The sequence below is a fragment of the Notamacropus eugenii genome, chromosome 5, assembly GCF_028372415.1.
Source record: "Notamacropus eugenii isolate mMacEug1 chromosome 5, mMacEug1.pri_v2, whole genome shotgun sequence".
Taxonomy (NCBI): Eukaryota; Metazoa; Chordata; class Mammalia; order Diprotodontia; family Macropodidae; genus Notamacropus; species Notamacropus eugenii.
In genome coordinates, this window is record NC_092876.1 from 209460661 (window position 1) to 210610436 (window position 1149776).

General features: G+C 37.7%; 3 protein-coding genes, 1 long non-coding RNA gene and 3 pseudogenes across 27 annotated transcripts; 5 read left to right on the forward strand and 2 right to left on the reverse strand.

Moving 5' to 3' along the window:
* The first annotated feature begins 81466 nt into the window (after window positions 1-81466).
* On the forward strand, window positions 81467-84724 carry LOC140505716 (elongation factor 2 pseudogene; annotated as a pseudogene).
* A 53487-nt stretch (window positions 84725-138211) lies between these two features.
* FMNL2 (formin like 2) lies at window positions 138212-504901 on the forward strand. Of its 4 annotated transcripts, none has more exons than XM_072611975.1 (27): window positions 138212-138941; window positions 348149-348232; window positions 381834-381914; window positions 387432-387508; window positions 397126-397209; window positions 400541-400693; window positions 430117-430225; window positions 432417-432493; window positions 434730-434823; window positions 460608-460682; window positions 463982-464092; window positions 466170-466319; window positions 470917-471018; window positions 472716-473034; window positions 475348-475539; window positions 481109-481233; window positions 481984-482186; window positions 483635-483869; window positions 485133-485201; window positions 485351-485431; window positions 486279-486408; window positions 488719-488882; window positions 490419-490520; window positions 493856-493954; window positions 494822-494945; window positions 498152-498277; window positions 502669-504901. In XM_072611975.1, exons 1-26 carry the CDS (start codon window positions 138825-138827, stop codon window positions 498241-498243), a joined length of 3249 nt encoding a protein of 1082 aa, XP_072468076.1. In that variant the 5' UTR covers window positions 138212-138824; the 3' UTR covers window positions 498244-498277; window positions 502669-504901. The 4 variants fall into 4 exon arrangements, with proteins under 4 accessions (XP_072468076.1, XP_072468075.1, XP_072468077.1 ...); XM_072611974.1 differs by lacking the exon at window positions 498152-498277 and adding an exon at window positions 500299-500392; XM_072611976.1 differs by lacking the exon at window positions 498152-498277 and adding an exon at window positions 500299-500345 and having other exon boundaries at window positions 502669-502834.
* Window positions 504902-510556: 5655 nt separating this feature from the next.
* On the reverse strand, window positions 510557-564788 carry PRPF40A (pre-mRNA processing factor 40 homolog A). Of its 16 annotated transcripts, none has more exons than XM_072611990.1 (27): window positions 563769-564788; window positions 562468-562599; window positions 547753-547824; window positions 545581-545661; window positions 543809-543839; window positions 541807-541826; window positions 536809-536919; window positions 535701-535821; window positions 535437-535490; window positions 532935-532959; window positions 531710-532087; window positions 530313-530421; window positions 529646-529710; window positions 528803-528967; window positions 528377-528485; window positions 524885-525035; window positions 523202-523335; window positions 519917-520031; window positions 519661-519764; window positions 519420-519536; window positions 518979-519116; window positions 518320-518415; window positions 515803-515889; window positions 515618-515714; window positions 515473-515534; window positions 513165-513296; window positions 510557-511681 (listed from the first exon to the last, which is right to left on the reverse strand). In XM_072611990.1, the coding sequence occupies exons 3-27, from the start codon at window positions 547780-547782 to the stop codon at window positions 511589-511591; spliced, it is 2625 nt and encodes an 874-aa protein (XP_072468091.1). In that variant the 5' UTR covers window positions 547783-547824; window positions 562468-562599; window positions 563769-564788; the 3' UTR covers window positions 510557-511588. The 16 variants fall into 16 exon arrangements, with proteins under 16 accessions (XP_072468091.1, XP_072468086.1, XP_072468090.1 ...); XM_072611985.1 differs by lacking the exon at window positions 547753-547824 and having other exon boundaries at window positions 563769-564038; window positions 564242-564769; XM_072611989.1 differs by having other exon boundaries at window positions 563643-563874.
* On the forward strand, window positions 564761-634818 carry ARL6IP6 (ARF like GTPase 6 interacting protein 6). 6 transcript variants are annotated; one of them, XR_011967631.1, is made up of 5 exons: window positions 564948-565482; window positions 568135-568203; window positions 581053-581185; window positions 632321-632381; window positions 634368-634818. XR_011967631.1 is itself a non-coding variant. In XM_072611996.1 (4 exons), exons 1-4 carry the CDS (start codon window positions 565059-565061, stop codon window positions 634426-634428), a joined length of 687 nt encoding a protein of 228 aa, XP_072468097.1. In that variant the 5' UTR covers window positions 564948-565058; the 3' UTR covers window positions 634429-634523. The 6 variants fall into 6 exon arrangements, 4 of the variants coding, with proteins under 4 accessions (XP_072468098.1, XP_072468097.1, XP_072468095.1 ...); XR_011967632.1 differs by having other exon boundaries at window positions 568135-568188; XM_072611996.1 differs by lacking the exon at window positions 632321-632381 and having other exon boundaries at window positions 634368-634523.
* Window positions 634819-639050: 4232 nt separating this feature from the next.
* On the forward strand, window positions 639051-647181 carry LOC140505717 (uncharacterized; annotated as a pseudogene).
* Window positions 647182-647306: 125 nt separating this feature from the next.
* On the forward strand, window positions 647307-658126 carry LOC140505718 (uncharacterized). The gene is made up of 2 exons (XR_011967630.1): window positions 647307-650793; window positions 658066-658126. It is a non-coding gene; the product is annotated as an uncharacterized lncRNA (long non-coding RNA).
* A 742-nt stretch (window positions 658127-658868) lies between these two features.
* Window positions 658869-659729, reverse strand: LOC140507796 (mRNA turnover protein 4 homolog; annotated as a pseudogene).
* Window positions 659730-1149776: the final 490047 nt, after the last annotated feature.

Sequence of the window (1149776 nt, forward strand, 5' to 3'; positions counted from 1 at the left end):
AGAGCTCACAGATCAAGGAGAAAATATTGCAAGCAGCCATAAAGAAACAGTTTAAGTATTGTGGAAATACAATCAGGATGACACAGGATCTGGCAGCTTCTACATTAAGAGATCAAAGGGCTTGGAATGTGATATTCCAGAAATCAAAGGAACTGGGTTTGAAACCAAAATCACCTACCTAGCAAAACTGAGTATAATACTTCAGGGGAAAAAATAGTCATTCAGTGATATAGAGGACTTTCAAGCATTCATGATGAAAAGACCAGAACTGAATGAAAAATCTGACTTTCAAACATAAGAATCAAGAGAAGTATGAAAAGGTAAACAGGAAAGGGAAAACATAAAGGACTTTCTAAAGTTGAACTGTTTACATTCTTACATGGAAAGATAATATTTGTAACTCTTGAGACTTTTTTCAGTACTTGGGTGGTTGGAGGAATTATACATACACACACACACACACACACACACACACACACACATACACATATAAACAGAGAACACAGGGTGAGTTGAATAAGGATGATACCTAAAAAAATAAAATAAAATTGAAGGGTGAGAGAAGACTATATTGAGAAGAGAAAGGGAGAATGGAATGGGGTAAATTATCACACATCAAGGAGGCAAGAAAAAGCTTCTTCAGTGGAAAAGAAAAGGGAGGATGTGAGAAGGGAAAAGGGAAGCTTACTCTCTTCACATTTGGCTTGAGGGAATGACATGCTCACTCAGTTTGGTATGAAAGTATACCTTGTACTACAGAAGGGTAGGGGAGAAGAGGACAAGTTGGGGAGGGGAATGATAGAAGGGAGGGCAAATAGGAGAAGGGAGTAATCAGAAGTAAACACTTTTGGGGAGGGACAAGGTAGAGAGAATAGAAGAAATGGGAGGCAGGATGGGATGAAGGGAAATAAAGTTAGTCTTACACAACATGACTATTATGGAAGTCTTTTGCAAAACTACACTTATGCAGCCTATATTGAACTGCCTGCTTTCTCAGTGGGGATGGGTGGGGAGGGAGGAAGGGAGAGAAGTTGCAATTCAAAGTATTAGGAATGAATGTTGAGAATTGTTTTTGCATACAACTGGGAAATAAGAAATACAGGTAATGGAGTATAGAAACCTATCTTGCCCTACAAGAAAAGAGAGAAGGGGATAAGGGAAGGGAAGTGTATGATAGAAGGGAGGGCATATTGAGGGAATTGGGTAATCAGAATGCAAGGCATTATAGGGTGGAGGAAGGGGAGAGATGGGGAGAAAATTTGGAACTCAAAATTTTGTGGAAATTAATATTGAAAACTAAAAATAGATAAACATAAAATTTTTTTTTAAATTATCTTATCCTATAGGGAAGTAGGAGGGGAAGGAAGGAAGGAAAGAGAAGTGGGGCTGCTGATAGAAGTAAAGGTAGACTAGGGGAGGCAGAGGTCAGAAGCAAAACACTGGTGAGGATTGGCAGGATTAAAGGAGAGAGAAAAATATTAAAAGAGAGAAAAATAGGTTGGAGCAAAATACATAATAATCATAACTGTGCATGTGAAAGGGATAAAACAATAATATAATATGATATGATGATATAATATAAAATATAACATAGCATATAATAATAATATAACAATAAAATGAAAGCAAATAGCAGAATGGATTAAAAACCAGAAATACATTTGAAACCCAGAGACACACACAGAGTAGGTAAAAGGCTGAAGCAAAATCTATTTTGCTTTTCTGAAATTAAAAAAAAAAGCATGAGTAGCAATCCTGATCTCAGACAAAGCAAAAGCAAAAATAAAACTGATTAGAAGAGATGAGGAAGGAAACTACATCTTGCTAAAAGGAACCTTAGACAATGAAGTAATATCAATACTATCCATATACGCACCAAGTGGCTAAGCATCCAAATTCTTAGAGAAGATAAGTAAGTTACAGGAAGAAAGAGACAGCAAAACTATACCAGTGAGGGAGCTCAACCTTCCCCTCTCAGACCTAAATGAATCTAATCACAAAATAAAAAAGAAGGAAATTAAGGAGGTGAATAGAATTTTAGATAAACTTCTGGAGAGAATTGTATGGGGAGAGAAATTTGCCTTTTTCTCAGCAGTACATGGAACCCATACAAAAACTGACCATGTACTAGGGCATAAAAACCTCACAATTCAATGCATAGAGTCAGAAATATTAAATGTACCCTTTTCAGATCATGATGTAATAAAAAGTATATGTTGATAAAGGGCTATGGAAAGATATATTAAAAGTTAATTAGAAACTAAATAATCTAATCCTAAAGAATGAATGGGTCAAAGAACAAATCATAGGAACAATAATTTCATTAAAGAGAATGACAAAAATGAGACAACATACCAAAGCTTATGGAATACAGCCAAAGTAGTTCTTAAGGGAAATTTTATATCTCTAAATGTTTACCAGAATAAAATAGAGAGAGAAGAGATCAATGAATTGAGTATGCAACTAAGAAAAACTAAAAAAAGAAATGAAGAATCAAATTAAATACCAGATTAGAATTTCTGAAAATCAAAGGAACAATTAATAAAGTTGAAAGCAATAAAATTATTGATAATATTGATAATAAATAAAACTAAGAGCTGGTTTTATAAAAATAATAATAAAATAGATGAACCTTTGATTAATTTGATTTTTAAAAAAAAAAGAAAGAAGAAAAACAAATTACAAGTTTCAAAAATGAAAAGGGTGAAATGAAGAGGAAATTAAAGTAATATTTAGGAGCTATTGTGCCCAACTGTATGACAATAAATCTGACAATCTAAGTGAAATGGATGAATATTTGCAAAAATACAAACTGCCCAGATGAACAGAAGAGGAAATAAAATATGTAAATAACCCTATTTTAGGAAAAGAAATTGAACAAGCTATTGATGAATTCCCTAAGAAAAAATTTCCAGGGACAGATGGATTTACAAGTGAGTTCTATCAAACATTTAAAGAACAATTAATTCCAATACTATCTAAACTATTTGGAAAAATAGATGAAAAAAGAGTTCTACCAAATTTCTTTTATGACCCAAATATGGTACTGCTACCTAAACCATAAAGAGCCAAAACAGAAAAAGAAAATTATAGATCAATTTTCCTAATGAATATTGAAGCAAAAATTTTAAATAAAATATTAGCAAATCACACCTATAAGATTGGCAAACATGACAGAACAAGAAAATGATAAATGCTGGAGAGGATGTGGGAGAGTTGGAACACTAATTCATTGTTGGTGGAGCTGTGAGCGCATCCAACCATTCTGGAGAGCAATTTGGAACTATGCCCAAAGGGCTACAAAAATGTGCATACCCTTTGACCCAGCAATATCGCTACTAGGACTATATCCCCAAGAGATCATAAAAATGGGAAAGGGTCCCACATGTACAAAAATATTTATAGCAGCACTCTATGTAGTTGCCAAAAACTGGAAGTCAAGGGGATGTCCATCAATTGGGGAATGGCTGAATAAATTATGGTATATGAATGTAATGGAGTACTATTGTGCCATAAGAAATGATGAACAAGAAGACTTCAGAGAGGCCTGGAAGGACTTATATGACCTGATGCTGAGTGAAAGGAGCAGAACCAGGAGAACTTTATGCACAGCAACAACCACAGTGTGTGAGAGTTTTTTCTGGTAGACTTAGATTTTTGTAATAACACAAGAACTTCTGAAAAAAAAAAAAAATCCCAATGGTGGACCTCAAGGCAAAAAGCCTTCCACACTCAGAGAGAGAAATATGGAAGTCACTCACATAATGTAGCAGATCATGTTTGTGTATGTGTATCTGTTTGTGTATCATGTTCTGATTTGTTATACGGATTCTTTCATTTATCTTAGTCTGACTACACAGCATGACGATAGTGAAAATATACTCAATAGGAAAGTTTATGTAGAATCTATACAGAATTGTATGCAGTCGTGGGGAGGGAGGGAGGTAGTGGGGGGTGGGTGGGGAGGGATAAAATCGCAATTGTATGGCAGTGATTGTTAAACATTAAAAAAAATAAAAAAATTAATAAAAAAAAAAATATTAGCAAAGCAATTTATAGCAATTTATCATTAGGATAATACACTATAACCAGGTGGGATTTATGCCAGGAATTTAAGGCTGGTTCAATATTAGGAAAACTATTAGCATAATTGACCATATAATAATAAAACCAACAGAAATCATATGATTTTCTCAATGGATGCATCAAAAGCTTTCAACAAAATACAGCGCCCATTCCTATTAAAAATAGTAGAAAATATAGGAATAAATGGAACTTTCCTTAAAATGATAGGTAGTATCTGTCTAAAACCATCAGCAAAATTATTTGTAATGGGAATAGGCTAGAAGCCTTCCCAATAAGGTTAGGGGTGAAACAAGGATGTCCATTATCACCACTGTTATTCAATGTTGTACTAGAAATGTTAGCTTTAGCAATAAGAGAAGAAAAAGAAATTGAAGGAATTAGAGTAGGCAATGAGGAAATGAAACTATCACTTTTTGCAGATGATAGGACAGCATATTTAGAGAATCCTGGAGAATCAGCTAAAAAACTGCTTGAAATAATTAGCAACTTTGGCAAAGTTGCAGGATATAGGATAAACCTGTCATCAGCATTTCTATATATATTACCAACAAAGCTCGGCAAGAAAAGATAAATTCATGTTAAATAATTGTAGACAATATAAAATATTTGGGAGTCTGCTTGCCAAGACAAACCTAGGAACCATATGAACACAATTACAAAACATTTTTCACACAGATAAAGTCATATCTAAACAACTGGAAAAATCAATTGCTCATGGATAGACTGAACTAATATAATAAAAATGACAGCTCTACCTAAATTAATTTATTTATTCAATGCCGTACCAATCAAACTACCAAAAATTATTTTACAAAACTAGAAAACATGATAACAAAATTTATCTGGAAGTACACAAGGTCAAGAATATCAAAGGAACTAATGAAAAAATAATGCAAAGGAAGATAATCTACTCTTACAAGATCTAAATCTATATTATAAAGCAACAATCACTAAAACTATTTGGTACTGGCTAAGATATATAGTAGTAGATCAGTGGAATAGATTAGGTACATAAGACAGAGTAGAAAGTGATTTTAGTAATCTACTGTTTGAGAAACCCAAAGATTCCAACTTTTGGGATAAGAACTCACTATTTGATAAAAACCTGCTGGGAAAACTGGAAAATAGTATGGCAGAAACGACACATAGACAAACATCTCACATCACATACCAAGATAAAGTCAAAATCAGTGCATGATTTAGACATAAGGGATGATACCATAAGTAAATCAGGAGAATAAAGGATAGTTTAGCTGTCAGATATATGGAGAAGGGAAAAAATTATGACCAAATAAGAAATAGAGAACATTGCAAAATAGATCATTTTGATTACATTAAATTAAGAAGGTTTTGCATGAACAAAACTAATGCAACTAAGAAGGAAAGCAGAAAGCTGGAAAACAGTTTTCACAACAGATATTTCTGATAAAGGCCTAATTTCTCAAATATGTAGAGAACTGAGTTAGAAGAATGCAAGTTATTCTCCAATTGATAAATGGACAAAGGATATGAAAAGGCAGTTTTCAGATGAAAAAATCAAAGCTATCTATGGTCATATGATAAAAATGCTCTAAATCACTATTGATTAGAGAAGTGCAAATTAAAACAACTCTGAGGTACTACTTCACACTTGGCTTCAGATTGGCTACTATGACAGAAAACAAAAATGATAATGTTGGAGAAGACGTGAGAAAATTGGGACACTGACGCATTATTGGTCGAGCTGTGAACTGATTCAATCATTCTAGAGAGCAATTTGGAACTATGCCCAAAGGGCTATAAAACTGTGCATACTTTTTGATCCAGCAATACCACTAATAGGTCTGTACCCCAAAGAGATCATAAAAAGGGAAAAGGCCCTACATGTACAAAAATATTCACAGCAGTTCTTTTTGTGGTGTTAAAGAATTGGAAATTGAGGGCATACCCTTCAACTGGGGAATGGCTGAACAAGTTGTATATATAAATGTAATGGAATACTGTTGTGCTATAAGAAATGATAAGAAAGTAGATTTTAAAAAAACCTGGAAAGACTTACATGAACTGATGCTGAATAAAGGGAGCAGAACCAGGAGAACATTGTACAAAATAACAGCAATATTGTGCCTTGGTGAGCTATAATCGACAGCTCTTCTCAGCAATACAGTGATCCAAGACAATTACAAAAGATTCATGTGAAAAATGCTATCCACATTCAGAGAGAGAATTATGTAGTCTGAATGCAGATCAAAGCATATTATTTTCACTTTTGTTGTTGTTGTTGTTTGTTGTGACTTTTCCCTTTTTTCTGTTTCTTCTTTCACAACATGATTAACATGGAAATATGTTTACATGATTGCACATGTATGATCTATATCAGATTGCTTGCCATCTTGGGAAGGGGAAATGGAAATAAAGAGAGAGAAAAAATTTGAAACTCAAAATCTTATAAAAATGAATGTTGAAATTTTTCTTTACATGTCATTAGAGAAAATAAAGTACTATTTATCAAAAATTATGGCTAGCTAGATCTAACTAGCTAGCTGGATGATGTAGATAGATTATAGATAGATAGGTAGATAGATAGATAGATAGATAGATAGATAGATAGATAGATAGATAGATAGAGATAGATAGAGATATAGAGATAGATAGATAGATAGATAGATAGATAGATAGATAGATAGATAGATAGATAGATAGATAGATAGATAGATAGATAGATAGATAGGGGTAGCATGGCACTGGGGGCTTGAGGAAAGAAAAGAAAGCTTGAAACAGTCTCTGAGAATATCATTAAAGAGTGTTAATTAAAAAAGAAGAAAATGATTACAGAGCAGTAGGGAGGGTCCAGAACAGAATAGACCAGGAATAATATTGCTTGACTTTGACCATTGGGATTCATCACTTTGGGAGTAGGAGCAGAAAAAGTAGGAGGTAGGATTGACTCAGGTTTGAGGGTTGAGAGCATTCAAAATGATGGAAGAAAAAAAAGGAAAGCTGAGCCACTTACCTTTAGGATGAAGACTATGAAGGGAGGAATGGTATATTTTAGGCATTTATTTGAAGGGATTCAGAATTAAGAGACAATACTTCAGGTCAATGAAAAACTCTTTAAAGAGTAAAAATTGTACTCATGCTTTTACAGCAAGGTACACAATTTTCAAACTTTGTTAGGGGAGCACGGATACCTTGATCCAACTTTGGGAAGTAAGAAGAAGGACTGAAAGTCACTAAAGTAGAAATACATATTTATTCAACACCTACTTTGACACTATAATTCACAAGAAGCTTTGAACAACGATTGTGTCTTACAATTCTGCTTGCTGTGTTGTCTATACATGCATGATGGGTGTTTCCAAAAAAGTGCAAAGTGCCTACTGGAAGTTAATTTTTAAAAAAAGAAAATAAAAGACCTTAGATTTCTAAAATAAAGTCAAATCTACCCTAAAATCAGATGATAGACCCAAGATACTTTAGTCTCTTAGAAAGGGATATTCTGAGATGCCCTGCTGGGAATACAACTCTACCCTTCAGAGGGCCATTGTTCCTTTTGGCTCCTAGGCAGTTTACAGTCTGATCCCCCTCATTTGAGAGCACCATCCCAACAATATTGAAAGCAGATTGGCTCAGTTTTCCTAGTCCACTAAAGGAGCTTAGTCCTCATCCAGTTCTTAGTATAATAGTTCTTGGCTGATTCCCATTAACGTTGTTGTTTAAGTATACACATACACACACACACACACACACACACACACACACACACACACACACACACACACACACACCCAAACCCAAGAAAAGTCACATTAAAAATATATTTTTTTAAATGATGGCTTTGGAGTCTTTTTATAGTGTGGTCCCTGGAGTTCTTGTTGTGGAACTGCCTTAGGAGTAAAACTACCTTATGATGAGTTCCTTTTAATATTTTAGTCATTGAATCACTTGAATGAGGCCCAAAGAGTCCATTCTTCATCCTGAAATGAAGTCTAAAAACAAATTGTATTATAATACAGTGCCAGCATAAATCTAGAAGAGGTTCTATCACTTATCAGATTCCCTTTAAAGTCAGCCTTTTCCTATGGTTCTGTCACATTTAAAGGAATATTAATACTATTATATGAGTTGGTTGAATATACAGTTTTACTTCTATTTCTTTTCATTGGCTTAAAATCAGCTCCCCTCTCTTTTCTCTTCTTTCTATACTCCTAAAATTCACCCATTTCCCCCTATGAAGATGTTTTATAACCCCAACTTTCTCCTACCAATCTGTCATCACAGAATCACAGAATTTTGGAGTTGAAAGGCTATCCAGTGCCTGAAAAGAATCCCCCAACAAAGGGTCATTCAGCTTTTGCTTGAAGCTCTCTCATGAGAAGGAAACTGGTGACTTTCTAGGCAGTACATTCTACTTTTGGATAACTGTAATTTTTAGGAAGTTTCTCTTGACACCAAGAATAAGTTTCCTCCCTTGAAATGTCTTCCTATTGCTCCTCATTCCCCATTCTGGGATCAAATAAAACAAATCTAATCCTTCATTTATATGACACACTTTCAGGTATAACTTAAAGATAGTATAGGGTTCAGGTGGTGTCATGGAGAGGAAGCAGTGCTAGATTTGGCCCAGGATGCAATAGATAGTTTTAGCATCTTCAATATCTGACCAAGATCTAAATCCTCCAGGGTGCTTGCTTCAGCTACCTTCATGGTCATTAGAATAAATTGTTGTCATATGTCCATTCCACCACTGGAAGTTTTCACATGCTTGAGGTGGATACCCCCCTAACTCACCAATGGGTTTGTGACCCATTGGTTACAGTCTGATTTAGCCCATCTTCTCAGATGGTTGTGGCTGTTGTACATTGTATAGCTTCTTGGAGCCACAGGTGAGAGTTGGGTGACAAGTAGATACCAAAGGTTGATGAGCAACTTTGAAAATGGCTCAGTAAGCCCTCACACCAAAAGTACCAGTCTTCCATGAACATCCCATATACCCCAACTTGTCTATAAGGAATTAACTGAAGATCCTTTTTAGTGACGCATGCTACAAATTCAAATCTATTTACCATTATATATGCTGATATTAGTATATTGGACTTATTCAAACTTACACTTATCTACTCATTCAATCAGTTCAATCAAATCCAGATCATACAATTAACTACCTTTGTAGGAAAGAACTGCCAGTCTGATTCTCAAAGGGGATGGTGTGTCTTATACTAGGGATCCCAACAAGGTTTGCTCTCTGCCAAGTAGGAGAGGTGACATCTTGTTCAAGCATTAGTATTTCTTTCCAGTGAACACAGGATACCTGAATTTCCAAGTGTGGGGAACATGGAAATTTATCCTATTGTAGGATAGAAAGAGGCTAATGGCTCTAGTGGGATTTTGTGGTTCTGGCTAAGGCTTTTAAAAGTTCCATCTAAGTTCTAAGTGGTCATCAATTCCCTAAGCCTATGATGAAAGGAAACTATCAATAAAAGCTTGAGTTTCTTAAGGTTATACAAGTGTATATCAATTGTTTGGCAGATTTATGACACACATCAGCAGGTATTTTGGCGGGGGGGCCCACATCATTGGGAGTTGCTTACCACTCAAAGCATTATCATATTACAGAAGAACATTGTGCATAATTACTGAGTCACAAAATGAAGGCTTAAAGCATAATAGAATTGCTCATCCTAATTAACATTCTTATTCCCACTATAGCCTCCTCTAATAATAATTTTTTTAAAAACTTTCCTCCTAGGATTCCTATGGGAGAAATTAATTTCAATTCAATTTCTCTCAGTTAAATATAAATTTTTATTGAGCATCTGTTGGGTACAAGTCACAGTGCTATATGTTTTGGTTGGATTAACAAAGAATAAAATAAAATCGATTACTTATATTTAGCTTATATTTAGGAGCTTATATTTAGGAGGGGTAATAAGTTGTACACAAATAACTCTGGTATAAGATATAATTTGTTGTTGTTCAGTCGTTTTCAGTCATGTCTGACTCTTTATGACCCTATTTGGGGTTTTCTTGGCAAAGATATTGGAGTGGTTTGCCATTTCCTTTTCTAGTTCATTTTACAGATGAGGAAACTGAGACAAACAGGGTTAAGTGACTTGTTCAGGGTCACACAGTTAGTAAGTGTCTGAGGCCAGATTTGAACTGAGGAAGGAAGATGAGCCTTCGTGATTCCACATCTGGCACTCTATCCACTGAACTATCTAGCTCCTCTACAAGACATAATAGGAAACTGAAATGGAAGTAGAGGAGCATTTTTACAATTTGGAAGAAGGAAATTACATTCTAACCCCATTGGGGGTGGGGGGGTGGAGGAGGGAAAGGGGAAGATAAAGGAAAATGGTGTAGTGGATGGAGTGCCAGGCGTGGATTCAGGAAGACTTGTCTTCAATTTGACTTCAGACGCTAGCTGGGTGAACTTGTCACTAAGTCACTAAACCCTGTTTGTCTTAGTTTTCTCATCTACAAAATGAGCTGGAGAAGGAAATGGCAACCCACTCCAGTATCTTTGCCAAAAAAATCCCAAATGGGGTCATGAAGACTCGGATGTGACTGAAAAATGACTGAACTGAACTGAACTGAACTGAATTGAATTGGACCTTAAAGTTCTCAGTTACTTCATCTTCAAAGGAATGGGTTAGACTAGATCTTTTCTAAGGTCCTTTCCAACTCTAAAAGTCGATCTTTCTTCGTCTCTGTGCCTGGCTAGAAAAATTAATAATGAGGAGGATTGATGAGGGAGGAAGGGAGAATTGGTAGAAATGACACTTCAGGCATTGTTTCCTGAAAACTCCTTTTAAAATGCAAATATACTGCCTGGCAGATGTAACATGACCCAATTTCCATGAATTATCACATCATCTTGGATTAGTTTATCAGACTGGCAAAGAGGCAAGGAAGGGCAGGGCAAAAGCAAATGTTGAGACCGGGTAAGAAAGTAGGGGATCAGTGGATTGGCCAGGGTGATTGAAGCTAAGGATCATGGGATCACAGGATTCAAGTTAGAAGGGCCCCTAGACAATAATAGCTGATATTTATATAAGGCTTTAAGGTTTGTAATGGCCTTTACACATTTTATCTCACTTGATCCTCAGAACTCTGTGAGGTAGGTCTTACTATTATCTTCACTTTACAGTTGAGGTTAAGTTAGGTTAGGTATTGAATGCAAAATGACATAACCTCAAAGGTCTTTTCACTATACTGTACTGCCTCTTTATTATAATGATTGCATTATAATTTTGAAGTGCTTTTACCTACAGGTTCCATGGTTCCTGATGAGAATGAGGGGGAACCCAGGAAGGTAGGAGAACCAGAAGGAAAGATGGGTGATTCCAATAAATTTCTATCTACTCACAATCTTGTAGAGGAGAGCCACTGGATATTTGGAATTCTATATAGTCTAGATCTCCAGGGTAACTGCGGGATAGGGGACCAAATGCTTGGGACTTCCTAAGCTTCAGAGAAGCAAAGGCTGCCACTCTAAATGGAAGGACTGTCTATCTGGCAATAGCCACACTATTGATTTTCTCCATATCAAGCCTTGCCTCATACAACAGAATAAGGACAGTGAAATACACTAGGAGAATGTGAATTTTCAATAAGCACTACTAGTTTTAATCTTTTGATCTCTTTGCATCATTTCTTCCTAGTAACAAAGACAAGCCTTTAGAATTAAAATCATCATTAACTTTTCCAATGATTCATAATTATTTCACTCAAGAGCCTGGAGATAGAGACAAGTTTATTTTCAGCATTTTAGCTGATTATTCAAGAGAAAATGAAAATTCATGATATGACTCAAACTGACCAGCCTTTCCCTGCTTGTTGGATGATCCCACATCTCAGCTAGGTGAATGGGAATAATTCTGGGATTAGAGCTCCAAACAGGTGCAGAAGTTAAATACAAAGGAGAATTTCCTAAGAGTAAAGAATGTCAAATACTTCAATGAGTTTCTTTTTAAAAATATATTTTATTGATATCTTTTGTTTTTACATTGCCTAAATTTCCTCTTGCATGCCTTTCCTCTCCTTTCTAGAAAGCTATCCTATATAACAAGGAATTTTTTTAATGTAAAAGAGAAAGAAGGAAAAAAATAAACAAAAACAATAAATGTATCAAAAAAAAATCTGACAACATATGCAATTCCATACCCATGGACAACCATTCTCCTCTGTAAATGGATACAAGAAGGTGTCTTCTCATCTATTCTTTGGGACTTCATTGAATATCTGAAGGAAGCTGTGAAATCTTCATTTTGGCAGATTTTTTAAAACAATATCAATTCTAATTTACCTAGGATGGTTAGGTTGGCCCCACCCAGATCTGCAAAGAGGGAGTACCCCAGTGATGATATCCACTGCATAAGTCATAGCTTATGTTTTATGTGCTTACCTGAGTCAAGAGAAAGAGCATTGGATTTGGAAACAGAAAACTTCAAGTCAAATCTGACTGTGCTACTTGTTAGCAATATGACCTTGAACAAATTATTTAACTTTTCTATGTCTCAGTTTCTTTAACTTTAAAATCAGCAGCTAGATTCAGTGCTCACTAAGATTCCAGCCCTGACATTCTATATACTACAGCTATAGACTTTGCTTTTGAATAAACAATTTCACTTATAAGAGCTATAATATTATAAATATGTATATCTTCCACATAAAATAAATACTTAAAGCATAAAAGACTCATTCATAAATTAACAAAGACTTAAAACATGAAACATTAAGTCATAACTCCTATTATATTCTCCCTAGAGGTTGATTCTTAAAATACCAAAGCTTGAAACATTTTGCAGAACTGCTGAACAGCCATTTCAGCTTTACTTTGGCTCTTCTTGGTCTGAACAACTACCTGAGGACTATAACTTCCAGAAAGTCAGGCCATGACTTGACTTTTCATCTTGTCAGTGGGTATCTTTTTCAATATCGACATGGTTGTAGAAAACTACTCCTGCTATTGGGGAACACCGACTGAGGGACCCAGGAGTTCCCAATCTCATGAGATGGCCTCCAAGGCTGGAAATGTCCAGCTCAGAACTGCTGTTCAGTCCTCTATGCTCAGGAACAAAAAAATCCCCTGAAAACACAAACAAAAAGTAGAAGAAAATAGCCAGGATCTTGAAATCTCAACTCAGGTTCTGCTAGTTGAGGATATGCTGTAACAGATACATGACTAGAGGAGTGATGGGGAAGAGGTGCCCCTTTCCCACCACAGGAAGTTTAAGAAAGAGCCTCACATAGTTCTCACATATTCTATATGGAAAGAAAGAGAGCAAGAGAGGAAGTTATCTCTTCCTTAAAGGTTATTGAGTTGATGACTCTTATTGCCTCAGTAGTCAATACCCTTTGTTGCAACCCCCCATCAGCTGCTGCCATCATAGAGACCAAGAGATGACTATATCATCCCAAAGTGCCAAGGGGTTCATCTGGCTTGGCATAAATGAACAGGAGAGTTGTGCTAAGTTCCACATATCATTCGTGGGGCAAACTATAAGAGCATATGGAAAGGCAGAGTTCTCCATTATCCCCATTACTTACTACTTCTATGAATGTTCATCAGGTGTACAGATGTATATATATATATATATATATATATATATATATATACATAGATATGTAAAACAGCCTATAAAAAGCAAATTCATTATTTCAAAAATACATATAGTTTTCATCTACTACTTTATCTCAATATTTGTGTAGAACTTTTTAAAACCAGTTATAGTGTATGTGCTTATGTGGTATACATTTTATATACTAAAGACTATAAGTGAAGTTACAGAGAATTTAAAAAAAAAAACTTCCTTCTTTAAAGATGATGACTTCTTATTTTTAGCAACTAACAGTCTAAAAGGAGAGAAAGAACCTTTTCTGTTCTTTTTGATTAAAGGAGTATTATGCAAATTTCTCAGACTGTGATCAAGGCTGTTCATACCATTCTATAAAACCTTGATTCATTTGTGAAAATGAGGTTAAATCCAAGGTATTAGGGACAACATAATTCCTTTTATCTGTCAACCACCCTCCTTCTTAGCAGCATAAGAAATGTCTATAATCCATTCATCCTGATGGTGAACTATATTAATTACATCTATAAACAATCTCATGTTATTAGTTACTAATCTGTTTTTATTAAAACCCAACTTGAGTGATTGAATTTGAAAGATCCTTTTCAAATATCTTATTTACTATGTCTGCTTAAGTTTTATCACTTATGTTTCTTAAACAATTAGGAAAATGATTTCTGTGGATTAATTACTTTGCAATGATTGAGATTTCACAATTTAATTAATTTAATGAATTAATAGTTTGATGGAGATAAAATTTCTTTTATTTTGTTTTTGTTTAAAAATTATGTATAAACTCTATAGGCTTAATAATACATTTCTATTTACTTATATCCATATGTAGGTATGTCAGCTCAATGTGTACAAATGAACATGGACACACATTAATCTACACCAAGGAAGGAAAGTTTATGAATTAGAAATTTATATTTTATTTATATTTTTATTTATTTTATTTATTTATTTATTTATTTATTTTATTTATTTATTTTATTTATATTTATTTATATTTTATTTTATTTATTTATTTATTTATATTTATTTATATTTTACCATTTTTCATGTTAGTAAAGTCCTATTCACACGACAAATATCAAAACAAGAACGTGTTGCCTGAGCTTCACTCTCTGCCATGAAAAATTTTTTAAGATTTTTTTAGAATTTGAACATATTTGTGAAATTTAAGTCAATTCAAGTAAAAAAAAATAGTGCCTACTATGTAATCAATGCAGAAGTGTGAAATCTGTCTGTTGTTATCATTCACATTCATTATCATTTACAAAAGAGAGCTAAGCAAATCAGAACAGCTGATTTAAAACAATCCAATGATTGTTTAAACACTAGAAGTATAAATAGCACCTTAATGAATGAACTGTTCAAATTGATCTTTCCTACTGGGACTTTGGCCTAATTTAAAACTGGAGGCAGAAGTTTTATAAACTAGAATATTTGCTGCTGGATTAGTTTTTTAAAGTTACATTTTATTATTTTAATGTTTCAATTAAATTTTTTAAAGTAATCTATACCTCCACTCCATTGATCAAATTTTTAAAAAACAAATCTACACATTTCTACATTGAATTGGGGGGGGGGGGGGTTGTTTCCACGGTAAAGGGAAGATTTGACATCTATCTAGGATACTTGATTGTGCTTAAAATCATGTTCGATTATCTGTTGAAACAGGTGCACAAGTACCTATCTCAGCCTTCTCCTTCCCTCTCCCTACTCTATATTCTTCTTAAATAGCTTGTACTCATGATTCTAACTAGATAAGCACATCAGTAAATCCCTGTATCCTCCTTCCTCTCTCTTCTCCTTTTCTTTCTTTCCTCTCTCACTTTTTTCTCCCTCCCTCTTTTTTCCTCCATTTCATTTTCTTTCTGCTGTTTTATAGCAAAGGCATTTCTAATGAATTGTGTTGTCGAATTATGTCTGACTCTTCATGACCCAATTTGAGGCTTTCCTGGCATAGATGCTGGAATGGTTTGCCATTTCCTTCTACATTACAGATGAGGAACTGCGGCAAACAGAATTTAGTGACTTGACCAGGGTCACACAGCGAGTATGTGTCTGAGACCAGATTTGAACTCAGAAAAATGAGTGTTCCTGACCTCAAGCTCAGTGCTCTATCTGCTGAACTATCTAACAAACTATAACCTCTATCAATGTTTCCCAGTGTGTTCTGCACAGGTCACTGTAGCTGGCTCAAGGTAAGACTTCTTGAATCCTTTATTCCACTCTCTTTCTCTCTAGGGACCCTAGTACAAAGCAACCCTCTCCTTGGAGACAATGAAATTAGCTCAATAGGGCAAAGGTCCCAGTTCTTTTTTTCTCTACAAAGCTATGAAAAAATAAAATAACAACCTTAATATTTCAGGCAACAGTGATAGATCAGAGTCTTTGAATCTCCAGGCAATCTGTTGATTTGCCAAGCCAGGTTAGTGATCTCTCTACCTGTTGAATTTAGCACAATCAGATATTTACCTCTTTTCCTTCTTTTTTACATATTCTGTATGTCGACCAGAAAGTTTGGTTAAGAAAAAGGCAAACAGGCTAAATGCATACAGTTTATTCCCTTAAAGCTAGCAGTTACATGGTCATAGAGTCAGAAAAACTTCTGACTGACTACTACAAGAATGACCAGGCTTAAATCTGTTTAGGACAATCCAAGGTGGTCTGTGTCCTTCAGATTTATGGTCTCCATGAGTGATTAACTAGACCATGAGAAAGGAATTTCTTAATTGCATAGGTTGTAAATACAATAAGATAACAGAGTTGACAAAGTTTCAATTGAAATTACAACCCAGGATATCTGTGTTTTCTTTACCATTAACATGCCATAACATAGTATATGTACACAAAATATTAAGATACGGAAAAAGTCTCATTATTCAAGTGTCTTGGGGTAAGGGTGTTGTAAGGAATGCTAAGTCAGTCCCATCTGACTTTGTTGACATAGGAAGAGATATTCTCTGAGTTTACTTCAGAGAACAAAGAGACTGTTAGGTCCAGGCTCTTCTTAATTCAAGCTCTGGCCCTTATTAAAGTCCAAAATTTATATTAAATGATTACCATATATCAAGGCACAAACTCAGGATACTACTAAAATGATCTTATCTTTATTAACCATTGTTAAAAATAAATAACAATTGGGCAGCTAAGTGGTGCTACAGTAGATAGAGCACCAGCTCTGAAGTCAGGAGGACCTGAGTTCAAATGTGACCTCAGACACTAGCTGGGCTAGTGACCCTGGGCAAGATCACTTGATCCTGTTTGCCTTCCATCATCCCCCAAAAGTAAAAAAAAATAAATAAATAACAAAAAGCTATCAAAGCAACCCTTAGAGATTATCCACTGCTTAAAGTAGTAACACGAAGAGAAGAAAGACAGTTGGGTCAATTCATCAAGTTTCCAGAAATTTCTCCAAGAAGCCAAAATTCAGTCAATCTCTTCTGTATTCCTTTAAATCTAGCTGAAGCTGCTCATCTAGGGAAGGAAAAGAGTCCAGATGCTAAGAGGTTTTTAAGCCCCTCCAGAAGAATCCTTCATTGCCATTCAGTCTTTATCTGTTCTCTCTTCAAAGAGCTTTTTAATGCTCCCACTGTACCACAAAGCTCTGTCCCCCAGGTTTGATCCTGAAATACAAATCCTCTCTTCTCAGCTAGGAAGAAATACAACTCCCAGGGTATTTAGTCACTTATGCTTCCTTGGCAAGGAGTAGTACAGCCTTGCCAGAAGAACTGTTCTACTATACCTCCCTCCCTCCCCACATAAATACACACACCACCACCACCCCACCCCTATGGTCCAATATTTTGTGGTCCCTTGCAAAATCATTTTTGATAAACTTGACTCTGGGAAAATAACAAAGCAGACCTTAAAGAACAAGAAAAATACATTGATAATTTCAATATTTATAATAATTTCAATAGGCCAACCAAATAGCAAAATATTCAAAAGATCCACAGATACACAAAAACCCTAGCAAAAATTTGCATAGTTAATAGATTCATACAGATACAAATACATATATCACTGTACACAAGTAACTAAATGCAAATGATACATCACTTGAGTAAATATCATTATCATCTAACTGCATTTGAAACTGTTTCAACTGGGACATCATAAGTTAGCCTAGTTTCTGGTCAGATAATTCTACCTCTTCTATGACCTGCTTTTTTAAACTCTCACTGTACTAGAAACTCTGCCCTCCAGCCTTGACCCTATGATAAGTCCTCTTTTTTTGACTTGTAAGAAATACAACTCCCAGTGTTTTATGCCTCTTTGGAAAGAGTCCAGACTTGCCAGAAGACCTGTTACAACACTAATACAATAGCAATATTTTTATAATAACAGTTGTACTTTTTGTTGTTCAGTTGTTTGAGTCTCATCTGACTCTCCATGATCCCCTTTGGGGTTTTCTTGGAAAAATACTGGAGTAGTTTGCCATTTCCTTCTCCAGCTCATTTTACAGATGAAACTTGGGCAAACAGGTTAAGTAACTTGCCCAGGGTTACATAGTTAATAAGGGTCTGAGGCCAGATTTAAACTCAGGAAGTCTTCCTGATTCCATGCCTGGCACTTCTGCACCACCTAGCTATCCCTAGATGTCTTAAAGTGTCCTTAATGTTCTGCATTTTATTAATGAAAGGCAAGTATAATCTTCCCATTATGTCACCTTTTGTTCATATAGGTTTTCTCTGAATGTTCAGCCTTGCCAAACTCCAACCCAAAATTTCTTTCTTCTCCTATTCCAATACTACTGAAAAGCATTGCATAAAATCTTGCAACTGAGTTCAATTGGGTTCATCGCAAATTTGTGTTGTCTAATCTCAACCTGGCCAACATTGTATAGTAATCCTTTTACTCCATGCTGATGGAGTCACATTGATTAGTGATAAGGACATCATCCTAGAGAGATGGGCTGAGCATTTCCCTAGAGTTCTCAACAGACCATCATCAATCAATGCTGAGACCATTGACTGTTTACCTCAGGTTGAAGTCAATCCCTCCTTTGCTGAACTTCCAACTGAAGAAGAAGTTTTGAGGGCCATTAGGCTACTTTCATGTGGCAAAGCACCTGGTACTAATTCTATTCTAGCTGAGATTTACAAGATAGGGGGATCATTGCTCAAACAAAAACTAGCTGAAATTTTCCAGGTTATATGGTAAGAGGAGGTTATCCTCCAGGAGTTCAAGGATGCCTCCATTGCCTGTCTCTATAAAGGTAAAGGGAATAGATTATCCTGCAACAATCACAGGGGAGGTCTCTCTCTTATTCATGGCTGGCAAGATTCTTGTTAAAGTCCTCCTTAATAGATTGATCCTTCACCTGGAAGATCCTTCACCTGAGAGCCAGTGTGGCTTCAGAAAGGACTGAGAAACAGTTGATATGGTGTTTGCTGCCTGACAACTCCAGGAGAAATGCAAGGGGCAGAACAGAGTCTAAACACGTTTGTAGAACTGACCAAGGCCTTTGACACTGTTAGTCATGAGGGCTTATGGAAAATTGTATCAAAATTTGGTTGCCCAGGGAAGTTCATCAATATTGTATTTCATGATGGCATGTTTGTCTGGGTTCTTGATAGTGGACAATGCTCTCGTGCCTTCCCAGTCACCAATGGAGTAAAACAGCACTGTATGCTTGCTCCTATGCTTTTTAGCATGATGTTTTCAGCCCTGTTGTCAAATGCATTCAATAAGGATGAACATGGCATCAAGGTCAACACCATACTAGTAGTAAGTTCTTCAATCTGAAAAGGTTACAAGCCAAGACCAAAGTAGAGGGAGTGTTGATGCATGATTTTCGGTTTGCAGATGATTGTTCATTCAATGCAGTCTCTGAAGTTGAGATGCAACAAAGTATGGATCAATTCTCTGCTGCCTATGCTAATTTTGGCCAAATAATTAACACCAAGAAAATGCAGGTGCTCTATCAGCCACCATCACACCATCCATACATGGAACCATTGGTTACAACAAATAGAGAAGTTTTGAATGTTGTGGATAAGTTCATTTACCTTGGTAGTGGACCTTCCAGGGATGTACACGTTGACAAGGTTGAAATACACATTGCCAGAGCTAGCCCAGTGTTTGGGAGATTCCAAAGAAAAGTCTGGGAGAGAAGAGGTATTAGACTGACTACCAAACTGAAGATCTACAGAGCCATTGTGCTGACCTCATTGTTGTATGCCTATGAAACATGGACAGCACCATGCCAGGAAACTGAATCTCTTCCATTTGAACTATCTTAGGAAGATTCTGAAGATCACCTGGCAGAATAAGATACCAGACAGTGAGGTCCTTGTTCAAACTAAACTGACAAGCATTCAAACTATGCTTCAGAGACTGCAACTCCAATGAGCTGACCACGTTGTTTGAATGTAAAATGTATGCTTGCAAAAAAGACTATTACGTGGAGAACTCATATGGGGCAGGTGATCACATGGTAGTCACAAGTGATACAAGGACACTCTTAAGGTCTCTCTCAAGAACTTTGAAGTTGATTGTGCAACATGGAAGACACTGGCACAGGACCACTCAGCATGGTGTGCCCCATGAGCAAAGCAGAATTGAGACAGCACAAAGTAAATGTAGGATGCACGAATTTGGAGTATCCACTCCAAATGTTCACATGGATTATCTGTGCCCAACCTGTGGTAGAGCATTCCAAGCTCATATCGGTCTGGTCAGCCACAGTCAGACACATTGAAACTTGAATTTATCATGGCGATAAATTCTCTTCGAGAACGAAAGACAACACTTGATCATACCCGCCAGAATGGTAGTGGAAACCTGATTCTTCAAGTCCTCTACATTAATCATCTCTCTTCATTTTAAAAAAATGACTTTGCCTCTTATCTTCCTTTTTCCTTTCTTTTTTTTTTTCTAAGAAAACTAAGGGCATCAGTGTGACCTTCTTATGTCCTCTATTCTAAATGTTAAAATTCCTTTAGATCTTTCCCTACTTTCCCTCTTAGCTTTAGTTTCTGAGGAACAGATATCTCTCTCCTTGCCAAGGCTAATTGCCCTACTTGTGTCCTTGATGCCATCCCATCCTGTCTCCTCTGGCCTTTCTCTAATTTTCAATCTCTTCCTACCTACTGGATCATTTCTTGCTTTCTCATATTTCTTATTTCCAGATCTGGTGTCACGGCACTTTGCGCCAAAGAATCGATGCCTCTGATACTGCAGGCCCCTAATGTTCTTCTTTTTGTGGGGTCTTTGTCATACTATTTCTCTTTGGTGTAGCATTTCTGCTGGGTAGGTTAGTTAGTTGAACTTCCTCAGACTTCTCTCTAGATAGCTCAAGTCTCTACCAATGTACTCTGAGTTTGTGCCTACTTTCCTACTGATTGGAGAAATGTGTAGCTCTTGGTCTTGACTATACCAATACTATAAGCTTTTGCTTTGAGCTAATGTTGTATAATGATTCTAAAAGGTAAGTGTACCAGTTAATGTTCATGAGCTACAGTTTTAGAAGTAGAAAGGCACAGAACCTGGGATGGTAGTCACCCTGTGGGAGACTCAACTTGCAGACATGAATAAGTTGGGAAATCCATCCCAGAGGGAGTGCTATACCAGCATTCCATCTCTTCCTTTATGCTTTTACCTAGGTTTACCTCTATACCACTTTATGCTGTATATTGCCTGGGAATTTTTTTCCTCTAGCTCTTTCATTTATTTTTGTTCTCTCTTTCCTGCTTAACAAATGGACCAATCTAATATATGCAGAATCTAAAAATCGAGTGACTTCCAATGGTAGGAAATGTTTCATTGATTAGGATCAGATGGAAAATTCAATATGTTCTTTTCCATTAAGATTCTGAGCATTCCAACATGTATACTCTCCCTTGAGGGGAGAAGGGTAAGGAATAAGCATTTATATAGCATCTACTATATTCTAGGCACTGTGCTAAGTGTGCTAACTATGCTAATATTATCTCATTTGATCCTTGACCCAATATGGAGACTTGCCTGGATTCAGGACCTAGCAAGGACAGAGGCTATGCAGATTCCATGGTTCTGAGTAAACCTTTTGCTGTTGGTTGGGGGAACCAGGGAGAGGTTGCTGCCTGGATATCCTAGCAAAGGGAATAGATGAAATGAGGTAGAACCATGGTGTGAATAAGTAGATGTCATGATGTAAGTTATAGAGCTAAAAGGGCCAGAGGGGATAGCTGAGTTGCAATTCAAACACTATGCTTACATAAAGTCTTGCCTAATTCTCTCAACTACTAATACCCTCCCTCCCAAACTACCTGGTGTTGAACTATTTGTTATATATTTGAATTTCTTAACTTTACATTTATTCTGCATATATTTACGTATGTACTTGTTGTTCTCCACCCCCTCCAGTTAGAATTTTTGTTCCTTGCTTATAGGAATGGTTTCTTTTTTCTACATATGTATCCTCAGCCCTTAGCACAGTGTACTTAATAAATATTTGTTGACTGGTTGGTTGTTGTCCTTCATTCTCGAAGAGGACTAAAATGACTCTATGCTAGAGTCAAGTTACAGTATGTCTGTGTCTGATCAGACCAACATGAGCTCAGAATGTTCTGAGTCAGGCACAAATAGTCCATGTGAACATTTGGGGTAGATCTTCTAAATTGGCACATCTTACATTTCTTTTGAACTACTTAAATTCTGCTTTCTTCATAGAACACAGCACCTTGTCTGATGTGGGCACACCATGCTGGGTGGTCCTGTGCCAGTGTCTCCCTTATCACACAATCAATTCCAAAGTTCTTAAGAGAGACCTTGAGAGTATTGTTGTATCCCTTCTTCTGACCACCATGTGAACACTTACCCTGTGTAAATTCTCCATAAAGTAGTCTTTTTGACAAGCATATGTTTTGCATTGAACAATGTGGCCAAGTCATCAGTTTTACTCTCTGAAGTAGAGTTTGAAGGCTTGGAAGTTTAGCTTGAGCAAGCACCTCAATGTCCAGTACTTTTTTTGATCAGGTGATCTTCAGAATCTTCCTAAGACAATTCAAATGGAAGCAATTCAGTTTCCTGGCATGGCACTGGTAGACTTCCCAGATTTCACAGGCATGAGGTCACCACAATGGCTCTGTAGACCTTCAGTTTGGCATTCAGTCTAATACCTCGTCTCTCCCACACTTTCCTTCAGAGCCTGTCAAAGAGATAGCTCTGGCAATGCCTGTGTCAACCTTATTATCAATTTGTACATCCCTGGAAAGTACACTAACAAGGTAGGTGAATCTCTCTACAGCATTCAAAACTTTTCCATTTGCTGTAACAATGGTTTCATGTACAGATGGTGTAGTGGGGGCACCTGTTTTCTTGGTGTTAATTGTTAGCCCAAAATTAGCACAAACAGCAGAGAACTGATCCATACTTTGTTGCGTCTCAGCTTCAGAGGCATCATTGAGTGCACAATTATCTCCTAACAGAAAATCATGCACCAATACTCCCTCGGCTTTGGTCTTGGCTTGTAGCTTTTTCAAGCTGAAGAATTTATTATCAGTGCAGTAGCTGACCTTGATGCTGTGTTCGTCCTTATTGAAGGCATTGATTTGACAACATGGCTAAAAACATCATGCTAAAAAAAAAGCATGGGAGCAAGCACATATCCTTGTTTCACTTCACTGGTGACTGGGAAAGCACGAGCACATTATCTGTTATCCAGAATCTGGGCAAGCATGTCATCCTGAAATTGACTGATTGATTAAAGCTCAAATCCATGGCTGCTATAAGGTTACTGAGACTATGAAGCCTTAAAGAATGAGGGGTAGTGGTGGAATCTGAAGCAAGAACCAGGATCAAATCAAGACCATAAGCAACTTTAAGGAGGTCAGTAGCAGGTAAGGTTCTGGGTTTAGGAGTCCAGAGTAAGCAATATGACATAGTTGTTCATCAACAGGGCACATTTACATTCTTAAGACCAGCCCTAAGTGGGTGAATTCTGTTCTCCAGCTTTGTCTGAATTTTCCTCAACAGGAAAGGCCTTTTCACTACTGACTGACTTACTATCACTGAGTCTTTCCACCCCTATCCACTCCCATCCCCCAACCTCCTTTATATATTACCTTCTCTGATTAGAATATGAGGTCTTTGAGAACAAGCAAGGTTGATTTTTATTTCTGTCCTCAAGCACGTAGTAAATGTACAATAAAAGCTTTTCTATTCGCAGAAATGGTGGAGTCTACATGGTTAAGTGGTACACTTCCTGCTGCAGACACTTGCTAGCTGTGTGACCCTGAGCAAGTCACTTAACCTCTGTTTACCTCAGTTCCCCAACTGTAAAATGAGGACAATAACAGCACCTCCCTCGAAGGTTGTTGTGAGTATCAAATGAAACAATATTTGTAAAGTGTTTCATACAGTCCGTCACATAATAGGTGACTGATTAATAATGCTTGTTTCCTTTCTCCCTTCCTCCCTCTTTCTCTTTCCCTTTCTTCTTTCCTTCTTTCCTTCCTTCCTTCCTTCTTCCTTCCTTCCAGGAATGGACATTATTGTACTTATTTCGCTGACTGCTAATTTTTGCAAAATAAAATCATACAGTGCATTAACTAGGAATATTTATGCCCAGGGTAAGTACCACAAAATGCATCTGGGATAAATGCCATAAAACACACCTACAATTGATGGAGTGAAGGTGCAGGGTAGAGTTATGCAGGGAGAATACTTCCTAGTGGAGAGTAGGCAAAGATCCTGGGATTCTAGGGCAAGGCATGGTACATGATGGCGGGGGGAGGGGAGGGGGAGATGCAGGAAGGAGATTATCCCAAACAGCCATGTTGATAGCCTTCTATTTTAAGAAATTGTTCTTGGTAACTGGTGGCTAAGCTCTGTAGTTTTTAATTGTTGGAGGACTATAAATGTTAGCATCATTTAAATCAAGAGTTATTAACCTGGGCCGCAAACTAAGAGAATTTTAAAATATGTATATAGATAGATAGATGGATAGATAGATGGATAGATAGATAGATAGATAGATAGATAGATAGATAGATAGATAGATAGATAGATAGATAGATAGATAGATAGACAGACAGACAGACAGACAGGTAGATAGATAGATAGATAGATAGATAGATAGATAGATAGATAGATAGATAGATAGATAGATAGATAGATAATTGCATATCAGCATAATTGGTTTCCTTTGAAATTTTATGTATTTTATTTCATGCACTTAAGAACATCATTCTAGGAAGAGGACCACAGACTTCACCAAACTGCCAAAGGAATTCATGACCCAAAACAATTTAGGAGACCTTCATCCATATTCAAGGTGGTGCAGTGGGTAGAGTACTGAGTCTACAGTCAGGAAGACATATTCCTAAATTAAAATCTGGCCTCAGACATTTACTAGCTATGTGACCCTGAGCAAGTCACTTGACCCTGTTTGCTTTGTTTCCTCATTTGTAAAATGAGCTGGAGAAGGAAATGGCAAACCACTCCAATATTTTTGCCCACAAAAGCTCAAATGGGGTCATGAAAAGTCATACATGACAAATGACTGAACAACAAAAAATCTCTATATTCAGCCTCTGTATCCAAGTAAAAGTTCTGTCATGACTCTAGAATCATAAAACTTTAGAACTTGAAGAAACCTCACAGATAATCTAGCCAATCCCCACCCGCACACATATACATTCCAATTTTATAGTTAAAGTAAACTAAGTTCCAGGGAGGTGAGGGATGCTCTAACAACATTCTTTTGGATATGTAATCAATAATCCAAACACATCTGCATAAGTTCAGTGAAGAGGAACCAGGAGAAATTTAAGTTCACAACCTGAAGATAAGATCCAGATGTTTGAGTTAACCTAGCATTTTTCTATAGCTATAATTCAGTTTTCACCAGTGTGTGTGTGTGTGTGTGTGTGTGTGTGTGTGTGTGTGTGTGTGTGTGTGTGTAATGGAAAATGCAGGACATCTTGATTAAGGAGGCATCTTTCAAGTCCCAACCCTGTCACTGACTAGCTATGTGACCTTAGGTATTTCAAAATTAGGAATGGCAGAATGGTGCTATAGAAAGTATATTAGACCTAGATTCAGGAGACCTACATTCAAATTCTGTCTTGGTAGATTGCTGCCTATGTGACCCTGTAGCAAGTCACCTTTCCCTTTTATAGCATCAGTTTTTTCATCTGTAAATTGGAGATAATAATACTTTCACTGCCTGCTTCACAGGATTGTGTACTTTACATATCTCAAAATTCCAAGTAAATGCAGAGATGTTGATTAAGGAAGCATGTAAGTTAATATTATAATATTTTCACTACCTATTTTAGAGTCATGTGAATTACATGAGAGATGTACATTCATGAAGCATTTTATAACCATATGGCACAATCTAAATGTGAAGTAATGTTATCCTTTCTACTGTCTTGCAGTTAGTTTCAAAAACTGAGAATTGAAAGGGACATTCATCATTTATATTAATCCTTTCATTTTGGTTTTTTTTTTTAATTTAAATAGGGGAGCGGAGTCAAAATGGCTGAGTAGAAGCAGAGACTTACTAGAACTCTCCCTCCAAACCCAGACAAATACCTGTAAAAAATGACTCTAAACAAATTCTAGAACTGCAGAACCCACAGAATGACAGAGTGAAACAAATGTCCAGCCAAAGACAGCCTGGAAGGTAGATGGGAAGCTAGGCTGGGAGCACAGCACAGTCCAGTGTGGGCCATGCTGGCACAGATGGGACCTGAGCAGGCCTCAGGGGAGATTGAATCTCTGGCACCTGTGGCAGTTTCCAGACTTCATAACCCAGGGACAAACTGGAAAGTCAATGGAAAAAACCTGTGGAACCTGTGTGAGAGAGTAGAATGGTTAGGTCTCAGCCTTAGGGCAGATGAGGGTGTGGAGGAGCCACAGTGGGGCAGAGGCAACAGCTGTTTCTGGAGCTCTAAGCCCACAAATTGTGGGGGGAATCGAGCAGCTGACAGTACATCCCCCATTTCCACCAGAACCAGAGAACTTCCTTGACAAAGAGCTCAGAATTCAAGTAAATGGCTGGGGAAATGAGCAAACGCCAAAAAAAAAATCAGACTGTAAAATCTTACTTTGGTGACAAGGAAGACGAAAGCATGCAAACAGAAGAAAGCAAAGTCAAAGGTCCTCCATCCAAAGCCTCCAAGAAAAATATGAATTGGTCTCAGGCCATGGAAGAGCTCAAAAAGGATTTCGAAAATCAAGTAAGAGAAGTAGAGCAAATATTGGGAAGAGACATGAGAGTGATGCAAGGAAATCATGAAAAACAAGTCAGCTGCTTGCTAAAGGAGACCCAAAAAAATACTGAAGAAAATAACACCTTAAAAAATAGACTAACCCAAATAGCAAAAGAGATCCAGAAAGCCAATGAGGAGAAGAAGAATGGCTTAAAAAACAGAATTGGCCAGATGGAAAAGGAGAACCAAAAGCTCACTAAAGAAAATACTTCCTTAAAGATTAGAATAGAGCAGATGGAAAGTAATGATTTTATGAAAAATCAAGAAATTATAAAACAAAACCAAAGGAATGAAAAAATAGCAGACAATGTGAAATAGCTCACTGGAAAAATAACTGACCTGGAAAATAAATCCAGGAGAGATAATTTAAAAATTATTGGACTACCTAAAAGCCATGATCAAAAAAAAGGAGCTTGGACATCATCTTTCAAGAAATTATCAAGGAAAACTGCCCTGATATTCTAGAACGAGAGGGTAAAATAGATATTGAAAGAATCCACCAATCACCTCCTGAAAGAGATCCTAAAAGGAAAACTCCTAGGAATATTTTAGCCAAATTCCAGAGCTCCCAAGTCAAGGAGAAAATATTGCAAGCAGCCAGAAAAAACAATTCAAGCAATGTGGAAACACAATCAGGATAACACAAGATCTAACAGCTTCTACATTAAGGGGTTTAAGGGCTTGGAATATGATATTCCAGAGGTCAAAGGAGTGTAATGTTAATCTAAAGTTAATGGTGGGTGGGGAGAAGAATTAAAGATCTCTGCTCATTAAGAGGCCTCAATACCTTTTGTTAATTTCTTTTGAGGCACTGGGTCAGAGGGTCATGCCCTCTGGCTCTGAAAAGTGTATAAATACTCTGAGGTGAGGTTATACTTTGGGGGCTTACTCATTGAAAGTGTTTGTTTAGCCAGACAAGACTCTGAGTAGCTGTTAAGGAGCCTCCCAGCTTTGAAAACTCAGATGTTGGTGCTTCTCTCTCTGGTAACTATGTATATATGTAATGGTCAGACAGTTGGATATGTCTGTTGATCTGTGATGTATGTGTTGCTTATGGTCAGACAGTTGGAAGCCCTGTCTGTTGGTCTTTATTTCTCTGATTGTATTTTCTCAACTGGTATATGTACTTGATTAAAGTGATTATTGACCCCTCACAAATTGCTTTCCTTTTAGAAAAGCAGATCTAAGAACGTGTAGAACAGGCCATCTTGTGTATGCCGGGACCCTTGCTGATACATTATGAGTAAGATAGATCTGCTTTTCTAAATGGAAAGCAACTTTTGAGGGGTCAACAATCACTTTAATCAAACTTATATATCATTCACTTAGTTCACGGGGAAAAATCAGCACCCTGAACTTCAGAGAAAATACAAACAGAGGAAATAAAGACCATGACAGGGCTTCCAACTGTCTGACCATAAGTAATATATACATCACAGATCAACAGACGTATCCAACTGTCTGACCATTACATGTATACATAGTTACCAGAGAGAGAAGCATCAACATCTGGGTTTTCAAAGCTGGGGAACTCCTTAGTGCTACTCAGAGTCTCATCTGGCTAAACAATCACTTCCAATGAATAAGCCCCCAAAGTAAAACCTTACTTCAGAGTATTTATACATTTTCAGAGCCAGAGGGCATGACCCTCTGACCCAGTTCCTCAACAGAAATTAACAAAGGTATTGAGGTCTCTTAATGGGCAGGAAATATCTTTAACTCTTCCCCTCACCCACCATTAACCTTACATTAACATTACAAGGAACTAGGACTAAAACCAAGTATCACCTACCCAGCAAAACTGAGTATAATACTTCAGGGGAAAAAAATGGTCATTCAATGAAATATAGGATTGTCAAGCATTCTTGATGAAAAGACCAGAGCTGAATAGAAAATTTGACTTTCAAACACAAGAATCAAGAGAAGCATGAAAATTAAACAGGTAAACAGGAAAGAGAAATCATGAGACCTACTAAAGTTGGACTGTTTACATTTCTACATGGAAAGATCATATTTGTAACTCGAGACTTTTCTCAATATTTAGGGTAGTTGGAGGGGTTATATATATGTAGACAGAAGACACAGGTTGAATTGAATATGAAGGAATGATATCTAAAATAAGAAAATTAAGGGGTGAGAGAGGAATATATTGGGAGAAAGGGAGAAATAGAATGGGGTAAATTATCTCTCACATAAATGAGGCAAGAAAAAGCTTTTTCAGTGGAGGGGAAGAGCAGGGAGGTGAGAGGGAAAAAATGAACCTCATTCTCATAAGATTTGGTTTAAGGAGGGAATAACATGCCCACTCAATTTGGTATGAAAATCTATCTTACCATACAGGAAAGTAGGGGAGAAGAGGATAAGCAAGGAGTAGGGGATGATAGAAGGGAGTACAAATGAGAAGGAGTGATTAGAAGTAAATACTTTTGAGAAGGGACAGGGTCAAAAGAGAAAATAGAATAAATGGGGGACAAGATAGGATGGAGGGAAATATAGTTAGTCTTTCACATCATGACTTATGGAAGCGTTTTGCATGACAACATATGCATAACCTATATCGAATTGCCTGTCTTCTTAGTGGAGATGGGTGGGGAGGGAGGAAGAGAGAGAAGCTGAAACTCTAAGCTTTAAAAACAAATGTTAAAAATAGTTTTTACATGCAACTGGGAAATATACAGGCAATGGAATATAGAAATCTATCTTGCCCTACAAGAAAATAGAGGGGAAGGGGATGAGAGAAAGGAGAGGTGTGATAGAAGGGAGGGCAGATTGGGGGAAAAATGGATCTCCTGGGGTGGGTGGAGGGGAGAGATGGGGGGGAAATTTGGAATTCAAAATCTTGTGGAAGTGAATATTGAAGACTAAAAATTAGTTAATTAAAAAAACTTAAACATCTCAACATAAAAATTTCTTAATTGCATATGAAAGAATTTGCAACATACAGTTTATTTCAAACCCTCCCCCCATTTTACAGATGAGGATACTGAGTTGGAAGGAAGTCAAATGACTTGCCCAAGGCCATGCAGGTAGTGAATAACAGAGGCAGTTGAAACTAGGTTCTCGGATTTCAGATGTGATTGTCTTTCCACCAGGCCACTCTACTGAGTCAAGTTCTTTACTGAACAAAGAATGAAGTAGAGCATAATTAATGTTGGAGAACCAGAGCTGTAAAATTAAAAACTTAAATCAGTGGAGAGGGAATGCCTTGCCTGAACATCCAGTATCTATCATGTAAAGGTAAGCCCTCTGCTTTCCTGGCATTAATATTTATTTGTTTCTGATATGGCATTTGAAGCAGAAAGACATTTGGACCTTAGTAGGCAGCCTTTGAGTTCCTTATTCCGTGTAATTTCCACATTAAGCATTTATATCTGTCACTTCAAAGCCTTGTAATCAGCACACAGAATATATACACATTGAATATGCAAAGATCTCTCTTATTTTTAATGCTATTTTTTAAAAAACAAAACTCTAATCACACTTAGAAACAAATAAGCTGATCAGAACAGCCAATAAGTTAGTCATTGAAATCAAACAGCTCCAGGAAATCTAACACCAGCTGTATTTACAGAAGAAAGTAGGAGGTTCTCTTGGTCACCACCCAGAATTGGGTGCTGGGCTTCAGGGCCCAGGCTTCTTCCCCAGTTCCTCTTTCTACAGTGTGACAATAAATCAGAATGGATATTTCACTTTCCTGAGCCCTAGATAAAACCTCAGATGAGACCAATCGTACCTCCACAGGGGCAGTTGTGTGAATTTACTCCTGCAAAATCGTTGGAGATACTTTACATATATAGCAGAAGGTGCAAACAGCACTGCACTGAAAGTCAGAAGATCTTCCTGACTGTTAGAATCTGGGACTTGGAATTAAGAAATGTGGCTTTTGAATCTGTGATCCAGTAACACTGGGTGTTCCTAGGTCATGGTCTCCCACTGCATCCAGGGCCATCTCCAGTCATCCTGATCAATGTCTTGCCACTGGACCCAGATGGCTCAGGAAGAGAAAGTGGGGCTGGTGACTTTGCCCAGCCCTCCCTCACTTAAATCCAATTCACTTGTATGTCATGGCATCACCTTCGTGATATCATGGTCCTCTACAAAAATGAAGGACAAACAACAACATGTTTCTCACACACAAAAGGGTCTCTTGACTTGGAACAATTTCCTAGGCCAGGAATCCTCTCCCTCTTCATCTCCTCCTAGGCACTTCGTTCAAGTCTCAGCTCAAGTTGAACCTTCTACAAGAAGGGAAGCCATTTCCGGAAGCCCAGTCTTCTTAGTCTTCATCTGAGAAGACTATTTATCCTGTATATATCTTGTTTGTACATGCTGGTTGTTTTCCTGCTGTCTTTCCCATCAGACTGTGAGCTCCCTGAGGGTAGGAACTGGGTTTTGGTTTTTTGGGGGTTTGGGGTTTTTTTGCATTTGTGTATCCCTAGTGCTTAGCACATATTTGGCTCTTAATAAATGCTAGTTCACTGACAAATTCTGACATTCAAATCTCTGTATGACCAAGGGCAAGCCATTTAATTTCTCTGAGCCTCAGTCTTAAACTGTTAAATAAATCTGCTAAAAAAAATAAGAATAGTCATACTTGCACTACCTCCTTCACAGGGTTATTGTTACAAGGGATATGCTTGTAAAGGTTTAGACTTTTTTGTTGTTTTTCAGTCTTGTCTGACTCTTTGTGACCCCTTTTGAAGTTTTCTTGGCAGAGACACTGGAGTGGTTTACATTTTCTTTCCCAGTTCATTTTACAGATGAGGAAACTGAAGCAAACGAGGTTAAGTGACTTGCCCAGGGTCTCACAGCTAGTAAGTATCTGAGGTGAGATTTTAATTCAGGTCTTCCTGACTACAGGCCTAGCACTCTATCCACTGTACCACCTAGTTGTCCTCATCGGTTATTATTCTGTTTTCAGTTATGCTGCCAGCCAGATCATCTCTGATTTATTTTTGTGCTGAGTTACTGTTGTGGTACACTGGAAAGAGAACCAACTGACTCTGAACCCAGAGGAGCAGGGTTCAAATTTTGCCTTCAATGCTTACTCCCTGTAGGATCTCAAGCAAGTCATACTTAACCTCCCTAGACCTCAGTTTTCACATCTCTAAAATGATGGGTTTTGCTAAATGGCCTTCAGCTCCACATCTATGATCATCGTCATTTCTTCCTTTTCCCATCTTTCAAATGGATTTATTTATAGTCATCCTTCACTATATGCTAGGGACACAAAGAGGGTCAGTGAAAAATCCTATGAGTTTCCCAAAGTCATGTGCTAATCATGGTACTTCAAAGATGTACTAATTACTTCTGGTTATTATTCAGACTGGTTACTCACTGAATATTTTTTGAGAAAGGTTGTTGTTATTCAGTTGTGTCCAACTCTTTGTGACCCCATGGACCCTAGTATGCCAGGACCTTCTGTCCTCCACTATCTCCTGAAGTCTGTCCAAGTTCAAGTTCCTTGCTTCCATGATAAATGTCCATCTCACCCTCTGCCATCCCCTTCTTTTGCCTTCAATCTTTCCCAGCCTCACAGTTTTTTCCCATGAGTCTTGTTTTTTCATTGTGTGACCAAAGTATTTAAACTTCAGCTTCATCATTTGTCCTTCCAACATTGATTAATTTGATCTTGTTGTTAAGCAGCTCTCAAAAGTCTTTTCCAGCACCACAGTTCAAAAGCGTCAATTTTTCAGTGCTCAGCTTTTCTTATAGTCCAGCTCTTACAGCCATACTACTGGAAAAACCACGACTTTGACCATACAGACCTTTGTTGGCAAGGTGACATTTCTGCTTTTCAGTATGCTATCCAGATTTGCTATAGCTTTCCTTCCAAGGAGCAAGTGGTTTTTTTTTTTAATTTCATGGCTGCAGTCACCATCTGTAGTAATCTTTGAAAATATAAAATCTGACATTGCTTCCATTTCTTGTCCCTTTATTTGCTAGGAAGTGATGGGACCAGTTGCTGAGATCTTAGTTTTTGGGGTTTTTTATTTGATTTTTTTTGTTTTTTTATGTTAAGCTTCAAGCAGCTTCTTTTACACTCTCCTCTTTCACCCTCATCAAGAGGCTTCTTAACGGTTCTTCACTTTCTGCCATCAGTGTTATCATCTGCATATATGAGACTGTTGATATTGCTCTGGCAGTCTTAATTCTCACTTCTGATTCATCCAGCCTGTCATTTTTCATGATGTGCTCTACATATAAATTTAAATACATAAAGTGACAATAACTCCTTTCCCAATCTTGATGAATAAGTTCCATATTCAGTTCTAACTATTGCTTCTTGACTTGCCTACAGGTTCCTCTGGAGACAAGTACCTAATGTTTCATTACTATTCCTATTGTGCCCTTGTGATAAAGAATTTATTACTCAAGAAAAGAAGCCCTGGTGCACTCTGAAGAATTTTCTCTGACTCTTGACTCATAGTAAGCCCTCAGTGAAACCTTGGGAAGTGTACACATGGCGCTGGCCCTACCCCTCAGTGTCCTGAAACCCCCTCTCTACTTGCAAGCATACAATTCACATTCCAGAACAAAACTTTATTAAAAGATGAAAACAAAGCAGAAAGTCTCAAGTAAACTATCATTAATCCCAAAGACATATATAAATTTGTAAAACCATGTATAGTCTCAAATATGAGGATTTCTCTGGTCCACTACCACCAGAAGTCCTATCTTGGTTCAAAACTGGGGGTTGAGAATTCTCTTCCTCTCCCTCCATTTTCTTCCTTTGAAACAGGGCCATCTCTGGTCCATCAGTTTCTCAGGCTGACTGAGAGAGAATTTCTAAGGTTCTGTAATCTTTTGGTGCTGTGTTACCAGTCAGCACCTCTAATTAGTTTAAATGAAATCTGCTTTTCCCTGTAAGTTAAGGAAAGTGGTTGAAAATCCCTTATGTGATCAAATTCTGATAGGCAAAAGAAGAGGGTATTTTCCTTATCTTCCTTTGCAATGGAAATATAATACCTTGTTGTTCAGTCATGTCTGGCTATTCTTGACCCCAGCTAGAGTTTTCTTGGCAGAGATACAGGAATGGTTTGCCTTTTTCTTTCTGTGGCTCATTTTATAGATGAGGAAACTGAGGCAAACAGGGTTAAAATGGTTGCCTAGCATCACACAGCTAATTAATGTCTGAGGCCAGATTTAAACTTGGGAAGATGAACCTTCCTAACTGTAGACCTAGCACTCTATCCACTGTACCACCTAGTTGCCCATTGATAATACCTACCAGGGTCATAGCTAGCCATTTTTGCAGCTGGGATAAATGTAAAGAGAGAGGGAAAGGTTTACCTTGAGTGTAGCTGCCAGGGAGAGGAACCAGGCCCAGGACATGGTAAGGTTTCTACTCTTCTAGCTGCTGATGGAATATGACATCAAAGTGCCAGGGATTAAATTATTGTTAGAGGTATGCCAAGGGAAAGGAGATATGAGCAGGTCAGCACTCTCCCTGACAATCCTGTTAGCATCCTCCGAGTTTCCTGACCTGAATAAAGGTCTTAGTGGTCCTGTCCTAGTTGTGGCTGAAGTCTGCTGCAAAAATCTAATAACCACTGACTAGGGTGCTATGATCACATAGCAAGTAAGTCAAGATCAGGGCTGAACTAAAAGCGCAGAGGACTTGGCAACCTGAACAGTTACTTAGATAGGCCCAGAAAGCCTAATCTCAGGCCATGGAATACTGATTGAAAGGTATTTGACTCCCTAGTGTTCAGGCCAGTGCCTGGTACACAGTAGAGACTTAAGTGCTTATTGATCAATTGATCCTTCAAACAACTGTGAGAGGTGGTACTGTTATCATTCCATTCTTATAGAGTTAGTAGTAGTAGGAGCTGCCCCTCTAGCAACCCAACTGGAAGTGGAGAGTTGGGCAACACAGCTCTTTCCTTCCTTCCTTCCTTCCTTCCTTCCTTCCTTCCTTCCTTCCTTCCTTCCTTCCTTCCTTTATTTCTTCTTTTCTTTCTTCCTTTCTTTCATACTTTCTTCCTCCTCTTCTTTTCCCCTCCCAAAATTAACTTTTTTTTTTGACTAGGTAAAAGAGGTCATTCTCTGTCTCATTTCTTACCTAGCCTTAATCACTAAATGGGTGTTGCCTTAGTCAAACTGAGATATAGTAAAGATCTTATCTTAAAAAGGTCAAAGTTTCCCACTGCATCCAGGGCCATCTCCAATCAATCTGACCTTGATCTTGCCACTGGACTCAAATGGCTCCAGAGGAGAAAGTTAGGCTGCTGACTGCACAGTCTTCCCTCACTTAAATACAAGTCACCTGCATATCATGGCATCCCATGTCATGGTCCTCTTTGAAGAATGAAGGACCAATAAGTAATTGAAATCACCTGAGCTGATTCAAGACTTTTCATTTCAATTTAAGACTTCCTGATTCTCAATGGCTATCATTCAGAAAAAAATAGATTTCAACATATCCAAAACTGAACTCATTATTTATTTCCCCCAAACCCTCTGCTCTTCTTAACTTTCCTATTACTGTTAAGGGTACCACCGTGCTCCTAGTCACCCAAGTTCATAACCTGGGTATTAACCTTGACTCCTTACTCTCTCTCACCTCTCTCACCTCACATATAAAGTCCCCATCTCTCTAATAAAGCAACCACTCTAATATAAAACCTTATCACCTTGTACTTAGTCTTTTGCAATAACCTACTGGTTGGTTTAGTGCAGTTAGATGAGGTGATGGATAGAGTACCAGGCCTGGAGGCAGGAAAACAAGAATTCAAATCCACCCTGAGACAATTATTAGCTGTGTGACCCTGGGCAAGTCACTTAACCCTGTTTACCTCCATTTTCTCATCTATAAAATTATCTGGGGAAGGAAAGGGCAAACTAATCCAGTATTTTTGGCAAGAAAACTCCAAATGGGGTCAAGAAGAGTCAGGAACAAATGAAACAACAATTGGTTGGTCTCCCTACCTCAAGTCTCTCCCCACTCCATTCCATCTATCCTGCATTCAGCTGTCAGTTTGATCTTCTTAAACCACAGATCTGACCATATCACTGACTCCTCCTTCTCCTACTCCATTCAATAAACTCCAGTTTATCCTATTTCTTCCAGGATCAAATATAAAATTCTCTCCCTGTTGACTTTCAAAGGCCTTCATTACCTAGTCACCTCCTACCTTTCCAGTCTTCTTAAACCTTACTCCCCTTCAGGTACTCTGCAATCCAGTGACACTAACCTCTTTGGTGTTCCTCACACAAGATACTGCATTTTCCAAGTCTAAGCATTTTTAACTCACTGTCTCCTGTGCCTACAACTCTCTTCCTCATTTTTATCTCTTGTCCTTGCTAGTTTCCTTCAAATCTCCCCTGAAGTCTTCCCCTCTTCAAAAAGCCTCTCTCAATCTTCTTACTCTTAGTGGCTTTCATCAAACCAGTCTTGGTGTTTGCGAGTGTCCTGACCCAAATGAGTAAATGCAGTGTTGTACACCAAATCTCTGAAAGCTGCCCACTCCTTTTCTGCTCCACTGTTGGCTCAACTTTCCCTCCAAGTTAGCAACAAACTGTTCATGCTCAGAGAAGAGCTCTAATGTGTTGACATTAATTCTTCTGGTAGTCATTTTGCCTTGGAGGAGGCACTTTTGATCAATGTGAATTTTTAGCTTGGAAAGGATGTCTATGATCAGTCTAGCACTCTGTACCACACATTGTCTTTGTCATTCTCACATCTTGTCTGTCTCCTTATAATCACATAATCTATTAGATGCCAGTGTTTGCTGTGAGGGTGCATCCATGAAGTTTTATTGCATTTAGGTAAATGGAAAACAGTGTTGGTGATGAGAAGGTCGTGCGATGCACAAGTCTTCAGCAGTAAATGACCATTGCTGTTGCTGTTTCCAACTCCATTCCTCCCTAGGACTCCCTGCCAAGTCTGGTAGTCTGAGCCTATTCTAGTATTTTGAATGCTGTGGATAAGTTCACTTACATTGTTAGTGTACTTTTCAGGGATGTATGCATTGCCAGAGCTAGTTCAGTGTTTGGGAGGTTCCAGAGAAAAGTTTGGGAGAGAAGAGGTATTAGACTGACTACCATACTGAAGGTCTACAGAGCCATTGTGCTGACCTCATTGTTGTATGCCTGTGAAACATGGACAGTTTACCAGCATCATGCCAGGAAACTGAATCACTTCCATTTGAACTGCCTTAGGAAGATTCTGAAGATCACCTGTAAGGATAAGGTACCAGACACTGAAGTCCTTGCTCAAGCTGAACTGACAAGTATTCAAACTATGCTTCAGAGGGCACAACTCCAATGGGCTGGCCACATTGTTCGAATGCAAAATGTATGCTTGCCAAAAAGACTATTTTATGGAGAACTCACATGGGGCTGGTGATCACATAGTGGTCAGAAGAAGCAATACAAGGACACTCTCAAGATCTCAAGAACTTTGGATTTGACTGTGCAATATGGGAGACACTGGCATAGGACAATTCAGCATGGCGTGCCCACATCAGAAAGGGTGCTGTGCTCTTTGAGCAAAGCAGAATTGAGACAGCACAAAGTAAACATAAGATGTGCAAATTTAGGGTATCCAACCCAAATATTCACATGGACTATCTGTGCCCAACCTGTGGTGGAGCATTCCAAGTTCATATTGGTCTGATTAGCCACAGTCGGACACAGTGAAATTTCACTTTATCATGGTGATGTGATTTTGGTCCTCTTCTGAGACTAAGGACAACAACCAACAACCAACCAACTCTTAGTGCCTTACCACTGGCGATTATCTCTGTTTTATCCTGGAGACATATTTTGTTTATACATAGTTGTCTGCGTATTGTCTCCCCCATTAGACTGTGAACTTCTTGAAAGTAGGAACTGTGTTTTGACATTCTTTTTAATCCCCAGAACTTAGATAGAACAATGCCTGGCACATAGTAGGTACTTAATAAAGGCTGAATGATTGAGAAAACATTCTCTAGTCCTTTTGATTCAGGCAAGAGCACCTTTTAAGTTTTCAGAGGCTGAAGGGGAATCGAATCCCATTCCTGGCTAACAAAGTTTTCCAAAGAAAGTAGCCAACTGAATCAGGTGTTTAGGATCAGTAGTGCAATAGTGTTAAAACTCAAATAAAACTGGGAGCCACTAAACCCCACACAAGGATTCCTGCAGGTTGACTTAGAAAATCACATATTGCCATTATCTATAGTCCATTGTATTTTTAAAATTTTGTTAAATATTTTCCAATTGCATTTTAATCTTCTTCAGTTTAATGTGGTGGATAGAGCTGGATTTGAAGTCAGTAAAACCTGGCATCAATCCTGATTCAGATAATGATTAGCTGTGTGACCCTGAGTCAGACACTTAACCTCTCTAAGCTTCAGTTTCCCCATCCATAAAATAAGAAGGTTGATCTAGATGATCTCTAAGGTTCCTTATAGATCTATCTCTATGAGCCTACAATCATAAAGCAATTTAATGATAGAACTGGCTTCAAAACTCTGAACAGTCAGATTTACCTGAGTAACTGTTTAACTATAGGAATGGCTCCCTCTAGCCTCCTCATGATTTATCATTCTGTATCTGACATCAATTTAATTGCTGACTTTCTCATTTAGCTCTTTTTAAAATTTAGTCTCTTTGTCCAACTCTGAAAACTCTAGCCACAATTTAGGCTAATGTGGACTCAGCAGAGAGACTGAAGATCGAATGGTCACAGAGAACAAAACTAGCTCTTCTCCAAGGACTTGAGCCCCCAGGGGAATCATGTGAGTAGAAAGGGTGGGACCGGTCATTCTGCTGTCTGCACTGAACCTATTCAACCAACACCCCTTTTGGCCACACTGAATATGTTTCAAAGGAAATCACATTAAGAATAATTTTCTCTTGGAATACTTTATGAAGATACAGATCCCAGTGGTAAAACAAAACAAAAAAGGGGAAAAAAGAAAACCAAGAGTCCATACAATTAAGTAAAAATGAGATCATGTATATATGTAACTATACGTTCCAAGGTCACCAAAGACTTCCTAAATGACATTTCCAATGACTTCTTTTCAACCTTTTCATCTTTGATTTCCCAGTATCATTTGACTATCAACACCATTTTCCTGTATTCCATTACTTCCTAGGTTTCTATTACATTGTTCTCTCTTGGCTTTCCTTCTATCCCTCTAACTAATCATTCCCTGTCTTCTTGGTTGGATAATTATTAATTTCCTACTGTCTAAGGATAGTTGACCCATCTATTCCTAAGAGTCCAATTATCATCTTATGATGAATCCTAAAACGGCATGTTGAGCTCTAATATGTGTCATGAAGTTCAGTCCCATATCTCTAACCTGCCCACTGAGAATCTCTACCTGAATGTCCTACTGCTACCCAAACTTCAATATATCTAAGCAAATTCATCTTCTCTCTAAAACCTGACCCTCTTCTGAAATTCCTTATGTCTTGGTGAATCAGCAGCTCTATCCTCCCAGGCGTTCAGGCTTGTAACTTCAGAGTTATCCTTGATAATTCCCCCTCTCTTGTGCTCTGCCATACTTCATTCAGTCATTTGCCTATCTCTCAAACAACTCCCACTGACCCCACCTCTTTTCCATTCACACTGCCACTATTTTGTTTGGTCCAGCTATATCTTTTGCCTAGAATATTATAATAGCCTGCTAGTTGGTCTGTCTTTCTCCACTCTCTGTTCTTTCATCCATCCTTCATACTCTTGTAAAGCCATCTTCTTAACATTCAAAACTGATCACTACTCATATGCTCATCTTCAGCAGCTGTCCATTGCATACCAAATTACAGACTCCTCAGCCTGGTATTCAAGGCCCTTCACATTCTGTCCCCTACCAGAGTTCAGAGTACTCTCTTTCATGTACTCTATGTACCAGCCAAACCAGATGAATCAGTCTTACCCTTCCCTGTGGCTATAAAGACTATAATACAAAATTACAGCATTGGAGCTAACCTCAGATTAGATTTAGTACACCCCGTATTTCAGCAAAAATTCCTTCTACAACAAAACCAACAATTGGCCATCCAACATTTGCTTAAAGATCTCTAGGAAGGGATAACCCATTAACCCTCTGGCTAGCCTATACCACTTTTGCATAGTTCTCTTTTTTTTTAATTCTTTACCTACATTAAACTGTTACAATTTCAACCCATTGCTCCTAGTATTGCCTTTAGTGTCCTAACAGAATTAGCATAATTCCTCTTCCACCAAATAGCCTGTCTGCTGCTCCATAAGGACACTATCATGTGTTCCCTGCTTGTGATATGATCAAAGCCCTTCACCATTCCATTTGCTACACTATGGATAATCTCTTGCTTATAATTGTTTTTCATAAAATTGGCTCACAGAACTAAACACAGTACTCCCTTGCAATCAGACCAGGACAGAATACAGTGAAATTATCATCTTCCTAGTTCAATCAACAAGGATTTATTAAGCACCAACTCTGACTAGCACTATACTAGGTGCTGGTTCTGTACACGTTTGTCTCATGATATATCCTTAAATGACATTTATTTTGGCTGCTACATCATACTGTTGACTCAAGCAAGCTTTCAGTTTACAATATCAACGACAAAAACCTCAGAGTTTTTTTAGACGAATTGTTGTTTGATGTCATTACTATTTCCTCCAGGAATTTTTAAAAGATTTCATCCTTCTACACCAGAGATTCTCAAGCTTTTTGGGCTCAGCACCCCTTTATACTCTTAAAAGAATATAAGAAATTAAAAACTAATACCTTTTAAATATTCGTTTATTAATTCATTTAAAAATAATAGACCAATTATGCGTTAACACAAATAATATATTTTAATGAAAAAACTGTATTTTCTAAAATACCAAAATAATGAAAAGAGTGGCATTGTTTTACATATTTTTGTAATTCCTGGCTCAATAGAAGACAACTGCATTCTTATATCTGCTTCTACATTCAATCTATTGTAATATATTATTTTGACTGTAGTATGTGAAGATAATTAGTCCTCATACTGATATGTAATTGTATTTTAATAGCCAAATAATGTCTTATCATTATTCTGAAAACAGTTTTGACCTCATAGACCACCCTGAATGGTTCTTAGTGACCGCAGTAGTCCACAAATCACACTCTAAAAACAGCTGAACTACACCATTCTGTGCCTAACAAGGTCTCTAAGTACATAAAACAAAATACTTAGGCTTACCAATAGAATTAATTATATGGAAATGTAATTATCAAAACATTAAAAAAAAACAAAACAAATTCACACATCCCAGGTTAAGAACCTCTACTAGAGAAAAAAAAAGAGAATTTATATTCCCTCTTCCACTAGTCTATTTTATGTAATACTATTGCACACTTAATAGACTACAGTATAGTGTAAACATAACTTTTATATGCCCTGGGAAATCAAAAAATTAGTGTAACTCACTTTATTGCGATATTCTCTTTATTATGGTGGTCTGGAACTGAACCCATGATATTTCTGAGATATGCCTGGATTTGTGATGTGACCTCATAGGACAGAGTAGAATACTAATACCTCCCTAGCTTTTTACTGTACCCTAAGACCACTTTAGATTTTTTGCATACTATGTCATACGAGATTGTGCTAAATCCATTATATCTTTTTTGACATAAAATTCTTTGTCTAGTCGTACTTCCCCTACTCTGTATTTTCTAGGTTAATTTTTTTCAATCCAAGTTTAAGACTTAATGTTTGTTCTTATGAAATTTTATCTTCCTAGATTCAATGCCTAATTCTAGTCTGTTGGGATGTTTGTGGTCCCTGTCTCTCTTCACCAGAATGTTAGTTCCCTCTCTTTAACCTAAGCTTAACCCAATAGAATGATTTAACTAGATATTAAAGAAGCCAATTTGCCTAAAGCTATCCAGGAATGTTCATGGAAGAATGAGTCTCCAGTTCTTTAAAACTTTCAAGGAGCTGGCACATTTTGGTTTGTTCTGTCCTCAGGCATTTTCCGAGTCTGGCAGAATCCAAAGTTAAAAATTAATTCACTTCTTAATTAGGAAATGGCTCTATCTGCATAAGAGTTGGGACGTGGGCAATGAAAGGACAGGACAATCTAGGAGACGCTGGGACCAGAGTAGGTGGAGGTTGCTGCTGGAAATGAAGGCTCTACAAGGAAAAAAAGCACAACTCAGACCTGGGAGACAGTGGCATTTGGGAAGACGTACAAGGCAAAAGAAAGAATTCCAGATAAATAGGCTCGACATTTAATAAAAATTGTTTAGGCCAGGCCAGAGATAAAGAACAAGAATTCGCTTCCAGGTTTACATGTCAAATAGAAAACTAGGTGTTTTAAATAGAGACAGAGAAGTAGTGAAGGACACGTTGGGTTTGGGGTTCAGGGAAGAATCAATACCTGAAAAGAAGATCTGGGGATCAATATATTCCAGGAGTCCAGGCTGATCAGCAAGGCTCTGCAACCTAGATGGGCAGGTGGAAGTAAGCATCCTAAAGACTCTCACGTAGTAGATAGATACCAGCAGCTAACATGAAGAGTCAGAAAATGAAGAAATCAGCCAAATGGCATTCCAGAAGGAAAGGGACTTAGAGAATCATTGAACCTCAGAAATGGAAGGAATCTAAAAAATTATACAATCAAGTAAACTGAGTCATGAATGAACCAATCCTTTCTACAACATTCAAAAAAGAATCATGTCCAGCCTCTGATTGAACTCCTTTAGTGACAGAAAACTTAGCAGTTTGTGAGGTAGCCCTTTCCATTTTGAAAAAACGAATTGTTGAGGAGTTTTTAATTTTATAAAAGGAAGCCAAAATCTTCTTTCATGTAACTTCAACACATTCTCAGTTTTTTCTTTTTCTAGAACAAGGATTCTTTTCATTTTCTTTTTAATGTCAGGGACCGTTTTTCAGAATAATGTTTTAACATATATAAGACAAAATACATAGGACTACAAATGGAACTAATTACATGGAAAGAGAATTATAAAGACATTAAAAAAAAGTTTTTGGATCCCAGGTTAAGAACCTTTGCTATTGAAATATAGATAATTTATATTCCCTCTTCTACTAGTCCAGTATTTAAGTTTTTAAAAGTTAACATGTCATCTCTTTTTCCAGGCAAAACAGTTTCATTTGATTTACTCTTAGAAATAGCTTCGGAATCCAACTAATTCAACCTGACCAAAATATCTACTCATCAATATCGCCAACTTCTCATCCATTTGGCCTCAGACAGTTACTAGGAATGTGACCCTGGGTAAGTCATGTAACCTCTGTCTGCTGCAATTTCTTATCTGTTAAATGAAGATAATAATAGCACCTGCCTCCCAGGATTTCTGTGAAGATTAAATGAGGGGGAGGTGAGGAGTTCGTATTATTTTCATGCTAAGTGGAACATGGTCTGGGTTTTTTCCTCCTGAGCAGATCTCCAGATCTCATCTTACTGGAGTTCAAATACAGTGCTTGCTTCTCATCCAGGTGTGATGAACTAGACTCCTGCCATGCCCAAACAGGGGCACAAAATTGATCAGACTACATTTAGTGTACTGTGTTCATGTCTGGGCACCATATTTCAGGAAGGACATACACAGTAATAGCAAACACTTTATGTTCAATGATGTGTACAAGAATGCAGGGTTCAAAGCCATCCAGGCCAAGAAAGAATGAGGTGCAGTCACCCTTTCACTGTCTCCCAATATATACCAGTTCAGTTTTCCATTATTTCTGCATTATTTAAATAACTCAGTTGTAGAAAACAAGTCCAGGTTTGTTCTTCTTTTCTCCAGGATACTTCTCTAGGAACCATACCCTCTTTAACCTAGAAACAAAATGGCACCACCAGAATTTTGTGAGGAGAGGAGTGATGACATCCTCATTACCCTCATCAAATCTATCATTAATGTAGAATTTTAAGGTTTGCTAAGCACTTTGTGCATGTTAACTCATTTGATTCTCACAACAACCCTGAAAAGTAGGTGCTATTATTATCCCCATTTTACAGATAAGAAAGCCCAGTGGGAGAGAGGTTAAGTGACTTGCCCTGAGTCACACAATTAGTAAGTATCTTTGGCAGGATTCAGACTCAGGTCTTTGTGGCTCTAGATCATTTTGCCACCTAATTAACATTGTTAGCACTTTAGTAATATCTTTTGGGAGCTGTATGGAAGATAAATTGGAGAGGGAATTGAAGATACTGGAAGCAGGAAGGACCAATTTGAAGGCCATTCAATAGTTTGGGTGAGCAGTAACAGGAGAGGTTCAACTGGACTGGAGGGTAAATGAATGAATAAAAGGGGAAGGATATAAGAAATGAGGTGGAGAGAAGGCAAGATTTGGCAATTGATTGGATATAACAGGATGAGGAAGCAGAAAGAGTTGAGATCACGAACCTGGATGACAACAAAGATTTCTTCCCCTTAGAGGCAAATACAGAAGTCAGGAAGAAGGCAAGGTAGTTACCTTCTATGGTATCTAACTTAATAAATATAGATATATAATATCCTTACCTTTCAGTATCAGGCCTTCTTGATTAGATTTTCAAATCTCCAGATGAATATAGATTTTTACCACTTCTCATTGGATGAGTTCCCATCTCTTCCTAAGAGACTATGCTTTAAGTTATGGTCCCCAAATCTAAATCTCATCCTTAGACAACATCTTCTTAGCCAGTAGTTAACAAATCTTCTCTTGCTGTATTTAATTGCCAATATGCAAGAAAGAAAGGTAACAAGCACTTTTTAAGTACCTACTATATGTTAGGTATTGTGCTAAGCACTTTGCAAGCATTATCTCATTTGATCCTCACAACAATCCTGTGAGGATGGTGCTTTTATTGCCCTTGCTTTATAGTTGTGGAAACTGAAGCAGACAGAGGTTCAGTGACCTGCCCAGATTCACACAGCTAGTAAATGTCTGGAAATGGATCTGAACTTTCATAATAACCATGATGATGAGCACAATGATAGCTGCGAGCATTTATAGAGTGTTTTAAGATTTGCACCATGCTCTCTGGAATGTCTGATTTGTTGTTGACAAAATTGCTTTGATCTGAAGTCTTTTCCTTTCCCACACCTTCTGTCATTGGGCTTTCACATCATTTCGGATGACATAATCTCCCTGGCTGCGCTTTTCCAGCACTGGTTGTACTTTCATTCATTTCCTCTCAAAACATTGGTCAAAGAGTAGGAGTTGAAATACTCCTTGCTCCCTATTTCCACTTCCAAGCTCTCTGTCTAATACTATCCCTCAGTAACCTTTCCTGCTTTGCTGTCCACTCAGTCCTTATCTACCACCCAATCACAATTCTGTTTAGACTCATGCCCTCCCCCCATACTGAGTTCAGGGTCTAACTTTCAATCTTTCTTTATTCCTCAACTTCTTGGACCTTCAACATACATAATGATACTTCCTTAAACACACTAGCCTCCTATTACCCCAACTTATTCATTTTCCATGCCCTGTTCCTCCATCCCACTTCAGCAACTTGTAGAGATGGTCATACCTTTGACCTTATTATCACCCACAAGTACATCACTCCCATGTTAACAAATCCTGAAATTCCATTATTTGATCACAATCTCTTGTCATTCTACCTCTCCTTCTGCCTTGCAACCACAAACCCTGCTCTTCATCCACATTGTGATCTCCAGTCCATGGACTCCTTCCTTTGTTCTTTTCCAGGCCATGAAACTGTACTTATTCTACTCTTTTCATCCTGACCTTTTTGGTGAACCACTTCACCTCTATACTATTTTTTTCTGTTGAAACCTTGCCCCCTTATCCTATCCAAGATCTTCCCCTTGCAAACCTCAGCCTTGAATTACTCCAACCATCCTCTGCCTTTATTCATACTCAAATGCTGCTGAATTAAACTGGAAAAAATCACAAAACTGTTCTGACTGGATCCACAACAAATTTATGTCACATTATCTCAAACAGGCTCTCACTACATCAAGGTAATGCTTTTAGCTCTCTGTAATTGATTCACTATCTCGCTCACCACAGAGACTTCTTCAGACATTTTTATCCCTTCTCAAATCTTCCACGTCTTCTTTACCACCACCATCTCAGCCAAGAACCTTGCCTCATATTTCACTGAAAAAATTGAAACCATTCTTTGATAACTCCCTCTTCTCATCTCTTATCATTCGGGTATCTTCTACTACTATTTCCTCCTCCACCCTTATCTTACATGAAGAGGTTGCCTTTGCCAAAGCAAATCCCTCTACATGCACAAGTGATCCCCTTCCTTCCCTTCTTCTCCTGCAGGTCATCCTTACTGTCTCACTTACTTTCAATCTCTCCTTGTTTACTGACTCTTTCCCTACTACGTACAAACATGCCCATGTCTCCCCCATATTAAAAAAATCTTCATTTGGTCCTTTCAAATGATGAAGATGATTAAATCTAATTAATGCCTTCATTCCTCCTCTTTCTGAGGAAGCTCAGGTTTTCTTTGAACTTCTCTGACCATATTACTTATTTGACTTGGGCTTTAAAAAACAGTTTTAAGGAGAGAAAAGGTCATACAAAATAGGCCTAAGGATATATTACTTTTTGGTGTGAGGTTGAAGTAATAGGTTGGGGTAATGATGCTTCCCTTGAAGAAAGAATAGAATGAGGTTCACTAGTTTTAAACATACGTAGTTTGTAGTCTCTGAAAATAGGTTTGGACAGGATATATTTTTAAGTTCTTAAAAATTCCATTCATTGAGTTTTTTCTCCCTATGCCAATTAAAAGCAAATGATCAGTGATCTATATGTTCATTGGCTGAATTTTTATTTAGCTCATATCAGTCTGATCTTTAGAATGCTATCTAGTCAGGACTACTCCCCCAATTTCCAAACAGCATAACTAGATAACACTGGTTAAGTCATTAGTGGCAAAGAATCAGCTGAGCTGTCTTTGAGGTTTTTGCTAAGTGAGGAAATAGGAGTATAAGCAGAGCTTTCCAACATGTTTTTAACATGACTAAGTCACATTTCTTCCCAAAGCAGGGAATCTTTTTTGAATATTTTCTGGAGTTGTTGTTTTTTTTCCCATTGGGTTGGTAGTGGTTGGATAAGGGATTGTTTAAAATCTATCCTGTGTCAGTAATATGTGCTCAGGCCCTCAAACCACAACAGACTTTCATTTTGACTGGTCCAAGTCAAATGTAGTCACTGTTGAGGAAAAGATTATAGGATTATAGTTGCTAAATCTTTCCCACTGGGAATGGAATGGACACTTAGAAGGCTGTGTCATCCAGTCGTAGCCCTTTGCTTCAGCATCATACCAGGGTGGGGACTGACAGTGATTCAAGGCCATGAAAAGCCAATGAGGGAGAAAACTGATTTCTTTTTTTTTTTCTTTGCTAAAAAAAAAAGGAAAAAAAGATTTACAATGTGAACTCTTCAGCTGCATTATTTTGTAAAAAGCCATTTAATCAATTGCCAGCTGATTCCTGCTGACTCAGAGTCTCTTTGTTTTAGTTCTTTGGAACTCCAGGCGAGATGCAGCAGTACATGACTGAGTGGGTGACCTCAGCCCCAATGCCAAATGGATGACTAAAATGAATAAAGAAACACAAACCATTGTCTTCGGACTCAAAGGCCAGCGTTGTTAAGGATGGATCTTTGGGTTGCTTATTGGAAGCACTTTCAGTGCAATGCCCAGATGTAGCCATCAAAGTCTTTTTCTTCCCCATCCCAGTTCATGCCCCACCCTAACCCCACCCTATCATGATGCATGCCATATGTTCTGAGGGTCAAATAGCAGCTCACTTTATTGGCTACAGGTTACAGAAAGAACAGGAGGACAGTACATGCAGACAAGTAAAGAGGCAAGTTTAGCCGGCAAATTTGCAAAAGGCTTTTAATGAATAGAAAGTAGAAATCACCAGCCTCCTACCTACCCATCTCAGAACATGCTATCCTATATCTTTTCCTTATTGTGGTGGGAGGAAAGAGGAGACAGCTGTATGATGGGTTCAGTGCTACTATCCATATTTACAGATATAGAAACTGAGGCAGAATCTAGTTTGTTCATCATAGCTAGAGAGAGATTATAAAACAGTAGGACCAAGTTTTTTCACTTACAATGGCCCTTCCCCCATTAAGCAATGCTACCTAGGAGTCTCTTTAAGACCCACACCCATGTCCTTTTCTTTCTTTTACGTCTGCAGGCTAAGAATTGTGGAGCCTAATTCTCTCCTGATTGAGGGTGGAGTCTTCAAGGCATCTAAGAATGCCATGGTAGGCCTTGATTGCTTTTCTGGAGAAGAGGTAAGTGTTATATAAGATTGTGATTCATTTTTATTGCTTTTCCCCTCCCTCTTTATTGTTCTTTCTCCTGGGATTGGGTCTTTCCAAGTTCAAGTCTAAACTGAGAGGAACTGAGTGAACCATATTGACTCCATCTTGTGACTCAGTTTTGGAGTTAGCTCAGTTTCCTTTCTATTCAATTATGGGTCTAGTCCAAATTCTGTCTTGTAAGAAAACTTTATTCAATTGTGGGAATTGGGAAGAAATCTTATTATATTGTTTGAACCTAGCTCTGTGTGGCTGGGAAACTAGACCACCCCTACCTGATGTTTAGAGACCCTTAACTAAGGACTTAGGTTATGCTGACCAGAATTCTGATCAGATCCAAAAATTGATACAAGGAGTTTTCTTACCATTGTACATCTCAAGAATCCCATATGTTTTATCTGAAAACGGACCCCATGGTGATCAATCAATTATTGTTTTCATGTTCCTTTGATTGTTCACAGACATTTGCAGGGAGTGGGACACTTCTTTTTCTGAATTCAGGGAATCACACCTGTTCAGTCTCCCCCTCCCAACTTGGAAAGTGTCTAATCTTTCATCCAATTAGAAATCAGATTATCTAATGTTGCATTGTTTCTTTTTAATTTATTGGCTTTATTTAATTGTTTTTAAAGTACAAAAGTCTGTGTCCTCCTGCATTTGGGGTGCAGGCCTAAGCTGAGTAAGTCTAGTCGTGGATTGTTGGGCAATTCCCATGCATTGCTTAATAAATTGATATGGTCAGAAGATCAAACCGTTGTTTCCTCAGGTATCTCATCTTTCACCTGCCACAAGTCCCTGAATTAGCTTCTCCATCACTTTTATTTGTGCCTTCTTCCCTTAACCGCTTTGGAGACCTCAGAACTAGCAAACCAAACTTGTGTAATCAATAAAGCACCAAATAGGGATTTGTATTCTAAGGAGGTAAAGGTATAGGCACAAATGTGTAGAACACCCTCTCTGAGCTATTCAAACTTGTTATTTTCAGTACACTTGGTTGGATCCTCAGGGAGTAGGTGGTGTCTTTGATTCTAAGGGTAGACTATGCTTGGTTACTACTAAAACTTTAGCTGATAAGCTTCCACTGGTGTACTTCCCATTAGTCAGTAGACACAATTAGTTCTTAAACAGAGACATTATTATGAAGGCATAGTAAAAACTAGCTATAAAACATAACTCCCATAAGCCCAGAGTACACTATCACATGTATAAACTCAGAACCAACAGCAAGAGGGGGTTCAAACTTTAAGTAAAACAGTAGTAAGGTATACGTGTAGGCAAATGTATTGCAAAGGCAACTACAAGATTCTGGTACAACACAACCTGGAAGTCAATTTCCTCTTCATAGAGTCTTCTCACAGTTCCCCTCAGATGCAGTGTCTCTGCTACAGAGGCTGCTGTTCTGGTCGGGGCCTGATTCAGGCCAGTCCCCTGATAGTTTAAGTCTGATATTTGAACAAAATGAAACATTGGTCTCATTTGATAGTTAATAAAAGGAGATTTACTTAGCCAAAGCAGAAGGATATTCAACAAGGACAGACAGCGTGAGCCTCCTTGAATTGATTCTGTTGAGTGTGATCTACAACTAAACATTTGAAAACCGCTCCAGCAAATTGCAGTTGCTTTTTCCTAGGGTTCTGAGGAAGTGACATCAAAAGTCTGAGCCCTTACTCCCCTGAACCAACCAAGTGTCAAGGAATGTTTCAATATCTTTGAAGGAAAAATTAGCCCAAGCTGTACAGGGGTAGGGATTAGGATATTGTTCCTATTATTGTTGCTCAGTCAAGGTTTCCAGGGACTGCATCTTTCCATGGCCAGAGGTAGCTTACTCTTGAGTTCATAGCTGCCTCTCTTCTCTACTGCCATTGCTCCTGTTCCTCAAAGCTGCCTTCTTCCTTGACTAAGTGACTTTCTGTATCTTTGGATGTGTTTCTCTACTCACTCTACTTTGCTTTATCTCTACCTGATGAACTTCAGACAGCTGCATGGGTCATGGCAACAGAAGAAGAAAAGAAAAAAACGCCCTTTATCCCTCTACTTCCCTTGCCATGCTCTGATATAGTTGTAGCAGTCTCCTTCACAACTGCCTACAATTCTTGAGCTGCTGAAATTCATCCAAGTTTTAGCTATTTAAATCCTTCCAGGGATGTGTCTGTGTAGTCAGGTGGCACAGTGGATAAGGCCTTGTAGCACCAATGCAGTATTCACAGCGCCTACAGTGGCTATGAATATGCCTGCACAATCCTGAATCACAAAATATAACAGACTCTCCTCAAGGAAGACAGAACCAAAATATTTATTCAAACACCAGAAAGTCAAATCCATCATAGCATCAAAGAAATCTATACACAGTAACAATGAAGAGGACAGCACCAACCCCAAGCCTTCCCTCTGTTAGACTTCCCACAAACAAGCTGTCTCACTCATGCTAGTTGCTCCCTTTCCCAGCTCTGATTGCTCTCTAACTTCCTCTCAGCTCTGCTCCAGCTCCACCTGTTCCTGATCCACCCTTTCTTGTTCCACCTATTCAGCCAGTCCTCCCATCACAGGCTTCATGTGACTCAAACTCACATGACTTAGTCTTCCATGTGACTTAAGCAGGTCACATAAGCCTACTGATGGATGGGAAAGATCTTCCCATTCCATTAAAAATACATTAATTCCATTAAAAATACATTAATAATACAGGTCTAGAGTCAGGAACACCTGAGTTCAAATCTGACTTCAGACAATTTCTAGCTGTGTGACCCAGGGAAAGTCACTTTACCCTGTTTGCTTCAATTTCCTCATCTATAAAATGAGCTGGAGAAGAAAACAGCAAACTATTCCAGTATCTTTGCCAAGAAAACCCCAAATAGGGTCATGAAGGGTCGGACATGACTGAAATGAATGAACAACAAATTATGTCTCATTTGTTTGCTCAGTCAATCATGTTGTTCCCTTCTTGACTTAGAGATATATGATTATACATCATTTTTATGCAATATAGCACCTTGTGATTACACTATGGGTTTTCTGTATTGAGAAGTTGGTCAATGAAACCCCTACATGTGAATGAGGTTAAGGTTCTCTTTGGCACCCACTTCTTTCTCTGTACAAACATATCCACTTATAACTTCCCTCCATAACCACCCCAAGCCTCAACAATCTTTACCATCCCTGCTTCTGTGTACTCAGAATCTGCCATGCTCCTAGCCATCACATTCTCTACCTCTTCCCCTCTACTTTGATTTCACTGAAACTTACTTGTCCCATATCTCATTCCCACAGAGTCAGCCTTCATTTAGCTAGTTAATTAGATGATGTCACAGCATGGAAAATATAGTGGACTAGGGAGTTAGGAAACCTGGACTTTATTCCTAGCTCTGCCACTAAAAAGATGCGTGGCCCTGGACATGCCACTTTATTCTTTTAGGCCTCAGTATTCTCATCTTTAAAATAAGAACTAGATCTGAGATTCTTAACATGGGAAGATGATATTTATAACTCATAAGATCTTTCTCATTATTAGAGTAGTTGGAAGAAGTATCTATAGACAGCGGGAACAGGTATAAGTTGAATATAAAGGGATGATATCTAAAAAATAAAATTGAGGTGTGAAAGAGGAATGTACTGGAAGAAAGAGAAAGGGAGAGGTAGAATGGGGTAAATTATTTCACATAAAAGAGACAAGAAAAAGCTTTTACAATGGAGAGGAAGGGAGGGGGAATGAGTGAACCTTACTCTTATCAAAATTGGCTCAAACAGGGAATAAGATACACAGGGAATGGGGTATAAAAATCTATCTTACCCTACAGGAAAGTAGAAGGTGAAGGGGATGGGGGAGGTTGATAGGAGATCAGATTGGGGGAAGGGGTAGTCAGAAGCAAAACACTTTTGAGGAGGAACAAGGTGAAAAAAGAGAGAAAAGAGTAAATGAAGGTAAGGGGAATAGGATGGAGGGAAATACAGTTAGCAATAGTAACTGTGAAGAAAAACTTTGAAAGCAGCCTTTCTGATAAAGGTCTCATTTCTCTGGCATATAGAGAACCATGTCAAATTTATAAAAATAAGGATCATTCTCCAATTGATGAATGATCAAAAGATATAATCATTTTTCAGGTGAAGCAATGAAAGTTATGGCTACAATATACAGCTATACAAAAAATATTCTCACTATTGATTGGAGAAATGCAAATTGAGACAAGTCTGAGGTACTACCTCATACCTATTAGATTGGTTAACAGGACAGAAAAGATAAATGATAAATGTGGGAGGGGATGTGGGAAAGATGAGACATTAATGTACTGTTGACAGAGATGTGAACTAATTCACCCATTCTATAGAGCAATTTGGAACTATGTCCAAAGGACTATAAAACCATGCATACCCTTTGACCCAACAATACCACAACTAAGTCTGTATTCCATAAGAGAATTTTTTTAAAAAGGCAAAAGACTTATATGTACAAAAATATTTATAGCAGCTCTTTTCTGGGAGTAAAGAATTAGAAGTTGAGGTGATGCCCATCAATTAGGGAATGGCTGGTCAAGTTGTAGTATGTAACTATGATGGAATATTATTTAAGTATTAAGTAGTTTTAAGTATAATACTTTAAAATATAAATATATTTAGATAATATAAAATATTAATATATAAAAATATAAATATTATTTAAGTATTAAGTACTATTTAAGAAATGATGAGCAGAATGCTCTCAGAAAAACCTGGAAAGGCTTGCATGGGCTGATGCAAAGTGAAATGTACTGGATACAAAGTAACAGCAGTACTTTAAGATGATCAGCTGTGAATGACAGCTATTCTCAGCAATACAATGATCCATGACAATTCTGAAGGACTTAGGATGAAAAATGCTATCCATCCTCAGGGAATGAACTGATGGTGTCTGAATGCAGAGTGAAACATAATTTTTTTTTTTACTTTCTATATTTTTCATGCGTTTTTTTTGTCATTGTTTTCTTTTGCAATTTGACTATTATGGATATGTTTTGCCTGACTCCACATGTATAACCAATATGAAATTGCTTGCTTTCTCAATGAGGGGTGATGGGGAGGGAGAAAGGGAGAGAATTTGGAACTCAAAGTTTTAAAAGCAAATGTTAAAGATTGTTTTTACATTTAACTGTGGGGAAATTAAATACTAAATAAATACAGAAAAGAAAGAAGGGGAGGGCAATACCATAGAAGCTTCATGCAAGAAACATTTTTGGGTCTAATAGAGTCTTGCATAACTCTTGAAAAAATCACATCAACTATTTGGTGTTGCATGCTTGATCTATGCATAGGACATGTACTCACCATAAAGTGAAGGCACTTGGTCTTACCATTCTAAAAAGAAGAAACAGCTATCTTGCATCTAACTGCCTCAATAAGGAATATCTAATGTACATTTTTCATGATCTAACCATGGTCTGACCTGACTTATTTCAGTGTAAAAGTACCACAGAATTAACCACCATAATGACCACTGGACTGCTCCTTACTTCCACTGCAATCTGCACTGCATTTACTATTCCTTGGCTCACCACTTCAATACCATAGCAATGGGAAAACATCCAAGCTACAGGGTCTTATCTGCTCAGCTCACAAAAATATACTTCCCACTTCTCAAATCATATAAGCAGTCTATTTATCAGAATCCTGTCAGAGTACAATTGGAGAATAACTGCTTTGGGAAGATATACAATAATGAGATTATTCTGAGAAGCTACTTCTATTATGATAAGAGAAAGGGCTAAGTTTTCAGATTTTCACATGTTGCTTATACTTAAACAAGTATTGAAATTCAGAATCAATTTAACAACTGCTTATGATAGAAAATATGTTGCTGGGCAGGATGGTACACACCTGTATCCCTACAACTAGGGAAGATTGATGGATTGTTGGAGTTCAGAAGTTCTGAGTAGCAATAGGACTAAAGCTGACTGGGTATCTATGGTAAGTCCCATGCAAATATGGTGAATACCCTGGAGTAGGCCAGGGCAGGTGGGGTATGGGGAAGGTAGCAAACCAGGCTGCCTAAGGAGAGGCAAATAGGAGTAGGTCAAAGCTTCTACATGAATTAGCAATACAATTGGGCCCAGGAAAGTCTGTGGCATTTCTAGGCTGAGGGAGAAGAAAGAAAGAAAAGAAAGAAAGAAAGAAAGAAAGAAAGAAAGAAAGAAAGAAAGAAAGAAAGAAAGAAAGAAAGAAAGAAAGAAAGAAAGAAAGAAAGGAAGGAAGGAAGGAAGGAAGGAAGGAAGGAAGGAAGGAAGGAAGGAAGGAAGGAAGGAAGGAAGGAAGGAAGGAAGGAAGGAAGGAGAGACAGAGGAAGGAAGGAAGAAAAGAAGGAAGAAAATAGGAAGGAGGAAGGGGAAAAGGGAAGAAGAGGAGGAAAGAAGAAACTAAAAGCGAGGAAAGAAAGGAAAGGGAAGAAAAGGGAAATGAATACATTGAAGTAATGTTATTAACTGAAGAATATGATGTCAGTATTTCATCATGTGTTTGTCTACTAAATATCTATATCTACATAAAACCAACATACAAGTACACGTAGTAGATACTTAATAAATGTTTATTGTATCGTAAGTATTCTAACATGACTATGTGTCAACACCTTGTTGCTGAGGCTGCAGTTTACCCAGAGAGAAAAATACTCAAATGGCTAAAGCTAATTCTATACTCAAATGGGTCTGTGAGTATATAAGTGCGTACACACACACACACACACACACACACACACACACACAATTATAAATACATACATTCTATTCCACATATACATATCTTCACTCCCTCACGTCTCCCCACACCCACCCTGGCTTTAGGGAGATTACTTAAAGCTGAGGTTTTATTCACCTCTGGGGAGCTCCTCAAAATCAAAGAACAGAGAAGTATAAATAACGTAAATTAGATATAAGATAGCTATTTATTTCTTCCACACAAAAGAAATCTCCAAAATATAAAAGACTCACTTTCACACTTTGACAAGAAAACTTAAATTATCATTAGCAGTAACATAAACTATTATGAAACCACCTCGAGTGCTTCTTGATGTTTGTGGCCTCAGACATTCTCCCAGGCTGGGTATCAAGGTAGCCAAGGAGTCCCGAGACTCCCCTCTGCCCTTCTTTGACCTGCTCTGGTCATTTGTTCAGAAAACATTGAATTCGTCAAACACACCAAACCTATTCAGGTGGAACCAGGTGAACGTATCTGAGACTGTTCTTGCCTTAACAAGGTTTGATGTGGTTTTCTTCCTTCACAGTTAACATTAGATGAATGTGTGTTGGAGCATTATCTGGAGCACCACAGAAAACACTAGATTTGAAGATGGGGAGCAGCTATCAATATCCTCTTTCCAAATACTTTACAAAAAGCTTCATGTTTTCATGTTTGGTTGCTGACAACCAATGTAGGTTTAAAACTTTAAAACTTATGTAATTATAATTGAATATTTTGAACAATTTGTGTTGATATTTTTGTTTAATTTCTTGTTAAATAAAATTGAAACCAACGTTCAAAAATTTTAAACAGATTTAACATCACAAAGTAGTTTGCAGGACTGCCAAATGGATATTTTACATCTCACCTTGGCTCTGTCATGTCTAAACAATTGCCTCCATGTCCGTATCTTTTGGCAAGCCAAGTCAAGCATTGGGTTTGTTCTTCTGCAGGTGGCCATTTTCTCTAAGTAGGAGGTTGGTGCAGATTTCTCCTCCTTATTCTAGTCAACCCTAAGGGATCATGGACCTCTGAGCCTCTCAAATTTATGAGCTTGCCTTGATGATGCCCTGCTGCTGGGTTGGGGAAAGGTTGCCAGCTCCCAGACCCACCTTCTAAGAAGAGGCTCAAAGATTTTGCTAAGAAAATGGGAAGAAAGAGGAACCAAGGGCAGAGTCATGCTTTTTTAAAGGTCTACTGAATTATTGGCTCTTCCTACCCAGGAGTCTCTATACATCATCTCCCACACATGCTCCATGGGGTACAACCCCTGCTACAATAAGGATCAGAAATCTAGAGTTGGAAAGAATCTCAGAACATCTAATTCATTTTACACATAAGGAAATTAAGCTTAGAGAGTTTAAGTGATTTGATCAAGGCCACCCAGATGATAGACATCAGAGCTGAAATTTAAACATAAATCTAATGACTCCTGAGCCAGTGTTTTCCACTGTACCACACTGCTTCAATATTAGTAATAAAAAAAAAAGCTTTGGGGAGAAACTGAAGTTGATAGAAGGAGGTTTGAAATTTCCCAAACACAACTGAGTCTGCTCTCTTTCTCCTGTAAAATTCTAGACTTAACTAGAAATATTTCCAATGTCTATTCAAGATATACACAACCATATAAGCACATATACATGCGTGTACATGCGTGTGTGTGCATGTATGTGCACCTTTTTAATCTATTAAAGACTTTTGGGACACCTTGAAAAATATATTGGTGGATGATCTTTATAGGTAATCTATTTAACTGTATATCACAATTTGAACAGTAGATGTCATTCATTCATTTGGTTCTTATTTTGTGGATAGTTAGGCCAAATTGTTGAGTTTTCTTATATCTTATCAGGAGGTGTTGTGGTGTTCCCAGGCAACAAATTGTTTTGTTGATTTTTTTCATGTAGTCAACAAACTATAAGCAGAGAGTCTTCTTGTATTCTTTCAATTGTGTGGTGATAAAGATGTTTTCTGTTATGTAAACGGCTTGTGAAAACCTTCCAGTTCCCTTGTGATGTCTTCATTTCATGGTCCTTGATGTATTGGTGCTATTAGATAGGTTATTTCTCATAAAGCCTTTAAAGAGATGACAAAGTAGACATATAATCTGAGAACTGTTGACGCTCTCTTGGTCACCAAGCATTAGTTTTAATAACATCCAAGACTCTTTCCCCTATACTTTCATTATCTTCCTCTCTTTGAACAAAGGAATGATCGTTGACCATAGAGACCAATGATTCAAATCTGACCTCTAATACCTATTGTGTGACCTTAAGTAAGTCATTTAACCTCTCAGGGTCTCAGTTTCATTATGTGTAAGATGAGAAAGTTGAACTAGATGACTCTGAGGTCCCTTTTGTGTCTAGATCTGTGATCCACATGGTCTTTAAGGTTCTTTCTAACACTAACTTCATGATCCCGGTGTTAATGCATAATTTGAAATTATTTTCATGATTGTTTTTGTTTTGTTTTTGCATACAGCTCTTTCTAGCATTTCAAAAGTAATTTGTAATGGAAAAACCCCTCCAGGGTGGAGTTCTTGTAAACTGAAAAGGGAATTACCATTACATTCAGTGGAGCAAATTTTCATATGTTCTTAAACTCCCAAATTAATATTCATTTACCATTCTTTGATATATATTGTTCATGTAATTGATACTTAAGCATGTTGTAATGGTAATGTAAATGGAAAAATTGTTCCCGTTCATGAATGGGACCTGCTTAAATCGCAGGGAAGCCCAAGTCACATGTGGTGGGAGGAGCTTGCTGAACCAGCAGAATAGGAGGGGTGGAGCAGAACTGGGAGGAAGGTGATCAGTCGAGTCAGACCTGGGAAGGACACAGGCAGGCACGGCTCAGTGTTGTGAATGTTTGTTCGTGGAGGCTTGGGAATGGCTTTGCCCCCTCTGTTGATAACCTGTATTGACTTTTTGGTTGCTTTGATGGATTTTGTTTTCTGATTCTGGAATTTGGCTTTCTGGTGTCTGAATAAATGTTTTTCTTCTGCCTTCTATAAGGAGAGCCTGTTATTCTTTGATTAAGAACTATGCTGACATATTCATAGTCACCACCAGTGCACACACACACACAAACACACACACCCCTCAGACCAGTAAAGTTAAAAAGAAATCAGTGAAAATGATATCATATTGGACAGACAGGAAGACAAGGTGGGAAAGACTTATTTTGTTTTAGTAAGCCTGATGCATGAGACTATTACACCTATAAACCAGCAAACTAAAAGTACACAGGGAGGAGAACTGAATGCAGCACCTGCTAACTATACAACTGCAAAAATGACAAAATGATGCCTCTTGTGTTGTGATGCTCAGCTGCTGCTCCCTGTGAAATGCAAATCGATCCTCCTAAGTGTGAAGAAATGTCTGCTGAGCTGAAGTAGGGATGTTCAATGAAACTTCTCATAGAGTTGAATCCTCAAAACCTGAGTGAGTATATTTCATTGCATGACTGTAGTTTATCATGAGCACTACAATGTAATATAACCAAGTGTTCCACAGAATGTTTCTTTTGCTTTGGGACACTTAGCAAAATTGATTCTGCCAACCCCTTTATTTTCCCCTCCAAGGAGAGCCTGTGAGCTTGGCTCCCATTTAACTACAGCTTCCTTTTTCCTTTTGGTTTCATTTGTAGCAAAAATATTAAGATTAATGTGATTCAGTTCTTCTAGTTATGTCCACTTAGTAGTCATTAGAAAGGATGCAGTACTAATAGCTTAGGTATTCTCAAACCTATGATTTTGAGTATTCTCTGTCCTCCTTTCCACCATTCTCTCACCATCACTACAGAAGCATAAGGAAAGCATAAGGATCATTATTTTATATGCATGGTGGGTTGCTATGCTGTACTTAGCTGGGGTGGTCCTTGGAAAACAAACTTTATCTGTTATTGGGACTCAGAGTCTTTCTACCATGGCAGAATCTACCCTAGCTTGTCAGTTGTATTCCTTTAGAACTCAGGGGTTTGCCTCACTTCATTGTGGTATGGGATTAGATCTTCGTAAAGGAATTTTACATAACACATTAAGTTGATAATTTTCTGGCTGATTAAAGTAGTCAAATCTTTGACAGAATTAACAAGAAAATCAATAACCATTTTTGAATAAATGATTCGATATAGATTCAATCATTAAGATGACAGAAATGAGTATTTGTATACTTATTTTGGTCAAGAAAAATGAATCAGATTGGTCCTTGGAATGTTTGTATTTGATTGTCTTGAAAGAGCACTGTATTTGGAGTCTGAGTAAACAGACTCAAAGCCTGAGTTTGTCACTTATTATCTGTGAAATCTTATGAAAGTCGCTTAATCTCTCTAGCCCTCAGTTCTTTCATTTCTAAAATGAAAGATGTGGATTTAGACGATCTCTAAAGCACTTTCTAGCTCTAGATATTATATTCAGACCAACCAACTAATAAACTTTCTTTATTAAGTCTGCTGATTGACAGTTGCAAAGACATTGGTATATATCTTTTTTTTTTTTTAAGAGTCACTCTTTAAGAATTTAGGTGTAGCAAGAATAAAATCTTGTTGGCCCAATAGTCATTCTCTTGTAGATAAGTAGTCAAAGGACATCACCAAACAATTCTCAAAAGAAGAATTGAAAACCAGGAACAAAAGTATAAAAGAATGCTGCAAATCAATCAAAACAACTCTGAGGTTTCACCTCACATCCTGCAAATTGGCAAAGATAACAAAAGATGGGAAGAGGCAACACTGGAGAGGTTGCTGGAAGATAGGCACACTCATGTATTGTTGGTGGAATTATGAATCAGATTATGCAAGTGAAATTATTCAAATGCCCACATGCTTTGATCCATTGATTCTTCCATTAGGCTTATGTCCCAAGGAAGCTGTTGATAAGAAGAAAGTCGCCATACATATCAAAAGCATATATAGCAACACTTTTGTGATAACAAAGAAATAGAAAGTCAATGATCATTGCCTGAAGAATGGATAAACAAATTATGATCCATGAGTGTAATGGAATATTACTGTGCAGTAGGAATTGATTAATGTGATGAATACAGAGACACATGAAAATATCTACTTGAACTGATGCAGAATGAAGAAAGCAGAGTCAATAAAACAACATACACGACTACAACAATGTAAATGGAAAAAAGAACCACAAAAAAATTAAAAGTGAATTTGGCAAAACTCCAAAGAACAAGTATGCCTAGAATGAAGAGATATGAGATGATAACCCCACCCCTTTGCAGAATTGGAAGGCAATGAGTGAATATATTTTCAGACTTTTTCCATATATAATCAGTTATGCTGATTTTATTTCTCTCCTTTTTCTCAGTCTTTAAAAAATATTATTTGTTATATCAAATAGTTATGAAGGAAGGGGAGGAAAAACTGGAGAAAATTATTGTGGTGTAAAAAGTAAAGACATCAATAAAAACTTATTTTAGAAATCTTATTGGCTACAACACAGTGATAAAAAAAGTATATGCAGATGAATGAAGAAGAAGAAATTTGAAGCACTCTTTCTCACTGACCCCTCCCAGATACCCTTATGTTGCTGCTTACTTTTCCCCCTTCAATTAACTTCATCATGCAAATTAATACATGGCCTCAATTCCAGGGCCAAAAGTAAATTAGGTCACAGAAACAGACTAAATTTTGCCTTGCTTTTAAAATGATCTTTTTGCTAAATTGTTTTTGGTCTGTGTGTTGAGAGTGAACCAGAAGAATTCAGGCATATATTTATCTCAGTGATAGGGTTGCCAGAGGAGGAGAAAGCATAAAAATGATACTACTAATCACAGGAGGTGACAGTTAAAGTTGAGTGGACAAAAGAGATGCTTTAAAATGTATTGGTATTTTTCATGTGTTTATAGTCTAAAAGCATACATGGTACTGGCTAACATACAGGTTGTGTCTCCATGTCACTAAAAATACATCATCCTGGGACAATTAGATACCATAGTGGATAGAGCACGGGTCTTGGAATCAGGAAGATCTCAGTTCAAATTTGGCCTCAGATACTTACTAGCTGTATGACCCTAGGCAAGTCACTTAACCCCAATTGTCTCCAAAATAAAAACGTTATCCTAACCAGCTGCTACATACGTGGTTCCTGGGATCCTGAAAGGATCATAATGGGAATTAACAAAAGGGATGCCTTCATTCAGCAAGTCTGATCTATGTGAAAGGGCCTTGCCTGGTCACCTATGAGATACTTTTTAAACTTTTCTAGGAAAGGGAATATCAGGGATCCGGCAGCATGATAGAGTAGAAAGATTGCAATCCCTCAAATCAGGAGACCTGGATTCAATTATTGCCTCTGAGGAAGCCATGGAGAAGTCATTTAACTACTCTAGATCCTTCACTTGTGAAATGGGAGTAGTAATATTTGTCCTACCTACTTCAGAGCATTTTAATGATGAAAATGCTTTTGTAAACCTTCCACTATGGAATGTAACGTTATTGTGGTGGGGGGAACTCTGTATAGTGTTGCAGCACAGTAATGTGTCCTGTCTGATTTATACAAGTTGTCCCTGGTACGCTGTGATTAGCTAGGAAATCTCCAGCAGCTGTTAGGGAGCGCTGTTTCAATATCAAAACAGTGTTTTGATCTCTCTGCCTAGTCAGCCCTATGAAGACTGATGTAAGGGAATGGATCCGACTTCTTTTAAATTACTGCCTACCTCCAATTATGAGTGGAAAGGGAGTGACAGTGAGTTAATAGAAGAGCTGGACAGGGAAAATTCACTGTATCTAGTTAAAAAGCTCACACTTTAAACATGAATTAAACATCTTAACCCTGAGAGACTGTAGAGCCATAAAACAAAATCAACAGCTCCTGATTCTTTATTTGGCAGATAGTTGATAGCACTAACTAGACTGAAACTTTACTTTCCATGTCTGATGTGTCTAAAAACCAAAATGTTGTGATTTTCAGGAGCAGTAAAAGCTTACTCAGTTTTATCATTCTGACAAGGTAACCATATCTGCTACAATCAAATTTGCTCTGTAGAAATGCAAGTATGTCACCACAAAGTTGTGGAAATGGACCTTTCCTTTCTTTAAAATGTATTTGCTAAAGCAGAAATGACAACAGACTGCACAAGATTCCCAGTTGCTTCTATAAAATGGAAGCATATCCTTAAATAACATTCTGTACGAAAGAAAATTCCAGGTCAAGTGCTTGTCCTCCATGATTCTCTGAGGGAGTTTCTTTAGGTCATGACTATATACAAGACTTTCTCCAAAGCATCCAGGGATTCTTTAGAGTGCTGCAGATTGCAAGGTGCAAAAATTTGTATTGTTAAATACACAACAGGCAGGTTGGCACAATGGAGAGAGGGCACCATCTTGGAGTCAGAAAGATTTGGGTTCAAACTGTGTCCTACGAAGATCACTAAAACTATAAATTACAGATGGGTTTCTGGTCTTCATCTGTGGGAGGAGTTTCTTCACAGGGACTGCCCTACATAAGGCAGACAAAAACACAGATTTGGACAAAAACCAAGCATATACGCATATATACATGACATATGTAATAACATATGTTGTTCAGTCATTTTTCAGTCGTGTCCAACTCTTTGTGACTCCATTTGGGATTCTCTTGGCAGAGATACTGGAGCAGTGTGTCATTCTTCTCCAGCTCATTCTACAGATGAGAAAACTGAGTCAAGCAGGGCTAGGTAACTTGCCCAGCGTCACACAGCTAATAAGTGTCTGAGGCCAGAGTCTTCCTGACCCCAAGTCTGGCAGTCTTTCCACCGTCTCATCTAGCTGCCACCATAACAATAATAATGATGATAGCTAGCATTTATAGCACTTTAAGGTTTGCAAAGTGCTTTACCACTAAGATCTCATTTTGTATTCACCACAAACCTACAATATAGCTGATAGCATTTCCCCATTTTACAAATGAGGAAACTCAGGCAGACAGATATTAAGGGACTTGTCCAGGGTCACATAGCTAGTAAGTGTCTGAGGGAGGTTTTGAACTCAGGTCTTCCTGAATGCTAGTTCATTGCTCTATCCATTGTGCTGCTCCCCCCCTTTCTATATATAGTTTATATACATATACATATATATACTAATACATAAATATATTTTCTATGTATATACATATAGCATACATGTACATATAGCATAAACACAGACAAGTAAATACATATATGCACATTAGGTATATTATAACACATATAATACATATAATGTATGTGTATGCTCACATACATACACACATATATCATACATTATTCACATAGGCACTTGATACATTTTTTAAAAACTGAGTCAATCTCACACTTTAGAATGAAAAGCAATGGCCCAGAGGATTATGGCTCACCCAGATGTTTGACATATGATGTCCCTCTGTTTTATTGTCTTTGAAAATCCCTTCCTGTTCAGCTACTCTCCAGAGCTAGAGAGGGATTATGCTTGAAAAGTGAGAAGTCAGTAATAAAAATAAAAGGCACTGATCACTTCAGATTGAGAAGGAGAGCAATGAGGCTCTGGATCCCTCGTACCAAGCACCTCATCCTGTCTCCTCCATCTTCAACCACAAACTTAGTTGATTACCTATTTTGCATAGGGCATTGGCTTAGGTGCTAGTGATATACCATCTAAAAGTCATCTTGATTATGAGCATTGGACTGTGACTCAGGAAACCACAGTTTTGCTCACAGTTCTGCATGAGGTTGTGAGGTCAATTAACCTCTCTGGGTCTCAGTTTTCTCATTTGTAAAGTGAAAGTGGTAGGCTTAGGTGATCACTTCCTTTCAGCTCTAATATTATATGACTCTAAAGTGAAATTGCAGATCCCAAGAAGAAAAATAATGCTTCAAAAATGTTAGCTTTTCTGTCCTCGAATAATTTAGTCTAGTCAGAAAGACAAAAGTTTGCAGGACTTTGATAGACCTATGATCTCATCAGTGTGACTGCTTCCCTCATTCCTGTTAGCACACACTGCAATCTATCAACATCTTATCCTGTACAACACATTCTCCCATAAATCATCTACCTAGGTATCAAAGCAAAGATTAGGGGTTCTTAACCTTGGTTCTGTTAATTTATTACATATTTCAATATAGTTGATTTTCTTTGAAATCTTATATATTTTATTTTATGCATTTAAAAACATTATTGTGATAAAGGGTCCATAGATTTCCCCAGACTGCTGAAGGGGTCCATGACACAAGGAAGACTAAGAAGGCCTGAATATATTTATTGTCTATGTTCAACCGTCCTTCAATTATCCCTAGCTCTTGTCTGCTTCTTTTTGTGATCCCACATCTCTTGGGTGATTTATGACATTTTTGTGGACCTAATTCATCACTGGCAACATGGTGCAGCCTATTCAAGCCTACCTGGGTGTCTACATCACCCTTTGGGTGGTTTTCTGGTTTTATTACAAAGAGACTGTGGTATTTAATCTTAGTGCCTTCCTTCCAAGACTGCTCCCAACCTACCCTATCTGTATTGTTTGAACATAGTTGTTTGCATATTGTCTCTCCATAAGACTGGGAGCTATTTGAAGACAGGTATTGTTTTCCCCTTTCTTTTTATCTCTGATGCTTAGCGCACTGTCTGGCACAATGAAGGTACTTTATAACTGCTTCTCAACTGAACTGAACTTAGTCTATATATCACAAGCATATAGTATCATCCAAAGAATATTGGTGTTTAAAAAAAAAAAGATGGGTTTTTGTTTCAGAGAGGAATTTGGGATCATCTAAAGTAGTTCTTTCTCAAAGAACAGTCTGGAGATCCCCATCCTTTTCAGGGAGCCCAAGAGGTTAAAACTATTTTCATAATAATACTAGGATGTTTTAATTTGTAATAGGGGAAATATCAATCAAATGAACATAAACAGAATTCCTTTGGCTTCCTCACTCATTTAAAAGTCCCCATAAGTAAAGGAGTCTTGAGACCAAAAAGTTTGATAACTGTTTATCTAAATCACTCCATACTTTCTCAGATGTCATCTTCCTCATTTTCAATTCTAGACCAAGTTCATTGCCCGGCTGTACTGGACATATTTATACTGATGGACCAGGTCTATGGGATGTCCATCCAACTAGATAATAGATCTCTTTCATTCCCTTGATTTTTTCCTTTATGATTCTTTGGGCTGAACTCATGTAGGTGATTATGGGTCTGATTTAAGAAGCTATGCAGTATTTAGGATTTAATGTGACCAGCACCACATCCATCTCAAAAAGAAACTGCTGGAAGACAACCAATAGCTAAATGAGAACATTTAAATCTCTTTAGAGACTAAAACATCAATGCCCTTGGACTGCTTGAAAATGTCCTGTGTCAGAGAGAGGAGGGGTGTATACAGCAGTGACTTAATAGTGTAGGGGAAACTGTAGAACACTGAAAAGAGCAGAGATCTGACTGTCAATTACTATGAGACCTTTAGCAAGTCATATCTCTCTAGGCTTCAGTTGTCTCATCTGCAAAATAACAGGGTAGGACTGGGTGATCTCCAAGGTACCTTATAGACCTAACATTCTATGATTTTGTTTAATGTGTCTATATTGACCTGTCCTTTCATTAATGAGAATGAAACCATCAAATTTTGCCTTAACACCTCAGTGTCCAATGTCTATGTCAAGAAAATGATGACAGTTGAGAGCATAAGTTGGAAAGAGTGGCTAGATGAGAAGTGATTCATATAGAAAAAATCATGCTAGAGATGATAACAGTTTTGAAAACAGTGACATATTCATTTTTAAACTCTCAAATTGTAGGAGACTCTAAAGGAACAGAAAAATTACAAATAGTATTATTACCACCACCCCCAAAGTGGCCGAGAACATTGGCAACTTTTTCATCTCTCAAAAGTTTTTGAGAATGGCACACAAATATATTAATTGTACCCTAGGTGAAAATATGAGACAAGAGTATGCAGACTTTCCCACATGATTTTCTACCTATTTATCTATATAACATACATTTTCTGGCTATATCTTCAGATTCACACAGTTGGTTAAAAGATATAGGTAGCACAAAATCACACTATATTTTTTTTTATAAAAGTATTTAGTAGAACAAAATGAAGTTTTGAAGGTTAAAGGTTCCTTTCCAATAGTACATATCCTTTATATAGGTAAAGATCGCTCAAGTTTCCTTGACAAATACAACCACAGAAGGCAACTTTATTCAATAATTGTCTAATCACCATGATCAAATAAGGCATAAAATCGGGAAGCATATGTTTCCCAAAGGTATTAACACTGACACAAGAGAATGTCCTGTACAGAGTGCAAAGAGAAAAGTGTTTTTTTTGATAAGGTCCTCCAGACATGTATTTATAGATTTGTAGAAACTGAACCAATCAACAAACGTTAATAAAGTAGCTACTGTGTACCAGGCACTGGGCCTGGCACTGAGGATACAAAAATTAAAAAAATGAAAGTACCTGGACCCAAAGTGATTACATTCTATCATTTACACAAAAAAGGCAGCTAGATGGCTCAATGGGTAGAACGCTGGGCTTGGAGTCAGAAAGATATGAGTTTAAATCCAGCCTCAGATGCTTACTAGCTGTGTGACCCTGGGTGCGTCACTTAACCTCTGTTTGACTTAATCCACTAAAGTAAGAAATGGAAAACAATTCTAGTATCTTTGCCAAGAAAACCCCCATGGACAGTGTGGTCCATAGACTCATGCAACTAAACAAAAACAGCATTTAGCTGATTGTGCTAGATTTGAATATAAAGGGGACTCAGCTACCCATGTTTGATAATTATACCACAAACTATAAAAGTAAAGGTAATTATTGCTTGTCATGGCAGTATAAAATCTATATATATATGTGATATATCGTGATAGAGTATGACAGAATTATTACAGATAAGAAGATCACTGACAAGGGTGAAAGTGGAGAATGTACGGTGACTGAGTCTCTGAAAAAAGAAAGGCAGTCTATTCAGAGAATGATATGACTGAATTAATACAGAGTGTGAGTAAATCTGTGAAAGAATGTGGCATAGGAGTATGGGTTCAGGGGCTAAGGAGAGGCTGATGTGCTCTCCTGGTGATTTGAACCCTAAGGACATAGTTCTACATCCTAGTACTCTCCTATACAACACTATCAGTCTTTGGAGAAAGTGATGACAGAACACTGACAAATGAGATAGCTGGATGACATGACTGTGAATTGCTGTCCATCCTTCTCTCTCCACCTCCCACCACAAATGGTCTCTGTACAGAAAAAGAACAATTTGCTGCCTCATTGCAGAATATAAATGGCATAAGTACAAGATTTAGACCTAAGTGTGTGGGCTACACAAAGTTAGCAAGGCAGTGAGTCCATAACAGATAGCATCAACCCCAGACCTCCTCAGTGAAGTGACCAATCACTCAAAAGTAATAAGCCTAACAATTAGAAAAGAAAAAAACACACAGATAATTTAAAAATACTTATTGCATGGAATAAAGGTGTCAAATACACTTGCCTGCAGGCTGTAACATTCCCCAATGCAACCTAAGTCAGATTAAAATGTAATTGAGAATTATTTTACAAAATAAATAAAAACAGAATAGGTTATACATAATGTGAATATAATTTCCTAAGTCATATGAAGCCATCATGAATCCTTATATATTTCAGTGGCCCATGTTTTTGTTTGAGTTTGATACCACTGGCATAGACTATGACTTGTTGAATTGGTTGTTGTCCTTAGTTTTCAAAGAGGACCAAAATGACATCATCATGATAAAGTCAAGTTTCAGTGTGTCCAGCTGTGGCTGATCAGACCAATTGGAGCTCGGAATGCTCTACCACAGATTGGGCACAGATAGTCCATGTGAACATTTTGGGTGGATACTCTAAAGTTGCACATCCTACATTTCCTTTGAGCTGTTTCAATTCTGCTTTGCTCATAGAGCACAGCACCTTTCCTGATGTGGGCTCACCATGCTGAGCAGTCTTGTGTGTCCCATGTCACACAATCAATTCCAAAGATCTTGAGAGAGACCTTGAGAGTGTCCTTGTATAGCTTCTTCTAACCACCATGTGATTGCCTGCCCCATGCAAGTACTGCATAAAATAGTCTTTTTTGGCAAGTATACATTTTGCTTTCAAACAATGTGGCCAGACCATTGAAGTTGTGCCCTCTGATGCATAGTTTGAATGCTTGGCAGTTCAGCTCGAGCAAGGACTTCAGTGTCTGGTACCTTATCCTGCTAGGTGATCTTCGGAATATTCCTAAGGCAGTTCAAATGGAAGTGATTCAGTTTCCTGGCATGGCATTGATAGTGTCAGGGATGTACACACTGACAATAAGGTTGACGAACACATTGCCAGAGCTAGCTCAGTGTTTGGGAAACTCCAAAGAAAAGTATGGGAGAGAAGAGGTATTAGACTGACTACCAAACTGAAGGTCTATACAACCGTTGTGCTGACCTCATTGTTTTATTCCTGTGAAACATGGACTTGTTGAGTAGGCAGTCCATCAATATGGTTAGCTGTCATATAGTTGTATAACCTTGGACAAGTCTTTAACCTTTCTGAGCCTCATTTTCCCTGACTGTAAAGTGAGTGAGTTGGAATAAATGATTCCTTAGCTTCCTACCAGCTTTAGATCTATGACTTTAGGCATTATAGGTGGACGGTAATCTAGACTCAGAACTGAAGAGGAGGAATAGAGTGGCCTGAATTTAGAAAACTGTGGAGTACTTAGTTATCCTAAACTAGTTCCTGACTCAAAAACCCATTAATTTATCTCATCAAATGTTCTCCTGGTGATGCTACATAGCTGTGAATCAGAGAATATCACATTCTCCAAAGAATCAAAATTATGAGTAACCCACAGGACAATGGAGAGATGCATGGTGGTCAATAGTAGGCTGAAACAGTCTTTTATTTTTAATTAATTTTTAGTTTTCACTGTTCACTTTTAGAAGATTGTGAGTTCTGAATTTTCCCCCTCCCTCTCCTCCCTCCTCCCCAAGATAGCATGAAATCTGATATAGGCTATATTTTGAAACACATTCTTAATGATTTAGATGGAAAAAAGCAGCATAAAAGATAACATCAAGGACACATATGAGAATCTGCTGCCTCTTTTCTTTGTGAGAGATTTTCTAGATCTAAGGAAATGCTTCACAAAGGAAAGCAGAGGGAACGAATGCCAAGATTCTAGTACATGAAAGGGACTGCCCTTCTTCAATAGGTACATGATTCTTTGTGTAACAGGAGCAGAAGCTACATGAAAGAATAAAAAGGGACTTACCCCTTTTTGTTTTCTCTTATTCCCATTCAAACTGCCAGGAGTACAGCTCCAGGGCCAATCTGGGAAGGCAGGAAGGACAAATGCCACAACATGACTAATGTTGCCCAGAATTGCCCTTGCTAAATCCTGGATGCCAGCAGGCTGATAACCTGGGAGAAGCATTACCTTCTCCAATTTTCTTTAATCCATGGATGAGAAAAGCAGTAAATTAAAAACATCTTTCCCCCTATTCTTCTGTATGAGACATAGATGCTCAAATAAAGGAAATTTTCTCCCTTTCTTACCAGAGGTCTGGGAGGGAAAGTAGGTACAATGGAGAAAATTTATAATTTCTTTTGCACTTTAATTACATGTTATTAAAACAGTATGATCACAAACTTTGTCCTCTCACTGATTGCTGTGAGAGAAGACTTGAGAAAGTGAATAACCACAATGGGGGGGGGGGGGAGAAATGAGCCAAAACAAGCATGGTAAAGTTTGTATTTTAATATTTTAACAAGACTTCATCTCTTACACATTAGTCCATCAGTGCAGTAGCTGACTTTGATGCCATTTTGTTCATTGAACGCATCTCAAAACATTGCTGGAAATATCAAGCATGGGAGCAAGCACACAGCCTTGCTTCACTTCGTTAGTGACTAGGATAGCATGAGAGCTTCATCCATTACCCAGAACCAGTGCAAGCACAACTTTGTGGAACCGGTGTACAGTACCGATGAACTTCTCTGGGCAACCCAATTTGGCCATGATCTTCCACAAGCCCTCACGAATGACAGTATCACAGACCTTGTTCAGATCAACAAATGTTGAATGTTCCTGGCATTTCTCCTGGAGTTGTTGGGGAGCAAACACCATATTGATTGTTCCTCAACCCTTTCTGAAGCTACATTGGCTTTCTCTACTATTTAACTTAAAAAGGCTACAAGCCAAGACTGAAGTGAAGGGACAATTGATACATGACTTTTTGTTCACAGATGATTATGCATTCTGAGGCTAAGATACAACAAAATATGAATTAATTCACTGATATTTGCACTAATTTTGGCCTGATGATTAACACCAAGAAAACAGAGGTTCTCCACTGGCCAGCACTACACTGTCCATACATGGAAGTATTGTTTACAGAAAATGGAGAAATTTTGAATTCTGTAGATAACTTCACTTACCTCGGTAGTGTACTTTTCAGGAATTTATACTTTGATGAGGAGGTTAATGCATGCCTTGCCAGAGCTAGCTCAGTGTTTGAGAGGTTCCAAAGGAAAGTGTGGGAGAGAAGATGTATTAGGCTGCCTAGGGTGAGTGCAAACAAGGTGGGCTTTTTGTTATGAGTTTTTGGGGTTTTGGGGGGGGTTAGTTCAATTTCCCAGGCTCATGATAAATTGTAAACGTCTAAAGATCAGTTTGAACCCTAATTCACAGCTGTAACACATCAGATGCTGAGTCACATTGACTTTCAGGCCTTTTGGCTCTAAACCAATCAGGTGCTCAGCCACAATAGACTTTGGTGCCTTCTGGCTCTGAGGCTATTGGTCAAAAATGTATATATAGTCTGAGGTGAGATGTTGCCTTGGGGTTCACTTATGGGAAGAATGTTTCACCTGAGGTCTTTCTGATTTCCTGGAGGAGACTCTGAGTAGCCGTTGTTTAGAGGTCCCCCCCCAGCTTTGTGAACCCAGATGTCTGCACTCTCTTGGTCTGGTAATATATGTAAATTGTTCTATTACTCTGTTAAGATAGGTGGAGCCCTGTCTGTTGGATCACCAATAAGTTTTCTCCACTTTTGAGGTGATGACCTTTCCCCTGAATCACTGAATTAATGACAGCATCTTATTGGGCCCAGAGCCCAGGCTTTAGGGGCCCCTCCCATGTGAAGCTGGGAGAGGATGCGCCGCCCCGGAGTTGGGGTGCCCCTGAAGCCTTTTGTGCTTGGACCCAGGTAGGAGCAGGGAGAACTTGGAATGGAGTGGTCCCTTCCTCTGGGAGGGGAGGCATGGGGCAGGAGCAGAGAGTTGCCTGTGTGTGAATCCAGGCAGGAGCCTGGAGCAGTCAGCCCCTAGACACGCAGGAAGAAGAACCTCGGAGTTCAGGACTCAGTCTGGAATTGAGATGAAGGTTTTGCAGCAGGGCAGAAGAGGTGAGCATGCTTTCCAGCTGAATTCCCCTTGAATGGGCTGGGACCCAGGGGGTAGACTTTTCTATTGTAGGATATGGGGGGAAGTGCCATAGCCCCCAGGATCCACCCTGTTGGCTTTGTCACCCAGCTGCTCCTCAGGACCTGGAAGCAGGGGCTGGAGCAATGTTAGAATTTGAACTCTTTGGCTCATTCAGGTATGCACATACCTGAGAGTGCCAGGTGGGAGCCTGCAGCAGCAGCATGGGGAGGACACACCCCAAGAGGACTTTTCTTGGACACTGTTTGAATTGAGGGGTTTGTAACCTACTGTGACTTAGGGGTGGAGTGTGTTATATTCTCTATTGTCTCTGAGGATGTGTTGTGCTAGGGAAGACCCTGGACTGGGATCCCCTGATTGTATAAATAAGTATAAGGTGGGGAGGTATGCTATGTTATGTTATATACTTTTGTGTCTGTTTAAGGCCACGTGGCCCTCCTGGTAATAAATTATTATGTTGTTATGAATTGTGAATGCTTTAGTTTTTTGATTGGCATTACACCCACCAAACTGAAGGTCTACAGAGCTATTATACTGACTTCATTGTTGTATGCCTGTAAAACCCAGACAGTATACCAGCTCCATGCCAGGAAACTGAATCGCTTCCATTTCATTGTCTTAGGAACATTCTGAGGTCACCTGACAAAATAAGGTACTGGATACTGAAGTCTTTTCTTGAGCTGAACTGCTAAGCATTCAAACTCTACTGCAGGGAGTGCAACTCCAATGAGTTGGCCACATTATTCAAATGCCAAACACATGTTTGCCCAAAAGACTATTTTACAGATAACTCACACAAGGCAAGAGCTCACATGAAGGTCAGAAGAAGTGATACAAGGACACTCTCAAGGTTTCTCTTAAGAGCTTTGGAGTCAGTTATGAGATATGGGAGACACTGGCACAGAGCTGCCCAGCATGATATGCCCATATCAGAGAAGGTGCTGCACTCTATCTCTATGAGCAAAGTGAAAATGCAGAAGCTCAAAACAAATATGGGAATGTACAAGTTTAGAGATGTCTCCCTCCCACATGGTCATATAGGCTATTTGACTGGGATAGAGCCTTCCAAACTCACATCAGTCTGATCAGCTACAGTCAGACACACTGTATTTTTGACCCTGACATAGCGATGTCATGTTGGTCCTCTTTGAGTACTAAGGACAATAACCAACCATCTGTGTCTCCAAAAAGCTATAGCATCCTCAGTGGTCACACACCACTAAATCATCTCAACAGATGGGCTAAGCCAGGTTGAGAGTAACCAAAAAGTCTCAAACCCATCAGTGAGTTAGAGGGATGTCTACCCCAAGCACTGAAGATTTTCCCAGGTGAAACAGGTCAATTTGTACCAATAGCCACAAAAAGCAGCTAAAGCAGGCTCTGTGAAGCACTTAGAACTTGGTCAGACATCAAAGACACTAAGCTATCACCAGGCAGCCTGATTTTTTTCTTGCCACTGACTTCCATGACTCTGGAAGGGAGAGTAAAGCTGATGACTTTGTGCAGCTCTGCCTCACTTAAATCCAATTCACATGAGTCAAGATATTATCCCACGATGTCATCGGTCCTCTTTGAAGTAAAGGTTAAACAGCAACACATACAAGCCCAAACTCTAAGGGAATACTACACCACAGGCATTTTCTTACTCCCTTCATCCCCATAAATAGGGAGACTAGTAACAAGGTTAAATGTATGACAGGAAACTGAGGTATAATAAGGGTAAGAGATAATGGATGGATACCCTGAAGCTATCTCTGTGAAATGGTTAAGATATAGAAGAAGGTCTCCAGCAGAATGGATATATTTTCTTTGGAGAATTTATAGGACATAGACAAGAATCATATGGAATTAGAAAGCATTTTGATCTATATTGTTGAAAGGAATACCCATATCAATGAAATCATTGATCCATTGAAGTATCAGCAGGCCTGAGCTCACTGACTGAACATGGTGTCAGGACTTTTTGCTATTTCCAATTATTTGCGTCACTGCTCAAATCTATTATATTATAGAGTTGCCTGTAGTTGTTTGAAATCCTTATCCTTTTCTGATAATCTACACTGGTACCACTATACTAACAAAAAACCACTATATAAATCTGTTTAGCTGGACATTTGAGGTTAAGTGGTTAGAAACCTCATAGTATATATTGAATCTGTCGCAGTCAAGTGTAACCGCGCGAAACTGCTCCAGACTGCACGCTGTAAGGCAATCACACAAACCCACCATATGGAGCCAATAAAAGGAGATTTTTTTTAAATAAGAAGCGAAAGTTATTGGTGAAATGTGTGCTTACCACAAAAAGGTTTAAATCAGGAATGATTTTACCAATTCGAATATAACTTGAGTTTTGTTTCTATTCAACTACAAAAAAATAGTTTAAAATGTAAATCTACTTAGCAGTATCGCAAGACATAAGGAGGGCAGTAATTTGTGGTATAGGTATAGCAGGTAGGTATGTATCTCCTCAGGGGAGATATATAGATGATCTTTGAAAGGTAATCCTTGTGTCTGAAATTCATGACATGAAGAGTCCTTGACAGATTAGAATATTTCGTCTCTCTTGGGTACCATACATACATCTTTTGGGAAAGAAATTACCTTTTCCACATACCTACTATAATGAAGTTACTGTAATATATACTATAATGAGGTTGCATTCATTGTAGCATTGTAGTATTGCGGAATGAAGCTTTCATTAAATGAAAAATGCAAAACATAAATCCTTGAATGAACAGCCATTATTCCCAAATATGTGTGTAAATCCCCAGAGAGACTTCAGTTCTGAATATGAGTACTTCTCTGACAAAGGCTCCTCTCCCAGAAAGCTCAGCTTGTTTGTTAAAGATGGAAGTAGAGGAAGCCATTTTTTTCTCTTCATCTTCTACCCATTCTCAATGGCAATGCTAACTGTGGCCAACAGGTCAAATAAAGTGCTTAAGTAACATAAGGACAAGCCTCCTCTTTCTGTATTATCTGCCTGTGTAAAATATGTGAAACTCCACAGTCATCCATTTCCTCCTCTGGGCGCCATTGCTCTTAATTAATCCTTCCCAGTTATTAAGCCTTTCCTCTCCTTTGTCATCACTAGTCATCCTCCCATTACTATCCCTACCTATGACTGAGCATACCTGGATGGTGGGGATGAAACCACATTTTATTTCAGGAAATGGAAAAAAATGGGGAAAATATCTTAGCACTTACTACATGTTGGAATTTTGTACAAAGACCTTATTTCTGTCACAGTCCTTTGAACTGTTCAAGTGTAAAACAGGATCTGGCTCTACTTTATACATGGAATTTGTGTTTCACTCTTCCCCAACGTGAATTTTACCCATTACATAAATCCACTAGAGAAATGGGGTGAGTTTGCTCCATTCCCTTTCCACACACAGCCTTCTTAGGTTGATGTTCTCCTTCTGTGATTTCTCTTCCTCCACAAAGCTTGGATAAATTCATTTTAATCTTGTTTCCTATGGATTTAAGAAAATTGGGGGAGGCAACTTGTACCCACACATTTGTGTTGCCTGGGACCTCAACATCCCTAGAGAGCTCCCTGAATGATAAAATGATAGGAAGTAATATTTCAAGAAAGTTCACCATGTCATTTGGTGTCTTTGTAAATATTAGTACAGTAATTTTAAATGCTAGACTCTCTCACTCTTCTATGTCTAAATCACTTCTAAGTAGTAAATGAAAAAGTTAAAAAGCCCAAGAACTAATTCAAGCTGCTTGGGTTGGGTAATACCATCATTTCTCTGGACACCAATCCATTCCCTCTACTTTTTCTTGCAATTAAAAAACAAAAACAAATAACCCCAGATTTAGAAAAATAAGAAGCTAATAACACACTTAGCTCAAAGCATCTACTAAAATAACATAGCGAGAAGTTGCTGCAAAACATCATTCCCCACCCCCAAACCTAGGGCACATTCTCCCAAAAATACACATAATGTCAGTGGAAAGAGTGGACACAAACATAGCGTACTAGTAGAGAAGCACACAACACAGGACAGAACATGCCCATGGCCAAGGAAACGTACACTTCCAGCACTAACAGGTCCTGACATCTTTTCTTCTCCTGGTGTTGTCATCCTGCTCCTCCTTCTCCATACAGCATCTTTTTTGGGCATGTCTCTCCATTGGGCTCCTGAGTCTGCTCCTCCACCCAGCCCAATTCATCTTTCCAGCTGGTCTCCGAACTGGCTCTTTTCTAGGCTTCTCCTACTGATCCTCTTCCTCCATCTTTAAGAAATGGGAAGGAAAGTGAAATCCTTCCCTTTTCCCTACTCCAGAAGAGGCACAAGGGAAAAGGTGAAGAACAATTCTTTCTCAAGAGTTGAGTTTTTCTTCCATAGCTGATTCTTTGTTCAACTGCCAGAAATGGTGCCCTCAGCTTACTCAAGGGATGGCTTCCTTGAGTGTCAGAGATGATTGTCTTCATCACTGCTCATGATGTTTCAAGGCCTATCCTTCAGCTAGCCAATGGCTTGTGGCCCAAGAATTCCATCAATTTGATTAACACATTTCTTTACATCTCTTATTTTATACTTCCTTCATACCCTGCCTAAAGTTTGATAGGGAAACTTTACAAGGTGCAAATGAGCTGTTCCCAATTCTTCACTCTGAATAATCTAAGAATAGGTAACAAAAGATTCTGTGGTTTCATATATTTTACAACCTGTGCAGCAGCCACTCAAAGTCTTTAAGGGGCAAAAATCTTAATTAATAAATAGTAATTAATAAAAATTTCATTGTTACCTATGGGCTTATTTGCCCAGCGTTCCCCAAACTAGCACTCCTACCAACACAAACATCTATTCACATACAGGTATATGAAACAATTGGAAAACAATAGTAAATATTACTAGTAAATATTAATGTAAAAAAAAAGGGGGAAAACGCAAAAGAAAAGAAAACAATAGTAAATAGTCAAATAGAAAAAGCATTCCTTCTAACTGTGGATTTTTCCCAAAGCTCTGACTTGGGCTATCTATATCTCCTTTTCCTTCTGTATACTATTTTACTTGGTGATCTCATCAAGTTCCCATGCATTCGACTATCATATTCATGCAAATCACTCTCAAATCTATTTGTCCGGCCCTAACCTCTCCACTGACCTCTAGTCTCTCATCTCCAGCTGCCTATTGGGCATCTCAAACTGGATGCCTTATAGACAATTAAACTCAAGTTGTTCCTCCCAAACCCTCCACTGTACCCAACTTCCCTATCACTGTTGAGGGTATCACTATCCTCACATTTACCTACCCTTGCAAATTAGGTGTTATCCTAGACTTCTTTCTCTCTCTGTCTCTCTTTGTCTCTCTCTGTTTCTCTCCAGTTGAGGCTACCTTCCTGACATCTCTCTTATAGGCCCCCTTCTCTCCTCTGAAAACGCTGGAGCAAGATCTCCTCACTTCATACCTGCACCATTACAATAGTATTCTGATTGGTCTCCCTGTCTTCTGCTTGGTCTCCCTGCCTTGTTATCTTCCCCCTCCAGTACATCTTCCACTTGGCTGTCAAATTAATTTTCCTAAAGTGAAGGTCTGAACATGTTCCCCATTTCCCATTCAATAAACTCCAGGGGCTCACTATCACCCCAAGATCAAATATAAAATTCTCTCTTCAGGATTCAAAGTCTTCCATAACCTGATGCCTCCCTACTTTTCCAGTCTCCTTACACTTTACACCCCCTCCCCCATCCTCTTAAATCCAATAACACTGGCCTCCTTGCTGACCCTCTTACAAGAAACTCCTCCCAATTTTGGGTATTTTCAATAGCTCCCGTCCATAACTCTAACCTTTTCCCTCCTTATCTCCATTTCCTGATTCTCGGTCTTCCTTAAAGTCTCAGCCAAAGATCCACTTTCTGCAAGAAGTTTTATTCAAAAGACCTTTGCCAGTCCTCCTTAATTTCAGTGCCTCCACTCTGAGATCACCACTAATCTTCTATACTGTTTGTGTCTAGTTTATACAGAATGACTTGTATGTTGTCTCTCCTACTAGAGGTGAGCTCCTTGAGAGCTGGACTTGTTTTTTATTTTGCTCTTTTTTTCTTATATCTCCAGCGTTTAGGTCAGAGCCTGATACTTAGAAGAAATTTAGTAAATTCTGGTTGTTGTCAAATACCCAATTGTTAAGTATATCAACAAGAATCAGGGCAGAGGTCAGTATACGTAGGCCTAATTTCTTATTGAATTAATGTGCTTAGAAACAAGGACTTTGAGCCAGCCTCTCATTTTACTAAGGAGGAAACTGAGGCCCAGAGAAGTTAAATGACTTGCTCCAAGATTGAGTTGGGGAGGGCAAGTAGGCAGCTCTGGTTAGAGTACATCCCATGGAGTACTAAGCTTGTCCCTGCCCAATGCCTGGGAAACATGTGGCTTAAAGCTGAAAACAAGCACTTTGTTATAGGGTGACAAACCCTGGGTGGTCACATAAAAGCAAAGAGAAGGCAAGGTGCTGTGTTTTTTAAAAAGACAGACAGATTCTAGCTTGCTGTGGCTCTTTCTTACTAGACTATCCAAAAAAGGCTTAGGGGAAGGTTGGCTCCCCTCTCCTTTCTAACCAAAGTAGGGCCACCTCTGAAGGACCAACAGACCACCCAGTTTTCTGTGTCATACCAAAGCACCAAATCCTTTCAGCATCTATTTCCCCAGACATGGTCAGTGTGCAAGCTCAGCACTCCATAGGGTGTGCTCTTGTTAAAGTAGAGCAGCTGGACCTGGTTGTTCATTCTCCCTGTTAAATCAATAACAGAGAAAGAATTTGAACTCAGGTCCTCCAGCTGTGATGCCACTGTGATTTCTGCTATGCTCTGCTACCCTTCAATCTAAGCACTTTCTTGGTGCTTGCTCTGCCAGACAGAGGTGTGCTGGTAAGGATTTAAGAACTGGTTCTCTGAGGGAAAAAAATGTACAAAATCTTTTAAAGTTCAATCTGCATTATTAACATTTTCTCCATCATTTTATTAAGTTTAGACCATTAACAAAACAATCAATGAAGCCCTGATTTGTGGCATTTGTCATTGTAAAAGCTCATGCTGGAAATTTAACAACCATCCATCTCAAGCAGGTAAGAGCTGGCTCCAGCACATGCTTGCCTTGGCCAGAGCATATGTAAGTGATTTGTGGACTTGCTTCTGGGCCCATGTGTATACACAGACTGTGTGGGATAATGCCTTTTTAATGATCGTGTCTTTTAAGTTTCTAGTCTCAAGTCTATAAGACCAGAGGAATGCAAAATTTAATCTGAATGCTCCTTCTAGAGAGCTCATCTTCAGACACACATTTGCCCACAAGGTTTTTTCTTTAAAAATAACACCCGAACTAAACACCTCATCCAGTCACCCACACCCCCTCCTTCCACTCTCTTCTCCACAGCCCCCACACATATTCTATATATCTCATTACACTTCACAGAGAAGCTATGGTTTGGCAACTCTGTGCACATGTTCAGGGGATAATCACTAAATCTGACACTGTTTAAAAAAAGAAAAAGCAAACTAAAATGGATAGGATACTTCTGGATGAGACTGTAAGAATGAGATACAACCTGTCTGAGGTATCCTGAGGTATGCCAATGGAGTCAGAAGAGTTGGGCCAGATACATTAGATTTCAATTTCCCTTCTTCACCTCCTCTCCTTGTCCTCTCTGTTACTTCTTGAGGAGTGAAGGAGGGAGAGGGATTTTATAGGAAGGCTGGTATTTTGTTGTTGTTGATAAGGTTCTACTTACGTAAAATGTGACTTTATCAGTGGAGAATGGTTTTAAAAAACCTTATAGATGTAATAGGATATTACTATAGAGTAAAAAAAAATTATGAACATGAGGAATAAACGTGGAAAGACTTCTACGAACTGAGGCAGAATGAAATGAGCACAATCAAGTGAATAAAACTACACCAATGGTAATGAAAAGAAGCTGAAATCTGAGTAATGGAAAAACCAGTGAGGGTCCTGGAAAAGAGCTAACAAAACACACCCACTCCCTCACAGCAGACAGGTGTGGGATTATTTGGATAGCATGTTATATGCACTGTCAGACAAGGTTTCTGTGTCAAATGCTTTTTTTCCCCTCTTTTAAAATAATTTATTTTTAGTTTTCAACATTCACTTCCATAAGATTTTGAGTTCTGAATTTTCTCCCCATCTCTCCACTCCCTCACCCCAAGATCTTGTGCATTCTGATTATCCCTTCCCCCAATCTACCCTCCCTTCTATCACTCCCCCCCTTCTCTTATCTCCTTCCCCTTCTACAAAATGTTTTTGTGTAATTTTGTTTTAAAGAAGGGATTCAGTCATTCAGGAGGGAGGGTGGGAAAAGACTACTGTAAAGGCAAACTATATCAACAAAATGTATTTTTTAACAGAAAAAAGTAACATCTTGAAGTACAAAAAAAAGTGAGGGATTAACTGACTCCTCACTTTACTGAATACCTACACACTTAAATATTACATTATTTTGGGGGGAGGGAGTAAGGGTGGGGAGAAAGTAGTGGAATTTTATAATTTATCAGAATGATCAGGGAGAGGCTGGAATGAGACATGCTCTTTTAAGAACATACTCATTGAATTCATTTTTAAAATTTCAGATTTTGTCCACCTTAAAACCACCGTATTGTTAAAAAAAAAAATTAGTCTTTTCTTTTTAGGTTTGTAAGGATATAACAGCAACAGACTAGGTTACCTGAGAAGTTTGGTGAACACAGACCTTGGCTAAATGTTGTCTGCCCAAGTATAGACTTTCTAGGCTTTTAAATTGAAATTTGGCTGATACCTAAGGCCTGATTAATGTGACCGAAGAAACATCAGCTGTATGCAGTTTACATTGAATTGTGTTTGATAGTGGTTATTTCAACCTTTATTTAGAAGGTTATGGCCCATAATAAATAGCTCCTGTGTTGTGAACTGGAAGCATTAGTATCTAGAGCAGAGGTTCCCAGATTTATTTGGCCTACTGCCCCATTCTTAAAAAATTTAGTCAGAGCTCCCCTGGAAATCTGCTTTTTTTTAACCCTTTAACAGTTTATTTTCAAATTTGCATCATTTCAAAAAAATATAAAACATATTTTTAGATAACACATCTTAAATTTAATAATTTGTTGCAAATTTTTAGGTTTTTCCTGCATTGAAATTTTGATGACACAATATTGCATCATGTAACTGTGTAGTATCATATTATAAACAAGTCATTACACACACGTATTCCTGACAATGTATGCTAGACTTTCTGACAATGCGCAACACACTTGCCTGCCAACACTTGCTTGTTAAGACCTGTCAGTGGACTTGACTACTGATTAGTGATAACTTGCATTTTATGTGTTTATTTGGAAAATAATGTCATCACTATGACTTTAACTCTGTTACACAACAGATGAAACATATACAAATGGTTTTTCAAAATTTTCTTCTCTTCTTTCCTTGTGCTTCCACCACTCCCTTATTTTTATTCAACACCCCACAATTGCACCTGAGACTACTATAGTCCCCCCACTCACCCCTTCCAGCACCCACCCCCCAAAGGATTGGTATCTCCTACTTTGGGAACCTCTGTTTCAAAAACAATAGAAAGAAATCAGTTCACTTCTGAAAAAGGGCTTATTCCTTTGCCTGGAATAGCTCCTGGGAGGTAAGCAAGTTTAGGAACTGAATGTTTAGGGTTTTTGAAGGAGACTCAATGTGTATGTTGAAGTCCCCTAATACAAGGGCAGGACTGGGGGAAAAGGGAAAAATTATAGCCTAGTGTCAAAGTCACTGATACCTTTCCATCCCTGTCTAAGTTGTCCTTCATGATTTACCTTGAGTCCACCTCCATGAACCTTACTTGACCACCGAGTGACAACTAGATTTGAGCAAGGCAGGTAATTCATCATAGATTTAGGAGCTCTTATTACCAGTCTAACCCCCTCATTTTACAGGTAAGGAAATGGAGGCCCAGACAGGGAAATGGTTTTTGCATAGGGCCACACAAATAGTAAGCAGAAGAGATGGGATTCCAATTTGGGTCCTTTTACTCCAAACCCAAGGATTTTTCATTCTTTCCATGTTACTTGGGGCATAATTTATTAAGGGTAAAAGGGAGAAAGAAAAAAAGGCAAAAAGGGACATTTAAAATTATTTTTATATATGTTTACATTCAATTCCATCACATTCTCACCTTGGCATAATTATTTTGTAATTAATTGTCATGATAAAAGCTCAAATACTCTAGTAAAGAATGATATAGGAGCCATAGCTCTTAGAAATGGATTATATCCTCTTCCGTCGTCGCCGCCGCCATTCTCGGCGCGACTGCCCCCAGTTGGATCGCGAGCCGGAGAATCCACCGCCATCCGCCACCATGGTGAACTTCACGGTAGACCAGATCCGGGCCATCATGGACAAAAAGGCCAACATCAGAAACATGTCTGTCATAGCTCATGTGGATCATGGCAAGTCAACCTTGACGGATTCCCTGGTTTGCAAAGCTGGCATCATTGCTTCAGCCCGTGCTGGTGAGACCCACTTCACTGACACGAGAAAAGATGAACAGGAACGTTGTATCACTATTAAGTCAACTGCCATCTCCCTCTTCTATGAGCTGTCAGAAAATGATTTGAACTTCATCAAACAGAGCAAAGATGGTTCTGGCTTCCGTATCAACCTCATTGACTCACCTGGGCACGTGGACTTCTCATCAGAAGTAACAGCTGCACTCCGTGTTACTGATGGTGCCTTGGTTGTGGTTGACTGTGTATCTGGTGTGTGTGTTCAGACTGAGACTGTACTTCTCCAGGCCATTGCTGAAAGAATCAAGCCTGTCCTGATGATGAACAAGATGGACCGAGCCCTACTTGAACTGCAGCTGGAGCCAGAGGAACTTTATCAGACATTTCAGCGAATTGTAGAGAACGTGAACGTCATCATCTCCACCTATGGAGAGGGCGAGAGTGGCCCAATGGGAAACATTATGATTGATCCAGTTCTTGGTACTGTTGGGTTTGGCTCTGGGCTTCATGGTTGGGCCTTTACTCTGAAGCAGTTTGCAGAGATGTATGTGGCTAAATTTGCTGCCAAAGGTGAAGGTCAGCTGGGACCAGCCGAACGGGCCAAGAAAGTAGAGGACATGATGAAAAAATTATGGGGTGACCGGTATTTTGATCCTGCCAATGGGAAATTTAGCAAATCTGCTACTAGCCCTGATGGAAAGAAATTGCCTAGAACTTTCTGCCAACTCATCTTAGATCCAATCTTCAAGGTATTTGATGCAATTATGACCTTTAAGAAGGAGGAGACTGCAAAACTGATTGAAAAACTTGACATCAAATTGGACAGCGAGGATAAAGACAAAGAGGGGAAACCACTTCTGAAGGCTGTGATGAGACGTTGGCTGCCTGCTGGAGATGCACTTCTCCAAATGATAACCATCCACCTGCCTTCCCCTGTAACTGCTCAGAAATACCGCTGTGAACTGTTATATGAGGGTCCCCCTGATGATGAGGCTGCTATGGGTATTAAAAGCTGTGACCCCAAAGGTCCCCTGATGATGTACATCTCTAAAATGGTGCCAACTTCAGACAAAGGCAGATTCTATGCTTTTGGCCGTGTATTTTCTGGTCTTGTTTCCACCGGTCTAAAGGTCAGAATCATGGGACCCAATTATACCCCTGGGAAGAAGGAAGATCTCTACTTGAAGCCAATTCAGAGGACAATTCTGATGATGGGCCGATATGTTGAACCCATTGAAGATGTGCCTTGTGGTAACATTGTTGGTCTGGTTGGTGTGGATCAGTTCCTTGTGAAGACGGGTACCATTACTACCTTTGAGCATGCCCACAACATGAGAGTGATGAAGTTTAGTGTTAGCCCTGTGGTACGAGTAGCTGTTGAAGCCAAGAACCCAGCTGACCTGCCCAAACTAGTAGAAGGACTGAAGCGTCTGGCCAAATCTGACCCTATGGTCCAGTGTATCATTGAGGAATCTGGAGAACATATTATTGCTGGTGCAGGGGAGTTGCATTTGGAGATCTGCCTGAAAGCTCTTGAAGAAGATCATGCATGCATTCCCATCAAGAAATCGGACCCTGTTGTTTCCTACCGTGAGACAGTCAGTGAGGAGTCAAATGTTCTCTGCCTTTCCAAATCTCCCAATAAGCACAACAGGCTGTACATGAAGGCCCGGCCCTTCCCTGATGGCCTGGCTGAAGATATTGACAAAGGCGAAGTTTCTGCCCGTCAGGAGCTCAAGCAAAGGGCTCGGTACCTGGCTGAGAAGTATGAGTGGGATGTGACTGAGGCCCGTAAGATCTGGTGCTTTGGCCCTGATGGAACTGGGCCCAATGTTCTCACAGATATCACCAAGGGAGTACAGTACCTTAATGAGATCAAGGACAGCGTGGTGGCTGGATTCCAGTGGGCTACCAAGGAGGGAGCACTATGTGAAGAGAATATGCAGGCAGTCCGTTTTGATGTACATGATGTGACCCTGCATGCTGATGCCATTCACCGTGGTGGTGGCCAAATCATCCCCACAGCCCGGCGCTGCCTTTATGCCTGTGTGTTGACTGCTCAGCCCCGTCTTATGGAACCTATCTATCTTGTGGAGATTCAGTGTCCAGAACAAGTGGTTGGGGGCATTTATGGTGTCCTGAACAGGAAGCGAGGGCATGTGTTTGAGGAATCCCAGGTTGCTGGCACCCCCATGTTTGTTGTGAAAGCCTATCTGCCTGTCAATGAATCTTTTGGCTTCACAGCTGACTTGAGGTCTAATACAGGTGGCCAAGCCTTCCCTCAATGTGTATTTGACCATTGGCAGATCCTGCCTGGAGACCCCTTTGACAACACTAGCCGCCCTTGCCAAGTTGTGGCAGAGACCCGCAAACGCAAAGGGCTGAAGGAAGGTATCCCAGCCCTGGACAACTTCCTGGACAAATTGTAAAAGCTCTTTCCAACATCAGTTCAGACTCCTGTTGGACTCTAGCATAACACCAATGCAGCAAATTGTTAAAACTGCAATGACATCTCTTTGCATATACTTAATCAGTTCATAGCAACTTGAGACTTTCAAAACACATTGATATTCAGCCTTATAGGTTTCTGTGTTGCACATGACACATTTGGGGCCCACTCGGTGCCATAACTTGAAACATTTCCACTTGATGCAACTTGAGTTGCCTGTTTCCATATTTATTCAAGTCTTCAAAGAGGTAGAAAAAGTGTCCTCTTTGCAGGGTATATTTGGCCAAGGGGGGGTGGGTTGGGATAGGTAACGTTTTTTTCATTTTTCAAAGGGAAACATAGTGCCCCCCCAAATTTCAAGAGTGCATTAAGAGGTTTTGCTTGGGTAAATGGCCTGTAGTGGATCTTCAGGAATGGTGAGGGGAATGTTAAGGAGATATTTTCTAGTTGGCCAGAAACTAGAAGGCAAGAAAATTTTGTGCAGTGTGATTGTCATCATGAACATCTACAGATGTATTAGTGCCATTGGAATAATAAATTTGATATGGTGATGAATATCAAAAAAAAAAAAAAAAAAAGAAATGGATTATATGCCCCAATACCTCCACAATGCTCTGTTCAGGCCACGTGTTCTCTCCATCTGAAGCCCTGTTCTCATTAGGGTCAACCTCAAGGCTACACATGGCCTTCTAGGTCCTTGGGTCCTAGGCTCCCCACCCCTGTATACTATTAATTTGATACTGTGCAGTACAAAGAAGAGCAATCCTCCCTTCAACTTCAGGCTTACCATCTCCTGCTATGCCTATCCTTTGAGGGTAAAGGAGTAGTGCCCTCTACTCAAAGATGAACATTCTTATATCTGGTCATATCCTTCGTATCCCAGTGACTCTGACCTTCCATAGATCATCATCCAAACTCCGTTCCTTACCCCCTACCACCCAAATCTTCATTCCTATCTCCCTCAAACCTCCAACCCCTAGATTTCCTCCTACCTCCACCTGACCATTCCACTATGCCCTCTGGAATGCCCATTTCATAGTAATAAAACTTCTCTTCATCTTAAATCTATTCCTCACTCACTCCTTCTATCTACTAGCACTGGCTTGACACAGTCTCCCTGGCCTCCCTTTCTACTTCTGGCTGTACCTTAACTCATTCTCTGTAGCTGAGGTGGAGTTGGAATATTTTTTGCTACTTATTGCCAATTCCAGATTCCTCCCATCTTTCACTATTCAGTAACGTTCCTTTAAAGTTCATTGTAGCAGACAGCTCGCGTCACTACATGGCTCAGTGATGTGGTGAAGAAGAAAGACATGGGAAGTGGGAAAAGATAGATCAATTCCATTTATTGATTCTAGGGTTAGGGTATATATATATATATATACATATATATATATATAGACAGAAACTGCAAGTCTACGCGACATTCTGCTCGTCTCCTGTCCCAGTGATTTGGCCAATTTTATAGTCTTTAAAGACTGTTAGCCTAGAGGGCATCTATTTTACATATCCCTTGTTTTCTGTAATTCTCTTGTTTGTCTCACAGAGACAGCAACATCTGGGGGGCATGAAGAGCCATTCCGGATGATAATGAGCACAGTCTCAAAGAACAGTTTCCCTGAAGGTCTTTCCAGATCTTGTCAACCGCGCTCCACCCTGGCCCTCAACAATTCATGTTATTTATATCTACCATCCAATCAAAATTCTGTTAGTTGTTTTTTATAGATACTCAGTTCACTGCCCATCTTTTCCAATAACTTTGATACCCGACATAATTTCTCTCTCTTCCCCAAGTCCCTCTCTCATTATAGGGAACTTTAATATACATATTGATTCTCCCTCAAATACCCTAACCACTCAGTTCCTCAACCATACTTATTTCCCATGAGCTATCCTCTATCCCATCTCAGCCACACACAAAGACAGTCATACCCTTGATTTTGCCATCATCCACAAAAATTCTACCTCTGTCTTTAAGAATTCTGAAATCCCCTTATCTAATCATAATCTATTGACTTTCCATCTCTTCCTCTCCCTTCCCTTACACAATCCTATTCTTTCTTCTCACAATAACCTGTAATCCCTTAACCCCTCAATTCTCTTCCAGGCCATCTTCCTTGCATTAGCCACTCCCTCCTTATCATCTCATCTTGACTTCTTGGCAAAACAGTTTAACTGTACACACTCCTCTCTTACACTACTCTCCTTATCATGTTGCTTATTGTGGTCAGTCAAGCCTCAGCCTTGGGTCATTCCCACCATTCTTCACCTTTGTGCTTATATCTATGCAGCTAAACAAAGATGGAAAAAATCACACAACGATTCTACTGTGCCTAATACAAATTTATGTTATATAAGCTCAATTAGACCCTGACTGCTGCTAGAAAATCCTAGTATACCTCCCTTATCAACTCACTATACGACTCTCCACAACTCTTCTAAACCTTTTCATCCCTCTTCAAACTTTCAAACCCCCTGCCTTGACTCTCACCTTGTCACTACAAACTCCTTCTTCTCTCTTCCCCTGCTTCCTCATCTCTTATTACCCAGGTGCTTTCTGCTACTCTTTCCTCCTTCACCCCAGTTTCACATGATGAAGTGGCCTTACTCCTCACTAATGCTGACCCTTCAAGTGATCCCATTAAATCCCTTCTCCTCCAAAAGTTTGTGCTCCTCTGTCATCCCCACTCTTTCACTTATCTTCAATCTCTCTGTCTTTTGGCTCATTTCCTATTGCCTAGAAACATACCTCTGTCTCCCCTGTCTTGAAAAAACCCTCACTTGATCCTTCCATCTCTGCTAAGGATAATCCTATATCTTTTTTGTCCTTTGTAGTTAAACTCCTCAAAAAGTTTATTTACAATAGGTGCCTCCACTTTCTCTCCTCTCACTCTCTTCTTAACCCATTATAATTTGGTTCCAACCTTATCCTTCTACCAGAACTGCTCATTCCAAAGTTATTCATGATCTTGCAGTTGCCAAATTCAATGGCCTTTTCATTCTGTTCATTTTCCTGGCCTGTTCATTCTCCTTCACCTCTCAGCAGCATTTGACCCTGTTAATCACAATAGGTTTTCAGGACATCACTCTGTCCTGGTTTTCCTCCTACCTGTTTGAATACTCCTCTGTCTCCTTTGCTAGATCCTTTTCCATATCATGCCCTCTATTTGTAGGTATCCCTCAGGATTTCCTGGGCTCTCTTCTCTTTTCCCTCTAAACTATTTCACTTGGTAGCTCCCATGGATTGAATTACCATATCTATGCTGATGATTCTCAGATCTACCTCTTCCTGTCTAATCTATGCTGACCTCCAGTCTTTCATTTCCAATTACCTTTTAGGTGTCTTTTTTTTAGCACTTTTAAAAAAATTTATTTTTGTTTTTATTTTTGAACATTCATTTCCACAAGATTTGAGTTCCAAATTTTCTCCCCATCTCTCCCCTTCCCCTACCCTGAGATGGCATGCATTCTGAAAAAATCTTCCCCCAGTCTGCCCTCCCTTTTATCACCATCCCTTCTCTCCTTCCCTCTTACTTTCTTGGAGGGCAAGATAAGTTTCTATACTCCATTGCTTGTATATCTTATTTCCCAGTTGCATGTAAAATCAATTTTTAACATTTGTTTTTAAAACTTTGAGCTCCAAATTCTCCCTCATATTCCCTCCCCACCCACACTCACTGAGAAGGCATATATAGTTATGCAAAACACTTCTATAACAGTCATATTGTGAAAGACTGACTATATTTCCCTCCATCCTATTCCACCCCCCCATTCTATTTTCTCCTTTGACTTTGTCTCTTTTCACAAAGTGATTGATTCTGACTAGCCCCTCTCCCAATATTCCCTCCTCTCTGTCATTCCCCCCATCATTCCTTTTCCCCTTAATTTCCTGTAGGGTAAGATACCCAATTGGGTATGTATGTTATTCCCTCCTTAAACCAAATCTGATGAGAGTAAGGTTCACTCATTCCCTCTCACCTCCCACACCCTTCCCTTCCATTGTGAAACCTTTACTTGACTCTTTTATGTGAGATAATTTGCCCCATTCTCTCTCTCCTTCTCTCCTCCCAATATATTCTCTCACCCCTTAATTTTACTTTTTAGATATCATCCCTTTATATTCAACTCACCTTGTGCCATCTACCTATCTATATTTCCTCCAACTACCCTAATACTGAGAAATGTCTCATGAATTACAAATATCATTTTTCCATGTAGGAATGTAAACAGTTCAATTTTAGTAAGTCCCTTATGATTTCTCTTTCCTCTTTACCTTTTAATGTTTCTCTTGATTCTTGTATTTGAAAGTCAAATTTTCTATTCAGCTTTGATTTTTTTCATCAAGAATGCTTGAAAATACTCTATTTTATTGAATTTCCATATTTTTCCCTGAAGGATTATACTCAGTTTTGCTGGGTAAATGATTCTTGGTTTTATTCCTAGTTCCTCTGCCCTCCAGGATATCCTATTCCAAGCTCTTGGATTCCTTAATGTAGAAGCTGCTAGATCTTGTGTTATTGTATTTGTATTTACATAATACTTGAATTCTTTCTTTCTGGCTACTTCCAATATTTTCTCCTTGACCTGGGAAATCTGGAATTTGTCTACAATATTCCTAGGAGTTTTAATTTTGGGATCTCTTTCAAAAGGCAATCAGTGGATTCTTTCCATTTCTATTTTACCCTCTGGTTCTAGAATATCAGGGTAGTTTTCCTTGATAATTTCTTGAAAGATGATGTCTAGGTTCTTTTTTTGATCATGGCTTTCAGGTAATCCAATAATTTTTTAATTATCTCTCCTGGATCTATTTTTCATGTCAGTGGTTTTTCCAATGAGATATTTCATGTTGCTTTCTATTTTTTTTCATTCTTTTGGTTCTGTTTTATAATTTCCTGATTTATCATAAAGTCATTAGCTTCCATTTACTCCATTCTAATTTTTAAGTAATTATTTTCTTCAGTGGCCTTTTGGACCTCCTTTTCCATTTGGCCAATTCTGCTTTTTAAGGCATTCTCCTCGTTGGTCTTTTGGACCTCTTTTACCATTTGTGTTAGTTTTTTCTTTTAAGGTATTATTTTCTTCAGTAATTTTTTGGGGGGGTCTTCTTTAGCAAGCCGTTGATTTGTTACTCATGATTTTCTTGCACCACTTTCATTTCTCTTCCCAATTTTTCCTCTACTTCTATTACTTGACTTTCAAAATCCTGTTTGAGCTCTTTCATGGCCCGTGAGCAATTTATATTTTTTTTGGAGGTTTTTGATGTAAAAGTTTCGACTTTGTTGTCTTCTTTTGGTTGTATGTTTTGATATTCTTTGTCACCAAAATAAAATTCTACAGTCTGGGTTTTTTTATGCTGATTTCTCATGTTCCCAGACAAATACTTGACTTTCTAACTCTTTGTCAAGGTGGGACTCTGTTTTCAGTGGGGGCGGGGGTGGGTGTACTGTCCCAGGCTTCAGAGGTTTTGTATCAGCCCCTGGATTCCCCACCATCTGTGGGCCCAGAGCTCTGTAAGCAGATGCTGCTGCTTCTGTTACTGCTGATACCACTACCACCACTGCCACCACCACCTCCACTGCCACTACTACCTTCACTGACCCAAAGCTAGGGCCAGATCCCTGCTGGACACCACTCTTCTTTCAGCCAGGTCCCACAGAGTTTTTCCACTGAACTTTTGTGCTGTTTTTGGCATTTGTGGGTTGAGAAGTCTGAAAATTGCCACAGATGCCAGAGGTTCAGCCCCATGAGGCCTGCTCTGGCCCTGTCTATGCTGGTGTGGCCCAATCTGGACTGTGCTCCACTCTCAGTCTGGTGCGATATACCCTTCCTGTCGACCTTCCAGGTTGTCTTAGGCTGGAGATTTGTTTCACTCTGTCATTTTGTGGGTTCTGTAGCTCTAGAATTTGTTTAGAGTCATTTTTAACAAGTATTTTAGGGGTTTGGGTGAGAGTTCAAGCAAGTCCCTGCTTTTACTCTGCCACCTTGGCTCTGCCCTGGGCCTTAGTTTTCTTATCTGCCTTTCAGATATCTTGAACTGGATGTCCAGTACATATCTGAAACTCAATATGTCCAAAACAGAACTCATTATCTTTCCCCTAAACCCTCTCCCACTGCTGCTTTCTCTATTATTCTAGACTAGAAGGTAACACCATTCCCCCAGTCTCTCAGGCTCACAATCTAGGAGTCATCCTAGATTCCTAATTATCTCTCACTTCCAGTATTGAAACTGCTGCCAAAGCCTGACAATTTCACCTTTGCAACATGTCTTCTACACCCTCTTCTCTGTTCTAACATTACCACTCTAGCACAGGCCCTCATTGCCTCATGCCTGGATTATTATAATACCCTGATTTTGGATCCACCTGCCCAAAATCTTTTAATTTGTTCTCCATTGTGACTAAAGTGATATTCCTAAAATTCAGATCCATTCATGCCTCAACCTTCACCCAAGACACCTCCCCCCCCCAATTAACTCCAGTGGTATTCTAATATCTCTAGCATCAAATACAAAATGCTCTGTTTACTTCTCCAGTATGCCTTTTTCTACCCTAAACATTTAACACAACTCTATGCACATGTCAGGGTCTGGGAGTAGGATCAGACCTTTGATTCCACCACCTGAGGAATTCCCAATAAGAACTCTCTCTCCCCTGATGCAGATGAACAACTCCTCTGTAATTTAGGCTTATGTAGTTGCCTGGGTTGCTGATAGGTTAAGTAATTTCTCAGGTGTTACACAGGTAGTATCTTGATTACAAGACCAGTCTTTTATCTACTATACCATACTACTTTACACATATCAATATATATGTAATATATATTGCATATGTAATAATACATATTGTTACAATATAATATACATTTATAATACATTATAATATATTACAATATAATATACAAATACAAAATATGTTATGTATGTGTCATATATAATAATAATACATAAATGTGTATTGTTGACTATGAAGGGGCCAGTATAAGAACATTGCTGGGGATAGGGAGCTTCATTGATTTCCTAGTAAGTCTGTTCACTTATTTCTTGACTTATCAATCCCTACCTGGTCCAAAGACCAGTTGAGCAGGAAGGGAGAAGGAATTGCCAAAGATAATCAACCAAAGGAAAATCATTTTTCAAACAGCTTTGCCATAGCCCTTCAGGCAAATGCTTTTGATTCCAAAGAATTTCTATGCAAGAGACTAAGAGTTCAAAAAATATCTTTATTATGTACCTATCTATGTGCAAGGACTGTGTTAGGCACTAGAGACATGAAGATGAAAAATGGCAGTTTCTGTCCACAAGGAGTTTACAATTCATGGATCTAGATGGAATGTGTATACGGATAAGTCCTGATGAGGTGCTTGGGTGCATGGGCTTGGGCCCCAATTCTAAAATCATATTTCTCTTTAAAAATCACATTTTTCCCTAGCCTCAAAACACTATCCCAGACAGTTTCTCCCCAGCCCAAGGGCACAACCTGCCCCAGCAACAACCATTATCTCCCTTCCTGATACAGTAGCCAGCTGTACCTATAGAACTTATTAGTCTGAACCAGCTGTGTACTGACTGAACTGGTTGTGTGCTGGGTTATAATGACATTTACTACTCTCTGACCAACCATATGTGTCCTAGACTTAGACATACATATACTGCCTTGCATTTATCTTGTCTAACAAGACATTAATGAGAGCAACCTGTTATTCCTAAACCAGCTCTGACCTTTAGTTGATTTAGTGATGTTTCTGAAACCACATTTTCAGGTAGGATGGACCACCACCACCTCCATCCTTGAGCTAATTCCTGATGAACTCTGGGTAAAATACCTGTGCAGTAGATACCAAAAGTGTTCCTTTAAGAACTAATCACTCCTTAACCACTCCCTAATCCCACCCCAAAACACCTGGTTAGCATATTTGGCACATGTTTCACTATAGAATATCCTATATAAATTTTACATGCACCCCTCTAAGGTTGCAGGTTCCCTAAGAACTCTTGCCCACTGAAAAGCATAATAAATATTTACCTTGACCTCAGCAATACTTGAGTCTGTGAATTCCTTCCAGGCAGGGTGCTGCTGGTACCTTGGTCTTTGTGGGGGTCTCATACACCCCCTTCCAGCCCTCATCAGTCCCATGTGATGTAGAATATAATAGGGGCAAAGCAAGGGTCTAGATAACAAGTTACAAGAAATATGAGAAGGGAAAAATCATTCTCAACTGAGGGGATCAAGGAAAGCTTCATGGAATCATTGGCACCAGGGATGGTCCTTGAAAGAAAAAGGATTTCTTCAAATCATCTGAGGAAAGCACCAAAACCTCAGCTCTATTGAATGAAGCACCCAAACTCCAGGCTCTGTGAGGAGCCCAGGACCCTGCCTCAACCACTAGGCCTCTCATTGCTGAGCCTTGTCCAGAAGTGGAGCTTCTGGTCCCAGGTTCTTCCACGATCTAAGTGCACATTCCATCAAAAGTGTTTTTCTCTCACACATTTCCCATACACAAAACATCTGTGGCAAGCGCATCAACCTCTACCATCTTGAAATGAGACAAAGGAAACTGGCACCAACAATCAGATCTTCAGATATTTACTTAGCTAGCTTAAAGATGACTATGAGTTTCATTTTGGACATATTTTATCTGAGATGTTGGAGGGATATGCAGATACACATAGGTAGCTGTCAAATAGAAATGTGAGATCAGAACCCAGAAGAGAGATCAGGAATGGACATGTAGACTGATTAGTTTCTTTTGTTAAATATTTGGGAAAATATTCTTTGGGTTTTCTCTGCTTTAAATATGGTGTCAGATCCCAAATAAGATGCCAGGCAGCAATAGTTATCCTTAATCCCATTTGGTTTAGAGATTGTGCATAAACATCAAAAGTGCCTGGTCTCTGCAAGGATTAAAATCCCAAAGGTTGGTGCATTGCTATGTCAATAGAATCTTTAAATTCTAAACCAGGAATTGGGAAACTGCAGCCCCTGGAGGCCGAATGTCCTCTTGGTCCTCAACTATGGCCCTTTGACTGAATCCAAACTTCACAGAATAAATCCACTTAATAAAAGAATTTGTTCTGTAGAACTTGGACTCAGTCAAAATAGACTGTACCTAAGGACCTTGAAGTTTAAAAAAAAGTTTTAAACTGTTATCAAGAACAGCCTCTATACCTGGTGTGCCACCTACACACATAGGACCTGACTTTACCCTAGTAGTGCTAGAAAACTGTATTAGGCTTTTGTTTACATAACAGTCTGACATTGTTTCCCAAAAAAGTTCACTGGAAATACTGTGGGATTTCATTTTCTTTCGCCCTGTGAGCCAGACTTAGCTATTGTGAAGTATCACTCCCTTAATAAGTCTCTCCATTCTCCATCCCCTTCCCTCTTTCCACCTGTGTTGTGCCTTGATGACAAAAAGTGAATGCTTTGAGCAGAAATATTGGGGTGTATACAACTATTATTTCACTGATTTTTTTTTTGCTCAGGGAGTTTGTAAAGCATTATGGTCAGTTATGTGGAAAATTCATAAGGATGGAAAAAGTTGGCATACATGTGTTTTCTTTTTTATTCTAAAACTTTGTGTTCTGACCACAAAAGGAAATTAGAACTCTAAATTATATACACATATATATTAAAGCTGTGGGAAAAAGCTTCCATTTTAGAAAAGTGGTCACAAGCTTTCATCATCAACTCAATCCCTGGGTGTGTGGAAAGTCTTAGCCTCTAACCCAGAGAACTTTCATACAGAGCAGAGGCTTTTAACTTTTTTGTCTCATGGACCCTTTGGTAAGGAAGGAAAGGGAATAAGCCTTCATATAGTGTAGATTATGTGTGCCAGGCACCATTGTTGGTTTACAAATATTTTTCATTTGATTCTCATAGTAGTACTTTTATTATCCCCATTTTATAGGTGAGAAAACTGAGGTAAAATGATTTGCCTAAGGTCATATATAAGCTTGTAATTATCTGAGGTTGAATTTGAACTCAGGTCTTCCTGACTCCAGGTCCACCACTCTATCTACTGTGCCACTTAGCTGCCTTTGGCAGCCTACTGAAGTCTAGGAATACATTCTCAGAATGGTTTTAAATAATTGGAAGAAATGCTAAATTTTAGTTAGAGGCTAGTGATAATAAAGATATGATTTTTTTCATCCAAGTTTATGGACTCCTTGAAATTGACCTACAGATACCTTGGGAGTCCTAAGTGGAGCCCAGGATAAGAAGTTTTAATACAAAGAACACCAGAGACATCAATTAACTAGCATTTATTAGACACCTACTATGTGCTAGACAATGTGCTATTTATTCACTGGAAAAATAAAGGCAAAAATAAAAGTCCCTGCTCCTGATACCAAAATTTAATGGAGGAGATAACATGCAAATAACTATAGACAAACAGAGTGATTTGGGGTTTAAGGCATGGTCCATAAGAAAGAAATATCGCCTAAAACCTCCAAGATATCTTGCCAGGTTTCAGTGATCAAAATTTATATTTCTTGGTCAGAGTACCTGCAGGTAAGGGTATGATGCCTTATGTGGACAGAGAAGAAAGGGAAAGAAGAAAAAGAAAGAAAGAAAGAAAGAAAGAAAGAAAGAAAGAAAGAAAGAAAGAAAGAAAGAAAGAAAGAAAGAAAGGAAGGAAGGAAGGAAGGAAGGAAGGAAGGAAGGAAGGAAGGAAGGAAGGAAGGAAGGAAGGAAGGAAGAAAGGAAGGAAGAAAGAAAGGAAGAAAGAAAGGAAGGAAGGAAGGAAGAAAGAGAGAGAGAAAGAGAGAGAGAAAGAGAGAGAGAGAAAGAAAGAGAGAAAGAGAGAAAGAAAGAAAGAAAGAAAGAAAGAAAGAAAGAAAGAAAGAAAGAAAGAAAGAAAGAAAGAAAGGAAGGAAGGAAGGAAGGAAGGAAGGAAGGAAGGAAGGAAGGAAGGAAGGAAGGAAGGAAGAAAGAAAGGAAGGAAGGAAGAAGGAAGGAAGGAAGAAAGAAGGAAAGAAAGAAGGAAGGAAAGAAGGAAGAGAGAAAGAAGGAAGCAAGGAAGGATGGATGGAAAGAAGGAAGAAAGAAAGAAAGAAAGAAAGAAAGAAAGAAAGAAAGAAAGAAAGAAAGAAAGAAAGAAAGAAAGAAAGAAAGAAAGGAAGGAAGGAAGGAAGGAAGGAAGAAAGGAAGGAAGAAAGAAAGGAAGAAAGAAAGGAAGGAAGGAAGAAAGAGAGAGAGAAAGAGAGAGAGAAAGAGAGAGAGAAAGAAAGAGAGAAAGAGAGAAAGAAAGAAAGAAAGAAAGAAAGAAAGAAAGAAAGAAAGAAAGAAAGGAAGGAAGGAAGGAAGGAAGGAAGGAAGGAAGAAAGGAAGGAAGAAAGAAAGGAAGAAAGAAAGGAAGGAAGGAAGGAAGAAAGAGAGAGAGAAAGAGAGAGAGAAAGAGAGAGAGAAAGAAAGAGAGAAAGAGAGAAAGAAAGAAAGAAAGAAAGAAAGAAAGAAAGAAAGAAAGAAAGAAAGAAAGAAAGAAAGAAAGAAAGGAAGGAAGGAAGGAAGGAAGGAAGGAAGAAAGAAAGGAAGGAAGGAAGAAGGAAGGAAGGAAGAAAGAAGGAAAGAAAGAAGGAAGGAAAGAAGGAAGAGAGAAAGAAGGAAGCAAGGAAGGATGGATGGAAAGAAGGAAGGAAGAAAGAAAGAAAGAAAGAAAGAAAGAAAGAAAGAAAGAAAGAAAGAAAGAAAGAAAGAAAGAAAGAAAGAAAGAAAGAAAGAAAGAAAGAAAGAAAGAAAGAAAGGAAGAAAGGAAGGAAGAAAGAAAGAAAAAGAAAGAAAGAAATGAAGAAACACAAAATGCCCCCAAAACTCACTTTCAATTATAAGGCTTAAAATTATGTTCAATTTCTAGACCAGGAATTCCTTTTAGGAGTTGTCTTTAAAGACCATTTTAAAATGATGTACTATGTGGCATAATCCTCAATTTTAAGTTAAAGTGAATGTTGAGAATTGCTATATTCCAGGAAAAAAACTGAAGGCCTCTTAGAAGCTGAAATCACTTTTTTTGGAATACTCTGCATGAAGCCAAAGACTCCTGGGGTAGGGGAGAGAATGAGGTTATGAATCTGACTCTCATTCTGACACTTTAAGCAAAGATTATCTTCAATTCAAGTAGAAGCAAAGGTTACTGTATAAAGAGAGTCACTTATCAAGTATGCTCAATGAAAGGAGTCCCTTGATAAGAATCTACCTTTAATTAGCACCCCTTTTTTATCCAGGTGAATTTCTTTATCTGCCCTCATCTTTATGCTCTGGACTATACACAGCGTTTCATTGGTTCCCATGTTGGTAAAAAACACATATGATGCTTCTGGTAAAGCCTGAACTTTGTTAAGTATTATAGAATATTAGAGCTGTAAGAGGCCTTAGATATAATTTAATTGACCTTTTTTTTTTTTTTTTTTTTGCAGATGAAGAAACCTTTAATTGACCTGTTTTATAAATGAAGAAAGCCCAGAGAAAGTTGAGTATTTGTCAAAGGTCATACAAGCCGTAGTAGCATGGTTGGACTAGAACCCAGGTCTCCAGACTATGAGTCAAATGTTCTCTTTACTACTGTACCACACTTGTATGGTTTTCTTGGAGCTGATGACTCATAGTGACTTTTCTGCTTGTCTTTCCTTGTCAGTAAATCTGCCTCCCCTCTGAGTTCTGTTAGCCATGTGGCCCTTCTTACCAGCCAGGACTTTGGACAATTTGCCCATTCCAAGGCATTCTCTATTCCTCTGCCCTTAAACTTATCAAATGCAGGTTGGTTTCAGACTCCTGAGAAAGACCTTGACTTCTGGCGTCCACAAGGACTGATAGTAATCTGGTCTCTGCTGTGACTCTCCTAGCTCAGTCTCTTGCCCTTCCGCCACAATGCAGCACTGCTCATTGGACTAGCATGGCATTATCCTCCTGTCAGCTAGAAGATGAAATGACAATGACACCTTGGACTTTCCTCAGACCTTTCTTTCAAGCTCTAAGTGTCTTTTATTGATGAAATTACTAGATAAATCTCAGTATAAACAAGACTTAGCAAAAGGAATATCTAAAGGTGTACTGTGATCCAGCAACTGGCAAACAGTAAAATCCACATTTTCAGTGCTTAGAGATCTTCAGATAAAAGAAAAGAAAATACAAAAAAGCAACCATCACTAAATATTTGGTTTTTGTTTCATCTATCTTGCTAGGATGGTTCATAATGTCAGCAAGGGATGGAAATGACCTTAATGCACCTGCTTTGTTTTACAGATGAGGAAACTCATCTATAAATGAGTAAATGAGACCCAAAGAAGTTAACTAACTTACCTAGGGAGTGAATGGAAGGACCATGATTTCATTCCAGAAAAGTCCCAGATTTTTTTACTTCCAGTCTAGTGCTCTTTCTGATGAACAATGAGATCTACAACATCAGAATGTTCCTTCATGGTAACTGTGAGATTGTTTGATGAATCAGGATGGAGTTTATTGCTTCATTACTAGCTAAATAATCCAAGCATTTGTTTTATCCACCTTCAGAGGAAGCGGCAGAAACCTTAGTTGTAGTATGCTACTTAACACATATTTTTTTTTGTCAGCTTATCAATTCTTTCCTGAAAATTATTTTTAAAAAAATTTGAAATTGTGTTATAGCACCCTTGGTAGCACGTGTTGGTTCAGATCACAACTATGACAGAAAAGGGAGAAAATACATTCTCTGGAGCTGTGAAGTTGGAGCGTCTACAGAGGAATAACACTGGTTTCCCCCTTTATAATAAAAACTGTTGGGGGTTTTTTGCCAGATTTCAGCTTCAGAGCTAGTTGCCTGGAAAACTTATGGAAAGAATATAAAATATTGCAATAAACTGGGAAACTTAAAGTCACATCCATCCAAATACAGTTTCCAGTGGCACAGAGCATTGTCAATAGGGTTAGAAACTCCTTAGTGCAGCTGACAAGTTTGTTAAGGGCTACTTTGAATGCTTTTAAAAGGCCATGATATCACCATCAATGTCTCTCTCTTTAGATACCCAGAAACTGTTTGGGAAGGACTCAAGTTAGGTTTGGCTGCATGTGAAGCATTAAGGAAAATATTGCCAGGAAAGCCTGAGGATATGACTTCCCTGTTAAGAAGAGGGAGGATAGAGAGCTGCAAAATATGACTTTTGTATATGGTAGGTATTAAACTCTCATATCTATAAAATATCTCTTCCTCAATGTTGTTTTGTTCTCTTTTGCTTACAGACATAGCCACGTGTTCCCTATACTAAAAAACTCACATCAAGCAGTGAAAAAATCCTATCATAAACTTTTTTTGAGCCTGCTACCATCCTCATTCTTTTCCCCTCTCTTCCTAAAAACATTTTTGGAAAAAATCCTCAACTCAAACACCAAATAAAAAGAGCATTTCCATATATAAAGTAAAACAGAAAAAGAGGATTGCACATGAAATTTCAAATCTTTATCATGTACTTGCTTTTCTTTCTAATAAATTCAACATATAATTTTCAAAGCTGTCCTATCTGTGTTTTCTTCTCATCTTCCTTCTCTGGTCTTTTCCATGCATTTTTTTTTAAATTCTACAAAAAATTCTCTTTTCTTCTATTTTTCCTTTTTTCTTTCGGCAACCCTATCATTAGCCCCTTCTCCTTCTGTTTTTACTCTTGTGACAAATAAGCATAGCCCAGAAAAACAAATTCCTGCATTGCTTATGTCTGAAAACATTTGTCTCATTCTACACCTTGACCTATCACTTCACATTTCTTAGGAGAATAGTCTGTAGTCCATTCATTTTTCTCATTCCAACCTTCTCCTCAGTCTCTTGAAAAGTGGCTCTCCTCCTCCCTATTTTATTGCAAATGTTTTCCTGAATCTAATGACCTTTTTGCAGTCTTCATTTTCCTTCAGTTCTCTGTAGCATTTGGCACTGATGGCTCCCATCTTCCTTCCTGAAAAATCATTCCTCTACTAGATTCCATGACACTGCACTAACTTAGTGCTACTATTTCTCTGATTGCTGTTTTTTCCACTGGTTCTCCTTTTCTTCTGTACCCCCTAAATATTGAAACATCCCAAGTTTCTATCTTTGACTCCCTCTTCTCTCTTAATATATTCATCTTGGTTATCTCATCCACTCCCAAACTTCAGTTTTTATGGTTCTTTACTGATGATTCCAAAATCTCTATCTTCATACATTTCTCCCATGTTCCAGTCTTCCAATTCAATTTCCTGCTGATTATTTTTCTACCTCAGTGCTTTACTCTTTATTTTTTGTTTCTCAAATTCAACTAATCATCTCCCCACAAACCAGCTTCTCCTCACTCTTGTATGTCCTTAACAGTAGTCAATCCACCAAGTCTACCATTGTTAAGTCTGCAAATTTTCCTGAATCTGTCTCCTCTTCAAATCCTCATTACTTTGATTACTGAGAGTTCCCACATCCAGGCTCTCCTTGTGGAATCTGTCCTATTGCTATTTATAAGTCCTTGAAAAAAAACTTCCCTGACTCATCATTATTTATCAAATAAATTCCAAACTCCTTAGGAAGGCATTCAAAGCTCCAATCTACCATTTTTGTTATTGTTGTTAAGGTTAGCAAAAGCACTTTCTTTAAAAGTTTTAAGCTTTTCAGAGTTATTTTTTTTACATGAGATATTTCCAGATATTTCACAGTATGACATCAAGGCGGTGATGCCATGACATGCAAGTGAATTGGATTTAAGTGAGGGTGGACTGTGCAAAGACACCATCCTCACTTTCTCCTCCAGAGCCATCTGGGTCCAGTAATGCCTTTTTTTTTAACCACAGTGGGCAAAATAAGTAGCAACTGTGTTTATGTGTAGCATTCAGTACTCACAGTACCTCTTCTGTCTATGGAGATGAAGGAAGTGTTCTAATCTATCTTTCCAATATTCTCTTATTACTCCTCTTCACACTCCCTATAATCTGGTCATACTTGATTACTACTATTCCCCAAATATGTCTTGAACTTCCCAGACTACAGATCCTTAACCCACAAGTAGAATGTCCTTTTCACTTGTCTGTCTCTGAAAACACACATCCCATTCTGTTCCTTGAGTTTATTGCCTCTTTATCAGGAGATAAACCAAACTTATCAAAAAATACTAAATAGTCTCTCTTCACTCTTGTAAGGTTAATGGGATATAAGATCTTCCCCACCATTAGTGGACCTCATATGGAGCCCTGGTGCACAGCCAATTAGATTCTGGGCCACAGGGATTCCCCCACCTTTCTAATTAAGTGCTAATTTCCAAGCTTCTCTGCATGAAGCCAGTCAAGTGCCTCTGATTGATCTAATCAAGAGTCTTTGATTGGAAACTGTATATATTGTATTGCTTGGAGGGAAAAGAGTGAATAGAAAGAGGAGGCAGAGAGAGAAACCTGCTGAGGGAAGAACTTGCCTAGGGCAACTTGCTTGCAATCTGGGCACTCTCTGGATTGGTGATGAGTACCTTATTAAATCTTGCCTTCTGGTATCCTAATAGCAATATTGCAAATAAATATTTGGGTTTCCTCTTGGAGGTGGAGAGTTTGTTATATTTTGAGAATCAAGCATGGACATGCACCTTTATATTCATAGCAGCTGCTATGGATATTGTATTGATGTTACAACTTTTTATTTCTTCTACTCTTTTCTTCTTCCACATAAAATGTCTTCTCTATTTATTGAAACCCTCCTAGTCCTTGAGTCTTGCCTCAGTTAAACTGAGACCTGTTAAAGACCTTAGCTTGAAAAGGCCAAGGACCCCAAGTGCATCCTGGGCCATCTCTGGGTGTTCAGATCCATATCCGGCCACTGGGCCCAGATGACTCTCTGCCTCACTTAAATCCAGTTCATTTGCATGTCATGGCATCACCTCCTTGATGTCAGGGTCCTCTTCAAAAACAAAGAACAAACAGCAACAGCTAGTTCTTCAAGGCCCAGATCAAATGCTATCTCTTTCATGAAGTTTTCCCTAAAGGAATCTTTTTTAAAAAGGGCAAACACCTGTAAAATGTATAAAACTCTTTCAGAAATGAAGATTCCACATTGTGTGTACCTAGGTTTCACATTTAAATTCTTCTGGGTCCCCATAAGACTATTTTCTACAAAAAACAAACCAGTACAGAATACTTGGACAACAAGGTGGAATAGTGTATAGAGTACCAGGCCTTGAGTCAGGAAGGTGAGTCTTCCTGAGTTCAAATCTGGCCTCAGACATTGACTAGTTATGTGACTCTGTCCAAGTCATTTAACCCTATTTGCCTCAGTTTCCTTATCTGTAAAATGAGCTGGAGAAGGAAATGGTAACCCACTTCAGATCTTAGCCAAGAAAAATCCAAATGGAATCATAAAAAGTTGGACACAACTGAAACAACAACAAACAGACTATCAACACCATTTTTATTTTGATCATTCAAGGAGCCCACACACAGGCGAGGTTGGACTCAGGAAAGCATAGGGAAGTTATGAAACTTTTCTTAGAGAAATATTGCTGCTGTCTTCCCTTAAAATCTATTGAGTTTTCCTTTTCACATGTTCTTCATTTCTGAATATATCTCTCCCCATCCTCTACCCAGCAATCCCCCTGTAACAAAAGATTAAAAAAAAATGTAGTTCAACAAAGTCTGACGCTGTATATAATATTCCATTCTCCTGTCTTTGTAAAGAATATTACATACACAGAACTAGATTTTTATTAAAACATGTTCACTTGTCAGTATATTGTTCTGGGAGACCCCTTAGTGTACCCCCTCTAAGCCTCTGGTCTAAGGAGACAATGGACAAATAAGTCATGAAGTTACAAATAATAACTACGAAACCCTGTCTTGCTGTGGAGGGAACCCTGGATTCGAACAGGCTGTGACAATAGAGTATAAACTCTAAGAAATTCCTACCCAGCTGAGAATGTTTTGAGTAGGACTCAGTGATAGAAGTTATGTCTATGATCAACCAAGCTAAAATGTTAGACTGGTCACAGGATGATGAAATTTGGGCCACAAAAACTCTCAAATAACATCTAATCTTAGTCATGGAGGGATTGTTGGTGGAAGTAACATCCATATTGAAGAAAATTGAAGATCCTTTAAACATTAGTGATAATTATGACTGTGGTTTTGATTAGATGCAGTGATGGGGGCTAGCCTTGGTGAAAACTCAAAGTCTATTTTGCCGCCACTAAGAGTTGTTGTTGTAGAATTATTTCAGTTATGTCTGATTCTTTGTGACTCCATTTGGGATGTTCTTGGCAAAGAGACTAGAATGGTTTTCCATTTCCTTCTCCAGCTCATTTTATAGATGAGGAAATTGAGGCAAACAGGGTTAAGTGACTTGCCCAGGGTCACACACTAATAAGTGTCTGAGGCCAAATTTGAACTCAGGAATATGAGTTTTCTTGACTCTAAGCCTATCACTCTATCCACTGGGTGACCTAGCTGTCCTGCCAGTTAAGAATAGCCATCTCAAAATCTGAGCTAACGTGGAATTAAATACACATGGGACTTCTGATCACTGCAGCATCATGGGGCTCAATGTTCATTAGGACTGTGCTTTTTGAAATGTACTTTCTTCCAGGCGGTGATAGCCTGTATCAAGTTACAGCTCACTATTCATTTCTACAGTTGAAATATCAGTCAGTAATGCAAGCTTGTCAATGGAAGTAACAGCCCCACCTCACACTAGATGGCACATGTTGGAAGTCATGACTCAAAGCTCTTTAAAACTGTTTGAAAAACTGGGAAACATTGAAAAAGTCACTTTGTAAATAGAAACTCCTTCCCCTTTGCATCTAGAACCATTGTATCCTGGTAGAGATAAATATATAGTCAAATACCTTGGGAAAATATCATGCTCTATCTGCTGTTATTGATAAAGAAAGTTCTACTCTTCCCCAGCTTAGAGAAGGTGACTCATCACTATCTCTTTAGTTAGGGAGTACCGTGATTTTGCTGTAAGCAATGTTGGGGTTTCCAAAACTTTTTCCTTCTCAAAGCTCACTACTTATATACAAAACATAGAATGAGGCGGTGACTTTCCACATAAAGATATTTTATAGTGTATGATAATTATAATAGTACAGCATATTTTTATAGAGAGCTTTTACAGCTTGTGTTCACTACAACCATAGCAGAGATTAAACAACTTGCCAGATTTACCTTATGAGCAAGACCAGCGTCTTCCCACTCTCACTTCTGGGCTGTTACCTCAAGAGAAGAGTACTTTGCAAAGAAGAAATCTGGGTACTTGGGAGAGAGTCAGAGTGCTTAAGTTGGCTCCATTTACAAGGAGTTCGTTACTGGTGACTTTGGAGTATTTTAATGTGTAACAGAGGGGGAGAGAGTATGATGGAGTCAGCGGGCCTGCTTGAGAAATTTTCATTAGTGCACTGGAAATAGGTAAATGCTACAAATTGGGACTTGGTTTATTGTTGTGTCAATGATTTAGACCTAAAGGAATTGAAATTATTGATAAGGGTGGATTAAATTTAAAAGTGTATCACCTATCATGTGTACATACAGTGAAATATATCCAGTACACACCATCCCAACAAGGGGCTGGTTTCAACTCTGGACCCAAGCAAAGAGTTATTTGAACAGTGATCATGCAAAAAGATTCAATGGAGCCTTCAAGATTCAAAATTAAAATTAAAGTATTAAAATTAAAAAATAATATATAACCACGTATAACCCCTATCAAATTGGTGCCTTCTCAATGAGGGGTAAGGTGGAGAGGGAGGAAGGGAGAGAATCTGGAACTATAAGTTTTAAAAACAAATATTAAAAAATTATTTTTACATGTAACTGGGAAAATAAAATAATAAATTTTAAAATAATATATAAAAGGCCATGAAAATAAGAATGTGAACATGCACATATTCAGACACACGCATGATGTGAACACACAGGAACAAACATTCATAAGGATAAATAATATTTTTCATGTACAGGTGAAGAATATTCATGAACACGTGTATAGACATGTATAAAGGCAAGCACACAGATCCACACACGAATAATGTGCATGTCAGTGTGTGCATGTGCACATTTAATGAAATGGCTGTGATGGATTAATTGATTACACTGGCTCACACATGCAAGGACATTGGTATATGTCAATATTAGGTAAGAGTATATGTGTTTGTATGCAGCTGAGTGTGCATTGTATGTGTACATGCATGTATGTGTAATAGGCATTGTGTATTGTGTTCACATGTCTGTATATGTGTGTATAAATGTAAGTTTGTTGCATAAGTGTGTGTGCACATGTATGTGTGCTTGTGCATCCATGTAATAAAGTATGTATATGTGCTTCTGCCTCCACACATAAAAACATATGTGTGAAGGCACAACTACATATGCACATATACATATATATATACCCAGCAAATATGCACACCTACACACACCTATACAAATAAATATACAAGCATGCTCTCACATAAATATATACATACATATACACATGCACAATTATACAAGGGCACCAAGTACTGAAACCAGGCATGTACATGTGTGCATGTACTTTCACATTAACTCAGTATACATTTACAAATATGTAAATGTGCAAACACGTACCCCATATCACAGTGCAAATGTGCACAAGTATGGAGACACACGAATAAATATACATGAATACACAAACACATACACTCGCACACAAGCACACATACCTTATAAGGCATACACACAAACACTGCACATGCACACATAGATGTGCATATAGATGCATACACACCCACACAATACTGATGCACATAAGCAATATAAAGGCATGCACATGCATGCACATATGCACACATACACTCATATTCATATACACACATGCATACTGCAAGTTTATTTTCATACATTGGTGTACATTCACTCACACTCATATGTAATGCATGTATATACACAGTATGGAAGCATATTCACTCACTTGCATATAAGTATACTTACACATGTGTGCACATATACATGCTCGTCTAGTCTTGTATAATGCATTCCTGCAAGTACACAGTGCCACCCACAGAGCATGTACCCACCCACACATGTACAATGTCCACACACATTTATGTACACACTCAAGCATGCACACATGTTTACACACTTGCATGTGTGTGTGTATATATAATAAATGTGCATTGGTACATGTTGAATATAGATGCAGTGGGGCTTCCAGGCTTCATTACAGGGCCTCTTTTCTGCTCCTGGCAACTCCCACAAGGTGTGCAACGACCGCACTATGGAATTCAGCTCCATCACAAAGTGTCTGTCACACAGGTGCAAAGGCAAACCTGCTTATTCACATATACTGCTCAAGGAGGGAACAAAGGAAAATGGCAGATGAATGTGAGCTTTTGTGACAAAACACAAACTTCTTGACTCTGTCATTTGGATGAAAGTTGTGACCTGTTCTCTTCTCAGTTTTAGGCAGTAGTACAGGGAGCAGAGGTCATCTCTGGCAGCGTTGATTCCAAAGTTTGCACTGGGAATAATGTGGATTTTCCCCACCACTAACCCTGCAGAATATGACATGATCAACAGCAGTGTTCCCCAAGGGAGGGGACAGGTCTGAGTGGGATTGTCCAGAATGTTGTCGGTGGCCAAAGTAAGGTGTAGTGACCTGTGATCTGAAGTCTCAGCTGAAGCTTTCTTACCCTGTCTCCATCAAAGTGACCATAAGGGACCTCATCAAGCACTAGTTTTCTAGAGATATTTCTCTGATTCTTCAAATAGACATTCAACATTGCTATGCTTACAAACGTTAAGCCTGCCACCGTCAGACTGAATCATTTTCCAGAAATCTCTTGAGCATGCAGGAAAACCATGGTGGCTAATCTTCCACCAGGCAGCTTTTCCTTCCATACCTCACAACGTTTCTGAATAGGGTAATGCTGTTACAAAACAGGAATCCTTTAATGCTTCTTGGAAAGAGATAAGGCACAGGAATGAAACCAGGAAACTAGTAATGGCTCTGCCATAGGAGTAAATGAGAATTCCATAGGAGCAGGTGAGTACACATACCTGGATTGGGCAGAGCCTGTTCAGGGCTGGGTGAAGGTGAACAAGCCAACTACTGCCCCATGTGTGGATCTGGTTTGAGTGTGAATCCACTGAAGTAAGAATGGGCAAATTCAGCTGTACTCCAACACAAACCAAAAATTAAGCCAGATCATCCCACCTTTCAGCTCAATTTCAGTATAGTCCATCTAGTCAATATACTTCCTTGTACACTGAATAGGTAGGTGGCATGGCGGATAAAATGTAGGGTCTGGAGTCAAGAAAACCCAAGTTAAAATTTTGCTTTAGTCACTTATTAGCTATGTGACCTTGGGCTAGTCACTTAACACCATTTGCCTCAGTTTCCTCATCTGTACAATGAGTGGAAGTAGGAAATGATAAATGATAAACAATACCAGTATTGTTGCCAAGAAAACACCAAATGGGGTCATGGAGAGTCTGACATGACTGTACAGCAATAACAACAACATTGACTTAAGGGGGAACCATATTCTTTCATGTCTAGACAAAAAAGACGGAGCTTAAAAAGTAATTTTTAAACATTTAAATTGTAGTCAGCTAGGTATATACTACTAGGTGCTATATAAAGTGCTAGACCTGGAATCATGAAGACTTGAGTTCAAATTAGGCCTCAGGCTCTTGCTAGCTGTATGCTCCTGGGTAAGTCACAATTTCTGACTCAGTTTCCTCATCTGTAAAATGAAGATAATAATAGCAATTACTTCTAGGTGGTTGTGAAGATAAAATGAGATAATATTTGTAAAGCACTATGAACTCATTAAAGAGATAAATAAATGCCAGTTAGCTATTTTAAAAACTGAATGTAGATTAGAATGGGGCAGCTAGGTAGTAAATAAAGGTAGAACTACTAGGTAGCACATAAAGCACCTGGCCTGGAGTCAGGAAGATCTGAGTTCAAATGTGACCTCAGACACTTACTAACTACGTGAGCCTGGGTAAGTCACTTAGCCCCTATTTGCCTCAGTTTCTCATCTGTAAAATGAGAACACATTGACACATTGTAGAAGAAAATGTCAAACCACTCTGGTATCTTTGTCAAGAAAATCTCGTGGACAAATGAATCAGACATGATTGAGAGACTGAACACTAACAGCAAATATCATGGTCATTAGACTAAGGTGATATGCATATATATATATATACATACATACATACACATATATGGTCATATACCTGCTCACACAATGCACACGTAAGCAGCATATACATATGCACAGTACACAGACACATATACCTACTTCATGTGAATACATACATAATGCACACACAAACCTACACATGTACTTACTCATGGAACATATGTGTACATGTCTATACACAGTGCACATCCCCACACATGCATATATTTATGGGTATAAACATATGCTTGTACAATGTACATTTGTTCATTCTTGCCTGCCTAGAACTATGAATACATATATGAGGAAAGAAGCATAAATATATGTATTTATATATCTGTGTATAGACATGTATTCATCAATTTTACAAGTATTATTACAGCATATGGAACAGGAGATTATTAGAATATAAGACCATCATCTTAGAGATGAGCCAATGGAGACACACGGAGAAAAATGGTCACACAGGCAACAAATGGAAGAATTGGGATGAGAACTTGGGATCTCTGGACTCATAGCTTACCTTCTCTCCATTACCCTAAATGGATCACATCCCATAGGCTAGATCTCAAACTCATTTTATTTGGACAGGCTATTTTTTAGGTGTATTGCTGAAGTTAATGGGATAGACTATGTTAGGTGTCCCCAGAAAACTTTCTAGTCAATAGATCATCTGGTTCTATACATATTTTTACTCAAGTTTCAAAAGTTGCCAGTCTATGCCAATAAGGAAGACCATTGTGGCAATTATTTGATAATTCAAATATAAATACAATTTTGCTTCAAATGCACAGATAAGGCCTGAGCAGATTTAATAGTCCTGAATTATCTGTGTGGTTCTTCCAGAGATGCTATGACTAAGAAGGGTGATAGGGAGGGGTGGGAGTGGGCAGGGACAGAAGCTAAAGGAAGGGTTTGGTTGTCTAAAGGAAGGAGACTTCTGTATTTCACCAATAGATTGGGAGACTCAGCAGAGAAGCCAAGGAATGGATCTCAGCAATCCACACATACAACATAAAATATTATTTAACTTTGGGAATTACTTGCACACTTCAGGCTTGCATGAGGAAAGGATAAAAGGCAATGGGGAGCCTACATAAGTGGAAATAAGGGAAACAATCCCATGTGTGTGCCCTCTCTTTCTGTAAAATCAAATTTGGCCTCTGCGTCGTACAGAGGCTAGAGATTTGTTTTTTTTCCCTTCACAATTAGAAAAAAGCTAAAAGACAATCTTTCCTGACAACTCTTTTACAGAGTTGATGACATTCTTTCTCTTCAACCACATTTTCCTCCAACCACATTTGCAGGAATGAAACCTGCAGCAGGATTTTCCAGCTTAGCTGAATGACAAAAGTAGATGAAAGGGGGTGAAGGGCAGGCAGGGTTAGTGAACAGCCCACGCAGTGTGAACATGGTTGTGTCTACACATGAAGGGAAACATTTGGGCAACTGTCCATGAAATTAAGGTCCAAAACTCCCTCAAGCCTTTCACCTGAAATATCTAAATAATTTATAAAGGAAGGTATAAATAAGTTTTTCCGCATTAAAAAAAAAGTCTGTGTGTGTGCACGCACAATTAACTCAAGTGATTTCATTAGTGTTTCACTCTCTCGGAGAGGTTGGAGTAGCTCTCAGCCTAGAGATAGTAGGAACTGCATATCTTAGCTGCCTGCTGAATGCCGTCTCTCTCTCTCTCTCCCTCTCTCCTTCTCTCTCCCTCTTCTCTCTCTCTCTCTCTCTCTCTCTCTCTCTCTCTCTCTCTCTCTCTCTCTCTCTCTCTCTCTCTCTCTCTCCCTCCCTCCCTCTGTCTCCCTCTCTCTCTCCCTCTCCCTCTCTCCCTCTCTGTCTCTCTGTCTCTCTGTCTCTCTCTCTGTCTCTCTCTCTCTCTCTCTCTCTCCCCCTCCCTCTGTCTCCCTCTCTTTCTCTGAGACAGGATGGCATTAGAAGCCAATCTAAGTCGCTGCCTCAATCACCCATGATCTTGGCACTGAGAAGAGCCTCTTTGTCTCCCTTCTGACTGGCACATACCTTGGGCCAAACATAGTTTAGAGATGTCATTGAATGTATTGACTTCACAACAGAAATGTTGGTTCTGTCCATCATGAAAAGAACTTCATTGTATCCAATAAATAATAAAACACCTATTACACAGAATGATTCCTTTTATTCTTCAATGCTGCTTTCAAGTTTACAACTGTGGGCATGCTAATACACTCAAACTTGCAAGGTAAAGCCAAGAATGCTTCATCATTGCAGCAGGTAATTATCCCATTGGCAAAATCCCAGAGCAGGACCCAACCTTGACTTGGCAAGTCAGCCTCTCTTTTCCAAGAACTCATTAAAAGCATACTTTAAGAAATGATTTGCTCAGTACATTGACCACATAGGAATAAGTCATGGAATTAATGGCAAAGCAAAATAGGCAGCATGGCAGTGATAATAATAGCTCACATTTATAGAGGATGTCCCCAAAGTCTTAATGCAGTTTAAACTTTTTCAGCTTCATAAGTGTTTCCTTCATTAGTTGCTTCTGCTGGAGATAGTGCATCCTGCTCATTCTCCACCTCCACACTGCCCCAGCCTCTATTTCCTAGCTCCCCTTTAAATTTTTCTTTCCTCATTAGAATGTAAAGTCCTTGAGAGTAGGGACTATCTTATTTTCTTGGCTTTATATCACTGGTGCTTAGTATGGTGCATAGCACACAAGTGCTTTATAAAGGATTTATCTGTTTGTCTAGTTAAAAGTGTGATTATTTCCATATTACAAATAATGATACTGAGAGCTAATAACTTTGCTGAAAGTGGCAGGACTAAAACTCAAATCTCCTAACTCTGGGTCTGAGGTAGACAGTCCTAGGGGGTGGGAAGTATAATATATGATGCTCAGTGTTACTTAATATCAGAATTGCCTTAATAGCTATTCTGCTACAGCTTCTTTTGATAATTTTTATAAGTATCATTGATACTACATATAGGCCATAAATGGACCATCCTATTTGTCAGCTGAGAAAATTTAGAATTTTCTTCTCCTTTTCCCTTAGTCATTCAATTTTGCCACAGATTATCAACAATAGGTTTGAGATGAGAGAGGATTGAAGTTACACATTAAAAAGGAAAGGGTGTCGTGTAGGAATTCAAAAATATAAACCCATCTGTGTAATTGCACTTTCCCCTTTGACAAGCATGGAGACATGAAAACTTACTGTGTCCGTGTCTACACACACACACACACACACACACACACACACACACACACACACACACTAGTAATTTGAATTAGTGAATTATTGTCAGGGTCTTGCATCTTCTGATTCCTAGAGCTGCACGACCTGAGAGAGAGAGACACACCTGAGAGAAGAGGGAAGGCTCAGAATGTGTTTACAAGGATATATCTGTCATTGACAGAACACAATGCCATAACTACTGAAGTTTACTGCTAGGGACTGTATCTTTAGATGTTTAGTAGCTTGCTAAGTAGCCCACTACACTAGATTCTCCCCAAAGACACATATCATGAAGGGAAATACAAACACAGAGTTCCAGGAAAAAGCAACCCAAATAATTAGTTATTTAATCATTTTTTAGTCATGTTGGACTCCTCATGAATCCATTTGGGGTTTTCTTGTCAAAGATTTCTTGGAGTAGTTTGCCATTTTCTTCTCCAGCTCATTTTATAGATGAGGAAACTAAGTCAAACAGGGCTACGTGACTTGCTCAGAGCTACACAGCTAGTTAAGTATCTGAGGGCAGATTTGAACTCAGGAAGATAAGTCTTTCTAATTCTAGACTGTTGGGGTTGGAAGCTCAATTCCGTGTGGACAGTCTCAGGCGGGTAAAGGTGGGAACTTCTAAATCTTAGAGCTCTCACGAGACCCCCACAGGAAACGGCTGGGAATCGAGGTGAACAGAGCTATCTTGTGTATTTCCGCCTCTTCCCGTGAGAAACGTGATGGGAGAGAGATCTCCCCACCCTCGAGATTGTCCCGGATCTGGGCACACTATTGTTATCTAACAGCACGGTATTTAGATGCAAACTATGCGACTGGAGAGTTAAGTAGGATCAGGGAAGCCTGAAAGCTCTCTTAGCATGTGAGGAGCCAAAGAGGACACAAGGCTCCGCTTTTCCTCTTCTCCTTCTCTCCCCTCCCCCTCTCTCCCCACTTACACTTCTACTTCCAATCTCTTATTGTAAGATCTTTGCCTCCTTGGGAGATTCTTCGTTCCCTCCTAAGGAAGAAATCCCCTGCACTTGTAACTAGACCTGAAATAAAGCTCAACCCTTGTTCGACTCTGGAACGTCCTTTCTCTCATACGAGCATCCGGTTTGGCCAACCGAAGACCTCGGGAGGTGAGGTAAGAAGACTCGGGTAGCCCACAGGCCTCTAGGTCTGGGACACAAGGCTCCACTTTTCCTCTTCTCCTTCTCTCCCCTCCCCCTCTCTCCCCACTTGTACTTCTACTTCCAATCTCTTATTGTAAGATCTTTGCCTCCTTGGGAGATTCTTCTATCCCTCCTAAGGAAGAAATCCCCTGCACTTGTAACCGAGACCCTGAAATAAAGCTCAACCCTTGTTCGACTCTGGAACGTCCTTTCTCTCATACGAGTATCCGGTTTGGCCAACCGAAGACCTCGGGAGGTGAGGTAAGCAGACTCGGGTAGCCCACAGGCCTCTATGCCTGGCAGTTGGCGCCCCAACAGAGGACTGGGAGCACAGATAATCCTGGGTGCCTGGGAACACCCGGAAGGGGCTGTGAAAGACCCGAGTCCCAAATCCTAGATTCGGAAGGAGAGAAAGAGTGAGAGTAGCTTCCCACACCCATGGGAAAAGGGCAGGGATGGGGAATCAATTGCCAGTAATAAAGCCAGAGGAACAGGAGGTCTGGGCTGAGATACTTTACAGGGAATGCAGGGAGGCGGGGGTCACTATAGAGTTAAACGACCTCCGAGAATTTTGTAAAAGGATTTGGAAAGTTTCTCCTTGGCTCAAGCAGACAGGAATATCAAGGGAAAGATGGGGAGTGGTCGGAGAACAAATGACCGCTTATGAGCAACAATGCCCCAGGGAGCTGGAGGATTTAGATTTCCTGATATTCGGTGTAATTAAGAGCCTTTTGGAAGGGCCGGAGAGGCCAGGGCGGGATTGGAATGAGAGTGGAAGCGGAGAGAGGGGAGGGGAGAACCCTGGTAAGCAGAAAGTTAAGGAGTGTAGAGAAAAAATAGATTCGGAGCTCCATCTAGCTGATGGGAAAGGCGAAGCAGGGGAGCATATGCCGTGTCTTCCCTCTGCGCCTCCTTATAGCACGCTCCATACTGGAGCGGATAGGACCTGCCTTAGCGGTCGCTCAGTACCCCGGCACTGGAAGCTTAAAGAAAGCCAGAGACCAGTGTGGGGAATAGGAGGGTGCCAAAATACCTTAGAGACAATGCACCCAGTAAAGTGGGAGGCAGAGGATCGCCAAGGGACCGTATGGCCGTTGGTGATTCCAGGACTTAGTTTTAACATCTGGGGCAGAGACATCATGAGCCGCCTGGGGATGAAGTTATCAAATTTTTAGAAAGGGCCATTGCTGTTGCACTGGAGTCCCCACCCTTGAATTGGAAGTCAGACACCCCGATTTGGGTGGAGCAATGGCCCCTGACTCCAGAAAAACTCCAGGCATTACAACTACTGGTTAAGGAGCAATTAGCACCCTGGAATGCTCCTGTGTTTGTTATAAAGAAAAAATCCGGGAAATTCAGGTTCCTTACAGATGTTAATCAAGCATTTGTAAGCACCTGGTAGCAACTATACCTAAGTAAAGAGCCAGTATGCATTCTTATTAATCTTACCTTAAAGGCGATTCTCGCTAAACAAAGAAGGAGAAAAGGTCACCTAACACAATCAGAGCTTGATACAGCTGTGTATACACACAATTTTTTGCATATCTCAAAAAACTCACATACTACTCCAGCTATGAGACATTTTGTGACTTTTCCAAGACAACCCCGCAAGGAAAGTAATACCCAGGCTGGAAATAAGGACACATGGGCCATGGTAAAGGATATGGCCTCAGGGAAATGGAAAGGTCCGTATAAGATACTAATATGGGGTCCAGGGTATGTTTGTGTCTCCACAGGAAAAGGTGATGCATGGATTTCCATTAGAAGGATCCGTAGGTGGGAACCGATGTCGGAGACGGCGGAGACGCAGGAGGCGGAGACCCCGGAGACCCTGGAGAAGGATCATGCACCACCTGAGCCTGCTGCTGACAGCTTTAACCTTGCTGCCCAGAGAGGAGGCAGCACTCATCGCAACCGCAGACACTGCTGCTGACAGCTTCCCATCTAGGCATCTCTTTCCACCGGCTGAAGAAGGACTTTGATATCACAAACCCAGGACATTGGGGGGGGAAGGGGTGACCAACTTTTCGCCTGAATACCACAGGCTTGGCCATTCAGGCTTGGCCGTTGAGATCCATTTGCATGACTGAGGGGGTGGTGATGTGTAAGGCACCAGCACTAGCTGCTTCTCTTAGAATATGTTTTGGAATTAGTGATTGCCCTTTCTCTTGCTGTAACTCAGCCATTTAGTTTCATCTTTGTTTTATTTGATGCCTCCCTTTGTCAGTTGTGCTAGCTGCAGATTTCTGTGTAAATGAAGTCTTGTTGTAGGGTACTCATATGCTAAAGGCCTTCCTAATCCACTCAGCCTCCAGCCACTGTTTGCTCTAGAGCCATGTGCGCGGCGCGCAAAACAAAGAAGGGGAGAAGTGTGCTATAAGGAGGCGCAGAGGGAAGACACGGCATATGCTCCCCTGCTTCACCTTTCCCATCAGCTAGATGGAGCTCTGAATCTATTTTTTCTCTACACTCCTTAACTTTCTGCTTACCAGGGTTCTCCCCTCCCCTCTCTCCGCTTCCACTCTCATTCCAATCCCGCCCTGGCCTCTCCGGCCCTTCCAAAAGGCTCTTAATTACACCGAATATCAGGAAATCTAAATCCTCCAGCTCCCTGGGGCATTGTTGCTCATAAGCGGTCATTTGTTCTCCGACCGCTCCCCATCTTTCCCTTGATATTCCTGTCTGCTTGAGCCAAGGAGAAACTTTCCAAATCCTTTTACAAAATTCTCGGAGGTCGTTTAACTCTATAGTGACCCCCGCCTCCCTGCATTCCCTGTAAAGTATCTCAGCCCAGACCTCCTGTTCCTCTGGCTTTATTACTGGCAATTGATTCCCCATCCCTGCCCTTTTCCCATGGGTGTGGGAAGCTACTCTCACTCTTTCTCTCCTTCCGAATCTAGGATTCGGGACTCGCGTCTTTCACAGCCCCTTCCGGGTGTTCCCAGGCACCCAGGATTATCTGCGCTCCCAGTCCTCTGTTGGGGCACCAACTGCCAGGCCTAGAGGCCTGTGGGCTACCCGAGTCTGCTTACCTCACCCTAGACCCTACCAAATACCCTGCCAAATAATTAATACATTCCTTAACTGTATTCCTTTTCCACACAGAGGTCTCTCCTGTTTCCCTTTTTTTCTCATGACATCACAGTCAATCCTAATATATGAGCTAGTTTAGAAAGATAAGCCCAGAAGCTTAATCTAATTTGCTTTGTATGGTCTGCCTAAAGGCAGAGAAGGGAAAAGAAGCTGGTGCCATTGTCAAGGTTATTGGTACCAGTTGCTACCCTAGCCTTTCTGATTGTGTTAACAGTTACTGTGAGTACTAGTAGCTGCCCCACTGGGGACCCAACTGACCAATTCCAGTTGGTTATTGCTGCTTCCTTCCTTCCTTTCTTTGTCTTCCTTCCTTCCTTCCTTCCTTCCTTCCTTCCTTCCTTCTTTCCTCATTGTTTGGGTTTTGATGACTCAGAGTGAGTGTAAATAGCAATTGTTTCTGTTCTATCCAGAAACCCTGAAAGTCTTCCCCTCCCAGATGGATTTTTTTTAAGTAGGTAAAAGAGACTGGTTTTTGCCTCATTTCCTGCTGAGCCTTAATCACTGAATGGGTGCTGCCTGAAACTGAGGTCTGAGTTAGACCTTAGCTTAAAAAGGCCAAGGTCTCCCACTGTATCTGGAGCCATCTTCAGTCATGGCACTGGCACTGGCACTGGACCCAGATGGCTCTGAGGAGAAAGTGAGACTAATGACTTTGCCCAGCCCTGCTTCACTTAAATCCAATTCATTTGCAAGTCAAGACATCACCTTTCTAAAGTCATTGGTCTTCCAGAAAGAAGGACAAATAACAAACAAGCTAACAATTACTAAGGAATTGCTTGTTTTCAATAACTGCTTGTTTTAATCCAATGAATTAATTGTTGATACCTAAGCCCATGAAAATGGCTTTGTATGTAATAAACTTACGTACCATGGCAAACAACTCTTTTAGTAATAATATATATTTAATCCTCTCTCCCCCAAGCAACATACCTGATTACTAATGAGAAATAAAATGTAGTGACATTGATGTGATATATTTATCTAGCAATAACAACTTAATGGAAAATCACATGGATGTGGGGGCAGGGGCATGGTTGGACTTACATAAACAGTATCAGCTTTCTTTTGGATCCCTTTAGAAGCAAGAAGGAGTAGAAAGAAGTAAGGAGATTAGCTATTAAATGAAAGACATCTTACCCAATTCATTTCTCAGTCACCTGCTACATGCAAAGCATTTGAAAGGGGAATATTTGACCTGAAAGTTATTCAAGTTTCACCTGGAAGTCACAGGATCCAAACAGAGGGAAATAACATCTTTATCTTTCACAAAAATAGCTGCACAAGGAACATTAAGGATCTCTCTCCAAAATTCTGTGATAACCCACCATCATTCTGTATAGTGGTTTTAGTATCGTTTGATAGCATTTTATTTTTTTTTTAATTTATGGAATAAAACAAGCATTTCCAAAATATGATATAATAAAAAAAAGATGATTGCACATGAAACTGCAAGTCTACTATGAACAACTTGCTATTTCTTTAAAAATATACAACAAAATAATCATGTAACTAAGAGACCTTTAAGGTCTCTTCTTAATTGATACCAGAAAGTCAAATTAAGGCATATGTCATGCTGAAAACATGTTATCTCCTTATATAACAGGCAGCATATTATTGTTTTGCTATGCTTTAACCTGTGCTTAAAGCAGTTCCTAATGGCTCTTAACATCTTGGCTGAGCATGTGCTTAGACACTCAATGGCTCATTAGGAGTACTATTTGTGATAACTGCTCAAAGTGTAGGTGCTCAATCAATATTTGTTCAATGAATGAGTAATATTCTTAAACACTTTACTCTTTATGGTAGTGCCTATATCAGTATTTACCTAGATGATTAATATTATAATATTCAACTGTAACTGGCAAACAAAACGAGGAAGTTTCTCTACCTTAAAAGACAATCAATGGAGACTGAGGTATATGCTGAAAAACCTAGGCAGTTTTATATTTATTGCTCTCATTTGATGAAATTTTATTTCTCCTAGCAGGCTAAAAATTACTGAAACCATCATTGCTAGAAGTGAAATTCTCATGAAACTTTTTAGCAGTAAATTGGAGGGTGATTATAACTGGTCTAGTGGAAGGAGCACCTGATTTAGACTCAGAAGATGTGGTTTAAGTTCTGACTCTCCTACTTACTACCATGGGGACCTCATACAAACAATTTATACTATCAGCACCTCAATTTCCCTAATTTTAAAGGGATAGGGGATAATTAATACTTGTACTATGTACCTCACAAGGTTGTTGTGAGGATCAAAAATAAATAATATGCCAAGGTCCTTGTAACCTTGATATAATGAATGATGTAAAAATTATTATGGACTTGTTTAGTATAAATTACAATATTTCACCAGAAAAGTATGCATTTCTCTTTAATAAGTATAAAGTGAAATTTTTAATCCTTTAATTTTATAAGCAGTTATTGAGAGTTATCTGTGTATCTACGTGCTGGTTTATTCATTCATTCAACAAATATTCATTAAACACCTACTAAGTTCAAACTGGGGATGCAATAGGGATGCAAAGATTAAAATGGACGCAGTATCTGACCTAAACCATATTAATCACAAAGGAAAAAAACAAAACAAAACATGGGATGTGATTTCTACATTCTTAAAGTTACAGAAGCCCCATTGAAGATGGCAGAGAAAAATCAATATTTGTTATTTTTCAGGTCATATTTTAAATTAATTAACTCTAATGTCCTCTGCTAAGGTTCTACTTTGGCCAGGCATGGTGGCCCACTCTTGTGGTCCTTGCTAATAAGATGCAGTGCCTGTTAAATTTCTTAAGCTGCTAGGGAGTTTGAGAAGCAGTGAGCTAAGCTGAAAGGGTGTGCCCCACTAGGTCTACCACCAATATGGTGAGCCCCTGTAATCAGGGGCCTCCAGGTTACCTAAGGAAGGGTGATCTAGCTCAGGTTAGAAACAGAGCAATTCAAAGCTCTCATGTCAATCATCGTGTGTCTGGGCCTGCCGCGAGTAGCCTCTGTACTTTGAGGCTGGGTGAAATAGGAAGACTTAGTTTATTAAAAAAAAAAGGGGTTAAAGTCCTGTAGACTATACAGAAGCTTCACACCTCTACATCTGGAACATTTTATTTAAAAAGAGAATAAGAAGATATATTCTAATTTGACAAAGATTTAATAACATCATAAAAAGGAAATTGACTAAGTCTTAATAGGAAGGAAATGACTCATTACCTATATAAGAGCTATTTCTAAATCAGTTATCAATGTATAGATCATGAATGCATTAGAACAAATGTCAAAATCAATGTCAAATTAGGAGAAAGGCTAATGATTAGAACATATTAAATCTAATTATTACAGTTTCAACCTGACCTATTGACTCTGAAAAACAAGAAATTGATCAAAGGAAATATATCAGTATGGATTACCATAATTTCTTGCAGAAATTTAACCCATCAAATAAAATGCCCCAATGAGAATGCCAAAAGAGCCCAGAAGTCACTTCAACTGGCCAATACTTAATAACTTCATCAAGTTGATAAACATTAGAATATAAATTCATTTTATAATAAATATGTGTTCTCACTCATTTGCAAAACATTATACAAAAGGTTGCCGGAAGGTAATGAGCAATTACCACTTTATAAAACTGTAAAGAGGGGTCGAAGAGAAAGCAACTCTAAAGATTGGTGTGAAACCTAATTAATCCAGATAATTCCAGCAGCATTTATATATACAACTGAAAGAAAGGCCACAAACAGATGAAAAATATTTGTTAGATTTGTTAGAATTCCTATGGTGCATAATTTTTATCAGTGTTTCTGGAGCACTGAATTATGACTATAACTCCAGTCCCCATCATGCTATCAGAAGAAATTGCACTGATGCATACAATAATGAGATTAACCAGTTAAGACTAAGTGTATGTTTAGATGTAACCCAATTTTGAAATCACGGAGGGAATCAAGATGACTAAAGAAAAGGATAATAAAAAAGAACTGGAAGAAAAAATAATATAGTGATTCAGAAGGTAACAATTACTACTGATCCATGTTTCCTTTCTCATCTCTATAAAATCTTCATGAGAATGAACTATACATGCATTGAGAGGTTTCACTGATGAAAATATGAAAAAGGAAAAAGCAGACATTTTCTGATGATTTTCTTGAATTTTCAAAAAAAATTCTAGACTTAATTCACCCCAAATAATATGAGCATTTCCATATTAAAAAATGGTACAGGAAAGAGGATAATACACAAGACTATATGTGTATTTTGAACAACTTATTTTTATTTTTAAGTATATTAATTTTAATTGTTATTTTTCAAAGCTAAACTATCTTTCCTACTGACAAGTTCTGTTCTTTGTGTTTTAAAAATGTTTCAATTATCCCCTTTTTTACTTTACTTCTTTGAATTCTTAAATTCTCTCTTAAGTTATTTTTGCCTTACTTTTTTCTTCTTCATTTTGGTAACTTTGGTTCCTCCTCCCACCCAACTCCATCAAAATTCAAAGAAGGAAAAATAAAAGCCTTGTGTTAGATATGCATGGGAAATCAAAACTAATCCCCACAATGGACATATCTGGAAATGTCCCATTCTGTACATTCATTACCTTTCTATAGCATATTTTAACCCAATTCCTTTCAAAACATGGTTGGTCATTACAAGAGTTCTTAAGTCTTCCGAAAGTTTTGGGTTTTTTTTTACATTGTTGGTATTGCATATATTTTTCCCTGGGGTGCTCTGATCCAGCTCTAGATCCAGGCTACCTGTCTCTGATTTCTTTGCCCCAGAACCTCTGCTGTGAGTCCTGTGTCAACCTCAATCAAGATTACCCACCTTGTACTTCCCTTTGCACCAGGGCCATAATACTAAAACGATTTTGGGACCAGATCCACCAAGAACTGCCAGTTCCGGCCTCCTGTCCTGATTTCTCCAAGCTATACTTTTACCTGCTCCTACTTACTGTGAAAAAAGGCAATGTTACAAAGGGAGAGGCTTCAGGCTCTCTACATCTGAGGCCAACATATGTCCAATGAATAAGGGCCTTAGTTTTTTCCTTGTTAATTCTTTCCTGTTTTAGATGATGGAGATCAGAGATGGCTATGACCTTGTAAGTATCAAAAGATCTTGAGTGTGACCCACCAGGAGGCTTGTGAGTGGAGTCCATCCCAAGTTTTGTGGCCAGGTAGTCCAACACTGAGTCCAACATCCCCAAGATGCAAGGACCAATCTTATAAACCCAACCAACTAAGATGTAGACTTATCCAGCAACAATTCTACATTTGGACATAAACTTGGTGGAACCAATTAAGTGTTAAATCTGTGCTCACTCTTCTCAGGGACAGCAGTGGTATAGCAAAATTCAGCCTTATTAGTTCATCTAGGTTTGGTGACTTGACTTCATTTAGAACAGCTCAGTGTCTTCTTATAATTTCCTCACTTATCTAGTATTTCATTGCCCAGTTAACCAAAGCTTATTTTCCTTAGCTGAGAAAACAGAAGCAAAAACAGTTGAGTAGTTCAGCTTTCTTACCATGATCCTTTACCATTTTTTGATCCATCTTGACCAGTGGTTCTGCTTTGGTCTTTCTGCCTCCATCATAACTAACAAAAGTTGTCTTTAAAATTCATTGTAACCCTTAGTTCACTGTGGAATTTATTGCTCCAGATTATTATTATTGCTATTATTGGAGGCAATGGGGAGTCACTTACCCAGAGTCACCCAGCTAGTAAGTATCTGAAGCCAGATTTACACTCAGGTCCTCCATGACTACAAGGCCAGTGTTCTACCCACTGTACCACATAATTGCCCCTCCTGGTTATCTCTTTCAGGACAGTGTTTCTCTTTTATCTTCATCTTTATGTAGCCCATGTATGGCACAACCTTGAAATCTCCCCAGGCTGGCCCTCTCCCTGGATTGGGGCTGGATCTCTCATCACACCTGTACCTACTTCAGTGGGTTAGCATGGTTTCCCAGAGAGTCTCTGGGTTCAAGGAGTAATCCTTATGGGTGAATATTCTCAACAACACCATAGTTAGTAAACAAACACCATTGCACTTGTTACCAAGTCAGTTCAATATATTCAATCTTAACCAAAATATTTAGCCAAAATGAAAATCCAGCATGTAATAGTTACATAACATTGTACCCATAAACCGTAGTTATACTGTCCTATCAATGCATATAGCGACCATAGGGAGGAAGGTCAAACATCTAAATCCCCAGAGTAGTAAAACACAAGTGTAGGAAATTCTTATGGTCAGGGAAACTCACAACTCTTGGGAGTGTAGACTTTAATGTCTTTTTTATGTCTCAAGAACTTGATCCTAGCTTCTGTGTTTGAAAAGATGCTTTCATTGCTAAGTTAAGTTAATTCATGCTGCACTTGTTTGGCTCATTTCAAATACAGCCTAGATACTCACTAGCTGCATGACTCTGGGCAAATCACTTAACCGCTGTTTGCCTCAGTTTCCTCAGCTGTAAAATGGGGGCAATAACAGTGCCTACTTCACAGGGCTGTTGTGAGGATCAGAGAGGATAATATTTGTAAAAATGCTGAGCACAATGCCTAGCACACAGTAGGTTCTATATAAATGCTTATTTCTTTCCCTTACTGGGCATGATATCTCAGCCTGTCGAGTTCATCACTAGGGGTCTTCTCTGATTCTCTGCTTCTAAGCTGATCTGGACTGACTCCTTTACAATAACTGTAGACTCCACCACTTCTAGCTTTGGGCTGAGATGATACCTTCATCCAAAAGAGGATTCTTCAAGGGAAAAGAAATCCTCTTTATCCTATTTAGCAAAAGCCTCTTCAGCTCTGTTCCTGTGTAGGAGTCCTCATTCCACACCTCTCAGAAAGAACAGGATCCTTCTCATGATCAAATCATAATAGAGAGGAATATATTTATTCTGCTTCTTTTATAATTCTCCTCAACCAATGGTAATAAAGGATAATCTCTCCTCCTTCTGATTCTTCTTCTCAGCTGCAGGTGGCAGTAGAGAGCCCTCCAGCCTCTCATTGGCCAACAAGTGTCAGGGCAAAGAGAGCTGAAGATCTCCAACCCAGAGTCTGAAATTCATCCTTTCACTTATTTCACTCTTCTAACCTATCTTGGTTCAGTATCTGGGTCCTCTCCGAAGAATCACACCAAAGCTTATGGCTAGTAACCAAACTCTCCTCTTCAATTTGTAATCAAGTGAATTATATTTGTCCCGTAATCACAGCACAGTCTCATCTCCTTATTTTTCCAGTTATTAATCTCAAAGTTTTCCAATTCTCAAATGCAAATCACTGAAGCAGACGGTGTTTTCCCATTCATTCAAGGGTTTATACTTGTCATATGCAAATAAGCAACTACTATCTCAAAATTCTGAGTCAGAATTAACTCAGGAACTGCTTATTATAGGCCCCAAGGCATATCTATGCCTCAGACAAGGGAACTGTCAAGGCATAAAACTCTGCAACTGCTGCTTTCAGAAGCAAATTTATCCCCAGAATAGTGAACTGTTCTGGGTCACTTCCTTACGCTTCTATCTCTCATATACGTCTTATAAAAATCTGAATTGGTAAGTGTGTTTTCTGTGCAGCGACATCAGTATAAGGAGTTCCCTCTTTTTTCTGTCCAGTCACATTTCTATTTGTACCTTTAGAATTTAATTCTTGAGAGGATCTCGTTTCTCTTGAATTGACATGCCTTGCCATTTCCAGGAAGTTAATCTGACCATTCATACTAGCTATTATCCTATCATGTTTTCTTTGTGGAATGGAAAAATAGAGATGCATATGAATGAACATAAGATTAATAAACTATTTTTAAATCCATAAGTACTTATACAGTTGCAATATGGCACAGGGTTTTGAGGACTAGTCATGGAATCAGGAAAACTGGGCTCAGATCTTACTCTGAAACTTACTATGTGATACAAAATAAGTCACTCTGTCTCTGAGCCTCAAGCAACTCCCTAGGTTTTACCTATCAAGTTATAGCTTAGCTGCGCTATGTAGATTTATACTGGTGCAAGTTCACATTTTGAGATTTTCTCCACACAAAATTATAGATCCTTCTTGTATTCAAGCATGAACAGTATACCTATAAGCAGCTGGGCATTTGATTTTAAGGAAAAGCCAATTGAGCTTCCTCCACTCTAATTTCTCAGCAAAATGTGGGACATAAAGGTAGAGCAACTTCTTTTTCCTTTAAGCAAATATTTAAGAACTTATATGTCAAATTAATGTGGGTAAGCTAGAAAATTAGTCTGATAATACTAATTGTTCCAAACATTTCCAGAAGTTCTCTTTGGAGATCAGTTTCCTCATCAATAAAACAATGATCTTTGGACTAAATAAGAGTTATATTCTCTTTTAAATCTTAAATTCTATTGTACATCTCTCAAATGCACCCCCCACTCATCATTTAGAGTTTTCATTTTAAACCCAAAATGTTATCACTGAGAGCAATCATCCATCCTATTTAGCAGATTTGTTTCCGAATAACCTTCAGCTGCTTTTTACAAATTAAATTTACTCTCCTTTCCAATGCATTCAATTTTAACAAGTGTTTCTTAGGGGATTACTATGTGCAGAAGAATGTACTACATCATGAAGGTGATACAAAGGTTGGGTCAGACATGTTTCCTGTCTTGATGGAGTTTATATGCTAGTATATGACATACACAGACAGCTATGGTTTTAAAAATACACAATCTCTGCATGAGAGGAACAAAGTGTTATATGAGGGCCTATGGAGGAAATGTTCCAAATATTTCAAGGTGACAGGGATCAAGGATAATTTTTAATAGAAGAGATGGTATTTGAATTGGATTATAAAGAATAGGTAAAATTTCAACAAGCAATGTATGACAGAGGGAGGGATGAGAGCATAGTGAAGAACATGAAGAAAGGTTTGGAGCCAGGAAAAATAGAGTATATAAAATGGATGATGGATAATCGAGTTTGGCTAGAGCACGAAGCAGGTGGAGAAGAGTGGTGTATCATAAGATGGGTTGGCACCAGATACTACAAAAATATTATGTATTACTAAGGGACAGAGAAAAAAAGAAATTTGAGGAAAGAACATTGGGGAACACCAACCTTAAAGTGTTAGGAAGATGAGCTAGGAAAGGAATGAGAGGTTGAAGGAGAACCAGAAGAGTGATTTCACAAGAGCCAGGGAGGTGTAGGAGAGTATTTAGTAGGATGTGGTCCACAGTGTTAAATGCTGAAAAGGTCAAGGAGGAAGGTCAAAGGGTAAAAATTTGTCACAACAAAGGATTTTCAAAGAATCCCAAAAATCTTTGAGTTGAAAAGATCACTTAGCTTACCCTTCCTTCCCATACATTAATCCCTTCTACAACATACATCAATCAATAAACAATTATTAAATAAGGATACATATCAAGGGAACTAATGAAAAGAAATGCTAGGGAAAGTGGCCTGGCCCTACCAGATCTCAAACTGTATTATAAAGCAGCAATTATCAAAACCACTTGGTACTGGCTAAGAAACAGAGGATAGACCAGTGGAATATGTTAGGTAATCAAGACATAATAGTCAATGAATATAGCAATCTATTGTTTGATAAATCCAAGGACCCCAGTTTCTGGGATAAGAACTCACTGTTTGACAAAAGTTGCTGGGAAAATTGGATAACAGTGCAACAGAAACTGGGCATAGATTAATGCCTGACATCATACAAAGGAATAAAGTCCAAATGGGTACATGATCTAGGTAGAAAGACTGATACTATAAACAAATTAGTGAAGCAAGGAATAGTGTATTTGTCAGATTTATGGAGACAGGAGAAATTTTTGACTAAACAAGAGATAGAAAACATTATAAAGTGCAAAATGGATTATTTTGATTACATTAAGTTGAAAAGGTTTTGTACAAACAAACTCAATGCAATCAAGATTAGGAGGGAAGCAGAAATCTGGGAAAGAATTTTTGCAACTAGTATCTGTGATAAAGGCCTCACTTCTAAAATATATAAAGAACTGAGTCAAATGTACAAGAATACAAGTCATTCTCCAATTGATATGGAGGATATGAACAGGCAGTTTTCAGAGGAAGAAATTAAAGATATCTATAATCATATGAAAAAATGCTCTAAATCGCTATTGATTAGAGTGATGCAAATCAAAACAACTCTGAGGTACCACCTCACACCTGGCTAACACGACAAAACAGGAGGTTGATAAATGCTGGAGAAGATATGGGAGAGTTGGAACACTAATTAATTGTTGGTGGAGCTGTGAGCTGATCCAACCATTCTGGAGAGCAATTTGGAACCATGCGAAAGGGCTACAAAAATATGCATACCCTTTGACCCAGCAATATCGCTTCTAGGACTGTATCCCCAAGAGATCATAAAAATGGGAAAGGCTCCCACATGTACAAAAATATTTATAGCAGCTCTCTTTGTGGTGATCAAAAACTGGAAATCAAGGGGATGTCCATCAATTGGGGAATGGCTGAACAAGTTGTGGTATATGAATGTAAGGGAATACTATTATGCTATAAGAAACAATGAATAGGAAGACTTCAGAGAGGCCTGGAAAGACTTATATGAACTGATGTTGAGTGAAAGGAGCAGAACCAGGAGAACTTTGTACACAGCAGCAACCAGACTGTGAGAGGAATTTTTCTGGTAAACTTAGTCCTTCAAAGCAATGCAAGGCCCTAAAAAATCCTAAATGGACTTTTGAGGCAAAACACCTTCTACATCCAGAGAAGGAACTACGGAATTGGATCGCAGAATGAAGCAGACTATTTTATTTGTGTTATGTTTTGTTTTGTTTTATGGTTTCTCCCATTCATTTTAATTCTTCTATTCAACATGACTATGGTGAAATTGTATTTAATAGGAACATACGTGTAGAACCTACATAAGACTGCACACTGTCTCAGGGAGGGTGTGGGGAAGGGGGCAAAGAATGGGGAGGGAGGGGAAAAAATCTAAGATATATGGAAGTGATTGTAGAACACTGAAAACAAATAAAATAATTATTTTAAAAACAAATAAATAAGGATACAAATAAAAAGAACAAAACAACATTTACTCTAAGAAAGCTTATATTCTACCAGAAGATATGCAGAATAATAAATATAAACAATAAATATATGAGATATGCAGAATAAATACAGTGAGTATAAAAACAAAATAAGTTCAGGGTAATTAAATCCAAGGTAGTTAGGGAGGGAAGATGTTAGTAACTGGGGATGGGAAGGAGGAATCAGGAAAGATTTTATTTAGAAGGAGATACTAGAACTATGTCTTGAAGCAAAAGAAGGACTCTCTGAGGTGGGAGTGAAAATACATAGACATATCCAGACATACAAAATAGCCAGTGCGAAGACCTGAAGAGAGGTGGAAGAATGCCAGGTGGAGGGATCAGAGAGAAGGCCAGTTTGGTTGGACCACAGAATGTAGGGGGAATAAAATGTCCATTGGGGCTGGAAAGTTAGGTTGAGATTAGGCTGTGTAGCAATTCAGAAGTCCGAGAACTTGATATTTTATCCTAGAGGAAATAGTGAGCCACGGTAATTTAATGAGTAGGGAAATGGCATGGTCAAATCAGCACATAAGAAAATTCACTCTGGCAGCTGAGTGGAAAACGGACTAAATGGGGAGAGGCTTGTAGCAGAGAGACCTATTAGGAGGCTATTACAACATTCTAGATGAGAAGACATGAGAGTGTGAACTGAGGTGAGAGACTGTATGAATGGAGAAAAGAACCTTGAGGTAGAAGGTAGGAGGTAGAAATGATAAGGCTTGTCAATTAATTAGATGTGTGGTGTGAGGTAAAGAAAGAACTAGAGTATAATACTGAGGTAACAGACCTCAGAGAACGGGATAACGTTAGGTTATTCTGCCTCTTCTTGAACACTTATTCACACTGTAGTTACAGAAACTTGATGGAGGGATAAGGTGAAATACTGACCAATTATGCCAATTTACCAATCATAGTTACCAACGTTGCCCTGGCAAGTGAGGGTCTTTTATTATTATTATTAGCTGAAGAAGTAAGAAGTAGGCCACGTTGCTAACGGTTCATTTTCATTTAATTCAACAAATATTTATTAGATACCATAGTTTAAGTCTCTGGGGATATAAAGACAAGATGAAAAAAAAGTCCCTGTATTCAAGAAGCAGATATTATTTGGTGGGGCAAGAGGAATATAATAGGTACACGGATAAATAAATGCACAGTCGTTTGAGAAGGGAAAGGACTCTTTCTGTCTGTAAGGAAGATCAAGAAAGGTTTCACTGAGCAGGTGGAATTTAAAGTGACCCTTGAAGAAAAAATTAAAATTCCGGAAGGATATGAAGAGGGAGTGAATTCCAGACATTGGGGAAGCTTGTGCAAAGACACAGAATGGGGGGTTGGAATGCCGACTATGGAAAACAACTCGTTATCTGATAGCATTTTTTGAAGAAGAATAATGTTAAAATAATCCTGGAAAGGTATGTTGGAGCCAGATTGTGGAAGACTAGGCTCAGAAAATAGTGACCCGCAGAAGTTTTTGGAAGAGGAAAGTGAAATGCTCAGACTTAGACCTATTTTGGCAGCTATATAGAAGATGTATGTGACAGGAGAGAGACTAGAAGCAAGGAGAATAATTTGGAGGATATTTCAAGTGAGAGGTGATGAAGCCCGGGGACTGCAGAGTGAGGATTTTCTTTGATTAGCCCTTTGTACTTACAGCCAATAATCACACCTACAGTTATACCAGTCCGTTAAGAACAGCTGGTAAAATCAAATACATTCGTCTATGAAGCATTTAACAACTTATAGGAATCATAGATTTAGAATTGGGAGGGACCATAAGATTGATTATATAATTATATAATTAGATTATATAATATAAGGGAGGCCTTAGAGGTAATTCAGTCCAAGCCTCTCATTTTACATGTAAGAAAACTGAGACAAGAAAGTTAAGTGATTTACCCAAGGTCACATAGGTAGTAAATGACAGAGGTGGGGTTTGAATGCAAGTTCCTCAGGCTCCAAATTTAATGCACTTGCTATTGAATAACACTGTCTTTCTTCTTTGAGTATAATTTAATTAGAGTTATCTACCTAGATAATTGGGGGTGAGGGTGGGGGCAGGAATAAATTTACATAACAAAAAACAAACAAGAGAACAAAAACTGAAAATACTGTGACTTAAAAAATTATGTCTATTCACAGTGGCAATAAATTATAATTATCCAAATTATAATTATCCATGAACCATTTAAGTAACTATGATTTTCCCTTTTTCAAAATATAAGAAGGTTTAATAGATACGAATTTATCAGTTATGTGATCTAAAGCAAATCATCTCATCTAGCTGAGTGTAGGAGTCTCCATCTGTAAAATGAGGAAGTGGGATTCTTTTTTTAATCTCTTACATTCTAGGATTCTAAAAATCTGTAAAACATAAAATCTGTAATGTGAAAAATGAAGAAAATATTGTGTTTTTAAAACCCAAAAAAACAAATCCTTTGATTTTTGTTAATGAATGTATATATCTATGTCCCATATTTAGATCACAATATAATAATTTTCAACTGATATTTTGAAAAAATACTTGGAATGATTCTTCATTGTAAGTGTAGGTATTACTTACACAATGGTAATTGAGTCATTCTCCCAGGTATAAACTATTTTTTCTGTTAAGCCAAGCACCTTTGAAAATTGCCTTAAACTTTCCCAGAACACTAAGGTACCTTCAACTAATGCTCCTTCAGGCACTAGAAAATAGCTTAGTCAATAGGAGAATCTGGTCATTGGACATCAATGAGATTTTAAAAGAGAAGTCTTTAAGATCTGTCTAGCATCTTAAAAACATCACAGGATAGCATGTTTTTCTTTAGCCATTAAGGCAAAGCAACATGCTGTCCTGTTTAAATGATAAGCCTTGGATTTTTTCTTCACCCTCTCTACCCCCAAGGCAGAAAAAAAAAAGACCTGGAAAAAAGCCTTGAAGGTCAAAAGATCTAAGTTCATAATATGGAAGAATGAGCAAGAGTTATTTACAATTTGAACAGGTTATTGAAATTTCTTTTGCTGAAAGTATCAAAATGAGGATAATTTCTCATCTGTCAGGAATTGATTGTGTTACAGAAGCGGAGGAATGGATTAGAAGACTTCTCATTTTTTCCTGTAATTCAATCAACTAAAAATTCCCTTTCCTTTTGTTCAAAAATAAATCTCTGTAACCACAGTTTTCTTCTATGTACAACACACCAAAGGCCGTATTAAAATTTTCATTTCCCAAATAAAGAAATGTATATACATCCTAAATTTATGTTTGGCAGAGCTTTTGTTCAAATAACCTCGTTTGCTTGTTACTATTGTGCTGTTTATTCTGGTGGAAGTGTGTGAACATGGGGGAGGGGGAGGCAATTTTCTCGGGTTTTCTTGTTTTTTAAACCCTTTTAAAAAAAGCTTTGTTTTCTCAGGCTTGGGAACTGGTGGAAGGTGCCAGATGGATAGCTTGTTAGTTCTGTTTTTATCTACAGAGAAGGCAAGTATGTACAGGGGCAAACTGGGCATCCCACAAAACCCAACTTAGAAGCCCTTAAGCCATTGGAAGGGAGCTAATGTTAAGTTGTGGATTTAAAGGTGCTCACTGAAATAAAAGAGGGCACTGGCTTCAGACCAGCAGCAAAGTCCTTTATTGTTATTTTTCTACAAACTTAAGATACTGTTATCCTGCAATTTTTAAAGTAGGCTGTTTAGGTAGACTCTTCTGAGGGGTGGAATATAGTGTAAAATAGCTAGCTGGGGGAAGGAAGAGAAACCACAATGAATGGCTAAATGGAAGAGTCCCATTTAAGGGTTTAATTTACCAGATGATGACTTTTCTTTTGGCACTACCTATATTTTATGCGAAAAAAACCCTTGGAAATTGCACCCAAGTCACATCAGGCAGACTGGATCTTTTCTAATTTGGCCAAATTTAAATTGATATATTTGTGGTTCAAGCCATTGTTTCTATTGATCAGATCCATGGTACGTCCAAGATACTTCCCCCCCCCCCCTTCATTTCCTAGTATCACTAATTTTTATGTAAAATATTGATTCAGAGACAAGACTATGTCATATCAACTATTTAGAAAGAAGGCTTCATTATTTACATCACAAATATTACATGCAGATAATTGTAGGATCATAGATTAAGAGCTGGAAGGGATCTCAGAGATCAGTCATTAAGTCCAACACTTTCATTTTGTAAGAAACTGAGGCTGAGAGATGTCAAGTGATTTGCCCAAGGTCATATAGCTAGTAAGGGTATGAGGCAGGATTTGAACTCAGGTTTCTATACATACACATATACATACATACATATACACATATCACACACACAGCGTCCAGGAAAACCTAGGTTGAACACACTGACTGACTGTGTGACACTATCCAAGTCACTTAACCTCTCAGTATTCTAAGCAACTTCTTGAGACTGTATATTGCAAGAAAGATGCTAACCTATATTGATAGTTTCCTCATCTGAGAGTTCCCTATCTCAATGAAGTCACACTTCCAGTCCCTGTCCATACACATATACATGCATACAACAGTATGCATGCACGTGCATGCAAATACACACATCTATGTATACAAATGTATATATGCAGATACACATATGCATACAGGTTATACATATGCATGCATGTGGGCAATGTGCAATGAAAGTGTGCTCCTTGTATTCAAACAGACAACATAAAAGCCAAAAGATAAAGGAAACTTTTCTTCTGAATCTAGCAAAAGAGAAAATACTGAAGAAGAATTACAATAACTTACATTTATACGGTGCCTGGAGATTTTCAAAGCACTCTCCTCACAATCATTCTGTGAAGTCTTTGATCTAGAGGAGAAAATCTCTCCTTTTCTTCATTTTAAAAAAATGTTGCAATTTTGAGACAGCCAATAGTAAGGAGACAATTGTACTGGTGGGGATGGGGATGGGGGATGTGAACCAAAAAATGAATATAGAAAAAGAAAATTCCTGGCATCATAAAAATAAGCAGGATCAGGAATCTTTTGAATCTTCATAAATGAGTGTGTTAAACTAATTGGAATGATACTATAAATGTCATGAGATCTGATTTAATATAGAACTATCAATAATAATATGCTGTTAATATAGCAGCTAACCCTCAACAATGGGCTTTCCTCAAAACAGTCTTGTGATATAAGTTGCTCATGAACAATATTATCTCTACTTTTACAGAGGAGCAAATTATTCCAGAGGTTAAGGTACTGGTCCCTAATAACACACAACTAGTTATAGGAGAGCTAGGACCCATACCCGACTTTTATATTATATTATATTATATTTATTATATTTATTATATTGTTATAATATATATAATATATTATTTTATATTATAGCTTACTAATTCAGTCTAATTGTGTATGTCATTTACCCTTTAAAAGACTTAGAGAAGGAGTGAGACAAGGGTCACACTTTATTTTAAGTGAAGAAATATAGTTTCCGCACTGGACCAGTACTGTATATGTTTTTCTATCCACTTCTTAGAAATGGGGAAACAGCCTACTTATTGGTCATTAATTAAGGTAAAAACCCATCTAACAACGCTGGTCATTGCCTTCACGCTTACAAGACTGCTCTAGACAGCTTGGTGGCCTTGTGGAGTCAGGAAGATGAATTCAAATCCAGCCACAGATCCTCCCCTAGCTGCGTGACCACAGCTAAGTCATTCAACCACTGTCTGTTTCCTCATTTGTAAAATGGGGATAATAATAGTACCTACCTCCCATAGTTATTGTGAAGATTAAATGAGATAATAACTGTAAAATGCTTTGTAAACTTTAAATGGCTATATATAAATGCCAGCTGTTGTAATTATTTTTACTCTTTGAGCTGGAATCTGACTGGAGTACAGGTTGTGTTAGGCTCCTTGAGAAGTGCTATTAATTATCAAACCAGGAGAATTTTTTTCACTTCTTTGTTATTATTCAGGTCTGTGATTTCATTAGTATTGGGAACTCTCTCCCAGGATAGAAAAATCCCTTCACTAATGCAGATTAGCAGCTCAGCTGCAATGGATCTTAGAGAGTTCCTTGGGACAATTAATGAGAGGTTAAATGACTACCCAGGGTAACAAAGACAGTATGTGTCAGAGGCAAGACTCAGCCCATGTCTTCTTGACTCTAAGGCCTAAACTTCCCTCCACTATGGCTGGGTGCCTTCCACCATTATGATATCATATAAAGACATGAAGTTTAAATTTATTTCAAAAATAAGTTTATTTATGCCATTTGGTTTTTATATCACATTCACTTTCTGACAGATTCTCCCCCACTGAATCTTCTCTTAGAACAAATAGCTTGGCAAATCCACATCATTTGACAGTATTCATAGTTTCTCTCCTTCTCTACTGGGAGGATGGAAATGTGTTTCATCATCTGTTCTTTTGGACCAAGATTGCCTGTTTTGATTAATCTGAGTTTGGCTGCCTTCTAGTGTTGTTTTCATTTACATTTCTACAGCCATGGTGGACACTATTCTCTTGGTTATGCTTATTTCATTTTATCTCAGTTTATTTCACTATTCCTGTAAGTCCCTGAATTCTTTATATTAATCATTTTTTTTGTAATGTAATAATATTCCGTTATATTCATATGCCACCATTTATTCTCTAATAGATTGGCATCGACTTTGTTTGGAACGTCATTTAGTCCATCCAAGTGGTACCTACTTAATAGTTCATAGGACCACAACGCAAGGTAATTACCTCTTACATTTTAGTGGATCCTAGTACACAAAGACATGCCTAGAAATTTTGACTCCTGATACAAAATGTGTGATAGGGAACTTCCTTCCCCTGCTTTTTAATTGGCGTGTACAATAAACGATAGCTCAGATTTAGATAAAGTTTCCAGGTTAACAAAGAGTTTTCATGATCACAGTCTTATGAAATGCGTAGTACCGGCATTATCTCCCTTATACAAATGAGGACATAGGTTCAGTGGGGTTGCGGCTTGCCAAGATCATACAGCTATTTGGTGTGAAAACCAGGTTTCCTAGTCCCAAGTTTATTCCCTTTTCAAAGTACAGTAGCCATCATCCTATACTAAGGAGTCAGAAGATATGAGTTCAAATTCCGCTTCTGACACTTAGGGCCTGTGTGACCTTGGATAGATACTTTCCTTGGGCCTAGACATCCTATGCAAAGTCTCTTATAGATTAATGATTCCACACATTACCTATCAATAGAAATGTTATGCATTATGTTTTCCTCTTTATGGTTTCCATAGAAACCCTGATGAAGTCCTTGCTCTATAAATGCTATACGATTCTTTTATATTCTGGGGTGCCAAAAAAATACCACTTAGGTGGCAGTAAGTTTCTTGAAGGTAGATATAGTATTCTGCAGTGTGTACTCTATGTATCGAGTATGGTACACTTTGTCAACATTTCATTAACTATTGATGACGATGGATGTAGTATTTCTTCTCCTGGGCACCTCTTTTCTAGTATAAACACAAGTTCTGATTTTGCACACACAAAAAGTGGATGAATGAAGTCATTATTGTTGGTTAATTTAATTTTTTAAATTACCACTAATTGTATATGTTAGTTTATTTACAATTTATTGTTGGAAGGGTCCTTGGAGATTATCTAGTACAACATCTGTCCTTAATTCCCACCTTATCTACCCCTTTCCCTCCCATTTGATTTTTTTTCTTCAAGATGAACATTCTGAAAATCAGAGGTTTTGGACTGAAGTTCAATCTATCCAAATCCTCACCACACTGTCTGGGCAACTGTACCTACCATATGTCTGACTCTGCCATAGAATTTTACAGCAGGTAGGAGAATCTCTACCTATTTTTTGTGACATACATTTACTTAGTCCTTTTATTTCCAAAATACTTTCATAGCTTCCCTCATCATCTAAGACAGAAAGAGCTAACATAATTACATTTTTAATTTATAAACATGAAAATTGAGGCATAAAGTGACTCATACAATAGCCTAAAAAAATTGTATCCATTTAATTTTTGTATAGTGACTAAAAATATTCTCTGTATACATTGGCAATCAATGAATTTAATTTTCTTGTATCAAAGATGTATTATGCCAGATAAATCCTTGAGACTGTATGAGTCAAAAATGGTACAATTTAGAATTCTTACTGATTCATAAATGTTCCTGATAGTTATTCCATCCTCACAACTAAACTCATGCTTTTTATATAATATATGAATCAGGCTTGTGAATAGGAAGAGTGGATTTTTTGTTACTTGGGAACAAACTTCATATGGATTTACATCTGTACTCTGAATGGTTAGTAAGCACTCCTTCCACCATAGGGATGCATGAAGAAGATGCAGACTAACTCCACCACACCTTTTCATCCTTTGTAACAGGTGTCCATTGCTTTACCATAAAACCTCCAGAGAGGGTCTAGTCAGAATCCTGGAAGTTTTCCTCGTGACCTTTTTGTAACTTGACACCAGTGTACCACTCAGTCTGACTGTCTGTCATCTCTCATCCTATATGACTATCAGAGGAAATGGATCTGAATCTGAGCTCTGTAACTTACGACCTGTAGGACCTTAGGCTAGTCAGTTAAGCTCTTTGGGTTTCAGTTCCTCCTCTATAAAATGAGGGGATTTGACTAGATGATCTCTAAGATCCTTTGTACTTCAAAATCAATGACCCTAGGATCCTATCATAAATAGCCTTATCTGTGTCATAAATGAAAGTGATGGGCTGTATGACCCTAACCAAGTCACTTTACATTTTAGTGTTTTTCTAAGCACTGTCACTATTAGCAAAATGCCCTATACCCTGCTTTTGGAGATGAAAGAAGTGGGTCGACTGGGAAAGCTGAAATTTAAAAAGTGTTTCCATATTTTAAGCATTTGAAAACAAGTGATTTTAGTACCTAGTTAGCAAGAATAATGAGTTAATCAACTATTTATAGACTTTGATATCCCAACTAAGCATATATCTCTAAAGAGATCAAAGAAGGATGGAAAGGACCCACATGTATAAAATGTTTATTATAGCAGCTCTTTTCATAATAGCAAAATGCTAGAGGCTAAGAGATACCCACCTATTGGGGAATGACTAAAAAATGAAGACTTATGAATGCAATAGAATATTATTGCACTATAAGAAATGATGAAATGGACAACTTCAGAGGAAATGGGAAGATCTGCATGAACTGATGCAGAGTGAAGGAAAACAGTGACATCATAAAGAAAAATAACTTTGAAAGACTTTAGAATTCTGATCAATACCATCATAATCCATGATTCCAGATTGCTAATGATGAATCATGCACCCCACTTCCTGCCAGAGAGCTGACAAATAGAAGACATACATTTTTGGACAGGGTCAATGTAGGAATTTATTTTGTTTTACTATGCATATTTATTAGAGGTTGTTTTTTTTTAAGTTACTTAAGGGAAGGGAGTGGGAGAGAAAAATAAATGCTTGTTAATCAGAACAAAATAATAAATTTAAATTTTGGGAAAAAACAACTTGTTGAAATGGGAAGCTACTAGATGGTGGGCTTCTTCCTCTGGCCCCAGTGGTCATACCCCAGGGTGTCTTCTCCCTCCTGGCCCCTCTGTTCTTCCCTACCCTGAAATTAAATTTATCTTAAAAAGTTGAGTTAAGGAAATGTTTCCTGTTACTTGCCCACAGTGTAAAAATTACTAGCTACAACCCTTATGTCCACCATCCCTCTTTCCATTGTCTTTTTACAATTTTAATTCCTCTGTGATCATTAGGTCCCATAATTTGCTGTCATACAGCTTTACCTTGTGGACAATGCCGGGGGTAAAGAGATGGATTTTTGTGTCAGGGAGAAGTCTGGGATGACTGAAAGCACTTTACACTTACCCAAATACAGATCACATACAATATTCTGGGTCTAGCTTATGATGTGTTACGACCTCTTATCTGTTTGGTGTACAAACACACAAAATAATAATCTCAGAAGGTTGTTCCTTTGCCTCCCTAGAAAGCTGCTCAGTCTAAAAGCTAAAGAGAGTTTAAATACCTTAAGAGAGTAATCTTGTGGAAACATTTGTTATGCATGAAAGAAGAATTTCTTTGAAGGCAACTATACTGTTTTGTGGGGTCTCCAAACTCACTTCCTCTAGCATGTTTGCTAGAGGTCAAAGCGATGGTACGCAAATGATTCAGCGTTTCAGTTTCATTGGCAGGCACAAGCAACAGAAACAACTTATTGAGAAAGCTGGTCCCCTGGGAAATGTTCTTGTTTTTCCGCATTTTGTAACAACATCTACAACATAGAAGACATAGTTATAATGTAGTGCTCAAAAAAAGAGTACTTAGCAAAATCTTTGTTGCCTGGTTTTAATTGAGGGAAAGCTACTATGTATCTATGTCATTAAAATAACCTACTTTGCTCCCTGTAATATGTCTGTCTGTGAGTATATATATGTATATTTATGTAAGTGTGTATGAATATTCCCTTCCTCCCTCTCCTAGCTTGTTTGTACTACAATCTCAGGAATTCTCACCAGTTTTAGAATTCATGTAAGCTTTAATATGCTCTCTCTCAGAGATAGAAGTCTGTGTTCTTCTGTGCTCTATATGTTCTAGCACTTAATTATATGTGGTAAATTTAAAAACTATTAAAGATCACAAACCTGTCAATGACTTTGAACTTCCACTGGTAAAAAAATGTATTTGCACACTTTGTCCTTGGCGGTGAGCTTGCGTGAGAGAATAAATGTGATAAGACTTAGGGGAGAAAAAAAGGCCCTGGTCCTTGGCAGAAATATGGCCAGAGGAAGTCATAAATGTAACAAACTAGAATTTCTTAACTGCAGAAAATCATTCCTACCATTCCACTGATGGACGGACCCCTAGGCAAATGCAGTCTTGTCCTCCAAGTCAGACACTGTGTTACATATTTAAAACCTACAGATATAGCAATATGTGTCATAGGACACATGGGTTTAGAGATGGGAAGGATCCAAATCCGGGGCCCTTGTTTTTGAATAAAAAAATGTTTTATTCAGTAAATTCACTTTCCTTGTTCTATCTTCTCTCAATTCTCTAAATAAGGAATTCTATTCTTCCTTTCATTAGCCATCCTAATATTGTGGTTTTCTTGAACTTGGAAACAATGTGAATCATATTTTAAAAAATCTTTAAATATGAATTAGTGGGGGCAGCTAGATAGTGAAGTAGATAGAGCCTTGACCCTGGAGTTAGATTGCCTCCAAAAAAAAAAAAAATTAGGCTTTTCATGTACACAGGTTCAACAGGAAGATCCTAAGCCAAATCTTGAAATAGACAATATTTTTCTTTGGTGCTAGCAGCTTCTCCTTTGCACTCCTCCCCACCCCCCCTTTTTGGGTGAAATCAGTTTTCTTTCCTGCCCCTTGATCAAATCTGCTTTCAAGAAGGGGTTTGATAAAGTTTTTCAGACTGCAGTCTAAATGAATGGTAAGGTTTAAAGTGTTATTTTTACCCAGGACATTTTCATTTCAACCCAGGGGGTCAATGCCTTAAATCCAAAAGGATCCAAAAAAGTATTCAACTACCTACTCTCTGTAAGGTATTCTTCTGGACACTGAGGATACAACTACAAAGCTACAACTAGAGACATAAAATTACAAAGGGAAGTCATACTACTGACTTGATAAGGTCGACCTCTGATCTTCCACATATTTCACTGGCTCCGTACTGCCTAGCAGTTTTTAGATTGTTAAAGCAATGTTCAGGGTGCCGGGAATGAGCCTGTTGGCCTTGAAGTTCAAGTTCAACACCCATTGTCACTCACTTGTGGTCTCTGAACCTTGGTTTCACCATCTATAACACTGCTAGCATTATCCACTTCATAGAGCTGTTGTGAGGAAAGTGCTTCCTAAGACTTAATGCCCCATCTCATTAATTATATTGTCATGCTGTGTCCTTGACAGGTTTGTGACTTTTTATGGTCAGTTCTAAATGGACGCATATCAGAAGACAGAAGAGCACAGGTAGCTGGCTGTCTCCGACAAGGAACAGTGTCACGCCCTGGGCATGGTTATTACAGGAGAAGCAGGACTGCGTCTCTCACACCTGGGTAAGCTCCTAGAACAAACGCGGCATTCAGGCAGCCACCCTACAAAGGTAGAGCCGGAGGCTACGCTGCAAGGTCATCCGCTCCAGCCCCCGACTCGTGTACTTAATTCCTTTTGTTAGGGAGGCTCTCCAGACGCTTCAGCCTCGGAGGAGACGTCCTTAACTGTACAACGATCCTTTTCCTCGGTGACGAGAAGAGATCGCGAGGGAAACTCCGGAGTGAGCACAAACTGACTTTCCTAGTGGTGGGCTCAAGCTAGCTTTGCGGAGGAGGTCAGCTTCCCGACAGGGGGCGTGGTTACCGCGTGGGGCCGCAGCTGCCGGAACTACGAGTCCCAGTGTGCCCTGGGGCGAGGGGCGGAGTCTAGGGCCCCGGGGGGCGGAGCCTTGGAGAAAAGGGGCATTGTGCTGGGAGCGAGGTGCCGCTGCTGCATTTGTCTGGTTTCCCAGTAGCTCGCGGATCTTTGTGGTATCCTCGGACCCGCGGCTTGGATGTGAATGTCTCAGCGGCGGCGGCGGCGGCGGTAACCCCAGTCGGAGATTGAGTAGCTGGGGTCGGCGTAGGCGGGGAGGGTGTGTAAAGAACGGGAGCACCCCGCGCGCCCTGGGCCATGCGTGAGAAGGCTCCCGCGGTCTGCTAGCTGAGCTTGGGCGTGGAGGATGGTGCACCATGCCGAGAGGAGCCAGGCGCCTTAACGATACCTCCCGAAGAAAAGAGGTCCGGGTTGTGCACGGGAGGAGAAAGCATGAAGGTGGCAGAAGGCAGCCTCCGCTGTGAGCGCTGCTAGAGGGAGATCGCGCTCTTCCACCGGCACGTTCGCCTCTCTGCTCTCTGGGGCGGGTGCAAGGGGGGCTCGAGGCGGGAGGGGGGCTACGGAGGAGGTGGGATAGGGAGGTGCGGAGGAGGGGGGATAACGGGGAGAGAGAGAGAGAGAAGGCGAGAGCGCGAGGGGAGGGCTCGTGCGGTGCCGTGCTGATCTCCTCCGCGGACGTGAAGGGGGGCTGGAGGAGCAATCCCCCCCGGCTCCGAAAAGCGACTCACCATGGGGAATGCAGGGAGCATGGATTCTCAGCAGACTGATTTCAGGGCGCACAACATGCCTCTGAAGCTGCCAATGCCGGAGCCAGGTGAACTGGAGGAGAGATTTGCGGTGGTTTTGGTAAGTCAAACCGGCCGAATGTGTTGTACACTTAACAATGCTCATTTCATTTACGTTATGGTGAGGCAGAGCCCTTTCCTCTTTGCCTTCGGCACTGCTTCTTTCTTTCCTTGAAAAAAAAATTTTTTTTGGAGGGGGGAAATGGAGGGGAGCCAGGGGGAGGTCCCTTGCCTTCCACCTTCCCCGATCTCTTACCACCTCTCTCCCCTAGTCCTCCTTCCCCGCCCCTGGACCCATCTCCCCGCAGACCGAGGCTCCCAAGGGATGGGTCGGAGTGGCACTGCCTGGGCTTTTTAATCCTGGGTACTTTACACTGAAGGAGGCGAGCCTCTCTTCCCCCCATTGTCTGGAGAAATGGAGGCAGCTTGCGGATCGTGTGCCTGGGGGATGTGTGTGTGTAAGGAAGGCGGAGAGGGGCCCCCTGGCTTAAGGAGGAGGGGAGCTGTTGTCCTCTGGAGCTCTTTTTTAAACACCCGCAAAGCCCAGACAGCACCCGCAAACGCCATGGTCTGTACCTCCAACCACTTTGCACTGACCGACGGGGTCCCCACCCAGACCCTTTGGGCTTTGGCTGGCTTTGTAGTGGGGGAGATGGGGCCCATGTGGTTGTGGAAGCGCGGATGGGGGCCACCCGAGAGAAGCAAAGTTATTCTGTCTCGGCCTTTCCGCAGCTGTGGCCAAGCCCCCTGCCGCTAGTTCCTCCACGTCTCGGAGGAAGAGAGGTCTGTGTCTCCTTTGCCAAGTGGAAAAAGAAAAGGACAACCCCCAAGCATAGCCCCTCTGAAAGTTACGAGTGGCTGACCCGAAATCAGAAACAAATGATCAGGGAGACGCTCTGCTTTGAACGGGCTTTGTTTGGTCTTAAATTTTGAGGGTACAAAAAATGTGTAGGTTTTCGGGAGCTGCTTCAGGTTGCTCTGTCTTAACTCTTTAAACAGCCTGTCCCCTCCACCTACCATAGCCCCCGTTTCAACTCCTCTCTGTCCCACCTCTTTTCCTCAGCTGTCTAGGCGTCTTGGAATCTTTCCTCTCTTTGACAAAAACCTTTCCTACACTTTCGGTTATTGGCAACAAAGTTTCTCACCATCTCCAGCTGTGGGGCCTACGAGAGAACAGGTTATGGCAACACTTTCCCCATTCCATTTAGCGATCTGGAGAGGAACTAGCCCCAAGTACGTGGACCCTGATATCTTCAAGCAAACAGGTGCCCTAAAGACATCTAGGCTCTTTGGGGAGGGGCTGTGGAGGAAAGAAGGTACAAGCAGGGTTTGATAGCTTCTTTTTCTTTTCATCTTGAGGTGCTCTATTTCAGCTTCTGCCCCCTTACTTATTTGGAAGTCAATAATTGGCAGAGAGTCTAGGTTTTGAGAAAAACTTGGCTAAAGGCAAAATGATAGATTGCCTTGCTCTCTTTCTTCCTGGTTGTTTAAGGTGTCTGCTTTGAAGAAAGACCTCTGGGGAAGTCATTGGAGATAAAACTGCATTTTCTGGGGTGTGGGATTGCTGTACCTTGAACTTTGTTGTCTGGACAATTTATTCCCATTCCATAGGCCTTTAAAAAGGGGCCATTTGCTATGGAGATCAACATTCTGAACTATGGCTTTCCTCTGTCCTGCATACACAGCCACACAGGAGAATGCTGTTTTACACCTCCTAGAAACTAGTGAGGCAGTGAGAAAGACAGTCTGCATTGACTCTGTCTTGTCTTGTACCTTCTATGATCTCCTGCAGTAGCTCCCACAGTTGTAGTGTAAGATGGGTTACTAGGAAATGAAATAGCATAGTCCTAATTACCTCTCTGGGCAGTCTGGATACATTCTTGACCTGCCTTATTGTAGAGAAAGCATCTTCTCTGTACAAAACCTTCTTGCTAACAAACATGTGGTCCCTATCTCACCTCCTGGGCTTATGTAGTTTGCCTATCCCCACTGTGGGTTTGTGTGAGTGTGTGTGTGTGGATACTTGTGGTAGAAGGGGCAGTGACATAGGCAAACCAGTGATGTAGCAGCCATAATAATGACAATTTAATTAAGTTTGGCTCATCTGGACAGTTTTTTTTTTTAAATGAGCCTTCAACATTTCCCTCGATTAATAACATATGGCATGAATTAATCTTTAAGAAATGGAAGACCAGTGATTAGGGTGGTGGGTTTTTGTTAATGTTCTCTCAAGCAGTTACAGATTCCTCATGTGACCATTCATGTTTTTATGTTCAGAGTGCCTTGGGGTAGTGGTTGTTGCTGTGGCTACTTCTGCTGTACAATGCGTCATGCACAGTTGCTGGATACATTTTCTTTCTTAGTTGTTTACAAAATTCTTAGTCTCTAAGAGTAGAATACATCAAATCTGACCCTCCTGTTAGAAGAGACAAAACTTAGGGAAATCTTGCTTTGTGGGGCCTCTTGTGGGGGTATACATGGGCCACTGGAGTCCTGCTTAGTGGTCTTAGAAAACCTGGCAGGCTGCTCTCTGAGAAAATAGAATGAGAGGACGAAACACTTGGAGCGATAAAGGCACTGAGGGAGGTCTGAAGTAGAACAGCTTTCCTCCCAGTGAGTGTTTTTTTGAAATTTCTGCTTATGACCCTGTATACTTTGCAAAGGCAAATGTTTGAGAACTGCTTAGTCAGACTCTTTTAATTTTTGGCATCAAATTGGGAGGACAAAGGCTAACGTGGAAGATTTGTAGAGAGACTGCCAAGGGATTATATGGGCATATCAACATAACTTTATTAGCTTCCATGTCTAATGTCTAATAAAGCTCACAAAAACCTGTGGTGCAGAAAACAAGCTAGTAATACTGTTCAAAAATGTGTACCTTTGTAACACGAAGTCAGTCAACATTTGAGACAGTCCTGCCATAGGAAAAAGAGTTCTCTTTTTCCTCTGGGCTTTGGATTATTTGCACCCCTAGGGAAGGGAGGATAAAAAATAGGATGACAAATGTATAGGTCATTTCCAGTTAGATACGGTCAGTGTTATCAAATCATAAAAGAGAATGAAATCTCCTCAGCGAATGAGCCTCCCACCAGTTTTCCAGATAGAATGATATTATGGTTATTTGTGTTAATTGAATCAGTCTGTTTTGTATTGGTTGGTATGGGAGGAAGTGGAGTGAAGACTATAGTATAGTCTCAAATTGGGATCAGTTCGGTTTATGGGAAGGCCAGGTTTATGGGAACTTAGTATAAATGAACTAGTAGTGGTAGTTCTTATAAGTAAAGGGTCATCCAAATGAGGGTCAAATAAAAAAAAAAACTAATGGGCTAGAAAAGGAAATCACCATCCTTAGTCAGCTCTTCTCAGCTTTATTTTAAGTGTGATTTAGACCTAAATACAGTAGTGTTCATAATCTCCAGCTTCCCTAGTTTAAAAAAAAAAGATCATATATGACTTTACATGATAGCCTGACTTTATAGGCATCTGTAAAATGTAAATAATACTATCGCTTGTATCATAAGGTTATTGTGAGGATTAAATGAGTTAATCTGTGTAAAGTGCCTTGCAAATCTGTATATAATGCAAAGCAATATATATACATATATTAGCTATTATTATTGTTAGGCATCAAATACAGCTTTATTGCAACACTGTGAAGTGATAGCCCCTAGTCTGTACTTTCAAGAAAGTTGTTATGGATGGTAACACCTATCTAACTATGGTAATGTGACTAAAAAGACAGACGCAAGTATTATGTGCTTTTCTTTTCTGTAATGGGCATTTTTTCCTGAGTCTAGGTACTGTTTGTCACTTTACTTAGTGCATCTAGACTATACTCAATACAATTTTCAAGGCCTTTGCCCAGAAAGAGCCGTCCCCTAATATTTTGTCCTTTCTGAGTTTCAGAAGGAAGTATCATTTTTATTTATTTCTCCATTTTTATAGCACAGAAGAAAATAGAGCAGCTAAAGAGAGAAAGAAAAAAAGCCACTCATGCAAGCAGATCTAAAAATGTAGGGTAAGAGCTACTGGATAGCTTAGGGAATTGGCTTTTTAATATTGGATAATGAGAACTGCTTTTGTTTTCAATTAAATTTATCAGTCTCCCTTTTTACTTTTTAGACTTAACCCACTAATAATAAATTGAGGTTGTCAAGCTCAGGTTGGTAAAGAAAAGACATCTTGGAGGGTGCCCAAGAATTCTGTGATTTGCTGTTAGGGAGACTTTTAGGGTTCAGGACTTTGAGACTAGGACACAAAGTCTTTAATCAGTTGGGCTAAGTTAGACCTGTGTCCAGGGTTGTTTAAAAGTTGATTTTGCTGGTGACCTAAGTGAAATACCTTTGGACTTTTTACTTTAGGTCTTAGTGGACTGACATCATAAGCCATTGTTGTGGGCTCTAATTTCATTTGCAACTTTTGCTGTGGAATGAATTTAGTATCCTTGTCTAGAGGTTATTTTGCAGTGACAGAATTGAAGTACCTCATATAGGAAACTTCCCTATCCTTTCTGGGCTGACTCGTAAATGAATGGGCATGAAGTCTCCAGTCACTGGGCTTGTCATTCAGATACCTAGACTCCAAATACTGATTACTTGTGAAAGGAACAAGGAAGGTCAAGTTCTAACATTTGTTAAGTTTTCCTCTCTGAAATTACTCCCTTTCAACACCTTCCAAGGAAAGCAACTGCCATGAAGTCTGTTTAGCAGATGGATTGGCAGGGACTCATTGAACCATCATCTTCTACTTGCTGGTTTGTTGGAAGGCATACCCTGAAAAGAGAGACATCTCATTTCACCCAGTTTTGGGCTTTCTAGATAGTGTCAAACAGAGCCATCTTATCCTTGGAGATACAAATATAAGTTAGGGATTATCAAGTGTTATCTGAAAGCCTTCCAAATGAGATCCAATTATTAATTTTCCTGCCTGTCTTTTAAGACCCAGATCAAATGCTACCTCTTCTAGGAAGGGTTCCCTCATCCATGCCAACTGAAGGAGCATTGTCTTCTCTGAATAATAGATTTTATTTGTTCCCTCTCCCATAACACCATATCCTTCTTTGTGTTATAGTTATTTGTGTCTTTTTTCCCTTTCTGTTTCCTATCTCAAATGAGATTATGTATAAAATATATAAAATACTTTGTAAACCTTAAAGTGCTATATAAATGTTAGTCATCATCATATCACCGTCATAATCATCAACTTCTTGAGTGCAGGAATTGTGTCCTATTTACTTTTGTATTTCCCTTAACATCTAATATGGTGCTTTTCACAGAGCAGGCTCTTCATAAACATCTATTATATTGAATTATTAAACTTCTGATAATATTCCTGAAAGCAGTGATCTGTTTGTGAATATGGGATAGTTATAGAGATGATTCAATAACTCTTCCAGTAGAAGGAAGTAATTGAAAGTTTTTACACAATTTTAGGAAAGGGAAAAGAGGTCAGTATCTCTGCAAGAGTCAAGAAACATGGATTCTCATTCCATATCTGCTATTAAATTAATGTAACCTTTGGCAAATCACAATTTCTGGGCCTCAGTCTCATTAACAGTAAGTAGGGATGTGTGAGAGGCATCTTGGCATAATGCACAGAGAAGGCCGCTTTTGGAATCAGGAAACCTTGGGTTCAGATCCTCCCTTTGACAAATACTAGATGTGTGACCTTAGGCAAATTACTCCCCTTGACAATTCTAATGCTGTAAGTTACAGACAGATTGTCATGCTGTAGGCTGCGACATCCCCCACACTGATATTATAGATATGAACCAAAAAAGTAGTACTCCTTGTCTTCTTATTCCTAGAATTACTGTGCGTTTCAAATGATTATGAGACCATTTTGAAGCATATAAATATTTGAAAAGATTATGTTGTGGAGTAAATAATAGTCTTATTCTATATTTGTTCATTAGGATGGAACTAGGACCAGTATAAGAAGTTGCTTTTGACTAAATATGATGAAGAACTTTGTAACAAGTTCTAAAACATAATTTCCCCCCAAAGTAGTGAGCTCACCATCAATTTTATGGATGTCTATCTTTCCATCCACTTTCAGCTAGAACATGATGTATTTACTTAAAATAAGTTGATGAAAGAATGCAGAGAAAGAAGGACTTTAAAAATTCCCATAAAAGTTTGGAACCAAAGAGAAATGGTGAATAATTATAGGGGAAGGAATTGAGCATTTAGTTGAATGAGGAATACTAAAGAACTGATTCTCAAGTGAGGTGGCAGACAGAACTGCATGTCCTATAAGTCTTTTATGGTCTAATTCTTTTATTCAAGTAAGAGTTACTGCCCCTCCATGAGGAAGGGGGAGTCTGCCACCTTGAAGATCTGGTGTTATGAAATCTGAGAGTTGGAAGGTATCTCAGATGTCATCTAATGCCTGAAGAGCTGCGGGTTAAAGGGGAGGGAAAAAAAAAGTCACAGGTTCAACTTAAAATAGACAAATAACAAATAGCTTGCAAAGGCTGACACAAAACCTCTCTCTCCCGTAGTCCCTTGATTTTGATGAATACATGAGCCTCCCAGAAAAAAAGATGAAGCTATCTATAGATGGGATTCGTCTTGACTTTCAGATTGAATGAGTAATACAGAGATAGTAAACATGGCAGCAAAAATGGGAATCTTAGTTGATCATCTCTGAATTTCCAAGTGGAAAATGGCTCATCATGAAGAGAAAGAAGACTTCAAGAACAAGGGTGTGAGTGAACAGCTATGTAGTTATTTGAGAAAAGCCTCTTAGGTCATTACTTAAACAAATATAGGAACCTTTTACTCAAATAGGTCCTCCTGCCAAGGCTTTTCTTCTAATAGATATTGGGAAATTTCTGGCTTTTGCATCATAAGTGAGTGTGTCCACAAACATTAGGTTATCTTCTATAAAAAGTCTCTAATAAAACTGTTCCAGCAGTCTATAAGTCAAATGTGTGCCGCTATCCATTCAAACTCTAGGAACTCAAGGTATTGAGATATCTTTCTTTGTTATTTCCCCCTTCCCTGCTGTTTGAAATGTGTCTGCTCCTTATGCAGGGTGGTCCTCTCTCTCCTTTTGTCAAAATACTTAACCAAGCATTCTGCCCTTCCCACTGATACTACAGTTCGGAAATGTTATCTGGGAGGAGCTGGTTGGCTGGAATGTTGTCTTATGAACTGCCATTGACTTATGACCCCCTATGACCACTGGTCCATAAATGCATGCTGAAGTGACCCTGAATCCTTGGCGTGTGAGATTCCATGTTTGTTCCTGTTTGGAATATAACTTGGTAAAGCCAAATATTGTTCTGATCTTTTTTTAAAGGAGTATGAAAAGAAATTTGAACCATGGGGTTTGGACTTGTGGGTGGCCACCATTGTGGCAAACTTTCTATGCTTTTGTGGAAATTCTGAATGTTTCCCCTGATCAGATCTACAGTGTTCTTCTGTCATGTGTACCTTATTTGAATGACTTTTGTTTCACAAGTATCTAAAGCCTATCTGCTCCTGTTTGAATTATAAAAGCTTTGTGTTCAGCTGGGTTAAGGGAGGCCACAGCAGTCTCTGTTTAAAATCTTTATCCCTGGAATAAATTAAGTCCTTGAAGGGAGCATTGCAAGGGGATGAAACAGTATTAGTTCCTGTCTCTCCTCCTTAACACTGTACATATAGATCCCTGTGGCTTTTGGCTTTTGGAAGCAATGGTGTTTAGATCCATTTATCTTTAGGGGTAATCTTACTCAATTTGCTTTTGTGCAGTAGGTGGTGCCAATGGCTTGGTTTATCTTAACTTTTTGGATTTGGGGAAGCTATCAGATTATTCAGATTTTTGGCCCCATGCCCTGTGCTGAGGTGCTCAGGTATGACAATTGCTGCTTGAACTGACTAAGATTCTGAACTTCTCCATGGTACTAAGTGTATAATTCTGGAGCCTGACTCCTTTTTTTCTTTCTGGTTTTTTTTTTGTTGTTGTTTGTTTTTTGGTCATATAAGTCAAACACCAGCTAGAATATGGGATATTTATTATATAAAATAAGATAATGAAAGGGATCCACTTGAGGAATGGCTTTCAAAAGAGCCCCACAAACTCTTTGAACCAGCATGAAAAGGTAAATGATTGTAGGGGAAGGAATTGAACACTCAGTTCAGAAATTAGAGCAAATTAGAAAAATGAAAGAAAAATTAAAGATAGGATCCTTTCCTCTTAAAAAAATTTATGTAATGTTAGAACTGAAAGAGACCTTAGAGACCATCTAGTGCAATGCTTCCATTTTTACTGATAAGGATACTGAAGCCCAGAGAGATGAAATGATTTCCTTGTTAGGTCACCCAGCTAGTTAGAGGCAGAACCAGGATCAGAACCCAAGAACTTTAGTTCTCTGTTCAGTGTTTTTTTTTTTCCTGCTGCAAAATGCCCAAGGCCTCATCCATCTGTGTGACCTTCATTGTCTGAGTGACTTTCAGTTAAGTTACTTACCTTCCCTGGAGCCCAGTTTTCCTTTTGAAAAATATGGAGTTTGATCTAGAAGATTTCTAAAATGCCATCATCTCAAATATTCCATGATCTTAAGAATTATAGAAGGGATTCTCTTTTGACAGTGGGTTGAACAATGGGCATTCATCTGGCTACTTAAGGAATAACAAGGAAGCAGAACAAAGAGACTACTACATATGGTACCATGTTAGCTGCCATGCAAAGCTGATTGGACTTGGTCTTTCCTCCACTTTCAGTCTAAAGTGGACAGAAGTAACACAAACATCTAATAAAAGTTCTTTGTATTATGGCTAAAGACTGAGTGCTGACCTCCTGACCACAGCAGGGGAAAAAAAGTTACAAATGAATTAATTATGCTTTGGCATTTATTCCTATTTCCAAGGCTAATTATTTGTTGGTTTTTATTCAAACCTTTTGCGTGATCTGAGACTTGATAATATTTGAGCCTGCTTTCTTGGTTTGAAAATACAAGGCCAGTGAAATTGAAGTATATTTGTGAAATGCAAACAGTTTTGTATTTCTTAGGGGCATGTAATATACTTAGAGAAGTAATTATCTTTAGGGAAAGAAATATTAATAGAACAAGGAAAAAATGGAATGGTTATTCTTTGTTACCATAGACTTTACTGAATTATAAAAGTTAAAGCTGGAAAAAACCCTTTGAAATGATCTGATCCTATCCTTCATTTTATAGATAAGCCCAGAGAGAAGAGATGATTTGCTCAAGGTTATCTAGCTAGTTAGTAGTACAGCTGGATGTAGAATGCAGGTCTCTTGATTTCCAGCCTAGTGCCTTTCCACTACACCACATCGCTTCATTAGTGAGCTCTCATTAGCAGGGACTATATGTTGGCAAATATCTGCTTCTGTAATTCATCATCTTTAGTGGTTTGGGCATTGGAGAGAGAGAGAGAGGAGAGGGAGAGAGTGTGTGTGTGTATGCGTGTGCGCACATGTGTGTGTGTGTGTGTGAGTTTGGCAGAAACATAGAAGGAAAGAAAATTGCACCCTCATTTCCACTTAGGGATTTCAGTAAATCCTTGAAGAATTGTGCTTGGCTGAATAATAAAGAAGACCCTTCTGTAATTGGCCATAGAATGATAAAAGGTGTAAAATAAGGAGAGGAATATTTTTTTATACTGGATTATAGATTATGGATTCCTTTTTGTAGGGAATGGGGAAACAGAGGTGGGTGGCAGAGGAGGATGAGTAAGAGAATGTATATGACTGCCTTTATAAGCAGAGAGAATTATGGGAGGTCTCCCCTGCCATCCATGGATAGTGATCTCATTCAGCTTTGGGGCATCAGAAGATGAAGCATTGTGGGAACAATATCAGCTGGAAAAATTAAATGTGGGCAACAGGATTAGACTTGTACTCAAGCAGCACTTTTACAAGTTATATACAGTTTGCTCAATTAAAATTTGCCTTGAATTAGTTTATTTCCAGGTAGCAGGAAGACTGTCATTAATTTAGAGCTAAATGTAGCAAAGGGACTTTGGAATGATCTGCTCTGACACTTTATTTTACACATGGGGAAAGCTGAACTTCAGAGAGAAGTGAGGAGTTTCAGTCAACCAAGTGCAAATCTGAATTCGCCTGGGATATGTTCAGGAGAACCTCTGCAATGGTAACTGGCTTGGGATCATCCTTATTCCTGAGGATTTTTGAGTAGTGGAATTGTGAGATCCATTTTCATGTCGAAGGCCAGCACATCTGAATTCTGTCAAGAGGGCCTTTGTCTAAAAACTACATTAATCTGAGGATCTTTAGGAGTTTTTGAACCTGAGGAAGGCATAACTTCCAAACTACTAGAGCTATCCTAAAGAGAAATGGCTGCCTTAGAAGGCAGTGGATTTACCCTTACTGGAGCTCTTTAAGCAGAGACTGGATGACCATTTCTCAGTCATCTCTTCAGATATGGGTTCCACTATATGGTTAATGAGATCCCCTCCCATTCTGAAATTCTTTGATTCTAATCAAAAGATTTTTTCTGAGACCAGCTTCAACTGAAACTAACTCAGTTTTGGACATAGTGGGAGTCATTCACTTGTCTCTGATTACCTCAGAAATTCTATATTCTATACTATTTTTGTTCAATCATTTTTCAGTTTTGTCCAACTCTTTGTGACCCTATTTAGGTTTTTTCTCTTTTTGGTTTGTTTTTTTTTGGGGGGGTGGGGTTTGGCAGAGGTACTAGAGTGGTTTGCTATTTCCTTCTCCATCTTATTTTCCAGCTGAAGAAACTCAGGCAAACAGGATTAAGTGACTTATCAAGGATCACATAACTGCTAAGTCTGAGGTTGGAACTGAACTCAGGAAGATGAATCTTTCCAACTTGAGGCCTGTTGCTCTATCCACCCAGCTGCCCTCATACAGTTTTCTTAGTTTTATAATTCTTTTTGGACAGACTTTATTTTGGTTGGAAAAGCACTAAAAAAAAAAAAAATAGTAATCATCACTTAGCTATCTTCTCCACCTTTAAAAGTAGGAAAAAAAAATCTGGATTTTTTTTTTCCATTGGGTTTGTATTTAGGTAGCATCTAGATAGATAGTCTGGAAGATCTGAATTTGAAAGCTACCTCAGATACTTGCTGGCAGCTGTGTGATTCTTAGCAAAGCATCCAAACTTTCATGCCTACTACACATTATTTCTTTAAGGATCAAATGAGATAATGTGTGTGTATGTATACATATACGTATATATACATATGTATATATGAGAAGTGAGTTGAAAGCCTTAAAGTATTTCATAAGTGTTAACCATTATTCTTATCTTGCCCTAATTCACATTTAAAATGAGTGAATTATTATTTAATAACCTATACTTTTTTATCATCCTCCAGATGATACCACAATTTCTTACACTGCTTTTTCCTATCTTTTTTCCATTGGTAATTGTAGAAGTTGGAGAATTTTTAAAAATTACTCTAGAAAAGAAATCCTATTTATGTTTTCTTGTAGTTTTTATTGAGTTAGACTTAGCCCCTTTTCTTTGACCCTTTTCATAAATTACTTGAATTCACTTTTTTGAGTGAACAAACATATCATAAAAGAAAAAAACTGCCACAGGATTGTTCCTAATGCTCCTCTTCTAAATGATCCAAGCAGTGAGGTTTCTACCACTTCTATTGGGAGACTTCCAAACCCAGCTAACCCTTATTATTGGGAAATACTAACATCCAATCTCATTTTCCATTGCTCATTGTCTTCCTATTGCATCCACTTACATCGCTGTTGAAAGTCAACCTACTGGACATGTTTAACTCATCCTTTAGGTTTTTGCTAGGCTCTCTGGTAGTTAGGTCATCAGAAAGCAACTAATATGTACCGTATTATAGATTTTCAGTACACTTTCAGGAACCCAGCTAAGAGGACTATATACACTAAGAGAATAAATAAGGTTTATGTGTCTTTTCAGTGGTTGGCTGGAATTCAATATGATTTCAGGAACAATTTGAGAGTGCCAATACTTAACATGCTCCTTTCCTTTATGCATATCGCTGCCTCTTCTTTCTTTGAAGACCATTTGCTGGTTGTCACCACCACAGCTGGAAATAATTGCTATTGCTTCCCTTCAGACTAATTTCTAGTACATAATTTAGTACTCTACAAACAATAGATGCCTCCCCTAGTCCTCACACTTGGATACAGAATCTGTAGGTTCTGGCCTGCAAGATACAGTTGAACCAATATGGGATTAGAAGAGTCATGAGATCTGAAGGAGTTAGCTACTAAGTTGATTCCTTTACTTCTCTGGTCCTTTTTCTTATCTGTCATATGATGATAATGAATTATACTTTGAAAATCATATTTTAGCTCTAATACTCTGTATTTTTTAGAAATCTTTGATTGGGTCACTATCATTTTCAGTGATTCTCCATGGCTACCATTTTACCTCTTCAGCCTTATCTTCTAATTCCTCACATGAATCTCTACTCCAGCCAAGTTGGTCGTTTTATTGTCTCATATATGTCTAATCAGTCAGCCAACCAGCATTTAATACTCAGACCATAAAGGAAAAAGGAAAAAAGTCCCTGCCTTGAAGGAACTTGCATTCTAATGAGGAAAATAACATGTGCTTATATCAGCAAAATGAATAGAAGGTATCCCTTTTCCAGCCTTTTTGCTAGCATCAGATCTTTTTTTTTGCAGTGCCAGAGCTCTTGCTTTTAGATGATTCAACTTATAGCCATCCTTCATGGTCAAGTTTAAATCCCTGCTTGCAGACAGCAGAGACATTCCCTGATCATCACAGCCCAAAGTGATCTTTCCCTCTATATCTACGGTAAGTAGATATAGATTGTTTGTATCACAATCACCATACATGATATCACAGTGATGGTCCTTCTAATTGACAGCCCAAGTGTGACCTGATGGTAAAGATGGGACTGGTTTTGTGTACTTCTCAATTAGTCCCATTATTGTTTATATGTTTTATCTCTTCACACATATGCCTGTGTCTTAATATGACCATTTAGAGATTATAAACCTTTTGTGGGCAAGGATTCAGTCTTACGTTTCTTTCTGTTCATCTAATTTACCTACTATATAACAAGTAAGTATCCCAAGTCCTTATGTGTCTAATATCAAATTGGATTTAAAGTATTAAATTATTGGATAAAAATATTACCTAGAAGAGTAGCAAAAATAGCCTTAAAATGCATGTAAAAAATTCACCACATTGGGCTGCCTCTTGCTAGACGTGCATAATATGTCCTTGCTTGGAAATGAAACTTTGTGTTAGATTGATAGTTCAGTGACAGTGAAATAAAGGTCATTTTCATTGTCACTTACAGGAAGACACGTGGATTTGTAAAAGGGGAGGAAGAGAGAAACTGGAAGGGCCAAAAAACATCAGTGGTTTTGTAGCCTTGCCAGATTGGTAGGCTGTGTTGTAATGCGGTGAAGCAAGTGGGTAATGGACTAGGGAAGACTTTCATGAAAGAAAAAAAATCTTCCCTCCAAGCATTTTTCTGGTTTGTTTGGCAGGAGATGTTGATAAAATCTTAGCCCTGTGCCTGTCTTCTGAGTTACTGTCATTGAAATTTTGTGCTCAGTGTATTTAGTAGGAATTTGTTTGTTCTTTCAACAGATGCTTATTGAGTGTACATTACAGAATATGATATATATGTATACACACACATGCATATATATGTGTCTGTCTATATCTGTCTACACACCTGTGCCTATGCTTATCCCTTCCAGTATCTAGCAAAGAAGTATGAGCTTGGCCTTGAGGGATTTTAAATTAACTCTAAAACAGTAGAAGAGTGAAAATCATAAATGCCAAATGGGTAAGACATTTCACGAAGTATTTGGGAGGAAGGAGTTAAATCACTTTTTGCTAGGGAAGACTTGATTAAGGTAGTAGGTCTTAAACCTGAGTCCTGAGTTAGGCTTTAGAATTCTGAGATGCCAAATGGTTCCAAATACAAGTGGTCCACCTTTCACTGTGTTGTATTTTTCTGTTCTGCTCAAATGATGCTGCCTAAAAAGACCTATACTCTGCTTCTGTATTTTAGCTAAAGTGAACTAGTTACTTTTCCTCCTACACAATGTTCCATCTCTAGGCCTTTGCCCTCCCTGTTTCCCATGCTTAGGCTACACTCCCCCATCACCTCTACCTCTTAGAATTCTTATCGTCTTTCAAGGTTGAGTGGAAGGACCACCTCCTTCTCTAAGACTTTCTCAGTCTCATCAGTTTCTCCCTTCTAAAAGTTTCTTGTATTAACTTATAATGATAATCACTAACTGATACTTATTTAGTGCTTAAAAATTTTAGCAGTGTTTTACATGTACTATCTCATTTGAGTATTATAAAAACACAATGGGATAAGTTATAGGTAACACTATTTTAATTCTATAGATAAGAAAACTCAGTTTGAAAGACATGACTCTCAGAGCTAATAAATATCAGAGGCAAGATTTGAACCTAATTATTTCCGACTTCATATCCAGGATGCTGTCATCGATAAAGGACTGTTACATCCCCGACTTGAACATAGACCCCTTAAAGACAGGGACTGGTTTTCATTTTAATACTATGTTTTCTACCCTTAGCACCTGCCTTGAACGTAGTAGGTACTCAATAGATGTTTATTTTGTTTTCTTTACGTATTCTTGATTTTATTTTATTCTCTATATAGTCTTTATTTTATATTCCTTGGCTCATATGATGGTTTTTGCTGTAATTTCTATCAAGATACCGGCATGTACCAGACCTGCCTTTTTTTTTTTCCTTAATGCAATTCACTTTCATAATGTGACTCCAGGAGCACATTATAAAGTCATTCCTAGAATGTGGCTTTATGCAGTAGCACTTCTTCCACTGGGTTAGAATTCAAATAAATTTTTCAAAAGAATTATTTATTTCAAGATTTTCATGGTTTCAGGTCCAGAAACTTTTCTGACTCCTAGAATTAGAAAACTGAATATATAGATTTCCTCCGGGGGTTACTTTACCAGGGTCTTTTGTGCAGTGCTTTGGCATGCCAGTTTTTGATCTGTTTGAAACCCACAGGCAGTGCTTAAGGCTGACATTCGATAATATGAATGTTCTTACTCCTGTGACTTGCTGCTGTGAATCTTAACTTTTTTTTTTTTAAGGAAGCTTTTTTTTTCCTTCAGTTTTCTTGGAAAGGACATAATGATGATAGAGTTTCAGGAAAGGAACAATGATAAACCCCACGAGAGGAAGGCTCATGTCTTCTGTGTATATCTGTTGTTGCTAATGAAACTTAGTACAACCCAGAACAGATAATAACTCTGTTCTGCAAAAGGAGAGGTTCCGTTCCTTCTCAGTCGTATCCGACTGTTTATGAGCCCATTTGTTTTTGGGTTTTTTTTTGGCAGGGATACTGGAGTTTGCTATTTCCTTCTCCAGCTTATTTTACAGATGAGGAAAGGGAGGCATACAGGGTTGAGTGACTTGTACAAGGTTACATAGCTAGTAAATTGTCTGAGGTCTGTTTGAATTCAGGTCTTTCTGACTCCAGGCCCTCGGCTCTATCCACTGTGTCACCTTAGCTACCCAAATTAGATTTCTACTAAACTCTAAAACTATTTTTTGTCCATTTGAGGCTATGGTTTTCATGTGTGTATAGTAATTTTGAGGTCACACCACATTCCTGTCAAACAGACCTATACACTGTTCTTGAACGTGACATTTCATGTCTTATCCCTGGGCCTTTGGATAGATTGTTTGTTCTCTATACGTGGAAGGCTCTCCGTTCTCATCTTACTATTGGAACACCTGGCTCCATGCTAGGCTTACCACAAATACTATCTTCCAAGGGACTTTTCTTGATTCTCCCCAGGTGTCAGTAAATGACTTGTTATTTGTTTTATGTATGCAATTGCATTTACTTTTCTATGTACCTTTTATTTTTGTCCTTCCCCCTTCTCCTGCCCAGCTCCTGGAGAATGTAGACTTCTGTTTTTGGCTTTGTGTTCTTAGCATCTATCACTGTGCCTGGACCCTATTTGGCACCTAATAAAAGCTTGTTAATTTGAATTGAATCTGGTTTATGTTGTAAGTATGTCAGGGTAAGGGTAATCATGATATAAAATAATATACCTATAGTGATTACTGTTCTTGCCATATTTGCCTGTTGTTGGATATTTTTTAATATGCCAGTGTTAAATGACTGATGTGAAAATGTGTTTAATAGGAATGTATCTGTAGAGCCCATATCCAATTGCATGCCATCTTGGGAATGGAGGGGGAGAAAATGTAAAACTTATGGAAGTGAATATTGAAAATAAATAAAGTATTTAAAAAAATATTTCAGAAGGTAAGAGCCATATAGATAGAATCTTGTTGCAGGTTTTGCTCCATACATTTTAAGTATATTTTATTATCTGTATCTAAAATGAACATAACTGTTTCAAGGAATTAGTCCTTTCCCTATCAGCCTTATTCCGTTTACCAGTAGAAGGGTGACTGTTTTCTTAATGGGACACGTGGTGGAGCATGTAACATTGTAACTACTAAGTGGCCAGCTTAGAGAAGGAAATATTTTTAAGGTCATGGTCACTTGATTATTAATATACCTGTTTTCTTATTGCCCTTTCAGCATCTGTCACTTTCCCTTTTTTGTCAGTTTTGACAGTCTGATGGACATAAGGTGGAACCTCAAGAGTTGCTTTAATTTATATTTCTCCAATTATTAGTGATTTGGAGCATTTTTGCATATGCCTGTTGATAGCTTGGATTTCTTCCTCCGAAAACTGTCTATTCATATTCATTGACCATTTGTCAATTGGGGAATGGCTCTTATTCCTACAAATTTGAATCATATCCTTGTATACTTTCTACGGATCCTGATGCATATGTTAGTAGAAACAAAGATCTGTGTATATTGTACACTGTTTGACTTCGCTTAGAAAACGTAGTTTCTGTTCTATAATGTCATTATTTGAAATTAGTAATAGCATATCTTCTTACATGATCTAGGTCTAGAAGCTAACTGGTTTATCCGTGGCCACAATAGACAGCATTTTTTTAGTAACTCATTGTGTGGTTCTCTTTCACGATGTTGTTTATTAGGACTTGGCTAACATCATGCAAAGTCTGTCTTATGAAGTGGGACAGAGATCATTTAATTCTTCTTTTTGCTTTACTCTACACTGAATGAAATTGATCATTATTCCTCCTCCCATTAAGAAAAAAACTGGTTAATGTCACATTTACCCTGAATTTTAAAACAGCGATAAAATGTTTGGAGTTTTTGAGATACAAGACTATTTGATAGGGGAAATAGCACACTTTTGAACGGTAGACTTCAAAGTCTCAGATGAAGCTGTGGCTTTCAGAGAACTTTAAAGGGTTTTTAAATTGTGAAGATTGATGCTTGCATACATGCTTTTTTTGGTGGCACATTTTCATATTTTAAAAAATTGCCTTAATTTGTTGGGTTTTAGTGATGAAGATATGAACCCATTCTGTCAAACTGCATATTTCATTGGCTATAGTCTTTTTCTCAGCTTAGCATTGCATGAAAGGAAGTAATAAGCTTGCTTTAAAAAGACCCAGATGAAAAGGATTATAATACAGTGAAGAAGTATTAGCATGACCCAGTCCATGCATGTGAGTCATTTCTTTTGAAGTATCCATTCTGACAGCCTTTTAGAATGAAACTCCAAGCTCAGTGCTAATATTCTTGGCTGGGTGCTAGACTTTATCCTAATGCTCAAGGCACTAGTTGCCAACAGTGAATAAAGAGGCTAATTATAAAAATGATACACAATAGCATCACAAACATTTTATTTTCATTTGAACAAAAGCAAATTTGGAACTAGGTGATGTCATTTCACAATGTCCCAGGAAGTTATCACCGTTATCTGACTTTTGACACTTAGAGAAAATTAGTATGCAGCAGCTGAATTTTGCCCATGTCTTTGACTAAAATGAATCAAACTCCCCAAGTTTGCTTTCTCTTATTCTCCTTTTCCTATTCCTTCTTCTCATTCCTCTCTTCTATACTCTGGAGAACTCAAAACGAATTGGATTTAGGTTTTTACATTTGGTTGTTTTTCATACCCTTCTAGGCTCTGAACCCTTTCTTTGCTCTGTTCCTTTATGTATGGTTATTCTCTGTGTGGAATTCCCATTAACTTCAAAGGAAAAGATACACCAGGTTCAACTGGAAATAAAAATTTGACCCTTTGTCTCTTCTTTTTCATCTCCCTCTGTTCAGGCTTTGTCCCCTTCTGTGTAAAGAAGGGGTTGTAATATATTATATCCCAGCATGCTATTTAAATGATCTGAAGCTCCATTCCAAATTTAGGTTGGCTGTAGCTTTGTGTTTTGCTCTTTCTCCATTCACTTACCTCCTATGAGGCACTGGAATGTAAAGGAGCTCTGGATTAGGAATTAGATAGAATACTTAGATTTGAATTTCATCTTTACTATCTTTGTGACCTTAGATCACTTCTCCTCTCTGGGCGAATTTCCTCATCTGTAAAATTCAGTTCAAAGATTCAATTTAACTCAAATTAAGAGGCAAGAATGTAAGGCAGTTTGCTCTGTGCTGTGAACACAAAGAATAAAATGACACAGCGTCTACCCTCAAGGAGCTTACATTCCACTGGGGTGGGTGGGAGGAGGGGCACAGAGAAGAGAATCCTAATAGAGGATTGGGACTGGATTATCCCCAAAATCTTTTCCAGCTGTAAATCTATGTTCTTATCATTACTTGGATCATTACTTGGAGTTACTATGTATCTTTGATGTATCTTGATAGGGAGATCTGAGAAAAGATTCCAAAGGTTGTATTATTTTCAGCTTGGTTCCTATCTAGACTTCTTATCAGTAAACAAGGTATTTGCATCTCTTATGTTCCCATTCTTTTGCTAGATGCTGTTTTTGTGGTCAGTCTTTTCAGACTTGTGCCATTCTTTGAGATCCTTTTCAGGTTTTTCTTGGCAAAGATACTGGAATGGTTTGCCATTTCCTTCTCCAACTCATTTTACGAATGAGAAACTGAGGCAAACAGGGTCATGTGAGAAGATAAGCCCAGGATCACACAGCTAATAAGTATCTCAGGCTGAATTTGAACTCAGGAAAATGAGTCTTCCTGATTCCAGGTCAGGATTCCAGCTGTCCTTCTAGGGGCTATGGAGAATGGCAAATTCAAATTGAGAATTTGGCGCCTGACCTTCAAGGAACATACAATCTAGTAGGGGAGACAAACAAGACATATACAGATGAAACAGGAAAATGAGCACTGAACTGTGTGGTGCTGAATGAGTGCCAGAGAAGTTTGGAGAAAGAAAAGCTGGATGTGGGCTGGAGCAGTGAGAAAGGCTTTATATGTAAAGTGGAAAATCGAGGTGATTATCTGCATAATTCAAGTCAAAAAGATCCTTTTACCTCAGTCTGTATTTTAGATGGAAGTCTTTATTTGACTTGATACCAGCTTGGTGTTGCTCCACTTCACATGTGTTGCACAGGTTAAAATTTCATCTTTATTTATGTGTACTGCATAATAAAAATTCACAAGTTATAGATCCATACAGTGGGAAATAAGAAAATTATGAAACTTTTTTTTTTTAATGGAGGACAAGTTAATAAGGTAGTCCATGAGAAAGAGGCCACTGTTGTTTAGGCACTTTAATCCAATCCTTTCGATCTTTTGGGGAAAAGAACAAGCCATCTCTTTTTCATCAGATTATAACATTCATCTATTGAAAAAAGTCTAGAAAAAATATTTTCTATTCTCTCTATTAGCCTTGAAGAAAGAGTTTCTTTCCTTTCACTGTGGAAATGTGATGAGACTAGTGACTATGTGAAGGCAGGATTGGGTAGTTGGGGGGAGGGGAAGACTAGCTTTTGATTTGTAGACTCTAATTTAGAATTGTCTCTTCACATGATAGTTTATAAAGCATGTGTTTTTACTTACCTCATAGGATTATTTTGAAAATAGTGCAAATAGTGGAAGTGAAAATAGAAAGTGAAAGTTAATAATCAGAACGGTACAAGATGAGGAATTGCGACAGTTTCAGAGATGAAGTTACCAAAGATATTTCTTTTAGAAAGTCTGGATTTTTAATGGTATAGGACAATATATAAAGCATGGTTATGCAGTAATGAAACTGCTTCCACACATAGTCTCTAGTCATACATTTCCTTTATTATTTAAGTTCACATAATTAGTTTACAGGGTAGCAAGGTAGTGCCAATGGATGAAGAAAGACCAGAGTTCAAATGTGGCCTCGGATATCTGCTGTGTGACCCTGGGCAAGTCACTTAACCCATTCTGCTTCAGTTTCCTCATTTGTATAATGAGCTGGAGAAGGAAATGGTAAACCACTCCAGTATCTTTGCCAAGAAAACCCCAGATGAGATTATGAAGAGTCAGACAGGACTGAACAACAACAAATTAAATTACGTATTCACCTGCTCAGTGATGGTCAGTAGATGTTTTCTCACAATTTCAGGGGCATTTCCCTCCTCTGTTAATGATCAGTATATATGTTAACCCTTGAAGTAAGTAAATATTGGTTACTGATAAGAGAATCTGAAGTACTGATGTGTTAAGTGGAAAGGATATAAATTATAATCAAGCTCTTGAACTTGGCTGCAGTTCAGTATAGTTCAGTGGGGTTGTCATTTTTAGTTTTGGTGAGTCGGGCAAGGCTACTGAAGGATGTGTTTACCTCTTGTGATTTATAGGTAAGACTCCTTTAGTGATCTTTGGGATTACAAATGTACTTTGCTTTGTGGCTGTGCTAAGATTCAAAACATTTGCTTAAATATTCCTTTGTGGATCAAAGGAAATATGAGACAAAGTAAAAAAAATTTGGAAGCAAGTGACTGAATTGAAATGGAAAACTATATTGAAACAATAATAATGCTTATACATTTGAGATAGGGATACAGGATCTTCCTAGAAAAAGTTTTCCTTACAAACATTTTATTAACTAAGAAAAACTCTTAAAAGAAAAAATTAGAAATACAAATCTCATTTTTTTTAGAAGCTCAAGTTGACTTGCAGTACTGTTCAGGGAAATTTAGAATGTGGAATTTGTCTACATTAGTCAAGTTCAGTGAACATTTTATTATGACTTTCTAGTTAAAATCAATTTCATTGATTTTTTTTATTTTAGCAATAACAAGAGTAATAATTGCTAGTGTTTAAGTAGTACTTTAAGGTTTGCAGAAAGCTTTATAAATATTATTCACATTTCTATATAATATTTTCATATTAGGCTTATCACAGAAAAAATTTTAAAAAGTGAGAAAATTATACTTTGAGTTGCATGCAGAGTTCCTCAGTTCTCTCTCTGGAGGTAGATAGCATTTTTTCTTCATGATCCTTTTGGAATTGTCTTGAATCATTGATCACAGTAGCCATTTCTTTCACAGTTGATCACCATTACAACATTGCTGTGACTGCACAATGATCTGGTTTTTCTTGCTTCACTTTGTATCAATTCATATAGATCTTGCCATGTTTTTTCTGAAACCACCCCTCAATATTTCTTATAGCACAATAGCACTCTTCCATCACAATCTTATACCACAAGAACTAAGAATTACAGACAATAAAAGGTAGAGGAAAAAGAGCTCGGAACTGGAATTTAGGAAACCTGGTCATAGTTCCACCTCTGACTGTGTCACCTTAAACAAGTCTCGTGTCTAAGCACAGATTTCTTCATTTATAAAGTGAGTAATTTTAATTAATCTCTGGGTTCCCTTTTACCTCAACAATTCTAAGACTATATCTCTGATCTTTTAGGCTCTGTTAGATGGCATCATTGCATGATCCTCCAGTGTTCCAGTACTTTGGGATCATATTTATGAGTATTAACAATAGATTCACACTGATAGGGCATTTTACAAAACGCTTTCCTCAGACTGAGTTCTGTTTTACAGAACTTGATGAAGCCAAGAGATTTAATGGCTTGTCCAGAGCTATGTACTTTGTTGGTGTCAGAACCTGGACTAGAACCCAGGACATATCCTCCACCTAGGGGGAAAAGAAAGGAAGAAAATCAGATAACCCTAGGATTTATCTTGTTTACTTGTTGTTTCTTTCCTTTTAAAGTCCAGTGCAGAAAAAAAAAATCCCTCTGTTATTTCAGCTTCCTGATTGTTTGAATTCTATCTAAATTGGCATTTTATCATGATAACCTCCTCATGAATGGAAAATATTTTTTGTTTTTCAGAATTTGTTGTGACTTGCCTTATTTCCTCAGACTTACCTTAATTATAATATCAACAAGATCAAGAAAAAAAAAAACTCTCATGCTATTTTATTCCTAATCTCCCAGCTTTGAATTTCTCTTTCTGATGTTCACCAAGAGATCCCTGCCTCCATTATTCAATAATACTCCTGAAATTCTTTCCCTGCCCCAAGAGAGGGGTAGTTATATCATTCCAAAGCCAGCCAGTATTTTGATCACCCTATTATTTGTTTTTCATTCTTTTATTTTTGTATATAATATCAAAGTGTAATTTTTTTGTATGTAACATAATGTGAAAGTGCATTCTAACAATAGGTTAGGTGCATTCTGACAATAAGAACTGATGTTCACCTATGTCAGTAAACATTTATTAAGTGCCCACTGTGTGCAAGTACTGTGCTAAGCACTAGGGAGACAAAGACTGGCAAAAGATAGGTCCTGCTCTTGAGGAACTTGCTGTCTGGTTAGGGAGATAGCATGCAAACAACTATGTACAGACAAGCTGCATCCAGGATAAATCAGCAGAGGGAAGGCACTGGGATTAAGAGGAATTGGGAAAGGACTACACTGTATATTTTCATTGTATTTTCATGTTCAATACAACTTGCTGTCAGTCAGTATTTGCAATCACTTATGCAGTGTTAGGTTGTCAATAGTGTGTAGTGGCTCTCCAAGCCTTAATTGCCTGGGATAGATTATGGTAGTCAAGTGGAACTGAATCATTCCCCTCATAAGACAGTTGACTGTGGTGTTCTAGATAGTAAGGAGATAAATGCTGCCTCTTGCATTTGACCTTTCTCTGTTAGGACATTTCTTCTATTTGGGTATTTCAATTACTATAAAAGAAGTTTAGGAAAAAAAATTATTTGGAAAAAGGATAAATTTATGACCCTTGGGGGATGGCTCTGTGACATGGGTAGGTGGATAGAGTGTCGGCCTTGGAGTCAGAAGGACCTGAGTTCAAATCCAGCCTCAGACATGCACTGGCAGTGTGACCCTGGGCAAGTCACTTAAACCTATTTGCCTCAATTTCTTCATCTGTAAAATTGAGCTGGAGAGGGAAATGGTAAACCACTCCAGTATATCTGCCAAGAAAACCTCAAATGGTTTTCATGAAGAATCAAACACAACTGAAATGACCAGACAATGGCAAGGACACTTGAGAAATTGGAGAATTTAAAAAAAAGAACCATTTTATTAACATTCATCCATAAAAAACCCCACAACTGGTACTTTGTTTTTGCCAAATCAAACCTCTTGCAAAGTACATTCCCTGAAAGCATCATTAGCCCATTTGAAGGCAACTTCTCTTATTCTTTATAAATTTTTATAGGATATATGAGAATAAAAGCTTAGATTAACCAGAACCTCCTCATTACATGCTTTTTCCTCCCCTTTAATTACAGAAATTTACAGAGTACGCTCTCAGTAATCAAAATGTAGAGCTTCATCAACAGACAGTGAGGTAACGGGTAAAATACCGTCAGTTTATTTTGATTTCTTTCTTGTGGTTTTTAAAAAATGTTGGCATGTTCATGGCCAGGTGTGAAGTTCATAAAGAAAGTAAGAAATAAAAAGTGTGAAAGGAAGCATCTTTTTGTATTGGAAATAGCACTAGATAGAAAATCAGAAGCCCTGATTTCTTCTTAACATTTTTCAAGTCCTTTAACCTCTCTGGGTCGCAATTTCTCATCTGTAAAATCAGGGAATTGGACTAGACCAGTGGGGTCAAACTCAAATAGAAATGGGGGCCTTAATCTGTACGGAAGGATCCTTGTGAACTACATAATGATTTAGTTTTAAAATGTAATGTTATCTATTTTATTGTGTTATTATTTATTTTATCCAGTATTTCCCAATTATGCTTTGATCTCATTTGTGTGAACATGTTTGATACCTCTGTTTTAGACAAATGATCTCTCAGGTTGTCTGGTTCAAACATTTGATTATTTCAAATGGAGTGACAAAAATCTTTTCAGAAATGCCAAAAACTGCTAAGTCAGTCTTTCAAAGAAATTATTTTTGGTATGGACCTGTGAGGTCAGTGGTATAGGGAACTAACCCCTAGTAAAAGATCTTCCTTTAACCATGTCGATGGACAGTAACATTCTGTAGCTTCAAGTTGAGAGAAGTGACTAGTGTGGGGGCAATGAGCAGTCATTTTCAGTGATTAGCCCAGGATCATTCAGAGAGTGTTCAGCAGAGTTAAGGCTTCAGTGCAGGTCTTCCTGACTCTGAAACTGATTTTCTATCCGCTACATCATGCTTCTCAAATAGCTTTAAAAAAGTTGAACATGTAGTTGTCATGAGTCAAAACCACATCTTGGTATCTTTGACAGTGAACATTAGTAGCCTCAAAAAGTACAGTATTACTCTACAAGTCTTTGTCATGTGTTATTTCTTCCTTTCAGGTGACTCATTTTGATATTACAGACGTACATACACACACACCTAGGGCAGCTAGGTGGCACAGAGGCCAGGCCTGGAGTCAGGAAGACTCTGCCTGAGTTCAGATCCGGCCTCAGACACTTCGTGTGACCCTGGGCAAGTCACTTAACCCTGTTTGCCTCAGCTCCTCATCTGTAAAATGAACTGGGGAAGTAAATGGCAAATCATTCTAGTCAGTTTGCCAAGAAACCCCCAAATGGGGTCATGAAGAGTGTGAAGGACTGAAAAATGACTGAACAACAACAAATAAATATGTGTATGTCTATACACAATGTACATACATGTATATTTTGTTCTCCCTGACACTTGTTGTCATAACATTTTATGCACATTTCATACAGTAGTGTAATTGTAGAGTTTGTCATCTAAATTCAGCTCCTAACCTTTAACATGAATTTCACCCATAACCTATCAATAAACATTAATTAAGCACCTACCGAGTACTAGGTACTATGGGATATAAAGGAATATAAAGAAAGACAAAACACACACTCACACACAGTCCTTGCTCTCAAGAAGTTCACCATCTGATTGAGGGGTAAAATGGTCATCTAGTCTCTGCTTGAAAACTAATAGTAATAGAAAACTCACCATCCCCAAAGGCAGCTATTCCATTTAGGTAAAATATTGATGAACTAAAAATAAGCCCCTCTGAAACTTACAGACATTGGTTCTACTTCTGTCTGCTAGGGCCAAACAGAGTGAGATTCACTCCCCTTTCCATATCACAGTGCTTCACAGATGTGAGGACAGTCATCAAAGGATCATGGAATCAGAGATATAAAGCTAAACGATACCCAGCCCCTCAACAGAAAACATTACTGAGGCTTGTAGGCTCAAGTCAAGTCAACAAACATTTTATTTAAGCACTTACCAACTGCTGACTGTGCTAACTGATGGGTTTACAAGACAGGAAAAAAGAAAAACTAGTCCTGGCACCCAGGGAATTCACATTCTAATGGGGGTAGACACCATGCAAACAACTATGTAAAAGACTAGGCCAAGGTCACTCAGTTTGTCATTGGCAGAGCTGAGATTAGAACCCAGGTCTTCTGACCCTGGATCCAGAGCCCTTTTCTTCTTCACCATACCATAACCCAGGGGCAGCTAGATGGTGCAGTGGATACAGCACCAGTGCAGGAGTCAGGAGGACCTGAGTTCAAATGTCACCTCAGACACTTGACACTCACTAGCTGTGTGACCTTGGGAAAGTCACTTAACCCCAATTGCCTTATCCTGGGTCATCTCCAGTCATCCTGAGGAATATCAGGTCACTGAATTCAGATGGCTCTGGAGGAGAAGTGAGGCTGGTGACCTGCACAGCCCTCCCTCACTCAAAAAACAAAAGTCAAGGGCAAGTCATGTCATTGTTTCTCTGATGGCATGGTCTTCTTTGGCAGCGAAGGATGAACACACACACTGTAACCCACCACCCTTTTCCTATTCCCTCAAACCTCTCTTCAGGCTTAACCTATGCAGTTCCTTCTACTAATCCTTATGTAATTTAGCTTTGGTAGTCTCCTCTTTATGGGGCACTTTCCTCTGAGATTCCCTCTTGTTAATGCCCTTAATTTGCATCCATTAATTGTTTTGTAAAACTTTTCAGGATAATCCTTTGTTTAGTGTAGAGGTTTTAAATTCTCAGTTTGAGGACTACCACTCCCAGGGCCTGCAGAACTCTAGAATGTGGCCTGCACCAGATTAAAATGTTAAACAAATTAAAAATACACTGTAACATAGGTAATGTTAATTTGTGGTTTTCTGTGTCCTGAGTGTGGCTGTGAGAGATCCGTTTCCATTTGAATTTGACACTACAGGTTTATTCACCTTATGATTCTTAGATTCAGTTACTAATCATTTAATTTCAAGTCTTTTAATATTTTTATTATAGTGTCATTAGCTATAACTGGTGATAAATTTTTTCCACATTCTTCTAAGTATCCAGTTTCTGTCTAGTACTTAACTTGTTTTGAAAACTTTTAGTTCTCAGACACATCCAAAATATCAGGATGCAGCTTTTGATTTATTGGTATTGGCCAGATTTAAGAACATGGGAATCTCTTTTTTGAAAGTACTGCAGCTGTTTTCCTGCATGCTGTTATGCTCCACCCTTCCTTATGAATCCATTCACCATCTTGGTGACTTCTGAGACCATAATACCCCTCGCTGGCCACTCTCACTTCTCTTTATATATTGTTGTTTCCTTCTTAGAATATAAGCTCAAGAAGCTATTTTTTCCTTTTTAATTTGTATTCCTTGTGGTTAGCACAGTTCCTGGCACAGAGTAAGTGCTTAATAAATTGTTTTTCATTCATTCATGCCAGTTAGACCACAGTGAAAATTCATTAATTGACATCTGTCATGTTTTAAAATATAAGAACTTATATCTTTAAAAAGCCTAATAAAACAATGCTTCCTGCACCACTTGTCAGTTTAAAAATGTTTGTATGAGACACTGGATCTTAGAACTGTTATTAGGCTATAAAAGTATTGTATATGTATTTCAGGCCAAATTAAAAGATTTAAGAAATGTATAAATTGGCAAGTTGTCTAGTAATATCTGAAACCAGCAATTAAAACGGAGAAAAATATTCTAAGCTAGTCAGTAATTTTATGTTCTTTTAGTGTTCTGGCAATGTCTGTAGCCTGTGTTCTCATTTCTCTTCTTGGTATGATTGTGTAGGTAAAGCAATCCTTATCATAGTCTAGCTGGAGGCACTAGGGTTTTTAACTAAAACATTATTGAACAGTGACATAGTTCTTGAGACCCTCTAACTAAAACAATAAAAAGTTAAGTTTGGCAGAATTTCTGAAGCCATTCTCTGACCAACCTTTCCAATAAATTATTGTAATTGGGAATGCTTCAAAGAGTTTTCCTGCCAAAATCATGAACTTTGCAAATAGGGGAGATCAAATATCTAATCCAAATACTTGAGTTAAAGTATGTAACTTTGATTAAACATAGATGAGCTTCCTCAGTACCACTTCACTTTAGTTTCTGAAATAAATTCAGCAGAGTTCAAGAAAATCAGGTTCTCATTTTACTAGGACCATAGATGGCTGAAAACTGCCTTAGAGGTAATCTACTCCAAACACCTCCCCACTCCCCCCACTGTTTTATAGGGGAGGAAACTGAAGCCAGGATTTAAATGACTGGACTGCATCAGACAGGTAATAAGTGTCAGAGCCATTAGCTCATGTCCAGTGATTCCCAAGTTCTGTGCCCTCTCTGCTGCACCCAGCTGCGCCTACTACTTAAATTATTATTAAAACAAAAAACACATACTTCTCCAAAAGCAGTATTAATTATTTTTGGTAACCTGATTTTCTTCCCTATACTTGGTTGTCCTTTCCTCAGAAATCTGTAGCATGGGACCAGATCAAAGCACTCAAAGACTTCAGCCAATCATTCCATCTTCCACATAGCTGCAAAATTTCTGTTGCTAAAGCTGAAGAATGACCATGCCCTTGCTCAAAAAGCTTTAGAGGTTACGCTTTTTTGCGGCAACTGCAAACTCCTTTGTTTGACCTCTAAAGCCCTGATCAGTCTGTTTCCTATGTAGTCTGGTCTAACATTTCTCCCGTTCATGTACTATACATTTCTGCCGAATTGGACTACTTTCTGTTATACGCAGCATTCCATCTCCTGTGTTTGTCTCTTTACTCATACGCTCCCCAGATTCTGAATGCTTTCTCTTCTCGTCTCAGCCTTTTAGAATCACTGATTTCCTTCATGGGTCTGCTCAAGTGCCCCCTAGAAGCCTTTCCTGATTCCCACAGTGGATAGTGCTGCATCTGCCCTCCCCCCCTTACTTTATATTTACTGTGTGTGAATAAATATAAATCTTATGAACATGCTTGTCTGTGTTATTATCCTCTCATAGAATGAATTGTCCCTAGGTATAGGGACTGTTTTGTTCATTTATCTCCACAGTGCCTGGTACCCAGTAGCTGCTTAATACTTGTTGAATGGAATTGAATCACGTATTTATAGAATGCCTACTATGTTCCCAGCGTTGTGCTAGGTGCCAGAGATAAGACATTGTCTTTCATTCTCAAGGGTCTTATGTTAAAAAATTACAAGAATAAACACATCAAAGAATTAGAATTGGGTGTTCAACTATTATACTTTCCGTAAATATAATCATAGTTCATAGAATGAGAGTAGATTGAAGTAACTGAGAAAGGGTTGTGGAAGAGGTGAGTCTTGAAAAAGGTAGAACCTTTACAGTGTATGAGTGGGGAGAAGGATGAGTGGACCCATCTACTAAAGTGTGAATTGAGGTGGTGAGAATACTGGGATATTAGCTTCGTTAGGGAGAATTAGAATAGATAATGGATATAGAAAGATTGTAGAGGATCCTGAAAGCCAAGTAGAGGAATTTGGATTTAATAGCATGATAGTAACTCTTCCATTATAGGATTGTTTTTTTTAATGATAGTTGATCTTGAAAGACTATGCAGAATGGTTTGGAGTGAAGAGGAAATCCTAGAGAAGCTAGATACTATTGTATTAATCTGGATGTTAGATAATGAGGGGATGGACTAGGGTGATAGAAGTGGAATGGAAAAGAAAAAGAACATGAAGCAACGGAACTTGGTGACTGATTTACTATCGGGGATGAAGGAGAGGGAAGAATCAAAATCATCCCCATGATTTCTGGCCTTGGATACTAGAAGAAGAATGGTTCAATGAACAGAAATAGGGTATTTAAAATGGGATAATCTTTCTTGGTATAGGAGAAAGGCATGTTTGATTTGGGACATGTTGAGTTCTACCAAGCAGGAAAGCCTTCAAGTACAGATATTTTTATAGGCTGTTATCACCTTATCTTATCACTTTGGCAGCAAGGGATGAATTTTTAGGATACAACAGTACTCAAAGACCGTCTGCTATGTTACAGAAAGGCTATGATCTGCATAAATGGAGGAAGTAGAAACACTGATGAAATTACCAATTCTTACAATATTGAAGTAAACATAAGTTTGACCTACAGGCAGAGAGTATGTCATAAATGCCTTCATTGTGTTCATGTAAAATTTGCTGGGTGACTTAGGGTCTCTATACACATGACAGAAATCAACTGAGTGACCCTGTTTGAGCTGCAGAAGGCACAGTACAACATACTGGGAACCTATCCCAGTGGCTCTGTTTTCCTCATTCAGTACAGAAGGCCCCACTCGATGGGGAATATTTTCCAGTCTGGACTTCAAAAATTCATGCTCTTATTCTCTCACTGTATTTACAAAGCAGTTGTACAAGGGCTCGGTGTAGAACCAGTGCTGGGGTGTGTTTTTCAGTGTGATACAAAAATGCTGATGGGATATAATTGAAACAGGTTCTCTTGCAGTACTATTTATACCTTTATATTCAGTTGTTCCATGTTTGAGTGGACATAAATAAAACTATTATGTAAAGACTATCTGAAAGGACAGTGGCAAATTACTGGGCCATTGAGAATAGGAAGAGTTTTACTCTTCTCTTTAACCCCCCCCCAAAAAAAAATTAGAATGAGATTGTTGCATCTCTTAGTCACCTAGTTCATCTTCCTACCCCACGATGGACCCCAAATGGTGATTCTGACCTGTTCATAAAGAACTGATTCTGAAAAGGCTTTGAAAGCTCTCAGGGCTACATCTTGGTAGGGACAGGTGTCCTGGAGCTGTTGATTTGGCCCAGTCCCAGCCAAAGCACTTATGTGATGATGCCCATGAACTGGAAGGCCTTGAACCTAGATGACATGAGAATCAGCTGAGCCAGCCAATAAGTCATGTTTAATCCAGAGAAGAGGAGATTCAGGGGAGGATGCAATAACTATTTTTAGTATTTGGAGAGATCTCATTAGACTTGTTTGGTTTGGCCTCAGAGAGCAAAGCAAGAAACAAATGACTGGAAGTCACAAAGAAGCAATTGCATGTTGAGGTCAGGAAAACGGCTTTTTGATAATCAGAGCTGTCCAACAATGGAAGGTCTTAGCTTCCCATCCTTGGATGCCTTCAGGCTGTCTGGATGACCATTTGGTTATGTTATAATGGGGTTCCTTTTTTGCAGGGGTTGGGACTCCTTGCTCTTGAGGTCCCTTCCAACTCACAAATTCCATAATGCTGAGATTTTAGAGATGTGATAATAACCAGTAACTGGAACAAGTTAGTGGGTGGAGCATACTGAGGTCTGGTGCTTGCACCTGTCCTGGATGAATGCAGCCTGAAGTATTTATTCTGAGATTTAAATCCATTTCCCTTTTAACCTTTCCTCAGTAGAAATAGGAAATAGATGGTTGGCATCTTCTTTTTAATAAATGCCTTTGTAGACTTGAAGATGATGTTTGTCACTCCTTTTCCAGGCTATTGCTCAAGTTCACATTATTTTTTCTCCCAAGGAAGTCTATTATTTAACCGTTCAACCTTCAACCATTCTGGTAACTAATCTCTGGACACTACAGTGTGTTTACATGTTCTGGAATGTTCAAAATATTATTAATAAGGGTCTGGTAGTTGTTCAGTAAATAGAGTGGCTTTTGGGTCCTCTCTCATGCTTTTGCTGATGTACTCTAGGGTTATCTGGTAATGTTTTTAGTTTCATTTTGTACAGTGATTTTTTTTTTAATAACAATAGAAATCACCAATCATTTCTTGGTGTTATTTGGTAATCCTATGTAATTCAATTTTACTTTATACATTTAAAAACTTTTTTTTTCCTGAGAAGGGGTCCTTAGGTTTCAACAGCTTGCCAAAGAGTTCCATGATACAAAAAAATAAAAATAGGTTAGGAACCCCCAAAATAGAGTTTCATTGCAGTGGAAGCCATCTTTCTCTCTCTCTCTTTTTTTTTTTTTGAAAGGGACAAAAAATTGTGATCAGCGGTGTTTGGAACTTTGGTGAACCGGCATTTTAGCCTGATTATAGACAGTAACACATTAACAATAACTAAAATTTACAGAGCTCTTTGATGTTTGCAGGACACTTCATGTACATGATCTCATTTGAGCCTTTTAAGGATCTTGTGAGGCGATCACTAGAGCTGTTATTACCTCTCTTTTACAGATGAGGAAATGAGGAGCAGAAAAGTTGTGACCTTTCTGCAGTCTTGCATCTAGTAAGTGTGTGTCAGAAGGCAGAATCTGGGGCCAACCCTGTATGGGTTGTGCCATGCTGTGCTGCATCTCTAAGTAGCTTCATGATCCAAACTGAAAGGTCATAAGACAGTCAATTGGATGGACAGTGAGAAATATGGCAGTTATTTTTTTTTTTGTACTATATTCCCTTGAGTTTTCAGAATACAAAATAGGGCTTTAGAAAAATCTAAATTTCTTTTTTAACTATAAATGTCAAAGCTTTAACCAAGAATTAGAACTTCAAAATAAGCATAGTTCTGTTAAAGTGTGGGGAAAAAAAGGTACAAGTTTCCACTAGAATGACAATTATTTTCCTAAAGTAGCAGCCAGGCCTTATTCTTCTCCTTGTGTGTCCTTTCCCCCCCTATTTAGAGGAATACCTTTTGAATTCAGTTGAAGCTGTAGATTTAAATGAGATACTTTTAGTACTCTGTCGAGTCTGGGAACATAGAAATTGGGTGTCTGCTTTCCAGTTTTAGCAAGAAGAATAGCCAAAAACTGCCTAGGGTCTTTTAAAAGGGATTTTTTTTTTTAGACATGTCCTCTTTCCTTGGAAAGTGATTAGTACTTCTGTAAAGTACAGTGTCAGAAAAGGCTTAAGCACATAGCAAGTCTGCTTTATACTTAGACTGCTTTGTTTTTTTCAACGTCAGACCCAGAGGGAATGCCTGTATTTTTCTTCATTAATTTGCTCCATGTTACAGATTGGTTCTTTATTAAAACATTGATAAAAGGGGAGTGACAAGATGACCTTTCTGTTTTGCAATTTAGTGCACCTGATCTTATTGAAGTCCAAATGAATATTTTACCTCACCAGGATCTGGGCTTGCTAGGAGATGTACCTATTATGCTTTCTGGTTGTAGCTTACTTACCCTGAAATGTGGCATCCACTGAACAGTAAAGGCTATTTGTTAGATGTCCTTCCTTTGATATTTCATTTTATTGGGCATTTATTGGGTGTATTTGGGGGGGTGGTATATCTGTGTGGGTCTGTATGTGTATCTATATATCTACACAATACATTATATATATATAAAATATGTGTAAAATCTATATCTTATCTAATATATATAGCTACATATCTACATAAATTTATATAATTTGGGTTTATATAATGTTATTGGGTATATTTCATTTTATTGAGTATTTATTAGATATATTCATATATGCACTACCCAAAATTTGGCAGTTGACTGCATGGTAAAGCTACTGTGAATTTGCTGGAAGTTCTCTTATGCAGATAGTGCATGCCAATCTCACGGGCTAATAGGAAATGTAATTTAGATCCTTGATGGGACATGTCTTGTAACAGAGCTTAATGCATATATCTCTTTCCTTTGGGAGACACAGAATCTGAGTAAGGATGAAGAAAATCAGGGGAGTAGGAAAGAAAATCCGAAGGGGACATACTGTTTTAGTTTTCTCTGGAAATTGCTTTGTCTGTGCTTTTACTTTCCATAATTTCCCATAAAATGGGGGAAAGGAGCTTGTTTTCTAGGGATATGGAAGGCGATAAGGAGTAGCACTTCATTCTGGTAAAGTGCATTCTTGATGAGAAAGACTGATAATACTTGGTCGTTTTTCCATGATAGAGTGCAGAGAGTAATGGGCTCAGGCTTAGGGCCGTGATTTCCAATGCTGACTCTTAGGCAGGTAGTTGTTTCACCTCTCTGGGCCTTATCTGCAAAACACGTAAGGTGAATGAGAGATTTTCCAGTTCTAGCATTCTGAAATGGGTGTGATTTTTCATTTTCATTGTATTCCTTTGCTAGTTCATATTTTTTTCTTTCTAATACCCTTGGCGCCTATCTTTCCAGTGGTGGGAAAAGGATTGAGTGTGCTGAAGTTTAAGAATGGCAAAGCATTGCTTGTTTTGAAAGAAAGAGTACAGTCATGTCTGTCTCACACTTCAGAATATCCTTGAAGTCTTTTGTACTTTGAAGGAGTCATTTGAAAACAAAAAACCCCCCAAAAACCTAAATTGGTTTCTGTGAAATGAGATGAAGGTCAGCAGGCTGTTTCAGGAAGGGCAGACTTGCCTCAGCTTGGCCACATAGAGAGAGCTAAAGCTTCTGGGCCCATCTGTACTAGAAGGAGGCCTATCGTTGGCTTGCTACATTTACAGCCTCAGTGAGATAAGGAGACCCAGTGTCAAAATGCGCAAAACAAAACAAAAAGAAATAAGAATGCTTCTAGGGTCTTTTGATTTGTGAGGACGATGATCCTCAAGTGATGAGGTTAGTTATAATTTTCTGTGGAAGATTTCAGTTCAAACAGATGCTTATTAAGCTCCAACTATGTACAAGGCAACAACGTACAAGACTGAGTAAACATTTATTAAGTGCTGACTATGTACCAGGCACTATGTTATGCTCTGGGGATACAGAGGAAGGTAAACAGTAATGGTGCCTACCCCAAATCGTCTTAACAACTATGCACATAGTTATTTGTTAGTATATTAAATCTATTTTATCAATAGTAGACAATCTGAGAGGGAAGCCACTAACAGTGCTGGAACAGGGATAGACCTTTTGCAGAAGATGGGATTTGATCTGAGTCTTAAGGAACATGAGGAGGTGGAGCAGGGGAAGGCGAATACTCCAGGGCATGGAGGAAAGCTAATGTGAAAATTTTGGAGCTTGAGGTGGGGTGTCATTGTAGGTTGGCAGAAGGAGTCAACTTGGTTTTGCTTTCTGTTGGAAAGACCTGAAAATTCCAAGGCCTCCTAAAACAGGAGGAACACTATATTTTGTATGCTAAGGAACTTAAAGGGAGAAAAAAAATGAGAATTTTCTCCTATGTGTCTTGTGTAGAGTGATAGACAGAAATTGGGAAACAACAGTTTAGAGCTTTCTTGACCCAAAATAGAGGTTTATGCATATAACAGGAGAAAAGGAGCCTCAATTTATGTAGAAAATATCGTGCCTTGGGGAAACATTCCCCAGGTGCCAGTGACATTATTTCAACTAATACAAATGATTGTACTAATTGGATCATCTATTGTTATATTAGTCGGGTGTTCTGGGTGCAGACTAGATATATTTAAGGTTTCTTTGAACATGATCATACTAGCATTTAAGGCTTGTTTATGGTGTCTTAATATTTAGCAACTTCACATGGTGAACACTGACTATTTGAAATATTCCTGTGACCAAGTGCACCCTTCAAGGTAAACATGATAAGCATGTCGTGCATATTCTGTACCAACTTGCTGGCTTTGTATGCATAACCTAAATTTTTTCTCTTTTCTGTTGGGCTCATTGATCTCTATGGACTGGATCATGATCTAGTTCAGCCATTTCATTTTTATAGAAGAGGAAACAGGCCCATACAGGGGAAATAACTCATATGAAGTCACACGTGTCTGAGTAAGGTCAGATCTCTCCATGCTCCTGAGAAATAGGAAAATTGTGACCAGGCATGCTGTAGGACTTGCCTTTCTAGAAGTTTTTTTGTCTTTCCTGGTCCATTGAACATAAAATAACTTTACTACTGAATCATATTCACTTGCCTTGATAAAGACCTTGAATTTCTCTGTTCTTTCATTTTGGCAAAATGTGCTTGACAGGCCTTGGGCTTCTGAGATCTCTGTTGTTTCCTCTGTGCAACCTGAACAATAGTTGCGTACTCTCAATTGAGGACAAGTGTTTAAATTTTTTCCTCAATGGATTGTTTTTAATTTATAACCTACATTCTAATCATTGGGAACAGTTGCTTCCTCAGTTTTCATTGAGGATTATTTTAGCTTCCTCTCCTCTCTCACTGCTTAAGGAACTAATTGATGGGGTCTAAGAAAGAAGCAGGCATCCCTCTTGAGAGCAGGACCATGTTGAAAGATAGAGTAATTCAAAGTATGTCACATTCTGATGCCCATCACTAGGCAAATGTTCCCGAGGGATGGGAATTGAAAAGAAGTTCAGCCAGTACAATTCAGACAGACACTTTTCATCTTGATGTGAAACATCTTCATCACGTCTACAGCTAATTCTCATTTATGTTGTATGTGGACGATGGAGTAGCATGAGCCTTGACCAGAGGCAACATAGATAGACATCTGTGAGCACCCTTGTTAACCATGATAAAGACAAAAAGGGAAAAGAATCAGGTTCCAACTTAACAGGTGATGGCATTAACTCTGCATTCTTTTATACCTCACATTCTTGGGCTATGACTTTCCCCTTCTTCTGGTGTTTCAGTTTGTCATTGAGGGAGATGAGTATGTCCATTGGACCCACCAAGTAATTTGAACATGGGGGTACCCTGTCAATTATTTGGGGGGCTCATTTAAAAAAGTTTTATTGATGCTTTTTTTTTCTACCTTCCTACCAACAAACCCTTATATTATAAAGAAAAAGAGTTAATCCCAACCAGTAGACAGTGAACACATGACAGTGTGTGCATCATTATTCACTTGTAGGCTGGTATTAAGCCCTCACTGTGTGCCAGATACTGAGTTAAGCCCTGGGGATATGCAATTCCCTGGACCCAAGGAACTTAGAGTCTAATGGAGGAAGATAATACACTAACCAGGAGCTGGAAAGGAGAAAGGGGGAAAGTGAAGGTACTCAGTGCCAATGACATGGCCTTGAAGTCTGGAAAGTTGAAGGGAGAGTGCCCAGCCTGGGCCCCTCCCGAAAATGGAGGCCCCTAGGAGGGCATAGGACAGGGATGTTTCAGGGTGAGACTGCAGATGAGGCCTGGGGTTGAAGTCTGGAAAGTTAGGAGCACAGCTGAGATATAATTGAAGTATTGGGGTTCCTCATTTAACCTCTTTTTAAAATGTCTGTTACTCCCACCTATTCTCAGACTATCATCTACACTTATGACATTCATTCACATATTATATTCTCCTTATAGCTACATGTAGATCGATACACACATATACATACATATACATACACATACACACATGCATATACATATACATATGCAGCTTTAGGACTTTGAGCTCTAGCAGTAACTTCAGAGAACCACCTTGTAAAGGGTATTTTCAATAACTACAAGTTGTGGGAGAATCTGATTCAAGGATCAAGGTCTTAGGACACTTATGATGTCAGTCAACCAGCATTTATTCATCACTCATTATGTGCCAGATACTGTGCTAATGTTCCTTGTCTGTCCTCAGATTACTTCTTCCCAACCTAGAGAAGAAAAAATTGACTGTTGTGCATGTCCCAGGCACTCATTAAGATTTGTTGAATGAACCAAGGAAAGAATGAAAAAGCTTGATGATAAGTTAAAGCCTCTGAGTTGAGTTGTCTTAAGAGGGAGAGGCCGTCAGGTCAGGAGCATGGACAAGCCCATGAGTTTGGAAGCCTCATTTATTTTCTCAAGTGGATTCTGACCAAAGGTGTAATTGAGCATTGCCAGTATAATACTTACCATGGTGCTTGCTTGTCTATTATTTTTGTTATTACTGTTATTATTGTTTTTGGTAGGGGAGTGATTAAGAGATCTTTTAGCAGAGGATTACCAAGGTGTAGAAGGTAAATACCATTTGAAATGTTCTACATGTATATACCCAGAGATTTTCTTCATGAATTTCCTTTCTTAGAAAATAAAGAAACATTAATAATAGTCTCACTTCGGGTGAAGAGACATGTTAGAGTATGTCTGATGTGAGTCTGAAAGTCACTATTGCTTCTGCCTTATTTCTCAATGATTATAGCTCATGGGTTTGAAAATGAGGTAGGTGTATTTTATAATCTTGATAGACTCTCCTACTGTCTTTAATAGCTTTCTTGGCTTATTGAATATCCTGAATTAGACCTGAGTAATTAGAAACATAGGCCAGGCAATGTCAGAGAGTTCCACCTAGACACTTTACTAAGTGAATCAATCTGCAGCCATTTTTTATTAAGTACCTAGTAGGTGCTAGACGCTATGCTAGACATCAGGGATACAGAGATAAAAATGAATCTCTGCCTTTGAGGAGCTCACATTCTACTGAAGGATATATTTTAAACATGTAGGAATATGTACAATATACAGCCATTCAGTGGAGAAGGAAATGGCAAACCATTCCAGTATCTTTGCCAAGAACACCCCAAAGAGTCAGCCACGACTAGAACAACTGAACTATAACAGCATGGTCATTCAGTCCAACTAGCATCTTTTAAAGTGCCTACTATGTGCCAGGCACTGTGCTAAGCTCTGGGGATACAAAGGGGAAAAAAAGTCCCTGCTCTCAAGGGACTAATCTGAGAGACAGCATGCAGACAACTAAGTACAAACGAGATATATACAGAATAAATGGGGGCTGGTTTCGGAGTGAAGGCACTAAGATTAAGGAGGACAGGAAAAGATTTCTTGCAGGAGGTAGGATGTCAGTTGAGGCTTGAAGGAAATCAGGGAAGCCAGGATGTGGAGAGTGGAAGAGAGATCATTCAAGGGATGGGGGATGGGCTGTGAAAATGCTTAGAGTAAGGAGATGGATTGTTGTGTGCTGAACAATTTAGAAGGCCGTGTCACTGGATTGCAGAATATGTGGAAGGGGGGAATAATCTGTGAGAAAACTGGAAAGGTCGAAAGGGGTCAGGTTATGAAGGCTTTAAAATCCAAACCGATTATTTTATTTTTGCTCCTAGAGGTAATAGGAGCCACTAGAACTCACTGAACAAGGGAATGATTTGGTCAAACCTGTATTTTATTAAGTTAATTCTAGGGAAGGAACGGGCAGCTGGAGTAGTAGTGATGAGAAAGATAGGAAAAGCCTCGTGTAGAATGAGATGCTTGAGGAGGAACTTTGAAGGAAACTTGAATTTAGTTGGTGTTCTAGATTAAGACTAGGCCTCCTCCATGACTGCAAACACTGTTTAGTCAGGATACTCGTTACACACTGTCTTTGACCATCTCATTCACCTTCAGAGCTTCAGCTATCGCTTATTCCGAGCCGACCTCTAATTCTATCTTTTCATTTCTGGCCTTTCTCTCCAATTCCACTACCTCATCTCTAGCTGCCTACATGACACCTTCATTTGGATGATCGCATAAGCCTCTAAAATCAAAACCAAATTTTTAAGTTTTCTTCTAAACCCTTTTCTATTTTACCCTTATTTTTGTCTGTCAGTAATTCAGTCTCCAGTATTCAAAGTCTTGGTGCTGTCTTTAATTCTTTCTTCCACTGTACTTTGCATAGCCAGCTAGTGTACCAAGTCCTGTCAACTCTACATATGCAGTATCTCTTGGATTCCTGTTCTTGTCTGCAGTCCTGCCGTTACCACCCTACTGTACCACTGAGTCGGACGATTATAATAGTCTCCTAAAAGGTCTAAGTGCTTAATGCTGTCGTTCTCCCACTCTTGCTTCATATTGCTTCCATATTACTTTTCATTATTCATTCATTATTAAACCCTTATTGTGTACAGAACTCTGAGCTAAGGAAATCTAAAATTTAGATAAGACATCAACGTTTACAGTCTTATCAGGAGTCAAGACAAACACAGATAATTATAAGGAATATCATTTGATAAGGGCATTACAGAGTAGTAGGAGACATTCTTATGCATTGATCTTATCCTGTACTAAAAAGCTTTTGGTTGTTCTCTGTCATCTATTGTGTAAAAGATTAAATTCCTTAGCCTTCAAAGCCCTCTGCATTTCTGGTTAATCTGGAAATTTGAATCTTGCTTTACTTCATGGCCCTTTGTTTTCCTGATTCTGCCTTGGTTACCTAGAATACACTTCACTTCTCCCGTTCTCAGCTGTTAAATTCCAGTTTTTCCATGAAAGCTAAATTGATGTGCTAACTATTTAGAAAGCTTTCAAAGCTCCCCTCGCCCCCCCCCCCCCCATTAATTGATAGTGACGTTGTCCTTTCAACCCTTGTTTTTTCAAAACTTGTTTTTTCCTATGGATTTAGTATTATAGTGATTTGTATTGTATTTTCCAACTAGACTATAATAGCCTCCATGATTTTGTACCATTTTCTGTTCCCAATAGATACTTAATAAATGTTAATTGAACTGAATTCTGTCTGAGACTCTCCTTTTTTAATCATTGTAATTGTGTATAGCTCTTTTAATGTCTAATGTACTTAGACCTTGCCTGGTTTCCTCATCTTTAGAAAAGGGACAATATGGGCATTCCTTTCTCAATTTCCGTTCTAGGAGGTTCCCAAGTGTTAATGAAAGGACATTCATAAAGTGTTTTGGAGCTGGGTGGAAGAAAGGCTTATGTAAATACCAAGGAGTTATCTCATTTTAATAAACAGTTGAGATTCAGCAAAGCATTGAACTGAGTTGTATCCCTGCTGGGCTCATGTCATCGCTTTGTTATGATTATGTGGTTATCTTGGGAGTTGTTTTCACTTTGTTCCCAGCTGAGGCTTTAAACCCTCTGATCTTTCCTGCTCTGGTGTGCACCCAGAAAACACCAGTGGGAATGTCAGAGGAGAAAAAGTTCACTCTGAAGTTTGAGGCAAGAGAGAACCACCCCTCTCCGTCTGCTTGGGAAGTAGACAGCTGTGGGGGGAGAGAGGGAGTAAGCTGCTGAGAGCCAAGAATGTCTGAGGGCTGAGCTCATTTTAGCTACAAGTCTACAGTGTGGCCTTGGGCACTTAACCTATCCCCCTGCCTTATCTAGTATAGAGTAGGATTGGATACTGACCCACATTATACTCCCCCCACCCCATTTAAATAGTATATGTTGTTAGTTAAGTGTTTCCACACACCTATAGCTAGCTCCCTTCCAAGTTCCCCACCCCCCCCAAAACAAAACAGATAAACAACCACACACATGAGTGGTTTCATGGCAGCAGCTAAGGCAGTATAATAACTTTCTATTAAATGAAGTTTAAGAAATGTCTTTTGAATGCCTACGTAGAACGTAGAGCAGTGTGCTTACCTTCAGTAGGGAATGTCACACAGAAGTGCAAGTGATTATTGCTGTTTGGGGACTGTGGTTTCTCTTATTCTGTGTCAGGAAGGATATTATCTAATTCATTCATTCAATCAAGTATTTCTTAATGGTTATGCCTTGTGTCAGGCATACGTATAACTCCCAGAAGTTTTCTTGTGAATTACTGTCTGTGCTCCTAATGCTAGAACCTTTCTGATTTGCAGTGACAGTGGATAGAGTGCTAGATTTGGAGTACAGAAGACCTGTATAAAAATATTGTTTCAGACACTTACTAGCTCTGTGACCCTAGGCAAGCTACTTAACTTCCTTGAGCCTCAGTTTCTTCAACGATAAAATGAGGGGATGGGACTTGATGACCTATAAGATGCTTTCTGACTCTAAGTCTATGGTCTCATATTCTCATAGTCTTATAGTCCTATGACATAACATATTTTGAGAGTGTGAGAGGATCACTGTAGGGACTATAAGGGGCTTGTATGGTTCATTGTCTAGCTGTGCCTGGTAAACTTTCACCTAAGCTGTCTTGGAGTCAACATGAGGTATGTAGGAAGAGGCAAATGAATCAGAAGTATGAATGCTTGAGTTCTGTTTCTGACCTTGTATGACTTGGGGAAAATCATTTAATCTCTTTGGTATTCAGTTTTCTCATCTGTAAAATGGGGGTAATAGTTGTACTGCTTTCCTCTGTAACCTTCCCTTTGGGTTCATTTCCTCTAGCAATGTGATTTAGGTACCCAGAACACAATTAATTAATTATTCCTTCTACTGGATAGCCCTTGGTGTTGATTTTCTAATACTGTTACTCTTAAGTCCCCGTTATTGTATATCCTGTTAAAATTATGAATTAGCCAATGAGAATTAATTAGCTTTTAATTAGGGATATTAAGTAGGTATAATAAGAACAGTTGGTACAAAAATTCACCTAAAAAAGAGTTTGGGATGCACTTTTCCACCAATAAATGCAGAGTTCAGGAAAAAAGGGGGCAGAAGCTTAAAGAGAAGATGTGGCAAAGGTGTAACCTCCTGACTGAATGGAGTCCTGAGCTCCCTTTGCCTGCAGAGGCCTAAGGATTGGGGTTCTTGCAGAGTTCTATTATCTTACAGATTTGTTTGTTTTCAGACATTTGCCCTTCACATCCCTCTAAAGTTTCATACAAGTAGAAACAGGCTTACATCAAGCTTTATTTTGTTGTATGGTGACTTTAAGTGGACGTATCTCATCAGCTAAGGAGAGTTTCTTCTTTGACTTTACTTAAGTTAAAGGAGGAATTAATATGTAAACAAGAGGTTCATCTCACAAGGTAGTGGTGAGATATAAAGATGAAGTATTGTTTTTTGGTGATTTTTGGGGGGGGGGTGGAGAGGGAGGGTAGTGGATTTTAGATCTGTGGTTTCATCAGTGACAGGTAATTAAAATTAATGAAGGTTATTGTTAAGTCTTTGAACATCCTCCATTTATTCAGTCATCTCCACATTAGCAACTCTGGGAAGATGCCTGGCCTCAGATTCCAGGTAATCCAAAGTTGGCTGTCTCAGCTGAACAAACAAGCCACACAAGCATTGGCTACTGAGGGCTATTCAAGAGAGACAGTTAGCTTGGACCAGGGGTGACGAACCTGTGCCCTCGAGGCCATATGTGGCCCTCTAGTTCCTCAAGCGTGGCCCTTTGACTGAATCCAAACTTTACAGAACAAATCCTTTTATTAAGGGGATTTGTCCAAGCCTTGGACCTTTTGAGCCTCCCTTGTTACTGTTGTAGTATTACTACATGAGCAGGATCCTTATCATAACACCCCAGCCTATCCTTGTGCTGATAACTGTCCAACAATGAGGAGGCAATATTTTTATACATTTACATATCATGTAGAGAGTATGTAAAGAGTCTCTAGTAAATGCTCTTTATATTGAAAGATGAGTTTTCTTATTACTTTAGAAAAAAAATTTGAGAGGTAATTAGGGGTTGAATGACTTGCCCAGGGTCACACAGCTAGTAAGTGTCTGAGGACACATTTGAACTCAGGTCCTCTTGACTCCAGAGCTGCTGCTCTGTTCACTGAATCGCTTAGCTGCCCCTTCTTATTACTTTTAAATACCATAAATAAAATTTAATGATATAAACAAGACTTCTGGTACGTCACAAGCACACTGGATCTCAGTGTCTTCTGTAAGATGGAGAAAATAATACCCCCTTGTCCTGTCTGCCTCATAGAGTTGTTCTGAAGGAGCAAACAGTATAATGCACGAGAAAAGCAGCCATAAATTGTAATCAAATATATTGTGGTATGCTCAGCATCATGGGTGGAATGGGACTCAGCCAAAAATCTCTAAGGAGAGAGTTGTCCAGAAGGTACTTCAGAGAGAGAGAGAGAGAGAGAGAGAGAGAGGGAGAGAGAGAGAGAGAGAGAGAGAGAGAGAGAGAGAGAGAGAGAGAGAGAGAGAGAGAGAGAGAGAGGGAGAGAGAGGGAGTGTGTGTGTGTGCGCATATATGTTTCATACCAGTGAAATGAGAAAAACAATTCCAGGTGTACAGGCAAAAGTGTAAGTTAGGAGGAGGAATCAGTAAAGACAGCAGATGTGAAACAGGTTGAGGCAGAGTATAGGTCGTCAGTTTTATGTCTGCTAGTCTTATGCATTTCCAAAGCCTGGGTGTTGGTGAAGGGGAAACAGTGGTGTGGGAAGAAGAATGGTGCTGCTGAGCCCTGAAGGTGGTGTGAGGAGGCTTGTTCAGACCAATGATTTGAAATGCTGTTTTTTAAAAGGATACGTTCCCTGTCTAGAGGTTAGACAGGTGCCCCTTCATTCAGAAACGTCTTTCCTGCTTTAGGGCACAATCTTGAATTGGAAGCAGAGCCTTCCATTTTGTTTACTTTATCGTAAAGTTCCCTATAAAGAACAATTTCTTTGTCTGGGAACTCTGATATTGATTAATACAAAGTTGAACGATCATTTTGCAGTAAATTATTCAAAGTATTGCTGGTTTGGATTGAATTAAACAGATTTGGGCCATTTAAAGGGTCTCCCGGTTAAAGAGCTGAGCCATCATAGTGAGTGAGCTAGGCCAGTCTTTCACTGGATACAGTCACTGTTGTCATAGCCAGACAACTCTATTGTTTAATAGGAATTAACTGTACTTTGGTTTATCCCCTGGCATATTTTGCTTTCAAGTTAATTGGCTGCCTATACCTAACGTATTTAATTATTTTAACATCTCATCTATTTACTTTGTATACAGAGAGAGCTACTGAAACCAAAATATTTAACCACTTTTTCTACTACAAAGAACGTTTAAGTCAGGGTAAATGGAAAGATTAGATGATTCCTTGTTTAGCATGTTGTAAAAAGAATTCATTTTTTGGGTGCAGATTTCATACTCAGTTCCTTTCCAGCTGGCTACTAAAGTCCTTTCCAACTGAAATTCTGAGTAATTTTGTATCACTTTGAGAAATAATTATTCATTCTCTGGTTGGAGGTGAGTTATGTTTTACCCTTTGTAAAATGGAAGTGCTAATAGTTGCCCTTTGCTTTACCAAGTTGTGGGAAAGACAAAGTTATTTAGATGGAATATTATGAAAACTTGGAGAAAACAAAATTTCCAAATATTAGATGTCATGGTTAACTGTTAAATATGAGATCTTTAGGGCTGTAGAACCTTTAGGCACTAATTCTTACATGTAGCTAATAAGACAGGTGCTATGATGTCCTCAACAGAATTCAATTAGGAAGAAATTATTTCCCTAATTTAATACTTCAGCTTTTGTCTCCATTCTCTTATTTGATCCTGGTCAGCATTAATCTTAGTAATCATTGAGATTTTGTGATAATACCTATTAAAAAATGCATAGGTAGATATGAACAGGTAGCTTTTTGGAAATCAAAGAAATGAGTATTCTGGAAAGAATTACAATATAGAATTATTTGGGGAGAAAAATTTTTGGAGCTGTAGTCTAAAAGGGATTTCATGTGGACATCATTTAAAACACCCATTTTTTTAGAGGGGAGTTAAGTAGTCTAAAGCTAATGAAGCTAACTAGTAAGCTTCCTATACATGCAAAAAACCATCATAGAATTTAGAGCCAAAAAGTACCTCAGAGATATCTCATCCAGTCACATCATTTTTACAGTTGATGAAACTTGCTCAGAGAGGAAGCAGATTTCCTGAGATCACACAAGAAAGAGTGAAGATTTGAGACCTGGGTCTTGTGACTTCAGATCTTTACATCATACCATACTGCTTGCCTTCATGTTTTACTTAAGCTGGTTGTGACCTTAATTCACAAATTATAAAGTTATTAATTTGAGGCAGCTGGTGGTGTGGATAAATCTTTGAGCGAGAGGTGAGGTCCGGGCTTACTACTAGTGTGACGTTGGGCAAGTCACTTAACTTCCTTGAACTCCAGCCTTCTCCTTCTGTAAAATGGCCTCTGAGAGTGTCATCCAGCTCTCTATCTATGATGCTGTGGGGTCTGGTTGGAAGATATTTTATCAAAAGGGGGAATGTTTTAAATTCTTGGTTACTAAAGCCCATTGGTATGCTTCATTGTAGTTAATGCTCAATCCTGTATTCTTACATGAGCTTAACCTAAGTTTCCTTAGAAACTGTAACCATAAAATGTTTCCAGACACTGTTAATGAAAGTCAAAGAATATGGTAAAACATCAGAACAATGGCATTAAAATAGCCTCAGTGAAAAAGTAAAATTATTTTGGTGTAGTGGTAGAAAGGAAGTGTGAGGAATAATGAGATTGGTAGAAGACAAAAACTGTTATCTCAGTTGAGATTTGAACTTAAATGAAATTAGTGTAGTCTCTTTTCTAACCCTAATTCCAGAGGGAAAGATAGGAAGTGTCAGGTGTCAAGCAAGTCAAGCCACTTCGGCCATCACCTGCCCTCACAGTCTGGTACAGACAGCTTAGTACCCTGAGCACAAGAGCCTTAGGAATAGCCAGAACTCCCTTGGCGCACCAGCCCTGCTTCTAGCCTGGCCCTCGCAGGCATAGTTCAAGAAAGTATCTTTGTGGAGATGGATAGGAAAATTCCTCTTCAGTTGATGGAGCTGTTACAGAAGACCTAGAAAACAAAATTCTCACCACTGAAGTCCTTGACCCCACCAAATGGTTCCATTCCATTTTATTAATGTATCACAATGTCTCTAGTCATTCCTCAGTAGATAGGCACCTACGTTGTTTCTGGTTATTTACTGCACAAGAAATGCTACTATGAATTTGTTGGTGTTTAAGGGACCTTTCTATCTTACACCAACTTGGGCTTCATTCCTAATAGTGGGATCTGTGGGTCATCTTTTTTTTCACTTTTATAAAGCGTAAATCCAAATTACTTTCCAGGACGATCAGACCAGTCCAGTCTCTATCAGTAATCCATCCGTATACTTAGCTATCTTCACCTTCTTCATCATTGATTATTTATATCATTTGTCACCTTTGCCAGCTTGCTGGTATGAAGTGAAGTCTCAGAGTTCTTTTGGTTTGCATTTCTTTGATTGGTTTGCTTGATTTTATTAGTCTCAATTCATGAAAAGTGGAGAGAAACTGAAAGCAAAAATTGGGATGAAAATTGGAATTATCACCCATTAGACAGATATAATCAGGCCTTCCCTTAGGAAGATGGTGTATGAGCACATGCAAAACCCATCTTTTTTACTCATGACTTCATCTGGGAAGGGAAGCCAGATATCCAGGGATTCTGTACTGCTGAAATGCTAGTCAAACAGTGGGAAGGATGGTGCTCGACCCTGCTTGCTCACAGCAGAAATCTCGTTTGAAGTTCTTCTCTTTAACAAAAGGGGAGAATGGGAAATAGTTTACTGTTGTTGCCTTTGAGGTGCCTGCTCTGCATGATGTCACCAGAGACAGGAATCATCCTGGATATAGAGATAGCAAGTGCCTTATTTTTAAGGAACATATTTCACACTTTCATCACGGTGAGAAATACTTCTTTAAACTCCCCGACTGCTTTGACCAGCCCAGTGGCTATCACACTCTTATGAGATTAAATTAAAGCACAGTTACATGTTAAAGAAGTCTGTGAATCTATAGGACTCCCTGGGTAAGTTAGCATAATAAAGACTGAACTCTATATTAATTGTAATCACTTTATTCCAATTGATTGAAAAGTCTCTTCAGAGCAGAAATAATGTGTATTGAGCTAGCTGGTGCAAGGATGTAACTCTTACCATTTTACTGCACCTGAAGAGAGAAGAACATGTTTGATTAAAGCTCTTTTTTGAATGGAGGTTCTCATAGTCTTTACTTCTTACAGAGGCATCAGCTAATCAGTTTTTGCAGAGATAAAAGACGAGAATGGCATTAATGGAAGCGTATCGTTTTTGTCCCAGCATCCTTTGGTCATCCTGACAGACAGCCATAAATTAGCCTGGATGGTGTCACAAGCTGTACCATATTCTCCAGGGTGAGCTTTGGGCAGAATGTAAGAAGGGAGTTAATGCAGTGTGGGAGGTCTTTTTCGAATCTGCTTTAGTGCAGGCCCCAGTACAAGGCAGATCACACAACAAAGCCCAGAGGTTCCATTTCCTGCACTGAGTGCCAGGCTGCCAGCAGAGTCTGAGTGATGAAAGGAGGGTTGATAGCTTCAACCTTGACTGCTCTTTCATCATCTCACAGAACGAGGATGAGAGAACGGAGGAAGAACAAAAAATGTAGATAGACAATTAGCAGTTGTCATTTATGGAAAGAAAGGATCTGGTATAAAACCTCTTCTTTAGAAATACTGTATTGGGGATAGAAGAGAAGCAAGTGGAGTTTGGGAAATGAAAGGAGAATGGAAGGGTGAAGACAGTGTATGAGTGAAATGATACTAATGGTACTGTGTATTTCAGGCTGTACTGTTTTAGCGAGTTATGCTATCATCCTTGTTGGTGCTCTCTCTAGTGATGCCTACTATAAATTCTCTACATTGTTTTACAATCAAAAATCCAAAGCCTAAAGGGGCTCCAGGGTCATAGTGCAATCATTTGATTTCTACAATTGAGGAAACCATGGAACAGAGAAGTTTCATGACTTGTTGGAAAGTCTTACAGGTCAGTATTTGTACCCAAATTCTCAATTATTCTTATGTATGTTATGGTGATTTTTAAAAAATCTTCTGTTTTTACATAATCACTTCTATGTATCAAATCTGGCCTACCCCTACTTTTGTACAGCCTAAGAGCTAAGAATTTTTTTTTTTACATTCTCAAGTAATGTGGCAGCAGTATTTGGCCCACAGGCCCCAGTATCCCAACTTCTGTTTTAAATGATTTAAAGAGTTACAGTAGGGAAAAAAAATTCATCACCAAGTGGCCAGGTCTCTTGTGTTGAGGCTGTATGAAATGATCTGGTCTGGTCCTCAGCTGACAGACACATAGTTAATCACCAGATCATACTTACATCTATTCGAGCTTGGTGAGATCCGGCCAGGCTTAGGCTCTGGTAGCATTGCCTTTAAGTGTGTGATTAGGCATCAGAATTGAACTTGGATGAAGGGTACATAATGGAATGCCATTTTGACTATGTGTGTTATAAAACATGGATGCTTATGCTGTAGTTTGGGGCAGTGAAGATAATGTGACAGACTAACAATTTGTTCATGGTGGTGATTTAAATTTTATAAATTCATTTCACAAAATGAATTTTATTTTTCCCTTTGTGTTTTATTGCAGTAATAATAGTAACTTACATTTATGTAGCACTCTTAAGGTTTGAAAAAATTCTTTCTTCTTGACAAGCTTTTGAAGAAAAGTTGTTTCTAATGAATCTTTACATCCCCAAGGTGGGTAATTGGGATGCTTGAGTCTTCTGTGACTTTCCAGAAGGCAAATTGATAAGAATTTGACTTTATTCTTGTTTTATAAGCCTAAGGAATTCAGTATAATGGGACTGAAAGGTGGTATCTTGATCATAAGCAAACTGGCAGTGAACTTCTCAACAATCTTCATTTAGTAGGATGCTGAGATCTGTTGTACAGATTGAATTGAGGTAAGTTTGATAACTTGAGACAGCTAGGGGGTGCATTGGATCTGGAGTCAGGAAGACTTGGGCTCAAATCTGGCCTCAGACACTTACTGGCTCTGTGAGTCTGGACAAGTCACTTAAGGATTCTCAGCCCTAGTTTCCTCACATGCCAAACAGACATAGTAATAGCACTCTTTGGGTTGTTGTGAGAGTAGAATGAGATAATATTTCTAAAGTTCTTTTTTTCAAACCTTGCAAAACTATATAAATACTAGCTTTTATTAACAGCTTGATTTGCAGTTGTTGCTTAGGTTGCACTTGGTGAATTGCCCTAACTGTACCTGGGGCAAATTTAGTTGAGGGAGAGGTGCCAAGGATAGCCCCACCACTGGTTTACTTACTCTGGGAGGTTATCCTTTCTTCCAGTGAGCAGTTCTGTCACAGAGTTTGAGTGCAACACCATAGCAGTAGAACCTTGAAGACAGGGTGGATTAAGTGGTTGGCCCTGAGCAGATCATGAGGTGAGTTTTGGAGATGCCTGCATCATTCTTCATCCCATTCCCCAACTGCTTGCCTCTCTCCTAACCTGAATGCTGCAAGTTCTCAACCTGTTTTGGGGTCTGGTTAATACCTGTGGGATTGCCTGATTTGATATTAAAAAGACTGTCACCATCAGTCACAGTCAGCCACCTGGAAAAGTTCTGCTGGTTCATAATGATGAACTGTAGTCTCCCCTTTGATCTAGGATTCTTGTCCTGGTTATTCCTCTGTAGACTTCAGAATGGGATGGAAGCTGAAACAGACTCCATAGGCACAAGTGCCCTCTTCATTCTACCCTGGGTCTGTGACTGGAAACTGGGTAATTTAATTAATTAAATACAGAACTACTCATTGTCATCTCTTCCTGCACCCTACACAGTTAGAGGTCTTGCTGTGCTGGATCTGAGACTTCTTGCCCTGGTACATGGCCTCTTTTTGGACTGGGATGCTGCGTGAGACACTCTTCAAGCCAGACCCCATCCCCAGGGCCTGAAGACCTCTGTTTCTGTCTTCCTATGCTGACTTAGACTTCACTGTAATTTTCTTCCTTAGATCTATTGATCATGATTCAGTCTGTTAAGTTTTCTAGATGTATTTGGAGAGGTTTGGTGTGGGGAGGGAAGCTCACTGCCCTTTGTCTTGCCATTCTACCATCTTGACCCTCAGTATAGATGTTGATTCTAGCTGAGACCTTGTGGAAACTATGACCTCATTTCCCCATCTCCCGCATTTTGTGATTCAACCATTAATGACTCTTTTGAAATTTTTAAGGATGGGTTCATTAGGTGTAGAGCTAGTCCTTCACTCATTGCCTTTTGGATGACTGTGTATAGAGTGCCTCCTTGAATATGGAGCCAAGTGGCGCTGGTGCCCAGTCTATGAAAATTGTCTAATACATAATTTTTAAATTGGAAATAAAGTGATTTGATCTTGGCTGTGCCTTGGGGTACAAGGTATTCTGCAGAATAAAGGTAGGCAAGATAAAATTCCTAGAGCTGAAGAAGGCAGGAATTGATTGGGAAGATGGAGAAGAGGAAATGTGCCCAGTGGTTTCTGGAGGCTCTTGTGGCTTTGTAACTTAGGCTAAGACTTTTTACTTCTCTTGGTGCTCTCAAAAATATGCTTCCAATAAAAATGGCTTAAAAGGCAAAGGAGAAAAATTCTTCCACTAAGGAGCACCTTGCTGAGATCTATTGTGGCTATTTAAAGTGTGTACTGTGATTAGAACCATATTCTGTGAATCTGTAATATATGTTGTCAGACCAGATAGTAATATAATATTCACTATCCTGGTGAGTTTAAATTAAGAAAAAAGACATCATTCTTCCTTCACTCCCCCTCTCCCCCCCAAAAAAATCCTTGACCTTTCCTTGTTTACACAATAGTGTAGAGTAATACTGGCATATCTCTTCTGTCTGTTCTGTAGTGGTTTACACAATCTGTTCGGAAATGATTAAATGGTATTCAACTGATTTGATCAGTGAGTAGATTTACTCTAGTGGTCTGTCAGTATTCATTGCATTTCTCTGTTAGTTGGGGTTTTATTCATAGGATTTGTGGTCTTGTTCATGAGGTTTTTATTTAATTGACTCTTACAGGAGCTATCACAATGGATGCACTTTACATTTTAAAAAAAAGTTTCTTCTCATGCCACAAAGCTTTCTCAAGTGATCAGCTCCACCATTTGTGACTGAAAATGCTTTAATGCATCTGCTACCAAAGACTGAAGGAGGCAGACATCAGCTCTTCCTTGATTTTCCTTTTGGCTGGGTTTGGACTTTGAAGCCTGGCTGTAATACGCTTGTGTCTTCTGCTGATTTTTGTCCCCTAGGTATCTTTGATTCCTTGATTATTGAATATGGATATTCTTGATATCCAGGAAGCCAGAATGTCTCCCTGTTGCCATATATGAGGGAAGATCTTTCCTAGAACATTAGCAATGTCATAGTAAGTAAAGAACAAATTTTGTCAAATAAGCCTATATTTAGCACCTTCTGGATCTATGTATGAGGCATCATGCTAGGCACTGGGGATATAAATATGCATAATTACACTATCTCTTCCATCAAAGAGCTTTTAATGAAAGGAGTGGGGTGTAGAGATAGGTCAGATGCACAAATAAAAATGATCTAAAATGTAATGTTGCAAACACAAAGGAGAGGTCTTTGCAAAGATCTGTAATATTTTCAAGAGGTGGAAATTATTTTCAGCTGGTAGGGGAGGAAGGGGAAATGAAAAAGGAGATTCATACAGGAGGTAGCGCCCGATCTGGGCCTGGAAAAAAGAGAATCTCAAAAGTCAGGGACAGGGAGAAGAGTGCATTCAAGTGAACCTGCAGAGATGGGAGAGGAAAGGAGCAGTCTAGGAAACAATATTTAATTTTGTAGAACTGAGAAGTCTCTTCGATGCTGGAATATCTTGTTTCCAGAGAATAAGACTGGGGGGGAAAAGGTTGATAAGAGACTGTAAGGGACCTTGAATGTTAGGCTAAGTCATTTGTACTTTATCTTCTAGTGAGTAGGGAGCCACTTACAGGTATTTGGGGGAAGGATGACAGTCAGATTTTGTGTATTGGGTGTGCTGAAGCCAACTTGAATCCACAAACCTATTGTTAAATTTTCCCTGGGAACCTTTACACTGTAGAAATAAGGGCGGGGCTGTGCTTTACTATTTGTTTTGGTGGTGATCATTCTAGACCTTAGAAAGTGATGGGGAAAAGGTTAGTAAAGCAGATTATATTTAAAAGTGCACCTGACATACATTTTTTTTTTCCTGGAGAGTGGGTGACTAAGTCTTTACCAGCACACCACTATCAATAGTTGTGTGAAGGATAGGTTAGAAAGGGGAGAGAGTGGTCTAAGGTTGGCATAGTGACTTGGAAAGATTTGAAATAGGAAAACTAGGTTCAAATCCTAACTCTGCTACTTACTACCCTTGTAACAAGTCATTTCACCTTGTATAGGGTATCAGTCTTCACCTGTAAAGTAACGGGGCCAGACCAGAAGGTTTTTGGTCCTCAAGCCCTTCTTGTCCCAAATCCTAGGATCAAGTTAAGGAAGCTAATGATATAGGTGGTATCAGGATGAGTATAGAGAAGGGGAAGTGTGAAAAAGATCGTAGTAGATTTGACAGGACTTGATAATTGTTTGGCTATAGGTCTTGAGTTACACTGTTCTTATCCTCACCATGGTCCCTCAACTGGACGTGCTCATCGTAGAAAATCAGCCTAATGGAAGGCAAATAACGGAACAAAATATCGTAGTAGGTAAGAGTAGAGGCTAGAAATGATAATTTTAGGGAACAGAATGAAACAAGCCTGGCATTTCCTAGCAGTTCTTTTGTAGGATTTATATCATCTTGGGTGGTTTTCTTGGAATTCATTTCCTTGTAATTAGGTTGATGTAATATAAGGGAATGTATTGTAACCCCAGAGCAGCTACTTCCTGCCCCTCTTTATCTCTGGTGGCAGCATGGGAGGACACCTTGTGCTTTGCCAGTCAGTTAGGGGAGGCTCCATGACCTCCCAGAACTGTGCTCTGAGCTTTCCGCCTTCCTTTCTTTCTCCTCTGTCTTATCCTTTTCCCTTCCTTAATTCTTCGTGCTTGGCAAGGCTGCTTCTGTCCCCTCTCCTTTCTTGCGAATAAGGCTTCTGTGGGCTTAGAAAGGACTAACTGTGGTTCACATGATTCTTGGAGTGCTTTGAAATTAGAAGTAGCCTGTTAAGAGGTAAATAGTTTCATATTTATTTGTGCTCCTTCCATGTTGTAGGGTCCTTGAGGGCAGGCACTATCATCGTTTTTAGTATTTTATTGCTACTATCTGGTAGTACTGTTTGGAGTGAATAGAGGTAGTAAGAGACTGAGTGTTTGAATTTAATTTAATTTGAGCACCAACATAGCCAGTTATTTGAAACTATTTTCAGCTTTTTGTTAAGATCTGACTAGCTTAAAAGGGCTGTCCTTAGAGAATTTTTCCTTTCCTGATTTAACTTTGTGTTTTCCAACATTTGTCAACCCCCTTTTTGGGCTTAGGTATTTTTATTATTGGGCAGCTAGGTGGTGCAGTGGATAGAGTGATGGGCCCAAAGTTAGGAGGACCTGAGTTCAAATATGTCTTAGACTCTCACTAGCTATGTGACCTTGGGCAAGTCACTGTTTGCTTCAGTGTCCTCATCTGTAAAATGAGCTGGAGAAGGAAATGGCAAACCACTCCAGTATCTTTGTCAAGAAAACCCCAAATGGGGTCACGAAGGGTAAGATAAGACTGAACAACAACCATTTTTATTATTGATATTTCATTGATATTTTATTATTGATATTATTGATATTTAGGAATAGGAGATTTCCTTATCTTCACAGAGTTGTTTTTCACTTCTTGAATGAATTCAAACCACTTTCTACTCATTGCCTGTATTTGTTATTTTTTCATTCATGAATTAATCAGATAGGTTCTGTGGGGACACATTACTGAGTTTCTACTCTAGTTTTACTTTGATTTTGTGGTTCAGATCTGAAATTTCAGCTCTGAGTGGAACTCTCTTGTTGAGAAGCTTCTTTCACCCAGTGTAAATCAATAACTTCCTTCAGTTTAGAGTCTGAGAGACGTGCCTGAGGCACTCAGAGGTTAAGTGACTTGCCCATGGTCAAAATGTTTCCAGGAGGGTACTTGAATCCAGATCTTTCCCATTGGAAGGCCTGTGTTTGATTATTATCACATAGTAGGGGAAGACAAACTGTTGGCTTGTGGGCACTGCATTGGGTGAAGTTTGTCGTTATCTGGCCTTTCCCCCTTTTAAGAGTCTTGAGGAAGAGAAGCTTATTTAAATGAAGCAGGACTCTGCCACACAGATGTTTACATTGAATGGTGCTGCTTGTCCTCATGTCTCTGTTGGGGATGAGCCCAGACTATGGAATAGAAATGGTCTCTTTTCTGCCCTGGAGGTTAGTTCCATTGCTGGGTCAATGCCATGGAAGATGTGTATGGGAAACCAGACAGCTGACTCTAAAGAGCCTATGTTATGATAGCGCATTTCCACTTTACCAGGCTGAGTTGAAAATGAGTATTTAACAGGCCAACCTAATTGAACATTTATCTCTTATCTCTTCTCTGGAATAGCACTTACTAAATAGGATTTTTGGGGTTTTTTTGGGTGGAGAGATTGGGAAGAGACAGAGACACCACTGCTAGCATTTTACCCTAAATATTGCGTATTTTTCCCCAACCTAAGTTTGATTAGAACACAAAAAATAAAAAGTTCAGAAAGATTCTGGTTATGTTGATCAGTTCATTGTTTTAACTATTTTTGAGTTCTGGTGGGATTTTTCTTAGGAGAAAGCATGTTAGGTTTTTTAAAAAAACTTTTTTTTTAAAAAAATCACAGATCTAGTATCAGAACTTTTATGCATAGCATTAAGCCACATATTACAACTATCTGATCTTCCAAATTTGGTTTAACTCTGTTTCAAAAAAAAAAAAAAAGAGTTTGATCTACTTCACCTTAACTGAACATTTATAGCCTTAGCACAGTACCGGACACACGGTGGATATTTAAAAAATGTTTGTTGAATTAAATCCCTTAACCAGTTAAGTGCTGACCACAGTACCTTGCTAATAGTTAAGTGCTCAGTTTGTTGAATTTAATATTTTTGAGTATTTAGTCAAGGTTTAAAAAGATTAAGCCTCTTAAGTTGGACCTGAAAAGTTCTGTGCCTTTCAAGAGGCTTTGCATTTTTAACAAGAGGCACAAACAAATGGATAAAATTTCTTGAGGAAATAGTTATATGCCAGGTAGAAACCTTCATGTCCTTCATTTATGAACCATTCAGACACATTAGCTTTCAATTCATTTTAAAATTTACAGAGTTTAAACCAAATGCATATTTAGCAATAAGGTGTCTGGGAATAGTTCAAGGTGGGATCACTGCCCAAAGCTCATTGTGCTCAAGATCAGTGTTTCACTTGATATATTATGATTTCTAGTGATGCTTTGGGAACAGAAATCCTTATTTAATTGTCTAGCTAAGTGAGGAATGAATACACATAGTAGGTTTGTAAGTAGGTTTGATGTGTGTATGCAGAGAAGATGCCAATTTACCGTGGTAGGGGATCACAGTTTCCATTAAAAAAACAAACAAAATACACCGTGACTATTTTTACACATACGTGTTTTTTCCCCAAGAGCTTCTTGAGGGCAAGGACTGATGATTTTTTGGCTTTGTGACCTGAAAGCTCAGCACAGTGCCTGGCATATGGGCATTGACATACTTTTCAGTTGCTTATAAATGAAAATAGTGCCAACAATCTAAACAGTAGAAAAATTCAGCAGGAAGTGGGAGAAAAATTTTGTTGAATTTCTATTTTGTTTGTTTTCTAGAACACTTGGTACTTTTGTTTTTGAAGTGTACTAGAACTAGACCTGTGCTGATAATTAGTCCTGCCTATAATACTAAGTAAATAGTTATGAGACCTTAAGTTAAGCAAGTCATTTTGCTTCCACATCTTAGTTTCCTCATTTATAAAAAGTAGGGGTTGAATTAGATGATCTCTGAGGTCTCTTTCATATATATGATTTTTATTTTCATGTCTATTAATCAGTTAATAATCAATTAAGCATAATTGATTTTAAGAAAATGTCTTTTTCTTAGCCAATGCTTTGCACACAGTAGGTACTTAATAAATGTTGACTGAATTGGCTTGATTTTAAAAATCTGAACATATAAAAACCAGAGGGTCATCTCTTTGCAAAATGATTTGCCCAAAATTTCCTTTGACTTGCCAACTCTGCTAGTTCTTAATGCTCTTTAGTGTGCAAAAGTTTTATTTGTATATAACCTTTTTATTCAGGTCTAGTGTCTAAAGTATCACACCCGTGCCAACCTGTATATAATTAATAGAATTTAATGAAGCAGAGAGATGAAACAACTCCTAGCCTCATAATTTATATGAACTACGTAATGTTATCTGTGACAGCATTTGTGTAAATAATTTATTATTCATGTCTAAATAGTAAACCTCATTAATTAGTTAATCATCAAGTGTTTATTAAATACAGCTATATTCCAGGCTAGGCTCTGTATAAACAAATATAAAAAATGAAACAATCCTTAAACTTAAGGAACAGAGAACACATCTCTCTTAACTTTTCCTGAAATCCTAATACAGTGCTCTGTACATAGTATTTAATAAATGTTTATTGAATGAACAAATAAATATTTTTTTGCTTCCCTGATTACCAGTGCTCTTAAAATTATTGATACAACAGTAAATGATAATTCTAAAATAGTCCATGATAATTCTAAAATAGTGCAAAGCCTTTAGCATTCCTTCAGTATCATTTTTAGCAGAAATATTTAAAAATTCATATGTCTTTAAGTATTGAAATAATGAGGGATAAATATTAGGTATTCATTTGGTTGGGTTATTTGTGACAGTCTGCCTTCAAAGTACTTGTGGCACAGTTCTCTGAGCTAACAGTGGCAAAAAATTGTTTCGCTGAATATGGCTGCTAAGGTCTAAGGTGGTTTAATTGGAAGCCAATTGGAACAATGAGTTGAGGGAAAATGAGGCACAATCAATGGAAAATTATTGGGTTGAATAATGTCTCAAGCTTCTTTGATGACTCTTAAATGCAGTTCTCCCTTAAAAATGAGTTATTGGGTAATAAGGAAAAGCATTTTCAGAAAAGGTTATTACAGAGTCTTTCTTGGACTAAGACACACTTGTGTCTGACCTAATTATCTAGCATCCTTTAGGGAAGTTAGGAATTTCATTTGGTCCCGCATTACTATTGCTCAGTCATCTTGGTCAAAATCATTTTTGCTTGACTAATATTTGAATTGAGATGACAATTCCAAACTACTGTAGGGCAGATCTAACCTTCTTATGAACTTATCCTGCTGTAGCGCCAATGCCGTACCCACAGCAGGAGCTATGGATATGCATGTGTATTTCCAGGGGAAATTCACAAAATATAAATTCTCTTCTTCAAAGACGAAACCAAAATATTTATTCAGATACTAGAAAGCCAATTCCACCATGGTAACAATAAAGTTTGTACACATTACCAATGAAGGGAGCACAGCCATCCCCAAGCCTTCCCTCCAGTAGTCCTCCCCACGAACAAGCTGCTTTAGGCAAAATCACTCCCTCTCTCACTTGCTAGCTGCTCTGCTTTGTCTCAGCTCTGCCACAACTCTGCCTCTAATGTGTCTCAGCTCCACCTCTCTGTCTTTCTGCTCTACCCCCTTCCTCCTTCACCCATTCAGCAAACTCCTCCCACCGTGGACTTCATGTGACTCAGCCCAAAACACAGAGCTGGTCACATGGGCCTATTAAGGGACAGGAAAGATCTTCAAATCCCCTTACTATTACACCTGTTCTGAAGGGTTGGTACTTTCTTGGCTAGGTCCCTAGCATGAATACTGGGAAAATATTAACCATACCCAGCTTTTTTTGCTTGTGTGGCCCATCTGTTCTTCCACCAGGCTATGGCTGAAGCACTAAGCCTCTCACCTCTTTGCTTGACTCAGTGCGCTTTGATACAGGGAGCATATCTTCAGATCAGATACTGGATGTTGAAACTCTCTAATAAAGCGTTATATAAACGTAAACTGTTATTATAAACAGTTCTACAAAGTAAGTGAGTGAACAATAATCAGAGAAGGCGGCCATGGCGAGGGAAGCGTTGAGCCATGCTTTAAAGGAAGAAGGAGCATAGAGGAGAATGTAGAGCATGTGTAAAGCCATAGTGGCGGTAGAAATGAGCTTTACCTAGCCAGAAGATTTGCATGGCTGGGGACAAGGTTATTATAGGGAGGAAACTGGGAATGAATGGAAAAGCATTTATTACGCAAAGCACTATGCTAAGCATTGGGGATAAAACTGAAAAACATGGCAGTCTCAAGGGTCTCATGTACTAATTGGAGGAATATAACCTATATGAGATTTCAGCTGTAAATAAAATGGAAAGGTCCCATGCTCCTTAGTGTACAGTGGCAAAGATGATGGTAGAGCAGCTTGTTTAATGTCATTTCCACTGATAAAACCATATGTGTTTCTGATATTGAACCATTTGATAATGCCAAGGACTTGGTTGCTAAGTTTTCCAGGTCTTCAGCAGCTATATCTGCCGGGTTGGCAGGGGCTACGGTGCCTACAGAAGCAGTTGTTGGATCACATCATCAAATGAAGTTCATATGTTCAGGAAACATTTATTTAGTACATACCCCCTTCATGCAAGTTACAGTAAGCCAGCCTTGCAGATGGATTTTCCTTCTGGTCCATCATCACCTTCCATTCTTGGGTTTCTTAATGGTACAGCATGTGGTGGGAGTAAGCATTGGTAGTTTGGAGAAATCCAGAGCTACTATCACTGTGGCTCATGTTACTAATTAACTGAGAGTGTTGCTGCTTGCTATTTTACCTTGGCTTAATTTTATCTTTGTTTAGCTGAAGTGGAAATGCTTTAGGTAGAATCAAACTGGAAAAATAGGTCCCAAAAAGTCATGGAAGACAGTATCAATCTATAATCAGTAAACATTATTAAGCATTAGTAAAGTATTATTAAGTACCAGATACTGTGCTAAGAACTTGGGATACAAAAAGTAGTTACAAAATAGTGCCTACCCTCAAGGAACTTAAAATTGAATCAGGGTGACAACATGCAAGCTAATATATACAAAGCAAACTTACGTACTAGATAAATAGGACATTATTAACAGAGGGAAGGCACTGGAATTAAGAGGAATTGGGGAAGGCTTCCTGTAGAAGATGGGATTCTAGTTGGCACTTAAAGAAAGCCAAGGAAGTCAGTAGGACCTGATGATAGGGTTTGTGTGTGTGTCATTTCTTTTTAAATGTTTTTCCCCAAGTACTCATGCCTTTCTCAAACTCTCCTTCCTCCACTTACACAAAGCTTATATAAGATTCGCCTTTGAATCAGACCTACAGCTGAGAAATTGTTTGGAAAACTTGCTGGTTTTACCTAAATGTTATGGGAAATCCTTTTGTTTCCCTTGCTTAAGAAAGCAAAGTTAGTCATGTCTTATTTTCCAAATCCCTGTTTACATGATTTTCTTACAGCTGTGTGCTGTTTGGAGAGGCCCTTGGCCTCTGACTTATTGTGGAGCTTATGGTAAAGTCATCTAACTCTTCAGGGCCTTGTTCTTCTATCAGTTGTAATATATGGAAACCCTCATTCCTCTAAGGTCTTTTCTAGCTCTAAATCTATAAGTCTGTGTGATTCTCCATAATCTTGTATTCATCCCCTTTTATCTACTCATACCACAACCCTCGTGGTTTATTCCCTTATCACTTATAACCTAGTCTAGTCTGTTGGTCTCATGGTGTTCAGTCTCTGCCCTCTCTAATTCATCCTTCACATAGCTGCCAAAGGTCTGACCATATCAGTCTCCGCACAAGAGGCTTCAGAGAGACCCCCACATGGTTCTAGGATAAAATATAAACTCCTCTATGTTTGGCATTGAGTCCTTCCCCATCTGTTTCCAGCCTCTTTTTCCAGCATCATGATAGTTTACTCCTCTGCTTTGTACTCTCTACCTTCCATCTAAATTCTTCTTGCTATTCCCTGGACACAGCTTCCCATCTCCCACTTCCATGTCTTTGCATAGGTTGTTCCTATTCTGTCACCTTATCCCTCTTACTTCATTCAGGACTCTACTCAAGTTTCCTGTATTTATTTAAGATGTGTGAATGTGTTGTGTCCCATCAGTGGAATGTAAGATCCTAGATATCAGTGACTGTCTCACATTTGTCTTTGTATATCTAGCTCAATACCTGACATGTCAGAATAGGCAGAGAGACTAGACCTGTGATTTTTTTTTAAAATAATAGAATAATAAGAATAACAATAATAGCTAGCATTTATATAGCACTTTAACGTTTGTAGATATTTCATTTTATTCCCCCAACCCTGGGAGGTTAGGTGTTTTATAGCTATCTGTATTTTACAGATGAAGAAACTGAGGTGAACAGAGGTTAAGTCATTGGTTCAGGGTCACACAATTAGTAAATGTTCAAGGTCACATTCGAACTCAAGCCTCCCTGACTCCAAGTCCTGCATTCTATTTCCTTGCCACCTAACTGCCTTGGTGAACAAATTCCATCTACTGATGCAGGTTGACACCTTCTCTGCAAGAGTCTAAGCTACCTTGAACACCAAGAGTCATGGTGTATCAGCATTGAGACTCGAACTCAGATCTTTCTGACTGACATGAAATAGTACGAGCCTAAAAATTGCTTTTTGATCAGACCAATCTTACCCACATGGATTATTGGGAAGAATAATGACTTCAGTATAAACTGCTATACAAACTATGCTACAGTGTGAAATTTAAGTGCCTGTTCTCGAAGTTGAGTTACACAAGCTAGTGGCCAAAACCCATGACTATCTGCATTGAAAACAATGTTGATATGGGAAAAGATTTATTTAGATAAATTTTTCTGTCTTTGTTTTAGGGGTTTTTTTTTGTTTTTCAAATTGTTAAGGGGTTTGAATACATAGCCAGTTTTGCCTTTTTCAAGTATCGCTATGTCTTTCTGGTTCCCTTCACTGGGATTTAATAACGGTGAATTAATAAAATTGTGTTGGTGGCTTTGGTCTCCAGCAGGTCTCCAATCACATGCTTTTCATCAGTGAAGGAGGAGGACTAGAAAACAATACAATGTTTTGTGATATAGTGGAAAGAACACCAGATTTGGAGTCAGAGGAACTAGGATTTACATTTTGGTCTGTTCTTTGTTTTATTTTTTTAAATTTAAATTTATTTACTTATTTTACGTTTTCAACATTCATTTCTACAAAATTTTGAGTTCCAAATTTTCTCCCCATCTCTCCCTTCCCCCCACCCCAAAATGCCAAGCAGTCTAATTACCCCATTCTGCCCTCCCTTCTAACATCCTTCCCTCCCCTTATCCCCATCTTCTCTTTTGTCCTGTAGGATAAGATAAATTTCTATACCCCATTACCTGTATTTCTTATTTCCCAGTTGTATGCAAGAACAATACTCAACAGTTGTTCCTAAAACTTTGAGTTCCAGTTTCTCTTCCTTCTTCCCTCCCCACCCATCCCCACTGAGAAGGCAAGCAATTCAATAGAGGCTATATATGTGGAGTTTTGCAAATGACTTCCATAATAGTCATATTGTGTAAGACTAACTATATTTCCCTCCATCCTGTCCTGCCCCCCATTTTTCTATTCTCTCTTTTGACCTTGTCCCTCCCCAAGAGTATTGACTTCTAATTGCTCCCTCCTTCCATTGCCTTCCCTTCCATCACCCCCCCCCCCCCGCTTCTCCCCTTCTTCCCCACTTTCCTGTATTGTGAGATAGGTTTTCACAACAAAATGAGTGTGCATTTTATTTCTTCCTTGAGTCAAATGTGATGAGAGTAAGCTTCACGTTTTCTCTCTCACCTCCCTCCTTTTCCCCTCCGTTGAAAAAGTCTTTTTCTTGCCTCTTTTATGAGCAATAATTTGCCTCCTTGCATTTCTCCCTTTCTCCTCACAATATATTCCTCTCACCCCTTAATTTTATTTCTTTAGATTTGATTCCTTCCTATTCAACTTACCCTCTGCTCTCTGTCTTTCTCTCAGTGTGTGTGTGTGTGTGTGTGTGTGTGTGTGTGTGTGTGTGTGTGTGTGTGTAAAATCCCACCAACTACCCAGATACTGAAAAAAATTTCAAGAGTTACAAATACTGTCTTTCCCTGTAGCAATGTAAACAGTTCAGCTTTAGTAAGTTCCTTATGATTTTTCTTTCCTGTTTACCTTTTCATGCTTCTCTTGCTTCTTGTGTTTGAAAGTCAAATTTTCTTTCCAGCTCTGGTCTTTTCATCAAGAACACTTGAAAGTTCTGTATTTCATTGAAAGACCATTTTTTCCCCCTGAAGTATTGTACTCAGTTTTGCTGGATAGGTGATTCTTGGTTTTAGTCCTAGTTACTTTGACTTCTGGAATATCATATTCCAAGCCCTTTGATCCTTAATGTAGAAGCTGCTAGATCTTGTGTTATCCTGATTGTATTTCCACAATACTCAAATTGTTTCTTTCTAGCTGCTTGCAATATTTTCTCCTTGACCAGGGAACTCTGGAATTTGGCTACAATGTTCCTAGGACTTTCTCTTTTTGGATCTTTTTTCAGGAGGTGATGGCTGAATTCTTTCAGTATTTATTTTGCCCTCTGGTTCTAGAATCTCAGGGCAGTTTTCTTTGATAATTTCATGAAAGATGATGTCTAAGCTCTTTTTTTGGTCATGGCTTTCAGGAAGTCCCATAATTTTAAAATTATCTCCCCTGGATCTATTTTCCAGGTTAGTTGTTTTTCCAATGAGATATTTCACATTATCTTCCATTTTTTCATTCTTTTGGTTTTGTTTGTGATTTCTTGGTTTCTCATAAAGTCATTAGCCTCCATCTGTTCCATTCTAATTTTTAAAGAACTATTTTCTTCAGTGAGCTTTTGAACCTCCTTTTTCATTTGACTAATTCTGCTTTTTAAAGCATTTTTCTCCTCATTGGCTTTTTGAACCTCTTTTGCCAATTGAGTTAGCCTATTTTTCAAGGTGTTATTTTCTTCAGCATTTTTTTGGGTCTCCTTTAGCAAGTTGTTGACCTGCTTTTCAAGCTTTTCTTGCATCTGTTTCATTTCTCTTCCAAGTTTTTCCTCCACCTCTCTAACTTGATTTTCAAAATCCTTTTTGAGCTCTTCCATGGCCTGAGACCATTGAATATTTATTTTGGATGTTTGGGATACAGAAGCCTTGATTTTTCTGTCTTTGCCTGATGGTAAGCATTATTCTTCCTCATCTGAATGGATGGGAGAAGATATCTGTTCACCAAGAAAGTAACCTTCTATAGTCTTATTTTTTTCCCCTTTTTTTGGGCATTTTCCCAACCAGTTACTTGACCTTTGGGTCCTTTGTCAAGAGTAGGGTACACTCTGGGGATCTGTAAGATCTTAGTTCCTCCAAGGTGGCATAATCAAGAGTGTACACTGGTCTGGGAGCAACAAGAAACTTTTGCGTCCAGAATCTGTGAGTAGTAGAGTTTCCTCTCCACAACCACCTGGCCTCCAGTTCCACCAAGCCATCACTGGGGGCTGAGATTCAGATAAACTGCTCAATTCCTCCAGGGGCTTTCGGTGGGGGCAGGGCCACCATTCAGCGTGAAGATAAAGATCAACTGCTCAATTCCCCCAGGAGCATTAGGTGGGGACAGGGCTGCCACATAGGACTGAGGTACGAATCAGTTGCTCAGTTCCCCCATGGACTTTACCATCCAACAATGGATGCGAGCTCCTGTGGGAGCTGCTGCAGCCAGATGCAGCCTCTGTCACTGCTGCCTGAGGCCAGAGATATGGGGATACCCTGCTCCCTTCTTGGCCAGCTGAGAGAACCTTCTCACTGACCTTTGGGTTGAGGGATCTGCAAACCGCCGCTACTGCTGCTGGAGATTCCGCCCCAAGGCCTGCTTGGGTCCTCATCTGGGAGCCCTGCTGTGGGGCCAAGGCTGGGCTGGGCTCCATTCTGCCTCTGTTGAGACAGACCTTTCCTGTGGGCCTTTCAGGTCTCCCTGGGATGGAAATCTCCTCCACTCTGTTTTTCTATGGCTACTGCTGCTCTAGAATTTGTTGAGAGTCTTTCTTTACAAGTATTTTATGGGCTGTGGGGGAAGAGCTAATGTGTACATCTTTCTACTCTGCCATCTTGGTCTGTTCTTACTATCCATGTGATATTGGGCTATCAGTTGTTTAAACTTTCTGAGCCAGAGTTTTCTATAACTTGAGTGGTGGTGGGGTTAACTGAGTAGCTCCCAATCTTGTCAGGCATGGGGTCTGCCCTTCCCCCTTATAACATAAAGTGATTAAATAGATATCATCCCTGATAGTTGTATCGTTAATTCCTGTTCATTGAGAACACACATGATGACAGAAAACTACTATGAATTTTTACCTTATTAATCACAATTTAAAAAGTAGTAAAGCACATATGTGTGAAATAGATTATAGAAATTATGTTTATTCTACTTGAGTCACTCTGCATGTTTTGTTAGTGCTAGAAAAGATTAAAATGACAATACTTGGCACACTTATTGATTCAGGGACCTTTTGGATTAACCAGGAGGATTGAATCATGGGATTAAATGGTGTCTGAGGTGAACTCCAAATGTATGGTCCTTTTATACCTTTCCCCTTAACCTAACTTTTAAACCTTACGTCCTGCTTCTCAGTTTTAGTGAGGTTTGTCTGTCCGCAGTCCCCTTAAGATTCCACATTAATTCTTGCTGTCACACTGGAAAGCAGGAAAGAGAGTACTGGGAATGAGAGAGTAAGGATCTGTGAAGTTACTAAAGGCCATTGCACCAAACTGGTTAAGAATCTAGGGTGGAGAGACAGGAAGACCAGCATAAGAAATCCTAAATGAGACATCCTTAACAGGATTAATACTGAAGCAACCCTTTGGCCCATCCAGAAACTTCTTAAATATTTTTGATTTGGATAGACACTAATTATAATGATTTACAATTTAAAGTTTATAAAGTACTTTCCTAAAAATAATCCTATGAGGTGGGTAAAGCAGGTCTTCTTATCCTCATTTTACTGCTAAGGAAACTGCATTCTCACAGAGGTGAAATGAATTGACTGTGACTATAGATCTAAACAGATAGTAAACGTCAGAGGTAGGATTTACGTTTGGGCCTTCCTGACTCCAAATAAAGGATATTATATCCACTGTACCATGAATTTAGAGTGTAGTCCTAGACTGAACTGGGATTATCATATAGTAAATTTTTTGTTGATGAGGAATGGAAGGATGAATGGAAGGTGGACTTGCTATTTATGCTTAATAAATCTGACCAGCTCGTATTTAAAAACATTTTTTAAAAAAATTGATGTCTTTTTTTTCTATTACATTATCCCTTCCCCTTTACTTATTCAGCTGTCCATATCTTATAAGAAAGACTTAGAAAAGAGGAAAAATGGCAGTTCAATAAAACCAACCAACATATTGACTATATCTAATAAATATGTTCCATGTAACCTAACATCTTTCCTCATTCCTTTACTTCTGCAGTGAAGAGAAGAAACTAATGGTTTCTCAAAACCCTTCTCTGAATGTAATTTTGGTCATCATAGTTATGTAGCATTTAGTCCTTTTGTGGTTCTTTCTGTTTATGTTGTAGTCATATGTGTATTGTCCTGGTTTTGCTTACTTCACCCTATTATCAGATCCTATAAGTTTTCCTATGTTTATCTAAATTCTTGATAGTTGTCATTTTTATGGCATGGTAATATTTGATTACAGTTATGTGCCACAATTTGTTTAGCCCTTACCTCATCAATGAGTTGTGGGACCTTTGTAGTGGTCCTGTAAAAAGCAGTTCCAATAACTAGAATCATCATAACATAGCTGACATTTATGTAACCCCTAAAATTTTACACAGCTCTTGATGTACATTATCATGTTTGAGCCCAGTGATAACATAATTCAAATATTATTTATCCCCATTTTACAGATGAGAAAAGTGGGGTTCAGGAAAGTTGACTTGCTCAGTGTTACATAGCTAGTCAGTAGCAGAACCACTCACACTCTTCTGTTTTCTGATACCGTATCCAGTATTCCTGCGTGTTGATCACAACAAAGAATTTTAGATATCGTCTAGTGTTAAATCCCCACTTGCTCCCCTCATTTATAGATAAGGAAACTGAGGCCCATAGGTTTAAATATATCCTCGACAGAGATCTTTTAACTCCCTCTCCAGTCTTTCCACCACATCAGTCTCTTCTCTCTGTTGTACCTGTTAGTAATGTGGTATCTGAGGGAAGGAAAGCCATTGTTTTTTGTTAGAAATGAGCCCTACCTAAACTAGTTTATGTTTGAGACCATATTTTGGTGAGTATCTGGGGCACTTGTGAAGGAAGGGAGGCAGTATTACATAATGGAAAGAATGTTGGACTTAGAGCCCAAAGAAGAGACATGGTTCAAATCCTACCTCCAATACAGACTACCTGTGCAACTAGTGGGCATCTCACATAACCTTTCTGATGCTCTTTTCTTCTGTATGAAATTGGGTTAATGATACCTAATCTCATTGAGTTGTCATGAAGAGAAAATGAGTTAATGTTAGTAGTGCAGTTTATTTACCTTAAAGCATTATTTGAATGCCAGCTATTTTAATTGTGGGAGATTGTCTTTAGCCTGGAAAAGAAAAGGTTGCAAGGTGACTTAATCATATTCTTTATTAATATTTAGGGCAGTGGATTCAATATTGGCTCTAACATCAGAGAATCTAGGTTCAAACCCCTCTTCTGGTGTTTGTTCCCTTTGTGATCATGGATGACTTGCTTAACTTCTGGGCCTCCGTTTCCTCATGTGTAAAATGAAGGTGTTGGACTAGGTGGCCTCTACTGTTCCTCTCAGCTCTCCATCTTTGATCTGATGACCTATACAATCCTTTGACTTTGGGTGATCCCCCTACTGACTCAAGTCACAAGTCTTTTCATCCTATATAATTTCTTGTTTAAAGCCTTCCATAGCCCTTTCGTAGAGAATCTACTCAGTGTCCTGAAAACTTTTCCATTTGTAGGCTCAGATGTCCATCTGTTGTCTCTCATTCTTACCATGTGACCCACCCACATCCTTTTCTGGTCAGACTGGTCTTCGATAATGGTTTTTATACCTCCTACATAACTTATTATTGGTGACATTGTAGACCACTTATTCCCTTCATGCAATTTTCCCACTGTCCTGTGAGCTAATTTTGTGTGTGTGTGTGTGTGTGTGTGTGTGTGTGTGATGGATTCTTCTGAGACCATGGTATTCCATAACTACAGCACTGGTGTTACAGATGGGCCGTTGTGTACAACAGCAGTTAGAGATCAGTGTTGCCCAAATGTGAACCATTCAGATATATAAGGATTCTACTCAGCTTTCTGGCTCAATTCTTTGTCCATCTGCAAGGACTGCCCAGGATATACATATTGATATATTAATTTGATGAGCTGTCTATCCAGCTGTTTATAATAGCCTGGTAATGTTTGCTTTTCTATCTACTTTGTTTTCTAACATGGATTGTTAGGCTAATTTCTTTCACATGCTGTGGATTTCACTGAGGAGGGTTTGTAGTATTCTGGAGCTTGATGCAATTAGTACAATGCCATCTGTGATTAGGAAATCCTTTTGCTTGGCGCTTTTGCGAACATCCTTCAGGATACTGGTGAATATGAATACTTTAGGTTAGAAATAGTCTTTACTAACTCACTTGATATCATGACTCAGTAGACTGTTGAACAACATTTTCATGTTATAGAACCTTGTTTGATTTTTACTCACCCTCAATTTTCTTACCTATAAAATGAGAATAAATAATAGTTTCACTAAAGTACATTCCATGGTTTTCTTGGCTCCTATGTGATAATGTACAAATAGCTTTGTGGATCTAAGTGTTCTATAAATGTCAGCTATATTATGATGATTCTAGCTATTGTTAACTAATTTCTGTGGGAGATAAAATGCTTGGCATAGGGGATACCTTATTTAAGGAAGGACCAAGTGAAGTACTTCCTTGAAATCAGTAACTAGCCAGCACAATTGTGTCTTGCACAATTCATACGTTTGTTTGTCATACGGCCAATTTCATTAATATACAGGATGATTTTATAAAGGGTGGTTGACCCATGTTGTTTCATCTTTACTGAGAGAGAAACTTTGTGCTCCATTCTAGGTCTGAATCTATAAGTTTATGAATGTGAGTTTAAATTATAACATAAGCAATTTAGATTAAATATAAGAAAAGATTGATTTAGCATAAGAGTTGATAAACACTGGAGTGGGTTCCTAAGGATGGTTATGAAATCACTTTCTCTAAATGTCTTTAAAAGCAAGCTAGAATTCTCATCTGCCTAGCGTAATTTGGGTGTAGTCATTCTTGAAAGCAAAAAGTTGGACTAAACAACTCTTCAAGGTCCCTTTCTGGCCTGTGAGTCATTCAAGAACACTGAGTAAAGCAAATTATGTTACATGTGAACGCTTTTTCATCTTACTGATGAATATTTTCAGATGTAATGACAGATGAGGAATGAAGTTTCCAGGTCTTTATTTATATCATGTGCTTAATAAATGTTTGTTGATTATATGCTGAGGTTGGAGCATCCTTTGTGCTATACAGGAGCTGTGTCCAAAGTCAGACTAAAGGGAGAAGCTGTAGAGTTTACTGTTTTCATTTGCAAATGCCGTTCTTAAGTACTTAAATCCATTGTCTTTGTTAGCATGCTGACCCAAATGGATGTCTTGAAAGGTAGAATGGACCATTATACTTGCTGGTTTAGTGCCATGACCTATGGTCTTTAAGTCATAGTGAAGCTATCCGTTTAGAATCCTTGAATTCCCAATTGAAAGCAAAACTGAATTTTGCTACTGTTTGGCATTCTCGCCCACTCCCACCTGGCTTGCTTTCCCCCCACAGCAGCAGTTTTCCACCATGAAGTGGCTCAGGAAGTGAATGTAGGTATTGATCAACTTGTCCCTGGTATATTGACTCTTAGAATGCAGTCATGCATTGAAATTGAAATGGTGGTTCCCAAGAGCTGGTCTTCAAGGGATTCAAATGGGAAACAGCTACAACCTAGTCCCTACTTTGGAAACTATATCTTTAAGGGGAGGCACTTAACCAGTCCATTAGGAATATTTAAACAGCCACATTTGGTTATGGCGAAGGAGAGAAGGATGAAAGGTACTGGAACACTGGATACATTCCATGGTGTGGTGCCCAGCCAGTTAAGTTCCCCTACAGCTTGGGCCAGTTTTTGGAACCCTTGAAGCCTCAGGACCACCCCAGTAGTCTGGAAATATCCTTAGAAGTTTGTCCTGGGCCTAGATCCAACGGACCTCTAAGTGGGAGGTTTGGTTCCAGAGATTCTGATCCATGTAGTAGGAAACACTGGTTTCCTCTTGTGTGCTAGATCAGCATGTTCTGAGATGTGCCAGCGTTCCATTGATTAGATCCCTGGGTGGAGTCATGGACTGCTGGTAGTTTACACGTGTGTTCTAGTCAAGTTTCCCTTGTAGTGTTAATATTTGCAACATAATGAAGCCAATACTTTTGTTTCTGCAGCGAATTAATTTATTTTTAATATCCGCCAGAGTGTCAGAATGTGACTCACTGTTTTCTCATTGAAAGCAACACTGACCCTCTTGTAAATTCTGGCATGAAGCTGGGTATTTTTTTGGCAATTGGTAGCCTGGGATTGAGTGAAGGAGTCAACCTTAGAGTAGGATAGAGGTCAGGGGTTGTGGCAGAAGCACTGTTCTTAAGAAGGCCATAATGTAACAGACTACTCTTGGAGCACTGTGAAAACTGGCAACTTTCAGATGTTTGCGGGAATAGTTTTGGCCTGCCTCTACTGCCCAGTCTTGCCTTATGATGATTTCTTCACTAGTCATTTAGGTATTAGAAATATGGCAACAGCATTCAGGAGGTAGGGATGGCCCATTTCTCCCTTTTTTGGCTTCTTTGTTCTCATGTAGACTGGCACGTACAGAATAGTCACTTGGGAAGCTTGGTAAATCTTGTTGAACTTTTCAGGGTTGTGGTTGAGGGCAATTAGGAGTGATATAACAAGGTAAGCCTAAGCTAAGGTCCTTCCTAGCTCTAAGATTCTGTGATTGAAACAATCAGAAAGCATTTATTAAGTGCTTATTCTGTGCTCAACGTGGTTCTAATAAATACTATAAGAATGGTTAATCAGGAAAAACTGATTTATTTCCTGTTTGTATACAGTTTTTAATGAGAAGTGACATTTCCCTTCTTCATGTTTAATAGGGTGGGTAAATTAATATCTCCTAATAGGAAACATTCCTTCGTTGATTCTTTGTTGGCACACGGTGAAATACTGTGCTCTGAATTTTAAATAAAGTTCTCTTTGCAGGTGACTTGAAAATGAAATGGGAAGGGTATTAAGATTCATTTGACAGGAATTCTCTGCTTTGGCAAACTCTTTGCTAGGTTGTACTTAGAGCTAAATTGCCTCAGTGCAGTTTGGGTGAGGGGAGCAGTTGTATTGAAAATTACAGAAATCATCTTGCCAAGAATATCTGTTTTCTCCCTTTCAAATCTCACCTTGAGCATGTCTGCTTTTCCCAAATCACTTGCCCATGAAGTATAATACACTTCTGTATTCAGATGGCACAAAAACACATCTTTCTCAGTTAACGGAATAGCTGTTAGTAAAGAGTTTCCACCTCTCATAAAACTATTATGTCAGCACCGGACTTGCCTAAACACATTTTTGTACCTCAGAGCTGTGATTTTTTATTTTCATCTGTTGAGATTCCTGCTGCAGAAAACTGCTTCTAGTCAGCCCATATTTGTAATTATTGTGCTTGTTCAAACTCAAGCATGCTTGTATGTCCAAGCTGTGTTGCCATGGTACCTCATGACATGAGTTGGCGAAACCAGTAGAAGAGTTAAAGGGGCAGCTAGTGCTTGGGGTATGGATCGTGAGACCTAAATTTGCCAACAGCTTCTGGGCAAGAGTACGAAGTAAATGTCTCAATTCAAAATGGAATATGCCTGGGTAACTTCAGTTTGGTAAGATCTGTTGCTGTATAGCTTATCAAATGGGCCATGAGTTCACTTGGAAAATAAGCCCCAACTTTCAAGCCTTCCACATTCTTCACTAACAACCATCTGCACTGATCTCAGAGCATAAAAATGAAATTTGATATGATCAATTGAATTGAGCTATTAAATGTGTGCTTATAGTAAGGCGAAGTTATGGTCATATGATACCTCTAGTTGGTATTTCGTTTTCCCTGCCCAACGTGTATTAAAAGGAGGATAGCAATAATACTAAGGATCATTGGCCTTACATGAAACTAAAGACAATGTGGAAATCTCTTTGAATTCCCCTTGGCCAGCCAGATTTATTATTGTTTCTTAGACTTGTTTTGGGAGAGAGACAGCATGTTCTTCTTTGGGTAGCTGGCTCCAACATTCTATTCCCTCCTCACATATGCTTCAACAGAAGACCTTACTGTGAAATGAATACTTTAAAGCACGATTGAAGTTAGGAGGGCCAACAAAAGAAAAGTCAAGAAAACTTGAAAGAAAAACAATCATGTGGACCCTTTTGTCTTTGCTAATTCGGAAATGCTGCTGGCTTTTGACAGAACCTGAAAGCCTCTGCTGAAGCATGTTTGTCACTCTGGAGCACTAATGGGCTGGATGGAGGAGAATTCTGAAGTTCTTTAATGTGGTTATGTAAATGTAAGGCTGCCTGTTTAATTGTGGTATTTCTATAAAAATGGACTTGGGCTTCCATCTTGCTCTCCTCAGAGGCTTAGGTTTAGATTAAGCGTTTGTATAGTCCTTCTTAAGTATTTCCACATTGGCCAGCAAGAAGTACTAAATATGTTTCAGATTTTTGCGGAGGGATTCTTCTCTCCTTCTCCTCCTCCTCTTCCTCTTCCTATTTGTCTCTCTCTTCTCCTCAGACCCCTTTGGAAGGCACATTGCATACTGGTTGTTTTGGCTCCACTGAGTAGGAAAGGCAGACCAAAATGGTTCTAGATGCCAGAATCAGATAGCTGATTCATAATTATCCAATAAAACTGGGCACGGTTTTCTTTGACCGTTTGATTGTTTTTATTGCTTAACAAACTCCAAAAGTTAATGGAAGGACTTTCTTATATTTCAAGCCTATGTCTTTCTTGACAGGAACGATAACTCAGTCTTTACTCTTGAAGATCTGTTTTAGGATATTTGCCATATTGAACCTTACTAAGCAGTTGTATCAGGGCAAGTTTTCATTACTATTCATTCTTCAAATGACATTTTTCAAAAATAGACTTTCTTATTATTTGAATGACTAGAATCATCAATACTTTTCTTCCTTCTGCCCCATTGATGTTTTCTGGGCATATCTTCATCCAAGCCGAAGGTAGACCAAAAATAGCTGGCAAATTGCTTTTTGTATAAATGTTCTTTTGTTTTAGCCCATCCTCTTATGAAAAACCTGTTTGCTATAAACATGTTAGCTTGGTTGGGCTGCCCCTATCATTATCTGCAGCTCCCCATATGTTTAGTGTCCTTTAAACCTCACTGGATCATGGAAGTAGAATGAATTGGGCATATTGTACAACAAGCCAAGCATTTGAGTAAATCTGTTTATTATTCTTTATTTGCCTCTTACATGGGCTGGATAATTTCATTATCCTTGAAATTACTATTTGTACTGTTGTAAAATTGGCTGATTGCATTGTGATATTTGCAAATTGCTCATGCATTCCACTTGAGGATGCTTATTTAAGAAATGTTAAGTTAGAGTTAACCTAATCCTGCCTTACCTGGGCTCTTCAGAAAGATAAATTGAGAAGAAATCTTTTCAGAAGAGTAAAAGTGCTAGGGGGGAGACTTACTTGCTGAATGTTTGAATCCAGAAGATTAGTGTTTGAAACAAGCTCATGTAAGACATTCATGGTTCATTAGGTTAACTTCTAGCTCTGAAAGTTTGGGGATTTTATCTATTAAGTAATCTTATGAAGGGGAGGATGTTGAATGTTATCTAAATAATTCAAACTCTGCCTAGTTATTTGGAATAAAGTAAGGTTGGTTTATTTGTTTTGTTTTTTGAAGATTGAAATTACCTGGTGTAACTGGCTGCAAATTATTCCTACTTTCCAAAATCAGCATCAGAGGAAGGGAGAGGTCTAACTTTTTAATATGATTCAAGGGGTAAAAGTAGTTACCCCAGGGAAAAATGAAGAAAAAGAAACCTTTTAAACAATTTCCTGGGTGTGAAATAATTTTGAGAGAAATGATAAAAAATCCAGTATTATTGAACCAGTGTTTTCTACTAATATGTTCCTCAAAGACTACATACAGATTTGAGATAATTAAGATATACATTTGATACTTTTAAAGAATATACTGTAGTAACCTCTCAAAAACACTCCCTTCTTCAGAATAAAGAAAAACAATTAAAACCATCCTACATGGTAGTTATAACTGGTAGACTCTGCATGATTCTGGATCTGTATTTCCCCACATGTCTACTGAGAGGAGAAAAATTTGTTTCTTAAGTGGTTCTGTGGAATAAGATTGGTCATTGCACTTAATTTAAATTCTAATATCTTTTAGTGTTATTTTCATTTATGTAATTGGGAAAAAAATAAAATATTTTCAAAAACCTATCATCAAGGATTTTATGTTCTAATGGGGAAGACAACACATAAAAAGGAGAGAGGGGAAGACTGAGAGTGAGGAGTAGGGGGTGGGGCAAGGCATTGCCTACTGCCCATTGGCAATTTCAGACTGGGTGTTCTGGAGAACTCAGTAATATCAGACTCAATATGTCCAAACAGAACTCCTCCTTTCCCCCTCAAGCCCACCTTTCTTTCATTTTTCCCTATTTCCGTTGAAGGCAACACCATTCTCCCAGTCTCCCAGGTTTGTAATCTTGGTGTTATCTTCAACTCTTTGCCTTCCTTCACTCCATATTTCCCATCAGTTGCCAAATACTGCCATTTCTACCCTCACAACATCCCACCACTTCTTTCTATTCACCTTGGCTTAGGCCCTCATCACCTCTAGCCTTGATAATTGCAAGGGCCTCTTAACTGATCACCTTACCTCCTGTCTTTCTCTACTTCAGTCCATCTTTCTCACTGCTACCAAAGTGATTTTCCTTAAGTGCAGATTTGACCTTATCACTCCCTTACCCAATTAAAACTTCATTGGTTTCTTCTTGCCTCCAAAATAAATAAACTCCTCTTTTTCATTTTTAAAACCTTTAATAACTCTGTCCCATATTATCTCCCTGGCTTCATTGTATATTAACTGACCTCAAAATTCTTGTGATCTAGCCAGATGGGCTTTCTTTCTCTCTTTTCTTCACACATAACATTCTATCTTCTATTTTGGTGCTTTTGCATTGGCTATCACAAATGCATGAAATGCATTCTCTCTTTACGGTCTCTTCAGAGAATTCTTCTCTTTCTTCAAGACACAGCTCAAGCAGCATCCCCTACATATCACGTTTCCTAATCCCCTTGACTGCCAGTGCCTTCTCTCTCTTGTATTTACTTTGCATTTAATTTCCTTAAGTTTATTTTGTATAAACGTTTAGATGCCCTTGTTCAGAATTAGAATGTAGCTCATTGTGTGAGTAGAGAATGTCAGATTTTTTATATTTGTACTCCCAGGACCTATAACAATTCCTGACACATAGTAGGTGATTAAATGTTTATTGATGAACCAATTGGCCAAGTATTGGAAAAGGCCTCTGTGAGACTTAGAATGTTAGAGCTAGAAAAGACGTCCTAAACTGGAGAAAGGCTGAATTCAACATGCCCTCGTAGGTCATTTCAGTCACTTGAGTAATTAATAGGGTTCTTCTTGGCATTCCTGATCCTAGAGCAAAAGTAGAATTATGGGCAGTTATGGGTAGGAGAATAAAAGGGAAACTTCAGCTCTGAAAGTTTGGGGATTTTATCTATTTATGTGATTCTGGATATTATTTTGGAGAAGTATGCTTGCTTTTCAGACAGCCCTTGTCTATTTCTTGCTGGGGACCTTTTGGGGTAAACTATTCTAGTAGGTTTCATCTAAAAGATCACTGAACTGTCCCTTCCCTCCCCTCACCCCCATCCCCTGAAAGCTTGCAGTAACCATCATAGTGCACCAGAATGAGTTGAGAGAAGCCCACCTAGGATACTCTGGTGCTTCTTTTGCTGCCAGCTGTGAAGGAATAATTCCTTTTTCATCTTAAAAGGGAAAGGAGAAGATGGGCTGGAGGCAAAAAGCTTGAGCTTAAATCTGGGCAGCATTTCAAAGGAAAGGATGGGTTAGTCACTGCATTAGTGGTGCTCCCGATTTTAGTCGAAATATACCTTTTAAAAACACGAATTTTGAGAGGAGCTTGTGAAATCAGAGGGGAAGGAAGTTGGTACAGGTTGGGACTTTTCCCCTATTTCCAGAGCCCCAGGTGCTTGTCTGCCCTTGAACCTGAAGGTAAAATTATTATTATTATTTTTTTACAGGATCTTGATTAGAATAAGAAGAATTGGTTTCACACTGCAGACTATTAATTGGGTCTTAACAAAGTAGGCAAAAACGAAAAAGAAATTGAAAATTTTTTTTAAAGCAATGTTTTCTTTGAGCGTTTTTCTTCATCTTTGAAGTCTTTTCTGTTAATGTTTTTCTTTCAGTGACTGTACAGATAAGTGAAATAGCTTTTTCAAGGTCATTGGGAGGTAGAGGCGGAGGCAGAGATGAACTGCCCTCTATGCAAAGGAGGTTGGATGGATACCAGTGTGCCAGGTGGAGTTTGTAAGGACTGCTGCTTTCTGTCCTGAATAAGAAGCAAAAAGCGCTAATTATGCCATAAACCACACAACAAAGCCCTCATTTGACCTCAGAAGTATTCAGCCCTGCTTAGAACTAGCATTTTTTTTCCTTAACAGTGACCTGAAGGCTGAAACTATTCATACTGATGAACATTTTGCATCCAAGCTTAGTGAAAAACATCTCTAAGATTGTCAAGGTAGGAGAATGAGGAGGTAGAGAAAGGGCTATGCAAAGAGACAAAGCAAGAGCTTTTAAGTGGATTCTGGCAATCCTAATCTTTGTGCTGTGCCTTATACACAGTGCAGACACATGGGCGTTTTAATTGGCTGGTGGGCAGTCACCTTTTTAAAAGTCTGTCTCGCAGCATATTCCTCCAGGAAGCCTTCCATGAGGCACCATACTTCGCTCCTGTCATCTTTACTCTGCGGCAGTACTAGATTTGTAAGTTGCTTTCTAAGTAATCCCAAGAATTTAGTCGTGGGTAGAATCTCAACTTCTTTGGCCTTTTTTATGTCCTTTTTTCATCCCTCAGCACCTATTATAGAGGTCTGTGCATAGAGGACCCCTAAGAGATGTAGTTACTGAGATATAACAACACATTTGTGTAGTGTTTAAGGAATACAGAGGACTTACTCTTACAATAAATAACTTGGTGGCTGGGTAGCCCATTTTATGGAGCACTGGGCCTGAAGTCAGAGTTCATATTTGGTGGTCTCCAACCGTTACTAGTAGCTATGTGACCCTAGGCAAGTCACTTAATCTCAGTTTACCTGCCCTGCCCTGGTAGGGGGTGCAAAGACGTTATTAATACCCACATTTTATGAAGAAACTGGGGCTCCAAGAATACACCTAAGATTATAGCCCAGATTTGAATCTCAGTCCAAATCTAGAGCTCTTTCCATCAAAACTCACACTGCCTAGAAGAGAAGCATGAACCCCTAGGAATATAGTCAAGAGATAGAATGAAAACTAACCTTAATTAAGAGCAGGAAAGGGGGAAAAAACTTGAGCAGTAAGAGGAAGATTGGGAATAAAATCACTCCTTTTCCTTCCTACCTCAACCTTGAAAATTCCTTTTCTGTATTAGTAATTGAGTGTTCACACAAAATAAATGTTTGAAAGAATGAATGCATGCATGATGAGTGTTTGGAATGAAAGGTATTCTGGGCAGTGGAAGTCCAAAGAATGACCTGTGGAGCTCAACTCAACAGGAACCATTCCCCTAATACTTCTAGGTGGTGCATGAATCAAAACTGTGTTATAGTAGGGATTGCATGAAAGAGAATGTATTTTGTACACAAGCCTTATTAGCATAACTGATTCCATTTGGGGGTGGGGATGAGTGCTCTCCGCTACCAACAGAAGCAAACTTTTTAAAAAGGGGAATGTTCAAACCTAGTATTTTTTGTCATCTTCCAAAAATAACACATGGCCCTAAGAATATCACATATTCATGCTTTTGTAAGAGTTTCCATTGAGCGGTGGTCATTGCGGGACAGGAGCATTGCTACCTACTTCTTCTCTTTCATTCCACTTCTCCATTTCACTTGTCCACTGTTTAAACATATGAATATGTAAAACATTAATTTAAGTGCTTACTGCATACCACATCCAGTGCCAGGCGTTGGTGATACAGATATTTGCAAGAAAGACAGCCCCTGACTTCAGGTTTACATTCTAGTGTGGAAAGACAACACACAGTAGGGAGAGTATAACCTGGTTTTGGTTCTGGGTGGTCGGCAAAGTTATGTTCACATAACTTCATTTCCAGATCCTTGAGCTACAGTGATATGTGGGGGAAGATATTATGGATGGCCATCAGTAATGAAGTTGTCAACTCCTCAGTTGTTGGGAGAGTCTTCTGATTCTCTGGGCTATCTGCTAATTAAGGCTGTAGAACTGTTGAGGAAAAATTTCATGTTCCCTTATTCAAAATAAGAGTGAAGCATTAGTTCCTGGGGTGAAAGAGGAAAGAAATATGATCGAGGGAGGGAATATCCTTAATGTAGACAAGCGTTTTATAAAGCACAAAATGCTGAGACTTTCTGAAGTCAATAGAGAACTGGCCTTGGATTCAGGAAGACCTGGGTTCCAGTCTTGCCTCTGGCACATAGTGGCTGTGTGATCCTGGGTAAATTCACTTAATCCCTCAGTGTAGGCACCCTCCAAGACTTTTATGTCACTAACCAGCTGCCCATTTACTTTGTTGGAGTAGTTTCTTCCTTAGGAGTTGCTTAAGCTAATAAAAGCACTGTTGTAGTTTAAAAGAAAAGCTTTATAAAAGTGATTTAATATTTAGGTATTATCTTCTACTGCATATACCTATAATAGAGGAATCCAATTTAGGGAAACATGTAAGCAAGTAAAAAAAATAAGAAATGAGAAGTTCTCTCCTCTAGGAAGCTGGTCTGGCCCCTCCCTGCCCTCTCAGTGACACAAGACCAGTGCCCAGAATGTCAGTACAATGAGTCATGCTCCCAACATCCGGTCCTTATCTCAGGGAAGGAGAATTGTTTTTTTTAAACCCCCCCCTCCCTACTTCTATCCCTCCAGGAGGGTTCTGTGTTTTTCAAAGGGAAAGTGAGCCTTTTTTCAAAGTCCAATAATTCTTACTTATTGTCATATGAGTTTTCAGTGGAAGCATCTCAATATGTTCCAGTTGGCTCTCTACTTGCAGAGAGTTTGAAATTTGGTTTTATTCAGTTTCTAAAGGAATTACTTGTTTCTTTGACTGCTTGATCAAGTAGGTGAATGAGTTTTAGACCTATGAATAAAGATTGGAATTGATATTAGTGATTATTTAAAACTGCACAGACTAGCAAAAAGCAAATGAAGCCAATTTGTTATATAGGATATATTGTTATTTTCTTAAATATTACAAATTAATTACATGAAACAGTAATTATCATTTAAATAAATTTAATTAAAAATTAAACATGAAATTGTACATATCACACACATATATGACAGATAGATACTGGCTGGAAGGTTCCTTTGAGATTGTCTAGTCCAGACCTCTCATTTTCTAGATTGAAGAAAATTGAGGCTCAGAGAGGTTAAATAATTTAACAGTCACCAGCTAGTGTAGTGTCTGAATAACAAATCTCATAGCGAATTATTTCCACTTTTTCCCTTACTTATGACTATAGAGAATACATTCATCTCACAGTGATTCCTTAAAGGTAAAATACGGCTACTAGTCTTGTTTTCCCAGTGTACTCTTTAAATATAAAGTTTTAGCTGTATTTATAGGGAACTTATCTTGTTGTAATTCTATGAAATTGAGCCTCTTGTCAAAAAGAAAACGGCCTTTATGAACCAAAGTTCCTGTATTCAGCGATGCTCAGAGTGAAAGGGCTGTCTCGTATAAGGTCACATCCTAATTGTTACTGAGGTAACAACAGGGCCCCCAGTGATCCAAACATGTACCTAGAGCCTGGAAGGAGGTACAGTGGCAAGGAAAGGACAATAAGGGAAAGGGGAGGAACCAAGCCTCAAACCACTTTCTTCTCTGTGTCTCATTTTAAAGTTGGGAGTGCTCCACAGGAAGAGAAGAAGTAGGACAGGTTCCTTGGAGGTGATTCTTTAGTGATCCTTGCTCTTCAGTAGAGCATCAATTTTAGGTGAAGGTTGGAGAAGAGGAACTGGGATAGTTGACATTACTGGATCTCTCCCCTTCCGTCTCCACTGGATACCTATTATCAATAATATACCATGACCTGATTTTGCCTGTTGAATGAAATACTGCATGAATGTGTTAGGGCTGCCAGGGCAGTCTTAGACATCTTCTAGTCAAATCCCCTCATTTTACAGATGAAGAAACTGAGGCCCAGGTAGGCTAAGTAATTTGACTAAAGTCATACAGTTAGTAATCAGAAAAACTGAGATTCAGAATCCAGGTCCCCTGATTTGAGTGAAGCCTTCTCTCCACTGTATTTTTCTGATTGGTTTATCTGCAAGAACTTTGGTATAGGTGTGGGACACATTTTTAAACCTCTCTCTATTCCCTATTTTCCTTCTGTGAAATGTGGGAAAATCTTGCTCTTGCAAGAAACTGACATCCTTTGTTTTAAGAGGGATGACTAAGAGTGGAGATTGCCTCATCTTATTTGTCTCCTTTATTTTCTTTTTAGATTATAAACTTCTTGTCTCCTTTTTCTTGCAGTGCAATAGTAGGAATTCTTTAAATGATTCTTAAATGAGTATTGAAAGAATGAAAAAAACATTTTAAACTTTTGCATGTAGCTTTTTTTAAAAACTTTTTTTATAGGATAGAGTGTGTCCTAAAACTTCTACCTACATGATGAGTTTTTTGTCAATAAGGAATGCTTTTTAATATTTTCACTTTTCATCTTCTTAGTCCTTTCTTCCTTGTTCAGGAGAGCCCCTACCTGGAGAAAGAGACTATAAGCTGATATATAGGCTTAGTGGGTATTTGCCATAAAGGAGCGAGATGGAGATTGCATGTTAATTGATATCTTTTCCTTCTTTCTCTTTCCCCTCTGCTCTTCTCTGTTCACTGGAAAAGGTCCCCAAAATCTTATCTTCCACAGAATTCTGCTTTGTTTTTTGGTTCCATATTCTTTCACTATTTTTCTGCTTTTTGGCATTTACATTTTTCTTGACCATGAAAACAGATGTTTCGATTCCCAGAGTATCTTTGGTGCCGTCCTGCTGGCTCCTTTTGCTAATATCATGTCTCCAAGGTACTCAGATAGTTTTATTTGTTTTCATAGGACATAGTTGAGTGTATCAGAGAGCGATTCTTTACCCATTTCCTGGCAATGTACCATCTTTTCTATAGTTTTTGAAGTGTTCCTGAGGAAAGACCACTCTGGAAGGAAGAACGAAGGAAACATTTATTAAACACCTACAGTGTGCCAATTACTGTGCTAAATACTTTACACATGTTATCTCCAATTATCAAAGCAACCCTGGGAGATAATGGCTAATATTATTGTCATTTTTCAGTTGAGGAAACTGAGAGAGACAGAGGTTAAGTGATATGCCCAGGTCATGTAGCCAGTAAGTGCCATATTTGAATGCAGGTCCTCCTGAATCTATTTATTGCACCCACCTACCTGCCTCTGGCCTCCTACGGTGATAGTAAAGATTATTGCCACAATTCCTGGAACATAGCACTTAATAAATTACTGATGATTAAAAGGTTGGTTGATACTTAAAAGGGAGCTTCAGTCTAAGAAGTCTCAACAAAATCTTCAGTGCTTGAGAGACAGATTGAAAAATTCTTTTGTGAGAATGAGGACCAAATATAGGAGCTTTATTATGAAAGACCAACTCTTTTCTGTTCTTTGATAAAAGTCCATGAGTTGGAGATGAGAGCTATGGAAATACAGGGCAAGTTGACTTAAATGGATAGATCAGTGTAACTCTGCAATACGTTGGCAAAGTAGAGTTATTGATGTCACCTGATTCATGATAACGATTTATCTTTATGACATACTACAAAGAAGTTAGTGATGACTTGGAGAAAATAAGAGAAAAAACTGATAGGGAAAACTATTGGTAATAGTACGATTAATTACTGTTGGTCAACACCTAGAAATTATGAAAACCTTTTCATTTTCAAAAACGTTTAAGTTACCTTTATTAAAAGAAAATATTATTAAATGAAGTGACAAACCTACTCTTCATTGTCACTATAAATTGTTGTGTGCCTTGTCTCTGATCTTTTGTGTTTGCTGGAATGACTCTATAGCCAACATTTGCCAGTTTGTTTATAAAACTTTTATGGGGTTTGACATGAGACATCTATGAAAATATCTGGGTCTGTACAGTCCTTCTAATGGCTAGTAAATTAGTGGATCAGAATCTTCTTTGAGCATTGGAACTTAAGCAAACAAGAGTCAAGTGAAAATGCAGGAATGATTTACTTTTCTCCCTGCCAGGAGCAAAGCCTGATGGAAAAGAGGCTGGTCAGATGAATGCTGCACACAGTCAGAATGGCGTTCTTACTGACAAGACCTACTTAGACACTTAAAAGACAGCTTGGGCAATGCATCAGTTGAGGGTCTGCACTGAGAGTTGGCCTCAGAATCAAAAAGACTTGGTTTCATGTCTCACCTATGACACATTCAGTAGTAATTGTGTGATCCTGGGCTGATCCCTTTACTTAGATTTTAAATTGCAGGATAAATGTTGATCTTTAATGGTAGAGGAGTAAAAACTCTTAGACCAATGAAATTACTTCTGATCCACAAGAGAAAAAGTTCACTTTTCTAACAAGCAAGAAGTGTTTGCAGTTTGGTTGATTTGTTTTTTCACAGATTTTAAAATATAACTGAATGACATCCAAATATCATTTGCTGAAATATCAAGCTGAATCTACTGTAATCACCCCCTGAGGGTGTTTATAGCATTAGGGGAGGGAGGAAAGAAAATAGAATCATTCCAACCAATTGCTGGTGTTTGCTGTCCAGCTGCTGTGTGGAACTTTGGATGAAAACTGAAGTGTATTGGAGCAGTATGGCAATGATGAATGGTGCAGTTGCCTCCTTAAGCTGTTCATATCACTTTTTCAATTTAACCTACATGTATATAGAACTATACTGGGCACTGAATGGGAATACAGGAGATGAAGAAGTAAATATAATGGTTCCTGTCTTTAAATTGTACATAAATTTAGCATATGTTATACTTAAATTTTTTATTCTGAACTTAAGCACCAGATGAAATGAGCATTTCTGTTGCAAAGAATAATAGAAAAATAGAATTAAACATGAAACTGAATATCTTTTATGTAAGCTAGCTTTTCCCTTTAAATATAATTCATTATGTACATAACATTGCAGAGAGAGAAAGAGCTGTCTGCATTCGCACAGTGTTTTTTTTGCTTTTGAGAGTGTAGTGGGTTTGGGGTATGAGGGTATGGGTTCAAGTTACAGTTGCCATGCCACTAACTGTGTGATATTAGCAGCTAGATGATCCAGCTGGCCAAGAGTCAGTAAGATCCTGAGTTCAAGTCCAGCCTCAGACACTTACTGGCTATGTGACCTTGGACAAGTCAATTAACCTCTCTTTGCCTCAGTTTCCTCATCTTTCTGTCACCCACTCTCAGGATTGTTGTGACATCATGATTGTAAAGAATTTAGCACAATGTCCGGTGCATTTAATAAGCACCATATTAATATTGGCTATTATTTTTATTATCATCTTGGGTATGTCACTTAATCTCTTTGAGCTTCTTCTATTTTATCTTTAAAATGACACTCTAAGACACTCTAAGGTCCTTTCCAGCTCAACTCCTTATAATCCAGAGTGATCATGGGAGCTCATGGAAATAATGGACCCAGAAGGAGGGTTGAATTTGAATTGAATTTGAAATGAAAGAAATGAGAAGTGGCACAGATTAGTGAGAACGACATCGCAAGAAAGGAAATGTTGCCCGGGTTGATTTTTACTCTGCTGAAGGCAGAGCAGGAGCAGGAAGCAGCTAGGTTGCCTGGCTGGAGAGGAGGTTTTATATAGGGAACTGATGTCAGGCAGTGGGGAGGGCCATTGATGGAATACTTTGAAGTCCATTGTATAAAGTTTCTCTTTTGTTAAGTACCTTTTTGTGGAGTTGAGGGGGTGCTTTTGTCTTTACCGTCATTTCTGGAAAAAAAAAAAAGATTCCCTTCCCTTCTCCTTTATAATGAAGAAAAACAAGTAAGCAAAAACATCCTATGCTGGGACCACTTCTGACATTGTATGACATTGTTTCCTAGTATGTTTCATTATCTTTTCTCTGGGCCTGTCTTGATTTTCTCATTTACTCTGATTTTAGCTCTCTTTGAATGATCTTTGCATTTGTAAGGTTATGGTCGTTGTATATATCTTTATTCCAGTTCTGATTATTTTGCCCTCATCATTTCATTGTGTTCTTCCCCTGTTTCTTTGAATTCCTCATATTTACCTTCTTTTGCTGTACAATGACATTCAATTACTGTCTTATGCCACTTATTTTTTCCATTGTTTCCCATTCAGGGAGGCAGCTAGGCGGTGCCGTGGGTAGAGCACTGGGCCTAGAAGGAGGAAGACTTGTTTTCAAGTACCTTTTCAGACATTTACTAGCAGTGTAACTCTGGGCAAGTCCCTTAACCCTTTTTGCCTCAGTTTCCTCATCTGTAAAATGAGGTGGAAAAGGAAATGGCAAACCACTGCAGTGTCTTTGCCAGGAAAGCCCCACATGGGGTCACAAAGAGTCCACATGACTGAGCAACATGGCCACATACGTTATAGGGTTGTGAGAATCAAATGAGATAGTTTTTGGAAGATACTTAGCACCGTGCCTGGCATATAGTGGGCACCACATAAATGCTTATTCCTTTACCACTTTCTTTTCCCCACTTTTTTTTTTTAAGTTCTTTACTACCATTGCTTTGAATATTTTGGTAGGTGTTAAACCTTTGTTTTCTGTCTTTTATTTCCTTGAGGTACATTCCCTTTCGTGGAAATAGGGTTAGATAGGTAATAGTAGCTGGATTAAAGGGCTAAGTAGTTCAGTCAATTTTCTTGCCTCATCCCAAATTGATATGCAGAGTTAAATTCTCTGCACCAGTGTTCCAACCTTCCGGAGTGATGTGTCTAGCCATTCTTTGCTACTTGCCAATTTTTAGGGTGTAAAGTGAAACCCCTAGATTGTGTTGATTTGCTATTTTCTTTGTATTAGGGATTTGGAATATGTTTTCAAATGGTGATTTATAGTTTGCAGTTCTTTTTTTTTTAAAAAAAAAGTGTTCCTGTCTTTTGACTACTTATCCATTGGGGAAATCATGGTTAGTGCCATTTATTTGTTTGTATCAATTCCCTATATATTGGATGTCAGACTTTTATCAGCAATACAGTATTTTTTCACCCCATAATTTCACTTTTCTCTTTATTGAATTTTATTTGTAAAAAAAAAACTTTACAATTTTACATAATCTAAATAGTCTGTTTTATCTTTTGTGTTATCCACTATGCATTGTTGAATTTTCCTCCTGGCTGTACCTGTGAAAGGTACCTCTTCTTTTCTTTTTTCTTCTTGATGTAGGCTTCCACATTTAGGTGTCATGTCCATTTTGAGCCCTTTATGATTGATGGTGCAAATTGTTTATCAAAGCATTTCTGCTCAGCTGCCTTTTCCTAGCAGCTCTTGTCAGAAGGGAATATTTTCCCTAGTAATTTATGTTCCTGAATTTACCAAACTCTGGGCTGCTGATTTTAGTTATTTCTGGTTCTTGTTATCTAGTCCGTTCCATTGATTGGTTTTTCTGTTTTTTTAACCAAATGCCAAATAGTTTTTATGATCACTGGTTAATATAATTTAAAGTCTTATGTGTCATTCACGTACAGTTTCTGTTTGATGTTGGAAATAATTGGAAACTGCTCAAGTTTTCTGAACTGAGCTGTGTAGTTGAGGAAGGTTATCCTTTCTTTAGAATGCAGGATGGATTAGAAAGGAGAGGGGTTGTAGGCTAGCCAGGAGTCAGTTGCCCAAGGCCAGGAATGTGATAATTGGGACTCAGAGAAAGACTTAATTATTGGATTGGAGAGGAGGTGGAGGACTGGAGAAACACTGAGGAAGTAACAACAGTTCTGAAGCCTTCCTCAGAATACAGAGGTCATCTAGTGGAGGCTGGATGGATGGCCACGTGTTCAGTATTTCTTGGAGGAGATCCTTGTTTTAAGGGCACTTTGGGCTGAATGACCTCAGTGGTCCCTGCTAATTCTGAAATTCCACGATCCTATGAAAACTGGGATCATTGATATAGAGCTGGAGCTGGGATGGTTGACTGAGGCCATTTAGACCCACTCTTTCATTTTATAGATGAGGCAACTGAGGACCAGGGTGGTTGTGATTTGCCCAGAGTTAACAGGTAGTAAATATCAGAGAGAGAAATAAACCCAGGTCCTCTGACCCTAGAGCCACTAACCTTTCCGTGGCAGCTTGCAAAATGATGGATTTGATGTGAGAAACTGAGAAAGTTAGTAGTGGAAGTGACTTTGCAGTCATAGTCCTCTAGAAGAGACAGGAAGGATAATGGTGCTGATGGGAGATCTGTTAGAAGGGATCTGAGATATCATCATCATCCATTCCAAGCTCCTCATTTTTCGGATGAGAAAGTTGTGGCTTGAGAAAATAATATAACTTGACTGAGGTTCCTTAGGAAACAAGTAGCAGAATGATGATTTTAGAGCCAGGTCAACTCGTTTTAAATTCAGAGCTCTTTCCATGTAATGAGATGGTAAATTTTGCCTTGGTCATACTTATGATGTTGGAAATTTAATTTAGGAGCAAATGACTTTCTGTAGATATGAATTTCTTCTTTCGGTCTGTTAAAATAAGGTCTTCAGGAATGACGAATACTTTCTGTAGACACGAATTTCAGCAGATTGTATTGAAGCATCCACTTTGAGCCACATATAGGGAGGTCTACTTCGGTGGCAGAATAATAACTCAGTTTCAAAACAAGTCAGCTGTTCCAGAGCTAGCTATCATGAACCTAATGAAGCAGCATCAATAAATATTCACTCTCTAGGCCTTTCAGATTGTTCCTTAATTCATCCAATGACACGGTTGCTGTTCTGTACCAACACAACACAGTGAATTTGTCATTCATTTGACAAGCTGCACAGATACAAATTCATTCTCACTATGCTAAATCATTCTACTGTGGTCATATGAAGATCCAGCTTTTTAAGGGTGTCTAATGGCACTAATGAGCCTTGTTATTGGGTCCACTTAGCTTTTTAAAAAGGTTGCTGAGAGCTCTAATCACATGTTTGGGAACAACGTCAGTTCCTCCTCTGTGGAGCTGGAGAAGAACATTTTGCCAAGAAAACCCCAAAGGGGGTCATGGAGAGTCAGACACAATTGAAATGACTGAGCCCAATCCAACTTCTTAAAACTGAAGGGGAACTAGTTAAATTGTGAGTCTTGTGGTGTTCCTTCAACCCTAAGCCAACCTGGGTGAACTCAGGGTTATCTTCTTCTGTGTAGGAAGGCAACATAATGTAACGGAAAGATACCTAAATTTGGCATCAGAGTACCTATGCGATTTTGGGCAATTTACTTCCCTTTTGATGCTCAGTTTTTTTCATCTGTAAAATAAAGAAGTTGGACCACATGACCAGTAAGATGCCTGGTAACTCTGAATCTTTTGAGTTCATGTATGTAAATTTATGCTTGTACAGCTAGATCCCATTAGTAAAGTGGTTGAATGCATTCAAATTCACAGTTTTTGAAATTTTAATTATGTAAAATATGTATGTATTCAAATAATGTGACCACTTCATGGTATCCATTATTTACACTAAACAGGACTTACAGCCAGAAAGATCTGGGTTCAGGTCTAGCTTATGAGACTATAACTGACCCTGGAAGAGTAACTGAACCATTATTACCTCGGGTAAATTATTAATTCATTAATTAAATTGTGGATTATAAATCTGGTAGAACCTCCTGCCACCAGCCCACCACCAGTTTTATAGTGTCACAGATCCTTTTCTATTTCTCTTATCTAGACCTTGATTTATATGTGTATATATATATATATATATACATATATATATATATATATATATATGAGACTTTCAAATTGTTATGAAACATGCCAACAGATTCTTTCAAGCAAACATTTGAGATTAAAGGCGAAAAAATTTCAGTTTTTTCAGGCTAATTATGTTTGCTTTGGCAAGTTCTAAAGAAGAGAAGGTGAGTCCTCATTGAAACTCTATTTTGTCAAAGTGACTAGAGTGTAAACCTGTGTTGTGAACATAGAAACTTTGCTCAAGGCAAGTATAACGGGAGGTACAGTAAGACAAAAAAGTTTCTGTCAAAAAAAAAAAAGTCTCCTGCACCTGCTAGTCATGGTGTCCAAAACTGTAGTATTGTAGTATCTCAATTGATCCTCACAACTACCCTTTGAAGTAGATCCCCATTTTACATTTGAGGAAACCAAGGCAAACAGCTGTTAAGTGATTTGACCAGAGTCACACAGCTCGTATATGAAACTGGTTTTGAACTCAGATCTTCCTGAGTCTAGGCCCATTGCTCTATCCACTGAACCATCAACTTGTCTCAGTATGACAGATTTATTCATTTATGTTACTTTATACTTAACTGACTCTTTTCTTGGTGAGATGCTGTGTAAAGGAAGCCATTAGCACCTTAGTGTAAATTAATTTGGAAAGGATTTCTTGAAGGATAGCTTGCTAAATGCTAAGGTCCTGAGAGTATTAGCTGCAGTTCAGGTGTGCAGTTTTAAAGAGGAAGGAAAGAAAAATTGGGCATTTGTGAAAGCAAGTTTGAGTGTAACAAATTGTAGAACTGTGGGCTTCCCCAAAACAGTCTGAGGGTCCCACTGGGTGGGGTGTGGAAAAAGGGGGCCTTGCAAAGAGAAAGAGAAGTGGGTCCTGGCACATAGTAGAGACTTTACAAATGCTTGTTGATGGATTGATCGAAAGGTCATTGTATATAAACCTTTCCTTTCCCAGTTCTGTCCAGCTATGCAGCTTTGGTAGCAGGGTGCATGTGTATGGGAGGCGGGGAATGGAGGGATGAGGGGGATGCCATCCCTGTCATTCCCAGGAGGAGCCCCTCAGTAGTAAACAGTGACATCTGTGACTATATAGCACATAGCCTCAGGGGAGAAAAAGACTATGAAGCTATTTATTCTAATATCCTAAGTGGGATTAAAACCACATCCGTATTGGTAACAAGCTTGTTCATTAAGTCATTATTCCAGCTTAACCCCAGTACAGTCCCTCCCTCCTTCTTCTCATCCATCTCATCTCTGTAAAGCTCGGCAGTTCTCCAATCTCTCTGAGAAATGCAGCTCACTCACTTGAATGACCCTCATGTGTTTAAAGTGAGCACATGGTAGCTCTTTTATTTAGCTGTGTCAGATGACCCGGACACCCTTTGTGAACTTTGGGCTTTCAACAGAAATTATATCTAATTCCCTAATGATTCGTGTTGGTGAGTAGGTAACATCTGTCAGCTCTGTAGGCCAGGCACTCTAGGTCTGGTGTCAATGACCCCATTACCCTCATATCCACAGCTGAGATCACGGGGCAACTTGGAATGTTGTTTTGAAGTCACATATTGGGTCATTTTAGAGGGGGGAGGTTATTCCTCCCCTTCCTCCTTTGAGTTTCTGTGCCTAAGTGTTTTAAACCCAGTACACTAAGATGATGGACAGTTGTGAAATTTGAGTTTTTCATGCTGGGAGAAGTACTTACTTGGTAGAGTGGAACTGTCTGCAGGATACGTATCAGGAGACTTGGGTTCTAACATCTTGGCTTTTCCATAAGCTTCCTGTGTAACCATCGGTGGTTTACATGATACTTTCAAGTCTCACATTCTGTGATTTTGTGAATCCCCTCTCAACTAACCTAGTTCTTTCCTTTGCTTGATTTGAATACAAGAAGTTTATCTTTAATTTTTAGAATCATTTGAGTTTGTACAACAGTATGGCAGGTATCCCTACTTCTCTGTGGATTGTTTACAACCAGAAAAAATAGCCTAGATAACAAGAAAACTAACTTTTCTACCAAGAAGCAACTAATGAAAACTTGCAACTCAAAATGGACTCTCATTAAAGCTTCTCTGGATAGGATGTACATTATTCCACTGCTGTCATTTTGTTTGTACATAAGTTTGTCCTTATACCCTTTCTCTTTTCCTTCTTCTCTCTTTTTAAGTATGTTAAGAAAAGGGAATCATATTCAGAGGCCCCAAATAAAGTCAGAGTTCAAAAGGTACCTTAGAGATCATCTAGTTCAGTTTATTAATCTTGTATGTAGATGAAGAAACTGGTCCAAAGAGGAGAAAGGACATTCAGAAATCAATTATATTTAGAATTTCTTTTTCTTTGGAGTAGGTAATTACAGTTACAATTTGTTAGCAGAGTACTACTGAATTTATTATAATTAAATTATTTCAAAGTGAGTGTTTTAGAAAGATGCAGACTTTCTGATGGTAGTATTGCAAAAGTTCCTATGAGGAAAAGAATTTTCACTTATTTAATTGCTAATACCATGTTTACCAGAATGTGATATTGACTAATTCTGTGGATAAAAGTACAGGTGTGCAGGTAATACAAGTAATGTTATCTAATCCTCAGGTATCAGTTTCAAAAATAGGGATTTGTGACAAATTCAATATGCAAAAAACTCAGAAGAGCCTAGGGATATTTTACAGAAAGCTGTCTGCCTTTTCTTTTCATTCTTTTCCCTCCCTCATTTCTTTCAAAGTATTTCCAATTTATCCCAAGTCTTCCTTTCTCTTCATGCCTGTGTGCAGAAATCAAGATAGGCTATAACTTGACTGGACAATAATGATGTCAAAGTGGTTACCCACTTTCTTGGGTATTTCTTCATATGAAAGGACATAAGCCTCACCTCATAAAGCAGTGAAAAGTCAGTGGGCCTTTTTAGCACTATAAATGTAAAGTCTTTGGCCAAGCAAGATAAACTTCCTAACTTCACTATGTGTCGTTACTAAGTTTGGGTTTTTTTTCTGTAAAGAAGTGAAGAAATCTTTCAGGAGATTATTAATGAACTATTTATTTCCATATGTGTTATTCAAATAATTCTGTTTCTCTATTTATGAAGTTCAGAATTTCAGCACCGGAAAGAGATCTTAGTGACCATCTAGTGATCACAGAATTACAGTGTTAGTAACTTGACCCTTGAAACCTTTCTGACTTGAAATATATTGACAGAATACAGGCCTAAAGACCTGGGAATATTAAATATTACCAGCCCTAAAGGGGAAGATCAGGAAAATTTTGGAGCAAAATAGAGGAAATGAAGCCTGTTTTCATGTTGAAAAATTACCACATAAATTTTTTTGCTATCCCCATGATCTTATTTTTAGTTGGGGAAATATTGCTAACATCATTATTTTCTCATGTAACCTCTATCCTCATAGTCACAGGTCCTGGAAAAGAGTTGGGGAAATCTTAATCTAAGTCCCCCTCAGCAAAAGGAAACTGAAACCTGGAGAGGTTAATGGGATTTTTACTTAAGCAGAAAAATCCTCCCCTTAACCCTAATTCTTCAAGTAAAACAGACAGACAATGAAGATCAAGATGTTTTACATTCATCTCTATCTCTTCCTTTGTTGCCTTCCATGAAGATTTGACCATTTTAAAGGACTCTTTACTTACCAAATCCAGGTGACTGTTCAAAGTGGCCCAAATAGAGGCTCAGTGACTGTAGTTCCCCTTTGCCTTGGAAGATTCCTAGAACAGATTAATTACAGTCATATTTTTAGACCAAAGGTGAAATAGAAACAGCCTCCACTAAAATAATTGCATTTATTTTCTGAGGATTTTGGTTGGCTTTCTGAACTGCTTCCAGCTGGCCTTGAGGACCACAGATTATGACATTTTTCATTGCATTCCTGACATGTTTAAAAAAAAAGCTGCTGCTACAATCTACTTGACTGATGCTGGAAAAGTTTGCCATGTCTGACAATAGTGCTTCTCCATGAAACACTCCATTGATGGAATCCTCAGAGCTAGCCAAACAGTGCTTGTTTTATTGCTGTATTAATGGAGCCTGGTACTTGGGCGGAGGGCACGGGCAATGGTGGGAGGGCGGGGGTGCGGAGAACATAGGAAGAAAAGCTTGATCAAGCTCTATAACCAGTCGTTAAGGTGGGCTGCTCTTTCTTCCCTTCAAGTTTGTCAGTGTCCAATAAAACAATAGTCATCCCAAATGAGAAGAGGGGCTAATGTGCTTATGCAGTGATGCACTAAACGAATTATTCTTAGCCGTGAGGAACCAAGTGCTTTTTCCAGAAGAATCAGCAAGTGTGCTGGGTTTTCTATGGCTCTTTCCCATCAAGTTATTTGCTTTCTTAATGTGCATGGAGGGGGAACAAATCAGTTGTAAAAGATATGGATGTGGGCTGACTGGGGGGATGTGATACAGTTGGCAGGCTCCTCATCACTTCCAGCAAGAAAATGAAAGCCAGAGGGCTTTTTTTCTGACACACACACCCCCTTTTCTGTAACATAATTAGCCTTTTTTCTCTTGTAGTTTATTACTTTCATTTGGGGGTTGGGGGGACTCTGTCCTTAATGGTCTTCACAGCTGATGGAATGTATTTTATCTTTATCATTTTCTACTTGAAGTCTCCCATATGAGCCACTAGCATTTTCTTGGGTTGCTTATGGATTTTAAGATTGAAACTTTGAGACTGCTGCCTGTCTTTCCTAAAGCATAAGAGCAGACTAAGCTTACCCCTTGGAGTAGAGCCACAGCTCGGGCTTTAGGCTGAGGTGTTGTTGAGAGCTGCTCAAATGATTGGTTCCATTAAGTGACACTGAACAGCAAAGGAAGTATCTTGGATGTGGTGGAAAGACTTGCCCTTTACTGCGACAAACTACTTCATTCACCTTTTGGACCTTCTGTTAAATCATTTACAAAGTGAAGGTGGTGCACAGTCCAGTGGAAAAAACACTAGCTCTGGAGTCCAAGTACCCTCTGACCTGTACTACTTGTGTGACCTTAGGAAAGTCATTTCCCCTCCCTTGATTTCATTTACTTCATCTGTAAAATGAGCTGAAATGGCAAACCCCTCCAGGATCTTTGTCAAGAACCCTCCAAATGGGAAGAGGCAGACATGACTGACAACGACTGAACTGAATTTTATTTACTTCAATTCACCCTCAGACACCAGTGTGTGACCCTAGACGAGTCACTTAATCTCTGTCTGCCTCATTTGAGAACAATAATAGAAAGCACCTCTCTCCCAGGGTTGACGTTGGAACGACCAAGTAAAACAATATATGTTAAGCGCTGAGCACAGTGTCTGGTGCAAAGCACATACTATGTAAATGTTAGTTATCCCCTTTATAACCTGGAAAACCTAGATCTTTAAAGGCCTGTTATCCTTGTCCATTTAAACCAGCATTGTAAGGCAGTTACACAAATGGCTTTAAGAATGTTGCATTTACTAATACTGTATATTTCCACATTTAACTGTAAGTCCAACAAACTGTATGTTTGGGGTTGAGAAATAAAGAGGAAAAAAAAACTTCTCTCTGACCTTGAGTTTACGTTCTCCTGGGGAGGATGACTTGTGGATCCTCAGAGCTTTGTTTTCCAGTGTTACTCACGAGCTGTTTGTTTAGCACTTGGGAGCATAGATCCTTGTAGTGAGTAGTCAGTCAGCATAGTGTCTTGATAGTGGCTTTCTTAAGTGTTTTGATGGGGCAAGAGGAGCTAGAAGCTACTGATCAGTTGAGAGTTGGTTGTTAATGAGCTGGCTAGCGTAGAGGGAAGGAGGGAGGAGAGACAGCATCACTTTGCTAGCTCTGTAAAGCTCAAGGCTAGGTGAGCAGGAAATTATTTCTTTATATAAAGTTACCCACCTGGATGACTACTGCAACCAAAAACTCCACTGGTGACTTGATGTGAATTAGATGGAGAAAGAAGGGCTCCTGTGCTATTTCTTCTGCCATGTGAAAGCAGTCACTAGTGGCACCAGACTTTCCCTAGGGAAAACCTTGAATTAGAGTCCTCTGAGAACCGTCAGTAGTCTTGAGAGGATTTTGTCCAAGCATGGATGATTGGAAGTGTCATTGGTTCTACCATCTGGAACATAGGATTTTTCTTTTGAGGTATGACTAAATAAAGTGGCAGTTTTAAAATGACATTATGCTGGGTATACAGAGACAGCTGGATTTTAATTTTTTTCCTCCATCTGGCATAAAGAAAGAGTACTTACTATCTCTGAGAGTCAAAGATGGGTTCATATTCTATCTCTGATTAGATGTGAGACTTGGTGCAAGTCACTTGGCTTCCTTTAGCCTTAGTTTTCTCATCTGTAAAATGATTGGATTAGATGGCCTTTGTGGTTCCCTTTCCTATTTTCTATGTCAGGATTTTATACTTCTTTCGGCTTCTTATTGCCCTAGATTTTTTATTTTCTCTGACATGCTGTCTGTATTGGATAGATGCATAGATAAGCATAGAGAGATCTGGCAAGTGATTCATCGGGCTGGCCTGCCAATACTTGAAGGATAATGCAGGATGGAGAAGTAGTGTCCTCCTGTGTCAGAGGGAAAGAATTTGGTATGATCCCCAAATACCTGTAATTGCTTTCAAGAAAATGTGTTCATTTCTCTGTCAAAGCAAAAGGAACAAATGGTATTGGTACCATGTGGTATAGAGATAGCTTGATGGCACAGTGGATAAAGTGCTGGATGTGGAGGATGGAAAAACCTTAGTTCAAATCTTGCCTAGCTGTGTGACCCTGGACAAGACACCTAACCTCTGTCTCAGTTTCTTGATGGGAATACTATAGCACCTACCTTCCTAGGTTGTGAGTGTAAAATAATGTATTTTTGTAAAATATATATTGCTTCACAAACTTTAAAGTGTCATGTAGACGTCATCATCATCATCATCATCCTCTTACTAACCTTTTTGGGAAATGAATTGTTTGATTTTATGTATATATATTTTTAAACATAAGACCTTGAGTTTTACTGTTGTTTTTTTTTTTTTTTTTTTTTTTAGCTCCACAGGGTTGCCTTCAAATCCTATGACTTCTATAAAATAAGGAAACTAATAACTTGGTTAGAGCCAGATAGATTTAATATAAACTCCATTCATTCCCATCTATTCTCTGTTTTAGAAATGCAGCTCAACTATAATCTTCTAAAACTTGGCTTCTGGCTCCCTATTAGGACTTCTAGTCATGCCAAATTGAGTGATGCTTTTGTGATTTGGATGAGGATTTAAACACATTCATTTTTAGCTGCTATATTTAACTTTTAATCATACCCTATTTGGGATAAGTTTCAATTTCTCAAATGTTGCAGCCAAGACATGCAAAATGTTGGCCAAATAGGCTAGTGCTATATAAAAACTCCTTGATGCTTCAGAGTTTACACTTCTTTGAAGTAGCCTTTAATCAGTAAGGCTAGCTGTCTTCCAGTCTTTACTTTTGAATGATCACCAGCTGTGCCTTCTGTACCAACTATATAATTCCTAGGATCCTTGATTTACCATTTGTGATATATAAAATGTTCAAGAGACATAGTTTCTGGTTAGTTAATAATTTTATTAATCATGCTGATATATAATTAATAAAAGGGTCAGTGGCATTCTCAAATGACAGAGATGCTTCATGGAATCCACCCAACGGCCTTGAAAGAGTAGGTGTTCCCCAGGGCGAAAATCAACTCTGATTGGTTAACAAATAATGAGAGAATGAATATTATAATGAGATGTGGGTTTATTCTAGTGGAAGGGTCTGGGGGATGCGACTGATCACTCAGTCTTAGTCAAAGAGACTTTATCTATACCCATATTACCCCATCTAGGGTAATTTAGACAAAGGGAGAATTCAGTTTTTCCCAGACCTGTCTGAGCAAAACACAAAGGGCTGGGATCCATCAATACACCTAAACTAAAATTTATTTACCTTTTGAACAGATCTGAGTTTTCCCTCTCAAAGGCTGCCTGAATAACCTACAGGGGCTGATTTCTGAATGAGGAAGCAGAAAGGGGGAAAAACATTAGTCCTAATTCAATAATTGACTTAAAATAGGAGAGAAAAAATTATTCTCTTGAATTATTGTTTGTATTGCTAAAAGATGTGTGGTCAACTCTCAGTTATTGAAGGGCATATTCTCCATGCATATGGGAGCCATCTAGGCCCTCTCTGCCCATGTGATTTTTGTTTGTTCCTTTGTCTAAGTTCTCCATGGAGGGTCAATCCACCCACGGCACCAGAAGCCTTCTTCAGTATGTCATGGCTTTGGGGATGACATTTCTATCCTACCTTCCTCTTCTGTCTCACCTTGTACATCCTTTTCTGGTCAGAAATGTTCTCAGTGGTGACTTTAATGTCACTCTTCATGTAGGTTACCTTTGATAATATGATGCAGCCTACTTACACTCACCCTATGATTATTGTTTGCTTTTTGGGTCTATTAGGCAACTATGTGGCACAGTGGATAGAGTGCTGGACCTGAGTTCAAATCTATCCCCAGACATTTACTGTGACCCTGGGCAAATCATTTAACTTCTGTCTGCCCCTGTTTCCTCAACTATAAATATGAAGATGATAATAATAGCACCTACCTCCCAGGGTTGATCAAGTGAAATAATATCTGTAAAGTGCTTAGCAAATTGCCTGTAACATAGTAGGTGCTTAATAAATTCTTATTCCTTTCCATCTTCTATTGTACACGCATCCACCCACCCACACACCTGCAGTTTCTATTTTTATGAGATCTTGATATTCCAGTATTGACATCCAGAGAATATTGATGGTAAAAAAGATCTGCTTTTTTTTTTTTTTAAAGCAAGGAATAGATTAGGATCATTGAAAACATTACCCAGTATCCCAGATGTGACACTGCCAGTCTCTTCCTTCTATTGAATCCAATAACAACAACATAAGTTATATAGTACTTTTGGGCATATTGGCATAGGGTACAAACTACTCATTTTATTCATGTAGGCAATTTCCACTGTGGAAACTCCATCCACTGATATCACAGATAAGCTTCTAGGTGATATAGTAGATAAGAGTGCTGGGCCTTAAGTCAGAAAGACCTGAGTTCAGATCTAGTCTCAGAGATTAACTAAGTGGGTAATCCTGGGTAAATCAGTTAATCTCAGTTTGCCTGAATTCTCTCATCTGTAAAATGGGAATAATAAGAGCACTTAACCCGTTGTGAGGATCTAATGAGATGAACAATGAATTGTAAAGTACCTGGCACACACTAAAAATCACCTAAGTATTACCTATTTTTATTATGGGAGAGTTGCCTAGGATTCTGAGATGTTAAGTGATTTTCCAGAGTCATGCAGCTAATGAGCGTAAGAGGGGGAACTCCAGGCAGCTCTCTATTCAGTACGTCTGGCTCTTTCTCTTTGCAGTATATAGACTTCCCCTGCCTCTTTAAAGCTAAATGGAAGAAGAGATACGGAATCCATGGAAATCTCCGGTTACTCTTCTGCCCCACCAGAATGGATGATTACATACTGACTGTTCTGTGCTTGGGCACACATTGAACCTCTGCCTTTAGACATGAAAGGTTCCTTTCTGCAGCTCTGTTTCATCTTTTTAGTTCTTGTAGTGGACAAGCATAGAGAACTAAATATTTCTGAGTAACTTTGACATACATAGAAAATGATTTTTCTTTGTGTAAGCTCGATCAGCTGACAGGTATTAGATGGATGCCACATAAGCAAAAATATCCTTATGCTCTGGTTAGCATATACTATGGTTAGCATATGCTCTGGTGCTATGAATGTTAGGCAGTGATATGATCATGTAATGCCAATGAGGAGCTGCTAGAAGAGCTATGTAAGTTTGATAATCACCTGGAATCACAGATCTGTCTTGGCAGGCAGTGTAGTGCCCCTGAGCATTCTTGGACTTTCTAGTAGACTTTGAAAACTATAGAAATATATAGGAAGTAATTTGGATAGGGAAGTGGTTTCCACAGCATGGATAGAAGAACTTGTCTTTAATTCAGAGGTCTCTCTCTCTCTCTCCCTCTCTCTCCCCCTCTCTTTCTCTCTCTCTCTCTCTCTCTCTCTTTCTCTTTCTCTTTCTTTATCTCCTCCCCCCTCCCCCCCCAACTTATGAACAACTTAAATACTGAAGGCTCTGCTATGAACTGAGAAAATGACTTGAATTGTTTGCTTGGTTTTTTCAGGTAAGCTTTCAGAATTAGAGCCTGTTTGGAAAAGTTTCTTCATCCTCTTGCAACAAAGCAAAAGAAAGTATGGCACATTCGAGAAGGTTTTGTGTTTTCAGGGAAAAGATCTCCCCCTCTTTATCCCCCACCCTGCCCATGCTTCTAGAAGTGCTTTTTAGATTCTGATTTTGTTGTTGAGGCATAGCTTCAGATGCTTCTTAGCTCAATCAGACCATAAATTTGTTTCAGTAATCATTTAAATTCAACAATATCTGTTAATCACTAGCTGTGTTTCAAGGTCTGTGCTAAATGCTAAAGCTATAAAGAGAAAAATGGAAATAGCATTATGGATTTAAGGTATTTTGAAGTAGTAGTTCTTCAGGTGGAGTGAAGTGGGTGACAAGTTTACACAGAGGCTGATGTTCTGCTCAGGGAAGTAGTTTACAAGAAGGCCACATCTACGACCCCAAGAAACACTGGAGACTGCTGCTTACGCAGTCATAGTATATGGCAGTTTGCTCTTTATGTAGCTGCAAATACAAAGGATTTGACTATGCCATTGGCTGCCTTTGCTATGGGTAGACATAAGGATAATGATACTAGTATTTTTCATTCCTTAAGTAATGTGTGATCAGGTTGTACATAGTAATGTTCACAAGCAGTTTTTAAAAGCTATTTTGAAACATCTTGGAAGACACTTGGATTAGCTCATTCTGTGCAACTTTAGAATAACGGACTTAGCAGAAAGGGTGCTTGATTAGAAGATACTGGTTACAGTTCTGGCCTTTCCTCTTATCAAACTATAAGGGTCACTTAATCAATTTTAATTCAATATCTTCCTATAATGTAATTGTAATACCAGTCCTGTAGGGTTGTTGTGAAGACTGAGACAGTGTTTTTGTGAAAATGCTTTATAAATGGTACAGTCCTATCCAAATAAAAGGTATTGTAAGGGGTAAAATGTTGGTAAGAGCTTAAGTTATATGACTTCTTCACCTCCTTGTCATTCCTAAACACCAAATTGATTTAGCATCATTTTTTAGTATTGCTTAATAAGTGTTTGTTGAGTGATTATTGGCAGTAGATTTGAGAAGGGTCTGGTGGATGAAAGGTCTCTTGTTCAAGCTAATATAGAACACCTAAATTAATTTAAAATGCAGATGCCTAAGCTAAGTACTTAAGAGTTACTGGCAGTGTGGTCAAATGAGAGAGAATGTTAGGGGCAGCTAATTGGTGCAGTGGATACAGCACTGGTCATGGAGTCCAGCGGACCAGAGTTCAAATTCAGTCTCAGACACTTAACTAGCTGTGTGGCCCTGGGCAAGTCACTTAACCCTGATCACCTCCAAAATGAAATTTTTAAAAAGAGAGAGACAATATTATTTGGAGTTTGAAGGAAGACCTGGTTCCACCATTTATTTGCCATTTGAACAATTCTTTTCTTGTGAATTATGGTGCAACATTAACAGCATTGCATTGAGTCATAGTTTCCTAGCAATTAACAAGTTGAGACAACCAATCCCTGATAATGAGTGTGGGGAAGTTGACCTAAAATTCAGAAACATATATCACCACCCACACTTGCAGGAATCAGTGGCATCTTAACTGAAATCTGCAGGCTCTCTTGGTAGGAAATAGCTAGTTAAGGGAAACCTTTGTAGGCTAATTGAAGATGTCCTGGATAAGGAACAGAATATTCCTCTGAAATTATTGCCTTCAGTTTTCTCTTAGAAGGTTACCGAATTCCTCTGGAAGCCTTTAGAAATGTGAAGTGATACATAAATGTAAATTGAAATTCAGGTTTTTGAAGCTGCTGGGAAGCTTTTTTTTTTTTTTTTGAAGCTCATTTCCCTTTGTAATTGGAGCCATGTACAGGGTTTATTAAATGGACAGCTTATGCTATATAGATAGTGTAAAGTATAGATAAAAGGAATAATGCTAGAGATGCAAGAGAGGCTGGAATATAGTAGTCAGGCCTGAGGTTGGGGGGGTGAAGAAAGGGCAGAATTTGAATGTGCCTTCCATAGCTTCATGAAGGAGGTTTGTTTAAGGGAAAACATTTTCCTGTTAAAATGTATTGACAACCTTTCCCCCAAGATGGCACGGAAGGCAAAGAAGAAGCTGTTGTCCCCCCGCCAAGACAGAAGCCAAGTCCAAGGCCTTGAAGGCCAAGAAAGCGGTGTTGAAGGGTGTCCATAGCCACAAAAAGAAGATCTGGACATCCCCTACCCTCTGGCAACCCAAGACATTAAGACTAAGAAGGCAGCCCAAATACCCTCGGAAAAGTGCCCCTTGGAGAAACAAGCTTGATCATTATGCCATCATTAAATTTCCCTTGACCACCGCTATGAAGAATATTGAGGACAGCACCCTGGTCTTCATTGTGGGCATCAAGGCCAACAAGCATCAGATCAAGCAGGTGGTAAAGAGGCTGTATGACATCGATATGGTCAAAGTCAACACACTGATCGGCCTGATGGAGAGAAGAAAGCCTTCACCCAGCTTGCTCTGGACTGTGATGCTTTGGATGTTGCCAACAAAATAGGAATCATCTAAACTGTGTCCAGCTGTCCCGCTGCACCTACAATAAAAAGTTTTCCCAGAACAAAATATAAAATGTATTGACAGTCACCTAGATAGTGAGTGAAATTAACTCATTCTTTAGGAAATTGAGAATATAATAGGTATGTGATTTTTTGGACCATTTATTTTAACCAGACTAGATCACAGATTACAGATTCTCCTGGTTTAAAGTGGCCATAGCAGTTCACAGTTGAGTGTTAATTTCATTCCCATCTGCCAGGCCTAGAGGCCTGTGTGGGCTACCCGAGTCTTCTTACCTCACCTCCGAGGTCTTCGGTTGGCCAAAACCGGATGCTCATATGAGAGAAAGGACGTTCCAGAGTCGAACAAGGGTTGAGCTTTATTTCAGGGTCTAGTTACAAGTGCAGGGGGAGGTCTTCCTTAGGAGGAAGAGGGGGAGATTTCCTAAGGAGGCTAAGATCTTAAGGGATTGGAAGTAGAAGTACAAGCGGGGAGAGAGGGGGAGGGGAGAGAGGAAAGAGAGAAGCGGAGCCTACTGTCCTCTTGGCTCCTCACATGCTAAGAGAGCTTTCAGGCTTCCTCAATCCTACTTAACCTTCAGCCACACAGTTTGCATCTCAATACCGTGCTGTTAGATAACAATAGTGTGCCCAGATCCGGGACAACCTCGAGGGCAGGGAGACTCCACCCATCACGTATCTCCCGGGGAGAGGCGGAAATACCCGAGCTAGCCGAGCTAGCTCAGTCTGACCTTCTCGAATCCCTGCTGTTCATGGAGGGCCTCGTAAGACTCTAAGATTTAGAAGTCCCACTTTTACCCGCCCGAGACTGTCCACACGGAATTGAACTTCCAATCCCAACACCCATCATTAGCTGTGCTGATTTGGTGAAAAGATGAGGGTGCAGTGTACAAGGGATTTTTCCGTTCATAATTCATCTCAGTTAAGATTGTTGTTCTTGCTAGTAATTCTTGTTTGATCTTGACCAGGTTGATATATATTTGATAATATTTTTAGAGCATTTAGCACAGTGCTTGGCGCATAATGTTGTCTGGGCCTTTTGCTGGTGTAAAAAGCAGTAGAATTGGAGTCAAGAAACCTGGCTTCTAGACCCAGTTTTAGGATTAATTCAATGTTGTTGTAAAGGCACAGATATGAAATATGGAGTCTTGTGAGTGAGGAACCAAGAGAAGAATTGAATTTTGCTGGATTGCAGGGAGGAGGGAGGGGTGTGGGAGTGGGGGTGGTGGACACCTAACACAGTGCCTGGCCTATGGACCAAATGAAATAATACCTATAAAATACCTGGTAATTCAGTTCAATAAACATTATTATGTGCCAAATTGCTATGCTATGTACTGAGAATACAAAAAGGCAAAAGACAGCCCCTGCCTCTGGGTGCTTACAATCTAATGACGCATGGCAAACACTGCTATTTTTTTTTAAACTTGGTGTTCAATATATCTGATTTTCATCATCATAAAATATTGTCGTTTTCCTCAAAATCTCTTATTCTAGCTGAATAGCCCTTTATTCCTCTAAATAATGATAATCACATTTAAACAGTGCTTTGTGGTTACAGAGAGTTTTATAGACATAACCTTATTTGATCCCCACAAACAACCCTATTAGGTAGATAGCACATCTGTTAATTTATCTCCATTTTTCAGAAGAAGATATTGAGGCCTAAAGAGCTTGTGATTTTCTTCTCTTACTTTTGATTAATTTTGGTTCAACTAAAGACCCTCTTCCATCACTGTCAGAGATTACTAAGTGGCCAACAGGCACAGAAGACAGTGGACTGCAGGAGTTTTCCAGGATGCAAAATAATCCAACAGGATATTTTTATAGTTTGAAAATTGCTAGCAGCAAAAGTATGTTCCTTAATCAAAAACATATTCTTCTTCTCATTGGTTTGTTACTATAGGGTTGTTTAAAGTTGCTATTTCTTAATTTTATTTTTTAAAGGTAATTATATAATACATTTAAACTTTTAACTCTCACATTGTTACTGAGGCTTTTTGTAGGGAATGAAGAAATGCGACCACTCTACCCTTATTAGCACAGAGAGGTAAAGCAATTTACGGTACTTACTCCTTGTAAATCAGTGAAATAACTGGGCATAAAACCTACTCTTTTCTTCCAGATGGGTGTTCCTTCCAATATGTTGCCCTAACTCAAATGAGAACCCATGTCTTTGTTCTGATTGAATCCTTTGGCCTGTTCCCAGACTCATTAGCCAAACATCTTCCTTGACTCTTGATAATGAACTTCTTTCTCTTTGACTCCTATATTGTATCCAATGTTTTGTTGGATTTCGTTTGGGATGCTTAAAATATGAGTGATGAAATTATTATGAATGAACGGCATCTTTATGTTTCTTCAATTTATGCATGATTTTTTTGTGGAAGAATGAAAACCCCTCCATCAGCATTAATGCATTAATACTTAGTGCAGTGCTGTGAACTTAGGAGTTACTTCATAAATATCTGTTAAATAAATGGCCAGATGATTAGAGCTGTAGATTGGCTGTATTGTGTCTTTCTGGCATGAAGGAATCTTGGTTTATTTTTTAACCTACTAAAATGTCAGTTTGTCTAGTTTAAAGTGGGTCTAGAAAACACAGAATGCCAGACCTAAGTGGGATCTTAGAGATGATCGAATCTAACTCATTCATTTTTACAAATAAAGAAATGGAGATCCATGTAGGTTAACAGGGTCACACAAGTAGTAAGTAGCAGAGGTTAAGATTAAACCCAAGTTTGGGGCTTTTTTCTATTACATCATACTCTTTGAACGTCATGTTTTTCTTCTGCAAAAAGGAAATAAAAATCCTTGCACTACCAACCTTATTAGGGCCATTGTGAGGATCAAATGGGTAATGAAGGTAAAACAAAGTACTTGATAACTGTAAATTCTCCATAAGTGAGTTATTATAACAAAATTCTTCTCTACCACTGATAGCCACTGTCTCATATATGTCTAATTTTCCCAAGACATGGTGTAAGCTTGTCTGTATATTCTTTATAAAGACTGTGTATAAATAATGGTATAAATAATGGTCAAAGTTATAGAAGTTTTAAAAACTTCATTTCAATGTTTTCTGATAAATTTGCTTATTCTTTTTCTGATTTGCCAGTAATCAGTGCTTTAAGCTCCTAAACTGAAGCCATAATTAAAAGTGAATAACAAGAAACACTAATTATATTTGTGTCAGCCACAGTACTTTTTATGGTCAAAATAAAATGGTAAAATTCCAGTTCTGTCCAAACACGCTAACAGCTCTAATTAAAATTCAGCAGTCTGTACTGCACTTAGCATTTTGTTGTGAAATATATATCCACAATCAACTTCTGAGTAACTTTTCAGTTTTGTGTTTTCTGTGGCACTGGAGTCAGACATGAAATCAGCCTCCAGCTTCAAGTGAGTCAAGGTGATGGTTTGCCATATGTTTCTGATTGATATATCTTGATGTTCTTCAGGTGATCTTGTCTGATTTCATTGCTGCTCCAGGAAACCAATAGTTAGTTTTGGGTACAAGATGCAGGTAGACTTTCCAGGCCATTAACATCCTAGTGGAATCTCCTTGGGGGCTTTTCTGACCTCTGTGGGTCTGAGTATATATGGTCTCTGTCAGCGTTCAGCAGTGCACTTTGACAGAGTTAGGGTAGGGAGAGATACATTTTGAGATGTTAAAAAGCTTTTTCATCCATTTTGTTGCAGTCATATAAAAATATTTAAGCATATTGGCATCTCACTAGATGTGGAAGCCATGAAAAGAGGAGAAAGGAGGAGGAACTCACAATTCCTTTATATTTTTTAGCAATGGACTTTCAGCCAAGGCTCATTGTGGTTTATTTTGTGGTGACATAAGACTGTGACATACCTCCAAAAGAGCCCTGAAATATAGAGACAACAAGATGAAGTTCTTCAAGTTGTACGCAGTAGACAAGAAAATGACTTGTCAGCAGTTTTATTTATTAAGCACTTACTATGTATCAGGCATTGTACTATGGGTTGGAAATACAAATAAAAACATCAAAAAAGACCATCCTTACCCTCAAGGAGCTTACATTGTAGTGGAAGACCACACACACACGCGCACACACACATACACCCGCACACACACAAATGAAAAGGGGCACATGGAGATGACTAGACAATGCAGTCTGGGAAGAAATAAAGACCTAGTTGATCTGGGCATCCCTAAAATAGAAGTTCTAGGAGGAATCAGAAGGCACAAGGGTGGAAGTATTTGCAGTATGAATAGTTCAGAGATGGAGTGAACTTCTAGGTGAGCAGTCTTCTGTGGCTTGGTAGAGAAAGTCCTGTGAAGATGGGTGAGCAAATGCAGAATGGAGAGGAATGAAAACCATTGAGGAGAAGGCAGTTGCAACTATCAGGAATAACCAGGAGAATGGGTAATAACTAAATAATTCTATTTTCTGGGCTACCTATAGAGTTAGCTTTCATTTTCCCACATAACTGAAAGAATCTATGTTTTCTTCTGGATTGATAGTCAGAAGTTCAAGTCCTTCTGGAACCCTCTGGAACATTGTCTTTCTCTGCTACTAGCCTGCACTATGCCCTTGACAAGTCAGTTGACCGGCCTATGTCTCAGCAGCTTCATCTGTAAAAGAAAGGGCTTGATGAAATAAAGTTAAATTCCATCTAGTTGGAACATTTTGTAATCCATGAAATCCTTGTTTGAAAAGAGTATATTGGGAATAGATAGACTAAATGTGAATTAAGTGTTTCAACATCTTAGCTTAAGCACACATATCATGGGAAACAAAGCAACAGATGACTTGATAATAAGTATAGTTCATATATAGCACATTATGATTTACAAAAACCCTCTTAGATAGATAGTTAAAGTATTATTGTGCCTGTTTTAGAGATGAGCAAATTGAGCTGTAGAGAGGTTAAGTTATATGCCCAAGGTCACACAGCTTGTAAGTTATCAACCAGGATTTAAACCCTAAATCTTCTGACTCCAGTCCAGTACCCTTTCCACTGTACCACATTACCTTTTAATACATTTTTTGTACACCTGCTTTTAGGATTTTCCGGGGTTACCAAGAGCATAATCCTAAATATCCAACATATGTTTACCCAGAGTCTTACTTTGAGGTTTTATTGTATCATTCCTGAATCTTGAAGGCAATGCCTATGTTGCAGAAAATCTAGCAGGTCTTATCATGTTGGAAAGGCTAAGTATATTTGCCGTCCAAGGATTACCCTCACTAAGTATGGAAGAGTTCATCGCCACTGTGTGATTAATTTTTTGTGTCTGGTAATTCAGAAATCCACAATCTAATCTTACTGATTGAAGGAACTGGGATGTTTATCCTGGAGAGAGGTGTAGGGGATTCAGAGGAACATGATAGCTATTTTTAAGTATCTGAAGGTCCTTTATTTGGAGGAAGGGATTAGACTTCTTGGAGTACAAAGGAAGAATTAGGAACAATGGTGTAGAAGTTGCCAAGAGACAAACTCAGTTTTTTCTTTTTATGGCAAGAAATTCTGCTTAGCCATTAGAGCTGCGCCAAAGTATCCTGAAGTGCCTTGAGAGGTGGGTTTTCCTTCACTGGAGGTCTTCCAGCTTTCTGGATGATCACTCGTTGGGTATGTTTTAGTAGAAATTCCTTTAGGTAGAGAGGTCCCTTCCAGCTCCCAAATTCTGTGATTGTGGATTGTTCACCATTATAAGTATGCTCCTATTCATGATAGTTGTAGGTTGCACTGATACCATTATAAAACTTTAAAAATTTGCATTTAGTTCACCAGATTGTTTCTGGGGGACAAATAAAATGTAAGTCCTTTCACTCAGATGAGAGATGTCAAATGTTTTGTGCTCTCTCCGGGTAGTTGTTGCATTGGTTGTTTTTGCTTACCTGTTTTTCTTTGTAACAAGGGAGCATTTCATGGGGGAGGAAAAATATAGGGAAAAATATATGGCACTAAAAAACCAAAAAGCCATCTATTAGTTTTTTTGGAAAAAAAAAATGTATAAGAGGCCAAGAAGATAACTGTAGGAAGGGTAATTTTAAAGGACAACTGTACAAATAGATTGGGAAATATCAACCTTAAAGGCATAAATTATTATAAAATTGTGTATACAGTGCATATTCTACTTCCACTTCACTGTTACATTGCGTATGTGACCATAGTACAGACTTAATTTCTCCAGTGAACATATTCTTACTATGGATATGGGAATAAATTACATTGAACTAGATTGTTTTTCCCTTGTTGTAGAAATGGTCTTGCCCAAGTTTTTCTTTAGGAGGGGGTAGAATAGAGTGAAGGGGGGAAGTAAGGGGTGTGTGTATTGGAGGAGCAAGTTAATTTTTTTTTTTTATGAGGAAGAGAATGACTTTTGAAAATATATTTCTATTGAAGTATGCATTCTTATTTTTAATTATGGTAAATATTGTAGTCTTCTTGATATTGCCACATGAGAAGGAGCCCAAGTTTGAAGCCAAAGATTCACCATTCTGAAATCAGGAAGCGATCAGAGCCAGTACTTAGACAAGGCAGAATGGCCAATATTAATTGGCTTTCAAGTCCCACTGTTAGTAGAACTGGGTCAAAAAGAGGGGGAAAAAATAGGAGGAAGTAATAAGGGGGTGAAGGTTCACCACAAGGGAGAAAGTGAGCCTGGGAAGAAGGGACATGCTGTGAATAGGGTGGAAGCCCAGACCCAGAGGCACCAGTCAGCTCTGAAAGAAGAACTCAAGGTCAGGGGTAGGCCCTCATTGGAAAAGGCAATTTGAGCAGCAAGAGCCAAATTAGCTAAGTGATTAGATTAGTAGAAATTGCTTCTGGTGGACCAGTTAGAACTGAAAGAGCAGTTTCTAGAACTCAGAGCCTCCTGTCTTCAGATAGGAGATGAGGGAAAGGCCAAGACTTGAAACTCCCAGGTTGAAGCTTTGCAGGCCAGGGATGGAAGCATCTTTCTTTCCGGGACTTTGTGAAGCAGGGGAATTTCTCAAATCATGGTCACTTAGGGCTAGGGTGAAATGACCCAGGGCATTCTTAGGGTGGTGGCTATGGAAAGCATCTTTCAGGGATCTAGAATCTTTTACCCATAATTGCTAGAGAAACAGATTCTGAAAGGAAGTGATATAGCCTTGAGCAGTCAAATTCACAGTAAGAGAATGAGAGCTGAGCTAATGTCAAAGCCAAGGCCTTGCAGGAGCTTTAATCAGTCAGTTAATAAATAAGTGCCCACTCTGTACCAGGGTCTGTGCTAAGTGCCAGGGATACACAAAAGGTAAAAGACAGCCCCTACCCAATCAGAAGGTTAGACAAAACTAGACCCAATGCCCTCAAGTGATATTTGTGGATCTGAGTTTTACCCATTATCTTACCCTAGCTTGTATCTCCTGGATGCATGTTTTCTGTTTGGTGTTTTATTAGTAAATATCCCTTTTAAACTGCAAAAAATAGTGCACACATGCTTTGAGGGAGTGGGCTGGGGGTAAGGGAAGAAGAAAGGGAAGGAGAAAACACGTGGTCTTCCCCTGGAGTGGTTCTGAGGGTTAGCAAATCCCAGGAAGCTCAGGGAAGTGTTGGTATCAAGAATGCTGTAGAAGGTGCCAGTTGATCCCGTACCTGCCTTGATGTGGGGGGAATGGGACTCAGTATACATAGTATTGTTTGGGTTTTTTTTAGACCCTGGCTCTATGGAGCCACAGTTCTACTTTGAAAATGTTAAGTTTAATTCAGGAAAGGTGAAACTATTCTGATTGAGTCTAAAAGAAGAGGGAAGGGGAAACTGACATTTTAGTCACAGATTCCTATAAGATGTGAAAGGGGGAAACCTTTTGAGGGAGGGACCTGGAAAAAATTTTTTTAAAGTTATTTTCTTTTGTATTTATTTCACCCTCTGGAATTCCTTCATTCCTATGGATGTACTTTCTGAGTTTGATTTTCTTGGCTTGTTGTTAAGCATTTTCTCTTGAAAGGATCAAATCTGACACTTAATAATTACTACTATCTGGCTTGAAGTGCTCATTAGCTCCTCCACTGTTGCTGTTCATTCATTTATTCATTCATTCTACCAAGCCAACATTTATGATGCACTTACCATCTAAAAGTACTGTGCTGCAGAAGCTGTGAAGATAATTAAGGTATGTTCCAAGTATTTATTGTATTTTAAAAGTTTAAAATTAAGCAGAAATGTTCTATTGCTTATCTTGTTGTGAAATTCAGAAGAAAAATATTTAATTCACTGCTATTTTTGTTTTTTTCTCTCCTTTACCTCCTTTACCAGCCACCTGTGATCTCTTTTGATTCAAAGGCTTTGTTTCTCTGATGTTCTGGATATCTTGAATATACGTAACATTTTTTGACTCTATAAAGATACTCCTTTCTCTTTTCCCTTATCTCTGGATCTTTTACAACATGGGGGGTGGGGAGGTGGGAAGGAGAAGATTAATAAATTCCTCAGGGTAAAGAGTGTGTAGGAAAAATACTGTTTTTAATTAAATGATGTTGTACTTTCTTTCTGTGACTTTTGCCTATTAGTCATCAGGTCATTCACTCAGATGGAAATAGATGGAGTCTGGGCAGTAAATGTTCCTCATAGTCACAATTAGCTCCTTCCTCCTTAGACAGTTAGCTCACATGTTTGGTGCTGTTACCCAAATCTGTCTGGAAGTTCACTCAACACAGCTATGTGAAAATGACTAAAGCAGAAAATGCACGGTGAATGGATTTAACATAAGCACAAGTTGGTTATTGTTACTCTCCCTGGCCTTAAGATTCTTGCCTTGTTCCAAAACACTGGTATATGTAGCAGTTCCGAGGACTAAATTGTTATCTTCCAATAGACTGGATTGGTCATGGATATATGAATCAAAGTATGTACTAACTGGTAATAGCATCCTGCTGATGGTAAATTCATTTTTCTTTTCTCTGCTTATAGGTGCTGGCTTATGTTTTTTGGAGATGTAAAGAGAGAAAGTTGTAGTTAACTCAATTTGGGATACATTGGTAGCTTTTATTAGAGAATAGTTTATCCTATTATGTGAGTAGAATACAGTAGTAATAGCTGGCATTCCTATTTTTGTTCATTCGTTTTAGTGGTGTATGACTCTTCGTGACCCCTTGTGGGATTTTCTTGGCAAAGGTACTGGAATAGTTTGCTGTTTCCTTTTCTGGCTCATTTTATAGATAAAGAAACTGAGGTAAACCAGGTTAAGTGACTTGTCCACACAGCTAGTGTCTGAGGTCAGATTTGCACTTAGAATGTGGGTCTTCCTGACTCCAGGCCCAGTGCTCTATCCACTGCACCTGCACCACTGAGCTCAGCCTTCATATAAAGTGATTTAATATTTCTAAATATTACTAATGTCATATCATTTGACTCTCACAACAACTTTTGGAAGTAGATGTTATTATTGCCGTTTTACAGATGAGCAAACTTAGGTTGAGAAATCATATGTCTGAGGCAGACATCAAACTTAGGCCTTGATGAATTCAAGTTCAGCATTTGTCCCCTGTGCTACCTAGATGGTTCTGGCCTACACTTCTGGGTCTGGGGGTGTTGACTGTGAACTTTTTGGAGCATCGCATATCTTTGAGATCTCCCAGATCCTTATAGTCTAGACAAATTTAATCTTTATGTTTCCTCTGTTCCAGCAATTTAATTAGGTCTTGAACTGGCGTCAGTAGGACTCTGTGAGCCAAGTTGGTTCCAGAGCCATGAGACTGGCTTGGATGTTATAGGAGAATGTGAGAACAGAATCATCCTCCCAGCCTCTACAAACCTCTGGATGATCTTGGAACCAAATAGGGCTCTCTGTGTAGATTTAGCCAGGTTTGAATTGCTAGGGAGTATCTCTGAAGCCCTAGAAAAGTTTTAGATATTGGGAATCTGTCTGGGAATGTCCCTGGTTCCAGAAGATGACCATGGATCAGATCATATGCTGAGGAAACTCCAGTAATGGTGATTTTTATTCTTACACTTGCTGAGAACCATTGAAATGACATGGCTTTTTTCCCTTCTTCCCATTAGAAGAATTTTAGCTCTTAATCTTTAATCCTATTGTCAGTCATAGAATCAAATTTTGAGGTAGAGGTGATCTTTGAGATCATCTACCCCTGCCTTTCCTTTTATATTTCCTAGGTCAAGAATCCAATGCCTAGAGTGGGGCAGGGATTGGCCAGACTTAGAGAAGTGAACCAGGTCCAGTGACTCCAAATCCAATGTTTTTTGGACTGTTCTGTGCTGCTTTTTAACAAACATCTTGATATCTTTTTTTGCATGTAAAAATTACAAGTTTTTCAAATGCAGTCTCTGCAGCTAATATTTAATGGCTAAAGTATGGGTAACATCAGGGGTTGCAGTGGCAGGGTGTTGAAGAATGATGGCCTATGCTTCTAGCCTAACTAGTTGGGGTTGAGGACAAGGGGAAGTCACAATTACCTGTCTAGGTTCCAGTTTTCTCCTCTGTAAAATGATATAGTTGATCTTTATAATAATACCAGCAACAGTTGGCACTTTTGCAGCGTTCTGAAGTTTGCAAAATATTTTATATATATTCTTTTTCAAATCTCACAACAACCCCCTGAGATTGATTTTTCCCATCTTACATGGAAGGAAAGGAAGGCTAAAAGCAGTGAAGTGACTTGGCTGATGGTTGTACAATTAAATGTGTCAACTCTACTATTCAGTAGTTCTATATGTGTTTTTTATCCATGTTGCTGCAGTTTGAAAAAAATGTGGCAGAAAAATGAATATTCCAGGAGCAATTATCGCATTTTCTCCCAAAGTTCAGATTCATCAAACAGTGGTGAATAATCTTTCTCTTGCCATCGATTAAGTGACCTTATGTGGTGACCTACAGTTTTTCTGAGGGAATTAAGAAATTGTGACCTACCCACCAGAGGTCAGAGGATGAATCTTCAGGTCAGTTCGAACTCCTCCTAAATGGGATTATCAGGCTTTTATTTGGCAAGGTCCAGGGCCTTCTCCCTTCTAGTATTTTCCCTTGTGGAACATTTTGCTCAGTTCAGTCAGTTTGGGCCATTGCCTACACCAGTATAGAGGGGCAGAGTTAGGATCTAGTGTCATAGGATGTTGTCAAGAATGACCCTGCATTGCAAGTGACTTCATATCCCAACTCTCCCTCCCATCTTCCATCCTTTCCTTAGGCTTTTGAATCAGCCATTGTTTTAAAAAACACTAGAATACCAGAACATATGATTTTTGTTGAGTTGATGGAATAAAATTACTCCACAGATAAAAATTCCCCCAGTACGTTGCCATTTATTTTGGATGGTTTTGCTTCCCAAGTCATACAAGTGACCCTTGGGATTGAGTAGTTGGTTCCCCTGATCCTTTAGTGCTAGTGGGATGAGTTGATGCACCAGGGTTCCATAGAATAATGGTTCTTCTTAAGTTCACTTTCTGCTTTCCTTACCATGGGTGGACATGGACGAAAACAAAAATCAGGATCGCTGCTTCTAGTCCTGTAGGAAATGTTTTGAGGATGAAATGAGGTGGTAAAATATAAGATATGAGTATGGGAATGGGTACAGATCCCATGCCCTCCATGACTACTCATGCTATATAATTCTTGTACAGGCTTCCCCTCCCCCCAAAGTATTTATTTATTCAAAGCACAGGACTTCCTCTTGTTTTTTTAGTATTTTGGGGATACCCCTTGTACTCCTTATCTCTAGTTTCTTATTCTAACTAGATAACGTGTTCAACTGTCTGTCTATGATCAGCTTTCGAATACAAATTGTCATTAGTAATGTGTCAATTTATGCATCTTTCCCTTCCTATTTGGGATTAATTATAATTTTTTTCTTTTGAGATTCTGATATTCCTTTATTTCCATCCATATAGAGTTATTAGGAGAAGATTGTTTAAAGACAAAGGCTTTTGGTGTGGCCAATGGTCTGGAATATTTTAAAACACTGTATGATTTCCAAAATATAGTCTATCCCTATTTGAAAAATTGCAGATAATTCTAAAGTAAGATTTGTTGATTTCCAATACAAATGGCAGAACATCTTGATCTCGATCTTCGGGAAACAGCATGGTGTCTTAGAGAGACTCTTAGACCCATCTGTAGTTCCTAATATGTTGCTTATTTTCGGTATGAACTTCTACAGTCTATTCATCTTGGTTAATTATTTTTCTTCTATGAAATAAGAGTGATACTACTTTCTCTAAGAGAACTCTTACAACTATCTATAATGAATTCTTGAACTTTCACCTGAAAGCACTTTGAAAAGTACTGATATGTTAAGTAGAAGGTAAATCGGTATTCTCAAAACAGAAGGTTATTTAAGATGTATTATGTCTACAGATTCTTAAAAGTACTAGTTCTGGTGAGCAGGTAACATAGAAGAGCTGGCTTCCACCTGAATGAGGGGAAATTGTTCTCTAGTTGCCTTAATGTCAACATTTTACCAGTGTAACTTAAATTGAACTCTATTTAAAATAGGAATGGTGATATTTTTATGTTCCAGTGTGAGTTTCCTTCTTCTGTTTTGTACTCATGCAAAGCTTTAAACACCCAGTACTGCTGTACTTCTTTAAATGAACAGAAACTCATATGCTAAATTTCTAAGTTTCTTAAAACTTCCTGAAAGAAGAGATCTGAGGGTCTTTGATGCAAAACACTATATATTATATGTGTCACAATGTGATAAAAAGCTTTCTGGCTGCTATCGGTTTTAATTTTTTTTAACAAAAGTAATAATGTTGGCTAGCATTTTAAGGTTTGCAAAATGCTGTATCTCATTTTATTCTCAAAACAACTCTGTGAAGGTAAATACTATTATTATTCCCATTTGCACATGAGGAAACAGATACAGTGGTTAAATGACTTGTCTAGTCACATAGCTAGTAAGTGTCTAAGCCTAGTTTTGAACTTGGATCTTGTGCTCTATCCTCTGAGTTACTCTGCCTCTATTAGTTAATAAACATTCCTTACTAGATAGGCTAATATATCTACAGAAAGGGGAGCATCCTTAATTTATTCAAAACACTCAGAGATTGGGTATGAAGGTTTTTTGTCCTCGTATAAAGTGGTCACTCTTTCGTCAGCCAGTTACATTTTTTTGGTACATTTCACAAGAGGCAACCTTCTGTTCCCGCTGACTCTGATGCTTTTAGATTGTCTGTGTTTCCTGAGCTTGTTACAGCTTGACAAGATGATTCAATCACTGTCTGATTTTGCAATAATTCAAATTGTAGTAGAAGCATCATGAGAGAATTCTGCCAAATTTCTTAAGGCCCCAAACACACCCATCCCAATTTATAGTATTGTTTTAAGGATGCAACAGGAAACACACTCATATACTGCACAATACAGCATTTGGAAAGGGTTGGCTTCCTCTTGGCCTTTTTCCTTCTCCTCCCTTTGTTTTTTGGACCCATTAACCGATTGACTGTAGAAGTGCTAAATCTGTATATTGGGTGACCTTTAACATGGAGGATAGTAAAACATCCTTTGGCAGAGGACTTCTGACCATGTCAAGTGGACCTTTTGTATTTGAGATAAATAAACCAAATCATAGCTGAGTATTTGGATGTTTCTTTGAAAGTTTTAATTAGCAGTTTAATGCCCAATATTTCAGCTTCCTTGGAAGAATAGAAGTCTTCAGATGGTTATAATTTCGTTAAATAGAAACAGCAGAGAAATTGAGCAACAGATTCATAGCATTGCAGTTGTTGATAGAAAGGGTACACAATCAAACAGTTGTAATGGAGGTCTGGGTTGCAGATTTTATGTCTTCACGGTTACCCTTAAGTGTTGTTTTTTTATTCGTCTATTTTCAAAGGTTTCAAGGCTAGGACTCATCAAAGGAGGACAGAGAAGTGCAGAGAGCAGCAAAAGAAATGGAATGATTTTTAGCTGTTAGGCTACCTTAGTATATCCCTTGAGCACATTTTACTAATACTGTTAAGTCATGGGGAGCTACTTTTAAAGAGAAAGTGAGTCAGTTGCTTTAAATCATCCTGTAGAAGAAGTCAAAATGTTTGGCATGTTGTGCCCAGGTCCCAGAAAAGATTTCATTAAAGTGAATAAATTTACTAGTTAAAATTTAAGCATGATAAAGTTTGCAAAATATTTCATGTATTATTTCTTTTGATCCTTATAGCAACCCTGTAAGATAGGTGCTATTATTATCCCCATTTTACAGAAGAGGAAACTGAGATCGGCAGAGGTGAAATGATTTGCTCAGGATCAAGCAGCAAATCTTTCTCGAGTCTAAGTCTAGCACACTATCTAGCTGCATAATATTTAAATACCAATTCTAAAAAAGTATAAATAAATAAAACCCTGTTCTATTTTTTCTCAGATATCCTTTTAAGCTTTGCAGAGTAATTTTTTAAAAAAGAAACTCTTAAGATTTCTGCAGTCCTTTTGTTCTCCCGCAGAAATAATACAAAATAACAAGATTGACCCTAACCTGACCAACATGCTTGGTTGTGTGAGACCAGGGAAGAAAAAATGACAGTAGAAATATGGTAAGGAAAACTGTGGCCTGGGTGTTTCCATGGGAACCTTATAGCCCCATCAGACCTGGAGATCCCTTGATGGAGAGATCTGTGATAAGAGGGTATTGGAGAGTTCAAGTATAACATATTCGTTTTATGTATTTGTTCCTCCCTATCTTATCACCTGCCACATGGAAGTGTGAGGCCCCCACTCTCCCAAAGGCCAATAGGAGAAAATGGGTCTCATGCCAACAAAGGAAAAATTGCATTGTCTTTCCTTACACTTATTTCCAGGTTTATATGAACCGTGCCTCATGTGTTTTGGATAGAACTTTCTTCTTTGGAAGATGTCAGATTTGCAGAGTCTGACAATTGAAAGGGGCCTCTGAACCACCTACTTTAACTGCTACCTGAACAGGAGTTTGTAAAACCAATCCCTGACAAGTTTTCCATTTAAACAATGTGACAGACTCGTGCAGGATGAAATGACATGGAAAGATTGTGGTCAGCATCAACTGAAGGAACACAGCCTGAAATGTGCTATGCAGGAAAACTGGTACTGTTATTATTGTGTAAGAAAAAAAGTCCATTTGATGTAAACAAAAGGGTATTTTATGAGGAAGAAAAAGGTTGGCAAACTTGAAGAGTAGGAAATTTAGCTATAATTATTCAATTGATTAAGAAAAAAAATCTTCAAGCTACTGGAAGGCAGTCAGTAATTAGCATAGTAACCATTAATAAAAGTATACTTGGACCTAGGAAAGAGGCAGAACAGCTTATTTTATTTTAAACTCTTCTGCGTGCCAAGAAAGTGAAGCAGTGTGTTTCTCTGTGAGAACAACCATGCAAAAAATTTGCAAGTGTGTAGTGAGGGGGTTGGATGCAGACATCAGATGATGCTGGGTCATCTTGTAGCCTTTGAAAGCTGAATGACTTTGAATTTTAGGTTTTCTGCTTGTACATGTAGCAAGATCTGAATGCGAAAGGTTTTCATTTCTGTAGACACCATTAAGTCCCTAAGAATTAGATATTTGATTTTATATATTTATGTATGCATACATACACAGTTGTATATACACATTGTACACACACAGACACATATAATGTATAAATACACACATACTCTTTAGAGTATTCAGAAAAAACTGTAATTAACCCTTAGCTAAGATAAAATGATAGAAAAAATAAGAGACTGATTTTAATTTGTGCCGCATATGTTGTAGTAGCAGAGGTCTGCCGACATCTGAAGTGGCTGTGCTAATCAGTTTGGGCTTGAAGAAGGTTTTTTGTTGAACAAAACAACTATAATTTAACCAGGTGTGGTCCCTTTGATTATTAATATCATTTGTGAGAATATTTAGTCTTGCTCAGAATTCCGGAGACCTCATGCATGGTTCCCCTTGGCCAGGCCAGCTGTAGGCTGAGTGAATGTGATACTAATCCCTGAGATGGTCCCTCAGAGCAATGCACTGGCATGTTTGTTTTTCACGTTCAGAGTCCACAAACATATGCCCATTGCAGAACAGGCTTCAACTTACCACTCAGAGACTGGACATCTTAAGATTGAGAGGGTTTTGAACTTTGTCCAAAATCATAAATGATAACTGAACACAGAGATCTTTAGACTAGAAGCTGATATGTCTTTGGATGATGCATTGATGTTGTGTCTCCTGAGTTGCTTTCACAGAGAAGGAAGGGGTCTTTTGATAAAAAGATGTAATGGCTCATGCTCTAAGGCCTTCTAAGAATGCCTGTCTCTCAATACCTCCTTATAGGGAATGATGCAGAAAATGAGATGATCTATGGGAAAGTCCTTAGGAAAGTAGGCACTATATGAATCTAAAGTCCCTCAATTATCAACTGTCTTAGATTCGTCACTCAGGGGATGCAGGAATACTAGCTAGTTAAAGAACCTTGGTATATTTTCATATTTCATCATTGGTAGTCAGAGTTTGGCACAATGCATGGGAAATGTGGGGTGTGGTGTTATAGGATAGATGGTTTTTCATACTAGTTTCTTAAACCTCAGGTGATGCAATCCAGATCCTCTGGGAGATCAAACGTAAAAGGTTAAAAATGCAGACAAGTAGAGATAAGGGTGCATATGCATAGAAATGATGAAAAGGTGATGATGCATCTGGGACTTTGGATGGCAGTGGAAGTAACAAATGAAAGAGTGAGGGTCTTCAGTGTTGTCAGGTTTATGCCAAGAGATCCTTATCTCTGGTTGATGCATTTTAGAATCAGGAAGAAAAGAAAATAATTCCACATTTCTTTAGATGATGATCAGGTTCAACTGAATTTTGGTTTGAGGCAAGTTAAGAGTGATTAAGGTGATTCCTTCAGGTGACACAGTGGATAAAGCACTGGACCTTCAGTCAGGAAATCGTCAGTTCAAATCTAGCCTCAGACACCCATAAGCTGTATGACCCTGGACAAGTCACTTAACCTTTGTCTGCTTCAGTTTAGTCCTCTGTAAAATGGAGATAATAATAGCACCTACCTGCCAGGGTTGTTGTCAAGATCCAATGAGGTAATATTTGTTAAGGGCTTTCCAAATCTTAAGGTGCTATATGAATGCTAATTATAAGGTATTGTGATGATGATGAGCATTAGGTGAGAGTTAGCTCTACTGGGCACGGATCTTACTGGTTTCAAGTTTTGAAATGTATAGGTATGACAGGTGTTTATTGTTGTGGTTAGTCTACAAGCAGTCACAAAATGCTTGCTTTGCACCAGGCACCATGCTAGACCCTAGGAATATGAAGACAAGCAAAGAATGGTTCCTGCCCCAAAGGAGACCACACATAAAGAGAGATGACATAGAAATGATGGGGAACATATACATACATTATATACAGGGTGGGTGGAGTGTCATCTGAGGGGAAGTTACTAGCCACTGGGGGAAGGGGGCTGGGAAAAAGCTACAGAAGGTGGGATCTGAGTTCAGTGTTCAAGGAAGCCAGGGGAGGGGAGCAGATTTGAGTGTTTCAAGCATGGGGGACTGTCAGTGAAATGGTACAGAGACTGGAGATATGGAGGAGTTTTGTGCAAGTAACTGTAAATAAGCCAGTGGAGGGGAAGAGAGTGTGAGAGGCCTGGAAAGGTAGGAAGGAGCCAGTTATGAAGAATTTTTACAGAATAAATAGAAGAATTCCAGCAGACATGTCTCTCTGTGTGAGGGGTGCATGTGTGTTTTGTCTTAGGTTCCTTGATGACAGGAATCTGTCATAAAGCATATGGTAGCTGAATTTTGTGGTACTAAATTAACTCAATTTTTGCTTCTCTACTGAGAAGAGGGTAGGGTTGTCTCAGGAGTCTCAAGGAAGGGTCTTGATTGGAAAGGTGATTGATGTAACCTTTCAAAAAGGTTTGTAACGCTTACTTATTTTGGTTTCCTGAAAGGAAAGCAGTGGTACGTTTCCTCTCTGGTTGGTGTGCTCTGCCCTGTTCTGAACAGGAAACATGAGATGGGCCAGCACCATGGTCTAGTGGGAAGATGAGGGAGCTCAGATCTGTTCTTAGGTAGCTGTATGATTTGGGGCAAATTTTGGGCTGCTTGCTCATCTATAAAGTGGAGATTAATAGAGATCAAGTCAAGTGAGATGCAAAAGCTCTTTCACAGGTGTAAATATAAAACAAAGGCAAATATTCAGCATTGACTTTGCCAGTTTCTGATTGTCTCAAGTCTCGCATCCAGGAATAGAAAACATATGCTTATTGAAGGGGCATCCCACTGAAGGAAGCCTCCTGCTACTTTCTGTGAAAGAATAGACCAGCAAGTATTAAAATAATGCTAAGAATTATTTTATTGGTGATCTGTTTAGTTGGTTGGTTGGTTGTTGTCCTTTGGTCTCCAAGGGGACCAAAATAGCATCACCATGATAAAGTGAAATTTCAGTGTGTCCGACTGTGTCTGATCAGACCAATACGAGCTCGGAATGCTCTACCACAGATTGGGCATAGATAGCGCGTGTGAACATTTGGGGTGGATACTTCAAATTTGCTCATCCTACGTTTACTTTGTGCTGTCTCAATTCTGCTTTGCTCATAGAGCACAGCACCCTTTCTGATGTGGGCCTGAATAGCCTGAAACACTAAATAAAAAGACAGCATGTATTAGATTTTCCATTTTGCTTAGCAGACATCTGAATTGTGTATAACTATTTCTTAGAAAATAGACCCTTGAAATAGAGATCAGTTAGTTGTACTTAATAAACTTATAGCAACAAATTAATACCCTCACCCAACTCTGCTTTTTTAACCAAAAAAAAAATCTAGATTTTTGAAACAGTTTTTCCCCCTCCAGGCTTGAAGTCTTATGACTAGTCACTGACTTAGGATTTTTTGTGGGGTACCTGTTAGTAGCAACATTCTATTGCTGTAACCCCTATCATACCTATCACCAGGATACCAAGTCATTTGGACAAGAATGCTAGATATACACAATGCCTCAAACAGAGGGAACACTGTGTGGCCTCTCATCTGTACTCCAGGCCACAGCTAGATTTAAAACTGAAAACATTAAGCTTGCAGAGATCTGCAGCATTGGCCCTCGAATATCATTGCTTTTTTCCTGTTTCTCTGATTATTTACCTAATCTACATGAGCATTTTAAAACAGTTTACTCAGCTCTACACACCACTCACTTCAGTCTGAAAGGATATACTAAAACACCCAGGGAAGACAAAACAGAGCAATAGGCAAATGTGTGCTCTGAACAAGGAAGATGTTTGATTTAGCCTCAGCATGGCAAACAAAATAAGACTTCTATGGCAGCTTTGGTTGGTAGCTGTTTGGGGTGAATTTTGCCCTGGAAGCCAGTTATTTTTCTCTTCTGAATGTCAAAGTGAGTGGGCAAAATGCCTGAATGCATTTGAAAAGTTGGGAAAAGGGAAGTTTGGGTAAAAAGAGAGGGGCTGGGAGGATTTAGTAATATGTCTTCAACCCATTCTGTAGCGAGAATACAGACATTTTAGTAGTACAAAAATGGAATATTTGTTGAGATTTGTTTCACAAATAGAAATGCCTTCCTCTTATATAATACAAATTGTTAAGTATCATATGTTGATATCCCATTTCTCAATGATACAGGAATGAAAAAGTATTTGTCCACATTCTGCCTCCTCCTCCCTTTGCACTTAGAAAGCACAACTTAAGAGTTTTTCTAGTGGCAGATATTTTGGCTTCAACAACAAATAAGGACAGTGAGTGATGTTCCCTTCTGGTCCCTCCCTGACTTCGTGTTGAAAGCATTTTCTTTGAATTCAGCAGACTTGCTTTCAGTACTGGTTCAGCCTCATTTCCTTGTATCTCACTTTCCTCATCTATAAAACAAAGGGCAGGGCAGGACTAGAGAGAGTTGGGCTGACTGTTTTAGTGGTGTCCTCAGAAGGCAGTGTTCAGCTGATTCGGGACATCTGTAGGTAGAATGAGTGATCTGGAAGGGGATTCAGTAAAGGAGACAGAGGAGTGGTAAAGTAGGTAGAAAGAGAACCAGGGGCATGTGGTGTCCTGAAAACCTAGAGAAAAGAGAATATGATCAACAATGTCAAAGGCTACAGAGGTGTCAAAGAGAATGAGGAATTTCTGGAAGCTAACTGCTATTTGATAAAGATTTAAATAGTCTGCACTATATGGCTATTGTCAAAGACGAAGTAAAGGTGAAACAGCAGTGAAAAGGCAGACAGATCACTTTAGGTTTTGGACTGTTAGCTTTATTTTTAAAAGAAACAAAAATGGTAATAAAATGAACACCACCTCCAGAATAGAATAATGTGAAATTTAGATAAGATTAATTTCTATTAAGCTGTAACAAAAATTTACCAAAACCAAGCATCAGCATTTGAAAATTTCTTCAATTAATTGTATGTAAAATCCATCATCTAAATAATGGCATTTGATATAGAAGAAAGTGTATTTCTCAGTTTTCATGGATTTCTATTCTTCATCTCTTTGTTTGGGCTTGAAGATGATGCGGTGTTAAGGCTTCAAGAGGAGGGCGTTTCTGCCTTGTTCCATAACCTAAGATTTCCATGCTAGTCAGTCATTTATTCCAAATATACTAGTATAGAATAAGGAGCTGAGGACATGTCTGTAATCAAGCCTCCCTTTTGGGCCTGACAGCAGCAGTGTTTGTTATAGTGGCAGTCATTTTGCTGCCCTTACCAATTCACTTGGACATTTGTAATTCTTGTAATAGGGCAGGTGTCAAATAGAGCTTTTCCATTCTCAAACTCTTACAAAGCCTTCCTGGAGAGGAGGGAGGCCTCCATGTTTTGACTTCCAGTAGCAGGCAGGTGAGGACTTAACATCTCCCGCTGAATTGATGACCTTTCTGAAGCTAAGGAGAGCCCAGGGGTAAGCCACAGGGTGAAACATGAACCCAGAATTCTAGCTCTGAGCCAGCCTGACTCTGCCAGATGGAAGTGCATTCAAGTTTTCTTGGATGTTTCTTTGGCATCAAAACAGCTACTATCTCAGCTCCTGTGGAAATGAATAGGGAAAAGATAAGGTTGATAAATGTGTGTGTGTGGGGGGTATGATTTCATGTAAGCAAAATGCAAAATCTTTTAGTTACTAGCATCAGGAGTTTTTTTGTGTCCTACCCTACATTCATACACATTATTGATGAGGGAAAAAAACCATGAAGTGAGACCTGCTAGTGACCAGATTTGAGCCTGAGGTCAGCATTCTTTCATTTAACTCCAGAACAGAAGCAGCTTTTGCTTGGGATGTTCTATTGTGCTTGTTGTATGACCTTTACTTGGGCTTGTCTCCCCCCCTTCCCTCCCCCCCCCCCCCCCCATGTTTTGCTGTGACTTTTCTCAATGGCTATCTTTCCTACTATAGGTTAGACCAACTGAATGTGGAGAATGCATTCTCTAGATCATACTCTGGTACCCTCTAGTACCTCTCAGAAATTGAGCATGGCGTCTAACTGACTGGTTATTAGCACAGTAGGCACTGCTGCTAAAAGGTGTTGCTGGTTCCATATTAGCATCAAGCCACCCTCTCCTTTCCTGCTTGCTAGGTGGTCAAAGGAGCTTAATCGCCTCTTTACTCTCCCCAGAGAAGGGGCAAAGTTAGCATCTTGGCAAGCCACTTTTCAGAGGTTGCTGACTCCTGCTCCTCTGAGTGTCTACCACGTAAAACTAATGGATTCACAGATGTTTGAAGGAAAAACAACGTGCAGATTTTGGCTCATGTTCTTGTTTTATCTTTTCCCCCCATCATCTGAAGAATTTCCCCAAGGTTCCTCCTCCAAAATATAAGAACTCAATAGGAGAAGTATAGGTTATTGTTGACCAGCAGTTAAAGTCTGATATGTGAGTAAACCATACCAAACATATGGCACATTTGGCTGTGACTATTATGGTGGGGATATGAGAAATCTTTCCTATGAAATCTAGGACAAAAGATTTTCTGATACCCCATCAAAGGGAGCTAATTTGCATCCTTTCTTGTCTTTGATAGAGAAGCAGAATCCGTATTATGTTCTTCTTTTTTTGTTTTGGGAAACTGTAGCCAATGAGTCAGTAAACATTTGTCACCTACGGTGTGTCCGGCTCTGTATTAATCATTGGGGACACGAAGAAAGGGAAAAGACAAGGAGCTCATGGATTGATGGGGGAGAGAACATGCAGACAACTCTGTGTGACTAAGATTAAGACAGGATAAACTGGAGATGGGCAGCCGAAAGAAGGAAGACACTAACGTTAAGAGGGCTTGGGAAAGGCTTCTTCTAGAAGGTGGGATTTTAGCTGGAATTGGAAGGAATCCAGGAGGAAGAAAAGAGAAGGGAAGGCATAGAAATCATATTATGTGTAAAACATTATATAAAACATAAAGCATTGGACCTGAAAAAGACCTTAAAGAATGCACAGTCCCAATAGTTCATGTTATACAGCTGGGGAAACTGAAAGAAAAGAAATAGATCCGTTCTTGACCTTGAGGGGGTTAAGAATATTTGAAAGGGTAGGACACATAACCAGTATGACTTACAAAGGCACATATTAATGATTGCAAATATATATTCTTCAAACAGATGCTGAGAGCATGAGAAATAATGGATAAGTGTGCTGATGGTGGATTAAGTGGGGGGCAGTGTTTTTGAGGGGATTAAGTTTTGAAAGAGATCAGAGACTTGAAATAATGGCTAGAAGTTGTGGAGTAATAAGAAATGAGGTGGGGGTGAGCAGTTGGTAGAGGCCTTCAAAGGACAATTTGAGAAATCTGGAAAAAATTTTAATGCCCTTTGATGGAACAATCAGTTGCTTGGTTGTATAAACTGTGATTTTAGTGCTTTAAAATGGAAAATATTTGTTTTATGGTGCATAAAGATTTCAGAATTTCAGATTGAACTGTGTTTTTTTGTTCTGGGTAAAGTTGAAAATGAAGGAAGACTGGGATGTCAGAAATGATACAGATGTAATTCTGTCTCATGGAGGGAGATGGGAAGGGAGGCACAAACAGAATTGGAGATAATTTCATTATGAACATTTTTATTGTTGTTGTTCTGTCATGTCCAACTCTTTATGGAACCCCATTTTGGGTTTTCTTGGCAAAGATACTGGAATAGTTTGCCCTTTCCTTCTCCAGCTCATTTTACAGATGAGGAAACCCGAGGTAAATAGGGTTAAGTTTACTTGCTCAGGGTCACACAGCTAGTAAGTGTCTGAGGTCAGATTTGAACTCAGATGAGTCTTCTTGACTCCAAGCTGGCCACTCTATCCACTGCACAGTCTAGCTATAGACATCATGAACACTGGAAGATGGTAATTCCATTAGAAGCTTGGTACAGTGAAAGGAATTCTAGATTTCGAGTCAGAAGATCCATCTCTACTTTGCCTCTTGAACTTGTGTGATTTTGGACAAGCCACTTAAATTCTTTGGGCTTTTATTTCCTTATCAGAAACGCAAAGCAGCTGAAATAGAAGATTTGTAAATTTTTATATTTCTAATATATACAAAATATTGTAATATATAAAATAAAATATACAAAAATATTTGTAAATCTGTGATCCTTTGTTACTGGAATGTGAACTCAACAAACCTTCACTGACCACCTACTATGTGCAAGTTACTGTTCGTGCTGAATGAATGTACTAGATGGGTTTTCAGTATAGTTTTTAAAACAACAGGAAATAAATTCCTCTATTTCCTGAAGTTATCAAGGCATCTATTGAAAGCATCCTCAACTTCCTTCCTCTCTTCTATCTTAATATATTCTCGTCTCTTTATTCCCCACAGTTCTTGTTTCACTTGCAGATAGATCTTTCTTCTGCCCAGACTAAGTCTTCCACATACATCCTTGACTTTCCTCCATCAATCATTATCATTATTTTGTTCTTGTATCTACAGTCCCTGTCTCTTGTCAGTAGTCAGATATGCTCAGGTCTCCTTTATCAAAACACAACAACGAGTCTTGGATTTTTCACCTCCTGGAGCCCACCTCTTCTCTTCTTTATACTACCAGACTTCTCTCAAGATGTTTGTGTGTACCACTCTCCTTCCTTTCCACCCTCTGATTTCTTAAACTCCTTGGAACTTCCTTCCTCACCTCTCTAATGAAATGGCTCTCCAAGGTAATCAGTGACATCCTGTCAAATCCATTCATTTTTCCTAAGCCCCCAGACTCCCAGACCTCTTTGCAGTATTTGGAATTGTCACTTTTCTTGAACTGTTGTAAAATATTCTTGAAATATTCACGACACTGCATCCTCCTGCTTTTATATTTCTACCTTTTTTGTGTGTTGTGGACCCCTTTCTCAATTTGGTGAAGCCTATGAACCCCTTCTCAGAATGATGTCTTTAAATGCACAGAGTAAAGAAGATTATAAATGAAAACAATTATATTGAAATACAGCTATCAGAATATTTTTTTTAAAGTTTAAGAACCCCAGGTTGAGAACACCTTGCTCTAAGCATTCACAATCCTTCAATTGGGTTACTTTCCAAATTTGTATATTTGGTCATTATTTCTTTTAAGAGTTGTAGTATTTCTTACCACCTACTGAGCATCCTCACTGGAATGTCCTTTTGCAATCTGAACTCAAAAACCTCCCCAAAGTCTTCCCCCTCAAGACTGGCTGCTTCTGACTTTTCCTAGTTTTGTCAGTGGGTCAACATAACTAATCAGTTACCCAGTCCAGTTTCCTCTCATTTCTAAATGTCTCTTGCATTTCTGTCTTCTCTGTTCCATTCCTGCTATTAACACCCATGTTCAGGTCTTCATTACTTTTTACCTGGGTGCTGTGTCTATTTTTTCACCTATTTCAATTTGCCCTACATACCATTGGCAGAAAAATCTTCCTAACGTGCAGCTCTGATCAAGTCATACCCATGCTCAAAAACTATCAGAGGCTTCTCACTGCCTACAAAGTCATTTTCAAACTCCGCAACCTATAGTTCAGGTCCGTCAGGTATACGTTTCAGCCTTCATATCTTTCTTGACATTTTTTTCCTTTGCCCCACATCTTCCTCCCCCCATCTCTGATGGCTAAAATATTCCCTTTCCTTCAAGGCCCAGCACCAGTGCCATTTCCTATGAGACCGTGCCCCATTTTCTAGATACCTCTTCTTTCTCTTAACTTTGTTTATATCTTTCTTATGGCACTCAATCATATTCTATATTGTATATAGTTAATTTGTGACATATTTATGGTCCATACTCTGAAGACAGAAAGAATTGCTTAGTAATCTTTATAGTTGCTGCCCCAATCCTAACCTTCAGATCTCCACACTTTATAAGCAACCAACACTGTTTTTTGGATAATTGAGCAGTCGAATTACTCGGAGGTTTTTAATTTCAAGAAGGAAACCAAGCTCTTTGCTTTGAAATAATTGTTCTAATAATAAATCCTCTTCATCAAAGGATTTCCATCAGTTCTGGGTAAACAGGAATCATTTCACTTTCCTAGGACATCTGTGCAGTATGAGACTATGATAAAAGAACTAAGCCCTTACCGAGTGACCCAATTTCTCAGAGTTGAGCGGGTTCATGTTCCAAATGATAACCAGATTTATAGACCCCTCGAAGCAGGTTCCCTGAAGATTTTTTTAGTTGGTGGGCTATTCTACTTACATGGAGTTTGTGACACAAAAGTGGGTTTTGTAAGGTCCACCAGGAAGAGTACTCAGGACCAGGAGTTGCATCTGTCAGAGGATACTATATGATGTGTATTTCTGCATCTTTCCTTCTGTTGACAGGCATGTGCATTAGGAGTCCGCTAAAGTACTGTTATCTTCAAATGAATGAATGAGCCCTTCATGTGTCATCTCAGCCCCTTCATTGTCGAGCAGCAGGGAGTTGTTCTTTAGGATCCTTCAGGCTGTCCAAAGGCCATGAGGACATCTGGCTTTGCTGAGTAACACCCAAATTATGAGCCTGTGAGCTTTGAAAAGAAGGAGGACAGATGGAAAAGAAAGAAACTACTTCATTTTCTGCTTTTTTTCTCATAAGTGGGTTGGAACTTGCTAGGTGTGACTTTGTATAGCTCTAATTTAAATATTATTGTCCTTGAGCCCCATGCTTAGGGAAATTATTACTGGATCTTCTTTGAAGTACTTTACCACTTATCGGGCTTTCTCTCCTCCAAGTTCAGAGCCAGTTTCACTCATAGGAAGAGTAGCTAGTATCTAACATTTGAAGGCTGCTTTGCCTAATGATATCTGTGTGTCATTGTCAGAATTTCCATACATACAGCTCTATTCTTTTGGGTGCTTTCCCCCAAGGATCTTCTTTGAAAATTGAAATATTTCTGGGAAAGTAAACATAAATTCACAGCATTATAGATTTAGAACTGGAAAATATCTTAAATATAAATAATATATTATATAAATAATATTAATATATTACTAATATAATATATTAACAATAATTTGTTAATATAAATTATATTAATGTACTTAATATGTTATAATATTATATATGACATATATAATATATTAATTAAATATAAATACCTTAAAGCTCATCCAGCCTGCAGCCTTGAGGTCACATGTAGCCTTCACAAAGTTTGGACTCAGAGGGCCACACTTGAGGACCTAGAGGGCCACATCTGGTGGTTCCCCACCCCTGATCTAGACCATCTCCCTCCTTTTATAGATAAGAGAAGTGATACCCAAGATGGTCAAGTGACTGAGCCTCAGAGGTAGGATTTGAACCCAGTTCCTCTGACTCCAAAGCTTTTTCCACTCAGCCACACTGCTTCTCTATATTAAATTGTGTTAGCAGCTTGTAATTATTGAACCAAGTGAAGTTTTCCTCTCTGATGAGGAAGAGAACATTCAGAAAAAGGAAATGAGAGGAAATGAAGAAAAAATTTTGCCTCTTTCATGGTTCTCTCTAGGGTCAGCCCTGTACAATTAAACTCAGAGGTTAGTGGGAGATAACCTGGTCTTTCATAAGACTATCGTCTTTGGTGTCTTGTCCTTTAACCTGAGTCAGCTACAAAGATATGGTTAAAGTATACAATGCACCACACATTTGCCTAGCCTTTCTATTTCTCCATTTTCCAACGTTGTAAAAATTTTGCCATTAATGACTCTGAGATTCAGTAGCCTGAATAAATATACACCAAGTGCTCTATGAGAGATTCTGTTTAAATTTAAACATTCATTTTTTTTTTTTTATCTTGCAAGCCAGTTATTGAAGCCATGAGTCATCAGCCTATCCATGGGTTTGCTTCAAGCTGAAGAACATAATCCCATTAGGCCCTTAACTGTTATTCTTTGGAAAAAACTTGAGTTTTATTTCAGATCTTTTCTTCCCAAACCCCACATTTGCCTTTAAAACTGAGCAAGGCAGCTTGTGGTACAGGCACAGCATTGGTTTTGTAATCCATCTTTGGTATCATTTGGGATGGGTCCAGCTTTGAGCAGATTATGTTGAATCTTTTCTCTTTGGGCTCAGTTTCAGGATGTAGTCTGACTCATGCATCAGCCTTAAATATATCAGGTTATATATCTTTGTGTATGCACGTTTCTAGTTCCCTTGGGTGAAGGCTATCGCTTTGCCTTCAACCCAAATCTTCCTACTCTAGAGCCAGTCCTCTGTCTGCTACTCTCGATGAGCAGAATAGATGCAGAAAGTGTTTAAGGCTTGCATCTTAGAGAGGCTGGCCAAAGGATTGTGGACAAGTCACTTAAAACATCTTAGTACCCAAAGCCACAGGCCAGTTGCCATTAGAAATAATCTGCATTGGTGGAGGGAATTTCTACAGTGACAGTTACTCATGCTATGAAATCACAAAGCACACCAGTACTTAAATAGATGCCCACTAGTTTTTGCCTCTTGTTTTAAAAACCAGAATAACATTATTTTAGCTGGTATTAACTAGTAAGACAACAATAAAAATAACTTATTTCACAATCACAAATGCTTCTCTGATGAAAAACACAGAGCTACAAGTTTGGCTAGAACTTTGCTGGGAAGATTTGTTTTTAAAGCACCAGGTGAATATTGGTGAAATTCTCAGTAACTGACATTCAAATGGGAAATTGTTTTTGCTTCTCTGGCAACTTAAATTGGAAAAAGGTGCCAGTCATTTAAATACAGAGCCATAGAATCATGAGGTGGAAAAGGCTGGGATCTCCTAGTCAAACCCCTTTGCTTTGAAGATGAGGCAATTGAGATAGAAGGCAAAGCATATCACCTAGGGTCCTATGACTTATTCTTAGTTGAGCCATTAGAAAACATTGGTCACATTAATGTTAATAACCAGACAGGTTAGAACTAAATTATCCAGTTCAAACCACTTCATTACAAGTGAAAAAAAGTAAGGCCCAGAGATTAAGTGAACTGATTTACCCAAGGGAATACAATGAATTAATGGCATAGTTGGAAATAAAACCCAAATTATCATTGATTGATTGATTAAAAACTCAAGTCCTTTCCTTTCCTAACCCATGTACTTTCCACTTGTACCAACCTATAACTCTCATCTCTATGGGGTTTTTCAAACATTAAAAAAAAAGTCATAGTGGAATTTTAATAGGAAAAAATTGCCAGCAGTGTTTTTTTTTCTTTAAGCCTTTCCTTCCTATCGATCTCAAATGACAATGCTCAGCTTGAAATTTACCTACTAGACATTTTCCTTCTTTAGGTAAAAGCTCTCAAACAAGAAAAACAACCCAAAACACCATATTATTCCTTTTGTGATCACCCAGTGGAGCAGATTGAGTGATTTTGCAGGCTGGTTCAAGTTTGAAAAAAAGCAGATTTCATTTTCCCAGTCCGGTTGAGATACTAAAGAGCAGAGTAAAGAAAGCTTTTCAGGGATCTTCTGAGGGTCACATGAATTTCAGCACATGAGAAGGAATCTCTTGAAAGGGATTCATGTTATTCGTTGATGACAAAGGAAGATAGAGAAATGCATTCAGTAGGAACAGTGAACCGCAGAGTAATTTAGACACCATGGTCATCCCTCTCCCTGGAAATTCTCCATCTGTTATCCAGTCGTACTCTTTCCTCCTTTGAAGTATTTCTTTCCTCTCCTTTTCCTAATGCTGCCACCTTAATCTGAGACCTTATCACCTAACCTCTTAATTGCTGCAGTGGTTTCCTTCATGATCTCCTGGCCTCTCAGTCTCCTAGCTGATCTCTCACCCTGCAGCCATATTGATCTTCCTAAAATGCTATTTTTATCATGTCATTTCCTTGCTTAAGAACTTACAGTGGCTCCTTGTTACCAAACTCCATAAAGTCCATCTTCCTCCGTCAGGCTTTCCAAATTCTTCACATTGATCATCTTTGCCATCCAGCTTATATTTTCTGTTTCTCCCCAATACTTAACTATTTATGAAACTCCAGTCAGGTAGGACTACCTATTGTTATACCCCCTTAGATTATGCCTCTTCCTGCCTCTGAGATTTGCGTGTACTATTATTCGTTCCTGCCTGTTTGGATTGCGCTTTCTTTTTCTTCTCTTGATTTAAATCCTACCTATCCTTAAGATCTGGTTCAAATCCCAGCCCTCTCATGAAATGTTCTGTCTTTTCCAATCCATAATTCTTTCTATTGCACTTAGACTGCATAATTTTATCACCTAGCAATTTAATATTAGTTTGGTCTCCTCACCTTTGGGGACAAAGACTATTTAATTAAATTCAGCACACATTGATTAAGCACCTATTATGGGTGAAGGATTCTATTATATGAGAACAGAAAGATAAAATGAAATGGTTTCTCCCCTTAAGGAGCTTACATCCTACTGGAATGTAGTAATATCTCATTTTACACTTGTTTTCTGTCTGTCACAGCACCTAGCACAGTTCTGGGCACGTGAAACAACAAATAGTTAATGGATGATTTGTACCAGATGGGACAAGGCTTACCCATTCCACTTAATTTCATTGACATAATGAAGAAATTCATATAACATTAGCCATCCTTGTCTCTATAATGAATTGCCTTAACCTGGAATGCTTATGCTGATATAGGTGGGTTTTCAAACTTTTCCCATTGGAGACACTGAAGTCATTGAAATGTATACGACCTCCAACTACATATCTGAGGGAAATTTTACTTTGCTATAAATCTTAATAAATAAATAGAAATACAACATTTGCTGCTTTTGCATTTCCATTCCTACTTTTTTGAGAAGGGACTTTTAAGGATGGTATGTTAAAATTATTTGCAAGTTAAACTGAATATCTTCTCACCCATTAGAACTGGACTTGGGAGTTTTCTTGCCAGGGGACATAGGTGGTATCTTCGTTTCTTAAATAAAATTTTGAGCTATATGCAAAAAAAGAAAATCACATAAAATAATCCTCAGGAAGATATTTTCCCTGGAAGAAAAATTCTTCTCAAGGCAATACCTCCTGAAATATTTTCTTGGCCATAGGATCTGGTCTGCCCCGCTCAATTCATAATGACAACGCACATGAACTTTCTGATAAACTTTGACCTTGGAGTATGAACACGTAGATTAAGCATAGAGTGAAACCTCTTGGGTTTCATCTTGTAAGGCTTTGAGGAGCGATTTAATTGGCTTCTTCATACAACTGCAAACTGTTTATTCATTCAGCAAACATTTATTAAGGACTGAAGAATGCTTATAAAATAGTAATGAGCACATAGTAGGGCCCTGAGTGATTTGATGCTTTTTTTTTTCAGTAACAACAATGGAATGAAGGTAGTGCCCATTATACATTTTAGCTAGCTTGGAGGAAGTTAGAAGGGAGTATGAATAATGAAATGCCCACTGTTGAACTGCTTTCCTAAGCTAAATAAGCCTTTCCCAAGGTTGTTAGTTGTGTGCATCTCCAATGAGGACCTCTAACCTGTTGTTTTTGAAGATCTCTGAAAAATTGGAATTTGGTTAGTGTTTTTGAAAGGGAGAATTTTTAGCTGTGTACTTTAGCTTTTAAGAGGAAAAAAAAGGATTGCTCACTGAAGTATTAATAAAAGACCAGATCTATAAAAGAAAACCCATAATGTTCCCTGGTTAACTTGGCATTCACTTGTCATGTCTAACAGCATCAGCTTCACCTAGCAAGGGCACAGGGGCTATGTCAGCGTTTCCCATGCTGGAAAAACGAATGTGTGCCTCTGAGTAGCTATTGAGGATTGGTGCACTGGAGAGTTTACATTTCACACACATGCAGAGATTTCTTCTCCATTTCTTTTTACCTCTTGTCCTCTATTTCTCTCTGGTCTTTATTTTTGCTAACTCCTTACTTATGTGACCTTCAAGCTTTAATTAGTAGCTCCATAAAAGGGGGGGAACAATATATGCAAGGATGCCATTTTCTTTACTCTTGGGCTATGGGAAAGAATCTACTTTCACTTTTTTCCTACCTACTGATGGGTTTCTGCAAAATTAATTAACAGTATAGAGTTTCTCTCTTTTTTCCCCATGACTTTCCCCCCTGAAATAGTCTGTTGTTTTATGGTTGGAGCAGCATGGCTCCTGCCCTTGCAGGGAAGGGACTAGTCAAAGTTTCCACACCAAACCCTTCTGTTTCAAGGGTTTAAAATTTCCTTCTCACAATTTGCTTCTGGCTAAAAATGCATGGGCCAGGTCTGTATTGTCTGGGAGCAGACTAAACATTCCCCCTTAGAGGGTGACTTCCTTAGCTCAGGTTCTGCTGATTCAATAGGTGCATGTGACATTTGGGGGACCTATGGCTTCTGACTTTTTTTTTTGAGAAGTTTTCTTTGGTACATTGATGGATCTGTGATCTTTATGATGTGGATATTCTCCCCAGGAATGCAGACTGCAATCCATCCATATTTCTAGGTCTTTATCTTTATTTTTGTGTACTACTCCTTGGATAAGAAGATCATAGATATGGTGCAAGAAGGAACTTTAGAGGTCATCTAGTTATACCTCCCTAATTTTACTGATGAGAATTGTGTTTGTCCCTCGTTGCCGAAGAAGACCGTGTCATCAGAGAAATGATGATGTGACTTGTACATGACTTTGTTTGGAGTGAGGGAGGGCTGATGAGGAAACTGAGGCTCAGAGAGGTTAAATGATTTGCCCAAAGTTATACAAAGAATTGGTGATAGAGACAGTGTTTGAATTCTGATCCTTTGACTCCAGATTTTTTTTCCCTCCATTTTCTTACAAAACCTCCATAGGATATCTACCCAACATTCTGGGGGACTTCCTGTATGTCTGTAGACTCTTCCTATCCATTCTGTTTTGTTCCCTTCTCAATGACTCATAACTTTTTTTTTTTTTTGGTAGTATAGTGGTTTATGCTTTTTGGTCATATAGCATTAATAAAAGTATTAGTGATAGAAACATTGTTTTTGGTTTTGGGAAAAAAGCTTGAGGTCATTGACAGTCCTACATAATTTTGTAAAATGCAGTCCAGCACATTTTTCTTCCTCTTATTTAATTCTGGTCTCAGGTCATTGTCTACATTCAGTACCTATCTAAGTTTCATATAAAGTTCATTCACCAAAGGACTCAACCAAAACCATAAACCCATCTTCAAAATGTCAAAAAAAAATTGTTTTTTTTTGGGGGGAAAGACCCCATTCAGCTCTCTATTTTCCCTCAAGCACAGTTGCCAAATCTCCTAATATATATATATATATATTTGACAAGTAAATGATATAAAATATCATCTGAAGTACAGTACAGTATTCATCTGTATCCATTTCTTTATATCTCTATAATGAACTGTTCTCATGGTTTTATATGTTACTACCAGATAAGGATTTTTAACTATTTCACCCAATTTAAAGGGTCACAGTCTTATTAGCAAGACCTATTCTATTTCCTCTTGCTATTTTTTTTCTCCTTCTCCTCTACCTATTTAGAAAACACACTGAAGTACTATGTTAAATACTCCTGCTACTTAGAAAATATAGCCACTTTTAATCATCAGAATGTAGATTATCCACTTTTTAAGTAACTGCAACATTTTAAATCCCAGACTGTCTTCCCTCTTGCTTATCATCCTCCCAGTTGGATCTCAGTGGTTATATACAGTGTTCAGCAGTATATGTTTTATATCATCCACACTACTGCTTTTCTCCATTAGCAGAGAGAATCAAAATTCACTATTAGCTGTTCATTTTACTTTTTGTGTGTCTTAGAATTTTCATTGATTGTTTAAGTAGTGGACTTCTGATTATTTGACATCATAGATTCTAATACCAAATGACACCACGGGTTTAGAACTGGTAGATTAGGACTGGTAGGTCATTTCGTCCAACTCTTCATTTCGTAGATGGGGAGGCTCGGTCCTAGAGAGGTTAAATGACTTCACCAGGTCACACAAGCTAATAAGTAAATAGTAGAGCCTGGATTCCATCCTAGATCCTCTGATATTAAAATCAATAGTTTTTTCAGTGTACCATGCTGCTATTTTATTCTATGCTAATGAAGACATGCTATTGAACTATGACAAACTAGAGAAAATGCTTTGAATTTTTGGGTTGGTTGTTGTTTTTCTTTTATTTTTTTTGCAACGTTAGTGACCTAGTGAGACTAGCTTATACATGGGTTCTCCCAAAATTCCTCTTGACCAAATACCCCATGTCAAGTGATTGGTTAGAGTTAGAGGTATAGCCTGTGAATATGAAATATACCAAAGCTAGTGGTTGGATATAAGCATTGAACTATTTACTTATCTTAGCCTCATTAACATCTGGTCTTAAGCAGTTTAACTCTGTAATCATTGTTCAGTCCAACAAACATTTATTAAGCGTGTACTGTATTCAGGGCACTGATCTAGTTGATTAAGCCAGAGTCACAGAATCTGAACAGGAAGGGTTTATCTGAACAAGTCTTTATCAGAACATAAACCCTCTAAAACAACAACAATAAATAGTTATCCTCATCATTTGAAGTCTTCTAGTTATGATGAAGAGCTTACTACTTTATTAGCCTCTTTCACTTTTAGATAGCCTATTTCAAAGTTTTTCCATACCATGAACTGAAATCTGCCTCTTTGTAAGGTCCGTCCGTTGCCCTTAGTTCTGTCTTTTTAAGTCAGTGTAGAAGAAATCTAATCCCTCTTCCACTTCAGCAACTTGAAAACAGCAGTCATTGGTCCCCTAGTACTAATTCTCTTCTCCAGGTAGAACCTGTCCATTTCCTTCAGATGGTCTCCATGGTCTCTCTTGAGCCATTTTGGATCTGCGATCACTGCTTCCTTTTCAACACAGTTATAAACCAGTAAGTCTGTCAAAAGACAGACACACAATTCCTGCTCTCTAGAAGCTAACATTCCAGTGTGGGAGACAACATGCAAATCACTGTACAGGCAAGATAGTCAGTGTTGTAAATGGAAGGTAATTTTAGTGGGGAGGCCTACTTTAGATCATAGGTTGAGATGAGTTTTGAAGGAAGCCAGGTTAACAGGGAGGCAGAGGTGAAAAGGGTGAAAGCATTTCAGGCATGGGGAAAAGCCAGCAAGAATTTTATAGCCTTCTCAAAGTCTAGCTCACTGGTCTATAGTTTGTGGAGTCTGTTCTCTAGGAAAAAATAATGAGGATGCTATTGTTAGTCTCCAAGGAGAATTTAAGGTCATGCTATCCTAGCCAACCTTTCTCTGAACTCTTTGAAATTTGTTTTCCTAAAATGTGGGATGCGTGACATCTTGTATCTGGCTTTTCTCCACCCCAAGATTCCTATTCCTGTTGTTTCTATTTGAGCAACCATACTCTCCTTGTTTTTAGAATCAGGTCCAAAGGGGTTAGTTATTCCCTTCTGGGGAGAGTGTATATACATAAATAAATGAGAGAAAAGGGAGAATAAGTAAAGTACAAAAGAGAGATCCAGGCAAATTGCTGTGAAAACATTTAAGAAGAGAAAGATCACTTTCAATCGGGGACTTCAGAGGAATCTTCATTCAATGTACTCTTAAGCCCTGAGTTGGGATTTAAAAGAAGAGGACTTCTGCAGGTAGAGATGAGTTCAGGGGAGAAGAACAGGTCCAATACTGGGAAATAGTATGGCAGGGATGGCTGAGAACAGGGTGAGAAAGTGGGGTTAGGTGAATAGTCTAGTTTGGCCAGAACACAGAAACCATGATGAGAGCTAAGGATAGAGACTAGCTATTTATTTTATTGATAGAGAGCTCCATGATGAAATGACTCCCTCTATCAGTATGTCAGTACCTTTTCTGCAAAACTGTGGTCTTAGAACATCAAGAGCTTAAATGACTTACTCAGAGTAACACAGCCAGTATGCATCAGAGTCAGAACTTGAACAAATATCTTACTGGTTCTGAGGCTGGCTCTCTGTCCATTCTGCCATGCTGGATTTGTAAAAGTTTTTTTTTTTTTTTTTAAGTAGAAAAGTGGTATTAAGACTTTGGGCCAGTTCCTGTAGGGGCTGGTTGAAGGGCCTTACCAAACCATCTGATCACTAGGAATGATGAATGTTGTGGCCAGGAAAGGTACAGGTGTATTGGATAGGCATGGTTGGAGCCCAGGAATATTTGAATCCAAAACTTCTCTGCTTTGGATTCCTATTAGCAAAACTACTCTCTCTTTCTCTGACTTTATGAGCACAGTGGAGTTTCATTTGGTGTTTTGGGGGGCAATTCATTCTGTTTGAGATTGTTGCATAGAATATAAATTTGATGTAAAGTATACAGCTGGAGAAAAATGAATACTACTGTTATTTGAACATCTAATCTGCTACTTGATAAAGAGGTCTTCTCTTTCTAGAGTGGTTAGAAATGGGCATCTGAATTGATGTGAGATGTGTGTAGGCAACATATATAATAAAGAGATCTGTCAGCACACCCTCAGAAGTCCTAATGGGCTTGCAACTGTAGCAGTTTAAATAAATATGCTGATGTACTACCACACATGTACTCCAAGATAGAAATAGCTAACTTGGAATTTTTTTTCTGCATTTCTTTATTGTTTCAGATTTTTAACATTGGTATGGCATATTTTGTGTGTATGTTTGTGTTCAGACCCCTCACAGTTGTTTTATGATTCAAAGAGCTGAAAGGTTTTTTGTAGCCTCTACACAACTGCCGTTCAGCCCACTTTAGAAAAAAAATACTTGTCAAAGTACAATCCAAGGCTGCTGGTGCCACCCCCATCTCCATGCCTCTCTGTTTACTCCAAACAGAATCAGTTACTTCAGTGACCAATGGTGGAAAACTTCTAGGACCAAAGACTTTCTTTGTGGAAACTTTCCAATCCCTCCTCACCAGTTCCCCCAATGAAAAGACAGAGCTTTTTTGGGGGGGGGGGGGGATTAAGAAGGAAAATATTCACTGGATCAAACAGATAATAGTTTCAACCATAAGCCATGTTCAGCCCACAGAGGTTCCCTTAAACCCCTGGACAAAAAGGCGACTGGCCTTGTATTCATTTGTTGTTGGTAGCTTTTCAGAGCAACAAAAGCATGCCTGTGTTTCACTCACATGGAAGTTTGGCCCTCTGATTCACCATTGGAGGGGGGTAAAGTCCTGTCACATTCTGGTGGGTTGAGACCACTGAGCGTGGGGGAGTGGGGAGCCATGGCCTCTGTGCAAAGACAAATGTGGGTTGCAAGAATTTGCAAGGAAAATAAATAAATAATTCATTATAAGGGCATTTTTGTAATGGAAGAACTATGACTATATTGGCCATTCCTCACCTTCCCTGGGATGCTTACTGAGGGGTATTTTGGCAGCATATAGTCAAATCATTTGGGAAACGAGTAGGCAGTTGAGATTTTTTTCCTGGGAAAGCAAGGAAGCAACTCCTTTAACTACAGGCTAGATTATAGTTGGAAATTATGTTTATTTTTATAGAAAGTGAATGGCTCCTCTTTTTTTTTTCCCTCTCTTGGGAGGCTCTGGACATTCCTTTAAGTGCAGTTGGTAGCTAATTGACCACCCCCATACTCTAGCCTTCCAACCCTACTGTCAGTATTTGCCAACAACTGAGAAACTGTATACTACTTGGAAAGAAGATTGATGAAATTATAAAGCTAATTTAATTAAACAACTATATCACCAACTGTATACTGGTGATGTTGAGTCAGAGTTTATAGTAGGAAATAAATATTGTTGTTGTTCAGTTTCAGTCATGTCTGACTCTTCATGACCCCATTTGGGGTAAAGATATTGGAGTAGTTTGCCATTTTCTACTCTGGCTTATTTTACAGATGAGGAAACTGAGGTCAGCAGGGTTAAATGACTTGCCCAGAGTCACACAGCTGGTGAGTATCTGAGGCTGAATTTGAACTTGGGTGTTCCCTACTCCGGCCCAGTGCTCTATCCACTATGTCACTTAGCTGCCCTAAGAAATAAACATCTGTCACAGTTTTTAGTTAAACTTGAGATTTAGATACTTCTAAATTAATTTTGAGATGGGGAGAGGTTGATAGAGGGTTAAAAAGCCTCAGTTAATGCTTGATTACAGAGGGATCAAGTTCAGAGATGACCATTGCTCTTGTTTCAACTCCTCCCTCTCTCTTCTCCTGCCTAGATTTCTGGATTTTTCTTTACTCTTTGTTTTTGTCAGAATGTGAGGAGAGATAAACTAAGTTAAAAATCGACTATCCTCAGTTTTACCCCTTTATTAGCAGCATTCCTTTGTAGGTTGGGGGGGGTGTGACTGTCTGCTGAAAAGGGGAAAGGGAGGATTCTGGATTTAAATTATCCATACTTTTTTGTCTTTTATTATGAAGATTAATTGAGAGTTGTTAATGACTTTAAAAAAAAAGAGGGTCAGGCAAGTGACTGAATATTTTAGCATCCATCATCATAGGTAGCTTATGCTACCTCTTGAAGAAGCACTATAGTAGGCTCAATGAGGGTGATATTTGCTTAAAAACAAAGGAAAGACATGGTGCCCCTTTTCTCTGGCACACCATGGTCTAGTTGGAGAGAGGAAGTGCCCTACAACAATAAGACCATTTAGTTAAACAGGAGTTTCTTGACCAAGGACACACTGCTGGTAACTGTCTGAGACCACCTTTGAACTGGAGCCTTTCTGACTTGCAGCCCCTTTACTCCATCCACTAAACCCGACTGTATCATTTATGCTTCTGTAATTCAACTTAATTCAGCCAAGCCATGATCCCCTTGGGGAAAGCCCTTCTAAATACAAAGGCAGAATTAATTGTGTGTTGAACTTCATAGTTTTCTAAGGCAACTCAGGACCGTGGTTAGCTCCAGTTTGGGGACCAAGGGCCAGAAAATATGATATGGTGGTGGATCAGTCTTAATGAGGAATGATGACTGCTTTTGTGTTATTGCTACTACTTGTTGGATGGAGAGAAAAATACTACAAAGTTTCTAACCTTTATGATGTCTGAAATAGTTTGGATTTGTGTTGTAGGGGATTTTAAAATTTATGTTTTAAGGCAGTTTTGAAGTCGAAATGAGAATGTGTTGGTTAAACAGTGAAATGCTATATAGGTCGCTGGGTCTCTATTATATTTTTTCTCTTGGCATCATGTGTTTAGATACATCAAGTATTTAAATTTAGATGCATCAAGTCTCATCTGCTCAGAGATATCAAGGTGCAAATCTTCACACATGAAATTAAAAGCATCTGTCTGGGGAAAATGTGTGAGCATATCATTTGAAAATTATCTGCTGTTAAAATCTTGCTACCTCTTAGGCAAAAAGTGAGGAATTGTAAGGGGAAAGCTTCCATTCAAAGAGAAGGGAAATTTTGAGCATATGTATGGCTATGAATTTGACTTTGCATGGAATACCCCCAAATATTTGATCCACTGAAATGTCTTTAAAAAGTTTATTGACAGTGGAGATCCCCACAGTAGATCATTCAACTCCAACTTTTGTCTCTTGGGATGCTTTACTCTTCAGGGAGGCCTCAAAAACCGATCTCAGGTTTCTTCCTTTGATCTAGTGATATGATTGAGAAGAGTCTCAGACCTTTCTGTGGCATTTCTGCTTCTGTTTGGAGAATCTCTGGGTAGAGACTGCTCAGTCAAACTGACCTGGTGACAATCAAAGAGCTACCTCACTCATCTGTATGGGTTAGCAACTGTGGCTGAAATGGAGTATGGATGTCAAGAAAGAAAATAGAAGGGAAATAGGGCTCTAAAAAGACAAGCAGAAAGCTGCCTCTCCCCCTGCCCCCACCAGAAAGAAAAGCAGAAGGGAAGTAATCTTTTATAAAAAAACAAAAAAAACTCAAGTCATACATACAAGACTGGAAAGAAAGAACAAACAAGGAAATAAAAGGAGAGCACAAAATACTAGATGGAACATCTTAACCCAGCAGACAAACTGAGGGGGAGTCTCAGAGGGACAGTGTGTCCCCCTACCTTTTATGAAGGAGGGAAAGCGCATCACTGAAAGGGTTAAAAGAAAGTTAGATCAAATATACATTCAAACGTCGCTGATGTTGCAAAATAGAGGATGGGCTTACTGGAGATGTGGAAGCAGAGATTGATTGGCCACATGTCAGAGACCCTGTAGAGGGGATTCATGCTTCATTTATGAGGGGGCACCATGCTAGTTGACTTCTCGCATCCATTCTAATTTTAAAGTTCCATGCTGATGCAGCGTCCACAGAAAAGAAGATCTGACTCCAGAAAGTTGTTATTTTAATTGAAGGACATTATTTATATTTATATTAAAAAGATGCTAATTCCTACAATTTGTGGACTGAGGAGAAAGAGGCCAGAATTTTGGAAACATATGGAAATCTCAGAAAGATGTTAGAGAGAAAACACTGGAAATGAAGAGGACTAATTTCTATTGTTTTTGGAGATGAAGTGAAAAGCAGTGGACTGAGTGTTGGAGGAGATTTTTTTAATATACAGATATAGTTTTGTACATTAGAGTCATTGCCTTTGATGCTAACTTAGGTTAGATACTCCTTGGGATCACCCTCAGCTTCCAAAGTAAACAACACTTACTGCTCTAACGTGCCTACTTTTTTTCTTTTTAATTGAGTCAGCGATGCTTCCTTTTTCACTTAAAAACCCCATTGAAAATTCCATTTTGGGTGGTGGAGGTCAGAAGGAGAGGAAAGAATGCTAGTATGTAGTAGTTTTTGTCATACAAACTCTTGATCCCTTAACCTTTGGTCTGGGTTGGAAACGTACCATACCACAAGCTAGTGACACTTAAATCTTGAGGATGTGCAGTCTATGTAGCTACTTACAAAAATAGATGGAACAACTTCTTAACTAACGTCCTTGCCACCAGCATCTTCCCACTCTGTGTAGCATCCTAAACACCAGCCACAGATTAATCTTCTTAAGCAGATTTTTTTCATGCTCCTCCCTATTTAAACTCCTTTAGTGGATAAAGTTCCAATTCCTTTGCCTTTTCCACCTTTATCTTTCACTTGTTCAGAAGACCTCTTCATTCTAGCTAGATGAGGCTAGAAGACAGCTAGGTAACTAGACAGTGGATGAAACACTGGGCCTGGTGACAAGAAATGCTGAGTTCAAATCCAGTCTCAAACATTTAGTAGTTGTGTGACCTTGGACAAGTCACTTAACCTTTGTTCGTTTCAGTTCCTCATCTGTAAATGATACCACCTAATTTTTGGAGATGTTGTGAGGGTCAAATGAGATAGTAATTGCAAAGCTCTTAAAATAGTGACTGGCACATAGTAAGCACTATATAATTTGTAGCTATTATACTGAACTGAGTACAGTATTCATTGTCACTGTAATATGTTATGTACATGTGTCAATACCTTTACTCATCAGCTCTTTCTGGAATGTCTTCCTCCTCCTCTCCACCTATTAAACTCATACTCATTCTTCAAGATGCAGTTAAGGTCCCTGATCTTCTTTGAAACTTTCCCTGACAAATCTCTATTTTGCATTTAGGGCTTTTTTTTCTCTCCCTATATTGAACTGTTATAGGTCTTCCTTACATTATAAATACCTTGTAAGCCACATCTCTACATATCTAGTGTCTACCAAATGAAACAGTTTGTACAGATTAGTCACTTAAAGAAAAATCTATGTTATATGTCCTTCATTTGTCCATATGTCATCCTTATTGACTTAATTTTTCATGTTTGTCTATCTTACGGACTATAAGCTCTATTAGGATAGAAATCACATGGAATATTTCCATTGTATTCCTTCACATACCTAATACAATATATGTACGGTAGTATTTTTTTGATGAATGAATGAGCTATAAAGCTCGTTTAAGATATTTTTTTCCTCCTCCTGAAGCTAGGTAGAAATGTAAAGAGATGAAACAAAGTAAACTTCTGAAAATTTATAACAAAAAGAGTTAAAGGAGATAACCTGTAGTTTCTTTATCCTGTTTGGATTCTTACAACATCCATCACAGTTGGAACCATGGAAAATGTGGAGGGGGACCAGTCCGGGACTCAAGGGCTGGGGTTCTGAGTAAAACAAACTGTACAATTTAGACTATGGAATCCACCTGTCTGGAAGGTGAAATCTCTGAGGCACTGGGTTTGTTAATCTTTTGTCTTTCTTTTCATTTTTTCCTGCAACTTAAAGGATCTGAATTGTAGGAATCCTGTTGTGAGGATTTGAAGACTTTAGAAAATGAAGCTCACTGTTTCTTAGGAGCCTTCAGAAGGAACTTTGTACTTTCAGATTTCCTTATGATTGTTTTACTAGTTCTTTGTGATGACTGGAATGCAACGAATACCAAAAAGTCTGAATTCCCATTGAACCAAAGCAATTTTTGGAAAGCAACCTTTCATAAATACTCCATGATTTTTTATTTCTTCTCTTGTTAAGCTTGGAATCAAGTCACTATTATTTTTCATTATTTTCTAGACCCCTTGGGGGTTTGGACCCAACTGCCTAACTTTTTGAAAACTTATTTTTGTTTTTTCATGTTTGTGAGGGCCTTATAACATCATTATGAACCTCTAGTAAGAAAAAGAACTTTCTGAAAAAAGTACTTTTGGTTTTTTCTGTTCATATTTTTAAGTTTATGTTCCTTTACCAATCCACTTTACAGGAGGAGATAGGCAGATCACGGCATGTGTTTTCATTAGGAGAGAAGTTTTGTTTTTTGTTATGACAGAATTTCTACATCTTTTAAATAAAGGTAGAAAGTTTGGGCCAGAAGAAAAGTCTAGCTTAAGGATAACAGGTACTTCTACTAAGTAGTAAGCTATCACCATGGTCACACAAATGCATTGGAAAGCACCAAAGTTTCCTTCTAACACCCTAACCACCAAACAAAACAAAGTCATGTTTTATAGAAGCAATTATTCTGGTTGTCCAAAGGGAAAGATCTAGCATGAGATTAAGGTGTTTGGCAATTTAAAAATAGCTTTCACTTTCATTCAGCTTGTTGGTACTCTCCACGAGCAATATGCCACCTATGAAGTAACCAGTGAAATGCATGTTTTTCACTAGGCCCAATTCTTTAGCCAGGGTTCAGGCTGTATTACGTAGGAATTAGTATAACCCAGTGTAGAACCAACAGGGTCTGAGTGTTATTCAATGCCTGAATTAGCTGCGATTAATCTATACTTTTAAAGATCTAACTTAATGATTTTAATAACTAAAGTAATTCTTTAGTTTCATATGCTTGTTCTTTTTAAAAACCATCATGTGATGAAGTATCCTGCCAAATTAAATAAAATGGAATTCTGGAAAGAAAGGGACCATTGACAATATTACTACAGTTTAGCTTTTATTTCCTCTGGATGGAAATCTGCAATTTGTTCTAGAACTCCAAATCAGCAATTTAGTTTTGTTTGCTCAAACTCAGGAGCCATTAAGGTAGTAATTAAATTCAAGAGTGCGTGTTGAGCATGCTTTATGTACTCAATAATGTGTTAAATGCTTTAAAAAAATACAAGATAAATATTTCATGCCCCTTGCCCTCAAGGAAATGATAATGTATTTGTAGATGAGGCAAGCATGAATCAACCACCTGGAGCACAATCGAAGGGCCGCACATTACTAAATTGTGTGGTGGAGTCTAAAAGTGCTTTAGGAATTTGGAGAAGGTGGAGACAAAGGTAGATTGTCGTGGCTCCCAAGGTTTTCATGGAGGAAGTAGAACTTACATAACATTGAAAGAATTGATAGGAATTAGGCAGAGAAGATGAGGAAGGTCATCTCAACTGAGGGGAATGCCATCAACAAAAACCAATTCCAAGCTTTATTACCTAGGATCTGTTTTTTATATGATCCATTACAGTCTTAGCGGTGTCCTAACAGCAGTAGCATGACCAGCCTTCACCAGCTGTGGCATGCTTTCCACCCCCTTTTCACAATAGAGCCCCTGTCCTGATCACCAAAGAATGCTTCTTTTGTTATTGTTGTGGTTTTAGATATATAGAAAATAGCCTGATAACAATTTGGTTTTTGTGGTAAAAACGATCAATGGTCCCCTAAGAGAACATTGTTAGGAATTTTTAAAACTTTGGTCATCCCTATTAATAAGCTATTAAATCTTAAAGCTGCACTAAGACTTTTGGGATATTCTATAGATGTGTATGTATAAAAATACATATGTACAGAACAAATACAGGGTAGTTAAATGCAAGGTTAGGGAGGAGGACATTAGCATTTGGAGGAACAGGATTGAATAGAAAATGGTCTTTGAATTGTATGCTGAAGGAATTGAGGGGTTCTGTGCTGTAGAGGTGAGGAGAGAATCTGTTTTCAGTGTGAAGATGACTGTTGCAAAGTCAGCACAATAGACTGTGTTGGGTTAGGTTGGAAGAACAAAGAGGGCTAGTTTAACCAGACCAGGGAGCGTAAGAGGAGGAGTAACTATGATGAACCTGTAAAGATAGGTTGGGGTCAGATTTTGTGAAGGGCTTTAAAAGCCAGTTGAATTTGTATTTGATCAGAGGTAATAGGGAGCCATGGGAATTGATTCAGTAGGGGAATGATTATTTAGCTCTGTGCTTAAGGAAAATCTTCAAGATCAGATTTAGTACTTATTCTACTTAATGACATTAGAGGTACTGGCTCCCCACCTGGCTGGTACTAAGCCCCTTAGAGGCCAACCTCCAAGGATAGCCTCAAGCTTTTGTTGAAAGGATAGGACTTCATCATCATGGTGGTGAGAATTAGGAAGCCATAGGTGAATCTGTTATACAAGCTGCTTCAGAAAGCCATTGTGTGAGTCACCACTTTTCTTAACATCTCACCTTATTGTAACCCTTAGGATCTTTCTGTTGTTCCCCAGAATTCTGTATTGTTGAACTGAATCTTATACATGCTAATGACATTGCTCTGAAGAAGAAAAGAGATTACAAGTTGAAGTGTCTTTTCTCCTCTCATTTATATGTTTTTTATCAGTTCTCATGGTTTTTCCTTCTACTGTCCCTGCTACACTTGAGAATCACCTTGGATTTTAGTCTAGACTTGATTGAATATAAAATGATAATAACAGAAAGGAAGAAGAAACAGATTAGTATGTAAGTAGAGTTCACAGACGAAGATGCTTAGAGACACAGTGGATAGAGTGCTGGATCTGTAGTCAGGAAGTCCTGAGTTCACATACAGTCTCAGATATTACAAAGCTGTGACTTTGGACAAATTACATAACTTCTGTCTACTTCAGTTTCGTCATCTGTAAAAGGAGGTTAATAATAACATCTGTCTCCCAGGGTGATTGTGAGGATCAAATGATGTATTTGTAAAGTGCTTTGTAAACTTTAAAGAACTATATGAATACTGTTATTATTGTATATCATCGAGTTTTGTGATATTGAAAAAATTCTTTCAAACCTCTCAGAATCACAGAAACTTGGGACAACTTGAGTTGGGCAGAAGCTGGCAGATCATTTAGTCTAACTTCCTCTTTTTAAAATGAAAAAAAAAACTTAAAGGAATACAAAGGGAAAGCCTTGCCCAGTGTCACAAAACTATTTAGTGACAGCTTATGCTAGAACTACATTGCCTCCAAAATTCTTTAACAGTAAACTTTACCATCACCTGTGAATTGTCGCTCTAGTTGGGGGACAAGTGGGTTGCATACACTATTGTAATGAGTATTTTAATCACAAAGTTGTAAGCTATGGAGAAGAAATATATGGTGTGATCCTTGAGTCCAGTAGGTTTACAATCTAGCTGGAGAAATGCTAAAACACTTGAAACAGAATAATATGATAGTATATAAGTCTAATATAAATTTAACTTTCCACAGAAATTAGCATATACATGATGACTGGAATGTAACCTTAATGTACCTGTACACTGTAATGTATATTGTATGTTGTAATGTACCTGGAGTGAAAGCGGAGACAGTTGCTCATGTTTTGGTGTTTCCTCAGGAACTTTCGGGAAGACTTCATGGAGAAGGTCAGATTTCAGTGAGGTCACAGACAGAATAGGTAGAATTTGGCAAGAATTCTAGCTTAAAGTATAGTAATAATAATAATAGCTACTATTTCTATGGTGCTTTAAGATGGAGGTGTGCTTTTATACATTAACTCATTTGATCCTCATTACAAAGTATCCTTTGAAGTGGTTGTTATTTTTGTGGTTTAGTCATTTCAGTCATGCCCTACTCTTCATGACCCCATTTAGAGTTTTCTTGACAAAGTAGTTTGCCATTTCCTTTTCTAGCTCATTTTACAACTGAGGAAACTGAGGCCACCAACAGGCGATTTGCCCAGGGTCACACAGTTAGTAAGTGTCTGAGGCTGGATTTGAATTCAGGTTTTCCTGGCTTCACGTCCAGCTCTCATCTGGGTTACCTAGCTGTCCTGGTGTTGTTATTATCCCTATTTTTAAAATGAGGGGACTTAGAAGTTAAATACTGTTCACTTTCTCTTGCACCAAAAAAAAAGAGAGAAAGAAAGAAAGAAAAGAGCAAAAAGTATCGTGCTTAATGTAGGGAATGACCTGTCTTTAGATCTTCCCTCTGACAATTGGTAATTCAGTGACCATGAGCAAGTCACTTGTTTTTTCTGAACCTGGTTCTCCATCTGTAAAATCAGGCTTATATTATCAGTAGTCCTAAACTCAGAGTGCTGTGGTAAGGGTCAGCTGTGATATTATATGAAAAAACTATTTTACAAGCCTTAAAGTGATGTGCAAGAGCAACTATTACTTTAATAAAACAAAATCAGATAGGAGTAAAAGACATAGTTTGACAGATCAAAATGAAGATTTTTCTTTTTTCTTTTTTGGCAGGTACAGTATTATGGTTTTTCCCTGAACCAGTGCCTAGCAGGATGTGTTACTATTACGTGTCCCACCTTGGACCCCAGTACCACTCTCAGACGTTGGCAGCAGTCTGCCCCAGGCTAAACAGTTGGTGTGGGTTGGGAACAGATGGTTCAGTATCCCAGTGTTGTTGACAGAATTGCTTCCCTCCTGGGGTGTTTCTTTAGAAGAGTCAGGCTACTTCCATGGAAGACTGATGTCAGCAGACTCTTTTCAGGTACAAGCCCTGATGCTTTGCTCTTATATAGCAGAGGAGGAAAACACATTTATATTCCAGGACCTCTTCAAGACCATTTAGGAGAGATGCCAGTTGTGTTGATTAGGGTATCAACTTGTGCTAGACTTGGGAGTTATCTGTCATTTAGGATTGTCATATGGGGAAAAAAATTACACTTGTTTTCCTTGGGTGGAGCAGGGTAGGGTTGTGGAAGGAGAAGCACTGGGGTAGAAATTATAGGGAAGCATTTTTTTCCCACTCAATATGAGGAAAAACTTCCTAATGATTAGAGTTGTCTTCTCTCCCCCCTTTCTAGAAAAAAAGACAAAAAAGTATGGGCCACCTCAGTGAGTAATGAGTTCCTTGTCACTGGAGACCTTTAAGCAAAAGTTGGATGACTATTCTTCTAGTATATTCCAGAGAGGGATTCATGGATAGAGGTGGGGGTTCGATGGCCTCTAATGGCCCTTCTAACTTTGCAATTCTGTGATTCAAAGTTTACGTTTCACATAATTTGTGGTGCCTTGGTTTTTAGCAGTTAACTCATGAATCTTTAGCCTCCCTTACTAGCCATAATAGGAATCTGAGAACCCCAGAGCGCGATGGCAAGGGTCCCAGTGTGTAGATCTGAATCCTGGTTCTGCTGTGTACTACCTGAACGACTTTAATCTCTCCTTATCTGAGTTTCCTCCTCTGCACAAGGAATGTGTTGGACGGCATGACTGCTAAGGTTTCTTCCAGTTGTGATACTGAAGCCCAAATGGCTTTTTCTTTCCTCTTACCCCCAGAGGCAGAGTCCTTCTTGGAAGGAGAGCAGCCAAACAGAGCTGCTGTTCCCACTGAGGCTCTCTCTGCTCCTGGGAGAGAAGTGCAATAACAAAGCTCTACATGGTTTTTGGTTGGTGCCACAGAGGCTGCTGCTGCCGGGCCAACAAGGCACCCAAGTTGCCCAGAGTGTTCTGCCCTGAAGCTTTTAGTGGAGATAATTATTCTTCCTCCCTCCTCCAGAAATGTGGAAGGCTTGCCATGGCCTGAGGGACAGTGTGAGTTAGGAGGATGCAGTCAGGAAGCCAGCCCTGTGTATTAAGTGTATTAGGTAGGGGCCCTGCCCCATGTTTTTGTGAGCGGGGCTGAGACCCACTCCACTCAGTGGCTCCTAGGCAGAAGCATACTGTTTGGTTTCTCCTTTCCCGGAGAGGTTAGGCTCTGGATACCTGTGTATTTCTGTCTTTTTACCAACAGGGCCAACAAATTTCTCTACATGAATAACTAACACATTTGTACTTTCTAATAGATGGTCACTCCTTTTGGAAAACAAAACACAAACCTCTCAGAATAGATGGAAACAGAGCCTTCACTCTTAATAAATACCACATGTGCTTGTACTGAGAACTTAGTTTATCCTATTTTGTACTGCTACCCCTCTCTCCCTTTGCCCCTATGTTCTATAAATAAACCGTTGTAATAGCATTGCTATTAGGAGCATTATTAGTTTTTCTAGTTGCTTGGGCATGGGTGATAATGCTATATCTTTGTAAACCTATGCCATTCTTTTAGACAGTGTGAACTGTTTATTGAGCCGTCTTGTGCAAATGTTTTATTTAGCTGGGCTTGGGGGCTGAGGTGGTGGCAACAGTAATATTGGTGTAGGATTCATTCTGCTTGTCATCTTGGTAATGGACTGACTGAGAGCCTTTGCGTGTGCGTGCGCGTACGCGTGTGTGTGTGTGTGTGTGTGTATGTGTGTCTGTGTCTGTGTCTGTGTCTCTGAGTTGGGGAAGGGGGGAGAGGAAGTAGGTAACAGGGAAGGGAAGAGAGGGAGGGAGAGCCAGCCTGCACACATCCCTACAGGCACTCATTCTTATTCCATGCCACACTTTGCTTCTGAGCAGGCCCGATGAAACTGTTTAACCTAATTACCATCTCAGGGATTTATTTAACTCTCAACTGAGGAAGCCCAGAGAAGCAATAACTTTGATTTAACCAGAGATATCTTCATTTTAGCCATTCTGAAAAATTCTGACTTCGTTATGTCCCTTGAGGCCTATTCATTAAAAACCAAATTTTTCTGGTATATCTAATGAGATTCCTGTATCTAGTGTTGGTCACTTAGGAGTTCACATTTATTTTGCTCCCTGAGTGTAGACAAACAGGGTTCTAACTGATCTGTGCTCTCATTGCCTTGGAGATGAACTCTATTATGTAGGACTGACTAGAAGACAAACCCTATGGAAAGAGCTATTGGAACCTAGTTACTTTTTGAGGAAGGTGATGTCAGACTTTAGTGTGTTAATCATGGTAATAAACCATATTTGTAGAATATATGTTCATGTAATTTTTATCTTATTCGTTTCTCATAATAATTTTATGAGGTAGGTATAGCTCCCCCCACCTCTAGCTCATGCCTTAGTTGTTTTACATTCATTATCTCATTTGATCCGTGGAACAATCCTGTGAAGGAGGTTGTATGACAAACGTGCTCAGTTTACAAATATGAAAAATGGGGTTGGTTCATAAAGGGAAAGGGAGATGCCCGAGGTTTTTTGAATCTTAGTGAAGTATCCCTTCTGGAACAGTGTGCAATACTCCCTAACACTGTACCCCTCTGGATCCCAGAGCCTTACCTTCCATCCTGTTGCTGACCACTCATATATGTGTTGTCTCCCATTATTAGAATATAAATTCTTCAAGGGCAGGTCCCTTTCTTTTGTATTTTTAGCATTTAGCAGTCTTAACATAGTCTTTGATAAGTGGTTTTTCATTCATTCTTCATGCTCAGTATTCACATTATATAGCATCACAAAATATAACACTTGGTTTTGTTTAAGTCTTCCAAGGATTTCAGAGTGCTTTAAAAATATCATCTTGAGCCAACAGTATGCTCTGGTTGGGGGTTAGGAGACCTGAATTCTATTTCTGGTTTTTTCCCTCGCTAGTAGTAATGTGACCTTTTGCAAATCCCTTCACCTGGCCCCAGTTCACTCATCTATTAAAAAAAAATCAAGAAATTGGAACTACAGGTTCTCCAAGATCCATCCAGATTTAAAAATCTCACCTCTATATTAGGTGATAAAATGAAGAAGATCAAAGACTTAAGGGAATATGACCTATTAAGTTAATTGATCATTAGCTTGGGTTGTTTGTTTTTAGTGGGAAAGAGGCTCTTTCTGCCAGTGGTGAGATGATAGTGTAGTACTACTGAATTCATCTTAGCATGTGACAATTTAGCATTCTGTCAGCACATTGGATACCCAGAGCAACCATAAAGAGTCTTTGAAGTGGAATGGAACAGCATGGAAGACAGTTCTTCTAGGGACCCCAGATTCCATTTTGGAGAATATTGGTTGGATTCTGACTGAAACACTTCATTCAAATATGAGCTAAACTATTTATAGTAACACAGACAAAAGTGAAATAAAGTACAGAATCTGTGATATCCTACAAGGTCTGGCAACCTTATCTAGTACTAACTCTTTTTACATTGCCTTTGCCAGAAGTAACTCACATTGTCTCCTAAGGTAGCTAAATAGGAATCATTAGCTTCTTTTGTTACAGGAGCAAGCAGATCACTTTGATGGTTACAATGATTGCCAAGCTCTCCAGAATAAAGATGTAGCTTCCGCAGGTGGTCACTTGAGCCTTTCCTTGTCCAGTGAGCTTGTCATTCTTTGAAATATTGTCTTTGTGAATATGACTTCAGCACATGGACCAGAAGTTGGACCAGTCCCTCAGGCACAGCCAGTGAATGAAAAGGTGTCTGTCAGTTCTGGAATTGTATTGGATTCTTTCTGCTTTCTGAAATTAGCAAGATTGTTCATAATCTCTTAACATTGTCACCTTACTGCATGTAGTGCCATGCATAAAGAGAAGTATGTGGAAAGGATATACTTGAAATATATTAGGCATACTTCTAATACAGCAGTTACTTTAATTGGGCTCAAGTTTGAATGCTTCTGGCTACCTTGGAAGAAACAAAGGATTTTAGTGTAATCTCTTGTTTTGGATCTTTTTTACTGGTGGAACATTAGCAAAAAACTTTAGTTCATTAGTTCTGAATTGCCCAATAGGCAACCTAGGTTCGTGTCTACATTTCTTCAGAATTACCAAGTGGTAACCAAATTGGTTCTTGATCATTCTATAAAGTCCTGCTTTATGGTACAGGTTTCAAACCCTTTGTTTGAAATACTATGTCTCTGGTACCTAGTAGGTGCTTAATAAAGGTTTATTGATGGATTGGTTCTTTCACTCCCTCCTTCCACCACAGCATTGGAGTACTAGCCTCTGGGACCTGACATATGCCATTTCTAGATATAGAGCATGTTAAATGCTCTTGATAGCCATAGCCTCTGAATTCCCTGTTTGCAGGACTTTCGTAAGTTCTATCTTCTGATGGCACACTGCATCTTACAGGAAGGGGCCTCATTCAAGAAACCTTATAGGCCTAACTCCCTCATTTTATAGATGAGAAAAAGTGAGGTTCAGAGAGGTTAGATGACATGCTCCAAGTCAGGCACGTATCTCATGGCAGAGCCAGAATTCAAAGCGAGATCCTTGGGCTCCAAATCAGTTTTCTTTCCTACAGTGGCACAATTCTTCTCAATATCTATGGCCATTATAGTTTGTGTTATTGTGGGGGAAAGTTATTGTGTTAAATTTTATGTTTGTCAGCACTTCATAAATTTCTGGTTTTTTTTTAACAGTTTAATTCAATTTACAATCCGTATAATTTTTATATTTTCTGATTTAGTTTTTTACAGTTTTACAAGTCTATGTGTGTTCTAAAGATAAAAATAGCATAGTGTTAAGTTATTAAAAACAACCTGTACGTAGACTACTTGGAAAAGAAGCCTATGGGTTGTTGTTTTTTTGGTGATGTTTGTAATATTTATTTTCAGCATATTTTTGTGACATTTTCAGTATAATTTCATGGCAGTAGTGGTTTAAAAAGAAAGCACCCCCTTGGTTTCTTAATAATCTTAATCTATCATTCCACCCCAAGAATCATGTTTATGGGAAGGATCCCTTAAAAAAAAAAGACATCCAGTCTCTGCTTTAAAATCTATCTCCTTTACTGGTAAATATATGACTTCTGCTCTGCCTCCATCTTCACAAATCTTTGTGATTTCTGTACCCTCTAAAAGAAGTGATTAATTCAACTACTTAGCAACTGGTGGCCAGATTTCTTGGGATATGTATGTCTTCATATTTCTCTGTTCCTTCAGCAAGTCTTTGAGTTCCTAAAACATGCTACCTAGAGCTTTAAAAAAATTTAAGCTTTTAACATAGTTAAATCATTTAAAAAATCAATCAAACCACTTTTGAAACCTTTTTTAATAAATAAGAAAGGCAGACCTTTATGCATTATTGGAAAATATTGTTTACATTTAGGATTTCCTATCCTTTGGTTTTAAATTTTAGGTTTGGGATAGGAAAAGAAGAAGGCTGCTTTTCCAGTCCCAGATCACCGCTTACGAAACTGGGGAAAGGGTTACCATGCCATCAGAGAATTCATGACATGACTTGCACTTGACTTTGTTTTGAGTGAGGGAGGGCTATGCAGGTCACCAGCCTCGCTTCTCCTCCAGAGCCATCTGAATCCAGTGACCAGATATTCATCAGGATGACTGGAGATGACCCAGGATGAGGCAGTTGGGTTAAGTGACTCGCCCAAGGTCACACAGCTAGTGAGTATCAAGTGTCTGAGGTGAGATTTGAACTCAGGTCCTCCTGACTCCTGCACTGGTGCTGTATTCACTGCACCACCTAGCTACCCCTGTGAGGAAAGAGTGTGAGCACAAAGGTAGAGAGGATTATGTGGGGGAACATTTTTTCCTGATTTTTTTTTTCTCAGAGGGAGGAAAAGAAAGAGAGGAGAAAGATAATGCAAAGTGGAGAAATACACGAATAAATGTGGTAATCCATAAAATGATTAAGATGAGTAAATGGAAAGAAATGATTGTGTACAGAGCACAGTGTGGTGTTTGGAAAGAACTTTGGAGTCACAGCACTGGGTTCAGAGGCCAGCTTTGCTACTTACTAGCTGTATGATCTTGGGCACATCACTTAACTTTTTTGAGCCTCAGTTTCTTCTCCTCCTCCTTCTACTACTACTACTACCACTTCTTCTTCTACTTCTCCTTTTTCCTCTTACTCCTCTTCCTCTCCTTTTCCTCCTCTTCCTCTACCACCACCACTATCATCATCACCAACTTCACCATCGTAGCAGCCGTTTACATAATACTTTGAACTTAGCAAAGCCAATAATCTCATTTTATCTTTATCATAACTCTAGGAAGTTGTTGTTCATTTATTTCAGTTGTTGTCCGACTCTTCATGACCCCATTTGGAATTTTCTTGGCAGACATACTAGAGTGGTTTTCCATTTCCTTCTCATTTCACAGATGAGGAAATTGAGGCAAACAGGGTCACACAGCAGTTAAGTGTCTGAGGCCAGATTTGAACTCAGGAAGATAACCCCAGGCCTGGTACTGTATCCACTGAGCCACATAGTGAGGTCAGTATTATTATTACCCTCATTTTGCGGATGAGGAAGCCGAGGCAGACAAAGGTTAAATGACTTAGCCAGGGTAGCAGGGTTAATATGTGGCTGAGGTGGAATTTGAACTCAGGTCTTCCTGACTCCAGACCTAGCATTACTTCCTAGATGGCTTTTAATGTCCCAATTCAACTCTAAATCCATGATCCAATAATTCAATGGCATAATGTCCCTTCCTGTCATCAGCTGATCAAACTAGTGCTATTTGGTGCCATAACATTTACAATTCTGTTTCCCTATGTGACCTGATCCCTTACATGTAATAAATAAAGACCCTTTGATTATATAAGAAACCAACCTTGGGGATTAGTATTTAGGGAATATTCATATCTAATCCTGTCTTTGACAATGACTTATTTGTGATGGCCTTTGGAAGAATTCTTTAATATTTTGGTGCTTTAGTTTTTCCATATATAAAGTGAAAACAGTTCTTTTATTTTTTCTTTTAACTTTAACAACAGTTGAGGAAACTGAGACCCAGAGTGAATTACCCAAGATCTCACAACTAGGTAGTCACAGAGTCTCATATTCAAGCGACTAGAAACCTTTAAATTTATGGAGTACTAACAACATCGTAGGCTCCAAACAGAACCTCAGATTAGTTGCCATTTCTACCACTGAGCTCATAATCTAAATTTCACAGATGTGCTAGATTTGCAAACATGAATTGAGGAAGAGACCACACTCAGGGGATTTAAGTCTTAGTAAAGTTCTTTGAAAATGAATCACTTATCTGAGAGCCAAGTAGGATTGTAAAATCAGCATTTGACCCAGATTTCCTTTTTATAATGAGTACAGTGTGGGTCCTACCTCCCTGGAACTCTTCATCTCTTGGTGGCTGCATTTTCTTTCCTTTCTTCCTTTTCCTCTTTTCTAGAGCCTTTCGGACTCTCTTCTAGACTTTGTGAAGAAGATATAACATTGAATGTTTACCTGTCCAGGCAAGAAGCTACATAGCCCCTTCCTTTTTCCTTTGTTAATCTCCAGAACCATGGCATATCTCAAATTACCATCAGTAGAATGTTTTGGGGGCATGGTTCTGATAACCAGTTTACTTTGTGGAGTCCATATAGCATTGTCATCATCCATGTTGACATCAAAGAAATCACAGAACTTTTGAAATAGAGTAGCTCATAAATATTGTTAAGTTCTCATGAGTCATTAGTATTTAACTAGATATACACATACATTTTACATATATGTACACATAATACACACACACACATCTATATGTCTAGGAGATACACATATATACAGTTACACGTGTTTATATTTGTCTAGCAGATATACATGTATATATGGGTCTAATATGTACATGCATATATGCTATATGTGTGTGTATGCACACGCATATAAACTCAAACAGTGCATATATATGTATGCACATATACACAGACATGTAACTTTTCCCCCCTAGAAGTTTTTGAGCTCAGAGAAGAGGATTAATTTAGTAATTTTAGAAGTGAATAATTGTGACTTCCATAATTTTCATTTATAAGAGTCTTGGGGATCATCCTGTTTCTTCCACTAGCTAGCAACATGGCCTTTGACAAGGCATTTAACCTTCAGGGCTCAGTTTCACCAACTGTAAACTGAAGAATCTGGATTAGATTATTTATAAGTTCTCTTGGAATTCTGTCACTTTAAAGCATTCAGAGAACACAAGATCACTAACTCTGAAGCAGGTGTCTCCAACAAGAGATAAGAGCCACCTGGCTTTCAGATGCAACTGGGAGCATAATGGGAAAAGCCTAAGATATGAAATCAGAATTTGGACTTTACCACCACCCAACTCTACCGCTTACTCTCCATGTGACAGTTGAAGATCTTTAGTGGTCCCCCACAATGCTAAGACTCAATGATTCTAAATAATTTTGTGCTAATTTTTTTGGGAAGGTAGGGGGTTTGATTTGGCATTTTACTGTAGTAAGGAATTCTTGGATCAGCAATGGTTTTACAATTTATCATCTTAAAGAGTGTTTGGGGCATTGAGAAGTCAAGTGATCTGCCTCACAGGCAGTCCCACAGCCAACATGTGACAAATGAGTCTGCGAACTCTGGCGGAGGGGAGGGTTTGGCCACACTTAGTGTCTTTCCTTGTTCATAAAGGGTGTAATTTGTTACTCCTTTTAGGTAGTAGTGAAAAAGCATTTGGATTTGGAATCGGAGAGTCTTCATTTGATTCTAGCTCTTACGCTTGCTAATTTTGTGATTTAGGGAATTAAAGAGTGGGGGATAATAATACTTATACTACCCATCTCACAGGGTGTATAAACTCTAAAATGCTTTGCACATTGGTATGTTATTTCTCATATCAGTTTTCCATGTTTCCAATGCTTCTTTATCTTAGTAGAGAATATTTATAAGTTTTCTGAGACTTAAAAAATTGGTCACCTTAGAGTCAATCTTCTGGTGATAATCTCAAAAGCTTTTCCTTAAATGGCAGATCTACAGTCCATCACCAGTTCTATACTTGGAGGCTTTTGAGCCTGGTAAGGTCTTGCAGAATTTGTATAATGTCAGTATAATACTTAAGAACCTAAGGTCACTTTGATGCCAGGGTAAATCATTAGATTGAGACTTTAGAAGAGGATTAAAATGATCATTGTTATTATTGCTAATTGGGAAATAAGAAAGAGTGGAGAAGTTAGACAGATTGTTTCTAACGACATGCATAAATCCTTTACTTTTGGTCATTGGTTCTTTGCCTTTTTTGTGTCATGGGACTCCTTTTGGTTTGAAACCTATGGACCCCCATCTCAGAATAACATTTTGTTGCCTACACTCAAAATTGAAATAAGTGCTAAATTTTAGTTAGAAAAAAATGTAATTTTTTTTCTTATCCAAGCTCATGGAACTTGTATAATTCAGTCCCAGACCTCTCTGGGTCTTTAAAAACTAATTTCAAATGATATGCCTATCTAAGCCATCTCTTTCTTTTTTCCTTACTCTAATGGGAAAAGGGGAAGCTAAAACAAGTGTTGCCGTTGCTTTGATTAAGACAAGATAAAAAGAAAACTTAGCAGCCTTCATAGGTCACCAGAAAACCAGCAGTATCCCTTGCGATTGTCTGTCTGCCACTCTCCTTGGCTGAAGACTTCAAAGTGGCCAAGCTCCAGTCTTTGGTTCCCTTTGCATTGCTGATGCCAGGCAGGGTTTAGAGTTTGGCTGATGGAAAAATCAAGCCATGCTAATCATTACAGTCACTTCCAGGAACAAGAGATCATCCGTTCTGGTTGTTTTATGTGAACAAGATAAACAGCCCACTGAGCTTACCTGTTAGTCTAATCATGTAAACTGAAACTGACTATCCATTTAAAAGTGGGAATCAAATGGGATTTTCAAAAATTGTGTGCGTGGTTTCAAAACAAAACAAAACACCATCTTAAAAGTTTTGAGAATGTCTCCCATACTCTGTTGAATATTCTTATTCTTGTTTGCTAAAGGGATAGATAAAATGCAACTGATTGTGTCTTAGTATTAGTGTTTTAAAGTTTTAGTTTTCAAATATATGCTATGAAAATAAAAGCAGAAAGATTTTCTCTGAACTACTTGTACTAGAAGTAGGCTAGAGATCCAGTCTATATTTGGTTTCTTAGCATTGTATGAGCTTGCCATTAATTCTACCAATTTGCCCCTTTTGGAAGAATAGGGAAATAATGATTTAAAGTGAGGAAGCACTTTGAGACATGGTCCTTTTTGAAAATAGACATGTTACTTAAAAAAAAAAACCCAACATAACAAAGTAGGCTTGTTCAAATTCTTTGGGAGGTACTTAGAAGTAAAAGATGATTTGGGTGTATCAGATAAAATATATTTAGTCATCATAAAGAAAGCCAAATTATTTCCCAATTCAGTCAGAGAGTTTTTCAGTTTCCTGTGCTCAACACTTGTCTGCAGGGTGCCTAATATAAGCAAGGGACCAAAAATAAGCCAGAGAATAAGCTCTCAGTGTAATCTTTCAGCTGAATTTGAGGAGGTGGGAATTTCTATCCCACTGGTAGGATAGAAATGGAAAAGGAAGGAGACCAGCAGCTCCCAGCAACCTCGTACTCTGGAGGGCTGGAATTAATTCTTGTTTTGTTGTGGTTGGATTTAGAAACTCTTAACCCTGTCTCCTCCCACTTCAGTCCTTAAATAGTACTCTCTTATTATATGAGCTCAATCGGAATCCCGCTTATTTGGTTAATTTAGGACTGACTTCTACCTGTTGTGATTTTGGGGAAATCGTGCTATTTCATTTACTGGGCATTTAGTTAGAATGTCTCTTTTAGGGGAAGAGAGGCAAGGCAGCAAGTGCCTTTGTTAACATTTTGTAGTTGAAGTGGATTAAGCAGAATTGCCCCAACTGCAGTAAAGAAAAGAAAGGAAGATGATTAACCTTTTAATTCAAATGAGCAGCACTGCATCAGGAATATTTTTTATGTTATTAGTATGAGAAGTGACGATTTTATTGGCCAAAGTGTAGTATAATGTGTGACATTATTAACCAGATACATTGTAATTATCCATTGGTATAGAAATTTCCTTTGATGTGACAAACTTCTTAGAATGGTACATTCTGAATTACTAGCAATAATAATAACTGATTCCCACGTCCTAATGATGTCTGAGCAGGGTTACTCTGGTCACTATACTTTCAGAAGTTTCCTTAATCTACCTGTTTTTGGCATGGTCACTGAATTTCAGTCCCTGTGTGGATTTTTCTCTCTTCCTCTCACTGATTTTTCTCTTTCTTTTCCTCACTCTTCTCTTTTCCCTTTTCTCCCAGCTGTGATGTGTATGCCTTTTTCTTTACTAAGCCTAATGTGAGAGAGGAGTAATTTGAGTAGTTTTCAGAAGCTAGGAGAAATTGTTTTTGTGTTGTAAAGGAGCACTGCTGTCCTTTGAATGCAGGGGCCTCTTGGGGCCACCCATAATATGCTATGGAGAAGAGATGCTGGGGGACGTTCCTTCAAATGGGAAATTCCTCCTAAATATTTATTTCACTGATTACAATCTTCCAGTTGTTGTTAATAGGCTATATACACGCATATTGATTGCATTCATAAAAGGAAGTGGAAAATGGGTAGTTATCTAATTTGTGCAAAACCTGCATTTTGGCTATAACATCCAGGCAACTGAGATCGGCAGTTTAATTTTGGCTGTAATTATCTGAGTGGTTGACTCAACTCTCTACTTCATATTTCATATATAGGCACAGTCTAAAACTGTCCATAGAAAATACTGACAATGTCCTTCTGTTGGAAAACTCTAGCTAAAATAAAAGCTCATATTGAATTTCATGGAACATGGAACATTTGTATAACTCTTTGCAGTTGGAATATTCCCCTTCCCCCCAGTTGCCCTTCTCCCTCTTTCCTCTCCTTCAGTTTAATCCTGGGCTGAAATTTGCTTAAACCCCATTGAAGTAGTGACTTGTAAATTGCTCTCAGTGGTCTCCACCCTTTGCCTTGAAGGCAGGGCAGTTATCAAATAATCTGGATTCGTTGCCACTTTACTTTGACAACAGGAAAAGTCCATTAGCTCCTTTGGTGAGGACTGCTTCTAGTCTGTATTCTGGCTGAAGATGAGCTGTGTCTTAAACGTAAAATATTTTAATTAAATGGAGGAGATAAGTAACTTTCACTATTTAACTGGGATAGAGTCCGTTGTCACTCTGCGTTATCTCCTGTGTTTTCTTCCATATATACTTATGTATGTACTTGTTCCATTTGCATGTAAGCTCTTTGTGAGTAGCTCTTTAATGTAGAGCACTCTGAAAGCCTTAGAGCAGTATATAAATGCTCATCATCATGATGATCACTTCATTGGTTGAACTTGTATCCCCAGGGTTTAGCACAGTGCCTGGCACATAGTAGACATTGAATAAATTCTTGTTGATTGCTTGACTTGGTATATAGCAGTAGATTAAGCACTTTGTGTAATTAGTTTTCTCTGGACACTAACACCTGAGGGTACTTGCTAATGAATAACTAAATTGTTACAGTCTTCTGAACAGAAAGGCAATAATACCTTATATATTCTAAGTACTCCATAAGTGTTCTTTAATTATATATTTGTAGTAGGTGTAATTGTTGACCAGTTAATCCCAAGGGCCATTGCTGATGAGAATTAAAGACAAATGAGACCCACACAGGAAGAGCATCTGCCATTTGCTTCCAAGCCCCCTAAACATTCGGGCAAATTTATCTGTGAAATTAGTGTAATCAGGAACACTCTTTTTACCTGCTTATCCTCTAGAGATTCCATGTAAGAATACCAAAGTCAGGTTTCCAGAAGTGTGAAAGCACTTGACCTTGAACTTCAGCTATGGCTAGAAATTTGTGACCTTGGGTAAATCTCTTCATCTTTTTAGGGGTTTATTATGTCATCTCTAAAGTAAGGGGATTTGACTAAGATTCCTTCCATCTCTAAACTAAAGTTAAGATTCCAGCACTGTGCTGTTTGCATTACAACCCTCATCTTTCCCCTCAAATCATTGACTTTGTACAAGGGATAGTAACTAGTCTAGTATCACTAGAGCATCTGACATGTTGTTAGAAAACATAGGCCATCAGAGAGAATCCAGAAGTAGGAGTCAAGAAACTTGGGTCCATGTGGAATGTGGAAGAATCAGCCCTGGGATTGGAGGGTTGGGTTTGGGAGTTTGAAGGCAATGAGATGGTCGAATGGATAGAGCACTGGAGCCAGAGTCAGGAACACCTGAGTTCAAATTTTGTCTCAGATACTTATTAGCTGTCTGACCCTGAGCAAATCACTTAATCTCTGCCTCAGTTTCCAAAATTGTAAAATTGGGATACTACTTCCTAGGGTTGTTGTGAGAATAATATTTTGCTTTGTCAACCTGAAAGTGCTATATTACCCTGATTCTGCCACTTATTACCTGAATGACCTTGTGCAAATCTCTCTGGGCCTCCGTTTCTTTGTAAAAATAAGGACACTGTATTAGATTACTTCTAGGGTTCCTTGGTTCTTTAATATCCTATCTTAAACTAATTTAAATGTTAGATTATTTTAATTATTTTGTTCAGAATAATAATAGCTGACCTTTATATAATGTTAAAAGTTTATGAAGTACTCTACGTGCCTTATCTCATTTCATCTTCTCAACTGCCCCCATGAGGTCACAACCATAATTATTATCATCCTTATTTAATAGACTTGAAAACTGAAACTGAAAGGTTAAGAAATTTACTACTCATGATCATATGACAGGTAAGTGTACAGAGGCAGAATAGAATTTTAACCCAAGTCTTTCCTGCTTCCAAAACAAAGACTCCTGTTCACTATTCCTTGTTGCCATAGGTAGCCAGAAAGTGGAAAACCTATAGAGGCAGTATTTTGCAGATGCTGTTTGAAGAGATCCTTCATTTATGTTTCATTCTTAGTGTTCTAGACAAATCTATTTATTAAAGTAGATTTTTCTTTCAAAGTGACACTTTCATTGCAGACCACTTGGATATTTGCTTAAGTAAGGAACCCATAAGAAAGTGAAAAAAGTTTTGTTCATAATCTTTAGCTAGATTAGGCAATGCTAGATTAAAGAAGGCTGTAGGAAGCAATCAGTCAGTATTTATTATCTGCCTACTATGTGCCAATCACAGGGCGAAGAATACAAAAAGAGGCAGAACAGCCCCTGCCTTCAAGGAGTTCACAATCTAATGGAGTAACTGATAAATACATATATACAAATAAGCCATGCACAGGATAAATAGGAAATAACTAACAGAAGGCCCTACAATTAAGAAAGGTCAGAAAAAGTTTCTGTAAATGAGATTTTATTGGGACTTGAAGGAATTCAAGGAAGCCAGTAGGTGGAACTGGGGAGGGAGAAGATTCCAGGCATGGAGGAAAACCAGAGAAGATGGAGAGCCAAGAGATGGAGTGTCTTGTTCAGGAAACAGCAAAGAGGCTGGTGTGACTGGATCAAAGAGTATATTGCAGCAACTAATGTGCAAGAAAACTGGAAAGGTAGAAGGGGGTCTAGGTTATAGTTTGAATGCTAACCAGAGAATTTAAATTTGATCCTGGAAGCCATAGGGAGCCACTGCAGTTTATTGAGTAGGGGAATGTGACGTGGTTGGACCTACACTTTAGCAAAGTTACTTTGGTGGCCTAATGGAGGATGGATTGGAATGGGGACAGGCAGGTAGAACCACCAGCAGGCAAAACAGGGAATGACATACACCCCACAGGTAAGCCTGTTAAGCTGAAAAAGTATAGAATTGCCTTCAAAGCAAGAAATTAATGAATGCTCTCTTAAAGAGACAAAAAAAATGTTGAACCGGAATGTAAAGATGGGGGATTATTTCTCAGTACTCTTATTTTTGGGAAACTAGCTGTTGCTGCATCTTTAGAGAAAAATGTTACCAAAAACTATTAATTATTTTGGGGCTGAGCTTAAGCTATTGAGAGCCAATCATAGCCAAGCTGTGTCTATACTCAAGCCTAGACTTTAAACACAGGAATAAAAAAGAAGCCAATATTTTTTGGCAGTTTAAATAACCAAGTTACCCAACCTTATAGTCAATCTGATTAATTGCCAGGAAAGCATTTAAGATAGGTGAAGGGGGGGATTAATATAAACTGAATCTAGATGGTTTTGGAGAACCAGTCCATTTCTGAGGTTCTATGATTCAATCCATTTTTAATGTTCACTGACAAAGCCCAAATTTTTATTTTTTTTAGCAAGCTCTCCAGATGATCTGGGCAGAAGAAATTATATGAGCTGATTGGACTCATTAGAGGAAGGGCAGGTTTATGCAATGGTGTCCCATGAATATATTTTCTTAACCAGCGTGTGCCAGATACTGTACTGGATATGGGGGATATAATGACAAAATCGAATTAGTTTCTGTTCCCAAGGAGGATTCTAAGAATTAGTATATCCACAAATCTATGGAAAGGTCCAGGCGTTCAGATTTGTTGGCCCAGCAGATAGCATCTGACGGCTGCAATTCCTATACCGCAGTTGCCTGTGTATCATTTTATTTCTCATTTGTCAGAATCAGCAGAAACAGTAGCTACACCAGGACACATCACATAGGGCTGCTTATAAGAAGGAACTTTGGTTACAGTACGAAGTACCCAAGGCTAAATGGCCCCAGCAGTAACTAGCATTCTGTGCAGTAGGCATTCTCATGAGCTCGACTTCCACAGAAACCAGATGTGGGCAGTAAAAAACTTATCACCAGCCTAGCACGAACTGTTCCATTTTCCAGGGAGACCACCATAGAGACTGAGAATAGAAGGCCTGTGTTTTCTTACTGGATGACTCATTCTTGAACTGTAGTAGAAACAAAATTTGGACCTCTCTAGTAGGGATATTTTAAAAGTACATATACACATACCAGTTACACTTTTATGATGGATCCATAGATACATGCATAAGCCTCATCCTACATTTGCATGTAAATATTAACTATATGTGTCTAATCAATCTCTTTAAGTAGATATGCTATATCCGTACGTGCACTTCATTCCTGGAATGCCCTGCCTCTTGGTTTTCCTAGCTTCCTGGAAGTTGCAACTAAAAATCCCACCTCCTGTGAGAAGCCTTTTCCTATAGTATTCATTATAGCTCATTTTTACATAGTTCTTTGCATCCCTAATTTGATCATTTTGATCTCCATTAGGGCTGGGACTGTTTATGCCTTTGTCGCTCTATGCGTTAGTACAGTACATAGCATATAGGAGGTGATTAAAAATGCTTTTGACTTACATGTGATGTATTTTTGTTGATCTGTGTGTGTGTATATATATATAAAATACATAAGCATATATTACGTATAAGTCAACAACATTTTATCTATTGTGTATGTCAGTACACATATATACATATATATATATATACACACACATACATGTTTTATATGCTTTCTTGTGATGACTGGGAAATGTAAATACTGAAAGTACAATAAGATCTCATGTTTTAGTGTATTTTAACCTCTCTTTTCCATAGTAGATGGGATCAAAATTGAATAGCACTGTTTGGTTCTAAAAAACACATCACATTTAAAATTTGTATCACAGATCTAGAGTTGGAAAGACGACCCTGGAGGCCGTCTCTTCTAGCCCTCTTGTTTTACAGATAAAGAAGCTAAAACCCAGGGAAGTGAAGGGATTTGCCCAAGATAACCCAGGTGGAGTTTGAATCTGGGTCCTGTGAGACTCCAGAGCTAATGAACTTTCCACTGTACTTTAAGGTTTAGAAAATACTTTTCTCACAACAGGCATTGAGACCAGTAAGGATTATTAGTCCCATTTTTCATTTGAGGAAATTTAGGCTCAGATTGATAAGGTGACTTGCTAGTGCTCACACAATAAATATTGGAACCAGGATTTAAACCCAAGCTGTGCTCTTTTCATTATGCCATAGTTCTTCTTTGAAGACACATAAAATAAATCGCAGCTGACAGAAACAAGAACTTGGTGTTGATTTTTTTTTTCTCCAATCATATGGACACAGATGAATTTTCTGAACTAGATAATTAAGGCTTCAAATAAAAATTTACATTTGATCTAGGAAGATCCACTTGGGTTACATACATTGATAAATGGATCACATAGTGCAAAGTCTGCACTGCATTTTTCACCTTATGGAACAGTCAATATTGCCTATTTTCAGGGAATTGTGTTAGCATCTTTCTCTTTGGACTAATGAAAAAAAATAGATTAATTCCATAAATAAAACCTTAATGCTAGCCTTGAGATGACCTTCTTCATAATGACTATAGCCATTTGGAGAATGCTCTTAAATCACACTGTCTCAGTCAACTTTATAAAAACTTTTAAGTTAAATTGCTGTGAACTTTCCACCACTATGAGGACGGTCCCAGTGGATTTGTACCAGTGACCTCAGTAACACCAAATACAGTAGAGTCTTGTTAAGGAGTCCAGAAGTAACTTTCTCTTACCTTTCTTTGCCAGATGTCTGTGTAAATAGTTAATGACAGGTAACTATTTCAAATAAATGAATATTAAATTTTAATGTGGAAAAGACACAAAGCCTGAACATATGTATCATTTCACATAATTATTCAGATACAGCATAAACTTTTTATCTTTTTCATCCATTATGCTGCTTTCTTTTGCAAGAGAGCCTAAAGTTTAGTTTCTTCCCTTTTGGGCTTATCTAAGAACAAGGCATATTTGTAGCATATTTGTTGATCAGACTCAGGACTGACCTTGGCTTTCTCAGTTAATCCATATAATCATCCTCATGCATTTATGTAGTGCTGTAAGGGTTGCAGATATTGTATCATTTCTTCCTTACAGAAACTCTGTAATGTAAATGCTATTATTATCCCCATGTACAGATGAAAAAAACTGAGGCTGAGAGGTTAAGTAACTTACCAGAGCCACATAGTTGGTAAGTGTCTAGGGCAAGATTTGCATCAGGTCTTTCTGACTCTAAGGCCAGTGTTCTTTCCAGTAGCTTGAACAAGGTACTACTGTACTAGAGCAGTATAAGAGCAGAGCTATTAAATTGAGTGTTAAGAATACTTGCTCGGTTGTTGTTGATAAGTCATTTCAGTCATGTCTGACTTTTTTACCTCTTTTTCTTCTCCCTCCCTCCCTTCCTTCCTTCCTTCCTTCCTCCCTCCCTCCCTCCCTCCCTCCCTCCTTCCTCCCTCCCTTCCTTCCTTCCGAAAGATACTGCAGTGGTTGCTTACCATTTCCATTTCTAGCTCATTTTACAGATGAGGAAACTGAGGCCAATAGGGTTAAGTGACTTGCTGAGGGCCACTCAGCTAGTAAGTGTCTGGGGCTGGGTTCGATTTCAGGCCTGGCGCTCTATCCATTGTACCGTCTAGCTGTCTAAACTCTTTTGGTTAGGAGACACACACACACAAAACTGAGTGGAACAACTGATTCATCCCCAGGATGCAGATATTTGGAAATAGATATCTAGCTAGTGGGGAGAGAAAGAATGGAGAGGTGTTTTCTTCTCTTACATAATAGCTGCTGATTAAAATGTTTGTGGAGTTGAGTTAAATCCCCCCCTCCCACATGTCTGCCATCTCCTTCTCAAACACATACCAATAGCCCTTGGGTGTGATACTTTGGAGCTAAAAAGGGCTAGGCCACCATCTTCTGCTGAAATCAACTTCATCTGGATTGGGCTGCTCATTAGTTCCGGCTTGTAGGGAGATAGAGAGTTCTCTGAGACCCTCCCTGTCTAGGACAGAGTCTGCCAGAGCTCCTCTGAAGCTCTGGATGTAACTCTACACGCATGTTTATAAAATGATGTATTTCTCTTTCCAAGCCATTGGGTTATGACTAATCAGTAGCATTCTCCTCCTCAAAAAATGGAAACACACCCACAAATGGCCACTGTTAAAAATGAAAAGTGTAAGCCTCAGGTTCCTGCTTTTGGGGACAAAAGGCTTGTTTGTATCAGGTACCACTCTGTTGTGTAATTTATCATGATAATTTTTTACTTAGCTCTTTGAGGTTACTAAATACATAAACTCAATTTTTTTTTTTTTTTACAGAATTGCAGCATTTGAGAATTAGCAGAGACCTCATCAGTTATCTAGTCTTACTACCACTACCACTGTGGCTGCTACTCCTACTAGCTAGTATTATATAGCTCATAAAAGTTTGCAAGGTGCTTTGCAAATATTATCTCATTTGTTCTTCACAACAACCTTAAGGGCTAGGTGCTCCATTGTATGGATAAGGAAATTGAGGCAGAGGTTAAATGACTTGTCTAAGGTCACTGTAAACATACCCAAGCAAGTGATTGACCGGTCTCTGCTTGAAGATCTCAGATGAGGGGGAGCCCACCACCTTTCCATTCCACCTTTAGACAGTTTGAAGTTTTAGGAAGTTTTTCTTGCTATCAAACCTAAATTTGCCTCTCTGAAAATTCTGACCTTTGGTCCTGGTTCTGACATGGGAACAAACAGGTTTTAATATCTCTTCTACATGACAGTCCTTGCCCTCCCTCCCTCAAAACAAAATCAAGTGCAAGTCATGTCTTTATTTCTCTGATGGCATGAGTCTTCTCTTCTCCAAATTAAACATGCCCGTTTCCTTCAGCTGTCCCTCATATGCCTCTCTCAGTCCTTTATTGTCCTAGTTGCCCTCTATTGAACACTCTTTAACCTGTCAGTGGTGCCCAGAACCAAACACAGTTCTCAAGATGGTGTCTGCTGAGGGCCGAGTATGGTGGGACTGTCACACCCTTATTTCTGGGAATTGTGCCCCTCTTAATGCAGTCCAAACACACACTTTTTTGGCTGTCACATCACATGGCTGACACATTCAGTTTATAATCCTAATTCCTTTTAGAAATTGCTGTCTGACTGTGCCTCTCTCATCACATATCCAAAAAGTTGTGGGGGGGGGGGGTTTAATCAATATCTTGGACCTAAACTTAACAGTTGTAAAGTAGGTGGTACAAATACTGTTATTCCTGTTTTATAAATGAGGAGACTGAGGCATACTGAGTAAGTTTGTGACGGGCCTAAGTTACAAAACTAGTAAGTTCAGATCTTTTGACTCCAAGTCTAACAATGTTTGTACAAACGGACAGGGTCTAAAAGAAGGAGTTTTTAGGTTTAGTTTCAGTCCAAATGAATTAAATCCTGCTGTCAGAAACTCCTACTGATGGAGAATTTTCAGCATGATGACCAGTGTCCTGCACATGTGGTTTCCTTAAGCCTTTCCTCTTTCAAGTCTTGATGTATAACAGGGACCTTCAGTGTGCGGCTAAGGGTCTTCTTCGTATTTCCCTTAGAAACCTCAGATTTGCAATTTAGTTCTAAATGTTCACTTAAGCCCAGAGTATGACAACAAATCTATTCCATCCTCTCTTTTGTATTTTAAAAATATCTCTTGTCATATGTTGTAATGTCTAAACATGAGGGGAAAAGTTTCAGTGGTTTGAGGAGAAATAAATAGGTACTTATGGGCTATTTGGTCTGTCAGATGAATAACGACAATGGTGATAATCAACAATAGCTAACATTTATGTGGCACCCACTGTATTCTGGGCACTTTGTATGTATTACCATTTGGTCCTCACAACTGTGGGAGGTAGTGGCTATTATTATTTCCACTTTACAGGTAAGGGAACTGAGCCAGACAGAGGTTGGATGACTTGCCCAGGGTCACAGAGCTGGTAAGTGTCTGAGGTCATGTTTGAACTTGTGTCTTCCTGATTTCAGGCCCATCTATAACTATTTCAGTTAGGAAAAAGAAGTTTGCTTGTTCTAGGCATTAAGGGAATTGAAAAATATTGTGTGATATTGTGTGACAGCCTCTGAAACCTTTGAAATACGGACATTTGTCAAGAATGTTTACTAACTACTCAGCAGACTAGTGATATGAATTGAAAAGGATTTTTGCTTTTCTGAGCAATGCTACTCTAGAATTACCAAGGATTGTGCTATAGGGCAGTTTCAGTCTAAAAATTAGTTGTTACAAAAGTTCATTTGTAAGTCACTTGTTTGGACCTTTTTCCATAGGGGAAAGAGAGTTACGTTATGCTTACTGCCCAGGCTGGTCACCAAAACACAGATTGCTCAGCCTATGATGTAACTGAAAGACAGTGCCTTAGTTTTCTCAGTAAAATATAATATTCTTCCTTCGCAGCCCCTCAGCCTTGTTAAATGGTTATTGTTTGCCAGGAAATAAGGTACCTTTCCCCCTTCTGCTAAAATATGCTACCTCCCTTCAGGCCCACCCCGCAGAAGGAAAGTCTGAGGATGCTTTTTGTTGTTCAAGTTCAGGGAATCCATTCCCTCTCCAACTGCTTGTGTGTTTTGGACACCCAGCGTTAACAGTCTCACCGGGGCAAAAGGACCATTGGCCTTTTGATCCAGAATGTGGTTCAGAGGCCTCAGTCTCCCTACGCTGGACATCAGAATCATATTTCCTCACCTGTCCCCACCCAGAGGACCCTAGTGCCATGAGGGTCCTCTCCTGGTAGCCTAGGCTGACCTCTCTAGATGATAGACCCTCTCCTGTGTTTCTGCTGCCACATCCTCTGGCCACCAGCAATTCTCTGTGTCACCCCTTCTGCCCAAACCCTAAATAAAAGAATTTCTAATTAGAATTCTATACAACATCATAGGCTTTAGACCTATAAGTGATCTTAGAGATCTAGTCCAAAGCACTCATTTTACAGGGTGAGAAAACTGAGACTCAGAGATTCCATGACTTGCCTAAGGTCACAAAGGTGTAACAGACGCAGGAAGCCAGAATGAATTTAAACCCAAATCCTCTGACTCCAAATTTGATGCTCTTTCTCCAGGCTGCCTGCTATGTAAATCAGAGAGCCAAGAACTGAATTTGTAAAAGTCCCCATCCCTAATATGCATTGCATTTTGATACACAAGTCACTCAGTTTGATTTACTTACATTTTTGGAGTAATATGTGCCCATTTTTTCACTCTTCCCTCAAATCCAGCCTTTGCTAAAGAAGAGGAGAGCTAGCTGTCTCTGTGCACCAGATTTTTAGTGGTCATTGAGAGAAAATTTTTCTAATCCTCTTCTCAATCTTTTGTACATGTTTAAAACAGCAAGTATAGTGTCACAGAGTGGGAAGTCAGAAATTGGTTAACACATACCATCTCGAGGCCTGCTTCTTTCTGATTGCATTCATAGGGTCTGTAGAGCATGCTGTGGGTTAGTGCAATGTTATGGCACAGAAGCATGGGCATAGGAAAGAGACCTTCCTTGCTTTGTCCACTCAGGACAAGCAAGAACTCTCCCTGCAGGGTGCCAATCTTGGTTCAGTATTAATTTACAGGGGACAAAGCAGAAATGCTCAGAAGCTTGTATTCTTTTATTCCTGAATTGAATTAAACTTCTACTTGAAATCTCATCTTAGGTTCTTTGAGATACATTCGGGGTCAGGTATAGACTCCTTGACTCACTAATCCACACATTTAACATTGTGTTTTATAATTGTCCGTGTTTTGTTTCTTATTCCCTCTACTGGATTTGTTGTGAGGATTAAGTGGGATGATATTTGTTAAGTGCTAAGCAGAGTGCCTGGCACATAGTAAGCACTATATAAAGGCTAGCTGTTATTATTAGATCATAGATTCTCTCTGTCTAAACTAAACTTTATATCTCCTGTAATAGCATTAAGTTATTTTGTGCACGTAGTAGATGCTTAATAAATGTTCATTGAATTGAATTATACTAGATGTCCTGAAAACTTTTAGAATACTTTGTAATTTGACCATAGCTAACATTTCTATAATACTTTTAAGTTTAGCGAAGCAATTTATACATATTTTCTCATTTGAGATAATATATGCAACTTGTAATATATATGTAATATAATGTTTATGTATCCACATACATAAATATATATATGTAATATATACAACTTGGTGAGGTAACCTGGTACTACAATAGAATTATCTTCATTTTACATATGAAAACATTGAGGCTTTAAGTGACTAAATGAAAATCTGAACTGTATCTCTTCTTATTTCCAAGACCAGCATGCTCACCTCTACACCAAGTGAATCACAACTAGCTACTTCTCTATTTTTCTAGTAGAAACTGTGGTTAATTTTGGGTGTAGCCTTTACATTTGGAATAACTGGCTCTGATGGCTGATGTCACACCTATCTAGAAAAGCCCTAAGCATTTTAGAGAAATTCATTTACTCTCTCCAACCTGAATTAGGATAGTAGCATTCAGACTAAAAGAAACAGATGGTTGCTATCAATTCACAGAATCCATGGTGCTCATTGTGAGACGAGTTCTCAAGTCTAGTTCAGTTGTACCTTACATAATGTAATAGGTGTTTCTGGAAAGGGGAACTTGTTAACTAAAGGGATTGTGAAGTAGTTAATTTTGAGAGGTGGGGAGGGTAGAAGCAAAGATTCCCAATATATGAATACTTGCTCACTATTTTGTAACTTTGGATTTGCAAACGTTGTTTTCTTTCAGAAGGTCACACCTCTTTTTGGCCTTGTGTGCATGTGTGTTGACAACAGAGTTTCAGTATGACATCTGTTATGAGGTCTTAAGTTGCATTGTTATAACTTTAGAAGAATAAATGGTATCTGTCAAACCCTAGCATGCCGTGTTTGTGAAGGAGACACATTCCAGGAAAAAAAAAAACACATGAGATTGCAGGCAGGTTTCTATTGCATAATTGGCAAATTCTTTATCTCTGTTAGTAATTGTACAGTTTTGAAGCATGACAGCTGTACGTGGATCACTGGGAGCCCTCCGGATAAATACATTTCAAAGGATTGTGCAGGTCCCCATGGTTACCACTGTCATACTCCTAATGTCAAATTGAAGTGGTTTGTCATTATCCTGAGACCCATGTAAGGGTCCTCCTGTGTTCTATTTCATTTTGTTCCAATCTCTTGATTTGATAAAAGAAGCAGTTGTGAAATTAAAATAACCTGTAAGATATTCTTCAGCTGCACCATGCTTACAACAATGTCGCTGGCATAGTTGTAAAGCATTTATGATCTGTCTCCAGCCCATTTTTCCAAGCTTGTTGCACGTACAGCCTTACTGGCCTACTCCCTTGTCCCTTTGTGTAATATTTCACCTCTGATTCCCCCAAAGTTAATGAAAATGACTTGTATTTTCTTTGCATATATTTTCTGTTTATTTACTTATATTCACCTTTGCTTTCTATCTAAAGAATGTCAGTAAACGTTTATTAGTAAACACTGGAATACAAGTACCAAAAAGGAAGACTGCCCTCAAGGAGCTGACAGTGTCCTAGGGTAGCACAGTACACAAGAGGAAACTGAAGAGGGCAAAGGGGAAAGGAGGGTCTTGATGGAGAAATCCAGAGGAATCCATCTGGGTGGAAAATGAAGAGGTAGCTTGATTGGGCCCCCTTCTTATGTGGAGGTTCTGGGAGGAACTCTCCACCTTCCTAGTCACAGGGAGGGACTTTAGGGGAAGTGTGAGTTGGAGGATTGAAATGATCTTGCAGGATGAAAAGGCTTCAGAGGCATGATGGAGTAGTCTAGAGTAGGGATAAAAAGGGGAAGGGAATAAGCATCACCAACTACATGCCAGGCACTGTGCTTGGCACTTTACATATATCTCATTTCATCCTTATAGCAACCCTACAAAGCTAGGTTTAATTAATAAAATATTATTCCTATTTTAGGTTGAGGAAACTGAAACAGAAATTAAGTGAATTGCTCAGGGTCACACAGCTAGTAAGTGTCTGAGGCTGAATCTGAACTTAGGCTTCCTGATTCCAGGCCTGCCACTACATTCTCCGTGCCTCTGAATAGTACAGTGGAGTAGAGAAAATGTAAGTTCTTTGATTCAGGGGATTGTTTCCTTTTTGTCTGTGTCCCCAGAGCCTTGCACATACATCCCCAATAAATGCTTGTTGACTCAGTGACACTTGACTGTTCACCACTACTACTCCCCCACATTCTTCTCTGTCATTGCAAGTAGAAGAAAACTTTTCATGATTCAAAGCAACATTTTTTTCTTCCCAATTTTTCCCATTTTTATTTCTAGGTTTGAGTTTCAGATTCTCTCCCTCCCTCTGTACTTCCCCTCTTCCCTCCCTTAGATGGTAAGCTATCAGGTATAGATTATACATGTGCAATTATGTATATCATTTCTGTATTAGTCATATTGTACAAGAAGACTTGAACAAAAGAAAAAAATGAAAGAAAGAAAGTGAAAAATAGCATGTTTCCATCTGTATTTCAAATAATATCAGTTCTTTTCTCTGGAGGCGGATAGTATGCTTCATCATTAGTTCTTTGGAATTGTCTTCGATCACTGTGTTGCTGAGAAAAGCTAAGCCATTCACAGTTCCTTATGAACAACGTTGCTGTTACAATGTTCTCCTGGTTCTGTTCACTTCACTATGTATCAGTTCATAAAGTCTTTCCAGGTTTTTCTGAAATCATCCTACTCGTCATTTCTTATAGCACAACAGTATGCCATTATAATCACATACCACATTCCCCAACTGATGGGCATTCCCTCAATTTGCATTTCTTAGCCCTCCAGAAAAGAGCTCCTATAAATAATTTTGTACAAATAGGCCCTTTTCTCTTTTTTTGTATTTCTTTGGAATATAGACCTAACAGTGGTATTGTTGGATGAAAGGATGTGTACAGTTTTATAGCCCTTTGGGCATAGTTCCCAATTGCTCTCCAGAATAGTTGGATCAGTTCACAACTCAACCAACAGTGCATTAGTGTCCCAGTTTTCCCACATCCCTTCCAACATCCAATATTTTCCTTTTTTTGTCATACTAGATAATCTGATAGGTATGAGGCAGTACCTCAGAGTTGTTTTAATTTGCATTTCCCTAATCAGTAGTGTTTCAGAGCATTTTTTTATATGACTATAGATAGCTTTGGTTTCTTTGACTGAAAACTGCCTGTTCATATCATACTTTGACCACTTATCAATTGAGGAATGAAAGTCTGACCTTTCTGAAGCATTTGGACAGTTTAAACTTGAAGCTACTTTACAACAGATCCCTGAAGGACTGGGCTATATAGATTTACCAAACTGGACTAGAAAGTCATGGTTTTCTAAATAGTTGTGGGCTTCTCATCAGAATAAAACCTCTTTTAATCAGAATGCTGAAGAAAATGAGGTATTCGGGTTAATTGAATTTTCTGGTGAATTGGTGGTTAACCACTGCAACCTTCCCCATTCCTCCAGATTTCAACAGTGTTAGAAATTGTTTTGACATGTCTTCTTATTTTCAAACCTTACTCAAGTCCCATGCAGAGGGCACATGATTCAATGTTCATTTGATGAACAAGGATCTTCTAGTGTGTCAAGGACGTCTGTTGGTATCTCATCTCTCATTGTACAGAGCTGCAGATGTAAATAGAATGTGTAGGAGGTTTGGGTGATAGTGTAGAATCTACAGGTTTTATTGTTGAGAAATCCCTATTGCCAGTTTGTCTAATTGCTATTTGTATATTTCTCATACAGCTAGATGCATGATGTTATTCCCTCCCTTCTATCCTTACCCAGAGTCCTCATCACTTAAAAGTTCACTGTGTTTGAAGCTGATGAATTATCACAACACAAATAGAGATGATTCATTTAGTTAACTGCTTAGGTTAGGAGAAATTTACATTTTTCATGGTAGCCATGGAGCATTCCTTTAGTGGGCCATCCTATGTAATACATCTGTATTATAATTTGGTAACATTAGTTTGTAAAGTTGGGCTTGTCTTCCACAAATTGCATTACTCTTTACATGATAGTTTTATTATCATAGCCAAACTATATCACTCTCCAATAATATTTGCATACATAGCTGACTTTTCTGAAAGAGAAGTTTGTCTTTGATGGACTCTGAAGTGATAGCCATAGCAATGCTGAATCACTGACTTTTGAAATATCTTTGATCTATTTGTAGGCTTAAATTTTTTTTTTTTAATTTATGCACTTAGGAATGTTAATCCTTAGGTTAAAGTTTCTTTCTTTGAATTTCTCTGATAAGTAGTGTTTTAAATAGTTAATAGTTTCTTCTTAGTTTTCTTCACAAAATACAATTGCTTAGGAATTTGGATATTTTCTCCAAACATAAGGTGGGGACATGAGTGAGAAGATTGGGGTTGTTTTCCTTTAAAGTTAGTTAATATCCAGCCCCAATTTCCAGAAATGTCTGTGAGAACTTTGCTTCATACTCTAAGGAGAGAATTTGCAAGTTGTCTGCTATTGATGATGAGCACCAAGGGCTGAGATTGTTAAGAAACAATTTAATAAATGAATGATATGTTTTTTTGGTTTCTATTTTAAATATGCATAGAATTGATGTCTAACTTTTCTTTCCCTTGTTTCTTGGTTTAGTGGCAACTAGGCGGTAGAGAAGATAGAGCACTGGACTTGAGGTCAGGAAGACTTGAATTGTGTGACTCTGGGCTATCTGCCTCAGTTTCCTCATCTGTAAAATTTGTATAATAATGTTTTGCAGGTAAAATGTGATATTTGCAAAGTGCTTGGTAAACTTTCAAGTACTGTATATATCCTAGCTCTTACTATTATTTCTATTGCCATCACTGCTACTATTTATTATTATTGTTACATTATTATAGAAGTTTTGTGGTGTGGTGGAAAGTTTATCAGATCTGGAGTCCAAGGGACTGTCTTGAATCCAGCACTTGTTACTTTCCGTGTGACCTTAAGCAAGTTACTTAATGTCTGTGGGCTTCACTTTCCTAAGATATAAAATGAAACAGGGTTGAATTAGATGGCCTTTAAGCTCCCTTCTAGCTTATCGATATTATAGGCCTTTGTACCCATATACAGACATCACAAAGTACAAAAGTAGCTACTGCTCGGTGAATATCAAGGACAGTAATGCAAATGTCTGTGAAAATAGAGAAGGTATGAACTGAGATGAGAGAACAGACCACCAGCTCAAGTGCTTTACTGATGACAGTAGAAATTGAAAGCTTTGAAAGCAGCATAGTCATGGTAGTGGCTGCTTTGAAAGAGGTCATGCTGGTGTGAAATAATCAGAGACTCACAGGGTGGACCAGGGAACAGAGTGTGAGTGGCTCCACAAAGCCAGTCCCCCATTGGATAAAGTATTCCAGGTGTCAGTGGTTCCTCAAGTGCCATCTTCACTTAAAGAAGACATTACATCTATTAAAATAGAAGGAAAGGCCATTGCTCTTACTATGGTATGATTAGGTAGAGCCACAAAGGCAAGGCTTTGAAGCATTGGTTTGCTCTGATTCCTCTAAGAATACAGTTTTCTTGAGATCATGAATTTAGAACTGGAAGGAACCCCAAAGGCTATCTAATATAACACTTATGTTGTACAAATGAAGAAACTGGGGTCCTGAGATATACAGTGATTTACCCAAGATCACTCAGGTAGAAAGAGTCAAAGGTTAGATGTCGATGTAAGTCCTCTTAGCTTTAGAGCTTTTCTTTGTCCTTTCTGCTGTCTTCTAGAACACATTTTGAGAATTTTTCTCAGTAACATTAACAAAAATAGAAATAATGTAACCAGGAATATAAAATAAAGTTACCTGTGTTTTTATGATAAACAACAAAACTTGGAGAATCTGTGCTCTGGTTTCTTTGTACTTATTATTTGGAGAATGGAAAATGAATTGCATTCCATGTATATTTTCACTGTCTCACATGACTGAAAAAATGGAGAGTTAGATCTTGATTTTTTGCTTTTCACTGAGGGAAATTTAGAAATAGTTGACAAATGTCTTGGAGAGGGTTCTTCCTGTTAACATCAATTAAAGATTGAGGGACATGAAGGGAAAAAAATGTGTGGAGTTGTAGATAATGTGACTTATGTGACCTGATGGGGTCAGAGGAGAATTTCTTGTGGACAAATTGTACTTATTTGCATTTCAGTGAATCCTTATTTTTGTTGATGGAGGGTATGGAGCTCAAACATATATTTGATGGCATTTGTGTCATCTGACTACTAAAATTTCATTTTGAAATGCTTCAGCTAAACTATACGCTGTAGACAAACTCTGTGCATACTTTGGTTTACTGCCCTAGCAGTTGAAGCTGTATACACTGAACTTAAGTTTCCTGGAAGATCTTGGCCTCTGTTCTGACTATGTTCCCTTGTGTATGAGCCAAGATTTTAACAACCCTCCTGCATGCAGAGACTGCAGATGCTTCTCTTTACTCTTTGCTGTCCCCTATTTTTCTTTTTCTTTTTTTAAAGAAAATCTTACTGATACAGAAAACTGGCTTAAAATATACAACTAGGTAGTGACTTCTAACCAAGTAAGTGATGTGTAAATCTTAGTCCAAACTTGGGAACCAGGCTAAAAACCTGACCTTGTCCATGAAGTGGAAATAAAAGCTGCGTTTAGGAAATACCTCATATCAATTGATAAATCAAACAACTCCCTCTTAACTTTCCTGCTTGGCATTGCATGGTATCAGTCTCAGAGCGAGTCTGTTACAAACTAGTATGTGTATGAGCGAACTATCCGACAGAAAAAGATTTACAGATGGGCCAGAATGTCTAGGCAAATGCTGGGATAAACAGTCTGCCAAACAATGCCTGGCTGTGTAGAGGGAAAAAAAATTGAGGAAAAATAATCCTCTCAAAGGCAGCTACGTGCCTTCTCGCCCCTACCCGTGCTACTCCTTTTCTAGAACAGCGTCTTCTTCTGGAGCACCATATCTTTCCTTGTGACCTGTTCTAGCGGGGGCTTTGTTTTCAGTCCTCCTAACATTGAGAATGGGAGACATTTTAGGACATCTTCATTGGTAAGGGAGGAGAATGAAGGGGTCTTGTTGAAATCTCGATTTGACTTTGATTTCAGTCTCCACTTCACTAAACAAATTCCTTGAATGAGTTACTGGGCTATTATGGACATGTTCTCATCTCTTGTTCCATTGTTATATGAAAAAAACCCAACCCTTTCTAAATGAACATCTGGTCAAGAAACTATCCTGATTTAAGGGGAAATTCACCAAATTTATGATCTCCTTTTTGCTCAAATATAAATTGGAGACTGACTAGAGAGATGTACAGCTTAGTTGTTTCAGGGTCAGGGTGCATGGGGTGGGAAGAGGCCCACCCTGGGCTTGCTGCCTAAGCCAAAAAAACAGCTCCAATCAGCAATGGCAACCATCAGGGATGCAGTTGTTTTCTGTTCTAATGCAATTTTCTGAAAGAACAGTGGGTGTGAATTGTTGGCTAGAAAGTGTTGTGCTTATAAGGGTTAATCTAAACTCTTTGCTGATTTGGCCAAAAATCACTTTACTATTTTTTTGGGTTGCTTCCCCTGCCTATCCTTCAAAAAAAAATTTTTTTTAATTTGATTTCCACTTTGTAAAGCTTCCGTGGTTCAAAAGTATATTATACATCCATGTAGAGAAAAACTCATTTGGAATTTTTGAAAAGGTTGTCTAAGTAGGGATTATAAACTACTGAGTCAAAAAAAGAAGTCAAAGTTTGAATCTTTTCAGACACTTAGATATTTTAAAAATCTGCATTAGGACAGAGTCTGAAATATTTGAAATAAGTTTGGGGTTTTTTTCCATTAAAAACAAATCTGTGATTGGGTCTGTAAAGATAAATTATTTCCTGAAAAGTGATCTCCACAAGGTTGTCTATGATATAGAAATCAAAGAGCTGTCTCATTTATTTAGCATTATATATGCTATTGATGGCAGTTCAGAGTATCACTGTAGCAGCTAGGTGGTCCAGGGGACAGAATGTTAGACATGGAGTCAGGACCTGAGTTCAAATTCAGCCTCAGACACTAACTAACTGTATGATCCTGGGCGAGTCATTTAACCTTATTTATCTCAGTTTCCTCATTTGTAAAATGATCTGGAGAAGGAAATGGTGAAGTAGCCAAGAAAACTGCAAATGGGGTCATGAAGAGTCAACCATAACTGAAAAGACTGAATAACGACAAAATGGAGCTAATAATAGATTCTACCTGCTAACATTGTTTTGACTATAAAACAAGATATTTGTAAAGTACTTTGCAAATCTTAAAAATATTTGTATTTGCTATTATTGTTTATTATTATTAATTAGTGATTTATGATGAGAGGATATCCTTTTCCTATTGAGGAGGGGAAGACAGGGGATTCAGTGAAGCTGAAGTAATTGATATTTTGGTTAGTTATTAGGAAGAATTTAGAGCTGTGAGACACTGATACATATCTCCCTAAGAAATGGTGCGGCATTTCCTTTTCTGCCTGTCTTAAATAGGACAGGGTAGTAAACGGATTTTTTTATTCTGGATCTCTTCCTGATTATAAAACTTGGAGGTTTTCTCCTAACTCTGTGATTCTATGATGAGATGGTGTATATTAAAAATCGGACTTCCTCACCTCACATATAATTTCTGTTTTCATATTTTGTATCCTCGAATGGATTATATCCAGGCCAACTGTCTGTCTATAAAAATAATTCCCTCTTGAAAAAGGTTGGGTAGGGATTATTTTTTCCCAAAGAAATAATAGCATTAATGCATATCTTTTTGGTAAATTTCGTTGCACAAGAGATATTAGTTCAATATTTTTGGCTTTGTCATCTTTGAACATCCAGTACTAGATAATGTTGTATGGTCATTACAGCTTCAGCTTTTATCAACTAGGGAGGGGAGTCTTAGGTCAAATGTTTTCTCACATTCTCCCCCCCCCCCCCCCCCTTTTTATCTCATGCTTAGTAAATGAGAATCCTTAGAGTGGTATGAAACCGGTGACAGTCGCTTTTAATTATCTTTTCCTATTTTTCATCATTTTCTTCTGTGTTGGTGCTCATTGGTGGGTATTTGAGATCTGGCACCTAAATATCTTCCTATGTTAATCTTCTATTTGGCTCCTTTTGAAACTACTCTCTCCCCTACCCTCATCTCTCAAATAATAAATAAAATAGAGAAAGTGTCTGTGACTGAGGTGACCTTTCTAGCTGATTTTATGCTCATAAGCAGTGCTGATAATTGTTTATACACTGACATCTCCTTCTCCTTTTCAAAACACCAGTCTCTGTGATCTTTGATAAAGGTGCCTTCTTCTCAGTGTCACTGGAAGAGAATTAGTGTTAAAAAGATGGGTTCTTATGTCAGATAGCAGCTTGGATTGTCAGAAGTGCCTTCTGATTTCCCAGATATGGACCCAGCCCTCTTCTCTTCTCCCTTATTTAGTTCTGGAACCAGTTTATAGTTCATCTGCAGTTTCTGTCCAAGATCTAGGGTATTGCATGTAAGCTATGGATCTTGTACAGTTAGCACATAAGTTATTATTTTCCTTTAAGAGGCAACATGTTATACTGGATAAAGGAGTCAGGCAACATGGATATAAATCCTCCCTCAGACTCTTATTAACTGTGTGACCCTGGGCAAGTCAATTAATCTCTCAGTTTCCTAGGTGCCTCTTTATGACTCAGGTTACAGACAGATGGAGGACATCTAGTGGGGGGAGGGGAGGGCGGAAGGAAATTTCTATACTAGCAGTTTCTGTACAACAATGAACTTCTAAGTTGGAACAACAACAACAACAACAAATTCCATTAGTTATCTCTATTTATTTAAGTCTTTTTTTCTTTTTGGCTTATCTTGTAAATTTCATAGTCAACGCCAGAACATATTTGTCAGTCATCTGTTATGCTCTGGTGAGCTCTGTGCTAGAGGCTGTGTGGATACAGATAGAAGATAGCCAAGAGGACATACACATATGAAGCTAAAGGACAAGTAAAGAATGTTTTCAAGAACTAAAGTATGCAGTGTAGTTGGTTAATCACTTAAACACTTAGAGGCAGGCACTGAGAGCAGTAACAGAAGACTTCATGAATGCAGGGGTGCTTAGGACTTAGTCTGGAAAATAAAAATATTTTCCTTACTAGAACCCATTTTTATTTTAGGAATTAATCAATAATTTATGATGTCTTAGATCAATCTCTGTAAGTATATTTGGAGTAACTGCGGTCAGGTTGAATAAATTTCAGGACCAGACTAGCCAATTTCTAAGGTAACTTCCAGTTTGCAAAGTATACTATCCTTTGACTCTGTAAAGGGGACTGCTCTGTATCAGGATGAGCCTGGATGTTTGAGGTTTTTAAAAAGATAAGTTTTGGAAAAGTTATTTATCATTAGCCTTACTTTTCTAAAATATTAGCACTGGGAAGAAAAAAAAAGTTTTAAAAATGGTGGTGACATGGGCCTTCTCAGTGACTTCCTAGTTTCTTTTGAATTGGATCCATTGTTCATTTGGTATTCTCTCTTTAATGCATGTGGCCTAATGTAGTGAATGGAGCATTGGATTTGAAGATTCAAATCTCAATTCTGCTACTAATTATTTGTATGACTTTGGTCAAATCCCTTTACCTCTCTTGGCCTCTGTTTCCTTCTCTGTGAAATGAGGTTAGTGATGATCTGTAAAGTACCTTCTAGCTTTAAATTAGAATCTTACGGGTTTCTCTGTATAAATACTGAACTATAGAAATGGGTGGTAAGTAAAGGAAATAAACTGCCCATTGTCTAAAGTGTATCGATTGTATTGATGGGACTGATGCTTTGTTACTTCTTTTCAGTATTTCACAGAAATTGTCATCTCTGAGAAAGCATCATTTTCTATCCAATTCTCCTACCCTCTGTCCAACATTGTTGGGTCACATTGTTGGAACTACAGTTGGATACAGATGGTGAATTTGGACCGAGGTGTTTATCCTCATGCAATATATGACTGGAATAGTGAATGCAGGGAGTTGATTATTTTTTCTAAGCAGTGAGCTACTCCTTTTACATAGTGAGTTTTTTGTTGAACTCAAACTGTAAAAGGCCTTTGACCTTTATGTTAGTGTACTTCATATTTCAGCTTTGGGGTCTGACCTAAAGTATAAAGTAGCTTTTGAGTAACTAAGGACACAGCTGACAAGAAGCTATTAAGTGAAAAAGGAGTCTAATTACGTAGTTTGTAATCCTTTGCCTCCCAGAAAATGAGATGGGAGTATAGTTAGAAGAAAATACTGTCTTAGTATCAGGATCCTACAATGTTATTAATATAACGATGAGATTGTATTTTTCTGATGTGTTTATATTTCACTTTTGTCTAATAAGCAGAGAGAATGGAGCCAAGGGTTTTGGTGGTTTGTTTTTTTTTTTAAATTTTATTAGTACTAGGCTTTCTAAATAAACATTCTAGGGCGTAAGGATCTTAATTTGCCCAGAGGTTTGCTCTAGAGTTTAATTACGATCGCATATAAGATCTATGGGCCAACTTAACTTGCTCTTCCATAGTTGGCTCTGATTACCATATAGAGATTTACATGTATTTTGGGATAAGGAACTTCTTAACATCAACAAGATGCTGAATCAGCTATCTGGGACTGTGTCTGCATATCTACATGCTTTTTTTTTTCCTTGCTGAAAAAATTTCACTCACTTTATTGCTTGTCTATCTGTTAGATAGACAAGAGCCCGTGGCCTCTCAGCCATGAGTTTACGTAGATACTACCCCAAAGATATGAAAGTTCATTGAAGAAGGAAAGGGATATCTACTAGGATTGGAACCTAGCAGCAACGTGACTTTTTTTTGTCCTTGAGCCACAGAGATTTGTTAGAGCCTGCCAAATCTCAGACATCCCCTGATTTCCTTACCTTCCCCTTACTTTTTCTCGCCCACTTTACCGCTCCCCAGATTCTGGGCCAAATTGGAGAGAACATCTGGTTGCCACGCCAGGGATATTAAAAAGTCTAAAACACACTATCGCTGCCTTCAAGGAGTTTACAATGTAACATAGGAAATACTGTAGGAGAGCATATCAGTTAAAAGCATTTGTTAAATACTATGTTCCAGACATTTTGATAGGCTCTGGGGATATAGATACAGTAAATGAATCAAAGACAAATAATGTTGCCTCACATTTGCATAGGGTGTTAAGGTTTTCTGAAGCATCTTTCCTCAAAATAGTAGATAAAATAGTGTAACTATTGTGATACCCCATTTTACAAATGAAAGTGCTGAGTCTTAGGGTTAGATAATTTACTGCTTGTTACACAGCTAGGTGTTACAGCTGGGATCTGAACCTAGAATCCTCTAAATGAGTGGCATAGGCAATAAGTCCTACACAAGGTTTGTATTAAATGGGCTGATGACTTGATGCCAGCTATGGATAGACAGATGTAGTCTAGCTCTCTTAATCCTGTGGTAGCAGTATGGTCCTTAGTCCCTCTCCCCAATTGTGGCCCCATCTCCTTGTAAATTAGCTTCTAGCTTGCCTATAACACACACACCTTTCCTTCTCCTCACTTCTAGACCAAGTCTGTGGGTAAGTTCAAAATCAAGGTGGAGTATATGACATGCTATATGCATTAGATTCTAGCTCTAGGTTTTGAGGTTCATTGTCTCCTAGAAGATCATTGATATGCTGATGTTTTGAAAGGTGAGACACAGTCAGATGCCAGGAATCTTATAAAATATTGGGTAACCTGAATTTTAGCACTTATAGATTTTCTTACCCCCTGAGCACCTTTTCACGTGTGAGGACTGTTGGGAAATAGCAAAGATTCCTGCATCTGATTAATTAAGGATTTTGAAGTTCTTTTTAAAAGGGGTTATATATGTATTTGTTAGAGATACATGTTACAATCAATAGGTGCCATATATATATATATATATATATATATATATATATATATATATATATATATATATATATATATATATATGGAAAAGGTACATAGAGGTTCCTTATTATATAACTGGACAGGTTTCATGTTATTTGTTATTAAGCAGCTAATTCAGAAAATTAGCACTGATTTTAAAGCTATTCCCCTCTTTGCGGTTTGTTGAGTTGTGACCCCAGGTGAAAAAGAGCATGAGATTGGAGAATGGATTTTGTGTCTTGGTCTATGGCAATAAAAGAATTGGCACCAAGATTTCAGATACTAGAAGACCCACTCCTAAGAATTCTCTTCTAGCTAGTTGATAGCTGTAGGTGGCTTTGAGGGACAGAGAGAGGGAGGAACTCTAGCTGTCACTCAGCAGCAATATATTGAGCATTTTGTCATGTGTTCTTCCTCTAGTACAGTACTAAGACACACTGTCCAGAAACATGCATTCTGTTCAGAAACATTCTTATTCTTTGGTTTTCATACTTTCTGCTCTTGGAATTAGTTGGATACTTTGATTGCTGAAGTGACTGACTTTTAGGCCTTTTTATAAAGAAGTTGTGGAATTTTTCACAAATACTGTAGACCCACCATCATACAAACTACAGTCCAAAGGATCAATAAATTCCTGAGACAAATACAAAAGAAAGATATGAGAAAAGGACCTCAGCTGGTTCTAGGCTAGACATATGGAAGACTTTCCTGAGAGAATTGCTGATTACTGGAGTGGAGGTTATAAGCTTTTTTTTAAAAGACTGGAGGCCTTTAAAAGTAGACTCAAGTTTTGTTAATGTGTTAGATGTGTTTCGGTTCTTGTCTGGAGGTTTGTAGGTAGAATAAATGATTGCTCTTCTTATCCTTTGGTTTTAAAGAGACTAGGGGATATTCATTTCTTCTTTCTGTCCTTCCCTCCCTCATGCTATAAACAATGAACTCTGCTAGATTCTGAGGGTGACATAAAGACAAATAAGGCGTGGTTCCTCCCTTCAAGGAACTTAGAATCTATTAGAAGATATTAGATATGTACAAATAGCTATAATGAAAGTGTAATTAAAAGATAAATGTGTAAGAAGATATAAGTACTACGAGAGTTCAGAGAATCCACTTCCAGTGAGGGTTCCAGACAGTCGGAGTCTATGTCCTGAGCCCTCTTCTCTTCTCCCTCTATACTACTTTACTTAGTGATCTCATCAGCCCTCATGAATTACTGTCTCTGCATTGAGGATTCTCAGATCTGCCTATCCTGCCCTAACCTCTCTGTTGACTTCTAGTTTTGCATCTCCAACTCCCTTTCATACATCTCAAACTGGATGTCCAGTAGGCATCTTAAACTCAATATATCCGAAACTGAACTCATTACTTTTCTCCCCAAACTGTCTTCAACTAGGACCTTCACAATTACTGTAAAAGGCAACACCATTCTCCCAGTCCTTAGGATTCATCTTTGACTTCTCATTATCTCTCCTTTCTTCCCCCTCCCCCCCATCCAACCTGATAAGAAAAGCCTGTTGATTTTACCTTTGGAAAATTTTTCAGATACATGCTGTACTCTTCTCTGACACCGCTACCACTTTGGTACAGGTCCTCATCACTTCATGCCGAGACTATGTCAGTAATGTTTTGGTGGGTCTGACTGCCCAAAATCTTTCCATGCACGCACGCACACACACACACACACACACACACACACACACACACACACACACACACACACACACACTCATTCAGTAAATTTCAATGGCTCCCTACTGCTGGGATCAAATGAAAAATCCTCAGCCCTAGCCCCCTCCTAATTTTCCAGTCTTCTCAGATCTTACTCCCCAACATGGATTTTTTGATGCAGTGATAATGGCCTCCTGGATAGTCCATGAACAAGATCCTTCATCTTTCAGCTCTGGGTATTTTCTCTGACTGTCTACCATGCTCAGAATGTTCTCCCTCTTTATCTCTGCCTACTGGCTTCCTTTAAGTCCCAACTAATAATCCAATCTTTTACGGGTAGCCTTTCCCAACTTCTCTTAATTTTAATGTCTCCCCTTTTCTCATCTGTTTATCATGTATATAGCTTATTCTTACCTATTTGTCTACTTGTTATCTGCCCCATTAGATTTTAAGCTCCTTGAAGGCAGGCAGGGACTATCTTTAGCCTTTTTTGGGGGTTGGGGCCTGCTTAATAAAGCCTACACAGTAGGCACTTAATAAATGTTTATTGATTGACTGATAGTGAGGGAAGGTATTAAGGGGAGATTGAGAAAGGCTTCATGGATGAGATTAAGCTGGGCCTTGAAAGATAAGTGGAATGTCCATACGTAGATAAGGGACGGGGGAACAGAGGTAGGAGCACATTCCAAATATAAGGAAAAATATGAGAGAAAACAAATAAGTGGGAGAACCCAGTACATATATAAGGAATATAGAACAGGAGTATGAATGAAGATAGTGTAGAATCAGCTTGGTAAGTGAAGTTGGGGCTGGGTCATGGAGGATTTTGCCTGATTAAGGAGTTCAAACTTAATTCTTCAGGAAGTTCAAAATATGTATATCTGTGGAACTAAAGAGAGATAAATAGCTATTAATACATTCAGTTTCAAGTTCCTGTTTTTGTTATTTTGGGAGTTTGATGTTTGACTTTCCCAATACTGGTTTTTGGAAAGATTGAGGTACATTATGTTGCCAAAAAAGAAACCTGGATCCACTAAAGAGTTTGTCTGAATTTCTGTTTCAGGCTCTGTCCCGCCAGGAGAAGAGCTCTTGTCTGCTTTCACTTTCATGGGGCTGGGAGTTGAAAAGTTGACTTAAAAAGCGATGTTAGATTTAATTTTTAAGAGTTCACCCAATATTATAAAGCATTGGAATATGAAGCAAGCAGTGCTGAATGCATTGTGGAACAAATTGGGTGAGAGAGAATAAACCTGAAGATAGATAGCATGTTATTATAGTCAATACCCAGGGATAAAATGAAAAGTGAGATAATAAGTATTAGATTGCTAAGCACCATTAAGAGAACAAGTTGTTAAATTGGTCCCGGACCCCAGAAAGACCAAGAGATTTATCAGTTTGACTGTTCTTACACCTCAAGGCACAGGCGTTAGCTGGTTATATACATGTTAGAGAATCTGAGCTGTCCCTTGGAGGAATTTTGAACTGAGGTGACTGGCTGGTTCCTCCAGCCTTCTTTTCTAGCCCCTCTTCCCCTTCACCTCATTCCCACTGACATTTTTACTTCCTAGGCCAAGTGTTCCTAGATGGTGATACTAGAAGTGAGCTCCATGGTATAGGGTGCCCTCTGACTGATGTACTTGAGAAGGCAAACTGATCTCTTCTTTCAGCATTTTCTAAATGTTGGGCAACAGTGTGGGTTTTCCAGGCCACTCCTTCCTTCTCCATCTTCTACTCTCCTAATTTACGGGAACATAAGGCTCTCTAGGTAAAAAGCTTTGAGGTTGGCAAATTTTGAACCTAATTTCGAATTTTAGTATTTATTTTATTCTCATCAAAAGATACTCTTTTTCAATACTGGCTGGTAGAATAAATCTATAAAAAAGTCAGATTCTGGAATGTGTGTCAGTCTTCACAAAATAAGTTAATTATTTCTGCTGTGAGGTTGCATTTTGCTCCATCCCTTCCCATCCCACCCAATGTGAAATGGCTGGTATGCCTATTTGTGATAGGACAAACAATACTCCACTTTGTTTCCTAACCTGTGTTTTAATTTGATATGTTATTTTCTAACTTACAGATCTTAATTACACAAAAGAAGCAGTGTAGAATAGTGATTGGAAAGTTGGGTTTGGTAAAGAATCAGGAATATCTGGCCTCAAGCCCCACCTCTGATACAACCTGACAGTGTGACCTTGGGCAAGTCATTTTAATCTTAGCACTCCCCAGACGCTGGCATATAGTAGGCATTTTAATAAATGCTAGTGGACTGACTGAAATGAAATAATATGTGAAAATAGTTTGTGATGAAAGAATGAATTAAAGCATTTATTAAATGCTTACTCTGCTCCAAATACTGTGCTAAGTGCAGGGCATATAAAGAGAAAAAGAGTCCCAGTTTTCAAGGAATTCATACTTTAATTGGGGAAAATAATACAGAAAAGGAAGTTAAACTATAGAGTGAATTGAAAGGCCCAAAAGCCCTCAGGGCTCAGTAGAAAGGATGGTGGCATGACAGAGGGTTCCCTAGAATATATCATTCAGTTAGATGCCATTGCCCAGGGGTCCAGTGGGTAAAGAGTCAGTGAAAGCAGTAAGTCTTAGAGGAGACTTTAGGACTCACTGGCAGAGCAGATGCTAAGTTTTGTTAGAATTTGTGACCTTAAACTCATCAAGGGGATGTTATAGCAGCAGTCGTGTGGCCCTTCCTAACCTAAAGCCTCGTTGGATCTGACCCAGCTGCCTCAGAAGGGGGAATTGGTGAGGAAGGAGGAAGGTCAGGGAGGAAGGAGGAAGGTCAGGGAGGAAGGCCTCCCTGGTGGTAGGTCTTCTTGGTGCTCACTTCCCTGAAGGGGTCTGGGTGACCCAGCTGTTGTTATTATCTCACCTAGAAGAGGCCCTGGGTAATAGTGAGATTGACTGTGTACTCAGTTCTTCATGTTGTTTCTAATACATGTTACTCAGCAAAGGCTCTCAGGATGCTCCACAGGGAGCTGTTCTAATTGCAGTCTTTTGGACTTTTTTCCCCCTTTACATTTCCATATGCTTTATATCATAAAAATGTATTCCTGACTCACAGAAAGAGTGTAGTAGAAGAGACCAGCCTGTATCCTACTAACTTTTCCTCTCTGTATCCAGATCCAAGTCCAGGTGGCAGGATATGGTCTTCTTTCCAGCTACGTGACAGCTTTGTTCAAGGGAACCACTTCATAGACAATTGTTACACGACAGCAGGATGTTTCTGCTGTTCTTAGCAGTCCAGAGCCCAACTGGTCATCATTAATGTGCATTCTTCAGTTTAATGCATTGGGAGAAATAAGTCTCTAGCAAGCTTCATATTTTATCAGGAACTGGACTTAAGGTTTTTTGAGGATTTTTTTTTGTTCTGTAGATGGAGCCTAATATATATTCTAAAGATTGCTTCATTAACAGTAATTTATTTAATGAATCTACCTCGAATTGATTTTGTTTTTTAAGTCAGTGAATCTAATTTGTGAAGCTATATGATAGCTTTTACCTTTATCTATATCAGTTTGCAAGATGTCTGCTCAAAACAACTCCAAAAATGTGCCTCAGTTTTGCATGAGACATTTCTTCTCTCTTGAAAAACATAGTTTTCTATGCAGATCCAATTCTGTTGAGCTAACATCAGAAAGAGCTTAAGAGGGCTTCATGGAGTGTAAGGTTTTCCAAAGCTAACTATTCATTTTCTGTTATCTCCAATGAAAAGTTGGTATAGGAATTCATTTAGGTTGTATCTCATTGCTGGCTGAAGGAAATTTCTATAACCATCAAAAGAGTGAGAGTTCTTTTTTGGACTAGTAGAATTTTGTATGAAATAATGGGACATGATGCAAAAAAGATTCCAGTTGTGCCCTACTCAGATTTTGTGTTTGGTCAGGTATGTTTATTAAGATTTCTTAAAAACAGTTCTGGACCCTATGGTGGCCCATGCCTGTAGACTCTGCTACTAGAGAGGCTGAGGCTGGTTATTGGTTGAGCTCTGGAGTTCTGAGATGTAGTGGGCGAAACTGATTGGGTGTCTTCTCTAAGCCCAACACTGTCATAGTTGTCTTTACAGGCTGCCTAAGAAAGGTGGAATCAAACCAAGTTAAAAACAGACCACGTCAAGGCTCTTGTACCCATGATTAATGGGATTGGGGCTCACGGGTGTCCTCATAGGAAGATAGGAAGAAAAGAATTTACAAAAAAAAAAAAAAAGGTCTTTTGAATGAGAATGTTAAACTCCCTCTGAAGTACAGTTTTATGCCCCTTCCTGTGACATACACATTGGTAACATAACCTTGTTGCCAGGTAGTTTACCTGGGACGTGATCAAAATGTTCCAGGTCGTGTGAGTTGCTTTAATCATGGGATCTCTGGAAAAGACATTGATAATGGACAGTATACTGTTAAAGAAAAAAGATAAAAAGAGCACATTTTCATACTCTTATGCTTTTCCCTGGATAAAGTGATCATAGAACAATTTTCTATATGAGTGAGGTTTGTAAAAGCACAAATACCTCAACAGCTTCTAGTTTGACTCACTCTGAGTTATGAGGTAGTTTTAAAAAATGCAGACATAAAGTTTGTTGTCACATTCCAGATCCATGGTATGTGAACTTAGTCTAAAGATATGAATGCACTGCAAATGTATGTGACTGTATAAACTATCCATGAAGTGATGGGATACTTTTGCAAATCATCACAGACAGGATCATAGTTATTGAAAACTATAATTTGTACCTATCTGTATTCGTGCCAGAGGGCTGCATGATTAAGACTGGCAGACTGAGGAAGGCAAGGGCATGAACAGGTTAGTGTTTCTTTGCCAGTGGCATAAAAGTAACTTCCCCCCTGGCTTCTGTCCTCTTTGCTTTGATTGATGATTGAATGACTTGTTTTAAGGTTCACTCTGTGAACTGATCAAACAAACCAGTGAGCCTGAGGAAATCATTGGACCCCTGGCTGCTGCTAACCCACCTTTGCACTGCACAAATCCTTTCTCCGTGTGTGTGTGTGCGTGTGCGCGCGTGTGTGCGTACGTGCATCTGTGTGTGTCTGTGTCTGTGTGTGCTACCATGCGCATCCAATCCATGGCTAGATCTACCTCGGCTTTTTTGCCTTCTCATCTAAATCCATAGAGTAGCTTTGCATCAGACTTGTGAGAAGTTGCTTCTCTAAGGACTTCATTCTTTGCAGAGAACTACATATAGATGGACAGCATAGTCGTCAGAGACTCAGGTTCAGAGGTAAAAGAACCACTTTAGAGAATATCTTTAACCACGTTTTTTGTTGTTTTGGCTTGGTTTTGTTTTTTTGCATATAGCTTTAATTCCCAAGATTGTGATAGATAATAGCTAGGACAGTCACAGTCATGCCACTGTCATGCAGGTTTCCTTCTCCTCCTCCTCTCCCCCCCCCTTCTCTTCCATCTCTACTTCCCCTGAACTTTATCTTTTTGTCTCTATCTCATCAGCTCTTTTCTTCAAGACACCAAGCTCTCATAAGGCAAAACCAGTCTATTTATTCTTTCTTGTGACGTTGTTGTGGAAACAGTGACCCAGAGGTTGTATGTCAGAGGTCCACTCTGCCCATGTCTGTATCATATGTGCTGATAACCACTTTTTTAAAACCACAATTATTTCTATGTTGTGACTGGTCATGTAAGGTTAGGCAAAAACATCTTTATTCTTTTTTCTTAAGAGATTTTGCTGAGGCAGTGGAACACATTCTTCTCCTCCCCACCCCTTTCATTGTCACATGACTGGTTCTTTGGGGACTTTGTGAGAAGGAAATCTTTGTATAATTTTTTTTTCTTCTGAGGGGAGATTGATGTTAGATTTGAGAAAACTGGCCAGCAACCGAGTTACTTAGGAAGAAAGTACAGTATTGTTTAATATTAAATGCATGTTGAATGAAGAAAGGAATGACACCTTTACCATTTGGGAAATAAATAGTAGCAGAGGGGCAGGGGTAAAATCCTAGCGGAATTAATGAAAAGTCAGAATGGTAAAATATTTTCAAGGAATTGCAGAATGCTGTTAGTGTCTCCCCCCTTTAAAAAACAAACTTTTAAAATAAGTAAGCTACTTTCAGTAGCTGCTTTTCTTGCTTATTTTACTCATGTAAGTAAATAATCATACAGTCACATATTAATTGTAATTCAGTATGCAAATTGCTACTGAAAGACTCTTAGAAGTTCTTGAAAAAAGTTTATTCCACTTCACTGTAAAGTAGACAACACTGCTTACCTCCAGGACTGTTTACACAGTAGCTGAAAATTCTCTAGTGGTACTGAGGTAAATATCATCCTAGCATTATGTGCTAATTATGGGTCGTTTCTATCTACTCAACATATATATAAGAATCTCAGAAATGTAGAGTCAACTTATGTTTTTCTCCATTCTTGACCCTTGTTGCTTGCTTCCTCAGCTGGTCTGCTATACTACCTCTGACTCTGGCTTATCTGACAATGCCCTAATTGAATTTCAGATTTTGACTAAGTGGTTTCCAAATTAATGAGGTTTTATAAAACTGTAAGTATTGAAATGAAATCTTTATTTTCACAGAACTGATCATGATAGGGACTTCTTGGTTTATATAGCCCTGTAGTTTTCTTATAAGAGGCTAAAAAATCAAAACGATGACCAAGAACTTAAGAAGTCTTCCAATAAATTCACTCCTCTGGGTTTGAATGGGAGCCATTTGATTTCCTGTCTAATAGTTATGAATTAAAATGAAAATATACAAAGAGTAATTGCATTGGAAGGGTTTATTAAGAAAATAAATGTCAATTTAGAAGGGAAGTCTACTTTCAGAGACATGAAAACTCAAACCTAGTTATCTGTTAGGTTTCAAGAAAGAGCTAATTTACTTGTAAAGAGAATATAAGCCTAATACTCTCCTGATTTGTAGAGATTAAATTTCCTTTAAGTCTAAGCTTCTGAATCATATGACTTGGTTGCATCCAAGTATTGTTTGTGCTTGAAACATGAGTGTGCCTTTTAAGTGTTTAGGCTTAAAGATTTTGATTTGGAGTCCTACTTTAACAAATTACAGAAAATTACCCTGCATTTACAGACTTTGTAAAAAAAAAAAAATCTATCTACTATTTCACACTTAGTTGATGACGCTACTGCATTTGCTGGTGATATTTTTGTTTTTGGCAAATGCTTTTGAAGATTCATTGAAGAAGATTCATTGGTTTTTTTATGATAGTTATATAAGTCACACATACTGAGTTGGAGCAAATCATATATCCTGTTGGCCTCAATTTTTTCATATCTGCAATAAAGGGGTTAAGGCAAGATAACCTGTAAGGTCCTCTTTGGTTCTCATTTTATCAGTGATTCTTTACATATGAAGAATCTAAATTAGCTTTATTAACAAACTCTTAAATATATTTTTCACATATTGACTTAAGTTTTAAGTGTCAAGTATCAGAGGTATTTGGTGTAAAAATCTTCCTGAAAACAGTAAGGTCAGTCAGAAGAGACAGGGTCATAGGATCAATGACCTAGAATCTGGCAGGTTGATATAAATGACAAATTTCTTTTTTTTTTCTTTTAAGGTAGAACTGTTTTCCTCCCTCCTCCCCAGCCCCATTTTTTTTTTTTAAACAATATCATTATTTTTATTTTTATTCTAAGGGCACTTACTTCTTCCCTGTGTGCTGTGCTAAGGCTGTACTGTTAAGGTGGGCTCAGAACTGCTGTCTCAGACAAGGCTGGGGTCAGTTACCCCTCTAATATCCCATTTCATTCTGACCAGTTGAGTCTTGTTCTTTTTTGCCTATCTACAGAAAGAAGTTCTGGGTCATACTGTAAGAACAATTTAGTCACTTGCCTTTGCATGATTCCAAATCCTGACTGGTTGGACCACCTCATCACTATACCAACAATATATTAATGTTTCTGTATTTATACTTCTCTTACTGGGCCAAATTATACTTTTGTATTCAATCTTTATTACCTGTCTTTGCTTTCATTTTTTTGTATGTCTTTCAAAATCTAAATTGGTTGATGTTTTTTAATATCACTCTTTAGGCAGCTTCTCCATTTCTTGTTGAAATTGTTTTTGTCTTTATAATTTTATTCTTGAGAATTTCCCATCATTCTTGGCCTGAATTTTATAAAACTTAGTCCATGGAATCCTATCCTTCCTCTGAACCCTTTGAAATATTCTATTTCAAATCTAGTCTACATACCAGACTACGTCTGCCTTACTTCTTCTCTGTCACGAATTCTAAGATAGTGTCCATTTCCCGCCAAGGTTCCCATTGTTCCTACTTCAGCTATCATTTCCCCCTTGTTTATCAATCAAGTCAAGAACAGCAGTTTTCCTTGCTGCTTCCTTTGCCTTTTGAAGGTTGAAATTATAATCCAAGTAAGCCAGTAATTTATTAGCTGCTCTGCTTTGGGTGGAGACAGGACTTCGCAGATATTCAGATAATTGAAAGCCCTGATTACTATTATTCCTGGCCTGCAATGTTTTTAAACTTCTCACCTGTATCCTCCACCTGTATAGGTATCCAGACTTCTCCTGTGACAGTATTGCTTCTGTTTTTCCCATATTGATCTTCATCCAAATGTTTTTTGCTGTGCTCCCATCCTCAGATTTATTTTCCTTATTTGATTATTTCTTTTTAATATACAATGCTTCTCTTTTGAATAGTGTATACCCTTCCAGAACCATATTTCACTCATGAGTCTCATCTCATCAAGTCTCAGTTTTAAGTATGAGGTCAAATTGACTTCCTTGCACTAAGATTCTCTAACTTAGCGGTATCAAACTCAAACAGAAATTTAGGAAAGCACAAATTAACATTATCTATGTTGTGTTGTCTTTTAATTTATTTTGCTAAACATTTCTCAATTACTTCATAATCTGGTTTCCCAGGCATTTAAGAGTTTTGCTGACTAGAGGGCCACCTATGAGTTTGAAATCTCTGCAATTCTAATTCACCTTGTGTATACTTACATTTTACACATTTGTGTATTACCATTTGAGGCCTTGGGTTTTAATGGCTGATAATTTTCTAATGAAATACTGCCCATTTCTACTGTTGATATTTTTCTAATTACCATTGGGTGTAGCATCTCTACAAGAATACAGATTGATAAGATATAAGATCCCCCCTTCTCTTCTTAATGGAGGATTCAAAGATTAACATTATGCCCTCTCTTAGAGTTTAAAGAATGATCAGATAGATATGGCATGGATAAACATGTGATATGCACAAATAGCAATAATAGATTCTATAAAGGGATGAGCAAAGCAACCCTTGTGGAGATGCAGCCTGGGACCTTCTCCTGCAGGTGTTACCTCTTTTGAAGACTGAGAAAAGAAAGTCCTTGCCACAGATGTCTTTGGCACTTTCAGATGGTTCAGCCTCAGAATTTAGAGGATTTTATCAGTGGAAGTGATGTTAAGGAAGGAGCGTCGTCATCTGCTTTGTCAGTGTACTATAAGGACCATGGAACCTGTCTATCTGACTTGCTGTTGAAAGTGTTGAACCACCCATCAGAATGGGAGCTCCTTGAGATCCAGGACTGTCTTGTCTAATTGTATCTCCCTGCCCTTAGCACATAGTAAAGAATACATGCTTTATTTCATTCAGGAATAGTAGGAATATCAAAAGAAGGCAGGGTAACTTAGTGGAAAAAAGCAATGGATTCAAGTCCCAGCTTAGCCACTTACAGCAGCAAGCACCCTGACACATCCAGGATGGACTGCTAGCAGAGGTTCTTAGATTGGCTATGCTGAAAGGAAAGCAACTTTTGAGAGGTCAACGATCTCTTTAATCACATATCTCAATAGAGAAAATAGAAGCAGAGAAATAAAGACTAACAGGGCTTCTGTCTAACCATAAGCAATACATACATAACAGATCCAACTCTGATCATTACATACATACATAGTTACCAGAGAGAGAAGCATCAATATCTGTGTTCTGCTACCTGATATCTCATCTGGAACACAAATCTTCTTACAAACAGTAACCCCTAAAGCAAAACCTCACCTCAGAGTTTATATACACTTTTCATAGCCAGAGGGCACAACCAGTACCTCATTAGAAATTACAAAAGGTGTGGGCCTTCCTACAAAACAAGCCTCCCCTAATCAAGCTTCCTTTAATGGGCTCCACCTGAGACCTATTAATGGACAGGAAAGAGCTTTGCCTTCCTACAAAACAAGCCTCTCCTAATCAAGCAACTTATTAACATTACAGACACTTTAAAAAATTATATGGCCATGGGCAAAAGCCATTTGACCACATGATATGTTCATAATATTTGAGGGGGTCTAGGTTGGCCAACATGCTTTGATAAGTATCTAACTCAGTAACTAAAATAAGCCAAGGAATCTGTGAGGTGGAACAGGGGAGGGGAAAGAAAAGAGCTTAACTTGGGCCAGGTTTTAAAGTTGCTGTTAAGAGTGAGAGTATTATAGCTTTACTATTTTTTCCAAGTAAATTGTAATGTCTTTGTCATCCCTTTCACTGTGACCTTTAGCTATTTCTTAATTTTGTTTTGTTTGCAGCTTGTGGTTGAATTCCTAGCAGAAGGAAAAAGACTGATGCAAGTTAGGGAATCAGAGTTCAGATGATAGAAAGCCTTGAAAAAACAGAACAAGCACTAGGTAGATGGGACATGGTTGAGCTGTCCAGTGTTACCTTAGACTACAATAGGACTTGATGCTTCCCTTTACTGGCAATACTTTCTCTTAGTTTGGGTGTATTGCCTTCCTCCTTGAGGCAGGGATCAGGGAATGAACAAGTAGAGGGATATTGAATGCAGAAATTAAAGTGCCACTGGAGTATTTTTGGCATCTCTCCGGATGCACAGAACTCTCTTAGAGAGGGATGGACAACTCATACTATTTTGTTGAAAACAGAACAAGTGTTTCCATCCTGCGTGCATCTAGTGGGTGGACCAACTTCAGCAGCCCAGGGTCATGTCCCCACAGTCTGCTATCCAGGTTTGGCTAACGGAGAAGCAAAGTGATTGGATATGTTCAGAGCTGACTCTCACCCCACATTGCACCCTGCCAAATCTAACTCTTGGAACTGCAGGATTCACAGCTCAGGGTTTGCTTCTGAGGAACTGGCTGCCTGCAAATGGAGGTGTGCACTCACCCTGGAAAAGAGTTTGTTTTCTTGTTCTTTGCTGTAGTTATTTCCTGTTGCCCTTCCATGGCCCCTGCAGTACAGAGGAGACCATCCTGCCTTGTCTCTGGGCCAGCAACAGAACATGCACTTTTGTAGGGTTTTGGTGAGTGGAAAGAACAGTGGAAAGGAGGGAAAACATAAAACATGGGGGTGACTTAAGTGACATTCACTTGATTTCCTGTGGCTCCTAGCACAGGGTGGATGCAAACAACAAAGGCTGAACCGTTTTGGGCATCAAACAAGAAGACAAAGGCCTTCTTTTTATCACTAAGTGGCTAAGGGATTTAAGTCCCAATGCAAAACAATTAGTGGGTTGAGAAAATTATATTTCACATTATACTCACAAAATCTGGCAACTATCTGGACCCAAGTATTGAAGAAAGGTTTTTGCTTTGCTAGTGTTTTGCAATTTATTTTTAAGCAATTTAATTCAATAAGTTTTTATTAAGTATTCATTGTGCTACCTGCTACAATGGGGAGGTGGGGTGGGGGAAGGAAGATACAGTGCTTTGGAGGTGTCATGACTCCAGAAAACATGTTCAGAGGACCCCTCCATAGAAGCAATGTAGTGGAGTTCAAAGAACACTGGGCCTGCAGTTGAGGACACCTAGTTTTTCCACTTAATACCATGTGACTTTGGCCAAGCCTCTCTGAGTATCATTTTCCTTATCTGTAAAAAGATGGGGTTAGATCAGATTAGGTGAGATTAAAAGAGATTAAAGCAACTGCCATCTAGGAACTTGAAAAAAAAATTTTTTTATAACACTATTTCAACCTAATTGGTTTATTTCATGATGTCATGCATTTTATTTTAGAATTTATTCTTTTAAAAACATAAGTTCCATAGGTTTCATCAGACTACCAAGGAGGGAGGTGGCATGACATACACAAAAGGTTAAGAATCTCCGCTCTGAGTCCTCTTGGGCTCTAAATCTGTGATTTTGAGCACTTTTAAATGATTTATAATCCCACTGGGGAAATACTATACATAAATGCAACAGTTGCAGAGCAACATATTATCTTTGCACATTATAGGATTTAATAATTAGTTTGTTGAACGAACAGAATCAAATCTACTGAAGGTTGGAGAAAATAAAATAGCCATAGGGCAGAGTAGCCTGCTCTGAGAGAAAGGAGAAACAAACTCAGCCTTCAATGATGAGTTTTGGTTGGGGTTGGATAGATGGTGTAGGTATTTTAGAAAATGCTTTTTATGACCACTAATGTCAAGAAGAAAAATCAAAGGAAAGCTTTTTACTGTAACGCTGAAGTGTGGGCTGATACAGCCATCCACCACTAACAAATTAGTAGATGATACTTATGTTAACACTTCTGTTCGTAACTTAATGGTTTGTCTATTTAAAGCACAGCCAATACTATTAAAAGGTAATAATAATAAACACTTACCTAGTACTTTAAGGTTCACAAAATGCTTTACCTATATAATCTCATTTAATTATATGATAATAGTGTTATTAGTCTGGCACTGCCAATGATAAACCATTTGTGGTCCCTACAGTAAATTATAAGTGAAGTTGTATGGGAGTTTTACTGTGATTGTTATTTTTAATCGAGGAAAGAGTCTTAATAGCTTTCCCAAGAGGCCAGTGAAAGACAGCCTTCAATTGGGATCAGAAGTATGAACTTCTACTCATTTGCTGATTTCTGACAGTAGGGTGCTGGAAACAGCAGTGCTCCCAACAAAACAGGTGGTGAATTTTAGCTTTTTAATCCCTCTCACCAATGGGAAGTAAACATCAAAATGCTTAGCTCTAGGTTAGAGCTGGGAAAAGTAGGAAACAGAAAAAAAAAAACACTATGAGGCACTATGGAAGTGGGGCACCAAGAGCTGGACTTTTGTCCTTTCTGTCTCCAGCATGCTGTCACTTCTGTCAGACCCCTTAACTGCTTTGGACGGTTAGATGAGATCTCAGGAGACTCTTTCATCTCTGGCATTCTGTCTACTTTGAGTGTTAAGATGGTACAGTGAACAAGCAGAGACCTAAGAGAAGAATTCAAAAGACAAGATGCCTACACTTTGTTTTTCGTTCTGCCTTGTCTTTCTTGCTTCTCTTCTTGTTGCATTTGTTTATGAACACAGATTTTATAGTTCTCTCACACTACAGTGTTCCCCAGCCAGGAGTGTGCAGGTAAATATTTAACAACTGGATTGGGCTGGGGGGAGTGTATTCATGATAAGCTTTTTATGTTTAATCTGCATCATTGATATTTTCCCACCATTTTCTTAAGTCTAGATAATCAACAGAACTTAAAAGAAAAGAACTCAAGCCCTGATTTGTAATGTGTGCTGATTTTTGAGGTTACTGTAAATACTCACAATGAGTATTGGCATGTCTGAGCTTTTTACTATAGATGTCCAGACATAGCTGTTTGACAGAGCTGGTCCAGTACATCTCTGCTCCCAAGTCAACTAATTGTGGGTATGAAATGAAGCTTTAAAATGGATCAGGTCAATTTAACAAGTATTTATTGGGTACCTACTATGTGGTAGGCACTGTGCTAATCCTTGTGTCTACAAAGAAAGGGAAAAGCCATTCCTACACACGCACACACACACACACACACACACACACACACACACACATATATATAATTGGAGATAGTTTCAGAGATAAGATTCAAGAAGATGGGAAAGATTTCTTGTAGAAGATAGGACTTTAGCTGGTCTGGGAGGAAGATAAGAGAAGTCAGGAGCTGGACGTGAGGAGGGAGAGAATTTCAGGCATGAGGAACACACATTGAAAATGAAAGATGGAATGTCTTGTTCAGGGAACAGCAAGGAGGCCAGTGTTACTGGATTAGAGGAGAGTAAGAAGACTGGAAAGGCTAGATTGTGCCAGATTGTGAAGGGTTTTAAAAGGCAACAAGAAGATTTTACATTTGATCCTGGAGGAGTAGGGAGACGCTGGAATTGATTATATAAAGGGTAGTGTTTGTGACATAGTCAGACCTGCACTTTAGGAAGATCCTGTTGATAGCTGAGTGGAGGATGGACTGGAATGGGTAGAAACCTGAGGCAGAGAAGACAGCCAGAAGGTTATTTCAGTAGTCCAGGTGTGATACAAGGATGATGACTGGTGGCAGTGGCAGTGTAAAGAATTGTACTAATATTAGTGTGTTGCTTTGGATAAAATAGAATTTTATTTAATTATAACATATCTTCTTGACAGGCTCTTCAATTTCCAGTAATTTTTGTTAAAGTAACATAGTAATTAAGTTCTAGGTTTGATAATTATGAATCTAGAAAATGTGAAGTGGAAACCATGTCTGTTTGGTTTTTTTTTCCTTTTTCTTGGCAGCAAGAGGTAGAGATGAATAATTTTGGAATAGGGATTAGGGCAGAAGAGGTACATGACCTGTGGTATGAGCCAGAAGGTGGTGAGCAAATTGTAGTGTGCACTTGAATAACATTCAAACAGCTCTAGAAACTGGATTGGAGCTACGTTTGGACATCTGTAGTAAAAAGCTCAGACATGTCAAGGTTAAAGAAGTCTTATTTTTTCTTAAACTTTGTTTATTTCTTTGGTGAAAGGACTGTCAAAGGACTGAATGAATAGGAAATAATGTCAGGATTTTGATGGCACTAGAAATTTAGTCAGATGGATATCAGTAGAAATGAGCCTTAGAAACTAAGGAGATTCTTGAGGGCTTGTTTTTTTAAGAAGATGCGCTATGGTGGAGTGGACTGGATCCTGGACTTGGAGTACTTGGTTGTAATCCTGGCACTGCCAGTCATCAACTCTGTGGCCTTGGGCACTTTTCCTGGACCTCAGTTCCATTATCTGAAAGATGAAGGGTTTGAACTACATGAACTCTGTTAAGTCTCTTTCAGCTCCACCACTCAGTGTTAAGGAAACCAAATCTTGTTCTTGTTCGTGGCAAAACAGGCGATCCAAATAGCTGTAGAGTGGAAAGTGAAAGGACCTGGGCTGCAACCCCACCCCTGACATTTCCTATCTGTATGACCTCGGGTCTCGGTTTCCTCTTTTGTAAAAGGCAGGGTACATAACTTTACCTTGCCTTTGATTACCTCTACGTTGTCTGAATCTATGCTTCTCAGTGTGCATTACTTCTTTGGTAACTTTTACCTTCAAAAAGCCATATTCATCATCGTGGTGATAATTTTCTCATAATTCACATTTCTATACTTCAAGGTCACAAGGCAGTTTGCCCACACTATTTCATTTGATCCTCACAACAACTCTTTAAACGAAGTAGTTCCTACTTGCTCAAGGTCACCAAGTTGTAACTGGGGGAATTGGATCTTGAATCCAGGTTTTCTGACTGGTGATTCAGTGTTCTATCCACTTCAGCACATTCTTCCTCTCATGGAGCTGCTTGAAATCTACCATGCATACAAACTGCATGCCTAAATCCTTTTGTCTGAATTCCTACATGTGTACTGTTCAGCCACACAAGCATGTTATAGTGTTAAAAGGATGGGATTTGGAGTAAGAGGGCTTGGGTTCAAATCTCAGCTCTTCTTAATAGATGTGTAACTTTAGGTAGAACGCTCCATCTTCTTGTTCTCATCTGTAAAGTGAGGGGTTTGTACAGTTGGCGTTTAATAAATACTTAACTGCTTATTATCTTGAGGCACAATGAAAATCAGAGACTGAGGTTTGAAAGAAACTGAGTGTGAGATGTCTCATTTCTGCTATCTTCTTGCTTGTGGCTAATTGCAATCTTTATCTTGGGAAGGGTGTGAGGTGGGGTGATAGTGGAATGCCGTTGGTGTGGGTGGTAACAAGCTAAAAGCAAACGAAGATGGAGATGTGTAGGAGAGAGAAGCGTTGGCACTGGTCAGTATGAGGATGAATCATGAAAATTGTGTGATTCTGTAAAGGAGGAAATTGAAATACTGAGTGCTTTGGTCACTGGTTTCAAAGATCTTAACTTCTATTTACTTGAAGGAGAGAGATTTGATCTCTTTGACTTGAAATGAAAGAGACAGTGTTTCACAAAGTAGCCTTTCACTTCCTCATTGCTGATTGGAGAGATAAAGGTGGGGGGTGATAGCTAAAAATACTTATGGTTTTCAAGAGGTACTGGGGTGACTTGCTGAATAATGAAATAGAATGAAATAGAACTGACAGCTTCCCCACAGAAGAAAGCTAATTTCAATGTGAAGGTGTAAGTAGGCAGATTTTGTTTCTACTAATAGTTGTAGTAATAGTGGTAAAGATATGAGTACTAGAACACATTTACTTAGTTGTCTAAAGTCAAATGAAGAAGTCATTCTACCAAGTCACCCAGTCTGATGACCCTCCTAACAATGCAGCGAATGACTATGGGATCATTAGGTCAAGATAGAACTTCCCATTTGCATAGATGGTTTGGATAGCTCTCTTTCCACAGGGTGATTTGAAGGGTTCTTACAGACTTACACATCACATGATAGATACCTCCTTGATTTCCTACTGTTGTTGTTACGCCTTTGGTTTAAAGCTGTTATTAATATGCCAGTATAGTCTGTGTAATCTGGACAGTCTGTGCAGTGGTCCCAAGAGGAACTGGGCAACAAAAGTTTGGATTGACCAGTATAAAATACCGCATCACTAATGGAAAAATAACTCAGAAAACATTCATTTCCAATAATAGCACATCACCTTCCTGTATGAAAAAAAGCAAATACATACAGGAGATCCCTAATTTTCAAAGAGACAAAATTCCATTTACTTAGTTATTTAGAACTCAGAACATCCTGAAGACAGCATTACTAATGGTGGTTAGGCTTCCAGGCCAACCCACAAGAGTCTATTGTAATGCCACTGAAGCTTTTGAAGCCATGGTTACCTGGAATCACACCGTCCAGTGGCTTCAAGTATGCAAAGTGACTTCATGCTCTGAAATAAACAAAATTCTTTGATAAAGAAGCTGTCCCAACCACACAATAAGACCAAAAGACCTGAAGATTCTACCCAGAATTGTGACTGCTTAATCCCCTTACCAGGAGGAAAAGTGTCCCCAGAGCTGGGTAACAGTCAGTCCTTTTACAGAAACTGAGAAGTAATTTAGCACAGGAAAAGCAAGAAAAAAGAAGAGCAGTTCTGTAGCATAAATGGGGAGTAGCATAGGCAGACAGCATGTTGTTTTCTGGGCTTAAGTAGTAGTCTTCAGGGTCCCCATTATAACGTACTGAGTCTCCAGAACCTGGAGCTAATCGATGTTGGCATACTTACTGTAGCACCAGATTTAGAGAAAAGCTTTACATGTGGAGATTATCCTTTAGCTTTAAACTGCTAGGGAGTGCTAAATTTAGTGCCCCAAGTATAGTAAGCAATTAGCTCATCCCATACGAGGACATATGTTTTGTTTTTACCATAACTGTCTAGTTCTACCCAATACTTACGCATTTAAGTCACCTGAAATCCTTTTAAAAGTAGGAATATAAAGTACAAACAAATAATAATAATAGACCTTCAGTTAGCCAAATTTCTGGATAATTCAAAGAGATATATAAATATAGTAAAAGAAAAAGGATGGGGGGAGGGAATAACCCAAGAGGAACTTATTTCTGGAACTAAGCTCATGGAGAAATTTACCACCTGGTTCCTCTTATAGGGGTTTTTGGTAATGTAGTGGACATCTTTAAGTATGGTTTTGAAAAAATTATAAAGTGTTATTTGAATGTATGCTTCTTATATAAATACTCCCTTAAGGCTGAAGGCATAACATTCAATCAGTGCTCAGTTGAGGAATTTCTGTAGGGGGCTGGGTAATTTTTTTTCCTTTCTGGTGCTCTAACCTAATTAAGGTTATGGCTTAGAGAATTTGAGCAGTGGTTCTCAGACCTCTTGTTGGTCTCAGGACCTCTTTACCCTCTTAAAATTTTGGGGGAACCTCAAAGAATTTTTGTTCATGCAAGTTATAGCTATCAGTATTTTCTGTGTTAGAAATTAAAACTCAAAATTTTAAAAAATACTTATGAATTCATTTAAAATAGCAATAGGGCTATTATATATAAATTACATAATTTTATTAAAAATAACCATTTTCCAAAACAAAATTTATTGGGAAGAGTGGTATTGTTTTACATATTTTTGTGAATCTCTTTAATGTTTGGCTTAATAGAAGACAGCTGAATTCTCATATCTACTTCTGCATGCAATCTGTTGCAGTCTGTTATTTTGGTGGAAGTATAAAAGTGTAAAAGGCAAATAACATCCTATTATGATGATGAAAATAGTTTTGACTTTGTGGAGCCCTTAAAAGGGGTCTCAGAGACCCCCACAGGTCCTCAGACCAAATTTTGAAAACTTCTGCTCTAGAAGAACAACTGTGCCCATTAGATTAACTTTTTCGGTTATCAGATGGACAAAGCAAGCTTTTGGCAGGTGATAGATCTCACTCTTTTAATGACTTAGTTTTCTAGCAGTTCCCTCCCTTTTAGTGTAGATATTCTTAGTTGCTGGTTAAAATGAGAACCAAATGCTTTAGATGCTAGGCATGAGTAAACAGAGTTGTCATTTGGTTGTGAAATTTTAAAAGTATAGTATCCTTGCCCACAGGAAGAGGCAACCGGTTTCAGCACGGATACAGGCAGAATAAGAGGAGTGAGGAGGCCTTTTAGGTTTAATTTATATTTTCTTAACAAAAAAAATCTTTGAATCCTTTTAAATCCTTACGTTACACTTGGTTGAGTACTCCAAACCCACAACATAAAAGAGAAACCAGAAAAATTAAGGACATGCATCACCGACAGATCACCTGATCCACAAAGAAAACTTAGCACCATCTACGCGGAACATCTGATTCTAAGTACATCCTGGTTGGCTAATACAGACAATCTTGAGTTAGTTCACTATTGTGACCCAGGGTGGAGTTACTGTGTACAGTTCTGTCTGTTTGTTTAAATATTTTAAACATCTTCCAAGTACAACAATTTTCCTTTGGGTATAAATGCTACTGAACTGCTGGAACTATCTAACCAACGAGTTCAACTGCATCTTTAGACAACTTCTAATAATAACTGACGTTTTAACAGTACTAGCAAGTAACAAGCAAAGCATGTTACTGACATCTCCTTTGAACCACACAAAAAGCTCTACAAGGGAGGTACCACACACAAGCCTATAGAAGAAGCTGAGGTTGACTTGCCTAAAATTAAACAACTAGTGAGACCCAAAGGCAGAATTCGCATCTAGATCTTCCTGATTCGGAGTCCAACACTCTACATCCACTGGGCCATGCTGCTTCTCCTAGTCAGAAATAATAGACTTGTCTATATCTTCAAGGAGAATCTTTGTCTTCCTCTGCTGCAGAAGAGAAAAAATCATGCCTCCAATCATAAGAAAAGCTGAACTAAATTGTTAAGATGAAAATGAAAAGAGGGCATAGCCTTTTTTTTACCCCACCGTTTACACGTGGAGATTCCATCAGTCAGAAGATCTATCTGGTCAAGTTTGATTTAGTATTATTAGATTTCAAAGAAGCATTAATAAGTAGCCTGTGACTTATATTGAGATTCTGCACTTTGGTGCAGAGGTCATCCAGACTCCTGTCATTTTATAGAGTAGGAAACTGAGCCCCAGAGAAAGCCCAGGCTCACACAGGTAGTAAGTGACAGAGTGGGAATTTAAATTTAGGTTTTCTTACTTCAGATCCAGCATTTTCAGCACCCTATCTCCTTTCCTTCTTTCTTATGTATAGAACAAGCCCTGTATTGTGCAAATAATTCTTAACTGTTTTCTCAATGAAAACAGAAACTGATTATATAAATGATCAGTCATGGAATGGCTATGCCTCAAACCCAAATATTCTTCAGTCAAGATAATAATTTGCAGTTCTGCAATTTGAGGAAGGGGAAGGGAAAGTTGGCATATTATATTAAAAGGATGTCCAGCAAATTACCCAGTCTTTAATTAGGGGAAGAGTTACTTTTTAAAGATAACGTAGGTGGCATTTCTGTCTATCCTAGGGGAAAGTACATTTTAAAATTCTTTAAGGTAAATTGTCAAGAATTGCAGTACACCACACTAGATAGATTCAGTATTGTTCTATAAATCTGCTGGCAAGATATCTCTAATGGGATATTTAAAAAAGTTATCTGTTATTGGTCAGGTATTTTAGATTCCTTAGAGTTTACTGGCTTCCGTTTGGAAGGGCTCTGGGATCTGAACCATCCCAGGACTGTAGAATTGAGAGAAACAACTTCTCAGTAGTGGCAATTGCTTTAATATTCTTGCATCTTTGGAGACAGCTGGATACTAAGACTTATGCCTCCTACCTCACAGGGTCAGTGTGAGGAAAAGTGTTGTTATCATTAATAACGTATCCAGATCTATATTAATTACTGTCTATGATAGTTAATCCAAAGTAGGATTTATTTCCTTCCCATTTTCTTAAGAAATGAATTACTAAGGGCAGATTTTTTTGTCTTTGAACGATGTTAGGTAAATTTCACTTCTCGTGTTGTCTTGATAACTTTTCTAGGTGTTTTGTTTCTTGGCAGTCTTTATTAAGACTGAAGTCTTCGGGTCCATCTGCCCCAGTAAAGGGCCAGTCAAACCTACTGATTTTTAATATTCTTATATAGTTTTAAGGCAAACTCAAAAAAGTGACTTGAACAGAGTTACATAGTATCATTATCAGTTATTTAGATCTGACAAGATTAATGACATTATAAAGACTGCCATAATCCTCTCTCTCTAATCTTTCCAATGATGGATGTGATTGAACTCATAATAATTAATAAATTAAGGAGAAATGATCACTTTCATTATGGGTGTTTCAGTTGAACATTTCAGAGGAGGTAAGTCGTAAGGGGCAGTTAAATTGTTTATGCTGGTTTCTTGGACTTGTGACAATAAATGAATTTTACCAGCTATTTTCTTCTTTTTTAAAGTTGTTTTTAATAGAGAGGTTATATGTGGAAAAGTAGTCTTTCTGATCTAAATATTCTACAGATTAAAGCTTAGTGAAAATATTGTCTGACCTCATGTTCAAGTTTTTCCCTCACATTTTTGTGTCACTTGAATATTTAAATAATATGTTATATATAACAGTGTTATAAAGCTATCATGTCACATTGGTCTCAGATAAGTCAGGTATTGATCATATGAGGGAGTTGAGTTCCAATGAGGTGAATTATGTTCTCGTTTGATGGAAGGGATGAGTCTGAGAGGATAGTTCACCTTTACCTATATCAAGTGTACTTCATTGGGCAGATAAGCAAATGAAAGGCCTAAATAACTTTTGACTCTGGGGAGCTCATTTTTGAAAGCTAGGTCTTTTTAATTATTATTATATATTATATTATATATTACATTATTATATATTATATATAATGTTATATATTATATTATTATATATTATATATTAAAGCCATTTAGGAGGATTGAGAAATCAGGATCTATGTGTATTTGTTTCTCTGTCCTACCATACTTCAGTAAAATATTTAATCACTGTAATATTTTTAGAAGTTTTAGTGATGTTTTGTTTTTCTATTATAAATATTTACAAATGGAAGTTCATTTGTTGAGAGGTCTTGTAACAAAATAAAACAGTTAAATAAAGCCAGTACTACTGTGACCTTTTCTGAAAGTTGATGCAACATTTCACATCTGTAGTACCTCTTCTACCTCTATTAAAAAAATAATAAAAACTCATTTCCTTGCCTTCCTCCCATCCCATTGAAAAAATAGGAAAAACAAATTTCTTGCAACAGTTATGCAGGATTAAGCAAAACAGATGCCCTTAGTGGCAGTACACTATGCACATATACATGTATATACATGTGTGTATGCATATATATCTGTACGCAGGTATCTGCGTAGTCATGAAAAATTGGACATAACTGAAACAAACAACGTGTGTGTGCGTGCGTGTGTGTGAACTCTAAATCTATTACCTCTTTCTAATGAGTAGCATGTTTCATCATAAGCCATGTGGTTTTTTGAAATCATCTATTCCCTCATTTCTTACAGCCAAATAGAATTTCATCGTATTCTTATGGCACAACTTGTTCCTCCATTCCCCAATTGATGGATATCCCCTTAGTTTCCTGTTCAACATCACAAAAAAGAGCTGCTGTAAATATTTTTCTACATAAATGACCCATTCTTTTTTTCTTTGATCTCTTTTGGGTTGCCCATGCCAAATATTTTCTATACAGTTCCAAATTGCTTTCCAGAATGTTTGTACCCATTTACAGGCCTACCAGGCAGTTCTCAAAAGAAGAAATCCAAGCTCTTTGTAGCTATATGAAAAGATGCTCCAAATCATTAATTGGAAAAATGCAAATTAAAGCAATTATAATATTCCACCTCACACCTAGAGTGCCAAAGATGACAAAAAAGAAAAAGATAAATGTTGGAGGGGCTGTGGTTAAACAGGCACATTGATGTGTACTATTCGTGGACCTGTGAATAGGCACTCTAAGGTGTTATGAAGACCAGTGGTATCAAACTCAAGTAGAAATGGGACCCGTTAAACCTTATATAAAGATCCCCATGTGCTACATTATTTACTTAGAAAACTACACATTAACATTATCTGTGTTTTATTATATTTTGTTAAATATTTCCCAATTACATTTTAATTTGATTCCCCTGCACTCAGCAGTGTTGTGGGCTTCCTAATTTTGACAGTTCTGATCAAGACCATATTCAGACTGGAAGTCAAACTGGTGCAGTGGAAAGAGCTCGGATCTTATCATGTATTAAGTTACTTTTATGGATCTAATTGTAGGGTGACAGTATTGTGTAATAAAATGACCACTTAACTGGAAATCCAGGCTCCTAAGTTCTAGCCTTGACTGCCATTAGCCAGCAGAAATTCTGGCTTTCATTACTTCATATCTGTGGGCCTCAACTTCCTCATTTTGAAACAAGAGAGTTGTGCTAGGTGATTACTTGTACCTCTAAAATCCTAGATTACTATGGTGTCAAAGAAGATGCATCCATTTGTTTTTGACACCAGGGGATTATGTGTTTCTGTGATTACTGTGTGACTAACACTTCTGGAATCAGTCCAGCCTCGCTCATCTGGACTAGGAAGCAACATAACAGTCCAGCATCTTATGGTGGGGAAATTTATGAGCTTCTTTGTCTGTTCTATCTGAGGAAGAAGAGGGATTGAAAAAAGGGAGCCAGACTGATTTTGATCTCTACTGGTTAGAGCAAGATGATAGACAACCTGGAAGGCAGGGCCATTCACTGGGAAGAAAATTAGACCCTGAGGTGGGATAATTGGCATTATTGGATTACAGCAGTGTCACTAGATCAGATTCCAGAGAGATGGGGCAGGATTACCAATTGACTGTGTCCTCCGGGGAAAACTATAGAGGAGGAGAGATTTAGAATTTCTGGTGGTAAGATCATAAGTCTGAAAAACTTGTTTTCATAGAGAACAAGAGTGTAAAAGATTACCCTTGGACCTTTGTCAGTTTGTCTTGAAGTATTTGAACTTTTGTGGGGTTTTTTTGTTAACATTAACACTTTGTGAGAATTTGGTGAGTGAGGAAAAGAAAATTATGAAGTTGAGTCATGTATATTGGTATTATCTTCACACTGGTAAATTATTTATCACTACCCTTAGTTTCTGGTAAGAAAGTTGCCATATTCTGGTTGAGGTGATGGTTCTAGATAATTTTTAGGGTTAGCCATAAAGTGGTCACAATCCTGATGGACAATGGAGACAAATTTTCAAATTCTATATAAATTGTAGCATTCTCTCTCATTTACTGCCTCTGGGCTATCTCATTCTTGCACCTGCAAAAAAGAGAAAAAAAAAAAGGACATTGTTCAACACTTAGAATGAGCAAAATACAGTGCTAGATGCCATTGAGAATTCAAAGATGGCCAAGATTTGTCCATGCTCTCAAGCAGCCTATGATCTAGAAGGGGATCTAAGGCATTTTCTGGTTATGAGTAATACATGGCAGAAATATACAATTACTTTTACAAACATTCATTAAGCAGTTACTGTTAACAAAGTCTTAATCAAATTTAGAAGAGGAAGGAAGGATAAATTCTGGATTAAGAGCTAAGGGGAGTGGTTTAGCTTTGCTCTGAGGGATGAGTGGGTAGAGATGGGTAGAAACTGAATTCCAGTTAAAAAAATGCAACACCAACCAATATTGGAGGCAGAAAGTCAGGTGTGTTCAAGGAATGGCAGGTCGTCTAGCTTGGCCATATCTTAGAGTAGATTTGAATAGTATCTTAGAGTAGATTTCAATAATGAAGTAGTAGGTAAACTGAAGCCTGCTTGGAGAAAACCTTGAATGCTTGACTAAGCATTCAATTAGACAATAGGAATTATTGAAGGCTTTTGATCAGGGGAAAAACATCATGAGGGACTCTGCTTTAGGAAGATTAAACACATAGTATTAGAGGGTGTGGGTGGAGATTAAGGAATGTGAAAGCCCAGAGAAGGAAAAATGGGGAGAAGTATGTGTGTAGTTAAGAGTTAAATGATCACAAAAAGAGGAGTACAATGAAGACATCCAGTGGATGGTCATTTAGCTTGGTCAGAGCATAAAGTCTTATAAAGTTGTAGATTCTATGCTTTCAAGGACCATATATTATGTTCATAGTGTCTAGAGCAGGAGTTTTTATCATGGACCTTTCAGATTGTTTGGAATAATGTTTATAAATCTATAAATAAAGTACAGAAGATCACAGAAGAAAACAATTCTATTGAAATATAGTTAGCAAAATTTTAGCAGTTCAGGGACTGGACTCTAGGCTAAGAACCCCTGATCTGGAACTAGAAAGGAGTCTTATGGACTTATCAAGTCCACCCTCATTTTACAGATGAGAAAACTAAGGCCCAGAAAGACCAAGCAAGAGAGCTTTTTCTGTATTTGGTCAGAGTCCATAGTTCTGGTATTATCTGATTATTTTGAAAATATGTGAGAGTTTATGAATGAATCTTTGGAAATCTATCATTGCCATTAGAAAAAATCAGTCTAAATGATTGAGGGTGAAGAGGTGGGAGGTGACTTCGGGGTTATTGTATAAAAGCAGCTTTTATGTATATTTCTCTAAGTATGTAAACTGATTCCCAATGTCAGCCGACCTCATCAATGAAGCAGAGAATAGTAGCTGTTTCTCTTGGCATTCATTCTAAGGGAAATATTTTCATTTGTATTCTAGTTCGCCAATAATTTTATGATCTCTCAGGGATGTGGATACTTTCACCAAATGACGTTCTGCTTGTACAGCTCTTAGCGATGTTCTCCCATAGATCCACCACAGGGGTCCACCCAACATACTGAGAACTTTCCTTTCATTCTCATGAAATTGTGTGAATTTCAGTAGAGCTTGTCCATCAATTGGATGTTGCCCTTCAGTTATCCATTGCTCTTCCTTTATGACCAGTCTGTATATTTTATTTAATACCAAAATTTCATTTGTGTGGGAGATAAAATACTTTAATTTTCTTAGTGTCACTTTTTAAAATATTCCTTCTTAAATGTCACTTAATTTTTTATTGCTATTGCTTACTGAAGGGAGCTGGGCCACCGAATTTTTCGGGGGGATTGCCTTTCTGTAAGGCTGTGTTATGTTCACACAAAACGGGAATGATACCATTACCATGACAAGGGGTGACATTCTAATGACCAGTGGCAAAAACTGACCATTTAAAAGAAGGAACTTTTCATTTCCATTGTATGAAACATCTGGCTCTTTCTTCAAGCCAATACTCCTTAAATGTCCTAATGTGGAATTTTTGGATTTGTCTCTAGTTGAGGCCACTTGATGGTTAAATGGCTCCTCGTGGGGGAGAGTGTGCTTTGGGCAAACTCAGTTGCCAGGAATTCAAAGAAAAAAAATTAAACAACCACAATCATGTTATTTTGGTCTGCACTTCTGACCTTTTAGTCTGTTGTGGTATCTGAAGCATGTTTTCCCTTTCTTTACAGAATGCAATGAACCTACCTCCTGACAAAGCCAGATTGCTTCGCCAATATGACAACGAGAAGAAATGGGAGCTAATTTGTGATCAGGTAAGGAACCGCTCACTTGTTTTGTCGGAAAGGAAAAGGGAAAAGGCAGATATCTTCATTGTACATGAGTGATACATCAGAGAAAGTATGGATTCTTGGTGTGTTGGGATGTTTTGTTCTTTCCTTGGGCTTGACTTGTGAAAATAACATTTCTTTGTGGCTTTGGTTTTTCCTTTATTATGGAAAATTTTCTAGATGTTTTTACTTGTTATAACTTACTTCCTGGGTAACCTGAGCTAGTGGTTATGTCAGCTTTTGTGCAACTACTCTGCTATTCAGTCTCCCCATCTGTGAAATGAGAAGCAGTGGACAGGTTACTCTTCTGAGGGCTCTTACTGTTCCAACAGTGAGTCTGTGGTTCTATATACCAACAGAGCAGTTGATGCTGTATCAAGACTAAGTCTTTACCACCATTATTTCTTCATTGAAAAGGGTTTTCTCATTGAAAAACACAAAGTCAATTTTTGGTACTTGTTTGTATCACTGGTCAGTTGTTGAATTGTTAAAAGCTTTCTGAAGGAAATTGCCTTACCCCATCAACCTGCAGAGGAAAGAAACACTCTACCTCTGTTTAGTTGTGTTACTTGAAGGATATACACAAGTCATGCACACTGCCAGACAAATTCTCTGGGGAACAAAATGATAGCCTGTGAAAGCTCCTTAGATCAATTTCCTGTGTTTTTCTTTGGAGGTTTGAATGCCAAAGGGTTGTAAAAAAAATGAAAAAGATTTGATGTTTCATGAATGGGAATCATGCATTCTCTGGTGCAGAGAGACTTAAAACTCTTAAATATTTTGAATTCATATAGGACTCTTCCTCTGTGGAGGCCATGCATGCGTGTGTGCGTGTGCGTGTACATACATCCCCATCTTTCAATCAGCTTCAGTTTGCTTAGCATGCCGAGGTAAAATATAAATATTTTGAGGATATGCTTGTTTGTTTGTTTCTGTATCACCAGTAGTTAGCACAATAAATGTTTGCTCAATTGACTTTCCATAGTATGTAATCCTGTAGTGATAGTGTGTTATAGTGGATAGAGAGCTGGCCTTAGAATCAGGAAAAATTAGGTTCAAGTACCATCTCTGATACAAATAGGCTGTGTGACCCTGGACAAGTCATTCAACCTCATAGTGTGCCTGACAGCTCTTCACACTGTTGGAATCACAGATTCTGGCCAAAATAAAAACATGCTTCTTTAGTAAGAAACAGACTTATTATACACCCACTTTGTTGGAAAGGATGAAGAAGTAGGAAAAAAATGAGTATGCATTCAGTCCTTGCCTTTGAGAGACTTTATAATTATTCATCCAATCAGCAGGCACTAATTAAGTGCCTACTATGTGCTAGGCACTGTGCTTAATTTTGAGGATGCAAAAGGAAAGATGACACACTCCTTCCCGTCAATGATCTTATATCCTATTGGGGGAGACGTAACACATGTGTCATAGGCTACATAAATGTTATTTATGTCTTAAGAATGAGCATTTTTTCAGCAGAAAAAAGCAAAGTCGTAAAAATGGTAGGGGGAGTAAGGGAAATATAACAGTGATTAAAAGAGGAAAGGTGAGGGCATCGAGGGATAGAGTTAAGTGAAAATGGTTTAATTTGGTTCATTATTTAAATCCTGGCATCTAGCTCTTCATCTATTCTGTTCTCCGAATTTATGTGCTACTTCATGGCATTTATCTTAGTTAGGTGGTTATAGTGTTGAGTGAGGTGATGCGGTGGATGGAGTACCAGACTGGAGTCAAGAAGGCCTGAGTTCAAATAATTTGTTAGACTCTAGCTTTGTGACTTTGACCGTGTCACTTAGTCAGGGTTTGCATCAGTTTTCTCACCTGTAAAATGAGAAAATAATCGTGTCTACCACTGAGGGTTACTGTAAGGCTAAAATGAGATCGTGTTTGTAAAGCACTTTATAAACTTTTAGGTGCTATATAAATGCTAGCCATCATCCTGATGCTCTGAATTATTTTTGTTTCTCATTCAAAATTATAAGTCTTTTTAGGTAAGAGACCATCTTTCTCACCTTTATGGCCACCAGGACCTAGCAGGCAATACATTCTTAGTAACTGAATGAAAGATGTTAGTGAATGATGGCCAGTGCCGCAAGAGCCTGTACCGTGATGCTACACTGGAGAAGATGCTGAACCAGCAGTTTCAGTTTTTATTTCTGTATTGTCATTTTGTCTCCCACAAAGAATCAGGAGAAAGAACTTTTCATACATGACTGAATTCCTCAGATTGACCCTGGGACGAGGTTAGCCTAATACATATGGAAATTATCGTACCTTGAATGAGTAGGTATTTAAATGGTTATTGTTGTTTATTCATTTTCCATTGTATCTAGGTCTTCATGATTGCTTTGGGGTTTCCTTGGCAAAGATACTAGAGTGGTTTGCCATTTCCTTCTCCAGCTCATTACAGATGAGGAACTGAAGCAAACAGGGTCAAGCTACTTGCCCAGGGTCACACAGCTAGTAAGTGTCTGAGGTCATATTTGAACTCAGGTCTTCCTGACTTCAGGCCCCTCTCTCCATCCTCTGTACCACCTAGCTGCCTATTTAAATGGTTACTGAACTATTAATGAGGAGCAAACAAAGCTAAAAAGTATAAACATAAGCATTCAGGACCTATAAAACTTTACAGCAAATAGCACATTTTGTTACCTTTTCTCTTGGGAGAAAAACTAGACCCATGCTTTTTTGACTTTAATATATGTCATTTTGGTGAGGAATCCTGTATTGATTCTCTTGAGCATTTGGTTTATTTACTTGGCAGATAATGAAATTAAATTCAAATATAATTTGTAGAGTGCACATTATATGCAAGGTACACGTAAACAAAATACGACATTTTGTTAAAGGAGAAGTTATTTTCAATCAAAACTGTAATCTGAGAGCAGAAGTGAATCCAGTGTACCCACATTATTTGAATGCTTTAGAAATGGGGTAAATGAATTGCAGTGAACAGAGAGAGAGACAGACAGACAGACAGACAGAGAGAAAGAGAGAAAGAGAGAGAGACACTCAATAGATAAGGAATAGCAAAATCAAAAGTTTTAATGTAGATATGATACATTATGAAACTAACAGTCCCTAATTTCAGTTTAATCTCTCTGATAATGAACTTTCAGTAGAAATACTTTTTTCTCCTGTCCATTTGATGCATAAAATAACTGCCTTGCTGCTAATTGACATCCTTTGAGCTTTCCCAGTCATTTAAGGATCATAGACTTAGAATTGGAAAGGAACATAAAAAACAGCTAGTCGGACCCCATCTCCTCATTTTGCAGATTATAAGAGACTGTACTGAATTGTGAAACCAGGATCTTTAATGCCAAATTCTAACCATTCTCCTATTATACACCATGCTGCCTCCTCTCTGAGACCTTATAATTGAGTTGGAGAAAGTAAGACATAAACTTTACAAAAGCATTCTTCTTTTTTTTTTTTTTTAAGGGAGACAGAGAAGTGGATTTGAGATGTCAATAACTTCTAATTATGAACTACCTATGCAGATCAGTGAATGCTCTGCAATTTATGGTATTTATAGTACAGCGGCCTTGGGGGCACTGAGAAACTGAGTGACTTGTCTAGGGTCCACATAGCCATTTTATGTTAGATCTCAAACCTGAACCTCTGACCTCTAAGGTGTTTCTGATTTAGCACCACTATCTTCCACACTCTGCTGCCTTTCTACCATGTAGGCAATTTATGTAACAATGAATGGTGTTAAATGTCAACATGAGTGGTACATGTAATATAAGGCATATTAGATAAGGTTGGACTTGAGCTGTTGGATTTGGATAGAGTTCAAGTTTGTGTGGGGGAGAGGAAAAAAAAACAGAAAGTATCTGTTCCTAAATATCTGAAAAAATTAATTAAATACATGCTCTTCTGTAAGTGAAAAGACACCCAGATTTCACTTCAGGAGAATGGCATTTAATCTACTTTGTGTCATTTTTGAATTTTTCACTTTTCAAAAAATTACAGACATGTAAATCATGTTGGCAGATGCCTAACACTATTCGTTAATGCTTCTAGTAGATTCTGAATCAGTGTTTTAAGAGTAAACTATCTAATATTTCAGTGGGCTTGGTGACTCAGATTTCTTAGCTCTTCAGTGAGTGGTTTGGTCAGCATACAATCACTTGACTTTTCATTCTTTTCCCATACTGCTGTGTCATCTCCAGACTTGAGCAGAACACATTAAAAAAGAATGCCTTTTCTTTCACTCTCTCATCAGCAGCCTTGTTGACACGAAGCATCGCTTGAGCAATTTTTCCTAGTTCGGGGACTGCTGTTCCAGTCTCCTATCATCTGACAGTGATTACTGGTGCTCAGTCACAATGAAAACATATGCTGTGGGCTTCTGCTTTTGTGCTTTCATTCTCTATAATCTCTTTGTTGTGGTGGCCTGGGCAGGTACTTGATGTGTTGTTTTCTGCTTTCTATACCTTACTTTAGTTTATATCTGTAATAATACCATCCTGTAACTAACATCATTTAGCACATTCTGTTCTGTTAATTCAGTCTAGTTCAGTTCAGTCCAACGACATTTACTAAGCACCTCCTATGTGTATGGTGCTCTTCTAGAAAGTGAAGATAGAAAGAGAAAAATGGCACAATCCTTGCCAGCAAGGAGTCTCTGGTCTGAATGTCTGTTTCTCTTTTTATTTAAGTGGAAAGGGGTACACCTAATAAGTCTGATGCAAGGTAGAGTGTGGTAGTGGGTACAGATCCAGGCACAATACTCTAAGAATATTTGAGAGCAGGGGCAGCCATAGAGGTGGTGCCACAGCTAGAGCACTGGCCTTGAAGTCAGGAGCATCTGAGTTCAAATATGGTCTCAGAAACTTATTGTTAGTGTGTGTGTGTCTATGTATGTATATTTACACACATATATGTATGTGTATGTATGTATGTATGCCTGTGTGTATATATATATAAACTGTTAAATAACCCTGGGCAAGTCACTTAACCCCAATTGCCTCAAAAAAAAAAAGAAAAGAAAATTTGAGAGCAGAGAGATCACTTTTATCTGAGAAGGGAAAGGAAGGTTCATTAAAGAGAAAACACATCATTCAGACCTTGCAGGAAGAGAATTTCAACAGAATTAGATGTGGAAGGGGAAGTACATTCCAGACATGTGAGGGGGAGAAAGAGAGGGAGACAGAGACAGAGAGACAGAGGAAGAAGGAAGCAGAATAAGGAAGAAGGAGGAGGAGGCAGAGGCCAGCACAAATGCATGGAGGTGGCGTCTTCAGAAAAAAAAATCAGGCAACAGCTAGTAGTCCAGTTTGCCTGGAATGTAAAGTATGTGAGAAGATCTAGAGAAATAAAGCTGGAAAGACAGATTGGAGCCAGATTACAGAAAGCTGGAGGAGTCTATATTTTTTGTCTTAGAGGCAATAGGGAACCACTGAAGGTTTTTGAGTAGGAAATGGGCATTTTCAGGCCTGTGCTTTTGGGAGCTTAACTTGTCCATTTAAAGTAGAGTCAGTCAAAATTGAAATTAGAATGAGGATTTAGTCAGTTTCTCCTATCCATTTATTTTCTTTATTTGGTTTTGAATGGGATTTGAACTCCCAGTTGCTACGGGAGAAGCAGCATAGTGTACTGAATAGAGTGCTGGATTTAGAACCATGAATAATTGGGTTCAAATCCTGCCTCAGATACTTATTAGCTGTGTCAGCTTGGGAAATAACAACTCATCTGGGCCTTATTTTCCTGATCTGTGAAATGAGGGGGTTGAACTGGATGACTTCTAAATTCCCTTTTAGTTCTAAATCTATGGTCCTTTGATATACATATGAATATCAGGGGGGAGTGCCAGGGGTATGGCTTTTGGCATATTTTTTTAAGTGAGAATTAAAGGTGTTTTATCAATGTTGTCCTTGTAATTCTGCGTAGAAATGCTAATTCAGATTCTGTGAGATGTGTGGATAACCTCCTAAGACACAAAGGTCCTAATAGGTGGAAAAAACCTCTTAATTAATGTAGCTATTTATTAAATGTGTGTTTACCTGTATGCATTTCTACGGCAAGTGGTATTGATTCATTTACATTCCCTAGAGTGAAGATGGTACTTGGAGTTAAGCAAATACATCCTCATACATATAATAAGAAGTGACCATAGAAACCACAAACCCTAGATATACTATGAAATGAATCTTGAAAGTCATAGTTTAACAGACCCTACAACACAGTTGTATGAAGAATTGATAAATGCTAGTATCTTTGTGACTTAAGACAATATAAACATCTACCTTTGGGACCTGATCCTCATCAAATCTTCTGACAGCACGTGTGTCTATAAGAATGTAAAGATTTATATGTTTTCAGTGAGGAAGTCTGAGGCATAGTTGTGAATATTAGACGATGGGACAAGGCTACGTTCTTCATCTTCATCAACAGGAGCAAATTGATTTCATATATACTATGTGTAGGATTCTTTATTAGGCGCAAGGATTTCCAAGAATTCCATCATGGTAGTCCATTTGACAAGACACTCTAGGCACCCCTTGGCCTAAAGATGCAATACATTCAATCTAATAAAGCATTCATCAAATCTTATGTGCAAAGCATTGTTCTAGGCACTATGAATACAAAGTTTTAAAATGTGATAGGCCCTGCCTGTTAGGGACTCGTCATTCTACTGGATTCCTAGCAAGAAGGAATATTTCCATCTCTGCCTTTTCTCTAGATCTCCTTTTCCCAATCCTTGATTTTTAGACCTTAGAATTATACAAGTTATCTCCTCTTTAAGGGTCACATGAATCCCAGAAAAGCTCCATTTATCTTAATAGCTTAGCCTTCTTGTTATATCCACATAGCCTTTTATGTGACATCTACGCATAATGGAATTCATCAGGTCAGAACTTGTAAAACAATCAATCACCTTTTCTTTCTCATGCATTTGTATACATTATCTCCTTTGTACTGATCTATATCTTTACATCAAATTGTAAACTCCTAGTGGTTTGGCCATGTCTTCTTGGGTTAATTTTGAGTAATACTCTGAATCCTGGTGCTGTTTATTTGGTTATAGTTCTCCCTGAAATGAGGTAGGAAAGGGGAGAGAGGGAGAGAGAGGGAGAGAGAGAGAGAGACAGAGAGAGAGAGAGAGAGACAGAGAGAGAGAGAGAGAGAGAGAGAGAGAGACAGACAGAGACAGAGACAGAGACAGAGAGACAGAGAGAGACACAGACAGACAGACAGACAGACAGACAGTGGCAGAGGTTGGATGGAAGAGTTGTGAAGTTTGTTCTAATAGACTTGATGAGTTTGCTGCTCTTGATCAATTTCCTGATTCTAATCCACTACTTTTTCTAAAATACTGGGTTGCATATGGAGAAATTCCTTGTGAGTCTTGTAGTGCAGGCTCACCAATCAGAACAGTTCAGCCTGCCAGTCACTCAGGCCCTCAACCTTGATATCATCCTTAACTCTCCATTCTCACTCACCCAGCATGTCCAATCTGTTTTGCAAATCTTGTCATTTCCAGTTTCACACCATCCCTTGTATATATCCTTTTCCTCTCACTGAGCTGCCATCTTGGTTTAAGCCCTCATTACCTCTTGCCTAGATCACTGCAAAAGCCTTCTAACCAGTAGTCTCTCTCTACTCTAATTCATTCTTCACTTAGCTGCCAAAGGTGATTTTTCTAAATTAGGCCAACTGTGTCACAGTCTCCTCCTTCTCCATGAGTTCCAGTGTCTCTCTGTTATTTTGAGGATCAAATGTAAACACCTGTTTGGCATTTAAAGCTTTTCATAACCTGACTCCTTCCTACCTTTATGCTCTCCTTCCACTTTACTTTCTTCTATGCGTTCTGAGATTCAACTATACTGACCTTCTTGCAGTTCTTTAAACACAGTCCAGCTCTCATTGCTGTGTCTTTATACTGGCTTTCCCTGGGTCTGGAAGGCTCTGAGTTCTTACCTGTGCTCCTTATTTTCTCTTTCCTTTGAGAATTAGCTCAAATCCTCCCTTCTGCCAGAGGCCTTTCCTGGCCATCACAGCTGCAAGTCACTTCCCCAGTCAAAGCAACTGTCATCACCTACTCTGTACATATCTTTTATGTAATCTGGTTTATGCGTGTCATCTCCCCTACTAGAATATAAATTCTTGAGGACAGAGAATTTTTTTTTTTTGGCCTTTCTTTGTATCCCCAGTGTTTAGCACATAGTAAGCACTTAATAAATGATTGTTTGACTGACTGACAGGGGAGTTCCAAAACTGAGTAGATTTAAGTTCTACATGGAATTCCATGTTTTCCTCTTTTTTTCTTTTTCAATTAACAAAACACTTGTTTTCATTGAGGCTACTTTCTCATCTCCCCTTACTTCATTGAATAAAGCAGAGTAAAACCCTTGTAATAAATATGCATAATGAAGCAGAATTAAATTCTCATATTAGAAATAACCAAAAATATATCTCATTATGCATCTTGAAGATATTACCTCATCGTTGGGCTCCTGGAATTGTGGTTGATCATTTCAATGATCAGGGTTCTTAAGTCTTTCCAAATTGTTTCTTTTTACAATGTTTGTCATTGCATAATTTGTTCTGGTTCTGTTCACTTCACTTTACATCAGTTCATACAAATCTTCCCAGGTTTTCCTGAAACCACTCCTTTCATTATTTCTTACAGATAACAGTATTCCATTACAATCATGTGCCATAATTTATGTAGCTTTTCCTCTGTTGATGGACATCTCTTTAGTTTTCAATTGTTTGTACTACAGAGAGTATCTATAACTTTTTTTTTTTACATAAAGACCTTTTTTTCCTTTCTTTTTGGAATGAGGTCCATATAGTTTCACAATGAAAAAATATTTACTGTAAAAGGTGATGCTAGGCTATAGATAGGTCTTCATTTTTGTTCAATAGACATTTATTAGAGTTCTGCTTTGTGCAATGCATTGTACTAGGTGCTGGGAATAATGAAGTGTAGTCCCTTCCTCAAGTACTCTGTGAAGCACTAGATAGATCTTGGAGCCCACGTTCCTGATTCCTAGTCCACTGCTGTTTCCAGTATATCACGTTGCTTATGGAGAGAGCCCTTGTTAATAGGAAGAACCTGTGAGTAAATAAGGAGTCATCTTCACAGATCCTTGACCAAGATTTCTGAGTGAGTCAGCCTCTGTTCCATAGAATTTCCCAGAGCCTTTTAATTAGTAGTAGCCTGCCTGTGTTGAGAGGTAAAGCTGAAACAGCCATTTGGGGAAGGGACGTAGCACTAAAAAAGTTAAGTAGAGGGAAAGGACAAATCCACTAATGACTTGTGTTGTTTGAAGTGGACTCTGGTAACTGAGATCTGGAACGATAGAAAACCTGTTTTTTTTAGATTTTCATTATCTTGAGTCATGTCCTATTTATCTTGCAGTTAGAAGTGAATAAATGTTGAATGAATGAAAAAATTCTAATCTCCGAAATCAGGTCTTTCAGGTGTGGGAGGGGTACCCTTCTGTATGGGGGTGCCCCTCATGTGACTGTCCCCTGCCCTCTAATGGCCGACCGTTTCACAGCACTGCAGCCAGGGTTGGGGGACATAGAGGGGTGTGATGGCTGTCGGAGAGGGGAGGAGTATATTTTATTTCACTTCTACAGAATGATTTAGAGGAAAAAGAATAAAAAAGGCCCAGAGTGAAGAGATGGCTAGAAGCCATGTCCATTCAGATTTTGTTTCCTGTATCAAACCCTTCAGAGATATTGGATTCCTGCCCTTCCAGCCTTGGCATTCTGCCTGGGAGGGGGAAAGGTGAGAACCCCTTCTGCCATTTGAGTGCAGCCAGAAGTAAGTCAGGGGGTTACAGTGTGTAAGTGTCAAGATCCTCTCTAACAAAGAGAGTTGCTCTCTCCTTCCTTTGGGAATAAGACAGACCCATGTCCTTTTAATGACTTAATCATTAACTATAATTAATTATTAAACTCTCCATCTTGTCTGGCAATGGCAGATAGCCAATCTGTATTTCACTCAGAATCCATTCCATTTTTATATTATAATAACAGCATCATCTTGGTTTTTCCATCTTCCGTTGTTTAGATTGATGGACTTACAGTCAAGAAGACCTGAATTTGAATCCTCTCTTAGACCCTGAACAAGTCACTTAATATCTCTCAGCCTCAGTTTCCTCATGTCTAAAATGAGGATAAGAATAGCACTTATCTCCAGGATTTTTTTTTTGAGAATCAAATGAGTTAACGTGTGCAAAGCGTTTTGTAGATCTTAAAGCTACAAATGCTAGTTATTGTTGTTGGTTGATTTTTTGACATTTGTAAAATTGGGTCAGAAAACTTCAGGAAACTGTGAGAGAGTTTGAGAACCAGAAGTTAGAGTTGTCCTTGAATAAAATCTTTGGAGACTGAAGACAGAATCTTGGGAGTGCTTATCTGACTTCTGTCATTAACATTTATTAAACTTCTCCTGTATTTAGGGCACTGTGTTTGGTGCCTTTGCCGAGACTGGAGGCTATAGTTGTGGAAGGATATCCATAGCAGATGACTGTAAAGAGAACTCTGTATTTGATTTCACTGGTTGATTCAGGTGAAGTCCAAGGCTGGTAAAGAAATGCTGACCAAGTCTTTACATTGCTGAGGCTGAAAGATGGAGCAGACGGTTCCTTGACAGGGGTAGTTTACTGATGATTTGAAATAGTAGCTGAGGTTAAAGAAGGCCATTGGACCTAAGAAAAGGGAAAAAAGACAAGAGGGTAACTTTGAGATCAGAAAGAAGGTCACCATCTGGGACCTTTAGTGCCACTGCAGCCATGCTCACAATTTTCTGATAGTAGTAGCAGTAATAATAGCTAGCTCTTTACATATGTTAACTCATTTGATCAATAATCATCAAGCATTCTCTACTCCCATTTCCTATAATCACTAGAAAGAGCTATTAACAGTTAATCTAGATTTTGCAGTTGAAACACTCATCCAAAAGATTCAGTTGTAAATAAATTTTATAGCTATAAAAAAAAAGTGAGTATTTTCATGGTCCATCTGCTCTCACTGAACTATAATAATAGTCGGCATTTTGTGTTTAGGTAATTTTATTTTTAGTTGTCTGCCCTGTTGTAGTCTGGTCCAAGCTATAAAGGTTACTGAGAGAGCCTTAGTGAAGACAAACCATGTTGTAATGGAAAGAGCATGAAATTGGCATTCAGAAATCTTTGGGTTTGTATTCTGCCTCTTGTTACCACTGTCTGACTTTGGGTTTATCACTTCTGTAGGTTAAACTGGTTTTCTCATGTGCAAAATGAGGTGCTTGGAGAACATGCTCACTCATAAGGTCTGAAATTTGTGACTTGGACTCTAGCTTCCATTTGACCTTCGCATGATTGCTCTATCCTGTTTTCATCTCTTCTCTCGTCTTTGGCTGTGTTTGCAGCCCGAGAGTTTAGCTCTTAAACACAACTACCTCCAGACTCTCAGATTCTGACTTCATATAAATCTGTTCCCTTTGTTTCCAGCTGTTGAGTTACATATCATTTTCTTCCCCCTTTATATCCTTTAGTAACTCTTGTTTTTAATGTTTGATTTTGTTTTCAATTATGTTAAGATTGTAAAAAATCAATTCTATATCATTTAGATATGTTTTCCTTTTTTGATAATTCCTTGCTTTTTGGGATCAGTTTGAATTTGTCCCTTCCTGTCCTCTCTCACCTTTGCTGTTATCCTGTTAACAAACACTAGTTTGAATCAATAACCATATTCCCATATCTGAATCATGACCCTCTGGACCCACCCTGATGGCTCCAGATATTAAGTAGAGTAATAAAATAGAATAAGAGAGTAGGCAAGCATAGGCTAAGTATTTGTACTTGGCTGCGAAGGAATTAGGTCTCTCAGTGAAGTTTTGTATCATGTCATTAGTCTCTTTGAAAATAAAGGACAAAGAATAACCATATATCCATAAACATTTTGATATCTATATATCTCTGTCTTCTACTTTCAGAATATGTGTCTGCAGTATAGGAACTGGGTTTTTTGGTGAGGTTTTTCTTTGTAGCAGCAGTGCTGAGCGAAGTCCTTGGTACATATCAAGCACATTATTAATGTCTGTTCATTAATTTGGGGGTGAACTTAGGAAGTGACTGGAAGAGAGGAGACCTCTGGGTTTTTTCCGTTAATGGATCTGTTTGTAAGTTTTCACTGTAAGAATATCCATTTGAAACTTGCCAGCAATGTCCCTGGATATAAGAGCATATGGATTTAGAGCTGAAAGGGACTTTAGAGATTGATCTTGCCTAACTGCCTCATTGTACAGTTGAGGAAATTGAAAAGTTATGTGACTTGACCAGGGTCACATAGGCAGTATGTGGTGGAATTGGTATTTGAACCCAGGTTCTCAAAAATGATGTGCTATTTTTCACTGTACTGTATGCTGGGATGAGAAAGAATGTCATTTTTGCCAAAGTTTAAAAATGACAGACACTTTGGGTCAAATAGTATATACTCTGTATCTAGCATTTTGAAGGGCATTGTTTTCTTTTCCTTATTAAGTAAGGGTGGGTAAGGTATGGGGAACTGAACGTTATCAGTTCCAGGAAGGTTTAAGAGAAGAGAAGTCTCTGATCCCGACCATATAAAAGGAAGGGAGACTGATCTCCACTGGACTCCAGTCCCAGGCTAAAATTCTGGTCAACAGTCAGATCAATGACTAACCTGCTGGACTGTTTGTGTCATGTTTGTGGTCTGTAGAGTGCTGGAAAATTGATGCTGAACCTCCAAAAGTAGCTTTACTTTACATATTCTCATTTTTATTGGTTTCTCATTGGTCACGCAGCCTTTATGGTGGAAAAAGGTCTTAGTCTGTCAGTACTACAGAGAGGAAAAGAAAAAACGAAGACAAAAGGCAAAGGAGGGAGAAATAAAGTGTTCCCTTTTTAACTCATTTTTGGCAGCCAGAAGTAAGTGGTCTGTCAAACGTGCTTCTCAGCGACAGCCAGACTGAGCAGAAGCCCAGAACTCCGTCAATTTCTGTGTCTTTCAGGCCATGTGGTGTGTTTGCCAAAGTGCCTGCCCATCTGGCCCTGGAAGGGGAGTGAGTTTTTTTTTCTTTAAAGAAATACGCACGCACATGCACAGCACGGCCAAATGGGCTGTCAAAAGAAACTGAATGTTTTAGCAGAACATAAATAAGTAAGAGCTTTTCCTGGAAGGTTGGGAAAATGAAGAGAACTGTGTCTAATTAAAGTAGCTTCTGCTAATTTCGAATTTGTGGGCATTTAGAATGGCTAGTTTATTTTGTGCTCCCTTTGGAAGAACTTGTTTGCTAAGCAGATAGTATAAACAATATTTTGGTTGGAAGAGTGTTAAACTATTTAGAGAACAAACTTTTTCAAGCACCCTTAAGCCTTTAGAAGTATGTTTGCATACAAACAATTGATATGCTAATTACAACTCCTTCTTAGCTGCTTTGGAGAAGTTAATGAAGTTTTCAGAAGTGCCTGTATTACTATCAGAAAATGGGTGGGCACTGACTAAAAGATAGTTTTTTTAATCATATCAGTCATTGCTTATTGAGAGTGGCTGGCCCTCTCTCAATAATGATTTAATAATGTTTAATAATGTAATAATGTTTTAGAAACATAATTGGAGACTGAGGAGGTTTGCTGCAAGATATACATAAATACCTCATCTGGGAACTGTGATGTTACTGTTGTGTGAAATTCTTTATATCTGGAAGATACCTTAGAGGATGCCCATCAATTGAGGAATGACTGAACGAGTTGTGATATATGATTGGGATGTAATATTATTGTGCTATAGCAAATGCTGAAGGCGATGCCTTCAGAAAAACCCAGGAAGAATTATGTGAGCTGATGCAAAGTTGTGAGCAGAGCTAGAGTATTACGCATGGAAACAGCAATTTTTTACCAGTAGTCAACTGTGAAAAGATTTTGCTACTCTGGTTAATAGGATGACGCACAACAATTCCAAAGGACTCAAAATGAAAAATGCCATCCACTTCTAGAAAGAGCTGATGAACTCTCGAGTGCAGATTGAAGCTTTTTTTTTTCACTTTTTTCTTGCCTTTTTTTTTTTTTTGACAACATGACTAATGTGGAGAGAAAAAATGTCTTGCCACTTCTCTCCTCCATCTGATGGTGACACCCTTCCCCTCTCCCCACACTGTATACTATGGTGGTGGAACAGATGGCACTTCCTCACCCTTTCATCTTTTTTCCCTGTCCCCTCTGCAGTCAATTCACAGCATCCTTATAACCTGTCATCTCCATTATGGGTTTGGCAAATTCCTGAGCTGTGGGACCTACTGTGAACTTCCTACCTCTCTTTCTAAACAACCCTAATCTCACTGCACTCCTCCCTAGTTTGGGATGGTATCTAGCTTCTTTGTGAATTTTTAACATTTTTAAAAAAATCCTGAACTTGAATATAAAATGAAAGCATTTCCATGTACATTGTAGAATGGAAAGGGATTGATTGTACATGAACCTCTAAATGTCTGTTATATAAAGCTTGCTTTTCTACTCTGTGTCTGAAGACAATGCTTTTCCCATACCTGGACCAATGAAAAGCTTCCTGCTTCTCTATCAGTTTTGGAGATGGAAAGTACTTGTGCAGAATTCCTATCGGTTTTTCAGGAGTGAGCAGAAAGAAGGCTAAGGCCAGCACAGATGGATCACTGTTATTAGCCCTCGATGTCCTCCCTTCCTTGGCTCCATTCCTGGGGCAGCCACTCACTTATTTGCAAAGCCTGGAAACCTTTTTACTCCATTGGATTCACCATACCTCTTCCCTACCCCCAACGCCTTTTTACTTTTCCATAGCGACCTCCAAGGAACTGCCTCTGCAGCTGTGAGCATCTGTGTGCTAAGAGGCCAATTGTAGTAGGCACTCAGGTTTCATACAAGCCAGATTTAAGGGGGAGGTGTGGCCGTTAGGGACTGGAAACATGGTCTGTGTCACAACCATTTCAATAATACTTGTTTCCCGAAAGAAGGAAAAAGAGGAGTTGAGGGAGTAGAAGATGAAGGTATCTTGATTTATGTTTCTGCTGAAGTTGTAAAGCAGTATTTTCTTTATTTCAACAGAGGAAACCAGTGGTATAGCATTAAGGTCGTTGTTTTACTCAAAAAATGTTTGTTTTATTTCTACCAAAACATTGAGGTGGCTGTGTAAGTAGTAGAAAAAACACCATACAAGAGTCAGGAGACCTGGGTTCTAATCATGGCCTTACCATTAACTCACTGTGACCTTGGGCAAATGCTTTATCTACATCCAAGTATCCTTACTTGTAAAACAAAGGGGTTATCCACCTAGATGAATCCTTAGGTCTCTTTCAGCCTGAACCTTCTTGATTCTGTGATTCTAAATCAATCATGACTGTATGTATGACTTGGGCTTTGTTTCAGCTTAATGCTGCAAAACATCCAAATCAGCATATCTTCTGTGTAGTCGACAGTCATAACTGTAGGTGTAAAGTATGCATTCATGCATGATAGAATATCTAAATTCAGGTGACCCAAAGAACAATGGAAAGATCCATGATTTGGTTCTAAGTAACCTGGAGAGTATGTTGTAAGAAGGAGTGGGAAAAAATCATCTGTAACACATATGGACTGGGAAAAAAATAAGTACAGACCATGGAATAACAGATGGGCAGTCCTAGTGTTACCCTGTTACCTATAAAGATGTTAAGAGCCAGAAGAAGGTCTCCAGGACATTAGGGAGATTCTCTGTGGAAGACTTGAAGTACTGGCCAAAAGTCACAGTGGATGAGAAGACAGAGGTGGGTCTTGATTTGTATAAGTCTAGGGAATGCTTTTATTGACGGGTCATGTTGTGGCAAGTAAGGAAAGGTCTGGAAGTCACATAGCATAGAAGTAATAATACTGCAAATACATAGTACAGATTCCAATAGAAATGCTGGTGTTAGTAAGTAGGACGTACGCTTTCCTTATAGACACACCAGGTTTGTTCTTTAGTCGTTTCAGTCGTGTCTGACTCTTTGTGACTTCATTTGAGGTTTTCTTGCCAAAGGTGGTTTGCTATTTCCTTCTCCTGCTCATTTTACAGATGAGCAAACTGAGGCAAACAGAGTCAGGCAACTTGCCTAAGGTTACACAACTAGTAAGTGTCTGAGATTGGATTTGAATTCATGGAATCTTTCTAACTCCACGCCCAGCCTCTATCCCCTGAACCACCTGGCTGCTTGCTCACCAAGTTATTATAAGATACAGATATTTATCCCCCTTTTTGGGGACACAGTTTTACACGTGGCATATCCAGATGAATCAGTCAGTAAGCATTTATTAAGCTTCTGCTCTGTGCCAAGTGCTAGGACAAAAATGAAACAATCTTTATCCTCAGAGAGCTTACCTTCCAACAGGGGAGACAATGTGCAAATGCCACTAAATTAAAAAAAAAATACAAGATCAATATAAGATAATTGATGGAGGGGCATCACTAGTTGATCTGCACAGACCTCTTTCTGGTATAGATGGTGTTTAAACTGCATTTTAGAGGAAACTAGGAATTCTAAAAGGTGAGTGGTGAAGAGACAAGGAGGGACACAACTGATTTAAATACCTGGAGGTGGGAAATGAAATGTCATTTAGGAGGAACATTGAGAAGTTCAGTTAAACTCAACCATAGTATGTGTGGAGGGGAGTAATATAAAATGACAGGAAATGTAGCTAGGTGCCAGGTTGTGTGTGAAGAGTTTAAATGCTTTTAATTCTAGTTTGATCTAATTTGAGTTTAATCTAATCTGATCTCATTTGATTCTAAAAGTTTATATTTGATCCTAAAAGTAAGAGGGCGTGGTTTACTGAGCAAAGGAGTGATATGGTTAGACCTGTGCTTTAGGGATATCACTTTGGCAGTTTTGTGGATGTACTGGTAAGGGGAGAGATCTGAGGCAGGGGAAACAATTAGGAGGATATTTTAGGAGTCCTGGCCAGTAATGCTGGATTGGGATGAGGGAGAGGAGAGAAAGGATTGGATAAAAGAGATGCTGTATAAATAAGCGACGTATTACAGAGGATATATATAGCATATTGTGGCTAATTGTATATACAAGTCACATTTGAAAATCCTTATGAATATTTAGAAAATTATTGTCATTTCAGTTTGTATACCAGAGAGTATACTGGGGAGTTCCTTTGGCCAGTAAAAAAGGGTGTTTGCAAATCAAACATTTAATCTTGGGAACAAAAAAAAAGTACTTTTCAAAAAAAAGCAGTTGATTTACATTCTGTAAGCTAATGAGCATTTATTAAGCACTTACTATGTGCCTGGCACTGTGAGGGTGGAGTTGAGATTAGATCACTGAAATTTGTAGTGGCCCCAGTTGTATCAGCTTCCTAATTTTCTTCTGTTTCATTCAGCTGCTTATAAGTAGGATGAAAGCAGGTAGCTGATGGGAATAATGAAGGCTCTGAGTACCTGGTATTGTGCTCTGCACTTAAAAGATACTCAGTGATTGTTAAATTTGTTGACTCTCTGCTGGGGCAGGGAGGGGGCTATTTCTATTTACTTAATAGATAGGAGAGGTTTAATGGTGTTACTTCTGGACTGAAGAGAGGTATTATAGGGTAGTGAAAAAGAATTTTTGGTTTCAAAATGAGAAGACCTGAGTTTCTGTCCTTGTAATAAAACTCTCTGTTTGACTTGACGTGTGGGGGCAAGTCACTTAATCTGTCTGAGGCTTGCTTCTCTTTTCTGTAAAATGACAATAAAAATAATTTCAATACCTACTTACTGTAAAGGGTTGCTGTGAGGAAAGTTCTTTGGAAACCTTAAAGAACTATATAAAATGTGAATTATTGTTGTTATTGGAAGAGGTTGATTAAAAATTTTGGTCTCATGAAAAGTCTGATGATCCTTTTTTCATATGCCTGAAACAAAATATAATGAATAAATGATTCACTGTGAAAAAGTTTTTAGAAGGATGTGAAATCAAAAGCAATTTATGGTACCATTTGGTGGGGGATGTTTATTATTAATCCAACTTTGAATGGCAGTTTGGCTTGTATTTGGCCATTTTGTTTTTAATTGTGCCATGTTAAGCCAAGAATAAGATCAAGATACTTTTGTAAAAGTTAACCACACTCAGTTACAATGCATTTAATATAATTTGGCCAAAACAATTATTTTATGGAGTGTTGATTGTATCTGAATGATCTCATTCTTTATTACTCTTTGCGTAGTGGAGGATGGGCTGGCTGTATAAAGATCCTATTCTGCTACCAGATGCCTTTATGTAGACTCCATTGTTGTATCAGAGCCACTGGTAAGATTCTAATCCTGTATCCCTATAATAAATCAAAGCCAATGACAATGACATGGTTAGAAGGTGACATTTCTTTGGACATATTTAATGTTTTCTTAACCTCCCCCAAAAAGATGTCTTTATTCCATATTTTAGATTACTTGCTAACATTAGTGAAGTTTGTTATCCTACAGCAATGATGTGGATTTTAAAATCAGCTCCTTCACTCTAATCCTTCTCTGCCAATTTTCAAGACATAGTTGCTTAAAATGATGTTCCTAAATGAGATTTTTCTGAGTTTTCTCATTTCATATTGAATATTTATCAATAAATATCACTGAATTTGTGCTAGGGTCAATTTTTATGTTTTGGAAGGGAGAAGGTGAGGCAATTGGGGATTAAGTGACTTGCCCGAGATCACACTGTAAGTGTCAAGTGTGGGAGGCTGGATTTGAACTCAGGTCCTCCTGACTCTAGGACCCACGCTCTATTCACTGTGCCACTTAGGGTGAGTTAAAAAAAAGAATCTTTTATTTGTACTTATCTGGATTTCCCCAAAGATCCCTCCCCAGCGATCCATGCTTTGATAAAGAGTAAAAAATAGAAAGAAAAAGTACTTCCCTAAAGCTAATTATCGTATCAGTGCAGCCTAACGGAATATATATCCTTCTGACCCATAGGCCACTTCTACTACAAGAGGAGTAAGGTTTATTTTCTCATCTTGTCTTTGGGAATAAGATTGATCATAATTACAGTGTTCAGTTCATTTTTTTCTCTTGATACTGTCATAGTCATTACCATATATATTATTTTCCTGCTCCTGCTTACTTTGCTTCATCAGGCCATATATATTTTTCCCATTCTTCTCTGAATTTTTCATATGCATTACTTCTTATAGTATAATCATATTCTGTTACATTTGTGCACCACAGTTTGTTTATCTAATTCCAAGCTGATGGGCATCAACTGTGTTTTCAATTCTTTGCTACTACAAAAACTTCTGTTCTGAGTGTTTTGGTATACATGAACCTTGGATGAATGAAGCTTTGAAAAGAAACCATCTGAAGTGTGTGTACACAGAAGTTACTCTTAACATAGCGGTGCCTCATCTCCCACTGCTTTGCTTTTGTAGTCTTTGGTCCTATACCTGGAATGTATCCTCCCCTGCCTCTGCTTTTTAATGTTGCTAGCTTCCTTCAAGTTTTGGGGTCTGTGCCATGGCCTATAGGAAAGCTTTTCTATAGTTGTTAGTTTTCTTTCACTTCTCAAATGATCATGCCTAGGCTTATTTGTTTACATGTATGTCCTCTTAGGAGGATGTAAGATCTTGAAGTAATAATGGCTAGTACCGGTTAGCATTGAAGGTTTGCAAAGTGCTTTGCATAGGTTATCATCCTATCTAGCATGATGTCTTGTGCACAGTAGATGCTCACTAAGTGAGAATTGGATTGAAATAGTTTGTAGAAATCTGGGCTACTCTGTCAATAAATCTTGCAATGTAAGATTTGACTTTTTTCTTTTTATCCTGAGAGCAACTGGCTAAATAGGGTGAAGTAAGTGGTAGCAGTGACAGGTGGGAAATTGTTGAATTGTCCATTGAGTTACTTAAGCCAGGACTTGGAGCTATAATTTTTCTAAAAAAAAAATTTATGGCTATTGTTCACTTGTTTTCAGTCACATCCAACTCATCATGACCCCATTTGGGGTTTTCTTGGCAGAGGTACTGGAGTAGCTTGTCACTTCTTTCTCTAGCTCATTTTATAGATGAGGAAAGTGAGGCAAACAGGGTTAAGTGACTTACTCTGGGTTACACAGACACTAGTAAGTGTCGGAGGCTGGATTTGAACTCATGATAATGTTTCTGAGGGGAGGGAGAGAGGGAGAGAGGAAGAAAGAGAGAGTGACAGACAGAGAGAGTTTGTGTGGGTGTGTTAGTATAGGGGGATGAGGATTAAAGAGGAACTTGATAACCAGTCATTCTGCTGCTAATGGAACCGGGATTAAAAGACTTTCTCAAGTCATCTGTGCACTTGTGACTGAGAAGTCTGCTGCTCAATGAGCAGTCTATTGATTAGTGTCGCTTATTTAAAAAAAAAAAAAAAACTTCCGTTGGGAGTCATACTTATACTCACACTATTTCTACAGATTTGTGTAGCATTCCCATTCAATCTAAAGCAATTACTAAGTACCTTATATGTATCAGACACTGTTAAATGCTAGGGATATAAAGACAAAAATGAAGACATTTCCTGCCCTCAAGACACTTACATTCTGTCAGAGGTGAGGGTGTGTGTGTGTGTGTGTGTGTGTGTGTGTGTGTGTGTGTGTGTGTGTGCGCGCGCGCGCGCCACAGTTGCTAGCTCTGTGACCTTGGCCAAGTCACTTCACCCTGTTTGCCTTGCTTTCCTCATCTGTAAAATGAGCTAGAGAAAGAAATGACAAACGACTCTAGTTAGTATCTTTGCCAAGAAAACCCCAAGTGGAGTCATGAAGAGTAGGAAATGATTAAAAAACAAGAAATTAAATACAAAATAAACAAAAGGTACTTTGGGGAGTGGGAAGTAGCAGCAGCAAAGAGGATCAGTAAAAGTGCTCATGTTGGAGGTTGCATTGGATCTGATCTTTGAAGGAAACCAGGGTTTGCACAAGATGGGGGTGAGGAGGGATTACATAGAGGATAGCCATTGCAAAGGTATTGAGTTGGCAAATGTGAGGTAGGCACGAATGGACCATAGAACCTGTGGAAAAAAAAGCAGTACTGAAACGATAGGTTGGAATTAGATTGTGAAGATCTTTCAGTGCCAAACAGATGAGTTTGTCATTGATCCAAGAGTCAGTGGGGACCCACTGGGATTTAATGATTAAAGGAGTGACGTGGTCAGACTTGTGCTTTAGGAAAATCCTACACAGCTGCATGATGGTGTGAATGTGACCCCTGTAGCTTCACACATTTTCTTTCTTATCTTCTAAGTAACACTGAAAAAAATTCCCATATCGTTCACTTACCAAGTAATAATAGTAACTAATTTCATTCATGTAGTATTTTAAGGTTCAGAGAATTCTTTCCTTACAACAGTCCTTTGAAAAAAAAGCAATGCCAATATTGCTAGCTCCATTTTACAGATATGGAAACTGAGTGGGGAAGGGAATGATCACTTATATAATGCCTACTGAGTGCCAGGCTCTTTGTTAAGCATTTTACAAATATTTTCTCATTTGATCCTCCCAACAAAACTGAGAGGTACTATCTCTATCCAGTGTGCTACTCACTGCCTCAAGTATGTCATTTGCCCATAGTCTCTCAACTAATAAATATCAGAAATAGAATTTGAACGTAGATCTCCTCACTTTAAGTTGAGCGCTGTTTGCTTTGCCTCTTTCCATTCTTTCAGAGATTGATTAGAGAAAGTGATTCCTGTATAAATAATGGAAAAGTTTAACTTAAAAGGATTAAAATCTTTACTGGATGGCAAAAGGTTAAAAGCTGAGGCTTAAAAACTTTTCATGAAATACTATATTGTTGGCACAACATTTACTTCAAAATTAAATACTTTTCTGTTTTGGAAATTTTAAAAAGCTATGCCTGGGATTAGAGAATTCAAGTTAATATATACTACTTCACTAGAAATAAGTTGGAGGATGTTTTGATCAGAAAAGACCTGCTTAACCAGAAGATATTCTTCCTAGTCTAAATATAAGGAAATAATTTGGAAAAGTCTCACCAAAAGCTATTTTCAGACTGAGAATTGTAATGGAACACTTGGAAGTTTTCATCCTTTCCCCGAATAGGAAAAGTGTTTTATTTTCAGAGCTAAAGAATGCTACACAATGTTCCAAAAATCTGTGCCCATGGAACGGATCTGATGTGCTAAATTTTTTTGAGAGGAAACACAGTTTAGTGCAGGAATGGCCAACTGGCCAACTTTTAAAGATAGCAGTGAGGGAAAGGAAGTGCACATACACTATAGCATATACCTAGTTGGAGCCTAGATTTAAAATGACAGTGACCTTCATCAGGCAACAGGGCAATGAAAAATTCAGTCAAAGTGATATGATTTAAGGTGTCTAGAGACACGGGGGACCATATCCAACCAGTAATGACTCTGTAAGCCACACTAGGTAGCAAACACCTATCAGATATGAAAGGTTCTGCTGACTTTTTCTAATTATTGTGATGCTGTGGAGACAGAATATCTTATTCTGATTTTTTGGTTCTTGCTTTCTCACTTATTTTTTATTTCCTTGCATCATACACATAGGATTGTAGGACTGAGAGCTAGAAGCAATTTTTGATATCACATAGTCTAGCTCTTCATTTTACCAGAGCAAGCAGAGCCAGAATTTTAACCCAAGTCATCTGTCTCCAAATCCGTTGCGCTTTGTATGACATCAAGTAGGTAACTTCCCAGGAGTCATAGAAGGAATCTCCTCTGTTTAGCTTTATGATATATGTACTTGTTCCCTCCTTCATTAGAATATATGTGCTTTTAGAGTAGGATTATTTCATTCTTTGTACTTATATTATGACTGCCTTGTACTAGGTGCTTAATAAATACTTAATAAATATTTATTGATTGATCTCAAATGTTACTGAGGATTAAAAATTCCCCTTGACCCACTTTTGAGATTTGGTTCTTTGTCTTTTCACAGCATAGGGCATTATTAATTATTCACTTCCAACTATTTTACCCTCCCTTGGCTTCAGGGACACTGCTTTCATTAAATTCAACAAAACAGTTAAACACCTACTGTGTGCAAGACATTCTACTAAGTCCATGGATACAAAGAGAGATAAAGCAATCTTTGCCCTCAGTTAACTCATATCTTACTATTATATTAATTGACTTGACTCTTTTATCTCTTCATACAAATTGTTTTCCAAGGTTTGTTGTCTGTAAGTCTTATTGATCTAAGTTCTTGTCCAGGGGTGGGGAACCTGTGGCTACAAGGCCAGCTGTGGCCTTCTAGGCCCTTGGGTGTGGCTTTTTGACTGAGTTCAAGTTTTACATAACAAATCCATTTATTAAGGGGATTTGTTCTGTGAAGTTTAGATTCCATCAAAGTGCCACACTTGAGGATCTAGAGGGCCACATGTGGCCTTGAGACCCAAGATTCCCTACCCCTATATAATGTCTATAGGTCTTCTCTAGGTCTGTCTGTGCCAGTATTGTCTTCCAGATTGTCAGCTTCTTGAGGGTAGGGTTTCTTTCACATGTATTCTGAAGAGCACGTAATGCCATGAAAAGCAAATGCTTATTAATGGTATTTTGTTCCCCTTGATGAGCATGATGATTGATCATTTAGACTGTTGGTTTGTCTATTCAGTTGTTGGAAAGCAAACTCAGGTGGTTCATTTTAGAGGAAAATAGAAAAAAAGACAACCTGTGAAAGCTGAAAACATCCAAAATAACTATTTAAAAAACAACAGTTTTATGGTTGTTTTTAAACATTCATAATGGTAGCGTAAGGATGACATCTATTTTATCCCTGAGAATGTCAAATCAGCTTCCCCAACTCAGTTAATATATGACTGAAATACAGCCAGGAACAATTTAAATAGAGTGAAAGGGGGGAAAATCTCCGATGTTTACTTCTCTTGGATTGTCTTCTCTCAAGTTTGCCTGATTTGAAGACCAGAATTGTATAGCTCATTTAAATGAGTATTCATTTCCCTTGAGAGCTTAGGGGGCTGCCTGTCTGGAAGTTTTGTTAGGGCCATGAAGAATTAGTCTGAGCCCCTTACTTTCATTTGCAGCTAGCTATATACTTGTTTTAATGTGTTAGCAGCAGTTCCAATTAACATCAAATTAACCTCAATTAAGCAATTTCCCATATAAGTGTACACGTACATATAGCTGATTCAGACGTTGAGCAAGTTTTTATTTTTTTGTATTGGGTGAATGTACAATGTAAGAAATAACTGATGAAAGCCCTTAACTAATATACTGTAATCTAATTCTTCATTAAAAAGAGGCCAAAGTTATGTTTCTCTGCCACAGATAAACTGCATTATGATATAGTAGGTAGTTTTAGTTTCCTGGGGCCCTTTTATTTAAGTCAGTCACATTTTGCAAATTTTAGAGCACTACATATATACATATCTTAATTTTTATTTTTTAATATTCATTTCTAATAAAATTTTGAGTTCCAAATCTCCCCTCTCTCTCTCTTCCCTCCTCCCTAAGGTAGTAAGCAATTTGATTTAGATTATTTTTGTGCAATCATGTAAAATATATTTCTGTATTAGTCATATTAAGAGCACTATATTTTTGAAAAATGGTCAAAATAGGGGGCAGAGCCAAGATGGCGGAGTAGAAAGACACACAAAGGCAGGCTCTCCCCACACAGCCCATAAAATACCTGTAGAGAGGGACTCTCAACAAATTTTGGAGCAGCAGAAGTAGAGAACAACAGAGTGGAGGAGATTTCCAGCCCAGGGTGACCTGAAAGGCCCACGGGAAACGTCTTTTGCACTGGATGTGGAATGGAGCCCAGCCTGTCCTTGGCTGCATGGTACGTCTTATGAACAGCCCTCGGGGGTGGAATCTCCAGTCGTGGAATACCCAGTCCCAGCAGCAGCAGGTTCGCAGATCCCTCACCCCACAGGCGCTGAAGATCAGTGATGGGGTTTTTTCAGCTGGCCCGGAAGGGAGAAGGGCCTTCCCATAGCTCTTGCCTCAGCAGCAGCCACAGAGGCCACATCAGGCAGGCGGCAGCAGTTCCCACTGCAGCCCCTACAGCAGCCGCATCCATTGTTGGATCGAAAAACCCCTGGGGGCACTAAGGAGCTGACTTTTACCTCAGCTCTGGGGGAGCTGCTCCCAGACCAGTGTACATGCTTGATTGTGCCACCTTGGAAGAACTGAGATCTTACAGATTCCCACAGTATACCCTACTGTTGATAAAGGACCCAAAAGTCAAATAACTGGTTGGGAAAAATGCCCAAGAAAGGGAAAAAAAAATAAGACCATAGAAGGTTACTTTCTTGGTGAACAGATATTTCCTCCCAGCCTTTCGGGTGAGGAAGGACAATGCTTACCCTCAGGGAAAGACATAAAAGTCAAAGCTTCTGTATCCCAAACATCCAAAATAAATATTCAATGGGCTCAGGCCATGGAAGAGCTCAAAAAGGATTTTGAAAATCAAGTAAGAGAGGGGGAGGAAAAACTGGGAAGAGAAATGAGAGAGATGCAAGAAAAGCATGAAAAGCAGGTCAACACCTTGTTAAGGAGACCCCAAAAAAATGCTGAAGAAAATAACACCTTGAAAAATAGGCTAACTCAATTGGCAAAAGAGGTTCAAAAAGCCAGTGAGGAGAAGGATGCTTTAAAAAGCAGAATTAGCCCAATGGAAAAGGAGGTTCAAAAGCTCCCTGAAGAAAATAGTTCTTTCAAAATTAGAATGGAACAGATGGAAGCTAACGACTTTATGAGAAACCAAGAAATCACAAAACAAAACCAAAAGAATGAAAAAATGGAAGATAATGTGAAATGTCATTGGAAAAATGACTGACATGGAAAATAGATCCAGGAGAGACAACTTAAAAATTATGGGACTACCTGAAAGCCATGATCAAAAAAGGAGCCTTCATCTTTCATGAAATTATCAAAGAAAACTGCCCTGATATTCTAGAACCAGGGGGCAAAATAAATATTGAAAGAATCCACAGATCACCTCCTCAAAGAGATCCAAAAAGAGAAACTCCTAGGGACATTGTGGCCAACTTCCAGAGTTCCCAGGTCAAGGAGAAAATATTTCAAGCAGCTAGAAAGAAACAATTCAAGTATTGTGGAAATACAATCAGGATAACACAGGTTCTAGTAGCTTCTACATTAAGGGATTGAAGGGTGTGGAATATGATATTCCAGAAATCAAAGGAACTAGGACTAAAACCAAGAATCACCTACCCAGCAAAACTGAGTACAATACTTCAGGGGAAAAATTGGTCATTCAATGAAACAGAGGACTTTCAAGCATTCTTGATGAAAAGACCAGAGCTGAAAAGAAAATTTGTCTTTCAAACACAAGAATGAAGAGAAACATGAAAAGGTAAACAGCAAAGAGAAATCATAAAGGACTTACTAAAGTTGAACTATTTACATTCCTACATGGAAAGACAATATTTGTAACTCTTGAAACTTTTTTCAGTATCTGGGTAGTTGGTGGGGTTACACACACACGGAGCACAGGGTGAATTGAATAGGATGGGATCATATCTTTAAAAAATGAAATTAAAGGGTGAGAGAGAAATATATTGGGAGGAGAAAGGGAGAAATGGAATGGGGCAAATTATCTCCCATAAAAGAGACAAGTAAAAGACTTTTCAGTGGAGGGAAAAAGGGGGAAAGTGAGAGAAAAAACATGAAGCTTACTCTCATCACATTCAACTAAAGGAAGGAATAAAATGCACACTCATTTTGGTATGAAAACCTATCTTACAATACAAGAAAGTGAGGGAGAAGGGGATAAGCAGAGTGGGGGGGATGATGGAAGGGAGGGCAGTGGAGGGAGGAAGCAATTTGAAGTCAACACTCTTGGGAAGGGATAGGATCATAAGAGAGAATAGATGAAATGGGGGGCAGGATAGGATGGAGGGAAATATAGTTAGTCTTACACAACATGACTATTATGGAAGTCATTTTCAAAACTACATAGATATGGCCTGTATTGAATTGCTTGCCTTCCAAAAGGGAATGTGTGGGGAGGGAGGGATGAAGAGAAGTTGGAACTCAAAAGTTTTAGGAACAACTGTTGAGTACTGTTCTTGCAACTAGGAAATAAGAAATACAGGTACTGGGATATAGAAATTTATCTTGCCCTATAGGACAAAAGAGTAGATGGGGATAAGAGAAGGGAGGGATGTTAGAAGGGAGGACAGATTGGCAATAGGGGTAATTAGAATGCTTGGCATTTTGGGGTGGGGGAAGAGGAGAAATGGGGAGAAAATTTGGAACCCAAAATTTTATGGAAATGAATGTTGAAAACAAATAAATAAATTTAAATACAAAAAAAAAAAAAGAAAAATGGTCAAGATAGATTTTAAAACTGTAGCCATAAGGTCCAGCTTCCTAAATGTTCTGTTCCCTCATTCTCTCTTTACGAGCCATGTCTATGTAGGTAGCCTTTCCTGCTCATGACAGGATGAGTAGAGTGGAGCTTTAGGAGTCCCTTCTCTTTCATGAGAATTTTGTACCTTTCAAGGGCACTAAATTGGCCATCTGAGAGCTGTCTCCCCCCTACACGCACACACAAAAAAAAAAACCCAAAAGAAAAGAAAAATACCACCACAGGAAAGACCACCACAGGCATTGGGCTTCCTGAACTATAAAGCTATGTATATAGCTCAGGTCCCTCAGAACTTAATACCAAGGTTCATTCATTTTAAAATCTAAAAGCTTCAGAATCTATCTCTTCATGGCTAAGTTGAATTCTACTTTAAGTCAGTGTGAATAAGTGCTAACTTAATTTATTTAGTGAATGGGGAACATATGCCTGAGTGGAAGGAATCTCATACTCTCCCTTTTTTATTTCTCTCAGCAGAAATTATATTGTCAAAGACGGAAGTACCTTTAACCAGTTTTTTTGAATGTAAATTAATTTTTTTCCAGTTAGCAAAAATTTGCCTTTTCTCCTTCCTATCCTTCTCCCAAATGAAAAAGAGAAGAACCAAGCTCCTGTTAGAAACATCTATAGTCAAGGAAAGTTCATTTCTGCATTGGCCATGTCCACAAATTAAAATACAACAAAACAAAACTCATTTTCTGTTCCGAGTCTTTCATCTCTCTATAAGGAGGTGGGGTAGCAGGTTTCCAGCTTTTTCAGTAGTTCTCTGGAATTACAGTCATTATGCATTATCCTAAGCTCTTCCAAAGTTTTTTGTGTGTATAATGTTGTCATTGTATACATTGTTCTCCTAGTTTTGCTCTTTTCACTAGTGTATCAGTTCATATAAATCTTCCCAGACTATTCTGAAGCAATTCTCTCCATCATTTTCTTTTCATGTTCTTCTTGAAGTGAAACACAGTTTATTTAGTGTAGACTAGTAGCAAAAAAAGGCCTTAAATGATTTCCTCACATAATTACTTAAATTATAAATTTTATTAAAAATTCATTGAATTGAGTATTTGTAGTTCTTTATAAAGGGGTGGGGTCTGAACCATACAGATGCCATGTTACTGTTGCATACTGAAGTGTAGGTTGTTACTTGATAGGTGGAATTTTGACAACATTATTCGAGTTATACTCTTCAGCAACGAAGGACGAACACACACTACAGGAAGTTGAAACATTTTTGAAATCAAAAGATTTATGCTGAAAAATAGGTAGTAGAGCTTTTATTTTTATTGAATACATTTCAATATAAGTGAATCAGCTTTGGTTATCATTTTGATTATCAGTTTGTAAGAAAAACCACACATAAAAAACGTGAAAATTAGTGGAATAATTATCAAATGTACTGTGGAAAGAGCACAGACTCCCTAGTCAGAAGAGTATGTTCAGGTGCCCTCTCTGGTGCTTACTCCCATACATGAGTTAGGGCAATTTTTTTCATCTTTGTGGTCCCTCAAGTCCGTTCCAACTCTTAAATCTTATGTTGTTATGATATGGGAGTCTTCAAACTTATCCCATTTGAATATGGGAAGCATCCAAACCATTATTTGTGACTCTTTTGGAACATTCTAATCTTCATCAATTTTGTTCTATCAGAAACAGAAGGCATTTGTAGCTTGTGAATCACCAAAACAGCAACATTCTTGACTTTGGAGAAGAAAAGCTTGTGCAGCTACCTTCAGATTTAGGATTCTAAGCAGTATTTATTTCAATAAAAAACTAATTTAACTCTTCATGAAAGGCAGTGAAAATACTATTGTCTTTTTCACTTATGTGAATGAAGATTTTCAGCTTCTCCTTGCTTTATCAATTTCATTTGTGCCTTCCTAGAACTCCTGATGGAAGAGCCAGGTGATGTTTTGAGGCCTTTTCTTCTGGTTCTTTTATTATTTAAGGGGTACAGCATTTGGGTCATTGACCTGCTCTTTTCTCATTTATTACGCAAACAGTTCTCTTTAATGAAGCTCTTCTATCATTTCTCACATGTGAAGATCCTAGATTATTGATTTATTACTATTTTTGTACCTGTCAGCAATAATGATAGGAATAGTAATAATATTTCAAGCCTGGACAAGGATGTAGCTTCAGTGAATGAAGACAAATTGTAATTCCCTCATCTCCTAGTAAGTGGCCTTTATGAACTGCTGTTGCCAAAAGTTCTGTCACCTGATATCCAGTCTCCTGGTGGTGAGGCTCTTCAAACTTTAGCTAGGTTATTTTTTGTAACATAAGAGCATTGTTGATCAGTGTTGAGTCAGTGTGGAGCAGTGGACTCAGAGTCAGAAAGACCTGAGTTCCATTCCTGCCTCAGCTGCTGTGTGATCCTGGGCAAATCAGTTAACTTCCTCTGCAGCCCAATTCCTACAACTCTAAAATGAAAGGGCTGGATTCTATAGACTCAGCATCCCTTTTGATACATAAATCTGTGATCTGTTTTAAGCAGGCTGTACTCAAAGCCTTTCAACCCTGGTGATGTTTGCTAGGACTTGAACTTCATTACCATAGCCTCAAAGAATTCAGAGTAACCAAGCTTGTCATCAGAGTAGGATATAGTCAGGAAAACAATTATAATAACATATTTAGTAGTGACAAAGCTCTTTCCCCGTGATGACCCTCAAAGGTAATAGTGCAATAGTCCTTCTTCCCGTTTTCCAAATGAGAAGACATAGATTCAGAATATACATGCTCCTGTTAACACAGCTATTAAGTGTTAGGTCAGGATTGAAATCTAGGATTTCTGATTAAATCCAATGTTCATTCTGGTCCTTGAAGATAGGAATTGTTTTGTTATTGGTATCTGTATCCCTAGTATCTAGCACTGAGACTGGCACAAAATACACTGATTTCATCTGATTGTGCAGAACATCTGAGTGGTTGAGCTGCTCGGAATTTCTACAGTAATTTGCATTTTAAAAGTCCTTTGCAATAGTATACTTAGTCATGTTAGAAAATCAGCATAATAAAAAAGTATGGCTAACTCTGCAACCACCTATGGTAGAGTATGGGGGTAGGGATTTGCTTTGGGGTCTAGTCCTGGGGTGGTAATGATCTTGTTTAATAGACAGATAACAAGGAGAATGGTTTCTTAGTGTACCAAAGTGCAGTGGAGCAAGATGATAAGGGAATAGTTGTTGTGAGGCTGTTTTTTAAGAAAGGATGATCAAAAAGTTATCCTAGAAAATGGCAGTTTTGAATTTCAGCAGAGAAGCTTGAACCTCTGGAACTGAGATAAAACCTTTGTGAATGTGAATAAGAACAAAGCTTAAAATCCACCCTAGAATTGCTTCAGGTTGAGTGCATTTGGGAGTAGTGCTGAAATTCTCCAAATATTAACCATTTAACTGAAGTAGATTGGGTATTCATTGTCTCTGTGCACGCTGGTCAGAAGAAAAAAAAAATTAGTTATAAGGTTTGCCATGTCAAGTGCTGTGCTTATAACCCAAAATAATAGCTTCATGTGAGATTAGCTAGACAATCCCAAGCAATATGAAAATTCTTGGAGCTTTGCATTCCCCTCCAACAGCTTTATTTGATTCTCAGGAGAGAAGCATGTTGTAATCATCAGAAGACTTGGTGGTAAACATATGCTTTTAAATGCTTAAAAACATTCATTTCCTAGTTCATGGAAATAAATTTAAAAAAATTCAAAATCAGTTTAGTAATTCTCACAATTCTCACAATTTTGTAAGATATAATTTTTAATTTTTAAAAATTATCTGTTTTTATGCCCTCCTACCTTTGCTTCCCACTATCAAAAAAAAAAACATAGCAAAGACAAAAACAAAAGAAAACAAAACTCTTGTAACTATATATATATATATATATATATATATATATATATATATATATATATATATATATATATATATATATATATACTCCAGCAAAACAAATACCTGTGTTGTCTACATGCAGAATAAATAAATTTTCCCGATTTGGTCTGAGTCTATCCCTCGCCTCTCTGCCAGGAGGTCATGTTTCATCGTGGCTCCATAATCCCTCTAGCATTTGCCCTTTTCCTTTCTGGTAAAGTTTACCTATCTGACAAAGGTAAAATGCTTTTGGTTTTCATTTCTCTCATTATTGGTGACTTGGAGCAGTTTCTTCAATCGGTTATTTATAGCAATCTTCCTCTAGAAGCTGCCTCTTTATATCTTTTGACCATTTAATCATTTGAGGAATGGCTTCTACAGTACAATTATTAAAAGTTTATTAAATTTAAAGGCATACTTCAAAGGCTTTCAGCACTTAAGAAAATATAACTGAAAACATTGTTGACAAGGAAGTCAAATGTAACCCATATTCCCAACCTTTAGTGTTACTCCTGACTCTTCCTCTCCTGATCACTCAGTGCCCAAGTCCTAGTGATTTTAATTTTTCACTATGTCTTGTATATATTGCCTTCTCTGTTTTCCCAACTTAGCAGTAGGATCATCATGACCATGAAACTTGACTGTTTTAATAGCATGTTTAATAGAATTTTCTAATAGGGCTCTACCTTCACTCCCTACCTGAGTCCATCTGCCCTTTGTAGCATTGCCAGATTCAGATATATCTTCTTTATGATTACATGTCAACTTGTCTTTCTGGAGCCAACAGTTGTCACTGGCTCCCTCTTGTGTACCTGGTGAAGTTCATATTCCTTTACCTGAAGCTCAAGGTATCTCCTACAACCTCCACCATCTCACATTTTTATCAGTGTCTCATTTGGCTTTGTTACTACTCTCTGCCACTCAGGGAAACCATGGTATTTTCTCATGTCCATACCTTTTGTTGTTTCCTATTTATACCTGGAATGTCCTCACTCGTTGTCTTTCCTAGTGAATTCTATCCCATCTGTTAAAGCTCCTCCTCCCCTCCCCCCAAGAGATCTATTCCACAAAGCCTTCCTTTGGACTCTGAGTTGGCAGTCAAAGTTCTTCCAGCATTTGCTTTGCAGCTATTGTGAAATATTGTGTATGTTTGGTTGTTTGTGTTTTTGTCCCTACAAAACTATAAACTAAAGACCATGTCTTACCCAAACTTTACCTGTCCCCAGTGCCTCATACAGTAATATACTCGTAGGTACCTGATAAGTGGTGCATTTATTATTGAGAGTATCTCTGAGTTCCCTCAGATGAAGTACTGAAAACATTTATCAGCACATTTATTGTAAGAATGCTGTCATTATAAAAACTTCTTTTGGGGGAAAGGGACATTTCTTTTGGAAATGCCTTTAGAGCCTGTGATGTGTTTTTCTGAACATCCTTAGGGGTGGCACGTATTTAACCTGTGAGTAATTTTGACTTTTAAAAACATTCCCAAGGCATTGAAAAAATTCAAATCAGTCTCATTGCTTTCAAGGTCACACTTTGTATACTAGCCATGTATGTAGTTAGTTGAGGAGGGGAAATAATTTAGTTTGAGGTATACTGAAGTATGTACGATAGATGACTCCTCCATTAGCCTGTGAGGGCCTTGAGAACAGGGACTGGTTTTTGCTTTTCAGTCAGTCAACATTCATTAAGTAACTACTGGGGATACAGAAGACACTCAAGACAATCTTTAATCTCAAGGAGCTTACCATCTAATGGGGGACACAGTTTGCAAACAAATATCCAAAGCAAGCAATATACAGAATAAATAGGAAATAATTAAGAAAAGGAAGGTACAAGGAACTTCATACACTGCCTGGCACATAGTAGGTCTTTAATAAATGCTTGCTGATTGACTTATAATAAATTTATACAAATACACACACACACACACATATATACATGCTCCTTATATATGTGTGTATACATATATACACACATATATACATATCATATAGTATGAGATATATGTGCAAGCTGCTATACTAAATTTGATAAGCCTCTGTGTATCTATTAAGTATACGTGTTGTAAAATGGGTCCTAGAGCATGGTCCCTGGAGTCAGGAGCTTTAGGCTCTAGTTGGAAGTCTGTGACTGATTAGCTTGGGCAGAGTTGCTTACCCCCTTAGATCCTCATTTCTTTATCAACACAATGAAAGGATTGGAACAAGAAGATCCTAAGGGCTTTTCCAGCATTCTGATGCTTAAATACAGTTTTCGTTCACACCAAACAAAAATTGCTTCTCACTTTTGCCAGTTGGCTCTTTGTAGGGTTGCTTTCATAGACTTATTTCTGGTGCTGAACTGTGATGTTTATCCTTATGAATGTGAGAGGATGCGTCATTCTTCACAGCTTAAATATTTTTCTGATTTCTTTTGTCCCCTGCAGGAAAGATTTCAAGTCAAGAATCCTCCTCACACATACATCCAGAAGCTGAAAGGCTATCTGGATCCAGCTGTAACCAGGAAGGTAAGATGAATGTGATGGCTGTTACGGTAATGTCCTCATCAACAGGCAGAATCCTCTTGTATTTGAAGAGGGCTTCCTTCCTCAAACACAAGTCCTCTGCCAGATCCTCCAGGGAACACAATCTTTTGAAATTGAAAAAAGGAGAAGCAAGCAAAGAGAAAAGAATCCACCTCCCCTGACAATCGCCATCACTTTGAAAGTCTGGCTTTTTGGGGGAGTGGGGGGTGTTGATTTAGTGGAGAAGGAAGGAAGCCAGGCAGAGGAAGGTTATTCAGTTATTGCTGTTCACTCTCAGTACAGTTTGCAAAGGTGTAGCCCAACATGAGAAAAGTGTGCCTAGCAGAAAGGAAAGATGTTTGTCATGCACTGGTGCACTGCCAGAGACCTTGAACATTACGAGGGCTTTGTCAGTCCAGCTGTGTGTTTATATCCTGTGCAGCTACTTTTAACAGCCTCTTCCTCCCTCCAGAAGGTGAGGAGAGAATGTCCGATTCCATTTTCGGCTCATTCTCTTTCTTTTCAAACAAGCCCTGCTTTGTTGCAGCCACACAATTGATTTGGGCAGATGCCTCGTGGTAAAGTATGTAGCCTGGCACAGCCCTTCGGGCCTTGAATCAATCTCTGGCTGTCTCAGGCCAAAACTGACCTCCATCAAGATGGGCAAAAGGGCTTTACACCAGATAACGTTTGTTTTCCTGTTGACCTGCTGCCCCTCCTTTTTTGTCAAGGCTGCAGTGAAAATATCTTAGGCTACAGTCCCTCTGTTGTTGCCCCATGTGACCCAGGAGAAACAAAGAGAAAGACTTCGCTTGTTAGTTTGTTGGCTTAAAGGCTGTTGTCTCTCTGGGTTACTGTTATGCTTTTTCATAATAATTTTTTAAAGGACTAACATGAGAATAGATTTTGTTACCTTCTAAAGTTTTTTCTGAACTTTAATTTTGGGAGTAGCTTGTGATTAGTCAGGGGAGAAAAAAAAACTAGGTGCATTTAAAAATTCATTGAGTGTCTATAATATACTAAGTCTGTTCTTAAGAGAATGCTGGCACAGTGCCTCCCCTCTAAGAGAATGCATGCTCAATGGCATGGCGAGTGACAAGCCCCAAGTTCAAATATGGCGTATGTGCTACTAGCTCTGTGTCCTTGGGCAAGTCACTGTCTCAGTTTTCTCAGCTGTAAAAAAAAGACTCATAGTAGCATCTACCTCCCAGGGTTGTTGTGGGAAACAAATGAAGATAATATTTGTAAAACATTTATCCCAATGCCTGGCATATAGCAGGCATTATGGCATATAGGTATCACCCATTCAGTAGTGTAGATCAGGTATGGATGTGGAGCTGAATTGGTTCCTTAAATGACTAGAAGGAGCTATATGAGGGCTGCTCAGTTCTTAAATTGACAGGTGGCTTTTTGGTTTATTTCCTTCCCTAATTTACTTTGCCAGCTTCCCACGGAACTGCATGGATTCAGACTATTGAGGAGTTTAAGGTTAAAAGTATTTTAAATCAAGGGTGGAATCTGTGGCCTCGAGGCCCTCATTTGCTGTCCTTTGACTAAATTAGGTCACGTGTGACCTCTAGACCACAGGTGCCCCACCCCCATTTTAAATGATAACTAATTGGAATGACTCAAGACCTCTGATCTATGCCATGGCCAACCATGAATACTGACGAGGAGGCATGCTGCCCATCTCTTGGTGAAGAGGAGATTGACCATAGGTGTAGTAGGAGATAGAGATGTTTGGACACAATTAATACAATTCAAATTAGTTTTGCTTGACCTTGCTTATTTGATACTAAGAAGACTTATTGGGAAGAGCAGAGTCTGGAGGAGTGAAGAGGGTAGTGATATGAATAGAAAAAAGGAAGAAATAAGAGAAGCGTTTAAACATACAGAAGAGGTCAGAAGGAAGTCTCAGGAGACATAGACAGGCAGGGCAATGATGAATCTTCCTTTTTAAATTTATTTTTTAAAATAAACTGTATGTTGATAAAAATTGAATAAGGCCACAAATAACACACGTATTGGCATAGTACAGTTTTTCTGCTGACAGCTGTCAATAGCATTTTCTTAGGGCTGAACATTTAAAAATGGATTGCAAACAGCACCTAAATTGCAGTACACCAACGTGGGCTATTCTGGAGCTGAAGTTTGGGAACTTGGAGCGAGATGTTATACAGCTTTATGTAAAATTGAGCCTCCTCCTCCCGGAAGCCTCAACTGTTATCTTCCCAAGGTTATGACTGGGCTCTCAGAACCCTGAGATCAGAGTAAATCAGATCTCAAAACTAATATAATTCAATGGTTTACAAATTTCACCAAGTGAAAACATTTTTATACTCTTGCAACATTTGAATTGAAAACCCATTAAGGAGCACTTGGCTCCCTACCCAGAACCATAGTAGGGAGGAAGAAGCCCTGAGGGGTGGGGCTATCCCCATCTGGTTCCCAGCCTCATCATGGGACACTCCTTGGGATTGTTGCTTCCTGCCTGTACTGTAAAACAAAACATAGCAAACAAAACAAAAAACAAACTTTTCCTCTCTAACAAATAAAATCCAGAAGTCAACAACAAAGAGGGTTTGTTTGAGCTGACCTTTACTCTTGAATTTACCTCCTTGGATGGTGTCTGTTCACCCTGAAATGCTTTGTGGCTGTTGGTCTGTGTTCCATTTTCCCTGTTCATTAATTCAGTGAAAAAAAAAATTAAATAGACACTGAATCAAACCTCCCTGGTTTTAGAAAGATTTCTGTCAGGATCTGGCAGCAAGGGACACTCAGTTCCACACAACCTAATTGTAATGCTTAAAGCCAGGAAAGAAGGAGATTTTGTTTGGAATAAGGCATGGTTTGCAGTTAAAATGAGTTTAAGATTCTCAGCTGTGTTATAGAGAGAGGAAAAAAATAGAAAGAAAAAGATTTCAAACCAGGGCTTTAAATTCCAGCCAGACAGTCTAGGCTGAGTTGCCTCCATTTAACTGTCCTTGGAGTCACAGAGTATTTCATTCATTAATCTTTGGTTCAAATCAAATAGAAGATATTTAATTCTCTTTAGGAAAAAAAAATGTGTCTAAGCAAGTTTTGTTTAGATATTCTTTTGTAATTTATTTTGATGGCTTAAAAGGAAACCCACTGGAGCAGTGAAGGAAGAAGCCAAATTAAATATCTCAGTGACCAGAATTTGCCAAGCCAGCTTCCCCATGCACCAAACAGTTGTCTGTGCATTGAGGTTTGTGCTGATGTCTGGCATCAGAAAAAGACCACAAACCGCAAACCAGCGGAGTCTGGTTCTCTTAAGGGCAGCTGCAGTTTTGGGGGTTGTAAATAAAAACCTGTTATCTCTGCCCTCCAATACCTTATTTTTTGCCACAAAAGTATCCCAGTGGACCTTCCTTCCTTTTCCAAGGGCAGTTCTGGAGTGTGGTGTCAGGGGTTTATGCCTCACAACCTCAATACCTTGTGCCATTCGCTATTTCTCATTGAAGAACTTTGAGTTTTACTAGAAAGAATGATCTATCGAAATGGAATGTATTATTATTTGGTACTTGTTTAATTGATAAGAAACTCTTGAGATTGACTATAATATAAAGTCCAGATGAAGACTTGGTTTGAGAATATAGAGAAATCAATCAGTCATTAAGCACTTATTGGGCACCTATTAAATGCTATGTACTGCTCAGTGATAGGGATAATAATACCCAAAATAATAGTCCCTGCCCTCAAGGGGCTTATATTCTAATAGTGGTGGGGGAGGACCACAGATAAGTAAATGTTATGGATGCGTAAAAGTTTCTTACCAAGAAATACAAAGTGATTTTTTGGGGGAAGAGACTACTAATGAGGGAAGGATATAGGAAAGGAAGAGACACAACAGATTTACAAATGAATAAATACGAAATAATACAAAGTTTTTTCAGGAGTTTGGGGGTAACAAGTAGAGGATGAGGAAAGACATGTTTCTTGAGATCTCTGCAACAGGGGTTCTTAACCTGAGATCTGTGAATTTGTCTTTAAAAATATTTTGGTAACTGTATTGCAGTATAATTGATTTTATTTGTAATCTTTTGTATTTTTGTGCATTTCCAAACATTATTCTGAGATGGGGTTTATATGTTTCACCAGTCCCCTAGAGGGGTCCATGACATAAAAAAGTTTAAGAACCTCTGATCAGTTGATTCACCGAGTCAGTAGTGTAAAGGCAGTGTGCATTATAGATGTGGAAGAGCATGAGATGAGCATGGAGGCAGGAGATACGATATTGTGGACAAGGGAACAAGTGAGCTAGTTTGTTTGAATCATAAAGTATGTGACAAAAAGTATAATGTGTGATGTGCCCAGAAAAGTTAAGTTGGAGCCGGACTATATGAAGGGCTTTACATATCAGAAAGGGGGGGTTTGTCTTTTTCTAGAAGCAACAGGAAGTGATCAGACCTTTTTGACTAAGGGACTTAATGTTGTCAGAACTGTATTTTGTAATATCTGTTTTCTCAACTTTTCAATTACCAGGCAATTCCCTCCTTCCCCTCAAGTTTTTGTTTGTAAGACTGGCTGGTTTATACCAGATCAATAACAGCAAAATCAGCGTGTGTGTGTGTGTGTGTGTGTGTGTGTGTGTGTGTGTGTGTGTGTGTGTAAAATGCCAGGAAGTTTCCATTGTGTCTTAGGAGGAAAGGTAAAAGTATAGCAAAGAATATAACAGAGTATCTAATTTAGTGTGAAATTGTGTTGTACAGACTATAAATACTATGGAAGTCTAGAAGATAAGGAGCTTAGTAAGCACTGGCATAATCATGAAGAGTTTCATGAAGGAGGTGAGATTTGAACTGGTCCTTGAAGGATGTGTAAAGCTTTGGATAGTGTAAGGGAGAGTGGAGGATATTCTAGGCAAGGAACCAACGACAGTGGAGAAAAGCAGTAAGAATGAGTGTACTGTATTTAATGGAACATTGAGGATCCTGACCTGACTAGGAAAGACTTTAAATACACATTGTCAGAATTAGAAAAAATTTGTATATAAATCCAACTTTGAGTTGATGATAAATTTTAGCTTTTACATAATTTATTCTTTCATATCATCCATTTTTGCCATTGCTATTTTTCTTTTTTTTTTTTATTAATTTATACACACACACACACACACACACACACAACATTACATTTCTGCCATAAGGTGGATAGCATGCTTCATCATCAGTCCTTTGAAATCATGGGTAATAATAGTACAGACCCTACGAGGGTTAGATTACGGGAGACCTTGAAACTACTCATTTCAAGGAAATAAATATTAGGGTTTCCCTTTTATCTTCACATTCCCCTTAAAGAGAAAAAGAAACCTAAAATGTGTACCTGCTGAAAGATAGGTTTATAGTCGTACACTCTTTGCTCAAAATGAAAGATGAGAAAATCCACTTTAAAAGTGGTGATATTTTTCATACTGCATCAGTCTTGTTACAATTAAACTACAATTTTGGCAGTCCACCTAAGTATATGTCTGTTTCTTTCTTTTTTTTTGAATTGTAGAAATTTAGGAGACGAGTCCAAGAATCTACACAAGTGCTAAGAGAACTGGAAATTTCTTTAAGAACAAATCATATTGGGTAAGTGATGTTTTAACTGTAGTTCTGAGACCTTCCTGTGATGAATCTTCCTTAAGTAAAAATGATGCCATCAATTCTAAGGAGTGAAATAGTTTCCTTTCGGGTCATTACAAATTAAAAACAAACCAAAAACAAACTGGTGGTGAGTGCTCCAACAGTTTACTTTGGGGAAATGAGCTATTTTCTTGTCCCCTGAAAAAGTATCAAGAGAAGAAGCAGGGTCAGTAGCCCTTGATTTAGCGACAGAGGGCAATCTCCTTGACTCCACAATCCCTTGTTTGGGTGTTGTGAATAAAACCAACTCAAAAATTTAGGCTAAAGGTGGGTATGTCATCTAACCTGTGCTGAATTGCAGTAGATGCCCAACATCAGTGGACTGGCTTATCTCAAAACTTCATTGGCTCTCCAGCCTCATTGTAGATGACATATAGCTTTCTGCTGTGCTACCACTTTCCTGAGTTTGTTGAAGTCCTAGTGTGATGAGAAGGAAACTGATAGGTACATTGTGTTCTTGCTGCTACTTATAAATTTACTATCAGATCCTGCCCTACAGTGACACCAAAATATGGATTCCTCCTTAAAGAAGGTTTGGGAACCCTGAATTAAACAACATAAGAAACTGGTAAAATTTGTGTAACAGCATAGTTGCTTTCCTTTAGTAAATAGGTTATATATACTTATTCCTAGAATATGTTGACTGACATAAGTAAGACTCTGAATTGGCTTGGTATAATTGGAAGAATTATGACCTAGAAGTTAGGAGAACTGGGTTTGAAGGCTGGTTCTGCCTTCTCAGGTCTCTGGGTTGATGATCTGAGTCAACCTTGGTAGACTGTAGGTTTCTAGGATTCAGTTTTCTTATCTGTAAAATAAGAGATTTTAGTTAGATTTTCTCTGAGGTCCTATCCGGCTCCAGAATTCTGTAATTCTATATTATCATGTTATACATAATGTTTTAAGTGAAAATTGTGTTGTAGATTTATAACTTTACATTTTCCTCCCAAATCTCAATACCTCTCCTCTCTACAGAGGCAGAAGTTTCCGTTTTTCATACTTTAAAGATCCCATTTAGCACTAAATCTTTGAGCCTACGAAATTACAATTGTTTTAACTATACAGATATTTAAAAAGATAGACCTTCATGATAAACTTCCTTAAAATACAAGGGTTATTTTAAAATGATGGATCAAAGTTAAAAAATGTTTTTCTCCTCAGTATGTCATGTGCCATGCTGTCCAGAAGCCTGGCTGAGTCTAGGTTCAGAGTTTCTGTTCATTCACCTCTATCCTAAGAGACTGTGACAAAGAGGAATGGAAGCACATTCATCCCTTAAGTTCTTTCTCTGAACAGGAATGAGATACCCAGGGCTGAGGAACAAAGCGGATGAGATGTGTTTGTGGGGTACTGGTGGTTGTTAGTTGATGTGTCCAATAGTCTAAATTCAGGGAATTCATGTGCTTTTTGCTATTTGTGGATTAGGATCAGCAATCCACTCTGAGGGCCAAGACTGAGATGTTGGCATCTTTCCTTGACAGCGTATGGCGGAGTAAGTTGAGTTCAGGATTTCCACAAAATGTCAGAATGTATTTCTCAAACATTGCTAAAATGAAATGAAATTGACCATCACATACCAAGGCAAAACCATCATTTCTAATGCAGAATTAGCAGAATGGAAGAGACTTTGGTTGGAATGAGGCTGGAACAATCTGCAAGCAATTGGTATGTTTGGTTATTCAAAATAGAGCTGGCATTTCAGAAGTGCAGACTTTGTCCAGTGTACATCCTTATAATTTCCCCTCTGTCTTCAGCCATGTGAAATGATCTCTAAAAGCCTCAAATTGCAAAGTTATTAATGAGGATGAATTAAATAGTTGTGTCCAGACAAATGCAGGGATCTCTATACATAAAGTCGGACTTCCATACTATGACTTAAGTGTTTCACTTTCCAGTTGGACCAGAAAGGAAAAAGGAAACACTCACAAATATTTAAACATGGCCAGGAAGAACTGGACTTTTGATTGTCTAATTTGGAAGGTTAAAATTTTCTTTTAAATTGTTTCCATTTTTAGTACCATCACCTGGCACGGTGGCATAGGGATTGGTTGTTGTTCTTCATTCTCAAAGAGGACCAAAATGACATCACTATGCTAGAGTCAAGTTTCCAGGTGTCTGACTGTGACTGAACAGTCCAATACGAGCTTGGAGTGCTCTGCCATAGATGTGGCACAAATAATCCCTGTGAACATTTGAGGTGGATACTCTAAATTTGTGCATCCTGCATTTCCTTTGAGCTGTTTTAATTCTGCTTTCCTTGTAGAGCACAGCACCTTTTCTGATGTGAGCACTCCATGCTGAGTGGTCCTGTGCCAGTGTCTCCCATGTCTCTGTTTGGAACCATAAGTATCTGCATTTTACAGAGCTCTCAAAGAGCTTCCAGGATCAAGATATTTGTCAGCTGCTTTGAGGTTGCAGGCAATAGGACTCTCAGAGTAGACCATCTTAGTTGGTTATATCCTAACATGCCTGACAAATTACTGGTCCCCAAGGAGGAAATCAAAAGCTACCTTTCTAGGCTACTTGTTTTGGAATAGTTTATTCTTGGCATAGAGAAATTGTGCCCTGCTGACTTGGGTCATGAAGACTTGAATACAGATCCTTCCTTTGACATTCAACCAGCTGTGATTCCTTGGGCAAGTCACTAAATCTATACATATGAGCCTCAAGCAAACTCACTTGTATTTTATATGCTCAACCATAGACAGATTTTTTTCTTCTGAATAAGTTGCCCACACTGACAAAATCATAGATCTTTTATTTAATATTCCTGTTGTGCTTTAAACCCATGAAGAGGGAAGATTTTTGAGGCTGGTGGTGTGAGACTTTGGGAGCTAACAACTCTAAGTGGCAGATTTTTAAAAGGGAAGATCCCTCTGGTGATTATATGTAGACCTGAGACTCTACATTTCAGGGATTAAGAGGGGTTTGATTCTTGAGAAAAGTCAATTTCCCTTTTGATAAATTACATTGATAGAAGTTGGGCTAGAAATAATGCCAACCCCTTCTTTTGAAGACCTAGGAATAGTAGAGAAGAAAGGGGATTCTGATTCATAATAGCATTTTGCATTGTCCTGAAATACCCCTGAACCAAACCAAAAGGTGTTACATGAAAGCCTTGAAATATAAATTAGTAAAGGTAATGGTGCAGTTATCATGATGACATCATAATAACAGTTAATGTTCACATAGCACTTAAAATTTTTCAGAGGATTTTGGCTGTATTACTTCATGTGATCTTCTCAACAACCCTGTTAGGGTTCTACCCACCCATTCATGTAATTTTCAGCTCTCTTTCATTTGTTGATTTCCCCTATTATTGTGCAAGTTCCTTGAGGGCAGGGACTTTTTTTTGGGAGAGGGGGCACATATACTTATGTCCCCATTGGTTAGCATCATGCCTGGCAGATAGCAGGAGCTTTATAAGTTTTAGTTGCCTACTTGCCATTTTACAGATAAGGAACTGAGGCAGAGATGGGTTAAGTGACTTGCCCAGGATCAGAAGATATTAAATGTCTGAGGTAGGATACAAATTCCCAGTTTTTCTAACCCCAGGTCCTGTCCTCTCTAATCCACTGGACCACCTTGCTGTTTCATATGATTCTTCCATTGTGGTGTTGAAACTACTCTTTCTTCAGGGAGAATTAATTTTTTTAAGTAGTTGTCTGCAACAACAGATGAGGGAAATTCATTATATAGGAACTTGGGCTAAAGATTGCGCAAGTTCTAGAAGCCACTCACATAACTTTCTGGCTCCTCTTCCCTTTTTAGAGCCCACAGCTGGGGCCAAACTGAAAGAGGAAAAAGAAAGGGAATAAGCATTTATATAGTGTTAACCATATGTCAGGCACTATGCTAAGCACTTTTATAAATATTATCTCATTTGATCATCACAACAGGGCTATTATTTTCTTCATTCTACATTTGAAGAACTTGAGACAAACAGTGGTTGACTTGACTGGCATACATAGCTGGTATGCCTCCAAGGCTGGATTTGAACTCGTCTTTCTGAATTGAAGCCCAGCACTCTATTTACTACCTCTGTTGTAGGGGAACATGGCCAGCTGATGGAGGGGCAAGCCCAGGGAAGTAACCACTGAGCCTGTTCCTGCCTTCTCTGAAGGGCTGCAGGCAGCAAACAGAGCCATAGCTGGAACTGAGGATCTAAGTAGAGGAATATCCAGTGTTGGCCACCATGCTGGCCCATGTCTTTTCAGCAGACTCGGTTCCCACTGGTGCCTGTAGAGTCTTGGATGAAGGTGACTATGTTCTGAAGAAGAGAATATGCCCAGAATTTACTTTCAGCTCTGTCCTTCCTGGCTGGGTCATAGAGAGAGCAACTTAGAAATGTTGGCCAAAATACCATTCAGAAACAATGACCAGTGGCTGCCGTACTCAGCTCCCATTTCTACTTTTTGTCCCAGCTCTTTTTTAATCCTCCTTTTCCCCTTCTCTTGTCCCTCATATCTTCCTGACAACCCCTCTTTTATAGTTGGGACATGCTCAAATGCAAATTGATGACATAAGATAATTGCCCTGAAGCTGTGAGGTATTGAGTAAATAATGTGTGCCGTCAGAGCCAGGAATAATTCTACTTTCCAAAATGTATAATTACCTAATTTTAATCCTTTTGTAAAGGGAGATGTATAGGAAAATGTGTGGAACATGCACAGTGGTTTAAAAAAAAAAAAAGAAGGAATTGGTTGTTGTGGGAACCCGGATTTTATGGCTAAGTCATTTGCATGATTATTTACATATATCGGGTACTTCAAGGTTGTGTGATTTCATCCATGTGGTTATGACTCCGCCAGTGTAGATGACAGCCCCTCCACCCACTAAGCCTTAGTAGACACTTAATGAATTGCTTTGGCTAAAGAAAATGAATCACTTGGTAGCCAACCCGGTGATGAAGAGTTTTTCTGAACTTAGCCTCACTTCTCTTTAGAAACAGACCTGCAACTTGGTAGAACCTGCCTGAACTTGATCCCCTCTGGCATAGCCTAAGAAACAAACCCTCCTCCTTCCCTGCCCTGGGTTACCATGAAGAATTAGAGTAGGGTGTTAGTGGTGGAATGATCATTTATCCAGATCTGCAAAAAGGAGGCATCTTCTCCTCATATTTATATTCAATAAGATAGTATATGACTGGTTAGTATCTTCTTTATTTTCGTTTTTATTTTTTGCCATGATTGATGTCTTAATTCTGTCACTCCCTCTTTCTTCTCACCTCCCTCAATCAACTTGATAATTTAAGTACTTCAGTGCATCTGTGTTTTCATCAAAGTGGGTCCTCCTTCCAGCCATTCAGATCATAACCCATCCACACCTTTTGAGCCTGCGTGAGTCTTGTCTGTGTCCTCTCAAATTTCCATAGGAGGTCTGTTTAGGATGTGGGGGCTTTTCACTGGGTCTCTTGACATTTTAGGAATAGTAGTGGAGGATGCAGACTGTCCAGGAAAGGCTTTGTAGAAAAAGTGCCACTTGAGGTAAGGCTCAGTATAAAGCAATCAAACAAAAAAACCCCAGAACACCCTAGAGTAACACACTGGAAGAAGAGAGGTAAGGATTGAAGGGCAGAAGAGGAAAACTGCTCTCTCTCTTGATCATGTAACAGTCCCTTTATCGCTCCAGCAGGCATTCTGAAATCCCCCATCACTGTAAATTGTGGCTTCTTTTTCAGGCCCTAGTCATTGTTCTAAGGTGGTGCCACATGATTAGAATGGTTAGTTCCAGGCACTTTTCTGTGTTACTGAAAGGCCACAGAACCGGGACAGTGTAGGTAAATCTTGCAGCTTTGGATTAGAGGTAGAACAGGAATTGTGAACTACTCCTGAGCACTAAAGGCAGCCATCTCCTGTAATCTATACCAGTGCTGTCAAACTCCAATACAAATGGAGATCACTAAACTGGACATAAGGATCTTTGCAGGCTGCTTATTGACTTGAAAAGCTACACATCTTTATATATCTTTTTTTTTTTAATAATACATCAACATATTGAAATCAAATAGGAACCACATTTTAATCTGGTTGAGGCCACACATGGCTGAAGGGTCACGTTTTTGACATCTCTGATCTACATAGCATTAATGCCCCATTAGAAATGTGGGAACATCCTCAGTCCTTTTATTCTGCCTGGAACTCTGGGGGTCTTTCTCTCCCTGATTGATTCTTTTGTGAAGGCAAATTAAGCCATTTTTGCCTCAGTTCTTACCTAGCCTCTAATTTCTCAGTGGGTGTTACCTCAGACAGACTGTGACTGGAGAAAGACCATAGCTTAAAAAGGCCAAAGTCTCCCACTGCATCCAGGGCCATTACTAGTCGCCCTTACCTATGTCTTGCCACTGGACTCCTGTGACTCTGGAGGAGAGAGTGAGGCTCAAGACTTTGCACAGCTCTGCCTCGCTTCAATCCACCTTACCAAATCTAGACTTCATTATCTCAACTAACCTCAACTAATCTCAACTGGTCTTTTTCAAGAACAAAGGATGAACTGCAGCTTCCACAACCACAACAAAACAACATCGGACTTGGAGGTGATGACTCATTCAGGCTTAGACTTCTGATGCCCAGGGCAGGAAAGGACCGTGAATGCCACTTAGAAGCATATGCAAAGTGTCTACAGATTGGCATTTTGAGTCTGTGGTTGTATAGTGTTCCTGTCAGCCAGCTTTACATCTTTTCATCCTGCAGACCATAGAGATAGAAACTTCAAGGAACTTGGAAGACCATTTAGTCCAGTCTCCTCATTTTACACATGAGAAACCTGAGTGTCATAGAGGTTAAGTGATTTGTCCTGGGTTTTGTAGGTAGTAAGCAACAGAACCAGGAAGCGAAACGTGGCTCCTCTGACTCTGACTCCAGTGCTCTTTCTCTTGTGTCATTCTGCCATCTTCTATCTTTTTTTTTTTTTTTTTTTTTTGGTCCCTCTCTGGCTGTGGCTCTATGCTGTAGATACCCTCCCAGGAGGAACTTAGAAAATGGCACATCAACAGTCAGTCAGCAAGCATTTATTAAGCAATTAATATGTGCTAGGCAGAGTGCTATGTACTAAAGATAGAAAGACAGAAATATGGTTCCCCCATCCAGAAGCTCATATTCTAATGCCAGAGATATTATATAAATAGCTATGTATATACTGAGTGGGTAGAGGGTCCTGGTTACCTTTGACGGTTTTCATGCTGTGCAGTTTCAGAGAACTGAGATTTAGGTGTTTTAAAAGAAGACTAAAGGCCTTGAAACTTTGTTTTAAAGGCTACTAATAAATGTCAACCCTTGACTGAAATCTGTATGCAAATCTTCCTTTCTTCTAATAGGAATGGTAGAAAAGCCAAGAGGTTTTTATTTAAAGAACAAACAGAATCAGATTTTGATTTTTTTTGTCTAATTGTCTCTCCAGTTTGTATGCCATTTTCTTTTCTTTTTTTTTTTTGTAATTTCTAAACTTCTAATTATAAACATTTAAAAATTGTCAGTATGTCCCAAGGCCTAATCACTGGAGGAACAGTTGTAATAAATCACATTTTTCAAAAAAAATCTGGAAACAGATACTGTCAGATCCCATACATGGTTGTCCAGCGGAGCTGGTTCGATCTAGTTCTCATGACAGTCATATCATTAATCATAACCAATGGTGTTTCTTAGACATTCTGAACATATGTCACAATCTTAAATCTCACTTAAACATATACACTTCAGAGACTCACATATTGCTGCTGTAGTCTTATGAGCATCATAGGGGTCTATTCAGAATGGCTTAAGTGGAAAATAAGAGTGAATTTAACCTCTTCTCTTTCTAGGGGTCCCTGTAGAGCTGAATCCAAACAGTGAACAGGATAGAACCAGATGGAGTAGAGCTGAGGGCTGAAAAGAGAAGATGGGAAGGACAGATTCCAGGGTTCCCCTTTCACACCTCTTCCCTGCAGCAGGCATAGATGGGAGCCTTTCAGTATAAGAAGCCCAGTTATATTTTTTACTCATCTATACTCAGGGTCAACCATGGATTTATCAGATTTTCATGTCACTGTTGTTTTGACAGATTACAAAGAATTGAAAAAAGAGTTACCTTTACCTTCTACCAATGACAGGGTTTATTGAGTAACATAAAAGCCATCAGTGGAACACATACTCATAATGAGCTTTATGGGCCCTCTGCTTCATTGCCTTGCTGCCATCCCAGACTCTTGTTTTGACCTACTTATGTCTAGCTAAACAAACAACAAGCTCCAATTAGGTCACTGACTGGTTCTGGATGGCCTACAGATGTTAGAGACTAGAGAATTATACCAAGGTAGACAAAAGCATCTGGACATTCTAATCTAGGTGAGCAAACTCCAGCTGCTTTTGAAAACTTCAGGCAAGGCAAAACACAGGACTAGTAGAATTTCTTTGGAGTCGGGGCCTGCACTCATGAATATTCATCAATCATTTAAGCAATCTATCTTCTTGTACCTACTCCCATTCTGGGTGAGTGGAAGGTCTTGATGTAGTTGGCGTGCACCATCTGCAGAAGCTATCGCTGCGCACTATAGTAACTAGGACCCAGGTTTCTTTGGAAGATTAAAGACAAGGGGAATGCAACTGTTGGAACACATTTTACAGTAATGCCTTCTAGCTATCAGTTCAATAGAAATGTTTCATTAGTTAACTCTTGTGGTCCTGGTTTTTGGCTAAGGTTCATCTAAGCACCCTAAGTCATCCCCTTTCCAGAGATGAAGATGGTGAGATAATAAATACATGGAGCCCTTGAGCAGATCCTTCAGGATTAACCCCAAAGCCAGCAAAACAAGGGAGACTGGACCACTAAACCACAATGAATCTGATATACCTTTTGCTTGGTTACTTAATTATTTCTTTGACTGCTTCCTTGCATGATGATCATGTCAATGTATACTAATTAATTCAGTGCATTGTTTTGAACGAGAAATAATATGTGCTTAAAAATACATTTTAAAAAGAGATTATATTTGTCACATCCTGGCAAACAGTATGTGGTGCCTGTAACTTTTTCAAAGCTTTTCATGTTCATGGAAAAAATTAAGCCAAATCATTATGCCTATCGAATTTCAAGAAGCCCATAAACACTGGCTTGACGTTGGCTAGTTTGGTGGTTTCTACAGCTTGGTGTGCCAGAAAGGAGATGAGTGTGGATTTGGAATGAGGCCTGAACTTTGGTGGTTGTGTCGTCATGTTACCAGCTTGCTGAGTTCCCCATATAATCTTGGCCCCTTCACCAAGCACACTGCAGATCAATTTGTGGTGGAAAAAAGTACAACATTTACCAGATTTCCTTTTTTAGAAAGTTCCATAGAGGTTTCCTAAAGCCTTCCAAGCAGTAAAATGTATGCATGGCATAAGTATAAATTTTACACCCTTCCATGTGTCATGATTTGGTTGCCTTAGTTTCCATAAGTAAAAGGCTACTTTTAACTCATGTGAAAGATTAAAGGCTTTATTCCACATTTCCTTTCATACAATGAATGTTTCTGAGAAAATGTTTCCACTGTTCTCTTCTTTCAGTAGAATACCATAAAGTGAACTGCTCTCTAATGATTTTTCTAACAGATGGGTCAGAGAGTTTTTGAATGAAGAAAACAAAGGTCTTGATGTTCTGGTGGAATATTTGTCATTTGCACAGTATGCAGTCACGTAAGTACAATAAGCTTGTATGCATTGGGATTTCACGTCGTTACAGAAGGAGAAAGTCAGTGGTACAATTCTATACTGCGTTAGGAGGAGGAAATGTAGAAACAGATGTGGTGGTTTTTAAGGAGGTTTATTGTAGCTTGGAACAAATTATATAATTGGAATTATAGGTGACTTTAAGACTGGGATCTAACAGGTGATGAAGTGGCCCTTGGAGGAGGATCCCTTCCTCCTTAAAAATGCTGTGGAAATTTATGGTAAAATATGTTCTGTTCTAATTTATAGACTGCTCCTTTTACCTAACTATTGGTAAAATTGGCAACAAAGCTGCATTTGAAGGAGAAGTTGTCTTTTTCTATCTGTTTCTTCCTCATGAGCAGTTTATATATGCGCAAATTAGGGAGGAAATGTGGTTTGCCTCTTGATCCTCCCTGAAAGAACTTGCATCTAGAATTTGATGATAGTTTGTTTTTTCCTAATGCTACTTTTAATAACAGTCCCTTATAGGATGTTTCGAGTCCCTAACTGATGTTACCTCTTTAATCTTCACAATTTCTCTGGGAGGTAGTCAGGGGAAAGCAATAATTATTCCTACCTGGCAGATGAAGAAACTGAAATACCAAAACTTGTTTCGTGAGTTTCAGCTTTGATGCCTCCCACGAATCATATGGGACAGACCCAGAAAAACAAAGGAGCAGGTGTTGCTCTCTTGAGAAATTATCCTGTAAAATATAAGCTGTGTTTCATAGTTTTCATTTCCAGAGTTTGTTTCTTATCCACTTCCATTGTATCCAGCTGCCAACTTCCTGTTCTCTCACTGCGTATCTGTGTCAAAATAACATTACTCTCTTATGCATAGTCCATATTTTTTAAATTTGGGGTTATGTTTATGGAGTAGAAGAAAGAGCTAAGTAGGTCCAGGCACATTTTTTAATATGTCATACTATGTATTATGTATACATTGTGTTTAACTCTTTATATGTATAATAATAGTTCTCTGCCAGCCTTACTTGATTATCCTTACAAATATTTCCACCAACCACCCTTTTTTTGGACCAGAACAGTTGGATTTCATTGTTATAAGAGATTCTGGTGAGGAAATTCCCTTTACCAGTGTAAACCAGCAGTCTTAGTTATCTACAACACTGAGAGATAAGTGATTTGCCCAGGGTCACACAACCGCTGTATGTAAGAGGCACAAATTAAACGCATGTTGCTCCAATTCCAGGGCCCCTTTTCTATCCACTATGCCATACTGTCTTGCACACATTCTTTTATACATGATGGACAAGGGCACCTAGTATCACCATTTTAGGCTATTTACTGAGCTTGTAGCAGAGAAAGGAATAAAATTTGAAATCTTGGTTTCCAATCTCCTCTTCTTATTTTTTTCTTATGATATTTCAGTGAAAGATTTCCTCATCTTATATTAATTTAGTTAAATTCAACAACCATTTATTAAATGCCTACTGAATCACCTTTGTGTATGATGTTAGGTAGTGGGAGTGCAGAGACAAAAGACAAAGCTGTCGTTGGCCTTAAAGAAGTTACATGCTATGTATTATGGGAACGTTTTTCATGGAGTCTTTATATTTTACTCCAATTAGATCCAGAAAGCATACTTTTAGCTTCATCTCTGAAATGTTGGTAACAAGGAATATCTGAGTGCAAGAGGATTTCTTACTGTCAATGGCATGCCCCCATTTTTTTTTTGGAAGAGAGAAGAACTCCTTTGACCTTGGTACTTGTGGATTCTTTAGGCAGTTCATGTCATCTTCTTTTGGGTAATAAAGAAGAACCAGCTAAAAAGAGGTTAGGAAGAGGTCTTTGTAGTGTCAGGGCCTCAGAGGAACCATATCAGTAGCATGATGAAAGGCCATAGAACATACCTTTTCTTAGAGCTGTGAGCACACTGCCTGAGACTTCTACCAGTCTTAACTCAGTTGGTTCCATCCATTGAAGACTTCCAGTGATTTAAAGGCGATCATATTTTTCGAACAGTTATACTCATTCTAGTAAAATGGGATGATTAGAACCACACACAGAAACAGTTAATGAAACAAAATTTAGAAAATGTGCATGAGATATAAAACCCTGCCTCTTAAAAAAAAGAATCTGTTTCTAAAATGTATAAGTGTGAGCAAGTTAACTTGCCATTCATTCCAACATGACTAACATTAATAAAGACCTCAACAAATGTCGGGAAAACAACGGTCTCTTACTTTAAACAGCAACACATTGGGAGGAGAGTTTTTAAAAAAATCAAAGAGAATCTGTAACTATGACCATAATGTATCACACATGGTTGGAGAGTCCCCTTGCCAACACACCAGGAGAAATACTCAGTCACAATTTTTGATGAGTAGGAATAAATTAGTACAAATGCAAAGTATTGATTTGTTAAAGGAAAATGAAGACAGCTGTAAGATCTATATTTTCCCCCTCTACTATGGTAATGGCATGACTTGGCAAATCAGCATTTGTTATATTTGTTTTATACAAACATAAAAATAACACGTGAGTGTTTAATTGTTCCTAGATCATATCCTTGGACTCTTCATTTATCCTTTGCCCAGGTTCATTATTTATCGCAGTCTGTTTTTCAGACTAATACCCTATTGCAAGTCACATGAACTCCTTTTAGATAAGTTGCTTTGCTATTTTACTCCCACTAGGACTTAGTGTAGTAAAGAAAGTCATGTGATATAGTAGAAAAACTGGATTTGGACTTAGGACTTCTGGGTTTGAATACCGCTTTGTGACTGTGGATAAGTCAGCCTTTCTAAGAGTCAGTTTTCTTATGTAAAATGAGATGATGACGTTTGTTCAACCAAACTCATAGGGAAGCTTTGAACCTTAAAGTAAAGGAAGCCTTGCACCTTAAAAGTGCTATATAGTGTAATACAGGGGCAGGTAGGTGGTGTAGTGAATAGAGCACTGGGCTTGGGAGTCAGGAGCTCAAAAGTATAGAGTACTGGGCCAGAAGTCATGAAAACCTGAATTCAAATACGGCCTCAGACACCAGCTGTGTGACCCTGGGCAAGTCATTTACCCTTGTTTGCCACAATTTCCTCATCTGTAAAATGAACTGAAGAAGGAAATGGTAAGACACTCCAATTTTTTTCCCAAGAAAACGCCCAAATGAAGTCATGAAGAGTTGGAGACAAGGGAATCAACTGAACACCAGCAAAATGCAACATACTACTGCTATTAATATTAAAATGTATAAAGAAAGAAGGAAGGACAGCTTTTTAATAGGAAGAGTAAGTTGTGCACATCGTGCATTTGTGTGTTGCTTTGCAAGCCTTCAGGATAATAATTCGTTTCATTTCAGTTTTGACTTTGAAAGTTTGGAGAACAATGTGGAAAACTCAGTGGACAAGTCTAAACCATGGAGCAGGTCCATTGAAGACCTGCACAGAGGAAGCAACTTACCCTCGCCTGTTGGAAATAGCATCTCTCGCTCTGGAAGACACTCGACCTTACGGTAAGACCTTTTAATCAGGCAGCAAGCATAGGAACAGGAAGCAGACAGGAAGGACACATCCCTACCCTGATGCATTCACTCATCAGACATTTATTTAAAAGCCTACTGGGTGTGCAGAGTACTAGCTTTGTTTGTTTTTTATTTTTTTTCCCCCAGAAATGTGATTGTTATATATATTATAAAATAGTAGTGTCCATTTTCATTGAAGTCCCTTTTCCTGTCACAGAGAGCATAATCCCACATTATGAAGCATAGTGAATTACCACTCTTTCTGGACACCCTATGTCTCCATTCAACCAAAGGAAATGAGATGCAGTCATTTAATCAAACCTTAGGTCCGAGTTGGCATTTATTGATCAATTAACAAAGATTTATAAATCGACTACTATATGCCAGCATACTGTGCTAGGCGATAGGATTACAAAGACCGCCCCCCCGCCCCCCGCCCAAAAGCTGTAGTCTCTATCCTCAAAGAAGTTACAATCCATTGATGGAAACAACAGGTACTTATATAATAACACGTAAAATAAGTATATAATAAATTAGAGGCCTAGCACCTAGGTTATCAGGAAGGGCTTTGCATTGAAGATAATGTTTGAAGTAAACTTTGAAAGAAACTAGGGCATCAAAGAGGTGGAAATAAGGATGGCAGGTATTCTAAGAGTGGAGGACTGCATGTGGAAAGTCACAGAGATGGTAGCTGAGGTACAACAGAAAGGACAGTTGGGTGATCTGTAGAGTGAGGAGAGGGGAAATAATGTATAAGAAGGTATGAAAAGGTAGGTTGGGATCAGATTATGAAGGGCTGTAAATGTCAAACAGGAGTTTGAATTTGAACTTTATAAGGAGTCACCAGAGTTTATTGGTTGGCTTGAATTTGGGCTTTAGAAGAATCTCTTGGGGTGCTATATTGAGGATGGATTTAGTTGAATGCCATACAGTGTTAAGCTGGTATCACATCAGCTAAATTTCTTTAAGCTTTCTGAAGCAATTACTCAAGACCCTGGACAAAAAGGAAACAAAGGGTGATATGTGAAAGGAAAAAGGGCTTATGGTACTGAAATGTAAAAAAAATAATTATTGGGGGGAGAATTTTGGAAGTACCTTGAGAATCAAGAGAGCTTCCTGCTCCCATTATCATGGGTCCCTTCACTCAGTAGGAACTTGTGTGTGTGTGTGTGTGTGTGTTTGTGTGTATGTGTGTGTGGTTTTGTGTGTGTCTGTGTGCGTTTGTGTTTGTGTGTGTGTCTATGTTCTTTTTGTGTGTATGTGTGTGTCTGTGTGTGCATATGTGTGTATTTTTGTGTCTGTGTGTGTCTGTGTGCGTGTTTGTGTGTCTGTATGTGAGTGTGTGTGTGTGTGTGTGTGTGTGTGTGTGATGTAATTGGTGAATTCATGAGACATGTCAGTTTTGGGTAATGGGCTACAAGGAGATAGCCTTGAGTGGTTTTGTGCCTTTAATGATAAGGAATGCCATGCTATATGGTTCTTCCAAAAGAAGCCAGTTCTAGTATCTTTTTACCAAGAAACATTAGATTAAACTAATGACTAATGTCTCCTCTTTTCCATGAGAAAAAAACATTCTGATGAGCAATACCAGTAGCTGAAATGTTTACCCTATTCATTACAGTTCCCAAGTTCATTGGGTTAACTAAGAATCTTACTAACCAGTCCCGTGTCATCAAACTTGTGAAAGTTGATAAGATAGCATGACTGGACACTATGACAGGCGTGGTCATGCCTAGAATGTAGTTTGACAACATGTTGCAGAGTCAAGATGGTTAAATTGTGTCGGTGGTATGTGAATTTTAACTCTTCAATGTTTTTTATTCTCCTAATTTGTTCTTTTTTCTCTCTCTTTTGTCCTTTTCCCCTGTTGTTGATTTCTTTTTGTTTTGCATAGGAGAAGATCTTAATGATTAAATCAAGATCTTAGGGTTTTGACATTCAAATCAATATTTCCATTCTAACGTGGCTATGTTAGGGAAGTCAAATGAAGTATAATCTAAACCCCAAAAGAAAGCTGCAGGTTTACACACACCAGGTTAAGTTTTGAAGGCTTCTCAGTAATAATCTGGATTGTTGTTATTTTGGCCGCACAGTTGATATAACACATAGAGCCCTGGACCTGGAGTCAGGAAGACTAGTTCAAATCCAGCCTCAGATACTTGCTAGCTTTGTGATATGGGACTGGTCACTTAATCTCTGTCTGCCTCAGTTTCTTCAATTGAATAATTTAATGGCACCTACCTTCCACAGTTGTGAGGATCCAATGAGACAATAGTGATAAAGTATTTAACACAGTGCCTGGTATATAGGTAGGCATTTTATAAATGCTTTTTACCCTTTCTCCTTTACCTTCCCATTTTTCTTCATGCCCAAATCCAGGTTTTCCCTTGGGGAATATCAGAATTTGAGTCGTCTAGTTCTTTACTACTCCTCTCTTCTCCTCCTAAAAGTCAAACGGCCCTTAGGTCTCATGCAAGCATCTAGTGTAACAAGACATTGAATATGGATCAAGCTTTATTTGGCCTAGTCATGATTTTATTTAGGCCTAGATGAACATTTTAAGTCAGAAAGAAAAGAATGAGAAGATCATCAGAGATGAAATTCCTATTTACTCACTGTATAGAGAAGGAAAATGAGACCCAGAAAGGTGAAGTAATAGGAATAATAATACAGTGCATTAGGATGTGCAGAAGTGCTTTACACATTAACTTATTTGATCCTCTCAAGAACTCTCAACAACAAGGAGGCAGCTGCTACTATCTCATTTTACAGGTGAGGAAACTGGCCAACACAGGCCCAGGGCCACACAATTAGGAAATGTCTGAGGCAGCTTTTGAACTCAGGTCTTCCTGTTTTTAGACCCTGTTCTGTATTCTCAGTCTTCTGGTTCTGGAGTCAGCACTCTTTCTGCCTAGAAATGAAGTATAATAGAGATTCAGTTTACTTGAAAAGGGTTAACACAGAAGAACAGGATGTTGCTTCCAGCAGGCAGCTCTACTTGAAATCAGCAAGCTAAAAAAACCAATTAGGTTTAATTTTTTTAAAAATGTGTTAGAAAAAACCTTAAGCTCAGGGATAACTCTTGAATTTCTTTTGAAATGGATTCATGGATCCTTATGATGCAAATGAGGATTACTGTGAGCAGGCCTACTTACTGGTTTATATGATAGACTTTTAAACAATGTATATAAATTAGAGTTCAGTACAGAATTATGATCCACAGATGCCTGGATGTCAGTTTTGGACTTTGCCATTTGACAGTATTTAACATTGAAAAGGAAGAATCAAGATTATAGATGTATTACATGTTGAATTTTACATAAGAATAAACTGGTTTTTATTGTTCCTTCCCCCTTTTCTTTGTCCTCTATACTTGGACACTTTCATGCTTTCCTTTTATGACCCTTTCTTCTTTTGCACAATTGCCACATTCTGAGTGTCTTCACTTCTTTGATCTCTTAAGCCATTTACATCCTATTGCCCTATTTTGATTCATTTTTTATGCCACCACCAGATTGATTTCTCTGCCTAAAGCTCTTTAGTTAAAGTGCTGTAAGGACTGTGTTTGACATTCTGCTTCTGATGCAATTCAAATTGTGTTGATGAAGCTTCAAATTAAAAAACACCTCATCAATCAGGAGTATAAAATTCTTCTGAGAAGAGCTAGTGATGTATGGTGGGGGAGGGTATTTTAGTTCACTCTGCATCCAATTATAATAGAAAAACCACATGACTTAGGTGCATCACCCAAAGACTCACCATCTGAAGGACCAAAGATGCATCATTTGGAGACTAAGTATGTCCTTATTATAGTTACACTAAGTTTTTATAAACATTTCAGTTTATGTTTTGAAACACTTTAATAAATCACGTGGCTGTAGCATAAGCATTAATTTATTCTTTTAACACATGTTTTATCGGCTTTATTTCCTTTACATCCAAAAACATTGTTAGGATCCAAGAGACAATGACACTTCATTATATTCTAGTAAATCTTTCTAACTGAATTTGTAATCTACACCAACGGCTAATATTATAATCAGATGTGGCTTGGGAGTGTTTTGTGTCCTAAAACTGATAGAAATTCAACTAAAAGACTAGCTATCAAGAGAATTCAAATAAATTAAAATTCAGGTTTAACGGAAATGCTTTTGGAAGTGGTAACGTGAAAGAGATTTTTTTGTCTTATGACGTTAGGTACCTCTATTATATGAATTCTTGAAGCATGAATTAATCTTTACATTTATACGTATTATACATTTTATTAGTACACATGATATATTATTATGTAACATGTAATATTATTATGTAACGTGTATCATTTTGTAACATAAGTACATTGAATCTACTTTTTTTCTTGCTCACTTAAAATGTTGAATCATTGCTATAGAAAATATGGGTTGGGCCCTGTCCTGAAGGTTGTAGTACATTTTATCTTCAGTCAGAATACCTTTGTGTTTAATAAAGAACAATATACAAAACCAATAATTTTAATCAAATGCATTAAATATACATGAAGGATATGCTTACATGTGTATATAACATGGAAACAAACTTTATTACTGGAATGTGAAAGTATAAGTATGCTAATTCTCAGATATTCAGATGAATCTGTGGTTTCATCACTTCAGGAGTTCCCTCCAAAAATCCAGTTCATAACCCATTTCCCTTTGTAACTCTCATCTAAGTACTTCTGAAAGTCTGCCACAGGCATTCTCCACCCAGTTCTAGGGATCTTGCTCGCTTTCTTCCAACATCACAAGGACCCTAGTGGAGGGAATGCTTTGGTCGTCTACCTGTCATCCCTTTAGTTTCATCACATTTTCTCTGTCATAAAATTCTTTGATGACTTTCTTTAGTCTTGTTCTTTGAAGTTCCTTGTTGGTTATACTGCAGCCTACTTAGAGCTACCATGTGCCTGCTATGTGGTGCTCATCTTTAATTGTTCAGAAGCAGTGGTGTGTTTCAAGTCTTGATGGTACGGCAACATGACTGATATGTTTGCATTGAAAAGATGAGCCTTGACTCTTATGGGAAACATGTGGTCAGTAAAAATGCTTTTCAACTTTCCAAAATCAGTGCAGCCCATTCTTCCTATTTTTCAACTCTAGGTTTGCCTCATTGTCCTTAACTTTTCCAAATACAAATGCAGTTGGATAAACTCTGTAGGGTTCTCCTGACAATGTATGTTGAAATCTGGGCAGTAGATATTTTTTATCCATTTGGTCTTTCCTGGGTTGAAACAGGTCAAACTCTTTTGAGTGATTATAGATTTCTTCCAGAAGGCTGTACTTTGTCTTGAGATTTGATGCAGTCAATATAATGCCAACCACAATTGGGATCATCTACCTAACATCTATCAGGTTTTTTACCTCACAGTTTTCTGAGAATTGAGTTCTAGTTCTAACTTGCAAAAGTGTCTCAGGTTGAATTCTATTGCAGTGGAATAAACATACATATTTGAATTTAGTTCAGATTAGTTTTCAAAGGACAAATGGGATAGGGCAAAGGAGAGAGCAGTGGGTAAGTCACATGACTTCTCTTGGCATTGGTTTTCTTGGCTGGAAAATGGAGATAATAGTGTCTACCTTTTAGGGTTGTAAGAATCAAACGCGGTTACCTATGTAAAGCACTTGGAAAATCTCAACGCAATATATAAATGCTAGTTATGGTGATAATGCTAAGGGTGGACATGAGAATAGTGTCAGAGAGAGGTGTGAGAGATGTTTCAGATGAACAGCACTTATTAAATGGTTTGCCAAAAGGGTTAAAGAGGCAGCCGAGAGGTCTTGAGCATAGCGAATTTGGAAAATAGTGTTCACTTGTTAAGGACATGAAAATTAAAAGGGACATTTTCCAGTAGATAAGTGGTCAAAGGAAATGATCAGGCAGTTTTCAGATGAACAGATTAAGCTGTTGATAACCATGTAAAAATACTCCAAGTTATTAATAAGCAGAAAAATGAAAGTTAAAGGAACTGTGAGATTTTCTCATACCTATCAGATAGAAAACAGTGACAGAAGAGAAAAATTGCAATTATTCGAGGTGTCATGGCAGAATCGGCACAGTAGTGTGTTGTTGATGGAGTTGTGAATTCATTCAACCATCTTGGAAGATAGTTTGGATCTATACCCCCCAAAATCCCTAAACTGCACATTCTTTTTGAGTCTTCTGTTAGGCCTGTAGCAACTGGAGGTCAAGGATGGAAGGAAAGGATCCTTGTGTACAGGAGTATTTATAGCAACAGTTATTGTTGTAGTTTCAGTAAAAAGAACTGGCTGAATGAATTGTGGTGTATAAATATAAAGGACTTTTATTTCACCATAATAAATGAGAGTGTGATGGAGAGACTTATGTGAACTTAGGAAGAATTAAACTAGCAGAACCAGAACAATTTGCAAGAATATGAAAGGAAACAACTCTAAGAGACCTCTGAACTCTGAAAAAAGTAGTTATCAATTATGACTTGAAAAAGTTTAAGAATTAAACATATCTTCACTCTTTGGTAGAGATGTGATGGACTGTAGGTACAGAAACAATAGGTGTCCACTAGCAGGGTCAGTGAATTATTTTTTTCATGTATATGTGACACACATACACTTGTTATTAAGGAAATATTTCTATTTTATGTTGAGAGGGAATAAAGTAATTTGATGGGTAGTAACAGACATAGAAAAAAGTAATGAAGTTTTAATTAATTGAAATTTGGCCGCAGGCAATTATTAAGCAGATTAGGTGGTTATATTGATGTTCGTCATTAAGTTTTCAAGAGGAATAAGGATTGGACCCTATTCATGGTATGGGGGGCACTAGTGTGAAACCATGCCCTCGAGGACTTCACTTGTGGTTCCACTGTCATAATTGACTTTTTCCTCAGTTTACGATAATCTAAGCTTGGCTCCAGTCATATCTCACTTTGCTCCTGAGCCATCTTTTTTTCCATCTACATTATCACTGAATTTATTCCCTCTATTTCCCTTCCCCTCTCTGGTTGTTGGACCATAATCAAATCAACTGTCATTTCTCCTAGAAAAGGCATGTCAATTTATTTTTCTATGGTTCTGTTTACTATCCTTATAACTTGACAACTTTCCCTGCCCACCATTTCTACACACACACACACACACACACACACACACACACACACACACACGTAAATGACAGACCAAGACATAAATGGCAAAGATTCACAAATTTTGAATTTCTTTAGATGGTGGGATATGGTAGATCTTAAAATGTTTTCATTGACCCCAAGTTAACAAAATGAGAGTAAGAGAAGGGGAGAGAAAAGATAAAGGTGGCAGACAGAAGGAAAACAGAAGAATGAAGCAGGCATCCAAAAGTTATTTCTTCCATCTCGGAGGGAGTAAGGTTATGGAGCTAGAGATCCTCGACTCTTCACCTGAAGATTTATGTCTCAGAAAAAAAGGTATAACTATCTAGAAAAAAAAAAAAACTCAAAGGTTTTCTAAATTCAGTAAACTTGCCCACAATAGTCTATAAGCTGTAACTTTCTGGTTTTCTTTTTTAGCAAATCCATAATGAGAAACAACTGAAATTGTTGTTTTGTGTGTGTGTGTGCTTCTTTTTTTGTCTGAGAGTTGTAAAAAGAGGGAAAAATGCATCCATACCAAGAATGTACATTCCAAGCTTTCAGCTCAGAGCATATTTTTACAGCCCAGTTAGAATGAAAATGATGAGAGGCTTTAATTATAGCCTGCTTGTGGGTACCACTTACTCACAGGTTTTCAAAACTTCCCGGAATAAGAAAGGTTGTCTTTCACTTGTTCCAAATACTTAGAGTTCCCCTCCCAAGCCTGTCTGCAGAACTGCCTGAGATCAGATAGGAGAGACATTCTAGTGGAGAAAAAACACAATTACCCCGGCCATTACAGTGCTACAATCTTTCTCCTAAGTCATCTGGAGAGGTTTGACTGCCATGAGTAGAAACTTCCATGTAGAAGGAAAAGGATCCTCTGAGAATGAGGTTTAACTCTGACTGACAGGATGATAACCCTTGGACTCTCATTCATCTCACTGAAGGGCTTCTCTGCAGAATGATTTTATAATTCAGCCCCTTTGTGACTAGGCAGAGCTATAAGTCCTACTTGGAATGAGGATGGAAAACTGTTATGTTTTTGGCTGAACTCATTCTCACAGAGGGATTAAGTCAGGCAATCCTACTGGTTGAAGCCTGTGGATGCCCTTTTCTCACAGGATCGTCGATTTAGTGTTGGAGGGACCTCAGAGGCCCTTTAGTCCAGCCCTCTCATTTTATGGAAGAAGAAACTAAGGCCCAGCAAGCTAAAGTGATTTGCCCAAAGTCATACAGACAGGAGATGGCAGATCTGTGTTTGAACTCTGATCCTTTGATTCCCAGTCCAGTGCTCTTTCCTCTGTGCCATACTCATCACCAAAGCATTCAGTCAGTGCTTACTGTGTGCAGGGCCTGTGCCAGTACCAGGAATGCAAAGAAAGAAATGTAAGATACTGTTTATATTATATAGCAAGCAGTGTGAACTCTGGACAAATCATTTAGCCCCTTTAGGCCTTTGTTACTTTGTAAATCTGTAAAATGTGGCTTTTGGAGAGGAAATTGTATTAGAAAGGGTGCTAGATCGGGAAACGGGAAACAAATTTTAGCCCTGCCTTGGCCACTAACTCTCTGTGTGTATGTTGGGAAACTTCAGTCCTTTCAGAGTTGGACCAGACTATTTCTAAGTTCTCCTCTGAACCTCACCTTTAGTGATCGTAAAATAGCTTATGTGAAGTACCAAACCAAGGATAACATGAGGCTATAGGATTATAGAGAAAGAAGCAGTTACGAAGATTAATCTCTCAGTGTTATGTTTAAGGATATTTTCTTTTGATTCTTTTTGTACAGTGTAACTAATTTAGTGTGATCTAAACAGTGGTTTCCATAACAATAACAGTAATAATGAGCTGTCCGGATAATGAATGCTTTAAGGTTTGTAAAATACTTTACATATGTTACAGCAATCCTGTGAGGCAGCTGCAATTATTCCTGTTTTACAGTTGAGGAAAATGAGGCAGAAACTAAGGGGCTTGCCCAAGGTCTCACATCTAGTAAGTATGTGAGGCCGAACTGAACTCAGGTCATCCTGGCTCCAATTTTAGAGGTTATGAAATCCAACTACCTTGTTTTTACAAGGAAAATGGGAGCCACAAGTTTGTGACTTGGACAGGGTCGTATAACAAATAAATGCCAGAGTCAGGATTCACACTTGGGTCTTCCCAACTTAAGTCCAGTGCTCTATCCGTTATGACATGCTTCTTCCAATGAACATATGGACAAAGACTTGCAGAAGGCCCAGGTTAACAACATATTATTTGTGTATCATGAAAGCAGGGCCATGCCTTGTTCTTTTGTGTACTCCGTTAATACTCTTCATGGTACCTTGAACGTAGCAGGTACCAGAGTAGGTGTGGGGTAGGTGCTATGATTGTTCTCATTTAATAGAGGAGAAAACAGGCTGAGAAAGGTTAAGCAACTTGCCAAAGATCACAGAGTTAAGAAGTGTCTGAGGCAGGATTTGAATTCAAGTATTCCTGATTCCAGACCCAGCACTCTAACCACTGTACCACCTAGCTACCCAAGAATTATAAAGATGCTAATCACTGTTCTAGAAAAGATGTAGACATGTCTGGTCTCCTCAAAGGAAGTGTTAATTTTAATTTACCTGGGTTACAAAATGAGGTCCCCAGTGGCAAGTACCAGGTCATTGAGAATTGAATCCAATTTCCAGAAAATTTAAATCTACTTTTTACCCAAATGGTCTTTGTAGTTTAGACAAGAGTGATTTGGAGTTTCCTCCCCTGAAATTATCTGGATTCATCCCCTTCAACTCTTGTTTCCCTTGGCTTGTAGAGACAGTAAAAAAGTTCAGAGCTCCATTTTGTAGGATCAGATCTTTTATGAGTCTAATTGATAGACTAAATATGGCTTAGGTGACATAATGTCTGCAGGGTAGTAGAAGGGAAGCCCAGATCCAAAATCCTTAGGAAATTCCTCTCAGCCTAGACATTGGCAACAAAAAAGGACTACTAACACAATCCATTCTAATTATGTGATGTCCTCTCTTCATGTGGGCCAGGTAGCTAGTTTGGCTTGACCAGCAACATCATCTTCCAAGGGAGTTTTTCATCTTTATGCTTAACTATTGGTCAATCTTTGCCTAATTTTTGATCGCTTTTATTTTTGGATATCTATTAGATAATTTTATTAGACTTCTTCAGTTCACTTTGAAAGTTAAAAATACAAGTTTCCTTCCCTCTTTCTTGGTATCTTTAAGACCTAGATAGTGAAGGTCTTGTGAGATCTTCCATGGAAAGTTCACAGAGTATTATGTAAAGAAAACCTTTGTGCAGGGTGTTAGAAAGGTACGGGGACAGCTAAATGGCACAGTGGATAGGGTGCTGGATCTAGAGTCAGGAAGACTCATCTTCCTGAGTTCAAATCTGGCCTTAGGCACTTACTAATTGTGTGACCCTAGGCAAGTCACTCTCTTAACCCTGTTTACCTTAGTTTTCCTCATCTGCAAGATGAGTTGGAAAAGAAAATGGCAAACCACTCTATTATCTTTGTCAAGAAAATCCCAAACAGGGTCGAGAAGAGGAGGACATAACTGAAAATCAACACAAGAAGAGTGAAAATCTTATAAGGCCTTCTGTATAAAGTTCAGAGAGTATTCTGTACAGAAGTCCTTTATTGGAAAGGTATGGTTAATGATTTATTACAGTGTACATGACTATACTGCTCTTAAGAAATGTGGTGGTGCAGACATCTCTCTTCGTAAAAAGAGTAGTATTCATGGGTTCTTACACTTGCCAGTGTTTCACTTACTCTCTCTAAACTTCCCATTTCTCATTTGTGAAATGTTGCTGATGAACTGTCCCAAACTTTGCTTATAGAAATGTGAGGAGATACTCCTGTAAGCCTTACAGAGATGGTTATAAATATTTGAGTTGTTATTATATAGATGATTTACTATTAAAAAAGAAAAAGAAATCTGTCATTAACTCATTGCCTTAAAATCAAACAAAGAAAGAGCCCATATCAACTTTAAACTTTGACCAACATTTTCCAGAATGTAATTAGGTAGGGAGTGTTATATTGTGGGTAGAAAACTGACTTTAGGAAGATCTCTCTCTATTCATGTCCACTTCTAACACAGTCTGACTGTGTGACCCTGGGCAGTTGTCCCAGGCAATAAGACTGTGAGTTGTAGAGTAGGTGCCAAATGTGCTTTGTTAGAAGGAACTCTTACTGAGAATTCAAAATCTAGTCTTTCATCAGATTCATGAGAGAGAATAAAATTCTCTTTTCTCAGTTTTGTGCAAAATGATAGGCATTTGGTGTCACACATACATATATATAGGTTTACACACATATGTGTATATATGAACATACATGTATTTACATTTTTACCAAGGCAAGGACGGAACTAAATTTCAAACTATGAGTCATATTCGTGACTGCTCATTTAATCCTTTCTTTACATGACATTACTTGCTGTCCCTTCATGTTTCTGATGGTAAAGAATTCACAGCAAAGATCAGATAAATGTTTTTATTTTAGGAAAGGAAAAATGCCCAGGGTGAAATTAAACAAAAGCTAATTCTTAAGAACTTAACTTCTAAAGCTTCAGAGTTTTGGGAGATTTCTGGCCACGGAAAGAAAGGGAATAAAGGACCTCCTTCCAGACCTACTGCTTTATTCCATAATTCTGTGGTCTTTCTTGTCTCAGAAAAATGTTCCTTGTCAAAAGACCTTCCAACTCCCATTTTGTTTGGTATGGAGTCAAATTCTGTCACATTTAGTAAGCTTGGCTTTGTACCTGTTGCCTGCAGCTGTTGACCTTCAAAGTAAGGTTTTCCCTTCTCAGGGAATAGCAGTGTACATTTAAGGGTTATTTCAACCACAGACACCTTGAGCCCTGAGCCATTCTTAACAGGGCTTGCTAATAATCAGATTTTATTATGCCTTTGGTAGGGTACATGAGTAATTAAGACAGCAGGTGAGCTAACAGCCTGAGAAAATTTCTTTCTTGGAAGTCTCTGAGTGAATATCAAATAGATGTAATCTGCAGAAAACCAGGGCCTTACGTTTGAGGGAGAGCTACCAAGTGTCAAAAACATTTTCCTTCATATGCGGTTCATTCTTTGTATCCTAATCAGCTCTTTCTGGAGAATTCAGCCTTTTTTCATGTTATTTTATCCACATTTTAAAAAAATGTTGTATCTGATTCTAATACACCATTGAGGGGATTTCAAAATGGATGTAAATATAACTGAATTTGTGTTGCTGCATAAATAGCTTATTAGAAAATGGATTCTTAACAGCTGTGTGTAAGAATTGCATGGCAACATTTTCTGGACAAAATAGCATTACTTTTGTAACAGCCCTCTGTGAATAGTACAGTGCTGATCACGTAGCAGGAGTACAGTAATTACAACACTAACCACATCACTGCCCTACTCAGAAACTTTCTGAGGCTCCCCATATTCTACCTAATCAAGTCCACCTGGTATTCAAAACCATCCCATTAGCAGCAAAAAGGACATAGGACTCTCAAACCCTGGTACAGTGGCAACAAGTTATACATTGGTACTGATTTAGGGGCAAGATACCTTGAAAGAATTCTATTCCAGAGGGAGGAGGGGAGCAATAGTTTAATTGATTCATTGAATGATCCCGGTACCTGAGTGCTACAGTGGATTAGAGTACTAGGCCTATAGTCAAGAAGACCTGAGTTCAAATATGGTCTCAGGCACTAGCTCTGTGACACTGGCCGAGGTACTTCACCTAAGTTTCCCCAGCTGTAAAAGAGGGATAATAATAGATGGTTGTGAGCATCAAACTAGCACAGTGCCTGGCACATACATAGTGGGCACCATATAAATGCTTGTTCCATTTTCATTCCATCTCTAAAGGCAAGGTATAGAGCCCCAGCACTGTAAAGGTGCTGATCTGGAAATAACTTAGAATTATTTGCACAAGAGTTAGGTAAAATCTCAGATCCAGAGTGTCAGGATAGCTGTGATGTGTGAGATTTCTTGGTGACTTCCTGTGTGTATGATTTTTTCTGTTACGTTCAGAAGGATTTAATCAGCTCTGTCATGCATCCAGAAGATGTGCTTCCTATTTGTATTTCCAGATGGAAGTGATCTTGTGGGCAGTGGTCTGGGAGTATGGGAGAGGTCAGCATGGAAACTAAAGCATTATATTCACTAGAAAAGAGGCCAGTGAAGAATTTGTCTATAGACCTATCTATCTATCTATCTATCTGTCTGTCTGTCTGTCTGTCTGTCTGTCTGTCTGTCTGTCTGTCTATCTATCTATCTATCTATCTATCGATCGATGTATCTATCTATCGATGTATCTATGTATCTATCGATGTATCTGTCTGTCTATCTATATATCTATCTATCTGTCCATTCATCCATCTATCACACATTTGGTGTCATCAGCCATCCAATTCAAGCACTCTCCTTTAGGTCACTACTTGTTCCTGAAATCTTCAGCCTTTGCCATTGCAATAAGCTAGTGCTGGCAAAGTATCTTTGGAGCTTTATCTCATGCTCTTGTCACTCACTTTGTACTTTAGCCAAACAGGATAATTGGCACATTCCATTCTTTCCTGTCTTTCTGGATACCATTCTCTACTCTTGGACTTCTTTCCTTCTTCTCCACCCCCAACTTCTTCTTGTTGAAATTCTGACAGTTCTCAGCTAAAAGACAACTTTTTCCATGAATCTGTCTTGCCACGCTGTGTTTTCAATGACAGCTCCCCATGCCTTGGATCCTCTTCGTCCTCTTGTATAATTCCTGACTTCCCTGAGTTCTTTCAAGTCTCAGCTACAGTTTCACTTACTGTAAGAAGTGTTTTCTAGTCCCTCTTAATATTGGTGCCTTCCCTTTGAGATTACCTCCAATTTATCCTGTGTATGTCCTATGGGGCATCTATGTGACACAGTGGATGAATCTTGGAGTCTTCAGTCAGGAAGACATGAATTCAAATCAGACCTCATCCACTTACTAACCTTCTGACCCGGGCAAGTTACTTTTCCCTTTTTGCTATAGAATGAGCTAGAGAAGGAAATGGCAAACTGCTGCAGTATCTTTGCCAACAGAACCCCAAATGGGAAAATGAAGAGTTGGACACTACTAAAACAATTGAACAACAACATAGTATCTCATATGTACATGGTTGCTTGCATACTGTCTTCCCCATTAGAACAGAGCTCCTTGAGGTCAGGGGTTGTATTTTTCCCTTTCTTTGTATCCCCAGGGCTTAGCACAGTGCCTAGTACACAGAAATCATTAATAAGTGTTTATTCATTGATTGTTACCTAAGCTAGTAGTACTATTTCCTTCATATGAACTCCTGGTACTTTGTACATTTCTTATGCACATATAATATTTTGTGTTATGTTAAGGGTATGGCATGTGAGTACATGTATTTTCCTTTAAGAGCAGGAGCTATATCTTATTTATCTTTATCTCCCCCAGTATCAAGTGCCTGTCCATCAGGCATTTTATTAAGTACCCATCAGGTGCCAGGCATTGTCCCAGGCTGGGAGGGAGGGTATAAGAGAAAAGTGATTCAGTCAAAGAGTTTATAATCTATCAAGGAGGGGAAAATACATATATACGTATGTAGGTATAGAAAAATATTTACAAAATTGTTTTGGGGGGAGGCACTTGTAGCTGTGGGGACCAGGAAAGCCTTCAAGTAGAAAAGTGACACCTGCTCTGGACCTTAAAGAAAACTAGGGATTAGCAGAGGTGGAGGTGAGGGAGCATGGCTGTAAGGCTGTTTGAAATGTGTATATGTAGAAAGTTGAAAGGAAGCAAGTTGGGATTGCTTAAGCAGCTGTGCTCAGTCATGTGTGTGTGTGTGTGTGTGTGTGTGTGTGTGTGTGTGTGTGTGTGTGTGTGTGTGTGTGTAAATAAAATCTCATTTTACTCTCAAAATAAACCTGGGAGATAGGTGTTACTAATCATCCCTGTTTTACAGTTGAAGAAACTGAGGCAGACAAATTAAGTGATTTGCCTAGGGATGCACAGCTAGTAAATGTCTCAGGCTGGATTTTTTTAAATTTAATAAATTCTTGAGTAATGAATATTTGAATTGTCATGGGGCAGGGAGAGAAGAAATGGAGAGTAAATAAATTCCTAAGACCTTCAAAAGCACCATGAGGCAGGCACATTCAGGGAAACAGCAAATTTTTGTCTGGGCATATCATTCCTTAAGCAGATCAGTAAGGTGAAAAAGAAAAAAATTCAAAATGTTTACCATTATAGTTGATCCTTAGAGTCAGTCTGGGGTAGCAATATCCTTCCCTTTCAATTGGCTTCCACCAGTGGCTCATGTCCCTTTCTTTAGAGTTCCAATGTCCTTGGTTCCTGTCTCTCAATATCCTTCAGTCTCTCCTTCCACCTGGGAAAACTGTACTTCCCTTAGCCCCCATTAGCTCCCTGTATGTGGAGCTATATGTGCAAATAGTTTATTAGAAAAGGGATTATTAAAAAGTTGTGTGAATATATATATATAAAATGTATATTTATATGTGTGGATAAAAACATCTATTTTTATTTATCTCTTTATTTGCCTCTGAATCCCTTCCAGAAACAAATTTGCAATCCTATGATTGCTTAGCAGTGTTTCATAGGACCATAGGCTTAGAGCAAGAAGGCACCTAAGAGAACAGAGAGGAACCAAAGCAGTTAAGTGATCTGTCTAAACTCATACAGGTAGCAAATTACAGTTAGGATTTGAACTGAGGTCCTCTGACTCGAAAATTTTCACTGTGATTATGAATATCTTTCATTACTGTATTTACTTGTTTTATATCTATATAGATTAAAGTAAATGCATGCATATATGTAACTGGCGAGTATAAATGTAAAATTGCATCATATAAATAAAAACAGGCTTGTGTTCAGCCTAGAGCCATAAATCTTATAGCCCCATAAGAGACTCCTCTTCATTTTCCTTGATTTTGTTGGGCTTTTAAAACATTTTATTTGAAGCTAGGATGTATGATAAACAGCTTCATTATCAAATAATAGAATCCCATTGCATAAATTTTAGGTAAATGTTTTGCAAAATAATGAATAATCCACTGACTGGAAAAAGAGGATCTGAAGAGCTTGGTGCTTTGTATTTCCTGTATACTCTGTATATACTGTTGTTAAGTCATTTTTCATTTATGTATGATTCTTTGGAACTCCAATTGGGGTTTTCTTGGCAAAGATACTAGAGTGATTTGCTGTTTCCTTCTCCAGTTCATTTTATAGATGAAGAAACTGAAGCAAACAGGGTTAAGTGACTTTCCCAGGGTCACACACCAAGTAAGTGTCCGAGGCTAGATTTGAACTCAGGAAGATGAGTCTTCATTCAGCTCTAGCACTCTATCCACTGTGCTACCAAACTGCCCACTCTGTGTATATATATTTATATGAATTACACTAATATGTATTCACTAAACTGGCTTTCTTTAGAGGTTTGGAGTGGGACAGATAGTTGGCTTACTTCATGGAGTGCTGTGCTTGAAGTCAGGAAGACCTGAGTTCAAATCCAGCCTCAGACACTTATTAGCTAGGTATAATTTTCAAGGATTATATTCCTACTCCCACACCCCCAGACCACAGGAACTCTACTAACTATCAGCTCGGCATTTTCCCCTTGCTTTCCTTGGTGTATAGAATAGACTGGGGAATCCACTTTTTCTGTGAATAGACTGCATAAAACTTAACTGATGGGAATCAGCAGGTCTTCTATCCATGAGGATGCTGAGAGTGGTACATTCAGTTTTTATAAAACATCCCAAGTAACCTGAAGATTGGGTTAAGAGCCTTTCATTGACTTCTTATTCCCTTCCTACTCCCACACCTCAGTTTGGGATTGTGTGTTAAATTCTCTGGAGTCTTGCCTAATAGTTATGGAAGCTTAGTTCCTTGATGATATCCTTTATGTTTGATTCCTATAGCTACTGGTTTTTATACTTTTGATATTAACCTACTTATTTAAATTAAAAAATACCTTATTGACAACTTAAAATATCAACAACTCAGCAATCAGTTGAATATACCTTCTAACTGACCGAATGGCTGGATACCTTTATTCAGTAAACTTGAGTGGTTTCTTATTACTTTTAAGAATCATCCTGTCTTTGACATATAAAGACCTTTAACACAACCTGGCTCCATCCCAGTCTTTCCTGCCTTATTGTGTTACTCTCCTCCACATACTCTCTTTGTCCTGCTAAACTGGTCCTTGATGTTCAATCTCACACAATTCTCCATCTTCTTTCACTGTAGTTCATGATAGTGCTGGTTGTTGCCTTTGCCTTGAATGAACTTTAATGTCACCTTTTGAAATCCTTTATTTCCTTAAGATTCAAGTAACACATCATGTCACTTTCTGGTATGAGGCCTTTCTTTGTCCAAAGTTGTCTCATATTTGCTTTACATGTGAGATATACACAGAGGCACACACATTTTGTCTGTCCCAATAGAATGTAAGATCATTGAAGGCATAGAGTGATTCACCTTTATCCTTGTATCTCCAGGGTGTAGCATAGGTGATTAGGAAATGATTATTGATTGAACTCAAAGAGTCATCTTAGCAGGAGATCTACAGTGGAGCATCTCAGTCAGCAGTTATTTGTCATTCTGATCAATGAAGTGAAAAAAGATAAAATGCTCATCATAGAGGTGACGTAAATGTAGAGAGATAACTCACATACCACATTACCAAGTCAGGATCCAAAAAGGTCTTGACAGATTAGAACATTGATCTCAATCTACTAAAATAAAATTCAGCAAAGTTAGAAACGTACTGTGTAACTAGGCAGCACAGTGGATAGAATGCCACCTGAGTTCAAATCTGGTCTCAGACATTAGCTTTGTGACCCTGGGCAAGTCACTTAACCCTGTTTGCCTAAGTTTGCCTAAGTTACCTCACCTGTAAAATGAGCCAGAGAAGGAAATGGCAAACCACTCCACTAGCTTTGCTAAGAAAACCCTTAAAAAGGGGTCATGAGGAGTTGGACTCGACTGAAAAGGACTTAACAATAACTAGCATGATGTAGATGTAAGTCTACAGTGTGATATGGTGTAATGCTATTGAGAGTTAAAGATCTTCCCCATCCATTAATGGGCCTGCCCATTAAGGGAAGCTTGATTAGGGGAGGCCTATGCCTTTTGTTAATTTCTAATGCACTGGTTCTCAAGGATTGTGATGCCCTCTGGCTCTGAAAAGTGTATAAAGACTCTGAGGTGAGGTTGTACTTTAGGGCTTATTTTTGGAAAAAGGTTTGTGTGCCAGATGAGACTGGAAAGCTGCTAAACAAAGATATTGGTGCTTTTCTCTCTGGTGACTATGTATGCTTATGGTCAGATAGCTGGAAGCCCTGTCTGTAGATTTTGATTTCTTTGTATTTTCTCTGAAGTTCAGGGTGCTAACTTTTTAAAGTGAATGATATATGTGCTTGATTAAAGTAGATTGTTGACTCTTCAAAAGTTGCTTTCCTTTTAACAAAACATATCTAAGAACCTGTGATAGTAGGCCCTCCAGTGTATGTCAGGGTCCTTGCTGATACATTTGGTAGGCAAAAAAGCTAATTCAGTACATTAAGACCTTCTAGCATTAAAGAGCTGTCAATCTCTCTGTGTTCTATCCTACGCAGATCACCTCTGGGACATTGCGTTAGTCTTAGGTTCGGTAGTTTAAAAAAGAGTAAACTAGAGATCACCCGGATAAAAGCAACATCAACAGTTTTGTCAGTGACTAGGGTTTGAGTTCATGTCTTTTTTAAAGACTGATTGAAGGCACGGAGGATATTGGGCTTGAAGAAGAAAAAATGGAGTTGGGGGGGAGCGAAACAGGTGATAGCTAAGTTCAAGTATTTGAAGGGAATTTGAAGGAAATGTGAAAAAGGGATTTGATTTTCTCTGCTTGACCCAGCTGCTGTGTTGAAACTGCCGAGAGCCACATTTAAGTGTAAAGGCTACAAAAATTTCCTGACTAGTAAAAGTAGAATGAGCTGCCTCCAGAGTTAGTGGGGTTGTACTCCCTAGAGATCTTCCAGCAGAGAGTGGAAAGCACACTGAATGGATTTTTTACATTGGGGGCATAAAAGTCGGGGGGGGGTAGTTCCTTTTGGGGGATGGCTTGGTTGAACTACTTTGCCACCAAGGTCCCTTCCAACTCTAAAGTTCTGTGATCCTGTTTACATTACATGAATTTTATCATGTGAAATGTCTAACAATTTACAAATTAGTACCTCCTCCCTTTTCATTTTAATTTTGTCCATTTATCTCTCTATATTTATGCATACATTTTTACATTTATGTAATTTTGGTCTAGTTCTTCTAGTTCTCCCTTACCCCCTGCCGCCTTTATGTTATTTTATACATAAGATAATTTATAAAGGCTTATCTTTTGTGAAAAAAATGTATTCATGGCTAAACATTGAAAAGCTGTACTACAAAAGGAATCAAATGAGATGGTTCAGCCCCAGGGGAACATTTTAGTTCTATGAAACATCCAAAAAATGGTTTTACAATTAAAATTATTTCCCCTTAAACACATCTTGGAAGTGCAAAGCAAATGGGGAAGGTGGGTACTCAAAAACAGAAGTAGGTAGCACCTATTGTGCCTTTTTTTTCTTGTTCTAACTAAATGAAGAATCCTAAATTTCAAAGGACTCTTAGGAAAAAAGACAAGGTTAAGGTTATGGATGAGGTGTGTCTTTACAAGTGTGTAAGCTATATTAGACATAACCAACATGTCATCTAGCTAAATTAAGCCAAGGTGAATATTTAAAAACCAGCTGGTGTTGCCCTTTAATGAAGTAAGGCCAATTGCAGAAACTGAATCCTCCCATTTTGGCTTTGCTTGGATGGATTTTGCCCTTTATAGGCCTCGATAGCTCTAGATCTGAATAACTCTAGGAACAAAGTATTATAGTCAGTTTCGTTTTATGTAACAGAACACAAACCAAAGTCATTAGCTTACAAGTCCTAGGCACTAGCACTATGTACTGAGTCACCAGCATTATTTCTTACAGAGCTCAAATCTTTGTAGGAAGTTTACTGTTCAAATATTTAACTTAGTGTTATCATGACTTATAAAAAATGATGATGATGCAGCCTAAAGGGTAGTGGCATAAAGCCTAAGCCTATCTCTCTTTGAGTTTTGGTTTTGTTTGTCTGTGACAGCCTGTGGCATGCGAAGAACAGTAATAGCTTGAACATATTTGGCCTAGAGTGACCGGTGTTATTTGATCCTTAGGGGAATTTCTAATCAGTTATGGATTACTGTAGTATTTTTCAGCTCTTACCTGCATGACGTAAAATGACTCATATCCTTGATAAGGTGTGAAACAGCTAACCCAGTAATTCTCATTCCATTTCTTGGAAATTCACTTTTAAAATGGCTAATTACTCCATATGGCCTTGGGGAAAAAATCTAAGCATGAGCCTGCAGATTCAGTGGATGAAATTTTTTGAGGCAAGGTCTTTGGAGCTGCAATAACTTAGCTGTTTTTGGTGTTGGTTGCTTCCATAGCATTTAGAATTGAATTCCTCAAACAATTTTATCAGTTTACCATCATTCCTTTGTCAGTGTACATCAAGCTCAATTACTGATCCACGTCCTCTTTTAGGACACATTTTAAAAGGATACTGGGAGAAAAAAATAGTTGGGTTCAATATCTCAGGGAAAAAGTCTGACATCAAATTCTATAGGGAATTAACACAAATTTATAAGAGTAAGCCATTTCCCAATAAGTAGTGGGGTAAAGTAAAGGGCAGTTTTTAAAAAAATAAAAAGGAACAAAAACAAAGACAGTATCAATGGATCATTTAAAAAATAATCAAGAGAACAAAAGAAAATCAGAAGGGGATATAGGTAGGCAGGGAATGTTTAGAAGTACAGTGTTTAATTTGAATTCAAATTATACATAGTGTGTGTGGGGCAGGGAATGAAAGGGTGGACCAAATTGTATCACAGAAGTTTCCCAGTTCAGTAATTCCTCCTTTTTGTTTTTCTCTTTAAATTTTGAAATTGTCTTATTTGTTAATTTAAGTTTATAATTAAGGATTGTAAGGGATTCCAAACGGTTAACCACTTTCTGAACAGTTGCCTATCATCTCTATATTTACAGAAATGAAAATTAATGCAACTCTGATGAATCGCTTCCTTGAAATTAGTAAAGTGGTAAAGATAGGAAAGTTCCATAGTAAAGGGGCTGTGGAAAGGCAAGCATGTTAATTTATTGTTGTATAATTGTGAATTGGCCCAGCTCTTCTGGAAAATAATTTACAATTATGTTGAAAAAGACATTAAATTTGCCATTTAACCCAGAGCTTCTACTACTGGGATTATACCTTGAAGAGGTTATTGACAGTCAGGAAAAAAAATCATAATGTGCCAACATGTTCATAGCAACATTGTGATAACAAACAACTGGAAATAAAATATGTGCTGATCAATTGAGAGAGAGTTAAATGTGCCATAGAATTTGAATAAAGTGCTTGCAGCATTAAGAAAGACCCCTTGAGAAGAAGTGGTACTTGACCTGAGTCTTGAAGGAGCTAGGGATGTCAAGAGGTAAAGATGAAAAAAAAAAGTCAGGGATTGGGGACAGTCTATGCAAGGGCATGGAGGTGAAATGGAGACGTAAGTCATATGAGGAGCAACGGGCAGAGAGAACATAAGTGTAATGATGTGTAATCAGCCTGCAAAGATAAGCTCAAACAAGATTTTTGAAGGCCTTTAAATGCCAGGCAGAGAGAAGGATTAACCCTGTTAGAGGCAGAGGGGAAAGAATACTCTTACTATTTAAAACTGTAGCTCCTGATCACCCACTGGTATGTCTTACATTTTATTCAGAATCAATCACCATGACATCATTAGCTCTTAATTGTGAAACATTTACTATAAATGATACAGCAAAAGCAATAATAATTTTAACGTCATGCTCAAAGTGAGTCATTAATGATCCAGATATCATATTCCACACACATAAACTTGGGTCACACTCACTCACCTACAAATTTATTGTTCCTGGGAGGAAGAAGAACACAGATGCAGAAACCCATTTCCACAGAACAACTCATACTTCTTGACTTCAGACCTAGATAATCCTTAGGCCCCTCAGTATACACACCCAGACTTTATTTGCTAACTGCTTCCCTTCTGGTCCTTGCTCCCCTGAGCAAGTCTGTTCTTCTTCAATGGATGAAACAGTGACAGGCTCTTTCAGTTCAAAATTACCCATTTAAAAGGTACTGAAATCATGTCACAATATTTTAATGAGCAGCAGTTCCCGTAAGTCAGAGAATATTTAAAGCTTTTCGAGTTGCCTCTCTGTATAACGTAGGTAAATTCAGCCAGTGCTTCACACAGCAACATTCTGGGCTGTCCATTCAGCTCTCAACATATTATAATATGTTGAGCAGAGCTCACGGCAGAACTCCTCAGGTTGGCTTAGTGGACAATGCAAATAAGCAGAGCTAGCTCCTCCTTCAGCAGGGTTCTTCAGAGTCTAGTAAGATCCAAGTCTTTTTAGATAGCAAAACACATGGGAAGCCTGTTTTCTCTTTTTTTCCCTCTAAAAGCTGAGGTGGCAGTAGAGAGTAGTAGCTCAACTAAGGAGAGTCTTCCAGCCTGATCAGCGCCTTTTTTATTGAGCCAGTGTGACTAGGAATGACTCCCTTCCTATCAGCCTACTATAGGCACAGCCACTGAAACTTTTCTGTCTGCTTATTCTCCTTCTTGCCTTCTAACTTGGCTTCATCACAGCTGTTTCTTCCAATGACTGGTTTCTTCACTGTTCATGCCTCAGATCTGAGGTTCATAGAGGCTCCCTTGTGAGGTAAAACTAATGAAATCCACCTGTCAATTATGAGACCCATGGTCTTTATTTAATCTTCCATAGTCTCCAACATTATTTGATTTACCACCTTGTCACTTCTAATCTCTTAAACATGAAAAACAATCACATATAAATGAGCTGAGAGACTCTACAGTGCCCTGCAGCCTGGGTCATTTCTCTCCCCTCAAAGTGCTGCTCCCAGTCCATTCATCTGAGGGGCAGTTCGCTATCCCTCCTACCAATCTGTATTTCTTTACATATGGATGTTGTCAGGTTTTCATGCATACAAGTTCTTTTCTCTGCCTCTTTTCAACAGCTAAACTATTCACATATGAAAGGGGTAGTACCTTACACTAGAAAACTTCAGCAACATGTTTCATTACTTTAAATTAGGGGTTCTAAAGCTCTTTTTGTGTCATGGACTCCCATGGAAGTCTAGTGAATCTTATCAACCCCATCTCAGAATCATCTCGTAAAATACTTAGGATTACAAATGAACCCAGTTATATTGAAATAAAGATATAATTTTTTTCTACATCTAAGTTTACAGATCTCACCTGTAAACAGACAGACCCCTTTTGTGGACCCCAGGCTAACAATACCTGCTCTAGACGATCCCTTACAAAAACACCCGTTGTCTTTAAACTTATGTCAATAAATTAAGGTAGAATTGTAAAGAGATGAGTTAAATAATCATTGTAATACTTATTGATATTTAAAAGTATTCCATGGTAATGACTACAGTATATTAGGGCAACTATAAAAAAACCATATTTTTTCTACTATTGTTTGTATGTAGGCTGGACAAAAGCAAGGGTATACAAAGAGGAGGTAATTAAAGGAAATAAAATACACAAGTGCAAAGGTTGTCACAACAAAGAAAATATGCCCACTGAGTACCGGTGGTATATGTTCTTCATGCCATTGCAACAATCAGTGAAATCCAGCTTACTGGATTTCATGAGGGTCCCAATTGAGTGTCTTCTAGAGGCCATTGGTTTGGTTAGAAAGATTTAGTGGCATTTAATTGAAACATTATATTGGGGGTGGAGGGGATGCTTTTAGAATAAGAATTACCAAATATAGTGCAGAATTTCCTACTGATTAGTATTGAATATTATAAAAGAGGAAGCTTGGTGTGCTAGAGAGAAAGCTGAACTTGAGGCCAGGAAAATCTGAATTCAGGTCCCATCTCTGATGCATACTGGATGTGTGACTTTGGGCAGGAGAGTTTCTTTGCCCATGAATTCCTTATACCAAAGAAATTACAGGTCAGGTCCCTATCTAGTTCTTCATCATATGATTAAAGAGAAAAAATGTACCTGAAAAGATTTTTAAAAATAACATTTCTTCTCATTAAGAAAAAACGAAGTGAGTGGGACTGATAAGAAACAAGTCACAAAGGAAACTAATCTGGGTCCTGTGTCTTTGAAATGTAAAATGGTCCCTCAAACCAGCTAAGTAAATTTATCATTCTGCATTCTGACACAAAATACAGAAAAAAAGGCAAAAAAAAAAAAACTTTGATACTGTGGCAAACTGAGCTTCCATAGTGGTTGAAATAATTGGTGGCCAGGAAAAAAATGACACCCATAAATAGCTGAAGAAAAAAGCTATTTCTGTATGACAGGAAATAAACACTTTGGCAAGGAACAAGCCAGCACATATGGTTGCAGGCAGCAAGGTTTTAACATGAGAGCTTGATTGGTTATTATTGAGTCAAGTTCCAACTCTCTCTTTTTTTTTTTTATCCTTACTTCTGTCTAGCCCAGTATAGACCAACTATAATACAGTATACTTTGAAAATACTTGGCCTTAGGGATAGTTAGGTGGCACAGTGGATATCATTGACCCTGAAGTCAGGAGGACCTGAGTTCAAATGTGGCCCCAGACACTTATTAGCTGTGTGACCCTGGGCAACTCACTTAATCCCAATTTCATTCCCAAAGAAAAATGAAAATATTGATCTTGGTATTTTTTGGCAACTAAGTGTCATTTTTAAGTAATCAACTGAAGGCTTATTTATTTTTATTTGGTCTTTCCCTCCCTACTCCATCCCCCCTCCTTCTTGGAATACTCTCCCTCCTCTCCTCTGTCTCTTGAAAGCTTTAATTTCCTTTGACTTAGCTCAAGTACCTTCTTTCCTGATCTCTAACTGTTGACATCTACTCCCTGCCCCCTAATAACTTTGTTGATCTTGTGTCTACCTGTCTATGTGCATTTTGTCTCCTTCCACTTGACTACAGACTCTTTGAGGGTAGAGTGTTTCTCCTGTGCTTAGCAGTGACTCACACGTGGTAAGTGCTTAATAAATGTTCATTGATTAAAGTTAACTTCCTCATCTTCACACAGCTAGTAGGTTTCTGAAACTTTAACCCTAGCTCTTCTTGATTCCAAGACTAACCCTATATCCATTATGTTAGACATCCTGTCTCCTGTATGTGTGTGTGTGTGTGTGTGTGTGTGTGTGCGTGTGCCTGTACATGTGTCTGCTTAATCTATTCAGTATGCATATATATACCTATATATGTATGTGGAGAAAGGTGTATGTATGAAGTAATGAAATTGATTTAACTGAATGGATAGCAAAATCAACTTCTGTTACTTAATAGTTATATTTTGTACATATAGAATATATATTAACTTCTTAAATATTTGCTTTAATAATTATTCATATTGGTTTTAACATATAGTATATTTTAAATGATAGAATAAAGCTAGACCCATAGTTTCATTGAGATAGGAAATCCCTAAATAAGGAAACTCTGCTGCCAATTTAGATTTGCCATTTTTCTGCGACTTAGAGTCTTTTTTATTTTTTGGCAGTGCAGGTTTTTTTTTTTTTTTTTGGAAATGTTTATTTTTCAGTCCAAAATTCTCTCCCTCCCTTCAGCCCTCTCCTAGCCATTGCAAAGGCAAATAATATAGTACCTAATGTACGTATGAAGTAATTCAAAATAGATTTCATATTAGCCATGTTGTTTAAAAAAAAAAGCAAGAAAATGAAAGAAAGTAGAAAAAATATGCTTCAATCTGCACTCAGAGTTCACCAGTTCTCTCCGTAGAGATGGATAGTATTTCTCATCATGAGTCCTTTGGAATTGTCTTGGATCATTGTATTGATAAGAGTAGCCATGTCTTTCACAGTTGATTATTGTTACAATATTGTTATCGTTATGTACAGTGTTCTCCTAATCATGCTCACTTCACTTTGCATCAGCTTATGAAGGTCTCCCTAGGTTTTTCTGAAACCATCCCCTTCATCATAAGCCACAACTCATTCACCAATTCATGGGCATCTCCTCAGTTTCCAATTCTTTGCCACCCAAAAGAGAGCTATGATAAATAATTTTGTTACACGTGGCTCTTTTTCCCTTTCTTTTGATCTCTTTGGAATACAGACTTAGTGTCATTATTGCTGGGTCAAAGGGTATTCATAGTTTTATAGTCATTTGGGAATAGTTCCAAATTGTTCTCCCGAATGGCTGAACCATTTCAATTTAGAGATTTGCTTTGAGGTTGGGTGATTTGTCCCAGGTCCCATAGCTAGTATGTGTTAGAATTGCGACTTGAATCCAAGGTTAACTTGGCTTCAAGATCAGTTTTCTGTCAATTACATGAGTCTGCCCTTCTCTTTTAAATGATATATAAGATAAATTTGGGAATAACATACTACTGATATGAATGGAAACATTTTATTTAAACATGTAGTTTTGTGAAATTATACTTGTCAAATAATTTTGCAAGAGTCTTCATTATAACATAAATTGTGGAGGTTGTAATTTAAACACATAAGTTGTAATATAAGCCATACAAATATGGCTTGTAAATCCTTTTGAATCATTAAAACACATCTTAGCTTTATAAAAAGGTACTTATTGTATACATCCCTAGTATTGGATTGATAGAACTGTAATGAAGGAAAGAAAATAATATAGCATCCATAGTTACTAAATGAATTGCTTAATTGCTGGAAAAGACCACGAAATATACTAGCTTGTTCCACTTGCTAAAATAATTAACATTTATTTGGAAGGACTGGAGGTAAATGAAAGTTGCTGGTATGGCATATCTGGGGTCCATAGATGAGTTTTTTTACATTGTTAAATACGTCTTTAGCGTTTATGGCTAAAAATAAGAGAGTTTCTCAATTTTTAACGAAATTATACTTTCCTTTCTTGGTGATTTTGGAGGCCTTTTGTTCAGGTAGCAGGAGATGCTTTCAATCAGAGAGATGAAGACTATCTCCCTAGCACATTGTTTACTATGTACTTTAGACTGAGTCCAACTAGAAAATAAATACCGAGAGGGAAAAACAACAGAGGGAAAGCAGGAGAAAAGGAGAAACCTAACTTGTAGACTATGCAGATTAAACATGTTTGGGTCAGACTGGCAGTGTGGTGATTGTTTAAAGAAGTACAAGTTTCGGTGAGACTTCCAAGAAATGTGTTAACAATTGTGCTCTGGTTGTGGTTACAGTGAACTGACATTGTTGTTCAGTCACTGTGCAGTCATGTCCGACTCTTCGTGATCCTATTTGGGATTTTCTTGGCAAAGAAATTGGAGTGGTTGCCATTTTCTTCTCCAGCTCATTTTACAGATGAAGAAACTGAGGCAGACAGGGTGAAGGGACTTGTCCAGGGTCACATAGCTAGTAAGGGTCTAAGGCTAAATTTGAACACAAGAAGACAAGGCTTCCTGACTTCAGGCCCAGTGCTCTACCCACTGTACCACCTAGTTGCTCTATGTGAATTATGTGTCCTGGTGAAATGATAATTGAATTTAAAAATTAGTGATAGTGAGTTTGTGTGCATGTGTGTGTGTGTGTGTGTGTGCATACACACACACATATGCTGTTTCTTTAACTTCAGCTTCTTTTATTTTCCCATAAACAATTGAAGTAAGACATGGCATAATTGGTGAAATTTGGAGATTTTATTTCCAGCTGCAAACAAACAAAGCAAGAAATTTTGAAATACAGTCCCCTTTTTATAACTAGCAAAATCAAGGTAGTCTGATAGCTGAAAATTTGACTTTGTAGAAAAGGGTGTTTTGTTGTAATCCTTTCCTGAAATTAATTTGGCCAAATAGTAGGTCTATTTATAAGACTAAGTCTCCCTCCTCTATTCTCCTTAGTTGCTTTTGAAGATTAATTGACATCAATTGGCATTCTCAGTAAGAGAAATTTAGATAATCATCTGCCTGTCAAAATACCCATGGACGTTTTAAATCATTAACCATCTGTTAGGTTTTTTGAGAAGTATGTTAATCACAAAATATTCATCTACATTTCTACTTTAGTACAGCAGTGTGGGTGGGGGGGCGAGAAAAAACTTGTTTTGAGAGGGTATTTCTACCATTGGCGTCTTTCTTAGGAAATAATTTTTCCATTTTTGAAATTTGCTTTTGTCTTGTGCTTGGAAAGAAAAACTAGAATCCTATGCTTTTATACTGAGAGCCTGTGTGCACAACCAGAACTGAAATCAGAGAATTGTGATGTGTGGTTCCCGTAGAGTTGTTTTTGTGTTGCTGCTACAAGATCATTGTCTAGGCTATTTTTCTTCAAGATCTCCTAATAATGAAAAGTTTCTCATTGTAAGTGACAAAGAGGGAAGTCCAATATTAAAAGCATGGGCAAATCTCTCTCTCTCTCTCTCTCTCTCTCTCTCTCTCTCTCTCTCTCTCTCTCTCTCTCTCTCTCTCTCTCTGTCTCTCTCTCTCTCTCTCCCTCTCTCCCTCTCTCCCCCCGTTTCCCTCTCTTTCTTTCTCTCTCTCTCTTGCTCCCACATTCCATATTTTCATCCAAGATTCTGCTACTGTACCTGCCTTTAGGTGAGTGACTGCTCCCAGAATCATTTGCACAGTGTTAAGAGTTCAAAGGCCTGGCACCATTAAGTGTTTGGTCCTGCCTGGGTGTGCTGCTTTGCTTAGGTCTGCAGTAGCACAACAGGAGCTTCTAGATGACACAGATGGCAAGTTTGGATGAGAATGCCGAGTTTGAGATGTGCCACATGTTCAAAGAGTGATGGAGTCACAAAGCTAAGGCTTATCCTGCCTCTCACCTCTTTGCTGCATTTAGGATGGCATGCATCTTGGCCTCAGGTCACTTTTGCAAAGCTAACGTAGCTTATTCATTAGGAACCAGTAGCTGTCCAACATTGCTCATGTGGGTTTTAAGGCTTTCTGCATCCATTGAATGTGTACCATCAATGTAGGATGCATTTTAGTGTCTTGTGCATAACCAACTGAGCATGTCAAGGTGTTGAGCCATTATGTCAAACAACACAGGTGTTAGTTTGAAGGAAGGCTTTGTGATGGCCATTTTTGCATTGGTATTTTTGCACTTGGTACATGTTTTGCACCCCGGGCACTGGGAGAATCATGTAATGTACATTATTAAAACCAGTCATTAAGGTAGGAAAAATCCATTTTTGAAGTTACATATTCCCCCAGCTAATAGAAGTGGTCTGTTGTTTTATAAAGGTTACCCTTTTCAATTGCAGCTATAATACTTTGCCAAGCAGAAGAACTCTGAAAAATTCAAGATTAGTGAGTAAAAAAGATGATGTTCACGTCTGTATCATGTGTTTACGTGCCATCATGAATTACCAGGTATGTATTCTTATTTCAGGAACTGTTGCTAGATTCGTCTGCTTTTCCCCCCCAAAGGTCCACTTGTCCATCTAGACAAATTGAACTTAGACCATATTTTAATTTTCTTTTTTACATTATTTCCACTTTGAATGTCCCCAAATTTCCAATATGATACTATGGTCAGAAAGAAAATTCTAATGACTTAGAAGCTTAAAATGTGGTCTGCTTCCGTCATTCTGATGTTATTTACTAATCTGGAGGGAAATAAGTAATGGGGAACATTTTTTTCTCTATAAAAATAAACTGATTTTCCTTGTCTCCAATTTCGGAGAATATTTTTGTCCATAAGAGACAGTATCATTGTCAGAACATAAGCAACAACAGAAAAGGGCAGGCCAACTGTTAGGTGAACAAGAATTTATTAAGTGTCCTGCTGTACCTGGCACTGAGCTACGCATCTGGGGACACATAGAAAATCAAAGGACAGTTCCAGCACTCAAGAAACTCAGTCCAGTAATGGGGGAGACCACACACAAACCACTATGTACAAATAAGATGAAGACCAGATGAATCGTATGCTATCAACAATACGCAGGCACTAGCATTGGGGGAATCAGGAAAGACTTTTCATAGGAGAAGGGATTTTAGCCCAGACTTGAAGGAAGCCAGGAAAGCTAGGAGGTAGATATGAGAAGGAAGAGAATTCAAGGAATGGGGGATAGCCAGGGAAGATGAATTATCTTGTGCAAAAACCTTAAGGAGTCCAATGTCATTGGACAGAGTACTTGGAGGGAGGAGGGTTAACATGTAATAAAACTGAAAAGGGAGGAAGAGACCAGGTTACAAAAAGGCTTTGGATGCCAAACAGAGTAGCCGGCACTGAGACCTCGGTCTTGTTTGTGGGACTTAGTAGAAAGTGTAATGTGCAGCCAAGAACGCATATCCAGTAGATCAGGTAGTATAAACCCAAGTATGAGGAATGGGTATGCAAGTCCTATTAATGTAGGTAAAGCAGAAGTCAGAATTATGGTTAGGTCATACTAGAGGGAATAGGCAAGCTTCATGGTCTCAGTAGATGACTCTGGGTAAGTTTCCAAAGACATGAACTAGACAAGAGAATCTAATTGGGCTACATAGACAAGGTTCAGTTTCTATAGATACAAACTGAGCAACAGAGCACTAGCAGAAATGGAGTCCAAGTATCGGAACAGAGGTTAGGGTTATAGGGTTTAAATCAGGCAGAGGAAACTAGACAGAGAAACGTGTTGGGATAGAGATATTGTCAGCATCATTTAAGTCCAGAAGCAATGTATTCTCCTTCATGCCTGTGGTAAAGGGCAGTTCTGCTCCCTCCTCAAGACAGGATTTTCCATGGGTGGTTGTGGCTATGATTATATTTAGACACTCAGCTAGAATCTCTGGCAAATCTTGCCAGTTCTGATAGGCAGGAGGAGAATGCCATGCAGTGCTAAAAGGGATGAGCAAGAGCTTTTGGTAACAGGGAACTAAGCTTCTAGACCTTTTTTTTCCCTCGGCTTAAACAATGATATGGTGTAGCCAATTAAGAGTTCTTTAGAAATATGTAATTGTTGTTTATTTATGGCAAACTGACGACATCCAATTGAAACTCTTCTGAAAGATAAATATAAAAGACTTGTAGAGAAACAAATAAGAACTCCACAAAAGTGAAAATAAAGGGGGAAAAAGAAAGCCATCCTGAGGACATTAAGGGAGATAAAAAACTGTGACTAAAAATTAACGCTAATATCATTAGCTGCTTTGGGGACCTTTGGTTATAACCCTTCATATACTTTTGTCTTTGTTCACCCTTGTATACAGTAAAAATGATGATGGAAACCACTTTATTATAATTACTGTAAGGATGACTGTACGAAGAAAATGACTACCTGATGACAAAAAGGGTCGGAATTCGATGACTTAGGACTATGACTTCTCTAATGGTGACTTCCCACTCCTCAGGCTAATTCTGTGACTTGGCCAGAATCTTGTTAATCATTCAGATTTTACAGAAGTTACCAAAAGTTTACAGAAATCATAAAAGTTGCCAAATGCAGTGTTTAGATATTCTGGTCATGGTTTCTATGGAAACAGGCTAGGCTTTAAAACTTTTAATTTGTTTTTTGAAAAAATAAACATTTGGCAGCCCCCAAACTGAACTGCAAATGTTCTGTTTTTCTGTCAATTTCAGTATGGCTTCAACATGGTCATGTCCCATCCCCATGCTGTTAATGAAATTGCACTAAGTTTGAACAACAAAAACCCCAGGTAAGCTTATTTTGTGTTATACAAGATGAATGCAAACTGAGTCATAGATTTAAACTCTATTTGGTCTAGTTAACTTATGGAACCTGCCTATATTTCTTTCTGGAATGAAACATGATACTATAGGTTTAAAGAGTTTCTATTTTAGCGATTTCATATAGCACAGTTAAATGGTGACGCTGGTAACTTTTAGATCTCATTAGTTTTTTTTGCTTGCTAGGCCTAAACCCCTCACCCCCATTATCTTCATCCTCAAGTCTGTTAGATGAAGTAAGGAGATCTAAGAATGTGATACTAGTAGAATCTTGTGAACCTCTACTTATATCTTTGGTATATGTCATCACTCAATAGTGTCATCACTCGTGTGGGAATATTTTTACAGAAAACGCTCTCCCTACTCCTATTATATCCCCTTGAGACCTGTGGTCTTTGCTATTAGGGTAGTTCAAGAAAGTCTACATAGAATAATTTTTATTAGGGCTGGAAACTAGAACTGTGTGTCTAAACTTTTGAGTCTTGAAAAGTAAAAGGAAGGTATGTTCCTTTAGTTTGTTTTCAAAGCACATGGGTGTATATTTGTATCAGTGTATTTAACTTTGCATATAGGTTATATGTCTATATGTGTATATATGCATATTTATCATTATATGCTTAAATGGATCTGTGTTCTCATTGCTATGGGTGCTCCTTTCACCAGTGCATTTATGTATGCATGTATGTCTATTATTATTAGAGGCAGCATGGCATAATGACCTAACAAAACATAAAAGCAAAGAAAACCTAGGTTCCGGTTCCCCCTTTGACATATACTGGCTACATACCCTGTGGGCAAATCATTCATCCTGATTGTGTGTTTGGCAATTCTTGAAAACAGTAAGTAGTAGAGAAGGTGCTGATAGGCATCGATAGAGAGGACACCTCAGCATTCTCTCTTGAAATGAAATCTTGGTTCCAATCCCCATCCTTATCCCTATGTATATTATATGCACTGCATGCATGTGCATATGTGTCTGCATATGTGTATCTTGGACATGTGTGTATAATTCATGTGAATGTCTTCTTAAATCACAGATTATCTCCAGAAGGGTCTCTTCATTATCTTCAAAGTTGCCCCATGATAATTAATAGTCCAGCAGAATATTTTATAATGTTCTAGTTACATTCTACTTTTTGTCAGTTTTCTAAAGATTGATGTATATCGATCATATACCTAAAGAACTATTATGCATCCTGAAGAATCTGGTTTGAAATGAGATCCTCTCCAACTGGATCACCATTTTTTATTTCAAGTGAGGGGCTTTTGGGGAGTTGGCAGATTCACTTCCTGTGGTTAGCATTAAAATTGGGTATAATCCTCTTGGTGTACATTCTTAGCCTTCATGCCCCAAAATCTCATTTGTTTTTGTTTAGGACTTTTTTATATCATTGGCTGTCACAAACCTTTGTCTTAAGTGCCATGTAAGAGCCTTTCTCCAAGGCATGCTACTCCAGATTACATTGGCACCAAAAGCTGGCATATGATACACCCTTGTTGCATTTTATTTTGAAAGTTTAGAAATTTTTTTCTCCAAGTTTTCCTTCCAATAATATTTTCAGATGTAGTTTTATTTTTGTTCTGGGGACAGGGAAAATATCTGTATATTAGCACAGCTGTTATTTGCTAGTTCCAAGTCACCTACATAGGGAGGGAGAGTAAGCTGGTTACAAACGCACATTGTCACAGAGGATTTATTCATAGCCATCTGCAAATGAGCACGTTTGAAGCATGAGAGCATTTATTTAATTTGATTTTGAACTTTTTAGACAAATGAAATAGTTTTGTTTCCATAGCATGGAGAAAATATTTAACCAATGATTTCTTTTCCTAATGTTTCAAAATTTCCTATTGCTATTCAGCTCATAAATCTGTTGATTTTAAAGCCAACCAGAACTGTTATCACTCAGCATTAAAGGTGGGGGATGATATCCTTACCCAGAGTTTAATAGCGAGTGTAATTCTCTTTTCAATTTTTCAATAACAATCTTATTTCTATGTTAGTGAAAATGGGGCAGGCCTGTCAAATGGGTCATAAGTTTGCTATCTTAGACAAATCATAGAGAGAATTGTAAGCTAGTAAAATTAAAAACATACGCAGAAGACAGAAATGTATTTCATATCACTGCATCCATTTTTCCTAGGAGGATTTAATTAATCATGTTATCATTGATTTTGGGTTTTTTTTCTTTCTTGTTTTGACAGAACGAAAGCCCTTGTGTTAGAACTGTTGGCAGCTGTTTGTCTTGTAAGAGGAGGGCATGAAATCATTTTATCAGCATTTGATAACTTTAAAGAGGTAAGAGACTCCAAATTTATGGTGTGGAATGTGCGTGTACTGGTCTCTTTTAAATACTAACAATCCTAAACAATTGATCTTTTTCCTTGCTGTGGAGCCTAAAGAATATGGTTATTAAATTTTGCAATATTCCTCAAGGGGAAAAAATGTCCTGGATAGAGCAATGAAATGTTTTTAGCCTTCAGACTGTGATTCAGAATACTTGTATTATTAACTTTTACCTTCAGGTGGCATGAGAATGGGATAGTCAGTTTGATATATGTGGCTTTCATTAGGACCCATATTTGGTGGCATGCTCTATAAAATTTTATGAGCCCTTTTCATCATTGCTACCATTATCAAGTAGTATTTATTATATGCTCTTGCTGGGTATTGGACAAAATGAAAAAAATAAACACAACCTCTGATTTTAAGAGTTTATAATTTAAAACAGGTGATCTAGTCATAGGCAAAGCATAAGAAAGTAGGTAAATATGAGCAAGAATAGATATTGGAGAAGTGGTTCAATGACTTATGTTCCTTGTAGGTAACTTCAGATGAAAGTAGCATTCAGTAATCCCAGTACATTCTCTTGATCCTAAGGAGCTTACATTTCCCTTCGGTATTGAGGTGTTGAGCTGAAGAGCCCTTCATGGTCCAGTGATTGATATTAGGGCTCCACAATGGAAGAAGGGTAGGAGCACAAAGGGGACCAAATGAGAGCAAGCTGCGCGCAGTGACAAAATGTGGCTGGCCATTCTGCTTTTTAAATGGTCAGTTTGGCATATTGCCTTTTTTGGTGGACATATGGAAATAGAAGGTATTTTTCTATGTCCTTCATGTGTAATTTCTGCTGTTTCAAGAGCCCAAGTGATGTCCAGATGACAATGGAAGTAACAACCTCAGCTCTAGCTTAACTTTAGGAAGAGTGAAGAGAACTTCCATTTTCTAGTATGGAATCACAGAAAGTCCGTGTCTTCTGAACAAAACATGTAGGGCCAAGAATATTGATGTGTGTACCTAATGTAACTTTATAAAATGAGTCTTTAAAAATGTCATTAACCAGGTACTCTCTGCTCTGGAAACTTCATTAATTCCCTGTCGTGATTCTCTGTTGCCTGAGTTTGGATATGCTACAGGGCAAATCATGGTCTGCAGAAATAGTAATAACATAGAGGAAATATTGTTCATACGACATCGCTAACTGAGAAAGTAGGCATTTATCCTATCTCTTGACATGAGAATAATAAAGGATTTCTGCTGTGTATTACCTAATTTCAGAATCTAATCGTATGGGACAGATTATATTCTTAGATTTGAAAATAATCCTAACATTCATGTGAGTTTTAAGATGCCGAATTAAATCCCCATCATCTCTTTAAACAGTCTGAGTGTTGATTTTTTTTTTTTGCATGGACAGAACTTGTTTCTGTAGGGGTGTTTAGCTTCCATTAATTCTGAACTTTTGTGTAAGTGTGCCCAAAGAAAGAGAATCATATCAAATGTTCAGGTTGAGGGTAGATGGTATTGCATTTCATTAAGAAGCTCTGCATGTAAATATGAGGAAGATGTTCATTTCATTTCAGTTCACTTTTGTTTCTTTACTTTGTTATATTTGAAATCATGTCTAAGTGTCATTTATAACTCTCATTTGCAAAGAACTTTCATTTTATGTTATCTTTCTTTAGATTTTGTTTCATTAGCCCTTTTAACAAAGGCATGACGTGTGTATCTGGCTTTGATGGGCTTGAGATGCTAGACCATAGGTCTTACAGTCTTTCCCAGCTCAGGCCAGCATTTAAGTAAAACGAAATTCTAAGGCAGGAGTCCAGAACTTAGGAGATGGAGGAGACTATATCTGGGAGAAGCAGTTTACAGAGAGGAGTACTCAGTTATTTTTTTAATTTACTATTATTAAAAATTTTGAAGGTTTGTAAAAAATATGCCTTAGGTGTTGGTCACCCAGTAGTTGGGAAACTCTGCTGTACAAGGCCTGTTGTATCTCTGCACATCAGAGCTCATCATTAACGTTTCTTTTTGACTATCATCTTGTGCAGAGTACTGTACTATGGAGATGTCAAAAGAAGAAACGCTGTTCTTGAGAAGCTTAGTTTTTAAAGTCCTAGGTTCCTCAGTTTTTTACCTCTTCCATTATGATGACCCTCCATGTCAGAAGGATAAGGACTTAATTATCCCTGCTCAGATTTGAATCTGGGGTTCAGCAGAGATGGCTCCCCATTTTCCCCAACAAGGCAACTTTTTTCAAGTCACTGAAACCTTTAGTTCTCAAGTCAGTGTAATAATGCAGAAGAACATAGTGCTGACATTTGGTACCAGATGCTCAAAGGAAATTAAAGACTCTGGATCTTAAATAAGCATCTAGCAATTACTTCAGCATTTCTTTTAGCAGAGCCAGCAAACCAATCATTCATGTCTAATTTGACCCACTGCTAATTGTTTCAAAATGGAACACTAAGGGAGGCATCTTTCAGTCCTTGCAGGGATTGCCCTCTGTACCAGACTGCATCATCCTCATGTAGGCATTTAATATTCCAAAGCAAAATGGGCAGAATCTTCTGTTGTTTTAAGAAAGTCTTACTAAAACAGGAAGGTTGTTTTTTTTTTTGTTTTTTTTTTATCGCATCTGTAGCAATCCTTTTTAATAATAGAGAGTACTTCAGAACAGTGTCCATTGACATTTTGAAGAGTGCTAAACCTAGGCTTTACTTAGGGGCACGATATTCCTTGCCAAGCCTTAGTGTACCTTGGTTTACACATGTAATGAAATAAAGCACATTGTGGTGAATGAAATTGAAAATGAATTTAGATGGAAAAACTTGCAATAAACATTGCATGTCACAGAGGCATCCCTGAAGACTTAGGGATCACTTGTCATAGCCAGGCATTTAAAGGTTGTCCCAAAAGTCTTAGTGTTTTAAACTTTATGAATTTCAGAAGCATAAATGCTACAAATTTCAAAAAGCAACATTTGAAAGGTTACATAAAATTCTAAAATATTGATATGATAATTACAATTCAACATAATGACTGTTTTGCACCATATATGGCTCTTGTCAGTTTTCAAATCTTGTAAAAATTTTCACCAGTGGCTGTTCAAGGACTGAAAGGATTTGCATTTGTAACCCCAGCCTTTAAGATCATCCAGAGAAGAAGGTTTAGATGAATATGGGACCTACCCCACAAGAAGAATTCTAATGGAGATAGATCCAGACTACAGTGGTCAAGCAAGAGGCCCCTTGTACCGATCCACTGGTCTGAGAGAGTGTCATTCAGGAGCTGTCACACCCAAAGAATGCACAGTGCTGGGGTGTCCTATCTTATTAAAACTAAAACTTTATTTTCCAAAATTCATAAAACTTTATAAATATGAAATATACTATATACTAAATACTGTATACTAAAGTAAGTATAAAATAAATTTAAATAATCAAAGTTTCAAAAATGGCTGGGGGTTTTTGGGGGGTAAGCTTGTGGCCATTATTTACTAAGCTGAGAACTGCACCAAGACTTTTGGGACAACCCAGTATGTATACAAGGCAATTTATTTCTCAAGTGAGTTCACAATGCTCTGTAATGCCCACTCTAACGACTGTTTATTGTTGAAAAGATGAGACCAAGACTAATTTTTTTTTTTTACTGGATCTTGTCATTATCTCTGATTTGTTACACATTGTTATGTGGTTGGGGTTTTTTTGTTTGTTTGTTACAGATCTTCAGTCTTAGTTCCTGCAGTCAGATTAGAGAGGCCTGGTTTCCCTCCCTTATCCCTCTCTCATTACCACCACTACCTCCCCTTCATTCCTTTCTAGCTACTTATTTGTGTAACTTCCTCTCTCCAATTTGATGAAGCTGGTCTCAGTATTAGGATAAGGTCAGTGTTGTGCGTTGGGATTCTCTGGGAAATTCCTACATGATTTGGCTCTTGGGCATCAGAATACTTTTAAAAAGTTTCCTCTTCCTTTCTTCATTACATTTTTTTTTGTATTACTGAAACCAAGTCTTTCAGTTCATTTTTATTTTTTTCTTTCTTTTAATTTTCCTTCTGTCTTGAGTTAGTTTTCATTGCTGAAGTTTTAGGGCATTTGGCTCTAACTATGTGGAGCTGGTCTTATGGAGAGGTTCTGAGTCATTGACGTAGAAAGATTTTAGTGATGGATTTACAGCAGGCCTGCCCCTCAATCACAATCTCATCTATATGTCAGTCTTTTCTCCTGGTTTCAGTTCTTCCTTTGTGTGACTAGGCTGACTTCAGTCATCACAGCACTTAAAAAAACAAACATACATACACTTGTCACCAGGGAACGCATCAGCTTTGCCTCACAGTCTTATCTTTTCCCTTTCAATCAGTTATTTTTGTAGGAAGAAAAAGCAACGTTCAGCTCACGCTATGTAAGAAAGTGTCATCATTTGAGTTCCGCTGTCACGATAGATCTTAGATAGTCTGGGAAAGAGCAAAAGGACATGTTAACTTCTAAAGATGAAGAGTGGCTAAGTGAGGAGAGATATTTTGCCAAATTGACAAATTGTGCATAAAATTTTAGACTTTAAGCTATCAGCACCATTCTTTCTCCTTAATAGATTTTACTGGATGTCCATAGCTTTGTGCAAACAAACCCCAAAACTTCTCTCGTATCTTTTGTTTAGTTCTTGAATTGTCACCCATCTCAATTTTGCCCAATTATCATAGTGTCGCTCAAACCTAGAAACTGTCTTCCTTGTCTTGAAAGATATGATGGTGTTTCCCGGAAATCATCATGGTGGCTGTCTAGGACAGGGGAAGGGCCCTAGACGGCCTCTAGGCCACATGTGGTCTTCTAGAGCCTTGGTTGCGGCCTTTTGACTGAATCCAAGTTTTACAGAACAGATTCTTTTATTAAGGGGATTTGTTTTGTGAAGTTTGGATTCAGTCAGAGGGCTGCACTTGAGGACCCAGAGGGCCACCTGTGACCTCAAGGCCACAGTCTCCCCACCTGATCTAGGATTATAGTCATGATAATCCTTGCTTCTTTTTAAAACAACCTCAGTCTGAAGTAGTGACATCACTTAGTCGGGGGGTGGGGAACCATATGGATTCAGTCAAAAGGCCGCACAGGTTCCCCATCCCTGCCTTATTCAGTGCTTCTGAATTCCTTTAGGTACCTAAAAGTCCCAACTTTTGGACTTCTTTCTGCCCCTTTCCTCATTTGACCTGTCCTAGTCTCTTCCCCTTTATGTGTGGAAAAACCTCACATCTTATCTTTTCCCATCGTCTGGGTGAGGATGGGGCTAGGGAGAATCAAAATGAGGAAAAATCATTTGGAGCTTGATGGTCTTGACAACAGATTGCCTCCTGTGACTCCAGTAATATCTTCAGGAAACTCCAAATCTACCAGATTGTCCAGACTTCTTGGGGAAGCACCTGGAATTGATCAGGATGCAGTACAATTCACCATACTCCTTTGGTTCCAGAGTGCTAACATCTGGTTTAAAGTAAAATGACCAGGTTTGATTTTTAAAGGCCCTCCTCCTTTTGATCTGTCAGTAGAAACAGTGAAAAACTTGTGAAGTGTCTCCCAAGGTTCTTGCCATTCATGGTACCTCTCACGTGGGTCCATTGCTTCTTCCTTCCGTGGATGAAAGATTTCTTTGGGAATTCCTACATGGTTTGCCAGTTGGACATCAGAAGCCACTTCTGCTACACTTTCTTAACTGGATTTCAGAAGCCTATAAGGCTTTATTTACAACAGGCCAAATTGGGCAGGAGAGGGAGCAGACACCGTGGTTTGGTTCCAGCATCACTCAGAGTGTAATCCCACCTAATCCAGCCTCTCTAATGTTTCAGGATAGAAGGATTATGTCTGGCACAGAACGGCCCTGCCAGCTGCTTCAGTGTCACGCATGACTTTGAATAGGAAGAGCATGAAGAATGATTTTTACATGCTTTTATAGAGCTTCCTTTAATGTAAAGATTCACATTCTCAAAACCACACCATGTACCTGTTTATAGATGCATTTCTCATATTAAGAGAAAAATGTGCATCCTTATGACTGCCACCAGTTTGGATCTGATTAGATTGGTTTACTGTTGGCTCATTAAACAGCAGGCCTACCACTTGGGTGGTGTTAGGGTAGCTCCTTAGGAAGCTTGTATTGATTCCCATCTCGTTTTTCCCTTGTTGTTTAGATCTGACCAGAACCTCTGTAATTTTTCTTCTAATCTCTGTCCTCTTTTCCTTCACCACTTCCTCAGTCCCCCAAACCTTTTGTCTCTTTTCTCCTTATCCTTAGAAGCTTTTGAACTTAGGGTTAAGATAACTTCCTCACATTTCAAAAAGTAATCATTAAGCAAACATAATATTTGATTTTAATTAAGATCTCTGGAGATTTCTCTTAATATTTCAGTAGTGAGGAAAATTAAAATTTGATTGTTAGATGGCAAAGATTTGCATGCTTTTAAGTGAATCTGTGTCATTAAAAAATCAAAACTTCACCTTTTTTAGGTACCATCAAGCAAGACTTATAGAAATATACTTACAAGTATGCAAGTCCATGGAGGGAATTAGTTGTTATTTATATAAGACAAAACAGAAGATAAGACCTTCAACCCTTGCTATTGTATTTAAGAACTAGGAAATAGTTTCAGTGATTGAGATGATTAATTCATATTTGCATTGTTTAGTAATGTGCTTTATATGATTTAATTACACAGTGCAGAGTCTGAATTGGACTATTCATAGTTTTTTTCTAAACAATATTAGACAACTCCATGAAAGGGAGTGCCAAGGGCAGAGGTAAATAGGAATTAAAGGCTCCATTGTCCTTCAGCTCTGGAGCAGAGCTCCCTGTGACATTTCTCAAAATACCCCACTTACAGGCCCCCAAAGGGGGAATCCTTTCTGCAAACTTGCCATAGGAAAGCCTGAAATATGTGATAGCTGTCCCAGAAGGTTATTCCATGGAGGTATTTAGTACACACATCTGGTATAATATCTGGCCCTCATACTATTGGATATGACTAGAACTTTTCTAGCAGCAACAAAATAAGCAATGACCAGAAAAAGGATGATATGAGGTCATTTAGCCAGAGTTTGTGTCACATTTTATGACTTTTTAAATGTTTTTGATCTGTGATTTCAGGGGTATAGGGAATTCCTGATGAGGAAACTCACTTTGTTAATGTAGATCAACAGCTAATCTTCAACTTCATTTAGAGAGCTGCCTGAGTTAGTAAGAGGTTAACTGACTCTGCCTAGAGTCCACAGTCTTTGTTAAATACATTATTTAACAAGCATTTATCAAGTGCCTACTGTTTACCAGGCACAGTTCTGAGTGCTGTGGATTCTTGCATTCTTAACATTTTAATGGAGAAGTCAAGTATATGCACCCAGACATACAGAATAAATAGGAAAAGGGAAAGGAGAACATCTAAATAAAAAGAAAGTAGTTTAAAAAAAAAGAAAACAATTGTGGAGAGAGGGTACTAACAGTTGAGGCAACAGGAAAAGCTTCAAGTAGGAGGTGGTATTTGAATTGCATCTTTTTTTTTTCTAGTTACGTATTATGCCAATCAAAGTATACCAACATACTACTATGGTAGTGAGTTATAGAATCTTTTAAATTTTAGAGTTTCATTTTAGCTGTTATTTTCAGTTTCTGGTTATCTTAGCTGGGTTTTGAATTGCATCTTGAACAAGGGGACTCTGAGGAGGAGGTGAGGAGGAAGGAGTCCATGGAGGAGGCTTGGAGTTGGCCGATGAAAGGTAGTTAAAGCTGATAACTGAAACTAGAACTTCTTGATTTCTAGGTCGATTCTCTATGTCCTACATCATGGCTGCTTTGCCCATTTGTGATAATCTAGCTTCTGTCATCATCATCATCATCATTGTCAAAAAATCATTTATGTGCTTGGATATAGATGATACTACATAGAAAAGTTGAGATAAGTAGCTGGTGCATATACTTAAGCCGTAGAGGAAAATGTTCTGTTCCTTTTGGTAAATGATCTACTTAGGAACCCTAAACATATAACCATTAAGGGGAGAGGTCCTTGAGTTGGGAAGAGGAAGAGCAGAGTGGACATTTACTTAATCACGTGACCTGCAGTAGTCTCATGTTTACCTAGGAATGTTGTAGCCCTGCTTTAAAAAGCTAGAAAAACAGGCTGCCTTTATGGCTACTGTGTAATCAGTAATATGGCCAAAAGTCCAAGGAAGGACAGCTGCCCCAGGATAACCAGGCTGCAGGTTAAAAAAAAACCAAAACCTTCCTTAAACTTGAACTTGAACTTTGCTTCACTTCTTGCTTGACTTGGATTTTCCCACCCTTCTGATGAGTAAGGAGAAAGTCAGTTTGACACAGTTGCAGGCAGCCCTAAGGCTATAGCCGTGTGGTATCAGCACCATGAGGGAAGCTGCTAGGAAGGATACTCTCCTAACTCCTTTCAGCGTTGGTCATTTGAAGTTCATTGTTTCTGCCGGCCATGACCTGGACTAAATTTTGTGGCAGGCGTTAGTTGTTAAATGGGCCTAAAATGAGGATACTTGGACAGATGAGGGCATAGAGGCAGTGTTTTATATTTATAATAGTCCTTTTGCCAGAACTATGCAAAATACCATTGGTTCTCCTTCCCCTACTGATGGTATTCTGCTCCATCAGCTGCTGTATTCATTCACTTCTAATAATCTTCAGGGCTTTCTTTGATGTGGAAAAAAATAGATATGTTCAAGGCACAAAGGGATAATGGTGCCTTGCAAAAAATATTACTTAGGAATAGATTAAATGATCATGTTATCATGATTCGCATCTGTGGGGTTGCTTTGCTTCGCAACTCTGCTTTAATTATATCCCTCCCTCTGCCCTCAAGTCTGTGTGAAATTTTATATTATAAACAAAGAGGTCCATTCTCTGTCTTGTTCACAGCAGCCACTGTTTTTCCAGGAGAAGGTGCTTCCTTTGTCATCCTGTTTTATTTCTGTGTGTATAAAAAGGATCTCTTTAAAACCTTAGCTTTTTGCCAACTGCAAAATAAGGGACCAGAAGAATGTTCCTTTTATCTGGTGTCTGCTGTTCCCTTTCATATCCTTAAGAGATGACAAAGGAAAAGTAAAAATGCTGAAGAGAATGAAAAGAAAGAAAAGAAAAAGCTGAGTAGTTTTTTTTTTCTTTCTGTAAGCCCCAGAGAATCTGAAACAGAGAAGCGGCATTGGGCCTCAGATTAGAAGTTGTCTTTCAAGAAGCTGTTGTCTTTGACATTTAGATGTATTTTAAAGATTAGAAGGCACATGAGGATGGAGCTGAGGAAAAAGAGAAGTAATAACCATGGCAATGCCATTATCAAGATTGAAAAATAAACCCATAGAAGTGGACATTTTAATTCTCTGGCTAGCTTTCCCAGATTTTAAGACATCTTCATATTTTCAGCAGTTAATGTTGAAGCCCTGTGTCTTCAGCACCATCCCCTTGGTTTTCTTCCTGTTTTGGAAGAACCCACTCTCTGCTCTTCCCCTGATTCCAGCTGACCCCACAAAGGATGCTGTGTAAAATGGGAGACAGGACTGATTTGTATCATGTAGTATTCTTCATCTGCTCTATCATCTTCATTAAGTAGTTTTATGTAGGGTGAAACTGAAAACTATCAATGGTGAATAAATAAGTCAAGGAAGAAAAGGTTCATGGTATCAGAAGGTTTAGTTAGAAGTCAACTAATCTAATCTGTTGACTCAAGCACAGGTTTGAAGCTAACTGTTCCAGAAAGATATCTATTCCACTAAATAAGTTTATTGGGGCTGGGAGAAGCTCCTAGCTTCATACAGAAGTGCATTCTAGTGGATTCCCAGTTGAGATGGTTAGGTTTTCCTTTCAGATACAGGAGAGATATTTCTTATTCTTTCATTATGTATTCAGTTTCTTTTGTACACTATCCCTTCACTAGAGAAGATACTTATTTAATCATTTAACGCTTTCTTTTCCAAATTAACAAAATTTGATTATTTTTTAACTTCTCAGGCACCAAACTTATGGGGGCCCATATGAAGATCCCTCTAACACATATCAAGAGTTTGAAAAAAAGAATAATACATGCTATCTTTACCTTTGAGAAGTTTGTTGTTGAATGTGGAAAAGCAATATAGCACCCTTTGTGGGGGCAATTCTGTAACTTGCTGGAAGTTTGGATCCCCAGAGGGAAGATTACTACTCTCAGGTTTCTAAAGTAAACCTTCAGTGACCAGGCTTCGACTCCCATAGTACATAAGTTGGTGTGTTCTCCATTAATAGTCAGTCAGCTAGACTGAGGAAAGAGCTGACTCAGAGGACTCAGGTTGAAATCTTACCTCTGTGTTTTATTACCTTTGTGACCTTCAGCAAGTCATATAACCTCTCTGGGCCTCAGTTTCCTAAAATGAGAAATTTGGAATAAATGGCCTCTGAGATCCTTTCCATTTCTAAATTTATGATCCTAAACCATAGGAAAGCAAATCTTGGCTCTTTATACACCTATGACTATGTCTATAGGTGTGTATTTTTGTATAGTTAACTTTAAGAAAGGCAGTCATCATTTTACCTGTTTGCAGATCAATTAGCTGAAGGATATAGAAGGAAAATATCTCTGATATAAGGCTATAGGTGCCTTATGATTGCCAAAGTATTATTGCAAAAAGCTTATCAAACAGTAATGATTATTCTGGTTCCTATTTCAAAGTTGTTCACTTTAAATTCAGTTCAGCAGACACTTATTAAGTGACTACTAGGTGCTGTGTACTGAGCTAGGTGCTGGAGATAACAAAGATAAAAATGAAGCAGTCTTTACCCTCCTAGAGCTTATATCCTGCCAATAGGATACAACAAATACACAGATAAATAAATACCTGAGGATATAATAGAATACGAAGCAATTTCAAGAGGCAGAGGGTGTTCAAAATTGAGAGGATCAAAAAAGCTGTCTGGTAGGAGTGGTATTTGAGATATGGCTTGAAAGGAGCCAAAGATTCTCTGAGTTGGAGATGCAGGAGGAGTATATTCTAGACAGAGGAGAACACTTAAACAACATCAAGGAAGCTGGAGTTAGAATGTTGTATATGAGAGGCAGCTAATCGTCCAGTTTGACTAGAATAAAAAATGTGACGAGGGGAGCGATGGGAGATAAGATTGAATAAGTCTTAGGTTGAGGCCAGATTATAGGAAATCTTAAATGACAGACTAAAGATTTTGTATTTCATGTTAGAGACAATAAGGAATCATTGATGATTTTGAAGTGAAGGGGGTATGATATCATCTAATCTATATTTTAGGAATATTGGTTTGATGGCTATGTGGAGAATGGATTGGAACAGGGAAGAGAGAAGAAGTAGGAGACTCTTGAAATAGCCCATGGTGATTAATCAAAGAACATTTAATAAGCTCTGAGTACTGTGTGCATTACGGAAACAAGTGCAAAAAATGGAACAAACTCAGGGACTGAGGGGCTTACATTCTGCCGTGAAGACATGCACACACACGCACACACATAGGAAGATGTACAAGATAAAACAGATAAATACAAATAATATGCAAAGTAGTTAAATATGAGGTAGTTTGGGGAGGTGGGCAATAGCAGTGTTGAGGATTGGGAAAGGCTTTATGGAGAAGATGAAGTTTGATCTGAATTGTAAAGGGAGATGGACTCTTTGAGGAGGAGGCGGCAAAGCAAGAATATATTCTAGTCATGAGGAATGGCCAGTGAAAAGGCGTGAAGGCGGGAAGTGAAATATCAAATGGGGGGAAGACACGGAAAACCACTTTGGCTGATTTTTTAGGGTATACAATCAGGTTCAAAGCTATATATGGGAGTTATATTTGAGTTCTAGAGGCAACAGGATGCCTCTGTAGATGGTTGCGTGGTAGAGTCCCATGGTAAAGTCTGTACTTAAGGAAAGCTGCTTTGGTGGTAGTGTAGCATGAACTGAGGTAGTTAGAGACTTAGGGGGACCTATTAGGAGACTATTGCAATAATCAAGGATAAGAGTCAGGTTGAAGGCAGTAACAGCTTGAGTGAAAGGCAAGGAGGGTGTAAGAGCCCCCAGTGTGAACGAGGGTAGAGGTTTTTAACTCCTCTTCATCAACTATGTTCATAAAATCATAGAAAGAAGGTTCCTTAGAGGGAATCTCTTTTCATTTTACGGATGAAGAAACCATGACCCAGTGAGGTTAAGTAATTATAATAGCTAGTCTTTACATAGTGCTTTAAGATTTGCAGAGCACTTTACGTGTATTATGTCATTTTATCCTTTCAACAACTCTGAGAAGTAGGTTCTCTTATCCCTATATCACAGATGAGGAACTGATGCTGGTAGGATTTGTGCCTTGCTTGAGGTCACATTTCTAGAAAGTGTCCGAAGCAGAATTTGAATTTAGATCTTCCTAATCCCAGATACAGTGTTCTAGTCACCACACCAGCTGGCTATGTTAAGTGAATAATGCAAGGCCACACAGGTAATAGGTGACAAAGCTGGGATTTGAACTCAGGTTCCTGATTCCAAATCTAGCACTTTTGCTACTGCAGCATTGTCTCCACTGACAGTTAAATCATGCTGTTTTCACAAGTGTCTTTCTTTCTTTTGTTTCCCTTTAACATGCATTCCTCCACCTTCCCTGAAAGTTTTCTACATTTATAGACAGGATAAGAAAGTGAATTGAAAATGCTGGAGCCAAATACCCTACCAGGTGTTTGTTGGCCAGCAAATCCACATTATTTAGGGGTAAACCTGGTTTATCCAGTGTTTGGAACACTTGAGTTTTTACATTCAGTATTTAGATTCTTCTTGTCCTCGCTCCTAAACTCCATCCTGCCAGTTGCAGGCAGAGTAATGTTTTTCATTCTTTGGTTCTGTGTTCTTTTCTCCATTTCTATACATGCCTCCATACACATACCCAGAGGAGTGAACGTAGCTCATTCCAGGCTCCCTCCTTTTATATTCTACGTAGCTCATTCCAGGCTCCCTCCTTTTATATTCTACCCCGTTAAAGATACACAGTAATGTTGTTGTCATTCCTGGTGACTTACTCCAGTCACCGCAGCTCTTCATTACTGCCAGTCACCTCTCATTCTGAAGTTGAACTGTCTGAAAGCCTTTTCCTTCAGAGAATGGAAATGGCCAGTGTAATTTGAGTGTTAGACTCTATTGGATTTTTGACAGTTGGGTTTTGGCGACTGCTGCTGAGGGCTCTTTTCATATCAATTTTCTGGCAATTTCCAATGTGGCTTAAGAGGCATCTAGATTCATTGATACCCTGCTTAACTGTAACAGAATCTAACATATCAGAGTATTTTCCACGATAACTAATAAATAATGTATTCTCTTCCGTAGATACTCAAGATTTATGTTTTAGTTCTTGTTTTATGTAAATTCAAATTAGGCAGATTTGAATTTATGTAAAGAATTTTGAAAGAAATTTGTATTCCCAAAAAATACCTATCTTGACTTTACTATACAGTTCTGTGTTCTCTCGCACTCCGAAGCCTCCCACCCCACAACTCCACTAAGAAAAAAAGACCCTCACAAACAAACAAACAACAAACACCAAGTGAAAGTAGAACAGATGCATGGAGAGACCACCACCAGAGCCTCTGGATTGAGGACTTGGCTTAATACCTCTGGCACCAAGAGAGCAGACCTTTGTCCTGCTCTACCCACCTGTCTGCATTCTGTCTTTCATCCATCTGCACTCAGGTACCACCTGTCTGTCCCTGACCTCTGCATGGCCCATTCTCTCCTGTCTGTGTCTATGTGCAGCCTCTATGTCTTCCCCTTGCATCTTCTTCTTGGTTCTGGCGAGGGCCCCAAGACTGACCCTGGTCCCCATATATTCTTCCTACTGTTCTTGCTACTCTGTCCCTCACCCCCAAATGTCCATGTGACCTCCTTCCTCCATGGGCATATGGCTTCTTTTCTACCTCTCTCCCTCCCTCCCTTCGCATTGATGGGCATTGTGGAAGCTCTACTTACGTAAAGCAAGAATTGTCTATGTTTGGAAAATCATCATGAAGTTGCATTTTTCCTCTTCGTTCTGTTTATGTGATTCTGTCCACTATTGAGGCTGGCAATTTGAGTCACTGGACCTGAATATCTCCTCAGCCTTCTCTTTATTATTCCCAAATTCTTTTTTGGAACCAAATCTGGAGGGACATTGGTGGGCCTTATCATCGTGATCCTAAATAGCATACAGCTCCAAGGTTTTTCTGCACATCTTTCAGAGTCACAAAGAACGACATTATTTAATGTGACTAATAACTATATTGCCTGGTTAAGGCGAAGGTAGACAAACACTTAATATAGGAGCAGAATAGATTATTCCTACCTGCTGAGGAGAAATTTTCTCCCCTTCCTAGTGTAATCATTTAGCAGATTCCTTTTGGAGGAGAATTAAGCCCAGTCTTTGTCTGAGGTAGTATGGCATAAAGAAAATGGCACTTGATTTAGAGCCAGAAGTCTTGTGTTGGAGTTGAGGCTCTTAATCCTTAAACTGTGTGACAATGAGCAAGTCACCCTACTTTTCTAGGTCTCATTTTCTTTATCTGTGTTGCAGTTGGACTAGATGATCTCCAAGAAACTTTTTAGTTATAACATTCAATAATTTTTTTCTCTATGACCCTTAAGTCAGACAATTAATGCTATGCTACACCTCAGTGATGAAAACAATACTGGTATTATTGAATAGACAGACAGTGACTACCTATGTGATAATAATTTTTCCCCCAATGTATCTTAACTTCTTTATTTTTGGTCTCAGAAGTTCCCTATGAGGAAATATTAACGACCAGTGATGTCCTAAGAGCTATATGGGGCACTGAGATGTTTTGACTTGACTTGGGCCATCCAACTAGTCTGTATTAAAGGTGGGTTCTGACCCCAGGTTGTCCGGATTCCTAGTTCAGGTGCCTTTACGCACTAGATCACTATTCTATACCACCTCTAATTCTTCTACTACAAAATCCTCCTTTGGATCTTGAATGCTTTTGGTATCAAGAAATCCCCCTGAAGAATTAAAATACAACTATGCCCAGGAGGATATTAGTCTATTGAAGCTGGTTTGGGGGACATAGAAGTTTTTCAGAGAAAAACTAACTTCCAAATGATGCTAAAAGCAAGAAGTCATTATTCAGTGTATTTTTAACTTATGCAAGAGAAGGCATAAGGCCTAACTTGAAACATACAGTGGCAAGAGGAAAGAGGCATAGAACACAGTACTTCCAGGCAAAGTGTTTATATGGATTACAGTCTTTGGAAAGAAAAACCAACCCGGGTGAGCTGATTTCATATGACAAGAGGAAAAAGAAGAGGCATCTTCTTTCCTTTGACATTCCATCTTGATATATCAGCCTGTAGGGCAGCTAGGTAGTGAGTGCAATGGATAGAGCACCAGTGCAGGAGTCAGGAGGACCTGAGTTCAAATCTCACCTCAGACACTTGACACTCACTTAGCTGAGTGACCTTGGGCAAGTCACTTGACCCCAATTACCTCATCCTGGGTCATATCCAGTCATTCTAATGAATATCTGGTCACTGGATTCAGATGGCTCTGGAGGAAAAGTGAGGCTGGTAACCTGCACAGCCCTCCCTCACTCAAAACAAAGTCAAGTGCAAGTCATGTCATCATTTCACTGATGGCATGGTCTTCTTTGGCAAGGAAGGACAAACACACTCATGTCTCCAGGCTGTAGTCACTCCTTTTTTTCATTGTGACACACTTGGGTTCTCTCACACTCTACAGAGCAGATAGGAAATGCTTACAGCAGCCAGGGAGGGAGAAAAGGAACAAAGGATTTATTAAGTGCCTATTGTGTATTGGGTGCTGTGCTAGGTGCTTTATAATTATTTTCTCTAACCTCCTACCAATTCTGGGAGGTAAGTATCCTCATTTTACGGTTGAGAAAACTGAGGCAAACAAAGGTTAAATGATTTAGTGGGTCACATAGCTTGTAAATGTCTGAGGTCTGATATGAACTCAGGTCTTCTTGACTCCAGGCCCAGTCATCTATCAGCTAGTAGTTTCCACACTACTTTAGGAGAAAAGGCCTGACATAGCCACTTACTGTAAAAGCTAAGCCTAGATAGCTAGAGAGGTTTCAGGGTTTTGTTTTGTTTTTTTTTGGTTTTGTTTTGACTACTAAGTTAGACTCTGCATTTAAGACACCAAAAACTACTACAGTTCTCATGTACTTCTAGAGCCTAGGGCTCTGCCATAATAAGCACTCAGTGTATATCTATTGCAAATGATCTGAATTGAATGGGATATTTTGCTTTCATGATGCCGAACATCTGGATATTTTGAAACATCTGCATGAGTGATTCTTTTCATCAGATGGTTTGGCATTGTGTAGTGTACAACCTCTTTGTCTTAATTGAATGTTTACTGTGCCAGGTCTGATCTGAATGTTCTATTTAATGAGACCTAAAAGGGAATGGCATTCTGAATAAACCCCTATTGTTTACCTTTCATTAATATTTGCTTCGTTGGAGTAAGATAAGGTTATTTAGCCTCTGCCTCTAAATGCTTCGTTTAGATTAGAATCCCTACATTTAAATCACGAGTAGACTTCATTGTCAGCCGTAAGTCCTAAGGATGCCCTTCAGTCACTCCAGTCATTTATTTTTCTAAGAACTACAGAAAAGTGGAGGAGAAAAATGCTAGCAACTCCTCAGTGTTCATAAAGCTTCTCCCCCTTCTCTCAACCCTAAATGGGTTTGTGGTGGCGTCAGTAATCCCCATGTTGCTAGTTTTCTCAATAAAAGGTAAAAGATGTATTGGGGGCTTTTCCTACCTAGGACTAAATATGAAATAACGATTTACTTAAGTAGGCCATCACAAGAAAATTGAACTTTTGTTCTCTGGCATATCCTAAGAATGGCAGTCTAAGCAATCAAAACAGACTAGGCCACTAAAACAGTGCCTTCCTGCTAGGAGCCCTGCTGATCACAGGGGCCTATTGTAAGAGAGAGAAAAAGGACAGTATTGTGGCAGGAGAGCTGGGGAGCAGAGCAGAGAAGTAACATTTAGGCGAGAGGCCTCTTAATTTTTATATAACTGACCCAGCAAGCATATTTATAATCCACCTCACAAGAGGTAGCCTTCAATCCAGCAGTGGGGTTTTGGTGGTGCCATCGGTAGCTGTGGTTCTCAGGGAAGTCAGGGGCTAAGTTTACTGGAAAGGGCCTAGAAAGCTCAGGCCCTGAAATGTGTTTAAGGGAAGGGCTGGGTGGGGCACTGAACTCTACTGTTCATTTTCACATCTGGCCAGAAAGATGATAGTCTTTAGTGAGGGCGCCTTATAAAAGAGACTCATCTTGGCTGTAGGAAGACTCATCTCCCGAAGTTAGCATTTGGGTTAGCGGCACTTTCAAACATTGAATCCTAGTCAGTAAGGGTTGATCCAAAATGGTTTGGGAGACTTTTCAGAAATTTCTTCCACAGATGTTTCAGAACATAGTTCAGTTGCTTTTTGGCAACAGTCATGCTTTTTACTTCAGTTCTCCTTTAAGTGAAAATATATTTTGTTTTTCCTGGGAGTGGGTCTTTTTTATCTGGGCAGGGCAGAATTTCCCAGCTTTATAAGCATGAGAGTACCAGATGTGAGGGAGATAGTGGTTTGGCAGCTGTGTTCTGTACCCTCAGCCAGCATGGTTAAATGTCTTTCTTGAGTTGCGTTTGTGTGGTGTTTTTTTGTGAGGGTCTGTTGGGAGACACTCTGGTCTATTTCCATGCTCGTGTGGGGAGGTATGAGCATAGTATTCAACTCCTAACTGGAATAGCTGGACATTTACTATATGCTAGTAACACCTCCTCACTTGATTTCTAGTCACTTCTACCAGTAGCATGAGTTTTAACTCTGTAACAATAATAGTCAGTATTTGCATTGCATTGTGAGGTTTGTTAAGAGCTTTACATGTTATTACGCCACTGTTCCACACCTCTTTCCTCTTTCCATACAACAATCCTGAGAGGTTGGGGCTCTATAATGGTCCGCATTTTATAGTTGAGGAAACGGAGGCTGAAAGTGACTTACCCAGGATTACACACTTAGTAAATGAGACAGGATTCTGGCTCAGTTTTTACTGACTCTAAGGCCAACACTATTTGTTGTGTCACTTTGCTGGATCTCAAATTTTATAAATATATTGACCTCAGAAAAGGGGAGACTTCTGCTTTGGGAGAGGACCTCCCTCACAGCCAAAGCTGCCCCCTCCAACCTTCCTTGTGAGTCCTCTTCTCTGTGGCACCCAGCTGCTATGGGGAATATAGAGCAGTGGTTACACAGAATGTTTGTGTTTGGGGGTGAGGGAACGATAAGAGAAGATTAAAAAGTGGAAAATGACCAATTTCAGTAGCATAATAGTAAAATTTGAATCTAAAAACTTGTAAGAAGAGATGGTGGGACCTATGATGTAAATAATCTATAAAATAGGTGGAAATATCCCTTTGGTTTTACTGATCATATCATATACTTTGAGGAGACCCTTGGGGAAATCCCATGAGGATCACTGATCAAATACTTCTCAAATTCAGAAAACAACTTAAGATCACATTTTTTATTCCTTTTATTCTGACCAGTTTCCAAGAAATTAATCAATTGCAAAAGTAAAAAGAGGCACTCTAATCATTACTGTTTTATTTGAACTATGTGTGGTATTGGTGGTCCAGCTGTGAATTATATGAGTTAATACTGTTTTCTTTTGATGTGGGATTTATCTCTTACCAGCCTTACTAAACATATCTTGCCATTTCCTGTAGTATTCCAGAATATATTTCTCTAATGAACACTGAGGCAATATGGATATAAATATGAATCTTGATAAGACATTTCTTTGCCTTGAAAAATGGTGTGTGGTTCTTGAAACTGGGTTGTTCTGATGGATGGATGGTTGTTCTGATTTTGACAGAGTTAAAACAAACACAGGCATCAGGTACCAGTTACTTACAATTGACTGTACAGCAATGTAAAATTTTGTATAGACAAACAATTTGGAGAGCTAATCAGAGCCCCTTTAACCCTTTCACAGTGGAAAGCCATAATGATATTAGTCAATTAGATTATTCTTTCATTCACCTGAGCCTGGAATTACATTCAGACCTAAATGATAACATATGGTTTCATGCAATGAGGGTTCATTTCATAAAATCTCGATCATCTGTAAATCTACAGACTATTTGAAACAATCCAATTTATTTTGGAAGATTAAAGGCATTTGTCTGCTTCTCATAACACACATGCTCCTAACACGGATTCATCTAATGACAGAATGAGAGATTTATCTAAAATACAAAATTTTATAATGCTGTACAGTCAGTTGTAAGAAACATTGACAGCCAAGGGTTTGCTAAATGCCGACTTCACTCCACTAGGCTAGCATCAATGATTTACTAACTTCACCGAGTGTGATCTGTTCTGGTGTCACTTGCCCTGGGATTGGATGGTTTTTCATTTGTTTAGCAGGCTATAAATAGTTTTATATTTTTCTTTTGTCAACATTTTCTTTGACTATACATATGGAATCAGTTTTAGGAACTCTTCTAGCCTGGATCCTTAATTTTTTGTAAAGTTTCTCTATTGGGTGTGCTTAAGTATTAGAGTTGTCAGTTTCTCTTGAATGCTTGGGATACCTATTTTGAGTAATTATATTGCTGAGAGGGAAATATAGGGCTTTGATGAACTATTTTATACTTAATAAGCAAAAAGACTGGTAGAAATAGACAATTTTTGTTGGGGGAGTTTCATTTGTTTTTGGTCTAGACAAGTAATTTCATAGGTATTGAGGAATGCATGATGAGGAAAATCCTTCTCCAAGTCAATCAATGCAAGTCAACAACTTCTCTATAACTTACAGTATATGTTATACTAGTATCAATTCTGATCCATGATTGGTGACTTGTGTGGTTATTTAAGGGTGACCTTAGACAAGTCCTTTCTTAAACTTTTAGAAACCTTAATTTCTTTATCTATAAAATGGAGATAATGATTCATATTTATATAACATGTTTAGAAAGTGTTATTTCCCTTTTATAATCTAAGAAAGAGAATCTTAAAAAGGTTGTTGATTTGTCCATAACTAGTAATTATTGGATATGAATTCATGTCTCCTAATTTCAAATCCAGTGCCTTTTCTAGTACAATAGCTTGAGTCCCTTCCTGTCTGAAAGGCTTGTTGTGAGAATCCAATGAGATAGAAGGAAAAACACTTCGAAACTGTTACAGTGTTTATAGAGATAGAATTGATACCATTATTATCATCTGCCGTCCAGATGAAAACAGTGTCCTTACCTTACACCAATATCCTTAGCTTTTGAAATAAAAGTAAAGGAATCCTTTGAATGATACCCAGGGGAATTTGTTCATTGTTGGCATTAGAAGAGAGCATGAGTTTAAAATCAACAAAAGCAGCAAGCAATTGAAATGGAGTCTTGCTTCATAGAATTATTGACCTGGAAAAGATGTACAGACAAAACAACACTTAAACTGTCCCAGACAGTTGGATGTCCTGCTTTTAATTAGACCATGAGTAAAAGTGATTATTTATCCATTTAACAATCAGTCATTTTTATACGTAATCTAAATTGGCTAGTGTTAATTGGTTAATAGGTTGACATTTTAACATTTGGAGGATTAGAATGTCATAAGTAATTTCATTGCTAGTGATGAATCTGATTTATACTAATAGCATAGGGTTAATCGAAAAAGTTAATTGATCTTCTTCCTCTAACACTGCAAGCCAGTTAAGGCAGATCACATCCCAGGGAAATTTGCTCTGAGATGAAGAAGATGGCAATAATAACTGTTGCTCAGTTTATAACAATGCTGTGAGATAGATGGAGCAAATATTATTCATCATCTCATTTCACAGATGAAGGCATTGAGGTTCAGATGGGTAAATGGCTTGTCCAGAATCCCATGGATGGTAAGTAGCAGAGTCTGTACTTGAACCCTAGGTCTTTTGCTTCCAAGTCCTATGCTTTTTTCATTAGACTACGCAGTCTTGCTTTGGAATACAAAATTGTTTATTGGAGTATTCACATTTTTAATCGATCAGATCACTGGCATGTTTATGGAAGAAGCTGGAAGTCATCAAATATATTATAGACTATAAAGCATTACTTTCTACTGAGAAGTTACCTTTGATAATAAATTTTGCTTCATTTTTTTTGGTGGGGGGGAGGATCAGGATGACAATCTCAGGCTTGGACTTTGTGCTTTCCCTTACTCTTTGCTGGGATTGATGACAAAGTCACCATATGCTTCTGCACGTTACCTTCAGATGAACCCTGTTGTGTGCCAGCCTCATGCTCCTTTTTTGTTTCATTTGAGGGGCTCTTTGGTTTGCATTTCAGGGATGGAATCTGGTGGTGAGAAAAAATTGTTATAACACATGCTGCATGTTGCTGGATACAGAATAGAAAAAGCCTTGGGTTTGGGGTCAGGGGTCTAGGTTTGAATTTCACCTCATTGTGTGACTTTGTGCAAGTTATTTAATCTCCCTGAACCTCAGTTTTTTTCATCTAGTAAATGGGAGTAGAGGAGGTATTGAACTAGATTGAATGCTAAGGTCCTTGTAAATTGATGATCTTATGATGTGTCAAATGAGAAAGTCAGGCTCCATAACTCACATTTATATAGCACTTTTAAACCTTATAAGTGCTTTTACTCCATCAGACCTGTGACTTCGGGAGTACTGGTAATATCTCCATATTGCAGATGAAAAAATTGATTCTTTGAGAAGTTCAGTAACTTTGTGATGTTCCAAATAGTACATGTCTGTGCCAGGATTCAAACTCTCTGTTCCTGATTCCAAGTCCGATGATTTATGTGCTAGAAATATTTTTTCTTCTAAATAAGTTATAAATCCTTTAACCTGGTTCCTTAGGTGCTCATGGACACTAAGATGTTCATAATTCAAGGTGTAACCTGAGGCAGAAAAAGAAAATAAGAACATGGAAATATAGGCATTAGAACCAAAAAATGCTGTAGATTTCATTTAGTCTGGATTCTCATTTTATAGATAATTATAGATAATTAAACTAAATTATAGGTAATTAAAACTAAAAGTCACTTTGGGGCATAGTGACTTCCCCAAAATCACAAAGGCACAGAGCAAAAGAATTGGAATTCAAACTCAGCTCTTATGTGTCTACATATTATGCTTTTTTCAAAGATTGAGTATTAAGCTCTTTGAGGGTTGGGTCTATTTAATTTTTAAAGCTTTATGCCCAGTTCCTGGCATAGTGTCTGCTGCATTGTCAGTGCTAAATTCTTTTTTGTTGATTGACTGGTTGATTGAACCAGTTAATGTGTACCTATAATAATATGACAATTTATGACCCAAGATGTTGGGAGGAAATGTCTATATGATTGTTCTTCCTTTATCCTTGATATAAATATTACTTTGTAAAAATTAAAATAAAATGAGGGGGTTGGATCTAAAAATAACAAATAAAAAAAATAATATAACAGTTTTCTGGATTGTGCCCAGGGATTGATTCTACTAAATTTCTAGGTTAGTACAAGTGAGGGTGATGTTCATAGAGGAGCTGGAGGAAGAGGGTTGGTTATAGATGAATATTGGAGTGTATCTTGGGACCCTCTTGCTGCCATACACTGTAAGTGACACCTGGGTCCATGGCTTGCATCCTCACGGATTGGAAGGGGGTAGTTGGATTCTATGCAGAGTCATCCTGACAAACCTGTTTTAGAGCCTTCTACACTGGGACTTTTTTATCTCAGTCCCCCTTTCCAGGCCCCTCATGAACTGGGCCCTGATATCATACTGATTTTTTTAGCTGCTAGAGTTGGTTGTAATTTCACCAAGTTATGCAGATGGCAGTTAGTACCTAGTGAAAGACAGTACAGCTGTGTAGAGCAGTTATTGGTGAAAAGATAAAAGTAAGGCAATTTTAGAGCTGGAAATCTCTCATAGGTTAAATAATCCATATTAGATCATTCCTAAATAACTTGATGCATGGATTTATCTATTGTTGAATATTAATAGGGCAGTTGTTCTATTGAGGGACTGGGACTCGATGCCCTCTGAGGTTCTAAATACATGATCCTTGAGACCCATGACCTGCTCTGGTGTCCTACTCCTGTGTCTGACAGTTTTTGTGCTAATTTTGTCTTTATTGAAATGTAAGTATTGTTGCATCCTTAGAAAAAAATGGAGACTAGCAATTTCTTTTCCTCCAGTGTAATAAATCCTTCATATATTTTAAGGTAATTATAAAGTCTCCCATTGGGGGACTTGGCTATTGAATATTGGCTGTCCCTTTTCTAAGCTGTATAACCTCACCTGCTTTAATTTGGTATAGCTTAAATAAATAGCAATGAAATATGACTGTAGAGTTCATATTCAGTAGAGAATTCCTTAAGTATGACTTTTTAAGACATACTATCCCTGAGTTTTCTTTGCTGAAGTCCTACAAGAATGCCTCATTGTGGCAGAGGAGATGACCCTAGGTTCTGTGAGACCCATTAGTTCTGGCAGATCTTACCAAGTAGGACAAACTTTAAATATAGACCCCATGTTGTACAACAAAGGACCATTCTTTCAATCAGCAAATGTAAATTAAAGTCCTACTGAGTTCAGTGCACTATACCAGTCACTAAGGGAGAAACAGAGATAAGTAAGGCAGTCCCTACCCTAAAGAAATATGGAATCTATTCTGAATTCATAATCCACTAACATCAGACCCAAAGATCCAATGTTTTATACAAATGAAGATTTGGGGGAGATTAAAAAGGAAATAACCCGGCAAAGAGGGCACAGATAGATAATGGTTTTGGCTTACAGTAGTCATAGTCTGAAGTATAGAAGGTTCAAAATTTGCATCAGTGGAGGAGGTACCCTCATATAGATAAAATAAGAGATCCTCTAAGTATTGAAGAAATTGAATTAGAGAATAGGATACTGTAACTATAATCCTTTGTTTTTCTACCATGTGACATTTTTATGGTTTGGGTATCAGTTTAACGCAGGTTTATGTTAAAGCAGAAAGGGATCTTGGAGCTTCCCCCTCACTTTACAGATATAAATCCTCAGATTAAATCTGTGACATATTAATAGCTATGAGAGATGCCTGTAGCCTTTTAGAGATGTGATATAGGTAGAAGAAGGAGAGATGAGGAAGTCAACAAAAAAAGCACATTTGTAGTGCCAGTGCAATATTCACAGCCCCTACAGCAGCCATGAATATCCTGGCGCAATTCTGAATCACAAAATACCACAGACTCTCCACATGGAAGACAGAACCAAAACATTTATTCAGACACCAGAAAGCCAAATCCATCATAGTAACAAAAATCCATGCACAATAACAATGCAAAGAGCAACACCAGCCTCAAGCCTTCCCGCTACTAGGCTTCCCACAAACCCTCCCTTAAACAAGTCATAAATAGACTCCCTTAGACAAAATCACGAACAATCACAAAATCGTTCAGGCTAGCCAGCTGCCTGCTTGCCTGCATCCTTCCTATCTTGGACTACTCTCATGACTAACGTTCCTCTCAGCTCTGCTCTAGCTCCACCTCTTTCTGCTCCACTCATTCAGCAAGCTCCTCCCACCACAAATTCATGTGACTCAGGCTTCCATGTGACCCAGGTAGGTCATATGGACCTCTTAATGAATGGGAAAGATCTTCCCATTTAAATTACCATTACAACATTTCATTTGAACTTTTTTTGATGAGTAGAGTAGGTTTTGATAAGGTTGCAGTGCAAACCATTTACTCTCTCACATCCTGGTGCTCCTGTACATGCTCAACAGAGACTTCTTATGCTTTACTTCCCTCCACATGCTCCGCAATCTAGCCATACTGTTTTCGCTTGTCTGTTCTTTGAACTCAACATTCCACCCCCAATATTTTGCTTTTGCATCAGCTTAGACACATCCACTATACTTGAAATGCTTGCCCGTTTCACGTCTGCCTCTTATAATCCTTGGACTCTTTCAAGATTAAGTTCTGCCTGCTGCAGGAGGCCTTTTCCTGGGCCTCTCAGAGGCTAGAACCTTTCTTTCTGAAATCACTCGCCATCGACTCTCTGTATCTTACATATATCTATTGATTTGTGTGGTGTTACCCTCATTAAACTGCTGGAGGGAAGGGACAGTTTTTCCTTCCTTTATAGCCCTGGTATTTAGTCTGACACATAGTGTTTAATAAATTGTTAATTGGCAGACTGATTGACATAGTGGCAATCACAAGAAGTTAAATTTAAAAATACAGGCCTCTAGCATGTCCATTATTTAGTTATGTGCATATATTCAAGCCCCTACTACTTAGGTAGTGGTTGCTCTGCTGTACTGCAGTGCTACATTGGCCTAAAAGGGTTAATACACTTTCAGATATACCTAAATGACTCCTCCTGGGAGAGTCATCCCTAAGAGTCTGAGCATTTTGAGAAGCAAGAATTTTAGAAATGACTTTACAAATATTTTTGCTCTTTGTTTTTCCACCATGTAGCAATTTTCTAGGGTCTAGGCGCATATTTCAGAATTAGGTGGTTCACACAGGCAGCCAGTGAAACAAAAACAGATTGAAAAAGAGTTTTAGAATATCAAAGCAACATGCAGAAAAAACCTAACATTGCTTTGTGATACTTTTAACCTGGCCCACATTCAGATATGGGAGTTAGGGCAACCCAGAAAAGAATAACATACTATGAGAAAAGAGAAAAAAGTTTGACTTTGTGGAAAGACCTTTAAATTCTAATCATTTCTGAATGTGATTTTGGAACTCCCTGGTAAGAGATTTTACGTACCTGGTGAAAATATGTGTGTCTTTTCAGGTTTGTGGAGAAAAACAGCGCTTTGAGAAGCTGATGGAACATTTCAGAAATGAAGATAATAACATAGATTTTATGGTAAGTTATTTTAGCCTCAAATTGAATGTATTATCCCACAAAATTTCTACATTTTGGGAAAACATGTAGATGATGCATTCGTAGTAAACATAATGAAACAAGAGTACAGCATGTTATTGTTAGACCCCAGAATGTCTATTTTAATTTATCAGTTTCCTTTGGTGCATGGGTATGTTTTGCTGTATCATATATATTGCATGACATCATAAAAAGGACTGTAGGAGCCACTTTGCAGCGTATTGGAGGAAGATTCACAGTTAGGAACAGGAGAAATCAGACTCAGTACTTCTTGCATACAAAGGCATGTACGATCCTATAACTATCATGACATGGCACTTCTAGCGGGATCTGGCATGATGTAACAACATCTGCATTCTTTGGTTGGTACCAGCCAAGCTGACAATAAATGGTATAAACTGTCAGAATCCTGGTGCCACGAGATGTAAAGAATGATGCAATATATTGGCATGTGAGATGAATATGTTGATAAACATTTCAAATGGAGGTGTTTGAGAGGATGCATTTTTGTAACTTGAGCTTCTGATAGATGTCTATTAATAATCCAATGACTATAGTTTTATTAGAAGATATTGCAAGATTTAAATAACTTTGTGTTGCTCCTCTTCTCCCTTTCCCCCCTCCTTTTTCCACACACTGAAAATAGTTTCATTCAGGCATTAGTCATTTGCCAGGCTTCTCTGTAACAGGTCGGTGCACATGAAAGAACATATGATGGAAAACTATCCAAGTCTCCAGCAGGCAGTAAAAGAGTAGGATGGCACATTAATTAATGTCTTGATCCTCATAAGTTAACCACTGACATAATTTTCTGAAGTAAAGGGCCTCAGAGTAGAAGTCGAGCCAGACTGCCAGATTCTCCCTGACCTACCCTCAGCTTCTTCTGGGAATCTCTTCTGGACCAGAGATGACATTGTCTGGGCTAGACTCCCCAAGGCAAACCCTGAGCCACCTGGGGTCACTCATGTAGAGTTACCACTTTATTCATTCCTGGGTATGAGACATCAGACAAAGGACCAATTCACCTTAGTGAAATTTCTTGTGGTTTGTACTGTTAACAGCAAATATGGGAAAGATGCATCACAGATGTTTAACCTCCAGAATAATATAGTTTTATTTTTGCCACTTAATAGTTCCTCAGTTTTGTGCCTGTGTGTTTGTACATGTGTTTTTGCTATTATCACTTCTCTAAATCAGAGAGGAAAAGACAAGATTAGGAAAGGTATATAACCTGACAGTATATGTGCTTCTGCTTTTAAAAAACTTTCCATAGTATGATACTAGGAATCACCATGCACTGAGTTTCTTTGTTAATCTGTGGAAATTACTGAGGTGCTTTAATGTTTCTAGAGAATTTTTAACAGTGGCTGTGGTTTCTAAAGAGGGTGCAGAGTCCACATTCTGAATTTCCCCCCAGTAGTTTGGGATCTTAGTCCAGTTCGGAAGCCCTTTTTAGCCTTCTTAATTGGACTGAAGCTGTTAATTGTATTAGGGATGGTTAAACATCCACATGTCAGTCAGCTGCCTTTTTCACTTACAGAAAGAAAAGTGTTCATCCCTTCCATTGTGTACATATGCAGGCATTGTGTGAATGAAAGCTTCTCACATAAAGCTATGAAATGTGTATCTCCAAAGGCATGCTTGTACCTTCACTCACAAATGAATTTACGTTTCTCATTCTGCTCTTTAGTGGGGTTGCTTCCTTTTGTCATTGAGCGTATTAAAAATATGGCAGCTCTGCTGGGCACAGCAAATAGGTGAACATTTGAAATCCTGCCACCCCCATCTGGTCTTAACTAGAGCTACATGTTATTTAAAATGGTATGTAACAAATCACTTTAGAAGAGAAAGAGCCTGAGTCTTGCAGTCAAGGAAAGTCAAGGGTACTCATGAAATGCAACTAAATTCTTTCTTTTCCCCAGTTGCCTTCATCTGAGGGCTGGAGAAAAGGGTCCTCCACAGGTCATTTAAACCTGCTTATAAAAAGATAGGAGGAGCACATTCACCAAACAGTCAAAACCTTCCGAAGTTGTTGATCCTTTTCTTTAAAATTTCTAGCATTGTATGACCTGCCTTGGTGATGAGATTTAGTTAAATGTCCTAGATCCAGAATTCTCTTCCTTCAAGATACAGTGTAAAATCATCTCCCTTAGAACAGTGTAAACTGGAAAGAACATGGTATTTGTAAATAGTTTTTTTATTTTTTCAATTACATGTAAAGAGAGTTTTCAACATTCATTTTCGTAAGATTTTGAGTTCCAGATTTTTTTTTGCCCTCCCTGCCTTCTACTCCTCACTTTCCAGAAGTTGACAAGCAATCTGATATAGGTTATACATGTGTAATCTAGAGGGTAGGATTTGTAGTGAGAGAACTTGGGTTCAAGTCCTGGCTGTTGGCTAACTTTATGGCCTTGGTCAAATAGCTCCTCCTCTTTGAGCATCACTTTTCTAATCTATAAGATGAAAGATTTGGACTAACGGACCTCCAGGTTCCTTTTAGGTATGATTTCTGTGAGTAGAGTAAGATTCTGTTGGTTTGTCTATATTCAGCAGGGAAACATGCAACAAATAGCCTAGAAATACTGACTATTGGAGCTAGAAGGAATCTTAGGGGTTATGCGGTCCAGTCCCATCATTTTGCAGGTGGGCCTGTAGTATTCTATAGAACTAATAAGTAAGTACCCTTGTGGCCTGAGAGACTGGTTATGTACCTTAAAGGAATACACAGCATATGACCTACAGGAAGAATATGTACCAATGAAAACATTAATAAAACCCAGAATGTGGGAATCATTCTTAGAGGGAAAATAAATGTAGTTCTCTTCCAGGGCTTAAGCTTGCTTGGTAGAAAGGCACTTCGGGACAACCTTAGGGAAGAAAAGTTATCGAGTTATCTTTAATTGTGTTTTGTAAAAATATCTTTCTTTATTACAAAAGGAAAATGGAATTGATTGAACTATAATACAGCATTTTCTACAGTAAGGACCTGGCCAATTTTAGGAGGGTTTTAGGGTTAGAAGGTATGTGTGGGGATGGGAAATTTGGAAGTAAAATCATTAGTTGTATGGAGTTGTGGTTAGAAGTTCATTAGAGAGCAGGAGATAGTTTAAAGGTCTCAGCATAATACACTGGCAAGGAGAAGAAGTGAATGAACATAGGGTTGCAAATTTGTCAGATGGGAAATTGTTTTCTTGGAAAAGCTCCCCACAGGATTGGGTGGAGAAGGTATACAGTGGGACTAATGCTGGAATGCTTCTAACCTCTAGTTCATTTCCTTTCAGGTGGCATCTATGCAATTCATTAACATTGTAGTCCATTCAGTTGAAGACATGAATTTCAGAGTTCATCTCCAATATGAATTTACCAAATTAGGCCTGGATGAGTACTTGGATGTGAGTATCACTGATACCATAGGCTGTACTATGGTATTTGATTTATATGACCAGTTCTAATTAGCACATTTCCAAAGGGAAAGGAATTTGATGACCGTCCAGTTCTTAATCAGCCAATCAGTACCTCAGTATGGTCCAGCAAACTGCTGCCATGTTGTCGAAAGGGATCGAATCAGGGTATTGCGTGATCTTCTGCTTCTGTGAGCTTCTCTGCCAATAAAGCTGGATTCCTTTCAGAGCTCCTGGGACCTCAGCCTCTCTCTTGCCAGCAGCAGCTTCTTAGTAGTAGAGTTAGCTAACCCCACACATGCCCTAAGCTGCTGCAACTGCAGCTGCTTCTGAGGGCCCAGTCCAGCCTCTGTTCTCACTCTGATCCCAGACTATTGGGCTGTGCAGGCTGTGAGCTATACCAGGATACCTTCTGGGTAGTAAAAGTCAAAGACCATGACTACTGCAAGTGAATAGTAAATGATTATATCGTACAGATACAGTTGGAAGTGAATTGGGAAATCTACCCAGGGACCAACACATTTCATTTTAGGTGGCGGTTTCTGCTTCAGAAGTTTTTCATTCTGGGAACAGGGTTGTGAAAAGGCATACGTGGCCCCATGTCTATATTACTTCATACTTCCTTGCAAAGTGCCTACTTTGTTCCTGGAGTTTCTGAATCCTGCTTTAGACTTTAGATTCCATTGGAATCTGAGTTGGAAAGTCTGGTTGAGAATTCCCAAGTGGGCTAAGACAGTGAGCATGAATGCCCCCGGGATATCTACAAGGTATAACTTTTCAGAATCTACTTATAAAGTATAGTGTGTTCCAACTTGTATCGCATGTTCCCAGTGATAGTTGTGTTGACTGTTTATGAATATTCTAGAGCACTGCTCCCAACCTCAGATTTCCTTTTTGATTTCTCCTCTATCTGTAGCTGTCTAAATCTTGGTTGCTAGTCACACCCTCATTAATCTGATTACATAGGGATAGAGGGCTGGGAGATAGATAGGCCAGTGGGGATTTGCAAGTGACCCAGTGCAGAGAGGTCATTGATCTTGATCCTTGGTGTTGAGTGTATTTTCTACACATGAAATTAAGATTTGAAAATTGCCAGGAGCTAATTCAGCAATTTGTCTTTTTACTGCAACTTGCAAGACTGGAACACAATCACACCCAAGTAATGGAAGAGATGCTTTCAGTAGCCATTCCTTTAATTTAATGTCCCCCTTGTCCTTAGAAACAAAATGAGAGTCTTTGTGGACAGAAGCATGGTTTTCTTGGAGTCTAAGACTTCTGTCTCATGTTCCAGCTGATGACTTTGATCCTTTGGGATAGAATGAAGTACTATTCTGCGACTATCTCCATTTTCCAGATGAGAAAACTGACACTGAGAAAGGTTAAGTGACACTTGTCCAGGGTCACACTGCTGTCAGCTGTCTGGACAGGATTCTAATTGGAGTTTTTCTGCCTCCAAGTCCAGTACTCTATACACCACTCTACTTTTCATTCGCATCAAGGAATAGTTTACCCTGAGTACAGGAAAGAAGGGTCAAGTTCTTTCTTTTTACTCTCATCGTAGGCTTAGAGGCATCCTTTGGTTATGTTGGTAGCACTTCCCTAGGAACCATGCATTGAGGGGCTATAGTGGGTGGTCCACATTGTGACTCAAGGGACCAAACAAGAAGACCGATACCCCTGTAGAACAAGCCCTTGAACCTCCCACCTTTACTCAGACAGAAACCACTGCCCAATACAAAAATTTCCGTAGATTTTAGGTTACCCATTTTGATGTCTTTTTCCCCCTTCTTCATCGCTGTATTTGATATTTAATTTTTAACTTCACTTCACCTGTATAAAAGTATTCCGATTGGGGTGAAGGGCACTGATTCATTAGACCCTGTATCCCCATGGGAATGACCATATGACCCTGGAGATGACCTTGTTGTAACTCTTAAGGAGGGATTGATTCAATTGGCTGGACATTTAAAAAAAAATCAACAAAACAAGTGAAATGTGTGGAATGAATGGCCACTGTTTGCTTTCTTTTTCCAAGCCTGCACCACTGACCATGTGCTTTTTTTTTCAGAAACTGAAACATACAGAAAGTGACAAGCTGCAGGTGCAGATTCAGGCTTACCTGGACAACGTGTTTGATGTGGGAGCTTTGCTGGAAGATGCAGAAACCAAGAATGCAGCCTTGGAGAGGGTTGAAGAACTAGAAGAAAACATTTCTCATGTAAATACCTCCCCCACCCCATAAAAAAACATTCAGGCCTCACTCATGTTTCACTATGCATAAAACTAGGAACAAGATTGATCTTTCAGAAAATGAGCATGCAGAGTTGGGGAAGAGAAGAAAGGTCGTTAGGGCCGTTAGAACTGTCTGGGGGGAACGCTGAAAACCATTCTGGTAGCTTCCAGACGTTACGTACTTCTGTGGTGCCATGGGCAGTTTAAATCTAGCCTCAGACACTTACTTACTAGCTATGTGAACCTGGGCAAGTCACTAAACCCTCAATGCCTCAGTTTCCTGGAGAAAATGAACTGGAGAAGGAAATGATAAACTGCTTCAATACCTTTGCCAAGGAAATCCCAAATGAGGTCATGGAGAATCAGACACACTGAGCAACAACAAAGATTCCGGGAGTTTCATTCAAAGTAGCCAGGTTTTCTTATCCTGAGTTGACTTTCTTGGACTGAGGCAGACTGGGGAAGTACAGTAGTTCAACAAGTAGAAAGAGCCTTGGCCCTAGAATCCGAAGATCTGGGTTCGAATTCCACCTCTGATGCATAGTATCTCTGTATCATGGATACAGTCCCGTAACTTTGATGAACCTCATTTTCCTTATCTATAAGAAGTGCAGGTTAGACTAGATCACTCCTGAGATGATTACCAGCTCAGGATCTATGATTCTATTATCTTAATTCTTTGATGGCAGCTATAGGAGAGGGAGATGATGGAACCCAGAAGACTGAAAAAAATGCAACTCATGAATGAACTTATTTGATCCTACATATTATAAATAATAGTCCCATGAGTTTGTACATAGAGTCTATGAAGAGTTCTGAACTTGGCTTCCCATCTCATCTCTGCTAGATATTACTCCCTGTCATTTAACTCAGGTTAAATGAAGGCCTGCTGTTGGGTGACCTCTGAGGCCCGTTTAAACTCTTTCTCTATGATGTATGCTTCTGTGTACATCACAAGTCATCTGTACCATGCTGCACACCTTCACATTTCTGCAATGAACTTGTTTTACGATATGAAGGGTTTGGTTCAGTGATATAAGTTTTGAAGAAATCAATAGGTCTGTCTCTTGATTGTAGTGTTTCCATTCATGATTGCATTATCAATCAGTCAGTAAACATTTATTAAGCATTGCTATGTTCTAGGCACTGTGCTTAGTGCTTGGGATCCAGAGAAAGGTAAAAGACATTTCCTTTCCGCAGAGAGCTCACAATCTACTGGGGAAAGCCAAATCCTTAAAAAAAAACGAAAAGGCTAAAAGTGGGGAAGAAGAAAATGTTCCTGGCAAGGGGGCATGAGAAAGTCCAGAAGTGTAGCCTAGAGGGAAATGATAAGATTGCTGCCCCCTTTAGATCACCCCTGCCATAAATGGAGGATCTGAGAGAAACTCTCTACAAAACTCTCCATTCTCCCTAACAAGAGGGAAGGAGGAACCCCAGGAGAGAGGTAGGGGATACTGGGGAGGTGTGAGATTCAGGGCCATTGTATCTGGTAGGAGGATAAAAATCCAGAGGACATCATGATGAAGTCTGGAACTGAAGACCATCTCTCCCTTCTGAGGCGGAGAGTTTTCGCAGAAGGCAAAACGTTGCTGTTAACTAAAGTTAACTTGATGAGAATGTGAATGGGCCGCAAGTTATTTGTTTCAGTTAATTTGCAGCTCCAGCTGGAATCGCTTGGTAACCTGAGCCATGAAGTGTTGTCTTATGGACCAGAAATTCTCATTTGTGAAGAAATGACAAATTCCTCGCAGCACCGTTTAGGGCAGAGCACCATTTAGTGTTGTATACAAATGTACTTGGAGTTCTTGTGGCCTCTTGCATGAACATGTGCACTAAAACAGAAACAGTTTCAGAAAGTCTAGGTGGCTTTTCACTTGAATGCAGGCAGACTGGGGAGTCAAAGTAGAAGCTCTAAAATGCAAGGCTTGATTTTGAGGACCTACATGGCATAATGAAGGTCCTGTGCTTGATGTCAAAAGACTTGAGTTCAAGTTTAGTCTTTGACTTCATAGCTTCTCTGAGCCTCTGCTTCCTTGTCTGTAAAATGGGGATGGGTAGTAGTTGAAGGGTGGCATAGTCAGTAGAGGGACAGCCTTGGAATTGGAGAAACCTATGTTCAAGAACCACCTAATGGTATCACCCTGGTTAAGTTCATCTCTTAGTACCTTCATGAAAATTTGAAAACTCTAAATTACCTGTGAATTGCCCATCTTCATGAACTTGCCTTAAACAGTGAAATCACAAGTCCAAATCCCAGTTCGCCCCCTGCCCCATGTTGTAATATCAGTATCTTCACAGGATTGTTGTGAGAGAAGCACTTTGTGATGTGAATTTGTTGGCATTAGCATTGTCCAGTTCTTTCAACTGGGTCCAACTTTTCGTTACCCTATTTAGAGTTTTCTTGGCAAGGATACTGGGGTGGTTGGCCATTTCCTTCTTCAGCTCCTTTTACAGATGAGGAAACTGAGGCAAACAGGGTTGTGAGGGCACTTGCCCAGAGTCACACAGCTGGTATATGTCTGAGGCCAGATTTGAGTTAAGGAAAATAAGTCTTCCTGCCTTCAGGCCCAGCACTGTATTCCTTGCACTACCTCGCTGTCCATGGCACTACATGGTGTGTAATGTTTTGGAGACTGGACTTGAAGTCAGGAAGACTTGAGTTCATATCCCACTCTTAGACACTTATTAGCTGGATGATCCTGGTCCGGTTACTCAGCCTCTAATGTACTTTAGTTTCCTCATCTGTAAAATGAGGAGATGGGAATTAATGCTCCTTGAGGTCCCCTCCATCTCTAAATCTATGATCCTACGATGGCATGTTTGTCTCTCTGTTTTGGTTGCTTCAAGGTGAGTAGGAAATAACTTTTTTGGTGGAGGAAGAGAGCAACTCGTCTCAGAATTGCTTAAATTTAGGGGAAAATCAGGATCAACTAAAAGCTCTATAAGACCCTTTCATGGGTAAATATGAGCTGTTGACAAGAAATGAAGTATCTTTCAAGGTTATTCAAATTTAAGTTCTATTTTCTTTCTCCTGAGGCATTTTCCCTCCTTACAAGAACAGTGTTTCCCCCTTCTAGGAATCATCCATCTTTTCTTTGATTCCTCAAGAAAATTCTATTCCATGTATTTGGCCACTGCACCCTTACTGCACATCAAAGAAAACTGAAAATGGGCTCCTTCATTATTTATATTTAACCCAAGTAGTTGAGTCAGTAACACTTTCCTATATATCTAAAATGATACTTTCACTTAGTTGGCACATCCTTCTCAGGATGTGAATTCAGTCCTGGTATTTCTTTTCTGAAAGCCCGCCATTCCAAATAGCAGCACTGGAAATTCTCATTTTCCTTCTCTCCTTCCTCTCCCCATTGCTCTCTCTATCTCTGGCTTTCTCTCTGTGTGTGTGTGTGTGTGTGTGTGTGTGTGTGTCGCATATACACTCACACATCTTTTTTTGTTTTTTTCTGATCAGTATATTCTGTACTTTATTTTCTGGTTATAAATCAGTCTAAAAAAGACATGGCATACTTTTAATTAGCAGGGAGACCTAGGAAACTGAAAGAAGCCATGAGTACTTCATTTTAAAGCAACTCTTTTACTGATGGAATCTCCCACCCTCCTATAAAACTGCTGCTACCATCACTTACTCTGTATCCTTAAGATAACCCATGGTCCTCTGCATTCCATGCAAAATGTCGTACTTGCTTTTCCATGTGTTTAGCATTCAGTCTCATGCTTCCTTATCTTTGCATAGGTCCCATGCTTGGAATGAATTCCTCACCCACCTCCACCTTTTAGAGTGCCATTTTCTGCTTAAGGTGTATCTCACCTCATATGACCTTTTTAATTGTTAGCATCCATCCCCTACACCGAAGTTACTTGACATATATTTTGTATTTGATTATCCGGGTATATTTTGTGCCCATTAGAAAAATGAAAGCTTGCTGAGTTGGACTATTTTTCTATTTTTGTCATTATGTCCCCACTGCCTACTACAGTGCCTTGCATATAATGGTATTAATGAGAGCTTATGAAATTGATTTGGTAAACCCACATCTATGTCTAGAGTCATCAAGTTATGCCTTTATCTGGGCTGCCCTTTAGAAGTGTGACTTTAGTTTTGGGGTAGACTCTAAGCTACAATAATTGTTATTCTAGGTGCTGATCATGGCTGATGAAAAGTTTCCCAAATCAACAATTTTCAAATAGCTTTTGACCCACATTTGTAGGGGCAGGAATCCCCATAGGTCATTGTTCTTCATCAGAATGAATAGAAAGAGGACAGCTTTTGATGAAATACTCGTGAACTCATTTATGTTTATAATTATCACAAGTAATTATTCTTGCCCATATTAAAAATAGACATTAAAAATGACTATTCGTTCCGTAAATCTTAATAATCTGTGATAATCCAGTTATGACTTGGAAAACTCTCATGGTCTAGTGATCATATCTTTTGAGAATCACTGTCCTAAGGGAAGATAACATAGTGTGAAGAATTTTCTGAATCTTAGAACTAGGTAACTTTATGTGTGTCTTGACCGTGTGGTATAGTGATGTAACTCCTTTTTAAACTCTTCCAGTTGTCTGAAAAGCTGCAAGACACAGAGAATGAAGCCATGGCTAAGATAGTGGAACTGGAAAAACAGCTCATGCAGAGGAACAAGGAGTTGGATGTTGTCCGAGTAAGTGTGACAATGACAGTTTGCCCAGATGCAAAATTCCAGGGAGTGATTTTGAGCTTTCATCTAGTTGGATGTGGAATAAATTATTTTCAGGAGAATAGGATGATATAATATGTGTATGAGATGAGATAGTATACAGATAAGTGGACATGAAGTATCAAGGGCTGATATACCTCAATGTGTGAAACATGGTACTAGGAGTTCAGTATTTTCTTATCAAAGGATTGGCACTAACCATCCTTTCCCATCTGGCAATGGCATGAGCCAATTGTGTGTAGTATTGCATTTGGTTGGAAATATAAACACAATATGAATTTGATTGATGCCACTTGTTTTTTATTAAGATTTAGGTTTCTTTGTATTGCTTTTCTTTAATTTCATTTGAAACCAGATTTTTGGGTTGCCATGGAAACAATGAAATCATAACATAGACAGGACTCAGTGGCATCTCCCAAAAAATTCAAAATAAATCCCTTTTATTATCAACAAGCTCAGATATTTTATTTGGCATTGATTTTGCTCTCCATGGCGATTTAAGTAGTTCTGAAGTGCCAGCTATGTACTTGGAGCTATGCATGGCATAAAAAGACAAAGGTTGTCAAAGGCTTCTCTAGTCCATGGCTTGCTCTTTACGCACACCATTGTTAATAAAGTGACACAGATCTTATGCTGTGATTATCAAGTTTAGATACTTTGCTAGATATCTTTATAGGTCCTGCAGTTAACTCCAGTGAGTTCACTTTCTGGCATGCCACACAGAAACCAAGTTTTAACATATGGACTTAATTCACATTGAGATCCCCACATTGTTAGTAGTAGACGGGGTGTGAAGAATGTTTGACTGTCTGCTGGAGGTCTAGGCTAAGAGATCACACATGCAAGTCCCTGCAAGTAGGATCTGTGCATGGGATGAACTTTCTCCCAGGGTGCTCTTCAAGCCCCCCTAAGAAGGGACTGAGGTTGGGGGAGGAGGGTTGCATTTGCTTAAAGTGGTAGTAACTTGCTTTTCTGTTTAAAACCTGGGCTGTAGAAATGATCACTTGGTGATACAGTCTTTGGATTACTTTCTTATCCACATCACCCTCTAGAAAATGAGGATAAGCAGCGGAAGCCCTGAATCTTGGCCAGGGAGAAATTATAAGGATCTATGCGACAAACCAAGTGCAGCCAGCCTCTGATTATTCACGAACAGATGATCTATATTTTGAATCCAGCCTGGCTTCCCTCCAGCATGCTTCTTGGGCTGTCTCCTTCTTGTTTCACCTGGTATAATCCTGGGAAGAGAAACCTAATTTTATAATTAACTGATGCAAAGCACAATTAGGAAAGGCAATTAGCTACTTGAAAAAAAAGAAAATCATACGATTTGTTCCGAAGTCAACTTAAAATTTATAATTAGTTTTGGATGATCTGTGCCCCGCTTCTTTTCCACCCATGGCTAATTGGCAATTGACTGTTGTAATGTAAAGTGCTATTACATACAAATTAACACCCAAATAAAATATGGTGCATGTTGTAATGAGCACATTTCTTGTTTCTTATAGAGCTCTACATAATTTATGTTGACATCTATATCTTCACCTTCAGATTTTAGAAATGTTTCTTCACATGGGCCACCCTCTCAGTTGTTTTTCAGTGCAATGCTGCTAGTAAGCCTGGTTCTACTGTCACAGGTTCTTGACTGAGTTCTTTTGCAGGAAATCTACAAAGATGCAAACACTCAAGTTCACACATTGAGAAAAATGGTCAAAGAAAAAGAAGAAGCCATTCAAAGGCAGTCTACCCTGGAAAAAAAGATTCATGAACTGGAGAAACAAGGGACCATTAAAATTCAGAAGAAAGGGGATGGGGACATCTCCATTCTGCCGGTTGTGGCCTCTGGGACATTGGCAGCAGGGTCAGAGGCAACAGTCAGTCCTAATGCCTACATGGGACAAGTGTCTGGAGCCCCTTCCTCAGTACCGTCGCCACCACCTCCCCCACCCTTACCTCCCTCCACAGCAGCATCAGAAACAGGTAAGAAGCCCCAAGAACTGAAATTGGCAGCAGTAACGGGAAAGTCATTGCCAGACTTCTTCTTAGCTGTGACAGTCTTGAGAGTTTGGAGTCTGACCTTTCTAAGCCTCCAGAGGGCAGATGGTTAAAGAGGTAGCCCCATTTTTTTCTTCATTCAGTCTGTATTTTGCTATTGTGTTCTCATGTAAAGAATACTTTAAATTTAGAAAAAAAGAAATGTTGTACAATATTTGAATATTCACAGTGCCCTGAATGCTGTGCAGCAATATGCTGGTAAAGGTAAAATAATGTGATTGATTAAAAAAAAAAACAAAAAAAGAATGAAAGAAAAGAAACTTAACAGATCTTAACCATTTAACGAGGACAGCTAGGTGGCACAGTAAATAGAGCTCTGAACCTGGAGTAAGGAAGACTCATCTTCTGAGTTCAAATCTAGCCTTAGATACTTACTAGCTATGTGAACCTGGGCAAGGCATTTAACCCTGTTTGCCTCAGTTTCCTCATCTGTAAAATGAGCTAGAGAAGGAAATGACAAATCCCTGCAGTCTCTTTACTGAGAAACCCCAAATGGGGGTCACAAGAGACAGATACGTCTAAAATGAACAATGACAACCATCGAACCATTGGTCCCATTGATAGGAGTTACCTCTTGGATTCCTCTTTTAAAATTATTTTCAGAATGTGCTTTGTGGTGTAACTAGGAGAAAGCTCTAGCTTGGGAATTAGTGAGACCTGGATTTGAATCCTGGTCTGGACAGTTAGTGCTGTATGACCTTGGGCATGATGGTTAACTTCCCAGAACTTCAGTTTTCTCCTATATAAAATGAGATTAATCTTATTTGTATCACCTATCTCATGGTTGTTTTAAAAAGAGTACTTTGTAAACTTTAAAGCTACACACACACACACACACACACACACACACACACACACACATACACACACACAACACATACACACATAATGTTATTATTTTGAATATCCTCCTCATTGATAACACTTGATTTTTTTTAATGCACTTGAATTTTTTTATATTTAGAAATAACCAAGAATAATTCAAAATTAAGTCTAATAAATAAATGAATACTTAAGGTAGGCTTATATAATTTTGTGTCAGAAATGAGGCATCTGGGCAGTCCAGTGAGTGAAAGTGCTGGACTTAGAGTCAGATCCCTCCCCAGACGCTTGCTAGTTGTGTGACCCTTAACTGCTTTCAGCCTCGGTCTCTTCATCTGTAAAATAGGAATAATGATAGCACCTACCTCCTAGGGTTGTTGAGGGTCCAAAGAAATAATAATTTAAGTGTTTTGCAGACCTACGTAAAGGCTAGCTCTTATTACAATGTAATAAGAGAATGTGTGGAGGTGGGGGAATTTTAAACTGGTTCTTGGGCACCTTCCAAGAGGAAGTTTCAGGATTGTTTTGGGGAGGGGGGAAGGAGGGATGAGACAGTTGCTGATCATTGTAGTAAGCATGTAGCCCTTCCAAGACCACTTGATTGGGTACTCATTTGGACATATAAATTCTGGTATGTTGTTCAAAGCTTCATTTCTGTGGGAATGCTTTTTTGTCAGGGCACACCATAAGCCTCAGCAGACGGCTGATGGTAATGAGCTGCTTTGGACAGAACAGCTTACCTGGTTATGACCCAGGGATGTGTCTCTCTGAATTTACCCTGGCTGATCCTTGGACTACAGATGATCCTGCACCACCAGGCCCACCCTGAAACTTTTCCTGCTTTGTAGGTTCATGGCCCTTAAGAACTGAGTCATTTGCACATCACCAGGAAGCATAAGATTTTGACTTAAATGGTCCTGGAAGTGGCACAGTGTGTTAAAGATAAATTAACCATCTACTTGCTTTATAGTCACACCACATATGGGACATATTCTTTGCTTCTGATATTTGAGGGCTTTAAAATACTTGTCTAATTCATCTTGTTACTTTTTGACTTCAGAAGTTTTAATGCAGTGAGAATCCATTGAAAACTTACTGTCCTCCTTAGATCAACTGTCTTAACCTACGTTTCATGAGCAGCTTTCAGATCTGTGAACTTGGGGGAAACAATTGTATCTTTATTTTCCCTTACCTTTAACTGAAAATTTTTCATTTCCTTTGATTATTCAAAAGAATTCTTCTGAGAAGGGGTTCCTAGTCTTCACCAGACTGTCAAAGGGGATCTCAGTACAGAAAGATTAAGAACTTCCTACCTTAGATATAGCTTTCAGTTATGCTGAGAGAGGATCCTGAAAAGTAAGCCTTCTCATTTCTGTGCAGCCTTCTCAATTAAATCATTTCTTCTTTTCCCATTAGTACAAAATGGCCCAGTGACAGCACCTGTGCCACCACCCCCTCCTCCACCCCCACCCCCGCCTCCACCACCTCCTCTCCCAGGACCAGCCACTGACACTCCACCAGCTCCGCTACCACCCCCACCTCCTCCGTCGGCACCCCCGCTGCCTGGCACAGCTTCCCCCACAGTGGTTTTCAACTCAGGATTAGCAGGTAAGATTGTGGAATTGGTCTAGAAGAGGCTCCCTTTGTTTTTTTGTTTGTTTTTTTTTTTTGATGTGTTCTCCTAGAGGACAGGAGTTACATTTGAAGGAGCCTTGGCAATACGTGGCTTGGAGTGAAAATGCCTGCTGTTAGAATCTGTCATCGGTCATTATTTTGTCCATTCCCAAGCGACACTCTTCTCTCTGGGGCCAGTTGTTTTCTAGGTGCTCCATGAACTCCCATAAGTCTGCCTCTCAGGCATTGTTCAAATCCTCCCCCACCGCTATGGCCAAAGCCACTGGAAGCGGATGATGTCCAGGTTCAGAGGTGAATACACTTTTGTTCATTCACTTAGCAAATATTTTTTTTTGAGTGGCTACTTCCTGTAAAGTCCGTCCGGATGCTTTCAGAGAACAAAGGGCTTCCAGCTAGTTTTATGAAGGACGGTGAGGATCTTGTCTAAAATGGAGAATGCTTCTTTCCTCACAGTAATTGTGTATTATAGGCCCTTAGGCATCACATTAGTTTATTTAAGTGTATTAGAGTTTGCTCCCTTGGATCAGGGATTGCCAACAGCACCCTTTCTCAGCTCTTTCAGCTGCCTTAGAAAAATTCTTGTTACATGTAGCTTTACCACAAGATAGTAAGGGGGGAAAAGGTAAATTCTATGCTTCTTTCTTTGTCAGAAATAATTTCTATAGTTTTCCCTTAAGCTCTGGAATGTAAATTCTTAATTTTGGATCACAGGACTGTTTTTCTTTAGGAAATGGAATCTATTTTACCAGTTAGCACACCTTTCACAGGTGCACACACATCTGGGTGTTCAGACTTGCTCTGAGCCTCACCTGCTGTGTAGAATAAGACAGTGTTTCCCGCCCAGATCAGCTTCAAGAGGTTGGAGGTTATTCTGACAAATAGGCCTTTCTCACCTGGCTCTGGTGGGGCTTTCCCCGCCTGGCCATCTGTACCTGTTTGGGTTTTTTCTGGAAGATGAAACTTCCCTACCCTAGCTTCCATCTCAAAATTTCCTGCCCAGAGCCCGCCAGGCAACAGTATGCCAGATAAGCCATGTACATAACAGTACATGTGCAAACTCCTAATCCCTTGAAAAGTGCTTAACCAGGTCACCAGGAGGCCATTAGGACCACTTAACTTATCTCTCTTGGTAGCAGAAATTTGCTGCCACCAAATTCTGGCGTCATCACACCCAGTACTATTAGATTTTACCCTTCTTTTATGTAGCTGTTATTAAAGAGGCAGGTGGACGACCTTGCCCAAAATGTTCAGAAGAAATGCATGACTGACTTCATATTCTTTCAATCTACCACTTTTTCCTAGAATTTTTCTTTCTTTTGAAAGAGAAAAGGATGGAGAAGCTGATTCATCATGGAACTGGTGGATGATGGAATGTTTTTTTAAGAATGACCAACCCCCAAAACCTCCACCAAAACCAATCCCCTGAAATCCATTTAGTTGACAGGCCTGTCTTGGTGATAGCTTGTGAAATACTGTAGTTCCTCATGCATACCTGAGCTTCCTAATTAGGCTTTCCATTTGAGTATTATAAAAAGAGCACCCAAGTTGTGAGAGGCATCTGTTGTTGAATTGCTGATTTGGCTCTGCGTCTTTTCTGGCTGATAGAGTGTGATGTGGTACCATATGTGCTGATATTCACCTGTTTTTCCTCCTGAGTTTGTCCTAACATCACTCAGCCCTGCAGGGAGAGAACAAATGAGTGTGGTGGCAGGGAGAGTCAGATGAAGGCTCCCCTTCCAGTTGACCATTGACTCAGCAAATTGACTTTCTAAGTGATCTCTGATCTTCCCAATAGTCTTGGTTTGTTTGATACTACCATGGGGCACAAAAAGCCCTTATGAATTTAATTTTCACTCAGTTTTTTTCATGTCTGGGCACAACTATTTTCAGAGCTGCTACAATTAATCTTATTTCCTCTATGCTAGTTGTCATTTAGAAGGATGTGATAGCAGGGCCTCCAAATTATGGGTCACTAGCTTGTGGAATTGGGAGATTGCTTAAGGAGTTGTTTAACTCCTGAGTGTCCAAAACCAGTGCCCTGGTGTGTAATAGCATCCATTAGCACTGGCGGCATCTTATTAGATTTGCAATATGTATGGCTGGCATTTTCATTAACCATTCCTCTCCATGTATCTTGGAAGTCTATCAGAATAAATTTTCTTAATGATGAGAGGCAGAGAGGTTGGACAGTTTGGCATAGACCTGTCCTAATCATAAATCTTGTGGCAAATCAGAATTCATTAGGGCTTTGACAGTACAGGGAACAGCAGGCCATACTCACATATGTAGCAGCAGCAGAGTGTTTTCCTTTTAGATAAAGATGGGGTTGATTTAGGAGAAGGCTTCTATTAAAGGCCTACGTATGGAGTATTTTTTTGCGAAGGAAGACTCATTCCACAAACCTGTGAATTTTTGAGGGGTCAAGAAACTCCTAGTGCCTTTTGGGCTGCACCTACCAAATATATCAGGCTTTTCTCCCAAGCTAAGGCATCTGCATTGAGCCTCCATTAATGCACTGACTTAGATAAGCCATACAGTCTGGAGCTCTGCAGTTGGTTATAAAGTTAAACACGTGTGTGTGTGTGTGTGTGTGAATGTACCGTGTGGGCCTTATGTGAAATGTGGACTTCAGTTCATTTGAATTGTTTGTTTAAAAAAAAAAGACTTCGTATGCTACAGGATAGCATTCTTTCACACCCCCACCCCCACCTGTGTTTTTATAGTTTTATAGGTGTTAGGGGTACTTGCTGTGAAATACAATTAAGTGTTCGGTCTGTTTGTTTTCTGATAAAGGTCTACAGAAGAAAAGGTAAAAAAAAAAAAAAAAGAAAAAAAAAGAAAGCTTTGACGCAGGCCTTCCTAGAGTTTGACTCCCTCAGCATTTAGTTGTGAAGCGCTGTGTCAGAATAAGCATGGGATGCGATACTGAGAGTGCATGAACTGATGAACTGGATGACTCTAACCATGTCTAATTTTTGTTTTATTTCCTTTGTCCTCTGCTTCCACAAAAGATGGGCCAATCAAGCTTTTCTGTAGGTTCCTTCTCACTGAGTGTTTTTAAGTATTTACTTACGTCTTCCTGTCAGTTGCCCTGTGCCTTAACATCTTTCCACTCCATGTTATTTTTAAGGACAGACTCATTACATTCTGACATTGTGTTTGAAGAGAGTCCTGATGTGGGCTTACCCTTTCCTCACAATTTTGCCCCAGACTTCTTTAGCTGAAGTGGTAGACAAGATTTTTCTTTTCTTCCTTCCTTCCTTCCTTCCTTCCTTCCTTCCTTCCTTCCTTCCTTCCTTCCTTCCTTCCTTCCTTCCTTCCTTCCCTCCTTCCTTTTTTCCTTCTTTCCTCCCTCTCTCTCTCCCTTCCTTCCTTCTTTTGTTTTAAGGCTGCTGTCTTGATTTTGTAGGCAGACTCTCTTCCTCATGAGAAAAGAAGTGTTCTTAGTTAGATGTAACTGTCTTGAATCCCTGAATTTCCAGGCCTCCGATTTCTGGGAGGGTCAGACATTTTTAGCATAGGAGAAGACTTGCTAGCAGTGCCAAGATATGCTGACACACCAAACCATATGCTTCTTCTCACCCTTCTGCCACTCTGTTGTTCTGTCAATTGTTAAACCAGCAAAGCTTCTCCCTTTGGCTTGGGGAGGGGTCAAAGTTTATGGGTAGGTGATAGTCTCTATTTCGCTGTCTTTAAGCCCTGGGCTTTTCCCCACCTCTACCCTGTGTCAGTTCTGTTGGAAGTGGCATCTGTCACAGCCAAAGTGGGATTCCTTTACATTCTATAAAGGTCCACTCATGAGAGGGATCTCTGTGAGGGATAAGGGACTTAAGGCCAATCCTGACTTTCCCTCACTGATGGTATGAGGAAGTACGGTTAAAAGCAATATTGTTTTTGAAGCTGAAGCACAGGAAACTCTGAATGGAGAGGAGAAGCTTTTCTTAGGTTGATGAAATTTCTTCCTCCAGAGAGCAGACAAGGGAGAACTTGAGTAGAATTCCCATCCATGCCACCGTCACCACCATACCATCCTCATGCAGGGCCTGAATTCTGTCTCTGAAGGAAGGAGATATGTAGTTCACAGGACTTAGAGCAAGTGGAAGATAGTGATAGATGTTTGTGGTAATAAAGGCCTGATTTGGTAAAGACCGTGTCTGTGTTCCTTCCTGCATGCTTTTGTATGGATTTAGATGATGACATTCCTGCTGTTTATATGGCCTTTGTGACACTGGAGGAATGAGAGGCATCATGTTTTCTCCCCCTTCCATTAGCTACAAAGCAAGCGAATGGAGAAAGCTAATAAGGAAAACAAACCCATCAACCCTTCAAATGTCTATCTACTGAATTTTCTGCCCTGGAACATTCAAGTTTGTCATCCTGGCTTCGTTAATGATGACAAATGGTGAAACTTCCTAGTAGTAATATGGGCCTCAGATGAGAAGACTGTAGCTGAAAGTCCTCATGTTGCTTAATTAGCTAAGTGAATCTTTGGTGGGTCACCTAGTCTGTCCTCAGTTGAGAAAAAGTAATTTGATTTCTTTGGATTGACCTCCCCTCTTCTTATGAGAAGAAATGAAAATCAGTATTTTTATTAAAACTTTATAGTCACTTGCAGAAAATAATTGATCTTCTGTTGAAAATTTGCTCTTGAAATGAGGAAGAAAAGTATGGAATTCCTTCCTGAGAACCTAGCTGATTTCTTCAAATTTGAGGAACATTGGCTCTTACAGAGTTAGAAAGCACCTAAACCCCTATTTTGCCAATGAAAAAAAACAACCAGGGCCAGAGAGGTAAAGGTCATTTGGTGCTTTTTTGTCTATTTAAACATTTTTTTTCAGTATTTTACAGGGTTTAGTCTGTTCCAGCTAAGTTTGCCTTGAATTGAGTTCTCAGAAACAAAACTAATCTTTCCATCAGTATAATCCAAATTATGCAAACCATCCACAGGAATTTATGGCTTTGGCCAAAGGTTTATCCTTCCTGAGTGTACATCCTTGGCATTTTGGACAGCTTTATCTGTAATATTTAATGAAAGCCTTTAAAGATTAGTTTGGAAACTTAAACCTTGGAACCAAAGACTTAGGAAGTTAACATTACAAATCAGCTTACATTTGGCAAGGCAGAACTCAGTCACACAGAGGGCTCACTCAGATTTTCTGCCGTCCAGTAATGTTGGCAGTAATTTCTGGAATCACAGGAAAAAAATGCCATTTGTTCTGTTTTTATTCTGAATTTATTCATTCACAATATAATGCAGTAATCCAATTGCCTAACTTGGATGGAGGGTTGGGTTGGGAAACTAACAACTCTTTAGTTCCTGGACAGTTTTAGAATCCATCACCCAACTGAAAATTGAACTAAAAATCCCTCTGGTTTTTGTCCATTGAGGCCACATACCGTTTTCAAAATTTAAAGCTTTGGATGACTCTTGCCCATTTTCCTCCAGTGATAAAGTGTCATCTGCAAGGATTGTTGTTTGATTGTTCCAGATGGTCCTAGTTTCTTTGCAGAATTTTAATTTTGTTCCTTCTGATGCCTTTAGCCGTGAAAATCAAGAAACCAATCAAGACAAAGTTCCGCATGCCTGTTTTTAATTGGGTTGCTCTGAAACCCAATCAGATAAATGGGACAGTCTTCAATGAAATTGATGATGAAAGAATTCTGGAGGTAATGATACAAGCTTTGCTTTCTGATCTGTCCAGCAAGGGTAGTTTGGCCAAAATAAATCTCACCATGGATGTGATATTTCCAGTTACACTGAAGGGAAATAGGCCTATGGATCTTGAGCTAGAAGAGAATTCATAGGCCATTTGGTCTCTTCTTCATCTTACAGTTGAGGAAATTGAGATTCAATGAGATTAAGCAACTTAATTCAAGGTCACCCAGGTGGTAAGTTTCAGAGGCAGGAATTTATCCTAATCCATGTAACCCAGTCCTTGAACCACGGAGCCAGCGTTCTTTCAGGTGATAGGATTCATTATTCATTAGGCTCCTGAAATATATTGTGTCAAGCATACATATGACATAATCCTTGTTCTTTGTAAATTTTAAGATGACATGAAAAGCCTCCCTTATCCATTCTGCAAATGCATAAGGATCCAAATATCACAAAATGAACCAGCTTTGGATAATCAAAATTCATGGTTGTGACCATATTAAGTCAGTTTAATTAGCTTTTTGAAATAATCAGTTGTTACCTACAGATAGTCACTGTTTTTTAATACACTTGTGATTGAAGTCTCATTCCAATTTAAACTAGGAAAAAATCCAAGGCCCCTGTCTCAGGCAAAATATTAAGCAGAAACTCCAAGATCTCTGATAAGCATAATGTTTAATACTTGTAAAACTCTCCAGGGGTTTTCTAAGTAAATTAAAAACATAGAACCAATTTTCCAATTTAGTTTTTTCTTCCTTCAGGATTTAAATGTGGATGAATTTGAGGAAATATTCAAGACAAAAGCCCAAGGTCCTGCTATTGATCTTACTTCAAGCAAACAGAAGATAACTCAGAAAGGATCAAGCAAAGTAACGTTACTAGAAGCAAATCGGGCCAAAAATCTTGCCATTACCTTAAGAAAAGCTGGAAAGACTGCAGATGAGATATGCAAAGCAATTCACATGTAAGTCAAGGGCATATTTTTGTAAAAACATATTCAAGTAGGTATAGAGAAAGCAAAAAGAGATATAAGATAGTCATAACCTGGCAGAAAACAAATGATTCCATAGGGTAAGAAGATTCGCCTGTTCTTGGTATCTCTGAGCAACAGATTTCCTTTACGAAGATGTAAACTCTGAGTTGTATCACATCCTAATGCTGAACAGGTGAAGCAACAATTATCTTAGAATTAGAATGAATAATTAATGTCTCTTGGATTATTTTCTCTTGATATAATATAGAAATATATTTGTTTTATTTGTGTGTAAAATATATTTATTATATTAACATATAAAACTGCTATCTTATGTTTGCATTGTACAGTGGTTCTGCAGACATCGCCACAATATAAGCTTTGCATGCGTTAGGGGAAAAAATGGTGAAATGGTCAGTTTTTTCCAGAGTGTCAGAATTTAAGCCAGATTTGTTGAACTTATATAAGCTACTTGGCATTTTTGGAATGATTTAATTGAATACCAGAAGCAAATATGATGTAAGCATATGTGAAAACTCATAAGAAGAGGAATGTGTTTTTTGATGTTCTTCGACACATTTTAGACTGATCTTAAATCCGGCTCATTTTCAGCCTTAGATTGCATTGAATATGTCACATTAATTTCCTTGATTATTGAGAACGTCAAACCAATCATTTTGAAGGTCATGGTGACCTTAATTTGGGAATAGGACACTTGTTGAAAGTGTTTTCTGAGATTAAAAAGTCCTCAGGACTTGTATGATGCCATTATCACATCTTGTTGGTGTATCATTATAGCCTTTTAGAACCAGAAGGAGGTCATCTAACCCAGGGAACTTTGTGATCTGAAGTCCTCTGTTTCCAGCTTTCATTCTATGAACCCATGAACTGAGAATGAGAGCCTTCTGTATGGCTTAGGTTTTCATAAAGGGTTCCTGACAATAGCACATATTTATAGTCATTTACAAATTCCTTTACTCACAAATTTCTTTCCTCACCATGCAACCCCTCTGGGAGGTGGGCACTATGGGGATTATTGTCTCCATTTTACAGATGAGAAAACTGAGGCATAGAGTGGTGACAGGGGATTGGCTCATTACCTCACAGTAGTAAGGTTTGGGATGAGACTTTGGACTTAGTTCTGACTTCAAGTCTTAGTTCTTCCCAGTATACTGTACACAGTTGTTTGATCACCCAGTGGGATGGTTGAAATCAGTTGCACCACATCAAGATTCTGAGTTCCCACAATATCTCTACCAGTATTTGTGTTGTTTAGAGAGGTACTGAAGTCTCCAACCTCCAGGAACACTTAAAGACTGACCCCTTTAGGAGTACTTAGGGGTTAGGCAGGGCTTGCAGAGGTCATGAAATAAGAAGGTTGGTTTTTTTTTCCCCATTGTCTTTCATCTCTACCCCTTTCACATATGTCTTCTCCTCAGATTTGACTTGAAGACCTTGCCAGTAGACTTTGTGGAGTGTTTGATGAGGTTCCTGCCAACTGAAAATGAAGTGAAAGTGTTACGACTCTATGAAAGGGAAAGGAAGCCTCTGGAGAACTTGTCTGATGAGGATCGCTTCATGATGCAGTTTAGCAAAATAGAAAGGCTCATGCAGAAGATGACCATCATGGCCTTCATTGGGAACTTCTCAGAAAGTATCCAGATGCTCACACCTGTGAGTAGGGCAGTTACATGTCTGCGAATTGAGGGAGCCAGCCCTGAACAGTAGAATTCCTCTGAAACGCACTTAAATGTTTACTACACCTTTGCTCATGCTGCTTGCCTATTCAGTCAATCAGTTCAGTCGGTCAGATCAATTGACAAGCTTCCATTGCTCATTGGTGATAAAATGCCCCCTGTGGTGTACCTTTCTCTGTGATCATAAAACTCCTTTGGACTTCAAAGGTAGCTCTAAAAAAGCATGAGGAGAAGAAGGAGGTAGAGATTGGACTCCTCAGTCATTGTCAAACTTACCTAAACAACCATGTCCCCTTTCCCAGACTGACCAGACTGAAAACACCAAAAAAACCATCCCAAAACTCTGTTTCTTTTGGAAATAGGCATTTTATTTGAAATTCTTAAAATTAAGAATTTGTTATATTCTCTTTGTGGCTAATTAGACATATAGCCATTGGTTTCTTGGCCAACTCAGATAGTCTAGCATAGGGTAATTTGACAGACAGGCCACTTGCGTGCTGGGAAAAACTATAGATTGTTTTTCAAAACTATTTTCTAATTTAAAACTGTTATTTGCCAAGGGGAATCTTTCCGTTGAAAAGAATAAGTTGACAATTATGCAGTGCTTTGGGGTTTTCAAAGGTCTTGCTAATACACCATTTTCATTTGAGACCCTCAACAGTCCTATGCTGTGGTTATTACAAGTATTATCCCCATTTCACAGATGAGGAAGCTGAGATCCAGAGAGACTGTGACTCTCCTGTGGTCAGATTTGTGTAGCAGGATTTGAGCCTAGGCCTTACTGATCCCAAGATCAGATCTCTGTCAGTGCTATGACTACCTTTTAAGAATAATTCTATTTACCTTACACTGCCCCCCCCCCCCCCCATTTTTGTCTATCCCTTCTCTTCCCCGTTAGTTTAAAAGTAGAAATATTATTGCATGATGAGATGGTGAGCTTGGAAGATGAGGGCTCCCTGGATGGTACTATTGACTCCCAGCCATAGGGAATGTTCTGAGGAGCCAGTTACATATTTTGAGAAAATTGAGTTTTAAAGAAAGTGATTTAAGACGGTGTTTATATATAATGACAGCTGTGGTAGACACAAAATGTCCAGGTTGAAATCAGATACGATGGAAGTTCAGCATTGAGATTCCGAGAGCTGAATGTAAGTCCAGCTTCCTGTGTCAGATTGTAGATTCCTAATCAGTTTTGCAAATGTTAACATGTCTCTTTTCCTCTCCTTCTTCATTAATCTAGCAACTGCATGCAGTAATAGCGGCCTCTGTCTCAATAAAGTCATCCCAAAAACTCAAGAAAATTCTGGAGGCAAGTCAAAGTTTTTTTTTCCCAGTTATTTTCTTACATGTATCTAAAAAGTTGCCTGTCGATCACTCCTTAGTGGGTCTATGTATAGGAGTGCCTGGGGCACCAAACCAACATGCTTCTCTCTCTCTTTTTTTTAATTTACCTTGCAGATCATCCTGGCTCTTGGTAACTACATGAATAGTAGTAAACGGGGAGCAGTTTATGGATTTAAACTCCAGAGTTTAGACCTGGTAAGTGACGTAAAAGAAAACAAATCATCTCCAAGGGAAAACAGAGTGCAGAGATTGAACTGAGGGGTGGGAGGAGGGAGCTAGGGAGGGAATCGCTGCGCTACTGTCATCACCTGAGCGATATGAGCCAGACCAGGAGAGGTTTCGTGTGGCATATTCTCTATTGGAATCATGGCATGGACACCAAGCAAACAGAATCTAGCGATAGGCTGAATCCATCATTTACAGGCAACGTGAGTCTTTTGAAATGTCAGTTTGAAAGTGAGTGAGATACTGCCTGCTATTGCTGTAGCCCTGCCTTGTCATTGCCACCCTCAACTCCGGCAAAGTCAGACGGTCAGAACTGAAGGGTGCTAAAGCACAGCTGACGGGGTGAAGCTTGCACAGTACCTGCTTCCTTCTTATCTACTTGAAACAGGGTCATCTAAGGGTTAATTTTTGGGGGTAAAAAGCTGACCTTGGATCATTTCAGTTTTTATCTTAGGTATGTGGGAAGAGATATCAGTGCCATGGGAACAAAGCAGAGATGTGTGAAATACATGTAGGGGATCAGAATCCCCCACTTAAGTTAAAATACCTGCTGGCTGGGGAAATCCTGTGCATTAAAACGATGGACTCATGTACTAAAGAATATTTGGCTTCCACCTGTAGCTTGACTGTTAGCTCCCTGCCAGATCTCGTCCGGGAATGCCCAGAGAAAGTGGTTATTCTGCTGTGTTGCTATTTTCTCCTTTTTCTTTCTTTGTGTTTCTCTCAGTTCTAAAAGAACAACCCTTGTGCTGAGCTGTGCAGTTCTTATGATCCATATTTTCTACCTGAACCTAAAACCCTTCCCTTTGGTTTTCAGCTCCTAGACACCAAGTCGACAGACCGAAAGCAAACTCTGTTGCACTATATATCCAATGTTGTAAGAGAGAAGTATCATCAAGTGTCCCTCTTTTATAATGAACTTCACTATGTGGAGAAAGCTGCTGCAGGTAAATGATATTGTTTGGTTGTGTCCTCAGATTGTGACATGATGTGATGTGGCTTCCTGTATTATCTGGGTATTGGTCACTGCTCAGACAACTGGCTACCTAGGGCCCGTTGAACCAAGAGCCTTAGCAGCAGAGTTTTCAGGTACATTCTTTTTTTCAAAGGGACAAATTCAGAAGGGGCAGAGAACCAACATTTATTAAGCTCCTACTATGTGCCAGATGATCTTCCTAACTACCCTGGGAGATAGGTACCCTTTTTAATCTCCATTATATAGTTGAAGAAACTGAGGCAGAAGTTAAGTGACTTGCACTAGGTCAGATGAAAAGGGAACAAGCATTTACTAAGCACCTGCTTTGTGTCAGACACCTGTGCTCAGCGCATCACAAATATCTCATTTGATCCTCCTTACAACCCTGGGAAGTAGGTACAATTATTTTTTTAAACCCCATGTTGTAATTGAAGAAACTGTGATAGAGGTTAAGTGACTTGCTTAGGGTTACACAGGTAGTTAGTGCCCGAGGTGGGATTTGAACTCGAATCTTCCATACTCCAGGCCTAGCACTCTTACCACTGTAGAATCAGAACAGGTATTATCTACTCTTAAGGTAGCAAGATGTTTTCAGAGGGCTAGTGTAGAAATGAAAACAGCAGCCTTCTGAGGTCCTGTCTATAAAGCTCACAGAATCTCAGTTAATGGGATGTAACACACCATCTAATTCTAAGAAATCTCATGTACTTTTCCATCCAATTAACAGAATACCATTTTTGTTCTTTACTGATCTTTGAAATTTTCTAGCAGGAAAACTTTTTGGTCACTTATTTTTCTTGCATCTTAGAATCATAGATCTTGAGCTTTTGGGGACCTCAAAGGCCTCCTAATCAAACACTCTCGTTCTATAGATAAGGAGACTGAGGCCCAGGCAGGTGACACAGTGATTAGCCTAAAGTCACACAGGTAGTGTGCATCGGAGATGAGGTTTGAATCCAGGACCTCTCACTTGAGAGTCATTGTTTGTTGCACCGAAATGGGCTCTGTTCTTTAGTATATGCGTCCCTAACTGGGAAACAGTGCTAGGAGTAGGCAATAAAAGGTAAATGCATTGGTTAATTCACAGTTCCAGAAGATAGAGGGGGAAATCATCGCACAGAAGTGAAACTAGTGTGGGGCAGTCCACCGTTGTGCTTCTTCAGCATGTAAAAGTAATTGAGATTACCAACTAGTTAGCAAGAATCAAAATGGAAACCTACCCCATGGCATCCTTTCCCCAGGAGCCACACCCCGAACGTGCTTCTCTACTGACTGCCTCCTTGGTGGTGGCCTTTGTCTCTTGGTGTTCCATGGTCTCTTTCGTCCTGAGGTGTCCTCCCAAAGTCTTTCACTTTAGCAGTTCGATTCATCTAGCATGTATTAAGTACCTACAATGTGCTGGGCACTATGACGGTGTTGGACATAGGGATTGTCACTAGATTTTCAATTTCACTGATAATAGAGAACTCCTCTGTTAGGACACTCCTTACAGGCTGGCACCTTTCTGCCACTTCTGCCTAGGGCATTGTGAGGGTTACCCGGTACCATATAGGCAGTGTGTGTTAAGAGGCAGGATTTGAGCCTAGGTCTTCCTGTTTTTCAAGCTCAGTAGTCTATCTATTACTCTAGATGCTGGAAATACAAATAAAAAAGGAAATAGCCTATGTGTTCAAAGAACTTAAGTTTTAGATGGCCAAGAGAGAGGAGAAGATAGATAGGTAGATAAATCAACAGAGAGAAACAAAATATATTCAAAATAAATATATACTCTCAGACTGACTTCTCCTCCCATGCCAAGTAGCATACACTTGATCTAATCTCAGGAGCTTCATCAATAACTTACTGTAGGAAATATCACCAAATATTGCATGTTTCAACAGCTGTGGGAACAGGATCCCTTGGGCCAGGTACAAGCCCTTCTTAATTAGGGAACAAGGTACCTGTTAGGCAATCACATGTGATCTGGAAAGGGAGTGCTGCGTTGAAAGTCAGTCATTAAATTTTAGATCTTTTAAGTTAAATAAAAAAAAAACCATGTTATTTTGATAACTATATTTCAATATAATTTATTTAGTTGACCATAGATTGTATATTTTATTTTATGCATTTAAGAAATATTATTTTGAGAAGAAATTCAGTCTCCAGAATGCCAAAGGGTAGGGCTGTGCTAAGGGAAACATTTTCAGCCCCGATTCATTATTTGTCATCAGAACCTTGTGGGGCAGGTTTTTTTGTTGATCTCAACGGATGGCTCATTTCCCTTTCTTTCTCTCTACTTCAGTGTCCCTGGAGAATGTCCTTCTTGATGTCAAGGAGCTCCAAAGAGGCATGGACTTGACCAAAAGAGAGTACACAATGCACGACCACAACATGATGCTGAAAGAATTTATCCATAATAATGAAGGGAAGCTGAAGAAACTCCAGGATGATGCCAAGATTGCACAGGTATGCAGTGTGAGTCCCTTTTTGTCCCCCAAATAAAGTTTCCCTTAAGATATAGAAGAGTTCATTCTTCTGCAGCTCCCCATTCGCATCTGGTCCCATCTTCATGTCTTTGTCCAGTGGCTAACCAGCTTGAGTAGCTGTGCAAATGTCAATAGGAGGATTGATGCTCCCCAAATCAGTCATGGTATCAGTACTTTATAATCAAGCCCAACAGAATGTTATAGAGCCCTGCCACAAAGTCATTCCCCCAACAATTGCCAGAGACACAAAGAGAGTGAGAAAGCAGAATGTTGCTTTGTAGTCACCTGAAAGCAATGAAAGGTTTTTGGTTTTTTTAGTAAAAAAAAAATAATAATAATTTTTCTACCATCTGAATCTCCAGGCATACTTTGACATGGTCAAACCTGTGGCCATCCACTGTTGTCCCATGTGATAAATCCTTCCAGGAAGTTGGTTCACCACATCCAGCTTCCTTTAATGGCTGACATGGTACAATCCTTTGCTTTTCTTTTCTCACAGATAATGCCAATCTGATCCCTTCATCTTCGGGGACTCAGTCAAGGTGCTTGGCCCCCCTATCATTTCTGCTTCTTCTTAACCCTTGAGGGATAACGTAACCAAAACATTACCCCCTGAATGCAGCCACTTTCAGCAGCAGTACTACCTACCTTCTGCCTGATACTTCTCCACCGATCCCAGTCCCTGTTCCACTCAGATCCCCCTTGGGACTTTTATTCCCTGCTGGAGTTCATCCCTCTGAAAGACTAGTTGGAACTTAGATTGTATGAATTGTGACTGCCTAGGAGCATAATTCCCACTTACGTTCGTGTTCCTGTGGAACAAGTTGTCTCGAGAGTGTTTTCTCAGACCCAAGTGACTTAGATGTGATGGGGAAAGTTCAGGTCATAATCCTTGTGTGATTTTTTTTCCTTCCAGATGCTAGCAGCTAATGTTTCTCCAGTAATTTGAATCTATCTTTATTTCTCTAAAGAATGTTTTGTACTTGTATTCATAGAATTCCTGTGTGTGTCTTGGTGGATGGGCTTTCAAGTATTTCATCTTTTTATGTATTTTAAATAATATCAAGTTGTCTATCTATTTAACTGTTATTTTAATTGGAATTTCATTTTTTCTTTTCCCCCATTGGGTTTTGTGTATCTTCTTTTGGCTTGTTTAGAATATTCAGGATGGGATCTCTGTGAGAAAACACAGAGGGGAAAAAAGATAGAGGAAGGGAGAGCAGCTCCTTCAGTTAGTCCACCCTCCTTGGCAGAGCTGAACACTGACAGCAATTCACTGGTCATATGAGAGGGAAAAAAATGAATGAGAATGAATGTACAAAAAAAATCCCACTGGAGACTTTGAGAGTGAAATATAAGTTGTGATAACTTTTAGGGAATGAGTTATATTTATTTAGTTGATAAGTCGTTGTGAAGTAAGTTGTACTATATTGATATTCGGTAGTTTATAATAAATATTTAAAAAAAGAAAGCAAATCCTGGGATTTGTGAAACTTAGAAATGTGCCTCTTTGCAGGATGCCTTTGATGATGCTGTAAAATATTTTGGAGAAAATCCCAAGACAACGCCACCCTCCGTCTTCTTCCCAGTCTTTGTCCGGTTTGTTAAAGCTTACAAGGTAAATAGGAATACTTGGTATTTCCCTCTGTACAGTTTGTCTGATTGGCTAAGACCTGTGGCACAAGGACATCCAGAGCTCTGTCAGGAAGCCAATCTCTTGGCTTCAACAGAGACTTTGTGCACCCTGACTCGTGGGATTCAGTGTTCCCAGACAGTTCTTTCTTTTGCTGAAATGAATGCCTGCTGCTCTTAGCAAAGAGTGGGCAACATCCTACCAACAAGCTAATCCTGAGGTTTACTAAGTAATAGACGTTCTTTGGGTACATTTGGCTGAGTCAGATATCAAGCCGATGAGCGTCATGTCAGCATCGCAGAATCCAGTAGTTCTGGTGCCATCTTGTGGCTACTTCCGTAGCTCAGGCACAGACAATCCCTAACTTATCATAGATTTATATTTCTCTAATGACTGAAAAGTGTGTGCACTCTAGCTCAAAAGTGTTCTGGTAATCCAGGGTGAGGCTAGGGTTCGGGAAGGCCTGAGATTGCTGCGGCTTTAGGGCTAAGAGGAAAAGACAGTGGTCATTGATGACATTTTCACTTCTCAATGTACGGTCGTACCAGTGCAATTCCTTCCAGGAAATGGAAGGGAAGGGAATGATTTATTAAGTGCCCATGGGTTGGGTGCTATGCTGAGGGCTTTTTACAAAGGCACAACAGCTCTGTGAGGTAGGTTATCTTCATTTTGCAGATGAGGGAACTGAGGCAAACGGAGGTTAAGTGACTTGCCCAGGTTTCTACAACGAGTAGTAGTAATAATAGCTGAGCTCATTTGATCTTCACCATAGTGCTAGGAGTTAAATACTTTTATCTTCATTTTACAAATGGAAAAACTATGGCATAGAGAAATTAAGTGACTTGCCCATGTTACACAGCTAGTAAGTGTCTGGGGCTGAATTGGAACTCAGGTTTTCCTGACTTTAGGCCCAGCACTCTGTCTGCTGTGCCACCAGTGGCCTCTTTCAGGGCCTTCTGCCAGCCCTGTGAGGTGTGTTAGGGTGATGTTTACCTTGTAGTGGTAGCTTTGTTGCTGTTACGCCATTCGGTCATGTCTGACTCTTTTTTGATCCCATTTGGGGCTTTTTTGGCAAGGATACTGGAGTGGTTTGCCATTTCCTTCTCTACGGTGTTCCCATTTTTCAGATGAGGAACTGAGGCAAATAGGGATTGTGACTTTGTCAGGGTCATGTGCCTAGTAAATGTGCAAGGCTAGATTTGAAATCAGGTTTTCCTGATTCCAAACTCAGTACTCTATCCATTGCCCCATAGTAACAGTAGTAGGAAGCTCCTATTACTTGCCCAAGGTGTGACAGAGACTCAGAATTAGAACACATCTCAATGACCATGTAGGTGAACTGGTCCTGTGATCTAGAACACCCCCTGACACATCCCAAACAAGTGGTCATCCAGGCTTTGCTGGAATTCAGGGCCAGTCCATTCCACTTGGGATTAGCTCTGTCAGGAAGCTTTTTCTGACATGAAACCCAAATCTGCCTCTGTGGAACTTTTATTCCTTGTTCCTAGTTCTGTGGTCTTGGAATCAAGTGGGGAGGTTACTTGTGTATAGGGGGAAATTTAATCCCTCTTCATGATAGTCCTTTAAATCATTGAAGACAACTATCATGTTCCCCCATCTTCCATCACTTTCCCCCTTCAAGTAACCTCCCCCCCAAAAAAATTCTGCAACTCATCATGTTTATTGAATGACTTAATATTTGCTGAGCACTCTTCCAGGGGTTAGGGAAACAGAAACAATCTCACTTCTTTCGGTTAATCCTCCTGTAGCAGAATCTTAATGTCTCTCACAATTCTAGCTCCCTTTCTGGATACTTTCACAGGAACTTTGAAAGCAGCCATGGTATGCCTAGCACTGTTTGAGGTGCTTCAGGGGAGGACACAAAAGAAACAGCAGAACATTCTTTTCTTTGCGGGACCTCACCTTCTAACTGGGGAGTGAAAATATACTTAATAGAATGATAAAATTCCAGACCTTGAAAGTATGTGAAGATTATCTAGTTCATCTGCCCTTGTTTTATAGAAGAATTGAGGCACAGAAAAGGGAAGTTGGGGGTTACATACTTTTGTAATGACTGACCTGGGACTTGAGGCAAGTTTGCCGATTCTGCTCATTCAGATTCACACACACACACACACACACACACGCGCGCGCACACACACACTCACACCCCCTCACACCCACACCCCACAGATACGTGCACATACACACACACGCACTCATGCACTCACGCACACACACTCACCCCCCCCACAGACAGACACACACACACATACACACACACACACACACCATTGATAGAGCTGCTTTACATACAAGGCATCGTACTAGGCTTTGTGAAAAGAACAAGGAGGAATAGACCTTGCCTCTCCCTGCTAGTAATCTCTAACCTAGTGGGTGAAACAAGACAAAGACACAAAGAACTTTCATCCAAGGTGGAAGGTGAGAAATGCTAGAAGACACTACAAAGAACTCAAGGAAAGTGGAGGAAGGGGAGCCGGCTTCCAAACTGAGGCCATCAGGAGGGTCAGAAGTATCATGGAAGGGGTGGTATTTGACCTGGGCCTTGGATAGTGCTCAGGATTTCACAAGATAACCATGAAGGAGAAAAGCATCCCAGGCAGAGAAAATATCACATTTGGTGCCTAGAGTACTGGACTTGGAGTCAGGAAGACCTGGGTTCAGATCTAACCTCAGATACTTAGTAGCTGTGTGACCATCATTTACCCATTTAACTCCTTTCTGCCTCAGTTTCCTTATATGTAAAGTGAGACCAGACCTGAGCCCCTCTTGGTTCCCTGCCCACTTTAACTATCATACTTTGATCCTGTGAATAAAAGAAGAGTTATGGAGATGGGAACGCACAGCACATATTCAAGGACTACCTGGGTGTGGGGAGGAGTTCAGGTTGGATGGGAGATAAGGCTCTCTGTCTCTAAAATGACTTGAGAATTTCTGCTGATGCCCAGAGTGTACAGTAGAACACAATTCATAGATGATTGCTGAACAGTTTCAGTGAAGGAGGGATTAAGTGATTTGGGGCTAAGGCAGGAAGACTTCCTAGAAGCCACATATTGTGCATTCACCTTTAAAAGTGAGTCCTCTGGATGGAAGTTGTACAGTCAGCAGCAAACCCCAGGCTGAACGTGTGGAACTTGCTGAATTCCAGTTCATTTGTACTTGCAGTTTCTGGCCTCAGCTTTTCTTCAATCATTGCCTAACAAAATCTAGGACTTCCCCCAACCCCCCCCCCCCCCCCCCCCCCCCCCCCGGGTCATGTGCTATTTAAACACAATTCCTTTGTCCTTTGCTTTTAACAGCAAGCTGAGGAAGAGAATGAACTAAGGAAGAAGCAGGAGCAGGCCCTCATGGAAAAACTCCTGGAACAAGAAGCACTAATGGAGCAACAGGACCCAAAGGTATGGAATCCATGCAAGAGCTCATTAGTTGGTGCCTGATAAGCAGTGAAGACCCCTTTCCCCCTCGGTGGTTGGTGGTAGAAAAGCTTGCCCTGAATACACTGCATACCTATGGTAGTTATGAAGTCAGGAGAGCAAGGAGAGAGAGATCATCTCATCCACCTGCCCTGCTAAGTGGTCAGCTAAGCCTACTTAACAGGCCTCTCTCTTGTCATACATAATCTGCTGGGAAGAAGATTGCTTAGCCTTGCTGGACCACTCATTCCACTGTGTAAAAATCCTTCTAGCTAGATGTTTTTTCAATTATTAAGCAAACATCTATTTGAGTGCCTTCTATAATCAAGGCATTATGCTAAGCCCTGGTAGGGGTTGGGGTGGGGATATAAAGCTTGGGTCCTGCTTACATAGTTGAATAGGAAACTGAGACTTGTACACTCGTAGCTATAGTAGAAAGCAGGGTGAGGCACAGAGGTCAAGGAGGACATTTGAGTTGGGGAGCATAGAAAGAACAAAAATATGGAGGCAGATTACTCCTCATAGCTCTCTGATGTCCCCTAACATAAGGAATTATTAGCATCCCTTTTGTGTAGACTCTGTTCCTTGGTGGACCAGTTTGGAGTTTGTTTGTTTTTTTTACCTTTTTAGAAGAAATTTTAATCCAGAATTCTATTTTTCCTTCCCCTCTCCTAAAATACTCTCTTGATTCTATTTCATTCCAGTGATCCAGTGATGTTTCTTTCTTTGAGTTCCAGATGGTAGAATATGGCCATTTTTCTCCAATTAGCAAGCAATCCTTTATGTATTTTGAGTTTCCCTGAATTTCCTGTGTACCATGGGACACCACTGTTCTCTTTCCCTTTATTTTAGTCTCCTTCTCATAAAACCAAGAGGCAGCAGCAGGAATTAATTGCAGAGTTAAGAAGGCGGCAAGTGAAGGATAACCGACATGTATATGAGGGGAAAGATGGTGCTATTGAGGATATTATCACAGGTAAATGAGCCTTTTTTTATCCTAAGCCAATGGAGAACCCCCACTGACCCCACCTTCAGTTGACTGCATGCAGCGGGCCTTCTTGCCCTATGTGCCCAGTGTTCATTAGTCCTTCAGTGGGTCTAATAATGTTCCAGTGTTACCTGCGGACAGTGGCTCCTCAGGTGTGAGGCGGTGTTTACATGATGTGAATTTGAAGCCCACCTATCTGAACCCAACAAACTTTTCCCAAACTACTTTGTTCCCCTCTTTCTGACTTCTCTCTTATTTCTGAACCCTCAATTTCCTTTGTAAAATGATTTTCTGTCTCTCTCATTGAGTTACCATGAGCACCTCTCCCCTCCACCACCTTATAAGTACTAGAAGAGAAAGCAGATTATTCCTCAGTATCCCAGGATGCCTTTCAGGACATTGTCAGGAAGTATTTTTCCTCCCAAGATAACAGAACTCTTCTGTTGTTGGATGAGAAGCTTATGTTTTCATTAAAAAACACTAATGGAGTTTTAGTCCCATAACTAACACACAGCTGGGGACAGATCATTTCAGTCAGATTTGAATGATTTCTCTCTTAGAGTCGTTCCCGTCATTTTGAGCCCTGCAGACTAATCCATGCTCTGTTTGTTGCTCCCAATTCTTGGAAGTTTTCAATTTTCCATAGACAAGAAGGAAAACCCATTTTTATGGTGGTGAGAAGCCACTTTCCTTGGCTTCCCAGTCTGCACTTTATCAACTCTCTGGCTTTTGTTTCTTTGACATCACAAATTCGGCCGTATAAATAAGCATCCCTAGCTGACAGACTCACAGAAACTTATCACTTCTAAACCTCTACTCCCTGCCTCAAATCTTGAAGGAAAAAGAAACAAATTAATCAGCAGGCTTTCCTCCCCCTTCAGCATCACTGTGCTTGGTAGGGAGGCAAGAGAAAGCTCAGACAGATGTTCCAAAAGTCTTAGCACATGATAAGCTATTTTCATTTTAAAACTGCACTATGACTTTTGGGAAAAACCTGTATATGTTGTTCAAACAAACATTTATTAAGTGCCTACCATATGTGAGGCGTCTTACTTAGGTGCTAGAAATGCCAAAACAGAAATGAAATGTTCCTGCCTTCAAGGAGCTTACATCCTGTTGGAATATATTGTGTGTCCATGGTGGTGTGTAATAGAGCACTGTATTTGGAGTCATAGGATTATAGATTTAGAAGAGGAAAGATCCTTAGAAAACATCTGGTTTAACCCCTTCATTTTACAGATAAGGAAACAGAGGTTCACAGAGGTGAAGTGACTGATTACAGAGCCAGGATTCAAACCTAGGTTATCACACTGCAAAGAAAAAGGAAGGAAACAAGCATTTGCTAATAAGTATCTACCATGTGCCAGGTACTAAACTAAGCACTTTTACAAATATTTCATTTGATCGTCATGACAACCCTGGGAAATAGGTGCTATTATTATCCCCATTTTATAGCTGAGGAAATTAATGTAGATAGGAGTTAACTGACTTGCCCAGGGTCACGCAGCTTGTCAGTATCTAAAACTGAATTTGAACTCAGGTCTTCCTGACCTTCAGGCCAGCATTCTGTCCACCATACCACCTAACATCCTCTCTTTCCATAGCAGCACACTGAGTCACAGGAACTTGGCTTCAGATCCTACTTTGTCTGGTGGGGTGACCTCACCTCTTTTAAGATATCAGTTTTTCAAATGGGGAACTTAAAATAGATGACCTTTAATGTCCCTTCTGACTCTAAATCCTCTAATATGAACATGTCTACACACAAAATATGAACACACACACACACACACACACACACACACATACACACTCATACTGCCAAAGTACCAGATCTCAAACTGTATACGAAACAGGAAATCATCAAGATGGATTGATACTGATTAAGAATAGAGAGGTTAATTAGTGAAACAGATTAGGTACATTTTATAGAGAAGCAAAAGAACACAGAAGCCTAGTGTTTGAGAAAAAGAGACTAACTACTGAGGTAAGAACTCACTATTTAATAAAAAACAATTAGGAAAATTGGAAATCATTCTGGCAGAAACTTGCTATAGACCAGTACCTCACACCATATGCCAGGATGAGATCCAAAAGGATGTATGACTTAGACATAAAGGGGTGACATCACAAACAGATTAGAGGAGCAGGGATCTAAAGAAAAGGGAATGGTTCATGACCAAAGAAGGGATTGAGAGAATCAAGAAGAGAAAAAAGGACAATTTTGATTACATAAAATTAAAGTTCCTATGCAAACAAAACCAATGAAGGTAAAATTAGAAGGGGAAAAGAATCTTTGCTACAAGGTTCTCTGATAAGGGCTTTATTTCTGAGATAGATAAGGGACTGATTCAAATTTAGAAGATTAAGAGCTAGTCTCCAGTTGATAAATGGTTAAAAATCTAAACACTCCATAGTCATATAAGAAAAATGCTTCAAATCACTAATGAAAATTAGAAAATGAAAATTAAAGCAGCTCTGAGGTTCCCCATCACATGCATTCTCTGAATAGCACTATAGATATTTCCACAGTTTAAAGCTTAGATTTTTTTTCCCTTCAACACTTTGACCCTTTCGTACTCAGAACTAGGGGAAAGTCCAGCTTGATCTTAGAGAATGTAAGCTCACTGACAACAGGAACAGGTTCATTTTGGTCTTTATAACCTAATACCTAGCATGTTTTGTATTGTGATCGGTAGATGTTCAGTGGGTGTTAAGTAAATGCTTGCTGATTAGTTAAGATGGGGGAGAGGGACACTTTTTTTTTTTCATTGCAAGAGCATCCTAACTTATGCTCCAACATGCAGGAACTTTGTACGTTCACTAGCCTGATGGTCCCTCATTTTATCAGCTTGCCTTTCTAGAACAGTATACATACAGTTGGTGAAATAAGTCAAATGTGCATTTGTGATTCACCTGTGGCATTATCAATCATTCACCACGGTGAAGAGATTGAATGCCTCTAAAGGAATGTATTTTTTTAATGCTCTGATTATAATAGCTGCCTTTTAACCATCTCTTTATCCCAAGTCAGGATTTGCAAATCTTCTACTACCTAAGTAGTCCTTTGTAATCCCCTGCCCTCCTTCCCCCTCCCCCCCAAACATTAACAAAGCGCTAACTAATGCAGTCAATCTCTGCTTCTTACTCTGTTCTATTTTGTTTGTCTTGTTTGGCTGTTATTTTCCATGCAGTGCTGAAGACTGTGCCCTTTACAGCTCGTACGGCCAAGCGTGGCTCTCGGTTTTTCTGCGAACCTGTTCTCACTGAGGAATTCCATTACTAAACTATTACTTTTTCACACCTGATGCTCTTAAAAGGTTGCCGTAGATTTTTGACCCATTATCTCTATCTGTGTGGATATCAAACAGGGTCAGATGAATTGTAAATGGATAGCATGTATCTGATGTCTATGTGGAATTCTGTTTCCTGTTGTTCCCATATTGCACGGACTTGCATTCAGTCACCTCTGAAATCCCCATCACCACCATCATGATGACCTTATTCACTCTCCAGAGATGTTTCTGGTCTGCGTGACAGAGCCATGGAATAGCAAGTTTTGAAATTGTCAAGTACCTTATTGGGGGAAGGGGGTATCCAGGATCATGGTTTGTGGGTGTCATAGAGGGATGAAAGGGGCTATACCTTAAAAATCCTCTAATCTAGCATTCTCATTGTATAGATGAAAACATTGAGAACTAGAAAGTTTATAAGAACACTTGACTTCAAATCAGGAAGTCTGGTTTTAATGCTGACTCAACCAACCCCTTTTAGAACTTTGGGGCAATTACTTAACCTTTCGCTGTTTTACTTTCCCCCTAAATAAAACGAGAATAATACTAATTCTTCACATTTTATTGAGGATGTTTTGGCAGCAAAAGAAGATATTTTTTGTATATACTTTAGAAGGCAAAGTGCTGTGGAGTTATTAAATATTATTTTTTCTTCAATTTCAAAAGAGGCCATGGCTAGTTCTAAACTGTGATGGTTCGCTTGCTTTCCTAGGCTACCTCACCCAGCCTTTAGATATTTAATTCTGTGTAGTAGATCTGATAGAGCATGGAATAAATGAGCCCCTCCACCAGATATGTGCATGGATTGTCAGAGACAACATACATGTTCCCTTCTTGCCTTGTGAGAATCATCCAAGACCTTTCCCATTCATCAGTGTTGTGTGTACTGTCTTGCCTGGCTAACCAGCATGTGCATGTAGGAGTGTCCTTAGAAGAAGGGGAATCAGACAAATGTCTTGGTTATGTCCTTCATTATGCCATCATTTGTGCCCAGTCCCATGCCACATTCAGAATACTGATTTAACAATCAGCTTCATGGTGATTTCTTGGGTTACAGTGCTGGGAATCATGGTCTCATCATCAGAATCTTTTTGGCTATAATAACTCATGAAAGCTGTTTACAAAAAGTGCCAAAGGGTTATTGACTTATAAATTTGTTGATACATTAGACATCAAATGAGATAATATACATAAAGTGCTTTGCAGACTTCCCAGGTACCCAGCAGGTACCAAGTTCTGATTATTATTTATCCATAACAACGAAATCACTGCTCTTTTGAAGAAGGCAGTGGTGTGAGTGGTGGTATGAATGAACTACCAGCACATTCCAGGAAACATCAGCATTGTTGGAGTCCTTAGGACTCCCAGCCTCCCAAAATAATGAACTAGTCTGTGCCGGTGTTCAGCCATAGAAGAGATTAAGTTCTTTGGGATGCCAGATACTATAGGCCATGAACAACAGATAAGACATAAGCAAAGAAGGAGAAATGGTGACCTTAATTCTTTTCTCAGCATTACATGTCTATACATAGGGGATGCTCCGTAGTGAAATGGACTTGGAGCTGGGCACATGTGTATTAGGCAAGATTAACTGTTTGAAGAATGCATTTTAACCTGTGTTATGTGTGTTTCCATTTTGTCTTTGAGGAAGCAACAAGTGAGGATTGGGGGTGGGGGTGGGTCCAAAGACAATGGTGTACTTTCTCTATAATGAACTTAACTTACCAGTGCTTATTAATCACTTCGTGGAGTCTAATCTGTTTGGCCATTGTTTGCTCTGTCAAGTGAATTTGTTGGAATATTTTCCTGGAGCCAATCTTCAAAGCAGCTTGGAATTGGGTAGTCAGAGATCAAGGGGGTGGGAAGACCATCTCACCTTTTTCTTGCTGTATCTAACCCCAACTCATAATGGTGACCTTCCACTCTCTTGTTCTGTTGGCTAACCTGCCTGGGATTTTTAAACATTGAGTTGAGTTGCTCTTCATTTTCATCCCATTTTTACTTAACCATCATTTTGTGTTTTGTTTTGTTTTTTTTTTTCTGTTTAGCCTTAAAGAAGAATAATATCACTAAATTTCCAAATGTTCACTCGAGGGTAAGGATTTCTTCTAGCACACCGGTGGTGGAGGATACACAGAGCTGGCAAGCATCACTTTTTACTTAGCTTCCTCCTCTCTCTGTATATGCCAGACCAATGACTGTGAATATGACTGAGGGTAATGCTGGGGAGAGTCTTTCTCATGAGAAGTCATCCCATCTCATTTTCTAAAGATGTGGCCTTTATTTGCTCCTTCATTTTTATTATACTTAAATACTTATTATGGAGGCTGCACCTCTGTAATGTGGTGGCTGGGGTGAGGGTATTTGATGGTGGTTTCACTTGCTTTGGGTACAAGGGTTCCACTCTCCTCTGCCACTTTTTTTTATGCTCCTGAATTTTTCTCCTTTCCCAACCTCTTTCTCAAATCTCAGTTAAGAAAAGATCATGGTCGGGGAAATTATCTCCAGCATTTTATGGCACAGGGTTTTCTGAGAGCTCAGGTGGTTTGGACATCAAAGATTTGATCAGCCTAGGCAAAAGAAAGGGCTTTCCATTCTCATTCGACACAATTAAGCTTGAAAACAGCTTGTTCTATATATATGCTTTTGCCCTTGGGCGTGGGGATATGAAAGTAGGCCCAGTTTGCAGGGAGGGTGACTGGATAGGTGGGTGGGAAAGAGTGAGGGAGTGAGTGTGTGTGTGTGTGTGTGTGTGTGTGTAACCTGCATAACCCCAGGAGACAGGAGGTAGGTGATGGGATTCAAAGGCCCCAATGAAGTTTTCTTCTAATGTTTTGTTCTACTTTTGTTTTTTGCTCCTTTGGAGGATTAGTCTTAACTAAAATTCACCATTAGTGAAAGATACCAACAACACCAAAACAACTAGTGGAAGTAGGACAGGATAGAAATCTGAAACCTACTTCATTCAGTCCTCTAACTCTTGTCCATGGTAGGCTAGATAGAGAACCTGTTTTGTCACATCATCAACTTCTGAGCATGATAACCATGACTTATGGTGACCAACCACTTTGACAGAAAGACATAGAACTATAAGTACGTACATACATATATAGGTGCATATAAATAATCACTGATAACTGGCAAATCATGAGCTGTAGCAAACCATTGATTAACCAGAATGTTGGCATTAATTGGAATTTTTCTGGCTAACTGAGGACTGATGACCTCCCCAAATTTTTTTTTACATCAAGCTTTGTTATTGAATATTTTTCTAATATGAATTTCCTACCTTACTTATTACAACATAGCAAAGACAGTGGAATCTTTCTTTGCTGATTGAAGACACTGTGGTGCCATAATGGCAACAATAGTAATTATGGTGATGATAAGGCAACATTTACAAAGTACTTAATAGGATATTGCACAGAAAAAGAGATACATGAAAATGAAAACTGTTGCTAAGGACTTTACTATTAGTATCTCATTTGATGCTCACAAGAACCCTGGGAGGTAACAGCTATTATCCCCATTTTACAGATGAGGATACTGAGGCAAACATGTTCTTTTGTCTTAGAAGAAGTAGCATATAGGGCTGAATGTGTACCATTCCCTAGGCCATACCTTGGCCGCTTCTTTTAAAAAATACATCCCTGTTGCAAGTTTATTTTCTTCCACTGGCCTTTTTAAATCCTCCTACAATTAAGTACAAAAGGAAAATTCAGTTTAATCCAAGGTTCTGGTTAATCAACATTTGCTAGATATGGACATCATAAAGCTTCAGAGTTGATCAATTTAAAGAAATTTGAATCCCTCCTGTGAAAGGGTAGCATCTAGGACTGGGGCAGATTTCAGGCCTTAAAGATCAAATTCTATCATGTAACATCCATTTTCCAAGCAGACGCTGCACCTCAGAATAGGGAGCAGTTTCTTTGTCCAGTGATCTTTGGTAACTTGGGAAAGTCAAGTATGTCACATGCATAAGAGACTGCTTACAAGCTAAGTTGTCTAGTAACTCCACCATTGACTAATCTTAAGGGGAAAAATTAACAATTAATTTTTCTTTTTTTGTCACCTTAACCCTCATTACAATGACTTGTAATCAGATTATTTGCTTCTCAATTGTTTATTTGAAGCCTCAACTGTTTCCAGTTGTTGCTGCATTTGAAAATATAAAGTTAGACTTTCCATCCAGTGATTGAAATCTACAGTTTTTCCCTCACAAAAGCCCACAGTCCACCAGTATTAAACTAGAACCCGTTCATTTTGTCATTGGCCTCACTTAAGCCCAATGAGCTTATGGCTTTTTTGTCTAATCTTTCTACACAAGCTGCTTTGATTGGCTGCCAGCAGGACTTTGTTTTGTCTAGACACACAGCATGAAGAACGCCTCCCTCTGACTGGCTTTTTCCCTCTTACAGATCTTAGAAACCAGCCGTACAGACGAGCCGATGCGGTGAGGAGAAGTGTCCGGCGACGCTTTGATGATCAGAATTTGCGCCCTGTTAATGGTGCTGAGATAACCATGTGAGCCAGACCTGCCTACATGTGTAAAGTGGAGGGTGTACTTCAGTGATAACCATGTCTATGGGAACTCTTCTGGCTACCATTTAATGCAGCCTTGAATACGGTTACATTCTGAAGGGCCAAGAAGCCTCAAAATTGCATAGGAACTTTAAAAATAAAATAAAAAAGATGGGCTCTCCATTCAACTGTAGTTAACAAGTGCCTAAGGTGAAAGTACCTGCTCAAATTAATCAAAGCAATAGGACTTGATTTGATTGGGTATCTTTTTACACCAATATGTTATTCAGTGTTTTTAACCAAAATGTAAATGTCATGTTATCTTCTTTTTGTTATCTGCAACTTAATGATTGTCTTATGGCCCACCTTGGTTTCTTGACAGGTTGTAAATAACAAATATTTGGGTGAGATCTGCTATGGATCCCTTTTGGCTTTTACATATGTCTCTGTGCTGTCTAATAAGGAATTTATTTTGAACTTCAAATAGCAATTCTCTCTAGGTTATATATCAAAAGGTTTATTGCTGTGTGAGGAAAGCCATTCTCCCAGAGATTTTTCCTTCCAGTCACAGCCAAACCCTGGTGAAATATAAAGAGGATCTGATTCATTAACACATGAAGATTCACCCAGTCAGTCTTCATTTTCATGTATAACTTTTTCTGTGCCATGCCCTATGAGGGATGGTTTGAAGGGTAAGACTGCAGTGCTACAGAAAATCATGGGAATATCACGCAAGACACATTTATGATTCTATGTTCTTCAGAGAGAGGCAGCTTATAGGTAACACAAAGTATATTTATTAATTAGCATTAAGCTATTAACATCTCAATAACCAGTATTAGGATCTCCAAGGACCATTATAGTTCAGTTCTGAACACAGTGAATAGTCATGTGCCTTGTCAGAAAGAAGTTTGCTAGAACCATTGAGCATTCAGATTGCATCTTCCCTCTGCAGAGTGCTGATTTGAGTAGCCTTGTATTTCTTTGACAATCGCATTTGAGTTTGTTTTTTTTTTTAATGGAGGTGAGGGTGCATTTGACCACTGGACCTAAAAAAAATTCTAAAGGCCAATCTAATGCTCCCTCCCTGGGATATTTTAGGGGAAATTGGGGATTGATTTGTTGGGATATTTGTATTTGGATGAAGTGAGGGAAAGGCGTATGCAAAATGAGAATGAAAGGCAAGCCAAGCTCACTCTGCAGGTACAGGGCAAGCCTTTGCTTTACCTGGCGTCTTCTTGGGCAGGGCACTTGATCTAGTTCAAAGTCAAAACCTGGACTGTAGCTAAAATTGTTATTTTGGAAGATAAATTCTGCTTCCAGCTTACCTTTCTTGGTAGCATTTCATCAATATGTTAATTGTAAAATTTATTGTATAGTATTTAACCACTGAATTTCTTTTCTTTTATGTTGTGCTTAAGTGAATCCCTGGTGAAGGTCTCATTTTCCTTGGATGATGTGTAGTTATATGATAATCTGTTTTTAAATGTACAGATATTTTGCTACAAAATTGGTGCCGTTTTTTATGGTTTTTACGCCTCTTTTAATTCCACTTTAGCCTCCGGGTAATATTGTAAATATTGTTTAAAAAACTGCATCAGCCTGTGCTATACAATCTGAATGTTATTTTAACTTATAGTTTGTTTTTTATATTTAACTATGAGGACAGTTGAGGGATCAAAGTTGTCATGGTTTGTTTTTTTTTTTTTTGCTGACCGTTTTACAGAAAGTTTCATTTCAAACTGCCCCCTGCTAGCACATCTCCAGAAATGTGTATTCTACATGCTCTTAAAAGAACATGCCAAGATTGTATCTGTTGACACTGATTGAATATCATACCTAAGAAGCAATGATTTTATCTATGAAATGGAATTCAAATTATTGGCTTATATTCAAATACACAAATGTTTTAAAGCTTAGTGCTAACAAACATACAAATAAATTTCCATACCACATGTATTTATTATTCTACAATTAGAATGGATTGTAATGTTGGCATGTTCTTTTTGTTTTGTTTTTTCTTGTAATGGGCCTGCTTCTTAGCAATATTAGAAGTGTTTTATAAAGCAGTTCATGTTACTTTTCTGGTCTGTTCATGGCATATGAGCAAATAAACTATTTACACTACTATATAGCAATGCATTGCCTCTTATTGGTCAGAGTATTGGGGGAGGGGGTGCTTATCAATAGCATCATCTTGTAACCAAGTTCTCTCACCCTTCCAGTGTCAAACTGCTGCCCGTAGGGTGTAGAGAAACAGATAAGATAGGATGTTGCTAATCTCTTGGCTGCCTGTTGTTATATTTTGTGACTCGCATGTTTAAAAATTTCGATTCTACCCTTCCATCTGTCACCTGCCTACCTACTTCTCTCAAACAAGGACACAAGAAGTATTGAGGTGTTTTATGCATGCAGGAAACTTAGGAGCAAAACGCAATTCCTTCCTAGAAACTGTTACAAAGTAGAATGGACGTTGACCATGTTGTAAACTTCAATGAATGAGTCCTGGTTAGGAGTCCTTTGCTTTCAAGGATTTTCCACTCTACTGAGGATAGATACAATGTATTTATTTACTAAGTTATTTACACAAGTTATGCTGTGATGGAGACGAAGTCATCGAAGAATATTCAAAGAAAGAGGCAAAGAACACGTTGACCTGAGTGAGGTTAGAGGCTTCATAGAGGAAGTGGCATTTTTGCAGTGTATTTCAGGATGAGAGCAAAAAAATCCTTAAAAAAACATTTGAAGATGTTTGGCTAATAATGAGTCTGAGCAATACAAATTAATACTTTTTAAATAGGATGCAGTATTTAAAAACTGTTGCATGAAAAATATCTGAGACAATATGTGATTTTACTGCTTACTTAGGTAAACAGCACATCTGGAAAATTCGGATAAAACTTTGCCAAACAAGGTAAATATGACTAAATCAGAGAAAAAGGGGGTGGTGTAGGCAATTAGCAAATGTGGAGCCCAAGAATCTTGGATATGGGAGACAGGTGGCTAAATAGCAAAGAGGAAACTTCAAGTGAAACTTCCTGTGAAGGGGTTGAACTATAGTTCTAAGTCATCTCTACAACATACTGATACAGTATAATAATGGTCATTACTGGCTTCTTTAGAAAAACAAAAACGCCTGATCCTCTCCCAATTAAACAGGCTTTCCTATTTCCTTTTTCCTTGACGTAGCAAATAGGAACACAATATATGCTTGGGAACATCTCCTTATCCCACATTGCTGGTATACATTGACCTGTCCCTGGAGCAGGCTACTCTTTTTTTCCTCATTAGAATTGTTTTTCAGTGCAATTTTCCTACAGAGGCAACTAAACTGTCACCAAAATTTCGATTTACATTTATGAGCAATTCCAACTGGTCTGTTTCATTTAACACTAGCTAATACATACCTAAACTTTACTTCAAAGTCAGCTTTTTACTCTTATTACCACAAAGAAGCACTAGTTACATAGCATAGTGGAAGAAATGAAGTTTCAGCACTCTGGGCCTCTTTCCTCTTCCATAAGAGGAGTGGCCTACTAAATCCAGCTCTAGTATTTATAGGAACATAGGTGAGCTCTTTTCTTCTACTTTAGAATAGCTGCACTCAACAGAAAAAAAGCAAACCCACTGGAAAGGTGCAAAATAATTGTGTTGACTGGTAGCTATCTATGAAGGCCTTGGAAGGAAAAGAAAAAGACGCATATCCAATTGTAGTAAAAGCTGCAATACCTTTTTCTAATAAATTATTTTTATTTACAAAAGGTCTAATTTTATTTAACAACTATGAGGCTTTTAAATTAATTACATCAGAACAATATATAAACAGAAAATTTGGCAATTACAAACACAGAAAATAGAAACCACTCTTTCCCATAACTCAGCCTTTCTTTAAAGCAAGTCCTCAATGTAATCAAGTAAGAGTACCACCTATCTAAAAGCAGGGGTTTTGCACAAGTTTAAACAATCACATTCATATCCCCGGGGAACAACAGAAAGTAGAGACTGGCGGTAGGAAATGGCTCAGTTTGCTTTTTAAAGGGTCATATTGAATCTGGTCCTGTTCGGGAGCTATGGGCAACTACCCAAGTCATTCTGGCTGCTTGGTTGATTCTGCCTTACCAGGTCAGCTATGATATTAGCAGTCAATTCTTCACCAATATTATATTGCTTATGCAGCACTGTACTGGGTCCTATGAAAAATTACAAAAGACAAAATATCCTTTTTTAAACAGTAGATTGTGAATGTAAAAGGACTCTATTGACAGCCTAATGTTCCATTATCTATATAGGGAAAATAAAGTGGAAAAATGAGAGTAGTAAATGGATGATGGTAACAAAACATTCTGTAAAATATCTTTGTGAATTGGGCAAGTGATAGACTTCCACTTTGTTCTGATTTTTTTTCTACTTCAATGGCGTCTTGGAAAAATGAACTTTGACTAGTCCTGAAGCTTGAACTTTGTTGGGTGGATTTTGAGACCTGGCTGGACTGATCCTTTGCATGAATGTCTACCTGGAAAATAATTTCACCTCTATCTCTGGGGTATAATGAAGGCAGTGTGAAAGAAAAATCACTTAGGTATTTTGAGAGATTCCAAGCCATGTTTATGAAGTTTTAAACCCATTCCTATCTTCTTTACCCAAACATAAGGTAGCAGGAGCCAAGCATTTGTTCTCATTAAGTGACTTAAGCATAACAGTCCAGAAAAGAGGGTAGAGCAAGTAGACCATCTCCCTCAGGTGTACGTCTATTATCTTAAGCCAATACTCCTTACCCAGGTAGTATAGTAGTGCATATATGGTATGAGTAGAGTTTAAGTTTTTAAACATTTATCAACATGGTTTACTGCACTAATGGTTTTAAAACCCTTCAACAATTTGTTACTGGGCAACATAAACAAAAGCTTGATGAAGTTGCTAAAAAAGATTTATTTCACTTTCTGAAACCAACAGAATAGTAAAAGTAAATAAATTGAAATGAAAATATTTTGGTGAAAAAAGACTGCATACTAGGTTAATCATAGTTTGAAATGAGAGGCATTACTAATAGATGTTAACTTTCCAAACACAGAAAAGGCATACTTGTATGAATGTCACCTACTCCAGTGAATGATAAACTTGATAGTAACACATACTATTAAAATGTACTTAAATATTTATGTATTGCTGGTATTGGAGAAGCACCCCTGGTGGGGGAAAAAATGATGCCTTTACATTTTAGGCAAAATGAAAAAAGCTGAAACCAGGAAGAATTAATGTGCTTCATCCTACCTTGCTTTTATTTTGGTGCAAAACCTTGTTTCTTTACTTAAATAATTCATGTTACTTACATTATGTACTTTTTTAAAAATCCTGTTCTAAAATAATTCAAAACTTAGTCCTGCCTCCATCATTTAAGAAAAGTATTTTCTTATCAAGTTCATTAAAAATAGTCAAGACTCAGTCACTATGTGAAGAGACTTTTCCCTTTTCATATTCAGTTATAAAATTACCTAGCCAGCACTGAGAACTCACAGAATCTTAATAGCTGGAAGGAATTTTTAAAAATATTGTAAGTTCAGCTACCCCCCCACCCACACCCCCATTTTATAGTTGAGGAAACCTGAGGCGTGAAGAAAGTGATTTGCATGTCACAGAGTAGCGGCAGAGCATCCTTTTCAGAGGGAAAACCGTTAAATCAGTTTGATTAAAAGAGGGGTAGGTACTGTCTTTTTATTCATTGCTAAGAAATTCGTCACTGAGCAAACAGAGAATCACATATCTGCAGCTGTTTTAAGAAATGATAATGCAATGTTGTCTAGAGTTTTTACAAACCTCAGTTGCTGGCACTCTTATTTAAGAATTTTAAAGGAGTATCACATAAAATGAAATTGGATGAAATGTTTCTTAAACAGATTACTTGCATGGCAATATTGTTTTGCTATGTTTCCTAATGAAATATAACTCACTTTTCAAACCAATTCAGTTTTCTTATAAAAGAACTGAATTTAATGACAAGGAGGGTCATTTCCCTCAAGAACAAAAAATGCTTCAATATTTAAGTCAATAACTAATCTAAAATGTACTAGTGGTTCTGAGGACAAATTAATGCTAACTCTTTGTAGTGGAGAGGTAGATCAAATAAACATGCAGTATTTAATAAACTATAGTAAATTTAAACCACTCAAGATTCCCATAAAGGCAAGATTACAAAGGTAAATCAAACAACTTTAATTCCCACATTCATCATTTCATTGTTTGAGCATATTGGTCAAAAACCAGCTTATGTGAAATTTGGTTTGTCTAACTATTCTTCTCAGGACTAGTTACAGTCCACCCAGGACCTTATAATTTCTGGTCATTAAAACCTCAGTGTTATGTAAAGGAATAGTGAGGTTCCAGTGTATTGGTGCTGGATGCAAAGGGGTTATTTTCAATTATAATACTAACTTTAATTACATACAACTATTATTTGTAAGCCTTAGATAATTTCCATGGCTGATATAAGTTCTAGAAAGAGAAACTGGGGTTACTTAACAGTTCCCATTTTAGAAAATTCCATACAGATTGTCTAGCAGGGATTTAATGAGTTAAGTTGATGCAAAATATCCTTGAGAAATGCAGAAAGATACATAAGAACATGCTAAAACACATATATACAGCTTTTTATTTTTAATGGAAAAATAAAGACAAAACTTTTAAAGTAATATTTACTTTAAAAAAAAATCTTCCTCATTCATGGAAATTATAAAAGCAAAATGTTTTACATAAACTCTAAATTATCTTGTGAAACATTGCTACCTTTGTCAAAATCATAAGCTTATCTTAAAGATTTCCCACTTCTAGTTCCATGTCAAATAAGCATTTGACATGATTAGTACTATTAACTATATATATTTATATATATTTATACCATAAACACAAATGGAGTTTCTCTGAAGGTAAACTAAAGTAAAAATAAGCCCCTGCCGCCAAAGCTTTTACAATTCTTTTTGGTTCTAAATACAACAGAGTAAAACCGTAAGCAACTCAATTTGATTGCTTCATATTTTCTCATACATATACAGTTTGATTCTCATACCTTCTGCAGAGCCAAGTATCATCTCAATGCAGTGCAGAAAAATTGACTATTTGGAGAGGAGCTAAGTTGGGAGAAGTCACAAAGCTTTTCTTGGCTTTGCTGTAGGAAAACACTGCAACCGATGTCACAGAAACATTTTCCTGGTTACCATTAACCACTTTCAACTTTTTAAGATGGTGAACTTTGGGGGTAAAATAGTCTCTTAATTCTTGCTAACACTAAGTTAAAAATAAGGGTCTACAAAATAACCAAAATTAGTGAATAAAATAGTGACTGATGGGTACTTAATACTCTTTAACACCAGATGTGGAGTATGCTTTATTTAATGTGAAAAAATCTCTTGGACAAGAAGTGCTCCCTGATAACAAAAAAATGCTATAGCTAGTTTTATCTTTCAAGTGACCAATACCAACCTCTAGAAGCAAGAATATAAAATGATGCCTCTAGCTTCACTTAAACCAACTTCTCACAAAAATATTATGTATGAACATTTTAGTTTGAAGCACAAATAAAGGGGCCTCATATGCACTGATTTATTTATAAGTACTCTTATAAGTATCATTAGAAAAGAGAAGTAAACTACATGGGAAAAGAAGATGAATTATTAAGTGAAACTTCGACGGGCTTGGAGTAAATACACCACATTGTTGCTTAACTGAATCATAAAATATCCATATTTCCGTTAGAGCTGTACAGTGTATTTCAAGTAGAAATAAATACTAGTACACGCTAGAAGAGAAGGTTTAATAATCGATAAAAATGTACAAAAATATTCAAATCAGAAATGCTTTAGAATGTGTACCACAGAAGTCAATACTTCTCACTGAGTAGGGAAAAGTTTTCCTTAATGAAAAACTGGACAGAGGATATTAAAAAAAAAAAAGAGAGAAAAAGAGAGAAAGACGGAAAGAGATCTGATTTCTTTTTAAATCAAGACAACTTTTGTTAAAGAAAATATTTAAGTCGACATTGATTTCTTTAGACAAGGATATTGCAACTGTCACTTAAAATTTGGTGGCACATTCTTTAGTAGGTCCTTAAGGCAACATATTTAAATTAATTTACAATCTGATTTGATGTTAATTTCTTTTTTTAAACATCGCCTCAAAATAGATGTTCAAATAATGCCCTCACAATAGCCTTCTGTTTTATTCATCCAGATGCTTTTAAAATTAACAATGGTGGCTATGATATAGCAGTGCCCATTAGCACTACTATATAGTTAAGGGTTTCCATCAAAAACACCTATTTTTTTAGTTCACCATAAAAATTCACATCAGTTAAACCAGTTAGGAAGTGCACAAAAAAGCATTTTGATCAGTTGCTGGTGCTTTTTTTGTACCACTATGCATCAAAAAAGGTTTCATTATATCTTCAAAATCCAACTTCTGCAAATTTCAAACCACCTCAAAAAAGTATCATTGTGGCATTGACTTTAGAACACAAAAGTAAGGACATCTGTGGTAATCAATAAATCACCATCTCTAGTGTATTTTGCTGTACCCTAAAAAGGGGCTTCAGAGTGATGATATGAAAATGATTCTCTATACAGAATCAAAAGTTTTCATGTTCAGTTTTGAATTTCCTTCTCTTTTGCAGATTTAAAGTCAACTCCACTGTAACATTACTTAATGCACTTCTTCCTGTGATATAATTAAAACCCAGTGTTGCTTCAATGGAATTTAAAACATCAGAATCCCTGTCCTGAACTAGACATTTTTTAATTATACTGTAAACATATATTTGGTATAATTAATTTATTGATCATCATCCAGTTGTTCCAAGAGGGTCCTTCTCCGCTTTTCTAATTCCCCTTCACTCAGTTCACTGCCAGAAGTATCCCAATTACCCTGGAAAGACATTAAGAATTAACAGTATTTTTTAAAAATCTTGAAATAATATAAAATTTTTTCTTAAGATGAAAATTACATGGTATTTTTAAAATCCATTAAACCTTCCTAAGAAGAAAATTTATTATAAGGCACCACAGTTTTATGCCTGATTTTTTTCTGTTTTGAAAAAGAAATTCATATTACCATCTACTTACCTTTCTTAGCGGCTTCAGAGGAAAAATAGGAAAATAATATATACAATCCGTTAGAAGCAAGTGTGCACTCAAGTTATACAACAGTTGTGTTCCTTATTCAAATAAACTGAGTAGTGTAACCCACTCAATTGACTTCACCATGAGTAAACCCAAAGTATGACACAAAAACCTATTTCATTTCAAGACTTACACTAAAGGACTAGAAATCTAGATCTAAAAGCCTATGTAATCAAACTCACCTTTCATAAATGTAAGGTCCAGGAAGGTTCTACTTAACTGACATGAGGACACACACACACACCATACATTCTATTATTATATACAGAATATTCATTTTCATGTGTATACATATGCATATTTATCTTTTCTGTTTTAAAGTTCTAAGTAAGCTGCTTTTTCTCCAGAAATAATGCAAGCCCCATGTCTAGTGTAATCAGAATGCTTAGAAGGGTTTACATCACTTGTACAAAATCAAATTTCACAACTTAACTCCTCATTCCACTTTGTTCCTTAAATACAAAGAAATACTCCACAGAAAACTCCAAAAGGCATTAGGACTGTGTCTCAGAACCTGACATAAACCTGGTCCCTTTCCTTCAGGTGTTGTTTGTTCTACTGCCACATGGATTATCACTTTATGCAACCTTCCACCTGGTACCTGAAAAGCAGTTCTTCAGTTGTTTGTGGTGGGACTTCCACCTGTTGTCTTTCAGAAAATAGCCTCTGGCTCTTTGTAGATTTCATCAGTTCTTTCCCTGGCTCCTTCAGAAGATCACCTGAGGGCCTAGAGCTTTTTAAGGAAGTAATAACTACTCTGGAAATTTCTGAAAAAAACTTGTGATAAAAAAAATAACTTGGATTATATGAGATGCCTCACTGTTCTTTCTTTTGAGACAGATCTCAATTTATGTGAACAGACTGTCTCTCATTCCACTTCTCTATCTTGAATCTCATCCTCCCCTCATCCAAAACACAAAGAGCAAACACCCTAGAGTAAGTTACTACTTAATTTTCTAGATAAGTAGACTTTTGCTATGAAGAGTGACTTTGTAATCATACTATCATACCTCACTCTTCAAGGAAATAAGTCAGGCTATGCTACTGATTTTCATTATGTTTATGTAAAATGGGAAAACATTTTTAGGAGACACTTGATTAGCTGAGACTGCTGTTTTTCTTAAGGATGTTATCCGTGGCCTAAGGCTGGCTTCGAAACATTAGTTAAGTACATACAATTCTGCATAAATGGAAAACATACACTTTGAGGCCAAGTTAAAAATACTTACAGAATCCTTTCCAGTCTTCTTTTTAGGTGATTTATGTTTTGATTCTGATCTCTGCCTAGTTCTATCCTTTTCATTTTCTCGTTCTTTTTCTTTTTTATCCTTTTCTCGTTCAGCATCAGACTCTGGAGAATCCTACAAAAGATATAAGATACACCTTGTACAAAGTAACAGAATAGTGCTCTCTTAGAGCCAGTCACAAGTAAAAATCTGTCTTTTGCAGGAGGCTCACAGCAAGAACATGACATTACAATATCACTAAAGAAATACTTCTCTGGCTATGGAGAGACAGGCACACTAAAAAAGCACTGTTGGTGGAGATGGCAAATGATTTAATTACTCTGGAAAATAATGTGAAATTATGCTAAGAAAGTCACAAAAACGTCCATAGTCTCTGACTTTGACACACCATTAGGTGTATACCCCAGGAGATAAAAAAGGTCAAATACATATCAAATTATATCCATAATATGTGAATGTAATAGACTACCTCAGGATAAGAAATGAAGAATTTATAAGGAGATACAGAACATGAACTGGTGCAAAATAAAATAAATAAACCAAGAAATGACAGGAAAAACAAAAAACTCAAAACTAAGCATTGAGTACTTATAATAAACAAGCTTGAGCCTGAAGAAAAGCTACAAGGAAGCATTCCCTTCCCTTCTTTGCAGGAGAACTGTGGGTATAGACTATTGCATATATGGTCAGATTTAACTGACATGTTTATTAATTTCATTAAACTACTTTTTTGCCCTCTTTTTACTTTTAATCTCATGAATGCCATCTCAAGTCAGGGAAAGATACTAAAGAAAATAAAGACATAAACAAAAGAATGTCAATAAAACTTTTTAAAGTGGCTCTCTAAAGCTCCATTTCAGACTGCAACATATAAACCTTGTTATATTCTCCATCTCTCACAATAAAATGTTAGTTGGGCATACATGACTATAACACCTAGATAAATCTTTCTCACATATTAGGCATAGGAATGAACAGCAGATTGTTCCACCTACCCAAAATGTGAATATGAATTAAAGGGAGTTATTATGGGTGTATAATAGGAATCCATATATAAATATAGTGTAAAAGGGATTGATATAGTGGAAAGAACACTGAATTTGGAAGGCAAAGTTCCTGGATCTGACGGAACTTATTTTATCTGCAAAATGAGGATGGTTGGAATCAATAATCTCTAAGGTCACTTCCATCTCCCAACTTATGACTCTATGAACTTCTAATAAGCTCAGGTTGCCTGAGGGGTAGACAGATGTAAAGGGACCACAAAAACTACAGAGATCAAAACCTAGAATAAAAGTTATTCAGGACTGAAAATGTGACGAAGTAGGTTTAAAAGTGACAAGAGGAAACATCTAAAAGACATTAGTTTTTAATTATCATAAAGCTGTGCCAGTTGGATTAATTTTCAAAGTCCAAAAACTCCACACAATGCAGTAAAAAAAAAGTTTTGTAACTGAGCTTTGTGTGCAGGAATATAGTGAACCAGAAAGACTGTCATCAAATGACATAGTATTGAATGGATACACATTTTTCTGAAAAGGGAGGAGAGGGAGGAAGGAGAAATTCTGACAACTACAAAACAGTGACTTACAAACACAGACTCTAAGACCTTGCTACTGCCACCTCGTAATTCCTCACATATGAAACTCTAGCTCTGAGCCTTTCAAATGGCCATCCTCCAGTGTTTTACCTTATCAGCTCTGCTTCTTAGATTTCCCAGGTTTTTCAAAACCTTAGTTGACTCTCCAGTAACTGATGCCTTCCCCTTTAAAGTTAACTTGTATCCTTATTACCTACTTTGTATGTATCTTGCATATACCTGTAATATGTACATATTTTATCCCCATCTTACCCGAAGCCCATGCTAGAATGTTCACTCCATGAGGGAGTGAACTCCCCATAACTGCTTTTCTTGAGAATGGATCCCTATTTGCCTAGGCTGGAATTGTTGCCGGTACTGGCCTGATCCAAATACTGATCACCAAGTAAGCTTTAATCCATTCTATTTTCCTAACCTGAACTGGTTTGTTACCTCTTTAGTTAGCCTGGTAGTCTATTCTCTCTGGAGACTCACTATAGTGGTGCCAGCTTTAGTGTGGCTTTAGGCGTAGTTTAGCTGAGAACTCCTGAACTCAAGTGATCCACTATCCTCAGCCTTCCCAGTGGCTGGGACTATAGGCTTATGTCACTACATCTTGTCATTTTTGTACTTTAACTATATCAAGACTAAGTACTTAATAAATGCTTGATTGACTATTGGTGAGCCACTAAATGAAGATAGCTAATTTACCGATTTGTGTCTCCTCTTCTTGCTTTTCTTCTTATGCTTTTTTGATTTCTTGTAACTTCTCTCTAAGAAAGATAAAGGCAAAAAGATTAGATTCTGAGGCAACATAAATCCAAGTCAGTTTAACAAAATAAAGAGAAAAGCTCACCAGACTCAGCACTAGAAGAACGTTCTGAAGCAGACCGGGATTCGGACCGCTGCCTCTTTTTCTTTGAATGGCTGTCATCATCATCTGAATCTGAGCCCTAAGGGAAGAAATCATTTAAGATGCAAATTCATGATGATTTGGAGAAAAATATACTTATGGTCATATTCTGTAAATAAGAATCTTACCGATCGAGAACGTGAACGTTTTCTGTGATGTTTTTTAGATTTTTTAGAATGTTTCTTGTTCTTTGAATGATGATGCTGACATTCATGCTACAGTTTAAGGGGAAATCAAAGAGTTAGATTTGTTTTAAATAGCACTTTTCACCCATTCCTAATGATCTACCAGATGTATATATGAGAAAGGGGCCAGATAAACATATCTAAATGAGTATCTATAAGTACTCACAATAGGCATTAAAAAGGCCTTCATTTATATATGACTAGCTGAGGCAACTTCCAAGTTAAATTTTTAATACTATCCAAAAAGTTGTATAGCTGCCTCTAATACTGCTTTCTTACCCAGTGATCTAGAAAGCATACATCTATAATATAATAGAATGGGAGTAGGGAGCCAAGTACAGATGAGGAGTGACACAAATAAGGCTAAATTATTTGCTGCAGTCTAGGTAACTAATTTTCTAATACATTGAAATACAGTAACACCCTAGTCTTTAAAAATCACAGTGACAATTATCATTTTTAAACAAGGGTACCCTGGTCAAGTTAATTCCCTAAGCTTCTATGCCAGTAACCTCCTAGAATACAGTCCTCTACCACATAAAGATCAAAAGCAGGATTATCCAGTGGCAAAAATTGGAAAGCTTTAGTATATTCTTTCTTTTTCTTCCTACTACCTGCCATCTTATCCCCCACTCATGCTTTAGATACACAATGGTGGTCTTCCTACTTTTTAATAACACTTTGCAAAACAAGAATCAGGGAATTTCTGTAAGCTGATAAATACCAATGGGTCAACCCTTCCAAATAATTTCAGTTCTTTTTTCCTTCAACTATGAAATGAAGGGCTTTGTAATTCATAAACCCTGCAAAGTTGCTGGGGGAACAAAAAGAGGCTAACTATTGCCTTTCCTCATAAATCATATTCTGCCTAAGGCATACAGAATTTGTCTTTTAATATTAAAAAGGCAGGAGGGGTAAATGAGAAGAGTTTCTTTAATGCTAATAAAAGATTTAAAAAGTCTGGTATCCAAAATCCTATTTTTACTATGCTTTCCCTACTCCACTTTACTATCATGCCTTGCTTGAATTGTACTATATATATATATATATCACATTCAGCATCATGTTTTCTTCCTTGTTTCACAGGTTCATGACGCAAAGATCTGTACTTCTCAATACTCAAGAAAAGTAGCAAGGGACCAAGTAGATGCTTGTGATGTAGTGATGAAAAGTAGAAAGCATATGAGAGAGAGAGGGAGAGAGAGAGAGAGAGGGAGAGGGAGAGGGAGAGGGAGAGGGAGAGAGAGGGAGAGAGAGGGAGGGAGGGAGGGAGGGAGAGGGAGAGGGAGGGAGGGAGGATCATTTGGACTGTGGAACTCTCTACTTCCCTCTAAATCTTCATCCACTGGCCAAATTGCCAATGATGTGCCACTCTGTATTTAGCTAAGTTGGTCACAGACAGTAGATATTATTACAGAGATGATTATAACAACACAAAACAGTCAACAATTAAAGTAATCACAAAGTCCAGAAGTAACAGTGAAAAGAGAAAAATCGGTAATTTTATTTAATATTTATTTATAGGCATTTCTAGGAAATTTTTATCCAGTGATGTCAAATTACCAATGTAACAAAATTATATTTTATAGTGAAGGCTTCAAGAATAAATCTGTCTTAAGCTTGATATCATTGGCGACAGAGTGCATTATGTTCTGCATGACTTAGTTGAGTCAACTACAGGAAACATTTCTATTGAGTTCTGAACTGCAGGCTAGGAAACTAGAGGCAAATGACGAAGAACAAAAGCTGACTGCCCAAGCAGTCTCAAGAGAAAGATTCAGTCTAAACTCAGTCTTTTAGCTAAGAGATTCAGGTGCAGTGTGAAAGTGGCTGGGCATGAGACTGTGTTTATCTTATTAAGTACCTTCCAACTGCTTCATCTTTCAGAACCTTTTCTAGTTTTTTCTACTTCTTTCCAAATATTTTTTGGATATACCTGCCATTTCTCACAAACATCTGAAATGCTCTACCTGGATGACATTTGGGGAAGGATTTTAATTTACTTTGGCAAATGAAAAATGATCCTAACTTTGTATAAGATCTTTTAAAAATTGTGCTGACACTGCCATCTGACCACCAGACTGAAAATTTGAGACTGGATTCTTAAAAGCATGTAATTGAGACTAGTAAAAGTAAAAAGTTCTGTAATGAAAAGGTACTATAGGAGGATCCTCATATGTTATACAGCAGATGGTGGTAGTACTTAAATACAAATTAGGTTAACCAGAATATCTCCTTTCCCAAGCCAGATAATAGAGGTGTTATTGTATATGCACTGATAAAATAAATCTATTAAACATGAAGAAAGTAAATGGTATTATAACCTTAAATTTTCAGACAACTATAGATTTAGTATTTAAAAATACAAGATACATAAAATAGACCTAAAACAAAACCCTTCTGTGCTACAAATATATTAACAATGGTATAAAAAAGTTACTACAACTAGATTAAAATTACCTCAAGCACATGCATGAAATCCTTAAATATTCTTTTTCTTTCAGACTCTAGAGTGATGTCTTCAAATGCCGGTTCCTTTACAAATCTTTCTCGAATCTATATGAAAAATTCACAGTAACACAGGTAAATAAACAACACAAATGAATCCATAATTTTCAAGGTTAAAAATGAGGCAAGAACTTCTTTCCATGGTTATGCTTCAAAAGAGACTGTCCCTATAATCCCCCCAAGGCCTAAGGTAAAACAAATGATATTAATAGCATGAGTAACTTACACTTTTTTTTCTCACATTAAGCCAGGCTAACTACCTTCAATTTCTATTTAAGCTATACAATTAGACAAAGAATAGTAAAGCAAAATGAATTAGGAATATTTTGGCATCAGGAAACAGCATAAAGAACACTGCATCTGGAAATCAGAGGACCTATGTTCAAATACTAGCTCCACCACTTGCTACTTATTTGACTTTGTAAAGGGCTCTTTCTAAGCTTTTAACCTACAATCCTATGATCTTTATGGGCCTTAGTAATCTTATTTGTAAAATGAGACTTTGAAGGACTTTTTTAAATCTATGACTGATGGTTTTGCAATATATGGTAATGTTATTAATGAAATATGTACAGTGAATTATACAAATACAAGAAAGCATAAATACATACATCTTCCCAGACTGCATCCAATTCTATTGGAGGTGCAGCCTGTTTCAACATACTCTTGAATGCAGACTCTTTTCGTTTCATTTTACGAGCCTCTTCCTTTTCTCTTTCCCGTTCACGGGCTTCTGCCTTTTCTAACAACTAGAAAAAAAAAGGTTTCTATCTTAGCAGTAGATACAGTAACAAATAGTTTTAAATTCACATTATTTTTGACATATTCTGAATTCTACTACAACAAAACAGCATCGCAATAATTTTAACTGATGAAGCTTAAACATTAGTTGATATAGTACATTCCAAGGGGCTATATTTTCTCTACCTTGCAAAAAAACAACTGTCATCCTGCCTGATGTCCCTTATTCCCAAAATATTTAAAACTAAATACTTCATTGAACAGTTTCATAAATGTTAACTTTATTAGTAGAAAGTTCTGCAATAACTTACACTATTAAAAGCCAATTTGATGTTTCCAGCATCTAATGTTGTTGATCTTTTAGTTGAACTGATTACTGCAACAAAATCTTCAAATGTAGTATTTACTTCAACCAGAAATCCTTTATCCTATAAAACAAATATCTCATTTATATGAAAAATACATAAAATCCCAATTCAGATAGTTTTTAAATACATAGTTAGCTGTTTACCATTGTTAAGCCACTCAATGAAACACATCTCATCTCTTTACCTTTAGGATGTCTTTTATTATCTTCTTTTCATCATGATAACGTGCTTTTAGATCCTCAACATAAAACTTGAAAAGATCAAGTGCAGTTGATCCTAATGAAAAAACTAGAAAAGTCAAAAGCTAGCTCTAACCAAAGAGCTGCAATTACTTTTTTCATTTAAAAAAAAAATATCTCCCACCCAAAATGACCCCCATACCCCCATCTGTCCATTCCACATACAATCAAATTATAAGTTAGGAAGGAAAATAACCTTACCAGGCTGACCAAGCATGTTGGTAAATCGAATATCAGAACTAATTGTTGGATATAACTCCATCCAAGATGACATAGAATGCAACTGTCCATGTTCATGCAACTCATCTAAAAATATCTGAAAGTATTAATATTTAGATAAAAATGATCAGCTAAATTAATATAAAAGTTACATGGTATTTTAAATTGTGCTCAAGAAAATCAAAGAAGTACTCATCTCAGGCTACTTATATCAAAGTTGTATTAAAAGCTAAGTTTCCATTTTAAAAAATACTTTCTATCAAAGGGATATCACAGACAATTCTAGTATTTAAGAACTTGCTAATGTGAAAGATGGTACTTTCTTGTGAAATGTGAAAGATTTCCTGTACTAACCACACCTTTGCACATGATAGCAGTGCACTAAGGACTCATTTAATTATATGTTTCCAGTTATACATCTCTCTGAACACACTTGTATGTCACTTCTCTTTGGTACCTATATGTTGATAATACTGACATTGCTACCTATTCTACCTCTCCATGTTCCTCTAAATGACTTGCATCTTGAATTCTTTAGAGACCATGGTTTTCAATTACTTAGTCATGCATCTCCAAGTCAAATCAAAAAGCACTTATTAAAAATATCCTATGTGTCAAACACTGTGTGAAGTGCTGGGAATACAAATAAAAGCAAAAAAAAAAAAAATCAGATGTGCAAGGGTGGAGGATGGTGGTGCCCTACATTAGAGGTCCTGCTGGTAAGCTAAGAATGGCATTCTACATTTTAATTGTGCTAAAAAAATGTAAATCCAGTCTCACAGGCCCGTAAAAGGGCAAAGTCTATCCCTTCATTTTGGTGACTCATCCCAGACAGTAACAGGAAAGTCAGTCAGAGGGAAAAGGTTAGTGCGATGGTTAACACATTCAATTTTGGACATGCTGAGTTTAAAATATCTATGGGACATACAGTTTGAAATGTGTAAGAGGAGTTGAAGATTTCAGACTGGAGGTCAAGAGAGAAATTAGAATTAGATGAGGAGACCTGAGAATCATCTAGATGTAAAAATAATAACTGAATTTATGGAAGCTGATGAGATCACCAAGAGTGCAGAGGGAGAAAAGGAAAGGACTCAGGACAGAGCTTTTGGGAACACCTCAGGTTAGTGAGCATGATCTAGAAGATGGTAAAAGAGACTGAGAAAGAGCAGGCAGCTATGCAGAAGAACCAGTATAGAATGGTATCCAAAAAAAAGCCCAGAGAGAAGGGAGTATCACTGTCAAAGGATACATAGAAAACAAAGATAAGGAATGAGAAAAAGTCAATAGATTTGGCAATTAAAGAGATCATCAGTAATTTGGAAAGAGCATTTCAGCTGAATGACACTCGAAAAGAGAACTATAGAGTTAAGAAGAGGAGAAAGAGTGGAGGCACTAACTATACATAATTTTTCAAACAACTTAACTGTGAAGGGAAAGAGAGATACGTGAGCCAGTAGAGATGGATGAAGTGAGGGTTTTACTGAGGGTGAGAGAGACACGGGCTTATTATGAGTTGAAAGGAAGAAGCCAACAGATAGAAAAAAACTGTAGAGCAGAGATGATAGGGAAGACATTCTGCTGGAGAATATGGGACAAAATTTGTGCACGTAGAGAGATTTACCTTGATGACAAAGGCCACCAAAAGTCTGGGTTGTTTATTCAGGAAAAGCTTTGGGTCACAAAGGAACTGCACAGTAGCCCACAGGCTGTATTTATTTCTGAGCTTACATACTCTTTTCATTTGCAGTGTTTGTCCAAATATGTACATACTGATGGACCAATTTTATAGGTATTTCATTCAACTGCCTAACAAATCTACACAACAGGCATCTTTCACCTAAGTAGAGAGACTTTTGAACAATTATGTTCTACATTTTGAAGGCTCTGAAATATTCTAAGGAATGATGCAATCAGCACAGTGTCAACTGCAAAAAATCAATGTCCAAAAGATCTCATCTTCCTTTGGAACTCCTCTTCCACCTTGATAATGTATTTTGATAACAAAGATGACAAAAGTTTTGACAATCATGTCTTCCTATGTTATTATTGCTTAGCACTAACCAAAAGATAATTTTTGCTATAGTAACAGACTTTTATACATCTTATACTATTCTAATGTATTCATGAGACAAATCTTAGTGGAGGAAGTAGTTAAGGAAGCTATATCTTAAACTACTGAATTAAGTGCTTTTTTTATACCACCAGATCCCAATCAGTATGGATAAGAAAGAGTAAATGTTCATGTGAAATGGTTGCATTATTCTAATACAGTCTGCAAATACCAGTCACTGCAATTACCAGAGATAACAATTAGGATTTTAAATATTCTCTGTACATTTCTTTTAACTGTGTGACCATAAAGACATGGTATGCTATAAAATATCACTTGTAAATGCCTACCTGTTCCTTTCTAATAGTTTTGTCAAAGTTGTCCTCAACACATGTATAAATTACTCTAGAAGATTATACAGGAATGGGAAAAAGATTGCACCAGCAGATGACATTCTCAATTCCTTTCCTTGAGATTATAATAACAAACTATGAGCCACTGTTTCATGTGTGCCAATAAGAAGTATAATACTATATATAATTTAATATAATATAATATAATATAATATAATATAATATAATATAATATAATATAATATAATATAATAGTTTTGGAGTTAGAAGACCTCAGTTCAAATCTTGGCTCAGCTACTTAATATCTATGGGACTTTGGGTAATTCACTTAAACTCTCTGGCCTCAGTTTCTCCACCTATAACATAAGGGGTTGGACTAGACTAGACTTCTTCCTTCTATATTCATTTAAAGCAGGAATATAAAGATGAATATAATTAAATTCTTCCAAAACTACATGACCTTACTGGTCACTAGATAAGAACTTTCTTTACATTAGAATATATAACTAGGCTTTTATAAATGGCCTAAAAAACTATCTACTCTTTAATAGCTTCTATCCACCTTTCTCTCAGTCACTATAGAAGCAAATGACATCTCCTCCAGTACTGGAAGTCACTTTATGTTTTTTTAAATTGTCTTATGAACTTTTAAAAAGGGCAAAGACCCCAAAGAAGTGCAACTAATAGATAATGAACTTCTCTATTCTAGCTAGACTGGATCTCAGAAAGCAGACACAGCCTGCTGTCGAGAAAATATCTGAAGGCTTTCCAGTATGAAAGAAGCTGCCAAAGCTTTCACCCTGCTGATATAGCCATCAAAATGTCAGGGTCATCTCCATAATATGGGGAAAGGGAATTACTAACCTGAAAAGATTCTCTATTTTTACGCTGCCGCCTTCTTTCTCGTAACAAACTCTTTTGTTTTTCTTCTTCCTCTTCCTTTTCTAAAGCTCGGATATGTTCTTCAAAGCATATCAATGCATCTTCTTTGTCCATGTCTAAAGGGGGAAAAAATGCTTTAAAAATATGTACTTCAGTAAGGGAAGTAAGATTAATTTCTTGTCAATAAAATTACTTTGTTAACAATGTGCTATACAGTAAGGACTTTTAAAAAATGACCTAACATGTCTGAAAAAGGAAAAAACCAAAACTTTTAAGGATATGAAGATCAAAATTGTGATATAATAAATGTAATGTGAATTACCAATGAAATTCATCTATAACTGACAAGGTATATATATTTTAGGAACAATTAACACATTTTCTAGAAATGGATGAATTCTGGTGGTGTCCAAATTACTTCCCAACAAACAATAATTTTGAAATGGTTTCATTTGTGATAGCAATGGTCATATATGAATGATTCTACTAACACAAGGCTGGCACTAATCAAATGAAACTGCTTTGAATTGGGTTCCCCACCTTTAGTTACCTCTATCATCTGAGTGCTGGATTTTGTACCATATAGACACATTTCAACGCTGTCTTTTAAATCATGTGGTTTTAAAAACTGGGTAGTACTTTAATGAAATATGTTAAGTTTTGAAGCACTAATGAGCACACTTAATGACTAGTAGTGATATTGCAGAGCTGTTGGTATGGGGAAATATGTCAACAATTGATGGGTTATTATGGCTGAATAAACTCTTAGGAAAAAAACCAAACACTTTCAGAGGGATGTATCTACTGGAAAGGCTGTTAGTCCAGTCCTCTACAACAGAGCAGTATATAAAGTTGAAAGCACAGTTATAAGACCAGTAAAAACAGATATTGTTGGTATGAATAATAAAAAAAATTCATCACTAGGTAAGATAATGCAAAGAATACAAAACTCAAGATGGGAAAAAAGTAATTTTTACTTATGAGAGTAATTTTTTAATTCAAGGATATATCCAAATCATTTTCAGAATTCTTCATGAGCCTGTAAGATCTGGGAATCTAGACTGTAAAATATCCCCCCAAAAGTTTTTTGGGGAAAAAAAATTTAAACTTCTACTGAGCTTGGAACGTTTGTTCACAGAAGAAACAATGAAGAGATAATACAAAGCAGAATTGCTCCAAATTACAAAAATTTTAAATGAAGATAAAATATTATAAGATGGCTTTGTATCATACATCAGGTCAAGAAAGACATGTAAAACAGACAGGTTCCGATGGCTTGGAAGCTTGCCTGATTTAAACCTATGATATATACATGTTAGACTTGTAAAAACAGATTGTCAAAGGAATAATTAATATTCAACATGATGAAAATATGGTTTCATGATGAATTAAGGATGTGACAAAATTTTGTGAAGTTAATGACAATTCATGTGACTGCATCAAAAGGAAATATTTTTTTCAAAGACATAAAACTTTGTGAGGTTTTGCTGTATAAATCAACAAATTTAAATATTTTACTTTGTCCCAGTTAATTTGTAGGCCACTATATATTATAAGGCATTAAATTAAACCCTCATGCCAAGTGAAAATAATTCACTTATTTCTAGAAAATTCTCTTTTTAAAACTGCTGGGTTTTTAAAAAAGGATTTCTTGATTATCCTTACTCTGTAGCTCTTCATCTTCTGCAAAGGTAGGGTTATCCATCAGATACTGCTGTGCTTCAGACCATGTGGTAGAGTAGGTAACATTAGCCATGTTGTCAAGTATATTTTTTAAGGCCTCCCAATTTCTCTTTCGCAACTGCTTTGCTTGTTCCTGCAACAGTATCAAGACACATAAACAGAAACAAATGATATCTGGAGGTCAAAGAGGCACTGCTACTTTGATCTTCAAATATACATAGTTTATTAGCCAACTCAATGAAAAAATGTGTTTTTACTTTGGGTTTTTTGGGGAAATTTGGAGCATGCACAATAAGGGTAAGGACTACACTTTATCTCCTTACATAAATCTTCAATAGAGTATTGGACCCAGAGTTAGGATGACTAGAGTTCAAACTAGCCTAAGACTATTTTAATAGCTGTTGTGACTCTAGTTAAGTTACTTAACCACTGCATACAAGTTTAGTCATCTCCACAATGAGGATATTAACAGCACCCACCTCACAGAACTGTGAAAACTGAGTTCATTGTTCCCAAACCTTAAGACACTATCTAAATGCTAGCTAATGTTTTTATATTATCATCACTGTAGGCAATAAGTATTTAGCTGGTTTAGACTCAAGTTAAATTGTTCTACATAGTTTTCAGGCAATCCTCTAGGTATCATTAATTCAGTTCCTCATTTTGCCTTATTTGGGCCATTCAATCTCTTCATCCTTATTCATGATAATGACTACAATACTATCTTAAAAATGCAATCCAAAGTCAAGTTTCTTGGATTACGTAAGCCCTTATGTTGTCATGAAAGCTCCTAAGTTGTTCCTTACTTGCCAATTTATCAAAACTAAATAGTGAACTATATATAAACCATTCTTAAAGCAAACACCTGACAACTTTTGGTTACATATTTCTACTCAGGAGGGAGTAGGTCATGTTTCCAACTTGGGGAATGGTCTACAAAAAGGACCAAGTTTCAAAAACTGGTCCCTTTTCAGTTACCTAAAAACACATTAAGTATTATTTATGTGCAAAAGCCCAATATCAAGATACAAAGAAGAATTTTATTTTTATAAACTTAATTGCTACATTTTGTTTTTTGCCATCACTTCTGTACTGACCTATCCCTTGTCAATGAACCTTCCCTTAACCTTCCCAACTGACACATCAACTACAAAGAATATTTTTAAAACTCAGATGCTCCATAATTGTCAAACTATTATTCAGCTTGATAACAAAATAATTAAGTCCTTCATAACTCCATTATTCCTTCTAAATACTGTAGAACACTACATGTTCCTTTTCACTAACTATAAACAAGCAAAAATCTTAGTACGAAGTATTGAGTAAAAATTATTTATTTCCACATTCTCAAGTACAGCTAGTCCAGCACAACAATGTATTATTGGCACTGTTAAAAATAAAGCTTTTACTCTGATATAATCATGATTGTCGCTTTTTAAAAAAAAATTTACATTAATTGTTAAGTGCTTTCATAGCACTGAACTATATTTACATCCCTGGCACAAATACTGGTCTCTTTCTCTTTGGTTAACCCTTTCTTGGCTTCAGTATATATCTCACTAAATAAATTTGGTAGGCATTTTTTTCCCTTGATTTTTGAGAATCAATTTAGTGTTAGTTACTAGTTTTTCTTTAAAAGTCTGGGAGAATTCTGTAAATATGAACATATTCTCCTCTTCCCTCCCCCCCATGGCACCTCTGATATCACTTTAATGTCTTTTCTGAAACTAGATTACAATTAGTATTTTGCTGGTAATTCTTTTCCAAAAATTCTAAGTTTTACTAGTATATAACTCTGAATAGAAGGTTCTGATTTTTAAAATTCCTTTTCTGTTCTGAATTCACTTTGTTCATTTTCTATTTGTTTATTGTTAGTATGATTTTACTCCCTCTTCTTTTTTACCAGGTTGGTTAGAGGCTTGTCAATTTTTTTATTTGAATATCACTAGATCTTTTCTTTCCAATTTATATTTTTTTCCTTGTAATTTTCAAGATTTTAGCTTTCATGGTTGATTTACATTCATGTACACCAACTTATTTTAGCTATTCCTGAGCTGACTGGCATCTACCCTGTTTTATTCTCATCCAGAAGACTAGTGAGGTGACATAGAGGAGTCAGGAAAACCTGAGTTAAAAGCCAGCCTCAAACACTTAAGGATCGTGGGGCAAGACATTTAAAATGTTTGCCTCAGTTTCCTCATCTGTAAAATGGGGTAATAACAATAACTCAGAAGGCTGCTGTGAGGATCAAATATGTTAATATTTCTGAAATGCTTAGCCCAATGCCTGGCACAAACAATCACTATATAAATGTTTTTTCTCTTCCCTATTTTTTCTTGTAAGGTATTTTACAATTATGCTAACAAAATGACTAAAAGATGTTCTGACCCAAGACCTCACTATTATCAGTGTAAGCTCCAAGAGATGAATGAGAGATAGGCCCTACATATAATGAAATTTTTATAACAGCATTTTGTTGTGGCAGAGAATTGGAAGCAAAGTAGATACCAACTGACTGGGCAATAAAGTCATGCTACATGAATGGAAAGTAATACTACCCTATAAGGAATAATGCAGTTACATGAACTGATATTAAAAAAAAATGCAGAACAAGAAAAATAAAATATACATGACTAAAAAAGTAAAACAGTGACAAAAATCAAAACTTAATGCTGTAAAATTAACGATTACCTAGAGTAATCTAAGAAGATATGAAAAAGCAACCCCTCTGGTCTTTTAAGGAGGTTGGGAACTATAGACATAAGGTTGTATACATTTTATACTGGGAATGCTGTATAAAAATGTCAGACTTGGTTGATCTTTGGGTTGGTTTCACTGTTTTTACCCCTCTTTTCAATTCTTTCTTATAAGGGATGGCTTTCTGGGAGGGAAATGGGGGAAAAGATATATTGGGCAAACAGGTTGTTTTACTCATGTCCAACTCTTCATGACCCCATTTGAGGTTTTCTTGGCAAAAATCCTGTAGAGGTTTATCATTTCCCTTACTGGTTCATTTAAAAATGAGGAAATCGAGGCAAACAGGGTTAAGCGACTTGCCCAGTGTCATACGGCTAGTAAGTGTCTGAGGACAGATTTGAACTCAGAAAAGGTAAGTCTTCCTGACTCCAGTTCTGGTCCTCAAACACTATGCTACCTAGCTGCCCCAATAAAAAGTAAATTCATTAAAAAATAAAAACAACTCCTCAAGTCTAAAGAGTAGCTACCTTTTCTATTTCTATCACCAGTATTGGCACACAGAAGGAACATAAGCTTGACTAACTGGTTTGTGTCTGTGTATGTGTGTAGGGGATGCTTTTCTTCCCCTTCACCAAAGGCAAGAATTGTATGGCATTCTACTTCTGAGAAGCTAAAAGCTCAGCATTAAAGGAAAAAGAAAACCCTGAAACCCAGCAAATGAAACATCCTTTTATTCTCTAAGCTTCAGGGAACTCTAGATGGGTAGAGAAAAATCACCTTTTCTTTTTTTGAAAGAAAGAACAAGACATCTTCATAAATTTCAAGACGATCTCGCTCAGATATTGCATTCCATACTTCCATCTCTCCAAACATTTGTTCAGCTTTTCTACATGTCAAAAAAAAAAGTTAGTTTTCAGCAAATGCCTCAATGTGCAAATTCTGCTAAGCCTTTTTGTCATTTGATCTTATTTACTGATATGCTGTCATAATATTTTGAAGTTTATTATTTTAAGTCAATGCTTTAACAATGATTTTGCATACCTAAGAAATTACTTGGGCATTTTAAGTTAAAAAAATTAATATAATTTGTACATGTCTATATGTAAAATTTCTAAGTTTATATGTGCTTATTAAAAACTATTCTCCCTGGAAACCAAAACAAATAGTTTGAAATGGAAAGAAAAAAAAACTTTGAGAAATTACTTATATCTGGTTGTGGAAGTCATTTTTTCATGGTTTTCAAGAAACCGTTGAAAGGATTCTTTAGCTTCTTTATATTTTGATCTTGCTTCTTCTTTTTCTTCTTTCTCTGTCTGGACTTTATAAGCATTAAAGGCTTGCTTTTTTTCACTAAGCTTTGCGAGGGCACTGAAAAGGAAAAGAAAAAAAAAATCCTTAACTTCAGGAAGAGAAAATATAGCCTATGTTTCACAAAATACCATACAAGGTAACAGAAGAAGTAGTTGCTATTCATGAAAAGGAAAATATAAAGGATTTTTCAAAAAAAAGTACTCTCTATCCTGAAAAACAGAAACAAAAACCAACAATCAACAAAATCAAACCAAAAAACCCAAATAAATACTTAGATTTCTCAAAAATAATTAAAAACTAAAACAAAACAACATTTCTTACAACAAAAAAATCCTCGTAACTAATCTGAAAATGGTTTGCAAGTCTGCCCATGTATAACCCATATAAAATTGCTTGCCTTCTTAATAAGAAGAGTAAGAAGAGAGGGAGGGAATTTGGAACTAAATATTTCAAAAACAAAATGAAGGTTCAAAATTGTTTTTACATGAAATGGGGGGGAGGGGAGCAAATAAAACATTAAAAACAAACAAAAACCCCAATACAACCATGTCATCTGTTAATACTGAGTTTTCAAGTACTTAATCCACTAAAATAATTGAAAGGAACTTCTACTGTATCCAAAACACTTCACAAAATTGCAAAAATTTGATTAAATTTTTAAGAAAACTAACTCAAAGTATTCTAAACTTAAATTTCCCAGGAAATGTAGGCAAAGAAAAAGGTACAAAGTACTACCTGTATCGGGGATCATTAATAATCATTTTCATTGCTTGTTCCCATGAGGCATTAGATGGTACTCGCTGTTAAGATAAATCATATAATTTAAGTGGGCATATTAATAGTTATGATCTTAACTTAAAAGTATCTGTTTTTTGTTATTCTTATACAAAAGGATTTTTCTTTGCATATATTTTAAACAGAAAGGGAAGCACATGTCTTCAAAATAACAAAATCATAAAGCTGTGCTATTTTCTAATAAATATTTTTAAAGACAAACAAGTTTTGAAACAAGCTTTGCTATTCTAATTCCATTATCTTTCAAACTTGTGCAAGATAGAACACACTGGCCCTGGAGTCAGGAGGATCTGAGTTCAAATTCAGCTTCAGACACTTGATGCTAGCTTTGTAACCCTAGGCAAGTTAGTTAACCCTGACTGCCTCATCCTGGCTCTCCCACCCTCAAAAGAGTGTGCAGGGAAGAGTGTCTTAGATACAGTATACACTAAAATGAACATTATTTCAAAAGGACAAAGAAATACAGTCCTATGTCTAGAGTTATAGCATTACTAACTACACATCTTTAAAATAAATAAGGCACTGAAAGATTTTTAGAGAATAACCAGTTAAGAAATCTTTTAATTACTTTGTAAAAAAACCATCAAAAATGTTCAAAATGAAATACCTTTTCTTTTAATAACTCTTTAAAAGCTTGCTTTGCTTCTTCTTTTGTATTCCAAGTATATGTTTTCTTCGCAGGCTGACTATCTTCTTCCTCCTTTTTGGGGGTGTAACTACGAAATCATGAAACAAAATAAAAATGTTATTTTTCCTAGAAAAAAACTATTGCGCTCATTAGGAAAACCACTAGACATTTCATTAGCAAATATCTGATCAAGTTTTGCTTTTGTTGTGGGCCTCAGACTTTATTGTTTGTGAGGAAATTCCCACTAGAAATCTTTATTTATAGTGTTCTGCAATTTATAATTCCAAGAGTTGCCTGAGGGCACTGAGAGGTCCAATATCATTAAACCACTAAGATGAATCAAAGGTAGAACTTGAACCCAGGTATTCCTGATACTGAAGCTGGTCAAATTACTTCACATTTTGGCATATCAGTTTTTCATTATCATAGATTTAAAGTTGGAATGACCTTAAAGCATACCATGAACAACCCAGTCATTTTTCTGATAAGAAAAACGAGGCAAAATAATAAAAATAACAGTGACTTGTCCATCATCACAGCTAGCTGCTGAAGCAGAACTTGAATTTGTGTATTCATTAATTCCAAGTCCAGTGCTTTAATCCATTATGCCACACTGCTTCAGTAGGCTAACAATGACTTTTTGATTTCAAACGTATTAGTACTCTTCTGTGTCATTAAATACATGGAATATAATTTTCTTTTATGAATCTGACAAGTGATAACACAATTAGGCAAAGCAATGCTCAATGCACAATAATAGTACAGTTAGCATGTAAGAAACTTGGTCATGCATTAATGCCAAGACCTTCTAAGGAAGTGTTTTTTTTTTTTAAATAATGATTCCTATCAGCATACTTTCTTACAATCTGCCTGTATTTCTCTTCTTCTTTCAATCCTGTTCTCTATACCACCAGGGCTTATTCATTTCTTTTCACTCACAACCCCTTTAGCATTTCTTAAACTGCGGGTCCAGACTCACAGTTTAAGAAGGGCTGCCCTATACCATTTCTTTCTCTCACTTATTTCCAATTTTTCCCTCTCCATTTACCTAGTGTGGTTTTTGGTAATAAGATAATCTAGTTGATCGATTCAATTAACTGCCTCACAATTTTAAAACTCTACCATGTTGTTGATGAGTCAGTTTGAAGTACTGATGGTTTGCTGTGTGTAGTATCAGCAAGTCTATCTCCGATTCCACTCTTAGAATGTAAATAATCACATTTCACTTATTGAAGATTTTAATGGATACCTTTTTTTGGGAGGTAAGGGAGGAATGAGGAGGGAAGAGAGGAGGAAAGAAGGTCTTAAAATTTTGGTTCTGCTACATCTGGTACAATCATTATGAACCTCAATGGCACCTTAAAAAGCCAACTTACTCTACTGAAGCCTCCTGCTTTGATGCTTCCTCTGATACATTGCTAGATACTTCTGCACTTTGTTCATGAACAATAGGTGTAACAAGTTGTGCTTGTTCCTCAGTTGAGATTGTAACTGTATTGTCATTATCTATGACAGTAGCAACAATGGAAGTAACTTCAGGCTCAGTCACAATTGGTGCAGTTGAAGCAACAATTGAGGAAGGGGTCGATATGGCAGCATTAGCACTAGCATTTGCTGCAGCAGCGGCAGCAGCTGCAGCTGCAGCCGCGGCAACAACAGCAGCTGCAGCTTCAGCAGCAGCCATAGTGCTCATTGTAGTTGTAATTTCTGTTGTAGGAACTGGGGCAGCTGATGTTGTGGCTGATTCTTCTTTACTGTGAAGTACATTAAAAAAAGAAAGAATGCACAGTTACTTCAATATTCTATGTCACATAAAAAGCAAATCAACCATAGCAGGATGGGAATCACGAGTACAGGGGGAGGGAGAGCAATGGTGCACTAAGTGCATACACTAAGATTAGGTCTCCAAGAATTCACCAAATCACCTCCATTCAAAAAATAATGCATCACACTTACAATAACCAAGAAATATAACCTAAAAAAAATAGAAATCCAAAGGATTTGATGAATTCTCCAAGAGAATTGGAGAAGAGTTTAAAAATTTGTTGGGAAATAAACTGTATAATACAACATGACTAATGTGACAATATGTTTAATAGGAACGTATATGCAGATCGCCTATATCAGATTGCATGCCATCTTGGGGAAGGGGGAGGGATAGAAAATTTAAAACTTATGGAAGTGAATGGTGAAAACTAAAAATAGATTAACTTTAAAAAAAAGAAAATAAAGTGTGTAAATGAGTGATAAATTTGTAAGGTAATTTTAATGTAATTTTCAAGGCTACTGAAAGGCATATTTTTAATGACCAAAAATTTATCATCTATAATTTATATGGTATGCCATCAAGATTTCTATGTTCTACAAAACTATGATTCAGCATGATACCATTATGAATTTAATAAATAATAAATTTCCCAAATGAATTTAAGGCTGTCCAATTTGGCAAAGCTAATATTAGACACCTGCATACTACAAAAGCAAATGCAGAGCTAGATTACATAAATGGTTTACTTAGAATAATGTCCAGTAACTGCATCTTCACATGTAAGGCATACCATAAGTATCCAAAGACCTATAATAAAATTACCGAGTACCTACCTGCTTTCTTCAGCTTTGATCATAGCTGTTTAAAAAAGAAAAAGAAAATTAATCCATTGGTGGCTACCTTAAATGTTGCTGAAAGACTTTAAAGAGAAAGGAACAAAGAAATCCCACTAGGTCAACTATACTACTTTTATCAACAGTTGGTTCACTACAAAGTTCTAATATAGAAATTACATTTATTATCCCTTAAGGGCTTCTCCAAACCCCAGTGATTTCCCAATCTCTTTGTTTTGACTGCCCATAAACCAGCTAAATAAAGTCTTAAACCTGCATAATTAGGACAAGAGAAGTGCTATTTTCCTAAGGATCAAGGAATTGACTGCTTAAACCCTAACCCAAGTTACTATGAAATCTGGAGCTCACGTACTAGGATTGAGTAGGAGACAGACAGGTTAGAACTCAAGGTATCAAAAACCTAAATAATGCCACTCAGATTAAAATAAGTTAGAAATTAGCTTTCTTCTTTTTAAATGTCATGAGAAATAATCATAGACCTAGTAAGCAACATTAGGCCAATTTTAGTCACTATTTCCTACTTACCCTTAATAAAGGAAATTATGCATTCTGCTTCAACTCTTGCTTTCTCTAAAAGTCCTACAGTAATGCCTCATTTATCCACTATCATTACTTATACAGTATTTATTAAAATGCAGATTTTCTACATAGAATTTTAACTTTTTAATTGTATTTTTAAAAAGTTTGTTCTTTCTGAAACAGAATGTACGAAAATCCAATGACTCAGGGTCATAACTATGAATTTAACTGATGTACTATGCTGTTATTGAGGCAGGCCCTAAAAAGCTACCAGGGTATATAGAAATCTTTACTCAAAAGTTTTAAAATTATGATGCATTTTTAGTTCATTCATCTTTTTTCTCATTCACATCTCCTCCTTTGCTGTTTTCCATTCACTGCACTTGATATGCCTACCTCTAATAACCATTTACTTAATTAGGTAATTCAATTACATTAAACTCATTTCAATAATCTTTCTCCAAGTGCCTACCATGTGACAACCACTGCTTTAGGTACTAGGGATAGAAAGACAAAAATGAAACAGTACCCTCTCCCTAAATTAAGGGAGGGTGTGTGTGTGTGGGTGTGTGCGTGTTCACTGTGGATGAGTAACAACATAAGGCAACCAGAAAAAGCTTTTTGTACATAGTACCACTGAAACTGAGCCTTGAAATGTTCCAAAAGGCAGAAGTGGGGAAGGGGAGAATTCCAAGAACCAGGAGAAGCCTATATAGGCAAAATTACAGGTGCAGGAGATGGAATGTTGGGCAGAGGGCACAGGAACTAGTACAGTTTGGCTACAGAGTAACATGTATAAATGAAGAGAAGCAATGTGTAATAATCCTGAATAAATGTACTGCTATGGTCTTTGGCTTTTTGAAAGACAGAGGCAATGTACTAGAAATATAAACCTAATAATCCTTTGCATCTGTTATTAAATAGGCAACATGGTTAAGAAGAATGTCTTGTCTTAGACACATTTTAGCTCTAAGATCACGACCAAGTCATATCTCTAACTTCTCCAGTTGAAATTTCCAAAATGGAAGATCTCCATATAAATCATCTTTTCCCTTCTCTCCCTACCCCACCAAAAGAAGAAGTATATTATAAATGGGAAAAAAATTAGATGACTAAGCCTGCTTGAATTATAGCCAAATAAGAGCGAATAACGTCTGTATACGGTAGGTCTGCACAACATACACTCTGCAAAAAATGTAGAGGATATAAAACAGGCCTGCACAACATACATATGAAGGTTCTATGTTGTGCAGGACTGGTATACAGAACAGTCCTAAAATTAAAATATGCTTTAGTGAATATACTTTGTTCTAGTTGTTTAGGGAAGCCTTTTTCTTCCTGCCAAGTTCTCAAGAAAATTTTGAATATCTGAAGTGGCTGGATAAGTGAGGTATTACTGCACTAGTTTCCTAAATGTTCTTTTATGACTTCGAAATATTATGTTAGAAGTGAGAGCACCTAACATCAAATCACATATGCCATTTCTTACAGTATTCCTAGAGCATAAAGCAAATTTAGTTTCTTTCATTTTGGTTCATTTGCGAATACCATTACTGGGAAACAAACTTGAGATGAATTTCATAGTGAAAATACGTATCAAATTAAAACCAGTCAGGTCTTAAAACATAATCATTCATAGTGAATTTGTTCAATGAATTTGTCCAATAATGGAAAACAAACTCAAAACTGACATGAATCTAGCTTTTAATTTTACTTGATTTTCAAGTAATCAATAGATTATCTTCAGTAAACTTAAGAACATATTATTATCAATGTGATATAAAACCTTGATTTCAAGTGCTAAAATATTTCAAAAGAAATAAAAGCTCATTTCTAATAACTATAATGGGAATGGTATTATTTAAGTTTTGGATTTTTATTGAATAGTTACCCAAATCATGGTTAGTGAACAACTATAGAAAAGTAAGTAATGACAGAAAGTGAATTATCAAAGCAGCTCACCATGCAGGTTTGATTTTGTAATAAGACTTCCAGCAACAATGGTATTCTGGTATCCTAGTTTCAGTGGAATCAAATAAAAATCTATTTAATCTATAGAACTGGGATCTACAGCAACAACAAAAATAATTATCCCACAAAACTGTTATACTACTTAAAATAATTTCAATCATTTGATTTTTACATAATCGCCTTTACAAAGAGTCCTATAGAGGGGATGATTCAATGTGAATGACTTAAATCAGAAAAGTTATTTTTCTATATTACCTTCAAGATCCTCAAGTTCCTTGGGTTTGGCCCAACGAGATTCTTTTGTTTGAGAATTGTAGTAATAAGGCTTTCCAGAGTCAGATTTGTATTCCTTCCAGGGGCATTTAGACAATAATTGCTAGAGGGAAGTAAACACTTTTGTTAATAATAGTAACTTCACAACACAATTAATATGTAAAGTCACAATTTTCAAGGCAAAATTCTGACTTTTAAAATATTATAATATTCTCAAGTAAAATGAGTGTGAAATATAGAAATTAAGGATTTGCCAAATACAAGTGATAGAGACATGAAGAGTAAATTTTAAAAAAAAACAACCAATCTGAACTAGTTTGCAGTTTTAAAAAAAAGATATGGCTCTGATTCAGTTTAAGAAAATGCCATTTCTACCAGTTCCCTCATATTATATAGGCATGCTTTCTGAAGTATGTTCAACTAGTCATTAATGAGGTATACAGAAATCTGGATAAAGATGTTTATGTACCCTTTATATTGCAACTGTATATTTTTTTTTAAAGTCAGTGTTCACTGACTCAAGTGAATAATTTATTCACTAACGCCCTTTTAATTTTTATGATCATATTTGTATTTTTTGATTCATAAAAAACCCCCACTACAAACAAACTTATACTTATTAAAAGCATATGATCCCAGCAGATTTTGCTATGTAAAACTGCTAAAAATTCTAACCTTGGGATTGTAAGGTGCAGTCTCAACTCCTATCTCATTTTTAATTTCTTGTTCTGGAAAGGGTAGGGTTTTAAGAGGGTCTATGTAAGATCCAATTCTCAATCTCAATGGCATATAAGAAACAAACATACCCATCTTGTGGTCATTTCAGATTCAAGTTTCTCTCTAGTAAGGGTCTTTGTCCCCCTATGGTATACCTCTAATTGTGAAAATACTGAGGGGTTTATCAGAAATAATAGTTAACAGTGTTCAGATTGACAAGGATGCTGGATAAACATTAATAGGTTAAATATCTAGGAAATCTCTTCTTTCCCACCCCCATCATCTGCCCAAATATGATAGATCACCATCTACTATCTAAGACAGTCTCCTAGATGTGATACATGATGCCAAACTAAAATGACCCAATATTTACCTCAGCAGGTGTTTTGAGATCATCAGGTTTCTCCCATGTAGACTGCTTTGTTTCTGTGTTATAATAGTAAGTTCTTCCATCAGGAGATTTATGTTCAGTCCACATTGATTTCTGAAGAAAAATGAAGTCAACATGAAGCAACTAAATTCAACTGAGACCTTATAAAAGATTAATATTCCTCTTCTGTTGGGTCTGACAAGGTAGAAATGCACAATTAATTTTAAGTGCCATTCTGTGTATGTGCATGCATAATATTTCTATCAAAGACCTGTCTTCCTTAAAATGTTAAGTTAAAACTATGTAAACACACCTTTTTGCAATCAAAAAGTAGCACTGATAAATCTACATACATCAAATGCTTTAAATAATGCACTAGATTATGTTTTGTACTTTTTAAAAAAAATTTAAGAACTATGTGGTATATTTCAGGATAATGATATTCACCAACAAACTTAAGATGTCATAAAATAACAAATGTATGAAGCAAAGCCTGATAACTGTGTGAACTGACTGGAACCTTAGAGGGTTACGTTTTAATACTAAAATATGAAAATTAACTTTTACTACCATGTGTTCCACCAGTAACATAAAAAAATACTGGAATACTCTGGCAAGTTAAATCATTTAGAAGACATTATAACAAGACAATTAGAAACTGAAAAAACAAGATTTTTAAAAAAGTAGTAAAAAAAAAAAAAAAACCCCAAATAAACCAGGATTAATCCAAGTTAAAATTAAATTCTTTGACAAGTCTTAGAAATCACAGCCAGAATATTTAATGATCAATATCATTTTTATATTAATTTCATATTCTCCAATATATCATGTCTAAAATTATGCTAATTTATCAAAATTATTCTACATGACAAAACACAGGCCTATTCCTTAACAAAGCAGAGAAATATAGATCATATGATACCATTAAGAGTACTGTAGCTGGTTTGAAAACTACATCAAACAAGTGCTTATCAATGAAATCAATATAAACTAGGGTACACAGGTCACTTATTAAATGCTATGAATCTTTGCTGTGTTTAATATTTTAATCAAGTATTTAGATAGTCATTGAAAGCATGCTAATGGATGTATGACAGAATAAGGATTCATAAGTCTCTGGCTCTACTAAAACCAATAATTTGTACACTTCTAAGTTCAAAACAATGGGCTGCTGTATAGGAGAAGTAGAAGAAAATGTGACCTGAGTCCATGTGAGAAAGATCTAAGGTGTCTTCACTGAATATAAGTTCAACATGAACTGATGTCACATAACTACTAAAAACCAAAGTAATCTTACAATGTACTCTGATACTTAACTGTGAACTATCTATGTAGAAATCAGATGCCTATAAAATCCACCAACATATTTTGAGTTACTTGCCTAAGTATTTTCATACTTTGCCACAAAATTCTAAGACTTAAATTATCTTGTGCTATTGAAATAATTCTCTCCTTTACACCTCTTTTCTGTTCTGGTAAAATATTTTTTCTATAGGAAAAAATGAACTGATGGGCAATATTTCAGAAATTTTAAAGCCTTTAATAAGTTAAACTTTTTTTTACATGTCAACTGCTTTAAATATTAGCACCAGACCTACACATTTTAAAATATTAGATAGTATTGCATTCTCATTTCTCAAAGGAGCTTGAATATTTGATCAGTCATCTTAATAATCAATTAACAATTTCTTAACATTGAGTTTTAAATAGTTGGTTTATAAGCTAATTAATTTAACATTTTCTATTTGAAAAGAATGTCCTGATGTTCCCTAACTATTTGATTTGGGGAAAGTAAATTCTTTTTCTCTAGTTTTCAGTTTCCTAATCTACAAATAAGAGGAATAAATTAAATGAATCCTTCTAAGAATTTTCTCCTAGAAGTGAAGGAGGAGGGATAGGAGGAAACTTTATCTGACATCAAATCAGTCCATAAGGAAAAGAAAAAAACTTGAGAGTTTTGATACTCTAAGATCAAGTCATGATAATTAATAGCTACTGCTTTCTGCGCTCCTCAGGTCATATTTGCTATACCTTATCCATTTAAGGACATCACAAAATAAGAACGCCAATGAACTAAAGATCTTAGGACTTATTCAATCTCTACAGTCAACAGGCTATGGTTGTCACAAGGGATAATTCAACTGAAACTTAAGTGAACATGATGAGAAGAGGCAAACAGAGAGAAGTCAAAGGTTTGAGAGATGAAGAGGTATCAGGGAAAGACTATTATACCAGTGCTAGTTTCATTATCACACTGTTTTGCTATGAAACTATTAAGAGATAGGGTCTAAGTCTTGACCTTAGTTTCCTCACTAGCAAATAAGGAAGGGAATAAATAGCCTCTCTGATTCCTTTCAACACAAAAAACTATGATCCTAAGATATTTCACCCCAAAATTTTATATTAAACTAAGATGGAATGTTTTATGCCAGTAACAGTATGTTAACAGTTAAACTGAACCAGATACAACTTGATGTCCACGTATGATTTTTACATTACACACATATTATGTGATCCTACTATAACATTATATAACCCTACTAGAACATTTTCTATAGAAACAATAAGACTACCATGGTGAAAAATTCATACAATTCACATGTTAAAAGTTGAAATACAAATAGGAATTGCTACAGAATTCTAACGAATCTAATGAAATTGATCAAAACTAGGCACAAACCCCAATACCTATAGAAAGAACACAGGAATTTTCCCCTAAACCTTGATTTGTAAACTTATACAACGGAACCTCTCCCTTTCCAGGTCAGGTCAATAAGAGAAGCACATATGACAAGTTTAGAAGTCTCTGAAAATATTTTATAATTTTCTATTGCTGCATTATCCCTAAAGCTATCTACTGTCTCTTCCCACTGAAGTCATGTTGGCTTCAAATATTAAAGACATTGTTAGAAGGCATACATTGTTTTAATTTGGACTTCTAATTAGCATAAACTCCAGCTTTATTCTGAGCCCCTCAAATTATTCTGTTTCTGATACAACCAAATTAAAAACAAAAGACCAAACATTTTGAGATGTTTGTTACCCTCAAGGGAAGCTTTATTTATGTGTAATGGATCCCTTTGGCCTATGGAACCCCTTTCTGAGAATAATGTGTTCTAGTGCATTTATGTAGAACTACAAAGGAAATATATGATATTGAAATAGATTTCTAAAAATTTTGTTTTCAAAAGCTTTTGGATCCCAAGTTGAGAACTTCTGCCATAGATGTTTAGAATAGTAGAACAGAGAACACATATGATTTCTATTAACATTTTATACAGCTGCATTAACGCATTTTGTATGTTCTGGATTCAAATTTCAAAGTAAATGAAAAATCAACAAATGTTGAAAAGCTCAAGATGGAAATTGAAAAAAAGAAACGTTTCCTAACCACCCCCAATACGAAAAGGGTAAGATTTAAAATACTGCACACAACCTTTCAAACAAAATTAAATTTTTTCTGGTTGAAGTCTATTATTATAATCATCTATAATGGAAACCTAACATTTGAACACTAGTGAAAATTCCGTAAAATGGTTAAGAGTTGCAATGAACCTTATAAATCATTTAATTTTTCTTTTTACACATGAGAAAAATAATACCCCAAGTGTCTCAAACTCCAGAGGTCATATGGAAAATGGCACAACCAGGACCTCAAACCTTTGCCTTCTTACTCCAAGTCTCATTACACCACACACTGTTCTTTACAGCAGTTTTTGAACAATATCAATCTAATCAGTAACTCCCTGTGTCAGAAAATGTCTCTTGCTAGAGTCTTTTGCAAACAAAAGAAAAAAATTACTCTATCAAAATAATGAGCATCAAGTAATTGCAGAAAGTGCAAGAAAGAAACGATTTGTCCACTTAGGACAAAGTAATAATGAGATTATGCAAACTACTCCCCACCTAGACACTGACAGTATCTAAGAATTTTTGTTGCAGTAATCTATATCATCACATTTAGTTAAATTTTAAATTACTACATTGGGGATAAAATTCAAACAATTTAGATATATATTACTAACATTATTATGTCATGTAAGTAGATAATGAGCCATTACTCTACCATGTTGTAAATGACAACTAAAAATGACAAAGACTACAAAAATAAAGAGAAAAAATTTGTTAAAATCAAAGACCAGGAAAAAAAAATCAAGGCACACAGGAAGCAAAGTCAAGCTGGAGACTAAAGAACCTAAGACAGGCTCAATCTCCTAAAACTATCAACTCAATCACATACTATTTTATTTTTGTCTAGCCCCATTACTTTATTGGTATATATGACTTCATTGGTATATGGAACTCCCAGTGTAGAAACTTCCTCCAGCACTGCAGACCAGCAACTTTTCTGTAAAGTCTTAAACAGCTGGGGCACAAAATGATCAAGTGACTTACCCATGGGTTTCACATCTAGAATGTGTCAGAGGCAGTGTAACCCAGGTCTTCATGATGCCAAGACAGACTCTCTATGCACTATGCCACGCTGCCTCTCTACCACTTCTTTAGCGCATAAAATCAACCCAGTATATAGGCTGACTGATTTTTTTTCTATATTAAGAACATTTCATAACTTATTACAAAAACAGAAATTATCTCAGGCAGATTCCTACAGTCTAAGAAGGGAGGATTCTACTAAGGCTCCATTTTAGTCTTAAATGGCCAATTTATATGCACTAAAATAAATGGTAGCAATTATAAAAAGATTCCTATTCTTCAAATGACAACTATATCCATTATTCAACCTATTCTTTTCTCATTAACCAAGTTCAACCTTAAAGTTTAACAAAAATATCTTAAAAGTTGCAATTTTTCAATGGTTCTTAAACCTTTGGCTCTAAAAAAATCAACATATTATTAATGAAAGAAGCAAAGGGTCACATCTTAGGAGCAGAAGCTAGTCTTCTAAAAAGGGACAAGAAATAAGTAGTGAAACAAAATAATATCAAATGATCTAGGCACATCTAGTTTAAATAAATCCCAAAGCCTTAGATATTTACTTACTTGTGTGCCAGATGTTGCACCTAAAAAACAAAAAATGGATATTTATCAAGTGATTAAAATAGTTTTCTTAAACAATTAACATCCATAAAGATCAAAAGCATTATTGATATAAATAAAATCATGCATAAGCCAGAGACCATCCCTAAATTCAACTTCTTATAACTGGTCAAAATCATTTTCTAAATATTACCTGTCATTATTTAAAGTTATTTTTTTCCTTCCAATTTGTCCTCTCCTCCCCCAATACTGTAACATATGACTTATTTTTTCATTTCCTCTCTTTCCAAAATAAAACCACATAATTTAAGGATTTCCAGCAACTAATGGACTCTGTGAAACTTCAGTCTTCAATTCACTCTAAAATTTTTCCATTAACTACTCTTGAATACTGAACCATATTTTGACAATTATTGTTTAAAACCCTTTGCTTCTTTCTAAGACTGTCTACCTTTGGCTGATTTATAGCTCTCCAAAATACGACCGAACAACTGACAAGAAAGTAAAAGTACCACTTCACTTATCCAGAACACAACAAAGTAAAGGTTTCTAAGCAGTTTAAATCACCCATGCAAATTTATTTCATAGTAGAGGCAGCATGGCATAGTGGAAAGAGTACTGGACCTGGAATCATCAGATCTAAGCTCAGTCCCAGCTCTGCAATTTACAAGCTGTGTGATCATAGTCAAGTCAACCACTTTAAACCTCAGCTTCCTGCACTATACATAAAAAGGAGGCTAACCTCATCATGTCAGTGGGAGGATACTGCTTTGTAAACTACAAAGTATTTTTAACTGTAAAGTTATTATACTATTAGAGGCATTTCACCTTGAGTCTAATGATTCAGAATTACGAACTGTGTGCAAATAAGTTTACTTTCTATAGGTTATGGTAGATTAAAAGCTAAAAAGGGCAGGGACATTGCCCTGCTACAGTAGATACAACGACAAGAAGAAGAAACAGAACTACAAAAGCACAGCAGTTGAACATTGCTATTTGTTGTTGTTTATCCTTTGTTCTCAGAGGACCACGACATCAAGAAGGTGATGCCATGACATGTGAGTGAATTGGATTTAAGAGAGGCAAGGCTGTGCAAAGTCACCAGCCTCACTCTCTATTCTGGAGCCATCTGGGTCCAGTGGCAAGATATAGATCAAGATGACTTGAAATAGTCCAGGATGCAGTGGGAGATATTGGACTTTTATTTTAAAAAGAATTTTTATAAAAGGAAGAGGTTGAAACTGTTGAATAAAATGAGGTTTGGGAGTTTCAATTACCAATGCCATCCTGGCTTCTCACTTTCACAGATGATCAACAATGTCCAGAAGTTACCTTACTTCCACACTGCATTCATTATCAAGTGGCAGAAGTACTACTCATTCAATACAATATGCACTGATGTCCACTCTGCACTTTAATTCATTACATATTCCTCTCCCACCTTCTCAACCTTAGCACTTCAATTCCCTCCTTGGGTTTTAATGAAATAAAAAGAAATGAAAAGTTTATAAAAATAATGAATTTGCACAAAGACATCCTTAACTATAGATGTATGCCTTTATCTCAAAATTCTTGCAAAAGTCAGTCTTAAAAAACATTTATCAGAATGAATACTTTATCCTTTAGATGAAATGTTATTGCTAATTTTTGGTCCACAGACTCCACCATCTGCTCTAACGACAATAAACAGAATCCATTTAATACAGCATTTTAACTTCTGACAAAATAATTTAAAGTCCACCAATAAAAGGATTTTCACTACTTTTTTTCCAAGTCCCAAAACAAAATACATTTATATAAACATTTAACACTAAAAATTACCTACTTACTTAACAGTGTCTTATGTTAAGAGTCACTGCAAAAAAATGTTGTGACAAGTGATACAATTTCCTTCATTTACTAAAAATATTGAAGGAACTTACTCCTTTTAAAAAACCACTTATTAGATTGGGTCAAGAATCTCATAAATTACATTCTTTCCCATTAATAAACCGATATTACATACCTACTGCTACATCCATATTGTTTACTCCTGGCTGTAAGAATAAAAAATAAAACTGATAAAGCAAAGTATTTTATTTCACTTTACGAATTCCTAACAAGAACACTGCATTGGCTCTGACTGCATAGAGGTTTCCACCAAGTCAAACAACTCAAAAACTACAACTCTTTGACGCCAATATACACGGTATAAATACAAACATTTTATTTTGAAAATTACTGTATTTTTCAGGGTAACTATTTTACTTATCTAGGCCTGTAAAATTTTTTAAGAGGAGGATGACTTGGGGGAGACATTTAAGCATTTTTCAAAAATTCTTTATTTCATAAAAACTATTAATTACATTTTGAAATAAATATCAATCCCAACAGTTATACCTGTTGACCAATAGCCAATGTTATAGAGAACAAAGAGGGTAAAGTAATTTGACTCTAGTGTGATGGAGTGTAATGTTTATCAAAATTTGGGCTACAGCAGGATACAAATTAAAATGTAATTGGGAAATATTTAACAAAATAAATAAAAACTCAACACAACATGTTTGTGGTTTTCTAACAATATGCTACCTTCAGAAAGTATAGGATCCAGAATCAATCCTGAATGACACTGGGTGTGTGGCCTTACACAAATTATGTATGTCCCTCAGGCTTCAACATTGTCTTAATGCTGGACTAGATGACCTCTGCAGTCCCTTGCAGAAGCTAGACAGTGAGATGGAATAATGGATGAAGGGCTGGCTATGGGAGTCAAGAAGACATGACTTCAAATCTGCCTTCAGATGAGTGTGTCATTTAACGTATTTGCCTGTTTCCTCATTTGTAAAATGGGAATAATAATAGCACCTACTCCCAAGGTTGCTGTGAGGATGAAATGAGATATCTGTAAAGTGCTTAGCACAGTGCTTGGCACATAGCAGGTGCTTAATAAATGCTCATTTCTTTCCTTCCTTCCTAAGTGATCTCATGTCGATAAATTTTTAATTGTCACTATTATATTTAGTTACCACAGTTTCTGAGAAAAGATAATGTAACTTAGGTGAACTCATTTAACACTTCTGAACTTTAATTTCCTCTTCTATAAAACTTATCTAACCTCAAAAGGTGATTATTAGGACATCACTTTTATACTGTTGTGATATATGTGATTAACATCACCACTTTTTCTTGTTTACATTAATTGTAGTTCTATATCCCTCTTCGACCTGTTGAAAATCTTTTACAAAGAGGAAGACATGGTTTTCTCAACTAATTAATAGAAAAGGAGTTCAACCATAGCAACTGGCTTTACAACTCACACTCTGATTTCAAGTCCTGTCCATATGATCATACTGACAATTTACAAAAGAATCATTTCTGTTATTAATGAAAAACAAATCTTCATGCCTCAATGCAATAATGATGTATTCTACCCTCAATGGTAGAGCTGCCATTCCTGAATGAAAGAGTGTCAGGAGGGAACCTAAAAGACTTATTTCACTACAGTGATTTGACTTATGTGGTAAAGCACTCTTTATAAGAAAAAGCTCAAGAAATACAATTTAGTCTCAGTATAAGTGCAAACTTTAATATCTATTAAGTATATTCACTGTAATTCTCATGCTACACTATAATTCAGACAAACTTTTTTCAAAGGTTAATAAGATGTTCTAAAATGATCAAAAAAGCTAAATTAAACTTGTTTTTAGAGTACATATTTAACAATATGCACTCCAAAATACGTTTTCTGAAACAAACTTTTTTAAAAATACCAAATCAAATAAACTTTCAAAAGATTACCGGTAGAGCAGGCTGTATGCTAGCCTGAGACATATGAGTCATCATCATCCCAGGCATGACTGAAGACATCATTCCAGGCATCTAGAATAAAAGTAATGAGGAATTATTAAACTGTACAGAAGTACTAAAATAACACTAAAATTTGAAGGTATCTATCATAAAACTAATAAAATAATAAACAATAAAAAAGTTTAACAAAAATAATCTAGGATTGGGCTTCAAATTTATTAAAAAGATAAACTCCTTTGCAAACTATTTTCCTCTTTATACCATGTATATGGCCTATGTAAATGAAATATTTACATTTAAGAAAAAATTTATCATAAACTTTTTATATGTTGCTTTTGATCCCCTAAACCAAGTGTTTCTGACTTATTTTTATTAATCATAAAAATTTTACTCATTTATTTCTTTCCCTTCCCCTCCCAACATTTTAAGAGCCAAAAGAAAGAAAATGTTTCTCCCATTAAATTTTAATACAACACCCCCATTTTCCTCATTTTAAAAGGGTTTTTTAAGCAGTGGGTTTGTTCTTCTTTCCATGCAATGAAAGCCCCAAAGAGAAACTTGAAAAAAGGAAAATCTTCAATATAAATACCAGTTTTAAATCACTTGTAAATCACCAACCCCTTCCTTCCTACAGTCTTCTTCACCCAGCTCTCCAGGAAACTATTTGTTAATTAGATTTTTGTTCTAAGGGTCAAGGAAACACTTGAGGAAGAAATGTTACCTTAAATTTGCAACTAATTCCAGTATAATTATTGGTGAGTTACTGTATTGTAGTAAATATGAGCAAAAATTGCAAAGATTAATAAAGGTAGTCAAGGGTAGCAGGAGACAATGTCCCAGATAAACTAGCATAATTATGACATCCTTCCCTATACTGCAGATGTGAAAATATGGGATGTGGGGGGAGGAGAGAAGATATTCAATTAAATATAGTCGTAAGTAAAAACAAATCATAATCTAAAGCACTCACTTAAATAGTTTCAAGTAAACAGAAAAAAGTAAGAAATGAAATGGTAAATCTTAGTGATAGGTAACAGGCTAATATTCAAGGAAGATGAAAGCCCCTCTGACTGAGAAAAGCCCAGTAATCAGGATAACCTCTACAAACTGAATTCCAAAACCTGTTCATGTCAGTTTATTTTATCTGAAAGGAAAAGATAAAATAAATCATTCATTCTATGAAATGATGGGATGAATAAATAACAGAAAAGGTATTCTTAAAAGGTATACATTTCTGTTAAAAATTATTACATAAAGCAGTAATACTTATTTTGAAAAATTTCTGTCAATCACTGAGAAACTAAGCCCAGCAACTTTTAATCAGGAAGATGTGGTCAAGGGAATATTTTTCCCCCCCAAAAAAGCTATCTATTTAGTAGATCTGAATATATTTGGAAGCACAGGCAACTCTTAATTATCCAGGCTAAAACAAGGATGTAAGTAGGAAATATAACTGCAAAACAGAATGTTAGGTAGTACAATTATGTGAATAACCTCTCCCCACTTAACCCCCCCCAAACCAAACAACTTGAACTTTTATAGATTTTAGTTGTCCTTCCCAAGGATCCTGGGGGAAGGGAGGGAAGAGAAAGATTAGAACTAAGTGTACTTAGGCTAAAAGAACAAAGCTGAAATTCTCTAAATGAATAGCAATTGAACATTTTGGAGGTAAAAAAATCAGAATCACACTAGGTAATAGGTAAAAATTAGTTTAGGACTAAAAGTAGCTTTAGATAAGTAAGAGTTGATGACATACCAAAAAAATTTCAGAAGTTCTAAAGCAAAATTTTAGATAGGAGTTTACGCTTTTCAACAAGATACATCACAGAAACTTTGAGGAAGCACAGGTTAAGACTCCTCAAAGTAGCCTAACACATCCCAAATTGTGGGTGTATTCAATTGTGGGGACAATACTCTTAAAATGAATGCCCCCTTAACCAGGCATTCTGTGAGAATAAGAAATGAACACAGATTACATTACATGAAAAAATACAAGGCCTAAGTATAACAAGGAAAAAAACCTTCAAGTCAACGAGCTATCCTTTATAACCAACAATGGATACAACAGTATTTCATTATAGTAGAGAAACATGGATTATCCCTCAATCTGATGAAATGGAATTTAACCTGTTAACAATTCTTCCAAATTTCTTGACTGCTCACCTTTTTCAGGGGGTTTTTCATCATATGCATGTAACGTTGTTTACCTGCTTGCTACCAAATGAGTAACTTGTGCTAGGCAAATAGAAAATAACATTAATTTCACCCCTTACTGCCTATCACTTCTTAGGTGGAAAATGTTGGTTTAAAACTTCTGCAGGATTACAATTTTTTTTCTTAATTTGAAAGACTTAAATTACATCAACCACATGAGCATTTTAAACTTAAGCAGAGCATCATTAATATTAATTATAAAGTAGGATCTCCATCATAATTTACCATTTAAGAATCACTGTTAACTGTCTTAAGTCAATAGTGTCCAACTCAATGAGAAATGAATTAATTCTCTGCAGGCTATATAATTAGTCAGAAAACCACAAATTAACATTATCTCCATTTTACTTAATTTTTATTTGTTACATATCTCCCAATTACATTTTGTTTGGTAGGCACTTGGAAATTTCTGACGCTTCTGTTCTAAGCAAAAAACATTTCCAACCTAAAGGATTTTCTTAAGTCTACCAGAATAGCCTAGGAAAAGACAATTATTCAAACCAGGAAATATCTAAGCTAGGCGAAATATGCTAAAAAATAGCAAACCAGCAACCTTTTTTTTTTTTTAAAGAAAAGATTTCTCTATTGATTAATATAATCAAATTTCATGAGCATTATTTTTTTTAAAAAGTAGAAATGGGCAATTAGTAAGCTTAAGACCAAATAAAATTATAATATGTAAAGCTTGTAAAACTGATTGAACTTTATATATAGTAAAAATTCTTTAAACTGCAACTGTCAGACTGTATGACCCACAAAAACAAACACTATTGTAAAGTTCAAGATAATTTTCTGCTGTATGACTTGCTCTTAATGCTAAATTTTTAGAATGTATATTAAAAACATACAGATCTCTACCTTCTCTATGACTAAGAAGAGGAGAATGAGAGTCAATATGATGATGAAAGCTCCCATAATTTAGCTAGGCTGGTTCTTAAAATACCCTAAAATCTTTTTTGGCTTGATAGGACCTGGCAGAGGTTAAGATTTCTTGGCCGACACATTAGGAAACCAGATTCACTGCAATGACACAATGAGGAATTAAGAATTAGGGAGTCTACTGGAAAAATATGAACAAGCATTCATCACTACAGATAATGAAATAACGAAGGAAACTTCTCTTAGGTGTTTCTGTCTCTTAAGTGTTTCCTACAAAAGGCTTTCTAAGAAGAGGCTTTAAAAGTACAGTAGAAAATAATTAAAATTTAAAGTAGCTAGGGTAATCACAGTAGTGACAGTGTTGACGTGATCATCACTTCACAGTCCTATTCTATTTTATAATCAGTCAAATAAATTCTCTTTGAAATCATTCACAACTAAACTTGTCTCATCAAAGAGAACCAGCATTTCATCTTTGCTAAATGATATAATTAATCTTGAAGTTGAGAAGTATTTTTTACAATCATCACTCAAACTGGAATTACTTTTATTCCTTTTGAATAAAAACCAACAAACTCGAAAAGCACACTTAACTATATAAGGATAATGAAAACTAGTAGGTAACACGATTCCATGTTATTTAGTATTAAGACATTTAAAATGAAAAAATGTATTCTTTTCGAAACACAAAAGGGCTTAGCAGAAGAGGAAAAGAGATGATTGTATGATAAGTAATCCTTAACTTACATATGTATTATGTAGGGAAAACTAATTAATCTTTGGGTTTCTTAGATTCTCTCCCCCCAAAATAGGTAAAACCGAACAGTTTGGTGACAAGAAACATTCACATTAAGATGATAGCACCTCACATTCTGAACACAGGTTTTATTTCTTCAACCCTCCCACTTCCAATATGCCTTATTTAAAATGACTTTGGCTAATAATTGGTGTTATTTTTCAGAACTGACTTAGATTTTTATACCCATGTTAGGGAAACAGCTTATATTTGGAAAAAAACAAAACAAAACTTTACTTACTTAACTGGATCTGTGACCGATGTGAGGACTCCCTCCAACAGTGTAGATCACAACCCTCCACATGTTCTCATCCTGTACGATTTGTCCATATCCTCCTGCAAATCAGCTATAGAATTCCACCCATATAAGCTGGGAAGGCTTCCTCTAGAAACTTCTAACTTTCCATTGATAGCAATGGAGCACACATATTTGGTTATACCTTGCTCTCATTACATGAATGAATGGCGCACCTTTTCCAGTCGTACATCTCTCCAATGACATCCTTTATACCACTTCTCCTGAACAATTCTTCACTGGATATTAATGTCTTGTAGCCTATTTAACCCACCATTCACCTCTCCATTGCCTTCGAGTGACCCTTCAACTTAAATTCTTCAGGAACAATACTACTCCACAAGTCACTAGATGATTATTGTTTAAAAGATGACCCTTTGTTTCTTGAAGTTTTGAAGTCATTAAAAATAATGTACAACATTCCAGAGGCAATCCAGCTTGCTCTTTTCCTTCCATGCAATTCTTGGCCCAGCTTATTTCCATTGGTAGCACTGTCGCAGATGAATACTTACTTGATGGATGAACTCTATGGGTTGTCCATCCAACAACAAATAAAATTCTGGACATGCAGTATTCTTCAGTAAGTTCAATTAAAGCACCACTTATCAAGGGTCAACAATGTGCATTTAGTTTTCCCTGTATGGCCAGCTATGCCAAACTCAAGGAATCACGGATCTCATTTATGAGGCTCTGTAAAATGTTCTTCAGTTTGATGTCATCAGCATGTCATCTGTAAAGAAGAACATCTGGAGGACCTCACTATATGTAAGGAATCTCTCTTCCATTTCAATTCTGCCCTAGACATCTTCCATGACAGTGGCAAGCAAACACCCCTGGTGAGTATGTCTCCCTGTTTTAATGTCTTGCTTAATATTAATCAGTCACAGTTATCTCAAACAAAGTTACCTCAACTACTGTTACTTCTCTCAAGAAATCTTGTGTAACATAGGAAATACCTTGTTGGAGAAAAGCCTTGAGAGCATTTTTTCCTACTGAATGAAATGCTTTTCAATAGATCAAGAGAACTATACTTCCAAAAGTGAAGAAAATTCTAGGAAATATCATACAGACATACCAATGCCATTTTGTAATAATGTCACAAATAAATTATAACCAAATTCCATAGTGTATTATGAAACCCAACTGCAATAATATTCAGCTGACATTCCAAGATGCAAATTGGATGGATGGGAAATAACAGAGATAACTCCTGAATGTGACATAAGTCTGTTTACTATTCTGTATAAACTAACTCCCATATACACTGTAAAGTGAAGTGGCTCCCAAACTTTTTGAATAGATCCCTTTCAACATCAAATTTTACAGATGCCCATATGAAAGTATTTATATCAATTAATTAAGAAAACATGACAAAAGCAGTATGGCATAGTGAATACAGTGGGCTCAAATCCCACTTCCATCATTTATAAGCTACATAATCACGGGCAAGTGACTTAAACTCTTTGAGCCTCAGTTTTCTCATCTGTAAAATGGGAATAATAACTGTGGAACCTACTCAAAAAGGCTGTTGTAAGGCTTAAATGATAATGCTCTCAAACTTTAAGTTCCAGCTTTCCGACGGATTGGTGATGTCACTGATGTAGGTGTTCCCCCATGATGCAGATCACAGATCAACTCACTGGTATCTTTGACATGGCAATAACTTTTGCGAGGTAGTGTATAATGGCAAGAGGGTTGGCTCTCATATCAAGAAGGCACAGGTTTAAGCCCCTTCTCTAAAATATACTATGACCCTCTGCAAATCACAATCTTTTAGTTCACCAGGTAACTCTCTTTAAGACCACAAGTTGCAGAGCAACTAACTGCCAAATTTGCACTGGTAGAAAGGATTCCTCATAAGAAACTCCACTGCGCTGATGAAATCACAGATCCTCTCCTATTAAAAACCAAACCAAACCAAATCAAAATCAACAAAACTTTGCAGTTTTACAAAGGCAATAGCTTCCCTCCTCCTTTTCAATTTTTACTGTCCATCTGTAAGGCATGGTCAAAGTATATATCTACTAAGAGACTACCTCTATGGGTTGCCCATTCAACTGCATAGCATATTCTGGATCATAGGCATTCTTCATCCATGTCTTGTCCTGTAGGAACATGGATTTCATGTCTCAGAAGTGGTCTAGGGTTTGATACAAACAGTTCAACGTCAAACACAAGCAGCAGCATCTGTAGGATCTCACCATCGTTTAAGGTAGGCTTTTCCCTTTATTTATCAGTCTCATTTTGACACCGGTTACCCACCTCAGAGTTGGAAGGCTTTTTCCCTGTATTAAACTAAGTCAGGGCAGTAAACACTAGTTTTCATTGTTATTATTCATCAACCACTAAAACTTCATAAACAAACCTCACATAAAGAGATTCCTTTCCTAAACAGAATAAACACTTTTATTTGTGTTAAGTAAAGTAACTTTTCTTGTAACTTTTACAAAAGGCCTCCTCTAAGATAACCAACAGTAGTAGCTTCTATCAAGGTCATTCCCAGGATGCTTATTATTTATACAAGCAAAACAGACTCCCCATCCAGAGATAACCAATTCCTAATGGCACCAACTGTATATTATCCTTAGGCTAATTATGAGAAGTAGTACTTACATCTAAGATCACTGAAAGTTTTGAATTATGTGCCAAGTAATTTCAATGACCAATTATTATTAGTATGAAAAAGACTGTCCATGAGCTAATAAGCACTGCCACCTTGACCAGTTAGCACTCTTAAATTTTCAACCACCAGAAGAGCAAGGGGGTGGGCATGGAGGTGGGGTTGATAGTGATACCATTGAATTCTTTTTATAAACAAGAGCAATCAAGCTTCAAACTGCACTGCAGCAGAGGAATTTTCATTTGACCCTACAGAATACTAATGCTTAGATATAAGCGTAAAAGAAAAGGCACGCAGAATCTATGGGCTCAGGAGCATGCCCATTATCTGAAAGTACCAAATCTAGAAATTTTAGTGAAACATATGAGAAGTTACTAAGTTCTGTTTTTATCTTTTAGTGACACAGAGGTAATTACCATATATTTATGCATTTGGAGGGTCTCTGTTACTAAATACTTGATAATGAGCAAAAGGTCCTGATCAACTATTCAACGTATGAAATTCATATCAAAACCTAGAACAATCTTCTATTTTATAGGAAACCCTTTTCCATTTGAATAGTACCATAAATTCTCCATGATATGGTAAACACTTTCAGCAACTCTGTCTTCCTATTTTCTGCCTTGCTTGAAATGAATATTCTATAGAATATGAAAAAAAATCTTTTAAGTAAATTTTATGATTTTAACATATGTATAAGGAAAAACCTTGTAGGAGAGGTCTTTAAGGCAGCATTTTATTCTTAATCAAATGCATTTTTATAGTACTGTAGAATACTGTTTGTAAAAGGTTACACCTTTTCCCTTCTAATACTTTTCTCAAGGACACATCAACCGTTTAGATCACAGGATTATAGATTTAGAGATGGAAAGGACCTTGGAGGCTACTGAATCTGACCCCTTCATTTTAAAAATGAGGAAACTGAGGCACCAAGTCATTAAGTAACTTGCTCAGGATCACCCTGCAATTAAACGTCTACGTTAGGATTAGAACTCAGGTTAACTCTAGCACACTCATTTATAGATTACGGTCAGAAAAGCTCTGTAGAGATTGTAATATAGGTTCACAGGTTAAGTTATTGATATTTTCTCTGTTGCTTTCTTCTGATGACAAAGTACACAATTTCCCCAAGGTTTACTATACTTCATTCTTTCAGATATGTTAAAAATTGATCCCTCAATGTCCTCAAAATCGTTGCATCTCCAGTATGAACCTCTTCTTTGTATACTTGGAATGGTCTAGGTGTTCTTTCCATTACTATTTCTTTTCTGCCATTTCTCCTTCCTCATCTGGCACACTGGGGATTATGACATTTAAGTGTGTAAAGTAATACTCAACTGTCATTGATGATTAAGAGTCTGCCCTAAAAAATGTTGCTAATCTTTTCTTTTTTTCATCTTTCTTCTCCACATTCCAGTTTGTTTCTTAAATGTCCCTGGGTTGATTTTGTTAAGCAGAAATTCTTGCCAAGCTTTCTTTAAATTTCATAAAAAATTTCCTTCAATGTTTCTCTCTTTCTATGATTTTATCATAATTTTCTACCATTCTCCTCCATAAGCTATCTAAACTGGTGTGCCCTTGGCTAATAATGTCCACTTGCAAGGAAGCCAAATTTGGTTAGATGAGGCAGTTTCCAGATCCTTATGATGTCCATCAGGGGGATCGATTTAGATTGGTTTTACTACCTTAGAAAAATAGTGTTTGCTTGGTTACCCTTTATTTGTGATATCAACAAGTTAAAATGGGTTAGGTTGGGGTTGCTTCAAATGTATATGCCATGTCTCATTTCTATTTTTCTTGTAATGTGGTTTTCATTTTTGATATTTGATCTAAACTGAACAGAGTTGATTCAGAAATAATTCCTTCCATGGTGATAGATCATTTCCAATCTGTTCAAATCATCAATTTTAAAGAGGCAACCCAGGGTAATGGCTATCTTCTAAGCCAAAAGACATGGGTTCAAGTCCTGCTTGATGTACTGGTTTTGTGAATCTTAGAAAAAATCATTTTAACTTCTTGGAGCTCTAGACAACTAAGACACTAAGTTGCAAAAAAGGCATTAACACGCTGTGACATTGGTAGTTTTCTTACCTTGGAATTCCCTATTCTAACAAATGGGTCCAATTACTATCCCTTTACTCAATCTAACTTTTTATGATGTTGCTTGGCACTTGTAATCAAATGCCTCCCAATTCTTCTCAAAGAAAGTTTCTATATAGTATGTAAGTTTTTAATGGCCTCTCACCTTTCTTTTCTTGATGCATGCTTTCCAAAATTTTTGGCTTTCCTCTGCTCTATCTTTGCATTAGGATTATTGATAAAGTACATGCTGATTTAATTTGGAGAATGCTACTGAGTTCTTGTAGAATTTCATACTTCCTCATACTCTGTAGGAGATCTTGGTACACCAGATACAATAATACTTAGTGTTTTTTTTGAAATTGCTTCTCATAAATACTATAATACAAGATTAACCATAAGTCCCATCAAATGCTATTTCTTGCTGCTTTGAATCCAAGATACTGCAAATTCCTTTATTTGCAACCTTTACAAGTGACTCTATAAGCTATCCTTTCACTTAAGATTCAATTTCCCTTTGTTTTCTGCTTTCATTTATAGAGGGAATGTTAAGATTGATGTGATTTAGTTTCTTTAGGACTATGCCTACTTGCTGGTCTTTTTGCTTTCTTATTTAACGGGCTCTGTGATGACAAAGTGGTTATACAGGTAGACTGACTCTTAGAAAACAGTCTGCCTCTGCACCACAACACAATCTATCAGAGCTTATACTTGGCATAATCTTTCAGCAGTCAAGGTCAACTCCATTCCAAAACAAGGTTTAGGGAAGAACAGGATAAGAACTGGAACTAAGATTTCATTGATAAAGGAATTTCCAGATGAGGAAACTCTTTATCTATGCAGATTAGCCATTAACAGATTTTAAAAGTTACCTAGCACACTGAGAGATTAAATCACTTGCCAGGGTCACACAGCTCTTACGTGTACACGTTCAATAAAGGTGTTTGTGGTAGTTCTCTTTTCAATATACTATGCTACTTCTCTGAAAAGTAGGACCAAGAGTATTTATATAAAGCACTTAAGTGAAATATGCTAATATAAATACACTAGTATTTATTTTTGAAAAAATGTAATCTTGCCATATGATACTGTTATAATACAAAAATGAGACTATCATGCTATTTCTCAAGCTGAAGGTTCACGACCTGAGGTAAAGTTGAAGAAATTTATGACATGTCAGTTTGAAAGCATAACTTCAAACTCCTACCTAATGTAACCAGAGAAACCTAGATATAGAGCTATGGCTTTCTTCTTTTCCTAGCCTGTAATAATAATACCAAGTCCTGTCCCCTTCTACTACCTCATACTTTGCCTACTTACTCCTATTAGGTAGTTCTCTCCTACAAGAAATAAGGGAAACAGGAAACAGTTAAGTTACAAAAAGTCACAGCATACATCACATTAGTCATGAAAATGTAATTACTAGACAATGAGACTTGGCTACCCCTCACTCACTTAGAGTACTTCAAAATTAAAAAAAAAACAAAATATATATCAAGAATTTCTATCAAGGGGCTACATCAAATACATTAGTAATATTTAAGCAAAGAATATCTTGCTTTCTTAAAAAGTATCGAAGTGGAGGGACAAAGATTTCTAGATGTGATCCCACGAGATGAAAAACTTAGAAGATAAACTTGCGAAGTCAAATGAACTGTGCAAATTATAGTAGTATGCACATTTAACTGCAATATTACAGTGCAACATTCTAACAGAACGTTATAAATTACTAAATCAGAAGTCCAAAAGGAACCTACTACTTCTTATTGGAAAAAAAAGTCAGTGTTATCTTCAAGAAGATGATCACTATCCTCTGTACTGTATCTCTGTTCACAAAAATAAAGACTAAAATTCATAAAAAAGCAATCTTTCAGCAAAGCAACATATTTCTCTGGTTAGCTCAATACACACATAAGCTAAATGTGCAAACTGTCACTTAATGTTTATTCCCATAAGCTAAAAGAAAATATGTAATACAAACAGAAACAAGAAGTGTAGAACATAACACTTGTTAAATTTTAATATGAAACCAGCCAACAAATGCTAAAATAAAAAGGATCAAAGATCAAGATAAAGATCCACTGGAATCCACTGGATTCGTTTCTGCTAATGCTTTAATCCTTTTCCATGTGATTAGATGTAGTACTCAAATTTGAGACAGACACAGGTCTACCTACACACAAGTGTCAAAAATCAGCAGGAGCAAGCCCACAAATTTTAAACCCATTACTGCAAGTCTTTGTCTTTATCGACCACAATACTTTTTGTCCACAAAGATGTTTTGCTCAAGGAGTCTAGGATAGACACCAGGATAGAGGTAGTTCCAAACATAGAATTCATTATCCTCAGTCAAACAGAAAGAAATATCTTAGCTGCCACCTCAGTAATCAATACATTTAAAGACACAGTGAAGTCTGAAAGGGAGAATGGGAAAAAAGAGGTATTAAAAGGAGCAATAACAGCTTCTGGCTTAGAGTTTTTTAACTTATTCACAATACCATCCATCAAAATCTGACAAAGTATAAAAGATCGTTTGGATGTGAGAAACAGTGGGTCAGTCTCAGGTGTGAAAAGTGTCCACAAAATCTTAACATCTATAAAATGCTTCATGACTGACAAGTTTCAGATATTAAAAGTTACATTAGTGACAAGTGCCCTTCACCCTCCCACCATCCACAATGATTAATAGGTGTCTATTTTGTTTTCTATATTAACATTTTTATCTGTCAGCTCTTTTGTCCTGTCTCCATTTCTGCTCTCCTCTACTTACCAAATCCAATTCTTTCTCCCCCCTGCTTGGATACTCTTTTCCAGTAAGCACACATACATACTTTTATAACAATATGCCTGTATAGACAGTTATGTAAACATCTGTAATTCTTATTGTTTCTATATTCATCCCAACTCTACTGCCACAAGCTTGCCTCTACCCTTCTTTTCCAAATATATTTGTTAACACAGGGCTGAAAGAGCAATTTTCTTAAAAACAGCTTCTATGGTGACAATTTCCAGTTCAAAAACCATCTCCTACTCCTAACCCCTTTAGCTTAGAATTCATGGATTTCTAAGTTCTGGCCCCACTCTACTTTTCCAGACCATCTCTTCTTCATGAACCATGTACAGGGGTAAAAAATTCCAGGTAAAAGAGGGCTTTGGTTAATTGGATTCTGATTTTATTAAGCGCCCAAATGAAAAAAATGAAAATGAATCTATATTCTGACTTGTAATAAAAATGTGTGTGATAGTGACAGAATTCATTGTGTTTGGGGCGTAGTTCATAATGAAGATTAGACTAAGATAATTCTTTTCTAAGTCATGCGTTTTTGCTGGCATCCTTTGTTCCTATAGATGTGTCTAGTAGATACTGTTGGACCATTAAAGCTGTGAACATCCACATTTAATCTAAATTATTTACACCCCTTTTAAGACAACCAATCTATTAAATGATGAGTATATTATCAACACAATCTATTCTCCATTTAAATACTTTGCATACACAAGCTGAGTAACTAATGTCACTCTTTACTACCAGGTAGTGTCCAAGTTCAATGACATTTGATTTTGTGGATACTTGAATATTAAAACTAATGTGAACAGAAGAGTTAATAGCCTTTCTCCAAATATTTCCCCCAAGTAGTTTAAATCACCTTATGAACTTAAGATACAAGGACATTTGAATTAAGCTGCATATGTCCTAGCTAAGAATAACCACCTGCATTATATCTTCTTTGGAGGAAAGTGTATTGCATTCATTTATTTAAAAATATTTGAGCATCTACTATACTCAAAGTACTGAGAGGGATAAGGGTGAAAAAACTGTTAAGTCATAGGATCACAGATTTAGAGCTGAAGGGATCTGGGACCATCCAGCCCAATATCCCTTCATTTTACAGATGAGGAAACCAAGGTCACATGATTTGTCCAAGTAACACACTAAATAGCAGAGCTGGGTTTCAAATTCATTGCCAACTCAAAATTTAGTATTCTTTCTAATTCACTGTCTACCTTCCAAGACCTTATAATCAAGTTGCAGGGATAAAATAATAAAATGTGTAAAGATAAATTATATAGTAAGAAATTGCATTAAAAGTCGAAATAGTGGCACAAATATAGGACAGTCATGGATGGCCTTTAGAGGAGATAGAAGTTGAGTTGTGTGTTTTAAACAGGCAGAGGCATTCCAGCTGTCTGTTGGGAGAGCAGGGAGAAAAAGAAAAAGGAGAGTATTCTATATAAACTTAAGGGTTAGTCCGGGTTTAGAGATAGTGGTTTGAGTTGGGCAGCTATTTTTAAGGGATAAGGTTAGATACAGAGTTTGAGAGCAAAATGTTAAAGATCTTAGAAGTTTAAAAGTTTGGTTTTTATCATAGACAAACATGGGAATTACTGGAGGAAGACTAAAGTAGTTACTCAATGAAAGCAGCACTTTAAAGAAGGCTAATCTAGCATCAGATTGCAAGCAGAAACTAATCTAAGGTGGAATAAAACTACAGGCATGGAGTTCAGTTAGAAGGGTTAATTAATTAATTAATACTCCAGTAAAGCTCTACTGAGCATCTGAAGACTAGAGTTTCAAGACAGGACTGTAGCTTCCCTTCTAAGAGTAGGAAATTGATGCACATTTGTGAAATACAAAAATACTTTCATTTGCAAAAGCTTATAATCAAGGCCAAAAATCTATTATTAATAAAATTCCAACCACTTTTTTCTTCCTTCCCTTCCATACTATGTCATAAAAATTCTTTTATAAATTACTCTCTGACACCACATTTGAAAATCAAAATCTTAAGAGCCAGGAAATATCACATACTCTGAACTCATTTTACAGATTAAAGAAAGCAAGGGAGGAGAGGTTAAATGACTTGCCAAAGGTCACACAGCTTCCTAAAGTATAAGTGAAAAAGGTGTGAGTAGGGCAGAAAAATAGGAACTTCAAAAATGTCTGGTTTGTAAATGTTATTCCTGGGGAAAAGAGCAAGATAAATACATTCTAAAGACAAAGAATTATTAACAAAAAGACAAAGAATTACTAACAAAGGGCATGGAGCAAGATAGCCTAGGCAATTCTACCACATTAAATTCTGTGAAGTTTTATTCCAATATAATTTAAACAGGCACAGAACAGGGTCTTTAGCTATTCCTTCTCAAATCTAGCACATTTTAAACTAGTGGTCCTTAGAACACTCTGTGAGTAGCACATAGTTCACAAAACTTGGATGCTTTATGAATTCCTTTCAGGCTCTACAACTGATTCTGTGAATTTGGAAACAATTTACTGTAACCAACCATACAGCTATGTTAATTTGGGAGTAGGAAGAACCAACGAGTGGACCTGAGAAATGACAACAGCAAACATGAAAGAGTCAAAAACAAACTAGCTCAATGTTTTTCAATTTACTATCGAGGAGCAGATAAGATAACTGAGCCCATTTAATTTGGTTCATGAGTATCATGAAGGGCAAGGACTGATGTTTTAAAGTATAACATATGAAGCCAAATCCCCTCCTGCCTTTTTTGATGTGAATTAGGAATGAAGTTGCAGTGAAAATCTTTAGATTTTCTCTCAACCAATTTTAAGGAAATATTTTGCAAATAAGAAAAAAAGTTTAAGAAGTTTACTTCATAAATCAATCACATTAACTTGTACTGAACATGTAAGACTGCCATCAACTTTAGCTTTTCACATAGCCTACAAATCAACCTTAGGATGAAATATGAAGAGTAGCCACCACATAGCTAGACTCCCCAAATTCTAAGTCCCAAAGACAAAACTTTATTAATCAAACTGCAGAAATGGTTAAACTATATGATAGAAACCCCGCCCCCGCAACTTTGGCACTCCGATGCATACAGGTCCTTTGCTTTTACTTCTTTTTACTTCCAGCCATTTCACTGCTCATGAATACCTCTACAGAGGATGGGCAAGTGAAATGAAAGAAGATGAAAAGTGAAACAATTTTGCCATTTATTAGTAATATTTTGGTGGTTTAACAGTGTGTGGGTTTAAATGGAGTATTTGAATCATCCATGGATTTTAATTATCCATGCTGTCTCTGTCTCCTGTTACCATTGATAACCAAGAATTGGCTGTGCCAAGATCCAGGGCTCCATTTTTAAATTCTAAAGACATCAATAAAAATAGGAGCATCTATAAGTATCTACGGCAAGTAATGGAATGAGATTCTCTCTGTGGATCAGAGTTGAAGATTCCTGAGACAGCCACTTGTTATATTTACAGGAGTCAGTAGAGAGATGGACTCCTCAAAATTTGAGCAATCAAATGACATGTGCAAGCACATGACATGGTGGCTTTTGGAAGAGAACGTGGGAAAAACCACAAAGCACAACTGTCCAATGTCTGAAAGAGTATGTAATTAACTGGGAAATAAACCCCAAAAGATAGTGGTCACTTCAGCATCTAAACGAGAAAGGCCTTAAGGTAAACTGTGACCAGCTGACAGCATACTAAGACAAACCAAAACAATTATAAAAAGGTAAAGTCTTTGCATTTAATTAAAAAATGACTAACTAGTGTCTTGGTTTTGAAAAATAGTGCCATAGCACCATAGCAAGGGTAAAAGCAGGTCAATCCCTTGCATAACTTACCTTGATTGGCCCAATGGAAACAGAAGGCCCCAGAAAAGAGAGAAGCATCTGGCAGTAGCAAATTGTTTTATTTTATCTTTCTGTGGAAAGAAACTAATTTTAAATAAGAACCAGAGCATTTAAAGAATAAATATTTTTTAAAAGCTCAATATCTAGTTAGAGCAGCTCTATCAAGAAACCAAGAGCTCCTTGCTGCTTGGGAGATTGTAAGGAACAGAAGAAGGATCACAGAGTTGTTTTTCCACCACCAAGAGAATTTTGAAACTTATGTTGTTCCTAGGTCAGAAGGCCAATGGCTCAGTTATTTAAAGAGATGCTACAGGCAAAGAGCCAGTCTCTTCGGCCAGATACTTCTGAATAAAGAGTTTTAAACCACTTACTGGTTTAACTATAGAAAAACTACACAGAAGAAAAGTATTTGTGATAAACCTTTCTATTCTTAATTTAAAATAAAAAAAAAAAGGGACTCTTTTTCCTTCCTGGCTGCTATGCAATTTCACTATGAACAATGATCTTTTAACAAATATCAAACTAAACAAAACTAACTAGAGAAAGATCATACTCAGCACCCTTGATTGCCTCCATGTGATATTACAATCTAGATTTCTGATGACTTTTCAATATCAAGACTCTTATGGAGAGAAACCAGCTACTTATATTTCACATAGCATCTAACAGACTTAAAGTATAAATATCAGTCACAATTACTGAATTTAGTTACTCTCCCTGATTAGAACACTACAGGGTCACTGAGTTAGCACTAATGAAGCTTTCTGATACAAATCACTCCTATTTACAATTTATACTAGAGAGAGAAGGGATAGTTCATCAATAGGAGTGAAGAAAATCAACAAGCACTTTCTTAATTCAAAATAAAAATGTCCTACAGAAAATTAGCAATGTGGAACAGGAAAATGCAAGAAGACTGTTCTGGTATCAAAAAATGCGATAACACTCAAATTCTAAGGCAAACACCTAAACAAAGTTGTTGATGTAGGTTTTCCTATTCTTATATACATTTACCTCAGTTGGGTAACCCACAAAAGACATGGTGAAATGAACAGAAAGTTTCTAGATTTGCAGCTAGGGCATAAGACAAAATTGACTTGCCTGAAAAGATCCAATCAGTCAACTAAAAACATAACCTTTAAGCTACCAAAAAACTGCTATTCAAAATGGAAATGATGAGCATTTTTATGTGGACGACAGCCTCAATACAGCAAAAACTCTGGTTACGGACAGAATTCGACATTTCATTTCACTTGAAACCTTTGAATGTGTTTTTGGGGAAATATGAATCTTAGACTCATTTACTAACACTTATCCAAGCTTTAAATTATTTATCACAGTAATGCTACAAAGCAAATATAATTTTAAAAACTGTCTTACTTGTCCCATTGGAGGACCTCCCATAGGGGGCATCATTTGCTGCATCATTCCATGAGGTACAGGTTGCATATTTCCTCTCTGACCCATAGGGTGCATTCCCATGGGTGGATAATGCATGCCAGGGTGTCCCATCTGAAAAACAGTGTTAGTGAAGAAAACATCAATTAACAATAAAGTCTTCCCACCCCCAAAGCATCAAGAATTGTTATCACTGAAGTAAGGTGGTAAGGTATTTGGCAACACTGAGGAACTTGAGACTTAACCATTTATAAAATATGGACTTTATAAGGGAGGGAAGAGTGAGGAGAAAAACTGCCTGTTTATGGATAATCAAAAATGACGAAAAAGAATTAGTATCTTAGTAAGTTACTGCGCTAAAATATAGTATGCCAAGGAAACGAAAAACTCATTTTAAGACCAATTCTGGGGAAGAAAAGAACTCATTATTATTCTGCCTATGTATCAAGGCCGGCTTTTAAATTTTAGACTAAATTATTTTGTCTTACAAATAAATGACGGGTTATTTTAAAAGGTTCAATGAATACTACAAAAGCTACCTGTGGTTGTTTTTCTAATGTCAAACCTGTCATTTCCCCGAAAAATTCTTACTAAGGTAGATCAAAACATTCTGTCTCTCTGAAAAGCTACTTCATACCACTTTCAGCTCTAAAAGTAAATAACTACTGCTGGTTGGCCATTCGGCAAGCTATGTACAAAAAGTGCCATAGAAAGAGTACCTGCTTTACTAAGTTTATAAAATCCAAATAATTTATTTAGGCCACAAAGGTGCCCAATCACACAAAGTAATTACACGCTTAGCAACTCAACCCAGCTTTGCTCACTCTTTCCTTTCTTTCATTACAAGTCACATTCCTCCCTTCACTATCCTGGCCAAATCAGGCCTGCACCCCAAAGCAGACTTCTGCTGCCACCACCCAGCCACCAGTTCTGTCCAGAGCTCCCTCCTCCATCTTCGCCACAGTAATACCCACCTCCCAGGGACCCACAGCCTTTCCTTTGTGCTACTCCGCCCTCCATTTCCCTCCGTCAGAGCCAGATCCCGCCACCTCAGGCCTTCTCCTCCGTCCACCTTTTTTTTTCTTCCCCACAGGGAGAAGGCTTCCTGTTTCTTTTTTTCATTGTGCCGCTTTTCCCCCGCCCCACCGCTCCCTTACCGAGGGCCGTCTCCTCAGGTAGCCGTCCGCAGAGGCCCATGGGCTGGAGCAGAGGCTCGAGCTGGACAGTCTCCGCTCCCCGTTCCCGGGACCCCGCGGTGGAGGGCGGTTCTCCATTTCACTCACCATGAGGCCTCCACGCTCGACTCCCGTCCCCGGCCTCATCGTCGGGCTGAGGCTGCTCCGGCGGCGGCCGCTGCCGCTACACATTCCAACAAGGAGCGATCTGAGTGGCTGGCGCCCGCTGGGGCCAAAGGGTAGAGGCTGCCCGGAGCTGCGGGGCGGGATCAGCGGGGCCAATAAGCTGACTGGCTTCCCCGCCGTCCAATCAGAGCGCGCAGCTTGCACGCAGCTCTGCGGCGATTCGCCCCCGGCCTCGGCCTCGCTCGGCGTCGCCTGCATGGAGGGGGGGAGGGGGACGGAGGAAGTTTCTGCGCCGAGTCCCCCGCCGGGAAAACTCCACCAACTTCCCCCGGGGAAGAGAAGAGTACGTAGGCCCCAGCCTCCCGGGCCTAACAGCCACCTCACCCCGTAGGGGGAGGGGCAGTGGGGGGGCTGCCGCCTTTACCCCCCACCCGAGTTACGCACGCCCCACAAACCTGAGGCCGCCGGGGAGCCAGGAGGGGGGGAAGCAGCTTCTAGCGTTAGCGGTGGCTGGGACAGGATGCGCGCGCGCGCCGCTCGAGGTTGGGCGGGGGAGGGGGGAGGAAAAGGGGAGGGAGGAGGGGAAGAGGAGGGGGCTCGTGGACGCGGAAGGCACCGGGTGAGAAAGCGCGAGACTGGCGAAGCACGCGATGGCCGGGGTGAAGAGCGGCGAGCGTGACGCGGCACTGCGCGAGAAGGGAAGTGTGGAAGTGGGGAGGTTGAAAGCCGAATAGGGGGATGGGAAGAAGCAGTTTAGGCAAGAGAAGAGACAGGCCGTCGCGCGCTAAAGATGCCGTGTAGGCGGAAGACGAGAAAGCCCCCTCGCGTGCCTAAGAGGGGACGACGGAAGAAAAAAGCAGACGGACTAGGGAAGGGGTTTCAGAGGGGTGCGGACGGCAGCAATGGCGGCGGGCGCTAGGACCGAGCGCCCGAATTTGCGGCTTAGGAGTGGCCTGCTGGGCCGTGAGGCACGCGGCTTGCCTGGAGGCTACGCGGTGGTGGAGGCGGAGGTCTGGGGGCTGGGACCCTACACCGCCGGTGGGGGGAGGGGGGGACGCTGTCCTGTTGGAGATGTCTGCTTTCCCCTCCCGTCCTCTTCTCCGTTTACCCCTGCTTCCCTCTGCCTTCCTCCTCCCTCAGTCCCCAGCGTGGGGTTCATTTCTCGTTGCACTTTTCCCGGGCGCTCTTGCGGCCCCCTCCCCATGCTTGGGGCGCTCCCCCCAGGTCTTTTTTTGGTAGGCCCCGGAGAGCCTTCGGGGCGCTAATTGGCTAATGGGGGGAAGGGGGAGGGAGGAAATCCCTGAGCTTCCGGGTTCCGTTGTCCGTTTTCCCGCCATGTCGTTCTTGGCTAGTGGGAGCCGATCGATTCGCCAGCGTGGACTCGGGCCTCCGGCCTCCCTGGTCCTGCCTGCCAACGCCTCCCCCTCCCAGGTTGGGGGTAGCTGGGGGGAAGGCGAGGATGATGACGAGGACGGAGGGGTGGACGAAGTGGTTCGGGACCTGCGAGCGGAGCTCTTGGCGGACACGCCGCCGCCTCAGCTGCAGAAACAGAATGGGGTGACCGTGAGAGTCCCGGAGGCCGCCCGAACTCCCCGTGGCCAGCGGTGGCCGGTGCGGGTCCTGTCGGTGGTCTGTTCTCTTCTTTTCGCCGCCCTCCTTGCCTTCCTGCTAGCTATCGTCTACATGGTCGTGAAAGGTACTGGGACTGCCCGGGGAGCGTGGGGGCGCCGAGCAATGCCGGGCCGACGGCCGAGTGGAGGGGCGTGGGACCTCGGCTTGTCCGTTAGTCAGCTAGTACTTGTCCAGGCACTGTGCAAAGTGCTGCTGGTGACAGAGGCAGAAGGCAGCCCCTGCCTTCAAGGACCTCTGTCTAATACTGGGAAAACTAGATGGAAACGATTCAAGTCTGTACAGGTTAAAATGGGGGACGGTCTCAGAGGAAGGACTGGTAAAGGCTTGTTTGCGGAGGGCGAGTGGGGAGGTGGGGTCTTAATACTCGGATACCTTACCGACCCACTGGTTCAGTCATCTCAGTGTTCTATTCTTTGGGAACCCGCTTGGGATTTTCTTGGTTAAAATACTGGAGTGGTTTATCATTTCCTTCTCCAGCTCATTTTACGGAGGAGGAAACGGGCAGACCGGGTTAAGACATCTCTGGGGAGAGTCTGAGGCCAGATTTGATAGAGCCCCCCAGATACTCACCAACTACTGTCCCAGAGCGATTAAGCATACTGATTTCATTGTATGGAAGCTGCTATTAGCTCAGTTTATTACTTGTCATTGCCATTTTAAAAAATCTTTTTTTATCATCTTTTATGGAAGTCGGAAAACCAATGATATGGAAGTGCTGGAGTTAGGGGCTCTTTTAAAAATGGCAATTCATTGGCTTATACTTCCAACAAATACTTTTCAAGCACTTTCATAGTAAAATTAGTAGTGGAGATCCAGCAGTAGTTAGATGGATCACATCTCACCCTCCACTTCATAATCACCTGCCTCCCTAGGATTGTTTTCCAGTCAGATATACTAACCCTTCTTCATCCTTTACTGCCTAACAATATGATTCCTTCCATAGCTATGCACCCTCCCAGTCTCTCCCTTTTGGTCTTATTTGGGCTCTAGACGGTTATAGCCTAATTAAAACCTGAGCACTATATTAGCTGGTAGTACAACATCAGTTGAAACTGCCCTTCTCTCTACCCCCAGCTGCTGCCGTATTTCAGGCTTTCATCATCCCCTGCTGTTGCAGTAACTTCCTAATTGATTTCTTGTCTCAGATCTCTTTTCTCCAGTCTGTTCTACACACAGTTGCCAAAGGGATTATTATCCTGAAATGCTGGTCTGACCATGCATATCACTCCTGTACTTGGTCCTATAGTTCTGTATTATAGGATCAGATATTATTTCATCATATTGTGAAAATTTTGTAATATAGATAATTAGTACAGTAGCACCTTTATAACTTATAAATAAGTAAATTTGTGTATTAGGGGTAGGTGCTCAAAAATTTTTTTATTGATAAGAGATACAGAATCAAAAAAGTTTGGAAACACTAGTCTGAATTTAGACCATTTATCTTATCAATGTCTGGAGTTTTGTTTTTTTTTTTTTAAATAAAAGGAAGGTAGTACCTACCTACCTTAGTTATGTGAAACTTTACAAGGATTATGTGTACATATAGTCAAGTCAATAAGTATTTACTTTTTGCTATGTCCTAGGGATAAATATGTGGCCAAAAACAGCCCCTTTCCTCAAAGAGCTCATAGTCTGATGGAGGAGACAACATACAAACAACTGTATGAACAGATTGTATACAGGATAAATAGGAAATAATCTCAGAAGGAAGGCTCTAAAGTTAGGACTAGTAAAGGCTTCTTACAGAAGGTGGGACTTGAGGAAAGTCAGGATGCAGAGATAAAATAAAAATGAAAAAAAATCTTTGTTAGGAACTCAATCCAGAATCCACTTTGTCCCCCCTCATTTTGCATGATTCCTAATGGAAGGCATTGCTACCTAGTGTCCATGGTAGGTTTCATACAGAAAAGACAATTTATCATAATGTTTGAAGGATTAAGTTCCACCCCCAAATACTCCTCTGATGTTTCCTGTCAGTGCTGTTTCCTCTTAATGAATTTCCTTATTTGTGGTTAGGGTATTATTATCCCCCTTACAAGAGCTCACAATCACTCTAAACTCATCTTCCTTATCCAGTCAGTTGGCTAGTCATGAAAATTTTTTTGCCCCCCCAAGCTCTTGCATCTGTTACTTGTAATTTTCTTTCCATTGCAGCCATTTGCCTCTTATCTGGCCTATTACAAAGCCTCCTTATTGGTCTTCTAAGCGTCTCACCTCTCAGTCTTTCACAGAGCTGCCAAAGTGATATTAATGAAGCATAGGTCTGACATGTTCCACAAAAGATCATATGCCTTTGAGATACAAAAATACTTCACCTTACCTTCCAGATTTATTACATGTCCTATCTTTCAAAACTCTTTAAATTAGGCAAACTGGCCTCCTTACTGTCCTTTACGTGTGACGTTCTGTCTGTGCTTTTGAAGCTTTCTACTCCTTTACCTCTTAGAAGCCTTAACCTTGCTTAACACTTAACTCAGGAATTCCTACTCAAGGTTTTTTCCTGATCACAACTCTCCCTCATCCTCCAATATTACCTTGTACTTTGTATGTCTTTGTATGTATACCTATTTCACTTACTAGAATATAAGCTTGAGGGCTGGTTTTTTTTATTTTTAAAGTCCAGGTTCCTTTCACAAAGTTGATGAATAAGTGCTTTCTGATTTATTAGGAACTAAATTTTTTTACCAATCTAAACCTCCTTTTGTATTTACAGAATTGCATGCTGAGAATTTGAAGACTGAAGATGGTGTAGAAACTGGTTTATTAGGTATGAACAAAATAGGTAATTGGCTTACCAGATTTTTTGCTTTCTTCCCAGATGTGAAATTTATTGTGCAAATCAAAGTCAGGGGATTAACACCAAATGATAAAACATGTTCTATGAAGGAGTAATAGCATTCAGTCCTAACTAACGTATTTCCTTTCTTTGGTATTTACATCGTATTTGTAAGGTGACTTACACTCATCATGTAACAGTAAATGAATACATTTCTCCTTCCCTAACAAAATAGAAAATTTTATTACTATTCTGTCACTGGATGAGAAGTAGAAAAAGTACTCATTATACTTTTGTATATTTGGATAGAAGTATTTGAGAGAGTAGGTTAAGTTATCAAAGTCTACAACTATTCCCATTTTCCCTAAGGAGTTACTGGCTTTTTTTTCTGCTCTAGCTTCACAGGATCTTTCTAGGCCCTTACTAGATGGCTCTTAACTAGCCGCAAGGAAGTTGATTGCCTTAAACTGTCCTAAATGAGATATGGATAATTTGATTTAGAGCCAAGACAGGGTTAATATTTAAAAAAAAAAAAAAAAACCAAAACACCAACAGCTAGGAAAATCACACCTTTCCCTCCAAATCATAGAAATAAACACATTTTCAATATGTTATCATATAGACAAAGATTACCTCAGCAAGCACAGATTATAAGGTGTCTATTCTTCTGAACCTCAACCTTGTTGGTATTGTATGCAAAACAAAAAAAAGATGACACTTAGTATCATGTAGGAAATTTAGGATCTAAATGCTTACCAGATCTTGAAAAAAAATTTTTTAATCCTTCCCAGAATCATATCTCGGCCTGTTTCCTAGGATTTCTTTTGGCTCTGAGCTAAACCTCCCTGGCCTCCCAAATGGTTGAAGACATTGCTCCTCTGGCTCCAGTCATTAAAGTTGTTTTCCTACAATATTGAATATATCTCCTTTACTGTTTCTGAAAGTGTGAAAAGGCTCACTTATTAAAGTTAGTCTGAAGCATATTTACTAACCTTTTAAGGCTGATTCTATCCATAGGAGAAGCTGGTTTTCAGCTTTACTGAATAATAGACTCACAGCCTTGTGATCTCTGACTAGTGCCATCTTTCTGTGGAGTCTGTTTTTATTTATCATATCACTCATTCTCCTGTAGTTAATCCTTCATCTTGTTGAAAAGCTTGCCTCTTTTCAATGTTCACAAAATTCTTCTTTGTTGATTGGTTTATATCTCTGCTTCTTAGGTCATTTATGATACCAGAGCTATTTGGCATACCCAGAGAGTAGGAAATGATTAAGCCTCTCATCTGAGGCCTACGTCCCATATATCATTACTGAGGTCTAACTCCAGGAAGTTGTCTTTCAAAATCTTGCCATTACTATTTTGTAATGTAACCATAAAAATTAAGTGAGAGCAAAAAAGTAACTGGAAGCTTAAAGTCCATGGCAAACTCAGAAGAAAACAAGGACCACAAAGCCACTTTGGTAGATTAGTAGAGTTACAATTCTTACATTTCCCGCAAATGGTCTCAGTGATAGTAATAGCATTTATATAGCACTTTAAGGTTTGCAGACTATATGTTTATCTCATTTGCTCCTCACAATACCTCTGTAAAATAGTGCTAATTATTATCCCCACTTTTCAGATTAGGAAACTGAGGTCACAAGAGGTTAAATGATTTGCCCATGGTTACTTAGCTATTAAATAATTGAGGTGGGATTTAAACTCAAGTCTTTTCTGAATCCCAAATCCAGCACACTGTCTGCTGTGCTACCCAGCTGACTAATTGAATCAAAATATATATTGGGAAATGTTGTTTGAGAGCATTAGAAAAATTAGTGAAGATAATCTAACTTCTTTCTTAAATTTGTGTATCTGTGTTTTCCAGGGCTTTTAGAGAGGATGGGGATAACTGGTTTATAGACACGTATATGGGTTTGTACATTGTTCCTATAAAAAGGCAATAGCACTTTGGAACCAGAAGTTAAGTCATCAGAATGCTATGCCACTTTTTTTAATCATTTGTGCCATTTATTTGTTTTGAGTGGACCACAGTGCTAAACTTAATAAAATAACCTGTTAGTATGCAAAATTGGTGTCTTTCCGTTTCTAATATTTTTTTCTGCTTTACAGAAGCAAATAATCAGTCTTCTAAGTAGCCACTAATCAGTCTTCTAAATAGCTACTGAAAGAGACTATTGCTTGAATAATGAGTATGTTGAATATTTCTGGAAAGGGGGCAAAAGGATTTTCTTCTCTTTTAGAGCCTCTTCTGTTGGTTTGTTTTGTTTTTTGGTGACATATGTTGGCATTTTCCTTTCATGTATATTTTCTAATTAGACTTAAAACTTAGTGTATCCTTTGCTACTTGAAATACAACCAAAGGCATCTTCAGAAGGCTTTCAGCAAAGTACATGGTATGCATATATTAAGTGTTTGAGACTCTGTGACAGGTACAACCACAGAGATGAGATTGTTTATCATTCCCCCCATATTGGCATCAATCAAGGTGTAAGATTTATTCTGTAGAAGTGTTTGGGGTTGTTTGGAGGATATCCAGAGCAAAATTCAAAAAGACAAGATGTTTCCTTTAAATGAAAGGTCCTTCAGCTGTTTCTATTTGCATTGTATGTCTATGACATTGTACTGACTGCCTGCAGCTCCAGAACACTATGTAGCACTTCTTAAACTTAAACTTAAACCCACAGTTTAAGGAAGAACTGAAGGGGTCATGAGTGGAAAAAGTTTAAGAAGCCCTTTGCTGTGGTACCTCTGCAATGAGATCCATGGTCATCTAAGAGATTGGTATATAAACTTAGGTAGGGAAACCCTAATAGATGAAGAAGAATAATATCATCTCCAAAGTATCAAAGCAATACCAACCAATGGATAACTTAAGGTTTAAGTAGATTGTGGCATTATAGATTTTTGATCTATAATCTATTACCAAAAGTGAATGGCACTTAAGAAATAGTATAAAAAAAATTATCAAGGACAGACATGCATGACAGAAACAGGAGTGGGTAGAAGGTTACAAATGCACAGCCTAAATAGTAGTAACCATTTTTTATTTATAAGTGATAACCTATAAGAATAAAATGAAGACTGTCAGCATATTAGAAGATGGGTTTGTGGAAATATGAACAAGAATCATACAAGATAAGGCAGAGATGAGCTACAATTTACATTAGTGGAAATGATTCCCACGTTGGAAGCATCAAAGATACTCTACCTTATCACTTTTATATGCATGTCCCCTTAGTCCTTTTGTAAAAACAAGCACCACTACATACACAGGAGGGCCTGCTATCACAGGTTCTTTGTGCTTTTCTAAAAGAAAAGGCAACTTTAGGGGGTGGGTCAACAATCACTTAAATCAAGCACATATTCACTTAGTTGGGGGAGGGAATCCGCACCTTGAACTTAAGAGAAAATACAGAGAAATAAAGATCAACAGGCAGGGCTTCCACCTGCCTTGATCATAAGCAATACATACATCACAAATGTATGTCTGACCATACATACATAGTCAGTAGAGAGAGAAGCACCAACATCTGTGTTTGGCTGCGCTGAGTCACCTATGTCCAAACAAACATTTCCAATCTGTAAGCCCCAAAGTAAAACCTCACCTCAGTATTTATACACTTTTCAGAGCTAGAAGGCATCACAACCTTGAAAACCAGTGCCTCATTAACGAAAAGTGGGGGCCTTCGTACCAATCTCATCTAATCAAATTCCCCTTAATGGGCAGGCCCATTAATAGGTGATCTTTAATCTCATTAATTTCATTAGTCTCATTTAATCTCTTAAAGAAAGAGTACCCTTCTGTCTTCTGTGATCCTGAGAAATAGTTTGTGACCCTCATTGTTCCTATTTGAGGACATTCCCTCTGCAAAGGAGATCAGACTCGTTTAGGATAAGGTTTTCAGCTAGGTTCCAGGGTTTTAAAATATTAAATACCATGTATTATTCACAGAGACTCAAACTATTTAAAGGCAATTTCACCTGCATATTTAATTGTATTAGATCAGGTAGTACAAATTAGACCAAGTATTACAAATCAAGTACTACTCCAAGTCACCTGTCTAAAATAACTGACTTTTTCTAGAATTATTAAGAAAATGTATTCATAGGGGAATTGTGAGACATGTATCAAGACTTAACAATAGCTGTCTATACCCTTCACCAGTTGTGTGACTATTTTTTCCCCTCACTAGGAAATGATCAAAAGACTTAAAGATTGGGTGTTGCTTGTTTATTCACAAGAGTTCCACAGTTTTCCAGAGGCTTTTACTATTTAAAGACTGACATTTTAGTATTTATAATCTGATAACTATTGCTTGAGTTTATCAGACTTTAAGGTAAAACAAAGCAAATTTAGCGTCTGGAATGGAGCATAATTTTTCAAGAAGATACATAAAAAAACAAGACATAGTATTCTAGTGCTGAAATATTATTACTATTAAAACTTTAAAACTGAAACAAAAATTTCAACAGAACTCTATTTTTCTTCTCTAGATAACGTAAAGATATGGCTCTCATATCTAAAAGTGTTACCACTCTATTTCTGTTCCTAAACTCAAGATTTTCTTCTTTAGATTTAGTCTATCTTTTGATCAAAGAGGTTAGAACTGAATTGAATCATAAACATCTAGTTTATTTTACAGCCAAAGATATAGACCAGAGAACTTAGTGGATTTGCCTGAGGTCACTTAGGAAGGACCCAAGTGTGAATTAAACCTAGATTCTCTCCAAATCAAGTGCCCTCTCTGCTATGTCACTCTACCTCTAAATTTGTAGTGTCTACTTAGATTCAAATCTGGATTTTCTGCTAGGAAGGATGCTTTACACAATACACAACCAAGGATGCTATACATAATATACAACAACAACAAGGAACTTAATACCTAAGATCCTAAGACTTGTCAGGTGTGTACCATCTATATGAATAATAATGTGATTTCTCTTTGTTGTTTTTTGATCACAATGTCTCAATTTAATCTACTGCAGCTATGAAAATACATAAAGATAGCTGTCTTATAAATTTACATTCCAAAATAGTTTGTCCCAAAATGGTATATTGCTAATAGTGCTGACAGCTTTTAAAATTATGTGAGGTATCTGTCCCACCTGATGAGACAATACAGTGTAATGTTTAAAAATAATGTCCTCTGATTAGCTTAAAGTATTTTTCCAAATATAAATTATCCTCACAATATGGGTAAAGAAACTGAGGACTTAAAGGTAAGTTATAACATCCTCAGAGTCATATCTGAATCAATCAACTAATTGTTTTTATTTTGTTTTGTTCTTCACCTACTATATGCTTAACATTACTCAGCTGGTACTGGGGGTCAGAGGGAGTGTTTGAAAAATAATTATAAGAGATAGTGTCTACCCTCAGTGATATTTTAGTCTCCTGAGATGATAAAGCAATCATTAACAGCACACACTTGTGTATTGATTTAAGGTATATGAAGTAACTCAAAAGCTTTGGGAGGTTGATAGTACAAACAAAAAAAACTAGTTTATAACACTATCAAAAATGTTATAAAAATTTTTTAAATTACATAAGTATTCTGGAAACTACATTTTTTAGACTTGGTGTCTATGTATACAGTGGGGTTAATAATACTTGGACTCTCCAAAAAAACTGTATAAATGAATTATTAATATTCATGAAATACTCATGAAAATAAGACTAAACTGCTTGGTTCTGAGCAGTCAGGAAAAGTTTTTATGAGAAGGAAACTTGAATTCCACTTTGAATAAAATGCAGGTTTTAGATTAGCAGAATGAAAGGGAAAGTCTGTGAAGTACTTGAAGAAATAATACAAATGGGCATCCGAGTCAAGGCTGTCATATTTAATTTACTGGCCCAATTCTGCATTCTATAAAAATTGACTTCACAAGATATGATTGAATGCATCTCCTAGACTGTAGATATCAAGCCCAAGCAAAAGATCTTTCCACATAGACTTGTTTAAACTCTGTTAATTGGTGAGTTAACTATTAATTGGTGAAAGTTCAATACTTAACTATAACAAGACAGTATTCTAGTGCTAAAATGTTATTGTTACTATTAAAACTGAAACAGAGAAGTTTCAAGAAAGGATATCTGTGGAGAATATCAATATGAGGAATGACCTGGCAATAAAATGTAGTGGCAAATGGAGTTTGATAGGTAGAATTGATTTAGATTATAGAAGGTATTAAAAACAAGGTAGAAAAATTTGGAATGTATGCTATAGGGAGCTACTTTAGGTTGTTCTGGTGGGAATTGAAACAATGTTTCAAGATTCTGTGGGAGTGATTGGAGGCTATTAAGATAGTCTAACTATAAGAGAACTTGTTTCTATTTTAGGGTGGTAGCAGAAACTTGAGAGTAAAAGGTAAATTCAAGATACATTTCAAAGAAGCTAGACTTGGTGACAGATTGGATTTAATAACTTCTTTTTGTCCAATGATGAATGAAGTGCTTTTTCTACTAGCCTCTCAGTTTAACTAGGTTATTGGTAGAGATTTCTAATAATAAAACCTAGTCTGCATCTAGTTCCATTTTGGAAAGGTCTTTAGAGTAAGTATTATGGAACAGGAACATAAATGTTTTCACTTAAAGAAATTAAATTGAATCAAAATAATAATTTATTTGGAGTTGTAGACATTTAAATCCTGGTTTTTCTTTCATAAAGTAGAAGGACAGAAACACTTGAGATACTGGATACTGTGGGATCCAGGTAAAATGAATTCAGATAAAATCATTTTCATGTTTGTATCACAGACACATGGGCCACCCATTAGTAGGGTGAGTATTGAAAGATTGCTAAGGATGTCAGTGGGCTGATTGGAAGTAGAGATCTGATAGAGCTAAGGGGACAGACAAATTCCTGGTTTTAGGAAGGGAAATGAAGTCTGGGGCAAAAGTGGTAGAGATAATACACTTAGCAACTGCAAAAAAGGGAAAGCAACTGGAAGAGACAATGCAATTTAATATTTTTATGTCCATTAGCTGGGCAACAGGGAAAAGGTATTGACTCTTTTTTACTGTTTTTAATTCTAGTTACTGGCAGGTGGGGTTTGTTAGGTTTTTTTCTTTCTAAATTGACCCTCTTGTGATTGGCAAAAAGGAAAGGAAAATTGGTGAAGATAGAAAAAAATGATAAAAGGTTTTTATTAAAAGTACTGTGTAGAAAAAAAAAGAATAGTAGAGATTATTGGCATTGTATGATGATAGTTTTAAAACAAGAAGTGACCTTAGACGGTCTAGAGCTGAAAGCCTTCATTTTATAGATAAGGATCTAAGACCCAGAGGTTAAGTAAATCCCACAGTCACACAAGAAGGTAGAAGCAGGATTAGGATTTAGCCTACTTTGGACCACACTAATTCAAACTAGATATATATGTTAAAGATTAATTTGATAAGTCTGTGGAAAATAAAAATTGAGTGAAGGATTTCATTTTTAAAATGCAGGTGGAAAAATTAGTAATATAGAAAAAAGTAAGCTTGTAGTCACTTTTCCCTATTATACGTTAAATTTCAGCTACCTTACAGCATTGAAATTCAGCTACCTGGTTAATGTTGAAAATTATTGAGGAAAATAACAATTATGAAAGGGAAGATAATCTATCAATAAATGATAAGGTAGGCAGATTCAAGATATTAGATTTTATAAAACTTTGATATAGTAACCGTTAAAAATGGGACTTTTGCAAATATAACAAAAACTTCAAAATTACAAGAGACTGGCAAAAATAGTCCAGCAAAATCCAGTTCCTAAAGGAACTGTTTATAAAAGGATATGAATTGACAATTTATAAAAGGGAACGAATTTGTAATTTTTTAAAATGTTCAACCTTCCACAAAATGTCCACAAAAAAGTATGGCTTACTCTTCATGACCCCATTTGGGTTTTTCTTGGCAAAGATGCTGGAGTGGTTTGCCATTTTTCCAGCTCATTTTACAGGTGGATGAGAACACAGGAAAACGGGGATAAGTGACACAGCTCACTCAGTGTCACACAACTAGTAAGTATGTGAAGCCAGATTTGAACTCAGGAAGATGTCTTCCTGATTGTTGGCCTGGCGCTGGAGCCACTGAACTGCCCACACAAAATCTGGCTAAACTTGAAATGATAATTTTGATGGGGCAGATCACCAGCATAATTATACTCTCCGATCCAATAAGTCCATTATTGATAATATGTTCAGAGTTTTGTTAGAAAGTTAAAATTTATAGCAACATTTTAAAATAATTTTTTTCCAATTACATATAAAAACAATTTTTAGAATTCTTATTAAAAAAATTTTGAGTTCCAAATTCTCCTTCACCCTCTTCCCTAACATGTAAGCAATTTGATACAGATTGTATGTGTGCTGGCATGAAAAGCATTTTCATATTATTCATGTGAAAGAAAAGAGCATTTTTTTAAAAAGGCCATGAAAAAATAAAGTAAAATTAGTATGCTTTTATCTGAATTCAGACTCCATAAGTTTTTTCTCTGGAAGTAGATAGCACTTTTCATAAGGTCTTCAGAATTGTCTTGGAACTTTGTACTGCTGAGAATAACTCTCTTTCTGAGTTGATAATCATACAGTTTTGCTGTTGCTGTGTATACAATGTTCTATTTATTCTGCTCACTTCATTTTGTATCACTTCATCATGCAAGTCCAAGTTTTTCTGAAAGCATCCTGCTCATTGTTTCTTCATTTCATAGTAGTATTCCATCATAATCACATACCATTCCCCAATTGATGATCATCCCCTTAATTTCCAATTCTTTCCCACCACACAAAGAGCTGAAGTGACATTATTAGAACTAGAAATAGCCAATGTTAAATAATTGAGGATTATAATCAAGGATGAGCAATATAAAGATGGTCTTTTGTAGATACCCATATGAAGTTAGAGTTCTGAGAAGAAATGAACCAAATTTGTTTCATTTATTTTATTTTTATCTTCAACACCCAACAGTGTACCTTGGAAGTAGGTGCTTAATTAAGTCAACCAACATTAAGTGCCTCCAGAGTACTAGGTATTGTTAGGTACTGGGGATACTAAGAAAGAAGCTAGATAGTCCTTGCCCCGAAGGAGCTAACAGCTAATGGATGAGACAACCTGTGAACTACTATGTGAAAACCCTATATACAGGATAAATACTTGGTGATTGAAAGAGACTACATTGACATATGGATATGCTTTATATATATGAATAAAAACATTTGTAGACATTTAGGAAGTTAATCCAGAAACATTTGAATATAGTTATATGAGTGTATTTGTTAATGTTTAATTCATATTCTTTTTAAAAAGGTATAATTAAAATTCTTCTGCAAAAGTAGCTTTCAGAAACCAGATTTAGATTAAACATAGGAGATGGGACTAGATATGTGATTTCACTGATAAAAAGAATTTCCACTGAGAAAATTCCCCCTCTTCAGGCAAATCAGCTTTTTTTTTTTAACTGCCTACTTTGTTCCAGACACAGCTAAGCCCTGGGGTATACAAAGAAAGGTGAAAGATAGCCCCAGTGTTTGAGGAGCTGGTGATCTGATTGGGGAGGTGAGAGAAATGACTACCACTACTCCATATACAGAATAAATGAGAAATAACAGATGGGGAATGACTTCCTATATAAGGCTGTATTTAAGTAGGATTTGGAAAGAAAGTGTCTTCCAAATGGCCTTTGGAAGATGGAGAGATGGAGTGCCTTGTTTGAGGAACAGAAAGGAGGCCAGTGTCATTGGAAAGTGTAAAGTGGTAGAAGTCTGAAAAATGTTTGTGGGGGGTAGGTTTTGAATGGCCTTGGACAACAATTCAGGATTTTGTATTTTTTTCTTATAGGTAATAGGGAGCCAATGAGAGTTTATTGAGGGGGAGGCTGGGGGACATGGTCAGATCTGCTCTAGAGGCTGAATGGAGGATGAGCTGGAGTGGGGAGAGACTTATGGCAGGCATATCCACCAGCAGGCTATTTCAGTAGTCTTGGCAGAAAATGAGGGCTTGCACCTGGGTGGTGTGTAGCATCAACAGGATATTCACAATGCCTAGGGTGGCATAGCTGGCATAATTCTGAATTGCAAAATATAAATAGGCTCTCCACATGAAAGACAGAACCAAAACATTTATTTAAACACCAGAAAGCCGAATCCATCCTAACAGCAAAGAAATATATCCACAGTCGCAATGCAGGGGGCATCACCATCCCCAAGCCTTCCCCCTGCTAGGGCCTTCCCACAAAAGAACACTCACAGCCGCTTCCTCTCTTCTTCAGCTCTAACAGCTGTGTGTAACTTCCTCTCAACTCTGCTCCACCCCTTCCAGCTCCATCTGTTTGGCAAGCTCCTCACGCCACAGACTCATGTGACTCAAGCAGGTCACTTGGGTCTAATAATGGATGGAAAAGATCTTGCCATTATACAAAAATACATTAACAATACATAGTGTCAATATCTAGGGAGAAAGGGGGAAGACTGGTATTTAGATGAAGTCAGCAAGCCTTGCTACAGGTTGATGAGGGGAGAGATAGAATGGCAAATGATAGTGAGGAGTCAAAGATTGCAAACCTGAGGGACTGGGAGGATGGTGGTACCCTCAGTAGTAATAGGGAAGTTGAGGAGGGGGCAGGGTTTAGGGGGAAAGATAAGTTCTGTTTTGGACAGTCTGAGAAGTCAGGCAGCTGAAGATGAGAGACTAGAGATTGGCATTGAATAAATAGATTTGAGAATCATTAGCATAACAATAAGTCATCTGTGCCTTGTCTGCAACTTGTCCTAAGAGAATTTTCAGTGTACCCAGACCCTGCATCACATCTAATTTGTTAGAAGTAAGACTAGAACCCAGACATCTCATTTCCCACCCAGCTCCATTTATTTTGCATTTCTTTGACGTCATCAAGCCTCTAGTATTGATTTTTAGGAAATCTTATCTTTCAAGATCCAGTCAGCTTTGATATTAACTTTTTTTTTGGTGTTATTCTCATGAAACTCTCAGCTCTGCTGGATGATGAAGTCATGTACTAATTCCTTTTCAGCTTTCTTTTGTGTGTTATGTTCCTTCATTACATTGTGAGTTCTTTGACCACTGAGATTGTTTTTGCTCTTCTTTGCATTCCCAGTGCTCATCAATGTGCCTGCTCTTAGTAGATGCTTAACAAATGTTTATTGACTGTTGACCCAGGTCTTTCTGACTTTGATTAATTGATTCCAGATCTATCCATTAGATCACCTGCTTCTTTTTTGAATACAGGCAGTCCCAAGTTTAGAAAAAACCCATACATTCAAATTACTGTTCCAAATGTGGGAGTACTACTGCTCTTCGCTTATGCCCCAATCCTATATCCATTGGAACTCGTACAAAAGAACTTGAATGGTGGGGTTTGTGTGTGTGTGTGTGTGTGTGAGAGAGAGAAGATTCTGTGGTATTGAAAATGGTTAAAAAAAAGGGTGGGGGATAAGAACTTCTCCTACCAGGCAACCCCCACCCACTCAATTCCAGAATTATGCTGGGAAGAAATTTTTTAGAATGTAGCTAGCTCAGAAGGATTAAACATTGCCAGTCATTCAGACCAATAATTTATTCCCACCTAGTTAAGATATGCTGAAGGAATGGATGTTTTGGTTGGGTTGCAGGGAGATCATTTTGCAACATTAAGATACAGAGCAAGCCTGAGTAGGGTTCCTCTGTTAGGAGACCTAAAGGAGAGAGGGAACAGGAGCACCAGGGTGGGACCCAAGGAAGTAGTTTAAAAAGGTAAACAATAATAATCTAAGGGTCAGCCGGGGATACCAATGCTGGGAAATATAAATTATTTTCTTCTTCCACGTTGCACTGCACCCATCCCCTTTCCCTTCTCAACTCAGATAATTAGTAGTTATTAATAACAGATTCTTGACATTGTTTCTTTGAGGAAACATTTTGAGTTACGAACAGTAGCAAATACAAAAGGTGTTTTGAAATAACAGATTTTGAAACAGTTGATAAATTGAAAACAATATATAGGTGGGTGACTGCCTATTTTCAAATAAAGGGCAAAGTTTCATAAGCTTAAGATTGCTTTTAGCTACTCCATTATTAGGATGAAGATTTGAAGGTGAAAAGGCAAAAATCCTTAAATCTGTTAGTACAAAAAAGCGTACTGTAGAGTGCAGGTATGACATGGAATGGTAGGCAGAGATTTTCTTGAATTTGGAGATAAAAAAATGTGGGTTTGCATCTATTGTGACATTTTCTTACTCAATGACCCTGGACAGTGACTCTGAACCTCACTTATTGAGCCACCTCCCAAGACCTTATCTGTTGAGAGAAGATAACTAGAAGTGAGAGAGCTGTGAGAATCAAAGGGGATTCTATATGTAAAGCGCCCAGCAAACCTTTAAGTGCTATTATGTCAGTATGAGCTGTTCTATAAATTGTAGGAGAGTTGCCAGGCTTGATCAGGGGAGGATGTTTCTATACTGGATGTTAACTGCAACCACTTAGTGTGGTATAGAAAGGGCCCCATCCCCCAAAAAGTGCTATTATAAGGAATTATGGCACCAAATAAAGTGTAAAGTACAAAGTATAGGGATGCTATATTGATGAAATTGTAGAAAGGAAGAGTCAATACATCTTGATAGTACAAAGTTATAATTTTCATTTTTATGTTTTTTTTTGCAAAGATGACAAGTATAATTTTACTAATTTCTGCTAGTTTTGATTAAATAATTTACCTTCTGTGTAGTAGTGACTTATTTATTATTCTTGGCTTCAGTTAAAGTTTATACTGACATATAGATCAGAAGAAAGAAAAATTTTAAATTGGATATTGATTTGAGTAAAATTGGGCTCAAAAGTTTTAAAACTTATAAGATTTTTTTCTCTCCCTTTCTTTCTTATTAAGGATTCTGGACTTTGTTTGTTATATCCTTAACAGCAGGATTCTCATGTTGCAGTTTTTCTTGGACAGTGACTTATTTTGATTCTTTTGAACCTGGAATGTTCCCTCCTACTCCTCTTTCACCAGCAAAGTTCAAGTAAGTATTTTTGTCTTTTGATATCGCCTCTTTAGTCCTTTTCTGTCTGGGAAAGAAATTAAATAGGAGTAAATAGAAACCTGCATTATTTTTGAAGTGAATCATAGGTCCAAATTGTCTATCCATAAAACAGATGTGAAGCAATTTATTTTTAGCTCATATGCTTTAGTTTTGCCTTTAAAAAGTGAATACGAATGTAACATAGACTCTGTCTAGCTAATTCTTTGGCTCTGCTACATGATTTAGCAGGTTATCTTCGTAACAAAGCCAAAAAATTGGCTAAAGGCAGAATCTTTACTATTTATTTTCATACACACACATATTCCTAATTATTGTTAGGGATTTGGAACTTTGAGGTTCTATTATAATTTATTAGATTTTTAGAAGTTATGTTAAGAATTCATATTTGGATTTTTACAGCTATTTAAGCATGTAAAAAGCTTAAATAAGCATGTGTTACACGTCTGTCACTATGCTAGATGCTGTTCTTGGTAAGGGAATATTAAATTTCTGTAGTTGGGTATGACTTGCTATACAGAGGGCTCAAACATTACCTCTGGCAGCCTTCAAATCAAGATATTTGTGTCAGAAGTGGCAGGAAACATCTGTTTTGTAAATTTGCAGATATGGATGGCTGATTGCTTATGATGTAAATATTTAAAGTAAATATTTAAAATATTTAAAAATAAAAAACTGGGGTGTTGAATTACATAATGTGATAGCTTGTGCTGCTGTCATTATCATCAGTATATCTGTCCAGCCTACCTCATAAGATGTTCATGAAAATAAAGTGAGAAAATGTTCTGTGACATTTGGATTCAGTCAAAGAGCTGCACTTGAGGACCTAGAGAGCTACATGTGACCTTGAGGCCACAGCTTTCCCACCCCAGTCATAATGTATTGTTTGGTTGTTATTCTATGGAATATGGGAAAGTATTCAATGACTGAAGTGAATATCACCTGTTTATTTCAAAAATATGAATTCTATGTTTTTCCTTCACCTTCTGTCTTCAGAAATTTGCACCCTCAGGCATCATCCACTTTCCCTTCAGCTTCTCCCTCTGTACTAGTTTCTTTCCCTACTGCCTTCAAACTTCCCAGATCTTCCTCATCTCAAAAAACTATTGTGCTATTTATAATAGAGGCAACTAGGTGATGCAGTGGATAGAGAGCTGGGCCTGGAGTCCGAAAGACTAAAATTCAAAACCAGATGCTTTTTAGCTGTGAGACCCTGAGCGAATCACTTAACTTCTGTCTGCCTTAGTTTCTTCAATTTTAAAATGAGAATAATAATAACATCTACCTCCCAGAGTTGTTGTAAGGATCAAATGAGATGATATTTTTGAAGAGCTTAGCATAGTTTCTGACACATTTACTTAATAAATGCTTGTTCCCTTCCGTTTCCTGTCTTCCCTTTTTTTAAAATAAACTTATTTATTTTTACATGCATTTGTAATCTGTTCCACTCTCCTTCTCTCCTTCTTATCTAAACAACCCACAAATGACAAACAATACCTTTATTATAAAGATACATAGTCTTGCACAACAATTTTCCATATTGACCATCATATATGTCTCTCCATTTTAAGTTCATAACTTCTATGGCAAAAAGTGAGTGGCATGTTTCATTTTTATTCTTCTAGTCTCATGGTTTATCGTTGAATTGATTGAGTTCTAAAGTCTTTCAAAATTGTTGTTCTTTACAATATTGCTGTTGTATAAATTGTTCTCCAAATTCTCATTTTGATCTGTTTTAGTTTACAAATGTCTTCCCATATTCCTCTGAAGCTGTCCATTTTTTTATGTTACAGTAATGTTCCATTATTTCCATATACCATAATTTCTTTAGTTATTTACCAATAGCTTTCTTTCCTTAGTCAAACTCCTAGGAAAAACCATCTAGATTTGTTACCTCTACTTCTGTTGCTCTCTTCATCTCTTTGCAGTGTAGGTTCCGACTTCATCACTCAAGTGAAACTACTTTTTCCAAAGTTGCCATCGATCTTTCAGTTGCTACATGTAACGAATGGTCTTTCCTCAGTTCTCATTCTGTTTGACTTCTCTCCTGCATTTGATATTGTTGACCATCTTATCCTTCTAGATTCTGTCTCCTCTCTGGGTTTTTACAACAGTGCAGTCTCCTGATTCTCTTCCTCCCATGTCACCAATGGCCTATTAGAAATTTTAAACTTGGACGTCTCCAACTTAACATGTCCAAAAAGAGAATTTATTTTTTCTCCCCAGATCTACCCCTCTTCCAAACTTTCCTACTTATATTAAAAGTACTACCATTCTTCCACTTTCCCAGTTTGTAACATCTTTATTCTCTCTCACCCCAAATACCTAAGCAGTGCTCAATCTTGCTAGTTCTGTCCCTATAACATCCTTGAATCCATTCTCATTTCTACTACCATACCAGCCCATTTTTCCTGTTGGTGAGTTTTAAGACTTCTATTTAGAGATTACCTTAGGCTGGTCATACTTTATTTTCCTCTTCACAAGGCTACTGACTCTTCTGAACTTCATCACCATAACTCAGCTGCCTTCTCACACTGAAACATGTTTCTACCATGCCAGCCCTTTTCTCTCATGGGTGAATTCCTTCTGTCAGTCTCCATTTTGGGGATCTGCCCAGGGCAGCCATATTTCATCCTTTTTTTCTGACTCTGCAGATTTTGCCATCATGCCCTCTTATGCCTTCTCACCCCAAACCTTCCTTTGGGTCTTCTCTATTTGTTGTCTTCCTCTGTTAAAATGTGTGCTCTCTGAGGGCAGGGGCTGTCTATCATTTTGTTTTGTTTTATATCTTCTGTGCTTAGCACATATAGTAAGCTCTTAATAAGGGCTTGTTGCCATATCCCCTTGCACCACCTAAGTTCAGGCTTTTATAACCTCTCACTTAAACTCTTTCTCAAGTCTCTTCCCCACTCTAAGCCATCCTCCATACAGCTTCCGAAGTTATTTTTCTTAATAAGGATGGATCTGACCCTGTCACTCTCTTACTCCATTGACTCCTTTTGCCTCTAATGAAATATAAACTCCTCAGTTTGATTTTTTAATGACTTCACAGTCAGTTCTCAGTCTCTCTCCCCAGCCTCATGGTGTATCTTTCCTTCTCTTTATTTTACAGTCCAGACAAACCGGCCTTCTCTGTGTTCCTCACATAAGATAACTCCATCTCTCATATTTGTACCTTTGTTCTAGTAATCCCTCATACCTGGGATGCTCTTCCTTCTTAAGTAGGTCTCATAGAGTCCCTATCTTCCTTCAAGATGAAATTTAGGCCTTGTCCTGTACATGAAATTCCCATCTCTTCCATCTGCTAGTGTTCTCCCCTTCTAACTGACTTGTATTTCTCTACCTTGTATTTATTTTGTATTTATTCTCTTTATAATTATTCTGAACACACACGCATACACACACGCGCGCACGCACACACGCACTCACTATTATGCATAAACATGGGGGGCCATCTTCAGTCATCTTGATCTATATCTTGTCACTAGGGCCAGATGGCCCTGAGACAGAAAGTGAGGCTAGTGACTTTGCACAGCCCTCCCTCACTTACATCCAATTCACTTGCAAGTCATAGTATCACCTTCCTGATGTCCTCTTCAAGAACCAAGGACAGACAATAACATTGACCACACACGCAAATTCATATCTTCCCCCCAGTAAAAGATGTAAATTTCTTGAGAGAGATTTTTTCATTTTTTGTATTTGTATACCTAATGCCCATCATGATGCCTAGCACACAGTAGGTACATAATAAATGTTTGCTGATTGGTTTATTACTAAATTGTTGATTTGACTAATGAAGAAAAATAATTCCAACTTTAAATTGTAGTAACCATATAGGCTACAGATTCAGACATAGTATGATATAGTGGAAAGAGTATGGGATTTGTAGTCAGAAAAGATCTGGGTTTGAGTCAGGTCTAAAACTTATTAAATGTGTAACCCCTGGCAAGTCATTTAATCTCTTAGAACTTCAGTTTCACTTTAGTAAAACATGAAAATTTCGAATAATTCCCAACAAACACCAAACATCAAAGTTGAAATAGAATAAATCCAGGTGTCCCCAGCAAGGAAGATATGGTTCCTAAGAGGCCTAGGCTAAATTGAGTACTTCCCTTTCCTCATAGCCAACAAGGACTGGAGTGTTATCAGGGCAAGATGACAGAAGGCATATGTAAAAATGAGCTAGAAAGATGTAGAACCACTTACTCTCTTTTCCACACCCTGGGCAGAGCCAGTGTGGAGGTTCAGTCAATATGAATCCCAAAGAATATGATTTAATATTGAAGCTTAGACCTATTCTTTTGTAGACTACAATCAAATGGTAATTGTTGAAAATATCAAAGTGCCACAATGAAATTTTCAATTGCTATGGGGAGCTGGTACTTGGAGTTTGTCAAGTCTTCTCATTAGCCATCTATTTAGTAATCCTGTCTGAGGTTTTATTAGGGATCTCTTCTCTTTTTGATGAAAAGTAGGACTTTTACAGTTTTCTCGCATTCTTTTGCATTGTTTAGTTTTTCTATGAATACTAGAAGCACTCTACAAATTCTTCCAGGACTCTAAAATATAATGTCTAAGCCTCAAGTGTGATAATAAGAGTTACTATTACTAGTAACAGAGTGACTAGCTACTTTCTTACAAACCTCTTACCTTTATTAGTTTTCTGTTTCTAACATTATGCTTTTGTTTTATCATTTCTTAAGTTGAAGGTTCATTCTTGTTAATGTGATACCATTTATGCAAGTTAAATCTTCTTTCATCTTCTGTGTTGCTTCAACCTTTTTGGAAAGCCTCTAGTTGTTTTGGATGTTAGTCTTCTCGACACTCACTAGTTTCCATTCATTCTTGTGTTCTGGTTACTTGCTTCCCCTTCCATCTTTATACATGTCCTTTTTACATCTTAACTAATCAGAGAGGTTTGTAGGTTCATTCGTTTCTTTAGATGTCTTCTCCCTTCATTAGAATTATCTACTAACATAGTTATAATTTAACTTTTCAGAATCTTTCATCTGTCCTGAAAGAAATTAATCTTATGTTTTAAAATTTAAGTAACTGAAATAGAATTTATCTCAAGAAAAGAATTTTTTTTAAATTTTATTTTTATTTTTAGTTTTCAGCATTCACTTCCATAAGATTTTGCATTTCACATTTTCTCCTCATCTTTCTTCTCCCCCCCATCCCAAGATGGTATGTAAATTGATAATAGGCTCAACATGTTGTGCATAAGAATTAGAACCAATGGGAGAAACCTCAAGAAAGAAGAAAGCACACACACACACAAAGAGAGAGTGTAAATAATATGGGTTGATCTGCATTCAGATTCCATAGTTCTTTTTCTGGATGTGGACAGCATTTTTCATCATGAGACTTTTGGAGTTGTCTTAGATCCTTGTATTGCTAAGAAGAGGTAAGTCTATCAAAGTTAGTTATCATATAATGTGGCTGTTACTGTGTAACTGTTTACTGATGTAACAGTAAAACCAGGAGTGTTCTCCTGGTTTGCTCACTTCACTCAGCATCAGTTCATGTAAGTCTTTCTAGATTTTTCTGAAATCCATCCACTCATCATTTCTTATAGCACAATAGTATTCTATTACATACATATACCACAACTTGTTCAGCCATTACCCAATTGATGGGCATCCCCTGAATTTCCAATTCTTTGCCACCACAAAAAGAGCTGCTCTAAATATTTTTGTCCTTTTCCCATTTGTATGATCTCTTTGGGATACAGTCCTAGAAGTGGTATTGCTGGGTCAAAGGGTATGCAGTTTTATAGCCCTTTGGGCATAGTTCCAAATTGCTCTCCAGAATGGTTGGATCATTTCACAACTGAGTGGAAATATATTTAAGTAGAAGATAGAAACAAGTTAACAAACAGTTGTTTATTGTATAGCAGTTACTTACTTTTAAGGAAATCCCACCCTGGTGTTGATTACCTTTGGGAGCCCCAGTATTACCCTGGTATTGTTTAAGGCCATATAAGGAAGCCTTCGGAGACTTCTCTTCTGACCAAATCATCTGGGACATCTATTCTAAAATCAGTCCAAGCCCTAAAATGTAATGTACACAGGTACTGAGCTATTTGGGGAGAAATTCTGAGAAACTTGAATAGAATTATGTAATTGCATATATCCATTTTCCTTTTGTATATTTGCCTTCTGCTATTCAAAGCAACTTCTCTCTGAGGACAGTATTTAGGATTCCAAAGCTGAAGCCTTATTCAAACTATTCAACTCCTCCTAAAGAAGAAAAAAAAATTATCATTCTAGCCCCTACAAAATATGCTCTGTATCTTTTTATGGCCACTAGAGGGAGATATTTAATGATTTTTCTTTTTCTTTTTCCCTTTCTTAACCTGACTTCAGCAAGGAAAGTGGGACTTTTTGAAATTTCCTTTCTTTGTGCAGCTTTAGGCACTTACAAGGGACATGGCTTGTTCAAAAGTGTTTTAGGAAAAAGAGAATATTTGACATGTTCCCCAATTCTATGCAAATAACAACCAAACAAACATAGTCAATCTTATTTTATTTTTTCATTTTAAAAATTCATTTTATTGCCTTCAACAACAATCTTAGTTGTCTGGGGAGTAAGTAAAAAATTTACCTGATGACATATTTTCCTGAAATGGTGAGGTGGGAGATAACTGCCCAACTTTTTGACCAAAATGGGATATTATTGGGATTTATAATGAGTTCAGTAAAAAATAATGTAAGAAAATAATCCATAGAGAGCTATTTGAGAAATATCTCATAACTATTCCAGATTACAAGCACAAATGTCATCAGTTTAGCATAGGATAATAATTCTCCTCAATACCGGAGACAGCCTTTCTTTGATCACTTAAAAACTCTTAACTTTTTCTTCCTTGTTATGTATTCTTTAAGACCAGTACCCAAAATGCTCCTGAACTTAAATATAGTATTTACATTTCCTTATAGTAAATGAAAAGAAACAAAATATTGGATTAGGCATTACCCTAATTGGCTTTGCTTTTCATTAGCTTTGCCATCTTTTTAGTTAATAATGATAGAATAATAGCAACACACTACTTCAGTTAAGCAGATATTATTAGCCATCTGTTTTACCCTAGGTCCTAGGAATACAAAGACAGCTATCACAGTCCCACATTCTATATGTAAATGCTCATTTTATTTGGTGTTTTTTAAGTTCAGAATAAAAGAAAATAAAAGGAAGGAGCCAGACTACAAAGGGCTTTAAAAGCCAAACAGAGAAAAATGGAGGGAAGAGACTGTCAATATGGATCCCTCAAGTGAGATCCTCTACAAAGTAGTCATTGTGAAAGAAAAGGAAATTCACAGAAAACAAAATCCAAGAGCTAATAAGTAAAACCTATATCTTTAAACATCTACACAAACACGCCCAAGTTTAGGCAACAAATAAAGGAAGCTAGAAATCCTAATATAAGGGGGCAAATTTAACTTCATATGAATGACTGAAATATGGTGGAATGAAACCCAGGACTGGGCCATAGCCAGAGTTGGATAAATGGAGGGTAATTAAGAAAGTATACTCAAGTGAAGAAATCCAGGAGAAATAGTACAGCATTTGGATGAAGAACAAAGGAGAGAGAAACAAGTGATTTTTATAATTGCAAAATACTACAGAACAGTTGTCCAATAAGAGGAAATAGATGAAGATTTTGATAACTTACAAGTCTGGTACAAAGGCATGTTGTAGTAATGATGGGAGATTTCAGTTATTCAGACATCTGTTGGTGTGCTCTTTCTGTCAAAATCATCCACCAATAATTTCTTGACTTGTTTTAGTGATTTCATCTTTCAAATGGTAGAGAAACCAACAAAACGAAATTCTGCTCAAGAAATGATTCTCATTGATAGGGAGGAACTAATAGTTGGTATGCAAATGATTGGAACTCTGGAGATAATGACCATTCCATCCTAGAATTGGTAATAGAGAAACAGGAAGTCTGATCTAGGTGAATTCCAACCCTAAAGCATTAGACTCACCTTTCACCCACTTTGAAATCCCCATTGTTCACCTTAAGTGGTCTGGTTGGAGATGGATTCTTTTTTCTAGATAGTTGGAGGTAGCAGAGTCTTATCAAACCACTTCACTGTGGCCAGCCTCCTCATACACCCCCTCATTGATTGTTCACCTGTCAGGGTGGATCTCCACCTGTCAGGGGGACCTACTTTTATTTGCTAGTCTAACAAATTGGTTATTAATTACCCAGAACCTCTGTCTCTCATACTTTTCTTTCATCTCAAACTGATGCCTATTTTGAGCACATTCAGAATCATCTTCCCCACCATCCATACTATCAGCATGGAGGCTGCAGTAGCCAACCTAAGGAGCCAACACGTGGGCTTACAGCAAAACCCAGTGCCGCACCTCAGTCTCCCCTCCTTTCCAGGACCTTGGGAGATCCTGGCTCTAGGTTATGTAAATTTGCAGCATTCTGTGCTATAAACAATCTCTGTAGGAGAATGGAGGAATGGGGAAAAGGGAGAAACCAGTGTCTGAACTTGAAACGGCTAAATCTCAGTCTACCTTATCCTCTTCCCAAAATACAGAAACCCATCCCTTGGCAACCAGGAGTAAATCTCTCTAAATTGCCAGTGCTGGGCCAAAGAACTGAGTAATAGAGACTGGGATAATACAGAAATTATTCATCGAAGCTTATACTAATTTACTAGTGCCGGGGGTCAAATTAACAACATTTACAGCTTAACTTCTACTATTAAAGTTTTCCTTGTTGATTTATCCACTTACATTTAAGGTCTTTTAAGTTTCTTTTTTCTGAGATCTTTGGTAATTTCCATCTCATTTTTTTCTTTATTTTCCCCTTATGCTCACTTTCTGATTCTTTCCCCTCTGATGGTAGTTTCCCTGGAGGCTAGATCTCAAATCCTATGCTGGGCAATTCACTGTTCACCAAATTACCTCTCTACCCCAAATGATTTTAGGTTTTCAGAACTGGCCCTAGATAAATGCTGGCTTTTCCCCTCAGCCTTAGTGGAATGTTACATATCACTTTCTTCTTGCCATAGCAAAGATGATGAGCAGAATAGAAAAACTTGAATCTGTGATGGTAAGTCTCACCAAAGAAACACAAAAGAGAGCAATAGATTAGGAATGCAAATACACTGAAGTGAAGGACAGTCTAGAAGAAGAAAATTTTAGAAAACCAATAACATTAAAAGAAAATGTGTTCAATGTCCAAATAAAACATACTGATTTCAAAGATAATTTCTGTGTAGCGATAACCTAAGGATCGTAATTCTCCCAAAAGAACACCCACCACAAAAAAATAAAACATGAACACCACAATGCAAGAAATAATAGAAGAGAACTTCTGAACACTGAAAATGAAAGATCAATTGAAAGAATTCATAGACTGCCTCTCAAGAAAAAAGCTCAAGGCTGCAAACTCCAAGACATAATAATAGTGGTTACATTTCAAAATTCAGTTCAGAAACAAGTTCAACAAGTGTTCAGGAGAAAGACTTCCAAATGCAAAGGAAATTCAAATAATACAAGACTTCTGCACCCAACAAAAAATGCAGAAGAGAATGAAATGTGTTGTGAAGAACAATGGAGTTCAATACAACCTAGTGTGATCTACCCTGCAAATCTGAGCATAACCATGAATGAAAAAAGATAGATGGTCAGTAAGAGAAGTATTCGAAACATTCTTAGAAAGAAAACCAAACACCCCAGAAAGCCAAAAGTGCAAGAGGAGTGAACATGTACATCAGCCAAAAACAGCAGAATGCTAACAGACAGACAAGTAAGAGCCTTTCTAAATGTACACAAGGAGAAAGGAATGAAGGCAGAGGCCTCGAGGTAAAGAGATGGGCCTGAGTCATTATGTACTGAACCTGGTGAGATCTTATCAGCAACTGAATTATTGTTGGTTTTTTGTTTGAGGGAATTTTTTTTTTTTTTTGGTGAAACTACATTACAAAATGAGAGCATATGTGGGGAGCAGGGAAGAAAAGCAAGAGGATAGAAGGTAGTATATAACATGCCTAGGTCAAATCAAAGGCAGGCAATGAGGGGAAGATGAGTTCTGTAGTGTCTCAGAAAGAAAGAGCCTTTAGGGGAATGGGTAAGGAAGATGGAGGAAGTACTGATAAAATGGGAGAAAGTGAGAGGTCTTGCTTTGGTAGGAGATAGTTTCACTGATGAATGCTCCTATGGGTGAAGGGAGATAATTTTTAATGGGAGGGGAGACCTTGTGCTAGGTGTGGTCTGGGGATTTGATGCTTAAAGAGAATACGTTGTGTTCGTCTTTCATTTTCGAAGAAGACTATGACATCAGAGAAATGATGACATGACTTGCACTTGACTTTGTTTTAAGTGAGGGAGGGCTGTGCAAGGTCACTAGCCTCACTTTCTTCTCATGAACCATCTGGATCCAGTGACCAGATATTTATTAGGATGACTGTAAACAGCCCAGGATGCAATGGGACACCTTGGCCTTTTTCAGCTAAGGCCTATTCAGGTACTCATTTAGAGTGATGTGCCCATTCAGCGAATAGGCCTCTTTAAGAAGTAGTTGGGGAATGGCCCCTTTAATGAGCAAAAGAATAAAAATATAACTAAATCAAGCTGGGAGGGAAAGAGCAACAGTTACTCTTGATAATCACTCTTAAGCCAGGAGGGTCCATAAAACACCTATTAAGTGGAGTTTGGACAGGGACCTATTGTTATCCAATTGATGGGCTTCAGAGTACACTGGGTTTAAGGTTTTGGGAAAGACAAGAAGGAAGGAAGGAAGGAAATCTAACCAGTAAACCCCAAGTTAACTTGGCATCCTCTGGCCATCCAGATTTACCTTCCTTTGGAGAGGAGAAGAAAGGGGAGGGAAAGACAGAAGAGAGAGGATGAGCTGAGGATGACTAGAGAATACATACTTGGGCTGGGGAGAATTGGAACTCCTGGGGTCTACTGGTGGTTGTGGGAGTGGAAGGGCATGCATCCAAGCAAGAGATTTTGAGGCAAATGGAGAAAAGAAAGTAACCTAAGGGGAGATGATAGATCAGTGGTGAGCTGCATAATCAGGTAAGGGGAATGAGGGATCCTACCACGGATCTGTCATCTGAAAGAACTGGCATTATCTGGGAGTGAGGTACAGTGGAAAAGGGGAGGCTGTACAAGGCAGTGGCAGAAACTTCAGAGAGGGTAAAGCTGAAAATGAATACCTCAGAAGTTTTGAAAATAGGGACCAGATAGCTTCATAAACCAGAGAAAAGGGTCTAAGTGTAGACAGAGAAGTTGAATCGTGAAGAGCATGAGAGAAATCTTCTCTGGAAAGGAGCACAAAAAATGAAATTTTAAAAACTAATAAATAATGCTAGTTGAAGGAGAGGAGAAGAAAGGGGAATCTACTTGACTGTGAAGAAAAAAAGGGGAAGGATTAAATAACTACATAAAATCAGCAAAGAAAAAGGACCTAATAAGCAAGACCCCAAAGGAAAGGGGTAACAAGCAGGAGAAAAGTTACCAAGGATGAGGGGGAAGAGAACCAAGGGAAATAAACCCTATGCTCAAGTAAACAAAGATACAGTTCTGTAAAGGGGGGGGAGGGATTGGGGTAATCATAACTTGAAAAAAAACTACTAGAGACAAATGGAAGAAAATAATAAATTAACTCATAACTTTAAATGTGAATGAATTAAACAGTTCAATAAAATGAAAAAAGTGGCAGACTGGATAAGAAATCAAAACTCTACAATCTATTGCTTACAAGAAACATTTAAAAAGCGATCAAGATATACACAGAAGAAAAGTAAGGGGAATGTAAAAAAAAAATTATCAAGCATTAAGTGAACCCAAAAAAACAGGAGTTGTCAGTATGCTATCTGACAAAAGAACACTAAAGAATGAGGTGAGGTTGGCTAGAAAAGCTAAGGGCAACGCAAAAAGCTATTTGGGTTTGTTTTGGTTTGGTTTTGGTTTTGGTTTTTTGCTGTATTGAGAGAAAAAGGATCAAAGAAACAATAGTCTTTGCTTGAGGTGGGTTGTTGTTGTTCAGTTGTTTGAGTCTTGTCTGACTCTTTGTGTCCATGTTTGGGGTTTTCTTGGCAAAGATACTGGAGTAGTTTGCCATTTACTTCTCCAGCTCTTCTTACAGATGAGAAACTGAAGCAAACAGGATTGAGTGACTTGCCCAGGGTCACACAGCTAGGAAGTGTTTCTTAAGCCACATTTAAATTCAGGAAAATGAGTCTTCCTGACTCCCGGTCTAGCGCTCTATCCACTGTGCCATTTAGCTTGTACCAGAAGCAGTTGTTTCTGTTTCCTCTGCAAGAGAATGAAAATTACACCGGAATTGACAGAACAGAAGTCTATGAAAAGGCAGTTGACACCCAACACAAGCAGATAGTAAGAGATGGTAAGAGAACACTTTAGCTAGCCTCAGGTCTTGAAAGAACTAGCTGACATGCTTGATGAGACTTTTTTTTTTTTTTTGCTCCTGAGTGATATTTGAAATACCAGTGGAAAAGGGTGAAAGGGTGAAATATGAAAAAACTATAGAACAAATGTCTTGATTTTTAAGAAAAGGAAAAGAACAGGGGCTACAAATTATAGGCCAATGAGCTTCACTCATTCCTCGGAAAATTTTAGCATTGCTCATTAAAAAGACATTGGCAGACATTTAAGTGGAAGAGAGACTTGGAGGGGAAAAGCAGCGTGTCTTTACCCTGCTCTCAAGGAGTTTATAGTCTTGGGAATATTCAGTCAATAAGCATTTATAATAGCTTACTATGTGCCAGATACTGTGAGGATGCGGAAACAAGAACAAAGCAGTTTCTTTCCTCAAGCATTTTACATTTTACCTGTGGAGACAACACAACACGTACACATAGTAGTTAATTTCAGGGTAGAAGTATTAGCATGATGGGGGCATCAGGAATAGTCTCATGTAGAAGGTAGCTTCTGAGCTAGGTTTTGAAGGAAAATAGAGCCCAAGATGTGCAGGCAAGGAGATGATGCTTTCAAGCACGGGAGGGTAATATGTATGAAATGGGAGATGGAATGTCATGAGAGACAAACTGCAAGTTCAGTTTGACTGGCCCATGGAGTGTTTGAAAGGAAGTAATAACATAAGGCAAAAAATTTGTGTTGGAGGCAGGTTGTAAAGGGCTTTAAATTCCAAGCAGTGAAGTTTGAATTTGATCCTAAAAAATAACTTTAATCATAGAAAAGAAACTTAATCATTTCATATGCCAAGCTGAAGTTTTAAATTATTATGAACATCAGAAAATAACACAGAATTCATATATGGTGCTCTTGTGGATTATATAACAAGTGGGGTTTCAGGTTAGGTTGTGAAAATCCTGCCATCTCTTGTCCTTTGTGGAAAATGCATTGCTATTCAAAAAATGTAAAGCAGTATATCTACTCTATGATGCCAGCAGGGCGAGTGCTTGCACAAGAAACAACTTCTTCAATCTTTTACAGAATTACAGGCTTTAGGCTTTATTTTCCATTGAATCTGATTGGTGTAGTGCATAAAAGCTTTTTATTGGTGTTCAAACTCAGACTTTTCTGTGAAAAAATTCAGCTTCTTAATAAATGTATATCAAATCTTTACATTTTCATTTTTAACTATTCCTAAGGATCTTGTTATTTTTTTATTTCAGGAACAGATTAAAATGCCATCTAGTTTCAAAGATAATTTGTCAGTAAATTAAATTTTCTGTATGTGTAGCAATTTTTAAAAAAGGGTTTTTATGATGACTTGAACAAGTCAGTTCAAGAGTCTTGGACCTCTGTTTCTTCATCTATGAAAGGAGAGAGTTAATTAGATGAACTTTAAAATTCCTTCTAGCTCTAAATCCTAGGTTCTGATACCAGCTACAATTTGCTTATAACTAGAGGGAATTCTTTTTAAGTTAAGACCATTTGCAAAAAATGTTTTCTTCTACTTCCATAAATATGACATTCAGAGGAAAGATAGGTATACCTAACTGATCTGAGAGCAGTCGGCTAGGTATTCAGATAGTCTATTGGTATAGCATATATAACTTAAAATTTACATACTTTTCTTTGCAATAGTCTCACTAGACGTCAAAAATACGTTTAGTATATTAGTTCAGTGTCTGTTAAATTGTACCCCTGAAGAAACTTGTAAACTCCTCAAGGGCAGGAGTATGACAATATATTGTGTAAACTCATTATTTCTGGTAAAGGCTGTGTAAATAACCTGTAGCTACATATTGCTACTGCTAATGCACAGTGTGGTCCTGTAGATCCAGGGCATAGATGGTGTTTTAAAAAAGGGAGATAGTCACTCCTATGAAAAGATAAACCATTTAATCTCTGGAAAAAGAAACTAATATGACAGGTAATATATTAGCCAAATTTATCTACCAATTTAGATCATTGATTCATATGGAGATATTAAGATGTAAAACAGTTCTTATTCCTATTTTGACATTAGAGTGTACATTCCATATTTGCTTTTCTGTTATTAAGAACATATTATGATACTTTGAAAAGCTATCTAAGCATAGTACTTTGGGGAAATAGAAGAACACTAGAAAAAAAATAGTTGGCTAATGAGTTGTAGTGTATAGTGTGTGTATATTTCAGACATATCGCCTCAATCAGCAGCTCTTCATTTTTCCTCATATATAATTGTCATATTGATATATGTAGGAAATTTTTCTGTTGCAGAAAAGAACATTTGAATGTCATTGTATAAACTTCTTTACCAGAGGAGAGTGGTTTTTCTTCTTTCCTTTTTTATTTTTGTCCTCCCCTGATATTCGACTGGTGGAATGACTCTGAACTCTTGGAGTTTATGCCAGTCGAGTCTAAGCTCCAGCAAGGACCTATGAGAAAAAGATGGGGATGTGGGCAAACAGTGAACTCTTACCAAAAGACTGACTACTAATTACACGGTGAATTTTTTCAGCCTTAGCAACACATGAGGAGAAGAGTCTACTAAGGTTTATAGGATTTGTGATTTGTTGTTAGAGGAGTGCTTATGCTAATGAAATCACAGATTTTTGAAGTATTAACATTTTTGTCATGTGTCAGTTGAATATTAATATTGTAATTGATTTTGTTATTACTTAAACTTGCTAAAATGTGATAAGCATAGATAATGATTCATTTTCATGGAGATACAGGTAGTTCTTGCTTTTTCCTAATTATGAAAATGTCTAATATTATTGTGGTTGGATTTAATTTTTTTTAAGACAGTTTCTTTTCATACCTTCATCAAGTGTACATAGAACCATAGATTTATGATCTTAGAGGACATATAACTTAAGCCTTCACATCTCCCCTATCCCTGGCCACATTTCACAGTTGAGGAATTGAGGCTAAGAGTGAAAAAGTAATTTACTCAAGGTGCCAACAGCCAAGCAGTAACAAGAACTGCATTCAGACCTGGACCCTCTTTCCATTGTACCACTCTGTGGCATGCATAGATAGATTATACTCATAATAATTTTAGAGTGATGCAAGAAAAGGCATGTGGATTGGTAATTATTGATACTCGTTCATTTTTTTATATAACAAAAAGATCTCAGATTTTTTTCTTCTCCTTTGGCATCCTTCCCACTTTCAGATACCTTGAAAAATCAAACCATCAAAACCCTCAAAAGTATTGTATAAAGCACAGTCCTTCTTCTCTGTGTGTAGTTAGTCCGGTTCTACTGCTTTTTCCATCTGTGTTTTTAAAATTCCTCATGTACCACTTTAGGAACTCTGGTGTTAGAATTCAGATTTGTTGGCTACATTGTCACTTATGGCAAAGAATTTAAAAAATCTTGACTGATCTTTCCCATCTCTCATGAACCTGTTGTTCTAGTTTCATCCTTAAGTGTCCTCGATGACTTTTTTTAGTTGGATCTATTGCTAAACTTTCTTTGGACTTGTTTTTTCTCTACTTCTTGTTTTTTTACATGGTACTACTCATAATCTTCCAACATCATCCTCTATAAGATCTCAGAAATTAGTTTGTACTCTAAATTGGTGTTGTCCTGGCTATAATATCCTTTTTCTTGGCAAGCAGATCAAGCTTTTGCTGACCAAGGTGGTTTCTAGGCTCTTTAGGTCTCCTTGAAATGATAAATTAAGTAATTGGTCAAACATTTAGGAAATGACAATAGTCCTTGGAAATGCCTGGTCTTATAACCATTTACCATTTTTTTAATCAAATTATTCATGATATGTATTTATCTGTATAGTCTAAAATTTTGACATCTCATTTCTTTGTTCTGAACCATATTTTCCGATATATATTTTTTGCTTCTGTCTGCCTGTATCCCTCTGAGCTGTTAACTTGTGCTTTTCTCCTTGGCCTAGCACAAAATTCTTTTCCATAGGAGCAAAGACCAGCCATTAAATTTATGGAAACATCTTTATACTCTTCTGATTCCTTTTTGGAAATTATAAATTACCCCTTTTACATTTCTATGTAGGTTTATTTCCCATATGATATAAAGAAAAATTTTTAAAGCTTAGGACCCTACATGTGCTTTGAGTTTGGGGTTTTAAAAATAAATATATATAACACATAGAATTGGAAGGAAAGTGCGATTGGTCTTTTAAAGGGATGACATGCCTTCTAGAGCATAAGAATTATTCTAATATTTAATTTAGAAATTTCTTTTCCAAAATACACTAGATTTGACAGTGAATACAATGCATTTGTACTCTTTTTATAGCACTATTGGAGAGTTGCCTCTTTGTAGAATCAAATTCTTTATTGCTATGAACTAATGAAACAGATGTCAGATGGCTAATTGCAGTAGGAAAGAAAAAGCTGCTGACAAAAAGAGGATAGATTAAAAAAAAACTTGGCCTTGTGTTTGAATATCATGAACTTTCATTATCCAGTGACTATCTTTGGAGCCTCAATTCTAGTGCTGTCAACATTAATGTAATTTATTCAGAAGTTGATGTTTCTAACATTAGAGGGTTAAAACATTCAAATCTGAGATTTGAATGGAATAAAATATATCGCATGGGAAATAGAAGTAGACAAAACATAATAACTAATTCTGAGTTTTCTCTCTTTTTGTAAAGTTCTCCAAATAATAAAAGTTTACTTTTCCTCCTGTTTGCCATGACTCTTGACTGCAGATTGGTAACTTGAATAGGGACAGTTGGATTTTTGCCACAAGGCTTCAAACTTAGAGGGTTTTGATCATACTTATAGTCTTATCTCCTGTGTTGAAACAACAAAGCTTGGCACTTAGCTAACAGAAATAATTCATTAAAATAGGAAACTACCAGATGATAGGTTAAGGATGGGCTTTATTGGCTTGCATCGCAACCTGATATTGATATCCCAGTTTTTTGTCTTAACCTCAGAAAGCATAATTCTCGGCCCCCTCCATCCCTGCTCATCTGTTGACACATTTAGCATTGCTTAACTAGATGCAATAATTGCTAGTTATACTTTTGCTTAACCATGTTAATTAGTAGCAGAAAGAATGAATGAGTGGATCTAAGAACAGCTGGAAGGTCCAGAAGAATTCTCTCTGCTGCTTAAGAGGAGTGTTACATGATAGATAACACTCATACTTTCCTATTTTTGAACTTGTTCTTAGTGGTTCATGGGTTTTGAATACATATAGGATGGGGTGGGGAGTCATAGTGGAACCATAATTTCTCGGCCTATAATATGGTGTATATATATAAAAAAAACCTAAAATTTGGGTCATTCTACTTTCTTGACTACCCCCATTTTTCTGTGTTCAGTGGCCTATCATTATACAGGTTTATCTAGCTAGGCTCTCCATTTTCTGTTATTCAGAAGGTTCCTGAAATGCCATTTCATGCATGTAGTCTTTTTCAACCAAATCTAAAAAGAATAGGAGGCACAGTGGATAGAGCTCTAGACCTGGAATCAAAAAAACCCAAGTATTCTGACAGAGACTCTTAGTAGCTTTGTGACCCGTTTCCCAGGGTTTTTGTGAGGATCAGATGAAATAACGTGTCAGCTCTTAAAGTGCTCTATAAATATTATGCTTATCACAAATAACATACAGTCTAAAAGGCAACTCCCTGTGATTTTCACATTTCACTACTTATGAAATGAATGAATGGGAAAAAAATGTTTAAGGACTACATGGAAAAATTGTATGCTGAGTGTTGGGAGATATAAATAGGAAAGCAAAACAGTTCTTGCTTTCAAGGAGTTCGCATTCCAGTGGGAGAAACAACACAACATAGGAGGTTTTAGCAGCAAGTCAGCCTGAATGACTTCACGTCATGTTCCTTAGGGAACAAAGAAAATAGTAATACATCTTTCTTAATGTTATTTCCAGTGATAAAACCATGTCTATTTCTGATGTTGAATCATTTGACACCAGGGATTTTGATGGCAAGAACTTTTTTTTTCTGGATTTTCAGTAGCTGTAGCTGCTGAGGTATTGGGCAGCAGAACCTGCAAAAGCAGTTGCCAGATCCCATCTCCACAAAGGTTGATTTCCTAGTTGAAAGCTTGCCAGGCCTAAACTATGGAAGGAAGGCTGATAGTATGGAAGGTATTACTATTCACAGGGCTTTTGGGCTCAAGCTCAGTCTTGGGCTTGTCTGTTGTGATCTAAGTAGCACCAGTGATTTAACCTGCCAGGAACATAACACTTCCTTTCTCTCATTTGGGGTGCCTTGCTGTTTCAGCAAATATGGCTTGCCTGCCCTTTAGGTGGCAGTTGGTGGGAATGCCTGGCTTCTTCTCCAGAAGGCTTGCTCCCTTGGACAGTCTTAGTGATGGCTGGTCTTAAAACAGGGCCAGTGTTCTATGAGACATTGCTTTTCCTGAGGTTCTTGGACTTTGCTGCCTGTCAGTGTCAGCTGGTCATCAATCAGTTGTGTCAATGGAGAGGATGATGGGTCCATTCTCCATAAAGTTTGCTTCTGAAGGGGTTTCTTCTGTTTCCTTTTTTTGAATGTAAAACAGCATATCTCTAGAAGTCTAATGAAAGGTGGCTTCTTTTTGATAGCTTCATGTATAGTAGGAAGTCAAGTCACTTCCATAAAATCTAGGCATATACATAGCTACTTCTCCTGGTATCAGAATTAAGAAGTGTCTCCTTTCCTAGTATTTTCAGCCCAACATTCTTTTGTAGCTTGTCTTTTCTTGCTATTCTATATGAGAACTGAACAACTTTGATGAAAATCTAGAGGTACAGCTAGTTGATTAAATATGTGTTTGAGCACCCTCAGCATGCTTGTCACCATAAAGAAAATATTTTTAAATGTTTGATTTCTGTTCCCTAGAAATTCAGCATTAGAATTGAATACTATTGACAAATGTGTCATTTTTCACTTTTAGGAAGGTATATTAAATTTATAATGTATTCTTTATCAACACCTAAGAAGTCAGAAGATCTACAAAGGAATATACATGACTTTTTCTCTTTTTCATTGGAGCAGGTTTCTAAAGAGATAAAATAATTATAAAATACTGTTGAATAATTTTTGTGCATCTTTTTGCTTATGGTTTCAAATATAAAGCATTAATTGTCTTATACTTTTAGCTAACTAATGATTAAAATTAGGTATTTCCATTCTTAATAAAAATTGCCAGTGTTTTTTTCTTTGTCAGCACAAAACTTGTCTGAAAAAAATTACTGAGAAATTTACATTTCTACCTCTTTGGTGAAGGACAAGTGTTTATTTTTTACTGTAATTTGAGTTTAGGTCATACCTTTACTGCTCTGCCCTATGCAATATTACTTAATTTTAGCAGTTATTTGATCTTAATTACTTACTCTTGCTGTTAGATAAAAGCAAAAATACCTAGAAGCAAAGGAAAAAAATGTGTATCATCTAAAATGGATCTATCTTGGGGGTTTCTTTATATCTTTTATGTACAGAACGCTAATTTCAAAACTAAGTTGTTAAAATTGGTTTTAATTACTAAGAAAAATCAGTTAACAGTTATCTATCTTAGCCATGAATTTAGCCAGCATGAGTAGAAGAGTGAAAGTCAAAATGATAATAATATACCAAATAATATTTACAATTAAAATATATTTCTATTTTAGATCTCCTTGTAAATTACATTTTGATATTTTCATATCAGCACTTAAATTCTTTTAAGAACTAAGAAAGAGGAAATAAGGAAAAGCAAAATTTATAGGCAAGAAAGATAATTTCATTTGAGATTTTGCAATAGAGAATTCCCAATAAGGAAATAAAGTTTTGTTGTAAGGTGCAGTAAAATGAGTTCTACTAGGACTTCTCTAATTTGAGGTAATAGACAAGAAATATCCTGAAATGTAGAAGAGTTAAAAAAAGAAATAGATGAGAAACTAGACTAAGACTTTTAATAGTTCTCATAGTAGAAAGCCTCAAATTTTATTCTGAAATAAAGATGTCATTCAGAATGAGTGTAGTGAGTAATTGTCTTTTAAATGTTAGAAGGTAAAAATATGCCATACATATTAAAACCTGTACAGATGAGACTTGAGGGACAAACACAAAGAAACAAGGAGTTAATTGTAAGAAAAAAATGAATACAATAGATAGAAAATAATTTAATTTCCTTCTCATCCGTTTCCCAGTTCCCCTTTAATATTTTCACTTTGAACAACTATATGGGAATGGAGGGGCATTGGAGAAAGTAAAATTCTCTTTTAATATCTCGCTGAGCATCCTTCTTTAATCTCTGAGATTATCAATCTAATTGAAGTTGATTGAATGGAATCTGAAATTGCTAACATTTCTTCTTTAGCACTTTGTCTGGTCTCTTGAAAAACAATAACAGTACAAGAAACTTTTATTTCATTTGTATCTTGTAGTATAACATAGTAGGAACCCAGACATGTCAGATAGCTAAGCCACCTGTTGAAGTTTGCTTTTGTTAACCTGGAAAGGCCGGATATGAATCGTATATATTTATGTGATAAAAAGGTAACAACACCCTCTATTGATGGGGTGTGGACTAGGGAGCAGTGTTTGAGCTCTTGCTCTCAACCCCAAGACCTCAGGGACTCCTCTTGGCTCAGTATGCATGGAGATACAAAATGGATGCAGTTCTTGGGTTGCCTGACCAATACCAAGAGGAGTCAGACTATTTATGATCCAATGCTGGAGCCCCAGGGAAAATTATTCGTATCTGGTATGGTATCAAGAGAAGAATAGAAAGGTGCTCAGTTTATAATGTAAATCAGGTATAGAACAGCTATTTATTTCTTCTTCACACAAAAGAAATGCCTGTTAACCCATAAACACATTGACAGAAAAACTTAAAACAAGCAGTAGTACTTATAAGTGGGCAGTTAGGTGACTCATTGGATAGGCCATTGGGCTTGGAGTCAGGAAGACTAATTGATCTTCATAAGTTCAAATCTATCCTCAGACACTGGCTGTGTGACTGGGCAAGTCAATTAACATGTTTAAGTAATTTGCCTCAGTTCCTCATCTGTAAAATGTTCCAGAGAAAGAAATGAAAAATTGCTCCAGTATCTTTGCCAAGAAAAGTTGGATACAACTGAAACAACTCAACAGCAAAAACTTTTAAGTACTATTGTGCTATAACAGGAAGCACCCCTTAACAGTAACAGCTTAACAGTAAGCAGGGGGACCTGTTATCACAGGTTCTTTCATCTGCTTCTCTAAAAGGAAAGGCAGCTATTGAGGGGTTAAAAATCTCCTTTAATCAAGCACATATATTATTCACTTAGTTCAGGAAATCAACAGATAGCACTTCCAAACTATCTGACATAAGCAATACATATATCACAAATCAACAGCCAGGTCCAATTGTTTGACCATAGTTGTCAGAGAGGGAAGCACCAACATCTGGGTTTTCAAAGAGTTTGGGATCAGAGATCTCTTTAGTGGCTTCCCAGAGTCTCCTCTGACACTCAAAGCTACTTCCAAAAACTAAGCCCCAAAGTAACATCTCATCCTCAGAATATTTATACCTTTTTTAGGTAGAGCTGGAGGGCATCCCAATCCTTGAGAATCAGTGCCTCATTTACAAAAGGTGTGGGCCTTCCTACAAATCTTCCCTAATCAAACTCCCTTTAATGGGGGCCCATTAATGGGTGAGGAAGATCTTTAATCACATTAATAATACAAATACATGTACTATTTCTAGTTAAAGAAACTTGTTTCTGTACTTTACTCTTCGTAAAGACTCTTGTTTGATAAAGGCAAGATTCAGTCAGAGGCACTAAAACAAAAACAGCAAAAGATCCTGCTTTGCTTACCCTTACATTTGCCCTCCCAGAAAGTTGATAGTTAAAACATCAGGACATTAAACAGTTCTAGGGACTGCTGAAATAGCAATTCACATTTCACTTAAGCTTTCCACCACCCATACGAATAGTTTTTTCTCTAGTCCTTAGGTTGAGCTCCTCTTCCTGTCATGTTATCCTCTCTCTCATCAACTCCTCTTCTGAGACTTTCCTGACTTCACTTTTCCCTTTCTTCCTAGATCAAAGTCTTCTCTCCTTCCTCAGATTTTCCTGGAGTACTATGTCTGGATTGTTTTTTTTCCCCTCATTTTATTTTTTTCTCCCTTCATTCCATCTAGCATTTGTATAGTGCTTTTTACTTTTCAGAAGATTTTCATATGTATCATATATATATATTTATACGTTCATATATATCATCTGTTTGGAGGGATGCAAAAACTAAATTTTTATTTCCAAATACATATGGGGAAATTGAGGCATAAATATTGTGACTTTCACCCCAATTTATTGAGTTAGAGTTGGAAAGTAAGCCCAGATCTTTGTAATTCTAGCTCACTTGTTCTTTTCACAGAGTATATGAATTTGAATTTAAATAACAAATTAAAAAATGATAGAATGAAAGTTATTCTCTTTTTTTCCTGTCTGTGCTATTGACAATAATACTTTGTAACTGATTTACTCCATGGTTTCTGCATGATAATGAAGTCAAATTTATATGCATAACCTCTATATAAAACAATTAGCTTTCAGAGAGTAAATCAGTTCTACAGATATACACTATAGATCCAACACAGACCCATCTTTCAAATATGCTTTGGTTACTGGGAGAATAACTGATATTCAAACTCTTGCCTAGGTACTAACCTAATAGTCAAAAGAATGTATTTGAGAACTGGTTTCAGGGTTAGAGGATAGAGTCTGTACTTGTAGAATTGATTTCCTCTCCAAAAGTTAACTAGTCTATATAAACGTTGAAACTAGTCTATATAAAGGTTAAAACCTTGGCTTGTTTCTGTGGGGAGAGCACTATAGTTCTTAAAGCGACCTAGGTTTGCCACCTTGGAATCATCTTTGACTTTACGTCTCCCTCATTTCCTTTATCCATCCAGTTGCCAAGCTGTCAATTCTACTTCCGCAATATCTCATATCCATTCCTCTTTTCACTCTCATGACCACCCTCCTAGGCAGTCATGCTAGACACTGCTAAACACTGGGAATACAAATACAAGAAAAGAGAAAGATAGTGTCAGTCTTCAAGGAACTTAAATTTAATGGGGAAAACAACACAAATAAGGGAGACAAGAAATTGAAGGACAGAGGGAATGATATCCCTAGGGGACATGGAGGCAAGTCTTTCAATGAAAGATACTGCCCAAACCCTACCCCCAAATGGAGATCTCAGAAGGAACTCATTGATGGGAGAGAGGGGCTGAGGGGAGGGATGTTCTGGTGTGAAAAGGCCTTGGGCAATGAGTAAAGTTCTAGAGTGAGAAGGTAACCGAGGTAACTTGGAGAATTCTAGAGAGTTAGAAGCAGAACTGGGAGAGTTCAGGCCTTCATCATTTCATCATTTCTTACTGATACTAATGCAGTGGCCTACCTAGGCTCCCTTTTTCTAATCTCCTTCTCCGAGACATTCTTCACATAGTTGCCATATTAATATTTCTGCTGTCCTTCTAAAAAAATATTCAGTGTTTTCCTATTATCTCTAGGATAAAATACAAGTTCCTTAGCCTAGCTTTTAAAATTCTTCATAATCAGATTCCTACCTGAATTTCTGGATTACTATTACTGTCCTTCACACACTTTATATACTAGCCAGACTGTCTTACTAGCTGCTCGCCAAACTTTTTCTTCTTCCATCTCCATGTCTTTGTATAGTCTGTCTTGCATGCCTGGAACACCTTCCCTCCCTGCCTGTGCCTTTTATAGCCTTTAGCTTTCTTCAAAGCTATCTTAGGTGTTCCCTCCTCCCCTAAAGCTTTGAAGGTACCTGTGCATTTCCTGCCTCCCAGGTGTTAGTGCTTGCTTCTTCCTCTGGTTAAGTTCTATTTGTCCAGGTACATGTTATATACTCCTTAAGAGAATGTAGTGAGATCTTTGAAGATAGGAATGATTTTGTTTTTATTCTTGTTATTGCATTTAATAGATGTTAAATAAAATTAAAGGCTGTCATTATTTCCAGTTATTAGAATGATTATTCAAGTTATTCCCTCCAAATGGGAGGGATATTTTATCTGTCTCAAATTATTTTTGATATTTGATAATCAAATATTTATCAAATTATCTCACTTGGCTTCTGTTACACTATTCCTGCTTCTCTTACCAGTCCAAGCATTCCTTTTCCTCTGCACTTTTATCTTCCTCCTATCCTTAGAGCACTTCTGCATCTGCCCTATCCTCTCTTATAGTTTATTTTGTATTAGACTGATTTGTGTATATGACAGACATCTTTTATAGTAGATTGTAAACTCCTTGAGGGTAGGATCTGTATTACTTTTTCATCTTTGTATTCACAGTACGTAATAGAGTATCTTGTTACTATTGTGGATATGGTCAGATATTTTGTTCATATTGGCATGTATTATAGGGAAAAGACTTTTATCCTCTTGTTTACTTAGATATACACACACATATAGTAATCACTAGAAGTAGCATTTAAAATGCTCAATTTTGATAAATTTTTCATTAACAAAATTTGATTTTTCTCTCCCACTACCTCACCATTTGAAAAGAAAAACAAATCACTTAGTACAAACATGCCTAATCAAGCAAAACAAATTCCTGCATTGATCATGTCCAAAAAGTGTCATCAATTTTGAAAATTTCCCAAAGTCTAAAAGAAAAATGGAAGGTCTTTTAAAGGTAGACATTTTTCTTTGTGTTACCATGGAATTTGTTTTCCTGTGTTTTTCTCCTTCCATTCATGAACATTAGCCAGATTGGGAATCCATATGGTATGACAAAGAAAATCAAATAATTTTGACAGTGCCAGGTATTATCTTTCCATCAGCCTGAATTTGGCACTGTTCAGCATTAAATATGATGTACTTTTGCCTATTATTCAGTGGAAATATATATATTTTCTGTCAAACTTAAAGATAGTAAAAAATGTTTCTTCATCTGAATCAGCTTTTTAGAGAGCTAGACAATCCTCATAGAAAGAAGTACCATGGTTAGGAGCACTGTTTTTCTTAGGGTAGCTACTTTTTGTATGTATATATTTGATGTCATTCTCATAATGTGAACCATTGAACAACACTTTTGTCCTCTCACTTCTGTCCTTCCCCATTTTCCGACTGTTTGTTTTCCTGTTTTTTTTTTAGTTGACATTCTATAGAAGTGAAAGAAAATGGTTGTGTTTAATGTTGCTTCAGTCATTTTCCATCTTGTCTGACTCTCTGAGGCTACATTTGGGGGTTTCTTGCAAAGATACTAGAGTGGTTTGCTATTTCCTTTTCCAGTTCATTTTACAAATGAAGAAGACTCAGGCAAACTGGGTTAAGTGACTTGCCCAGGGTCATACAGCTAATAAGTTTCTGAGGCCAGATTTGAACTCAGGAAGAGGCCCAACCCTCTATTCACTGTGTCACCTAACTGCCTTTTTAATATACTGACCTGATTTAAATACCTCATGGATCTTTCTTTTTTCTTTTTTTTTTTGCAACAAGTATTTTAATAACAAAAAAATCTAGCCTATGAATGTTCAGTACTTAGCTTGCTCTCCTGAAAAAAAATGACTGAAAAATCACTTTGGATGGTTGAAATTAGTAAGTAAATAAGGATAACCTTGACAGTAACTTTTTCTGTTCTCTGTATTTTATATAGAAGTTCTATAATATATTTATTCTTCAAAAAGGATTAGAAAAATCTTCCCTGTAGGGATTCCTTGAAAACAGTTGGGAAAACCTCAGAAATTAAATGTCAGTTCTCAAAACAGTAATGCTTTCATTTGGTACCACTTGGATAAGTGCTTGGTCAAGGAGTGAACTACAAGTGAGCAGCAGTTGTCTCAGTACCACCGGAGTGGAGAACCTTCTGTATAATCTATATTTGACTATGTCCTACTTCCACTTTTTCCCTTACAAATGGATACTTACATCCAAAAGGAAGTCTCATTACTTCTACTAAGGGAATAGCTATTACTCCCAACTTTGATTATTTCTTTTTCCTTAAAAAAATTTATAGATGTCTTATAGGTAGTCATCACATTTCCATTCAGATTATTTCAATCAAACTAATTCAAGATATTATACTGTAGTATGTTATACTAGTGTACATACTATACTAATTTAAGGCATAAATCTCTTAATAAAAATGAGATAGTTTTTTCTTTACCAGGAGTAAATCAAAGGTCTGGACATTTGAGATACCAGTTCAATTCCAGTTTATCTCTTCACATTGATAGGCATCACAAGATCACAAATAAATTGCTGCAATAAAGAGTGTGCCAGAAATTTTTGGTCATTCTTCCCTACTAAAAGATAATTGGTGAATATTTTGAAATAAACTGTGGAGCATAGTGAGTGACAGACTTGAGAAAGAGCTTATTGGGGTAGAGCATTGGGGCTGAATTCAGCAAGACTAAATTTAGTAAGGATAGTCTTAGGGTTAAAAAAAAACTTCTCAAATATAGGGTAAGGGAACCATAGTTAGACACTTTGTCTGGAAAAAAAAACGCATTTGTGCCTTGTGGTGGACTCAAAAGGTCAATATGAGTCAACAGAGTGATGTGCAGCCAAAAAAAGCTTCCAAAAATAAGAGATAGTGACTTTATACTTTGCTCTGATCAGATGATATAAAGAATATCGTGTTATGTCATTGTTACTGCAGTTTAAGAAGTAGAGTGATAAGCTGGATGATGCCTAAAGGAGAGCAACCAGGATGGAGAATGGTCCAGGGTCCATGTCATATGAAGATCAGTTCAAAGAACTTCACATATTTAGCACAGAGAAGAGAACACTCGGATTGGATGTTTAGCTAGAGAAAAGAAGGCATGATTGCTGCCTTCAAGTAAATGAAGGGCTGTCGTGGGGGGAGGGAGTGGACTTGTTCTGGGTGGTTTCAGAAGACAGAATCAGGAACACTGGGTGGACATCACAGAGATGAACTGAGACTTGATGTCAGGAAAAACTATTAGAATTGTCCAAAAAGGGAATAGACTGTCTTAGGGTTTGGTAAGTTTTCCTTTATTAGAGGTCTTTAAGTAGAGGCTGGATGGACCACTGATTAGGGCATAGAGGAGAGCATGTTATAGTTGTTTAGCCATGTCTCACTCTTCTGGAGTGGTTTGCCATTTTCTTCTTAAGCAAACAGAAGTTAAATGTCTTGCCCAGGGTCTCACAGCTAGTAAGTATCTGAGGCTGGATTTGAACTCAGGTCTTCCCGACCCCAGGCTCAGTGCTCTATATACTAAGCCATCTAGTTCCATGTTATAGTAGAGATTCTCTTGAGGCATAGGCTAGACTACATGGCCATTGAGGTTTCTTCTAGCTCTAAATTGTGTGGTCCTCTGCTGTGCTTTTAAAATACAAATTTAAATTTCAGTATAAAATGGATTAAATTTGCCTGGTTTGTAGGAAGCAGGAAAACATAAAACTGAGTGACATTCAAATCTATTTCTTTTCTAAGGAAGACAGGGCAACTGAGCTATAGGAGCATGAACCTTTAGTTTCCTTAGCATTGAGCTTCTTTACTTAGCTATGACTTCCTTTTGCCAGCAGGAAGAAGCACAAGTTCTAGGCTAGTATTAGTTAAGCTGGTTCAAGCTACTGCTCTTACAGAGCTGATTCTTTTGGAAGTTAAGAAGAAGAGCCAAGGGAGACCTTTTGGTGCCAGAGCAATATTGCTTTGAGACTCTGTTGTTCTAAGGTAGTTTTCCTAGTATATTCCCTCTGCTCTTTGTGTCCCTAGGATATTTTGTGTGCCTAAGATACTATAGTGGCCACTAGGTGAACACTAGATAGAGTGCCTCAAGTAAGGAAGACTTGAATTCAAGTCTTACTCTTGACTCTTACTCAGGCCTCAGACACTTACTAGCTTGGTGACCCTGGGCAAATCACTTGACCCTGTTTGCCTCAGTTTCCTCATTTGTAAAATGAGCTGGAGAAGGAAATGACGCACCACTCCAGTATCTTTTCCCAAGAAAACCCCAACAAGATAACAAAGGGTCAGAAACAACTGAAAAGGTCTCAAACAGCAACAACATCAAAGTATTACTGCTAGGTGTTTGAAATCTGGGGCACCAGAGCAGTTGCTGGTGTGATATATTTGTATCACACATCAATGACCTCTGTCTTGACATAACCTACTAATGATCCATTGTCCGTTCTCCTATGTGTGCTTAGATCAAAAGATCCTGCCAAATCTTTTTTATTTTTGTTATAAGCTAGAGAAAAATGAATAGTAAATCCTAAAGTTCTTTTCCATGGTTAATTTCATTTTGTTACTACTAATGTAAATTTATCTAAGCTATCAGTATGTCTTTGCCACAGTGGATGACAGTACTGCTATTTCAACTTTATGATTAGATTAAAATAGGTTTATGTTCATTGTTCCATGAATACTTGAGAAGTCACTACTTTTAAAAGAGCAAGAAAATTAATGGAACTGTTTTATTGAGTAATGTGTAATCCAGTCATGCAAGTTAGTACTTACCCACACTGCAGATATATCTAAAAATGGACCTGGGCTGGTAAGTGAGGGTTGGGTAGGTCAGCAAGTAGAAAGAATAAAAGTTCTTCTTTTTGTTGTGTCTGTCTGAAGCAACTTCTCTAGACTTTGAGTATGGAAAATAACTATTTTTAAGCATTTTTCTCTTCCCTATGCCACAGAGTCCTGATAGACCAGGATTTTAGTACTATAGTACATTGAGAATTAGTATTACCTAGGAATGAAACATAGCTAACCCCTAGGTTTTGTAGCAAAGAAAAATAATAATAATAATGAAGATTTTAAAACTGGAAGGGAAGATTCTCTGCTTACCCCCTGCTTTCTGTTTCTCTGCATTTGTTGTCTGACAATGCTCCTAACTCAGGTCTTGACTCCACTAGGAGATCTGATGGTTGCTATAACCAACAGGAATCTATTCTGCTTTCTATGAACTGCAGAACTATAAAACTAACTTTTTTTTAATTAAAAATTTTTTCCCAATCAAAAGTCTGCCTTTTCTTTGAAATAGTCATTTTCTCTTGTATTCATAACTAATTATTAATTGAGATTAAGATGTGTTTTATATGAACTACGTTACTATGAAGCTCATTTTTTAAAATTTTTTATCCCAATCAAAAGTCTGCCTTTTCTTTGAAACAATCATTTCTCCCTTATATTTATAACTAATTATTAATTGAGATTATGATGTTTTTTCTATTTCCTCATTCAGAAATATAGACCCCTATACATTAATATAACCAGTCTTTGAAGGACATTACTGACCTTGACCAAAAATTTGCCCCACATAGACCATCTTATCTAGGTGGAATTGTTCCCATTTGTACCCAATTTCTACCCAGGTAGAAAAATCTTACAAAGAGAATCTAATCTAGGTGCATTCTGGCCTATTGTGTCCTACTCAGACTTGAGGGTTGGTATGGGAGGGAGTGGGATAGATCCTTTGTGCTAGATTGTCAGTATTGGGGGCTGTCTGGGAGTAAGAGTGACATGTTCAAAGTCACATTCCCCCACCTCATCCCCTCATTAGAATAGGTCCATCTCGTATTTCTCTCATTAATTGTTAACCAATCAGAATTGATTGCCTCTCTCAGGAACACTCACTCATCCAAGAACATATAAGATTTGAGATTGGTTTTTGGTTTATGAGAGAAGGCCAAATGACCATCCTTTTATTAATTATTTGCTAGCCATAATTAATAAAATGATTAATTACCCAGAAATTGTCTCTCAAACTTTTTATTCTTCACATCTCTTTCTTACCTCCTCTTCCTCCTCCCATTGAAAAAGTAAAAGTATATCCCTATTACAAACACATAAGCAAAACAAAGACTATATCCACTCCACTCCCCCCAAAAAAAGAACAGTTTCCATCACCTCTCTATCAGGTAAAAAGCATGTTTCAATATAAGACTATTGAAATGATGGTTGGTTATTGTATAGATCAGAGGTCCTAAATATTTCAGAGTTTGTCTTTAAATATTATTGCTGCTGTGTGAATTGTTCTCCTGGTTCTGCTCACTTCAATATGCATCAGTTCAAGTCTCCCCTAGTTTCTCTAAAATAACAATAGCTAATATTTATATGGCACCTACAGTTATGCTAGGCATTGTGCTAAGCAAATATTATCTCATTTGATACTTAAAAGAATGCTTTGAGATAGGTGCTATTATTATCTCCATTCTGCAGATGAGGAAACTGAAGCAGACAGAGGTTAAATGCCTTGCCCAGGGTCACACATTAGTATTCTGAGCCTGGGTTTGAATTCAGGTCTTCTGATTCCAGGCACAGAGCTCTAGTATTCTATCACATAGAACAACACTACATGTATACAAATTACATCACCCTAATTGCACTTAACCTATACTCTAATTACATTAGATAATTTTTGCTAATCTTCACGTCCTCTTTCCTCTAATGTATTCCTCTTCCTCTCCCTCTCCATTCTTCTCTTAAGGTCATTGAGATATAACAATCCCTCTCCAGCCCTCTGTTTAACTAGACTACCTTGATGACCCCTTCTTATGCATGATAATAAGTTTCTGAAGAGGACATGTATCATCTCCCAATATTAGAATGTAAACAGTTTATCCTTGTTTGCTTATACATTAATCTTTTAATGTTTCTCTTGATTCTTGTGTCTCTACTTGAAAGTTTCAGTCCTGATCATTTCATCAGGAATGCTTAGAAGTCCTCTCTTTCATTAAAGATCCCTATTCCCCCTGTAGTATTATACCAAGTTTTGCTAGGTATGTTTATTTTGGCTGTCAGCCTGTATCTTTGCCTTCTGTAATATCTTATTTCAAGCTCTCTGCTTCTTTATGGTGGTAGCTGGTAAATGTTGTGTGATCCTGACTATCTTTCCTCAGTATTTGAATTCTTTCTGGCTGCTTGAAGTATTATTTCTTTGACCGGAGACCCCTGAATTTGGCTATAATGTGCCTGGGAGTTTTAATTTGGAGATTTCTTTCAGGAGGTAACTGGTAGAATCTGTTTGCCCTATGGTTCCAAAAGATCTGTCAGTTTTCTCTGATGATTTCTTGAAATATGATATTTCAGCTCCTTTTTGGTCATGGCTTTCAGTCCAATGATTCTTAAATTATCTCTTTTCAGTCTATTTTCCAGGTGTGTTATTGCTGTGAGTCATTTGAATTGTCTTCTATATTTTCAATCTTTTAGCTTTGTTTTAATATTTCTTATTGTCTAATGGAGTAATTACCTTCTATTTGTACTATTCTGATTTTCAGGAATTTTGTTGCTTGGGCTAAGTTTTGTACCTCATATCATGACATTAATTTTCTTTCCTCTTCTTTATTCTGTGCCTTTAATTTCTTCTCCACTTTTTTCTTTAGTGTTCTCATTTCATCTACCAAAAAAAAATTAACTTTTTAAAAAATTCTTATTCCAAGAATTCTAGTTGAACTTACACCTAAACTCTGTTTTTTTTGTTGTTTGTTTTTTGAGGCCTTGGTTGGAGGTGTTTCAGAGTTATCAGTTTTTTCCTACATTTATGCCTTGATTCTTTCTGCCACCATAATTAAACTTATTATGGTAGGGTGGTAGGGTTTTGTTGCTGTTTGGGTGTTTTTTGGGTGGTTTTGGGCAGAGAGGTTTGTCATTTGTCCAGTCAACTTTTTGAATTTAGACTTGATATTAGGCCTGGACTCTGCCACACTTCTAAAGAGAAGGTTCCGTTGTTGCCTTCTTAAGGTGTTGCGCTATTCCAGGATCTAAGAAACAGGTTGTACACCTGCAAGCTTTCAGTGCTATCAGAGTGGTCTGATCCAGGATGAAGTCTGGTAGCTATCTCCCTGGTCTGAGCTTGATGAGTTGCTAGCCTGGGTTTGGTTATGTGCAAAAGTAGCTTCTACTGGCCTCTGCCCCTGGAAAGCTAGCTGGAAAGTGTTGGTTCATAGTAGCAGGATTGTAGGATGGTCTCCTTTGGTTTGTGATTCCCACCTTGGTTTTTTCTCTACAGACTTTGAATTGAGGTCAGAGCCAAAAGCTGCTGCTTACTTCTGAACTTGTTCTTTGGGAGGTACACAGGCCAGAGTCCACAACTCTTCTTCACCCTGGAATGTTATTCCAAGAAACAGGTTCCCTCTTCCTTCTAACCTGGATCTTGTGACCCGTAACTGAGTAATAAGCTACAGAGCTGCCAGTGAGCACCTACTCCTGCAACCTTCACAAGGTCAGGACCCTCTGTGGGTCTTGAACACAGTTTTTTCTTCTTCTTCTTCTCCTTGTACACAGCTTTTCCTTGCACTGGAATGCTTCATGGAACCATTCCTGCCTAGATTCTTTCCCTAGTATCTGCAGACCTATTTTCTGTTGCTGATCTACTGTGGAAAAATTACTACCTGTGATTTTTTTTCTTCTTGGATTTCCCAGTCAGGACTTGGTCTGATGGGCTTTCTTTGTATTCAGTTCTTCCTGCTACTCTGCTATTTTAGCTCCTCCCCTTAAGAATCATACTTTTAATACATTCTTAACTTTCTTCATCCCTTTTTCTGCATTAAGAGGGAAAGGATATCAAGAGTATTTTTGTATTGGAGATAGTGTTGTGGACTAAAAACAGGAGTTAGGAATTCTTCAAGGTGTGAAGAACACATTTCAGAGAAAATCTAAGTGTAACAAAGTCCAACATTTATTTGCTTTAATTACTGTTATATTCAAAAGGGTGCCTTTGTTGATGTAGCATAACTTATCATAAATAAAACCTCAAGTATTTAACAATTAGAGAAGAGGACTTATTTAGAGAACCTCTATGCCTAGTAATTCCATTAATTATCACGTAAGTCAAAAATTAGGGTGAAAGTAAATAGCAGCAAAGATAATCTAATTTACTCATTATTGTTGTTTTCAGTTGTATGGTTGTTTTCAGTCCTGTCCAACCCTTTATGATCCCATTTGGAGTTTTAGAGAAATGGAGTTTACAAAAATGAAAAGAATATTCAATTACTAATTCTTCTAAGTGGCCAATTTCATTAACAGCCATATTATAACTTTTAGAAAAGGTTTGGGGAACTAATTCCCAGGTTTTAAAAATTTTAAGTGAATAATTATAATATCTTATTGCACTAATTGACATTTTGGTTTGTTTCTTCCCTAGGAGATTGACAGGTCATTCCTTCCACATGGGCTACAGCATGGCAATTTTGAATGGTATTGTGGCTGCCCTTACTGTAGCATGGTGCCTTATGTGAATCCACATTGGTTCCCTGGCAAAATCATTTTCTTCAGAATGCAGAATATCTGATTCCTGTTTTTTAATAACACAGAAGAACATCATTTCCCATTTTAAAAAACTGGATTCTCTGCTGTTCATTGAATGCTTCAAATTCCTCATCATAACAACAAACCACTGCCATTTGAGTGCTGGTGTTCTATATAGAGATCACTGTCTTAGACCAGGAGGATCTCCAACTTTTAAAGTTTCAGGTGCTTTCATATGGAAGTTGAGATTTTTTACCTCATTTTTTAACATTTGTATGTTTATATTTTTTTAAGAAAGTAATCCTAAAACTTGAATGCAGGTCCTAAACTTGACAGTATGCTTTTGTATAAGCATACTGCACTTCCATTAAGAAATATCAGAATTACTGAAATAGTAGAATTGTAATTCTCATTTTTATATTACATTAAACTAGTGTTACTAAATTAGTTAAAGAAACACATGCTTCCTACTTTTATATTCCATACTTTAAAAATTGTTGGTGACCTGTACAATCAGAATTTTTAGACTTTGAATTATTCATCCACTAAGAATTATATTTATAGATACTTTCCTATTTTAGTATGAATTTTTATAATGCTTTTTGTATTTTTAAATTTTATTTTGAATTAGTTCTTTTAATATCAGTGCCAATTTTAAGAGATTTTCAAAATTAATAAGTAATTTTAGAATGTCATTAATTGGTTTATATCTAGTTCCCTACTGTCATTGTACATTTTGTTTTTTTTTTTAAAGAAAAAAAATACACTACAACCCTACATTTTTAAATATATTTTTACAAATATAGCCTCTTTTTGTTTATTATAAGAATTGACTTAAAAAGTAAACATTGTGATTAGAAAATCACCTCAATTCTAGAATATGGAATTTGAAATAAGCTATTCTTTCTAACACCAAAATTAGATTAGGAAAGCTTGTATTATCAATCTAGTTGCATAAGATAAGCAAAATAGAGAATTTTCATCACATTTCCCCAATTTTGGTTAAGTATTTTGCTATGTGAAGTGATTTAATGAACAGGTTTTCTAATGGCATGGAATTTGTGTGTGTGTGTCTGTGTTGTTCCTTCAGAGTATTTAAAAAGCAAAAAATTACAGTGGCTACTCTAAAGTAAACAAAATGATATGGAGTACTTTCATAGATCAATGGGGCCTGGAATGTATATTTAAGTCAATCAGGATTAAGTATTTATCAGTTGTTTTAGTGATTAACCACTCAAATTCTTAAGGGTATTTATATCTTATTCTGAATTACTCTATTAGGAATAAATGCTTAGATCCTCAGATCATCTCTTTGCAAACATGAAAATGTCTAAAAGCTTTCATGTCACTCAGCAGTCCCTTTTAGTCTAGTGCTAAAGTGGTATTTTCCTTCACTAGGATAGCAACACATTACATCAGAAATTCTGATGGTCATTATTTCTTGTGACAAAGAATGATACATCTAGGAAATTTTGGCCCATGGTCTTAATTTCCCTTTTTTTCTGGTTTGACCTAGTTGGATGTGAAACCCATCAGTATTGTCTGTGTACTTCATCTCTTTGGAAGGACACATGGTTGATACTCTTTGTGGCCATAACTAAGAAATGAACTCATTGATCTCAAAATGCTTTGAAGCTGACTAAAAATTAGTTGTTTTTAATCTATATGCTGCTTTATAAAGAATTGGTCTTTGAATCAGAAAAAAAAAGTCTCTTATTAATCTATTATTCTTTGAAAATGTTTTTGTTAGACAACTTACGTAGCAAGACATGCAGTACTGCCAATATGTGTCAGGAATATAAATCTATTTCAACAGATTTTTTTTATGGCATTAAATAAGGTGAAGACATACATGTTAGATTTCAGAGCTACTTCTCTCCCTAAGAGCAACATCCCTTCCCATTGAGGTGATCGCTGCTGTACCTTCCAAAGGAGCTCTTACCTCTTAAGTTATGAATATTTCAGCAATAAGGCCATGCAAAGAATGATAATACTAACAGTAGTAACATTTATATAGTGCTTTAAGGTTTGAAAAATGCTTTACAAATATCATTTTCTTCTCACAACAAATTTGGGAGGTAGATGCTTTTACCATCTCCATTTGACACATGAGGAGCCTGAGGCTGAGAGAAGTGACCCTGGGCAAGATCCTTAACATCATGACTAGTCAGTGTATGAGACAGGATTCAATCCCAGGTCTTCCTTGACTCCATGTCCGATTCAATTCACTGTACAACCTTAGTTCCTACTTTAGGGAAGTAGAATATTTCTATAGTTAAGGCAGTATATGCTTTTGTCTTGCAACCAAGTTGTTTTTGCTTTTGATTGTATTTTTTTTTCCTCAGGGGATACAACACTGTTAGCTGATAAAAAGTTCCTTCTTTTTAGGGTTTTGACTAATCTCTCTGATGTTTATTGAAGTATGTCATGTATATATGAGGCAGATCACTAACGAGAAATACAAATCAAAACAACTCATTATTTCACTTGATATACAGTTAGTTGTAATACAGCAGTCAGTACTTGAGGGGCTATGGAAATTCAACACAAAGTGATCCAACTCTCCTGTAAAATATTTTGGAATTTTGCAAGAAAACTGAATAACTCTGCTTGTTCTTTGAGCTAGGAGTTGCATAGACAGAATATTGGTTCACACTGTGATTATATATGTGTACCTAATGGATGATAAAGAAATAATACTCACCTCTCGCTCCTCTCCAGGATGTTATAAAGACTAATGTTTGTTTATGAAATCCCTGATCTCAAAACTCTGCTTAAAGAATGGATACCAGGTATTTCATAAGATTTTTAAGGTGATTTTCAATTGTTTGTCTAAGGTGACAAATTTGGATCCATCCAAGGTCAAATATCCCTCCCGTTCTCTCTTCCCCAACACACACACACACAAACATACACACACACAAACAAAACATCTAGAAGAACTATAGAAAAGGGACCTTAGAGATTATCCTAGTCAAATCTTTTCATTTTATAAATGAGGAAACAGGCAGAAGAAGGTTAAGTCACTGCAATTATTTCATAGAATTAATGAGAGAACCAGGACTGGAACCTGCATCTTATATTTCCTAGTCTTTACCAAGCTTCCTCTGTTCCTCTGTTTACATTTCACTTTCAGTTTGGGGAAGAAAATTGTAATTTTTTTCTATCTATAATTTCTTCCTTTTGATAGCTAACTACTATGGCTGGCATCAGGAGCTGCTCAGAAGGCTTGGTCAGAGCAGAGCCATATAAGCAAATATGAACAATTGTCAAGAAAGGGAGATTGCTTAAATACTAATTTGCTTATTCTTACACCATCAGAGGTTCAACCTGGGAAAGTTTGTTATAAACCGTAACTTTTGTGCTTCATCCTGTCAGTTTCTATAAACAAGCATAATTCTTTTTTCCTAGTTAGCAAAATTGCCCTAAGTATGGTATGTTGGCTATAGCCTTATCATGGTTTTAAATGAAAGATTGTCTTGGATCTTTCTATTCTTGTTGCATTTGTGAGATTCTTCATGTTGCACAGGTGCTTAAGATCCTGTTTTATATATTTAGCAATTTTTTTTACTCTAAGATTGGCTTTCTAATTTCTTAATGTCTATCTACTCTTTATCATGTTGAATTAAATTTATTTATGTTCATCATATATAAAGCTAACATTATGTAACTGCCTTTTCCTTTAAAGTATGTGTTTACAATATTAAAGTAAACTTTTTCACAACCAATTTTCTGAGGTTTTTTTATACCATTTCTTTATAGGAATGGTTTGTTTATGTGAAGATTTGAATAAAAATATTTCTGGGTAAATATAATTCTTGGGAGTTTTCCATTCCTCTTGAGTTGATTACCCCTGAAGAATTTTATATTGTGGATAACATCTTTCTTTTTTCTGAACTGATTAAAATATGCCCTTTGAAAATCTAGAGGTTAATACTCCAAATCATTAATAACAAGAGAAATGCAAATTAAAACAACTCATTATTTCTCTTGACACCCAGTCAATTGGTAATGAAGTAGTCAGTAATGGAGGGATGTGGGAAGAAAGGTACACTAAGGCACTATTGGTGAACCCATGAAGTGGTCCAAACTTTGCAGGAACACATTTTGGAATTATACAAGGAAACCGATTACTTATTATTGTTCTTTGAGCCAGTAATCCCACTCAGTTTGTCATTTGTCATGACTTCTTTTCCCTACCTCAGCTATAAAGATGGTCATACACTTGATCTTACCATCACCCACAAATGCCCTACCTCCATGTTCAAGATTTCCAAAATACCTTTCTCTGACTGTAATCTATTGGCTTTCTACCTCTCCTTCTTTCCCTTACCAAATCCTAGTTTTTGTCCACTTTCATTGTCTTCCAATACATCCACCTCCAGTTTTCTTCCAGACCAAATTCCATTTGAATTGTCTTAGGAAGATTCTGAAGGTCACCTGGCAAGGTAAGGTACTGGACACTGAGGTCCTTTCTTGAGCTGAACTGCCAAGCATCCACAACTCTGACGGCTGGCCACATTGTTTGAATGCCAAACACAAGTCTACATAAAAGACAAAACTCACACAAGGCAAGTGCTCACACAGATGTCAGAAAAAAGCGATACAAGGACACTCTCAAGGTCTCTCTGGAGAACTTTGGAATCAGTTGTGAGACATGGGAAGTCACTGGCAAGGACCATCCAGCATGCTATACCCACATCAAAGAAGGTGCTGTGCCCTATGGCAGTAGCTCAAAACAGAATTATGGTAACTCAAAAGAAACATGGGATGCTCAAATGTAGAACCAACTCCACTCCAAATGTTCACATGGACTATTTGTTCCTGAGTTCATATTGGTCCAAAGTTGGACACACTGTACTTTGGTCCCAACATAGTGATGACATTTTGGTCCTCTTCAAGCACAAAGGACAACCACCACCATCCAGGCCATCTCTCCTTTACCAGCCACTCTCTCTTCTTTTCCCTATCTTAACTCCTTAGTAATAAACCAGTTCAGCTCTACACTGTCCTTTTGAGTCCCTGTCCTCATCACATTGCTGACTGCTTCCTGCCAATCCTACTGGGCATAATAAACCCCAAGGAGGTCAAAGATAGAAATATATATAACACAACTAAAACGCAGTAGCACTTTTTGTTAGCAAAGAACTGGAGACAAAGTTGGCGCTTATCAATTGGCGAGCAGCTGGAAAATTGAGGTATAAGACTATAAGGAAATATTGGTTAGTAAGAGATGACAAAAAGCAGTTCAGAACATTCATTAGAACTGATGAATGATGCAGAGTCAATTCACGGAACCAGAAGGACGATCACCCACTGATTGCAGTAATATAAATGAAAAGAACATTCAAAGGAGGCCAGATTCTGAGCAATTGCAAAAACCAGTTGGTCCCAGAAAATAGATAATGCAAATAATTTCCTTTCTTTGGCAGAGGCAGGAGACTACATTCACAGAAAGATATATACATTGCCAAATAAGATCGCTATCAGCTGTTTTTACATAATGAGTTTTTATGGTTTCCATTCCAGGACAGAGGTAGATAGCCAAAAATACTGCTATGTAGAAAAAAAAAAAGGCATTGAAACTTTTTTTTAAAATCTAGTGCTCCTGTTGGAGCTTATGTCTCCTCTGTCACAGATTCTAAGATAACTGCTCACATCCCCTCAAAGTTCCTATCATTTTAAGTTCATCTAGTTTTTCATTTGTTGTGATCAGATCTAGGATGGTCATAACACTTTTCATTTCATTCACCTTTGAAATAAGGAAAATTATCATTGAGGTACCAGAAATGTATAAGCTTTGCTTTTGGCAAACACCTCTAGCAAATATGGAGACAGAGGCTCTAGGTTCAAATTCTGACCCTGCCACTATATGACAGTCAAGTTACTTAACATCTTTAGCCTTCCGTTTTTTAATCTGTGAAATGATGTTGGTATAGATCAGAACTTCTTAAACTTCGGGTCATGACCCACACTTTAATAAGTGCTGAGGGGGTCTTGAGTAGGAAAAGTTTAAGAAGCCCTGGTCTAGATGACTTTCAAGGTCATATCCAGTCTTAAATCTATGATGTTTCAGCCTAGAGTAATATAAATGGTTACTAAAAAAAAAAAGTTAGTTTTTTTTTCCATTTCCACTGGGGACCCAGCAACAGGAATGTGGCAGAATACTAGAATGTGATGAGAATTGTTATATGCCAGAATGAGAAATAAGGGAAATCATAGTATTTTCTTTGGAGTTCTTTAAGCAAAACGTTCTCATTTGCTTTAAGTCCCCCACAGTGCTGGAATTTTGAAAGGTTCCAATCTTTGTTCTAACTCAGCTGAATTTTGTCAGAGTTACAGGGAGTTAGCTTTAAGTATTTTTTGTGAAATTTCTAGGGTTTTTTTCTTTTGATGTTTAAAGTTTGATTGAGGATATTTAACTTAGTTCAATTCTTTTTTTCTTCTTTCTCCATATTCCCTTCTTTAGTTGTCCATTTGTTTCCAAATGAAATCACGAATGATCATAGAAAGTTAATAATAGAATTTGATATTTCATAGATGTGATATAATGAGGAGATAGAGCTAGACTCAACGTGAGGAAAACCTGAGTTAAAATCCTACCTCTGACCCTATGTATTTGGTCTTGAGGAAGTCATCCCTACTGAGGCTTGTGTATCTCTCCATGATGATATAAATGGTCAATAATCTGGGTGGTTTGAAGGAGCTTTCACAATGGCAGAATTACAGGTCCTTGAGATAATGATCACCTGACAGGTTTCACAATTTTTAAATAAAATATTAAGATCCTAACATTTTTTAAACCATGTGGATCAAGGTCTCTCAAGGTCCTTCCCTCTTTCTCAGCCCTGCTGTAGAGTTGAAGGTTAGATTAGTTGAGAAATTTTCAAGGTGGCAAATGCTATGAGGATGGACAGTTGCACAGGATGTGATGGCATTGTAGGCAAGCTGTTTATGCCTATGACCAGCTGTTCATAAGTGCCTGATCATGACCCTGATACCATGGTGATTGGCATAGAGTGGAACCTGAGAGCTGTCTTTTGTTCATTTAATGAAGAGAAAGTTAAGGTCAAGGTGAAAATGTGAGAGGCAAATCAGAGTAACACATAATATATTAAAGTGGAAAAAAGTCCTCAGAGCCTACCACATAGCAAACTACAAACAAGTCTTTTCTTTATATTAATAACCATTTGCATCTTTGTCAGGTATGACTCTCTTGCACTGCCCTTTGATCACTTTCTGAAATTCTTGTAAGAATGATTTGCCTTTTAATTGTCTCTAAGTCATTTTTAATACCTCCTTTGGGTTTGGTTATAAAAACGTCACACATCCATGCTGACAGTGCACACTCAAAATTTATGCTCTTAAACATATGTGCAGGGCGTGCCAGGTGTGTGCAAGTAAACCCTAATATTCTCCCCAAAATAGTACTTTGTATCTGGAGGGCTTTGGGGAGTATTTTAAAAGTTAATTTTTAAAAAAATTAGTGTTTCATTTTATTTAGTCTGATGAATGAAAAACATAAGGAACTTTACATTTGAGTATGTAATCTATGGGCACTAAAAAAACAAAATTGCCTGAGTACACACCCTATGTTGTCTAATCTCAGCTGAGTCCTCACTGCTGCAAGGCAGGCATTTTACTCTTCCCTGATTGATTCTCCATCATATTCACCATGGCAGCTGTTCCAAACTTCTTCTCAAACCTACCACACCTCCAACTACTCACTCTTTCTCAGTAGGAAACCTTGTCTCATACTTTACTGAGAAAAAAGAAACTACTTACCAGGAGCACCTACTCTACAATTTAAAACCATAAATAGCATGCATATTAATTTGCATATGGAATGAAGCTAAGGAATTATGAAGATCTAAGTAATTCTGAACACCATCATTCAAACCCCATTCTCCATCTTCCACCAACTGATTCCTTCTTCCTGTCCTTCTTAATGCCAGAAAAGATGCCAGAGGCATTCCAATATACTTCCCTTCATCCTCTGATACTCTGGTACACTCTGGTGCAGGCACTCATCACCTCATGCTTGGACTATTGCAATAACCTACTGGAGGCCTTTTTTCTGGTCTGGCTGCCTAAAATGAGCTCCCTATTTGTACCTCCTGGATTTTCTGACTTCCTTCAAATCCCAATTCATTATCTTCTATAGGAAACCTTTCCCATCACTTCATAATTCTAATGCCTTCTCTCTTTTAATTATTTCCCATTTTCCTGTATATAGTTTGTATATATTTTTAAGTTTTTAATTTGATTTATTTTTTTTCTACATTTTACCTTACCCCACCCCATATATCTGTATGTGTGTGTGTGTAAAACTATACTATACATACTAATATTTATCACTTCTTTCTCTGGAGATGATAGGTCGCTTCATAGGCCCTTTCTAGTTGATTTGAGTATTTATAATATTCAGAATAACTTAGTCCTTCACAGTTACTCTTCAAACAATATTGCTGTTACTGTATACAGCATTGTCTTGGCTCTACTCATTTCACTCTTCATTATTTCATGTAAGTCTTTCCACTTTTTCCTAAAAATCAATCTGCTCATTATTTCTTAGAACATAGTACTATTCCTACATAGTTGTTTACATGTTGTCTATTGCATGAGATTGTGAGCTTTTTGAGGGCAGGGACTTTTTTTTGCCTTTTGTTGCATCCAGTGCTTGGCACGTAATAGGCACTTAATAAATGTTGAATTTAGTAAGATGAAATTTAGTAGAAATAAATACAAATTCTTACACCTGGGTTCAGGAAATCATTCTCACATGTATATGAACGGATAAACCTAGCTAGACAACAATTAATCTTAAAATATTTGTGGAGTGTGAGAGGTTGGGGATGTTTAGAAAGGAAGAATTACTGCATGCTTGAGATCATGAAATCACACATGTGTCAGTTGTTTCCTGAGTGTTTTGTCAGGCCTATCAAAAAACATAACGAAGTAGTCTCAGTGCCAGCATAGGCTGTGGATTGGTTGGGAACCAGTCAGCTTGTAGTGAATGATGAATTGGGAACAAAGAACTTACATTATTGTTTTGGAGTAAGCTAATACATTGAGCATCAAGGAGAAGAGCATTCATATTGAGTGCTTGGAAAGTCATGAATTGTTACTTGAATAGAAAAAAGTCATATAAATGAATTAGTTTAGTGTGAATCCATTAACTGGGTGGGAAAGGAGTAAGGGAATGAGTATTTGGGTAATAGGTGGAGCTGTCCAGGTCTGGCTGTGCATTGAAACTATCTGTGGTAATTTGGGCCTTAGGATTTGCATGGATAGTATATGAAAAGTCAATGATGATAGGATTTTTTTAAAAAATCAGGTTTGGTCATATGTCATTACCCAAATCTTGTATTTTCTGATACTGTCCTGGTCTTTTTCACAAAGAATGTCCAGTGGGGTTTTCAGGGCAACCAAGGCTTAGGGCACACATGAATGAGAATGCAAGGTTCACAACAATAACTCACTGGCACTCCCATAGAATTCCTAAGGAGTCTGTGGATAGATTTTAGCATTTTTGTGAACCTGAGTGGGAAAATAATTACAGCTGTACTTCACTAATCTCTAACTGAAACTTATCATTTCTTTTAGTTATGAATGTAGATAACAAAACATTTTTCTGAGAAAGGGTCTCTAGACTTCCCCAGACTACCAAAGAAGTCCATAACTCATACAAAAATAGGTTAAGAACACCTGTTCTACAGGAAGTTGATTCAGTGCAGTATAGAGCTTAGGGAAGCAACTCCAGATGCTATAGTCTCGCAGCAACAGAATCACTTAATATGTTACATTGTCTGTTTTCCCAACCCCCATATTTATTATCCATAAGCAAGTGATCATCTCCCAAGCTGTTTTCTAAGTAGGAGAGTGGTATTTTGAAGACAGTAGTATCATTAAGTGGTAGCTCTCCACATTTGCACCTGAACAGGGCTGGGTAGCCCTATTTGTGCACTGAACACCTATCTAAGAGAGATTGTGTGAGAGAATAAGGGTTTTTAGTGGAATCTTGGAGCTTTTAGTGAACTGCAAAAAATGAGTCAATTTTGTGATTCAGGCAGTCAAAAAAGCAAACACAATCATATACTACGTTTAGAGCAGAGGTTCCCAAATTTATTTGGCCTACCACCCCCTTTAAAAGAAATTATTCAGCACCCTCCCTGGAAATCTACTTTAACCACTTAATAGTTTGGGGCTTTTTGTTTCATTTCAAAAAAATATTTTTTTAAAAATCTTACATCTTAAAAGCCTCATTTCTAAAATATATAGAGAACTGAGTCAAATTTACAAGAATACAAGTCATTCCTCAATAAATGATCAAAGCATATGAATAGGCAGTTTTCAGAGGAAGAAATTAAAGACATCTATAGTCATATGAAAAAATGCTCTAAATCATTATTGATTAGAGAAATGCAAATCAAAACACTTCTGAGGTACCACATAACACCTATCAGATTGTCTAACATGACAAAACAGGAAGATGATAAATGTTGGAGAAGATGTGGGAGAGATGGAACACTAATTCATTGTTGGTGAAGCTGTGAGCTGATCCAACCATTCTGGAGAGCAATTTGGAACTATGCCCAAAGGGCTACAAAATTGTGCATACCCTTTGACCCAGCAATATCACTTCTAGAGCTATATCCTAAAGAGATCATAAAAATGGGAAAAGGTCCTACGTGTACAAAAATATAGCAGCTCTTTTTGTAGTGGCCAAGAACTGGAAATTGAGGAATGCTCACCAATTGGGGAATGGCTGAACAAGTTGTGGTATATGAATGGAACAGAATACTATTGGTGCTGTAAGAAATGATGAACAGTCAGACTTCAGAAAAACCTAGGACTTATCTGAATTGATGCTGAGTGAATTGAGCAGAACCAGGAGAACACTGTACAAAGTAACAGCCACAGTGTGCAAGGACTGTTTCTCAAAGACTAAACCCTTCACAGCAATGCAAGAACATAAAACATTGCCAAAGAATTCTTGATACAAAATGCCATCCCCATCCAGAGAAAAAACTATGGAATCAGAACACAGAATGAAGCAGACTATTTTCTTGTGGTGGACAGCCCATGTCCCCACGTGGCTCAGTGAAAGAGGTAAAGAAGAAAGATACGGGCAGGCAGAAGAAGATAGGGCAACCCCATTTATTGATCTGAGGGTCAGGGTATTTAAAGACAGAAACTGCAAGTCTATGTGACAATCTACTTGTCTCCTGTCCTAGTAATTTGGCCAGTCTTATTGTCTTAAAGAAAGTTAGCCTGAAGGGCATTGTCTATTTTACATATCCCTTGTATTCTGTAGTTCTCTTGTTTATCTCACAGAGACAGCAACACCCTGGGGGCCTGGAGATAAATGCTGGATGATAATGAGCACAGTCTCAGAGAACAGGTTTTCCCGAAGTTCTATCCTGAACTTGCCACTGCATTCCATCCTAGCCCTCAACATTTTCTCTTGTGTTTTGTTTTGTTTTGGTTTTTCACATGGTTTCTCCAATTCATTTTAATTCTTCTATGCAACATGACGAATGTGAAAATGTATTTAATAGGAATGTGTGTGTAGAACCCATATAAGATTGCTTGCTGTCTCAGGGAGGGAGGATATAAGGAAGGGGAGAAAATTTAAGACTTATGGACGTGATTGTTGAAAATAATGTAACCACTATGACTTTAACTGTTATACAACAGAGGAAACATGTAAGAATCGTTTCTCAGAATTTTCGTCTCTTCTTTCCTTATGCTTCCACTACCCCCTTATTTGTATTCCATCCTCCCCAATTGCACCTGAAGCTACTACTGCCCCCCTGGATCATTTCAGTGTTCCTCAGCTGGCGGTATCACTCACTTTGGGAACCTCTGACAGGTATAATTTACAAAAGAACAAGTGATAGAACCAAGCTTGGTTCAGAGTGATTGAACCTCGTTTGCCATTCTGAACCTGCCACTTAGTATTACCTGTATGCCCTTGAGCAAGTGGTGTGACCTCTCTAGGCTTCAATTTCCTCACTTGTAAAATGAAGGAATTGGACTAGAAAAACTGGGTTCACCGCCACAGTTTAAGATGCTCTGAAGGGGTCAAGAGTGGAAGATGTTTAAGAAGCCCTGCACTAGATAACCTCTTAAGTACTTTTGAACTCTCTATCTATGAACTCCTCATCTAAGTAGCTTCTTGAGCTGCTCCTTTGCTGCCTCACTTATCCTATCTGTAGTAGTTGAATTGTAACTGATAATAAATTGATAAAAATCATTTTTCTCCTGGATATATAACTGTATAAGGTTTTGCAAACCTGGTTAAATATTTTCTCAAAAAAATGGAGCAGATATTGTTATGTAGTCCATGGAAAGAATATCTTGTGTCTTCCTTTGTTAAGAAGTTTAAAAAATAGGGGGAGGAGCCAAGATGGCGGAGTAGAAAGACACACATATGCTAGCTCCAAAACCCACAGCCCATAAAATACCTGTAAAGAAGAACTCCCAACAAATTCTGGAGCAGCAGATGCCACAGAACAACAGAGTGGAGGAGATTTCTGTTCCAGAGAGACCTGAAAAACCAACACCAAAGATCTGTCACGCACTGGACCCGGAGCAGAGCCCAGCCCTGCCTTGGCCGCGCGGCACCAAGAGGAGCAAATTCGAGCAGGCTTCAGGGACAGAATCTCCAGCAGCCACACAGGTCTCTCCACCCACGGGCGCTAAAGGTCAGTGAAAGAGTCTTTTTGGCTTGCCAAGAGGGGAGTGGGGTGTCCCTATAACTCAGGCCCCCTTGGGAGGCAGCAGAGGAGGCAGCAGCAGACAGGGACTCCCAAAGCAGGGAGGAGCTCAGATCCATTGTTGAAGGTCTCCACATAAACCCCTGAGGGAACTGAGCCCCATGTGGTGGCCCTGCCCCCACCCAAGCACCTGAACTTAATCTCACACTGAATAGCAGCCCCATCCCCACCAAAAGCCCTGAGGCTGGGAAGCAGCATTTGAATCTCAGACCCCAAGCACTAGCTGGGCTGATCTGGAGGCAAGGTGGGTGTGGAGAGGACACTCAGAAGTCAAGTCACTGGCTGGGAAAATGCCCAGAAAAGGGAAAAAAAATAAGACCATAGAAGGTTACTTTCTTGGTGAACAGATATCTCCTCCCATCCATTCTGATGAGGAAGAACAAGGTTTACCATCAGGGAAAGACACAGAAGTCAAGGCTTCTATATCCCAAACACCCAGAATAAATATTCAATGGGCTCAGGCCATGGAAGAGCTCAAAAAGGATTTTGAAAATCAAGTTAGAGAGGTGGAGGAAAAACTGGGAAGAGAAATGAGAGACATGCAAGAAAAGCATAAAAAGCAGGTCAACACCTTGCTAAAGGAGACCCAAAAAAATGCTGAAGAAAATGACACCTTGAAAAATAGGCTAACTCAATTGGCAAAAAAGGTTCAAAAAGCCAATGAGGAGAAGAATGCTTTCAAAAGCAGAATTAGCCAAATGGAAAAGGAGGTTCAAAAGCTCCCTGAAGAAAATAGTTCTTTCAAAATTAGAATGGAACAGATGGAGGCTAATGACTTTATGAGAAACCAAGCAATCACAAAACAAAACCAAAAGAATGAAAAAATGGAAGATAATGTGAAATATCTCATTGGAAAAACAACTCACCTGGAAAATAGATCCAGGAGAGACAATTTAAAAATTATGGGACTACCTGAAAGCCATGATCAGAAAAAGAGCCTAGACATCATCTTTCATGAAATTATCAAGGAAAACTGCCCTGAGATTCTAGAACCAGGGAACAAAATAAATATTGAAAGAATCCACAGATCACCTCCTGAAAGAGATCCAAAAAGAGAAACTCCTAGGAACATTGTGGCCAAATTCCAGAGTTCCCAGGTCAAGGAGAAAATATTGCAAGCAGCTAGAAAGAAACAATTCAAGTATTGTGGAAATACAATCAGGATAACACAAGATCTAGCAGCTTCTACATTAAGGGATTGAAGGGCTTGGAATAGGATATTCCAGGTCAAAGGAACTAGGACTAAAACCAAGAATCACCTACCCAGCAAAACTGAGTATAATACTTCAGGGGAAAAAAATGGTCTTTTAATGAAATAGAGGACTTTCAAGCATTCTTGATGAAAAGACCAGAGCTGAAAAGAAAATTTGACTTTCAAACACAAGAATGAAGAGAAGCATGAAAAGGTAAATAGCAAAGAGAAGTCATAAGGTATTTACTAAAGTTGAACTTTTTACATTCCTACATGGAAAGATAATATTTGTAACTCTTGAAACTTTTCAGTATCTGGGTAGTTGGTGGGATTACACACACACACACACACACACACACACAAACGCACACACAGAGACAAAGAGCACAGAGTGAATTGAATAGGATGGGATCATATCTTAAAACAATGAAATTAAGGGGTGAGAGAGATATATTGGGAGGAGAAAGGGAGAAATGGAATGGGGCAAATTGTCTCTCATAAAAGAGGCAAGCAAAAGACTTTTTAGTGGAGGGAAAAAGAGGGGAGGTGAGAGAAAAACATGAAGTTTACTCTCATCACACTCCACTAAAGGAAGGAATAAAATGCACACTCATTTTGGTATGAAAACCTATCTTACAATACAGGAAAGTGGGGGTGAAGGGGATCAGCAGGGTGGGGGGGATGATGGAAGGGAGGGCAGTGAGAGGAGGGAGCAATTTGAGGTCAACACTCATGGGGAGGGACAGGATCAAAAGAGAGAATAGAAGCAATGGGGGGCAGGATAGGATGGAGGGAAATATAGTTAGTCTTACACAACTCGACTATTATGGAAGTCATTTGCAAAACTATACAGATATGGCCTATATCGAATTGTTTGCCTTCCTAAAGGGAATGGGTGGGGTGGGAGGGATGAAGACAAGTTGGAACTCAAAGTTTTAGGAACAACTGTTGAGTACTGTTCTTGCTACTAGGAAATAAGAAATACAGGTAATGGGGTATAGAAAGTTATCTGGCCCTACAGGACAAAAAAGAAGATAGGGACAAGGGAAGGGAGGGATGATAGAAGAGAGGGCAGATTGGTGATAGGGGCAATTAGAATGCTCGGTGTTTTGGGGTGGGGGGCGGGGACAAATGGGGAGAAAATTTGGAACCCAAAATTTTGTGAAAATAAATGTTAAAGATTAAATAAATAAATTTTTTAAAAAAGTTTAAAAAATAAAAGCCAAATACAGCAGCAAGTGTTGACTCGGGTTGACTCATCCTCCACAGTAGGAAGTAAAGTCTCACTTTGGACCAATCATAGTGATTTTTGTCTTTTCAGTGCAAATGCATCTCTGAGTCAAGGCTGGATGGTACAGCACAAAGGGAAAACTAAGGAAAGGCTCTAATGTAGGATAGCAGTGTGAAAATTTGAAAAGGTCATAGAAAAAGTCTAATAGAAGTAGAAAATGCACAAAGTCTTGTAACTATAGGGAAATAAATTAGACAAAGTCAAGTTGAAGATGATGTCCTGCATAAAATAAGCTCTTAATAAATAACTGAAATGTTAATGACCTATCAAACTGTGCCTCCTTCCCTTTTATACATTTAACTAATGTTAATGACTTTTATATTTCCAGGAGCCTTAATTTCATCCATCTGATATAGTAACCCCTCACTTCTTATGCACCCATCTGTATCCTTCCACCAATGCAAATCTCAACCCTTTCCATCCCTTGGTGGATAGACTTCCATTAGATTATTGTGACTGAAAAATCATTATCTAGTTGCTAATCATGAGCTTTTCTGAATGTAATTAATCCTTTGGGGTGGGGAATGGGATAGGATGAGGGTAGGAGAGTGGAGTGGGAGGGGGTCCAGAGTTAAGGAAACTACTTACACTAATGCAAGTTGGCAACTGTTCTTCAACTTACAGCCTTAGAGATTGATTTAGCTAATGCCAAGGAGTGAATTTCTATTCAGTCCTCTTAGTCAAACCCTAATAAAGATCAAAATGACTGTGGGTTCTAACAATGGAATGCAGTCCCTGGGAGGTCCTGCCAGGTTGAAAAGACCTCACCTGAGGACCACTTTGGTTGGGTTTGGTTTGATTGGCCACTAGGTGATGAAAATTTTGTAGCCACAGCAACCCCTAAACACCATATACTAGGGTGTAGAGGGACCCCATATTATTATTTAGTTGTTTCATTTATGTCTAACTTTTCATGATCCTTTTTTGGGGTTTTCTTGGAAGAGATATTGGAGTGGCTTTCCATTTCCTTCTCCAGCTCATTTTATGGATAAGGAAACTGAGGCAAACATGGTTAAGTGACTTGCCTAATGTCACACAGCTAATAAGTGTCTGGGTCAGATTTGAACTCAGGTCTTCCTGATGCCAGCTCTATCTACTGCACTACTTAGCTTCCTTTCTTTTGCTCTGTCTGTCTCTCTATCTCTGTCTGTCTCTGAGGGCTGCTACCCTCATGGGTGGGACCCAATGCAAAACTCCAAGAGCCCAGAGGGGGAGGGTGTAAGGGCCAAGATATGTGTGTGGATGGAAAGAAGAGACCCATCAGTGAAATCAGATCTTCTGAAGTACAATCACTAAGTAAATGTTTTTTCATTCATTCATTCTTTTGTTCATCCATGATAAAGTTGTGTGGCATAGAGAAGAGTCAGGAGGCGTGAGTTCTAAATCCAGACCGCTGTCACTTATTACTTATTAAGTCATGAGCAAGTCACTAAACTTCAGTTTCCTTGTCTTCAAATGAGGGGATTAGATAGTCACTAAGGTCCTTTCCATTTTTAAATCCTATGATTCTATAACAGTAAAAAAGCAGAATCAACAGGAAAGAGTAATTAATTGAATGTGGAAAGTGAGTGAAAGGGAAGAGGGAAAAAGGAACCAAGCATTTATTCAGCATTTACTATATGCCAGGCACTATGCTAAACACATTACAAATATTACTTCATTTGGTCCTCACAGCTACCTGGGAACTGATTGCTATTATCATCCCCATTTTACAATTGAGGAAATCAAGGCAGACAGGTTAAGTGACTTGCCCAGGATCACCAACCTAGCAAGTGTCTAAGACTGTATCTAAATTGAGTTCTTCCTAACTCCAGGCCGAGGGCTTTATCCACTGCACCATCTAACTGCCTCCAAGTAAAAAACAATATAGGTTTCAAGCATTGAGCAGGCAGAAATGACAAGATGTTATATTCTTCTGGAATTCCCGGAAAAATTTTCCTTCAATAAATGCACATATTTTAGTGCAGAGTATGCTTTGTCAGATACAAATTATGACCGTGGAAATAAATCCAGAGATTGATGTAACCTATATCACTTCTCATATACCTTTCCTTACACTGTCAGTTTGACCCAAAAAAGAATTTTTCAGTAGCTTCTTAGGAGTCATTCAATCCCTAGCATCATATGACACCATCCCTTGACTTTGGTGAGTTTCAAATGCCCTAGAGCAACATCAAACCTTAAATACTCATTTAACATTTCTTTATGTTGTGGTTTGACATATGAACATGTCATTTTGGAAATCATTCAGTGCATGTTTCCTGAAAGTCTTTTCTTTGGTCATTTTATTCACAGTTGGTGATAAGTCCTTATTCAGTTATAAGAGGAACAAAGTCAAGCAAAATCCTGAAAAGATGTGAGTTCTCAAGGGGGAGGGTGTATCTACCCAACAAAGTTGTTATTGAAGTCACTTGTGTTACTCGTCAATCTCACCAGCATGATTTCGTGCAGAATTCTGAAGTGTATAAATTTCATCCTCAGAATACTTCCCTGCTTCTGTTTGTTGTGTCTGTTCTTTCTCAGTTCTTTTTCTCCCTCTCCCTCTATCCCTCCCCACACCCCAGGACCAGATGGATTCTAGTGTAGATTCTTACATAGAACTCAGGTAGTACTTCATGATTCTGTGAGCCCTTCTCTATCCCATCCCAATTAAGTGTACCTTTCTCATGGCCACATCCCTTTCTGCTAATATGAGAATGGGTAATCAAACATTAGACCTGAACTCCAGTTCTAATATCTAGTGATATGACCTTTGTCTAGTAACTTGTTCTCAGTGTGCTTCAGCTTTCTCACCTGTAAAGTGAGAAGGTTGGGTTAGATCAATAGTTCTCATGTTTTTTTGCTCAATAAAATTGTTATTCTTTGCTATGAGAATCTGGGCACAGTACAAGAAAGTGGGGAAATTCATACATGTTTGCATGTAATTGCTCCTGTAAGTTTTGTGTAATTCCCAAGATAGTCTATCCAAAATGTTCTATGTCACACCTTTTGAAGAACTACTGGATTTGATGATCTCTAAGAGCCCTTCCCTCCAGTTTGAACTTTCTGTGCTTCTAATCTTCAGTCCTAATGTTATTTTCTCAAGGTAATACAGAATAACAGAGTTTGAAGGTAACTTAGATGTCAAACTAGTCTTTGTGTATCTGGGGCTTTCTGGAGCCAGCACTTTAACTCAAAGGAATAACTCTAATGATGGGTTTCAGGTATTGTGGTGATTAGGTGGGAATGATATTGCACAGAGAAAGTGTGCCCTTTTTCGTCCCCAAAATGACATGACATAGGTGGCTAACTGTCAAAACATACTTTTAAAAAATTCATTCCTTAATATTTATTAAATAATATTTTAAGCAAGGATATGTGCTTTATATTTGAGCATATAAAAGTTCTTATGAATTATGATCCTGTTCTCAAGAAGTTTATAATCTAACAGGGGAAGAATAAATACACAAATAGCTAAAATACTAAGAAGGTGAGATAAATACAAAGGAGAGTCACTCAGAATCTTTCTTTTCTTTCTTTTTAAACTGGATCTGTCCATCTCCTCCCAGGCTGGAAGTGAAGCCAGCTATTTACAGGCTGATACCACTACTGATTGGCACAGAAACCTCCACTTTACTCCATTTAAAACCTGGACCAGTTAGTCTTTCTCTCCTTAACTTGGTGGCCTCCATTGTGTGTGTGTGTGTGTGTGTGTGTGTGTGTGTGAGAGAGAGAGAGAGAGAGAGAGAGAGAGAGAGAGAGAGAGAGAGAGAGAGAGAGAGAGAGAGAGAGAGAGAGAGAGAGAGCATATTCACACTAAGACCCGGATCATCCTAGCCCATTGAAACTCAGAACATGTAAGCTTAAAAGTCCAGGTTTCCTGGTAACTGGGATTATAGGAGTGTGCTACCATACTCAGAAGGTCCTCAAATACTTGAATAAATGAAAATGGAGTAAAATCTGACCTTAATTACTTTATTATTTATTAATTAATGTATTTCATTAAACAATTTGCTACTTTGCTAGCACACTGTGTCTGGGTTCTTGAGAAGCCCTGATTCTAACCATACATACTAGATTGAACATTGAACCACTTTCCTAAACTATCCCCACTTCTATGCTAAAGGAAGTTAGTTGAACAAGAAAGAATGGACCAAAATGAGCATTATAGAGAAGTATAGAAAAAGCCTAACCAGAAAAAAAAATATGAAGCCATAACTTGTTTTTATTGTCATCTATTTGGGGTCTAGCATTACATGGTTTGTATATCATTTGTGCTATAACATCCTTTAATTCAGATGACATTAATTTGTGGTAAATTTAGTATATCTATTTATTTTTTTGGTATATCCTTTATTCACAGATATTCACACTTCTCTACCATGACCCAGGAAACTCATTATTGGGATAAGCTTACTATGTGAGATCTGATGAGCCTTAGGACTCTATCTCCTCACTACCATCTGGATCTCAGAGTGGAGGGTGGCACCATGAATTCCAAACATCCATTTAAAGAGAAAACTGAACTTGGAAAATTTCATATTTCCCTGGCTGTACTACTCTGGGACTTCTCTGACTTTTCCACCACGGGACCCTCTCTGGTCAACTCCTTCTCTTTCACAGCTCCCGCCTCCTCCACTTTCAGCTTCCTTTTGTGTGTTTATCTTTTTTCATATTTGTATCCCCAGCACTTAATCCAGTGCCCAGCACATAGCAGGTGCATAATAAATGACTATTGACTATTTAATAATTGACAAATAATTCAAATGTGCCAGAAATATTTAAATACAAATAAAATGTTTTATATATTCTCAGCATCCCCTACCACCACCACCAGTAGCATCTATTTACATATAAATCATGTGCCAAGAGAGTTGACCAGTTTACATGCTACAGCTTCCTGGAGTCACAGGTGAAAGTTGGATGACTGGCTAGACACCAAAGATGAGTGGGTAGCTCTGAAAAGGGCTCACAGGAGAGGTGCCAGTCCTCCCTTAACATCTCATATACCTTGGAAACTTGACTAGGTATGGATTAATAATAACAGTGTTAGCATTTACGTAGTATCTACCATGTGCCAGGTGCTTTACAAATACTACATAATCTGAGCCTCATAACAACCTTGCAAGACAGGTACTATTATTATCCCCATTTTACAGTTAAGGAAATTGAGGCAAACAGGTTAAATGATTTGCCTAAAATCAAAGAGCCAGTAACTATTTGAGGCAGAATTCGAACTCAGGCCCTTCTGACTCCAGGCTCAGTGCTTTATCTCCTGCATCACTCTGTTGCCAGATTCTTTAGAGATTATGAGTGATTCAAGGGGCAATAGAGAGATACATGGTACACATGAGAAAGTGGAATCTCACTCCCATGCAACATAAAACATATCCGGAAAATGTACATGGGGAAAAGGAGGTGGACTGATCACAGAACAAAAGTGAAGAACAACACACTGAAAGCCTCAGTTATTGAATGAATGCCTCTATAATATTAAAAAGGTCTGGAGGAAATTACCCAGCATATTGGGTGCCTTGCCTATGGAGGTTTACTAGAACATAAATAGGAGTCCCACAGGATGAGAAGGTGTGGATGGGCTGTACTTTGTGTTGTTATCATTTGTGTTGTTATTACTGTGGAGCCATTTTTCAGTCTTGTCCAACTCTCTGTGACTCATTTGGGGCTTTCTTGGTAAAGATACTGCAGTGGTTTTCCATTTGCTTCTCTAGCTCATTTTACAGATGAAGAAACTGAGGAAAACAGGGCTAAATGACTTGCCCAGGGTCACACGGCTAACTAAGTGTCTGAAGCCAGTTTTGAACACAAAAAGATGAGTCTTCTTGCCTCCAGACTTGACATTCTATACACTATGTACCCATTGACAATTCTATTAACATTGGAGAGCATATTCCCTGAAGAAATCACAAATCCACTGAAATATTACTAGATTCAAATTGCAACATATCTCAGAAAAGAGGTTAAGGAAATCACTTAACAGTGTCAACTGGACAGAACGGGCCTCTAACCTGTGGATGCCCAGAGCCAAACAGAGCCAGACTAGAGACAGGAGAGTCAGGAATCAAACGGAAGTTTCGTTTCAAAGTAAGGGAAACAACTTGCAAGCCAGTATGTATTGGAGCCCTGCCCCTAGTGAGGAGATCTCAATACTTGTATCAACGGCTGTGCAGTGAACTGTAACCCTGACAATGAAGGGTAACAGCAACCATGTGACAAGTTTGATTCATAGCAGGGCTTCATGACCAGAACATGGATGTAGCAGGTGCTTGTCTGAACTCATAGAACACTTGGTACTAGTCAAAATAATATAATAATTATATGAAACAATTCTGGGATTTTGCTGTGTCTGAGATCATCCAGAGGGTGGGCGCAAAGGAACGTTGTTATGCCAAGCTCAGGGCACAGCTTGCTTGTGGAGCCTTAGTTCTGGAAAACCAAGTGTCTCCTAATATCTTGACATTTCTCCCTTTTGGCCAAAGAGAGGGAGTCTGAAAGAACCCCTATCCTTCTGGCCAGTAAAGGAGAAGCAGGTATAAGCCAAGGTGTCATGAAAAGCCAGGTTCGCCAGGACAAGATATTGCCCAGAGGATTAGTTCTTTAGGGGACTCACTGGGGAAGTGTGTCCCAGGTATCATTGCTAGCCAACATTTGCTTGCAAGCATGAAAGAGAGGTAGGTCAAGAATGTAGAGGGAGAAAATGCCAATACACACTTGAATCAGGGCTTTGGTGGTTGGGCACGTAACAAAAGGTAAGAAGAGAAAAAACTAGGACAGTATACTCAGCCCTCATCCAAAATCAAGTCAGCTGTCTCATCTGGATGTCAGCTGCTTCTGGGACCATACTAGACAAACCCTGAGGTCTCTGGAGGGTTCTGCCATCTGCTCAGGAGCAGGAGCTTCTTTCTTCATATGATCCAGAAGTCCATACCCACAAGTTTGACAGCTGTGGGAGTAGTGAGAAGGACCTTTAGAGAAAACTTCTTCTATCAGTCTTTGGATCTGAGTTTCTGGTCAGCATAACATCCTTGTGCTAGTTAGTGATCCTATGGAGCCAGTTTCCCAGCCATGCAGGGCTAATATCAAATAATGCAATAAAATCTTATATAAATTCAAAATCATAGTTATATTAAGTCAGGTCACATTAATTTCACATTACGGATCAAACTACTTAGAGGGCTCACAATGGACTAGTTTTGAAAAGGGAGATTTACATGTCATAGAGGTAACCAAGAAAACTTTAACAAAAACCATGCAAAGCAAAACATTAATTATCATCAATGTTAACTAAGATCAAAACTCTTTGTATCCTAGTAACCCGTTTTCAATATCCATCTAATCAGCACATTTTGGGTCCCAGATGTCTCATGTAGTTATCTAGTCCCTAAATATCTTTTCTTGGATGATATGCTTATTCTCAGGACAGCTGAGTGAGTATGATAGGAAGCTGTAAAGGCAAGCAAAGTGGGATTTTTGTTGTTTTCTTTTCAGAGCTTGGTTTCCCAAGCTCAGGCTCATTGAAAACATCTGAAACATTGATCTCCTTTGAACCCTGATATTTCACAGCTGTGCTGAATCATGTAGGTTTTATGCCTACTAACTGAGCCAATCAGGAACCAAGTCTTTGTTATATATAGTGAGAGGTTGGTATTTTACTTTGGGGACTTGCTTATGAGAAAGATCTTGTGATTCCTTGATCAAGACTCTGAGTGACTATATGTTCAGAGCTCCTCAACTGCTCAGATATGTAGATTCTCTCAATCCAGGGATGTATGTAAAGTATACATCTTTGATTCAGGCAGTAGAGCCCTGTCTGTTGGTCTTTATTTCTCTGCTTCTATTTTCTCTGTTTATATTTTCTGTGGAGTTCAGGGTGCTGACTTTTTCCCTGAACTAGTGAATATAATTTAAAGAGATCGTTGACCCTTAAACATCTATGTTTCTTAGTAAAGCAGATCTAATAACCTGTGCTAGCAGCTATTCTGGGTATGCCAGTGTGATTGCTGCTACAGGAACAACTGGACAGAGGTGACAACTCCACTTACAGGTCCCTAAGCAGTATTTTTATCAGCCAGAGAGCTTAATGGCCTATTCTACAGCTTTGTATATAACAGGGAATGGTACAGGCTGAAGTACTGGTTACTTTGGCCTGGCAAATACAAGACCCTGTTTCAGTGACTGGTTCCTTTTAATCCTAGAGGACAACATAATGATTCCTAAAGTTTACTTGGTTTTCCTTCTCTTCAACTATAGGGAGTTTTATTTGAGATGAAAATTTCTGAGTTTGGTTATTATGACTCCCAAACCCTTGGGAAAAGTTCCTAATTCCTTGAGAGGTTGAATTTCCTGCCTAACCTATCTTCTAGTTAATTCTAGTTCTGGCCTCATAGTTGAGGGAAAATTCACTTTACTGGAAACATATGGGTAACCAAACAGCCAATTATATTATAGTGTCTGTGTATAAACAGACATTGGAAAGGGAAAGTTCAGTCCCTACCCTCTAAGAGCATACACTCCAATGAGGGGGACAACATGCAAACAAACATACACAAAGCAAACTATATACAGGATAAATGATAAATACTTATTTATGGAGTGAGCATGATGTAGTAGAAAAAGCATTGACTAGAGTCAGAAGATCTGCCTCCGAGGTTTGCTACGTATGTGACTGTGGGCAAGTGTTGAACCTTCTTTGGCCACATTTTTCTTATCTGTAAAATGCAAGAGTCTCTACAATCCCTTCCACCTCTAAATCTATGAACCCAAGAGATTCCCCCACCCCTAACTCAAATTCATCTTTATTTCCCTCTTTCAATCCAGAGCAAGTACCACAGGATAGCAAGAGTGAGTTTTCTCCTCTTAGAAAAATGAGATACTGACTCTGCCCCACCCCAGTTGCTCCTAGTTGGAGCCCCCCACCGTTCCGGCTGGGTGAATGGGACCCAGAATGTGGGGTGGGATGGGGGTCAGGAGGCTGGGGGCGCGGGGATGGGGGCTGACACCAGGTTTCTGCTGCAGGTCAGGTGCAGCCTGCTTACCTATCAAAATGGACATGTGCGGTATTGACCTCCCCCTTTTCCCCACCCCTTCCCGCCCCTCGAACTCACTCCTCACTCCTTTCTCCTGAACCTGCTGTGGCTCCCGAGGCCCCTCTTAGCTCCTTCCACACTGTCCTGGGGTCGCCCCTGGAGCCTCTGTGGCCACACGAAGACGCTCTCTCCTCCACAGCCAGACATCCAGCTGCTCGACTCTGCCCATGCCCCAGCACCAGGGGCCCGGAGGAGGTGGAGATGCCCCAGTGTACCAGGGGCTCTGTGACCTTCAGGATGTGGCCGTGGACTTCTCGCAGGACAAGTGGGGGCACCAGGACCCCACTCAGAAGGAGCTGTATTGGGACATGATACTGGAGAATTACGGGAACCTGGTGTGCCTGGGACTGGAAGTTTCCAAATGTCATGTGATCAAGCATTTGGGGCAGAGAAGCACCATAAAAGCCAGGGAGAGATGTCCCAAGGAGCTGTGGCCCAGATTGGGAGGCTACGCCTGAAGTCAGAGTCAGCTCTAAAGTCTGGCCTTTCTAGGGAAAAATTGTCCAAGAAACTGCTCTTGAAAGTTGGTGATTGTGTCTTCAAGTTAACAGAAACTTGCAAATTTGGTGCCAGGTCAGAAAGGCAGCACAGTAACACAGAGAGTCCTTTTCAGCCCACAGCATTCATCCAGAAGAAGCCTCCCCACGGAGTGTGAGACTCGGAATACAACAAATGTGGTAGAAGCTCCACTATCAGCTGAGTCTTTTCCCACAGCCAAGAGATGTAAGTATGAAGAGTCTCCATGAATGTGACACAAATCAAAGGCACTTTACTGTGTGTTCAGATCTTCTGAAAGGTAATAGAACTTGCTCAGAGGAGGTTTTTTCTATCATGAATTAGGTCTTATGAATTAGAATTATCATGAATTTAGAGATTCCTTTAATTATGATTCAGACATTAATGAAAATAGATTTCATTCCAAAAGGAAACCTTGTAAATATAATGAATGTGGTAAGGCCTTCCACCTGATCTCCCAGCTTCTATAACACCAAAAATTTCATACTGAACAGGGATCATATGCACAAAGGAACAAGCTGAGCTCCTCCAGAACTTTTACTGTCTAGCAGAGCATTCACATTGGAGAGACACCATATAAATGTAGGGAATGTGGGAAATTCTTCTGACAGAAGGGACATCTTGTGGTACATCAGAAGAGTCATACTGGAGAGAAACCTTATGAATGTAATGAATGTGGAAAATTCTTCCCCTGGAGTTCACATCTTACTCTCCATCAGAGAATTCATACTAGAGAAAAACCATATAAATGTAAAGAATGTGGGAATGTCTTTAGCCACAGCAATACACTTTCTCTTCATCAGAGAATTCACACTGGAGAGAAGCCATACAAATGTAGTAAATGTGGGAAGGACTTCAGTGACTGGTCTAACCTTACACAGCATCAGAGAATTCACACTGGAGGGAAACCTTATTACTGTAATGAAGGTAAGAAGACCTTCAGTCACAGTGAAGACCTTACTCTGCACCAGAGAATTCACACTGGAGGGAAACCTTATTACTGTAATGAAGGTAAGAAGACCTTCAGTCACAGTGAAGACCTTACTCTGCACCAGAGAATTCACACTGGAGGGAAACCTTATTACTGTAATGAAGGTAAGAAGACCTTCAGTCACAGTGAAGACCTTACTCTGCACCAGAGAATTCACACTGGAGGGAAACCTTATTACTGTAATGAAGGTAAGAAGACCTTCAGTCACAGTGAAGACCTTACTCTGCACCAGAGAATTCACACTGGAGAGAAACCATATGTTTGTAGTGAATGTGGGAAGATTTTTCACCAGAGCTCAGTTCTCATTCAACATCAAAGAATTCATAATGGAGAGAAACCTTATGAATGTATAGTTGTGGGAAAGCCTTCAGCCGGAGCATAGACCTTACACTCCATCAAAGGATTCACAATGGAGAAAAACCATATGAATGTGGGAAGTTTTCTGCCAGAGTGCACACCTTATTTGACGTCAGAGAGTTCATACTGGAGAATCTCAAACTCTATGAGTGTATTGAATGTGTGAAGGCCTGCCAGAGCTCATACCTTACTAGACATCAGGTGACTCATACAGGGGGAAATCTTATGAATCAAATGAACGTGAGAAGGCCTTTAGCTACAGCCAAAACCTTGCCCTCCATCACATAATCCATACTGAAGAGAAATGAATATGACAAATGTGGGAAGTTTGTCAGAGTATACACTTTATTTAACATCACAGATTTCATGCTAGAAAGAAAACATATGAATGTATTGAATATGGGAAGACCTGCCAGAGCTCAGGCCTTACTCAACATCAGAAAATGAACAGTAGGGAGAAATTCTATAAATGTATTAATTGTAGGAAGACATTCCTGCCTGAGATGAGAACTCATTCATTCAACCATATATTCATTTTAGTGAAAACATCATGAACGTAATGGATGAGTTCATGTGTTCTGTCAGAATATATGCCTTTTCCTCAGAAAGTTTACACTAAAATTTACACTTTGTAAGGTAATGGATGAAGGAAAGCCTTTTGACTGCTAACACATCTTATTCGTCATCAGAGACAAGAATGTAACTGAGAATTTTAGAACATGACACTGACCCCTTCATATTTAAGTACAAATAAAGTTTGAAATCCTCAAATTTAGTCAGAATGACTCAAAATGAGTTCAAATTACTAAATACCTTTCTAAAAAATACACATTATAAAAGTTAAGAGTTTCAGACTTTTCAAGTAATTCAGAAATCAAGTGAATTGGACTATTATGAGAAATTTATAGTCCTGTTGGTGTTATTAGAACAAAAACAGTTTTTAATCCTCCCACCAAAAGTTGATAGTTCACATCATATACAATCCTTTTTTGTTTGTATTTTGAATATTTTTTGATGATTTAGTTCTGAATAAAAAAATGTTTTAAAATAAGAAATACTTTCAAATTGAGAGGGTGCCCAGGAATAATAATGCTGCTAAAGCCAAGTTTTTCTTATTTAAAGGGCATAAGAAGTCACAGCACAGCTATAAGCACAGCTACTGCAAAAGAATTCTTCTAGCTCCTATAAATGACCTCAATTTTTAAAGCATTGGTCTCTGAACTTTTTTGCTTGCATACCTTTTATCAGTAAAAGAATTTTTGAGCATGTGCCCCCCAAATGTGTCTATTTTTATAAATTATATACATGTACTACTGTCCATGCTAATACTATGCTATGAAAATTATATAAAAGAGAAATTTTAAACAGGAGAACTAGAGATGAAAAATTTTATTCTAGAGTCAATAGGGAGCCAATGGACTTTACTGAGTAGAACAGTGATATGATCAGATCTGTACTTTAGAAAAATCACCTTAGTAGCTATACGGAAGATAGAGTAGAAAATGGAGAAATTTGAGGCAGGTAGAATAATTAGGGGAGCAACTAAATGGCACAGTGGATAGAGCACTGGGCCTGGAGTCAGAAAAACCAGAGTTCAGATCTGACCTCAGACACTTACTAGCTTGTGTGACTCTGGGCAAATCACTTAACACCTAACTACAACTGGAGAAAGAAATGGTAAATCACTCCAGTATCTTTGCAAGGAAAACCCCATGGACTCTTGGTGCAGGGAGTGTATGTAAGGTGGATTTGTTTTCTTTTTAAGAAACTAGTTCCCAGGATCCCTGGCCATAAACAATCTACTAGTTCCCAGGCTCATGGCTTGTAAACAATCTCATCACACTTGTGTATCCTATTATAATCTTAAGATAATATAAACATTTGAGTTAAGTTGTAAACAGTACACTGCACATGCTCTGTGCTAAATCATCATGATATTGCTGTAAAGTTAATGTAAATTTGTGAGACTATTGCTGACAAATTGCCTTCTTTGTGTGCTCCTCTATAAATCAAGCAAGCACTGGTCAGCAGGTAGAGGATGAACAAATTATAACTGCTGTGTCTGCCTTGACTGGCCCCCATCGAGGCTTTAGGGACATTTGTGGAATGTGTGTGTTGACTGGCCCCCATTGAGACTTAATGGATACTATAGGAGTTGGTGCTACCACTATGAGCAACCCTTGAGAAGAATACATTAATTAACCCCCTATCCTGTCTCTGTTGCTGTCCTTCTGGCTGCCTGGATCAAGACTGAATCTGCTAGAGGCTGGAGCCCAAAAGCCCCTGTGTGTACTGTTTTACAGGGGGTCTCAAAGAGTAGGATGCTACTGAATAAGGACAGCAAAGAATAATTAGAAGGCAATGACAGTAATCTAAATGAGGTATAATTAGGGCCTAAACTACAATGATGGCCCTGTGAATGTAAAGAATGGTAAAAAGAGAAAGAGTCTCTGTTCTTTACTCTTTGGACTTCAAGTCTGTGCCCCTTTCTACTGCTAGAGCATTCTGGAACTTTCCTCAGCACCTAGGGCCATATGGCTCATTTACTATGGAATATCCTTCCACAAATTCTTGACCCCACCTCACCCCATTGATGAATTCCCTCCTGTAACCTGTGAGCCAGCCTGGCTTCATTTCCATCCTGGCCCTGTTCCTAACTTTCTCTGAACTTCAAAATCATCTCCCATATCTGTCATGTATTTCAGGAAGCAGACTCAAATATCCACATGAATTAGAGCGTATTGAACATTCACTTAAGTCTGTACCCTCATTGGCCAGTCTCCTCATGGAGTGATAGGAGTTTAATTATTCTTTGTGAAGTATATTTGGAGATGAAGAGATACCATGTTGTATTATTCAGCAGTATATCATCAACACAGTAAGATCAAACAGTCATTTGTAAATTTGTAAATTCTGTTAGGGAAGTGAAAAGGGTACATTTTTCAAAAGATTTGAACTACTATGGAAGGAAGGAAATGGCTCATTTTGGGGAAATGAATTAATTCTTTCATAACACTAGAATAAATTTTTAATTTATTAAGCCACCTTTAGAAATATTCAACCAGCTTTAGGTAAAGTAACAATGTGCTTGGGCAAGTGAAAGAACAAGGTAGAATAGTCTCATTTGCTTTATAACCCAAACTTATTTGGTAATCTTATGGGATAAAAGTTATTTTTTCCTTTCTCTTTTTAATTGATATAATTAGGCATATAACTGAGCAAAGTTAGGTGATGAAAGATAATGTGGGATTTCATAAAGAAAGGTGACCTCAAATTCAGGAATATATGAACTCAAATCCCCACTCTGGCATACTGGTTCAGTTATCTTGGACAAGTTACTCAACCTCTAAGTGCCCAGGAAACTCTCTAAGACTATAAATTGCAGGACCTTTTAATATCTTCATTGGTAGAGTAGATATCCATACTAAAAATTTTCTACACAAAGGAAAACAGTTCCACCCTCCCCCTGCCTCCCAGTCAAAAAAAAACAAAACAAAACAGGTTAAGGGTTTCCATGAGTGACTCTGTATGTACAATGGCAATTTTTTTTTCTTTCAGATCTACATAGAACTCAAACTGGAATTTGAGTCTTAAGATAAAATTCCCTGATGAATCTGTAGCCCTACGTGAGTTTTTTAAAAATAGAATATTCTTATAGAAGAATGGGGAGCAGGGGGAGAGATTGCATTCAGTAAAACAAATGCTATCTTACTGTTTTTCACTTAGAATTTTTTAAAAGTCTAGATTTTTTTATGGCCCCATATCTTTTTTTTTAAGTTGAATCCAGACATTTCTTGACAATATATTCAGCTGTGTTTTTAATGATACAGATATCCATGCCAATGATTAGACAATTGCTACAAGCATGTAGACAACCTGTGGATTGAACCTAGATTAAAGTCCCCCTGAGAGTGTCCACTGATGTCAGAACTCTGAGAATAGGGTGTGTGTGAGTGCATAATGAATCCCACAGAGCATCAGCAACCACTGGGGCATAAATATTGGTCATGACACAGAATCTCCTATTTTAATTCTTCTCTGATTGACTTTATAGTACATCCTCCACTTTCCACAGTGACTTCCTCAAGCTCCAGATTTCACTTCTATTCCTCCCCCAATACCTGTGCATTCTACATTACTGAGAATAAAGAGCTCCCTAATTTCCTTTTCTTCCTTTTTATATCTTCATCTATCCCTTTTTCTTGTCTTTGATCTGAGAGGATGCCATTTGTGCCTCTGATCCCATCCACCTTAATCAATTTGCTCCAATCATCATTCCCTTTCTCTCTCTGGTTTTCTTTCAAATCTGTAGAGAATTCTAAAAATGGCATTCATTTTCAGACATCAGATTTGATAACAATTCTGAAACTCTACACTGGAGTTTCGAAAAAGATTAATAGAATGCACTTCTCTGTAAAAATTGTTCCAAAAGTGCATTCTACAGTTAGCATCTTACTGTTCCTTTATCTTTTACTGCCTCTTTTCCCTTTGCTCGGGTAGTCCCTCCTACCCCCCCAAAATACCCCCTTTTTTTTTTTGCCTAAATATACAGGCTTCAAGATGGGTAGAGGAGAGGAGACAATTGAAAGATGAGAAGTGCCTGAAAGGTATAGAGATAACCTTCTCTGAGATAGCAGCTGTTTGCAACTTCTGTTTTCATTAGGGGATTTGAAGGAATCTACTAATTACAGACCAAATGCACCTGAGCACCTGAACAGGTAGTGTTGTGTATTGTTAGAAAAGTTCGGGAAAGCCCTCCAACAAGGCTGGCCAGACAACTGTGAATAAAGCTTCTCCCAGAAGCCCACTGCAACAGCACCCTCCTCAGTAACAAATGTGACAAAAAGGAGGTAGGACAATTAGCTTGAGAGCTAGCTGTAAGAAAGACAAAGATCTAAAGATTTCCTTTTCACAAGTATGGAGAGTGAAGGAACTATTCTAGTGACTGGCAGAAATTTTACCATATTAATGTTTATTCCAGTTCTAAGTCTTTCCACAAAAAGTAGGCTCATGTATCCACTAGAAAAGAAGGTATATTTTAAAAAGCTTTGGAGAAGTGCAAAAAATAATGATAAAGAACCCAAAGGGGTAAAAGAGACTTTTGATCTGGCTTGTAGTTTAGAAGAATGGGAGAGAAGGCAAAAAATCTGCTGTGTCTTTAGAACTCTGTATTAACTTGGAGCATCTTCTGACAGAAGGGAAAGATCAGCTCACTGAGAAGCAAACAATGTGTTGTACTTCAAGGAGTGACAAATTTCATCAGCAGAAAGGGTGTCTAGTACTGAAAAAGGAAGGAAAAGATAAGTCCTGTTGGTTGGTGGCCTCCTGACAAGGGTACTAAGAGAAATATATGTTGAATTAATATGGACAATCAGCATGTATGCTGTCTTTGTAAGATTTGTTTTCAGGAATCTTCTGATATGTATTCAACTGCGTAATCATTACCAACTTCTGGTGACTTATCTTGACTTAAATGAGCCACTAGAAGAAATGTAGAGTGCATTAATAGAGATTTTGAAGTTCTAAGTTGCCAATTAAAGATAGGTACTTAGAAGAAAGGCAGATTTCAGAAGTGAACAACTTAGCTAAGAGAAATGACTGAGAATGGGATTTGCATTTTTGGATCTAGGTCTTAGATAAAAGAGTAACAGGTTGTCTTTTGCCTGAGGTCTTCCCAAAGCTGTAGAATCTCTGACTGAAACATCTTCTCTGCCTCTTTTCCATCCCACAAAATGAAAAAATGAATAGATAGATAAACAGCACATTCCAATTCAGCCTATCTGTGAAAAGGAAATGAGCTGGAACCCTTTTGGTATGGGGGGGTAGGAAGGCTGCCATGGTCCTGTAGGAATGGGAACTGAAATCTGGCTGAGTACAGTATTGTTTCCTTGAGGGATACCCAGGGTAGGGATCTAGGCCAGTGAACTCTAAATCCTGTAAGAAGGATAAAATAACTATACAGCCCAACTTTGGAGATTTACACTAAAGCAAAGGGGAATGAAAGTAAATGAAAGAGTAATGCTTTTAAAAAGGCTTAATCTCCAAAGTTTTCAAGAGACAAATTCTCAATAAAAACCTAGAACTTTTAGAGACCTAGAAACCTATGGGGGTCGGGAGATGAGAGAAGCAAAAACAAAGAAGTATCAAAAGATACAAAAGTAAATAAAGTGATAAAGACATGAGCAGAATTTAAAGACATGAAACACTAGTTACAGGGATAAAGTATAGATATAATAGAAAATATATATATATATATATATATATATATATATATATATATATATATATATATATATATATATATATTTTAATCTAAGCAAAAATACTAAAGAAACCAGTGGAGGAAAATACAAGCCTAATTTTCCTAACTTTACATATGAGTGGACTAAACAATTCGATAACATAAAGAGTACCAGAATGAATAAGAAAATAAAAGCCATCAATCTGTTACTTTTAAAAAGCATATAAAAATCAAAGACATGCACAGAATCAAAAAGAAAGGCTGGAACAAAATTCGTTATTCAGTTAATTGATCAATAAACATTTAAAAGCATGTACTATGTGCTAGAAACTATGCTAAGTGCTGGGAACACAAATATGAAAAAGAAAGACAATTCCTACCCTCAAGGACCCTACAGTCTAATGGTGGGGCAGGGAGAGAGGGGAACAATACACAAAAAGAAGCTGACAATCTCTGGAGGTTAGAGGAGGATGGGAAGCTGGAGAAGATACAAGGCTTGGGGACATGGTGGAGTCTTCCAAGCATTCCAAGCTGGTAGGACATGAGGACTGTAAGCTGGTGTCATGAGGAGATAACTGGTCTGAGAACCTCTTCACATGGAAGCTTTGGGAGAAATTCTTTGCTCTTTCTCCCCCAGCCCTCCACTCTGAGGGTAATGATGAATAGTGAGTACCAAAGCTGATGCAATCTAACAAGATGACGAATTTCTATCAAGTGAATTTAAAAAAACCCCAACAATACAGGAGTTGCTATAAGAAAAAGCAAAAATAAAAATTCATAATATCAATTCAGATAAATGATCATGCTTAAAGACATTATAGACAATGAACCAACATAAATACGATGCATCTAAATGGCACAACAACTAAATCTGTAAAGGAACAGCTAATGTTCCTTTGTTGCTAAACAAAAAGATACGGATAGCAATACAAAAATAGTAAGTGATCTTAATGTTCCTCTCTTAGAGCTGGACAGATCTAATGGAAGGATAAAAAAAAAAAAGGTAAATAAATAACTGAATAAACTTTTGCAGAAATTAGAGCTGAAAGATTTGTGAAATCTTCTGAATGGCAAAATTTTAAAAATATTCATACTTTTCATGTGACACCTTTGCCAAAATAGATCCTGTAGTAGATAAATTTTTTAAATTATGTGTTTTTTAAAAAAGAACTACTAAAGACATTCCTTACAGATCATCACAATAAAAATAGCCATAAATGGAAAGAGCACAAGTAAAAGATACAACCTAAATGAAGATTTAATAATGACGTACTGAACAATGAGTGAGCAAAAGAAGAAATCTTAGTAACAATAAATAGGGAAAAGAAATGGTAGAGACAGACAACGGACTAAAATTTTGGGAATTCAGCTGAAGAAATTCTCAAAGGAAATGTACTTGCCCAAGAATACACATCAATAAAATGAATTAATAAACTGAATATGAAATTGAAAATGAGAAACAAACCAAAAATAAGCACAAGAGAGAAAATCTTAAAAACTAGGGTAGAAGTAGATGACTTGGAAATGAAAACTATTACTTTAGACACAAACAAAATTGAAGCTGGTTCTTTGAAAAGATTAACAAAATTGATAAGTTTTTAACCAATCCAATTAAAAGGAGAGAGAAGGAAATAAAATTAACAAAATCAAAAATGAATAAAGTGAAATTGATGAGGTTCAGACTCTGGGAACTTCCTTGAGCTCCCTTGGAATCTCCACACAGAATCTGGCCTTTCTTACTCAAATCTAATCTTCCCATTTGTTCCGGCAGTCTCAGGAAGCCCATGGGCTTTTCATTATCATTTCAGGTCTCTGTTGCCCTCCCCACCCTTGATCCCATCAAAACCCCATTCCCATACTGCCCCTATCAAGATCTCTGGATTGCCCCCACCTGCTTCCCACCCAAACCCTCCATTGTCTGATATCTCCTGATAGCCTCCAGCTGTTTCCAGCCTTTGACCCTCCTTGGACTTCTCAAGACCCTTCCTGGACCCCTGGACCCCATCTCCCATCACCCTGGACTACCAGATCCCCCCCTCCCTCACCTTCCCCAGATCCCTCCTATACTCTTTCCTGTATTTAAGTCCCACCTTGCCTCCATGAAGGCGCTCAGATGCAATCCAGCTCAGACTCTGTCTAGCTGGGATTGTGTCTGGCCCGCTTGTGAATACAAGCATTACAAATGCTTAGGCTCCTTAAGAGGCAACCCAATTTGGCAAATCCTTAATAAACTTTGTTTTCTTTGGCTTTAAGAAGGCTTGAGTCAAATTCATTCGAGCATGACCCGGACCTCCGGTATTTTGGGGTCACCCTTCACCATAAACCTCTTCAAAATCACCACACAGAAGAAACAAAATAATCAGAACATACTATACCCATTTTTATACCAGCAAAGTTACAAAATTACAAAAATTACAAAATTATAAAAATATGACACCCAAATGAAAATTTTAAATAATCAATTTCCAGGAAAGGAAATTAAACTAGCTATAAGGAAATACAAAAGGAAAAAAAACCCACCCCTTTCAAACGGATTTACAAGAGAATTCTAGCAATTTTTGAAGTACAATGAATAGTTCTATTTCACAAATTATTCCACTAAAATTGAGAAAGAAAGCACAGGGCCAATTCCTTTTGTGAGACAAATATTGTCCTTATACACATTCCAGGGGAAAATAAGGCAAAGAATATTATAAATCAATATCATTGATGAATACTAATTAAACATTTTAAAATTAAATATGATACAATAGCAATTTATTAAAAAAAAAATCATTATAATCAAGTTGGATTTATACCAGGGATGTAAGGAATGGTTCAACTTTAGGAAAACAATTAACATAATTAGTTGAGTGGGATAGACTTGGTGAAGACTCCTCAGATTGTGGTTTTCTCCCAAGGGTGAGGTGGGGCCTGGAGGCTCGGGGCTGCAGTGTTTTTGGAATAGAATAGTTCCATATAAGGTATAAAACTGTGTGGTGTACTGGGGTCTCAATGATTGGACAAAACTTGTGTAATTCCTCGATGTCTTCATTTCAAAGGGATTGGTTAGATCTCGTGTCTAGAATGTAAGACCATATCCTCAGCTAATGAGGATAATGGTCAGTGGGGGGGAGGAGGGACTTGCGTTAGGGTTTATAAATCACTGTCCTGATTTTTATCTTCGGCTTTCCTACTCCAGGTGAACTGCTGTGGGATTGTCCAGATTCTCGAGAATCGAATAAAACTCTTTTCTGTCATCACTTTGAGAAGCCTCTGAGTAATTGATTTATGTAGGGACCTGAGCCATCCCACACAGTTTGGGGGCACGTACCGGGATCTGTGACCTTTCTGAGAGACGGCTGACAGCTCAGTCCAAGGACTTGGGCGCCCGTGGGGAGATTTCCCCATTGTCCTTGAAAGGAGCTGCTGGGCCTCCCTCTCTGCAAGGTAACGACCTGAAGCAGAGGAACTCAGTGAAGACAGAAAAGAATAGAGATAAGGACTCCAAAGACTCCGAAGCTGTGAAGTGTGTAAAAATGCCAACCGGTTGGTGTTGAAGTTTGCAGTCAGGCAACTTGTACGCGTATACAACCCAGCGGTAAGCGCGGGGGGGGGGGTCTGGGGGTCAATTCGTTGAGTCTTAGATAGACTCGGGGAGAAGGTGACGACTCCCAACCAAATTAGTGGACTGCGGGACCCCAGGGTGAAGGGCCCCCCCAAAAACGTTTGCTGGGTGACTGTTGGTGACGGGCGACCCTCACCTGAGAGCTGGCAAGAGAAGCTAGCAAGGGAGCTAGCATAATTCGTTGAGTCTCAGACTCGGAGGTGTTGGCGACAACCCTCGACCAAAGGAGCCAGCAGGAGAAGCTAGCAAGGGAGCTAGCATAATTCGTTGAGTCTCAGACTCGGAGGTGTTGGCGACAACCCTCGACCAAAATGGGACAAAAGCAGTCCAGGAATAGAGCTTCGGAGTGGAGTCAGGAAGAGATACCGGTAAATAGTCCCTTGGGAAACCGATTACAAAATTGGCATGAATTACCAAAATTATAGAGAAAAGAATGTAGAAGAAGATGATTAAGTACTGTTGTTTCATATGGGGTGAAAAGACATTGGAGGAGGAGGAGGCACAATCTGGCCCAAATATGGTTCCTCCGAGGACTGGGTGTGACAAAAATTTAAACCTATATGTCCTATTCTATTCTGTTAAATGTTTTGTCTGTATATGTTGTGTTGGTATTTCTGTGTGAATGAAAGTCTGTGTGTCTCTGTTTTTATCTGATAAGGTTGTAAATTTAGCCAGCCAGCCAGCAGGAGCAGAAAGGCTGAGCTGAACTGTCCTTGAAATTCCTGTTACTCCCTTTCTTCAACCCCTCCAGACTAGTTTCAGAGGGGTGGAGGGACAAGGAGGGAGAGAAAAAAAAAAAAAAATTCTTTTTCCCTCAGACCTAAGAGGCATGCTAGCAACCAATTAACCATTTCCTGCCTCACCCAAAAGAAGAAATTTTAGTGTAATGGGAAATAACAGTTAAGTGAATTCATTCTGGTCGTATTTGGAATTGTGAATAGGTGAAATGTGTCATTCTTAATTTAATGCTTCAGATAGGTTAGAATTTATTAAAGTTTGGTGGAAGTAAGCAGAAGATTAGAAAGTAAAAAAAATCTCAAGTAAGCAACTTAGAGCTGAGAGTTTTGGATTTAGGTTTAATTAGATCAATATATTTGATGCCAGACAATGTATTTAAAGTAAAAAGATAATAAGTTTAGGTTTTTCTTTTTCTTTGCAGGGTGGGAGGGCCAGAAAGGGGTGGCCTTGGGAATCCTGGCACAAATAAGAGGAGGGCAGAGACACCCAGCAGCATTTCTGCCAAAAATGTTAGCTCCATTAACAAAAGGATAGGTATTTGTTAGATGCAACATTAATCTAATAGATTGGGGTTTTAAAAAGATGTAATAGAAATTTGATAATTTGAAACTTAAAAAGAGCTGAATAGGTTAATGGCTTCTTTTAAGTTTTAAGTAAACTTAAATAAGTTTAAATTTTTAGGTAATCCATCTAAATATTGTATTAGAAATTGCATTGTTAAGCTAGTTTGTGAATTGGTTAAAAAGAGTTGTTATGAATTGTTTTTTTGTAAGAGTTTTCTTGTTGTAGCATTCTTATTAAGAAAATGAGAATGCTTTAAAAATGTACGGGTATGTATATATATAGGTGTGATTTTCAAGCCTGTTTCATCTGAGCATGTATTATGTTAAAAGTTTATTTCTGTTGTTGAAAAGGAAATTTTAGCTAAAATTGTTTTTGCCATGAATCAAGCATTTACTCTAAAGTTATTTTTGTAAAAGAAAGTTTATGGGCAAATATGAAAAGGCTGTGGGTTTAGGTCTTGTGATTTCTGTCAATTAGTTTCAAGGGGATTGTGATAAATTGTAAACTGTTCATAAGAGAAGACATATTTGCCGTATTAAGAAATACTTTGTAAAATCTTTCGTATGGGTTTTTGAAAGGCCTATCCAATTCGTATTTGTAAGTTACAAAAGTGGGAAGAATTTAGTTTCTCTAATAGGATATGAAAACGCAATTGGTGTCATCTGAAATTTATTGTTCGGGTTCATAGCTAAAACAATTTGTTATCACTTATGAAAATTATGTTTGCCATTTGTAATTCTAATGCTAAAACCTAAAGCTGGTACACTGTGTGAATATGTGGGGGAAAGAAGCAGTCCTCAGGCTAGTAACAAGTGCAGCCCCAGCAGCTGAGAAGATTGTATATAGAACTTGCTTTGGTGAGAATTTGAAAATGTATAAGAAATGATCTTCAGTGATTGGCTCTTTAGGGCAAATTTAAGATCTAAGAAGTAAATAAAATCCCTGGGGACATTCTTTCTAAATCTAATGGGAATAAATATTGTATCATTGTTACACAGAACAAAATTGGGATTCAAAGTTAGCTGTAATTGTATTTTATTTACAGGGGGATTCAAGGAAAGGAATCCCTTATAAAAAGTGGGGGGGGGGGGGGGGGGGGCAGGTGGTCTGGGAGCTCCAGGAATGGTCTTGATGGGAGTGGCCAGTAAACTGGAGATTTGGACTGATAGAATTAAGAGTGGGAAGTAGAATAGACTTGGGCATAGTGATAGAGTGGACCTTAGGAGAGCCGGTTCACGTGGAAAAACCAAGGAGTTTTCAAGGTGAGGTTTTCCAAGGCCTTTAGACAAATGGGACTAAAACTTTTTGGGGTAATGGACAAAGGTCCCAACTTGGAATGAGATCTTTACATGTTACAAAATGATGTAAAAGCAATTAGTATTAAAACAATTAACTGAATTAATTACTGAGACTAAATCAGAGGCATCTTCAGTTTGGGGAAAGAATTTCAGTCTAATTTTCTTAGAGGTAGGTAGCCTCTGGTAATATTTGGCATTGAAAGTTAAATGATTGTTTTGATTTGAATTCATTACATGAACATAAAAATTCAAGTTAGTGTTTGAACTTATCACATGTGTAGCTCATTCTTTTAGATTGAGCAGGGTTAGAAAGGGATAAAGTAGTTTGGGAAACAGATATAAATCTATTAGAGCAATGACTTATGATTGTTATTCAATCAGGAACTAGAACATGTATAGGAAGGCATGTAGGCTACTTAGACCTGCTTCAAAGATGTTCCTTGGCCAATGTGAAATTAGTCATGTCTGAAACTGATTATTGGAGCTTGCTATTTTAAGATTTTTGTGGGACTATTAACTGACTGTTCTTCTGAGTCTAACTCCAGGTGTGGATAGCAAGAGAGGTGGTCTGAGCCACTGATCCATGATGCCAATAAGCCTGTGCGATGCTGGTATGAACTGCAAAAAGGTGATCTCATGGGAAGGTCGGGAGAGCGACTGTTCAGTCTGGGCTGAGGTAGGATTTTCCTGACTCAATTTCCCCACTGACACCTGGCAGACTTGAAGCCTGGCTGAATGCCAGTTGACAACCTACTCCTGCCTGGAACTGACGTGAAGTAAGGGAGATGTTTCCCTGCAATGTCCCTACTCTTAGTGGCAAATTCCTAAAATCAGAAGTTTTGTAAGTAATAATACCAGATCTGTTGAATAATAGATTGTTGGTAGGGGAACATCTGAGGTTAAGTCTAACATTGAGCTAACAGGTTTAGGACTTTAGAACAACAACAATAAGTTAGGGTCCTCTAATTCTTAGTAATGGTGTGGAGATGATTAGGTTAAGGGCTTGTGAGGCTAGTATGCATAGTTATTATTTTGTCCTAGTTGGTTAATGCTAAATGAAAAATGGTTTGTAGACTATATTGTAAATGCTTTAAAAGAAGCATCACATGATCAGAAGTTGGAATTGTTTTATGATGTGATATGCACTGTGTTAAGAATGATTATTTATTGTATTTATATAAGTACTGGAGCCTGGTGTTGACTCCTTAGTGAAATCTCATCTTCCTAATGAGGGAATGAATAATGACTTGCTGTGAAATGTAGAAGCTGCATTTTAATGTGAATTTCTTATTTTTCTTTAAAAAAAAAAATGATAATTTGTCAAAGTTTCAATTTCGATTTTTGTAAGAATGATAGGATTGGTAATCTAAGATGGTATTAAGTTCAATTCTGTAGGAGAGTGGACATCTGGATTTCTACAAGAAGATAAAGAAAAGAAGATGCTGAGATGCTGTGCTGACGACTGTTTGAAGGAGCATCCAGATCAGAAGATTGCATAAGATGATATTTCTCCCCAGACTGCTGTATGAGATGGAACCTCTAAATGGACAGTTCATTAATTTAAATCTCTGTATCTGTACTTATGACAAGGGGACTGCCCCCCTGTAATTTGCTAATGCGTCAGTCAACTTTGCTTTCTTCCCATATTCATATAAAAAGGAAGATAGATGAAGGGAAGGATTCATAAGGGAAAGAATGTGAAGAGGTATTTATTGATTGGATTTAGGTATGGAAAAAGGAAAAATAAGAGGAGGGGAGGAATATGGGTAAGTTGAACCTTGAACTATCTATTCCCCCATACCAATTCAGAAAATGTTTAGCATGATTGGGAAGCCAGTAGACAAAGTTATGGAAGGTTATTGCATTTAAAATTTTAAAGTTGTTTACTTTCATTTATAATTATTGCTATTAGTTAATAACTCTCAAGCTTCATGCTTGGAGACACACTTTGTCAGTATTAAAGCTCCATTTGAAGCGTGTGTGAGAACACACAGAATTTGGAAAAGGATGGCCAACTTGCATACAGGCTGTGGCAGCCACTGCCCTCCTAGTAGAAGAAAGTAGAAAAATCACTTTTGGAGGCTGTTTGATTGTGAGTGTACCTCATCAGGTGCGATCTATCTTAAATCAGAGACCTGGGAGATGGCTGACAGATTCAAGAATTTTAAAGTATGAGGCCATATTATTAGAAAAGGATGATTTAATACTGTCCCAAGACCATAACCTTAATCCAGCTAGTTTTCTGTCAGCCTCACCCGAGGAGCCTGTAAATTTGGAACACTGCTGTTTGGATATAACTGATTATCAGACAAAAGTGCGGGAGGATTTACAAGAATCCCCTTTGTTTGAGGGAGTGAATTGGTTTATAGATGGGTCCTCCCGGGTGATAGAAGGAAAGAGACAGAATGGGTGTGCCATAATAGATGGAGATAGAAGTTCTCTAGTACAAGCTAGTAGCTTACCTAAGACTTGGTCAGCACAAACTTGTGAACTGTATGCTTTGCATCAAGCTTTAAAATTATTAGAAGGGAAAGAAGGATCTATATATACAGACTCTAAGTATGTTTGGGGAGTAGCACATGTTTTTGGAAAAATTTGGGAAGAAAGAGGAATGGTAAATATTAAGGGAAAGGAACTAGCTCATACCACCCTACTGACTAAAGTATTGAGTAGTTTACTGTTGCCCAAAGCAATTGCTATTGTGCATGTGAAAGGACATCAAATAGGGAATACCTTTGAGGCTAGAGGTAATCGCCTTGCTGATGAGGAAGCGAGGAAGGCTGGGGAAAAGGAACCTGGACAGACTGCAATGTTGGTATTAATTCCTACTTTGCCTCCCAATCTCCCCTCCCCATCCTATACTCAGGAAGAGAAGAAAAAGGCTCAAGACTTGGGAGCCAAGGAGACAGAAGGAGGGCGCTGGTTTCTCCCGGATGGCCGTGAGGTACTGACCAAGGCAGGGATGAGACGAGTCTTGCAATACCTACATCAAGGTAGTCATTGGGATGTCCAAAACCTGTGTGATGCTGTATTGACCAAGTTTGTGTCACCGGGCTTATACACACTGGCCAGACAATTGGTGGAGGGTTGTCTGATTTGTCGAAGGACGAATAATACTGCTCAACGCCACCCCCCCCAAAGGGGGCAGGCCCCCGGGATACAGACCCTTCCAAAGCATTCAGGTGGACTTCACCGAACTACCATCAGTGGGCAGTCTCAAATACCTGCTAGTCATAGTAGATCACCTGACCTCATGGGTAGAAGCCTTTCCCTTATCACGAGCTACTGCCTCCTCAGTTAGTAAGATATTATTGGAACAGATAATTCCACGGTATGGCATGGTGGAGAGGATAGATTCGGACCAAGGCACTCACTTTACTGCCAAGGTTTTGCAGTCATTAATAAAAGCACTGGAGATTACTTGGGAGTTTCACACTCCCTGGCATTCTCCTTCCTCAGGCAAAGTAGAAAGAATGAATCAGGGAAACAGCATCCAGGGGTTCCTCTATATGATGATCTAGCAAAAAGAAAGAGGAACATCGACACCTCCCTCACTCAGACTGGAAATGCAAATGGGTGGGGCGATACTTGGCCTCCTGAGAGGATAATCAGAGAGTATGGGCCTGCAACTTGGGCTCAAGATGGGAGCTGGGGTTATAGAACCCCTATATATCTATTAAACAGACTAATCAGACTTCAAGCAGTAGTTGAAATTATAACCAATCAAACAGCAAAGGCTTTGGACTTACTGGCTGATCAAGCCACACAAACTAGGGAAGCAGTACTGCAACATAGATTAATCTTAGATTATTTACTTGCAGAAGAAGGAGGAATTTGTGGGAAGCTCAATTTATCTACATGTTGCTTAAAAATTGATGATAATGGAAGGATAGTGAAAGAGATCACCAAGAATATCAGGAAGGTTGCTCATGTTCCCATACAAACTTGGGGCTCCCCTTTCAATACATCCTGGTGGTCCTGGTTTGAGGGGAGCTGGTGGAAGAGGTTACTGTGGTTTGGCCTTATAGCAATTAGTGGTATTGTATTACTTCCTATTTGTCTACCTTGTTTGATTTCACTAATTACTAAAATAGTTAGAAATTCTTTACTAAAATTTGTTAGAGTAGAAGAAAGGACTGAAGGAGCCATTCGACTGATGATATTAAAAAAGGAAGGTTGGGTACCTGTGGAGACGAGACATGAATGATCCTGATTGGGATGAGGAGATTAATAGACAGTGTGAGATTATGTTACAGAACTTTGGTTAAAACATCCGTGAGAAGTCTTCAGGCTGATAAAATAAGAGGAGGGATTGAGTGGGATAGACTTGGTGAAGACTCCTCAGACTGTGGTTTTCTCCCAAGGGTGAGGTGGGGCCTGGAGGCTCGGGGCTGCAGTGTTTTTGGAATAGAATAGTTCCATATAAGGTATAAAACTGTGTGGTGTACTGGGGTCTCAATGATTGGACAAAACTTGTGTAATTCCTCGATGTCTTCATTTCAAAGGGATTGGTTAGATCTCGTGTCTAGAATGTAAGACCATATCCTCAGCTAATGAGGATAATGGTCAGTGGGGGGGAGGAGGGACTTGCGTTAGGGTTTATAAATCACTGTCCTGATTTTTATCTTCGGCTTTCCTACTCCAGGTGAACTGCTGTGGGATTGTCCAGATTCTCGAGAATCGAATAAAACTCTTTTCTGTCATCACTTTGAGAGGCCTCTGAGTAATTGATTTATGTAGGGACCTGAGCCATCCCACACATAGTGATATTAAAAGCAAAAAATAGCTGACACCACATACTCTCATCAATAGATTCTGGAAGAGTCTGACCAAGATTTCTGTCAAAAAGTTGCACTTTGTCCAAGTACATTTATTTATTCTCAAACCCTAGAGAGTATAAACATTAAAGTACTTTTTTAAAAAAATTAATCTTTTCAACTAACATGAAATGTATTTTTTTCTCCCACTTCTCCTACACTGTTGGGAGGTGGGCAGGAAACAAAACAAAAGAGCCTTTTTAAATATGTTAAAGATGTACAATGAAGTCCAGATGCATGTCTTCTGGTAAATTAGGCTGGAGTTTGGGCTCTATTTATTGTAGAACAATACAGCAGTTCGTTTTTATGAAGCCCCTACACTCATCTCACTCTAAGGGACCAAGGACCTCAGACTGTTTTGAACTCATAGGCCACCTTCAAGTCTGGACATGCATCAGTCTGAGGATTAATATTCTCCGAAGACCAATCACAAACAACAACCAAAAACAGGGTAGGCCAAAACTCAGATTCAGGCTTGTTTATATTTTTTGTATTTGTATATGTTTTGTACTGTATCCTTTCTTCTGGTGTAGGGAAAGAGTAGTCCCTCACAGAAGTGCTACTTGCAACTTTTCTAGAGAAGACAGCCAGCGACACTTACTCTTTTTTTTCTATGTAAAAGCCCAATGCTTTATTCTATATAAAAATAGTCACATGTGCCCTGCACCTCTCTCCCTCCCAAGACGCCTGCACAAGTCAGTCTCTTCCTTTCGAGAAGGAAGGCAGCCACTGAGGGAGGCTGGATGGGGCGAGTCCTGCACCCTGCGGAAGGGCCCCTGGGCCGTGCTGGCCCCAAGCACTCTTCATCCTCCAAGTCTTCTGATTCCTTTGAGGAGTTGCTATCATTATCATTGTCCTCCTCCACATCCTTCCCTGACTCAACCTGCCACAGGTACTTGATGTTAACCCTGAATTCTGCCAGCTCGAACCCAAACAGCTTCAGGACTCGGGTCTGCTCAGGGGTCAGCCCATCGCCTTCTTTGCACACTTGGTAGTCTGAGATGAGGGTCACCACACCTTTCTTAAGGGCAGTGGGCAGACCAAGCTGCCTTAAATTCGGCTCCATCGAATGTGGGAACTGCTCCAGGCTGACGGTGAAAGTTGCTTTCCTACCAGCTCAGGCCTAATCCATTTCTGTATACTTACTGAACCACTCATTCACTTCTTCCTTTGTTCGGTTGGTGAACAAGAGGCCAACCTCACCCTTCAGCTTCTTGCTGACCTGGTGCAAGCTGTCTTTATATTCGTCAGCAAGACCTCAGCCCAAAGCCACCATCATAACCTTGTTCTTGCCAAAGAAAATCCAGCTGTGTTTCCAGGCACTTCTGATATCCTTCAGTTTGCTGTTTCTCATGTTTGCCACAGAGAAGATGAAAAGGTACTTGTACATGTCCACACATTTTCGAACCTCTTCTATCAGGTGCTGTTTGAGTTGTAGGCCCTGCTTGGTGGTCTTCATTAAGGAAAACTTGTCTTGCTTGGACTTAGGCATGATGCTCTCAACTCGTGGGACTTCCCGGCTGCGCCTGCGAGGCCTTGACACTTACTTTTTAAAGCGATCAATCCAGTTATTAAATTATTAAATTATCAATTTTTTCCTGTTCATTAGCCAATAATTTGGCTAATATTTTTTGAATGAACCAGTTCTCAGCTTCACCAGCATATCATTGTTCTAGTTTTCCCAAAGATATTCTAACATTGAATTTTATTGTCTTTCACTATCTTTGCCAAATGAATAGGAGCAAAGTGGTAGAACAGAGTTGTTTTAAAGGAATTTCTCTGATTATTACGTACTTTGAAGACCTTTTTTTGTAAGGTCATTGATCATTTACCTAGTCTTCTTTCAAGAACTCTTTTCATATCTTTTGACCATTTATAGCCCGGAGAATGGCTCTTACTCTTGTACATCTGGTAGGGTGATGGGACCTGGACCATGGAAAAGACCATGTCTCTGGAAGCAACCCAGTCACATGCAGGCCTGACCCTACAATTCCTCTGCTAAAGACTATCAGTGCAGGGTGCAGGCCCAAGGCCTCTGTCTCTAGCTCCTGGACCACACCACTGGCAAAACCTTCGTGCAAACAGAACTATCTCATCCCTTTAACAAAGCTCTCTCTGTTGACTCCCTGAGTTTTCTCATACATTCCAGAAGGCCAGACCACTGGCTCCTCCACCCAACGAACCTGACCCACCTCAGACTACTAGCACCTACTGACCACTCCTTAATCCCACTCAGATCACATAATTAGCCTACTTGACATTCCTTTCACTGTCCCTTTTGCATATAAGCATCATCATCATTCTCATTGGTTTGTAAATTCCATAAGGAACTTTGCCTACTTCATTGGCATTACAACAAACTTTGCTCCTAGATTAGAAGACAGTTTGAGTATCTGAATTCTTTCCAGGTGATGCTGCCCTGGAACCTGACATTTTGGGGTTCCCAGCAACCCTCAACCATATCATATTTATGAGAGACCCTTATATATTTTAGATGTCAGATTTTGACTGAGTTTACTGCAAGGTTTCCTTTTTTTTTCTTGGTTTATTTCATTCCTTCTTATTCTGGATTGATCACTTTACATTGTGAGGAGAAGTTTTTCTTTTTATATCATCAAATTTGTCGATTTTAGCTCATAATATCTTCTAATTGATGGATAGCTAAGAATTTTTTACTTCTCCACAGACATAAAAGATATATTTCATCTTATTTTTATGATTTAATTTTATGATTATATATTTTATTATATGTTATATATATTGTATATATTATATAATTTTGTTATTATTATTAATTTAATTTTATTATTATTTAAATTTTTATTATCATTGATCCATTTGAAATAAATTAGAGCATTTGGAGTAAGTAGTAAATTTACTGTCATTTTTTTCACCAAACTGCTATTAATTTCACTAAGAGTAATTGTTGAATATTAAATTCCTTCCTCAGTGTTTCATGATCTTGAATTTATCAAACAGTAGTATAAAATTTTCATTTCTTTCTAGAACGTGAGGTTACATGCTATTCTTTTGATCTATTTTTAAATTCAGCACCAGAGAGTTTCAGTAAGTACAGATAGTATACTTTGAAATCATAGGATCAAAAGATTTAGAGATGGAAGAGTCATTGATGGGAGGACACTGAGGCCCAGAGAGTTAAAGTGACTTGCTTAGGGTTAAATAGCTAGAGATGAGATTCAAAACCAGCTCAACCTGGACCCAAGTCTAGACTATGCCACCCTACCACTCATGTTGACTTCTCCACTGGATAAAATCCTTCCATTCTTTCAAAGAATCAGATACCAGTTTTTTCATGATTCTTGCCTCCCCCTTCTCCCCAGTCAAAATGGACATTCTCTTCCATTTCTCATTGCATGGTGTATAGACTTCATTTTAGCATTTATTGGAGGCAATTTGATGGTTTAAAATAGATAAAGCAATAGCCCAGACTCAAGAAGAACCAAGTTTAAATCCATCCTCAAACACTAAGTAATTGTGTGCAAGTCTCTTTAACTCTAACTGCTTCAGTTTCTTCAAGTGTAAAAATAAAAGCCCCAACCTCCCAGCACATATTAAATGAGATATTTGTAAAGAACTTAAAATACTTTGGAAAGTACTGTGTACAAAGTGCTAAAAAGTACTTTTTAGTAGGTACTTAATAAAATACTTCTCTCCTTTTTTATTGTCTAATTAGTACATACAAATATCTGTACCTTGGTTATCTCCCCTCCCAGATTGTAAACTTCCAGATAACAACTGTGTTGGATTTCATCTTTGTATTCTCAGAATACAGAGTGCCATTTTCTTCACTTCATACTTAGTAAATGTTTGCAGAATTGGACTATATGCTAGTGGAAAAACTCTACATTTTCACTGAAAATGAGTGGCTTGATTTAATGCCTTAAAAATAGATTAGCCTTCCTATTATGGAATATTGGCTTTTCTTTTCTCAGATTTGGTTAGGATTTTCTTCTTACTCCTTGTTTCTTTTGTCTCTCCATCTATAGGTCTATTTCTCTTAAATCTAACACAAGGGAGCATACATATAAGTAACCCTCACAGGCTGAGAATGTATTTGATTATCTGTTCACCATCTCTTTTCCCTTTAATATGATAAAAGCATCCTTATTGCTCCTGCCTTATTTCTAAAGTGCATGTCCAACTTAGAGATCCATAATAAATACAGAAATCTTAAATGAGATGCAAGTTTCATATATACAATAAAAAAAGAATAAAGGAACCATATTTAGAAGTCTCTAGCCAATTACTTTGGTTCTGTGAAGCAGCTGCTGTGTTTTGCTTCATCCCAAAAGCTTTACAGTTTGGTTAAATTCAGAATTATTAACAATTGCTTATTTAAGGAAAGAATGAGAACTGCTCTTAGAAGCACATGCAAGATTAGTAGGCCTAACACAAAGATTTCAGTGATTGATACATTGTCTTTGGTCAAAAGCAGCACAAATTATTGGTTTATTTTCTCCCAGATGTTATAAAAAGTATGGGAACTTCCAAATGATGTTTCAAGACACTGCCCAATTGGATTTGATGTAATTTGATCAATGCTTAAGTTCATGATGACTGAGAAAAATGACATGAAGTTTTTAAATGTCACACAACCTTGAAGTATGGACAGTCACTGTGGCATCGTGGATGGAGCTTCAACCCAGGAGCCAGTCTTCCTTATTCCTAATTTGAAGTCAACTTTGACCTTTGACACTAACTAGGTTCTTAACCATGGGCCTCTCAGATACTTAATCTCCCAGTAATCCAGGTATGTGGCTGATGTACATTAATGGAAGGAATAGAGAGTTCTATAGGGTTAGGGATTGGGTTAAGGTTAGGGATAGGCATAGGGATGGAGACAGGACCTGTGATTTCCTTTTGTATAGGGAACTTTAGATTGAGAAAACACCCTCCACTAAAATAGATTGCATCTTCTTTGCAATTTATAGACTTGAGGGATTTGCCTGGAGTAGTAGTTTTCAAAGTATGATCTAGGGACCCTTGGGGGTCCCTGAGACACTCTCTTTGAGGTCAAAATGATTTCCATAATCATATAAGTCATTATTAACCCATTAAAATACTCCTCCCTTTTCCAATTACATATCTGTGTGAGGCCAGATTTTCTTCATGTACTTCAACAAAAACAACATATGGCAACGTAGAAGGTAGAAGTAGGTGAGAATCCAGTTGTCTTCTATTAAGCCAGACATTAAGGAGATTTGCATAAATATGTAAAACAGTGCTCTTTTCACTAGATTTATTTTGTTTTATAAAAAATAGTTACCTGTTATAAAGATAAGTTATTTATTATTATTGTTTCAAGTAAAATATTTAAATTTTTAAAGTCAGTTTTATTTTTAATACTGTAAATATTCAAGATAAAGCCCACATAAACAAAAGCTTAATAATTCTTAAGAGTATAAATTTAAGAGTATTTATTGAAGAGCAGGAAATTGTAAGAGTAGAAATTTTCAAAAGTATGAAAAGATCTTGCAACCAAAAAGTTTGACAACCATTGGCCTAGAGAACTGAGAGGTTTATCCTAGGTCATATCATATAGCAGTATATATTAAATACATTAATGTGATTATACCCCATCCTAATCTGAAAAAAAAAAAACCACATAGCCAGACCAGGAGAATTTACCATTTATCTATTACTCAGTGATAGAAATGTCCATCTGCCACATTTAGTCCATATGTGTTATTTAATTTCCATGTACATTTTCTTTAATTAATTCCCTTTTCTGTTGAAAGGGCTATATGAATATTGCCAAACTTGAGTATAAAAGAGAGAAAACTATTCTTTCTTCTGTGTCTCCTTGAGTCTATGGATGCCTGTTTCCAATTTCTTCAAAACCTATACGACACCAAAGTATAGACCTTTACTGAACAGTTTTCAACAGTAAGGAATAAACTGGACAAAAGAAGCCAGAGTACACCAACAAAGCATATTCTGAAGAATTTCTGATGGTTGTGTTTCTGGACCTTCCTCACTTAATCCTTCGTCCTGGAGGAGAAGTGAGGCTGGTGACCTGCACAGCCCTCCCTCACTCAAAACAGAGTCAAGTGCAAGTCATGTAATTATTTCTCTGATGGCCTGGTTTTCTTTGGCAATGAAGGATGAACATGCACATGTCCTTGTGACTACATAGGTGAAGAGGAGTCCTCTAATGCTTTAGAGGTTGGGACTGGGAACCAAAGCTCTCTCCTCCGTTGAATGTTGACCATTACTGTTCTCTACCATTTAGAGGAAGTATTCAACTTGTTAAATGCAGAACATGGGATTTGGAGAATACAGGAAAGACAGAGTCCCTGACCTTGAAGCCATCTGTTCAATTATCTCAGACATCCTTGTTTCTATTTAGAGTACTCTTAAAAGATAAACAGTAAGACTGACCAAAGCATGAAGATATTCTTTTAGGAAGCGGTTTGCAAGAAGCAGGTAAAGATTTGGTTCATCAGCCTTTCTACATATGAGATACATAAGAGAGCACCATTGTTCTAGGATGGAAAGTAGGACATTTCTAGAACAAGTGACTAGCTAATTAAATCCATTTTTTTCAGAATGGAAGTACTTTTACTCTTTTTTCACTTGTGATATTGAGAGAAGCTTTAAGAAAATGATTTCTTTTTGTTGTTGTGAAGCAAGAAGACCACTGAGTGGTTTTAGTTTAAGACCAACTATAGGTTATTAACTTTTTTACTTAACACATACTAATCTAGAGGTCTCAGCAGGGCTCTCAGTCCAGGGCAAAACTTATGAATCTATTCCCTTCTTTTCTCCCCCAGCTCATTTCTATATGAGTGAAATAAGGTTTAAATGATCCAAGAATCTGGAAAGGAAAAGATAGGGTGGAGCCCTGATTTGGCAAATTAAACTGAATATCTAAGAGCAGAAGGGAAAGGGCCAACTCAGGATTTGCCTTGGTGATAAGGTGTTATGGGGGATGCAGAAGATGAATCCCCCCCAAATCAAATGGTTCACAGTTAGGGCTTTGGAATCTGTTGCTACTCACTCACAGCTAGCTCAGGTTAGCATGGTATAGAGAATAGTGCTGGGGATTTGGCGTCAGGAATATTCGAGTTAAAATCCTGCCTCTGACACTACTTGTTTGATCCTTGGGCAAATCACTTTATTTTTCTAACTTCAGTTTTAGTATAAAATGAGAATAGATGGTGGTGGAGTAAGGCAGTTTAAATTGAGACTAACAGGACCTGTGGTATTTTTGACACCTCACAGGCTGTTGTAAGGCTCAAGTAAGACAAGGTATATTATGTATACATGCACATATATGTATGTATAAAGCATTGTGCAAACTATAAAGCAGTAGATAAAAATTATAGTTATTAATTTTGTATTGTAACCTCGGTTTGTGTCTTTGAGGTAAATTTATGCAATAGGTCCTGATTTGTAGTAATTTTGAAAAGTCTGGTGCTTAGGTCCCCAGTTAGAGAGCCAGAAGCGTACTCTATTAATGGGTTGGGGTTTTTAACTTCCAGTCCTGTGCTTTAAAAAGTCCTCTCTCTCTCTCTCTCTCTCTCTCTCTCTCTCTCTCTCTCTCTCTCTCTCTCTCTCTCTCTCTCTCTCGCAGCTCCCACAGTTCTTCCACAGTCTCAAGTCAAAATGAGTGCCAGACAAAACCCCCCACAGTCACACAAACTGTTTCTATCAAGTGACCATCACTTCTCTACCCTTCTCTTTTCCTCTTGCTTTAACATCCTCCACAATCCATTTTTATTTGTAGTTTTTGCCCCCTCAAATCCCTATTTAAGGGGTTTCCTTTCTTCCCAAATCAGGAAGAACTACAAATCCCAGAGGGCTTTGTTGCCATCCTACTTTTTGCCCTGTGTGGTTGCATATATGTATGAATCTCAGGTCTTTTTCAGTACCTACTGAGCCACCTCATTCTCTCTCTGAATCCATTTTCTTTAGCTACTGTTCAGTGACCAGGTTCTTATAGAAATATGGGCCCTGGGACAATCTTCTGAATGTATTTTATTACTACTACTATTCTACCACTTTTAATCTTACTCTGGTAAAGATTTCTAGATTATAAGTGAAATAAGGCCAAATAACATTGAAGGTATGTAGGAAAAGAAATATCCAAGTTACCTTTGTAATACAAATATAGGGCAGAATTCAGGTGAAAGTTACATTGGAATGGGTTAGAATATTTTACTGATACCCACAGTCAAAGCCAAGCACAGCACAGGACTGCACAGTAATTCAGTCAAGCATCCCTTGTCCCCACAGTGCCATCGTGTTGTACCTGGTGGATAAGTGGTCTGGATGAAAAGTGGGAAGTGGGACGTGTTCTGTGGTCAAAGGTACAGAGCTTCCTGGTCATGGGGATACATAGTGTTTTCAGACTAAGGGTCTGACATGGCAGCTGTCATGTAATTGGTAGGGCAATGGTGTTGAGAAGCATGGACCAACAGCAAAAGAGAAATTTCTCAAAATTAACCAGAAAAGTCTACTCATAATGAGGTTTGATGGAATTATAATTATGCCATGTCAGCAAGCTTGCTGGACAGTTTCAGCAGCCAGTTCTAACTAGTTAGGGGTGCTTTAAACTTACCAGAATTATGCAGCAGAGGATAGTTTTAAGAAAATAGGACTACAATTTCCTCTGTTTATCCACCCCTTGGTTCCACCATCCTGGCCCCTGAGCATAAACTGAACAGGAAAGTCACTTCAACCAATCAGACACCAAATGACTGAGGTAGTGTCTGGTGAATACAGCTCAGGACATATTGAATCAACATTAATACTGTGATAATTAAGTGAGGATTAGAGTAGTTAATTGTTGAAAGCCTCTGAGTCACCCTCCCCAAGAGATTAGTCCAGACCAGAAGGAGAAATCCCATGGTTCTACCTGCTTGGAGAACCAGGTGGCTCATTTAGTCAAACTGAGAGCTGTTAAAGATCTTAGCTTAAAAAGGTCAAGGTTTCTACTGCATCCCGGGTCATCTCCAGTTGTCCTGATCTATATCTTGCCACTGGACTTAGACAGCTCCAGAGGAGAAAGTGAGAATGGTGACTTTGTGCAGCCCTCCCTCACTTAAATCAATTCACTTGCATATCATGTTATCACCTCCCTGAGGTCATGATCCTCTTTGAAAATGAAAGACAAACAGCTACAACAACAATCTCTAATCTTCAGGGATTGTCTTACTTCTCCATTGGTATTCACCTCACAGAAACAGATGTTGGATAGGAAGAGACACCTCTTTCACTAGCTCGAAAATTATCTAGGAAAATACATTCATCTAAAACCATCTATGTTTTGGAATGAAGGCTTCTTTCTAAGTTACCTATGGTCTTATCTGTAGTAGGGCTTATCAGTTGACTGATAAATTGAGGATCATGCATTCTACCCTCCATTCTCCTATCCAGGGTAGCAAGACCCTGACAAATCTGTGAAACTTAGTTTCTAAAACATTCTACTAGGCTGTAGAGACAGATCCTGAGTCAGCCAAAGTAATAAGGATTGAGGGGGCTCTTGTGTATAGTAAATGACCTGGCTATTGCACCTAAGGGTACAATCCTTATTAACGACTAGTGTGGGGGAGACTATGCCATTACAGAGAGAGCTGGGTCCTTTCTTCACTTTCCAGGATAGAGAATTTGCATTAAAACAGCATGCCCAGGCTGTTAGGGGAAGTGCCCTTCTTGTTCACAAAGTCTGAGACTAAAAAGTTATAAAGTTGGAAAAACTTGGTTGCATACTTAGAAAAGGTATATTCACTGCCATCGAAGTATTTACTAATGATGTCTAAAATGCCTTTATCCATTCTGTCTGCAAACATTTGTCTGCAAACCATCAGAAGAGTCCCTACTTGGAAGTCGTAACCTGCAGGTTAAATTCTCCTTTTGGTGGGGAGCACCAGAGGTGAAATTCAACAAAAAACCTTACACATGTCCACTGGTGTTTCTGGGGCCAGATGGCAAACACAGAACGCTGTAGGATTCCTGGATGAGGCAACTACCTGATGAGTTTCATTGGTATATTCTGGCTTTGTGTAGAGCATCCTGGGAGACCTAGGCCAGGGTTGCCCCCAGGAGTATTGTGATCCTTAATGCCACCCTAATGGTACCATGACCACATGGTCACAAATGGTGAGCCAGTGGAACAGGTTACTCAAGAAAACCCTCAGGAGAAAGAGGAGGTAGATGATAGTGTTTCTACCTCTTCCTATCAGTGTTCAGGTTCAGTCTGTGTTACCTATAAGGAGAGACAAGCTGGAAAAGAGACATGTAGAAGGCTCATTACTCTCTTCCCCATTACTTTTTAACTGACTCATATTTGAGGTCTGGTGGCTTCTAATTCTGCTCATCTGTTCATTTTTTCCTCTCCTTTCATTATCCACAGGATTTTGCCTGTCCTGGTCCACCATCTCCATAGAAATCCACCTATCACTCCGAGCTTTCTATCATATTTTTCCTCCCCCTCCCTGCCAATCAGTACAGGATCTGATATACTAGTTGCAGATTCCCTGTGGGTTCTCCCAGTTGCAGATAAAGAGATTAGGGAAAAATTCACACCTCTGGGGAAAGAAAACACTGTGGATGCTTTCCTTGTAAGAGTGACTAAGAAGGTGAGGGTTCAGAGCATCTAGGTGGGTGTCAGCACCCTCAGTATTTGTGGAACCTGCTGTAAACAAAGTCAGCTCCCTGGCTTACTGTGGTTTTGATGGGAGAAAAAGAGGGGCATCTAGATGTGTATTTATATAACCAAGAACAGCTGTCCTCCTGATTATGAGTTTTAGTATTGGTTTCATGAGCTCTTTCCCCTCCTCCACCTCCTGTGAATGGGTTTGCAAGGAGACTAGTGAGGGGGGACAGCCTCCTTCTTGCAATTGCTATTGTGAAAGTGAGGGGCAGCTAGGTGGTGCGGTGGATAGAGTACCAGTGCAGGAGTCAGGAGGACCTGAGTTCAAATCTCACCTCAGACACTTGACACTCACTAGCTGTGTGACCTTGGGAAGGTCACTTAACCCCAATTGCCTTATCCTGGGTCATCTCTAGTCACCCTGATGAATATCTGGTCACTGGATTCAGATGGCTCTAGAGGAGAAGTGAGGCTGGTGACCTCCACAACCCTCCCTCACTCAAAACCAAAAAAGTCAAGTGCAAGTCATGTCATCATTTCTCTGATGGCATGGTCTTCTTCTGCAACGAAGGGCACACAAACACACACACACACACACACACACACACACACACACACACACACACACACACACACACACTTTGAATGCCAAAAGTGAAGAATGCTCTTGGGAGTCTGTCAATCCAGCCTTTCAAGTTTTGCTTCCAATCCTGTATCTTTGAGGCTTGTGTGAGGTGATTGTGAATCACATGGGATGTGGAATGCCCATATGATACCTTGCTATTTTATCCATTTCTGGATAGTTGCTGATGTGAAAGTAGTCACTGTCACTAGAGCTATAGTCAAGGATTCCAAGTCTATAGCAGATATCCTTTCTTGGGACACTGATGAAAAATTAGCATCAGAATGGACTTAAGGTGTGACAGCCCCATACCTTATATAGTCAGATAGTCAATAAACATGAAATGCCTACTAGGTGCCAGGTACTATGTTAAGTGTTGAAGATATAAAGAAAGGCAAAACAACAGTTCTTGCTTTCAAGAAGGTCATAATCTAATGGGGGAGATAACTTACAAATAACCATGTACAAACACACTATATATAGGATAACCTGAGGATGTTCAACAGAAGGAAACACCAGAATTAAAGGTGTTCAGGAAAAGCTTCCTGTAGAAGTAGAATTTTTGGTGGGGCTTAAAGGAAGCCAAGATGTGGAATGTGAGAGAAGAGCATTTGGGCTATAGTGAGCAGCCAGAGAAAAATGCCCAGATTCAGGAGATGGAGCATCTTATTTGAGGAACACTTAGGAAGCCAGTGTCATTGTACTGCTGAGTGGGGAGAGGGGAAAGAATGAGGGAGGATGTAAGGGGTAAGAAGCTTGGAAGTGGGGAAGTGGGGCAAGTTATGAAGACCTTTTGATGCCAAACAGAATATTTTATATTTGATCCTGGAGGTGATGGGGAGCCACTGAAGTTTATTGAATAGGGGAATGACATGGTCAGATTTTCACTTTAGGAGGGTCACTTTGGCAGCTGAGTGGGAGATGAACTACATAGGTTTCCATAGCCGTTTAAATATATGAGAGACATCTTCAGAAGCTGCTGAGGATTCAAAGGAGCCTTCTTCTTTGTGTCAAAGCTGCTATACAGTCTTTTCCTGAGAGAAGTCTCAGTTCTTTTAACTCATAGCCCCAGTAGCTATCACAATTCTTTATGATTCAGGATTCATAGGTAGCCAGCCAGAGAAGGCCTTAAATAAAGTCTGTTGTTTTTTTTTAACAGTTCTTCTTACCGCGCACCCCCCCTCCCCCTGCTTCTTCTGACTCTCCTTTGATTCTGTTCCTTTAAAATGTTTTCAGTTCCTTTCAATTTCTTGGTCCAAGCAAGTCTTCCTGGGACTTTCACATAGCAAGACTAAAAGTGATGGTGTGGAACTAGAAATCTTTTATCTGGCTTTCTTTCTAGCCACTAAGTTGCTGTCATATAAGCTATATAGATTATATTTTAGACTGTTAGGCTAGTCAAGGTGATCGTAAGTCCTGAAGGAGAGTGGACAAGGAGAAAGGAAACCAGGCCAATAGACAGAATCCCAAAGAACAATGGAAAAACTGAATAATTGGGGAATAAGAAAAAATGTTATGGGAGGTGTATATAAGGTGAATTTTAGTGTAAGTAAAGTGATTTTTAGTGTGTGTAAAGTAAATTTTTGTTAGTATTTCTCAGAGTTCAGTTTCCTAGGATCCATAGCCATAACAATAAGCAGTTCCCAAGTACTAGATATGAGTTCCCACAGTTATGGTTCAAAACGTCTCCACCATGCTTGTGTGGCGTTATATAATGATAAAGAATATAAACATCCCCTGTGGCTGCGCAGTGAGATACAGGGATGAGGTGATACAAACTGGTGAGGCTATTGCTGGCAATGTGCCTTCTTTGTCTGTTGGCCTATAATACAGGTGGTCACTAGATAGCGAATGGGGAACCCTTAGAGTTGAATGCACAAAGGCTGTGTGTGCCTCAGCTGGTTCCCTTTGAGGCTTGGGGGGAACCTTAGGGTTGAGTGTACAAGCTGGAATGCTGTGCCTGCCTTCATCGGCCTCCATCAAGGCTTGAGGGGAACCTGTGTTTGCCTTAACTGGTCCCCATTAAGGCTTGATGGAATTTAGAGGAAGTACAAGTTGTGCCTGTCTCGATGGACCCTATGGAGAAGTAGGGATAGTTGCCCCCCCACCTTCTCACAGGAGCTGGCTAGAAGGGTGATTAGGGAACACTGGAGGAGTTTGTGCTCCTGTTATCAGCAATCCTCTTCTGAGAAAACTAGACTAGAATAAAGTAAGGTTATTAACCCCTTCTTAGTGTCTTTCCTTTCTGACCAAATCAAGAGTGAACTTGTGCTAGCAGCCCTCAAGTATGCTGTGTTTATCTCTCTTAGAGGAGATTTTTTGTTTTTGCTACATGTTAAGTCAGTGCAATTGTTAGGAAATTTGAATACTGGCATTACCCTTCTTTAGGATTGGGACACAAACTGATCTTTTGTAATACAGTGGCTATTGCTGACTTTTCCAAATTTGCTGGCATATTGAATGCAACACTTTAGCAACATCATCTTTTAGGATTTTAAATAGCTCATGTGTAGTTCCAGCTTCTCCATTACCCTGATTGTCAGAAATGCTTCCTGAGGTCCACTTCGCTTCATTCTCCTGAATATGTGGCTCTAGATCAGTAACCACCATCGTGATTATCAGTGATGTTAAGATTTTTCTTGATAGTTCTTCTTGCCTACTCTTCTTAATCTTTTCTATTTCTGTTAACCCCCTGCCATTTTTGTCTTTTATTATACCCACTTCTGCATGAAACATTCCCTTCATAGTACTAATTTACTTGAAGAGATCTGTCTTTTTCTATTCTATCGTTTTCTTCTATTTCTTTTCATTGATCATTTAAGAAAACCTTTTTTAATCTCTCTTTGTTATTCACTAGAACTCTACATTCATTTGAATATTTATCTTTCTCCTTTACTTTTCCACTTTCCCTATTTGTAAAGCCTCATCAGATAGTTATTTTGCTTTCTTGTTTGTATCGCCTGTGGCTAGCACAGACATTTAATAAATATCCCAATATCCTGGGTTGTGTTGGAGTAAGCCAGCTGAAGGAGTGGGGTGGGTTTTGTCCCTCATATTCTCCTCTACATGGAAGGAAAGAGAGGTTCCAGAGTTTCGGTTTCCTATAACCCCAGGAATATTTCTTTATTGTCAATTTGATGTTTATAATTAAGCTATAATCTTTATAACATAACCTAGTTCACTTACATCTACATGCTTAGAAACCTTAATGTAACTCTTAAAACAGATGGATATTACAATTTCTACAACTTTGACATGAGAATAAAAAGTGACTGCCAATAAGCTGAGGAAAGGTTGTACACCCTACAGAGAATAATCAAAACTTAAATTATAGCATTTTGATTAGATTCTTCAGATTTAGAAATTCTGAAGACATGGGTGCATCAAAATGCCTCTGCCTAAGTTAGGTAAGGCTCAGGATAAATCACTGAGTGATTTAAAAGTAGTCAAAGCATTTTCTGGTTCATAGATTTGCATAGTGATACTCCAGTGAATCTGGAGTCTCACTGATATGCATATTGCCTGCATCAGTTCAGATTACAATTCATCCATGTCTGCCCATATTGTGTGACTTAATGGAAAAGAAGTTTCAGTTCTTTTGCTTGAACAGAACTCTCCTCCACTATTTTACTAATAAATAAATTGAATTTTCATTTAACAATGAAGAACTGCTTATTTAATAATAAAATAATAGTCCATTGAGCCTTCTCTTTCCCCACTGAGGGGCCTTTTTTTAACTCTAGAGTGAAGATTTGAGGTCATGTAGCCTTCTAGGTCCTTGGGTGCGGTCTTTTGACTAAGTCCAAGTTTTACAGAACAAATCCTTTTATTAGGGGGATTTGTTCTGTGAAGTTTAGATTGAGCCAAAGGGCTACATTTGAGGAACTACAAGTCCAGATGCGGTCTCAAGGCCACAGGTTTCCCATCCCTGATCCAGACCCATGCATGTGCAGTGCTGGAGAGCTGGACTACATGAAAGAAGGGTCAAACTTTCTTTCTTTGGCCCTTTATGCTCTTACCTTAATAATCTGGGGAAAATTACTTAAATTTTGAGTTTAGCTCTAGGATATCCCCAAAGGGGACAGGGGAATCTATATTTGTAAATCAAATGTGAGATACCTATCTGTTTCCTCTACGTGAAAGAACAGTGTAATACTAAGACTTACAAGTGAGCATTGACAAAATACTTGTTTCTTAAAATTAAATTTTCTTTTTCAAAGATCAGATTTTTTTCTCTCCTACTTCCCTTTCCCCACCCTCCGCCACCCCACTGAGAAATTAAGACAAAATCTCTGTTACAAACATGTGTGGTCAAGCAAAAGAAATTTTTGCGTTGACCATGCCTACAGCAGATGTCTTCATTCTCCACTCTTGAGTCCATCACCTCTCTGTCAGAGAAAGGCAGCATGTTTCATTATGAGCATTCAGGAGAAATGGCTGGTCATTGTATTGATCAGATTCTCAAGTTTTCATACACACATGTAAGCACATACACATAGACATATATGTATGTGCATGCATATATGTACATGTATATGTGTACATACACACAGGCAGTTATTTAATCAACCAAGATTTTTTTTCTAACCCTCATCTCCTCCACCTCCTCTCCCCACTGAGGACGCACAGAAAGCAAAATTCATTACAAACATGTATAGTCACTCGAAACAATTTTTCACATTGGCTGTGTCCTAAAAATAATTTATCTCCTGCATTTTGAGTCCTTTAGCTCTCTACCAGGAGGTGGGTAGCACACTTTGTCATCAGACAAATGGAATCCTAGTTCATTCTTTCACTGATAAGTGTTTAACCTAACAGTGTATTGTCACGTTTATACACTGTAGCTTGTTCATCCATTCTCCAATTTATGGACCCCCCTCAGATATAGTTCAAAAAGAACTATAGATATTTTGTGTATCTTTCTATTTTTTTTTTTTTTTTGCTCAGAACTAATCATTCCCTTAACCTACCTTCCCTCTTATTTCCTCTCCTCTCTGCCCTCTTTTTGGTGATATAGGTTAGATTAGCAGGTAGGAGACATAGGTGACATTGGCACACTGATGACATTCACATTGGTGAAACTGGTGAATTTGTCAGTAGGTGGAACGTACAGATAGGTGAAAAAATTGACAATGGCATTTAGGTGACATAGTTGGTATTGGCAGATAGGTGACATAGTTAACATTTAGGGATAGGTATCATAGGCTTATAGATGACATGGTGACATTAGAACATTGGTGACATTTGTAGATAAGTGACATGTATAGATAGATAAAAATGACATTTGCATTCATGGGACATAAGTAGTATTTACCTACAAGTGACATGGTGGCATTTGCAGTTACATTAGGTGGCATGGCAGACAAAGTAGTTATCTTTGGGGAGTAAGGGTGGGAAAGGTATCCCACCTATGTGTCACCATCACCTGCTTCACCTTCTTTCAACTAGTAGTGCCTTCTCCTTGAAGGTTACCTACCACGTCTTTCTAGTCCTGGTCTCCACTATGTCTGGGACTGGATTTGAACTTGGATCTTTATGATTCCAAGCTTGGTGCTCTATCCATTCTGCCACACAGCTGCTTCTTTAATAAGGCTTTTCTTGTGGATAGAGCTTTAAATCCTAGAGAGCAAAGTATAATCCTCTCTGCTTCAACTATCTACTTTTATTCAATGAGTCCATAGGTGAGTTAGGGGGTGTAGTAAAGAGGTGTACGAACTCAAATATGAAAAACTTGGGCCCTATGAGTTTGAGTGAACTTCTGGAAAGATTATCTACTGTTACAGTAGAAATTAAGGTAAATTGAGAGACAGAGTGCTAAGCATGATTAACTTATTGATTAAGTTAACAGTGATCAATTAATTGAATCAATGACCTCTCAAAATGACAAAAGACCCTGAGTGAGGGTTGATAGTGTCTTTTATAACAATTAGCAAGATATCAGAGCAAAACTCAAGGGCTATGTGTGTATTCTGATTGGCCTGACATTACATCATGACAATCCTGATTAATTGGGATTTTAGTTAAGCAGTTAAGAATCTCCTCAGCTCTTTCCAATTATGTCGTCTTTGGGATGAAGGGAGTAATACTCAGGTGGTGGGATTAGTCTGCCCACGTGGGTGTAGTCTACTATGGCTTTGAATCAACTTGAATTTGGGATAAGTGGGTAGTGTGTGAGTTTTAGAAGGTAGATAATGTAAGGGTGGAAACTCTATTCACAACATAATAGACCCTGATTGGAGGTAAAGACAAAAAAAAAACCCCTGACCTTTAGGCAAGTGTCCCTGGGATGTAGGTGAAGGGTGGAGTTACTAATGCTGCTAAGCCTTTCCAATTACTAGGCATGACAGAATATTAAATCCATGACAGCTTAACTTTTAAAAATATAAGTAAAATCAATTTTCAATTTTACACCACCCAGAATTATAACTAGTGAATATTCCCATTCGCAAATTTTTCTCTCCCTTTGATATAGACTATAATTGTATGCAACACTTGGTTTCTCCTGTGTATGTTTCCCTTACAAATCAATTTCTTTCAAGATTTGAAGTTTCTTTTTGAGAGTTCCTTTTGCAGACCTCTGAAGTTGTTGGTTTATCTAATGTTTTAAGTACTGTTACTTATATTACTATATCCTATTACAGTATTGACATTGAGACTTATATAGGAAGGTTGGAGTTTGTTTCACTGAAATGATGGTGCCTAGTTGAGAAATTTGTTTTCTTTTTTGCTTAGACTTGGATAGTTTGCCTTAATGTGAGATCTTTAAGTACAGCAAGTCCAAAAGGTAAATTTTGCTTGCTTGCCAAGAAATCTCAAATAATCAAGCTTTGGTGCATAATTATTTTTTAAAAGAAGCTTTACATTTCCACAGGGCTTATTTGACCTTGATTGCTATTTTCTCTGAATCTACTTGTTCTATTATTGGGTGAGTTTGGAATTTCATTAGGATTGCTCTACACACAGAGGTTCCCAAACTTAGAAAATTATTCAGCGCCCCCCCGGGGTTATTTTTTTTCAATGCCCCCCAATTGCACTTGTAGCTACTACGGACCACTCATCATTCCAGTGGTGCCCCCCTAGCCCATAGCAGTATTGCCCACTTTGGAATCCTATGCAGCATTGAACCTGAAGTCAAGAAGATTTGAGCTCAAATTCAGCCTCAGACACTTCCTAGTTATATGACCCTCCCCTCCCCCCCCCGTACCCTTAACATCTGTCTGCCTCAATTTCCCAAACTGTAAAATGGGCATAATAATTTCACCTACCTCCCACGGTTGTCCTAAGGATCAAAGGAGATGTCTATAAAGTACTTACATGTCAGTGCCTCACACATTTATTCCTTTCCCTTTATCCCCTTTCATCCCTTATAATATTAGAGACCCATTGGGAGAAATTTCTGTTGAGGAAATTTTCCTGGACCTTTGATCACCTTTGTACAGGTAGGAAAAATTTGGGTGTGCCCTAGATATTCAGAACATTTTGTCCATATCCCAGTTGGATGGTCTTATGTGCTGATGGAATCATATAAGAGTTTTCACTCAGGATGATTTCTTTTTTGCAAAATTTAGGATTTTATTTTATTTCCCCCCAGTTACATACAAAAATAATTTTTAACATTTGTTTTTAAAACTCTGAATTCCAAATTCTTTTCCTTTCTCCCTCCCTCTCCCACCCCTCATTGAAAAGGCAAGCAATTTGATTTAGGTTATACATGTGTTGCCATGTAAAACATTTCCATAGGAAATAAGTCATATTGTGAAAGAAAACATAGACCAAAAAAACCCAAATCTCAATAAAAACAATGAAAGTAAAAAAAAAAGTATGCTTCAATCTGTATTGAACACCATCAGTTCTTTCTCTGGGGATGGACAGCATTTTTCATCCTAAGTCCTTCAGAGCTGTCTTGGATCATTGTATTGCTGAGAATAGCTGTCATTCACAGTCAATCATCTTATAATATTATTGTAACTTTGTTCACTGTACATTTCTCTTTGCATCAGCTCATGTAAATCTTTGCAGGTTTTTCTGAGAACATCCTGCTCATTATTTCTTATAGCACAATAGTATTCCATCACATATCGTAATTTGTTCAGCCATTCTCCAATTGATGGACATCCCTTCAATTTCCAATTCTTCGCCACTAGAAAAGAGCTGCTATAAATATTTTTGTACACATAAGGTTTTCCTTTTTGTTTTTTATCTTTTTTTGGGATACAGACCTAGCAGTGGTTTTGCTAGGTCAAAGAGTATGAAAGGTTTTACAGCCCTTTGGGCATAGTTCCAAATTGCTCATTCAAATGGTTGAATTAGTTCACAACTTCACTAACAATGCATTAATGTCTCATTTTCCCCACATTCCCTCCAAATGATTTCTTACTTTATTTTGAAGGGGAGGTGATACATTTGGAATTTCAGTCAACTCCAGGTCCTCAAGTACTAAATTCCTTTACAAAAAGACAGTTACATATGGTATTCAAAGCTCTAAAGGAATTGACAAGATTTTCTCCTGAAATAGGAAGTTGATTTTCTTTGTCTTTTTCTTTTCTTCGTTGCCTTTCTATTGGGAAAGCCCCAAGATGAGTCTGCATTAAGTACAAGGCAAGCAGTAATCCTTGGTATACTTCACAAAGAAATCTTTGTTGAATCTGCCTTATTCTATATTTGGGGATGTTAGAAGTGAGCCCGTCTAACAAGCCCCCAACAGTGAGAAACATGCTCATCTAAAAAAAGAACAATGCCTGTTGTGAAATCAGGAAAGCCTTTATTAATCTTTACATCCATACCCCCTGAATGGCCCAGTAGCCTCCCCAGTAAGGTTTCAGGAAGACTATAACATGTGCAGAAAGATGGGGCTTCTTATACTGTTTTCTGAACTTTGGATCTCCCACGACACTGTCCCCTGGCCAGGTGACTCCATGTTCTCCTCTCTGATAGGCCCTTCCTCACACAGCTCCTTGAGCCTGTGTAATAATTTATGACCTCTAACCTGTCCATGCTAGGTCACAACTCTTATCACCTAGGAATGTGGACAACAGAACTTTCTTACTTCCCACAGGGACAATTGTGATTTTTCACAATACACAAAACATCGACTGTTTTGAGACTTTTCTGTATGGTGCTGGGGATGCAAATGAAAGAACACTATTTTTGCTTCATCATCCCCCAGAGGATTATTCTGGATTAAGGATATGGTCAATGTGTTCAGAATGCGCCCTAGCTTATTTGTTTAGGACTGCAAATTTTTCAAATGGGGAGGGAGTGGAAATGGTCCTTTGCAGGGGAGTCTAATTGTGAATAGCATATGCACTAAGTGCAACAAGGACTCCCCACAGAGGAGACTCAGGACATATAATGGTAATGCCTTGGAGAGACTTTGGAGTGAAATGGACAGACTGAGACAAGCACAGGCAAGAGTTAATTGAGAATTTGGGAGAGTCTTTATTAGCTGGCGGCTGTCCACTAAGGAAGCAGCCCTGAACAAATGTGTGTGTGCCTTTTAAGCATCTTAGCACTTCCCGGTACAGCCTTGCGGTTCCAATAGTACACATTTTTCACAGAACAGTTTTGACAGGGGTTCCTAGGTACTGCTAGGCAAGGGGGCACAACAGAGAGGGGGGGCCCAAGCAGCTGCTAGGCAAAGGGGTACAACAGAGAGGGGGGCCCAGGCAGCTGCTAGGCAAAGGGGTACAACAGAAAGTGTAGCCACTAACAGTAAGTGGCTACTAGGCCCAACCCTGCCTAGAAACTCAACGGACATTTCTCAACCCAGGGGCTCTGGGGGGGAGGGGAAATAATGTCTACTTCAGGAGCATGTGTAGATATTCTATAACTGGTTCTCTAACCATGTGATCAGGAGAAATCTTTTCAACTGGCTGCTTAGTTGTAACTGGTGTTGCTACCTTCAAAAGTCACTAGGCCAATCAGTCTTAGGCAATCTCTTCATTCTCTCTCTCTTTCCATCTTTTCCTCCTCATCCTTCCCCATCCCTCCCTTTCTCATTCCTATCTCTTGGTGAGTGTCTCTAGTTCTTTCTCTTTTTGTGTCTCCATTTAACTGTCTCTCTTTGTTTCTGTCTCTGTCTATCTCTCCTTATTTGTCTCTCAGTTTGTATCTCTGTCTCTCAGTTTAATCCTTTGATTTGTCTATCTTTTTATCCTTTTATTAAAGATTACTTATTATTTCTTTGGTGAAGTTTGGATTTAGTCAAAGGCCTGCACTAGAGTGGTGATCATGTCAGAGGAGAGAGTGTATTCTAGGGATGTTGCAAAGGTGAAATCAAGGCCTTGGGGACTCCTTGGATATGGGTGGGGTGGGGTGAGACAAGAACTCATCTAGCAGTCATTCTGCCTCTACATGTAAACTTGGTGGGACCAATGCTATATAGAAACTGTACTCACTTTCCCCACAGACCATGATGGGATAGGAGAGAATGAACCTCAAAGTGCTGGAGGAGGACATGCTTTTGCTTTTGCAATTGCTTTGTCTCTGAAATAAATAACCCTTGTAAAAAACTAATTGACATTAAATAGTTAAATAAAGCTTGGGTGCTAGTCAGTCACTGACACTTAATAGTGAGTAGGTGGGAATACAGTATGTAGACATTGTCACCAATAGCATTTGAGATATACCTTACTCCTCAGGATACACCAAGAGCCCTGAGTGGGGGAGATGTAGTAGCCTGGTTCAGGAACAGTGAATTAGAACATACTTTCTATAGACATTTCTAACCATATTACTACCCTACTCTTCAGAGTCCACTTCAAATGGCACATTTTCCCTGAAGCCTTTACTGATTCATTCATTCAGTAATAACCTTCTACCTAACAGGGCAGTTAAGAGGCACAGTGGATAGAGCACTGGGCTTAGAGTCAGGAAGACCTGAGTTCAAATCCAGCCTCAGACATTAGCTGTGTGACTCTAGGCAAGTCACTTAACCTCATTTGCTCAGTTTCATCATTTGTAAAATGAGCTAGAGAAGGAAATGACAAACTATTCTATTATGTTAGCCAAGAAAACCCCAAATAGGGTCACAGAGAGGCAGATGTGATTGAAATGACTGAACAACAACAAATTTATATTTGACAGTGCTGAACAATAGCAACTGTGAGGGACACTACCACTGGAGACTCAAGCTGATCATGTTAGAGAAAAGACACCCTTCAACCCATTAGGATAAGATGTGGAGGAGGACATTGAAAGCACAGGAATGAATGAGTAAAGGTGTAGGGATTCCCAAGAGTTCAGTGTATGTTCAGGAGACAAAACTGTCTAGTTTGTTTGGAGCCCAGAATATATAGAAAGAAGTAATAGAAGACAAGGCTCATTGGGTAAGAGACTTCTTTTTTGTCCTAGTGTAGTTTGGTTACTGTGAATAATACCATCTCCTCAAGCACCTTCTGTTTATGTCCCTTGCCATATATTTGCCTATGTCAATACTTCTGGGTTTTGTGACATCCTCGGTAAAGGAACCCCCTCCACAAAGGTAGACACTATTCCTTCTCAAGTCTTTCTAATTCTCAGTCCAAAACTATCCACACAGGGCTTCTTAAACTTCTTCCACTCAGGATTCCTTTTTGCATTTTGGCAGCATTTGTTGGCATTGTGTGTAGCCTGAAGGCATGTGGAGTGCAAAGTGCACATGCTGTGTGCGTGTCCAGAACCAAAGTTGAAGTGAAGTTGCATGATGCAACTTCATGGGCTAGCACTGCCAGAAATGTCTCTGATTCATTACTTGTTTGATTTTTAATTAATTTTTGGTCTTTGCACTTTCAGAAAACTTTTGCTATTGCCAAATTTTTCTTGACCCCATATGGGGTCCCTGACACATTGCTTAAGAAGTGTCTTCCGTGCTATTTCATCTCTAATGAAAAGATAAAGACAAGGACAAGCAGCCAGACTTGCTTTTCATCATGCTTTAATCTTTCCAAATCTCTTCACTTTCCTAATCCACAAACCTGTCAGGCTTCACCAAAACAAGCTAATTTCATCTACTTCAAAGACAGGTTTAAGAGTCATTAGCTATAATGAGATCTTACACTAATAAAGCTTTATTGCACTTATAAAATACATATTTTATTAGTCTGCTGTAAAGTATTTTCTACTAAATGAGAGAACTTGAATTTTACCTATCTGAATAAATCAAGAAGGCACATTTTGCTTGCAGCATCTTTCATGTTTATGTTGTTTGTTGACATACTCATTTTCTGAATTGCAAAGTACTTTGTTATCATTAAGGACTGTGATAGGTTACTAATTTTTGCAATCATACTTAGCACTAATGTAGCACTTCCAAATATTAATGGAACCATATTGATGTTTTACAACAGCCCTGGCAAGTAAAAAACCATTTCAATTGTTCTGAGAACACCACATGACCTTAAGAGTGGATGCTTGAGTTGGTGTATTTTCAATATAGAGTAGGAGGGAATGGTGGTTACAGAAATGCACTGAGGTGGCACAGAGGATAGAGTGCTAGATGTGGGGTCAGTCAGGAAGACCTGAGTTCATGTCTGGCCTGAAAAACTAGCTATATAACCCTAGGTAAGTCACTTGATCTTTCCTAACCAGTTTCCTCAGCTTAAAAATGGGTATAAGAGCACCTACCTCCCAAGAAAATTGTGAAAATAAAATAAGAAAATATTGCTAAAGTGCTATGTAAATTCTAGTTCCTTTTAATCATTTTCTTCTTTATATCTCTATGTGTCAATGTGTAAAGGAAGAATAGAAAGATTTGCTCACCTAGTTAAAAAAGAAAACTTTCTCACTCTTTTCACTCATTTGAAATTTTCACCATTATTGCACCAGTAGCTCACTCTTTCCTAAATCTTCATTATATTTGTTGTTCTTCAGTCATTTTTAGTTGTATCTAACTCTTTATGACCTCATTTAGGGTTTTCTTGGCAAAGATACTGGAGTGGTTTACCATTTCCTTCTCCAGCTCATTTTACAGACAAGGAAACTGAGGCAAACAGATTTAAATGACTTGCCCAGGGTCACATAGCTAGTAAGTGTCTGAGGTTGGATTTGAACTCAGGAATATGGGTTTTCCTCACTCTAGGCATGGAGCCTTGTCCACTGGGCCACCTCATTATTTATTTTATACACCTTGGGTATATATTAATATATGTTCATGTTTCCTCTCTAATAGAATTTAAACTCATTGAGGATAGGGAGTATTTCACTTTATCTTTGTATCTCTAGGGCTTACCACATATGCCTGACATTATAATAAGTACTTAATAAATATTTTTTGATTGATGGATTGATGAAGACTTAGTCTCTATGAAAGTCACTTTTGAAATGCAAAGAGAGTTGACACAAAAAGTCATTTGCAGAGAGGAAATGGGGCATAAGATAGGTAAATTTTGAAGAAAGGAAGGTGAAGTATGAAACTTGGGGCAATACCTGGAAAACTCTGTCTTAATAGTATTATTTTAATGGATATCTTTGTCTAATGACAGAAGATGTAACAGATTGAGTATCTTACTATGTCAGTACCAAATAAAATTGTCTGTAGAATGGATAACTTTGTAAACCTCTCTACAGATAGCTTTTAATTTCTATATTAAACGTGTTGCTTTCATTAAGCATTTAGGTTTTTTCTTTTTAGTTGTAGTAGTAACTCATGAATGGGGAATGTAGGGGTCCACAATTCCTTGGGGTTATTTAGGGAAAACAAGAAGTAACTTTCAGGAATATTGTTGGTTGTGTGTCTTTTGTGCTTCTTTCTGCTAAGTAAATTAAGCATTCCTTTTCTCCTCCTCCACTTCAACCTTTCTGGGCACAGAAGGTCAAGAGTCCAGTGAAGTAGGAATTATCTCAGTGGCCTGGTAGTTTCTGGAAATAGGTAGTTTTCTCAGAAGCTAGCTCCAAAGATTAGCCTAGAGATTACCAACAAGAAGACTGGAAACCTTTCAAAAGCTAGTATGGAGATTAAGGTGAAATTTCAAGTGACTTGAAGAGAATGTGTTATGTTTGTGTTCCTGCTAGTTAGTATCAAATCATATTTATGTATGCCGAAAGTAAAAGTTTGTCTCTGTTCTAGAGAAAGCTGAAGGGCTGGAGGAAACCTATTCAGGTTTCCAGAGAGAATTGTGTTTCTTGAAAGAATGGAAGAAATGCTTCAAGAAAGAAACAAGAAAAAAGGATGGAAAGTGGTAGATGAGCATTTTCATTCTATTCAAGAGGATGGCAGTGGAAAAGTGTGAAACAGAAAAAAGGATGGAAGGAAGCAAATAAGCAAAGATTCCCCTGGAGGATTCAATCCTTCTTAGTCTACAGATGTGAGGATTGTATATTATTCTTGAAAAGACCATGGAGGTGAATAGTCAAACAGCTATAACAGAATCAGATCAAATGAGAGCTTCACTTAAGTTCTCAAGATATATATTTCAACTCTCCGACTTGTGTTGAACAAAAAGAATAATGAAATGGAGAATGATGCTGAAGCCCTGGAGGTGTTGCCATTTCTTCTGTTTGATATGACCTTGCCTCACTAGGATTCCAATGAGTAAGTAAAACTTTTCAAACTATGGTAGATGAAAGGTAGCAAAGTTTGGGAAAAGCGAGGAAATACTCTACTTAAAAACTACCCCATTCTTTTCAAAGTACGTATACATAAAAAGTAAAATGTAAGAAGTCTTTGGCTTGAGATAGAAAGAAAAGCAAAATGAGTTGGTTGAGAAGTTGCACAAAGTGGATAGTTTAATAAGTCATTAGAGGACAGCAAGATGAGACTGGGGGAAAGCTAATCTGAGAGATTCTGACTCCCTTTCTGATTTAGATACTTATTAAATAGTTCCCACTCTTCCTTATTTATAAAATGGAAATAATAATACCTGTGCCCTTTATCTTCTGAACTCTTGAGAGAAAAGTGCTTTGTGCCACTCAAAGTCCTAAGTGAATGTGAATAGTAATTGTTATCAATTAACTACCACTTAATTAACAAGCATTTATGAAGTACCTACTTTCTGCCAGTCTCAATGACTGGAGTAGCCACTGGAGATGAAAAAGAAAAGGATGAAATAATTCTTAAAGAGTGTACATTTGAAAGGGGGAAAACAAGTGCATCTATTAGAAGATAAAGAACTATGAAGAAATATGAAAATAAATACAAAGAAGTTGCATTTATGTATAGTTGAAGTGTGGGGTGGTTGGGGGTAGAAGGTAGGGGAGACATTAGAAGTTGGATGGATTCAGAAAGGCTGCATGTGGAAGTTGGCTACTGTTGTTATGTTCATCCTTCATTTTCCAAAAAGACCATGACATCAGAGAAATGATGACATGACTTTCACTTGACTTTGTTTTGAGGGAGGGAGGGCTGTGCAAGATCACCAACCTCACTTTCTCCTCCTGAACCATCTGGATCCAGTGACCAGATAGACATCAGGATGACTGGAGATGGCCCAGGATGCAATGGGAGACCTTGGTCTTTTTAGGCTGACCTTTTCAGGTACTCACTTAGAGGGAGGTAACGCTCATTGAGAGAATAGGCCTCTTTAAGAAGTAGTCAGGGAATCGTCCTTTTAATGAACAAAAGAAAAACAACTAAATGAAGCTGGGAGGGAAAGAGAAACTGTTACTATTGATAATCACTGTAAGCCAGGCATTAAGTGGAGGTTGGGCAGGGACATATTGTTGTCCAGTCTATGGGCTTCAGAGTGCACTGGGTTTAAGGCTTTGGAACAGGATGGAAGGAAGGATGGAATTTAGCCAGTAAACCCCAAAGGATGGAAGGAGGAGACAGAAGGGAGAGTATGAGCTGGGTTTCCCAACTAGCTGGGTCCCCACTCGGGCAGTTCCGTCTACTTGGCAGATGGTTATTGAGAGAGATCTTAAATAAAGAGAGAGATACTGTGAAGTGATGGTGAAGAGGGAGTGCATACAAGACACACTAGATGGCTTGTGTAAAGGCATGAAGACAGGAGAGGGGATGTTATGTGTGACAAAAAGAGAGACCAGGTTGCTGGATTGCAGATATGGGAGGGGTAGTAATTTATAGTAGAGCCAGAAAGATAGTGTGGAGCCAGATTGTGAAGGGTTTTAAGAGCAAAACAGAGGAGTTTCTGTTTGGATTGAAGTAATAGGAGACTTGAAACAGGAAGGCCAAATGAGGAGGCTGATACAATAATCTAGGTAAGGATGAAGGCTTGAATTAAGGTGGTAGTTGTGTTTGTGGAAAGAGTGAGTGTGGAATTATAAATGATAAGATTTAAAAACTGACCTTGGCAACTGATTGGCTGTGTTACAGTGTCTATGGATTGAGAAGTCCAAGATAATGACAATATTATAAATCTGGGAGGCTAGAAGGATGGTGGTATCTTCAATAGATATGGGAGATTTTAGAAGAGGTTTAGATTTTGGGGAAAAGATAATGAGTTCTGTTCTGGACATGTTAATTTATTTTTAGAAATGATTAGGAAACAAAAAATCATGAGTTTAGTTACCTGAATATAGGATTTGAGAATAGGTAAAAGGGGGGGGGGAGGCAAACCAAGATGGCAGAGTAGAAAGACGCACATACTCTGGCTCTTCCCCCACAGTCCATAAAATACCTGTAAAGAATGACTCTCAACAAATTCTAGAATTGCAGAAACCACAGAACGACAGAGTGAAAAAGATTTCCAGCCCAAGGTAGCCTGGAAGGATGACAGGAAAGGTCTATCGCATGGGGCATGGAATGGAGCACAACCCAGCCTTGACTGTGTGGCACCAGGAGGAACAGGACCAGAACAGGCCTTGGTGGCAGAATCCCCAGCAGCAGCTGTGGTTCTTAGATCCCTCAACCCACAAACACCAAGGACAACTTCAAAGGTCAGTGAGAGGTCTTTTTCAACAGGGTGAGAAGGAAGCAGGGTCCTCCCCTAGCCCCAGCTCCATTTGTAGAGCCCTCAGCCTAAAGCCCCTGGGGGAATTGAGCCTCTGATCTAGGTCTCAGCCCTGAGTGGTGGTCCTGCCCTCTGCTCAAAGCCCCTGGGAGAATTGAACAGCTGATGTGAATCTCAGCCATGAGCCAGGCCTGGGAGTGAGGAGGGGTGGAGCTGGAGGTGGTTATGGAGAGGGAATTCTACTACTCATAGATTCTGGGCAGAAAAATTTTTGGTTGCTCCCAGACCAGTGTGTAGGTCAGGAGAGGAGTGCCTTGATTGTGCCAACTTGGAAGAACCGAGAACTTACAGGTTCCCTGACTATGCCCTCCTTTTGACAAAGGAATCAAAAGTCAAATAACTGGCTGGGAAAATGTCCAAAAAAGGGAAAAAAATAAGACTACAGAAGGTTACTTTCTTGGTGAACAGGTATTTCCTTCCCTCCTTTCAGATGAGAAAGAACAATGCTTACCATCAGAGGCCTCCAAAATAAATATGCAGTGGTCTCTGGCCATGGAAGAGCTCAAAAAGGATTTTGAAAACCAAGTAAGAGAGGTGGAGGAAAAACTGGGAAGAGAAATGAGAGCAATGCAAGAAAATCATGAAAAGCAAGTCAGCAGCTTGCTAAAGGAGACCCAAAAAATGCTGAAGAAAATAACACCTTGAAAAATAGGTTAACTCAATTGGCAAAAGAGATCCAAAAAGCCAATGAGGGAAAGAATACTTTAAAAAGCAGAATTAGTCAAATGGAAAAGGAGATTCAAAAGCTCATTGAAGAAAATAGTTCTTTAAAAATTAGATTGGAACAGATGGAAGCTAATGACTTTATCAGAAATCAAGAAATTACAGAACAAAACCAAAAGAATGAAAAAATAGAAGATAATGTGAAATATCTTGTTGGAAAAACAACTGACCTAGAAATTAGATCCAAGAGAGACAATTTAAAAGTCTATCTGACTATCTGAAAGCCATGATCAAAAAAAGAGCGTAGATATCATCTTTCATGAAATTAACAAGGAAAACTGCTCTGATATTCTTGAACCAGAGGACAAAATGAATATTGAAAGAATCCACCAATCACCTCCTGAAAGAGATCCAAAAAGAGAAACTCCTAGGAGTATTATAGCCAAATTCTAGAGTTCCCAGGTCAAGGAGAAAATATTGCAAGCAGCTAGAAAGAAACAATTTGAGCATTGTGGAAATACAATCAGGATAACACAAGATCTAGCAGTTTCTACATTAAGGGATCAGAGGGCTTGGAATATGATATTCCAGAAGTCAAAGGAACTAGAATTAAGACCAAGAATCACCTACCCAGCAAAACTGAGTATAATACGTCAGGGAAAAAATGGTCATTCAATCAAATCAAGGACTTTCAAGCATTCTTGATGAAAAGACCAGAACCAAAAAGAAAATTTGACTTTCAAACACAAGAATCAAGAGAAGCATGAAAAAGTAACCAGCAAAGAGAAATCATAAGACACTTACTAAACTGTTTACATTCCTACATGGAAAGATAATATTTGTAACTCTTGAAACTTTTCTCAGTATTTAGGTAGTTGGAGCGATTATACACACACACACACACACACACACACACACACACACAGAGCACAGGGTGAGTTGTATAGGAAGGGATCATATCTAAAAAATAAAATGAAGGGGTGAGAGAGGAATATATTGGGAAGACAAATGGAGAAATGGAATGGGGCAAATTATCTCTCATAAAAGAGGCAAAAAAAGCTTTTTCAATGGAAGGGAAAAGGGAGAGATGAGAGGAAAAAAGTGAAGCTTCAATTTGGTATGAAAACCTATCTTATGCTACAGGAAGAGGATAAGCAGGTTTGGGGGGATGATGGAAAGGACAGCAAATGGCAAGAGGGAGCAATTAGAAGTAAACACTTTTGAGGAAGAACAGGGTCAAAAGAGAGAATAGAATAAATGAGGGGCAGGATAGGATGGAGGGAAATATAGTTAGTCTTATACAACATGACTATTATGGAAGTCATTTGCAAAACTACACATATATAACCTATTCTGAATTGCTTGCCTTCTCAGTGGGGATGGGTGGGGAGGGCAGAAGGGAGAGAAGTTGGAACTCAGTTTTAGGAACAAATATTGAGAATTCTTTTTGCATACAACTGGGAAATAAAAAATACAGGTAATGAGGTATAGAAATTTATCTTTCTCTGCAAGTCAAGATACAAGATGGGGATAAGGGAAGGGAGGAGTGCTAGAAGGGGGGGCATATTGGTGGAAGGGGCAATCAAAATGCTTGACATTTTGGGGTGGAGGAGGGTAGAGATGGGGAGAAAATTTGGAACTCAAAATTTTGTGGAAATGAATGTTGAAAACTAAAAATAAATAAAAAAACTTTAAAAAAAAAGAAATAAAAAGATAATAGGTAAAAAACATGGTAGAGGGTCAAAATAACCTTTCCAAATTGGGAGGGAGGGTGAGGGAGACAAAAAAAAAAGACATGATGCTTGATTGTCTACCATATTGTCCTTTGGGTTCCATTTAAGCCACAATGAGACTTAATATAAAAGTTTTTTGTTTTTCCTTCTGGGATTATATGGTTGGTTGTTGTTCTTCATTCTTGAAGAGGACCAAATGACATCAACATGATAAAGTGAAGTTTCAATGTGTATGACTGTGACTGATCAGACCAATATGAGCTCAGCATGCTTTACCACAAATTGGGCACAGATAGTCCGTGTGAACATTTGGGGTGGTAACTCCAAATTTGTGCATCCTACCTTTCCTTTGTGCTGTTTAAATTCTGCTTTGCTCATAGAGCAAGCACCGTTTTTGATGTAGGCATGCTATGCTGAGCGGTCCTGTGCCAGTGTCTCCCACATCACACAATCAAATCCAAGATGGGATTATATAAAGGGCTAGAGAAGGTTTAAGCCAAATAAAAACTATCTTGAAGGCAGGAAGTGTTAGCTAAGAGCAATTAGAATTAGTAATTCTTTAAAAATGACTTTGCCTTCGATGACTAGTTTTATGGGACATGCTAATACTTATATCCTCTAGCAGTCAGAGCCAAAAGAATCCATCAGTTGGTTTTTGGTGCTTCCTCTTGATCATAAGGCCAACCTCTCAGGCTTCTTTTCACTGAAAGAGCCTGGAAGTCTGAGTTTAAATTCTCATTAGGCTGAGAGGACAACAATATTGGATTAAGTTAAGAAGTAATTTTAAAACACATTAGTCAGAATGCACCCATCTCTAAATCTTGCCTTAAGTGGTATTTTATGTTACTATTAGCATGCAAACATAGGTTATTAGTTTTGATCAATGTAGATTTTGCTACTTTAATAAAAGGTTATGTATATGTAAGAGAGGGGTGGCCCAGAAAAGAGGCAAAACATATTGAAATGTAGAATAGTGTGTTTTTCTCTCTGGGTCATGTATTATCTATGCCAAAGGCATATTGATTGTATCTCAGCTAATCCAACTCATCCCTAGAAGACTTGGTGGAAGTTTAAGGGATATATTTTTAATAGGAGTAATTAGCTTTGCTTTCTGTTACTGATTTGTGGGTATGCCTTGTAAAGACAAGCTATTTCAATGATGGCAGTGCCAATATGCCTCTTCTTACTGCACTATCTTCTTTTTCTTATCTAAATAACATGATAAACTAGTTCAGCTTTATACTACTCATTACTCTCAAATACTTTCCTTCTTGTCCTCTTGCTGTTCATGTTTTACAGAACTCTGACCCAAGAATTACAGATATCATCTGCCTCCTTCACTCTTATTCACATGTTGCAGAATGGAGTTGGAGAAAGCCATGTTAATTTGCAGATTAGATTCCAAACACATTTAGATTATCTAATAGCAACTGGGCTTTTCACAGGCATAAAGACAATCCTTCTATTGCTCTCTAATTGGTTGTCTATCCTACTCACCACAGTGGCCATTTCCCAACTGTCTCATCTCTAATGAAACTTCCCATGGAAAACCAACCACCTACCCTCTCAGCTGTGAACCTCATATTTCACTGAAAAAAAAACTGAGGTAATTTGCAAGAGCTCTTTGTCCTGTCACATCACTCTGAAATCACCCTCTCTATCTCCTTGGCCACACTGTTCCCTGATGAAAAGGTAGTTCTTTTTGAGAAGGTTAAATCCATTGCATGTATCCTTGATTTCATTGCCTGCCATTTTCTCTGGCATGTTCTCTGGCAATGTTCCCCTCCATTGTAGAAGCTCTTTCTTACCTCTTGCGTGTGAGATTATTTGTTACATTTAACCTCCCTCTTTCTCTTATTCCTAGGACATTCCATTCAATAGTAAATTTTATTTTTTTTAGGTATTCTCCCTTCATATTCAGCTCACACTTTTCCCTTTGTCTATGTGTATACACACATACACATACATATACATACCTACATATATATAATATATACATACATATATTCCCATGCACACCTACATATATACATTGCTTCTAACTACCCTAATACAGAAAAAAGTCTCATGAGTTACAAATAACTTCTTCCCATGTAGGAATGTAAGCAGTTCAACTTCAATGAATTCCTTAAGGCTTCTCTTTCCTGTTTACCTTTTCATGTTTCTCTTGATTCTTGTATTTGAAAGTCAAATTTTCTCTTCAGCTCTGGTCTTTTCAATAAGAATGCTTGGAAGTCCTATATTTCATTGAAATTCCATTTTTTTCCCCCTGAAGTAAGATACTCAGTTTTGCTGGGTAGGTGATTCTTGGTTTTAATCCTATCTCCTTTGACCTCTGGAATATCATATTCCAAGCCCTTCAGTCCCTTAGTGTAGAAGCTGCTAAATCCTGTTATCCTGATTGTATTTCCACAATACTTGAATTGTTTCTTTCTGGCTGCTTGTAATATTTTCTCCTTGACTTGGGATATCTGAAAATTGGCTACAATATTCCTAGAAATTTTCCTTTTGGGATCTATTTCAGGAGATGATTGGTGAATTCTTTCCATTTCTATTTTACCCTCTGGTTCTAGAATATCAGGACAGTTTTCCTGATAATTTCTTGAAAGGTGATGTCTAGGCTCTTTTTTTGATCATGGTTTTCAAGTAGACCAATAATTTTTAAATGATCTCTCCTGAATCTATTTTCTAGGTCAGTTATTTTTTCAATGAGATATTTCACATTATCTTCTATTTTTTTATTCTTTTGGTTTTGTTTTATAATTTGTTGGTTTCTCATAAAGTCATTAACTTCCATCTGCTCCATTCTAATTTTTAAAAAACTGTTTTCTTCAGTGAGCTTTTGAACTTCCTTTTCCATTTGGCTAATTCTGCTTTTTAAAACATTCTTCTTCTCATTGGTTTTTTTGGACCTCTTTTGACATTTGGGTTAGTCTATTTTTAAAGGTTATTTTCTTCAGCATTTTTCTGGGTCTTTTAAAGCAAACTGTTGACTCACTTTTCATGATTTTCTTGCATCTCTCTCATTTCTCTTCCCAATTTTTTCTCCACCTCTCTTACTTGATTTTCAAAATCCTTTTTGAGCTCTTCCATGGCCTGAGACCACTGTATTTTTTTTGGAGGTTTTGGATGTAGAAGCTTTGACTTTTATGTCTTCCTCTGATGGTATACTTTCTTCTTCCTCATCTGAAAAGATGGAAGAAAATACCTGTTCACCAAGAAAGTAACCATTGTCTTATTTTTTCCCCCTTTTTTGGGCATTTTCCCAGCCAATTACTTGACTTTTGAGTCCTTTGTCAAGTGGAGGGTATACTCTAGGAACCTGTAAGTTCTTAGTTCCTCCAAGGTGGCACAATCAAGGGAGAGGAGATTACTCCTCTCCTGGCATGTGCTCTGGTCTGGTCTTTTCTGCCCAGCATCTGTGAGTAGGATTCCCTCTCTAGAGCCTCCACCAGCTACACCCCATCAGTACTCCTTCTCACCCCAGGACCACCATTTAGAACTGAGACCCAGATCAGCTGTTCAGTTCCCCCAGGGTCTTTAGGCTGAGGGTTCCAAAAATGGATGCTGCTGCCACAGAGGCTGCTACCTCCCTAGGGCTAGGGCTGAGGATGACCCCTCTTTGCTCATGTAGGTGAAAGAGCTTTCTTACTGACCTTTGAAGCTGTCTTTGGCATTTGTTTGTGGAGAAATCTGGGAACTGCAGCTGCTACCCATGATTCCACATCCTGAAGCCTGCTCCAGTACTGTCTGTGTTGTGCCACATGGCCAAGACTGGGTTGTGTTCTGCTCCAAGCCTAGTGTGATAGACTTTTCCTGTCAGCTTTCTAGGCTGTCTTGGGCTGGAAATCTCTTTCACTCTGTCATTTTGTAGCTTCTGCTGCTCTAGAGTTTGTTTAGTGTCATTTTTTTACAGGTATTTTATGGGTTATGGGGGTAGAATTAGAGCAGGTCCATCTTTTTACTCTGTCATCTTGGCTCTGCCCCCTGCCTCATACAATTTCAAACTCAAAATGTTTAAAATGAACTCAGTTTCTTTTCCCCAAATCCTTCCTCTGAACTTACCTATTTCTGGTGAGATCACCACTATCACCCTGGACTCCCAGATTCAAAACCTTTGAATCATCCTCAACTCCTCATGGTTACTCACCCCATACATCTAATAAATGACTAAACTTTTCTGGTTTTTACCTTCACATCTGACTCCTTCTTTCTACAAACATAGCCACCACCTTACTTCAGCCCCTCAGTGAAGAGGCAATGGCCTCCTCACTACTTTGATTTTCATGCTCCAAGTAGTTCCTTACACAAATCCCTAGATTTTATAGCTGTCCTATATATAACCTATATTCTGAAAATAAAGGTCTTACTACTTCATACCTCTGTTCAGTAAACTCTAGTAACTTCCTATCACCTCCAGGATCAAATGTTAAATCCTCTGGTATTTAAAGCCCTTCAAAACCTGGCCCTTTCTTACCTTTCCAATTATCTCACACTTTGCTGCTTTCCATACACTCTACAATCCAGACACACTGATCTCCTTGCTGTTTCTCAAGCATGAGATTCCATTTCCCATATCTGTAACTTTGCACTCACTGCTTGTGATGCCTGCAATGCTTTCCCTCCTTGCCTCCACTTCTAAACATGCATGGCATCTTTTAAGACTCAGCTCAAACATTAATTTCTGCAGGGGCCCTTCCTGATCTGTCTATACATTTGGGCCTTCTTTAAGGTTACTTCTCTTCTATTCTGTACTTATTTACTTATATGTGTTATCCATTGGTATATAATCTTTTTGAAGGGAGCTAATGTTTTTGTATTTTTGACATTCTTTATGTTGTCTATTGCAGGGGTGAGCAACCTGCAGCCTTGACGCCACATGTGGCCCTCTCTGTCCTCAGGTGTGACCCTTTGACTGAATCCAAAATTCACAGAACAAATCTCCTTAATAAAAGGATTTGTTCTGTAAAACTTGGACTCAGTCAAAAGACTGCACCCAAGGACCTAGAAGGCCACAGGCTCTTTACTCCTGGTCTAGTGCTTTGCATAATGCTCAGAAAATAGTAAGCTCTTAATAAATCTTTGTTGATTGATCAGTAAAATAATATAGCATATAGCAAGAGAAGTAAAATTAAAGAGCCAGGATTCCAGATATGTAGCCAAATTTTTTTCCTAGGAAATTAAAAAAAATTTCCATTGAATGTAAGTGGAAAAAATTTAAATCCAGAGAAAAGAAATACCTCTGGAGCAATAAGACAATAAAATTGAATTTGTTTTTATAGTTTTGATTTTGGGGAATACTTGAATAGTACATAGTACTATTCTATTCTACCGACAAAGACATGTGAGTGCTGGACTGCACCTTGAAGGGAAGAAAATAGATGAAACCTGGGAAAATAAAATTGATCATTAACTAAATTAATGGAAAGAATATTGGATTTGATCAGTTACTTTAAGATCTTGACTTTTCCACTATTAGATATATGACCTTGGCCACTATACCTTAGCTCTCTGTAGTTGTTTCCTCATGTCTAACTGAGAAGATGAGACAAGATGATCTTTAAAGTCTGTACTATCTTTACAATTTTATGCTTCTGTGACCTCAGGGAAACTTAATTTTTATTTATTATTAATTCTGTCAGTCTATAAACATTTATTAAGTGCCTACTATGTGCCAGCCACTGTGCTCAGCATAGGAGAAACAAAGAAAGGCAAAATATAGTTCTTACTGTCAAGGGGCTCACAATCTAACAGGAGATGCGATTTGCAAACCACTATGTACAAACAAACTACATACAGGATAAATTGGAGATAATCGACAGAGGGAAGGCCCCAGAGTTAAGGGAGGATCGGGAAAAGCTTCCATAAGAAGGCAGAATTTTAACTGGGACATGAAAGAGACTGAAGAAGCCAAAAGTGGAGTCGAGGAGAGAGGACATTTTAGGCATGGGGGACAATCAGTGAAAATGCCCAGAGTTAGGAGATAGAGGAACAGCAAGGCAGTTACACTTTGTAGATCATAGACTTTGTGGGGAAGTTTTTTTTTAATCACCAAGATTAATGTAATTGATTTTTGATCCAAGATCAATTTCCATCATAGAAATAGAAGGATTCCTAATATCACCAGATGAGACAAAGTTAAATAAACACTGTTTCCAAAGTCCCCCAAGTTTTGTTTTATTTTTTTGTATCCTTCCCTGGTATCTTGTCCAACTCTTTTCATATAGGTTCTGCCCTCAGAAAAGAATCTGATAAACTCATTCACAAGGTGTTACCTTTCATAGACAATGATTTATCAGGGAGCAAAGCCTCTCTTTTAATAGTCAATAGAGAGAAGCATTCATGCTAAAAGACAGCTATCCTATAGAAGTAGGAGTGGTAGAAGCTTGGAGAAAAGAGATTACTGTATCTTGTGAAAGAGAAGGAAAATAATTCCCTGCATAGTGTGACAAGAATGTTATCTTTTTGGTGAGTGGACTTCAAAGTGTTCAGAGAAAGGATAGGTTGGATCCCATGGCCTAAAATACAAAAGGGAATATCTTTTGGATGTTGGGAGAGTTGGAGAGCTCTTAATGAAATTCTGAGAAAACACTTTGCAGAGCCCAGGAAAATACAAAGATGTATCTGGAGATCAGTAGTAAGGAGATATGATGTTGATAGTTATAACTAATTACGTATGGATTTCTGCTTATGAATCAGCTTTTGCTTCTATGTTGGAGAGGAATGTAATAACTTGCAATTAGGGATAGTTAAATGGATAGTAAAGATCTTATGTCAAAAGGGGAGAAGTTCACCCTGTATGCAATAAAATTCTTCCTTTCTCACCTTCCATGTTAGGGGGAAAGGGAAAATCAAGTATAGCTCTGTGCCATGGCAGCAAGCTACAAGAGTTAAACAAAATGATTATGGACAGGACCTTAAGCTTTTATTCTAGCTTCAAACATGTAGGAAGGCCAAATAGAATTTTACAGACTTGAAGAGATTTATCTATTTTGCTTTCAGTATCAGACAATTGTCATCCATTCAGAAAGTTAAGGTGGTCTCCATTCCAAGGGATGAGGTGAAGGGGATGGAACTACTCCATAGCTCCTTGAAAAAATAGAATAAGTGAGCAGAGTCAAGATGGCAGGGACTTGCTTGATCTCTCCTTCTAACCCCTCCAAATACCTGTAAAAAATACTCTAAATAAATTCTAGAGCAGCAGAACCTGCAAAATGACAGAACGAAACAAATTTACAGACCAAAACAACCTGGAAGGGTGACAAAAAGGGTCTATTGCATTGGACTAAGAGAGGAGCGCAGTTCAGTGTGGGCTGTGCTGGCTCTAGGCCTGAGTAGGCCTCAGGGCACTGAATCACTGGCAGCTGTGGCAGTTTGTAGACTTCTCAACCCCAAGATGGGGGGTTGGCCAGACCCCAACTCAGATTAAAGAAGGCATACTTCTAGCCAGAATGATGATCCTGGGACTACAAATTGGAAAACAGTAAACAATAGTGAATGAGGCTAAGATAATGGGTTCATGGATTCCAGAAGCACAGTTTATTGTGTATCTACCCTGCTTCTGGTTATTGTCTCCTTGTTTCTTCTTGACTTTTTGTCTGTTCACCTTGTTTGTCAGATTTGTTTTCTGTAGGCCTACTATCCTTCTCCTGTAGATGCCTGTTTGCTTAAACTAGATGTCACCCCCAGTCTGATGTGCTGTGTCACCTGTGGACCTGGCATCAACCAAGCTCCAGATGCCAGGTGAGGAACTCACCCCTTGAATGGGACCTCTTGGGGCAGGGGAAGTAGCTACCCTTACCCCAAGATTTTGGGGTTCAAGAGGGGCATGATGGGGTATTTGTGCTCAAACCCCACCCTAAGTGCTTATTTTGTGTGATTCTGAATTGTGCCACGATATTCATGGCTGCCATGGGCTCTGTGAATTTTGCATTGGTGCTACAACACCTCTCCTTTGATCATACAACCTTAGAAGAGCTGAACATCTGCAAGTCCCTAGAAGTATACCTGAAAACAGCTCCACAAAAACTGTGAAACTTGGTACAGTATACCACCTCCACCCCCACTGGAAGCAGAGAACTACCTTGACAAAGAGCTCAAAAGTCAAGTAATTGACTGGGAAAATGAGCAAAAAGTGGAAAAAAAATCAGACTACAGAATCTTATTTTGGTGACAAGGAAGATCAAAACACAAGCAGAAGAAGACAACAAAGTCAAAGCTCCTCCATCCAAAGCCTCCAAGAAAAATATGAATTGGTGTCATGGAAGAGCTCAAAAAAGATTTTGAAAATCAAGAGAAGTAGAGGAAAAATTGGGAAGAGAAATAAATAAGAGTGATGCAAGAAAATCATGAAAATTGAGTCAATGGTTTGCTAAAGGAGACCTAAAACATGCTGAAGAAAATAACTTTTTAAAAAATAGAATAACCCAAATGGCAAAAGAGGTCCAAAATGCCAATGAGGAGAAGAATTCTTTAAAAAGCAGAATTGGTGAAATGGAAAAGGAGGTCCAAAAGTTCACTGAAGAAAATAATTTCTTAAAATTACAATGGAGCAAATGGAAGCTAACAATTTTATGAGAAATCAATAAATTATAAAACAAAACCAAAAGAATGAAAAAATATAAGACAATGTGAAATATCTCATTGGAAAAATAACTGACCTGGAAAATAGATCTAGGAGAGATACTTTAAAAACTATTGTATTACCTGAAAGCCATGACAAAAAAAAGAGCTTAGAAATCACCTTTCAAGAAATTATCAAGGAAAACTGCCTTGACATTCTAGAACCAGAGGGTAAAATAGATATTGAAAGAATCTACTAATTGCCTCCTGAAGGAGATCCCAAAAAGAAAACTTCTAGAAATATTGTAGCCAAATTGTAGAGTTCCCAGGTAAAGGGGAAAATATTGCAAGCAGACAGAAACAATTTGAGTATTGAGGAAACACAATCAGAATAAAACAAGGTGTAACAGCTTCTGCCTTAAGGAATTGGAAGGCTTGGAATATGATATTCCAGAGGTCAAAGGAGCTAGGATTGAAACCAAGAATCACCTACCTAGCAAAACTGAGTATAACTCTTCAGGGGAAAAAATGAATATCCAATGAAATAGAAAACTTTCAAGCATTCTTGATGAAAAGACCAGAGCTGAATAGAAAATTTGACTTTCAAATATAAGAATCAAGAAAAGCATGAAAAAGTAAATAGCAAAGAGAATCATAAGGACTTACAGAACTTGAACTGTTTACATTCTTACATGGAAAGATAACACTTGTAAATCTTGAGACTTTTCTCAGTATTAGGGAAATATTAGGAAGTATGGACAGAGGGCACAGAGTCAGTTGAATATGAAGGGATGATATCTAAAAAATAAAATTAAGGAATGAGAGAAAGGAATGTATTGGGAGCAGGAGAAAGGAAGAAATAGAATGGGGTAAATTATCTCATAAAAAAGAGGCAAGAAAGAGCTTTTGCAATGTTGAGGAAGGGAAGGAAAGGGTGAATGAATGAACCTTACCGTCATTGGATTTGGCTCAAGGAGGGAATAACAAACACAATTGAGTATGAAAATCTGTCTTACCCTACAGGAAAGTAGGGGGGAAAAGAAAACGGAGGTGATAGAAGGGAGAGCAGATGGGAGGCAGGGGTAATTAGAAACAAACACCTTTGAGGAGAGAAAGGGTCAAAGGAGAGAATAGAGTAAATGGGGGGCGGTATAGGATGGAGGGAAATATGGTGTTTCACAACATGACTATTATGGAAGTGTTTTGAATGACTACACATGTATAACTTATATTGGATTGCTTGCCTTTTCAATGCAGGCGGGTGGGGGAGGAGAAAGGGAAAGAATTTGGAGCTCAAAGTTTTAAAAACAAATGTTAAAAATTGTTTTTATATGCAAATGAGAAATAAGACATACAGGCAATGGGATATAGAAGTCTATCTTGCCCCACAAGAAAATAGAGGGGAAGAGGATGAGGGGGTGTGTGATAGAAGGGAGAGTAGATTGGGGGAAGGGGTAATCAGAGTGCATGCCATCTTGGGGCCAGGGGAGGAAAGAGATGGGGAGAAAATTTGAAACTCAAAATCTTGTGGAAGTGAATGTTGGAAACTAAAACTAAAATAATTAAAAAAAGAAAAAAAATGTATTGTAGAATAAACAAAGTAACAACAACAACAAAAACAGAATGGAAGAAGTGCCTGAAGGAGGAAATCAAGAAGAAAAGGGACGTGAAATGACCCAGGTGAATTTTCATCCGGATCAGGAAATTTGAGAGTGGAATAATGTGACTAAGGGATGGAAAAGAGGAACGAAAACTTCATATGGAGCCAAGTAATAGGTGTGAGGCTCTTTTTAGACAGAGAGGAGGTAGATATCAGGAAGGAACAGTTTCTTACTCTCCAAGAAGCGTTGATGATTTTCAAGAATCCAGATGAGAGGTCATCAGCACTAGTCAGAGGAAGAGGGTACATATTGTGAGCACTGGTGGTTCCCTGATGAAGGAGAATAAGACAGTTGTGACATCAGTAAGCAAGAGAAAAATCTATTTTCCTGTAGCATGTATTTGACGATGTGATAAAGAACACTTGTCAAACCTGAGAACTGTTATTCATATCTGGCAATTCATGGGAGTGTGAGTGGTGCCACCAGAAGAAACCTAGAGATCGTTATTAAGAATATAAAATCATGGGCAAATAAAACATTTTAGAGTATAGATGGCATTTTCAATACTACAGACTGTGGTTGGGGATTCAGAAGAGAAAGGCAGATTTAGAAGGTGAATATCTGGCCAGAAAGATAGTATCTGAGGAATTTGGACTTCTGGACCACTGCTTACAAAACAAAAAGATGAGCTCTTGTTTAGGCATGGGTTACATCTCACAAAAGCTGGTTAAAACTGCCTTTGTAAGATGTACTGCAGAGGTATACCCTAAAAGTTGTAAATCTAATCAAGAGGTCTGTAAATTGAAAAGGGAGAGGGAGAGAACTATCCACACAACTCTGGCATGATAACACAGGTAACACAAGCAGAACGAATAGAAGAAGGGAAGACAACATCTGATAAGAAAGCCAATAATAAAACCATTACCTCAGATATCTCTTAATGCAAAGTGTGAATGCTTAACAAGGCATTTACTAAAGATCTGAATTTAAGGAGGCAAATTGGACCACAAAAGTCAACCCTATAGATATAGCAGTATTTAATTATATTTTCAATTTTTATTTTTTGCTATTCTGAACCTGACAAACATCAATGAAAATGAACATTTCTATAAACAACAGAAAAAGAAAACTCTGAATCGCTATGATACTGTTGAACAACATAAGAAATTCACACTTTAGTTTCAGAGCTGTCCTGTTTGTCTGGGTCTTCTTTGTGCATTGAAAATACTACACTGAAACATTTTTCCTTCTTTTTTTAGTCATCATTATAATCTCCTCTCCATCATTATTCCTGCCCTTGCTCAGGAAAAAAAAAGCCTTTCTTGTACCAGATAAGCATAGTCAAGCAAAACAAATTTTGTCCATTTTTCTTGTCTGAAAAAATATGCTCCTCATTCTTGTCAATCACCTCTCTGGCAGCAGGTGGGTGGTGTGTTTCTTCTTTAGTTCTCTGGAGTTGTGGTTGGTCATTGCATTGATCAGAGTTCTTAAGTTTTTCAAAACAGTTTTTCTTTATCACGTTAAATTCAGCACATGAATTTTTTTTTTGGTTCAATTTACTTTGAAGCACTTCATGCAAATCTTCTCAGGTTTTTTTGCATCCATCCATTTTAATCATTTTTTTATGATGCTGTAATATTCAATACATTCATATGCCACAATTTCTTCATCTGTTTCCTAATAGCTGACTACTCCCTGTAAAAGCAAAAGACCCTGACATACAAAGGAGAGCCTGCTGTACAGATGCTTTTCTGAAAGGAAAGGAACTTTTGAGAGGTCAACAATTACTTTAATCAAGCACATGTATCATTCACTTAGTTCAGGTAAAAAGTCAGCACCGTGAACTTCAGAGAAAATGCAGAGAAATCAAAATCAGCAGGCATGGTTTCCAGCTGTCTGAGATAAGCAATACATATATCATAGATCAACAGACAGATCCAACTGGCTGACCATTACATACCTACATACATTGTTACTAGAGAGAGAAGAGCCAACATCTGATTTTGGCTGCCCAGAGTCTCATCTGCCCAAAAGAGTACTTCTAATCAATAAGCCCTAAAGTAAAACCTCACCTCAGAGTACTTATACATTTTTCAGAGCCAGAGGGCATCACAACCCTTGAGATCCAGTGCCTCCTTAGAAAATGAACAAAAGGTATGGGCCTTCCCACAAATCTTCCCTAATCAAACTCCCCTTAATGGGCAGGCCAGGTGTCATTAAGAAGCAAAATTATATTAACAATAAGCAAAAATACATTATCGATACATTCCCTTAGTTTCTAGTTCTTTGCTACAACAAAAAGTACTCCTGTGAATGTTTTTGTACATAGTTCTCTTTTCCATCTTCCTTTAATCTCTTTTTCCAAGAACATTATATGACTAGTAGTGGTCTCACTGGGTCAAAGGGTATGTACAATTTAGTGACTTTATGGGAATAGTTCCAAATAGATTTTTAGAATAGTTAGACCAATTCACAGCTTCTTCAGCAACATAGTATTATGCCTTATCTCTCACATCTTCTCCACTGATTGTCAATTTCTTTTTTTCTATCTTTGCCAATCTTATGGGTGTGATATGAAACTTGAGAGTTGTTTTAATTTGCATTTCTCTTATTACTAGTGATTTGGAGCATCTTTTTATATAATTGCTGGTAATATGTATTTCTTCCCTTGATAACTACCTATTCATATCCTTTGATCATTTATTTATTGGGGAATGGGTCTTGTTCTTAATTTTCTAAATCAATTGCCTGCATATTTTTGATATCAGATCTTTATCAGAAAAACTTGCTGCCAACATTTCCCCTAGTTAACAGTTTTCCTTCTAATTTTAATTGCATTTATTTTATTTGAACATAATCTTTTCAATTGTACATAATAATAATAATAATAAACTTCTATTTTGTCTTCTGTGATTTTCTCTTTCCATTGTTTGGTCAAGAATGCTTCCCCTATCCATTCTTGTGAAACGTATTCCTCCTTTCCTTTCTTCTTTTACTCTTAGCTGTGTAAAGCATTTTCTTCCTATTCCTTTAATTTGTTGTCTTTCCTATTCCTTTAATTTGTTTATGAAATGACCACATATAGATAGATATGTACACATTTATATCTATCTATCTCTCCAACTGGAGTTTATTTTGTATGTGGCATTAGATGGTCTATATCAAATTAGTGCTAAATCACTCTTCAACTTTCCCAACAGTATTTGTCTGTCAAAAAATGAATCTATATCCCAACAACTGAGGTCTTTCTGTTTATTGAACAGTAGGAAACTATGTTAATTTACTTCTGTATGCCTTGCTAGTAATATCTTTCACTATATATAGTGAAACTATAGCTAGTACAAAAATAGCTAGTACAAAAATAATTTTGATGATTACTGCTGTGTAGGATAGTTTGAGATATAATATAATTAGGTCAGAGGAAAGTCCATTCTAGGCACAGGGGCCTGTCAATGCAAAGGCATGGAGAGAATAGATGTGGTGTCATGTTTGAAAAACAACAAAAAAAAGATGTTTGGCTGTACTATAAAGTATAGGGAAAAACATAATTTATGATGAAGCTGCACAGATAGGTTGGGGACAGATCATAAAGTGAATTAAAAAATAAACAGAAGAGTTTATATTTTATCCTAGAGATGATAGAGAGACATTAGGGTTTATTAAGTAAAGGAATGACATGGTTAAATCTGTATTTCAGGAAAATCCCCTTGGCAGCTCTTTGAAGTTTGAATTAGAGTAGGGAGAGGTAGAAGGCAAGGAAAAACAATTAGGTGAGGTGAGACCAGTCCAGGTAGGAGGTAAAGTCCGCATACATAGAAAGAAAGTGGAGCTAGAAATGGCAATTTTCAGAAATGTTTGAGTATGTGGTATGAAGGAATGAGTTGCTGAGGATAATACCAAGGTTAAAAACTTGGAAAACTGGAAGAATAGTGGTATTCTCAAATGAAGGAAGTTTGATGGAGTGGAAGGGAGAAAGGAACAAGTTTCTGTTAAGTGCAACTATATACTGTGCTAAGTATTTTACAATAGTTCAGCAGTCTCATTGACCAGTTCTTCCTGTACCCAAGGATGTAGTTTTTCTGGGCAAAGTGACTTGAACTCGCCAGAAACATCTAGGTAATATCTCATTATGTCCTATTTGTCTTGGATATCAACTTAATGTAAGACATTTTTAGACACTAAAGTTTTTGCCTAATGTTTCTAAAATCTAGTCACTAAGTTTTGCCCTTTCCGGTTTCAGTATCATTCTTGGCAGTGGAAATATGCAAAATAAAAGTCCAGCAGCTCTACCTTCTCTCTGTCATGAATTATATTGTTATACATCCCAAGTAGATCTCTAATCCTTTCTCTGCTCCCCCTTTCACAAACTATAGCTTTAAACAACTCCTACTTGTTATCCTTAGTCCTTTTCAGCAGTCTGAGCCCATTCTGGACATCCTTTTGCTCAGAATTCCTGACACTGTTCTAGGAATTTTGTGTCACATTTTTGTATGCATCCTCCTTTACTTTGAACTTGGTTTCATTTTTCTGTAAATATGTTTCTAAAAACCTAAATTGCTGAGTTCCCTGTGCATTCATATTAATGACTTTAGACAACTCTAGTTTTTCTTCTATGTCAGAATAGTTTCTCTTTGTGTCTTCAGAATTTAATTCTTTGTAGCATCTGTGAGTTAACATGACCTCCACAAGAATACTTCAATTGTTCAAGTAGTACAAAGTTTGCTTTGAATGAAACTTCCTCAGTGTTGATGTAATATCTCTGAATATAATCCACAGTGGGTAAGGTCTTCCCAAGACTCCACTGTAACAGCTAGAGCCTACTGAACAGTAAATGTAACTAAGGGAAAAGGACCAATCAATAGCCTCCTAACTGTGCAAAGGGCAGGCTGATCCATTTTGTTTATAGTGGTAAGAAGAAGCTCTTGGTGGACAGGACATTTAAATTCAAGCTTCTTCCTTGTTCAAAAAAGTCTCAGGAAGATCGGAAGGTATAGAATCTGGTTATTGTCTCTTTTGTATAAATGCTAAAATTACAAATAGAGATAAGGTTATAAGAAAAATTAACAAAAAGACAGCAGTGAATATAGGATCACAGAGATGAGATTTGCAGTGCTGGTTTTCACTTGTGTACAACAGTCAGTGCAAATAAAGGGAAGGAAATCAACAGCATGGAGTTTTGTGGAACACTGACAATCACATAGCAAGCTATTGAATGGCGGAAGAGAACCCATTATCCTGCTAGTCTAGGACAGTTCCTCTAGGGGATATGTAAGGAAGTCAAATATACTCTTTTTAGAAAGACAAAGAACTTTAGAAGGTAAGATACCTTTTGTGCCAGTTATAGAGGTAGCTAGCACCATGGCTAGCGATAGTAATGCATGATCAGCACCAAGGTGGAAGAAAGCAAAGCACTGGGTGGCTTGGGGTGGCATTACTGAGGATTTTAAAAAGGGGGATATTCCACAACTGTATTCCCTACTGCTGCAAAGAAGAGGGAGGAGTTTTCTTTCTCTTATATCTTCTTTGGGGTCAAGCTTAGTCATCATAATTTCACAGCATTTAGTTTCCAATATTTGGGGATTATTCTTTTCATTTAGTTGCTGTAGTAATGTTTATGTTGTTTCTTGGTTCTCCTTATTTCACTTGTCATCAGGTCATATCAGTCTTCCAGTGCTCCTCAGTATTCATCATATTCATCATTTCTTACCTTGAAGGACTTTTTTGAACTGTTTAGTTTTTCAGAAGTGTTTCTCCTCCACCCTTTTTGTTCTTTGTTATATAGAATAGCTTTCTGGGAGGGGGATGGAGAAGATATGTAAAAAATAAAAAGATGTAAACAATTTATTCTTTAAAAGAAGATGATGGGCTACCACAGATGCTAGAAGTCTGACTTTTGTTCCTTTGGGTAATTTGGATTACTTGCAAAGCAAGAGCAAGATATAGGTGCACCTACAACATGTAGGAAGGAAGACACTGCATTTTCTTGGTTTTCTGAGGATTATTTTTCCTTATATGGGTTTGTGTCCATCTCTTTTCTGGTGTATTATATAGTGAGGAAGGAACCAGGAGGAGTGTTATCTGTGTGTCCCTATCCTGGATATCTGCTGTTTTGTGACCATGCTTGGTACCATCTTTGCACTGGCAAAAGGTCAGTTCCAGTAAGAATTGAGCTGAGTAAGAAGGCATTTCAAGGACAGTTTGGGCTGGATTTCTAATACTAGTGGTAGGAAACCAGGGGACAGGGACCTATTTAAGATTACAGATAATAATAGAATGGTACTAACTATATCCTCGGGAATGATGAAGATTTAATCTCTAGTGTGGGAAAAGAATTGAAATTGTGTCAGATGTGTGCAAGAAAAATAACAGTTTAGAGAAATGGCCAAAGCTTGGAAAAAGTCAAGGCCATTAAAGATTGAGAAGGCTGATCTAGGTTAGACCCACTATTACAGGACCAGGAGTTCAATATCAAGGTCAGCAGCAGGACACTTTGATGGAGGTTGGAGGAAGGGAAAACAGTGACTAAACAAAAGGTAGAGAACAGTGGTTAAACAAAAGGTAGAGAAAGGAAAAAAAAAAACCTACCAAAGTAAGTACACCAAAAGTAGGTCAGGAAATGGACCAATTTGGGTCAAGGTTACTGGAAAAAGAGAAATTCATGTGATTTACCAATGAATTTGGGGAAATTCTACAATACCTTGGCTCTTTAAATTTAATAGGGATAAATATGAAATCATGTTTGAGTCCAAAAATCAGTTTCACAAATACAGAATGTAGGAAGCATAGGTAGACAACAGTTCATCTGAAAAAGACTGTAACCTCAATATGAGCTGAGAGTGTATATAGTACCAAAATAGAGAATGAAAATCTTTGGATGCATTAGGAGAGGCACAGTATCCAGGACTATAGTGATAGTCTCACTATACTCTGTACTGGTTAGATGGCACTTGGATTATTGTGTTCAATTTTGGGTGCCACATTTTAGAGAAACTGAAAAATTAGAGCAGGGGTTCATGATTTTTTTCCCCATGGATCCCTTTGGCATTCTATGAAACCTGTAAGGACTGCTTCTCAGAATAAAATATAGTTACTAAAATAGTAAAAAAAAAAATAGAAAGGAAAACAAGTTCACTGACCCCAGGTTAAGAAACCTTCAAAGACAGAATTAAGAGGGCAATCAGGATAATGAAGGGTGTTGAGATTATGTCTAACAAGAATTAGCTGAATTAGATTAGAGAACTGAAGATTTGGGGCGGGGGAAGATTTGGGGATTTTGATAGGGAGAGGAGCAGGATAACTGTATTCAAGAATATGAAAAGTTGTTATATGGAAGAGGCATTAGACTTGTTCTCCTTGGACCCAAAGAGAAGAGCTAGAAATGTAGCATCTTTAGGCCTGATATATGGAAAATGATCCTAACAAATAGTGATAGGTTCCTGGGGATTGTTTTGGGAGGTAGGGGGTTTCCCCTGAAAGAAGTGGTACCTAACCTTCTTATAATAGACATTTAAAGAGCTCTCTATCTAGAATAAGTGAAAGCTAATAGAAGGGGGTTGAATTATAAAAACAAAAGTACACAATTAAAGGCTTGATTTTATTTAAATAAATATAGTCAAGAAACTCTATCTATCATTATACTCTTAATGACTAGTACAGTCTCTTATAATTATTAGGTGTTTCACATTTGTTCAGTGAATTGATTTAAGCTGAATTTATCAGAATTGCTGTAGTCAAAAATTTTTCCCAGCCCTTAAAATTTAAAATTTCCAACCTTTAAATTTTTATCTCTAAAATGCCATTTCATTTTGATTCCTGTACTTAGGACAGAGCCTTGTTAGCTTACATTAACGGTAAAGAAATCTGGTTAGAGAAAAACAGGATCTTTCCATCCAGAGAAGTTCCCCAGAAAGTATAGGATGGACTAAATGTCCATAGGATGGATGAAAGTATAGGATGGCTTCAGGGAGAATACACAGCATAAGTTTTTAAGCTGTTGTTGAAGAGACTGATGACAAGTACTTCTCTTTAGCCCTTGTGCTATAAGCCTCTGAAAACCTTAGTGCCTTAAATTTTCTGGCGCAGTTCCTGATTTGCCCAGTGCATTCTATGATCGTAATTGAAGACTTTGACTACTTCTCTCTGACTTTGTTAGCATCATCACTCTCTTTCCCTGTGATCCTGACTAAATTGGACTGCTTGAACCTGAGTATACTATTTCTTGTTTTCTGAGGAAACCCTAGTGACTTAGAAAAACGACCCTTAAGTTCTTTGATCACTAACCAGTTTTGCCAGCTGGCCTGGGAGGGAGAGAATTAGAATTTAATGAAGAAGTTCTGACATACTTACTGTCAAGTTTGTTTAAGTAAGATTTTACCTTCTTAATTAGCTTTTATTGAAGCATTCCATTTTGATATTGGTTCTATATAAATGCAAGATCATTTTTTTTCCTCAGAAACTCTCTTCTATTTATGTGGTGCTTTAAAAATATTCACAATTCTTTTACTACCTTTTTTGAGTCTCACAACAATTCTGTAGATAGGTAGGGTAAATGTTAATATTCTCATTTACACAGATGAGGAAACTGTGGCTCAAAAGTGATTTGCCCAAATTCATATAGCTACTGATTAGTAGAGTAGGATGTGAATATTTCTGTGAAGACCAATGGGAGTTGAAACAGAAGTGATATTATCAATAGAGTATGTTACAAACCACTTAGAAAGAAAGGAGAAATAAACAAGGAATTTAGAAAACCTAAAAGAAGCCTAGCACAGAGGCATGATTGTCATCTTTCCCCTTAAACCACCCCATTTCTCAACTTCTTTATTACTACTGTGAACAAAATCATCCTTCTGGTCACCTAAGTTCAAACCCCAGTTTTATCATGGCTCCTCTCTCGGTCATCCTGTAAACAGCTGCTAGCACTTGTCATTTTTTTTTCCTGCCAGATATGCTCTTTCTCATCTTAAACAACCACTATCCTGGTTCAGGTCCTCATCATCTCTTACCTAGACTATTGAAAGTATCACTGTCCACATAGCTGCCAAAGTAATCTCCCTAAAGTGTAAGTCTCACTGGGTTACCCTACCCTACTCACTAAATTCCAATGGCTCTCTATTGCCTTTGGTATTAAATGTAAATTGTTCTATTTGGTATTTAAAGCATTTCACAATCTGATCCCTTTCTGCTTTCCTAGTTTTTTTTTTTTTAAACATATTACTCCCCTTCAAATACACTCTGTGGACCAGTCATATAGACTTACTTTCTGTTTCGCACACTCTTCTGCTTCCTGTGCCTTTACATTGGCTGTCCCCCAGGCCTGGAATGGGCTCCCTCTTATACTGTGTTTCTTCGAATACCTGGCATTTTAAAAAATTCAGCTGAAACATCAGAAAGCCTTTCAAAGTCCCTCCTTCTACTGGAGCCCTCCCCTCTAGAGCTATCTTACATGTACTCAGTCTTTAGCTTTATATCTACTGATTTATGTATCTGTTGTAGCCTTCATCAGAATATAAACTTGCTGAGAGTGTGGGATATTTTTGCTTTTCCTTTGTAACTAGTGCTTTTCAGTGATTGGGATATGGTGAGCACTTAGGTTTTTTACTTTCTTGATTGCTGGATAATTTCATCTAGACCGCTATAGGAATTTTCTTGGTGATAAAAATCAGAGTGCTTGACAGTTTTTCAACTTTCCTTAATGACAATTTTATCTTTTAAAAGGTGGAGAAAACACCAATGGGAACTGATATTCAGGATCTGTCTCACCAACAAGGAAAAATTAGTTGCTATAATATGAATAATGGGAATCTTGTGGAGGAAATAACTCTTCCTTCTTATAATTTATGTTAGAGGAGAAGAAAGCCAGGTGCAGTCTGATATGTACTCTAGATTTCAGGAAAGAAAATTTCAAGTAGTTCAGAGAAAGAATAAATAGGATTCTGTGGCTTAGAAATTTAATAGGGAAAGTCAGTCTAAGAAGAATATAATTCTCTCAAAAATGAAATTCTGAAGACATAAAGAGAAAATATTTCCATGGGGAGGAAAGGGGGACAGCTATCTAAAGAGATTGATATAGATGCACAGGGAGCTTATCAACACACAAAAATTTTCAAAAGCTATTTCCAGAAGATGGAAAGAGGTAATGGGCAGGCAATGGAGGATAAATACAAAAGCTTTGCATAGTCCTGTAAGAATAACATTAAGAGCACCAAAGTTGGGAAGGAAAGTTAAGAACAACAAACAGTACTATTTTAAGTTATATCTGGGAAAAGAGGTAGATCAAAGAAAGAATAGGAATGCCATGAGAGGTGGTTGGGATAATGATGGATAGATAATTGCTTAATTATTTATTTCTTTTTCTCTGCCTAGAAGAATGGCTTTTGAGGGGAGGGAGCTGGAAAGGATAGAACAGAAATAGCTAAAAAGTGCTGATCCCCAGTTTAAACAGGCGAATACTTGAAGAGCACCTAGGTTCCCCCAACGAGGTCGTTACTAGACCCAGATGAACAATGTCCTTAAGTAAGAAATGAACTGGTAGAAGTTATCTGCTGGTCCACTGTCTGGGATCAAAGAAAATGGAGAGATATCATGGCACTGGAGAAGGCCAAATGTTATCTTGGTTGCCATTAAGGAGAAGAGAGTAGAATTAGGAAACTCTCAAGTCAAAGAGCTTGACTTCAATTGCAAGCAAAGTGCCTTTTAAAGAGATGACTAATGATCATCTAGAAAAAAAAAGTGGTAGGCACAAAAAATCACCATTGCTTCACTGAAGACAGTTCATGCCAGACTTGCTTCATCTACTTTCTTGAATAGGATTTCTAGGTTAGTAGGTTGGGGAATGCTATAGATATAGTTTACCTGGATTAAAATAATCATTTAGCAAAAGTTTATGTTATACTTGGGGAAGTGGAGGAGAGCTTGAACCTGACCATATCACGTAGGTGGTTTTCAAACTGGCTGAATAGTTGCATCCAAAAATTGTCATTAATGGGTCAGAGTCAGCTAAGAAGCAGTCTCTTAGGCATCTGTACTTAGATGAAGGCATAGATGACATGTCTATCAGATGCATGACGCAGAGCTAGAAGGTGTAGCTGCTAACACATTGAATGACTGAGTCAGGATCCAAAAAAAATTCTCACAGGCTAGAACGTTAGAAGAAATCTGATGTGATGTTATTTACTAGGGATGCGTGTAAATTCTGTTCCCAAGATCAATTCCACAAGTACAAGAAGGGGGAGGAATGACTAGGCAGCAGTTTGTCTGAAGAAGAACTGAGAAGTTTAGTTGACCAAAAGTATTATGAACCAGTAGTGTGACATGATAGCAGAAATGCAGTATTAAGAAAGGCATAATGACTAAGATTGGGAAGACTATAGTACCACTGAATTCTGATCCATACCATAGCTTGAATATAATATTTAGTTCCTGGTATTACTTTGGTGGGGGAAAGGGCACATTGATAATATAGTATGAAAGAGAGTAACCAAGATAATGAAGGGCATTGATATTATGCAATATGATTCTTGGAAGGAATAGGGGAAAGGGGATTAGATTTGTTTTATTCTGGCCCAGAAGGCAGAGCAACATATGGAAGTGCAAAATAGGCAAATCTGTTCTGGGTTTAGGAAAAAACTCCACAACAATTAGAACTGTCCAAAAGTGGAAGGGGGCTCTCCTTTGTTGGCGTTCTTTAAGCAAAGGCTGGATACTAGTCACCTAGGCAGTAGAGTTATTTTTCTTTATGTATTGCCTGGCTTAAATGACCTCTAAGGTCCCTTCTGTTTGTGAGATTTTACAGTCTAGAGAACTCAAGTATTTTGCTCCCCACCACTTCAATGCAGTCTCACAGGTTATGGAGACTATGTACCTCTCTGGCAAGGGTAGTTTGGAGTAATTTCCATATATACTAACTTTCAAATAAAATCACTCTATATTTTTAGATTTGGAGGCAGAGAAGAAGGAAAGAAGGAAGGAAAAAAGAAGACAACCTATATTAAGCACTTAGTCAATAAACACTGTGTCAACTATGTGCCAGCTACTCTGCTAAGTACTTTACAAATATTACCTCATTTAACCCTCACAAAAACCCTGGAAAGTACATGGTGATCTGTTTATCTATCTGTCTATCTATCTATCTATCTATCTATCTATCTATCTATCTATCTATCTAGATAATATTTACAAATCTAGATAGATACAGAGATAAATGTATACATTTTATGCTTCAGGAAACTGAAGTAAAAAGAGGTTAAGTGACTTGCCCAGGGTCACACATCTAAAAGGTATCTGAGTCCAGATTTGAATTAAAGTCTTCCAGACTTCAGACCCAGCACACTATCCACTTAACCACCTAGCTGTCTCTAATGCTAGGTACTGATCATCTGACCTTATCTAGAAGGAGACAATGACTTGAAGACTCAAGAAGTCTCCCAGAGTACCTGACTTCTTAATTTGAAGAGGAAGCCTGTAATACAAAGGTTATCTCTGGTTCTTGACCCAGGTCCAATTCATTTTATATTGTTACTTTGGATCTTGTATCTTTAGCCTCACAAGTATTTTTCCTTGCAGGTCCATGACTAACCTAATTATTGGCATATATTTGTCACCTTTGTGGGAATTCATCAGTTCTTCTTAAGTCTGGAGAACCCTTATCTAGTCTCTGCTTTTCATTACTTCCTTTGCTTGGTCTTCCTATTACTTGTTTTTTTCTTTTCTTGGTTCCTCCCATTCGCTACCCTCCATCCTCATGGGAAACTGCACATATGATTTGTCCTTACTTGTATATATTGCCTTGTAAATATAATTATCTCTTTGAAAGTTCTGACCATTTCAAGGACCAACCATGATTCCAGAGGATTGATGATGAGGCATGCTATCTATCTCCTGAGGAATTTAATTAATTAAATTTTCTAAATTAAATTAAAAATAAATACAATTATTATTTGAAAAGAAACGTGCATATGTTGGATATGTTCAGTTAGAGATTAGGCTCTTTAAGGACAGGAACTACATCATCTACTTTTGGTTCCTCCCATAGTGCTTTGGATATTCCATAATGTCTATCTGAGTTCTCAGTTTTCAAGTTCTCATGGCATTTTAAAGTTGGAAGACACTTTAGTCCAATACTTTAATTTTACTGATGAGAAATCTGAGATAGTAAGAAATGAAGTGATTTGTTAAAGATCATATAGCACACTAGGGTCAAAGCCAGGTCTTGAAAATAAGTGTTTTTGGACTAAGTGACGATGTATGTTTGAATATTCTTCTTTTGACACTTTGCATAGAATAAAACCACAGTTTTAAGGGAGACCAACTTCTCAGTGAGGTACAAGAAGAGCTCATTCTTGTGAAAGCAATTCTCTCTTCTTTTAGAGATGACCAAGTTCTGGTACAGTGAGAGTAAAAGAAACAAGTTACAGACTTCAGGATGCTTACCTGCTTTTTCTTTTTCTTTTGTTTTCAGTGAATATTTTTGTTTTAGCTGTTACCCTCCCTCCTTGAAGAAAAATAAAATGCATGCAATAAATTTAAATACTCAAATAAAATAACTTCTTGCATTGGTCATTTTAAAAAATGAACCTTGTGCTAGCTCGAGCTATGGGTAGGTTTCTGAGATAAGAAGCTGCGCGTTCTGAGCTACAGTAGGGCTAAAGGATGAGTGGGTGGCTGGGGAGAGGTGAATGGGAGGAAGAACAGGCTGCTTAAGAAGAAGCAAATGGGCCCAGGTTGGAAAAATGGAGCAGATCAAAGCTTTTGTGTCAATTGGAACTAGAATCAGGCCCATGAGGCACCACTGCACTTCCAGCTGGGTTGAGATAGAGTCCTAATCTTGTCAGTAATTCATTCTCTCATATCTATGTATGTGAACATGTATGTATGTATGTATATGTATAGGTGAATACATTCACACAGACACAGACACCCTAAGTCTATCAGTGTATCATTTCTCTTTCAGAAGCTAGATGGCATATTTCCTCATGACTCCTCTGGAATCATGGCCTTACCTCCTTTTTTCATTAAACCAGGATGAATTTTTCATAGTACAGCTCAATATTAAGTAAGAATTTAAGAGGATACCAATGACTTCCCACATAATCACATTTGCCCTTCTGATAAAACCAAATTTTTCCTAAGCAAACAAGTATTATTTGAGTCCTATGGTGCCATTAATGGCTTCAGCATTATACCACATGAATTCCTTATGTTATTTTGTCCTCACGACTTTATGTGCCAAGCTTTCAGAGTCTCTCAGTTTCACAAACATAATCCATAGACCTGTCTTTCCTGAGATGCAATGACTTATTGTTCCAGATTGCTACAAGATCCTCCATTAATCAGCAACTTAGACTGAGACATCATATGACCCTCCTTGAAATAAGAAAAATCCTGCCAGCCACGGTTGTGACTACATCTCCCCAGAAAATCAACAGTGTGTCCTTTAGATGGTGCCAAGTTTGTTGTCTTGGGGGCTTGTAATGGATGATAGAGGGTTTAAAGTGAAGAAGAGGAGATTGCAAAGTCTTGGGAAACATAGACTTGGAAACCATTTATGTCAGCAGAAAAATTGCTGCTAAAATGGCCTTAACTAAGCACAGAGGAAGATTGTGTGTGTGATTTACAAGCTTCAAGTTTAGATTGAAAAACAAACAAACAACTGTTTTCTGGCTCATTTTTATAAAACATTTAGTATGCAAATAGCTAAATTATCATTGTGGTTCAGATAGTTCTGGATGGGTAAAGCTAAAATAAGCTCTGTTTTAAAGAGCATACATTCATGGAGTCTATCTCTGTTAGTTTACATACAGCTTCCCTTTCTCTTTTTTTACTTTTTCCCATGGAAACTTGCTTGTTTAGACCCATGTATTATTTGGATCATTCTTCAATAATATTGGCCACTACAGGTAACCATTTATGTCTTATAACTCATTCATCTGTCACTGTATTCCACACATAAATTGATTTTAATTAATAAAATGTTTTCTGATTTTTCTCCTTTTTCTACTTAGATCAACATGCACTTAAAGTGTTTTAAATTCTGTCTCTTCTAAAGATGTACTTTTTGTGGGATTTCATATCTTTGGGAACTATTAATAGGGTAGCAAGTCTCTTACTTTGTGGGCAGCAGTATGAATCTGCCACAAACCAGCCTTGAATGTGATATGTCATGGCTGTTGAAAGGCCTAAAAGATATGAACCAATGACTTGCTTTTCAGTTCACCTCTGGCTAGAAAGGCATTTGAAGCATCCAATACCATTGTGAAGTGACAACGCAAACCCTTTTCCTAATTGGTAGAATCAGCACAGGAGGCAAGAATCAACCTCAATTATAATTTGGTCTTGACTTAGGGAATCCTGATACCAACTACTGTACTGAATGGTCTGTAGAACCAAGTTTCCCCCGTGAAGTGCTGTAACCTGGGGATGGACACCGAAAATGAGACCCAACATTTTGGCACTGGATGCATCATTTGGAAAGGAAGGTATCCACAAGGCAAAATTTCTTTAAATTCACTTTCTATGAGAGACTAGAAACTGGAAGGAGGGCAACAAGCATGAAGAACGGCAAAGATATGTTAAGATTTCTATAATAAACTATTTTATCAGTCAATGCTGGTGGAGCAATGATGGTGGATTCTAACATCACATTCCCTGATGGGCTGCATGAGGAAGGAGAGGTAGCACTAGAGAAAAAAAAGACGGGGAGAGCAACTTTGCCAGATCAAGTATACACAGAGGAGGTGTGTGTTTGAGGCAGCATACTTGGAGGACATAGAGGAATCAAATCTCAGGATAGCTGAAAGAGGGAAAAGTCCATAACAACTGAGGGAAAAAAACCAAACCCAGATCTTACTAATACAGAAGAAAGTGATTTTGTGAAGCTATCAGGAACTATCAAGTCATATGCCTGCTTTCTCATCCCTACAAAATCCTCCTGAGGATAATTTGCACATGTATCAAGGGCATACTTCCTGAATATATCAGAAGGAAACAGTCTGGGCTTTGCAAATGATATCCTACAACAAACTTCATCTTTACAGTCACACAAATGGCTGAAAGATGTAAAGAATCTAAGATCCAGACATGCTGTTTAACTTAAAAAAAAATTTTTATTCTGTAGAGCAAAATTCAGCCTTAAATGTTTTCCTCTAGTAAAGCATGTGCATTTATTAAGACTATAAAAGATTCCCAGATAGATTAATAAGAGATAACTTTCTTCAACTATCCTCTGATTATTAATATCAAGCAAGATAGCAATGGGGAATTTCTCAGCCCGTGCTCCTGGAGAGCCCAGGAAGAATTTCACTCACCAGTTAGATCCACCAGTGGGAATGAAGGGAGGCATCAAATAACCTAAGAAGGCAAAAGAAAATGATCTATTAGAATGCTAAGGAAGACTTCGAGCTGATAGCAGCTTTCAGTTTCTTAGGGTAAAGACTGAGGAGCTTTGGTTTACATTTGTGTTTTATTTTATTTTTCTCAATTACACGTAAACAAAAAATTTTAGTATTCTTTTTTTTAAAACTTTGAGTTCTACATTCTTTCTCTCCTTCCCATCCCCTCCCTACTCTCTGAGAAGGCAAGCAATTTGATATGGATTATTCATGCGCAGGCAGTCATGCAAAACGTTTCTATACTAACAATGTTGCAAAAGAAAATTCGAAGATTAAGTTTTTATAACTTTTCAGGCCAGTAATGAGCAGCATTCTCTGGCAACTTCAGAAAGGTAAGTAGAACCTTCTCCAGGAGAGGTAAGGGTAGAGAAAGGAATAATCATTAAAAGGAGAAAAGTGGGGATATTTGTAATGCAACAGGAAGAATTTATTGGAATGAAAAAAACATTCTTTGTTCCAGGGCAAGAAAAAGTGAATGTGACCAAATACTTTTACTACTCTTAGAGAAATCTGTTTAATTTAAGAAAGCATGGGTGAGGTAACCCTTAAGAGAAAGCCTTAGGCATCCCTTACTGAAGAATAACAAGTAGCTTAACACTAATGGATGAGATTATTTGCTTCACCAGGTCCTTGTGTAGTCTTTCATATTTTTGTTTCTCCTTCTCCATAAACCAGGAGACATCTTTTCACCAAAGGTGTTTGTCACTGTCAGGGAGAAGGCTGAACACAGCATTCAAATGGCAGGATTTTTAAAATATTAAGATCCTTTAGACTTTCCTTTCTGGTGATGACATTTGATTGCACCAGGTCCTTGAGTACTGCAGCTCCCCCTAAATTCGATTCATAATAACTCCAAAGACTTGGACCTAACAGACTGCATAAGAAGAACTAAAAAAAAATGTCCATTGTCCGGACTCTGATGTGCAGTTAGGTGCATAGCTCACAGAGCTGGCACAAACTTTTGTATAGACATTGAAAAAGCATAATTTACTAGAATCAGACTTAAATAAGAGGAAGAAAGTGGGTTATGTTTTACTTAGTAAAATATGTAGCACTTCTTTACATTTTTATTAATCTTTTGTTTTCATGTTATTTAAATTTTCCTTCTATCCCATGCCATCTCATATATGCAGTGTTCTCAGCAAAATCCCACCATTTTAACACCAAGTTTCCTTAGATAATCTAATGCCAATGTTATCATTGAAAGAATATTGGTGGTTCAAAGATGAGTTTTTGATTCAGGGAAATTGAAGCTCATGAATGGAGGTGGAGATTGAGCATCTGTTCCCTTCTTCTTGTACCTAAACTAAGTTATTTTAATACTGTCCTTTTAGGACAAAGGACAACTAGATGGTACAGAGGATAGAGTGTCAGAAAACCTGAGTTCAAATCCCACCTCAGACGTACTAGCTGTATGACCCTGGACAAGTCACTTAATCCTGTCTGCCTCAGTTTTCTCATCTGTAAAATGAGCTAGAGAAGGCAATGACAAACCAACTCAGTATCTATGAGAAAAACCCTAAATGCCATGAAGTGTTGGACATGAACAACAACTTTGGGACAAATGTCCACAAAAGGCAAAGCATTTTTTACAATTTGCATACTGAATCGCTTTTCTTCAGAGATTAAAGATCTTAGTAGAATTGTTTGTGTTCAGGTAAAAAATGAAATGCTTTGGTAGAGTTCAATAAAGAAGACTGTCAATAGCCATCTTGATTAGCATGGCATCCCTAGTTCAATTATTTCTCACAATCATGAACAATTAATTCAAAGCAAGTTTATTCTTTTTAAAACAAGAAGCTCATAATGTTCCTCACTGAGGTCTTCTGATTCAGTGGGTAATTGTTCTGTGGTTTCTGTACTCCCCAAGGAAGGCTACTTTAAAGGGATTTTCTTAAAGAATTTCAAATTTCCATGTACATTTAAGATAGTGGCTTTACAACAAGGAGATCCCCCTCAAGTTTTTTAGGAGAGGAGTAGGAGTTTCCTTGTCATAAATCCCAGGCTGTAAGTTCCCAGAAAAAGAGGGCTTTCAATTCAGCAAGCATTTTTATCACCAACCATATGCTGGGCACTACGGTAGATGCTAGGAATAAAATAAACATTTTCAAAAAGAAACATTTCCTGCCCTCACAGAATTTACATTTTAGAGGAAATTTTACTTGCATAAATATACATAAATCTGTGAATGGAGGAGGTCTAAGAACACTTCTTAGAACTGCAGGCCAAAGGCCTTACTTACGTAGAAAGTGGCACTCTAGCTGATCGTGGAAGGAACCTAAGGTATTGTGGCATACTGGATAGAGCCCTGGACTTGAATTCAAGAAGCTCTGGATTTGAATCCTGCTTTAGACACTTGCTAGCGGTGTGACCTTGAACAAGACACCCAAATTCTCTGGGCTTCAGTTTCCTCTTCTGTAAAATGAAAGTTTCCTAATCTGAAAAATAAAACAAAATGATACTTGATGACCTCTAAGGTCCCTTCTAGATTTAAATCTACTATCCTATGATTCTAAGAGGGGATGGTAAGAAGGGAGAGCATTACAGGCATAGGCAGAGGATAACCTGCGAAATGGCAAAGAAGAAAGAGATGGAATATATTTTGGTGAAGGAGAAGGGAGGAAGGCAAGTAGACGAGGATATCTGGCATGTAGAGTGTGTGAAGAGACATGGTCAGGAGTAGACATTGTTTTAATTTTATATCTTGGGGAATGATGATCACAAAAGCACAGGTTTAGAGGTCATGTAGTCCAACTCTTTCATTTTACAGATGAGGAAACAAGCCCAGAGAAGTAGGGTCATATAGCAGATACCTTTCCATGGCTCTACTGCATCTCCTTCTAGGGAACTTTAATTTGAAACCTCCTTTTCCTAGTATGGTATAAAATCAGAGTAATTATCAAACAACAAAGGCAGCAGTCAAATATTGTAGGTTTTAAATTTCCTTTTATTTATGCTATTCAAGTCTCAGTCCCATTCCTCCTGCAACTTTTGGTTAACTAAAAGCCTGTTGTCTGTTAATATTAGCCTCACCTAACAAAACCTGACTTAGACAATAATAGTGTTAAGGGAAGACCGGCATTCGTCTGGAAAAAAAACAAACCCAAAGGGGAATTTGAGCTCCACATGGTTATTGAGTTATTGTTTAGCTCCCCTAGTTAAGGGTGTAAGGATTTCCCTGATGCCAATTTTCTTGATTTATCTTGATGACGTAAATCTACCCCGTCAATGAGCATATTGTTTTTAATCACTAACCTGACTTAGTTTATCCCTTGTTTCTCTTTAACCAACTTTGTTTTCTTAGGGGATGTATGAGATAATGATTTTCCTTAGCAAAATTTGTTCAACTTTTATGATATTGAAGGAAGTATGGGATGCTGCTGCTTTTTTCTTTAACTTTTATGACCTAAGAGGAACGTTCAATATTGTAATATGTAAAATAATCATTTCTGTCGTTCAGATGTAATTTTGTCTGTAAGAAGGCTTTCTAAAGTCTTAATGGGATTCAGAGGTTATTTTTCTACTCCTCTGAACCTGCACTTAAAGAATAAAATCTAACTTTTTACTTCTATAATTTCTATACTATAGTAGATATATTTTGACAGCAGTTACCATATGAACTCAATAAAAGAGATATTACTCCCATAACATAGATTTCCCTCTCTTTCCTCATAGTTTGTCTGAACTATTAGTTTTATTTAATCTCAGTTCTTCCAACTCTCCTTCTGAAATCTTTTGTTTTTACAGGTAGTCAAACCATGATCTGTACCAGTCTTCCCAGTCCAGAGCTGCTATTACTTTCTTTCAACCTGTCTTCTCATATAAATGGCCTCTTACTGTGTTTAATCTATATTTTCATACCTTTGGTAGCAGTTCACTGTTGTTTTTATGGTATTCATGGAAATGCAAAAAACCCAGCATTTTTTCCAAGATAATGAAACTAATTACCTTGTATTACCTGTAACTCACTCTCCCCCTTGAATGCCTCCTAGAGTTTAGGTTGAATATATTTCAAAATGGGCTCCTTGGGTCTACTTCTTTGTTAGCAAATGGTTTCTCACTTAAAAGACATTTTACCAAACCCATCCCCAGCATTCTCATATTTCAGCCCAGAGCCCTGCTGGCACTGGGGATACTTGATGAGGCAACACAGTCTGGAAAGCATTTAGACTATTGTATTAAAGTGATTTGGTCTGCAGGGCACGGACAAAGAAAAGAAGGTGTATGAAAGAGATGAGATCCCTCTGAAATGCATCAAGATGAAAATAATATTGATGTAAACAAAGAGATATTAAGAGAGTTGTAATAATAAATCCTTTATTACAGGTATTGATGTAAACAAAGAGATATTAAGAGAGTTGTAATTATAAATCCTTTATTACAGGTGTCTTTCCACTTGCCACCAACAGAGTATAAGTATCTTTTAAATACATTCTTTTTTAACTGTTTAGTCTGTCACTGTCCTTTAAACAGTAACCCCTGAAGCCTGGCTTTCTTCACTGAGATAATAAGAACTTTTTCCCCTCCTCCAGCCATGTGAGCTCCCTGTTAGCTACTGACTCAGTGCCACACCACTGTACACATTCTCCACATTCTTTGTTTTACCTTTAATGCAAAGACCCTTTATTCAGAAACCTGAAAAACAATGGAAACCTTTGGTCTTAATGTAATCTCCCCCCTTTCCTTCCCCCTTCTCCAAACACTGACAAAAAAAGAAATTAGAGATTGTCAGTGCTGGGATTTCATTCCACTCTGAGTGTGCTTGTCTTTGTTTCTGTCATTCTTCAATCTAATAAAGTCGCTACCAGTCTCCAGGAAATGTGCAATTGGAATATTGGTGCTTTGCTCAGTAGCAGCAGCAGCAGCAGCAGCAGCAGCAGCAGCAGCAGCAGCAGCAGCAGCAGCAAGGAGAGCTAATTGACAAGGCAATATGACCCGGTCTTTTTCACACTCACACACAATGGTTTATCTAAGAAAGAAATTGTTTTAAAAAAACCCTAAACAACACTCCCCAAAGCAAAAACCACCGTCATTCATCCATCCCTCAGATCTATCCTTTAATTATGTGTGATATGAATTTGCTGATTCCAGTAGAGTTGCCAACCTCTGGGGCAGGAATCTCCCAGGAAAGGTCAGCCTAAGGCAAAATTGTGAAGTAATTGAAGTTTTCTTTTGGCTCTCTGCCCGGTTCTCTTGATCTGATAGATCCCACCTTCTATAAACCCAGTGCCATAATGTGGCATCTGAAAATCCAGAGCTAACTCCTAAATCACACAGATAGAGGTGCTGCATTCCTTCCTCCCTCCCTTTCTCTGCTTCCCCTACATTCAAGTGAATTCAAATAACTATTTGTTAACAGCTCACTAGGTACCAGGCACTATGCTAGGCCCTGGAAATACCCAGTTATCCTTGCCCGTGGGGACCTTCATTCTACTGAAGAGAAGCATCCTGTACATAGATAAGGAAATGAAATAAAGACACATGTATGCACACTATATACACATATAGTCACACATAACAAGTTATAAATTGTGTATCTATGTGATACCTATGCATACATATACATGTGTTATATGTAGGTCTACATGTGTAGATCCAGATTCAAAGTAATTTCATGGTGGTGGTGGTAGAGTGGGAGAACACAACCCCTGAGATCAGGAAAGGTCTTGTGTAGGAGATGACATCTGACTTGAAACTTGAAGGGACCTAGGGATTCCAAGAGATGGAGGTATTTGGAAGACTATTCCAGGCAGGGAATGTGCAAAGAAAGGAGGGAAAGAGGAAGCTGTTGAAATGTGTATACATAGTGTATGAGGAGGAGGAGGAATGTGAGATCTGTTTTGAAAGATGGGCTGGGGCCATACTGGAAGAGCTTTAAATATGACAGGAATTTGTATTTTTGTGTGTGTGCGCTTTTGTTTTGGAGGTTATGGGGGGGTTAAGAGATTTGCCCAATATCACACAGATAGTAAGTATCTGAGGTCGGATTTGAACTCAGGTCCTCCTGCTCTAGGGAGGGTGTTCTATCTACTACACCACCTAGCTGCCCCCTGGAATTTGTATTTTAGCTTAGATGAAAAAGAAAGCTATTGCATAGGGAGGGCAGTGCCATGACCAGATTTGAGAAACACCAATTTGGCAGCTGAATGGAGAATGGATTAGAAAGGGGAGAATCTGAAGATAGGGAGTGGTTTGCCATTTCCTTCTCCAGCTCATTTTACAGCTGAGGAACTGAGGCAAATAGGGTTAAGTGACTTGCCCAGGGTCACAGCTAGGAAGTTTCTCAGTCCAGATTTGAACTCAGGAAGATGAGTCTTCCAGATTCCAGGCCCAGAACTCTATCCACTGCATCTAGCTACCCCAAGTAATCTGTAATAAAAGTTTATTTACTGCCTGACTGATTCTAAAAGCAACAACAACAGAAAACAAGGGGAGTGGTCAGCCTGGTTAGGGAGAGAATCAGTAAGAAAAGTGTCACTAAAATGCAGGGAGGAGAGAATATTCAGGAGGAGGTGCCTGTTCTCAGCTAATGGGATCATGGAGTGTTCATGGTTGGTCTAAGTTCATCTAGAGCATTTAAACTGGAATCTATGGTAAATATCATACCTTCACTGTGGAGGCAGAAATTTCAGAGTCTATGGAGGCTTAGGTTAATAGCATCTAGGTCTCAGGTCGGTCTTTTAACACCTCCCAAAAGTTAGAACCAATGTGACTTCCTACTCTACCAATAGGGCCTGACCTATTTCAACAAAACTACCTCCACAATAAGAAGAGTTGACTTCTATTTAGTGTTTTAAGGTTTGCAAAGTACTTTATAATTATTCTCTTATTTGATCTGCACAACAATTCTTTGAGGCAGTTGCTACTATTATTATTCCCATTTTGTGGATATGGAAACAGACTTAGATTGTAACTAGCCCAGAATCTCACAGGTAATTTGCTTCCACTACCGACCTTCTTGGCTTCCTTTAAGGCCCAGCTAAAATCCTTCCCTCTACAGGAAGCCTTCCCCAACCCTTCTTAATTCTAGTGTCTTCCCTCTCAATTATTTCCCATTTGTCTTGTATATATGTTGCTTTGTATATGTTTGTTTACCTGTTGTCTCCTCCATTAGCTTGAAAGCTCCTTGAGCTCTGAGACTATCTTTTGCCTCTCTTTGCATCCCCAGAACTTAGCACTGTGCCTGGCACATAGGCACTTAATGAATATTTATTGATTGATAGTATCTGGCAGGATTCAAACCTAAGCCTTCCTGATCTCTTCTCAGATTTGGTGAGAGGTTATTGCAGAGGAAAACAGAAGGTCTAAGATCTACACATAGTTATCAAGATGGTTAGGAAACACATGCTGTGCAAAAAGCATTTTGTGCCTGACCACTGTTGATAATTACTGGCATAGTAATAACAAGGCATAATGGGGTTGAGTATGGAGGATGAAAAAGCCTAAACAAAGCTAGACCTTGATAGCCATGAATATGCTGGCACAGTTTGAATCATGAAATACAATAGACTTTCCACATGGAAGACAGAACCAAAACATTTATTCAGATACCAGATAGCCCAATCCATCATAGCAACAAAGAAATCCACACACAATGACAATGCAGAGGGCAGCACCATCCCCAAGCCTTCCCTCTGTTAGGCTTCCCTTAAACAAATCACAAACAAACTTTCCCAGCTTTCCCCAGCTCTGACTGCTCTCTAACTTCCTCTCAGTTCTGCTCTAGCTCCTCCTCTTCCTGTTCCATCTGACTTGACTTGTGTGACTCAGGCTTCCATGTGACTCAAGCAGGTCACATGGGCCTATTAATGTTCCCATCAAGAAGTAAAATTGCATTAACAACAAGGAAAAATGCATTATCAATATACCTTGTTATCAGAATATGCTATTTGTCTGAATTATACCCCCCCATTCTGCTGAAAATGGAATAATTAAATCTGACAGGATTACTACCTCCACTACCACCCCCATTAAATTGTAGATTGAATAATAAAAAACTGACTCAATTAGCTTCACTATGCTTAGGCTGAGTACTCAAAACCCTGTTCCTCACAGAACTCTTGAGTTACACACAAACCCACAAATATTGCAGTCAACACAGAACTAGAGACTTTCCAGATCAACTTTTCTATAGAGATAGTATCATACAAATGCCACAGAATTCTGCTTTGTATTCTAAGCAGGCCTGAAAAGATTAGATAAGCCAAATAAACCGAAAGAGGAGGAAAGTGCTGCCCATAAGATTTCTTCCTTAGTTTGCTAAAAAATTTCATTTCAGTGTGGCTACTCATTCAATTTGACCTCCCAGTCATGGGGACTTGATGGCTCCTCTCAAGGAAATTCCCTAGCAAGAGGGACGATGAATTCTTCATCTATAGCATAAATACTTGACCCAAGGAGTCAGTGACAATATTGACTACTGTTCAGAATCCTTCCATCTATACTTCACCTAGACCATTTACTTGGTTGTCCCTGGTAACCTCTGACCCACTTGGACTCCAGAACTCTGCCTTTTACTCTTTTTCTTCTCCCTTGTTTAAGACTCCTCTGTCTTAACTGATTGCTGATTAATTTCCCTGGGAGAACTCCCCTACCTGCTAGGTCAAATATGCTGAGTTTCATAATGCTACCTATGGAAATAGAGAGGAACAGGACAACCACTCATATTCAACCCAATTCAACATGTATTTATTATTATTAAGAGCTCTGTGTGGGGTGGGGAATATGGGACTTTTTTTTTTCTGGTCATGACCTGTGATTTCAGGTTAGACACTTTAAAATCTTTATTTATTTATTTACTTATTTTTTAGTTTATGGAGTAAAACAAGCATTTTTATAACATAGTATAACAAAAAAAGATGATTGCACATGAAACTGCAAATCTGTTATGTACACCTTACTATTCCTTGTAAATATATAATAAAGTTATCATGTAAATTTTTTTTTCCCTTCTCTCTCCCTCTTCCCCCTCCTCTCGTGGTTACCATTAGGCATGACTATATATGTCTGTGTTTTACACATATGTGTAAAATCTTCTATATATACTTCTATCAGTTCTTTTTTTGGATGCAGACACCATCTTCCTTCATATGTCTTTGCAGTTAATTTGGATATTTATAATAGTTAAAATGACTTAGTCACTCAAAGTTGTTCTTAAAACAATATAATTTAGAGTCAAAGAATTGCTAGGGGAGAAGAGGAAGGGGGAAGGCATACACTGAGATACTGTCACTTACCCAGGAATACTAGGATGTGCTGCAGCCAAATTTAGCCATTTTACAATCATTAAATTTTCAGTACAGGTATTTAAACATTTTGGACATCAGCAAGTGTTTTAAATCAGGGTTTGATTTATTGTTTTCTTGATTAATTAGTCTTAGGAAGTGATGGAGAAAATGTTAATAATGCAAATTAAACTTAAAAATGTGTCAGGCATACATTTTCCCATTTGCTCCCTTCCCCCATCAAACCTGTTAAACTTTTATCAGCATGCCACTGTAAAACCACTAACATTTTCAGTCCATCAGAGGAAGGGCTCTGAAAAAAATCTAGGCTTTTTTGACTCAGGCCAGCCCTCTATCCACATTACCTCAGAGTTAAAAAGATGAAATAGAGTATTGTACCTGGTTTCATGTAGTTTGTAATCCAATTTGAGACTGGCCAATATAGTTCTGGAGCAAAGGTCAGATCAGTCTGGCCCAGAGAAGTACCTGTTATCTTCCACATTATGGGAAGGCAACTCTTTTCAATTTCATTAGCTCAGGATTTGGTGATCTTAGATGATAGAGGTGGGTAGCTCTCACCTCTTTCTACTACATCATACTTCCTAATGTTCTAAGATTATGACTTAGATCATGTAATCTAACCATCTAATTTTACAAATGAGCAGACTAAGGTCCAAGATCACACAGGTAGTACACATTGAGTGTAATAGGAAGCCAGAGTCTATGATTCCAAATCCAATTTTCTTTCTAAGGTATCGTTGCTATAGAGTCAGCCTGTGAAAATAAAGCCAGGTTAGAGAAAAGAAGACATAGAAGGAATAAGGGCAAAATACAACAGAAATCAAACAGAAATCAACGGTTCATATCTGGGGATAAAAGCTCTAAATTTGCCATATTTAAACAATGATCAAACTTACCAGGGAGAGTGTAGTCACCCGCACATTGTAGGTAGGTGTTCTATCAATGTTTGCTCATGATGAAATATTTTTACTATTTATTTACTGTTTACTTTGGAGTCTTTAACAACGTAGACGTAGTTGCAGCAGAGGAAAGAGAATATATGAGCTAGAGACAGAGAACATGCTCAACTCTTAGCTGCTGCCATGGCCAGGAAAAGACCCAAGGAGTACCCCTCCAGGGTGCCCTCTTGGAGGAAGCCCAGTGACTTGGACAGTGGGGAAACCTGCTTCAATGCCACAAGGAAGGCTATTGGTCCAAGGAGAGCCCCTCCAGGGCTTCCCCCACAGAGGGAGCCCTAGGAGCCAATGCCTGTGGGACCGTGTCCTTGTGACCAGGAGGGACAATGGAGGAAGAACTGTCCCCAAGGTTGGAAAAGCCACCCCCCAATACCCTGTCCTCCAGTATTCTCAAGACTCAGAATGACAGGGAAGCATGGGGCTTGGTTCCCATTTTCCCCATCTCTCTTTCACTGAGCCCTGGGCAAAAAATGAGTTTTCTGAAGGTTAGGTTACCCACTTTATCATGGCTAAGTTCTCTGTTTTAACCAATTACTCTGGCCTTATCCACCTCTCAACTCCTCGGGTCATGGGCATCAAAGGGGAAATTAAGGGATATCTCCAGACATGACCCCTCCCCTGCCTACTTGAGGAGCTGTTGTTTGAACACTTCTTCCTCTTACTCTGCCCCCTTGCTGTGAAGGGACCTGATGGTGAAATTGGGGAGCTAATTTTCTCTAGTTAAGCCTCCCATTTCCCTTTTTCCTCTGTTTACCAGACCTCCCCCTGTTCCCCTGGAAGTGTGGGAGACAATTGAGCCAATTATTTGAGATCAAGGAATTCCTGGATGAGCTACTCATGCCACCCCAGTCATTGCTCACTTCCAAGACAATAAAGTATTCCCCCATTGGCATCTATATCCAATTAAGCCAGAGGCCTGGGAGGGACTGCACCCATCAATTGCTACTCAAGGCCCTTACTCGCTCCCTCCAGAGTGGGGCCCTCTGCCAGGCTAAAGCTTTTGAGACTTTGAAAACTAAATTGACCACCACTCCAACATTAACTCTACCTAATCTAGAGAAACCTTTCACTCTGTATGTTGACAAAAGGAGAAAACAGACTTTGGGAGTCTTAACCCATTGCTTAGGACCTGATCCCAGGCCAGTTGATGTTTTTATTGACTCAAAGTATGCTTTCCATGTTCTACATGCCCATGATATCTGACAGCAAAAAACTCCCTTATCAAACATGTCCTTTTCCTTTTATGTTTTGGCCTTGCCATAGTCATCTTTAATTTCCTCCAGAGAGACTGTTTTTTATGCCAGGGAAATTGTCATTTGTCTATACTCCTTTTGTGCCTGTTTGGTCCCCAACTTGCCTGATTTTTCTCCTCGGCGGTGAAAGCCATCAACTTCCAAATGACAACTTAAGCTACATACTTCTTGAACAAGGATTCAGAGAGGCAGAGATAGTCATTGCCAGCAGGAAGCAGTTTCAGAAGCTGAGACCTTCGCCCTTTACCCCAAAAGAATTTAGGTCCCATTTGTTCGAGGGGGGAGTGATGGGGTACATCAACAAACTGGCTATCAAAAGGTGATCAATAAATGCTTATTGTTAACTGATTTTGAGTCTAATAACTATCCACTTCATTGTGCTCACATAAAGGGTAAATATCAAAAAAAAGAACTGAACTCACATTCTTGGACTCCCATACTTGTTTTTTTTTTCTACACCATAATTTGATTTAGTTTACCTCAATTTTTAAGAGGAATTTTCTATATTCAGGATTATGAAATCACAGATCCATTTGTGTCTTTGAGTGCTTTTTGGAAAAAAATCCACAAATGGAGCAAGGGGAACACTGATGAAAGAAAATGAAGGCAACAGACAGGCTTTTGCAGATGGTATTCTATAGGAGATAATGTCTTTTGTTGTTGTGCAGTAGTGTCTGACTTTTTGTGACCCCACTTAAGGTTTTCTTGGCAAAGATACTTGAGTGGTTTGCCATTTCTTTCCTCAGCTCATTTTAAAGATGAGAAAACTGAGGTAAACAGTATTTAATGACTTGCCCAGGGTCACATGGCTAGTGTCCGAGGCCAAATTTGAACTCAGGAAAATGAGTCTTCCTGACCCAAAGCTCAGCATGGTGCCACCTGGCTGCTTATTTGCATCTTTATAGTCACAAAATTGTTTAAAAAGTACAGAGTTAAAGACTCCTTTGTGCTTGTTGTTTGTAACTATAAAACGTCATCCTAAAGCTTTTCTTTCACCTATGTGTCTTCTATGCATAAGTCAAAATCATACAAGATGCTTTAAAAAATTGACCAACAGAGAACTTTTGACAACCTTTTAATTATTAATACCAAGCAAGGCATAAAATAGGAAAACATGCTTATTAAACACATTTGCCCTGTTATGAAGTAACTCCGACAGAGTCCAAATTGAAAACAATAGTGAGTAGATAGTGAGACCCTCAGTATTCTTCCATTTGTGGATGACGCTGTAAGCCCTGGGAGGTGGGACATTGTAGAGAACCTTGAGGGGTTTGAAAGAGCCCCTTATCAAGAGTTCCCCTCCTCCAAGGGAGAGTAGCTGACTTGAGAAGTTAAGTGATATATTGTTCTCAGGTGCACATACTTGAATTCGGGTGTTGAAGTTCCAGGAATCAGGGCCCCTGCTATACAGGATAACATTCCGATAAAGAGGCCTTGAGGCCTCCCTTTCTTCTTACCACAATCTGTTCTGTTTCGTGCCTCAATTGCTACCCCTATGGTTTTTTTTACTATTTAAGCACCCTGACCCCCTAATTTATTGGCTCAGTATGTCCAGAATAAACTCAGCTTGTTCAGACTGCTGTGTCCCACCTGTCTTTTCATCCTCACTCTGTGAGCCCCATAACTGCCCCAGACCTGCTGAACTGTGCTGGCTGCAGCAGGACATTCTTATAAATGAGATCCATATTCATTAAAAATAGTTTGTCCTGATTATACAAAGAAACAAAAAACCCCAAACCAAATGTAGGAAGAATTACTATTGTGCTAGTCAGGCGACCTATGGGGTTTGTGCTCTAGTATTACATCTGGGACAGATACCACAAATAGACAATGAACTTGAACCAGAATTAAACAGAGGTGGGGAACAGGCTGGATTGCCTCTGGAAAACTACATAGTTTTTTTTTTTTAATTGTATATTTACACATTTATTCAGTATCAGGGCAATCAAAACACCTTGTATTATTGACTCCACCCCTTTCGGAAATCTACTCCCCAAACCAGTCCCATGGGTCAAATACTATTTTGCATATATATTGGGATTCGAGAGGAGACAAGGTTCGGATAAATAGCAGTGGAAAAGTAGATATAGGCCTAAGGCTCATCTTTTTAAATAACAGTATTCTTCCAATGATATATAGTTGCAAGTCATGGAATCCCACTACCTCTGAAAAATTAAAGTTAAGTATCACCCAAATGGTAATGGAGAGGTGCGTAATGGGCGTGAGCAGACTGCAACACAGAATAAGTGAGAAATTATGCAGAAAAAGTGCTGTAAGAAGATTATACTATCAGAAAAATGTATGACTGGGGAAAAAAGATTGGCTAATCATATAGAAAGAACAAAGGATAACTTATGGATGTTTTACATGTTTCATTCATATCTCCACAATGTTAAGAAAATTAATGGAAGACTTATCACAAAACGGGAAGACCCTTGTGGCAAATTTATGGCAGAACATCTTGTCTCACTTAATGAACAGGTCCAAATGGGTTATTGAACTGCATTACTCGATTGAATGTCTATATTAAGGAGATCACAAATCCATCAATGACTGAAAATTGAAGATAATTTTTCTGAAACCTTTGGATGGAAGAAAAAACGGCATTTATGTGGTTTCTGCTATATGTCAGGCACTGTGCTAAATGCTTTGAAGATATTATCTCTCAACTACCTTGGAAAATGAATCAGACAGAAGTTAATTGACTTGGCCAGGATCACAGCAAGAAAGTATCTGAGGCTGGATTTGAACTCAGATCTTCCTGATTCCAGACCTAGGACTCTATGAACTGTGCTATCTAGTTGCCTCTCACTCAATCTAATTTTTAGTTCTTGCCTTTGTTTCCACTGCTGTCTTGAATTCCTTGTATTTTATCCTTTCTCCATCAGTGCTTCTATCGATCCCTTTTTGGCCCTGAAGTTTCAAGGGAGTGGTGGTTACTGTCGTTGTTCAGTCATTTCAGCTATGTCTGACTCTTCATGACCCCATTTGGGATTTTCCTGGCAAAGATACTTGAATGGTTTGTCATATTATTCTCCATCTCATTTTTAAGATGAGGAAACTGAGGCAAATAAGGTTAAGTGAGTTGCCCTGGATCAAAGGTAATAAATGTCTGAGACCAGATTTGAACTTGGGCAGATGAGTCTTCCTGATTCTAGGTCCAGCCCTGCATTCACTGAGCCACCTAGGGATATATAAAATTACCAGTTCTTGTATTTGCCTGTCTGGAAGTTCTTAGCTAACCCTTAAATTCTTGGAGACTCATCTAAAAATTTTCCCTTTAGCAACATCCCTGATTTTCTTCAAGGCTCAAGTTTATGTACTACCCCATGTATGGGACCTTTCCTAAACACTACAGGTGTTTCTTTATCCTGGAGATTATATTGTGTTTGCTTTCTATGCAAACATATATACATACATCTATCTCTCCATCTGTATGTATGCCTCTCTCTCTCTCTCTCTCTTTTTCTTCCTCTCTTTCTTCCTTTCTTTCTTATCTACCATGTATTTGAGTACATTTTGTTTTCTACCAGTAAAAAAGTAAACTCTTTGAGGATAAAAACTATTTAAAAAAAATCTTTTGGATTCCCATGGCTTAGTATAATGCCTGGTAGATGGTAGGGACTTAAAAACTTTCTGGGTTGCAGTTCCCAACAACTTTATTCTCCTTACCAGGAGCCATTTCCTTTCTATTTGCAGGTTTTAGCTGTATGGATGCTTTTCCTGACTCAACCTACCTGACTTACATGACATCAAGAATGAAGAGTAGACTGCTTTCAGCTTTTGAGGCCCCTAGCTTTTTTTTTTTAAAGATAAATAAAAAACAACATGATGCTCCAAATGACATATGATTTGGTTTTTTAAAAAATAATATACTTTTCTAGCCTTTTCCCTTTCTGATTTAGTGCACGAATTTGTCTAGATCTATGGTTTCAGTGGTATAACTCCGGAAACTCTCAACCATGGCAGGTAATGAAATTCCTTTGACTAAGGCAGATCTGTAAGTACACCTCAACAGCATCTCCCAGAGAGAAGCTGAGGCACTAAAAGATGGGACTTACCTAGGATTACATGACCAGTGTGTGTGTCAGAGGTAGGAATTCAACCCACAACCTCCTGCATTCTCTGTCTATCAAGGCTGGCTCTCTGTCTACCATGCCATGTTACCTCTCAATGTTCTAATGTTATCAGTGGGAATTCTAACTTCTGTGTAGTGCCACTAAGTACGGTAAGACAGATGCAATGTCAGTGTCCCATAATCTAATGATGATTCTTTATAGGCCATTTTCTCTCTTCCCCATTCCTCTCTGGCCCTGAGTACATAGAATCAGTTCCTATTCAGGAATAAAGAAGGCCTTCAGATATGTAGGGCCTTCCAGGCAAATCGTCTTTGGTTCAGTCTGTCTGCCTGAGGACCATTCATAATCAACTGTTCCTACATTAGTGGACTGAAACTGAAGGATGAAATTTCATAAAGAGTAAGCCTTTCCTGGGAAGAAGGGTAATAGCTCAGACACAGTTCACTGTGGAGATTGCCGCCCAGAAAGTCACAAATGGATCCTTGAAAGTTGCCACAGCAACGCTTACTGATTATGACATAGAAGCAGAGTGGTCATGATTGTGGGATGTGTAAATGCTCTTCTGATCAAGTTTCTTATTTCCAAGGGGAAGAAAAAGGCAGTCAGCAGAGTGAAAGAAATTCTAAACAGGGAAGGAGATTTAGGCACTTAGGAAAATGGTTTTCCAAATGGCTTTGTTATTGAAGAGTTACCAATAATTAATAAATAATTCAACAGAACCTAGAGGTCTAGTTAAAAAAAAAGGTTCAAAATGAAATCATTGGAGATTTGGGAAGTGATTGAATCCAGAATAACATAACTACTTTTAGGCAATGGAGATTGTCTTTAATTTTGATGCTTAGGATGACAAGAAGGAGACGATGATTTAAGTTTGGTGAAAGATGATTTTTCTTTAAGCTCCTTCTAAAAACTTTTTTTTGAGATCACTTGTCATTTGACTCATTGATAATTTGCAGTTATAATAAAAATAATTAATTCATAGTAAAGTATGAAGTAGTAAAAAATATGAATCACAGAATATTTTAAAAGATTAAAATATTTTAAGCTTCTAAATACATATAGAGTGTTAAAGATTCTTAAGATCTGGAATCTTTCTGAGAAGTTAGACCTCTGCACTTGAAATCTAGAGACCATAATTAGTAGACCCAAATACCTTGCAATCTTCACAGTCATAATAGGCTTTAAGCTTCTGACTGGATTTTAATAGAGCAATAAAACTGGAATGTACAATGGATTCCTTAGAAAATGAATTGGAGTTTTCATTACGACTGGATATAAGGATCTGTGATTTCTTTGGTTTAGGAACTGTTGGTTGATATAGATTGCAATATATTTATAACATATATAACCTTATATAAGAATATATTCTTGGAAACTTGCCAAAGGCTCCAGAAAGATTTAGTGAATTACCCAATGTCACAAAGCTAACATTCTCCAGAGGCAGGATTTGAAACCAAGTCTTCCTGACTTATTCAACATGTTACCCATTATGTCTTTCTAAGCTTTTTACTAAAGATTTAAGAAAAATATTTACACAACATGTAAACTACCTCAAGAATTAACAAATGACAGTGATAAGAGTTTTAGTTAAACAAGATGAACTTGAGGGAGTTGATAATGCCAATAATCATATTTTGTACTGACAATTAAGGACAAATTTTGGACCACATCTTTCTTATAACTTAAGCCATTCCTACACCTTAGAATGTTTTCTTTATGCAGGTGACTCATATGTCTGTATCTCTATTCTCGGCCTCTCTTCAGAGAGACTGACTGAAATCTTGTGGTAGCTTATAGGAAATCTCTCTATGAGTTTATATCAGTCAATTAACAGATACTCATTAAGTACTTCCTGTGGGGAAGCACAGTGTTCCTTCTGGCACTTCAAATTAAACAAGCTCCAAACTGTGCTTCCTCCTGATTCCCTTATTATCTGCCATTGGTACCACTCTCCTACTAGTTATCCAGGCTCAAAAGTTGAGTATTATCTTTGACTTCTCTCACCTCCCTCATCTGATCAGTTGCCAAGACCTGCTTATCCCATTCCCTCTCTCCAATCTCTTTAATATTGGCCCATTCCTTTCATCTCCATTATCACTACTCTAATCTAGATCCTTATTATCTTTCCCCTTTACTAGTGAAATAATCTTTCAACTGGTCTCCCCATCTTTAGCCCGGAGATTTCATGACTTATCCTGAAATTATTGTTGTTCAGTTGTTTTTCTGTTGCGTCCAACTCTTTATGACTCCATTTGAGGTTTTCTTGACAAAGATGTGATTTGCCATTACCTTCTTCAGTTCATTTTACAGATGAAGAAACTGAGATAAACAAGGTTAAGTGACTTGCCCAGGGCTGTATAGCTAGTATGAGTTGAGTTTGAAGTATTACAATACGAAACTATTTGTTTGCACTTACCCTGGAGTCGGGAACACTCATGTTCATGAGTTCAAATCTGGTCTTTCAATGCTTGAGTCCATGAATTCATTCCAGACCAACCTTTCTAATATTCTGGTCTTGGGGTGGGAGGGGGAGAGAAATCCCTGAACCTCTCAAACCACATAATTATGAAGGTAAAGAGGAGAGAAATTTACAATTTATCTTAACCTTAGGAATAAGATAGAAAGATGTGGGCCAAATGATATTATTATTAGATAGATTCAGAGCTGATTGATGGCTGACCCCAAAGAGCAGTCATTAATGAATTAATAGCAAATTCAAAGGAGGTTCCCAGTGGAATATCAGAATATATAGTTGGACTTGTGCTGTTTTAAGATTTTTATCAATGACTCAAATGAAAGTGTGGACAGCATGCATATGAATTTGCAGGCGACATGAAGCTAGAAGAAATAGTGAACATGTTGGACAACAACCAAAATTCAAAATAGCATAAAAGCCTAGAATGATAAATTGAATAGTGACTGCAATATGGTGATGACTGTTCAAGGAGAGAGAAAGATATGTATAGATTTAGAAACAAGTACTCTTTAAGGTATTTACTCTTGCCAGGCACTCTGCTAAATGCTTCATAAATCTCATTTGATCCCCACAACAACCCTTGGAGGTAGTTGAATGATTATTTCATTTTACAGATGAAGAAATTTAGGCAAACAAAGATTAAGTGATCTGCCTAGAGTCACACAGATATCTGAGGTCAGAGTTGAACTCAGCTCTTCCTGACTTCAGGTCCCAGGGCTCTATGCACTATACCATGCATCTGTCTCAAAATCAATATATTGTAGAAGTAGAAACAACCAGACTTGGGAACAGATTGGATATGTTAATGTTTTATAAGACAGGAGTCAAGAACAACAATGAAATAGGGAAGGTAAGTGAGAGGAAGGTGGTGTCATCACAGCAAAAGAAAGGTGGGAAAGGAAGAATGCTTTCTTTTATTTACTTATCTCTCTAGTTTTAGTTCCTAAGCTGGAGGTTTGTGCCAGGGTTCGCATCTAGTCACTCCTATGCTTTTGGGTGGGCTACTAGGTCTTGCCTTGGGGCCCTTTGGTTTGTGAGTTGAATATTGATTTTTAATACTATATTTTACTAAGACTTAATCAAGCTAGATTTAATATTCTCCCTCACTGTTCCTTACCCTTTTAAGCTTACTCAGGTAACCTCAGGTCACTTGGATCACAATTCTATTCTTGGGGCTTGTATCTCTCTACCCTGGTCTTTTGACTTGTGCCTTCACCTTTGTAACTTTACCACACATGCACTTTCCAGAGAAATTTGATTAATCTAAAGGTCAATCTCAAATTTAAAATCCCATTACCTACAGACTAATCCCATCACTTGAGGACTACTCTCCTCACCTGAGAACTGATCTCAACCTCCCAATGATGTAATGGGGAGAGATGGAGATGACACTCATCCCACCCTTCATTGAAATCTAGTTTGCTCTGTTATCTTGTTAATAACTATAAAAGAGCCTATCATCCTTACCTTTGGGTCTTTGAGGAGTCATTAAGCCAATTTATTGGCTACTGCCCACCTAGCAGGATGTGATCAATGGATTATTTCTATCTTTGGCTTAGGTGGCACAGTGCATAGAGTGTCAGGCTTGGAGTCAAGAAGATACATCTTTTTGAATTCAAATCTGGCCTCAGATACTAACTTAGTTGTGTTACGCTGGGCAAGTCACTTAACTCTAGTTTGTCACACTTTCCTCATCTAGAAAATGAACTTGAGAAGGAAATGGCAAACCATTCCAGTATCTTTGCCAAGGAAACCCTAAGGGGTAATGAAGGTAGGAAAGATCTGAAAATGACTGAATAACAAAGCTTAGCTAATAAGTTGGTCATTGTTGCCTCAGTATAGCTTTATTTCCATTGTGACAGGTTTCTTGCATAGCTGCCTGATGTCCACCTACCTATGGTTAGGTCCTTAGATCATTAAAGTTAAGAGCCCTCTGTGGTGTCCCAGGAAAGATCTCTAGGGACTTCAGAGCCCCTAAACAACTGGACTGTCACTGCCTGAGAGCTGCCACATCTTTCTGGGACCTTCTCAGGGATGGGTCTTTTATATTAATGCCTCTAGACATAGACCCTTGCAGATGACATGTGTCTTTGATTGTTGGGCTGGGAAACTGGGCCTTGTTTGACTGTACTAGTACTGGCCTTGTTGGCAACCCCTTTTCTTAAGCCTGTAGGATTCTGGCTGACTTTTTTCACATACACAGTTCTTTGGTGGAGGCAGAACAAGGGAGTGGGGTTGCTGGAAAAAGTCACTTACTACAATTTATCATGAGATTTTTTGATTGTTATTCAGTCTGGGGGGAACTTCAAGTTTTTGTTGAAGTAGGTGTGGGAGAGCTGGGAATTCTGCCTCTGTTCCGGAAGCCATCCTAGCTAGAAGTCTTTGGTATTATCTTTGTACTGAGTCACCTAGGTGCTGTAGTGGATAGAGTACTGGACCTAAAGTTAGCAAGAGCCGAGTTCAAGTCCAGCCAGAGGTGACTGTGACTCTGGGCAATTCTCTTAAGCTCTGCCTACCTCAGTTCCCTAATCCTAGACTGGGGAAATAATAATAGCACTCACCTCCCAAGGTAGTGAGGATAAAATGTAATGGTATAGACAAAGTGATTTCCCAACCTTAAAGCATTGTGTAAATCTTAGCTATTTTTGGTATCCAGGTGATACAGCAGATAGAATACCTGACCTGGAGTTGGTGAAAACTCATCTTTCTGAGTTCAAATCTGACCTGACACTAAATTAACTGTGTGACCCTAGGCTAGTCACTTACCTTGTTTGCCCTGTTTCCTCATCTGTAAAATGAACTAGAGAAGAAATGGCAAACTACTTCAGTGTCTTTACCAAGAAAACCACAAGTGGGGTCACAGAATTAGACATGAGTGGAAAAATAACTGAACAACAACAAATTATTTTTATTTTATGCTGGGTTGTTAGTTGTAAAATCTCCTTTAGATTATAAGGTTTATGAGAGTAGGAAATATGTTTTCCCCAGTCCTTAGCTCGTTGTTTTTCATATAGTAGGGGCTTAATACATGTTTACTGAAGTCAAGTAGGCGAATAGTAAGAGAGATAGCCTCTCCTTCAGCTCTAAGGCTGAGAGAGTAGGGGAAGAGGGAAATTCTTCCTTGATTAAATAATTTTCTAGAACTCCAGTAGAAATAAAAGAAAGTACTTGGGGTTAAGTTGTAAACTAAATTCATTTTCAGTGTTATATGGTCAAATAAGTATGTGTTTGCTAAGTTCCTTTTCATTGTTATATCATCAAATAAGTATGTGTTTGCTCTTCCATGAAATCTTTCTTTCCTGATTTTCCAGTGTGGGTTGCTTTGACTTCTGTAATAATCTTGATTTATAATAATGCCTCTCTTCTCCTAGCATTATTACCACCCCAAGAAAATGTATTTTTTTTTCACTTTAGGAAGAGATATATAGAGTTCAGAAAGAACGTTACATTGGATCCCGGCTGCTAGAGAAAACAGAATTTACATGTAGCAATCTGGGAAGTTTCCAAGGCAACATCAGATTCTTATGACATCCTAAGAAAGGTCACAATTGTGGCAGGCATGTCAATACTGCTGGTTAAGCCTTGAGAGGTCCTTTTTGGTTAGGATGTGAACATCATGGCCTCACCTTTGGATTCCAAAGCAGATTCGACACAAGAGTTCTTAAAAAAACAATACTTTTATTGGCTTCTCATCCTTTGGCAACAGCACACTCATATGCAGCTTGTTGATTTGGCTGAATCCTTTATTCAGGAACTTGGTAAGTAACCCAGTCCTCAGGGACTATGTCTCTCTCTCCAAGACACATGTATAACCCTTATTGTAGATGGGAGACTACTTGACTAGATCCCTCTTTTTCCTTTGGCCTCCATGGGTATATTTCTTAGTTTAAGGTCAGGAGGAAGAGAAAAGAGTTTTCTTTCTTAGCTGGGTCAGCTCCTTGTTGCTGTTGGAGCTCATTGACATTCACAAACTGAGTGCTGACTTCTCTCTCTCTAAGGTTTTCTTTTAAAGGGACTCAGAAAAAGAGGATTCTTAAGGGTTAAAAGTCTAAAAGATTTGTAGCGTCTTAGGCATTAGGGCTAATAAATTTTTTTAAAAGTAAATTGAGATGCCCACATTTTAAAATAATTTACATATGTTTTAGATTGTAATTTAGAGTCTTTGATGCTAGGGTATATTTAAAATACTAAAAAACATTTCAAACAAAATGATCTTGAGAAAAAATTGTCCTAGAATCTGCAATAACACATGATCTTAATGTCTAATATAGGGGTATTAATAGGAGTAATTTTGGAAAAAGAATTAACTTGGTGGGAAGGAAAGGATAATCCCATGGAAAATTTTGAAGTGGTAAAAGGGCATAATCCCTAAGATAATCAAGGAGCTTGACATGGCCATTTTCATTTCAAACTTTTTTTTTCAAGTTTGGAAGATAATTGCATTGCAGTAGAAAGGGAGGTGAAGACTGGTTACTTAAACAAGGACAAGGTTTAGGAGATACTCAACTTTAGGAAATAAAAGAGATGGAAGCAAAAATTTTTGTGAGAAGGAAACTAATTGTGAGGGTGTGAATACAAAGACACTGTCATTCTCAAATCTCTTGAAAGAAAAAGAAAAAAAGGTGTTTTTTTTAAAAAGAGAAAATAAGGTTATGGAAATTTTGAATGCATTTTTATTTAGCACATTACCATCTTCAGAACAAAAAGGATTTGGAAGTGGTTCTTTATTTAAAGAATGCTTGAGAAGTATTGTATTGAGAAGTAAAGTAGCTAGAGAAAAGGTGAGTAACTGTATAGGAGGACAGGGTGATGGGTAGCAGGGTAAAGGCCATAAAAGGTATGGGAGAAGTACTTAGAGAGCAGGAGAAAACTGCTACATGGAGAAACAGTTGATGGATGTTTGACTCAAGTAGTCATAGGGGAAGAAATGAGCAAGATGAAATGGTATATGGTACCATCAGATAGCTATGTGGTATAGTAGACAAAACCCTGGGCTTAGAATCAGGGAGATGTGAGTTCAAATCCAGCCTCCCCTTCTTCCTAGGTATCTTTCCCTGGGTAAGTCAATTAACCCCTGCCTGCCTCAGTTTGCCCATCTGTAAAATGGGGATCATAATATCACCTACATCTAAGGTTGTTGGGAAGATCAAATATGATAACATTTGGAAAGTGTTAAAGCTCAGTGGCTGGCAAAAGGAAGGTGCTTGATAAATATTTTTTCCCTTCCTCACATATAATTAGAATAAAAGTAGGTCTTCAGCAGGAAGTTAAGGATGGGAAGTGTGTAGATTTTTTTTTTTTTTAAAGCACTTGAAGGATCTGAATTTTGAATAGGAAGTAAATGTCATTGGGGGATGGGGCAATCTGTTTCAGGATGGAAAAAGAACATGGCAGTGTTTCAAAGAACACAGAGGGAGAAATAGCTCCAAACTGTAGATTAGGGATTTTGATATTATGATAGAATGAAGTGTGAAGAAGGTAATTGTTTTGTGAATATGCTTTCAAAAGACAGGAAGTCTTTGGACTGAAGATAAGATGTGGCAACAAGTTTATTTTCCCCGTATAAATGATTTGGTTCACAGTCTTTATGAAAGGATAGCAATGCCACGCTGGAGAGATAATTTAGTTTAGAAATTGGGTTCAGAACATGAGAAATCAGAGTTTCTTAAGACAAGGGAGAACTTTTAAAAATTTTTAGTTTTTTATAAAAGATTCCTTCAGCAAGGAGGAAGACAGCAAAAATCTTGAAGTACCTAAATTGATCCTTTAGATAGGGATTCTTAACTTTTTTTGTGTCATGGACCCCTGGGGCAGGCCAGTCCAGCCTATGGACCTCTTCTCACTATAAGGTTTTAAAATTCATAAAATACATATTATTATACAGGAAACCCAATTACATTGAAATCTAGTTGTCGAAATATTTTTTGAAAAAAGTTTATAGAACCCAGGTTAAGAACTCTTGCTTTAGAAAAAGAAAAAATGTACTTGAATTCCTAGTTGAGGCATAGGTATAAGAAACTTATACTACTTAGGAAAGGTCTAATGCAAAAAACATAAGAAGATGAAGATCAAATTTTGTATATGATTTTTTGTCGGCATCTTTGAAAAAAAGGCAATTCTCATGAAAATAACATGAGATGACATGGAAGTTCATTGTTATTTCCAGGAGATTTTCAAATTTGTTGAGTTTCCTCAATTACTTCTCATTCCCCACAGTTTTCACCCTCTGTTTTTGTCATATGTCCCCTGCATGTATCCAACTTCATAATCCAATTGCCTAGAATAAAATTCACCAAAAGTAGAAGTTTCTTTTATTAATCCTTGAGACAACCAATGAAGATTAATAAGGATGAATGAGGACAGTGTTGTGTGGAGGAGGAAAACTCCTTTCCCACTGTGTTGTGTAAAGGCAAATTTGCTTGTAAGGGAGAGAAGAAGGAAAAAATAGAATCATCTAATTACCTAATTTATGTTGAAAACTAACAGCAGTGAGCTAACTCAAATGTAGACTTCTGGTTAGAAAGGAAACACATGCACACAAACTGGAATGATTTTTCTTGTAACAGAGACTAATTTTTTAGTCTGAAAAAAGAAATAAAATGTCCAGGGTTTATTGCTGACTGACAAACACTTCAAGCCCTTATGAAATGATAAGTGACTTCAGAGGCACAGAAATTTTGAATCTTGAAGAAATTCTGAGATAGGGCTCTCTTCCACTCTGCCAGTGGTAAAAATTGCAATGTTGGGGCTGATCTCTCAAAAGAGCAGTCCTTTGTGATCGATGCATCACGTAAGCCAGGGCTGGGGAACCTGTGGCCTCGAGATTGCAGCTTCCCCACCGGGATTAAGCAGTTAATCTTGTTAGGTCATTGTCTGTGTAGAAGCTCCCCAACCCCTTCAATTCAATTTAACATGAGTCTAGAAGAGATATTCAATGAAAAGGACTACTCTGTTTTACCCTTGTTGTTTTCAGTCATGTCTGACTTTTTGTGACCCCATTTTGGGGTTTTCTTGGCAAAGAAACTAGAATGGTTTGCCATTTCCTTCTCCAGCTCATTTTACATATGAGGAAACTGAGGTGAACGGAGTTAAGTGACTTGCTCAGGGTGACACAGCAAGTAAGTGTTTGAGCTGGATTTGAACTCATGAACATGAGTCTTCCTGACTCCAGGTCCAGCACTCTTATCTAGCTGCCCTTGTTTTACCCTTACACATTTTTAAAAGAAATCATAAATGCAATCTTTGAATCCAAGGACAATATGAAGGACCCAGGATCATTTTGGAGAAATCCAATGTCTCTGACCTGTAGCTCTAACCCCTCCCCCCCACAAACTCTGGAAATATTACTATGTGTCATCACTATGTACTGATAAAAACTCCCACTGCAAGCATGAAGTTCGCAATATTAAAGAAGGGACATCAATAAAATAATAATAGCTAGCATTTCTTAAGAATGTGAGCTCCTTGAGAGAGGGAATGTCATACTTTTCTATTTCTATTACTAGTGCTTAGCACATAGCAAGCACTTAATATATGCTTCCCCCCCCCCCATTCATTCATTATAATGCTGTTTAAGGTTTGTGAAGAAATTTTTGTATATTTATCTGATTTGATCTTCACAATAATCTTGTAAGGTAGATACTATTTTTATCCCCCTTTCATGGATGGGGAAATGGAGGCTTAGGAGAAGTTAGGTGACTGCCCAGGATGACACAACTAGCTAGTGATGTCTGAAGCAGTATTCGACCTCATCTCTTTCTAATTAGAGGTCAGGAAGGACAGATAAAGTCCAGCACTCTAGCCACTGTGCCACCAAGTGGCCTTGAACTAGGAAAACTTTATTATTAGGAGTTTGGGGGAAAAAAATAGAAGCCAAAATAGAACCTTTGGAAAATAAATAGAAACCCTCTTGTCTTGTTCTCAGGTGTTGCCCTCTGTGTGGCTCCTCCTGCAGCTTTTCTTGGCACCCAGAGGTCAGCACCAAGCAGTGCTCTCAGGTAAGTTTAAAAACCCTCCGTCAAAGAAAATCTGGGTAACTGAGTAAATCAGAGAAAGTCTCCAGAATTTTCAGGGTATGGCAGGAGAGCCAGGTCTCCTTGAGTTATTACAGGTCAGAGCTGTAGTGATGGAAAACCAGACTAAGAATATCCCTTCATTGAAGTCCACTTTGCTCCCTTTGCTCACTGATTTTGCTGTTTTCTGGTCTCACAAAAGCTTGTTTAGGGAGAAGATGGACTGACCCTGTTGCTTTCCAACTTGAAAAGGGTGCTTGCCAACAGCTCCCTGGTCAGCTGCCATGACTACAAATTGTGATACCTTTTCTCTAGCCCTAATAGAGCACACTTTACCTGGTTAGGAATTGATACAGTATCCCTCGAGAAAGAATCTTAACTGTGTGAAATGATTATCCATTCACTCTAGGAGAAAGGCATGGCAGACCCTGCTGATTTTGAGAAAGGAAGAGAAATGAGAGGGTAGCGAAAAGATTTCAGCATTGGCTATATAAACTCAGCATTCTTAAAAAATACAAATAGTCAAGAATATTTTATTAAGTATTTTGGCTAGAACAGACTTTAGAGATCATATAACCCAACACCCTCATTTTATAAAGGAGGAAAGTGAGGCCAAAAAAGTTGCCAATGGAGGCCACACTGCTAATAATTGGTCCAAAATCCAAGTTTATGGCTGTGAGTCTATTCCCCAGAAACCAGTTATTTTCATTTTGGTTAAAAAAAGTGGAAAAAATGTCATTTGATTAAAATTTATTTTCTATATTTTCTTAATTTTAATAAAATATCAACAATAACAATTTATTTGCTAATTTTCATTGGTGAAATTATTTGGTTGTTGGGCTTTTTAAAAAATATAGTTGTCGATATGTATATTCTTCCAGTTTTACTTTTATTACTTGAAATCACATCACGTGTTTCCTGTACCTATATTTCTTTGAATTTCTTATTTATCATTTGTTATGGTATAATAATATAATACATTGACATACTGTCATTTAATCATCCATTCCCTAATCTTTGGTCATGTATATTGATTCAAGCTTTCAATTATTACTAATAAAGCAGCTAGGAATATCTCTGTACAGCTATATCTCCACCCCTATTTAATAACATCTTTAGAAAATTTTTGTAATAGTAGTCTCACTTAAGTCAAAAAATATGATCAATTTGGTAATTCTTACTGCATGTTTTCAGGTTATTCTTCAGAAAGCATATATTTTAAAGGTTTACTAACAACATAAAAGAATATATTTTTCACTGAAGCTGAATTCACCATCATTGAATTTTATCATTTCAAGCCTTTTTTGCCAACTTGATGGATAAGATGGTATACCTTAAAATCCTGAAAAATGTTCTCTATTCATATCAATCACTTTTCTATTGGGGAATACATATTATTTTTTATAGATTTCTATCAGCTTCTCAAAGCTTATGAATGTCAGATTTTATCAGATATATTTATCACAATGATTTTTCCTCAATCTATTTCTTTTATTTCTATTTTGGAATCATTGCTTTTACTTGTATTATCTTTTTTTTTTTGTCTCTGTATAGTCAGATCTATCCATTTTCATCTCCAATATTCTTTTCTACTTTTTGATAGGTGAAATGTTTTTTCTCCACAATGAAGAGAAACATATTCCTTTCCTTTCCTTTTTTATGTTCTTAAAATACTTAGATGATTGATCCAATTGGGATTTATTGTAGCATATGCTAAGCTGTCAATCTAAATGAATTTTTTTTTGCCATTCTATTTTCCAAGTTTTCCAACAATTTATATTTAATGACTCCATGCCCCCATGTTTTGTAATTTTGGGTTTATCAAGCATTAGTCTCATATTCATTAGGATCTATTTCTGAATTCTTTATATTTCTGTTGCAGGATTTTTTTAAAAAATCCAGTACCATTTTTTATAACTGATACTTTGTAGTGTATTTTATAATCTGGTAGGATGAGAATCTTCCTTTTATGATAAGAACCTACCATTTATTTAGTTTGTTTAAGAATTACTGTTATACTGTATTATACTGTTATACTGTAAGTACTGTTATACTGTATACTGTTATACATAAAAATGTATAACAATAAAAAACTTTACAGATATGGAAACAGATGTTCTGAGTGAAACTTACAAATAGCCATTATAAAGTCTTTTTCTTGTGACTGAGGCTAGATTCATACTCAGACATTCTGACTCCAAATGCAGTGTTCTTTTTAACTCCACTGTGCTGCATTCTTATTGTTAATTATTTTTCATACCTTTTTCTTGATATTGTTATCTGTTTTTCCATAGGATTAAAAACCCCCCAAAACATTTCATTCTACCTACCAGACCGTTGGTAGATGGACTGATATTGCATGAACTCATTGTGAAATATTGTCATTTTTGCTACTACTCCTATGTGCAAGGTGCTATGCTGCTGAGCAACAAAAGGGAAAATCAGTCCCTATTCTTAAGGATATATAAATATTACTAAAAAACAGATAACAACTGCAAGGGATTCATTTAGGGAATTCTCTGATCAAGTTGCTAAAAGAAGCAATAAACTTGATATAAAGAAGTGAGTCTTTGTTCAGAACTTTTGAAAGCACATATTAATGGAAGCTATGGACAGGCAAGTCCATTGGCACCTTTTTTGAAAGGGCTAAATACTATCTGATTGAGCCTGGGGCTGCTCTCAAGATCATTTGGATGGCTGGGAGTCCTGTGATATAGACATTGTGGGAGGAACCATCCCTTTGTTCTAGTCTACAAAAGGGAGCTAACCTCACTTGCTGCTTTTTACCTCTTCCTTTCTGCAAGGTTCCAGGATTAGATCAGGATTCTGAGATTCTGGTACTGTTCATGATTGCCTTAGGCCAGGACATGTTAGTGCCACATGTTCTCAATGTAAAAGCCATAGAAAGGAGCCACCAGGTAGCCAGGGGTTTCCTAGATGGCAGCCTCGCAGGCAAAGAGATGGCAATAATCTAGGAAGTAATGGAGTAGAGAGAGAGTCTGGATCCTGCAACCCCTGACTTGGACACTGCCCCTTGGACTCAGGAAATACCTTCTCTAAGAGAGTCTTGATTCTAAAACTCCTGATTCGAGATTATAGAGAAAGAGTCCCTAAGGGGAAATGCTCAACACCACCCCATGTGCTGTTGGAGCTACAGAATTCTAACTACTCATAAAGCATTGTTCTCTTCTCTACAAAATGCCATGTTTCTGAGAGCACTGACTGCCCAATTATCTCCCTAGGGCTGGCTTGTCTTGGCTTCCTGGCAGCAGTCACCTTTCTTAAGGGGCTGCCATTTCTGACACATTGAGCCATCTCTTGCCTCGTCCCAAGGCAGCCAGTTCCCAGGTTCCTAGTTCCATTGAATCTCTGCTAAAAGGCAAAAGACCCAAAGTGTTCTGCCAAGCTCCCTTTTCTAGGCCATCATAAATGTCTCGTTCTTTCTCTAGTGTTTGTCCCATAGAAGATCTAGTTAGTCAATTTACTTAACCTTAATTAGAAGATGATGTCAGTCCTCACTGAAGTGCTAATAGACATCTTCACATCTTCTGTGGCAGAGGCAACCCTAGGCAAGTCACTTATCCTCTTCCTACATCAATTTTCTCAACTGTTAAGTGGAGAGTAATAATAACACCTATTTCATAGGATTGTTGTGAGGCTCACATAAGATAATGTTTGTAAAGCACTTAGCATAGCATCTGACGTATCCTAGGCACTTAATAAATGCTTGTTTCTTGAGGTAGCTAGATGGTGCAGTGAATAGAGTGCTGGGCTTAGAAAGTCAGAAATATCTGATTTCATATCCAGGCTCAGTCACTTACTACCTGTGTGACCTTGGGCAAGTCACTTAAACCTCTGTTTGCCTGTTTCCTTAATTGTAGAAAGGGGACAGTTAAAGTACCTGACTCCCAGGGTTATTGTGAGGATCAAATGAAATAATGATTGTAAAGTGCATAGCATATAGTAAGTTCTGTATAAATGTTAGCCATAATAAAAATTAATTATTTTATTAATTATAATTATTAAGATATAATTATTATTTATATATAATATATTACATATTATTAATATATAATTATGATTAATTATAATAATTATTAATATTAGTATTTGGATTTCCAAAGCTGTCTATGACTCAAAAAAGTTAATCATTTTTGCTCTGAGGGGACATACTCTCAAATGTCCTAAACATTGACTCATCTATCTGCCTTATCAAATGGAGCATGCAATTAAATTGCCCATGTAGAACATAAGCTTCTTGAGGGGCAAGAATACTGGGAATGAAGTCAGGGATAAGGGTTAATATGACAAATTCAGTTTGGGATATATTGAATTTGAGATGCTAAAGGGACATCCAGCTGGAGATGTCAAACATGAAGTTTGTGTTGTGGGGCTAGAATTTAAGAGTAATGGAGTTTGACATATAGAATTGAGTCTTCTGGGTAAAGATGATAATTAAACTCATGGGTACTGATGCGATCACCAAGAGAAATGGTGTATAGAGAAGGCATAGAGAGAGCCTTGGGAAAGGCCCAGTAAAGGGTTAGGAGATGGATAATAATGCCTTCCTGATAATTTTGGGAGTAGGCTTTGGTATGTTGTCTGAGTACATCCTATTTCAGCTCAGAAAACTCCAGTGGTTCCCTATTCCATATAGGATCAAATACATGCTATTCTCTTTTGACATTTAAAACTTTTTGTACATTGACTCCAATCTCTCCCTTTCCATCTGTATTTTTCATTATTCTCTTTCATGAACTCTATAATCCATACTGGTCTTTCTGTGCCCCCACACATTTCCTTTTCCTTTGCAATGATTGTCCAAAAGCTTGGGATTCCTTCCTTCCTCAGTTTTTGTCTCTTGAAATTGCTGATTTTCTTCAAAGCTTAGCACAAGGATCACTTTCTACGTAAATCTTTCTTGCTTCACACGGTTATTAGTGTCTTACCTCAAATAGTCATTTTGAATATGTTATTATACATACACACACATATATGTAATCATACCCATACATATACACATATACATCTCTATATACATATGGAAGGTGAATAACTGGGATAAAGCAGCACACATGTATGTACATATATATAATAGATACACATTTATATGCACATATATGCATATGTAGTCTTCTCAGATAAAATATGAGTTCCTTGAGGGTAGGGACTGTTTCCTTTCTGTGTTTATTTGTTTGCTTTTTTTTGGTTTGTATTTCTGTTTGTATTTATATTCTCTATTTCTATCACAGTGCTTGACATATAATAGAAATATAATAAATGTTTCTTGAAAGATTGAACAAAGGAGACTGAAAAGAGGGGAAAAGGGGATTCAGGAGGGAAAAGTGATCTAGAAACCCAGGAAAGAGATAGTAGTATCTGAGAGGTGGTTAATGATATTAGAAGCTGTGAAAAAATTATCCTTCCAATTAAATTTTCCTTAATCTCTGTCAAAATAGTTTTAAAGTTTTCTTTATATAAATCTTGTCTGGAAAAATACTATACTTAAAATGTCAAAGGTAGATGAGTATATATCTACTGTGTGCAAAAAGTTGCTGCCAAAGAAAGTAAGGGGCAGCTAGTTGGTGCAGTGAATAGAGTGCTGGAGCTGCGTTAAAAAAGACCCACATTTAAATCTGGCCTCAGACATTTCCTAGTCCTGTGACCATGGGCAAGTCACTTTTCCTCAATTTCCTTATCTGTAAAATGGAGAGAACAGCACTTATCTCCAAGGGCTGTTGTGAGGATACAATGAGATAATATTTATAAAGCACTTTGCAAATCTTAAAATGCTGTATAAATGCTAGCTTTTATTATTGTGAATCTTATTCTTATCATTGATTCCTACCCAGGTGAGCAATTGATCTTCAAGGATGATGGTTGTTGACTGGTAGTGAGCAGCTGATCTTTCTAAGTGGGCTCTAAGTGACATAAAACATACTTAGGTTAGGCAGGAGGAAGAATGTTGCAGAATTTGGGAGCTAACATGGGTTCTTTAAATGAGTCTTCATGATACAGTGACTGGTATATAGAACACTAACCTGAGGATTGGTATACCTGAATTTGAATACCACTTCTGACGCTAAATACGTGACTTTGGATTACTCCCTTTACCTTTCTGAGGGTTAGTTTCCAGAGTTGTAAAATAAAGGGGTATAGAATCATTGAATTTTAGATCAGGAAAGACTTCAGAGATAATCAAGTTAGCTCTCCTGAATCCCAGTGCAATGTTCTGATCTACTTTCTTGCTTACTCAATTTGAAAAGTAGGAATAAATTCAGAATGTTTGATCTGAATCTTTAGAATATGTTAACAAAGCAAGGATCTACTGGACAATTCTGAGAACAGGGCAGAAAACGATAGCCTTGTTTGGGTGGCTGGTTTATTATGTATGTAATTATTCTAATGAGAATTGCCTATATAAAAACTGAGGGTATTCTTGATGAAAAAATTAAAGGGAAGCAGGCAGGTATTCACAAACAATTTTTCCTTTACAGTAGACTGGCTTCCCTGGCTTCTTCTGGAAACTTTACCCAATTTCCCTTAGTGCTAGTGCCTTTCCCCATTGATTATCTCTGACTTATCCTGTATATATCTTGTTTTTTAATGTAGTTTGCTTCTTGTCTTTTATATTAGACTATGAGCTCCTTGAACACAAAGGACTGTTTTTTGCCTTATGTTGTATCCCTAGCACTTAGCATAGTATCTGGAACATAGTAGGCTCTTGTTCACTTGACTTGCACTACATTGTTGCTAGACAGAGAGTTGTAGGAAAAACAAAATTCTCCTACACTTATTGCTTATAGAATCATAGATTGATAACAAAGGGACCTTCTAGTTCAATCTTTCATTTTATAGGTGAAGAAACTGAGACCTGTAGAAGTTAAAATAACTCCTAAATATTCATACAAGTACAAATATCCAAGCTTTTGGAACAAAAACTCATTTGACAAAAACTTCTGGGAAAAGTGAAAAAAAGAATGTGGCAGAAACTAGGTATAGACCAACATCTCACACTGTATACCAAGATAAGGTCAAAATGGATACATGATTTACACATAAAGGGTGATAACATAAGCAAATTAGGAGAGCATGGAATAGTTTATTGATCAGATCTATGATAAGGTTAGAATTTAAGACCAAAGGAAAAATAGAGAGCACTAAAAAATGTAAAACAGATAATATTGATTATATAAAATTAAAAAGTTTTTGCACAAAGCCAACATAATTCAAATTATAAGGAAAGGAGAAAACTGGGAAAGAATTTTTGCAATAAATATATCTGATAAAGGCCTCATTTCTCAAACATATAGAGGACTGAGTCAAATTTATAAAAATACAAGTTATTCCCCAATTGATAAATGGTCAACGGATAGGAATAGGCAGGCAGTTTTCAGATGAAGAAATCAAAGTTATCTATACTCATATGAAAAAAATGCTCTAAATCATTACTGATTAAAGAAATGCAAATTAAAACAACTCTGAGGTACTATCTCAATCTATCAAATTGACTAATAATGACAAAAAAGGAAAATGATGGATGTGGGAGGGGTTGTTGATGGAGTTATGAAAAAACTATAAAACTGTATATACCCTTTGATCCAGCAATACCACTTCTAGGTTTATATCCCAAAGATATAAAAAAGGAAAAAGGACCTATTTGTACAAAACTATTTATAGTAGCTCTTTTTGTAGTGGCTAAGAATTAGAAATCAAAGGATTCCCATCAATTGGGAAATGGCGAAACAAACTGTGGTATACGATTGTACTAGAATATTATTGTGCTATAAGAAATTACAAGCAGGCTGATTTCAGAAAAACCTGGAAAGACATACATGAACAGATGCATAGTGAAGTGAATAGAACCAGGAGAATATTGTTCACAGTTACAGCAATGTTGACCAATGAAGAACTGTGAATAACTTGGCTATTCTGATCAATACAATGATCCAGGACAATCCCAAAGGACTAATGATGAAGCATAATATCTGTCTCCAGAGAAAGAACTGATATTGTTTGACTACAGACTGAAGCACGATATTCCCAGTTTCTTTCATTCTCTTTTTTTCTTATTCAAGTATTCTTGTGTAAAATGATTAATATGGAAATGTTTTACATGATTACACATGTATAACATATATCTGATCATTTACATCTCAGGGAGGGGAGAAGGGCGGAAGAGACAGAATTTGGAACTCAAAACTTAAAAAAAACTCCAAGTATTAAAAAAATTGTTTTAACATGTAATGGGGGAAAATCAAATATATACACATATACATATATACATACAAACACACATATGTATATATGTGTATGTATATTATATATTATATATATATGTAAAAGTTTCATACAAGTAGCAGGTAGCATAGCTGGAATTTGAACACAGGTCCTTTGATCCAAAATGCAGTGTGCTTTTTATCATACATTCTATTGATTGACTTGAAAAATGCAAACATTTAACTCAGAGTAAAGTTCAGTCTTGAGAGCTCTCTTGAGACAAGTTGTTTCTTTTGCTCATTGAAATTTTGTAGTACTTTACTAAAGATACAACCATTGATCTACCTTTGCTCCAACAGAGCTTGGCTGAGTATTTATATTGTGTTTTCTAGATGCCAATATCTCAAGGAAATTAATGTTTTACAATTATTATGGAAGTTATCCTGAGTAAAATCCAGATCAAAGGAAGAACCCATAGAGGGCTAGGTTTTTCTAATGCTCCTCTTCTAAAATAATAAACTGCAGATCAAAGAACCCTTTTCAGGAAAACCTGTGAATAGCCTAACCACTCACACTGGAAGAACAAAACAAAAAACACATATTGCCCTCCAGGAGCTTATATTCTACTGAGTAGGAGTGGAAGGAAACTGAAAGTTACCTTTCAGGAATAGTTAAAGTACACTTTATCAGTCAGCTTGATGAGAGGAGATGGGTATGTTTTTAGGCATCAGAGAAAGAGAACAGGGAGGAACTGAAGGATGGGAGTGGGGAGAATGGGGATTTGAGAAATCTGCTAGAGGAGATTGGAAAGGATGGAATTAAGGATACAAGTAGAGGTGTTGACTGTGGTAAAGAGATGGGCCACTTATCTTCATCAGACGCTGGAATCATGTCAATGGTTTTTTTAGATATAGAATATGGGAGAAGAGGGATTTGACTGCCAATGATCTATAATTATGAGGTAAGCAAGTGGGAGGAAAGGGTGGTATGGGAGTCTGGAGGAGAGAAGAAAAGGTCTGATGAAATAACAATTCCAGGTATAGATTAGTATAATTTAGGCCATTTCTTCTGAGTCTATGGTCAACATTGAGCCTCATTTAGGGAAAAGTCTTGCCAGAGTGTCTAGAAATTCAGAAGGCACCAACAGTAAGTACCAGGACACATTTTTTCCCCCTTCAGCTGTGCCCTTAACCTCACACACCAGTGGCAGCTGGTCCGTTAGTAAGGTAGGAACCTCATAGTGTCTGAGAACACAGCTGTTTCCCCTAAAGCCCAATCCCAGGTGAATTTCCACCACTAGCTCCTTGCTCCCTGAATCCTCCTGATTCAGGCACAAAAATTCCTACTTACTGCTCTGAAATTGAACTCAGTGGAAGGATTACTTTCTGGTTTTTATGTTTCACATGGTTTGTTTAATCCATTGAAAACAGGAAATAGTCCAGGTATTTCTTGAAGTAGGCAATACTTTCATGCTTTAAAATCTTAAATGTGTTAATGTTTTGATTACAAATACACTTCATTCAATGAAGCACAGTGCGTTCTGGACTTAACGTAAACATTGTTATGTGAATCTGCCTCGATAGTAAGTGTATCTTGATGCCATGCCAAGCTTCTACACTCTTTTTAAAAAAATTCTGTGGCCTCTTGTGAACTGTGTTTATCCCTTGTGCGGAATTGAACCAATTTATTTAATGGTTTTAAGAGTGAAGCAAATAGGATGAGATTCATTAGTGCTGAAGTGATCTGGACCCAGGGGAAATTTTTTTGACAGCTTAGCCACCTAGACCCCATGGTGCCAGTTAATAGAAAATACTGTGTTGATGGTGAATTTGTTATTGAAGTGGGTACATTATTATCTAGCCTCCATCTACAGAAGTATTTGGTGTTGTTGTTAAAGCACTGGTTTTTTAAAGGTATTGTGAGTGGCTAAAGAAACTACTTTCCTCACATTCACTGAGGAAAACAGAGGACTTCACTAGTTGAGAATCAATGTAGGATAAAGTTGTTTTGCCACATCAATGGAGGATAGAGTAAGGATATATAATGGTGCACCTGCTGCGACAGTTAGATTGTGAATTTGGAATCTATTTGGAACAAAGTGTACGGAATCTGACCTTTGGTTTGTGCTAAGAGGAACAAGGTGTGCTATCACCACACCAGATCTGAATATTCTGATCTTTAGAAGGAGGTGCTGAGATTAGAAAAGTTGCGAGGAAAAGACAAACTTTGGGTTAGTGTGTCAGTAGTATCTTCTTCAGCTGTCTGATACCAAACAAATGGTTGATACAGTTTAACAAAAATCTCACCCCCACCCCCCCAATTTTCTTCTCATAGACTCGTAGATTGAATTTTGTCTTTTTTAAGCCAGTGATTTTTAACATGTGGGGAGGCATCTTCTCCTTGGGAACTATATTTCCCACAAGACTTTGAGACATGGCAGGAAGTGGAATAACCATGGGCCAGCTTCCTTTCCATTTTCTCTTTCTCTCTGTGACTTGTTCATAGGGTGCTGTGTCCAGTTTTTCTTATTGAATTCTTTTTGCCCAATCTTCTATCAGGTGTTAAATAACAAAAATGTGCATTTGAATGAAGGTATAAACTTTATTCTCCTATCTGCTCTGCAAATACTAAGCTCTATGGAAATAATTAACTTACCATCTGAAGATATATTATAGTATGAATTAAAAGTCAAACTTGGAGAAGAAGAAAATAAAAGTATTGATGGAAATATTTTCACTTTTTAACTGGCATATTTAAAAGATCAACTCAAATGCCTTACATTTTGCTTCTGCTTATTTTATTCCAATATAAAACCAGAGGACCACATCTATTTAATAATGCTGTGAAGTCAATCTTCAAACCATTTAATGTTCCACAGACCTTACTCAGAAACCAGTGTTTGAGCTAGAACCCATCACTTCAAAGCGATCTGAGTCTCTAAGGAAGCAGTGGTGCCACTTCTATGTATGTCATGTCACCAACTTAAATGAGCTGACAGTATTCTGGGCTGCTAAGAAAAGAAGAGTTGAAGTTTTCTCTGAAAGAAAACGCAGAAAGAAAAGAATTTTAGCCACAGAATAGTTGTCAGTCACTGTGAACTGAAAGCAGAACTGTAGGGATTTCTGCACTTCCAGGACAAGCAGCATGACACCCTCCCTCAGCTGAGGTGGGGTAGAAGGGAAGAAGGTGGAACACATGGGCACATAGCCAAACCACTGAAAGTGCCATTAACATCTTCTAAAGTTGATACCCTCTAAATTGCAGGTTCGATGGACCAAAGCCCTAGTTACCTTATCCTAGTTGTAATTTGGATTAAAAACCAATCTGCATGTACAAGAAGAAAGCAGAAGTAGTGGCGCACACACACACACACACACACACACACACACACACACACACACACACACACACACACACACACACAAAGATTGAACAATTATAGACTATGAGTGGCAGAGAATCCCTCATTTTGGTTGATTAAAATCTTTTTGATCAGTGACCAATTTAATCAACTCTTCCAGTTCTTCTGGCCAAAAAGAATTGTTAGTTTCGATAAAAAAAATAGATTTTATTGATGAATATTCTGTTTCAAAATAAACCTCTACAATTCCTGTATTATTAGGATTTACCCTGACACTGTTCTGAACAAAGGAAAGTCTGTTTAATGAAGTATTGAATTCTTAAGTCTTCATTTTCATTTCAATATCATTTTGAGTATTTATATCTGACAATATTATTTTTGATGCTGGATATTAGAGGTTCCCAAACTTATTTGACCTCTTTGCCCCCTTTTTAAAAACAATTACTCAGTGCTGCCCTGAAAATCTACTTTCCTTAACTTTTTAACAGTTTTCAAAAAAATTTGCATCATTTCAAAAAATATAAAATATTTAAAAAATGACATCTTAAATTTAACAATTTATTGTAAATTTCTGGGTTTTTTTCCTGCTTTGAAATTTTGATGATATAATATTGCATCATGTAACTGTATAGTGTTGTATTGTAAACAAGTCACTACTTGCACATATTCCTGCCAATGCGTGCTGGACTTCCCCAAAATACTCAACACACTCGCCTGCCAGCACCTGTCAGCAGACTTGATCACTGATCAATTATAACTCGCATTTTATGTGTTTATTTGGAAATTAATGTAATCACTATGACTTTGTTACACAACAGATGAAACATGTTTGAATGGTTTTTCAAAATTTTCTTCTCTTCTTTGGCTTCCACTGCCCCCTTATTTTTATTTGGTGCCTCCCAATTGCACCTGAGGCTACAACCATACCTCCTGGGTCATTCTAGCACCCCCCAGAGGGTAGTATCACCCACTTTGGGAAGCTGTGATTATAATGGATATCTTTCTGAAAAACTGAATGCAAATTAAGTTTTAGTAAATCAAATTACATTTTAAAATGTCCCAGGGGAACTCTTTTTAAAAAGTCGATCCTGTGGTGAATCCTCTAGCACAAGTATTCTTCACCTTTTTTGTGTCTTGGACCTCTTTGGTAGTTTAGCGAAGCCTGTGAACACTCTCCTCCTCAGAGTAATGTTTTTAAATACATAAAGTAGAATACAATAGATTATAAAAGAAATCAATTTTATTGAAGTGCAGTTATCACTGGAAAGTGTTTTGGCAGAAATTAGGTATAGACCAACATCTTGCACCAGATACCAAGAGAAGATCAAAATGGGTACATGATTTAGACGCAAAGCATGATATCTTAAGCAAATTAGGGAAGCATGAAAATTTTTACCTGTTAGATCTATGGATAAATGAAGAATTTATGACCAAATAATAGATTGAGAGCATTATAGGATGAAAAGTGAATAATTTGATTACATTATAATAAAAAGTTTTTCCACAAACAAAGCCAATACTGCCAAGATTAGAAGGAAAGCAGGAAAATGGGAAAATATTTTTACAGCAAGTTTCTCTGATAAAGGCCTCTTTTCTCAAATATATAGAGAATTGAATCAAAATTTTAAGAATACAAGTCATTCTCCAAAATGGGGAATGAACATGAACAGGCAGTTTTCTGAAGAAGAAATTAAAACTATAGTTATATAAAATGCTCTAAATCATTAGTGATTAGAGAAAGGCAAATTAAAACAACTCTGAGGTACTACCTCACACCTATCAAATTACCTAATAAATGACAAATGTTGGAGGGGATGTGGAAAAATTGGGACACTAATACACTGTTGGGGAAATTGTGCCAGCCTGGACAGAATTATGCCCAAAGGGCAAACTGTGAATATCTTTTGACTCAACAATGCCACTACTTGGTCTGCATTCTAAAGAGATCTGAGAATCAAGAAAAGAACCCACAGACACAAAAATTTTTATAGCAATTCTTTATGTAGTGGCTAAGAATTGGAAGTTGAGGGGTTGCTCATTAAATGGGGAAAGACTGTACAAGTTGTTGTAAATGATTGTGTTGGAATACTATTGTGCTATAAGAAAGGATGAGCAGGGTGATTTCATAAAAAACCTGGAAAGACTTCTATGAACTGACTCAAAGTGAAGTGAGCAGAACCAGGAGAACACTGTACATAGTAACAACAGCAATGTATGATGATCAGCTTTGAATGACTTAGCTATTCTCAGCAATATAAAGATCCAAAACAATTCTGATAGAACTATGATGAGAAATGCTATCCACCTCCAGAGAAAGAACTGATGGGAGTCTGAATGCAGACTGAAGTATATACTTTTACTTTATTTTTCTTGTTTGTTTTTGTCTATATTTTCTTTTGCAACATGGCTAATATCTTTTGCATGACTGCATATGTATAATTTATATCAAATTGCTTGCCTTCTCAATGAGGGGAAAGGGGAAGAGAGAGAGAGGGGAAAGAATTTGAAATTTAGAATGCTTAAAAACAAATGTTAAAATTTTTAAAAATGTAATTAAGAGAAGAAGAAAACGAGAGAAAAAAGAAATGCAGATATCAAAATTATTTTTAAGAAATAAATTCAAAGTTCCAAGGTTAAAAACTGCTCCTCTAGTTAAAAAATTATTCAGAATTCCAGTTATTTTATCTGTTTTGTGAATTCCAGATACTTTAGATTCTAGAGCTAATACCTATGGCTCCCTCTTTTATGTGACTCCCATTCAACAAGAATTTATTAATCAGCTAGTAGTATGTTTCAGATATTAAGGATACAAGGACAAAAATGAAACAGGCCTTGCCCTCAAGAAGTTTGCAATCTACCAGGGATTGAGGAAATACAGCATATTTCCAGAAAAATAAATACAAAATCATTTCAGGGAGGAGAGGAATATTGGCATGAAGTCAATGCTCATATTTTTTTTGTTATTATTGTTGATCAGGAAAGCCATGCTGAGGAGGAAACAATGCTATTTGGAGGGATCCCCTATATCCATGTAAGGCCTGCCAGATTCTCTTCAACTAGTTTTGCCAAGAGTCTGGTGCCGTTCAAGGGAAACATAACTCCCCAGGAGCAAGGGGGATCAGGTAATTCCCACACTTCTCTAGGGAGGACATGACTGAGAAGACTAAGATATTCTAGCCATTCAATTCAAGGAACAAATAGCATTTTAGCTTCATCAGTTCTCCTTTGGAGAAAGTGAAATTTAAGAAACCATCTCTACTTGATGCTACAGATGTTTGGGGAAGAAAAGAGAAATCATTTAAGTTTCTTTGTCTGTCTTTCCCTTTATGCATCTCTTGAACTTATCACTATTTCATTTTTGTGTCCCAGCACAACCCACACATGCAGAAATGTGTGGTTTAATGGTTGTTTCTTGAATTGAATTGAATTATATAAGCTTTTGAAAAAATTGCATGCAAATTGAGTTTGAGTAAAATACATGACATTTTAAATTTTCAGGTGGTGGAGCTACAACAAAGCATCAGGGAAGTTATTTTTGCTAAAGTGAAGACCTTCCACCTTCAGTCTTCTTGGGCTTTGTAAACCCTAAAGCTGTACAAATGTCAGCTGCAGCTGCTCTGGCTCTTAGCTTAACCTCCAGCCCTGCCCAGCTTCAGTCAAGCCTATGAGGTTCACCGGGGAGACAGGACCTAGGATGTCTCCATCACACCAACTTTCTAATTAAAGACATGGGGCTGATTCATTATGGAAGCTTCTGTTATTTGTTACTCTTCCTTCTATATGGCTAGCAAATCTCAACTTCCTTTCTTTTTCCCTGACATTCCAAACATTCACACAGGTGAAAACTCCCTTTCCCTCAGTTTTCCCTTGTATTCTACATCAACTTCAGCCCTACCTGTCCTTATCATCTTCTGTCTGGCTCCTTTCCACTTCATTCCTCCTGGAATCCATGCTCTATTATCAATATACACGTCTTAATCTTTTTCTTCCTCCTAACTGGAATTTAGCTTTTTCCGGAAGATATCACATCTTTCATCACCTTCTTCAGTGCTGGCTGTTCCTTCTCTCATGATTTCAGATTCCTAAGATCTGGAGTTGCTGAGAGATGTTATAGTTCTTTGCCCCTGCTACCACATGCAGACTCTTGGTCTGCCATTATATATCACCTCTCTCTGGCGTTTACATCACTCTGTTGTGTCACCCAGTCCAAAACCTTGTCCCTTCAACCCCTGATTCAGTTTTTATCTTTACCCCAACCACCGCCCTCATCCTTGATGACTTCAATATTCACAATGATAACCCTTCTAACACCCTAGTCTTCTCATTTAGCAGCCTTCTTAATTTCCAAGACCTCCATCTCTACTCTAAAAATAGTAATAGTTAACATTTATACAACACCTGCTATGTGTCAAGCTAAATATTTTACACTTATTATATCATTGATTCCAGGCCTAGCTCTCTGTCCATTGTGCCACCTAGTTGTCCCTTAATGCTTTATGATTTTCAAAGTGTTTTCTCTAAGAATCTTGTGAAGTAGGTAATGTGAAAGAATTATTCCTATTTTCTATATTAGGAAACTGAGGCTTATAAAGTGATTTGCCCAGGGTAACACAAGTATTATGGGTCAGAGAGAACTGGAATCTAATACTCTTTCCCCTTAGATCACATTATTTCCAAAATTGATTCATAATAGACTTCAATTGAAGTAGCTTATGAAGTACATTCTCTGTTCCCTATCTACCAATAAAGATGAATGCTGATCACCATTTGCCTTTCTAGACATATTTACCATATTTCATCTTGGAATCTTCCCTGGGTTCCTGACAGCTCCAACAGAGGCATTGTTGATGAGTTATGGGTGAGTTCAGACATTTATCTTCTAAATGTTCAACTTGCATTACAATTATTCGCCTTCCCCTCTTCAGAGAAGGTTGAATGCAATAGTTAAAACTTTAGATGTCTTGGGATTTTCTTATATTAGATGTGCTCTGTCATGGGATAAGAAGAGAACAGGTAGCTGTTAACCTCAAACCTGACCTTTTAAAGCCAAAACTGAACTGATCACAATGTGTTCTATGACTAGGCCTGTTATCCAAAACTAGAAAATAGCATTTCTTTTTCAGGGACTTGGAAAAGCACAGTTTTACAAATTTAGATAGCTTTAGGAAGGGAAAAATATTTTTTGACAGAATAATTCTGTTTCCTCTGGACAAAATGGTGATCTCTTAAATACCTGAAAGGTAGAAGATGGGTTAAGGAGGATAGATGGAAGTATCCTCTCTGCTATTATTATTGCTATAGCCTTTCCAGGGACAAGCTTGACTAATGGCTACTCTAGTTTGTTCTCATAGTTATAATTCCCTCTATCCCTGTTCTCATTATCTGGGGAGTGTAATACTGTGGTACAGAGGAAAAAACCACACTGGCCTTAGAGTCAGAAGATCTGGATTCAAATTTTTACTACTTTTGTGATCCTGGGCAAGTTACTTAAATCTTCTAGGCTTTGGTTTCCTCATCTGTAAAAATTAAAGCAAGTGGTAGTGGACTAAATGATTTTTTAGGTACCTCCAGCTATAGATATATGAACCACTATCCCTGGAAGTCTATGCCTAGGGATGAAAAGGTAGAGATAGGGAAGGAAGTTTGGATACCTACTTGGTCAATTCATTTAACTCAGCAGATATAGTAAAAAGAGCATTGTACTTTGAGTTAGAAGGCCTGAATATACATCCCAGGTCACATATATCCTAGTTATGTGACCGTGTATAAGCCATTTACTTTCTGTGAACCTCAGTTTCCTCATCTATAAAACAGGAATCATATTTATTCTACTACCCACCTCTCTTTAATGGTATTATGAGGAAAGTACTATGTAGTTCTCAAGCTCCCTAAGAAGGTGGGTTTTTATTACTCCTAATTAAAGTTGTTGGTTGTTCAGTTGTGTCTGACTCTTCATGACCCCTTTTGAGGTTTTCTTGGCAAAGATACTGAAGTGACTTGCATTTGCTTCTCTAGGTCATTTTACAAATGAAGAACTGAGGCAAACAGGGTGAAGTAATTTGGCTCAGGGTCACACAAAAGTGTCTGAGCTTGGATTTGAACTTGTGAAGATGAATCTTTCTGATTCCAAGCCCAGTGCTCTATCCACTGTACCATCTAGCTGCCCACATTCATATCAAATAATAATAATAATATAACATGAGTAGGAATCTTTTAAGGGGCACTGAGGTGCCACAATAGTAAGAGAGCTGCTGTATGGGGACAAGAAGGCATCAGTTGCTCTCAAGAGTCCAAGTCAGGCTCTAGTCTCTCTCCCATGTTGTAGCTAGCTATAGTATTTATGTGTGTGTGTGTATGTGTATGTGTGTGTGTGTACATGTGTGTATGTGACAAAGAGAGATGGGGGAAAGGAAGAGAGGGGGTAATGGAGAGGGAGGAGTGGGAGAATATACCAAGTGAGGTCTATTCAGGATAGAGAGGGTGTGCTGTTCCTAATCCCTTTTTCCTGTTTCCATTGGTCTTTCCTTAATTTGGGTGTATCACTGAGGAAGTGTTGTTTGTTGGGCTATAATGTCAACAGTCTTAGGTTGTAGCTCAGAACCACTCCATGGTCCGGAAATGATAGAGACAAGGTAATCTTAGAGGTGAAGGAATTAGCATCTGAGAAGGACAAGAAAGGGCCTCCTGTATTTGAGTGAGTTTGGAAAGGAAGTCAGGTATTGTTAAGAGCTGGAGTTAGGTGAGGAGAGAGAACATTCCAGACCAAGGGGCCAAATGAACACAAGTTTTGATCCAGTGACAACTGGTTTGTTTGTTTTGCAAGTGTCAAAGAAGTTCAGTATGGATATCCTCATTATCAGAAAGTTACCTACTAGGTCACTGGACTATTTTGGCTTAGCAGTTTATCAAGATTATATCATAAGACATGGAGAGATTGTGGTCTGTGTTGATGAAAAAAGTATCCACACCAGTGAAAACACAAATCCCTTGAAATATTGAAGTTGGAAAAAAAATTGGCCCGCTGCAATTAGCATTACACACTTTTTTTTCGTTAGAAGAGAGGTCTTTTTATTTCTTCTTTGTGTGCTATGGAACTCTTCATTTATTTATTTATTTTTTAAAATGGCCTTTTCTTTTTTTTTAAATTATAATTTATTTATTTTTAGTTTTCAACGTTCATTTCCACAAGATTTTGAGTTCCAAATTTTCTCCTCATCTCTCTCCTCTGCCCACCCCAAGACAGCATGTATTCTGATCACCCCTTTCCCCAGTCTTCTCTGCCTTCTATCACACCCCTCCCTTCTCTTATCCTCATCTCCTCTATTTTCTTGGAGGACAAAATAGATTTCTATACCCCATTGCCTGTGTATCTTATTTCCCAGTTGCATGTAAAAGCAATTTTTAACATTTGTTTTTAAAACTTTGGGTTTCAACTTTTCTCCCTTCCTCCCTCCCCACCTATCTCCACTGAGAAGGCAAGCAATCTGATGTATGTTATACGTGTGTAGTTATGCAAAAGACTTCCATAAAAGTCATGTTGTGGAAGATTAAGTATATTTCCCTCCATCCTATCCTGCTCCCCCCCATTTATTCTATTCTCTCTTTTGACCCTATCCTTAAAAGTATTTACTCCTAATTATGCCCTCCTTCCATTAGTCCTCCCTTCTACCATTCTCCCAACCCCCTGCTTATCCTCTCCTGTCCTACTTTCCTGTAGTGTAATATAGAGTTTCATAGAAAATTGAGTATGCATGTTATTCCCTTCTTAAGCCAAATGTGATAAGAGTAAGTTTCAATTTTTCCCTCTCACCTCCCCTCTCTTCCCTTCCCTTGAAAAAGCTTTTCCTTGCTTCTTTTATGTGAGAAATAATTTGTCACATTCTATTTTTCCCTTTCTCAATATATTCTTCTCTCACCCCTTAATTTTATTTTTTTGAGATATCATCTCTTTCTATTCAACTCACCCTGTGCCCTCCGTCTATATGTATATAATCCCTTCAACTACCCTAGTACTGAGAAAAGTCTCAAGAGTTGTAAATATTATCTTTCCATATAGGAATGCAAACAGTTCAACTTTAGTAAGTCCCTGATGATTTCTCTTTCCTGTTTACCTTTTCATGCTTCTCTTGATTATTGTGTTTGAAAATCGCATTTTCTTTTCAGCTCTGGTCTTTTCATCAAGAATATTTGAAAGTCCTCTATTTCAATGAATGACCATATTTTCCCCTGAAGTATTATACTCAGTTTTGCTGGGTAGGTAATTCTTGGTTTTAATCCTAGTTCTTTTGACTTCTTGAATATCCAAGCCCTTTGATTCCTTAATGTAGAAGCTGCTAGATCTTGTGTTATCCTGATTGTATTTCCACAATACTCAAATTATTTCTTTCTGGCTGCTTGCAATATTTTCTCCTTGACCTGGGAGCTCTGGAATTTTACTACAACGTTCCTAGGAGTTTTCCTTTTGGGATCTCTTTCAGGAGGTGATCAATGGATTCTTTCAGTATTTATTTTACCCTCTGGTTCTAGAATATCAAGGCAGTTTTCCTTGATAGTGTCTTGAAAGATGATTTCTAAGTTCTTTTTTGATCAGGTAGTCCCATAATTTTTAAACTGTCTCTCCTAGATCTATTTTCCAGGTCAGTTGTTTATCCAGTGAGATATTTTACATTGTCTGCTATTTTTTCATTCCTTTGGTTTTGTTTTATAATTTCTTGATTTTTCATAAAGTGATTAGCTTCCATCTGCTCCATTCTAATCTTTAAGGAATTCTTTTCTTCAGTGAGCTTTTGGATCTCCTTTTTCATCTGGCCAATTCTGCTTTTTAGGGCATTCTTCTCTTCATTAACTTCAACTTTTTGGATCTCTTGTCATTTGGGTTAGTCTATTTTTTACAGAGTTATTTTCATCATCATTTTTTTTGGTCTCCTTTAGCAAGCAGTTGACTCATTTGTCATGATTTTCTTTCATCACTATCATTTCTCTTCCTAATTTTTCTTCTACTTCTCTTACTTGATTTTCAAAATTCTTTTTGAGCTCTTCCATGGGCTAGAACCAATTCATATTTTTCTTGAAGGCTTTGGATGGAGGAGCTTTGACTTTGTTGTCTTCTGTTTGCGTGTTTTGGTCTTTCTTGTCACCAAAGTAAGATTCTATAGTGTGATTCTTTTTTCATTTTTTGCTCATTTTTCTAGCCATTTGCTTGACTTTTGAACTCTTTGTCAAGGTAGATCTCTGCTTCCAGTGCAGGTGGGGCATGTACTGTCAGCCTCTCGATTCCCCCATGATTTGTGGGCCTAGAGCCCCAGAAATAGTCACTGCTGCCACCCCTGCTGCTGCTGTGGCTACTGCAGGTTCCTCTACCCCTCCCACACTGGTCCCACAGGCTTTTTCCACTGACCTTCCAATTTATCCTCAGTGTTTTAGGGTCCTGAAGTCTGGAAACTGCCACAGGTGCGAGAGATTCAGTCCCCCTGAGGCTTACTCAGGTCTCCTCTGTGCAGGCATAGACCATGCTGGACTGCGCCCTACCCCCTTTGTGGTGTGATAGACACTTCCTGGTGACCTTCCAGACTATCTTGGGCTGGAGATTTGCTTCACTCCATCAATCTGTGGGTTCTGCAGCTCCAGAATTTGTTTAGAGCCATTTTTTACAGGTATTTGGCTGGACTTAGGGGAAATGCTCTAGAAAGTGCATGCTGTTACTCTACCAACTTGTCTCCACTCCTCCAGCAGGCACACTTTTAATGTTTCATTTGCATTATCAATGTTCTCTGCATCACTTTCTTAAGTCTAGACAATCAGCAAGACATCAAACCAAGCCCTTGATTATAGCATTCGCAGCTTCTGGGGTGTAAATGCTCGCATCCTGCCAGCCCTTGAAAGTTTACTCCAGCACACACCTGGCTATGTATTATCTGGAAAACTTGGTTGCTCAGAGTAGACTAGGATTCCCTAGAGAGGATTATTGGATGGATGAAAAGAGTGCTGGATTTGGAATAAAGGGACCTGGATTCATTTCCTTATTCTGCCATTTATTTCCTGTGTGACCTTTAGACAAGTCCAGGGGTGGGAAACCTGTAATCTTAAGACCACATGTGGCCTTTTTAGGTTATTGGGTGTGGCCTTTTATTGAGTCTAAGTTTTACAGAACAGCTCATTTTATTAAGGGGATTTGTTCTGTGAAGTTTGGATTCAGTTAAAGGGCTACACTTGAGGACCTAGAGGCCCACATATGACCTTGAGGCCACAGGTTCCCCAACCCTGGACAAATCATTTTACTTCTTCAGGAATTAGTTTTTTCATCTGTTACATGAGGGAGTTGAACTAGATAATATCCAAGGCCTAATCCAGGTTGAAATGGATGATTCTTTTACTCAAATGGATTTGCATATCTCTTTACTTAGCTTGTTCCTTATTATGATGTTGACCCTACTCCATCCTTCCATCCATGCCTGCTCATCCTGTGACACTCCTGTGCATGTCATCTTCTTAGGTTTAATGCCCTTCTGCCTTCTTTTCTGTCTATCCTACACAATGCACAACTTGCATGCATATGCCTCCTATATGTAGGAAAAGAACAATGATTTGCTCATAGTCATATAAATATGCATCCTCTATTGTCCTAGGCATATTATCCTAGTATTCCATCCAGAAATATTGCTTTGCAAGTTTGAGATTTTTGTTTTTTGAATTGATGAAAGTTAGCTATATGGAAGGGCAAATCCAGAATTCTCTTGTATTAGAGGCTTGGTTCATGTCCAGCTGAGGGCCTCCTATTATCACATTCTTAATGAACTTCTTTGCCATGTCTTTTAAAATTTAATATAATTCCAAATTAAGTTTTCTTTTCCGTAGCTCTTCAAGGATTCACTTTTTATCTTTTATATTTGATTATATGTGATAAAATCATTTGATTAAATGCTACTTAATCATTATAGACTATGTTATGACATAAATGTTATGATTATATGGAATAATTATATTTTCATTGGTGTAGCTCATAACACCTCTATGTCTTAGTAGATCATTTTTATAAGCTGTTGTAGCAAAAAAAATCATCTGGTGGCCAACCCTCTAGCAGTGAGCCTTTTGAAATTAACTAGCTTGTCAGTTCCGACAGATATATAGTCTGTTACCAAGCCCTTACTTGACATCTTCTGCCAGCACCTGTTTGCCTTTAGCATAGCCAATGAGAACCTATCAGGGCAAGACATTTGTGTGGGACCATTGAACATCTTCATCAATTAGGATTATCTATAAGCCATAGTGTTTTTCACGCAATGTGGAGATGATGATAAAATGAAATGGGTGGGCTGCCAATGCCTAATCAGACAGAGGGGAAAAGGCAAATAGATTTAAATTTTAAAATAATGGAAAACAGGGGGAGGGGGGAACAATGGTCTTCTTTGAAAAAGGCAAACCGATATTTCTGATCATAAATAATGAAAGGTCATGCAATCAGTGGAAGAGAGAAATTCTGGACAATTATCTGTAACAAATGATCACCTACAAGTGGGAAGGAAATTGGAAAGTTGTCTCTATAAACTGTGTAACCTTCACATGATGTATTTATTTTAACTGCAATAGAGAATCAATTTCTTCTTTATCAGTCTTCTATCAATTTGATGACTAATATCATGCCAGAAATGTTCATCACATGCTAAATAACCTCTTAATTGATTATCATTGCACTCATTTTTCATTTTTTTAATATTCTGAATGTTAAATTGAATATAAAGGAGGCATGGACCCCATCTGGTACAATGACAATGTACGTACACTTTGAGGTTGTTACTTTCAAAGCAAGTGTTCTTTTCCCTTCATTAACCCCATCTTCAAAATTATCCTCACCTCATTTGATGAAATTCCTTCCATGTTTTTCTTCTCATCAATGCCTATTTCTAAATAAATGGGATTAATAATAACGATGATGATGATAGCATTTACAAGGTGTTTTAAGGTTTGTAAAGTGCTTTATAAATATTATCTCATTTGATCCTCACAATAACCTGGGGAGGTAAGTATTATTATTATCTCTGTTGAACAGATGAGGAAACTGAGGCAGATAGCAGTTAAGTGACTTGCTTAGGGCCACACATCTAGTAAATGTCTTAGGCTGGATTTGAGCTCAGGTCTTTCTCATTACAGGTCTCATGCTCTATGTACTGTGTCACCTAGCTGCCATACTCTATTAAAAATTATACACACACACATATTTAGTGTATATTAGTATATATGTATATAGTATGTAATATCTATATCTATATCTATATACCCCACCTTTAAAAAGTTCACAAAATATGTCATTTCAATTGATCTTACTAACCACCCTGTGAGGTAGGTATTATTGCTTTATTATCCTCACTTTACAGATGAGAAACCAAAGCTTAGAGAGGCTGAGTGACTTGTCTATGATTACCCAGTAAAGTATCAGGGGCAGGATTTGAACTCAGTTTTTTCTCACTCTGGATCTAGTACTTTCTTTGTACCACTTAGCTTTTCCTGGTGCTAAGGTGGTATGATATAAAACCACCTTGCATTTGTATAGTGTTTTATAATTTATAAAGAGTTTTTAGCTGCATTATTGTATTTGACTTAACCTTCCTGTTCCTGTTGAGGGTACCACTATCATCTCAGTCACCTTGGCTCACAACCTTGGTTTCTCCTTCAATGCTTCCCTCACACTCACTGCACATAGCCATTTTGTTGGCAGATCTTGCCACTTCTACTTTTAAATGTCTCTTCTATCACTCCCCCTCCAACTTTTTTTTATTCAATAACCCCCTACCCTGGTCCAATCCCTCATTAATTCTTACCTGGATTACTTCAGTGGACTTCTAAATTGTCTTCCTGCCTCATCTCTCCATAATATAATCTCTCTGCACTGTTAGTGTGATTTTCCTAAAATGTGAAACTGATTTTCCTAAAATGTAGGTCCAACTATACCTCCAGGATCAAATATGAAATCCTTTGTGTGACTTTTAAAACCTTTCATAACCTGCCTCCTTCCTATTCTTCCAGTTTTCTTATATATTACTCCTCTCTATACACACTATGATCTAGTTACACTGGCCTATTTATTGTTCTTTACACACTCCATCTCTTGACACACACCAACCTTTGCCCTGTTTGTCTCTCATGACTGGAATACTCTAGCCCCTCATCTCTGCCCCTTAGCTTCTCTGATTTCCATCCAGACAACTCAAATCGTGCCCTCTGTAGGAAGACTAACTTCTGCTTCTCTTTCCCCTTCTCCACCTTCCACCCAAGTACCTCCCTTCTGAGATTACCTTCTCTCTACTCTATCTTGCATCTACAAAATTATTAACACATTTTAAATAATATCATGGCAGAAATGTTCATCACGTGCTAACTAATTACTTTGAGTTGATCATTATTGTAATCCTTTTAAAAAAAAAATACAAACATTCTCCCATTAGAATTTGAATTCCTTGAGTGCAAGTGTTTTTGTTTTTCTTACATCCCCGCCTATCATAGTGCCTGGCACAGAATAAACACTTAAATGCCTGTTGACTGATCCTTGCAACAACCTAGTGGGAAAGACAGCACCTCTAATTTCTTTCTTAGTATTTCAAAGGACTCATGGTTCATCAAGGAGTGTACTCTTTCCATAAATGCAAGCCTCACTGTGTCAGATCAGTGAGTCAAACTCAGAAAAAAAGACCATTAAGTACATAAATATCCCTGTAGGGGTAGCATATTCACTTACAAAACCACATAGTAACACTATATGTTATTCTATTGTATTTTTAATTTGTTAAATATTTTCCAATTATACTTTAATCTGGTTTGGCTGGTCAGGAGTGTTACTGGTTAGTAATGTCCACTTCTATTTGCCAACTCTGCTTTAGATGCTTTTATGATTTTCTGTAGTGTAATCCATCATCTTAGGGGATGTCTTTCTAAATTTAGCTAGACTGGTCCTCAAATGAAAGTATCTTGCCAGGCCTATTGTGAGGTGTTCACCTGGCTAGGGAACCTTGTTACCTCCCCCATAACTGCAGGATGTTCTTTTGATAACAAAGGAAGAGGTCATGGAGCTCTATATTGATTATAGGTATTAATTTAATCAGTTTATGAATACTTACAAAAGAGGGGCCAATCTTTGGTCTGGGTGGCAGCCAGACAATTCAGTGGATCCCCACTAAGAACCCCTAAATCTCTGTGGTAATTATAGAAAACAGACAAAAGCAGGAGGAGTTAGAGTTCATCATTACTGATTGGTGGATTTTTGGTTTTCTGCTTAGTAAAGAGCTTGGGAGTTAAGCCAATGTTATACCCAAACATAAGTTGATGTATGGATCATATACTGGTCACATATGGATCACAATATTCTTGTTTTGGCTTTCATAGGTCATAGTATCTTAAGTTATGACTCAAGGTCTAAGTTATGATTTAGTATCTAAGTTATGATTTCTAACAGGTCAACATGTCCAAGCTTCTACCTTTCACAGGGTTTAAGTTTTCACCTATTCCTGTATTTTATGGCTTTTTCCCCATTCAGGACCTCACACCTATATTCAAAGCCATTCTAATTTAGTATGGTTTGTTTTGTTTTGTTTTGCCCAGGGTCATCTCAACACTACACTGAGGCATTAAGTAGGAATTTAGTGGATTGATTTATCCCAAATTTTCATCTAAGGAAACTGATTCAGCTTAAGGGACAGATAATCTCAGGCAAGTCTGGATGTGGACTGATCTTCTGATTTCTAGCCCATTCTAGTTCAATGTTTTCTCCTGCATATTATGTACTGTCATCTATGGTAGTGGGCATCATATTGGCAAGAAGATATAGCTTAATCTTTAGGTTTGAAGTCAGAGAAAAAACCAAGTGATCAATGAATGTGCATTGTTGATTTATAAGGAGAGATTAAGATAAATGCAGTTTGGCTAAGTAAGGATAAAGGGTGAATGATCAGGGAGGCAGTTTGGCATCAGGTGGGTAGAGTGTTGTATTTGGAATGAGGAAAACCTGAGTTAGCTGTGTGACTGACAAGTCACCTAACCTTTCTCAGCCTCAATTTCCTCATATAAATGGGGATAATAATAGTAAGTAGCTTATATGAGATGAGATAACATATAAAATGCTTTGTGAACCTTAAAGTGCTACATAAGTATTGGTTATTAATAACAAGCCAAAAGAATTTATAGCTATAACATGGAAAAGTAGAATTTTGATATTTTTGTATTGAAAAGTACTCTTAGTGGTGGTACTGGAGATGTTGAGAAGAGCTATCCTAGGGCATTAGAAACTGAGGTGAAGCTCATGGGGAAGACTAGCCATTGTTCAGGAAGGCAGGAAAAAGGAAGGGAGTATCTCCTTTCCAGGAAGCTTAGTTGTCAGTTATGCTTTTTTGTCCCATTCCAGGAGGCTGTAGGTGGGGAGTGGAACGGCAAGGGAGGAGGGCAAAGCATGAAGAAGTTATTCCTTTAAAGCAAAATAGGAGTTTGCTTAATGAGCATATTTCAAATGCTAGTCACTGTCAGGGGTAAGGACAGATAGAAAAAGATGAAAAGAAGGGAGGCAGCCTGGCATTCTGGAAGGATGGTCAGTCTTGGAATCTAAGAAGACCTAGGATAACATTCTACCTCTGTCAGATATTTTCTGTTTAACCATGGGACATTCACACAACCTCTTAGAGTTCTAGGCAATTGTCTAAGAGGACTAGATCCAGAGAAGGTGCTTATTTGCATTGGTAAAGGAAGTTCCTCACCTTGCTCTCCTTATCCAAATGAAATCACAGATCTGATTAAAAAAAAAAAGAGAGAAAAAGAATAGTCTTTAAAGGAGCAGAATCACAAAGTGTGGTCCCCGGGGGTCTTCTTCCTTTATGTTCCTGCAGTGAAGACTTACTTTCCCTATTGCAACGCATCTTTCAACTTGTGCTGAAGGCTCAGTTTCCTTGTCTTTAAATGAAGAGGTTGAGCTGTTTGGCCTATAAAGTATTTTCCAGCTCTTAAATCTGAGACCCTACGATGTATGGCTAACGACATGCCTGTGTAGAACACTAAATAGCCATTTACTAGCTGTGTCACCCTGGCCAAGTCATTTCTGTTTGCCTCAATTTCCTCAACTGTAAAATAGCATCTACCTTGCAGGGTTGGTACAAGGCTCAAATGATAGGATGTTTATAAAGTGCTGAGCATAGCTCTTGGCACATAGCAGGTGCTGTATAAATGCTTTTTTCTTCCCCTTCTCCATACCCTCCACCCCTACAGAGTAATTCCTATATCATTTCCCAGTTTGTATTCAGGGATACCTAAAACAGAGCCTGCCAAGGCTGGTGCCATCTACTTTTTTCCTACACCTCCAGGGAAAAATATCTCCCTAGGGGAAATCTGTTAAACAAGAGCAAATTGGCAAGGAGCTTCTGAGCTTCTAAATTTGAAACCCAAACTGTGACTAGGCCTAGGAACATGGACATACTAGACCAGGGCAAGAATATTGTTGGAGGCTGGGGGAGAGAAGGTGGGAAGAAACAACTTATCTTCAAATCTCTCCCACCTTTAGGAAAAGTCAGCCTGAGGCCAAGACAGGACTAAATGTCAGAGATGGCACCCTGAAGTCAGATTGTGGTTGAACAGGACCAGAGACAGGTAGCTGAGTGTCTCTTGTATTTTAACTTGTTCATTTTCTTGCAGCAGGTCTAGCCTGGAGTTGCAGAAGAGTCTTGGAGGTGGTGGCTGGATCAGACCTGGGCAGCGAGGAACATGGGGAGCAAAACAGTCTACCTTTTAGCTATGATCTTTATTTCTGTCCTAATGTCACCTTCCTCATCCCTGCTCCCCATCCTTGCTCTTCTGCTTGTCCCTTTATCTTCCTTTCTTAGCCTTCTTTTCCTTGAAACTACCTTCCATTTTTCATAATTACTTACTTTGTCTCTGTAAATGTGAAAACAAAACACAGACTCTTTCCTTCCATCCCCAAACACCCCACACAATAAAAAGACTTTGTAGGTTTTATGACTTATACCTCTTTTCTGAGTTCTAGTGAAACATTTTTGCCTCTTGTAAAGGAAGCCAGAAGTCATACTTTTTAGTTATATACCCCAGGGAGTAGTCAGTCAATAAGCATTTAAGTGCCTTTTATGTGCTAGGCACTGTGTTAAGTGACCCTGGGCAAATCACTTAACTTTTGTCTGCCTCAGTTTTCACAACTGTAAAATTGTATAATAATAGCACTTACATCCCAGGATTTTTGTGAGGATCAAATGAGATAATATTTGTAAAAATGCTTGGCACAGGCCAGGCACTTACTTAGAACTTAACAAATGCTAATTTCCCCCCAGTGTGAGGAGTATATTGAATTCCTTATGGGTATACAAATAAAAACAAAGACAGTCCCTGCCCTCAAGGAGCTTACCATCTAATGGGGAAGACAACTTACAAAAGGAAGCTGAAAAGGGAGTTGGGTGGGGGGATGTCAAGGCACCCAAGGTCATAACGGAGAGTTCTGAAGAAGTCCAAAAGTAGTGGATTGTAGCTGGTGGAAATGGGAGAAGAACTATGCTGAGTGCTCTCTTTGAACTGAGACCCTGGAACCCACGGCCTGCCCTCCCAGCAAAGAGTCTAATCAGAGGGTATTGAGATTGGAGTACCAAGCAGATTCAAAGTCATCTTGACTATGGCATTATTATCAGCTTCTGAGTTTACATGATGCTTTAAGATTTTCAAAACATTATCTTATTTGGCTCTCACCACAGTTCTGCAAGGTGGGTTCCATGGGTATTAATGCTCCCATTTTACAGATGAAAACATTGAAACTTAGAGTGATTAAGTGGAACTTGCCCATAGTCATACAGCTAATAAATGTCAAAAATAGGACTTAAATCTAGCTCACTAGGTCAATTTTAGGCATATGAAGTTTAAGCTATCTATAGGATATTGGTGAGACTGAAGGTCAGAAGAAAGGTTAGAGCTAGAAAAATCAGAGAATTATCTGCAGAGAGGGGATAATTGAATCTATGGGAGTTGATAAGAGCAGAAAAGTAGTACAGAGGGAGAAGAGAATACTCATCCTAGAACACCTATAGTTAGTTGGTGTGACTTGGATGAAGATCCCGCAAAGGAGACTGAGGAAGGCTAAGACATGTAAGAGAACAAAAAGAAAACCTAGAGATATGAAAATATCAAGAAGAGGATCATTGACTGTATCAAAGGCTGCAGAGAGGTCAAGAAGGATGAAGGCTGACAAAAGGTCATTAGATATCATGAAGAGATTAGCGTTAACTATTAAAAAACAATTCCAGTTTGAATGATGATGTTGGAAGCCATACTACAGAGTTAAGAGAATGGGAGGAAGGGTGCCTCCTTCTGAAGGAGTTTAGCCACAAAAGGGAGGAGAGAAATAAGATAGCTAATGGGGATGGAAGGCTCAAGTGATGTTTTCTAAGAATAGAAGAAACCAGGGGAATTTTTGAAGGCTGGAGGGAAACAACCAGTAGATACAAAGTAAAGATTAGTGGGAGAATGGGTATAATAGTGGGGACAATCTGCTGGAGAAGATTAGAATAAGATCACTTGTATATGTAGATGAGTTTGCCTTGGTATAGAAAAATATTTGCCTCTTGTGAAATGGGTGGAGGGAAGAGATTGGAGTGGAAAACATCTGAATGATAAGAAATGAAGAGGAAAGAAGAAAGCTCTTAGAACCATTTTTTCAGTAAAATATGAGATAAAGTTCTTTTTTTCTCTTTATTTTTTCCCTATTACATTTTAAAAATTTAGAATAATAATCTATTCTTCTCAATTACATGTAAAAACAATTTTTAGTATTTGTTTTAAAAATTTTAAGTTCCAAATGCTTTTCCTTCCCTCCCCTTCCCTGAGACAGTAAGGTTATTCATGTGCAATCATATTTCTATATTAGCTGTGAAAGAAAACAAAGGCCTCCTAAAAAAAACCACAAAAAACTAACCACAAGAAAAATACAATGAAAAATAGTATGCTTCAATCTGTATTCAGATTCTATCAGTACTTTCTTTTCTGATGGATAACATTTTTCATCATGAGACCTTTGGAATTGTCTTGGATCGTTGTATTGCTAAGAAGAGCTAAGTCATTCAAAGGTGATCATCATACAATATTGCTGTTACTGTGTATAATATTCTCGGTTCTGCTCACTTTACTTTGCATTAGTTCATGTAAGTTTTCCTAGATTTTTCTGAAAGCATTCTGCTCGTCATTTCATATAATACAACTGTATTCCATTATAATCATGCATCATGATGTCTTGTTTATTGTATAATCATGTATCACATGACTTGTTCCCAAAATGATGGGTAATTTCCTTTATTTCCAATTCTTTGTCACCACAAAAAGTACTCCTACAAATATTTTTGTACAAATACTTCCTTCCCCAATCCCTACCTCCTTTTAAAAAAATCTTTGAGCTAAAGACCTAATTGTGGTATGGCTGGATCAAAGGGTATATATATATATACTGTTTGTTAGCCCTTTAAGCATAGTTCCAAATTGCTCTCCAGAATAGTTGGATCAATTCACAACTCCACCAACAGTGCATTAGTGTCCCAATTTTCCCACCTCCCCTCTAATAAGACAAATTTTTAAAGCGAAGGTGGGAGGAAGGGGAACCATGAATATTTGAGGAAGGATGAAAACATTTGGAAAAACCACTGTGGTGAATAGAAAAGTAAATCTATTGGGGAGGTTTAAAAGGATTACCTTGATTCAGTGAGGTCCTAGTTAACCTGTAGCATACTCCACATGATTTCATGATTTTCTCCAGTTATATTCAGCAACACATGCTAGGGGTGACCAAGAAAGGTCTTGAGAGAAGAGAGGAAGTTTCAGGAAGGGTCTCAGATTTAAAATAATCCAGGTCTTCTCCATGCCCTAATCATTGGGTGGTTTGAAATGCTACTTTCTTTCACATAGAGCACTGAGTGTCGTTGGGGAAGTAAGGCAAGGAGGTTGGGCTTACCTAATAGGATGCCTATTTTTTTTTTTTTTTAATGTTTAACAATCACTGCCATACAATTGAGATTTTATCCCCCCCTCACCTACCCCCCACTACCCCCCTCCCTCCCCACGACTGCATACAATTCTGTATAGGTTCTACACATACTTTCCTGTTGAGTATATTTTCACTATAGTCATGCTATGTAGTCAGACTAAAATAAATGAAAGAAATCATATAACAAATCAAAACATGATACACAAACACATACACATACACAAACATGATCTGCTACATTTTGTGAGTGACTTCCATATTTCTTTTTCTGAGTGTGGAAGGCATTTTGCCTTGAGAACCACCTTTGGGATTTTTTTTTTTTTATAAGTTTTTGCGTTATTACAAAATTCCAAGTCTACCAGAAAAAACTCTCAGACACTGTGGTCGTTGCTGTGCACAAAGTTCTCCTGGTTCTGCTCCTTTCACTCAGCATCAGGTCATATAAGTCCTTCCAGGCCTCTCTGAAGTCTTCTTGTTCATCATTTCTTATGGCACAATAGTACTCCATTACATTCATATACCATAATTTATTCAGCCATTCCCCAATTGATGGACATCCCCTTGACTTCCAGTTTTTGGCAACTACATAGAGTGCTGCTATAAATATTTTTGTACATGTGGGACCCTTTCCCATTTTTATGATCTCTTGGGGATATAGTCCTAGTAGCGATATTGCTGGGTCAAAGGGTATGCACATTTTTGTAGCCCTTTGGGCATAGTTCCAAATTGCTCTCCAGAATGGTTGGATGCGCTCGTAGCTCCACCAACAACGAATTAGTGTTCCAACTCTCCCACACCCTCTCCAGCATTTATCATTTTCTTGTTCTGTCATGTTTGCCAATCTTATAGGTGTGATGTGGTACCTCAGAGTTGTTTTGATTTGCATCTCTCTAATCAATAGTGATTTAGAGCATTTTTTCATATAATTATAGATATCTTTAATTTCTTCCTCTGAAAATTGCCTGTTCATATCCTTTGACCATTTATCAATTGGGGAATGACTTGTATGATTATACATTTGGGTCAGTTCTCTATATATTCTAGAAATGAGGCCTTTATCCCTGAGCTTAGCTGTAAAAATTTTTTCCCAGTTTACTACATCCCTCCGGATTTTGGTTGCATTGGGTTTGGTTGTGCAAAAACTTCTCAGTTTAATGTAATCAAAGTTATCCATTTTGCATTTCATAATGCTTTCTATCTCTCCTTTAGTAAAGAATTCTTCCCTTCTCCATAGATCTGATAAATACACTATTCCTTGCTTCTCCAGTTTATTCATGGTATCAATCTTTATACCTAAATCATGTACCCATTTGGACTTTATTCTTGTGTACGGTGTCAGGTATGGGTCTATGCCTAATTTCCGCCACACTGTTATCCAGTTTTCCCAGCAATTTTTGTCAAACAATGAGTTCTTATCCCAGAAGCTGGGGTCCTTGGGTTTATCAAACAGAAGGTTGCTATATTCCTTGCCTACTGCATCTTGAGTGCCAAGTCTATTCCACTTGTCTACCTCTCTGTTTCTTAGCCAATACCAAGTGGTTTTGATAATTGCTGCTTTATAGTAGAGTTTGAGGTCTGGTAGCGCTAGGCCACCTTCCCAAGCATTTCTTTTCATTAGTCCCTTTGATATTCTGGACGTTTTGTTTTTCCAAATGAATTTTGATATTATTTTATCCAGCTCTAGAAAATAATTGTCTGATAGTTTAATTGGTATGGCACTAAATAAGTATATTAATTTAGGTAGAATTGTCATTTTTATTATATTAGCATGGCCTACCCATGAGCAACTAATGTTTTTCCACTTACTTAAATCTGACTTTATTTGTGCAAAAAGTGTCTTGTAATTGTGTTCATATAATCCCTGGGTTTGTTTTGGCAGGTAAACTCCTAAGTATTTTATACTGTCTACCCTAGCTTTAAATGGGATTTCTCTTTCTATCTCTTGCTGTTGGACTTTGTTGCTAATATATAGGAACGCAGAAGATTTGTGTGGGTTTATTTTGTAACCTGCAACTTTGCCAAAGTTGTTTATTATTTCAAGTAATTTTTTACTTGAATCTCTGGGATTCTCTAGGTAAATCATCATATCATCTGCAAAGAGTGATAACTTAGTTTCTTCTTTGGCTATTCTTATTCCTTGAATATCTTTATCTTGTCTAATTGCTACAGCTAACATTTCTAGTACCATATTGAATAATAGTGGTGATAATGGACATCCTTGTTTCACCCCTGATCTTATTGGGAATGCATCTAGCTTATCCCCATTGCATATAATGCTTGCTGAAGGTTTTAGATAGATACTGCTTATTATTTTAAGGAAAGTTCCCTTTATTCCTATGTTCTCCAGTGTTTTTAGTAGGAATGGGTGTTGTATTTTGTCAAAAGCTTTTTCTGCATCTATTGAGATAATCATGTGGTTTTTGTTAGCTTTGTTATTGATGTGATCGATAATGCTAATAGTTTTCCTAATATTGAACCAGCCCTGTAGTCCTGGTATGAATCCTACCTGATCATAATGTATTAATCTCGTGATAAGATGCTGTATTCGTTTTGCTAAAATCTTATTTAAAATTTTTGCATCTATATTCATTAGGGAAATTGGTCTATAGTTTTCTTTCTCTGTTTTGTCTCTTCCTGGTTTGGGTATCAAAACCATATTTGTATCATAGAAAGAATTTGGGAGGACTCCTTCTTCCCCAATTTTCAAAAATAGTCTATATAGTATTGGAATTAACTGTTCTTTAAATGTTTGATAGAATTCACTTGTGAATCCATCTGGCCCTGGAGATTTTTTCCTAGGGAGTTCATTGATGGCTTGTTCAATTTCTTTTTCTGAGATGGGGCTGTTTAAGTATTCAACTTCCTCTTCTGTTAATCTGGGCAATTTGTATTTTTAAAAATATTCATCCATCTCATTTAGATTATCGAATTTGTGGGCATAAAGTTTGGGCAAAGTAGTTTCTAATTATTGTTTTAATTTCCTCCTCATTGGAGGTGAGTTCACCCCTTTCATTTTTAATATTAGTAATTTGATTTTCTTCTTTCTTTTTTTTAATCAGATTGACCAAAGGTTTATCAATTTTATTAGTTTTTTCATAAAACCAACTATTGGTTTTATTTATTAATTCAATAGTTTTCTTAATTTCAATTTTATTAATCTCTCCTTTGGTTTTCAGTATTTCTAATTTGGTATTTACTTGGGGATTTTCAATTTGTTCTTTTTCTAGCTTTTTCAACTGCAAGCCTAAGTCATTGATCTCCTCTTTCTCTATTTTATTTATGTAAGCATTCAAAGATATAAAACTTCCCCTAATAACTGCTTTTGCAGTATCCCATAAGATTTGGTATGTTGTCTCACTATTTTCATTCTCTTGAATGAAATTGTTGATTGTTTCTATGATTTCTTCTTTAACCCAACCCTTCTTTAGAATTAGATTATTTAGTTTCCAACTGATTTTTGGTTTCTCTTTCTATGGTCTTTTATTACATGTAATTTTTAATGCATTATGATCTGAAAAGGATGCATTGATTATCTCTACCTTTCTGCACTGGACTGTGAGATTTTTATGTCCTAGTACATGGTCAATTTTTGTAAATGTTCCATGTACCGCTGAGAAAAAGGTATATTCCTTTCTATTCCCATTTAATTTTCTCCAAAGATCTATCATATCTACCTTATCCAGAGTTTTATTTACCTCCTTAACCTCTTTCTTGTTTATTTTGAGGTTAGATTTATCGAGTTCAGAGAGGGGGAGGTTGAGGTCCCCCACTAGTATAGTTTTGCTATCAATTTCTTCCTTCAACTCCCCCAACCTCTCCTCTAAGAATTTGGATGCTATACCACTTGGAGCATACATGTTTAGTAATAATATTGCTTCATTGTCTATGGTGCCTTTTAGCAGGATATAGTTTCCATCCTTATCCCTTTTGATTAGATCTATTTCTGCTTTTGCTTTGTCTGAGATTAGGATTGCTACTCCTGCCTTTCTTACATGAGCTGAAGCACAATATATTCTGCTCCATCCTTTGACCTTTATCCTATGTGTATCCCCCCATTTCAAATGTGTTTCTTGTAAGCAGCATATTGTTGGATTATGGCTTTTAATCCATTCTGCTATCCATCTCCGTTTTATGGGAGAGTTCATTCCATTCACATTCACAGTTATGATTACAATCTGTGTATTTCCCTCCATCCTCTTTCCTACCATTTGTGCTTTTAGCTCTCCCGTCTCCCTTCCCCTCCTCAATAGTATTCACTTTTCTCCCCCTCCTCCTGCAGCCTTCCCCTCCTTCTTTTAGCCCCCCTCCCTTTTACTCCCCTTTACTCTTATTGCTTCTTCCCTGCCTTTTAGCCACCCTCCCCTTTCTTCCCCCTTCCCCTCCTATAGAGCTAGTTAGGATTATCTACTTAAGATTATTGTTCCCTCCTTTAGACAAATCAGATGAGAGCACCTCTCAAACAATGCTCATCTCCCTCCCCTCCTTCCCTCTACTATAGTTTTGTACTTCTTCCTGTGATGTAATTTGCCATTTTCTGCTTCCTCCTTTTCACATCTCCTATTACAATCCCTTCTCATACTTAAATCATATTTTTGACATGACATCATTTACTTTATACCCATTCCCTCTACATATATCCCTTTTATCATAATAGCTGCACAGTTCTCAAGATTAACAGGTATCATCTTCCCTTATAGGGAGGTAAACAGTTTGCCCTAATTGAGTAACAAGTTTTTGTTTTTGTTTTTTCCCCCCTGTTTACCTTTTTATGATTCTCTGGAGACCTGCATTTGAAGATCAAATTGTCTATTGAGTTCTGGTGTTTTGGTCAGGAAGCTCTGGAAATCCCTTATTTCGTTGAATGACTTTCTCCTTGCCTGAAATGTTATGCTGAACTTTGCTGGGTAGTTGATCCTTGGTTGAAGTCCCAACTCCTTTGCCTTACGGAATATTGGGTTCCAATTCTTTCGATCTTTTAATGTAGAAGCTGCAAGGTCCTGTGTGATCCTGACTGTATGTCCTTGATATTTGAATTGTTTCTTTCTGGCTGCTTGTAGTATTTTCTCCTTCACTTGATAGCTCTGGAATTTGGCAACGATATTTCTTGGGGTTTTGAGTTTGGGATCCCTTTCGGGAGGGGAACGGTGGATTCTTTCGATGACTATTTTGCCCTCTGAGTCTAGTATTTCTGGGCAGTTTTCCTTGATGATTTCCTGGAAGATATTGTCCAGACTCTTTTCTTCATCATGGGTTTCTGGCAGGCCAATAATTCTTAAATTTTCTCTCCTGGATCTATTTTCCAGGTCAGTTGTTTTTCCAATTAAATATTTTACATTTTCTTCTATCTTTTCATTCTTTAGATTTTGTTTGACTGATTCTTGTTGCCTCATCGAGTCATTAGTTTTTACTTGCCTAATTCTAATCTTCATCGTATTGTTTTCTTCAGTTAACTTTTGCATCTCCTTTTCCATCTGACCAATTTTTCCCTTTAAGGAGCTATTTTCTCCATTTAATTTTTGTACTTCTTTTTCCATTCGACCAATTTTCCCAGTTAGGTTTTGTGTTTCCTTTTCCATCTGATCAATTTTCCCAATTAGGTTTTGGGTTTCCTTTTCCGTTTGATTAACTCTTCCTTTTAGGGAATTATTTTCTCCAGTTAATTTTTGAACTTCCTTTTCCATTTGTTCAATTTTCCTTTTCAAAGTGATGTTCTCATCAGTGAATTCTTTTTTCATAATTTTAAAATCATTGGCCAGTTTTTTTTCTATTTCCTTCTTCAGCTGTTTCAGGTAATCTAGTTGTGTTTGCGAGAAATTCATAGTCCCTTCTGAAGTTTCAGATGGAAGGACAGTCTCAGCTCTGACCTCTTTGGTGTTTGTGTTTTGGTCCTTATCCCCATAGAAAGATTCTATGGTTTTTTCACTTTTCGTCTGCCTTTTCCGATTCATGGTGTTGGCTGAGTGTTGTAGCTTCTGCTTCTTTCAGTCAGAAGGTACAGAACTTTGTGTTGAGCTGATGTGTGTAGAAGCTAAAAGCAGGTTTTTGTTTTTTGTTTCCCAGATCAACCCTGGAGTTAGCTTGTTAGGTGTGTGGGAGGGGTGGTCTGGTCACAGGAGATCTCCTCAGCTGACCTGAGGCAAAGGCAAGGTCAGAGGGTGGTGATCCCAGCTTCCCTATTCTCTTCCCTTTTCCCCTGGAGGGCTGGGGCACGCCTAGATGCTAATGCGTGTTCCCACCCCTCCTGGGGCTCCTCTCCCAGCACTGAGGCTTGCCTGGGTCTCAGTGCGAATTTTCTCTGCCCTGGGTCGTCTGTCCTTCCAGATTGCCTCCACCACAGTAGGAAGAATCCCCCTTTGCCATTTTTCTAGCCTCTGATGTTATGAGACTATTTGCCCCCTTCTTCTGTTCCCACTGATCCAGGATTTATCTGGGGAAATATTTTATGGTTCTTTCACGGTCATCAGGGCGGAGGAGAGAGCATTTACTGATCACTCCACCATCCTGGCTCCCGGAAGTTCAAGTAGGTGACTTACCGAAGTTTAGTCTTCAGGCTGAAGGTTTCAAGGGCTGCTGTGCTGATATCTGGCGCTCAGCGGCTCTCACCGGCTCGGTTTGGCTTGTCTCCTGCTCCGCTGGTTTCGCCTGCCACTCTTGGGCTTCTCATGTCCCTTCCGCCCTGCTGCGCTGACCGCGCTGCGCTGTGCGCTCTAGGATGCCTATTTTTAGGGAAAACTGGTGCAGTCAAACTTCTGTCTGGCACTGAAGAAGAACCTGGATCTGAAGTACTAGCTAGAACGTGGGGACACCCTAGTTATAATGAAATCAGATCTACAACTAAGAATTCTGGCATGTGGGGCAAATTCAGTTGAATGGAATGAATAGGGGGAGGAGACAGAAACCCCAATGATGCTTCTGGGGAGATCTCCTCTGCCAGTGCTGATCCTGGTCATAGGGGGTAGTTCAAGTATGCAGATCTACCAGCACAACTAGGATAGTCTGCCTCAATTGGGTTCATTTGTATTGGCCCAGTGGTAAGGGAAGATAGACCTGTACAGAGTGACAAAGGGACTCTTAAGATGTGGGGGAAGGGGAGAGCAGATGTGGGCATGGTAGGTGACAAGAATTCCAAAGGACTATGAAACACGTAGGGATATTGAGAATATATGCACTCCCACATATTGGCACACTTGGACAAAGTACCAATTGCCTCATGCTACGTAAGTCTTTGGTAGTATAGCAGTAAACTATAGGGTGGTGATGAAACATTTTCTGCTAATTGCTAGAGGCTCTTCTCAAGAAAGTCTTCTGTATTCCTATCCTGACAGTACTCTAGGATCTGATCAATAGATTGATTATGAGAAGGAAGAAAGGGATGAAAAGATGCTACTGAGGTGAAATGGTATGGCTGAGATTTGGAGCCTAAAACCCTCATATGGCCACTTCAGCTACTAAAATGAAATCACTTATTTCAACATATGACCAGTATTAAAATCTCATAAGATAAAATAGCTACCTATTTTAAGGTAACTAAAGACACCTAAAATAGGTAAAATATTAGTTAAATATTATGTTAATGTAAAAGCCCAGAGACCTTTTGTCACAGCAGCAAGAATGTCAGATAAAGTTTACCAACTCCCTTCCCTCTCCAGTGTTGCCAACTGTCTCCTGGAAGTGTATCAAAGATTTGAGATAATTTGCATGGCACAATTACTACCAGACAGAGGGATGATGGGAGTTACCCTAACTCAGCTTAGGGTGAAGACGAAGAGGCTTTTTATTGGGAGGAAAGTATTAGAAAAGGTCTTGACAGCTTTCTAAGTGACCCCTATATCTATTCTTAATGTATCTATGGGTTCTTTCCAATAAAAGGACTAAAAATGTGATTACCTCCTGGGGCACACTGATCTACAGAGAGGCAACAGTTTCTTTACCTCCCTCTGCTAGTATACACCCCTCCCCCTAGAAGAAGCTGCTGCAACATAAAACAGTTCCAATAGATGCTAGTATCAAATCAACAAATTGGCAGCTTGAAAGGTAAGGACAGTGGCAAGATGAGTTTCAGCACCAGACCAGTAGAGAGATCCCAAGAAGTGCAGCAGATTGCTTGGAATTGGAGCAATGATGTTCTAGCCTTCATGCAACCCTTCCACCATTTGGATCATTAGCTGTCCCTTTCACAATGGTGTGGAAATCTGTGGGAGATTGTAACTTCAACATGTGTATATGACCAAGAACTATCATACAGATTGGTTTTCCCGTTATTCTATCCCAATCAAATACTATACTATTTCATTTATGGTTTCGTTCTGGTCTATTCATAGAGGATGCAACAGAAGGAAGATTGAGTCCTATTTGCATATGTTTTTTATTGTTGTTCAGTCATTTTCCAGTCATGTACAACTCTTTGTGACCCCATTGGCATTTTTTTTTTTGGCAAAGATACTGAAGTGACTTGCCATTTTCTCCTCCAGTTAATTTCACAGATGAAGCACTGAGGCAAACAGGGTTGAATGACTTACCTAGGGTCATAGAGTTAATAAGTGTCTGAGGCCAGATTTGAACTCAGGAAGAGGAGTCTTCCTCCTGATTTCAGGCCTGGCACTCTATCCACTGTGCCATCTAGCTGCCCTTATTTGCATATTTATGGTTATCCAAATTGCAGCACACAACCTGGGGTATCAAGAATTTACAAAATCATGTGGGGTCTATGGGACACTACGCCAGAAGATGCTGTGGTCCCCTGTTGTTATATTGTCAGTGGATATTGATAACAGGACTTCAATACAGCTAAACTCCTGTAGAACTAAACTTCAATCCAACTGACCCTGGGCAAGTTCCTTCACCTTTCTGAGTTTCAGAATCATCTACAAAATGAAGAATAGATTCCATGAACTCTTAAGGTCCCTTCCAGATCTAAATTCTATGACCCTATAAACAGAACTGCACAGCCATCTGATACAAAACCCATTCTAGAATCATACTGTTACCTTCAAGGACCATAAATCAAAAGGTATAAAACACCAGGGAAATAAAAAGGAACTATCACCACATTGCATCCACGGATATCCTCCATAAGGTGTCACTAGTTTTAATGAGCACAGTACATGTATCTGCAGCACCCAAAACTTTACTCTACCTTTTCTCAGATTTCCCACTTTTGCTTTCCTTTCTAATTTCCCTGTCTCCAAATACCCCCTTATCAAATGCCTAGTAACTTCTTCAGCGTAATAATCTCCAGGAAGGGTAGTGATCTCATCCTCTATTTGGCTACTTGAAGAAAAAGTACAGTATCTTTTTTTTAGGAAGGAAAGTTTCACACTCTTAATGCTGCTTAGATTAAGTTCACAGGTTGGTGATTCATAATGAAGTCCTAGAAAATTAGAATCCAACTGTTGAAACATCTGTTGAGTGGTGGTTGGGAGGAGAGATGGCTTCTGGCTGCAGTCCTCAGGTTTTTTGATCTGAAAATTTGTCATGTTCCTCCTTGATCATGATTATTCCAAGATAGAAATTCTTAGTTCTTTTGGTACCTCGATATCACCTACCAAATTTGTTTCTTTTTCTGAATCCTTTCCAGTCTGTCTTGATACTGCATTTGGGGGTACTGAGGCACGTGTTGCTGAATATAGCCTTCCTGCTGTAATTTTTTTAGCCACATAGAAACTATCCTCTTCTTGTTCTATGACATAATGACTTTTTTCCCCCTTTTTTACAAAGCTCAAAATAACACTGATCTCTTTTAATTTTTTTCCCTGGTATAATATCATATCATATACTCATGTTTAATGTAACATCTGCACTGTCCCTTGCCAAGAGGATATGTTTTTTCTTCTATCAGATTACATATGGCCACATTTGTTTTTTATTCATTGAAGTTGAAATAAACAAACAACCACTTTTACTATCCTATGTACAGATGCTTCCATAACTGATTTCTTTCTGAGGGCATTTTATTCTTTCTGAAAGACTCTTTTCTCTCCTTTTAAAGGGACATTTCAATTTTCAGAGTAAATGCATTTGTAATCATTTGTAATCTCCATCTACAGGAGATGGGAAAGTGTTGGAGGTTATATGAGGGATGGAGACTTTTCCCTGGGTTCTGGTGTGATTGAAGTTGTCACGTTGGATGTTGTTTTGCATTTATAAATTGGAGACTTGGCAGTCACACCTTCCACCTGGAAAGGTGCCCTAGCTCCAGTGAGCTGTCAGAAGCATTAATGATAACTGACAGTTTCCAAGGAAAAAGGAAGAAAGCTCTCCGAAAGGACTGGTGCCCCTGTAATGCCAATACAGCAGTCAGCTACTAAAAGCCTGCTGCTATCTCAGGCTTCAGGTGAAAGATGGGGATAGTCACCAAATGAAGGGTTTCAGGTTTTGAAAGTGGTTACAATTTCTCCTTGTCATCTGAATAAAATAACAAGCCATGTAGTTTAGGAGCAACAGTCCTAAATGCCTGAAGCAGGGCAATAGACGAAATGGATTCCCAAGATCTCTTCCAACTTTTATGCTATAAAACAACATGCTATACATGTTATGCTATATAACAACAAACTAATGCCATGTAAATCTCCTGTTTCACACAGAAGCAGAAACATGTTCTTGCCCAGATGAGTGTAATAAAGCAACTTTCTTGGGAATTTCTATCGCTAAGTCTTTTCCTTGCCTTTTTTCCTTCCCTGGAAAGACCTCCAGTGGGGGATTCTAGACCAGAATATTTTTCAAAATTCTGGATGGGGGTTCACCAAAAGTGATCTGGTCCCAGCATATAAAATGAAATATATGCCATACAGTATATGTGCCCCCTCCCCTTCTCTTCCTTTTCCTCCTCCTCTCTTTCTTTTCTCTCTTCTTCTCTTTCATTCTCTCTCTGTCCCTGTCTCTTTCCCTTCTCTTTCCTTCCCTCCCTCCCTCTCTCTCTCCCTCCTCTCTTTTTACAGATCAAAAATAATTTTGTTTAGAAAAACATTTATTATCAATGAATTTTGTCTCAGAAAATCATCCTTTGATATATGAAAATTGTAACTGATTAAGCTACTTTAAAATTTACTAAATGAGTTTGTTTTCAGTGCCTTTAATTTTGTTGAAAATGAAGTTATAATTTTAAGGAATCCAGCTAGTAACATTTAGTTGATGTTAATTTGTGAAAAATAGTAAAAAGAAAAATGCTTGAACAGATACATATCAGTATTAAAGTAAAGCAAAGGAAGTTTTTGCTGGATACAGTGCTTTGCAGAGTTTCAATTACATATAAAACGTGGCCAACAGTGATGGCCCAAGCCGGCACATAATCCCCGCCACAGGGGGGTGGGGTGGGGATGGGGCTGAGGCTGGTTGATTGATTGAGCTCAGGAGAGAACTGAGTCATAGCGGGCTAAAGCTGTTCCAGTGTCTGGCACCAATATCTTGAGCCCCAGCAGGATGGTCAGCATAACACCAGCTGAGCTGCCCAAAATAGGGCTGGAGAAAGGGAGAGAGAGAGAGAGAGGCAGAGAGAGAGGGGGAGAGGGAGAGGGAGAGGAAGAGGGAGAGGGAGAGGGAGAGGGAGAGGGAGAGAGAGAGAGAGAGAGAGAGAGAGAGAGAGAGAGAGAGAGAGAGAGAGAGAGAGAGAGAGACACACACACAGAGAGAGAGAGAGAGAGAGAGAGAGAGAGAGAGAGAGAGAGAGAGAGAGAGAGAGGAGAGAGGGAGAGAAAGAGAGCATTTATTTTAAGAAAAAGCTGAGGAAAAAAAAAAGACCATTAGCTCTCTCCTAGGGAAGGGAGGACAGACAAAAAACTCTTGGCATTTTGTCACCTAGAATGTTGTCTCATTGGTTTTGTTTCTTGGGCTATCACTATCAGCAATTTGCTCCTGAATGTTCTAAAAGAAAAAACCCCCCAACGTATTCAAGTCTGAAATATGGAGATTTTTCCTGAATGAGACAAGCTTTTCCTCTATTTCACATGTTAGTTTTTTTCTGGGTCTGTGGAGGTATGTTTCCAAACATAATTTTCTTTTACTTCCTGCAGAAGGTGGACGTAGGTAACAATAAAGAACAATTTCATGAGTACACAAAGGTGGGGCAAGAACCAGAGAATGGTTATCAGTTGGATCAGAATTGATTAGAAGAAACCCAACAAATTGGATTTTGTGGGAAACATGATTTAATATTCCTGTCAAGGACCTAGGTGATAAGATGTTTAGTAAGTTTGAGTTTGAGGTGACGTAATAGAAGAAGACAGGTTCAAAATTGGAAGAAATCTTAGTTGATTAGAGAAGTCATACCTAGGGCTTTGAAAGCTAAGGAGAGGGGAAAAATTCATAAAAATATAAAAATACTCCAACAAAAAATTAAGTTCCTCAGCTCTTTTAAATTGGAAAAAATTTAATTTTTTTGGAATGAAGGATGAAATGTTTAAAATAAAATATGCACTTGATTTTGCGACTTTATATCACAATGCATCTCTGGGGTTGTTTCCTTTATCATAAAACAAGACGTTAGGAGGACACTATTTCTTAGGTGTCTTTTGAATTAGTATTCTGTATATTGTAATTCATTCAGCCTTTATCCCTTCCTTCAGTGTGGTAGCAAAGACTTTACATGGTATAGCTTCTGACTGATAGAATAATATTTAATTCAGTTCAACAAACATTAAGGGCCTACTATGTGTGAGTTATTGACTAGAGCCTGGAGATACACTTACAAAAACAAAATAGTCCTTACCCTTGAGTAACTTACAGTCTTCTGTAGTTATGTGACACATGCAGTGAAAAATATACTACATGGCAGGAAATAAAGTGATTAGTGAATGAAGTCAAACAAAGTGTTCTAGGAACATTTGAGAAGGGAGGAGGGATTAACAAGTGAAAGCTTCATTTGGAAGTAGCACCAAAGCCAAGTCTTGCAGGTAGCATTTAAATGATGTGGCAAGTAATTGGGTGTGAGAGGCGCGGGAAAGGGAAGAACCCAAGAGGATTTTAGGGTTGTGAGCCTGTGTGGCTGAAAGAATAGGGCTTCCACAAACAGAATCACAGAAAGGCCAGCAGAATCGGATGGGACCTCAGAGGCATTAACAACCTGAACCTGAATAACACCATCCCCAACAAATGGTCAGTTTGTCTTTGCTTGAAGATCTCTCTACTGAGGGGACGACCAATGACATCCTGGAGCAGTCCATTTCACTTTGGGACAACCCTAATTGTTAGAAAGTTTTTTCTTACTTTGATGTGAAATATGCCTCTTTACAACTTCAACCCATTATCCCTAGGACTGTCCTCTCTGGAGATAAGCAGGACTAGTTCAATCCCTCTTCGTTGTGTCTTTCATTTACTTAAAGAGAGTCATTATTTCCCTCCTCCACCTTAGACTTATTTAGGCTCCACATGCCTACCATCATCATTTGGTATGAATTTAAGGCCCTTAGTTAATCTAATTTCTCTCTTCTGGATTACTCTCCAGATTACAAACATTCTTCCTAAAATGTGATGCCCAGAGCTGAACTTGCTTATCTTGATTTCATGATTTTTTCTATGGCACTACAACTCACTCAGTGTCCTACATTTGTAACATTACTGTTACCTTACTTCTCTTCATATAAAATCAATGATTGGTTCTGGGGTTTCCATGTCCTTTTTTTTTTTTTTTCTTACTGAGAATGGGAAGTGCATATCTGTGATCCTTGGTATTGAGAAGCCTGAGGCTAACGGATTACTTGAATAGCCTGATATGTTCACACTAAGTCCATGAGACACTGAGGGTTGGGAAACACCACACTGTCTAAGGACGGTCAAACTAGCCCAGGACAGAAATAGAACTCAAAGCTTCCTTGCTTTTATTGGCAATGATATCAGGACCATGAGTGGCCTCTGTACTTCCAGCCCAGGGAGAGACAGGGAGGAGTAGTCTCACACACACACACACACACACACACACACACACACACACACACACACACACCCACCCACCCACCCACATACCCACCCCACCGCTCCCCACAAACACCCCTCATCTTTGTTTCTTAATTTTTCTTCCAACTGCCATCAGCTTAGTACAGGTTCTCATTATGATTCACATGGATGACTGTAGTAGTCACCTTAAAGATCATTTGACCTCTCTACTGCATTTTAAATATGTCTGCCAGAATAACCTTTCCCCTCTGCTCAAAAATCTTCAGTAGCTCCCTGTTGCCTATTGAGTAAATTTCAAACTCCTCTGCCTAGCATTTGAAGTCCTTGACAAGATAAAGATGCCAGATCTTTCTAGTCCAAATTTGCTGAAGTAGTGGTCAGGTTTCTCTATGATGTGGCACTGACTAAGGCTTATCTCACACTACCCCATTTATTTACATCCATATGCATTGTCTCCTGACTATGGCCTTTGCTTTTTTATTTCACATCTTGGCTCACAATGTTCTCTATACCTGGAATGGACGCTCTACCTTTTCATAACCCGCTTAGCCTTCAAGGTATCTTTCAAAATGCAGCTTAAGTGTCACCTCCTCTTGATCTCTTTAGATGGAAACATCTTTCAGCATCTTTTTTCTCACTTCATAATACTTTGTACTCATTTCATGTACTACTCATATTCTAATTTGTATTATATGACGTGCCTTATCAACCCTACTAGATTTAAAGCTCTAGAAAGGGAATGTGTAATATTTATCTTTGTATTTCCCCAAAGTGGGTAGCAATGTACTGCATGCACATAGTAGGTATTTAATAAGTCCTTTTTGAATGAATTAAGTTTAGGGTATATGAGAAATCGCATACCTGAAGGCCTTCATATTCTCTGTGAAGCAGGACTTGAGGTCATTTTCTCAGATTGAAGAGGTACTTAAGGAAAAAGGAAAATATCTGGTATTCCTAGTATGCTAGAAGTTAATGAGAGATTTAAAAGAAAAGATAAGAATTGTTGTTATTCAATCGCGTCTGACTCTTCATGATTCCATTTGGGGTTTTCTTCAAAAAGACATTGGAGTGGTCTGCCATTTCCTCATTTTATACATGAGGAAACTGAGGCAAACAAGTGACTTCCCAGGGTCACAAAGCTAAGTCAGATTTGAACTCAGGTCTTCCTAACTCCAGGCCCAGTTTATTCTCCAGAGGAGAATAAACAAGTCCAGTTAAAGTTTGATTAAGAGTGGGGCTCTATTGATCATCTCACTCACTTAAAGTTAATTAACTTTGCTAGGTAAGAACAGTTCTTTTTTTGGTCAAGATTGTTTTTTGATCATAGCTTTTGGTTAGTACGATTATTTTTATGTTTTTTTCTTTTGATCTGTTCTCCAGATCTGTTGTTTTCTTATGTTTCATTTTCTCTTCTACTTTTTCATTATTCATATTTTGTTTATTTCTTGATCTCTTATGATTTTGCTGTCTTCATCTTGCCCAATTCTGATTTTCAAAGTGTAATTTTCTTCCTTAAGATTCTGGATCTCCTTTTCCAATTGGTTGACTTTCCTTTCATAATCTTCTTGTTTTTCTTGGATTATTCTTATTTAAAAAAATTTTTTCCTCCATCTTGGTCATTTGATTTTTAAAGTCTTTTGAAAAGTTTTCTTTGAATTCTTTGGGGCAGGTGATCATTTGACATTACTGTTTGGGGTAAAAGGGGTTTCTTTACTTCAATATTCTCCTCTGAAGATGATCCCTGGTCATCTTTATTCCCATAATAGCTTTCTATGGTTGGATTCTTTCTCTTTCATTTTTATGTGGTAATAGCTTAATATTAATAATCACCTCTAGCCCTGGGATAAGGGGGATGGTGCCTTTTGCCCTAGATCTTCACTTCTCCCCTGGAGCCAGGAATCAAAGCCAAACCTCCAACCTCCTGTAAGTGTCCACAGCTTTCTGCCCCTTTGCTTCTGCACTCAAAAGTCATGTTCTGGTTCCTTCTCGCCCCCCACTGCTCTTCACAGCACAGCTGGCTCCATCGTTCCTTATCAGCAGAGGTTCCCTCAATGTTCCCGGGCTCAGACGCCTAATCCCCCCCCCCCACTAAACCAGGGATAAAAGTCCCTACACGTGGGGCAGAGGCAGCCTCCCAAAGCAAATAATTCCAGGGTTTGCAGCTTGTTGTTTGAGCAGCTTGTTGTTAAAGTGGACTCTAACCTGAATATGTTTAGTATTCCCAGGGACCAAACCTGGTCCTGGGATTTTTCTTCTGATCTTCTCAAATTGTCCCAGGAAGATCCCTGTTATGCCCCATTCTTATTTATTTTTACCCACACTTCGTTCACCCTAAATTGCTCTTTAGCTCTTTTGTGGGAGAAAATCTTGAAAGCTTGGATTTTCTGACCTACTCTGCCATGTTTCCAGAATCCTCTCTCCAGTAAGAACAATTTTTTTTGAGTTTATTTATTTTTAGTTTTCAACATTCACGTCCATAAGTTTTAAATTTTCTCCCCCTCTTCCCCTCTCTGCCCCCAGCAAGATGGCATGCAATCTGATATAGGCTTTACATATACATTCCTATTAAACATATTTTCAAATTAGTTGTGTTGTATAGAAGAATTAGAATGAATGGGAAGAACCATGAGAAAGAAAAACACAAAACATGAGAAAATAGTCTGCTTTGCTCTGCATTCAGACTCCATAGTTCTTTCTCTGGATGTGGATGGCATTTTCCATCACGAGTCATTTAGAATTGTTTTAGGACCTTGCATTGCTGAGAAGGGCTAAGTCTATCCAAGCCAGTCATCACACAATGTGGTGGTTACTGTGTTGGTAAGAACAATTCTTGACTGAATCAATCACAACCAAGCTAAATAGGGCCTATACCACCTTCATGAATCAATTAAAACCATTACATGAGAGATGACATGAGAAATTTGGTTAGCCTGAAGGAATTTATATAAAAGAGCGGAGCTACTTCAGAACAAGACAGAGTTTCTGAGAGTTTGAAAGCATTGAGGAAAGCAACCAACGAAAGGAGAAAGAGAAGGTAGGACTGAACTCTGGCAGATAAGAGAGATAACAAAGAGGGCTACTGACTCTATAGGCATCTCAGAACACAAGATCTGAGCTGATGCCACCAGTGTACCCACTTACTCAAGGACTGAGAATGTCTGCCTTTTCTCCAATTTCCCTCCCACTGCCTATCTATCTACAGACAGAATGTAATCTGCAGTTTGGTACCGAATATTTCTAGTAACCTGAATTTTGCCTCAATCACAAATAACTATAATGTAAAATAGATGTAATAAAATAGGTATAAATATAGATAGAATAGGTACAAATTTAAATCTAAATAAATATGTCTAATTGGAATAGGTAGAAACGTAAAATTAGGCAGGCATTTATCAAAGACTTATTATGTGTCAAGGATTGAGTTAATCACTGGGGATACAAATGCAAACAAATAGAAATATGGGTGTTCTTGAATTTCCATTGGAAGATTACACATAAAAGGAAGGTGAAAAGTGAAAGAGGGTGAGGGAGGTCCCCAAGCAGGGGTGCTTGTTGTCATAGTCTGGAGAATCAGAAGCAAAGCTGGAAGAGGAATAAAGGATGTTTGGCCTGGTGCTCTTGCTTCAAATGGAGACTCTGGGAGGAACTTACCATGGGAGAAGGGTAGAGGGATGTTCCAGAATGAGAAAGCAGTTATTCCTTTGCTCTCTAAAAGGACCCATGACATCATGAGGTTGATGTCTTGACTTGCTCATGAAATGGATTTAATTGGATTTAAGTGAGGTAGACCTGTGCAAAGTCATCAGCTTCACTCTCTCCTCCAAAGTCTTTGAAATCCAGTGGCAAGACCAAAGCCAGTTAAGGAATGGTGGAGAACTGTGAAGAGTTGGAAATAGAGCCTAGGAGAGGAATGAAAGCCTCACTTCTACCTAATGATAGGAATTTTCCTAACTGAGGTCATGGATCAATTGGGATCAAATCCATAATTTATAATCTAAAATAAGTTCCCAAAGCTACAGATGAGGGAACCAAGTATATGCACCTTAGGGCCATTATATTGACCCTAAGCTTAAAATGAGCTAATTATCACACCAGAGTATTGCATTAGAAAACATGAATTCCTAAGAATGCTTAGTAGCCAAAGAGAAAAGAAGGTGGGTGGTGAGTGCAATCCAGGTTGGGGATGGGTTTATTGGAATGTCAAGAGGGCAAGGGATTGTAGGCTATGAATAACATTCAAGTAGCTAAACAATAGTCTGGGTAGAGTAAGAACTCATGGGAATAGAGCAATTGGCCTGAGAAAACTAGATTGGAAGTTGCATTAGGGACTTTGCCTTACCTAAAATCTGTATTTCTCTTGAAACCTATAACTGCTACAAAAGTCTTTTGAATGATCCACAGAGGATACTTGGAATCGAAGAGTAGGAGAAATGAGAGAAGCATAGATTGCCCTGTGGGACTGAGAATGTTGAGTTAGAGAGCCAGGGTGAGGAATTGTGAAGTCTAGAATATGGTCAAATAGGTTTCTGACTGGTAGAGACATGGAGGTCAGTAAAATTGAGGAGGGAAAGAAATTTGTGAGATTTAAGATTCCAAAATGGGTCATCAATATTGATTTTGAAGTCATTGAGGAGGAAAATATGGGTCTTAGTGGAAAGGAAAAATGTAACCCATGTGATCTAGGAGGTTGGACATGGATGACTCATGAAGGAAGGGATTATGCTTTAGCTAAATTTTATATTTCCCCTACACCTTGCACAGTACTGCTCTCACCACAGAAGCTTAAGAAGTGCTTACTGAACTGAATGAAGGAGGAACCCACTGAGTGTTCACTTTTGTTGGAGCAAAATATAAGGAGATGATGATCTGAAGATGATGAAAAAGTCATGTGTCTTAGACTTTAATTATGAGAAACAGAGAGGCTGATAGTTCCATGGTTCAATATCTACTTTTCTCCCATTGAGTTATGGGAGTAGGAGAATGTTATTTTCTCACAATAGAGAGGTGAAGGAGAACTGGATTGCACAGTGTCTTTAGGAGAGAACTATCTTTCCACTAAGAGAGGTGGATTTTGTTAGTAACTTGCAATGACATATTAACATACCATTAGCTTATTACTCCAGGATATTAAATGCCTGAAAGAGTAAATGTACAACTGAGAGTACCTACCTTATTTTTAGAGGGAAGATCTTACCTAACATTGTCTTGATCCATTCTTATCCTTGTGTGGTGCCTAGCACAGTGCCATGCACAACTAGGAGTTTTTAGCCTTACCTGAAAGTGAGGCAGCTAGGTGGCTCAGTAGATAGAGCACTGGACCTAGAAAGGAAGACCTGAGTTGCAATCTGGTTTCAGACACTTGCCAGCTCTGTGACCCTCGGTAAACCACTTAATCTCTTTTTGTTTTAGTTTACTCAACTGTGCAATGGGGATAATAATAGTATCTGCCTTCCAGGGTTATGATCAAATGAGATAACGTTTGTAAAAGTTTTAACATAGAGCCTAGAACATAGTGAGTACTTAATTAATGCTTATTTCCTTCCTTAACCATTTAATCTTTACATATAAATAGATATGATATCAGTAATTGGGATGATAGTGCATTAGACTGAAAGAAACCTCTAGGTTTTGAGAACTTGTATTTTTTATGGTGGTCTGAAGTTGTTCTAAACGCCTTCTTCTCCAGCCTTGTATTTCCTCCTTTTCTTGTATCTTCTATGTTGAGAAACTTTCTTTGTTAGAAACTTATTTCTCCCATATACCCACAATGGACAGCTAGGTGGCACACTGGGTAAAATGCTGGGCCTAGAGTCAGTAAAACTCATCTTCCTAAATTCAAGTTTGGTCTCAGACACTTATTAGCTGTGTAACCCTGGGCAAGTCACTTAACCCTGTTTGCCTCAGTTTCCTTATCTGAAAATGAGCTAGAGAAGGAAATGGTAAACCATTTTAGCATCTTTGCCAAGAAAACTCCAAATGGGTCACTAAGAGTCTGACATAATTTAAATAATTGAATTACCACAGAAATACCCACAATAATTAACACTTCCTTGCCTGTGATATTAGAGATGGGAAAATAGTCATAACTACTTAAGCAAGACCCTACCCATCTGTATAAAACCCTAAGTTTTCTTCAATACCTGAGTTGCTTTAATGGATCCAGGAATCTCACGCATCAAGTGAGATAAATATCAAGTATGACTTGAAACTATGGATATAAGATATTGTTTTGTTTGAGAGGATACCTCCAGCCTACTCTTTCATGGAGGTGGAAGGTAGACAGATATTGCATGTGGCACATATTTGCTGACTTTTTCAATGTATTGATGGGTTGTGTTGATTTTTTCCTCTTTTTTTGTCTTTATACTATTTGTTATATAAGGTGGTTCCCTAGAAGGGGAAGGTGGAAGGATACTGGGGAAAAATATGATGATACAAAAAAATCAATAAAACTTATTTTTAAAAAGAATAGTGAGAGTTTGGTATCATGATGTAACATAGTCAGGGGATAGTAACCTGAAGGTTATCAGGTCTGAGGTTCTGATCATAACCCAGTTGTGTTGTCTCCCTTCTCTGTTCTTCTCAGGCCCATCCCCCAGTTTGCACTGGCCTGATTTAGTCAGGGTTGGCTCCTTCCCTAGATTGGGGCAGTGGGCACTTCTTTAGCATCCTTGCCCAGTTGCCATTGTCCTCTCCTCCCTGTTCCTTGTGTTGGGTGTTCCTCAGGGTGATCTTTCTTTTAAATTCTTGAATGGTCTAAATTTTTTTGCAGAACAGATAGTGTTAGATATTATTTGAGGAAATTAAAGCCCAAGAATCCCGGTCACAGAATGAGTCAGTGACAGCATTATAAATTTCATGATTTTGTACCTTTGGCTTCGCGTACTTTAGCCAAACTATCATTCCTGACAGCATGGCACCCTATCAGCTCTGGGATCAAGTATAAAATCCTTTCTTTGGAACTCAAAGTCTTAAGTAAACTGACCTCCTCCTAACACTTCCGTTTTTTTTATACCTGAGGCTACTCTATGAACTATGCAATCCAACATCACCGGATTCCTTGATGTTTCTTGCATAGCACTCCATCTTCCACCTTTATGCACTTTCATTGACTGCCCCTATGTCTGGAATTCTCTTCCTCACCTCTGTTTCCTGCCCTCCTTGGCTTACTTTCAGTTTCAGCTAAAGTCTCACTTTTGCAGGAGGCCTTTATCAGGCCTCCTTATTCTTGGTACCTTCCCTCTGAGAAGACCCAGGATTCTCCTATATATATCTTACTCTGATGTGGTCCTTTGTATGTTGTCTCCAGTTTTAGATTGTGAGCTCCTTGGCAGCCGGGACTGTCTTTTGCTTCTTTATATTCCTAGCATTTAATACAGAGCAGGTACTTAATATGTTTGTTGACTGCTTTCTTTCACTTACACACAGAATCCTTCAAGTTTTATTTTGACCTGAAATCCTTTTTTTGGGATTTAGGGATTGGGAACCAAGGGGAAAAAAACCCTTTTTCAATTAGCCATAGCTCTGGGGGAAAAAAGTGATTAGAAGAAAGCTTGTTAGTTAATGAATACAAAAGTAAGAGAGAGCTGTCTTACTTTTTTGTGTTGTCTGTTTTAAACTACACTTATTGAGCCCTGGTTATGATAGTTCTGCTGGTGATTTTGAGGGATACCAGGAGCAGACTTTTTGCAAGTGAATTTTAATCATACTTTGCAACAGACATGCTCAAACTGTTCCCAGCCTCTTTAGAAAAGTAAGTGACAGGTGGGCTAAAAAATACTGTCAGTTTGGTGATGAGGCACTGGACAGAGGCCATCACAGAGGATCTTGGCCATTCGATACGGTTTTCTTTCTTTCACCTCAACATCTGGCACACTTCACTAGGCAATCCCCTTTTGATATCCCCTTAAAGGGGATATATTTGCATCCTGCCTTTGTGCATACATGAATCATTTGTAGTGGCATCTGTTGACTCTTACTTGTGATGGTGCTGAGCTAGTGACAATTTACCCACAGTATTCTCATTTAATTACAATGGAAAACAGTAGCTCATGTTCATGTCATATGCCTCTGTATCATAGCATTTTTAGCATCTGGCACTGCATGTGCTGTTATTGGGCTCATATGTCTATGTTGCAGGAGGAAGATGCCCAAGGCAAACAGAAATTGAAAACAAGATGATAAATATACCCAACTAACAGCACATCATTTTGGAAACATTGGAATATGGAACAGAACTTTAATATGGACAGCAGATTCTACACATTTTTTCCCCTGCTGTTGGTGATGAAGGCAGCAATTTACAAGGAGAAGAAAACTGATTGAGCCAACAGCACCAGAAAAGAGGCCAAAAAATGTCTAGGAAAGGGAGAGGTTTGGCTATTTTTGTTTGTCTGCTTATGTCACGATGGTCAGAAGGATACTACTATAGTACCATGGAAATTACAGTGTTTCTAGAATCAGAGATACAGAGTTCAGACTCTGTCTCTGATACTTTCTGTGCGATGTTAGTCAAATTGTTTAACCTTGTGGGGAGGGGATAGGTGGCAAAGTGGATAGAGCACTAGGCTTAGAATTAGGAAGACTCATCTTCCTGAGTTCAAATCTAATCTCAGATGCTTCCTTTCTGTCTGATCCTGGGCAAGTCATTTAACCTTGTTTGCCTCGGTTTCTTCATCTGAAAAATGAGCTGGAGAACAAAATGGCAAACCATTCCAGTATCTGTGTCAGGAAAGCCCCAAATGGGGTCATGAAGAGTTGGACATGAATGAAGAAACAACTGAACAATTTTGTGGGGTTGGAATAGAGTGCCTCTTGGACCTTTCCAGCTTGAGATCTCTGGTCCTTATACCCCCTCTTTTTCTTAGCATACTACATAGAAAAATAGATTTATAGAATGGGAAGGAAATCTCATAGATCCCTTACTCTGACCTACCACCCCTAGGTGGTAGGTGAATTCCCTCTACAACATTTCTGCCAAGATCTCATCTAGCTCTGACTCCAACATCTTTACAAGAAATTCATTACCTCACAAGACAGCTCATTCCTTTTTCAGATAGCCCTAATTGCTGAAAAATTCTTTCCTATATTAAACTGAAATCTGCTTCAACCTTAAAGCTTAGATTATGTGAGCACTAGTTCTCTGGTTAGTGTGTGCAGATTTATAAGAAGCAACAGCAATGTGTAAGAAATTCCACCAGACAAATGAAGAGAAATGGTCTGAGCAGGGTAAATGAAAGCAAATGCGTTTTGGATTGCTTTTTAGAAAAAAAACCCTGAAACTCATTTTCAAGTGGAAAATGCCAGGAAGGAGAGGGTTTGGAAAGAGGAAAATATTCTCAACCTTATCTTACAGGGTTCTCTCCTTCAATCTCACTCCCTCCAGAAGAGGTTCCTTCCTCCAACTCTCTTTTCTCAGACTTTTCTTCCCGTAAAATAGGCCCAGGATTAAGGTTCCTTAAATTAACACCACCAAGTTTACCTGTAATTGAATCAATGTTGTTTATCAAGAACCAATAAAGCAAAATGCCCAATAAAACTATTGGTAAGCATATATGCCTTTCTCCTGAGAATGAGTTCTTTGAAGACCAGGGTTGCTTGTTTTCTGTGTTTTTTATCCCCTGTAATTGTCTTCTTAGCATATGAGCTTTAAGCCTATATCCAGAAACTGAACAGCATTGCGAATTTTTCCTGGCCTTCCTTAGGCCTAGAAATGAGACAAAGAGCATTTATATTAAAAGTAAGCAAGGAATTTCAGTGCAAACAATACTGTCTGGGATTGGTTCTCATAGCAACCAGTGAGAGCTTTAATTGATTTATTTCTTTGGACTCTGTTTCTACCGACTTTTAAGAAAAGCTCTTCTAAGGGCAATATATGTATCTGCCTGCCTTCAGATAATGAGGCAGCTAGGTGGTACAGTGGATAGAGCACTGAGCCTGAAGTCAGGAAGAGAGACCAGAGTTCAAATTGAGACTCCGACTACTAAGTCCTGTGACTCTGAGCAAGTCACTTCATCTCTGCTTGTCTGTTTCTTCAACTGCATATGGGGATAATAATAGTACCTACCTCACAGGGTTAAATGCGATCATATTTGTAAAGTGCTTAGCAAAGTGTGTGGCACATAGTAGGCACCATATACATGCTTATTCTCTTTTTCCCTCCCCCACTTTATGTGCAGATGGTTTTTCTTTCTACAACTATGTCCTGTTAAAGAACAATGAACATTTCCCAATGAGGTGCTACCTGTGACTAATATACCAAATAATGAACACCACTAAAGTTTTCAAACTCCAAAGTGATATTTTCTCATCATATCCTTCCGTTTATAATTTTCTCCTTTATCTTTGCCTCTGTCTTTGCTTCACTTTGTTTCAACACAAGTGGGCTGGATCACGACATAAACATTCTTAGCTCTTGAGTAGCTGTTCCCACATCAGGCTCACGTGTGGACAATGCAGGAGTCCCTGGGTCCTGTAGGAATAGTCTCCAAGTTGATTGTCTCACAGACACAAACAGAACCGGAGTTAACATGGTGGGAACAGGAGTGCAGTACCTGGTTTGGTTCACTTAGCTGTTACAAGAAACAGGGATTTCAAGCATGACAAGAGGTATGATGGATGGCTTTCAGGTTCCTGGGAAACAGGGGAAACTCCAAACATAAATCCCTCAGTGAACACCTGGTGTTGGTCAAAACAAAACACTTTGCCAGAGAGTGAGATCATCCAGAACCAAAGGATTGTTGCTATGCCAAGCTCAGGACACAGCCTGCTTGCTGGGCCTTAGCTCTGGAAAGCAGGGTGTCTCCAAATGTCTTGACTGTAACACCTTTCACATACCTTCCCTCTGCTCCTCTGATATCGCCATCGCTCTGGTGAAGGACCACTGCATATCTAGACTATTGAATCTGCTAGTTGGTCTCCTTGCCTCAAGTTAACAACATGGTGGATTTAAGGAGCGGGACTTCTCATATTTCTTCATTTGAATTCTGTTTAATCTTTATAATTTTGTTCCATTTATTTTTGATTTTTTGATGTGTCATTGTTCTATCAATTTATAGTATAGTTAACGAGTACATTATTATCTTGGCTCCACTTATTTAATTCTGCAGCAGTTCAAAGAGACCTTTTCATGCTTTTCTGTATTTATCACATCCTTCATTTCTTATAGCACAGTAGTGTTCTATTACATTCGTGTACCGTAATTTGTTGGCCATCTACTTTGTTTCCAGTTTTTAGCTATCACAAAAAGTGGAGCTACAAATACATTGGAGTACATGGGAATTTTTGGACTCCATGAGTTTTCACAGACTATCTTCCATGCCTCTAGTGCCCTCCCTCCTTAGCCCTCCCTCTGGGCTTCCCTGACTTCCTTCAAATCCCAGCTAAACTCCCACGTTCTACAGGAAACCTCTTCTGACCCTCCCTTAACTTTAGCACTTTCACTCTTTTTATTCTTTTAGAAAGAATAAACTTGTTTGTACATAGCTTGTTTGTACATAGTTATTTGCTTAGTGTCTCCCCAAAAGACTGTGCGATCCTTGAGATCAGGGACTACCTTTTGCCTTTCTTTGAATCCCCAACATTTAGCACTGTGCCTTCTGCATAGTAGGCGCTGAATAGAAATTTATTGACTGACTGACTTAACCTTCTACCTTTTCACTCCATAAAATAATAAGAAAAATCTATACCAAGTTGTAATCTGTGCCTTATCCAAGCCATTTAGACATGTTATAGACACCTGGAAGAGAAAGTGTATATAGTAGATAGAAATTGAATGAATGATACAAAAAATATTAAGTACTTACTATATTCCAGAAATGGTGCTTAGTGCTCAGGGTACAGATGGAAAAAGAAAGAGATAGACAATCCTTGCTTCAAGGAACTTACATTCCAATTGCAGAAGGTGACATATTGTAGGGCAGTGGTGACCAAGAAAGGCAGTTTGTTCTGGGGAGCCTGAAGGCAGGGGTAGCATATACCTAACTGCAGGCATATGGTGATATGGCCTGGGTGAATGGCTGGATAGGATGGGAACCTGAAGCATGGTCAGGTGCCAGCAGTAGATATAAAAAGGCTAAATGAACTAGTTTGCACAGACTCAGTCATTAATTAACTGAGCTGGACCCTAGGAAGAGTGTGCCAAAGACAAGTGAGATTAACTTTAGTGGGGGGAGGGGTACATAGATTCTGGAAGACTCAGATGAGCAGGTCCAGAGTGCCTTATAAATGTTGAAACTAGATCTCCTAATGGTTGAAAGGCTGGTGGAAAACATTGGCATCATCAGGAAATGAACAAGCACCTGCTTTTCTGTCTCATAAATATGTCCATAAAGTTTTTGATGACTAATGATTGTAAAGTGACTGTACTTTCCTATGTTGTTATAGTGTTGCCTTATCTAGCTGTCTGTATTTTTCAGCATTTTACTCCTCCCTGACCCATTCTCCCTCACAATAATTAGCCATAGAGGATGGAACACACTTTTGTTGTGCTTACCACCTTCAGTGAAGACAGTAACCATTTAATGTCTATATGTAAAACATGTTAGTATAGGCATAGTGTGTTAATTTGCCAATTTTTGATGAATAGTTTTTTTGTGAGTGGGGGCTTGATCTGTGACTTAATTGGTATAGGAACTATCAGTGAGGAATGACCCACTACAAATGTAGACCACAAGATTAAGAGACTTGCCCAGGGTCACCCAGTCAATATTGTCAGAAATGAAACTTGAACTTGGGTCTTATTGATTTCAAATTAAACCTTCTATCAACTGTTGCACTGCCTCATGAGGAACTGCCTGAACGCATAGACTTTATTTACTATGGCATGGAAGAAAAAAAATACATGTGAAAAGTAGTGTATACATATGTTGGTTGGTTGTTGTCCTTTGTCTTCAAAGAGGATCAAAATGACATCACCATTGTAAAATGAAATTTCAGTATGTCTGATCAGATGAATACGAGCTCGGAATGCTCTACCACAGGTTGGGTACGGATAGTCCGTTTGAATATTTGGGGTAGACATCCTAAATATCTGCATCATGCATATGTGGTACACATATGTGCCACTATAGAAAAAGAAAAAAAAACCCAGATGCATCGTCCTTTTGCAATGTTAGTAACATGGTCAAAAGAAATCAAGTTATGGTGTAGACCAGAAAGTGACAGTAAGATATTTTGCCAAATTCCAGACAATTGAATTCTTTTGTGGGTTTTCAAAATTTTGTATGTGTTCATGGAAAATGTGGTGTACATGAAAGGAGCAGCTAGGTGGTACAGTGGATAAAGCACCAGTGCAGGAGTCAGGAGGACTTGAGTTCAAGTCTCACCTCAGACACTTGACACTCACTAGCTATGTGACCTTGGGCAAGTCACTTAACCCCAATTGCTTCATCCTGGGTCATCTCCAGTCATCCTGATGAATATCTGGTCACTGGATTCAGATGGCTCTGGAGGAGAAGTGAGGCTGGTGACCTACATAGCCCTCCCTCACTCAAAACAAAGTCAAGTGCAAGTCATGTCATTATTTCTCTGATGGCATGGTCTTCTTCAGCAATGAAGGATGAACACGAGTGTACATGAAATAATATTGAGAATATATTGGCAGGGCAGAGTCAAGGTACTGGATTAGAAATAGCAAGCTAGTGGAACTCTATACATTCCCCTTCAAACAACTTTAAAATGATACCTCAAGTAAAATTTTGGAGAGGCAGAGTCAAGGAAAAGTCAGTGCGAGACCTTTTTTTTCTGGTCTAAGAAAACTTAGGAGGTCAGCAAGAGAGGTCTGTGACACAAGGGTAGAATCCTGTCCAGAGCACACAAGGTGGCAGTAGTAGTGGTGGGCCTGGAGGTGACAACAAACATCAGTGACAACAGGTCAGAAAGAGATTACAGGGGATTCTTTGCTGGCACTGGGAATAGCTGTTACTGATCAGCAACTCTCTTGCCCATACATAATTCAGGGTCATAGTGCTAGGGCAGAAAAGAGTACAAGGGAGCAGAGGAGTATTAGTACTTGTGGCTGCAGGGCAGCAGGGTCCCTTCCTGAGTAAATACCAGAGCTCAGATCAGGAGAGCAGTGACTGCACCTCTCCTTGGATCATACCACTTTGGAAGCAGTGAAAACTTTCAGACTCCCAGAACTATCTCTGAAAATAGCAGCACAAAAAATGTAAAGCATGGGACAATACCTCCCAACCTCAGGTAACACAGTTCAACTTCAACATAACATTCAAAGTGAAGAAATAGTCTGGAAAAATGAGCGAACAATTAAAAAAAAAGAACTTAATCATAAAAAGCTACTATGGTGAGAGAAAGACCATGACACAATATCAGAAGAAGACAATAATGTGAAAAGAGCTAAAAGCCAAGCCTCAAAGAAAATTGTTAATTGGACACAAGACCAACAAGAATTCCCAAAAGAGTTAAAGAAAGAGATGAGTTGTAGAAGAAAAATTGGGAAAAGGAATGAGAGTGGTGCAAGAAAATTATGAAAAAAAGAATTAACAGCTTGGTAAAAGAGGCACAAAAAATAATGAAGAAAATTACACCATAAACAAACAATTAACCTAGTGGTAAAAGCACAAAAGTCCACTAAAGAAAAGAAGACTCTTTAAAAAGCAGAATCAGCAAAATGGAAAAAGAGGCATAAAAGCTCACTGATTAAAGTAATGCCTTAAAAATGAAAATTGGGCAAATGGATATTAATGACTCCATGAGGTATCAAGAAACAGTAAAACAACCTCAAATGAGGGAAAAAATAAAAGAAAATGTGAAATATCTCATTGGAAAAATAACTGACCTGGAAAATAGATTGAGGAGAGATAATTCAAGAATTATTGGACTGTCTGAAAACCGTAATCAAAAAAGAGCTTAGACATCATAGTTCAAGAAATTATCAAGGATCTGGAGAGCAATTTGGAACTATGCCCAAAGGGCTATAAAAATATGCATACCCTTTGACCCAGCAATATCACTTTTAGAACTGTATCCCGAAGAGATCATAAAAATGGGAAAAGGATCCACATGTACAAAAATATTTGCAGCAGTTCTTTTGGTGGTGGCTAAGAACTGGAAATTGAGGGAATGCCCACCATTTGGGGAATGAATGAACAAGTTGTGGTATATGAATGTAATGGAATATACTGCTGTGCTATAAGAAATGATGAACAGTCAAGACTTCAGAAAAACCTGGAAAGACTTATAGGAACTGATGCTGAGTGAAATGAGCAGAACCAGGAGAATATTATACACAGTAAGAGCCACAGTGTGTGAGGACTGTTTCTGATAGACTTAGCCCTTCATAGCAAGGCAAGGACCTAAAATATTTCCAAAGGACTCTTGATGTAAAATGCCATCCATATCCAGAGAAAGAACTATGGAATCGGAACACGTAATGAAGCAACAATTTTCTCTTTTGTTTTGTTTTGTTTTTTCTCATAGTCTCTCCAATTTGTTTTAATTCTTCTATGCAACATGACTAATGTGAAAATGTGTTTAATAAGAATGTACATAAAGAATATAAGATTGCATGCTGTCTTGGGGAGGAAGGGAGAGAAAAGTTAAAACATAGAAGCGATTGTTGAAAACAAATTAATAAAAAAATAAAAGAATAAGAAAAATAAGGAAATTATCATGGAAAACTGCCCCTAATATCTTAGATCCAGAGGGTGGAATAGAAATTGAAAGAATCTGTGGATTACCTTCTGATAGAGATTCTAAACTGAAAACTCCCAGAAATATAGCCAAATTCTACAGCTCTCAGATCATGGAGAAATTATTGCAAGTCGCCAGAGAGAAACAATTCAAATATTGTGGGGCCACAGTTAAACTCATACAAGATTTAGTAGCTACAACATAAAAGGAGTGGAAGCCTTAGAATATGCTATTCTAGAAGGCAAAGGAGCTAAGATTTACAACCAATTATAACTTACCCTGTAAAACTGAGTATAATCCTTCAGGGAATAGGAGGGATATTTAATGAAAAAGAGGACTTACAAGCATTTCTGATGAAAATACCACAGCTAAATAAATTCAAAAGATGCAAGAGAAGCACAAAAAAAGGTAAACATGAAAGCACAATTGTAAGGGATGTAATAAAGTTAAATTGTTTACATTCCTACATTGGAAGATGATATATGTAACTCCTAAGAACTTTATCATTATTAGGTTATGAATGAGAGTCAATTATGATGGAGTGATCTAAAAAAAATGAAGAGGTGAGTAAGAGGGATACACTAGGAAAAGGGGAAAGGCAGACATAGAATGGGGAAAGTTTTCTTACATAAAAGTGACATGAAATGAAGAGTTTTTTATAGAGGATGGGAAAATGGGGAAGAGGGGTTAGTTGGCAATACTTGAACCTCACTTTCATTGGAATTAGTTAAAAGAGGGAAACATGCTCAGTTATGGAAAGAAATAGATCTTACTCAATAGGGAAATAGGAGGGAAAGGAGGATGAAAGAGAGAGAGGGGGTGATTATAAAAGGGAGGAGAGATTAAGGGAGGCAGTGGTTAGAAGCAAAATAGACTTTTGAAGAAGGACAGATCTGAGAGAGAGAAGAAGAAACAGAAGTAAATGAGATAGAGGGAAATACACAGTTAAAAATCATAACTGTGAATGTGAATAGGATGAGCTCAACCATAAAATGGAAGCAGATAGTAGAATGTATTATAAGTGAGAATCTAACAATAGGTTTTTTTTTTCAATAAGAGTCACACATAGAGTTATAATAAAGGTCTGAGGGGAGCAGAAACTAATATGTTTTATATGAAATAAAAAGGCAGTGGTAGCAATCATGATCTCAGATAAAGCAAAAGGAAACATAGATTTAATTAAAAGAGATAATTGGGGAAACTATATTTTGCTAAAAGATACTATAGACAATGAAGCAATATTTAAAAAATGATAACAATTTTCTCTGATAATTTGTCAAAATATATTGAGTTAGAACTGAATAAAATTTATAAAAATAAGACCCATTCCAAAATTGATAAATGGTCAAGGGATATGAATAGGTAGTTTTCAGGAGAAGAAATCGAAACTATAGTCAACAAAAAATGATGTTCTAAATCACTATTGATTAGAGAAATGCAAATTAAAACAACTCTGACCTACCACCTTACACCTATCAGACTGTCTAATATGATTGAATTGGAAAATGTTAAATGTTGGAGAAGATGTGGGAAAATTTGGGCACCAATGCATTGTTGGTGGAGGTATGAACTGATCCAACCGTTTTGGAGAGCAATTGGAAACTGTGCCCAAAGAGTTATAAAACTGTGCATGCACTTTGACCCAGCAATACCACTACTAGGTCTGTATCCCAAAGATATCATAAAAAGTGGAATTAGACCTACGCACATACATACACACACAAATGCATACATACATATACATACACACACACACACACACACACACACACACACACACATATATATATCTCAACTCTTTTTGTGTTGGCAAAGAATTGGAATTTGAGGAGATGGCCATCACTTGGGGAATGGCTAAACAAGTTATGACCTATGATTGTGATGGTACAATTGTACTATAAGAAATGATGAGGAGGGTGGTTTCAGAAAACCATGGCAAGTCCAAATGAACTGATACAAAGTGAAGTATGAAAAACTAGATCATTGTTTCTAGTAACAGCAATGATGTAATGATGATCAACTGTCAAAGATTTGGTTACTGTCATCGATGATCCAAGACAACTTTAAAGGACTCACGATGACAAAATGCTGTCCACCTCCAGAGAGAAGAATGATGAACTCTAAGTACAAATTTAAGTATGTTTTTTTTTACTTTCTAATTTTTCGTTTGCAATATGACTAATATGGAAAATCTGTATCCCATGATTTCACATATATATTTGATATCATATTGCTTGCCTTCTAAGAGGATGTGGGACTGATGGATGGGAAGGAGAGAATCTGGAACTCAAAATTTAAAAAGAAAAGAATGTGATAAATAATAGTGAAAATGTATTAGAAAACTTGCCTAGTTCTCCTAGCGCCTGACAAAGTATCTTTGAGTGCTAGACTTGGAATCAGGCAGACCTGGATTCAAGTTCTGCCTTTGACATGTACATAGTGGTTGTGTGATCTTGGGTAAGTCATTTAATGTAGTCTTGGTTTTCTTTGTAAAATGAGGAAAATATTAGCACCTACCTCACAAGATTGTTGTGAAGATCAAATGAGAAGAATGAATGAAGGAAAAGCATTTATTAGGCATTTTTATTTCAAGTGCTGTGTAAAAGTGCTGGGGATTCAGAAACAAAACCAAAGATAATTACTACTCTTAATAGCCAGTCAATAAATGTCTATTGAGTGATTATTATATTCCAGGTGCTGTTCCAAGTGCTGGGGATAAAGATTCCAAAAAGAAAGACAGTCCCTGTCCCCCTGAAAGTTAAAATCTGATGAGGGAAGATGATATACAAAAGGAAGTTGAAAAAAGGTTATAAAAGCGGGGAGAAGGTATGGCAAATTTAAAGGAGCGCAGGTGAGTGGGAAATGAGGTGTGAATACCAAGGCTGATGTGATCTTACAGAACAGTGAGGTTCCTGGTGAGGGGCGGGACATGATTGATAAGTTCAAAATTTCTCTTTCTCTGTGTATCTATCTATCATCTATCTATCTATCTATCTATCTATCTATCTATCTATCTATCTATCTATCTATCTATCTATCTGTCCTTCTATCTCTCACACACATACACACATATGATATATTATTTCCTTAATGGTAGGGACTATGAACTTTTTTTTTTTAACATCCCCAACACACACACACACACACACACACACACACACACACACACACACACGCACACACACATACACATTGCATTGAAAATCTTAAAGTGCTATACAGATATCAGCTATATTATTACAACTTAAAAAAACCCAACAACAATCCCTTTCTAGGGATTCATTTTACAAAGCAAACAATTCTTGGAAGCTATATATAATTGGCTTTTTGTTAAGGAAGTTTGCTTAAAGTAAGGTATACCTGTATGCTTTCTTTTTCTCTTTAAAGTCTATTAAAGTCCTTATTTCATAAATATTCTGTTGCAAAGTTGATAGGTTCAATAAAAATGTTAGGAAATTATCTGCACCTTTGAAGAAAAGTTAAGGAAACATTAAAACCATGAAGTTTCATTAAAAATGTATTAGATTGGAAAATGTAATAAAAATGCCTAAATGGAGGTTCTCTCCCTACCTCCCTTCCTCTATTGTTGAAACTGAAAAAAAAAAAAAAAGAATCCATTCACTCTCTTGGTAGAAAATGTAATTACTGAAAGTAATAAACAGACTACAAGGCATAAACTCTTTTAAAAATGAGGGAATAATTTTATGAAATTAAAAACCAAAGGGATAAGATGTATTCTTTTTGGCAGAATAGGAAAGGGAGACAGCCATCATTGTGATTTGGGAATATTATTTAAACAAAAGCCAGAGTATCAGACAGGAATATTTTTTAAAAGCTGAGAATGATAACTTTCCACTTTCAAACTGAATGTCTAAATAATTTTCTAGTCATAAAAGATAGGCACATTATTATGCTTATGCAAATGACTACAGCTGAATCTCTTGAATGATATTCTGACTATTCAGAGATTAAATTTCCCTACCTCCCAAATAATTTTTTTCCTGGCTCCTTTTTGCTTTAATATTGGAATTTACTGAGTTTAGTGCACCAGTGAAAAATGTTAGACTAGATAATTCCCATGAATCACAAGTGATTGTTGGATCACACTGATAGTCTCACTTAAAAGTGAATAATACACACTTTATACCCATCATAAGCTAAGGTCAAAATTATACCTAAAAGAGAAGTGAAAATCCTGTTTTATGACAATGACAACAGGGAAAGGTCATGATGGATGCAATATGAAGGGACTGAAAATAGGAGTTGGTTTTGCCATCATGCCACTGCTAGCCAAAAGTTAACTGTAATTCTTCCATTCTTTTTTTCCATGGTAGCAATTGAGGATGACATAGGGAAAGAGTGGGCAAAATCTGGAAAAGCAGGGAATCATAACTCATAATTTAGAACTGGAAGTCCTTGGAGTTCATCTGTTATAATCCCCTTATTTTTAGATTGGGAAAACCAAGACTTGGAATGGGAAAATGACTTGCTCAAAGTAATAGTGAATTTTGGAACTAAGATTCAAACCAAGGCCTTCTGACTACAAATGTAGTGTTTCCATTAATCTTCCCAGTATGTCATAGACCAGAAACCCTAGAAAGTAAACTTGCTTATAATAAAGCATACATTCAATTGCATCCCTCTTCAGTTGATTAAATGCATAAAAAATAATGTGTCAGTGCTGGAACCATTTTCCCCAGAGTTACTCTAATAGTTTAATTGATAGTCTAATACCCTAACTAATTGAGTTAGGACACTATTGTTCCTTATATTACCTGCTTTCCTGTTTCACAGGGACTAGAGGATGGTCAGGGAAAAGCTGGCATTCCATTTAAGGATGGATCGACAAGAGCCTGGACATCAGAGAATTTGCAGAGACAAGATATTAGAGATCAAGTATAGGAGGTGCTATCACATGGATGAGGTATTATTACTCTTGTTCTGTCCTAGAGGACAGAATGAGCAGGAATGAGTGGAAATTGCAGAGAGGAAGATTTAAACTTGATGGAAGAACAAACTTTAAAATAGTTAGAGCTCTCTAGACATAGAGTCTTGAAGCAAGGGGCTGAGAGAAGACAATATGAATTTCTACTTCATTTATGAAATAGAAAAAGTTGTAAAAAAGGTCAAAGATGAATGTTAATTATTGTTAATCACAGGGCATCTACTTTGTATCAAATTTTTAGCTATCATGAAAAGCACTGCTATAAATATTTTTGAATGTATGGCGACTTTTTCTTAACCATTGCTTCCTTGAGGTATAAGCCCAGTAATGGAGCCTCTGGTTCAAAGAGTATGGATATTTTAGTCACTTTATCCACAAAATTCCAAAATGCTTTCTAAAGTGGTTATATCATAGCATAGTTCTACCCACAATGTATTAATGTGCCTATCTTTCAACAACATCTCTGTCATTGACTGTTTCCAATGTCTTTCTCCCTCCAGTTTTCTGGGTGTGAAGTGAAACCTCAGGATTTTAAAAATTTGGATTTCTCTAATTATTAGTAATTCAGAACATTTTTTATATGGTTTTAAATACTTTTCAGTTCTTTTTTGGAGACCTATTTATTCAAATCCTTTGACTATCTTTCAGCAAATGGCTTTACATATATATATATATATATATATATATATATATATATATATATATATATATATATAATATACACACATCACATAGATACATAGACACACAGACACATATAAATGAATACCAAATCCTTATCAGAGAAATTTAATACAAAATTTTTCCTTATTTGACTACTTTCCTTCTTATTCTAGATATGTTAATGTTATCTGTGTAGAAGCTTTTCAGTTTCAAGTAATCAAAGTTATTTATTTCATCTTTTGTAATTACCTCTATCTCTTATTTTGTTAAAAGTGCATTTTCGAGCCAAGATGGCTGAGTGAGAGCAATGACTTACCTAAGCTCTTAGACAAATGCCTTCAGATACCTCTAAACATAGAATCTGACCAAATTTTGGAGGTGCAGAATCCAATAGGATACAGATTGTGGCACATTCACAGTCCAGGACAGACTGGAAGGTCAACGGGAAGGATCTGTTTCTTGGGGGTGAGCCCACAGCACACAATGCAGTGCATCCCGTAGCAGCATGGCTAAACGGGAAAACCCTGGGGCAGCTGCCGACAACAGCAGCATGGCAGAAAGGCAGAGTGGCAGCCCAGGGCAGGAGACCAGCAGAGTTGAATGAGTGACAGCTTCTAAGCACCAGATATCAGCCGCAGCAGCTCCTAAGACTTTCACTTTGAAGACTAAATGTCTGTAAGTCATCTACTTGAACTTCTGAGAGCCACAATGGCAGAGTGAACAGTAAATGCTTGCTCCCCCCTCTTGTTGGCCTTGAAAGAACCATAAAATAATTCCCCAGAAAAATCCTGGATCAGTGGGAACAGTGGCAAACAGTCTCATAACACCTGAGGCTAGGAAAATAGCTAAGGAGGATTCCTTTTAGTCTTTTAGAGGTGAATTGGAAGGAGAGAAGCCCCAGGATAGTGAAAACTTGCACTAGGACCCAGGAGAGCCTCATCCCTAGGAGGGGTAGAAACTTGCACTGCATCCAGGCATGCCTCAGCACTCCAGGGGAAATGGGAAGATAATAAGGCACAGGGATCACCAACCCCTGAGCTTGCCTTTGCCTCAGCTCAGCTGCAGAGATCTCCTGTGACCAGACCACTCCTCTTCTACATTTAACAAGCTAGCCCCAGAGCTGATCGGGGAAACACACACACAAAAAGTTAAATTAGCTCCTGCCTTTAGCTTTTTCACACCAGTCAGCTCAACACCAAGTTCTGCAGCTTCTAACTGAAAGAACCAGAAGCCACAACATACAATCACCATCATGAGCAAGAAAAAGCAAAGAAAGGGTGAAAAAAACCATAGAATCTTTCTATGGGACAAAGACCAAAACACAAATACCAAAGAGATCAGTAGTGAGACTGTACTCCCATCTGAAACTTCAGAAGGGACTATGAACTGCTCACATGCACAAACAGCTCTCCTGGAATAGCTGAAGAAGGAAAGAGAAGAGAAACTGGCCAATGATTTTAAAAGCATGAAAAAAGAATTCAATGAAGAGAACATCTCTTTAAAAAGGAAAATTGAACAAATGGAAAAGGAAGTTCAAAAAATAACTGGAGAAAATAAGTCCTTAAAAGGAATAATTGGACAGATGGAAAAGGAGATGCAAAAGTTAACTGAAGAAAGCAATTTGATAAAAATCAGAATTGGGCAAGTAGAAACTAATGACTCTATAAGACATCAAGAATCAGTCAAACAAAATCTAAAGAATGAAAAGATAGAAGAAAATGTAAAATATCTAATTGGAAAAACAACTGATCTGGAAAATAGATCCAGGAGAGAAAATCTAAGAATTATTGGCCTACCAGAGAAGGTTGATGAAAAAAAGTCTGGACAATATCTTCCAAGAAATCATCAAGGAAAACTGCCCAGAAGTGCTAGATTCAGAGGGCAAAATAGTCATCCAAAGAATCTATCATTCACCTCCTGAAAGGGATCCCAAACTAAAAACCCCCAAAAATATTGTTGCCAAATTCCAGAACTACCGAATGAAGGAGAAAATAGTACAGGCAGCCAGAAAGAAACCATTCAAGTATTGAGGAACTACAGTCAGGATCACACAGGACCTTTCAGGTTCTACATTAAAAGATCAAAGGAATTGGAATCCAATATTTGGTAAGGCAAAGAAGCTGGGACTACAACCAAGGATCAATTACTCAGCAAAGTTCAGCATAACATTTCAGGCAAGGAGATGGTCATTCAACAAAATAAGGGATTTCCAGACCTTCCTGACAAAAAGGCCAGAACTCAATAGAAAAATCGATCTTCAAATGCAAGTCTCAAAAGAGGCATAAAAAGGTAAACAGGGGAAAAAAAACCCAAACTTGTTACTCAATTTGGGCAAACTGTTTACCTCCCTGTAAGGGAAGATGATACCTGTTAATCTTGAGAACTGTACCTTTATTATGAAATATAAAAGGGATATACATAGAGGGAATGGATATGAAGTAAATGATGTGATGATAAAAATATGATGTACTCATGCAAAGGGATTGTAACAGAAGATGTGAAAAGGAGGAAGCAGAAAATGGTAAATTACATCACAGGAAGAAGTACAAAATTATAGTAGAGGGCAAAGAGGGGAGGGAGATGATCATTGTTTGAGAGGTACTCTCATCTGATTTGGTTCAAAGAGGGAACAATAAACTTAAGCATACAATTCTAATTAACTGTATAGACAGTAGGAGAGAAGGGGAAAGAAAGGGGAGGGGAAGCTAAAAGGGAGGGAAGAAATAGTAAAGGTAAAGGGGAGTAAAAGGGAGGGGGGCTAAAAGAAGGAAGGGAAGATTGTGGGAGGTGGTGGTGAAAAGTGAAAACTATTGAGGAGGGGAAGGGAGATGGGAGAACTAAAAGCACAAATGGTGGGAAAGAAGATGGAGGGGAATACACAGATTGTAATCATAACTGTGAATGTGAATGGAATGAACTCTCCCATAAAATGGAGAGATATAGCAGAATGGATTAAAAGCCATAATCCAACAAATGTTGTTTACAAAAAACACATTTGAAATGAGGGGATGCACACAGGGTAAAGGTATAAGGTTGGACCAGAATATATTGTGCTTCAGCTGATGTAAGAAAAGCACAGGGGTAGCAATCCTAATCTCAGACAAAGCAAAAGCAGAAATAGATCTAATCAAAAGAGAAAAGGAAAGAAACTATACCACACTAAAAGGCACCATAGACAATGAAGCAATATCATTACTAAACATGTATGCTCCAAGTGGTATAACATCCAGATTCTTAGAGGAGAGGTTGAGGGAACTGAAGGAAGAAACTGACAGCAAAACTATACTAGTGGGGGCCCTCAACCTCCCCCTCTCTGAACTTGATAAATCTAACCTCAAAATAAACAAGAAAGAGATTAAGGAGGTAAATAAAACTCTGGATAGGGTAGATATGATAGATCTCTGGAGAAAAACGAATGGGAATAGAAAGGAAAATACCTTTTTATCAGCGGTACATGGCACATATACAAAAACTGACCATGTTCTAGAGCATAAAACCCTCATAATCCTGTGCAGAAAGGCAGAGTTAGTCAATGCATCCTTCTCAGATCATAATGCAATAAAAATTATATGTAATAAAAGGCCATGGAAAGATAAACCAAAAATTAATTGGAAACTAAATAATCTAATCCTAAAGAAGGATTATAGAACAAATCATAGAAACAATCAACAGCTTCATTCAAGAGAATGACAATAATGAGACATCCTACCAAATCTTATGGGATACTGCAAAAACAGTTCTTAGGAGAAGTTTTACATCTTTGAATGCCTACATGAATAAAATAGAGAGAGAGAGGAGATCAATGACTTGGGCATGCAGCTGAAAAATCTAGAAAAAGAACAGATTGAAAATCTCCAAGTAAATACCATATTAGAAATACTGAAAACCGAAGGAGAGATTAATAAAGTTGAAATTAGGAAAACTTATTGAACTAATAATTAAAACTAATAGGTGGTTTTATGAAAAAACTAATAAAATTGATAAACTTTTGGTCAATTTGATTAAAAAAAAGAAAGAAGAAAACCAAATTACTAATATCAAAAATGAAAGGGATGAACTCATCTCCAATGAGGAGGAAATTAAAACAATAATTAGAAATTACTTTGCCCAACTTTATGCCCATAAATTTGACAATCTAAATGAGATGGATGAATATTTTAAAAAATACAAATTGCCCAGATTAACAGACAATGAAGTTGAATACTTAAACAACCCCATCTCAGAAAAAGAAATTGAATAAGCCATCAATGAATTCCCTAGGGAAAAATCTCCAGGGCCAAATGGATTTACAAGTGAATTTTACCAAACATTTAAAGAACAGTTAATTCCAATTAATTTCAAAAATTTTTTGAAATTTTTGAATTTTTGAAAATGGGAAGGAGTCCTCCCAAATTCTTTTTATGATACAAATATGGTTTTGATACCTAAACCAGGAAGAGACAAAAGAGAGAAAGAAAATTATAGATCAATTTCTTTAATGAATATAGATGCAAAAATTTTAAATAAGATTTTAGCAAAATGAATATAGCATCTTATCATGAGAATAATACATTATGATCAGGTAGGATTCATACCAGGAATTCAAAGCTGGTTCAATATTAGGAAAACTATTAGCATTATCAATCACATTAACATGAGAAACCACATGATTATCTCAATAGATGCAGAAAAAGCTTTTGACAAAATACAACACCCATTCCTGTTAAAAATGTTGGAGAACATAGGTATAAAGGGAACTTTCAATGAAATAATAAGCAACATCTACCTAAAACCTTCAGCAAGCATTATATGCAGTGGAGATAAGCTAGATGCATTTCCATTAAGATCAGGGGTGAAACGAGGATGTCCATTATCACCACTATTACTCAATATGGTACTAGAGATGTTAGCTGTAGCAATTAGACAAGATAAAGAAACTGAAGGAATTAGAACAGGCAAAGAAGAAACTAAGTTTTCACTCTTTGCAGATGATATGATATACTTAGAGAATCCCAGAGATTCAAGTAAAAAACTACTTGAAATAATAAACAACTTTGGAAAAGTTGCAGGTTACAAAATAATCCCACACAAATCTTCTGCATTCCTGTATATTAGTAACAAAGTCCAACAGCAAGAGAGAGAAAGAGAAATCCCATTTAAAGCTAGGGCAGACACTATAAAATATTTGGGAGTTTACCTGCCAAAACAAACCCAGGAACTATATGAACACAATTACAAGCCATTGTTAGTGGAGCTGTGAGCTCATCCAACCATAGTTCTGGGTTGGAACTATGCCCAAAGGGCTACAAAAATGTGTTTACCCTTTGACACAGCAATATTGCTTCTAGGACTGTATCCCCAAGAGGTCATAAAAATGGGAAAGGGTCCCACATGTACAAAAATATTTATAGCAGCACTCTTTGTAGTGGCCAAAAACTGGAAATCAAGGGGATGCCCATCAAGGGGAATAGTTGAATAAATTATGTTATATGGATGTAATGGAATACTATTGTGCTATAAGAAATGAACAAGAAGACTTCAGAGAGGCCTGGAAAGACTTATATGATCTGATGCTGAATGAAAGGAGCAGAACCAGGAGAACTTTGTGCGCAGCAACGACCACAGTGTGCGAGAGTTTTTTTCTGGTAGACTTGGAACTTCTTAGCAATGCAAGGACTTAAAAAAAAATTCCCAATGATCTTCTCAGGCAAAGTGCCCTCCACATCCAGAGAAAGAACTATGGAAGTCAATTGCAGAATGTTGCAGATCGTTTTTTTTTGTGTGTATTATGTTTTGGTTTGTTAGATAATTTTTCCCATTCATTTTGGTTCTCCTACACAGTATGACTATAGTGAAAATGTATTTAATAGGAATGTATGTGTAGATCCTATATAGAATTGTATGCTGTCTTGGGGAGGGAGGGGGAAGGTGTGGAGTAGGTAAGGGAAAAAAAAATCTAAGTTATATGGTAGTGATTGTGGAACACTACAAATAAATAAAATTAATAAAAAAAGTAAAAGCACGTTTTCTACCCATAGCTATGAGAGGTATAATCTGTTTCTCTTACAATTTTTTATAATAATATCAGCTTTAATATTAAGGTCATATATCTGTATAGAATATATTTTTAAATATGGTGTAAGTTGATGGTCTAAGCCTAATTTCTGCCAGACTGCTTTCAAGTTTTTCTAGCTGGTTTTAAAAAATCAAATAGGGTGTTTTTCCTAGGTAATTTATGCTTTTTGGTTTATTAACTTTATAAAAGTTCTATTGTTTTTGGATTCCTCTTGTCTAGTTTGTGCCATTAATCTCTCTATTCTTTAACCACCACAAGGTAGTTTTGACAGGTGATGCTTTATATTGTTTATCATGTTTGATGTCTCAAAGATGATCCCCCCTTCATCCTTGTTTCTTTTCATCATTTCCCTTGATATTCCAGACGTTTATTTTTTCCAAATGAATTTTGTTATTATTTTATCACGTTCTGTAAAGTATTGTTTTGATAATTTAATTGGTGTAGCATTAAAAATGTCAATTAATTTTGGTGTGGAACATGAAGTTCAGGTATTTGCAGCTCTGGTGCTATAGGGCTGTGGCCCCTGCCAGGTTTTTGTTCCTGGAGGGCTGAGGCTCCACTGACTCTTTGTTGCAGCACAAGCAAATTTCTGCTTCCTGGAGCTGATGTCTTCATGGTGCTGAAAAGAGTGAGGGGGCCTCAGGTGTAAAGACAGATTTTATTGTAAGCCTGTGTCATGTCCTTGGATCTGTTCATGCATCCTAGGTGCCTTTGCATGGGAGGTGGGGGAAGGATAATGAGTGAGATCAGGGTCAGTAAGCGTCAGTTCAGAATTTTGGGGGTTTTTATTTATTTTTGCCTTGTTTTAGATTCTGTGTGTCCCAGACCAGGGAGACAACTGGAGTTGCTTTATCTTTGGTGCATAATTACTGTTTGCTGGGGATCAGAGAAAAAAAAAATCTAGTCTCCTTCTTGTTGCTCACATGATCTGGAAATTCCTTAGTAAACTTTGCTTTTATTGGTATTCCTAGAATTTAGCACAATGTCTGGCACATAGTCCTTAGTGAATGCTTGATGACTGAAAGGAGGTTTTGCTATGATGAGGGTGGGAATGGAGTTGAGGTGGAGGTGAGGAGGGAATCTTGTTTGACTTCAGGCAAGGTGGGTATAGTTCAGTGAGATTTCTTGAAATTTAACAAGAAAAATGTATCCTGCAAGGGTCAAGAGTATACTTGAGATGAGAAATACCATCCTGAAAAGAGTTTTTTCTCCCTTTATTATCCTCATTATAAACCTCAAAAATACAGGAGGCTTGAATATAGTTGCCACTTTAACCTGAACCATCTCATTATGACTTCAGTGCTAGAATATTTGTTCTGGATGGGTTTTTGTTCTTTAGTAAAGCACACTAATGCTGTGTTTAATTGGTTCAGCTCTCATCCTTAACAGTAATTCTTTCTGAACACCAGGGTGTAGTGCCTGATTTTTGCAAAGGTTAATCTATAGGTGTAATGAGAGATAAAGATTAAACATCACTGACATTCTGCTTTCACATCCATTGTGGCTAAAATATTTATACTTGAACAGAAATCAATTTAAGAAGCAGGTGTTTCTTTGCAATTTGTCTCTTTAATCAGCAGTTTTAATTAACACATGCTTCCCCTTGATGAATTATTTTCAAATACACCATGGAGTAGTAATTTGCAAGATAGCCACCTAGAAAATTTTTCTTTCTGGTTTTCTTTTGGGGGAGGGTAGGGAGTAGAGGGGGGAGATTAGTTTCTAAACTGAAAAAAAAATGTTAGGAGTAACCATAAACCTGTGATTTGCCGATGTTGTTTATTTTCTGTGTGTGTGTGTGTGTGTGTGTGTGTGTGTGTGCGTGAGAGAGAGAAAGAAAGAGAGAGAGAGAGAGAGAGAGAGAGAGAGAGAGAAAGAGAGAGAGAGAGAGAGGGAGAGGGAGAGGGAGAGGGAGAGGGAAAACATGGTATTAGGAGTCAAGAGATTTGTTGCAGTTTCATGACTGATTTATAATCTATAACTAGAAGCAAGTCACTTTAATGTTCTATCTCTTTTTTATTTGTAAGATGAGAATACCTTTTTCTTGTCTACTTAATAGAGGTATTACGATTATGATATTTTTCTGAAATCTCACATGTCAGTGAGGATGAATTAGATTTTTTCTCTGAGTTGTTTTGAGCTTCTTTGAGAAAGGTCTAGAGAAAGGCAAATTGTTATATAATATTGTTATCCCACAAACTCTGAGAAATTTCTAAGGCAGAAGTCAACTACTTACCTGTCATTGATGGCTGATGCTTTTTTGCCACTCCCAGAATGGGAATATAACTGTCATTTTGTTTATTTTTCCTGAAGTGCCTCTTCTTTTGAAAACATTGACTCTTTGCTTTCTTCTTCAAAGCACTAACATTTCCTGCTCCCTCCCCCCTCCATTTTAGAGTGGGAGGTGAAAACAAATCTAAATTAACTATTGAAAGGAAGTAAGGAAGTTGCTGGGGAGCTCCATTTCAAATCCCCAGTTGGAAAATTTAGTCATTTTAGTTATTAAAAAGAAAAACATTTATTTTTAGTTTTCAACATTCACTTCCATATAATTTTGAGGTCCACATTTTCTCCCCATTTCTCCCCTCTCCCCACCCCAAGATGGCATAGATTCTACATGATATATGTTCTACATATACATTCATATTGAACTTATTTTCATAGAAGTCATGTTGTAAAGAAGAATTAGAAACAATGGGAGAAACCACAAGAAAGAAGAAACATACACAAAAAAGAGAGAGCAAATAATATGGCTTGAACTGCATTCAGTCTATAGTTCTTTTTCAGGATGTGGATAACAGTTGCCATCATGAATCCACTGGAGTTATTTTGGATCCTTGAGTTGCTAAGAAGAGATAATTCTATCAAAGGTAGTCATCACATATTGTGACTGTTACTGCATACAATGTTGTCCGGGTTCTGCTCACTTCTCTGAGCATCAGTTCATTCAGATCTTTCCAGGTTTTTCTGAAGTCAGCCTGTTCATCATTTCATATTGCACAATAGTATGCCATTATATTAATATACCGCAACTTTTTCAGCCATTCCCCATTGATGGGCATCCCCTCAATTTTCAATACTTGACTACCACAAATTTTGTACATGTGGGTCCTTTTCCCATTTGTATGATCTCTTTGGAATATAGACCTAGAAGTGGTATTGCTGAATCCAGAGGTATGCATATTTTTATAGCTGTTTGGGCATTGTTCCAAATTGCTCTCCAGAATGGTTGGATCAGTTCATAACTTCACAACTCCACCAACAATCATTAGTGTTCCAACTCTCCCACATTCTCCATCATTTATCATTTTCCTCTTTTGTCATGTTAGCCAATGTTGGGATTGGAAGCTCAATTCCGTGTGGACGGTCTCGGGCGGGTAAAAGTGGGACTTCTAAATCTTAGAGTCTTACGAGGCCCTCCATGAACAGCGGGGGTTTGAGAAGGTCAGACTGAGCTAGCTCGGCTAGCTCGGGTATTTCCGCCTCTCCCCGGGAGATACGTGATGGGTGGAGTCTCCCTGCCCTCGAGATTGTCCCGGATTGGAGTACACCTAGTTACCTAACAGCACGGTATTGAGATGCAAACTGTGCGGCTGAAGGTTAAGTAGGATTGAGGAAGCCTGAAAGCTCTCTCTTAGCACGTGTGGAGCCAAAGAGGACAGTAGGCTCCGCTTCTTTTCTTTCCTCTCTCCCCTCCCCCTCTCTCCCCGCTTGTACTTCTACTTCCAATCCCTTAAGCTTAGCCTCCTTAGGAAATCTCCCCCTCTTCCTCCTAAGGAAGACCCCCCTGCACTTGTAACCGAAACCCTGTAATAAAGCTCAACCCCTGTTCGACTCTGGAACGTCCTTTCTCTCATACGTTTATCCGGTTTGGCCAACCGAAGACCTGGGACAGGTAAGAAAGACTCGGGTAGCCCAATACAGGCCTCTAGGCCTGGCAAGCCAATCTGAAAGTTATGATGTGGTGCCTCAGAATTGTTTTGATTTGCTTCTCTGCAATCAATAGTGAGCTAGGGCATTTTTTCATATGACTGTAGATAACTTCAATTTCTTCCTCTGAAAACTTCCTGTTCATTTCCTTTGACCATTTATCAATTGGGGAATGACTTGTATTGTTGTACATTTGACTCAGTTCTCTATATATTTTAGAAATGAGGCCTTTATCAGAGACACTGGTTGTAAAAATTCTTTCCCAGTTTTCTGCTTCCCTTCTAATCTTGGTTGTATTGGCTTTGTGTAAAAACTTTTCAATTTAATGTAATCAAAATTATCCATTTTGCATTTCATAATGTTCTCTATCTCTTGTTTGGGCATAAATTCTTCTGTTCTCTGTAAATATGACAAGTAAACTATTTCTTGCTCTCCTAGTTTGCTTATAATATCAGCCTTTATATCTAAATTGTATATTCATTTGGAGTTTATTTTGGTATGCAGTGTAAGATGTTGTTCTTTGTCTAGTTTCTGCTATACTATTTTCTAATTTTTACAGCAGTTTTTGTCAAATAATGAGTTCTTATCCCAGAAGGTGAAGTCTTTGGGCTTATCATCATTTCTCAGATGTCATGGTCCTCTTTGAAAAAGAAGGACAAACACAACAAAAACTGTAGTCATTGACAACTGTCTTGTGTATCTAACCTATTCCACTGATCTACCACTCTATTACTTAACTAGTACCAAGTAGTTTTGATGATTGTTGCTTTATAATGCCATTTAAGATCTGCTATGGTCAGATCACCTTCCCTAGCATTTCTTTTCATTAATTCCCTGATATTCTGAATTTTTGTTCTTCCAGATGAATTTTATTATATTTTTCTAGTTCTATAAAATAATTTTTTGGTAATTTGGTATGGCACTGAATAAGCAAATTAATGTAGCTAGAATTGTCATTTTTATTACATTAGCTCAGCCTACCCATAAGCAACTGATGTTTTTCCAATTATTTATCTCTGTGTTGAACAGTATTTTGTAATTGTGTTCATATAGTTTCTGGGTTTGCCTTGGCAGATAGACTCTTGAATATTTTATATTGTCTACAGTTATTTTAAATGGAATTTCCCTATCTCTTGTTGTTGGGCTTTGTTAGTAATATGTAGAAATGCGGATGATTTATGTGGATTTATTTTATATACTGCAACTTTGTTAAAGTTGATTATTACTTCAAGTAGTTTTTTGCTTGATTCTCTAGGATTCTCTAAGTATATCATCATATCATCTTCAAAGAGTGATAGCTTTGCTTCTTCTTTGCCTGTTCTTATTCCTTCAATTTCTTTTTCTTCTCTTATTTTTTTATTTTATTTTTTTATGAAGTGAGAAGGGGTTATAAAAGTACTTTCAAGTTCTAAGGGTTCTCTCTCATTGAAGAGGCCTATTCATTGAATGGGTGTTATCTCACTCTAAGTGAGTTCCCGAGTAGACCTTGGCCTAAAGGGGCCAAAGTCTCCCATTGCATCCTGGGTCACCTCCAGTTATCTTGATGAATATCTGGTCACTGAACTGAGATGGCTTGGGAGGAGAAGTGAGGCTGGTGACCTTGAACAGCCCTCCCTCACTCAAAACAAAGTCAAGTGCAAGTCATGTCATTATTTCTCTGATGGCATGGTCTTCTTCGGCAATGAAGGATGAATGCAACAGCAATAACAATTCTTTTTCTAAAAATTAATTTTTTTTTCAGTTTTCTATAATCAATTCACTAAATTTTATATTTTTTTCCTCTCTCTCCTCCTTCTCTCCCTCCTCCCTCCCTTCTCCCACCTCAAGACAGTATGCAATCTTATATGAGTTCTACGCATTCATTCTTACAAAATACATTTCACCTTAGTCATGTTGCATAGAAGAATAAAAATGAATGAAAGGAACCATGAAAAGAATCAAACCAAACCTAAACATAACATAAGAGAAAATTGCAGAATAAAGCAATTCAATTTCATATTTCTTCTCTGGATGTGGAAGGCATTTTGCCTCAAGAGTCCATTGGGAACTTTTTAGGTCCTAAGTCTACCAGCAAAACTCTTCACACACTTTGGTTGTTACTGTGTACAAAGTTCTCCTGGTTTTGCTCCTTTCACTCAGCATCAGTTCACATAAGTCCTTCCAGGCCTCTCTGAAGTCATTCTGTTCATCATTTCTTATAGTACAAAAGTATCCCATTACATTCATATACCACAACCTGTTCAGCCATTCCTCAATTGATGGGCATCCCCTTGATTTCCAGTTCTTGGCTACCACAAAGAGAGCCACTATAAATATTTTTGTACATGTGGGGCCCTCCCCCATTTTTATGATCTCTTTGGTATACAGTCCTAGAAGTGATATTGCTGGGTCAAAGGATAAGCACATTTTTGTAGCCCTTTGGGCACAATTTCAAATTGCTCTCCAGAATGATTGTATCAACTCACAGCTCCACCAACAATGAATTAGTGTTCCAACTCTCCCACATCTTCTCCAAAATTTATCATCTTCCTGTTTTGTCATGTTAGCCAATCTGACAGGTGTGATGTGGTACCTCAGAGTTGTTTTGATTTACATCTCTCTAATCAATAGTGATTTAGAGCATTTTTTCATATGACTAGAGATAGCTTTAATTTCTTCCTCTGAAAACTCCTGTTCATATCCTTCGACCTTTTATCAATTGGGGAATGACTTGTATTCTTGTACATTTGACTCAGTTCTCTCTATATTTTAGAAACGAGGCCTTTATCATAGATACTAGCTGCAAATATTCTTTCCCAGTTTTCTGCTTTCCTTCTAATCTTGGTTGCATTGCGTTTGTTTGTGCAAAATCTTTTCAATTTAATGTAATCAAAATTATCCATTTTGCACTTCATAATGTTCTCTATCTCTTGTTGGGTCATAAATTTCTCCATTCTCCATAGATCTGACAAATAACACTCCTCCTTGCTCCCCTAATTTGTTTGTAATATCAGTCTTTTAAACTAGATCATGTATCCATTTAAACTTTATTCTTGTGCATGGTGTCAGACATTGATCTATGCCCGGTTTCCACCACACTGTTATTCAGTTTTCCCAGCCATTGTTGTCAAACAGTGAGTTCTTATCCCAGAAGCTGGGTCCTTGGGTTTATCAAACAGTAGATTGCTACATTCATTGACTTTTGTGTGTTGAGTACCTAACATATTCCATTGGTCTATCCCTCTATTTCTTAGCTAGTACCAAGTGCTCTTGATGACTGATGCTTTATAATACAATTTGAGATCTGGTAGGGCTATGCCACCTTCCCTAGCATTTCTTTTCATTAGTTTCCTTGATATTCTGGAACTTTTGTTCTTCTAGATGAATTTTGCTGTTTTTCTTCTAGCTCTAGAAAATAATTATCTGGTAGTTTGATTGGTATGGCACTGAATAAGTAAATTAATTTAGGTGGAATTGTCGACCTAAATTAATTTAAGTCAGATTTTAATTATATTAACTCAATCTACCCATGAGTAACTGATGTTCTTCCACTTACTTAGACCTGACTTTGTTTATGTGAAAAGCGTTTTGTAATTGTGGTTCATATAGTCCCTGGGTTTGTTTTGGCTGGTAGATTCCCAGATATTTTATACAGTCTACCATAGCTTTAAATGGGATTTCTCTTTCTATCTCTTATTGTTGGGCTTTGTTAGTAATATATAGGAATGCAGATGATTTACGTGGATTTATTTTATACCCTGCAACTTTGTTAAAATTGTTTATTATTTCAAGTAATTTTTTACTTGATTCTTTAGGATTCTCTAAGTATATCACCATATAATCTGCAAAGTGATAGCTTTCTTCTTCTTTGCCTATTTTAATTCCTTCAATTTCTTTTTCTTCTCTTTTTTTTTGTGAAGTGAGATGGGGTTATAAAAGTACTTTCAAGTTCGAAGGGTTCTCTCTCTCACTAATTCTTTTTCCTCTTATCCTTTTTCATGACACTACAGGTATCCTATGCAAGATCTTTAACTCTACTTCATTCTGGTTCTCATGTCTGGAATGCTCTTTCTCCCAAACTCAGACTCTTATGATCCCTGGCATCTCTTATGACCTTCTGTGGTAGGTCTTTTCTCACTCCTACAGCAGCCATCACTTCCTCTCTTAAGATTTCATTTACTCTGTAGTTGTCTCATATGTATTTATTTATCCAGGTTGTGTCCACCAATGGAAAAAAGGTCTTTGAAGCAGGAAATGTTTTTTGTTCATTGTTTACATTCTCTGTGCTTAACACGGTAACCAGCACAAAATAAGCACTTAGTAAATTAGAGATGATATGTTTATTTACCTGCCTGCCATAATTTCAGGAGTACTTGGAAAAGCCTCTGTTCCCCTCACATATATCACTCTTGTCCAGCTTGCTGATACATTAAAAAGATAATGATGGTTGATGCAAAGTACTTTGTAAGTTTATTTTACTGGATTCTCAAAAACCCTTGGGGATCGGTAGCAATGATATAATTATACTGTACTACTCATTTTACAGAAATGCCTTGGGACAGAAGTAGCCTTGAGATCTCAATGGTTATAAGCTCTGGCAAGTTGTACAGTGTTGGAATGGCTTTGAAAATGGGTGCACTTGGAATAAGTCCAATACAAGCCAGTTTAACAAAGTACTGTGAAAGACTTGTCGTCAGTAGGCTGGCTATTGGTAATGAAATCTTTGTCAACCTATGGAATGAAGAAAGTACCAAAACAGTCCTTATTTCAGCCCTTTCTATCTCCTTTCTCTTTCTGTCATGACAGTGGTAGAGGGACAAGAAAGGGAATAGAAGTTTGTCTCTAAACTTTAAAAATTTCCGTGTTAGTACTATAAATGAGACCACAGTCCAATGACGAATGAGTGGCCACTGTGCTAGAGGAAGTAAATCATAACAGTCTTGGCATTCTTACTATTAGTAACATGTGAAGCCTGAAGGAATTGCAGCTAAATGGAAGACTTGGTCACAGGTAACTTCTTAGAGAGGCAAAGAATGGAATTGGCAGAGTTTGTTCCATCTTCCAAATGAAAATTCTTCAAATACTAGAAGATGGATATTTTTTTCTTCTTTTTTCATTTTTTCAAATTAAACATCCCAATTCTCTTAAATGATCCATTTATGGTATAGTCTCCATCATTTTTATGATCTGGTTCACCTCCTCTGGACTAACTCTAGCTTAACTAATACACTTCCTAAAACATGGCGCAGGATCATACACAATTCTGTAGGTATTGACTGAACAAATGCAATGGTCCATCCCTTCTCAACTCAGTTGATAACTTATAGGGTGGCCCCAAATTTCTTCACCCTGTCTGGATGTGATTGTAGTGAACCATCATTTCAATTTGAAAGACAGTAGTTAGCCTTTTAGCATCCTATTAGTGAGATTGATTGATTGAGATATGCTATTTGGTTAAGGTATCAAGGCTAAAATAGTGTGGGTTAGTTTCAACTCCACCCTTACATATGTACAATGTGAAAGCTGATGTCTGTTTTAGGAGGAAAGGCAAAAGGGCTGGAAGAGACCATCTTCTCTCCAGTTATCAAGGAGAGTAAAGTGCTCCTTCTTCTAAATTGTTATCATTGCCATTCCGTCATTTCAGCCATGTCTAACCCTTTGTGATCACATTTGGGGTTTTCTTGGCAAAGATACGGGAGTGGTTTGCCATTTCCTTCTCCATCTCCTTTTATAGATGAGGAAACTGAGGTAAACAGTGTTAAGTGACTTTCCCAGAGTCACACAGTGTCTGAAGCTGGATTTGAACTCAGGACTTCCTGATTCCAGGCCTAGCACTCTATCCACTGTGGCACCTACCTGCCTGTTCTAAATTATCAGCCTCAGTTAGTTCACATTTAAAGTACACTATCTTTTTTGCACTGCTATGCCATAGAGCTTTCACTATGCTAAAATCTCTAGGTCCTTTTCAGATGAAATATTGGTATACCTCATTCCCCCATATACTTGTAAAGCCAATTTTTTTGAAACCATGTGTAGAACTTAATGTTTTTCTTAATGGGTTTTGCCTCATTAGATTTTTATCCTTTCCTCTAACCTGTTGAGTTCTTTTTGGAACCTAATTCTGTTGTCCAGAATATTCCTTATCTCTCCCAGTTTTTGTAATTTCCAAATTTGATAAACATGTTCTTTATACTTTTTCCAAGTCACTGATAAAATATTTTAAATATTTACCGGGTCAAGGACAGATCCTTAGCCCTTTCCACTGGAAACATGCCTTTTCTGATCTGTTAATGACTTCTCTTTGGGTTTGGAGGTAAAATAGTTCTGAATCCACCCAGTTACTATCCTCTGATCCACATCTTTCCATTGTATAATAATAATAATAATAATATTAATAATAATTAGCATTTGCATAGAGTTTAAGGTTTACAAAATGCTTTACAAATATTGTCTCATTTTTATCTTCAAAACAATTCTGGAAGGTAGATACTGTTAATCTCATTTTACAGTGACTTTTGTAGAGTAAAATGGTTAGTAAATGTCTGAAGTGAATTTGAACTCAGGTCTTCCTGACTACAGGTCCCACATTCTATCCACTATATCACTTATCTATGGCAAATATCTTTCACATCTACAAGGAAAACAAAAACTTTATCAAATATTTTCCTTATTGTTTTCATCTACCAGTCTAGCAATCCAGGGAAAGAAGTAAATGAGTTTTTTTGATCTAATTTGCCCTTGGCGAAGCCAAACTGGCCTTTTGTGGTCATTAAATGGTCACTCACAAAATGTATCTGAAAAGGTATTTTGGACTTTTACTAGAAATAGAAATCAAACTCATTGCTGTACAGTTCACTGTATCTACCTTCTTTCTTCTTTTGAAAATAAGGACATTTACCATGTGGTAAGCTGATCTATTTATTAACTGGGATATAAGATCTACGTGAGTAGTTGTCTTGCTTTCTCCCTCTTCTGTACTTCAGGTAAATACACACACACACACACACACACACATATATAATTTTTTTGTTTATTTATTGATTGATTGATTTTTAACAAGCCTTTATTATTTGCCCTCAGTTTCTGGCCATGAGCTCATCATCCCTGAATTTTAAACTATGTTCTAATTATCCATATTCCCTTGTCAGTTACCATTCAATTAGTTAGCTGTTTACTTCTCAGATATTTCTTTCTTTTTCTGAATCCCTTGTCTTCAATTAGCAGTAGGAGGACAATATCACTGGCGTCCCTAACGTCTTTGGGATTTTACCCAGGATTTCACAATTTCCATGTTTTCTAGGTTCCTACTGGTATCATTTATCTCCATATAAATTACTCAGAATGGGTAGTAGTTGTCAGGTTTAATGAGTCTTGAGATGTTCTCTGTCACATTCCAATACCTTCCTAGGGAAGATAGCAATCTTTTCTATTTTTTTGTGTGTGAGATTGATAAATTGCTTCCTTGGTATCCCTTGACAGGGAGTGATTAACCCCTACTACTTGTCACTTTTTAACTTGTCACGATGAGATGACCTCCTACTGGATATCACCTGTAGAGCCAAATCATTGTTGTTCGTAGTCTAAGAAACTGCCTTCTCCTGAGATGGTCTAAGTCTGACCTATATAGGAAAAACCTCATTATTATTACTTAGTTACAGATGTCCTGTGGTCCTTCTTTTTCCCATCTTTTGCTGGGTCACAACTTCCCACTGTCCAACTTTGTGATGTAGATAAAAATTCCCTGTGTCTTTCCACATGTTTTTTCTTCTTTGTTACTTCCTTGAAATACTTCTTAAACTCCTCCAAAGAACACTATTCTCCTTGATAACATGGAGAATAGAAAGATGGCCTCTTCTGCCCTTTTGACTTTTCTCCTAAAAGTGAGACCAACTTTCATATGTAAGGGTGGAATTGAAACCAACCTATCCTATTTTAGCCTTGATAACTAACCAGATAGCATGTATCAATACATCAATCTTACTCATAAGATTTAGACTAAATGATAAAAGTCCTTTGAATTGAAATGATGGTGTACCATAATTATGTTTAGATAAACCAAGGAAACTTGGGGTCACCCTTGGTATCATTCATAAGTTACCAAGTGAATTGAGAATGGATGGATTATAGAAACTAGAGAAAGTATGGTTTTCCAAAGCACCCCTGAGGAGGCACTGCCTGGGAAGAAGGAAAAGTTTTGACTTTGGTCCTGACCACGTCTTCTTCCTTTCTAGTCCCCATTGCTTGGAAGAGGTCTTTGCCATCTTCAAAGGGTATAGAAGGTTTTAGATTTCTCATCTTCCCAGCAGCATCCTTGTAGCATCCCTGGATTAGCTGGAAGTAGAATCTAAATCAGGAACCAAGGGAAGATGGACACAGATTCACTGTGCTCCAGGGGAACTTCTTGCATACCTCACCAATGGGAAAAAAGAACTTCCAGTGATCAGGACCTATGAGTTATCCATGATTCCACTCTCCTCTGGACTCTATATGGACTTTTGGGAATGTGCATTCCTGAACTGTGGGGAGATATTTAGTTTTAACCTTTCTCAATGTGCCACATTAATAAATAAATCTTCCCCCAAATTACTTAAGGCTAGCTATCTCTACTAATATTTTTTGGGGTACAACAGACTCTTTAAGACTGGAGTCAGTGGTATAAGAAAGGTACCTCAGAGTGCTTTATGACCACCAGAATCTTGAGGGAGGAGAGATGCAGCCAAGATCTGTCTTGTTTGTGGAAGGTGAGATTTGGATAAGGGTCTTCAGAGATTATATGGGCTATACATACAGGCATTTTTGTTACAGGAAGAAAAAAAATAAGTACTCTGCAGGTCACTATAAAATTCTTCTTACCCTTAATGCTTACTTGGAGCTAGAGTCTTAGTCCTTTGTATTTTTTGATTAATTTCATAGTCTTCATGCCAGGGACTTAGTCTTATGGTCAGATTTTTCTCTTGGTTAAATTCTGTGGTTTATCTTGGTAAACTGCTCTATGCTTCCTTGAAAATCTGGCTCTTTCTCCCCACTGCTTGTGTAAGGGAGATTTAATTGATTTATGGCAAGTTTTTTTTTTTTTTTCTTACAAAATCTTATCTGACATCTCATCTTGGAGTGGTAGTAACTCTGAGTTCTCAAAGACAATCAGAAATATCATTTCATAGAATATTTTTTCCTCTTATATTGCAATGGTCCTTATAAATATTTGCAAAAATACCACCAAGAAAATAACTGCTGTTTATTGAAAACTGCAGGGGATAAAACAGGTAAAGATATCCTATTTTTAAAAAAAATCCCTCCAGATTAAAGCAGCAGATCTTATGGTACTTGGAGGATTCAGAGATTAGGTATACGGGCTGGGGTTGGCAAAAATATAGTCTAGTAATAAGGAATGAAAGAGGCCAAAGAATTGTAGACTATTCAGAAATCTCATATCTATACATCATGAATACTCTCTTAAGTAAAGAATCTGAAAGCTTTGGACATGATGAATACCAAACAACATTTAAAAGAGTAAAATGATTATATTTTAATAAATAGTAAATCACTTCTTACTAAAGTGGGAATCAGTTACTACATTACAATCAGATCACCAAATTAACAGAAGAAAGATTAAAATGAGAAAATAAACATGGCATGCAATTAAAACAATTTCTAACTGGCTACTTAAATGAGCTATTGATTATAAAATATGGAAAATGGTTAGAGGAAAGAACTTCAACACCAATTACAGTGATTTCATAGAAAACCTTAACTGTTGTCAATCAATTTCTATAATAAAGTTAAACCAACCTTAGTCAGCAAACATTTGATTTGCTTGCCAAATGGAGACATATGGCAGTGAAGAGTAGCAGTGGATTAGAATATAAATTCATTTGTAAAATCTTATGAAGAAGAATGATGGATGACGGGGTAGCATGGTCTTATAAGACAACACATAGAGGAAGAAAAAAATGTTTTAAAAAATCTTTGCAAGAGACCAAACTTAGCACAGTATTTCTGAAGACATTTTAGAATGAAGCTAGAAGAAAGACACCAAACAGATGAAATGACAGAGATTTTTATAACAATGTCTTTTAACCATTGAGGTTATTAGAACCAACACATTTGGACATGCTCATTGAGGAAGTGGAAATGAGACCAAAGAAATCAGAAGGGGGAAAATGTAGAGATTGATTTTTTAGGTATCTGAAGGAAAGAAAGATACCAAAGGTGAAACAAAAAATCCACCAAAACTTTGGTGATATTATTAACCAAGAAAGTACAGAAGAACACCAGTAACTGCTGACTATAGAACATTTGTTTTTGTTAGAATAATCTATACATATATCAAAGAGATCAGTAACCATTGTTGACATTTAATTGGTTTTCTTTCTTTTTTGATGAAGCCCAACACTCATAGCCCTTCAAAGAATAGGTTTATGACATGACATATACTAGATTTTTACTAAAGTCAAAATTTTAAAACAAAACAAATAAATACGAATGAAATGCCCTATTGCTTTACTGACATCTCCTTTCTTTGAAGATCTTTGGAATGAAAAAGTCATGTTTTGTTCTTTTTTTTTTTTTTTGGTTTGGAAATTTCTTTAATATCTAGAAACATAAAAGCTTAGAACTTGACTTTTATTTCTGAGAAGGCAGAAATCCTTATCCTCTGCCATGTGATTAGTGTATCACTTAAAATATTTCGATAATTCCATTTTGAAAAATTTTATTTATTTTTAATTTATGGAATAAAACAAGCAGTTCCATAGCATATGATTGCATATAAAATCACAAATATATTATGTACAACTTTCTATTCCTTTTAAATATGATAAAGTTATGATGTAAATTTTTTTCTTTTTTTTCTCTTCTCCCTCCCTCACCCTAGAGGTGACTAACATTAGACACAAATATGTATATGTATATGTATATATATATATGTAAAATCATTCTATACATCTACTTATCAGAACTTTTTCTGGATGCAGATAGCATCTTCCTTCATATGTCCTTTGTGGTTAATTTGGGTATTTATAACATTCAAAATTCCCTGCAATTTCCAGTCTTCGCCATCACAGAGCTACTATAAATATTTTAGAACATATAAGTTCTTTTCCTTTTCTCCTAATCATCTTTAGAAATGGACCTAGAAGTGCTATTGCTGGGTCAAAGGGTACAGGCAGTTTAATAACTCTCTGGTTGTAATTTCAGATTGCTCTGGGTACCAAATGGTTGGATCAGTTCACAATTCCACCAACAATGAATTAGTGTTCCAATTAGTGTCCCACATTCCCTATGTTTGTCATTTTCCCATGTAATCATTTTAGCCATATATTTTTAATTTGCATTTCTTTAATCAATAATGATCAGAGCATTTTTTATTACTATAAATTATTTTGATTTCTTTATCTAAAAATTGCCTGTTCATATCCTTTGTTCATTAATCAATTGGGAAATGACTCATATTCTTATAGGATTTACAAAGTTCTTTATATATTTGAGATATAAGACCTTTATCTGAGAAATTGTCTATAAAAAATTTCCCCAATTTCTTGCTTTCCTTTTGATCTTGGCTACATTTTGCCTTATTTGTATAAAGCCTTTTAAATTTAATGTAATTGAAATTATCCATTTTATGTCTCTCTCTGCTTTCTACCTCTTGTTTATTCATAAACTGTTTGCCTATTCATAAGTTTGATAAGTAACATATACCTTGTTTTTGTAATTTTCTTTTAATATCTCTCTTTACATCTAGGTCATGTGTCCATTTTGACTTGATGGTAAATGGTCTAAGATAATGGTCTATGTTCATTTTCTGCCCTACAGTTTTCCAGTTTTCCCAACAATTTTTTAACCAAATAATGGATTTTTATCCCAAAATCTTAAGTCTTTACTCCTGCCAAATATAAGGTTATTATGCTTAATTGTTGATACAAATTGTATGTCTACTCTGTTCCACTGATATTAATGTAGTCTAAGATCTGGTACCGCTAAGCCTCCTAGATTTATGTTTTTTCATTAGTTCTTAAATATTCTTAACTTTTTGTTTTAACAAATGAATTTTTGAAATATTTTAAATTATTTGATATTATTATTTGATTACTGTCACCAATATTATTTAATATTGTATTGGGAACCCTATCAATAGCAATCAGAGAAGGAAAAGAAATAGAAGGAATCAGAATAGGAAATGAGGTAATAAAAGTATCTCTTTTTGCAGACAATATGATGATATACTTTGGGAAAATCCCAAAGACTCAACTGAAATGTTAGTTGAAACAATTATTTTAGCAGAGTAGCAGAACATAAAGTAAATCCACATACACCATCAGCATTCCTATGTATCACAAACAAAATCCTGTAAGAGATAGTAAGAGATATCCAACTTAAAATAACTCTAGACAGTGTAAAAAACCTGGAAGCACCCCTGACAAAACAAACCCAGGAATTATATAAACAAAATTATTTTTAAAAAAACTTCTTTTTTAAACAAATAAAATCAGATTTAAATAATTGGAGAAATATTAATTGTTCATGAGTAGGCAGGCCTATATAACGAAAATGACAATTTTACCTAAACTAATTTATATGTTCGATGTCATCCCAATTAGATTACCAAAAATTTATTTTAATGAGTTAGAAAAAATAATCACCTATTTTCTAAGGAAATTGTTTTTTTCCAGTTTTTTGGGAAAAGTTTTGATTCTATATCTGGAATACACGTGTTGAACCTCACTTTCTTGTCTCATATTAACTTGTGATAGGTAAAATAAATTGGCTTTGTAGGACGTGCCCATGAGACCTGAGAATAAGACATCAAAGTTAATTATTCTTCTTGAAATCTTACTGCATAACATTCTAGAAATTTCCATCATCTATTAGATATAAGTACCTTAGACTAGTTCATGTCTCAGTGTTAAAAGCCACATAATTCGGCATGAGTATGTTTTCTCTTTGTGTAAATGTAACTTTAATATATATATATAAATATAGTTTATGCTATATTATTGATCAAACACTAGCCTATATTGACCTATTAACGGTATTATAAAATGTAAACAGGATTTAAAACAAAGGAAGCAAATGAAGAACAACTGGCTGTATTTTGACTAATGAGAACTCTGCGCTCTAAAGAGTCTTGAATGGACACTTTCTGGAATTTGAGAGACTTGTCATCCTCTGTGCAGAATACTGAAAGCCATTTGCCTGATTTTTATTTTTTTGGAATCCTGGGTGCTTGAGGGTGTAGGTGTTCAGAGTTTGCCAAAGGAGTTTTTAATGAGTTGCTAACTCTAATTGCTTATAGCTAGGACAATATCTATTCCTGTCTTCCAGACTGTTTCCCCTCATTTTAAACCCTTGGGTTTCTTTCCATGATCTCAGCAGGAGAGTTCCTTTCATATTCTCTCTCCCTATGGCTTAAATGAGGACTGAAAACTCGGAGGGCAACTTGATGACCAGGTACCATGCACTGTCAGAATCATTTTATGATGCTTTTTCTTTAAAGGCTATTATAGTCACTCTCTTTCTGGTCTGACGTTACATTCTGAGTTACATTTACTCCCAATTCTGAAGCGCAGATTATGAAATTCATTCTTCTTAGTTTCTTGCACCTTTATAAGGTTAATAACAACAGTTTACATTTATACAGCCCTTTGAAGTTCATTATATATTATCCTTACAACAACCCATAAGATAGTTTGAAGCAGTATTTTTATTCTAATTTTACAGATGAGGACACTGAGGCTTAGGAAACTTAAATGAGTTTCCCAGAATAAATAGCTAATAAGCATCATAGATAGGATTTGATGTGTCTCCTGTAAACCAAATCAAGTGCTTTGTAGAGAATACTGTCCCTCATAATAATGACTTCCTCATTTTCACTATGCAGCATTTCCTACTCAAACTAACTTCTTATGTTTTCTTTCTGTTTCAAAGATGCAATCTTAAATTTTGTTTTAATTTAAAACCAAATAGAACAGTTTTGCAGAAAATAGTTTTCGAACTTTTCATAATAACTCTGCTTGACTGTCAATCATTACAGAAGTTTTACTCACTTCTTGGAGACCTCAATTTAGTGAAGGTAAGGTCATGTCATGTAGAAGAAATGGCAGTTTCTCATGAGTTTCAATAGACCCCTCATTTTCACTATTTTTTAAAAACATATTGTTGAAACATATCTTTAGAAATTCAGTTCCTTTTATTCTTTCTTTCATTTTGATCTGATTTGTTTGCACTATCCAAGTTCACATTCTTCTAGATTGAAGACAGAAATAACATACAATTTCCTCATCTTTAAATCATTCTCCAGGTGAGTTGACTTGCAAGGGTTATAGGGGAAATGACAAAGAACTGAGGACCTTGCTTAAAGCAATTTTGGATACTGTGATGATTTTTGCAGTGACCTGGATAGAGAATATGATTTTTTCTTCTGCCTTAGTGAAAGAAGGACAGTTCAAAGTGTTCAAAGGGTAGCTTGATCTCCCTGGCCTCTCTTGTAAGAAGAGGTTTAGAAAGAAAGAATGAAGTTTGCTTTAAGAAATTAGAATCTAGGGAATTGATAAAGGATTAGTAAACTATAGATTATTTAGCTGCTAAAAAAACTTGATCATTTGATGACAAAATTCAGTGCTTAGACTTCATAACAAGAGCTGCTGCTGTCTTAACTGTCCTCTAAAAATAAGTTTTAGAATCACCCTGCTATACATAGCTACACGTATGTTGTAGGTATCTTCATTAGTCCTTTTTAACATGCAATAGGCTTGAGTGGGTTTGAAAATTTGAGGCCAGTTAATTTGATTGAAAATATTGGCCCTGTTTAACATGGATGTGGCTTCACCATCGTTGATGTGTGGAATAATTGTTGTATGGGACAAGGATGTTGGCGTTAGAGTTAGGGAGACCTGCTTCTTGTACTCATTAGCTGTGAGACACTGGACAATCAATTAATCTCTTTTAGCCTTAGTTTCCTCAGCAAGAAAATGGGAATTATTGCTTTTATGATCCATGTCTCAGTGAATAAAAATCACGTTTCCATATGAATACCCTCTCCCCGAAAACATACATAAAAAGTATCAGAATTTATATTTTTAACTTATTGTTTTAAGGTTAAGTTTAATTTACTTTGAGGTTAAGTTTAATTTAGCAAACCTGTTTATGTTCTGCTATTTAATTATTCTAGCTGTGTGATCTAACTTAACCTTTTAATGCTGCAGGTACTCTAAGAATCCAAGTAATTGGAATGTCATGCATCAGGGGTTTATATTCCCTTTCCCCTCCCCACAAAAAGGTTGTATACAAAGGGTATTTTCTAATTTATTATTTTCTAATAATAAATTTCAAAATAATAAATTTATAATAATTTTCTAATAATTTTCTAATTTAATATTTTCTAATTCAGAGCACTGTGGATGTTGAAATATTTGGCTAAATATCACTGTACACCTTTGAAAAGATAATATGGTAATGAATGATAACATTTCCAGTTGTCATTTAAGATCATTTTTATCTTTATGACATATCTGTCTCATTAAGGTTTTCTAAATGATGAGAAGAGTTGAAACCAACTTATTCCTTCTGCTATCTAAAGTATTTGGTCTTGGTTAAGTAAATTATGATATGCTGCCCAAGTTGTCAAGGAAACAGGATTAAAAAAACCCTGTTTTTTTTTGTAAAATATAAAAGTGGTACTTGAAAAATACCGTTAAGCATTTTCAGGGAGGGAGACAGCTTAATAATGAATCTTTATTTAAGTCCAAGTGTCTGATTCCCATTGATGGCAGAGAATTGATCGCTCTGCAGTGTTGTTGCCCTATTGAACAGAAGCCCGTACTGTCAGACATGAGCTTGACATTTAACAGCTATACAATAATGGTAGAGAAATGGACAGTAAGAAATGGACAACTCTCTGGAGTGTTGGTTGTGTGTGTGTGTGTGTGTGTGTGTTTGTGTGTGAGTGTGAGTCCATCTCAAAAGATATAGCATCAACAGGAACTTCTCCTAACCTATTGTGAGGAAAAAAAGAAGGGAGTGGGTGGACAAGCTGGGGCAGAGAATTTCACAGGATAGCTCTTAGCTGTATTAAGGGTATATCAAAGTAGCTATTTTTTCACCAAAAAAAATTTTTTTAACTATAATCCACAACCATCTGATTTGTGCTTTGCTAAAAGTTAATAATTCAAACAAATCAAGAGGTGTTATCCTGAAACGTGATATTTTTCTTTCTTTTTAATGTAGTCGATCTAATTTAAACTGTTAAGGAGATGGATTTATGGCATTTTGTTTTTATTTATTTTTCAATTTATGTAGTATTTTGTCTTCTGCCACATGTAAAAAAACTTTTAATGCTCATTTTTAAAGCTTTGAGTTTCAAATTCTCTCCCTTTCTTTCTCGCTTCTCCCAACCCCCCCTAAGAAGGCAAATAATTCACTATCAGTTGTACAGGTGTAACCATGAAAAACATTTCCATATTAATCATGTTGAGAAAGAAAACAGACCCCCCCCCCCCAAAAAAAAACACCTTAAGAACAATAAAGTAAAAAAAAAGGTATACTTCAATCTGTATTCAGAGATTATCAGTTTTTTCTCTGGGTGTGGATAGAATTTTTCATCATAAGTCCTTCAGAGTTGTCTTGGATCATTGTATTGCTGAGAATAGCTATGTCATTCACAACTGATCATCTTACAATACTGCTCTTGCTTTGTACAAAGTGTATTTCACTTTGCATCCACTCATGTAAGTCCAGGTTTTTCCAAGAGTTTCCTGCGAATCATTTCTTATAGCACAATGGTATTCCATCATAATGACATACCACAATTTGTTCAGTCATTCCCCAATTGATGAATATTCCCTCAATTTCCAATTCTTTGCCACCAGAAAAGGGCTGCTATAAATATTTTTCTCCATATAGAACCTTTTGAAAAAATCTCTTTTGGGTTACAGATTTAGTAGTGGTATTGCTAGGTCAAAGGGTATGCATGGTTTTATAGCCCTTTGGGTCTAGTTTCAAATTGCTTTACAGAATGATCGAATCAGTTCACAAATCCACCAACAATGCATTAATGTCTAATTTTTTCCAACATTGTCATTTACCTTTTCTGTCCTATTAGCCAATCTAATGTATACAAGGTAGTACTTCAAAATTGTTTACTTTGCATTTCTGTAATCAATAGTGAGTTAAAACATTTTTTTATATGGCTATAGATAGCTTTGATTACTTCATCTGAAAAGTGTTCATACTGTTTGATTTAAATTTGACTCAGTTCTATTTGAGAAATGAGGTCTTTATCAGAGAAGTTTGCTTTAAAATTTTTTCCTCAGTTACTGTTGCTAACTATTTCCTGCCATCCTATTTCCCCCTTGTTTATTCTATTCTCTTTCTCCTTATATCCTGTCCCTCTTCATAAGTGTTTTCCTTCTGACTACTGCCTCCCCCAATCTGTCCTCCCTTCTAGCACCCCTCCTCCTTCTTTTATCCCCATCCCCTCCTATTTTTCTGTAGGGTAAGATAAATTTCTATCCTCAATTGAGTGTGTATGTTATTCCTTCTTTGAGCTAATTCTGATGAGAGTAAGGTTCACTCACTCCCCTTCCCCTCTTCCATCTTCCTTTCCTCTGTAAAAGCTTTCTCTTGCCTCTTTCTTTGAGATAATTTACCCCATTTTACCTCTCTTTTCTCCTTTTTCCAGCACATTCCTCTCTTATTACTTAATCTTATTTTTTTAGATGTCATCCCTTCATACTCAACTCATACCTGTGCCCTCTGTCTATATATACTCCTTCTAACTAATAAGAATACTCTTATGAATTACAAGTATCATCTTTCCAGGCAGGAATGTAAACAGTTTAACTTTATTAAGTCCCTTATAATTTCCATTTTCTGCTTACCATTTTATGCTTTTCTTGAGTCTTGTATTTGGAAGTCAAATTTTTCTATTCAGCTCTAGACTTTTCATTAAGAATGCTTGAAAATCCTTTATTTCATTGAATATCCATTTTTTCCTTGAAGGATTATACTCAGTTTTGCTGGGTAGGTGATTCTTGGTTGTAATCCCAGCTCCTTTTTTCCCCTAGAATATCATATTCCAAGTCCTCTGTTCCTTAAATGTAGAAGCTACTAAATCTTGTGTTATCCCGAGTGACTCCATGATACTTGAATTATTTCTTTCTGATTGCATGCAATATTTTCTCCTAGAATTTTCTCTGGAATTTGGCTATAATATTTCTAGGAGTTGTCATTTTTGGATCTCCTTAGGGTGGTAATTGGTGGATTCTTTCAATTTCTATTTTACTGTCTGGTTCTAAAATACCAAGGCAGTTTTCCTTGATAATTTCTTGAAAGATGCTGTCTGGCCCTTTTTTTGATCATGGCTTTCAGGTGGTTTAATAATTTTAAAATTATCTCTCCTGGGTGTGTTTTTAGGTCAATTGTCTTTCCAAAGGAATATTTCACATTGTCTTCTATTTTTTCATTCTTGTAGTTTTGTTTTATTGTTTCTTGATTTCTCATAAAGTCATTAGCTTCCATTTGCTCAATTCTAATTTTTAAGAAATTATTTTCTTCAGTGGGCTTTTAAGTACCTCTTCTTCCATTTGGCCAATTCTACTTTTTAAGGAGTTTTTTCTTCAGTGAATGTTTGTGCCTCTTTTTCTATTTGGCTAGCTCTGCTTTTTTTATGGCATTTTTTTCCTTATTGTTTTTGTACCTCTTTTACCATTTGGCCTAGTCTGTTTTTTAAGGTGTTGTTTTATTTTTTTATATCTCATTTACTAACCTGTTGACTCATTTTTCATGATTTTTGTGCATCACTCATTTCTCTTCCCAATTTTTCCTCTACCTTTCTTGATTTTCAAAATCCTTTTTGAGCTCCTCCATGTCTTGAGATCAATTCATACTTTTCTTGGAGGCTTTGGATGTAGGAGCTTTGACTTTGTTATCTTTTTCTGAGTGTGTGTTTTGATCTTTCTTGTCACCATAGTAACTTTTTATGGTCATAATTTTTTTCCTATTTTTTCTTATTTTCCCAACCTATGTCTTGATTTTTAACTCTTTGTTAAAATAGGGCTCTGTAGGGCACAGTGTCCCAAGCTTTAGCAGCTTTGTACAGATGTTTTGAGAAATATTTCTAGGGACCTTTAAGTTTTCAGTTTTTCCAAGATGATGTAAGGAGATGTATGTTAACTCCTGACCTGTGATCTGGTCTATGAATAACCATAACTACTCTTTTCTTCCCTGGCCCTGTTATGAGGGTCCCTGCTCCACTGTAGCTGTAAGCTCTGGTGTGTCAGAGTTCCTTTTTGCCCTCTGACTGCCACCTGGGACTATTACCTGGATCCAAGTACATGACCTGGATCCAAGTATGGGCAAAGCGACAGAGTCCTGCCTCAGGGCTAGCAAAGATGTCCCTGTAATCTCCTTCTGACAGCTGTTTGACGCCATTACCGTCTGTGAGCTGAGAGCTCTGGAAGAATCCACTGCTGCTTCTGATTCAGTCACTCCAATGGTCTGATCTTTGCTTGCTAGGGATTAGTTTGTTCTGGTGTTGCCTACTCTGGACTGTGCTCCACTCTCATCCAGGTGTGACAGACTTTTCCTGTCAACCCTCTAAGTTGTCTTTGAAAGTTATTCCACTTCATCCTTTTGTGGGTTCTGTTGCACCAGGAATCTTTTTATGGCATTATTTAAAGATTTTTGGAGGTGTTTTGGAGGGGAGCTCAAGTGAGTTGATTCCTTTTCTTGGCCATCTTGGTTCTCCCAGATTTATGACATTTTGGTTTTAACTGATTATGCATTTGTTACAAGAACAAGAAAGCATTCATTCAGCTTTCTTTTTAGGATGCTGAGAAAATAAGTCATGGCAAGCAGAAGTTGTTTTTGTTGCTTTCTTGTTAATTTTACTTTTGTCTTAATTTAATGGACAGTGTTTATTTTCTGTTATAGACAACACTTCATGTATAATCTTTGGATTTTTTATGCTGTGATTTTAAAGGAAAAAAGTAACTGAATCAAACTATTCAATAAAATATGTCACTAATTAAAAAAAAAACTTGGATGCTGTATTAAAACTGTGGGTAAAAGATGAAGATATTTTATGTTCTTTCCACCTGCTCTATAGGCCCCAGCTTGCTGGACTGATTGAAAATCATAAGGAACTTTTAAAAACCACCCTGCTCAAGCTTTTAGAGGGAAACTGGACTCCTAAGTGGGTGCAGATAGTGCCCAAATACTCTGTACTCCAGATAACAGCCCCCATGGTCCTTGAGACTCCACCTTTCCACCTACAGTTCATATCCTGGTCCTTTCTTCACTGTGTAAGACATGGCAGATGCCCTCAAGTGACATCTTGAGGGAACCCTGGACCTCCTGATCCTCATCTCTAAAGCAAACTTATACCTTTTTCCCCTTGCAGTGGTAGGGGACCAAAGGGTGTAGGAGGGTGAAGTAGTATGGGTGCCTGACAAGGGAGTGATTATGCAGTGGAATTCTTCTGAAGGAAGATAGATACCCACAGTACCAGTGGCTAGACCACCTCAGACTACCAAGTTCACTACACTGACAGGTGGGACAATGAGAGCAACCCTGAGCACTGATGACATGATTGTTTCCCATGTCCACAGGGAAGGATGAGTCAGCCATTAGATCAGGAAACTCCCTCACACAACAATACCAAGTAATAGTCTAAGGTTCCACCAGGGGCACTGAGCCTGTGTCAGAAGAAATGCATGTGTGTCCTCCACCCTGGGGAGTCAGTAAGCACCACAGAGAGTGGTGCCATGGAAACCACTTCACTGATGGTACAGGTCACTCATGGACTCATAGCTCTCTTCATCATCTGCAATCCCCCTCCTTCACCATCCTGAAGATCACAACCAATGGATCCAAGGGATAATGACTCCTGGAAAGGTACCCATCACCCCACTGGCTGTGGACAACAAGGTACCCTTCACACTCTGTTCAGAGGATCTGGAGGCCCTCACCATCTCTATATACTGGACTCCTCCACTGTGCTCCTGGCCATCACCTCTTTGACTGCCTGCTCGCCTTCAGCACTAGCCTGGACCCTCACTGAGACTGGTATCACATGCTGACCTGGGCCACACCCTGGTGCCTACCCACAGAAAGTTCATCATGCTTCATGTGGCAGTACGACTGGTGCCCCCAAGGGAAGAAGGAAACTCCTCAGAGGTGATCCTGCTGATCCTGCTGATCACTGGCATCTTTGGAGGTCAAGCCTCATAGGAGTTGTTGGAGGGGCAGGAGCTGCTGGAAGGGCAGGAGCGGTTGGAGGTACAGCAGCTAAAAGTGCAACGGCAGGAGGAACAGCAGTGTGGGGTAGAGCAACTGGGGATACAGCAGTGGGAAGCTCACTGAGTGGTCAAATGAGAAATTTGGGGATCCCTCAGCAATCCTGAGAGCCCCAACTGAACCAGAAGTCCTCTAGGTATAGGGCCAAGGGAACAGCTAGAACCCAGAGTCAAGTCTCAAGATCTAATAAAATCTTTGAGACCAGCCTCCAAGGGGCTGGCCAGGGTACCGTCCTTCTAGGATCCCAAACACTGGTAAATACAGCCCTCACAGCTTTGTCTATTCCTTTACTCATCTCAACCTCAGAAACATAAGGATACTCAGTGAAGCCTGCTGGGCCTATTTTGCCTGAACTGACCTGTCTTGGCCAATTAGCTCAACCCTCTATACAGATGCAGTGTGGGGACCATCTTGATCCATGCATCTGCCCCTACATCCTGGCCACCTTCATGTAACCAGGAGAATTTGACAGGCACCCCACAGTGCTAGCCCAGGTATGTGAAACTCCAAATTGTGTCAGTCTCTTGCAATTTGCTGAACTTGTCTTAGCAACAATGTCCTAAAAAGGCTAGGTTGCTCCCCACACCCCCAACAAAGAGCAATATTCACATAGCTATAGCTAAAGCAACTGTCTCTGCACAGACCCTCACCCCATAGTGGATGTGCTTAACCCACCAGAATTTTGGAGTACACAATTCACCACCACAGCTCACTCATACATACCTAACCTCACTAAAGCTTTACAACCAAATGAAGGAAAAAATACCTTTTAGTTTCCAGCCAGCCATTACCCCTGGACTGCTTCAGCCCAATAGCACAGGATTCTGTGACATTTCTGACAACACCAATGTGTGTCACAAATTGCTGAGGTACTGCTTCCACAGATGAAGATGTGTGTCCCCAACAGTCACACTTGGTCTGAGTCAGCAGACTTCAGCACCACAATTAGACCCAATTGGTTGTGCTGGAAGAGACATGTTGGGTGTGTACGTTACCAGTTCTCCAGTATCTTGTCTACATGCACATTCCAATACCTTTCTTGCCTAATTTGATGTCCATCCTAGTCACCATGGAGATGGACCTCACCTTCTACAGGGATGCCTCAAGAACATCTACCAGACCCCTGGGCATTTTGCACCATGACTGATGTACCATGGGACATGACCTGATAGACCTGTGAGCCCTTAATTGGACTCATAACTGGGGGAATTGCAGAGGGATAGATCCATAGGAAGCCAAAAGAAGTACAGATAGCTATTATACAGCAATTAAAGGATCAAATTGAGGACACTGCCAGAGCACTTGGCAAATTGGCTGAAGGAAAATGGGAACTATGGTGAGGGACCACTGGGGGACTGTCTGTTAACCAGCCAGAGAAGAATTTGTGGTTTTGTAAACTCATCCAATTCATGCAGATTGTCCCCTAAGGAGAAATAGCCCTCATCATGAACCATATGAGAAACTAAGTAAAAACTGTTGATGTCATCATCACAGATGGCAAAAACGTCTTGTCAGGGCCTATGAGTATTTTCACTGGTCTTTTCTCCTGGATTTTTCCAGGCAAATTGGCAAAATTCCTGAGAGGATCCTTTGAAGTTATCGCATTTGCTATGGTTTAGTTTAGATCACACTGCAGAAATGGTATTATATGATGATGGTCAAGAGACCAGGGGGTGGATTGTGTTAAAATTGTGTCTTCTTCTGATCCCCCCAATCAATCTTCTCCTTGTAGTCAATATAGTGATTTTTATTTATTTTATTTTTTGAGTCCCTCAGGGTTAAGTGACTCATCTAGGTCACATAGCTAGGAAGTGTCTGAGGCCAGATTCGAGGTCAGGTCCTCCTAATGCTAGGGCTGGGGTTCTATCCACTGCACCACATCACTGCCCCAATATGGTGAATTTTAGATGGAAATAAGATTTTAAAGGGGTACCTGGAAGTCACTTACAAACTATCCTAAAGAAATGAAAGGAGCATAATTCACAAATTGTATCATATATTAACTAAAATTCACATCTTGGTGACATGATGAATCAGGGGAAACCATCTAGGTTCTGCTTTTCAAAATTCCAGTCTTATGATATGTAAATTCCAGACAAAATGCAGACTTCTACATCTCCAGTCCAACAGAACATCCGAAAGGTGCTGATAATTTTGAGATCATGACTGAAGTTTTACTGATAAGTTCGAGATAATTTGGATTGTTAATAAACAAACCTCAAGATGGTACAGATAAGAGTTGGCCTCTTTCCCAAAAAAGCCCTGTAAAGTTGAGACCTCAAAATCTCACACCCCAAGTATTCTTACATCTTCATTGGGTCCATGTTGCCTAGTGCTCTCAACTCTAATCCATGGTTATAGGAACAATATTCTCTGCCTCTCCCCTCCCCATCCTTTTCCCCATGCTGTTTTCTTTCACCATTCCATCCCCATCCTCACACCACCATCTGCTTCTGTACTACTTTTCACTGCTTGTCTCTGCCTTTATGGGCTTTTTGCCTCCATACCCTCTGTGTTTAATTAAAGTGTGATTGCTGCCCTGTTTCCCCGCTGCCAATTGTGGTCTTTCCTGGCAAATAGTCAAAGAGCCAGCATGCCTGCACCTATTTCATAATTTCATAAATTAATTATCAATTCAAATGCAAGGTATGAAGCTGTGCAATGAATTGATTGTTCAAGGCTATAAGAAAAGTAGGAAAAAAATGGAACAGTTAGGTATTTAAAAGAACTCAGTTTATCTAATTAACACAGTGATAGAAGAATCATCCAATGTGAGTACTAGAAGGAAACTTATAGCTTATCTATTTGTTCTCTTTATAGTGATTTCTATGAACATGCTTCCATTGTGATGGTAAAGTATGAAAGTTCATACTTTGTATTGAAACACTATCCTCTACACAAGACACTAGTGAATGATACTAGGCATAGCCAAAGGAGGAGTAAAATCCTACTCTTAGAATTTCACTCTGCAGATTCCAGAGGCTTTTTGATCTCTAAGGGCCATATCTCTATCTGAAGAATCTTGCCCTTCCTTTAAGGCCTAGGTCCACCATATCCTAACCTATTAGACCTACCTTAAGGTCCCCTACATACCCTTTACCAGAACCGATCCTTCTTTCTTTTGAAATTTGATGCCTCTCACATGTGTTGACACTTTTGTTTGCACTGCATTTATTTTGTACCTGTATCTTACTGTAATGTAAGCTGTGATATGAGTGGAGACTAGATCTCATTCATCTTTGTATTCAGTCCAGAGTCTAGCAAATGATCTTATACATGATAGACCCTTAATACATGAATGAATGATTACAAAGTAAGTAACCCCTTGCTCTGACCCAGAACCCTAAACAATTAGAAAAGAATTTATGAGTCAACCTGGAGTAGCAGAGACAGGCAGCTGGATTATAGTTGATAGAGAATCAGCCTCTGAATCAGGAAGATCTGTGTACAAGCATGACTTGTGATATAATGGCCAACTCTAGGCCAACCCCTTAATCTCTTGTCACCAACACAACTCTCTGAGATCATTAGACTATAAGCTCTTTGCAGAGAGGGACTATCTTTTGCCTCTTTTTGTATCCCCAGTGCCTAGCACATAGCATCTGGCACATAGTAGGTATTAAAAAACGTTTATCTAATTGAATTATAAATTGCAGAATCTATTGATAGATGAAGTTTCCTCAAAGGAAACTCCCAACACTGATGGAATCACAGGTGTGGTGGGGGAAAAAAAGGTTGTTTATGGTTTATCTTCTAATATGATACCTAGTTTGAGACTACAGGCTCTTCAGAAATATGAAATATGACACAAGATGGAAGATAACATCAGTAGAGAAGCAAAGGGATTCTTGCTTGGGGAGGCAGGAATTTGCTTACTTCACAAATTGACTGAAAAAGATTTTGTGGGATGGTGAAGAACAGAGAGAAGTGAGTCAAGCAATCCTGAAAAGAAACTTTTTCACAGTTTTGTGTGACTTGAAATCAATAGACTGAACTTGAAATTTTTCTAGTTGTGGTAATAGATTTGCACAAGAATCCTCTTATGATCTCACTTGCAAGATGGGTTTAGAGTTGTAATCCTTGCTCATGAATGAATGGGAATGAAACTGACTGGTTCACATGACAGTATACCCTGACCTTGACTTAGGTAATAAGCATTTTTTTTGAAGGGGAAAGCAGCAAAATAATATATATTTACTCCTCGGGAGAAAAATGAAAAATTTGGCTAACATAAAAGATACAGAATCATAAAACTTGAGATCTGGAAGGGAATTTTGAAATCATCTAGCTTAAGCAATGCTTAATTATTATTTTGCTTTCAGATCTAAAGTAATTTTATGAATTAAAGAACATATGATTTGGTTTACTTATAAAACTTTGGCCTTGTGCTTTTAGCAGCACAGATACTCCCTTCACCGATACAGTCCACAGTTTTTTTTTTTACAACTTACTATGTAATCTAATGAGTTGCTATGGGCAAAAATATTCATCACTTTGTATGAAGGAATAGAGGAATGAAGGAATGAAAAATTTGAGCATCTTGTTAGGCACTGAGAATACGAGTACAAAACAAAGATAGTCCCTGCCTTCCTGAAGCTTATATTCTAATAGAAGAAGATAACTCACATGGGGAATGGTGAGTAGGGAAAGGTCTTTTGGTCTAGGCGCATAGGTGGGGAACCTGTGGTCTTGAGGCCATGTTACCCTCTAGGTCTTCAAATTGACTGAATCCAAACTTCACAGAATAAATCCCCTTAATAAAAGGCTTTGTTCTATAAAACTTGGATTCAGTCAAAAGGCCACATCCAAGAACCTAGAAGGCCACATGTGGCCTGGAGGCTGCAGGTTTCCCACTCCTGGTAGGGGAAGTCACAAGCACGGTGAACAGAGCAACAAGGTATTTATTTTATACTCTCTTTCCAGAATTAGTGGTAGCAATCATTTGATCTCTGTTCCCCAAGCAAGAGATGGATGGGGGTGAAAAAAGGTTGCTCTTGAGACTGGAGCTGGTCCAGGTTGGAGAGTTTAGCGCCAATTGCAGTGAGACAAAAGAGATCATAGAACAAGAGCTATAAGAGATCTCAGGAGCCATTGAGCCCAACTTCCTCATCATACACATGAAGAAATTGAAGGTAAGAGAAGTTGTAACTTGCCCACAAAGTCACTGAGGGAGTAAGCAGCAGAGGTAGTATTTGAACCCAGGTCCCCTTAGAGACCAGAAGTAGTTCCCTTTACCATTGTACCACAAGGGATGACTGGTTGTAGGAGTAGTTTGTATGGTGGCCAACTTTCTGGGTATGAGTCTCTCTGAAATTAGTTGAACTGATCCTCACAAAATAGGCACATAGTCCTTCATCAGGACTGTACTGCAGCTGAAGTCCCCTTAGCCTTGAGGGACCTTGACAGAGCTTGCAATTATCTGATATAGTCTTACCCCTTTACCATAGTGGGGCATCTCATAATAGGACTTAAATATGAGCTCATTATGTATAGAATTTGTTTTTACCTTCTTAGTACTTGTATTCCCAGCACTTAAGGTAGTGCCTTCCATAAAGGAGTCATTTAATAAATTCTTATTGAATGATTAATATTAAATTTAATTATGCATTTTAGACAATTTTTTGTTGACCTTTTCAAAAAGTGTAGGACCAAACTATATAACTGCGAGGAATCTAGGAACCCTTTTATGAGAAGCAGCCAAACATTTCAGAACAGAAGTTGGCAATAGTCCAGAAAAACAGAGAACTAGCATGATTTCCTTGTACTGTCCAGTGCCAGGGAAATTGGCAGAAAGCATTAACTTTTAGAAAAGGAGCACCATCCTCCTGGTCCTTAAGGTTTCCAACCTTGTTGCCAACCTCTTTTCTTCATTGTTGTTCTTCACATTTATGTAATCAGTTGCCAAATCTTGTCATTTCTGACTCCATGATACCTTTCCCATATAAGTTTTTATTTTTTCTCAGACAACATTTAGACCTTCATTGTCTCTCATCTGGATTACAGAATAGCTTCCAATTTGGTATCCCTATTTCAAATCTGTTCAAGTTTCTCCTTATTTGAATTCATTTTCCACCCAACTACCAAAGCAATTTTCCTAAAAGGCAAGACAATATCATCCATGTCACCTTTCTCCCTTTTCCTGTTTGCCCCCTTTCCATCCTCTGCTCAAGAAATTCCATTGGCTATTTGGTCCATGATCAAATAGACCCTCCCATAGCAGCCATTTCATACTCTTAAAAACCTGTTCCCAAACAACCCTTCCACTCTGATTATACATCCTTCTGCTCCATCAGGATTAGTCTAATCGTTGCGACCCTTACAAATCAGACCTTAATATCTTTCTAGGGTTATGAAATCCAAATACTTTCTGAGATTGAGACAAGCTTCTGGTACTATTTATATCTTTGTTAATTTCTTGCTTTGACAAAAGTATTTCCAAGTAGAAACCATTTTGTTTTACATGCTTCAGAAGGCATAGCAATATGGAATAGGGAATACGCAAGAGCCGTTAGTGGTTGTATTATGCAGAGGCCTTGTGATTATTCTTTAGAAGAGAGATAATTGACAGGATGCCAGACTACCTGCTTGGACCTGAGAACATAAATACCTTTCAAATAACAACCTATAATGTTGTTGCTTATTTGTAATCCAGCCTAATTCAGATACATCCTTCATATTTCTACCTGTAAGTAAATGATTTCCATTGCCAGGATTCACTCCATCACTTGAGTTTGAGCCAGGAGGGCAGAAATGTGTCCACCAACTCTGTTTAATTAGTGCTGCTGCCCAATAATCACTGTTACAAAATTTTTGGAATGTGAAATTTGAGGAAGGACATATTAGTGTTCTGTCCCTTCTGAGGAAGGACTCATATATACCAGCTGTTAGGCAAACCTCTAGGCAAGGGAGTGTAGGCAATCTTTGTTTAGAGAGGAAAGGTGGGAGAGGGGAGGGGGTTTGATTTGTAGGGAGAGACCATGGAATTCCACAATATAGACACCAGCTTGTCTGAGGAACTTTGAAATCTAGTGATCTGAAATGATTGTTAAGAGTGGTTGCTGGAATAGAGATTCAGGGACTGGGGAGTCTGAACTAGATTAGGAAGCTTGAGAATGCCTGGGAGGCAAATTTTCAACTTGATTCCTTCAGATCTGACATCTCTCAGTTCCTGGTGATGACAGAGTGTAAGAAATGACAACATAGACCCAGGCAGGGTCAACCAAACCTCCTCCTGTCTTAGCAACTCCTTTTAGGTCTTCAACATATGCACTATCTCTTTCCTTAAAACTCTTTCCAGGTCCCAAAGCTGTGACTTAGTGATAACATTGGTAGAAGGTCTTTACCAAATTTGGACCACATATGTTGTGTTCTGGCCCCTATGTACTCTTTTGGGTCTTCCTACCTTGGTCAATCTACTAGATTTTAAACACCTCTATGTGTCAAGAATATCCTTAATGATGAATCCTTCCAATCTACAATAACATCTTAGCAAAGATGGGTGAAATATGGCATAGCTATGGAATAAAGACAAAAATCTGAGTTGGCATGCTAAAGGATTGACTAGCTGTGTGATGAGATATAGGCTCCAGTCTTTCTACCAGTTTTCAGGAACTTTTCCTGGTGAGAAAGGTGTGGGAAAAGAGCTAGACCTGGTTTCCTACATGAAAGTATTCCCTAAGACTTGCCAGGGTCAGATCTACCTTTTTTGTACGATACTTTAGTGGTATGTAGAATGTGAATAAACTAGGTTATGTAGCATACAAAATGAGTTCAAGAGGAAAAACAACTTTTAAACACAAATTTTCAAAAACAGAGATAAAATTCAAATCCAGAACTAATGAGTCCCTAGTTCCAACCCTTTCTACACTGGCTGGTTTTCCATGCTCTCAGTGAAACCTCATCAACTGTTGGTGAAAATTAAGAGTAAAATAACCAACTTGTTTCAGTTGGTCAACTGAATCTTCAACTCTTGGACAGCTGATTCTTGCTAATAATATTTTTGTCAGAGAGTACAGGATTGATGTATATTATTACCCAGATAATTTTTCATTGAAGTATTATATAGAGCATGATATATTAGGTATATATTTTTGTAGGTCAAAACAATTTCAAGTAGCTATTAAACCAAACATATCTTGAGTGTGAAAAAGCTATTTTGAAGAATAGGTAATATTAAATATTTACCTGTATCAGAAAAAATAATTCTAACACATGCAGCATAATTTAATATTCTAAAATTGTTTTTTCAGTTTGCCCAATATTTACTGTATTTTTAATGAAAAAAAGTCATTTTTTAATGTAAACATTAAACTGTGCCTCTGGTTTTTTTTTAACTACACAGACTTCTTGACAAATTTCTCAAATTCTGAGCACAAAATAGTATTGCAATCTGCTATTTAGCCTTTGGTACCTTAGGGTTGTTATAAATATGTAATAATATATACATAATGTAAATGCTGCCCAAAGATCACCAAGGTCAAATATTTTTCTGTACTTACTTTTTACTGCATTTACTTCCTATTGGTGCAATTAAACACAGAGGGTATGGAGGCAAAAAGATTCTTTTATCCAGCTTTGCAACAGGTATAACATTGTAGCTAATTTAAATGTTCACTTTTTAATAAATCTGAATTTGTTGAAAAATACTACAACCAAAAGGAAAACAACTGTTAGTAGGAATCATACTTTGTATAGAAGGGCTTGTTTTGAATAGACAAAGACTTGAGTTATTATAGAACTCAGACAAGTCTCTGAATTATTATTTTAAGTAATAATTGTCATGTCAAAAGATGTAGTGCCAAAGGTTTCAGGGAACCGTTGCTGGTCTTCCATAGAAAGGAGTGCTTTGCACTTCATCATGGATTCCATCTTGTGGGGATCTCTATATACTTATCTTTATTCTATTATGTGCTTCAGGAACTTCATCTGTTCCTTCTAAAATTGGCATTTCTTCAATATGGTAAATAGATGGTATTCATATAAATGATGGTTCTGACCAAATGGACATCTTAGGTGGGATTCTGAGAAGAGATAAAGTTATCATTAAAATGAACCTTCATGACCTGGTTCAATAAGTCTCAAAAAACTGAATTCATGCATTTCTGCAAAACTGTTGTATTTTGCACAATCCAGATGCAATCCAATGTTCATATAGGGTGTATTAGAGCTGGAAGGCCATGTTATATTTATTGTCCCTTCATGTCAGGAACTGAACTGTAAGGTTCTTAGAAGTTCAATTTGGTGACGCTAATGGACCCTGCCAACTGGTCCTTCAGGTTCTGCGTAGCAAGGGTAGGGAATTTTGGTTCCAGGTAAGAGCATCCTAAGTCCTAATGCTATGGCAGAGCCTTAGTTCTCCATTTTTCTTTCTTAATGACTAGCCCTAGGATTCTTTCATTTGAAAGGCCAGATGCACAAACTCCTGCTTCTAATAATAGCTAGCATTCATATAGTGCTTTAAGACTTGCAAAGCCCTTTGTATATATTATGTAATTTGTTCCTCACGGCAGCCTTGGTTGGTAGATGCTTTTATTATCCCCATTTTACAGTTGAGGAAACTGATACAGAGGTTAAGACAGAGATAAGTGACTTGCCCAGGTGGACAGAAATTGTGACTTGCCCAGAGTCACATAGCTAATAAATGAGGCCAAATTTGAGGCCAAATTTGAATTCAGATCCTCATGAAAGAATGGAGTCCTCTGCCCCCAAACACCCTATGCCAGTTGGAGATTTATTGATTTATTTATTTCAGAATGCTAGCCTGAGTTCATTTAACTGTTTTTTAATCCCATGCATACTCTCAGCTAATAATCCCTTGATTATATGGCATATTTTGAAATGCCCTGCCTATATTCCTACATGATCATTTGCTGTGAAAGGTAGCTCAGCATATGGCATAGTGAGAGACAGAATGACAGATCACTGGACTTGGAGTCAGGAAGACCTTGAAATTCTGCCTCCGATAATTATCAACGGTGAAACACGGAGCAAGTAAGTCACTTAATCCTTCTGTGCTCCAGTTTCCTAATCTGTAAAATGAGACCCTTCCCTTCCTTCACTGAAAGAGTGAAGGACTATGAACATGGAATATTGCATATTGTCAGGTGTGGTTGAGGTGTCAACTAGTTTTGCTATACTGTTTCTTTTTTCTTTATTTTAAAATCTTTGTTATAAAGGATAGCTTAATTAATTGCATTAACAAATGAAACAGAATTGCATTTCAATGCAACTAATATTTAAATTAAATTTAAATTGCATGTGTAAGTGCATCCTTCTAATAGAATGCAAACTTTTTTCAGCACAAGGATCATATTTCATCTTGTATTTGCATTCTCAGTGACTAGCACACAGCAGGTGCTTAATAAGTGTTTGTTGAGTGAATCAAAGGAAAGGTAGTATGTACGTATGTATATATATATTATATATATGTATATACATATATATATCTGTATGTATATATATTTGCATCTCAGCAGAAATAAGGTACAGTCACTGAATGAAGTCTGCATGGCTGTTCTAAAAGTTTTGTGATCTTGCTCAGCAACTGTATATCACTGCAATCAAATCCAAATTCTTGTAATCCAGTTGTTTCCTGAGTGCTCAGAAAGAGTAGGGCTTTACAAAGCCCTTCCCCCCAGGGAAGAATCATGGGCATTACTCAAGAAGTTTGGGTGGAATGTGAGCCAACCTTCTACATATAGCAATAAATAGGATTTTATCTATTTAGAAACTTTCAGATACCATCAATTTCAAGGAGCCATTCCCTTTCCTCCTACTCATCTGCACAGATGGGGACAGAAAGGTATGTGAAATCTGCAGTGTTTTGAGAAGAGAATGAAGAAAAATGTCATATAGTAGGCTAGTAAGAATCTCAGAAGAGAGCCATGAATTATAGGAATTTTAGAAATAAATGTTCTATTATTTTTCTGGTTGTTGTTTTTTAGGATGACCCGAAGATTACTTCAAATTGGTAACTTCTTTTAAGGTCTCAGTATAAGAGGGAAGGTAGGAGGAAGAGAGAGACAGAGACATAGAGACAAAGACACAGAGACAGAGACAGAAAGAGTGGCAGATGGGGTGATGCCTCATAACATGGTGCAGTGAGAAGAATGTTGGAAGTTACTATCAGAAGACATGAATTTGACACATTCTGGTTGAGTGGTTTTAATTTAATGTCTCTGAGACTCAGTTTCCTTAATTGAAAAAGCATTAACTAGTGCACAGGGCTATTGTGAAGAAACTTTGCAAACCTTAAAGAACTATAAAATGTGAGATATTTTTGTTATGAAAGCTATTAAATTAAGGAATTTATTGGAGGAGGAATCTTTCAGAGGTGAAATTCTGAGTGACCTGATAGAAGCATCAGTGGTTTTGGTTGACTGCTTAGTAGTTTTGTAGGATCCAAGTTTTATATAATAACATAAAGGACTGATTCTGAGGCTCTTATTCTTCAAATAATTCCAAGAGCTCTCAAAAATTCTTACAGCTGCATGATGTTTTTAGTGTAGGCAGAACCATGTCTAGAAGTATGAGTCCCAAGGCAAATTACATTGTATGATATCACCACTCCATAACATCTGGTAAAAATAAATAGTAGAGGCAGCACTGTTCAACAGAGGTAATAATATTAGGAAATATTAGAAACAATGTCAGTAGGTACAATTATTGTAAAGAAAAAGCAGTAGCCAAAGGGGAGGTGGTTTCTCAGAAGGGCAAAGATGTACTTTTTATATAAGAGTTTGCTATCCTGAATAATACACAGTAACAACCTTCTGATTCTTAAACATCTTGGGGCTCAGCATGATTACTCCGGATGACATTTTATGTTCTGGGCTACACCTCTGTAATTACCATGGCATAATAAAAAGAACATAATTCTTAGTTTTAGGAAGACTTTGAGTTTGGTTTGAGTTCCTCTTCCATCCATATGTGACTTTGGCTAGGTCACATTAACAAGTCTGACATGCCTCAATATGGAAGGGTCAGTGTTCTTGTAGTAGTCTTTAGCAATGTCAAATAAGACGTTCAGTGGGCTGAACTCTAGGGAATTGATAGGGGAGGCAAATAGAAAGTTCTGTTGCCATTTAGGGAAAAACAATCCTTTAAGAAGAAAGAGGAGAAGACTAACTCATGTAGCAATGGGGACAGAGGGAGGCATGGATCATATCAGAGTTATGGGGAAAGGCTGGTTGATCAACTCATGCTATCACATAGAGAGATTTAACGGAAACTAGCAAGTATTTCAGTATCTCTTGACCCCTATACCTAATTTTCATCTGTATAAAATCTTTATGAAAATCTCTCCCTCTCCTACTCTCCCTCTCTTTCTCCTCTCTCTCTCTTTCTCTGTCTCTTTCTTTCTCTCTCTCTCCCTCTCTCTCTTCCTCTCTCTCTCCCTCTCTCTCCCTTCCTCTCTCTCTTTCTCTCCCTTTCTCTCTCCTCTCTCTCTCTTTCTCTCTCTTTCACTCTCTCCCTCCCCCTTTCTCTCTCTCCTTCCCTGCCTTCCTCTCTCTCTCTCACTTTCTCCCTCTCTCTTTCTCTCTCTCTCCCCCTCCCTCCCTCTTTCTCTCTCTCCCTTTCTCTCTCTTTCTCCCCCTCTCTCTTTCTCTTTTTCTTCTGTCTCTTTCTCTCTCCCCCTCTCTCTTTTTCTCTCTCTCTCCCTCTCTCTCCCTTTCTCTCTCTGTCTTTCTCTCCCCCCCCCCCTCCCTCCTGTTCTCTCTCTTTCTAACTAGCTTTGGTTAGATTGATGAGCATTTTGTTCCATTCCTAGTATTTCCCCTGGAGCTGTCACGCAGCAAACACCCTATCGACTGTTCCTTGGTCCTTTCTATTAATACAGTGTTGATGGAGCTCTGCATTGGTCCAACAATTTGAGAAACCATTTGGCAATGATACAAGAAAAGTGACTAAAATATTCATACGCTTTGACTTATTAATGCCATTTTTGGATGTATGCATTAATTTTAGAGGTAGCCCTAATGCCAAGCAGTTTTACAGCTGTTGTATTACTTTTTTTTTTAAAGCTTAAGGTTTGCTAAAAATCTTCCTCTTCTAGAGTTTGAGCTCTTTGAATATGTTTCATAGGATGGATATGGAATATCGATTCTTGACTTATGCCCCTGTGCTCAGATAAGTCTCCTGTTTATGTTTTCAAAAGTTTTGTCATGATTAACATTCCTCACTGATCCCCACTCCCCTATAAATGCTGTCTTCCCCAATTAAATTATGCTCCTCAAGAGTTGGAGTTCTCTTATCTTTTCTAAGTTTTTTGTCTCTAGTGTTTAGCACAGAGTCTGGCAATAATAAACTTTTATTAAAGCTTTTAAATTAATCAGCCATCAACAAGCAACTTTAAAGAGAATGTCACCATGCAAGCTGAATTTCAGTGGAAAGAAGTTTATTGAATTTTATTGTGGGCAAACTTCTGGAAAAATCAAGGTGTGGTCATCAAAAATATCCTTGAAAGGGGAGGGGTAGGCAATCAAGTACTTCTGTAGTTAGATTTGAAGATTACTGGTCCTTTCATTGTACTAATTATAAAAAAAGAAGAGACCCAGGAAGGAAAAGAGTCTTACCCAAGGTCACATAGTTAGTTGGTGTCAGAGCTGGGATTAGAGCCCAAGTCTCTGAGCTCATATCAAGTATTCCTTCTATTCTATCACTGCTCTAATTTTCAGAGAGTGAAATTGCTACATACAGACTTTTTTTTAAACTGAATCTGAAAGTATTAGTAAAAAAAAAACCTGTAGTCAGTTACATATATGTGTACACACACATATATAAGTTTGTGTATATGTATATACATATATGCGAATGTTAGGCAGGGTTCTTCCACATTTCTCTTCTACACCTCCATCATAACACTGTGCCAAGTTCTAGACGAAAATACTTGCTTCTGTAGAGCTGACAGGCCACTCTCTCTAGTGATAGGTAGGGAGAAGTAGGATCAATAGTTATAGTGGGTAAGAAATACTTTCATCACATGTAGATTAGGCTCTTGGCTCTTGTACTAAAGAAATTGATCTGGGCAGAAAGAGAATCTTTATTCCCTGCTTAATAAAGGAAAAGTGAATATGCAATGAAGAATTGGAAAAAATACTGCCATTTATCTTGAAGTGAAGCAAATATAACCTGAAAATAAATTCTTTATGGTTCAAAAGACAAAGTTTTAAAGGTAGAGTTGGAATATAAACAAAATGTCGTTTAAAAGATGAGATTCATGATAGGAGAGTGCCTTGGATAAATAATCTCTGTAAGTGAATTTGGAGGGATGATTGCATTTCTGTGATGTAAGCCAAAGAAAAAAGGAAGAATATTTTTATACATAAAGGTAATTATCCCCATTTCAGTAAGCAGAATATTATCTGCTCTTTGAAGTAAAAATATAAGGTCTATATCTTAAAAACAGGGGCAGTTAGCCTTGAATTTGTTGTACTCATTAGTATACAGCCACTGAAATCAATTTCTATTCATGAATACCCAGAATGGGACTTATAAGTAATAATAAACTAAAGAGATTTTTATCTGGTGGTCAGAAGCAGTATTCTTGAATATAAAAAATGTACTGCTTTAATTTTTAATTCTTCTCCAAATTTGTAGTGACCTTAATTATTACAATTTGGATAATTCTAGGCTGCTTTCATTCAAATTTACTCTAGCATGTAACATGAGCTTGCTGCTTTTCCAGACTCACTTGAGATAATATGAGGGAAACATTCAACAAACATTCAATTAAAATGCACCTACTCTGTGTCAGATGTTTAGGGTCAAAGGCATGAAGATCTACCCAGCTCCTTTTTTTTCTTCTCACTGTTGAGCTTTGTTGCAATTTTTAAAACCATTTGAATAACTTTCTAAATCTAAGGTAAATAATGATTTGAAAAGTTCTATGAAAGTCCATGTGGTTTTACATGTCTATGAGATGTGCCATAGCTCTCTAGAGCACTGATTTTGATCATTTTGATAAAGGAGTTACATTAGGATATCTCTGGGTCACTTTGTGACTATAGGATTGAATTGTTTTCACTTTGAAATATTTTTACAGTGAGAATTCTCCATCTGTGTCTCAGTCCCCTTAGGCTTCCATTTCACTGAATGATTAAGTGAATGAAGGAGTGAAAAAACATTTATTAAAGAAACACTTACTATGTGCTAGTCATGCTAAACATTGGGGGCATGAATATTAAAAAAAAGGAGACAGTTCCAGTTCACAAGGAACTTACATTCTAATAGGAGAAAATAGCACTTATAAGTGGGTGGGGACCAAGGAGGGATGCTCTGTTTTGGGGAGGAGGAAACAAAAAGGTGAGAGGCATATAGGGGTGATGGCAGGTAGATTTTGAGGATGTCTGGGTACATATAAATGAGAAGTGAAAATTAAGTATGATCTGGTGTCTACCTGTCTAATAGATATAGTGGACTGAGTCATCAATCAGCTAGAATGGATCCTGAGGCCCAAAGATGAATCAACATATTTCTCCAGATATTAGGCATGCATTCATTAAGATGTTGTATGTGGGTCCAGATCTTAGGTCTAGTATGGAGAATGCTGGTGTAGGTGGGGGAGGAGAACTGGTCAGTAGTGGCAAATACATGGTGAGATGGCCTGGGTGGATGGTTGGATGGGATGGGAAACTGAAACTATTAGATTACAAATGCTAATGAATGAATGCTCTTAGTAGCCATAATATGAAAGGTATAATGAGGGGAAACGGTCAGTGATGAAAAGGTAATCAAAGAGTGGAGTGCTTAGTGTGGGAGGGTGCATGGTTGGGGAGACAAGGGTGGGATATGCAGACTATCTAGAAGCATTTAATTGTCTGAACCTCTATGAAAGTTTTTCTTTTTTCCAAAACAGATAATCCATATGTAAAACAATCTATTTTATGGTCACTAGAACTAGAAGAGAACCTTAATAATAGCCAAAATTATCACCATTGCTGGCATTTATAGAATTCTTTAAGTTTGGTACAGCACTTTATGTGTTATCTTATCTGATCCTCACAACAACATGTTTCAATATACTTACATTCATTAAACATCTCTTTGTTTTGGGGAAATAGAAAGTAAAAAGTGAATGTGACATATAGGGGTGATGGTAAGCAGAGGATGAGGTGGCTTGGGTGGGTGGGTAGATAGTGATGGGAAACTGAAATATTGCTTGTTTCTGGGACCAGCCGATAGATACAGTGACTGAGTGACTCAGTTATCATGGTCTCGATCATCAATCAGCTAGACTGAGCCTGAGGACCTAGAGAGAGGAGTGGACAGACTTCTCCAGAGATTAGAGCATAGAATCATATCTAGAAAACTGTAATCAATGTAGATGTCACACACACATGCGTATACTTGTTTATGTGTGTCTGTCTATCTATCTATCTATTGGCAATCAATTGGGATTAAGTAACCAGGGTTACTTGGGTCACACAGCTAGTAGTCTGAGGTGAGACTTGAATTCATGTCCTCCTAGCTCCAGGGATGGTGCTTTATCCACTACACCACCTAGTTGCCCCTAGATATCATATTTCTTTTTTTAATTTAATTTTTTAAAATTTAATTTATTATAAAACAAGCATTTTCATAACACAGCAGAACAGAAAAAATATAGAAAAAATAGATGATTGTACATGAAACTGGAAATCTATTATGTACAACTTGCTATTCCTTTAAAATATATAATAAAGTTATCATGTAACTTTCTTTTTTTTCCCTCTTTTTTCTTCCTTCTCCCCTTCCCTCTGGCTATCATTAGCAACAAGAATACAAACACACACACACACACACATATATGTACACATCTTTATATATGTATATACATGTTTATATATGTATACACATTATGTAAAACATACTTCTTTTTATCAGTTCCATCTCTGGATGCAAATAGTATCTTCTTTCATATGTCTTTTGCGGTTAATTTGGGTATTTATAATAGCCAAAATGACTTAGTCACTCAAAGTGTTCCAAAACAATACTGCTGTTACTGTATACAATATTCTCTTGGTACCGTTCATTTGGCTCTTCTGTTGTCCTGACTAAGATTCTTGAGTTCTTCATGGGCCATGACCTAAAGGATGTTAACTAACCTATTTATTTATTTTTTTCGATTTTTTATTTTTTATTAATTTATTTAACTTTTAACATTCATTTTCAGAAAATTTTGGGTTCCACATTTTCTCCCCTTTTGTCCCCTCCCCCCACCCCAAAACACCGAGCGTTCTAATTGCCCCTGTCTGCCAATCTGCCCTCCCTCCCTCCCCACCCCTTCCCTTTGGAAGGCAAGCAATTCAATATAGACCAGATCTGTGTAGTTTTGCAAATGACTTCCATAATAGTAGTGTTGTGTAAGAACTAATTATATTTCCCTCCATCCTATCCTGTCCCCCATTACTTCTGTTCTCTCTTTTGATCCTGACCCTCCCCATGAGTGTTGACCTCAAATTGCTCCCTCCTTCCCGTGCCCTCCCTTCCATCATCCCCCCCACCCTGCTGATCCCCTTCACCCCCACTTTCCTGTATTGTAAGATAGGTTTTCATACCAAAATGACTGTGCATTTTATTCCTTCCTTTAGTGGAATGTGACAGGAGTAAACTTCATGTTTTTCTCTCACCTCCCCTCTTTTTCCCTCCACTAAAAAGTCTTTTGCTTGCCTCTTTTATGAGAGATAATTTGCCCCATTCAATTTCTCCCTTTCTCCTCCCAATATATTTCTCTCTCACTGCTTGATTTCATTTTTTTTTTATTTTAAGATATGATCCCCTCCTCTTTAGTTCACTCTGTGCACTCTGTCTCGATGTGTGTGTGCGTGTGCGTGTGCATGTGTGTGTGTTATCCCACCCTGTACCCAGATGCTGAATAGTTTCAAGAGTTACAAATATTGTCTTTCCATGTAGGAATGTAAACAGTTCAACTTTTGTAAAGTCCCTTATGACTTCTCTTTGCTATTTACTTTTTCATGCTTCTCTTCATTCTTGTGTTTGAAAAGTCAAATTTTCTTTTCAGCTCTGGTCTTTTCATCAAGAATGCTTGAAAGTCCTCTATTTCATTGAAAGACCAATTTTTCCCCTGAAGTATTATATTCAGTTTTGCTGGGTAGGTGATTCTTGGTTTTAGTCCTAGTTCCTTTGACTTCTGGAATATCCTATTCCATTCCCTTCGATCCCTTAATGTGGAAGCTGCTAGATCTTGTGTTATCCTGATTGTATTTCCACAATACTTGAATTGTTTCTTTCTAGCTGCTTGCAATATTTTCTCCTTGATCTGGGAACTCTGGAATTTGGGCACAATGTTCCTAGGAGTTTCTCTTTTTGGATCTCTTTCAGGTGGTGATCTGTGGATTCCTTGAATACTTATTTTGCCCTCTGGTTCTAGAATCTCAGGACAGTTTTCCTTGATAATTTCATGAAAGATGATGTCTAGGCTCTTTTTTTTGATCCTGGCTTTCAGGTAGGCCCATAATTTTTAAATTGTCTCTCCTGGATCTATTCTCCAGGTCAGTTGTTTTTCCAATGAGATATTTCACATTATCTTCCACTTTTTCATTCTTTTGGTTTTGTTTTGTGATTTCTTGGTTTCTCATAAAGTCATTAGCCTCCATCTGTTCCATTCTAATTTTGAAAGAATTATTTTCTTCAGTGAGCTTTTGAATCTCCTTTTCCATTTGGCTAATTCTGCTTTTGAAAGCATTCTTCTCCTCATTGGCTTCTTGAACCTCTTTTGCCAATCGAGTTAGCCTATTTTTCAAGGTGTTATTTTCTTCAGCATTTTTTTGGGTCTCCTTTAGCAGGGTGTTTACTTGTTTTTCATGCTTTGCTTGCATGTCACTCATTTCTCTTCCCAGTTTTTCCTTCACCTCTCTAACCTGATTTGCAAAATCCTTTTTGAGCTCTTCCATGGACTGAGCCCATTGAGTGGGCTGGGATACAGAAGCCTTGACTTCTGTGTCTTTGCCTGATGGTAAGCACTGTTCTTCCTCATCAGAAAGGAAGGGAGGAAATGCCTGTTCACCAAGAAAGTAACCTTCTATAGTCTTATTTCTTTTCCCTTTTCTGGACATTTTCCCAGCCAGTGACTTGACTTCTGAATATTCTCTTCACACCCACTTCGCCTCTGGATCCTCCCAGCCAGCGCTTGGGGTCTGAGATTCAAATGCTGCTTCCCAGCCTCAGGGCTTTGGGCGGGGGAGGGCTGCTATTCAGTGTGAGATTAGGTTCAGCTGCTCAGGTTGGGGCAGGGCCACCTCTCAGGCTCAGTTCCCTCAGGGGGTTTATGCAGAGACCTTCAACAATGAATCCTGGCTCCTGCCTGCTTGGGGAGCCCTGGTCTGCTCCCGTCTCTGCTGTTGCCTCCCGAGGGGGCCTGAGTTAAGGGGGCACCCCACTCCCCTCTCGACCCGCCAAAGAGACCCTCTCACCGACCCCTGTCACCTGTGGGTGGAGGGACCCGTGTGGCCGCTGGAGATTCTGTCCCTGAAGCCCACTTGGATCTTTTCCTCTTGGTGCCGCGGCCGCGGCAGGGCTGTACTCAGCTCCCAGTCCCGGCGCCCATTCTGCGGCGCGAAGGACCTTTTGCGAGAGGTTTGCAGGTCTCTCTGGAACAGAAATCTCCCTTGCTCCAATGTTCTATGGCCTCTGGGTGCAGAATTCGCCGTGAGTTACTTTTTTGTAGATGTTCTATGAGTTGTGGGTTCGGAGGTATGTGTGTGTGCGTCTTTCTACTCCGCCATCTTGGCTCCGCCCCTAACTAACCTATTTGTCTTCCACTAGAGACTTTCCAGATTGAATATCCTTCTTGAAATGTGACATTGACAACTGGACAATAGAAGGCTTAGGGCAGAGACATATTTAAATAATTCAAGTTATCTCATGGAAGAGGGATTAAGTTTGCTGTGATTGTCTTCAAGGGAAAGAACTAGGAGCAATGGTGTGGAAGTCCCAAAGGGGCTTGCTTAGGCTTAATGCAACAAAAATTGCTTAATAATCAGTTTCCTACAAGTGGAATTGGAGGTAGTAGACTCCTCCTCACTAGAGGTCTTTAAATCAAATTTGGATAGTTTTTTGTCAGGCAGATTGTAGAAGGGGTTCTTGTTCATGCATGGGTTCAAAAAATGTTCTCAGAGGCCCCTTCTAACTTGAAAATTGTGTAATTTTGTTGAACACTACTCTCTCCTTGAGTCTTTGCTATTAATGGAAGGAAAGTGCAGCTAGTTTTTAGTCTTTTCATTTTATTGTGGGAAACTTGAGGCTTGAAGTACCACTCCCACTCCTGATAAAAATTTTATCTGTTACAGAAATAGCAGATCAAAACACTTTCACATTTTGAAATCTCAGGTGTTTGTCAAAGTGCCTTAAGAACTTAGAACAAAAATTCTAATTGAGAGAAAAAAAAGTTTTTATAAAAAAGAAAATTATATTTTTAGCCTATAGTTCTATTGTAAGTCTTACTTGAATTCAATTTACTCTTTGTGGTATAGTTTGAGGGATAAAAAACCAGGCTTAGGTGTCAATACAATGTTAACATACCATGGTATTTGGCTTATTATTTTTAAAAAATTATTTTTCTTTGCTTATCATCTGTTCTTTACTTTGTGCTTGGGGTTAGCCTAGGATGACTGTGTCTTATGTTTCATTGTGTGGGTCCTACTTCCTTTTTGAAGTGCTAAAATGAATGAGAAAAATAATCAATTAAAAATTTGTTTATCACACTCTGTTAAACTAGTACTGTGTTGGAGTACATAAGGGAAGAATGTAAAATACAATCAGATGACTAGAATCATATGATGAATTAAATTTGTCCTGGGATGCTAAAGCAATGGAAGGGTTGACAAAGAAGATGACTTTTGTGCAGCACGAGCATGATGTCTTTAAATAAACTGTAACTGAAAATGAAATATGAACAGAGTGGCATGCCAACAACTCAATGAAAGGAAGACAGCTGCATTACAGAATTGCAGTTCCGCTTCATGAAACTTGTAAAAACAATCTTTCTGTATATAATGTAGAAATCAGAGACACTACAAAACGATTAGAGGAATTGTAAAGGATGCGACAATAGCAATACAGGCAAGCAATGAGACGTATTCTCTTCACGGTTCACAGAATATGATGGGGCTGAGTGTCAACTTATAATTTTGCGAATGTGGAGAAGTGAGTGGCCATATTACTCTTAAGTATATTGATGTCTATGTATGCCCTCTTGAGTGGGGGAAAATTGAGTAGCTTTGGGAAGAGAATAACTAGGGTTAAACTTGAGTGTTCTAGCATGATTCTCCCCTGAGCTGACGCTGCTATGCACCTGGCAGTGTGACTAAGACTCTTGTATTTCTGATTGTCACAAAGCATGCCTGGAGGTGATAACCAGGGACTTTCTAGAATAAGTAGGTAGACCCCCACATATACCAGAGAATATAGGAATGGGTCAGAAGGAGATTCTTTTTACTCTGTGGTAAGGAGGGTGAATATTTAATGTCTTTTTTAATTATAGAAGGAAGAAAAACAATAAAACTGATGTTTCCCAAATCGTGATCATTCAAGATCAAAAAAGGAGGTAAGAGTCCTACTTGATTATGAAATGAACGTAGGTAGGTATGTAGTAAGGCTATAAGAATTTTATAGAGGTCATCCTAGAGAGCACATGATCATAGTTCCCCTGGAAACATCTGGGGAGTAGAGGACAAGTTGACTTATTCCTTAGACTTTTAGGGATAAATATCCTGACCGCTTCCAGTTATGTGGTAGTATAGCACTGAAAGGACTTTTTGGCACTTTAGCATGACATGATAAACCTTGAATGTTGCCTTGATTGTCCTCCTCCCCCTAACAGCAGAAAAAGGGGATAGAGTTTTTAAGTGATAAAAGCAGACCCTTTCACCTAGTGACTCCCTTGGCTGTGGCTTTCCAGGTGACAAAAGGTAATTTCATGGAGGTGTGAAGGACAGTCCTTTTCACCCTGATGTAATGGTGTCAGAGGCTCCCCGTGTTGAGTATGGGTCCAACTAAAGGTGCTTGCATCAAGGCCCTTGGCTGCCTCTTGCTTTTCTTTAGCATTAACCTTGTGAACACTGAAAGATCCCAGAAGGCTTGAGAGTGCTGATGAGAAAGAAGTAGCAATGTCTATTGGAATGGTTCTGGCTGCAGCATCAGCAGCAAGAATGGTCTGTTGTGAAGAAACGGTTAACTCTGGAGAGAGGGAACCGCTAGAAAGAAGATTATGATTCTCATTTGATTGGATTATGTTCAGTGAAGGGTGACTTGTAAGATGGCTAATTAGTAGCACTGCAATAGCTGTGTATGTACCAACAAGGCTGGAATTTTAGCCTCTAAATGATTATGCTACTAGTGATATTACTAGATTCTGGTGTAATCATTCTGCAATATATACTATGATTTCTTTATGCTTATCATTCCTTTCACTTTCTGAGAATAAACCTATTCCATATGTGATTTATATTTGCACATTAAATCCCCTCACCTCCCCCTTTAAAACCGTTTTGCTCTTTGGGAAATCTCTAGACTTTAATTAGCAATTTTTTTTCAGGAAGTCAAGGAAAGAATGATGAATCAATGAAAGTGAAAACTGGGGAGGTTATATCCCTTATATAGAAGTCAGATTTCTACTAGAGCTTCCCAATGGGAAGGCAGATAAAGGACAGAGATTGAGCCCGGTTGCCAGCCCTTATGGCCTTGATGTAGTTGTGCTGATGTAGTCACTGTACTATAGATGATAATTCTAGGAACAACAGCCCCAAATAATAAATAACTAAAAGTATAAGGGAAAATTGCAAAGTTGCTTTCTAATGTAAGAAATACTATAATTCACATTTAAGCTTGACAAAGAGTTCCATAATAACTCAGTGAGGTAGGTAATGCAAAAAGTATGTTTGTTATGTACTTATAGAAGAGTATTTTGAATTCTTTTAGGTTTTCTAAAGACATGAAGAACTTAGAGTGGACTCAGAAATGGATAGGAAAAATGAAGCAGAAAATGGGAACTAAAAGAAAGGGGTCATGGGATTATTTATCAAGAGCTGGAAGGGACCTCAGAGACCTTCTAGTCTCTTCATTTTATAGAAGAGGAAATTGACTCCCCAAAAGTTTAAATGACAGGCCATAAACAACAGTGGTGGGACCTGACTCCAGTTTCCCTTACACCCAACCCAGTATATTCCACTGTATTAGATTATTTCTCCTGTAAAGGGAAAGATAGAAAGTAACATAACAGAATTCAAATATAGAGGTTACAGTGATCTATTACTCTCCATTTATAGCAAATAGAAGAAGAATAAATGGTCTGATAAAAGGGAGGACCAAGTGTCTGGTAGTTAGGTCTCTTATTTTAGAGCAAGATACCACAAAAGACCATGGAATCTCTGTCCCTAAGCAGTGGGATGGACTAAGTAATCTCTTTCCAGTTCTTCATGACTATCTAAAGCTCTAGCTATATAACAAAAGAATGTGTCTATGTAAGTTTGGCCTAATTATATGTGGTGAAAATATCTTATTTGCCTAATTTTCCATAGCTCGTTGAGATAATCCTATCAGCAACCTCTTCAGGATATGGACTACAGTGAATCAGTTGGAATTGTATATTAAATGCAATTGATGTATTAATATTGTTACATATGATACATGTATTAAGTACAATTGAGATATCACCAAAGGTTCAATTCTGAGAACTGGAAATTTGACAATCAATGTGAGTTTTTCTCATGATAAAATTATAGGCAGTGAGACCTACTGAACACATTGCAAATGTACCATGAGCAATGAAACTAAGTTATTGTTTTTGTCAGAAAAAAGTGATATTTTTTCTGAGAAAACTCTGATAGTGTGATGCATTCTTAGGAAAGAGAAGGCCTATTGCCAAGAATATAAAACATAAACAATTGACAGGAAAATGGGTCTATCTTTTATGCTATGTACTAGTTTGACTTTATTCTGGTTTCAGGATTACTAATATCCCCTCCATTATACTACTTTCTAAAAAAAGATACTATTGATTAGAAGGAGAAATCAGGGGAAAAAAATCTTAAAATTGTTTCCTAAAAGGAGTTGGAAAATGGCTAAGGAATTTTACATCTAGTAAAATCCCACTTGTAAACCAAGATTTCTTGGAATTTTTCACTGTAATAACAAAGAAGAAACAGGAAGTTTAGTAGGCAGCTGCACTGCATCACATATATATCAATGTAAAGAATACATACCTTAGAAAGTAATTTTTTTTCTTATTACTTTCTTATCCTTGTCTCTTTGGTTTCTGAAGCATAAAAACAGGTTCTATGTTGACAATCATCATTTTTTTTTCCCATAATGGAAAAACACATGTAGGATTCTGGACCCAAGTACAAATAACTTCCTTGGGGAATACATTTCAATTTCTGCAGAAATTTTTGTTGTATAGTCTTTATCTTGAATATGATAACCAGGTTACTAATGGAGACAGACTTCTGGCCTGTTAGGCTGCTATTTAACATTTCTGTTGCCATTTGGGGATAAACTGGCATGGCTCAATTATACAATGTTTGTCAAAAAAGACTGCTATACACTTTGATTTCTCCATCTGCTTGCCCCAGTGGCATTACTTTTCAGATAAACAAAGTTTGAGGCATGAAGAAATGAGGATGTGAAAATTTGATCATCAATTTCACACACTTACCCTCTTCTTAAATTATCTTACTTATTTCTATGGAAGGATAGTCCATTAGGTTTTGAAAGAACCTTAGAGGCCATCTAGTTTACTAATATACTCTGGTTAACATGTACCATATGCCTTTTACAGGGTATTTAATTTAGATGCTTGCTTAATTCTCTTTTGGGGTGAGGAATGGGGATGATAGGATCCATACTAAAATGTTACTGTGTGGTACATAACAGGCAACAGAGACTTTAGAAGTAAAATGAGAGTTTAAAGGAGTGTGAGAGCTTAATCTATTTGCAGATTAATCTTATTCTATTTTATTATACTTTTAAGGTTAGGAGGGCTGTTGATCGATTCCTCTACTTATAAAGAAGATAAAGTAAGAAATAAATTTCAGTAAGATATAAACTTCTAAAGGCTAGGACGGAAGACTAAACCACACTGTAGAAAGCATTATTCTCATGATACTTATAAAACTATATAACTATCCTTGAGAGCCTTGTGTCTGGGGTTTGAAGCCCAGAGGGAATAAAAGCTTTCAGGCAACCTGTAATTGTTAACAATTAGCAGAAGCTTTCGTGTCTGGTGACCCTTACTCATCCATATTAAAGGAATGGTTTGAGCATCTCGTGATTTGGTCTATTTTGGGAGGCCATGTGAATATTGATTAGTCTTACCACAGAGGCAATGGGAGAGACACATTGCAACTTTTCCTGTGCTCCCTGGTTACCATATGCTGTGTGATTTTCTTTCTCATTAGTAGGCATTTAAAGTCTGATCTATGATAATTAAATGTAGATTAAAATGTGACAAGATTTAATATAGACCTCCATGCTTCCAAGGTAACTACAATTAGAGGAGCTTATATTCTGGACCCAGTTTTTTCTCATTGCATTACGATTTGTGATGTTTACTTCATCATTTAGCTAAAGGTGGCTGATTTATTCACTGCTTTTGAGGTGGGGAGACATGGCCTATCCTCCTAGAAAAGGCTGGCAGTTTTCCTTTTTGAACAGATGGTAAGTTATCCCAAAGAGAACCATTTATCCCCATGGCAATGTTATGATTGAGAAGGCATTTGTAGACTTGTTTTAAAGATGGTTGAGGTGTAAGAAGGCATAGGAAAGAGTATCTCCTGAAACCCCTTCACCAATCATGAAATGCTACTCAAACTTCTTCTCTTCCCACTGACAGTGATGAGAAAAGAAGCTAGAAATAATAAAGTGGAGAGAATCACTAGGAAGTAGGGAGAGGATAACTGCTGCCTGGAGAGCCATGCAGGCTGGAACCCCATGGATCCTTGTGTCTACTGTTGATCTAGACTAAGGGTGGGGAACCTGTAGTTTTGAGTCCACATGTGACCCTCTAGATCCTCAAGTGTGGCCCTTTGACTGAATCCAAACTTTGCAGAACAAAATGTGGCCTCGAGGCTGCAGGTTACCCTCTTCCTTTCCCTGCCCCCCTGACTTAAGTTGTTCTCTTTGAACCTCCCTCCATACCTTTCCGTATTTTTGCAGGATCAGTGTGAGAAGGCAAAGGTACTGGGGCCCTTTACCCACCCTATCTTATCTCCTGGCCTGTGCTGACCTAAGTTTATCAGGTCTGGAGGCACAATCTGCCCTCGGACAGGCCTAGATAGCAGAACCTGGGTTGTCTAGCTCCCCTGACTGAGATGAGTCTCAGGTCCTCTGTCCTCCAGCCTCAGGTCTTCCCATTACCAACCAGGCCACCAGAGTCTCATTAAGCCCACAAGTACTTCCTACTTTAGGGTTCACGTGCTGTCTTCAGCTGCTCAAAGATACAAAATTCCAAATCCTCCTTGATTCATGTCACTTCACCTTAGTCAAGTGTGCGAGGAATGCAAAGGTGAAACAACAATGAACAGGATGGAAAAAGTGGAAATGGATAACATATGTTTTAAGGAAATTATTATTATTTTTTTCTCCATTTATTTATTTATTTAACTTTTAACATTCATTTTCACAAAATTTTGGGTTCCAAATTTTCTCCCCTTTTGTCCCCTCCCCCCACCCCAAAACACCAAGCATTCGAATTGCCCCCATCACCAGTCTGCTCTCTCTTCTATCATCCCTCTCTGCCCTTGTCTCCATCTTCTCTTTTGTCCTGTAGGGCCAAATAACTTTCTATACCCCTTTACCTGTATTTCTTATTTCCTAGTGGCAAGAACAGTACTCGACAGTTGTTCCTAAAACTTTGAGTTCCAACTTCTTTTCCTCCCTCCCTCCCCACCTCTTCCCTTTGGAAGGGAAGCAATTCAATATAGGCCAAATCTGTGTAGTTTTGCAAATGACGTCCATAATAGTCGTGTTGTATAAGACTAACTATATTTCCCTCCAACCTATCCTGTCCCCCATTACTTCTATTCTCTCTTTTGATCCTGTCCCTCCCCATGAGTGTTGACCTCAAATTGCTCCCTCTTCCCCATGCCCTCCCTTCCATCATCCCCCCCCATCCTGCTTATCCCCTTATCCCCCACTTTCCTGTATTGTGAGATAGGTTTTCATTCCAAAATGAGTGTGCATTTTATTCCTTCCTTTAGTGGAATGTGATGAGAGTAAACTTCATGTTTTTCTCTCACCTCCCCTCTTTATCCCTCCACTAATAAGTCTTTTGCTTGCCTCTTTTATGAGAGATAATTTGCCCCATTCCATTTTTCCCTTTCTCTTCCCAATATATTTCTCTCTCACTGCTTGATTTCATCTTTTAAAGATATGATCCCATCCTCTTCAATTCACTCTGTGCACTCTGTCTCTATGTGTGTGTGCATGTGTGCATGTGTGTGTGTGTGTGTGTGTGTGCATGTGTGTGTGTGTAATCCCACCCAGTACCCAGATACTGAAATGTTTCAAGAGTTACAAATATTGTCTTTCCATGTAGGAATGTAAACAGTTCAGCTTTAGTAAAGTTCCTTATGACTTCTCTTTGCTATTTACTTTTTCATGCTTCTCTTCATTCTTGTGTTTGAAAGTCAAATTTTCTTTTCAGCTCTGGTCTTTTCATCAAGAATGCTTGAAAGTCCTTTATTTCATTGAAAGACCAATTTTTCCCCTGAAGTATTATACTCAGTTTTGCTGGGTAGGTGATTCTTGGTTTTAGTCCTAGTTCCTTTGACTTCTGGAATATCCTATTCCACGCCCTTCGATCCCTTAATGTGGAAGCTGCTAGATCTTGTGTTATCCTGATTGTATTTCCACAATACTTGAATTGTTTCTTTCTAGCTGCTTGCAATATTTTCTCCTTGATCTGGGAACTCTGGAATTTGGCCACAATGTTCCTAAGAGTTTCTCTTTTTGGATCTCTTTCAGGTGGTGATCTGTGGATTCCTTGAATACTTATTTTGCCCTCTGGTTCTAGAATCTCAGGGCAGTTTTCCCTGATAATTTCATGAAAGATGATGTCTAGGCTCTTTTTTTTGATCCTGGCTTTCAGGTAGGCCCATAATTTTTAAATTGTCTCTCCTGGATCTATTTTCCAGGTCAGTTGTTTTTCCAATGAGATATTTCACATTATCTCCATTTTTTCATTCTTTTGGCTTTGTTTTGTGATTTCTTGGTTTCTCATAAAGTCATTAGCCTCCATCTGTTCCATTCTAATTTTGAAAAAACTATTTTCTTCAGTGAGCTTTTGAACTTCCTTTTCCATTTGGTTAATTCTGCTTTTGAAAGCATTCTTCTCCTCATTGGCTTTTTGAACCTCTTTTGCCAATTGAGTTAGTCTATTTTTCAAGGTGTTATTTTCTTCAGCATTTTTTTGGGTCTCCTTTAGCAGGGTGTTTACTTGTTTTTCATGCTTTGCTTGCATGTCACTCATTTCTCTTCCCAGTTTTTCCTTCACCTCTCTAACCTGATTTGCAAAATCCTTTTTGAGCTCTTCCATGGACTGAGCCCATTGAGTGGGCTGGGATACAGAAGCCTTGACTTCTGTGTCTTTGCCTGATGGTAAGCACTGTTCTTCCTCATCAGAAAGGAAGGGAGGAAATGCCTGTTCACCAAGAAAGTAACCTTCTATAGTCTTATTTCTTTTCCCTTTTCTGGACATTTTCCCAGCCAGTGACTTGACTTCTGAATATTCTCTTCACACCCACTTCGCCTCTGGATCCTCCCAGCCAGCGCTTGGGGTCTGAGATTCAAATGCTGCTTGCCAGCCTCAGGGCTTTGGGCAGGGGCAGGGCTGCTATTCAGTGTGAGATTAGGTTCAGCTGCTCAGGTGGGGGCAGGGCCACCTCTCAGGCTCAGTTCCCTCAAGGGGTTTATGCAGAGACCTTCAACAATGGATCCTGGCTCCTGCTTGCTTGGGGAGCCCTGGTCTGCTGCCGCCTCCGCTGCTGCCTCCCTAGGGGGCCTGAGTTATGGGGGCACCCCACTCCCCTCTCGACCTGCCAAAGAGACCCTCTCACTGACCCCCATCACCTGTGGGTGGGGGGACCTGTGTGGCCGCTGGAGATTCTGTCCCTGAAGCCTGCTTGGATCTGCTCCTTTCATTGCTGCGCCGCCAAGGCAGGGCTGGGCTCTGGTTCCAGAGTGCAAGGGACCTTTTGCGAGAGGTTTTCAGGCTCTCTGGAGCAGAAATCTCGTCTGCTCCGTTGTTCTGTGGCTTCTGCTGCTCCAGAATTCGCCGGGAGTTCTTTCTTTACAGATATTTTATGGGCAGTGGGTTCAGAGCTATGTGTATGTGCGTCTTTCTACTCCGCCATCTTGGCTCCGCCCCCTGTTTTAAGGAAATTAAAGCAAAGGCTCTGAAATAGTCTAGAGAACATAAGAGATGGAATAAAGAACAAGAAGATGACAAACAAGGTCTATGAACATCTATGGGGGCAGCAAGAAACAGAATCAACAAAATCAAGCAAAGATTAAGAGATAACAAAAATAAATGAAATTGAAATACAAACCCAGAAAGCAAAAAAACAGAAAAAAATAACTAAAGTATGAAGGATAAAATAAGAGATAGGCAAGACAGAGAAAGAGAACAAATATCATGCTAATTAGGCTTCCAGAAGTTATTGGGGAAAAAAGCTAGGTACTGTAATTAAGGACTAAATTAGTGAAAAATTTCCATAGTGACGTAGAGCAGACAACACTCTAAAAGCAGAGAAAATATACAAGACACTAAAAAGGAAAAATTCTGACCCTTACTTGGCAACACTCAGAATTGTAAAAATATGACATTACAAAATGGAAGAAAAAATTTTCAAGTATTGAGAAAGAAAAAATAAGCAACTTTTAAATAACAAGTAGAGTTGACATCAAACTTTTCAAAAATGACAAAGAAGAAATGTCAAAGTTGGTCTGAAATGTGCAAAAGTTTTAAAAATAGAACTAGATCTCCAAATTACTTACTCTACAAACAAGACTATATTGTTTGAAAACTGAAGAATTCACAATGTGAATGTGAGTTAGTTTTGCTTGGCTTCATTTATTTGTTGCAAGAGAGGTCATTTATTTTAGAGGTATGGAGTAGAGAATATCAATAGCGACACACAAAAAAAGAGTGTTGGTGAAATACTTAAAAATACATGAAAGAGAAAAGATAGAAATTCAGAAACAGTCACGGACAAGCAAGACAATATTGGTAGTACTATATTAAATTTAATATCTTAAAAAAGAAACAATTTATATGTAAAGAGATGGGTGATTTCATATACAATCCCTCTTTTCTGTTAATACATAAGCTATCATCTATATAGCACTTTAAGGTTCGAAAAGCACTTTACATTGTTCATTTCATGTGATCTTCAACTTTTTGTAAGAAACTGTTCATGTCTGTTGATATTTGTCAAGTGCATAGCATAAAATAAACATAACTCACTTCATAGACAAAGTAGACCTGAAAGAACTTATTAACTAAAATCCACATTCCGTAGAATTCTTACACACAGTGAAATTATGAATAATAAATGACTAACAAAATAAAAACATACTTGTTATCACTCGTCATAAATCTGCTTCTGCCTGGTGATTAAATAAAAATATAGATATAAGGATAAGGTATATAGTCTTTCTAAATGTGATAGAAATAACAAAACTGAATTTTGGGATAAAAGTATATTTTATTACTGTAGCTTTGTAATCTCTGGATGTCTTTATTCTCTCTTTCCTTGCAGTGATGAGTTGGGCCCCCAAAGTAGGAGGGTAACTACATATTTCTACCCCAGAGTTCTAGGGGTTATCTCTGAGAGTTTGGGGGTTACTTTCTAAGGCTATTGGCTCAAGTCCTCATTCTGGAGCGTTCTCCCTACTATCAATCACCAGGTATAGTTTTTCTCTCCCTTAAAGCATTGATTAACTTAGCGAGTAGTGCCCCTGTATTAGTTAATCAATTAGTATCAATTACAAAGGAATATTTATGGAGAAGATATATTAAGAACAGCAGTACACCCTGTCCACCCTACCTCACCCAGAATTGGGAAAATATTTTTCCTTGCACCACCTTAGGCATTGGGGAGAGTGGAAATGGAGAAAGAATTTAGCAACTAGTGATACTTAGAGAAGAAATCAGAAAAATGATTGCAGAGTATTTAAAATATAATGACACCAATATCATATATCAAAACTTTTGGGATGCAGTCATAGCTCCTTGTAGGGCCAAATTTATATTGCTAAATGGATAGGCATACGTATATGGTATGCTAAGTGTACTTGGAATGCCCAGTCACATCCCAATATCTTTTAAAAAATATATATTTTACATCTTACTTTTAAGATCTGTACGTCTTAAGTAAAGTTCATTTGTTAAATTACAAAATTAACTTTAGTTGCTTTAGTTTTTATAGTTTTATTGTCTGATGAACAAAAATGTCTTTTATGATTGAGTATTCAATAAAAGTTCACTTAAAAAAAGCAAAATAAAATTCCCTGAGTACACATTCTAATGAAATATTTTGTACGTGCCTATGGCCAAGTTCCTGCATTAAGAAATAAAAGGAAAAAAAATGGGCTTGAATTTAAAGACCATAGAAAAGGGACAAAACAATAACCCAAAGGAAAGTGATACAATAGAGATTATAAAAGAACAGAAATAGATTTAAAAAGTAAGGAGAAACTGAAGTAATAAATAAAACCTGTGGCTATTAAAAAAAAATCAAAACCTCCCAACAAGAATGAACCATTAACAAATGTAATTTTTCGAAAGGAGAGAGAGAATATAAATCAGAAAAATTACCAATGATTCAGTCTTATGTAAGTAGAAAGAATGAAATGATCCTACTCTCAAGAAGATGACATTCTAATGGGGGAAGATAAAAAGAATATATAAATTCTTATGGTACAAATTCAAAGTTAATAAATGCAAATATATACAAAGTAATTAAGTATAAGATAGTTTGGGAGGGAAGTTGCATTTGGACTGATCAGGAAAGGCTTCACGCAGAAAGTTATGTCTCTTTTTTTTTTTTCTAGCTTAGTATTTTATTTTCCCCAGTCACATGTAAAAACAATTTTTAACATTCATTTTTAAAACTTTTAGTTCCAAATTCTTTCCCTTCCTCCCTTCCCATCCTCCCTCATTGAGAAGGCAAGTAATTTGATATAGGTTATATGTGTGTAGTCATGCAAAACATATCCACAAGTCATGTTCTGAAAGAAAACTTAGACCAAAAAAACCCTCAAGAAAAATAAAGTTTAAGAAATATGCTTCAATTTGTATTCAGACAACATTGGTTCTTTCTCATCATAAGTCCCAGAAGGTTATGTCTTAAAGGAAGTTGTATCTTAAAGGAAGAGAGGGAATCGATTTCCTTGCATGTGGGATTGTTGGTGAAAAGGCACAGAGATACAAGATTCAGTATTAGGCGTGTGGAATAAATAGAAGGCCTAAATGGCTGGATCTCAGAATGCAGCAGGGGGAGCAATGGTCATTGAGGTTTGAATATAGTTTGGGGCCAGATGGTGAAGGACTTTAAAAGCTAAATAGAGGACTTTATAGTTTATCCTAGAGTCAAGAAGAAGCCCCTGGGAATGGTTAAGAAAAGGAGTCAAATGGCAAATCTACACTTGAGGAAAATTGCTTTGGTACTAGTGTGTAGAATGCATTAGAGTGGAGAGAGATGAGATATGAAAAGTAATTAGAAACTTCTTGAAATAAGGAAGTTGAAAAGTGGTGAGGGTCTGAACTAAAGTTGTAGTTAGGAGAGACGGAGTTAGATGATACAGATACTGCGGAGATGGAAACTGCAAGATATTGCAACTGATTGAAAATGTAGAATATGAGAGAAAGAGGAGTCCAGGTTAATGCTGAGGCTATGAACCTGGTAGACTGGCAGGATAGTTGAACCATTAGTAGAAATTGGGAAGTTTGGAAAAGGGAAATGTTTGGGGGGGAAAGTAAAATAATGAGTTCAGTTTTTGACATGTTAAATAGAAGATGTTTCTGAAATATCCAATTTGAAATGTCCACTTGGCAACTGATGACACAGGACTAAAGTGCAAGGGATAGACTGGGACTTGATATATAGGTTTTGGAGTCATCAGCATAGTTAACCTCTTGAGAGTTGAGGAAGTTACTGAGAGAGAGAGAGAGTATAGAGGGAAAATGAAGAGAGCCTAGGACAAAACCATAACCACCCACCGTTAGCAGTTTTGATATGAATAATGAGCCAGTAAATGAGACCAAGGAATAGTCAGAAATAGGGAGGAGAGTCAAGAGGGAGCAATATCATGAAAACTGAGAGAGGAGAGAATGGTCAACATGGTCAAATGCAGAAGATTTATTGAGAAGCATAAGGACTGAGAAAAGACCATCAGATCAAGAGATCATTGGTAACTGTAAAGAGAGTATCATTTAAGTGGTAATATCAGAAGGTCAAGAGAAAAAATACCTAGAAAAATCTAAGAGAAAAAAAAATGAGGGCACCAAGTATAGATGACTTTTTCAAGGAGCTTGGCTGATAAGAGCAGGACAAAGATAGGGCAATATCTAAAGACAATATCTAAGATCTACTGAAAGATTTTTTATTTTGAAGGATGAAGGAGACAAATTTGTTTGAAGGAAAAGGAAAGGGAAAGGTTGAAGTTTGAGAGAGAGTGTATGATGGAGGATGAAATCTCCTGGAGAACATTGGATATACTTATTGTATTGGGCTGGCTCTGATGCCAAGGGATCATAATAAATACATGATAATAATGTTATTAGAGAATTTTACATGTGGCTATATTCAAACAAATCAAAAAATTAAGGAAATGGACAATTATTTACAAAAATATGATGATAAGATTGAAACAATAGGAAATTAATAACTTAAATAGATCATCATTAGAGGAAGAAATCACATATATCAGTGATTTATCCTGAAAAAAATTCACCTCACCTAGGTTAACAGCATGATTCTTTCAAAATGTCTAATTAAAATAAAAAATAACTCACATTTATAGAGTACTTTAAGGTTTAAAAAGGTTTAAAATTATTTTATTTGATCATCACAAACCTGTGAGGTAGGTACTGTTATTGCTCCAATTTTACAAATGAAGAAACTGAGACAGAAAGCTTAAATGACAATTATTAAAGGTCTTGAAACTGTTTATCTTGATTTTAAAAATCTTTATATACATAAAAATAGAGGAAAATGAAATATCTGCTACCTTTTGTTAGGCAAATATGATATTAACTTTAAAACCAGGCTAAGTTATATATGTTATAGAAAGAAAATTGGATACTAATTTCCCTAATGAATATAAACTGTCCATATTTTTACAAGAGAGGGCTGTGGTAGTGGTGGTTACATGTTCCTGGGTAGTAATACATACACAAAAAAGGGAATACACACACATATACATAAAACAATTTTAAAATGTTCAGAAGGAAACTAGAAGAATAGAAGGGGAACAATTTAATAGAATAATTTGTTACTAACACTAAATTGAATATATTGCTATGCATAATATATTTCTTAAAAAACAAAGTAACAAAAACCATAGTTTCTTATATAATTCTTTTTTTGTATGTTCTTTCTATGTTGAAATGTATATATATATATACATATATATATATATACACACACACACATATTTGATGATTGCTAGGCTTATAATAAAAAAGAAATTAAAGCAAATAAAATGTTCAGTTAAATTTTAGTTAACAGAATAGAGCAATATATTTTTAAAATTATCTACCATGATCAGACAAGGCTTATTCCAGTCTTATATAAGACTGATTTCACATCAGAAAAACTATTAACATCATAAAACATCTAAACTAATAAACTAAAAATGCTATATGATTATGTTAATTGGCATAGAAAAACTTTGATAAATTTAGTCTTCCTCCATGGCAAGAATATTGAAAAAGGGTAGACCTAGAAAGATGTTCTTCCTCAACAAAATGAAAAGTGGTTACCTTAATCTGAGTCAATGTAATTAATATGCTGTGAAGAAACAGAAGTGTTCCTACGATAAAGAGAAGTGAGGCAAGAAGTCTTGCTTTTGCCACTTTTAGTGGATGGGATATTAGAAACAGTTAACAGTTCCAATGAGACAGAAAAGAAAAAGTATTAAATTCTAATAATTGTTGGAATTAACATGACATGAAATGGTCAAAATACGTTACTTGCAGAAGACATGATAGGGTCTATCGGAAAAATTATACCATACGTAAAGAGTTCTTGAAGACTCTAACAAAAGGACTTGTAAGAGTTATGAATTGCCACGTATGTTTTTAGCTTGATAGCACTCACCTTGGGCTCTCTATGTATTTATGGGAGAGTGTTATAGATTTCTGGGGAAATTTTTTTTGTACCTATTTCTAAAAGCAAATTAAGTCTGCCTGGATAATTGTTATTAACTCATAATCATGGAAGAAAACACATTGATGGTTATTTGTGAGCTATACCAATACCTCAGCAATAGCCCTAGATATCTGAAGGAATAAGTAGCAGGTATTCTTTGGGAATCTGAACTTCTATTCCCAGGGGTGATTAGAATAGTACCCCTAAAGAATTAATTGAGTCTTAGGCTAGAATTGATTTAATAGTTGTATGAGCTTAAATTTGAAATGTAAAAAGATAAATTCAAAGACATGTCTGTACCTTGTAAAGAAGTTGAATGATCAAAAGTGGTGGAATTAAAAAATATCTATATATTAGCTTTACAAAGATCAGGTCTGCTCATGGTGGCCCTTTAAAATGAGACCCACTCTCTAAGGAGTCAGATAAGCAGGGAATAACTCTGAAAGGTGTGACCTCTAGCAAGAGAGAAGAAAACCAGCTATGGAGAAATAATGCAAACCTTGAGAAGAAATTCCTCACTTTTCTTCCTCCCACCAATGTTCACTGTGTCTTGTAGTTGAATCAACTGCACAGAAGGAGGCACTACAACTTTCAGGGAGAAGGGTCAACCAGTTGAAAGATGTAGCAGGAGACATTTTTGAGAAGTATAACCTTTCTGAGAAAAGAAGAGAACTGAATCTGACCATTAGGAGTTGAACTACAAATGTACAAGCCTAAGAACTGAGCTATCCTACCTGCATAGCCCAGGTGCTGCACCAAGGGAGAGCAGTGTGAAAATACCATGAGAATGGAAAGGAGGCCCTACCATTCTAGAGGTGTGAGTTACCTAGACTACATGTATTCACAAACTGTTCTCTACTAGTGTACTCTATATGTATACCCACTTCTTCTACTATATGTGACTGTGGGAATGTATGCCAAAAGTGTATAAGGGAAATTCATCATTTTATATGGTCTCAGTAAATGATTTGGCTTTTATCTAATTGTGTTTTCTGGCTGACTATTAAAGATCAGTGTACTAGTGGAGGCTCATGAACTATTGCTTTAGGAGTACAGACCCATAGAGTAACTTGAATCTGGGGTAGTTGTTTCCTGAGAAACCAAATCTTGGAATGCTAGTTGGGGGAATAACCCAGAGGATATATACTGTTTTGAGGGTAATTCAACCTATCCACAAATGTCGAATGTCCTCTGTTTATTTAGGCTTGCCTTCCTTTGGGCCATTATAGTTTTATGATTGTACTTATACAGTTCTTGTGTATTGCTAAGTAGGTTAATGCCCAAATATTTAATTCTGTTATTATTCTAAAAGGAATTTCTTTTGAAATTATGTTTTCTTCATCATTATTACAAGTAAGTAAGAATGTAGTTGATTTTGTATACAGCAGTTTTGTTAAACTAATTAAACTAATTCTCTATTAGGTTTTTGTCTGTGGTAACAGAATGGAGAGGGAAAGAAGAATATACTGGGGGGGAGGGGAGAAGGGAGATGAGGGATAGGAAAAAATATTGCACAAAACTGATGCACAAGAAATCTCTATACAAACAAAGAGGAAATGTGGAGAGGACTACTTAATTAATTATTTTATTTCAACAGTGATTCTTAACCTGGGTCTATGGATAGATTTTTAGAGATTCTGTGAAACTGGATGGGAAAAACTACTAAATCTTAGAGGCAGCCCACCAATTTTTCATAATGTGGCCATTAAGGAAACCTCAAAATTGAAACAGGGAAAGGCAGGAAAAAAATATCATCAGGGTTATTGCCAGGAAGCCTTATGCATTGTGATCTTCAGGCTGTGGAAGAAAAAAGGAATCCATGATGGTCTTTTGGTAAACAGGAAACACAAGGATTCATTGGGACTCCTAGATCCACCTTCACTCCTTGCTAACTCCAAGCTAAATGAAGCCAATTGCTTCAGAACTGTCTCCTTGGTAAATGCCGAGGTTAGGCCTGTGATCACTCCTTATCCTGTAATGCCACTGCCTAGGCACAGATCCTCTTTTTTTGGTCATCCCTGGATCTTCGATCCAGAACTGGTTAGCAAGCAACAGAGCTGCTAATTGCCATCTCTTCCTTTACCTTGCACAAGATTGAGCTCTACTTTGCTGCATTTGGGAATCTAATTTTTGCCCTGGTGTATAGCACGTGCTTCATGTTGCCATTTTTGACTAGACACCAGCCCCAGAGTCAGTAGACTTCTTTTTCTGTCTCCTTATGTTGACCTGAGTTGGAAAAATAACTCGTTGTGATTTTTTTTCTTAGATTTCCTGATCAGTCCTTAGACTGGTGCTACATTTGAAAGTATTTATGTGGGGTGCCTTGGTTGTATGTCTTTCTAATACTTAGCCATCTTCTCCTATGACACTTTTGAAGACATAGAGAGTACAAAAGGATAAAATAAAAAAAAACAGGTAAATTTTAATTGGAGAAAGTAAGTCTTAGGACTGTTGTTAAGACTAAAGGGACTTTTTAGAAGATTTAGACACATATACAATACTCAAATCAATAAGCTCTTTTTATTTGGCATATCTAAAGGAAATCTACATAGTTTGAACAGAAACTTCCAAGGGAGCATGGGGTAAAAAAGTAGGAATAATAAAGGAAGAAATTAAGGCAGGACACACAATCCAAACTGAGGAAGCAACAAACACCTCCAGAACTGAAGGGAAACCTGCCAATCTCCCACAACAGGGCTAGGAATGAAACGATAAAACTGGTGCAGTTACTACATGGAAGTAATCCTATCAGTGCTATTGCCAGAAAGCCTTGTGCACTATGGTCTTCAGAACATGGAAGAAGTAGGGAGTTCATGATTGTCTTCTAATATGTTGTAACACAGAGATTCATTGGGACTCCTAGGTACACTTTCACTCCACGCACGACAATTCTGGAGTTAGGGCAGCTAAAGTGGTTTATAGTGAGGAAAGAGGACCCATTCAAGAGTTTCCTATTCTGAAGTCACGGGCATGGAAGTGCCAATTATTTAAGAAACTCTAAGTTTCCAGCTTGCAGTCTTTGAGGTATAAAAAATATAGATATATGTAGGGATCATAAAAGGGACAAGTTGATTGCATAGAGAAAGATACCCCCCACACCCCCTGCCTTCACCAATATCCTGTAGAAGGCATGGCTGTGACAAGTTTTAGGCAACTTGTCATAAGGCAATGAAGGAGGATGCCAGATTAGGAGTGAAAGACAGGGCGGATGTTGGAAGGGGGAAAATGTGTGGTAAAAGTGAAGAGAGAAAGTGAAACTGGTGACATCAAGACATTTGGCAGAATGTAAGTCAGCCATATTAAATAGAAGTTCTTAATTGTGTGTGTGTGTGTGTGTGTGTGTGTGTGTGTGAGAGAGAGAGAGAGAGAGAGAGAGAGAGAGAGAGAGAGAGAGAGAGAGAGAGAGAGAAACAGAGAGAAACAGAGACAGAGACAGAGAGAGAAAGAGAGAAACCTCTTTGATATATGATAATCCCTTTTCAAAAAAAACTTTGTTGACTAGGTTCACAATGGAAAGAGATGCTAATTTTAGTTCGTGGTTAGTAAAAGTTCAAACAATGCTCATCTCCCTCCCTTCTTTCCCTCTATTGTATATGTCTTTGTGCCTCTTCATGTGATGTAATTTACTTTTCTACCTCCTCCTTTTCTCTTCTCCCATCACATTCCTTTTTCACCACTTAATTAGGTTTTTTAGCATCACACCAAAATGAACTTAAACCCATCCCCTGTCTATGTATTTTTCTTCTAGATGATATGATAAAGTTACATTTCACAAGAGTTATAGGCATCCTCTTTCCATGTAGGGAAGCAAATAATTTGTCCTTATTTAAAAACATGTCTTTTTTTTCTTCCCTTTCCTGTTTACCTTGTCATGCCTCTCTTGAGTCTTATATTTGAAGATCAGATTTTCTGCGGAGCTCTGACCTTTTCATCAGGAAAGTCTGGAAGCCCCCTATTTCACGGAATGTCCATCTTCTTCCCAGAAAAATTATGCTCAATTTCACTGGGTCGTTGATCCTTGCCTGTAATCCAATCTCTTCTGTCTTATAGAACATCACATTCCAAGGCCTCTGATTTTTTAATGTAGCAGCTACAAGGTCCTGTGTAATCCTGACTGCAGTTCCCCAATATTTGGATTCTTTCTTTGTGGCTGCTTGCAGTATTTTCTACTTGATGAGATAATTCTGAAATTTGGCTACAATATTCCTTGGCATTTTCAATTTGGGATCTCCTTCAGGAGGTGATTGGTGAACTCTTTTGATGACTATTTTACCCTCTTATTTTAGGAACTCAGGGCAGTTTTCCTTGATGATTTATTAAAAGATGCTATCTAGGCTCTTTTTTTCATCATGACTCTCAGGAAGACCAATAATTCTTAAATTATCTCCCCTGGATCTATTTTCCAGGTCACTGGTTTTTCCAATGAGGTATTTTGTTTTCTTTTGTTTTTTATTCTTTAGATTTTTTTTGACTGATTCTTGATGTCTCATAGAGTTCTTAGCTTCCACTTGCTCAATTCTAATTTTTAACAATTGTTTTCTTCAGTTAACTTTTGTACCTCCTCCATTTGACCAATTCTACTTTTTAAGGAGTTGTTTTCTTCAGTGTACTCTTCCCCTCCCCTCCCCCATTTTGTCATTTGTATTTTTAAAGGAACTGCAATTTTTCTTCTACTTCACTTATTTGATTTTTAAAGCCTTCTTGAGCTCTTCCAAGAAGACTTTTTGGCCTTGAGGCCAGTTCATACTCCCCTTTGAAGTTTCAGATGTGGGTATATTGACCATGTTGTCCTCTCCTAAATTTGTGTTTTGATCTTCCCTGTGTAATGGTAATTTAAATTCATTAATTCCCATTCATTAATAGGCCCATGTGACCTGTGTGGGTCACATGGAAACCTGGAGTCACATGAAGCCTGAGGTAGGAGGAGTTTGCTGAATGAGTGGAGCACAAAGGATGGAACAGGAAGAGGCAAAGCTAGAGCAGAACTGAGAAGAAATTAGTGAGACAGCAGTCAGAACTGAAGGATGCAGGCAATGACTGTTCATGGATGCAGGATGACTGTGAGTGTGAGAAGGGCATTTTGTTTAAAGGAAGTCTGCTTGTGACATATTTAAGGGACCTGGTTTGTGGGAAGCCTAGTGGGGGAAGGCTTGGGGATAGTAGTATCCTCTGAATTGTTATTGTGTATAGATTTTTGTTATGATGATGGATTTGGCTTTATGGTGTAAGAATAAATGTTTTGGTTCTGTCTTCCATGTGGAGAGTCTGTTGTATTTCATGATTCAGAACTACGCTGGGATATTCATGGCTGCCATAGGCACTGTAAATATTGCATTGTTGCTACCCTGTCACTACGGTCATTGTTTTTCTTTCATGAGTCTTGCTCATGTTATTTGCCTTTTTTCCTGACTTTTAAATTTTATCTCTGCATCTGGGGCCCAGGAGGCACTGTCTAAGACTTTTTGTGCAGGGAGCAAGGGGCCTGGTTACTGGTTTTGTGTGTTGGGGCCTCAGGTGCTGGCAACTGGATGTTGTAGTGGTTTATCTGGTTCTGAGCTGGAGCTGATGGCTGGTATGTGCCTAGTGGTGGTGCTTGCCTGCTCCTCCACCCTGGGGCTCAGGATCTGGTCCACTGAGGTGGGGCTCACCACTGGTTAGCTGTGATGTCCCCCATCTTATACTGTTCCCCTTCAGTCACAGCAAGAGGGGTCTTTCCCATTAATCCCCCTAGCCTCCCAAGTTAAAAGACTGCTGTACCCCATCTTTCTCCTGGCTCCATTATTCCAGGATTTTTCCTGGAGCAATGTTCTCTGGGTTTTTCAAAATCTATAAGGGAGGGTGAGAGCAACTTATTGCTTACTTTGCCATCTTTGCTCCCAGAAGTTTAAATAGGTGACTTTCAAACATTCAGACTTGGGGCTAATAGTCCCAAGAGCAGCTGCTGCCCCTGCTGCAGACCCTGTGCAGAAGTACATTTCTCTATTACCCACTTCTGACAGGTTCCCCTCTTGCTGACCTTCTAAGTTATCTCTAAGGCATCTGTAGGCCGAGAAGTCTGGAAATTGCCACTGCTGCCAGTGATTAAATCCCACAAATCTGCTGTGGTCTTGCTATGATCAAGTCTGTGAGCTAGACTCCTCTCCTCTCCCAGCACAGTGCAATAAATCGTTTCTGTGGACCTTCCAGGTTGTCTTGGGCTGGAAACCTACCTCACTCTGTCTCTTTGTGGATTCTGCTGCTCTTTTTAGAAGTATTTGAAGGAGTTTGGGGAGAGCTCAGGTGAGTTCCTGCTTTCACTCGGTCATCTTGACTCTGCCCCTAGTTATTAGTAAAAATAAAGACGTAATTTTTTCTTTCCATTTTCAGAAAATCTCTAAAATCTATCCATGGACTCAGGTTAAGAATTCACGTTGAAATAAATTAGCTAAAAAAATTAGTTAAAAAATTGACTGAACTTTTCACTGTTCATCTTGATATTTTGACATTAAGGCCTAAAAGCAGGTCTTACAGTAGACAACCCATGAACTTTTGTTGAGAGGATGTGAAGCAGATACCAGCTGTCACTTGAGAGGTTATATAATTTCCTCCTTAGGGGTGACTAAAAAGAGAAGAGACACTTTAAGTGGCTTAGATGTGGAATTGACTGGAGGCATGGTCAGGGACCAGGTCATCTCTGAATTCTCTTTCCTGTCTACAATTTCATCACAATATTCTATTAAAAGAAGATTCAACTGTATTTATGTTTTAAATTAGTTTTACTTGACTAATTATTTTTCTCCAAAGGAAATCTTACACTTTTTATTCCATCACCCTCCCTAAATTTATAAACAGTACGATAAGACATCTTTTTCTATTCTTTTTGTACAAATGGTTGTTCAGCCCACTCCCACAATGACATTTCTAGGATATTTTCCAATCTTTTTTTCCCTCTTTAAAGCAGCTAACACCTTAAGCTACATCTTTAAAAGCATTGCATTTATTTGCAATTTGGTATTTGTACTCTATATTTTCAGTGCTACTAAAAGGTGTTTTGCCGAAAAGCAATATAGAGATTTCAGTTTTATCCGCTTCAACCTGTTTCCTCTCAGAGCTTACAATTCTGTTTCTTGCTTCCACTGTTATCAGGTCTGTGTTTTAAAGTATGACAATATGCCACAAATAAAGGGGTAGACAGAATTCAGTGCAGTTAGCCAATGTATTTAGAAAAAAAGATTGCAGAAAAACCCACATTTCTTTAGTGAGAAATCTAAGCCCAGATTGTCATTGGACCTTCAAAATCATTACTTTCAGAGACAGGCAAAAGTAGAAAAGATGTGGATTCTTCTCTGCTTAATCCCCTAATGAAACAATCATGGACAATCAATTTACAATTAAAGCCTTTGTGAACCTAAGATTTTATCAGGAATTATACAGAATAATATGTAGAACTATAGAATATGAAGTATAGAGATAACACAGACTTATAGGTTCAGGTAGATATATGTATTAAACATCATAATCAGGGAAAATATAAAAAACCCCAGAATTTTATATCTTTTTGCTATTTTTTTGTAAGAAGTATGCCAAAATTTTTTTGTATAAAAGTCAGTAATTAAAAAAAAGATTTATTACATGTTCAAAGCAGATTATTCTTCTTAGAGAAAAAGCTTCATTCAAATATGGTCATTTTGATGGTAAAGGAATTTCAAAATCTCAGCAAAAAACAAAGGAGGAAAAACAACTCATGACTAGACCTCCAAATAGTCCATTTCTACAAAATTTCAGAGGTAAAGAAACTCTTGCAGTCTTTTAGTCACCAGTTTAGAACTAGAAGGTATTTTGGAGGCTGAGTTTAACTTCCTCATTTTAGAAATGAGGACACTTAGCTACAGCTTTCTCAGGGTTGCACAGCTACTAAGCAATTGAGGCAGAGTTTGAACTCAAATCTTCCTAACTCTAGGTCAGGGAATCTATGTAGCTATGCTCCATATAGCTGCTAATGCTGAGGCCTGGGAAAGGCCTTAATTTAGAAAGAACAAGGTCATCCACTGCATCCTGGGTAATCACCAGTCATCCTAATCTATATCTTGCCTCCAGACTTTGATGATTCTGGAGGAGAGAGTGAGGCTGATGACTTTGCACAGCTCTGTCTCACTTAAATGCAATTCACTTGCAAGTCAAAATATCGACCCTTCTGATGTCATTGGTCCTCTTCTAGAACAAAGTATGAGCAACAAACAATGTGACATTGGAGGAGAGAGAGACTGATGACTCTGTGCAACCCTCCCTCACTTAAATCCAATTCACACGAGTCATCACCCATGTTGTCATTTATCCTCCTTGAAAACAAAGGACGAACACCACCACCACCACCAACACACCCCATCTAAAGCATGAGCCCTTTTTTGTTCTTTAAGATAATGATTTATCCAGATGCCACATAAAAAGCAGTTCAAGACGATGCAAGACAGTCCATTTTATTTTCATATATCTATAAACACCAGGCAATTCTACCTTATCTTATATCATAATTTGTCTTTATATAATTTCCACCTATTAGTCCCAGTTTTGGACACTATAATCACATAGAACAAATCAACCTCAACTTCCAAAGGACAGCCCTTCAATTATTGGAAGGCATTGGTTGTATATCTGCTCTGTCTTTCCCTTTTCCAGGTTAAAATTCCACAGTAATCAATTTCTTCTGACCTGCTGGCATTTATATCCCTTCCTCTCATTCTCTCTCTATATGGGGGATACTAATTCTCACTCAGAAGTACCAAACAATAGATTCATAAGTGCTTTACATCTCTAGGGGTTCAGGGTCTTTCTCCACCCCTTTTCTCCTATGTTGCCATTCCTTTACTCTACAAGCTCTAAATTCATTTTAATTCCTTTCACCTCCTTACATTCTTTTGTGTTTTGCAAATAACTAGCTTCAGAGTAAGGGAAAAACTATAATGCCTTCTTTTTTTTTAATTCAATTTTTGATTTATGGAATAAAACAAGCATTTCCATAACACAATATTATAAAAAAAGAAGACTGCACAAAACTGCAAATCTATTATGTGCAACTTGCTATTTCTTTTAAATATATAATAAAGTTATCATGGAAATTTCTTTTTTTTTCTCCCCCCAGAAGTAGCTACACACATACACGCACACATACACACACATAAAATTACTGTATACATACTTCTATTTCTCTAGATACAGATAGTATCTTTATTCACAAGTCCTTTATTTTTCATTTGAGTATTTATAATTGTCAAAATGACTTAGTCACTCAGTCTTTCTTAAGACAATATTACCGTTACTGAAAGCAATGTTCTCCTGGCTCTGCTCACCTCTTTTTTCAACCTTTCATGCAAGTCTCTCCATGCCTTTCTTTCATTATTTCTTATAGTATAGTAGTATTCCATCACAGTGATAAACCATAACTTGTTCAGCCATTCCCTAACTGATAATAATGCCTCTTAAATGTATGGTCAGTAACTACTGTCTTTGGCCTTTTACTAGTTTGAGGTGCCAGACTTACTTTTCCACTTTTCCTGATTATGGTAAAAAAGATCTTTTAAAATGCAAAAACTCCTGGTAGTGGTGGTGGTGGTGGTGAGGATAACTTCTTAAGTGTCACTAACACTTTTGTGTGAATTAGTTAATGGACAGTGTTTTTCCATGACAAGAGGGCAATGGACACCTGTCAGGGAGAAGAGGGATAGAATAATGGATAAAAAGCATGGAAAGGAAAGGTGTGGTGGTGACAAAATAAATGTCAACTACTTCACAATTTTGCCTGGGGCTGATTCTGTTCACATCTTTTTTATGATTTTATAGACTTCCATTATATTCTCCTCAACCTTTCTATTTCCAGGCTGAATAGTTCTAGGTGGTTTTTTTTTTAAAGTCTATCCTCTTATTTTATTTTACCCTAGAGTAAAGTACTAGCAGAAGGAATAATGCTATCTGAATCTTGAAAATCTTTAGGGGAGATTCCTTGAGCCAGATGGCTAACTACTTTTATTCAGATTATGTTTACTTTTTAAATAAAGATGAGTATTTCAATCTTTCTTACAGAATAAAATAATAAAGTTTATTCAAAATTAGTTCTTTCAAGTATTAAGTCCTCTGAAGAAAAACTATACATCTTAAAATAAAAAAACATCATTGTGCTTGTAAGTTTTAATTATATTTGTTATTATTTATATTAAGATAACTGAAGTAGAAAATTCAGAGCCCAGAAACAGAAGCATATAGGCAAGAAAAGGTGAATGGCTTTTGAATATTTTGTCAGTGGTCTTCTCTTGACTATCTAATGGTCAGTCAGTGGATGTCTATTAATACTTTGTGCCAGGACTGTGCTAAGTGCTGAAGATATAAGGAAAGGTAAATGACATGTTGCTGCTTTCAAGGATTCTGTAAGTTTCAGAGCAGTTATTTCAGTCTTTGTTCTTGTAATTAGTTGCACCTATTTTTAACATGGTGATGCTCTTGAGATACGTTTGAGCGTACCCAGTTTGCCTAACATGTAGCCCTCTGCATCCCCAACCATGTGGGAGAAGGTAGCCTCCTTTGATAAGCTGCCTGCATTTGTAAAGCAAGTGAGATAGGTGGGCATATTGGGGCATGTTCACAACAGCTCCTTAAGGGATGGCTCAGTGTTAGAACTGGGCATTCCCATAGAATCCCGGGTTACAAATTTATATCACTTATCACAGTTCAGTAACTGACAAGCAAAAGTTTAAGGAATTGATTGGCTTATTGGTTAATTGATGAGTATTTCCTTAAACAAGAGAGGTATATAGTGTCTAGGGTTGAGTGGGGCACCCATGATCTCTAGGCATGTGTCCCTTTAGGTCTTCAAGTGTGGCCTTTTGACTGAATGCAAGCTTCACAGACTAAATCCTTTAATAAAAAAATTTGTTCTATAAAACTTGGACTCAGTTAAAAGGCTACAACCAAGGATCTAGAAGGCCACATGTAACCTTGAGGCCGCAGGTTCTCCACCCCTGGCTTAGGCCACCAACTTATGGCTTACTCATCTGGGCCACTTAGCTTGGGGTAAAATGAAATAATAAGCGGAAAAAGGAAGGGAGAGCTTTATAAATAGGGGCATTCTCTGAGTCTGCAGAGGTGATTTAGAGTCCAACAGCACTAGTAAAAAGGCATAGCCTATCAGCAGTTTCCTGGATCTAGGTAGACCAAAGGAACTGGTATTAGGCAGGGATTTTGCTATGCTTGTCTTCCTGTTGAAGACCATCCCCAACTACAAATGTGTCCAATGTGAATTGGTCTCACTGCTTAAGGATGAAGTGAAAGGTAGTAAGAACAGTTCTCTACAGCAGCTTTTTAGAAGGAAGAATTCCTTTCCAGGTCACAGTAAGAACCCTTCCAACAATTCATCAAGTTGCTATGCAAGCTGACAGGCCTTCAGTCCTCAATTATCCCACAGGGCCCCTCTGTCTGGATGTTGCTTGTTTATTCATCCAATTTGATATAGTTATTTCATACCTCCTTAATATTAATATAGCACTTCTGTTAATTTTGATCATTCTTCTTGTAAGTTTTGTTCAGGGTCTGCATCATTTAGTTCTGACCTTTTTATTAATGAACTCAAATCCCCTTGACCTTGATAATCCTTTGGATGATAACTTATTCACAAAGGTATAGAATCTGAAACTTCCTGCCTACAAAGAAGACCTTCCTTGAGTCTGGATAACAGCAGATGACTTCTGAGGGTCTTTCCAGCTCTAGATATATGACCTTATGATCTAGTACTCTCTTAGGGGACTATCACTTGTAAAAAGTCAGTGCTTATTCATCCACAGGAATGTTTCTAATTATGGGAGGCAGTGTAGTATAGCAGAAAGAGCACCAGTTCTAGGTTCAAACCCTGCCTCTGAAACTTGCTACTCATGTGAATTTTGGCAAATTATAACCTCCCTGAACCTTAGTGTCCTCATCTGTAAAATGAGGGGGTTGATCTAGATTACTAATATTCATTCAAAATCCAGATCCACTATCCAAAGATCCAACCTTCCTAAAAGGCATAAAATGCAAAAAAACAAAACCGAAACAAAAAAAAACATCCGCAAACCAAAAGAAGTGATCAAAAGAACAAGGATCTCTGAAATGGAGAATTTGTTCTCTCACCTTTGGAGGTAAACAGGGTAAACAGCTCTAATTCATTGGCAGCACTATTAGGTAAATTTCCAGTGTGAGAATTTAAACCTCAGAAATCCTACAAGCACCAGAAATCAAGGCTTAATTTATTGTTTGGTTGATTTTCTAGACTTAAGAAAGTGTTTATAATACAGATTAAGCTTAAAAGTGTGTGTTCATTATATTTTTTTGCCTCAGAGAGCAGGGTTGTTAAATATTTACCAACATATCCCTCTATTCCTCTCTAAAACTGTTTAAACTTAGTAAAACTTCAGTAGAAGGCTCAGAGTATGAAATCATCCCTAGACTGGAGGCCTAGTGACTGCAGGCAACAATAATGATGATAATGATGAGGAAGATGACAACTAGCCTTCACATAGCACTTTAATGTTTGCATGGTGCTTTATATCCATGATCTCATTTGAACCTCACAATGCCCCTGAAGAGAAAGCATCTAGAGGCCATCCTTCCTTCCCACAGACAGGCTTTTGCTGCTGGAGAAAACTCTGACCTGAATAGAACATTGACTGAATGCTGCTGGGTCGTTGTTAATGCAGAAAATGAAGATACATTTGTCAATTACTTATAGCGGAGGCTGCAAGGCCCAGGGAAAAATCCTAACAGAATTATATTTATATATTAAAGGCTGCTATACTGAAACATATAATCTAGTTTTAATTTGTTATGCTGTGTGATTCAGTATTTAACAGCAGGACAGGGAAAAAAAGAAATGTTCATTATTTTTAGTACAATTTGTAAGCCATTCTTACGTAGCTGAGTTTCTCCTCCTGATGGTAACCAGGCAACAGGCACTACCAGAAACATGTGTTGCACCCACTGCCCTTTGTATAAATTTTTATTAAACCTTTAAAAAATATTTGTCTATAATTAGCATTTTCAGTGTTACCCAGATCATTTATTATCTAAACCCTAATACTTGGACTAAAATTAAAATAGTTTGATGAATATACTTTTAATTAACTGTTATTTTAGTTTGAATTTCATTTGGGTATTTGTTCTAGGCTCCTCTCCATTTGGAAAATGTAATTTTTACTTTTTTTTTTTTATCCCACTTGACCCTTTTCTTTGACAGAAGGTGGGGGGAAGGGAGGAGTAGGTGATTTTTCCCCCCCTCTTTTTATTGTCAATATAACTCTTAAGAGAAAGTGGAGAAAATCCTTGATTCTCTGAATAATGAATACTAAATTCTGAAAAACAATGATTCTTGTCTTGTGCCAGGCCTAGAGGCCTGTGTGGGCTACCCGAGTCTTCTTACCTCACCTCCGAGGTCTTCGGTTGGCCAAAACCGGATGCTCATATGAGAGAAAGGACGTTCCAGAGTCGAACAAGGGTTGAGCTTTATTTCGGGGTCTCGGTTACAAGTGCAGGGGGGTCTTCCTTAGGAGGAAGAGGGGGAGATTTCCTAAGGAGGCTAGGATCTTAAGGGATTGGAAGTAGAAGTACAAGTGGGGAGAGAGGGGGAGGGGAGAGAGAAGAGAAGCGGAGCCTACTGTCCTCTTGGCTCCTCACATGCTAAGAGAGCTTTCAGGCTTCCTCAATCCTACTTAACCTTCAGCTGCATAGTTTGCATCTGAATACCGTGCTGTTAGGTAACTAGGTGTGCCCAGATCCGGGACGACCTCGAGGGCAGGGAGACTCCACCCATCACGTATCTCCCGGGGAGAGGCGGAAATACCCGAGCTAGCTCGGTTCACCTCGATCCCCTGCCGTTTCCTGGGGGGGTCTCATGAGAGCTCTAAGATTTAGAAGCTCCCACCTTTACCCGCCCGAGACTGTCCACACGGAATTGAGCTTCCAATCCCAACAGTCCTGGTTCTAGAATAGACTTTAATAATACAGGGTTCAAGATGGTAGTTTTAAGGTTCTGCGTTGAGCTTACACTTAACTTTCTTGAAAAAGTGTCTCAGGACTTGAAACAAATGAGTTAAAATATATGTTGCAAAAAAGCATTAATGAAAAAAGAGCATTAATGGCACTTTGGAATATTCCAGTTCTGTGAAGCATAACAATTTTATAAATTTATATAGCACTTTAAATTTTATAAGGTTCTGACAGCAACCTTATAGGTATTATAAGAATTATTATGTCCATTTTATAGATGAGGAAAGTGAGGTTTGGAGAGGTATAATGACTTGCTCAGGCCCACACAGCTAGTAGGTATTATAGAAACCTCAGTATTCTGTATTGATCCCTACATGACCAACATGCTCTTTCTCTAAACATATATCTCAAAGGAAGCATAATTTATTTCCTTTTAGGATTATCTGTACACATGAGCAAAGGAAGGCTGAGATCTAACATGAGGGCATTTTAATTGAGTCATGACTTTCAAAATCTATGAGCTAAGGCAAAATTATGAGGTAGGAAACCCTTGTCCCTCCTTTCTTAGTACATATATATTGTGAAGAAATTGGACCATGAAATGCTGGTCTTTAGATAGCAGAAGATGAGGTGAACTAAGCCACTGGAAAGGTAAAAGCAAGAGTCTGGCCATTGGTTTTGATACCTAAAAGATAAAGGGCCCTGATGTCTAATGGCAACCTTGCCCCATGACTCTAGTGCAGGATGGGAATATCTATATTCAGAGATGAACATGAAGCATCCCAAAGAATGAAGATCCCCATACTTATTGTCCATATTAACAAATGCAGAGGTTGAGTCCTATATGGGGTATGTGTATAAGAAACTTTGGTTGGTAATTTGATTTTGGCTTTGATTGTCAGTCCTACCTAGTCCAGGGTCTTACTCTAATCTAGAGAAGATGTGGTGTTAGATATTTTAAAAAAGTTTTATTATTGCCTTTTGTTTTAATATCAGAATAATTTCTAGAAATATGCCCCTTCCACTGTCATTCAGTTTCTCCTCCCCATCACTTAACTGTCCCTTGTAATTAAAACAATTAGGCAAAACACACAATGCATCATGTCTGGTAATGCACACAATGCATATGTAATTCCAGTCCAGAGTCTATTGATATGAGACTCTGTTCTCATTGATGGAAATGAATGCCTTGCACCTGCATGAAGGGTGGGATGGAGTTGTGTGAGTGGATGGCAATTCTTTTTGGGAGTCCCTCCTATTTTCTTCAACTTGTAGAGTTGCTTCATACTTTGCTTCTGAAGCCAGCGTTGAGAGAGAAGACAGAAAACATCACCCTCATTTCAGATTGCTGAAGGAAGTCTCTAAAACCCACAGAGAGTAGCTGGAAGTCTCCATCATCTCTATCTTCAGTTGTTACACTAGAGACTTAAGGAACCTCCTATTGGTTGAGATTAAGGACTTTCTCCCTCTGGCTCAAGTTGAGTTACCTTGGGAGACCACCTTCACTTGCATTGTCTGGTATATATTCTCCTATATATATATGATTTCTCTGACTTCTGTTTTTGGTATTCAACTTGGATAAATGGATTTCTTTGCTAATTGTTATATCCTCATTATGGAACTGGTATTTGTTAGGAAGGGGGCCAAGTTTGGTCTTCTTTCCTTCAATTAATGAAACAGTGATCAGAAGTTAGTTTGGCCTGAAAAAACCAAATCCTCTAGACTAATGATATTTAAGGGAGTAGATAGCATTCTAGCCTGCTACCCCATCTCTCTGACAACAGCAGAATAACAGCCTCTGGCCTCAACTCCTATTTCTCCCCTGGCAGGAACTAAAGACTCCCTTGGAGAAGGATTGGGAAAGAGGCTAACGATGTTGATTCTGCTTCCCTTCAAGGTATACAATGATACCCCTATGCTACAAGAAACAGCACTTGACACACATACAACATTCTGTCATAGTAATTCCCTGACTGAGAGTATTCTTCAGGAATCCCCTGAGGAAGGGAATATATTTTCATTATCTGTTCTCTGAATGATTATGAGTTTTTTTTTCAATGACTGGGAGTTGTTTCCTTTTAAGGACTTTATTCATATCGTTGTGGTTATTCTGGATACTTTTCTGTGTCTGTTAATTTTACTGTCAGTTCAAATACAACTTCACATATTTCTCTGAATTTTTCTCATTCATCGTTTGTTACTTAGTCCTAGATTAAAAGAACGGTCTTTAACATTCTGTCATATGGTTTGTATATATATTGCCTGTCTTCTTTTGGAATTTGCAATCATGTTTCTTTATGAGGCTTTGTGTATTAAAAAGAAAATTTATTTTTTAATCAGAGAAACTGACTTTAGATTTTAATTCTGCTACTTATTAGCTATGTGCCTTTGGTCAAGTCACTTAATGTCCATAGATCTTTGTTTTTTTATCTTTAAATGAAAGGACTGGAATAAATCCTTCAGGGTCTCTTTTAGCTCTAAATTTCATCAAACTCTAAATTAGGTATTGTTAGCCTTTTTTGTGTCATAGACCCCTTTGACAATCTGATAAAGCTAATGAAGATGATTAGTACTTTTTCTAGATTTTTTTTAATTGCATACCCAATTCATTAGTTTGCTCTTTCAATTTTGATATAAGCATTTAGAGGTATAAATTTTCCTTTGATTACTGCTTTTGCTGTATCAAGTAGGTTTTGATTTGTCATTATCATTGTCATTATCTAAAATGAAATGATTGATTGTTTCTGTGATTTGTTCTTTAACTCACCCATTCTTTAAGATCAGGCTTTTAAATTGCCAATTAGTTTGTAATCTATGTTTCTCTGGTCCCTTATTAATTATAATTTTTATTGTATTATGATCTGAAAAGGATATTTTTAATATTTCTGCTTTTATCCATAAAATTTTTATATTAATATATGGTTAATCTTTGTAAAGGTACAAGGAACTGCTGAGAAAAAAGGTATATTCTATTCTATTTCCATTCAACTTTCCAGATATCTATCATATCTACTTTATATAAAATTCTATTCACTTTCTTGGCTTCTTTCTTATTTATTTTTTGGTTAGATTTATCTAGTTCTGAAAGGGGAAGGATTAAAGTCCCCCACTATTATGGTACTATTTTCTATCTCCATCTGTAATTCATTTAACTTTTCTTTAAGAAAAATAGATGCTATAGTATTTGGTACATATAGGTTCAATATTGATATTGTTTCATTGTCTAGGGTATCTTTTATCAAAATGTGGTTACTATCAATAAAATAAAAAAATAAAAGGGTGAATATACCACTAACAAAGATAAAATTAAAACAATTTATAAGGAGTTATTTTGCCCAATTATATGCTAATAGATTGAACAATTTAAGTGAAATGGATGAATATTTTAAAAATATAAATTGCCTACATTAGCAGAAGAGGAAATAGAATAACTGAATATATCTAGTTTAGAAAAAGAAATTGAACAGGACATAAATGAGCTTCCTAAGAAAAAAGCACCAGTGGAATTGTGAACTGACCCAACAATTCTGGAGAGCAATTGGGAATTATGTCCCAAGGGCTAAAAAACTGTGCATATTCTTTGATCCAGCAATACTACTTCTAGGTCTGTATCCCAAAGAGATCATAAAAATGAGAAAAGGACTCACATGTGCAAAAATATATAGCAGCTTTTTCTGTGGTGGCAAAGAAATGGAAATTGAGGGAATGACCTTCATTTGGGGAAGAGTATGAAATCATCCCTAGACTGGAGGCCTAGTGACTGCAGGCAACAATAATGATGATAATGATGAGGAAGATGATAACTAGCCTTCACATAGCACTTTAATGTTTGCATGGTGCTTTATATCCATGATCTCATTTGAACCTCACAATGCCCCTGAAGAGAAAGCATCTAGAGGCCATCCTTCCTTCCCACAGACAGGCTTTTGCTGCTGGAGAAAACTCTGACCTGAATAGAACATTGACTGAATGCTGCTGGGTCGTTGTTAATGCAGAAAATGAAGATACATTTGTCCATTACTTATAGAGGGGGCTGCAAGGCCCAGGGAAAAATCCTAACAGAATTATATTTATATATTAAAGGCTGCTATACTGAAACATATAATCTAGTTTTAATTTGTTATGCTGTGTGATTCAGTATGAACAAGTTGTGCTATATGAATGTAATGGAATACTATTGTACTATAAAAAATGTGACCAGGTGGACTTCAGAAAAACCTGGAAAGACTTATATGAACTAGTACTGAATGAAATGAGCAGAACCAGGAGAACACTGTACGCAGTAATAACCACATAGTGTAATGACTGACTTCGACAGACTTGGCACTTCTCAGCAACGCAAGAATCTAAGACAATTCCAAAAGACTCATGATGGAAAATGCTTTCCACATCCAGAGAAGGAATTTTGGAGTCTGAATGAGGATTGAAGCACGTTATTTGCTCTTCTTTTTTTTTTGTTTTGTTTCTTCTTTATTGTGGTTCATCCCATTAGTTCTAATTCTTCTTGTTGGAAACATGCCATTTTCATGAAAATAACTCAAAAACAGGGTGGGCAGAGGAAGCAATTTATTTTACACATTCACAGAGAACAGACACACAGATGCCAAAATGAGCCTTTTTTATGGGGTTAACACATCCTGGTCCCTCCCTTTGGAACTGAGATTGGTCCCGGCTCTTCCAGGTTACAATCTTTCTAGCCCACCCACTACCTATCACTCCTTGATGTGTTCCTTGCTCCCAAACATACTTCGACATAGGTCCCATGATCAGAAAATGGAGGGATATTTTATGCCCTGCATATCAGTTAATATTCATGAAGTTTATTAAGCAAGTACTTAAATAAGCAAGCATCTCCCCCTTTAGTCTGGCACATCTCCTGCTGTAGCAGGACTTTGAAACTTCTTCTCAGTACTCTCTCCCAATCACATAGCTACCAGATAGATGTTTCTTTCTGTGGAGGGCAAACTTTATCTCTTTCTGACATTCTTTACATTATGACTAACATGAAATATGCTTAATATGAATGCATAAGTAGAGACTATATCAGATTGTACACCATCTTGGGGCAGGGGAAGGAGCAGGAAGGGAGAAAAATTGAAACTCAAAATCTTATGGAAATGAATGTTGAAAACTAAAAAGATATAAATTAATTTTAAAAAAATTTCTAAATTAAAAGAAAAAAGCACCAGGACCAGATGGATTTACAAGTGAATTCTATCAAACATTTAAAGTTCGAGTAATTCCAATATTAAACAAATTATTTGGAATAACAGGCAAGGAAGGGATCCTACCAAACTCCTTTCATGAGTAGTTGGACAGGCGGGAACAAAAACAAAGATTTATTTACAGCCATTTAACCTTACTAACCCTCAGTTCCCTAGTAATGTCTGTAAAATAGGGATAAGGAAACCTATCCTACTTCTTTTGATTTGTTACTAGCCCAAGAACCCACAAAGACTTAGCAAAGTTGATGGATGGTGTGGGCAAAAAATGGACATTAAAATGGACCTTTCAAATGCAAAGCATATAATGGAAGATTTGAGACTTGAATAGTTCAGTTGTATATGAATTGTCCCTGCACATACATTGCTTGAATACTTTTGTTCCCAGTCGTTCATCTACATTAGATCCAGTTGGAGTCTGGAAAGTATAATCGTGACAAACACCTGTCTGGGGCAAGCTACCTCTGAACCAGGAAGAATTGTGTGTGTGTTTGTCTGTTGCTGAAGAAGGAGACCATGCCTTCAGAGAAATAATGATATGACTTGCACTTGACTTTGTTTTTGAGTGAGGGAGGGCTGTGAGAAGACTCACTTCTCCTCCAGAGCCATCTGAATCCAGTGACCAGATATTCATCTGGATGACTGGAGATGACCCAGGATGAGGCAATTGGGTTAAGTGACTTGCCCAAGGTGACACAGCTAGTGAGTGTCAAGTGTCTGAAGTGAGATTTGAACTCAGATCCTCCTGACTCCTGCACTGGTGCTCTATCCATTGCACTACCTAGCTGTCCCTACCAGGAAGAATTATGGGACCAGAGAGCGTAGCACTTTTTTTCATCTCTTACATGAGATAACACCACCCCCAACGCTACTGCTGACACCAACAGAGGTTCTGAAATAGTCAAAGAAAGGCTGCTGCCAATCCTAGCCTGAGTCATTGCCCTTGCTGAAAAGAACATTATCATTATCCAGTCAAGCTAGAAGCTGAAGGTGCAGAAGAAGACTGTAGCTTCACATTGGATATATTCTGAGGAGTCCAGTCATTCAGTGCATCCATCTCTCTGCCTTATTCGTTCTAGCAGATGGTTCCCAACAGCAGAGCAACCTGAGATATTCATTGTAGCAAACACCTTCTACAACAGAGCCACGATTTTGTAATTTATAAATTCTATATTTATAATTTATAAATGCAATTTATAATGTTAATATGTAGCCTGGGGGTACTTAAATTAAATTACTCCTAAAAGATCTGAGGCTGGATTTCAACCTAGGTCTTCCTGTCTCTGAGGGGAAGGTTGTCTCAGGGTGCCACAATGTCTCAGTTTGTGAGTCACTTTTTGTAAACTAAATTTATAAATTTAAGTCATTAGTTGTAATATTTTAGTATTTCTTACCATTGTTAACTCCCTTGTCCAGATACCTGATGTTTTCTTTCTGCCACCTGCCTGAAATAATACATATAAAGTGCCAATCACACCATAAATCTCCATCTATATGTCAATATTGTTATCATTAGTAGTAGTAATATTCCTGACCATACTGAAGTGATAACAGATTCAACCTCACTAGCAAGATACTAGCAGTGAGTAGCTAACTATGAGGCGTCTGCAGAATAAATTGGAACTGGGGCAGGTGGGAGAAATACTGTCTAGGCTTAATGAAGCACAACTTCAAAGAAATGCTACATAGTTGTCACCTGTTGGGCAAAAGCAGCTGCAGAGAGAGAAAGCTGGGACTCAGCAAACTGGAAGGGGGCATGGGATACAGAAGGGAGGAAGGGAGTTTCTTTGAAAATAGTTCTACAAATAGCAACAGGCAAGCCTTGCAACTGAAGCCATAGTCATGAGCAGATGGGCAGAACACAAATAAGGTTGCTTAATATTCATGGGTCTTTTCAGTGACCCCTGTATAGCTAGAAAGTGATGCTGCAAGTATGACCATTGTCAGATATGAAGGAAAATGCCATATGCTGTTAACTCTCAGTTATCCATGTTTAGGGATATAGCCAACTGTACAGATAATCCCAAAGAGCAGAAAACAGACAACTTATTTGTATTTATCTTTGGAATGTATAATTAATTTTCTAGCAGCTGTGGCTTTCCACATTTTACATAGCTTAGGTTGATAGGACAATTAATTAGTTTGCATTCCCTGAGCACAAATTGCTCAGGGAACAGATTGCAATAGAAAGAAGCAGCACCAAAGTGTGTATATCTGTATCCTGCCTCATGTCTTTAAGTCTATATATAAATATATCTCACCTCATGTCTTTAATTGAGTCCACAAAGACCTGATGTTAGTCAAAATGACGTTAGAGGGGCAGTTAGTTCTGAAGAAAAATTGTTGTAAATGTTCTAAGTGAGGGATGGACCAAGGAGCAAGATTTTGGGATTTTATAGTGGGGTTTGGTGATAATGAAAGAATGAATAAAAGAAACATTTATTATATGTTTACTATGTGTCAATCAATTTGCTAAGTACTGGGGCTATCATACAGTTCTTTCCCTCAAGGAGCTTTTATTCTAAGAGGAGACCATAACACAAATTGGGGAAGGGTAAGCAGGGAAAAATGATGTTTTTGAGGGATGTGTGTAAATCATTAGGTTAGTGAATAGAGCCATAGGGGAGTGATTGACACATCTTTTCCGGGCATAATGATACAGATGATTTGATTATGTTTCTAGTACTGGCTGCCTCCGATGCCTGTAATGCTTTCCCTTTTTACCTTTACATCCTGGTTTCCCTGGCTGGCTTCCTTCAAGATTCAGTTAAAATCCTATGTTTTTTTTCTGGATATTTTTCCTAGTTCCCTCTACTGCTAATGCCTTTCCTCTGAGATTATTTTCCATTTATGCTATATATACCTTGTATGGTCAAATTTATTGTCACCTCCATTGGTGTGTGAGTTTCTTGAATTCAGGCTCCATGTTTTGGCCTTTCCTTCTATCCTCAACGTCTGGCACACAGCAAGGATTTAATAAATGCTTGTTGACTGAGATTGCGAAGCAACATTGATTGGAGTTGTCTTATACAGAGCATGCAGGGAAATCATCCTGGGATTAAAACTATGCTATAGATAAAGTATCAATGGGATAATCTGTGGTTTGGTTTTATATTCAATAAACCTCTCTTATTTGGGCAGCATTAATTTGGAATTTGTGCTCATTCAGTTTGGGCTGTGGCAAAATTAGTATAAATGAGATTATAGTAAGAATGTTTAATCCACTTAGAAGAACTAATTGGACTCAAGAACATATACATTAATTGTTTATAAGCAGATAATAATTACAAATGTTTTCTCATTATCAACAAAATTGAATGTACATTATATTTGTTCAGCAACTGCTCTAGGTACTAGAGAGATAAGGGATAAAAGACATAATAAACCTCACTTACATAGAACTTAACATTTAGTTGGGGAAACAAAATAGGTATATAAGACAATAATAGTGTAAGGTAACAACAGACAAAGTGTTAAATAAATGGTAGGTAGATGTATTAAGTAGACTGCAGAAGAGAGAGGCATTGTTGAAAGCTATGGTAATTCAATTTAAGTTGTGTAGTTTAGATGAGACAAGGGAGTGGGAGTGGGGCGTCATCAGTTACATTCTAAATAGGGAGATAAGTATGTAATATATGTAAATATAAATACCTATCTCCAGAATAAATAAAAAGTTAATAAGTACAAATATATACAAAGTGATTAAATACTAGGTGTATTGGGAGGGAAGGCACTAACAGTTGGGACTATCAAGAAAGGCTTCAAGGTGAAGATGATGCCTGAACAGTATTGAAAAAGAAAGTGACTCCCAGGTGATGATAAGAAGAAAGTATATTCCAGGCATGAAAGATGTCCTGTGTGAGAAACAGAGGAAGGCCATCTAGGCTGGGTCTCAAGAGTGCGGAAAAGATAGTGTTGCCCAATGAGTTTGGGTTGGGGCCAGGGTGGGCAAGGTTGAAAGGCTAAATAGAGGAATTCATATTTTATTCTAGAGGTATGAGGAAGTTACTAGAGTTGACAGAATAGAAGAGCAAATGTATGCTTGAGGACAATTTCTTTGGCAGTAGTCTGTAGAATGGATGGAGTGGTGAGAGAGAGGCAAGGAGACCAATTAGGAGGTTATTGTAATAATCTAGGCAAGAGGTGATGAAAGCATGAACTAAAGTGGGAGCTGGGTGAGTGGAAAGAAGGAGTTGGATGCACAAAATGTCGAGAAGGTTGAGATGGTAAGCTTTGAAAACTGATTAAACACGTATAGTAAACAAGAGTGAAGCTTCATGATAGTACTGGGGTGGGAATCTGGGAGACCTGAGACCTTTGACAGAAATAGGAATATTTGGAAGAGGAGAGAGTTTAAGGGGGAAATGAGTCTAGTTTTTTTTAAACATTAAAAAATGTTTAAGATGTTTCTGGGACATCTAGTTTGAAATGTCTAATAGGGGAATGACTTTGAAATCATGTTATATCTACAAAGGAAATGGAGTTGTTAAGCCTAGAACATGGAAAATATAAAGGGAATATATGATAACTGCCTTCAAGTATTTGAATGAGTAATGTAGAAGAGACTTGTTCTATTTGGTTCCAAAGATGTGTACCAACACCAGTGGCAAGTCAAAGAGATAAACATAAGCTTAATGTAAGAAAATACTTCCTATTAATTAGATCTATTCAATTAGAGGCATAATGATTTCCTTTGTGGTGATGGGTGATCCCTCATTAGAGGTCCCCAAGCAAAGACTGATGACCACTTGTTAGGTATGCTATAGAGGGTTGTTGTTTGTCCTTTGTTTTTGAAGAGGATCAATGAATTCTAGCTCAAGTATGAATTGAACTAAAGAGTCTCTGAGACCCCTTCTAACATAAAGATTCTATGAAAGTCTCTAGTGTGTTGGTAAATCCCTAGTGAGGACTTATGATTTTGAAAGTATGTATAAGGACACTATAAGAAGAGAAGATGTAGAAGGGATTTATATCAACAGAAACCTTTCATGATGCCAGTGAAATAACAGAATAGAGTTAAAAATTCCCCAATCATTTTATGGGAAATAATTGAATTTCTTTTATTGACAGATGCTATAAGCCTGGTATGTATGGGATCTGGCACTTCTGACGCTGTTTTCATCATTGATTTTCTTCATTTCTTCTACTTGTTCTGTTTGTATTTTCTTTGCTAGAGATGCACAGAAATGAATATTCTGTTTATCTTTTATGATGGATTGTGAACCATGGTATATCCAAAGGTGATGAACTTGAAATTGAAGTAGAAAAATACCTGAGAAGATAAATGCTTCCATTTCCTCATATAGCATGATCTCAAAGTAGTTCTCCTATTAGACATTTCCAACTAGATGTCCCAGAAGCATCTTTTAAAAAAATTCCCACCATAAAAAAGGATGATGATATTCTGAAGTTAAAGTCATAGAAGTCAATAATTATGATTGCCCATAAGATGTCCACTGATGCCAATTTCAGAGACAGATTCTTGCCTGGCCCAGGCAAACTATGATGGTAACCCAATTTTATATTTCTTATGTTCTTAGATTGACAAGGGAAAACAACTCTTCCCAATACAATAATTTTCAGTATTATCAGTTAAACTACTACTATTATGATGAAAGGACATTTTAAAATTAATAACTCATTTTTATAGTGTTTTATGGTTTATGAAACTCATGACATATAACCTTACATCAATGGCTTCTTGCTAAAGTTAAGGATTAAGGTGCACTTTGAGGAACTCTCACTTATCTGCCTTGCTGTCCCATATAGGAGAACCATGCGAATATCAGTATGTGACAGTCCTTCCCCAAGCATAGCTAACAGCTCCCCTTTTAAACACTCAGATTTATAAGGCATAAAATATATGTTTAATTTGCAAATCAATGGCTACCAAAACAATTCGAATCCAAGTCCATAGAGTACTGAGAACCTTTCTACCTCTATGGCCACCTCACGGCATCTCTACGTCCTACAGATTTATAGTGCTTAACTGGATGAGGAGCCAAAAAGAGAGAAAACCCAAGTTTATTGTTTTCCATTGTACTTTTTCTGCCTTATATACATCCCCTTGGAAGCAATGTGTGTAGTGCACTGGAAAGAACACTGGATGCAGAATCAGAGTTCCTAAATTAAAATCATGACTCTACCTTTTCCTATCTCTGTTTTTTACTCTTATTGTAATACTGCTCACTTACATTAGAAATCTTGGACACACCCAATTTAAGCTCTGGGGAGAAAGTCTTTGTTGTCAGGTTATCAATTTTACTATTCTTTCATATCTCAGAAAAAGAATCATAGAATTTTAAAGTTGAAAGGGACCAAAATGGTCATCTAATCCAACCTGTAATCCCCAAATATACCCTGAAAGTCATCATCTAGTCTTTGCTAGAAGACCTTAAATGGGTATGAATCTACTACCTATACTACAATTCATTCCCCTTATAGATAGTTCCAATCAGAAGATCTTTCCTAACATCAGTCCTAATGTTTTCTCTTTGCAATTTTCATTCATGTTCATGGTTTTGGTCTGTAAAATGAAACAGAACAAATCTAATCCCTATGCCATCTATCTTGTTCTTCTGTTTATCATGGAAGAATATTAATAAAAAGAAGAGCCTTTGGTTCAGGGAGAAGCTTGGGGGTACTAAAAAATGCCTCCTGACTAAAGTGTAAATTCCTAAGTCTGGCATTCAGGTCTTCTAATCTGCTGCAACCTAGTTTTCCAGTATCATATCATATGACTCTTCTATCATATGTTTCGGTCCATCCCACATTTTCATTCTGTCTTCTAGTCTCCATGCTTTGAGTACATGATGCCACTCTCACCTCTGTGTGCTGATGTTCCCTCCTTTCCTTTAGGTAAACTTACTTGTTGAAAAATATATTTTGATAATTTTATTTCAATACACTTGGTTTCCTTTGTAGTCCTATGTATTTTATTTTATGTCTAAAAATATTATTCTGAGAAATGTCCGTAGACTTAATTAGACTGCCCAAGGGATTATTACAAAGTCTTTTTTGTTTTTCCATTGTATTAATAACAAAGTTTATTTTAATTAATTAGTAACATTGTTTATGTTATATATTATATATAATATATTATTAATATTGTTTTTCCATTGTATTAATAATAAAGTATTGTATTGAGACCAAGGTTTTTCCCCTCTTCTACTTCCTAATCCAATAATCAATCAGTGTGGGAAATCTTTCTCAAAGATTTATTCAGGCCAAGATCTAATCAGATAGGATAAGAAATTCTAAGTTTGGGGTAATGGGAGGATTCCTACTCATTGTATTTACTCAGATAGGTCTGGGAAAATGTTGATTCTCCCTCTTGTCAGACAAATAATATGCAAACTGAAAAGTATCTGTGACCAAGATTTGGATGATCATACTCCAACTTCATTGTAATATAGCCTAGTCTCTCATTGTAATGTTCATTCTTTCATTAATTATTAATGAGTCTGAATTGATTGCAACCCTCAGGAGCATCCTGAGTTCCAAGGGTATATAAACATGGTGTGCCCACCACCATAAGGGGGTCTTTGGTCTAAGAGACATAGCCAAATGGCTATCTTTTTATTAATAAACATGCTAGCCTTATAAATAAAATGTTTAAATTGCCCAGAACTATGTCTCTCAAACTTTTTAAATGCCACCAAAGAAAGGTTAAAAACCCCTGATTTAGAAGCTTGACTCAAGGGATTCATCCTTCCCAAAGTCCTTACTTGTTCCTCCAACTAAAAGTAATATCTCTGTTCAAAATTCTTATACCACTTTGCACCTCTTCTTTATACCTATTACATTCCCTTGTGTCATATATATTTGTGTACATATCTTTCTGCCCATTAGACTGTATGTTGCCTTGAGGATAGGATCTGTGTTCTATCCATCTTTGTATCCTTTATGCTCAGTACAGTGGCTCACACATAGTGAGTGATGCTTAGTCAATGTTTATTAAAGTAAACTTAGAAATCTCTATACAGATGGAAAAAACTATTTAGTTGCAGAGTTGGAGAAACAACAGTTCATTATAAAAGGAATGTTCAAAACCTTGAACTAACATTTATGGTTGCAAAAGTCATTGGAGTGCAGCAAAGAAGATATGTTGTGTTCTGGGATTCATTTTTTGGCCCCTTTTCTCTCTGTCCAACAATGAATCATGTGATTTTCTGTGGCTTCAACTCTGGATTCTTGCAAACTGCCATATTAAAAGTCTTATCAATGTGTAGTTCAAGTTACTTTGTGAAAGATAAACCTGCTTCTCTGGCAAATTTATCTCTTTTCCCCAAAGGAACTTTAAAAATAAAATAAAAAATAACCTCAACATTTTGTGAACGTTCACCTAACAATGTTGAAGAAGAGACACTTTCATTAATTACCTCTATCCACTTTTCATCCCCTTGGGCTACTTACATCTCCCTTCTTAGGAGATTCATTTCTCTTGGCTTTAGAAATCTTAAAAATAAATGTGAATACAGAATTTTTAGCATCAATCCAGGAAATGTCAGCGAATTGCTTTTCTCTCTAACTCACTCCTTACTGGGGCGATTCAGAACTTTCACCCTTCTCAGTCTTCCAGTCCTACTCCTACCCAGACACTCTGAGTGGGCTATCTTATCTTAACTCATTCTTTCCTGAGAAGGTGAAGGCCATTCAGCATGAGCTCCTGCAATTCTCCTTGTCCAGACTTCAAACTTTTCACCATTTTTTGTTGGCTCCTGTCCCTTACTCTTTGTCTCTGTGACCTGGGCTTCAATTCTTTCTACTTCTTTTGTAAAATCATTTTTTCATACATTTATATAATGATTCAAAGTTTGCAAAGCATTTTCCAAATATCTTATTTGATCCTCACAGCAACAAAGTAGGTTATTGTTGTCCTGATCTTACAGATAAGGAAACTGGAGTAGACAGTGCTTAAATGACTGGCCTAGGTTCACACAGCTCTTAAGTCTCTTAGGCTGGGTTTGAACTTAGATATTGATTCTAGATCTGGTTCTCTGCCTACTGCACCTTCCAGCTACCTATATACATCCTTATATGCATTATATATCTGCCACATGCACTTTAAAATGTTTCTTCTCTCCTGGTTCTACCCTCTTAATTTTTTAAATGCCCTTTTATACATGTTAAAATAACCTCTGGACTAAAAATGGCTTCTACTTATTCTTCCACCCCCTTGAGTTACCATCCTGTCTCTGCCTTTCATTGCCACACCTTTTGTCAGTCAATGTCATTTGCATTCCCTGCTTCCATGATCATGCTACCCACTCACTCCATACTCCTTTGCAATCTGGCTTTCATTTCTGACGTCATTGAAATGTCTCTCTCAAAATGCAACTTTTATCCCTAAATTTGATGACCTTTTTTCAATTTCTATTCCTCTTTATTCTTTTTGTAATTATTTGACACTGTGCACTAGCCGGTCCTTTTGGGTATTTCTCTTTCTCTAGCTCTGTGACACTTTCTCTTGACCCTCTCTCCTCTGAGCTCTCAAATCCATCCTTCTTTGTCTTCGCTACTGGTTTCTCTTTCTCTTCTCACTTCCTTAATGTATTCAATCAGACTACATTGTTCTGGCCTTAGAAGTCTTTTATTTTATTTCTATCCAGAGGTTCCCAGAGTGGGTGGACCCTGGGAAGCCCCTGGGGGGGGGCGGGCACTGGAATGATGGGGAGGGAGGGGAGTCATCTGCACAGGTCGGTAGTAGCCTCAAGTGCAATGGAGGGAGTTGAATGAAAATAAAGGGGTGGTGGAAGAAAAGAGAAGAGAAGAGAAGAAAATTTTGTTTCATCTGTTGTATAACAGAGTTAAAGTCATAGTAATTACATTATTTTCCAAGTAAACACACAAAATGCAAGTTTTAACTGATAAGTGGTCAACTCTGCTGACAAGTCTTAACAAGTATTTGCAGGCTAGCATGTCACACATTGTTGGGAAGTCCAGCATATACTGGCAGGAATAGGTGCATGTAATGACTTGACTACAATAGGATACTATACAGTTACATAATGTAATATTGCATCATCAAAATTTCAATGTAGGAAAAACCCCACAAATTTATAATAAATTATTAAATTTAGGATGCATCATTTAAAAAAAAACATTAAAGGGTTAAAGATTTCCAGGGGGGCACTGACTAATTTTTTTTTTATAAAGGGGGTGGTAGGCCAAATAACTTTGGGAACCTCTGCTCTATACTCTCAACATTAGTGATCTTGCCAATCTCTTGACCTCAATGGTAAATTCCATATGGATATGCTCCTACCAGCTATATGGATGGACACCTCCAGCTCTGCCTTCTCTTGTGAGTTCTTTATTTCTACCAGCTATATTTGGCTATTCCCCTACTACCTCAAACTCAGTAAGTCCCAAAGCATATTTATCTTTGGCCCAAACCTGTCCCTCCTTTTCATTTCTTATGGTGGTACCACCAATTTCCCAGTCACCCATGATTGAAACCTTAATTTCATCCTTGTCTCCATACTCTACCATAATGTTCAATCTATTTAGTTGCCAACTCTGAACAAATCTACCACTGCAGTATCTCTCATATCCATCTCAACCTTTCCACCATCACGTCTAGCAACTTCCAAGTGTCTCAGTACCTCTTACTTTGACTATTGCATTTGCTTCCTAATCAGTCTCCTGCTTTTAAGTTGCTATCAGCTCCAGATCATACTGTTCTGCCAAATGAATCTTCCTCATTTAAAGGTTTAATGGCGGCATCCAATTGCTCGAAACTCTTAAGGGACCTACTAAATGTAATCCAATCTCCTTAGACTTGCATTCAAAACCCACAATAATTGAACAGCAGTTTACCTTTATAGCCTGATTTTCTATTTGTGCCTTTAGGATACCTTATGCTTCAATCAAACTAGACTACCAATTGTCTTCCACCTGTTTTTTTGCTTATACAAAGCACTTTTTTCTTATGTTTGAATAACCTCTTCCACTCTCTCTTATCTATCCAAATTGAAATCTTAGTTATTCTTCAAGACCCTTCAACTGCAACCTTATTCATTTGAGCCTTTCCTCTCAGAAATGAATTTCTTTCCTTCTATTACTATGAATTTCTTTGTGTCTCTATTATGTGCTCATCATATTCACATTTTTTCTGTCCTGAAAGCTCCTAGAGGAAGGAACTGTATTCTGCTTATCTTTCTGTTTTCCTTCAAATCTTACCTACCTCAGTGCTTTGAAAGTAGTTGCTGCTTAATACATGTTTGATGTATTAAGTCTATAGGATCTATACCTGGAAGGGACCTTAAAGATCATCTAGTCCAATCTTTTCATTTTACAGATGAGGAAGCTGATACCCAGAGAGTTAAAATGACTTGCCTAAGATCACACAGGCAGTAACTAATGGTCTGCATTTGAATCCATATCCCCTGACTACAAATCCATTGCTCTTTTCACTATACTATTCACACCTTTAGAGAAGGTCTTGTGAAGAAACATTCTCCATTGCTTTTCTGAACTACCCAAACTGTGTTTTAAAATACTCAGTAATTTTAAAATATTCAGTGATTCAGACACTTTGCATATACACTGTGTACAGATGATACTTGGGGTGCTGCAATAGTAACAGTGCTTTGCAAGTAGTTGTTAGTGACTTGCATGCTGACTTTCTTAAACCTGCAGAAAGGCACTGCGTCACTATATTAATTATTCAGCAAGTGAGCTGAGTCTCTGAATGAGTCACCTAGTGACATTCTCTTTGACTCTCTAGCCCAGTGACTACTTCTTGAAATCCCAGTTTTCCTTCAAGGCTCAGCTCAAGAGCTACTTTCTGCAGTAGGCCTTTTCTGATTGCCCCAGCTACTCATGCCATGCCCTCTTAAGGTTTATTGCTGTTTCATTTCAATCACATCTGACTTGTCATGACCCCATTTAGGGTTTTCTTGGCAAAGAAACTGGAGTATTTCCTTCTCTAGTTCATTTTACAGATGAGGCAACTGAGGCAAACGGGGTTAAATGACTTGCCCAGGGTCGCATAGCTGGTAAGTGTCTTAGCCTTGATTTGAACACATATCTTCCTGACTCCCGACCTGGGACTCTATCCACTACACTACCTGCTGCATAATAAATGCTTAGTAAACACTTGTTCTTTCTTCTCCCCTTCTATATCTATGTCTATAATCCTAAGGGGCAGCTAGGTGGTACAGTGGAAAAAGCACCAGTGCAGGAGTCAGGAGGACCTGAGTTCAAATCTCACCTCAGACACTTGACACTCACTAGCTGTGTGACCTTGGGCAAACCACTTAACCCCAACTGCCTCATCCTGGGTCATCTATAGTCATCCAGATGGATATCTGGTCACTGGATTCAGATGGCTCTGGAGAAGTGAGGCTGGTGACCTGCACTGCCCTCCCTCACTCAAAAAACAAAGTCAAGTGCAAGTCATGTCATTATTTATCTGATGGCATGGTCTCCTTGTTCAGCAACAAAGGACGAACACGTGTCTATAATCCTATGCGCTATCTTTTGTTCACACAAACATCTGTAACACCTGGGCTCAGGTTGAAGTGCTGAATTATCAAAAATCTGTTCTCCAAGTTAAAAATGATTATTGGGGTCAGAATGAGCAGTGCTTAATAGAAGTTGGTTTTAGTAGGTGAAAATACTTAACTTGCATATCAGGAACTTATACTTTGTCCTATTTTTCTTTAACTTATGCCCTAAATTGTACGTTTACTTAAAATCATCATGCAAATTGTAAGAGACTCATAGATTCAGTAATTAGTGAATTAAATATTAATACTTTTATATCCACAGAGAATTACATATTTATAGAAAAAGTATCATTGGTTAAATTGTGTCTTAGGGTAGCTTCCCTTAATTATATAATTGTGGACATACATTTTCCTAAAAGACTGTTTTATGGAGAACTCACACAAGGTAAGTACTTACATTGAGTTCAGAAGAGGCAATACAAGAACACTCTCAAGGTCTCTCTGAAGAACTTTAATATTGATCATGAGACATGATCGTGAGACATGGGAGACACTGGCACAGGACTGTCAAGCACGGTGTGACCACATCAAAGAAGGCACTGTGCTCTATGAGCAAAGTAGAATTTCAGTAGCTCAAAAGAAACTTAGGACGCACAAATTTAGAGACATCTCTATACTGAATGTCAAATGGATTATTTGTGGTGACCTGTGGTGGAGCTTCCAAGCTCATGTTGGTCTTATCTGTCACAGTTGGACACACTGTACTTTGACTCCAACATCGTGATGTCATTTTGGTCCTCTTTGAGTACAAAGGACAACATAATGACACACAGTTTTATCTTATTGTGCAGGCAACTTTATGTATAGTACCGGGTCACATGATCATAGATTTTGAGGTCAAAGGGAACTGAAAGAATATTGAGTCCAACCCTCGTTTTAAATTGGATACAAGAGAAGTTGTCCAAGATCATATAGTCGGTAAATGTCTGAGATAGGATCTGAGTGATCGTCTTTTGACTCCAAGGACAATAATTTGTCTAAAGTGTAGCTACTGGAAGTATCTCATCTTAAGAAGAACCAATCAAATTTCCTTGGGCTTATTTTAGGATCCCAGTCCTATGAAATGGCAATCAGTACCTCAGCCCTATATAATAGGAGGAAACCTGAGAAGTGCTTAGAACAGGGGTGGGGAACCTGCAGCATGAGTCCACATGTGGCCCTCTAGGTCCTCATGTGTGGTTTCTTGACTAAATCCAAACAAATCTCCCTAATAAAAAGATTTGTTCCATAAAACTTGGACTCAGTCAAAAGGTCACACTTGAGGGTCTAACGAGCCATATGTGGTCTCAAGGGTGCAGGTTCCCCACCCCTGGCTTAGAACGTCACTCTGTTGGGGGTATGGGGTGTGCTACATTGGCTTGCTTCCTTAAGTAAGTCTTTGAAAGGACTATTAATACTGTCATGGAGCATAGTACTTTATGGATTCCTCTAGAGAGCTCAAGAGGGATCACTGTTATAGGATACTCTAGACCTGCACTGGAAAGGAGTCTAATAAAAGGCTGTCACTCCTGAAGGAAATAGTTTTCATAAAGTTGTCGTCTATGACTGAGCTAAATCCTAAATGGACAGGGGATAGACCCAAGACATCAAAGGGAGAGATCTTATCTGAGTGCTAACTGACAAAAGAGCAGCCTAAGATGCTGAAAGGCAGACAGGCTATGACAGCTGGGAAACGAGGCTACCATCGTTTCAACCTTGCTACAAGAGTTAATCAATTAAAATGTATTTATTGAGCTCCTACAATGTGCCACACTAAGCATGAAAGAAATAATGTCATGATTCCTGTGGAAGGGTAGAGTTTATATACATATTTGTATGTATAAATATATGTTATATATATATATATGCATATACATATGTGTATATATATGCATACATATGTACATTCTATTGGGTAAAAACCAAAATGACTTCATAGAGAATTCTTCTGGCTTGGCTTTATGACCACCATGTCCTTTTGACACTGGGTCATATAATTAGAGACTAAAGAATTCAGCTAAGACCTCAGACTTTTAGCTCAGTTGATTAACTGGTTAGGGATAAGAGAATTTCTGGGTCAACTTTATTATCTCTATTTACTTTAATTGAGATGTTAAGTAACTAGCTATATCTCTTGTGTTAACAGTTGGTCTGCAAGATCTAGCCTTATCCCCAGTGTGTACTGACCAGTTCATGATTTTACCAGATGCTGATCTTTCCCTTTGGCTATCCCTTCTTTGATGTGTAAATCTTAAACTTGTCCTTCAGTTCTTTGTAAAATTCCATTATGCCAACCCTGCTTATGTAGTGAAGACTCATGAAAGGTTGTTGAATCTGTTGCTTAGGGCCCACTTATTTTTATATACCATGGGTCTATACTTTGAGCATATAATTAAACCACTTTTCCTTCCAAATCCAATCCTTTAATCAAAAACATTGATTAAAGTACCTATTATGTGAAAGGCAATGTGCTAAGTGCTAGATCTGTGTGTTGATAGTTTTTGTTTAGCAAAAATACCTACCAAAGAATCCTTGGATAATTTTTGTCAGTGGTTAACTAACAAGCCGCTAGGTAGGTTGGGAGTCAGAGAACTGTTTTGTGGAAGCTCAGAGGGCTGCAGAATTTACTTTGAAAAATGTTGACCTAGCCAACATTCGCAGCTGGTATTCTGGCCCTCACCTATCTTTCCCCACTATTTCCCACATCTACCCTTCATGAAGCCTCTGTTCTAGTCATGAGAGAGCACTGAACATAGAGACAGAAGATCTGGGTTCAATTACAACCAGCTATGCCACTTACTAGTCATCATTTAATGGCTCTGGCTCTCACTTTCCTTATTTGTAGCACTAGGATAATAGTGCCTGGGTTACTTTCTGCTCTGCCTATCTGAATCCCACCCCTCCAGGCAGGACTAGTTTATGTTTCACTTCCCTAGAAAGCCTTCCTTAATTACTCCAGCCCACACTGGCTTCTCCCTCCTCTTGGCTTCACTAGCTCTCCTCTGTCACTTGTCCTTTGTTGTTGTTCAGTCATTTTCAGTCAAGTCTGACTCTTTGTGACCCATTTGGAATTTTCTTGTCAAAGACACTGAATTGGTCTTCCATTTCCTTATCCAGTTCATTTTACAGATGAGGAAACTGAGGAAAACAGGGTTAAATGACAGGATCACACACTATTAAGTGTCTGAGGTCAAATTTGAACTCAGGTCTTCTTGACTACAGGGCTGGTGCTCTATTTACTGTGCCACCTACCTGACTTTTCACTTGTCCTCTCTATCTCTTATTAGTTTCTCTCTCTCTGTCTCTTTTCCCTGCTCCCCCCTTGCCCCTTTTGTTTCTTTCTTTGTCTCTGTCTTAATCTGTAATATCTCTTGTCTATTCTTTTGTGTGTGTTTTGTTTGGAGCTGTTGTGGATAAAGAGATGGCTAGAGTCAGGGATATTTGAGTTTAAGGTCCTGCCCATGACATCTTCTGGTTGTAAATCACTTAATCTCTCAGTATTGGGGCTGCTGTCCAAAGACTATTAATTATGGAGTGGTTGTTAACCAGCATTAGTTGAAAGAGTTTCCTCATCTGAGAGATCCTTATGCTAATTAAATTACAGGTTCCTTTCTCTCCCTATGGTAGTAGTGGGGGGGTTTGAGGAAAAGACAATGTAGAGAGAACTACTATGCAGATAGCAACTCATCTCTCAGTGATTATCTTGCTCCAACCCAAAAAGAAAAAAGAGAATGATAGGGCTTTTATTGATTCACTGTCCTGCATCCCAGAGCCTATCTCAGAGGGATGCCTACCATAGTCACAGTGTGATCCAGGGATGAAGTGGGCAGTGGGGGGAGGTTGTAAAGGGGTGGGCATGTAGAGAATTTTCCCAATGGCATATCTACAGTTTCTGGGTAGAGAATTGGAGGAGAAGAGACCCAGGGGTGAGGAACCTGTGGCTAGGTCCTTGAGTGTCTCCCTTTGACTGAATCCAAACTTCACATAACAAATCCCCTTAATAAAAGGATTTATTCTGTAAAATTTGGACTCAATCAAAAGACCTCACCCAAGGACCTAGAAAGCCACATGTGGCTTTGAGGCTGCAGGTTCCCCAACCCTGCATTCATTTGCAGCCTACTATGTGTTAGGCACCGTGCTAAGTAAATATAACAAATATTACCTCTTTTAATCCTTACAGCAACCCTGCATCTGTCATGCAGGGTGATTTTAATTCCCATTTTATAGCTAAAGAAACTGAGGCAAAGGTAAAATAACTGGCCCAGGGTCACATAGCTAATAAGTGTCTGAGGTTTGAACTTCAGTCTTTCTGATTCTAGGCCCAGCTCTGGACACCTAGCTAAATAGATTATAACTGTCCTGAGAAACCAACACCCAGCTTGGAATGGGGAGGGTTGATATCTAACAAAGGTAGAAAGGTAGAAAATGGAGTGGAAGAGTGTTGGTTGTGTTGGAAATGAGTCCCATGATTGGCTATTAAAAGGAGGGTGTAATTGAACCTATCTTTGTATCTTCTGATTGTTCACATATATCTTGTGGTCATGCCACAGCCATCCAGGGAATAGGGGTGGGCATCTAATGTGGTGTGGACAGCCAACTGATCTTTGGAGTCAGTAAGATCTGTATTCAAGTATCGTCTCTGATATATTCTGTGAAACTGGACAAGTCACATTAAATTCTCTGTACCCAAAGAAAATATTTTGAGACTAAGTTCTAGAACAGGTGGAATATGCATTGGTAGAGAGGGTTCTTTTACCAAGAGTTGTGTATGCAGAAGAATCATAAGTTCAGTTAAAACAAAACAAAACTGGAAAACTAGACTGTAAATCCTTTGTAGATCTTTGAATTTTCCATAAATGTGCTTTGTACAGAGTAGGCATTTACTACAAATACACATATGTTTCTTTGATTTATCTGTATCTAGCACTCCCTAAATAAATTTATTCCTTCCAAAGCTACTTTTCCAGGTCAGCTTTTCTTATATTTTCTGCCCTGCTAAAAATAGAAAAATGTGCTTGATTAACTATTACAACAAAATATATGTGAAGTTTTTCAAGATCAGTTTTCCTTTTCTTTGTAAGTTAATGTCATAGTGCAATCAACAGATGACGATAATACAGAGTTCATGAAATCATTTTAGAGAAGAAATGAGAGGAAAAATGAGGACAGAAATCAGAAAAAAAGAACCCAACAAAACTGGGGTAAATCATATACACTGTAAACATTAAAAAAAAAAGTGGAGCTCAAGAAAATTTCAATAAGTTTCAACAATAGCAAAATGGGAGAAGACTAAGAAAAGAGGGATTAATATAAAAGAAATATAGATAGTACAGAAAAAAGTACAATAAAACGAAATACAAATCCTTAGCAGGGGGAGGAAATTTTCTGAGAAATGAGAACAACCAATAGCCTGAAGAACAATTAAATGGCAAAGACAGAAGTAAGTCAGAAACAGGAATAGAAGTATCTCTCCGTATTTATGGAATAACTTGTAATACCTTTGAGGGCAGTGACCGCAGCTTGACATATTTGGATCTCTCCTAGTATTTAGTGCTCTGTCTTTCCTAAAAAAGATTTGAAGAATGAATATTGAATTAATATGTACACCAACAGGGAGGTTTTACATTGGCCAAAGCTTGGCACAAAAGTTTTTTGACTTTATGTTGTTGCCACTGCTGCTGGGAACATAATAAAGGCCAGAATATTGACCTGGAAGGTGGATAGTGAAGGGGGAAGGAAAGGCTCTTCATTTAGTTTTTTATTCATATTCAATGTCATTGTCATGACAATCCCTGAAGACCTTTGCAGGGTGACCTTTGGAGTCAGAAAGACTGATTCTCATCCTGCCTCACACACAGAGGAGCTGTGTGAACTTGGGCACCTTCTCTCAGTTTCAGTTTCCTCATCTTAAGTCTAAAATGGGCATAATAATAGCTTCTGCCTTACAGGATTATTGTGAAAACCAAATGAACTAACTTACATAAACTGCTCTGCCAACCTGAAATACATGTAAATGCTACTATTAATTATTATAGAAAAAGCACCCAGTAGGAAATAGGACTGGCTTTCAAACTTAAAGTCATGAAAAGTAATGACAATTTTCATACCTGGGAATATTGGATATGTCTTCCCTGAATTCTTTCATTAGAGAGGGATGGAACTTGAGTTTGAGGATAGGACTGTAGAGAGATATTTTACCTGTATTTAGCTACTGCTTTGGATGATCAACTTTACTTTAGATGTTTGTGTTCTGTGCCATGGTAATCCCCTGCTTTTCCCCAGAGAGCATTCACATTCTTGCCTTGTATTTGTGTCTTGCTTGTCTGTCAAACTCAGAGTATAAAAATCCCTTGGCAGAGACAGGATCTAATTCTATGTTCTGTATAGCATAAAGCAGGTTGTTGGCATTCCATCAACACTGAATCATCTCATATTGTTGACCTGCTACTTAGAAAATCAGTGTAGGCCCAGAAGCCAGTTCCTTAAGGCTTTCAATGTATCCCAGAAATATTGACCTAGGGCACTCAGGCAATGTTTTGGGCATTAAAATAAGTGCCAAGAGAAATAGAATATTCACCTCTATTTGCCTTGAGATGCCAATGTACCATTCATAGAAGCATGGCAGGCACTGAGATGGGGCAGGAAGTAACAGTGACAAGTATAGATGACAAGACTCAGTTTGAGTCAAAACCTGAAGGAGCCCATGAGACTCAAAACAAAGGGCATTTGTTCTGCTCTATCTAACGACCAGAAAACATGGACTCAGCCTACAGGGTGTGCATATATCAGCTCTTCTAAGTCACTAGGCACGCAGCAACAGCAGTAACTGAATAAAAAAGATCCTGAGAGAGAATAGTAGCATTAGGACTGCAGAACCTTTATCCAATTTTCCCTCTCCCAATTTGCTTGTATTCTCACTGCATTACTAGGAGCCATGGTTCACTAATTTTACAGTTCAGAAAAGCAATGGTAGTAATCTTGGTAGCAGATTGCCTTTGGCCACGAGACAGAGGATGTGGTTTATACCAACTAGTTTAGAGACACAAGATTCATCAAGAATTGTCTTAAGACGTAGCTTAACTTCAGTTTTCAGTGAGCCATTAGGCTTAAATTGAGCTTCATCTGCTTCCTCACAAACCCATCCTTTCCATAATCCCTTGCAGTCTGGCTTCTCCTTCATCTGTCCACTCTGTTGAGACTGCTATCTCAAGGAATACCAGTGACCTCCGAAATGACAAATCCAATGGTCTTTCTTAAATGCTCATTCTCTTTGACCTCTCTACAGTATCTGGTGCGTGACCATCCCCTCTTTCTGGATACTCTCTTCTCCCTCAGTTTAAAGATAACTGTCCTGATTTTTCTTCTTTTCTAATCACATTTTCTTTCTATCCTTACCCTTTCTTGACTCCTTATGGGAGGTATTCCACAATTCCTGGGCTTTTTTCTCCCTATCACACCTCCCTTTCCAATATCATTCATTTCCTTGGTTTCAAGTATCATTGCTATGTAAATAAGTCAAATCTCTTATCTCTAGTCTTGACCTATCTGTTTTGATTTAGGCCTATATTTTGAATCATCTTCAAGACATTTCCACCTGGATCGTTCATTAACATCTCAAACCCGGAAAGATAAAACCTGAACTTTCAAAGCTTTCTTCTTAAACCTATACCTTTTTTCTGATGGTTTCTGTCAATGGCACCAACCAGGTACCCTTTATTAGCAACCCTGATGTCAAAACCATAACTAACCACTTTTTTTCTTGGACAAGAACATACACAAAAGGGTGAGCAATACAAAATGCTTCCTCCAGTCAGCTTTATAATTCCAGATGTGAAAGTAATATAAGAAATAACTAAGACAAATTCAGTTGCACAGAAGAGAAAATTAGTTACTATAGTAGACTCTATGCTGCTGAAGGAAAGAGTGTGTTATAATTTGTGGCAGCTTCCAAACTTGGGTACACTGGAAAAGTATGGCTTCCCTATCCTAATTATAGCTCTCCATGGTGTTATATTTGACTCTTCCCTCTTTTTTATCTGTCCTATCTGATCCAAATCCTTTTGATTTTATATTCCCAATATTTTTTACATCCATTCCTTCATTTTTTTACCCACTGCTATCACTCTAGTTTAGCCTCTTATTCCCATCTGTCTAGACTATAAAAGCTTAATAACGTATCTTCTTGGCTCTATTCTAATGCATCCCTTAGATTACCACCAGACTTGTCTTCCTTATTGGTAGCTATAATGTAAAGGGAATAGATTAGTGGATATACCTAATCAATTTGATTAACTTATAGGATGGTAAGGCTTTGTTTGGTGCATCTGATAGGCAACTCTCCATGGAAAGAAAAAAAATGAAAGATGGCTCCTTACTGGATGTCAGAGACTGGGATTATGTTTTCAATGATTTGCAAGGACTCTAGGAAGGACAGATTCTTATAAGACAAGCCATTGCCTATAAAGATGCAATAACATTCCTGCTTAGGGTTTTTTTTTGTCATTTTTTTCTGTTCAGATGACATAACAGAATGGACTTATATGCTGGAGCAGAGCAGAGAGACAAAGAAGTCTATGCATGTTCACAGTCTTCTCCCTCTTGAGCTGCCTTTGGACAGAAGCACATAAGTTTACTCACAGTTATCTAGCCCATTCTTCTTGTGAGGAGGGTTCTTGAGAGTAGACTTTACCATCCCAAGAGATAGTAGCAACTGAGAACAATAATAAACTTCCTGTAGCACATGGGAAGTGCAGATGTGATTGTCTACTAGGCCTGTAATCTATTCATGGACTCTGAATCTCAAACTCCTGTGTAGAAGACAGGAATTTGTTAGATAATATTATCCCAGAATCTAATCTTCTAAAAGAGAAGGGATATTACTTGGGCAGGGCTAACATTGGGGGTTGTTTCAAGAGTAACCTCGATCTTGATGGCTTTTATAAAGAGAAGGAGAATTCTTGGGTAGCATTCTTTTCAAGTAAAGAAAATTATCATCTGCATGATTCTATTAGCCAGAAGAACAGCTTGGGCTAAAGCTACACCATGGTGGGGGGCAAGGCCAGTGGGACTTGCTATCTCCCTTGCTATCATAGTGAATTATTTAAATAGTATTGGTTTAATTGAAAAGATGGGAAGGTAGGTGGCACAGTGGATAGAGTACTGGTCCTGAAGTCAGGAAAGCTCATCTTCCAGAGTTCAAATCTGGCTTCAGACTTATATAAGCTGTGTGACACTGGCAAGTCACTTAACCCTGTTTGCTTCAGGTCCTCATCTATAAAAATGAACTAGAAGAGGAAATGCCAAAGCATCCCAGTATCTCTACCAAGAATAAAACAAATAGGTCATGAAGAGTCAAACTGAAAAGAGGTTGTCTATCCAGTGGCCACAATGTACAGGGAATACTTGACAGTAAAAGACTAAACTCCTTGGGCTGGATCATAGAATACATTGAATAAGACTTTTAAGGAAGGATTATGTATGTAGAGGCAGAAGGATTTTTAAGGCCTATTTAGTTCAACAGTCCCATTTTACAGAAAGGAAACTGAGACTCAGAGAGATTAAGTGAAAGTATGAAGTGTTAGCAGTGGGATTTGAACCAAAATCCTCTAACTTCAGAGCCAACAATATTGTACCAGGTTGTGAAAGTCTGACTTCCAGGTAAAGGAATCCAAATTGGAAGAGCATTCCAGTAAAGATTTTAGGATAAAGTCAACATTATTAGAATAACACATGGCCTAGGGCCTCCCAAGAGCTGGGCTGACAGATTGAGTTCAATATCAAAAGCTGACCTCAAAAAGATCATTTTGTCTTTTGACTCATTGTCCCATCTGCAGTTAACTCCAGGCAAATCTTCAAACATATTTCTTATCTAACTTTACACAGATTGAGGCTAAAGGGTTCTCAATTCCTCTACAAGTTCTCAAGGTAACAAATGCATGTTGGGCAAAGGATAGCCTTTATTTTACCCCACAGGAAATGTAGAAGACAATGAATTCATAGTAATGCATAAATAGGCATGAAATGCATAAAAGCACTCATAGTAGTTTTTCTCAGAAGGAATTGAACTCAGTTCCACCTGTAGGGAAATACAAAGTCATTTTAATGAATCCTCAGCTCTTCTACCAGACTTTACATAAACTTGACCTATTATAATTATTATTACAAACAGAATCACCAAATGTCAGAGATGGATGAGATTTTAGAGGCAATCAATTAATCAACATGTATTTATTAAGTACTTGTCACATGCTGTAGATGCAAATAGGAAGAATGAAACAATCCTTACTCTGAGCACTCTAGTTTAATTATGCAATTTTACTCAAATATATCTATGAGCCCATCAACTCAGGAGTGTCCTCTAGTGATATATATACGATAAGCCATCCTTGCCAGCCTAACTAGTATAACTCTTGGCCATGTTCTCCCAAAATCTTGCTACAAGTCATCCATCCAATGTTCTGGTTAGCATGCTTGTTTCCTTCTGACATTGTTAGGCTACCAGGAGAGCATCCTGGTTGCCTAACTATCATCCTGTGCTCTTGCTACGTGACCAGACCATTTTCTCTTCCTGTTATCCATGTAAAAACTAGTGAATGAAGATTATTTATTACCCAGGTTTCAATATGCATTTGGAGGGACACTTTATAGAGCCTATCCAATAGTATTTATATCTGAGAAAGACAGTACAGTTAGAGAATGAGCTGGCCCAGAGTTGAAAAGGATAAGGAGAATGGAAGAGATTGATTTCAGGAAAGTGCAAAGCTCTTACTGGCTCCAAACATTCCATGAAAGCAAAGGTCCATTTTATTACACTAGCATTTTACAGATGTTACTATATATCTGGTATCAAGACATAGAACACCACTGTTTTTGAAGAACTAGAGATGAGTGTCACAGAGAGGGCAAGGGAGAGGTGTATGGTGAATATAAGCAGGCTGTAACACATAAATAATAAGGAACTTTAAAGAAGAATAAGTGTTAAGGATATTACCAAGGATTTGTATGACAAAAAGGAAGGTAATTCATTTTATAGAAGAGAAAACTGAGCTTCAGAAGAAGTAACCTTGCTTAAGATCATAAAGCTTAATGTGACTTAGGCAGGTGTCTGAAATAAACACCAGTGAAAATCTTATGTATGATAAAAGGAAAAGCATTTTGGTGGAGAAACTGAGATAAAAGCCCAACATAGATGTGACTGGCATCTCTAGTTTCAGTGCTATATATGTATCCTTAGTTTTTTAAAAGAAAGAAAAAATAATTTCCATTACCTTGGATTCATTTGATGATAAAATGGTTCTATCATATTATATTCATCCAAAGTTCAGGGTTCAAGTCCAAATAAGAGACCAATTATTCAGTCTTTTCCATATGCCTTTAATAATAGTGGCTCCCCTCGACCTCCCACCCCAACAGCCATGGCAACAAATTTTCTGCAAGATAATTTTGTATAGTTCATATGAAGATTTTGCTAAACCAAGACAAAAAGAAAGCTCTGAGTAATTCTTTTCCTTTGAAAAGTGAACTGAGAAGAATTAAATTAGACAATATGAGACTATCAAATTGCATTATGTAAAATGCAAATGAAATAAAATATATTAGCTATAAACTGCCACTGGGTATTCAGAAAAACCTAATGTTATTTACATGAGTTCTCATAAATAAACTTCCTTGGGTTACCTAAGTTCTTCATGTCTGGGACAAAGCACAGTAAACTCTGGTCTTTGAAACCTTGAGAATACACACTATCTTTTATTTGCTTCTTATGGATATCACTCAAACATCACCTAGTGTGAGATGCTAGAAAAATTTTAAAGATGAGTGTGTTCTCAGCTGGCAAAGAATGTTTGCCCATGCATGTCTTATTTGACTTGATGGTGCTGATGAGCTTCTAGATGGTATGGATCAGTCTGAGGTCAGGGCTCAACCATCAAATGGTTGCCAGGCTGATGCCATTTGTAAATAATGGTAATATCTCTTCTGATACACTGAGAAACAAGGATAAAGTAGACCTCAGCTCCTCATAAAGTAGAGCCTGCAACTAGTAGAATGGGGCACCTAGACGGTGTAATGGATAGAGTGACAGAAATCAAGAAGACTCATCTTCCTCAGTTCAAATCTGGCCTCATATGTCACATTAACTATGTGGCCCTAGGCAAGTTTTTCTCAATTTCTTCATCTATAAAAGAAGCTGGAAAAGGAAATGGCAAACCACTCTTGTATCTTTACCAAGAAAATCTCAAATGGGATCATGAAGAGTTGGACATAACTGAAATGACTAAGCAACAAAATAGTAGAATTGTGAAATTGTTGTGTAGTATTATAATGCAAGAATTATGCAAGGTATAAGAGCTTGCATACCTCCTTCTCACCCCCACTTCTAGCAGAAACAATACAATACCCCATGGAGTATGTACCAGTTCAACTCCCACTATGCTAATAACCCAAACACAATGGAAAACTGTGTGACAGAGAGCTTATGTGCAACAGTTAGTGGCTTAAAAGATGTAATCAAAGTATGGGAGTAATCGGAGGCAATTGAACTAGAGGCTCCATTCTCTCCTCCCCCCAACAATCAATATAAAATTTATTCCCTTAGTGAAATGAAGTAGGGATGCTTTGTATAGACAAGAGAGGCAGCATGGTTTTACAGAGAATAAATGATTTTGGGGGGCAGAGCCAAGATGGTGGAGTAGAAAGACAAATATATAGAAAGACCAATATACACTAGCTCTTACCCCACAGTCCATAAAATATCTGTAAAGAAGAACTCTCAACAAATTCTAAAGCAGCAGAAGCCACAAAACAACGGAGTGGAGGAGATTTCTATCCCAGAGTGACCTAAAAGACCCACGGGAAAAGTCTGTCATGCACCAGATGTGGAGCAGAGCCCAACCCTGCCTTGGCTGGGCGGCACCAAAAGGAGCAGATCTGAGCAGGTTTCAGGGACAGAATCTCCAGCAGCAGCGCAGATCCCTCAACCCACAGGTGCCAAAGGTTGGTGAGAGGATCTTTTCGGCTGGCCTAGCATGGTGTCCCCATAAATCGGGCCTCCTCAGGTGGCAGCAGTAGAGGCAGCAGCAGACAGGGGCTCCCAAAGCATGCAGTAATCCTCATCCATTGTTGAGGGTCTCATTGTAAACCCTTTGAGGGAACTGAGCCCTGTGTGGCAGCCCTGCCCCCACCTGAGCAGCTGATCTTCATCTCACACTGAATAGCAGCCCTGCCCCCATCTAAAGCCCCTGAGTTTTTGGAGCAGCTCATCTGCATCTCAGCTCCCAGTGCTGGCTTGGCAGAACTGGAGGCGAGGTGGTTGTGGAGAGGAAACTCAAAGGTCAAGTAACTGGCTGGGAAAATGCCCCCAAAAGGGAAAAACAATAAGACCATAGAAGGCTACTTTCTTGGGGAACAGGTGTCTTCCCCCATCCTTTCATATGAGGAAGAACAAGGCATACTGTCAGAGGAAGTCAAGGCCTCAGTCTCCAGGGTCTCCAAAGGGAACTTAAACTGGGTTCAGGCAATAGAAGACCTCAAAAAACAAGTTAGCAGCTTACTAAAGGAGAACCAAAAAAATACTGAGGAAAAAATAACAGATTTAAAAAGAAAAAAAATGATTTTGAACTGAGAAAGATCTGAGTTCAAGTTTTACCTCTGATGCATATCAATGCAAATCACTTAACCTCTCAGTGCTAGTGCTTACTTGTATTGGTAGAGGAAGCCTATCATTCAGAGTGCTTTATACCAAGGAAATCATAGTCTAGTCCTTATTCTGCCAGAAAGCTGAATAATTAGGGTCAAAGTTGACTTTTCCCCCCTGAATTATATAATGTGTAAAACAAATATTATTTTTTTTTTGGAACTGCAAATTCCAGTTTTGGAATTTTAGTTCAGAACCTTGACCTTCCTTTCAAGGCTTTCGCAACAATTCTTCATTTGCTAAGATCATAGCATCATAGATCTAGAGCTAGAAGAGCCCTTAGAGCCATCTAAATCCCTGTCAGGATCCCCATGCCAAGACCACCCCTCTCTTCACTCTTCTCATTTTACTCTTAGGAGACACCCTGTTTTCCAGAACTAAGGCCCAACAAGCAAGCTGTGCCCTGAGCTTGTTATAACAACAATCCTTTGCTTTCACCCTCTGAATAAACTCTCTTGCAACTAAATCAAAGATCTGATGGTCCCTCAACTTGGGTGAGCACCAGTAGACTCAGTCATAAAGTCCAGTTTATGAATAGACTTTTTTTTGTCGCTAGGCAACCTTGCCTCTCTGTTGCTCTTGTGCCTCACCAGTGTTGCTACACCTCACTGTTGATTCTTTGTCCAATCACAAGCTCAGCCTCGATGCAGTGGTCTCTTACAGGAGACCCTGGCACGTGTGTCTAGTTTTTCCAACACAATAAAGAATGCTTTTTGTTTATAACTACTGTTAGGTCTTTGGTGTATTTTATTTATTTCATTATGTTTTTCAAAGTTTACAATAGGGTAATTCCTCTGTAATCTCTTTCGTATTTTTCAGTTAACAGCAGTTGAATAATCTTTGTGACTCTTTGGCCATTTATTTTCAGAGATGGCATCCCTTATTTTGCAGATAGGGAAAAAAGCCAAGGAGGTTAAATAACCTGTCTCAAAGTACACAGGTATACCCATCTGAATGTTACTAGATTGTTTAGTATGTTGCCAGTGATTCTTAAAGCTTGCTTCGCTCGTAGGATCATCTCTTTGGAGTTAGGAAGTACTTTATTAGGCATTGAATACAACCCTTGCATTTTGCAAATGAAGTACTTTCATGACCATGTGCACATAAAATCAGGCAACTAGTGGATGGCAGAGATGAGATTCAAATCCAGTTCCTCTGACTCAAAGTCCAGAACTTTCTGTCATTCTATACTGCCCTTGTCCTTAAGGAATGATATTTGAGTCCCTAATACTTTACCAATCATGTTATGAAGCCCCAAACTTACTGTCAATGGCCATCTTTTCAATGGATAAACTTTGAATATCTCTGTGAATGTATTTTTTTTTTTTTGGCAATCAGAAGAAGAGAAACGGCCAGATGAAAAAAGAATATTCTTTTATCCTCTGACCCTTACATCATTGCAGATTGTGGTTGAGGTACACCCAAATGGGTCATTTAAAGAAAGAAAAATTAAAAAAAAATTTCTTTGACTAGGGAACAGTCAGATTAATTCTTCTGGCTGGCTGTTGTGAGACATTTACCACATGGTGCCATGAGCTGAGCTGTCTCAACATCAACTCAAAATCAATTAGTACTGTGTAAGAAACAAGACAATAGTCCTTAATCCATTAGCTCCCAAGTTGACATTAAAGCATTCTAGCCTTTAAAATGAAATCAGACAGCTTCAGGTCTTGTGCATGAAATGTTACATTTTTTTCCTCATCAGAAGTGCTTAAAAATTAATCTTCATTGTTTAAAGAATGACTATTCTAATCCACTTCTCACAGTAATTGGCTATATCCATTATACATTGTAAAAAAGGTAAATAAGAAACTATTAAAGAAGATAATGAAATAGGTGAGATTTGAAAGACAAAGGGACATCCAGATTCAGTCTTGAATAGAAAAATGTCTTTAGGGTCTTACTTTTCTACATCTCAGTCATTTCCACTTTTTAAAGCAAAATTATAAGGTATTAGTGTCACAGTGGTGAAGTAAATAAGTACCTCTCTCCTTTCTTTGAATGTTAGATTATAGATTTAGAACTAGAAGGAAATTAGGGGCCAAAAAATCCAACTCTTATTTTTCAGATGAGGAAACAGGCTCAGAGAGGTTAAGTGAATTTTCTAGAGAACAAAGCTAGTTAATGTTTAGGGCAAGATTTGAATCCAAGTCTTTCTCAATCAATTAACCAATAAGCATTTTAAATGTCTACTATGAGTCATATATTGTATTATCTATTGGGAATACAAGCACAAATGAGCCCAGTTCTCTGTACATTAGCAATGCTATTTTTTCTAAGGACCAAATTCTCAAGAGAATTTGGGTAATATTGTAGAAGAACATTCTGGGCAACATTTTCTTGCAAAATAGTTAAGGGTAAAAGTTGGAGAAATATATGAAGGAAAGCTCCATTCTTTGCAGACTTTAGTTATGACACTCCCATTCATAAATAGATGAGATGACTCCTTTTCTAGTTTTTCAATCTTTTTTTCTTATCTTTCTCCCCCAATTATTCTTGTTAGCACTCTAATATGAGTGCTGGGAGAAGAACACAGTCAGGTGGAAAGGTAAAAAGGGTGTAGGTCCCCCTACTTGGTCCTGATTTAGTGCATGTTCAGTCTGTATTCCAGTCAAACTCATAGACACCCCCTCCTTCAGCACATACTGAGATATCCTCTCATTTCTTCCTATCAGCCATGATGACTTGGGCAAGGGGGAGGGTCTGTACTGAAGATGAGTCAAAGTATTTTGATGATTGTTGAGCTGTCAAATCTAATGACAGCACAGTGCTTCTTGGCTTTTGAGTGGAGATCTCTTGGAGGATAATTTTCAAGAAGACAATGTATAACTCCAGTCAAGGAACTCTTGAATTACTAGTGGTTAATGAAAAGTAGTCAGAGAGTATCTGCTCCTGCTTTAAAGGGACAGCAAGGAAGTCCATATGCTTGACTGGAGTAATATAACTTGGCTGTGCATATCCTGAGAAAGGGATTACCAGCTGGGGAGCCTACATGATGAAACTTCCAGTTTTCCCGCCTCCACCTTAATTTAGTGTAGCTACAACATGATATTCACAATGCCTATGGCAGCCATGAATATGCCAGTGTAATTCTGAATCACAAAATACAACAGATTCTCCACATGGAAGACAGAACCAAAACATTTATTCAAACACCAGAAAGTTGAATCCCTCATAGTAACAAAGACCTCTATGCACGATAACGATGTGGAGAACAACACCATCCTAAGCCTTCCCTCTGTTAGGTTTCCCACAAACCAACTCCCTTAAACAAAATCACAAACAAGCTCTCCATTCATGTTACTTGCTGTCTTTCCCAGCTCTGATTGATCTCTAACTTCCTCTCAGCTCTACTCTAGCTCCACCTCTTCCTGTTCCATCCTTCCAGGTCTACCCCTTCCTGTTCCATGTGTCTTGACTCATGTGACTCAGGTTTCCATGTGACTTAAGCAGGTCATATGGGCCTATTAATGGATGGGGAAGATCTTTCCCTTAAGAAACAAAATTACATTCACAATAAGCAAAAATGCATTATCAATATGCTTATTTATACATGTTAATTCAGGAAAGTATTTAAAAGTATCTCCATTTTACATGGCTATACTCAAGTTCTATTGGATGTTACTAATTTTAAGCCATGTACACTTGGATCACAATGACACAACACTGAGGGGGAGCTCTGGATAAATTGGGAAGTGGCTTAGAGGGAAATACCAGCAGCATAATTATACTGATTTAATTTTATTCAACTCAGCAAATATTTCTTAAGTGACTATTATGTGCAAAAAAATACCCCTGCCTTCAAGCAGCTTACAGTACTCATAGGGGTTAAGAAGATATAACTTCTATGAAGATAAATACATACACATTTTATTGGAAGTGTTGCAATTTCAAGAAGTGAAGAGGTTGAATGACTGTGGAGTTAAGGAAAGGTTGGGGGAGGTGGTATTTGAAGAGTGCTTTGAAAGAAGCTGGAAATTCTACAAGAGGGAGGTAGGGAGGTGAGGAAGCCATTCATTCCAGACGTGGAGGACCACCTATACAAAACTACAGATGGAATGAGGCAGGAGATGGAATGTTACATTTTAGCTTGTCAGTTTGCCTGGAACTCAGAATGAATGAAGGGGGAGTTATATGATACAAAATTGGAAAGATAAATAAGAGCTGTATTGCAGAGGTCTCTAACTTTTGGGTTACTTTAATTACTTGAGGATTAAGTTGTTTGTGGATCTGCCAAAAATCAAAGGGATTAGAGGTTGGACTTTATAAATCCATATTTGGGTGACCAAAGTTTTGGAAAAACACTCATTTGAGAGGAAGCACATGATAAAAATAGTAGCAAACATTTACTAAGACAAGTTTAAAAGAAAAGTTTTTGAAACTTTTATGGAAAGTATTTGAAAAGTTTTATTGTGTTACACACGGATCTGTGATTTTGTTAGGTATTAGAATTCCCTCCACCAAAATAGATTATAACCCATTTATTGCCTAGAAGATATATTCTAGAAAGTGACCTGAACCTCTAAAATATTAAATGACTTTCCCATGGTTATATAACTAGTAAATGTTAATAGTGGGATGTGAACTCAAGTTTTCCCACCTTTAGGTCTAGCACTTGGTCAACCAGCAAGCATTTGTCAAGTTTCTACTATGTATTGGGTATTATACTAAAAGCAAGGGATAATAAAACAAAGGTGAAACGACCCTCACTTCATGGAACTTACATTCTATTAGGAAAGATGATGTGTAGATAAATATGTATAGAATATATACAAAATAAATTGAAAGCAACTTTGAGAGGGAGGACATTGGAAACAAGGTACCTCAGGAAAGGTTTCATGGAGAATCTTGAAGGAAATCTGAATCTTGCCTACACTGAAGGAAAGTTACTTGAAGGTGGAGACAGCATAGAACAGTGCCTGGCACATACCAACTGCTTAATAAATGATTGTTGACACCCACAACCCATAGAACATCTACAAAGGAAATCTGAATCTTGAAGGAAATAAGGGATTCCAAGAGTCAGAGGGGAAAACTGAGAGGCATGATGGACGCCTCACAAAGGCATTGAGATGAGAGATAGAATGTTGTATTTGAGGAAAAGAGAGAAGGCCAATTTGCTCAGACCTCAGAGGAAGGGAAGAGTAATCTATGATGGAATTGGGGAGGTAGGACCAGATTGTAAAGCATTTTAGATGTCAAATAAAGGAGTTATATTTATCCTAGAGGTAATAGGAACCACTGGAGTTCAATGAAAAGGAGAGCAACATGAACAAACCTCCATTTTAGGGAAATTATTCTGGCACCTATGTGTAAGATAGTTTGGGAAAGAAAACGACTTGAGACAGAACAACTGGGAGACTATTTTAGCAGTCCACATGAGAGGTTAGTAGCATCTGAACTAGGGTGGTAAATGTGTGAGGAGAAAAGATAAGATGTGAGACGTTGTGAAGGTAAAAATGATAAGATTTGACAGCAGGATGGGTATGTGGGGGTGAGTGAGAATGAGGAGTCAAGAATAGTACCACCATGGCTGTTAACTTTGGGGACTAGAAAGAAGATGTCCAATGAAAATGGAAGAGAAGAGAGGTAGGGTTTGAGGGAAAGATAATGAATTCTGTTTTGGATACTGAGGTACCTATGAGACAATACACTTTAAAAGATTTGAGATTGGAGCTCAAGGGAGAAATTGGGGTTGGATTTATATTTCTGGGAGTCATCTACATGGAGATTATAATTAAATCCATGGAAACTGGTGAGTTCATCAGGTGAAAGATTTTAAAGAGAAAAGGACCCAAGTTATAACCTTGGCGGACATCCACATTTAGGGAACATGATATGTATGATGATCCATCAAAGGAGACTGAGGAGGAGTGGTCAGACAGGGGGAATAAGCATGAGCAGATAAGCATTTATATATATGGTATATAATTTTATCTATATATATATATATGCGTGTGTATATCTATCTATATAAACATATAAAATATATATGTATGTGTATATCTATCTGTCTATCTAGCCATCTGTCTGTCTCTCTATCTATCTACTAGTGCAGGCACCATACTTTACACTTTACTCTTTACATATATCACATTTGATTCTCACAATAACCCTGCAAGACAGGTGCTATTATTAGACCTATGTTACAGTTGAGGAAAATGAGGCAAAGGTTAAGTGACTTGCCAAGGGTCACACAGCTAGTAAATGTCTGAGGCCATATTCCTAACTCTAGGCCAAATGCTCTATCTACAGCTGCCTCAGTGGGCAGTAGGTAGGAGACAAGAAGTAGGAGATCTAAGAGTGAGAGGTACCATGAAAACCCAGAGAAGGAAGTATCTAGGAGGAAAGAGTATTTGATAATGTCAGATGCTACTATATGTACACTAAGTCCTACAACCTTTCTTCACATGGCTGTTCAAGTTTTCTTGTGTTACTGTGATCATGAATCATATGACCATTACTGTGGTCATGAATCATATTGGCCATTTCTATATATCAGAGCACATGTTCCCTGAAGTGACCCAACACTTCTCACTATGTAAAATTTTCTCTCTTTGTATAGTATGGCTCTTTGCTTATTGCTGAGGATTTGAGGATAAGATCATGGTCGACCAATAAGTCCTGATTCCTAATCACAAAGGGCTACAAATCAAAGATAAAACATTTTGTCAGGTGCAACAATTTTATTTTCAGGTCCTGGGTAATTTGTGACTGCTATGATTCCTGCTTCAGAGTTTCCTACCAAGTAATCAAGTTCATGGAAAATAACATTTGCTTTGAATGGGAAGGGTCACTTGGGTTGTTGGAGTCAATTTAGTTTAGGAAGACTTTATGCTGTCACAGATCTGTGTCCTTAACCTTCTCCAGGAGGCAGCAATACCAGAGGAGCCTGAAAGATAGAGAAGAAAATAGGAATGACTATGCCAGAGTACAAAGCATGAAAACGCTTCCAGAGCTCTTGCTTGTAGTTTTGGGTAAAGTGTCCCATGCCATATATTTAATTTCTTACATGTCATTTTTCCTTTTGTTGCAAGGAAATGGCTTTCAAAGTGGATTGCTAGCATGAAAGAGGCTACATTATTCTGTTTCTTGAGTTCCATTGTGACCGGTATCCCTTGTGTTCTCTCAAGAGATCGATCGTTAACACTTTTGTTCTTAAATTACAAATTATTCTCCCTAGCCAGAGCACTCATTTTTCAACCTGATATTCTTTGGGGGTTTATAAGTCTTTCTTCTTAGCAGACCAAGGAGTTATCCCCACCCTCTTTTAGCACCCCCTCCCTGCAGATTAAACCGATAATAATATTTAGCACTTGCGTAGTGCTTCAAGTTTTCCAAAGTATTTTACCTATGTTTTCTCATGTGATCCTCTCAATAACCCTGTGAGGTAGATGATATTATTATCCTCATTTAGAGACTGAGGAAACTGAGGGTGAGAGAGGTTAATTGACCTATCTAGACTCCTAGAACTAGTAAGTGTCTGAGGCTGGATTTGAACACAGTTCCTTTATACTCCAAGTCCAACATTTTATATCCCATGCTACTTAGCTGCTACATCTAATCTCAAGGGAAAATTAAGAATCTGTCTGAAAGAAGTAAGAATCAAAAAACAGGAGTTTAAATAATAGTTTAATTCCACCTTATATACATACAACATTTTACAATTACAGAATTTTTTATCCATTAATTCATTTCACAAATATTTTTGAGTGCTTGTTGTGTAAGGCATCGAGCAGACTAGATATCAGGGATACCAAGACAAGTGTGATACAGCCTCTCCTTTCAAGAAAGAAGGGAAGAAAGAACAAATATACAAGTAATTATAATACAAGAGAAATTGAAATAAGGGCAAAGGAGAGACAGACACCTCTCCTCTCAAAGTACTGTAAGAAATTTGAAGCAAGAAAAAAGTACCCCTTTGATGTGTATGTGTGTGTGTGTGTGTGTGTGTGTGTGTGTGTGTGTGTGTGTGTGTGTGAAGGGGAAATGTGTAAAAGAAAAAGAGTTTCATAGAGGAAGTAGAATCTGAGATGGGCCTTAAAGGACAGGAAGGGCAGCCTCATATGAAGATCAGTGGGGGTAATCTATTTCAAGCATGGAAGATGGCATGAACAAAGCTGTGGAGATGGGAAAGGCAAGAATGAGAACATTGAAAGGACAGACATATTTTTACTAGTATAAAATACTTGAAGATGAAGAGCAGAAGAGAAGCATGGGCAGATAGGTTGGAACTAGATTGCAGAGGGCCTTGAATGCCAGGATGAGGAATTTCCACATAATTCAAAGGCAATGAAAAACTATAGAAGTTTTTTGAATAAAGGAATGATCATGGCGATAGATTAGGAAGATCATTTGGGCAGAAGTAAAGGATGCCTTAGAAAGAAGATAGGCCAGACCAGTGGTATCAAACCAGAAATAGGAGGTATGTAAAGATCCCTGAGAGTGCATATTGACTTAGGAAGCATATATTAACATTATCTATGTTCTATTGTATTTTTATTTATTTTGTTAAATATTTCTTAATTATATTTTAATTTGGTACCTCCTCACAGGAGATGTACAATTAGGTGGTGGGCCAGGCACCTCTACACATTTTGGGACTAGAAGTAGGTAGATCAATTAGGAGTCTATTTTAATAAACAAGAAAATGATCTAAATTGGAGTGACTGCTTTCCTAGCTTCCTTCATTTAGTTAAACAAATCGACCAAAATGTCAATACCATTTGACCCAGAAATTCAATCACTGGTCTTATTCTCCAAGGACGCTATTCATAAGAAGAAAATCTTCACATGTACCTAAATATTTAGAGCAGAACTTTTTTTTGTGATAACAAAGAATTGGAAACAAAATAGATGTCCATTATTTGGGGGAATGGCTAAACATATTTTCATACCTGAATTTAATGAAATATTACTTTGCTATAAGAAAAGATGAACATGACAAATGGAGAAAAGAATAAAAGACTTACATAAAATGATGAAGAACACAGTAAGTAGACCCAGGAACATAATATGGCTAATGAGTATAACAAAAGATAAAAACATAAGACAGTAGAAGCAGAATATTGTGAAGTTATAAAGAACAAATGTAGCTGGAAAGAAGAGACATGAGAAGACATCTTGTCTGATACCTTTGTAGAGGTTGGAAAGGCATCTGCAGGTGTGGAACATGGAATACAATGACAGATTCTTTTGGCTGATTTGTTTTGCTGACTTATTTTCTCTTGTCCCCTTCTTTCTTTTAATTCTTTGTTATAAGGGAGGGATATCTGGGAGGGCAGATACAGAGGGAAATCTAGGTGATATAAAAACAAAATATATCAGTGAAAATCTATTTTACAGAAGAATCTGTTCAAATCACATCTTCTGCAGGAGGACTTTCCCGGTCCACTTAATTGCTAGGGCTTTGACCTCTGAGATGACTTTCCATCTATTCTATATATATCTTGCATGTACCTAGTTATTTACATGTCTCCTTGATTAGAAGGTGAGCTCCTTGAGGGGAGGGACTTGTTTCTTTCTAGGATCTTTCTTTTCTCAGTGCTTAGCACAGTGCCTTATACATAGTAAGCTTGTTGACTGACTCATGACATTGACAAGGAACCTGAAGCTCAGTCAGGTTAAGTAAGAAACTGGCAGGGGTAAGATTTGAAACCATGTATTCTTATCTTCAAGTGCAATACTCCATTCATTATGCCATGTGTCTATTTCCCAATGAGCAGAAGAGATGCTATCCAAATGCTATCTAGTTTCTATTTTCTCATCAGTTTTATTATGTCCATTTTAAGATGGAATTAAATATGAACAAAGTTTGAAAATATCTTTGTCAATTCTGATGATTCCGATATGTGTATGTATTATATTGTAATATGTTATATGAATATAATATGCTACATTTGTTAGTAGCAAAATGATATTTCGTCTCAGGCAATTTCATTACCCATAGGAGCTTACTTGTATGAGAGTAGCATTCAGGGAACAGAGGAACCCTCTTCCCATTACACTGCATTGACATGGATAAAGACCCAAACGTAAAGCAACAGTCACACCTAAGTGGCAGCAGATGGATGCAGATAAATATAAAGGAGATATAGCGATACTGCCTATTTGCAAGGATATGCCCATTTGCAAATAGGTGCCAAAGAACAGATAGGACATTGCAGGTAAATATTGTAAGCCTTCCTGTTCCATTCAGACATCAAATTGGGGTGGGCTGGGGGTGGGAAGAGGGAGGTAGGGTTTATGGGAAAGGATGAGACAGTGTGGTTAGGCTAACAATTGTTGTTCTCGCATCCGCTGGACTATTAGGGCATTTTATGTGAAATGGGCAGAGTAGGAACTAGGTCAGGAACTCAAGATGAGTGATTCAACAGACTGGCAAGAAAAGTTTCCCTCAGGTGGTCTACTAGATGATAAGCTTCTTGAAGTCAGAATTTGGGCTGTATGCACACATGATAATATATAGTAATTGTTGAACTGAATGAATGAGCAAATGGCCAAGGCCTAAGGGAGCACTCAAAGACAACTGCTACTCACGCTGCAAAAAATTCTTAGCAATTTAATTTTCTCAAACTTGAACCCAAACCCAGATAGGATATTCTAGTTTCGTGAGGCAAGAACACAGGGAAGACAGTGGTAACTTTGGTTTCCCTAAAGAAAACTAGTCCTTCTCCAATCAGGGTCCCTTCTTATTGGTGTCTAATAAGAAAGGTAGTTCTTCTAGCCAATTGTGACCTTGTCTGAGGTATTCAGGCCTTTATCCAGGTGTGGAAGGGTCTGCTCCTTAGATAGATTATATGATTTTATTAAAAGTGACTACTTCCCTCTGCGGTCCCTAAATGGAGATCTGGAGTCCCCAAATTCTGATACTATCTAAGCATGGAAAACAACAATAAAAATCACCCTCTGTGTTTGGGTTCATCTCCATGTAGCTCTCCCTTTCCCTCCCAAGTTCTATCCCCTAGACAATAAATATTTACCTAACACTTTGCCTCCTTCCTTACTACCTCATCCCTCCCAATAGAGTGCGAGGTTTGGAAAGCCTGGGCTCCGATCCCACCTACGACAGTTACTGGTTGTGTTCCCTTTCTGCTTCTCAACTTCCTCATTTGTAAACGAAGCAGGGAATGCCCATAGTATTTACTTCATAGCATTCTTGTGATGTTCAAATTAGATAATGTACATAAAAGTGCTTTGCAAACTTTAAAGCGCCACATAAATGCAAGTCATAAATATATTAAACATTGTATGTATGTTTAATGACATATTCTCTTGTATGTAAATATTATATGTAACATGTTACATAATATATTTAAATATAATCTCATATTATTTTATATGACATGAATATAATGTATTATGATAACATAATACATACATATATCACAATTGTCAGAATCATCAGAATCGACAAAAATATTTGCAACTTTTGTTCTTTTTTTAATTTGCAGATTAGTGACATCACTTCTTGATCACTTGAGGATAGAATGGGCATGAGGAGCTCCAGATCTTTACTAGCTTGGGGGCAGTAGGCACAGATGTGGTCCTTGAGGCCGCAGGTTCTAGTAGCCTGCAATGTGCGATTCTGGTTACAGAGTTTCCCTTACTGAAACAACCCAAGGTGTCCTCAGTGCCTAGCTTTTATTTATTAGAGGACTTTCATGTATGTCTCAATCACCTAAGATGGAAGTACCCATGTGAGAGATATCAGGAACCTGCTTCTGGGAGAAAACATTCTCTGTTCCCCTACCATGGGTGGGAGCAACCTCTTTTCATTAGCTACGTAGCAGGAATTGGCTGAATCTTTAAATCTAATTGATGGAGGCACAATTGCTCTTTCTCTGGTGGTGTCCAGGGGTGATGGACTTGTTCACTCTCAGCATGGACACCATGAGCTAAGCTGGGTGAAGGAAGGGTCCCTTTCTCCTCTTTAGAGTTTGTGGCCCTGAGAAATGGGCTTGGGGACTTCTCAGTTTGAGGTACAGGGAGTGAAGTTTCAGACTCCTGTTTCAAGCCCTGGTGACCTTAGAATCTGAATTGTCATCCAGATGTTGCTGCCAGCCCAGCCTTCACAGCCTTTTCATGAGTCACTTTCCTACCTGAACATTTCCAATCTTGGTCTCAGACCACTCAAGAATGAATTTTAGAGGAAATATGAAATTTAGTGTTTCCAAACATAAGAATGAATAGTGGGAAAAACCCACACCTGAAAATTGTTTTTCCTTTACTTTTACCAATAGATATTTTAGCATCCACACATCAAAAATTTATGCACATGTCCAGTTTTTCATGGGAAAGCCCCTAAGAAGGTTGTTTGCTTTCCCAAATGAAATCAGGAAGAAAAGACATAATTCCGTGCACCTGGTACAAAATTCTGTTGTATTTCCTTGTACGTGTAGCAATTCTGCGTATAGAAGAGTGGGCAGATTCAGTTGATTGAAAAAATTAAGAGGCAGCAACCTCTTACATTTTTGATTAGCTTTTGAGAAATTCATTCTAGATACATTATTGACTGGTAGAAATAATTGCGACCAATGTACAGTGCTTCTATTAACCTCTTGAAAAAGAATTCCCAAATACACTAATTGCAAGGTTCTTGAGTAGCCCACCTTGAAGCTGGCAATCAGCAGACATCCCAGAAATATAGAAAGTGAAGTTACCATAGCAAGGGTCACTTCCCTGAATTGCAAGCCAGCAGCTCTCTTAAATTTAGAGTTATGCTGATCAATAACCACTTGAGATGTGCTTCTGAATGTACAGCAACCTTATTAGCTTCTCCTGTCTGTTTCGCTCCTCCACATACAAGTAAAGACCACAGCTATGGAATGGCTTTAACCGATTGCGTTCGCTGATTGGATAAGTGTGGCTAGCTCTCTGTTCTTGCTAAAACAGAGTCTTTGGGGCAGAAATGGATGATTTAGAAAATGGGATCTTGTCCAGGCTCTTATCACTTTATGCCTAGATTACTTTGTCAACATGCCTAGGTGATTTTCTCATCTCTATGCTCCTGTCACAATTTGTACTACATATTGCTGTGAGAAGACTTTATCTCAGCATCATTTTTTTTCTTTTAATAGTATTTTATTTTTTACCAATTACATGTAAAGAAAGATTTTAACATTCAAAATCTTATAATTGTTTGAGTTATAAACTTTTTTCTCCCTCCCTCCCCTCACCCCCCTCCCCAAGATGGCAAGCAATCTGATATAGGTTATATGTGTACAATCATATTAAATATATTCCCACATTAGTCATGTTGTGAAAGAAGAATCAGAACAAAAGGGAAAAACCAAGAGAAAGAAACAACAACAACAACAACAAAAAAGAGAAAATATTCTGCTTCTATCTGCATTCAGACTCCATGGTTCTTTCCCTGGATGTGGGTAGTATTTTCCATCATGAGATTTTTGGAATTGTCTTAGATACTCTATTGTGGAGAAGAAGCAAATCTATCAAAGCTGATCATCAAACAATGTTGCTGTTACTGTGTATAATGTTCTCCTGGTCCTTCTCGTTTCACACTTACTTCATGTAAATCTTTCCAAGTTTTTCTGAAATCTGCCCGCTCATCATTTCTTATAGCACAAAAGTATTTCATTACATTCAGATACCACAGCTTGTTCAGCCATTCCCCAATTGATGGGCATCTCCTCAATTTCCAATTCTTTGCTAATGCAAAGAGAGCTGTTATAAGTATTTATGTACATGTGGGTTCTTTTGACTTTTTAAAGATCTTTTGGGGACCTAGATCTAGCAGTGGTATTACTGGATCAAAAGTTATGCACAATTTTATAACTCTTTGGGCATAGTTCCATATTGTTCTCCAGAATGGCTGGATCACTTCACAACTCCACCAACAATCAGCATTATTATTTGTTGTTTTTGTTCATCCCTCTATCCAAGTTGGTGGCAAACATTTCCAAATTTATTTAGGTTGATCCTTGGATAATCAGTATATAGCTCATTACCCATAATTGAAGCCTTTAAGATATTACTTCACTGACAGAGAAAGACTTCAGAAGAGGAGGTAGGACATTTAATGGATAATTCTTAAGACTATAAATATGCTAACAGGTAGCTCTTAAATACTCAAATAGATATGCAATATCATCAATTTGGATGCCCCCTCCAATAATTCAAGTTGAAACCCAACTATGCTTGCCCATAGTTATTGTTGTATATAACAAAAGCTCAGCAGTTACTGTAATAGAAACCTTATAAAACCCATACTTTCCTCCCTATTAGTTGAACATCCATTTACTAGAGTATAAGTTCCATGAAGGACTGTGCTTTACTTAAGCCTTGTGTCTCCTGCAGTGCCCAGCACAGTGCCTTAGACACAGTAAGTGCTTAATAAATATTTGTTGAATTGAGTTGATTTTAATTAAGTATAAAAGATCTTTACATTTATAACACCCTAATACCTTTTTTCTCACTTTTTTGGAGAGTTTTGGTTAATGGTATGATTAATTAACTGGGCTTAGAACTGAATAGAGATAGAAAGCAGATTAAATTGGAATTAAAATATTTTGCAGTGCTTTCAGTGACCCCAAATGAATCACGAGAGATGGCATAATGTGTCGGTAGAGAGAATCATTCAGAGCCAGGAAGACCTAGGGTCAAGTTCTTCCCCTGATACATTTGCATTACTGATCCTGGGCAAGTCACTTAAACTTGCAGTGTTGTAGGCAACTAAGACAGGAAGCTTCAGAGAAAGCGCCAGCTTGCATTGGTAGAGGGAGATATTTCACCAAGAATTTCCTTCAATAAGGGAAATAATAGGTCCACTTCTTATTCCTATGCCTTCAGTGACCCCAAATTTGTTGCTGAAACAAAACCCTACTTTTTTAAACATCGATATTCTTCTGGTAATGCTGTATATATGGTTTTGCATTGTGGAATACTGCAGTGCCCCCAAAATTAAAATTACAGATTATCCAAAGAGCAATGAAAAGAAGCATAATGGGCATAAAATAGGCTATTGTACTAATGATGAATTGCACACAAAAAGTATAGGAAAATATGTCATTAAAGAGATGTATGATCAGAGAAGGAAGCGAATTAGTCAGATATTAAGAGCATGTCCTATGCTGAACCTATACTATATCAAGATATCTAGAGGAAAGACCCTGGCATATTTGGTGAAGTAAATGCAGGATTTATAGGAGGATACTGAAAAGAGCTGCATAGGTTCTGAAGGTATTGATAGGTTGAGATTTATATCACAAGGGGGAGTACACACACTAATGAGATCACAGATTCAAGGACATAATTCCCCAGATCCAATAACAAATATTGAACTTTTAAAATTTATAAAATGTGTCATGAAATAAATTTGCTTCTAAAGGCAAAAATCAAACATTTTGATGATGAAAGAATAACTCTTTTAAGTTCAATCGCTTGTAAAATTTTAAGACGTTCTCCAAACTCAGCTTTGCACTGCATGGAAGGAATTTGATTGGCTTATGATCAGTAATTGCTTTAGCCTCCAAAGTGAGTGGTCCCTGAAGTCTGCCTCAATGAAAACTAGACTAACAAAAAATAAATGCTGTTGTACAACTCCATAGAATAATGCAGAAGCTATTACTTTGTAGTAAGAATATACCTATTAATATAGTTCACTCTTTCTAGAAATATGATAATTTGGTGAATACAAGCCTTATATTTAGAGTGCCAAGAGGCAATTTAGCTTTATAGGTAGTAAAATAACATTTTGATTGTTATTATGCTTAACTCTACTTCTATTACTCTGCCATCTTCTATGAAGAAATGAAAAGGGAATGTTTAGGAATGAAGACCATTTTGCAGAATAATTAATGCAAATGCAGTTACTAGTAGACATCAGTACTTATAATTAAGATAAGGAGAGGCAAAATGATTTCTTGTGCCATTACCTAAACTCAGCGAAGCCCTTGAAGAAAAATTTCTAGTTCAGACATAGTATAAACTGTACTTGGAAGAACAAAAATATATCATTTGATATTTCTATGAGTAGAGCACATGGAGTACAATTTTCTCATAACAGGATGATGTGATGGAATATCCACATGGCTTCTGCACATTCCAGCAAAAGGCTAATCTTATATTCTTGGTAACTGCTTACTTTACTGCCCTTCATCTGAAGACTGGTTCCTGGATACCTCTTGCTTATCAGGGACAATACTGTTGACTAGCTTGACAGCGGAACCCTGAAGCCCAGCCTGCTCACTGCTCCTGCAAAGCAATACAAATCTGGTCAAAAGTCACCTTAGGGATTTTCACTGGATCATAGTTTTAAAGTTGTACGCTTCCAGATACTTTAGGGACCATTATGTTCAATGCCTCATTTTTCAGATAAGGAAAATGAGGCCTTGTAACTTACCTACAGTCATACAGGTAGTAAGTGAAAGAGCTGACTTTTAAATTTAGGCATTTAGATTCCAAATCCAGGAAACTTTTCACTGCACCTCAGTGTCTATTTGGATTGGGATGGAGGGAATGAGTGTAGATAGGTTATAGGGGATCTGGAAAAGTATTTCTTACTGTGAGGTGGGGTAGTGGTGAGAACAGTGGGCTATGAATCAAGGGATTTGGGTTCCGATCCCTACTCTGCTGCTAACTTTCTTGATGATCAAGGGCATTTAATTCTTGAAAGAGCGGTTTCTTAATCTACAATGAAATGGCTGATACATTTCTTTCTGGATGTAGAATTTTAGGATTCATAAACTCTAAATTCCTTATAAAATATATGCATTTTACTAGGTTATAAAATTCATATGTTGCATGTATTTATATCTTTATCTAGACACTAAAACAGTTTACTTATACAGCAAATATGATAAATTGAACCAAACCTTATAGAATGAAGAACTTAGGGATGTTTGTGTGTGTGCTTGTGTCTCCATGATTTGGCATAGCATCTTGTACAAAGTAGAAATTTGGTAAATGATTGTTGAATTGAATCAAGACCTCACAGATAAATGAGAAAGACCTCCTAGCCAAATGACTCTCCAAGTCTGTGCACTTTACTATCAAGTACTTTATTCATGAGAACCCGTCAAATTTCAATCAGAATCCTTTGCTCCTATTTTTGATAGAATTCTGACAGATTTCATTATTTGATTTCACCAACCACAGAAGATCAGAAGCAATGAATTAGAAACCCTATCTATCACCTTCGAACTTGGGGGAAAGACAGTGGTGATGGCAGCAGTGAGAAGTGACAGCTTTGAATCAGAATTTTAGATCTAGATAGGACCTTAGAGATCATCTAGTACTACTATTTCATTTGTTTTAAAGGAAAGATAAGTCAAGAATTTTATTTTTAGTTTTATTTTTAATTTGTGGAATAAAATAATCATTTCCATCAGTACAATGAAAAAGATGACTGTGCATGAAAATGCAAATCTGCTATGCACAACTTGCTATTCCTTTCAAATATACAAACAAAATTATCATGTTAATGTCTTTTTTTATTCACCCTGACCTAGAGATTGTTAACATTAGACCCATATATGTGTTTATAAAATTATTCTTTTTAAAAATTAATTTATTTGTTTTCAGTTTTCTACAATCACTTCCATAAGTCTTAGAGTTTCTCCCCCTCTCTTCCCTCTTCATCCCCAAGACAGCACGGAATCTTATATGAGTTCTATACATACATTCTTATTACACACATTTTCAAATTAGTCATGTTGCATGGAAGAATTAAAATGAAAAGGAGAAGCCAAGAGAAAACCAAAAAAAAACCAAAACCCAACAAAACATAACACAGGAGAAAATATTCTGCTTCATTCTGTGATCCAATTCCATAGTTCTTTCTCTGGATGTAGAAGGCATTTTGCCTCAAGAGTCCATTGGGAATGTATTAGGTCCTTGCATTGCTGTGCAAGGCTAAGTCTACTAGAAAAATTCCTCATGTACTGTGATTGTTACTGTGTACAAAGTTCTCCTGCTTCTGCTCCTTTCACTCAGCATCAATTCGTATAAGTCCTTCCAGGCCTCTCTGAAGTCTTCCTGTTCATCATTTCTTATAGCACAATAGTATTCCATTGCATTCATATACCACCACTTGTTCAACCGTTCCCCAATTGATGGGCATCCCCTTGATTTCCAGTTTTTGGCTACCTCAAAGAGAGCTGCTATAAATATTTTTGTTCATGTGGGACTCTTTCCCATTTTATGATCTCTTTGGGATATAGTCCTGGAAGTGATATTGCTGGGTCGAAGGACATACACACTTTTGTAACCCTTTGGACATAGTTCCAAATTGTTCTCCAGAATACTTGGATCAGCTCACAGCTCCACCAACAATGAATCAATGTTCCAACTCTCCCACATCTTCTCCAACATTTATCATTTTTCTGTTTTGTCATGTTAGCTAATTTGATAGGTGCGATGTGGTACCTCAGAGTTGTTTTGAGAAGTTTGTTTATCATTTGCATCTCTAATCAATAGTGATTTAGAGCACTTTCTCATATGGCTATAGATAACTTTAATTTCTTCCTCTGAAAATTCCCTATTCATATCCTTTGACCATTTATCAGTTGGGGAATAACTTGTATTCTTGTACATTTGACTCAATTCTCTATGTATTTTAGAAATGAAGTCTTTATTACAGACACTAGTTGCAAAAATTCTTTCCCAGTTTCTGCTTCCCTTTTAATCTTTGTTGCATTAGGTTTGTTTGTGCAAAAACTCTTCAATTTAATGTAGTCAAAATTATCCATTTTGCACTTCATAATGTTCTCTATCTCTTGTTTGGTTATAAATTTCTCCATTCTCTGACTAATACGCTATTCCTTGCTCTCCTAATTTGTTTATAGTATCAGTCTTTACACTTAGATTATGTATCCATTTGGACTTTATTCTTGTGTATGGTGTCAGGCATTGGTCTATGCCCAGTTTCTGCCACACTGTTATCTAATTTTCTCAGCAGTTCTTGTCAAACAGTGACTTCTTATCCCAGAAGCTGGGGTCCTTGGATTTATCAAACAGTAGATTGCTATATTCATTGACTACTGTGTCTTAAGTACTTAACCTATTCCACTACCCCTCTATTTCTTAGCCAGTACCAAGTGGCTTTGATGATTGCTGCTTTATAATACAATTTGAGTTCTGGTAGGGGTTGGCCACCTTCCCTAGCATTTCTTTTCATTAGTTTCTTTGATATTCTGGACCTTTTATTCTTCCAGACGAATTTTGATATTATTTTTTCTAGCTCTAGAAAATAATTTTCTTGTAGTTTGATTCATATAGCACTGAATAAGTAAATTAATTTAGGTAGAAATGTCATTTTTATTATATTGGCTTGGCCTACCCAAGAGCAACTGATGTTTTTCTACTTCCTTAGATCAGACTTCATTTGTGTGAAAAGTGTTTTGTAATTGTATTCATGTAGTCACTGGGTTTGTTTTGGCAGGTATTTTATATTGTATAGTGTCTACCATAACATTAAATGGGATTTCTCTTTCTATCTCTTGCTATTGGACTTTGTTAGTAATATATAGAAATGCAAATGATTTATATGGGTTGATTTTGTAACCTGCAACTTTGCCAAAGTTGTTTATTATTTCAAGTATTTTTTTACTTGAATCTCTAGGACTCTCTAAGTATATCATTATATCATCTGCAAAGAAGGATAACTTGGTTTCATCTTTGCCTATTCAAATTCCTTCAATTTTTTTCTTTTATTGCTAAAGCTAACATTTCTAGTACCATATTGAATAACAGTGGTGATAACGGACATCCTTGTTTCACCCCTGATCCAATTGGAAATGCATCTAGTTTATCCCCATTACATAAAATGCTTGCTGATGGTTTTATGTAGATACTGCTTATTATTTTATGGAAGACTCTATTTATTCCTGTGCTCTCCCATGTTTTCAATAGGAATAGGAGTTATATTTTGTTGAAAGCTTTTTCTGCATCTATTGAGATAATCATATGCCTACTGTTAGTTTTGTTGTTGATACGATCAATAGTGCCGATAGTTTTCCTAATACTGAACAAGACCTGCATTCCTGGTATAAATCCTACCTGATGATAATGTTTTATTCTTGTGATAGGTTGCTGTATTCTTTTTGTTAATAACTTATTTAAAATTTTAGCATCTATATCCATTAGAGAAATTGGTCTATAATTTTCTTTCTGTGTTTTGGCTCTTCCTGGTTTATGTATCAGAACCATATTTATATCATAAAAAGAATTTGGTAAGACTCCTTCACCAATTTCCCTAGATAGTCTATATAGTGTTGGCATTAACTCTTCTTTAAATATTTGTTAGAATTCACTTGTAAATCCATCTGGCTGTGGAGATGTTTTCCTAGGGAGTTCATTGATAGCTTGTTCAATATCTTTTTCTGAGTTGGGGTTATTTCAGTATTCAATTTTCTCTTCTGTTAATCTGGGCATTTTTTAAAAAAAATATTCATCCATCTCACTTAGATTGTCAAATTTATGGGCATATAGTTGGAAAAAGTAATTTCTAATTATTGTTTAAATTCCTCTTTGTTGGAAGTGAATTCATTCTTTTCATTTTTGATATTGGTAACTTGATTTTATTCTTTCTTTTTTTAAATCAAATTGACCAAAGGTTTATCAATTTTATTGTTTTTTTCATAAAACCAACTCCTAGTTTAATTTATTAGTTCACTTAATTTCTTTTTTCTTTTTCTTAATTTCATTTTTATTAATCTCTCCTTTGATTTTCATTATTTCTAATTTGGTATTTACTTGTGGATTTTCAATTTGTTCTTTTTCTAGCTTTTTTGGCTGCATGCACAATTCATTGATCTCCCCTTTCTCTATTTTATTCATGTAGGTGTTCAATGATATAAAATTTCCCCTAAGAACTGCTTTTGCAGCATCCCATAAGTTTTGGTAGGTTGTCTCATTATTGTCATTGTCTTGAATGAAATTGTTGATTGTTTCTATGATTTGCTGTTTAACTCATTCTTTATAATTAGATTATTTGGTTTCCAAATTAATTTTTGGTCTATCTTTCCATGACCTTTTATTACATATAATTTTTATTGCATTATGATCTGAGAAGGATGTATTGACTATCTCTGCCTTTCTGCACTGGGTTGTGAGGTTTTTATGCCCTAGTCTATGGTCAACTTTTGTGTATGTGCCATGTACCACTGAGTAAAAGGTATATTCCTTTCTATCCCCATTCATTTTTCTATAGAGATCTATCATATTTACCTTATCCAGAGTTCTATTCACCTCCTTAACTTCTTTCTTGTTTATTTTGAGGTTGATTTATCAAGTTCAGAGAAGGGGAGGCTGAGGTCCCCCACTAGTATAATTTTGCTGTCTGTTTCTTCATGTAACTCCCTTAACTTCTCCTCCAAGAATTTGGATGCTATAAAACTTGGTGCATATATGTTTAGTAACGATATTGTTTCACTGTCTATGACACCTTTTAGGAGGATATAGTTTCCTTCCTTAACTCTTTTGATTAGATCTATTTTTCCTTTTGCTTTGTCTGAGATTAAGATTGCTACCCCTGCTTTTTTTACATCAGCTGAAGCATAATATACTCTGCTCCAACCTTTTACCTTTACCCTGTATGTATCCCTTATTTCAGATATATTTCTTGTAAGCAACATATTGTTGGATTATGGTTTTTAATCCATTCTACTATCTGCCTCTGTTTTATGGGAGAGTTTGTCCCATTCACATTCATAGTTGTGATTACTATATTTGTCTTTTCCTATATCCTATTTCCACCCGTGCTTTTAATTCTACCTTCCCCCTTCCCCTCTACAATAGAGTTTTAATTTTTTACCATTGCCTTCCTCAGTGTTCCCTCCCTTCTATCAGCCCCCCCTCCCTTTATTTCCCCTTTTCCATTATTACTTCTTCCCTCCCTTGTAGCCTCTCCTCCCTTTTATTTCCCCTTCCCCCTCCTACTGCCTATAGGGCTAGTAAGATTGCTATACTTAACTAAGTTTGTTGTTCCCTCCTTGAACCTCCAATCTTTTAATGTAGAAGCTGCAAGGTCCTGTGTGATCCTGACTGAAGTTCCTTGATATTTGAATTCTTTCTTTCTGACTGTCTGCAGTATTTTCATCTTTACTTGATAGTTTTGGAATTTGGCAACAATATTACGTGGTGTTTTCAGTTTGGGATCTCTTTCAGGAGGTGATTGGTAGATTGTTTTGATGACTATTTTGCCCACTGGATCTAGGACCTCAGGACAATTTTCCTCAATGATTTCTTGGAAGATGTTGTCCAGGCTCTTTTTTCATCATGGTTTTCTGGTAGACCAATAATTCTTAGATTTTCTCTCCTTGATCTATTTTCCAGGTCAGTTGTTTTTCCAGTGAGATATTTTACATTTTCTTCATTTTTTTCATTTTTTAGATTCTATTTGACTGATTCTTGATGTCTCTTAGGGTAATTAGCTTCTACTTGCCCAATTCTAATTTTTAATAGATTATTTTCCTCAGTTAACTTTTGCCTCTCCTTTTCAACTTGCCCAATTGTTCCTTTTAAGAAGTTATTTTCTCCAGTTAGGCTTTGTTTCCTTTTCCATTTGTCCAATTTTTCTTTTACATTCTTCTGTGATTTCTTTTTTCATATTTTAAAAATCACTAGCCTTTTTTTCTTCTGCTTCTCTAATTTGACTTTTACAATCCTCCTTGAGCTAGCTCTTTGGACTTGAGACCAATTCATATTCCCTTCTGAGGTTTCACATGGGAGTACAGTCTCAATGCCGACCTCTTCGGTATTAGTATTTTAGTCCTTGTCCCCATAGTAGGATTCTGTGGTCTTTTCTTTTCTGGTTGGCTTCCTGCTCATAATGATTGCCTTTTTCCTGGCTTTTAAAGTGGATCTCTGCTTCTAGGGCACAGGGGGCTCTGTCTCATGGTTCTTGTGCTTGAAACTTGAAACTTTTTGTATTGTGGCCTCTGGTTCTTTCAACTAGAAGCTAGAATGCTGCAGCTTTCCTGGTGCTGAGCTGGCTGGTGTGCCAAAGCAGAGGCCAACTGAAATCTTTCTGAATTTTCTTGGAGTTACCCTGGAGCTTGCTGCTTGAGGTGTGGGGGAGAGGATGGTCTGGCCACAGGACGTCTCCTCTACTGAGCACAGGCAGGCTCAGTGGTTGGTGAATCCCATCTGAGATAGTGTATTCCCAATTCCCCTGGCTGTGCTAAGGCATGCCTGGGGTCCTTGACTATATCTTCCTAGAGCTCAGAATCTCTTCCTGGTTTGCTGAGGTGGGGCTGTCTGAGACAGCTCTGATCCTGCACTGGTCCCCTTCAGTCACAGCAAGAGGCAGTCCCCCCCACCCCCTTTGGAACTTTCCTAGCCTCATGGGCTTAGAGACTGTTTACCCCTTTGGCCGATTCCACTATTCCAGGATTTTTCCTGTGGAAATATTCTCTGGGTTTTTACAGGTCAACAAGAGGAGAAGGAGAGCATTTACAGATCACTCTGTCATCTTGGTTCCCAGAAGTTCAAGTAGGTAACTTACAGGCATTTAATCTACAGGCTGATAGTCTCTGGAGGGGCTGATGCTGTTACCTGGGGTTCTATGCTTCTGTCTCATTCAGTTCCACTGAACTAACATGCTGGGCTCATACATCTTAGAATCTGCAGTGCTACTGCTGCTTCAGGCCACCCAGAGCTTCCTGCTTGGCTATGCTATGGTGAGGTCCCTCTGGTATACACTCTGTGCTGTGCACTCTGCACTTCTCAAGTCCCATGCAACAGATCCTTCTTGTTTACCTTTCAGGCTGTCCTGGGCTAGAAATCTGCCACACTCTGTCTTCTCATAGATTCTGCCACTCTAAAATTTGTTCAGATTTTTTTGAGAGGTATCTGAAGGAGTTTGTCTTAGAGCTTAGGTGAGTACTTGCTCTTACTCTGCCATCTTCTGTAAAATTATTTTATACATCTATTTATCAGTTCTTTCTCTGACTGCAGATAGCATCTTTCTTCATATGTTCTTTATATTTAAATTGGGTATTTATAATATTCACAATAATTTATTCATTCAGAGTAGTTCTTAAGCAGTATTGCTGTTATTGTACACAATGTTCTCTTGCTTCTGCTCATTTTGCTCTCCATTATTTCATGCAAGTCCTTCCATGTTTTTCTAAAACCATTCAGCTCATCATTTTTTATAGCTCAGTAGTATTCCATCACAGTCATATACAACTTGGCCATCCATTTTATCTTACAATGAGGAAGCTGAGGCCTGATGATATGCTTCATTTTAAAAAAATTTCTCACATGTCAAGACAGAACTAGATTCGAGTATTCTCATCTTTCAATACCATTTCTCTTTGAAAAATGAAGAAAAAACCCTAGTGTCATTCTTTTCTTCCCCTGGTTTCTTCACACAGGCCCCTCCTCTCTCCTATCTTCTTCAGTTTCTCCCAAATACCATACCTTTCTCATCCATCACATTTGGAAGGGAAGCTACACTTTATTCCCCTAAGCTATTCATATAGGAAGGGAACAAATGTTTACTAAGTACCCAAAATCCCAAATGGGGTCGTGAAGATTAGGGTACAACTAAAATGATTCAACAACAGTGTGCCAGGCATAGAATATGGGAAAGGAGAACTTGATATCTCTACCCTACCTCCATCCCCAAAGTATGATTTTTAAGTTAGTGATGGCTATTCTGATTTGAGAGAGTAGCTAGGTGGCTTAGTGGATAGAGTTCCAGACTTGAAGTCAGAAACACTCATCTTCCTGAGTTCACATCTGGCCTCATGTACTTACTATCTTTGTGACCCTGGGCAAGTCACTTAACTTTATTGCTTCCATTTTCTCATCTTTAAAATGAGTTGGAGAAGAAAATGGCAAACCACTGCAGAAAACCACAAATGGGATCACAAAGAGTTATATGACTGAACAACAACAATTTTGATTCAAATCAGAAGTAGAATAAAATCTAGAAATCTTCATTAGATTACTTACTTGGATCCTCATTTTAGCTGAATATTAGTTAAAAAAATAATAAAAACCTCAAAGAGAAATTATTGAGCAAATTTGTTTCAAGTTGCTGCTGAAGCTTTGATCTAAGATACCCAGAAATGCTAGTTTAAGGCAACACTGCATGAAGAATTAAAAAAATAAAAGGGTTGGGACATTTAACCAAGAGTCAGCCATGGGCTAAAGTGCAATCATTCCAAAAGATGAAAGAACTTAGCATGTGAGTTTTGAAGCACTAAGCACACAGCATGCCTAGGCATAGCTTTTGGTCAATGTTGCCAGAAGAGAATGGAAGTTAAGAAACACATCTCATCCTTCATTTCTATGGGCATATGACACACAGTACCAATGACACTGGCAGATGGGTCACAGGCAGTCTTTCAGTAGCCTGAGGAGTGGAATTGCTGCCTAAGGCCTATAAAAATGTGCCCAGGGAGGCCTGCTCTATAAATCAGGAGACATTTTGAAGATGATGGAGAGGAGAGGGGAGAGTTTGTTTTTCTTCCTGAGATAGAATAAGCTAACACACAGATGGAAGAGTACATATGATGTGCTTTATGGGCTGTGAAAAAATTCATGTATGGCTCTAGATGGAAGACCTTGAATGCCATACTAAGGAATTTGGGCTCTAGTCTATAGGCAATAGGGAAATATGGACAATTTTGCACTTGATGGAAATAGTATTTTAGGAAAAGCATAGTAATCAGAAAAGAGGCACCATGACCTAGTAGATAGAATTTTGAAGACTTCTGTTCAAATCCTTCTTCTGAGACTTAGTTTTTAGCCCTATAAGCATGGAAAAGTCATTTATCTTCTCTGTGTCTCAGGCATCTCTAACATATCTACTAAGTTATGAATATCATATCTGTGATTTTTTATGTTTGTGGAGAAATCACACATCTGTGATAAAAGTGTTCAGGAAGCATTTGATAGGGGAATATTCAAGTCTTCCCTCGGATGCATACTAGCTGTGTATAGTACACATACTTGGCCAAATGATGGTACATAAGTCTCGGCCTCCCAATCAGTGGCCAGGTATTTTTCCAAAATAATAAACTGTACAACAGTTGCTTATCTGCTTCGTTAGAGGGAATTTCTTTGCCAGGAATTCTCTTCATTAATGAAATCTGTAGGTCTGGGGGCAGGGAAGCAATATTAACAAAAAAAATACATTTACAAGTGATGGGGAGAGTTAAGAATATTTAATTTGTTTTCTTCCGCTAGTTCTGAACTTCTTAAATCAGACTCTACTTATTTTTTAATTTTTTAAAAATTTTAAAATTTTTTTTCAATTTACTATGTTTCCATTAATATTGGTATGTTAGTTCTATCTGGTTTAATATGTATGTTGGTCCTATCTGGTTTAATCCAGGGCAGTTTGGTTCAATCCAGTAAAATCTGGTTCAATCTAGTCTTTTTGTTTCAATCTGATTTATTCTGCTAAAATTTCATTCAGTGTAGTTTTATTGCATTCAGTTTGGTCTAATTTGGTACAACATATCCAATCCAGATGTGGTCAGATTTAGTGTATTCAGTCTAATCTAATTTAAACCAGTTCAGTACAGTCTAATCCAGTACAGTTTGGTCTAATTTGGTCAATATATCCAATCTAATATAGTTCAATCTGATCTAATCCAGTTCAGTCTTGTTCAATTCAATCTGGTCCATTCAGTTCTATCCAGTCTAATCCTATTGTATTTTGTTTAATCCGGTCCACTCCAGTTCAGTTCTGTCCAGTCTGTTTAAATTCAGTCCAATCTGGTCCACTGATATTCAGTGTGGTCAAGTCCAATCCAGTCTAGTTTAAAAAAATGGGTATTTACCGTACTATGTGTAAGATACTATGCTAACTGGGCAAAGAAGTATTTAAAAAGATATAGTCCATGACCTCAAGAAGCTAACATTTTATGCTTAAGGATGGTGGTTAGTGGTGGTAAGGTAATATGCACAATGAGAAATGTAATCCAATATCAGGTCTGGTAGGGAGGAAAAGGAGTGAACTGGACAAATGGCTTCTTTAGAAAATATGAAAAAAGAGACAAAAAACTTCTAGATGAGAAGGCTTTCTAGAGGAGACTGATACTCAAACTACTCTTTTGAGGGAAGAGAAGGATTGTGAAAGGCGCCTGTGTATGTGAGTATAAAAGTTGGGGAGGGCAAACAGTCTAATCCCACAAAACCCCCAAACCAAATGACTGAAATTGGACCCATTCTCACCTCATAAACTAACTATCCCTCTCACGTGGGATTAAAAAATATATGATATGATACTAGTGATATATCAATTGAAGGAAGAAAACATAACTCACATGGTTCTTTCTTTAAATGAATAATGTGCTCATGATTTCAGAAATTCTGAATAAATTCTCATGATAATGATGGCAACAACAATAATAGCTATAACTGTAAGGTGGAGTAAAATCTTTCCAAAGCCTGTATTCCAAAAATGACTCCCAGGACGGCCACCTCTCTAGCTCCGACCAGGCTCACTTCCTTTTATACAGCTCCATCGTTGGAGGTTACAGCAGCATGTAGTTACGTCAGTGTTGGTGCTCACACCTCATCTCAGTACCCTCAGATCTGTCTGCCCCTCTAATCAGAGTGCTTGAGTGTATAATAAAGAGTTCTTTCTTAAGTCTCTGTTCTGAGTGCTCTCAGACCAGTCATCCATCCATCCATTCATCCATCCATCCATCCATCCATCCATCCATCATCTATCTATCTATCTATCTATCTATCTATCTATCTATCTATCTATCTATCTATCTATCATCTATCTATCTCTGTCATGTATCTTTCCCTTTCTTCCTTTCTTCCTTTCTTCCTTCCTTCCTTCCTTCCTTCCTTCCTTCCTTCCTTCCTTCCTTCCTTCCTTCCTTCCTTCCTTTCTTTCTTTCTTTCTTTCTTTCTTTCTTTCTTTCTTTCTTTCTTTCTTTCTTTCTTTCTTTCTTTCTTTCTTTCTTTCTTTCTTTCTTCCTTCCTTCCTTCCTTCCTTCCTTCCTTCCTTCCTTCCTTCCTTCCTTCCTTCCTTCCTTCCTTCCTTCCTTCCTTTCTTCCTTCCTTCCTTCCTTCCTTCCTTCCTTCCTTCCTTCCTTCCTTCCTTCCTTCCTTCTTTCCTTTCTTTCTTTCTTTCTTTCTTTCTTTCTTTCTTTCTTTCTTTCTTTCTTTCTTTCTTTCTTTCTTTCTTCCTTCCTTCCTTCCTTCCTTCCTTCCTTCCTTCCTTCCTTCCTTCCTTTCTTCTACACATTTCACCCATGTGTTACATATAGTATATTACCCATGTCTAATAAATGACATCAATATTTTTGTGTATTATTATATATGGGTAATGTCATTAATCATATTCATATTATTTATACTTTTTTGACATCTGCTATATATATTGCGTTACATATGTTTTGCATATATGATATAGAAATGTTTTGATGTTGTATATAAAATATATTATATGTAGATCTGTTATTTGTCACACATACACATACATATATGTGTCTGTACATATAGACGTAGATATAGAAATATATATAGACATAGAGATCAAGCAATGAAGAAATGGTCACATTATTAAATGTTTCTCAAAATTAATTTACATATTTATATTCTATGTTATATTATTTTGTTTTATTGAACCATTACTCGTCATCATCATCACCTTCATCATGGCTTTCTAGGATTTCAGAGTCAAAGATAGTGTAAAAATTTTAATATTATTAAGCTTTGGAGCCCAAAGCACTTCAAATATTTTTACTACTAACTAAAGAGAGGACCTTCTGAGTGCTGCTATAGGCTAGGTGAAGCATATTTTGAACTGCTGTGTATTTGTATCATCATTATTCTAATCAATATGAAATGGAAAAAAGTAGAAATGTTTCTGAGCTGTGTTTGGGAGAATGAATTTTGTTGCTGAACTTCATTTTCCAGGCTGCTCTAACTTTGTCCAGTACCTAAGATTTGTTGGCTTCCTTTTCCTTTTATTAAAACTTTGGGTACAATGTAGCCAGGATCTTTGCAAGTGGGGAGTAGTTAAGACTCAGCCCGTAGGGCTTCCCAGTAGAGCTGAGGTTCTCAAACGTTTTGGCCTTAGAACCAAATCTTGAAAATTGTGGACTATATCTATCAATGTTTACCATATTAGAAATTCAAATATTTTCTTACAATACCTTTTTTTTTTTTTTGACTTTTTGGAAGGAGGAAGGCAAGGCAATCGGGGTGAAGTGACTTGTCCAAGGTCACACAGCTAGTAAGAGTCAAGTGTCTGAGGCCTGATTTGAATACAGGTCCTCCAGTGCTCTATCCACTGTGCCACCTAGTTGCAATACTTTTGAAACAAATTCTCTTTGAAAGCCCAAGAGATTTTTATTATCAGGAAGCAGAGAAGAGAAGTGAAATAAAGAATGCTGTTTTTCCTTTTGGGAAACTGGGGTTTGGGAATTCTAACTGGTAAGAAAAACTAGTGATAGGCTGAAATCTAAAGATGGGCTCAGGTCAGTTGTAATTCTAGCAGCCTGGTGATAAAAACAAACATTTAGGGATAAGCTACATGGCACCAAGATCAGACTCAATTATCTGGATCATTATCCATTTGCAGCTCTTTAAAAATGGGTACTTACCAGGGTTTTGGCCTGGACATTCTTGTCTTCTATTTCTTCAGTCTCTTCTATGGTAAGTCCATCAGTTCCTGCAATTCAATTATCATCTTTACGCAACTGACTCCCAAATCTATTTATCTTGCTTGAACTCCAGTCATACAATATGAACTGCCTGATAGATATTTTCCTCTAGATGTCTTAGAGGCATATCAAACTTAACTTCTTACAAAGAGAACTCATTATCTTCCTACTAAACCCATCCTTTCTCCAAACTTTCCTGTTTCTGATGATGGCACCAAAATCATCTTAATTACCTAATTACATAGCCTGAATTATCCTTCATTGTTTCCCTTCTCACACTCCTCCATCAGTCTTATTGATTCTACCTTCGTAACATTTCTTATGTCTGTCCCTACCTTTTTGCTCAGAGTCATTACCCTAGTTCAGGTCCTTATTACTTTCCTCGTAGAATACTGTGATAGCTCCCTGTTATCTCCCTTCTCTAATCCATCTCCATACACTGGCTAAAATCATCTTCTTAAGTTACAGCATATTACTTCCTTACTGAAAAGGTATTCAGTGGCTCCTTATTGCCTATAGAATAAAATACAGACTCCCCATCCGGCCATATAAAGTCCTCCACCACCTAACTAATTTATCTTTTCAGCCTTGTTTCACAAAACTTCTCTTCAAAAAGTTTGTTATATTCAAATTAGACTACCAATCATTTCATAATTTCCTCTTCAATTTTCCTTTTATGAAATTTGTGTATATATTGTACAGTAGTCTCTAAACTCCTTGAGGGTAGGGTTTTTTTTATTGTTATCTTTGTATATCCAGTACCTTCATAGTGCCTTGCCCATAGGACATGCCTAATAAAATGTTGTTTGTTGAATACTTAAGGTAGGGCATTCTGTTTGTTATGCAGGCACACTGTGGTCAGTCACATTTGCTAACTAGATCTATACTCCAAAGAAATCAGAGAAAGAGGGAAAGGATTCATATATACAAAAATATTTGTAAAAGCTCTTTTTTGTAATGACAAAGAACTGAAAAGTGAAGGAGATGGACACTAGTTGGGGAATGACTGAACAAATTATGTGAATATAATGGAATACTGTTTTCCTATAGAAATAACAAAAGAGAAAGTTTCAGAGAAACCTGGAAGACCCGTATGAATGGAGTAGTATTCTTCAAATAATCCCCTTGAGTATTTCATTGCATGTGTTTTAGCTAAGTTGGACTGCTATGATTAAATTTATGTCTACATACACTTGAATTTCTAACTAAAATGGAAAAGTTCATAGCTAAAGGTATTTTGGTTTTTAAGAAGTGATAGAGATGAATGATCTATTGTTTCCTTGTAGTATGGTACCCTCAGCCCATGCCCAGCAGGTTTCTGACCATTAGCTGAACTCAGTGCCTTTGAATTCTTTTTTGAGGCATTCACTGAACTCCATCCCCGTCATGTGAGTCTGTCAGATGTGAGTAAGTGAGCAGTAGAGTTCTGTATATTTGCCCTACCATATAAAAGTAGAGCAGCTAAATGAAAAAAAAAACAACGAAACAGAGTAATTTCTGTTCATTTTTTAAACCAGCACTTCACCAACAATAGGACAAACCAAAGGCATCTATGAGTCTTAAAAATTATTCCTGCTCCCCAATAAACTAATTAATGAGACAGAGAAGGACGTTTTTCTTCAGTTAATATTAGTATGAAGTGGTATCTGTCCAATTATCTGACAGTGAAAATCTAAGTTCACACTTATAGTGTTAGACCCAGGGATGAAGAATGTTCTTTGTGACCTGCAAATGAATCTTTGAAGAAATAGTTTTTTCCCCCACTGATGTGAGGCATGGAAAGGGGTGCTCACCTACCATTTTGTTTAGAGCATGTCTATTAAAAGCCTGGGGACTTGTGTTCTTTGAGTAAGATGAATGCAGCTACAATTAAGATATCTGTTTAAAATGTGCTGGAAATGAGCCTAATTGGTATGAAATTTGGATTGAATATTGAGGAATAAATTGACCCAGCTGAGTTTTACAAGCAACTCATTTAAAACAGGGAAGCAGGAATTGGTGAATTGTTTTTTAATAAGTTCAGCTGAAGCAAAAATGTCAAATGGGCTACCTTTCTGAGTTGAGGCACACAAAAAAAATCTCTGCTCAGTTCAATCTGAGAACTTGGTTGTCTTTGAAGATTTTTATCCAATACTAAAGTGAGGTTGAAACAAAATGGAATAAAATTCCTTCTGCTTTAAGGATCAATGAGATGGAAAGTTCTTTGGGTCAAGATCAAGATGTTAATGGCTTTAGGAAAAGACATTGGGTAAAGTTTAGAAGGCTAAAGAGATAGCTCATTAGTGGTGGGAGGCTAAATGTGCTTCTATCCAGAAATGGACCAATCATTGGCAAGATTGATTATGGACTTCAGAGAATGTTTCATAGAGACTGTAAGTAGAAACCTCTTAACTCCTCAAATGAAGACAATTGTATAAATTGGAACTAGGCTAAGAAAGTGACTAAAATTCTATAGCTTTTGACTCAGAGATCCCACTGCTAAGTATATAGTCCAAGGAGTTCAGGGATGGTTTCCACACGCACCAGTTTATTTGAGCGACACTTTTTGTTGTAGCAAAAACAACAACAGCAGCAATGGTAACAGTACTGGGAAAAAGTAGATGCCCATGGATTGGAGAATGACTAAAGAAACTGTGAACGTAATAGAGTATTATGTTCCATAAAAAAGGGATATATATAAAGAACACAAGCATGGGAAGAATTAAATGAATTGATACAAAGTGAAGTTATCAGAGCTGGGAAAACCATATAAAATGACTACATAATATAAAGCAAAAAAATAGTAACTGAAAATTGGAACTAAACACACACAATTTTAATCATCATGCATGACCCTGAAGAACAGACATGGGAAATCACCTCTTTTTCTTCTTTGCAGAGATAGAAGAGTGGGAGTGGGGAATGGATGTGAAACACTGTATGTATTGTAAGACTCTTAGTTCATGTGTTGGTTAATTTTACTGAACTGCTCCTCCTTTTTAAAATTTTTTTTTGTCAAAAAGAATGGCTCTCTGCAATGGGGAAATATTGGGAGATCCAGAGAACATTGGGGAAAAAAATTAAATAGAAAGTTGAGATATAGCGAAAATATAATGTAGCAATAATAACCCATATTTGAATAATACTTTAAGGTTTCCTCACAAAATCCTTGTTAGGTAGGCATTACAGATCTTATTATTCCTGTTTTGTAGGACTCTGATACATTATATTTCATGCTTTTGACCTATTTTTGTATCCATGTCATTAAATCTAGCTGTCTTCCATTAGAGTATAATGTGTTTGTATGCTCTAGGAGAGAAGAGGTGTGAATAATACCAAAGAAAGGGTGATGCTAAATTGTTGTTATTTTGTTTAAGAAGTTATCATGCCTTTTTTGGATAGGTTTGTTTTTGTAACTGTATTTTTCTTAAGATAACATTAAATTAGTCATCAGTCCCTAAATACAGCCTAGGCAATACGTGTAGGTAGAAAGAGATGGCCGTGACATATACAAGAGGGGAGTTGGCTGGAGAATTTAAGTTTGCCTTAGATAATATTCAAAGTAGAAGATCCAAATGAAGATAAGTGTGAGGTTACCTTATTGAGGTAAAATCTCATTACATTGTAAGCTATTATTAAAAGAGTGTTCTATCATATTACAATCATTTCCATATTCATGCAGATGATTCATCCATACAGTAATTTTTTTTTTTGGCGGGATGTAATTATAGTGAATTTTGTTCAACATATACAAATAAGTATTCTCCTCACTGCTTGTCTGTTTAAATCATTCAATGAGAAAATCAAAAAACAACCCACTTTCCTGTCCCTTCCCACCTTGATTTTGTGAGCATACTTTGAAGTTGGGGAGAGAGGAGATTGAGCTGTAGCTAAGCTCTGTATTTCTTATTGGAATAATTACTTCTGTATTTCTTCTTGTTTCATGCATCCTAACCACACAAACCACTGTGGAGAGAATAATTTCCTAAAACAAAAGCAATATGCCATAGATGCTGGAATGTGAGGTGGAAAAATGATCGTGACTTATCCATCTTCTGAGAAATTAAGGCATTTGATAACTCAAAGCAGAGACTGTCGTACAGACTGGGGATGTGTGCCAAGACTTGGATTTCCTATGTTGCACTTCATTCAGGATGCTCTCACTCTACCAGCACTCTTTAAAAAAAATGGCTATAGATTAACATCTCTGTCACATGACAAGTTTTTAGTTTTTACTTTTCCAAACTCTTTGGGTATTTATATCCTAGTTTTCCTGCTTTTGTGCCTTATCTCATTCTGTCTGTTTCTCTTGGTATCTTACCTCTGAGAGCTTATTTGACTTAATGAATAGTAAGTTGGTCCTGGATTCTAGAAGACCTAGGTTCAAGTCTCACCTCTGAAACGTATAGTTATGTGATCCTGGGAATGTCACTTAACTTCTCAATGCCCTGGGAAATTTTCTAAGATTATAAATTGCAGAGAAGGTCCATTCAGGAGTTACTGATATCACCAAAATCATAAGTCCAATACCTATTTCTATTTTGCCCTGATCAATAACTTGTGTTTGTTCTGTTGCTTTAGATTTGATGTTCAAGGACAGGTTGCAGTAGAGGTTTTCAGAAGTGTCCCTTCCTACTCTGAGATTCTATGAAATTAACATTGCTGTGGCTTAATTTCTAGGAATGCATTCATGGTAGTAAAATTTCATTACAAAAATATAATAATTGAGTTTGTTATCCTAACACTTGTTATATAGTTATTATGTTTATTTTAAAGGCTGGATTTAGAAGCAGATATTCTATGTTAGCAAGCCAAATGGTGGCAACTGACTCACAAATTTCTCTCTAGCCCTTGGTTTTTGGTGATTCTTGGGTGGACAGAACTCCTTATAAACCCTGAAGCTATGAAATCCAATTTAGGACAGGTCAGAAAATGAATAAAACTATTCCACCAATTATAGTATTCTAATGGAAGACAAAACAAAACAAAGGTATACCCTAAAAACAAAAGTAGTTCCATGGCCCTAAATTTGGACTTAGCAATATGAAGAGTTTTCAAGCACTTTGGAGTGAATTAAGTAGAAACTAACATTAAGATGAATTTTTTTTTGTCCAGAAAAAATTCATAAAATAAGTTACATGTAATGCACATAGGGTCAGCATTGCATAATAACTGCACTTGGAGCTATCAAGACCTGGGTTCAAGTCGCAACTCTGACACATACTGGCTGTGTGACCCTGGGCAAATAATTTAACCACTTAGTAATCTAGGCAACTCTTTAAAACAATAAATTTCAAAGAAGGTGCCAACCTTGAATTATGGCTGATCTGTACTACTATTTGTCAAAGGACAAGAATCACTTTCCTTCTTCTGTTGTAATAAATGGCAGCTAAATTGATTAATTTCCTTTAGCCTGTACCTACATTATTCCCTGCTATTATCTTCCTATACAATTCTTTTTTCCTATTCTTTCCAATCTCAGGTCTACCGTGTCTTAGTTACCCTGTACATTTCAAGGGACTTTGAGAAGTCATTTTCATGTTTAAATCAAAAAACACTAAGCAACAATGGCATGTAAGACACCATGCTAAGTACTGGGAATGTGAAGAAAGCTAAAATGTGGTCCATATTCTCAAGGAATTATAGATTTAGACTTAGAGCTGGAAATGACTACAGAGTCTAGCCATCTCATTTTACATAGGAGATCTGCAAAAGAGAATGAACTTTTCCAACGTGCATGATTGCCAGTGGCAGAGCTGTCATTCAGACTCAGGTCCTCTCACTCCAAATTTGATAGTTTTTCCACACTGCTGGGGAGATTGCACTGATTATTAATTTCAGAAAACAAACAGCTATATTATTTCCTTTAAAATATCCAGGAAAAAAAAGACTCCTCAACCATTGTGAGAGTGTATTCCAAAGCTATTAAGATGTCCTTTATGATATCAGATGTGTCTCCAGCTGCAGTTGAATTAATGTCTATAAGATACTTGCAATTCAATAGACTAAAACATGCTGCATGAGTACTGACCATTGCTGTTCCCTGCGAGGGTTAAGAGTTTTGGATTTAGGTCAGCAATTTCCCTGTCCTGTCAATTCTCTCTTTCTTCTGAGGATAGTACTGTATATATTTGCACCTGAGGTCAAATCAGTTGACCTTGTCAGTAAGACTAAATCAATTTTAACTCTTTTAAAGTGTTAAAAATAAAGGTATAGTCATAATATGAATATATATGTACACACACATATATGTGTGTGTGTGTGTGTGAGAGAGAGAGAGAGAGAGAGAGAGAGAGAGAGAGAGAGAGAGAGAGAGAGAGAGAGAGAGACAGAGAGAGAGAGAGAGAAAGGAGGGAGGGAAAGAGGGAGGAAGAGAGAGAAGATTGGGACTGTATTAGATTGAAGAGATAAATATCCTTATTTATGGACTTTAGTTGTGCATTAATTATTAATACACAGAGCAAACTAATTTATTTTAAATGTGTGTATATGAAATCCCAGATACTTTATGAGGCTTTAGAAGTGTATGTTGGGCTCCTTTGTGATTTGAGACTAAGTGTACATCTGTTTTTTCTCTGTATTCAAGAGGCAACTCATAAAAACGCATTTTCAACAGATGATTGTAATTGAAAGCAAAACTACCTTACTTGAACTAATGCACATTCATAAAGAAGATGCTACTTTTCTATCAGATTAAGTATTCCTCATAAGTATCCTCAATAGGTTGGTATATGTGATTCTATAAACTATTATAAAGATTACGTAAGGCCTAATCAGAAGTATATTTTTCTCCCACTTCTGTTATCCCCCAACCATATCCTCCCTGGATAGAAATCCAGGCCTCGTCTCATCCACACCTTTGCCCAACGATGACTTTGCAGCACAGATAGGATTCTGTTACAAGAGATTTAAATGTTAATTTGTCTTCTTGAGCACTGGAAAAACTGAATCACACTACTGACAAGTTCAGGTTTATAACAGACACAGTCCAAGTGAGTATTTTTATAAAAGTTGCCTTTTTGGTAAGAGAGCATTATGGGAAAAACCTTTATTTAAGCTATTCATTTTCCTTTTTTGTTGTCAAGATTTTAATAACCATAATAGCTGACATCATAAGTTTCCTTATGGTTAGCAAAGTATTTTATTTATATTCTTATTTGGCCCTCATAATAGGCCTGTGAGATAGTTACTAAGAGTGCCATCCTGGTTTTATAGCTAAGGAAAGTGAAGTTCAGAGAGGTTAAGTTTCTTGTTTATAGTCACATAGTTGGTAATTCTCAGATGCAAGATCTGAATTTGATTTCCTGAGTCCAAGTTTATCACTCTTTCCGTTAATTCTCACTATCCTTACTTGATGAGGAATGAATGGCTTAGCTCCTTGTTGTGCCTCTTTTTTTGGACTTTCCATCTTCATTTTTGTTACATAGCAGCTATTTGTACTTATCTTATATACCTTACTATCTAGTCAGTCCCTTGAGATAGAGGGTACATCACATTCTAAGGTTTAAATTCCCCACAGAGTTTAATGCAATGCCTTGGGAATTCCCCAATAGTACAATGGAACTATGCTGTTGTTGTTATGGGTCTTTTGTGAATATCAAAATGTGTGCCTGCCCATCTCATGCAACTCTCATTCATTTCTTCCCACAAATGTAGCATGGGGTAGGAGTGAGGCAGACAATATGCTGGGAACGTATCTTGCCTTCTCTTGACATACCAATAAAGTACACAGTCTATCAGTTGTTCCTTGCAATTATTGCATGAATAGTCTATAATGTTTTTCTACATCTACTGAAAAATTCCTCATTTGCAATGTATTAAAACTTGCCCCTACTCCTCCATTGCCCTTGGTTGACCCATAACTTCATTTCTTTCAAGACTATAGTATTTTATGACTCATAATTATACAATGTAACTGGAAGGATATTGATGTTAAAAATATATACTATTGATTAGGGAGATTCTTGAGGTCATTAAGAGCCCTGAACAATTTCCCAAAAGCAATCCTGTCAATTCTTTTTTTCCTCTGCTTAATTCTATGACCAGTTCATTAACTGTCAGCATCATTTTCTCAGATATATAATAAATTCTCTAAGTTGTCCATACAATTGGATAAGTATGGACAGAAGGTATTGAACAAGCATGGACAAAAGGTATTTTTCATCCACTTGGTTTCTAAACTTTTGAATTATTATAGAGTCATTTAGGAAGTTTTTCAGTATTTTAGAGTTTGTTGCTATTTGGAGTAAGAATTTTGTGAATATGATTGATTGTCTTACAGATGGTAGATGGATAATATATTTACTGAAACCATGATAATGGAAGGAACCCTGGACAATGAGTCAAAAGATCTGAATTTGAGTCTATCCTCTGCCACTGTTTAGCTCTGTGACCTTGGGTAGGTCACTTCCATTTAGGCCTCAGTTTTCTCATCTCTAAGATAAAGCAGTTGTATTAAATTACCTCAAAGGCCCCTTTCAGCTCTAACAGTCTATGAGAATAGATAGGAAGTCATGATACCCTGCTGCCTTTGGATTAATTGGTCTTTCATCAATATTGAGTTGATTTTAGAAAAGGGAGAAGTCAATGCTGTTTGTTGGGTTGATGAAGAAGAAGAGATTAAAGTGTGTTACTCAAAATTATTCAATATAGTTTTACAAATAACTACTTCAAACTTATTACACTTTTATCTTTTATTAGCCTACGTTCCCTCTCCTCAAGGAGGGCTGTTGTTAGTAAAATGAAATCATGGTAGTTATAGCTAGATGAGCTCTTGGAACTAACTAGTTCAGTCCCCTTATTTCACAGATGAGAAAACTGAGGCCTAACTTGTAAAAAGTCACAAAGCCAGTAACCAATATTGTTTATTTTCATTTCTCCTTGTCTGGAGTAAATGATTTACCTACTCCCTAGCAATAGAGATATTGAGATTGTATTCATTACTTGAAAGGATTTAAGTACTTAAATACATATTCTGTAGTAGATCAGATAAATGATTCTCTAAGCCATCAGTCCCTAAATCTCACAGGAAATTGTCTAAGTTGTGTCAAAATGCTGGAGCATTGGTCTTTGCAATTTCCTTAAACCTCTGTTAGAATCAAAAGACAAGAATTATTGAATTACCTTGAGGTTTAAATGACAGAGATGATGTCTTTGAAAAAGAGCTAACTGTCACAATATTGTGAATTGCACTAGCTTCAGAATTCTATTAGCAATTCATCCAGGACCATCAAATTCAAGAATTTAACAAACATTTATTAAACATTTATTATTCTTTTGTGCTGCAAAGTAGTGCTAGGTGCTAGAAAGAATTTGAAGAAAAAATATATTTCCTTCCTTCAAGGAGATTAAGACGCAGTAGGGGATGATAAAACCTGCATACAGTTAAATATACAGGAATATGAATTAGAATGTGATCAAATGCATAGGAAAGATTAGAGTGACATGATAGAATCAAGGGAGAAGTGATCTTGCCAAGTTGGGCATCAGGGAAAGTTTCATGGACCAGAAGATATATGAATGGGGCCTTGAAGGCAGAGAAGGATATTGTCAAGTTGATATATGGAATTGTACATTTTGGATGAAGGGGATGGTATATAGAAATACCTAGAACTGGGAGAGAGTATATTGGGATGTTGGAATGGTGAACAATTCAGTGTGATTGAATCATTGAGTTAAGGAAGGGGAAAATTAAGATAATTTGATTATCAAAATATCAAGGTTGGATAGTTAGGTTAGAGTCAAACTGTAGAGGCCTTCTAGGCTTTAAGGTGGTTTGCATGTTTTTTTAGTAGGCAACAGGGAGTCGCTAAAAGTTTTTGCTCAGGAATGATATAACCAGACAGGTACATCATCATCATCGTCGTCGTCATCATCACCATCAAAGCATTTATATAGTATGTTAAGGTTTGCAATACATTTACATATGTTATTATCATTTAATCTTTATAACAACCTTGTAAAGTAAGTACCATTATCATCCCTGTCTTAGAGATGAAGAAACTGAGGCCAATCAGAGGTAAACTGGCTGCCTAGGATCACAGAGCCAGTAACTGTCTGAATGTGGATTCTAACTCAGATCATCTTGTTTCCAAGTCCAACCCTCTATCCACGATTCCACTAGCTGCTTACTATATCAACAATATTATACGGGCAACAGATTGGAATATGGAGGATATACTGATGGCAAGACCCCAAAGACAGGATACCAGTTTGGATATAACTATAGAGTTTTGTTTCCTTTTTGTGGTTCCCAGTGGGAAGTAGGTGGTAGAAAGGAATGTTATGGCTAGTAAAAAGCTAAATCATTTCCAAACAAAGGAATTTAGCAAGCTTACAATGTAATTTGGAGCATTAAAGACACGGAAAAATATAAGTATAACTAGCACTTATAGATACTGACTGATTGAAAGAATTAGTTCCCCAAATTATTATCATGAATAACTTCCAAACTGATTTATGTTCTCACAATGCTTAGAATATCAGGGAAAATGCAAGGTATGTAACTTTGGCTCAGAGAATTTCCCCATAATAACACAGGTCCAGGTACACTTTGGACAAAAACATAACTGAATGATCTGTAGTTATAATAACAAATAACCTCAGAGAAAGTCAAGAAAATGTATCTCTTTCCTTTCTTTAAAAAAGTGGGGGACCATGGATATAAAATATTGCATATATTGATATACATGACTGATTCATTTACAGGTTTTGTCAATCTGTTTTTCAAAACTAAAAAAAACTTTATTATAAGAAATGGCAGAGAAAGAGTGGTTAAGTATATATTTGGAAAATAAAGTAATAGTAAAACAAAAGATAACAATAAAAATAAGACTTTTTTTTTTTTTTAAAAAAAAGAGACTAGCAACCCTTATTTGATGAATAAACCAAGAAATCATAAGACTGGGAACAGAATGGCTTTCATAGTCTGCATCCATAAGAATGTTGCTCACTTTTGAACATCAGCTAGTCACTGGGTTTTAGCTACCATGTATAGAAGACTATCTATATAAGACTATATAAATATATATTATATCTAAATGTATATGTTATAAGTAAATATGTAGACTATATATATAGAAAACTATATAAAATAATAGTAATGATAAAAATAATCAAACATATTTGTGATCTCATTGATTTGGGAATTCCTTTAATAACGCAGTTCTCAGTCCATCTATGCATGCCCATCCTATGTGACTTATCCATGTCCTCCCACAAGTTTGTCATGGGGTTCAATCCAACCAGCTAACAATTTTCCTTGCTTTCTCCTAACATTGTGAAGATTCCAATGTAGCATCCTGGATGGCCACTTGCCATAGTAATTCCACATGACTCTTCTGTCTTCTCTTATGATCAATAGATTCCTTGATGACATCTTTTATTGCTGCTCTGCCTTGAAATTCCTCACTCATTTTGTATTATTGTTTACTCACATTCACTGTGTGTGTTTTTCCACTGCCCTTTTTGTGATACTCATGTTTAATTCTTCAGAGCCAATTGTATTCCATATCTCACTGCCATATGGCAAACCAAGAAAATATTAGCTGTAAAAAAGCAATACCGTGGAAGATGATGATGGGAATTGAATATTTTTGTGAGTTCTCTCAACCCAGTTCTCTCAACATCTTTTACAAGTACCTGAAATCAAACCCTGAGCATAATAACCATAAGAAAAAAAAAATCACAGAATCTCATTTTCCAGCCCAAGATAGCTTCAGAAGACCAAAGAGAGGTCTTCATATGGACAATGCAGGGGGTGAGGAAGTGGCAGCTGGGAAAGGGACAGGCTGGAAGTGGGTTAGAGGAAATAGCAATGGGTGTAGAGCCTGAAAATGGTAGCAACATCTGTGCTGGCACCAAAAGTATTAAGAGAACTACACACTCAGCCAGAAAGATACTACAGAGGACTGCTGTGCTAGCACTGGGCCAGGACTGGGTGATATCTGGCATGTTCTTCACTGATTACCTGGCTTTGAATCACAGTTCCAGAGCAGAGAGAAACCCTTTCAGTCTGCAGTTGAGAAAGATCAGAGACCCTACCTGGGTAAAGACCAGAATATAGACCAGAAAGAGAGTGACCAGAACTTTTCCTGGATCACACTGCCTTTGAAGTACCAAAAACCCCACATCTAGTCACAGAACTCAGAATAATCATTCTACCTGCCCTAACTCCCAGCTCCCCACCTACAGATGAATAGAACCCATCTATAATATGAGGTCAAAAGTAAAGAAATAAACGTGAAAAATGAGCAGAAAATAATAAAAGAGCGCAATCTTTTAAAAGTTTCTTTCGAGACAGGAAAACTCAAGACACAAACTCAGAAGACAATTATTTGAAAACATCTACAATCAAAGCCTTAAAGAAAAAAAGCATATTGGACACAAGCCTGACAAGAATTCCCAGAAGAGTCAAAGAGAGAAATATAGAAAAGCAAAAAAAAAAAAATTTTTTTTTTTAAAAACCAGAGTGGTCAAGGAAAAATTGGGAAAAGAAATGAGAGAAATGTAAGAAAATTATAAAAAAGAGAATCAATAACTTAATAAAAGAGGTATAAAACCTCACTGAAGAAAATAACTTCTTCAAATTTAGAATTGATCAAGAAGCTAATGACTGTGAGATATCAAGAAAATAAAGTCAAAAGAATGAAAAAAAGAAGAAAATATGAAATATCTTATCAAAAAAATAATTAACCTGAAAAATAGATTGAGGAGAGATAATGTATTAGACTAGACATAATATTTAAAGGAATCATAAAGGAAAATGCCCTGATACCTTAGATCCAGAGGGTAAAATAGAAATGGAAAGAATTCACCAATCATCTCCTGAAAAGATCCCAGAATGAAAACTCCCAGGAATATCACTGTCAAATTCTAGAGCTTCCTAGTCAAAGAGAAAATACTGAAACCAATCATAAAGAAATAGAATCACAGTCAGGATCATACAAGATTTAGCATTTATCACTATGAAGTAGAGGTGAGATTGGAATATGATATTCCAGAAGGCAAAGGAGCTAGAATTTCAACTAAGAATTACCTACTCAGCAAAAGTGAATATAATCCTACCATGGAAAAAATGGATATTTAATGAAATAAAGACCTTTCAAGCATTCATGGTCAAAAAGTCCAAGAAACCAGAGTTGAATAGAATATTTGATATTGAAACACAAGACTCAAAGAGAAGTGTAAAAAGGCAAGTATGAGAGAGAAAGAATAAGGGACTTAATAAAGTTAAACTACTTACATTTATGTATGGGAAAGTGATACCTGTAACTCCTAAGAACTTTTTTAGGGCAATTTGAGAGAATTTATACAGACAGATGGTATAGGTGTTAGTTTATTACATTGAAATAATCTCAAAAATAGAATGGAAGAGTGAGAAAGCGGGAAGCACCAGGGTAAGGGATAAGGGAGAGGAATAATGGAGGAAAATAATCTAAAATAAAAGAGGTACCAAAGGAAGAGTTTTTACAATGGAGAGAGAATGAAAGGAGGGGACCAGACAATGCTTGAACCTCACTGTCATCTGAACTGATTCAAAGAAGGAAATACACACACCCAGAGTTGGGTATAGAAATTTGTCTTATGCAACAGAGAAGTAGGAGGGGAAGGGGCTAGGAGAAAGGGGAATGATGATAATAAGTGAGAAGGTAGATTAAGAGAGGAAGTGATCAAAAGTTAAGCTAATTTTTGAGGAGGGGACAGGGTTTAAAAAAGGAAGGTTGAATGGAAGAGATAAGGTTGGAAGGAAATACACAGAAAAATCATAGTTATAAATGGGATGAACTCACTCATAAAATGGAAATGGATAGCAGAATGATAGAAATCAGAATCCAACAGTATGTTGTTTCTAAGAGATACACTTGAAACACAAAGAAACACAATGAGTTTAAATAAGGAGTTGGGGCAGAATCACTGTGCTTCAGCTGAAACAAACATGGCAGGGCAACAATCATCATCTCAGACAAAGCAAAAGCAATAATAAACCTTAAAAGAGTTATTCAGGGCAACTATATTTTACTAAAAGATATCATAGATAATCAAGTAATATCAATACTGAACATACATATGCATATGACATAGCATCCAAATTCTTGAAGAAAAACTCAAATGAATTACAAGAAAAAATAGAGAGTGAAACTATACTAGGACATTAATTTATCTCTCTCAGATCTATATATATAAACATAGATAAGAAAGAAGTTAGGAGATGAATAGAATAAAAGAAGTTAGATATATAAAAGATCTTTGGATAAAATGAAATAGGATAGAAAGGAATATGTCTTTTTCTCAACTGTACATGGCACTTTCACAAAAACTGACCATACATTAGGGCATTAAAAATCTCACAAACCAATGCAAAATAGCAGAAATATTAAATGGACCTTTTTTTGATCAAAATGAAATAAAATTATACTCAATGGAGGACCTTTGAAGCATAGATTAAAAATTATTTGGAAACTAAATAATCCAATCCTAAAGGATGAGTGAGTCAAAGAACAAATCATAGAAACTTAGAAACATAGAAAATATCATATTGAAAATAACGACAATGAGATAATTTAAATTTGTGGGATGAAAACAAAGCAATACTTAGATGAAAATATCTAAAAAAGCTAGCATCAGAAAAGGAAAAAGAGTAGATCAACAAATTGTGTATGTAAATTAAAAAAAAAACTAGAAAAAGAACAAATTAAAAATACCCAATTAAATACCAAAATAGAAATTTGAAAAATCAAAGGAGAGATGAACAAAATCAAAAGTAAGAAAAGAAACAGCTGAACTAATAAATAAAACTAGGAACTGGTTTATGAATAAGCCAATAAAATGGATAAAGCATTGGCTAACTTGAATTAAAAAAAAGAAAGAAGAAAATCAAATTAACAGTGTCAAGAATGAAAAGATTTAATATACTACTAATGATGATAAAATTAAAGCAATTATTAGGAGCTATTTTGCCTAATTATTTGTTGATTAAACCGACAACCTAAATGAAATTGACAAATATCTGCAAAGATACAATTTGTCCAGATTAATAGAACAGGAAATAGAATACTTAAACAATCCTATCTTAGAAAAAGGAAGTGAATAAATTGAACAAATGAGCTCTCTAAGAAAAACCATCCCAGAACCAGATGGATTTGTAAGCAAATTATACCAAACTTTTAAAGAATAATTAATTCTAATTTCATAAAAACTCTTTGGAAAAAAGATAAAGAGGGAATCTACCAATTTACTTCTATGACACAAATATAGTTTTGATACCTAAACCTGAGACAACAAAAATAGAAAAAGAAAATGATTGATCAATTTCTGCAATGATTATTGATCTAAAAATTTTAAATGAAATAGTAGAAAGGATTTGAAAAATATATCACAAAGATCATGAATTCTGACCAAGTGGGCGTTATATGAGAAATACAGGATTGGTTCGAGTAGGAAATTTTTAAGAACAATCAACTATATTAATAATAAAAGAACAAAAACCATATGATTATATTCATAGATGTAGAGATAGCTTTTGACAAAATACAAGTCATTCCTGTTAAAAAAACAATGTAAAACAGGAATCAATGGAGCTTTTCTTAAAACAGTAATCTGTATGTATCTAAAAACAAGAACAAACAGTATCTAATGGGAATAAATGAGAAGGCTTTTCAGTAAGATTAGAGCAGAAGCAAAGATGTCTGCTATCACTATTACTATACAATATTGTGCTAGAGATACAAGCCATATCAATATGACAAGAAAAAAAACTGAAGGGATAGGCATAAGCAATGAGGAAATTTATAAGTGGTAGATACTATGGTGTTCTTAGAGAATCCTAGAAAGTGTCCAAAAAACTTGTTGAAATAATGAACAACTTTAGTTGCAGGGTATCAAACAAACCCACCGAAGTCACTAATATGTCTACATATTACCAGTAAAATTGCAGGACAATATATAAAGAGAAATTCCATTTAAAATAACTGCAGATAGTATAAAATACTTCAAAGACACACATAGGAACTATGTGAACACAGTTACACAACACTTTTCACACACGCATATAGACAGTTAAGTAGCTGGAGAAATATAATGATGTAGTATACTATAAAATGCCAAATTTATAGATGGATGGAATGATTTTATATTTAAAATAATTCAGAAATGCATTCATATGAACTGACTGGCAATTATTTGACTGGCAATTATTTGTCTGGCAATAAAGTTTTTTATATTTTAAAAATCCATAATTTTGCTTGTGCTATTGTTACACTTTATTCTTCCATTGTGATTTTGAAAAATCATTGTATTAAAAATTCTGTGAATTTGAAAGATGATATTTAGAGAATAATATAATTGTCACCTTAAAAACTTAACTTTTTAAATCTAGATGCTGTTTGATTATAAATTGAGATTTTAGAGAATCTTGTCACAATGTTTAAAAACTGTTAGATATTTTATGTGTATATTTTGCATCAGAATGGATAATAACAATAACTTACTGTTTCGAAAAAATACCAGACTTTTTTTTTTAATCTGTGAAGTTCTTTGAGAATATACCAGGCTCCTTGGAGCCTTCTATTCATTAGGTATGTACAACCTTATTGGCCTCTCTGACAGTATGTTGTGAAACTCTAAAGTAATGAAGTGATTTAGTGAGAAACTAACACTTATCATGGATGAAATAAGGTAGCTTATAAGTTTGATATAAAGATTTTTATCTAATAAATGGTTTAGCCATTGCTTATGAAAATTATAAAATTGTATGTGGATCATTTTATATTGAAGTTACATCTTTAAGCCACCAGACCAAAGATGTAAAGATATTGTTTTTTCTATTTTTAAAGATTTTATTTTTGCCTTAAGATACATATATCTGTTAGCATGAGCTTAAATTAACCAGTGGGTTTTTGAATTTTGACTAATTATAATTATTCACTGTTTATTTTCTTCAGTTCTAATAGTTTGATTTCTGCTTTAGGATGGATTTATATTGGAAAGAATGAATAATATAAGAACTTGTATATGCTTATTGTTAACCATTATTGCAACAACATTAAAAACATAGTAACTGAATCTCATCCTAAGCTATGATTAGTGAAATTTGCTGTTTGAGGTAAAAATCCCTTGGGACTGTATTTTGATATTTCTCTGAGGTTTGATTTCAGGTATGATTGTCAGAATTATTATTAAGTCAATAATCCACCATTCAAGGGAAATGCCATATGCTACTCAAAGGGAAAGTGATCTGAGAACTGCTACAGGTAGATATTTATGCCTGAGAAGGTTGAAAGAATGGCTTTGTAGATGTGATCATAGAATTCTCTTGACTTATTTCCTCATTGTGCTATTTCTTTTCTGAATAGGAAATTTTCTTAACTGGTAAACTCTGAACTTCACTATGATATTTTATATGTAGTATGGACCTTTTCTTAATGATTGGCTATTCCAAAAAGTTAACTATGTTTCACCTGGGATCAAACAAAGCTAAGGAAGCTTTACCCTATTATGCTCATGTCAGGTCAGTCTGTGCCTTGAAAAGACAATCTTGATATTGATATAACTATGTCCCTGCATCTTCTTTTCTTAACAAATTTCTATAACTAGGGTGTGTGAACTGTAAAAAAAATTTTAAATGATGAATTTAATTGTTTCGGTACTCAGACATCTCAGTTATTATAGTAAGATACAAGTATGAAAGACCTTAATATTTTTAATTTTAGTTTTCTGAATTTGTGGTCACTATTTCAACTTTCTAAACTAAGCAACTATGTAAATAAATTCTTGGGAAGTGGAACTATGAGGAGGAAAACTCCTCTAGAACTACCCTGAAAATGAGGTCTATTCTAAAATTTACGGAGGAAAATATATTAATAATATTATTAATGAAATAAATTTTAAAATAAAATGAAATCATTAATAAATTAGAAAAAAAAGATATTGCAGAACTTTTTATGATCAAAATATAAGGGATTCATGTGAAATTTGGTTTCCTTTTATTTTTATTATTTGATTAACTAAATGCATTTCTTCTATTAATGTTAACGTGATCTGACAAAAACCTGATTTATAGAATAATACTATCAAGGGAAGACTGTTTGACATTTTTCTAATAAAAAACAAAGGAGAATATAAGCTCCACAAAGCAATAGGATTTCCCTGATGCCAGTTTTTCTTGGCTCTTTTGTTGACATGTAAATCTTCCTTTTCAGTTAGCCTGTTGTGAGCCTTCTAAATGTAATTTAATTTGTAACCTGGCTAAGTTTATCTATAGAGTCTGATTAAATAGATTTTTTCTTTAGGGCAATGTATGAGATTATGACTTTGCTTAACAAAGTCTGCTCAACTTTTATGACATTGAAGGAATTGTGAGATTATAAATCTGTCTTTTAAAAAATTTTTATGACAAGATAAATGTACAAGACTGAAATAGGTAAAAGAATTATTTATCTGTCACACTGATGTAATTTTGTTTGTAAGAGGTCTTATTAGAAACTTAATCTTAGTTTAGGTTTATTTTTCAGCCTGAGATTTATTCTTAACTATAATAAAACCTAGGTTTTTACCTCTATAATTTCTGTGTTGTGGTAGATATATTTTGTGGTAGTTACTTACCACATGAAATCAGAAAGGAGATATTTCTCTCTTAACAGTTTCAAGTCTTTCTTAAAAAAAATTAAGACTAGGTCTCCATATCTTGCCCAAGCTGTAAATAATGCAGAGGCTACTCATAGCCTAATTCAAAGGTGGGGAACCTGTAGCTTTGAGGCCATATGTGACCCTCCAGGTCCTCAAGTATAGCTCTTTGACTGGATCCTAATTTCACAGAAAAAAATCTCCTCAATAAAATATTTTTCTGTAAAACTTGGACTCAGTATAAAAGCCCCACCCAATGACCTAGAAGACCACATATGGCTTCAAGGCTACACTCTAGAGTTAAAAAATGCCCCTCCACTGAAGAGCTCATTAAAAAGCAGAATTAGACAAGTGGAAAAATAGATATAAAAATTCACTGAAGAGAAGAACTCATTTCCATTTAGAAAAGGAATTACAAAATCTCATTGAAGAAAAGTTCTTAAAAATTAGGATTGGACAAAATGGAAACTTCATGAGACATCAAGAAACAATAAAGAAAAATCAAAAGAATAAAAGATATAAGAAAATGTGGAATGTCTCATTAGAAAAAAAGTGATCTGGAAAATAGTTCAAGGAAAGATAATTTGAGAATTTTTGGACAACCTAAAAGCCATGATAAAAAAAAGCCTACACATAATATTTCAAGAAATTATGAAGGAAAAGTGCCCTGATATCCTAGAACCAGAGGGTAAAATAGAAACTGAAAAAATCTATCAATTACCTCTTGGAAGAGATCCCCCAAACTCCCAAGAATATTATAGCCAAATTCCAGAACTCTCAGGTCAAGGAGAAAACATTGCAAGCAGCTAGGAAGAAACAATTCAAATATCATGGAGTCACAGTCAGGATAACACAAGATTTAGCAGCTTCTACATTAAAGGACTGGAGGGTTTACAATATGATATTCCAGAGAGCAATGGAGCTAGGATTACCACCAAGAACCACTTACCTAGCAAAACTGAGTATAATTCTTCAGGGGAAAAAAATAAAATCCTTCAGGGAAAAAAAGAGGACTCTTACACATTATTGATGAAAAGACCAGAGCTAAATAGGAAATTTACTTTCAAATGCAAGACTCAAGACGAGCATAAAAAGGTACATGGGGAAAAGAAATCATAAGGATTCAATAAGGTTAATAAGAAAAGGAAAATGACAAATGTTGATGATGTGGAAAAATTGGGACACGATCACATTGTTGTTGGAGTTGTGAACTGACCCAATCATTCTGGAGAACAATTTGGAACTATGCCAAAATGACAATCAAATTGCATGTACTTTGATCCTGCAATATCACTACTGGGTGTATATCCCTGAGAGATTAAAAAAAGATAAAGAACCTATGTGTACAAAAATATTTATATTAGCTCTTTTTGTAGTGGTAAATAATTGGAAATTGGAGGGATGTCCATCAACTGGGGAACGGCTGAACAACTTGTAGTATATAATTGTGATGGAATACTATTATAGTATATGAAATGATGAGCAGGATGATTTCAGAAAAACCTGGAAAGACTTATGTGAATTACTGCAAAATGAAGTGAACAGAGTCAGGAGAACATTACACACAGTAACAACAATGATGATCAATTTGGATGACTTAGGTATTCTCAGTAATACAATGACTGAAGACAGTTACAAAGGACTCATGATGGAAAATGCTGTCCACATCCAGAGAAAGAACTGATGGAGACTGAATATAGATCAAAGCAAACTTTTAAAAAATTTTTCTTTTTCTTTTTTTTTCTACAACATGGCTAATGTTGTAGAATGTAGTTTGCATTACTTCATATATATAACCTATACCAAATTGCTTATCTTCTCGATGTGTGGTGCGAGGAGGAAGGAAAGGAGAGAATTAGAAACTTAAAATTAAAAAAAAATCAATGTAAAATCATGTTTACATGTAATTGGGAAAAAAAATGCTAAAATATGTTAAAAAGAAAAGTTAAATAATGTATACTCAGTCCAAATTATATTTGAACTCAGGTCTTTTGATCCCCAATCCAGTGTATTTTCCACCACAATATGTTATTTTCCATTTTTTTATAACAGATTAGGGTGCCATCCCTCTTGACAAAGGTAAATGTACAATTTTGTTCTTGTTGTCTTTGAAATTTTTAATTCTACAACTTCTTGTTGTTTGTCCTTCATTGCTGAAGAAGACCATGCCATCAGAGAAATGATGACATGACTTTCACTTGACTTTGTTTTGACTGAAGCAGGGCTGTGCAAGGTCACCAGCCTAACTTCTCCTCCAGAACCATCTGAATCCAGTGACCAGATATTCATCAGGATGACTGGAGATGGCACAAAGTACAATGGGAGACCTGGGCTCCTTTAGATCAAGGTCTATTCAGATACTCAGGGTGAGGTAATGCCCATTCAGGGAATAGGCCTGTTTAAGAAGTAATCAGGGGATGGTCCCTTTAATGAGGCAAAGAAAATTAACTACATCAGGCTGGGAGGGAAACAGCAATAGTTACTACTGATAATCACTCTGAAGCCATGAGGGTCCAGAAAACAGCCCTTAAGTGGAGCTTGAGCAGGGCCTAGTATTGCCCAATCCATGGGCTTCAGAGTGCAGTAGGTTTAAGGAAAAGAAAAGAAAAAAGGAAAGGAAAACGGAGAGGAAAGAATCCTTTGAGATGATCTAATCTAGACCTTTAATTTTACACGATTCAGATCAGCAAAAAGATTTTTAAAATGAACACCTAGTCAGCCCACTCTTATCAAGGACTTCTTTATCCTAATCAGGTCCACCTCTTCCCATTACTTAGGAGGCCTATAGAACTAATAGGCTTTTATTCTCAGGGCACTCATGCTATATCCTTCCCATTTATAGTAGGGAGTGGCAGATTCATTTTTGCTTTTTAATCTTTTGGGGCTTCTCCATTCTAAATCACATGTTCCTCATGAACACATATAATATTGTATTCTGGGGCGTAAAGGGAAATCAGACCAGACTTTCAGCATCAGGGATCCAGCTAAAATCTAGTCCTTAAAGATTAAGGGAACAGGCTGACACTGGATTTATGGCAATTAACAATTTCCTGAGATTTGAAGGATATGTGTCTAGGACCTGACAACTGGGTCATGGGTAGTAGATTTAGAGAAATTTGGACCCAGTGATTTCATCTGAGGGTCTCCTTTGAACTTCTGACGTGGAGGATGAAGCACTTTTCAGGAGTTTGTTTTGGTTCTGTTGGCTTGAGGAAATTAATTGAATTGGTTTCCATGGATTCAGAAAGGGCAGTTGAATGTAAAATTGGTTGCTGTTTTGATGATGACAGGTGTTAAGGAATCCTCCAACACTTAGACAGAGGTTCTTGGTTTGCTAAGTTTTTTCAATTGATCCTTATGTGATATGGCTTTAAGTACTCTATGCTGGTCACTCTCTAATTTATTCATGTCCTTTCTAAAATGTGATTCTAAGAATTGAACACAATACTTCAGACATTGTCTGATTAGGGTACAGAACAAAGCAAGACAAGTATGACTCTGGCTTTTAACATCATGCTTCTGTTTATGCAATCTAAGATGGAATTAGTTTATTTGGCTGTTATGCCACAATGTTGAGTCATATTGAATATGGAATAACATTGTCCCCCAACCACCAAACCTATTTTGAACTCAATTTCCACAGCATCATTGAAGGGAGGAGTCATTGTGGAGCTGGGGCTCTGTTTTCTCATCACCTGATGACAAGCTGCCAGCAATAGGATGACCAATGAACCCTGGAAGTGGCAGCACCTTTGATTACTAGTTCTGCCTCCATCCCAACCTTCACAGCTATAATCTAGAGAAACAACTGTTTTAGAGAATGGGTCAGCTAGCCCTCACCAGCTGCCAACCAATTGCAACACACAGTCAATAACCCATAGTGAATAAACATTTATTAAGCACTTACTATATGCCAGACACTGTGCTAAATTCTAGGAATGCAAAAAAATAAGGAAGGAAGGAAGGAGGACAAGTCCTGTCCTTAAGGACCTTACATTCTAGTGGGGGAAGATAATACCCCAAAAGAAACTGAAAAGCTGGAGGTGAGGGTGAGTTGGGAAAGATACCTGATGTGGAGGCAAGGTGAAGAAGCCAGAGGATTCCAAAGCAGTGCAGCCGGGTGAGAAATGATGAAGCATTCTGAGCTGAGCTCCCACCTAAAGTAGAAAGTGTGGAGTTCATGCCTCCACCCTCCAGTCAGAGGGACAGGGGGACAGTGATGAGTGGAGTATAGAGGTTGATGGAACCCTGCACATAGGAAGGTAAACCAGTCTAACTGGTATCCTGAAAGAAAGACTGGAGGCAGCATGTGCCATGCAAACCACACCACCACTACTTTGGTCACCATCTCCCCTCAGGTCCTGTTAGAGATAACCCAGAATCCTGAGCCCAAGAAGCTTGGGAATGGTAACAGTTCCTGCCCAGTGACCTTCACCATTGTTTTAGGAAGCAATCCCCGTGGAGAGGAAGCTTGGCAGCTGCTATTAGAGGTGCCACAGCTACAGTTGTAGCAGACCTAGGGAAAAAATAATTACTTGTTACCAATGTCCTTGGCATTGTCAAAGGGTTCAACTTCAGAAACTGATATGATTATAAGTTGAAATCACATTAAAGAAGAGGCATTACCATCTGCTTTGCTTCTGTGCCCTAAGAACCATAGGATCTTTCCATCTGACTTGCAGCTGACACCTTCCATAGAAGTTATTTTCCCCATTAGAATGTGAACTCCTTGAGAGTGGGAACTGTCTTAGTTTTCTGATTTTTCTCCCCAGTGCTAAGCGCAGTGCTTTGCACGTAGAAAGTGCTTAATAAATTCTCCATTCATTCAATAATTTATTAAGTTCCAACCATAAGAAGAACACCATACCAGGTGCTAGGAGAGTTTAAATAAGGCATTATTCCTGTCCCATTCTTTTGTAAAGCACAGAGAGGTTCACTACACATGAAACATCCTTTGATTTTTTTGAAAGTGATCTAATCTGTCCTCCTCATTTTACGTGATTTAGATCTGCAAAAAGATTTTTTAAAAATGTATCTCTAGTTAGTCCACACTTAACAGGGTCTTCTTCATCCTAATCATTTGCATCTCCTCCCACTGCTCCATACACTATGCTGAGAAAATATAAATAGTTGCATGTATGATTCAGAATTCATCTACAAACATACCAGTGTTTAGAGCAAAAACCAAATGTAGCCAAAATAGAGCTAAAAGGGACTTATGGATTATGCACTCCATTTCTCCCTCCTCTTTTACAGAAGAGGAAACTGAAGTTCAGTTATATTAAATGGGTTGCCCAAGATTATATATAGCAAGTTGGAAATAAAAGTTGGATAAGTTGGAAATAGAAGTCAGATTTTCTGATTTTTGGTCCAATGCTCATTTGACAACAACATACCATCTCCTTGAAATAGAATGGAGAAATACAGCTGGAGTACTATCTTGCATTCTGGACTTTACATTTTAGGAAGGACAATGATAGGTTGGGGCATGTCCAGGAGAGGGAGGCCAGGATGGTGAGGAATGTAGAAACTATTTCATACTATCATATATGTAATGCACATAAGTATTTGGCAAATCTTAAAGTGCTGGGTAAATATCAACTATCTTCTTCATCATCATCATCATCATCATCATCATCATCATCATCATCATCATCATCATTTTAAGAAGCTGCAGATGTTTGGCCAGAAGATGGCATGATTTAGTAAAGACATGATAACTTTCTTTAAATCTTTGAAGAGTTATCGTGTATAAGTGGAATTTGTGCTATTTGACCCAAGAGGACAGAAGTTGGAATTCTTCTCCTCTACAGTTATTTTGTAGAGGAGAAGATTTCAACTTCACATAAAGAAACACTTCTTAATGTCACCATAGAGCTTCTGCAAAATGTATTGAGTTTTTGTTGTTATTGGAGGTCTTCCAGGAGATTTCTGATAGCCACCTGGATTTTCATCCATATTACTCATGTCTGTGTAATGAGTGTCTCCCAAAGCTCTCTCCTTGGACCTCTGCTCATCCTTTCGTGTAGTACACTTTCATGTAGTGATAGCATAACCTCCCTTGGATTCCACTATGAGCAACACAAAGTGCTATATAAATGTAGGTTATCATTATAATTATAACCAAGATGGAGAGATATCACCAAATTAAGCTTTATACAAAATTTATAAAGTAGGTAAAATATCTTTGCTATCCTTTGTCTATGCTTTTCCCTATTCCTAATGTTTTCTTTATCTTTCTTCTCTGAATCTCTAAATCCACCCTCAATCCACACCCTAGACATCTTTTATGTTTTTACTCCCTTCCAAATCTTCTTCTCCAGTGGCCATCCACTCAGTGCTAAATATCTTTTAAGACTATTTAGATTTCATCAGCAGTTTAAGCTTAGGAAAAAGCCTGCACCAGGAATTTGGATACCTGAATTTTAGTTCCAACTCTGCTGTTAACTATGTGACCTTAGGCAAGTCATCCCATTTTCTCTAATTCTTAGCTCCTTTATTGGTAAAATGAAGAGGTTGGACTACAGCAGAGGTGTAAAACTCACATAGAAACAGGGGCCACTAAACTGTGCATAAGGATGCCTGTGGGCATCATATTGGCTTATGAAATCACATATAAACATTATCTATGTTCTATTATATCTTCATTCATTTTGTTAAATATTCTCCAATTCTATTTTTATTTGTTTCACAGCACTGAGAATATTGCCCTGTGTTAGACCCCTCTGAACTAGGTGATTCTTTTCACCCTTCTTGGATCTCTATTCTAAAGATCCCTAATAATTAAACTAACCCACCAGAATAATAACCCATATAATAGTATGGTTGAATCCCAGTCACCATTCAGGCAATTGTTTCTGCATAAGGCTAATCCTGTATATTCTTTATTACTTTTAGTATTTTTAGATAAGGAGTGTGGAGAACTGGTCATTGAGTTTTTGGTATCACTAATGAAAAATATAAACTAAGTTAGCCTGTGTATAATAGTAAAATAGATTGTCTTCTAGGCTCCTCCTCATGTTAACTTTGTCTTCTGAACCATATTTTAACCAAAACCACTCTCTCCAAAGTTATTAATAATCTTTTATTTGCCAGATCTAATCACATCTTCTCAGTCCTCATCCTTTTTGACCTTACTGCAATATTTGACATTGACCACCTACTCTTTCTGTGTGCTCTCTTTCCTCTGGGTTTTTATGACATTACTTTCTCCTGTTTCTCCTCATACCTGCCTGACTTCTTGTTTTTAGTCTCCTTTGCTGATTCATCATCCATGTCATGCCCACTAACTGTGAGTGTATACCAAAGCTTTGTCCTGGGCCTTCTTTTCTTTTCCCCCCTCTTTATTCTTTTACTTGGTAACTTAACCAGCTTTTAATTATCACTGCTATGGAAATGGGTCCCATATCTATATATCTAACTTTATTCTCTCTTCTTAGCTAAAATTCCACATTATGATATATCTATTAGACATTTTGAACTATATAGTCTGCAGGCATCACAAACTCCACATTTCCAAAAACCTTTCCCCCCAAATTTATCTCTCTTTCAAATTCCTCAATTTTTGTCAGTAGTATCACCATCATTATAGTCTTCTGTGTTTGAAACCTTGGTCTTATCTTCCACTTCTCTGTCTCTCACTCACCCTGCTTATTACCCAAACAGTTGCCAAATCCTGTTTCTACCTTCACACCACCTTTCACTTAAATCCTTTCCTCTTCACTCATCCATTAAATTCAGGCATTCATCATAACTCACCTGGACTACTGCAATATGCTTCTATTTGGTTTCCCTATCTCAAAGTTTTCCATGTTTCTGTCTCCACTTAATAACCAAAATAATTTTCCTAAAGTATGGGTCTGGTTGTTTTATCCTTGTGTTCAGTGGTTGCCTCTATAAATTTCTCTGACATTTGAATAATTTTATAACCTAGACCCTTTCTAGTTTTCTTACAATAATACTTTCCTCTAAGGATTCCATGATGAAGCCATACTTCTCTACTTCTCTGACTATACACAAAATGTTTCATTTCTTGTGACTGTGTCTTTGTGATAAATTTCCTTCATGCCTGGAATATTTTCCCTCCTCATTTCTACCTTTCGGTATCTCTGGTTTCCTTCAAGACTCAGCTTAAGTGCCACTTTCTGTACAAAGTTTTTTCTTTATACCTTCGGCTGCTAGTACGCTCATTACCAAAACTCTCTTTCTCCTCAGTTCCCTTTGCTGGATTTCCATCCATGTTACTCATGTCTGTGCAATGTGTGTCTCCCAAGGCTCCCTCCTTGACCCTCTGCTCTTCCTTCATTATTCAGTTTCACTTTCATGGAGTGATATTATTTCTATGCATCTTGGGGCAGTTTGGTGGATAGAGTGGCAGGATTGGAGTCAGGAAGAATTAAGTTGAATTCAAATCCAGCCTTAGATACTTACTAGCCATATGACCTTGAGTAAGCCACTTAAACTGTTTCACTCCATTTCCTCATCTGTAAAATGAGGAGAATAACACTCGCTTCCCAGGATTGTTGTGAGAATCAAATAAGATAATAATTGTAAAGTATTTATTACAATGCCTGCCACATAGTAACTGCTATATAAATGTTTACTATGGTGAGGACGATGGGGAAGATCCTCAGATTTATGTCTGTTTTTAACTTCTCTTCTGATCTGCAGTCTTTCATCTCAAACTTCCCATCAGATATTTCAATCTGGATCTCTTGTGGACAGCTTAAACTTGACATATACAAAATTAAACTCATCATCTTTTCTCCTACACCCTCCAACCTCCCTAACCTCCCTATTGTTGTCAAGGGTACCACCATCCTCCAAGTCACTTGGGTTTGCAATCTGTTTGTCATCCCTGTTTCCTCTCTCTCTTTACCCCTCCATATTCAATCAGTTGCCAAGTTTCCTCAGCTGTACCTGGGTGACAATTTTTGTATAAGCCTCTTTCTCTCCTCTGACACTGCCACCATTCTGCTTTAGGTCCTCATCATCTCATGGCTGAACTCCTGCAACAGCCTGCTGGTTGATCTTGCTTCAAACCTTTCCCCACTCTAGTCTGTCCTTCAGTCAGCTGTCAAATCAATCTTCCTGAAAATGCTAGACAGGTCAATCTTTTATTACACAAACTCCAATGGCTCCCTGTTGCTCCCAGGATTGAATATAAAATTTTCTGTTTGGCTTTTAAAGCCTTCCATAAAGTTTTCTCACAGCTTACAGTCCTCCGCTGACCATATACACTGTGATCCAGGGGCACTGGCTCCTTGCTATTGCTCCCACCCAATACGCCCATCTCCTGACTCCAAATATTCCCTTTTGCTGTCCTCCCTGCCTCAACTCTCTTCCTTTCCATCCCTACCTCCTCACTTCTCCAATTTCCTTCAAATCTTAGCTGAAGTCTACCTCCTACAAGAAGCCTTTCCTGATCTGATCCCCCTTAAAATCTGTGCTATACCTTTATTATCTCCAATTTATCCTGTATAAATTTTGCATGTAGAATTATTTGTCCATTTTCTCCCTTATTAGGTTGTGAGTTCCTTAAGAGCAGAAACTATTTTCAGCCCCTCTTTGTATCCCTAGATTTTTAACACAATACCCGGCACGCAGTAGAGCCTTAAAAAATGCTAGTTGACTGACTGCTTGATTAAACCCAAAGCTCCTATTATTTATAACACTATTTGGCACCTAATATCGTTTTCTTATACCATCTCTTGCCTTGTTGACGTGTACTTAATTTTTACACTTTTTTCCTTATATTTATTAGTATTCTCTCTCCTTCCTTGCATTTGACATATGACTGCTAGATTAATCTTAACTTTTAAGTTCAAACTTACTACTTTCTTCCTCAAAAATCTTCAATGGTCACATGTTACATTAAGAATAATAGCCAAATTCTTAATCTAACATTGAATTGTAACTTTCTTTGTTTTTTCAAATATTAATTGTAATGACTTATCTTAATGACTTCGTTAATGACTTAATGAACCACTTAATGTGGTTCAGGCCTAATAACAAATGCATTAAGGACATATAGTGCTTTCTAACCATCTCCTCACTTATCTTTAGTTTCAATTGCCTCTTAACCATTTTGGTTTTTTTTCTTTCTAGTTTCAAAATGGTGGTCTTTGAATTCTGTAGTTTTGCTTTCTCTCTGTTATCTACTATCTACATCCCAGTCATTCTAAGTATTGGTACTATCCCTCATTTGAATCAAATTAATGAGATTCTTTTAATTTCCTTTATAGAGAGTGAGGTCAAGACTGGTTAAATGACATGACCAAGGTGTTATATATATACATATATATGTATGCATATATGTATATATGTATGTATACATACATACATATATATATGTATATGTGATTTGAACCCATATTCTCTGACTCCAGATCAGATCCTCATTCCACTGTGCCTTCCTGTTGGCAAGGTATTCATCTGAAAGTATAAGGTGCTAGGAGACACAGTGGATAGAGCACCAGCATTGGAGTCTGGAAGACCTGAGTTCAAATCTACCCTCAGTCACTTACTATCTGTGTGATCCTGGACTAGTCATTTAATCCTCTTTGTCTCAGTTTCTTTATCTGGAGAAGGAAATGGCAAACTTTTCCAGTGTCTTTTCCAAAAAAAACCCCAAATGAGGTCACAGATTTGGACATAGCTGAACAATGATAATAGTGAAATTTAGTAGTAGTTTCAATAATTTTTATTCATGTACTTTTTCCAGCTGAAGAGCTCTCATTCCTAAATAGCTATTCATTAAAAGGAAGACATGGTACTATATTCTATCCACATCATCAGTATTTGATTTTGCTTATCTTCCTCCAAGTATTCAACAAAATGAGATTTGCATAACAACTCATAATTGCCAGTATGTTGATTATCGCTTATTAGTTACGAGTTTGGAAACACTCTGACAATTTGAATTTAATTAATGAGATTTTTTGTCCTGTGTGATCATCAACAAACATTATTGACTGCCTCTTATTCATCTAGCTTTGTGCTATCCAGTTTTAGTGTATGTTTATGATGTAAATGGAGACAGTATAATGATAGGGTGATACTCAGTCAAAGGTTTCAGTCAGATTTGTCTAATAAGACTCCAGTTTTCTTCTACTATGAACCAATTAAACTTATGTCGTTGCTTTTGCCTTAAGGGAACAGCATCATTCATGATCAATCTATGTGACTCTTATAACTAAAGGGTCTTTTATTTTTAATGAATAATAGGCCTGAGGTACTTTTAAGACTTCTTGATTAGCATTTTTAGCCATGTTGTCTAAAATGTTGATGTATACTTAAATTAAAATTTTGGTTTTAGGGGATGAACTAAAAAAAAATCAGAATGTTACATTATACATGAAAGACAAGGGAATTTGAATTAATAACCAACCAACCCAAACTGAGTTGTCTTGTGAAAGACCTAAAGATGATTGTGCAAAGGACTGAGCAGCATATGTAAAATTTTTAAGAAACGTTCAGGACCTAAAATTTGAAACATTGATTGCAATGTTTTCACCAGAAATTGTTTTCATTGGAGGAAGAGGTAGGAGTGTCTTGGTGAATATTATTGTTAAGACAAGTCTGTGGGAACAACTGAAGGATGAGGTTTTACTATAATATTAATAAGACTTTATTATAATAATAATCGATGACAACTATTTTGGTACTTTATGGTCTCAAAGAGCTTTATTTCACTTTACTTTTTTTACTTTTTTCATTTATTTATTATATTTACTTTATTTCATGTGCTTTGATGCAACAAAACTGATTATTCTTCATATCAGAACTTATATACTGAAATAAGTACTTTATTTCATAGTGGTCATTTTGGGAATTTGTATATTTATTCTAATGGTGATGCATCGTTACTCTTAATATATTTATGGGATTGTTATCAGAGCTAGTTTATACTTCTCACAAGAAAATCTATTTTACATTTTTTTATGGTCACACTCCTTTTTGATCCAAAATAGTATTGTTGTTGTTGTATGTATAATAAAAATCACCTCGATAATTAATGGTATTTTTCTGGTGCTTGGGGCATCTAGGTGGTGTACTGGAGAAATCCCCAGCCTTGGAGTCAGGAAGACCTGAGTTCAAATTCTACCACAGATACTTACTAGCTGAGTGACCCTGGGATAATCATTGAATCATATTTGCCTCAGTTTCCTTATATGTAAAATGAACTGGCAAAGGAAATGGCAAACCACTTCAGTATCTTTGCCAAGAAAACCTCAAAAGGGGTCATGAAGAGTTGGACACAGCTGAAATGACTGAACAACAACAACACTTGATGCTTTAAAATGACAAAAACATATTTTTTAACTTGAGCCACACAACAACCTCACTGTAGATATTATCCTGATGTTTCAGTAAACTGAGGGTAAGGGAGGTTGTGACCTTCCCAGGGCCATACAACTAATAATTATCAGAGATAAAATTTGGACCCAAGCTTTTCTGACCCCAAATCTAGCACCCCACCTGCCATCGACTCAGCTTGTTCACTCATTATATTTTTTGGATTTAGGTCAAAATTATCATTTTTTTTTTCCATCAAAACAATCAACCGCATGCCTCAAGGATGAATGCTTACAATAAACGAAGTTATCATAAAATGTACCATAGGAACCCAACACAATTCCAAAGGAAAACCTATTGGATAATGGTGGCATCATTGGAATAAGGGCATGACATCTGAAAGCAACTGCTCTGAAGGGAGTTACACTCAGTTGGATGTAGAAGTCACAGTATTTCTGTTAAAACTGTTACATTGGAGGGGTGGAGCCAAGATGGCGGAGTAGAAAGACGCAAATACACATAGCTTCGAACCCACAACCCATACAACATCGGTATAAAGTAACTCACGGCAAATTCTGGAGCAGTGAGGCCACAGAACAGTGGAGCGAAGGAGATTTCTGTTCCAGAGGGACCTGCAAACCTCTCCCAAAAGGTCCGTCACGCTGCAGACGCGGAGCCCAGACCAGCCCAGACCTGCTGCAGCCGCGGCACCAAGAGGAACAGACCCGAGCAGGCTTCAGGGACGGGATCTCCAGTGGCCGCACAAGTCCCTCCACCCACAGATGACAGGGGTCAGTGAGAGAGTCTCTTTGGTGGGTCAAGAGGGCAGTGGGGTGCCCCCATGGCTCGGGCCCCCTCGGGAGGCAGAAGCTGAGGGGTGGTGGCAGACCGGGGCTCCCTGGGCAGGCAGGAGCCAGGATCCATTGTTGAAGGTCTGTGCATAAACCCCCTGAGGGAACTGAGCCTGAGAGGCGGCCCTGCCCCAACCTCAGCACCTGATCTTAATCTCACACTGAATAGCAGCCCTGCCCCCGCCAAAAGCCCTAAGGCTGGAAGCAGCATTTGAATCTCAGTCCCCAAACGCTGGCTGGGAGGATCAGGAGGTGAGGCGGGTGTGAGGAGAATATTCAGAGGTCAAGTCACTGGCTGGGAAAATGCCCAGAAAAGGGAAAAGAAATAAGACTATAGAAGGTTACTTTCTAGGTGAACAGGCATTTCCTCCCTGCCTCTCTGATGAGGAAGAACAATGCTTACCATCAGGCAAAGACACAGAAGGCAAGGCTTCTGTGTCCCAGCCCACCCAATGGGCTCAGGCCATGGAAGAGCTCAAAAAGAATTTTGAAAATCAAGTTAGAGAAGTGGAGGAAAAGCTGGAAAGAGAAATGAGAGACATGAAGTCAAAGCATGAACAGCAGGTCAGCTCCCTGCTAAAGGAGACCCCAAAAAATGTTGAAGAAAATAACACCTTGAAAAATAGGCTAACTCAATTGGCAAAAGAGGTTCAAGAAGCCAATGAGGAGAAGAATGCTTTCAAAAGCAGGATTAGCCAGATGGAAAAGGAGATTCAAAAGCTCACTGAAGAAAATAGTTTTTTCAAAATTAGAATGGCACAGATGGAGGCTAATGACTTTGTGAGAAAGCAAGATATCACAATACAAAACCAAAAGAATGGAAAAATGGAAGATAATGTGAAATATCTCATTGGAAAAACAACTGACCTGGAAAATAGATCCAGGAGAGACAATTTAAAAATTATGGGACTATCTGAAAGCCATGATCAAAAAAAAGAGCCTAGACATCATCTTTCATGAAATTATCAAGGAAAACTGCCCTGAGATTCTAGAACCAGAGGGCAAAATAAGTATTCAAGGAATCCACAGATCACCACCTGAAAGAGATCCAAAAAGAGAAACTCCTAGGAACATTGTGGCCAAATTCCAGAGTTCCCAGATCAAGGAGAAAATATTGCAAGCAGCTAGAAAGAAACAATTCAAGTATTGTGGAAATACAATCAGGATAACACAAGATCTAGCAGCTTCCACATTAAGGGATCGAAGGGCGTGGAATAGGATATTCCAGAAGTCAAAGGAACTAGGACTAAAACCAAGAATCACCTACCCAGCAAAACTAAGTATAATACTTCAGGGGAAAAATTAGTCTTTTAGTGAAATGGAGGATTTTCAAGCATTCTTGATGTAAAGACCAGAGCTGAAAAGAAAATTTGACTTTCAAACACAAGAATGAAGAGAACCAGGAAAAGGTGAACAGCAAAGAGAAGTCATAAGGGACTTACTAAAGTTGAACTTTTTACATTCCTACATGGAAAGACAATATTTGTAACTCTTGAAACTTTTCAGTATCTGGGTACTGGGTGGGATTACACACACACACATGCACACATGCACACACACATAGAGACAGAGTGCACAGAGTGAATTGAAGAGGATGGGATCATATCTTAAAAAAAAATGAAATCAAGCAGTGAGAGAGAAATATATTGGGAGGAGAAAGGGAGAAATGGAATGGGGCAAATTATCTCTCATAAAAGAGGCAAGCAAAAAATTCATTAGTGGAGGGATAAAGAGGGGAGGTGAGAGAAAAACATGAAGTCTACTCTCATCACATTCCACTAAAGGAAAGAATAAAATGCACACTCATTTTGGTATGAAAACCTATCTTACAATACAGGAAAGTGGGGGATAAGGGGATAAGCAGGGTGGGGGGGATGATAGAAGGGAGGGCATGGGGAGGAGGATGCAATTTGAGGTCGACACTCATGGGGAGGGATAGGATCAAAAGAGAATAGAAGTAAAGGGGGACAGGATAGGATGGAGGGAAATATAGTTAATCTTATACAACACAACTATTATGGAAGTCATTTGCAAAACTACACAGATTTGGCCTATATTGAATTGCTTGCCTTCCAAAGGGAAGGGGTGGAGAGGGAGGGAGGTAAAAAAGTTCGAACTCAAAGTGATAGGACCAACTGTCGAGTAATGTTCTTGCCACTAGGAAACAAGAAATATAGGTAAAGTGGTATAGAAAGCTATCTGGCCTTACAGGACAAAAGAGAAGATCGAGACAAGGGCAGAGAGGGAAGATAGAAGAGAGAGCAGATTGGTCATAGGGGCAATTAGAATGCTTGGTGTTGGGGGGGGGAGGAGATAAAAGGGGAGAAAATTTGTAACCCTAAATTTTGTGAAAATGAATGTTAAAAGTTAAATAAATAAATTTAATATAAAAAAAAAAAACTGTCACGTTGCTTGGTAGTCACACCTCAGACAATCGAGTCTGAATAAAGACTTGAAATTCCTTACACCCATGGATGCCATTTTCAAAGTGACTTGTTGAAATACATGGTCAAAAAATGGAATTGCAAGTTGATGTATGATCAATTAAATTGAACAATATTTATTGTGTGTTTTGTACCTACATTGAGTGCATTTTCCTTGAAAACAGGAAAGGATGATGCAGTAGTGCACCATACTGAGCTCCAAACAAAAGGAGACATTAAAATGTACTAATCTTCAAGCTGGAGGGAAGCAATGTTATCATAATTCTTCAGGGGAAGGGATCAAGACCTATTATTCTGCTTGATACGCCTATCTACAGATGTTAGCATTTAGACTGAGTGGCTAAACTGAGTGGTTAGGATGTAGAGTAGGGGCAGGCAAACTATGGTCCAAAAGCCAAATCCTGCCACCTGTTTTTGTGCAGCTGGTGAGCTAAGAGTTTTTTAAATTTTTTACCTTTTTAAGTATAATAAGACTTTATTCAAAACATACAAAGAAATCTTAGCTCATGGTCATAAAACAATAGATTGCTGCTAGATTGGCTTAGGGCTGTAAATTCTGAACTCTGATCTAATGAAACTTCAATTAACCAGAACTGGGATTTGAGGGAAACTTTATTTCTGAAGAGCAAAAGGGCCTATCACCAGAAAAGTTAATTAATATCAGGGATTTATTCACACATGCCAAATATCTTTTGAGAACTGTCCAGGAATGAAACACATTCAGAACAATCTTGTACACTTCTCATATGTTTACATCAGACTTTGAACAATATTAATTAAGATTTATTATCATGGCCCTGAGTGGCATGTCAAGATCTCTGATCCCCATTGAAAATTTCAGCTATATTCAGGATACTATAATGGAAAAGTGTATTAGTCCATTGTAAAAACCTTTTCTGTAGTAAGAGTTGAAACAAATATTTGAGCTAACCATAAATTCAAGTTCACTAAAATCTTTCCTGCCCTCAAAGTATTTAAATTCATCAATATTTTACAATGTGCATATTGGTTTTTCTGGATAGCCCATTTTAGATATCAAACAAATATGTGTTAAAGGATTTCCTGAGGCCTTTATTTAAGAAAGAAATAACCATTTTTTGGGCCCTTTTCATGTTTACATTTTCTTTCTCACAGCTGCCTAGTAGGCATAGTCTTCTTTTGATTAGAAACTCATCTCAAATTCCCCCTCTGGACCTACTATTCCCTCTTCTTTGCTTTTTCTTTTGCCATCTCTTCAGTTTGACTAAAACTCACCAAATAAAACCAAAAATCCAACAAAGCTAAGGATCAGCTCAATTCTTCTAGGCTAGCAATCCACTCTTCTGGTGCAGAAGAAAAGGTCTAGAAATGAAAACAGAAAAGAAAAAAAACCTTCACATGTGATTGGATTAGGGAACAGTAGAACAAGATTCTAACTTCTTTTATTTTGAATACTTTAAAAATAAATACAGCCTAAACTCCCATTAACATTTTTGGCATCTGGGTGTCACCATTCGATTCAACAAATGTTTATTAAGCACTTATGAAATGCCGTATCCTAAGTCTTGGATATGGCTCCAAATATTCCAGTGAAACTGGGGCCTCACTGATATGAATGTTCTCTTTAGTACAGCAGATTTCAAACCACCCATGCTTAGACATACAGAAATAAAAATGAATGAGTCCTTACTTTGAGAGGGTGATATATGATATTCCAAGATAAGTATTTTACTAGGTGGGGAGTGACTAGGACAATAGAGAGGGCTAGACAAAATCCTATAGAATTGTCTAGCAGACGCACCCTTTGAGGTGGGGAATGGATAGGGGAAGATACGTAAAGGAGGAGGTAACTGAGATAATCCTTAAAGGAAGAGGAGTTTTGAAAGGAAGAGAAAAGGAGGGAGTGCATTCCAGGCAAATAGGGACAGCTTGTGTGAATGTATGGAGATGGAAGATGACAGTTTAGATGGAGTTTAGAGAACAGCTAGTGAGCCAATTTGGCTAGAAAATAGGTGAAGGGGAGCCATATGAAATCAGGCCAGTTAGGTAGTTGGTAGAAAAATTTTAAAGGCTTTCCATGCCAGTTTATATTTTATCCTGGGGACATTGGGGAGGTTCTGAGGGATTTCAAGCAGAGTAATGGAATAGTGAGTTCTGTGCCTTAGGGAGGCCATTTTGGTGATTAGGAAGGACAGATGGGGGGAGGTGAAGAGAGAAAATAAAAACAGTAAGACCAGTTAGGAAGAGGTTACTACAACAATCCAGGTTACTGATGTGAGAAGAGGTGTCAAACATGTGGCCTGTAATACTCAAGAGTATGGCCTCAACTAGATTAAAATGTAGCTGGGAAATATTTAACAAAATAAAATAATAGAAAACAGCCAATGTTAATATGTGTTTTTAAAGTCAAGACTTGCAGGGATCTTTTTGTATGGTTTAGTGGCACTTGTTTCTATTTGAGATTGGCACCACTGGTGTAGAGGACCTAAATCAAGGGGATAATTGTGTGAGTGAGTAGAAGTGAACAGATGTGAGTGATAAAGATGTAGAAGTGATTGGGTTTAGTAACTTATTAGATATGGGGAGTGATGGAAAAAGAAGAGTCAAAGGTGTCTGCTGTGCTGAACTTCTGTGAATTGGAGGATGGTGCTAAGGGTAGAATTAAATTTAGATTGAGCAGAACATGATTATTGAGTTTTGGATGTGATGACTTTGCATTTTATTAAGACACAGAGTTGGAGCTCTTTATTCAGTCCTGGAATTCAGGAAGATGGTTATAAGTTGCAGGTCATAAGATCATATACTTAGAACTGTAAAGGACCTTGGGGGCCATCTGCTCCAATCCTTTATTTTATAGATGAGAAAACTAAAAACCCAGAGAATTTAAGTGACTTGCTTAAGGTTAGATATATAGTATAGGGACAAAAATGGGCTTTGAATCTATGCCCTTTGACTCCGTATCCATATCTCTTTTCTCTGTGCCCTTCTATTTGGGGATTATCTGTTGATAATTTAACTCTTGAAAGAGGCTGAAATCCCCAAGGGAGACTGAAGGCCCCTAAAATCTCCTGGGGACTTTTCCACTATTGACTTCTCTCAAGTCCCCTATTCTATACTTGGTCAATGGATTTTTTGAACCCTAGGATGGGACTTCACATTTTTCCATATTAAATTTAATTTTATTCCATTCTGTCCTATAGAGATGTCCTTGTATCTATATTCTGTCATTCAGTGAGTTTTTCCCAGTTTCTTTTTACAACAGTTTTTAACTAATAATAGTATTGCCTGAAATTATGTAGTTGTGAGAAAAGGTTTAGACAAACTCGGAAATGATAGATCTCTAACAGGTCATTGTGGAAAACCAGGATGATGTGAGAATAATATTTAACCCTCTCTCATGAAGTGTCTCCCAGTGTCTCTGTCATGGAATAAAGAGGCTGAGCAGACCCTAAGTTTGTTTATATCCTTGAAGTGTTAAAAAGTGAAAAGAAGGCAGAAAACAAAACCTAATAAAACTATAAAAAGCTTTATTTTATTAAATGGACTCAGAAACAGAGATCTGTAGAGATAAAGCAGGCTTCTGTAGCTTAGGGCATCTTTCTTTATGTGATGTATTCTCAGCATCATTTCTTTCCCAGTCTAATTTGTTTAAGAGCTCTCTTTGTATTGACATGAATGGTATTGGGTGCTATTAGTCAGTGCTCTTTCTAGAAAAACACAATACACCACTTCACACTCTTGGTTTTGGTATGTACAGGGAGAATGTTGGCCTGAAGATGCCTCATTGTACTGTCTGACTCAGGCAGAAGATAAGCTCATCAGCATAGGATTTTCAGGGTGACTTGGAAAATTATGGTTAATAGAATGCTCCCCTCCATAATTTTTACTAGTATTAGTGGTGAGTGTTTAATCTTTCTATGTCTTTCTTTCTCTGTCACTCTCTCTCTGTGTCTCCTTTCCCCTACTACTTTCCTTCTCTTTTCCCCCCTTCTGTTCCTGTCCCATTCCCCATTCCCCAACCCCTACCTCCTACCTCCACTCTCTACCCCCCAAGCTGTCCAAACTTATTTTTTGTGGTTGTTTATGTTTTGGGTTTTAGTGTTCTAACCCTCAGCTAGACTCTCTTGAAAGGTGCTTACAAGTCATTAACAGGGCATGACTGATTTCTCTGATAGGATCAATAGGCCTTGGCTTTCAAGTGGAAGTCCAGTCTGACAGCATTAATGGAAGGTGTTTGGACTCTTAATGCTGCTAAACAGCAAGTGGGACTAAATGCGGCTAGCTTCTAATGTGAGACCATTAACATAATGGTTTAAATATGTCAATACCTCATAAGAGAGAGAATTCCAGGGACAAAGTCAGAATCAATTCCTTTACAGCTTTTCACCAAGTTATATTTATCATATTCACTTCTGAAATGATTAAAATAATTATGTAAAGTACATAAATATACATAATAGGTATTAAGAAGCCTCTTATTGTATAGTGCAAAGAGATGTACTGCCTGGATGAGATTCCTCTATAATTAGAGAGTTAGTGTCTTCTTTTATTGTCCTTACTTTTGAATATCCACAGATTTAATTATTTTAAGTTCACACATAAACAATTTATCTAATTTCCACTTGGATCTAATGACTTTGGGTATGGAATTGGTTTATGATGGATAGAGGACATATATATCATATATAGAGAGTATACGTGTCCACCATTATGGTCTTGAGAAAATTTCAGAATTTCATGGAGGAAAACTGGAAGTCTATTAAAATATACATATAGACACACATTTATATGCATATGCACCTAGGTGTGTATATATGTATGTATGTTTGTCTGGGACCACACATGAGTAATTCTTTAATTCCTAATAATCTCTTGGCCCATTTGGGATGAATCAAAAACTCCAATTTCCTGAGGCTCTACTGATAGACCCTAAAGCACTCTACCTACTTTGTGGACAAATAAAATAACAAAAGGAAGTATCTATGGTAACAGTGAATCTGGTCTTATAATTAAGGTTATAACCTCATAGAGAAAGGAGCATGTCCCATATTTATTTGATATCTTCCTTGTGTTGCTTAGTACTGTGAAAGGTATATAGAATAAGTGCTCGTTCAATATTCGCGATTGATGATGGTTTCCTGTAAGTTGAGGATGTTTACTGAGGTTAAAATCTGCTCCTAAAAATAAACCCTTTGAACCAGAAACAGTAAACTTCATAAGATACACTCATGAATGTTGGCTTTTGTCCAAACTGTCATTTCACCTGTGTGTGAAACCCCCAGGGTAGAAGCTCCTTCCATTAGTACAGAACAGCTCCTCTCTGTAATTTACAATCCTAGAGAGTTGTGTGAGGATAAACAACTCACTCATGGTCATCCAGTCAAATGGAGTCAGAGGCACATCTTGAACCCTTGCCTCCTGACTCCAAGACAATCTCTCTATCCACTTTGCCATGCTGTTTCTCAAGTGCATTGTTACAGGGAAGTTGGAGCTATATGTGCATGCTGAAGACCTAGGTTCTAGTTCCTGTTCTGCAATCAATCAGATCAATCAAACATTTATTAAACATCTGCTAGTACCAGACATTGTTCTGAGCATTGGGGAAACAAAAAGAAGCACAAGACAGTCTCTGTCCTCAAGGAACTTACAATCCAGTGGGGGAGACAACATACAAACATATGCAAACACATTATAGATAGGATAATTAGGAAATAATTAACAGAAGGAAATTATTATAATTAAGAAGGTTTGGGGAAGGCTTTCTGTAGAAGATGGAATTTTAGTTGGGGTTTAAAGGAAGCCAGGGACATCAGTAGGTGCAGTTGATGAGGTAGTGTTCAAAGTATGGGAGAAAGCCAGGGTTTTGTAAGTCAAGGAGTGGATTTTATATTTGATTTTGAAGGCAACAGGGAGCCACTGGAGTTTACTGACTAGAAGTGTGATGTGGCTAGACCTGTATTTTAGGAAGATCAATTTGGATGAATTGGAGTGCAAAGACAATCGAGGCAGGGAGACCAGCTATCAGGATATTGCATTAGTTCAGGCATGAGGTGTTGAAGGCTTGCACCAAAATGGTAACAGTATCAGAAGAGGAAAGGAGGTCTGTAGCAGAGATGATGAGAATAAGGAGTCTAACTTGATGACTAGATTGCAAACGTGGATGACTGGGAGGATGGTAATACCCTCAAGAGTAATAAAGAAATTAGGAAGAGGGAAGGATTTAGAGAAATAGTAGCAATAGTAATAGCAGTAATAACAGCTAGTATTTATACAATGCTTTAAGGCTGACAAAGTGTCATACAACAATATTATTTCATTTGATCCTTGCAACCTTGAGAGATAGGTGCCATTATTATCTCCATTTTACAGATGGGGAAACTAAGGGTCATAGAGGTTAAGTAAGTTTCTGAGGTAGGATTTGAGCTCAGGTCTGTCTGGTTCCAGATCCACTTCTCTATCCCCTGAGCCAATGAATTCAGGTTTGGACATGTTGTATTTATGATATCTATGTAACATCCAGTTTGTTGGAGATGAGTCTGGAGGTTGAGAGAGAGGCTAAGACTGGACAAGTAGAAAGTCATCTCCATAGAGATGTGATTTAAACTGTGGAAACTGATTGACATCACCAAGTGAAATAATATAGAGGAAGAGAATAAGGTTGAAGACAGAGCCTGATAGGGCTCTCGCCCGATGTAGTAGGCATGGAGAGGATGAAGAAGCAGGAAAAGAGCCAAAGAAGGAATGGTTAGACATGTAGGAGGAGAACCAGGAGATAACAGCATCCCATAACCCTAGAGTTATCAAGGAGAAGATCTACAGTGTCTAAATGCAGAGAGGTTAAAAAGGATGAGGACTGAGAAAAAGTCTGGAGAGAGAGCAGGTTCCATCAAATGATGAGATCAGAAGTCAGACTGTGAAGAGTTAAGAAGAGAGTGAGAGGAAAGAAAGGCCCTGTGGGATTGGAGATAGTTGCAGAGGGGCTCTGCCTGTAGCTTAACTGATGTGCACAGGCAAGGCAGACCAGAATTATTTTGATAATTAACATTCACTGAAGAGCTAACATAGTGTAGTAGGATGAACGCTGGATTTGGAATTATAAGACACCTGGGTTCAAATCCTTCCTTTGATACTTGATAGCTTTGCAACCATGGTCAAGTAATTTAACCTCTCTGAGCCTCAGTTTCCTCAGCTATAACATGAGGATGATGATTATTTCTTTACCACTTATTCAATCATCAGGCAGATTGATAGTTATCCTGAGCCTAGTCAACAAGAAGGCTCTTACCCCAACATTCTTTCCATTCTCACCTTGGTAGATGAACGTATTTACTCTGCTTAGGGTGGCAGGGCTAAGCTCTTTTGTGTTCTCAGAGAATAGAAGGCCTCACTATCATCCTCTCTCTGGGGGCAGCACTGCCTTACTCTCTAGGTAGTGAGGACTACTGGAGCTTTACCCAATTAGAATAAAATCTGGAACCCCTACCTCTGGCAAATTCCAGTTTTTCTCTGACACACTATTTTACTAAACCGTACCCACAAGATTTTGGCATAATGGTGACAACTCCCTATGCAAGTGCTCAAGACATGTTTAATTGAATACAGAATTTATTCAATATAAAATCATTAAAAAGTAAGGCACCACAATAAAACATCTACTGAGAGGCAGAATGCGTAATACTCTGGTAGATCTCACAGGCCCCAGATATATAAGCCATTCAGAGACCAGCTGTTCTAGGAAAGATCCAGTTTGAATTTACTTTCTACAGTCACTCCTCCTATATGTGGTCAAGGAAGTATAAGCAATGCAATATTGTTACCACCTGATGTTTTAATTACACTTCCAGAAAGGCTAGTTTTTAGATGAAGACTAAAGAATTGGAAACTCAAGGGCTTTCCTATTATAGAATATGAAGCCTGATTTCTATTACAAAACGGAACTTTTGAAAGCAAATACTTTTCCAGATTTCTATTAGCGTGTACCTGGCGGGATCTCCAAAAACACTTTGCTGTATCTAGGTCATACCTTGGGGGACAGGGGAAGCAGTCCAGAAATGGAAGACTTTCTGATCTGATCACCATCTTGTCTCCTTGATATCCTCCTCAGTTCCAAAACCTTCTCTAGCCCTTCTTTAGTCCTATCAGCACTTTCTTGTTTCTCCTTTTCAGCAACTAAAGTTCTGAATCTCTCTGGATGGAAACCTTGCTATTATTATTGGGACAACTGAATGAGACTATAAAGCAAGGTATCCAGTAAAGCTTAAAGTACTTTCTAAGTTTCAGCTGTTGGCATTTTCTTTTTTAGACCATCTAGCGTCCCTCATTTTTTGGTATTTCAGAGTGTCTTAGAAGAGAGAAAATTGTTGTTGAAACCAGGAAGACTCGACATAACGGTTTGTCACCATGGACACACCACTTAATTTCCCAGTGCTCTTGGCTATTGTCAAAAACTTTAAATTGGAGAGAGGTGCCAACCTTCATTGTTAGAGGGGATTTCCTCACTTGTGCCTTCTCTATACCAACAAAAGTACACAAGTCTAGTCCCAGGCTCTCTTACTGATTGGTCTCTTTGGAGTCTGTGAAGGGTTGATTTAGGAAGCCCACAAAAAGTATACCTATAATGGATATTCCAGTACTTTTTTCAGTACTCAGTCTCTAATAAAAATAACAATAATAAAATAACTGCCATTTAAATAATACTTTTCCACATTGCTTTACCATCACCTCATTTGATCCTTACAACAAAACTGGGAGGAGATGCTTTTTTTATCCCCATTTGACAGATTAAGAAACAGAAACAGAGAGAACTTAAGTGCCTCGGCTAATTTTACATAAGTTGTAAATGTAGGAGGCCAAATTTGAACTCAGATCTTCCTGATTTCAAAGTACATCCACTCAACTGCCTCTATATCTCTATTCTCCTTTCCCCTCCTGGCAAATGTAGTAAATGAGGAGATTAACATAAACGGGGCACACTCAACAGAGGAAATTGTGGGATTGACAGGATGGGAGAGGGATATAGAATGTTAGAATGAGGGAAAAAAGGGACTATTCTCATAAATCCTGTGAGCCCCACATCCCCAGCCTGAGAGGACTGCAGAATTGGTCTTGTTTCTTCAATACATTGGAGTAATCGGGTTCCATATGATGATAAATTTGAGAGTGCTGATCAGACCCATAAATGCCCAAGACCTCATACATCTCTAAGAAATGTGGCACTTCACTGTATGAGCACAGTGTGTTTCCTCAAAAAAATTAGTTTAGAAATAGAAACCTGAGAAGATGTCAGGTTATGTTCCTGTCAGGGTGATGGGCAGGTTGTTCCCCAACATTTCTCTCATTCCAGTTTGACCAAGGAGCCAGGACTTATGCCTCTGGGTGAGTAGGTGGGGGAGATTTAGAAGGAGACAAATCAGTTTGTTTAAACCAGCTTGTAGGGGGAAGTGTCGTTCCTGTGAAGTACTCCCTTGCTATCACAATCTTTGAAGTAAATTGTTCTCGTTCTTAACTCAATATGGAGTCTAAGTGATTTACTAAAATTGGGGCTAGATCAAAAAGGGATAAGGAATTTCCAGTGTGTGTGTGTGGTGGGGGAGAGGAATGGGGTTTGGATGGGGAGACAAAATGAGCCAATGAGAACATCCAGCAACAGAGAAAGCAGGTTCTCTGACCCAAGAATTATAATAAAATAATGTTGAAGTTTATGAATAGTTTATATCTGGACTCAGACACTTGCTGTGTGACCCTAGAATAGACACTTAACCTCTTATTGCCTCAGTTGTCTTATCTGTAAAATAGAGAACCTAATAGCACCTATCTCACAGGAGAGTTGTAAGGATCAAGTGAGGCAATGTTTATAAAAAGCACTTAGCACACTGCTGTATAAATGCTTATTCCTTTCTTTTCCTCTTCCCCTAGAACGAATGAAGCCTTTTGGCTTTATATAGCATTGTTGTTTCTGCTAAAAAAATATGCTTTTCCACTTTCTAGATTATGATTCATTCCAATTTTCATCATTATTGGGACAAGTCACTTAATTAAATAGCTTTGCTAGATGGAATCTCACCTATGTATCTTCTCATACTGGTCTGATTCCGGGAGAATTATTGGCTATGAAAAACAGTAGGGATCTCTTTTTAATGACAGGGCAAAAGACAAAGTATAAGTCTACTGAAAATTACTTGAAATCTAATTGGTTACAGAAACATTTTCTTTTCCATGTATAATGAGTATAGATTATTTTTTAATATTGTAATATATTTATCAGATGAATGTAGATTTAAATTTTGTATAGTTTAAAAATAATTATGATATATAATGAATACAGTATATGCTTTCTAAAGATGAAAGAAGATAAACAAATTCTTCTGAGACAGTTTTCTTCAAATTTAGAGAAATGTGACCTACAAACAACTTTATCAGAAAAAATAAGTTAGCTTGTAAGACAACTCTTTGACATTGCATGAGACAAACTGGCCCCTTCTGAGGATAATTACTAGGTTTAATGCAAGCTACTCTTGTGCAGACCTATATGTTTTTGGAAGAAAGGGAATGTCTTTTTGTGTTTTTCTTTTCTATATCCTCCTAGTACCTGGTATGAGACTTTATTCACAGGAGGTACCAATTTCTCATGTTGTCATTTCAGTCACTTGAAATTCATATCAGTGCGTATTTTTAAAATGGCAAATAAAAGTGCAACTAGCAGTAATGTTCAGTGAATTAAGAATGCCTTTTTACTTCTTTCTCCTCATGGACACAACTCAGTGTTTTAGTTTGAGTAAATGGGTTGATTAAAATGGAGACAATGTAATGCTCAGAACTCAGAACGGTTGTAGAGGCCAGAATCTCTAAAAAGGATCTACTGCAGACCCAGAGTTATTTCCCAGCCCCAGGAGCCAGGATTTCCACTTCATATTTCCTAGTCTTTCAAGGAATGAAAGGAAGTCCCTTTTTTCCCCTTTTCCTTTCTGTTATTTACAATGGCAAAGGCACTTTAGTCAATAACACTTACTTTTGTGCAAACGTTGGTCAAAAACCTCATGCAGGCCTGAAAGAGAGCCGGTGATCTGTGTTCAGTATGACCATCTATTCTACTTTCTCCCCAAATAATAGACTCAAATTTGGATTTATTCATGTAAAAGCTTTTAGGTTCATTTTGTTTGTTTTGTGTAAAATTTTAAATTGGGGGAGGATGAGAAGGAAAGAAAATAAATACTTTTTATCAAAAAATAAAGAGTCTCAGAATTGGAAGGGAACTCAAAGATTACTTGCTCCAAGTCATGGTTAAATGTCCTGCATTATCCAGCTAGTTTATTGTTCAACCTCAGCTCAAACCCAGCCATGGAGAGCTCACTACATTCCCAAGGCATCCCATACCGTTTTTGGATTGCTCTAATTATAAACAAGCTATTCCTTACATCAGAGGAAATTACCCAGAAGGAGGAGTCAGGAGTGATGAACAGAAATTGCAAAGAGGCAGATTTAGGCTTGATTTCAGAAAGAAACAAACATCCAAACCATAACTTCATAACAATTAGAGCTGTCTAAAAGGCAAATGGAATGCTTTAGGAGGCGGTGGGCTCTGGTTTGAACTCATTTTTCAAGAGACTCAGTGACATCATGGGTGATGTTTTGACTCATGAGTGAATTGGATTTAAGTGACTTAGAGTTGTACAAAGTCATCAGCCTCACTCTCTCTTCCCGAGTCATTGAAATCTAGACTGGCAATGGCTTGGGATCTAGTAGATGACTTTAATGGCCTCTTAGCCATTAGAGACCTAGAGGATTAAAGAGTTAGAGTTGCAAAGGATCTTAGAAGTCATTGAATTTGACCCTTGCCCTTTCTGCATTTTGTAGATGAGGAAACCTAGGTCCAGAGAAGTTAAGCTCAACTTAAGGGTCACACAGTTTATAATTTGCAGAACTGGGTTTTGAACACTTGATTCCCTGTGTCTGAGTTCAAGATTCTCCCCACAGTTCCACTGAACCTCCTCAAGCAAATCATGCAAAGGATAATTAACTCCAGTATAACATAAACTGTTGCTATAATCAGAAAAGATCTTCCAGTCTCCTTTTATGATATAATATGACCTTGATACCTCACCAGGGAGAGACAAAGCAGAGAAATAAAACTACAGACTAATATTCTTAATGAGCATTAATGCCAAAATTTTAAATAAAATATTATCATGCAGTTCTCACTAACATATTAGAAAGATTATGTAATATGAACAAGTTCAGGTTATAACAGAAATAAAGAACTGATTCAACATGAAGACTATGTGATAAACTATATTGATAATATAAATAATAAAACATATGATTATAGCATTATATGCTGAGAAGACTTCTGACAAAATCCAGCCATAATTTCTATGAAAAATTCTAGAAAGCATAGGAACAAGTTGACCTTTCCTTAATGTAGTAAATAGTATCTATCCATATTCAAGGAAAAAAAACCATTACACGTAATGCAGAAAAGTTAGAGGGCTTTTCATTAAGATCAAGGTTTGCAAAACAAAGATGTTCACAATCACCAATACTATTTAACAGAGTTCTAGAAATGCTAACTATAGCAGTAAGACGAGAAAGCGAAATGGGAATAATCATAGGAAAAGAAGGAACAAAGTTATTACTTTTTTGTAGATGATATAATTGTGTGCTTAAAGAATGATAGCCAAAATTAATGCAAAAAAGTTGGAGGATACAAAATAAATTCACATAAATCATCAGTATTTCTTTATTGTCGAAAAACTGAAAAGGAAGAACAAGAGAGAGAAACTCAATTAAATATAATTACAGAGGCTTCAAAATATTTGGGAGTGCACACAGAAAGATTCATCCAAGAACCATATGAATTCTACTATAAAACACTCTTTGCTAAAGACAGACCTAGATAATTGGAGAAACATTAATTGTTCATTGATTGATCAGCCTAAAGTGATAAAAATGTCAGTAAATTAATTTACTTATACTCAGTGTTGTATTAAATTCTCAAAAGAACATTTTTATAGAGCTAGAAAAAAGTTTATAAAGAGGAGCAAAAGGTCAAGAATCTTTTTTCATAATAGTAATAAAAAAGTAGGAAGAAAAGGGGATCTATAAGTTGCAAATCTTAAACTATACTGTAAAGTAGTAATCATTAAAAGATTTATTACTAATTATTTTTGAAAAGACAGGACAATCATCTGAATAGATAAGATAAAAAACATTATGAAAGCAATAAATGTAATAACATAGTATTTGATTAACCCAGTTACTAGGGAGAAAGGCTCATTTTTTTGTGGAAAACTGTTGAGAATCCTGGACAGAAATTAGGTTTATACTAACATTTCTTACCAAACACTAAGATAAGCTCCAAACTGATGTATGACCTAGATATAAAAGTTCACATGATAAGTAAATTAGAAGATCAAGGAAAAAATTATCTTGTGAATCCTGAATAGAGGGAGAGTTCATAACTAAACAAGTGAGAGGTTCACATAAGATGAAATGGACAATTGTGATTATGTAAAATTGAAAAGTTTTTGTACAAATCTAATGTAGTAAAATTATGTTAATAGCTAGCCCTAATATAGTGATTAATGGTTTGCAAAGCACTTTACAAATATTATCTCATTATATCTTTATAACTACTCTAGGAGGAAAATACTGTTATTATCTCCATTTTACAGATAAGGAAATTGAGATTTAGAAAGGTTCAGTGATTTGCTTAAGGTCTCATAGTAAGTGTCTAAGATCAGTTTTGGATTCTGGTCTCCCTGATAGTCAAGGAGCCTAGACACTGCACCACTTATTGGCAGTGGTTAGAAGGGAAACACAACTGGGAAAAAATCTTTGCAACAAATTTCTATGATGGGGTTCTTATTTCCAAGCTATATGATGAACTGATTTAAAATTTTTAAGACTTTTCCAATAGATAAATGGTAAAACTATATGAATAAGTACTTTCAAAGAAAAAAAGAAATCCAGGCTATGAAAAGCTATGTTTAAAAAAATACTCCAAATCACTAATAATTAGATAAATTCAAATTAAAGCAACTTTGAAGTTCTGCTTCATACCTATCAGAGTGAAAAGATGACAAAAGGGGAAAATGAACAAATGCTGGAGGAGCTGTGGGAAAATAGGTATAATAGTGAACTGCTGATGGAACTGTGACATGGACCAGTAATTCTGAAAAGCAATTTGGAACTATGGCACAGTTATCAAACTGTGCATACCCTTTGACCTAGCTATACCACTACTAGGTGCCCAAAAGAAATGAAAGAAAGAGGAAAAGAATGTGTATTTACTAAAAAAAAAAATTATAGCTGATCTTTTCCTGGTAACCCACAATTTGAAACTAATGGGCTACTCTCCTATTGGGATATGAATAAACAAATTGTGGTGTGTGGGTATAATGGAATATCATTATGCCACAGGAAATGATGAAATGGACAACTTCAGAGGAAACAGAAGAGACATTTATGAGATATGGAGTAAAACGAGCAGAAGTAGGAGAACAATTTTAACCACAATAACATTATAGAAAAAATAAAACTTTGAAACACTTTAGAATTCTAATCAACTCAATGATAAACTGATTCCTGAAGAATGAAGAAGAAACATACCACTCACCTCCTGAAAGAAATGTAATGAACTTGAAATGCAGAAAGAGTCACATTTTCAAACATGACTAATGTAGAAATTTGTTTTTCTGAATTATGTAGCTATGTATTGAGGATTTGTTTCTCAGGTTTTTAAAAAAAATTATTTAAGAGGGTAGAAAGAAATGGGAAGGGCAGATTAAAAATTATTGTTAAAATAAACAAAAGGAAGATGGTTGATTATTTATTGCCTTTGTTACAGAGGACATTCTTTTTGAGTATGGATTGGATTATACAGAAGCTGATGTTTCAACTCTGAAATCATACAATTATGAGAAATCTGCCTCCCTGCAGCTTCCACTTTTTTCTTAGTTCTGCCATCTGAAGACAGGTAAAATAGCTCCAGTCCCTCTTCCTATTAACAGTTCTTCCAATTCCTGAAGACTTGGATCATTTTTTGAATAAATGAATAAACTGAGGAAATGTTCGTCTATATATCTCTATCTCTATCTAGTGGAAGTGCTGGGAGATAGATGTTTTTGGGGTGGAAATTTCATCTATGCCCAGATGTTTATAATATGAATGATGTCTACAATTTTAAGCTGTTTATGAGCAGGGCTGGCTATAGAAAAAATGGAAACAAAGGGTTGCTTTTGGCATGCTTTTTTGCCGTCTGATTTTCTGTGTCTTCTTCCTTCTGTCCTCTAACTTCCTAGACCTCAATACTTTCACCTTAACTATGATTCTCTGTACATTGGGTGCTCCCAGGGTTCTGAAATTTTCTTCATTCTCTTTTTATGAGCTCCCTCCCCACAACCAAAAAAAAAAATAATAAAACCCATAATCTATGAGACTTGCTGGCTATTTGTTAGCTAATCAGCTGAACCAATCAAATTAATGGCAGTGCCTAATGATGGTTCAATGTATTACTTCCCTGGGATGTATGTGGGTAGACACACACATATGTATAGATGTATACACACACACACACACATATATATAATATATATATATATATATATATATACACATATACACATATATCATCTTTAACCTAGAGAAATGACAAGCTATGTTGGGGAAAAATGATGTGTTTGCCACACCATGCATAGTAGTAGCCATCTTTACTTTTACAGAAATGTGAAACTTTTTGAAAATTGTTGGTTTAGAGTGCGAAAATATTCAAGCTTCCTAAGCTGGTGACAAAAAATTCTTCAGCATCCTGGCTAAAATAAATCCACGCTCATCTGTCAAAAATAAGGAAGCTCCTCTATACTTGTTGAAATGTTTTTTCTGGCAGTGACAAGACACTTTTTAATTAACATTGGAGTTAATATTAAAAGCTGTTGTAACTGAAAAGTACCCTTGATAGTTACTGTCACTCCTCTGCGTGAAAATTTGGAGATGGTACTGTGTGTATTCTTGGAGATTTAGAATCAATTAAAAGCAAGTTCCCAAAATAGAGGATCTGTGTGGGTTCTTGTTGGCATGTCTTCCTTGTTCATTCTCTGGAGTTCATACCATCCACAGATTTACACCTGCAGCCCAACAGCACTTGGCAGTGCTCATAGAATTCTTGAATCATTGAATCTACGAAATGGAAGGGTCTCCAGAGGTCATCTAATCTGAAATATTCCACTTGTTCCTCAAATTTGTTTAGAATCAGTCTTGTTCAGTAATATAGTAACAATGATGTATGGTTTGGATTAAGGTGAAGTTTCTAGTACTGATTATTCTATGGGCAAATCTCCTAAAAGGAGCAGAGAAGTGACATACCTTCTTGTGCTTTACATGCTGTAGTTGAGTAATACTCTCAAAATCCCAGTGAAATGAATTGAAATGGTCTGAGCCTGAAAATATATTGTTAGGCTAAATTGCAAACAAAGATATTAAAATGAGTTTGGCTATATGTTCTGGTTCCATCTGCAAAACAATAAGGGTGGGCTCAGAGGGAGCAAAGGGGAGGGTAGCATAAGGGTAGAATTTATAATTGTCAGTAAGAAAAAGGGGACACTACCAATGGGACAATCCATATTGCCTTCTTGCCTCGTGGAAATCATTTGACTCTGAGAAAATGGGGCACAGAGAGATATCGTCAGATTTATGATGATCTTGCCAGGGAATATGATTGTCTATCCTCACTCTGGGATCAAGACATTCCTTTCTTTTGTAACAGGAGTGGAAGCAGGGTGACAAGATAAAAGGATGGTATCTGTGCTTTTCATCTTCTCTATTTCCCTTTTTTCCTTGAATATGATAAGAAGAAAAGCAGGGAACGTATATGTTTCAAGCATAAGCATGACTCAAGAGTAGTCAGGGTCAACCCTGACATGATCATTACAGCTTAAAGATTTCCCTGAGACAAGAGGGCAGCACACAATCTCCAAAGCTACTCCAGTAAAGGGATCATTGATTCAAAATTAGAAGGGCCTTAGAGGTCATGTAGTTCAATTCTCTTAATTTTCAGATGAGGTACAGAGAATTCAAATGACTTTCCCAAATTCAGCTGTAAAGTAAATAATACAGGTAGGGTTTGAACCCAACCTCTAACTTCCAGTCCTGTGCTCCAAATCCACAATACCTCAGGGCTTTTTGGTTAAGGGTTAAGTGGAAAAATCAACAGAGGAGAAGTTCCACATCCAAATGTGTATGTGATCTTTGGATTAGTCATTTCATTTCTCTTGGGCCCTAATTTCTTCCTTTGTAACATAAAGGAAGTAGACTAAATCTATTAGATCAAACTCATATAGAAAAAGAGGCCATTCATTCATAAGATCCTTGGAGGCCACAGGGTGACAGTTTAAAATATAATAGTACCTACACTTATCAAATTGTAATTTGTGTTGTTAAATATTTTTCAATTACACTTCAATCTGGTTTGGACCTCACTTAGGAGCATTGCTGGCTGGTGCTGCCCAGGTCCCTTCCTGCTAGCACCCTTCCCCTCTGCCCCCCATATTTGACACCTCTAGATTACATGACTTTTGTGCTCAACACTATGTGATTCTGCATCTATGAGACTTCTAGAAAGAATTACCTTAAAACAATGCAGAGAAGTTTACAAGACCTTAGTATTTTTCATAAGTAGCCAGCATTGGAGCTCAGAAAATAATTCTGAGAAGTTTTTTTGAGAAACAAATACTTGATATAATGCCATGAGGAATAAGGTCCTCATCAGAGGTGGGCAGTGGGCTTGATGCTAATTATTTCATTTAAAGGTTTTGAGGATGACATAGTAGAAATGTTGGCTAGGCAAAAAAAAAAAAAACCCAGTATAATTAATTTGAAATGAAACATTGATTCAAAGATATTTTTAAAATCACCATAAAAAATCTAGAGGACAAAGAAATGCTGTATCTTTCACAACTGTGATGAGAGAATAAATTTTTAACAAGCTCTAATTTGGATGAAATTATGAGACTAAAATAAATTGAGTAAAAATAAAAAAAACCTCTTACATAACAAAAACAACATATAGACGAGAAGGAGAAATCTGACATTCAACATTCATTAGAATAAGAAATATTCTTGTAGATATATAGTAACAGGACGCAGTCAACTCTTTGAGAAAGGGACACAAAATTCAGTAACCACATAAATATTCATAATAGTTATTAAACAGTAAAATGCAAATTAAACCAACTCTGAGATTCCACCTGACTCCCATAAAATTGACACACAATAAAAGATGACAAAGTTCAATGCTGATATGGTTGTAGTTTTTGGAAAGCAATATGAACATATAATGATAGTTACAAAGATTTATGTTTTTTGACTACTACTGTGATCATAACTCAAGGAAGTTATTGACTAGAGAAAAAAGACTTATCTATAAAAAATAATTCTAAGCAATGCTATTTGTAAGAGCATAAACCTGTTAAACGATAATTGAAGAATGGTTGAATGGCATGATAAAAGAATGTAATGGAATATCATTGCTTCATAAGAAATGCTTATTATGAAGAATTCAAAGAAATATGATAGGACATTTGAAGTGATCCAAAATGAGTAAAGAACTTAAAGAATCATATAAACATCAATTGCAAGCATATTATTAAAGATGATATTCACAACAACTTTCTTTTGATAGAAAAGACAGTCAAAAAAAGATTTCAAAAGCAAGGATGGTATGAATATTTTTGCACTAAAGTCAATATGAACATTTTTGTATAGATTGATTTTGTGTGTGTATGCTGTTTTGTAATTTTATTAGTGTGAATAATTTCCAAGTGTGAAAATTCCTTGTTCCAATGAAGATTATATGTAACTTACTCTTAAATTCTTGCCTGGGATATTGAGATGTTAAGTGACTTGACCATGGTCAGAAAGCTAATATGTGTTACATATAGAATTTGAAACCAGTTCTTCCTGACTTCAAAACTGGCACTTAATCTACTCAGTAAGAAAGCATCTACTCGGTAAAAAAGATAAACTTATAAACACATGTACAATCTTTTACATTTTGGAGAGTGTGAGGAATTTGTCTTGATTGCTCATTTTTCTTTTCTTTTTTTAATCTTTTCTTTGTTCTTTTCTCTGTATCTGAATACCTATACTCATCACTGGAAGGTAAGATAAGGATAATAATGATAATGAAAAATAATTTAAATAATTACTTTTAGCTAACATTTTCTTTTTTAATATACAAATTATATCTTACCTTCCAGTGATGAGTACAGGTATTCAGTGAAGGCATCCCGTATAAGAAAATATTCCTAGTAGTGCTTTTTGTGAGAAATCAGAGAAACAATTCTAATCAGTACAACTCTATTTCTTTTCTGTGTCCCATTTTTCCTTCCGGGGCACTAGAGAGTAGTAAACTCTGAATTTTAGATTTTTCTCCTAAGGAAAATGATCTTTGTGCTGCCAGAATAGCAGACAACATTCTGGGGATTCTCACATTCGCTTCAAGGACACCTACAAACCTCTAGCTTTATGGTATTGCTAGAACGTTCTCCCAGAAGGAAAACTAACTAGAGATTCCTAATGAGATTGCCTCCTCTCCATCAAACCATTTGAATAACTCATGGTAGCAGGGAAGGGCAAAGTCCAGGTTTATTGCTCTATTAATGTCATGACTTCCGTCTCTTGCAGCTTCTTTGGTCATGGGACCTTACTCATGATCCTCTTTCCTCCAGGAGGCTGATGCTGCTTAGCAATGCCTTCTCCTCTAGTTAGAATGTTATGTTCTCAAACTCTTAAATTTTGGTTTGGTGGAAAAATGGTTTCAAGGTTGGCACTATTTAGGAATTCACCTTTTTCTCTCTAGAGAAGGCTGAATTCTCCATTTGTGCTGTCTGTAAGCTCCCCTTTCTCTTTCTAAAAGGTGGATTGCTAGAACTTTCCATGAATTTAATATCATCCAAGAAATCCACCCTCCTCTATCCAGGGGTATGGGGTCAGGAACTCAGGTTCAGGAACTCTTTTCTTGGATGACCATACTCTTGGATGATCAATCCCACAGCTGTCATTAATGCACTTGAACAGACTTCCTCTTTTCCCAAGCAATCAGATCTCCAGTTAGGTTTACTCTACTGTATGTTCTGTCCTCTGAAAAAGGAGAGAGAAAGAGGAGAGAGGAGAGAGGGGAGATACACACACACACACACACACACACACACACACACACACACACACACACACACACACACACAGAGCCAGAGAGGCAGAGAGTGAGTGAGTGAGTTAGGGCTCACTGCACCTAATCAACGCCAATTCAGGCCCCTATTATCTCTCATCTAGACTCCTAATTAGACTTCTGTCCTCCAATCTGTCATCTCTCCAGTCTGTCCTTCACATGGTGGGTAACTGGACAGTCTTTAAATACTGGCTTGACCATATTACTGCCTTGTTCAAGGTGTTCTATGGGAGTCCCTATTTCCTCTAGGATAAAATTCAAACTATTGTGTTTGCAGTCTGGTTTCTGGCTATCTTTCCAAGCTTGTCATAAGTGATTTTCCTTCACACATTCTGTGTTTCAAGCAAACTGATCTACTGATTTTTAACACTCAAAATTTTCTCTTCCCCCTCTGTATCTTTGCATATGCTGTCTCTCATGCCTAGAATGCACTTCCTCTTCACCCCCACTTGTTAAAAGTCATAGTTTCCCTCAAACCTTAATTCAAATTCTGCTTTTTTTACATGATCAATTTAACTGGTAGTGTACTTTTCCTCTTAGTCAAAATTATTGCCTATACCACAAAGGCTGTTATGAATATCAGATGAAATAATGTCAAATTTGAAAATGATAAAGCTTTACATAAATGCAGGCATTATTCTTCTCACCATCATCATTATTGCTATTTGTGATAAAAATACATTGATTGTATAGCTAAATTGATTGATTGTATAAAACTCTGACATTTATATGGCCAGAATAGTTGATTTACCTAAAAGATGGTTCATTTGGCAACTAATTATTTATAGGATAATTGATATGAAACTGTGAGGGAACTCAGAGGCTATCTAGTTCAGCCTTTTTATTCTGTAATTGAGGAAACTGAAGCTTGGGGATTTACCCAAAGTTGAACAGGTAGTAAACATTAGAGATGGAATTTGATCCCAGAGCATATATCCAGAGAGAGAGCACTTCCTACTTTACCACAACTTTTGCTTTTTTTCTGAGAATCTTAAAATAATTTATAGACCGACATAATCTTGAAAGTTGGTTAGAGGAAAAAAAACCTGTCTTGGTGAAGACCTACCCAAAATCATTTATCAAAAGACTGGCAGGGAAGTGAGTGGCATCTAGAACTTGCCGGTATTATGGCCTCAACTTGTAATTTTCTTCCCCAGCATCTTCAAATAGAAGACTAACTAAGTCATGCAATTTTCAGATGTCAAATTGACATTGTAGGTTTCCTCATTCATGCTCTGGCCATGTCAAGTCAATTATTTTCTAACAGACTCATTTGTAGAGTCAGTAGTCTTCTGTCATCTATTATTTATCTGTGATCTTTGACAATACAGCAGTCACTTTACAGATCGAAGACTAATTCATTAATCCATTTATTCATCTTTTAATTGATTGATCTATTTATTATATTTATTTAGATGAAGGAAGGTAGTAGAGAGAAAGGCAAAATGTATTGGTGACTCACATTGCAATGATTAGTTAACCAGAAAGGAACAGGAAAAGATACTATGTCCCCATTAATATTAAAGACCAGGAACCAGTTTTTGAATTATAAATATCTGTCTTCAAGATAAAAAAAATCTGATTAGAAATTCTTAAAGTAGGAAAATTGTATTGCTATGGAGAGGGGGAGCATTGTGGGAGAAATGGAGGGTCATCACAGTAATGCAACAAAACGTTGAAAAGAGTATCAAATGAAACCTATAAACGATATACATAGAAGCAGGAAATTCCAAAAGAACATAGACAGACAGGCAGTTTTAGTTCCACCTTGTTAAAACTGATGCATACTAACTGTGTATACATATACACATATACACACATTTACATATACATATTTATATATATACATACTCACAAGGTATACACAATAGAGTCATGCCTCCATATCCAGTTCTCTTTTTCAATCAATCAATCAGTTAATCCATCAAAAACATTCACTTACTGTCCACTATGTTTTAGGGACTATGCCAAGCTCTTGGGATCCAAATACAAAGAATGAAATGATCTTCAGGCTCAAGGAGTTTACGTTCTCATTAGGCCTTGCTTTGCATGATGGGCAGCTAGGTGGTATAATAGATAGAGTGCTAGGCCTAGAGTCAGGAAGACCTGAATTCAAATCTAGCCTCACATGGTAGCTTTGTATTCCTGGACACAGCCCTGTTTGCCTCAATTTCCTCATCTAGCAAATGAGCTGGAAAAAGTAAATGACTCCAGTATTTTTGCCAAGAAAACCCCAAATCCTGTAGTGAAGAGTAGGATATTACTAAAGAATAACAATTTGTATATGGAAATGAAAAATTAAAAATTGTACTTGTTCTCCTACATATAATAGGATTTTGAATTCAAATAGAACGTAGAAATCATTTAGTCCAACGTCTTCTTTTTTTTTTCTCAATTGCAAAAACTGGGCATAGAGAGGTTGAGTTAGATAAAACCATAGAGAGGTTAAGTATCAAAGTCAAGATTACAGTTCAGCTTCTCTGGCTCCAAATCCAGTCCTCTTTCTATGAGGTTATTTTGCTTCTACTTCCTATTCCAGATAAATATAAAAATGAATAAATATTTTTCTGAGGGCTCCATATGAGATTAGCATCCACAGCATTTCTCTGGCAGCTCTCTTGTTTTGGAGAAATTGTGGAGCGAGGAAAGCATGGAAATAGAGAGAATGAATGTCACATTGTAAAGTGTAAGGATTCTTTCTATAATTCTCAGGGCACCTGTCTACTAAAATGAGCTTCATTAGTTCTTCTGTGCCCAGACATTTTTAGCTATAATTCTAAACCAGATCCCAGGGCATAAATCTGGTATTTTTCATGTCTCCTGTTGTCTTCCCTGAAGTAGTTACTACCACTCTTTGGACAACCTGATGGTTTCAGTTCAACAAGCAGTGAAGGTTGGTCCAGGCATGAGAAAGCAGACCACATTAAATTGCAGTCTTGAAAAACAGCCACAGACCTTTCAGTTCCATTCATTTTTCAAAGAAAGTAGCAAGGCTTGCCAGATGGAAAGAGGCTAATTTAGTGGACGGAGACATTTCTGAGTGTCATGGACTACATTCCCAACACTATAGGTTAAATTATCCTCCGTTCCTCAAAAATGTATATTCCTATCTTGTGACATTTAACTGGCCTACAATAACATTTTAAAGTATAGTCCAGGAAGGAAAAGTTGTCTTTCCGTACAAGTCACTGATGTTCACAGATCAGATACTTTTCTTCCTGACTCTAATTCATTTAAAAACTTTTATGAGATGTTCCTGACCTAAGCAAATCTTTAAATGACAGGCACAGATGTTCACATTCACTTTTAAGCATCCTCACCCTGGGCATCCATCGTTGTTTGGGTCATTCTTCGAACACTTCCAAAATATACAGCCAGGTCTGATGCCTCTTTGTGTCCCTCAGCCCTCATAGGGGTCATTGGTTAATTAGATATTTGAAAAGCACCTTGGGATACATACTATAAATAAATCTACTTCTATATTTATAGAAAACTACATGGAACAAAGAGTCATGGGAAAAAATCCTTGGATTCCCCATACATAAGGAGACTCTGGAAACCCATCTTATGTTTGGATCCTTTGTCCTTCTCTGTTGATCCTCTTCCCTGATGCCTGCATAATGAACTCTAGTCTTTTACTCAGCAAATATCTATGATTGACACTAAAAAAATCAGGGAAAATCCCTTTGGGCTCACAAGGAAGTTCTAGCACATCTGTTATGGGAGGTGAATAAGGTTAGGGTACCATATAAATAATAGCATTTCGAGAATAAGTTTGCAAAGCACTTGGCTTATATTAACTCCTTTGATCTTCACCACAGCCTTGGGAGGTAGATATTATTACTATCACTATTTTACAGATGATTAAACTGAGGTGAATAGACTGACTCTCTGAGACTTACAAACTAGCAGGATTTGAGGCAGGATGACAAGTCACGTCTGCCTTACTCATGGTCCGTTGCTCCTCCAAGCTATCTCCTTATATGGTTCCTGGTATACAAAGGTAATGAGAAGGTTGGTGAATAGGTGCATTAGATCCAAAGAAAAGAAAACCTTTCTTCAAACAAGTATATAAGCTTATTGAAGAAAGCTTCTGGTTGAAATGTTGTGGGGTTTCTAAACACTGACAAGAATATTACAGAATGTTCACAGCTAAAGGAGCTTGGCAAGGCAAAAGAATGAAAGAATAAGGTTACCGTCCCTGGATGATTTAATTCATATTTATAAAGTAACTACTCTGCCACCAAATATCAGAGCAAGAAGGAGTCTTAGAAAAAATCTGGACAAATCCTGGTACTTCACAAATGGAGAAATGAACTAGAGAGATGATGTGATTTGCTGAGTAAACTACTAACAGTGGGCCTGTTAGAGATTGTACTAGAATTTGGATTTTCGTACTCCCAGAACAGGGTGCATTTCTGTATTCTACACTGTCTCATGCATGCAGTACTAGAGCAGGCAATATGATGGAGTCCCTCCCCCTTAACAAAAGAAGATACCCTTTTCTCTGAAGAGATTTGAAAGCCCTTTGGGGAGAAATGACTTCCATATAAGACCAGTACTCTTATAAGGTTTTAGGGACATTTGAATACTAGCTGGAGTATCTTGGATCCCTTGCTCTCAAAGGCGGCAACAAGAATGCAATGAATCAACTCTCTAGTTTCCATGTCTCTTTGTACAAGAGTAAAACTCCTTGAATATTTGTCACTAATTTTAACCAAGTAAAAATGAAAAGTGTGTCTGTGAACAGGATGTCTAAAAAAAAAAAACTACTGTTAAAAAATAGTGTGGCAATATATATATTTTAATTGCATCAACAAAAACATGAAACCCCCAGGGAGCAAGACTTTAGTTTCTAAACCACAGCCAGTTGGATTTGATCTCCAAGGTTGTTGATTGCATGATGATACTAATATTGAAAGTTTGAGCCCTAGAAAAATTAAGCAGAGTTCTAAAAATATTTCTTAATTGGATCAATTTGGAAACCAAGGTCCTTGATGAACATATAATTTTGGCATTAGAGTTTTCAGAGTGTGTGACTATCATGCACCTGGCAGAGATGGATTGGGTCCAAGCTCAACCAGACGTTTGGTGGCAGATGGCTCCCAGTGCAGTTACTCTAAACTTGGAATGTGTAAAAAGTTAAATTTTCAGAAGATGAAATCTCATCTATTATAGATAAATGTACACAGAGATTGTAGAATATCTAAGGCAACAAAATGTATGGTCTAGAAGAAAATAGTAATAATTAAAGGCAATAATAGCTAGAATTTATCTAAGGCTTTAAGGTTAGCAAAGAACTCTACATTTTTTAACACATTGGATCCTCATAATAATCCTCTGATGTACTGGTTTGAAACCATTGTATAGAAGAGAAAATTGAGGTGGAGAGAAATCAAGTGACTTACCTAGTGCTGCATGATTAGTGACTGAGGCAGCATTTGAACTCAGGTCTTCCTGGTTCCAAGGCCAGTATTCCACCAACTACACTACCTGGTTCCTTACTAGATGCTACTGAACTAGAAATATAGAGCCCTAGATTGTAGTCTTTGCTTTAATACTGACTAGCTTCTGGAAAGAAGGCACATGATCTTTCAGTAATGTTAATGACTATGGGACAGCCAAGGGCAAAGGAAATGGAAAAGAATTATTTGAAATTACCCTAATGTTGTCTGACCATTGTTGAATGTTGCCAAGTATTACTTCCCAGCTCTATTTTTGTATAATTGTTACGGATAAATAGACATTCATGTTGTTTCCTCTGACAGAATACAAGCTCCTTTAATACCATTTCATTTTTATCACTGTGTCCACAGTACCTAACCCAGCTACTGGCACATAGGAAATGTTTAATGAAAGCTTATTGACTGATTTTCTCATGTTTCTTTTAGAACGCTCCAGTATTATATTTGTTTTAAGAATATTACATTGTATGCATTAACAATATTGTTTTAAGAAGAACTTTGATTAAATGAGATGAGTATTGTAAATACCTAAATTAACCACAAAGCACCTATGAAGGAAGACACTATGTGCATCCAGAGAAAGAAATGATAAATAGAACTGTGTATAGAATGGTTTTACACGCATACATGTACAATTGTATTTTCTTCTGTCCTACTACGTTATAGAAATGTTTATTGTATTTCTTAAGTTCAGAGAAAAAAGAAAAAATAGTATTAGAACCATATTACTAATTTCAAATTATCCTTTGGCAAAATTATGAGGTAGACAGTGTTTTGACAGATGTCTGTTTCCTTTCTTAGTTTACTTCTACTCTTTCCTTAGGAACCTAGGGACCTTATTCTTCTCTTGGCTACCCTTAGCTGGCTAATATAATTCCCTGCCTAGATGCCTTCTGGAGTAAAGAAAAACTGAGTTCAAAATCAGGCTCTGGCATTTGAGAGCTGTGTGTTCCTGGGTAAGTCACTTAACCTCTATTTACCTTAGTTTCTCCAACAGTAAAATGGGGATAATAACAGCACCTACTTTGCAAGGCTGTTGTGAGAATCAAATGAGATAATATATGTAAAGCTCTTAGCACAGTACGTGATGTGCAGTAGGTTCTGTATAAATTCTTTCTCTCTTATGTCCCTTATTCATGCTCTGCCGAGGAAGCACAACAGGAAGCACTTGTTTAATATCTTGTAACCAAATTTTTCTAAACTCCACATTGGAGGGTAATTAACCTCCTACCTGTGGAGTCAGCCTTTCCCCAAACTTTGGAGTCAGTTCTGTCACTACTCAGGGGAGCGCTAGGCCTACAGCTAGTGGTTCATCAGCTTTGTTACTGACCTCACTCTGTCCTTGCATCTGGATTCTAATAATTGTGATCTAGCCTTGTTCCTTTGAAAATATGACCCTGACTTGTACCCGGGATCCAGAAATTGTTCTCTTGCCTTGTCTCCATATGCTCCATTCTCCTCTTTTTCCCCCTTTCCCTTCAAGACACAATTCCAGTCCTTCTAAGGACTGCAGTCTCGTCTCAATCCAGATTCTCTGGACTGGTCCCCACTACCTGCTCTCAGATCTCCTTGATACCAATGGTTCACCTGTCTGGACTATTGCCTATTGTTTCCAGTTTGACACTTCTCTGATCACCTGTATTCTAAGTTCTAGAAATAACAATACTGGATTTGGACATATTCATCTATTCTTTTTCAAAAAATTGAACAAATAAATAAACAAAAAACTTGTTTCATTCTCCAATCAGCTGTCTAATTGGAAGTATTTGAAAATTAATTGACCCTACAGTATTAATAGTTACTTCTTCCAGGGATATTAGCATTTGAAGGGGGAAGGGGCAATATTTTAATCCAAAAGTTGTAATGACAGAAATTTAGCAATCAGCAGTTGGCCAATGGGAGAGATATCTTGGGACAAGTCAGATTTTCAAATAATATCATACAGGTAATGATCCATTCCACCTAGGTTTAGGGCTCACTTTGGCAAATTCACTCATCTGAGATCTACCATGTGTTTCAGAAATTTTTTTTCCACTATAAATATTCCAAGTTTCTTAGTCTCCCTCCCACTCCCACCTCTTACCTGTGTGAATCAATCATTAGATCATATCTTTTTTTTGGTCAGGATTTTCCATATTTTAATTTTGTCTCCTGTCCAAAAACCTAGTAGATTTTTCATAATATAAACATAACCTGTTCCAGATGGTTTTGTAGATGAAGAAACTGACATTTGGAGGGTGTAAAAATGAGGTCCTTAAAGTCATACAGGAAACTACAGTGCTTTGCACATATGGGGAATTAATTTTATTGAATAAGGGATTTATTCATGTTATGTTTCATTATTTTTGGAGTCCTGTCATAGGATCGCAGATTTAGAACTTGGAGGGATTTTTGGAAACATTTGGTTCAACCTACTCATTTTACAGATGAGAAAATTGACCCAGCATGGTTAGGTATATTATTGCCCATGGTCACACAGGTCTGAAGTGACAGGGCTGGGATTGGAACTTGGCTCCTCTGATTCCAAAACCAGCAATGTTTCTACTAAACTGTGGTCCTTAAGTGGTCCTATTTGAAGGATAAAACCTCATGGTTACATAGCATTTCTATGATAATAAAGCATGTCCTTATAACACACTTGTGAAATAAGGAAGCAGACACTATCACCCCCATTCTACAGATGAGGATGATAGAGTTCAGAGGTAATGTGACTTGTGGAGGTCACATAACTAGTAAGTATTGGGACTAGGACTTTAATTCAGGTTTTTTGATTCCTGATCGTTTAGAGTTCCCAGTTAGTTATGATAATAACATGTAAATATTAATAGTGTGAATAAATGAACTTCGTACATCTCTAATATTTCTCTGGAAGAGTACGGTCTTTCAGATCAAATTACTTCCAGAGTTGCTTTTTGCTTTGCACAGTTGTTTCAGTCATATCCAATTCTCTGTGACCCCATTTGGGGTTTTCTTGGCAGAGACACTGGAGTTGTTTGCCATTTCCTTCTCCAGTTCATTTCACAGATGAGTAAACTGAGGCAGAGTTAAGTGACTTACCCAGGGTCACACAGCTGGTAAGTGTTTGAGACCAGATTTGAACTCAGGAAGAGGAGTCTTCCTGACTCCGCCCAGCATTCTAGCCACTGTGCCACCTAACTGCTCTCCAAATTAGCTAATAAATAGCCAAACAAGCAGATTTTCTTTCTTTCTTTTTTTTTTTAATCACCTTTTGTCCTTTAGATAGAGGTTCCAGTGATCAGGAAGAGGTTCTGAGATAGGAACTATGGGAAGAAAAACATGAGGCAAGACAGATCTCTATTGATGTTCCTGAGAATATGATCTACTCCCTCGTGGGGAGGCTAGGACTGGAGTGAGGTTTAACTGAGGTTGGTTCTGGAAGCTGCAGTTCTGGAAGCAGCCCTAAGAAACTTCTGCAGTATTTCTAGCAGGCTTCCCTTATAGAGGCCTGCCTTCAGATCGACAGCACATTTTTAAGCGAGTGATGACTTAATAGATTTCTATGGACCCTGGCTTTGAGAGGTATCGTGGATTTGCTGATAGAAGATTGAACTTGGAGTCAAGGAGGCTTAAGTTCAATTACTGCCTTTGACACCTACTATGGACAAGTATGGCATGGTCACTTAATTTATCCAGGCCTCCATTAAACTCTCTGAGTATAAGCGCTTGAAACAACTCTCTAAAAAAATGTTATTAATCCTAGAGAATATAAGTTAGTGACAGGTTATTTGCATCCTTGGAAGGAGTTTCCATGACAAGGAATCCCTCATATTGATAAAATTAGAAGGGGGGAAGGACAAAGATGATGAGCATTACAATTGCATCCACTTTATTGGCCCTGCTTTATCCAAAATCAAACTCTTGTGCCTTTCTCAGCAAGAATGAACTGCCTCTGAGGGAACTGGCCATTTTCCTGGAAAACCAAAAATTTTGCGTTTATTCTATTATTTCTTTGAGTTATGTTAACCTGGGTCATATGAATCACATCAATTGCACAGATTTCTGCTTCTCAAGATAAAATCCTTTAAATTTCACATTTGCAATCTGCACAAACTTTGAAAAGAGTTTTTTATTTGATAAAATAATTTGGAAATTTGATTATATAAAACTTGGATAAAGGAAAAAAAACCTTGTTATCTTAAAAAAAACCATTCAAAAAGCCAGCAAATGTCTTCTAGAAGTAGCCCAAATGGCACATATTTCCTCTTTAAATAACCCCGTTAGAGGTGTTGATTGTTTCTCAGTTCCTTCGGTACCACCAGAAGGGCTGTGTAATATAAGACGAGCAAGAAGTAGCCTTCTCTAGTGAGCCCAAGCTCTGAGGCTCACACTGTGCCAGGAATTATGCCAGTTTCCTAGCTCAAGTTAAGATCTAACATCTGCCAGGCACTATGCCATCTGCAGAATGTTGTTGTTAGATTGCTGCTGGGGAGAATTAAATCTCAAAGATGGTTAGAGCTAAAGCTGTGCCAGGGTTCTTATCCCTCTTTCTTTTTTTGGGGGGGGGGAAGGGAGGGAGGAGAGTTTTTTGTCTGGTTGTTTCAAACTAAAGAAGAAGATGAGTCTGAAAATTAATATTGCTTTTCTTTCTGTACTTGATTCAAATTTTGCCAGATTTAATTACAGATTGACGCACCTATAATTGGACATATTAGCCAGGATGGGACAGTTACTGGGACAGTAACTGTCAATCTTTGCCCCTTGGATAGCATAAACCGTGCCTGGAACAAGCTACATATAAGTGGTCACACGTTAAGCTTTTAATTGTGGGAGGAGGATGAGTATAGAGCAGGGTAGAGTAGGGTGGGGCAGAGGTAGGAGTAGGAACTGTGGCTGGTTCTGGAAATAGTTTACTTGGGAAGCAGTCCATCTGATAGTTTCCTCTCTCAGGTAATTTTTCTTGCTAAACAGGTGTCAAGCTTTATTGCTTCTATGCTGTTGAAGGACTGCAAATCTTTTAGTGTCTTTTAAATTTATCAAGCTAGGACAAAGCTCTGCTTGATCTTTTTAGTTGTAGCTCTGGCAAAGAGTGAGGAATACAGTTGCTAATGCATTGGTACTATCGTTTATTATGTCATATGTGAACTTGTTGATAGGAATCTCTTTAGAGAGAATCAGAAAGCAAACTAGAGAAACCACTTCAGCAGAATATTCACTGAACTCAATGCTTCCAGGACTTTTTTCACAAATTGGCCTTTCAAAAAAAAGAACAGAAAAAGAAAAAGGTATGAACCTGCACTCAGAAGGTTACCAATCCCATTTAAAAGCAACAGGAACTTTACAATTTAAAAATTCCTTTAGGAAGCCCAAGAGCTATAATACTGGAGGATTAAAGATTGATGTTTGTCAGTGAAGTGTTTTCTCCTGGCAAAGGAAGGCTTAGAAGGTTCAAGCTGTGACCTTTGGAAAGTCAATTTCCTTTTTTTGGCCTCAGTTTCCTCATCTGTATGATAAAGGGATCAGGCAAGATGATCTCCTGGGTCTTTCCAATTCTAACAGTCTATGATTCAATAATTCCTTAACATCAACCGTTTTTAAAAGCCTAAAATAGTCTTTGTGAGTCAGGAGGCAGTATAGCACAGAAAGGAATGAATTTCTGCATTTGGAATCAGAGAACTTCAGTTTGAATGCTGGCTCTGGTCAGGTTGCTTGACCTTACTTGGCCTTAGTTTTCTTATCCATAAAATGAAGAGATTGGACTAGTTTTTTTTCTTCTGTTTTCTTCAGTCTCTTAATCTGTGGTACAATTGAATGGCAGCAAAGTGGAAATCTTCCAGAATCTTAGAGTAAGGGGGAAAAAAATCCACTGAACTTTTAAGATAACTTGAAACACTTTGTAGCTTGGTATCCATGCTTAAAGGTGAGATACTTTCCTACTCTCCCCCCCACTACTTCTGAGTTGTTGATCAGCACTAATGAAAGTAACAACAGTACTGGATGGATCCAGTACTAATTCATTATCAGTTTTCTCTTGGTCTCGCAAGCTGCATGGCAATCTTTTCATTCAGAGCCTTAACTGGGAGTATTTGTACCTGGGTCAAGAAGTAGGAAAGACACCCTCTGTTGATGGGATGGGGGTAGGGAGACAGAACCCCTAGAATAGTGGTGTCAAATAGAAGGAGCCCTGCAGGCAGCATATTATCTTAGAAAACCACACGTTAATATTATCTATTTCATATTGCATTTTTGTTTACTTTGTTAAGCAATTCCAAATCTCAAACCAGACTTAATCTGGTTTGGCAGGCAAGTGGGCCACCACTTAGGCACCTCTGCCCTGAAAGATCAGAATGATGGGGGGAGAGATGGGAGTGAGATTCAGTGCTGTGGATTGTCTGGTAGCCTCTGATCCAAACTCAGCCAATCTCAATCCAACCTTGTTTAGCAAACAAGACTGAGAAGGAGTGGTCAAATAAGTAGGAGATAACAGTAAAACCTAGCAGATTGCAGGGTAACACACATTTATTAAGTTCCTATGCTGTGCCAGGCACTGTGCCAAGTGCTTTATAAATATCTCATTTGATCCTCATAATGACTATCAGAGGTAGATGTTATTATTATTCTCATTTTATTGTTGAGGAAATTTAGACAGACAGGTTAAGTGACTTACCCAGGGTCACACAGCTGGTTAAATGGCTAGATTTGAGTTCAAATCTTCCTGAATCCAGCTCAACACTATATCAACTGTACCACGTATGTGTCTCAAAGTACACAGGAGGACAAAGCGATCCAAGTCCAAAAGTTTTGGAACGCGTAACAAGAATGAAGACTTTAAAAAGACTGTCTGGTTTGTCAATTAGATTCTAAATGACTTTGGGGAGAGCAGTTTCAGTTGAGTGGTGAGGTCCTTGAGCCCTACTAAAAAGGGTTTAGAAATACATGTGAATAAAGGAAATGGAGATCAAGTAGTATATACAACTTTTTCTTAGAATTTTGTTGTGAAAGGGAGAAGAGATACAACACAATACAGTTTGTATTTTAACTAATTCTTCTTGTTCTTGCAGGAGATTCAACACTCTTTCCCACTTACCTATCACTTCCCTTTATCATAACCATCCCTGGATGCAAATGAGTGTGACCCTGTGGATGCCCAGGAAGCCAGAGGGTTTAGAGTGAGAAGATACAGTGGTCATAGTTTCAGTACCAATATGATCACAGGATTGTAGAAAGTGCAGGAAGGGACCCTAAATCAATGAACTGAGAAGCATTTATGAAGTTCTTGGAAGTGAGGTAGACAATGGGGATACAAATAAGAATGAAATTATCCCTACTCTTAATAAGCTTTTATTTTAATGAGGGAGACATGATGTCCAAAACAGAGCTCTTTTCTCCAAAACCCGTCTTCCTTCCAAACTTTCTTATTTCTGTCAAAAGCACCACTATTCTTCCAGTCTCTCTGCTTTTTCCCCAGATACTTTGATCAATTTGTGATTTGGTCATTGTGTGTATTCCATCTATCAAAGCAGAGGAAAACCACTCCATACATTTCCATCATGTTGTATATCTATTCCCCCCTCCCCAGCCCCCGGAAATCTGACATGAAGGTCTACCATGCACACTACATCTCTCTCTCTCTCTCTCTGTCTCTCTTGTTCTTCCCTCTCTTTCTCTCCATTTTTCCCTCCCTTTCCCTTTCTCTCTCCCCTCCTCTCTGTCTCTGTGTCTGTCTGTCTTTCACTATTCTGAAGTTACCAGTGTACTAATTAAGTTAGCCATCTGCTTTCTCTCCCCAGTATACAATTGGCCCATCTTACTTTTTAGTCAAATATATCCTGTATAATGTGATTTAATCCTCTTCTTGCATGGAAGATGTCATTGGCAAAGACAGTGCTAGAGCCTTTATATAGCCATTGTACATCTTTCTACCACCCTTTGAGCTGTCTGCAATTTTCAGTTTGTAACTACAGGATTTTATAGATTTATAGCTATATAACATCAACAAGTACAGTGGATAGAATGCCAGATCTGGAGTAAGGAAAACTCACTTTCCTGAGTTCAAATCTGGTCTCAGAGACTTATTGTGTGACCCTGGGCAAATTTCTTAACCCTCTTTGCCTCAGTTTTCTCATCTGCAAAATTAGCTGAAGAAGTAAAAGGGAAACCACTCTATCATCTTTGCCAAAAAAACCTCCAATGGGGTCACAAAGAGTCAGATATGCCTGAAAATAGCTATACATCAACAAATCAGCAACAACACTAATTGGAAGATATTGCTTTTTGTGGAAACAAGCAATTATGAAATTTTTGGAAATACTTTCTGACTTTCTAACTTCTGTCAAGCTCAATTTCCTTCTCATATAGTTCTAGGCCCAATTCACTGTCCATATTCAGTGTAGACCCTATATACACATATTGATATGTTAATTTTTCAGGTTGCGCATGGGGTTGGAAGGCATAATTTGGACAAAATGAATTTTCATCCACTTTGTTTTGTCAGTGTAAGTGGTTATGTCACCCTTTTTCAATGGGTTGAGCTTCATTAAGGCGTGTTTGTATTGTTCTGAATCTTGAAGTAATTAGTGCAATGTTATCTATGAAAAAGAGAATTTTCATCACCTCACCATTGATAGGAAGGTTACTTTTCATTGCATTTCTTCTGTGACACTGGAAAGTATTTTTGACAAACATATATCTGTTCTTTCATGGCAAGATGTGAGTAATGGTCTGGTGACAAAACAACCCAATTTTTTTTTTTTAATTTTGTAATGTTTAACAATCACTGCCATACAATTGTGATTTTATCCCCCCCACCTACCCCCCACTCCCCCCCTCCCTCCCCACGACTGCATACAATTCTGTATAGATTCTACATATACTTTCCTATTGAGTATATTTTCACTATAGTCATGCTATGTAGTCAGACTAAGATAAATGAAAGAAATCATATAACAAATCAGAACATGATACACAAACACATACACATACACAAACATGATCTGCTACAATATGTGAGTGACTTCCATATTTCTCTCTCTGAGTGTGGCAGGCATTTTGCCTTGAGGTCCTCCATTGGGATTTTTTTTTTTTTTTTGGTAAGAAGTTCTTGTGTTATTACAAAAATCTAAGTCTACCAGAAAAAACTCTCTCACACTGTGGTTGTTGCTGTGCATAAAGTTCTCCTGGTTCTGCTCCTTTCACTCAGCATCAGGTCATATAAGTCCTTCCAGGCCTCTCTGAAGTCTACTTGTTCATCATTTCTTATGGCACAATAGTACTCCATTACATTCATATACCATAATTTATTCAGCCATTCCCCAATTGATGGACATCCCCTTGACTTCCAGTTTTTGGCAACTACATAGAGTGCTGCTATAAATATTTTTGTACATGTGGGACCCTTTCCCATTTTTATGATCTCTTGGGGATATAGTCCTAGTAGCGATATTGCTGGGTCAAAGGGTATGCACATTTTTGTAGCCCTTTGGGCATAGTTCCAAATTGCTCTCCAGAATGGTTGGATGCGCTCGCAGCTCCACCAACAATGAATTAGTGTTCCAACTTTCCCACATCCTCTCCAGCATTTATCATTTTCTTGTTCTGTCATGTTTGCCAATCTTATAGGTGTGATGTGGTACCTCAGAGTTGTTTTGATTTGCATCTCTCTAACCAATAGTGATTTAGAGCATTTTTTCATATGATTATAGATAGCCTTAACCTCTTCCTCTGAAAATTGCCTGTTCATATCCTTTGACCATTTATCAATTGGGGAAAACAACCAAATTAACAAAAAAGCAGAACACTAAAGCATTTAGGGAAATTTATACATTAAGCACTGAAAGATCTCTTCTAGTATTTGATCATGAACCATATTAGCAATGATAATTTTTGAGGTACACATCATTACTTTTGCAATTTTTAGTTAAATTTCAATTGCTTTGGGCATGATTAGCAAATTTATGAATTCTCCAGAACTTTGACTTCTCTTCATTCTTCTTTGGCCCTCTCTACTGTTTGACCGTGTCACTCTCATTGACACCTCTAGAGATGGTGTGGGACTTAGAGTCCTCTATTCTCCCTCATGTGAATTTCAGCCCTTCCTCTTATCTTGTGTCTATTTGGCTGGGTTCCATTGACTTCCCTCCCACTAATTTTTCAAGGAAAGCTAATAATTAGAAATTCTAGCTTTTAGCATCAAGTACTCCTATTTAAATTCTCCTCCTCTGTTTTAGCTGTCCTGAGGAGAGGAAATAAATGAAGGAGGAGTCTTCTGACTCTTCTGATATGTCTATTTAGAAGTATAGAATCTGTGCTGATATGTAATGGGTAGCATTGATAGAGTACTCACAGGTTGTGTTTGTTCTTTGTTCTTGAAGAGGACCATGAGATCAAGATGATGCCATGACATGGAGTTGACTTTGATTTGAGTGAGGGAGGGCTGTGCAAAGTCACCAACCTTACTTTTTCTCCTCCAGAGCCATCTGGGTCCAGTGGCCAGATATTCATCGGGATGCCTGGAGATGGCCCAGGATGCAATGTGAAACCCTGTCCATTTTTAGGCTAAGGTCTTATCAGACTCACTTTAAGTGAGATATACCCATTCGATGAATAGGCTTCTTTAAGTAGTTACTCAGGGGATGACCCCTTTAACAATAAAAAAAAATCAAACTAAGAGGGGAAGACCCTCAGTGTTCCTAGGTAAAAGAGAATACTAAACAGATAGAGTGCTAACTTTGAAGTCAAGAAGCCCTGGGTTTAAATCCTATCTCTTATGCTTGCTCTCTATGGGCACCATAGCTCAACCTCCCTGAACCTTCATTTCTTCATCTATAAAACAGGTATAATAATAATGATAGCAAGCTATCTCACTTATCTATCTATCTCTATCTAGCTATCTCACCTGGGAGGCAGGAAGTATCACATAGTGAATAAAGAACTGCCCCTGGAGTCAGGAAGACCTGTATTTAGGTATAACTTCTGACCTATCCTGTCTGTGTGACCTTGGATAAGTAACTTAAATTTTCAGTATACTATGTAACTCTCTAAACTTATTAGTTGCTAAGTCTGTGCTGACCTACACTCATAGAGGGAATTGCTTACTAGCGAAGCTCTCTGTACCAGTGAAATTGATGGCTTTATTACTCTCTCCTACAAAACATCACCACAACACCCCTTCCAAAATAACCCTACCTCATAGGGTTATTATGAGGCTACAGTGAGATAGTGGATATAATACATGCTGAAAACTTCAAAGTACTTTATAAAAATTAGTTACTTTCATTAACAAGTGTCCAGGCCCAGTCTAGAAAATTGAGCTCTAAAGTTGTGTGACTGTAGTATAATAGGAAGAATACTAGACTAGGAGTCATAAGACCTAGATTCTGATCCTGATCCCATCACTTATTAACTGGATGACATTTGGCTAAGACCTTCTGAGCCTTGGCTTCCTCATCTGTAAAATTCAACTTCATGGGTTGTTGTGCAGGTATTCAATTCAATTCAAAAATCATTCATTAAGTGCCTACTATGTGAAAGAAATGAACTTTGACACTGAAGATACTGGGATGATACAGGAGCACAAAATAGGTATATATAGCAATTTGAGGAGGGAAAAAAGGCATTAATAACTGGAGGAATAAGGAAAGACTTTGTGGAAGAGATGGCACTCAAGCTGAGTCTTGAAGGAAGGTAAGAATACAAATATGAGATAAATCATGTGTGATGTTTGGTAACCCTTTCAAACCTGGGACCCTAGAAAGTGGTCCCATTATGGAGGCATTTCATGAGTCCTCCATCAGTATTTTTTTTTTTAATTTTGTCAGCCAAATAAAGGATAAATTACTTCAAGGCAAAAGATTTTTAATCAAACAGTATGACAAATTAAGCAACAAGACAAGTTTCCATACGTGCCACACATAGGATACACTCTGCCATTGGTGACCATGATTAAGTTGGGGGAGAACAAAAATATAAAGAAAACGTATGTCTTGAAAATACGTTCAAGGAACTTGAATGGAAGGTACACATACAAAATATGCATTTATGCCATGGAACATATATGGGTATGGGACATGCTTGAATGAGGCATACATGTGGCCAGGGCATATAGGTAGCTGGAGCAAACCACACCTCTGATGCTCTAAGTATGCTGCTGATGTCATCATGCTTTTCTCCGTGTCTCTGCTGGATACCTCTGCTGATTTTGTGGTTGCCAAGGTGCTCTCTGCTACAACATGCTGGTCTTCAGTCTTTTCAGGACCATCTGCTTCTCTTTGCTACCATCTGCTTGGGTGTAGTGACTAGTGAGCTCTCCATGGCAGGAAGAGCTGAAGTTCACTTAAGGGAGATTAGAGGACCATAGGACCCAAACCCAGGTTTGTAGCCCTCAAAAATCAACAAAATGCTCCAGGCTAACGCTAGCCATTCTTTTGACTGCTCCACTTCCTCTTACTCCTTCAGGCTAGCTCTTATCTAAATTACTGTTAGAAATCCCTTTTGGTTTTTACTATACTCTCTAGGAATATAGTAATATTCTTGGGAAATATTTTTAGAGCTCCATGTTAGAAAACTGCAAAAAAGCTGTGTAAAGTTGTGGTGGTATTTATCAGATCTAGAAAGGATCTTAAGAGGTCACTTAGTCCAGCTCTCTAACAAGTCTCTCCTCTTTCTAATCCGTCCCCTCCTCAACTGCCAAAATGATGTTCCTAAAATGGAAATTTGACCCTGTCACTTCCTTTATTCAATAAACAACAGTTACTTACTATAATCTCTAGGATCAAATGTAAGGTGATTTGTTGAGACTTTAAAGCCTGTCAAAGCCTGGCTTCTTTCTATCTTTCTTGTCTTCTTAATTTTATTGCCCTCTATATACTCTATAATCCAGCCACTCTGGCTTTCATCATGTCTTACCTGGCCTATACTAGTAGCTTGCTAGCCATTTTTTTTTTGTCTCCGTTTTCTCCCCTATTTCTCATGTAACTGTGAAGGAAGTCTGATGATATTACTTTCCTTCCAAAAACCTTCAGCTATTCCTTATTGTCTTTAAGATAAAATATAAGCAATTCTTCTTACTATTCCTCACATGTAAGGTTTTATCTACCAACGCTGTGTCTACATACTTCTGTTTCCTGGCTTACTACAAGACTCAACTTAAATCTTATCTTTTGCAAAAGTCTTTTCCTGGTCCCTTTCACATGCCTTTCCTCCGAGATTACTTCTCATTTACCATGTGTATCTCTCTCTCTCTCTCTCTCTCTCTCTCTCTCTCTCCATATATATATATATATATATATATATATATATATATATATATATATATATATATATATATATATATATATATATATGTATATAATAACATAGTGGTGGGGACTAGTTTTGCTTTGATTTGTTTCACAGCACTCTGCCCAGTATGTAATAAGTGTTTAATAAATGCTTGTTGATTGAATTATTATAACATTTACAATTATCCTTACATACTGTACATACATAAATAGTCCATAGGCCCCTTGAGGGCTATGGTCTGGGTTGCTTTTTATCTATGTAATTTTTAGCATTGTGCTTAACAAAACTTGGTTCATTTCAATCGACTCCTCTCTGTGTATTGCTTACCACACCAATTTCATTCATCAGGATTGCCCCCAGGCAAGATTCATGGCTGGATGTATGATTTTGAAGACCCATTTCTCATACTCAATTACAGGTCCCTGGCCAAGGCATGACACTTGCTTAGTAGACCATGACTAGCATATCTGAGATGAGTTTCTATGTTAGGTCATGATGTTTGGCATAAGGACCCCAGATCATGGACCTGTCATGGCAGGAAGAAGTTGGTCTGACAGCCATTCTGCTCCTTCTCTTTGTGTTGTGGTAAAATTGTTTTTGGCCTTCATGGAAAGGAAAAGCTGCAGCACAGCTACAGTACACATGAGGCAATGAGAGGCATTAACTGTTCCATCTGGTGTTTCTTAAATAGGACAAACTATTCTTGGAACTCTGTGAAGTGCCTGCTTCATCTCATAAGAGTATGAAATGACTGGGCTTCTTAGTAAGTGGAATAGGTGGAAGATGTGACATTTAAAGCTAAAAGAGAAAATTGAGACATAAGGCATAGCCAAGAGAGTTGTCTAGCAAGTGCTTCTGTTTCTAGAAAACTTTGGCTAATATGAGATGTTTTGAAAATAAGAAACAAAAACTTATTCGTGATTCAAAAAAAAAAAAAGCAACCAAAACAACCCTTATTCAGGAAACAATCGCTTTGTTATATCTCTTTGATGACCTGTTTGGAACTGATGAAATTCCTAGAGGATAGGTGCTCAGAGCCAGGGTTTGGGGAGGTAAATATGGTATGACAAATATTATAATTGTCATATGACAGCTGTCAAGTACCTTTGAGTTTGTCAATATGAGAATTCCCAATGTGGGGACTCTCTTCATGGCTGCTGCTTTCTTTTTTAAAAATAGCATTTTAATTTTTTCCAATTACAAGTAAATTTTAAAATTCTTTCTTAAATAAAATTCTCCAAAATTTTTCCTTCCCTCTCTCCCCTCCATAAGACAGCAAGTAATTTCATATAGTTATGTATGTGAAATCATGCAAAATATATTTCCATATTAGCCATGTTGTAAAAGAAGAAACAGAACAAAAGGGAAAAAATCTACAAAAATAAAGTAAAAATAAATTCTTTGGTTTGCATTCAGACTCCATCAGTGCTTTCTTTGGATGTGGATAGAATTTTCTATCATGAGTCTTTTGAAATTGTCTTGGATCATTGTATTGCTGAGAAGAGCTAAGTCAATCACAGTTGCCACTTCTGTGTACAATATTCTCTTGGTTCTACTCACTTCACTTTGTAACAGTTCACATAAATCTTTCCAGGGTTTTCTGAAATCCACCTACTTGTCATTTCTGATAGCACAGTAGTATTCCATTGTATTCATATACCACAACTTGTTCAGCCATTCCCCAGTTCATGGGTATCCCCTCAATTTCCAATTCTTTGCCACCACAAAGAGAGTTGCTATAAATATTTTTGTATAAGAAGGTCCTTTCACTTTTTTCTTGATATTTTTGGGATACAGACCTAGCAGTGGTCTTGCACAGTTTAATTACCCTTTGGGTGTAGTATGGATGCTGTTTTCAAACTACATATAGCTTTAGAGTGCCACCTGAGGCTCAGAGAACTTTAATGACTGGCCTATAGTCACACAGCTAGCAAATGTTAGACATACCAGGAAAAATTAGTCAGCAACCAGATTGCATGCCATTAGTTCTATCATGTGTTGCATAATAAAAGTTCTACCAGCTATGAGCAAAAAAAAAAAAAAAGACCCTCTCTACTCTCTTGTCTAAGGTATTGAATGAAAAAAAGTGATATTTTGGGATTCTGTCTATCATAGTTTTTGATGAAGTGTTAGAAGGTCATTTCTCATTTCTTTGTCTTCTCAAGTGTCTGGACCCCAAATCACTCAGCAGATCAATATCTTTCTGCTTAGGCAGTATTCTGTCATGTTCTCTGGGGAACCATCACACCAAAATATCCAAAGTGTTCAGCGTTATGGGAATGGCCACAGAAGTGGTGCCACTTGACACTATGACCCAAATAATGGCCCCAATTGATAAGCCTTATAAAGAACATTAGAGATCAGCTGGCATTGGGTTGGCAAGGCAATTTGAAATTGAATCAAAGTTTTTTTCTATTTTCACAAAATGTCACTTGTCTAATATTCTTGTGGTGACTTCCAGAGAACAGGGCAATCTAATGTTTATAGCCAGCAATGAAGTGAGCTCTGCTCTATCTCTGTATGTTATGGAGGCACATCCAGGAATACTGGCTCTTGTTTATTTGTGCATGCAGGATCAAGCTCTTGGGTTTGAAAGGGAGTCATAGGTATTACCTGCTCCAACTACTTATTTCATGCAGAAATATAATCAATACCATCACTACATATATTAGGCATTTAATAAATATATGCTGTTAAGGTCTTTGAAGGAGGAACTGCTTTATTTTTGTGTCCTCAATGCCTTGCATATAGTAGGTGATTAGTTAATGTTTTTTGAATTAGATTGAAATAATTTCTGACAATGGTTGTTTTCAATAGCTTTTGAATGTCTGACCACAACAGGTTATCAAGCTTCTGGAAAAGGAACTCACTACAAGACCCTATATTCCATTTAACAAAAGCTCTAGTTAGGAAGATCTTCATACTGAACGAGTTGGCCTCTAGGTTACTCCCACCTATTGTCCTGCTTCTTTTCTCTGGAGCTACACAGAATATATAGAATTCTTCATCCAGAACACAGTTTGTAAATTTTTGAAGACACTGATGGTGTAAAATACATTGTGTTAAATATAGACCATGTACTTCTGTATTGTTTCTGTAATTGATTTTTTGAGTCTAAATTTAGGAATTTATATTTATCACTATTAAATTTCAATTGATCAGTTTGTCTCATAAATGGTATACTAATTATTCTTAACTTTCTTTTAGTAATGCAATTTGAATCTTTGTAACAAAAGATTGATGCCATATCTTGCCTGTACTGTAAAGTGAGGTGATTGGACTAAGGTAGGTTTTAAGGTTTCTTTCAGCTCTAAATATGTGATCCTATAACCTCTCTGCAATTCATCTTCTTTCTCCGTAAAATGAGGGGATGGTCCATAACACTAAAGTCTCTTAAGCCCTACATATTATGAACCCATAATTTTAATACATTATGAGCATGCATCTGAGAAACCTAATTTGCAAATGATGGTATAATGGAAATGAAAACATAACAAAACATAGCCAAAAACTTTCTTGTAACTCTAGCTTTCCTACTGAAAGCTTAAGGTCTAAAGATATTGTTCATGAAAACTGGTTCATGAAAAATTGTTCATAATATTGTTCATGAAAACTCACAGCATGCCTAAGATAAATTAGGACTTTGGCCTACACAGCTGCATGGAACCATCTTAAACTAGAGATAGACTTGGTTTGTAAAACACGTTTCACGTCTAATTAAAAAAAATGCTCTGTCAGAATAAAATGGAATCAAAGGATGACACATTGATGTTCTCTTCCATGGAGACAGAATTTCTGCTGATTCTTTTAGAGACTTCCCTTAGGAAGCATCTAAGCAGAGCACTATATGATTTCTCTCCTAGAAAGAAAAAAAAAAAGAATCCATAACTACTTTGTGAAGTTATCTTGATGAGATAGCAACAATTAATAAAATGATTCTTGGAATTGGAAATTAGGCCAGGTTTCTAGGCAACAGAGCAACACTGACTGACCTTAGAGCTAGACTGATCTCTTCATTTCTTTAAAAGTGCTGTCATAAATTGTGTTGAGATCGCACAGATAGCACTAGAGTAGGATTGTCTTTGATTTTTAAGAATTTTCTCTGGGAACCTGAGATGTGATACGTATCTGAGGACTGAAGAGGATAGCCACTCTTAAATACTCCATTAAAGACTCACTTTCCTGTTTTGTATCTTCTAGCGGTTATTTGCAGACTCTATTTAATTTCTCCCTTCTGTAATTCTGCACAGGTGTCCCCTACATCTGCAGTGTACTTCTTTTTCAATTCTCCCTTACAGAAGCCCTAGCTTTCTGCCAAGGACAGTTTGGGTATCACCTTCTACACCAGGTCTTTCCTTTACAACCCCAGGGGTTAGCACTCTTTCTCTCTTAAAGTCCTGTGGTATGATTTTGTATTCACTTTTTGATTCCATTTTGTATTTATTTCTTTGTGTACATGATAAAGAAAAACAGCATGTTGTGGTAGAGAGCTGACATTGAAGTCAAGAAGATCTGGATTCAAGTCTTGCCTCTAACTCATACTAAATGTGTGACCCAAGACAAGTCATTTAACCTGGTAGTACTGTGGTTGATTGGTTGGTTGTTGTCCTTCATCTTCGAAGGGGACCAAAATGACATCACAGTGATAAAGTGAAATTTCAGGGTGTCTGACTGTGGCTGATCAGACCGTTACAAGCTTGAAATGCTCTACCACAGATTGGGCACAGGTAGTCCATGTGAATATTTGGGGTGGATATTCCAAATTTGCACATCCTATGTTTACTTTGTGCTGTCTCAATTCTGCTTTGTTCAAAGAGCACAGCACCCTTTCTTATGTGGGCATGCCATGCTGAGCAGTCCTGTGCCAGTGTCTCCCATGTTGCACAGTCAAATCCAAAATTCTTGAGAAAAACCTCGAGAGTGTCCTTGTATCGTTTCTTCTGACCACCATGTGATCACCTGCCCCATGTGATAAGTAGTCTTTTTGGCAAGTATACATTTTGCATTTGAACAACATGGCCAGTCCCTTGGAGTTGTGCTCTCTGAAGCACAGTTTGAATACTTGGCAGTTCAGCTCAAGTAAGATCTTCAGTGTCTGGTACCTTATCCTGCCAGGTGATCCTCAGAATCTTCCTGAGACAGTTCAAATGGATGCAATTAAGTTTCCTGCCACGGCTCTGGTAGACTGTCCATGTTTCACAAGCATATAACATTGACAATGATGTTGATGTACGCATTGCCAGAGCTAGCTCAGAGTTTGGGAGACTCTGAAGAAAAGTTTGGGAGAGATGAGGTATTAGACTGACTACCAAATTGAAGGTCTACAGAGCCATTGTGCTGACCTCATTGGTAGTATTCTAGGCAACTCTCCAAAACTTTAAGTTGCACAAAAAGTGTTGACTTGCACTGAATAAAAGAAGTTTCCTTACTTAGAAGTTCCCTAGAATGTGAGCTGATGAAAACTAGTTTGATTGGAAAGTCTCCAACCTCCCTGAATGTTTGGATGCCAAGGCTAATAAACCTAGAGACTGGACATTACCTTCTTTCCCTTGCCTCTTACTGGGTTGGCATAGTTAGAATTAAGTTCCCTATATCCCTGCTCCTCATTCCTCCCTCCTTATTAGGCAATTTAGAAAATGCTCTCACTTAACTTATTCTGACTATTCCCCTTTGACTAATAGTATGGTCTTCTATTGATGCTGGCCAACTTGATCTAAAATTCCATATAAAACTAAGTCCCCAAAGTCCCTGGGCTTTCTATTGGAGTGTAAAAAGTGTTGAATGATTCCTTATTCACCCCCCTGTGTGATGCCCTAAGCAAGGGGCTAGAGGCAATAGAGACTATTCCCTTTTGTCATCTATTCTCCTCCTTCCTTTGTGACTAGTAATAAAGCTTTATTAACTGTTGCTGAGAAACTCTGCTGCTCTTCATCTAAACTCTTCTGTACCACATAGATCAATAAATCTTAGGCCAACTTCCTATTCCTATATACATGATGTTTTCTCCCAGTTTTACCTAAGCTCCTTCAAGTCAAAGACCCTTTTTGTTTTTGTATCTCCAGTGCCTAATACAATGCCTGCTTATTTTTCTGCTTTTTTTTTTTAAACTGGGGCAATTAACTCTTTTTTTCACCGTAATTTTATTAATGATTTCTTGAAATAGAGTTCTGGGAAACCAGGCAAAGATAAAGCCCATTGGAATTCAAATGGAGCTACTAGACCATGCCTTAAAGCTATATCACTCTGGCTCTCACTGATTGGCCAATAATAGGTGTCAGCCCAGTGGTTAATGTTTGAGTTTTGGTGACTCAGAGTAAGAATAAATAGCAATTATGTCTGTTTTGGGTAGAAACTCTGAGAGTCTTCCCCTCTGTTTGATTTTTTTTGAGTTGATAAACTAGGCCATCTTTTGCTTCATTTCTTACCTGTCCTTAAATTACTGAATGGGCGTTGCCTTAGACAGATTGAGACCTGGGAAAGATTTTAGCTTAAAAAGGCCAGGGTCTCCTCCTGCATCTGGAGTCATTTCCAGTCAATCTGACCTATATCTTGTTGTTGGACTCAGATGACCCTGGAGGAGAAAGTGAGGCTGATGACTTTGCACAGTCCTACCTCACTTAAGTTCACTTCACTTGCAAGTTAAGATATGATCCTCCTGATATCACTGGCCCTTTTTGAGAAGGAGGGGCAAATGACAATATCTTGAAGATGGTAAGCATTTAATAAGTGCTTCTTGACTGAACAGAATTAATTTGAATATTTTAAAGCAATTTTAAGTTGTGTTATCCTTAAGTGGTAGTTTAATATTAAGTAATTGAGATTATAATTATAGAATCAACTAAACATGATGGAGTAATCCCTGCTCCTGGGGAAACTGAGGCTGTTGGATGCTTGAGTTCAGGAATTCTGATATGCAGTAGGTCTAAAGGAGATCAGGTGTCCATGTGAAGCCTGACGTCAATACGGTGACACCTAATGTTTGAGATGCCCCAGGCTGCCTAAGGAGGGGTAACCTGACCCAGGTTAGAAATAGAGCTGATCAATGCTTCTGTGCTGATCAGCAATGGGATCAGGTTTGTTACAGGCTGCTGTACTTCTAGCTTGGATAAGAGAGGACAGCATTATAAACAAAAGTCATAGAAAAACAGAGTTGCCAATAACCTAGCCCAAAATTTCATTTATAGATGAGTAAACTAAGGTCCAATGAACATAAAAACTTACATATAACCTAATCAATTCTTCATTTTATAGAAGATGCAATTTTGGCCTACAGGAAATAACTTGGTCCAAGTCACTGGTGCTAAATATTAAGCATTTTATGTGATATTTGCAATTGAGAACTAGGGGCCAATTTTAGGATTTCCTATTTAAAGATATCTGATCTATTGATTCAATCACAAAGCTCTTTGTGAAGAAGCAAGGAGTTTAAATAATAAAGAATATAAAATGCTAATAATGGGCCCCAATATAAGAAAAATGACAATACTACTGAAGTTAATTTATAATTTTACAGCTATATCAATTAAGCTATCAAATGTTAGATCAGAGAAATCAATCAAATCTTTTGGAGGAATAAAAGATCTAGAATATCAAGCCAAATAATCTAAAAAGGGAGGAAAAAAGGGAAAAATAGAGCTTCTAGGCCTCAAACTCTACTGCAAGTATCACTCATCAAAATCATTTGGTATTGGTTAAAAAATAGAAAACTAGATCAGTGGAACAAATTAGACAAGATAGAATCAGAAGAAATAATGCAACCCAACAAGTGTTTGACAAACTCCAAATCATAAATTACTTAGGGAAGAACTACCTATTTGATAAGAATTTCGGAGAAAACCAGAAAATAGTCTGGCAGAAATTAGGCTTAGAGTAACATCCTACACTATATTCCACAATAAATTCAAAATGTGTATGACCTTAACATTGATGATCATGCCATTAAAAAATTCCTCTTTCACATATTTTGGGTAGGAGATGTATTTTAAATCAAACAATAGATATAGACAATTACAAAAGATAAAATCAATAATTTTGGTTATATGAAATTAAAAAGTCTCTACACAAAATTAATGCATTTAGGATAAGAAGTGGAGTGGTTGAATAAGAAAAATAAATCTTTGTATCAAGTTTCTCAGGTAAAGTTTGATATCTGAGATACATAAACAATTGGCATGTGTATATATTGTCTACTCCATTAGAGTTTGAGATCCTTGAGCCCAGTGCTTTATCCACTGTACTACCCAGCTCCCTTTGACCTAAGAGGTGATAATTTCCCATGGTTTTATTGCCTGGTTTTGTGTCTGATTTTTTCTCTTCTTTTTCTTTTTGAAATTTTATTTCTTATGCAGTGTGGCTTTCTGTGAGAGGAAGAGAGAGGAGTATAAAGGAGAATTTAAGCCATGTAAGACAAAAAAATAATAAAATTCACTTTAAAAAGATGAAAAATAAATACATTGGACCCTACTAAATATAGTACTCCTAAACCAAAGATGGTGAAAACCAGATAGTTCATCAATTACAATAATAGTTACAGGCCACAGTTACATTTCTCTTTCACCTTTAAGACATAAACTACTTTAGGTACATTGCCTCTCTTTATCCTGACCGAAATCAGCCCAGCGCGATGGACCAGCCCAGGGCAAGGGAGCATAGCCTAGTGTGGCCTGCACAACAGCAGGGACAGGATTTGGAACAGGCTTCAGGGAGCCACCAGCAGCAGCACTTCCCAGACTACTCAACCCACAAATGCCACAGACAGCTTCAAAGGTCACTGGGAGGGCTCCTTTAGACAGGAGAGGGAAGCGTGGTCTGGACTGCTGGCAGCAGCCACTGCAGTAGCAACTTCCATTTTTGGAGCACTTGGCCAAGGGCCCCTGAGAGAATTGAGCAGCTGATTTGAATCTCAGCCCTGAGTGGCAGCCCTCGGAGACCTCCCCCTAAAGCCCCTGGGGGAATTGAGCCTCTGATCTGAATATCAGCCCTGAGCTTGACCCTGGGGTGAGGAGGAGAGGTGGTGTGGTGGAGCTGGGGAAGTTGCGGTGAGGGAATTGTAATTGCAGATCCTGGGCAGTAAACTTTTTGGTTGTTCCCATGTAGCAGACAGCCTGTGTTCCTACACGGCTTGGTGGTGTGGTGAAGAAGAAAGACACGGGAGGCAGGAGAAGAAAGACCTACTCTGTTTATTGATCCGAGGGTCCAGGCATTTATAGACAGAAACTACAAGCCTACGTGACATTCTGCTTGTCTCCTGCCCTAGTGATTTAATCGGTCTGATAAGACTGATTTAATCAGACTGTGAGCCTAGAGGGCATCTATTTTACATATCCCTTGTTTTCTGTAATTCTCTTGTTTGTCTCATGGAGACAGCAACATCTAGGGGGCATGGAGAGCCATTCTGGATGATAATGAGTACAGTCTCAAAGAACAGTTTCCCCGAAGGTCTATCCTGATCTTGTCAACTGCACTCCACCCTGGCCCTCAACACTCCCAGACCAGTGTGCAGGCCAGGAGAGGAGTTAACTCCTCTCCCTTGATTGTGCCACCTTGGAGGAACTAAGAACTTACAGGTCCCCAGAGTATATCCTCCTCTTGACAAAGGACTCAAAAGTCAAGTAACTGGCTCGAAAAATGCCCAAAAAAGGAAGAAAAAATAAGACCAAAGAAGGTTACTTTCTTGGTGAACAGGTATTTTCTTCCATCCTTTCTGATGAGGAAGAACAATATATACCATCAGAGGAAGTCAAGGCTTCTGCATCTAAAACCTCCAAAATAAATATGCAATGGACTCAGGCCATGGAAGAGCTCAAAAAAGATTTTGAAAATCAAGTAAGAGAGATGGAAGAAATATTAGGAAGAGAAATGAGAGTGATGCAGGAAAATCATGAAAAGTGAGTCAACAGCTTGCCAAAGGAGACCCAAAAAAATGCTGAAGAAAATAACACTTTTAAAAATAGGCTAACTCATTTGGCACAAGAGGTCCAAAAAGCCAATGAGGAGAAGAATGCTTTAAAAAGCAGAATTAGCCAAATGGAAAAGGAGGCTCAAAAGCTCACGGAAGAAAATAGTTCTTTAAAAATTAGGATGCAGCAGATGGAAGCTAATGACTTTATGAAAAACCAAGAAATCACAAAACAAAACCAAAAGAATGAAAAAATGGAAGATAATGTGAAATATCTCACTGGAAAAACAACTGACCTGGAAAATAGATCCAGGACAGACAATTTAAAAATTATGGGACTACCTGAAAGCCATGATCAAAAAAAGAGCCTAGACATCACCTTTCATGAAATTGTCAAGGAAAATTGCCCTGATATTCTAGAACCAGAAGGCAAAATAAATATTGAAAGCATCGTGACCATAATCATGGGGAATGGGGGACAATACATTATCTCATTTTATCTTTGTAAACCTGGGAAGTAAATGCTATTATTATATCCATTTTATAGAGGAGAAGACTGAGGCTCAGAAAAGGTTGAATGATTTGTCACCCAACTAGCCAGGGTCTTTAGCAGGACTGCAGCACATGTCTTGACACTGAGTCCTTCCCTTCATCCACTATGACCCACTTCTCTCAGTACTGTTGGCAAATCTTCTAGTCTATAAATGAACTTGAAAAATGTAGTATGCTTGAAGAAAAAAGTAAAGTCCTGTCCTTGCTAGCAAATAAAATTAAACATACTTTAATGATTGGGAACACTATTTGTTTGCTGGAAAATGAATTGCCATAAATATGATTGAAAAGCATTTGTTAGGTTTGGTCATATTCAAAATATGCTTCAGAATGTTCATAAAAGGGAAAATATGTCCTACAAGGGAAGGCCTTTCTTTAGAACGTGACAGCTTATAAGCCAGGCAGCCTGGGTGATAGTTATTAGAAGGGAGTGAGAGAGTTTTTTTAAAATATAGATTTATGCAATTGTTAACCAGTTGCCAGGGACTCTTCCTAACCCTTGGATCTTCAACTCCGTGACTCTAAGAACTATTTCCCTGACCATGCCTCCCCTAGGCATTCAGATCGAGAGATGTCTCTGCCATAAGATACTGACAGTGAAGGAGCATGCTCAGAGACCAGTGACATTTTTTATGTCCACAGAAGTTTAGCAGATCAGACTGAATTGTCCCGATTTGAAAAGCAGCTGAAGCCCTCTGGCCACTGGGGGAACAACTACAGTTACAGACTTCTGGCCCCTGGGACCAGGGGTTTTAGCAAGGGAGACTGCATTAAGCTTTTGACCTCAGTGTTAACTGCTACCATCCAGGTTTTTTGGACAGAACTTCAAACTCTGGGACCATGACTCTTTTTTTTTTTTTCATATTAGTAAAATTTTTCATTATTTCATATAATGATACAACAAGAAAGTAAAGATTCCCTTTTGGTTTGTGCAAGAGTTAAGTGAAGTAGAAGAATCCCAGGATTAATGGGCCCTGCTACCTGGGTTACAGACCCAACCTGCCTGACCAGTCTATTGCCATGCCTGTAGCGTTTGACCTCTTGAGATCTAGACAGGTGACACCAAGAATGACATCAGAAGGCACTACTGGCCAGCTAGCCCAGGTACAGTGATTCATCCTCCTATTTTCCCTGAAAATGGAATATTTCTCCGTAAATTCACTTACATTGTCTCCTTGGACTTCCTGGATTTTTTATGAATAATTTCAGACATTCCAAACAATCACTTTCAGATACTATGGCTTTTGCCAGCATTAAAGCCATGAATAATGATATTTGACATTTGAATAGCAATTCAAGGTTTGCCATTAATGCATTAATAGATTATCCCATTTAAGCTTCATGACAGCTTTGTGACATACAAGCTATTATTATCCCATTTTACATATAAGAAACTTAAGGCTTTGAAAATCATGAGAACTGGAACAGATGAAAATCTAATTAGCAGGAAAAAAATGTTCTGTAAACCATAAATTTCTCTATCATCTTCTTGTTCTCTTGTCCCTGCCATGTTCCTTACTCATACAGCCATGGTGGAGATTATATTTCTGGCCAGAGCCCAAATTGAATTGTGGTCCACATTTCTTGGAAGCTTAACCATCCTCATAAATTGTAACCTAGCTTTTTTGAATTAATGAAAGATCCTAAAGTGAGACAATAGAGAATATTGTAGAGAAGGCATGGAGAAGGTCCTGTTTCAACTCTACCCCAGGGGTCAGTCAGTCAGTGAACAAGTGTGTATTAAGTTCAGTACTAGGTGACAAGCACTATGTAGCAGAGAAACAAAGAAAAGAAAAAAAAACATGGTCCCTGCTGAGAAGCAGCTCATATCCTGAGTGTAGAGACCACATGAAATAACAGTACTCTGCATTCTTTTTCTTCTCTCTCTCTCTCTCTCTTTCTCTCTCTGTCTCTTTCCTCCTCTTTCTTCTTCTTCTTCTCCTCCTCTTCCTCCTCCTCCTCCTCCTTCTTCCTCTCCTCCTCCTCCTCCTTCTTCTGTTCTTTCTCACAAAGTACATAGAGGCAGTCAAATGTTTTTTAACATTAATTTTTTAAAAAATTGAGTTCGATTCAATTATACAAAAAATTTTATTTTAAAAAATTTTAGTTTTGATTTATGGAATAAAACAAGAATTCCTGTAAAATACTACAATAGAAAATTACAAATTAAACTGCAAATCTATTCTGCACAATTTGCTTTTTCTTTCAAATATACAGCAAAATTATCTTGTAAATTTTTTTCTTCCTTCTCCCTCTCCCCACCTCTTACCCTAGAGATGGCTACCATTGGACACAAATAGGTATGTAGTTGTAAAATTATTCTATACATATTTCTATTTATCCGAAGCAGATAGCATCTTTCTGCATATGCCCTTTATAGTCAATGTGGATACTTACAAAAGATAAAGTAACTTATTTGCTCAAAATATTTCTTAAAATAATAGTGCTGTTGCTGTATACAGTGTTCTCTTGCTTCTGTTTATTTCTCTCTTCATACAAGTTTTTCCATGTTTTTTGCTAAAATCATTGAGCTAATTATTTCTTATAGTGCGGTAGTATTCCATCATAATCATATACCACAACTTGTTTAACCATTCCCCAACTGAGTTTCAAATGATCTCCCTCCCTCCCTCACCACACCATCCCTCAGATGGAAAGCAATTTGATATGTGTTATATATGTGCAATTATGTAAAACATATTTCCATATCAGTCATGTTGTAAAAGAAAATCTACGACTATAGATAGCTTTGATTTCTCCATCTGAAAACTGCCTGTTGATATCCTTGGATTATTTATCAAAGGAGAAACGACTTGTATTCTTATAAATTTGACCCAGTTTTCTGTACCTTTGAGAAATCAGGCCTTTATCAGAGACACTCACTGTAAAGATTTTCCCCCCAGCTTTCTTCTTTCCTTTTAATCTTTCTTGCATTGGTTTAATTTGTGCAAAATCTTTTCAATTTAATGCATTCAAAATTATGCATTTGAAAGCTCATCGTATTCTGTATTTCATAAATTCTTCAAGTCTCTGTAAATCTGACAAGCAAACCATTCCTTGCTTTCCTAATTTACTTAAGGTATCACCCCCTTAAGTCTAAATCAGGCACCCATTTTGACCTTATCTTGGTATATGGTATAAGATGTTGGTCTATATCTAGTTTCTGCCAGCTTTCCCATCAGTTTTTGTCAAATAATAAGTTCTTATCCCAGAAACTGGGGTCTTAGGGTTTTTCAAATACTAGGTTACTATGATCATTTACTACCGGGTTTTGAGTATCTAATCTATTCCACTCATCCAACACCCTGTTTCTTAGCCAGTACCAGATGGTTTTGATGGTTACGACTTTATACTATAGTTTCAGATCTGGTATAGCTAGGCCACCTTCCTTTGCATTTTTTTCATGAATTCCCTTGATATTCCTAATTGTTCTTCAAGATGAATTTTGTTGTTATTTTTTTAGGTCTATAAAATACTTTTTTTGGTAGTTTAATTGATATGGCACTGGATAAGTAAATTAATTTAGGCAGAATTGTCATTTTTATTATATTGGTACAGCCTACCCATGAGCAATTCATATCTTTCTAATTATTTAGATCTGATTTGATTTGCGTGAAAAGTGTTTTGTAATTGTGCTCATATAGTTCTTGGGTTTGTCTAGGAAGGTGGGCTCCCAAGTATTTTATATTGTCTATAATTATTTTTAATGGATTTTCTCTTTCTATCTCTTGCTGCTGGGCTTGGTGGTAATATATAGAAATACTGATGATTTGTGTGGGTTTATTTTAATATGCTGTAACTTTGCTAAAGTTGTTCATTGTTTCAATTAGTTTTTCAGTTCATTCTCTAGCCTTCTTTAAGTATACCATCATATCATCTGCAAAGAGTGATAGTTTTGTTTCCTTACTGTCTATCCTAATTCATTTGATTTCTTTTTCTTCTTTTATTGCTATGGATAGCATTTCTAGTACAATATTGAATAATTGTGGTAATACTGGGCATCCTTGCTTCACCTCTAATCTTACTGGGAAGGCTTCTAGTTTATCCTCATTGCAGATAATACTTGTCAGTGGTTTTAGGTAGATATTATTATTTTGAGGAAAGCTTCATTGATTCCTATGCTCTCTAGTGGTTTTTTTTTATAGGAATGGGTGCTGTATTTTGTAAAAAGTTTTTTCTACATTTATTGAATTAGTAATTTAATTTTTTTGATTTGTTATTGGTGTAGTTAATTACACTGATACTTTTCCTGATATTGAACCAGCCCCACAATTCTGGTATCAATCCCACCTGGTCATAGTGTATAGTCGTTGTGATATATTACTGTAATCTCTTTTCTAGTATTTTATTTAAAATTTTTGCATCTGTTCATTAGGGACATTGGTCTATAGTTTTCTTTCTCTGCTCTTAGCTCTTCCTGGTTTAGGTATCAGCACTGTATTTGTGCCATAACAGGAAGTTGGTAGGACTGACTCCCTCTTCACCTATTTTCCCAAATAGTTTATATAGTATTGGAATGAATTTTTCTTTAAATATTTGGTACAATTCACTTGTAAATCCATCTGACTGGGGATTTTTTCTTAGGAAGTTCATTGATGGCTTGTTCAATTTCTTTTTCTAAAATGGGGTTATTTAAGTATTCTATTTCATCTGTTCTATTTTCTCTATATTCTGTTTAATCTGGACAATTTGTGTTTTAGTAAATATTCATCCATTTCCTGGATTTTTGCGTATACAGTTGAGAAAAATAGTTCCTAGTTATTGTTTTAATTTCCTCTTCCCTAGTGGTGAATTTACCCTTTTCATTTTGGAAATTTGATTTTCTTTTTTTTTAAAATCAAATTAACTAGTGGTTTATGTATCTTATTGTTTTTTTTTTCATAAAACCAGTTCCTAGTTTTATTTATTAGCTCAATAGTTTTCTTACTTTCAATTTTATTAATCCAACTTGGTTTTCAGGATTTCCAATTTGGTGCTCAATAGGGGACTTCTAATTCGTTCTTTTCCTAGTTGTTTCTTTCTTTTTCTTGGTTTCACATTCAATTCATTGACCTGTTCTTTTTATATTTGGTTAATGTAAGAATTTAGAGAAGTAAAATTTCCCCAAGTATTGTTTTGGCTGCATTCCATAAATTTTGGTATGTTGTATCATTGTTATCATTGTCTTTAGTGAAAGTATTGACTTCCTATGATTTTTTCTTTGACCCACTTGTTCTTTAGGATTAGATTATTTAGCTTCCAATTAATTTTTAATCTATCTTTCCACTGCCTTTTATTGAATGTAATTTTTATTGGATTATGATCTGGAAAAATGTATTTAATATTCATACCTTTGATTTTGAGGTTTTATGCCCTAATACATGATCAGCTTTTGTATTGGTGCCATGTTCCACTGAGAAACAGATATATTCTTTCCTTCCAAAAATTCATTAATCCACTCATTTTCAGCCTTCAACACTCACTTCCATAAGTTTCAAAATTTCTCCCCCACCTCCCTCCCCTCCCTCTCCAAGATGGCATGCAATCTTATATGATCTCTACACATACGATAAATTCTTTTCTATCTGCATTCAATTTTCTCCAGAAGCTTGTCATATCTAACTTTTCCAAAATTCTAGTCACCTCTTTAACATCTTTCTTGTTTATTTTGTGATTAGATTCACCTAGTTCTGAGAGGGAAAAGTTGAGGTTCCCCACTAGTATAGTTTTGCTGTCTATTTCCTCCTTTACTTAACTTCTCCTTTAAGAATTTGCATGCTCTATTTCTTGGAACATCTATGCTTAGTATTGACCTTTTAGCAAGATGTAGTTTCCTTCCTTCTCTTTTTTAATCATATCTATTTTTGCTTTGTCTGAGATCATGATTGCTACTCCTTTTTTTTAAAACTTGAACTGAAGCATATGTTTTTCTACTTCAAGTAGAACAGTACATTGTAGGATTCTGGTTTTTTTATCTACTCTTCTATCTGCTTCCATTTTATGGGAGAGTTGATCCCATTCATGTTATGATTACTATGTATGATTACTCTTATGATTACTGTATATTACCCTCAATTCTATTTTTCCTCCTGTTTCTCCTTCTCTCTTTCCCTCCTTACCAGACCACCCCCACCCTCCAAATCTGCCCTCCCTTTGGTCAATCCCTCCATTCTTTACTTTTCTGTAGGATAATAGATTTCTATTCCCAAATGATTGTGCATGTTATTCCCTCTTTGAACCAATTCCAATAGGAGCGTAGTTCAAGACATGCCCACTGCTTACTCTCCCATCTTCCCCTACACTGTAATAAGTCTTTTGTGACTCTTTGTGTGAGATAATTTACCCCATTCTACCTCTCCTTTCTTTCTGCTCCTGGTGTAATTCTCTTTTCCACCCCTTAATTTTTTGATGTCATGTCATCAAAGTTACTTTATACCCACACCCTCTGCTTATGTGTATTCCTTGTAACTGCACTAATAATTCTTTAGAATTACAGGTATCATCTTCCCTTTTAGTACAGCAAACAGTTTGCCTTCTTTGAATCCCTTATGTTTTCTCTTTCCTCTTTACATTTTTCTACTTCTCTTGAGTCTTAAAATTGAAAATCAATTTTTTTTGTTCAACTCTGGTCTTTTCATCAGGAAAACTTGAAAGTCTTCTATTTCATTGAATAACCATTTTTCTCCCTTAAGGATTATGCTCTGTTTCACTGGGGAGGTGATACTTGCTGGTAGTTCTAGCTTCCTTGTCTTCTATAATATGTTATTCCAAGCCCAGCAGTCCTTTAACATTTAAGCTACTAAATTCTGTGCAATCCTGATTGTGCTTCCCTAATATTTGAATTTTTTTCTTTTTAACTGTTTGCAATATTTTCTCCTTGACTTGAGAGTTCTGGAATTTGGCTATAATGTTCCTAGGAATTTTTATTTTGGTATCTCTTTCCAGAGGTGATCTGTTGATTTTTTAAATTTCTATTTTACCCTCTAGTTCTAAAATATCAGGGCAGTTTTCTTTGATAATTTTGTGAAGTATGATGTCCAAGTCCTTTTTTTGATCAGGGATTTCAGGTGGGTCCAATGATTCTTAAATGACCTCTCTTGGATCTACTTTCCAGGTTAATTGTTTTTCAATGAGATATTTTATATTTTCTTCTATTTTTGCATTCTCTTGATTTTGATTGATTGATTCTTGATGTCTTATAGAGTCATTAACTTCCTCTTGCCCAATTCTAATTTTTAAGGAGTTATTTCCTTCAGTTACCTTTTTTTAACCTCCTTTTTTATTTGGAATTTTTACTTTTTAGAAAATTGTATTCTTCAATAAATTTGGGCACATTTATTTCCATTTTTTGTGCTTCTTTTATCAGGCTGTTGCCTTCAAACTCCCCCCCCCCCCAATGATTTTCCTGTATTACTGTCATTTCTTTTCCCAATTTTTTCTACCTTTCTTATTTGATTTTTTATATTCCCTTTTGAGCTCTTTCAGGAATTCTTTTTGGGCTTGAGACCACCTTTTCTTTAAAGCTTTGCATAAAGATGTTTTGACATTGTTGTTCTCTTTTGAGTTTGTGTTGACCTTCCCTGTCACCATAATAACTTTCCACGGTAAGGTTCTTTTTTGTTTTTTGCTCACCTTTTCCAGTCAATTTTTTTTTTTTTACTTTTAAAATTGAGCTTTGCTCCTGGAGTGAAAGGGACACTGTCCCAAGATCCTTGTGCCAGGTTCTGAAAACCCTGGCTGTCAGTGTTGTGCTGGTGTTGCTCTGAGGAACATGGGGTACCCTTGTGTCATGCCAGGGTGCTAAAGGGGTCTGGCAGCTCACCTTGTGTTACACTAAGGCATGTTGGGGGTGGGGGTTGGTGCTAGTGTCTGCCTATTCTTTTGGTGTTGTACTGGGACTCAGGGCTTCCCATTGGCTTACTGAAACAGAGACTACTGCTGCATTGTTCAAATGCTGCCTGCCATGGATTGTGGTCTCATTTTACCCAAGTCAGACAGACCTTTCCTGCTGATCTTCTATGTTGTTTTGGGCTAGAAAATTGTTTCACCCCACCTTTTTCTTGGTTCTGCCATCACATAATTCATTTTGGGGCATTATTTCATAGGTGTTTGGAGGTGAGTATAGGAGAGTTCACATGATTTTCTGCTTACCTTGCCATGTTGGCTCCTGGGAGTTGTAAGGGAAATAAAATGTAAAAGGACTGAAAAAACAGGAAGGGGCCAGATGCTTAAGGGACTTCAAATGCCAAACAGAAGATTTTATTTTTGGTTCTAGAAGAAATATGGGGGTCTTCTGGAGTAAATTGAGAGGTGGGAGGGGATGAAATGTTAGAGTTATGCTTTAGAGCTTGAAAGATGAGTGGAGGATAGGATGGAGGGACTTGAGGCAAAAAGACCAACCAGAAAGTTGTTGAAATAGTTCAGGTGAAATTGATAAATGGCCAATGGATATGCACAGGCAGTTTTCAAAGAAATCAGAGCTATCTATAGTCACATGAAAAAATGCTCTCCAAGGTACCATCTCATCCCCTCTAGATTGGTTAATATGATAGAAAAGGAAAATAATAACCATTGGAAGGGATGTGGGAAAACTGGAACACTAATGCATTGTTGTTGCAGTTGTATGCTGATCCAACCATTCTAGAAATCAATTTGGAATTATGCCCAAAAGGCAACCAAACTGTGTATATCCTTTGATCCAGCAATATCATTACTAGGTGTATCAGCAAGGACCGCTACATACACAGGACGGCCTGCTGTACAGGCTCTTAGGTATGCTTTTCTAAAAGGAAAGACAACTTTTGAGGGGTCAATAATCAAGCACATATATCATTCACTTAGTTCAGAGGAAAAAGTTAGCACCAGGAACTTCAGAGAAAATACAGAGAAACAAAGATTAACAGACAGGGCTCCCAACTGTCTGACCATATGCAATACATACATCACAGATCAACAGACAGATCCAACTGTCTGACCATTACACACATACATAGTTACCAGAGAGAGAAGCACCAACATCTGAATTTTCAAAGCTGGAGGGCTCCTTAGTGGCTGCCCAGAGCCTCATGTGGTCAAACAAACAATTCCAATGAATAAACCCCAAAGTAAAACCTCACCTTAGAGTCTTTATACACTTTTCAGAGCCAGAGAGCATCACAATTCTAGAAAACCAGTGCCTCATTAACACAAGCTGTGGGCCTTCCTACAAATCTTCCCTAATCAAACTCTCCTTAATGGGTAGGCCCATTAATGGGTGAAGAAGATCTTCTTTAGTCGCATTAAAATAATTAACAATACAAATACATATAGTGTTTCTAGTTAAAAATTCATGATTAATTTAATCAAGGGCAAGATTCAATCAGAGGCACTTGATTGGAATAAAACAAAAACAACAAAAGATCCTATTTTGCTTGCCATTATAATCCACCCTTCCAGGATCTTTGGCTTTACAATCTAAACAGCCTTGGATCCTGGAACAAATATAGGCATTGTATTTTGTGATCCCAAATCCAAATGACTTAAGTAGGTCACACATGCCTATTAATAGATGGGAAAGATCTTCCCATTAAGAAGCAAAATTATATTGACAATAAGCAAAAATGTGTTATCAATATACTAGGTCTACATCTCAAAGATAAATTTTTTTAAAAAGGCAAAGGGACTATTTGTACAAAAATATTTATATCTACTCTTTTTGTGGTAGCCAAGAACTGGAAATAGAGGATGCCCTTCAATTGGGCAATGGCTGAACAAGTAAGTTGTGGTATATGATTGTAATGGAATACTATTGTGCTATAAGAAATAATGAACAGGATGGTTTCATAAAAATCTGGAAAGACTTATATGAATTGATGCAGAATGAAGTGAGTAGAACCAGGAAAACATTGTACACAGCAACAGCAATATTGTATGATGAACAATTGTGCGTGACTTAGCTATTCTTAGCAAAACAATGATCCAAGACCCTAAAGGACTCATGAGTCTCTGCCTCCAGAGAAAGAACTGTTGGTGTCTGAATACCTATCTCTATCTCTCTCTTCCTTCCACAAAGTGACTAATACAAAAATATTTTACATCATTGCACATGTATAACCTATATCAAATTGCTCTCCATTTCAGGGGAGGGAGGGATAGAATTTAAAACTCAAAACTTAAAAAAACTCAGTGGATGGTAAAAATTGTTTTTATACATAATTGGGAAAAAATAAAACATTTTTTAACTAAAGAAATAGTCCAGATGAGAGGTGTAACTATGTCATTCTTCTGTTCAAAATCCTTGAATACAGATCATCATCTTTCATGAAACTCAGTTGTTAGATCACTATGAGATTGTAACATGCCCAAGGTCACTCAGTCCATCAAAAGTGGAACTTGAACTCAGGTATTCGTGACTAGAAGACCAGCTCTGCCTACCATGCTGCCTTTTTGGTGCCATTACACTGAAAAGACAGAACAAAAATGGCTAACAGGATTGATAACTAATAAAACTAAGAAGATAATAAGAGAGCATTTAGTTATTCTTGATGAATTCAAGGCCCATGACGCAGATGAGCTACATGCCTACATAATGAAAGAACTGGATGATATGACTGCTGAACATTATCTGGAGAGAATCTAGGGAGAGAGCTATGAATCTGTGTGTCACTTTCATGGAAATAATGAAGTCACTATATGAAAGAATAGGAAAAAAAAAAGAAGAGGATGCAGTATAAACTTTTGGGCTACATCCATAGTTAGGCATAGTGAAGATTAAGGTCCAGAAAAGGAGACTGAGAAGGAATGACCATACATATATGAGAACCAGGACAGAATAATATCGCAAAAACTCAGAGGGTAAAAAGTATGCAGAAAAAAAGTGTCAACAGTTTTAAATGCATTAGAGAAGTAAGGAGAAAAAGACCTGGGAAAAGATCATTATGTTTGTCAATTGAAAGATCAGCGCCAATTTTGGAGAGAGTATTTCAGTTAAGGGATAAGATTAGATGTCACACCACAGACTGTTTATAAGAGGGAGAATCAAAGAAGTTCAGGTAAAAACAAAATATGGACTTCTCTAGAACTTTGGCTGAGAAAGGGAGGAGAGATGAATGGGGAATAGTAAGATCTAGTAAGAATTTTTTTTTAAAGATTGGAGGAGACTTTGTTATGTCTTAGGTAGTCAGGTAGAAAGTAGTACATAAGAAAAGACTGAAGATAAGAGAGTGAGAGAGGGGATGTGTGTTGTTAAGGAATGTATATTTGTCCTTCGTTGCTAAAGAAGACAGAGAAATAATGACATGACATACACTTGACTTTGAGTGAGGGAGGGCTGTGCAGGTCACCAGCCTTACTTCTTCTCCAAAGCCATCTGAATCCAGTGACTAGATATTCATCAGGATGACTGGAGATGACCCAGAAGGCAATTGGGGTTAAGGGACTTGCCCAAGGTCACACAGCTAGTGAATGTCAAGTGTCTGAGGTGAAATTTGAACTCAGGTCCTCCTGACTCCTGCATTGGTGCTGTATCCTCTGCACCATCTAGCTGCCCTGAGAGAGGGGATAATAGTGGGGACAATCTATCAGAGAAGATGGGAGGCGATAGGATCAAGGGTACACATAGAAGAGCTGGACTTAATGAGAAGGTCCACATTTTTATCAGAGAGAAAATTAAAACAGCAAACAACGGAGGAAGGCAGCAAGGGTTTGTCAGATGATGATGAGGGAAGGAGAGGGAGCTCAGGCAAATGACCTTGATTGTTAGAAGAAAAAAAGCTTTCGAACAATTAGAGCAGTACAAAAGGGAAAGGAGTTCTCTTTCTTTGGAGGTCTTCAAGTAGAGTTTGGATGATACCTTGGGGGTTTGTTGTATTAGAGACTCCTTTGGAGGATGCATTAAAGATTATGACTGCTAAGGTCCTTTCTAACTGGAATTCTGTGATTTGAAAATCTTAGTCTCCCTGAAATTATTTGATCCAAGGTTTGGGTTCAGACTGGGTTTCCAACAAACTCAAATTGAACATTTATCAATCTTTACCTAACTTAGGTTCTGGACCAGGTACAAGAGAGGCAAATAAAATCAAAACAATTACTCCTCTCAGGGAGCTGATGTTCTACTAGAGGGATATAACATGTAAACAGATAAGAATTATTTATTTATGCAAGGCTTATATGACATATATAACTGAAATAATGACTGTGGCAATCAGGGAAAGTTTCATGAGAGAGGATGTGCCTAAACATTTTTTATCAAGAAAAACTGCCCTGATATCCTAGAATCAGAGATATTAAATAGCCATTGGAAAAAAACCCACAGATCACACAGGCAAACAATTAAGAGCTTTGATAGTGGAGGGGAAAATGTAAGGGAGACCGTGGTGGGCAATGCTTGAACCTCACTCTTATTGGGACTGGTTCAAAGAGAGAAGAATGTATATATACACACGTACCTACCTACCTACCTACATGCATACATGCATACATGCTTACATACATATATATATATATATATATATATATATATATATACACATACACACACACATTCAATTACATACAGAAATCTATCTTATCCAATAGGGAGATAGGAGGGAAAAGGGATAAGAAATAAAGAAGTGTGTATATGTGCGTGTGTGATAAAAGGGAGGGCAGATTAAGGGAGGCAGTGGTTAGAAGCCAAGAAAAAGACTTTTGAGGGGGACAGGATAAAAAGAGAGAGAGAAGGACGAACAGAAGAAAATAGGATAGAGAGTTAGTAATCATATACAGTTAGTAATCATAATCGTAAATGTCAATGGGATGAGCTAATCCATAAAATAAAATTGATAGTGGAATGAAGTAGAAATCAGAATCCAACAATATATAAGAAACACACTTGAAACAGAAAGATACACACAGAGTTAAAATAAGTGGGTGGAGCAGAGTCTAATATGCTTCAGCTTAAGTAAAAAAAGGTAAGGGTAGCAATCTTGATTTCAAACAAAGCAAAAGGAAACAAAAAGACCTAATTAAAAGAGATAATTAGAGAAACTACATTTTGCTACAAGGTACCATTAAACAATGAAATGATATAAAAATTTTTTTTACAGAAAGTTTTTCTAATCAAGGCTTCTTTTCTCAAATATATAGGGAATTGAATCAATTTTTAGAAAAATAAGAGCCATTCCACAACTGATAAATGATTAAAGGATATGAACAGTCAGTTTTCAGAAGACATCAAGTCTATTTATAGTCATAGGACAAAACGCTCCAAATCATTATTGAACAGAGAAAGGTAAATTAAAACCTCACAACTATCAGAAATGACAAATGTTAGAGAAAATGAAGGAAAATAGGTACATGAATGAATTGTTGGTAGAATAGTGAACTGGTTCAACCATCCTGGATAACAATCTAGAATTATGCCCAAAGGCCTAGACCATATATACCCTTTGGCTGAGAAATACTACTACTAAGTCTATACCCCAAAGAGATCAAAGAAAGAGGAAAAGTCCACATATGACCAAAAATATTCATAGCAGATTTTTTGTGGGGGCAAAAAATTAAAATTGAGGAGATGCTCATCAGCTGGGGAATGATTGAACAAGCTGTGGTATATGAATGTGATGGAATACTATTATGCCATAAAAATGATAGGGGGTAGTTTCAGCAAAACATAGGAAAACCTTTATGAAGTGATGCAAAGTGAAGTGAGAACTGGGACATCATTATGCACAGTAATGGCAATGCTATAATGATGATCAACTGTGAAAGACTTGACTATGCTGATCAATGCAATGTTTCAAGAAAATTCCAAAGGACTCATTTTTTCATCCACCTCCAAAGAAAGAAATGACGAACTTTGAGTCCAAATTGAAGTAAATTTTCTCACTTTATTATTATTGCTGTGGCTAATATGGAAACATGTTTTGCGTGATTTCACATGTATTATTGATATTATAGTATCTGTCTTCTCAGTGAATGGGTGGGTAGTGGGTGGGAGAGAGACCATCTGAAACTCAAAATTTTAAAAAAGAATGTAAAAAAAATAAAAAATTTTAAAATATAACTTATTTTTTAAAAAAGAAAAGAAGTTTGGAACTTGATTGTGAATTGACCTAAATACTAGTCTGAGGCAACTGGGAGCATGTTGGAGGATTTTGGACAGGGCAATAAGATGGTTATATCTTTGCCTTAAGAAGATTACTTTGGCAGCTGTGTAGAAGATGGATTAGAGAGGGAAAACAGTAGAGGCAGAGAGATCAAAAAGGAGGCTAATATGTAACCAACATTGGGGCAGCTAGGTGATGCATTAAATAGAGCACTGGCCCTGGAGTCAGGAGGACAGTTCAAATCTGTCTTTAGTCACTTGACACTTACCAGCTGTGTGACCTTGGGCAAGTCACATAACCCCAAATGCCTTGCCAAAAAAAAGTAACCAATGTTACACAGATAATAATTGGCAGAGTAAGGCTTTGAACTTAGGTTCTTGTAATCTAAGCCCAATAAACTTTCTTTTGTACCCAGCAAAGGAGTATGCTGACTTCTTTTCGCCAAGCATCTTGGGGTTATGAGTGAAGGACTGACTATCCTCTCTCTTTTCCCTTAGAGGATACCCCTGGACTCAATTTCAGCTTCTGGAGGTTGTCTGAATCAGGACTAGATTGGACTTCTTGGGGTCTTTTTCAGATGAAATTTATCTATGAACCTTCAGCAGTCTATCTCTTACAGTTGCAAACTAGTCTTTCCAGAATGGAGAATCAGTTGTGATTTGTCAAGGTATTCTCAGTGAATGCTTCTTTCAGTGGTTTCAGACTTTAACCTGGCTGGGGAGTCTTTGCATATCCCGAAAACTCCAAGAATGTTGGAATTTATTCCCTTGAATAGCTAGTTAACAGAATAGCTAGACTTCTTTATCTGGTATTTTTTTTTTTGGTTGCAACCTTGCCAGTCAGAAATTTGGGGAACAAGATTGCTGAATAACCCAGAGGGCACAGAAATGGCATGTCTTTAAAATTATACTAAATTTTCCTATTACATTTGCAAGATTTGTCATCCAGTATAATTCTCTTACACATGGCTTTGGAAGGTAAGGACAATACCCAAGCTATCAACTTTCTATACTATATAGAAGGAAATTTCATACGCCTTATCTATAGTTACTTGATCTGTAGTGTAACAATATCCACGATACAATGACATACCTGGGTTTGCTTTTGTGCAAGGTATTTCCTGTAAAGCAAAATTATTCTCTTGGTCCCAGTTCTACATGAATGTAAAGAAAGTCAGATTTATTTATGCCAACTTATATTTGGAAGCCTTTAGTGACATTTTTGAGTGTAGATAAGAGGAGGTTGGTTATAGCTAACATTTGGAAATGTCCTTTCTGGGTAAGCAAACAGTTTCATTTCATGCTCTTTGTCAATCGTTTTTATTTGAGCTAAATTTTTGCTGTCAAACTCTCAGTGCAGACTGTGGATTGACAAAGACTGACACCCTGTCTCCTATCTTAACAGAAGCTGTTTTGCATGGGTTATATTCATTTCCCATTATGGCTTATGACAAAAATTGTGAATAGAGTGCAAGTGCTGATACTTTAAAGGGATCAAAACAGCAAGGCTTGAATGTTAGGGACATATCCCTTGAATGAAAGGGACATGAAGTTAAATTTAAGGTTAGAACATATTAGATAGAATTTAATTTTGTTTCAGTATCCAGGAAGATGGGGTATAGTGGAAAGAGAGAGAGAGCTAGCCTCAGAGCCAGGGAGAGCTGGATTCAAGCCCTACCCTTGGCATATACTGACTATGCAACCATGGACAAGTCACTGAAACTCTCATTGAGACTCTCTAAGAGTAATAGTTACAGAGGATATGCCAACATTCACTGGTAAGAGGAATTTCCCAATCTGGGAGTTCTGTATACTAATGTAATTACAGGTCCAGGCTCTACCCTAATTAGTAACCAGGGTGTCAACAAATAAAAGATTAATTTGATTTTTAATTAAATTTTTTTAACCATGTCGCTATTACTTCTTTCAAAATTTTTAAAAATTCATTTTGAACTTAAATACATAAAGACAAAAAAAGGAATATTTCCATATATACAGCACAACCTAAAAAAGGGATTTACATTTCACACTGTTTACTTAAAAAAAAAACCAACTTTATAAGAAGTATTACTCATTGTTTTTTAAAGCTATTCTGCTTTCTATGTTTCTTTCTACATTTTCTTTTATTTTCTGCTGTGATGTTTTATATTTTTTCTCTCCCTCTCTTCTTTTCCCCCACCCTAGGAAGAACTACCATTAGACACACACATATATGTATATACACACACATACACACATGTATATAGGTATATGCATACACACATATGTATGTATATACATAGAAGTATGCATATGTATATATATATATGTATATGTAAAACCATATCATAAATACTTCAATTTATCAGTTGTCTGGAGATAGCATCTTTCTTCATGGGTCTATTGTAGTTAATTTGGGTACTGATAAGACTCAAAATGTCTTAGTCACTCAAATTGTTCTTTATTACTTCTTCATGGAAGAATATTCTTAGTGGATGGGAAATCATAGTAGTAGTGTAAGAAAATTGTGGTGGGATGAATGTTCCAATTGTCTAGTTGTATGAGGATATTTAATTCCTACTTATATGCAGCCATAATCCTTCTGTTAAATACTGTTTATTCCCATTTAGGTCTGGTTTATAAACATTCTGACTGTCTCTAAATACCTTAACGCTGCCATTAGGTCCCTAATGAGGTAGTAGGGGGAACAAGGGGAAAGTGCTTGAATCATGTATATTAGATTCCTGTTTTTTTTCCTCTGAAAGTTAAATGGTAATGAAAAACAAAAAAATCCACATAGTGAAAAGCATACCAGCCTTGACCATCTAAAAAAACCTTCCTTAAAGCTCAGCATTGGAATGCCAAAGATATTAAATAAAATATTCAATAAATATATATTGATTATATAATATATAATAATAAATATGTAAATAAAAAAATAAAAAATTAAATAAAAATTAAAAAAGCTACTTCTCCCCAAATCTGTCATATAGAAAAGTGGATGGGATGGACTCATTTTTCCACTTTTTATTTTTGTACCAGGTGATCAGAGTTCCTCTCCATGAGTCCATGCCATTTGAGGAAATATGATTTGATTTGGGGGTTGGCTGTAGGTGGAAGCAGTGGACAAGGTCAAGATCTGTAATTAGGAAAGTCTACGCAGAGCAGGAGACATTTACCAGGTAATGAGGTTTATGTATATGGTGCCTTTGTAGACATTTCTGTCAGCTGGTTTCGTTAAAAGCACCAGCATTGACTAACTTGCACAGCCACTTCTTACTTGTAACGTAGATTGGTGCATGATTGCCCTCCCTCCTTTTCTAATCATACATTTCTTTGATTTTTCTTTTTTTTTTTGGAGTACTATTTGGGGATGAGGAAAGAAAAAAAAACTGTAGAGTGAATGAGATATCACTTTGGGTACACAATATCCTATTTTATTATGAGATTAAAAATATTACACCCATGGAACACAGATTAAAAGTGAACTTTGTGTAGCAGCCAACAAGTGTCTTTCCACACTCCCAGTGTACATTGTGCATCTTTCTATTGGCCTTTGAGTCACTGCAATTTTTATTCAAAAAGCAACATCTTGCACTTAGTGTAAGTCCAATGCTTATTTCTTGAATTAAACTGATTGTATTGTTACATGATTTTCAATTATATAACATCACTAATTGGAAAGGTCGTGATGTTGAGGACCTTGGATTTTCTATAATTTCTATAATTTAGTAGACATATCCTAGAAAGTTTTCTGAGATTTAGGGAGGCTAAGTGACTTGCCTGTGTTAACATAGCTAAGAATAATTGGAAGCAAGGTTTGAACCTATGTCTTGCTGACCCTGGGTCCAGCACTTTGTCCACTACATCATACTGATTTCCAAGAAAATACTGTTGTACAAAAGATGTTTTTGTGAGTGTGAGGAGACATCTTGGGATGTAAAATTCAAGTGCTATGTTAATAAGTACAAAATTTTAGAGAGAGAGACAGGCTGACAAAAATCAATCCATAAACATTTATTAAGTGCATACTATGTACTAGGCACTGTACTAAGCAGAGGAATAAAATAAAAGGTAAAAGAGAGTCTCAGGCTCCAAGTAGCTCATAAACAATGCGGGAGACAACATGAAAACAACTATATGCAAAAATTCTACATATAAGATAAATAAAAAATAATGAACAAAAAGAAGGCATTGGAATTAAGAAGAGTTGGAAAAGGCTTCTTGAAGAAGATGGGGTTTTAGTTGGGACTTAAAGGAAGCCAGGGAAGTGGAGATGAGAAAACATTCCAGGCATGGGAGGCAGCCAGAGAGTATGTACAGCATCAAGAGGTAAATGATAGATAAATAGATGGATAGATGGATGGATGGATGGATAGTTAGATTTTTCCTTCTTTGGATGAGAAATTTGTTGGAATGTCAAAAAGCAACCTGGGAACCAAGAGTTCTTTGTCTTCGCTGCAAATTCTCTAAAGAATAGTGAGCCCAGGACTGGGTTTGAAAATAAAGAATCATGGCAAATAATATCATTACTTACTACCTATATTACTGAGGCAAGTCCCTAACCTCTCTGGCTCTCAGTTTCTGTATCTGTAAAATGTGCAAATTAAATTAGATTTTCTCTATGGTCCCTTCCAGTTGTAAACAGACAATTTAAATTTGCCTTTAATTGGCCCTTTGATAAAGCACAAGTTGCCAAATAAAAATAGTGACAATTCTGAAATGTCTTCAAGTGGATACAAAACACTGGGCATGTAGGGATATATATACATACATACATATATCTATGTATCTATTGCCTTCTGCATATTGTATATTTACCACCTCTATCCCATAACTGAAGCATTTCTGATCAAATAATCAAATAGGGGTCTTTGTGCATCTAAAGTAGCATTTCATTCATTCCACAGTTCTGTTCTTATTTGTTCTAGATTTTCTACGTCACAACATTATTAAGTAGAAAATGAACCATGGTTTTATTTAAGTCTTCTTTCTTGTTCCAGTATCTCCCAGTGGCAGTTTACCCTCTAGGAAAACCAAAACAAATTACATAAGCAAATTCATCCAGTGGGTTAATGAAAATCATTCTCTTGCTCCCTTGATTTTTTTTTTAATCCTTTCTCAGTGGGTTGAGGTGAGTTTCAGTTTTATGTCACTGAGCTAAAGCCATGTTCAACCATTTAGATGCCATCGATTTCACACTACAATCAATTAGCCTTGACTTTTCAGGCTAGGGCTTTGTTCAAGAATGGAAACAATCACCAATCCATGGTTTTTAAAATCTAACATTCTTTGACCCATTAGCTTGTGAAGTTGTATCTCATTGTCTAAAATGGGAATTTATGTAAATGCCCTATTCCAAAAATAGATTTGAATAGTAGGTTTGTTTCCAGTTATTTAATTGTCATGTTTGTTGAAATAAAACCAATTTAATTAGACAGAATGGATAATTACAGCTGTTCCTAATTTGTAGAAGCCAATCAGATTCACATTGGAAATTTTAAAGAAGATGGTGATTAGAGGCTTAAAGCTTAATGGGATATGTTGTTAGAAGGCAACATCATTATAACAAGGTTAAATCAAGATCTTCATAGTAAAAATAAGTTCTGGATCTGGAATCAGAGAACTTGAGTTATAACACTAACTCACGTGGCCATGTACCCTCCCTGTGTATCAGTTTCCTCATGTGTAAAACAAATGGATTGTATTGGATAACCACTAAAGTCTTATTCAGCTATAAATACATATCAACCTAAGATTTTTGTTGTGGTTGGTTATTTTAATTAACTGATTAACTAGTTAATTTCTATCATTCCAACTTCCAAAAAATATAGTTTGTGGTCATGACTGGAATTCTGAGCTTAGAATCAGAAAGATCTTGGCTCAGTTGACTCCTAACTACCCTTATTAGACTTGTGAATCTGGGCAGATCACTTAAGCTGTGTGCATTCTACACAATTCCCTAAGACCTACCTATTTATCTCAGTCATAGTCATTTGCTTAATGGAGAAACTCTCATGGAGAAGCTGGGACTTTTGCACAATGCCTAGTAAAATTTAAAATAAATGTTTGTGGACTGATTAAAAATAATTGGAGGTGATTTTTAGACATTAAATGCAAGACCAAATGATAAAACATAAGAATAGAATAAAAACCATTTAAAGAGAACAAATAGATAGATGCTATGAGGTATTTGGGATGAGTGAATTACTAGCTGAGCACTGATTCAGGCTGGCTATAATAGGCCCCCTTGCCAAGAGGAGGTGGGGCATGTAGATAAATTGTCTCATTTTTGTCTCTGGATCCCCAATGCCTGGCACAAACCCTAGCATATGGCACTTAAGACATGTTGAATGGATAGAGGAGCTAGAATGACTGATGAATACTCACGAGTAAGGCCCCCAAGCTAATGTAATTCTGCCAACCCCTATGCCTCATCTTATTTGCTCATCCCAGGATTAATTGCATTTTTAAAAGGATCCTGTTCCATTTCTTATATATAATATAAATGCTATCAGTGCTACTACTACTACCAGCTAGCTATTAACATATTTATATATATTTATATAGCTCTTTAAGGCTTGCAAACCATCAACTCATTTGATCCTTACAACCCTGTGAAGTAGGTACTAATGTCATTCATATTTTATAGATGAAGAAACTGATGTTGAGAGAGGTTAAGGGACTTGTCCAGGATCACACAATTATCTGAAGGGGAATTTGAAGTCAAGGTTTTCTTGATTTTATAGCCAGCTCTCTATCCTTGCTGCCCGTAGCTCTTAACGTGTGTGAGTTATCCAGAACTAGTCAGCTACCCAGATTGAATTTATTGAATTTTCTTAGGATTCAATTATCCCTTATCACAAGAAAAAGTGACTCTAGAGATGTCAGTGATACACAGTGAAGACATATAATAATAATGACTAGCATTTATCTAAACTCTTGCTTTAAGGTTTGCAAAGCACTTTGTATGTTAACTCATGATAACCCTGTAAAAAATACTATTATTATGTCCATTTTACAGATGAATAAAGTGAGGTACAGAGAGGTTATCTGACTTGTCCACAGTCACAAGTTAAGTGTCTGAAATGGATTCAAACTCAGGTTTTAGGTTTTCCTAATTGTAAGTCCTGTGCTCTAACCAATGTGCAAACTAGTTGCCTCAGAGATAACTACATATCTAACACACCCTCCTTTTTGGTATGAGTATGCTCATGAAGCTGGTTTGTATAAACCAATAAGCCCTGTATTCAAAGGATTTACTATGGTGTTTTGTTTATATTCCTTGAAATTCTTATACTTGTTTATCACAAACACTGAATTTAATTTAGAGCAGAGGTTTTTAACCTGGAGCTCATGAATTTTATTTAAAGAATATATTTCATAACTATATTTCAGTATAATTGGTTCCCCTCATGCTCCTATTTTTAAATTTTATTTTACGAATCTAAAACCATAATTCTGAGAGTTTTCCCCAGGCTGCCAAAGGAGTCCATGACATAAAAAGCAGCATGAACCACTGTTCAAGAATTTGGGCAAGCATGTATTTGTTAAAGATTTCAGGGATTTATATCATGGAAAATTTTAAGGACAGATGTTACAAATTGATTGTGTTGACCATATGAGAATGTATTAATGAGTCCCAGTAGACTTTATGATTTCAAGTCATACTGTATCTCCAATGGGACAGTGGTAAGCTCATGTCAGAAGGGACTTCTAGTTAATTGATCCAACTAACAACTAGTATTGTTCATATAGAGAATAAAAATACAATAATTTTACTTTTATCATATTCGAAGTGTAAAGGTAGTATGGTATATTGGATATGGTGCTTGGCCTGAAGTCAGAAGGAAAAGAGCTTCAAATCCTGTCTTTGACACCAGCTATGGGATCCTGTGCGTCTTAGACAGCACCCTAGGATTCATGTAACAAGTCTTATATGGGTTGTGATCTGCATTGATGGATAGAATTTCCTACACAGGGAGATCCCTTCACTGAGGAAATCACAGATGTTTGTGAGTAACCATATAATTGAGGCTAAGCTGTGCTTTCAAGCAATAATAAATGAGTAGGTCCAGCTGCTTTTTAAGTCTGTTTCTTGTTTAATTAATGAAAATCTTGTTCTCTATCATGATGTTTGTCACTTTCCATTTTGCTAAGGCTAGCAGGCATACATTCAATATATCCTAAAGCTATGCTGCATTGTTTCAAAAAAAAGGGACTAGTAAGCAGTCCTGTTTTAATAGGCCCATGTTAGGCCTTGACCTAAGGCCACTTCCAGTAGTGGTTTGCATGTCAAGGGAAGACCCCTCACTTTCTGGGCCTTCAGTCTTCCTGGGCCATCTCCTGTGCTACATGCCAGGTAATATAACCCACTTCCTATCTACGTGGTTTTAGATTCATAAAATAAATTTAAAAATAGAAGTATGAGGCGATCTGCCTCAGGACCATCTCCAGGGCTGGGTGGCCTCTTCCATCTCCTGTCCCTTCTCTAGTTCTCAATGCACAGTAGGTACCTGATAATTAGCCAACCAATGGTTGTTGAATTGACTTTTGCCCTACCGATGCTTAGAAAAGCTTTCAAAGGCAGAATAATTATTGTTTTTAAATGTTTTAAACATTTTTCAGTTGTTTTTAATCTGAAAAGGGACACGTTTGATTATAAAAGGGTTAAAAACACAAATGCAAATGACAGGCCTTTAATAGGTTAATTGATTTCTCGTGGCTCTCTATCAGTTCAGCGTTGGACAGAGGCCAATCACCAAGTGATTTCTTTCCTCCTTCATGATGTAATAGAAAGAGTATTGGATTGAGAGACAGAAGATCTTAGCATGAGGCTGATCTACCACTAATTAGCTATGTGACTGGAATAAGGAAGCCATCTCCAGGGAGGAAAATGTACATATGAAACACACTTAAGTTTAATATGCATTAGTATAATTTTCTCCATCTCTCTTAAGTTTAGACAATAAAAAGGAAACAACCAATTCTTGACTTGTCTTAGGAGGTAGTTAGTATTTTATTCTCCAACAATGAAGATTTTCAAGGGGAAACTGCATGACCACTTCTTTTTCTTGGTTCTTTTAAAGGGCATTCTGGGAAAGGGTGAAGGAGATGGCTGAATAGATTTTGCCTACATTTTGCGGGGGGGTATGGACTTACATATGTGCACGTCATGCATGTTGTTTCCTTTTTCAGAATGTCATTTCTTTAAGGGAAAAATTCTTTCATGCTTGTCTTTGGATCGCCAAGATGAAACAAAATGCCTGGCACATAGGACACTTCTTGATCAATTGAGTGATGGATAACTTCTGAGGCTTCTTCCAGGCCTGAGATTCTGTGACTCAGACAGAGATTAGATGATGACTTCTCAGAAATGCCTATTGAGGAGTTATTCTTTAGGACAGGACTAAAGTATAGTTCCTTTCCCATTTCCTGCCTCTATAGATCTGATTCAACTCTATTTAGTATGCATTTATGAAGCAGATATTCTGTGAAGAGTTTTGTGTTAGGTGATGAGATAAAATACAAGGTTCAGATAAGATAGGGCCTTTGCCTTCACGGAGTTTATAATGTGGCAAGAAATTGATGCAGATACACATTTACAAATAGCTACATTACAAAATAATGCATGAGTACCAAGGAGGATGGAAACAACATGCTGTTTGAGGTCCGAGAAGAAGGTCTTTACAGATTAGAGGTGATGATTTTATAATATTATACCAGGCAAAAATGTAAATGTCCTAAATGAAAAAAAAATCCTCTTTATAAAGTTCTTTTGTCTTTAAAGAAATTGAAGGGCAACCTGGCTTTCTCTTCTTGGAAGGAGTGGATCCAAATATCTGTTGTTATTTGTTCTGAGATATCCTTTTCTCTTATTCTGATGTACTGTATTACTAGAGATAGAATGAGCACATGCCTTGTGTGTACGTGTGTGTGGGTGTGTGTGTGTGTGTTATGTATATTTATGCTATTATTGATCTGGGTTTGAGGCAGAAATGCCTGTAAGAACAAAATAAAATTTTAGATCAATAACTTCAGAATCTTGGATTGTAAATAAAAATTTTGCCTGGAGTTGAGGAGGAAGGGAGCAGAAGTGGGTAGAGGAGGAGAATAGAACAGGGACAGAAACTTTTGTGTAATGGTAGGAAGGAAGCATATGGGAAGAATATTTGTTTCTTTACTAGTTAATGCAAAGTCCTGTCTTCCTCTAATGCTCTTCTCCTGAGCCAAACCTTATGCCTTAGGTAAATTCACCCCTCACGATTGGTTTTTGCCTCTTTGCTTCACTGCCCCCCTCCCCGAGTTAATCATCAATTGACACATTGCATTCTCCCTCTTCAGATACATACACACACACACACACACACACACACACACACACACACACACACAAAACACACACCAGTGCTTTCCAAATTGGGAGCTCTAGCTTGCCCCCTCTACCCACCAAGGGGTGTGTGATCAATCAGTGGGGTAGGTGGGAAGATAGGCTATATCCCACCTTCTCTCAATAACCAATTATGAAGTTACTCTCCAACATAACAACACTTGGCCTTCACCTGTTGTAATCCAGTGTTCTTCCTGTGGACCTATTTCCATAGCTGTTCAAGCTCCCACACTCCTGCTTCTGAGCTGGCAGTGGCCCCTTGGGTAGTGAGATCATCAATGAAGCATTTTTTAACAAATTAATTGATTTGTTTTTAGCTTTTGACATTTGCTTTTATAAGATTTTGAGTTCTAATTTCCCTTCCCCCTCTCTTTTCCCCTTCCAAAGACAGTATGCAATCTGATATAAGCTATACATGTACAATTATATTAAACATATTCCCACATCAGTCATGTTGTGAAAGAAGAAGCAGAACAAAAGAGAAAAGCTACAAGGAATAAAAAACAAAAATAGAAAATACTATGCTTCAATCTGCATCCAGACTCCATGGTTCCTTCTCTGGATGTGGATAGCATTGTCCATCATGAGTCTTTTAGAATAATCTTAAATCATTGTGCTGCTGGGAAGAGCTAAGTCTATCAAAGTTAGTCATTATACAATGTTGTTGTTACTGTGTATAATGTTCTCCTGGTTCTGTTCACTTCATTCAGCATCACTTCATACAAGTCTTTTCAGGTTTTTCTGAAATCATCCTGCTCATCATTTCTTATGGAACAATAGTATTCTGTTATGTTCACGACTTGTTCAGTCATTTCTCAATTGATGGGCTGTAAGGTGAATTATAGTGTAGTAAGTAAGGTGGATTTTAGTGTGTGTAAAGTGAATTTTTGTTATTATTTCTCAGAGTTCACTTTCCTAGGATCCATAGTCATAACAAATTCCTGTTCCTGGATATTAGATATGAGTTCTCACAGTTATGATTCAAAACATCTCCACCACTCTTGAGCAGCATTATATAATGATAAAGAATATAAACATCCCCTGTGGCTGCACAGTGAGATTCAGGGATGAGGTGATACAAACTGGTGAGGCTATTGCTGGCAATATGCCTTTGTCTGTTGGCCTAGAAAATAGGTGGTCACTAGATAGTGAATGGGGACCCCTTAGGGTTGAATGCACAAATGCTGTATGTGCCTTAACTGGCTCCTATTGAGGCTTGAGGGGATTTAGGAGAAGCACAGGTTGCACCTGTCTCGACTGACCCTCTGTCCCCCACTTCTCACCAGCCCCTGTGTGAAGGGTGAGTAGGGAACACTGTAGGAGTTTGTGCTCCTGTTATCAGCAAGCCTCTTCTGAGAAAACTAGACTAGAATGAAGTAAGATTATTAAATCCTTCTTAGTTTCTTTCCTGTTTGACCAAATCTTTCAATATTTATTTTGCCCTCTGGTTCTAGAATATCAGGGCAGTTTTCCTTGATAATTTCATGAAAGATGATGTCTAGGCTCTTCTTTTGATCGTGGTTTTCAGGTAGTCCCATAATTTTAAAATTGTCTCTCCTGGATCTGTTTTCCAGGTCAATTGTTTTTCCAATGAGATTTTTTCACATTATCTTCCATTTTTTCATTCTTTTGGTTTTGTTTTATAATATCTTGGTTTCTCATAAAGTCATTAGCTTCCATCTGTTCCATTCTAATTTTTAAAGAGCTATTTTTCTCAGTGAGCTTTGGAACCTCCTTTTCCATTTGGCTAATTCTGTTTTTTAAAGCATTCTTCTTCTTATTGGCTTTCTTAACCTCTTTTGCCAAGTGAGTTAGCCTACTTTTAAAGGAGGTTTTGTCTTCAGCATTTTTGGGGGTCTCCTTTAGCAAACTGTTGACCCGCTTTTCATGATTTTCTTTCATTGCTCTCATTTCTCTTCCCATTTTTCCTCCACCTCTCTTACCTGATTTTCAAAATCCTTTTTGAGCTCTTCCAAGGCCTGAGACCATTGCATATTTACTTTGGAAGTTATGGAAGCCTTGACTTCCTCTGACGGTATGCATTGTTCTTCCTCATCTGAATGGATGTAAGAAAATACCTGTTTACCAAGAAAGTAACCTTCTTTGGTCTTATTTTTCCCCCCCTTTTGGGCATTTTCCCAGTCAGTTATTGGATTTTTGAGTCCTTTGTCAGGAGGAGGGTATATTCTGGGGACCTGTAAGTTCTCATTTCCTCCAAGGTGGCACAATCAAGGGCCTGCACACTGGTCTGGGAACTACCAAAGCTATTCTGCCCAGAATCTGTGAGTAGTAGAATTCCCTTTCCACAAATGCCTCCAGCACGCCACCCCCTAGGACCCTGCTCAGGGCTGAGGTCCACATCAGCTTCTCAATTCCCCCAGGAGCTTTAGGCTGAGAGCTTCACAAATGGATGCTGCTGCTGCTGCCATCAATACTGCTGGTGTTCCTGCCATCACTGCCACCTGGGGCAGGGACTGCTCCCTTGTCACCAAGGTAAAAAAGCACTGATCTTTGAAGCTGCCTTTGGTGTTTGTGGGTTGAGGAATCTGAGAATCTATGTTGCTGCTAGGGATTCTGCCCCCGAGGCCTGTTCCCATCTTGTTGCTCCTGGTGCCATGCAGCCAAGGATGGGCTGTGCTCCACTCCATGCCCCATGTGATTCACTTTTCCTGTTGGCCTTCCAGGCTACATTGGGCTGGAAATCTCTTCCACTCTATTGTTCTATGGCTTCTGCTGCTCTAGAATTTGTTGAGACTCATTTTTTTACAGATATTTTATGGGCTGTGGGGGAAGAGCTAGAGTATGTGCATCTTTCTACTCCACCATCTTGGCTCTGCCCCCCATCTGAGCAAATCAAGAGACTGAACCTATGCTAATAGCCCTCAAGTGTGCTGTGTCTATCTGTCCGACATGGACATCTCCTCAGTTTCCAATTGTTTGCCACCACAAAAAGAGCTTCTATAAATATTTTTGTACATTTGAGTCCTTTTCCCTTTTTAAAAAATGATAATAATATAGAGCTAGAAGTGGTATTGCTGGGTGAAAGGGTATGCACAGTTTTATAGCCCTTTGGTTCAGTTGCTCTCAAAAATGGCTGGATGGGTTCATAACTCCACCAACAATGCATTTATGTTCCAATTTTCCCACATCTTCTCCAATATTTATTATTTTCCTGTTTTGTCATGTTAGCCAATCTGATAGGTGTGATACAGCACCTCAGAGTTGTTTTAATTTGCATTTCTCTAATCAGTACTGATTTAGAGCATTTAGAGAATTTTTTCTATCTATGACTAGATAGCTTTAATGCCTTCATTTGAAAACTGTGTGCTCATATTCTTTGACTATTTATCAATTGGGAAAAAACATTGTTAAGTGATTACTATGTGCCAGGTACTATGCTAAGCAAAGAAAAGAAAGACAAAAACAGCCTTTGCCCTCAAGGAGCTGACATTTGAATAGGGCAGACAATATTCAAGTAATATGTACTTACACATGTATAAGAGGTTACTCTCAGAAGGAAGGAACTAGCATTAGGACCTGGGAAGACCTCCTCATGATGGTCAGATTCAAACTGGAGGTCAGGCAAAACAGGAAGCAGAAATGAAGATGTGGAATACTCTAGATATGGGGGACAGCTGGTGAAAAAGCACATTGTCAAGAAGTGAAGTGTTCTCTCAGAGGAACAACAAATAGTCTGGCATCACTGGATTGTAGAGTGTATATGTTTAAGAAGCCTGGTGAGCTGGGGACCAGTAGAAAGCCTGTGTCACTGGATTCAGAAGCTATAACCCAATTCCAAACAGCCACAGCTACACTATTACCATCTGGAAAGTTACATGTTCCACCTAATACTTACAAGTAAAAAAAATACCTTTGAAGTATACAATGAAATGGAGTTTGAAGATCCTTGCTCTAAAGGATAGAAGCTAGTTCTTATAGTTGAAAATGCTGAGATTGATCAATCAATCAATCAGTCAACACATTAAGTGTCTACTACATGTCAGGCACTGTGCTAAATTCTGGGAAAGCAAAAAGAGGCAAAGGATAGTCCCTGTCCTCAAAGAGCTTGGGGACAGGGTGTGTGAGGTGGGGTTGTGTGTGTGCAAATAAATATCCACAAGCAAGCTAAATACAGGACAAATAGGCAATAATTAAAAGAGGAAAAGCACTGGAATTTAGGGGGTTATCTTTACTTAGGAAAACCCCAAATGGTGTTTCAAATATTCTAACATGATTGAAAAACAACTGAACAACAAGAAAGGAAGCCAGGAAGGTCAGAAATCAGATCAGAACAGGGAGAGCAGTTCAGGCATGAGGGACAGACATAGGAAATGCTCAGAGCTGAGAAATGGAGGGTCTTGTTTGTGAAACGGTCTGGAGGCCAACACACTGGATCAGAGCATGTGTTGGGGAGTAAGGTGTTAGAGACAGAAAGGTAAAAGTGGTCTAGGTTATGAAGAGCTTTGATAGCCAAATAGAGCATTTTATATTTGCGCTTTGAGGCAATTGGAAGTCCCTGGAGTTTATTGGGGGGTGGGCTGGGAAGGAGGGAGGGGTAGCAAAATCACTTCATTGGCTAAATAGAGACAGAATTGGGGTGGGAAGAATCTTGAGGCAGGCTGACTCACCAGCATTGCAGTAATTAAGGCATGACAGGAAAAGGGCTTACACCAGAGTAGTGGCAGTGTCAGAGGAGAGAAGGGGGAGTATTTGAGAAATGTTACATAGGTGAAATTGTCAGCTTGAATATGGGCATCCATAGAAATGCTTGCAAGTGGAAAGCTACAGATTCCAATAATCTTTTGAAGATTATATAGAGAACAATCTATCTCCTAGAATTATTTCCCCTGAAATCTCCTTGGTTTAGCAACACTCCAGTTTAGAAAGTATCATTCACTTGTAGCTAGTACAGGATTTTCATTCTTTCTCTCTCAGATGTTGGATTTTTCCTCTGCAGAGATTTAGAAAATAGAGCCTAGGGACTGGAGAAATCAGTTTGGTGACTGTTGATTGGATGAATTTGCGGGTGTTGAGCACATTCAGAATTGACTCAAGTATATATTTCCAGGGGAATGAATGAGCCTATGTGCAGATTAGGTATAGATGATCCCCAATTCTGAGCGGTCTGCTTAAGGCAAATGACCAGCAGAAATATGCTTATTGGATTATAAACTCCTTGAAGAAAGGGATTATGCTTTTTTTGTCTGTGTATTCTCCATGATGACTAGAACAGTGTCTTGAACACAGCAGATGCTCAATAAGTATTTGTTAGATTAAAAAAGAAAAAAGGCAAAATACCAAGCCTCCCCTACTTTTGTTGCTAGCTGGACTCCTCCTGAACACTCAGATTTAAAAGGTCAGAATCATCTTTGCTTCTTTCCTTTCCCTTACCGTTGTCCTGTCTAATCAATTGCTGGCTTGTTGATGCTGTCATAACGAGATCTCATGAATACTATGAATCTCACCACTCCTCTATAATCATACTGCCACAGACCTTGTTCACATTCTCATCTATGTCCACTTGGGTCAATATACTAGCCTGCTAGTTGGACTTCAGCCACTCTCTTATTTGGAGATCTTTTACTCTGAAGCCATAATGATTTTCTTAACCCATGAATCTGATCATATAAACAATCTCTAGTAGCTACATCTCTAGCACCTTTAGATACTTAAAGTATTTATTAAGTGCTTATTATATGCCAGGGATTATAGGTTTGAAGTAAAGATAGAAGCAAACTATACAACTCTTGCTCTCAAGGAGCTTACCTTCTTAAGGAGGAAAAATAGCACTTTTATTTATTTTGTATTTAATTTTTCCCCAGTTACATGTAAAAACAATTTTTGACATTTGTTTTTAAAACTTTGAGTTCCAAATTCTCTCCCTTTCTCCCTCCCCACTTCCCTCATTGAGAAGGCAAGCAATTCCACATAGGTTATATATGTGTAGTCATGCAGAACATATCCAGAAGAGTCATGTTGTGGAAAAAACCATAGAAAAAAATCTCAAGAAAAATAAAGTGGAAAAAACCCACAAAAGTTTCTTCAGTTTGTATTCAGACACCATCAGTTCTTTCTCTGGGGATGGATAGCATTTTTCATTCAAAGTCCTTCAGAGTTGTCATGGATTGTTGTATTGCTGAGAGTAGCTAAGTCATTCACAGCTGATCATCTTACAATATTGCTGTTACTTTGTACCTAATACATTTCACTTTGCATCAACTCATGTAAGTCTTTCTAGGTTTTTCTGAAAGCAGCCTGCTCATCATTTCTTATAGTACAATAGTATTGTATCACAACTATGGACCACAATGTATTCAGTCATCCCCTCAGTTTCCAGTTCTTTATCCCCAGAAAAGCGCTGTCATACATATATTTTGTGTACATAGATTCTTATCCTTTTTGTTTTTTTTAATCTTTTTCGGGATACAGAGCTAGTTGTGATATTGCTACGTCAAAGGGTATGCATAGTTCCACAGTCCCTTGGGTGTAGTTCCAAGTTGTTCTATAGAATGGTTTGATCAGTTCAACGCTGACAACACTGCGTTAATGGTTCACTTTTCCCACATCCCCTCCAACATTTGTCATTTACCTTTTCTGTCCTATTATCTAATCTAACAGGTATGGGGTAGTACCTCATAATTGTTTTAACTTGCATTTCTCCAATCAGTAGTGACTTAGAATACTTTTTCATACGACTATAGATAGCTTTAATTACTTCATTTTTTCAATTCTATCATTTAATCATTTATCAATTGGGGAATAGTTCTCATTTTTATAAACTTGATAAAGTTCTCTACACGTTAGAGAAATGAGGCCTTTATCAGACAAACTTATTCCAAAAAATATTTTTTCAGAGTTACTACTGCTGACTGTATTTCCCTCTATCCTATTCTCTCTATCCCCATTTATTCTGTTCTCTCTCTCCTTTCACCTTCTCCCTTGTCAAAAGTGTTTTGCTTATGATTATCCCTTCCTCCAATCTTCCCTCCTTTGTATTACCCCTTCTTCCTTCTCTTGTCCTTTTCCCCTTCTATTTTCCTATAGGGTAAGATAGATTTATATACCCCATTGTCTGTGTATCTCATTTCCCAGTTACATGTAAAAACAATTTTTAACATTCATTTTTAAAACTTTGAGTTCAAAATTCTCTCCCTTTCTCCCTCCCCACCCATCCTCATTGAGAAGGCAAGCAATTCAATAAAAGTTATATGTATGTAGTTATGCAAAACACTTCCATAATAGTAATGTTATGAAAGACTAACTATATTTTCCTCCATCTTATCCCATCCTCTATTTATTATCTTGTGTCCTTTCGCTCTGTCCTTCCTTAAAACTATTTGCTTCTGATTACTGCTTCTCCCAATCTGCCCTCCTTTCTATCGCCATACTCTTTTATCACCTTACCCTCTACTTTCCTGTAGGTTAAGATAGATTTCCATATCCAATTTAGTGTGTATATTATTCCCTCCTTAAACCAATTCCAGTGAGAGTAAGATTTACTCACTCTCTCTCACCTCCTCTGTCTTTCCTTCCTCTGTAAAAGTTTTTTCTTGCCTCTGTTATGTGAGACAATTTATTCCATTTTACCTCTCTCTTTCTTTTTTTCCCAATATATCCCTTCTGTCTCACCCCTTAATTTTATTTTTTAGATATCATCCCTTCATATTCAACTCATACTATGCCCCTTCTCATATATATATATACATATGTATGTGTATGTGTATATATATGTATGTACGTATATACACATATATATTCCCTCCAAATACCCTAATAATGAGAAAGATCTCATGAGTTACAAATATCTTTCCACGTAGGAACATAAACAGTTCAACTTTAATAAGTTCCTTATGATTTCTCTTTCCTATTTAACTTTTCATGCTTCTCTTGATTCTTGTATTTGAAAGTCAAATTTTCTATTGCTCTGGGCTTTTCTCATGCATTAAATTCTTCTACATCATTGAATGTAATTTTTTTCCCATCATGGATTTCACTTGCTTTTGCTGGATAGGTGATTCTTAGTTGTGATCCTAACTCCTTTGCCTTTCTAGCATATCATATTCCAAGCTCTCTGATCCTTTAATTAGAAGCTTTTAGATCTTGTATTATCCTGACTGTAGCTCCATGATACTTGAATTCCTTCTTTCTAGCTGCTTACAATATTTTCTCCTTGACCTGGGAACTCTGGAATTTGACTCTAATATTCCTGGGAATTTTCAATTAAGGATCACTTTCAGGAGGTGACCAGAGGATTCTTTCAATTTTTATTTTAGTCTCTGGTTCTAGAATATCAGGACAGTTTTCCTTGATAATTTCTTGAAAGATGATATGTAGCCTCTTTTTTGATCATGCCTTTAAAGTAGTCCAATAATTTTAAAATTACCTCTTCTGGATCTATTTTCCAGTTTGATGGTTTTTCCAATGAGGTTTCACCTTGTCTTCTATTCTTTCATTCTTTTTGTTTTTTTAAAAATTGTTCTGTTTTTAATTTCTCATAAAGTCAATAGCTTTCATTTGCTCCATTCTAATTTTTAAGGAACGATTTTCTTCAGTGAGCATTTGGATCTCTTTTTTCATTTGGTCAGTTCTAATTTTTATGACATTCTTCTCCTCACTGACTTTTTGGACCTCATTTACCATTTGGCCTAGTCTGTTTTATAAGGTGATATTTTCTTCAGTATTTTTTTTTTTTGTGTGTAGGGGTCTCCTTTACCAAGTTGTTGACTCATTTTTCACAATTTTCTTGAATTACTCTCATTTCTCTTCTCATTTTTCTTCTATCTCTCTTACTTGATTTTCAGAATTCTTTTTGAGCTCTTCCATGACCTGAGACCAATTCATATTTTTCTTGGAGACTTTGGAGCTTCTACTGTGTGTATGTTCTGATCTTCCTTGTCACCAAAATAAGTTTCTATAGTCTGGATTTTTTCCATTGTTTGTTCATTTTGCCATTTAATTACTTGACTTTTTAAATTGTTGTTAAGATAGGGCTCTGCTTCCAGTGTGGAGGTCATACTGCCCTAAGCTTCAGGGATTTTGTAGCTGTCAGGATAATGGCCTGTTTCTAGCAAAATTAAACCAAAAGCTCACTCCTCAAAACCAGGAGACCTTGATACAGAGTCCAAGCTTGCCAAGGTGGTGGATGAGTGGAGGAGATGAAAATAATGGCCAGAGTTTAGACAGTATAGAATGGGCATGGCCACAAAGTGAATATAAACTCCTTAGCTTGATTTTAAAAATTCCTCTTTCCCCAATAATCTGGATCCATTCTACTTTCTTAAAAACTTTATTTCATATTTTTTCTGCTCAGCACACTGTCTTCTAGCCATATTGGTTATTCATGGTTCTCTTATTTTATTCTTTCCCATTCTGGCTACATCACACAATACCATTTCTACATGTGGAACAGATTGCCTCCTAGCTTTCTCTACCTCCCTTACCTCTATTTTTCATTCTGCTTTCCTGTCTCACTTGAAGTTGCCAGCTCACCATCAACATTGAGTTTCTGTGGTTATATTCTTTCATCTTCCTTTTTTCATTAATATAATCAAACTTAGATTCAGTAGAAAGCATTGGACAGAGATTGCCTCATTTTTGTCTTTCTAGCCTTCACTCAGTTGTAGTAGTTTTGTAGATGAGTAAATGAAAGCTTCAGTTTTTCAAAGGCTATCAACCCTCATATCACCTTCTTTCTTTCCCTTTACATCATTGTAGACCCATTCAACCACCATCACCACTTTTCATACCTGGGCAAATGTTATGTTGGCTATCAGTAGACAGATAAAGGATGAATGGACAGTCTTTCAATGTGACAACTTTTTTTTTTGGCTACAAAAGTTCTCAGATTTCAGCAATATTACCTGTGGCAACCATGAAAACAAGACTTTAAGTAATCCAACTCTTTGTTGAATCACATTTTCTTTAAATAAAATCTTTATATTATGTACTAGCACCCTCTATAAAACCCATATCAGTTCCCTCCCCATTTAGCAATGTGTGTAACAGTATGTCAAATATTAGAAGATTGGGTTAGAATATCGTGCCAATGAGACCAAGGTTGGAATTTAAATCACTAAATAGTTAGCATTACATAGGCAAATTAAGTGACACGACTGGCTCAGGTGAAGCTTTTAGCTTTTTCAGAGACAAACTGTTTTATTGCCTTTTATGGAGCATTGACATAAGGGTAACAAAATACTAATGTTTTGTAGCCTATGATTACTAAGAAGGCAGAAGAAAAATAATTTATTGACATCTCTACTACTGCTCCTAATGCATAAAACACAGTAAGTACATATCTTTGATTAGGAAAAAAGAGAAGGATGTATTTTTCTTCCATCAAAATAGGATGACTATATCTAAGTTACATAATTTGTGTGTTTGGGGGATCCTCCTTCCCTCAACAAAATATTCTTCTTTAATAAATACCTCTCCCCTCTAAACTAATGGCATATTAGAATAATACATTTGGATTCAGTTTAGTGACAATAACTATTGAATTCTTTTTCTTTTTTCTTTTCTTAAGATGATATTTTAGAGGGCTTTCTCTCCTTTTTGAAATGATTCAGTTATCTTTCTTTAATAATGTGCTAATAGGAAATTCCAAAAATCAATACATACTTTCTTTGTTTTCATGAAGCGAAAATAGAGGGAATGATTTCAGTTGGTATGGTTCTCTTCAAGTGAGCAAATATTGATGTCTTCCTCCTCCTCCCACTGCCCTTTCTTCATTAGCATCGAGTCCACTGAGCTTTTCAGTGGATTTCCTCTTTAGACACCATTTCATCCCTTAGGACTGATCCAATCATCAAGAAGGAAGTTGATTGTCTGCTTTGGGGAGGTAGATGTGTGAATACAATCTTTTAGTTCACTTAGACTTCAATTAGTAAATTACTTTTTACATTTTTCTATATGTGGTACCCAAAATGACCCCAGAGAATTAATATTGTCTCTTCCAAGTCAAGCAATTTCTGCCCTCCCTTCTTTTCCTTGCAGGATCAGGGCCACCTTGTTAACACAGTTCTGGGAAGGGGTTATTTGACAAAATGTACTTTCACTAACTTCCTGACTGGATTTATGGCTTGAGTAAAATATTCCAAAGTGGTGGCTTGAAAAGAAGTATTAAAAGAAGCATTAACAATTGGCAAGACATTGCATTATTATATCCTTTGATTTGTTGATCCCAAACCTCTTAGGTCAATTTAATTTCTTTGGGAGAACCTTGGGGGAGTCTCTGAGCTTCAGATTCCACATCTGTAAAATGAACAAATGGGACTAGATGTTCCCTAATATCCTTTTCTACCCTCCAATCCCATGATTCTATAAGCTTACCTTCACTTTATGTCAGAACACTAATTTTTCATAGCCACTGGCAAAGAAAATATTAAGTAACTTACACACCCTACCTATATGATGTCTTGGAAGAGCATTAGTTTTGGAAAATGAGGATTTGGTTAGAATCCTCAGAATTGATTCTTGCTAGCTTCTTATGTCTTTGGATTTTCCTATTTCTTCATCTTTTCCTCATCGTTTCAATAGTCATTCAGAAAACTCTGTTCTCCCCTTTTTGTCTCCACTCATTGGGGAAAGAAAGGAAGAAAGAAAAACAAAATCTTATAACAAATATGTACAGTTGACTGTAAAGCAAATGCCTGCATTGGTCCTGCCCCACCAAATATGTCTCATTCTGTACCCTGAATCTATCACCTCTCTATCAGGAAGTGGGTAGCATGCTTCATTGTCAGTCTTCTTGGACCATAGGTAGTTATTGCATTGTTTCATAGCTTTTTACAGCTGTCAAAGTTACTTGTTTATTCAGGAAAATCTGACTTCAAATTTAACTTCAGTCACTAGCTATTTGAGCTGGGGTATCACTTAACCAATGGGGAGCTAGGTGGCACAGTGGATAGAGGTTGGATCTGAATTCTGGAAGATTCATCTTTCTGAGTTCAAATCTGGCCTCAGACATTTATTAGTTATGTGACTTTGGGCAAGTCACTTAACCCTGCTGGAGAAGGAAATGGCAAAGCACTTCAGTATTTTTGCCAAGAAAACCCCAAATGGGGTCCCAATTGATACAAATGAACAAAAATAATCACTTCCCCTCTGTCTCAGTTTCCTCATCTGTAAAATGGGGATAATAATAGCAGTTACCACCCAGGGTTATGTTGAAGATTAAATGAGAAAACAATTGTAAGTACCTGGCACATAGTAAGTACTATGTAAATGTTAGCGATGATGGTGCAAAATGTTTTGCCTCTGCTCATTTAATTCTTCATTAGCTCATACAAGTCTTTAAAATCATTTATTTTTATTATTTTGATGTTATAATATAAATTGTTTGGTTTTGCTTACTTTACATAGTATCAGTTCATATGTCTTTCCATATCTCTTTGAAATCATTTTTTCCCTCTTTTTGTATAGCATAGTAGTATGCGATCACGTTCATTTACTCTGATTTGTTCAGCCATTCGCCAGCTGAGATTAGTGAAAGATCTTAGGAGAAAGCAAAGTAGTGCAGTATTAGATAGACCACAGGACTTGAAGTCAGGAAGACCAGAATTCAAATCTTGCTTCAGATGCTTTGTGACACTGAGCAAGTCATTTAACCTCTTTGTGTTTCAGTTTCCTCATCTGAAAAATGGGAATAATAATAGCACCTATTATATAGGGTTGTTGTGATGAAATGAGTTAACATATATATATATAAATATTTTGCAAATGTTGAAGTACTGTATAAATGCTAGCTATTATTTAAGAGGAAAGGTCCTACATGTACAAAAATCTTTATAGAAGTTCTTTTTATGATGGCAAAAAAAAAAAAAGGAAACTAAAAGGACATCCCATCCCTTATTCAACCATTGGCCAACATTTATTAAACACTAATTATATGCATGACTGAGAATTGTATTGGTCCATATGCTGGGCTCTTAATCTGAATAACTTAGGCTCTAGTCTTACTACTCACTACCTATGGGACCATGAGCAATTCATCTCACTTTTATAGGGCTCACAAAACTTTCTAACTCATAAATAAGTTGCTAACTCCATAGGTGGAGGGAGTCTTCACACCTGTTACCACACCTACATGTCTTTGGTGTATTTTTCATATGTTCCAGTCACCGTGCTAGACACCACAGGAGTGACAGTTAAGTAAGGTTCAGGTCGTATCTCTTAGGAGTTGACAGTTATGTTGAGATATACCCATAATTAAAACATAAACTCAAAATATGATCATTGTATATGAGAAGTACTGAGAGATCACAAGAATTTTATGAGGAGGAAATCACTAGAAGCTGGAGGAATAGCATGGAATCAATCAATCAATCAACAACTGTTTATTAAATAAGTACGATGTGCCAGATACTCTATTAAGGGCTGGGGTATAAAAACAAAAGTGAAGCAGGTCAGAACTTTCTCCAAGTAGTATTTTTCCTTTCCTCACATGAGTAGTTAGGGCTCAGGTTGTGTCTGGGTTCGTTTGGCCTGAATTCAGGTGATCTTTTTCTCTGCTATTGGAGAATTATATAATATGGATAGATAATATTCCCTTTCATCCAATCCTGAGCCTCCATTTTGCTGTAGAATACCTCCCAATATTAATTAAAGAGAACATTGGGTAATCTAAGGTCACACTGTAATACTTAGATACTACAGGTCACTAACAAAGTTGGACAAGCTACTTTTGTTGGGATTCTTTTGTGGAGCCAGAGAAATGGTCCTGTGAATTCAAATTGTAATATAATAGCAGCTTAATGAGGGTCCTCTTTGTTCGAACTTGTTTTCCTAATGCTGAGTGATAAGTGTAACCAAAGAACTCATTAGAAATGAGATTACACAGGGTGAGGACAATTGATATCTGGAAGGAAGAAAAAAAAGGCTGAGACTGTTCCGACCTTTAAATGTTTGATGTATTATAATGAAAAATAGTGACGTGATAGTCACAGGCAGCTAAAACAGCTTCCACTAATGCACTTTGTTAAGTAATGCTTTTATTATGCAATCCATGTGCTTGCTAACACTATTTTTTGAAGACTTTTAAAGCAATCAGAAATGAATAACATCCTAACCTCCCTAAAAATTGATATAGGCAACTTGAAGAATTTGAATAACTAGGAAGAAAAAAATCAAGATTAGCACATGGTTCAGTGGTTTGGATGTATGTATATGTCTTTGACTGCATCCAGAAGCTTTAAGTACTCCCCCTCAAAGAGTCTTCTATCTCATTCTATCTGTACCTAAAAAAGCCATAAATAGAGAGGAATATAAGAAAAGCCAGAAGTAGAAATTTGGTAATTTCAATGTTAATTTCAAGCATAAAGAGAGCCAAACTCTATAACCAAAACCAAAAAATAGACTCTGAGGCCTTAATTAACCACTGAATGGCATCTAAAAAATTAATTGCTTTATTGTTTTTACTTTGTGATCAGTAGATATATCTCTATGTAGACATAACAAGAGAGAAAAATAGACATTACCCAGGCGTACCCGCCTTGTACAGTGATTCAACACATGGAAATTTATAATAAACAATAGAACAAGAAAGGTAGGGAAGAAATTTGTTACGTGGTTCTGGAACACAGTCATAGGAAGAAGGATTCTAGGAACACGTTAACAAATTGTGCTTCCTTTTAAAAAAAATAATTCATAAGGTTTTGAGTTCTTAATTTTTCCCCCTTCTTCCTTTACCCCCTCCCTGAGATGACATGTAATCTGATATAGGCTATACACGTACAATCATATTAAACATATTTCCACATTGTTCATGTTGTGAAAGAATCATCAGAACAAAAGAGAAAAAACACAAGAAAAAAACAAAAAAAGAGAAAATAGTATGCTTATCTGCATTCAGACTCCTTAGTTCTTTTTCTAGATGTGGATAGCATTTTCCATCATGAGTCACAAAATGTGGTTTTTAACTGTGTGTATCTCATAGCTGTCCCACTAGGCTGATAAGTAATTTTCTTCCCCATCTTCTTTGAACAGTGAATGTTTACTGACATTTCAATAACACTTTAAAATTAGTTACACACATCATATGCCTTCTCATTTGAGTCTCACAACTATGTCAGGTATATACCAATATAACTATTTTACAGATGAGGAAACTCAGAAAGGTTGAATGATTGGCTTATGATCATACAACTAGTGTTGTGTGTGACACAACAACTATGGTCACACAAATTGACACTACTTGAGTGTCAGTTACAGATTATAGAATTAGAGATGGAAGGGAACTTTCAAGTCATCTACTCCAACTCCTGAATTTAAGAATTGAGGAAACTGTGGCCAAGAGAGGTTAAATAACTTGCCCAAAGTCACACAGCATATGGCAGAACTGCTATTTGAACCAAGGTTCTCTGGTTCTAAATCTAACACCCCTTTCCCTGCACCATATACATATCCAATTTTCTATCCACTGAGCCATACTGCCTCTATACGAAGAAGGACAAACAAGTGATCAGAAACTTGATAGACTACATAGTTATGGCTTTCATCTGCTGCTTCCTTTTCTTCACAAGGTGCTGGGTCATCATTCAGTAGAAAGGGTGTAGAGAGGAAGGGATGAAGATCCAGGAGTAGAAATGATTGCCATCATGGAGAGCTGTTATCATCTCTGTTACTTTAATCTCTGTCATCAGAGGATACTGCAGTCATGGGAAATGGAAAGAAATCCACCTGTCAAGGGCTGGTTGTCACAGCTCAGATCAGCTTCTATTCCTTTCTTTCTGTATATAATCAGGACTCAGTTGACTAGCTCCCACACTACAGTGGGAATCAATGGGAAACTTGACTTAATTGTACAGAAATCTGTTTCATGAACAATATTTCAGGAATATATCAGTTTTGTAAAGTTAAGGTACACTTAATTGGTTCCTGGCCTTCTTTCTTCCTCCATTGCTGGCAAATCACATAGTTAAAAATGCACCAGGCACTCACGAACTTGTCTCGGTTTAGCAGGCCTGCTTCCTTCTGTCTTGACAAACACAACCTTTCTTATTCCTATTTGTGTTACTGGGCTGAGGAATCACGTATAAATATCTGAAGACCAAAGATAACCTAGAAAGGAAAGGAAGATCTTATTAGACATTTTAAGAATGTTTGCCTTGAAGCCTGCCTTCGTTCCATTTCAGGTTGATCTCATATTCTCAGGGTCTTTAAAACATCTATAGCACAGTATGCTCTGCCCATCGTCTGCATTTAATTATTACATTCATCAATTAAATTAAAGGAATTTAAAGCATAGAGGCTGCTAATTTAGGAACATTGTCTGAGAGCAAACAGAAGTACACCGGATGATTAATTCTTGCTGGCATTTGTAGCATAAACCCTCAGAAAAAAAATGTCAGGTTACTTGTGACTCAGCTGATGTTCTGATCTTTGCCAGGAGAATAATCACCTTTTCATGAAGAAAATATATTGGAAGAGATGATGGGAGAAAACTTGTTTTTTATGGAATAAGGCCTATGTACTTCTCTTTTCATGGTGGAAAGGATAAAAATGAAAAATTCAATCAGTTTTGGATAGTAGCATTCAAGCACTATTCTCTCATTAATCTGATAACCATAATTAGTTTAAGCAGAAGTCTGGCTGCTCAGTATGGAAAATGGATGTAGTCATGTAAACTATTTATCATTCTGTAAATTACTCTTTGGTGTTACGAAAGATGCATGTGTGGGGCTGTCATGTTGTCTAGGGTAATTGGATTGCCTAATGTTCCATTAGTGTTCCTCAGAAACTGGATGATCCAGATGAGTACAATATTCTCTTAGTCAAATATTCTGGCTATTAAAAAGTTAGTATCCATCACCAACTTTCAACACATTAGAATATCATACCATAAAATGCACTTAAAAAGTCAATACTTTAGTATACCTTGGTACTTCAAGGATCCGTATTATAAGAAGTTAGGTACTTACTGGTATCTAATAACTAACATTTATTTTATCTTATATTTCAGTGTGAATTTGTGATTTTATCTGCATGGGGAACTCCTTATATGAAAACTGCCTAGATAGATAGATCAATAGATAGATGGAATATTTGTTAACCACTTACTGTGTAACAGGTACTGTGCTAAGTGATGAGGATATAGATGCAAGCAAAAAAAAAAAATCAATCCCTGCCCTCAAGGAGTTTGCATTCAAATGACTGAAGATGAGTAAAAGGGAGCTGTAAAGGGAATGGGGTGGGGCAAGGACAATGCAACAGATCAAGCTAAAAATGAGAAGCCTTGGAGAAAGAATCCAGGCATGGGGATTCTTTCCTAAAATCCTGGTTCTGGGGAATAAATCATCAATCAGCAGATAAGAGCTTCCGGGAGAAGGCTTTTTCCAGGATAATAATGCTTGAAGTAGCGCTGAAGGAGTTCTTTACTTCATCTGTAACTTAGAACCTTTAGAGAGCCATCTGGGACATTGAGAGATTGATTCCTCTATAATCACACAGTCAAAATGTAGTAGAGGCAAGACTTGAAACCAGAACTCCAAGTCCAGCAATCCATCTACTCCAGTCACTCTGATTCCATACATAGACAGCACCAGAATAGATGAAATGGGAGATAAAATTATAGTAATGATAGCTAAAATAAAGTAAAAGAAAAGTAATAGCTAAGTGGCACAGTAACTGGATCTGGGGTCAGGAAGACTCATTTTTCTGAGTTCAAATCTGGCCTCAAACATTTACTAGCTATGTGACCTTGGGCAAATCACCTAACCCTGTTTGCTTCAGTTTCCTCATCTGTAAAATGAGCTGGAGAAGGAAATGACAAACCTCTGCAGTATGTCTGCCAAGAAAAGCTCAGATATAGTCACAAAGAGTTGGATGTAACTGAAAAGGACTATACGATAACAACAATAAGAGCTAAAACTTTAATGTTGTAAAATGCCTTACAAAAGTTATCTTATTTTATCTTTACAGCGACCGTGGGAGGTAGGTGCTGTCAAGATCTCCATTTCATAGACAAGGAAACAGAGGCTAAAGGAGTTGCTCAGTGTCATGTAGCTAGTTAAGTGGCTGAGGAAGGATTTGAATTCAGGTCTTCTTGATTCCAGGTCCAGCATTCTATCCTCTATGCCACCCAGCTGGCATAACAGCTATATAATTAAAGACACAGTTCTTGTCTTTAAGTAGTTGATAGTCTTGTTATTTATATAGGTTGTCCCTTGTACCTAAATAGTCCTCTCTTCTCACCTGTGTCTCTTAGAATCCTTAGCTTCATCAAAGGCTCAGATCAACTCTTAAACCATCTCTTCCTCTATCTGGAGCTTCTTTGGATTTTCCCAGTTTTTAGTGTTCTTTTCCTCCTGAAGTTACTTTGGCTTTACTCCTCTGGGTTGTATCTTCCCCTTAGAGTAAGTTCCTTGAGTACAGAGACTATTTCACTTTTGTCTTTATTTTGTCTCTAATGTCTACCATAGTATTTTATACATGATAGGCAGTTGTTAATGTTTGTTGAATTAAATTACACAGTGGGGGATAAGACTCACTTACTTAAAACAACCAGAGAACAATACAAGACATATTGAACATAATTTAATCAATCTTTTCTGGCAGAGGATCTTACCATGGTGCAAGGTTATCAGTTTCCACATATGTAGAGGTCATGATTTGAAAAGTGCTTCACATGTATTATCTTGTTTGTTTCTCACGATGACCAAGTTAGGTTAATGTTGTTAGCAAATCCCCATACAGATGAAGAGACTGAAACACAGGGAGGTTAAATGACTTGACTTGCCTGGAGTTGCAGAGCTATAGTCATAAAATCATTGATTGACCTAGATTTATGTTTTTCCATTTAATAATACCTTATTTTTTCCAATTACATGTAAAGACAGTTTTCAACATTCACTTTTATAAGTTTTTGAGTTCCAAACTTTTTTCTCCCTCCTTGCCTTCACCCCTCCGCAAGACAGCAGGCAATCTGATGTAGGTTATACATGTACAATCATATTAAACATATTTCCACATTAGCATTGACATAGATTTAGAAGGGACCAGAGAGGCCATTTGGTTCAATCCCCTCATTTTATGGAAGAGGAAACTGAAGCCTAAAGAAGTTAATCAAGTATGAAGTTTCTGAGGTGGGATTTGAACCCAGGTCTTCTTGACTGCAAGTACAGTACTCTCTCCAGTATGGAATGTCAATATTTTTATAGGTTTTCTGACATATAATGAAAGACTTTCTTCAGTCTATAAAACAGGAGCAGGACTTATCTCAGAAGAGATTCTATGGTAGTATGAAGTGCCTCAAGACATGATTTTGGTCATTTTTGTTTTATGGCCTATGGAAATGGGAGAAAGAGACCAGAAACACAGAGATAACCCTCAGCATTAGCAGTCCCAGATTTACTGGGCTATGATAGAACAAGCAACAAAGAGTCTATCCCATTCTTGTTAGGAGAGTATAATATTTGCCTTATCAAGAGAACAAGTCACAGATGATGTATGACACTCATCAAACATGGCCCTAAAAAAAGAAGTCTTCAGCACCTTCCCTATGACTGGAAGTAGAAAAGACAGTTTGCTGGGAGGTGATATTAAACTAGAAATATCATCCTCTTGGCTGCTGCGGCACAAATTCAGCCACTCTCCTCTGAAATCAATTGTTCTGAGAAATAACACTGCATGGGACTGACACATAGAAGCACTTTGTCACAAGTAATTATAACATGCTACATTAAACGGCCTTGTTATCTATTGCTGGTATAGGGTGCTGCATGCAGCAATGTACTTCTAAAAATAGCACAGTAATGAAGTGTTTTTGTAAACAGAGCTTCATAATTTCATTCCAGGCTTTTAGAAGTCCAGTGTAAAGAAAGTCACAATGATTGTGTATTTAGAAATAGACAATAAGATGAGAGAAAGCATAAATCTTATAATTTAACATATGAAAAATATCTTCAGAAGTCTTTGAGCAACTGATTTCTAAAGAATTATAAGAAATATTATATATTATATAGGAAATATATATGTAATATACATATATTACATATATGATATTATATATTAAGCATTAGGCTGTAAGAAGGGTTGATATGATCAGATTTATGACATATGCAGATTTATCACAGTATGATGCTGATCCCCAGACTCATTAGTACAGAACTCTTTATTGGTGGAGATCCATGCCTATAGACTCCACCCAGCCTCTCATCCCTCATGCATATTGATCTCCAACTTCTTGGAGGGATATGGTGGAAAGGGCCAGAGGACCTGATTTCAAATTCTACCTCTGGGACTTTTTACTTGAGTGTGATTGGACAATTCACTTAATGTCCCTTAACCTTGATTTCTTTACTTGTAAAATGAATAAGTTCAACTATTTGGCCTCTAAGGTTCCTCTGGGTCCCATAGAGGTAATACATAGAGCTGGAACGAGGTGCCAAATCAGTTGCCTACTACATCACAAAGATTATTCTAGCAGCAAATCAAGGATGGATCAGATATAGGTAGAGAGTAGAAGTGGAAAGCTAGGTGGCACAGTGGATAGAGTACTAGGCTTGGAGTCAGGAAGAACCTAAGTTCAAATATAGCCTCAGACAGTTACCAGCTGTGTGACTCTGGACAAATTGCTTAACCCTGCTTAACTGAACTGGAGAAAGAAATGACCAAACCTGTTCTAGTATCTTTGCCAAGAAAACTCCAAATAAAGTCTCAAAGAATCAGACACAATTGAACAATAACAGAAGTGGAAAGACCCATTTTTTTTAGAAGATTATTAGGAAAATAGTTGGATAATAATGAGGTTCTGCTCGAATGAGAGAAATGAGAACAGAGAAGAGGAGGTAGATTCAAGAGAGATCATGGCATTATAACAGTTGCTTAGTAAGCAATTGAACATGTGGGGTGGATGAGAATGACTAACCAAAGACAACAGCAAGGTTTTGATTATGGGAAACTGAATAACTCATTGTGCTATAGACAGAAATAGAGAAGTAAGGAGAATAATCTGTTTTGGGAAGAAAGACAAAGTAGATACTTCACATGTTAAGTTTGCAGTATTAGTTTGATAGCATGGTGCTTGGATCTGAAAGTAGAGGACTTGGATTTCAACCCAGTTCTACTTATTACCTCTATGGAACTCCCATTTAAATATATTATCTGAGAGTCTAAGTGACATTTTCTAGTCTGTTTATCTCCAGGTCTGTCTGCCTGTCTGCCTGTCTGCCTGTCTGTCTATCTATCTATCTATCTATCTATCTATCTATCTATCTATCTATCTATCTATCTATCATCTATCATCTATCTGTCTATCTATCTATATACATGTACATATATATGTATATATGCACATATATTTATATGCATAGGTGTGTTTGTGATCTACATAGAGATAATAAACATATGCAGCTGATGAAGTCAATAAGTAAAAAGGTATAAGGATAGAAAAGAAGAAAGCACAGGAAAGAGGCTGGCAATGTAACTAAAGGTGCAATTTGGCTGATAAGCTAACAAAGGAAACTGAGAGTCATCAGTCTGGCAAGAGGATAACCAGGAGAGTTTAGTCACAAAAATACAAGCGAGGAGAGAGTAGTTAAAGGTATTAAATGTTGCAGAATGGTCAAGTATGGTGAGAGTTAAGCAAATACAAAAAAAAAGAAAAGAAGAGAAGAGAAAAGAAAAAGAAAGAAAAATGATGTTTTGTTTTTGTATTGGGAAGAAGTGTATGTTTGTAGGCATATAGGAAAGAGTTAGTGAGAAGAGCGAAAGATTAAAGATTCATGGGAGAGAACAGATGACTGCTAGGACAAGGTTCTGGAAGAGTGATTAGGGATGGAATGACGGATTTAGATCCATGTAAATAACTTGAATACAAGGATCAGCCTTTGCAAGAAGGAATACATATTTTTTTTTTATTACCAGAGAAAAGGAAGAAAATATAGGCAATGATGATAAAAAGGTTTTGAGGTATGAAAAATGATAATCAAAGGAGTTCCCACCACATAGTCTTAACCTTCTCAGTGAAGTAAGAGGCTAAGTCAACTGATGTCCATATGGGTAAGTTTGTAGATTTGAAGAAAGAGGAAAAGGTTTTGAACAGTCATTTTGGGGAATGAAATTGGGACAAAATGAGGATAGAGTAGAAAGTTTTTCAAGAATCAGTAAGATGCAGCTGAAGTTATGTAACATGAATTTGTAGTGAGTAAGGTTAACTAACTTTTGGAAACTGTTCCATTGATACTCAGCTTCCTGGGAATGGAGAAAAGAAATGTGATGATGATTATTTTTCCAGCGAAGAGCTTTGGAAGACTGGAAATAGAAGAATGGCAAACAGTTGAGCAATTCTAGGACTACGACTAGTGAATCTTTAAAGCAGTATATCAAAAGAAACCCAAGTGAGAGCAGAGGAGGAGACACGACTCAGAAGAGAGAGAAAGGTCAGAAAGGTCATGATCTCAGAGTGTCTGAGTTTAAAAGGACCTCAGGAAGCCATCAAGTCCAACTGATGCCTAAACAAAAATCCCCCTGCCTCAATAGCTACCCAGACAAATGGCTATTCAATCTTGGAAGCTCTGTAGTGAGGAGGAAACTGCCATCTCCTGAGGTAGATCATTCCATTTTCTGATAGCTTTAATTAGGAAGGTTTTCCTTACATTGAACCAAAATATAATTCTTTATAACTTTCATATATTTTTCCTCATCTGTCCTTTCAGACCAAGCAGATTAGTCTACTCCCTCTTTCACATAATTCTCTAATACCTCAAAGATTACTATGCATCCTTGCTAAATAAATCTTCAACCATTCCTCATGATATGACTCTTTACCAGTCATGCTCTTTCCTCCTGGGTATTCTGAAGCTTATTAATATTCTTCCTAAAGTGTGGCACTCATAACTGGGCACAATATTATGGTTAGGTTTTGATGATGCTGACCAAGAAGTTTAATGCAATAATGAGAGAAGATGGATGGGAAGTTCAAGACTCTGGATATAGTTCTACTAGGCGACACAATGCATAGACCTAAAGTTAAGAAACCTTACTATCTGGTCTCAGACCTTACTAACTGTGTGACCTTGGATGAGTCATTTAACCTGTCTCTCTCTATTTTATTACCTGTAAAATGGGAGTAAGAATAGCACCTACTGCCCAGGGTTGTTGTGAGGATGAAATGAAATAATACTTGTAGAGTACTTTGCGAACCTTAAACTACTACGTAAGTGCTAGTTGTAGTTGGTACTGGTGGCTGTGGTGGCTGCTGCTTTTACTCTGCTTGCTGATGGTACTGAAAGAGTGAGGACACTGAAGTGGTGGAAATTGACAAATGGTATGTGTGGTCAGGATCTTATCAAGGTTGTGAAGGCTCTAAAGACTATGGTATGGGGTCAATGGGAGAAGGGGACAAGAAAGGGGTCAACAACGTAATTGAGAAAGTGGGAGAGTAACCTGGGGGTCAGTAGAAGACAGACACAAGGATGGGGAGACTCTGACCGGCATGGAAACAACAGTCATATGGCTATAGATCTTTACAGTGGATTGCTTGGATTTATAAGGATATTAAGGAATGGAGATAGAGTAGAGGTGTCCTCTGTATAGGGTGGTAGTAGAGAATAAAAATTATACTAACAACTTCTTATGTCCCTATGTAAGAAAGTCTCTAGTAGAAAAGATTGCAAGGAGAGAGTGAAGTTTCAGTTAAAGCAGGCAGGATGTTTAAAACAAAACCGTGTTGATTGGTTCAAGAATGTAAAGGAACATCATTATTATATATTTACATATATATATATAAAATTCAGTACACATTTCAATTCTAGAACTAGAAAATACTTTACTGATCATCAAGTTAAAAGACTTTCTTTTCTAGATGATGGAATAGACCCAGAAAGTTTAAGGATACCAATATAACTTCCTAAAAATTCTTAATAGCAATAATATTAAAGCCAGACTGGAAGTGGGGTCTTTGGATTCCTAGTCCAATGTTCTTTTCATTGGAATTTGAATATTGTATTTGCAGTGAGGAGCAGGACAATTGAGGATGTTGCTTCAGATTGTATTGAAAGATCTGTGAAGTTGGTGAAGGAGGACACATATCTTTGTGCATGTAGGCTTCCAGGTGAAAATGAAGGAGAGATGGGGATAGGTCCTAAGATAAAGGTGCGATATTAAAGTTATGTGTATGCATGTGTATACACACACACACACATATATGAATTTATATTATGAATGCTTCTTTATTTGTGAATACACTTTTTTTCTTGTAGATTATAAGTTAAGTGAGAGCCAGAACCATACTCTTACTTTCATGTACCTCCTTGTAGCATCCTTCAACTATATGGATCCTCAAACTATGCATTGGTTGAAGGACTCAGTAACAATCTCGTGATTGACATACACAAATAGAAGAATCACACTTTTGAGTGGATTATAACTGTTTTCTTTCCATATAGGATTGCTATGAAGAAAGGGCTTTGTAAAATACTATATACTGTGAGGTAGAATTTCCATGCTGGCCATATAAATTAACATAATTTAGGCCTGCAAGTACCCAAATAAAAAGACCCACCACTTGTTGTTTACAGTGTCTGGGAATTCTTTTTGAACAACATACTGGAATCTGAGATGTCCCAGATCTTTTTGAAGAGGTAACTTTAGTAGAATGTAAGGTCCTTGAGGGCAAGAACAGTTTGATTTCTGTCTTTGTGTTCCCAGTAGATAAGGTGGTATTTTACACATAACAGTTACTTGAAAAGCATTTATTTAGTTGAGCTGAATTTTGTTCTGAGAAAATGGTGTCTGTGAGAGCTGAATTTGCTGCAATGTATTGTTAAGAAATTGGAAAGTGTTAATGAAACCCAGGCAAGAACAATTCAGTCTAGCTCTAGGAAAAATGCCTCCGAAGTAGCAGATAGCAAACTGCTCTCAGAGTCCAGGAGACCTCGATTCAAGGTCTGCCTCTGACATCGGCTGGTTGTGGAACTCGAGACAAGTTTCTTAACCTCTCATTGACCCTAGATAACTGTAAGCCGAAAGCAGGTACTGATCTACTTTGATTGAGGGAGTTTACCCCCACAGTCCTGCCTGTCATTCTCCCCTCCAAAAAATCCTACTAGCACTTGAAGCCCAGACCATGTTTCTCATTCAGTTTCAGACAAATCCATAAAGCATTTATTCACTGTATCCAGGGTATTATAATACCCAACACATTGAAATCGACCACGGATTTAATCCTTTGTGTCCCACAAGAGCAGCCATCTCAAGGATTTTAGGATTGTCTTTCAGCAGTGTAGGCGATTTCAGGACTAATGCTAAGCAAAGCAAATGCTGATTTTCCAATTTTAAGTGTGCTTCAAACCATTTTGCTATTTTACCTTGTAAGGTTGAGTTACAGACTCATTTTATAGTTGCTGCAATCTCACCTCTACCTTTGGAATTGTGAAGTTTAGAATTAGGACGAAGTGCACTGGAACAATTAGTTATTTCAGCGTGACTGTCTATCTCACCCTTCTTACCTGGAGAGGAGAAACTGGATTACCAGTTGGCTTTGAAATATCTTATCATGGTTATGAGAAAAAAAATCTGTCTTCTGGGTTAGAATTGCTTATAACTGGGAAACTGCAGCATCTGGAAAACCATTATGCCCTACCTTCTTCATAAGGGAATAAGAACTATCAATCATAAATTCTTGTCCAAAGTGAACTTGAAATGAGAAATCTAAAACACTCCTAGAAATCCTCTGTGTAGACACCAAAAATAATGATCTTAGCATGTGCTGTGATGAGAGTGTCTTAATTGGCATATGGAGATAGAATGGGAGGGGAGATGTCAGTATGGCCTAAATGAAGGAAAAAAATAGCTCTCAGGGAACGTCAGCTCCTCTCCACTCTATGAAATGCTATATGTCAGGGCAAAGTCTGCTAAGTTCTAACCTAGCCAAATGCCAGAAAATATCAGGTAGGAGAGGTAATGGTTTAACGGATGAAGAATGTTTAAGGCTAAAAGTTAACAGGAAATGATTTATCACAGCACTGCACAGGTCTTTGATGCTCACTAAGTCCTTCTTGATGGATGCATTTGACAGTGTTATTCAGTAGACCCCACAGTATATGTTCAAAATCTCAACCTCATTGGTCCAAACCATTTGGCATTGATCACCCTCTGTTCTTTGATCTGCTCTTTTCTCTGAGTTTTTGCAATGGTGCTCATTCTTGATTCTTCTCCTACCTTTTTGATGTCTCTTTCTCAGGCTCCTTTGTTGGATCACCACCTGTATCCTGTTCTGAACTGTGGTGTACCCCAAGTAAATGTTCAAAAGTGAGCTTATTTGTACATGATACTACTTGCCTTCATACTATCAGTTTCCAGAGTCAAATATTCCTGAGGTAAGACATAGTTATTTTCAAAATGGGCAGAATTTGATCAAGAATCATGTTGTTAGAAAATTTCGTTTTGGCATTGTCTTGCTTTGTCTTTTCTGTTTTGAGTAATTTTTAAAATAACAAACAAAATCTCTTAAATTTGCAGAAGATCTACTTGGCCTGAATCATTACTCTTGATCACCTTTATACTTAGCAGTCTCCTGAAACATATATGTTAAACCTTCTCTTACTTGTCTCTAAATCTTATCTTTATCCAATCTTATCTTTTTTGACTAAAAAGCATTGAGCTCTTGCTCACCCCCTCTTTGTTGTTTTTTCTTTTCTTGGTTTTTGCAATGCTGTTCATTCTTGTTTCCTCTCTTACCTTCTTTCTTAAGCTCCCTTGCTAGATCTGTATTCTATCCGTAACTGTGAATGTACCCCAAGGCTCTGTTCTGGGCCTTCTTCTCCATACTCTATCTCTTAATAACCTCATCAACTCCCATAATTTCATTGAATATCTTTATATGGATGACCCCCCCCCCCCAAATAATATATCCAGCTTTTGTCTCTTTTAAAAGCACTGGTCTTAAATCACTAACTTCCTAATTGACATCTCCAAAACATGTACCAGAGGTATATCAAATTCAACATATCCAAAACAAAACTCATTATCTTTTCTCCTGAACCCATCCCTCTTCCCAATCTCTCTCTCTCTCTCTCTCTCTCTTTCTCTGTGTCTAGGTCATTACCATCTTTGCAGTCACCCAGGTTTGCCACCTAAGAATCATCCTAGATTACTCTCTTTCTCTCATTTCATATATCTAGGTAATTAACAAATATTGTAGATTCTACCTCTACAACATCTCTTCCATTTCTTGCTTTTCTCTACCATCCTGCCAGCACCTTAATTGATGCCCTTATCACCTCATAATAAATCTCTCAGCCTCATGTCTTTTCTTTCTTCTCCCCTCCCCTCCCCTCCCCTTTCCCTTTTCTTTTTCCTTTCCCTTTCCCTACTCCTTCCTCTACTCAAGACAAAGGGATACACCTAAAGCATGTATCTGACCATGCCACTCTTCGGTTCAATAAACTTCAGTGGCTAGATGTAATACTCTAGCATTTTTAAAAAACAAACATGAACACCTAATATGTGTCATGTTACCATGCTAAGTCCTTTATAAATATTATCTCAGTTGATCCTTACAGTTACCCCAGGAGGTAAATGCTATTATTATTCATCCCATCTTGCAGATTAGGAAACTGAAGCAGGCAGAAGTTAAGTGATTTGCCCAGGATGACACAACTCGTGAAGAAGTAGGAATTTCAACTCAGGTCTTCCTGACTCCAGCCTAGCACTCCATCCATTGTGCCTGCTGCAAATTGGTATTAAAAGCTTGTCGCAACTTTGCCAAGCTTATTCTATGAACTCCTCAGACCCACCAACCTGGCCTTCCTGCTGCTTCTCACACATACTGTTGCCATTATACATATAAAGTGCAATCATTACAATGTACACTCTCCTCACCTCTTCCTCTTAGAATGCTTAGCTTCTTTCAAAACTCAACTCAAATGATTCCTCAACGACTGGAAGGGAGAGTGAGGTTGATGACTTGGTGCAACTCTTTCTCACTTAAATCCAGTTCACTCACAAGTCAAGATATCACCCTGTGATGTCACTGATCCTCATCCCCCCTCAAAAAAAAAAGATGAACAGCGACAAGACAAACAGAAGTTAAGTGACTTTCCCAGGGTCACACAGCTAGTAAGTGTGTGAGGCCACATTTGAACTCAGGTTTTCCCGACCCCAGGTTCAACAGTTCAATCCACTGACCATCTAGCTACTTAGCATGTGCTTAACGCTTGCTGATTGTTTAGGAGAACCAAAGCAAATGCAGTGCCTAAGCAATGAAAAAAAACACAAAATCATTTTTTTAAATTGGGATTCGAAGGTACCTTAGGGACTGTGATTGAGTTATCATCATTTTGCAGATGAGAAAGCGCAGTTGTAGAGGTGAAGCACGTTGTCCAAAGGCACACAGTAGCAAAGCCAGAGCAACAGTCCTCGGTTCTTTTTACTGTGCTCAGCTGCCTTCAAAGCAGTGTGGCATGATAAAGGGAAACCTAGTCTTGGATTCAAGAATACTGGTTCAAGTGATGCCTTGGGTGTAGACGAGCTGTATGACCACTGGCAAGTGACTAAACTTCACCGTGCCTCTAGAGTATTTATGTAATACTGTAATTTGGAGAGGGAGGGAGGAAGGGAGGGAGGGGTGAGGGAGGGAGGGAGGGAGAGAGAGAGAGAGAGAGAGAGAGAGAGAGAGAGAGAGAGAGAGAGAGAGAGAGAGAGAGAGAGAGAAAATGTTTTTGCACTGGAAGTTTCCTTCACCACTGAAACCACAGCTCCCCTCCCTCCCCCCTCACCAAATATGCCTCTCTCTACACGGACACAATGTGGATATGCTGAGATTGAACTCTTATTTAGTCACATTTTCACCTGAATTTTTGGCATTTACCCACTAAACTTTCATTTAGTTCCTCACTATTAATAAATTTATTTTTGAAATGTCCCAAATTCCCAGCTTCAGTAAGTCTTTATGAACTTTTGCAGAGGCTGATAAACTTTTTCTTGTTTCTAAGACTCCAACTTACATCCATATCTTTTTGACTCATCTGAAATAGATTCACCATTTGAAGCATTTGAAGTTAATCCATCCCTACCTAGATTACACACTAATTAATGTGAGTTGTAGTAATGATGAGTTTTGGATTGAGAACATTCATTCATATCTCACTTGGCTCTAGTCATAACTAATCGGAGTTGGATGTGGTCTGTGGTAGAGCATCAGCTACAGTCTCTGGCATAGGGCACATAGGTCACTACCAAGACTTAGACACTAGAGCAAAGGAAAAGCACAAAAGGTATAATTGTAGCAAAAAGTACATTCAATTGTCACTAATTTCCCAAGTGTCCAAGAGCAAGTCCTTATCTTAAATTTCCCCTATAAAATGAGGGGGGGATTAAGCAATCTTTTATTCTCACTGTTTTTCTCTCTAGCTTTGATCTCATCCATATTGTACCACTTCTTGATTTCAAGAATCTTAGTTAGCTATCTGTCCCAGATATCTTATCAATTTCACCACTGTCTTTCTTTTCCCCACCTAGAACAGCACCTACAGAGCAAATTGTTGGGAAAATGTCCCCAGTGCCAAAGTGTGTTAATTCACACAGCTTTAGAACTCTAGTTTGGAGTAGAGCTGTCTAGATTAGTGAGTAGGTACAAACTCAATGATTCCATTATACCTACCTATCCCCCAATCACCAGGTAGGACATTTCCCATCCCAGCCAGCAGTTCATCCACAATCTTGCTATCTGCCCTGAATGAACCTCTCCACATTCTTCTAGCTCTTTTTTTAGGTTCAGTAATTAAGTCAACACTACAATAATTCTCTGACTCCAGAAACCGTGTCTGTTGATTGCCTTATAGATTGATTGAGCCTCCATGTGACTCTCTAGGCATTCCTTTCCCACCACTGCTATCCATGGTATTGTTTGAACCTATGAGAATATAAGCTACTTGGCAGAGACCGCTCATTTTTCTATTTTATTCTCAGCTATTAGTGAAGGACCTAGAATATAAACAATTAATAAATGCTTTTTCATTAATTTACTTTTTAAAATTATGAACTTGACAAATATCAACATGAACATTTCCATATAAAAAGAACAGAAAGAGAAGATTATTCATGAAATAGTGAATTATTTTTTACTGCTAGGTGGCCCAGTGGATAGAACATTGGGCCTGGATTCTGGCAGACATATTAAAATTTGAACTCAGATACTTCCTAGCTGTGTGCCTTTGGGAAAGTCATTTAGCCTCTATTTATTTTACAAATAGAGTCGCCTCCTCTTCACAAAGGGGATAATAAAAGCACTTGCCTTCCAGGGTTGTTGAGATCAGATGAGACAAAGATGGTAAAGCATTTTGAACAGTGCCTGGTACATTGTATCTTATGTGTTAATTATCATCATCATCATTACATAACAAGCTTATTTCTTTAAGTATATATTGCATTTAATACAATAATGTCAACATTGTCCTGTTTGCCTGTGTCCCCTTTATGTTCCCTCTCTTATCTTGCATGTGTTTTTAAAATGTTTATTTCACTGATACTTTTTCTTTTGCATTTTTATTACTCTCTTTTTGAACCTTGCAATTCTTTTCCCTGCCCCTCTACCCTACTTCAAGTGACAGCTCTCTTTTGTAACAATTTCTTACACTGGTAGGATCTGAAAATATCTCTCTTTCGCCAACTACATCCATCACCTCTCTGCCTAGAAATGGAAATATGCTCCATCATTAGTTTTCTACAATCAAGATTGGTTATATCATGGATTGAGTTCCTGCGTCTTTCCAAGTTATTTTCCTTTGTAATATTTTAGTCACTGTATACTCTGTCTTTTTGTTTCTGGGAGAGGGGTTCCTCTAGGACATCTTGTGCTGCCATCTGAACCAGATATCTTTTTCTCTCATTTATTTATTCACTCATTAGCCACCCACCACTGTAGAATCTTCTGCTTCCCTGCCCTTCTGCTTCTCACTTCCTAAGCCTTCCCCCTGGGTGACTCATTCTGATGCCTCTGCACCTCGTCCGTGTGTTTCTGGAGAAGATCAGGAAATTAAATAGATTTCACCCCCTACAACAATTAAGATGTCCAGCCTCAGCTAGATGCCATTCTTTGCAGTAATTCTTTGAATCAATACTTATTTTCTTCTAATCTCACAGGCCAGCTATATGGTGCAGTGGATAGAGCATTAGACCTAGAGTCAGGGAAACATCTTCCGAAGTCCAAATCTGGCCTCAGACACTTACTTAGCTGTGTGACCCTGGCCAAGTTACTGAGGCTTGTTTGCCTCAGTTTTCTCATCTGTAAAATGAGCTAGAGAGAAGGAAAGGGTAAACTATTACAGCATCATCACCAAAAATAGTCCAGATGGGCTTACAAAGAGTCAGACATGACTGAACAACAACATTCCCCAGAACAGCTATTTTAAAACTTTTCTTTTTCCTTAATCCCAAACCCTAATATAAATGAAGAGGATATGACTTGGTAGAAGTGTTATTACTTCACTAAGAAAATTGAGGTCTTAGGAAGCAAATTCCCACTGTCTTGCTTCCCATACTTCTTAAAGCATCTCAACATTATTGTAAATACTTTATGCTTCCTAAGTAACTATTGTAAGTACTCCTTGTAGAACTCTTCTATCTACTTTGAGTTAAGGTGAATCCTCCTATTTGCACCCCTCAGTTCATCTCTTCTCATCTCCTACAAGATATTTCTCTATAAACAATCATTCAACAAGCCTTTATTAAGTACCTGCTGTGTACCAGGAACTATCCTAGACTCTGTATACAAATATAAAGCAATTCCCTCTGTATACAAATATAAAGCAATTCCTATTCTCAAAGATCTTATGTTCTAATGGAGGTGATGTAATCTCCTCTAACAGATTATTTTAACTTAATTAATTTAGCTGCTACCTCTTTCCCATCTATTAATAAATGTAATCAAGGTTCTACTGTACTAAAAATCATTTCTTTAACCATTATAATATATCCAGCCAATGTCTAATCTCTCCCTTTCACTGTCAAACTTTCTGAAAAAGTTGCCTATGCCCAATAGCTCTCCTTTGTGACCACTTAACTCACTCAATGCTTTGTCATCTGACTTCCGTCCCTATAACTATACTGACACTGTTTGCTTGATGGTCCCCAAACTTACAATTACAAAATTCAATGTCATTTTTCTTTCAAGATTCATTCTTCCTGAGCCCTTTCAAACTCCTGACACTTGATCACCATTTTGTTCTGTATGTTCTCTTTCATTAGTGTTAGATACCATCTGCCATCTTGATTCTCATTCTATCTCTCTAATTGTTCCTTCTCTGACTTCTTTGAATGATGGTCCCTCTTTTTCTTCTCGCCTTCTCATAGTGGCCCAAGGTTCTGCTTTTGTTCCTCTTTTTTTTTCTCTTTATATTTTCTCCCATGGGAAACTCATTTACTTCCATTGATTCAATTACACTACTTTGCTAATGACTTCCAGATATTTATTTCCAGTCCTGAGATCTCTTGTAAATTTCAGACCTGTCTGTCATTATCATACGTATCATTGATATGCCTACATGTGATTATTATCTGGATGTCCTCCCTGATGTATCAAATTCAGCATTTCGCAACAAAGTTTATTATTTTTGACTCGAAATCTGTACCTTCTTCTAACTTCACTATTTCCCTGATATCACCAGTCACTCAGTTTCCCATATTTGTTTGGATGCTTTCCTGCCTTTATACTGTTGGTTCCCTCTCCACAATCTTCTGCACCTATTTTTTCAGTAAGCTCCTAATATTTTCCCACCTCCATTATTCCTGAAGTTGTCATGCAAATCTTACTTATCTGATTCAGTTAAGCAAAGATTTTTAAGTGCCTATGTGGAAGTTACTGTGCAAGAGCTGGCAGTATAAAGACAAGGATGAAATGGGTCCTACTCTCAAGGACCTTACATTCTACTGGAGAATACAACATGCCCAAAGGTAGGTTTGTTCCAAGTAGATACAAGATGATAGCAGGAAGGAGAGAATGCTAACAGGAAGGTTAAAGTCTATTACCTAGAATTTAAGGCCCTCAACATGGTTCCACCCATCCTTTCCAGGTTCATATCATACTACTCTTCACATACTCTATGGACCACATACTGCATTTTATAATGCCTTTACCATAGTCTTTAGAAACCCAGACTCAAGAATGAAAGAAAGCTTTATAGTAATCACATAGTCTAATCCCTTCCATTTTACAAACAAGGAAACTGACATCCAGAGAGTTAAATGATTTGCCCAAGGCCATGCTAGTAGTAAATGACAGAGCTGGATTTCAAAATCAAGTGTTTGCACACTCAATCCAGTGGCCTTTCTACTTCATTAGCTTTCTTTTTGGAAAGAGTGCTGGACAGGGAAGAGGAAGATTGAAATTTTGTCTTTGTCACTTTACTAACTGTAAGAGTATCGGCAAATTACAGCCTCTTTGAGTCCGTTTCCTTATCTGCACAATTAGGACAATGATGACTAGCAATTATCTCACAGTGTTATTTTGAGGGGCAAATGAGCTAATATACAGGGTGCCTGAAAAGTCTTAGTACAATTTAAAGCTGTTAAAGTATGAGAATCACCTAACTAATCACCTGACATTTAAGCTTTAAAGTTTAAAATTACACTAAGGGTTTAGGGCCATCTTGTATAAGCACCTTGCTAACCTCAAAGTACTAATACTTATATCTTGTTAGTATTGGTATTATTAATCTAATTTCATAATTTTGTTAAGCTCATGAGCATCTACTGTTGGAAAATGCTGTGCTAGGCATTAAAGGAGCTAATCCTTCATCTCTCTTCCATGCTTTGACACAAAGGAAACTGGAGGGTTATTACCCCTTTTTACTGAACAGTCTCCCTCTTCCTAGGTTTATTTCAGAAAATGTCATCACTGTCTCACTTTTTTTTTCATCCCAAGTTTAAATCCATCAAATATATGGCCAAGCAGGATTTAATATTAAAGTGTGTGACATTTGGCTGGTCATACCTCTTTATTTTGAATAACACAGTTATGCTCCATCCCTTAGCCAAACCCTAGTTTGCTATCAAATCAAATATATTGTTCCCAGTGCTGTATTTATTACCCCTATGGGCAAGTCCTTTCTATGACATTTAATCAGGATCTTTTCCTAAAGTGCAGATAAATTATATGTCAGTTATCAGTGGCAACCAGTCATGGTTTTTCCCCTATGTAAATCAATTAAGTTTCCTCTAAGTAATTTTTTTGGGTGAATAAATTCATGCTGTCCACCCTTAATTATATAACCAGTCTTTATTTTCCCCCTTATCATAAGTCTGAAGAGTTTTTAAAATACTATATATATATATATATATATATATATATATATATATATATATATATATATATATATATATAAAATCTATTCTGTTGGTGATTTATAGGAGTGTAGATAGCACTTGTTCAATGTGTGTCATTCAGAAAATAATGCCTCCTAATTTTAAATTTCCCAATAAGCCAGTATTTGGAGAACAGAGCTGTTTCCAAGTCTTTGAATCACTCATCTACTACTTAAGTTGCATTGAAATCCATCTGAAAGGCCTCAGAAACTAAGATGAAAACAACATAGATGTGTGGCTAACCTTTGATGTATAAGAGAATTACTAACCATAGCAGCTGTTGGGTAGAACGGTTCAGCTCTTGAAGCAGTCTCTGAACACGTCAGGGAACTGAGAGTCACTGTTAAGGTCATTCTATGCTTCAGTTGTCAGAGGAAGTCGGAAAACCTTGGCTTTTCCACAGTCAGGTACATGATACGGAGGCTTGTGGCTACTGTGTGGACCTGCCAGGGTTAGCTGTCATCTGGCAGAGCTGCTCTGTTGCTTTTCATCTGCTAGAGATCACTGTAACTTGAGGGAAAGGGATGTAAAGTGAGATTCCAGAACTTCAATGGGATTTGGGGAGGGCTCAATTTTTATGGCTGTATAGAATGACAAAAAATCAAGAACCGTGAGGCCAGAATCTCCCTGTTCAGATCAGCGACTCCTGATCAAAGCAACTTCATGGGTCTACCTTACCAAAAACTAGACCAAAACAAAACACCCACAAAACAGCAACAAAAACTACACAATTTTTAAGACATGCTATTTTCATTTCTCATCAAACCAATTCATTAGCATTGATGAATGCCAAAAAGCCATCCACTTTCTCTCACATCCCATCCTCTGGTGAAGAACTGTATATATTTACAAAATAGCCATCTCTGAGCTAAGGATATAGTTTGTAGCTGGGGAACAAGTTTTCTCTCTGTGATGCTAATTGGCCAATTAGAAGTTTAAACCCACAATCTCAGCCTCATTAGTGCCAGTGGTAGGGATGAGTTCCACATCTTTTTCCAGTGCTCTGGTGCCAGCCCCTCTTTGAAATCTTCCAAATCCCCTGCTGTTGTAATGTTCTCTCCCTTTGCAAAATTTCCTGAAGCACTTTGGCTGATTTCTGTTTCCTCCATTTAGTATTTTATATAATAATTCTCTGTGTACATGTTGTATCTTCTTAGTAGACTACTTCATTTTCATCTTTATACCACCAGAACTTTGTATTTTGTTTTTGACCAGGTTTGCAATTTCATTCAGAAGAGGCTAGGTGGTGCAGTGGTTAGAGCACTGGCTCTGATGTAAGGAAGTCCTGAGTTTAAATTCAGTCTCAGACACTAGCCAATGGCTTACCAAGTCATTTAAACTCTGTCTGCCTCAGTTTCTTTAATTGTAAAATGGGGATAAGAATAGCATCTACCTTATTGTAGGGTTTTTGTGAGGGTCAATTGAGATAACATTTATAAAGTGCTTTGCAAACATTAACACATTATATCTACGTATGTGTATATATATTGGCTTTATTACTGTTATTATTTATAGTGGTATAGAAAACTCTTACTATTCAATTTCTGCTCTCTAATTCACAGTTTTAGAGGGTTGTCTGGAACACTGAATGGCAGGTGACAGACTCCAGAGTCATACAGTCAGTACTTGTGAGAGGCAGGACTTCAACCCAAGTCTTCCTGACTCTAAGGTCAATTCTCTATCAGATTCACCAGAGTTATAGGAACTTAGTCAATATATGAATATTCCTTCACACTGTGGTGTGGCAGCAACTGTCTACCCAAGATCTTCGTTCATCTCTCTCTTTCCTTCCTTCTCAAAACTTCATGACCTTGTATTTACTAATTTATACATATATCTTACCATTTTGGAGAATGTGAACCCCTTTAGGTCAAGGATTATTGGGCTTTTATGGCTTTGTACATATGCTAGCTAGTTGGTGCAGTGGATGGAACGTTGGATTTTACAGGTTGTGTTTGTCCTCAGTTTTACAGAGGATCATGGCATCAGAGAAACGATGACATCATTTGCAGTTGACTTTGCTTGGAGTGAGGGAGGGCTGTGCAAGGTCACCAGCCTCACTTTCTCCAGAGCCATCTGGATCCAGTGACCAGATATTCATCGAGATGACTGGAGATAGCCCAGGATGCAATGGGAGACCCTGGCCCTTTTAGGCTAAGGCCTTTTCAGGAACTCACTTAAAGTGAGGTAATGCCCATTCAGGAAATAGCCCTCACCTCTTTAAGAAGTGAGTTAAGGGTCGGCCCCTTTCATTAAAAAGAAAACAGCAGGTTCAGTGATTTGCCCAGTCATAACATAGCTAGTAAGAATTTGAAGTTGGATTTGAATTCAGGTTTTTCTGAATTCAAGCCTACTACTCTATCAGAAAATATGCCTAGAATAAAGGATTAGCTGGCAAATGTTTAATAATTAAATCTCTGAAAAAAATGCATGGATCAAATTTTTTAAAAAATATTTTAATTTTGATCTACATCATTGACATTTTCTCTGTCACTTTCTTAAGAAGTCTAGACAATCAATGAAAGAAATCAAGCTCTGATTTGTAACATTTGCTAATTTTCAAGTTATAAAGGCTTATACTGAAAATTTAACATTGGCCTATTAAATCTAGCTTCAGTACACCACTAAATTCCTCTTCTCTTCCAGAATCAGATTCACTCGGAAATCACAAGAAAAAAAAAAACTAGAATGAAAAAGTCTGTTTTTCGGTAGACCTGATTTTTACTGGACCAGAACAGAGACAAAGAGTAGGGAAGATAGGTAGCCATCTACAGTACAACATGCAGGGGTTGTGAGCACATTAAGGAGGTGGGAAATGCTTTTAAATATTTACATATTTAAAATATTTACGTGTATTTAAATTTTAAATTTATATATTTTAAATGCTTGCATATTTAAAATATGTAAATATGCCAGAAAATCTATAGGTAATAAATCAAACAATCTATGTCTCAGTAAAGGCTCATGCAAACAATCAAGAGATATTTATAAAATATGTACTTTGTACTAGTCTCTGATGAGTTCTGGGAACACTAAGATAAAAATAAGATCTTCCTCACCTGCCATCAAGGAGTTTAAATTCTGTTCAGGGGAAACAGTATATCCACACATAAGTATACACAAAGTAAAATATAAATACAAATAATTTTTGGAGGGAGACATTAGCAGCTAAAGTGATCCAGATAGTCCTCATGTAAAAAGATTATGTCTGAGCTGAAGTTTGAAGGAAATTAGGAATTCTAAGAGGATGGAGAATTCTGGAGGGTTTTTTGACCTGGACAACTTTTGTAAAAGTATCAAGATGGAGGAAGCAGCACAAGAGTCAATTTGGCTAGACTGTACAGTACACAAAGAGGAATTAAATAAAATAAGACTGTAAAGGTAGGCTGGAATCAGATCTGAAGATCTTTAAATGCAAAGTTTGCATTTGATGCTAGCAGTAACAGAAAGCCACTGGTGGATATTGTCAATGTATGCAGTTTGCAGTTTCTAACCCTTAGCAATCAACAAATGCCTTCCCTCAGATTTGCAATAGACCCTCTAACTAATTTTCTTTAGATCCTAACTTATTTCTTCAGATTTAGACGTGAGGGCCCATGGTGTTTTTCACTATTGTCTGAGACTGCTATTTTATTAAAATTTCTTGACCATTTCAATCATGACTTCCACCCCTTTCCCCTTTCTTCTTCTACACTCTCATTCTTTGGAACAAACTGTAAGTTTCCTCTCTCAACTTCAGTTACTGTAGAATCTACTAGCAATATAGTTATACAGTTCTGATGATACAGAAGTTGGAGCAATGCCAGCAGACACATTAGGTTTCTTCTATCCACCCCCAACCCAAGGTCTCAACTTTTCGAAATTTGGACTCAGTTCAAAAATGACAGGCAAATGAGTCTTAGGGTATAGAGATTTCATGTCCTCCTTGATAATTCACATCTGTTCATCTCAGAGAAGAGTTTGAAAACAGAAAGATCATGTGACAGTATGTTAAGTGTGGACTACAATTCTCCATTGGAAGCTATCAAAGTCATGTCCTTTTAGGATCCTACTCTGTGTTTATCCCTTACTCTTGAAAAAGAAAGCAGTTTAATAATGGACTTTAGATGGAGTACATTTATTTTACAGCCAAAGTAGGTTGATGCTAGGAGGCTTATACCAATTATAGAGCTATTAGGAAATGACTTGATAGAAGAACTAAATGAATATACCGACAATGGCAAAATTGTCCTCCATTTATCCAAAAGAACTTTATCAAGTTATCTCATGAATACATGACATTCACTAGTGGTCACTGATTCAGGCACTCTTTAAAAACTCTTTCTGCTCTGAATTTGGTCCTTAAGATTCACAAAGAAGAAATAAGAATCAAGTGTTTTATTTTCCTATATAAAGGGGAAGTTAGGGATGGGTATGGAAGTTAAATGAGTTACAATTAACTATTTAGTGGGTTTTTTGGCTATTCTAGGGTTCTAACTAGGAATTTTGGTGGGGGCCCTTGACGGTAATAGGAAAGTTAAGAAGAAGGAAGGGTTTTGAGGAAAAGATGAGTTCATTTTTAGACATATTGAATAACTCCTTTTATGCTATTTCTGGCATGAAAATTATTCCTGATATGTTGCAAACATCTGCCCTCCACCCACTTTCCCTTTGTTCTTTAGGATACTTGTAACTCTAGTTCTTTGAGGTCATTGTGTTTAATGATCTATTACCATGTAGTACCACCAGAGGAGCGTTGGTGTTAAAGAGATGGGCTTTATGTATTGACAGGCAGTTTGGGATCATTGAAAGTACTACACAGTTTCCTGAATGTGATCTAGTTTAATCTCTCCCTCCCACTCCATTTTAGAACCATCTCATTATTCATCGGCTGTGCTTGTCTGAGAAATTCATATGAATGTAACACTTTGATAAGCTGCCCATTCAGCTGCTTTTATAATCTGGCCAACATGCATTTTTCATGCTTTGTTTTTCCAGTGGGGATGGTTAGTTAGACCAGGCATTACTGCAGATTTTTCTGAGGAATTTTTTTTTTGTCTTTGGAAGCTTGATGCCATTAGCATGGTGTCATCTACAGTTAGTAGAATCCTCACTTAAAAAAAAAAACAAATAAACTTGTATCTATTTTTTCATTGGGATAGGAAGCTCCTAATGAGATACTTCCTTTATCAATGCAGACCCAACCTTTCCTTGCAACTAACAGTCTTGCAAAGTTGCCTAGGGAACTGAGAAGTGAAGTAGGTGTTGGAGGCATGCATACCTACATATGGAATTGAACATGTATGTATAATATGCATGCTTCCCATGTAGATTTTGTATACACATACAGACACACATACATACATACACACACATGGATTATCAATGTGGCTCCCAGGAGGCACTGAAAAATATCTCTGGAATCTTGTCCATTCTTCTCAGGAAAAATGGCCACAAGGCTGTTCTGTTCTCCAGTCTCTGAGAGGGATACTGAAATAGAAGTATATGTCATATGCCTTTATTATATTACTGTTCTAGAGGCATGATTAGGTTAGGACAAAAAGCTCACTTTCCTGTCTCTTTGATATGTTCTATTTTCCTTTTACATACACTTTCAGATAACTCCTACTTTGTGAGATGTCTCCTAATGAGGCAAAACAATTAAGTAAAACTGATAATACAATGACCTAATCTTAAAGGGCACACAGCATTTCACATTTTGTAGCACCCTTATATTAAAAAAAAAAATAAAAACTAAAACCAAAATCAAAAATCTATTTTCTCTCTCGTCTTCCACCCAGTTAAAAAGAAAAGAAATTACTTGTAATAAATATTCATAGTGAAGCAAAGCAAGTTTTCCTGTATTTTTTAAGCAGGGAGGGTACCCCAAGATCTCACCCACTAGCCTGATCCTTTCTTGCCATCCTGTTCACACACAAGGCCACAGCTCTAGTCCAAGCTCTTCTCACCTCTTGCCTGTACTTTTGCAGTAGCTTCCTAATTGGACTCCTGGTTTCTGATCTCTTCTCTTTCCAATCCATTCTCTCTGCAGTTGCCAGAATAACCTTCCTAAAGGAAAAGTCTGACCATGTCACTGCCCTGCTGATAAACCTTTAGTGACTTCATATTGTCTCAGGGATAAAATACAAACTCCTTCTTTTGACATTTAAGTCTTTTATTGTCTGGCTTCAGCCTCTCTTTCCAGGACAGTTTCATATATTCCCCTTTATACAATCATAGTTCCAGATAAATAGTCATACTTACTCTTCCCTGAACCCTCTTGCCCTTTTGCACTGGCTGACATGGAATTTACTGCCTCCTCGAGGACCTTCATTATTTGGAACCCTTCTTTCCAGGCTAAGCCCAGCTGCCATCTTCTGTGGAAAGCCTTTCCTGATACTGCTGGTTGTTGTTAGTGTTTTCTTTGTCATGGCTGCTTTGGGGAGCATGATCATCCTAATCTTTTATTCTTTTCTATGAGGAAAATCTGTGATTTTCATCCCTTTATCTGTAACTTCTTTACATTTTCCACTACGTGTACAGTGAGAATGTCAATATGCCTATTGGTCAATTTCTCTGAGAAGTATGTCAGCTCGTTGGTCCTTGAACACACACACACACATACACACACACACAAGTTATGTGTTGCATTCTTCTAGTAGAATACAGGCAACCAATAAATGCTTATTGAATTAAATTTGGACAAGATTAGAAGCTATCAGGTGATGTGAAAACTGAACTTCATCCTTGAACTGATGTCTAAAGATTTTTGTCCTCTTCTTTATCCCAGTCACTATCTTTTCTGTGTCTTGTCTCAGGTATAAAAATTGCTGTTTTTTGCTCTGTACTAATGTCTTTTCATTTTCCTTTTTTAAAATGCTGTTTATAATATTTTATGTTCTCTTAGGAATTTTTTCCACTTTGAGAATTGGTTCCTAAGTGTCTTAAAATAATTTCTCTTCCAAAAGATTGCTTTTGTTTGTATATGTTCTAGTCTAGCCACTTTTCTGTTCTGGACCTTCACAAGTATAACTTTTGGTATTTCATATAGTGTATTCAGTATGGAGGTGGAAGCACACAAAACTGCTAGTTTATATGATTTTTGCTTATGAAAATTTTACCTGTAAAATCATACTGAATTTCACATTTTTTTTCCAGTTTCATCTACAAATATTCTTTGGCAAATCAAATTTAGTTATATCTTATGCCAAGCTTTTTGCAGACTTTTTTGGCTCTTTTAAATTGCTCATCATGGTTAATTTTGTATCAGTAAACTTTTTTCAGGAAATGGTCAGAATCAGAGTCATTGCCTTTACTTTTATCCATTTCCCATTTTTCAGAATTGATAGATTCAAGCTATTTGGGTTAGAGCTGCTACAATCCCATGAAATGCCTTTCTTCTTTATCTTGATCTTTTCTTCTAATCTGGTATTTACTGTAACATCTGTTCTAACCAGATGGTAGTCTGACTGCAAATAGCTGATTCTGAAATGACTTCTTTGCAACTAGTTATTTCCTCTATTTCTTCCATTTTTTATCGTGTTATTCAGTGTTTGTTTCAACCAGTGCCTTCTTACTTTCTTCTTCAATAAAGTATTTATAATGAACACATCTGGGATGTTTCTGAGTCTTCTTAAGCCTTTGGTCTCTTTCATTCCTTCAAAAGCAATATTTTGCAACTTAATTTTTGCTGTCTTTCCCAGTGCCCACTTCATATTGATATTGAGTTCAACAATATTCAAATTATATGTAAACAATTTGGAGGATTTTTCAACTTCCTCAAAGAATTTCTCCTCCTTCAGTGTGTAAATTGTGGCTATGTTTACCAGCGTCTGTTTGCTTACATTCATTTTAAATACTAAAAGGGGATGTGTTTTTGGTTGCTTTGGGCTACATGATCATACCAACCCTTTGTTCTTCTCTACAAGGAAAATCTGTGATATGTTCATCCCTTTATCTAACTTCTTTACATTTTCTACTTTCATGTATAGTGAGAATGTCAATATGTCTATTGATCAGTTTCTCTTAGAAGTATGTCAACTCATTGGTCCTTGAATATCTATTGTACAAGAAGGTTCTAGTAATTAAATACATATGTATAAACATTTTAAAATTTTGTTATCTTTAGGGCTTTTTACTAGGGTTTCCTATGTATAACATGTATAACTATATCAAGTTGCTTACTATCTCAGGGAGCGAGGGAAGGAGGAAGAGAATTTTGAACTCAAAATTTAAAAAAATGTTAAAAAAAATTCTAAAAATAATATTATATTAAGAAAAAATAAAATATCATTTACAAGGGCTGCTTATGGTCAAGTGCCATTTTGTATTTTTGACAGTTTCATCAGTTATTGTGACACTCTTTGCCACCCCACCAAACATATAGATAAATAAATATCTAGCTATAGATATTTATATCTATATATGTGTGTATATATATCATATACATATATATGAGTATATATATATATGCGCATATATATATATATACACACATATATAGAGAGAGAAAGCTATTTACCTAGTGTATGTCTTTGTACTAACTACCTCCCCTCTGAATTGGGTTTATCTCTGGAGAACAGACACATAATTTGTAACTATATCCAAATTTGAATATTTTCTGGCCTGGTAAGACCTGCAGGAGTTTGGACTTCACTGGAATCACCTTTGAAAATTTGGGGCCCCTCAACTCTCACTCTCACTCTAAAAAGGACTTTATTTCCGAGCCTCTTATTATAGGTCATCATCTTCGCTAGGCAGGGAAGCAGAGGGAGCTTTACATCTTCTTCCTGAAGTCCTACAGGCAAAGAATCATGTTGAATTTAGCAGTTAAATTAGACTGGTTTCAGTGGTATGGATTGGGATTTTTGGAGGCCTAAGCCCTAGAGAAAACCTCCTCTTCCTCTACAGATCTTGTGTGGATTGTGATTTCCATGATGCTGAGTGATGGTTTTCAACTACAGAAAAAAGAAATGTCAGATTATGTGCTGACACTCGTCAAAGCTCAGAAAGGATATCAGAATACCATTAACTTCTTACTCCAGCTTGAGCTGTATTAAAAATTAATTTCAAAGCAACACAAATAGGCAAACATAATTTGCTATGTTGGGGGAATTAGGGAGTTTTAACAAAGATATTTTGAAGTAAGCACAGAAGGAGTGGTGCCCCACCCCCAGCCCAGAGTATCCTCTTTTGAGGTCAATAACTCCATGCCTTCAATCCAGACCTGAATAAGGTAACCAAATCATAGGATGTGAAAATCATGAACTCTTTGATATAATTTGTTAGACAATTGAAGTCTACCCTGAGACATTATTATCTTTGTTGGTCAAATGTCATTCCTTAGGCAAGAGTAACTGTTTACATTAATTTTAGTTTGAGTTCTGACAGAAAATAATAGGATCAGAGATTTTAAATCAGGAAAGAACCATATTTGCAGGCCATTGAGTCCAATCACTTCATTTTAAAATTGAGGAAAATGAGACCCATAGAGAAAAAGTGACTTGTCTAGCATCAAAGCTAGTATGTATCTGAGGTGGAATTTAAACCCAGGTCTCCTGAACTCAAAGTCAGTCTGCCATCGGTTGAAATTGTATACTTTATGTGATATGGTTTGCTGCCTATGAGAGTTCATGTGGTCTGAAATATGTATGAGACATCAACTAGAGTATCTCTCTATGGTGTCTGCTGAACCCAGGGGGAAAAAAATTTCTAATTCCTTTTTGGAAATGGCAACAAATTACCAATGATCTTCTTGGTGCTCTTGCCTAAATTTGATCTCCATTCAACCCTCTCTCCCTCCTCACTAACACGGCATACTTTTGAGAAAAAGAGAGTCATTCAAAAATGGAACAGATATCAGTTAAACATCACAGTCAGATCCTTTCCAGGAGATGAGAGTTCTGTCTCAGTACCAGGCTGCACAAATCTGCTTTGAATCTAGGTGCTAGGAAAATTTTTCATCTTTAAAGGGAAGAAAAAAGACTGCATGTTGATATATGTCATTTAGAATCCAAATACAAATTAGAGGTATATAGAATGCTTGGAAGGGAAGGATTTCTGGATTCCTTAATAAAACTTAAAAAGAGTTTAGTATGCATTGGCACAATTCTTCATGATTATGCATTCAGGCAGAGATCCTGGTAATCAGCAATGACTCCCACCAACTCTTACTCCACCTATCTCTTTCCTGTGTCTCTAGCCTAGGCTGGAGTTAATGTAATAGTATCTGAGAAGTCTGAGAAGCCCTCATATATTTCTCCACTGTTCCCCATCCTCAGTGGCATTTTACAGTGCAGCAATGTTTTATGTTTAATTTTTAAGGATAATAAAACTTTGATGTGCATGAGCTGGAAAACCTAAGAGCACTTTTCACCTTCAGGTTATATTGTGTTGATCTAGGTGCTGAGATTTGGATTCCTACATCCATGGTATCAACAGAGTCCAACCTGGGAGGATCAATATCTGATTTGGTCCAAGTGCCCAATTCCACTGAACATGACCTTTAGAAACCTTCTATTTTTATTCATGCCATATTCAACGCTGCACTATTTTGTTCAACTCCCTTGTTAATTAGCAAAGTACTGTCCTTTGTGTCCTTTCTGTATAAACCTGGGTTTTTCTGTGCTTGTTTTATTCATTTAGCTTTCAAGTTGAAAGTACTCTCCTTGAACCTTGAATGGATATCATCTTTGGACTTCATCCAAAGAATTCCCCTTTTCTTTTTTTTTTTCCATTGGGCTAATTGATATTCACATATATTTTTTTGTTTTTCCATTATCTTCACTTCCCAATATATCCTCTCCTTCCAAAGAACCATCCCTTAGAACAAAAAATAAAAAGGGGTGAAAAAGTTCAGCAAATCTAATTAATCTCATTAACCATTTCTGATATTACATGCCATATTCCATATCCATAGTCTTCCATGTATGCAAAGAAGGGAGGGTGGCACATTTTCATTTCTATTCTTTGGGGCCAAGTTTGGCTGTTGTATTTTCACATCATACTGTTTGGATTTTTTTTTAATGTTGATTATTTAGTGTGTTGTTTTCCTCATTCAGCTCATTTCACTTTGCGTAAATTTATGTCTTCCCATTCTTCTCTATATTTGTCATATCCATGAATTATTATAGTTATATAATTAATATTCCATTACATTCATGTACCATATTTAATTTAATTGTTTCCCAACCCATTTCCCAGCTACTCAAAGATTCTTCATGCCTTTGGTTTCCCTCAAATTCTTTCAGTCTTTCCCTCAAATCCTGAGTCACACACAGCTTGGGTAGCATGAATTTTAAGTACATATATATATATGCATATATATATATAAACTTCATTAAATTATTTATACATTCCAAAATTTAGTGTATTCTTTTAAAATTTTCAGATGACACAAAGCAGGGTTGGAGGGTTATCACATTCATAGATGGAATCGGATTCTCAGAGAATCTCTACAGGATGAATTTAGTAAGAAAAAATATAATAGGAATAAATGTAAAGTCCTACATTTGGGTTCAAAACATCAACTGTGAAAGTAGTCAGCACTTTGACAAAAGGCAAAAGACTGTTTTCAAGGAAGAAAACATGCAAAGAGCTATGAACAAACAAACTGTACACACAATAAACCGTAAACATTAAGGAAAATTAGAAAAGGTGTCTTGCTGAAGGTGGGACTACAGGTGGGACTTGAAGGAAGCCAAGGGAAGTGAGGAGGTAAACAGGAAGAGAATTGCAGGCATGGGGGATGACAAGTGAATATATCTGAGGTAGGAGACAAGTATTGTGTGTGAGGAACAGTAAGGAGGATATTGTTACTGGATTGCAGAGTACATTGGAATGGGAGTGAGGGAGTAAGATGTAAGAAGTCTATAAAAAGAAGGAATGGGTCAGGTTTTAGTGCCTTTAAAAGTAATTATTAAGCACTCACTATATGCTAGGCATGAAGAAAAGTGCTAGGGGTACAAAGTAAGGTAAAAAAAAAGTAAAACCCTCCCACAACTCACATAGTAATACTTTCAAAGACTTTATACTCCAATGGATGTGCTGTGAAGAATTGTTGATATTCAACAATTTCTATAAAAACTCTCTAAGAGTTGGAGTGGATTGTAAGCTCATCCTCAGAGCTAAGGAAATCTTAGCCTTTATCAGTAAGGGAATAATACCCAAAACGAAGGAGATGATAGTACCATAGTACTTTACTCTGGTTAGTCTATATATTGGGTACCATGTTGAATTCCGACTGTCACATTTTAAGAAAGATATTGACAAACTGGAATGTATGTAGAGGGGAGTAACTAAATTGGTGAGGTGAATGGAAATCATGTCACACAAGAGCTAAATTGGGATATTTGGCCCAAGGATAAGATTTAGATGGGGCATGAGAGTTGTCTTTAAGGATTTAAAGTGCTATTCTGTATAAGAGGGATTAAACTTATTCTGGTTTGCCTCAGAGGGCAGATCTAGCAGCTGTGGTTAGAAGATGAAGAGATGCATATTTTGACTCACTAAAATGAAAAATGTCATCACAAGTAGAGTTGTCCCAAAATGGAATGGTTTGCTTCAGGTAGCAGTGATTTCCCAGCTACTGGAGATCTTTATCTGAAGGTTAGATGGCTACTTGTTGAAGATGTTGTGGAGCAGGTTCCTATTCAGACATAGGTTGTTCTGAATGGCTTCTTTTTAAGGAAATTATATCTTTTGTTTTTATATCATTTCCCAATACATTCCTTCTCATGTTCAACCCAGAGAGTACTGCCTTATAATAAGAAAGGATCAGCAGTCCTGGCTGTTTCCCTGCTGATCTTTGATTTGGAACTCCCTCTTCTCTGTTTGTTCTTCCTTAATCTTGTGTGAATGAGTAGTGTTCTCAAGGATGAATCCTAGATTCAACAGTCCAGGGTCCTTTGGGAGTTGAGTGGAAGCAAAGGGAAAAGTTTTCAGCAATGTCAACTCATCAGTCCTACTAAATGGATAATCCAGACCAATGATTACCTCTCTGATAAAAAAAAAAAATGTTGCCTCTCTTTAATCCTAGTTTCAGGGAATCCTAGCCTCTCCTTTAACTTAATTGTCCTCTAAAAAGGAAGACTACTTAAACTTTTCATGGAAGTAAGACCTAGAATGCTGAGAATATTTTCTCAACCTTTTTGAAAGATGGAATTGGGAGTGGGTGAGTGGGCATTTGTGTGTTCTCACATTAAATTAGATGTTGGAATCCTGTGATTTACAAGTAATATATATTTTTCATATTTGATGAGATCCTGGTACTAGATCTTGGCTGGATTAACTGATATGGATAGTGTAGGAATGTGATATGCATTTTTTATGATAAGTAATTATGCCAAGCTAATTTTTGTAAAGTATTACAAGCAAGGCAATAGGGGTGGGAGTGTGTATGGCTTATTATAAGGAGTTCAGCTAGTCTAGTGCTCTTAAAATGTATTGAAATCTTCCTGGAGACTTAATTGGTCTAAGGGGCTAAGGCTGAATACCAGTGAGTTGCCTAAATATGAAAGGCAGCACCTGAGGAGTCCAGGACTCCTATGACACAGACTTCTGACCAGCAGGTCACCACATGTATAGGCAGGCAAGCAGCAGTCAACTTAATTAATGCTGTGTCCATGTTAAATATCCTGATATGGCTAAATAAACTCCCTTTGGTTGACTGCTAGATGGCTTATGAGTTTTTCTTTTTATTTTGGTTCTGAATCTGAATCATCATATCAATGAGATCATAACTTCATTTGAATGCTTGGATATTTTTCTAGTGGCTTTGGCTTAATTTTACCTAGGACATTAGTTCTCACATCCTATGTAGTGGTGTCCTGTTTTTTAATCTCACCACTCTGAAAAAAATGTGTCCCTCCCCACTTTCCATAAAATAATCCGTGCAAATAATTTTCTTAGATCAAATTTTATTCTAATACAATTAAGCATTTATGACAACTTTATAACATCACAGTTTAAAGTGCAATAAAATTATTTAATATGAACAGATTTATTGACAAAATACTTTTAATTTTCACATTTATAACTTTTAAAATAACAATAATAGTATTGATTTTATGATGAATAGACTTGTTATCAGTAGAATTTTCTCAAAACACAATATTTCATTGCCACTCTATTTAAAATGAAAATTGAGATAAATATTTGTCATTATCATCATCAGAAATTTCCATTTCACAACAATAAGATGTTAAGAATGGCAGTAACATTTGTTTTACTTTATTTGACTAAAAAGAAAGGAAAGTATTAGAAAATCTGAGTTCTAGTTCCTGCTTTGCCACTTCCTCAGTATGTGACCTGGGGCAAATCACTGAACAGCAGTTTCCTCATCCATTTATGGATAAGCATCTGTTCTGTGTACCTAACACAATTATTTTGATAATCAAATGAATATGTGGGGAATTAATTTTAAAACTATATGACACTATGCAAGTAAGGTATCATTATTTTTATTTTAAATAAGCCAAAAGGATAGATGTATGGTGGGTATGGGTGGGCTTTGGCACCTACCATTGATATTTGCCTTCAGCAAGTTGTATAAAAGACATCAGGGAGAACATGTCTGAGTAGAAAAGTAGGACTGGTCATGTAGCCAGAATGAGAGGCAACAAATGACTCTAGCATGAACCACTGGTGTTCCTGAGATATTGAGAGAACCAGAAGAGGGCCTCCAGCACATTGGATAGATCTAATGTGGAGTCCTGGTAATCCTTAGGCTACAATTGCTCAGGAGGAGAAAGCATGTCAGGCTTGTGATTTATACTGGTGGAAGGAGAACCCGCAGTTATCAAATAACAACCATATCAATGCATCCGAAGAAAATATCATTAATAGAAGAAAACAGCTCAATGTGACAGGCTTTTTGTAGGCCTGTGTGTCTAGCCATTCAAGATTCCTTCCTGGGCTGTGCTCCCAACTACAAGTTAAAGTGTAGGAATTTTCAGCTGTGAATGTTAATTTGAGCAGCTGCAAAATATAAAGGAAAGACAGTAGAATGCCATGTGAAGTAAAAATAACAGGTTTGAATGGTATTGGACAAGAAGATTGGTATCAAACACTGCCAGCTCTGTCCGTTAACCAGGACTATCTTTAATTAACCTGCCTGCAGGCAAATGCTGCATATTCTAGGCTCCCCACTCATTGAAATCCAGTGGAAATGTTTATTTTTGCCACTGGTTTTTGTAATCTCCTGCCACAATGTAAATATAGCAGGCAGTGGTGATGGCGGCAGTGGTTTTATACACCAACACTTACTCAGATAAAATAAAAGTGCACATATGTGATATAGAAATTAACTGCTTATGTTAATCTGCTTGACATTAAAATGCTCTTTCCCCAAAAATCAATAGTGCAGTCACTGTAAGAAGCCATACCATAGTTACTTTTACACACATTTGCAATCGACTTTTCAGTGGCTGCTACTGGAGGGTGAATTTTCTGTTTGGTTCTGTCTATAGAAGAGTAAGTAAATGCCTTGGCTATTAATTAAAGCTAGTATTTATAAAACACCTACTACATGCCAGGCACTTTACAAATATTATATCATTTGATCCTCATAACAACCTTGAAAAGTAGATATTATTATTATCATCCCGTTTTTAAGTTGAAGAAACTGAGGTAAACAGGTTAAATGACTTGCCCAAGGTCATTCAGATAGGAAATTTCTGAGGACAGATCTAAACTCAGATCTTCCTGACTCTAGGCCCCTGCATCTTTTAACTGTGTGTGTGTGTGTGTGTGTGTGTGTGTGTGTGTGTGTGTGTGTGTGTGTACATATACATATATGAACTTTGGACTTTTGTTTGATACTCATAATACCTTATAAATGTCCTTCAGATTTTTAATTAATACTGATATTCCTTTTTACTATTCATAGAAAAGGTTAAACTTAATTTATTTTTGATTATTTATTATAGCAAGTATTCTAGGAAGTCTCATCAGGGAAGTTCAGTAAGGATGTCCCTGAGTTATTCTCATGAACGTAGTCAAAACAATTTTTCTTACCTTTAATCACTACCTGCATGTCATTATCCAAGACTTGGCTGGCTGGGCAAAAGAGAAATGCACGTCCTTATGCTATTATGGCATTCTGTCAGGATGCCAGGCTGGTGAAATGAGACCTTGACTGTGGCAGTGATCATGCTCAGAATGCCCCCAAACTGGTCATGCTTGGCCTACAGTTCCCCTGCCTGCCTCTTCCTTTAACTAGACCCCATCAACGATATTCCACTTCTTGTCACTCCACAAAGAATACAGATTCTTAAATGAGTAAAGGGAGAAGAAAAGTAGGATCCTCCCTGGATGTTCTCCAACCTATCCCATTCTAATTAGTTATATCACCAAGAATGACAGACAATGTCCAATACTGACATTATCGTTGTCAAATATTTATCGAGTGCTGCCTATATGCAGAATTCTACATTAGCTACTGTGCTTACACAAGAAAGTTTTTGTCACATTGTTCACTTAAAAAAAATACCAATGTTCTTCCAGTATTATGGGACTCAGAGCACTATAATCTTTGAAGAATTAAAATTGAGGGCCACCCAAAGAACTATGAATGAATGAATGAATTTAGATGAATTAATGAGTGGAAAAACTTACTATGTGCCAAATACTTTGCTAAATGTTGGAGATACAAATGTGAAAGTGAAGATTGTTCCCACCTCTGAAGAGCATACATTGTCCTTGGTTAAGAATGGTGGAGACTACACATATAGGGGAATGGTGGCCAAGTTGAAATGCTCTGGTTTGTAAAGATACAGGCATGGTGAGTAGAGTTATAAGGGAGTGAGACAAATGATTATTTTTCTTTTATATTAATATCCAATTATTAAATTAGCATTAAAACTTTCCCCCTCCCTCTATTTCTTTATTTGGGGACTGGCTCTTATAAGTTAATCAGTCTCTGAAGGACATTGCTGATAGATAAGATTGCCTAAATTCTCCTGGAACATGAGGCTGAATCTTCAGTTGGATCCCACCCAACTAGAAGACCTTACTTCTATTTAGAGTGTAAACAGAATTTAATCTAGGTGAATTCCAGTTCCAAAACATTAAATTCATGTTCTTGTATCCCTCTCTTGGACTTTAGGGTAACAACTCATAAAGGAGAAAACCAACCAGAGTGGTCTGGGAAGAGATAGATTCTTTTGTCCAAATTACTGGAGGCAGCTGAGTCTCATGATCAAGCCATGTTCTCAGCAGGAGGAGTTGAAGACTTCTAGCCCACCCCCTAATTAATTGTTCACCAATTAGGTCTAATTTTCACTTGTCAGAGGCACCTCCTTTTCCAAAGGTATTTAAGCATTTAGTGATCTCTATAGTTTTGTCTTTGGTTACCAAGAGAAACCACTGACCATCAATTATTGATTATCAGTTACCTAATTAGTAAATTGATTATTAATTACCCAGAAAACCTGTCACTTGGGCTTTTCCTTCTTCCTTTTCTCTTACCCCTTCTGGTGGCAGCTAGGTGGCCATTGAATAGAGCACTAGGTGTGCCTAGATTTAGGTAGATGAGTTAAGCCCATCCTCAGACACTTATTAGCAGTATGATCCTGGGCAAGTCACTTAACCTCTCTCTGCCTCAGTCTCCTCATCTGTAAAAAAGAGATACTAATAGTAGCATCTCCCTCCCAAGATTGTTATAAGGATCAGATGAGATATTATTTGTAAATCACTTTAGTGCTTTCTAAATACTTCACACTTTCTCTCCTCTCTTTCTCTCCTTTTCTTTCTTTTAGAAAAGAAATATAAGCAGTTAAATCAATAGCCACATTCAGATTTATTGCAATTTTGATTCTGAAGAACAGATGATGAAATGCATTTTCCTCCTCTCTGTAGAAAAATGGAAGTTTATGGCTATGGAGTATCACCTATATTTACAGATATAGTCTTTTGGGGGACTTACGTTTAATTGTCTTTCTTCAGTCTGGGGGTGAGATGGGGTCTTAAGGGAAATATTGGCAAATGATTGTGGTATAAAAATCAAAGGACATTGATCAAACTAAAAATAAGTATTATCATCCCCAAACCAGCTCCTCCTCCTGCCTTCCTATTTTTGTTAATGATGTTACAAACAGCCAAGTCTCTGAGGCTCATGACTTCGGAATCATCTTTCATCTTTGATTTCCACCTCTCCTTTGACCCCCACATATTCAATAAGTTGCCAATGCTGATGATTTTACCTCTGAAACACTTCTTATGCCTATTTCTTCCTTTCTACTGCTACTGTGATTATCCTAATTCAGACCTTTAGTGCATCTCAAATGAACTAATGCAATAACTTTTTAACTCTTTGCCTGAATCACATTTCTCCTCCCTCCAATTGATGTTCAAGTGGCAAACTCTCTTGATTACCAGTCTAGGATTTTTTTGCCTTTTGTTTTTTCCCCTGAATTTAAAACACCAAACAACCAAAAAAAGACCATTAGCATTCACATAGCAGAACAGTAATAGAAAATTCTACATGAAGCTATGCATCTTCATTTCCTAACACTTGCTTTAAAAAAAGCCTTTTCATATATTATATAGGCATTTCCAAAATTGTCCTGCTTGTCTTTGCTTCCTTCTGAACTTCTGTTCTCTTCTATGCATTTTTCAAAATTTTTTAACAACACTATTTTAGTCCCTCCTCACCTTGACTCAAAACCCCACCCCAATCTTGAACTAAGATAAAGAAAAGAAACAAAAAGTCTGGTAACTAATAAGCATAGTCAAACAAAACAAATCTAAACAGTGGCTATGTCCAAAGACATACATCTCAATTCTGACAGAGTTGATTTGATTACAGTTCCAGAATTGGAAAGGGAAGGGAACACCAAATGGCAAATGAATTATGGCACAGTGGCTGGTGAGCTGTCTGGGGAGAGGAGTGGCTAGAGCAAACCTCAGATGGAATGGGCAATTGAAACAACTGTCTATCAGCACAGCAGGGCCTTATGGTGGGAATTCCAGGCATGAAAGGGTTAAATCTTCTAACGCTTGGTTTCCAGCCTGGGAAAAGTTACGTGATAGGGCCAAGTAGGCTGTATTATATTACAAACAAGGAATTATTTAGAAGATGCATCACCAGAGATGTAAATAAATACATAATTGAAAATAAAAATCTGCTGGTCACTTGGTGGAAACAAAATATAACAATGAACAGTCATTGTGTTCTACTGGAATTCTCTTAATGTTTGTAAAAATTTTAAAAAAGCCCACCAGCCATTGGGTGAACCCTCTGTGGAGAACTTATGGGTAGATGGACAAGTCATACAGGATGGATAGGTGTTCATGGGCCGAGGCATTCATTGTTAGATTCCATTAATTCAGAGATAAATTTGAATATTTGAGACATGTACATGTCTCTATGTACATAGTACACATGCCTGAGGATAACAATCTGGTATAATGTAAGCAGCATTAGATTTGTAGTCAGGGGCACTGAGTTCAAATCCCAGTTCTTTCATTTGTGATATCTGACTGTGAACGAGTTATTTAAAGTGCACTAGTCCTCAGTTTCCTTATCTTTAAAGTGACAAGTTGGACCACATAGGCTTTAATATACCTTCTAGCTCTACATATGTTGTTCAATGATCTCCAGTTTTCTGCCGTAAGTCTCAAACTTCTTGAGAACAAGACCAGTGCCTTTTTCTTCAAAATCTGAAACAGTCCTAGTGACTACTTAATGAATGACTACTGAATTAATGTAAGTTCTGCCTATATCCAGCCCCACCCCCCCCTTCCAAAATCCTGTTTCTCTTATCTCTGGATCTCTCTTTCCTCCTGGATCCTGTTCCCATCCTCTTAGTCTTTGAAATCCTCCAGATTATGGAGGCCAGGATGACCTGGTAGAAAACTGAGATAGTTTATTGGGCTGAGAATAGTTTGCTTTGGAACAAGTGTTGGTAGAAGAACAAAATAAAGTATGAAAAGCAGTTTTATGGATAGACACTAGCTTTGGAGTCAAGAAGACAAGTATTTGACCTATGAGCGCTCCAGGAAACTCTCTAAATATACTATATTAAAACTGTAAATTACAAAGGAGCTGCAAATCTACAACGGTGTGGGGATTTCCACACCATACAGTACTCTATACCATTGAAACCGCAAATGCAAAACAAAAACTTCCAGCCATTCCTTTACCCCCAAACCTTAACAAATTATGGTATATGAACATAATAAAATAGTTTTGTAGTATGATAAATAAATAAAAATATGAAGCATTCAGAGAAGCATGGAAAAACTTGGATGAACTTATGCAATAAAGTAAGAATTAACAAAATAATATACACAATTACTATAATATTGTAAAGAAGAATGATGAGTAATATGTCATTACAATAACTAATTTTGGCTCTAGATAAGAGATGAGGAAATGTATTTCATTCCTTTTGTTGAGGAGATGGAGGACTATGGGAGCAAAATGCTACATACACCCTCAGACAGGATCCGTGTGTTAGCTGGATTTTATTTAACTTTTTTTCACTTGTATTATAAGAGGAGGCTCACTGAGATTGGAAATGGGGGAAAGGTATTTTTGGAAATTACTGTGATAGAAAAAAACAAAAGAAATCAAGAGAACTTAAAAAAAGAAATTTAATCATGATGCAGTTAATTATATGTAGGAATTTACATTCATTAAAGATGTAACATTTTCTAGGAAGTTGTGTGGACCAGGGAAGATCTGAATCTAGAGGAAACTTGGCATTGTCTCTGTTTTTTCCCCTCATTTCTTCTTTGGCATATGCTATAGTCTTCTCCATAAAATATGTTCACATTTTCTTAAAAAATAAACACAATTGCTTTCCAAGAATGTGATAGAGGCTTAATGATCCTTGTAATACATGATACAGCTACTAGTTTCAGCCATGAGTATTAGCTATGCAATATTGATAGAAATTCATGCAGATTAAATTAAATTTCCACCCATGGTGTGATGACAGCACAGTGTTGTATCATACTTCTTAGCATTTTAGGAAACAATCCCTGAGCCAGATTACTATCAGTTTTAAATGATTGAGATGTTCAAGAACATATTGAATTTCTGATTTGAGATTTAATAAATGAAATATATCTATATCTATATTTGTACTGAAAAAAAGAGAAATGCTGAAAAAAAGTAGGATTCTGACTTCATCTAAACAGGTCCTCTCACCTTCTGATTTTACTGGTATTTCCTTTTTTCTGTTCCCAGTTTGTTCCTTTGGCTTACCATCTTCACTCTGAACTGTGTTCAATAAGCCTTCTATCCCCATCCTTCCTCTCCTCCATTTTGAGACGTATAGGACTTAAATTCCTTTTGGCTTTTTGAGAGGAGGTACATTGTGGAAGAGGAAAAAATATACCTATTGGACTTATTGTTTGATGTTTGTGAAGAAGGAAAGATTTTATTTTTAAAGAATGTTCTTTAAAAATCACAATATTTATGTTGTAGAGGAATAGACTCTACCATCATCCTTATCATCATTGTTGTTTTCATCTTTACCACATAGTTAAAAGTTTAATGTATATGAATATACAAATGCTTTACACACATACATACATGTATATAGTCTATGCTTGTGTATATATTATGCATGTATGTATATATTATGCATGTATATATATATATATATATATATATATATATATATATATATATATATATATATATATATATATATATATATATATATATATATATATAGGGTGTTCCAAAAGTCTTAATGTGATTTTAAGCATTAAAAGGTAAAAACTGATCCAATACTTTGGGTACAACCTGAATGTGCATACATGTTTTGTATGTGCATACATACTTATAAAATTAACTCCAAACATAACAAAACCAGTTTAGTATTTATTTCAAAACAATAAAATTTTGAAATTAGCTCAAAATATATTTTTTATATCAGGTTACTTTACAATAAATAAATTACTAAAAAGTTTGGGAATTATTTCAAGAATTTTATATAACTCAATCTACATCTATATATCATATCAATCATATATTCTATTATCTATCTATCTACCATCTATCCATCCATCCATCTATCTATCTATCTATCTATCTATCTATCTATCTATCTATCTATCTATCTATCTATCTATCTATCTATATTTATCATCTATCTACCTCTGTCTTTATGTGTGTGCGTGTGTGTGTGTGTGCGTGTGTGTGTGTGTGCGTGTGTGTGTGTGTGTATACTGAAGTGACTAGGTACCCAATAGATAAAGTGTTAGGCTACAGCTATCAATGCTATTTTTGGCAATTTAAAACTGAATGGAAATACTACAGTAGGCTTAGGCAGGCTTACTGCTACACTTTAAGGCACAGAAAAGGTTGCTACTGTGAATTGGATGGGCTGCTTTCACTGAAATACCACCAGAGTGCTCATCACTTACAAGTCATCTGCAATTTTTCCCATACTCTATGAACAACTTGCATGAAGTCTTGCAGAGTGACAGGGGTAGAGGAAGCAGTTTCGATTGGGCCTGCTTGATATAGTGTCTTGCATATAGTAGGTGCTTAATAAATTTTAGTTTCTTGACTAACAGGTAGAACTACTATACAAGATACCCTTAGGAATGCCTCTGGAAATAACTAGGGAAGTATCAGCTTGTTTGGTCAGATATACAGCCTGAATTGTTTCTGAATGACCTCCAAGAAAGTTGACTGTCAACTCCCCTGACTACCAAGCACAGTCATAGTTTATGAAATGCCTAGAAGGGAGAGATAGACATGTAATTACTGCATGCCTGAACCCTTCTTTCTCATCTAACTCCCTTTCCTACTGCTAGTCTTTCCATCAGATCAGAACATTGGAAAAGGCACATAGCACACCCATAGAAGGGAAGGCTTTATGTACCCCACAGTCTTATAAAAGTCCTTTCCTTCCTTGAAAGGAGTAATTCTTGAAGTATTGCTCAGTTCTATTCCTCTGATTCATTTTAGAATAATAGGACCATAGGTTTAGAGGTGGAAGGGATCTTAGAGATCTTTTAGTCCAACCCCCTTATTTTACAAATGAAGATAATCTGAATAGACACAGATATCAGCATTGTGGCCTGTCTTTGATCAACCAGCAATTAAACTTGCCTTCCCATCTCTTCAAACACCATAGACTAAATATCACTTTCATACATTAATTGGTGGCATAATTATCCACGAAACATCTTTGTCTAGAACCTCTGTGGCTACATGGGGCTTACCTAATTATCATGCTAAATAAAGTTCCCTATTGGTACTGACGCTGGCTTTGCTCTTGGCACGAGCCTACATGGTGTAAGGTTGTTTTCCATCCTCCTTTTCAATATTTTTCTTCTTTAAAACATCAAACTCATAATTTTACATGGATTCAGGTAATTCTTCCCAAAGCGATGGGTATTTACATGTCTTTGAATAATGATCTCTCCCAAGAGGCAATTTCCTGTGTCTTAAATAAACAGCAGATGTTGAATATGAGGTAGCTGGAGATGGAAAGGGATGTGCTTGGAAAGATGAGAGCCTATTTACTGTTAGGTTAGCTAAGGGACTGAACAGGATGTTCAGTGAAGTGGAAGAGACCAGAAAGTTATAGTATCACTGGGCATTTTCACTGTTTATGTTTAATAAAAACAAAAACAAGAAACAAAACCTTCACAGCCTCTGAGATGTGACTGATACACGATGCAGCCTTGAATAAAGGAAAAACTCTCCCTGAGCATGTCATGGCTCCATCTTTTTAACCGGCAGGCAAAAGCTAAGCCCTGAAGGAGTGGAGGTCTTGATATCAAAGTTTTAGACTTCAAGACAAAAGAACATAAAAGATCTTACTGGTGCATGGTAGGAAAAAAATGATCTCTAAGGAATCTGGGATTTTATAGATTCAAATTTACATCCAAAATTGTGCCTCAATTGAATAATAGTCAGCTCAGACAGGCACAGGTGAAACATGCTCACTGACTAATTCTCTTAAGCGTCTGAATTGTCACATTCAGTGCCATCTGAATCTTCCTGGTGATTTTCCAGGCCTCCCTTCTAGCACACTACTCATTACTGTGATCTTCTCTGAATATTTCACAGGCATGGAAAACTAGAGTTGGCGCCACATTGGGGAGAAAGTCTCACAATCTCTGTATCAAATGGCTGTTGAAAAGGACACTCAAAGAGAGATTAGAGAGGGCTGCCAGATACTTTACTCAGCACTTTTGCATACTTTACCTCTTTTGATCCTATCAACTCTGGAAAGTAGGTGGGGAGGATATTATTTATCCTTGTTTTACAAATGAGGATACTGAGGCTCAGAGAAATTAAGTGACTTGTGAAGTCCCATGGCTAGAGTAGCAGAATCCATCCCATAATTCAGGTCTTTGGCACCTGATCCAGGGTTCTTTCTATCATACCATATTGTGTCTGTCTTTGTCTCTGCTTCTCTTTCTTTTCTTTTGCTCTCTTTCCTCTCTCTTTCTCTCTCTCTTTCTTCTCTCTCTGTCTCTGTCTCTGTCTCTGTCTCTGTCTCTGTCTCTGTCTCTCTCAGCTAGATAGATCACAGGGCCTGGAATCAGGAAAACCTGAGTTCAAATCTGGGTTCAGATACTTACTAGCTATGTGACCCTGGGCAAGTCATTTAACCTCATTATGCCTCAGTTTCCTCATCTGTAAAATGGTAATAAAAATGTCACCTACTCTCCAAAGTTGTAAGAATCAAATGAGATCCTAGTTGTAAGCACTTAGCACAGTGCCTGGTGCATGGTAAGCACCACATAAATGTTAGCTGCTGCTCTTGCTGCTATTTGTAAAGTGCTTAGCACAGTGAGTGTCTTGGTAGGTGCTTAATAAATGCTAATTTCTTTCTATCTTTTGTCTGAAATTTTGGTATAGAGGAAAAATCGTAAAAACTTGGAGTTAGAAAGAACCTCCAAGATCATCAAGCACAATTCCTAAACAATGGAAGTCCACTGAAGGTGAGGCAACTGAACTTGGTTTTGCCACATTCTCTTGGTCTTTTAATGGCTAATAATAATAACTAACATTTATAGAGTGTTTGTTATATGCTAGACATTTTATAATTATAATCTCATTTTATCCTCACAACAACTCTGGGAGATAAGTGTTATTATTTTCCTCATTTTACAGATGAGGAAACTGAGGCAGAGGTTAAGTGGCTTACCCAAGATCACATGGCAATAGCTGAGGCTAGATTGGAACTCAGGTCTTCCTGACTTCATATCTGGTGCTCGATTCACTGTACCACCTAGCTGACCCCTTTCTAGTCTGAATCAAGCCTGAGTTAGCTTATTCTCATCTCTTAATCTGCTGCTGTTTAAATGACCTGGGAAAGTCCTGGATGTCCCTTTATGTTCTATGACTGTATATTTCATCCCAGTTTTGGAGACAGAGGTTGATGGTTGGGGTTGAAGATCTATCATTCAGACTGATGAAGGATAGAATTAACCCTGACAGTTATCAGATATTAAAAATAGTCTAGACAACTTTGCTTTCTCTGCCGCCAAGCTGGCACTCCAAACAGAATTTGGTGAGGCACCTGGGGTGGGAGTAAACAAGACACAGAAGAACCTGAAGCTGGAGGAAGGATGAATGAGTGGAAAATGCTGGCGAAAGGACAATGGGCCGGGTAAGCACAATACAGGCACACATGCGATCATTTCTCTTTTAAAACTCAATACAGTCATGATTGAAAGACAGGTGGCTGAAATAAGATCCTCAAGTCATAAGCAGGGCAGGAGGATCAGGGTTTTGTCCACAGGATGTTGTTATCTGGGTGGAGGTGTACTTTTTTCTCCCACAATGGAACTACTCCTCCATGGCGTATTCACCTCCACCTTCCTGTGCCTCATCTTAATCACCAATGTCAAGGTCAGAAAAGCATGGTTAGGTTTTTGTTGGGGTGACTGCAACCTATCATGGGCAGCCTAAGTAAGACTCACTGGGGGCTGGGTCATTCCCTCACAGAGAAAGATTGCACCTGAAGTCATATATTCCTCTGTGCCCTTGCCACCAGCTGCTCCTTACCCCTCCCTTCTAATTATTTTTATCTCAGGTGAGAGAATTTATAGTGATGAATCTGGTAGAAATTAAAGTCTCAGTGGAAAACTGTATAATAGTTACTGTTTGCCTTAGAAGATGATCAATTGTATTTATTTGTCTATTAATCTGTTGTTCACCCCCAGTAGAATGGAAGCATCTTGAAGGGAGAGATTGTTTGGTTTGGGTCTTTGAATGCCTAGCTCATAGTATGGGGTCTGTGGCATAGTAAATGCTTAATAAAATCTTGTCAAATTGCCTAGAATTCAATGAAAAAGAAAAACAAGTCTCTTTCCTGTCCCAGGAAACCCCAGGTTTCAGTTATTTGTACAAAAATCAAAATTTTATGATGGAGAAAAAAACCACAATTCATTTACTAGAATTGACTATAATATTGTGTTCATAAATAGCTGTCCATATAAAGCTTCCATTACCTTTAAATAGGGCAGGACACATTCTGAATAGGTTGCATGGTTAGCAGGTGGTGATTTAAAGGTTTACATAATACCAAATGCTTCTAGGAGTCCTGGCAGAGTCCTCGTTGAGCTGTAGCTCCAGGCCAAAGTAACTGTGGAAGGGAGGACAGCTGGCTTGAATGGAAGCAGACAGCATATACAGTACGTAGAAATGAAACTGGTGCCAAGCTAAGCTAGGAGCAGCAAGGAATCTTGGGATTTTTTTCCTCCTGTCTCTAAAGAACTACTTAAACATTAATCTCAAAGGATTTTGGGTTACCTCAATATTGGAACCCCTGAAGAATCACCACAGGACAACACAGTTACATTTCTCCCCTCCTAAAATATTAAGGGGTTTTTTGCTTCCTGACAATCACTTGTGATTTTTTGAGGGGATTTTTAGATTCAGTTCTAAAGAATGAATATGGAAAATAAGACTGAACGGGTAGGGTAGGATGAATTGAGTTTGATCTGAGGAGAAAACTTAATAGAGCAATCAGATTTTCTAGTTGCATTAGCACATCTTTGAAAGGTAAAAAGCTCCAAATCTAGTATTAAACTTTTAAAAGCATGCTTTGAAGGAATGCGAAATTGGTTAAGAATCCTTTGAGCTAGGAGGAAAGGAAAAGGCTCTGTTATATTATTCATTCCAGGAAATTTTAAGGCAGCTTATTTTCTCCTCAGCTAGCTTATTTTAGTTCTAATGAGCATTAAGCACTATATCAAAGGAGCAAATAATAAACCCTTAAATGTCAGCCTGAAAGGAGTCATTATATTTCCATAGGCAATTGTAAAACCAGAGAGATAATTCAAGGTCTGCAAAACTGAGAAACATTTTGAAAAATTTAAAAAAAGGGAATCTCAGAGATAAGAACTGTAGAAGCTTATGTAGACTTTTAAAAGGTTCACATAGTATTTAAAGGAAAAAAGAGTCTCAACTATATATTCAGCTCACACTGATTAAAGTCTTTAGAGAATATTTTTGAACTCGAAACACAAGACAGGAATGGAAGATAAAGTGATCTCCTTATATCTTTCTTTAAAAATAAAAAAAAAAACAGTGAACATTTAGGGGGGTGACTTATTATCATCTGTAAGAATGAGCTGATTGATGGTTTGGAAAGCAAATTTTCAGACTTGCAAATTATACTAAATTAGGAAGGAAAGCAAACATACAAAAAGACTGATTCGATGAGCTATAAGCAGACATAAATCATTTTAGCACCATGACTGAGGATAACAAATGGTAAATTCACTTTTAGTTCAGATGAAAGGAAAAAACCCAGCATTGAGGACAATGAGGGAAGTTTCTACCAAATGAGAAGTGCCAGAATCTTCCAAATGCAGGGAGAGTCTGGGATGGTTCAAAAATCACAATTAAAAAAACCAGTAACTTAGAGAAAATAAAAAGGGCTAATTTGAGAAGAGGGAATCCACATTAAGAAAGAAAGGCACATTCTAAGGAGTCCTACTGAAAGGAGTTAGTTTCAAAAACATTTCATTTAAAAGAAAGCATATTGACAAGAAAGGACAGATTTGCTGGAGAGAATTAAAGCAGATATTTTCCAGTCCTGAACACTAGGGCTTTTCTTTATCATTAGTGGCTATTTTGGTTCTTCTTCATTGTAATCTTCTTTGTTCTCCATGGATTGGACCGTTTTTCTACTTTCTCATTGTCCTCAGTTTGAGGGGATAATTTCAGAATTTGGAGATGTAATCAGTCTCTCCTGTTTACTCTCCAACATTTAGCAGCAAATGCTCTTTAAATGGATCTTTATGTGGTAAGCATTATCTCCAGATCATTGAAAAGTGAAAAAAGAGCCCAGCATATAACGTACGTATCCAAAGCATATAGTATACTTCTTCAGATTCCAGGATAATGGAGGAAGGCAGAACTGTCTCTTATGGTCCTCTGGACTTGTGATGAGATACAACAACAAATCTTTATCAGATTTTATCTTTGGCAGAATATGATTTGAAACAGAGAAGCTTCTACTTATGTAAAGAAAAAGCCTCAATCTTAATACAGCTTGTCTGCAAAGGTCTCATGTAAGACAGATAAACACAACACACTTGAGGGTTGCTAGCACAGGTTCACTCTTGATCTGGTCAGACAGGAAAGACACTAAAAATGGGGTAATAATCTTATTTTATTCTAGTCTAGTTTTCTCAGAAGAGTATTTCTGATAATGGGAGAACAAACTGCTATAGCACTCCCTAATCACCCTTCTTACAGGAGCCAGCGAGAAGGCAGGGGCAACTACCCCTACATCTGGATGGGGTTGATTGAGACAGGCACAATTTGTGCATCCCCCTAAATCCACTCATGCATCAATGGGGGCCCATTGAGGCAGACATAGATTCCTCTGAAAGCTTGATGGGGGCTATTCAAAGCACACATAGCATTATAGCTTGTGCATTTAACCCAGAGTTTCCCCATTCACTTACCAATGCCCACCTGCTTTATAGGGCAACAGACAAAGAAGGCACATTGCCAGCAATAGCATCACAAGTTTACATCACCTCATCCCTGTATCTCACTGCGCAGTCTCAGAGGATGTTTACAATTTCAGCACAAATATTGATATTATTTACCATTACATAGTGCTGTGCAAGCATGGTGGAGATGTTTTGAACAATAATCATGAGAACTCATATCTAATACCTGGGAACAAGAGATTGTTATGGCTACGCATCCTGGGAAACTGAACTCTAAAAAATAATAAGAAAAATCCACTTTACGCACACTAAAATTCACTTATTTACAGTCTCATTTTCAATATGTTCTGGAAGATTTTGACAGTGCTAAATTGCCAGGACAAAGACATGGCTGAGCTCAAGGACAATCTTTCTGAAACTATGATTGATCCTTTGGCTATTTAACCTACACACATAATTGGACACCCTCAGTAATCTTAAACACATATGGCTACTATCTGAATAGGAGGTATGTACTGGACAGTTTCTTGTAGTTAGCCTAAAGATGATGAATATTTTACAGCTTTAGAAATAGCTGTTATCTCAGGCTAGATATTCTACTCAGTGCAAGTACTAAGGATTATCTTGAAAATGTTCTTGGGAGAAGCTATGGGTAAACCTCCTGTAACACTAATGGACTAGGCTTCTTATCTAAAATCAACGAGAATAGAGTGACGTAGGCAGGCAGACAGGGTTTAGCTTTTCAGAGTAACAACGAAAATAATCATCAGTTCATCTATAGCGTTAGCCTTACAAAAAAAGCAGAATAGATGGTTGCCTATATTGGATGGTTTGTGGGATTTAGGGAAAGATTCTTTCTTCATATTTCATCCTCTGTCAGTCAGTGGTATGAATTTCCATCATGTATTCCCTTTGTGTTCAAAAGTCTTTTAGAACTATGAGTCTCTTATTAAAATGAATTCACTTGATAGGTATTATCCACTACCAGTTTAGTGGCATTTAATTGAAAACTGGCTGAGATCATTTAGGTGATTGCAACATGGAGGGTCTAGCTAGCTAGGGGTACCTTAAAATTTTGCATAGGGGTAGTTCTACCCATGAGGATGAGAGAAATTCAGCTGAGTTTAATGAAAATCAGGCAGCAAAGTTCTGCATAGTACAGATAGTTGGATAGGAAAGATCATTTGGGATGGGATGTAGAAGATGGCCCAGTGCTTTTCTTCATTATCACTAATAATGAAAGTAATTATAGTAACAAGTAGAATTCATACAGTACTTTAAGTTTTGCAAAATACTTTATAGGACAACATGTACCTACATAGAAATAGACAGACAACCTTATCTGATGGAAGTCTGTCTATGTGTAAGATCTACCTTGATTGTGTTTGGAAGGAAAGGGATTCAATATGTACACTACAGGGAGAATTGGTCCTCTTTTAAAAATTTTTTGGGGGCATATTTTATTTTTATACCATCTATATTTCTTACTATATCCTTTTCCTTCTAACCACTCTCATGGAACAATCCTTTATGACAAGCATTAGCTAAGTGCTTACCATTTTCTAGAATCTGGGCTAAGTACTGAAAAAGGCAAAAAATAGTCCCTGGCCTCAAGGTACTCACATCCCGATGAGGGAGACAACATTCAAGTAATAGGTACATATAAGAAATACATGAAATGCTTAGCAACAGTTTTAGAAGAGAAGACACTTAGCAGCTAGGAGGTACTGGAAAGGCTCTTTGCAGAAGGAGGAATTTGAAGCAAATGGCAAATTTTAGGTAATGAAGATGTGATTTTTTCCACATGCAAGTTCACAGACCCCCTGATACGCGTCAGGTTAAGATTCTCTCTCTGTGTAGCACTCTGGGGCTGCTTCCCCATTTTCTCTGGCTTGCAGTTGCTGTATATTTAGGAAATGCAAATGTTGTTTCTGTGAATTGGAAGACAAATTTGAAGATAAACTTGATCATCAAAAGAAAGAAAAAACATCCTAATGTTGTAATGCAGTTCATATAGTTAAATGGCCCTTTTCTTTCGGATTATCTCTGATGTTCCCTCTTTCATTAGCATAGATAATTGAATATTTACTGTCCTTTGGTTCTCATAATTTAAGGATATCAGATATGGAGGGAAAAAAGAAAAAGGAAGAAAGGAATTGATAAAAGATAGTCCCAGAGGATGTATACATCCTGATAATATTGTAAAAACTATTCCCAAGATTGTCTCAGACTAGTACATTCCATATTTTTTCTTCCAACTTATTTTGGCATCTGATTAAATTTAATTGACCCATTTTCAATTTTGACACTTGCAAATTCTCTTCTTTCATGCTCTAGGACCAATGGTCCTTTGTACTTTCTCCTTATATACTTGACACAGTCTTTTCTCTTCTAATTTTTGCACTTAAAAATACCTCAGTTGGCAATGTGGTGAAATGAATAGGGCATTGGACTTGGAATCAGGGAGACCAGGCTTCAAATCCCACTTTAGGCTCTTATTAGCTATAAGTCTACTGGGTAAGTCATTCAATCTCTCTCTGTATTGGAGGGTCTTCATCTATCAAATGAATGGATTGAGCTTCATGGTCCTAAAAGATCTCTTCCTAAATCTGTGATCTCATGCAGAATTATAGCTCCAGAGCTGGAAAAAATCTCCAGGAACAACTAGTTCACATTTTACAGATGAGAAACCTGTGCCCAAGGTTGAACAAGTAGTATTCATTAGAAGCAGGGTTTGAATCCAGGCTTTCTGACTGCAGAGCCAGCGCACTTTCTTTTGAACTACTGTTGTTGCCCTATGTGTGTGTATTCTTGCAGAATATCACAGTTTGTGTTCCCTTAAGTACAACAGGCAGTGCTCAACAAATGCTGTTTTCTTTGTGCTAGAAAGAACTTGTTGGATCTCCACTGGGGAGTGAAATGTGCTGGCATGCATTCCTTGACCCATTGCTTTTCAAGGCATGGGAGGAGAAGGAAGGAGAAGGGCAAGGAGGGAGTATTTATGTAGTGAGTTATCAATTTAGATTTATTATATTACTTTATGCCAGGAAGCTAAATGGGGCAACTGAGAGTAAGCAGGGCAGAGAAAATATTTTACAGATGCCTTGGAGCACTGCTTCATATAACTGGAGTAATCAGGGCACCCTTTATAAAGTGAATTTTCTTTTTTCCTTTACCTTTCTCTTCTCCTGACCTTGAAAGTGCTTTTTCCTTACTCCACAACATTCGGAAGTCAGTCTCCATATTCTATCCTCTCGTCCTTTCCTTATCAAAACCTATACTTGGGTATTTATTTTACATCAATTATTTATTCTTCAATCTGAATTTTAATTTGGCTATTACCTTTTTAGAGTATTTATGTTTTAAACCTTACCATTGATTGTGAAATGAAAGTTTGGGTTCTTTGTTAGAATGTTAGGGATTAGCATTAGTCATGAAGGATCTGAGGGGAAAGACAGTTTCCCAGTACCTCTAAAAATTATAACTCATAGACAACAGCTTACTGTGACTATATGTAAAGAGAATAGTTGTGAAATAATGTTAAGTATCTAGTGACAGACTATAGAGTGTAGAAGGCAGACTAAAGGTCTTATTTGGGGAAAAAGTTCCTGGCAAACTACAGTTTTAAGACTTACAAATAGTAATACACTGTACAAATCAGGATAGTCTTTATGGATTTAAAAGGCTGAAAGGGCTCTTGGTTACTCAATGAATGTAGTTTAGGGAAAAAAAGTTCTAATCTCAGGATACCTAGGTCTACAATATCAGTATGATTTTGAATGAGTTCCATGACCTTTCTAATATCTAGTAAAATGGGGAAGGAGGAGTAGAAAGGAGAAGCAGAAGTAGGTTACTTCCAGTGATGATTTTCTGTGAGAGTAATAACTGAGACTTAGTACAGTTATTTCTGAAAATTTGATTTTTATTTTTAGTTCCCAATTCTCTTCCTCCCTCTAACCCTCCCTCAACCGTTGAGAAGGCAAGAAGACAATACCAACTATGTGTGTGTATATATATATATATATATATATATGTATGTATGTATACCATACATATATACATATATATACGAAGTCAGGCAAAACATTTCCACATTAGCCATGCTTCAAAAAATAAAAAGCAAGAAAAATAAAGGAAAAATGCTTTAATTGGCATTCTGTATTTAACCATTTTCCATCTGGAGGTAGATAGCATTTGATATCATGAGTGTTTTGGTGTTGTGCTAGATCATAATATTGATCAGTTACTAATTCACATTATAATTCATATCACAGGGGATTGTCTTTACAATATTACTGTTATTGGATACATTGTCCTTTTCCTTCTCACTCCACTTTGTACCAGCTCATGTGCCTTTCCACATTTATTTTATGTTAGATAGCTTCCCTTTATAAATAGCTGCTAAATCTTGTGTGATCTTAACTGTGGCTCCACAGTATTTGAATAATTTGGTAGCTTGTAGTATTATATTCTTGTCCTGGTTGCGCTGGCATTTGACTATAATATTCTTGGAAGTTTTCATTTTGGCATTTCTTTTAGGAAGTTATTGGGGGATTCATTAATTTTTACTTTGCTCTTTGACTCTAAGATATGTGAGCATTTTCCTATATAATTTCTTGAAATATGATGTCTTTTTTTATCATATTTTTTCAGGTGGTTATTTTCCAGATCAGTTTTTCTTCCACTGAGAAATTTCACATTTCTTCCATTTTTCATTCTTTTGACTTTGTTTTATTGTTTCTTGATGTCTCATGGAATCATTAACTTTGACTTGACTAATTCTAATTTTTAAGGAGTTATTTATTTATTTTTAATAAGGTTTTGTGCCTCTTTTCCCATTTGGACAATTCTGCTTTTTAAGGAGCTATTTTCATCAGTATTTTTAAAAACCATGTTAGTATTAATTCTCTTTTCATAATCTTCTTGCATTAGTCTAATTTCTTTTCCAAATTTTTCCTTTACTGCTCTTATTTGATTAAAAAAATTTTTTTTGCTCCTTTTTAAATCTTTTTGTTTAGCATTTTTGGGAATACCTAAGTAGTGCAGTAAATAGCATATGGGCCTGGAGTCAAAAAGACCTGAGCTCAAATCTGGCCTTAGTCACTTTCTAGCTGTGTGATCCTGGCAAATCACTTAGCTAACTGTTTGCCTCAGTTTCCTCATCTGTAAAATGAGCTGGAGAAAGAAATGGCAAACTATTCTAGTATCTTTGCCAAGAAAACCCCAAAATGGGGTCATGTAGAGTTGAACATGACTAAAATGACTGTAAAACAACTATACACACACACACACGTGTGTGTGCATGCATGTGTACATATGTGTGTGATTTGCATCTCTTGGGTCACCAACTATGTTTCTGTAATTTGCTTTATGGTTGTGACAAAATACTTCATAAAACAGAAGCTGACCATTTTTAGCTTCTTGATTTGCTTTTGCTGGTACACAGTGGGGGTGAATCACACATGTGTAATATCACACATCAGAAGTTGATATATATACATATTTTGAAGTTTCAGAATTTGGTTGGTTTTCTATTTTCACCAAGTGGCAGCTGGTATCAGAATAGCAGTTAACTTTTTTTTTTTTTTTGGAAAATTTTATACTATTTATTTCTCAGGATTATTTCTATTTATATTTTAGTGGGACCAAAGCAATGGCAGCCTGGAGCAATGTAACAGTGTAAGGACAAAGGACTAGCCATCTGGTTGTCTGTCTGGTAAAAGCTAGTAAAAGCTTTAGGAGACCTCCAGTTTAATGACTACATAATCAAAGCAAATAATCTGATTATGACCACATGATACATAACTTTCATAGATTTAAATCTATCTGCAGATAAGTTTGATAATTTTGAAGAAAGGTTAGAAGAATAATCAAAGCATAGGGGAAAATATTTTTCTATAATATGCACAATTTAGTCTGATCTATTTTCCTAGGATTATCTTTGAAATTTAATGGCATAAGTCTTGAAGAGAAATGTATATGTATGGGGTGGGGCATAAGGTATGTTCCTAGTTCAAGAAAACAGTATTTAAAAAAATTAAATGAGCATACATAATACAATAAAAAACAATTAAATCTTCTCTCCCAAATAAATTTAAACAGGTAAGAGTGTAAAGTGATATATGTATCCTTGTTTCAAATTGTTCTCACCATCGATTCTACTCTCTAACATGACAAACCAACTGATTTTCATAGTGTATATTTCAAACAAATGTTTCCACAATATATTAGCCCTGATAGAGAGATTTGCAAACAGTAAGGAGAAAAACAAAAGACAGTCTGATTTTTTGCTAGTGAGGGTAAGAGACAAAGGTGATTGGAAGGTTTGCTCATTGAGGGCAAGAACTATTCCCCTCCCACAGCCTCCCATTTTCTTGCATCTTCAAAGTTTAAAAAAGTGCCTGGCACTTAGAAGGTATTTAATAAATACTTGTTGGCTGACTATTACTAGTCCAAAAGTTCATTAGAAAAGTTCTAGTAAGACAGGAGAAAAGAAAAACAGAAAAAAATGTTGTTCCATGAAACTATTTAAAAAGTAGCTAGGATTTATGTTTATTTTCTGTGTTACAGTAACTCTCCCTTTGTCCAGCATTATTGGGGAATGAGGTATTCTTCAGGACTGAACATGCCACATAACCAAGCATGCCTTTTTGGGACGGAGACATTTCTAAAATATATTATTACTGTGTACTTCCTAGTTTTTTTAAACAGATCAAACAGAACATAGGCTCACACAGAACCTGGACTGGTTGTTTCAGGTATATTTTTCCTCTGAGGGGATAGGGAAGGGCAAAGGCTAACATGAATAATCCCCTTCTTTGAGTCAGCACACATGGTGCATGCCCAAGATACTGAACATAATTAATACTTTCTTGAAAACCCAGTGGCATCTTTATATGTTTATCTATCTATCTGTCTGTCTGTCTGTCTTTCTGTCTGTCTGTCTGTCTATCTATCTGTCTGTCTGTCTTTCTGCCTGCCTGTCTGCCTGTCTGTCATCATCCAGTGACACTGGTTTCATTGCTGTTTCTCTCAGAAGACATTCCATATCCCGACTAAGGGCATTTTCCCCGACTGTCTCCTGTGTCTGGAATTTTCTCCTTCTTCATCTCTAACTTTTGGACTTCTTCAAGCCCCAGCTAAAGTCTCACCTTCTGCAAGAAGGCTTTCTCAGTCCTCTTTACTGCTACGGCCTTTCCTCTGTCATTATTTTCAATTTATCCTATATACATCTTGTTTGTGTAAAATTACTTGCTTGTTATCTCCCCAGTTAGACTGTGGGTTCCTTGAGGGCAGGGACTTGTTTATTTGTTTTGCCTTTGTTTTTCTGGCACAGTGCTTGGCACACAGTAGGTGCCTAACAAATGCGTTTTGAGCTGACTTGGTTAGTTGACAGTTTGTAAACACTGGCCCAGACTGACCCATGTGCCAGTCAATCAACAAGTTTTTATTAATTTCTCACTCTGTGCTAGGCGCTACATGAAACAAAGAAAGGGAAAAGAAAAACAAAAGTTCTTACCCTCAAAGGGTTCACATTCTAACAGAGAAAGACAACCCGCAAATAAGTAGGTACATACAAGATCTGTACAGAAGGAAATCTGAAAGGACAGCGCTGGAAAAGGACTCTAACCCAAAGGCAAAATATTAAGAGGGATGAAAACTTTGATTTCATCAAAGAGTTTCATCCCATTCTAGTCATGAGGATCATCCCTCGTTTTCAATCTCCTGAAGAAGCAGAAATCCACACTTTTTGGCATGACAAGAAGGATTTATAGGGAATAGCAAATAGGAGTACTTCTAATGTAACCCTAGAAGGAAGAGGGGATGTATGAGGTGTTCAGGAAGGACAAGCACCTTTGGTGTGAGGCGTTGCTGAGAACTTTTCAGGGCTTCTCATCCATTTTTGGTGGCTCTTGACTCTTTCCTGCGGCTCCAAGAAGCTGTATCATGTACAGAGGCCACACTCTGTTAAATCATCTTAGCTGATGGGTTAAACCCACCTAAAGATAACTAATGGGCTCCATTGGTGAGTTCAGGGAGTGCCTACCTTAAGCATGTGAAGACTTCTCCTGGCAGAATGTGTAGATGAGAACAATTTTTTCCAACGCCAATGAAAATGGCTAATGCAGGTTCTGTGGATCGCTTAGAGTGTAGCTAGACATCAAAGATGCCAATGTCATCCTCTGCATTCCAGGCCATTACCAGTCATCTTGACTTTTGTCTTGCCACTGAACTTCAGTGACTCTGGAAGAGAGAATGAGGCTGATAACTTTGCGCAAATCTGCCTCACGTAAATCCAATTCATGTACAAGTCAAGACATCACTCCTTAATGTTATTAGTCCTCTTTGAAAAGGAAGGACAAACAAAAAGAAGGAAGAAGCACATTGTAATACCTGGTAATTCCCTACTTTAAGTAGTTAAAGAGAAAGTCATGCACTGAAACCTGATATGGTTGATAAAGAGATGAATGGTATCAGAGACACAGCAAAGATTCATAACAACAATTTAGGCACTACCTATATCCATTGATTTACATGTGAACAGAAGAGAGAAGAAGTTATTTGTAAATATCTCTAGTTACTTGGAAACTTTACTTAGGAGACTAAAGGTTTAGAGACTGCAATGAGTCTCTACTAAATTAGAATTAATGACAGTGTGAGGTATAGTAGAGAGTACGTTAACCTGGGAATCAAGAAACTTGTGTGACTTTAGGAATATGATCATCCCTTTTTGGCTTCAGATTTCTGAAAGGAGAAGGTTAGGAAATGAGATGATTTCTAACAAATTCTATGACTCTTTGACTTCAAAAAGAAAGGAGGATAGACATTCTCTATCTCTCCCATCCCTGATCCCACCATTATCTCAAGCTACCTTTTTATATTTCTGACATAAAACTAGAAAAAGTTATTGACACAAGAGGTATTAAGCAGACAGGTCTGACGGCCACTAGAACCAGATCAAAATGTAATTGGGAAATATGTAGCAAAAGAAATGAAAATACAGTAGAGCATAGATAATGTTAAGATGAGATTTTCTAAGTCAATATTTAGCCTACAGAGATCCTTATGTGCAAGTTGCTTTCTAAATTGAGCTTGATACCACTGATGATACCACATTATCCTTTCAATAAGCCAAGTTCACAACCTTGGTCATTATCAGCTCTTGCCTCTTTTATTCCCCATATTCAATTGGTTGTCAAATATTGCTGACCTTCCTTCTTAAGATCTCTTGTCCTTATCCCCCTCTCTTCACTCATAGGCACTGTACTAGTTCAAAGTTCAGTCACTTTTCATACAGAATATTGGAATGGTAGCTTTGTAATTGGTCTCTGCCCCCGCTCTGTCTTCTTTTCAATCTATTCTCCACATAACTGCCTATACACACACACACACACACACACACACACACACACACACACACACACACACACTGAGAGAAAACACTCATGCAAATATATATTAGACAAACACACACACGTTCCCCTATTTGGTATATAAAGCCTTTAAAATATGGCCCCAAGCTATCTTTTTAGATTGAATTCATATTATTCCCCCTTACACATTTTGCATTCAAGAGGAACTGACCTACTTGATATTTACTGTACATGACATTCCATTTTCTACCTCTGAAGTTTTTTTTTCATTTCTGATGACTTTTATCTGCTGATGACACAAAACTGGGTATTTACTGGATGACAGAATAAGGAGTCAAAAAGACTTTGGCACTCTTGAGCATTTGGATGAATGCATATGAAATTCAATAGGGATAAATGTAAAATATTGCATTTGGGTACAAAAAACAAAATCATAAGAAGAAGTTGAAAGAGGTATGGCTATATAGTTATTGTTCAGAAAAACAGTGAGTGGGTTTAGTGGACAGCATACTCAGTGTGAGTCACCAGAGTGATGTAGTAACCTAAAATCTAAAGGGATCTTGAATTCATTGGAAGAGGCATGGATTTCAGGAACTGAAGTGATGGGCCCATTCTACTATGTCCTTTTCAGTGTTGCACTCATTTCTAAGATCCACAATTTAAGAAGAATGGAAACGTATCCAGAGGAGAGTAGCCAACATTGTGAAGGTCCTCGAGCACATGTTATATGCAGATACAGTGAAGGAATGGGGAATGTTTAGTCTAGAGAAGACTTATGAGGGGTATGATAGCAGTCTCCAAGTATCTGAAGAGTTACCATGTTGAGTAGGGCTGAGGTTTGTTCTGTTTGGTCCCAGAAGACAGATATAGGAGCTATGGGATAGAGGTTACAAAGAAAACAATTGCAGCTTGATTTCAGAAATAAAAATTCCTAATAATCAGAGCCCAAAGTGGTATGAACATCCTTGAAAGGTTGTAGGTTCCTCCTAGAAAGGCTAAAGAACTTAGAAGTCTTTGAATAGAAGTTAGTTGACCACTTGTCAGCTATACTATAGTGGTGATTCTCTTCATGTATTGGTTGGACTAGAAGTCTACTGAGGTCCTTTAAAATTCTTTTTTTTTTGTATTCTGTTTATTTATTTATTTATTTTTAGTTTTCAACACTAATTTCCACAAAATTTTGAGTTCCAAATTTTCTCCCCATCTCTCCCCTCCCCTACCCCAAAATGCTGTGCATTGTGATTACCCCTTCCCCCAATTGGTCCTTCCTTCTAACACCCCTCCTTTTCCTTATCTCCATCTTCTCTCTTGTTTTGCAGGACAAGATAAATTTCTATACCACATTACCTGTATTTCTTATTTCCCAGTTGTCTGCAAAAACAATTCTCAACATTAGTTCCTAAAACTTTGAGTTCCAACTTCTCTTCCTTCCTCTCTCCCCACCCATCCCCACTGAGAAGGCAAGCAATTCAATATACACTAGATATGTATAGTTTTGCAAGCAACTTCCATAATAGTCAAGTTGTGTAAGACTAACTATATTTCCCTCTATCCTATCTTGCCCCCCATTTATTCTATTCTTTCTTTTGACCTTGTCCCTCCCCAAAAGTGTTTACTTCTAATTGCTCCCTTCTCCCATTTGCCCTCCCTTCCATCAACCCCCCACCCCACTTATCCCCTTCTCCCCTACTAGTGTAAGATAGATTTTCATACCAGACTGAGTGTGCATGTTATTCCTTCCTTAAATGAAATGTGATGAGAGTAAGTTTCACTTTTTCCCTCTCACCTCCCCTCTTTCCCCCTTCATTGAAAAAGCTTTTTCTTGCCTCTTTTATGACAGATAATTTGCCCCATTCCATTTCTCCCTTTCTCCTCCCAATATATTCCTCTCTCACCCCTTAATTTTATTTTTTTAGATATCACCCCTTCCTATTCAACTCACCCTGTGCTCTGTCTCTCTATCTCTCTATCTATTTATCTCTATCTATCTATCTATCTATCTATCTATCTATCTATCTATCATCCCTCCAACTACCCAAATATTGAGAAAAGTTTCAAGAGTTACAAATATTATCTTTCCATGTAGGAATGTAAAGAGTTCAACTTTAGTAAGTCCCTTATGATTTCTCTTTCCTGTTTACCTTTTCATGCTTCTCTTGATTCTTGTTTTTGAAAGTCAAATTTTCTATTCAGCTCGATCTTTTCATCCAGAATGCTTGAAAGTCCTCTGTTTCATTGAATGACCATTTTTTCCCCTGAAATATTATACTCAGTTTAGCTGGGTAGGTGATTCTTGGTTTTAATCCTAATTCCTTTGACTTCTGGAATATCATATTCCAAGCCCTTTGATCTCTTAATGTAGAAGCTGCTAGATCTTGTGCTATACTGATTGTATTTCCACAATACTCAAATTGTTTCTTTCTAGCTGCTTACAATGTTTTCTCCTTGACCTGGGAATTCTGGAATTTGGCTACAATATTCCTAGGAGTTTCTCTTTTTGGATCTCTTTCAAGAGGTGATTGGTAGATTCTTTCAATATTTATTTTACCCTCTGGTTCTAGAATATCAAGACAGTTTTCCTTGATAATTTCATGAAAGATGATGTGTAGGTTATTTTTTTCATCATGGCTTTCAGGTAGTCCTATAATTTTTAAATTGTCTCTCCTGGATCTATTTTCCAGGTCAGTTGTTTTTCCAATGAGATATTTCACATTATATTCCATTTTTCATTCTTTTGGTTTTGTTTTGTAATTTCTTGGTTTCTCTTAAAGTCATTAGCTTGCATCTGATCCATTCTAATTTTAAAAGAATGATTTTCTTCAGTGAGCTTTTGAACCTCCTTTTCCACTTGACTAATTCTACTTTTTAAAGCTTTCTTCTCCTCATTGGCTTTTTGGGCCTCTTTTTCTGATTGGGTTAGCCTATTTTTAAAGGTGGCATTTCTTCAGCATTTTTTGGCTCTCCTTTAGCAAGCTGCTGACTCACTTTTCATGATTTTCTTGCATGTTTCTCATTTCTCTTCCCAATTTTTCCTCCACCTTTCTTACATGATTTTCAAAATTCTTTTTGAGCTCTTTCATGACCTGAGAGCACTGCATATTTATTTTGGAGGTTTTGGAAGCAGAAGCCTTGACTTTTATATCTTCCTCTGATGGTAAGCTCCCTCATCTGAAAGGATAGAAGAAAATACCTGTTCACCAAGAAAGTAACCTTCTATGGTCTTATTTTTCCCCTTTTATGGGCCTTTCCTCAGCCAGTTACTTGACTTTTGAGTCCTTTCTCAAGAGGAGGTATACTTTGCACACCTGTAAGTTCTCCGTTCCTCCAAGGTGGCACAATCAAGGGAGAAAGGTTTACTGCTCTCCTGATCTACACTCTGATCTGGGAGCTACCAAAGCTTTTCTGCCCAATATTTGTAAGTAGAATCCCCTTTCCAGAGTCTCCACCAGCTTCACCATGGCAGCCAGCACTCTTCCTCACCCCTGGGCCACCACTTAGGGCTGAGACCCAGATCAGTTGCTCAATTCCCTCTGGAGCTTTAAGCTGAGGGCTACAAAAATGGTTGCTGCTGCCACCACTTCCCCACCTGCCACCACAGCTGCTGCCTGGGGTCAGGGCTTGGGGAGGACCCTGCTTCCTTCTCACTCAGGTGAGAAAGCTTTCTCACTGACCTTTGAAGCTATCTTTGGCATTTGTGGGCTGAGGGATCTGGGAACCACAGGTGCTGATGGGAATCCCGCCCTGAGGTTTGTTCCAGTTTTGTTCCTTCCAGTCCTGAAGCCAAAGCTGGGCTGGGCTCTTCTTCACATGGACTGTGCTCTGCTCCCTGCCTGTGATAGACCTTTCCTGTTGGCCTTCCTGGCTACCTTGGGCTGGAAATCTCACTCTGTTGTTCTGTGGCTTCTGCTGCTCCAGAATTTGTTTAGAGTCATTTTTTACAGATATTTTATGAGCTGTGGGAGAAGAATTAGAATATGTGCATCTTTATATTCCATCAACTTGGGTCTGCCATCCTTTACAATTCTTAAATTCTATGATCTTTTAATTTAAATGCCTATCTACCCTAAATCTCCCTTCCTACTCCAATTAGTCAAGCCTTCTTCCTTTCCTGCAGAAAGAGGTCTGTAGTATATTAAGGAAGGATGCCTTTTTTCCTTAAACATCTCCTTCCTCTCTCCCTCCAATTTTGAGAGATGGAAGGAAGAAGGCCATGTATCTGTCTCTGTTTCTATTATCTTGAAATAAGAGGAATATAATTTCTGGAAAAAAAAACCCAACTGTTTCTTCATTTCCAGATCTCAGAATCCCTAGATTCTTTCTAAGCTCAGCTGATGCCACCTATTATATGATACCTTTTACAGATCACCTCACCTTCCAAATTATTTTGCATTCACTTTGTACATATTTTTGCATTTACTTGTTTATGTATATTTTGTTTCCCTTGAGTGACTGTAAGTTCCTTGAGAGCAGGAACTTTTTACATTGTTGTGTATCCATTTAACACAATTCCTGTCACATAATAGGAATTTAATAAACGTTCACTGAATTAATTTAGATCACTCATCATAGATTTAGAGCAGGAAACTACTTCAAAGTCTAACTAGTCCATACCTATCATTTTACAGATAAAGAAGTTGAGGTTCAGAGAGGCTAAAGGACTTGCCTGGGTTGTAGTAAGAAACAGAGCTAAGATTTGAATATAGGTCCTCTGATTCTATATCCTTTACTCTTTCCACTGTTATCAAGCTGGATCCCATGTTGACTGAGAATATGTAACCTTGAAAACCAGTTATATAGTATCCAAAGACAGTCTTCATTTTTTGGACTGTGACTCCTGAAATCACAAATCATGGGAGCAAGCTCAGGACTAAAACATAGTGATTGAAGAATAAACTTTGTTCATAAGAAATATATCTGATATATCAGATTGGGGAATGACATAGTATAGTCTCTGTGTAGCCTTTTTCCTGGTGAGTCCTTTATGTGACTGCCTCTGTACAATTTTTAATATCATTTGGGAAGGCATCATCCCCGTTTGATATCTGATTAAGTGGTTTGTATCATATTCCAACAACAGTATCATTTCTATTTACTCTCTTTTTAAAAAACACACATTCTTTGAATTATGCTTTCTGAATTCTACACAGGCACATTCACCTTGACACACTACTGGTTTCCTCACCATTCAAGGTACTACTGATATAGAGCTATCTTCTTGTGTTCTCTGTTTTCACTGCTTAGTGCTTACCACAAAGGCATCCATTTTAAAAGCTATTGCTGGTACATTTGCTGCCAAATGTTGAGGAAAGAAGAGGAGAGACTGACCACTTTTCTAGTCTCTGAAATTATAGATGACTGTTCCTCCTCCACAGAAATTTCTGAACTTGATTAGAAGCATGCTGTGAAAAATTTGGCTCTGAAAATATAATTTGGAACTAATGATCATGAGTAATTCAAATGAGGAAGAAAAGTAGACAACATCTAAGACAACTAATTTAGCTATACAGTCAGGCTATGAACATTTATTAGGTGCCTGCTATGTAGCAGACAACAAATATGAGATGCAACAAAGCAAGGATTAACCCTTTGCTATTTGTGCGAATTTTCACCTAATAATTACAAAAAGAAAACATGGGTACTCCATCTACCAGCAGCACACCACTCACATGTGGAACTATTGGTTATAGCAAATGGAGAAGTTTTGAATGTTGTGGATAAACTCACTTACCTTCACAGCATACTTTCTAGGGATGTACACACTAAAGTTGATGCATGCTTTACCAGAGCTAGCTCAATATTTGAGAGGCTCTGAAGTAAAGTGGGAGAGAAGTATTAGACTGACTAGCAAACTGAAAGTCTACAGAGCTATTGTGCTGACCTCATTGTTGTATGCCTGTGAAATCTGGGACAGTATAGCAATGCCATGTCAGGAAATGGAATGTCTTTTGTTTGAATTGTCTTAGGAAAATTCTGAAGATCACTTGACAAAATAAGATACTAAATACTTAGGTTCTTTCTCAAACTAAACTGCCAAGCATTCAAACTCTACTGCAGGGAGCACAACTCTGGTGGCCTGGGCATATTGTTCAAATGTGAAATGTGCACTTGCTTAAAAGACTATTTTATGGAGAACTCACTCAGGACAGGTGCTCATATGGTGGTCAAAAGAAGTGATACAAGATCACTCTCAAGGTTTTCTTAAGAACTTTGGAATTGATTGTATGACATGGCAGACACTGGCACAGGACCACCCAGCATTGTGTGCCCACACCAGAGAAGGTACTGTGCACTATGAGCAAAGCAGAACTGAAGTAGCTCAAAAGAAACATATGATGCACAAATTTAGAGAACCCCCTCCAAATGTTCACATGGATTATCTGCACCCAACCTATGGTAGAGCATTCCAAATTCATGCTGATCTGATCAGCCACAGTTGGATACACTGAAACTTGACTCTAACATAGTGATGTCATTTTTGGTCCTCTTTGAGAAGACATCAACTAACCTACTATGTGGTAGGCACTGTGCTAGAGTTCTATGATCAACACACATTTAAAAATTATATATATATATAATATATGTATATATATACAAATATGATATCATATTTTATATATATATATTTTCAATCCATCATCAAGCACTTATTAAGTGCTTACTATGTGACAGTATTGAACCAAGTGTTGGTGCAGAGAGAGGCAAAAACAATCCTTGCTTTCAAGATCAAATTCTAATGGGTAGAGACAAGAAGTAAGTAGGTAGATACTAGTAATATAGAAAGTTGATGGAAAGTAATCTGAGAAGTGAAGGTATCAGCAGCTGGAAGGACTTGTAAGATGAGGATTGAGCTGAGGCTTGAAGGAAACCCAGGAAACTAAGCAGTAGAGGTGAGATGACAGTGCATTCCAAGCATGGAGGATAGCTAATCTAAAATCAGAGAAATAAGAGATGTAGGAACTGTAAAGTAAGAAAAGGTCAAGCTATAAAGAACTTTCAATTCCAGATTTTATATTTGATCCTAGAATTAGTAGAATCACTTGTGTTCACTAGTGCAAGAAAAGAGAGAGGGGCTGTTTGATATAGTCTTATCTGCCCTTTAGAAAAAAATCATCTTGGCTGGTCACTGGAGACTTGATTGGAGTGGGGGTGGTGGTGGAGGGAAGGGAGGAGAAGAGATGAGTCAGAGATACAAGTTAAAAGTCTATGGCAAAAGTCTCGTTGAGAAGTGGTAAGGGCCTGAACTGGTATTGTTGTTGAGTTATTGGAGGGAAGGGATGTATATGTGAGATGTGAAGGTAAAAAAACCAAGATTTAGCAATGCATTGGCCATGAGGGATGAGTGAGAGTGACGAATAAGGGATACCACTGAGGTTTAGATCTTGGGTAACTGAGAAGATGGTGGTTTCCTTAACTATAATAAGGAGTTTCAGAAGAGGGAAGGTTTAGAGGAGGGGCAGAGAAGAGACATAATGATTTCTGTTTTAGTTATAGGGCATCCAGTTTTAAATGTTCAAGAAGTAGTTGGAAATGTGATTCTAGCTCAGGAGAGAGATTGGGTCTGAATGTGCGTGTATGTATATATACATATATGTATATATAGTTCTGGGAATGTGCATGAAAATATGGATGAAAAGTGAACCCTTTATCTAATGAGATTGTCAAGCAAGATATTACATACAAAAAAAATTGAAGGGGTATATATAATCAAGTGTGAATGCAAAAAAAGTTACATGAAATTATAAGAACAGTGCTAAAGAACACCAAAATTCAGACTGAGGTGCAGCTTGCAAAAATGATTATAGTGTTATTTTTATAACGATACAGAGAATAAGAAACTGAATAAGTATTAGATATGTCTACTACTTGTGGAAGATGGTAAAACATTAACAGATGACAGAGTGACAGCAAGACTACTCAAATTAAGTTCATTTTGTACTTTCTATCAAGGAGAGTGATTTAAACTAGAAAGGACAGTAGATAACTAAGAGGAAATTAAATCTTAGACCATACAAGGGAAAATAAAATAGTTCCTAACTACTATAAATGAGTGTAAGTTTCTAAACATAAATTTGTGACATCTCAGTATCCTGGAAGATCTTGAAAATATGATTCAAGAATCATAATGTATAAACTTAGAAAGATTATGGAAAATAGAATAGAAGAAGCACTAGAAGATTAGAAATAAGCAAATATCATGCAATTATTTTAAATCAGAAAAAGTTGGATTCCCAAAACAACAGATCAGCAAACTTGATTCTGATTCCTGGAAACATTATAGAACAGATAATTAAACAGGTATTACGTACATAGTAAGGGTGGAAGATGATGATCACCGGGAATCAGAATGGGTTCATAAAGAAAAAAATACTATAACAAACTGACATAATTTACCTTTTTTTTTTTTTGATAGGGTTGGGCAAGAGAAGTATATCTTGATTTTCACCAGGAATTTGTTAGTCACTAATGGTGACTGTCACAAGAATAAATGTGATCTAACAGTGGTATCAGCTTGAAATGGAAATTGATCCCTGTGGGCTACATTTGGTTCAGAAAATCATAAATTAACATTATCTGTTTTGTATTGCATTTTTATTTATTTATTTTAACCACTTCCAACTACATTTTAATCTGGCTCTGGTGAGTCTCATAGGCTGTTCTGGGCAGTGACTTTGACTTCTTTTCACCAGACAATATTGGGATCACAGTTGAGTAAGATTAAACAAATAGTGTTGACAAATGAACCATTGAGAAACTGAAGAGATGTCTCTTGTGGAGTGCTACAGGACAATGTTGTTATGCCTGATCTGTTCAAGAATTTCAGAAACAGCTTCTATGAAAATATAATCTGATCATCAAATTTTCTGATCATAAGAAACTTGAACTTCTGATCATAAGAAGCTATGACTCAACTAGGATCTAAAAAAAAGTCTTAAGGTCTAGAACTCTTTTAGTCTGAAAACAAATTACCAACATCAACAAGGTAAAGAAACAAGGATAAATGTAAATTCTGGTATTTAGATTCCCCTCCCCCCCGTAACTAACACGTAATATAGAAAAGCATAGAATTTGGGAGGCCTGGTTCACGAAGCGTTCATATGAAAAAAGACCTAGGACTTTAAGTTGACCACAAATTTAATATGAACCAACAACATAGTCGGGCTTCTATAGGAGCCAATCATAGGCTACATTAACAAAAGTATTGAGTTTAGCTTAAGGAAAATATTAGTCTCATGTTCTGCATTAGTCAGACACATCTTGGGTGTTAAACTTAGTTTTGAGTGTCATAATTTAAGGGGGATATTGACTAGTAATCACAATGGAACAGCCAGTGAGTTGCTTGTCACTGTAAATGCTTCATAAAAGATTTGGATAACCATTTACTAGGGAAGTTCCAGAAGAGATTCCCATTTTGCAAGGGAAGTTAGTAACTTCTATAATTCCTTTCAGTTTCATGGTACAGCACACACACACACACACACACACACACACACACAGACACACACACACACACAGACACACACACACAAAATCTGACTATAGAGAAAATGAGAGCCAGCATAATCTGGTGTTGAGATTATTAGACTTGGAGTTATAAAACCCAGGTTTAAATTCCCATTCTGCTATTTACTATGAGATGTTAGCTTCTGCTCTTTATTTTCCTTATCTGTAAAATACAATGAATAATTCTTCTTTTGCATTAACACCATGCTTTCCAAGACTATTGTGGGGATAAAGAGATAACATCTGTGATAATGCTTTGTAATTAAGATACATTATGTAAATATAAATTATTATTATTAAGGGAAAGGACAATGGATTCTAGTCCTGACTTTGCTCAGGAACTCAACATCTTCATCTCACTTGGCCTCATTTTTCTCATCTCTGTAATGAAAGGATTGTGTTACATTATCTCCAAAGTCTGTTCCAATACCAATATTCTATTAGATGCCTGAACCAAGAGTGGGAAGATCAAGCTGAATGGAACTTTAATGAGTGAAATAAGGACAGAGAATTTTCATAACAGATAATGATGTTGTGTAGGATCTGAGGAATTATGAATTTTTAAAGTTCCTTGGTAATTTGCAATACCATCAACATAATTACTGCAAAATTAGATTTATGTACAAAATTTGCAGCAATTCAAGACAATTCAAAATGATGCCACATGTACTTCTATGCTAAGCACTAGGTAGAATTTAAATGAAAACCTCAGGAGAAATGGAAAAAAATATATTAGTACAAGGTTCAAAGATTATTTTGATTCGTATGAAATATCTAGAGTTCCTCTTCAAAGAAGAGCCTGCAAGATTGACAATTGATCTAAGTCTTTATTGAGAGGATCCTATGAAGGGGCAGTTAGTATCTGATGGCTTATGGTGAGAGAAAAGAAATGAAATGGTTGTTAACTGGATTTCCTTAGAAGATAATGTTAAATGTTAATGTTAATGTTGTTAAAGATAATAGCTAAGAGCAGGAAGTAGCTATTTTCATTACCACATTGTCAGGAATCTGCTAATTGTGGGTCAAATATCTGAGCAAGGAGCATCATGTGAAGATGAAAAATCAATGAAAAGGAAAGGAATTTCTAATGAAAAGGGGGAAAACAGCCTTACTCAGGAGTTTCGAGGGCTGCTAATGGGTATGCTAAATAGTCTGTTACCTTAATAATGAATTAATTCAGCAAAAAAGTGATAGAAAATTGAGAATCTGGTCTTAGCAAGTATACAGAATGAACTGAATATTACAGTAACCTGCAGAATGAATACAATGTCTATGCTGATGCTGATACCAAGTCACAATTGCTTGTTTTACAAAATGCAAATTGATCTTTCTAAAGAGAGGTGAAAGATTTGGAGAAATACAATTGTCCATTTCCCTAGTTTCAAATGAGGTCAAACGATATTCCTAGAGAGGATTAAAAAGTTATCTACAGAGGTTTTGAAGTCCTAGTTAAGAAATGAAGATGTAGGGGCAGAGATTGTATCTTAATTCCTGCTACCAATTAAAGGTAGGAACTTCAGAAGGAAAAAAAGGAGGATTTGGGGAATGAATATCTGGTTAAAAATGGCATTTGGATTTAAATATGATGGACTCTTGGCCTGAGATGAAATGTTATGTAATCAAGGCTGGGGAGGACAGATTTCATTTCAGTCTTGTGAATATGATCAAGAGAGCTTTCAGCTAAAAATGAAAGGAGAAAATGAAATTGGATACCATAAAGAGTAACAGGTACTCCCTGGGAAGAGGAATGGCAATTGAGTTCTAATAATTCACAGGAGAAAACAGTATTGAAGATGAGGGTGCAATGATAATATTGATGGCTTCAGATATTTATACAAATGTTCAGTCTTTAAAATAATTTAAAAGTGAACCAGAATCTTGATGAAGAGTAAATGTGACTTCATGGATGGGACTGAGACGCTTATGATGAAACTCATAAATTTGACAGTGGAAGGGTACAGAGCAAATGAGATAAAAGGGACAATGGAGGAGCGATGCATATAAAGAAGATATACTCCTATGAAGGAGGAAAGAGAGCAACTTGGCAAGGAGCAATAGAAGGAGAAACAGATAGCAGAGATATTATGGTACGATAAAATAACACTTAATTTACAAGGTAGTTGTGAGGATCAAATACCTATATAAACTTTAGCATATTTTTATATAAACTAAGTTTGAGCATCCTTGGTTTTTCAAGATGACTGATGACTGATGACAAGTGATGTCTTGACTTGCCCTGTGAATTGGACTTGTGCAAATCATCTGCCTCACTCTCCTTTCTGGAATAATCGCAGGGCCAGTGACAACACAAAAACTCAGAAAGACTGGCTCCAGCCCAAGATACAGTGACAAAGACTGGCTGACCATTGGTTGGGGATGGTGTAGAGAGGGTTATTCATGTTCCAGATGGCCTATGAGGTCCCATCCAACTATACTGGCCTTCTGTGATTCTGCAAGTTGCAGCACTGTTCTTTCAGCCATGCAGGCTCATAATGGCAGAATCTTCTTGTTCTCTTCTCTTCCCCTTACTCAATTCCTTGACACATTTAAACACCACCTTCAAGACTCAGCTTTGGTGCCACTTTCACCATCAAGTCTTCCCTTTTTAATCCCTTCTCCTTTTCCAAATATTCCTAGAATAGTATATCTGATCTCTCTGTTACTCACTTCATGTCCTCTTACGTAGTATATTTATCACTGTGTATGTCATATAGCTACAGTAGAATGTAAGCTTCTCAAAGACAAAGACTATTTTGTTTTTGTGAGTTTATCTACAGCACCTAGTGCAGTAACTTACATATAAATGTTTGTTGAACTGAATACAGTATTATTCTATCCCCATTTTACAGTTGCAGAAACTGAGCCAGACAAAAGTTAAGTGACTTGTCCAGGGTCACACAGCTATGTCATATCTGAGGTTAGATTTAAACTGAAGTCTTACTGACTCTAGACCCAGAATCACATCTACTATGTCATTGTAGCTGCCAAGAGGAAAAGGATGATCAGTTCAAGAAATAGTGGTAGGGGAGTTCAATACAATAGACATCTACCAGAACTCCATTTTCTTACCCAAAGCTAAGCAGCTAATTAAGTAAATATTGACTCACTTTAATGCTAGTTCTTTTAAATTTAAATTTAATTTTAAATTCTTTTAAAGGTGGAGTAAACAAAAAAGAGAAATCAAATTCTGAACCTGATAGTGACCAATTAGGAAGAACTGGTTGCCTAAGCAGAAATTCTAGCAACACTTCAGGGACTTGATTCTGTCTTAACTTGGTAATATCTTAAATGACATCACATATGTACAACACTTTGCAAACCTTAAAATTCAGTTTGAATGCTGGCTTGTAGTGGTAGTAGTGGTAGTAGTAGTAGTAGTGACTTCTGTGGCTAAAAAAAGTCATTTGGTAGCCTATCCTTTGCTGATAATTCTCTCTAAACATACATAAACTGGTAGTAAACAAAGTCTATTCTTGGGTCCATGATGTGTCATTAACACGTCATAGATGTTCTACCCTTTCTTCAGGTCATTAAAATATTCAGTTCATTCCCCATACTTGCTAAGACAGGCTGGTAACAAAGTTTGTTTTCATTTTGGTAGGACTTAACTCATCTGTCATGAGCATATTGTTCAAGACACTGTAAACATCTCCATGTCATTACGAGGCTTCCAAGTATAAGTTTGTGATTAATTTTTTTTTATTAATGAAGCTATGAAATTCCCTGTTTCTTAGTGATTTGTCTTAATTGTTTTGCTCCTGGATCTCATATTATACATTTAGTAACACTGCTTAGCAATCTTCCTAAAGCTGGACAGCTCCTGAACACAAGGCCTATACTTTAGAAAGCTGACATTGGATAAACAGTAATTCCTTTTTAATGATAATTTTAGGCCTGATGGGTAACCTTCTTTAGGCATGGCCAACTCAGAAAAACATCAATAAAGCACAAGATAATTCAGTTGCATTTTTTCCCTATAAAATACAGTTTGTTCTTTCTTTTTTTTAAAGTAACAAAGTCAGGTTTATTTGAATTTGATTAAATGTATGAATCCTCCAGGAATCTTCAAATGAACTCATTTTATAGGTCTTACAGTACAAGATGTGTGGAAATGCCTTGGGTATGACTTGGATAGCATAAATACAGTGTCATTATTAAAAGTTATTAATTATTATTGCTTCTGCTTTCTTCATATATTTGGCATGATTGAATTCAAGAAACGTTCTGAAAGTGCCTTTTATGCGTAATGATAATACACCATGTTACATGTAGAGATAAAAAGATAAAAGCAAAATGGTTCCTACTTTCAAGGAATTTGTATATTTTATTAGAGGGGAAAGTATATGTACACAAATAAGTAAATACAAACATGTTCAAAGCAGAATCAAAATAATTGAGGCATGGAGGTGAGAACTAGTGCTGGACCTGAATTCAAAACTGATCTCAGACACTTAATAGCTGTGTGACCCTGGGCAAGTCACTTAACCCTGTTTACCTCAGTTTTCTTATCTGTACAATGAGCTGGAGAGTGAAATGGCAAATCATTCCAGTGTCTTTGCCAAGAAAACCCCAAATGTGGTCACAAAGAATCAGACATGACTAAAACAACTCAACAACAAAGGAGTGAGAGAGACTATGACTGGGTATAACACAATAGGACTTATGGAGGAGGTATTCCTTGAGTCTAGCCTTGAAGGGCACTAGAGGCTCCAATGCAGCTGAAGACAGAGCATTTGAGGCAAAATGAGTAGCCATAAAAAGAGACAGAGGCAGGGGATGGAATGAAAACGGCAAATAGATTTGTTATAAGAAACATAGTACCCCCAATAAAGGAAAGGTTGATAGAAATTATTAATATCCAGAAAGGTTGGAGCTCCTAAACATTGATCAAGTGTCCTTATTATTAATTCTCTCAGTCTTTATGAAAATAAACATCTTTTCCTTATGTCTAAAAGAATGTTAGTATTTTTTTAATTTTTTGACTGCCTCAGGACCTTTTTCATGATTCCTGGCTCTTTCTTTACCAGCAATGTGCCTAGCTGCTATGGAAATGAATAGTGATAAAGAAGTACTTAGCATCTTCCTGATGCTAGTTGAGCATTAACTACTTTTATTTTCCATGCCAAAGCCTCAGTTGTCCTGCTGTTAGAAATGTCCAGCCCCTTCATGCTGCTCCTCTCCTTACTGGTTCAGAATTTTTTAAAATAAATTTTTATTTTTTCAACTATTAAGCATTTATTTTTCCTCTCTAGGGGGAAAAAGGAAAAAAAAGTAACACAAAACATGTCATATAAACATAGTCAAGCAAAACAGATTGCCACATTGAATATGCTCAAAAATTTGTTTCTTATCCTGAATATTAGTCCATCCTTTCTATGTCATGAAGTAGGCAGTGTTTTCCCATTCTCTGACAAGTTCTTTGTCACTAGTTACTCTTCTCCCCTTTCCAAAGATTAGTGTTCTCCTTTTTTTGAGACTTGAAATTCAACCAAATGAAAGATGCTACAATTAGGGGGAGGAGGTGGATGAGTGAATCAATGGAATATAGCATCCAAAACAAACAGGTCCCACACAGATCAATTGGCAGGGAATCCTAAAGAAATAGATTTTTATAGTTGATGCCAGGAAGATGTCTTTTCCCTTGGTGCTTAGGCCTGGGAAATGCAGAAACACTGGATGTGATTCTGTGGAATCATGGTTGATGGTTGAGTTGATCAAAGTTCGGCAAAATTGTTTCTGCTGTAGTGACATTCAATCATTCTACTAGTGCTCACCACTTTGCTCTGCATCAGTTCATACAAGCATTCCAAAATAAAGACACACCAGGTTTTTGTATTGGTACCTACTAATTATGCATTCATTGAGAGACAGAGCCATAACCAAGATGAGGTGACCATCACCTAACAAAATGGAGTTAGTCTTAATTAAAGTTAGAAAGATTTTTTTTAGCAAGGGTCATAGGACAAGGCAAAGTTCCCTCAAAGGGAAGATTTAAGGTTTTAAATCTCCTCAATAGGCATCACTTGTGGGAACTTGACAGCTAAGCAGAAATGACAGCAAAAATGACTTAGATTCCTAAGTTTCCTGTGGTATCAAGTATGAAATCAATCTCATTTAAAATATAAAGAGAATCTATAATCAATTAAAATGGTTATTGTTTGGTGGGTTGTTTTCTCCTTTGTATTATGGTAGATGGAATGTTTTCACTAAACTACCCTATTTCTTAGAGGGAATATAGACCTTTTGAAACAATCTTCAATGGCAAAGAGATTTAATTATTGATATCACACAATGAGCTTTATTTCCCTGTACTGCCTTGGGCTTGGGGAGGAAACAATGGTGCTGAGATGAGGGTAAGGATGAAGTAGGAGAGAGACTATTATAAGTCAATTGTAATACCACTATGTTGTGAGTCAGGAATCTACAAAAAATTAATGTCAAAAGTTTTGCCACCTAGTACTTAATGTTTTTCCCAGGCCTGAGTCCCAGGGGAAAAGATACCTTCCTAGTGTCAACTATAAAAACCTTTCTTTTTAGGATTCCCTCCTAATTGATTGGTATTGGACATGTTTACTTTTGGCACTGCATTTCATTGATTTTCCCATCCTCCTTCTCCCAGTTGTAGTATATTTTTTTGGGGGTGAGTTTCAAGTCTCAACAAAGGAGAGAACTAATCTTTGGGGAGAGGAGAGTAGTGACTAGTAGCCAAAATCTTTCCAGAGAATGGGAAGAGAAAAACTGTGAAGACATAGATCATGAGATCCTGAGAGAAGAGGAACAACGAGGGAAACAATTGAAGAGAAACTGAAAAGAAGTGTTACTTGGACAAATCTTGAAGAAGCAAGCTTCCTACATCCTGGAATTGTAGCAAGTTTAGAGGTCAATTGGCCCATGGGGATGAAGGAAATCATTTGCCTAATGGTGTACTTTTGCAGTCTTGGTATCTTTTGATGGCTACCACCTCTATAGAGTGCTCCTCTTTTAAGCACTGTCTTTTAGGGCCTTTTTCCTTTCCCCAAGGCTAACACTTGAAATTTTAAATAAGGAAGACAATCCTTTATTACTACTATCTCTTTCCCTTCCGTCTTACCCCAAATAAAATTTATTTTGATATCCTCCACCAAAGCAGTTGGGAAATGGCTATAAATAATATTCATATACCAGTAATTTCATTCTCAATTAGTTTTCTCTTCCTGGCCCCCAACCCACCCCAAAAGACATTGGGTTTATTTTGTTTTTCAGTCTCTTCAACTGTATCCCTTACCTTTAAAAAATTATTGGCTGGGATTTTCTTTAATTTGCTTTACTTGGTTTTGGTTTTATTATCACTGATTCATCTGGTCTAAATATAGCTCATTTGACAAAGTCTCTTGCTGCTGTTTTCAGTGAGTACAGGATGTAAGTACTCCCTGTTCTTGAGCTTTAATTTCAATATTCATATTTCTCACTTGTTGAATCTGTGGCTCTTTAATTCATGGGAGGAATATTGTATTGCTTATTTTTTAATTTAAAAGGAAAAGTTGATACAACTGTTTGGAAATCATCTATGATAAAATAGTACCAGTAACATAGATTCTTGAGTTGTTATAAGTCTTAAGAATGTTTATATACATTTCCATGGAGCAGCGATTCCCATATGAGTTGTCAAAGAGGTCTTTGAGGAGTGTTGTGGTCATTGTTCAGTAACCAGTTTCAAGGGACCACCTCCCTGAGATCCAGAATCATCTCAATTATGTATCTTTTTGTTCTCTTTTATATGTCTGTGAAATCTGGATACTGCAACTTAAAATATTTTAATTCAAGCATTTGTTGAAAACTAAATATATGTAAACCACCGTGCTGGGTGCTGATGAGAATATGAACATAATAGAGACAAGGCTCAGGGTTCAGCAAGGAACTAAGGGTGGCATTCAGAAGGAGACATGCCACCAACTTAAGAGAAAAGGTGACCAAACTCTGTAATACACTTGGAAAAGTTAACCTTTCTTGAATGATGTTTGAAATAAATTAATTAATTAATAAAACAAATTAATAAAATTAGTTAAAAATGTTAGAAATTTTTGTATACGAATGCTAAAACAATCACTATGCTTTCACTTTCCCTGCCCTACCACAATCCCAAACTTGATACCCTAACACTTATGCCCCACCATACATACATACACAAATTATAAATGAATTTACTAGAGTTTTAGGCAAATCCCTGGAAACTGAGCTTTTCTGGAGTAGAATTCTTCGGAGGAAAATAAAAATTTTGAAGGAGATTTTCTGCTTGCCTATGCTTTAAAAAATAATTTTAGTTTCATTCTTGAGTAGAGATTGTTCCATTGGGTATGTTTCTATGCTGGTAGCTAACACAATACTTGGTCCATGGTACACATTTATTAAATCCTTGTTGATTGATTGATTGATGTTTTAGAGTTTTACATGATGTAAAGGAAACAAATAGAATTCTATAAAATTATATGTTATATGAAGCTGTATGTGTGAAATATTTTCACTACATATTTTTCCCCTGATTTTAGAATAAATAGTAAGATACTGTTTAAGAAATAGAGCAAAGTCGTTTCTAATTGCCTCCTGCACACCCAGAATTTATCTCTCTGACAATAGAGCAAGATCTGTATATAGAACACATGAAATATGAGGATGGGAATGAGAATTTATGATTAACACAATACAAATTGACATTATTCTAAGTTTTGGGTTGGGAGCTAAGCTTCAGCTAGATTTATAGTCCACATTAAAGAGCTTGTGGTGAGAGAGGTAGAATGAATGATGAAATCCACACAAACCATACAACCTCAACTTGATCATTAGTTTCAATCTCACTCCTCTACTGAACCTTTTATCAGAACTATTTGGAAGTAATGACACTAATTAGTATGAATTTATGTTCCTTTTTCCTGTCTATTCTCTAAAAATCAATACCCCACCTATCATTTTTAGTTGGATCTATCAGAATACAATATAAGGTGAAAAAATATTACAGAGAACAGACAACGCAACATAAGGTGAAAAAATGTTACAGAGAATAGATAATGCAGCAAGTTAGATCTCTGTTCCTCAATAGGAAGAAACAGGGGGAGGTGGGAGATGGGACCATATTATTTGAGAACAGGAGTTTTACAATGCTAAAGTGAAGTTGGGTAAGGTATTAATGCTATCATAAAACAATATTGGTTGGAGGTTGAAGAGGACCATGCCATCAGAAAAATAATGATATGACTTGCACTTGACTTTGTTTTGAGTGAAGAAGGGCTGTGCAGGTCACCAGCCTCACTTCTCCTCCAGGGCCATTTGAATCCAGTGACCAGATATTCATCAGGATGACTGGAGATGACCCAGGATGAGGCACTTGGGGTTAAGTGACTTGCCCAAGGTCACACAGTTAGTGAGTGTCAAGTGTCTGAGGTGAGATTTGAACTCAGGTGGTTGGAGGTAACATTATGCGGGAGTATGCCTATAGTTATCATCTTAGAAACATAAAAACAGAGAGAAAGAGAGAAGGGGGGAACAAAGTACCTACACAATTCTTCAGTTCTTTAACAATATGACTATTCCTCATTCTGCCTGTTTGGCATTATGAGCTAAGCCCTATCAACTGCAGGCATGTTGCTAAAAAAAAAAAAAAAAAAAAAGAATAGACATATCCTATATTTTTATAGCATTATGCAGTTTGCAAAATTGTAAACTTATCTCATTTGATAAGAAGCCTTATGGTATTCTAAGTAAAGAGCTAGTTTCAGAGCTATCAATCATGGGATGATACATTTAGAGTCAAAAGGAATTTTAGAAGTCAATGAATCTAACATCCTCATTTTATAGATGAGGAAATAGTGAGTGTCTGAGAAAGGATTTGAAATCAAGATTTTCCTGATACATTCAACATCCCACCTCTGATTCTGCGTCTTGTGACCCTGGGCAAGCACCTAACCTCTCAGTACTCCATGCAACCATTTAAGACCATAAGTTGCAAAGGTGCCAATCTGTCTGGATGGAGGGAGTTTTCTCATCTATAAACTCTGTAAACCAATGAAATCACGGGTCCAATTATTATTTCATTTGATGACACGGTGAGGTAGGTAG

Coding starts and splice junctions, on each gene's coding strand:
- FMNL2 (XM_072611973.1), top strand. CDS start 138,825: ATGGGGAATGCAGGGAGCATGGATTCTCAGCAGACTGATTTCAGGGCG. Junction 400,694..430,116: donor GGAAGACACTCGACCTTACG/GTAAGACCTTTT, acceptor TTTCAATTGCAG/CTATAATACTTTGCCAAGCA. Junction 434,824..460,607: donor CATTTGATAACTTTAAAGAG/GTAAGAGACTCC, acceptor GTGTCTTTTCAG/GTTTGTGGAGAAAAACAGCG.
- PRPF40A (XM_072611977.1), bottom strand. CDS start 564,044: ATGCAGGCGACGCCGAGCGAGGCCGAGGCCGGGGGCGAATCGCCGCAG. Junction 541,827..543,808: donor CAATATGGATGTAGCAGTAG/GTATGTAATATC, acceptor TTTGTTTTTTAG/GTGCAACATCTGGCACACAA. Junction 535,822..536,808: donor ATCTCAAAACACCTGCTGAG/GTAAATATTGGG, acceptor ACTTCCCTCTAG/CAATTATTGTCTAAATGCCC.
- ARL6IP6 (XM_072611994.1), top strand. CDS start 565,059: ATGGGGGGAAGGGGGAGGGAGGAAATCCCTGAGCTTCCGGGTTCCGTT. Junction 565,483..568,134: donor CGTCTACATGGTCGTGAAAG/GTACTGGGACTG, acceptor TTGTATTTACAG/AATTGCATGCTGAGAATTTG. Junction 568,204..581,052: donor ATTAGGTATGAACAAAATAG/GTAATTGGCTTA, acceptor TTTCTTATTAAG/GATTCTGGACTTTGTTTGTT.